Raw genomic sequence first — 1,153,433 nt, 5'->3', positions numbered from 1 at the left:
AAAAAAACAGATCACAGATAAACCTGTCCACTGACATCTTAGTTTGCAATTTTAAAATAATGCCTTTTCTAGTCACTCATTAAACTATTCATAAAAACCTCCCACCCTAATAATGTAACTGTATTTTATCTTGATGATGGTCCCAAGCCCATGCTCAGAATCTCTCTCACCTTGGAGGAGACTGAAGACACAGGTCTACAGGGCTTCATGGTGCCTCACTGGTACTAGAAGTCCAGTGTTGCCTGAGGCTATCATACTCTTTCTTGCCCTGCTTAGAGAGAAGGCTCATCTGAGTTCGACTCTACAACTGAACCCAGTACCAGATAGACATATCACCAGAAATCCATGAAACAATGAGTTGGTCACTGAAAATAGCAAAAAAAAAAAAAAAAAAAAAAAAAAAAAAAAAAAAAAAAAAAAAAAATCTCAGACTTGACACAACTTTACAGTGCATTCAAAATTCCTGTGTCCCAGATGAGGACCCTACAGAGGCTTGGGAAGCCAACCTCCACCCTGGAAGGATAATGCCTTTTTCATTACATGGGGGTCTCCACAGAAGGCCTGTTTCTGCATTCATTTCCACTAATAATAATTAGCACAAAACTTTTGTTTTCTCTAATTTTATCACTATGATGTCCACATAGGAAGTCATATCTTCATTTTATGGGGCCTAAAGTTAATATGATAAAAGGAGAGATGGAGCTCTCTTATGGTTGATACACCGTGTCAGTTTGAGAAGTCTAGCAGCTCCACTAAGTAACTCAGCAATTCTGCATCCTAGGATATAAAGAACACGCCCCTCCCATCCTAGGATGTTGTTCATTGTGTCAATTTAAGAAGTTTAAAAGCTTAACTAAGTGACTTAGCAGGGGTCCAGGATCCTCACTTTGCAAACATCCTGATCCTGCTCAAGAGGAGGGCATGGAGATGGTGTGAACACCACACTTGCTCAGTGGGACTGAGCGCCATGGAGTAGCCTGCATACAATAAAAGGGAAATGAGGAGGCACTAATTACTGGTTCTTTGGAGGAGCTCAAGTCTTTGCCTTCAGCTTGCATGTCATCTCCTGGCTTCTGGTGCAGATTGTTTAGCTTCTGCCTGGGAATCTTGCAGCCTTCCCATATAGACTTCAACATAGTTTCTTCAGCCTTCCAGCACAGACGGATCAGCCTTCTGATACAGAGTTACACAGATCATGACAGTGAGCTCCCAACCCTGGGATGGACCCTTCAGCCTCCAGTGTGTAGACACTCTCTGAATGTTTCCTCACCCAACTCTGTGGCTGACCATCTTAAGCCAATCTTGTAATTTCTTATACATTTGTGTATCTTGTGTTTTATCTGTTTCTCTGGTAAACCCTGACTGATACAGGCTGCTTAAAAAAAAGTACAAAATGATAAAGGCAAAATTAATATTAGTATTGATTAATGCAATAAATGACAGGATAAAGATGACAAGATATTGCTGAGATCTAAAATTTCAATAAGAGGATGTAACAGATACGCTCACATAGAAGTTCTTGGTAGTGTCCTTTCTGTCTTCACCTAGGACGTTCTACAACTCTGACCACTCTCATAGTCAAATTTTTAAGCTTCATATTGAATTATCCTCCTCTGACCCAGTTCTCCTATAACTCTTTATATTGCAAAATCATATTCTACCTTAATTATTATTTTAATACTGTTAGGTTAAGTCTGAGATACAGTTTAAATTATTTAATACTGTTTGTCCTTTTGCGCTGAATCATTGAAAGAAAGATTATGTGTTTATTAACAACCAGTTGACAAAAATATGGAAGTTAATATTTGATAATATTATAATTTAAAAGAGTTTGTTATAGATGTCACTGGCTCATTCATATATATATGGAACTTAAGGGCAGGTTGCCCTATTTATTTCTGAATGTCTAAAACCAAGAAAGAGATTGGCATATGCTAAATAACATTTCTAATAAATAAACTACAAAAGTATGATTACTTAATATGCATGTTTCTTTGACTTGCAATGCTGAAAATCATAGAGGACTAAATCACAAAACAAACAAACCATGCACAACTTAGAACAGTTTAGCAGGATTCAACATAAGGAAAACAAATGAACCATTGCAAATCTTCCTTTGAAATTATGAAGTAAAAAATTAAAATAGCTTTCTTCCATATGTCCCCCATTATTAAAATTAGTATTCTTTTAGGATTTTTATTTGATGATCTCAGTGAACAGAAAATAAAGTGGTATCTTTGTTTTAGCATATTGATTTCAGTCTCTTCTAGTTGTGATTTCCTTCACTGGAACATACAAACTATAGTCATACTTGGCTCACTGGGCCATTTTTTTTTTTTTTGCTTTTCTTTAATTAGAAATAGAATTAGAATTTAGAATTTAATTCTTTAATCTTCTATTCTTCCATGATACTAGAAAAATATTATTAAGTCAATTTTTGTTTGTTGAAGAGTTTTTTGGGGAGACTACTAGTTTATACCTTGATTTTTTCTTCATACATACCAAAAAAAAAAGAATAATTCTTTTCCCTTTTCCCCCTTTTTCTTACATAATAGTCAGTTCTTATTTTCTTATCTAAACAGCATCTAAAAGAACACACCTAAATGATAAAGCAGGTAGTAGAACTAACTCCCCGATGCGGACAAGGTTTTTCTCGAAGGTGAAATGGCATGTTTTCTCTGAACAAGAGAGCTGCCGCTCAGCTCCAAACCTAGAGGAACACAGATCCATCATGTTCACATTGCATATCTTCCAGTTTTCCAAGAAAAGCCAGAAATATGTGTATTTTTAAATACTGGTAAGAAATTTGGCTTAATGATTTTTTTAAATACAGAGCAAACTCAATTCATTGGTGGTCACAGTTTGTCCACAGATGCCAATTTGCGACATCTAGTTTAATGGCAATAATTTTCTTAATCCTAAGGAGTTCATGAAATTTTCATTTTGCCTTACTCTAAAAAACCAAAATTAACCCTCTGTCTTTTATTTGAGAGTTCAGGGGCTTATAAAGAATCAGAAGAAAATGTCTCTGAATTCGAGGATGCATAAAGATGGGTATTTGATGGATTTATGGCTAAGAAAGTGATATAAATGCAGAAAAATTTTATTTTCACCTGAATGAGAAATACAAAGGCAAGAGATTTCCTAATGGCAGATCCTAAAGCCCAACTGCCATAGTATTTCCAAGAGATGACTGAACTGGCTACATTGATAGATGAATACCCAGGAGATAAATACCGAAGTGTGGAGTAATCTCTTCACATCTTAGTCTCTTCAGTCGGCTAAACCAAAGTAAGCTAGACTAGACAATTCATAAGCCACAAAGTTTATTTCTCACATTTCCCAAAATTGTGAAGTCCAAAATCAAGTTACCAACAGATCCAGTGTCCAGTGGGGACCATTCCTAATAAAATGTGTTGTGGGCATGGCAGTTGAATAAGACTCTCCAGCAATTGTCTTCCCACAGGAGCATTAATTTGAACAGATATTGAGGCAGAAAACTACCTTCACAAGAGCTAAGCAAACCAAGTGAGAGACCACAGAAACTGCTTTCAGCAGATTAAGTAAAGACACACTGATGATGGCAGACAGGAATGAGGAGTTGGTAATGCATCTGTCTCTAAGCAAAATTGAAAAAGATGCTTTCAGTTTAAGGGAAAAAGAAGGAATGAAGTCCAGGCCTTAGATGTGAATCTCAGTAACAGATCCACATGTAAATTTTCATATATGACAAAGCCATGCCCAGGCCAGCTCCTGCAGACCAAGCCTTGGGACCCATGATAGCCCTGTAGCTATGGCACTGCCCTCATAGTTGGTCCTTCTTGCTGCATCATCCTGCAGTGGAAGGGGCAGGTCCCCCAGGTCTCTCTTATAAGAGCACCAAACACTCATCCTTGAGGGTTTCCCTTCCTAAAACCTACTCAGTTCCCATTGATCCCACTGCTTACTACCAACACATTGAAGGCTAGATTTTAACCTATAAATTGGGGGTGGGGTGGGGTAGACTGTAGTAGACTATAGGCTTAAACACAAATAACTCAGGGATAGTCATCATGGGTTGCATTCTAAAGGCCAATTCCTAATTTTCTTCAATAACAAAAATATTGGTGATTTTTAGCAACAGCAATCACCTATTTATACAATATAATTTTTAGTGACATGCATGCCCAATAAGTCAATAAATATATGCAAAAAAACTTAAACTTTTTATAAGAATGCATGAGGTTACATCACCCGTCAAAACAAAAACAAAGGAATAAACAAATCATGCCTGAGATTTCCCAAAACTCAGGAGGGTGGATTTCACATTTCACATTATTATTACTTCACATTTCATTTCATTTCACTTTATTTGTGATGGTGGAGGTTCAAGCCAGAGCCTTGAGCATGTAAGGCAAATATTGCACTATACCGTTATGATTTGTGTCTAGATGTCCCCCCATGCCTCATGCAGTCATGGAGGCAGCTGAGTCTAGCATTTGTTCCTTGTCTAGCTCTGGGATTGTAGATGTGAGTGCTGAACCAACCTAGGAGAGGGTACCAGCATATAATATAAGAGTGGGAAGGAAGTGTGATTTTCTCTTTTGCCCTTTTGTTCTTGTTGCTTGTGGCCACCATGAATGGTTGCCCCTCAGCCATGCCACCCTGCCTTGGAGCCAGCTGAGTGTGAACTGAAACCTCCAAAAGCTGTAAACTATATAATCCTTTTCTTCCTTCACTTTGGGCATCAAGTATTTTGTCTCCACAATGAGGGAAAAGTAATCAAGGTAGAATTTGGTAACAGGAATGACACCATTGTGGTAACTTACTGACCATGTGGTTCAAGAGCCTTTGGGAATGGTTTGTGGGAAGATTTTGGAAAGGTTTGGAGATGTTGCCTGAAAGAGTAGCCCTGAAAGAGCTTAGGCTGTCCTGTATGGGAGATCCCAGTCAGAGCTCAGAAGACTGGAAGGTTGATAGAAATCCTGCCAGTAAAGACCAGGCTTGGAAGCTTTTTGCTGGAAAAACTGCATATGCCATTAGACTCTAGATAATATGTGTTATGGCTTGAGAAAGTTTGTCTGTTTTCCACTCATGTCCAGAGTCTTGCCTGAGACTACGATTAAGGGCAGTGGACTGATTAATGTGGTAGAAGAAATTTCAAGGCAGTTGAATGTTGAGGCAGTGGCATGGCTATTGTTGGAGGCTTTTGGCCAGATTTATGTTGTGAATCAAGAGCAAATAGCCCTGCAGGATGATTTAAAACATTGTGAGAATAGAAAGCTGTGAACTTTAAAAATCAAGCTGAGATCTTCATTGCTGAGAAGGAACAGAGAAATAAAAAAGATGGCCTGGCGCCATCTCAGGAAGCAGTGGGTCCCCATACTCTGCAGCCCCAACACTCCAAAAGTGAAAAACTTTGTTTGGAGGAGACAGCTGCAAAGCATCTTGCTCCAAAATGGTGGTGGCAGCCACATGAGGTTCCAGTATAGAGGTGACAGAAGCTGTTTCTTACAGTCAAGTTCAGCATGCTGATTGATTCAGGCACTTGAGCCCTACAGCCAAGAGAGAGGAAAGCCTAGCTACTGTTCCAGCTGGCAGCAGACCTTGGCAGCATCCACATGGTGCTCCTTTTAATCACATACAGAATGCACAAGTTCTGAGGTTACAAAGGGTTCTACCCTGATTTGAGAGGGCCTGAGAGGCCAGGCAGTGTGCCTCTAAGAGGGCTGTGTGTGACACTGTGAGTGTGAAGCCAAAGGTACAGTGGAGAACCCAGGAGTTTAAAAAAGCCAGGAGCATGAATTGTCTAAGGAAAGCTACAAGGACTGAGTACAGTGGGCCTAAGACAGAAGCCATGGAAACTACAACTCCTGGAAGTGCTGTGGGGGCGGAGTCACTCAGCCCTTTGGAACTCACAATCAAATTGCTTCAGATGATGAGCATTGAACTCCAGGACTTAATATTTGCCCTGCTGGATTTTTGACTTCTTATGACCCCATTCCTTTGTATCCCACTACTTGTACCCTTTGGAATGCTAATGTTTATCTTGTGCCATTGAATGTTGGAAATGTTTAACTTTATTTTCATTTGTACAGGGGGTTACACCTAAGAGCTTGCCTTAGATCTCAGTGGAGACTTGGTTCTTGGACTTTTCAGCAGTGCTGAATCTGTTAGTACTGTGACAACTCTTGGAGATGAACTAAATGTCTTTTGCATAAAGGATGTACACACGTATCTTTGGGGGACCAGGGGTGGAATGTTATGGTTTGTGTCTGGGTGCCCCTGCCCCAAAGCCTAATGCCATCATGGAGGCAGCTGAGTCTAGCATTTGTGATTGGCTTCTTTCTAGCTCCAGAATCCGTGTTGTGAGTGCTGTGAGGAGAGGGGAGCTGGCATACAGTATAAGGGAAGGAAAGAGGTGCACTTTTCCCTTTTGCTCTTTCCTTCTTGTTGCTTGCAGCTGCCATGAATTGTTGTCCCTTAGCCACTCCACACTGCCCTGGAGCCAGCTAAGCATGGACTGAAACCTCCCTAAACTGTCAGTTAAATAATTCTCTTCTTCCTTAATTTTGAGCATCAGGTATTTTGTCTCAACAACCAAGAGAAAAGTAACCAAGACATAATACAAGAGAAAAGTAACCAAGACATAATCCAACCCCAGATTTAGTTTTATTTAGAAAAACATGATATTTACATGCCCAGATGGTATGGAATATACTGATTATATTCCATATATGTTCTTGCCACTAATAATAGAAATAAAACTGAGTCATGTCTTAGTATGCCTAGTTTTGAACCATTTAACATTTTGTTTTACATACACCTGGAGTGAAGTCTAAGTATTTAGAATTATTTCACATGTGGAAATTGAAAGCTTTTCCACAATGAATCTATTCCTACATATGAGAAAGTGTTGCATACTTCTTTTCAGGCCATAGGAACTTGTTTTGATGTCTAGAATTTACGATGATTTATGCTTTAGTTACTTTGGACTATAGCCTCAGATTTTTTGACAACAAACCTTTAAAAGAAAATAATTTACTGTCTCTCAACAGTAAATTTAGGCATGAGATTTTTTTTAACATCACATTTGATGTTTTTAATTCTTTTCAAAATAATGCTCAAATATTATTTCACTTAATGGATTATGAAAAAATAAGTACAAATTCTAGTCAGTAAAACAACTTGGTAAGATGAGGCCACTGGTGAAAATGTTAACTTATTGCTAGGTGAATCTTTCACAAGAACAAGTCCTCAGGTACAATGAGACAAAAACACAGTATTAGAGTGAATATTAGCAATCTGTTTAAAATATTACATAATCTTTAACAGAGCCAAAATATATTCCTGGGAATTTTGTTGTTGTTGTTTTTCTGAAGTCTAGGGAACATTTCTTTTTCTGGAAAAATATATATTATCTCCTCTGAGCAGTCTTCTGATAGTATAACAATACAGTAAGAAGTCTGACAGTTCCTTCAGTGAATACTTAAATGGAGACTCAAAGCTAGGTGCTAAGTAATCTCATATAATAACAATCTATGTCAAAATGTTTCAACAGCTGGACAGTGTATTTTATATTCTGTGAACTTCTTCAGTCCCTGTGATATAGGACAATCCTGCACAACAGGCCCTATTCCCAAGAAGCCTTCATTAGAATAAATGAATGAGGGAAGAGATGAATAAGTGAAACAACTACCTCTTCCATCAGGTAAAATATTCAACACTCAGGAGCAGCAGAATTCTTCAGTTGCAGTATTTTGTCCACTTTCCTAGAAAAATTCTTCAAAGTTTGGAAGCCAGTTGCCAAAGAAAGTTTCAGATCTTGCCATTTCTTGGCTCATAAAGATAAGCAGGTTTACATAACTGGGCATTTCTGTAACTAGGAAATACACAGAAAGCTGGAATATATCCTGGAATATACCTCAGGAGAGACAGACTTGAGGATAATACAGCTCTGCACTGAACAATAGAAATATGAAGTAATAAGCTAACCCATGTGCATCATTTAATGTATGTATTTGTTTTTGAGACAGAGTCTTACTATGTCATCCAGGGGCTGGTCTTAAACTTTCCATGTAGCCCAAGTCTTGAATTCCAGATCCTCCTGCCTCACTCTGAGTGATTGAATTACAGGCAATAACCACCACATCTGGCTCTATTTCAATTCTTCTAATAGATATCCTAAGAAAAGTAAAAAGACACAATGAAATTAATTTTAATTATATATCTTACTTAGCTGATTGTATCCACAGTTTTATACTTCAATGTACAATTAATAAAATTATCAGTGAGATAGTTTATGGTTTTTCAAATTAAATCTTCAACATCAACTGTGTGTTGTACAGATAACTCAGCACATTTAAGTATTCAATTTAAGTATTCAGCACAGAAGGCCAGAGACTTCTATATCAGACAGTACAGATCAGACTTTAGTAGTTTCCTTTTTACTATGAGTGATCTCTTTATTAGACAGTGGTCACTTGGAGGACTACATTTAAAAGAATCATTAATATTTAAAATATTAGATGAAAGGCATTTTGAATCTGCACAGGAGTTATTCAGAAGTTTTACATTATGTTAATGCTGAATGACCTTTAAAAGATAAAATCCGCAGTCGGTGAACTACATTAAATCAGTAAAACTCAGCTTTACAAGTTGTGATTAAAAATACACCAAACCATATCACAATCTCATGCTTCTTGATAGCATTAACCCAAGATACGCCCTGATCTTGACTTGAATCTTGACTACTGGGCTTTGTGCAATAACACTGCATAGAATAAGCACAGAGCTTTGAAGCCAAACATTTAAATCTCACTAATGCTGCTGTTACTGGAGTTTAAGGTCAGCGCTGCCCATTGATCCCGCAGAAATGTGCCCAGCAATTTATGCTGATGCACATGACCTTTCATTGCAAGAAAGAGACGAGAACACAATGAGACAATAGACAAGGAAATTCCCTGCCCCAATACAGTGTCTCACACCCTTCCCTGGTGCTCTTAATAAAACCAAACCTTAACTTCCTGGGCTCTACACCTGCCTATTTCTTTCAAATGGGATGCACAATCACCAGGACAGAAGCATCACTTCTCTGTCCACGTGCCTGAGTTTGGAGGGATGGGATAAACGTTCAGCGTAAGGAAGCTGGAGAAGCAGTCTAGCAAAAAATTCTACTATCTGAGTTTTCCTATCTATGAGCAAGGGATTCTTTCCATTTTCTGAAACCCTCTTCAATTTCCTTTCTTCAGAACACTGGAATTTTCAATGTATAGATCCTTTACTTTCTTTGTTAGACTGATTCCTAAGCATTTTATTCTTGGGGATGTTACTGTGAACTGTGTGGTTTTCTTAACTTTTCTCTCAGTGAGTTTGCTTTTTGTGTACAGTAAAACTACTGATTTGTGAGTATAGATTTTGGATTCATGTACACCACAGAATTTAGTTACTAAATCTGTACATTTTGGGGGTCTTCTACAGATTCCATTTCACTCCAGAAAGAGTGGATATCATCAAGAAATCAGCAATAACAAATGGTGGCGGGGCTGTGGAAAAAAGGTACTCTTCTCCACTGTTGGTGGGAGTGTAGACTGGTGCAACCACTGTGGAAATCAACCTGCAGTTTCCTTAAATAGCTAGGATGCTAGAAGTTATATTTGATTTAGATATTCCCTCAGGATACCTTCCCAGAAGAATTCAAAACTTCATATCACAGTAATATGTGCACCCACGTTTATAGCACCACAGTTTGTAATAACTGAATCATAGGAACAACACAAATGTCTATCAACCATGGAATGGATAAAGAAGATGTGATTTCTTATATAATGGAGTACTACTCAGCCACAAGGAAGTATAAACTTGAGACATTTCTAAGTAAATATATACAATTTGAGACCATTCTCTTTGCAGAGGAGCACCCGGGATCAAACTCACAACCTTGTGCTTGCCAAGCAGGCACTTATATAGCTGAGCTAAATCCCCAGCCCTGAGCTCTTCCTCTTAAGTAGAATAAATTGGACTTGGATGTATAAACATCACACTGTCTCCCTGGTGTGAGAAACTGAAAGGGTAAATAATGATCAAAATATGCAACAGATCTCATGAAATGGAAAGAAATTGTTCAAAAGGAAAGAGGAGCTGGGGAGGGGAAGGAGAAAGGTAGGAAGAGAAAAGGGAAAAAATTAAGAGAATAAAATGGAAACAAAGCTTTATAAATAGGGAGGAGAAAAGAGGTTGAAGGAAGGAGAGGAGTTGGGGGGAAAAAAGTCAAAATATATCATGTACAGGTATAAACTCCCCCATGATGAATACGATCATTGTGAATATCTAAAATCTACCAATAAAATTAATTTAATTTTTTAATTCTAATTTTTAAAGATTCATCTGATCCTGTTGGTTTTGCTACCACCCAATCTCTTATAGAGCAGAGCTAGCAATATTGACAGGCAAGATTTTTGGGTCTCCCAGAATGCGTGTATATTATTTTTCTCCTTTCTTTAGTCCTTGTCCTCATGACTCACCTGGCTTATCTTGAATAAACTGTTCTCATCCCTACTCATCCTGTCCCTTTTAGTGCAGGAATGCCCTGTTTCATATTTCACAGAGCCACGGTTGAGGAGGGGAGGGTCCTCTTGTGTCCAGCTCACTGGGCTGGTGCTCACTGGTCCTCATCCCCATCCTTCAAACTGTCATTTCCTCCCACTTTCCAGGGTGACAGACAGGACAAGAATTATATATTAAGAGGCAATTATCCAATTTTTACTTTAACTGCACCTTTCCCTTATTTTGCTTGTTCCTGCTGCTTATTCTTTATCATTATTGTTCTTCTCATTAGCACCTGCCTCACTGCGGGGCATAAATTCAAAAGCAGTGAACATAAATCACTCTATTTTAGATATTAAAAAGATTCTTTAAAAGTGCTGTGGAATAAAAAGTGCTTTAGCTGTTGAGAAAAGTAATCTCAGTGGAGCTATGGTTCAGAAATGTGCCATACAGGGGAGTGAAAACAGAAGAGCTAGTAAGGAGGGTAAACCTGACCAGGGAGCAGGCGTCTTTCCACCCAGCAGAGGGAAAGCACCACAAGCCTTTAAGGAAATCTGTTAAATACAAAAGGTTTGGGACCCTCTCCAGGGCATACACCTGGAGAGAGTGACAGACAGACAGACAGAGAGAGAAAGAGAGAGAGAAAAAGAGAATGTGAAGGCTGAAGAAGGAAGAGAATTGGTTATACAGTATTCTACAAGTAAATATTAGAGGTATTCTTTCAAATTCAACTTATCAATGTAATTCTGTGATTAAACAGTACAGTGTAAAATTTCAAGTATTTTGAAGAGTTTGGGATGGGGCAAGCTTGTTAAATTCCAGGAAAAAATTTAACAAAATAAATTCATTTTCATTTTGTGTCTTATTTATCAAATGCTTCAAAATATAAATAAGGCCAACCTTAGGAGAGCTTGGAGTCCAGCTAGGAGAAAAACATCTCATGCATATAGAATAATTCTTGAGCAACAAAACCTAGTTTAAACAAAAGCCAAATGTAGATTCCAAATATCATTTCTAGATGCACACAGCATTTTGTGTGATAGTTTTGCTTAAGAAGGCATCTCATGCTTAGTGAATTCAACACCAGCACTGTAAAAACGTTCTATTCCCTTTTCATATTATATTGATATAAAGTCTCATATATATTATAGAAACAATTAATAACCATCTAACTCACAAGCTAGGCTACAGATAGACGTTTCGAATTTTACAAACAACTGAATGAAGAAAATAATTGGACTGCTAGTAATCAGTACATGAAGAAATGACTTCTTTAAACTTCCAAGCTTCAAATTTCTTTTCCTCTATAACATTTTTAAAGTTTTCTAAATATGAATATCTTCTAAAATCAAGGAATCTTGTCCATATGTTTGGTTAGATCGGAGATAGCTTGCAATGATTTAGGTCTGTCTGGACTCCATGGCATTGGAAGACAACTTGGTCACATTCTAGATCCCTTGTCATCTGTAAATATCATGGGGAAAATCAGAAACAAGCTATTTATACGTTGAGGACAGAGGGTCCCTTGGTTGCCATGGTTGTTCTCTCTGAAGAAGCATTAACCTTTACACTAAAAAGCACTCAGTTTCATTTCAATCTATATAAAAAGTATTCCTTCTAACATGAGTTTGAATCAAGGTAGTTCTGAGCAGGAAAGTAACTGCATAATTCTGATTGGAATATTTGATAGTGCCGAGGTTCATTATGTAAACTTTCCTTTCTATCAGTATGTTGGCTTCATGCCTATTCTGATCAATATGAAAACATAAACATGGGACAAAACCCAAACTCAGTGTTTGTGAATCAATTCAGCAGAAAACATTTTCTACTCTCATTCTGCATATAGAGAGAAAGCCAAAAGAATGTCTAAGAGCTGGGGAAAGGCCAATTTCCAGGTATAATTGAAAGGATGATGGGAAGTTTTGGTTGTAGACCAAAAGTGTAAAATGAAAAATGTTTCCCACACTTCTTAAAGATCTAACAACACAAAATATCTTGATATCCTAAATTATATCTTCCGACTGGATCTTTAAACATGTTAATCAAGTATACTTTAATCTTGTCTAGCTAATTAATTTGTCACTAGATGTCTTTTGTGCTTGCTACCAAAAGGGTTACATCTTGAAATGTTTTGTTTTGCTTTTATGCATGAAAGTGATGAAAAAGATCCAACCATTCCCCTTTCTTCTGTCTTCCTACAAAGCAACATATTGACTCTTGTTAAATCTCATCCAGGCCTCTGGCTTATAGATGGTACAGATTTTGCACCATTTCCCTCCTTGTGGGCTTGTCTTTTTAGGTAGGGCTCGAATTTCATGGTCTATCATTAAAATTATTTATCTCCAAAATCTTAAGCATTTTTCTCATTGCTGACTGTTTTTATTACCACAAGCCAACATCTCAGTCCTAAGTGAACTCAACTAATAACACCCAGTTTCAGCTTGCAGTTAACAAAACTCAGAGTCAAAGAACACATCTCAGATGCTGGGTTTATTATACAGCTCTTAAAAATCACTGCTTCACACACAAGTATCCTTGATCCTTTCACCATCTCTCAGCCTGGAGCTTACTTCTTAACCTAAAAATGGAAATAACAGACAATCTCATATGCTTTACTGCTGGAAGGAACCAGCCTGTCCCTAGATGCACCCTCCTATTAGTGGGAAGCCTCTCTTCTTCTATCCAGGTTATGCTCCCAACAATCCCCCTTCACCCAGGTCCCACTCCTCAACAGCAATTCAGCATGAATTTATCAGTGGACTAATCCAATGATAAGCATCACACCCTTATGACCTAATCTCCTTCCCAAAATTCTACCTCTGATTACAGGAGACTTTGTGGAGACATTTTTATCTAAACCATAACACTACTGATTTATAGTGACTCCTACAATTACTTCCCTGAGACTGTTTCCAGAACTGTAATTTTGCATAACAAATTTTAAAAAGGTACTTGTGCCCCTGAGCTATATCCCTGGCTCATTGCATAGCAAATTCTCATTCAATATCTCTGTAAGATTTTGAAGTAGACATTTCAAAACTGACATGGACAAATAGGACTATTTTTTGTTGTTGTTTTTTCCACAAATTTGTTTTACCCTCAATTTCTTCCAGTAAATGATACAATAATGATATTGCTGGAATAAAAAATCTGGGCATGGCCCATCATTGCCGATCTTTACAGTTCTGCTAAATCTATCTCAAAACCTACCCCACTCCATCCCTTTCTTTCCACATTCACTGATGTTTAACCTGCTAAATGAACGTTTACTTTTTCTTTGCTTCTCTGCAATCTCCTGTATAATTCTCCGCATTCAGAGCTGACAAGTCATGTCCCTCCCTTCATTTAACATTTCTATGGGTTTCCTGACACTAAAGTAAATCGAAAGCCACCTTACAGTAAACCTAGTCTGTGCCTGCCTGACTCCTGGACTCTTGCACTTACTCACTGCTCTGGCTGACACTAGTCTTCCTGGAGTCTCAAGTCCATTCCTAAGATCTTTATAATTATTCTCTCTACCTGTAAAGATTTTTCCTTGACTTTTTTCTTACTTCTTTTTCTTCCAAGCAATTTAATTCCATCAGAGCTTTCCTAACTGTTTAATCAAAAGTAACTACCCAGTCACTCTATTTTAATTTCCTTCATTATGCTCATCCTTTAGTGATATCTTTCTCCTCTTCATCTTCCTTTTCTTCTTCTACTCCTCATCCTTTCTTCTTCCTCTTCTTCCTTCTACCCTTTTCTTAATACACAGTTTTGCTTACCCATTAGCTGTCTTTCTACCATCACCAAATAGGAGATAAGTTCCGTGAATCTGGGAAACTTACTACTCTGTTCTCATCTCTGTCACCAACATCCAGGACAGTGCTGGTGTGATACAAACTAGGTTCTCAAGAATTGAGATGAATGATTGAATGTTTTGGATATGAAGATATTATGGATTAGCCAACCTGCTTAGATATAAAATATTTCACTATAATTTTAAATAAAAATATATCCCTACTGTCAATGAGGTTAATAATAATTGGTTATTTTGTTAAAGAAAGATGAGAGGAGCAGCCTTGAGTCTATAAAACTGCTTTAGAACACACCTAAGGACAGTTCCTGGAACCACAATATGATTCCTATTTATCTAGTAATTATCATTAAGAGAAACTGGTTTTTTACTTCTCACTGCCCTAGGTGTAATAGCACAGACTGAACTTACTCTCTAATTTGAATAGAGAAAAAACAAAGTATACAAAGTAGTATTTGTCAGACACAGAAACAAAAAAGAAAAGAAGTACCCTACAATCACCTCCAGTGACAGGCTGGAGGAATAGAAAAGGAGGGTTCAGGAAAGCTCAGTGATCTTCCTTGAGTTGCAGAGACAAATCTGGGAATAGGAGAAAAACACTGCGGCTAAAGTTCACAGAGAAGAAGGGAGATTGCTGGAGAGAGAGGGAGGAAGAAGTAAGAAGAGAAACCGAGAAACAGGGAAAGCTCTTCTGAAAATGTCCTTCAAGTCCTCAGCTAAGTACTGATCAATAAATGTACGTGAGGAAACCATTTGAACCCAGAACATAAACATAAGAAAGAAATAGAAAGACAATCTTGAAATTTGCACAGGGCTGAGAGTAACCTTTCTTTGCACCAGCCAGAAAGTAAAATCTTCACAATTCTTGCAGCATTAGATACAGTATTTAGATGAACATGGACAAATAAGCCCTAGACTAAAATGTGCTCTGGTCCTATTTAAAAAAGCTTACAAGCAGATCTCACATGATCAGATTTCAAGAAACTTATCTATATGCAGAATAAAGTTTAAAACTACTATTCAGAATAGAAAGAATCCATCACTGACCAAAATGAAAATCATAGTGCTTGACATTTGATCAAAAATAGCCAGTCCTATAAAGAAGGCACATTGAAGAGAATACAATGATAATGAACATAATAAAGAGAATAATTCCATTCAATAGAAACTGATAAAGTGATACGGCAATGATAGATATGACACATTTATGACAAAATGGTGGAGTTATCAAAGCCATGGTGCATATGTTCCAGAAAGCTGAGGAACACTGCCTAAAGCATGTTAAATAGAGATCTGGAAGTTATTTTAAGAGCTTCAAATTTAACTTTCAAAGATGAAAAATATAGCATTTGAAAGGAAAAATACATGAAGGTGAAGACTGAAGCAGACCACCTGGGTGACTCTCCTTAAATAAAGAGCAATTATCACCTTTTTTACTAAACCTGGTCAGTACATCTCCATGTACTGATATGTAGAGAGCTGGCGTAGGCCATTTCTTTGTCTCTTCAATTGGCTTTAAGCAATATAACAGGGCTGATTGAGGTGCTGATGCCTCAGGACTCCCAAAAAACGTGGTTGAGCCAGGCAGGATAAAAAGCCATTGCTCCTCGCTGTCAGCTGGAATCCAGCCTTGAGATAAGAGGCCATGACTTGCCAGGGCAGAAAAGTTTACCCATCAGAGCTGAAGCACCACCCCAAAACATTAGATGCTACCTCAGCTGTGTTATGCAGATTGCTCTTTCTGCATATCCTTTCTGTCTCCATATTGCAGAGATGTTCTCAGGCCACACATCTCGCTCAGCTCATGACACTCAAATACTTCCCCCCTATCTCATAGTGACTCATCCACAAGCCACTCCCTTCTTCATAAATTAATAAAATCTGGGTTGAGCTCTGGATTGAGGCCTTTGATCTGGTGAAACACCATCTTGGCTGCATTTAGGACCTCCTTGGCTCCCATAGCTACAGACGTGTCTTGGTGCCTTTATTCTTGTCCTGGGTTGAACTGGAAGTGGTAGACTGGAATTAACTTAGTGGAATTCCAATAACTGCTCCATGAGATTACAAATATAAACTTCCCAGACCAAGACATGGACTGGGAAGGGGTCTCTGTAGAGGTTAACAGCAGATTAGACACAGAATGATTTAACAACAGCATTGGCCTCAAACACTAAGATAAACAACGAGTGAGAAAAACAGTGCCAGTAAGCTATGCAACAACTGTAAGAGACCAAACATGTATTGCTAGAGTCACTGCGGCCTGGGAGTCAGAGTAAGGAGTATTTGAAGAAATAGTAAATCAAAATCTCCTAAACTTGATAAAAACTATAAACTCACACACCCAAAAAATGACATGAAAAGATGGGAGTCTATAGTATTTCATGAGTGAGAATGAGGTCTTTCTAAACTGCAAAAGCAATTTTTCAATTGTGTACAGTGGATGGAAAACATAACATTAGAACTGGGTACTTTATCCACTCAGTGTTTAAGATACCTAGCATCATTCTGAGCTAAACCCATTCCCTTGAGCTTTTTTTTTCTCTTGTTGCCTTATATTGCTTTCAACAAAACAAAACTATTACATTAAAACATATGAGTACTCAGTCTTGTCACCATCTTTTTGTTTGTTTTTTTCCAGTATTTGAAAAAAGCAGTGTCTCATAAAATCTGTTTTTAAAAAAGCAATTTTGTATGTAATTCTCCTTTGCTGTAAGACATGGTTGACAAGACAGCATCTGTGTTGTGCAGTACTTGGTGTTTTGTGTAATGGTCAAGAAGTAATAAACATTTGTGTGTGTCATGAAAGAGAAAATCCTCCATGGAGCAGTAGTGTATTATCATGGATCTTTGGGCTGTTTTCTTAGGATGACTCTTGAGACCCTCTTTTAGAGCTCAAATGGCTAGATTTTAGTCCTCAAGTATGAATATGATTGTTACAAACTGAGACAGAAAGCACCATTCAGCCATTCAGAATGAACTAGGTTTGTCAACCAAATGAACATATGAAGTTGAGCTAGGTTTGGGATAGGAAGAACTTTATACTGCAAATCATTTTCCTGGTGTCCTGTGACCTACAGTATTTGTAAGTGCAGCTTTCTTTTCTACTGAGACCTTTCTTAGTCAACACTGATAAGAGAAAGGTTTCATTTTTACTATGAACCCTAACATTTCCCAGTTCTTAACCACCAGACCTTCTTATTCCTCAAGATTCTGCTCTGAGCCCTTGACCTTTTCTTATGTGCATTCCCTCAGAGATGTCATCTGCTTTCAATTTTTGTTGCCACTGATCTTCCAGATGATCTACATTTAATCCACATTTCTAACCTTCTTCTACTACACCCTGCTTTATCCTATGAGATGTCACTTTTTTGTCTAGTCATGAGTCAACCTGAAGCAAAACAAACTACCTTTCAGCCTTAGTTACCAAATATCCAACCTTAATAGCCAAATATCCAAATACAACTTTCATTAATTCTGTCTTTATCTCAGAATACCACATTAGAAGTCTGGGTGAATATTCCTTTTTCAAAGTATTTTTCTTCTTTCTCCAAGCAGTAGTTAAATTCTGAAGGTTCTTCATTACCTAAGTTTTAGTGTTTATCGACTCAGCTCAAATTGTCATCACCCCAGGGGCTGGGGATTTAGCTCAGTGACATAAGCGCCTGCCTTGCAAGCAGGCAGTCGTGAGTTCAATCCCTGGTACCGATAAAAAGGAAAAAGACAAAAAAAAAAAAAAAAAAAAATTGGCATCACCCCAGTCCTTATCCTTGTAAATTTTACTGCCAAGCCCCAAAGGCTATCTGTAGCACAGATACCAAAAAGTCACCCCTTCCCTCCTACCCACATGATCGTCTTCTGGCAAGTCAGTCTTCCTAAAAGATTGTTTTCATCATATCATTCCAGGGAAGGAAAAGTCAAGAAAGTAAAATTATTGAGCAGCTAAAAACAACTCAATTTTTGTTTCTTAACAAAATCTTTTCAACTAATGATAGGACATGTGTATTAGGATTTCTGTTTTACAGATGATGGGAGTTAGGGTTGGAAAGGTTAACTACTTGTTCAAAATCATGCATGTCTAATTATCATTGCAGCTAATATTTGAACTTGTGCACCCTAAGTTTCACCCTGTTGTACAAATAACTTCCAAAGGTTCTTAATTACCTAGCATATTACCCATGCAATCTTTTATGTTTTTGGTTTCTACAGTGAATAAGGTACTTCATTAACTGATAAAAGTGAGATTTTTGTCTACCAGGTGTTTACAGAGTGGGTAGAAAGATAATATATGAAAACAATTAATGGTGGAAATTTTTTTCCTGTTTGTTCCTTGATATATCTTCAGCTTCTAAAATATTCCATGATAGACTTTTTAGGGCTGCTTTGCATAATCAAGAAGGCTTAAAACAACAGAAATGTATCCTCTCACAGTTCTGGAGATTAGGAATTTGAAATGAAGTTCTTGGCAGGATTGTTTCCTTCTGGTGGCTTTGAGAGAGAAGTGTTCCAGTTCTCTCTCTAACTCCTAGTATTTCCTGGTGCATAGCTGCAACTGTCTGATTTTTGCCCCACTCCCCTTTACACAACCTTCATCTCTTGTGTATCTCAATGTCTTTGTATATTCTCAAACTTCCCTCACTTTACAAGGGTCCTTGTTACTGGAGTTAGCACCATATCCAATCCAGTATGAAGATATTTTAATTGATTGCATCTGCCAAGATCTTAGTTCTACATAGGTTATATTCATAGCTTCCAAGTGAACATGAATACAGAGTGGATGAACATTGTACATATGATTCCTATACCACCTCTACTATAATAGCCACTCAATAAGTTTTTTGAATAGGAAGCATGAACTAAGAAGTTTTATAATAGACATGGAGCTTTTAAAGTTCACACTAACTAGTTCACTAGGCATTTCTAACTAGTGATAAAAAAAGACTCCATAATTTGTTAACCCTATAAATTTAAACTTTCATCTCACTACATTTCAACACAAAATTTAGTTAATTAGTCTGATTTCTTCCCTAGCTTTCCCATCTGTGATACTGTATTCTTGTGTGTTCAAGTTCATTTATTTTCACTGCTTCTTAATTATTTACTTTTTCTCTCCAACTATTCACCTTGTATTTGTCTTCTAATGTCATTAAATATCATGTTTCATGGGTCTTTTCATGATTACTTCATGAACCCACTTTCAGCTATCCTTCATTTCTCTAAAGATTTTCTTACAATGCATTTTGCTCCAAATCACTTGGAGTTTCAGTTACCTGTTAGTGTGTTAGTGGGCTGTTAGTGGGCTGCTCCCAACATAATGGTTTATAAGTAGGGTGTTGTTCATGGTGATTCTGTAGTTTGGCTGAGCATTTCCCCAGCTAGGCTCACCTTGACTTCCTTGTGTGGTGTGGCCCCTCCAGTGCCAGCTGGGCAGGAGGATCAGAGACAGCCTCTTCACTGTCAGGCAGAAGGTGCTTACATTGGCTAAGGCAACTCCATGTCCTCCATGGCCTCTCATCCTTTACTGGGTTCTGTCAACTTCCTCCGGTGGAAGTCCCAGGGAAGTGCTTGAGTAATGTTTGGTGGAAGCCACACACCTCTTACTGAGACTTCTGCTCCGCAACGCAGTGTCATATCCATCTCGTTCCATTAGTCAACAGAAGTCACAAGGACAGCTCAGACTCCAGGGCCAAAGAAATAAATTTCCTCTCTTTGTGAAATAATGACAAGTCACATAGCAGAAAACAGTGGAGGGAAAAAGGAGAAAACCGGGGGTCAATATGCAGCAATCGGAACATGGTAGTATAATGTATATTGCCTCTTCTTACTTTACAAATGTATGTGTTTTATCCTAATTGGTTCCAATTTCATTCTTAACTTTGCTTGCCCTTCACAACAAACTGCTTGAGACTTGGCCCATCTTTCATAGCTTCTAGGGAAAACCCTTAAAATCTACCTATTTATGGTGGATCTGTTTTAGCACCTTCATAGTTTAAGTGTATTTTGTGTTAGCCAAAAGGCAGCAGGTACCTGAGGCTTTGGATGAGAACCTGAGTAGAAGCTTCTGAATGTTCTCCCTTCTTTTGAAGCTAGTCAAAAAAAAAAAAAAAAACCCAACAACAACAACAAAAAAAACAACATATTCTCTTCAAGAGAGATTATATTCTCTTCAAGAAAAAAGTAACAGGTGAGGCAATTTTGGAAGATAATGAAACCATGATTCTCAAACCTCAATGAACACATGCACACATATTTTTTTTTTCTGATTTTTACTCCTTCCAGTAAGTGAGAAGCTCTAGTTTCCCTTGTGATTCCCTATTTCATGCCTACAAGTGATGGCATGTAATAAAATCTAAATACTTTCATATGCTTGGTGCATGACATAGAAGTACTAGGAATCTAGACATGCTCTATTTAAAGTGTGAAATAGTCAAGAAGACAACAACAAAAAAAAAAGCCTTTAAAAACTGCAAGTATTTGGAGGAGGCTGTAGAATTTAGGGTAAAACGTGAGGAAATGTCTGTGTTAGTTTACCAGTCACTGGACAAAACACGTGGTATGAAGGAATTTTGGCACACAGCTTCCTAGGTTTCAGTCCGTGTTTGGCTGGCATTGTGGCAGAAAGGCAGAGGAAACTTCCTCACCTCGTGGTAGCCAGAAAGCAAAGAGAGAGAACAAGGAAGAGCTGGAGAAAAAGACAGGAGCCAAAGACAGAAATATGTCTCTATAGGTTACACTCCCAGACTACTTCTTCCAGCCTGGCTTTAGCTCCTGACAGCACATACAGCTTTTATCTTATTAACAGATTAACTCACTGATGAGGTTTGAGCCCCATGAGTTTATTAGCTTCCAAAATCCCCACTTCTGAATACATGAGCTTTTGGGCTGACATTTTTGATCCAAAACAGTGACTTCTCTAAGTCAAGAATGGACAAGGATATGATCTTCCTTTCTCAGTGTGGTAGAATGACGTTCTAAAAATTTAAAAAAGATTATTTTACAAAATAATTGTCATGGTTTTAATTGTATCCCTTGAAAAGATATTGAATTCCTAACTTTCTATACCTGCAAGTGGAATCTTGTAGGTGTTGCAGATAATAAAGCCCAAATAAGATCATTGGTGTGGGCCATAAGCTAATAAGCCCAGTGTCCTCATAAAATAGGGAAACTTGAACACAGAAGCATATGCAGGTACTAGAAAAAGGATATAAGCACGCTTGGAAAAGACATCCATCCACACCAAAGATTGCCAGCTTACTACTAAAAACTAGGAGAACAGAATTGAACTACTATGATTTGAATAGAGTTTGATAGCAGAGATCATTAGAGTCCTCATGACTGAATTATGGTGGCTTTACAAAAGCAGGGCAAAACCCGACACACATATGCAAGTATACTTCTGTCACTTGATGCCCTGCACTGCCCTGGACCTTTGTCAGCAAGAAGACAGTCACCAGATCCTGAGCCTTGTACCTGTAGATCCATGACCCCCACAAAAATCTCTTTTCATTAAACTTAGTCTGTGATTATTTTGTTACTAACAATGGAAAGCAAACTAAATCAGAAATAGATTGTCCCCCACAACCTTTTGTAGGAGCCAATCCTGATATCTTGACTTTAGACTTTTAAAGATTCCAGTGCTCTGAGGCCATTGTGTTGTTTAAGCCATCCCATTTGTGGTGATTTATTATGAGAACCTCAAAAAACTAGCACAGTGATCTTCATATATTGCTATTTCAGGACCTCCATGACCAGAGGAAATGAGAGACAAATTCTGGTGCCAGTAACAAGATGCAGATTATTTGATTTAAGAAGCAAGCATTTTACACAATCTAACACCTGAAGAAATATGAGCTTCCTTTCTGTCTCTCATTTTTGAAAGAAACCTTGTATTATGGGTTAGTATAATGTTAACCTTAATTTTTACCTTACAACCATGTAGCTCATAGATCTACCCCTATTTTCAGGAAAAACAACTTCTCACTAGTTTTGATTTAATGAATACGTAATTTTATTTTACACTTGTTCTGTACAACATGCTCACTTAGGAAATATTTAAAAGAAGCAAAAATAGAAAGAAAGTAGCTTTCTTTCCATGGAGAAGCTGATAATAATTTGTGGGGGATGCAAGACATTCATCAAACTAAAAGGCAATAAAAGGTGATACCTAATGGATTTCCAAACCAAGCTGTGTAAGGGTCCTTTAAAAGTCAGCATAGTGTAAACTTCTCACCAGAGAACTGCTGTGCTTAAAACTACATATTTAATATTTGCAAGCACACTATGCAATATTCCCAAAAGGGAAACGGTTACAAAATCAGATTTTGCTTTCTTCACCAGCCTTGGGGCTGCACGCGTGATCTAGCACCACACGTGTCCGTGTCTCTATGTACTATCCGGCGGGGAGTGGGGGGATGGGGGGCTTCTGACTCTGGACTTCCCAGTAAGAAAATGATTCCCTGGAAACAACAGAAACCACAATGTGGACTGTCAATTAAATATGTATGTTTTCCACTTCCAGTTAATTCATTATACATTGACTCTATCATTACATTTGCATTATTGTGGATATCAAACCACAAATCGCATACTATAGTATAAAGTGATAGGAGACAGAGGATGTAAGGATGTATGCATCTTATCCTCTCCTAGAGCTTTCAAAAATATGGATGAAATAAACAAACAAATAAAATAAAATTTGCTTCTGATATTAACGTCACTAAGAAACACAGTCACACTCCTAGTCACTTTTTCTGGCACAATATATTTTTCCTTCTTGTTGTGTTAATTAATTTCTATTGATCGTCAGCATGTGGTCTCCACTACTCTTGTCTCACATCACTGAGGGCTGTTATTGATTGCCTACATCAGGGCTCTCATAATTATTTGCAGAAAATTCTAAACCTTTGCTGAAGTACTATTTTTTTTTTTTTAACAACACCAGGACCACCAAACCTTACTGAAGAAAACTTTACTTCACCTGTGATACCTGGCCATCCTCAGAACTGAGATGGATGGACAGCAGAACCAGGATGACCTGATGAAAGCATTCCTGAGATGATGTTCCCATATCGCCTCTGTGCATTAAAATCAAATGCAGAAGTCCCTGCTCGCCTCCACCCGCACCCTTCAGTGCATTCTTCTCCTGGAAATCACTCACTGCTCTCTTGCAGTGTACCAATAAACTACTTTTCTATATTCCTTGATTATTGATTTTTTTTTTTTTTTTTTTTTTTACCAGCCATAGCACCAGACTCTTACACACCATGGCTGGCATGGCACCATTCTGGGAAGTAAATGATGGGGAAAAGAGAGAAAAAGGAAAAGAAGAGAAAAGAAAAGAGAAACAAGAGGGAGGGGGGAAGGGACGGAACAGAGTGGGTAGAGGGAAGGAAGGGAAAGAAGGGGAGGGAAGGAAGAAAAAGGAAAGATAGGATAGAGGGTATGGTAGGAAATAGAAGGGACTTGTATACTGTATGCTTCTTACTTGGGAACACCACGGTTAAAAAAAACATTGTCACTATCTACTATGCTACTGATGTACATAAATAGCATATGGTTATAGAGTGACTTAAAACATTTGTAGGACCTTATAACTTTGTCTTCTTTGATTGGCAGCTTGCACTGAGATTTTCCTGAACTTTGTTCATTTTGCAGAAATTGTATCTTCTGGGTAAGAATGAGTTAGAGTTTAATCTCTCTGAAAATGATCTAATCACAAAGGACACATGAATCAAAATTTCATATTCTATAGTTCTTAATAGATGAGTGATATTAGCCCCAAACTGGTGGCAGAGAAAACAATGTCAGAGTTTCTCCCTGCCCTTGGGCACAAGTGGACTGAGAAATCTGAATTCATAGTATTCCATAAAACTCAGGTTCCTTATTAGTTAGGTAAACTCATTATTACATGTCAAAATTAGATAAGCTTTACTAAACTTTACTGAAGTTAGAATGTTCTTGACAGAACTAAACAAAAGATTGAGCATCCAGCCTGGGGAAGGTATAGGTCCCAACCCAGTTGGATGTGGCCAGCTCCTGTAAAGAGATGCCCCAGAGATGTGAATGTATAATCAACAATGCCCAGACCTGGGTCCAGAAATACTGAAGTGTCTCGGACTTAGGCTCACAAATGAGTCTGCAGCTCTGAAGAGGATGTCTATTCTTGTTTGAGAATTGCCAGGGATAACATTTCACATCCCGGTGTTGAAGACAGGCCATCCCATTAGCCTAACTCTGTGGAACAATTTTGTTTTAGAAGCATTCTGAAAATGAAAGCACAATCTCTTTTGACTGACAAAAGATTTTGTTAAAGCATTCAAATATAAGATCAGTGTGACCTTGTGTGTAGGGAAATCATTCTTGAACATTTGCCTAGTTCTATGCCTATTCAGGATTCACTGCTTCTTATTGCTATTGATTCTATTCACTAATTCAAAATGAATTTTCAAGCACTTTTGTATGAGCTGGAATAAGGGCTCTGGATTTACCATCATAGATCTTATTAAGGGGACATAGATATTAACTATAAATAATACTGCAAGGGAAATCCCATGGTGCTATAAAAATAATAGTAGGAGAAAAATGTTACTGTGAACTAAGTTACTGTGGATTCCACTTAAGCTGAGACCTAGAGGTTATGAAGATACTATCTGTAGGGAAGAAGAGGGCAGCCTTCCAGCTTCTGACTTCACAGTACGGAAGAGGTGAGCTGGCTGAAGAAAGTGAAGGAATCAGGCAATAAAGGCCAGAATGGAACAGCAGTGGTGAGGCAAGGAGGAGACAAAGCTGGACGGACAGGTAAGCGGTGGTTACCACACGAGGCCTTGCAGACTATGATAAGAAATTTGTGTTTTATTCTAAATGAAAGCGAAGTCATTAAAAGACTTTCCTAAAGTCTTTAAATTTAATTAATTTCATTTAAATTTGTAAAAGAGCAGTCTACATAGTGCAATAAATGGGTTAGAGAAAGAGGCAAATGGCCAAGAAGGACACAAGGAGACCTCGGTGGTTTCACAGTCTAGACTGAGAGATGGTGACGACTTGGAGAGGGTTATGGTTAGTGGGTGGACAGGTGAGTTTGAAGGTAGACTAGTTTTGTGATGGGGTATATTTACAGAGAGAAGATGAAGGGATAGAGAATGATTCCAATGGCTCTGATTTAAGTATGTAGGATATAAGTATGTGTTTACTGAGCTAGAAAGCCATAAGGGAATTTTAGCTTTCAGGGAGAAAATCAAGAGTTTAATTCAGGTCAGGCTAATCTGGGATGCCCAAGCCACAAGAAACAGACATGAAAAGTAGGTGGTTGGAGAGCACACACTCTTAAAGGATCTCTGCTGTGCTGTGCTTTGTCTCTGCCTCTTTACATAGCTGCTTTGAGTTCCAGCTACTCCCAGATCAGAGGATGTGGTCACCAAAAGGAAACTCAATATTTTCCTTTAAAAAGTCACATTCATTCTGCTGCGCTTGACCTGGCAGCTACAAGGTAAACCACTGCCAGGGTAAAATTTTAATACAGATAACAAACTGCATCTATTGCCCACCACATCTGCCTCCTGCTTTACTGCAGCAGAGAAGGCACCACATGTAAAGCAATAGACCACCTCACAGAAAGAGAGGCAAGTGGTGCTGGGCCCTCCAACAGTGAGATATCTCAGATGGGAAAACTAAATTTCAAAAAGTGGAAGAAGACTAGAATGTAAGGTCAGGGTACAGCTCCTGTTTCTGAGGGATATCAAACAGCATTAAGAAGAAAGCAGGAGAGGGGAAAACAAGAACAGTGCCATTTTGGAGAACTTCAGAACTCCCAAATAAGCCAAAGTCCTCTGTCTTAATTAAATATCTGAGGACATGTATACTGGGCTCTCTAAATCACAAAGAATCTTTTTTTTTCAGTGGGACAATAAAGCATTTGAACAAAATATCTAAAAGATCAGTTGATGGTTTTAAACTTGTATTTGACATATTACTAGAAAATCAGTGTGTTCTACTTAATCCTGGCCATGATCTTACATATGTCATCCCCATTTTACAAGTAAAGAAACTGAGACATGTCTATAAAACCAACACTGTGGGAGACTGGTGCAGGAGGATCACAAGTTCAAGGCCAGCCTTGGGAACTTTGCTATAGCTTCTTTCAAAGTAAACAATAAGACGCTCACAGATAGAGCAAATGCCTAGCATACAGGACACCCTGAGTTCAACTCCCAGTACCAAGACTCAGAGAGAAACTGAGACTTATAAAGCTTGAGAAATGTGCTCAAAGTTATATATTTATTGAATAGTGGAGGTAGAATATAATCCAGCACAATCTGACTTTCATATTAAAGTGTTACCAATGAAAATGTATCTCAAATTAAGCAGAGAAGTATAAACTTGAAAACTAAGTAGGAAAGTAATTGATGAATTTCTTGGTAGTCACTTATATGACTTTGCTTTAATATTAATAGTTCCTATATTGTATTCATTAAAATATAATTTAAATTATCATAAAAATCAAGTAACTAAAAAACTCTCTTTGACAAGCAAAGTATAAAGGTAAAAAAGAGTATAAAAAGAGAAAATGTGCTTTAAATTTAACAATAGTTTTCATTTTGATATCTAAATTGAAGAGTAAAATATGTATTACTAATTGTTTATGATTACAGGCAATTCATCACCTCTTTTCCAATAAGTAAAGATTCCATGAAGACAGAAGAAAAAATATTTCAGGATAAAATACCCAGAAGTCTATATTTCCATCCACTGGCCTATTTGTGTCTTCTGAGTTCACATTCTTCTCGGTTATCTTTCTTTTACTCAAACTATTTCTTCTCCCTGTGTAATTTTAATGTATACATATTTATGGCTTAGTACATCTTCAATATCATACATATACAGTGTCTGATTCATTTCACTTGATTTAATAAATTGTTGATTCATACCATTGAATTGGGGCTGACAACATTGTAATATCCAGAAATAGCCTCCTAAATCACATATTTTCTCAGTAAACACATCATAACCTTGTTGCTCTTAAAATATTAGAGAACACTTCGGACCACATTTGGCGGTTGGTGGAAACAGCAAAATCAAACCAACCAAAATCAAGCCAACCAAAGCATAATCCTTCTTTACAATGACACCGAGTATTGCACTAAAAAGGTGGAGACAATCACACATCTCCTGCAGCTGAGAACATGTGTAGGATGACACAAGTGTTTTGGCACTCTGTATATGTCTACATGATCACAAAATCACTCTGCACTATAGTAAAGATTTTTTGTTTTTTCTCTGCTTTTTCCTCCTCATCAAGATCAGCACTGTCCACTAGAAATGCAACATGACCCATAAATGTGAGTTAGTGCATTCAATGTTGCAGTAACCAAGTTTAAAAATTTTATTTCCTCCAAATGTTTGAAGTCTAGCATATATTTTATAGTTGTAACCTACTTCAAACTGCAGTAATTTCAAGTGTTCGGGGGCCACATATGGCTTGTGGTCGCCATATTGGAAAGCACAGCTTTAGAACGATGGCTGGGGATTTAGTCCCCACTTAACATCATTCAATGAATTCATTTACTCACTGTTTTCTATATTCCACACATTAGCCCAAAGAGTTTATATATTTTATACCATTCTAGTCATAAAATCACCTTTCTATTAGCTGTTGTTGTTAAATATACAGTTGTAGCTGTTGGATGTTAAATATACATCCAAGATACACTACATTGTCCATAGTCACAGAATTCCAGAACAAGAATTTGAAGGCTCAACTACCTGACTGGATCAGATCTCCAAATATGTCCTTATTAAAAGACATTAACACTTCATTAACACTTCATTTAAAACATCCATCAGTATTAGCCGAAAGAGGGAGTGATCACATGGTGTACTAAGTATTTCCAATTTATCCAAACTTAGACTGTATGGCTAATCACTGTGAGAACCAGGTAATGTTCATGAGTTTATATGTCAGAGTACTTTAGCAAACCAGATCTGCTTACTACCAGAGGCTAATTAAAAGGACTGGCAGCACTGTTGTCTGAGCCCTGGATTGTGAAACATAATACATTTTTCACTGTTTTTGTTGACAATCAGATATTTTGCATTGTTGTTGAAAATGACATGAGAAAAGCCATTGTTATTCTTGGAAGCCTAACAGTCCCCCTCATTTTCATCTTGTGTGAAAGACTTTACAGTGTTTTTCCTTACTGCTACTTAACAAAAACCTGTACAGTTAAAAGAAAAATACTGCAGGACATATCTACTGGATGACAATGTAATAACCAATTCATCATGTTTTCCTTCTTATGATTCCCAAAAGGACTTAAGGTAGTTTAATCAATTTCTAAGAACCACCCATCCAAAAATGATATACAAACATCTTTTTTTTCCATTCAAATCCTCCTGTATAAAGATCTGCAAAGAGATAATTTGTTTGAGAGCAAAAATTAAAAATAAAATAGAGACAGGAAAAGGTTAATCAGGGAAAGCAGCCATAGCATAATGATGCTTGTTTTAGTCTGTTAAAACCTAGGAGCAGCCCTTAGTATCTGATTAAAAATTGCAAATCATATTTTCAATTTCCCTGAAGTCAGACTTTGATTACAGCAAATGCTACACCACTGGCTCAGCTCTGTTTCCAAGTGTGTCTCACACACTTGTACAGAAAGTCAACTGGTCACTTCCATCCAACAATGGCCTTACATCTACGCAACAGGGGCTACTACAAACCTTCAGCTGTTCTTCATTAATGATGTTTTCCTACTGTGGTAAGGCTTTAAATAGAAAAATAGCCAGAATTCTATTTCTAATTCATCTATTCATCTAATTCATCTATTGTTCTTCTTCTTCATTGTTTTTTTAGTTTTGTCTTCTTATATCTCTTTTTCTATTAAATCTTTTTATTGGCACATGTTTGTAATATATAATAATTACACTCCTTACAGGAAGTTGGTAAGCATACATAACTCATCTTTAAACAGTCTCTCCTATGTGGAATTTCCAAGAAATAAATCATACATACATGTCACATACCATCACAAAGTAACTAGAACGAACCACATACTTCTACTGTGGTTTAAAATATTCTCCCGTGATGACCAGAAATGCACCATCTTCTCCCAGAAGGCTGTAATGTTTGATGGAAATCTGGAAACCAAGGCCTAGAGCTGCTGGTGTTTCTATGTAAATATAAGAGGTTTGCAGTCAAGATAGTTATGCTGAAAAAGAAAGAAAAGAAAAAAAAAAAAGAAATCCATTTAGATTTTATTTGGATTTTTTTTGAAATACTACAAAAGTAATGCCAGTGAAAGTTACTTTAAAAATCAAAATGTGTATGGGCAGCAAAACATGCTATAATGTGACCCAATCCTTGGTGCCCCCTTGCAGTAGTCACCATATCTGCTGCATTAGGGAAGCAATCAGCCTCCAAAGCCACCGCACAGTCCTACAGGCAAGGAGCATCCCTGAGGACTAACATAACAGAATTAAAACTTAATCACTAAAATATTCTTGGATCTCCTTTTTTTTTTGGTACTGGGGATTGAACTCATGACCTTGCATTTACCAGGCAGGCACTTAAGCCACTGAGCTAAATCCCCAGCCCTACTAAAATATTCTTTATCCCTTACACAATGAAAGGAAAATTAGTAGTTCTGATATACATGAAATGGACAAATTCATAGGAAACCACTAAGCCCCCCCCAAGTTTATTTTTATTTTTTAATTAATTTTATTAGTAGATTTTGGATACACATAATGAGTACATTCATCACAGGAAATTGTACTTATATGTAACATATCTTGATTCTTCCTTTTTCCCCCGTTTCTTCCCCTCGCTTCAACTCCTCTCCTTATTTACAAAAGACTTGTTTCCATTTTTTCCTTCTACTCTTCTTTATTCTTCCCTTCCTTCCTTCCCACATCCTCCCTCCCATGTTCCCTTTCCTAGTTGAACATTTTCTTCCCATTTCCCAATATCTATTATACATTTTGGTCCTCATTTACACGTTAGCCTTCTCACACCAGAAAATGTGATACTTAAACATGTGTATCTGATTTAAATTTTTTTACCTAAAGTTTTTATCTCAAAATTTTACTACGTTTTTACCTAGAAATTTATCTAAAGTTTTTACCTAGAAATGTGTCATTTATCCTTCTTTGTAGCAGAGTAATACTCCACTGCGTAAAAATATCACATCTTCTTGACCTATTCATCTGTTGGTGGGTATTTGGGCTGTTTCCAAGATTTAGCTATTACCAAAATGCTGCTATAGATGGTGGATATGCATACTCTGTTGTAGTGTGAGGCTTTTAATTTCTTAAAGAAGATACCAAGAAGGGAAATAGCTGGATCAAATGGAACTTCCTGCTTTAGTTTCTTGAGGAATGTCCACCCTGATTTCCGCAGTGGTTGCACCAGTCTACACTCCCACCAACAGTGGAGAAGTGTTCCTTTTTCTCTCCAGCTCCTCCAGCTGTTTTGGTTGATTTGTTGCTAAAATACATTCTTTCTGGAGTGAAATAAAATCTCAGTGTTGTTTTAATTTGTTTAGTTGCTTTTTCTCTTCTAGGTCTCTTTTGGTTCCAAATGGATTCTAGGACTCTTTTCTCTAATTCTGTGAGGTAAACATTTTGAGTGAGATTTATTAAATCTATGTAATAATTTTGGAAGTACAGCCATTTTCACTATATTGGTTCTTCCTACCCAAGAACAAGGGATATCTTTCCATTTTTTCATATACTCTTTGATCTCTTTTTCTTAGAGTATTTTAGTTCTCAATGTAGAGGTCTTTTACTTCCTTTGTAGACTGATTTCTCTGTATTTCATTTTTTGTTATTGTGAAAGGTGTGGATTCCTTAAGTTCTCTCTCGGTGAATTTGTTATTTTGCACATAAGGAAAGGAAGAACTCAATTATGAATGAGAAGAGTGAAATCACAATAGATCCTGCAGAAATCCAGAAGGTCATCAATACCTGCTTTGAGAATCTGCATTCATATAAGATAGAAAACACAGAACAAATGGACAGAGTCTTAGATACATATGAATTACTAAAGCTGAATCAAGAAGGCATAAAAATTCTAGGGTTGGGGATTTAGCTTAGCAGCACAAGTGCCTGCCTAGCAAGGGCAAAATTGAAAGTTTGATCCCTGGCACAGGAAAAAAAAAAAAGAAGAAGAAGAAGACATAAAAATTCTAAATGACACATTATTAGTCAGTGAAGTTGCAAACGTAATTTAAAAGTCTACCAACAAAGAAAAGTTCAGGTCCTGATGGACTCAGTGCTAAATTCTATAAGAAATTTAGAGGAGATCTAATGCCAGGACTCCTAAAACTCTAATGAAATTGTAAGTGGAGCAATATTCTCAAATGCATTCCTGGAAGTAAGCATTACCCTGACACTAAAACTAGAGAAAGATCCAATAAAAAAAAAATAACTATAGGCTAATTTCCTTAATGAACATAAATGTAAAATCTTCAGTAAGATATTGCAAACAGAATGTTGCAGATCACCAAGTAGGATTCATCCCAGGGATGCAGGGATGATCCAACATATGCAAATCAATAAATGTAATAAACCAAGGGACAAAAATCACACAGTTATCTCCATAGATACAGAAAAACCATTTGACAAAGTTCAACAGCCATTCATGATAAAAATCCAACAGAAAATTGGATTAGATTGTCTTTATCTCCTCTATGATAAACCACTAGCCTAAATAAACCAACAGCCAACATTATCTTTAATATTCAAAAACTGAAAGCTTTCACTCTAAAATCAAGAAGACAAGGATGTCCACTATTATCACTCTTATTCAACATAGTTCTGGAAACATTAGCCAGAACAATTAGACAAGGAGAAGAAATAAAAGTAATAAGGATAGGAAAGGAAAAAATTAAATTAAATTATCATTATTTGTGGGTAACATGATACTCTACATAGAGGATCCCCAAAACTCCACCAAAAGACTACCAGATTGAATAACCAAATTCAGGAGTATAGTTGATGCAAAGTCAACACTCAAAAATCATGATCAAAAATCAAATTTAAAAGAATGACAAAAGAAGAAAATGTGACTACTCAAAAAATGAGTAGCTAATTGACATATAAGATATAATCACCCTCACTATTAATTAAATTTACATAAACCAAAAAATCTTAATATCCTTTTCTTACACTTTTGACACTGAAAAAGTTGTTAACTATTCTCAAAATTGCTCTTAAAAATGGATCGGGTGGTATCAGAGATGAAACCCAGAGCCTTCACACTTGTATACACCCTACATCTCTTTTTTTTTTTTTTCAAGACTAGGTCTTGCTTAGTTTGCCCAGGTTGATCACAAACTTGTGATGCTCCTGCCTCAGCTTGCTAGATTTCTGCTTAAAAGTGGGTTTTGTGGCAATAATTTTTAATTTGGTGTTATTCATCAACATGATTTAACAATTTCACTTTTAGCAATCACATCTAATGAAAAGTATAACATACAACCCAATAATTAGACAGTAAAATGTCCATTATTAGATTTTCATAGTTAAAAATGAAGATAATATCACTATTCAAAATAAAGATGTAATTATCCATAATTATAGTATAGAGCTTTCAAATAATAGTCATAAGAAATTTAAATAACAAGAAAATGATGCAATATAGAGTTAACAGATACAGTACAGCATAAGACTATCTAGGTATATTTAGATAACTTGTATATGTAGATACATGTTTGAGTGCATGCATATGTATGAATGAATATATGTATTTTAACAGTAATCATTAATCGTAACTATATGAAAAAAACATACCAGAATATTATCTGGTATAGGAACACAACTAGCATTTCTTGCTTCTGTATTTTAATGCCTTTCTGTACTCTCAAATTCTTTTAAGATAAAAATCTGCTAATTCCATAATAAAAATTTTAGATTTCTGCTTATTTTTATGGTCCTTGGATATTTTAAAAAGAATAATATTTGAAAGAACTTTGAAAATTATAAATTAGAGGTTGTAAATTGATGGACCAAATATCTGTTTATATTTGGCTCTTGGTATATTTCTGGAAGTTGATTTTGCTGCTGGTATTGAAATGTAGGAAAATTGCATAGAAAGATCTACATATCCAGCCTTTTTGGAAAAATCAAATCTCACCATCCTGAAGCCAAATTTCCATAGTGCAGTCATGGCTGGGGCAGCTGGTCCTTTTCGGGGCAGTATCAATTTGCCTGACAGTCTGCTTCTCTCATCCACATTGACTTGCTCTGCTCATCAGAGCAATTGGCTTTGCTAGGGCTCCTTCAGAAACACAACTGTGTGCTCATAGCACCCTGGCACGTGCCACCTACCACCTGCAAAAGGCTGCCTGAGCTCAGCCCTGGGCAGCTAAGGGCGGAGCACACCAAGGCCCGCACGGGCTCAGTGGAGTTAACAGGAGCACTGTCCCTGTCTCCAGACTGCTGCCTGCTCCGCCGCCTGTCTCCTCCCAATCAGTGTTTGTCACACATGACCCACACAGCTAGTCACAAGTGTGCTGGAGTCATCACAGTTATGACTGGATTCTGTCAGTCTGTGCTTTCTGTTTCTCAGTATTTTCCATTTTGTATTTCAGATAACTCCTTCTGCCACAGTTTTTTCAAATTTTCATGTAAGTAAATTGATTTTTATAGATCTCCCCAGTCCATGAATATGCTTTTGCACTCTTCATATTAAACTGTCCAGTTAGAGTTCACCCATCCATCCATCCCTTCATTCAGTATGTAGTATTTATTAATGTTAAGAATTTGCAGTGAAAATACAGGTAAGCCTCTGTTTCCTGCCTCCGACTGAGTTGCATCTTTGTGAAGGAAGACAGACAATTAAGAAATGAACAGATAAGGTGATTTTGGAGAGTGATACACACTAGGAACTGGAGGGAAAGCGTTGCAGGATAAGAGCAGGAAGAGCTAGCCTAAGTGCTGTGGAGTGAGAAAGTACTTGGCAAAGCAGAGGTGCAAAAAGAGGTCACAGCGTGAATCCCGAGGAAAGCGGAAGAGAGGAAGGGAAGGGGTCAGCCAGGGAAGCAGGTTCAGCCTTGGGGATGCCTTAGAGAATTTAGATTTTCTTCTAACTGCAATGGGAAGTCTTTGAATGTTTGCAGGGAAACATTTAGATTACTGTCCTAACAGTTAGAATATGAAATGGTGGTAGTTAAACCATGCTGGTATTGACATCCTTAAAGTACTTTAGATTTCTCTCAGGTATAGTCATTTTCCTTAGATCCTCTAGTGCCACAGAAATATGGATGTGTGTAATTAGTCTAGAAGTCAGGAATGTGCTTAAGGGAATAAATTACTGTCATTCTCATATTCTATATGTTATTTATCGAAGGTGTTCCTTTATATTATGCATTGCCTGAGGACCAGTCAAACTATGATGCAAGCCTGCCTCGTCATGTGGAAAATTCTCACACACTTACAAAAAAGGCCCCTCAATTACTTAGACTTGGATATTTTTATACTTCTATTTTCACTTTTTTCTATATGCAATAACTTTTATCATAAAGCTAAACCAGTTTTAATCTTTTCAAGATGATTTATACAGAAATTAAGACCATTGTATGTGACATTAATATTGCACATGACTCAAATGCAGTGGCCTTAAACCTGTGTATAGCTGCTTCTACATTTTGCATTTGAGGGCCATGACAAGCCATCCTATCTGGCCCCTAGAGAACCGTGGTCAATGACACTATCATTTATAAACACAACCTGATTTTTAGAGACATTAAAGTATATGAAAAATGTGCATCTTATAAGTGGTGATAGCATAGTGATAGTAGGAAAAATAAAAGTAAGTTTGAATTTCTTATTTATTGCTTCTCCATGCCACAATTTATCTTCCAATAATCAGAGAACGTGTATCCACCACAAATCAAAAATTTTTCCCTCTCTTTCTCTCTCATACACATACACACAATGACCTACAGTTACATCATTATATACACATACTTGTACATGTATCCATTATAATTTAAAGGCTTCTAAAAATATGAAAATGGATGGAAAAATCAATTTTTCTTTTCCTCAGTTCAACAGCTAATCGAGCCCCAATTCATGTTTCATGCTGCTACTTTCCTAGCTCTGGTTCCTGGGGCAGTTTACTCTCTGAGAATAAAAGAATTATGCTTTAAAGTATGTTATCAAAGATAAATAATATTATGTCTGGACATAATAGTGGTGCATTCCTGTAATCCCAGGACTCTGGAAGGCTGAGGCAGGAAGACTGCAAGTTCCAGTCCCATCTGAACAATTTAGCCACTTAACAAGACTCTGTCTCAAAATAAGAAAAAAATGCAAAACAAAATAAAATCCATAAATAAATTTAAAAAGGGCCGGGTATCTAGTTCAGTGTGAAGACTCTGGGTTCTATTCTTGCCAAGAAAAGGAAGCAAGGAAATAAGTAAGGAAAGAACATTACTTCTGGAGGCTAAAGAAAAGTTTCTGTTTTTTTCTTGTTTTGAGGAAGCTTTTTCCAAAACTAATAGACAAAATTAAAGGAAACTTTTTCTTGTGAGTAAAACAGAAATAAGGTGCAAAGAAGGACACCTGTGTGTCCTCAGTGAAAGGTTCTTCAGAAACATGACTGTGTGCTCATAGCACCCTGGTGCATGCCACCTACCACCTGCACAAAGATGCCTGAGTTCAGCCCTGGGCAGCCCGGCTCAGTTTGCCTGGGTGAGTTAATGTGTGCTGAAGTTTGGACCGAGCATGCTCAGATTTTGGAATCTGCAAGAGGTACTGGAAACAATTCCAGAAAAACACTAAGACAAAATGGTAAACATCAAATATCCAAAATAGAACCGAACTACTCTATTTCAAAGAACAAACAGAATCCAAATCCTTTTCAAAATACTTTTATCACATTAGTTTCAAAAACATTAGAATATAGCATTAGTATCACACTTAATATTTTTCTGTTCTCATGCTTATAAAAATTTATTTGCCTCTAATAAAACAATTTTAATGGAATTCTTTTGCACTACACTATTTTATTGCCAAACACATTATGAGGTACTTACAAAGCACACAGGACTTCAAGTTTATTTCAGAAAGGATTCAGTGGGGTCAGGAAGTAATCCATTTAACAAATGAGTCTACATTGTAGTTTAATGACTTACAAACATGGCTTACCATGTACTGTATGAAATGGGGCCAGGGTTAGAAGACACGCCTGCAGATCTACTGCGGGGTACAATTTCTTCTCTGCTTGGAGAGGAGAGGTTTAATTCACTGACTTGCCAATTTGGAGGGCTTACCAAAGTGATAAAATCTCAGGGAAGAATGTCAGGAAATTTAAATTTATCGTTTTACAGGAGCACAGCTGGAGTATTCTGAAAGTAAACCTGTCACTTGGCAGAAAATAAAAGCAAGATGTTCTGAGAAGTGAAGACATTTCATCTAAGAAACCAGAATAACAAAATAAAAATGATGGATGTCTTAATTATCTTGAAAAAAGTGAATTGTAGAGATACAACATATTTAGGGCATAATCCTGTCTATATCCACATTTATTACATGAACTTCAGCTTATATAACTATGCATGGCTTGCTGAAAAGAAAATTATAGAAATAGTTGTAATGTTACTTGGAAATGTTTACATTTGAGACTGGCTACAAACACAAAGCATCATCAGGCTTCTCTTTGGATTTCTATTCTCTTTCAATTGGGAAGGAATTCAAATTTTTTTCACTGAAGCTATGTCTGCAATCAAAAATATAAGTAACATTATGGCAGTCATTGCTGACTTCCTATAATATTGTTTTGAACTCCTACCATGCTTTTGTTTTTCTGTTTTGATTGGTTCTATCCTGTTGTGGTTTATTTGATTTTATTTTGTGTGATGGTATAGACAAATTTTTTGAGGAAAATGAGATACTATAGTAGCTATTGTTCATTTCCTGTTACTTGGTTTTAAAGTCCTATGATACTTTCATTCTTTTGAATGGTTTTTTTATACTATATTATTATGTTTGATATTATTGTGTGTGAAGGTATGCTCAACTATTTTGAAGAAAAGAGACATTATGGGAGCTATTGTTGATGTCTGGTTGTCTGGTTGTGAAATGCTGTGTTGCTTGCATTATTGTGTTCTGATTTGCTTTGTTCTGTTCTTTTGTTTTATTCTCTTTAAAATTAAAAATTAAAAAATATATAATGTTGTATAGGACATGAAGAGTAAAGTATCCTATTAATGGAAAGAGAGAAGAGCTGGTCAGCAAAGGAAGGTCATGAAAACAATCCAGGTAAAAAGCTATCTGCAAAGTTTGCACTCATCAGAAATTTGATCGATGAGTAATATCTTGAAGATATTGTTCCCCTTAAAATAAGGCTCCTCAAGATGTTTACTGATCCTGTTTTTTAAAATGCTATCAGTAGAGAATCATTTCCCTAATAAAGATGCCCGCAACATTGCCTCTTACAATCACCATGAAGCAATTATGATGTTATGTCTATCCATGTCAGCTAAGACACTATATCCATTACCGAAATAGCACATTTTGAATAAAATTAAATCTTACAACTCAAATCTTACAAAATGATAGAAACAATGCAGAACCTCACTGAAGTGTTCTGCTTGGCCAATAGCAGTGAGCTGGAGCAGTCACCATCAATTTCTAATAATAACCTTAGGCAGGCCCATCACAGGAATACAAGAGGTTATTTTGTTGTCGTCATTTCCCAAGCAGATTCCTTAGCTACTTATGATTCTCATAGGGCCACGCAGTAAATCTTTGGAGTTGAAGCAATAACTGCTGAATCATATTTGTGTTTATTGCAGAAGCAATTATAATGATTTATGCTTGGGAAGAAAATATAATGAAGGGAGACTTTCCCAGTTCCCCATTTCCCCAAGACCCCATAAATTTTAATTGGTTGTTATTATTTTGATTCAAAATCTAAAATAACACATTAAAATATTCTCTGAGGTAAATGTCTGTTCTAAATACACAATTCAATAGCATGATTAGGTCAAGTTAATTAGCTAACCACCAGCTCACAAGCAGGACCTTTAGTTTTCAATAATAGAGGTTCTTCTGTGAACACTTAGCTATTGGAGCTGTTTACATATTGTTTGCAAATTCAAAATGATGTTTAAAAATCCTCACTTAAGCCGTTTATACTTGTGTATCAGAGAAGTATGGTTTTTAAAATACAGTTCACTCTTCAGTGAATAATAATACATTATTAAAGATAAAAATATAATCATCCTTAAAATACAATCAAAATACAACAGGTATAAGAATTTCTAGAACACATGTATATCTATTGTCCAAAAGGAACATTAACTACAAATAAAAGAAAAAGTGTTAAATTTAAGCTGAAAATGATTACACCCAGACCTGAGTCTCATTCTTTGGTGCCTTGAATTTGAGGTGCCGCTACAAACAACCTCCTCCAGGAAGCTCCATGGTCACTGGTCTAACACACTGACACTGGAATTAAGAAAGAAGAGACAAGCAGAAGTATAACATTAAAAGTAAAAAGCTGAGACTATTTCTCAGCTTAGTTTGCAGAATAGAAAAACAACATCTGGAGGATTTCAACCCCCCTCCCCAAAAAAGCCCTACTTAAAAATAAATTTAAAAGAAGTGAAATTGTGAAAACTTACTGTAGAAGAGTTTATCTGCTCTTGAGAAAAACTGTTTTTAATCATTCAACCATAAAAAACCTTTATTGTTCTGAATCCCATGGAAAATACAGCTGAATATATGACATGGCTTTTCAATGCAGAGAAATTATTATCTCATTGAATTCTATCCACAGCACAGAACACAATAGAAATGATGTATCACTCAGTTTTAAAATTGTTGACTAAACACTTCTAGTTCAAGATGTCTAGCTTTATCTCTTTGCCTTCAAAAAAACCATACTGAAATGACACCAAAACAAACTCAGCAATCCTGTCAGCCCAGGAAATGTATCCTCAGCACCCTAGAAAAAGGAGGCCTTTCTGATGAAAATGAACTGAAGAAAAACACATTGCAGCTGAATCACCGGGTGAGTCTAAATTCAAAGGCAATGGGGCCTAGAAAGAGTGAGCAAAGGTTCTCCTTGCTGCCTGTGCCAGAGTCTTGCTTCCAGAAGCTGACTCACAGTGACTGCTTTTCAGTTAAGGCCACAAGGAGGGCCTTTCAAAAATGCAAGTCTAAGGACAGAGAAGCAGGGTCATACTTCAGGAAACCTAGTTCAGCCATGAGGATATCAAAAGCCCCTGCACTTAGCAAACAGGCAATAATGTTCTCAAAAGAAAGTTAACCTGTCCATATCTGTGCTATACTTAAGTAAGTGAGCGCATGCACACCATCTTAGACACTTTCTCATCACTTGGGACAAAACACCAGATACCCACAAGCTAAAGAATGAGATATTTATTTTGGCTCAGGCCTTTGGTCTGTGGTTGGCTGGCCCCAAGGCAGAAAGCATTGTGAAACAGCCTGGGGAGAGGAAAACTGTTCAAACCATGGCAGCCAGAAAGCAGAGAGAGAAGGGAGGAGCCAGGACAAGGAGTCACCTTTCCAGTCATACTGCCAACACCCTGCATTCAAACCAGGCCCCAACCTCCCCCCGACAGAATTTCCACAGAATTCATCAGCAGGTTAACCCACTGGTGCATATGGGCCTGCCGTGGTCTAGTGACCTCCCAAAAACCTCATATCTGAATGAATACCTGAGGCTTTGGGGACATTTATCTAAGCCATAACATACATACACCTAAGAGGAGAGAGATGTCTTATGGATTGAATCATTAGTTGCTTCTAGTACAGACAAATTGTTGTTTGAACATTGAAATATTCTCCTGTTGACAACAGAATGCAAAATACCATAGCCATAGATAAAATATTCATGGAATATTCAGCAACCATTTGTGGAAATATAACAACATGAAAGACAGTTAATGAATTTCATAAACAAAAGAGCTAACGCCCTCAGCAACCAGTGAGCATTAAAAAGTAAGCACAGCTAGCATCTTCTGAAAGATCCAAAAGAACCATCTGTTAAGAACATATATACTAAAAGAAAGAAATCATAAAGCAATCCATAAATAGGGAGAATAGAAAAGGAAACAGAATAAATATTAAATCCCAATTATTTTCTCAGGACAAATCTGGGTATAAAAAGTAAATAAACCAGGGCAAAATGATCAGAAGTATGAGAAAAGAGGTAGAAGATGAACCATGAATTCACAGATCTATGAACTTTAACATCCATCAACCAGGTACTCTACAGAAACGCAGAAAGAGAAAACGGGGAGAGGGGAAAGAAAGATATTAGGGACATGAGGAAAAAGTAAATGCCAGCCTGCATTGTCCCTACATACACCTCAGATAACAGCAAACTAGAGAAAGCAGCAAAACCGTAGCCAGCACGCTACGGAAAAACTGTAAGCAACACAGAGCGGGCCTGAAACCCTCACTGTGCACCTGTCTGAAAGAAACCAGAAACATGACAAGAGAAAAAAATAAGAAAAAACCTGCAGCCACTGACCCTGGGAAAGTAAACCCAAGAGAGGTAAACAGAGAAGAAATCCAGTGCAGCAATCAAGCAATATTGGCCACAACATCAGTGGACATAAAGAAATACCTTCATGACCTCATAGACAAACTTAAAACTGAAATTCTAACCCAAGTGAGGCAAGATATAAAAAGATTGATAAAAGAAATGCTAAGCCCCTCTCAAGAAGACACAGATGGAAGAATAGAGGAAGCCAGAAAAGGAAGAGAAACCCTTGGTGAAGAATATAAACAAAATCTAGAATATATGAAACAGATCCAAAGAGATTACTAAGAAATTAAAAACTCCATTGAAAGCTGGCAAAATGTCGTGACAGAAACTAAAGTTAGACTTTCAAAACTTGAAGAGAGATTTACAATGTGTGATCATGAAAAAAAAGACCTATTAAAAATAACAAGGAACCAGAAAGTAACAAAATTCAAAGGCTAGAAAACAACAAGAGGATCTATAACTTAAGAATAAAAAACATGAGTAAAGAAGCAGGAGTAACCACAAATGAACTTACAAAGGCTATTCACAGAAATAATTAAGGAAAACTTCCCAAGCATAGGAAAAATAAATGATACCCAGATAAATGAGGCATACAGAACTCCAGCCACCTACAACCAAAACAGATCTATACTCAGACATATAATAATCAAGATCCCAGAAATCCACCACAAGAACAGAATATTAAAAGCAGGCAGAGAAAAGAAACAGACACCTACAAAGGAAAAATCATCAAAATAATGACAGACTTAACACAAACTATCAAATCAAGAAGAGCCTGGGGGGAAATAGTCTAAGCCCTGAAAGAAAATAATCTCCAGCCCAGATTGATGTACAATGAAAAACTCTCTCTCAAAATTAATGGAGAAATAAGATGTTTCCAAGACAAGGAGAAACTGTGGGAGTTCATGGCCACCAACCCAACCCTACAAAAAATACTGAAGAACATTTTTAGAGAGAGAAAAAAAAAATATCAGGATTCCAGCAACAGTGGCAGAGAGACCTCAATGAACAGGGCAGACAGTGGAATGAAGAAGAACAGTGGACAAATAATAGCAGAAAAATAGAATAGCAGAGATGAGCCAGAGAAACTGGGCTATAATCTCTAATATAGATAGCCTTGATACACTAAGAAAAAGAAACACAGGCAGAGTAGATTAGGAGGCAAGATCCATTGAGATGCTCTGAATAAGAAATATACTCAATCTGAAAGAGGGTTAATAAACTGAAAGTCAAAGATGAGAAAACAATGCTATATGTGACAGGAAACCAGAGAGAAATAGGGACAACTCGTCCAGCAGCCGCAGATATATTGGATGAAACTTTTGTGCAGTGTAGACTAGAAGGAAGGAAAACCTTGTGGCTTAAGTAAGAAAAAGAGTACAGCTCAAGACCAAGCTCAGGGGTAAAAAGATTCAGCACCACTCAGATAGATAATGGGTTGAACCCCTAATCTAAAAACTAAAGGAGCCCCCAGTACCGATAAAAAGGAAAAAGACAAAAACAAAACAACAACAACAACAACAAAAAAAAAAATTAAAGGAGCTAGTGGAACTCAAAATATACAAAGCATCCTGAGAAAGGGAAAGATGAGGAATTACCTAAAAAAGGAAGGCAGAGGTCATTGTTAATGGTGTATCGGGATTTAAAAGCCACAGTAGTCTTATCGCTCTGTTTAGTTTGATTTTATTTTGTTCTGGTCTGTCTACTCATACTAGATTTGAGGGCACAGACAGCTATCCCAAAAATAGCAGAATATATTATGGTAAATATCTTTAATTCCCTATTAAACTGAAGCCCTGTATTATTTAACATTGTCTTACTATGACTGATCTTACTTGAAGCTGGTTTGTTAGACCACTGTTTTGCCTTGACTGATTTTATTTGAATTTGGTATGCTTGATTATATCAAGTCTAAGAGTAGAGGCAACTACTCTGAAGATGACAAGATGTAATAAGATACCCATTCCAGTTTGATTATGAACTGCTTTTAAAGTCTTAAAATGTCTCCAAAGTTGTGTTTTTATTAAAATAGCTATGTAATACTATGTTCAATTATATTATGTCTGATGATATGGACAATTCTATTGAAAATAACAAGAGCAAGCATAGTAACTACTGTGGATCACCTAATATTGTGGTTTTGTGTGTCTTTTTCATTTCATGTTTTTCTAGGAACTTGTTTTGTTGTCTTGTTCTGATCTGTTTTTCCCTGTAATACAGAAAGGACAGATATACATGTAGAGATTCACACATGGGGAGAATCTCTAACCAGTTTATGGGAACAGATTATATAATGCATGATATAATGAACTGATACTCTGAAGAAGAAACACTAAGATACCCAGTGCTAATTCTGTAGCATTATGATATAAAATCTAGCAATACTATTATTCACTGTTCAGAGTGATATTAGTCTAGCCCCTTATGTTCAGTTTCAGCATACGTAAAGATAAGGACAGCTACTTCAAAGAGAATGAGAGACAATATGGCAGTCATTGATTTCCCCAATGTCAGGTCTTGAAGACCTAAAAAGCATCATCCTGTTATGATTAGATTAGCTCTATAATGTTCAGTATGTATTCAATGTGTGTGAAGATGGGGACAACTATTTGGGAGAAAACTAGAGACAATAAGATAGACAGTGAAGATCTCCAGTGGACTTGCTTTGAAATCTGTGTTTCTTAAAATCGTTTCCTTATGATCTATTTTGTTCCATTTTGTTATGTTTAATTTTATCTGCTTTAAAATAAAATTAAAAAAAAAGAAAATCAAGCTGAAAAAGGTATATGTAATGTACTACCTCCTTAAATTATAACAGTATGCAAAACAATATTTTGTATACATATGCATGTATTCAAAATATTTAAAATTACATGAGAATAATGAACAGCATTTTACAGTGGTAGTTGAGGAGGTAAAGTAGTAGGATCCAGGAGCTGTATGTAGAAGGCTCAAAGTATGCTTGTAATTTTTTTCATATGTACACAAATTATAGTAAATATCAAGATTTTAATAAAAATGATACATGTTTGCTTTTACTTTCTCCATGTTTTCCTACATGCTTAAAATATTTTATAAGTTACTTTACAATCAATTCAACAAGATAATTTTATAATTAACTGATAATAAAATAACTCATTTTATAATTCAACAAACGTTAAGTGTACTTTCAAAAGATTGGGAAAACGAATCAGTAAAAGTTGTAGCTAATTCTAAATAAGGGTTAATGCAATATATTTAAAAATTTATAATCGGAAAAGTTTAAGTGTCTTATCCAATGCCATATAATAAATGGAAAAGGCAAAATTTCTTAACAAAATCCGCACTCTCCTGCTTAAAATATTCAAATAGACCAAAGAGCTAATTCAGATTAGTAGTTGTATAGACTTCAAGTTATAAGGTTGAACAGGACCACAAGCACAAATAAATCCTAGTAGGAAATTTTTACAGCATCATGTCTTTTAAAAAGGAGTAATCCTCAGAATATATAAAGAGATTCAACTTTTAAAAAGACAAAATAAGCAAAGTATTAAGGAGTAATTTCTGAACAAAGAAATACAAAAGAGCAAAAAACATGAGAATAATATTCTCAAATAAAACAATATGAAGTTAAAAAATTAAATTGTTTATCCTATTCATGGCTGACACTTGCAACCATGAAAAGGCATGTTATGTTAGTATGTTTTTTCACAACTAAAAAAGTCACATTTTATTCAGTACTAAAACAAGTTTCTCAGCATAATACAAAGATTTATGCCACAGCACTATTTCAAATAATGATATGTGAGACACTCATCAACAGGAAATAGTCAAAGTATAGAGCTTGCACACCATGGTATACAGTGCTGTTATAAATAAAAACTATAGTTTGTATAAAATGAATTATAAATGTATACTTATATGGAATGGTCACTAAGAAAAGCAGAAAATGAAAAAATATTATTAAAGGACAATTTAGGATAATTCTACTGACTTTTAAAAAGATAAAATTATCATGACATAATGGCATATACTACACACATAAATATGTATCTATGAACATTATCCAGGAAAATGACATTATTACCTAAAGTGCCCTGATTAAAGTGGTCAATAAGTAAACAGTAAGAGGAACTCTGACATTTTTCTGTATGTGCTTCTGCACAGCATGAAATTTTTATAATATGACCTTGAATTACTTTTTAATTAAAAATATAAAATGTTCAAAAAATAAATTTCATACTTTAGTTGTTTATAATGGACAAACCCATCCTTGGTATTTCACTGGGATTTGCCTGTGCAGACCTGACCTTACCAGAAGTATGTGGGAGAATTTTAATGAGCCAGTGAGGCTTAGTTTAGGATTTGACCTTGTAGCCTACTAAAGAATCAATGTACTTCCTATTTCGCTTCTCATGGACAGGGTTATTGGGCAAATAAGTGCTTTCCAGAGCAGTATTGATGATCTCTAAACATTACTAAGCACTTATACTGTCTTTTTTGAGGGCATTATGCAAAATGTTTCTCTTAGTCCTCCCCACAAACTCTCTGAGCAGACACTAATTTTAACCCCATTTTCTAGACGAAAACACTAAGTTTGGAGAGATCAGATAAAGTTGGGACTTGAGGTCAAGCAGTCTAGCTCCAGGGTTTGTTTTGTAACTACTGCCTTGGACTGCTCCCCAGACTCAAAATCTCATCTGTATCTTTTGGGCTTTTCTGTGTCGTGTGCACCAATTCTGAAGCAGCTGAATTCATTCCAGGTTAAATCAGTGTACTAGCAATTTTACAGTGCTTTAATAGACTCTAACAAAACTCAGAATCAACTGGCCAAGCATGATAAGGCTAATTACTTACTATCCCAATAATAATGACTCTCTGAAGACTGCGCGCTACACCTTGCCAATTGTTATTTTGGTATTCTTTCATTTATTGACTCAACTAGCAGCCACACTTCATTCAGAGTGACAGTAAGTACTACCTGACTTTTCTCTTCTGTGACAGAGCATCAATATTGATCTTTCCCCCAGCTCAACACTCTTAATGTGATTGAGTATTTACTGCTAGTCTTGACTGAAGTCATGATAAATGATAATAACATTTATCAAATTCTAAAAAAGTCACAAATTCTGGAAAAGACAAAAACGTACTGAATGTAAGATGTAATTTTGAGTTATTTCTTTCCTTCTGTAGAACTGAATTCCTAGTGCCAGTCTCTTTGCCCCACTGTTGCCTTCTTTTGGTTTCCGCTGAGAAGAAGGCTGTGTCATATTTATTCCCAAGCCATCCCACTGGCAGCTAACTGTTCTTCCAGAGTGCAAACATCTATCTATCCAGCTGTGTTTGCTCTTGGGCATCACAGTTTAGTGACTGATGAGCCGACCTCAAACCCCTAGCTCTGATGAAACCTTCTGCTTGGATATCAGTCGAAAGGTCAATGGAAGGTGTATCTTATTTTTAGTAACAAATACATACTTGATGGTCCATATTACCCTCACAACTTACTGACACATCAGAATTCATCAGAGGGCCAGACAAATATATTTAACTTGAATATTTAAAAGGAAAAAAACTTTATATATGTGAATTGATTTTTTAAGTCAATCATTAAAACATATTTGCTTTATTATTTTGTCTTTGTCTCTGCTTTGCTCCCCTTGTTCTCTGGTTTCAGTGTTGGAAAGGACAGCAGGTGATTTGGAAGTCTTCAAACAGTTGGGAAGACACTCACCCCTCTCCAAGTTGGTTTAGCTTTTCAAGTTTGCCCTATCAGCAGAGAATTCATAGAAAACAGATGTACACAGCATTAGACATCTTAGTACCTAGATTATTTAATCCAGTCTAACTCTGGGCTGGAAAAAGAAAGTTCTAGATACACTACAGAGCTCTGATGTTGAGAAGAATCAAGAATTTTCCTGATGGGGGCTGGGGATTTAGCTCAGCAGCATAAGCACCTGCCTTGCAAGCAGGCGGTCATGAGTTCAATCCCCGGTACTGATAAAAATGAAAAAGACAAAAAAAAAAAAGAATTTTCCTGATCCAGAGATATCTATGGAATCAGGACAGCACAGCTTTTCCAAAGATAAGTGTTCACTGATGCAGGAAACAGAGTATAGATTAATATGTTCAAAAAGTGCTGTGTTAACTGTAGCATAAACTATACATGCCCCACATCCAATAATCAGGTTTTCTTTAAAAGAAGAATGTCAGTTACATCATTTCCTCTCTGTGGCTTTTGAGTTGTTTTTGTTTGCTTGTTGTTTTGTTTTGGTTTGTTTTAGGGCTAAACTGTAGAATCATTCAGTCACCAGTGCCTAGGAAGGAAGATTGACATTTTCCATGCTGTACCTGATTACATTTGGTGCCCCTCTCCGCATCTCTTTTCACAGATGGACAGTGACAGTAGCCTCTTGGGAACACCCAGGATGGAAAGAAGGCAGCCCTTTCTGCTACACAGAGAAACAAAGATGGTGTGGTTTATTCTTCCGGTGTCCAATGGATGCATGCTCCTGTTTGTTGTAAAGAGTGGCATTTTTGTCTATTTTTTGATACGTGGATAATACTCTTGAATACCCCAAATTTTGTAATTCCTGAGACTTACAAATGATACAGCATTTAGATAAATTTTCAAGATATCATTTTCTATATGTAAATACTTCTCTGAAGTTCAAGTTAAATTGTGTTTTCTTCAAGAAATATTTTCTAGATATGAATGTTAACCTGGTAGATATTGTCAAAAATATGGAAGGACTTTGTACCTGAATTGGATCTCTATTTCCTTCATAAATAATCTCTGTAGTCTGCTCATGGTTCTGATACTCATCTCTCTGAGTTCGTGTACTTTTTTTAACTTCCACAACTATTACTTTGCTGAGAACTTCCTGCTGAGAATGTACTGATACATATTCAAATTATAATGAGTGAAATTTTTGGAAATAATTAGAAATGTGCATTTTAGAAAAACTGATATGCATATTTAGGAAGAGCAGAGATTTATAAGCAAACAACCCTCTTATTTATCAGAAACAAGGGAGAAAAATTCAGGATGGAGGCTCTCCACAATTTGATTGAAGCAAATGATCTAGTTAACACGTAGAAATATGAGGAAGCTTTGAAAGCGGAGTCATTCTTTGTTTTGTTTTTCATCTATTCTGAATAGAATAGCCCTAGAACATAGTTGGTTAATAATACATATTTGTTGAAAAATTTAACTTATTAATTAAGGGCCTATATTTTTAATTTTATATGTAGGGAAGTGAAGTTGAAATGATTCGCTCTTTGGTTTCTCTGTTAAAGCGTGGGCCTCCTTTGCAGACTTGCTTATTGTGTTATGTAGACCATTGTCCTTCCTCTGCCCTCATCTGCAATGAGCACCATGTATCACAAGGCTGAAGGTAAGATCCTACAGTAGAAGACTGTAAGATTAGGCAGATTGTGGGCTTGGAGTGCTGATCTGGAGACTTAATAGTCCTTCAGTGTTTTGAACTTTAAATGTTTTTAATTCAATATTCGTTAATTATTGCACACTCACTGATGTCAAAAAGGTTTTGGCACTGAAATTTTAACAATAATTTACAGCAACATTCTTCGTCCATTCAGTTGGGGCTAGGAAACAAAGATAAAAAGATTGAGGGACTGATTTATTAGTTTATTTCAGAGAATGATAAATGCCAGAAAGTAAATTTTAGGTGGAAATTAAAAGATGCGAAAACTGATTTATTAGCTGATTTCAGGGAATGATAGATGCCAGAAAGTAAACTGTAAGTGGAGCAGGCAAATGTGCCATAGGACAAGGAGTGGACAGCACACAGACCAGCTTGAGAAGTAGGCAGCTTTGTCAGGAGGTAAAGCAGGAACTGAGATCCAAATAATAAGACGACCTAGTCCTACAAATGGGCACTACTTTCCATGGGGAGAGTGGCCAAGCAGCAGTGGTCCCACAGGGAAAGTTCTGGCTAGTTTTACGGGACAGAAGTCCAGGAGGGATGAAGAAGAAGAAGATCAGCGGCCATGGAAATGTTGTATTGCCGTCCAGTGGGAAGCCGTTGCCTGTTTCAAAGCAGGTTAGGGACACAGGCCGGTATCTTTCAAATTCTGTTAACTGGTTTTGTTTTGTTTATAGCATATCTTTTGCCTGCAAAATATTCAAGGCCTAGAGAGATAAAGCAAAGGGGCCACAGCTCAAGAGAGAAGATGAGAAAAGACACTAGAGAAAGCTCCTTATAATTTACAATGTATAAGACTCACCAAGAGTGCTTGTTTAAAATACAGATTCCCCCTAAGACCTACTGTGAAAAGATTCTGATTTGGGAATCTTAAATAGAATCAAAAAGTAATATTTTAATTCCAAGTGATTTAGATGTAAATGGATAAACTTTTACTTTAATTCAAGAATTGCCTCAAGTTGAAAAGTTTTAAGTCTTTTAGGTAAACCAACCCAACCACCACTACAAGAAAATCACAGGAAGGGATTGTAGTCTAGCTGGGAAACAGTTACTTCCTGCCCTTGACTAGAATTGAATCTTTGAGAAAAAAGTTTCAGAGCTTTCTTAAGCTCTGAAGCTTAAGAGAAGCAAGAGCATAAAGAATATATACTTGATAGGAGTGACAATATCCAGCACATTTATTCAACAATTCAGTATCTTAACTTCCCACACACACTCCACACTCAAGTCTTCATTCCAATTCTCTGTTATTATGGCTATAGACATCATTGCTCATAAAAGTCTTGCTTCTTGACTCACAGCAAATCTCATTGCTCACAGTTATAAGTGTTTGTTCTTCCCTTTGCATTTCTGAGCAGCACACAGAATGCTACAGTGGATAACGCACCTCACCTTCTATCTCGTCATTTATAGGAAATACTCTGCCCAACTCTCCTGAGTTCTCATGTAATTGAGGGCAGCAAGGAGGAGGAGGAGGAGGAGAGAAAGAAGAAGAGGAGGAGGGGGAGGAAGAGGAAGGTGAAGGAGGAGAAGAAGATAAGAGAGGGGAAAGGAGGGGAGGGCAGTAAAGGGAGGAAGCCATTTTGCACCCATAGTCAAGAATGTTAGAAATTCAAACTCAGCTCTTGGCTCCCAAGAAAACAGGGAAGTTTGGGCACAGGGCTCCTTTTAGAATTCCAAACATTCTAAGAAGATGTGGTCTAAAAGGATGCAGCCCCGAGCACGTGGCTTCAAGCAGAGCTTATAATGTTTTTATATCCATAGCAATGAAGATATCCTTGTTTTAACATTCACATTTGCATCTACCAAGAATCCAGAATTGATTTTCGAGTATGCTCTGTGGTAGAGAGCAATTAGCCAACTCACCCAACACTAGTGATTGAATATAAATATCCTTCTCTCCACTGTGCTTCTACCATTACCACATAGAACCAGTCATTATCATCATTTCTTCACAAACTTGTCTTCACCCCTAAACCAGGAACGTAAGATTTTCACTTATTTTTTTCTGTATACTTAACACAGCGTTAAAAGTGCATATTCAGCAAATGTTCATCTATTCTATATTAGTCTAGAATATGGGCAGTGTTCATGTAGAAAGCACACAATCTTTTTCAAAATTCAAATATCCTGTCTTAGTATATTATTTAGGAAAATTTTAAGAAAATGTGGCAGTTAGCAAATCATTATAACAAATCATAGAAGGATTCATAAAACCAGAGACCTGGGAAAAGACTGGCAATAATGGTCTAATATTTTGATTTTTCAGTACATTATCTCTACTGATATGTATTCCCCAAAATATTATTAAATGAATTTTAAGAGAGATTTTTTTAAAAATGCAATAAAGAATTTTAGGAATTAACAACAGTTAACTGAGAACAAGTTATTATAGACTAAATTTAATAGTTCTGAAAAAAAACAAATTACAGACCTAAAGAATTAGGGATTATAGAGCCAATGATAGGTAAAATAGAGGGAAACCTCCCTTCTTTCCTGTTTGTCTAATGGTGGGATACAAATCCTCCATTAGACAAGCCGGCACTGATCAGCCCGGACACAGCGCCCAGCGGTGCTGGAGGGATCTGTGAGCAGACTGCTCCCATAAACACCTTACCGGGTTTCCCAGTCTGTGTGAGGCTGGAGTTGCTGCTTCCTTTGTCCTGTCACTAAGACAAGATTTATGGCTCAGATTTATGGCTCCCTGCTAAATAATAGTTAAGCCAGGCCCTTATGCCATTACTTGACAGAATCACTTTCAAGAAAGCGTAACTTTTTTCCTGAGTGAGAGACACAGCATACTTCTTCTTATTATGTTAATCTGTCTTTTGTTACAACAGTGTCTCAGCTATAAATTAATGCAGGTTGAGAAAAGATTATACATCTTTGCCTTTTATCTCTTTTTATAGCACAGTTATCTTGAAAAAATGGGAAGGTTAATTTCTGTATTTTAGAAATACATAGTTCATATATCTTTTCGTAATACTTCAGTGTATAAGAGCTATGACTCTCGGACAATAAGTTCTCAAAGACATAAATCGTGACTGTTTTAACTATGAGCTATTCCTGGTCCTAATACACAGAATAAATAACTGGAAAAGCATGATTTATAACATAGGAAGGTTGATGCTGACACAGCGGAGCATCTCTGCCAAGTATAAACTTGGACTCAGGATCTGAATATTTGGTAAACTGAAAGTCTGGCCCATTTGTGTAAATCAAGAAGCACCAGGCTTTTGTTCAGAGCTGAAATAAAAAAGAGACACCAGAGAAGAAATGGAAAAGAAAAATGAGGGGGTCCGAACTGACTAATATATGGCTGAGCTGAAGTTATCTCTCTTGCTTGAAGAGATTCCAGGCCCGCTGGTGAGAATTCAGAGATGTGTTCCTAAAATGTGCATGATGTGGGGACAATCTGGGCCACTTTCGGTCCAGGTGAACATTTCTTCTCAGACTTATCATTGGTCACCGAACACTTTACGAGTCCACAGGCTCCAAGAAGCCACACAGAGACTAAGTCACTAGATTTGGAGACTAATGTTCACATCTGTCATTTTAACAGGCTGATTAGTTCCAGGGAGAGTCTGTAACACATGAGTAACAAATGACCATGTGTAAGAGTAGCAAATTATTGAAATTCTAATCGACTTCGATGTTTAAATGTTTTACATTTTACAGGTAAAACATTTAAACTGTTTCTTAATCTTATCAATTTTTACTAGCAATAAATTTAGTTCTCTTTGCCCATCTACTTTTCCAAATACACATTAGAAACATTTTAAAGGTATTGATTTTTAATGTCTTTTGAATTTTTATTTAGTTATTTTGTCTATATTTATTTAGAAGAATATATCATTGTAATATTCACATTCCTGCTATTAGTGCAAAACAATGTATTTTTAATTCTCTTTGAGATATTTTCTGTAGAAAAAAAGAATTTACTTCATGTAAGTTCTGGGTCTCTTAAAAGGCTATTTCTAATTTACATTATATATTTTGTTAATATTGCGAATGAGTTTTTCTTTACTCTTCTTGCTGTATTTGCTAAGTTAAAGTTGCTGGAAAAATATATTTGTTGTAAAATGTTCTTCCTACATGCCATTTTATTGCAATATTTTTAGCTTAGTTTTATGTATTTTCCTATTATATCCTCATATTTGCAAATAATAATAACACTGTCATCTTTGCTTTTCTAAACATATGAGCAATTTACCTCTATTTAAGTTTTATCACATTAATCACAAGTTACAGAACATAGATATGATCTTATAAGCAGGACCACCTATTTTTAAAGGGTTCCTTGTGGCAAAATGGAAATTATTTAGATGTTTCCTAACTCCTTTATAATGAATTAAAGACAAGAGGTGAAGTAATTCTCAAGAAAGGAGGTGATGGGAAGTAGAGAGTCATATTTAGGAATCTACAGATAGAAAACCAAAAAGGAAATACAGAGGGAGACATGGTTGCCCCATGACGTCAGCACCATGGAGCATACTAGATAATTTTGGGGAGCCCTATCCTGAAGAAAGTGTGAAGAATGAATTAAGTGTTAGACACAGTGTCTTGGAGGGGGGCAATATGAAAACAAGGAGCCAGGAGCTGAGAAAGGACAGAGTGAAGCATAGAAAGCAAATTTTGTTTTTCTCACAATTTCACTTGGAATCAGGCTTAAAAACATAGTATATTTTGTATAGCCCTAATTTTCAATATTAGCCAGAGCAATGAGTCCATATGTTCGGTGTCTGTATTTCTGTTTGAAAAGAAAAAAATTTGATTGTCATCACATCAGGCATAATCAATTTAATTCATTCTGGGAAAGGAAGGGATTTTTGTTCTGAACAGCTCATGGTAAGAACTAAGATGAGTTATTAGAGCTAACACAACAACTAATTGCAGAGAGATAAACAGTGACAGCTTGAATTATTTAAATAAAATCAATCAATTAACTAAATTTGCTAGACATGAAGAGTTCATTAGAACTGACTACACACATGGTAGCTTAGAGGGGTCAAGCATGCAGATAGAAACAGTACCTCGTATTCAGAGCAAATTGAGTTTGTTCTGATGCAGGAAAGGAAAGCTCCAGAAATCCAACTCATGGTAGCAAAAATGTTCTTTTCCACTCAGATGTTTCTCTTCCAGAAAATCAAGTTTTAGAGAGTAGAGGTCAGTGTAACAGAAGCATTGGGTAGGGACAGTACAGCTCTGAGAGCAAAACAGCCTGAATTGTGTCCCAGCCCTCACATTAATAATTTAGGTAAAATCCTGAAGCTCTGCAAACCCTGGTGAACTCATAAGTAAAACAAAACTATCTATTTAGTAGGATATTGGAAGATTAATAAAAGAAATAAATATAGATTCCATGACCTGACATCTGACACCTCCAAAGGAAATTTAAGATGTTAGTTTTCCTTTATTGATATTGATATATCATTTTGAAATGTTATTGTTTTAGTTCCCAAACTCTTTAGACCTTTATCAAAATCTCCCTCTCTTTAGCCAGAAGTGACCATTGCCTGAGAGAAGATCAGATACAAATATAGGCAAAAATATCATTATTTGTTTCCAGTCTTGCAAAATAGCACTTAAAGTTCACCTCTGGGATACCGGTCTTGAAATCCTAGCTTTTGATGGTAACTACTGAACCTTGAGATAGAAACAGGTGCTTAAAATCCTAAAAGCTTCCTTTAAATATCAAGAAACAGAGCTCAGAGGGCTTCTTGCTGTCCTATCAGTGTGAACCGGGAAACACTGAGGATGGGGCACAGGTAAGTATTCTAGAGGGAGGAGAGTGTGATAGCTACAACCATGCTTTCTGTATTCCACGTGCTTCACACATGTTAACTCATCCATCTCCATAACAGCCTTTTGTACTGAGAAGAAAACTGAAGCTCATAAAGGTTAAGCAACTAATCCAAGGTTACACAGCTTGTAACTCATGGTGCTCATGTCTGAGCCTTTATGATTTGGCCCCATTCTATCCTTTTAGTCATTGTACTACAGTCCTAAAAAGCCTGGCCCTGCATTTGGGAGGAAGTCCTTAAAGAATACAGTCAGGAATGAGACTAGTCTGTCGTCTGAGCTCTACACCCTTGGAAGGGACAGCTTAAAAACTTGTCAGTCATAGTTAGAAATTCCAAAGCAGTGGGGACTGTGTAAACACAGCCTGCCACTTGCAAAATAGTTCCACAATGAGTTAGTCTGTCCTTGGTCACTGCAGGGTGATCACCTTGTTTTATTAGGATGGTGTTTCCCATTCCTGTGGGTCTGATTCCAAGCATAGAACTAAGTGCTCAGCCTTCTTTGGGGTAAAAGCCACTGCCTCCAATGGATGGCTGCCCTCTGTGTGCTGGATTTCTGTTCCGTACACCTCTCACAGCTCTGACACCTCTGTTCAATATGTCTCATCATTCTTCACTAATAAAATTGGTATTAAGCTAACTCAGCCATTCTCTCAAAATCCAGGTGTCACATCTCATCATGTCTTCCTTTTATCACTGAATAAAATACAGGATTGTTCAACAATTACAGCAAAAAAGCAGTTCACAGAGGGTCCTTATGTGCTACCTCCAGCCCACCAGATTTATATATGTGTGCGCACACACACACACACTCACACACACACACACACACACACACACACACACACACACACACACACACACACACACACAGAGGCATGTGTGACAGTGAGCAAGTCAGCATGAAATGCGTGTTCACAAAAGATGGCTGGTAGAATCTGTCCTCTGGGCCCTGCCCTATCACTATACCAGCCGGGCATTTGGATACCACTGAGGCTCAGACAGGTGCTTCTGAATTTCAGAAACAGGGAGAAGTATGAATTGTTGCTTGTACTCAGGCATTCTGGACAAGAGGACTCCAGGGATTAGACAAGGAGAATGCAGATTGGGCCCCTCAGAGTTGGGTTCCGGGTCTCTCACCTCACCACACAGCGTTCACTGCTGGCTCAAGGACGGCTGGGTCAGGTCACAGGGCTGAGGCTTACCATGTCTCAGGAGTCCACTTTGGAAACAGAAATACAAAATAATCAGTATCATTTTTAGAATAAAAATGAATATTTTTTAAACTGAGAAAATAAAAACTTACAAAAGCTCACAAATGCAAGTATCACAAAATCTAAATAATATTTTATTAATTGTTTATAACTTAAGACATTTTCCCACATTTTGGTCTGCATGCTCATTCATCATTTCTTTCTATACTAATTATTTCATAATATTATCTACATAGAGAATAAAAAGGTACATCATTCAGGTCTTCCTGGAAAGTAGTTAATCAATTTATTTTTAATTGCTGATAGTTGGAAAGTATAAAACATATAACTTCATACATAAATGTCTCTATTGTCTACACCTGTGCCTCACATAGTTTTATTTTTGCATTATTTTCAGCAGCATATATATAATTTAAAATTGTATGTGATCCATTAAATGTCTAGCTGACTGGAGAAAATTCCTGTAGGTTGAATTGTTAATGTGAATTGAATCTACTGCTTATTGTTTTGCCCCGCTGATGGCCAGAAGAATCTTCTATGAGCTATTTCTCCTCCACTCCCCATATACTTCCAAAGCCAGACACTGGAGCACTATGATCGTGAACATTGTGAGGTGGTGCAGCAAGGGACAGAAATATTTCTAGAGCCAGTTGAGTGCAACATTGCCCAGCATGTAATTTAAGTATTCGCAGAGGTAACTGCAAACCCCACAAATATATCATACTAAAAATTACAGATTGAAAGTATCCCATGCTAACTTCCCCTTAGAGCATGAAAATTCCTACATCCACTCTAAGCCCACACTAAAACCACTTTATAAGATGGAGGGTTTGATGGAGGGAAGACAAGTAGCAAGCAAAAGTGGTCTTAGTCAACTGCTCCTAAAATGCTTTACTTTCATAATTGTAAAAATTGTGACGAAATGTAGCCATAATCCTAGGTCTTTCAAAGAGCACAGAAGAGCCCTTGCAAATGAGAAGACCTGGACACTACACTTCTTTTACTGTATAGTGAATTCAGCACGTGGCATGAAAAAACTCAGAGAAAATAAAAGAGGGCAGGAGAGACAGAACAAGCCTGTCTCCTTTGCTCCTTCATTCCAGGGATCTTGACCTTGTCCTAGGACAAAGGAAGGGAGCAAAACCATGGACTCACCCTGGAAAAGAAGATAATGGAAAAAAATCCAGAAGGGGTAACTTAAAGTTCTCCAATCTTCATCAGAAGAGGGGGGATAGTGAGCAAGTTGAGTCCACTTACAGAAAACAAAACTACATTTCTGCATCCCTAATTCAGGACTTAAAATATCAAGGCTTGTGTGTATAAAACAGAAAAACAGAAAAAAACAAGGAAGTCAAGTCTGGTTAAAAAGAACAAATGACAACTTGTATAGGTTTGTACAGCCTTCTGTGGTAACTTCTGTGTTTCTAAAGTTCTGCTTGACTTTGACAGAGACACAGAGCCCATAGTAGGTTTATCTTGCCTTGGTTTGAGTGTGACACTGGCTGATTGTGCAAGGCCTGGAAATACCACATGGTGTCTGCAAGGAAGCTACTCTGGAGATTCATCAGGAAGAGAAATGGATGCAGCTGGACCAAACTACGCCATCAAAAGATGATACACAAGAATAAATGTGGTTGATCCTCAGTATAGGCTGAATTATGCTCCCAGTCATGCTGAATTCCTAAATCAAATACTTCAAACTGTGACTGGGAGATGGGACCTTAAAAGAGGTAATCAGGGTAAATTAAGGTCATATGGATGGCCCTTACTCCCAATGAGTATCACCTTTATCAGAAGAGATTAGGATATAGACAGGCCCAGAGAGACGGTCACGTGGAGACCCTAGGAGAGGCTGAGCCAAAGAAAGAGGATTCAAGAGAAACTAACCTTACCAACACCTTAATCTCAGACTTCCAGACTCCAGAATTGTGAGAACAGAATTTTCTGTTCTTTAAGCCAACCATCCTGTGTTAGGTTGTCCTGGCGGGCCTGGTAAATGAATACAATTTTCAGCTAGAGTCTAGATAGACTAAAATTTCCCTGTATGCTCAGAAATGATTCTGCTTTCATTAAAGTGTTTTAAACACATAGTCCCACCTTTTTCCCTACTTCTGTTTTCTGGAGTTTAACTTACTAATAGTCAATCATGGTCCAAAGGTACCAAATAGAAATTACCTAAGATGAACGTTCATGTGTTTTAAATTGCAGTCTTTCTGAGGGATGTAATGAAGTTTCACACCATCCCACCCAGTCTTCCTGAATCACAAATGGGCCTTTTTGTCTAGTATATCCACACTGTGTATGCTATTTGCTTATTGGTTACTTAGTGGCTATTTTGACATCAGATCAACTATGTCTTAGTTACTTCCTCATCCCTGGGACACAATACCTGATAACTACAATTTAAAGGAGAACAGGTTTTATTTTGGCTCACAGTGTCTGTCTGTGATTGGCTAGGTCCAAGGCAGAAATAGCACTCTGATGGCCTGGGCAGAAAGAACATTCCAAGGCAGCCATAAAGCAGAGATAGATATCTCCCTCCAGACCAGTGACTCATTTCCAACCAGGCCTCACTCATTAGTGCAAGTTAGCTACAGCATCCTCACAATCTGATCACTTTCCAAGCACATGGGGTTTTCTGGGAGCATTTCAGATCCAAATCATAAGTGCAAACTAGTATTTGTGCTCACATCTCCCTTAATAACGGTCCACAAGTACAAGATGAGCAATGCTGAGAATTTGGATATGCCAAAAAGAAGTCATAAAACGCTCTCTTTAAGTGACAATGTGAAAGTTCATTCATATAAATTTAATTATAGTATACTAAAAAATAAGTATTCCGTTGTTGTTTTAATCTTACTATACATGATTTATAAATCAAGCTTTATCATAGGCATGAATGTGTAGGGGTAAGCATAGTATCATGTACAGTGTTTGGTAACATTTCAATTTCAGGTATTGACTGGTTTTGAAATTAATTCCTCAAAAATAAGGGGTTTTAGTAGAGTATCTTCCATAACTAGCAATTTTCTCCAATTTTACTAGTTTCCTGTGAACACTGATAAAACATTTTTTTAAAGGGAAAATCTCCTAAAAACTGATGTTGCAGGATATATACCTTTACTATTGGGGCATCATGAGCACATGTTGTAGAGCTTGGGGACTAGTAACAATTTCTGTGCAAATATTATTCTTTCTCTGTGATTTGTGACTTTAAAGTAAATTGCCTAACTTATATTTGGGATGGGGAATGGAAGGTGAAATGCCTCCTCTCAAAGGTGCCCACGTTGCAATCCTCAGAACCTGTGAACACCTGAAGTAGTCAAAGGTACATGAAATTAAGGATTGTGAGCTGGGCAGTACATCCTGGTTTGAAGTAATCATAAGGATCCTTATAAGTGGAAGAGGAAGAGAGACAAGGATTCATTCAAGATGATATTCTGAGGCGCAAGGATATAGCTCAGCAGCACAAGCACCAGCCTGGCAAGTACAAGGTCATGAGTTCGATCCCTGAAACACCCCCCTCCCAACAAAAAGATGGCATTCTCCTGGATTTGAAGATGGAGGAATGGACTAGGGATCACAGCCAAAGAATACAGCTGGAAAAGGCAGGATGGTATTTTCTCTGAGAGGCTCCAGTGGGAACATACCTCTGCTGACCCATTTTGGACTTAATGACCTCCTGAACCATAACATAATAATTCTGTGTGTTTCAAGTCACTAAATTTGTGGCAATTATTATGTGCTCTATAACAGGAGTAGTAGGGAACAAACTTTCCATGTTTGGATGCTATAGAATCCCCTAAAAGCATAAGCCTTTTCCTGGACCAGAAAGCATCCTGATACAAGTGAGAAGCTTACCAACACACAGTTAAATCTCTACTAGAACATGAATTAAGTTAAGCCATTGAATAGTTGACCAGGAAAAACTCTGGGCCATTTTGCAGCCCTTGAATCCACACCAGGACCAGTACACTGCTTCTTCCCCTAATCTTTTGCAGACTTAGTCTACACATGAGCTCTGAGTTACACCCGACACAGACTTCCAGGCTATTCTAATCAGCGCCCAAGCCTTAGCAATCCTACTTTTCAGTTGGTAAAAGCCCTCTATAGAAGAAATATGCTCCAGAAGAGAGCTATATAGGTACATAATCACATCTATCTTCGCTAAGGAATTGAGACTCGATTTTCATGGGAAGTAGCAATGAAAGAACATCTTGGTAGGATGTGAATTTCACATTAGCAACATTTCCAGTCCAATCACACGTTGCCTTTAGTTTATGTTAAAATAAAATTTACAGCAAGCATCAACTCATTTTAGACTACTGATGTTTTTCTTAGACATGAATCAATAAAAATAGGCCTACTGGTTTCAGAACAAATTGATCAAAATTTCATTTTATGTCTGACATTTAAAGTGGAGCACTACAAGTAGCTCACATGCCCTTAAGAAAAACTTAGATGCAGAATTGCTATAAGTTCAAACTGTTCTTCCAGGAGTGAAAAAGGTTGAGGTTTATCAAAATAATAATAATCATGATAACAATGGCTGCCATTTATTGAACATCAGAGATAAGCCAGACAGGATGGTAGATTTTTTATATGTGTTCTCTAGTCTTTATTATAACTCTGAAAGTAAGTGCTATTACTTCTTTTTTACATATTATAAATTTTAGACTAAGTGATTTTCTTAAAGTATGACAGGTAATGTATGGGAGATAAACCTTGAAGTAGAATATTTATATGAGACATAAGTCTTATGCTTTAGTCACATACTTTGTGATGCACATTATATGAAGACTGGCCACTTACGTTTTCTTCTTATTTCTGTAATTTATATTTTTACTTTAGATACTAAATCTAAAGACAGATTATGGTATTTCCTCAAAATTTTCACAAGTATTAGTGAACATCTCTTGCTTTGCCTTACTATATTCACTTTAGTTAATAGCTCCTTGATCCACTCTTAGTCCAGATGGCTAAGATGGGCCTGAACTCACCTCTTGGCTCTCAAACCAGACATTGTAATTGAGATCTGAGTCTGAATTTTGACTGGGCCTACCCAGCCAAAGTAGCACATTACCCTGACATGATGTGACTTGCTCCAAGGTAGTCATATGACCTAGCAGGATGAATGAGAACTTTCCCCAAAACTTTTATCAGAACTCTTGAGAAAGACATCCTCCCCCCCCCACTGAAGTTATTATAACAATAAAACAAAAACACAAAGACAAAGAAATAACCTGCCTGAATTTGTAATCACCATTGAAGAAAGGTAGTCCAAGTGAAGAAAGGTAAGCCAAGTGATGAAGGAAGCCAGTTTCCGAAGACATCTCAATCTATGCCTGAAGCCATCTGGATCTCTCCATTTCATGACCTGATAAATATATTTCATTTTCTTATCTCAATTTTTAAATTAAAAAAAACTGGCAATACAAAGCATAATCTCTCTCTCTCTCTTTCTGAAAGTCTCTATTAGACACCAATCATGTCTTTTTAGAAACACTAAAACAGCACTGAGAGGACTGAATAATGGACATACTAATGGTCCCCCAAAGATGTCTACTTCCCTGAGCCTGTGTCTCAATTGTCTTACTAAGAAAAATAAATTTCTTCATGAATATGACTAAGGACTCAGAGGTTCAAGGGTTTAAAGTAATCACGAGGCCTTAAAAACAGAGGAGGGAACCAGAAGATAGGGTCAAGCAATGAGATGCAAGAATGAAAAGAGAGTCTACCCATAAGAGAAAATTCTTACTCACCATAAGCTCTGAAGACAGGGTAAAAAGATGGCGGGTTAGTGAATATGTCCCCACTAGAACTGGGAAAGGCCTTCAGGCAGCAGCAAGAAAATGAGAACCTCAATTTTCTAATTACAAGCAACTGAATTCTGCCAACAACGTGGCCAGGTAGTCTCCAGAAGAACCCTATGGAAGAAGCCTTGATTTTAGTCTGAGGAGGCTCCCAACAGTTTTCTGCTTGATGTGCTGTAAGATAATAAATTTGTTTTAAGTCACTACTTTCGTAGTGATTTCTTACAGTAACAAGAGAAAACTAATCTGGTTTCTAATCACTATGTATTTCCTGAGAGAATCTGGGGCAGAGAGAAACTGGACCAGAGAAACCAAAGTTCTTCTGGAGAAAACCCTGGGCTCTGGGGAAGGAAACTTGGGTTTCAACTTCCAGTGTTTATGTAAACACTTCCAAGCAAAGGGGAGGCTAAAAGGACAAGTCACAGAGGTATAATATCAGAAAAAGAAGGATCTGAAGCTGACATAACAGGCAAAGCAGGTGCCTTGTTTTGTGCCCCTGAGTGGTCATTAGCAGGACACTGACAATCGTGTTCGAAAGTTCTTACAGTATCAGTAAAGGAAAAGCAGATGATTTGGGTCTTGGAAGTCCGGGCATCATTACTCAGGGATGGGGCTGCTTCTTTCTGACCTTAGTGGTACCAGTGGCAGAAGTGTGATGGCAACGGTAAGGAGGGTTAAGGAGAAAAGCAGCAAGAACTTTGAATGGCAGGGGCAGGGGCTGGGGCAGTGACAGCACCAAACTTAGAATGATGGGAGCTTTCACAGCAGCATGGTTGTAACAGATGCTGGGAAAGAACATAAAGGCTTCAGAGTCCTCACAGGGAGAGAGGAAAGAAAGAATTCTGGGATGCAATAAGAGCCCCGGGGCAAGGACAGAGAAATCAAAGAAACACTACTGCTGCTATTAGACAAGTCCTAATTGTCCCTGAGACCCCACACTCTGACCACAGAAGGGCACATGCACAGTACTTTATATTTACCCAACCTCCTAAATAAGCCCGTGCCCACTTTTTCAAAGTCGTCACTGCACTTGGGTGATGCATGGAGATTCTCTAAATCTCCCACTCGAGCCTCGTGAGTCTAGTCATAATGACTTCATGAAGTGATAGCCAAACACTAGCTTTTCAAATGTCCTGCTCATTTGTGATAATGTGACACAATAAACAAAAGACCTGGGTACATTTGACAGGAGGTTTCTTCTACTTCTCATTGTACCTATGTCTTTAGAAGAAAATTAATCGTGGAAGCATTTAGTCATATATCCTTGAAGAAAGTACTCAAGAAAAAGAAATGACTCTTATGCAGCTGAACTGGTAACAAAGATACATTTTGCTTCATTCAAGGATAGCAGCATTTATTATTAAGTTATCCAAACTTCTTTCTAAGCAAATGATTTTTTATTTTCCTTCTTTTTTGTAGTAGGCTGGCTTTTTATTCTTTAAATGAAATGTGTCAACATCTGTAATATCATACTGTATTTGACAAATCCTAAGAACATTTGAGTTATTCATTTAATTTTTTAAAGATATCAGAACACTATTTAAATAAACTTTTAGCCATTTGTACTTTGACATTATACTGCCTAAGACAGAAACCACATAAAAATTATTAATACTATTAGCAACAAAAAAGAATTCATGAGGGAGAGCCTAAACTTATGCTCAGAAAGCACAAGAAAGTCTTACAAGTAATAAATACTATATTTTTAAAAGTCACATTGTAGCAATTTTATCCATATATTTTTTAATCTCACCACTAAATAGCTGTGGTGGGTTCATCTATTAATAATTCTATCTGGCTAATTGCAGATAAACTTTAAAATGAAGGGAATGATTTCTAAATTTGAATGGATTATTGTTCATATTTCCTGAGCTTGGAAAATGTGAAAGAAGCCTTCTTTGTAAAACTTTATTGAATTTTATTTAGCTCAGCAGCACAAGTGCCTGCCTGGCAAGTGTGAGGTCATGAGTTCAATCCCCAATGCCAATAACTTTATTTAATTTTATTTGTTTATCTTCCTTGCTGTTTAATTGAAATGTGAATAAAAGATAATTTGATTTTTTTATTTGCCAATCTATATCTACTAACCAGAAAACAGTGGCATCTACTCCCTAACCTCCGGGGAAAGGCACTTAATTATCTCATATAAATTACCCAATGGCAAACAGTTATGCTTCTGTCTTTCTTTGATCATTAAGATTAATTGCAACTCTGAGAAATAACCATCAGTAAGATTAAGAACATGCAGTATCATAATGTGGACTTTTCCACCATTTAATTTTCTTAACAAATCAGGGAAAAATTTAAAGTAACATTAAGTAAGTATGGCTTATTAAACACAAGATACACACTGGAACGACAAAAAATTTTGTGACTAAATCTTGTTTTTCTACAAATTGTTTTGAATCATAGTTTTATAAGAAATCCTTGTATAATATTAAAAGAATGGATTTAAAAATATTTTAAGTTATTTTCTCTTTATTGGCCAATCTGTTTCTTTACTTGTCAAGAACTGAAAACGTAACAAACAAAAATATATATTAGATAGATAGATGATAGATAGATAGATAGATAGATAGATCTAAAATAGTGCAACAAAAACCACCCAAGAGTGAAGATTCCATGAATTCTTTTCTTTTCAGCCTTGATTGAGTAATTGTAGATCAAGTATCTTAAGAAAACTAGAGAATTTAAAAGTTGGAAGGAATCTTGACATCTTCTATACCTTGGTCTCTCATCCATCACATCCATATCTGGATAAAGAACATGCTTGGTTTGCTCTTCATCAGACTCTGTTTACAGCAGAAGAATCCAAACCCCAAAGAATGTGAGGTGCCTGTGACTACTCCTCTAGCCATTAAGAGATCAGAATCTATAACTTCCTGCCCAATTGTCATTCCCTGTGTAGAGCATATGAAAGGTCTGAACAATAACCTAATTCATAATGCCAACATGATATTAGGTCTGGAAAGAATGGAGTCATCTAGTACAAATTGCCATATTTTTTTCTACAGAAAAATTATGAGACTGTAAGAAGAGCCCAGAAGTGGTTGTGTCTGTAATCAACATGCTCTTCACTGTGGGACCTGAAAGCAGGGCCAGCTCCTGGTCACACTATCTCTTCTATTTCTTTATCATCATATATGGGTCCTGTACGTGATTTTCTTCCATAGGCTGAGTAAAGTATTTCAAAGATCTGAGTAATAAAGATTTTTCAAGGTACCCCTAAATTCTTTGAGTTAATTGTAATTGTCTTTGGAAGAGACCATACCAATTAGCCTACATTTCTTCCTATTTGATGTGCATCGAAGAATGGAGTCATCTGCCCTAATTTAGAGTTGAACAACATAATTTGATTCTATATACTACAGTGGAAAACAAAAGTTATGAGGGGTTATAGAGGCATGGCTCTGATCACTTCGAAGCTAAAGTATGTCCTAGGTAATGCTTTAAGAATCAACAGAAGGGGTTGGTAGTTTAGCTCAGCAGCACAAACGCCTGCCTGACAAGCACAAGGTCGTGAGTTTGATTCCCAGTACAAAAAAGAAAAGAAAAGAAAAGAATCAAGAGGAGACTATTGCTTCTAGTTGCAATTTTTGTTTAACCTATAGTCTACTTTTCAATATGAAAGAGAGTGAAATCTCAATCTTTGCAGGGTATTTTGAGATCTTGGTAAGAGAAGCATGGTATGCATTAAGGCTTTCTTAATTGGGTACTAAAATCACTCTTGTCACAGCCAAACTCTTTATACTTGAGAAAAAGTTTTTGGCACAAGTCCTTTGGAAATTTTAATTCTTCCTCAAATCATTTACAAGCCTTGGTCTGCCAGCATCAATGGTAATAATAGCTGCCATTAAGTGATTTCCACTTAAAGTGTATGCTAAGGAATGGATGTGATTACAACAAATGGTTAGGGCTGTGATTACAACAGAGGATAGTTGTGTCTTATGGTAGTCATCTACAGATGATGACTTAGAGAAGCCCAGGGTTTGCTCAGAGTTACACTGATAAAGTTAAGGACAGAGATTACTTCCATTTATGCCTCAATTTATTCGGGACTTCTTTCCAGATTCTGTTTCTCCTTCAGACATGTTCTGGCTTATGATCTCCACCCTGTGGCTCAACTACACCTACACTGAATGCTGAGAAACAATGCCCAAGCTCAGAAAAAATACGTTTGCTCTGACAATGCAAATGGGTTGCTTACTTTCTATCATTTGAGTCTCAAAGAGCAAAGAAGAAGTAAGAAGGACCAAGAAGAGGCTGTTGTTTGTAGCTGTGCTTTCCAATTTTCAATAAGAGAAACAGTAAAATTCACGTTGGAGACTCTCAAACTTGGCGGGTCATATGGGAACACTAGAGAAATAAGCATTTGAGTAGGTTGAAGATATCTGAGAAAAGGAAAACTTAAAGATTGAAGCATGACACTTTTTAATCAGAATAATATTAAAATCTAAAAAAGTGGGACAAAAATAAGTACTAACTTCGGGATAGAGTGGGAGAAGGAAACAATAAGATTAAAAAGGTTTTAGAAATACTAAGTAAGACAGAAGGAATGTAGGAGGTGATGAGGATGATAGAGTGGTTGGCAGGGTGGAGTTTGGGTATAATTTAAAGTGTATATTTAATATTTAATAAGATTTAAACATGAGCTGTCAGAGTAGTACTTTCTAGGTTAGAATAAGGTATTTCCAGAAACTCAAAGGATCAGAGATTATTTTTGTCTCTTAACTATTTATAAGATATTACATAATTATGTTGACACCCCAGCACTAAAAATTGACCTACCCTTCTCAATAACATGGACGTTAATCTCACTGAGGGGTTACTCAACATCTTGTAATACTGAAACATTGCCCAAAAGAAATGAGACTTTATGTGTTGGATGCGATTAATAGTTGAGTAGGTTTGAATATTAAATTTGTACAAAAATAGTATCTCTGAATCCATTTCCCCTCTTAACTTCTAGTGATGAATTAAACTCGCATCACTAGAATTTATTTTATTCTCAATGGCTTATTTATTCTCAGTGGAAATAATGGCCCAGGATGGACTAAAAAGGGAGAAGTTCCTGCATTGCAACTTGTTGATAAGAAAAAATAAAAATGTGTTATCTTGATCTTCCAGCCTCACCTATAAAGCATCACATAAAAAAACATATTGTGACTATTTACCTTGACCTTTATAACATTATTTTTATGAGCATAGCTTTTAACCTATATGTCCATGGCCCCAATTGCTCTGAGAAATAACTATTTGCTTTAAAACATAGATAGATGGGGAGGGGTAGGCAGACATATGTCTGCATAGGTGACCCTGAAGGAGGTATATGTATTATTTTGACAAAAATTTGGTAAGTGAAATAATTTAAACTTCACAAATTTTAAAACTCAGTACCAGGCTGGTATAACTCAGTGTGTGTGGTTCTTGGGTTTATTAAAATTGAGTATTAAAGTCTCTTATAAATCACAAAATTAATATGTTGCTGCAATCAGAAAATATATATCTATATATGAAAAAAATATTCTTTCCCCTGTATTCCTCCACTTTTGCCAGCCATTCCCACCTTGAGTAATATTTGTTATCTTCTCACCTCTTTGAATAGTAGTCAGCTCAGATTTGGGGTGAGTTTTTTATCTCAATGTGCCTGATAATTTTAATGGTATTTTACTGCCAGGCAATGTTAAAAATATGCCCCATATGCCTCAGTGCTTTTTTATTCTTATCCCTTCACCTAGTTTTCTGAGGCCAGTTGCACAAGGCCACTGCTGGACTTGTTGAACATGACAGAGACTTGACTATCATCAGCCCTGAAGCAGAGGGCTACAATAAGAAGCAGGTGACTTCTGGAAGAACATGGCGGATAGATAGCAGCAGCCTCTGAGGCTCTCGGAGAAACCGCACTTGAAATCTAGAAAGGGTGCCGGACAGGAAGTCCCAGGCAAGGGGGGATATTCTTTGCTGACCCAGGAATGAACTAAATTAAGACAAACCATCTGGAAACGCAATCCTGGTGAGACAGCAGGCACAGATAAGGTCTCATCACGGAAGCTAGACCTGCGCCACTGGAAACCACGATTTGAATTACCTGCAGCCACTGTTGCGTCCCAGTCGGCACAGCAGGGAGAGAGGCGTGAAAGCTCGGAGAGTGGGAAGCGTTGAAAGGAGTTGGGAGCAGGACTGGCTGAATGCCCTGCATCAACCTGCGGTGAGTAAGCAAATTGGGACCCTTACGTAGAGAAAGAGGCTTCAGCGGAGGACATACTCGGACTGGGCAGACTCCCTGGAACGAGAAGCTGCAGTGACTTCAGTCACATATCGCCCTCTCAAGCGAGATTGGTGGGGAGTGCCTGGCCTGTGAGACACTGCTGGCTGAGACCCAATAGGCTAGCCCAACTCAGGTCCCAGTGCCTGAAGGTGCACCCTAGAGGTGAAGCCTTCGGTAGATTGACCTGGAGGGGCGGGCCCAGCAGAGGCTGCCCAGGTCTGTGTCTCCCTAGTACACTGCAGTGGGCGGGAACACCTAGCTGGCACAATTCAAACAGACTGTGGCTGACAGGGAAGGAAGCTGGGCCTCCAATACACACTTAAATGTAAGGAACAAAGAATATGGGAAGCAACAAGAAAGGGTCCTCGGCCCCCAATCCTGAGAAACACGCAATAGCACACACGGCACCAATAGATATAAAGTGCTATCTCCAGAGCCTCATAGATGAGTTCAGGAATGAAGTTATTAATGACCTGAAGCAAGACATAAGCAGAATAGTTAGAGAAATGCTAAGCACCGCCCAAGGAAAAACAAATGGTGGAATGGAAGAACAGAAAAAAAGGGGAGAATTGTTTGATGGAGAAAATAGAGAAAACATAGAATACATGAAGCAGGTTCAAAGAGATTACCAAGAAACTAAAAACTCTATTGAAAACTGGCATAACAGCTTGAAAGAAACTAAGGATAGATTATCTGAACTGGAGGGCAGATTTGTAATATGGGAGCATGAAATGAAAAACTTCTTAAAAATAACAAAAAAACAAACAGCAACAATACAAAAACTAGAAGATGACAAGAGATCTATAACTTAAGAATTAAGAACATAAGAGAAGAAGTGGGGACACAAATAAATGGACTACAAAAGCTATTCACAGAAGTAATCCAAGAGAATTTCCCTAATTTGGCAAATGGTAAAGATACTCAGATATATGAGGCATACAGGACACCAGCCACCTACAACCAAACAGAGGCTACACCCAGGCATATAATAATCAAAATTCCAGAAATCCAACATAAGAACAGAATATTAAAAGCCATCAGAGACAAGAAACAGATCACTTACAAGGGAACACCCATCAGAATTACAGCAGACTTCTCGGCACAAACCGTCAAGTCACGAAGAGCATGGGGGGAAATAATTCAAGCTTTGAAAGATAATAACCTCCAGCCAAGATTGATATATCCTGCACAACTGTCCCTAGAAATTGATGGAAAAACAAGGTGCTTCCAAGATAAAGAGGAACTAGGGGAATTTGCAACCACTAATTCAACTCTACAGAGAATACTGCAGGATAGTCTAAAAAAAAAGAAAATACCAAGATTCCAGAAATAATGGCAGAGAGGCCACAATGAATGGAGCAGAAAACGAAATGAAGAATGACAAACTGACAACAAACAACAGAAAAAGAGCTCAACAGAAATGAGGCAGAGAAGATCGGAAGGTAAGAACAGCAATTTTGGAGAAAACAAAACATCATAATAGCTAGTGCTGATTTAGTATCATCTTGTTTTGGAGTCCCATCAAGCATGTATTCTTCAGTCTCCATTGGTCTTAAAAGGTTGTATCTTATTGGATTTTATTGTATATGATAATATAAGCAAAAACTTTTATAGACGAGGAGTTTATATAGAAACCATTGTTCATTTTCTGTCAATTGGTTCTAAATACCCTGTAATAATGTCATTCTCTTGAATGGTCTTATAGTGTCTGGATATGTTTGGTGCTACAGTATAAGAAGTTATACTCAAAGATTTCAAGGAAAGAGACACTATGGTAACTATTTTTATGTCAGGATATCTTGTGGTGAAATACTGTTTTGCTTAAATGGTTATGATTTGACCTGTGCTGTTCTGTTGTTATGCCCTCTTTTATCTCAAGCCCCCTTTTTTTAACTATTTACTTTTTTCTTTTAATTTTTTTAATTAATGGAAAAATAAATAAAAAAATAGCAGGATACATTATACTAACCTACTTTGATTTCCTATTAACTTGATTTGAAATCCTGTATTGCCCTCACCATCTTGTTTTGACTGATTTTCCTCTATTCTGCTTTGCTTGATAGTACCAAGATCGAAAGTATAGGCATAACTGTGAAGACAATAAGAATCATTATGACACCCATTCCAATTGACTATTATTTTCTTTTAAAATCCTGTAATGTCTCCAATGCTTTGGTTTTATTCTTTCCTGATTAGTTCAATTTTATTATAACTGCCAATTCTTCTTAAAATAGCAAGTGGCAGTATGGTAACCATTGTTGATCACCTTATATTTTGTTTTTGCATTATCTATTATGTCCATCCTTTTGATTTGACTGACTCTGTTCTGATATGTCGCATTTGGTTTTACTCTCTTCAAAAAAAGTAATAAGAACTGTGGGAGTAATAAAACCCAAAATGTGCAATTGTTATTCTACAAAAAAAAAAAAAAAAAAAAAAAGTGTTCTAAAGTTTATAACTGCATATATGTTTAAGTATATTAGATAGATAACCATATTACTGAGTGTTTTTTGGATCATTGAACAAAACTGTTTGCACTCTCACTGTTTCAAAGTCCACTTTATGTGCTTCAACTTTGTATCTTGAACAACTATTTCTAAGATGAGAATATGTAATCTAATAACTCGTGATTTCTTATTGTTTATCTTTTAAATTTTATATTACTTGTACCCTTTTTCTGTTTTTTTTTCCTTTTTCTCCTTAAATAAAAAATAAAAAAAAATAAGAAGCAGGTAAATATCTTATAAAGAATTTTATCCTCAACAAAATACTTAGAGAAAGTCCAGAGATGACCACAAGCAGTGTTATTCTTGATCAGACACTGGACAAGAACGTATTTCACATAGAAAGAGCTACTGAGTTCAGTTGAGGATGTAAGGTTAAATGGGACTCAACTCCTTCTTGACTTATGAGGAATTCAACAATAAGGTGGCGCTTGGCAAAAGTGGAAATAAAGGGGAGTTGTGGAAGGATCAAGAAGCAGAGTCTATATTTAAGAAAGTAATATGGACAGAAAGCCTTTCCAGCCCAGGAGATAACTTTCCTGAGTATTATCACATATGTGAGTAAGCAATTGGTGAATATTTTTTGTAGAGGATGTGAAAATAATTGTTCTAGTCCTTTCATTCTGTCACAATGGCTCAACTCTGCTGCGTTCCAATTAACCTTCATTTACAAAAACAGGTAGCAGCTGAAGTTGGCCTGAGGGCCATAGTTTGCTGATCCCTGACATAAATTACCACAGTTTGAAAGTTTGATGCATACTTAGAAAGTTGTGCAATTAATCAAGGAGAAAATAAAAGCAAAGGTAAGTTCCTAGAAGAAAAATAATGAGTGTAGGGTTAGTAAATATTTGATTTAGTAAGACAAACATTTATTGAGAACTTCTAGGTATGTAATACTCAGGGTTAGGAACAAGGAAATGGACAAATTATGACCACTGTCAAGGAAATCACCATTCATCACACGATTTTATAAGATCATATGATTAAGCAATAGCTTTAAAGATTGTGTCCTAGAATGAATAAGATGTTAGAGGTGCTCAGTTAACTGTTCACGTTAGTCTCCTAATCACATCCATAACTCCATAACTTGTGCTATGAAGGGTAGACTGAAAAAGTTGCCAATAAATGTTGGTAAGGTACTGGTAGGAGGACTTGGCGAGTTTTAAATCATGTGATCAGAAATATGATGAAAAATTTAAATAGATCAAGGCTAAATAGTTATCAGAGGTTGAAGTTATGCTTGTTTCTGTTAAGGGTAGTAGGAGTTGGAATGGAACATGAAATTTTAAGTGCCAAAATATCATGGTGCTATTGATGTTTTAGGTAAATGGATAGACTAAACAAAATGTGTTTGCTGCAGGAATTATTACTATAATAGAGACAGAAAAAAAAAGGAAACAGGAAAGATATACCATTCTTGTAAATAAAAGTTTGTCTATTTGTCTATTTTGTGGTTTTGTTTCTTTTTTTAAAATTTTATTTAAAGAAAGACTAAACAAAACAGAAAATAGGTAGAAATAATACATTCATTCAGAGAAAAGAATTAACAGTAAGAAATCACTAGTTGATGTTTACATAGTGTCGTTTTACAAATAGTTGTTCAAGATACAAAAATAGAACATGTAAAGTGGGAATTCAAACAGTGAGACTGCAAACACTTCTGTTCAATTGTCCAACAAAAACTTAGGAACATGGTTGTCAATCCTATACACTTAAACATAAATGCAGTTATCCATATCTAAAGCAGGTAAAAATCATTCTGAACAAGAATAATAGTATTGCTGGATTTCACATCATGACACTCTGTGATCAGCACTGGGTACTGTAGTGTCTTTTTTTAAATTTAATTTAAATAAAGACTAAACAAAACAGAAAACAGGTAGAAATAACATAACTTCAAAGAAAAAAATAAACAGTAAGAAGTCACTAGTTGATATTACAGATTGTCTTCTTACAAATAGTTATTCAGGATACTAAAGTGAAACATATAAAGTGGGGATTCAAACAGTGACATTGCAACCAGTTCTGTTCAACTATCCAACAAAAACTTAGAAATATTGTTATCAATCCTATACACTTAAACATACGTGCAGTTATCCATCTCTTCAATTATGTTGAGATTGAATAAACCCAAGCAGGCTAATACCACTCTGAACAAAGAATAATACTATTGCTGGGTTTCACATCATGGCACTCCAGGATCAACACTGGGTATTTTAGTGTCTCTTTTTCTTCAAAGTATCTGAATTTCATCATGTGTCATATGATCAGTTCTCATAAACTGTTTATAGATTCTACACATATATGACTCTTAACATGTATTTCTATCCTTTATATATTAGAGGGAGAAACAAAACAAAGCAAGGCAAAGCAAAACATATTCCTATAAACACATGAAATGAAATAAACATATAAGACTGTTGTACAAATTGTTCTACCATAGTTTCTGTGTAATATCTTGTTATCTCCAATAGAATTAGCTATACCATCAGACATAGTATAATTAAATATGTAAGTGCATAACAGTATTAATAAAAACACAACTTTGTATATAGTATAAAACTTCAAAAACCAGCAGTTATCAAACCAGAATGTGTATCATTGAGTCTTGTCATCTTCAGTGTAGTTGCCTATACTCTCAGACTTGATACTATCAATCATATCAGTTTTGAATAAAATCTTCTCTGCCTCATTTCTGTTATGTTCTTTTTTTGCCATCAGTTATCTGCTTATCTTCTTCATTCTGTTTTCTGCTCCATTCACTAAGGCCTCTCTGCCACTGTTCTTGGAGTCCTGGTACTTTTCTCTCTCTCTCTAGAATGCCCTGGAGTATTCTCTGTAGAGTTGGATTCGTGATTGCAAATTTCCAAAGTTCCTCTTTGTCTTGGAAGCATCTTGTTTCTCCATTAATTTCTAGAGACAGTTTAGCAGGGTATATCAATCTGGGATAGAGGTTATTTTCTTTCGGGACTTGGAATATTTCACTCCAGGCTCTTCTTGACTTGATGGTTTGGGTTGAGAAGTCTGCCGTTATTCTGATGGGCCCTCCTCTGTAGGTTATCTGTTTCTTGTCTCTAACAGCTTTTAATGTTATTCTTATATTGAATTTCTGGGATCTTGATTATTATATACCTGGGTGTAGCTCTGTTTTGTTTGTGGGTGGCTGGAGTTCTGTATACCTCATATATCAGAATATCGTTTCCTTTTCCTATGTTTGGGAAGTTTTTCTTAATTATTTCTGTGAATAACCTTTGTAGTTCCTTTGTTTGTACCCGTGCTTCTTCATTCACATTCTTTATTCTCAAGTTATAGATCCTCTCGTCATCTTCTAGCCTTTCTATTGTTACTGCTTGTTTCCTTGTTATTTTTAAAAAGTTTTCCCTTTCATAATCCCACATTGTAAAACTGTCCTCCAGTTTGGATAATCTATCCTTAGCTTCTTTCAAGCTGATTTGCCATCATTCCATAGAGTTTTAATTTCCTGGTAATCTCTTTGAATCTGCTTCATGTATTCTATATTTTTTTATATTCTTCATCAAATGATTCTTTCCTTTGTTTGAGTTCCTCCCTTCTTCTGTCTGTGTCTGCTTGAGGGGTGCTTAGATTCTCTTTTATTAATCTTCTTATATTTTGCTTTACTTTGCTAAATAATTCACTTTTGAACTTGTCTATGAGGTCCCAAATATATCTCTTTACGTCCACTGGCACTATGTCTGATATTGTATGTTTGCTGTTCTCGTTCTCCTTTGTATTTACCTGTCCTGGGTCAATGTTCTCAGGGTTGGGACCTGGGGACTTTGTTGTTGATTCCTCTTCCCATCTTTTTTGCTTCTTCCAGGAGGCCCCAGTTTCTTTCTTTGTTGGTTACAATTCTTCTGAAGCAGGCTGGCTAGATGACCCTTCACACTGCAGTGTGCTAGTGAGTTGCAGACAGGGACAGTGTATGCCGGACCCTCCCCTCCAGATCAGTCAAGCTGCTGTGGCCTGCACTACTGTATTACTTTGTACCACCTCCCCTCCAGACCAGCCAAACCTCCGAGGCCCCACCAGGCCAATGTGGGTTAGTGTGCACCACCGCTGCAGGGACTTGACCTCAAATAACCTATTGGATCTCAGCCAGGTACGTGACCCAGGCCTAGCTCACTCCACCAATCCCTTTCGGGAAGGGAACAATTAACTGAAGTTACTGCTGCCCCTTGTGCTTGCCAGTCCTGCCCGGTCCCAGAATGTCATCTGCCGGAGACCCCTTATCTGTGAAATGGCTTTACCCCAGTCACTCACCACAGGTTGATGTAGGCTCCCCACCAACTCAGCTTTCCATTTGGCTCACTGACCCTCAAACTCAATGTAACTGTGCTACCAGTGAGTCAAAGTGGGGGACCTTGGACGGCTCAGCCAGTCACAGCGAGACCCCGACAAGATACGGCAGGACCCCAGCAAGTCACAGCATTGGCCAGATGCAGCGGGACCTTGGATGGTTGGCAGGTCACCTTAATTTCTTCTTGGGACAAGAGAATTCATCACCCTCTGTTTGGGCTCCCCACTCTGTGTTATGTTGAATTCTAAGTTGACTATCTCAGGGAGCCTCTGTAGCCAGCTGTTATCTATTTGCCATCTTTGCTCCAAGCCCCTATTGTGTGGTTTTGATGAAGGAAGCATATGAATGCTACCCACTCTAAAGCAAGGCACCCTGGGTGAGATGTAAGGGACAGTGCTGGTTTCTTGTTACTTATTACTTGTTCCTTACTTGCTGCTCACTGCCCTTTGCCTGCCTATTTTGTGATGTCCCTCTTCCATACCACCCTGCCTTCAAGCCAGCCAACTATGAGTTGAAACCTCTACAAATTGTTAGCTACAATAAACCTTTCCTCTTTTAATTTTGGGTGTTGGGTATTTTTTCTTAGCAAAAAGAAATGAACACACAATGGTAAATGTTTCTTAATATCTGAAAAATTTACAAGCTCTTAGAACATATAATAAAAAAACAGACAATATCGACCCCATATGTATTTATATGTACAAACAAAAATTGCGTCAAAAACTAGAGGATGAAAATCCTCTGAAGTCTGTCTTTCTACTCTCTAGAAGTTTGTGTTTAAGAAGTTGAGAGATCTCATTCTCAGTATGTCAAATACTTTTCTTAATTATCTCAGTTGGTCCCCAGAAAATGGTTGATAGAGGAATCAATTGTCACCATTCTAGACAAGTAAAGAAACTAGATTATAATTTTTTTTTAATTTAGAGACTAAAGAATTTCCTTAAGCTCACAAGTCTCAGTAGAATGGAATTCACGCATGCTTTCATGTTCTAGTGGTCTACCTGCAATTTGAGAAAAACATCCTTTTATAAAACATCTGCTGTGAAGCATGTTCACCAGAGAGAAAGCTTTCTCAAAAAGAAAGTAAAGTCTTTCATCTTAAATACAGAAAAAGTATTGTAGTCAAAAACTGGGCTCCCTTCTCAGAGCTATCCATATTCTAATCGCCAGAACCTGTGGATGAGTTATCTTGCATAGCTAAGGAGATTTTGCAGATGTGATCAAGTTAATGATCTTGGGATGGGGAGATTACTGGGGATTATCCCTGTGGGCCCAGCACAACAACAAGAGCACTTAAAAAGAGGACATGGCAAGGACAGGCAGAGGAAAAGGAAATCTAGTGACAGTAGAAACAGAGTAACATGGCTGCAAGCCAGAGAATAGCAGTCTCTGAAAGCTGGAAGAAGCCAAGAGTGTGTTCTTATCTGGGGCCTCCTGAAGGAACCATCCTTATCTGCACCCTAATCTTAACACCAAAAGCATCGTTTCAAATGTCTGACCTCCATAACACCAAGAGAATAAATTTCATTGTTTTAAGGCATTATATTTATGATAGTTTCCTACTATGGAAACCAGAAACTAATTTTTTAAAAAACGCAACTAACTCATACTATAATCAAATAATTTTTTTTCTGAGCTTCTTAGGAGCAGGAAGTTTTGAATTTGCAACACTCATAAATATGCCAGAAACAGAGCATATGTTCAGGTTTTTTAAAAATCTTTAAAAAGGAAGCACCAAGTGCTCACAGGAGTACTGTGGTACTTTAAAAAGACAGAAAAATTAAAAATGAAGCTGACATTTCATTTTTAATTTTCTATGGAGGGAAGAAATCTTTAGACGCACTATTAAGAATTATAAAAATAACTACATTTTAGTCACTTTTATGCTGATACAAGATGCAAATACTTTTAAGGTGAATTTACAAATTTATTTAGATTAAATTGTAAAGACAAATTTATTAATTAACAATCCAAAACCTTCCATGTATAAATCATTTTCTTGTATAATCTTTTGTTATTTATGAAGCAGAGGTTCAACCTGAGGTATTTCTAATAAATAAATTCTTCTACAATTTCTGACCACTGGGTCTATACTTATAAATGGTCAGGAAAAGATTGTGCAGTATTGGTCAGGGTCCTCTAGAAGAACAGAATTAATAGAAAATATATGTATAATTATGGAAGAGGACAGATTAGGTAGACTTGCAGTCTTACACTGAGAAAGCCCACAGTAAATATCTGTACATGATCCAGTAGCTGCTCAGCCCAAGTTGCAAGAGACAGAACCAGAGGGACCAGAAATGTGGAACCAATTCCATGTCAAAGGCCTGGAACCTGATTGGCAAGCCATGGGTTGGACCTAGATTGGAAAGCTGAAGGCATCAGTGTCCAAAGGCAACAGCAGCAAGATACATCCACTCAGGCTCTTCAAAACTGCAGGAACTTGCTTATTTCTTCTCTTTTTGGTTCCATCCACGATAGTCATCTGAGCTTTACTCATCAGCTAGGCCTTTCTTAACCCAAGGAATTGGGGAACCAGAGGTATCTGCTGGGGGAGGCTGCAGCTGAAGATTCTTACAAGCCTGGAAGTTTATGTCCATACTCTTCAGCTTCACTTAAAGAGTGATTATAGAGTGACTGTACCTTTTCTCTTTAAAACAGAAACGTTGAGATTCATCTTCTACGGCTATTTGCTTCTTCAGGGTTTATCTAATTTGATCGTGTTATGCTATGCATCTCCAGTGTCCTCCAAAAGTCTCACGAATTCAGAGGTGGGTTTTGGAAGGTGATCGAATCATGAAAGCACTGTAATGATCAGTGAATTAATTATTAACCGAATATACTGTTCAGAGGTAAGACCTGTTTGGAAAAGGGAGGTCCCTGGGGACAGTGACATGGGAGGGTGTGTTCTGGTCCCCAGCTCCTCCTCCTAGTCTCTGCTTCCTGTGTACCATGTGGTGAGCAGCTTTCTCCACCCTGTCCATCTGTCATGCTGCTTCTACATTGGAACCAGACAACCACGGAATGAATGTACTGAAACTGTGAGCCAGAATAAACCTCAGCTCTTTTAAATTACAGTGTAAGGCATTTTGTCCCGGTGACAGGACAATAATTAATACAGGAGGATTTAGACTATGAATGAAGGGGAAAAATGAATCCAACTTCATGATTTGCCTTTTTCAAATCCTAACTACTACCAAGCTATTTAGTTAGAGTTTCTGACTCGTCAAAAAACACCCAAAATTTTGCTACTTAAACAAAGACTGTATTTAGTATTTCTATAAAGTGCAGTGTAAATATTCTTAGTAATTATTCTTTCATGCAATAAGTTAGAGACCTAGGACTACCCAGACCTGGTAAGTTCTCAGTGGGATCATATGCATCTGGTTATTAGAGAGAAGACAAAATCATACAGAAAATTTAGTTAAGTCTAGAAGTGATGTACAGAATTCCAACATCATTCTTTTGGCCAGAACTCTTTCATACAATTGCACACCTAACAGCAAGAATGCTGTAAAATATCATGTGATTACACAACTAAGAAGCAGGGAAACAGTGGGTAAACATAACAGTCTTATGTAAAGCTCCTATGGTCATCTCCACTGACTCCTTGTCTGGTTATTCTTTGACCACTTCTATCAATTTTTTCTATTATTTTCTATCCTCTCTTACCAACTAAGTTCCTGTTGTTCCTTTGTTTGGTGTACTGCAGTCATTTTGGCCTCTTTATTGATCTTTAGACATGGAGATATACTATGGTTTGGGTATGGTTGATTCTCCATCGCCAAAGATTCATGCATTGGAGTCTTAGTCATCAAGAATTGAGAGATGCTAGATCTCCTATAGAGTGGGCCTTGTGGAAAGTGATTAGATCATAGGGTCAAACACACATGGTCTCTCAATCTTAGTCTCTCAGCCTCTAAAATTGTGGGTTAAATGAACATCTTTTTCTTATAAAATACTCAGCCTTAGCATATGTTGTAACCAAACAAAATAGACTAAAACACAAGACATGGCCCTGCTTTACAGGCTTTGCACAGGCTGATCGTAGCATGTATAATGGTGTTTTTCACCAGATATTCCCAGGGCTGTTCCCTAACTTCAACCTAGTGTCTCTTCAAAGTGCCTCTTCAGAGAGAATTTCCCTGATGACCTCTGACCCTCTAAAAGGACAATCTGTCACTGTCTAGTCCCTTATCCCAGTTTTCTTCACCTGTCACTCTTTGTCTCCTAGATTACATGAGATGGAAAGTGTGATTTAATCCCAAGATAGGGAATCCTAGACACCCACACAGTAATGGTTCTTCATATCCTACCCTTCCAGTCGGCTATTACACAGAGAAAAAGTATATATGTGAATAAGAATACATAATGTCTAATTATAAAAATCATATGTTATATTTTTATAGATCAAAAGGTCATTGGTAAAACTGCATTGCCTAAATATTGTCATATTTTATGTAAATCATATACATATGAAAGGTGAATTACCTGTTTTGTTATTTACAAAACATTTGATTTCCCTAATCATCTAGTGGATAATTGTTTCAATTTCTCATTTCTAGGAGTAACTTGTCTAATTATCCATATACTATGGGGAATCTTCATGTTTCTCTGCAAGACATTAGTAGAAGTCATATCATAAAGCATATCAATACGAAGTGGATCCTTTTCCCTATAGTAATAAAGTTATAATTAGGTCTGGTGTCTCTGATCAAGAATTCAACAACAAAATGATTCAGGGTTGAAGAGTAAGCACAGTACATAGAAACAAATACTGTAATTTCCATAGTAATTTACAAGAAGATTATGTACTACTATAAAACGATGTAAATAAAATATGTACATAAATTATTCAATTATTCCCAGTGTACTACAATGTACAAATATAACAATTAGCTAGTTATAACAATTATAACTATGGTACATGACTTATTTAAATCAAATAAATAGCCTACATATCTGTTGATTTAATTATATGTCACTCAAGGAATAACACTGTTTGCATCACACTCAGAAAACATTGAGAGAAATAATGTTTTCCAAATTTTGTTTTACTATAGATTTCATTAGGACACATCCTATATTGTACAAAGCACAATTTAAGTTTAAATAGACTACTTTGTAAATTGTACTCCCTAGCTGGATCTAACCAATCTGGGACACAAGGAATTTATTCATCAATGCATTTTCCATGAATTTGTTCATTATTTCAGTCTTTATTAATAGCTGACATAATGATGGTTGTGGGTATCAAGGAACTGGTTATACTGGCAATGTTTTCATATCCATTATGGAAAACAAAATATAGAACTATATCTTACCCTTATTTCTACTTTCCTTTACTTTTGTGATATATCTCACATTTCCACAAGAAATCATTATAGTTCTGCATTGAAAAAATAATATTCCATCCAATAATGACCTGTCATGAAAAGAGAGCTCGAAGCCAGCTGGCTGGCAGCCAGGCTATTTTAGGCAGGGACTCTTGTGGGTAGAACACCTGAGTGAGGTTAGACAGGCCAGGTGTTTAGCTTTGGGGTTGGCTAAAGTCAACCAGTTCACCCAAGTATAATCAAACTCTGAGGAAATTACCTGAACTAGAAAAACTTGAACTAGAAGAACTGGACATAAAAGCCAGAGCATCCATTTATTTCCATGGGTTGACATGTTTAGCACCATGTCATTCATCAAATAAAAGTGAGTTAGATTGAAAAGTTGCTACAGGAGCTCAGCCTTATTATAATAAGGGTTAAGGATTATTCCCTCAGGCTAAATTAAGTACCCAAATAATGTTTACAAATAAACTTGTCTAGATATAACTCACATACCAATATCAAACAATTCACCCTTTTAAAATGTGCACCACAATGATTTTAGTTTATCTATTGGGCCATGCAACCCTAACTGTTAACTAACTTTAGAACAATTTCATCACCTCAAAAGAAATCCCATACCCTTCAGCAGTCATTCTCCGTTTCCTCTTCCCTCCAGCCCAGGAATCCTAAGCAAGCATTCATTTACTTTCTGTCTCTAAAGATCTGACTATTCTGTATATTTTATGTCAGTGGAATTCTACAATATATGGTCTTTTGGTAGGGTTTTGTTCCTTTAACATAATGATTCCAAGCTTTATCCATGCTGTAGTGTATACCAATATTTTGTTCTTTTTATATATGAATAAAATTTCCTTTTATAGACTTTACCCATTCATCATTTGATGGATATTTAGGTTTTGTATTTTTTGGCTATTATAAATAATATTACTACAAATATTCATGTATAAGTTTTTGTATAGAGGGATTTTAATTTCTCTTGACTATCAATGGAAGAATGGACTTGGTAGATCACATAATAACATAAAATTTAACCTGCTGGAGACCTACCAACATGTTTTCCAAAGCATTAAATGAACCATTTTTCATGTCCCTCAGTAATTTGAGTGTTCAATTTCTGTGTCTTCTCCAACAATTGCTATTTTTTGTTTTTGGATAGTACTGCAGATGTCCTAATGGATGTGTGCTTTGGATTTACACAATCCCAATGGGATTGTAATGTTGAATGTCTATTTGTATATTTTCTGTAAATAAATATCTATTCACATCAGTCGTCCATTTCAAAATTGGAACACACATCAGTGTTTCACTCCTTTTATTGCCATCAATACTATGTTGTGTGAATGCCTAATGGTTGCCTGGCTGGAAGTCAGTGAGTTCACACTCTGAGCCCCTCCATTACACCCCAGGGGGTGGGCCAGCTGGAAGACGGTCAGTTCGTGCTCCAGGCCTTCTCCATTAACCCCCCCAGGCAGGAGGCTGCCTGGAAGAGTGTAAAACTGACAGAAACTCCAAGACCTAGGGCAACAGCCCTAGGCATACACGTCTTTGGAGTGCAAAGTAAGCAGCAAGGCCAGTCATGTGGATGCTTCTGAAGCAGCATCTACTGACCAACCCCACATCCAGAGACCAAGATCAGCTCCATACCCAGCACATCTCTAGGATGTAACATGGATATTATCACAGAACTGTAAACACCAGAAGAACACCAGCTCTTGGGATAGCTATAAAGATCTCCTTTCCTCCTTGAGAGAGGCGTCAATGCTAGTGGTAGAGCTATATATCATGGGAGATTGGAAGGCACCATAATAGATGACAGAATTAAAGAAAAAAGAGAAGGTAGAGAATGGCCAGATGCAGAGGCAAGGTGCAGCTCCAGACCCCAGTCTACCCAGGATGGGCCTGGAACTCAACAAGATGGATGAAATTGGATGAAATTGGAAGTCAAACACTGGAACTTTTTGAAACAAAAATAACAGAAGTGGAAAAGTCTATAGATAAAATGATCTTTCAAGTAAAGAAAGAAATGATGCTTAAAATCAAAGATAATACAGAAGACACAAATAAAAGAATGGATGAGCTTAGAGAGAGATGGAAACAAAAAATGCCCAAGATAGGAGAAAAATGGAATCCATGAAACAGATCCAAACAGAGATCTAGGAGTTAAAACCTCCATTGAAAGTATATGCAACAGACTGAATGAAAGGACAGAATTTTAGATCTTGAAAGCAGAATTGCAGCTAGTGACCATGAAAAGAAAGATACTTCAAACATAGCAAGCTACCATGAGAAATCAACCCAACAGCTACAAACAGCAAAAGAGAATAACACAAGATTGACTGAAATCAATGAGAAATATGCAGACATAGCAAACGCCATACCAAGCATAAATGTGTATGCTCCTAATGCAGGAGCACCCAACTAGATAAAACAGTTAATGGTTGACATGGAAAATCACAGTTGTAATGGGAGACCTCAATACCTCATTGTCACAGATAGGCAGATCAACTAGATAGAAAATCAACAAAGAAATATCAGAGCTGAACCAAACCTGTGAACAAATGAAGTTAGTAGGAAGAAGTCACTCCCCAAAGCCATGCACCAGGGGCCTAGAGAGATCTGGTGAACCCAGCATTAGCTGGAGAAGAAGCCATGGCCCGAGACTCCACTGCCATTAGGGGACCATAAGTGCTATATGTTTCATTGTATGTTTTGTCGTTTTCTTTGATTGGTTTTATTCTGTTTTGTTTTGTTTGATTTTATTATGTCTGATGTATGGGCAGCTGTTCTGAAGATAATAAGATGTATTATGGTAGCCATTGTTGATTCCTATTATCTTGTTTTGAAGCCCTGTATCACTTTCATTGTTTTGTTTTTATTGGCTTTATTCTGTTTTATTTTGTTTAGTTTGATTCTCTTCAAAATAAAAAAAAATTTAAATATTATGTTATGTGGAAATGTCACAGTTTAAGTACTTGTGGTATTATAGAACAATATACAAGTATATTATTACAACTACTATTGCAGGAATGGAAAGCGTGAGCTTATGAGTAGCAAGCTAGGAGGTACATGGTGACTTCTTTGCCTATCATCCAATCACTTGAACTCACCTACTACAGAGAAGACTATTTAGTATCAAAAAAGAAAGGCAAAGTAGAAAAGTACTTTGGATAGGTATCTCCCAAACCATAGTCTTGGTCCCCAGAGTGGCAAGGTAGGAGGCAAAAACTTATGGGAGCTGGGGTCCTACGGGAGGTGCACAGGGCACTGGAGTGGAGTTTTAAGAGCCTCTCCCCCTGCTCCATTTCTCCTCTTTCTCCTTCCTCACTGAAGATGTGACTACTTGTTCCAAGATGTGCTTTTATCATCATCCTCTGTCAGCCTCATCAAAGCCACAAACAGTGGGGCCCCTTAATCTTAGATTTAAAGCTTTAAACTTAGCCAAATGAAACTTTTCTCTAAGTAAGTTAATTATTTCAGATGTTACTTTATAGTAACGTGAAAGTGACTCATCCAGAAGGAGGAGAGGAGCAAGGGAAGAAGGAAGGAGGGAGAGAGGGACTAAAGAGGGAGAAAACCAAACAGACGCCTGACTTAGATGTTTGCCACAGTCTTTCAGAAATCCAGATGCACTCAGTTAACACTGCAATGGACCTCACTGTAAACCTCCAGCATTTCTCTGGTGACCCTCCTAAAAGACATTGCTACAGGATGAACCCACGGTCCATCTTGATTTTCCCTTGCCCATAGAAGTTCAGTTTTGATTGAGGCAGGAAAATGTCCAGTCTAGAAAAACGAAAGCAAGCCCACATTAGATCTTCTCCAAATTCTGGCTAATGACCTGGGGATAAGTCAGTACATTCTGGCAATTTTTTTTTCCTTTGGTGAAAAAAATATCAGAAACTCCATTTTACACTGGGATTCTTTTCTTTTGTCTTGAGTATAGTTTATAAAGGTATGATATTTTTGGAGAGATGAGGATCACCTTGTAACTATGCAGTGATGAGTTCTGCCAAGGACTCAGTACTTGGCAGAATACAGGGAAAGAAATAGGAGTTGTGGTCTCTGAGTCTGAAGAAACTACAATACAGCGTATTATGGCTTGTGTCTAGATGACCCCACAAAGCCTCATGCAGTTGTAGGTGGGGGCTCTTTCAAAGGTGGCTGAATCTAGAGTGCGTAATTCTAAGACTAAGGGGATATGATTACTAAATTAGCTCACTGATTGGTTTGGCACCACCCTAAGCCCAGTAACCTAGACAGAGTATAAAAGAGGCGAACAGAAGCTGCTAAGTCACTCGTTGGTTCCCCCTTGCTTGCTTGGTTTACTACCTTCTGCCCTCCGTGAACTGTTTTTCCTCTGTGGTGCCTGTCTGCCATGCCACCTTGACTGGAGCCAGTCAGTTATGGACTGAAACCTCTACAAATGTACAGGTAACCCAAAATAGACCTTTCCTCCTTTAACTTTGGGTGTTGGGTATTTTGTCTCAGTAGTAAGAGAAAAGTAACTTAGACACAGTGTCAAGAAATGCACGTGAATTAACTTGAGAACAACTGCAAAGCTTACAGTATAATGCTGTGATTCAGTACCAAATAATCTGAACAGGATTCACTGCTGGCACCTCTGTTCTGCCAGTGCTTCTTGCCAATCCAGCTAAACTAGAGAAATTTTAAGAAAAGATTGACATTTAAAGAGATTCTAGTCTCAAATTCTTACATATTGTAAGTGTATTGCTTCCTCTTTTAAACACCAATAATGACTTTCACTCAGACAAAAGCACAGTATTGAAGAAGATTGAACTGGACACTGGTAAGTCAATTATTAGTTGTAGGACATTGTAAATGTCACTTAACCTTTTAATTTTGGTTTTTTTCTTTTAAATTGGGGATAATGATTTGTTCAACAAATACTTAGTAAGCACTTATTAAGTGTTGGACAGTGCTTTAGGTAACAAATACATAGCCACAAACAAAAGAAACAGAGTTCCTGACCTCACAGAATGTGGACATATAGCAAATAAATATGTACAAAAAAACAAAAAGTGAGATAATCCTCCTGCCTCAGCCTCCTGAGGGCTCCGATTACAGATGTGTGCCAGCACACCCAGTTTTAAAATGTTGTTTTAAAAGTGGCCTGGTGTAGAAAAAATCCCATCTCAGCAACTGAAACCAGTAATGGTAAACTGATCTACAGCATGCTTTATGGGTTTGCTGATTTAAGGTTTTTTTAATGTTACCTGTTTTTTTTTTTTTTTTTTTTTTTTTTTTTTGTGTGTGTGTGTGTGTGCTAGGAGTGGAATCCAAAACAATTCACATGCTAGGCAGCCCTCCATCATCAAGCCAAACTCCCAGCTTTGGAATGTTTTTCCTCCAGAGCAGAGATGCAACCCACTAATCCTCTTAACCTACCTTCAAGAAATTGCTATCAATCAACTAGAACTGGTATCCTCCTGCCTCAGCCTCCTAAGTGCTGAAGATTACAGACATGCATCATCATGCCTGTTAGACAGATATATTCTGGAGTGGTTTAAAGCTCAGCTGTGCTTGTTACTGTCTTCTTTCAAGCAAGATGTCTAAACCACCAAAGCTTGTTTTTACAACTAAGTGAGGCATAATACCCACGTCAATGGGTGGCTGTGAGAGTTAGCTGCATAGGAGGCATTTTGCACAGTCCCTACCAATAAATACTTGACTAGTGACAGTTCTCTTTACTGTGTCATTTTGCACCATCTACAGCTGCTAACCTTACTACACATTCATTCAATGAGCTGGAGCCGCTGAGAGGGCCGAGTTTCTGAGCCATCCATGCCCACTGGCAAAGTGAGGGTGCAGGGGAAGGCCAGGGACGTCGTCAGTAATCCCAGCTCCAGATCCCTAGGCCAGCGTGCATCCTGCAGCACAGGCCGAGCTCTGGTGGTCTCCGGGCTTTGAGCCCCTCACTGCACGTGGCCTGAGTGGAAACCTCCTGCTCCTGGTGTCTCCACTCAGCCGGGGAGCCTGGGACCTGCGGGAAGCAGCGGAGGCCGGAATTCCTGCCTAGTCGCTCTGGGCCCAGCCCGCGTCCTCCTCGACCCTCCTTAACTTTCCCTCAGAGCGGTCTCCTCGCAGCCAAAGCTCCCCCTGCAGCTGCCCGGCCTGCAGTAGCGCTTGGCAGCCCTGCCCGCAGCCCCGTCCCCCGGGACCCGGCGACTGGGGCGGAGTCGGGGGCGGAGCCCCGAGGCTGCAGCCCCTCTCGGGCGCCCGGCACTGAGCCTGCCGAGGGTCGCCCCGAGGCCTGCGGGAGGGGGGCGCACGGCTCCCCACGGCCCGGCCGCCGGCGGCTGCAGCACGGTGGGGGCGGCCGGCCCCGGTCCCCGCCCCGCTCCGCGCGCCTCCCGGCTCTGGGCTGAGCTGTTTCGCTCCCGATCGCGCCGCGCTGACTCCGGGACCGGGTGAGCAGCGCCGGAGCTCGCCGCCAGCGGGAGTCGTCCGCGGGGCGCCCAGAGCCCGCGCCCGGGGTGTGCGACGGGACCGCGGGTCACCGCAGGTAGGCGAACCCTTCCGCCCGGGCCGGACCGGGCCGGACCGAGCCTCGCTGCCGGCGTCCGGCCCCGCGGGACAGGGGTTCGGGCCCCTTCCCCTCCTGCTCTGGGATCCTACGCCTGTTGCTCTGCTCCCCACCCGGTCCTGTACTGCAGGAGAGGCTGCCCGCTTGCAGGTGCTGAATTTCTCTGCAAGGTCATCACTGCCTTAAACCCTCCCTGCCTCAGAAGGTAAATGGGGAAGACGCGTGCTGTTTGGGAGTCAGGTCTGCACACCGTGAGTGTCCCGAGAGGGGCGTGTGGTGTGTGTGTGTGTGTGTGTGTGTGTGTGTGTGTGTGGCATTCTCGTTTTCCTCTGCTTGTTCCCTTAGAATCAAAACACAATCGTTTAAAATATATATGCATTTACATGTGTGTATGTATATGTGCATATAGTTTTTGTTGAGGTAGGAGAGAAGAGACAGGGCGGGCCCCGGTCGATAAAGGGAAATCACTGTACAGACCTGCTCAGTATCTAGAGGTGAACTTTGGAACCACATTCAATCAAGGTAGAGAGGAGCGGTGACAAACAGCTCTGTAGTGAGGGGTTTTAGGAAAGCGCGGAGTGGGATCGGCGACCAATACCCAGGACAGACCGTCGTGCTGTCAGGAAGATGGAAAAGATGTAAGCAAAATTTCAGACGCAACAATGGACAGTGCAAGAGGGGAGGAGGAGGGCGCCTTGACAGACCCTGGAAAGTGAATTGGGAGTGCCAGGAAAACAATGCAGGTCAGCTTCAAGGGCTTTGTGGAGCGGTATTGGAGAAATCTGTGCTTGGAATGTAGGCAGTTCAAGGTTAAAATGCAGTGAAAGTCCGGAAAGCAGCAGAGGAGGTGGAAAAGGCAAGGGCTTGGAGGAGGACGGGGAAGCTGAGCTCTGAGTAGCCACCCATGTAGCAGTCCCTTCTTCCTCTAGGAAAACCTGTGTTTCCATAGGCTCCAGAAAATTTTTTCACAGCACGTTTGTTAAAGATCCGTCAGTCCATGTTTTCACTTTATTTTTGTAAAAAATCTGGGTCATGGTGGGACTGGAAGACGCTGAAGTGTTTACAGCACCAGAAAGATTTGGAGAGAGAGTTGAATCAGGCTTAGCTTCATGAAATATTTACACATCTCTTGCGTGGGCTTTTGTTTGCTCTTGTTGGTACTGCTGCATATTTTACTTTGATAATGCTTTGAATGCCCTTCTCCCGAATGTGCTTATTTTCCAGTTATAAACTATTCTTTCTTTTCCATTGTGCTCACCATTGACCTGCCCTGAGTAGCAATTGTGGAAATAAAGATATATGAGTCACAGTACAAAAAGAAAATCTTCTCAATTTACTATCCCCAAATGACCAGAGTTTGCATTAGAGAATGTTCTTTGGAGGTAGAATTGTGAAGAACATATTTTCCAAGTTTGAGTATGTTTCTGTTTTCAGAACCAGAAAAAAAAAAAAAAACCCTAGGAATTGCTGTCACAAGTCTAGATGTTATATTGTTGAAATGTATTTTGGAAACAGAGCCCAGACAGTCATGGAGAAAAATGTACAGTGTGCTGTGGTGTGGAGAGGCTCCAGCTAATCACTAACCACACTGTTGTGGAAATGGTTAGGTCCACATCACCAGGGCATCAGCTGCACAGAGAGCAGGAGGAGAGCATTATATGAATCAGATCGGTCCTCATGCAGAGGAGGGGAGATTTCAGCCAGCTATTTTGAAATTTGGGTGTTTTAATTGCCTCAAAAGACTGGTTCAGTATGTTTAATTGTTTGCTCCTGCAATATTTTCTTGATTATGCTTCTAGTATACTTGAAGGAATGTATTTAGCTAGCTGCAGCTAGCCCTCGCTGCTTGAATTTCCAGTCACAAAATCTGCAGCCTAAAGGGATGCACTAAGATGCTGGTGGTAGAATCACAAAATCCAAAATTACTGACCACAGACAGATTTTAGTCCCGGCTTCCACTTGATCTTGTGCAGCGGCAGGTGCTTCTGCCCTCATTCATCCAGCCATTTGTTCACTCATCCATTCTTCTAGAACTAGAGAAGGTGCTTGAATGTGTAATAGAAGAATACATGAGACTCAGTCTCAGCCCACAAAACTAGAAGGGGAGGCTGAGGGTGACAGCTAGTTAAGTCCCACGGCCAGGTGCTGCAGAACCCTGGCTGTGGAGGTGGGGAAACAAGGTGAGCTTCCATAGGCCTGAGGATGCAAGAGACTCACCTGCTGAAGAGGAAAAGGAAGGATAAAAACCTGCAGAGCTTGGACCCAGAGTCCATACATAACGGGGGAAGAATGAGGCCACAGACAGAAGCACGGTCCACCCCTAGCTAAAATCCAGAAGGGCTGCCACCTCCTCTAGTGGCCATTTCCTCTTTCACCTGGAGGTGTTAGGTGAACAGGCTCCTATTGAGGCTCTTCATGGCTCCAGTTACCCAAATTTATATCCTCCACATATCTACAAACCACATTTACCTTCATTTACAACTACATGCTTAGAGAAAGGAGAGTCCTTGAGAAAATCAGAATCCTCTGTGCCCCAATTACTTCACCCGTGAAATGTCTATCACATTCTCTGCATACCCTAGAAGTCAAAGACAGAGTGAGGTGATGGAGTTTGAGTCTTACAGAAATGAGTTTTAGAGATATAGGGAATCTTATTTCTAAGGTAACAGTGCACATCGAAAATAGATGGAAAAGAGTGTCTTATCTGTCTAGCACTTAACGGTCCCAGATGACTACAAAAGACAAAGGCATGATGGTGTGAAATCAAATGAACAATAAACTCAGGACATGGGCTGAAAAGAACCCAAAGACCACGTATACTTGTCAAGTAATTTTTAGTGGGAGAAATAGTTGTAGCAATAAGTGGCCTTTTAGAACTGTATTTTCAAGCCACAGGTCCTGGTGCATAGTGAATCTAATTGGCATTTTTATTTTTGAGAAACACGATAGAGTAAGACAGTGTAGAAGGGTAAGCATTGCTGATGGAACCTTTAAATTATACACTTGTATATAGCTTCATCATGGACTATGACATAAAGTATGTAGCCAGCTAAAGGCACCATGTTGCAAAAAGCTCAGAAACTACTGCTTTCAGTGACACAGTAAAGAGAAGCTGCCAGTTTGCGGGAAGCTAACAGGCAGCTGAGAGATCGCAGACATAGCTGGATCGCTTCAGTGACATGGGCAAGGCTTGGACCTACAAAGTGCGTGGCAGTAAAGTCAGAGGGCCCTGAATTTCACATAAATCATATTGTGTATACTTTAGGTACATAACATAATGTTCATTTATGTAAACATACACATAAATATGTGTATGATTTACACATATTACAGTACAGTTACTGTAGTTAAACAAACACGTTAAGCATCTCACAGTTAACCCGCTTCTCAACCCCCAGCCTTCATCCTCGCCGAGCAGAGCTGTTATCTACTCAGCAAAAAACTGAATACAATATATTGACATTAGCTATAGTCCACCTGTCATACATAGGTCTTTAGTTTTGCACATCCACACATCTGCTACTTTATATCCTTTGTCATGTATCCCCCCACGCTGTCTTCCCCCTAACTGCCATTATAGTCTCTATCTCAGTATCTGTAAGCCTATTTTTTAAAACAGTTGTTATTTAATATCTAAGATTTTCTAATACTGCTACTTTTAAAAAAATCTCACCAGAATGATCATAACATCTTACATCTGTCATTTCCTGACAGCTTTTTGTTGTTTCTTTTGCACTCATTCAGTGGTTTGGCCTTGATTCATCAAACGGTTTGAGTTTGATGATTGAATTGTTGATATTACAGAATATACCACATTGTAGCATGAGTATTTCATTTCTCAGAACAGAACTGCAATTGCTGGCACAGGGGGCTGGGGCAGTTAGACAAAGCTCCAAGGTCAGACAGCCCTTCTGTTCTTTTCCACCAGTCTCACCTGCGCATCCTTGGAGAGGTGCAGAATCTCAGCCCAGTGAAGGTGAGTCAGGTCACTAGGCAGCCATGAGCCCAGAAGGAAGGGTAGGGTCCACCGTATTTGTTTTCGTTCAGTTGTTCTCTGACTTGTGCATCATCTGAGATGTTTATTCTCATCAGTGTAGAATTCCAGGAATTAACACCTTTGTCTTTTGCTATAGGTAGCCCATTAGTTCTTTTGGAAAAATAAGTCAAAGAAAACAGTCTTTGTGCTGCTGAGAACTCTCTGGACTGTCTTCCAGCCCTTCCTATCTTTCCACTGGAAGGAAATTGTACTGTGACGTTGGTACCCTTCTGAATAAAGCTGTATCTTTAAATAAAGTATACCTTTGAGGAAAGCTATAACTTTAGTCAGAAAAACAGTGCCAGTTAAAATAGACTCATCTTGAATTAGTTGGTTTGGAATGCAGTCAAATATGAAAATCTGTTTTTTAAAAAAACAAAGATGTTACAGATGCTTCTCTCACCTTGCTTTTCAGCATAAGGGTGTTTAGATTAATGATAATCTAATTGTTGTATAAGAGCCAAATTTGGAATAATAAAAACATGTAAAAATGCATCTAAATTGAGAAGATATTTAGGGAATTTCATGAAGAGAATGTATGTATACTCTTAAAATTTAAATTACTTATTGCTTCAATACCAGTGAGAAAATTGTTCATAGCTTTTTAACTGGGCACATTGGAGTTGGCAGCTCAGTAACAGCTTTCTAACTTTTCATGCCTGTGATTAGGTTGTTGGCTTTATTTTGAAGCTAGCAGCATAATTTGGGGTCCAGATTACTAATTCCAGACAGTAATAACTGACCCTTGGCTGCAAGGTTAAATGCAGTGACCTCTTTAATCCAAATCTGAATTCAAACACAGGGCTTCGAAATCTGTATTTATGTAAGGTCCCCACAGGATTCTGATAGCCAGATTTGGACACCGTGTGTAGTCCATAACTTTATTTACCAGGAAATAAATGATTACAGATGAATTCCTGGGAAGTTAATAACCCATTCTTAGTGCTACAACAGACACTACTATCTAGAGCCCCTTTTGATAGCTCTTCACTGATTTTCCCATAAAGAGAGGAGAAGCAGGGCCTCAAAGAATATCAGAGTCCCCTTGGCGGGAGAGCAATGAGAACAAGATTAGTTAAGTACAAGTGCACCGTCCTCCAAAATTGACCATTCAAGTAGCAAGCCTTCCTAAATGACAGTGCAGGGACCTGCATCCCTGCCCCCAAGGCCTAATGTGACAGGGAAACTGTGGGGAACAGCTGAATGAACTGAAGCAAGATGGTTTCATGGACACACACACCAGATTCTGTTTAAAAACTTTGGTTCCCAGATCCTAAACAGAGTGAATACCCAAGCCACTGCTGAAAGAGTGGTTTAGTCAAGATTCACAGACTGAGACACTTTGAACCAAGGCAAGCCTCAAAATAAATCAAAAACAAAGACCTGGACAATAAAAACCCACAGAGTCCCAGCAGTCCCCAGGATGTCAGCACTGTTGTTAATTCAGCAGTGGACAGCTGCACAGAGGCCTCCCAGACTCCTTAAAAAAAAATCACATTTACATGTAGTAATTTTCTGGAAGGAAAAAAAAAAGTTGCGGAAAATTCTTTTTTAAGCTTGAATTGCAAATAGCACATTAAAGGGGGAGCTCTAGCTTATGGAGAATAATCAGATGTTTTATGCTGATAGATTCTTGATTGTTTTTCAGGGTTATTGATTTCTAAATAACCAAAAATTCAAGTAACCATATTGTGTCAGTGAGAAGCTCTTCTCTTTCTTTATAATGCACAATTTCTATTAAACACTTGAGGAAGTGGTAGTGGTAGCTACATTTTCTCAGTAATCAGGGCATCTTTCTTTTGTTTCAATTTTTACTGACAACTTTTCTAAGATGCCTGTGCCTATTTGTCTGCCTTAGTAAATGCAATGTGCCAGATATTACCAGGATTAAGAATTTTGCATTGTCTCTGGGTTTTCATTCTGATAGTAGTTTTGTAGGAGGGAGATGCTAAGTATGACTTTGTTTTTTACTCTGGAATATGAATCACTTTCCCATGCTATACTTTTTGAATTGATCAAAAAGGTAGAAGGTATTTGGTTCATTGTGGGTTCCACTTTGTGCGGGTTTGGCCAGTGTCTTTGCCATTGCATGATTTTGAAATGTTCATTCCTTTACTCTGAATTAGTTTTCCAACGCACTCGAAACATGGCTGAGCACTCCACTATTTCACAAGTTTTGAGACCTGTCTACAAAACTATTTTATACATAGCATCATTTTTTTTAATATGTAGTTGTTCTCTAAGTGTGACTTTCTTTGAGTTCTTCTATAACCTATTTCTCTTGAAAATAAATGCAGGTCAAAATAAACTATCTAGAATTTGAATTGCTAATAAGAACTTTAAGCAAAGCTAAGGTTAGTAAGTGCAAATACAGTTTCCCCTGCATGTTTGGCTGAGAAAAAATTGCTTGTGACAAATGGGGTGGAGGATTGCTCCCGTTTTCAAGTCAAACGTGTTCGGAGAGCAGTCAGCAGAAATGTGTCAGTGTCAGGGTGGAGGCGGAGCGGCGGTAATGGGTGGAAATGCATGTGCAAACCCCTTTCATGAGGGCAAGCGTGGGGGATTTCTTGTCTCCACAGCAAGATTCTCATAACAGTAAAAAGCTTTTCCACATGTCTCGGGGAGATCTGATTTGTTCTTTTTGTTACCTGGAGAGCCTTGGCTTTGAGAATATATGTACCAACTCAGAAACTGAAAACCGTCAGATCTGGGGTCTAGCAAGAAATCCTTGACCTGCAGGTATTTATGCTTAGTTAATCTAATACTTAAAAATCAGAGGATTTATTACAATAGCTGAAACACGCCTACATTCTCCAGGATGGAACTGAAGGGGTGTCTGAGCTACATTCCGTACTTGCCCTGCAGTCTCCACCTGTGATCTTTAGGCTTTGTGGAGATCGGTTGTACTAAATGTCTTCACTTAATTGTGTTCCCCTCCTAGAACCTGTAGATACTGCATTTGTGAAGATAGGGTTAGATGTTCCCTAAGTACCATCAAATTCTAAGATTCCATGAATATATTCATGAAATTGGTGGGTCCCTATAAAGCAAGGAGATTCATTATACTTGGTATAGTTGATTCACTTAGTATAGTTGATTCCGAGTAACCAGTGATTCTAAAAAGTTTCTGTCAACAAAATTTGTAGATTGTGTGAAAGTTCAATACATGCAGAATGAATTGACCTAGTCAGCTAGAAGTGCTCCCACCCCACCGTGGTGACAGTGAGCCACGTGAGCAGCCCTTCTCTGAAGTTAGTCATGTCACTATACATTCTCTCCACTTGACTGTGAAGAGCCTCTCTGTTAACAAGACTTGAGACTGTGTCTGGGTTGATCTGTTAGTGCTGCAAAAACAGACAGATGCCCCTTTAAAAAACAGGATGCAAAACCCACACCAACCTCTTCAGCAGAGAAAGCTGTCTGAGCTCTCTGAACTCTCCCATTCTCTCTCAACTTTCCTTCCTCGTGCACCCTTTGCTGCATGCCACCCCCTCTTTGTGCCTCCTACTTTACTTCTAAAAACATCCTTCCAGGTAATTATTAATCCTAAAGTGTCGGCGCCTCGCACCCTGACTCTGAGAAGACAGTGCTGAGAATAGTATGGATTGAAGCTAACAGAGGACACGGGCCACATAGACTGTGCTTTCTGTAGAGAGCAGCACTTCTTTGGAGATAAAGTCTTTTTTTTTTTTTTTTTTTTTTTGCTTAGTGATTATTAATTTACACAACTTTAGTTACATTGAAACTTCTGCACTTTCATGAAGAAAAACTTTGCTCCAGTCCTTGTGGTGGTTTCTTAGACTTTTCATATTCTGATGATGGGCTTTCTAAAGATGGTCCTTCTAGGGTTGGTGCCTTCTGGGTAGAGATCTGAGTCTCAGAGAGGGGATAAAAATTAATAAACTGAAACAGCCTAGATGGAGAGTGCATCAATTCCTTCTGTTCTCCAACGTAAAGCGAAGCATTTCTTCAGCTAGCCATGGAATTCATGTGGAAGATGAGCTAGCAAAATGTTCAGTGAGGCAGGTGAAGACCTCAATTTAAGGAAACTAGATTCCTCAGATTATTTAGTCAGTCTACATGGAGCATTTGACACATATGTTAAACCTTGTGCCATGTACAAGAGATTCAGAGCTGAGTAAAACAGTCTAAATTCTTAATCAATTTCCAAACTACTGGAATAAACTTATTAACAATTATGATTCTTCAGAGTTTTAATGGGCTCTTTTCCTGGTTGGGACCTCAGGGAATTTCCCTGGTCGCCTAATGAGTGTTTCTCCTCTCTTGCAACTAAGCATCCCCTGTACCTCTTTCTTACTTCTTTTGGTCCAGTAATTCAGTTTTGTAGTTGAATTCTCTCTTCTCCCAGCATCGCCATCTGCTTGCCATACCTGGGTTTGTTGCTTCCTGGCTAGACCAACCCAAGAAGGGGAATTCTCTTTCATTCTATTACAAATATGAACTCAGGGACATGGATTTTCAACTTTATTTACTAAAAGCAGCTGAGAAATAGAAGGTAGACAAACATGAATTGGATGTAAGATGAAGAAACCTTTTAAATTTCTACTTGTACTTTCACAAAGAGGAAATTTCTTTCTCGTGAGTATGCTGGGACCCCAGTATAACTTCCTACCTTCCTTTCCTCAATTCAAGGAGGCAACTCCAAACAAAATGAATGATAATGATATTATTACAAAAACAATTTTATTGTCAAGATTGGTATTGATATGAGAGAAAACTAAATTATCCTCTTAAATCACTTGCTGTCATTGGCACTTGATCTCTGCTCATAGATAGCTTGTGATACACTAGTGTATTTTAAGGGTCCAGAGCCACTGGACTCTCGGATTCGCCTCCATCCTAAGGGTACGACCTTGGATTCTCAGCAGTGGGCTGTGTACTCACTGCCGCACACTGGAGTGCTCAGCTCTTTCCACTGCTTCCCTTTGAGATACCCAGATCCTTTTGCTGTCTTTTTCTCCTCAAGTGGAGCTCATTACTCTTCTGTGATCCTCCCCTCCAGGGCCAGAATCCTAGAAAGTCAAGTGCTAATTCTTGCCCCTGGAGTACCTGGTAAGTGAGTCTATCTGTGAGCATTTATCCCACCCAGCGAGGAATGTTTCTTGTACCCTAGAAAACAGTGTTCCATTAAGGGGGCTGAGAGAAGGGGTAAAGAATGCTCACTGTAATGAAAGACCACCTCAAAACATGGGAGCAACTGGGGCACACTGCTGTCTTGCTTCTGGGGCATAAGACACCAAACATTTAGTTTGATACATCTTCTTCTCCAAAATAGGGGAGGAATGAACTGCATACAGATCTGTGAAACTCTCAAAATTGATTCTTCTGTCTTCTCTGCCAGTGTCCTTCTGCTTAAGCTCTTTTTCATTTAAGCACATCTAAGAGACTTGAACTGCTACATTTCCCTGTTTTGGAAATGAAGAAGCAGATTAAATAACTTGCCCAAAACCCACAGACAGTCATTGAACCAGGTGAGTGAGGACTGAGAGTCAGTCATTCAAGCTCTTAGTCCACTTAGGCCACACTGCAGGATTCTGTTGAATATGAGTGATTTCAGAGAAATTAACAGTGGGTCTAAACATGAGGCACAGGCAGAATTTTATGGATTTCATTTTAAAAATAAATATAAAAAAGCTTCTAGATCAGTCGTAAGGCATTTTTTTAATAAACAGGGTGAGGTTAAGGGCAAACACTGTAAGTTAAAACTTGATAAGTAGGCAATAAAATCAGCAGACATAACTTTTTATCAGAATATCCAGGTGACATATATGTTCGGCAAACAAAAAAAAAAACCTTTCTTTGTTTCTCAAAAAGTAAAACTAAGTACATTCATGTAGTCACATGCATGAACACACACACACAGAAACACCAGGCCCATGTCTCTGTTTAGCTGTATCTGTGGACTTTGGACTCAGAAGCTATTTTTAGAACTAGTGTTTCCGCAATTGATGTTTTAATCATAGTCTTCATTTACTTATGAAAGTTAAGCATTTGCTCTAGTTGAAACGTCAAGACTGGGAAAAGGTCATCCATGCACATTTGTGACCAAATCTCTCTTAAAACTGTACTTCTAATGAACACGAGGGCTTGATAGGAGGATGTCTCTGTCCATTTCAAAAATAAAAATTCACCGATTATTTTAAAAAGTCATGATTTCTGCCTTATAGTTTTCTTCCTACTTCCTTACAATGCAATTGATTTTTTTCTAGTAAAAGTAAAAATTGACAGAGGTCATCTTCACACCCTCCTAATTATTCTGGAAAGCTTTTACCACTTTGTATCTATTCAAAATTTAAACCTTTTATTCCAAGAGAAAACACAGTAGAAGGCAGAGTTTCTGAAAGGTCAGCAGATTTCTAGCAGTGCCAGGGGACAGACTTAGGCAATATACAGATTTCCTCATTTTGATAGCTTTGAATTTCTTATACATAGCAGTGTACTCAGAATAAATTTCAAAGTGCATGCTTAAAAAGATTCATTCTGAAAAATATATATCTGGCACACTAAACTTGTAATTTTACAAATATTATTTTTTAGGACTAAGCCAACATTTTTAGCTAGGGCACAGTTTAAGTCAACTTTATTAAAAATATTAATTAAAAAGAGATAGTTTAGATAAGAAGCATCTCAAGGCAAAACTCATGAAAGTGATACACAAATGTCACTATCCCTGAATGTAGTACCTGAAGTCCTATCATTGCCCAGGGTACCTCAGGATATCTCTGGAAATGATCCGGAAATCCTTATGGTCAATTTTAGCTCTAATACCCTGCTGCCTATTTTTCATTGTCTTACCTATTTGCTCCTCCTTCATCTTAGTCCTGTTTTGCAAATTGAGGTCCCTTCTTTTTATTTTGTTATTTTTTAATGTTCAATCTATTACTTGGGTCTTTTACTTATTTGGCAAAAATTTATTTTGTAGTATTAACATATATTAATTGTACAAATCAGTGGTTTCACTATGACATTATCATACATGTATATATCATGCATTGATTGTGTCCTGACCCTTTTTATCTCCCCTTTTCCGTCACCTCTGAGCATGTAGACTATCATTCATTTACAAATAAATTTATTAAATAAAAGGTCTCTCAAAAGCTTATGTACCAGGTAGTGTGGGCACATAAGAAAGTTACAGAACTCTGTAGCTCTGCCTTCTGGGAAAAAGAGTATGCACATCTGCGATTCACATCGAAGCTACAGCCCTTGAAAGCCCTGGACTTCTGCCATAATCTTTTCTCTGTCCTTCCTGGATGGCTAGGAGATAGACACTGGAAAGTTCTTTCATTGATAAATCACATTATCAAGGCTCAGATTACAAATTTAAAACATGTGTTGTTGCACTTTGGACTGAGATTATATGTAAAAATGAACAAAAGGAAGTTCTGTATTTCACAGCTAGAAATGTCTGCTTCTTGGCCCTTTTGAATATAAAAGGAAAAAATTAGTATACTTTCATGATTTAAAGGTAGAGGGTAATACATCTTTGGTGAGTTAGAAATTTTTGCAAGTCTGAGTCAAATGGTGAATTTTCAGATGTCAGTTTTTCTGGGTTTCTAAAAACCAGATGCACGGAGAGGAAAATTGAGATACAGTATTGCTTTCTCAAATAATTTAACCCAACACGTGGTTAAGATATAACTATTATTATGACTGTTTTCCCTTGGGAATGTGTCTTGAGAACCACTGCAAAGGTTTTGAAGTACTTGCGTGAAGTCACTAAAATGTCACAAACATCTATGCAATGTCAGTATAGCTATTTTGTGCTTGCCAGAAATTCATGAGATTTGAATTGGTGAAAAGGATATGACTGTGGTTTTTGCTGGAGTTTCTGTGTAATAGCGAGAAAAGCATGAGAGAATGCAGTTGGCTGTGGTTGTTTGCTCATACATTGCTGCTCTTTTATGTAAAAAAAAAAAAAAAAAAAGCACAGGAAACTGAAATTTGTTCTTTGTTCAATTCATGCTCACTAAGAACTTATCTGTGTGACCAGATGGAAAGGTATGAAGAAACATTTCTTTCTTGAAGAACATAAAATCTTAAGGAATTAAGTAAATATTAAGTGTGGTTATATGTTGTGATATTGAGACTGTTTCCAAGTTTATAATTTTTATGTTTATCCCAAGTAGATACCTTTCCAAGTATGCAATCATTAAGATATATTTCAAAGAAGGAGCTAGTGAACTCCTTTTAACTCTAGTTATTTTTAACTCTAGTTATTGTATCACAGTTCAAATTAGGTGGGTAAGTGTTTATTTTGTTTTGTTTTTTGTTTTTCTGTTCTCTGAGAGGGTCATGTACCAAACTTCCACTTTTGAAGAAAATTGAGTAATAGAGCACATTCCAAGCTCTCATCTCAAAAACAAAGAAAAATAGAATAGTGTATTCAGGCTCAAAAAATTAATACAATTTCATTTCACATTACCATACATTTTTCTAACCAAAAAGCGTATACAGAAGAATATTTGTAACTGAGTACATTCTGAATAGGAAAGATTTGCTAGAAGCCATTCTCAGTTAGGGAAGCAAAACCACTACAGTGATATGAAATAATGGAGTCACTGTAAGTTTTAGATCTCTACGCTTGTCTGAGCTCTGCAGTTGCTTTACGCCTCTTGTTGGGCCTGATGCCATTGTGGGTTAGTGAAGCTGGTTGAAAAATAAAGCTGAATTTGAGGCAGAGCCAAACAAGGACAAAGTGAAGCCCAGAAAGACAGATTGGAACCTGTGGTGGTCTCATGCCTCCTGCAGCCTCAGAGCCTTGGAAAACTGTAGGATCTGGTGCTCTTCATCGCATGACTATTTGTGCACCTGACCCAGTGACCAGAGGAAGAGATCTAGTGGGAACGAAGATCCAGCAGCCTGGCTATTAGCCGGTATTGACAAGGTGAACTGGGAGGCTACTAGGCTGCTCTTTCTCATTTGAATTTTCCTGGTAACCGACAGTAATGAAGAGCCTTTTAGGGAAGGGCGTTCTGGGGATGGGTTTACTTCTGGTTTAATTTGACTCTTGTACAAAGCCACACCAGAAATTAGACAATGCAAATACAATCAAGAAGTCCCTTCTATTTGGACTTAGAAACCTTTGCACACATAAATTCATAATCCATTCTACTTAGAAATTGTGTTTACAAGGTTTTCTCCTACAAACTTCTTCAGACCAAACAATTTTCTTCTATACACAACTATAGTTAGTTTAGTTCTATTCAGAAACTGAATCTTCAAGAATATCTTAAGTTCCATGACTGATGTCGTGTTTACCACATCTTTCCAAGAGAGCACATCTCTTCAGAGTGTATCTCATTCTGTACTGTAAAAGTTAATGAGTTTAAGTTGGCACTTGCCTGAGCAATGGTGGTGAGAGGCATACATTTGCTGCCACCATAAATTCTAAATTCCATATTTAGATTTCTGTAGGTACTACAAATTTGTGCAATACAACATTACAAAAAAATAAAAGCTCACTTTATAAAGACACTTTGTCCCCAGGGTTTCTTTCCTTCTTTTTCATTTTGTCTTGAGATTCTTGCTTATAAGGATGTATGTAATCTATGAATCAGTGAGCTTATCAAATATGGAGATGTTCAACCAGATGCTGTAACCAGGATTCCTACATGAAAGGGAGACCAGCAGGTACATCATTTGAGATTGTGTTGCTGTTTGAGATCTTTGAGTCTTTATCAGTGACTCTACCCCACACTCTTTTTTTGTTTCCAAATCGCTTGGCAAAATGTTTGCAGGGCAAGTACACACTGTAATTCCAAATTTTATTTCTCACCTAAAAAGCACATTAAAATGAAGTGGTCTAAATTTATAAAAAATAAGTGAATAAATAAATAATTTTTAACCTCTTACTGAAGTACTAGTAAGAAAAATCTTATCTTCTGAATAGGCACAAGAAATCTAACACTCAAGTATTTCACCATCCCAATCATATTATCCAATTTTGAAATAAAATGTGTTTTTTAAACAAATACATGAAAACAGCAAAGTCAATGAAAATAGAAGTACATGAATAGATTAATTAAGGCTTCTTTGTTATTTCCAAAGTGATAAAATAAGGCTATACTAGATTAGGCTATAGCTGGATTAATTGTATTACCAAATACATTGGTCTAATCTGTTCATGTAGTGTCAATTATTTAAGTTTTATTATTGTTTACCTGTTCTTGCAAAAACTTGCACTGGAGGTGTGGTTGCAGAGCATCATTTATACAAAAATGACTAAGGCTTGTTCCTTATCCACAAGAGAACCTGGAATCTATTGGGAGAGATTATGCAGTCTCTCTACCAAGTACAGAGATGGGGGAGAAGGGAGTGCTGCATGTGGGTCTAAAGTAGAAGTGGAAATAGGATTCTAAAAAGATGAAGCCTTAGAATTCTAACACTCCCTCCTTAGAATGGCAAAGACAAAACAATTCCGACAATGCTAAATATTGCCAAGGATATAAAGCAACTGGGACTTTCCTATGTTGCTTGTGGAAATACAAAAAATTATACAGCCACTATGGAAAATACTTTGGCAATTTCTTATAAACATTCACTTACCATATGACCTTGTAGTTTGACTTCTGTTTAACTAAGTGAAGTGAAAAACTATGATACACAAAAATTATTTATAGTGGCTTTATTCATAAATGCCAAAATAGGAAAAGACTCAGACGTCCTTCAACCAGGAATTAAACAAGTAGTGGCACTTTAGTGCAGTGAAACATTGTCTAGCAATAAAAAGGAATGAACTATCAACACACACACCAGAGATGAATCTCAAATCTGTTATGCTGGTGAAAGTAGCTGTACTCAACGAGCCATGTACATGTCAGCTGACAATCCCATTGCCTCAAATAATGTCTTCAGAATCATTTGGTGAGTGTGTGTGTGTGTGTGTGTGTGTGTGTGTGTCCTTTACTATCTGTGTGAAAGAGGCACATCTCTTTTCCCCCTACTCTCATATGCAGACTCTCAGAGAAATTATTTATTTTAATATTATTGATTGAAGTCCAAATATATGAGAAATGCTGTTTCTACAATAATAGGGCTAAATACTGAGCTACACAGAGTCTCTACCAAAAAATGAAGCTTATAACAACACAAAAGATAAGATCTGTACATTAATAGTTATAATTCCAACAGATTATGGTAAGTCCTATAATGGGGGTTTTCTCACTCTACCGCAGCTATAGAGAGAAGGAAGTGATCACTTCCCTGCCAGGGGTGTCAGAAAAGGACATTTTTGTGGAAAATGTGGCATTTGTCCAGAAACCTTATGACCCCAATAGATTCTAAGCTCTTTAAGAAGTAGGTTCTTTCACTATTAGATTTCCCCCGCATGTAGCCAGTCCCTGATACTGATATATCCATACATTGGAACTGAATAATAAGAGTAAGGACAAGATAGAATATTCACAGGCAGTGCACACATCCCAGGGGCCCCTGCCTGAGCCAAGAAGTCAACTACTTGTGAAAATCTGAGAGTAGCTCCCCATGGCTGGAGCACAGACAGGGGAATTGTAGGAAGTAATCTTTCAAAGTCAGGCTGGAAACAAACACGAATGTACCAGCTTAAGTGATTTAAACTTTTTTCTGTTATAAGGAACCACTGAAATCTTCTGAGCTGAGAGTGAGGTGAACACATCTGTTTTAAAAGATGTCATTTGACAGTAATTATTTGACACTAGCTATTAATGATTATACAAACCATACTGGAGCAAAGTAGCGAGCCTCTGTCTGAAGCAATTGCACCCCAGGCCTGACTTGGTGACCTTGATGATGGTGGTTGTTGGAATATCAAACCAGGAAAGCAGGACTCAGAGAACTAGGATCAAGTACTAACTTGGCTTCTAAACTGTAGGACAAACCATAATTTTCTGAAGTCTTGCTTTTTTTTCGTTGGAGTTAATGTGGAAATTATAAGAAATAATATCTATGGGAGCTTTGTATAGTGTAAAGAACTGTATAAGTGTAATGGGTATTGCTATTCCTGGCAGAGATATGACAAACATTGATGACTGTATGGGGAAAGAGGGCCAGAGCTGTCAGAATGACTCAAAATTTGGGAAAATGTTGGTGCCATTAACCAGAACACAGTTGTCAAGAGGAAATGTTTATTTCTCAGGCTGGCATGGAATCTGTGTTGGACATTGTTTCTGTGAAACACGGCAGATACCTGTTTTTGGTTTTTTGTTTTTGTTTTTGTTTTGTTTTTTTGTCTTTTTTCCTTTTTTTTATCGGTACCAGGGATCAAACTCATGACTGCCTGCTTGCAAGGCAGATGCTTATGCCGCTGAGCTAAATCCTCAGCCCCCAGATACCTGTTTTGCTCTGAGACAATGGAGGAAGAGCAGGGATGTGAGGAACATGTCAGGGAGAGGTGACCAGTGATGAAAATGAGATCAGGCAATCCATGAAGATGAGGAATAAAATTCTCTTTCATCTCAAAATTAAAAACCTAATATCCTCTTGCAGGATCACTGTAAATAAATAGAAGAGACAGGACTCAGCACAATCTCTTATACACAGTAGTCTTAAAAGTAGGAACTATTGTTAGTACTACTGAAAATTCATTCTCAGTTTCAACATCCCTTTTGGGATTTTAAATAATGTAACCCAGACCTTCTGAGGGTTATGTGTGATGTTGTCTTTTTTTAGATAAATCATAGGCTACATTTGCTGCATAATTATGTCTCCTGACCTTTAAAGGGTAAAACATAGTTCATTCCCACTTTTAGAAGAATTGTGTACTGTTCTGTCAAGAACATATTGTTTTTTTAGATCTCATGAGAGTGTCCTGCAAGGAAAAACAAATTTTGCTTATCTGTCCGGAGCTGAATCTTATGAGGTATGCAGGATAAAAACAATTGCTTGCCAGTGTCCGTCTGTCCTGATGTGGCACATATTAAAGCATCAGTGAGATACATTTGTGAAATACAATCAACTCAAAATTAGTAGTGGGAAGAAAGAAACTAAACAATTTCAAATTGAACATTGGATGTCCTGTCTGTACACTTTCACAGCTTCTTATGGGTGAGTGACCAAGACCACATAAAAGTCATCCAAGCTCCTTGGCTCATATTGATTATTCTCTGCTTTAATTGGAGCAAGAGCCAATTTGCTTTGTAGAAAACATTTTAAAACACCTCTCTTCTAGGCTTACATACTTTGTGTCTCTCAGATGGGCTACCTTAAGAGTATATGCAGTTACAGAGCCATAGTGAGAAGAGGCCTAGATAAATCTGCAGTTAATCTGCTGTCTAGTGTGGGAATCAGGATCCTGTGATCTCTAAGGACTTTTGTCCTTGGTGATACATTATTCCACATGTTCAAGAACTCATCAAAAACCATGGCTGCTCCCAAGAAAATTAGGAAGAATGTCTTTGTCACAATTCAGTATCAATTTGAGACTGGAGTTAAAGTATATTTTCTTCTAGATTTGCAGAAAGTAGCTAAAATCAAGATAATCATGGAATTACCCTACTGGTTCTCTTCATTTTAGGGACTACTGATTTCTTAATACTTAAGAACATGTCTAACACATCCACATGTATTTCCCTCTTTCATTCCACATTGTATTTAGTGCAATCATTTTTCACTCACCTCAAGGGATAGAGCTTTTAAATAATTTCTGGAATTAAATCCAAATTTTACCCACATCCGTGAAGATGCCAACCTCACCCCACCCATTTGCACCTCACCAGCTCTCTTCTTTCACATCTTTGTGAGTTTCACACCTTTGTGAGTTTCACACAAGGCAGACTACAGTAAGTCTATAACATTTTTCTTTCCTCTTTGCTTATACTCATCCCTCTGCCCAAAAGCTCAGCTTTTAAAAACCAACCCAAATTTTATCCAGTGTGAGTCTAATTTGATGAGTTAGGTATATTAACTACAGGAAGCTACCTTCAGTAACGCACAGCCTCCAAATTTCGATGGTTTAAAGAAATAAAACTCACATGTATAAGTATCCATATATATATACACATATATATCTACATAGATGAGACAGACAGAGAGAGAGAGAGAGAGAGAGAGAGAGAGAGAGAGAGACAGAATGATATTTTTGGTGCTGGGGATGGAACCAAAGGCCTCCTCCCTCCTCCATGCTAGGCAAGCACTCTGCCACTGAACTATACTTAAACCATATGCATTAATATATTTTTTCAAAAATATTTACCAGTGCTTTCAAAAAACCCCTTTAAGCTTACCCTACTGTTATATCGGGAGTAGGGGTGGGTTAAATCTTCTCTTAAATATTCAAATCTAGCCAGATACTGTGATGCACACCTGTAATACTAGGTAGGACTCAGGAGGCTGAGGCAGGAAAATCGCCATGAGTTAGAGGTTAGCCTAGGCTACATAGTGAATTCAAACCTAGCCTGAAATATATTGTGAAACCTGTCTCAAAAAAACACTAAATAAATAAATAAATTGAAATATTCAATTCTGCAGGGTAGCAACCAGATTTTATATATCTTTGAAAAGCCTCAACAGAACTTAGCATAATTCCTCATATATAAGAAGCCTCAATATATATATATATATATATATATATATATATATATATATTTCAGTTTTCTATTGATTTCAACATTGAATTCTTCAAGATTCCGAGACTGTTATAGTATTTTTAAAAAACTAACTTGCATTGTATTTTTCTGGTGCTTCTAAATCCTTGGAGTCTGTGGCTGTTTTCAAGTAACTTGATATTTTCTTTATAACAAAAGAAAGCATGCATTCCCTTGCTCAGTACTTAGTGACTTCTGTTTTGCTATTTTTTTTTCTGCCCACCTGAAAAATCAAGATGCTCCTGAAATCCATGTCAAGGAATAAAAGAAAAACAGAGAGTAATGAGTAATGGGAGATTCACATTGGAAATGGAAGTCGATACAAATTGGAGAAGTCATATTTTTAAAAACAAGAAGAAAAGTAGGCAAAAGAACTCTAGAATTTTTAAGTCAACTTTGAGTATGATGAGGAGGATTCGTGGGTGGAAAGAAAGTGAGTCTGCTGTATTAAGGACTGAATATAAAAAGCCTCAGGGAGGATCCGTCTTGGAAGCTGCTCTGAAACAGGCCCCAGAAAGTGAGGAACCAAAGAACTGAGCACGAGATTTTTCCAACTATCATTACACAGTTCTAAGGAACACCACCCACCTGACACCCACTCGGCGTCATCCGTACAACTCAGAAAGACCAGCAGCATAAACCGTAGCTCTATTGAAAGACGGTCAGATTTTGCAAACTGTTGTCCCTCCTAACTTCTGCCGTTCACTGCTGTTGTTAAAACATTCAGAAAATATGACAACTATCAAGCATTACTTCCCTTACTCTTTACACTTTTTCCTTAATTTATGTTAGCATACATATATGCACACACATGTAACAGGATGATCTCTACAAACAGGAAAATAGCTGAAAGTTGAAGAAAAGGATATGTTTTGTGTAAGAAAAGGTCAGAGACCTGCAACTCTGAGCAACTGAAGTCAAGCTATAAAATAAATCACCTAAGTGAAAAGCTAATCAATTACTTCTTTGACCCCTGATGGTAAATTAAGCAGTTGGAACAGCAGAATTACAGATTTAGACTAACAAATGGATGATCCAACAAACCACTGTCCCTGCAATCCCCTCCCAGAATGGCTTCCTCACGCGTTCTTACAGAAACACTTTCTGTAAGAAACACATCTGCATTTGCTTCTGTTTGTGCGCAGGTGAATGCTCTTGCTTCCCTAGGGAATATTATGGAGAAAAGAGACTCCTGCATGGGCTCTCAGGGAGGTAGAAAGACGTGTGCTGGATGGTAGGACAGGGACCACACGTTGTCAGGATTACAACGTCAAGTCACAGACAGGGATCTGTTGGTCATCCTGGGACTGTGGTGAGGCAGAGGGAGCAGTGAACAACAGGCCGTGGAGTGCAAAGGTAGGTGAAGAAGCGGGTCTGTTAGTAAGAAAGCCCAGGGGCTTCTACCGCCACTGTCTTTAATGCCACTGCTGCTGCTGCTGCACCCTGCGTGCGTGCACCACCCTCCCTCCAAGGTAGAGATTTTCATCCCTGTGTGACAGGCATTTCAAACCTCAGCCGTTCATTTTCACAGTAAACAGTGTGAACTCAAGTGCTGGGATCCTGGAAGTGCATCTTTAACCACACACTAACATGCGCTAACACAGCCTCTCACATAAAGCTCATTCCCAGGAAGTCGGATGGGGGGCTTTGGAACTGCCCGGAATCCTCCCCACCTCAACATATCTCACTTTCAGCCTCCGGCCTCAGCTCCTGCTGCTTCATTGGTCTGGGTGGCTTCCTTACACCCACCCTTCCCTCAGCTGAGCAGCTCTTCCACCTGCTCCCCACAGGTGCCGTCCCAGCCAGCACAACTCCCAGCCCTCAGCAGGTGGGCTGGGTCCCTTAACAACCTGTGGTGGGTACCTGTGACCACATCCTTCACACTCCTACCACACCCACTGGCTTCTGCTCCATGGATACCTCAGGTTCTCCTGCCCCTTCTCCTCTGTGTTAGCCAAGTGACCTTTAACACTTCCTTCAGGGTCCAGTCCTCTCCTCTCCTGCCGCCCTTCCCACTGCACTCCTGCATGTGCCTTCTGAAGGGCCCTCCGCCCCTGTCTCCACACAGCACCCCACCATAAGCCAGGTCCGCGGTGGTTTCACTCAGTGCTCTCCCCATCTTACCAGGTGACTGCTTTGCATCTGGAGTCTCAGCAGTGCCCAGCTACTCTGGTCAAGCCCCACCCATCCTCAGACACTCCTCCTGGCCAGGCCACTGTTCTTCCATCTGTTTCTGTGTCGTTCTTGTGCACCTGAAATGCTTTCTCCCCCTCTACCAGCACTAGCAAACTCCTGCCCAATATTTTTTTTCTTTTTTTTTTGGAACAGGGTCTCACTATACAGTTCAAGCTGGCCTTGAACTCACTTTGTAGCCCAGGCTGGCCTCAATTTCACAACAATCTTCCTGCCTCAGCCTCCTGACTAGTGGGATTACAGGCATGTGCCACCACACCAGGCTTTTCCTGCCCAGTTTTTAAGGCAGCTCTGCCCTCAGAGGTCCTAGACGACCTCTGTTCCAGGTGCTTTCGTAAGGCCTGGCTCTGTCACAGTGCTCTCTGCATTGCACCGTTCTGCCTCCACTTCCCCACTAGCTGGAGGCTTCCTGCCAGTGAGACCTGGGCGATGGATGCATAGACTGAGCTGACTCGGATGCTGTATCTGGTGCTCTCGCTTCCCCACTTCTGCAGCAGATCCCCTTGACGTTCTGCAAAGCTGTTCCTGATAGCAAAAGTTGAAACAGGGTCCTCTTCTCTTATGTTTCTGTTAAAGTCTCTGGCACTGAAACTTCCTTTCTCCCCAGCAGATGCGACTCTGAAAGCAGGCACTGAGTCTTGGCTGTTTCTGTGGTTTTTTAACTTGCCGTGGACCCGGCACATAGTGCAGATTAAACAATGTGGGACAGCCCCCAAAAGCACTGTTTCCTGTTCAGTACTTAGACTCTTTATTTCACTGCAGAGGAGCAAATAAGAAAAATTATTACTGTGCCTTGTTTTTTTAATCTCACACCCTTAATTAAACAAGAGATTTTACAAGCAAAACACTAAAGCCCTTGGCCAGCTCTGCTAATCTTAATAACAGGTGGTCTTCTTCCACCTAAGCACATGTGAGCAGCATTCTTATCACTCTTAGGAAGAAAATGTCCTCAGCTACATCTGAGGGGAATACTATTGCTGAGTATGGCAAATAGTCAAATTAATGAATTCTGATAAGTAAACACTTCTAGCTTATTCTGTCTTTATTAGAATTTCCTGAGATTTGTGGGTCTGTAAGGTAAGCTCGGAGGCTGTACTTCATAAATTCTGTGATGGCAGTGGGGGAATCGGTTACTGAGCCACCCTAGATCAAATTGTTAGCAAATAAAGTATCCGTCCTTCCAACAAGCCATTTCTCAGGCAACCAGTCCATAGAGTTTAGACTACTGATTTGTTAATGATCTCTTCTACAGCAGTGCATTTGTCCCGATAAAGGAGGTGTATCATCCTTCAAAGGGAGAGATGGCACCTGATCCATGGCCAAGCCAAGGAGGCATGTCATGAGTGCCTCTCCCCCCACTTACCTTACCATTGACAAAGGATATTTCTATTTTTTAGGTACTCTCAAGCTTGTTTTGTTACAAACTAGCACAGAAACTGATTCAAAGCCAATAATTAATTCTCTGAGATATCGACTTAATTCTGCTAGTGAATAAAATTAACATCAGTAGCAGTAACAGCTATTCTTTTAGAACTGAGAATTTTGTTGGCAACACGTTATACCTAGTTGGTTTTATGTGAGATCTTAGTTTTGGCATTGTCCCATTCTACTTGATAATTTTTAATACTCCATAAAATCATACTCCTTTGAAGGCATGTTGACCTTCACCACACATTAACTGTGCTCCTTTTTTCCTTCCAGTGCTTGCAAGATCTGGGGTACCAGGCAGATGCCCCATCCCCTAGTCTCGTGGATCTCACTAACTAGAAAGATGAAAAAAGATAACGACGGTGTGGCAATGCATTATTAAAGAAGTGTGTAGAGCTGTAAAGAGAGAACAGAGAAAGGGCAATAAAGTCAGGGACTGAGAATGGCTTGGAGATGGAAAAGCTTCCAAGAGAAAAAGGGGCTGAGTGGAGTTGATGCTAGCAATAGAACAGAGTAGGAAAGTATAGTAGTTTCCTGGAGCTACTCTAACAAAATACCACAAACTGGGTGGTTTAAAACAATAGGCATGTATTCTCCCCTGTTCAATAGCCAGATCACTGAAGTCAAAGCGGTTTCTTCTAGTGGCTCTGTGGGAGAATCCATTCCATTCCTGCAATCCTTAGCATGCCTTAGTTTGTGGACACATTTCTCTAAGCTCAGTATCAGTCCTTACAAGACTTTCTCCCCCGTGTCTGTGGCTATATCCAAATCCTCTTCTTGTAATTATTCCAGTCATACTGGATTTACAACCCACCTTAACCCAGTTTGTCCCTGCTTTAATTCAACTTTCTCTACAAGAGACCTTATTTTCAAATAAGAACATAATCATTGTTCCCAGGTAGACCTGAGTTTTAGGGCACAGTATTCAAGTACAAAGGGTATTTAGACATCAGAAAGCAGCGTGTCAAAAGCAGAGAGGCTTTGCCATATTTTGAGCAACTGTAGATCTTTCTGCATTGGTTGGATTTAAAGGTTTTGGAGGCCTTAACAAAAGAGAAGAGGTTTCGGAGGTAACAGGAATCTTAGCTGGGGGTGGTGGCACACCTATAATCTCAGCTATTTGGGAGGCTGAAGCAAAAGGATGACTAGTTCAAGGACAGCCTGGGCAATTTGGTGAGACCTGTCTCACAATATATATATTTTAATTTTCAACTGAAGTAACAGAAGTCTCATCTCAAAGGTACCAATATGCCAAACTCAAGAATCTGAACTTCATCAAGCAATATATGTGTGCTTTTGAGGATTTTAATTCTGGGAGTTACACGATCATGTTTGCATTATAGAAAAGCCTCTGTGGCAGCATGTAGAACTGAAGAAGGTACAGACTGAAAGCAGAGAGTTTTTTTTTTTAAAGTCCTTGAAATAATTCTGGCAAAAAATGATAAGAGTCTATATATTATATCAGCAGAGGAGACTAAAGAGGAAGAAAGTGGATAGATACAGGAGTTAAGACTGAAAAAGATTTATAAGTCTTGGGTTACTTAGATGTGAGGTGAGGCAAAAATGATTTTGAAATTTCTGACTTGAGAGATGGAGATGACGATCACTAAGATCATTAAAAAGGAAGAACATGCTTAGAGGCAAAAATGAGTGAGATTTAGACATACTTAATTTGAGATACCAGCAAGACTTCTAACTGGAGTTGTGCTGTTTTGGAGATCAATAAGGAGTTCTACCTGAAGATACATTTGACCTTGATGAACTTGTAGGTAACTGAATCCCTCAACTGGTTGAAGAGTGAGCAGAGCAGCAGTTCTAGGAAATGCCCACAATTAGGAAATTAAGGAAAAAGAAGACACTATACAAAGAGGAAGAAAGTTAGTGAGAAGTAAGAATGTACACAGATAAGGGAGCTTCCAGAAGGACAAAATTTCTTGTCAGTTGTTCCCAAGAAATCAATGAAGATAAAGAAAGAAAAGTCTTTATTTGTTTTGGCAAAATCTAGTCATTGATGACTCTAACAAGGGCAGTTTTAGTGGGATGAGGAATGACAAAGGAAGAAATAAAATGATACAAGATTTGATAGTGACTCACAGAAGAATGGCACACAGGAAGCCAAACCACGAGGGAATCAGAGCTGTTTAGAAATCAATAGCTTCGAGGGTTAGGGAAGAGTTTCCCCTAAGGTGAGCAGCTCCAGCTTGCCGGGTTCCAACTCCAGGGGGACACACGGGCCCCCAGAGTATCCCTGAAGGTGTTGGGGCAACGGGAGAGCGAGCAGCTGGATGTCTCTTCCAAATAAAGGAGACCACCAAGGACATGTTCTCAACGCAGTTGAGGGATTTCTCAAATAACTCATTACTGTGAGCTTTTAAAACTAGAGATTAGAAATCTTTCCTTCACGCTCCCTGTAATTGTAATGGTCATTGTTTGCTGCTGGAGTCTTTCAATTGACTTACAAGGTTTTGAGGAAGGGGTTTTAGTTACAGTTCCTTAACAGGTCCTTGGTCTCTATCCTTTTCTTAACCTGCTACCCTAAATTTCTCCTCTATTCTGTCTTCCCTAAACCCTTGGATAGGCTGAAGTTGTAAAGCTTCAAATCCAGGCATGGCCACATCCCTAGTGACTTGGAACGAGTTATTTAACTTCTCTGTGCCTTGGGTCCCTCATCTGTAAAATGGGAATAATAATAGGACCTCTTGCATGAAGGTTCCAGGAACCAATGTGTCTAGTACTTTATGTTAGAGCCTAACCAGACAGTTATGGGCATCAGTTGTTACCATTTCAGTTAGGTTCCTCCTAACTTTATCTAGGATCCTTTGCTGCTGTTTACCAATAAATCTTAATGAATATCTCCTTTCTTCCAAATCACTAACATTCTATTATACTGAACTTGAAAGTATAGACAAAATTAATAATTTCATAGATTGATCACGTATAATAGTTTGGAGAGAAAAGGAAAATTGAATGGGCACTAGAGTTGATGAAAGTTCCCATTTAAGAATCAGATAAAGGGGATTAACAAAAGATATTAATGGCATATTTGTACAGAATTTTGGGGAACAAAAATGCGGGAGAGTTTTTAAAAAAATTATTCTGAAGTGTGATAGTGCCATGCTGGTTGTTGATAGAGATGAGACAGATGTGATCGCTCCTTTCTGTGTAAATTCATAACACATCAGAAAGCTCAGTGACCCAGAAATCAGATTTGAAAGCTCACATCACTTAGGTCTTCTAGATTTTTCTCCCTGATCCTCAATTTATTCCCTCAGAAAATGCTGCCTTCTGTCTAGGCAGTGTGTTTCAGGGCACTCTTCTACGTGCCAGTCCTGAAGCAGTAACTGATAAGGTGGATACTGTGGTTTGGTTATGGCTTGAGTGTGTCACCCAAAGGTTCATGTGCTAGAACCTTGGTCCCAGGCCTGGTGAGGTTGGAACGCAGGTTCTAGGAGTAGGTAGGTAAGTTATGGGAACCATGTCCCTCTAAGGGATTAATATAGTTTCTAAGGACATGGGTTTGTTTCTGTGAGAACAAATTGCTAAAAAAGATCAAGCCATGCCCAACTCCCTCTGGCTGGCTGTCTCTTCATGAGACTTCTCCTGCACACATTTGTACCTTTATGATGCCATCTACCATCAAGCCTTCCCAAGAATCTGAACAGATGATGCCATGTGAGCCTCCAACACTGTGAGCATAATAAACCTCTTTTTTTATAAAGTACTTGCTCTCAAGTATTTTGTTAAAGGAATGGAAAACTGATGAAGAGTGGGTTATAAAGGATGTCATAATATAAGATTACCCAGCAATGAAAGGGGGTAGTGAAAAAGAACCTGGAATAAATCTGGGAAATTCTGGCCTATGGAGCTGAGAAAGAATTACTCAAGATAAAATGGGCAGAAAGACAAAAAAGAATGGGTAGACTGGATCTTTGAGGGAAGAAGCAACACATATTTCAGAGAAACATGTACATGTTGCTAAGAGGTCAAGTGACATGTAGGCAGAAAGTCTTGAATTTATCTAAATCAAAGATCGTGTATGGTCATGTGGTTCAGCATGACAGCAGGAGGAACCTAGGTTGACTTACGAGTCAAATAATGAGCAGCTGGTGACAAGACCATGGGTCCTCGGGGCTCAGTCATCCTAAGGTCAGAAGGTGGAAAGGAGTTTTCCCTACGACTGAGATGTGGATGCTGGGGAGCCTAACAGTTCCTAGACAAAGCAGAATGATGGTACCCGGGGTGCAGACAAGCAGTCCAAAGTTCAGCATTGTTCACTGGCTGCCCAGATTCCGGGACAGAGAGACAAAGCCAAGCTGGGGATCAGATAAGTGGAGTGAAGGGAAGGTGGCCATGGACAGTGACTTCTGGATCTGCTCAGGCAGCTCGGTGGTTCCACAGCCGTAAGTGTGCACACCTGCTTTCCAGGGCTTCCTAACTTCTTCTGTAGCATGTTCGGGTCATGCAATGCAGAATGATCCTACAGAACAAAAATTCTACTCCTGCAGACCGGCCCTGCCTTCCCCTGGAATCGGTTTGCCTGCCACCTGTAACCAATTCTGCCCCTTCTTTCATGATTTAAGCCCACCAAGGAGGGAATACTGCTGTACTATTTACTATTTGGGGCAGAGCCTAAAATTCCTAAATTATGTTGAAAATCTAGCCATGATGCCAGAAGCCACTCCAGTGGAAAATGAACTCTTTTAAGCCCACAACTTTCCCATTTTTTTGGTTGTAGAAACTTTTTGTTTGGGCTAAAGACCCCTCCCAAGACATGCAAGAAGCTTATGTATCAGAGGGAATTGTTGAAAAGAAAACAAAGGCATTAAAAATTGTTATAAAAGGAAATCATTGTACTTAGCTTCCTCAAAATCAGCACATTTGACACATACATATCCTTATGAATTTCATTTCATAGCATCACCCCCAACCTGGTGTATGAATTATTTTGAGTTCCAACTAGATTCTCAGCAGGCAGAGCACCAGCAGCCAGCAGGATGGCCAACAGCCAGCAGCCACTCACGGGTGAGAGGAGGGGCAGTGAGAATCATGGCTTTGGCTTCCTGTCATGGGATCATAGGGAACAGCGAGGCCAGGAAAGACTGCACTATGCCAACATGACTGACGGTATTAATGACCTCTGCCTTCCCCCCATTTCTTTACAGCTTAACATGTACTCATTACCTTCCAGTACATTTATGTTTCTTCTTGTATTATTTCATTTTCCACTGCTGTAAGAAAGTACATCAAACTACATAGTTTTTATACAAAGACAAGAGATCTATGTAGTTCTGAGTTTGGGAGGCCCAAAGTCCAAACAGCATGGCATTGGCTCTGGCATAGGCCCCTTCCCCTACCTGGTGGCATCATGGCGGCACTGCATGTGAGAGAGATCACACAGAGTGAGAGCAGCAAGCACAGCGAGGGACGAGGGGCCGTCAGTGCTCTTTTAGAAAAGGTCTCCAAAGACCATGGGCCCTCCGCTTAAACAGCTCCCTGTTCCCCTGCATCACCATGCAAAGCCCAAGGCTCCAACACGTTTGCCAGAGCACTTCTCTGTCACCTTGCAGCGCTGTGGATGGGTGAGGAGAAGCTGTACTCCTCACAGGAAACAGAAGACCACATTTAGGAGTATAGCAAAGAGACTGACTTTTACAAAAGAAATTGTTAGGCCGGGTGTGATGGTGTGCTCCTGTAATGTGGTGTACCTTGGAAGTCTCAGGAAGGAGGAGCAACTCAAGCCCATCCAGGGCAATGTAGCGACTTAGTGAGACTGTCTCTCAAAATTTAAAAAGAAAATTAAAAGTCTGAAGATATACTTTGGTGGTAAGGCTTTGGGAGAGAGACAAGGAAGGGAGAAAGAAAGGAAGAAAGGGAATAGGAGGAAGGAAGGAAGAAGGCAGGACATAGAGAGAAAGAGAAAGGGAAAGAAAGGAAAAAAGAGTAAGAAGCTTCCAGTTCTGCATATAAAAATAATAAAGAAAGGCAAAATTCAAATTCTCAGTAGTAAAATTCACGTTGTAGTAATTCATGAATGGGATCTACAATTAAGAAAGATTATATTAAAATTAATTTGAATGTCATCTGCAAAAACTATAATAATCTATTAAATAAAAATCCTAAAAGTATCCTAAAGTTCAGTACATTGACAACTTTCAGAATCAATAAAAAGAAATAAAGTAATCGAAATGAAATTGCACATGCTTAAACCTGGTGCATAGTGGGTGCTCAGTAGATATACTTGAGAGAATAGTTGCTGTATCCAAAATTTATTGTTAATATAAAAAATTGTATGTTATTTGCTGTGTGCTAGGACAAGATAGCTCTGACCCCAGAGAAAGCGCTCACTGTTTATCCCTGTTCTACTAAATAAGTGAGAATTTCCTGGAACTGACTTCTCTTGGGACAGGTTAACTGTAGTAGAATCTTTCCTTGAAATGAAGTCTCCCTGGCCCAAGTTAATTGTAAACATTATTCATCATGGAACCAAGAGCTCCACGTAAAACTGACCCCGTTAAGAACACTTAGGCAGATTGCGGTTTTGTTTTTCTTTTCTTTTTATGAAACGTGTCAATAAATAGTAACCCATCTGATCGGGATCTAGACAGTGACTGTGTTGTGGCAAACAAAAGTCTACTTCATTAAGGGAAGGAAAATCTAAGAGCAGAGCAAAGGGTGGTGGGCTCTGTCTTCAGAAGCTCTTTGCAGGGCCCGTAGAGAATGGGTGATGTGGAAGTCACGTTCAGCCCTCCCTCCAAGAGCAGACGTGACTGTTCCGTTATTAGCCTGGGTACAGAACTGCGAGAGCAAATCGCATCCAACCGTCATGGAATTGTTCTCAAGAAGGAAGCTTTTATTTTTGTATCACTTTTGATTTCTTTTTTTACCAATTCCAAGATCACACATACAAACCAAGGTCAAGAAATGTACTAACTCCACCTGGCACTGCATGGCCACTGGCTCTAGACACTTTTATTTTAAAGTTGCCACTTTCCGAAGCAGGTCGGATGCTCTTTTGGGAGTGTCATTTCATGACTGTCTTTGTTTCTTGAATCAATTCAGAACATGTATGGCAATTTCTGTCAAGTAAAATATTACAGTTCGTCCTCATCTACCTTGTTCACCACATCTGACGTTGTGAGACTGCGGCTCTTCCCCAAAGTCAAAATGACTATGGAGGTAAACATTTTGAGACAATTCTGGACAGTGACGCAAGCAAACAGCACAACTAAAGACCCTCATGAGAAGAGGACTTCCAAGAGCTGCTTCAGAAAGTATGAGAACAGAGGATGGGCCGGGCATGGTGGCACACTCCTGTAATCCGAGCACTCAGGAGGCTGAGGCAGGAGATTGCTTTGAGTTCAAGGTTAGCCTGGGCTACACATTGAGTCCAGGCCAACCTGAACTACATAGTTAGATCCTGTTTCAAAAAAAAAGAACAGAGGGTTGAGTATGTTCAAAATGAGGGGGAGAGTTTTGAGGGAACTAAAGGCAATTGTCTTAAATGCTATCACTTTTTAATTTAAATATTCACCATATTTTATAATCATGCCTTGTGCTTATGCAAACCTAGATTGCCTGGGTCAGTCACTCATATGGGGCAATCAACAGATATAGTGAATGAGAGATATGCACACCAAGCTATTGTGCAGTGTGTTATTTTTTTAATAGAGTACACTCTTCTAAATCAATGAAAAGTAATATAGCAAAGAAATAAGCCAGTAACATAATCATTTTTTATCATTACTAAGTTTTTGCACATGCTATACAGTAATACCACAGTTCAGAAATGCTTCTATTCACAAATAATTCATTTTGCAAACACAAACATGTGGCAAAATTTTGCTTTGAGTTTTTGAACTCCATGTCAGGTGACAAACATGACTGCGAATCATGAAACAAATTAAGCTCATGCACCAAGGTACTATTGTACTTCTATCTGACAGTGCAGTGCATTTACGTTAGCAGCATAACCACAAAAACATAAGAAATGTGTTGTGATAAGATGTTACGATGGGTACAGCATCATTAGATAATACGAGTTTTTAAACTCTATTATAATCTTATGAAATCACAGTCAAATATCCAGTTCTCACTGACTGAACTGTCACTCTCAGGTACCTGACTATATGCTCAAATAATTGCTTCTTCATACCACTGGTACAAGTATCAACATAGAAAAGACAGCAACTTTGCAAGACTATTGTGAAAAACGTTCTGATGTCACAGGTCCCTGGAAAGAGACCCACAGTCTATATTCTGAGAACTCTGAAGCAGACAGTTTTCTTGCGATATCCCACATTTTAGTATAACAGGAGTTACCACAAGAAAGAATAAACATGCTTCATTTTAATAACCAATCATCAGTAAGCTTCATTTCATCAAGCAAAATTAAATGTAAGCATGCTTTAACATAAAAATATTAAAAAATACTTCTGGGTTATTTCCTCCTTGATCTCCACTGATTTTTTATTTATTCATTGTGCACCTGCATGTTCTAGATTCTTTGAGGGGAGAGAGAAGTGACCCCACTGGTAGGCCAGGTACTTATCTGTCTAGATCAACAGCCTTCCTCCACTGGCCTCATCCTCTTCTTCAGGGACACGATGTCTATCTTTCCGCTTTGTAACCATTTTTTGTGTAGACATCTGTCTTTCTGCATAATCACCTTCTTAAGACCACAGCATATCATTTTGTGTGCTCTGTGTCTGCCTCAGTACTTAGTACACTATTGCTGGTCAATGAGTTGAACTGGACTAAACTAAAACTGCATATAGCAGGGAAGAAAATAAGCCATTTGGAAGGATGAATATCAAAACAGAGATTATACATACAGGTCATTGGCGGGGTATGTCACATACACGTGCTAGCTAGAATACAGTGTTTAAGAAAGTGTTTCTGTAATCATTAAGCAACTTTTAATAGTACATGTTCATAGTACAGAATGATTTCATTTATCGTGGGGGAGTTGGTACGTGTACACAGTGCATCAATTCTTTTTCATCTCCTCCCGCTCCCATCGTTCCCTGCTCGACTTGTGTTCCCCTAACCGTTTCCAGGTTCCTTTTGTATGAAAAACTAAAAAAATAAAAATAAAGAGCAAAATAAAATAGATAATGGGAAATAGGGAAATCTTTTGCAAATAGGAAGGGGAATAAGAGATGGAGAAGAAAAGGAAGGGAGAGAAAAAAGAGGCGATTTTTGAAAGTGGAATTCAGGCCCCCACGGGACTGGAACAGCCAGACCCTAGCCTCTCCCAGAGAGTCAGCGCCATTCAGGGACCAGAGAACAAAGGACACATCAGCGAATAAACCCTGTCTGGGGAACAGTGTCAATGGCGGAGAGCCCCACCACACTGGGATAGTCAGTCCCAGCCCCTTCCAGGGTGTGGCCTGGCAAACAGGAAGTGCCATCAAGAGTCTCCTCTCCACTCACCCTAAGCGACCTGCTTATCTGGAGAAACACAGGCTGTGATGATAGCTATGGGGGTGAAATGCAATTGGATGCCTGTGGTGCTTTGGTGTTTCACTAACTTTGCAGGTCTAGGGCCAGTGATCTAATATGGGTTCAGAGGATAGCGGTACGCAGTGTGGCATGTAAGAGGGATCTCCTTCTGAGGGTGGCAACCATTGTTGATTTCCTGTGGTCTTGTTTTGAAGTACTGTATTTTGTTGGATTGGGTTTTATTCTCTCTTGTTTTGTTTGTTTATGTCAAATTCAATGGCAGGAGCAGCTGTTTCAACAATAGCAAGAAATATTATGATAGCAGTTTTAGGTTTACTACTGGCTTGCTTTGAAGTCCTTTATTGCATTCATTGTCTTGTTTTTATTGTTTCTATTCTATTCTGTTCTGTTTGATTTTTACTATGTCTGAAGTTATCTGCAGCTATTTTGAAGACAACAAAAGGCATTAGAGTAACTATTGTTGACTTCATAATGTTTTAAAGCCTGTGTCTCTGACACTGGTTTGTTTTGATTGGTTTTATACTCTTTTTTTAAAAAATGAAATTCAGAAGTGGACTAATAAGACTCTGTTGCTATAGATTTACTTTACTCCAGATAAACTTTCCTTCCAGCTTGTTAAAATTCTCTAAATCAGTGTAATATTCTGACTTTATATAAACATGATCTTTAGGAGATTTAAATCTCAGTTTTTACTGATGATTGGATGAGTGCTATATTCCAGATTATCAATTAATTTGAATTTTGGATTTGGGATAGATTTCCTAAAGTTTTGTATGGCATAAACTAAAAGATTGCCATGTAACAATCATCACATCTTTCTTAAATTAATAAAGTACATGTCCTACCAAAAGGGTCTGATTAACTCCCTCTTTCTAAAACTTTATGTACCAGATTCTGTGCTCAAGGACCATAGGGCCCAAGCTGGATCCATGGTTACCTGTTTACCTGGAGAACTAGTGACACTACCTAGGGACTTTGGATCCCTATGGAGGTCAGGTTGATGAACTGTATCCAGGAACTTTAAATACAATGTAATTGAATAAAAATTTCAAAGGGAATATTATTCTATTAGCATTTATTTAGATAAAGTAAATAAGTGGCCAGATATCAATCTGTATACAGGGTTCTGATGCATTTTTTTTTTTTTACTCTGAGGTTGTATCCAAAAAAAAAGTTTGAAATCTATTAGTATAGCTGACTGACACAGAAGTTGTTAATATCCTAAATAGTTCATTGACCAAGAATTCCCATTAATCACAATCATTTTCAAACAGAAACGTATTATCAGAAAAGTATGAAGCAAACTCAGGGAAAACAGAAAACTGAGTTGAATACTCAAAGCCTAACAGAAAATAAAAAGAAAACTTCCTGTTTCTACCTTCAAAATTTTAATGCCATGGTAATCTCGATTGCTATATTGGTATGAGTGACACCAAAATTTCAAAAGGAAATTCTAGAGGGATCACCAAAAATCTGTGTGGTGATAGAGTGTGACCCCTCAAAGGTGCACAACAGCAGCAGTTGCCTTCTAGTGACTCTCCTGCCCCTGTCCATCCATTTTCAATCTTTGTTAGAAATATAATTTTATAATCTTTCCTACCCAGACTCCCGGTCTCCAGGTTCTTGCTATTTTCATCATCCTTCTTGACCCATTGGAGTTCATCTTAGGCCATTCAGGCCACTATAACAGAATAGGATACACGGGGGTAGCTTATAAACACCAGAAATTTATTTCCCATAGTACTGAAAGCTGAGATGCCCAAGATCGAGACACTGGCAAATTCGATGTCTGGTCAGAGCTTCCTCCCAATGTCATCTTAGAGTGTCCTTCTGTGCCAGGGGATTTGAGGGAACGTGGGATCCTTTTTATAAGTACAGTCATCTCACACAACCTAATCATTCTGCAAAGGTCATACTTCTAGTTACCATTATATTATGGATTAGTTTCAATATATGAGTTTTGGACTAAATCAAGAAGATACAAAAATTCAAAGTAACCTGATATCAGCCAATGAAATTGAAAATGTAGTTTAAAACCTGCCAACAAAGAAAAGCCAAGGTCTTGATGGAGTCACTGTTGAATTCTACAAGAAATTTAGAGAAGAACTAATGCCCCTAATGCTGAAACTTTTTAAGGAAATTGAAAGGAAAGAGGCTGGGGATTTAGCTCAGCGGCATAAGCACCTGCCTTGCAAGCAAGCAGTCGTGAGTTCGATCCCTGGTACTGATAAAAAAAAAAAAAAGAAAGAAAGAAAGAAAGAAAGGAAAGGAATACTTCCAAAATCATTCCTGAAAGCAAGTGTTATCCTGATTCCAAAACCAGAGAAGAACCCAACCAAAAAAAGAAAACTAGAGGCCAATCTCCCTAATGAACATAGATACAAAATCCTCAGTAAGATACTGGCAAACAGAATGCAGCAAATCATAAAGAATAGTATACACCATATTATGACCAAGTAGGATTCATCCGAGGGATGCAGGGAAGAATTCCTGACTTGAAATTATATTACAAAGCTACTGTGGTAAAATCAGCATGGTACAGCCCAAAAAAACAGGCCTGAGGATCACTGGGACACAATAAAAGAAGCAGATGCAACTCCAAACACACTCAGCCACCTTATCTTTGACAAAGGGACCAAATGTGTCCACTAGAAGAAATAGAGCCCCTTTAATACATTGTTCTGGAAAAACTGGCTCTCTACATGTCAAAGACTAAAACTAGGTCCATGTGTATCATCATTCACTAAACTAAAATCAAAATGCATCAAAGATCTAAACATTAAAACAGAATCACTGGATCTACTGGAAGAGACAATAAGTAGAAATCTTGAAGACAGGTAGAAGCAGAGACCTCATAAACAAAAACCCAAACTGCACAGGAAGTACTTCAGTAAACCAACAAATGGTATCTCACCCTATTGAAAAGCTTTTGTACAGCAAAAGAAACCACCAGCAGAAAAGACAGCCCACAGAGTGGGAAAAATTATTGCCAATTGTCCGCAGGCAAAGGACTCATATTTAGAACACATCATAACTTGAAAAAAATCAGCCTCCCCAAATTCAAAGATCTGATCCAAAAATGGACACCTGAAATGAATCCACACTTCTCAGATAAAAAAATACAAATGGCAAATAAATATATGAAAAAATGTTCAACATCACTGGCCATTTGAGAGATGCAAATTAAAGTGACACTGAGATTCTGTATCATGCCAGAAAGAATGGCTATCATCAAGAAATCAACCAATAGCAAATGCTGGTGGGGCTGTGGGGAAATAGGAACCCTTCTTGTTGATGGGGGTGTAGACTGGTGCAACCACTGTAGAAATCATGGTGGAGATTGCTTAAAAACCTAAAACAAAAGATTGCATTTGACCCAGCTAATCCCCTTTTTGGCATCTTCCCAAAAGAGTTAAAAACATCATGCCATAGCAATATGTGCACACTCATGTTTAGAGCAGCACAATTTGTAATAACTAAATCTTGGAAACAAGCCAAATGCCCATTAACAGATAAGTGAATAAAGAAAATGTAATTTTTATACAATGGAGTACTACTTTGCTGTAAAGGATAAACTTAAGGCACTTATAGGTAGTTTGATACATCTTCACACCATACTCTAAGTGAAACAAATTGGACACATATTTTAAATATTGTGTGTTTTTCTCTGCTGTGAGAAACCAAAAGTGTAAGTAAGGACCAAAATGTATAATACAAAAGGGAAGAAAATGTTTAAATGGGAAGGGGAACAAGGAAGGGGGGAAAAGAAGGAAGAGGAAAAAAAAACAATAGATGGAAAAAAAAGGAGGCAAAGCTTTTGTAAATAATGAGGGGAAGAAAGGCTGAAGGGAGAGGAGGAGAGTGGGAGAAAAAAGAATCAAGATATGTATAGGTACAGATTCCCTATGATGAATGTGATCATTATGTATATCTAAAATATACCAATAAAGTTAACAGCAGCAACAACAAAAACTATAGCCAGAGATCCTCTTCAAAGCCATTCACTTACCAATAGTGTGGCCACTCGTGGAAGTCTTCTAGCCTAACCCTGCTCCAAGTGTTTCAATCATCTCTGCAGTCTTTCCAAGATCCTCTTAATCACTTAATCACAGGATCACCCATCTTTCCCTAAACAGGCTTGCCTACAACATTTCTGCAATAGTTTCTACATTCCTTGTCTTTCTTTTTTATTCCTGCTAACAACATTGAAGGGTTCTTCCTTACCTCCTGTGTTGTTATAGCCTCATAATTGATCTCTCTCTCTCCTTTGCTAGTCAATGCAGCTTTGAATCTGTTCCATTTATTCACTTCCTAATTGTTTTACTGGCCCATTAGAAAATCTTTAGTGGCTTCTTGGTACCTACCAAAAGTGCCCAAGTTTGTTAACAAATACTTTGCCATCTCTTGCAGCCTAGCATGTCAGCCTTTACCTCCCAGCAGCAGACGCTCTGTACAACCACACTTCAGCATCAGCTATGACTGAAGGAGCCTTCAGTCTGGTCTGTCAGGCACACCCAGGAGTGTACTAGATGATGCATATTTGAGTGACACTCCTGCTTGTTAGTACACTGTGTTTGATTTTCAAGACAACCCACCCTTTCTGGAATAAATGGTACATCATCTCATATCTGCATCTTTCTCTATGTGGGTTCCTCTAAAGTCCTCCCTCTGGTACAAGTACTCTTCCTTACAAATGCAAGGTCTAACCCAAGTGCATATAGTACTTACAATAGTAAAAATAGAAGACACAGTAGTTCCTAAAGTCAGAAGTAAAAGAGAGCTTGCATCTATACGGAGGATCCAGACTGAGTGGGGCCCAAACTGGAAAGAATGTCAAGGACCAGGAAGAGCAGTGATAAGCAACTCCTAGCGAAGGCACTGCGACCGATGCCATTGTACAAGGCCACCGATGCCACTGTACAAGGCCATTGTGTGTCTCATGTTAAGATGAGAGCAAAACTCTCTGAATACTCACTGACTACAATGAGGAATCAAAAAATACAGTGGATATTTAATTTTAAAAATAATATTACAGTAAAAGGCACATTGCCATTACCCCCCCCCCCATTCCAAGTACTCCCCCTCACTTCAAACACACTTACCCCATTATTCGTGCCTCTTCCTGAAGCCATTCTGGAAGTCTTCTTTCATGATTGTCTTTACAAGGGCTGATCAAAAATGCTTTGTTGCTACCGATTGCCACCCAAAAGACAGGCAGGCTTGTAAACACATTGCAGTGGATTCTCGCCCACTGTGTTTACCAGGTCTGGCCTTTTGGTTCTTCCCTAGATTCAAAATGACCGTTAAGGTAAACATTTTGAATGGATTCAGGACCAAAAGGCAGTCTTGATGGAGCAACCAAAAAGACTCCCAAGGAGGATTTCCAGAGCTGCTTCAGAAAGGGCAAGAAGGACGGGATCAAAGTCTGAAGTGAAAGAAGTACTTTAAGAGGGATTCATCTTTTACTGTAATAAATATTTTTTCATTTAAATACACACCTCTGATACCCTGTGAAGCAGCAACATGTCAGGCCACCTCAACCAGGTAGAGTGAACCCCAGGTTTCTTCACAGATATCTTGTGAAGTCACACCATTTATGTGGGACCTCATCAGAAACTAATGCACACAAAGTGAAGATCTATTGTAATATCAGAATATCCAGAAATCTTAGCCAGTTAAAACAGGACTTAAAAGCATGGCTCCAGAGAAAAGCCTACATCTCAATTTGCATAAATTAGCAATGGAAAACTCAGAGACTTAATAAGGACTTTAAAATGAGTATCCCATTGCTCTTTAGTTTTTTATTTTGTTTTGTTTTGTTTTTTTTCCTATTTGGCTACATTTTATACAATTGAAATAAGACTATGTCTCCAGGGTTTTAAAATACAGTACAGTCTTAAAACTCATCCATAATTTTACCTTTTTTTTATCATTTTTTTACCATTAATATCTTAATGTATTCCCTTCTGAGCGCTACATTTATATTTCTCTACATATAATGTTAGATATATATATTTCATGCAGCCTATAGCATCACAATTTAATTAATATTACTTAACAAAAAGAGTAAAAATGAGGAATTATTAAATGATACATGTATTTCCAACACTTTTCTTTTAACCTTACATTATTCATTAACCTTTTCAAGCAAGGTCAGATATTTTCTTTAAGAATGGTCCATAGTGCTTAAAGTTTTATAAAATCTTTCTTGCATAAACTCATAATGGATCCTCAACAGTTTTCTACTTCAGTTTTATTACACTAAAATGAAGCAGTCAAAATTAAGAATAAAAATATTCTGTATTTACACTTTCTGCCTACCATTTTCAGTTGTGTCACTCACCCTTAATTCAATAGCAACTTTTTTTAGCCGCTCACCCTGGTCACGTTTTTCCAAAGCTTTCAACTTAGTTTCAAAGACACAAAAACGTTTTTTGTGTTTCTGCTCCATTTGCGTAATATGATTGTGGCCAGATTATGTGGTGAGCAGAACAAGAATGGACAATAAGTAAGTTCAGAAGAGCCCCGCATCTTGGTATTTGTACAGCATTAATGACAGCAGCCTCAGAGAGGGGTCTGACTGTGGCCAGGAATCTCTGAGTCCTGGGCCACATAGGGGATGATAAGCCAGTAGGGGTTACTGAAGAAGCACCTACTCAGTAACCCAAAAGAAACTTCATTTATGTCGCTGTTATTTTATTTACTTTTCCAGGCTCAATTTGTAGATGCACAAGTATGGAAACAAATTATATAAGTATTTGTAGCAGGACTCAGTGGTGGCTCATGCCTGTAATCCCAACACTCAGAGGAAAAGGGGTCACCAAATTCAAGCCCAACGTGGACAGTTTAATAGCTTGGCAAGATCTTGTCTCAAAATAGAAAATAAAGGGCTGGGGAGGAGCGGTTAGGACCTGGGTTTGGGGTTCAATCACTGGCACAGGTAAGGGGTATGAGGTGGGTGTTTGTAATGTTTTTAATCCGTGAGTGAGTTTTGCTCCATGAACCAGACTGACAATGCTATCCTCACCCTACCTTTGCAACCACTGAAGGTTGTTTGTCATCTTCACCAGTTACATAAGCAAAAATATGGTGTTCTGTGAGTATGGCTTTGCATGATGTTGTTTCTCAACTCTTTGTGCATATCAGCTTCACCTGCAAAGCTTTTTAAGGAGGAAGGGAGGAGCAGGGGATGAAAAAGAGGTGAAGATCTGTTGTGTACACCTACCAACCACACAAAGGAACACAGACATCACCTACCACAAGTACATGATAATAAAAACTTAAAAGTCTTTGTATCTTATGCAAAATAAATGATGCATGATAGAAAACAGGGAGATAGATGCTTGGCAAATGGGAAAAGGACCAAAAGATGTGTGGGGAAACATAAAAATTAAGATGCATTGTGTACACGTACCAACTCCCCATGATGAATGTAATCATTATATACTGCAAACAAGTACTAATAAAAATTTTTAAAAATAAAACTTAAGAAGAAATATTTTTATCATATAATTTTGGCTACAAACCATATTACATCGATGCAAATTAAGTAATAAAAAACAACATATTGATTCTTTTTATTTTGCTTTATTATCTAGTATAAAAATATTAGTAAATTATAATGTCCTATATCAACCAAAAAGGAAGGGGTTATAGATAGGTTGGGGGGGGGGGTGGGAAGGAAACCCAGCATCATACAGTAAATAAGCTTCAGCTCAAATGTTACTGGAAATGAACTATTGTAACAATTATCTTTTTACAAAAACCACGATAACTTGCAATATTAGCATATGTTCTTAGCCACTATTACTTTCATGAAGTCCTCATGATTTTAAATGTTCCAGATCCTAACAAGAAAATATATATAATTGCTAGACTGGAAAGCAAATTTGAAAAATGTATTGTTTAATTTGGGGCCTTTTTCTATAAATTAATATATACATTATATTTTCTCCAAAGTATTTTGACAGTAAAAAGTGTTGTAATCAGCCCTCACTGAGGTGTGGAATTAGAAATGTCCTGTCTCTATAGTAAATATCTTAACTCAGCCAATCAAAAAATGACACTGATACATATCTGCTTATATTAAAACCATACTTTCTTAAATGAAAACTAAGACAGTATAATCATACCCATGGTGGCCATATAATTCAGTAGTTGAGCTATACTCATCTCCAAAACATCCAGGATACATGGTTTCCTAGCCTATACATGTCTTCTAGGAAAAATTCTATCCTCAGATAGCCTTGGTAAAAGTTAACTGAAAAATCTAGCACCTAGTATAGTGTGGAGGCAAGCAATAGGCCTTCCACATCTGTCTCCTGAGAGCCTAGTAGGTGGTACTCCTGAGGTAGCACTTAGGGTAGTCAACCAGCAAGACAGAGACAAGGCCTGGGCCCCCAGGAGTTTGCCTCCCAGCCCAGGGACAGTCAATACTGGGTCCTCACAATGAATGGGTAAATGTTTGGATACTTTCAACAGTGAGATGTGCCTCAGAACAGAATAATTAGTAAGCACCACTGGGCTTCAGAAGTCGAAAGATTTGTGACTTATCTGTAGCCTCATTTGGGAGCCCCTATCCTGATGTGACAATGAAAAGACACATAAAGCAGCCCCATGCAGACCCTGCCCACCCCCACCTCACTCCACCCTACCCCACCCGGCCCCTCTCCACCCTAGTTCTCCAGGTTCCACACCTGTGCCGGCTGTACTTGCTTGGCACCACCGCCTTGCTGAGCTCTGCAAGGCTCCTGGCTCTTACTTCCTGCTGCAGGGCCATTGCATGGCCTCTGCTTCTGCCTGGAAGTTTCTTCCCCACACAGGGAAAAGAGAGAGGTGGACACAAAAGAACCAAGATGAAGCAGAACATACACAGTGCCCCGAGGTCAGTAATCAATCAGCCAACTACTGTAGTAGAAGAGGGATGGGGTGGTTGTACCTGATTGATGATCAGAAAAGGTCTTGGGAGGGAATAATCTATCAAAATGAAATTTATTCCTCTGATCTGTATCATCTTTTGTTTGCAAATATCATGAAATCATTTTTCTTCCCTACCACATTCTATACTCTTTGAGGTAAAGAACATGAGTTTGGGAATCAGGTGACCTGGTTTTGAATTCCAACCCAATACTTACTAAATGTGCCATTGTGAGCTGAGTTTCCCAAGCCTCAGCTTGCTTCTCTGTGTGAAGATGACAACCCTCCTGAAAAGCTCGTTGTAAGATGAGTGAATAACACACAGGGTCTTCTAAGTGAGGGGAGAGGATATTGGTATTTAAAGAGAAATGGATCAGATAGTGAGGGCATTTTTTTAAACTATGCAAAGACATACTATTTTATGTGTAATGGGGAGCCACTGAAATTTTGCACAGAGAAGTGCTTAGTTATATTTGTTTTAGAAAGTTAATATAGCTAGATGTGAAGAGTGAGCTTTCAGAATTGACTGAGACAGACTGACTGAAATGATATGGTGTTGATATGGGATGTGATAAATTCAGGTAAGCCTGGTAGAATGTTTTCCACATTTTTTCTTGACATTTAGTCAAATCTCAATATACGGGCAGAAAAGTAAATAAATAATAAATAAGTTTTTTCTTAATGTTTTGACCAAATGTCATAGTTCGATTGCAGTCATCTTTGGGCATGGTACTTGGAGGAAAAAGACTTTGAAAATCCAGTGCCAGAGCTATAGGAATGCGGGAGAGACGGGGTCAACTGATAAACAGGAGTCAGACAGTCTGGGAAAAACAGCTTAAGGAAACCTTCATTTTGTGGCCTGCGGACATCACTTTATCCTGCATTTCTCAGCTGATAACACTGACAAATACTTACACTGCCTAGGTTAGAGCTTGTAGATAACCAGGATGGATACAGAAACTGTGGTTTCTGTATCTAGCTGTGCGGTCAGGTTGACTTTCCTGCACAACAAAAAGCAGAGTTTGGAAAGGCTGTCAACATCCATCATCCGTAATAAAAAGCTTCAGGACACCATAGTACAGGGCCGGAATTCTACCATTCTGGGAGGCTGAGGCAAGAGGATTACAAATTTGAGTTCAGAGCCACCAAAAAGAAAGAGGAAGGGAAGGGAGGATAGAGGGGAAGAAAAAGGAGGAAGAAGGAAAGGAGGGAGATGAAGGAAAAAAAGAGAAAGACAGAGAAATCTTAGCACTGGCCTTTGAGTTTTACAGTATCTTTGAAGCAGTAAGACATTCATATAGTTTAAAATTCAAGAAATACAGATGAAAATTTAATGAAAAATCTTCCACCCATCCTATCCAAGCATCTAGTTCCCCTTTCTGATAGTAATTTCTTATTTATTCTTGCAGAAATATTTTCTGTATAAGCAAAGGTACTTATTTTCTGGGGGCTAGGGATTTAGCTCAGTGGCATAAGCACCTGCCTTGCAAGCAGGCAGTCCTGAGTTTGATCCGCAGTACCGATAAAAAGGAAAAAGACAAAATACAAAAAAAGGTATTTATTTTCCGTTTTTAATACAAATAGACATACTGTTCCCTGCCTTAAAGAGATGGTAATGAAGCTGCTGCTGCTGCTGCTGCTGCTGATTATTGGGTTTGTGTTTTGTTTTAGTTCTTAATTTACTTAAAAATGTATTTTGGTGGTTATTCTATATCAACTCATAAAGAGTTACCTCACTATTCTGTTGCATGGAAGTCCCTTTATTTATTTATTTATGCACTTATTTACTTATTTATTTTCTTTTAAACTGTCTTGCTATGTAGTCAGGCTGGCCTTGAACTCACTACGTAGCTGAAGCTAGCCTCGAACTCACAGCAATCCTGCCTCAGCCTCCCAAGTACACCACTATGCCTGCAATTTTTGTAACTGAATTAATGAGCATGTAATTGCTTTTGATCTTTTGTTATTTTAGATACCTAGTAACCTTGTACATCTTTCCATTAGCACATTTCCATAACATTAGTAACTAGAGTGGAATTGCTGAGTCAGTGCATGTGACCTTGTATTTCCAAGTTGTTTTCTACGAAGGCTGTACTGATTTGGGTTCACATAAGAAACATATCAAAGCAGTGCCTTTGACTTGGAAGCAAAACCATGTATTACTAAGTCATGTACCACTGTCAGAGGTCCTGTTACACCCACTCACAGGTCTTCATGGTAACCTTTTCCCATCAAAGGTGAATACACTCACCTCCTGATTCAGTTTTCCTAGGAACACATTTGGCCAGGAGGCATTTGACAATGTCTGGAAATACCTTTGATTCCCACACCTAGAGGCAAGGCTGCTACTGGCATTCAATGACCAGAAGCTAAAGATGCTGCTATTCACCCTACAATGCAAAGAACAGTGCCTCCTTCTCCTCCTCCACTTTCTCTCCACAAAGAAGTATCTTGTTCAAAATATTCATAGTGCCATGGGCTGGGGATTTAGCTCAGTGGCATAAGGACCTACCTGGCAAGGGCAGGATCATGAGTTCAATCCCCAGTACAAAAGAAAAAAAAAATAGTGCATAGTGCCAAAGCGAGAACCACTATCCTAGATAAATATCTACTTTATCTCCACTGTGTTAGGTATCTTACAGAATTGAGGATTCTGCACTCTAATCTATGCACTGAATAAAATGAAGAATCCGCTTCTGTAGTATATTTAGGAGTGATTGTCTTTTTTACCTCACCCTGGTTCTTTTTAATGGTTTAGAGGAACAGAGAGCCCCCTGGAGACATGAACACATCTATTTGAATATCTGGCTCAAAGAAGGCACCGAGCTTATTAAATGAGTGAATGGATGCTAACAGTATTTCATAATTGTCTCAGGATGACCTAACAGGATTATTTTCAATGAAAGATTGTTCTTTCCTTACCATTGCTTGTTTCGCCTTTCTTTTCACTTCAAATGTCAATTTTTATTTGACCCGATACAGTCTAACCCATAGAATAGTAGGAAATGTCAATCGAGTTAGAAATGGGTTTTTCCCTGATCTGAATATCTTATCAAGTGTAGTTTATTACCTCTGCATTAAGGCACTGAATTATATTCTGTCTTTCTCACTTAGAGCTTCCAGCTGATTCTGCCTTTTCTCTTTTAAGTAGATCAAAATCTCTCAGAAAAACAAAACTTTCCCATACATGTGAAGCCTGCTATAGTGTTAATGGATTATAAAACAAGAAAGTGAAAGTTTCTTAGATTTTCTTTTTTTTTTAAACCCAAAGATCCTGACCCTGGCAGCCTACTCATTCTCATGAGCAAAGCAGGCCACACCCACGCAACACTGACAGCATCAGGACAGCAGAGCCAAGGTGCTGCCAGGGAATGCCCTTCACTCCTTTGCTTGTCCTCCACTATCTGTGTTCTTTAGGAGCCAAAGAGCCCCACCCCACTCCAAGGACCCACTTTTCACCTCTGCTCCCATTACTGCAAACATTGCCTACTGCACTTTCCCAAGCATTGTTCAATGTGATTAAAGAGCCAAGGGGCCACAGAGCAGAGACTCAGCTGTCAGCCTGCCTCCTTCAAGGTAGCGAGGTCTCCACCTTGATGCTCACCTCTGCACTTGGAAATTGCTTCCACTAGAGGGGAAATAGAAAAGCTTGCTTTTAATAAGAGCCTGGAGACTTGGGATGGAACAAAAACCAGTGGGCAAGACAGCAGGATCAGCAAAGTCAGGGAGAAGCAAGCAAGAAAAAGAATACTTGTTTGCAAGGCTGAATGGTACATTACTGGTGCTAAATATACCTTGCAGAAAATTGGGATGCAGAGCAGCTTTGATCATATCTCGCATAAGATTTTAAAATGCAAATGCAAAAACATGCGAATACAAAACTGCTTAGTTTACTTTTATTAGCTGGTTATTTAACCATCATCTAGCTCTGAGATCCTGTTGCATACTCTGCAGTTAAAATAAGCTTGCAATTGGAATAAAAGAGGAAAATATTCAGATTTAAATATCTTTCAGGCAAACCAAGTAGATGATGAGCCACCTTCGTTAGACAAGGTAACTAAATTAAAAAAACTAAATATTTTAACTATCTCTTCTGAATAAGTGTTCAAATTTTTTAAAAAGTTACTCTTGAAATTTTTAAATACCAATTTTATATTTAACCATTAATTATTTCCAGAGGTAGGTAAACTGAGGAGTTAATTTCTCAAAGTTACTAAAATCTAAGTCTTTGACTTTGTTGGCAAAGGCCCCAAATATCTGTTCTGATCTAAAAAGAACAGAGCTCATAGTTGTTTTCATATTAGATAACTGTTCCTTCTTTAAGTGATAGTCTTTAATCTGTGGCTTATAAAAGCTACAATAACTTATTGAAATGTTGCACCACTTAAGGTGAGCTATATAAAATATATGGCTGTCTTCATAGATAAATTATGCAAAAGAATAATTTTTAAAATAGCTCATGGTTGCTTCTCTTGCATTCTAAGCACCATGCTGAGTGTTTAACTCACTCTCTTTCATATAAGCTTTATCATAACTCTTTGAGGCAGGTAAATTCCATTTTATGACACTGTTTTGATGCCATACAAAGAGGTTAATGAACTACAGTCTTGAAAAGATTTCTAGTGACAGGATTGAAGAGAAACAACCCCACAATATGGTAGCCTGGCTTTGGGCTGAAGGAATTTGAGAAGTAGGAAGGACTCTGACTTCCTCCTCCTCCTCCCATGAAGGAAGTCCTTGAATCACCTGTGAAAGAGGAGAAAAGGGGGCCTCCTTATCTTTGAAGACCAGGGGACTCCCAGTAGAGTTTCAGGAACAGCCCTTACCCAGTTTCCTTCTTTGAGGTCATATTTTCCCATGACTTTTCACCCTTCATCAAACCTAATGCAGAAACACTCAGGCTTAGCCTTTTCTTTAACTCTCCCTTTTTTTGAGGAAGCCCCCTGTGTCATGCTTAGGCTTTTCTCTTGATAATCTGTCTTTTGTTGGTTCAAGATCTGTCAGGGAATCTAGAAGGATTTCCCCACCCAGAGAATCTAGGAAAGAAACAGGCAAAAAACATTTTCCTCCTTCTGCCAGACATAAAAGTCCTAAAATTACCTGTAAACAGAGGTGTGCACACACACAAATATATCTCTAGATAGGGGGTCAGTTTTCGGCAGTTTCACAGAAGTCTGTGGCTCTGAAATTACCTAAATTGGATTAGCTACTACGAAGAGCAAAGGTTTCCAAATTGGTTAATTTACCTCTTAAATTGGAAATGTATAGAGGCTGATTTTTCTCAACAATCCTTGACAGGGTGTTCTGTTGCTCCTGTGACCTGATGCTGGTTCTTGCCCAAGTCACTGCACTGGCTCCACACAAAGCATCTCTCTCCCCACTGTGTCAAACAGATTAGCAGCACTGATCAGGAGCCAGATGGTCTGGGTTGAAATCTGCTCCATAACACTTACTTGAACTTCAGATCTGTAAAGGGAGGTACCTCAGGAATTGTTGAGGATGAAATGAGTTCCACACAGTATATAGGAAGCAACCAATAAATGCTCACTGGGCTGAATGAACCAGCTCTGCTGTTGGGACTTTAAAATATACCGCTCAAGTTGCTTTTGATGAAACAGGGAGAATATTTGGAGGCTTTATACTTCTTAAAGGTTGTGTGTGTATGTATGTATTTGTGAGTGGCTGTGTGTGTGTGTGTGTGTGTGTGTGTGTGTGTGTGTGTGTTACCAGGGATCAAGCTCAGTGGCACCTTACCACTGAACTACAACTCCAGCTCTTTTTCAGATTTTATTTTGTAAACAAGATCTAGCTAAATTGCCCAGGCTGGCCTTGAGCTCACAGTCTTCTAGAGTGCTGGGATTACAAGCATGAGCCACAATGCCCCGTTCTTATAGAACTTTTCTCAATCTCCTGACTATTGTCCAGTCCAGGCGACAGTAGAATTCAGCAAGGTACAGTGCCTTACTGGCATTTTTCTAGAAAGGATTGAACAAAAAAAAGAATAACACAAGAATAAATTATGTGTCTTGTTTCTTATGAGTCTTTTCTTTCATTTTATATGAATGTGTACATTTTATTTGAACACTTATTCAGAAGAGATAGTTAAAATATTTAGTTTTCTTTATTTAGTTACCTTCTCTAATGAAGGTGGCTCATCATCTACTAAGCAAATTAATCTTATTCTCTCTTGAGTCCTTTGAATTTGCCTTAGCCACAATGTGAAGGAAAGAAGCTGTCTTTCAGATCACATCTCTGGCAAGTCCATTTCAGAAGCTGTTAGGAGTTTCCAAAAGGTAGAAGGAATTGCTCTTCCCAGCCGGTGGTGTTTTTTGGGATTGAATCACCTCTCCTTTAAGACCTGATTGAACAGGGAGAAGATGACTTTAGCTTTCTCTTGAAGACTAACCATATCTTGCCTCTTGTTTCTGTCCTCTGCATCAGCCATCCAAACACTGAAATCTGGTTTAGGATCCCTGGGTGCTTGCTGAGGGCCCTGGAATCAGGAAAGAAATGCGATGCCATCCTGGGCGCACGTGTAGCAATGCATATCATCATCGGTACAACCTGCAGTACTTCAGCGCCCCACTGGTCTCAGGCCACCAAGCGCTCTATTCCTTCTGCCTGATGCTTTGCCCAACACAATAGCTTTGGAGCAGGTCACAAGGGCTGAGAGTCCCTGCTGCCTGTTTCATTACATGTCCATGTCTGTCACAAAAATAGGCAGTATAGTGCTATCATGGAACCCACTATTTTCAGAATGAGAGCTGGTAGTGTCAACTGTCAACAGGGCAGGCTTTTCATAAACTGACCAGTTATGAATGACACTAGTGCCACCTATTCTCCTCTGAGATGTGACTCAAGAAGGCTTTCTCTCCTCAGGAAGTATGTCCCTTCCTTTCTCCCTCCCTCTTTCCATTCTTTCTTTTTTTTTTTTCTTTTTTCCTTTCTTTTTCTTCACTCCTTCCTTTTTCTTTCTTTCTTTTAACCTTCTTTCTGTAGTTACAGGTAATAGAGAGCATGTGCACTAGAATTCAGCTCAGCAGTGGTTATTCAGCCTTGGATGGGTCCCTCATTCCCTGGGCCTTCCCTAGAAAGGCAGACCATGTTAACCCCGCACCATTACTACACTGCTATTGCAGGGCTTTAAATTTCTGCTAGAAATGCTAGAAATACCAAAGGAAGGTGCTATCCAGGGTGCAATTCCATTATATAGACAGACTTACCCTGAGATACCTGTAGCTTCTGTGCAATGTATGCGCAAGTCGGGAGGCATTTTAAAGCTACAGAGTTTTCCAAGAAAAATCATTATTTGATGCACAGGTGACACAGAATCTCTCCCTCACCAAACATCAGCCACACTCCTCTGAGCTCTCTTCCCACTCCTTCGCCTTGACTTTGACCTTCATGCCATCCTTGGAGCCCCATTGAATCAGTTTAGAGAAAATCCCCCATCCTTGACATCTGGCCAGCTTGGTCTCCCATAAGCAAAAATCTTCTTACATGGTTTAGCAAGACATTTCCTACCTTTAATTTATCCTCCTCCTCAGTAATTGTCCGTCTACTGATGTCCTCAACCCACTCTTTGGCTATCAGTTCTTACTTTTGTTGTATTTGGATTTGAACCCATTCTCTCCCCCACTATAGTCCTGAATAAAGTCTTCCTTACCACTTTAATAAGTGTCAGAATCATTTTTAACACAGATTACAGTTTCAATATTGAGGTTTTTAAAAGAACAGTGCTTAATGTGTACCACGGTGTTCTTTGTTCTAAATGCTAAACCTATTCCTCATAAAAACCCAGCGAGGCAGTGCATGGTTATTATCTTTGATTTATGGATGAAACTGGGGCCCTAGAGGTTACTTACTTACCTGGGCATACAGAGACAGAGCTGGAAAGTAGAACTGATATTCCACCCTGAGGAGGCTGCCCCTGAACCCATGACCTTGAGCACATGGCCAAACTGCCCTTGCAAGTAGGCTGGGTGTCTACTCTGTCAACACTTTAAATCAAGACTCTAATTTTAAGCTGCACACAGGCCTCTCCTCAGGGTAATGAGTCAAGCAGGGCCCCAAGTCTCCAGACACATGGTGAGTCTGTGCCTAGTCATCGCCATCTAGAAAACGCAAATAGAAGCAAAAAGGAAAAAAAATCTGAGTTTTTATGAAGGATCTCTTCGGTTTGAAAAAGAAAGAAGGGAAAGAGGAAAGGAAGAGGAGGAGAGGATAAGGAAAGGGGAGAGAAACCATGCAGGACACACAGGCACACACACACACACACACACACACACACACACACACACACACACACACCCTCTGCAGCAAGCGTTTATTCAGCCTGAGGGACAGCCATGTGCAACCTCATTTTAATTTTGTTTGTTTGTATTGGTGCAGTTTTGGGATACATGTGCTTATCATGGTGAGCTGGCACATGTGCCTAACAAGATTTAATTCTCTTTTGCCCCTACCATTCCCATCTCTTCCTGCCCCTTCCAACTCTTGGTCTCCTTCCCGTTTACAAAAGCTCTACTCCCACTTTTTTCTTTAACTTTCCATCCCCTTTCCCTCTTTCCTTCCCCTTCCTCTATCTCTTGTTCCTCTTCTCATTTGAAAAAAATATACTTATTATCTTTTAGTTTGCTCTTTATTCATATTTGAAATTTCTCCTTTAAGAGAAACCTTGTGATATTATTTGTATGACTGATTTATTTCTCTTATGGGCTCAAGGCCCATCCTCACTGTTGGAAGTTATTAAATCTTATCATAATGAGCTCTCTTTGCTAATAAAAATGTAGACACCTAACCAAGTAATCGCACTTAGAAAATCTGCTCAGCTCACAGACTTCTACTATTTGGTGGAGGAAAGGGGCTGGGGAGTGCATTGAGAGCTTGGGGAAGTCTCTCTGGACTAATGGAGATGCTGTGATGATTCCATTAGCAGCTATGTTTGAGACTTATGTTGATTTTTTAACTTACTAATAAATTAAGAGATTGCAAGTTAACAGGTGCTAGTCAAAAAATCTGGACTTTTCTTCTTGCATTGATGGATAATTCGACTTCTATTAACAAAACAAAATTAAAAATGCTTTCAAAGTTAAACTGCCATACTCAGCTGTGGGTGGGAAATAGAAATAAACTCATCAAATGAGTTCTGAGAATTTTATGAAGTCCTCTTCACCGAAATCTTTTAACTTTCCGTTGCTGAACTTTGGGCCATTCATATTTTACAGTCCTATCTGGCAAACTAGATTTCTTGGCTCCAGCTCCTCAACACAAGGACAGGTTGCACTCTTAGCTTTAGGGTGCCTGCCAGATGTCCAGTCTTGGTTTAACCGTCTAAACCTGAATAACAGATATACACAGTTTAATAAATAAGATACTATCATTTTCTTCTAAAAACAATTGTGTTTTTATTAATATTTCATGTCATGCATTAAAATTTCCTATTAGTTCAGAATTTGGCAGGGCTTTAACAATGGTTATTTCAGAGGAAAAGGATCAACTTTTTTACATAGACCCTGCTCCACATCCTATGAGGTAAACAAAAAAGAACTTTTCCCCTTCCCTTCTAGGTCTTGCCATGGTTGTGAATATATGGGGCATTTATGCAAGTAATAATGGTACAAAACAGTCATGAAAATTATAATACAAAGGATAAAGACAACCAATTTGCAGGAGCTGTTTGTTTTTTGTTTTTGAGATAAAACTCACTATGCATTTCAGGCTGGCCTTGAACTCAATATGTTGCCTGGGCTGGCCTTGAACTCAGGGTGATTTTCCTGCCTCAACCTCCTTAGTGCTGGGATTACCGGTGTGCACCACCGTGCCCAGCAAGGTGCTATGTTTTCTTTGTTTTTGTTTTTTGAAATAAACTTTAACTTGAAGGCTTTAGAGGGCTTCAAAAAGAAGTTTGGTTCGAGTGGAGCCTTGAAGACTGGTAGGGTTTTGGGAAATGAGACGGGCAGACACTATGTCTGTAGGAAGGTTTGGTAAACAGTGGTGTGGGAGAGGGCCAAGGGAAAGCAAAGATTTTCACTGTGGGCACAGAAAGTGACTGCAAGGTAAAATTCAAGTAAAGAAAAACACAATCAAAACCTAGAAGCTTAGTTTGAATGAGCAGAAAGCAGTCAAGACCAGGGATAGGAAAATAGTCAACCCCTTAATAAGAATACTGAACCAGATGCACCAGTTTGTGGGAGAAAATAAGTTCAATTCACCATTAGAAATCATGTCATAGTAGAGCAGTCAAATAACATTTTTTAAAATGCATTTTTAAAGTCTGGGCCTGCCCAGATTGACTGCTTTATTTTGGCCTTCTATAGCCTGAGCTGATAATACGGTTTGATACTATCCATCACTTGAATGCTAGAGATAGAAAAGTCTTAATAGTCATATAATCCATTGTGCCAATGAGTTAATTTGAGGTCCAGAAAAATTAAATGATTAGCCTGAAGTAATATAGCCTACAATGATACAGATACTGTTTAAGTACATTCATCCATTATTTTATCCATATACCTTAAGTGTAAATCCCAGATGATAGTGAACAGATTTGCAAAACTTTATCTCACTTTTGCGTACCTCCATCTCCTCACCCAGTCTCCAATTCATCACTCTCATATAATAATATACCCCATTCTTAATGTGTTTAGAATTTATACAATCACATACAAACCCATCTGTTTCATACGTACATAAGCACATGAAGTGTTTTAGGTTAACGTTTTACAAAACTGAAAATGTATAGTCTTTCCTACACCTTACTAAACCATGTGTTGGAGAAATCCTTGCCAAGTGAAAAGCCAGAGTCTAACTAGTTATTTATTGTAATAGTTGCTTAATATGTGATAGTAGGAATATGTCATGATACACCCCAGCATTCTCCTTATTCACCCCAGCAATCCTCCATGAGGATTGATTTGCTTCTAGTTTTGCTTCTATAAGTAGTACTTAAACAAATATACTTATCCTCATATCTATACATGCTGGTATTTTATTTCTGTTGATAAGACTTGGTGCCACTGGGTCAAAGAAATGTATATTTATTGTTTGTTTGTTTGTCTGTCTTTTTGAGACAGGGTCTCACTATGAAGTTCAAGATGATCTTGAGCTCACTTTGTAACCCAGGCTGGCCTCATACTCCCAGTGATCCTCCTGCCTCAGTCTTCCAAGTACTGGATTACAGACATGCACCACCATGCACAGCCTTTGCATTTTTAATTTTAAAAAATAAACTCCTTCCTCAACAAAGCTGTAGCGATACACATATGTTCTTAAAATTAATAAAAATTCTCTAAATAGGGCTTCTTAGACCATAGTGTTGTCTTTTCTTACACTTTTTACAAGTTCAATTGTTGTAAAGAAAGACTTCACTGTTAATTTGTGCTTATTTGATACAGAAGAATTTAATCTCCTTTACACAAACCTGCTGGTTATTTTAATTTCTCAGTGTGTAAGCTGCATTTTCATGCTCTTCATGGGTTTTTTTCCAATAGAAAGGTTTCCTTTTAATTTTTAAGAGTTCTTCCTATGTTATAGATATTTTTCTTGTCCTCTATGACATAGAACATTTTTTCTCTATTTTATCTAATCTATTTTATTTTCATTGTATCTTTTTCCATGCAAAAGTTTTGCATTTCAGTCAAATTTTCTAATATAGTTTCTGCCTCATCAAAAAAAAAGCCACTCACCCCTTCCCCTGGATTATCCTGATGGTTTCTAGATTTTCTTACATGGTTTTAGGTTTATCTATTTTACTGTTTGACCTTGGATCCATCTAACTTTACTCTGGAACTGGTATAAAATAAAATCTAATTTGCTTTGTTTTGTTTTTCCAGATGAACAGTTTACTATCCTCTTATTTTAAATAACCCATACTTTGTCACTAAAGTGAAAAACTTCTTTTATCGTGTCTTAAATCCTCCTTTATTTTGGGTCTGTTTCTTAATATTCTATTTCAGTTACTATTTATCTGTTCAGGTCTACTTCAGTACTTACTGATTTATTTACTGTATCTTTACAAGATATTCCAATTTCTGGCAAATTGGATTACACAAATGACCTTTGAGGCATTTATCAAATATAGGTGCTTACATTAAAATCTATTTCTAGATAGCAGTGATATGCAAGCAGAAATTAATATATCAAAATAATGGTTGTAAAATTAAATTTTTTTCAAAATCTTTCTTCCCACGGTCTATTTTCCATCAACAAATTGAAAATAAAAGTTTTAATGTGTTTATGTTATCTTATAAAAATGGCAATTTGCTATACTACTAGTTCTATGATGTATCATATTAATGGCACTATTTTTCTGATTCCCAGGCTGGTTATTCCGAAGAATCATCCCTGACTGCATCTTTACCCTGAGTTCTGACCAATTCCCAGTAGAAACACTACTCAAGGGAGAGCGAGTCCTTCGAGAAAAATTCCATGGGGACTGTACCTGACCCTCTGAGATCCACAAAAGTTTCCCTGACTGCAGCTGCTGGAAAGGAAGAGGCTGGAGAGCTGCAGGCTGCCTCAGCCCAGCACCAACAGACTCACCTGGCTAAAGGCACCAATGGCCTTGAAGGCTCCTCCACGGAATCCAGCCTCCATCCCAGAGCAGCTGCCAGGGCTCTGATGCAGGCTTTTGAGCATGACACCTCCCAGCCAGACATGTCTTCTCCTGGTGTCTTTAATGAGGTAGACAAGGCATCTCCCACACACAACTCTCCTGGTGATTCCCAACTGTCAGGAAGCAGTGAGCCCATAGCACCAGCCCCAAGTCCTATAGGTGGAAAAGATCTGATACACACACCACTGACAATGCCAGCCCACCAACACACTCACCAGGCCACCCCAGGTCATCAACCCAGTGCACCTGAAGAACCCTTGGTAACATCACAGAAAACCCCAAATGGAGAACAACTTGAGAGGTCAAGCTGTCCTGTACTGGGAACCAGTGGCTGCAGCAAAGGAGGGCTCTGTGGTTTTTCTTCTGAAGAAATCATACAGGGAATGGCACAGACTCCAAGTTCCATAGCCATGGGGTTTAGTCCTTCATCCTCTCCTGCAGGTGGACAAGAAGACAAAGGACAGCAAGCCTTCTGTGACTCCACGGCAAGGACCTGTGCACCCCCAGCAAGAGAAGATGGATGTTCAGAAAACAAAGAGCCCCCTGCCACTGCCCCCTCAGACAGCCAAGGTATGACATCTGTGACATCTTATCTACCCCACCTCACTAGCAAAGGTTTGACATGTCCTCCAGATCCAAAGAAGCAGCCATTGCCAGCATATGAGTTGTCAAAGTTCAAAGAAGCCAGCACGATGACCAGCCAAGTAGAAAGTGAGATTAAGGCAGTCCCCAGCAGGGGCCAGCAGGATGCAGAGGTGCAGGCAGTGGCGAGTGTTGAGAGCAGATCTGTCTCCACCAGCCCCAGCATCCTTACTGCATTCTTAAAGGAAGTTCCTGCCCCTGAGCTTTTGGAACAAGAGCAACTCCATGTCATTTGCCATGGCAGCGGCAATAGGAGCCATGTGTTCGAGCTCTCTAACAGCGTGTCAGCACTCCAGGAACCAGATCAGTGCCCTGGCACTATGCCACAGGTGCACATCCCGGAAGCTGAGGCTGTTTCTGCATCTGTCCAAGGGGAACATAAACCAATGACCCTACCTGAGGAAGTTCTTAAAACTACATCAATCAACATGGCCTGCAGCCACGCCCAGGATATGTGTAAAGAGGATGGGAAGTCAGCAGGAATGACCCTAGCCAGGGAAGAACCAGACTCTAGACAACTTTCAGGTACTGATTCTGGCTCCCTGAAATCTAACCCCATAGACCAGGTTTCCAGCATCGCAAGCAGTGAAGCTGAAAGTAGTTATGGTTTGGAAAAATTTGAAACCAAGCTTTCTGAGTTGGTAGTGAAAACTACAAATGATCACAAAATAGGCATAAATTGCAAACAGTCTGACTCACGCACCAGTAAAGATGACCAGTCCAGGCGTTTGGAACCCACTAATAAAGGAGGTTCAAAGGAGAGGAAGTCTGAATCTCCTCAGATAGTAAAACAGCAAGAGCCTGTCGGCACCAGTGCTGTGGATGCCAAGACACTACTGCTTAATCCTAAATCCCAAGAAAATGGAGACACGGGACCCACGCCCTCCCCACTGAAGAAGAATCAGGAGGGCATCTCAGAAGACCACAGGCAGACCAAGACAGCAACGAGCCTGAGCCTGCCGTCCGATTCCATGGGGGACTCCAGCCCAGGCTCTGGCAAGAGGACCCCTTCTCGTTCGGTCAAAGCCAGCCCACGCCGGGCCAGCCGGGTCAGCGAGTTCCTCAAAGAGCAAAAGCTTAATGTGACAGCGGCTGCTGCTCAAGTGGGGCTCACGCCAGGAGAAAAGAAAAAGCAGCTGAGCTCAGACTCCAAGCTGAAACAGTCCAAGCGCGTCAGGGACGTGGTGTGGGATGAGCAGGGCATGACCTGGGAGGTGTATGGTGCCTCCCTGGACCCGGAGTCCCTGGGAATCGCCATCCAGAACCACTTACAAAGACAAATTAAGGAACAGGAGAAATTAATCAAAACACAAGGCGATCAGGCCCGGAGATCGATTTCCTCAGACACTTCTTCAAATAAGAAGCTCAAAGGCAGACAGCAGAGTGTTTTCCAGTCCATGCTGCGGAACTTTCGTCGCCCCAACTGCTGTGTCCGTCCTGCTCCTTCTGCAGTGTTAGATTGAAGGGGAGCCCGAGGATGCGTCTGCGGTGTTCATGTGTGTCCAGCCATGCAAAGCTTACTTAGCTTCCCTCTGAGAGGCCAGGAAGGAAGAGCAAGTGTTACCCATAACGACTTGCTTTAAAAATTGTTGTGCCCTTCTACTGAAGGTCTATAAATTAAAATGCCATCTCAATCTAAAAGAGCAAGAGAAGAAAAGCAAGCTTCACTGAAGGTTTTCAACCTTAATTAAGTGAAAATAATATTCAGGGGGCTGTAAAAAATATATCATGTTGCTTATAGAAATAACATTGCCCTTATACATGTGTTGGTTTTTACTCCTGCCTCAATTTATCACATGATGGTACTTCCATTAAAAATCTTTGCTTTATATTTAAAAAAAAAAAAAAACACTACTCACAAAATCTTACACTTTGTAGTTCTGTTACAGTAAGAATGTTGTGACCACACAAAATTTAAGTAGGTGATAAGAACCATAGTGAAATACAGTTGAAACAAATTTGATATATTCCTGGCCAGATGTCAGTAAATAAAAGTATTTAAATGTATAAAATACCAAATATGAATTAGCATTTGTAAATTTCTGCAGCAACCCTTTTTATAAACCTTGTTATACATGTAAGAAAGTAATATTAGGAAAATTAACTGAACTTTTGAATATGAACACAATCAACATCAAACATGGATTTATATGTACACATGTGCCTGTGCAAAAGGTGAAATGATTCTGTGATTCTGAACAAATTAAATTCCTATTTTCTTACCCCAGAGAAAATATATGGAACTGGATTCTTGAAAAGAGTCATAAAATTAGGCATAATAGCCAATGTTATATTATCCTGAAATATTCTACTGAGAATATTACCATTCTGATAAAAATAATAAATAGCAGATTACCAAACAGTTTCTTCTGTGTCAATTAGGCAGACCTCATGAGTAATAGAAACAATAGATTAAATCTGAACTCCTGTAAACAGCATAAAATTTGTGTTTCTCTTTTGATTTGGTTCAATAGCTTTTAGTAACAAATGTAATCAACCCCAAATGGAACACAGGCTTCCTCAGATGAGACAGATATCATTGAATTGCATGTGTCTATGATCGGGACTGGAAAGGTAATTTTTGGAAATGTATTGAAATTAACAGAAACATTGTCATACCTCAGCCTTCATCTGCGGAACAGTTTTAAGAAACCATACTTGGAGCTTTGAGTGGGCCCATGTCCCCTGAGAACATAGACACAGGCATCTGCTGGAGCTTAGCTTGCCTTAATCTCCAGACAAGGAGGGTGTCCCAGGGACTGAGGAGTGCCTGCCCAGGCTGGCGACCAACAGCAGCGTGCGGGGTGGAGTACTAGACAAAAGCGGGGTGAGCCAAAGCACTAGAAAGACTTCTCTTTCTGGAGTCATTGCAGTGAGATCCCTGGGCTCCATCTTGCATGTAAAACACTTAAATGTTGGCGGTGAATGAATTCATTCCCCCAGTGGGCCAGCCAAGAGGACCTGACCATGTTTTATTTGCTTCAGAGACTCAAATGCCATTGGTACCATCAGTTCACGATGTCTGTTTTGGTTTTTCTTTTTTTCTTCAACTCAAAGAGGGGGGAAAAAGCATCATACCTGAACTTTACACCACAAGCTACACTGGGACCAACCCAAATTAATAAAATGGCTTTGATTTCTTGCAAAGCAATTTAACTGTATATGCAGCCTGCATAAGTAGACACAGTGACAGCATTGACAGCATTCTCACAGCCAGAGAATGGTAATTACAGTTGTTATATCTGGAACTTATAATGAATTGTATAATAAGGCACATTTTTCAGTTTCTTACTAATTGGCCTCTATTAAGAATGCTATCTAAAGTAGAAATTACCATCAAATTACCAATCAAATTACTATTAATGATTAGAGATTTGGTTTAAAACTCTCTTTTGGACTGAAGTACCCATCTTTCTCAGATGCCTTTATGAGGACATAATCTGTCTTTTCTCTCTCACTCTTGGGCTGTCTCCAGCCTGGCTGACACACATGCTGTGTACACACACGGTCCACCTTGTGTACACAGGGGCAGCTGTCAACAGGCCCACTCCAGATGGGCGGGCCCCAGGTAATCCTCCGCTGTGAAGTAGCTAGAACAGGATGTTCCTCATTAAAACAGAGAAGAAAGAATTCAGCATCCAGCAATAATATTTATTGTCATGAGTTTAAAGTAATCACCTGATTTATAAATAGTTATTTGAATCAGAGGCCTAAAGAGAGTTGTAGGCATTTACACCACATTAAGTAAATCAAAACTACTCATTTGATACAGTTGTGCCTCTCAAATGAAATCTTCAAGAAAAAATTCCTTGATGTTAGTAAGTTTGGTTTTCTTTGGTGCTACAACTAAATTCTTAACTTCTACAACACCCTAGAAACTGTCACAAAATAGAACAAAACCTTTCTTGTTGTGTTGTTTATTGAACCTTACAGAACTAACAGCTTGTAGAAATAGATCATCAAATGGATTAAATAAGATAGAAACCTATTTAAGATACTGTTTTGACAATAAATGCTTATTTGACATTTTTCTTTCACTTCAGTCTTCGACAGCATCACAAGTTTAGCACATTATGAGTGTTTCTTCCCTTGGGTTCATTCAGCAAGGAATTTGCAGAGTCACTTGCCTGGCAGGGCCTATGAGCTTCCTTAGTTTTTCCTTGCTTTACCTACATTGCACATATTGAGTTGAAAGTCATTTGGTTTCCCCTAATAGCTTTTGCATATGACTTTGTCCTTTTTAATGTATCTTTGTTTCTAAAATATATGTAAGAAATACTTTATTAAATCAAGATATAGAAAGAAATACTTTATTAAATCAAGATATAGTTCTTAACCCAATAATAAAAGTAGTGAGACTTCAATATATGGGGAGATCGCTCAACATTTACAATGTGAAGGTGTTATGCCACTTACCAAGTAAATATCAGAAATTTTTAAATATCCATTATTCTATTTTCAGGACCACAAAAAATACTATAGTTTCAGCTACCATGTGTTTATCTTGAATGCTTTTCTAATTTTGTCATTTTGGATTAGGTCTTGATGCCATAGACCAGCTACCTTGCATATGGTAAAATCCTGATTATACCTAAACTGAAGATTTTAACTCAAGGTTAACCATAAATCTTTTTATTTGTGTCTAAAGTGAATTATTTATGAAGTATGTTAATATATTTTTCTACCATGATAAGTTCAGCAATATTAAATGTAATTTGGTCTTGGTTAATGTTTTAACCTTTGTTATCATCTGATATTTGTTATTTTTGGATAACAGTATAGGTTAAACATCAAAATTCAAATAAATTGGACTGAGTCTACAGGTTATATGTCAAACATATAACCTAAAGGTTGAATTTTGAAACCAAATTCTTAACAGGATCCTGATGTCTTAAATTAGTAAGAAGAGAAAATTTATGCCAGGTGTAATGGCGCACTCCTATAATCCCAGCACTTGGGAGGCTGAGGCAGGCAGATTGTGACAAGTTCAAAACCAGCCTGGGCTACAAAGTGAGCCTAAGGCCAATCAGAACTGCAAAGCAAGACCCTGTCTTAAAAAAAAAAAAAAAAAGAAAAGAAAGAAAGAAAAAAAAGAGAAAGTATCCCAGATTATTGAGGTTTTACTATCCCCAGTTTATTCTAATGTTATTCCTTTCATTTTAGAGAATCCCCATCATTCTGGGAATAGTTGTATATACCACGCAAAGAATAAAAAACGTTATGACTTTAAAATTTCATTACAGGATATATATAAGTATATATAAGTATACTGCTGACATAAATTATCTGGCCTTTGCTATATTCACTCATACCGTTTGCTGCCAAAATGTGAGAAACTATTGTCTTCTCTTCCTCCTATATATTTTAAAGTGTTAAAAAAAAAGTTGTCTGCTCCTATTACCACATAATTCACCATATCCCTTGCCTACTTTTTTCAGAATCAGCATAAAAAAAACAATACAGTAGGATAAGGTTTGCATATATGTACATGTGTTTTTATTGCAAAACTGGGCACTTTGTAACCTTGTGTAGACTTCTACCTGACTGATTTACTAATTATCTACAATGCTGCCATGGAGATGCGGCTGTTTACTCTCTCCTGCTTTGTCCTATGTGGTGTTTGAGAAATGAAGCCTGTGAATTTCCCTCTGTGATAAGAGCACAGTGAACTCGGAGCTGACCACCTCGTCCCCACCCCGGTTTGTATACACAGTGAATCAGTCTTGTCCATGTCCGCTTCAGTGTTTGCCATTCCACATTTATAGCCGAGCATTTTGTTTTCTGTGGTGAGCAGTGTTCCTTGTCATATGTGACCCTTTCGGCTGACTCTCCAAATGCAGGTCAGCTGCTGCCGCCCAGCAAATAACAGGCAATTTACTGAATCTCTCACCCATCCTTGTAACTCTATCCTTCTTAATGAAATTCTGCAACTGACTGAGTAATTATAAATGTCATCTGTGCAGACACGCGTGGTTAAGAATGACTGCACAATTTTGGACATCCTTTTTTTTATTTTTTATTTTTTGCAAAAGGAGAAAAACAGTCTTATTAATACTGAAACAGACCTCCATGGACATTATTGTACTCTCAGAAAAAAAAAAAAAAACTTCTCCTTGGCTACAGAAATAAAATAGATTTGGTTTACAATGACCAAGGATGTAAATGAAGATGAATTGAGATGGAAAAATTCTGTTTCATAAGTAATCAGTGGCATCTGCCAGAAGTCATTACAGCTACTTTAACTGTGAACACTCACCAGCTAAACTACTCACTTGCCACAACCAAATAACCTCTCTCAAAGTAAATCCAGTACATCTGTACATATAGGTAGATGGAAACAAACAAAATCCTGAAACATAACTTTTGGCTGTTAGAAAAATTAAGGTGACAATAATTATGAAGGACACTGAAATAACCATGAGACTTGGTGAAATGACGGTGGGGGCCAGAATGGTGCAACGAGATATTATTTACAGCTTTTTAAAGATCCAGATATCTCAGACATTAATCATGAGAATAAAGACTGTTGAATATGAAATTAAAGCCAAGCAATAATGTGCCAAAAACAAGGCCGATATACCAGCAAGTGCATCTAACAGGCACACCATTATATAATTGTGGTTTGCTCTGTGAAGACTGACTACAACCCAGAGGATAAAATAAGCAAAGGTATAATTTCTGTTTTCTTGTTGGAAGAAAAAAATGTGTTTAGGAGCTTCGTAAGAAGAAGCAATAGTGGTGAGCATAAGCAGAGACACAGGTAAAATCTCTGCTTTCATGCTAACCAGGAAAGAAGAGAGCCACTAAAACCTTTGCTATCTTAAAAGTCAAGAAAGCTTCAGCAGAAATTTTGTTGAGTAAAGGGGTTAAGCTTATAGTAATTACTCTTCCTGGACGCTAACATATTACAAAGCAATTCACCTAACTCTGCCCAGAGGATTCCCAACCTTGGCTACAAAAAAACAGGCTTCCAACTGTAAAATTATGAAAACTCAAGAAATTGTATCAAAAGGGGCCTCATTGCCTTACAGAAAATGATGCTCCAGGTGGTCATTTCTAAATACCAGTTCTTCATCAAGCATCTTTCTGGGTTCAAGCTCAAAATTAATTGGCTGAAAAATAGTAGAAATTAGAATCCCATATTTTACACTTCAGGGAGAGATACTTACCATCAACCAGTACGATGATAATTATGAGATACAATAGTAATGAAAATGTGTTAGGGAGCGATAATGGAAGAGACTCACATTCTTCTTGTTCTCTTAAATGTGAAGCTGTCATCAATTTGTCTCTGGAGAAAAGTATAACTTACTTTTTTAAACATTGCTGCTAGTATTACTACTCTTTGTTACTTTAAAAATTAAATTCTCTTTTTTAGAAAATAAATGTTAGCACTTAAGCAATTTCTGATTCAAATCATTGCTCTCAATAACATGTTAAAGCTCTATGTAAAGAAAACTATTGAATGAGTAGAAAGTCATCCTTAATGACTTTAGATTTCTTAGTACTTTGGACCGCATTTTTGAGTAAACACTTTTTCTACCTGTCTTAAAATGAAGCAGGTGAATCGGAAGATTACAGTATTATAGACCTACCCTTTAACCCCTGGAGGAGAGAAGAGACCAATTCTTAGTTTAAGGGCATCCAGAGATATGTTTTGAAAGTTGAGAAAGTTCTAGATGGCCTGAAATTCAAGAAAAACATGTACTAGCAATTGTTAAACTTCTAACTGTATTTATCTCTGCTGTACTAAAGTGTGAGCAATATTACGTTGTGCATAATACTGTAGTTGGTTGTGGTATGTCAGTAAATTATGTAAGTGTGTACAGTCTGTGAGTAATCAATTTGCTATTTTTATGTGTAGAAAAATAACATGCTGTATCTCATTTAAAGGCCAATTCCCATCATCCAGTAGGCACATGTACAAAAGTGAATAAAGCCAACAAAAGTGTGCATGTGTATTTGGGAATTTGTCTTTTCATTTTTGAAGGTCATAAGGGTCTGGTTGTCTGTCTTGTCTCTTTTTCATCTGAGAATAGATAACATACTTATCACAAAGGCTGAATATAATAATCAGTACAGTGGCAAATTACTAAATATGCTAGGGCTAATTATCCATGCCATTAGTCACAAGTAAGGTCAGTTCTTTGACCACTGGTATGAATTATATTTCTCACACATTTTCTCTGTGTCCAGTGTGTGAGTAGGATATATATACTATGAGTGTGACTGTGTGCATACCTTGTATGAATTGCCTAAATCCTAAAAGCATTTATAGGAAAGCAAGAAGAAACAGTTGCTCAAAAGCCTCATAAGGGCTAATCAATATGTATTTTCCCTTCCACACATAGAAGTCCATACACAGAGTAAATGAAAATAGCTTATTCCCATATATATGCACAAATAAATGCATTTTATTCAGACTGGTATATTCACTGACAGCTACATCTTTTCAAAACTTTTCTGTTTTACAACTATTAATGTTGGACATGATGCTCCCTATCAACTGGTATTACTCTGTGGTAGAAAATTTTATGTCTTGACTCCAAAAATCTAGTTAGCTTCTTACTGAGACTGGTACCTGTGCAACTTCAAAGTATTAATGCTGTTCTTTAAACACCTAATATTTCATCTGAAAATGACACAGGAGAAAACCAGTGTTACGTTTTGAAGACTCTATTTGGATATTTTTCAGTGCACTTATGTACACAGGCTAATGGAAGACTAATCCCCCCTTTTTGAGATATAGTCCCAGATTTCAAAAGCATGTTTGATCACATAAAGTGGCAAACAATTGCAGGAATTCTTGAGATCAACCAAACTATTTTTACCAACATAAAAAATTAAAATTAAAATAGGATCTGAGCAATTGGGAGTTCTTTAAGAAAGACTCAAATACTAAATTACTATTACTGATAATCAATGACTTTGTGTGGACTAAATTCCAAGGTCAGAATTATTAATCAGCAAGTGTCAACACTGAACAAGAATTTTCATTTTATCATAATTCTAATCAGTTAGCTGATATTGTTAAATTTTTCTCATTTCTTCTCAAAGGAAATGCTCAATTAGAGATCAAAAACCCAGGCTAACCCAGTTTCTAAAACTCAATATAATTTAACCCTGATTCCTTGACTTTGAAAGTTCTGTTAGATGGTTATGAATGAAGATAAATGGAATAGCACAACCACTCTTTTGGTAAAGAATCTGATCGGAAAAGTACAAACATAACCACTTCTAAGTAAAAGGTAAGAAAAACATTTAAATTTAAATATGTCTACATATTTTGGAGAATGAATTTGCTATCTTTATACCTGAGATTAACCAATGATAAGAATACTGCAGTAAAAAACTACAGAAAATATTGATTTTAGCTATAAAAATATGTTTATAGAAGCAAAATACCTAAAATCTTGATGTTTGCCAGTGATTGCTATTATAAAATAAACTTACATAATTTTAGAAGGTGTGTATTAATTTAAATAACATCAAGAAAAATTGAACCTATCAGTACACAATCATTTATGTATGAATACTCAGGTGAGAAAGACCAAAAGTGTAATGTAACATTAAATCACTAAAGAAATAGTAATATTCAAATTGAAAAGTATAACTGTTTCAATATTAGAATCTAAAATTATGTCTCACCATGATGTCTACATATCAAGATCATAAAATGGTTTAAGAAAGTTATCACTCTGCACATATTAGCCAATAAAACTTTATTTCTACAAAAGGAAAGGTCTTATTTATATAAGGATAAAAATTTTGGATTTAAATATAATCCCACCTTAATTGCAGATTTGATTTTTAGTAATATAAAAATTGAACTGATGACTGATTTTTATCTTCAGAAAATTTAGAATATGATTTTTCCATATCTCACTTTCCATAATAAATGCAACACATAATTTTTAAAATTCTCATTTTTGTTGATGTTATTGTTGCTGCTGCTGCTGCGCTGGGGCTTGTTCTTCTAGCCCTGAATGGTTACAGCCTGTGAATTTCCCCCGTGACACATTTCTACTGTGGCGCTGAAAGTATTTACAATGAAAAAGGTTTCTCCTTTACTTAATAGAATTCCCACAGCGGTGCCTTGAGACCCCCGGGGCAGTAGTTTATCCTGTTCTCAGTGGCATGAAGAAATGTGTGTGCTCTGTGTGTGTGTGTGTGTCTGTGTGTATATGTGCACCCTTGTGTGTGTGTTTTTATTTGGTGAATGACAGGTGGGGCACAGCACCTGGACCGCTCCCAGGCTATGCCTCCTTGCTGTGCGCTTTGCCCAAGGCCGTTCAGGTGTCTGCCCTGCTGTTCCAGCCTCTCTGTCTGCTCATGGCTAAGGAAATGAGGGTCTTGCCATCTATATGCATAGAAGAGCAGAGGAAGTCCAACCATGCTCTTTATACTGATCTAACAATTAAGAAAACTAATACTATGCTTTGATCCCCCTTTGCTTCCTTGAATCTGTCTTCACATCATGAAAGAACTATAGAGAAGAGTGTCAGGTATAGAAACCCAAAATCTAAAAACAAAGACAGATTTAGAAGCTGGGCTTCATAGCACAGGCCTGTGATTCTAGCACTAAAGGAAGAATCAGAAGAATCCTAAGTTTGAGTGTCACATCGGGATTTTGGCAAGACCTTGTCTCAAAATAAAATAATTTAAAAAGCTAATGATTTGGCTGGATACAAAGGCCCTGGATTGAATTTCCAGTAACAACATGAAACAGTTAATGCTCCAAACATGCAAGAGCCATATTCTCCCTCCAGCTAATGCACATAAGGAGCCAATTTCAACCTTAAATGGTGCGCTGAGGCTGCCTTTACTTAACTCTACTCTTAGACCCTCACTCTTGGAAAAATTGAAAGGTTAAGTGCCGTATGTTTCCCTAGATCTAAATGTTGCTTGTGGAGAAACTGATCAGCAGTGGTTCTCCAGACGCAGAGATAGGCTCCTCTCTGCCTACATCTGGCCCCACTGCACCACCAGGGGTCACCTCCTCAGGTGCATTTCTCACACCTGTTCTCAGGAATTCACATCTTGAGTGTAGTGTAGTGCACAAAAGAACACCCTTTTCAGTATAGTTTGGCTTCACTTGACTGTGAGCTCAAAATCCCTGTTTCATAAAAAGTTACCCTTTAAAATCCTACTAGAATTGCTTTCAGCCTACCATGAGGTCTTATTTCCGTTGGACTGCTGTAGCAAACACCATAAATAGGGTGGCTTTTAAACAATGTAAATTTATTTCTCACAGTTGTGCAGGCTAGGAAGAATCTGCCTTTGGCTCATCTGCTGTGTCCTCATATGGTGGAGGGGTGAGACTATCATAAGGCCTCTTTTGTAAGGGCACTAATCCCACCCAGGAGACTCTGCTGTCCTAATGTAATTATTTCCCAATGGCTCCGCCTCTTTATACCATCAGTTTTGGGTGGACACCAATATCCTCACCATAGCACACACATTCTTACTGAACTCATGTATGCTAACATTATTCAGTTTTTTCAACCCCATTCTAAACTACCAGTGAGATAATTCAGAGTTATAAAAACTTTAACCCTAATGACTATATTAACCATGTTCTGTAGCCAGTTTTTCTATATATAGCATGAAGGACTAACATAGTTAAAATTCACACTGTCAGGATGGAAGCTGAAAGTGCTTGCAGAAATTTCTGGTGGGAGTATTGGCATCTCAGGAATGATAATTCTCTATACAGTTTTAGCCCCTCTTGACACTTCTCAATCAAACTCCATAATAAGTATGGCCTAATATTAAAAAAAAAAACTAAGCAAAATGTCATTGCTAAAGATATCACAGATGTTTAAAAGCAAGACTTAATAAAGGACTGAAAAGGTACTTTCCTGTTATCAGTCTTCTTTTTACCTAGAGTGAAAACAAAATATATAATGGCTATATGTCCATCATTCTAATGGGCATTTGTACATACACCTGACCTTGCATGATACTGTGTATAAATGCACATCACCTTTCAGTCTGTTTATTTTTTGATGGCAGATACATGAGACATGTAAGTTAGGTCATTTAAGAGATGTAGTGGCACATACCAGTGCTGGATTTAAAAGACCCAGAGTTCAAATCTCAGCTTTGAATCAAGCTGCATTGTTTGGCTAAATTATTCGGTCTTTTTAAAGTTCAGTACATTCATTTGCAAATTGAGGGTAGCAATACTTGCTTTGCAAAATCTTAGGAATTAAAATACAGAGGCAAAACAAGTGTCACTTCCTTCTACTCCTACGTCTTCATTGCTGGAACATTATCGTTCTAAGTATGGAATTTTGCTCTTTTCTTTTGTCTAGCAAACTTTTTATAAATTTGGACAAATATCAAGGATGCGTTTAAATATGACTTTGAGATATCAAGATTTGTCCATAAAAATATTTCCCCTCTTTGTTTAAAACACAAAGGCAATCCACTCAAGTATTTATAGTTATCATATCTATAAGAAATAGCAAAAGATTTTGATTAACATTATCACATTAAATATGATTTTTAAAATGTAATGTTAAATACTAATAAAATATTACCAAATTTATTTATTTGTTTGTTTGTTTATGGTACCAGGAATCAAACTCAGGACCTCCCATTTGCCAGGCAAGCACTTACCACTGAGCTAAACCCCTGGCCAAAATATTACCAATTTTTAAAAAGGAGGGAAAAGAAGGTATGAAATTGATAAATTTAACTACATTAAAATTTAAGACATAGATATGACAAAAGATTCCATATGCAAATTAAGGCAAAAGTCACGTAACTGACAGAATATTAGAATCTAGAAAATAGGAAGAACACCTACAAATCAGTTTTTAAAGATGAGCAATACAACAGAGAGAGTAGTCAAACTGTATAAGTGAGCATCATAAATGTATGAAAACATGTTCAACCTTAAAGAAGAAATCCCTAGTCTGCATCTCCATGATGCTGGAGGAGACCTTCTACATTCATAGGAATTGAACCAGGGATCCATGGCCATGGGTGAACACTTCCCCCGGGGTTAAGAGATCTGAAACTGCAGATTCCTGGTGATACCTGACTCCAGGTATGATGCTGTTAGGTGAAGGGTCTCCAGAGAATCCACGAAAGCCCAGGTGTGCAAGTTAGATGGGAATACATGCCATATCCAGTATGTATAACACTCACAAAAGATCTCCCAGATCCTGTTTGTTTATTCCCTCTCTCGTCTTCAACCAGATTGTTTGACGAAATAGAATCCTAGATGTATAAAGACAAAAGTATCAGAATTGCTACTTCTTCTTCCATAGATGTATTAATCAGCTTTTCATCACTATAATAAAATGCTTTACACAGGGACTTCAAAGAAGAGATTTACTTTGCTCACATGTTTTGAAAGAGAGCGACATAGTACTGGCATCAGCTGAGCATGGCATCATGGAGAATGGTAGTGGTGAGACCATCTGCAATGAGGGGAAAATGGGCAGGGCCAGGTTTGATCCTTTTATAACAACCCTGTCATGGGCATCACCATCAAAGCCACAGGAGAACTACTTCACATCTCCAGAGACCTAAGGCCCCAGTTGCCAAAATTTCCAGCATATTCTAACAGTGCCACTTGCATACCAAGCCTTCAGTCACAATGGGATTTGTGTCTCTGAGGGCCCCAAACTGTGCTAAAATCTTTGTAACTGGTAAGGGGAGGATTCCCAATCTTAACAAGTCCTATATCATTATTACATGATTATTACATTAGACTGGGTATTTTAACTCTGAGTTGAGATTACATTTGCAATGTTGAATAAAATAGCAGGTTCCCCAAAATGGAAATAGATGTTGTTACTGAGAATATCCTTGCCATGGTTGAGCCATAAAACTTGTTAAGCCCCTGAAGGCATCTATATTTTCAGCTTCTACAAATCTAGAAGCCCCGAAGTTACCCAAGCATCCAAGATTGGCAACAACACCATCACTCCCTGCATAACCTGCCTTCTGTGACTTACTCAGCTTCGGTGTAGCAAGTGGAATTCCCAGACAATTCCAAAGAGTCTCTCAGTCACTAGTGTGCATGCCTTCTTCTGCTTATTCAATCAGTGTTAGATGTAATTTAGGTTCCAAATCTATTGGCCTTAAATTAGGGAGATTATCTGGATCTGACATACCTACATAAGATCTTTAAAAGACAGTTTTCTCCAACTGATTCCAGAAAAAAAGCAATCAAAGAGACAGAGTGCAGCTAACTGGATTGGAAGGAAGCCAGCACGCATGTTGTGAGCTGCCCGCGGAGACCTCACCTATAGGAATCACTCCCTGTAGGAGCTGAAAGCAGTGTCCAGCTAATTCCTAGAAAGTAAACAGGAACCTGCTCGTATAACTGCAAGGGAATTAATTCCACCAACAACCAACCAGCTTGAAAGAGCATCCACCAGTTCACATGTGAACTGCAGCCTGGACCAGCACCTCGAATTTCACCAGGTCACACCCTGAGCAGAGAATCAATGCACACTGTGCCCAGACTGCTTCTCTACAAACATTTTGAGAAAACAAATTTGTATCATGGTAGGTAGTTGAGATTATAGTAATTTGTTAAGTAGCAATGAAAAGTTAAGAAGGCAAATCTGCATTCAACCGGATATTCAAAATTGCCGAAGATCAGTTCTTTAGTCAAAGACCTGCTTATTTCTATATTACCCAAAGCAGGACACAAAGACACTTTCATACTGAAGCACCAACTTTCCTGAAATATGTAGTGGTTAGTTTAATGGGTACATATGTAGGTCATTTTCATATTGAAGCAAATATAAATATTTCATACTGGAATCTGTCATTTGCTCTTCTCTGCTCATTCTTCATGTTCATCCACGTCCATCCTGTTCCATTGCACTTAGCAATCAGAGATACTGGCAGTGTTGCAGCGAGGAGAAGGCGGCTGGGGCACCTATTTCTGGGTCTCTTACTGACTGGATGCCTTGTACTGACTGCAGAGCTCATCAAAGCCATAAACCCTACAGGGAGGCTGAATCATCATAGTTTCATTCACCCTGGGCTCTGGGACTGTGAGGGATATGCCTAACCCCAAATCTGCAAAGGGAAACATTCTGTTACTTTGGGATTACCCTAAAAGCTACCTAAACCTTGACAAATAATATCTTTATAACACTCTGTTCAATTTCCCACTTTGAAAAATGCCAAGAGTTTCCTCCTAGAATCTGAATGATGCAAGAGCCAAATGACAGTCACAATTTTTTCATGATAAAATGTAAAACTCCAAATAAACTTCTCTTTGAGCTGGCTTCTTCTATCTATGCCCTTTTACCCTCCAGTATTTTTTAGTTTTATTTTCACCTATCTTTCAGGATAATGCTGCATATAATTTGCATTTCTTTGTGTAAACAATGGAAGTCTTATACACGTAAGATTTTCCTTTTTATAAGATAGTCATTTTCAGTAAAAGAGAAGGACACTGGTGTGAAAGAAGCACTAAGTTGTCATAAGATGTCATAAGGTAGAGATAGTTCATAGTTATATTCCCCCATTCAAAAGATGGGAAATCTGTATTATTTGCCTTTTGCTCACAATTAGATTATACATGAATTATCTTACGTGGACTTTATTTTTCAGACTATTAAACTAATAATGACTGAGGTAAATTGAGTGTTTAATACATAATAGATACTATTTTAAGCTTCTTTTATATGTTATCTTATTGTACTTAATAACACCCTATGCTGTAAGCATTATTATTATTATTGTTGTCAGGCTTACTTCACAGATGAAAAAGCTGAAATGCAGAGAAGTTTAATTGCAGTTGGGAATAGTGATGGCACCAAGACCTACACGAGACTGCTGATTGGGTGAATGTCTTCCTGGGTACTGAGATGCTGATGACCAAAACAGTGATTGTCAGCATGCTAGGTACTGTATGAATGAAACCTAATGGTTTTCTCCTTATGACCTAATTCACCCTCCCCTTGGCCACTGTAGAGTTTTCTCAACTCAAACTACTAGAGAGTTATTTGATATCACTAATAAAGTAACAAACCTCCCCAAGTCACAGTCAGGGTATCTATTAAAAAAGGATCAATTATTTCAAAAAGATAAACAAGGCTCACTCAAACCTATTTCCTATAAATAGTGTATATAATGGCAGGAAGGAAAAAACAGATTAAGGTATCAAATGTTTATTCACAAGCTATGCAAATGTCACATTCTTATTAACAATTTTTGGCAAATATGCATAGAAGGAAAATACTGAAACTATATAGAATGACTTGCCCTTCTCTTGAGAAAAGAAAAAAAAATCGGTGTTTTCAGGCATTATTTTATGTGCAACTTGAAGAAATTAGCTAAAAGTTATTTATTGGCTCTTATAGTAAATGAGATTTTGGCAAATAAGATTCTACCCTCACATGTGTTTTAATAATTAATCAGTAAGTTAAATTTTTATGAACTTTATAAAAGCAACTCATAAAATATATGAACAAGCCTTGAGCATATTAAAGATAATTAATAAAACTATTGGAAGATATAAATTTTTAATTATACCACCAGCCTTTTATGAATAAATCCAGGCCTGATATAACTTCCTTTTTCTCTTGAAAGTTAAATGCTTGTTTAAAGATACTAATTCAAATAACAGTAGCCAAATAACAGACCAAGATGTTGAAGAAATTATGAACTCATAAGTTATAAAATTATTTAATTTTTGAGAAGGTTTTTATTTATTTTCAAAGGAGGTATATTGTGACAAGCAGGACCCATCAATATGTGCGACATGAAAAAAAAGTTTTTTGATTGTGATAAATCACTTCACAAAATATTTATCAAAAGATAAAGTCACATGCCTTAAATATACACAGTTTTTATTTGTCACATATACCTCAGTAAAGGTAAGACAGGAATTTTAATGATTTTTTTTAAAGAGAGAAAGAAAGCCACAAACAATTCTTTCCTGTTTTAGAAAATGGAAATTCTTTTAAAAAAAAAAAATCTCAGGACTGATACAGATAGCTTGGAACATAAATTCTCAATTTTGAAAAAGCAGGAATAGATCAAGTCACCTTCTGAGAACTTCCCAGGGAACTTTTCTGTGGCTGGTCAAATGCAACCAGAATCTGAAACCTAGAACACAGAAGAGATTTTAACAGAATGCCATAAAAAGAACTGTTCTTTCACTTAACATATATACATAAAGCCCCTGCACCACGCAGACCAATGACTGCAAGTATTAGAGATGTGACTGATCCCCAGCTCTGACCCTCCTGGATGTATAAACCGACAAACACCAGTGTGGACAGAGAACCAATAGGGCAACTCTCCATTACCACAGGAGCCCAGAAGATGAAGCCCTCGCCCCTGCCTATGGAGTCCAGTCAAGAAGAAAAAAGAGAGAAATAGAAAAGCACAGCGCACAGAATGCCTGAGAGTATATCTACACCCCTGCTTATCTTTAGGCTTTTGTATTAACACCACAAACTGTCCTATCATATAATGCCACCATTTTTTGTCAACTAGCTAATGAATTCTTTTTTAAAAAATCACATACTTGGTAAGATAAAATAATTTTAAATGGATAGCATCACCAAAACAATCATTGTGTGAATGAGTAATAAAATAGTATATATTAAATAAAATATGCATAAAATATGAGATAGTACAATATAATTGATATATAATACAAGATATGAAAAGATAACTTCCTTATCCAGAATTCCTAACCAAATTATGTTTGAAAGTAGTGGTTGAGGAAAATGTATCTGATCCAAAATAATGTTCACAATTATTCCCCCATTCTCATAAAATGTGTGAGACCCATTGCTGCCTGTTAGTTTCATTCACTGTGTTGGTATCTCTGGAGCATATGTATAATCAAAAAATGCCAGATGTCAAAGCAGAAAAACACGACCCACTAATGTTGAATGTTCATTAATACGATGACAAATCACATGATATTCTTGAGTAGAAAAGTCACAAGAGCCAAGAAACCATTCATATAAAATAAGAATGTCTATTTGTTGTGCTCAGGGAGGAGAGGGAGTATCCTCAGAAAGCCATCAGGAATTCAGTTTGTCAGGAATGGAGGCAGAAGAAATTTAAGTACCTTGTCCCTGAAATAAGATATGCCAGTCACATTAATATCCCCGTTGTTGAAGGGCAGCAAAGAAACAACAGGAATAAATAAGAAATTATGACGTTAGTCACAAACTCTCTAACATGCTCTCCCAAATTCATCAAAGACAACAGTTTTGTATTTTCAAACCCTATCTCTGACAAACATGGTCAAAGTTTGTGCAGTTCTGCTTCATAATCTGGGTCTTGAGTTTAGCAAAGGTCTCATCATGGAAAAAGGCAAGGTCAGTGGGGTTCGAGTTTTTTCTTTTCCAGTTTTGACTTAATACTTTTAGGATATTCGAGTCTTAAAAACTAACATTCTGTTTAATTCTAAAAGGCCAGGGAGGAACACACCTCTTTTCACTTTTGACTTTTTAATCTATAGATTTCTGAGAGTCTGTCCCCATAACATGAATAGAATTTGTGTTTAAGTCCTGTGAGCCACACGGTACCCATGGTATGGGCAGGCCTACTGAAAATGTTGGAATTTATTCCTATTGATCTCTCTTGGATGACCTGCACAGCTAACAGGAAAACACACTCTTACTCTCCTCCAGAGTATGAAATAGAAGCTAAATTATTTTTTATGATCTAGAATTAGACATTAGCGATCACCCCTCGGAGGCACTCCATTAGTCACGACAGTCACAGGCCCTACCCAGATTCCACAGGAATGAACAGAGGAGTATCAACAGCCTTGTAAGAACACATGCAAACTACATTGCTATATTGGTGTGGCGTGTTCAGAACCTACTACACTCTACCCTCTGTCATATTCATCCTCCAAAATAAGGGAAGGCAGCCTTTAGAAATACAAGGGCTTTTTTCTGTTGGTTCAAAAGCAAGGAAAATACATTGATTCATCCCCTTGCAAGAATATAATGTTGCCAGAAATGGTGGTGTATGCCTGTAATCTCAGCACTCAGGAAGATAAACTAGGAGAGTCACAAGTTTAAGGCCAGTTTGGATTACATAGTAAGACCTCGTTTCAAAATAAAAAAAAAAAAAATAGATAAAATATTTCCTTTAAAAAACATATAGGAAGCCAGGCATGGTGGTGCACCCTTGTAATGTAAGCACTCGGGAGGCTGAGGCAGGAAGGTCACTTGCAAGTTCAAGGCCGGCCTGGGCTACGAATCGAGTATAAGGCCAGCCTGAGCCACATAGCAAAACCCTGTCTCAGAAAACACAAAACTAAAAAATATATGGAATATATAAACTTGTTTCTCCCAAATGAAGCCATTAATGGAAACTTAAATCAAGGCTATGTTTGGATGTTTCACAGTTAGAAGACTGTGGGGTTGAGTTTCTGATTGGCTTATATTACAAATTGGAATCAAAGAGGCAGCTGTGGTATCAGTAATTGATAACTTTACATTAGTTGGGAAAATGTGGCAAGAAATGAATCATACTTAAATTAAGCATGCACTATATAAGACTTCGGTAAACTATCTATTTGGCAGTTTATTCGGAATTGTCCTTTGAATTAACTTCCCTGATGGAATAGAAGTACAGTTTGGATAATTCAGCAAAAACAAACATTGAATCCTAAATAAAAGAAATGAATCAGCAATGACTTTAAATCATGCCACATCACTATTTAAAATCTAGCTGTTGGCTGGAATGGCTTAACATTCCATTTGCTTAAACACCAAGTTAATCTCTGGCAAAATAATCATTTGAATAATAAGCTCCTTCCAGGTGTTCAAAGTCCATTGGGAAGGAGGAGGAGTTTTCCCTTCACATATCCGTAAGTGTCTTACATTAAATTTTTGAACTTCAGAAGCAGAGAAAGACGTGGCCAAGCAGCATCCTCCAGTAATCAACTCACCACAAGCACCCAAGTACCACTATTTGCCACTGAGCCATCTTCACAGCAGCTAAGTAAATCAGGTGAGCAATCTCAGTGCCTAGTTTCAGTGGATCCACATTTGAAGAAGGGAGGACAAAGAGAGTTGCCTGTGGCACCGTTCCCCTGACTCTACGTGTCCTACGAAGGGAAGAGATATCTGCTGTTTGGATGAGGAAAAGAGATTGAAGTCCAGGTCTTAGACTTGAAACCCAGTACCAAACCCATCATCATGAGATCCAGTGCTGCACAAAGGCCCTCAACCTCTTCCCTCCCATGGATGCACTAATGCCTCAATAATAGGCAGCTCATACTGATGAAACTGAGTTAGGACTCTACCCCTTGAGGACAAGGGTACAAAACTACATGAGGCTTTATTTTAGAGCCCAGTTCCAAGCCTGCTACAGTGAGACCCAATGCCCAGCTGCAGCTAAAGTTACTGTACAAGGGTCTGAGTACAAAGACAGAATCTCTAAACCCACTCAGTATCAGACAGAGACCTCTGCACTGGTAGGACAGACTTGAGCTTTGGAACGCAATGTTTCAGCACTGGAATGAGAGGAGGCCACACACTGGATAGTCCCCTGAAGCAGTAAGACTTGACCCGGTTTAGCACTAGCATAAGGCCAAGTAACTGTTTCCTCCACTCAGCTTCCAATTTTAGACATCATCACGTCACCAGGCCAGTGCAAACAGATAAGGCTCTAGAACTGTCCTGGTACCAGGCAGAGACCTGTGTTCTGATGGGACAAAGCTGTGTTTTGGCCCCCATCATCATCAGCTGTGCTTGCCCCAGTGCATCCCTGAGACTGTATAGGCCTTGACTGAGTGAGACTCAGGTATAATTGGCTCAGCACCAGCCTAAGTTGCTAAGAGATCTCCTTCACTGATACTTCCCCAATACTGAGCAGCCTAACATGGTACAAGACTCCATTTGCAGGGGGCAGGACATGGCTAAAAGCATGAGATTTTACTTAGAACTAAGCACTGGGCCGGTGAAACCCAGCACTGAGCAGATCCTAAGAGCTCCCTGTCTCCAGGCCTTCCTACAAATGGAACTTCTGGAGCAACCCCAGGAGCAGGGGAAGACATACAGCCCCATGCTGTTGGACTTTTACTTCAACCAGAGTCACTTGTAGCTGGTTGCAGCAGTCTTAGACTGTACCTCAATAATAGGCAGCTCATAGTAATGTGGGCTTGAAACTACCCCATGGTGGATCTGGTCTTGGACAAGGAGCTGGGGTCATAACACAAGTTGGTGGCATTCTTGGTCACAGGTATGACATAGAAGCCTGAAGCTGGTCAACCCATGTCAACCCCAGCCAAATCCCTACAGTGCCTGATCACAGGCTGGTAACTGAGTGTAGGTCATCTGGACTTATCTGGCCACAGGCAAAAGCTGTGAGGACAGACTGCTTTACCATGGTTCTTTCTGAACAATATACCAACAGTTCATTTAGAACAAACTTGGCCTTGGATTGACCTCTAGTTCTAAAACAGTGATAATAAACCAATCATTGACTTCTGGAAAATCCAGTGCTGAAATAGTAAAAGTGACATGCTCAGAATAAATATGCCCATGGGCTTCTAGTATGCTTAAAGTTACAATAAGAATAAGCTTAGATTTTCTAGAAATACAGCCACAAACAAAGCCAGATTATGAAGACAGGAATAAATATGAGATACTTTGATGCCAGGGCTCTTGGGAAGCCATGACCACACCTAATATTCAAAATAAGAAGCCAGAAACAAACCAGGAGTGGTCAAGTATGGAAGCACTCACAAAGAATTTTAAACAGCTGTTTTAAGAAATTTCAATGAGCTTGAAGAAAACATAAGGAAACTTTTTAATACCCTAATAGAAAAACTACAAACAGCATTTTAAGAAATCAAAAACAAATTCTGGAACAGCAACAAAAAAATGCACTCAGGGAAAAAAACACAATATAGGCATCAGTAGCAGGATAAATCAAACAGGAAAAAAAAATGAGTGAACTCAAAGACAATTGAAAATTATCAAAATTTTCAAAAATAAATTATTAGAGGGCAAAAAAGAGTGAAGAGAGCTTAAAAGAACTAGTAAAGGGTGGTAATACACACATGTAATCCCAGCACTCAAGAAGCTGAGGTAGGAGGATTGCTGTGAGTTGGAGGCCAGCCTGAATTATATAGTGGAACCCTATCACAGTAAAATAAAAAGGCTTACCAGAATGTTGGGACAGTATCAAAAGAGCAAATATTCTGGATTATTGGAGCTCAAAATGGACTTAAGCATGTCGAAGTGATAGAAAGTGTATTCAAAGAAACAATAGCAGAAAACTTCCTAAACCTAGAGATGCAAAGATCCAGGCACAGGAAAGTCAAAGGTCAACAGTAAGACGTTGCAATTCAGCCAAGTCTAACCAAGATCTCAAAGGTGATAATTAAGAAAGGATCTTCAAGGCTTTCAGAGAAAAAAGCAGCATATAGGGATGTCCCTGCTCATGTGGACAGCAGACCCATCATCAGAAACCTGATGGGTCAGGAGAGAATGGCATAAAATTTTCAAAATATTGAGGAAAAATCTAACAACTGAGAATTCTGCACAGAGCAAAGATATCCTATAGAAATGAAGGATAGACTCCCACCCAAGCAAAAGCTGAGACTGTATTTCCTCCAGACATGCTCTACATGAAATGCTAAAGGAAGTTCTTAAACTGAAAGTAAGATATATCCATGAATAAAAAAATATAGAAAGATATAAAACTCTCTGGTCTGAGAAAACACACAAATTCAGAATGCTATAATAATGGGAGCATAGTGCACAAACCATTCATATCTTTAGAATGAAAAGTAAAATACTGAACAATTAAAAATAATACCTACATTTATATTTTAAGATAAACAATATACAAAAATATAAAATTAGAAACATAAAATGCAAAATGAGGGAAGGAATGGAGCACAACCAGAGAGTTTTCTTATTGAAATATTTTTCTGTTGTCTTTTCTTTCTGTTCTTATGTTTAAAATCATGTTAAATTGCTATCATTTCAAAATTGTTTGCTACAATCAAAAATATGCTTTGTCAGTTCCGTGATAAGTACAAGCAAAAATCTGTAATAAATAAACCAAAAATTATAAGCTAACAATCCAAACACACTAGTTGAATTATTAATTACAAAGCAGGATTCTTAAAAGACAGAAAATGAAACAGAAAATAGAGAGGGAAGAAGGAAAGATTAAGATAATGACAGTAGTTAAAGACTTTATTGAGCAAATATTAGTTTGATTGTAAATAAACTAAATTCTCCAACCAGAGGACATACCTTGAATGAATAAAAAATGATACTTGATTTATTTTGCTTCAAGAAACTCACTTCACCTCCAAGGACACAAATTGAAATTGAATGAATGGAATAAGATATTCCATGCAAATGAAATAGAAAAGAAGCAGGGACAGTCATGTTTACATTACATAAAATGAACTTTAAATGAAAAACAGTAAAAAGGGACAAGGAAGGCCATTAAATGATGAAAAATGAATCAATTCAGCAAGAGGAAATAATCCTAATCGTATATGTGCCCAGTATTGATTCACCCAAACATATAAAGCAAATACTAATGGACTAAAAGGAAGAGACAGACTTCAATACAATAATAGTTGCAGAATTTAACACCACACTTTCTGCAATGCACAGATCATTCAGACAGATGATCTGCAATGATAAATTCCACCCCAAGCTAAATGGATCTAACAGACAACTAGAGAACATGTCATCCAACTACTGCAGGTAAGTGTTCCATAGAACACAATTTTTCTTATCAGCATACAGAATATTTTTTAGCATAGATCATATAGCCACAAAATAAATCTGAATGACTATTTTAAAATTGAAATCAAGTCAAATATCTTTTATTAACAAAATTAAATAAAGAAATCAAAAATGAGAAAAAGTTTGAAGAAGTATATTAATACATGGGTACTAAACCATTTACTTTTAAACAATCAATGGCCCAAAGAAGAAATCAAGAAATTTAAAAATTTCTCAAAATAAACAAAAATGGAGACAAAACACATCCAAATCTACAGACTACAGAAAAAGCAATTCTACGGGGCAAAATTTAGGGCAATCAGTTCCCACACCAAAAGTAGAAAGATCTCAAATAAACAACTTAACACTGCATCTCGGGAAAGTACAAAAACAAAAACAAAGCAAATCAACATTAATAGAAGGAAAAAATAATAATCAAAACAAAAAAAGTCTAATAGGGACTAAAAGAACAATGCAAAGAGTCAACAAAGCAAAGACCTTGTTCTTCAAAACAAAATAGATAAACCATTAAATAGCCTAGGAAAAGGAGAAAGAAGAATCAAATAAAATCAGAGATAAAAAGGGAAACATTACAACAAAAGATCATTGGGCATTAGCATGAATAATTATATGCCAAAATTTTGATTACTCAGAGCAGTAAAGTGAACTTGTTAAGAGTTTTCAATGATACAAACAGCCCACTGTGACCTGTGTGCCATAGGTTCACCACCACTGACCTGGAGAAAAGGGACAAATGCCTAGATACATAGACTTACCCACACTAAATCATGAAGAAATATGAAACTAGAGCAGATAAATAAGAAGCAGTGAGATTGAGTCAGTGATAAAAGCCTCACATGAAAGAAAAGCCAGGACCCATGATTTCACAGCTAAATTCTACTAAGCATTTAAAGAAGAACTAATACAAATTCTCCTTCAATTATTCTGAAAAATAGAAGAAGAATAATTCATCTAAATTCATTCTAAAAGGCCAGAATTATCTTAACATCCAAACCAGGGAAGGACACAATAAAGAACACTACAAGACATATCTCAGATGAATAGAGATGCAAAACTTCTTAACCAAAGAAAAACAATTTTCATCAGTAGCACATTTTAATTGGCTGTGGTTAAGTGGGATTCACCCCAGGAGGGTTCAGTACCCACAACTGAATAAAGATGATATACTACATCAATAGCTTAAAGACAAAACTTATGTGTGATCATCCTAATAAGAGATATGTTATAAAAATACTATGACTGTTAAAAATGTTTTACTGCAATATAGCATGTTGCTATTAATCACTCTCAAAATACTCGTCCTCACTTCAAGCATGCATCTCATTGTTTTGGCCATTTTCTGAAGCCATTATGGAAGTACTCACTATGAGTGTCTTTAATTGTGCTGTCATGGCTATCTCAATGTCCTGAATCAATTCAAAACATTTACCTTTCATGACCATTACGACCTTAGGGAAGAGTCAGGAATCATATGGTGCCAGATTTGGTAAATAAGGTAGAAGAGGACTCCATTGGATGACATTTGGAAACAGTACTCACCAAATTCATCTTATTTTCTAGCATAACTTATAAAAATAGTCCAGAAACAGGACTTATAGAACCTCTTCAGAAAGTGGCAAGAACAATGAGACAAGCATATGCAAAGCAAAGCTCAATATTTTATGGATGAGTAATGACATGTTTTTTTACTGAAATAAATTTTTAAAATTTGAACTTTCACCATATATTTTAGTCACCCCTTGTAGATGCGTAAGGAGCATTTGATAAAATTTAGCATTGCTTCATGGTAAGAAGTGTTGAAAAAATAGGTATAGAAGAAATATACTTCAACATAATAATGTCCAATTATAATGAACCAATAGCTCATATATTAAATGGAGAGACTACAAGCTTTCCACCAAAGATCTAGAACATGACAAAGATACCTCCTTTTACCATTTTTACTCAACTTAATCTGGAAGTCCTAGGAAGAACAAGCAGACATGAGAAAAAAAAAAAAAAAGGGCATCCAAATCAGAAAAAGAAAGAGTAAATTGCCATTGTTTGCAGATGACATCACCTGATCATCCCTGGTAGGACCCAGAGGTCAGTGCTAACTACACGCATAATGTTCTCTAAGTGAGTTGCTACAGCCTCCACTCTGACTTCTCCAACTTGCTGCCCATGCTGATCTTTCCTCATAGGTCTATACGACAACTCCTTAAACAGCAGAAAGCATTGGGTCCTTGCTTTTCATTTTAATTGACCAAGGTGACATCCTGCCCCAACCCTGAGCTGTGATCTGATCCTTCTCCCTCTCTCCCATTCTCCGCCCCCCCACCCCATCTCTTCTCTATCTATCTGTCTCACCTAGTTTCACCCACAAAGTATTCATCTTTAGAGTAGAGAAGGGGAAAACAGACTACCAAAGCTGTTATACAATCCACTAATCACTCTATATAATTTGCTGAGTAGCACACACGGGTCTGTTAATATTCAAAATACTAAAGGAAGAAAGTATTCTGGTTAGCATGGGTCCTTGTCTTAATAATAATGGAAATTACAACAATACAAACTTATAGGCAAAAGTTTAATTGAAAACTAAGAAAAAAATGATAAACTCTCATGCATATGGACGGAAGACCTTGGGAAAAAGACTGGGCCATGGAGCCCCTATTCGGAATCTGTTAAATGAGTTACTAGGAGGTGGGATTTGACCTAGAAGGGCATATCCCCCTTTCTGACTCTTCCCTTTCCCTTTTCTGCCTGGCCACCATGGTGGCCATCATGGGTGAGCAGCTTTCCTCCACCCAGATCCTTCCACTGTGCAGTTTCTGCCCTCTAGCTGCCAACCATGGCCTAAAACTGCTGAAACCATCAGGCAGACTAAACCTCTTTCTTAATTTGCAAATGTCAGGTATTTTGTCCCAATCATGAAAACAGCGACTAAGATAAAGTATAGTTTTTTACAGTAGTCTTAGGTTTATTGGAGGTGAGGAGATTGAGGGGCCTTGGAGAAGCAGAAGGAACAAAGCTTTATTAACTAGCAGGCCCACAGGGGTTTGACATTCTGAAGTCTGCACCCCATCCCTGGGTTATGAGAGCTTCACACAGAGTTTGTGGTGGGAGAAGAGAAGCAAGCTAAGTTACCAGAAGCAGAACAAAGGTAATACATTTTCTCCCACAAACTCAGATCGCATGAGGTGATGGTTTCTGCTGGGGAGTTGGCCTCACAAGGTGATGGTCTGCAAGGCTCTGAGTTTTCATAGAAGCAAGAGGACCACCAGTTTAGGACAATGGCTAGAGACTTCTGGTTGTTGCTGCAAAGAGGGAATATAGAATTGTAAAACTTGGTAATCGAATGTTCTTGTAAATCTGAAAATAACTCTGGTCACTCTTATTTAGGTGTCCTCAGTCTTAAAGAGGGATGAGCTAGACTACCAAATTTAGTGCTAATAAATCTTACGTAGCCAGCTTTTAGACAGATATTCCCTAAATGACTAGCAGGCTCCTATGTGGAGCTGAGAATGACTCAACCCAGGGTTTTACAAAATGAAGGTCAAGCTTTGTTCTACTTCTGGTTACCTGCTGGGCATCGGCAGGTCCAAGTGAATCATCACCAATTTTAGCAAAAATGTCTGTTAATTATCTGTCTACTTCAGAAGAAGACACAAACCATACTTTTAATGAGGAACAAGTGAAGGACCCAAACGTGGTTTGTCCTTTGTCTCTGTGGTGTTCTCTATGTCAACGTAGAACAGAAAAACACAGTTACAAAAAGACCTGAGTTCTAATACTGGCTTCATCACTCCAGACCACATTTATCTACATCTGAGTGGAAAGATATGAACTATATCATTGTATCCAATCTAAAGTCTGCATATTCTGAGACATTCTAGAATATAATAGATGGGTTCTATGACCTACAAATGGCCTAAACATAAATGACAATGCAAATCCTGGCTAAAGTAACATATTTCTAAAGAATTTAACTATAACTTTATAGTTATTAATAAATACATTAAAATTAATTTTACCCTATATCAAAGCACTATTATATAAATGAATTATTTACAGAAATCATGGACTCTTTCTCTCTGTGCATGTGAATGACTTCACACTAACACTGAAGCCAAAATTCATCTGATTGATCACCCTCATCTGTATAACTATCCACAACTTCCATAACCATATTCCCTATAATTATTTCTGAGAATCTCTGGAGAGATATAAAAATACCAACAAACCAGTGAAATCACATGCTTCCTCTTGTCTTCTAGATGGTGTTTGCTGTCTGCAAATTCATCTGAGAGTAAATATCCTTGCCTCAATTGCAGGCACCTTCTGAGAATGCCTGCCAAGCTCACAGCTTTCTAAGGCTATAGAGCCCTTGGGTAATAAAGCTGACAGTTTTAGTGCACTTAAGCAAGACTATTGAATACAGAAGAAGGGACTGTGTCCTCTCTGCTCTAAGCTCAGACATAGCTCACGGACCTTGGCCAAGTTAAGGTCTAGGCACAAATCCATACACTTTCACCTCTGACTTAGTCTCTGCTACCCCAACCCCATTTCCTCCTCAACCTTTGATTAGAAAATAAGAAAAAAGTCTCTCTAGATTCCATTTTCCTATAAGCATTAATTAATTCACTGACAAATCAGGTGTCATGATGTCTTGGTTACTGTTCTCTCATTGCTGGCACAAAATACCCAGCACCCTAAATGAAGAAAGGAACGGTTTATTTATCTGACAGTTTGTGGAGGTTTCAGTCCATAATCAGCTGTTTCCAAGGCAGGGTGGCGAGGCACGGGGCAACACTTCCAGTCAGCAACCAGCAAAACAGCCAGAGCAAAACACCAGGAAACAACCCTCTTTTCCTCCCTTATATTGTGAGCAGACGACACCCTCCCACACACCCAGCCCCCCAGGCAGTTGTAGCACTCACACAATCTCCTTGCCCTCCCCTTGCACAGAATAAGAAAGTTTACAGAGAAAAAACCCTGGCTTCCTCCTGAGTCTCTTAGGTAAACTTCTAAACTTCTCAAATTGATACAACATATCAACCATAACATGATAAACTTTTTTTAAAAGGAATCTACAGAGGAAAAAGTGAAGAAATAAAGTAATGATGGGGATTAAGTCTGATATACCTGAGCTGAATTATGTTTCAACTCCCTTCTAGGACTTTCTTGGTAATACAACATCTGGTATCAGTTTGTCTTGACCAAGGCATGTGCAAGTTTTTTTATCTTGCTTTCCCAGAATACCTCCTCCCTTCCACTCTCCCACCAGTCAGATACATATCCTTAAACCTTTTCCCTTGTCCAAAAGAGCACCATATACCTCTGAAGTATAATCTTTATTGTCTGAACTGCTTTTATTTTTCCTACTCTCATATGTCACCAAAGAGCAACTTAAGAACTTGACAGTGGCAGTGACAGTGTTTATATATTATTAGAGAATAATGTCTACACATTGTTAATGCTGTAGAGATCTCATTTTATATCATGTTGTAATAAATGCATTCCTACCCTCATTCAGAGAATGAAAAAATGAGAAGTTTATTCTTAGCCAATAAAAAGACAGAGCAGAGATAGAAAACCAGTCTCTCTTTTCAAGATCACACTGGTACATTTCTGCAGAAAAGGCTGAAAATAAGGAAGGAGACAAAAAGAGGCCTCAGCCACTAACATAAATGAAGTCCATCTGCCAAAACTCATTAACTCATCCCCATGGGAATTCCTTATGCTCTTAATCAGAGCCTATTCAATCTAATCCTAATCATAATTCCAGATTATCTGTTTTCTGAATCTATGTCAAATAGGAAACAGCATTTTTTAAATTAGTGAGAGGAATTAGAGATGTAATTAACAGACTCACAGTAAGAGACTCTGAAATACAGAAATTAGTTTACAAACTGAAAGAAGAAAACAAAAACAAAACCCCAGTAGCCTAGGCCTACTTAGAAGTAAATAGCTCTACATCCTAATATCAATCATATAGTAGTTGATAAATCAAAAAGGCATTTTTTGTCCCCCTTGTATTCCACTTACAAAAGCTCCATTAAAGCTTCCAGACAAAATCAGCAGCTGTGGGCTCTTATTTCTATTCATTTTTTTCCTTAAAGATAACAATTGATTTTCCAAAATGAAAACTGAATTTAGAGAAACATTCAGAATTCTATTGTTGAAGACTGCATACAATGTAAATCCACTTTTTATAAAGTTCAAAGGAAGTAAAACAAAATAATGTATTATTTTGGAATACATAATGAAAAAAAATTTAATGCAAGGGAATAATGACAATAAAATTTGAAACAGTGCCTTCCTTTAGGAAATGACAAAGAAAACAAATAAGCAAATAACCCAGTTTAAAAGTGGGCAAAGGATTTGAATACACATTTAGCCAAAGAACATGCAGCAATAAGCCAATAATAGTCCACAAGAAGAGCTGCTCGGTATTGTTATTTACTGGGGAAGTACGACTCCAAGCTACAGTGAATACCAGGAAACAGAGACGAGTGCTGCCAAGATGTGGAGGAAATGGAACCTCATTCATTGCTGGTGAAAATGTAAAATACTGCAGCCACTTTGGGAAAAACCCCTCAATTTCTTTAAAAAGCTAAACATAGAATTACTATATGACCTAGCAATCCCACTTTTAATTGTCTACCCAAAGAAAATAATAATGTGTCCACACAAAAGCATGTATGTAAATAATCTTAGGGATAGTCTCGAGAATACTCAAAAACCAGAAATAATTCAAATGTTCATCAACTAGTGAAGAGTAAACCAAAAGTGACATAGCCATATAATGGGTAATGAATTATTCAGCAATGACAACGAATGAGCTACCAGGCTATCACATGGGTGAACCTCAAAAACATACTTAGAAAACTTTAAGGAGATAAATACGTTGACCCCCCAAAAAAACTATGTTGACCCTTATTTGAACATCATATACATATACATGTATTGAAAGACCATAGTATCTCATCATACTTTCAGTTCTTAACATGTCAATTTTTTAAAACTTGAAGGCATTTCCTTCAGTGAAAGAAGCACAGTTGATTCTGTTCATACAAAATGTGCTAGAAAGATGAGACACAGAGCAGATCACTAGTTGCCTAACACTAGAAATGGGACCCAGAGTAACTGTAACTGGGCACCAAGTTTCTTTCTAGAATGATGAAAATATTCTACAGTTCGATCCTGGAGATGATTGTACAACCATGTAAATATTAAGGTATGCTAAAATTTCACTGAACTATATGCTTAAAATGAGTGCATTTTGTGGTAAGTAAAGTATATCTCAATAAAACTCTTTTTTTAAAGCGTAACAGATGTCATTTTTCTTCCTCTAACATTTTAATTGCCTCTCCATGTTATTCAACGTCCTCATGGAATGTTGCTTAATTGAGACAACGCATGACTGTGCTGTTCATCTCTTTCTAGTTTGCATAACTGTCAGGTGGAAAGGGGAAGCTTAATTACCTGCAAATTACTCTCATTATCATCCCTACCAATTTAAACAGCCACAGTGCGGTGGTTATGAGTAATGTCACTAAAAATGTGCGAGGTTGCAGTTCCATCAACAACAGGAAATAGTGACATTGGTGACCTTTCTATCTTTGTAACAGACACACAGAGCTTCCACCCCTGCCTCTCTGTACTGGGTTACATATATACATACCAAAAAACAAATACTGTATGATTTCATTTATATACGGGACCTGGAAATGTCAAATTCATACAAACAGACAGTAGAATGCGAGTTGCCAGATGTGAGTAGGTGGGGGCATGGGGAGGGTTGGTCAAAAGTTCAAACTCTCACATGTAGGATGAGTAAGTACTGAGGTTCTAAATCAAATGCACACATAGTAACTATAGTTTATAATGCTGCATTTTATATTTGAAATGTGCTAAAAATGTGTATCTTAAAAATGTGTATCCCACAACCAAAAAAAGGAAAAATTCTTTTTTAAAAAACTCCTATCAACAGCCAGACATGGCAGCATAGTTCTGTGATCTCAGAAATCAGGAGGCTGAGGCAGAAAGATTCCTGTGAGTTTGTGGCCAACCTGTGCTACATAAGGGAGCTTGAGGCCAGCTTGCACTACATAGCAAGAGCTTGTCTCAAAAAAAAAAAAAAATCCCACTCTATCAGAAATTATCCTGATTCATTTTTAAAGACATAAGTGTTCACCAACAGAGAAAAAATGGAAAAGTAGATTAACATGGCCAAATTGTATAAAATCCATAAGTGAAAAAGATTAACTTGGAGACATACTCCCTACTCCTCTTTGAAAGAGTTAACTTGTTTCTGAACATAGTACTCAATCCAGTTCAACAGCTTTTGTCATTTATATTTCCCCAAAGACATAATGTGACATAATTTTTTTAATGGAATCACAACTATTGTGTTACTGTTTTGTGAGCTTTCTAAGCATTTGGGTTTTTTTTAAAATAGGTTGTGTTGAAAGCTTTTTAGACAGAAGCCCAAGATCAATTTATTGCTTTTTTGTCCTTTTCTGTAGAGCAGGTTATCATAGTGATGTAGGATCTCCAATGATAATGGAAATATAACTCCTAATCTGCTAGATGCCTGATACATGGAGTTTCTGCTCCCCCCAAGTCAAAGAATTAATTCTAAGGAAAAACAGGTTAAAAAGTAGAAAATTTTATTGGGCAAAAGGAATTGGAAATAGGAATAGCTCCTGAGAGGGAAAAGGACTGCAAATGGTTGCCAGCAAGCCCACTTCTTGAAGGAAGCTTTATAGAGCAAAATCACAATGTAGGTACGACATGGACCAAAATTGTGATCAACCAGTAAGATTACAAGTATTGTTGCTTAAGTAATATTGATCCAATGAGAAGCAGATCACATAGCAAATGTATATAGAGGACATCATTAATCTTGATCAATAGCCTATAGTTTTAGTCTTGTCTTTAGTCTTGGTCTTAGAAGGTAGGGGAGGATGTCTACCCCACACCTCTAAGGGGGATACCCTCACCTCAAAAGAGGGATACCAATAATTTCAAACTTCCATATATACCTTAGGGAAGTGTGTAAATCTGGCCATTGTGACTTTAATCTTCCTCAGATGCACCTCCAGCCACAGTTCTGGTGTGTTTTCATCTTCTGCATTGACTTCCTTGAGGGCCCAGCCTTGTCTGACTGCCTATAATATTTCTACCTAACTTAGCTGTCTATAATAATGGAGTGGTGGGTTTTTTTTAATACTTTGCAAAATGAAAAAGTCATTTGGTGAAACATAGACTAGCATATTTTTCTCTGATTTGTGAATTTTTGCCATGAGGCCAAAACTGTCAGACCAAGGCAGGAAAGTCATTGAGAATGCATTAGCACCGAGACACTCACAGCCTAATTTTCTATTACTGTTGGTGCAGCAGGAAAATACAACAGAGCAGCGAGCACAAAAAATGAGTTATTTACTACTTGGTTTATCACTTACTGTTCAATCTGGCAGGACTCACTAGCAGAAAGGAAAACATCATGGGGAATTGTCCACTTATTAGAAGAAGAGTAATTGGACTAATTGAGTGTCATCTTCCAGATACCTGGACTATGCTCACTTTCATTGTTCAGGTGCTTCCCTTTCTTGGACTATTTCCCTCTTCCATTTGTTCCTAAGGAAAGTCTACACCTTGAAGATTGAAAAATAGGAGAAATGGGGAAACCTGAACAAAACCTGTATCTTACCAAATAGTGCTGTTATCTTTGTTAATTTCCCAGTTTTGATAATCGTGCCAAGAATATGGAAAAAATTGTTAATAAAGGGCAATTGAGTGAAAGATATATGGGAATACTCTGTGTATCTCTGCAAATTCAAGGGGAAAGTAATAATCTCCATTTGTTTATAGCTAAGATAGACCACTGATTAAAAAGCAGATTAAAAGAGAAAAGAACTCATGAGTTTATTAACATTTATATTTCATATATACAAGGGAAGTAGCCAGAAAATGAGTAATTCTCAAAGCAGTGCCTTCAAATTCCATCTAACAGAGCATCTTCAAACATAGAACAGTATATTTTATTTTTCTTTTTGTCTTTAGCTCAACAAATCTCTGTATTTGGTGGTGGCATAATCTGGTCTCCCACATAATTCCTCTGTAAATTCAAATATATTTCAAACTAAAATCACTCCAAGAAAAAAAATATAATAGTTACTAAACTCAAAACAATAAGAAAAATTCTATCCCCTATATTAGACTTGTTATATTATTTTCCCTATGGTGTCTCCTTTTATGCCATAGGGAACAGGAAACATTTATATTTTATTTACTGTCATGGTCTATTTCTATACAACACAAATCAGCCTAACTTTACCACCAATGCATGTGTTCAATTTCACCTATAAGCAGAATGGCTTAGAGCCAGAAAACATGGCTTAAATCCTAGTTCTTCCACCCTTGATGGAATGACTAACTTTCCCTGAGCTTTTGTGTGATTTTCTATAATTACATAGTTGTTAAACATTCACACTGTACTCAGTAGTCTACTCTAAATTATATTGTCCTTCTTCAGTATTTCAGTTCTCAAAAGTATACATTTGTTCTCCATCTAGTACAATTCATTGACTTTCCTTGTTGATGTGCCCCAAATAGGAAAAGAAAGCATTGGTTTTTTGTTTTGTTTCATTGTGTTTTTCTCCTAGGATTATTGAGTACATCTGTCATGTTTTGGGGTCTGTCATACAAAAGAGATGCTGCTCAAATCCACAATGTTTCCACATGTGTGTGGAAAATCATAAAATCAACATTACTTACCCCAGTCCTATGCTCTATTTGCCTATTTGCTTTGGGTCTTTCAAAAAATATACAGTGCTAGTTTAAAGCAGAATGATACTTACATTAGTTTTGTATGAATGCTGAGGAAATTTTCACTAGCATAAGCTTAGTTGTTCCCTTATTTATTCTTTTTTTCTGAAAGGGTGGTTGAGCAGGTGGTATTTAGCAACCCCTAAGCTACAAACTGATAATATAAGCCACAGTGAAACTACAGTTCCTACCCTAAAGGAGCTCATATCCTCTGGGAAGACAGACTCGTAAACAGCTCATTAGAATGCACTGTGGAATGTGCAATAATAAAGATGTTCCAGAACATTATGAGATCATAAAAGAGCATTTCAATCTGGGGCGAAGAGGAGTTTCAGATCAGGCGAGGCTTCCTCAGAGAGATGAGCACTGATCTGACTCTAAAGCACGGTTCTGTATGGAAGTCACTCTGGCAACTTTAAAACACAGTGAGTCCTGAAAGCCACTTGCATACATTCTGTTGTCATTTGCCCTGGGGAGTTGCCTAGAAGTTAGGACTTTTAAAAACTGGAATATTCTAAAGAATGAGTAGGAACTAATCAAACTGAGAACACAGAAAATGGACAGGGGCATAAAATGAAGATATGTTCGGCCAAGAACAGTGTGAGTAAAGGCACTGAGGCAAGAAAGCATGGCGCATGGTGGGCAGGCTGCATGGTGATATGTTTTGATAGGGCACACATGGATAGGATGCTGCTACGCATGCACAATACAGCAATGGTGGACAAGGAGGCAGGGGAAGGTGGAAGGTGGGCTATTGTGCTGTCGCAGGACAGTGGATTGGAGACAAGGAAAGACATGCTCAGGTCTTCACCTTAAACAGCACATGCTGCTAGCTGAATGGGGATAAGAAAATGTATCAGGAAACCAGATGATGCTGATAGAATAAAATCTTAAAATGGCATTAGGAAAAATTCCTAAAAATATTTATCAAGTCTTATTAGAGAGCCTCTAGGAGCATTTGCATGTGGGGAATGAGGTAGAGAAATCTGGTGAACAGGTGGATGGGATTAATACCTACTGAGACACAGAAGATAGTAATAACAGGTTTAGGAGGAAATATGATCTGCCTAGCTTGGACACAACACATTTGGGGTGCCTGTGGAGTGTTCAGGTGGATACATGGCATTGCCACCTGGTCCAGGTTTAAAGATGGGTAAGAATATTGGATTGGACCCATTCAATGTTGCTTCTAGCACAGAAAGCGAGGAACACAAAGATAAGGACACAATGGCTGAAGTAGTCTCTCACTGCTTCGTTTTTATCTTAAGTGCATATGTGGCAAATGGAATATTTTAACAATGTATATGGACAGTCTGTCCACTGGGACAAAAGAATTATGAACATGTGCGTTTGCTGACTTTTGTGTTCTTGGCAGTGCCTGTACCCAGTAACCCATGGCAACATGTGAAGCCGCAATTCTGCTACTATCAGATCACATCACATAATCCTAATATCTGTAGTCTGTGTTTTTGAAATTCTGTGTTAGCACTGGAAAACTACCTTACTTACTCAAGTCAGTTTGGTTATACACTGCACTTAGTGTTTATTTTATTCCAATGGGCAATGATTTTTAGAGGTAAGCAATTAAAAAGATTCCCTACAATAAACAGCAGGTTATGAGCAAAACAAATCTTAGACCAAGTTATGTCACACAACCATTTATTACTGGCTATCAATTCTCATAACAAAAGGTCACTCTAGATTCAGTGGATTAAAAAGTAATTTGTGATTGCCTGTGGCTCTGAGGTGGGCCTTAGCTCAGTTGGGTTTTTTCTTGGGGTCTTTCTGAACTCATATCTGCAGGGCTCTGGGGTCAGATTGGACTAAACAACCAAGATGGCTACTCACATGCTGGAATTTGATGCTAGTTGTGTCTGTGGGCTCAGCTAAGACGACCTCTTTTCCACATCGCCTTCACAGTATGGCAGCTGGTAGAAATTGTCAAACCAAGTAAGATCTATGTGCAGAATTGGCGTAGTATATTTTCTGCCACATTGTTTCACCATCCTATCCATAGGAACTACCATATGTTGGTGGAAAAATGACAAGGTGACACTGTGGAAGATCACTTAGTGTATCTGTGGCAAATACAATCTTGGCTGGCTGGCTGTGGAAAGTTTTCCATAATTTGCACACAGGGCAAAACACTGTCATGCAACCTGTTTGTTAAGAATTATGACGTCTTAGTCCTTTGTTCTTTCTAGTGCTCCAAAAAAGCTTTCTGTAAAAAAAAAAAAAAAAAAAAAAAAAAAAAAAAAAAAAAAAAAGCTTACCTGAGACAAGGGTAAAACTATTTCAGAGATAGAATTTGGTTGATCTTTTTTTTTTTAATCATATGGTATTGAAGAATCCAGACTAAGAGCCTCTGGGGCACTTTGGGATCAGTCCTAGGATGTATTCCTAAAGATTACAGCTTACAGGGCTCATTAAACTCTCACAGTCTGTCATGGTTTTTACGGTTTATAAGTAGATGTTCCCCCATAGCCTTGTGTGCTTGCAGGTGAGATTTTGGGGAGGTGATTGGATTTTGACTAGATGAATCTAGTCAAAAGGGTCAGGTCATGGGGGTCATGACCTCAAAATATTTTTCTCCCTCCCTGGCCATTTTCTTCCTCTCTCTCCACTTCCTGAATGTGAAGCACCTCTGTCATGCTGCCCTGACTTGAAGCCAGCGACTACAAACTGAAATTCACCCAGGAAACTGTGAGTCAAAATGAAGCTCTTTTTTCTTGAATACTGTGTGTTGTGTATTCCATTCTAAGAATGGAGAAAGTAACTCAGAAATACTCTATCTATGAAAGAATGGTGAATGTCTATAAAATATTCAGCACAAATACACTTTTGCACTATTCATGAGATGCTATTTTAAAGTAACATGCAGGTAACACAACAGAGGCCCAGGAGTTCACCACATAATCTCCTTAGAGGCTTCAATAATAAATTTTGTCTTTCACCCAGCACCACTACCCAGTAGACCATTGAGTATGAAAGACTGATCTTTTGTAGAGAGCAAAGGATTAGAATTTTTGATTTGGTAAATACCTAGATAGACATCTTGGTACTATTTTTGCCTATTAAAAACATGAGAGTGGTTGAAATAACTCAGGAAAGGTGAGGACAATGAGAAAAGCAATGATTCTCGGTCAGTTTATTGAAATCACTCATGAAGTTGATTTTGCAATAATCCACATATCCTTTAAAATTTTTGACCACAAAAGTTGGGTGAGTAGGCTATCCTGGTCTCAAGATGTTCAATAAAAAAAGAGAAGAGTATCAAGTCATTGCAAAAAATTTTGAAGGCTTCAGTTAGACCTAAGCTTCCCAGTGATAAAATAGCCAGAGTCTAGAAGGAATAGACAACCAGAAATATACCAGTCCCTTTCAAGACCATTTGAAATATTTGGAATATAAGACCAGAGAACAACTTTCAGTGTAGAGTGAAGAATCCTCTGTCAATAACCAAATCTTCATGGACACAATGAGGAAATAAAACTCTAAGAGCTAGTTACATTTTTTTTTAACAGATGTGGAGACCTAATCTCAGGAGAGGGATGGCTGAAATAGTTAATTTTGTTCACTAACTGTACATGATGTCTGCTTTCTATGTTGATATCAGCATAATAATAGTAATGTCATTTCCCAAAGCCTTGATGCCTGGGACTAGGAGACTATAATAGGTTTTAATTCATTCATCTGATAAACCACTCATATAAAAGATCGGCTAATTTTTCTTAATAAAGAGGGACTTCATTTTAATTACAGGACTGTATTTAAAATGGTAGGTTCTTAATTGCAGGGGAGCTTTGGGAGATAAGTGTTTTACTTGCTCTTGAGGATATGCTTGTCCTAGCCTCATCTGTTGTTTTCTTTTTAGTAAATGTACAATATAATAAAATTGCAGCTTCCAGGGAATGCTGTTAAGCTAATTATGAAAACAGTATGTGTAACACTAGAGAATTGTCTCCCTGTGTGTGTCTCATTTAAATTACAAAATTGGCACCCTTCTGAATACCTCTACTTGGTCCAGATACCAGTACCTTTATAAGAGAGATTAGATTAGCATCAAGCATGATTTTTCCATCACTGTGAAGCTGAAATAAGGTGACTAGTATCCAGGTAACTTGTTCAAGGACAATAATGACAGAAACTGCAGCAGCACTCCAAATCTCAAATTTACTTCCTCTAGGCTAATATCCTTAGTGTCTACACTACAAATTTTTCAGTTTCTCCACCACCAGAGATGAAGGAAAACAACTGATCTTCTTTCAAAAGAAAGCACCTTTTTACTAGCAATATTATCTAAATGTTGTGTAAATTTTATTTTCAATTGAGTATACAGAAGTAACTGGTGAGATTTATATACAACAGTGTAGGAAGAAAAGATAAAGGAAAATCTGGAAAAATTATAATGAAGACAAATTCAGGTAAAGTGTATACTGGTGTTCATTATATTATTCTCATAATTTTAAAGTTTAGAAAGCATGCTTGAAATATACTAATTTCATAAGGCAAAATAGTGCTTTCTGCATTGTAATTTTATTACTAATGCAAATTTTATCACTATACTTCTCTTGACAGTTTGTTTACTCCTTTGTTATCTAGCCACATGAGATCATGAACTCATTCATTTTTAAAATATTTATTGAGAGCCTTCCAAAACACAAGAATTATTCTCTGTACTGAGGTCAATACCTGAACAAATAGAAAGGAATACTGTTCCATAAAGTTTTATGTTCTCATAAGAAGCAACAGCATTGATAATGAGAAAATATCCATTTGGTTGTGCAATAGGTATGTTCTGAGTGTAACCCAGAGAACAATACTTCTTTTAAGAGGTTGTTCTACCCCATTGTCCTCCATTTCTAGAAATATGGACAGCGAAAGATAGAAAGGAAGGTCTCACAAATGTTTTATAGCCAGGTCTGGAAGTAACAAAAGTCATTTCCACCCACTGCACATTAGCCAGATTAAGGCTTATGCTCACGAGCCATAGCAAAAAAGGGCTATAAATATAATCTTCCTGTGCACATCAGAGAAAGATGCCATTATTTCACGAACATATAGCACTGCCATCACAAAAACTTCCTATTTTGACCTTTAATGTATTTTCATTTAACTTCACTTCAAAGTCCAAAGCATATTACTTGACAATTCTGACTTTATGAGTAAGGATTATGAAGATAAATAGTCCAAACATCAAATCTCTAGCTTTCTTAAATTTCACAGAAGTAGTCTTTTATTAAACGTGCTTCATCTATCCCTTGTAGCATCTACCCCTTCATTTATAAGGCCCCCAGACCTGCATTAAATGCCTGAAACCTAAATCCAGTGACTAAAGAGAATTTTAGTAAGGTTGTTTAGTGGCTTTGTGCATGAAAAATGATAGTGGGAAGGGGAGAATCAAAATCGCAGAGTAGCAATCAGCAGCAAAATGCAGCCTCTCTAGGACTCAGCATCTAAACACTTGGAAAACAACAACTTGGCGAAAGAAAGAAGGAAGAAAGGAAGCAAGGAGAGAGAGACAGAGACAGAGACAGAGACAGAGATCTGGGACTCAAGAAGGAGCTAATAAGACCAAGCATGGTAGCACACACCTGTAATCTCAGCACTCAGGATGCTGAGGCAGGAGGATTCCTGAAAGATCAAGGCCAGCTGAAGTTACATAGTGAATCCAGGACTGGTTTGAACTATATAACAAGACCCTGTCTTAAAAAAAAAAAAAAAAAACTAATAGGAAAATTAGAAGCTACAAAGAAGTTGGAGAAATGGGCTACAACACAGAGAAAATAAGGAAGCAGTCTGTAAGTGTACTTTGGCTCCCAAAAGGGGAACCTGTCTTAACAGGCACAAGTCCCCAGAGCTGGGAGCTCCAGGGAGAAGCAACAGACCAGATCGCCAGCAGTAGCCCAAGAAAATCTCTTGGCTATTATAAACTGCAAAAGCAGCATAGGGATCTACTCTAAAGGGACTCTTTCTACATGGTAGGCAACAGTTGATCAGAGAACCCCTGCAGTGGGTTTCCAGAGAGTATTTAATCAGGCACCTTTTTTAGGAAGGGGTTGATTAAAACTGAGATCCAGAACAACTGGAAAACAGCTTCATTTCATGGCTCCCAGTGCTACCCTCAGGTAGTGACTGTCACAGGGAGAGACTTGCAGTCAGAGAGGGGCCCTAACATAGACATAGTTTAATCTCAGCCCTGGAAGGACACAGAGCCTTGCACGTCATGATGAGAAGCTATGTGTGTCTTAGACAGTTGCTACAGCCTGATGAACAGACAGAAGGGCCTTGGAACGAGGTCATGGGAGGGAGCCTTGCAAAGCCATATACAATAAAGCTCAGTGTAGACAACTGTGACTTCCTGGACTCCAAATCTGTGAGTCCTGAGGGAAAAATGTTCATTCAAATGTATGGAGAAAGTTTCTTTTTCATTAACTCATTCTTTCTCTTTTCCACTGCTTTTTTTAGAGTCAGAAATTTTCCTCTTTGGCCACCACCCTCATCGGACCTAGGGGCCAGCAGACGATGGCCTCGCTCCCTTCCCTACCATCCATGGACTAAGGATTAATGGATTTTGGCCTCTCCCCTCCTATTCCCTGGATCTTTGGCTGCCCCTCCTCCTACCAGGACCTTTTACTACAGTGAATTAACCTTGCTGGACTGATGAGAGACTCAATAACCCCTCAGCCAAATAGAGGACCTCAGCAGACTTTGCACTAGAGGACTTCAGTACATAAACAAGAGCAGTAGTGAAGTCCCCTCTAGCTGTAGGACTTTTGAGCCAGGCAAGAGTGTAGGTGAGTCCTTCCTCCATATAGAGACATCAGATGGGGTGAGGAGAGTGTCAATAAGGCCTCCCCAACCTGGAGGAAATCAAAGGGCTTATAAGACATCCAGTAACACAGTAGGGTCCCAGCTGAGGTAAATACCATAGCCAGTTAGATCTGGTGACCTGGAACAACCTGAAGCCATAGTAACACCAGAAAATTAGAGTTGACATGTCAATACTCCTAGACTAGTCAGCCTAGGAAGAACATAGGACTCAGGAGAAATTCAGATGACTGGCTCTCCTCTTCATTATGGTACCCACTAACTGGACAAACATCAGCCACAGAGTAGGATGCTAAGATATGCACTATCAACAATTGAGACTAGTGAGATTGAGAGACCAAATATAGCCTGAAAGATGAAAATTACAAAACAAAAAAGCAAAATGCAATCTCAAATATCTAGTCCATCAGGAACAAGTACAGGAGACATTGAAATAAAAGACATTAAAAGTCATCCACCTGAAATTTTTGAAAAGATAGCAAGTGAAAGAAACAAATCCATGAGGCTATAGACGAAATCAGATTAGAAATAACCTCTCATGTAAAGGCAGAAATGACAACCTTAATAAAGAAGTTACTCAGCATAGCAAGAGAAGACATGATTTTAAAAAAAAGTACAGGAGCATGGAAAAATGATTGAAACTTTGAATGAACAATATAGAAAACAAGTACAATGCATGGAACAAATTCAAAGAGATGTTCAAGAAATAAAAAATTCTGTTGAACGATGAAAAAACAATTTAAATGAAGCTGAGGATAGAATTTCAGACCCTGAGAACAGGATCACAGCTAGTGATCATGAAAGGATACAACTTTTATCTTTTTTTTTTTTTTTTTTTTTTTTTTTTTGAAGGTAGTAAAATACAATAGCACAAGACAGAACAAAGCCAAACGAGACAAGGCAGTGATATCGGTACAGAATTTCACTACCGGTTACCAGGTAACAGTAATAGGTGCCATAGTATATATCTCATTATCTTCACAATAGTTGTCCTTTCAATCAGGTATAGCAAAATCAAACCAAATACGTAACATCATAAAGTCTATCAAAACAGAGTATTGAATAGAGTAATACAATTAATCAGAACAAAACAAGTGATAATAATATTTGCCTTCAAAGAGATGGTAGAAGGAAATCCCCCATATTTACTACATTGCATACAGTCATCCTCCCAAGAGATGCTCAGACCTCTGGCTCCCATTTGCTAATGGGGGAGGGGGAAGGATGGGATGCCTTGATTTTCAGCCCATGCGCTGGTAGGCTCACGGGTGCTTACCAGGGAAGCAAGTGGTTTCTTTTGTTGCCCAGAGCACTAAGTTCTATCCTGGTGAGGTTCTTGGGAGACACTGGCTGGCTGGTTCTCTCCCTGGGTCACCTGCCACTCACTCAAGCCACAGCTGCTTACCAGGGAATCGAGCAGGTTCCTTTGTTACCCAGCACCTTCAAGGATAGAACTTTTTTTTAAAAAGCAGCATGAAATGACAATTCAACAGCTTCAAGATGAAGCAAAGAGAAACAATATAAGACTAATAGGCATCAGTGATGTAGGAGTCAACACAAATGACATTGGTAAACTATTCACAGAAGTAATAGCAGAAAATTTTCCAAATATGGGGAAAGAATCAGATATACAGATCAGTGAGGTATATAGATTGCCAGTCATAACTAAAATAAACCCATATCCAGACATATAGTAACTGAGATCCCAGGGGCTGGGGATTTAGCTCAGTGGCATAAGTGCCTGCCTTGCAAGCAGGTAGTCGTGAGTTCGATCCCTGGTACCGATAAAAAGGAAAAAGACCAAAAAAAAAAAGTAATTGAGATCCCAGACATACAGAATAAAAATAGAACATTAAAAGCTGTTAGAGAAAAGACCCAATATACCTATCAAGGAAAGCCCATTATAATTACAGCAGACTTTTCGGCACAAATCTTCAAGTTAAGAGTTTAGAGTGAAGTATTTTAAGCCCTGAAAGAAAACAGCTTTCAATACAGATTGATGTACCTTGCAAAACTTGCTTTGGAATCTAATGGAGAAATAAGATACTTCCATGACAAAGAACAACTGAAGAAATTCATGTCTACCACACCAACCCTAGAAAGAATACTAAGGACATACTACATAGAGATAAAAATGACTACAGTTTCCAGGACAATAACAGAAAGAAACCACCAGACAGGGCAAGCAATTAAACAAGGGGGAAAAGCAGAAAACCAACAACAGGAAAATAACATGACAAAGTTGAACCAGAACGTATCAGTAATATCAATATAAATAGATTTAATTCACCTATTAAAAGAAATACATTGACAGAATGGATCAAGAAACAGGAGCCAACAATATGCTATATACAAGAAACATATCTGCCTCAAAAGGAAAAATCATAGATAAAAGTCAAAGGTTAGAAAACAATATTCCATGTATCAGGAACACAGAAAAAAGCAGGGGTAGCTATTCTGTTTGCAGACAATGTGAACTTCAAACCACAATGATCAAAAGAGATAAATAAGGTCACCACATATGTGTCAAGCGAATAATTCAAGAAGAGCTACTAATCATAAAAATATATATGCACTAAATATAGGCACACCCAACTATATAAGACAAATACTAATGGACATGAAAAGCCAAACAACAACATAATTGTAGTAGGGGACCTTAATACCCCATTGTCACAAAGAGATAACTAGACAAAAAGTCAGCAAAGAAATAACAGAATTGAATCTAAACCTGTGAGCAAATGGACTTAGTGGATGTTTACAGAGTGTTCCACCCAACCACATCATAACACACATTCTTCTCAGCTATGCATGGGACATTCTCCAAAACAGACTATATATTAGCCCATAGAACCTACTTAAGTAAAAGTAAAGGTATTGAAATTATCCCATGCATATTATCTGATCATAGTTCACTGAAATGTTGGTGAGACTGTGGGGAATAAGGAACACTTCTCCACTGTTGGTGGGAGTGTAGAATGATACAGTGACTGCGAAAATCTGTATGGAAATTTCTCAAAAGTTTGGATTGGAAGTTCCATTCAATCCAGCTATTCCCCTCCTGAATATTTTCCCAGAAAAACTGAAAAGGCCAATTCATAGTGATACACGTGCACCCATGTTTATAGCAGCACAATTTGTAATAGCTAAGTCTTGGAAACAACCAAGATGCCCATCAGCTGCAGAGTGGATGAAAAAGATGTGTAATGGAAAATTACTCAGCTATAAAAAGAATGATTTTGAGGCTTTTACAAGTAAATGGAGGCAACTTGAGTCTATCCTCATAAGTGAAATAAATCAGACTCACATTTATAAATATCATATTATGTCTAGTGTAAAATAATAATAATAATAAAGTGAAAGCAGTAAGATCCAAAAATGTAAAATAGATATTATAATCAAGAGAAAAAAGTGCTCGAAAGGAAAGAACAACTGTAGGTATATACATTTAACTGTATGTATAAGTGTGCAAGATAGATAACCATACTTCTAAGATTTTGATAGTTCATCAAACAGTAGTTTGTGCTGTCATTGACTGACTGTTCATTTTTATGCTTTGATTTTGTAACGTGAACAACTACTTCTAAGATAACAATATGTAATATATCAACTAGTGACGATTTCTTAATGTTATTTTTTTGAAATTCTGTATCATTTCTACCCTTTTTTCTGTTTTTTTATAAATAAATAAAAATACATTTTCCTTTTTGCTTTTTTCTTTTGCCTTTTAATTTTTTCTCCTTTTAATTCTTCTTTCTTTTTCCTTTTGCCTTTATTTTTATTTGTTCTGTTACTTTTATCTAATTCTATTAATTTCCTTCTACTCTTTACTAGGATCATTTACTTCACTTTTCTCTCTTTCTTACTCTCTGTTGCTTAGTTTTTCACATTTTTCCCATCATTATCCTATTCCTCCTTACTATTATGACCATTAAACTTGATTATTTTCTAGTTAGCTAACTATGTCACTGTTGAATTCTTTTCTACTTTTAATGAAGGCATAGTTGTCATATTTAATAGATATTTACTGTATATGAATGCTTGGTTTGTCTTAATGTTTATACTATAATTATAAATCTATGGTTAAGGGTGGCACATTATTGGTTCTTATGGAATATCAAGATCAGTTTTCTCTGACACTAGTATTGCTGAATTGATTTGCTTTTGACAGAATGGCTTAGTTGTTGCTCTTTCTAGGTATGCCAACACCCAGGTTACTTTTGCATCATTAACAACATTGCGGTCAATTTTAAGAGAAGTGATTTCTTTTGGAATTTACGTTTCATTCTCTCCTCAAAATTTAACACAGGTGATCAGAATATGGGACAGAGGCAAAAAAAAAAAAAAAAAAAAAAACATAGTCATGCCCAAAGTGCATTACTAAAAAGCAAAATTTAAAGAGATCTCCATTCTAGTAACAAAGTCCTTTTACTCTGTCTGCAAACTTCAGCACAAAATAAAACAAAGAATAAAAACATGACAAGATAATATAAGAAAATATCTCCAAAAACTCAATTTCCCCCAAGCTGATCCACAGAGCACCAGTGGGGAGAAAATCAAAAGCCGCATTGCTGAATTATTCAAAAATACAACCAAATAAATAAAACAGATCAATATGGTGCTCAGTGACTTCAGATAAGATATAAACAGATGGATGTAATTTAAAAATCAATGAGTCTACAGAGCACACTAATAAAAAGTTAGCTGAACTAAATAAAACTATGCAAAACATGAAGGCACAGTTTAGCAAAAAATTAGAATCCATGAAAAGGTACCAAAGAGAAATCTAGGAGCTTAAAACTTCTATTCAAAATAAAGGCAGCAGAAGTGTGAGGAGAGTTTTGGAAGTAGACGATAGAGCTGCTGTTGGAGACGGATTATTCAGAGATACCTTAAAAACAACAAAAGAACATGGAAAAAAATGGACCCAACATCTGCTAGATGACAGAAGAGATTAATTAGAATGAGTGAAAAAACAGAAGACCTCAAAAATGGCGCTGAAAACTCTGTTCACTGAAATGATAGCCTAAAAACCTTTCTAAATATTAGGAAAGAATTAAACATACAGGTAAGTGAGGGGCACAGTGCTCTAAATAGCCATGATCACAAAACACCACCTCCATCACAAATTATATTCAAAATCAAGGAAGTCAAACACAGGTACAGAAACTTAAAAGCTGTTAATTGTTATAAAATCAATAAATTACTTATACAAGTAATCTCATTGGAATGACAGCAGACTTCTCAACACAAAGTTTAAAAGCCAGGCAAGCTTACAGTGATTGTTTCAAGTTCCAAAAGCAAACAACTTCCAAAGCAGACATATGTCCTGCAAAACTATCTTCCAAAATTGTTAGAGAAATAAGGTGTTTCTATGACAAAAAGAACCTTAAAAATTAATGACTTCCAAACTAGCACAATGAAACTTCTCAATGATATCTTAGAAAGAGACACTACAGCCAGCATTTCCAAAAAGTCTAGTAGAATGAATTTACCACGCAAGGTAAACAGGTAAGAAAGAAGAAAAATAATCAGTAATAGGAAAATAATAGTGACAGAAATAAGGCGCTATCTCTTAATAATAACTTAAATGGTCTCAATTCCACTATCAAAAGACAGAGATAGGTAAGGTGTACCAAGACCAATGATATAAACGGCATGAAACCCAGAAAGAAAGTCATAGACCAAAATCCAGGGTGGAAAACAATACTACACACAAAATGGAAACAAGTCGAAATTGATCAGAAGTGACAAGGTCACTACATATCGGTTAAGGGAATAATTCAAAGGAAGATAGAACAATTAGAAATACCTGTAAATGGTGACCAGCTGCCCAATCCCTGAGTGGCCGCGGAGCACATGGCCACCAGAGCGTGCAGCTACCTTCCCCTGCCCCCCTCCCGCTCTCTTCTCCTCTCTGGTCTCTGCCACCACTGCTGCCTGCTCCTGCCATGTCAGCAGGATGGACAATCAGTCCGGGATGCTGCAGACTCTGGCCAGAGTGAACCTGGCCAGCCACTCCATGCAGGGACGCATGGTGCTGCCACTTCCCTTGAACAACCACAAAGGGCAGATGGTGATGGCAGGAAGCAGGATATTGGCCACATCCTCTGCCAGATCATGACCATCACCAACCAGAGCCTGGATGAACCACAAGCCAAGAAACATGCCCTGAAATGTCACAGAATGTCACAGAATGAAATTCCCATCCTGTGTGAAATCAGAGAGAAAACAGCCTTACATGCTTATGAAAATTTAGGGCCTTCCCATGAGCTAGGCTCCACCATGGGGATCAAGAAGAGAGCCAGCAAGAAGATAAGCCTTCCTGCGAGCCAGCCAGTGCAGGGGCTAGGAAACCAGAAGAGCAATCCAACACACACCTTAAGCAACTGGCTGATTCAGAGGACACAAGGAATAGCTTTATGCTTTCATTATTTGATTGACTTTGCAGGTCTGGGGGTGGTTTGGGCATCTATTTGGGCCCTGTGTAATGAGGCAACTGTGTGGGATTTCCTTCTGTCTTGTTTTGAAACCCAATGTTTTGTTCCATTTTACTGTTTTGCTTTAATCTGTGTCTGGTAGCTTGAGCAACTATTTTGAAGATAATGAAATATAACATTGTTAAATCCCTATCATCTTGCTTTGAAAACATATAAAGCTATTGTTTTCTTTTTGTCATTTTGCTTTTTTTTAGGTTTGTTTGCTTCTTGATTTTTCTGTTTTTGCTTTTTTCTTTTTAAAATAAAATTTGAAATACATATATATGAACTAAACATCAGTGTGCCCAACTTCACAAAACAAACATTATTGGACATAAACAGCTGGAAATTAAATAACATCCTCCTAAGCAACCAATGGGTCACAGATATAATATAGGAGGAAAATAATATCTACAACTAAACAAGAATGTGAATACAACATATGGGAATTTGTAGAACATAATGAAAGCAGTCAGAAGAAGGAAATTTAGGGCTGGGGATTTAGCTCAGTGGCATAAGCGCCTGCCCAGCGAGCATGAAGTTGTAAGTTTGATCTCCAGTACAAAGAGAAAGAGAAATTTGTAGCAGTAAATTCTCACTTCAGGAAAACAGAATGAACACAAATAAACAACTTAATGTTGTACTTCAAGTGTCTACAAAAAGAGAGAAGCCCAAAGCCCATACATGGGAGAAAATTATAAAGATCAAAGCAAAAATTAATGAAAGAGACTAAGGGAAAAAAATACAAAGAATTAATGAAAAGTTACTTCCTCCGATGAATAAATAAAATTGACAAACATCAATTTTAGCCAACCTTATCAAAAAAAGGAAAGAAAAGACAAATTCATACATTATATGAATGAAAAAGGTGAAATCAATATAGATCCTGTGGAAATTCAGAAGGTCATAAATATTACTTCAAAAATCTACACCCTCATAGAATGGAAAATACAGAAGAAATCGATAGATTCCTAGATACATATGAATTATGAAAGCTAAATCAAGAAGATATAAAGTTTCTGAATAACCCAATATCAATTACTGAGGTTAAAAATATAGTAGTTAAAAACTTACTGACAAAAAGTCCAGGTCCTGATGGATTCACAGCTGAATTCTACAAGAAGTTTAGAGAAAATCTAACACCACCATTTCTCAAACTCTCTAATGAAATTAAAAGGTCAACTCCCTAATACCTGGAAGCCAGTATTACCCTGATACCAAAACCAGAGAAAACCCCAACAAAAAAAAACATTACAGGCCAATCTCCCTAATGAGCACAGGTGCAAAAATTCTCCATAAGACACTAGCAAACGGAGTGCAGCAAATCATCCAGAAAATTATACACCATGATCAAGTAGAATTCATCAGAAGAATACAGGGATGCTTAAAATATGCAAATCAATAAATGTAATACATGATATCAACAGAGCTGAAGACAAAAATCATTTGATCATCTCAATAGATACAGAAAAAGCTTTAGAAAATTCCAACACTCATGATCAAAAAGAAAGCCCTACAGAAAACAGAAAATCAGAATAGATGGTCTTTACTGCAATGTGATAAAAGCTATCTATTACAAACCAACAACCAGCATCATATTAAATGGTCAAACACTGAAAGCTTTCACTCCATAATAAGTAACAACACAAGGATGTTCATTATCACCAATCCTATTCAATATAGTTCTGGAAGTTTTAGCCAGAGCAATTAAGGGAGAAAAATAAAAGAAATAAGATAGGTAAATGTTAGGTCTGAGAGAAGGGGGAGGATGGGAGGAGAGAGGAAGAAGTCCGTGGAAGGAATGGAGTGGACGGCCGTGAAAGTAGTGGGCAGCGGTGGCTTTATTCCAGGAATGCGGGGAGGGGGCCCCCACCGCCGGCCCCGGGGCACAGCATCTCTGCTGCACCCGGGGCCGGTGGTCTCTCCGGGAACACGGGAAGAGGAGACTGGCGCGCTGGCCACTGGAATCCAGCGATCTCCCTTTGGCGATCTCTCTCTCTCTGGCAAACTCTCTCTCTGGCGAACTCTCTCGGACACGTGGCGTGGGGGAATCTAAATAGCCTAAGCTTAGGGCAGTGCCCTAAGGCCATTAGAGATGCACAGGTATCTCATTGGCGCACAGGTTCTTAAGGATGGGGATATAGGGTTACAATCAAGTCCGTAGGGGGCAGTGGGGGGGAGGAGTTTAGCTGCAGCCTTTTCTGGTTACAGTGTTCGGTCTGAGCCAGCAACTCTTTCAGTAAAGAAGTTAAATTATCACTATTCACTGATATCATGATACTTTACATAGAAACCTCCATAAACTCCACCAAAAGACTACTAGACATAATAACCAAATTCAGTAGCATACCTAGATACAAAGTCAGCACTTAAAAATCAATAGCATTCCTGTACACAAACAACAACCTCACTGAGAGAGAAATTAGGGAAAACACACTCTTCACAATAGCATCCAAAAAAATGACATACTTAGGAATCAATTTAACCAAGGAATTAAAAGATCTATACACTGAAAATTATAGTTCTCTGAAAAAGAAGATTAAAGAAGACACCTGACAATGGAAAGATACTCCTTACTCATGGATAGGGATAACCAACACAAAGAAAATGACCATACTCCCAAAATTGTTACAAAGATATAATGCAATCCCAACCAAAATACCATTAGTGTACCTCACCGAACTAGAGAAAACATTACTAAGACCTCTAATAGCAAAAGCAATCCTGGGCAGCAAAGGCAAGGCAGCTTTGATTATTTGGAGACTTATTTCCTTATACTGATATGTAGAGAGCTGGCTATAGTATTTCCTTTTCTCTTCAACCGTCTCTAAGCATTGCAAATAAGGCTAGCCAAGGTTCTGGTAGGTAATTTCTAAAGCCAACAGACAGTCTCCTGTTTCCTCCAATAGTGTTCTCCATACAGGATATGAGCACAGCAGGATGTTAGAGCCAACAGCTCCAGGAATGTCAACTGGGTAGGAGCCTCAAGGTAAAGAGGCTATGACTCTCCAGGGTACAAGAGTTTGCATATCAGAAACTGAAGCAACAGCCTTCCAAAACAATTCAGTTGCTACCTTAGTTAGATTGTGTAAATTGATCGTTCTGCATATCTTTATCTCTGCTATTTACAGAGATGCCATTCTTGCACCTGGTTAGCCAGCTCAGGTTACCCGCACGCGTAATTCCCACCATCCTCACTGTCACTCATCCTCAAGCCACCCCGCTTCTTTTGTGATAATAAATTCTGGGAGAGGCCTAGGATCAAGGCCTTTGTCCACACGTCCTCATGAGGATTGGACTTAGGACCCCTTGGCTGCCCTAACTTAGAATATGTCTCGGTGTTTTTACTCTTGCTGTGGGCTACATTGGCGGCGGTGGTAGATTGGAATTAACTTGCTGAGATTCCAATAACATCTCAATAAGATTAAAAATAAAACTTTTTGATTGTGAAGAAAACCAGAAAGAGGATTACATTATGTGGGTGACTGCACACAGTATTTGGGATTACAAAGGAGGCATCACAATTCCTGACTGTAAGTTATACTACAAAGCTACTATAATAAAATCAGAGTGGTACTGGAATAAAAACATAATTACCAAACTGAATCAAGAAGATATAAAAACCCTGAATAATCCAATAACTAGAAATGAGTAATTAAAAAACATCCACACAAAAAGACAATGAATTCACTGCTGAATTCCCCAAGGAAAAACACAGAACAAAACCCACAAGATCATCTCAACTAATGCAGGCTTTGAAAAAATGTGGCATCCATTACTGATTTTTTAAAAAATTTTTAAAAAATAGGTATAGATGGATCTTATCTCAATCAGATAAAAGCCCCTTATAAGAAACCAGTGATCAACATCATCTAAATGAGGAATTTGATTACTTTCTCTCTGAAATCAGGAGTACCATAGGATGTCTACTGTAATCACATTTGTTGAATATAATAAATAAACATTAGAGCAATCAGAAAACAGAAATAAAATTGGATATATAAAAGGAAAAAAGTCAAATTATTAATATTTGCAAATAACATGATCCTAATACACAGAAGACACAAAATATTCAGCCAAAAGACTCCTAGAATTACTAATCAACACAATCAAGCATATAAAATCAAAACACAAAATCAATAGCATTCCTATACATCAATAATGAACTGAGAAATTAGGGAAACAATACCATTTATCATAGTTCAACAAAGTAAATACTTAGGAATTAACCTAACCAAAAAAAGTGAAAGACATCCACAATGAAAACTACCAAAAAAGAAGATCCATGGTTACATTAGAAAATGAAAAGCTGTCTTTTGTTCCTAGATAGGTGTCTTGGTTACTTTCTCTCATTGCTGAGACAAAACACCTATGTTGTAGTCAGGGGTTATAAAGAGAACGATTAGAATCAGGACACAGAATTTATATTTTATGATGGTCACCCAGAGTTTAACACAAGAAAGTGTAAGAAATCTGTCCACAACCCTCAAGTCAGAATATTCAGCCAAGGGCCTGGATCCCACAGCAATGTCCTCTGCATGAGTCTAGATGAAAACCAAAAGCCCATATAATGCCTCCCACGAGTCCAACTAGAGGTCTAGAGCCAACGAGAAAGACTCAAGTCAGTCTGTTTTATGGATGGGAAGGCCCAAAGGTCAGCGAAGAAAGCTGGAAAGTCTATACCAGCAGGGTGAATGAGCTGTGCTGACAGGTTAAGGGTTCTACACTGAAGCTGAGGAATCATGCTCATAATAAAGACCAGGGCTATCCTGAAAAGCACCACAGGCATCCACAGCGACATAAAGGTCCCAAGCTGCTCTGACAATAAGAAGTTGAATACATGCCAGGAAGCCAGCATGATGAGTTTGTCCTGGACTTTGAGCAGCACATATCTTCCCCCTAGAGCCAGGAAGCAATGCTTGATGTTAGGGCCAGAGCCCCTTCAGGAGAACCAACAGCTTAAACAGACACACTTAAGAAAAACCCACAACGCCTTGCTTCTCCTGCTCTATGTCTTTCTTTATGTTGGCAACTTTCTTCCTGTGGAACATCTACACTCCGCACAATGCTGATTTAATCCAGCTGGTGTTAAGTTGCCCACCAGTTTTTTTTTTTTCCCACCAGTTTTTAATCCATAAGGTTTTAGTCCATAATCAGCTGGCTCTGCAGCAGGATGGCATGGCACAGGGGTAGCCATTCATGGGAGTGTGACCAGTGCAAAATGGGAAGAGTAAACCTCCTTCCCGCCCTTATATTGTATGCAGGCTACCTGCCCCTTGGAGAGTGCAGCACTCACACCACCAATCCCAGTGCTAAACAATAAACCAGCGACAAACTTTAGATTCAGCCATCTTCAAAAGGCTCACCCGCCCTCACCACATGAGGCTTTGGGGAGACATGTAGACACAAACAATAACAAGAAGCAGAATTAATATTGTCAAATGATCATACTTCCAGATTGTTATACAGATTTAATCCAATTCTAATCCAAATACCAATAGGGTATCTCACAAAACTCAAGAAAACAATCTTAAAATTCATATGTAATGAGAGGAGACCCAGAATAACAGAAGCAAATCCTGAGCAACAAGAGCAAAAGCAAAATGCACTATAATCAAGACTTAAAGTTATAAAGATACAGTGATTTTTTTTTTGAAAAAAGCATGATAGTGCCAAAAAAAAAAAAAAACCCACATATGATCAATGGAGCAGAACAGAAGATACAGAAATAACTCTGGACACATTCAGCTATGTGATCTTTGACAAAGGGCCAAAAACACATGGTGCAGGAAAGACAGCCTTTTTAACAAGTGGTGCTGGTTAAACTAGCCGTCCACATGCAGAATATTACATCTAGACCCATATCTCTCACAATGTACTAAACTAAAGTTAAAATGGATCAAAGATCTAAATGTTAAAACATAAACATTTAATCTAATGGAAGATAAGATAGGTACCATTCTCAAGGATTTGTATGCAAGGACTTTCTGAACAAAACCCCCATTATATAGCAGTTAACACCAAGAAACAACAAATGCAATCATATCAAATTTAAAAGTTCTGCACAGCACAGGAAACAACAAAGTGAAAAGACAATCTAAAGAAAGAGAAAAACTTTTTGCTAAATTTTTTTATTATTCCTTGGACAGAACATTAATATTTAAAATATATGAAGCACTTAAAAAATTAAATGTCCCCAAAATAAAAGACCCAATAAAAAGGCCATTGAAATGAATAAACACTGAAAAAAGAAATACAATTCAACATAAATTTATGAAAAATATTCAGCATCTCTAGCCATTAAAGAAATGCAAATTAAAACAGCACTGAGATTGCATCTCACTCCAAAAACAATGGTTATCATCAAAAGATCCAATAATAACATGTAAGTGAGGCTGCAGGGAAGAAAAAGAACCCTTCTATATTATTTGTGAGAATGTAAAACAGTACAACCCTATGACAGTCAGTCTGCAGATTCCTCATAAAACTAAAACTAGAAATTCTATTCAATTCAGCTATCCTCCTTTATATGCCTTCCTGCAAGTGTCATATTACAGTGATACATGTATATTCATGTTTATACAACATATTTTTGTTTTGTCTTTTTGAGGCAGGGTCTCTCTAAGCAGTTCAGGCTGGCCTTGAGCTCACTTTGTAGCCTAGGCTGATCTTGAACTCTCAATGACCCTCCTGCCTCAGCCTCTCAGTGCAGGCGTGAACCACCACACCCAGTTTATACAATAGATTTTTAAATTTTTATATAAAGAGAAAAAAATTTTCTAATCAAGATAATAGGAGAATAACTATGATTTACATATTGTATATTGTTATCTTCAAAGTAGTTACTCAGAGTATGAGATACAGGCATGAAAAATTGTCCAAACACTATTACTACAAAGTTTTCTTTTCAATAGAACAACAGAAATTACCTATTGTGTATATATTTTTTTCTTTTCCCTTCCTTTTTATTTGCCCAAATCCCAGTATTTCTTTCCTTTTGAACAGTTTTTTTGCATTTTACAATATCTACTGTACATTTTGAATCTTATTTATTCTTTCAGATTCTCATACTAGGGAGAAAAAAAGATGTTCACACTTGTGAGTCTGATTTATTTCACTTATGAGTACAGTCTCAAGTTGTATACATTTACCTATAAAAGTCTGAAGATTTTTCTTTTCATGGCTGAGTAGTACTTCTTTGTATGAAATGAACACATTTTTTTATCCATTCCTCTATTGGCGGGCATTTGGGGTTGTTTCTAAGATTCAGCTGTTACAAATTGTGCTGCTATAAACGTGGGTGCACATATGTATCACTGTGGTATGATGTTTTTAAAATTCTTCTGGGAAGTTACCAAGAAAAGGAATAGCTGTATTGAATGAGACCTCTAATCCTATTTTTTTAGGACTCTCTAAACTGCTCTCCATAGCGGTTGCACCAGCACGGACTCCCACCAAAAGTGGAAAAGGATTCCTTTTTCCCCACAATGCCTCCAGCAATATACATCACAACCATTAATAACTGCTACAGTTTGTGTCTAAATGTCCCCCAAAGTTTCATGCACCACAGAGCTTTTTCAGAAGTGACTGAATCTAGGATGTGTGATGCTGAAATTAAGGATTGATTTACTAGTGGACATAGTTCTGACTGGGATTAAGGGTGTAAGTCCTAAGGTGGGCAGTCTGCATAAAATATGAGGGACAGAAAGAGCCTTGTCTCTCATTTGTTACCTGTGCTGTCCTCAGCAGTCATAAATGATTGCCCCTCAGCCATGTGCCACCCAGCTTGGGACCAACTGATCAAGTACTGAAGCCTCTGCAAACTGAGCTAAATAAACCTTTCCTCCCTTAACTTTAGGTGTTGGGTGTCTCAGCACCAAGACAAAAAAGACTAGGACAATAACTAAATCTTAGGAAAGGGTCATATGTCTGTAAATGTATGCATGGTTAAATAAAACATGGCATTTATACTCAGTAGAGTACTATTCTGACATAAGAGGGTAAACTTGTCATTTGCAAGAAATGAATACACCTTGAGATGTAATAAGTGACATAAATCACATATACAAGCTTACATATCACATAGTTTTTCTGATATAATAAACCCAAAATTCATTAAGAGCAAAATATAAGATAGATAATAGGATATAGGGAGACACTTTTTTTTTTTTTTTTGCCAGTGAGAAGAGGACCAGGAGATGGAAGGAAGGGAAAGTGAAAAAAAAAAGAGATAGAATGTATTCTGCATATGTTCCAACTCCACATGATGAGTGTGATCATTGTGTCCTACAAATATATAGAAAAGAATAAAAATGGATATTAGAAGCCAATAATATGATAGTAATGGAAGGCCCCATGACAAATGGTTAACCCAGAATCAGACTGAAACATTCCTTCAAATCAATATTTTTTTCAAATCCATTTGTGTAGAAGTATTTCAGGGAAAAACATTCAACATTATAGAGCAAGCATAATGAGCCTCCACAGATCTTAATATCTGTCTCTTACTAAGTATGAAATATCTCTGTAGTCTTAAGTGACATTTCCTTAATGACCAGTGTGGTTGTATGGATACATTTGCTGCTCATGCTTTTCTTCTCTGATCCTCCAATTCATATCCCCTTTCATTTTTCCATTGGGTCCTGTGTGTTATTTTTGTGTTTAAAACACCGGTATTTTAAAGCATTCTTCTACTATGTACTTGAAGGTGATGCTAAAAGCTTCATGGAGAGCAAGTAGTGAAGCATCACTACTGCAACTTGACCTTCCTCTCGTTATCTATATCCACTTTGACCCCACTCATCAAAATAAAACCCTGCACATTCTGTGACCACAAGCTGAAAGGCAGCTGGCGAGTGCAACAGTGCAATGCTACCGGAAAGTACAATGTTAAAGTTCTCCTTCCGGTTACATAGAGAAGCCTCCCTGGGAAAAGCTCTGATGAATATCATTTTTGACATTTCGTTGCATTCCAAGGAAATTTTAATGCACTAGTGATGTTTCAGTATCTATTCTAGGCTGGTGGCTGGACATGTTTAGCAAGCTGATAGCTCAGCAGGCTCTCAATCCCAGTTCAAATTGCTGTAATCAAGGTTTGGGTGAGAAAGCATGAAACATGGTGTGAAAAACAAGAAAATAGATCCACAAAGGAGGGATACTATATGCTGTCACTTACCAGAGAATGGATTGTGCACCGGGTAAGGTTGTACCATATTGAGGACCATGCTTGACCTCCAAAAGTATTAGTAAACCTAAATAAAAATATTGCCTTCCTTCAGGTGGGCTTAAAGAGACCATGATGAAATCATCCAATGCTTGGATTCCAGCGCTCACACTTCATGAACACCAAATGGCAGTTCTAGTAACAGATTTCTGCATCCAAATAGTTACCCTATCAAAGCCTCCTTTGACTCTTTTCGTGAGCTCGGGCACCCACACTCTACTTACTTTACAGCCTGAGCGATAACACAGTAATAGAACTGCCTTCAGGCCAAGTAAGTTGTCTGAGATAAACCTCTACCGGGCAGCTCACGGGAGGCCATGTCAGCTCAGCCATAGTGTCAGAATCCTGTTTGTACAAAACACATTTCATTTTTTCTAGGAAGAGATTTAAACAAATGTCTAATGAGATAAGAAACACATACACTCACGCACTCACACCCATACACACTTGTCTCCTACAGATGCCAATCTGACTTAGTCACCTGAAACAATACAGTAAAACATGCTCCCTTCCTCAGTTCACTGGATTGATGGCACCACTGGGAAGAGGAAGGAACATGGATGAAGCCAGTGCCTGCACCGCTCATTTGGGTGCAGCAGTGTTTCTTCATAAAGAGACAAGAAACCTCTAGTTCTTTTAGAAAAGGTTTTAGTACAACAAAGGTCTACTTAGACATAAAAATACCAGAAACCCTGTAATTGGACCTGAAATCTGTGAGCCATTCAGCGGTTGATGTCTGTGAGTCTCTAGTTGACTTTCCTATAATTGTATTTCCTTCCACAAAGTACTCCAGCCTCAGCACCATGTGTTCCTTCTCTGCTGAAAGAAGCTGATTGGACTCTCTGAAGTGAAGCCTGGAAACCTGTAGAGGGAGAGGAAGGCCTGAGTCCAGGCTCATTATGCTCCTTTGCCACATTGTCCCTTGCTACAAAGGACCCTAAGATACTTGGACACAGAGAGATGGTGATTTCATATAAATGGACCCCCTCCATCCTCTTTTTACATTTTTACTAAATCCAATTTACTCCTTTTTCAGAATAAATGGCATCTTTTGATTTGTTAACAGGTCTTCCAGAGGTGCTCAGCAATAGCTTTATTTCTAGTCTTGTGGAAATTCTAGTGACAATTCCCTATGAAGGATTTTTATAACTTCTTAAGGAAGTGCCAGAATGGTTCCTCAGGAACTGGAAATAGGAATAGGGACTTGAGGGTCTGTAAGGATGCCCTTCTCGTCTCTCTTCAGCCTTCTCATTTCCCAACAAGACTTTCAACATGGCTCTCTGAAGTCATTTACAATGAATGGCAGGGACCTGCTTAGAAGATAGGCTCTAAGAATTGTAGAATTACATGCTTGTGTTTTATACATGATTCTTATTTGTCAGAAAGCCCATTTCTTTTTAGATTGCTGCATGGACATGTAGCATCAGAAAGGCATATCTAGAGTTTGTATAACTATTTATCTTTTTACCTTTACCTAATATCAATGCTCAAGTGAGAGCTGTGAGCTCTCCTTTTTGAGCTGAGGTCCCTTGAGGAAGGGGTTCGGTCTCAATGGCCTGTTACAAGCTGACAACTGTGGCATTATCTGTCTTTTGATGTCCTTCATGGGCAAAGCTACAGTGGCACCTCAGTTCACAAACTCAATTCTTTCCACAATTCTGGCCTCAAAGCAAACTGGATGAAAATGAAATTAAATTTTCCCATAAGCTCAGCATTGATCTTAACCTCTGAATTTTAGTCTCACCCAATTCAGTTTGTGACCAGGATTATGGGAAGCATCAAGTTCACGAACTGAGATACCACTGTGCTTCCATCAGTGAACCATACATCCTCAGGGTCTTGGAGAGGCAGGTCGCAATATCCTGACTATTTACATAGATCTGGGAAACCACCTGTTCACAAGAGTAGGTAATTCTGAGCCTGCAGACCTAAGGAGGATTACGGTGGAACACATCTGTACAGCAACCTGAGGGATCTAAGAGAAGCATGGCTTGGCATACTCCCAATGGGTAAAATCTGCTTTGGCCTTTGTCACAATTGGAGAATTGCCTCCAATTTTTCTAGTAAATCTCTTCCTAGTAGGAGAGTATGACAGTGTGGAACAATTTAAAAGGAATGGTTAAACATTTGACCTTCAAAATGACATAGAAGAAGTAAAAAAGCTCTCAGCACAAATTATGGCTATAAATGTAGAGGAAGGTCTTCCCATAAAAGAAGCTAAAACAGAAGAGCTGACTTTATATCTACTAGTAATTGAATTGGACTTCCCATGGCATTCAGATTCACCTGGGTTTCCTTATAAGAAATAGTGACGTCTGTGAATAGGAGTATTGCAGGTTGCTTTTTTTGTCAGAGCAGATGAGAGTCTAGGCTGGCCTAGCCCCTCTCTGAAAGTGAGGACACTCAACCTTCCAGTGCCATGAGTTAGACATATTATCTATCTGACATATAGCATGGTGGTCAGGCAGTGGTTCAGTATAATCATGTTGTCCAGTGCCCAATTTTCTTGCAGCCCTTGATTGGCACTGGGTTTGCATTTAGACAACTTGGGTGTGATTACATCATTGCCAATTGCAAAACCACAATTTTATTCTGTCTTTTTCTCAGTTCTTTTCTTTTTATTCTTAATTAGACCTCAATTATTGAACACAGAAAAGGGCATGTCCAGCAATTGAGTCACAGTTGAAAACTCGGGTATCTCTGGAGTTTTAGTCTCTGGTGGAAACTGATGGGAGAGACCCACGATTCTCTGAGATTCAGGAAGGCATCTGAGGACAAGGTCATCAGATAGCAACTGTTTTTCTTTGGAGGCATCTTTTAAATAACATAGTCCTTGGGCCTTTCCAGAGATAAAGAGACATAAAAGCCTGAACATAAGGGATTTCATGCAATTTTCCTTGCTTTTTACAAAAGCTCTAATTAAAGAATACTATTATAAGTCTGCCATTCTATAACCATCTCTCAGTATTTCCCAGTTTACACTAGACCTAAACACTGTTACAATAGAAGAGAAATTGTTAAAGACAGGTGTAGAGCCCCTGGGCCTGCAACTAGACACCTATGTGGGACCGGTGAAGAGAGAAAAATGACCAATCCTGGGGGTCATTCAGAGGGCATCACCCACAGACGGATGTAGGCCCATTGCACCCTTTGGAGCATCCTCTGTGAGACTCAGGTGTAGTAACAAATAGCTCTGGTGATGTTAACAACACTGGTACCTTGTTGTTGTTGTTGTTCCTCAGAACTCACCATACCTGTGGCACTACAACTCCTTCAGGGTCAAATTGTCTCCTTTAAGGATACATCTTAATGGTGAGATTGTGCAATCTGTGAAGTGTTTTTCCATGATGTTTTGGCCTTTGGCCTTAGAAGGGTAGAGAGCTCTAGTATACTCCTGTGGAAACTCCCATGAGATCTGAGTGGAGCAGCAAAATAAAGAGCCTCTCTGAAAGAAGCAGCTCAGATGCTGGAATAAAACATCCTAGAGAAGACCAGAGAAAAGGAGATAGATCCTTTCAACCCAGGAAGAAACTAAAGGGAAAAAAAAAAAAAGCAAATCGTGGACAGAAGGCTATATAGCCAGATTCACTCTCACCAGAGCCAATCCCATTGTGTACGAAATGCTGCTGGAATCCGCTGGAATCTGAAGATGAATAGTCGTCATGAATTGGGGGCTGGTGAGCCTGAGAGCCTCGGCAAGAGGAAGTGGTCATGGAGAGGAGTGATGGAGCAGAGAGCAGCACTCAGCTCGGAGATCTGTACTGGCTAGCAGTGAGTGCATGGAAATCAGTCCTCCTGTCGAGTGGGCAATTGGCCAGGCAACATTTTGGAGTCAGGCAGGATAAACCCAGAACTGCAGTCACTTCAGCTGGCCACCCCAGCGCAGAGCAGATTGGTGAGAATTGCTTGGGCTGAGTCCTGCCTCTGTGTGCGATCCAATAGCAAAGGATGAGGTCTCCCTGAAGCTATACGTAACTGGCCCCATCCGTGCAGCACACAATAGCGTGATGAAGACTCCCAGAACTTGACAGCTTAGAAGGGAGGGAATGGTCACTTCAGTGATCATCAGCAGACTGGGGAGGGCAGCAATCCCTAGCCACCATGCTTCAGAGTAATTGTAGTCAATACAGGAAGGGCCAAGGATCCCCATTTTCCACTTGTCTGGAAGAAGCCAGAAACATGACAAGAGGAAAAAACAAAAGAAAGTCTCCAGCCTCCAACCCAAAACTAGCTCAGGAGAGGTAAACACAGAAGAGATTGGGGGTTAAAACTGGCTCAGGAGAGGTAAACACAGAAGAGATTGGGGGTTACACACCTATGGTATCTGAAAAAGTAGCATCTGACACAATGAATTATCTTCATGACATTATAAAAGGACTAAAACCAGAAATTCTAATACAAGTAAAGGAAGATATAAGAAAAATAATAAAAAATGCTAAGTACCTCTCAAGAAGACACAGATGAAAGAATGGAGGGACATAGAAAAAAGAGATACCTTCAATGAAGAATATTTTTAAAAATCTAGAATACATGAAACAGATTCAAAGAGACTACCAGAAAATTTAAAACTCCATTGAAAACTGGCAAAACTGCTTGAAAGCAACTAAAGATAGAATATCAAACCTGGAAGACAGGTTTGTAATGTGTGATCCTGAAAGGAAGGATCTCTTAAAAATAAGAGGGAACCAGAAAGTAACAATACAAAGGCTAGAAGATGATGAAAGGATCTATAATTTAAGAATAAAAGATGTGAATGAAGAAGCAGGAGTAAACACAAATGAAATACAAAGGCTATTTACAGAAATAATTAAAGAAAACTTTCCAAGCATAGGAAAAGGAAAAGTTATACAGATATATGAGGCACACAGAATTCCTGCCAGCTATAACCAAAATAGATCTACACCCAGACATATAATAATAAAGATCCCAAAAATTCAACCCAAGAACAGAATATTCAAAGCTGTCAGAGAAAAGAAACAGATCACCTATAAAGGAAAACCCATCAGAATCATGACAGACTTCTTGACACAAACCATCAAATCAATAAAAGCTTGGAGTGTATTCTAAGCTCGAAAGAAAATAACCTTCAACCCAGATTAATTTACCCTCTCAGAATTAATGGAGAAACAAGATGCTTCATTAAAGAGGAACTGGGGGAGTTCGTGACCACCAACCCAACCCTACAAAAAATACTGAAGGACATTCTAGAGAGAAAGTTTCAAGAACTGTGACATAGGAGGCTTGCTGAATGGGGCAGACAGTGGAATGAAGGGGAAAAATAGACAACCAACGGCAGAAAAATAGCATGGCAGAGATGAGGCAGAGAAGATTGGCCATATTGCTAACATGGACAGCCTCAATACACTAATAAAAAGAAACACATAGTGGATCAGGAGATAGGGTCCATCAAGATGCTCTATATGAGAAATATATTTAACCTGAAAGAAGGTTTATGAACTAAAAGTCAAAACTGAGAAAATAATGCTCTATGTGACAGGGAACCAGAAAAATGTGGAGGTAGCTTGCCCATCAGAGCTGCAGATTGGTTGGAAAGACATAACACTTTTATACAGTGGAGAACTACTCAGCTATAAGGAAGAAAAGCCTTGAGGCCCATGTACGTAAATGGTACAACTTGAAACTAAGCTCAGGTGTAAAAAGGTTCAGCACCACTTAGGTGAATAGTGGGTTGCCTCCCTATTTGAGAAACTAAAGGAGTTAGTGGACTACAAAATGTACAATGCACCCTGGGAAAGTGAAAGGGGAGGAATTGTCTCAATAGGGAAGGCAGAGGACATTGGTGATCTTGTATCACGAGTTGAAACCCATATTGTTTTCATTGCTCTTTTTAGTTTGGTTATATTCTGTTCCAGTTTGTCTACTTGTACTAGATTTGAGGGCATAGACAGTTATTCCAAAGATAGCAGGATATACTATGGTAATCATTTTTTAATTTCCTATTAACTTAATCTGAAACCCTGTATTGCTTTCACTGCCTTGTTTTGGCTGACTTTACTTGAATCCATCTTGCTTGATCACTATCTTGTCTTGACTGATTTTATTCAAATCTGTTACGTTTGATAGTATCAAGTCTGAGAGTATAGGCAACGACTCTGAAGACAATAAGATTCACTATGATACCCATTCTGGTTTGACTATTACCCTCTTTTGAAGTCCTATAATGTTTCCAATGTTTTGTTTTTATTGATTTTGTTCTATACTGCTATGTCTAATTTTATTGTACTTGATGATATAGGCAATTCTATTGAAGATAACAAGACACATCATGGTAACCATTGTAGATCACCTTGTATTGTGGTTTTAAATTATGTACTATGTCCATCCTTTTGTTTTGAATGACCTCATTTATTTTCTCATCTGGTTTTATTCTTTTCAAAATAAAAATTTACAACTCATGGAAGAAAGATGGACTGAGATAAAACAAGGCCTTGAGAAAGCAGATCACTAATAATAACAAGAAATAAAGAGCCAGGGGAAAAGCACAGAAGAGGCTTTGTGCACAAAAGTGGTAAACTAGGGTAGAAAGAATCAAGAGGCCAACTTACCATTAACTAATTTTTCCAAAGGAGTAAGAAAGTTGAGCAGCATGCCATGGAGAACAGAAACATGAGGACAAAAGGGCATGTTAAATTCTAGGTTAACACATGGAACCTGAACAAGCTGTTCTGTGATGAGCTTAATGACAGGCTCTCAGGCAAGTCTTTGCTGACTCATACCCACAGTAGGCGAACAAAAACAGAAGAGAGGAAAAGATAGACTTGTTGGCCTCTTACTGGCTGAGAAAAACTCTGAGGCCATGCTTCCGCACCCCAATAGTAGGACACTCTAGGAAACTGTTCCCAACACCATGAGAAAACTTTCTGAGCCCCATTAATTTTTCCCTGCCTACTTCCCTGCCTGTCTCCAGTAACCAGAAAAGATTTGAGCATTCCAACAGATGAAAACCTGTCCTGAGGAGCAAAGGGACAAGAAGGGAACTGGAGCTTTCCTAGAGAAGAGTGGGAAGGGGGAAAAAAAAAAAACTAGACCAGTCCATCGTGGCTCGAGTTAATAGATTTCAGAAACAGAGAGAGAGAGAGAACAACAACAAAAAAGACTGCTCAAAAGGGCCTTACCTTCTCCAGATTGACTGCCAAATATGCTACCAGGTTGTATAGTATTGGAGTGTATTCTAAGCTCTGAAAGAAGTGGTTTCTTCTTCCTTCTAGAAGTGGTTTCTAGGTTCTTTCTGTCCTGAGCAAAGAATTGGTCAAGACAAGTACAAACAGTAGCAAGGTTTCACATTTGTTAAAGATAGTGTGGGAGGGGATGGGTTCTTCAGAGTGAATTTGGGCCAAGTAAAAGGAAGGAAAAAAGTACATCCTACAGCAGAAGTGTAGACTACAGTGCAAGAACACAGTAGCAAGAAGTTCAGTGGCAAGAAGTTTTGTATCTCTCATCCCTCAAGCCAGTGTCAGAGATAGTGCTTCAGCCACTCCAAGAGCCTGCCTGAAGACTTCACCACCTGGCTTTTATACTTTCCTATTGAAATGCAGATAAGTTAAAAACTCCGTCTGATGCCTGAACAGAACATCATTTGGCATCTGAAAACCTAGCTACAGAAATTGTGAGTGTATAAAAACCGAGCCATCACAGTTCTTAGTGCTTTTCCCGTTAGAGTAAATGCAAAAGATGTTTTCCCATTTGCTTTCACTTCTGGTTCAGTAGAGTCATCAAGGGACTTGAAATACTGGCTAAGTCACCAAGAGGCTTAGAATAAATACAAGTTAGGCTATTAAGGGCTCCAAAAAGGTGGTTAAAAGAACTTTGCTTGGAAAAGTTCTGCCGTTACCTATGGGAATTTGGACAAGCACAACAGATGACCGTGTCTCCTTGTCCCCAAGGAGTTAATGGGTCCAAATATGGAGACAAAAGGTCCTCAGGCTTCCTTTGGCACTTCATCACACGGATTCTGCTGACTTCACCACCAGGCAACACTCGTGGTGAATGGAACAGGTTTGACCCTAAAAATTTAAAACAAGAACAGTTTATCTATTATTTCAATGTGGTCTTGGTTCTGTACGAACTGGAAGGTGGCAAAAGATGAGTATGGGTTGGTATCTTAAACTATGAAATTCTTCCCAGTTAGAGAATTTCTACTTAGAACATGAAAAGATAAAGCAAAATGCTTTTATGCCCAGGCTTTTGTGACTATGGTACTTGGTGTAAGCCCCAAGGAAATCAAAGATACCCTGGATGACCCCGTTCTAAGAAACTCATTTGTCTTTTAGGGGAATCTCAGTCTTGCTGATAGAAAGAGAGGATAATCACACTAGGAGGTCTTCTCCTCCCACTCTCAATCCAGTAAATCAGGTCCATCCCTTCCAAGTAACCAAGAGTGTCTCCTAAAGCCCAGAGTTCCAGAGGAACCCAACATTCCTCATTCCCCTGGACTGCTTTCTCATGCAGTCCTGAGTCCTAACTAAGCAAATTGTCAGAAGACCCCGGTAAGTTTGCAGACAGTCTCTAAACTTTGACCCTTGCTTTCGACTTAACATAGCAAGATGCCAAATTCATTTTGGTGACTTTCTATGCCTCATATGAAGGATGGAGACTCCTACAAAAGGCTAGAAACTATGTAGATGAACAGAATGCACCAAAAAGAAAAGGAAACTACCCTGAGATAGCTATTCTCCCTTCAATGGAGCCAAACAGAAACTCTAACACTCAGCATGGACTAGAAAGCTTGTGTGATGTGGTAGAAGCTCTCATCATGGGCATAAAAAGCTGCATTAAAAAGTCTATTAATGATAGAATGGATGGGGTCTTTCAGCATGAAGAAGAAAATTCAGGAGAAGCCTTTTCAAAGTATACTAATATAGATCCATCTTCTAGGGAAAGAGATGCACTAATCGGACAACATTTCGTATCTCAGTCAGCCCCAGACATCTGGCATAAGGTACAAGAGCTTCAGATGGGCCTGAAGACACCCCTGGCACAGTTGCTGGATATGATCTGTTCTGTGTTGGCACAGTTGGGACCCAGAAGAAAGACTAAAGAAAAAGTGTAAAATTATATTTGTTGCAATTGGTAATGCTTAAAGCTCACCCAACTGTCTAAAGAAAAACCCAGGAGCATCCAAGGAAAGAGTTCCTGTTTCAAGCACAAAGGATCCAGACACAAGATTGCACCAAGCTTCTATCTGTGCATTGTTCTATATGTGAATCAGCTAATGCACTTGGCTCATGGCACTGGCTGTTTGTCTGTGCCTACTCTCAGAGAGTGATAGGCCACCCATATCTTCATTTCCGGCTCCAATGACTGAAGAGGCCCAGGGAAATCTGTAATGCAGAAATCACAGACATCACCATCTCCTCTGAAGAGACCCTGAAATCTTAGGTGTCATGCTTAAGCCAATTCAAAAGCTTATAGTTACAAGGATGACTCCTCTGTTTTGGTTTTCTTCTCTGGAAAACTGTCCTGTAGTCTATAGCCATAGTTGGGGTCAAAGGGACTCCTAATCAGAGACTCTTTATTTCTCCTTTGCCCAAGAGTCAGCCACTCTTGTGAACAAGTAATCTTCTCAACATATACAGACACATCAGTGACCTGCCCCTCCAAGATCCTCAGGTAATATAGCTCATTGATGGAAGTAGCTTTATTCAAGAAGAACATCAAAAGGCAGATTATAGAGTTTCAGTTTACAGCAGATCACTGAAGCTAAGCCTCTTTCCTGAGGAACCTCTGCTCAAAACATAGAGCTTAGAGCTCTTACTTGAACATTAATATTAGAAAAAGACAGAAAGATGAACATCTATACAGACTCCAGATATGCCTTTCTGGTTCTACACATCCTTGCTGCAATTTGAGAAAGTGGCGTATGAAAAATAAGCAATCATCTACAAAACACAGATAGGAAATTTTATAACTCCTAGAGACACTCCATCTTCCCAAAGAGTTACAGTCATGCCCTGTAAAGGACACCAGAGAGATATGTCTTAAGTCTCCTTGGGAAATAAAAAGGCTGATAAACAAGAAGGACAGTCATACAGACCCTCAACACTAGCCTTATTCCCGTGTTCTGGATGACCCATTAAAACCAGTCTATACCCCCACACACACCAAAACAAGCAGTAATTAAAAAGGGACTCCAGTAGTATTTAGGAAACAAACTGTCCTTCTCCAAGAAATACAATGGGAGACTATACAAACACCACCCAATAGGTCTGCAAAGATTGCACGTGTTGTGCATACCAAAACCAGGAAAAGCCCAAATCACCTTCTATATTAGAAACCTGTACTCTTTAAAATAAATAGAACCTGTAGAAATCAGAGGGATATACCCTAGAGAGGAATGGCAACTAGGCTTTACCTATACACAGCCATGTAGAGGATTTAAACAGATGTTTGCCCCAATTGATACCTTTACAGGCTGGATTGAACCCTTTCCTACCCATTCAGAAAAGACCATTAAGGTAGTCAAGGTGGTTCTTTAAAAAATCATTCCCAGGTTTGGACTAGCTCAGTCTCTCTAGTATAACAATCAATTTTCTTTTACCTGCCAAATAACTCAGGGAGTGACATAGACTTTATGAATAAAGCACCACCTTCATCCCACTTGGTAGCCTCAATCTTCTAGAAAGTTCTCACCTAGACCCTAAAGTGAGCTCTTGCAAAACTTTACCAAGAGACTTCTGAGTCCTGGCTCAAATTGCTATCAAAAACACTCACTAGAGTTCATAACATGCCCAAAACTGGGCTAAGTTAGAGCCTATCTGAGATGTTATATAGAAGTCCATTTCTGTGCTCTAATGTGACTAAGAGACTGTGAGACTCTTAAAATATCTCATTAATCTAGGCCAAGTACAACAGTTCTGTGAGCTGCTGGTCCAGGGGGAACTACCTAGTGTCCACCCTGGAGAACAAGTGCTTGTGAAAACTTGGAGAGAGTAAACAAGCATACCAGTTAAAGCCAAAATGGAAAGGCCACTTTTCAGTGTTCTTTGCCACATCCACTGCAGTAAATATGGCAGGAATAGATAGCTGGATTCATCTTTTTAAACTAAATCTAGTCCTACCTGAACTGTCTAAAGAACAAGATCAACCAAAAGGTAAAAGCTACTCCTCTGAAATATTTGAGATATCTCTTAAAAAAGCAAGGCTCCGGTGCTACTATGGATAAGTAACCAAGATTCTACTTAGGCCACAACTCTGATTCTTGATTAATTTATTTGGCACACCTCTCTACAGGAAGCATGGAAATCTGACCTACTCCTCACACTTAGGCTAATAGTAAAGTTTTTTTCTCCCATCAAACAGGCAGCTCGTGGGTTGCTAACTCTTTTCTCATTTATTTTTCTGACATGTTTTTCTTTCTTCAGCCCAGCCAATAAGCCAAAACACCCCACATAGTTGAAGAGTACATAATACTTAGTGAGTAGAGTCTACAGTCCCTTCTAGCTTGAAGAAGCTATAAAGACAGTCTTTCAGCACTCCCTAGATTAATGGGATTTATGTGTTTTAGGGGGAAATGATGTAGGTGGCAGAGTGTGGCAAACTAGATGGGAAAAGTATGAAGGCTCTGTCAATTGCAGGAGCCCAGGGTGGCACCAGATGACTCTCAGGACCCCATGTGTAGAATTTCTTGTGGACTCCCATGAGATGCGAATGGTGCAGAGGGACCAGATGCCATGTGGAACCCACTATTGTGACTCCTCACGATAGGCCACTCTACACTGGAAACTAAACAACATACTCTGAAATAAACAATAGATCAAGGAAGAAATTTAAAAGGTTTAGGAGCAAATGAAGATGGAAACATGACACACCAAAATCTATGGGATCTAGTGAAAGTGTAAATAAAAGAAAGGTTTACAGCAACAAATAACTACATCAAAAAAGGAAGACAGACCACAAGGGAACATCCCATCATTGAGGAACTAGAAAAACAAGAACAAAGCAAATATAAAATATGCAGGAAAGACAAAATAATAAAGCCCAGAGAAAAAACTGAGAAAAAACAGAAAAAATGGGAACAAGTTGTCTTAGTTACTTTTTACTAGTTTCTGAGACAAAATACCTGAGGGCCAAAGTTGGGAAAGGAAAGGTCTATTTCTTACAGTTTTTGGAGGTTTCAATCTGCACTCATTTGGCTCCAAGGCAGGCGGGCATGGCTGGGCTGCAGTTCATAGCAGCTGCAAACAACAAGCAGGAACTAGAAAAGAGCAAGACACACATTCTTCCTGCCATTACATCATATCCTGGCTCCACCCCTATGTGAGTGTAGCACTGGCATCATCAATCCAAACACTAGACAATGAACCAATCACAAATGCACATTGAAAATTCATGGGGGGACACAGACATAAACCATGACATTCCACCTCTGGCCCCCAGGACTCATGTGCATCCTTTATACAAAAGACATTTAGTCTGCCTCCAAAAGTTGCCAAAGTCCTAACAGTTTCAGCATTGCTAAAAAGTCCAAGTCCCAAGTCTCCTCCAAGATCTATGGCAAACTCTTAACTGTAGCCCCCTGTACAAATGAAACAAGGTTAAACATTTTTGAGATGCAAAGGCACAAAATAAACACTACCATTCCAAAAGTTACAAACGGGGGAATAGAAAGCACTGGAAACTAAGCAAGTCCAACATCCAACAGGACGAACATTAAGTCCTAGAGTTCCATACTCAGCATCTGAAGCAATCTGGTTGCAACCTCCAAAAGGCATGGATGATTCCACCCCCATGGTTTTAAGAGGGAAATACATAGCAATAAATAGTCATGTCAAGAGAACAGAATGAGTACAAATAAATAGCCTAATGCTTCATCTCAAGCTTCTACCAAAACAAAAGTAAGTAAAACCCAGAGCTCATAGAAGAGAAGAAATTGTAAAGATCAGAGCAGAAATTAATGCAATTGAAACTAAAAAAATATGAACAGTTAGTGAATCAAAGAGCTGGTTTTTTGGGAGAATAAACAAAAGTCACAAAGCTCTAGCTAACCTTGTCAAGTAAAAGAAAGAAAAAAATACCCAAATTCACACAATAAGGACTGAAAAAAGGGCAATTACTACATATCTTATAGAAATTCAAAAAATCATGAATACCTACTTTGAAAAATCTCTACTCACGAACTTCCAGAAGAACATGGCAGATAGACAGCAGCAGCTCTGCAGGCTCTCTGAGATACCCTGCTTAGAATCCAGGAATACCGTGGTACGAGGAGTCCTAAGCAAGGGGAAATAACACCCTGCTGACCCAGGAATGAACTAAGCTAAGAGAAACAAACTGGAAATCCAATACTGGTGCTACAACAGGAACAGATAAAATCTCAGTGCGGAAGCTAGAACCCGAGCCACTGGAAGCCACGATTTGAATTTCCTGCTGCCGCTGCTGTGTCCAAATCTGCAGGGCAGGAAGAAAGACGCGCAAAAGCTCTGAAAGCAGGAATCTGCGAATGGAGTTGAGAGCGGGACTAGCAGGGTGCCCTACATCGACTTGCGGTGAGTGAGTGGAACGGGGACCCTTTCATAGCGTAGGCGGCTCCAGCAAAGGACATACTGGGACCAGGCAGACTTGCCAAAACAGGGTGCTGCAGTGACTTCAGTCACATAATCCCCTCTCAAGTGGGATTGGTGAGGAGTGCCTGGCCTGCATGACGCCACTGACTAAGACCCAGTAGGCTACCCAAACCAGTTCCCAGCGCCTGGAGGTGCACCCAAGTGGTAAAGCCTTCAGTAGGCTGACATGGAGGGGCAGGCCCAGCAGAGGCTGCCCAGGTCTGTGTCTCCCTAGTAAACTGCAGTGGGCAGGAACACCTAGCTGGCGCAATTCAAACAAACTGTAACCAAAAAAGAGAAAAAAGAATTGGAACTCCTACATTCACTTCTATGGAAGGAACAAAAAGTATGGGAAGAGGAGGCAACAAGAAAGGGTCCTCAATCCCCAATCCTGATAACATGGTTCAGGAAAGGGAAACGCAAAGGAAGACAGAAAACATGCAATATCAGACACAGCACCAATAGACATAAAGTGATATCTCCAGAGCCTCACAGACCAGTTTAAAAATGAAGTATTTAATGAAATAAAGCAAGATATAAGTAGAATAGTTAGAGAAATGCTAAGCACCGCCCAAGAAAAAACAGATGGTGGAATGGAAAAACAGAAAAAAAGGGGAGAATTGTTTGATGGAGAAAATAGAGAAAACATAGAATACATGAAGCAGGTTCAAAGAGATTACCAGGAAACTAAAAACTCTATCAAAAACTGGCATAACAGCTTGAAAGAAACTAAGGATAGATTACCTAAATTGGAGGGCAGACTTGTAATATGGGAGCATGAAATGAGAAACTTCTTAAAAATAACAAGAAAACAAATAGCAATAATACAAAGGCAAAAGATGATAAGAGGATCTATAACCTAAGAATTAAGAACATAAAAGAAGAAGTAGGGACACAAACAAATGGACTACAAAAGCTATTCACAGAAATAATCCAAGAGAATTTCCCTAATTTACAAAAGGCAAAGATACACAGATGTATGAGGCATACAGGACCCCAGCCACCTACAACCCAAACAGAGCTACACCCAGGCATATAATAATCAAAATTCTAGAAATCCAATATAAGAACAGAACACTAAAAGCTGTCAGAGACAAGAAACAGATCACTTATAAGGGAACACCCATCAGAATTACAGCAGACTTCTCGGCACAAACCATCAAATCACGAAGAACGTGGGGGGAAAAAATTCAAGCTTTGAAAGATAACAACCTCCAGTTAAGATTGATATATCCTGCACAACTGTCCCTAGAAATTGATGGAAAAACAAGGTGCTTCCAGGATAAAGAGGAACTAGGGGAATTTGCAACCACCAATTCAATTCTACAGAGAATACTGCAGGACATTCTAAAAAAGGAAAATACCAAGACTTCAGAAACAGTGGCAGAGAGGCCACAATGAATGGAGCAGAAAGCGAAATGAAGAAGACAAACTGACAACTAATGACAGAAAAAGAGCTCAACAGAAATGAGGCAGAAAAGATTGGATGGTAGGAACAGCTATTTTGGAGAAAACAAGACATCATAATAGCTAGTGCTGATTTAGTATCATCTTGCTTTGAAGTCCCATCAAGCTTTTATTCTTCTGTCTCCATCGGTCTTAACAGGTTGTATCTTATTGGATTTTATTATATGTGATAATATAAGCAAAAACTTTTATAGACAAGATTATACAGAAACCATTGTTCATTTTCTGATAGTTCTAAATACCCTGTAATACTGTCATTCACTTGAGTGGTTTTACATTGTCTTGAGATGTTTGGTGCTACAGTATATGAAGTTATACTCAAAGATTTCAAGGAAAGAGACATTATGGTAACTACTTTTATGTCGGGGTGTCTTGTGGTGAAACACTATTTTGCTTAAATGGTTATGCTTTGACCTGTGCTGTTTTGTTGTTATGCCCTCTTTTATCTCAGTCTCTTTTTTTTAATTATTTACTTTTTTATTTTTCTTTTTAATTAAGGAAAAAATTAAAAAATAGCAGGATACATTACAGTAACCCACTTTGATTTCCTGTTAACTTGATTTGAAACCCTGCATAGCCCTCACCATCTTCCTTTGACTTATTCTCCTCTATTCTGCTTTGCTTGATAGTACCAAGTTCGAAAGTATAGGCAACAACTGTAAGACAATAAGATTCATTATGACACCCATTCTGGTTGACTATTATCTTCTTTTAAAGCCCTGTAGTGTCTGCAATGTTTTGGTTTTATTCTTTACTGTTTTGTTCAATTTTATTATAACTGATGATATAGGCAATTCTTATTAAGATAGCAAGAGGCAGTATGGTAACCATTGTTGATCACCTAGTATTTTGTTTTTACATTATCTATTATGTTCATCCTTCTGATTTGACTGACTCTGTTCTGTTATGTCACATTTGGTTTTACTCTCTTCAAAAAAAAAGTAATAAGAACTGTGGGAGTAATAAAACCCAAAATGTGTAATTGTCATTGTACAAAAGAAAGGAAAAGAAAGTGCTCTAAAGAATATAACCGTATATATACTTAAGTGTATAAGATAGATAACCAAATTACTGAGTTTTGTTGGATCATTGAACAAAACTGTTTCCAGTCTCACTGTTTGAAAGTCCACTTTATATGCTTTAATTTTGTAACTTGAACAACTATTTCTAAGATGAGAATATGTAACTAGTGATTTCTTATTGTTTATTTTTTCTGAAATTCTGTATAACTTGTACTCTATTTCTGTTTTTTTTCTTTTTCTCCATAATAAAAAAAGAGAAAAAAAAAAGAAAATGTCTACTCATATAGAATGGAAAACACAGAGGAAATAGACAATTTCTAGAAGTATATGAACTACCAAATCTCAACCAAAAAGATATAGCAATTTTGAATAATATAATATCAGCTATTGAAATTGAAAATGTGATAAAACTTACCAACAAAGAAAAGCACAGGTCCTGATGGATTCACAACTGAATTCTACAAGAAATTTAGAGAAGATTTGATGCCAATACATCTTAAACTCTTCAGTGAAATTGAAAAGGAAGCAATGCTCCCTAAATAATTCCTGGAGGCAAGTATTACTCTCATGCCAAAACCAGAGAAAGACCCAACCAAAAAGGAGAACTATAGGATAATCTCACTGATGAACATTGATGGTAAGATTCTCAATAAAATACTGGCAAATAGAAAGCAACAAATCATCAAGAAGATTATACATCACGACCAAGTGGGACTCATTCCAGGAATACAGGGAAGGTTTAACATATGCAAATCAATAAATGTAATACACATCATCAGAGCCAAAAGTAAAAACCACACGGTCATCTCAATAGATGCAGAAAAAGCTTTGGATAAAGTCCAAAACATGTTCATGATAAAAATCCTTCAGAAACTAGGAATACACAGTGTCTACCTCACTCTCATAAATGCCATCTATGACAAACCAACAGCCAACATTATACTAAATGGACAAAAACTGAAAGCTTTCTCTCTAAAATCAGGAACAAGACAAGGAGGTCCACTATCATCACTCCTATTCAGTATAGTTCTGGAAATATTATCCAGAGCAATCAGACAAGAGAGAGAGAGATAAAATGAATAAAGATAGGAAATGAAGAAGTTAAATTATCAGTATTTGCAGATGACATGATGTTCTATATAGAAGGCCCAAAAAACTCCATTAAAAGACTACTAGAGGTAATAAATTCAGCAGTGTAGCTGGATACAAAGTCAGTGCTCAAAAATCAATAGCATTGCTGTACACAAACAAAAAACTCACTGAAAGAGAAACTATAGAAATATCGCCTTCCACAATAGCATTTAAAAATGAAATATTTAGGAATCAACCTAACAAAGGATGTAAAAGATTTATATGCTGAACATTATACTACACTAGAAAATGAGATTGAAATGATATTAGAAAGTGGAAGGATATTCCTTGCTCTAGGCTAGAAAGAACCAACATTGTGAAAATGGCCATATTCCCAAAACTGTTATACAGATTTAATGCAACCCCAAAGAAAATAACATTACCGGGGCTGGGGGTTTAGCTCAGCGGCATAAGCACCTGCCTTGCAAGCAGGCGGTCGTGAGTTCGATCCCTGGTACCGATAAAAATGAAAAAGACAAAAAAAAAAAAAAAAGAAAGAAAATAACATTACCATACTTTACAGATCTCAAGAAAACACTCCTAAAATTCATTTGGAAGTAGAAGAAATCTAGAATAGCAAAGGCAATTCTGGGCAACAAAGGCAAGACAAGAGACATCTGAGCTCCTGACTTGAAACTATACTACAAAGCCACAGTGATAAAATCAGCATGGTACTGGCAAAGAAATAGATCTGAGGATCAATGGAATAGATTACAAGATGCAAACAACTACAAAGACAGTCAGACACGTGATATTTGACAAAGGGGCTAAACAAGTTCACTCGCGGAAGGATAGACTCTTTAATAAATGGTGTTAGAAAAACTGGCTCTCCACATGCCAAAGACCAAAACTAGACCCAGAAACCATCACCATGCACTAAACTAAAGTTAAAATGGATCAAAGATCCAAATATTGCAACAGAAACACTAAATCTACTGGAAGACAAGCTACATAGAAGTCTTGGAAACATAGGGGTAAGCAGAGAATTCATGAACAAAATGCAAACTAATGGGAAACACTTCAAAGAATCAACAACTAGCATTTCATATTGTTGAAAAGTTTTTGCCCTTCAAAAGAAATCACCAACAGAGTGAAAAGAAAACCCACAGAATGGGAAAGAATTTTAGCCATCAACCCCTCAGATAAAGGGATTATATCCAGACTATATAAAGAATTGAAAAACATCAAGCACCCCAAATTCAAAGACCCTCTCCAAAAATGGGCATCTGAGATGAACACAGTTCTCAGATGAAGATATACAAATGGCAAATAAATACATGAAGAAATGTTCACCATCAACTGGTCATTTGAGAAATGCAAATTAAAACACCATTGAGATTTCATCTCACCCCAGAAAGAATGGCTGCCATCAAGAAAACAACTGATAACAAATGTTGGCAAGGCTGCGGGCAAAAAGGAACACTGCTCCACTGTTGGTGGGAGTGTAGACTGGTGCAACTACTGTGGAAATCAATATGGAGAATTCTCAGAAGACTAGGATTGGAAGTTCCATTTAATCCAGCTATTCCCCTCCTGGGGATTTTTCCACAAAAATTGAAAAGGCCATGTCACAGTGATGTATGTGCATCCATGTTCATAGCAGCACAATTTGTAATAGTTAAATCTTGGAAGCAGCCCAAATGCCCATCAACCATAGAGTGGATGAAAAAGATGTGGTATTTTTATACAACGGGATATTACTGAGCTATAAAAAGGTAAATGGAGGCAACTTGAGACTCTCCTCACAAGTGAAATAAATAAGAATCACATTTATAAATATCACATGTGTCTCGTGTAAAAGTTAATAACTGGAGGAGTAATAAAATCCAAAATGTGTAATTGCTTTTGTAAAAAATAGAGGGAAAGAAAATGCTCTAAAGGATATAACTGCATGTATGTTTAAGTGTATAAGATAGATAACCATATTACTAAGTTTTTGTTGGATTATTGAACAGAACTATTTGCACTCCCATTGAGTCTATTTTTTACGCTTTAATTTTGTAACTTGAACAACTCTTTCTAAGATAAGAGTATGTAATTTATGAACTAGTGATTTCTAGTGTTTATTTTTTTAATTCTGTATTATTTCTACCCTTTTTTCTGTTTTGCTTTTTATCTCTTTAAATAAAATTTTAAAAAAAGAAAAGATGACCTAGGAAGTATGAGAAAGTGCTGAATAACTCAGGTTTTATTATGCAACAGATAAGAGATTTAGAAGTTATCCATGAAATTTTAATTCTCTGAGCTGATACAATGTTTGACTTATATAACACGACTCCTGCTGAAATAAAGCGGTTTTCACTGTTGATCAGGTCCAGATTGTTCGAGTCTTTTTTCTATTACCATAATGAAATACCTGAGGGTGCATGCTTTTAAAAAGTGGGGGAGTACATTGGTTTGTAATTCTGGAGGCCCCAGGTTGAGTCGCCGTTTTGGTGATGATCACCTTGATGGGAGAGTCTCAGGGTGATACAAAGCATCACGTGGCAAGAGTCAGGGAGCACACATGTGTGTCCTGGTTTCTCTCTCTCTCTCCTGGTTTCTCTCTCTCTCTTCTTATGTAGCTACCAAGATGGTCCTCAGTCATGGGGGCTCCATCCTGCTGAGCTTGTCTAATACAAATCTCTCTCTGAATATCATCGTGAGATTAAGTTTCTACCCACTGAAGAGTTAAAATTGAATATGAAAAGCTCTTCCTTCTAACGAAGTACCTTTTTATAAAAATCAGATGTTGAGGTGGCTTGGCAGGTCATCCTAAGTGGAAGAGAAATTCCTTGTGATTCTGGCCAACTCTCAAGGATAACTCTTCCTTACCTATCTAGAAGACACAAATGTTTGTTCTCTCAGGCACAAACCCAACTCCTGGGGACCACAAACTCCCGGCCTCCTGTCACAAACACAGTCCGGAAACTGTCACTTTTGTCTCAACTGCTATTTAAAGAGCTTTAGGGAACTTTGGAGTCTCATCCATGCAAGAGGTGCTGCACCCAAACCCATCCCAGTGGAAACGCAAAAGCAGTATAGTGGGACGCATACCACCCTCTCACCCCACACTGGCGCTGGAATTTCAAGTGTTGAATCTCTTCCCACCTGGGCATGTAACTTTCTTTCTTTTCTTTCTTTCTTCTGTGTAATCAAGTGTGTGTCAATTAGCAGTTTATTAAACCTTGTTTCATTGCTTTTACCTTGGTGTTAGGGGGTTTTGTTGCTGGCAAATCTACACCTCTAAATTAAGCAGCTGCAACAGACTGTAATTCACTTTAAGGTTACACCTGCCCAGCACTTCACAATGGGAAATAAACTTCAACATATCAATCCTGGAGAGACACACTCAAACCATGTCCAAACCATAGCAAAGACTGTAAACTCCAAGGTATTTTTGTCTTGAAGGTCCAGCAAAGCCTTTACCTCAAGAAATTACTCTCCAGACATTTAGTTTTAAAGCCTCTTAAATTCATAGCAAATGTATGTAGCTCAGATGGTTTTTCAAGATTTATTTGTTATTAGCATTTGTCTTCAGTACATAACGACCATATTCCTCATGGAGAGATGACATACATACGTCACATTTTAATTCTTTGTCCCCTCTCCCCTCCCTGCCCCTCTTTCTCTCCCTCTATCTCTCAGGCCCCTTCCCATTTGCAAAAGATCTATTTCCCTATTTCATAATTATCTTATGTTGCTCTATATTATATTTTGAGATTTTTTTGTATAACTTAAACTATATGATACTTAAACTTGTGTCCTGTTTATTTCACTTAGCATTACAATCTCAGATTTTTATTATTATTAATCTCAGATTTTTATGATGCAGAATTTGTTTCACTCATTAACTCAGAGTTTCTGACTTTCCTTTAACTTCTAATTGATCAAAAGTTGAGCCTTGGTATCTGAATAATTATTTAAATCACTGTGCCTGAAATCACTATGTTAAGATGTTTGTGACTTTTACATGCTGAAATAATCTGAATAAATTTTTTTTTAATCGAAATCTTAAAATCTCACATTAGAAGCATACCTTAAAGCCAGTTCATTCTACCCAAAAGGTGATAGTTCAAGATTATAAAATATAGTTAATATAACTGGTTATACCTTTCAAAGTACTAAATATTCATCAAACAACCAACTGGAGTCATACTGTGTGGTAGATAATGAACAGCGATTCTTAACTACAGTTCCTATACTGCTCTTTCAGAGCCTGTAGTTTGGAGATGGGCATGAATGTGAAAGAGATACAACTTGGAAATAAAGAATTCGAACAGTGTGTTGCCTTTATACTTTAAAAACACCTCAAGGCAAAAAGTGACAATAACTTCTTCACTGGGAGATCTGCAAAATGCAGAATAATAAGATACTTAGGGGCTCTTTAAAAAGTTAAAACTGCCAGGGATTTAGCTCAGTGGCATAAGCACCTGCCTGGCAAACGCAAGGTTGTAAGTTCTATCTCTGGTACCACAAAAAAAAAAAAAAAAAAAAAAAAAAGCTGCTACTATGATTAAAATTCAAGTAAAATCAGGACAAAGGCAAGGCTTCTCACTTATGGTATGCTTGGAAATGCTAACCACAACAAGAAAAAGAGTGAGTAAAGGGCAAATATGAAAGTTTGCAAACACAGCTATGGTGCAATTTATCATTATTGTAGATAATATTCTTGTCTACCTAAAAATCCAGGAAACTATTAGAAATGAAGAAAGCTCAGTAATACAATTACCTAAAAATAAAATGGACAATTGAAAACTTGCCTTTGTAATGATGTTTGGAAAAAACAAAATTATAAAAGAGTCCAATAATAGCATCAAATAAAATGTATGAACAAATTTACTAAGAAATGTGTAAAACACAATTAAAACTTCATGAAAAGACTTGAATGAATGGTTAGTCCTGCACTTTTAGAAGACAAAACTTAATCTGAAGATTTGTTTTATCCAGATTAATCCATAATTTGATGCAATGTGCAAAAAAAGTCTGGTAAAATTTGGAGAAGGAAGAAATAGTTGCTAAAACTATTATTAGGTTCTCCCAATGTCTTGGTTTACGTTGCTACAACCAACTATCACAGCTAGGTGGCTAAAGACAACAGAAATCTATTCCTCATATTTCTGAGGGCTAAACTCAGCTTAAAATCAGCATGCCAGCATGGCTGGGTTCTGGTAGTAGTTTTTGTCCCTGTTGCAGACTGCAAACTTTTCCCTGAGTCCTCCTATGACCAAAGGGAATGACAGAGCTCTCTGGGATCTCATACCCAGGAACTAATCCCACTGCTTAGCACTCCATGCTTACAACCTACATCATCCCCCACAAAGACCCTCCTGATATTGTCACACTGAGGGCTAGAATTTTAACATGTAAATTTGGGCAATGTGGGCGACACAGATGTCCAGTTGTAATAACCAGTTTATTTCTGAAAAAAAGGATAATGAGGTGAAAACATCTCCTAAGGAATAGTACTGATACATAGCCTAAGGAATAGTACTGAGAGAGGTTTGATTCGATGACATGGGAGATTTTAATATATGATAAAGGTTGTAGCTTAAATCAGCATTTAAAATTTTCTTAATCAATGAACTTATGTTGAAGTAGCTACCTAGTCATTTGAGAAACGTTCAATTGATGGCTTATCTTCTGGCATAATGAAATCCATGTGGATTAGAGAATTAAAGTAAAATGAAATAAAACAAGACAAACGAATCTAGGGCTGAGGATTTAACTCAGTGGCACAAGCACCTGCCTGGCAAGCACGAGGTCCTGATTTTGATCCCCGGTTCAAAAAAAAAAAAGAAATCTTGTGAAAGTAATTAACATTCCAGGTATTCTTAGTATCTCTGAGAAAAAGAGAACAGGCAAAGGACATGAACAAGCTGCTCAAAAAAAAAAAAAAAAAAAAAAAAAGAGGAATACAAGTAGCCCTCAGAGGCAGATGTACACAGCGCTGAGGGAGAAGCAGCCTGGGCTTAGTGCGGGCTTTCCCAGGGTTACCTACAGGACCTGGATCCAGCACTCCCTTGGGCCTTGGTTTTTTGGGTTTCTGTTTTTTGTTTTTGTTTTGTTTTGTGTATCTTTTCTAGTACACCTTTTTCCAAACTAAATTTCCCAAAATAAAGGACACTTCTACAACTAGAGATTTTTTTTTTAGTTCAACTGAAACTTTTAAAATGTTCCATTCACAAACACTTCCAACCTTTGAAATATTTAATTAAGTGATTGATGTTAATTGACACTACATAGAGGCAACAGAGGTTCATGTTCAGATAGTAATTTGAGTAATAACAAGGATAGAATTTTTGTATTTTTTTTTCTTGAGGATTCTATTTGAAATGATTCTACGCTGGCAATATCAAAGCCACATAGTTCCACTTTTGCGTTTCTGTTTCTTAGGTCCATATCCCAGTGCCCCTGTATAGGCCAGGTTGAAAGATAAATGCTACAGTACAATCCTCAGGAAAAAAGAACTTACCAGAAACAAATGCAGAGATGAAAATGAAGTGTATCATTTAGTCTCTGTTCTGCTGTGACAACAGAATGCCTGAGACTGTGATTTGTAAAGGACAGAGATGTGTTTGGCTCCTGTGCTGCAGGTGGGGATGTCTGAGAGGAGGTCTGGCACTGGGCAAAACTTTTGTTATCTCATGGCAAGAGCGAGAGACATGAGAGCCAGAGTGCAGGAGAGGGTAGAACTCACTTTGATGACAAAACCAGTCTCATGTGTCTACTCCTCTCCTGACATCAGGGCCTACCTTAAAGCGATGTGTTCCCCAAAACAGCATCTCCAAAATGACATTTTCTCAAATAATTCAAATTTATAAACATACCTTTTCCTGAAATTTCAATACTTTTTGAAAAACCACCAACTACTAAGGGGTAGAAGATCGTCCTATAAATTCATTTTAGTTAGTAATGGAGAATAAAAAGAACAGCAACAACAAAAAACATTTGCCAGAGTTCACTCGAAAACTCTGGGCAGAATGGAAGCAGAATTGAGTTCAAAGCTGTCTATCTGCATGATGTATAACAAAGTAGGTATTTTATTTACTCATAATGAGAAAGACAAAGAAAACCAGGGAAATATTCCAGGGTGATAGTAGCTGTTTTTTTTAATTCCCCCTGTTAATAAGTACTTAAAAGAGTTTTGGCCCAGACAGGACACTGTAGCTGGTAAAGCCTTAGAGGCGGAACCAAGGAGCTCCATCTCCCCCACCCCTGGGAATTTACCTCTGGCACCAAAGACCTGTGGGCTACCTGTGCATCCCTAATGCCCCTTAGGTTCCACCCCAAACCTAGGCTACTTATATGCCTCCACTCCATGTGTTCCATGGAGAGATCACCGACCCTGGGGGGAGATGCCATGCCCCAGAGGATCGGGGGTGTCTCTCCCCACATTCTCAAAATAAAGGTCGTTTATATTTCATACTTCTTATCTTTTCAGCCACCGCCGGTCCCCCACAGTTCTATCAGTACTCGCTCTTCAAATAAATAAAGTGAAAATTGTATAAGAATTAGGATAAACTCTAATAAAAAGTATATCCATGTTTTCTGAATTATCTCTTCATTTGTGATCTCTTAAGAGATTGTCAGTAAATATTTTATACAATTCATTAGTTATTCTTTTCCATAGATTCAGTTTCAGTTTGTGCAAGAGAAATCCTTCCTGTACAGTTTTTCTGAGACCTCTGGACCTTTCCAGGTAGCACCAGTGAGATTTTATTATCGTTTTTGTAGTTGTTCTTAAGTGCTGATCAAATATAGCTGGCTCATGAAACAATTGCTACAAATTTCTCAGACATTCTTCATAAACAATCCAAAACACATCTGATGTGTCAATCACATACAAAAGCTCTAATTGGTTTCCTCCTGACACCAGGCAACAGTTATGCTGAAGTGCTTAGCAACTTCTCTATTACCCTTGTAATTCTAATTTTGTTTTTAACATTCTCATAGATGGAAATTAAATACAATCTATTAATAAGGGCTCACTAGCTTTAACGACTACTCATGCTAATGCCTAAATTTACCCAAGGAAAAGAATTCGCAATAATATACTTTTGGAGGAAGGATTTTGGGGGTTTCTGTTGTTACCTGAGTACTTTGGTGGAGAAAAATCACTCCTTCTCCTTTTTTTAAATCAATATGTAAAAGGGCTTCATCTGCAGACAGTAACGAAATTGGTAAAGGCAAAATTCCACCTGCACTGTCAGCTCTGCACTGACACGTTCTAATGTTTGTTTTTCATTGCATCTGAAAAGTTACTATAAAAACAAAAAAGTGGGTGAGACCTTGGTACACACCTGTAATCTTAGCACTTGGGAGGCTGGGCCAGGAGGATTGCTGTGAGTTTGAGGCCAGTCTGGCTAGATAGTGAGTTCAAGGCCAGCCTGATCTAGGTGGCTAGACCCTGTCTCAAAAAGAAAAAAAAAGTAGAAAAGAGGATTAGATGAGAAATGCCCACTACTTAAGTTTGGCTACCACAGCTATGATCTTTATGCAGTGTACTATTAAATTAACTTTGAATGCATGTGTTATATACAACAAAGCTCAATAATGTAATTCACTTCTGGTATTAATTTCCAAATCTGTATTATTAAGATGCTGGAGAAATCCTTTGAAAGCAAGGGTTAGAACAGAGATTATTTTTTAAGGTCCACATATGATCCAAATAAAGATAAGAATAAAGATGAAAGTACAAATACTTAGACATGGTCAGTTTGGAGAATTTCACACTATTTTCTTGTGATTTGTTCACAAATTTTGTCTACTATTGGAGTAATTATTTCTTTTTATCTGACTGTGATTTCTTAAAGTTGACTTTATCAGCTTTAACTCAAACTCCAAAGGTTGATTTCCTTTTCTGAAATAGTCTGGTTATGGCTACTGGTTATGACTCAAAAATAAAAAATCTCCGTTTCAATCTTTCTCTCTTGAATTGTAAAAGCATAGTGTCCAAATAACTAAAAATTATACTTATACCCACTACCTCACAACACAGAATTTAATCTATACTCTTAAAAAGTTGGACCAATTGAAGATCTCAAGTTTTTATTTCACAACTGTTTCATATTCACATTTTTAGAATAAATGTGGTAACATGGATTAAACTGTTGTTACTGAAGACAAAAAATTTAATGCTTGTTCTTTTTTGCTCCATGTATAGTAGGACTCTGCTATTGGTAAAAGTTCTTTCAGTTGGAGTAAAATTAGGGATAAACCATGTATGTTTCTATACAGAATATTAAAGAAATGAAAACAAGAAAAACGGCAGTGGTTTGTTTTCAGCCTAATAATTACAATTGCGTTGCCAGAGCTGGGATATAGCTCAGGGGCTGAGAACTTGCCTAGCATGCACCAGGCTCTGAATTCTACTCCCAGAATGAGGCACATATGGAAGTATCCCATTAACTCTCATTAGCCATAACTCATTAGCCATAACTCTCATGAGCTTTATGAAAAAACTGTAAGTACACTTGCCAAGTATTAAACCAAACACAATGCTAGAGTCTCAAAAAGAAATGAATAACGTTCCATTCTTACTTTCAAGAAGTTCAGTCTTGCAAAAAAGGACATATAAATAATAATGGATAGTTATCCCACCTTAGAAAAATTAATAGGGTAGAAAATATTTGCTACAAATATAATCCTTATTGTGTTTGACCATGTATGATCACAGTTATAAAATGAAAATCATTTATTTTCAACTTCTTTAGTCTTTGTTCAAATAAGCATTATGATGACAATTCTCTAAAATACGTAATTGGTTCCATTCCTGTTACTCTGCCCTACCTTTTCTTTAACCAATAGCACTTGTCTATTTAATTTAGGCATTTCTTATGTTTATTTCTTATTGTCTCTATCTGCTAGAATGGGTATTCTACTAGGAAAGGAAATTTTATTTGTTCACTAATTCATCCTAAGAGTCTAGGAAATTACCTGCAGACTGTGAGTATTCCATAAACGTTTGTTGAATCATTGTCTGAGTAAATGCCTAAATGCTTTCTGATTTCATTAGTTTGTGTATAAATGTATATATATGAAAATATATAGTATATATAGAAAATTTGATTTAGTTAACAAAAGTCAATTTTAATGTGAATGGACCTAGGTATCTATTACTCTGATAGCTATAATAACCCTAAATAACCATTCAGTAGTTATGATTTTCTAGGAAGAGTTTAAGTGCACACTTAAGATACTATAATTTGATGTCTTTTTTAATAAAATATTTGGATGATTGGATCCTAGAGTTATTGCATCTTTTGGTGCACTTGTAGCTTAGCCAAATGTTTCAGAAGTCAAATGTCTGAGTTGTAGTATCTTATGCATTATTCTCTGGTCAAAAGATGATTTGTGTCTCAGGCAGAGTAAGTGCAAAATTTCATTGCACCATTCAAAATGTTCTCTGGGGTCAATAAAGTAGTAGCCTAAGCAACACTGCCACGCCCCCATCACTCAGCTCACTTCATCTCATCCGGTGGACATTGTATCATTTCATATCATCATCAACAGAAGAGGAGCTACAGTATAAAAAGATGTTCTGAGAAAGGCCACATTCACATAACTTATGGTACAATTGTTCTGCTTTATGGTTAGCTATTGTTAATTTCTAATTATGCCTAATAACAAATCAGTCTATATTATAAGAATGCATATATAGAAAAAATAACTCCTATATAAGGTTTGGTCCTATCTGCAAGTGCAGGCATCTAGTGTAGGTCTTATCACCATGGATCAGCAGGAACCAATGCACCAGGTAAAAAAAAAAATGACAATGTGAAAAGGTCACATCCTGTATTATTTAAGAAGTAAGATGTTCTGGAAAAGACAAAACTACGGAAATAGTAAAGAGATTAGTGATAATGGGGACTAGAGAGAGAAAGAGGTGAACGAACAGCACAGAAGACTTTTAGGGTGATGAAAGTGTTTTTTAAAGATATTAAAGTGATAGACATGTATGTCATACATTTGACAAAACTCATAGAATGTGCACTACTGCGTGCACTCTAAGATAAACTGTAGACTTTGAGTGATAATGATGACCAATGTAGTTTCATTGATTGGAAAAAATATCTCACTCTACTGCCAGATGTTGATACTAAAAGAGATTTTTCCTGTATCAAGACAATCTCCAACCTTTTCACTTATATTTGTTGAACCTAAAATAACTCTAAAAAATAACATCTACAAAAAAAGAAAAATAGAAATGATAGATCATACATAGATAAATGATAGATAGATAGATAGATAGATAGATAGATAGATGCCCCCAAAAAGGAAGTCAAACAAGGAATGTAAACATTGTGCTCTACATACATGTACAATTTTTTTTAATTTAAAAAGATTTTGTTTTGTTGTTGAAATAGGAAGGCAGGAAGACATATCAAATTTACATTGCAAAGAAAGAAAAGGAAATTAACTTATTTAAAAATCTCACATGATAACTTTCTGTGATTCTTTTGCAACTTTTCTATATGTCTAAATTTAGTCAAAAAGGGTTTTAAAGCCTAGTACATGATAACCCATGTGCATAACAACCCGATGGTATAAAGATTCTTACTGTGCAAAAACAGAAGTGAAGACCGAGGATGATTCAGTAACATGTTCCAGCCTTGCTAGAAAATGACAGAGCCAGGATTCCCATGACTATTTCTGCTGCAAGACTCCCACTCTTCTGTACCCTACACTGAGTCTGTGACAGCACTATAGACATGTCACTAGTGTCGGAGCCCAGGAAGTAATATTGACATTCCGTTCTTTACCATCTTTTTGTTGTTATTGTTGTTGTTCAGCTGACAATAAAAATAAAATTTAAGTATTTCTACTGTTTCGTCCTTTGTTGAGCAGATATCATTAACAAATGGTCACCACACTTTGAATCCCACAGAGCTTAATATCCCAGGCCTTTGCAATAAATGGAAAATCAAAATGATCTCTAAAGATGAAGCAGCTTTGTTACTTCTCAAAAGCAGTCTAAAAAAAATTCACTCTAAAGACATGTATCTGAAAGCATAGTTAATATAAAAAGCTTCCATTTTTTTACTTGTAAAGCAAAATTAGCACTTTAATTTTCTTTGATAGTTTTATCTACTTGTTCAGAATTAGCATATAAATTAATTGTAGTCTCTTCATTAAATATGCTCCATTTGTGAAGCATCTTACGGCAACCATTAACTGTGACAACTCCTCCTGCTAAACTACATCAAATGGCACTTTTGATCCCTTCCAATGTTCTTTTCTTTTATTGCCCCAAATTCATCTCTAGGTCTATAAAACAATAATTTTTTTCATTCAGATACTACTCAGTGAGCTCCTACTGACTACCAAACACTGTCTTCATAGTTCTTAATAGGCATAAAACTACCTTTTATTTTTGACAGATTGAATGATGTCATGACCACTCAGAATTTTTAGGTTAAATAATAAAGTATGTTCAAAGAAAAGATTCAGCAAAACAGGCTTGGGTTTGAGAATATTACAGGGATTGTCAGTGAGTATTTCAAGTGAGTTTTTCCTTTATTTTGGTAACAAATTCATAACAAAAAGAGTCATTTGTCACTCTTGGCACAATAGACTGCTTGGAGTACACTCCAGGGACAGGAGACAACATGGATTATGGTGGTGGAAAATACCCAGAAGACTCCAGAATTCGTACCCGCATTTGGTATAGAAACTATCGTTGGGTGAAGTGCCTTATGAGATGTGAGTGTGCAATAAATCAGAATTTCACATCTGAATAGGACTTTTGACATCAAGGTACTGATTAAGAATAACGTTCTTCCCTCCTAAAACACACAGCAAGAGCATATTTTGGTAAAAAAAAAAATTCTCCCACATTTAATAAGATCCAGGTAAAATCTGTTTTGGGGGTCACAGTGCAATAGTTTTGTGGAATTCTGCAACAGAAAAGCTGATGTCACATTCTTTCATTAGGTGTGAACTGAAACTATTATAAAAGTCCAATGTCACTTTCTACAATTTTGAGTAAGTGCGCTCATATAAGTTATATCACAGAAGGCCAATAATTTTTGACTAATATTATAAGTTTCCATCTACCTAAAAGTCACATCTGTTAACATCTCTTTTACTTCACTAATCTTGTATTTTGCAAATAATTGAACTCAGTGATCTGTACCAAAAGCCTTGGATTGCACCAAATATAACTAATGTCATAACTCAACCAGAAAACAGCATCGGAACAGAGGTATAGAATTCTGCTGGCCTGTGTGAGTCATGTGCATCTTCAAATCCGTGGAAAATCTAGAGCATCTCTGAAGACTGCAAGAGAGAAAAATCAGAGAGTCATTATTTAAGGCCTTGAATCCAGACCACAATATGAAATGGCATAACATTCATTACACATTTTACTTATTATTTCAGTAACATAAAGGAAGTTAATTTTATCTCATGGTTTCTGATACCATGTGGAAGAGATGCATGCTAATCAGAGATAAAATTTGCCAGCCAGGAATTTAGAGTCAGTTCCCTGTGACTTTACGGTGTCACCATGCCCTTCTCCAGTCTGTTAGCATTCAGAGTCCTCCCAAACACTTGGAAAGATGGAAGCAGAATGTGCCTTAGAGTAAACACAGTTACTGCATTTTATGCTGTTAAATGTCTTTTGTTTAAATATGTTCTGGGTTTCACCCTCCAATTAAAAGGTCATCTGAGCATTTTATCTAAAGGCGTCTCTACAGAGTTAGGCACTAAAGGTTCTAATCTAAACTCAGTTATACCTCCAGTCAACCCAGTCTGGTAAATACTTACTATGATGGTCTCATTTTACAGGTGGAGAAATTAACCCATTGAGAATGTAAATAATCTACCACAGGCCACATAGCTAAGAAATGATAGAGATTTGAACCCAGAATGACTGTCCCAAGAGCCAAGCCCATGCACTTAAACATTATGCTGATAGATGCATACACTTTGCACACTATAAATTCAAAACATAGTTTATAATACATTGTTGTGTGTTAGCTGCTATGCTAACGCTTTATGTGACTGATGACACCTTATTCCTAGAAAATTTAGGAGATAAGTACTCCCTTACTGGTGAGGTGACAGACTCAGAGGCACAATCCTTTTGCTCTTAGTCTCCGTGCCTGTAATCTTTTGCTCATAGCCTCTTTGTCTGTGAGTGAGAGTCCACACCTGTCAAGATTTGGCTGCATCCAAAGCTCACAACATAACATTTCCACTAAAATAAGTATCCTACTACCCTGTGTACATGTGTCTCTCGGGGAGGGGGTGTTAGTAAGACACTGAACTCTAGCCTACACCCTGAACTACATCCTCAGCTCTTTGCATGTTTTAAATTTCTGGACAAGGTGTTGTTAAGTGACTTGGTTACTCAAACTGTGCCTGAACGTGTGATCCTCCCATTTCAGCCTCCCAGAATGCTGGGTTTACCGGGCTGAACAACATAACCAGTTTTGCTACTACCTTTAAGAATGCTACAAGGCCAAAAAAGGTAGGGACGAGACAAATGCCACAGCTTTAGGCTTGCAGTTTTTATGATGCCTCCTTTATAAATCTCGACAATCAAGTGGTTCTACAGCAGACAGAACCTCACTGAGGCACTCAAAGAACTCTCCAAAAGTATCTGATACAGGCAGGCAGAGGGATCCCCTGCTCACTCTTGCAGGATGTACAGGTCTTTGTAGTCAGGGTGCATCTGATGAACATAGCAATTGGCTTTATAATTGGATACAACTGTATCTAAGACACATTTTTTTTTAATCTTAGGGAGCTCATCAAAATTTATCCACTCTAAAATTCTCTTTCAGGGCTGTAATATCATTGCTTGATCACTTTGGTCACTTTAACTCGGTTTCTGAAATATCCTCAATAATCAAACAAAATATTTATTTTTACGTTTCCTGTTTTATTGTTTTTTTAATTTTGAAAAATCTGATTCAGTACTATTTCTTAAAGATATAATTTGCTGTTTTAAAAAGGCATGATTCTTAAAGGCATATAAATACTTTTAGTTGTAATTTTTGTATTAACAAAAGGAAGAAACACGAGCTTAACTTGAGACCATTACCCTTTTCCTATTCATTGTATGGGTGACCCATGTTCATTTCTCAGGGCGACTGTCTCCAGCCTCCTCTTCCTGCACGCACACCCTTTGTGATTCTGAGACTACTGTCTTCTTGTTCTGAATCACCCTGGGCTGCTCGCCATGTTTTTCGTACCTTGACCCAGTGTGCTTGCCTGGAAGGGGAAGAGAGTGACTGTGGGAAGCCGCCTGCTCCTTTGCTCACCGTGGAGAGTTCTCAAAGCCTTAAGCAGTAAATAAAGATGGGAAACAACAAGGGGAAAAAAGCACAAATAACTATAAGAAGAACAATTCTCTCTGCCCAAACACTTAATCACTTACGTGATTGTCTTTCTTAAGATCTAAGAATGTGGACAAGTGCTACCTTTGCAGTTTCGGAGTTCCTGATGCCTATAAGGAGGGATTTTATTTTTATAGCTGGGGAGGGAAACAAGTTTGTGCCTAAATCTTATTTTACCACCCGAAATCCCAAATATCAACCTGACAGACACTGTGGTTATGCATCAGACCTTATAAAGAGGAAGCGAGGCTGAAGAAAAGGGTGAGTGAATAAACAGGAGGAATTCGTGGAGGGAAGGGATAGCCATGAAGGTTTGCAGGGGGTTCACAAACAGGATGAAAAAGGGAAAGAGGAAGAAGATAAAGGGAATAACGGCTGTTCAAAAAGAAGGAGTGAGGTAGAGAGAGGAGACCTCTGATCTGCATGTGGTGCTAATGAAAATGAAGGTCTTGTCTGGTGCGTGTCCGTGTCAAGAGGGGTTCCTACCCCCTTCAGAGTCCTCCCCCACTGCACTGCAACCTCTGCCCTCGTGCCTCTTCACAGCAACGGGGGTGAGGTTGGCCAGTGTGACAGATTGATTCCCTTGGGCATTTTACACACGAACTTGGATTTGGATGCTTCTGACTCCCTGTAGGGAAATGCACCAGGCCATCCATCTCATGGCATTTGTTAGAGTCACAAATTAGCAGCCAGCAGTCACAGGAGGAGCCTTTTGCAGAGGTAACCCATTTAGGAAATGTGAACTGAAGCAACTTCGCACGATAAAGTTCTCAAATATAACAGATATTTGATCATTTTCTTCCTTTTGAAACTTCAAGAATTTTTTTTTCCTGCTTCTTCACATGTTCTTGCCTATTACTAAGGGATTGAGCCTTTTGAAATGTCATTGTCAGCATTTTCAGGCTATGATTTTCCTGTCTCATTAACAAAGGCCTCTTGTGCTTTTGCTCCCCGCTTTCAGAAAGGTGAGTGCACTTGATCTATTCTTGATGTTCACATGGAGCTTCCAACCTCAGCCTCCCACTGCTGACTTTCTGAACTTGACCTCGGGATGGGCTGGAAATTGAATTTGTCTATTTAGATAAGTCAGTGATAAGTGTTCTTTTGTTGTGCTGATCCTATCAATAGTACTGAGATATATGCTGGGTAATTTTTCCCTTTATTTTTATTTTAAAAGCTCTTCTCCCTCTCTCTCCAATCTGGCACAGAGCATTCACCAAGTGACTCCGTTGCCGTAGTTTTTAGCTAAAGCACTGGAAAGCAACAGGAAGCTTGCATTAAACCTAATGTTCAGAATACTTTAAGATCATAACCTTTCTCTTCCTTGGGTAGGATTATGTGACAGTCAATGTGATGAAAGCTTAATTGCTGAATTAAATCTCCATTAATCCTCACAGTCCTGTGAAACCCACAGCCCATTTTACAGATGGAAAGCTATGCCTCACATTCCGTCTTTGCTCATAGTGGTCCCACAACTAATATGTAAGGGAACAAGATTCAAGTCTCCACTTGTTTGATTCCAAACATTTTAACTGCAGAACACGGGATTCTGCCTCAAGCACAGTGGGTCAAATAACAGATATGGGCTGTTTAAAAAGTTGGATTTCAGAAATAAAATGTATTTGTTGCTCACATAGCAATCCCTTTTTTCAGGGGAGATAAATGAAAATATAATTTTGCAAATTTTTACAGATAGTTGAATAAGATGACAGAATTAAAGAACTATATTAAAGGGCTGGGAGCTCAGTCTCTTCTCAGTATTAAATAGATATTTCACATTGCCTTCAAGAGACATGGTGACTGAAGGCTTTTCTGTTCCATACCTACTCTTTCGATATGTCAGATTTGGACTGTACAGAAAATGCAAACTTAAAGTAAAAATTCTTGCTGCCTTTCAGCACACGTTTTTTCCTCCTCCTGTTCCTCTTGCTCCTCCACCACCTTCTCTCCTTTTTGAAAATGCGTTTACCTCCCCATAGTATCTCAGTGAGTGTCCTTGCAGAGCATGACACAGAAATGACAGGAGAAGGGCCAAGTGGGATTTATCAGCTCCTCTCATATATTTACTGCTATTATGTCTCATCTGTTCTTTCATATAAACTCTACATCAATGCCTTGAGCTAAATAATATTATCTTTAATTTATAATCAAAAAATCTAAAACTCAGAAAATTCAAGTGGAACTGGAATTAGAGCCTAAGATTCACTGTTATAATTAGATGCATGAATGCATAAATATGACATACAATGCATGAGATAAGATTTTAGATCAATATTTGCACAAGGCTGTCACAATGTAAAAGCTATAATTTAAAGTAGCATTTCATCCACTTTTATTTATTTGGCATAGTTCGTTAATTTTTTAAAAATTCTGATGCAATGCTTTGCTATTGAAGTCTGGAGACCCATCTTTGAACTTTAACTCAGCACTTTACTTGAAGTACAAGCATAATACTTTAAGCCTGACACTGAATATTACAAGATGAAAACACTACCGAATCTGTCATTATAAACCAAACTGCTTGGGTAGGGGTGATATCACCATTTATATATCACTTGCTGATAGAGAGAAACATTCCTTTATATGACAACACTGAAATGTGTGCAATAGAGATTTCCACTCATGTGTTTGTTGCCAATTAGTGAAGCCTCTGTTCATTCATGTTGTGCTTAACAGTTGTGAAAACCTCATTCCTATCTAAGCCTCAAGCAGACGGGGACAAAATAATTACCAGTTTCAGAACAAAAGAACAGTTTGAAACCATCTGTTCGATAGTGGACTTGTATCAAAGAGTTCCTACTGGACAAATTTCTAAACAAGACAAAGGCAGCAAAAGGAAGCATTTTTGTGACTGCGTCATTCTAAAATTTGTCACTAGGCCTCAGAAGGTTACAAAAGCTGATTTTCTGTTCCTATTTTGCCTTGGGTACGTTCTGTTATAAAAAGAAGTAATTTTGCTGTTTCTAGGGTTATTCTTCTGAATTCTCTTCTGCTATATGGTTCATGAATTTTATATGCAACATGACAAGGGGAAAAAAGACAAGTTTAAACACAAAGGCAAGAGGATAGAGTTCTAATTCTAATTCTTTGTAAGCTTTTAAATGTAAGATGTGACTGTGGCCCTCAAATGTCACAAGTACTGCACAATATACACTACCATGACATCTCCAAGATGCATTTCCTGCCACCGTGAGTAACCCTCCACGGAGTTCACTTAATTTTTAAATATTTGGATTTTTTATTCAGACATTCTGACCTTCTGACTGCTAAGGAAACAGTCAAGAAATGGTCCTGTGGAAGAGAGGATAAACAGTAATGTTTTCCATGGAAGTTTCTGTAGCTATTCCAAATTGGGCTTATTATATATTTATGCTACTATTTTTTCCTCACTTGATTCCATGCAATCTTGACGATACAACTAAAGGATTTTATGTAGTAAACTTAATTTAGTAATCAAGAAAAGCTTGGACCCCTTCTCCCCCATTAGTAAATGAGAGCCAGAGGTCATTCTCTCTTGGGAGGATGACCATATGCAATATAGCAAATAGGAGAGATTTCCTTCTACCATCTCTTTGAAGGCAAATATTATCAATGTTTTGCTTTGTTCTGATTAATTGTATTGCTCTAGTCAATACTCTGTTTTGATAGGTTTTATGATGTTCTGTATTTGGTGTGATTTTCCTATACCTGCTTGAAAGGACAACTGTTGTGAAGGTAACGAGATATACTATGGTACCTGTTACTGTTATCCAGGTAACCTACTGTGAAGTTCTGTACTAATTTCACTGCATTGTCTTGACTGGCTTTGTTCTGTCTTGTTCTGTTGTATTTTTCTATCTTTAAAATAAAAAAAAGAAAAACTTGTTATATGTATATAAATTTTTAAAAGTTACATTCATGCATAATCTCCCTTCCATCTTGGTCTCCATTCACCAGTTCACCACCTCTGTGAATAGTTTATTATACATACTTTCCAAATTTATTCATCCATGAACAAGGAATACAAATATATACTCATATTTCCCTCTTTTTATACAAAACATAAAACAAAGTATTCTACAACTTACATTAGTGATCTTTTCATCATTCAGTTGACATAAATATTCTTTTTCAAAGCTGCATAATATGCACTGTATGAGTTAGATTTGTTTAACCAGTATTCTATGAGGTTACTGCCAGTACCCTGTTTTTAGAAATATTCTTCAAGGGATAACTTTGTTTGTCTTTTTTAGGTGATGGCAAATATATGTGAAAAATATGTCACTAGATATGCAATCCCTGGGTCAAACAATTATATATATAATTTAGGTGCTGTTGATAAATTGCCTTCTCAGATGTCTATAACAATATGTACACTGTGTTATCAAAATTTCAAACTTATAGTTATCTAATAAATGGGGAAAATAGTGTCACTTTAGTTTAATTTACTTCCTATTAAGAGGGAGTGAAGCTGAACATATTTTCATGTGCTTGCATGCTACTTGCTCTTCCCATGAATGTCATCTTTGAATATTTTTGTCTATTTTCTTACCCAAGTTTTTTGTTTGGTTTTTTTTTCATATCTATTTCTAGGAGTTCTGTATTTAATAAAGAAATTACCTCCATCTCTAATGTGAATTGCATGTTTTTATTTCCCTCAATTCAACATTTGGCTTTTGATTCTGTTTATGGTACTTCTACATACATAAAATTATGTTTATGTGGCTAATTTTATGAATATTTTATTGTATGACTCTAAATTATAAATCATAATTAGAAACACCTTCCCTCCTTCAAAGTGCTAAAGTAATTTTTATGTAAATGTATCCTTAGTTATACACATAAGTAAAATTTCATACCAGATAACAAAAAGATAAATCTGGGGGTATATCAACATGGGAGACAATTTACCTAATAAAAACGTTATTATAGTGTACCAATGGTGGTGAGCTTATGGCAAACATGCTGCAGTGGGCCCTTTGTATCAATGAAAGCTCTAAAAATTTGCCATCACTGTTGCATAGTATGTACTAGGTTAGGTGTTATCTCTAGTTTCCTGTTTTATTCTTAATTCATGAGTTAATCATATAATATATGATAAAATATACAAACCTTGTTTCCAATATTTAACAAAAATTTGATAGTTTAATAATTTACAAAATACAGTATCACCAAAATAAATGTCTTAGTTTTGCATTATATATGTGATAAATAACTTGAGCCTAGAGCATAAAACACACACACAACTCAATAATAAAAAGACAAAATATATGGTGAGACACAATATATAGTGAGTAAAACAAAAAGTTGATCAGACATTGCTCCAAAGGAAATCCAAAATTGTCATTACGTACATGAAAAATATGCAAATTTATAGGCCATTGGACTGATGCAAATCAAAGCCATCTCCTGCCTATGAGGATGGCTAAGATAAACAAATGAGTTTTTATGATGGTGTGCAGGAATCAGTTCTCTCATACTGTACTGGCAAAAGTATAAAACGGTACAGCCACTGTGTAAAACAGAAGACTAGTTAAGCTTAGAATTACTGTATGACCCTAAAATTCTAGCCACAGGACATGATAGATAAATAATAGATAGATACATAGGTAGAGAGAGAGAGAGAGAGAGATGATAGATGTCACAAAATCTTCACACAATTGTTCATAGTAAGACTATTCATAATAGCCAAAAAGCAGAAATAAAGCAAATGCTCACCAATTTACAAACGGATAATAAAATGTGGCATAGTCACACTGTGTTACTTTTTCATTGCTGAGACAATATATCTGCCACCTAAAGTTAAAGGCGGAAGAGTTATTTAGCTGACCGTTTATTAAGGTTTTAGTCCATAATCAGCTGGCTACAAAGCAGGGTGGTTTCGCAGAGAGCCATCACAGAGAATGGTTTATCATGCCCACAAAATAGCAAAAGTGAAAAAATGACCTAAACAGTGTCTTATCTGGACTGCTTAGGGCAGGTAGTACTCACTCCCTTAATCCTAGAGCCCTTGAACCCAGCATTGTACCAAGGATCAATTCCTGTGTCATACACTCTAGATTCAGCCGCCTCTGCAAATGGGCTACCTATGATTGTTTGAGGTTTAGGGGAACATCTGGACCCAAACCACAGCACACACAGCAGAATTTTATTTAGCAATAAAAAAAAATGAAATAATGGTACTTGCTACCACATGATTAACTTTGATAAGTACAGTAAGCTAAGTGAATTAAGCCAACTTCAAAAAACGTATCACATAGTACACGATTTCATTTATAGGAAGGGCCCATAATAGACAAATCTGCAGCAGAACTCAAAGATAGTGGTTGCAAAAAGGCAATGAAAGAAGGCTTTGAGATTGACTGCTAATGAATACAGAGTTTGTTTTTGAGCTAATTAAAATGTTCTAAAGTTAGATGGCTGCACAATTCTATGAACTTACTAAAAATTACTCAACTGTACACTTTCAAAATATGAATTTTATGGTGCTGAATTATACCTCAAAAATGTGATACAAAGGTGTTAGTGAAGTGGGTTCATGAACAACAATATAGGAATTCAAGCAGCCAAATTGATAAATTTGAAATTTTATTAGCTGAGCTCAGGACCACTTGTATACAGAAACCCCACCCTACCCCACCCCTGTCTCAGAGTCCAAACAAGTGGCCCCAAACTGGAAGATCACAGAGTTTTTAAAAGAGAGAATCACAAAAAGACATCCTGTTGGAAACAATGTAGCTAGAATCTTACATTAATTTTTGGTTGACACCTGAATTCTGTTTCTTTTATTGAGCAGGTTAATTTTTCTCTTGTGGATACAGCTTACTCTGCTTTTTTCATGGGACTTACACCCTGAGTAATTTCCCATTTTCCTGAGTCAAATACAGGGCACTACTTAAATGCAGGGCTCAAGATGGCATCAGTTATGCCAACCTACAACAGTTAGAAAGACACATGATATATAATTTATTGAAAACCAGAGACAGATGACAAGTAGACAGGCAGACAAGCAGACAAATAAAACCTATTCTCAATTCTAGTTTCTGAAACACTACTGGTGGCCCTCCATTTGCTTCCAAAAGCCAATCCAATATTTTAAGAAAAGGAATTATTCCCTAAACAAGATGCAATCGAAATTCCAATCAGGCAGAGTTCTTCCTAAATATAGCAATACCAGCGATAAGAACAGCATGTTATAGGAGTACCTGAAACTAAATAGGAGGCAAGTTCCTGCCTACATCATGTTTGCATCCTGGGCCAAAGTTAAAAATAAATATCTGACTCAAGTTCCCTAAATCCTCTACCTCTAGTTAAAAATTCATATTACATTAATTCAATAACCAGGACCTCAGTAAGATGAAACAGGAAAAGAATGTGTTCTCAATGACAATGATAAAAATGTGATATAAGGAAAAAAACAAAAGGAAAATGTCAGAGTCACAACTCAGGGAATAGAAAGGGACTTAGTTCTCAAGGTTGTGTGTATCATATCTCTTTTTCTTTAAAAGAGGAAACTCATCACAGAGACAGTAAAGTTCTTCCCAGATTCCACGGGGAACTAATAACAGATAGATGTAGAACTCTGTTTCTTGACCCCTAGTGCAATGCGTTTCCTGTTGCAGAATTCTTTATCCTTTCAGCTCCTCTTCTTTCTTATATACTAAATGGGGAAACATCCCTTTCCCATGGCAAAAACAGTACAGGCGCTGCAACAACCATACAGCTTATTAAATATCTGTTGAACTAATAAATAAGTGGGTGAATAAGTAAATTAACACCGTTGCTTTTTCTTTCCTTTGGGAACTGCTCAAACTTTATTCTCCTCAGTTTTACATGAAGATAGAGAAAAAGATCTTCGCAAAAAGGAAGAAAAGTTAGGCTTAACTTATTTTTTCAGGCATATTAATGATTGATACAAGGTCTCAAAGTTTTGGTATTAAGGAGGATTCAACCTCATTTTAACCCTCTTACAGAGGAAAAAGGAAAACCTTCTTTAAGCTCTCAAGTATATGAGAAGTTTAAATGATGCTTCTTTTGAGTTAATGACTAGAGTTTTGGTAAATCATCATAGAGACGGAATAACTTGTATTATAAATTTGGGCTGAAAAAAAGTCAATGAATCTGGGCTATGTCTTCAATGCCCACTTCTAGGTCAAGGATGTAACTGAAAAAGCATGAACAGTGTAACAGTGTAACAGGGTCCTGAGCAAATGTATTTGTGTATACGTGCATTTTATTTTTCCAGCCTAAATTGGGCTTCTCATATTCTAACCCTAGAAATTTTGCCCGATTAATGTAGTACAAAGATGTGGGCTTTACGAATTAACCAAGGATGAGTCTGAAATCCAGCTCCCACCAATTGTCAAAGGCATGATAGCAACAAGCTACCTAACCTGGTTGACAGGTATTAATACCCATCTCACCAAGTCATTGAGCTGATTAAGTAATGTAATACACTAAAAATCTACCATAGTGTTGGCACATTCAAAGTAGCCATCAGGTATTAATCCTCTTTCCTGTCCTTTTGAGTTTGATACAAATATGACATTTGAACCATTTCCATTTGTTTTCTCCTCTCATTATCTCTTTTAAAATTTTATTAATATGTGTTTACAACACACAATAAATACATTTACCGTGAGGAATTAGATGCTCCTTCCCTGTCACCCTTATCCCCAGATCAGCTTTTTCCTCCATGTGAGTATTTTCATTTTTTTATTAGTATATGCTTGTGATACTTAAAAAATACATTCATCATGAGCAGATGGCACATGTACACATTGCATCTTAATCCATGTGAGTTTTTGTAACTCAGTTTTCTCAGATTTCTAATAAGCTCCCTCTCTAAGGGTGGGAATTACGAGTCTCATGGCACCTGAAGGTCTCTGCAGTTGAGGGATGTTTTCTATTGTAAGACGTGTTTGTTTTGTTTCCTTTTTTCCTTGAACTTAGAGTGTGCTCTTAGTACTATCAGATGGTGATTATCTGAATGTTGGTATTTTTCCTCTCCAAACTTTCTATTTTTTTTTCTTTGTAGTAATCATGCCAAGTGCTATGGTAGGAAGAATTCTGAAGTTTGTTTGCAGAGTTCTACAGCCCAGTGTCACCTCAGACACAAAGAATGAAGGCTTGATGACTCCATCCTTATAACAGACCTCAGAGGGAGAATAGTTGCAGTCAACTTTTAAGGCCTGACCTCGCATTAATTTCTGATGTTGTCCTTCACCTGCAATAAGGCTTCATTCTGTATTTCTTGAGACAGTGAATAAATGAATGTAAGAACAAATATCTATGTCTGAAAATAATGAAACAGTGAAAAAAACTAGAAATAGTTAACTTCAAGCACACTCCTCTCCTAATATCCTCTTTAGAATTCCTCTGAATGTATCTCCCAGATCCTCTGTGGAGATGGGGTTGTGCTCAAGGATGCAAAAAAGCCTTTAAAATAGCTCTCTAGGAATATCCTGGCAATGAACTATTCAAGACAACTGAGAAAAGTAGAGTGAATATTTGTCATTAAAAAGACTCTACACATAAACAGAACAAACAGAAAGTGAGAGGTGCAGGATTATCACTTGCTATGCGTATAGCTTTGGTGTTTCACACAATGGGTTTCTCAAGTGTTTGGTGAATTGAGCTTCTCTCTAAATATAAAGGATCTTTTTTTAAAATATTGCCTCAGTAGGTGGCTTATATGACTAAATTAGAATTTATTTAAAATTTTTTTGCTTTATCTAGCCTAGCAAAAATGGTTATGCTGTTTAAATATTCAAAGATTTAACATATAATTGTCTTTGGCATAAGTTTAGAAATTGAGTTATCATGTTTCTAGCTACCCAAAAGTTCCATCTATAGATTGTGACTAAAGTACATGAATAGTTGTGATTTATTTTTATTCTTCCAGGAATACAGAGTTAGGGAATCTTTAGTCCAAATAATGACTGTGAGTAAACTCAGGGTATGAGTGTTAAAATCATATAGATAAGATTATGGATGATCCATAAGAGAGATAGGAATCCACATATCCTGACAGTGGGTCAAAGTAGATTCAGACCCTTGATCTATTTACCATTGTTAAATGAATTTAACATAATCTTTAAGTTTCTCCATGCCTGTTTCTTTGCCTATGATTTTTTGAAATTGATCTTTCCTATTTTTGAGGTAAAAATGACTTATATAAAATGCTTAGTATGGTGTCCAGAACATGTTAGGCACTTAATAATTAGTAAATATTTTATCACCATTTTATTATTATTCCCTATCTAATAAAAGTACAATGATACTAGTTAGAAAGGTTTTAACTTTAGCACTGTATATTAAAACAATAAACCATACTTTTCAAAGTATGTAACAATCATATTGTATAACCAGACATGAAGTGGGACCAGTGTTACCTACCTACTGGTATAGGCTCATGTGGCCGCCACCCTTCTGCTGTGTACCAGGATTGGCCTGGGGCTATAAGAATAGGGAAAAACTGATGTTATATGTGGTATGTAGAATAATGGCTCCTGGTCCTAATGCCCACTTCTAAACTTGTGAATACAATGAATATTGCAAGGTACAAGGTATTTTGCAGGTATGATTAAATTAATTTTTAAATAAGATTACTCTGGGTTCTCTGAGTGAGCCCAGTACAATTTAAAAAATCCTTAAAGGGTAGAAGAGAGTCAGAGATAATGGGAAATGCTGTTAGCAGCTTTGAAGATAAAGAAAGGGCCACAAGCCAAAGAACACAAATGTCCTCTAGAAAATAAAAACGACAAGAAAATGGGTTCTTTCCCAAAGACGCTTGATGGAACACAATCCTAAGGTACTTCGGTGTTAGCCCAGGAAAATTCTTTTTGAACTTTTGATCTCCAGAGCTCTAAGATGACATTTGTGTTGTTTAAACATGCTGATGGGAAGGTATTACAGTAAGACAATTCTAAGGTTAGTTATGAAAGACTATGGCTGGGGAAATGGACTGCACTGTCAACTAGCAGCAGAGTTTGGGAACGAGACAGCCTTGGCAGACAGGCTTAGAGAGGGTAAAGGCTGAATAGGAGTTGCCCGAGATCCTGGGTCTTGTGTTCTGTTGTGGGAGGCCAGGATTGGTGGGAGTAATCATTAGAGAGTTTAATGCTAAAGAGGAAGCCATTTAATGTAATGATATACATGAGCTCTGGCACTGATGTTAACATCCAACAGAAATCAGTGTTCTGAATTACTGTAGGTAAATATAAGGGGGACCTAATAGTCTTCACTAAATTTAGAGTTCTCTTTGTTTTGGTGAAAGGCTGTTCATGAGTGATTCCTAGGATTTGTCAATATCCAGCTTATATTTGATGTTACTGTCATCACAGAATTTGCTACAATAGAAAAGTAACATAGTAGGAGCCGGCAATTGTTTTTCTCTCTATGCTAATATTTGCATTGCCTGGGTGGTCCTTTGCAAACTCCAGCACACATCCACACACCCATGCACACATACACAAATCAGAAACATAAAGCACAACTAAATTCCTTCCAAAAACTCCGAACTTCCCCAAAAATTGGTACAGGAGGTATTAAGGAGAAAAATCATAAACTACATAGCAGATATGTCTGAGGGGATATCTATGGAGTAAAACAGTTTTATAAGGTGCTTGGCAAATTTAAACATGATAACTAGTCACTGACCATAATAAATAACAAGATCTACAAGTTTAAAAAAAACACTAATAAACAGCTAAAGGAACTGACAAAAGAGATGCAAAATGAAAATGGCCACCACAGGAAGGAATGAGAGTTCATAAGAAAGTCTGATAGAAATCCAAGAGGTTAAAAACATGATTGAAAGTACAGGTAAAGAAGCAACCAATGTGAGGACAGAGTGTCGGGTCTAGAGTAAGGACTGTGGTCAATGATCAGTTAAAGAGAGATACCTAAAAATAACAAGGGAACATGAAAAATGGATCCAACCAGTCCTAGGTGCGCAAAGAGGACTAATATGAGAGCAATTGGAATCCATAAAAAGTCAAGAGACTGAACAAAGGGCATAAAAAATATATTTACATAAATAACAGTAGAAACTTTCCAGACATGGCTAAGGAATTTAACACACAAATAAATGAAGCATATAGGACTCTTAAAAACATGATCAGTCAAGCCAGGAAGAGAATTAGTCACCACCGCCTGAGATCCAACCATGTTGGAACTTAGGGCACTGAGCAAGAAAGCACTCCTTCCTGGTAAGCAGCCATGAGCCTACCTGCATGTGGCTGAGAATCAAACATCCCATCCCATCCCCCCATTAGCAAGAAGGGGCCAGAAGTCTGAGTATCACTTGGGAGGATGATTGTATGCAATATAGCAAATATGGGAGATATCCTTCTGTCTGCTCTTTAAAGGCAAACATTGTTTTCACTGTTTTGCTTTGTTCTGATTAATTGTATTGCTCTATTCGGCACTCTGTTTTGATAGGTTTTATAATATTCTGTTTTTGGTTTGATTTGATATACTTGATTGAATGGACAACTATTGTGAAGATAACAAGATGTATTATGGTACCTTTTACCGTTATCCCAGTTTCCTGCTGTAGAGTTCTGTAACAGTTTAACTGCATTGTCTCAATTGGCTTTGTTCTGTCTTGTTCTGTTGTATTTTACTACCTCAAAAAAAAAAAAAAAATCAGGAAAAAACCCTTGCCAGGAACATCCAAAAATGAAATACAAAAAATATTCACAGAGATATTAAAGCAAAATTTCCCACGTATAGCAAAAAGAAATGATATCCAGATAAAAGAAGCATACAGAACGCCAGCTACCTACAACCAAAACAGATCTACGCCTAGGCATATAATAATCGAGATCCCAGAAATCCACCAAAAAAACAGAATATTAAAAGCAGCCAGAGAAAGGATGCAGGTTACCTATAATGGGAAATCTATCAAAATAACAGCAGACTTATCATCACAAACTCTTAAGTCAAGAAGGGAGTGGGGAGAAATATTCCAAGTCCTGAAGGAAAAAAATATGCAACCTAAGTTCATATATCCGTCAAAACTCTCTCTAAAAATTAATGAAGAAATAAGATACTTTCAAGACAAGGAGGAACTGTGGGAGTTCGTGGCCACCAATCCAACCCTACAGAGAGCGCTGAAGGACATTACAGAGAAAGAGAGGAAGAGATATCAGGATTACAGCTACAGTGGCAGAGAAGCCTCAGTGAACGGGGCAGACCATGGAATGAGGGAATAAGGTGGACAAATTATAGCAGAAAAGTGGAGTAGCAGACATGAGGCAGAGACGGTAAGCTAGTCTTTAGTAGAGACAGCTCTGAAACTATATTTAAAAAAAAAAAAGCAGAGGTCATTGCTAATGGTGTATAACGATTTAAAAGACACAGTAGTCCTAGTGACATATTTAGATTGAATTAAATTTGTTCTGGTCTGTCCACTCATATCAGATTTGAGGACACAGACCTCTAGAACCAAAAATAGCAGGTTATACCACGGCAACTATCCTTACTTTCCTATTGACTTAGGCTGAAATTCTGTATTACTTACATTGTCTTACTATGACTGATCTTAATTGTATCTGAATCATAAGACTATTGGTTGGCCTTGACTGATCCTATTAGAAATCGGTATGCATGTTAGAATCAACCCTAAAAGTAGAGGAAACTACTCTGAGCATGACAAGATGTAAAGGATATCCATACTGTTATGAATCAGTAACAGCTCTCAAATACTACAATGCAGTCAAAGATAAGTTTTTATAAAAATAGGTGATAGTATGTTTAACTATAATAAGCCAGTGTTGTCGACAAATCTATTGAAAATAACAAGAGAAAACATAGTAGCTACGGAAGATCATTTATATTATAGTTTTATAAGTCCTATCCATTGCATGATTATCTAGGAAATTGTTTCGTTGTCTTGTTATGACTTGGTTTTCCCTATAATACAGAGAGGATAGGAACAAATACTCTGAGGAAGAAACCTGAAAAACCCGAGGCTTATTTTGTAGCATTATAATATAAATTCTAGCAATCTATTGCTTGCTGATTAAAATGACTCTGGACTGGTTTCTTCAGCTCAACTTCAGCATATGCAGAGATGGGGACGGCTATCACAAAGAGAATGAGAGATGCGATGGTAGTTGGTATTGTCTTCCCTAATTTGGAACTTGAGGACCTAAAAAGACTCCATCATCCTGTAATGATTTGATTAGTTCTATAATATGCAATAAGTATAGAAAGTGGGTGAAGTTAGGGACAACTATTTGTAAGAAGCTAGATAGATAAGGTAGATCTCCAGTGGACTTGCTTTGAAATCTGTATTTCTTTAAATTGTTTTTTTATTTTTTTTTTAAATGTTCTGTTCTGTTTTGATATGGTTAACCTTATCCTCTTAGAGATGTAAAACAAATAGGTGGGACTGATAATCATATTACAGAGCTTTTGTTCGGCCATAGAGCAGAATGGTTTGTAGGGTCATTTTTTTTTTGAATGTCATTCTATATACTTTAATTCTATAACCTGAACAGCCATTTCGAAGATGACAATTTGTAACTTATCAACTGGCAATTTCTTACCTTTTGTTTGTCTGTAATTTAGAATTATTTCTACCCTTTTTTCTTTTAATTTCCATGTATTTTTTTCGTTTCCTTTTCTTTAAATAAAAAAAAAGAAAGAAAAAACCCTTGCCATATCACATAGTAATTAAAACACCAGAAATACAACAGAAAAACAAAATTGAAAAGGCTAGTAGACAAAAGCAGCAACTCATATATAAAAGAAAACCTATCAGAATTACAACACATTTCTTAACACAAACCTTAAAGGCAAGAACAACAAAGAGTTTCAAGCTCTGAAAGAAAACAACTTGCGATGCTGAGGATTTAGCTCAGCGGCATAAGCACCTGCCCTGCAAGCAGGCGGTCGTGAGATCGATCCCCGGTACCGATAAAAAGGAAAAAGAAAAAAAAAATGTAAAAGAAAACAACTTGCAACCCAGACTGTTATATCCTACTAAATTATCTTTCAAAATTGATGGAGAAATAAGATACATCCATGACAAAGAAAACATAAAGAAATTCATGACCTTCAAACCAATATTTCGAAAAATACTCAAGGATGCCCTAGAAGAAAAGAAGAAAGCTAAAAATTTCAAAAGGTCCAATAAAATGCATATATCAGGTAGGGATAGTAATTAAGTCATAGGGAAAGTAAGCAAAAGAGCAACATGAAATTAATACAATGACAAGAATAAGTCAATGTCTGTCAATTATAACTATCAATGTAAATGAACTTAGCTTGCCAATCAAAAAAAAAAGACAGATTGGCAGAATGAATCAAGAAACAAAACTCAATGAAATGATAAACACAATAAACATTTTAACACAAAAAGTAATTTACATGCTAAAAACCAAAGGCTGCAAAATATTACACACATGAAAATCCAAAAACAAACAAGAGTAGCTGTCCTCTTTTCAGACAAAGTGGATTTCAAGCCAAAACTGATCAAAAAAAGCAAAGAAAGACATTACATATTAGTTAACAGAAAATTAAATATTCAACAGAAAGAGATAACAATTACAAACATACACGCACTGAACCACACTGCACCCAACTTCATAAAACAAATGCAAATGAACATAAAAGATCGTGTATCAATACATTTTAGTAGGGGATGTCAATACCCCACTAGCACAAATGGATAAACCAAATAAAAATTTCAATAAATGTCAGAATTTAACCAAAACTTCAAACAAATATACTCAATAGAAATATACAAAGTGTTCCACCTAATAAAAACAGAATACACATTTTTTTGGCCACACATGGAACTTTCTCCAAAATAGTTAATAAAGCATGCCTAAATAAATACAAAATAATTGAAATTTTACCATGCATATTATCAGAACACATTGCAGTGAAAATGGAAACCACTAGCAAAAAACCCACAGAAACTATGCAAACATGAAAATTAACACACTATTGAATAATTAACAGATCACAGAGGAAACGGGAAGAAATAAGACAGTTCTTACAATTAAGTGCTAACACAATCAGAACTTATATGACACAAGGAACGCAGTGCTACAAGGAAACTTTATAATGGTGAATATCTGCATCAGAAAAATAGAACTAGCCCAAATAAATAATCTAAGCATGTATCTCAAGGTCTTTGAAAACTGAAAAATCCAAACCCAGAGCTTGTACAAGGAAGGAAGTTATAAAAAATCAGAGCAAAAATTAACAAAATAGAGACTAAAAATTATTCTCAATGAATCAAAGAGCCACTTTTTTGAAAGAATAAATAAAATAGGGGCTGGGAATTTAGCTCAGCGGCATAAACGCCTGCCTTGCAAGCAGGCGGTTGTGAGTTCAATCCCCAGTACCGATAAAAAGGAAAAAGACCAAAAAAAAAACAAAAAACAAAAAACAAAAAAGAATAAATAAAATAGACAAAACTTTAGCCAGTCCAAAACTAGACAAGGAAAACTAGACCAACCAAAAAGGAAAACTATAAGCCAATTTCTGTAATGAACATAGATGCAAAAATCCTTAATAATATACAATAGTGGTACCTTGGTTCATGAACTTAATTCTCTCCATGATTCTTGCTGAATTGGTCCCAACCCAATCAAATTCAATGGTTAGGCTCAGTCTTGACCATTAATAAACTGAATGGATTTGTGAAAAGAATTAAATGATTGAACTGATATACCACTCTACTGGCAAACAGAATGGGACAAATCATACATCATGACCAAGTAGACTTCATCCCAGGAATGCAAGTGTGGTTCTACACAAGCAAATCGATAAATTTAATTCATCACATAAACATAAGCAAAGACAAAAAGCACATGATCAACTCAGTAAATACAGGAAAAAAACTTCAACAAAATCCAATGTTCATTGATGATAAAAATCCTCTAAAAATAGGTATAGAAGGCCTGTATCTCAACATGATAAAAGCCATTTATGATTAATGTATTGCCAAAATCATACTAGATGGGTAAAAACTGAAATCCTTCCCTCTGGAACTAGGAACAAGACCAGGATGTCTATTAGCATGCATGCCTGCTCGACATAGTCCTCAAACCATTCGCCAGAACAATCAGGCAATAGAAAGAAATAATCAGGAAAAGAACAGGAAAGAACAAAATCAAATTATTATTATTTGCAGACAACATGACCCTTTGCTTATAAGACCCACAAAATTCTACCAAAAGCCTCTTTAGAATCCATGGCCAAATTCAGCAGGGTAGCAGTTTATACAAAATAAACACATAAAAATCAGATTCCTGTACACTAATAACACACCCACTGAAAAGTCTATTAGAAAAATGATACCATTTACAATGCCATCAAGAAAATCAAACACTTAGATATTAACCTAACTAAGGAAAGACTTCATCAATGAAAATTATATCAGATTGAAAAAGGAAATCAAGGAGGGCATCAGAAGCTGGAAATTATCCCTGTTCTTTGTTACACAGAACCGGTGTAATCAAAATGGCTGTACTTCCAAACTGATACATGGGTTAAGGCAATCCCAATACAAATACCAAAATAATTTCTCATAGAGATAGAGAAAACAATTCTAAAATTTATGTGGCATCAGAAGAGACCCAAAATAACAAAATCTGAGTAACAAAAATCAAAGCAAGTGGTACCACGATCCCAGAATTAAAGTTATACTGTAAGGCTACCGTGATTAACACAGCATAATACTGTCATATGATCAACAGAACAAAATATAAGAAGCAGAAACAACAGTAGACACATAGGGCTATTTGATCATTGAAAAAGGAGCCAAAAACATACATTAGAGGAGAGATAATCTCTCTTGTAAATGGTGCTGAGGATATCCACATGCCAGAGATTGAGTCTAGATCCGTATCTCACCACGTATTAAGATAAAATCAAAATGGATCAAAGATCTAAAGTTAAAACAGAAACACGTAGCCCACTAGAAGATAAAATAAATGCAATTCTTGAAGACATAGAATAAACATAGATGTAGACGTAGGCATAGACATTGACAAAGACTTTCTGAACAGAACCCCAAAGGCACAAGAAATAAGACCAAGCATCAAGGGGATCATATCAAATTAAAATCTTCTGCAGAGCAAGGAACACAAACAACAGAGAAAAGAGACAATCTGCATAATAGGAAAACATTCTGCCTGCTATTCTTCAGACAAGGGACTAACATTAAGAATATAAATAACTCAAAAACAATGAGATACTCCCTTCAAATAAAAGATCTAATCAAAATATGGGCAACCACAATGAATAGACACTTCTCAGAAGTGCAAACGGCCAATAAATACAGTGGTACCTCAGTTTACAAATTTGATTCTCTCCATGACACTGGTTGAAAACTGAATTGGATGAGAGCCAAATCAAATTCAATGGCTGAATTCAATGTTGACCTTGTGGGAAAATGATTGAGTTCTCACCCAGTTTTGAACAGAATCAGGGAAAGAGTAGAGTCTGTGAACTGAGGTGCCACTGTGTATTAAAAATCCTCATCACTGCTGGTCATCAGAGAAATGCAAATTAAAACTATGTTGAGATACTATCTTGCCCTAGAAAGAATGGCTACCATCAGAAGATCTAATAACAAGGGCTATTGAGAATGGGAGGGGAAAAGAAACTACTACATCGTTGGTGGGAATGTAAACTAATACAACCACTATGGAAATATGTGTGAAGGCTCCTCAAAATGCTAAAATAGAAATTCCACTTGACTCAGCTATTTCCCTTTTAGATATGATCCCAAAAGAGTTAAAATCATCATATTACAGGGATATCTGCATGTTCATGTTTATAGCTACCATAAAGAAAGATAAACAAGGCATTTATAAGTAAATGGATGCAATTTGAGAAGTTAACTGAAATAAATTAGACATACAAGCTCAAACATTGTATGATTTCATATATATGTATATATATTTGCCTGTATGTATAATTATTTTGCCCCCCAGAATGCTGGGAAATATCAATTACTATTAATTACTGTTTCTCCCTCTATTTTCCTAGTCCATTCTGAATTAGTTGATACTGCCATAGCAAAATGTGATAGACTGGAGAACTTAAATAATAAAAATGTATTGTTCACAGTGCTGGAAGCTGAGAAATCCCAGATCAAGGCATCAGCAATGAAGGCTTCATTCTGTTCCCCTTCTCTTGGCTTCTCATATGAAAGCTTCTGTTTTGCTCTATTCAAATGACTTCTTTCTGTGTGCTCAGAAAGAGAGATTCTATGATGTTTCATCTTATAAAGGTACTAATCTTACCATAAGAGGCCATCCTCATGACCTTGTCTAAAACTACATTCTAAGAGCCTTGTCTCCAAAACAATAATATTAAGGATTAGAACTTCAGTATATGAATTCAGGGGGATTAAAAATTCAGTCTTTAATAATTACCCTCCATATACAAGTCCAATTTCTCTAATTGCCCTAATTTCCTATAGTTAAAGTCAAAACTAGATTTATTAAGTGACTAGAAATATCAAGTAAATGCCACGTACACCAAAATATTTGATGCAATGAGCTGTTAGATCATGGGTATGTTCTGTTAAAAGACATTCAAACAAATCATAATACACACACACACACACACACACACACACACACACACATATACACACACATATCATTACCTGCAATGTAACATAAATCATCACCCTGAAACTCAGAGTCTAAAACAATAAATGATCATAACCCATATGCCCAGAGTCAGCTACAGGCCTGGGATTCTTCTGTCCTCACCTGACCTCTGCCATCTATCTGGAAGCAAGCTGGCTCTTATCTCACTTTCCTAGAAGAGCCTAGCTCTGCCCCACAGGTCTGCCCCTCCATGTCTCCCACACCCTTCTGGCGAACTCAAGCATGTTTTCTCAGGAAATACAAGTGCAAGTGAGCCCAGTTCTTAGTCCTGGAGTTAAGAGCAAAAGGGAATCCTAGAGGTGTCTTGATTCGGAACCTCAGCCAGCATGTCCACCATATGTCGGTGGTCAAAGCAAGTCCCAAGAGCAGTTTAGACTCAAGAGGTGGAGAATAGACTCTGCCGCTTCAAGGGAGAGATGAAGGGTTTTGTAGCCATTTTGAAATCTGCTACGCCAAAATCATCTGGTTAGCTTTCCCTCTCTCATTTTGAAATTTTTAAAAATGCAGATTTTACTTTAAAACTATGTGATTTTTAAATGGTATCTGGTTGAGGGGAAAGTTTTATGTAATTCATAAATTATCCTTTGGGTATGTAGTCCAAATTGTGTAAATGAAATAAATCATGATGTTTATAGTAAGAAAAGATTTTTCATCGTAAGGATTTTATGTTTTATAGAGATATAGGGTGTTTAAAAATATGTTGAGGCAACACTCTGAAAATAACTTAGTTCCCTTTTGTGTAAGTTTGATTTAAGAAACTTCAGACAAACTTTTTTATGTGTATTACATATTGCACATGGAAGAGCAAATCTCTAACTAGAAGGCAGAAAAGGGTCAAAATCTACGTTATGAACATGTATTATCTTCTTACTGTTTACACTTGATCCAGATGTCAGAAATAATGAAATCCGATTTTTGAAATTAAGCAGTGATGTTCTGCCCCCTTGTGGCCACTGACTGTCATCACCATTGTTTTTCGTGAGTATCCCTAGAACATTAATCAGGAAAAAAAAAAAGCAGCCCTGCAATAAAGGGAGACATCTTGTCCTTGCAAAAGGGAGGGCTTCTTCATCCTTTCTGTGCCCGCAGGACTCTAGCAACTTCTACACGTCCTTTGACAATAATGTTTTTAAGTGCGTAAAATAAGATACTAAGATTAGGAATGAAACTATGCATATTGAAATGCAGTTACCCAGATATATAAAATGATAGATGTGTTACAATAAAGTATACAAGGTCTGGGGATTACTCTTATGACTATTAAGATTTTGAACTAAGAAATAGATAAGAAATTAGCTAAATTATGTACAACCTAGTCAAAAATATGTCTTGAATGATTCAATGACTGTATATTTCTCTCTGACTGCCACGAAGACCTATACATATATTATATAACATATTATGGTGGCCTTCTAAGTAAATCCCAATCTTTATCACTTGAAGAACTTGTGAATGTGCTTGGCCAGCATAGCTAAGGGATCACGTCTAGTCTATCTGGACCCCCTCATCCTCCCCTACTGCAGTGAACCCTATTGTACTCCTGTCCCAGACATTCACATAAAAGTTCTTTAGAAAGATTAATTTTTAGCATTTTGGCATAAACACTCAATTCTCTTACTTTCCTTATCCAGTATTCTCTTGGATATTATCAGTATTCTCCTTAAATTGTGGTATTAAGAGGGGCATTTAAAAACCCTAAAAGAGTCACACAAGGACTGGGGACTTAGCTCAGTGGCATAAGCATCTGCCTTGCAAGTGTACAGACATGAGTTCGAGCCCCAGTACCAAAAAAAAAAGAGTGACACAAAAACTGCAAGAGCCATCCACTCTGTACCCTCTCAATAACCTCTCTGTTACACCAAGTAGCCATGACCTGGCAATATGACTTTGGGTGTTCTCAGGCTCTTCATTACATATTTTGTGCCCAGTGCTAGTACTTAGCATTGTTAGTCCACCATTTCCTTAAAAACCATGCAGGAGGACAAGTTATAACCATAAAACCCAGAACGCAGCATTAGAAGAGTTTTCAGTGGAAATGTGCACACAAGGGTATGCTACAGTACACGGCTGGAGCACACTACCTCAAAGTCAGGGGCATCCCCAGACTCACTCTGCAGACATCAGAAGGACGGAGCTCGCTATTTCACGTTACCACTGCACGTCCTAAAAACATAGTTTTAATAACTCAGTCATGATTTCCCATTTAAGTCTTTCTCAGTGCCTCCGGACTGAGTTAATGCTTTCTTTATGTAGTGCGTTAACAGTGTGGAATTCTGGGGACATAAAGCACTTTGTAGAATACCTGGATAGTTATCCAGCTCATCTATGTGACTATAATCTTTTCAAGGTCAGAAGTTTATTCACATTTGCCTAACAAGTGCCTACTATTTTAATAAGTTTTGTTAAACTTGTTGACTAATTTTAAGTTATTTTTATGTATTTTAAATGTACCATTGTGGGGAAGAATAATTCGCCACTACATTTATATGCTACTAGATACCTGGATTAACACTGAAAGTCTATGGGAAAGGGAATGGTCCTCTGGATCAGTGCTGCTCTGTAGGACTTCCTAGGATGTTGACTGTTGAGGTGTGGTTAGTGTAATAATATGTTATTTCTATTATTCTATTATTTCTATTTAACTTTAATGCAAATAATCTAATATGGTTTTTAGTTGTCATATCCATCCCACAGCTCTGGTTGTTCAGAATTATACAGACATTTCTACAGGGGAAATCTGCATTTTGACTCTGAGTCTTTTTAAAAATGCCACAGACAAACCTTTCCTAGATTCTTCTTTCTGAAAGTCAGCTTTTTGAGTCTGAACAAACTCACTAATGTCCTTCTCAGAAACAGATACTGATTAAACTTTTCCCTTGAAAAAATTGCCTAGGAATGTAGCATCATCACTGAATGCTTACTGTTATTAATGGCCTTTTAAATCTTACCCATCACTTATTTATATGTTCTGCTCTCTTTTTCAAAATATTTTTAAATTATCTTAAGATTGTAATAAAATGGGATAGATGATGCCTATTACACCAATGAGATCTATATTATAAACTCATAGGACACTTTTCAAGGAAGTTTACAATCCTTAGTATGGAAACATTTTTATGCAGTGTATCTTATATTTATTATAAAGTGAAAGTATTATTGTAAAGTAATCTTTATTTCAATTCCTCCTGAAAAACTTTTTTGAGATTACAGATTCATTATATGAAAAGAACTATGCACAGCTTACTACACATTATATAAAGCTGCCTGTCAAATACAAATAGTGGGTCCTTAAATCAATGGCAGGCTGTTGTGGTTGTCTCTTGGGGAGGGATGTAGGAGGGTCATTTTTCTTTCCTTAAAAATAAACAACATGAAAAAAATCTCTGTGGAAATGTTTATTTAGGTGCTTGATCTCTTTAGCAGTCCACAGAAAATACACTTAACTGCAGTAAAATAATAAAGGTCTCACTTGATAAATCTCATAAGAGGAGTGAAAAACCTAAGGTGTAACCTTAGCTTTATCCTACATGTGATAGCTACTTGTAGAAGACACAGACAATAGCACACTATAAATTTTTGAGAAGAATGAACATAGAGAAACTGGTTTAAACTAAAGTCCTCAGAAGAATTAGCTAACCTCCCACTGCTTAAATGAAAAAAGTTGAATTAACTAAACAATTCACCTATTATCTATAGACTTTTTAGAGTGAAATGCGAGCGCTTTTCAACAGCACCAAGTAACACTGCAAATGTGAAAACACATTAATAAGATGCCAAGAAATCGTAGGATAAAAAAATGTAGAAAATGAAACTTGATCTTTACATAATAGTCATGATTTTTGCTCCTGGGCTGCATTTTTGAGAAGCAGCTTAATGCATCTGCATCTACATATCTGGGCTGGAGCTTTAGGCCCATTACTGACTAGAACCCTTCAGTAAGTCATGTGCTTCAGTATCTCCATTGGTCAATATGGAATATCATCATGGATTTTTAAATGAAAAGCATTTAGAGGGGCTGGGGATTTAGCTCAGCGGCACAAGCGCCTGCCTTGCAAGCAGGCAGTCGTGAGTTCGATCCCTGGTACCGGTAAAAACAAAAAAGACAAAAAAAAAAATGAAAAGCATTTAGAATATTAGGTTCTAAACATATATTTAGTCAGTCTAATAAAAGGTAAGATTAGCTATTACTAAGACAGCTTTTCTGAATTTCATAAAAGGTCTCTTCTTTTGCTTCTTTCTCAAGATACAAATCCCGATACATATGATCTTCAGTGGTAGCTTTTATTCTTTTTCATCAATAGGAAGATAAATGAAGGCAGTCACAAGTTTATAGAAATAACAAAGGTTAAGTAATTGTAAGTATGAGTCAAACTAAAATTCTACTCATTGTTATGTAAGTGTCAACGAATACAGGTAAAAATAATTATGAATAGTAAAGTTAATGACAAAAGTAAGCTTTTTCTTCATTAAAAATTTGAACTGTTTTTGTCACTACTTGTTTTATCAAGTAACAAAAAGAGGGAACAAGAAGAACTGAATTGTACTGCACAATTCAAGCCAAAGATGACTCACAGGCAGGAGAATTGGTAGTGACAGCTAGAAAAAAGAAAGGTAAGCAGGCCAGATCTCCAGGGGCTGCTGGCAGAAAGCCTGCAGCATGGAAAGCGGACCCCAGCTGAAGAAGGTGACACCCCTCACCTCACCTGCAGGAAAGCCCATAAGTCACCTAACAGCAGGGAGGCCAGAAGATGCCCCGGCGGGGATTCGATCAACCCCATGATTTATAATGAAGGGAAATACTCACTGGGGTTAGGTAGGACAAATCCAAATTTTAGCCCAATTCTTTACTAGCAGGGCAACAGTTAGCCAGTTATTTAAATTCTCAAAGTTTCATTTTCCTTACTGTAAAATGAGAATGGTATTTGTAATTGTTTATAGTTTTATTGCATTAAAATGACACCATCTATAAAGTGATTGGCATGATTCCTGGCAGAGTGTAATTTTTTATCTATAGTGAACAAATAAGAGTTGTATGTGTTTATAGGGTACTATGCCATGTGTTAATATTTTGATACATATATTCTGCTATATATAAGTCAAGATAAACAGCATATCTCGCCTCTTATCTACTTGTACTCTCTTGGTGATGTTTTTACATTACATTGTTATCAATATGTTGTGTGAGATCTCAAAAACTTATTCTTTCTGTCTAAATGAAACTGTGACTCATGTCTGCTTATTATTTGAAGCAAATATTATTTGAAACTAAAGAAAGATTTCTAAGTAATTGTAGCTAAGTTTTAGTTAAACTATTCACACCACAAAAAATCTGCTAAGAAATGACTAATTGCCTCAGAGTCATTTATTAAAGAAGTTATGATTTTCTCTTTTCTAAATGATGGTAGGGTTTTTTTTTTTTTTTTAGATCCTTTTATTTTGGTTTGTCAACATTTCTCATGACCTCCTCACCCCATCCTTTCAAACTTAGCTATAGTCAGATAAGAGGATGTAGGAAAAATGTCCAAGTGCCTCTAAAGCTCAAGACTAACCTCTGCTCCACGCCTTGATTTAAAAATATCCCTTCTGTCTTAACCGCTCGACTGCAGTAAAAAAGGCTTTGGCCTTAGTAAAGCACTGTAGACTGCACAGGCTCCAGCTTCAGTAACAAAAATAGATGAACTGTGTATAACAACCTTCTCTGTAAGTATTAATAGCAAGTTTGTTTACAATTTGAAGATAACCAGCAAATAAACATTTCCCCCAGTCGTTTGTCACTTACTCTTTGAATGGCCTCTGCTCTACAGGATTTGAAGAGGGTATTTTTAAAAAAAGATCCTGAAAGCCTGCGCTTTTACATGTGATTTAAAACATGTTTAAATCCCTAGTACTATGATACAGAGTGAAAGATTATAATAAATACAATCTTTATATTGTGTATCAAAAGAGTTAACCTCTCTTGACCTCTGTTTCTTCCTCGGAGGAAGCAGTTAGTTAAACTTCCTGACATGTTAATTCCCTACTAAATCACCCACTGTGTGGCTCTGTAGTGGATATTTAAGGAACCAAAGACAGACTTAGTTTACAGGTACATTTGTGTTGGCAGAAGACACTAAGGAAGACAATCTTTGAAAAAATATGTAAGTAAGGAAAAAGGCCCATACTCATCACCTGCTTTTCACTTACTGATCAAAAATGATTTCTTTTTTTTTTTTTTTTTTTTTTTGAAAGTAGTAAAAATGCAACAGCACAAGACAGAACAAAACCAATTGAGACAATGCAGTGAAACTGGTACAAGATTTCACAGTAGGATACCTGGATAGTAGTAATAGGTACCATGGTATATCTCATTATCTTCACAATAGTTGTCCAGTCAATTAGGTACAGCAAAATCAAACCAAAAATAGAACATTATAAAACCAGCTGAGAATACTGAATAGAGTAAAAGAAACAACAAAACAAAACAGTGAAAACAACCTTTGCCTTCAAACAGAAGATAGAAGGAAATTCCCCATATTTGCTATACTGCGTATGGTCATCCTCCCAAGAGTTCCTGAGACATCTATCCCCAGTAGCCTTGATTTTCAGCCCTTGTGGTCTCACAGGTAATGGTTCTCCTCCTGGCCCTCTCTGCAGGCACTTACCAAGAGGGCGGGTAAATAAGCTGCCTGAGCCCCAGCATGGCCGGAGCTCGGGAGTTCTGCAAAGATGATTTCATTAACTCATTTTCACCTAGAAATTAAGTATTCATTTTTTAAAATCCTTTGAACACAATTCTCAAGGAAAAAAATGAATGATTAACTGTAACCTCCTCTATTTTTAGGGAGATGTGAAAAATAATCATCTGAAAGTGTATAATTTATTTTTTACTTTACAAAGGTGCACAAGCCAAACACTCATCCAGTCAGCAGAAATCATACTTAGGTACACATTAATCTGAGGAACTTTACAAGACAGTGGAGTCCAAAACAATAACCAAAGCAGGAGGCTTTTTGTGTCTTTTAAACAAAGAACAATAAAACTGGAAAGAAATTATAAGACAAATGGACCTCTGAACTATGGTAGTAAACTTTAGGGATATCACTAAGAGATAGACTGGCAGCAAGTGTAAAAGCTAGTGGAAGATAAAGTTACTTTAAAGATTTTGTTTATTCAGGTTCACTGGAACCACGATTACCAGTCTCTGGTTATCCAAGCTATTTTCCAGCAGTACTGAAGGAACTTCCTCCTAAAAGAAGCTTTATGGTTTGCTGAGATTGCAAAAATACAGGCCAAATGGCCTTTTTGTAGTTACATTCCCTCAAGTGATTTCACTTTGAAATCATTAATGCATTAATTCAGCACGCTTGGAGATGGTGTGTCCTTTACTCCTTCACATGCGACAATCGTACTGCCAGCAAAGAGAGAAAGCTTTCAGTAATGCTTCTCCATGAAGACACTGGGACAGTGCCAAAAGACATCATTTTTAGGAACTAGAACAAATCCAACTCACCAAACTGTTCATATTATTTTTCCAACTAATATACACAAGTTATATTTGAAGAGAGACCATATTATAAGCCCGCAAGTATTTTCTGAATTATATTCTACAGGAAATACTTAATACTATACTATCTTTCTTTCTATAAATGATTATAAATATTTTATTATATTGATTTTTTAAATATGCAGGTGTCAAGAAGGTATCATAAAATAAAACTGACTCTTGTGACTTCAACAATACTCAGTTCAGTCATTGATTTCCTAAGTAAAATAATTTTATTACTTGATCCCAAACCACTACAGTTTTATTTTGTATCAGGAAAACCCTTTGTTTCATAAGTATTAAAGGTACTAATCATACTGATCTAGGCTTATTTATTATACAAGTCACTGAATAAATTAAAAAAAAAAACTTTCAAAAACTGATAATTTTGGTCCTCAGACAATATTTTTTTAACTTTTTTTTTTGGTCTTTTTTTCATTTTTATCGGTACCAGGAATCAAACTCACGACTGCCTGCTTGCAAGGCAGGTACTTCTGCTGCTGAGCTAAATTCCCAGCCCAATATTTTTGTCAACTAGAAACATAAAAACATCAGCTTATAAAATTATGGTCTGATAGCTGGCCTTGATGTCATTTGAGATTTGGAGTCGTTCATTTTTTTTTCTACACCTGATAGAGATATAGTTTGAAATAAAATATATCCTAAAATAGGTTAGAAGGGAGAAAGGAAGAAGGCAAGGTATTGCTTTGTTTTTAAAAGTGAGAAAATTAATGATGATAGTATGACCATTGTCAGTATAACATTCTCAGACAAGTAGTTTTGGCATAGATTGTCAAAATACAAAATAGCTCTAATTAATGTGGATAAATTAGGGCATTGCAAGGTTGAAATAGAACTAGGCACTTGGGGCTGGGGATTTAGCTCAGCGACATAAGCACCTGCCTTGTAAGCAGGCGGTCGTGAGTTCGATCCCTGGTACCGGTAAAAATGAAAAAGACCAAAAAAAAAAAAAAAAAAAAAAAACCAAAACAGAACTAGGCACTTTTTAAAAAGTTCTAGGGTGGAGTGGGAGGGGGGTGAATATAGCACAGTGGTACAAGCACCTGCCTAGAAAGTGCAAGGTTCTAAGTTTAATTTCCAATACAAACGAGAGAGAGAGAGAGAGAGAGAGAGAGAGAGAGAGAGAGAGAGAGAGAGAAAGAAAGAAAGAAAGAAAGAAAGAAAAGAAAAGAAAAAAGTCATTCTAATAGCTAACTTACTCTCTAGGTTTCAGTCCAGAAAACATCAATATTAGATTAGTTTGATATTGAGTTCAGATCATGTTTTGACAAAAGCTCTTACATAGATACCCAGGAAACTCTGTGAATTGATACATTGTCATCCTAAATTACTATTTAATGAGTCAGCAAGTGTAAAATATTCTTCTCTCACCTTCATTGTTCCCTTTACTGCCTCTAAAATTGTATCTCCTTCAAGAACTGCAAACCAACTTTTAGAGACAATAAAGAGCTGTTTAATCATTGGCCACTATGATCATATTGTTAGGTATATGAATTACCAGGTACAGGGATGGAAAATGACAAAATCCTGTCCTGCGATGTGTGACCTGAAGACTATTCTGTTAAAGTTAGGACAATAACGATATGTGTCTTATCCAATTACTGAGATGATTAGATGAGCTGTGTAAAGAATCTGAATGAACCAAAGCTTAAAGCTCTTATATAATATGTTATCTTATTTAATATTGCATTATTTCCAGTTACATGTAGAAGGATGTGAGATATGATCCATTTTTGTTATCAGGAATGCATTTGAAAATCAAAATAACTCTTTCTCAAAGCTTTCCGGATCCACAGAATAGAAAAGGAAGACTGAAAATTATGTGCTGTTCTCAAAACCTATAGAAGGGGTTACCCCATGTCTTGGACTCTTCTTGCTGCAGAGACAAAATACTCATTATCCAGTTAAAGAGGAAAGGTTAACTTCAGCTCACAGTTTGTAGAGGTTTCAGTTCCTAGTTGGCTGGCACCACAGTAGGGTGGCTTGTCAGAGGAGAAACAATTCATGATGGACAGAAGGCAGCAAAGTAATGCAGAAGCAAGAAGTGACCAGTGATAACAAAATTAGTTGATGATAGTTCCAGACTTCAAGCAGATTGATTCCCATACCAGATATTCTTAAATCATATTCTTTGCTCCTCTCCTGGCCCTCATTTTGAGTCCCAGTTCTAGCAATTTGAAATGTTTGCAATATCTAATACTCAAGTATTAACACACACACACACACACACACACACACACACCACAACTGACCCTATATTGCCTTTGTACATAATTTTTGTTTTAATAATCTGGTAAAATTTCTAATCCCACTCAGACTGAAGTCATGTCTTTTAACTCTGCAATATAACTTGGCTCTCTCAAAGACTCTAAGTCATACAAGGGAACAAGTAGAAAATAACAGACAGCAAATGGCTTTTAGGAAAGGCTTCTATGTTGTTGAGAATTGGATTCAGCTGCTTTGAGAGCAAAATGGAAACAGAATATTTCAACTTTGCACAAAATGCAACATCTAGAGGACCCAGGAATGAAATGAGACTGAGCTGAAGCATGTCACAAATAACCTACAGCTCCCCTTTTCAATCTTTTTGTCTTGGAGGAATTCTTGAAATAATTGTTAAGTCTTAGAGCCCAGATAAATATTCTTACATCTATCGATCACAGAATTAGTATGATTGGTAAGTTACATGTGTAATGATTCAGTGATAATCATCAAGCTTTTTTTGAGGAAAGAGTAGTGTTTTCCATAGCTCTCGTGGACTTCTCATTAGCCCAGCTTTTTGTGTACTTCTCCCTCTCCACAAAAGATATGTTTTTACACACAAAAGAAATCACCAACAAAGTGAAGACACCCTATAGAGTGGAAAAAACTTCTAGCCAGTTGTTACTCAGACAAATGACTTTTATCTAGGACATACAAAGAATTGAAAAAAATCAGGCCCTCCAAACTCAAAGACCCATTCCAAAAATGGGCATCTGAGATGAATATACACTTCTCAGATGAAGAAATACAAATGGCAAATAAATACATGAAAAATTTTTTAATATCATTGGTCATTTGAGAAATGCAAATTAAAACAACACTCCATCTCACTGCATAAGAAAGGGCTATTATCAAGAAATCAACCAATAATAAATACTGGAGGGGCTCTGAGGAAAAAGGAACATTTCACTGTTGGTGGAAATGTAGAGTGATACAACCACAGTGAAATCAGTGTGGAATTTCTCAAAAAAACTAGGTGTAGAGGTCCCCTTCAACTCAGGTATTCCCCTTCTGGGTATTTTCCCAGAAGAATTAAAAGCATCATACCACAGTGATATATGTGCACCTATGTTTATAGAAGAACAATTTATGATACCTAAATCTTGGAAACAACCTAAATGCCCATTAACCAAGAAAGGCATTAAAAAAGATGTGATATTTTTATACAACAGGGTATTACTCAGCTACAAAGAAGGATAATCTTGCGGCTTTTATGGGTAAATGGATGCAACTTAAAACAATACTCATAAGTGAAATAAATCATATTTGCATGTGTAAGTATATAGTGTCACCCTAGTATAAGAAACTGCTCAAAAAGAAAGAACAACTGGGATGGGGGAAAGGAGAAAATAAGAAGGAAAAAAAATTATATATATATATATATATATATATATATGCACAAGATAGCTAAGATAATTGCACTACTAATTTCTAGTAGTTCATTGAAAAGTTGGTACTTGTGTTATTTGATCAATTTTTCATTCTTATAGCTTGTAATCTGAGCAATTACAGATATTGAAGATACAATATACAATGTAGTAACCGTTGTTTATCTATTATTGTGTTTGAAATTCTGTGTCATTATTTTTATTTGTTTTTTTCTCTTTAAAATAAAAAGAAAGACATCAATTTTAGTATGAGTTGGTGATATAGGTAGACGAGGGAGACTGAACAGACTTGGAGGTGGTTAGATCATGAAGCTCGCAGAAGCCTGAAGGAAGGCAGGTTAGAAGGTTGGGTGTAAATATTCTGTACTGCCGTGCAGTGTAAGGAAGAATGTGAAGGCTACTGAGCATTCTTGGAGCCCATCATCAAAGGGGTTTAGCAGCATCCAGAAAAGGGCCCACTTCTGCGTGCACGCAGAATGAAATGAAATGTTCCTATTCTTGCTTACAATGGACATTAAAAAAAAAAAATCAAAGCTTGTTCATGCAAGGAATGAGTTGAAAACTGTAGCAGGATGTTGCTGCCTTTGTAGGAATGGCTGGATACTCTTCCTTCCCAGAAACCCCAATCTTCTGGGTGCATCTATGAACCTCCTCAGGGCACGGTTGGGCACAGATCACAGTGCTCTAGTTCGTCTCTCAAAGTCACACTCTCAGGCTGAGCAGAAGATTCAGAGACAGGCTCTCTCACTCTCATACGGAAGGGAGACATGCTCCTTTTTGTTCTGTGCTTCTTTCAGGTGGTTTTCTATAAAGTTTTAAGTGTTGCTAATATCTTTCCCCCTTCTCAAGCCCAAGCACCAGTGGGAAATTTTTAGGATTTATTAAATAGTTTGACTTTCTCCCAAGGTCTTATAGATACTTGTTCAACTGGTTCATGTAAGGAAAGATATCTGCTAAGTAGTTTGTTGCTTTTTAAAAACCTTAGTAAAATCTGGCCTACTGATCTCCTTAGCGTTCTCCTGCAGCCTACCTTTTGGTAACCACAGTGTGGCAAATCTACCATCTGCTAAGCTACAGATTTCCATTTTTAGTGGGATATTCTGTTACCTTTGTGAAAATGGTAGTTCAGATTTGAAATATTCTAGAGTGAATTGGACTTTATTAAACACAGTTAACCATTTTGTAGCACAGTTCAGAATTTTAAAAATTTCATCTATATCAGTTTCTGGTATTAGTACTTCTGTAAGCAAGAAAGCCCTGTGCTATAGTAACTTCAGATGCAAAAACCTCAGCAAATCTAAGTAAAAGAAATATAAAGAAAGTTATCTCCAAGTACATAATCAAACTCCAAACCAACAAAAAAGAGAAGAGCCTAGCCACCAGAGAAAAAAGGCTCATTACGTACAGAAGAGCATATGGAAGGATGAAGATTTCCCATCACACACAAGAGCAACACACACAAGAAGAGAAAAGCAGAGAAAAGTCTTAAAGTGATGAGAGAAGAAGCTGTCAATCCAGAATATGACAGCCATCAAAATAGCTTTCAGAAATGAAAACAACATACTTCTTCAGACATATAAAAGCAAAGTGATTTCCTCAGCAACATGACAACAGTACAAAATGACAAAGTCCTTTAGTTAGAAGGAACATGAGATCAGTCTAAAATTATGAAATAAGGCGTACTAGAAATATCCACTACTTGGCTGGATACACAAGAATATGCTTTGTGATTAAGAGTCAATATAAAACCATTTGTCTTTCCATCCAAATATATGACTGAGGTTATATATATATATTTATTGAAGTTATACTTTTACAAAATTTATGAGAAAAGTAATTTCTAACAAAAAGGAATTTACTTTCCTAAAAGGTAAACAAAGCAACTAAGCAAACAAGAAACCCTTCCATGGATACTCTGTTTATTTCAACAGTAACATGGGCTTAAATTGCCACTAGATGGCAAAGAAACTATTCTACTTAACTGATTTGTTCTGCTACAGAAACTTCCTTTAAATATACACTGTGTTTCAATTCAGAACTTAAAAATTTAAAAAGTTTTGCTTTAATAAATCTATTTTGGAACTAAAGTTTGTCAATTTTATCCAATAATGGCTTTTACGCATTTCATTCTGGGTCACAAAAAAACAATACAAATCTATATTAAACTAGTGAACCTGTCCAAAGAGACAGAATGTTTTTGAGTGCCCCACTCCTGACTCATAAGAAATAAAATAGCTTTGCAAGGAATCTGGTCTCAGGAACATGTGTCAATCCATTCTCACACAGGGGCTTGCATAACACTGACAAAAATCTGCTTTTCTTCTTAAGAGGAAAAAATATTATGTAGGAACCTTTCATACTTAGGTTTTGGCAAAGCAGGGTAAAATGTGTTGTATTGGATTCTCTTTCTCATTACTTTAATGTTAATATTTAATATTTATTTTCTGTCGATTAAGAGTATAGATATATAATAAAATAAGTCATTCTATACTAAAAATGAAAATACACTGATCCCTGAAGTGCTTACAGTATAGATGTAAAGATCATGTATCAGTTAATACTTAATTAGACGTTACAGATTTCACTTAATAATTTTGGGTTATTGTATTTCTTATTATTTTCAGAGTACAAATACTAAAAAGGATCCACTCTAATTATGGTCAGAATTTGCTGATAAATATCATTGCAAATGAAGTCATCAGCCTTGTTTGCCTCTTTTGATCATATATACTATTCAATATTAATTTATAAAAATGTTAACAATATGCATTATAACTAGGTTGTTATATACTCTCAGTTTATAGAAATAGCTGCTATAGTGGCCTTAAATATGAATTAACTGAAATATAACATAAACTATTACTCTACATAATTCTCAATCATTTTCTATCACAAGAAATATTTGTATTAAAATTTTATTTAAAATTTGTACAATTAAAGCTAAATATTTTATAGAAGGTTTATTAGACTATTTTCAGGATAATATTTACAGTTGTGCTAGAGTGTAATAAATTAGTATAAAAAACAGATATGACTTCAGATAGGCATTATGTTACCTGGAGAAGATACTGATGAAAATTTAAGTTGTTGCTAAACAACAACAACAAAAAAAGGTAAATATTAGGTTTTGAAGTCAAAAAAGTAAAAGTGAGAGTGATTTCTACTATTTTATGTTATGAAACAAATCCAGATAGAAACCCATGCTCCTTCCAGATCATACAGCGAGTGTAAATTAAAGCAGGTCTTCTCCATAAATCTCCTGCATTCTAGGCAAAGGCCCTCCTCTTAAAGAATCCTTCACAATCCACAATTTCATAAAACAAACACTACTTGCCATAAAATAAAGAGACAGATACATCGAATATAGTCATTTGTACATGACTTTGATAACCCACTGGCACAAACAAGTCCAGCAGACAAACTAAAAAAGAAATATCAGAGTTAAACTACACTATAGATCCAATAGACTTAACAGATATGGTCACTGTGTTCCATCCAATATGCAGCAATACACTTTCTTTTCAGCAGCTCATGGAACTTTCTCTGAAAGAGACCATATTTCAGGCCACCAAGAAAGTCTAAGTAAACACAAAAAATGAAATAATCTCATGTATTCTATCATGTAATGATGGAATGAAATAGAAATGAATAGCAAAAAATCCACAGAAACTACACACATATAAAGATATTCAATGATATATTTTTGAATGATCATTGAAATTTAAAATTTTTAGAATCATACAGTATAGGAAACACAACATCTGAAAATAGTAGGACACAAGGAAAGCAGTTCTAAGTGGGAAGCATATAGCTTAGTGCCTATATTAGGAAAATAGAGTAATCTCAAATAAACACAAGGTCCTGGTTGTGGGGAGGATAAACCAAACTCAAAGCAGTAGAAGGAAATAAATAATAAAGATCAGAGTGATAGTCAAGGAAATAGAAACTAAAAGAATACAAAGAATCAATGAATTAAAGAGTTGGTTCTTTGAAAGATTAAAAAAAAGATAAATAACCAGCCAGACTCATTTCATAAAATTAGAGATGAAAATAACAAAATTACAACCTATGCCACAAAAATCTAGTAAATCATTTTTGAAAAAGTTATACTCCAATTAATTGGAAAATCTAAAAGAAATGAATGAGTTCCTAGATATAGGAATTAAATCAAGAAGACATAATTCTAAACTAATACAAGCAATGAGATTGAAATAGAAATAAAAATAAAGCCAACTGAAAACAGCCCAAAACACAACTGATTTACTGCAGATTTTAACCAGACCTGTAAGAACTAATGCCAATATTCTTCAAATGTTTTCTGTGAAATAAAAGAGAAAAAAATGCTTCTAAATTCATTCAACAAATCCAGCATTATCCTGATACTAATAGCAGTAAGAACTCAACAAAAAACAAGAAAGCAAGCTACACTCCAATACCCCTCATGAACATAGATGCAGAAATGTTCAATAAGATCCTTCAAAAGAGACCTCAGTCGTTGAAAAGATCACACCCCATAATCAAGCTGATTTCATCCCAGGAATGCCAGTACAGATAAACATACATAAATCAATTATGTAATACATCACATAAATGGAACTAAGAATAAAAACCACATAATCATCTCATTTTTCAGATGCAGAAAAGGCCTCTAATAAAATTCAACATCGCTGTGATAAGATCCCCGACTGAACCAAGTATAGACTGATCTTAAAAGTCATATGACAAGCTCACAGCCAACATACTGAACAGAGAAAAGCTGACAATATTTTCTCTGAAATCAGAAACAAAACAAAGATACCTACCTCACCACCTCTGCTCAATATAGTACTCAAAACTTTGGGCAGGACAGTGAGGCAAGATAAATAAAAGGAATTTAAACGGGAAGTCATAGTATCCATATTTCCAGATGATATCATCCTTTACATAGGAAACTTCTGGATCAGAAAAACAAGCACAGTGGCAGGATAAAAATCAACAAACAAGAAACAATATACCAATATTCCTACATGCCAATAAAGAAAGAAATCAAAGACTACTGAAAATAGAAATACTTCCCTTGCTCACAGATCAGCAAAACTAATATTTTAAATTGAGCATATTATCAAAAGTGATCTGCAGGTGCAATAGAATCCCTATTAAAATACCAACAGTATTCTTTATAGAACTAGAAAAAAACAATCCTAATATTCATATGGAAACACAAAAGACCTAGAATAGACAAAAATAATCCTGAGTAAAAAAATTAATAATAAATCAACACTTGATTTCATTTAGTTCACTGGGTTTTTTTTTTTTTTTACTTTTTAATTTTATTTTTGGTACCAGGGATTGAACTCATGACCACGTGCTTGCAAGGCAGGCACTTATGCCTGCTGAACTAAATCACCAGTCCCTACAACACTTGATTTCAAATTATACTGCAAAGCATAGTTTTAAAAAAAAATCATGATACTGGCACATAAACAGATATACAGACCAATAGAATAGAAGACATAGAAACAAATTCATCCACCTGTAGCCATCTGGTTTTGTAAGAAGGGGACAAAAGCATGTGGGAGAAGAGACAGCCTCTTTTAAAAGGGCCTGGGGAAACTGGATATCCACATGCAGAGCACTGAAACTAACTCAATATCTCTCACCCTGTATTAAAAGCAAATCAAAATGTATCAAAGGCCTAAATAAGAGATCAGAAACTGCTGGAAATATATGTGGGAGAAGCTATAAAGCCACAAGCACAGATGAAAACAAAGGCATCCTGAGTAGGACCTCATTAGTGCAGGAAATGATATCAAGATCAACAAGTGGGACTGCAGCAAATTTAAAAGCTTCTGCATAGCAAAGGAAACAACTAACAGGGTCAAGAGACAAGCTACAGAAAGGGGGAAAATGGTCACTAGCTACTCTGCTGCTAGATTAGGATGTAAAGGAGATACTCTGTATAGAGTTCTAGATTTATATCTAGAACAAAGAACTCACTAAAGTTAACCCAATAAAATAAACAATACAATCAACAAACAGGCAAATGAAAAAACACTTCTCAAAAGAAATACAAGTGGCCAATAAGTATATGAAAAAATATTCAACGTCTTTAGTCATTAGATGCAAATCAAAACTACATTGAGATTACATCTCATCCCAATCAGAATGGTTATCATCAAACAATGCAAACAACAATGATCTAACAAGGATGAGGTCTGTTGGGGCGGGATCTGGGGCAGAGGGGTTCTACACAGTTGGCAGCTCTGTGAACTAATACAATCACATGGAAATCAGTAAGGAGATTTTTTTTTTGTTTTTTTGAACCAGGGATCAACCTTACAACCTTGTGCTTGCCAGGCAGGGGCTTACACCGCTGAGCTAAATCCCCGGCACCCAGAAATTTCTTAAGAACCTAAAAATTGAAATATCATTTGGTCTACCTACACCACTTCTTGGTATACTCACAGAAGAATTAGACATTATACTGCATGATGCATGCATACTCATGTTTACAGTGGTTCTATTTAACAATAGTTAAACGGTGAGAACAGCCTAGATGGTCGTCAACAGAAAAATGGATAAAGAAAATGTGACAGAGATATACAGTGCAGTATCATACAGCCATAAATAAGAATAAAATCATGTCATTTGCAAAAAAATGGATGGAATTTGGAAACCATCATGTAAGCAAAATAAGACAGCCTCAGAAAGTTAAATATTTTGTATTATTTCTTATGTGAGTAATTTAAAAATAAAAACCAGCAAAAACTAAGGTGAGAGGACAGGAAAGGAGAAGTTAGACTTTAGAGATTGGGATGTTGTACACTAGCAAAAAACTTCATTATATTTGTATTATACCAGAGTACCTGTAATGTGGCCTACTGTTCTATGTGCATGTTTCTTTTCCTCTGGGTGACCTAATTGATATGTTAATCAATACTCCCCTCTGTGAAAAATTGTAAATCCCTGGGGTCCTAACCTAATTGATTTGTTAACCATTGCTGCCCTCTACAAATAACAGATGTGGTGCTAAAATAAGGTAACAAAAGGTTGTTAATTGCTGCTAGACTCCTCCGTTCTCTGCTGAAGAAAACAAGGATCTTCCCCATTAGCCTACCTCCTGATCCGCGCCCAAACCCCTTACTTTGTAAATAGTGATATATGTATAAAGGCTGCAAGTATGGGGAGCGGGACACCCACAACTTTTGCAATCTCCAGCTGTCACTGTGTCACTGGGCCCAGAGGATAAAATAAATCAGCGCTGCTTTTTAAAATATGTTTTTGCCACATTTTTTGACCTCGAGTTTGGGGGCTAATTTGTGGACCACAAGAGGGAGAGGGAGCAGGGAGCAGGAGGAAACTGAGAAGGGGACTAATGAGAATGAAAATAATCAAAATGTTTTCTGTAAGTATCGACATACCAAAATGAATCGCACTATTCTGTATTATTAATATGTACCAATGACAATGTATTTCCCTTGTCAGTCATTAGGCCTTTAAAAATAAAGCTTTAACTAATAGCATTTATAGTATCTTTATAAAATACGTATAATTAAGATACGAGGTTTTAGGGGTTTGTTTGGAGTAATGAGGTTAGAACTCAGGGCCTTCACACTGAGCCACATACCCAAGCTGCCTGCCTTTCTTTTCTTTCTTTCTTGATAGGGTCTCACTAAATTGCACAAGCTGGATTGGCTCCTCCTGCCTCAGCCTCCAGTGCTGGAATTACAGGTATGTGCTACCACTACCAGCTAAATATGATAGAGATTTTTATAGATATCTGTCCAAAATGTATGCAATAGCATTTAGAAAATGAAATAAGTAGAGAAATAGTGTGCTCATGACTGAAAAACTGAGTACTGGAAGGTGGGGGAGGGAGAGCAACCTTTGATGCACAGCAATCAAAACTCTATCATGTCCTATTGTGATATTTCAATTTATTACAGGTAAGGACTTACTACACCTGATATCCAATATTAGTGATCTATGTACTGCTCTAGAATTTGGCATATTATCTCCTTCTTGCTGATGTTTTAGTAAATGCTTTTTGCTTGAAAAAAGGAAAAAGAATTCATTGTGTTCATTAGTGCAAAAGAACCAGATTCTATTGGAGATGCATATATGTGGTGTATGTGTGTGTGTGTGTGTGTGTGTGTGTGTGTGTGTGTGTACTTAAGTACATGCTATGTTTTATGTTCCTGTTCTTTTCACTGGCTCTTCACATTGTGCTTGCATTAATTCACTGAATCTTCATGCCAGTGCTCATCTACCCTCATTTGCAGATGAGGAAATGGGGAAGAAGATCACATGGCAAGCAGCAGAACAAGAATTTCAGCCCAGACCACTCCCTACTCTCCCTCTGTAACACAGTGATTTTGGAGACAGAGCATTGTGACAAATAGGTGTAGGATTTTGGCCAGGAATTTTGCCACTTGCCAGTCAGATGTTTGCTCTCAGAAGCAGCAAGGTGTCTACCCATCTTTCATGACAGTTTTATTATAACCTAGTTTTCCCAGATCCTAATTTTGTAACCTCAAGTACCTAAGGAACAACAAAACCAAAATTAACTAAAAGAACTATATTTGCCTCTTGTATTAATGTAAGATGTGAGCTTTTATTAAGCTTGGACAATAAAAAGTAACAAGGTTAGAGTTATTTTTTTCCCTTAGTAACAAACTCACTTCACATTTTAGGAAAACCCTGTTTCAATGCTCCAAATCCTACTATCTTGAGCAGTCTCCACTGGAGGACAAAGGGTTATAATGGACAAGACCTTGATCACAATGCTAATTCCCATAAAAGATATTTTCAGACCGAGTACCAGTAAATTCAGTTCTTCCTCCTAAAAGTGAGATAATTATCTTTGCTATACTGGAAGCAGTCACAATTTTATGTTCTCTTATATAGGTGGTTCTTCTTATAATCTATCCAAGCAATATTAGTTTTATCATGAATGATATAATAAGCAATAATATTAGATTCCCAGCTTCTGAAACTGCCTGGAATACAGGAGGTGTTTAATAATTGCTGAATGAATAACAGTCAAGTAGCAAAAGGGAGAGAAATTAGCTATTATGTCTCGATCAAAATATACAAAGTGTGAATACATAGGTATATATTTATCATCATACTTATTACTTAAGCTTTTTATAAAAAATTAATTCTGATTAATGAGATTAGATTTCAAGTATCCATTTTCTATGTTAGATGAATGTGACAGACATGAACATGAAAATATATAAATCTAGGATACTGAAGATTAATGAAAATTTTTTGTGCTCCAGCATTTTATATTAACATTTTCTTCAGTCAAAAATATTCTGTCTGTGCTTTTACATTATATCCATTTAAAAATTAAAAGTCAATGAAAAATGTAAGAAAAATGTTAGATGTTCATTGATTTTCACTGACTGTAGATAGATTATATATTATATATTCAAGCCAAATATATATTAAAAATGACTTTTTCCTTAAAAGCCCTAAGCCTATATTTGGATAAAATATCAACCAAAAACAAGAGAAATTGTCATGAAAGTAGATGTCAAAATGAAAGAAAATATTGATTTTTACTTCTTCAATAATTTTTCTAGAGCCAGCTCTGATTAGTACTTAGCCAAACTTTCTATTATTTGCCTTGACACAGCTGTTCTCCCTGCTGAAATTAGTTAGGAATAGCTTAAATTTTATTTGAACACCATCTCTCTCTTTTCTCAGCCAAGTACCTACAAGGGACTGCTCCTCACCTAAACCTGAGAGTTGTGCACCCTAGCTGGGCAGGTCAGTCCTGATACACACACAAGAAGTAGATCATGAGTCTATGGCTTGCTCAGACTTCTGCTAGAGGTAGCTTTGATGACGTCATTAGTCTTGGATATCTAGAGTGCAGCACTTTTTGCAATGAGAGGAGCCAACGTGAATGCGAAGCTGGCATACAAGCAATGCCAACTCCAAAGATGCATGCTAGACACACAGCGTCCTCAATCAAACCACCTAAAGCCAGGCTTGCATCTGGGCTGCGATTAGTACCCAGAAAGTAATCTTGTTCCTTTTAAGCCACTCTGAGTTGTACAATGGCATTTAAATTATTTAAAATCAGAATGTTAATAGCACTACAAGTCAGGTTAGTCTTTAAGCAGAAGCAAGATAGGGAGAAAATGTGATGGTCACTCTAAAGTACTTCGTGAAATAAAATAACAGAATTCTCTATGGTTAAGAAAGACTGCTTCTAGTTATATAATGATACTGGGTTTGTTTTTAGTATTAATACCTATTAATTGTATGGATTAATGGGTTCCACTGTGGCATTTCTATACCTGTATATATCATGCTTCATCAGGTCCCCTCATTCTCTTATTGAAAAAACTAAAATGGACACATTCATTAGATGAAAGTCTGAAAACTATTTCGTACTTTTTCAAAACTACATGATTCTGAAATTCCTTGAGTAATTGAACAGAGTAAATATTTCATTTTTGGCACTACAAAGTCAAGAAGATAAATTATGCTTAATGGTAGCTAGTCCTACTTCTGGCATAAATAATGTTGGCGGGGGGCGGGGGGAAGGGAAGGGTGGTAGAGAAGACCATGAATTGAAAGACCTAAACTATTTTTAAAAGAAAAAAAGGAAAGAAAAGTAATTCAAGCTGACAACTAAGTGTCCCACTTTATCTTCTTATTTTTAAGAGATAGTAATGTTCCAGGACTTGTAGAAAGGAACTTGTCACTCTTGGTTAAGTTCAAATCTTGTTCCAGTTAAAAACTGAATTGGAAAGGATATTGGGCTAGGGTAAAAAAAACATGAAATCTATAACTGACACTGGCAAAACCTATCTTAATGCTGTGTTAATTTTAAGATGACTGATGTAAGTTTGCATCTTGTGATCCTCATTTGTTGCCACTGCTGTAACTCTAGCACAGCAGTTGGGCACAGGTGACGGCTGCTCCTCCCTTTCTCCTCTCTTTCAGTCTCCCTCTTGTTTAATTCCTATTCTCTTTCTCCCCGCTTCCCTCACCTGACTACTCTCCCTCACTCCTCTCCATTTCTCTGTTTCCTTTAGTCAGAGAGGGAAGCAGAACTGGAATTTAGGAGCAGTGAGATAAGGTGACAGGAAGAAGGTAAGAGGATTCCCTCTCTGGCTCCATCACATCACTAAACCTTGTCACCACTGCTAGAAACAGTTTGCACTTACCATTCTTACTTTTCAGTCTTTCATTTTCTGTATAGTATGTTTAGTTATTTCTTTCCATTTGTTTACTTAGAAGCTGGAGACCTAACTCAGGACCTCATGCATGGCAAACAGATACTCTATGCTGTCACCCACCTACACCCCTGCGCTGTATTTAGTTGTACTAGTCAGTTTTTCCACTGCTGCACCTAATACTTAACCATTCAGAATTTAAAGCAGGAAAGGTTTTCTTTGGTTTCAAGGGACTCAGTTTATGGTTGGCTAGCTCCAAGGCAGAAGCGCATGGCACTGCAAAGCTGCTTAGCTCATGGTGGTCGAGTCGCAAAGCAGGGAAACAGTACCAGAGAGGAAAGGGGAAGGGACCAGATACAGACCCCAAGGCTACACCCCCACAACCTACCTACTCACACCTGCAAGTGTGCTCCACCTATCTCCAAAGTAGATCACAAAGCCAGTCAAATTGATACGTTGCTTTACCCATAACATTAATGTCTTTACTTTTTAGAATATTGTACTTGTTATGGCTCAAAGCTAGATCCTAACCCCTCCTCTCCGAGTGCCACAAAGCCTCAAGCAGTCACAGGTGGGGCTTTTCCGAGGTGGCTGGATCTAGGGTGTGTGATGCTGGGATTTAGTGTGCCCATGTTTCATGCAATATACGGGACAGAAAGAAGGCTTGCTGCAGCAGCTGTTCCTTGTTATTTTTCTGCCTTCTCTGTCTACTCTACCAGGCCTTAGATGGCTTCTGCTTTGCCGCGCTTCTCTCTACGCCTCCCTACCTTGAAGCCAGCTGAGTAGACTGAAACCTCTACAAGCTATGAGCCAAAAGAAACCTTTCCCTATTCTACTTTTGATGTTGGACATTTTATCTGAGCAGAAAGATAAATAACTAAGAAATGTAAACATACAAACAACCACTAGCATTGACTCTTCAACTGACTGAGCTTCTGATTTTGTCTGCTCTCTGATGACTCTGCCATAAAGGTCACATTAACTTACTCGTAAGTTTTGGTCATTATGTATTATTTTTTCAGCATTCTTGTCTATTCCTTTTCAAATCTATTTGAACTTTTTAGGTCTTCTAGTACTTGCTCATATTCTAAAGCATCTCTTAACTTAAGCTCTGCAAGTTTTACATACTATATCCAATAATTTCAATAACTGAATCTGAGTCATCTGATTCTGCTTTCTGCTGCTTCTCCTGGTGCTCACTCACTGTGTTCTATATAAGTTCTATATAAGCTTGTTTTTTTGAGTTTTATCCATGGAAATTCTTTGGGGCAGGTTTTGAAACTTTATTTCTTTAGAGATCTGTGTTTAGTCCTACCAAACTGTTACAAGCACTAGGGCTTTGAAGTAAACCAGCAGCTTGACAGTTTGGGAACCACACAGAAAGAATGAGTTCACAATGCAATCCTATGAGATCAGGCTCCCATTACACATTCCCAGAAAAGATATTTTTATTCCAACCAAAGCCAAGGTCAAGACAGGAAATTTTTCTTGTTGTCCGTTCTGGGTTGCAAACTTAATTCTAATTCCCCTTCATTAAAGGTGTATCTTGTTTGGTCCCAGCTTTATAGAAGATTTCCATTTGGGCTCTAAATTATGGACAGGCTCTAAATTATAGTTTTTTGTGACTCTCTCAGCCATCAAAATGGTATGTGAAAATTACAAGGACTGAGCAGCTTGCCCCTCAGTCAAAAGCCTGATAATGTAATCACTTACCTCCTAGGATTCTCATTTTATTTAGTGGTTATTTTATTTTAAAAACAAATTTGTTTTTGTTCAAAAACTTACAGAGTATGCAAGTATACCAACTACATTTATTAATATTATTATTTATCATGTAGTTTTATTTACTTATGAGTCCTTTGTAGTATTTCATGAAGCATTCATGTAATCAGTGCTTGATCTAGAAGAACAATATTACCAGTGCCCAATATTAGCAACTGCCTTTGGTTTCCTTTGCAGCAGATGACTCTGCCAAGATTAATTATCTTCTGACTTCTAACAACAGACTAGAAACATTAAAACATCAGCTACTTTTGTACTTTTTATAGATAGTAAGTATTCTCACTTTTCATTTTTTTCTGTGTAAATTCTCTTTTTTGTTAGTTCAGTCATGCATTTAAAATAAAAAATTTTTATATTTAGCAATTTGGGTTGTTTTCAGCACAAAGGTCATTTGAGAACTCCAATCTTTCATGCAAATGTGTCGGTGGATTTTTTCATTGTGATAATCTCTAGACTCTTTTTAGTACTTTTCTTACCCTCTGGTATCATTTTTTCCCTTTGAAAAGTATCCGTCTCAGTCTTCTGTGATGCTTCCCTCCTACATACTCTCCTCCAGCTGTTTTGTTTGTTTGTTTGCAGTACTTGGAATTAAATCCAAGGAGCACGGAGCATCCTCCTCCCCACCCACTTTTTGACAATGTCTTGCTAAATTGCCCAACCTAGCCCCAGGCTTGTGATTTTTCTGCTTCAGCTCTGAGGTAGGTGGGATTACCAGCATGTCTTGCCCTGCTGGCTTCCTATCTCCTGGCTCTTATTAAATTATTCTTTAGCCTAATTATTTCTGTAAATGATGTTTTCTCTTCTTTTTTGCAAAACCCTTGAAAATAGAACCCCTGCATTAATCATGTATATGGTGCTTGGTGAAGTACAGATTCTTTCAGTCAATCAGTACTTATTGAACACCTTCTATGTGCCAGTACAGTTCAAAGACTGGAAACAAATCTTGCCAAGGCTCTTACTTGTCTTGGAGTTTAAATTTGTTTATGGATGTTCAAAAAAGTATTAACTAAACAACTGAGTGATTCAATAAAGAGTAACAGAAGGCAAGAGGGAAACTCAGCCACAAAAACATGTCAGGTTATATTTAGAGGATCAGCAGTGAAAAGGGCCTCAAGGGAAACTTAAAATCAGCTGCCCATGAAGAGCATTCTGGGATCTAATTCAGGCTGAGAGTGTCAGAGAGTAGTTGAGAGTGGGATGGCTTACCCAGAGATGTCTCCACTTGGAAAGTCAGACAAACCTAATGACACTTGCACTGTCCTCGAGTTTCACACTTGCCTCACAGCTTTGCTGTGTGTACAGGCCTGACATAGAGAGACGATGACAACTTTAGGGGTATATACCATCATCTTTCTCTAAGCTCTTCCTCAAAGGTCAGAGACCTGCTCTTCTCTGTCTGCATTTAACCCCCTCTTTACATCTTCATGCATTTACTGTTTTGCTTTTTCAATTATGTGTCTCGTCTCCATCTTCTTCCAGTCCCTCAGGTTCCTCCGAGTGCCTGTCTTTCTTCTGTGTTCCTCCCATACTTTCCCTTCTCCTCACTCCTGAGCTTTTATCTGTCTTAGCTCCTTAATTGTTGGTGATGAAAGTTCAATTCTGGACATTTTTACTTTTTACATTCTTGTTCAGTGGCCGAGCTCTATAGAGTTGAATGCCAAGTATATGTCTGCAGCATCAACCTTTCTTTCTCTTCTAGTCAAACACTTCATCAGTAGTGAATGAGCCCCAAATTTATTGGTTGAATTCCAGGGTTCTGTGTGTCAGAGAAGCTAAAGGAACAAGAGCCCTCTTAGCAACAATAGTAGGTAAATGGCTTTTTTCCTTGTGCTGACATCTCATTGTATGCATTCCTATTTCCTGCAATGACCACATAGAATTTGAAAAATAAACATTTTTTAAAAGGGCTGAATAATAGAGTACTTGTATGTAAGATACTGGTTCAATTCCATGTACAGCAAAAAATGTAGAATGAATTTAGAAAAAGTATTTTGCAGGCTGGGGGTTTAGCTCAGTGGCACAAGCACCTGCTTGGCAAGCACACGGTCCTGAGTTCAATCCCCAGTACTCTCGCCAAAAGAAAAAGTATTTTGCTAAACTGTTGTTTATATTTTATGTCATTTTGTTCAGTTTACCCTTTTATTAGTGTCTTCTACAGATTTGCTTACCACTTTATTTACTAGGTCTATTATCTGCTTAGTTGTGTCTTCTTTGAGCATGCTAAGTACCTTACTAAGCTGTTTTTTAAATCTTCTCTACGCTTTCAAATAATTTTGCTGTGTGGCTTTTGATTTGCTCCCCACTGATACCCCATAGATCACGTTGGGGAAAGTTGGGAGTTTTGGGAGTCATTTTGTTACCTTGTCTCCTCATGTTGCTATTGTTTTTGGTTTTGTTTTGATTTTCATAATGAGGTTTGTAGGTTGGTTATTAGTGGAAGATTTTATTGCCAGTGTGGAGACCTAAAGGTTAGTGTCTGCTCTTCAGTGATGCGGGCTATTGGACTTTGCCTCTGTCTTAAGAACTGATCACCTCCATTTATTTGGGAGGGAAGGCTGAAGTGTATTTGACCCAGCACCCAGTTCTCAGGATTGTTAATGATCTAACAGCAAGCCAGATATTGGCCCTCAGAGAAGACCAATTATTAGTAACAACTTGTCCTTGGCTATAATAATAAAATCAGCAATCATAATAGCATCAGATACAAACTGTATGTTAACATACCCTTAAAACCAATAATATACCACCTTTAATCTCTATTTTATAAAAGAGATCTATAGTTATAAACACAGACAAACCAAATACTGACTTACAGTATGTATTGGAACAACTTTAGCTCTACTAACAATAGAACACTATTCACCAGTAATTGCATAAGGTTAATTACCTAAAGAGTCACAAAATATAATGGTTATATTAATAAAATTTGAGGCGTATGGATTGGGAGAATTTAAAAAAATAAAATTTGAAAGATTAATCGGTGGAAGACTAGAAGGAGGAAAAAAGTGAGATAAAGTATTCTTTTGGGTATCATCAGGAGCTTAGTAGTATAGACAAAAGAGAAAAATTTAAAAAGAAACAGAAATCAAAATAAAGAAGAAAACAAATTAATGAAGAAAAAGAAATAAACCAAGAAAATTAAAAAAGAAAAGAAAAGGCAAAGCCTCCCCCCCCCCCAAAAAAAAATGAAGATTGATTGATTGATTCTTTCTTCTCAAAAAAAAATTTTCTTGGGTTTTCAAATGTGTGGTTTCTTTCCAGGATTAGCCGTCTTGAAATCCAACAAGTCATGATTTTCTCCACCTAGCTTACAGCTCATTGGTAAGGTGTTGCCTTTGCTTCCAGAGGTCCCTCTGTCCATATATCCCTGACCATGACAACCTTCCAAGCAGAGACATGTCCTTGCTCATGTTAGGAGATGGGAAAAGCAATCAAATTGCTGGTCTCTGCTGGAAGCACATAACAGGATAGGATAGGAGATCAAGCCCATTGCTGGACTTAATTCCAGTATTTTCAGATACAACTACCTTTGAAAGCCCCACTTACCAGGACAAGTTTCTCACCATGGAGCATGGGGGCCATGCTCTTTCCAGCCTGAGATTAAGCTTCTTCAGAGTGGGGGGTATCTTTAGCTCGTACCCTCTCTGCAGCTGTCTCTCATGATTTTCCCTCACCCAGTCACTGATATGGAGTTGTCCTGTAGTTGTCCTATGGCTCAGTCTTAAATAATTCATCCCTTCCAAAAACGCCAGCTGATTAAACACTCTCTGGCAACATGATGGACACCATGCTGGGTTTCTTCTCCTTCACTAGCCTACTCTGAAGGAGTCATTTTTGGATTAAGTTTCATGCTGTTTTTGCTGTTTACAATTGATGTGTGCTTTCCTTGGAGTCAGTGTGGATGACTAGGTCCATAATTTCTTCCTGGATATTCTGAGTCTCTGGGCTTATCTTCTCTCCTTGGGCATTGTGATCATCCATTATGTCAACTGGTAGGTCAGCGTCTCTGCTGTCCCATGCAGAGGGGAAACAGAACCAACTCAAAGTTGGTAGGTAGCTGGGGCCAAGGTATGGAATCCATAAGGTAGGAGCTGGTGGTGGGTGAACACACACAACTCTAACCACTCCACAGGTGAATGTGACTCTGCCTGGTCTGTGGAAAAGATAATCACTTTATTGCAAATTGCTTTTTGCTGAAATTCTACTTTGTTAGCATATTACCATTTCTAACTTTCAGTTTGTTTATTCTTTGCTTTAAAATGGTCTGTGACCTTTTGTTTCAAACATGCTCTTGTAAAAAACAGTTTATAGGTTGCCTTTGTTTGACTTTATCCTAAAGAATTAGCTGTTTTTCACTCTTCCTATGTTCATTAAGAGTATTATCATGCTTTTCTTTTCCAGGCCATTTTAGGTCTATGCAAATATAAGCTAGGCCCTTTATACTCAGACAATATTGGTAAGTGAATCATACCTACTAATTTTAGAGCTTTTTCTTTCAGAATATTTTTCTTATTTCATATTTTCATGCTTCTTATTTTAATGTCATAACTGTAAAATATTTGTAATTATTTAGACATCTATATTCAAATGATTTCAGAGCCAACAGCCAATTCTTTTACAATGCTAACAGATTGCTGTGTTTTCAATTTTGAATCTACTAGAATTCATTTATATTTAATTTTTTTGGGTAAGTTACTTAGGTGGTATAGTAAATGCTGAACTGTTCCATAAAATAGAATGAATTTTTAGTTGTCTATACATAAGAACAATAACTTAGGTGAATACAAAATCATTTGCTACCAGCCAGTGGAAATTAGTCAATTTCTTTTAGCAGAGAAATCAGAAGACAAACTCTCAGTGAGTAGGGAAATCAAGTAAAGTTTTCCTGACTGGATACTTTTAGGCCTGTTTTGATAGTTTTAAGTGTATAATCTCCATTCAGTAATATTCCTGTATTTAGTAATCAGTATTCATTACTTTAGGTACTTCTCCTTATCTTCAGCTCAACTATAGTTAGAATTTAATTTTGATTATTAAAAATTTACAATTTGCACCCTTACCTTCTGTCATTTTATCATTTTCATTTTAACCACTTTTGCGTTCTCAGAAAATATGTCAAGATATCATGAAAATTAATGATTTAATATTGGACACTGTCAATTTTGCTCTTTACAATATCTGACAAAGTGTTAAATTCTTATGTTGCTTTTTCACTTTCCTGAGAAAATGCTGATTTTGGCTTTCTCATCATTTCAGTCTGTTGGATGTATATCTTCAGACCTGTGTCACAGGGTCCATATATTTATGTATCTTAATGAACACAAGTGAATATTCTTTAGGTGTTATTCATGTTTCACAAAGAAAATCTCTCATTCTAAACTTTCATAGTAATCTCCATACACTGTACACTCCCCTCAACACAGAGCTATCCAAGTATGGAATTTATTTATCAAGTGAAGGTACAGTCATTTGGGTCAACTCAGAGACCCTCTTCCTATTGAGACCAGATTTAAGGAAGCTGTGACTGTTCCTAAGCCCATGTGGAGTGTGGCTGTACTAGACTGCATCTCTTACGACTTCACTTGCTAGATGAAAATTTACCTTTAAAAATCTGAAGCAGCTTTGAAATGCAATATACAAAATGATTAATGCCACCCTGCAAATATATTGCCCCCAGTATTCTAAAAACAAAAAAAAAAAGTTATATTATCCTACTGCTTCCCTTTTACCCTTTGTAGTCCAGAATGTTAAGACTTGTCATTTCTGAATGTAGAATGTGAAAATGGAGGTAAGTAGTGTTGACCACTTAATTTGCAAGGCCCAATGCAAAATAGAAACATAGAGCCTTTTATTCCTAATGCCATAATTAACAGTGTAGTGAAAACTATTTTTCTTTATTTTGCAATCTTTCTTTGCACCTGCTATGCTGTTATTTTCAGTTTAATGTCATATGTCTGGACACTCTGGAACTCTGCCACACCAAGTCATCTTGGACTGGCTGGGAATGGGGAAGTCAGTCTCACAGTGATGGGCAACCAGAGGTCTCTCAGTATCTGGATGGAGGTGGGACACAGAGAGGCTCATCCTCGCCATGTTGTGTTGTCAGGTACCTTCTGCCATGCCTCACTCAGTAAGTACATCACTGGGAAGTATACTTCCTGAATTTGTATGCAAGCCCATGCCAGGCATGGAAACTGGCTGCGGTTACCAGACAAGAGTTGGAGGAAAGCTAGGTGGAATCTAGGAGGTCAAATGTGGGAGAACTGGCAGCTGAGAAGCTGAAGGAGGGCTGCAGAAACTTGGACTGTAAGCCCTCACTGCTTGCTTCATCGCTGCAAAACATAAACATGCACCAATAAACCATAAACCTGTAAAAATAACCTTAAAATGTTTGAGAATTTCCTGATTTTTGGCCAAATGGTATAAAACTCCAAGCACAGAGCTCTTGAGTGCATGAGATCCTGTACAGCTGCTCTGGCCACACACAACAGAGCTAGTCCTAGTTGGAAGAGAGTGAGTTCATATCATGCTGCCACCAAAGGCAAGACTCCTCTCTGGGTCTTAGTCCATCTTCTGACTGCTGCATCTCTGAACTATGGGCAGATCTGGGCAAGGGTCTAATTCCTTCTGGATCTACTTCTTTGAAGGAATTGCTATTCTAATTGCATTCTTCAACCCAACTTCAATTGCACTGTAATTAAGGTAAATGCTCATCATCTTCTTTGAAATAGTTTATAAATCTACTGAGGCTGATGAGTTTCTGGGGGCTTCCTCTGTGCTGGCAAAGATGTTTTATTAACAAGTTAAGCAAAAACGCATAGGGGATTCATTGTATTTTCATTTGCAGTGCTACTTTGACTTCAAAAGAGGGAAGGGTAAGGGCCAGGGATATAAAGCAGTGGCACAATGCATGCCTGGCAAACACAAGGTTGGAAGTTCAATTCCTAGTTAAAAAAAAAAGAAAAGGAAAGAGATAAGGATAGAACTGGGGATGTAATTCAGTGGTACAGAACTTACCTAGCATGAGAGAAGCCCTGGGTTTGATCCCTAGTATTCTGGCCCATCCCACAAGGAAAAAAATAGAGCTAGAGAGGTGAAGAGCCTTTTCTTCTTCCTCTTCCTCCTCTTGTCCTCCTTGTCCTCCTCCTCCTTCTTTTCCTTCTTCTTCTTCTTTTTTTTTTTTTTCCTCTTCTTTTAACAAGTATGTACTGGTAGATCTAGCAACCCTAAGCCTGAGGCCTTCTCTTTTCAGGAGACAGGAGGAGACACCAAAGCAAGTTTCTTTTGATAACTGGCTCAGGAATTCCTTAAGATTACTGTCAAGGAAAAAACTTCTTTAAATCACTTTAGTGGATGGTGAGATGCAAATTTTGTTAGCTTAAGCATCCAAAGTTACTAGGGCTGGGCATAAGCATTCAAAGTTATTAGTGCTGGGCATAGCGCTCAGTGACAGAGCACTTGCTTAACATGTATGAGGTCCTGGATTCTTGTCCCAGCACTGTAAGAAAGAAAGAGAGAAAGGAGAAAGGAAGAGAGGGGAGGGAAAGGAGGGAGAGGGAGTGAGTTGACTAAATTGGTGAGCATGAGACAAGGAGAGAGGAAAGTAGAAAATAAAAGGTAGATGGATTCTCACTGAGATAACAGAGGCTCTGCACGCTGGTAATCTTTCCCTGGAGACCTGGATTCACCAGATATGGGGTGATTTCTGTCTGCAGTAAAAAACACAGCATAGTAGCTTAAAAATAAAACCCGTCACACTTTTCATTACCCATAATTCTTGTCCTATAGCCTCATTGCTTCAGGGAAAACCCAAAGCTGAGAACAAAGAAGTCTTTGCTTAGATTTGACATTCAAGATTTACTTTTAAAAAAAAAAGTCAGTAGAAATAGAAACCACAATTGGGAAAGCAAGATTGTCACTTACTAGAGCCAGCCTAACTGAGAAAGAGAAAGGAGAAAGAGAAAGATTTAGATTCTAAGACACAGAGAAACTACAGTTCAGGGGACTAAGGACTGAAGTGGGTCAGGCTATGTCACCCCAGAATATGCTACTTTGTCATAAAGATTATTTTGAGCTGGAGGGAACTGAGAATCAACACTTACAGTTCTCTGCCCTCCTCTTGTCTAACTAAAAGCAGAACATAAATTACCCTGGTGACAGTTTCTCCTTATCCCATACTAGGAAGAGCACAGCAGCTCATCCCTGGAGACTGACATGGCACTGAGTCTGCACAAACAACTCTCACAAAACAACTCATCATCATCCATTAGCTTCTCCATACATTCCCTAGTCACTTCTCTACAGTTAAAGCCCAAACCTCCTTTCCTGTATTAAAATCAGGCATCAGCTCTCAAGTCTAATTGCAACTTTGAGTTTTGCTTCTTTTCTATGAACTTCATGCATTAAAGGTACCAATAAAAAGGAAAAAGACAAAAAATAATATTAATAAAAATTATGGGTTTTTTCCTATCAGGCTTTTGTTATTATTCACAGGTCTTCAGGTCCTTAACCTGAGAACTCAAGATAAATTACTTCCTCCTGGCAGTTTCTAGCTGTAGAGTGATAATCAGGAAAATTGTTTCTAGACAAAGGAAAGGGAAGGGAAGGGAAGGGAAGGGAAGGGAAAGGGAGCCAAATAATTTAGCTATGAATGTGGGGTCTACCCATTCAAAGATGAAACCTAGAAGATGAGAAACAGTGATGGTGGATTAGAAAGTACTCAATTGACGAAAGTACTTTACACCTTTCTACTCAAAAAGTTGGGAGTGACTGCCTCACAAACCCTGTGTCAATTAATCAGACACACACCTAGTATTTCCAAATGCAGATTCTCTGTTACACGCCTGAATACTTAAGACATCAGTGAAACTCTATTTTCCCATCGTTATACTTTACATCTAGATGTCCCCTAAAGCTTCATGTGATCAAATAGGTGAGGCTTTCGGGAGGTGATTGGGTCATAGGGGTGCTATATTTGTCTGAATTAGTCCACTGATGAGTTAAGTTATAGCTAAATGTGCTGTTAGGAGGTGGAGCCTTGTGATAAGGGGTGGATCACTAGGGACATGAAAAGTCTATCTCCCTCCTTGGCTCTTCCCTTTTCCCTCTGCTTCCTGGCTGTCCTAAGGTCAGTAGGTATTCCTCTCCCTGCTTCCTCATCATGCTGTGCTGCCTTGGGGTTGACTGTGGACTGACTTATGGACTGAAATCCCTAAAAAAGGTGAGCTAATAAACCTCTTCTTTAAATTGTAGATGTTGGGTATTGAGCTCTCTCTGCCTTGGCTCCAAGGATTCTTCCTTTCCATGTTGACAAACAATTAAGAAAGTGACTAAGACATATACTATACAACTATACCATAATAATCCCTATAAAGTTGAAAAGTAAAGTTTAATGGGAGGGAGGGATAGTGCTGAATATTGAGCCAGGGCCTGAGAATGCTACATTGGATGGACCACACCTCCAACCCTGAGGCTCAGATTTTGAATTTTGGACTTGTTGGAGTTCCAATCAGAAAAGTGACATGAGCTGCCCTAATCTTCCCACCCTGTAGTTCTGTGAATATGTGCATCTGAACACCCTAGTGTGTCCACAATCCCCACAAAGTTGCTCTTGGACAGTGCTTGTGGCTAGAAGTCTGCAGAAGTTAAAGGAATATGGGGATGTGTGACTCTAAGAAGCTAAGAAACAAAAGTTTGGAGAGCTAAGAGTGGGATCAGCAGCCATGATGGCTCTCAAGGGGACAGATGCAGGAAGAGATCTTTTCAGGTGCAGGAAGTAGTATGGGCTATTTGAGCAAGGACCTCCAGACTCCCATGCACCCAGACCATGATCTCTGAGGACAGGGAGTGGAACAAATCCTGGTGATCACAGGCTCTTTAGCTCAGCACAGTCTTTGCCCTGTGGATAACGATGCCACATAAGAGAGCAATGGGGCTTTGTAAGCAAGGGGCTCAGTTTGGAGGCCAACTTGCTTGGAGATAAAGGCAGTCAGATTGTTTTCCACACAAAGCAATGGCATTAGAGCTGTCAGCTCACCTGTGATCTACGTGTGCCACACAGGAGATTCAGAAAGAGATCCCTCATGTCCCAGTGGAGAGGGAAAGTACTGGCTGCTGCATGATTGGGGATGTCAGCATGGAAAGGAAGAGTCCTTAGAGCAGAGGCAGAGAAAGCTTCTAGTTAGGGGTTATGAGGAGAACATTTAGAATCAGGACATGGAGTTTATAATATTGTTTTATAAAGGTCATCCAGATTTAACACAAGAAACTGCAGGAAAATCTTTCTACACCACTAAAGACAGAATATTTAGCCAAGGGCCTGAATGCCACAGCAATGTCCCACAGGAGTCCAGATGAAGACCCAGAGCTCATGATAATGCCACCTACAAGTCCAACTGGAGGGCCATAGCCCACAAGAAGGACTCTCACCAGTGTCTTTTACGGATCCATGCTGGGAAGGCCCAAAGGTCAGCAGTAGAAGCTAGAAAGTCCATGCCAGCAGGTTGAAGGAGCTGTGCTGGTAGGTTGAGGGTTCTACACTGCAGTCGAGAAGTCACCTTCACAACAAAAACCAGGGCTGTCCCGAAAAGCACCTCAGTGTCACGGAGGCCCCAAGCTTCTCTGATGACAAGCACAGTCCAGTACAGGTCAGGAAGCCAGCATGACGAGTTCATCCTGGAGACCAAGGTGCACATGTCTTCCACTCTAGAGCCCGGAAGAAATGCTGAATGTAAGGACCAGAGCTTCTCTAGGAGAACCAATGGCTCAAACAACAACATGTAGGAAATCTCACAATGCCTCAATGCCTCAATGCCTCTTGTGCCTCCTTCTCCATGTCTCCATTTATGCTGGCAACTTTCCTCAGGTGGAACATCTCTGCTCAGTGCCCTGATAATTTAATTCAGCTGGCATTAAGTTGACCACCAGTTTTTAATCCATAACAGAGCTCAAATGAGACAATAGCTCAGATAATATGAAGTTGGGGATCAAGTCAGAGTCCTACTCCTTACGGGCAAGGAAGACCGCAAAACATGAGGCACACTAGCATCACACACACAATATACAAGAGAAAAAGCCTGTACCTAACTAAACCTTTCCCTGAATTTAGATAGCTGCTGGTGATAGCAGAGGGGGGAAATGCCTTATGAGCCTAAATCAAGTAATGTAGTGGTTAACTGATTGTGTCAACTTAAGACATTTAGAAGCTTAACTAAAAGGGCTTAGTAACTCTACACCCAAGGGTGTAGAAGACCCACCCTAGGGTAGCTCATCAGCTGGATAGTATAAAAGAGAAGGAGGAAAGACAAATACATTCCATTCTTTGGAGAAATTCCAGTCTTCACCTTTGGTTTGGCCATCATTTCCTTGCTTCCATTGTAGCTTCTTCAGCTTTCCATCGTAGAGCTTTGGGCCTTCTGTCGCAGATGGATCAGCCTGCTGGTGTGGACTTGCATGAGACACTAGGTGAATTCCAGGCTTTGGATTGAATCCTGCTGCCTCCAGCATGTAGACACCCTCCGCATGCTTCCTAATCTGACTCTGTGACTGACTATTGTTAAGCCAATCTTGTCATTTTTTATACATTTTTATATCTTGTGTTATATCTGTTTTCTCTAGTAAAAACACTGACTAATACAGGTAAAGTCTGAAGTTTGAATTGGCAACTTGAATGTGAATTCAATGTTTACCTGAAAGACAGTAAATCTGAAATCAAATTAGTTAACATCAAATTAATTTTTGTTTTGCTGCCAGTAGAAATAAGCACGTATAAAAAGATGGATTTAGTCAAGGAATGATAAGGAACATTAAAATTTGGCCCATCAGTCATGAAAAACAAAAATGGGAGTCATGTGGGACTATTGTGAATTAATGAAGTTGGACACATGGATACAAGTGTCCTCCAAAACAATGTGTGGGAGGACTTTGGCACCTTCCCAGGGTGTGCTGTGTAAGTACAAAGCAAGGTCATCCAAATTTTGAAGAACAGGATGGCCTTGAGTCACTATAAAACGAGTATATAACAACCTGTCAGGAACATCAGCTGTGCTGTCTCTTCAGGGTCTGAATGTCTAGCAGTAATGGTCACATCACCATCACTGTTCTACAAGCTTCTCAAGTCTGTCTTCAAAATTAACCTTTACTCCCTCCTTGTTGCACCCTAACATGGAAATTCATTTCTATGATCCTTTCTATTATCCCGGAGGATGCCCTTATTCTTTCTTTGTTGGACAACCAGCTTAGTTCCTGCATCTTCTCCTGTCTCTGTTGTTATTAACCACTGTCTATCTTAAAACTAAAATTTGACTATTTCATTATGAAAAATTCATACAGAAAGTCCTCAAAACTTGTTGGACAATATTCTCTAGTGGGTCTTGTAATAGAGTAAAGAAGATACTTGGTTTCTATTCTTGGTTCTTGACACAATGTTAAACTCTTGGAAGATCCTGCATGATAAAAGGTGACAAAAGCAAGGTGGGAACCAATGCAGAATAACAGCAACCATGCCAACCCACCAACTCCAAACCAGTTCCGTATTTTGCTTCCCGTATGTGTATACCTATGTTAACAGCAGCACAATTCATAATAACTAAATCTTGGAAGCAGCCTATATGCCCAATAACAGATGACTGAATAAAGAAAACACAGTGTTTATATACTTATTGTATATACACATATACAATATACAATATATACAATATACAAACACAGTGTTAATATACAATAAAGAAGGGCTAGCTGAAGTCATTTGTAGGGAAATGGAAGCACCTTGAGACTATAATGTTAAGTGAAATAAACCAGACACACAAGCTTAAATATCACATGGTTTTAAAAACCTAAAATATGTAAAGAGCAAAATAAAGGAAAAACAGTAAGAACTAAGGAGATAGCTTTTTTGGTTTTTTTCCAAATAGGAAGGAGATGAGGAGATGGGGCGGGGAGAGAAGGGGCTACAAAAAGCATTAAGATGTATCCTGTTAATGTACCAACACACCATAAGAAATGTAATCATTATATATTGTAAACATGTATTAATAAAAATAAAAATGCGGTTTGGGGGAAGGTGACAAGAGCAACTTGATGAAACCATTGTTTGTGGGTCCTTATGAAGAGAGGGTTGGGTGTGCACAGCTTTTTGAACCTTAGGGATTTACAATGACATTTTGTAGCCTGTGTAATAACACTGATGGAAACACTAGAAGCGGACACACCCAATATATTACCAAAAGTGGTGGAGATTTTTTTTCAGAACCAGGAATCAAACTCAGGATTTTGTGCATGTCAAGCAAATGAGCTATATATATCCTGACCCCTGAAAGAGGTTTTAAGAAAGGCCTTGATTGCATGCCTTTGATTTCTGCATGTGGATGTGCATCAACCATGAAGGACCTTAGCCTCTTCCAGGGGCTGAGACCTCTGATCTCATTCTAGATGAGAATGTTTGGTTGGGTTTCTGCCAGCGCCCTTCAAGGGATCCCACTGAAACACGTAAGAATTATATTTTACAGGACTAGTTTTAAGGATCACAAAATAGATGATGATTTGTAGAACAGCCAGACTGAGCCTAGCATACAGCTTTCAGCACATGAATAGGTTCACTCCTTGTTCTTGAGAAGAAACATTTTTAATGAGGGATTTTGTCCCGTGTAAGGAGACAGGTGCTGTGCTGGGCCATGAGATGAAATGGTATTGGGTTCACAGTTCTGTCTTCAGAGGCACACGTAGGGGAGCCCAAGGGGCCAGTAGCACACGTTACCTCCACATCTACTTCCATTTTTGGCCCCAACCAATTCTGATCTTGGGCAGCCCACAACCCTTCGTTGATAGGGAAACCCAGAGACACCTAAAAGTTTTGGAGGGCTACTCTAAAACAGTCTGGGATAACAGCTACCAACCAGATGATGCTGGACAAACCAGGTCCAGTGGCTCCTGGACTCATCAGGTTTGTGGTGGCCAGGGCTGCTGGTGATGGTGCTCTTTTATGCTTGAGTCCAAACCTGCTCCTTCATTTTCCTTCTGGCCTTTGCACAGGAAACTTGCATTTCTGCTAGCAGCATGCAAACTCTCATCTCAGAAATCTGCCTCTACTGCTTGAAAGACTCTTTCTCTTTTTAATCCATTATCCCAGACTGTAGCAAGAGCAATTACCTGTTTTGTTTTTACCATTAGGCTGCTGTGGTGGTGAAAAGCAGACATTAAACCTAGAGGGCCAAGGAACTCAGCATTGCCCTCCTACCTACAAATATACCTAAGCCAGCATTACCAGGGATGAGTCCACACCTTGGACAACAGGGGAGCCCTCACACCCACAAAGCCTACAATCACCAAGCTTAGAGATGCTCAGTTCTCAACAGCCAACTGTTTTTGTGGTCTGCCTGTTTAAACTTCATATGAAAAAAACAAACAAACAAAAAAAACCCTTAAGTTCATGAAGGTTCAGAAAGCTTCCAAGGTTATCTAGGGAAGCACAGAAGCTAGTGTTGATACCCAGATCTAGTGGACCTCAATTAACTTTACCTCTGCTTGGGTACAATTTCTAAGTATGTGTGGATGAGGTACGCAAGACAATGTTAGGCAAATTTTGTTAAAAGATGTATATTCACTTTAACTTGAACAAAGATACAATTTACGAGACCTGCCATTTTGAAGCTATTACTGCTTAAAATGTAAACTGTATGTTTAAAAATAATCAACAGTGAAAATATTAAAGCAGTAAGTGAACATAACCCTCCTGAACAGGGGTAAGTGTGGAGTACTGTCTTCATTGTGGTTTCCATTACTCACATTGTGACCCAGCCACAATGCAGTACCAGGGTACCCCTGTACCCATCACTTGCACAGCTGTCTTCTGCTTCCTCTGAGGTCTACCTTTAGTCCAATAAGATTTGTTCTAAATCCAGAAGTCATGATGCAGTAACTATATAGCTCAGTTTGAGGTAGACTGAAACAAAAAGAATGCCAGACCACCACCTATTATAATACTGCAATTATGTTTGAACTAACTGGGGCTACAGATTTGGGCTCTGCCAACTCTACTGCATTTATTGAGTACCTGAAGTCTTCCAATCACGGCACTACTCTGAGATGGAATTGTGAAACAGTGAATATTGGCATTATTCAGTTTTTAAAAGAATGTAATGTTCCTGATTGCCAAACACTCCCATTTGCTCTGGATTTTGTCTTTCAAGTCTTCTAAAAACAGGTACTTCATAAACAGTAGCAAATGCATGAATCTTTTTTCTAAGGAATACAAAATTAACTGAAAATACACGTCTGTTCTTTTCACACTGAAGTACATACAAGGAGCACCTGATTAACCATGGATCTTCCTAATCTTATTAAATATCTAGAAGGGAGTAAAGATCTTTGTATTACAATGAATTATGAAATTAAAATGCACTTTATATGACCATTTATGATGAAACATAGATCAAAGAGTTTAAGTTATAACTGATTTTGAAAAAATTTTATTAGTAAAAAATACAAAGTAATCAAATGTAGATTTTTCCATTATTGAGTTTCAGCCTCATCTCCAGAAAGCCAGTTAGCCTCAGGACTTATCTGTGCAAAATCCCATTTCCTCAAGTCTACGAGGAATATGAAAATGTGCAGACAAATGTGCTAATGACATGAAATTCTTCCCAAGAAAGTAGATTCCTACAGATCTTCTGGAAGAGTCATCCTAGAACCCAAGTTGTAGTTCAAAATGCAGAATTCTGAACTAATGGCTCATTAGAAAAAAATATCAGCCACGGGCTCTAAAATCCTCAAACCAAATCACAATGTTGCTACGAAGGGCTGGACAGCATTACTATATCCATGGTCTCCTGCACCCTTTCTTCTGCTCCAATTTTCTACAGATTCTGTTACTTTAGCTTGATAAAATATTCCAAGTGTCCTGCTTCCTGCCATCTTATCAACTTTGAAGGTATTTTAATGCTCCAGTAAATTACACCAATATCCACATAGTTTTTCTCCTATCAACAAAGCCAGAACCTATTTATTAGCAATGTGCTATAGGCTGGAGCAAAGAAATAAATAATTCTACTCCCATTTCCTACTATAATTAGCTTACAATATCTTAAACGTGCTAGCATACCACATTCTGCCTACCACTTGTTGGTCAATACACAATTTTTAAGTTGGATTAACCCTTTTAAGTAATTATTGTACTTCAGCAAAACTAATTACATCTTTCACTTCCTATGTAAAGGGTTTCCTAATGTAATATCACTTAAGAGTCACACACAAGATCTGCTTAGCTTACAGTAATTAACACTCAAGGTGCATTACTCTGTTCTAAGCCTTTATTATTTAAAGGCTTAACTAACTCATGAACCCCCTTGGAGGTGAGCAGGCATCACTCCTATGTTACAGATGGTGACTTAGGTAACTTGCCCATGGTCATACAGCCACCTGTGGTCTTCTACAGTGCCTCTTTCTTCTTCTAGATGTTAGTCCACTGGCCATGTGCTGGTTCCACAAATTATGTGTATGCTTATATTCTTGGCATTACACAGAATGCATTATATAAAAACAATGACATACTTTGTAAGCTTTGAAATGACACATCAAATAGCTTATTAAAGATAAAAACCACTGACATTTCTGCAAAGAATCAAAATGATAAATAATAAAATTTAATCCTCATCTCTTCTATCTGCAATCATCTGGGAAAGCAAATTTACCTTTCTGGAACTTTATTTTACAACTCTGAAGGAAGTCTCCCTACAGTAAGATGGAATTAAAGTGAGATGTAAACACTTTCCCTGGAACCATTTTAATCTTTTCCTTTTGGGGGTCACTTTTCTTCTCTCAGAGATGGCCAATCTAAACTGCCCAAATAGTACTGGTAAGAAATGCCACATTTATAGCTTTAAGGTCCTTCAGTTTTCTGCAACTACAGAGAATATTCAAGCACAATCTTTGCTGAGCTCTTCTAAGAGTTTCAGCATTGAAAATGCAAATTTATCACTAACATATTTCAAGTTGGAAACTGAAATTCAAAGTCATAAAAAATTCAATTCAATAAAATTTATTGAGTGCCTATATGTGTATAGACTTTTATTAGACACTGAAATTCAGGCACAAAACAGACAGACCCCCCGCCTGAGGTCTTATAATCTAATTAGTATAATACAGATTAAAAACAGTAGACAGACAAGTTCCATGTTAATGCTCAGTTACCAACCAGTCAACATTAAAGACCTGTGATTAGGTAATCTAAAATGGCATCTAATCCTAAAATCATTTATAAAATGAATTTGGCCTTAGAATCCACAGCACTTCAAACAAGGTAAATTCCACTGCAAAAAAAGTCACAAAGATAAAAACATACTGAAACACTCAGGGGCACAATCAATGACTTTTGTTACTCTGGATCTTTTGTTTTCTTCTTATTATGGTCCGAAGCCTCCGTAATACCAATTTATCAGACAGAAGCATGTCATCTTGTTGTTCTAGGTAACTCAGTAAATTTTCAGTCCATTCAAGTGCAGCTTTATGGCTAATATGCTTCTCAGGATTCAACTCTGCTTTTTTAGTTTTACTTGAAGGCTTTCGTTCAACAGCCTTGGGATGGTCCTCAGCACCTTCACTGTCTGTCAGCACCTGACAGCTGGAGTTGTTACTCTGGGAGTCAAACCACTGATCAATATTCTTAATGTCAACGTGTTCACAGTCTTCTGTATTCTGTAAAACTGTCGCTAAGTTAGCTGCTAAAATGGCTCCTTCATCAATGTTCATGACTGAATTTTCTTCATTGCCAGGGAAAAGCTTTCGCCATGCTTTGGTTATGGTACTTGCTTTTATCATGTTCCAAGCCCTAGATACCTCATAAATTGCATCCAACACTGTCAAGTTCTTCCAAAACATTTTTGGCTCAGTTCCTTCATCCATATATTTCTGGAGAAGTCCTGCTCGGTAGTATCTTTTTACTGTGGTTAAAACTCCCTGGCTCATTGGTTGAATCAGACTTGTAACATTTGCTGGCAAATATTTCACAATTATTCTGCCATCATCTGAACTCAATAGTTCTTCATTTGGATGTGCTGGGGGGAAATCTAAAAGAAGAACTGCTTTTTCTAGAAGACCTTTGGATCTCAAATGCTTCTGTACTTGTGGCACAAAATACTTATCAAACCACTGTCTAAAAACAGACTGCTCTATCCATGCACCTTTTTGACTGAAGTAAGTGACAGGAAGGTTTGAAAGGTCAGTTCCTTTGAACGCACGGGGTTTCTTTGCTTTCCCCACAACACAAAGATTAAGTTTGTGTAAACCTGTGGCATTTGCACAACACATTATAATGATTCTTTCTCTGCTTGACCTATACTCAGCAGTATTTCGCTCAGTGTCAAGAACTAATGTCCTTGATGGTAGACATTTCCAGAACAACCCAGTTTGGTCAGCACCATAAATTTGCTCTGGTTGTAGATTCTCTCTCTCTACAAATTCCTGAAAGTTACCACAAAATTCACTGGCAGCAGTTTCATCTCCTTTTAATTTTGTTCCTTTACCAGCAGCCTTTGGGATACCATGGCGCTGTTTGAATCGAGTTAGCCAGCCAGATGATGCATTAAAATCACCTTCCATCCCCAAAGCATCAAAAAAGAACTTCGCTTGTTTTGCACAAATAGTTCCAGAAACTGGAATCCCATCTGTCTTCTGTTGGTTAAACCACTCTATCATCACTCTATCAAGTTCCTCATAGGTTGATGACTTCATAGATTTACGTTTGGATACACCACTTGTGGGATCTGAGCTGTTTGCATAATTTATAATCCTTTCTTTGTTCTTTTTAATATCACGAACTGTTGACTCCCCAATTCCATATACCACAGAAAGTTTTTTGAAAGAGATACCTTCCTCAAGTTTCTTAATAATGTCAAGTTTATCTTTAATTGTCAATACCACACGCTTACGTTTCCCCAACATTTTAAGTGTCTAATATTTTTAATTAACAACTTAAGATTTGAAAAGAAGCTAGAAATTGGACTTTAAGATTGTTCCTGTGTCCTACTTAGTATGATGGCTGATTCACAGATAAAAGTCTAAAAGAGTCGCTTCACTTGGATTTTAAAACTCACATACTTCCTATAAAAAGGAACAGCATCAATTAACCCCATCTTTATTTTCTTCCTCCTCATATACAGTGTTTTTAAAACTTGAAATGTTATCAAAGTCTAGAAACTGAACTACTACTACACTGCTAAGATCTCTAAAATTATCCTACTGCATACTGCAGGTAAGGTTCTTTGCTAAAACCAGGAAGACTCAGGTTGAGTATTTGGAGACATGAGCAGAAAAAACAGAGTTTAAATTAAGAAAAGTCTTGCAAAGTTGACATATAGGAAAATATGAGAAAAGTTAATTCCTTATGTTATTTTTGTCAGGAAGTGAACTGAGGAATGCTGTCTCTTCTAAGCAAAGGACTAATGTAAGTTGCACAGGAAAGTGTTTAGGAAAATCCTAACAAGCAAGTTAAGATGTGCTGAACAAAAGTGAAAAGTGCAAAAGAAGTGAAAGTGGACAGGCAGGAAACTGTACTTGAACGCAACACAAACTTATACCTAATGGATTTGGCCACTGGAAAGGAGACCGGTGGGCAATAGGTGATGTCACATGATTAAAGAAAGCACCAAAAAACTTCATTGGTGGAAATCAGAATCCAAGGTAGAGACTATGGGTGAAGGCGGCACGGTGAAGATGTTACAATAATCCTGGAGAAAGTTGATCTTCCAGGGTCCAACGGAAGTAGTTTCTGTGGGGCTGTATAGGTACTTGGAGCCTCTGAAACCTAAAAAAATACCAAAAACATTTTATTTTCAGTATTAGTGTCGGAGGCATTATCCACATCTACCCTGCAACTATGGTGAGAAAACGAGCGCCTCCAACCAATTGTGATGGCTAAACACGATAAATAATGCTTCTAAGCATTATTTGGGGACCGAAGGGGACCTGGGTCGCCTACCTCCTCAAATTAAGAGGTCACAGAGAAGCCGTGTGAGCGAGGGCCTGCCCGCCAGGCGAGCTTGCGGAGCGCGGGCTGCTCTCCTTCGGCGACGGACCCGGGTTCCGTCCGGACGCCAGCGACCAGGGTGTCACCGGACGGCCAGCGAGCGGCTGGGTGAAGAGGACGCGGGTCCGCCGGCCGCGGGCATCGCTTCCCGCCTGGCAGCTCAGCGGCCGGACCGCACGGAGAGCAAATGGAGGCTCCCTGGGGACGCCGACACCGGAGGCACAGCGGCAACAGCGGCAGCAACAGCAGCAACAGCAGCGACGGGAGCGCGTCGCGCCGGAGCCGGAAGGCGGGGGATTAGCGAGCACGCGCGCGGCCCGCAGGCGCATTGGGCCAGCGAAGGGGCGGGGCTGCGCGCGGCGGAGGCGGGGCTACGCGAGCAGTGGGCGGGGAGCGCGAGGCGCGTGGGCGGGGTTGCAGGCTCTGCTGCGTCGGGATGAGGGACGCTTCCATGGCAGGCAGCGGGCGCTACAGGCTCGTCGTGTGTCTGCGTTTTCCAGGAGGCCGGGTCTGCGGGTTTGGAGTCCTCCTCTCCCGGAGGGAATAAAGCTCACGCTGCGGCGGCCAGTGACGAGGAAAGGCAGCGCACGTGGAGCGTGTTTACAAACACCGCGGCTATAGCTAAGCGGGAGAAGGGCGTGCTGGCCGGCTCTCCGGAGACCGAGCCTTCCGGAGCTCGCAAACCAGGACCGGGCGGCCTCGCACAGCGCAGTTCAGCCCACTGCGCCTCACCCGCGCCGGAGTCTGCGCGTCACGGGGACACCTGTTGTGCCGGTTCAGGGAGGAAACGCTCACTCTGGTTTTCTTTTTCGCGCTCTTTTTTCCTCCTCCTCTTCCACATTCTTCGCCTCTCTCTTTTGAAAGTTGGAATAGTCTTTTTTGTTGTGTTTTCAAACTTGCGGACGCAAGCACAGACAGCATCTAACCGCTTGAGCCCCCAGAAACGGAGCGTCTCCTCAGGTCTCTGACGAGGCAGAGGCAGCTTTGTTGTGGGCGTCCTGGAGTTGTCACACTGAAACCGACCCCAGCATTCACACAGCTGAAGAAAGATGTGGAGTGCAGACCTTTGCTCTGACCCTCACTTCTTCAGATTGCACAGATGTCTTCCCTGGCCCCGCAGCCCTCCACTCTCTGGCCTTGCTAGAAAGTCTGATTTCCTTACTCTGAAATTGTAAGTGCCTTTTCATGAACATTTTTTCCCCCAAAGGAAAATCCCTTCCCCTAACGCCTGCCCCTTTGTGGCTTTCAAGCGACCCAGTCCCTTCCTCGCAGTTTTGGTTGAGTCTTCTGGGTGGCAATACAATTGCAGGATAGTTTTATGTAACTTTTTAATGTTTTCTCTAATTTTGCAAGGCGCGTGGAACACTTGCATCTGATCATTTCTCCTAAGAGGAGACTCCTGATTCTAACAAGCCGCCAGCCCTGTGGGAAGAAGGTGGCCTGCAGCCAAGGTGCAGCTGCTTTCCCTTCACCCTCCTGGGATCACGCTGTCTCCTGGTGTGTAAATAATAATACTGCCTCTTCTTTCCCTCTGTCCCACGTGTGCTCTTGGCATGTACCCGTGTTTTCCTCAATTTACGTCTTGTAGCTGTTCCCTTTTGGTCACCGTGTGCAGATTTCCACATCTCTTCATTTTTCTCAAAACACAACTTTACTCAGGGCAGTTTGTAGTTAAGTAGGCTTTTAGTAAGACTTTAAGGCAGCTGACCTTTTTACAAAGCATTGTTTCCTCTGGGAAACTTTCTCCTTTGCTAAAGGGAGGGGTTGGTAATTGTGATTTTAGAGTAGGAGAGATGGAGTGAGGGGGACAAAATAGAATGTTAAGACTATTGTGGAGCCATTCTGATGGACGCAGGGAGGGTAGTTACGTTTCATCACTCATTTGTCCAAATGCACAGCCTTTAAGGTAAACATTGGAAGGTGGCTGGTGGTGACATCGGTGTAACTTTTATCTATTACCACAACTTCCCTCGGCTCTAGCTGGGATGCTGATGAGGGAGGGGAAATCGCTACATCTCCCCACTCAATTTTGCTGTGAACTTAAAGCAACTGTGGGAAAAAGTCTCTTTCGGCTAAGCAAGATGATGTGCACCTGTAGTTCTAGTTACTCAAGAGGCTGAAGCAAGAAAATTGCTTGATGGCAGCCTAAGCAACATAGACTATCTACAACAAAGATAGTTACAAAAAATTAGAATGCTGTCCATCCTATTATTTGTATTATTAAGGTCCTCGTTGGCCACAGGAGATTTTTTTTATCGTTAATTTATCTCTGTGACTCACAACCTCCCTCTTACTACCTCAGCATTTAAGAAAAATATCTCGGTCCTCCCTCTCTCCTTCCCTTACAGATGCTTGTGAAAACTTAAGGATTCCTTTGACTTTATTATTGGAGCAATTTTGTACTTTTTTTTCTTAATTGCCCTTACCTTTCATTAGGGTCTATTCTCTAACTGAAAGCCAACATTTCACTTCTTGGAGAATTCTGCCACTAGTATTCCTTTCCTTCTACATACACACAGTCTGATCCCCATCCCCACCCCCACCCGTGCTGGGAATTGAATCCAGGACCTTGCTGGGCATTTGGTACCCCACAAAGCTATAGTGCCGGCTGTCTCTCAGTCCTTTTACCAGCATTGTGACATGTTACTTCTGTTTGCTGCATGAAAAAGGCTTAAAATTATATGAATATTAAATATATGTAGCAGAACAGAGTCAAACCTAGGGCATTATACCTTCACCACCATCCTCTACCTACACTATCACAATAAAGTTGTTTCACTCAAAGATCCTAAAAGAAAAAGCAAAGTTGTCATTTATTAAATAGAATATTTAGCACTAACCTGCCAAAAAGGCATTGTAGTCACAAGAGCACTGTAGTCTGTAGTGGTGTTCACCAGATAGCATTTCGTTTGTTAAAAAGTGGGTTTCTTGAAAAGTACTCCAAATCACCTGAGTGTAGCTATGTTTCTCCTTATAAGTTCTGCATTTTCTTTTCTGTTGAGATAATATCAGTGACCTTATGGATTCATTATTAAGTGTTATTCTTCATGCCTGGCAGTTTTGTGGTATCTCTAGAAAGAGTAAATTCTTGAAGCTAAGGAAATGTATTTCTGGTTTTTTATTTCTATTTTTTTTAATTTAAAAATTTTCAGAGTCGGAGAGTAACAATAATACATTTCATATAATTATCTTCAGAGTCATTACTCAGGGAACAAGATATAACCATAATGTATTAACTTTTACCTGGCTTCCTTTCCCCTTTGCCTCATCACTTTCTCTTTTCTTTTGTTCAGTTTCTTCCCCGCTGACAAAATCTACTGTACATTTCAGTTCCTATTTACTCATTCACCTTAAAGTAGTGTGACTATATGATGTTTACACATATGGGTCTGATATATTTCACTTATGAATATGGTCTCAAGATGCATCCATTTACCTAAGAAAGTATGGCTGAATGATACTCCATTATATTAAAAAGCCACATCTTTTTTTTGTTTTATCCATTCCTTAGTTAATGGGCATGTGGGGGTGTTTGCAGGATTTAGCTATTACAATTTGTGTCACTATAGACATAGGTGCACATATATCACTATGGTATGATATTTTTAATTGTTCTGGAAAGATACCACCCAGAGGGGGAATAGCTGGGTTGAATAGGATCTGTAATCCTAATTTATTGAGGAATCTTCACACTAATTTCCACAATGGTTGCACCAGTCTACACTGTCACAACAGTGGAGAAGATTCCTTTTACCCACAGCACCATGAGCATTTGTTATTGGTTGATTTATTGATAGTAGTCATCCTCTCTAGAGTGAGATAGAATATCAATGTTTTAATTTGCATCTTTTAGATGACTATTCATGTTGAACATTATTTCATATATTAATTTGCCATTTTTATTCATCTAAAATGCACATTTTTGGATTGAGTCTTTGAATTTGGGGGGCCTGACTTTTTAAAAATTCTTTATGTTTTGGATATAAGTCCTTTGTCTGATGGAAAACTTGATGTATTTTTTTCCCATTCTGTGGGTTGTCTTTTCACTCTGTTGGTGATTTCTTTTGCTGTGCAAAAAGCTTTTTAGTAAGGTGAGATCCCATTTGTTGATTTTGGTAGTATTTCTCTAGTGGTCTGGGTTTTGTTCTCTGCCTCCACCTATGTCTTTAAGATTTGTACCTATTTTCTCTTACAGTAGATTTAGTGTTCTGTTTTAATATTTAGATCCTTGATCCATTTTTTACTTTAGTGCATAGTGATAAGCATGGGTTCAATTTTGTCTTTAGCATGTGGGAAGCCAGTTTTTCCAGCACTATTTATTTATTTATTTAAATATTTTTTTTTTTTTTTTTTTTGAGACAGGGTCTCGCTATGCAGTTCAGGCTGGCCTTGAACTCACTTTGTAGCCCATGCTGGTCTAGGATCCTCTCACCTCAGCCTCCTGAGTGCTGGGATTACAGGCGTGAGCCACCAGCCCCAGCTCCAGCACCACTTATTAAAGAGACTGACTTTCAGTGAACATGTTTGGCCCCTTTGGCAAAGATAAGGTGACTGATTGTGTTTGGAGTTGCATCTTTTCTGTTCCACTGTCTCAATACCATACTGATTTTATCACAGCAGCTTTTTAGTATAATTTCAAGTTAGGAATTGTGATGCCCCTGACTTATCTTTGTTGCCCAGAATTGCTTTTACTATTAGAAGTCTCTTCTGGTTCCAAATTTTAGAAGTATTTTCTCTAGTTTTGTGAGGTATGCTAATGGATTTTGATTTGGATTGTATTAAATCTGTATAACAATACTGGAAGTATGGTCATTTTCACTATGTTCATTCTTCTTATCCATGAGCAAGGGATATCTTTCTATTTTCCGATACCTCTTCAATCTCCTTTTTCATAGTACTGTAATTTTCAGTGTATAGATCTTTTATTTTCTTTGTAAATTGATTCCTAAGTATTTCATTGTTTTCAATCGTATTATAAAGGGGGTGGGTTCCCCATTTTCTCTCTCTGTAAGTTTGTTGCTTGCATACAGGAATGCTATTGATGTTTGAGTGTTGACTTTGTATCTAGCTATACTGCTGAATTTGGTTATTAAATCTAGAAGTTTTTGGTGGAGTTTTTGGAGTCTTCTATGTAGAGTATCATGCACTTGCAAATAATGATAATTTAACTATTTCCTTTCCTATCCATCTTTACTTTTGTTTCTTCCTCATCTAATTCCTCTGGTTAATGTTTCTAGAACAGGATTGAATGCGAGTGGTATTATTGGACATCTTTGTCTTGTTCCTGATTTTTTCAGTTGAAAGCTTTCAATTTGTAAACGTTTAGTTAACAGTTGGTTTGTCATAAATGGTTTTTATCAGATTGAGATGAATACCATCTATTCCAATTTTCTGTAGGATTTTTATCATGAATGAATGTTGGACTTTGTCAGTTTTTCTTCATTTACTGAGATGATCTGTAATTTTTATCTTTGTTCAGTTAATCTGTTGGTTCATATATGTTGAGCCATCCCTGAATGCCTGCAATGTATCCTACTTGGTCATGGTGTTTAATCTTCCTGATGATTTGCTGCATTCTGTTTTCTAGCATCTTATAAAGAAATTTTGAATGTATGTTCTTTAGGGAGACTGACATGTAGTTTTCTTTCCGATTGGGTTCACCTCTGGATTTGGAATCAGGATAATACTTGCTTCCAGGAATGATTTTGGAAGTGTTGCTTCCCTTTCAATTTCCTTAAAGAGCTCCAACATTATTGTCATTAGTTTGTCTCTAAATTTCTTACAGAATTCAGTAGTGAATCTGTAATGACCTTGGCTTTTCTTTGCTTCTAAGTTTTTAATAACGCTTTCAATTTCATTAACTGATACAGGGTTAGTTAGAATTTTAATATCTTCTTGATTTAGTTTTGGCAATTTCATTGTGTCTGGGACTCTCTTTTTTTCTGTTTTTCGTTTATTAGAGTATGGATCCTTTAAGTATTGATGATCTTCTGGATTTCTGTAGTATATCTTATGATTTTTTTCCCCCTTTCATTCCTAATTGCTTGAATTCACATTTTTTTTTATTTTGCTTTTCTCTTTTTATGAAGTTGGCTAATGGTTTATCAATTTATTCTTTCAAAGAACCACCCTTTCAATTCATGGATTCTTTGTGCTATTTAATCTCAATTGCATTAATTTATACTCTTATTATAATTTTCTCCCTCATAAGAGCTTGGGTTTGATTTGTTCTTTTTCTAGAAGTTTGAGCTTCAACATTAGGTTGTTTACTTGAGCTCATTCCATTTCCCTGATATGCGAGTTCATCACTATGAATTTCCCTCATAAGACTGCTTTCATTGTATTCCATCAGTTCTGGTATTGTTTGGCATTATCTTTTAATTATAGATACTGTTTAATTTCATTTTTATTTTCTTCTGTGACATATTTGTTGTTCAAAAGGGTGTTGTTTAATTTGCGTGTGTTTATAGAGCTTTGTGATTTCTTTTATCATTGATTTCCAGTTTCATTGTGTAACAGTCAATGGTATGTATAGGATGATTTCAGTTCCTCTACATTTACTTAAGCATGTTTTATGGGCTAATATATGGTCTATTTTGGAAAATATGCCATGTGAGGCTACAAGGAATGTGTTTTCTGATGATGTAGGGTAGAACACTCTGTCCAAGTCTAGTAAGTCCATTTGTTCAAAAATTTGGTTCAGTTCTAGTACTTCATTGTCCATTTTTTCATTTAGTTGAAATTTGTTTGTGAGAATAAGGTATTAAGGTCCCCCACTGCAATTTTATAATTGCTTATTTGATTTTTCATGTCTTTTAATATTTGCTTTATGTGGTTCAGTGCACCAGTATTTGGTGCATATCTATATTTTTATTGCTATCTCTTCTTCTTGGAGCTTTCTCTTAACAAGTATGTAGTGACCTTCTTTCTACCTTTTGACCAGTTTTGTCTTAAAGTTTACATTGTCTGAAAATAGAATAGTTGCCCCTGCTTTTTTCTGGATTCCTGTGGCATAGAATATTGTTTTCTATCTTTGACTTTTAGTCTGTGAATTTCTTTTTGGGTTAAATGTGTTTCTTGAATTTAGCATATTGTTGGATCTTGTTTCTAGATCCATTCTTCCAGTATGTGTCTTTTGATGGGTACATTGAGACTCTTTACACTGAAGGTTATAAGTAATATGTATTGGCTTGTTTTTCTCACGTTACTTTCTTGATGTTAGTTCCCTACTTTTCCTCTCTATTTTATTGCTTACCCTGCCTGGTAGTTTCTGTTCTCAGAATTTTGGTCATTTTTATATTTGTCTGGAATGTCTTTCAGTACTATTTATAGGGTCAATTTGATGTTCACAAATTTCTTCTGTTCTTTGTCATGAAAGTATCTTATTTCTCCATTGATTTTTAAAGGATAGCTTTTCAGAGTGCATCAATCTTGATTTAAAATTGTTTTCTTCTGGGCTTGAAATATCTCACTCCAACCTCTCCTTTAGAGTTAACACTGAGAAGTCTGCTGTGATTCTGGGGGTGGGGATTGCGGCTTTTTGGGGAAGGATCTGTTGTGATTCTGATGGACTTTATTTTATAGATGATTTTTTTTCCTGTAGTGCTTTTAATATTTTATTCTTGTGTTAAATTTCTGCAATCTTTATTATATGCCTTGGTATAGATTTATTTTGGTTATGCATACTTAGGGTTCTGTATGCTTCGTTAGTTTGTATGTCAAATTCTTTATACATGTTTGGGAACTTTTCTGACATTATTTCTGTGAAGAGGTTTTTAATAACTTTTGTGTTAGCTCCAGCTTTTGTGTTGACTCCAGTCAATCTTACGTTGTTCTTCTTTGCTTCCTTTTGTAGCTGTTGGATTAATTTTTTTTATGATCTCTTGGCATTTTTAAGATCTGTTTCTTTTCCTGATCACTAGACACAATCCTACCTTCTAGATCTGCTATCCTGTCCTCACTTTCATTCAATCTGTTGCACATACTTTCAGTGGAGTTTTTAATCTCCTGGATTTCTATTTGGATTTGTTTCATTGATTCCATTTCTTTTTTATTTTGAGCATTCATTGTTTTCTTAAACTCCTCTATCATTTTTATCAGTGTCTATTTTAATGTTCATTTTGATCAATTTTTTTTTTTTTGCATCTTAGAATTATTTTGCTATAGCCTCTTCCACTTGTGTTTTTCACTTCTGTTGCTATCATATCAGGAAGTTCCAATGTTTGGCTTCTGATTTCCTCTCTTTGAGCTATGGACTTGTATTTTGTAGCTTGGACATTTGGGTTTGCATTTTACTTCTTCATTTTGTCATTTTTTTATTTTCTGTTTTTTAATTTTTATTTTGTTTTCTGTGTTGATGCTTGCAGATTTCATAGATTAGATAAGCTTTTTCCCTGGTATCAAGGTTTCACTAGCAAATGTCTGTTCCTCTGGATGTCTTCTAGATGTAGATGATTCTTGGCCTTTATGTCTATCCCAAGAACCTACCTTCCCAATATAGTAAGATTGTAAAGTTGTTAACTATTTGACTCAGAGCCCATTCTTTTGATACTGGACTATAGTGATGGTTATGACCCCTTACAGTCACAGTGTTGTCAAACGGGAGAAAAACTGATTATAACAGGTGTGACATCCTAGTTAAAGTAGTATAGTTAGCAATAATAAGAGACTCAAGAACAGCCTGGTTTCTTACAAACTGTGGTAACTATTAACCTGATACGTTTAACTATACAAGCAAATTCTACATTTATATAATACAATCCAATATATACCAGGAACTTATATACAATGATTTTCCCCTTAATGGAATGATTTTACCCTGCTGGGGTAGGGTGTTAAAAGGGATAGACCGTAGGATGGAGAGATGAATGAGATTAAATATAGTAGGAACAAGGTTGGAGGGTAAAGGGTCATCATCCAAGTTTTGGGTAATTGTAGGGCATGATGGAAGGGCGGAAAGAGAAAGCGTAGGATTATTGATGTGTTAACTTTAAGGAGAAATGATATTTACTTGCATGAAAGTATAAAATCAAGGGATGTTGTTGACAAAAGGGAGGAAGAGGACAAGTAGAAATAAAACAAGTCATGAAAAAATAAATCATGAAAGAGAAAAGAAAAAACACAGAAAACAAAAATAAACACATGCACAGAAAAAGCCAACAAACAAACACACATGGAAAAGCAAAACAGGACAAAATAGAACAGAGAAAATAAAAAAAAAAATCAACCCAGCTAGTTACAAAGAAGAAAACCAATCAGAAAAGGGTAAAAGTAAAATTCCTCTAGTGTCTATATAAGTCTGTGCTAGGTTCAAGTGAGATCACAGAAAATGTTTAGCCAGATTTGCAGGTGGATTTGTGCTAGATATGAATCTGGTCTTGGCCTCTGGATTTGGGACTTGGGACTAGTCTTCTATAGCTGGAGTTCTCCCCAGCCCTTTAGGGAAGAATAAAAGGTGACAGCCAGCCCTACCTTCCCACTTCTGTTCCACGTGTCTTTTTGCTCAAGCACTACACTATTTCACCTAACTTACCAGCTGTTGGCTCATATTCTTACTGCTGCTTCAGACTTTCCAGGCCTTCAGTCCCACCTTCCCATTGTGTGCACCCCAACTATGGCCTTACTATGTCACTGGCAGTCTTGCCAGCCTGCCCCTAGTCCTCTGGATGAAGGGAGAATTGCTCAGAGCTCCATTTCCTTTTTCATTGTCTCTTATTTCCCTGGAGATTTTTTGTTCTTGATACCGAATTAGACGAAAACAGAAAGTTTTTTATCATGATACTATTTCAAATGTGTTATCCCTATTTAATATCAGATAGTATTAGTCTCTATTAACAATAAAAAATATTCACTGCTAATTGAAAAATCAGTGGTTTGCACAAAAACTACTTACTGTCATCTGCTTTCTGAGTTATAAAGCATTTCGGGACTTTTTTCTAGCTAAAATGTAATTGTTATTTATTTTTGGTACTGGGCATCAAATTCATGACCTTGCTGTTTGCCAGGTACGTGCTGTACCACTGAGCTATATCCTTGGCCCAATTTTCTTTTCTTTTAAAAAAATGTTTTAAATTTTATTTAAAGAGATTAAGACAAAAGAGGACAGAACAAACCAGATCAGAACAGAAAAATGTAAGCAACGCAGCACTTCACCACAAGACAACCGGATATTAACAGTAGCTACCACAATGTCTCTTTCTTTGAAATAGTTGAGCTTCACATACAATAGAATCAAACATAACAAAATAGTATAAAACCATTCAAGAGAATTAAAGTATTACAGGGCATTCAGAAATAAATAACAGAAAACGAACGATGGCTACTATATTATCTCATTTTCCATAGAAAATTTGTTTATACTATCACACATATTAAAATCCAATAAGACACAACATGAGAGAACCAGTGAAAACAGAAGAACAAAAGCATGGTAGGTTTTCAAAACAAGATGATATTAAATCAGCACTGACTATTATAATGTCTTGTTTTTTTACAAAATAGCTGTTCATACTATCACAGATAATAAAATCAAACAAACCAGGATAAAATCATTACAACTAATGAATGCAAACATTATAACGCTTCAGAGCTATGTAATGGGAAATCATGATTTCCATAAACTCTTATGTACTCTTATCATTTCTTACACTAAGGAGGCTATATGGTCTTTATACATGTGAGTTTGATTTATTTTGCTATGAGTATGATCTCAAGTTGCATCCATTTATTTATATATATCCCAGTGTGCTCATTCTTTATAGCTGAGTAGTACTCCATTGTATAAAAATATCACAAATTTTGTTTATCCCTACCTCAGTTGATGGACACTTAGGTTGTTTCCAAGATCTGGCTATTACTAATTGTGCTGCTATAAACACAGGTGCACATCTATCACTGTGGTATGATGTTTTCAATTCTTCTGGGAATATGTCTAAAAGTGGAATAGCTGGGTCAATGGGACTTCCAATCCTAGCTTTTGAGAAATCTCTAGACTGATCTCCACAATGGTTGCACCAGTCTACACTCCCACCAACAGTGCAGGAGAGTCTCTTTTTCCTCACAGCCTCTCCAGCATTTGTTGTTGGTAGTTAATCCTGGCCATTCTTTCTGGAGTGAGATGGAATCTCAGTGTTGTTTTAATTTGCATTTCTTTAATGACTAATGATGATGAGCATTTTTTCATGTATTTATTTGCCATTTGTATTTCTTCATCTGAGAAGTGTGTATTCATCTCAGATGCCCATTTTTGGATTGGGTCTTTGAATTTCAGGGGTCTGATTTTTTTTAAATTCTTTATATGTTTTAGACAGAAATCCTTTGTCTGAGGGACAGTTCGCTAAAATTTTTTCCCAGTTTGTGGGTTTTCTTTTCTCACTATGCTGGAGAGTTCTGTCGTCAACGCATAAACTCTTTAATAAAACGTGATTCCAGTTATTGATTCTGGGAAGTATTTCCCATGTGGTTTGATTCCTGTTTACGAATTCTCTACCTACCTCTATGTCTTCAAGATTTTTACCTAATTTGTCTTCCAACAGAGTTAGTGTTTCTGTTTTAATATACAGATCTTTGATCCATTTAGATTTTAGTTTAGTACGTGGTGATAGCCATGGGTCTAGTTTTAGTTTTTGGCATATGGAGAGCCAGTTTTTCCAACACCATTTATTAAAGAGACTGTCATTATTCCAGTGAACATGTTTGGCCCTTTTATCAAAGATAAGGTGGTTGAGTGTGTTTGTAGTTGTGGTTGTATCTTCTAATCTATTCCATTGATCTTCAGCTCTGTTTTTATTCCAGTACAATGTTGATTTTATTACAGTAGCACTGTAGTATAACTTCAAGTCAGGGATTGTGATGCCTCCTGCCTTGCCTTTGCTGCTTAGAATTGTCTTTGCTATTCTAGGTCTGGATCCAGATGAATTTTAGGAGTGATTTCTCTAGATCTATGAGGTATGTTGATGGGATTTTCATTGGGATTGTATTGAATCTATATAACATTTTTGGGAGAATGGCTATTTTCACAAGATTTATTCGTCCTATCCTTGAATAAGGGATGTCTTTCCATTTTCTGAGATCCTCTTCGATTTCTTTTTTCAGAGCATTGCACTTTTCCTGTATAGACCTTTTACTTCTTTCGTGAGATTAATTCCTAAGTATTTCACTTTTTTGGATGCTAGTGTGATGGTGTAGCTTCTCTTATTTTCTCTCAGTGATTTTGTTGTTAGTGTATAGAAATGCTATTGATTTTTGAGTATTGATTTTGTATCCAGCTACATTGCTAAATTTATTTATTATATCTAAACGTCTTTCAGTGGAGTTTTGGGGGTCTTCTATGTAGAGTATCATGTTATCTGCAAAAAATGATAATTTAACTTCCTATTTTTACTCCTTTTGTTTCTCTGTCTTGTCTAATTGCTCTGGCTAGTATTCCCAGTACTATGTTGAATAGGAGCAGCGATAAGTGATATCCTTGTCTTGTTTCTCATTTTAAGGTAAAGGCTTTCGGTTTTTGGCCATTTAATATGATGCTGGCTGTTGGTTTGTCCTAGATGGCATTTATCATATTGAGATAAAGCCCATCTATTCCAATTTTCTGTAAGGTTCTTATCATGAATGAGTGTTGGACCTTATCAAAAGCTTTTTCTTCATCTATAGAAATGATCATGTGATTCTTGCTATTGGTTCTATTGATATGGTGGATTATATTTATTGATTTCCATATGTTGAACCATCTCTGCATGTCTGGGATGAATCCCACTTGGTCCGTGGTGCATAATCTTCTTGATGATTTGCTACATCCTGTTTGCCAATATTTTATTGAGGATTTTTGCACCTATGTTCATTAGAGAGATTAGCCTGTAGTTCTCTTTTTCAATAGGGTCATTCTCAGGTTTTGGTACTAGAGTAATATTTGCTTCCAGGAATGCCTTAGGAAGAATTGCTTTCCTTTCAATTTCATTGAAGCATTTGAGGAATGTCGGCATTAAGTCTTCTTTGTATTTCTTGTAGAATTCTGCAGTGAATCCGTCTGGGCCTGGGTTCTTCTTTGTAGGTAAGGACTTAATTATATTTTCAATTGCATTAATAGAAATTGGGTTATACAGCTTCTTGACCTAGCTTTGGTACTTCATGTATTTCTAGGAATCTGTCCATTTCTTCTGTGTTATCAAACCTATGAGAGGACAGGTTTTCAAAATAGGTGTTGATATCTTCTGTATTTCCACAGAGTCTGTAGTGGTTTCAACTTTTTCATTCCTTATTGCATGAACTTGAGTTTTTTTCTTTCCTTTTTAAAATAAGGTTGTGTAGGGCCTTATCAATTTTATTTATTTTCTCAAAGAACCAACTCTTTGATTCACTGATTCTTTGGATTGTTTTCTTAGTCTCTATTGCATTAATTTCTGCTCTGATTTTTATAATTTCCTCCCTTCTTTTGGCTTTGGGCTTGACTTGCTTTCCTTTTTCTAGATGTTTGAGGTGGCAGCATCAGGATGTTTATTTGTGTTCATTCTGTTTTCCTGATATGGGAACTCAGTGCAATAAATTTTCCTCTGAGGACCACTTTCATTGCGTCTCCACAGATTCCAGTAAGTTGTTTTTGTATTTTCGTTTGCTTGCTGGTATTGTTTTATTTCGTCTTTAATTTCCCCTGTGACCTGCTGATTGCTCAAGAGTGTATTATTCAATTTCCATGTGTTTGTGTGGCTTTTGCATTTCTTTTATCATTAATTTCTAGTTTCATGGCAGTATAATCTGATAACATGCATGGGATAATTTCAGTTCTTTTGCATTTATTTAAATATGCTCTGTGGGCTACTATATGGTCTATTTTAAAGAATGTCCCATGTAATGCTGAGATGTATGTATAATCTGATGTTGTTGAATGGAACACTCTGTATATGTCTATCAAGTCCATTTGTTCACAGGTGTGGTTCAGTTCTGTTATTTCTTTGCTGATTTTCTGTCTGGTTGATCTGTCCCTTGATGTCAATGGTGTGTTAAGGTCTCCTGTTATAATTGTGTTATTGCTCATTTGATTTTTCATTTCTATTAATACTTGCTTTGTATAGCTGGGTGCTCTGGAATTTGGTGCATGTATATTTAAGATTGTTATTTCTTCCTCTTGAAGTTTTCCCCTAATTAGTATGTAGTGACCTTTTTTTATCTCTTCGGATCATTCTTGGTTTGAAGTTAACATTGTTGGCAAATAGAATAGCTGCCCATGTTTTTTTTTTTTTTTTTTTTTTTTTTTTTTTTTTTCAGTTCCTATTGCATGAAGTATTGTTGTCCATCCTTTGACTTTCAGTCTGTGAGTTCCTTTTGGGTTAGATGGGTTTCTTGTAGACAGCATATGGTTGGATGTTGTTTCTTGATCCATTCTGCCAGTCTGTTTCTTTTAATTGGTGAATTGAGACTATTTACATTAATGTTATAACTGTTACATATTGGTTGATTGTTGACATGTTATCTTTCTGCTTTTGCATGTTTATCTTTCCATTCTGTTTGTGTGCCTTGCTTAGTGGTTTTTCCTGTGTGTATCTAGAATGTCTTTCAATATTTCTTGCAGGGTTACTTTGGTGACCATGAAGTTCTTCAGCTCTTCTTTGTCATGGAAGTGTCTTATTTCTCCATCCATTTTGAAGGACAGTTTTACGGGGTGCATGTCTGGGTTGGAAGTTATTTTCTTTTAGGACCTGAAATACTTTGTTCCATGCTCTTCTTGACTTTATAGTTTGTGTTGAGAAATATGCTATGACTCTGATAGGTTTTCCTTTACAGTTGACCTGTCTTTTCTCTCTAACTCTCTCTTTAATAATCTGTTTTTATGTTAGATTTCTGGGATGGCAATTATATTTCTGAGTATCTTTTTATTTTGGTTATGCCTATTTGAATCTATATACTTCACTAATCTGTATGTCAGTTTCCATTCTCATGTTTGGAAAATTTCAGCTATTATTTCTATAAGTAGTCTCTTGTTATCATTTGTGTTGTCCCCTTCTTTTTTGTTTGTCCCTATAAATCTTGTGTTGTTTTTCTTTGCATCATCTTACAGCTGTTGGATTGTTGTTTCCTGCTTCCTTGTTATTTTTAAAAGACCTTCCCTTTCATGTTCACTAGCTGCAATCTTGTCTTTTAGGTCTGAAATTCTATCTTCACTTTTGTTGAGGTGGTTTTTACAGTTTTCAGTGGAATTTTTGATATCCTGTATATCTCTGAGCATCTGCTTTATGTATTCTGTTTGTTTGTTATATTGTTTATCCAATGATTCTGTTTTTTTGCATTTTTCCTCTAATTTTTTCATTGTGTCTTCTCTAGATGTGTTTAGTATTTCTTTCATTACTTTTATCATTTCTTCTTTTACCTGGGAGATTATTTCTAGTTTGAGTTTCTTTATAGCTTCCTGGAATTGCTTCTTTATTTCAGTTGCTATCATTTCAGTTATTTCAGATATATGGCTTATATTTTCTTCTGTTTACATGGCTCCTAAGCTTTTTTGGATGGGCTGGAGGTTTGAGATTGCATTTTGGTCTTTCATCTTTTCATTTTCCTATATTTCCATGTGTCAGGTGATGTTCCCAAGCTTCTCCTGGGCGTGTTGGAAATTGCCTCCTATGCCCTCGGCTCCTGGGTCTGTATGGTGGTTGCTGAACGTGGTCCAATCAGGCCTACAGGACCTCCTTCTGTGCTACCTCTGGTGTTCTAGGGAACTGGGCAGGCTCCTAACCACTGTGGGTGATGGCCCAAAGCTTTCCCCGGGCTAGGGCTGATGCACTGGAACGTACTTCATGTGCCCTCAGCTCCCCTGATTGAATGAAGTTCACTGGGTGTGATCTAGTCAAGCCTTTGAAACCTCTGGAACCTAGACCACTGTGTCTAGAAGCTGGGTAGGCACTTAAACACTGGGAGCAATGTTCTTAAACTCTCCCCCAGCCCACACCAGGGTCCTGGAACTCACCTAGCATGGCCTCGGCTCCCCAGCTTGAAAGAAGGTCACTGGGATGGCCAGTTAGGCCCACGAAAACTGCCGAGCCTACTCTAGTGTAGCTGGAAGCTGGGCAGACACTTAACTGCTGGGAGCAATGATCTTAAAATCTCCCCTATTTTTCTTTTGAAGTGTGTTTTAGGTTTTGGGGAAATCAGGATATGAATCAGTTCTCAACAGTAAAATAAGGGCTAATTCATTAAAGCAGTTTTCATTTGTAAGATTCTCTTACAAATTACAAATTTATAGGCAAAAGCCTAAATTATTTTTAATAAATGCACCTTTGGAATGGTAAAAGCAGGAGCAATTTTACATTGATAATTTTCAGACACAAGCAAAAGGTCAGATTACATAATGGAAAATCCTAGATTTTTTTTTGAAGGTTGATAACTTACAATATTGGAAGACAGTGAATTCTTTTAATTTTTAATGGATACCTAAAAATATAAAGATTATGCATATTAAGGGAGTTCTGTGCCATGTTTCAGTACATGTATACATTATATAATTTTTTTTTTGTCATTTTCCTTTTTATCGGTACCAGGGATTGAACTCATGACTGCCTGCTTGCAAGGCAGGCGCTTATGCCGCTGAGCTAAATCCCCAGCCCCCATTATATAATTTTAAATAGAATAAACATGTCTGTCTCCTCATGTACCAATTCTTTGTAGTGAAAATATTTAAAATCATTTCTAGTTCTTTTAGATACATAGCACGTAACTATTATTTATAGTCTCCCTACTATCTGAGTGTACCTAGCCTTCCTACCCGCCAGCCCCTGACAGCCCCTCATCTCTGGTAATCACCATTCTACTTAACTTCTATGTGATCAGCTATTTTAGATTCCAGCTATGAGTGCGATCACATAGCATTCTTCTTTGTACACCTGACTATATTTTGCTTAACTATAGTGATCTCCAGTTCCAATGGTGTCTCAGGATTTTCATTGTTTCCAATACTTGGCTACAGAGTGCGGTTGCTTCTTTGACATACTGATTGTTTTTTCCATTTGTTTTATACCCAGTAACTGAATGACTGGATCATGTGATAGTTCTGTTTTTAATTTTTTGAGGAGTTCCTTACTATTTCCATAATAACTGTCCTAATTTATGGTTCTGCCAGTGATGTGTAAGAATTGCCCTTTCTTCACATCCTTGCTAGCACTTTTAATCTGTTACCTTTTTATAATAACCCTTCTTACTAGGTTATATCTCATTGTAGTTGTGATTTGCATTTCCCTAGTGACTAATGAAGTAGATCTTTTTTTAATATATACTATTTGGTCATTTCTGTATCTCTTCATGAGAAAGAGCTGTTTAAATCTAATATCCATTTTTAAGTTTATTTTTATTTTTAAAACTTTTTTTTCTATTTTTGAATTTTTGCTATGAGTTTTTAGAGTTCCTTATATATTTTCAATGTTAATACCTTGTCAGATGCTTAATTTGTCCAAAAGTTCCTTGTCTGTTATAGTGTAAAACAGCACATCTCCTAGGTTTTCTTCTAGTAATTTTATAGTTTCAGGTCTTACATCTTAAGTCTTTCAATCATTTTTTGTAACAGGTGAGACCAGATGATTTAGGTTCATGCTTCTCCATATGGATACCAGTTTGTTCAGTACCCTCATGTGCTCAGCATTTGTAGAAAAAAGCTGAAATATTCCACTAACAATTTTCAGTCATCTCTGATTTATTTTGTCTTTTTCTTCACTGTTCTAACTAAATGATTGTCAGTTTTATCTTGAAGAACAGCTGTCTCATCAATATTTTTATTGTATATTAGTCTCTACTTCATTTATTTCTGCTTTGATATTTACATTCTTTCCCGTCTACTGGGAAAGCTGGATTTAGCTCTTGTTTTTTCTAGGTCCCTGAGATACACTGACAGGTCACTTGAGATCTTTCTGCTTTCTTTGATAGCAGGCATTGATTTCTATAAATTTCCCTCATAGTACTTATTTTGCTATAAGCCGTAGATTTGTTGTATTTTCCATTTTCACTTTGTTCTTGAAAGAGTTTTAAAGTGTTGAGTCGTACAGATGCCTAGTAACTTAGTTTTATTTTCTGTTTTGTAATTTGCTAGTGGTAGGTTTTTAGATGGCTGGCAGTACAGGCAAAGATATGAATGAGGTTCTAAGAGGATAGAAAAAAGTTTATCAGGTCAAAATGTAGTTTCATTGTAGAAGTCTTTCTCTTCCTTAGTTAGGTAAATAGACCTAAGTATTTAATTTTTTGATGCTATTCTGAATGATATTATTTTCCTGAAAGTTTTTTCAGTGAGTTCATTATTAGTGTACAGGAGTGCTATTGATTTTTGTATGTTTATTTTGTATCCTGCTACACGGCTGAATTTGGTTTTCAATTCAAGGAGACTTTTGATGGAATTTTTTAGTCTAGTAAGTAAAGGATCATGCCATCTGCAAATAATGATATTTTGACTTTGTCCTTTCTTTATTTATTATTATTTTTTATTTTATTTAAGAGGAAAAAGAGAAAAACACAAAACAAAACAAAGCGGTGTAAGGGTACACGTAATACAGAACTACAAAAAAAAATAACAGTAAGAAATCACCTGTTAATAGATTACATATTATCATCTTGAAAATAGTTGCTCAAATCACAGTATCAAGGAATACAAAGTGGACATTCAAACAGGGAGACTGCAAACAGCTGTGTTCAATGATCCAAAAACATTGATACAGTCAGCTATTTAACACCCCTAAACACACTTGCTGTTATATCCCTTAGAGCTCTTTTTCTTTTTTTTTTTTCCCTCTCTTTTTTACAACAAAATTCACACACTTTGGATTTCATTACTCCTTAGTGCTTATTACTTTTTTTTTGGGGGGGGGGAAGAATACAGTCAAATATGGCAAAACAAAGCTGTCAGTCAATACCAAGGATAGACATAGCACATGATGTAGAACAGAGTACAAGTTTATCAACAATGGTTATCAGCGTTGTCCCTTGTTTCCTTAAAAAGAATTGTCTATCTCATTAGATATTATAAAGTTGGACAAAACAGTAGAGAACAAGACCAATAAAACTTAGGCATTGTAAACATTACAGGACTTCCAAAGGAGACAATAGTCAAACCAGAATGGGCATCTTAGTGAATCTTATTGCCTTCAAAGTAGTTGCCTATACCCTCAAACTTGATACTATCATACAGAATGGAACAGAGTCTAATCAGTCAAAACAAGATCGTGGGAGTATTACAGGACTTCAAAACAAGTTAATAGGAAATCAAAAAGAGTTACTATTATATATCCTAATTTTTAAAATTTTTCCCCTTAATTAAAACAAACATAAGAAATAACTAAATAATTTTTTTAAAGAATAAGGGGGAGATTGAGATAAAACAGGACATAACAATATAACAATAGAGGTCAAAGCATGACTGTTTCAGCAACCTAGTACTTCACCACCATATAACCCGACTTAATAGTAGTTACCATAGTGTCTGTCTTTTTCCTTGAAATATTTGGATAAAACTTCATATACTCTAGCTTCAAATATTTCCATATCAAGAAGCCCAGAATAAAGCCTTTCTAATTAATGAGTGAAAACTTTATAAGGCTTCAAGGCCACCTAATGGGGAATCATGATTACCACATATTTTTATATATTTGAATCGTTACTTACATTAGGGAAACTATTCAGTATTCACACATGCGAGATTGATTTATTTCACTTATGAGTATGGTCTCAAGCTGCATCCATTTATTGATAAATATCTCAATGTGATCCTTCTTTATAGCTACTTTGTCCTTTCTAATGCATATTCATTTTCTATCTTTCTTCTGGCTGATTTTTCTAGCTAATGTTTCAAGCACTATGTTGAGCAGCAGTTGTGGTAATTTTCCTCCTGATCCTTACTCCATACATCTTGTTCCTGACTTTAGAGGAAAGACTTTCAGTTTTTATCCATTTTATGATTTTGGCAGTAAATGGGTCATAAATGGCTTTTGTCATGTAGATCCTATATCTATTTCCTTCTGGGTTTTTATTGTAGATACTGGATTTTGTCAAAGACTTTTTCTGTATCTTCTGAGATGATCATGTGCTGTTTTTCCTTGTTTCTGTTTATGTGGTGAATTACATGTATTGATTTGCTTATGTTGAACCATTCACGTATCACTGGAATGAAACCTTTTAGTCGTTGTGTATGTTCCTTTTGATGATTTATTGCATTTTCTTTCCCAATTTCTTGTTAAGGATTTTTGCATGTGTCTTCATCAGAGAAATTTGCCAGTAGTTTTTTTTTTTTTATATTTGTTTGTTTGTTTTGGTTGGATCCTTGTCTGATTTTAGGATCAAGAGAATGTTATCGTCTAATAATGATTTTTGAAGTACTCTTTCCCTCTCAATTGCATTAAAAAATTTGAGGAATGTTGGTATTAGACCTTCCCTGAAGTTCTTGTAGAGTTCAGGTGTGACTGCTTCAGGTCCTGCACTTTTTCTTAATTGGAAATTTTTCTATTACTGTTTCATATATTCTTTATTGGATTGGCCAAGATTTTTAAGTCTTCTTAATTCAGTTCATTTATATCTGGGAACATAAATTCTTTTTGAGTTCCACAGTTATTTGGCCTATGTGTTTGTAAAGTAGTTGCTAGTAACTGTCTGAATTTTAGCAGTATCTGTTGTGATTTCACCATATCATTTCCAATTGCATTAATTAGTGTCTTTTTTTGGCTAAAATTTGGCTACTTTATTTATTCAAAGAACCATCTTTTTGGTTCACTGTTTGTACTTTTAGTCTCTATTTCATTAATTTCTCCTCTGGTATTTGTAATTACCTTCCTTGAACAAGCCCTAGGTTTGGATTTTTCTTGTTTTTCTAAGACCTTAAGATGCACTTTTAGGATATTTATTTGAGCTCATTCTATTTTTATGATGTAAGCATTCACAGCTATAAACTTTCCTTGTACGCCTGCTTTCATTGCATTTCATAAATTCTAATATGTTATATTGATATTATCATTTAATTCTAAGAATTGCCTTAATTCTTTCATAATTTCATGTGTGATCCATTGATTATTCAGTAGTGTTATGTTTAATTTCTACATGTTTGGATAGTTTTGTGGTTTCTTTTGCAAATGATTTGTAGTTTCATTGTGCTGTGATCTGTTAGTAAATGTAAAATTTTGATACCTGTTCATTTGCTTAGGTATGTTTTATTCATTAATATGTGGTATATTTTGGGGAAAGTGTCATATGATGCCAAAAAGAATGTGTGTGGCCACACTTGTGTTTGTGCAGGGAAGATGACCATGGTTGTGTCCATTACCTAATGTGGAGTTGCCAAACAAAAACAATATTTTGCCAAATGCTTCTGTTTGTAAACCAAATTGTTCACTAGCGAAAGTGTTTATGAACCAAGGGACCTTTGTATAGCTACTAAGTCCATTTGTTTGGTTCAACTCTGATTTTTCTGCCTTAATGTTAAGTTGACCTACAGTATTTATGATATTGGAGGGTTCAGAGCCCCCCATAACTGTATTGATGTTTATCTGATCTTTTAGCCCATCAGAGTTTGTTTTATAAAGTTGTGTAGGGTTGGTTTTGTGCATATATGTTTGTAATTGTCATCTCGTCTGATTGAATAGTTCTGTCAACCAATATATAATGCCTTTCTTTGCTTTTTTGATCAGCTTTGGTTCAAAATCCATTCTGAAAAATAGAGTAGTTACTTGTGCTTACTTTTAGGTTTCCATTGCATAGAATGTTGTTTTCCATTCTTTGACTTTTAATCTGTGAATTTTTTATGCTAAATATGTTGGAGTTTGCTTCCTGATCCATTCTGCTAATCTGTGTCTTTTGATGGATGAGGTAAGTCCATTTATATTGATAGTTATAATTGATAGGTACTGACTTATACCTGTCATTTATTAATTTCCTATTGCCATTTTGCTTTCTTTCCCTTTAATTTAATAACTACCCCTACCTGATATCTGAATTTTACTAGACATTTTTAAATTGCTTCCTTCTCTCCTTGTACGACAGTCTTAAGAATTTTTTGAAGTGTTCAGTGGTCATGAATTTCTTTGTTTCTTTATTTGGAAGTATCTTACTTCTCTATCAGTTTTAAAAGATAATTTTGCAGGATATAACAGTCAGGGTCAGAGGTGGTTTTCAGAGCTTTAAGCACTTCATCTCATGCTCTCTATTCCTTTAATGTTGTCAAGAAATTTGTAATTCTTATAGGTTTTCCTTTGTAAGTGATTCATTGCTTTCTGTAGCAGACTCTAAGCTTCTGTTCTTGTGTTGTATTTCTGGTGTTTTAATTATTATGTAGTGTCGGGGCTGGGAATTTAGCTCAGCGGCATAAGCACCTGCCTTGCAAGCAGGCGGTCGTGAGTTCGATCCCCGGTACCGATAAAAATGAAAAAAAAAAAAAAAGACAAAAAAAATTATTATGTAGTGTGGAGTTTTTTTTGTTTTTTTTGTTTTGTTTTTTTCTGATAATGGCTACTGAGGGTTCTATATGCTGCATTTACCTGTACGTTAAATTCTTTTTCCACATCTGAAAAGTTTTCTACTATTACTTAATAAACGGGTTTGGGTTTTTTTGTTGTTGTGGGTTTTTGTTTTTGTTTTTGCCTTTTGTGGTATCTTATTTATTTATTTTACTAATTCCAGATACTCATATTAAATTTCTTTGAGTCATCTAGAAAGTGTTGGATCCATTTTCATGTCCCCCAGTCTCTGTGGTAGGGTGACACTTTAATCCTGAAGCAAAACCTACCTTCTTTGTGTGGTCTCTTCTGAAATCTGGTGGTTGTTGGTTGTCCACTGTATTGCTCTGTGCTGTAGAGAATCCAGGGACTAGAGACAGGAATATGCCTGATTCCTCCTGGGTCTGGTGTAGGGCACAATTTTTCTTTTATTAATAATATAAGCTACGTTATTTATTTAGGCTTGCAGTCTCTATGCCATCCATACATCATTATGAATTGGGTTCTTATTTTTAGAAAGTCAAAATAATTGCTTCAAGAATTTAATTTATGATAAAGATATAGTTCAGTGGTGCAGTATTTGCGTCTTAGTTTCTTATTGCTGGGACAAATTACTGGACATTCGCAAGTTTAAGGAGGAAAGGTTTATTTTTTACTGGGATGAAATACTGGACACTCACAGGTTTAAGGAGGAAAGGTTTATTTAAGCTCTCAGTTTGTGGTGATTTCAGTCCACAACTGGCTGGCTCCAAGGGAAGGCAACATGGCAGAGGGACATAGTGGAGGAGAAACAGTCCATGGTGTGTAGCAGACAGGTATATAAATAGTCACCAGTGCACATTCCCTCCAAATTCAAATACAATTATATGGCACATCGTAGACCTTTGAAATCCAGTGGTATAGTTCTACAAGAGGAATAATGGTGAGTCCCTCAATTTTTAAGAATATGAGAACAGAAAAAATGGGTTTTAAAATTTTTTCAAAGATAGAATGAATAGGCAGTGGCGATTTTCTTAGAAGATTTAAGGAAGCAAGAGGGAGCCACAGCCACCTTCACCTACATGAAAATGATCCTAGTATGCACTCTTCACTGAAATTTTCTCCCTTTCTGTATCTAATTTTGTAAATTCTATCTAAACCAAAGTACAACTTTCTGCTCAACACATTGCATTTCCCAATCAATTCCTTCTGTTAGTTTAACCATATATATGTGCATATATATATGATTGTTTATATATGTGTGTATGTATCCTACATGTGGGATAGTTATTTTTATAACTTTAAAATATTTAAATCAAAATAAAATGTTATATCAGATTGATAAAACTAATCTAAAGTTGTATTCCTGTGAAGTTTCTACTAAGGTGTAATCACTTAAGTAATACAGTTTTATAAACTATGAAGCTGCCAGAGTAAAGAAAAATAGGTATTAAAGTAACTGTGTTGATTGCTACCAACAGCAATTCCTAAATTATATATTGCCATTTAGGTCACATTCAGATGGCATGAAGTGGCCAAATAGAATGGCTTCATAGGGTTTGTGACTTGTACCTCAAAATTGTACACATTTCACAGTCCAAATAATACACCATTTCCTTACTCCAATTTGCCATAACTTCTAGACTAGTCATGGGCACACAAGTGTTTATGATACTCAAACTTTAAACTATACCAAGCTTAGTGCCAAAATAACCCTATTTTTGAGAGAAAATGCAGGGTTTTTTCAGGTTTATCAGGTCAGATGTTATGGTGATCATGACAGAAATAGTTTCCTATTCCAGAGTCAACTTTATTGTTCACCATTTAGAGAGGTAAATTCTGTTCCTCTGTGTGGTAGAGGAGAGTGGCATAGTGGCTGTACCTTGGCTTGAAGGATAAAATGCCAGCTTCAGCTAAGGAGCAAGTCAAAAGTTAAGGTTAAGGGTAAACAGGCCTGGGAGAAAAAGGAGGACACATGCTAGTGCTGAAGTAAGAGAACTTCAGATTAAACAATGGGGTTTAAATAGTATCCCGTGAAATTGGGGTATCTAAAGTATAAATTGTGTCAAAGAATAATGAGACCACTTCAGGTGTTGTGGCATATGCCTGTGATCCTGGCACTCTGGGATGTTGACACAGAAAGATTGCCAATTTGAGCCCAGCCTGGCAGTTTAGACACTTAGACTATGTCTCTAAATAAAAAAAGGGCGGGGGCAGGCTGGAGATGTAGTAGACTTCCGAAACCATTTACTAAGACAAATTTCCCATTGATTGTATAAGTTTAAAATTAGTTATGTTGACTATTTCATTTTCAGGGGTATAGAAATAACTATTTTTCCCAGGAACATGAGTGTATTTGGTTTGAGTTTTTCCCTCATGTGGAATGGAAATACATTTAAAATCTAGAACAAGACATTAGTGATATAATGACCTTTTTTATAGGAGTCCCTCAGAAAATAATTAGAAGAGGGTAAGAGTAGTCTTATCAGAAGGTAATTGGTCAGTGGTAACACAGTATATTAACAAACCCAAGACCTATTTCCTACTATTTCCCACAGAGTTAAAGCATATTTATATATGTATATGATTTTTCATGGCCAATAATGATGAATAGCCTAGAAGAAGGATCATTAATCTTTATCTTTGAAATATAGTAAATATTTCAGGCCTGTGGATCATAGGTCCTATCTTCAAGGATTCAAAAATCAAACAACCTTAAATCCTCTAACTGGTGAAAAGAATTTACATAAATATTAAATAGTCACTGACCAAATAACTTTTGATATCCAGTCAACAGGATGTCATGATTCTGGTCCAGGCTGGGGTGGGGCCACAACTGGGGTAGAAAATACCTGGCTTGGAGGGAAACTCCCTGGTTGGTCCTTTCCAGTAAGCCTCAGGTGATGTTGCTGTTGCAGCTACCCCACCCTCACCCCATGAGGTCTTCTCATCCTTGCAGCATTGCTAACAGCACTCTGTAGATTACTATGCTTCTTAAAATTCTTACTTATATTCCAGCTGAGGATATTTTTATCCTTTGAAGACAGACTTCTCCGTTAGCTGAGAAAGTTTAATTTTGTAGCACTTTTAGCTTCTTTGGAGACCACAGGATAACCTAGCCTCTTTGGTTTACTCCTGGGCCAAAGGGTGTTTCAAATGACATGATCTGAGGGGCCTGACTGAGTTGTGAAATCAGCTTGACCCATTTCTTGTGAGTTGCCAGGACCTTTTTGAAGATAGGACATTCTTTGTCTTGCTATGGTATTTTTGTTTATTCAAAAAGCACTTTTAAACAATTCCTCTGTCCTTTCTGGGAAAAAAGTAGTGCTCTTATTTGATATCAATGAATTTCTTGGGTATAGCTCAAATGTCTTAATATTCTTTGTTAATCAATGTTTAGGAATACATATATATCATGCATATTTATGTCAGTAGAGAAAACTTTCTGAACTGTAATAATTTGCATTCATTTTAGAATTAGGAAACAATACTTTAAATGTTAATTTCATATATGTTCCATGGAGAAATATTGAAATGCAGTGTCTTTTAGTGCTTTTTGTTTAAAAATTTGTAGTTTCATTTCATAAATGACATCTAGTCATTAAGGCGAAGAATAAGGATAAAAATTTGTAAGCATAGGACTAATGTTACTTTCTAATGGTAAAGAAGTTAAATTTAGGACTAGCTTTTTATCAGTATGTTATTTTATGCAATAATAATCAATACAAATTATCTGTATCTACAGATATAGATACAGATGGATAGATAGATACTAGAAATGATGACAAGACATATAATTGTACTGTAATTTGTTCCTAACCACAGACTACTTAGACAAGCAAGTGTGTAAGTTTGTTTGTTTTTTCAAGTACCAGCTGAGTATTGTACAGTCAGCTCAATTCTGACACTGTGTGGAGTTTGTATCATATCCCACAAGTTAAGGGCTCAGTTCCACAAAATACAAGTCCCAATTCCTGGGCCTCCATACTTTTAAACAAACAGCTTTAAATCAAGGTGCCCATGACCCTATCCTTGAATTTAATAATTTGCTAGGATGGTTCACATGACTCAGGAAAACAGCTTACTTACAGTTATTGGTTTGTTACTGTGTTATTTTTTTGTCACTGTTGACAAAATACCTGAGATCAGCGACTTAGAGGAGAAGGATGGCTCAGATTTTCAGAGCTTTCAGTCCATGGCCTGTTGGCTTCACTGGTTCTAGGTTTCTGGTAAGGCAGAACATACTGCTGCAGGAGCATATGGTAGCAGAGGCTGCTCACCGCCTGGCAGTCAGGAAGCCCAGTAGAGAGAGAAAGCCAAGAGGAAGGGAATGGAAAGCAGGTATAGTCTCCAAGGTTACACCTCTGTGATTCATTCCCTTCAAGTCCCCACCTCCTGATTGCCAGAGTTTTCTGGCACAATAGAGAATCAGAAGAAAAGGGAAAGTGGCCTTTTATTGAGGGTGTGGAGAGGAGCCTACAACCCGCAGGATTTTGGCTTTTTCCTCTGACTGAATAGGGGCAGAGGAATATATGTGACCTTTGACCAGAAGTGGCATTCAGGGTGGGCAGTTATGATACATGAGGAACTGATTGGAATTTTATTTGTATACACAGGGAAAGGAAGGAGGAAGTTGTAATCAGGGTTGAAGGAGAAAGGAAGAGGAAGTGGTCCTTAGAGTGTTGTCTTAGGTTGGCTTTCTGCCATGGTAGACCACCATAATGTCCTATAATTTATTCTAGAACAGAACTCTTTCACTGATCCATTCTTTCCAATAAAACCGTTAATGATGTCCAGAAGGCAGAACCCTCATGATCTGGTGGACATCCAAAAGTGCTACCTCTGAACACATGAGAGTTTGGCAAGACTTTTAGATGAAAAGCCTAACAGTTATAAAGGATACAACTCAGGAACAGCCAAATGGAAGGAGATACATAAGGCAAGACAGGAAGCATTTAGTGTTCTGCTCTCCCAGTACCTCTGTGAACTCACCAACTTAGGACTCCAAACCTCGATTTTAGGAACTTTATGGAGGTTACATTATGCATGTATAATTAAGTCACTGGCCATTGATGATTAATTTGATCTACAGCCCTTCTTCCCTCTTCCAGAGGTCAGGGAAGGATCTGAAACTTAAACTGTCTTATACTTTGAAACTAGTGTCGGGGAAGCCATTGTGTCACCTGCACCAGCCCCCATCCTCAAAATGTCTTAGGGCGCCAGCCACCAGTCATCGCATTGCATACAAAAGGTACTGTTATTGCTCTAAGGATTCCAAGGATCTTAAGATTCTTGCCCTCAGGATCTGGGGACTAAGACCAAATATTGTAACACAAGATTCTGTCATCCATCACTTAGGGAATTACAAGGGCTTTAGGAATACATAAATAAGATCTAAAATATGTTTTTAAACAAGCATGAAACATATGCTGAAATACACTAGTAGGTTTGTGACACATTGGTGGACATCCTTTGTTCTTCTTTCACTTCTCTGGCTTCTTTATTAACATGTTTGTGTAGAGGAATAAATAATACTTTTTACTCATTTTAGGTTCATGGCTGATGCCTCTATAACCAAAGACAGACTGATAAAAATAATTCAAATTCATTTAATAGCTTTAGTGGGATGTAGAAGCCTTCATAGAGAAATAACCCAAAGAACTTGTTAAACCTGTGTGCTTTTATGTTGGAGCACTATGATAGGACAAAGGGGAATGATCTAATTATGATAAACTGAGGTAAATTTAGCAAGGCATGTTTGTTCAGTGCTTTTCCTCATACCCCCCTTCTTCAGAAAAACTGATGTTCTCCTCTAGGGAGAGGAAGGACGTCTCTCTGTTAAGGTCTTCTGACTTGTTTCAGGGAAAGGTCAGAAAATCCTCCAAGAGTTCTGTGGCCTGGTTCAGGGCTTGAACGGCAGGGAAAGATGAAAATGGCCTTCCAGATTCTGCACTTCTCAGATTCCTTTAGCTTCAAGTATTCACTAGGCCAGGGTGCCATAATTTTTGATAGTGTATCCTGATACATGATTTGCACTTCCTGTCAACCCCTGTTGTAGTATTCAAGAGAGGTGGTACTATGTCTTATCATTGCCTGCATAGTATGTGTCTCAGCATCTGCCCAGTGTAGGTAAAGATTATTGATTGGGTGGTGTTAGATGATAGGCCTATAGGTGGCCTAATATTTAGGATTTGTTTTTCATGATGGGTTGGTAATTAAGTACTATAATCAAAAAAGAAGACAAAATTTAAAAGTTTTTCTTGTTGATAATTTTCTTTAGCAATCATCCCCATTCTCTAAGATCAGTGACAAGCATAAATCTGAATCTAAATTAAAGAAGTAGAAAAACTTTTTAACAGAGAAAATTTTGTTCACTCTCTTGACTTCATTCCCTTTTACTAAATTTGGGTTGTTGTATTCTGCCTCATAAAAGTAGAGTCTGTGTAATTTATATGCACAAATAGAAGTATGTATTTATATGCACAAATAGAAATAATGTGCATTTACCAAGCCCTGTGGTTTGCATTAGCATGAGTTTGTATTGTGGTTGTGCTGAGGATAGTGCTGGTTGGCTGAAGCACACATGGAATATTGCTTTTAAAAGGAAGTATTGTAATGAGAGCTGGGGTTTTCCATTTTTGCTTGCCCATTCTCCTAAAAATATAACATTATTATGCCTTATTGGTACAACTGAAATCTTATCAAGTTAAACATTACATGTGCATATTAATAAGCATTCTTTAACTGTGCCATATATGTTTTTAAATTTTCTAACAGCAACAAATGACAAACATAGGATAGTTTCCTTCTGGCTTATAAGGAAAGGATATATTGTCTTCATTCAAGTATTTGGAAATTAAAATCTGTCACATTTTTCTAATGACACAAGAAAAGGAATAGAATTACTGAAAATCTGGCTATAGGCTAATTTTCCACACTGCATATCATTGGACTTAAAATTATGTAGGTCTAGAAGTATGTTTATGTTTATCATCAAAATATGCAAGATAATTGAAAGTGATTAGAAACAATAACTCCACAAAGTACAGCATTTTCATTTAAATAAACAATTGTGATAGGATAAGGGTGCAGGGGAAGAAACTTTGGTAGACCTTTTCAGGTTATTAGGGGAGACTAGAAGCCTGCTTCAGAAGGAAAATGAGATGTGTGCCTGCAGATTGAAACCACCATGCGACTGTGTCAATCTTCCAGAGTGATGCCTCCAGACAAGACAGCCAGCTCAGACTTGGCTTTCTGCTCCATTAGTCTGGTTAATGAACACTGCTAAGGAGCCCTGTGGGTGGCGTCCAGGAGTGGAGTCAGGTTTAAGGGGAGGATGCCAGGGACTTCAGGTCACAGTCATGTGACTCGGCTGCTGACCAACACTGAGACTCCAGATCAAATTTCAACTCTAGGTGGTGTGCTCAGCCACAAGGGCTCAGCAGGAAGACCAGCAGAGCCACGTCCTAAAGGTGTTTGGGGCCAGTCTTCCCCTATTGCAGGGTCCTTGGAAGAGGCAGATGATCCTGGAGCCAAGCCATACCCTCGGGGCAGAATTGTAGGGTCTCGCCTTCCTGTTACTTAGACACTTCGTGCGAGGATGGGGACAGGCGTGCTGGGCATTTGCGTGAGTACAGGCTGTCAGCTTTTTGCTTGGTATCCAGGGCCAGCGGCAGAAGTGACGCCAGAACTTTACTGCACCCTTCTGGGAGAAGGGGAATCAACCTTCCTTAAATTCAATCTGTTCAGATGGATGTTAAACAATAGTTGGGGTGATATCTAGCCTTTTTGTCTTCTTTCCAAAAGTGGAGAAGAGATTCTTGAGTTAATACTCAGTTAAGTCAACTTGACTGATAGCACATTGTCCAGTGTCCTAAGGTGTTATGGTGTTTAAAGAGTTAAATCTGAATGAATATTGAAGCTTAGTTGTTGAACAACTCATCTGGCTACCTTGGGAAAGAATTAGAGTAATCATCAATGAATTGCCACAGATAATACTCATGAGAGTTTTGTATTTCATGTTACTGTTTTCCTTTCCTAATTCAGGGATTCTCTTCAGAATAGTTGCTGAAACTGATGGTGGTTGATAAGCGTTGGTAAATCTTTATTCAACTATAGAAACTTCTGGTTGCAATATCAATAAATAATGATGTTACCTAATTTCTCATCTATGGAAAAAGTATATTTCTCAGACTAAATTTCATAAATTTCTAAATAGTTCTGCTGGTACTTATACAAAACTGTGTTAATCAAATACTGTCACTGTAATTTACAGAATACTGTACTGTAGTTTAAATTTTAATATATAAATAATATACATGTGTAAATCATATTTATAATTCAAGTCAGTATTTATTCCAAGAGGGCATTTTATTTGTTCTTAAAAGTCCTGAGTAAGAAATACTGTATTTTTGTTTAAATCATCTTGCCTTGCCCTTTCACTCAAAAAATACATAGTCAAGTCAGGTCTGTCTGTCTGTCTCTCTCTCTCTCTCTCTCTCTCTCTCTCTCTCTCTGGTAAATTTCAGAAAGAGCTATCATTTGTTGTAAATTATGATGGCCTTCTGAGCAAGTTTTGGAATATAGACTTAAAATGGTCACTAGATGGTAGACAGTACCACAGATTATTTCATAGTAAATCTGCTGAAGGGCTGGCTCAGTCAGCCCCTTTCAGCATCCTCTGCTAGTTGGCCTGCCTTCTCCTTTAGCCCCTAGGCTTATAACATCCAGGTATCCAGGTGATTATTTTTTTTAAAGAAAATTGTTTTATTGGTACATTTTAGATTTACATAATGATCACATTCATCAAAGGGCATTTGAACCTGTACATGCTATAGCTTAATTCTATTTTTTCCCCATTTACTTCCTCTCCCTTCAACTCTTCTTCCTTTCCTTATTTACAAAAGTTTTTCCTTATTTTTTTTACTTTTTCCTTCCTTCCTTCCTTCCTTCCTTCCTTCCTGTCCCTCTCGCTCCTTCCTTGTTCCCCTTCACATTTGAGCATCGTCTTCCTGTTTCACAATATGTATTATACATTTTGGTCCTTACTTACACTTTTGGTTTCTCACACCAGAAAAACAGTGCTGTATTTGCACATGTGTCTGATTTATTATACTTAAGAGCATGTTCTCAAGGCCCATCCATTTACCTAGAAATGTTTCAAGCTTATCTTTTTTTATGGCATAGTACTCAATTGTATTAAAAATGCACACACATTTTGTTTATCAATTCATCAGTTGATGGGCATTTGGGATTTGGCTGTTACAAACTGTGCCACTATAAAAATGGGTGTACATATATCATTGTAGTGTGATGCTTTTTTTTCTGAAAGATACCAAGAAGAGGAATAGCCAGATTAAGTGAGATCTCTAATCCTAATTTTTTGTGGAATCTCCTCACTGATTTTGACAGTGCTTGCACTAGACTGTACTGCCACCAGCTGTAGAGGTTTCCTTTTTTTCCCACAGCCCTACCAGCATTTGTTATTGACTGATTTCTTGATGATGGCTGCTCTTTCTAGGGGGAGATGAAATCACAGAGTTGTTTTAACTTACATTTCTCAAATGATTAATAATGTTGAACATTTTTTCATATGTTTGTCTGCCATTTCTATTTCTTCATTTGAAAAGTATTCATTTTGGCTTCCCATTTTTCAATTGGTTCTTTAAATTTTGGGGTCTGATTTTTTTTTTTTTAGTTCTTTATGTATTCTAGATAGTAACTCTTTATCTGAGGAACAACGGGCAAAAAATTTTCCCCATACTTTGTGCCCACTGTGGTTGTCTCTTCACTCTGTTGCTGATTTCTCTTGGTGTGCGAAAGCTCTTTAGTAAGATGAGATCTTAGTTGTTGATTCTTCATCATAGTTCCTGTATGATTGAGGTTTTGTTCATAGTCTTTGCCTACCTATACCAGTGTCTTCAAGAGTTCTGTCATCCAGCAGGTTTAGTGTTTCTGTTTTAATATTGAAATCTTTGATCTATTTTAATTTTAGTGTAACGCATGGTGAGGGATATGGGTCTAATTTTAATCTTTGGCATGTAGAAAGCCAGTTTTTCTAGCACCATTTATTAAAGAGGCTATCTTTCTTCTAGTGAAGATATATGGCACTTTTGTCAAAGATATGGTGACTGACTGTGTTTGGAGTTGTTTTTTCATCTTCTAAACTGTTCCATTGATCCTCAGGTCTGCTTTCTGCAGTTCTGGTTTTTATCAAAGTAGCTTTGGTAGTATTAATTTCAATTCAGGGATTGTAAGGCCCTGTGCTTTGGTTGCCCAGAATTGCCTTTACCATTCTAGATCTCTTCTGGTTCCAAATGTAATTTAGAATTCTTTTCTCTAATTCTATGAGATGTACTGTTGGAATTTTGATCAAGATTGCATTAAATCTGTGACAATTTTGGAATAATGGCCATTTTCACTGTATTGGTTCTTCCTACCCAAGAGCAAGGGATATCTTTCCATTTTCTGTTATCCTCTTTAATCTCCTTTTTCAGAGTGCTATAATTTTCAATGTAGAGATCTTTTACCTTTTTCATTCGATTGATTCCTGATAGCTATTTCATTTTTGGATGCTATTGTGAAAGGTGTTGTTTCCATAATTTCTCTCTCAGTGAATTTGTTTTGTACAGGAAAGCTATTGCTTTTTAGTGGTGACTTTGTATCCAGCTCTACTACTGAATTTGATTCTTACACCAGGAAATCTTTTGGTGAAGTTTTTGGCGTCTTGTATGTAGACTATCATGTCATCTGCAAATTATTTCATGGCTGGGGAAGTAGCTCAGTGGTCGGGCACTTCCCTAGGCAGATGTGTGTAGAGCCCTGGGTTTGATGTAGGGGAAGGAAATTATTAAATTATTTTAAGTAGTTACACCTAGAGATTCTAATGACTAACTGAATAACCTTATGGAATAGGTGAGATGAGTTGCTCTAATTAAGTAAACAATCCAAGAGGAAGAGGCAGTAATCATAAATTTATATGCAACAAATACCAGTGCACCCAACTATATAAAGCAAATATTTATGGACATGAAAAATCAAATAAATGCTAATACCAATTTAAAAGGGTTAGAAAAAATAAAAGGGTTAAGGGGATAAATAAGGAAATAGAAAAAGAGGAAGCAAGGCTGGAAGATCATGCAGCCTTTGGGAAACTGGTGAAGTCAGGAGGGAAACAGGAAGAGAGAGGGAAAAGAATCAGAAATAAGAATAGAGTAAGATGACAACAAAAAACCCTAGATAATGTCCACAGTCACATAAAAACAAGAACAAAACATCAATAAAAAGAAAAAGGAAGAAAAGGAAAAATGTTCACTTTGGGCTGTATCTCTGCTGTCACTGATGGGCAGAGAGGCAGGTAGAACCCAGATCCACATTGACTGATTTTAGAAAGCTAGCAATAGGATTATGGTAGAGTAGTGGGTAATCCCAAGAAGCTTGTGCTGCAGTCCAGGTTGCTTCTGGTTTTTGGCCGTGAGGTTAAGATCTGAGTTGTTCAGCCCACAACATTCTAGGTACCACCTTGCAGCTTGAACTCAGTTCCCTGATCTCCTGCTGGCTTGAACTTGGCTCCTCTTCACCTTTCAGTGGGAGCTTCTAAATAGCAAACCTGCAGCTGCTCTGAGTTCTGAATTCAGTTGGCTCTTTTCCAAAATGGCTACCGGACATTCTCCCTCTCCTGGGGACTTCTAGACCAAGTTAATCAGCCACTACAGTCTGCAACATCTGTTACACTGTTCTGCTGGTGTGTTTCTCCGTCGAGGTGTCTGGATTCACTGATAGTTGCTGTGTATCTGTCTGTTCTAGCTGCCCCTCCTATGCTGCAAGCCAAAGCTCAGGAAGAAAACACCTTTCACTACCTTCCTTTCTGCATTGAGGCCCCTCTCTTTGCTCTCCTCATGGGCTCCAATTCTTGCTTCAGATCTTTGCTAGGTCTCAGGGACCCACTTGCATCCTTCTTTTTGTCATGTTGCTATATTCCAGCGTCTGGACTCCCAAGTCTTGGGAAGGCTAGTTTTCTGCTGCTCACCACTCAGCTATCTTCCCAGAATATGCACATTGTTGAAACAGCCAGTACCACTAACCATATGCAGAACTTTTATCTTCTTCAATATACACATTCATAAAATAACAACTTCTACCACCTCCCAGCCATTGTGCTACTTTCTACTTCTATGAAATCACCCTGCCTTGATAGCTCAAATAAATGGCATCTTACAATTTTTGTGTGTATCTTATTTCACTTTGTATAATGTTTTCAAATTCATCCATGTTACAGTGCCAGTCTTAGCCACTTTTCTTATTGCTGAGACCAAATACCTGACACCCACATTAGAAGGGGGAAAGTTTATTTGGCCCACTGTTTATAGTGGTTCCATAATTGGCTGGCTCCAAAGCACAGTAACACACGACAGAACGGCAACAGTTCATGGTGGCAGAAGATAGCAAAAGCAACAAAAGAGAGGGCAAGACAAGCCTCTTTGTGTTCCTTATATTGTATCTAATCTATGGAGATCGAGGTGTCCCAGTCCAATCAGTGGACTGATCCAGGAATTACCCACCTTTTATCCTAGCACCCTTAATCCCAGCATTGCTCTGCCAACCAATCACATATTGTAGATTCAGCCACCTCTGAAAAAGCCTTATCTAAAATGCCCTAAAACTTCACAAGGCCTTGGGGGGACATCTAGACACAAACCATAGTGTGTTTTGGCATTCACTCCTTTTTGAGGTTGAAAAATACTTCATTATATGTATGTAACACGTTTATTCCTCTGTTCAACAGTTGAATTTTCTCTACTTTTACTAAAGAGAATAATGCTGCTCTGAATATTGGTGAACAATTATCCATTTAATTCCCTAGTTTAACTGTGGAAATCTGTCTGGAGGTTTCTCAAAAAGCTGGGATTGGAGGTCTCATTTGACCCAGCTATTCCACTTCTGGGCATATTCCCAGAAGAATTGAAAACATCATACCACAGTGATATATGTGCGCCTGTGTTTATAGCAGCACAATTTGTAATAGCCAGATTTTGGAAACAACATAAATGCCTATCCACTGAGGAATGGATAAAAAAGATGTGGTACTTTTCTACAATGGTATACTCCTCAGCTAAAAAGAATGATCACACTGAGACTTTTATAGGTAAATGAATGCAACTTGAGACCATACTCCTAAGTGAAATAAATCAAACTCACATGTGTAAATACCATATTGTCTCCATAGTGTGAGAAATGGTAAGAGTACATAAGATACAAAATCCTCAATGAATACTATGAAAGGGTAAGAATCTGCTCAAAGCGGGAAAAATAAGGAAAAGGAGAAAAAAAAGGAAGGGAAAAAATATATATAACTTTGTATAAACTTAAGATACCTAAGGTGATTGAGCTACAAGTTCTACTAGTTCTTGGAACAAAACAATTAACATTCATAGGATTTGATCGATTTTGCATGTTTGTGTCTGGTAATCTGAAAAACTCTTTTGAAGATTACTATGTTATGTTCCTACCACGTTCTTTTGAAGGCCTACGTTGTCATTGTTTTGGGCTCTTTGCTATTGTTATTTATTTGTCTTTTTTGTTTCATGTCTTTCTAGGAATTTGTTTTGTTTTGTTTTACCTTCTAATGCAGAAAGGTTAGATGTACATGTAGAGGCTTATACATGCCTAGAACTTCTAAAGTTTGAGAATTGATTGTATTATGCATGATGATATGAAGAAGAAGAGACATTATGGTAGCCATTGCTGATTTCTTTTTGTCATGCTGTGAAACCCAGTAATGCTTTTATTCTTTGTTTAGGGTAGTTTTAGTCTGTTTTGTATTATTTAATTTCAATATATATGATGGTATGGATAGGTATTTCGAAGAGAACAAGAGGCATTATGGTAGCCATTGTTGATTTTCCTGTTGTCTGGTTTTGAAGGCCTGTAATGCCTTCATTATTCTATTTTGATGAGTTTTATACTATTTTGCTTTGTATGAATGCATTGTGTATGAAGATATAGACAACTATTTAGAAGAAAACAAGAAATGTTATGGTAGCCACTGTTGATCTCCTGTTATCTTGCTTTGAAATCCTGTGTCACTTAAATTACTTGCTTCCAATCTGCTTTGTTCTGTTTTGTTTTACTCTCTTAAAAAAATATTCCTTGGTTTCAGGGTACATACCTAGAAAGAGAATTGCTGGATCACAAGATAGTTTTGTTTGTAACTGTTGAAGAATTACCTTTTTCTACAGTAGCTGTACCCTTTTATATTCCAATAAATAATGTGCAAGTGTTTTTCTACATCCCAAGAAACATTTCTTTTTTGGTTTTGTTTTGTGTTTTGATACCAGAGATTGAATTTACGACCTCACATTGGCCAGCAGACACTTGTGCCAATGAGCTACCTAAATCCCAAGCTCTGAAACACTTGTTATTTTCGGGTATTTTGTTTCATTTATTTTGTGTTTGGTACTGGGGATTGAACCCAGACCTTTGAGCTGAGCCACATTCCCAGCACTTTTATTATTTTTTATTTTAAGACAGGTAAGACAGGGTCTTAAGAAAGCAAAAAAAGAAAAAAAGAAAAAAAAAAAAAGAAGAAGACAGTGTCATGATAAGTCACCACATCACTAAGGCTGGGCCTGAATTTTTCTCTTTTCGGTACTGGGGATCGAAATCACTACTGCATGCTTGCAAGGCAGGCGCTCATGCTGCAGAGCTAAATCCCCGGCCTGACCTTTTGATTCTCTGGTCTCAGGCTTCTAGAATACTGAGATCCTGGATATATGCCACAGGCTTTGCTTATTTGTTTTGTATAATATCCATTCTAATGATGTTAAGCGGTGTCTTACTGTAGTTTGCATTTCTCTAAAGACTAGTGAAGGTCATTGGCTGTTTATATGTCTTTGGAGAAATGTCTATTCAAAACCTTTGCCCATTTTTTTCTGATTCATTTATACTTAAATCATCTTTCTTTCTTTCTCCTGTCTCCCTTCCTCCATGTTTTGCTCTTCTCCCTCTTTTTGGTCCTCTCTCCCCTTCTTCTGTGTGTCCAGTGCAGGGGATTAAATCTGGGGCCTCACACGTGCGAGGCAAGCACTCTACCACTGACCTGCATCCCTGCCCCTCTTTGCACATTTTCAAAGTAGGTTGATTGGAATGAGAGAACATGGTGGATAGATAACAACAGTTACAGACGCTCTCTGAGATAGCCAGCTTAGAATCCAGGAATGGTACGGTGTGGGGAGTCCAAAGCAGGGGGAGATATACCCTGCTGACCAGGAACGAACTAAGCTGAGAGAAACCAACTGGAAATGCAGTCCTGGTGCTAGGACCGGAACAAATAAAATCTCGGCACCAAAGCTGGAACCCGCACCTCTGGAAACCACGATTTGAATTTCCTGCTGCCGTTGCAGCATCTGAATTGGCAAAGCAGGGATAGAGACACGAAAGCTCTGAGAGCGGGAATTAGCGAACCAAGTTGAGAGCAAGACTGGCGGGGAGCCCTGCATCGGCCTATGGTGAGTGAGAGGAATGGGGACCCCTCCACGGATAAGGAGGCTCCAACAGAGGACATTCTGGGACCGGGCAGACTAGCTGTAACAGGACGCTGCAATGACTTCAGTCGCATATTCCCCTCTCATGCGGGACTGGTGGGGAGCACCTAACCTGGGTGACGCCGCGGACTAAGACCCAGTAGGCTAGCCCAAACCAGGTCCCTGGCCTGGCGGTGCACCCTAGCAGTGAAGCCTTCAGTAGGTTGACCTGGAGGGGCGGGCTCAGCAGAGGCTGCCTAGGTCTGTGTCTCCGTAGTACTCTGCAATGGGCGGGAACACCTAGCCGGTGCGATTCAAACAAACTGTAACACACAAAGAAACTGGGCCTCCTATAAATGCCTGTATGGAAGGAACAAAAAATATGAGAAGAGGAGGCAACAAGAAAGGGTCTTTGATCCCCAATCCTGAGAACACTGATCCAGGAAAGGTAAATGCAAAGGAGAATGAGGGGAGAAAACATGCACTATCAGACACAGCACCAATAGACATAAAGCAGTATCTCCGTAGCCTCATAGACGAGTTCAAAAGTGAGGTATTTGATGAAGGATATAAGTAGAATAGTTAAGAGAAATGCTAAGCACCACCCAAGAAAAAACAGATGGTGGAATGGAAGAGCAGAAAAAAAGGGGAGAATTGTTTGATGGAGAAAATAGAGAAAACATAGAATACATGAAGCAGGTTCAAAGAGATTTCCAAGAAACTAAAACTCTATTGAAAGCTGGCATAACAGCTTGAAAGAAACTAAGGACAGATTACCTGAACTGGAGGGCAGATTTGTAATGTGGGAGCATGAAATGAAAAACTTCTTAAAAATAACAAAGAAACAAACAGCAATAATACAAAGGCTAGAAGATGATAAGAGGATCTATAACTTAAGAATGTAAAGGAAGAAGTAGGGACACAAACAAATGAACTACAAATGTTATTCACAGAAATAATCCAGGAGAATTTTCCTAATTTAGTAAAAGGTAAAGACACTCAGATGTATGAGGCATACAGAACCCCAGCCACCTACAGTCCAAACAGAACTATACCCAGGCATATAATAATCAAAATTCCAGAAATCCAGTATAAAAGCAGAATATTAAAAGGCATCAGAGACAAGAAATGATCACTTACAAGGGAACACCCATCAGAATTACAGCAGACTTCTCGGCACAAACCATCAAATCACGAAGAGTGTGGGGGGAAATAATTCAAGCTTTGAAAGATAACCTCCAGCCAAGATTGATATATCCTGCACAGCTGTCCCTAGAAATTAATGGAGAAACAAGATGCTTCCAGGATAAAGAGGAACTAGGGGAATTTGCAACCACCAATTCAACTCTACAGAGAATACTGCAGGACATTCTAAAAGAGAAAAATAACAAGATTCCAAAAACAGTAACAGAGAGGCCACAATGAATGGAGCAGAAAGCAAAATGAAGACAAACTCACAACTAATGATAGAAAAAGAACTCAACAGAAATGAAGGAGAGAAGGTTGGACATAATTTCTAATATAGATGGCCTAGATACCCTAACTTTGGGGAAGAAATAGAGAATCGCAGGCAGAATGGATCAAGAGGTAGGGTCCACTGAATGATTCTTTATAGGAAATATAATTAGCCTGAAGAAGGTTAAATGGACCAAAATCAAACATGAGAAAGTGGAACTCGATGTGATAGGGAACCAGAGAGTAATAGGGGTAACTAGACCAGTATATATGGATAGGTTGAACAGACAGGCTTTAAGAAATGAAGAAATATAACTAGAAATCCAGCCAAGGAGTGAGAAAGTTCAGAAACACTTAAGTAAATAGCAGGTCCCCCCACCCCAATACAAAACTGTGAGTGTTGGGGAGACCCAAAAATACACAGTTCATTCTGGGGGAGTAAAAGGGAGGAATAGTCCTAAGGAAAAAAAAAACCAGCAGAAGATATAGCTAATAGTGTATCAGGAATTAAAACCCCTATTACTCACACTCCTCTGCTTGGTTGAAACTCGTTCTGTCCTAGTTTGTATACAAGCATTGGATCTGAGGGACATGGACGGCTGAGCATAGCATAGGGAACATCTTTAATTCTCTATTAATTCAATCAGGATCCATGTATGACTTATACTGTTATATCATGACTGATCTTAGTTAAATCTGACTTGTTTGATTGCTGCTTATTATTGACAAGATTTTATTCAAAACCTGTAAGGTTGATGGCAACAAGTTGAGTACAGACAACTATACTGAAAATGACAATGATTCACTACAATATCCATTCTGATTTGATTACTACCTGTTTTTGTAGCTCTATACTATCTATAGAGTTGTATTTCTGTTAATTCTGTTATGTACTGATATGCTCAATTATACTTTATCTGATGATATAACCAATTCTGTTGATGATAACAAGAAATAGCACAGTGACCAGGGTAGAACTCCTTATACAGCAGATTTATATGTCCTTTTAGTTTTATATGTCTATAGAAAAAAGTTTAGTTCTGCCTTGCTTCATTATGTTTTTTCCTCTAACATAGAAAGGGTAGAAATACATGTTAAGACTCAAGGTTAAGTAAAATCTATAAACAGTTTAAGAGCACTGATCTGATGACACATGATGAAATGAAAAAAAACTTTAAAAGAAAGAAAGTGGCACTGCAGTACCCAGTCCTGATTCCGGAGTGTTATGATGTGAAATCCAGCAATATTATTAATCTTTGTTCAGATGGATTTTAATCTATTATGCTCTGTTAGGTCTCAACATAAATGAAGATATGGATAAACGCATACATGGTCTAAGTGTCTAGGATTGATAGCTATAATACTTAGTTTTTGTGTGATACTTGAACAGAACTGTTTGTAGTCTCCCTGGTTAAAATCCCATTTATATGTACCACTTGTGTACCTTGAAGAACTATTTATAGGCGACAATATGTATACATCAGCTAGTGATTTATTACTATTTCTTTTCTTTGAAAGTATGTACTATTTCTCCACGTTTTCTTTCTTGTTTTGTCTTTCTTTAAATAAAAAAAACAAAATAGGTTGATTTTTTTTGTTTGTGAATTGTAGTTCTTCAATACTATAGTATCAGTCCTTTATCAGATACATAATACACAAGTTCACCAGTTGTCTTTCTACTGTTCATAGTGTCTTTTGATGCTGTTTCTTTTGTGTTTTACAGTTTCTCTTTTATTGCTTTGGTGTCATACCTGTATTAACTTGTGTTTCTCTTTAAAATTCTAGATTATGGTTTCCATCTGCTTCATGACATTTTTCTGAGGAATTATTTTTAAGAAAAGTTGAAGGATTTTATACTTTTTAACAGCACTGTCTCACAGTGCTCACATTATTTCTCATCTTCAAATAACATAAATTTTTGTGGAATCAGCAACCAGAGTTGTAATTGTGGGCTAACATTGATGGACCCAGGTCATTTTTCAAGTTGCACAGTTCTGGGACTCCAGCCTGTACTGTTGAAAAGAGAGAAGTGGAGGAGGAGGGGGTGAGAAGGAGAGGGAGAGAAAGGGGGAGAGAGAAAGGGGAGGGAGGGAGAAGACTTTTCTTTCATATGACACTTCTGTTTGCAGATCTCTCTCCTTTACCTGTCGGACGCTAACCCGCATCAGTAAAGCTCAGCTGCCTTCTTTTCATAAACTTCCCTTCCAAAGTGTTTACTTGCTCATAGGTACTACTGTATATTTTTCTGGTGCTTCCTGAAGTCTGCCACCTTGTGGTAACTACTTTCTGTACCTTCTCCAATTCCTATTCTAAGCAGCTCCTCAGGTAAAGCTCATCTGTTGGTGGTCCTGTCCGTACCTTCCACAGTACTGGTGTGATGGCTGGATGAGCTTCAGAATCAACGGATATGGATTCCAGCTTGCAGTCTTCTGTTACTTTTCCTAATACTCTCCTTAATCTGCATAGTTTTAGAGGAAAAAGCAAAACTCACAAGATATTTATTGGGTTTAAGTTTCTTGAATATTTCAATAATACTTAAATACATAAATTTTCTTTCTCATAGACATTTTTAGTATAAGTTGTAGAAATTAGTTAGCTGAGCAAGGGCTGGGAATTTAGCTCAGTGGCCTAAGTGCCTGCTTTGCAAGCACACAATCATAAGTTCGATCCCTGGTACCAAAACAAAAAATTAGTTCAGCATAATTTTAAAATGAAATATAAAGTGATCTAAACTATTTTAAGTGTGTGTGTATTTGGACAAAGAAGTAGGAGATTATAAGGAAATGTACAAATAGGTTTTCTTTTGAAATCTGAATTCACAATTTTCAATGAATGCTTAAAGACTGTTGGATCCTAACTTTTTGATTCGTAGACTTCTTTGAACACAGGAGTTTTGAAAATGTGTTGACTCTTAGGTTTTCATGATCTATGGATTCTAGGTTATAACCTATGTCATACAATATTACAGTAATAGATGAATTCCCATGTTTATAGAAACACAATTCATAATAGCTAAATCCTAGAAGTTGTCCAAATGCCCATCAATAGATGAATGGTTAAAGAAAGTGTGGCATATAAACAGTGGAGTATTACTCTACTATAAAGAAGGATAAATTAGAGTCATTTGTAGGAAAATTGGTACCCCTAGAAACTGTAATGTTAAGTGAAATAAATTAGACACAGATATTTCATGGTTTCTCTTATGTAATAAAACTCCTATATAAAAATTAAAGAATGAAATAAAAGATAGATAATAGGAACCCAAGATCTTTTGCAAATGGGAAGAGGACCGAGAGATGAAAGATGGGAGGGAAGGGGACATAAAAAAGGATTAAGACATGTCATGTACATGTGCCAACTCTCCATGATGAATACAGTCATTATGTACTACAAATATGTACTGATAATTTTTAAAACTCTTAAATCTGCAATCACTTACATAATAATATACATTAGGAAATGATTGTATAAGGAAAACTGACAAGACATTCAGGCAGTGCTTTGAGTTTTTAAAATTAATAAACTAGTGTTAGAAGAACTGCTTTGTAAAAAGCTTTTGATTTCCTTGACCCATTACATTCAGAAGATAACTGTGGACATTCTGACATAGCACAATTTGAATGCCCTCTCATGTAAGACAAATCCATACATAGCTATTCCAGGGTGGGTGTGAGGTATGTAACAATGTTAGGAGGGAGGTTTCTGTTTTACTGTCCTTAGTACTTACCTTCTAGCTTCTGGGTTGCATAGTCACATCATGGCTATTGGGCATTATTTCTGTGATATAAGCAGAAAATAGAGATAGGAGAAAAAGACTTTGTTGGCCTCCTTTTAAGGAAATGTTTCTAGGTTTCCTACCACCTCCCATTTACAAGTATTTGTAGTTAATGAAATTCAGCCATCTGCTCATTTGGGTATATGAGGAGATGTTGCAGGAAAGGCTGAATACAGTTTAAGTGGGTACTTTGCTCCCTGCTCCAGGAAATCAGAAACTTGCTGTTAAAGGAAAAGAGCCATCCATAGGCAAATGCAAACTGCCACAGTATCCTCTACTGTGTTTGGTCTGTGTGAGAGATGATCACATGTCTTAGGCACTTAATGACACTGTAAAGTGGTTGATTTACTTTAGGTTAACAGGTGAGGAGCAGTCCTGGTGTGGATAGAAATATTTGTAAGGACAACAGATTGAATGTGCAGGTGATATGTTTGCATATCATATGGTTTGTCTTCCCTGTGACCCCCAAGCTTGACCCCGCTAATGAGGCAGGGTAAGAAGAGTGGGTTGTGCTTCTTTTTTGTTGTGTTGGCCTGCCCTCAAAGTCTCTTTTGACAAAAGAGGCTAACATTGCCACTGTGAATATACAAGTTAGTGGTTAAAAAGGATTCAAACCTGGTCCCATATTTTCACATTTGATGCTTTCCCCAGGATACCTACTCTATTTAGGCTAATGTAATTGTCTGCATCTCTTAAGTTAAAAGGCTTCAAAGTTGTTGCTGTTAATTTCTTTCTTTTTTCTTTTTCCTTTTCCCCCCACTAGTACTAAAGAGTAAGCTCTACTACTGAGCTACATCCCCAAACCTTTTCCTTTTGAGATGGAGCTCAATCTGGGGCTCGCCTGCCTTGGTCTTCAGAGTAGCTAGAATTATAGGTATATACCTTTGCATGTAGGTGTTACTGTCAATTTCTTAATTGAATTTTTTTTTTTTTTTTGTGGCAGCATCTCACTATGCAGTGCAGGCTGGCCTTGAATTCACTTCTGTAGTCCAGGCTAACCTCAGACCTCACAGTGACCCTCCTGCCTCAACCTTCAAGGGGTCTTTATTTTTTCCAAATGAAAAAATGTCACGTTCATAAAATTTGAAAGGCTAGTACAATGAACACTATCTACTGTCCACTAGATGTAAAAATTATCATTCTGCTATATTTTTGCATATTCCTTATTTTGTTTGAAGTATTTGAAAATACCATTATTCTATACTGCTACTTCAATCATGTCCTTCATCATAGTAAGGAGTACTATTGCTGACATACATTAGTTGGTGTTATATTTAATAAATTTACAATTGTTCACTGTACGATCCAACACATACCAAATTTGCCCGGCTGCCTGAACGAGACAGTTGGCTATTTTTATTTTAAATAGTTTCAGGTTTACAAAAAAATGAAGTACAGAGTTTCCACATAACCCTTCCTTCCCAGTTTCTAATTGTTTCTATTATTAACATTTTATAGGATGTGGTAAATTTATTATAAGGGCCGAGTCAGTATTGTTACACTATCATTAACTATCATTTGGTAGCTTTTATATTAGAGAATACTTTTTATGTTGTACATGCTGCGGGTTTGAATGAATATATGATGACGTGTCTGTGTTTTGTTTTTAATAAACCACAAAACAATGAAGATTTATATGTTACTTTTGGAAGTTGTATGCTTTAGCTTGTTTTAAATCTAGAATGAAGTATCCCTCATAATACTTTTTTATTGGTATATGTTTGTGATACATGATATTGACATTTGTTTTGGAAAATTGGTACATAGCATATTTCATCATTTTTGATCCCTTTTATCTTCCTTTCTACCCTTTCTCCTGCTCTTTTCCCATTTCACCTTCCCCTTCCCCAAAAAGTCTGCTTTAATTTAATTTATTTGTATTTTGGGTTTAGAAGAGGCCATGTTCTTATTTGATTAGTGTCCCTCATTCTGAATTTGTTTGTTTCTTTGTACTTTACCTCATTTTTCTAGCTCTGGTAATTATTGTAAACTGAATTTAGATTTAGAGGCTAAATAAGCATCAGCTTCAATATTTTAGGCAAAAATACTTTATAAGCGATATGTTCTTTGTACTGTATTATCAGGGGAAAATAGTGTCAACTTTTCTCATGATTAGTGATGACAAATTTGATCTTTTGGGTAATAGAGTAAAAGGGCTATAGCTGGGTACACCTGTAAAGGTAAATTTTTTCATTTTGCAATCAATATGTAATCTTTTTGACATTGAAACTCTTATTCAACAACCTTTCACCTGATGTTTTAGCATTTGTTCATAATCCTTGTTATAAACTATCTGTTACATTTTTAATTCTGTTATGTAATTTTTAAATTCTGTTATTCTTTATACATTCTGCAGCATCACCCTTCTGTAAAGAGGACATCTATTTACTTTTTACCCTTCTCTTACTTTTGTATCCCTGTGGATTCAAGGACATTTAGACACAGTATATTATTATTACTGTTTTCACTGTTGGTGCTGTGTCCCAAATTTGGCTTAGGGGACCCTCTTGAAGCTGGCCCATGGGACTCTGACTTCACCCCCTAGTCGTAGAACATTGCCTTCTTCCTAGAACAAATTCTTAATGTTCTCCATGTGCTTTCCTTGCATCCCTTTTAAATCCTTACCTGATTTAAAAATTACATAACAGAATTAAAAATTTAACAGATAGTTTATAACAAGGATTATGAACAAATGCTAAGGTGCCTTTCTATTCTACACATTCCTTGTTAAATTTATTAGCCTTAGCTTCTGTTCTAAAGACTCTTGAGACACACAGTTCTGAATTTAACCACCTATGTAACATAATTATTCTTCAAAATATCTTATTCATGGTATTTAAAATCGTAGCAGAATCTGTCAAGAGGAATACAGGACATTGATTGTAGTATTCTAAAATTGAATTTTGTATTAAACTAAACAGAGCTGCGCAAATACAGTATTATCTCCTGGACCTTCTAGCACAGCCTACATTAAAGATTGTGGGGATGCTGTAGCACATCATGATTACAGGCTCGAGTACTGGAATGCAGGTACCTGAAATTTGTTCTAGCTGTAGAACTTACCAGCCATAGCAGGTTTCTTTTCTTTTGTGCCTCATTTTCTTATCCTAGGGGAAATGGTAAGATTACCATACTAGTAGGTCATTTTGAAACAATGATTTAAAAGTGCTACAAGAATGCCTATGACAAAATCAGCACTCAAGAAATTTTAGCTATCATCAAGAACTCTTCGTAAACTCATCCTGTTTATTGTATTGATGAAAGTCCTTTCTATTCAAATCTGGTATCCAGAAATAGTGATGATGTTTCTGAGCATATCTTACTTTGTTTTAATGATAATAAAGAGTTAGGCTTGGTGAAAAGTACCTATAGGCCGACTACACCAGAGGCAGAAGCTGAAGGATTATTTGAGCCCGGGAGTTTGAGACCATCCTGGGCAATGTAGTAAGACACTGTATCACCTAGGTAGATATAGGTAGGTAGGAAAATACACAAGTAAACACACAGAGATAAACTCACAAATGTCATAATCTACTTTTTCTCGGTTATAAGAAGATAAACTTTCCTTCTTATTTCTAATATGTATGCTGGCCTTCGCAGCATGAGTGCTTTGGTTCTCTCTACTTCCTGTTTGCAGGCAAGATTAAGAATGGGCCTTCCACACTCAGCTTGCTTGAGTGTGATTCGTAGCACACAATTGATACCATCGGGAACATGTTGTGGGTCTTCTGTGCCTTAGGAAAATTGGAGATCACTAAGATATCTTCCTTCCTAGTGTTTGTTTTATTTTTAATTAGGTATTAAGATTTAATGAGTAAAGCCCCAGGGAGTATTTAAAGCCTAGGTATTTGCTCTGATTATTAGTTTGTCAAGGTATTGTATCAGTTAGTGCTGTATGTAGCTAAAGAACAAAAATGGATCTTGCTAACTTACATACCAAAACATCTTACAGCAGAGTTGTAGAGGAGCCCACCAAGTGGGAGGAACTGGTGAAGAAAGCCCAGATCAGTGCCAAGGATGAGATGACAAAAACTGTTAGTCCTATAGGTATTGTTTGTCTGCCTTGTGATGGCCATTCACACTCTAGTGGCCTATAGGAGAAAGGCCTGACTCACCTGGTAGGGACACAGAGGCCAGTCCTTGCTAGAGGCCAGTGGTCATTTCGAGGGGTCACTTCACAGTGAAGGTGCTGTCACTCTCCAAATGGCAACCAGAGTTTGTTATTAAAACAAAACCAGAGTGTCAGAGGGTTTAGCTCAGTGTGTAAGTGCCTACCTGGTAAGCATGAGGTTGTGAGTTCAATCTCTAGTACCAAAAAATTAAAATTAAAATTAAAAAACTGGAGACTTGGTGGCCCCAACCAATAAATAATCTACAAGAGTATTACAGTGTGTATTTTATTAACTATTTTAACTGTATTTCAATGAAAATAAAGACATAAATAAGGTAAGCATTTAATTATGAAAAAGAGTACTGATACAAAACTCAAGAGATCTGGGCCCAGCCCCTTTCTCCCTGAATTCGCCACAGCCTTTTGGATGCTGGTTTCTTTATTCAAAGGTGACCATGCAATCACTAAATGACCCCTAAAAATTGTACTAACAGCAGAATCCTCAGGTTCTCTTATTGTCTTTTGTGTGTAGGAACCTGCGTTGCTTTCAGACACAGGTACACACACTCAATTTGATCCAGCCTTAAGCTCAACTGGTATATGGAAATTTATAGGTAAAGTTTAATGTGGACTTAGAATCCTCATTTAATAATTGTTCTAGTTTCATTGAGGCAAAACAAATGAGATAGGCATTTGAAGAAAACCAAAACTCCTTCAGCACTCAGATTTACAAGTAGTGATGTGTAACCATTGTTTTTGAGTACAAAATAAATTTGATTTAAATGGATTAATTATATGTGATTTTTCATTTCTATAGTTATTTTTCTTTTTTATGACTAAAGGACTATTGAGTATTTTTAATACTAGAAAGGATATTCTAAGCTGTTTTATATTCTTTAGTAAGTTTATGTGTAAATACTATAATCATTATTGGTTTCTAGCTAGGCTAGATGAATAAAACCTCTTTAGATGTATTTATGATAAATAAAGGATTTGTTTGAGTATTTCTGAAAATACAGACATTGTATTATGTTTTATTGTGGTTTTTAAAAACAATATTCACTTAAAAGTATTACTCTGAATTAGATTATCAACTAAAATCAGTTGTCAAATCTTTCTTTATTATAAAAGTGTAATTTATGTTTCATTGTTTTTAAAACACTATTTGTTTTTCTTTAAAAAATTGGCCTTAGATTAGCAATTAAAAGCATAATCAGATCTTCCTTTAGTGTTGTGATTATGTGTATATAATTTATAGAGTGACACTATTTTGAATAAACTGTTAACTTGCAGTCACTTCAAAATGTAGGAGGCGAGGTATGTCTCATGACAACTTTCTGAGCCACAATGCCAGGATTGATTATCCTGCTTAGAAAGACACAACATACTGTCTGCAGCTCTGACCAGTGAGCAGAAAAAGTATATTCAAGGTTTTAAACTTAAATACAGGCAAAATTTCTATGAAAACTTTGAAAATCTAGAAAACTTAAGGAATTCTGAAAGGCAAAATTATTTGTATTATTCTTTGAGATTTTAGAACAAGATGGTTCTTACTCATCTGACTATTCCCCTATAGCTAACATAGGGACAATTAATACTAAATCTCTACTGTAAATTCAGACTTGCTGAATTTTCACTAAAGAGACCTGTTTTCAAAAAAATCTATTTTTTGTTATAAAAATGACTTAAAGGTGCAAATATGTTAATGCAGTTGGCCTGAATCTATAGATTATAAAATTCAAAATCAAATTGAAATTACAAGACTCCTACTCAAAATATTGTAGAATTAAATTTTACATAACAGTCTTGTATCACCTGTAGAATTTACCATTTTGTTACTTCAATTATTCACAAAATAAATTATCACATTAATATAATTAAGGAAAGGAACATGGACCTAAGACAAGATGAAACAATCTTTCACTAAACTTTAACCAAAAGACTTTCCTCTCTGTTCTTTGTTTCTTCAACTGTAGAATAGAGGTAATGTTTTTACTCCAATGGTATTATAATGACTAGAAGATAGTCATTTAATAATAATAAATGATTAGTTGCTATATTCATTCTTAAAAGGTGACTTTTTCCAATTTTACTCTGTTTGCAAATCAAATTGTATTTTGTCATCTTTCTCTTCAGTGTTAAATTTAATTAACTGTATAACATCTATATAAGACCATGCTTTAAAAAATTCCTTTTAAGATATAAATTTCTATTCCAAAGAAGAAACAAAGTTTATGGATTTTTTGTGGTGGCAATAACTTGAATCAATTACATTTTTATTATGTATGTACATATATTACATGTAATACATTTTAATTTATAAAGTTTTCTTAAAAAAATAAAAAGTATCACCAAAAATACTGCTGTCTCAGAGATACGGCATTTTGTACTCAGTGAGACCATAATCGATTTTATATGTAAAAAAGTTTCTACATAATCATAATGATTATAGATTTAAGAAAATTAGAAATAAAATGCTCGTTCCGCACTTATATTTTTATGACAGTTGAAATTAATGTTAGCTAGATAAACTTTTATTTTGCAGACATCTCATTGTTTCAGGAGCTGCAAGGGGTGTTAGTGTTCTTGCGATTTATTTCCTCTTAGCCAGATACTTCTGAGTCATGCCCCTGGTTGCTGTAGTGATATCTTTTTGTATATAGCCACGTATTGCTCCCTCTCTTAGCTACATTTAAGTTGTGGCTTTAGGTGTCTCACTCAAGCCATTTCTTTATCCATTTTTGGCACTTCTAACCATTAGATCAGTGTGCACCATTGGTAACACTGAGCAAATTGTGAGAGATATTTTGATTTGAGTTGACATAAAAATAAGGGGAGATTGCTGCTGTTCATCTCCAGACCCTGGCATTTTAACTTTAGAGTGCCTGCTGTAACCATGCATCCTTCTGTGGTCAACGTGACTGACTGCTTTCTTTTCTTCTGTCCTTTTAAGCAAAGTAGAGCAGCGGTTCAGCTGAGAGAAGATATGAAAAAGATAGTGGGAGTGCCACTGAGTGAGCAGCAAGATCCTGCCTATAAGAAGTTATTTGGAGTCAGCCTGCAAGAGCTTCAACAGCAGGGGCTCACTAAGGATGGGGTACCCACCATGGTGAGGAGCATCGTGGAGTACTTGGTGCAGCGTGGTGAGTCTCAGCTCCTGGTTCTCTGAGAACTACTTCATGATGTATGATTAGGATAGTCTACAGCATTCTAATGAGGATAGCAGATTGTCGTGTAACATACTTTTCCCTTGATAAAGGACATACTGGGCTGGGAATGTAGCTCAGTGATAGAGCACTTGCCTAGCAGGTGCAAGACCCTAGCATGCATGCATAGCTGGATGGGTAGATGGATGCATTACTGCTTAATACCAGACTGACTACTGATTCAGCTTATCATAGAACAGTCACTTTAATTATTGAAGTTTTTAGTTTTGATGCTTTCTAGTTTTAAGTGTTAAAAGCCTCTTAAAATCCATAGTTCTGCTGCTACTAATGGGTTCTCATAATCAACTAAATTCCAACTGATAGTCATTAGTTTTTTTATTTAAAGAGAAAAACAAAACAAACAGAAAAAGGGTATAAGTAATACAGAATTTCAAAAAAATAAACAGAAATCACTAGTTAATAGATTATATATTGTCATCTTAGAAATAGTTGTTCAAGTTACAAAATTAAAGAATACAAAGTAGACATTCAAACAGTGAGACTGCAAACAGTTCTGTTCAATGATCCAACAAAAACTTAGTAATATGGTTATCTATCTTACACACTTATATATACATGCAGTTATATCCTTTAGAGCACTTTCTTTCCCTTTCTTTTTTACAATAACAATTACACATTTTGGGTTTTATAATTCCCACAGTTCTTACTACTTTTTTTTTGAAGACAATAAAACCAAATGTGACAAAACAAAACAGAGTCAGTCAAAACAAAAGGATGGACATAGTACATGATGTAAGAACAGAATACAAGGTGATCAACAATGGTTACCTTAATGCCTCTTGATATCTTAAAAAGAATTGCCTATATTATCAGGTATGATAAAACTGAACAAAACCATACAGAATAAAACCAATAAAACCGAAACATTGGAGACATTACAGGACTTCAAAAGAAGATAATAGTCAAATCAGAATGGGCATCATAGTGAATCTTAACTGTCTTCAAAGTAGTTGCCTATACCTTCAAACTTGATACTATCAAACAAAACAGAAAGCATAAATTAGTCAAAACAAGATGATGAGACCAATGCAGGGCTTCAAATCAAGTTAATAGGAAATCAAAATGGTTACTATAACATATCCTGCTATTTTTTATTTTTTCCCTTAATTAAAAAAATATAAATAAATAAATAAATAAAGAGATTGAGATAAAAGAGGACATAACAACACAACAGTACAGGTCAGAACAGAACAATTTAAGCAACATAGTGTTTCACCACAAGATAACCTGACATAACAGTAGTTATGATAGTGTCTCTTTCCTTGAAATATTTGAATATAACTTCGTATACTGTAGCATCAAACATATCAAGACAGTGTAAAACCATTCAAGAGAATGAAAGTATTATAGGATATTCAGAACCAACTAACAGAAAACAAACAATGGTTTCTATATTATCTCCTTGTCTATAAAAAATATTCTTTGTACTATCACATATAATAAAATCCAATAAGATACAACATGATAAAACCAATGGAGACAGAAGAACAAAAGCTTGATGGGACTTCAAAATAAGATGATATTAAATCAGCACTAGCTATTATAATGTCTTGTTTTCTTCAAAATAGCTGTTCCTACCATCAAAGACAATAAAATTAAACAACCCAGAATAAAACCATTCCAACTAATGAATGAAAACTTTATAAGGCTTCAAAGCAATATAATGGGGAATCATGATTACCACATACTTTTATGTATTCTTATCATTTCTTACACTAGGAAACTATTTAGTATTTATACATGTGAGTTTGATTTATTTCACTTATGAGTATGGTCTCAAGCTGCACCCATTTATTTGTAAATATCTCAATGTGATCATTCTTTATAGCTGAGTAGTACTCTACTGTATAAAAATAGCACAATTTTTTTTTTATCCATTTCTCAGTTGATGGACACTTAGGTTGTTTCCAAGATCTGGCTATTACAAATTGTGCTGCTATAAACATGGGTGCACATATATCACTGCGGTATGATACTTTCAGTTCTTCTGGGAATATGCCTAGAAGTGGAATAGCTGGATCAAATGGGACTTTCAATCCAGCTTTTTGAGAAATCTCCAGACTGACCTACACAATGGTTGTACCAGTCTACACTCCCACCAACAGTGCAGGAGAGTTCCTTTTCCCCCACAGTCTCTCTTTCCATCATTTATTGTTGTGGGTTTTCTTGATCCTGGCCATTCTTTTAGGAGTGAGATGGAATCTCAGCATGGTTTTAATTTGCATTTCTCTAATGAGTAATGATGATGAACATTTTTTCATGTATTTATTTGCCATTAGTATTTCTTCATCTGAGAACTGTGTATTCATCTCAGATGCCCATTTTGGGATTGGGTCTTTGAATTTCGGCAGTCTGATTTTTTTTAATTCTTTGTATGTTTTAGACAAAAGTCCTTTGTCTAAGGACAGTTCACTAAGATTTTTTCCCAGTTTGTGGGTTTTCTTTTCACTATGCGGGAGATTTCTGTTGACATGCAGAAACTTTTTAACAAGACGTGATCCCAGTTATTGATTCTGGGAAGTATTTCCCATGTGGTTTGAGTCCTGTTCATGAATTCTCTACCTACCCCTTTGGCTTCAAGGTTTTTACCCAATTTGTCTTCCAATAGATTTAGTGTTTCCGTTTTAATATTCAGATCTTTGATCCATTTAGATTTTAATTTAGTATATGGTGATAGGCATGGGTCTAGTTTTAGTTTTTGGCATATGGAGAGCCAGTTTTTACAACATCATTTATTAAAGAGACTGTCATTCTTCCAGTGAACCTATTTGTCCCCTTTATCAAAGATAAGGTGGTTGAGTGTTTTTGTAGTTGTAGTTATATCTTCTAATCTATTCCATTGATCTTCAGCTCTGTTTTTATTCCAGTATCATGTTGATTTGTAATATAACTTCAAGTCAGGGCTTGTGATGCCTCCTTCCTTGCCTTTACTGCTTAGAACTGTCTTTGCTATTCTAGGTCTCTTCTTGCTCCAGATAAATTTTAGGAGTGATTTCTCTAGATCTATGAGGTATGTTGATGGTACTTTTATTGGGATTGCATTGAATCTGTATAGCAGTTTGAGGAGAATGTACATTCTCACAATATGTATTCTTCCTGTCCATGAGCAAAGGATGTCTTTCCACTTTCTGAGATCCTCTTTAATTTCTTTTTTCAGGATATTGTAATTTTCCCTGGATAGGTCTTTCACTTCTTTCGCGAGAGTAATTCCTAAATATTTCTTTTTTTTTTGGTTGCTAGTGTGAGGGGTGTGGCTTCTCTTATTTCTCAGTGATTTTGTTGTTAGTGTATAAGAATGCTGTTGATTTTTGAGTATTGATTTTGTATCCAGCTACATTGCTGAATTTATATTATATATAAGTGTCTTTCAATGAAGTTTTGGAGGTCTTCTATGTAGAGTATCATGTCATCTGCAAATAATGATTATTTAAATTCTTCTTTTCCTATCTTTACCCCTTTAATTTCTCTCTTGTCTAATTGCTCTGGCTAGTATTTCCAGTACTATATGAAATAGGAGTGGTGATAAGGGACATCCTTGTCTTGTGCCTTATTTTAAAGTAAAGGCTTTCAATTTTTGGCCATTTAGTATGATATTGACTGTTGGTTTGTCATAGATGGCCTTTATCATATTGAGGTAAAGACCATCTATTCCAATTTTCTGTAAGGTTCTTAGCATAAATGAATGTTGGACCTTATCAAAAGCTTTTTCTGCATCTATAGAAATGATCATGTGATTCTTACTTTTGGTTTTATTGATATGGTGGATTACATTTATTGATTTACGTATGTTAAACCATCCCTGCATGCCTGGGATGAATGCCACTGGGTCATGGTGTGTAATCTTCTTGATGATTTGCTGCATCCTATTTGCCAATATTTTATTGAGGATTTTTACATCTGTGTTCATTAGGGAGGTTGGCCTGTAGTTCTGTTTTAGTTAGGTCTTTCTCACGTTTTGGTACTAGAGTAATATTCGCTTCCAGGAATGATTTTTTTTTTTTTTTTTTTTTTGGTTTTTTTCCTTTTTATCGGTACCGGGGATCAAACTCACGACTGCCTGCTTACAAGGCAGGCACTTATGCCGCTGAGCTAAATCCCCAGCCCCAAGTTTTTTTTTTTTTTTTTTTTAATTGGTACTGGGGATCGAACTCACAACCACTTGCTTGCAAGGCAGGCGCTTATGACGCTGAGCTAAATCCCCAGCCCCAGGAATGACTTAAGAAGGATTGCTTCTCTTTCAATTTCATTGAAGAGTTTGAGGAGTGTTGGCAGTACGTCTTTTTTTGTACTTCTTGTAGAATTTTGCAGTGAATCCGTCTGGGCCTGGGTTCTTCTTTGTAGGTAAGGACTTAATTACATTTTCAATTTTATTAATAGAAATTGGGTTATTCAGCAGATTTACATCTTCTTGACCTAGCTTTGGTACTTCATATGTTTCTAGGAATCTGTCTATTTCTTCTGTGTTATCAAACCTTTGAGAGTAGAGGTTTTTGAAATAGGTGTTACTGATCTTCTGTATTTGTACAGAGTCTGTAGTGATTTCACCTTTTTCATTCCTTATTGCATGAATTTGAGCTTTTTCTTCCCTTTTTAATATAAGGTTGGCTAGGGGCTTATCAATTTTATTTATTCTTTCAAAGAACCAACTGTTTGATTCATTAATTCTTTGGATTGTTTTCATAGTCTCTTGCATTAATTTCTGCTCTGATTTTTATAATTTCTTCCCTTCTTTTGGCTTTGGGCTTTACTTGCTCTTCTTTTTCTAGATGTTTGAGGTGTGACACAAGGTTATTTTTTTTGTATGTATTCTATTTTCATGATAGGGAACTCAGTGCAATAAATTTTCCTCTGAAGACAGCTTTCATTGCATCTCACAGATTCTGGTAAGTTGTACTTGTATTTTCCTTTGCTTGTAGGTATTGTTTAATTTCTTCTTTAATTTCCCCTGTGACCCACTGATTACTCTAGAGTGTGTTATTCAGTTTCTGTGTGTTTGTGGCATTTTGCAGTATCTTTTATCATTAATTTCTAATTTCATGTCACTATGATCCAAAAACACTCAAGGGATAATTTCAACTCTTTTGCATTTATTGAAATATGTTCTGTGAGCTAATATATTGTCTGTTTTAGAGAATAATCCATGTACTGCTGAGAAGAATGTGTATTCTGATGTTATTGGGTGGAACACTCTGTATATGTCTATCAGATCCATTTGTTCACTGGTGTGATTCAGTTCTGTTATTTCTTTGCTGATTTTCTGTCTGGTTGATCTGTCTCTTGGTGTCAATGATGTGTTAAGGTCTCCTGTTATAATTGTGTTACTGCTAATTTAGTTTTTCATTTCTGTTAATAATTGTTTTGTATAACTGGGTGCTCTGGAATTTGGTGCATATATATTTAAATTTGTTATCTTTTCCTTTTGAAGTTTTCCCCTAACCAGTATGCAATGACCTTCTTTATCTCTTCTGATTGTTATTGGTTTGAAATTTGCATTGTCTGCAACCAAAATAGCTACCCCTGCTTTTTTGGGGGAGGTTCCTGTTGCAAGAAATATTGTTTTCCATCCTTTGACTCTTAGTCTATGAGTATCCTTTTGGATTAGATGGGTTTCTTGTAGACAGCATATGGTTGGATTTTGTTTCTTGATCCATTCTGCCAGTTTGTTTCTTTTAATTTGTGCATTGAGAACATTTACATTGTTAGTTATAACTGTTACATGTTGGTTTATTGTTGATGTGTTATCTTTCTGCTGTTGTATCTTTATCTTTCTGTTCTGTTTAATTGTCTGCCTTGCTTTGTGGTTTTTTTCCTAAGTGTATCTAAACTGTCTTTTAGTATTCTTTGTAGGGTTGGCTTGGTGATCATGAAGTTCTTCAGGTGTTGCTTGGAAGTATCTTATTTCTCCATCCATTTTGAAGGACTGTTTTGCAGGATACATCAGCCTAGGTTGGAAATCATTTTCCTTTAGGATCTGAAATACTTTACTCCATGCTCTTTTTGACTTTATTGTTTGTGTTGAGAAGTCTGCTGTGATTCTGATAGGTTTTCCTTTGTAGGTGATCTGTCTTTTCTCTCTGATAGCTTTTAATATTCTATTCTTTTGTTGGATTTCTCGAATGGTGATTAGTAAATGTCTGGGTGTAGTTTTATGTTGGTTATGGCTATTTGGAGTATGTATGCTTCACTGATGCTGATATCAGTTTCCAATCTCATGTTCAGTAAATTTTCGGCTATTACTTCTCTAAATATCCTCTTGGCATCCTTTATGTTGTTCCCTTCTTTTTCATTTATCCCTATCAATCTTATGTTGTTTTTCTTTGCACTGTCTTACAGCTGTTGAATTTTTATTTCCTGATTTCTTGTTACTTTTAAAAGATCCTTCCTTTCCTGTTCACTAACTGCAATCTTATCTTTAAGGTCTGAAATTCTACCTTCACTTTCATTGAGGCAGTTTTTACAAGTTTCAATGAATTTTTTAATTTCCTGTATATCTCTGTGCATCTGCTTTCTGTATTCTGTTTGTTTCTTATATTGTTTATCCAGGGATTCTACCTTTTTTGTTTAGTTCCTCCAATTTTTAAACTGTGTCTTCTTTAGTTATGTTCAGCATCTCTTTCATTTCTTTTATCATTTCTTCTTTTACCTGGGAGATTATTTCTAGTTTAAATTCCTTTAAAGCTTCCCGGAGTTGCTTCTTTATTTCAGTTGCAATTATGTCCGATATTTCATGTGATGGCATATATTGTCCTCTATGTACATAGCTCCTAAGGTTTCTTTGGGTGGGCTGGAGGTTTGAGATTGTAATTTGATCTTTTGTTTTGTCATTTTCCTATATTTCTGTGTTTCAAGTGTTATTCCAAGGCTTCCCCAGGGCCTGTTGGAAATCCTCTTCTATTCCCTCAGCTCCTGGAACTCTGGCCGACCAGTTCCCCCAATTGAGAGAGGAGGGTCACTGGACATGGGGCAGGCTCGCTCAAGACCCACTGAGTTGGTCTGGTGCAACAGGAAGCTGTGAAGTTCCCTTTCCAGGGCTGAGCGAGGATCCCAAATTAGCTGGGATCAGGGACACTCAACCCAGACTGCCCAGCCTCTGGAACTGATGGCACTGGCAGGCCCAGAACTCCAGAGTCTGCCAAGCCTAGCAGGGAGCGACAAGACTTGCACAGGCTGGTTCAAGACCTGCCATGCTGGTCCAGTGCACCAGTCATAGTTTTTAATGTTATCAAACACTTTTTGAGCCCCTCTGTCAGTTGAGGTCAATCACGAACTTATTAGATGCCTTAACTATCTTTATGTACTCAGTAGGGATACAGAAAAGGGGTGAGCACTATCAGGGGCCTGGAGTCAATACGTCATGAGTGCCAAGGGATGACTATATATCTAGGCATATGTGAATAGTCAACAAACTCATGTAGTTCAAACTATAAAAGAATATACTGTGAAAACTTTGTCCCTCCAAATTGTCTCCTGATTTTCATAATGTTACCATTTAGTTTCTGTTACTTCTTAAGATCTTCTTAAGAAGGTATTTTATTTATGTATGTGTGTATATAAATGCATACATTTCACCTTTTGAAACAAATCTTCATACCACTTATACCTTAACAATTGCTTAGCAATTTATTTTGAAGATTTTTCCATATTGTTGTATGTAAGAGCTTCTCTCATTTTTAGTTCTTTTCTTTTCCCTTGCACACTACCCAGTATATGTGTCCTTTTTTACAATAATTAGAAACCAGTGACATTGAATTGTCTGTAGTCTTTTTGCTGTTTATAAGCCATGACTTCATAATTAATCTTGTTTTTCCACGATTAATCTTGAACATGTGTCATTTTAAGCACATATATCTATAAACTTCCTGGAAATGGGATCAAAGAATGTGTGTATTTGTAATCAGTTCTATAGGAGTTGAATATGCTTACATTTACTTCATCAGTGTATGTGAGCTTTGGCAAAATTTGAATTAGGAATTGATTTTCTTTTATTCCTCCTTAGCATAATCTTACTTGTATTTTAACAGAATGTTCTTAAGTAATATAAAATAAACATTTTAGTGGCTTAAACCAGTCACTCTTAATTAGAGATTTCAAGTAGAATCACTTTTCAAAATATGAACAGGTTGGCAACTTTCCAGAGTCATACTGAGTCAGAATCTCAATGGCAAGCTGGGGTAGGTTCTGCTGAGGTGGTTCATAATCAATATAGGAATCCAAGCAGCCAGAATGACAAATTTTGGGATTTTATTAGCTGAGCTCCATGACCACCTGCAAAGACCCCTGTTTCAGAGTCAAATCAAATGGTCCCAAACTACAGGGTTGCAGAGTTTTTAAAGGAAAAAACCACAAAGCAGGGCATCCTGTTTGGAACATTTTAAATAGAATTTTACATTAATTTTGGTTAACACTTGTATCTTGCTTCTTTTGTTGAGCAGGTTAATTTTTCTCTTTGTGAGTGCAGCTTATTCCGCTTTTCTCATGGGACTTGTACTCTGAGTAATTTTTCACTCTGCTGCATCAAATACAGGGCACAAGATGGCATCAGTTATGCCAAACTACAACAGCATCACCTGCAATTAGAATTGTTAGTTACTATACAGGCAATGAAAGCCCCTTCTTGAATTTGAAGCTATCATGTGAACAGGCCAAAGAACCTAGGTAAATTTGAAGTGTACTATGAAGTTTGAGAGCAGGATACTCCCAATTTGTTTTCATTTGGTTATTTTGTACTTTTTTCAAGTCTGTAATATTTATTGTGCATCTGTGATAAAGTAGGTACCACTCAGATGTAGCCATAGAGTTGACTGGTCATATAATTTAATCACAGGTAGATTCTTTTGGTTGTACACTGTTGTTTCATATATGATGATATGAGGGAAAATTCTTATTTAAAGGAATTTTAGGACAAAAAGTGTTTAGCAGGGCCTATTTCAAGACCTTTAAAGAGACTTTGGACTTTTTCCTTTATAATGTACACATACTATAAGCTGCAAGGCATACAATATTGAAACTTTTTTTTAATGGTACTTCAGGTTGAATCTAGGGTCTTTGATATGTTGGCAGACACTCTTCCACTGGGCTACCTCTCCAGGCCTCATTTGAAAGTTGTGTAACAACTAATCTTGTTGGCAGTTTTAGAGGATACCTACTCTTTAGTGTGAAAGTGCAGTCCTGGGGGCTATGTCTTTTTTAAAATTTTATTTATTTATTTATTTATTTATTTGTACTGGGATAGAATTCACGACCTTGCGCTTGCCAGGCAGACACTTGTGCTTCTCAGAGCTAAATCCCTGGCCCCTGCTGTCCTTTTAAATGGTGAATTCTGCAGTCACCACCAGATGTCACCATGTGCTTACATGTTGTTACTCTGCTCTTTGGGCTAATGCATGCATTAGGCTTTTTCGGCTGATGCATGCATTCTGCCATACTTAGTTTCTCTTGGTGTAGGCATAACATTATAAATATTTCAGTTGTAGAGAAAATTGGCTGGCAGTGGTTCAGACATAAAGATAGGTAATTGCTCTTTCATTTCTAAACTTCTGTTTTATCATAAACCATAACCTATAACCTCTGAAATCTAACATAATTGATCTCTGAAATATATGGGAGTAGGACTGGGTGTGGTGGTCCGTATCTATAATAAAGTTACATAAAAAGTAGGTGGATTACAAGTTTCAGATCAACCTGGGTAATTTAGTGATATCTTTGTCTCAATTTTTTTTACAAAAGGGCTGGGAATGTAGCTCAGTGTGAGACCCTCAAAGTCAATTCCCAGTACTGCCAAACAAAGACACATGAGTAAAGAACAGTAAAGTTTAAAGATTATATACATAGCCAGGTAAGTGTCATGGATATTATATGTATTATACAGCCTCAAAGGAACTTTAAAAAACTGCATGGATTTTATTTTCCAGAGTCTGATAGTGTGAGTTCAGGATTAGGGGGATCTTCCCTGCTTGAAAATCACTAAGTATCATGAGAGTTGTTTGGCGTGGGAGACATTCCCAAGGAAAGAGAGTGGTGTACATAAAAAGGATTAAGGCATAAAAAGTGACTGAGAAGCCCTAGGGAGTTCCATTTGGACCTCATCTTTCTACAAGAACAGTCCAGTGGCATCACAGGCCTTAAACACCATACACAGTCCTGGGAGTTGAGTAGTTATTTTGGAAATTCTGAAAGTACTTTTAATTGAGTTTTTTTTTAAGTACAAAACTCATTAAAAGAGAAAGTCAAGGTCAAAGCTAGAAAAATGTAAAGTCTGATCCAAAGGGCATTTTCTGGGCAAAAGAGCAAAGACACAATTAGGTTTATGAACTGAGTGAATGCAGAAAGAGGAGCCAGTATTCTAGATTTTCAGGAGTTGGTCTTGAACTAGGAATGGAATGCTCCTCGTTATATGTTAACAGTTTGATATGTTTCTAAAGTTAAAGAGTAAGAGAAACAGAGACCTTGGAAGCTTTGAGTGACTAAGCTGAAATCTTAAGAATATGGCAGAGTTTACTGTGTCTTCTCTCTTGTGGTCTCTTCCAGACTCTGATGATAGGACCAACTAGGGTTTTAGTCATATCAGTCTGAACAGGGCATTCCCTTCCAACTCACTCACATGGCTGCCAGCAGGATTCAGTTATCTGTGGGCTGCTGACCTAAGGGTCTTTGCTGCTGGCTGTTGGCCAGAGACTACCCTTATTCCTTGCCTGTGGCATTTTCCAGAGGGTAACTAACAAAATAAATAGCAGCTGCTTCCTCTGTGTGAGCAGGCCAGCAAGACTCAGAGCGAAAGCAACAACAAACAGGGAAGATGGCCAAGCCAAGGGCTTTTATGACTTAATCTAAGTGAAGGCATGGAACCAAGAGGTGTGGAGCCCATGAGACCATTTTAGAGCCACTATTATATATATGACTGGTATTTCTTCTGATTAGTGGAGCCTCAACCATACTGGTTGTTAAATATTTTTAATATACCTGGTTTCAAAATTATCATCACATTTGGAGCTCAAATTTACATCAGCTTTTGATTCTGATCTTCTTCACAACCAAAAGATGATAGACAGATATACATGAATGTATGTATGTGTATATATATATATATATATATATATATATATATATATATATGACAAACTGCAAATTCCATAAGGATAATGATAGTATTTGAAATTTTTTCAGTTAACTTTTTTTAGTACCTAACATAGTACTGGGAGCTCATTTAGTATTTGTTGGACTAAAGAATTCATGAAGTAGCCAAATAATTTTTAAAAATCAACTTCTTTTGCTTTAAAAAGAGCAATAGAATTATCAGGTAAGAGAAAGAAGTAAAAGCTGATAGAAACAACCTCTTCCTCTAAGGACTTGTAGTAGGCTGTAGGCCTCAGTGCTCGTGTCTTTGCCAACATATACCATTGGACCCTTAGAGGAAGAGAGCAGAGTTAGGAACTTGGCCCACTCCTTCTAAATATAATTGCTGCTAACGCATTTTCTGAGGCACTGGCTTATGCTAAACAGAAATCAGTATTTTCTGTCCCATTCTTCTTTTACAGTGCCCCCCTCCTTCCTATTTTTCAAATCCTAATGGTACCTTTCAACTCTTTGTCTATTACTTTATTTTGTACAAAGTAAGTCACCTTTGATCTGCTTCTCTTCCTGTTTCTACTTTAAGCTCTTGAAGTTGGGCTGCAGTCTCCCCAAGGCAGGAAAGCCCTCTGTCCTGTCATTCTCTACTTACAGATTGCTGAATCTTCCTCAAACCCTGATTTTATTGTGCTTTCCCCTCCTTCAAACTCCAGTAGTAAAGGTTCACTGTGTAACTTGACACACAGGCTCTATCCTGTTTCGTGTGATTACCCCACCTTTCTTTGGTCTAAGTGCTCTATGTTTCCACCTTCCTATCCTTTCTTTATCCTTTTTGGTGGTTTAGTTCTTATGTTTGTCCCTCTTTGTTGGGGGCAGAGCAAGGTTTTATGAGTGCAGATATTTAATCCTTGTACTATCTTTCTATCACTATGATGATATACCCAAAGAGTTTAATTCATAAAGAAGAACAGAACATTTTTTGGCTCATGACTTTTGAGGTCCCAGTCCCAGATCACGTGACCCCATAGCTTTGGGCATCTGGCAGGGCAGCACAAAGCAACAGTGTATGATAGAGCAAATGGCTCACTTTATTAGGCTTTAGGAATCAAAAAGGGAGAAAGTTGGGTGTGGTAACATAGGCCTATAATCCCAGTGCTCTGGAGGTTGAGGCCAGGGGATCCCAAGTGTGAGTTCTGCCTAGACTACATAGCAAGTTCAAGAGTCCAGCCCAGTCTTCATGGCTCCTTACCTATAAAGGTGCTCACCTTCCAGCACCTTTATATTGGCAGTTAAATTTCTGTTCTGAGTTTGAGGGAACAGACATTTAAACCACAAGCAGGCTCTCAGGTTCAAGCTTCATTGGTTTCCCAGGCTATCAGCCCCATCCGTACCATCTTGCTGTGCTTCAGTCAAAGGTTAAGGTGTCCATTCTGCAGAAGCCTTCCCTGCTAGCCGGATCCTGACCCAGGCTTCTGCTGACTCAAGTGACCATCATGTCTCCTACCAATTTTTAGTAGTTACTTCTTAGTGACTACTTATTTATTAAAATATTACAAAAATAATTGTATGTAGTTCAGAACTTTTTTTGTGTGTGTGATACTGGGGATTGAACTCATGACCTCACACTTGGCCAGGCAGGCGCTTACACTGCTAAGTTAAATCTCCAGTCCAGAATTTATTTGTTTTCAAAAAGGTAAAAATGGTATTTCTGAAATGTTAAACTAGTTTCAGATACTAAGATTATATGTATATATGAATATACATATATATTCTTTCTTCTTATATATGAAATTTCTTGTTCAGTATTGTATGTTCTAGAAATGACATGTTTGTTTTTAGCGGTCAGCTCTTAAAACAAGCATGTGTGATCCTTTGCATTGATGTCCACTGCATATGAATATGAGCATCCTCCTGGATTGATAATGCTGGGATGCACTTATTCATGGTGTTACTCTTTAGATTTGTGTTTGCTTGCGAGACTCCGGTATGTACTCGCTGGGCCTGCTTTTCCGTTTCAGGGCTGACCCAAGAGGGCCTGTTCAGGGTGGACGGCAGCATGAAGGCGGTGGAGCAGCTGCAGCGTGCGTGGGAGAGCGGCGTGCACGTGGATCTGGGCCCGGGGGACGTGCGCGCTGCGGCCAGCCTGCTGAAGCGCTTCCTGCGCGAGCTGCCAGGGGGCCTGGTCCCCTCCGTGCTGCGGCCTCGCCTGCTCCGGCTTTGTCACGGTCAGTATTATGGCGGGGCCTCTTCAGAGCCAGCTTCGTTTTCAGCAAAGGCTGTCCATTCTGATATTTAAAATGTAAAAGTTAAAACAAGATTTTGGATATTTGTGGCCTTTCCTCAATGATCACCTTGGTATTGCATGCCAAATCCTCTTCTCCCACCTAAAATAATACTGAACTTACACCATTTTTAAATTTGTGATACCATTGGCAAATGAATATTTGAGTTACATAATTCCTGAAAGTCCTGATGTGTGTGGGACAAAGAAATTTCCCCATAGGAGGAAGGAGAATAAAGCATTCAATTCTGTTTGCAATGCTAATCGCTTAAATGGTAGTTGATGTGTGACCCTGGAGACTGGAAGCTCACTCCTGTGCTAGCTTTTTCTCATAAGCAAGAATGAGCCCTAAAATAATTGTCATTTTGTGAGACGGAAAATTATTTTTGATTGTAGTATGAAATGATTTTAAATGAAGGAAATGCTTTTGTATTTGGTAGCTATCATTATCAAGTTCTAAAAGCAGGAAAAAAAATTATTTGCATTGCAAAGCTATTTCTTTTCTTTTTCTTCCTTTTTTTAAGTTATTCTGTTTTGTTTTGTTTGAGATAGCATCTTACTGAGTTACCCAGCATGTTCTTAAGCTTAGTATCTTCCTGCCTCAACTTCCCAGATAGCTGGATGACAGCCATGTGCCACCATTGCTGGCTCCTTCCATTGTTTCTCAGAGTGTTAGTAGCCAGACCAAGACGTCACCTCCTTTACAGCAGTTTTGTTTCTATTCACATTAAATATACTAAAAGAGTAGAATAAGAATGTCAAGTAGGATATGCAAGAAAGTGCCAGAAATACTTTACTCCAAGGAAGCTCATTTTCAAATATTGGGTGCAGTGGTATGGATAAGTGTCCTCCAAAGGTCCCTGTGTAAATGCTAGGTCCCAGGACAGCAATATCAGGAGTGCTGTGGACCTTTAAGAAGGGAGGTGTGAGGGAGTCATTGTGAATGTGACCTTGAAGAGGATAGGGGAAGTCTCTTTTACTACCTGTCTCTGTCTGTCTGTCTTGTCTGTCTGTCTGTCTGTCTGAGTACCCCTACTCCCACCATGCTTCCTGCCTTATGATGTGAGTGCCTTATCTAGCACTCAGTCCTTTCACTGTATTGCCCTCACTAGAGGCCTGAATCACTGAGGCTTGAACCTCCCAACTCTGAGCAAAAATAAATGTCCCTTTTCTTCCAAAGTGGCCCGTGCCAGGTATTTCTTGCCAGTTGATGGAAAGCTGCTTGATGTATTGGGAAAAAGTGGCTGATGAGATTCATGACAAACTACGCTAACCACACCACCAAGGCATCCACTACTATGAGAGGTGCATCTCCCACTCTTTATCATGACTCTCAACTTGACATGATTAAGAAATGTCTGGTATATTAGTTAAGGCACTTTTGGTGTGAATGAGTCACAGAGATATGACCTTGGGGACTACGTGTGGTTCCTGGCTACCTCCTTGCTAGCACTGTTGCCCTGCTCTGCTTTCTGGCCACTATGAACTGAGGAGCTGGCTCTGCCTGTTCCAGCCTTGGAGCCTGAATATACTGAGTCCTGTGAAGCTGTGAGCCTAATAAACCTCTCCTTTAGGTTGTGAGGGTCAGGTATTTTGTGCAGTGACAGGAAAGCTGACTAATATATTCCCCAAGGCCTGAATGTCAGTGGTAATATCACCTGGCCCATTTTCCATCCTCCTCAACCCTCAGTTTCCAGTGGTGACCTCCAGGCAGTCCATCTAGATTACCTGTGTCTTGTTCCTCTTTAGTATTTTCTTCTGGTCCTCAGGAACATTTGCTCACCTTTGCCAAACTCTTATAATGTTTCTTTTCAAATATTCTTAAAATAGATGATAGCTCAAGGCTTACCAGATCTATTTTTGATCTCACTATAACAAATGTACCTGGTTTCGTGGTGTTCTTTCCTTTTACTGTAAGAACATCTGCCCTGCCAGATTAGGGCCCCACTCTTAGTACTTTATTTAACCTCAGTACCTCGATAAAAGCTCTAAAAGTGGTCACATTATAAGTTGCTAGAGATGAATCTGGGGAGAAGGGATTCAGTCCATAGCAGTGGTATAATAGGAATGATCTCAGAAGCCTTGGCTACTTTTTCAAGAATGATTTTGTTTGTAATCTTAGCCACTTCATTTTTAAAAATGTGGTTAGTTTTTTTTTTTTTTTTTGAAAGGCATTATATTTCTCTTTTTAGGTTTTTGAGGAGCCTCCATACTAATTTTCATCGTACTTGTATTTGTTTACCTTGTACCACTCCTGGGTGCATTACCCCTAAAATTAAAAACAACCTACTGTAGTGACACATTCCTACTCATGTTCATCGTAGCCCACTTCACAGATGCTAAACATAAATGGATAAAAGAAGAGAGATATATACACACAAATGTGTATGTGTATATATGCATATTATTAAGTCATAAAGAAGAATGAAATCATTGGGAGAAAAATGAGTGAAACTGAAAGCAAAATAGGCCAAACTTAGAAAGTTAAAAATTTTGTCTGCTGTATGAGAAACTAAATAAATGCAATGGAGGGAAGATGGTAGGCAACTAGAAAGTAGACTTTTGAAGATAGGAAAGGGAATGGGAGAGGGGTGGAAGGAGATAAGTGATGGGGGGCTAATGGCATTGAAAGTGATTACAATTTGTTGTATGAATGTAATAATTTCTGCAGGCAAACCCCACTATTGTACATTACTATGAAGAGCATGATATAATAACAGACAAAATTATAACCCATTATGTTTTATTCTTTTGAAAATAGTGATAAAACTTGAAAGCAAAAATCAGAGAACACTTTGTTCTGGTTGTCTTACAGTGCTTTTAAGATTTCTGTGTCAATAATTGACATTTGGTAAGTGACATATGCTTGATACTTGTTAATTGGAAACTGAACTTTTTCTTGTATAAACTTTTTCATGTTATTATGTTTGAGCATTTCAAAGAAGTAAACTTCTACTATTTTGAGACTTAAAATTATTTTTTACCTGGACTATTCTATGTGCATTTCAGGAATACGAAGTTTCAAACTAAAATTTTGAATACCCTTTTAAAACAGTTGCCACAAAAGCAAATTGAAGACTTAAGCAATGTGTGCCTAATATAAAATATTTAGTAATCAAATATCTTTGTGTTTGAAATTTTTCTATAGTATTCTGTAGCACTTATTGTTGGTACACAGAAGTCTCTCAAATTTCAAAAGTTTTTATACATTTCCTAAAATAGTCTTCATCTGATGGAAAGGTGCTTCTTTTTGTTAATATAACTTAAATTATATTTTATTTTTGCTATAATCTAGATCTTCTCTGTAAGTTTTCTTCTTTGTGATATGGCTCCTGGGTATCCAAAAGCGTGCTATACATCGTACTTCTGTTTGTTAACAATTTAGTTTGCAAACACAAGCATTCAGCAGAGTTTTGCTTCTGTTCACAAACTCTGCAATCGATAGACAGCCACAGCCATCTTCCCCACACAAACACAAACGCACTATCTTCCCAAAATTGTAAAACAAATTAAGTTCATGAGATGAAGAAAGTTTTGCCTTCAGATGGTTTGATGACTGAATCTATGAAATAAGCTAACAGTAGAGAGATTAATTTTTAAAAAGCCATTTTAATTATGAGCGTTTGTGCATGAATTTTGCAAAACATGAGACTCAGAGAAGGGCTACATGATGGAAGTCTTCATACCATCCTGAGTTACAGGCAGGAGCAGCAGCTGGGCACTGCTCCTGGGCTTGGGGCAACAGTTCTAGGGGTGGGAGAGGAGGAAGTGTGTGGTGAATAAAGGTTGTCTCATTCTGCAGATTGAAAACTGTCAGGTAACACAGGTTCTGTGGAGACGGAACTGGAACCCTGGTCAATCTGCTCCCAAATATCTGTTCTCCTTCAGAGGTGAAGCAACCAGAGCTGCCTGTTTTTGCTGACAGTTTCTGAATTCTTCACCAGCAGCATCACCTTGAAAGCAAAACTGCTTCTGTAGTCAGCCTTTATGTACCTGAAATTATGCACAAGTAGCAAAATTTGAAAAAGTCAGGGAGATCGCATCTTTGCTTTATTAGTATTATTCTCTCATTCACTGAAAATCTTGAGGTCAGATCTGAGAGTAAAGAAAGTATTGATTTAACACCTACTAGGAGTAAAGCATGCTTTAGTGTCAGGATAGCCCCTATGAAGTAAATTCACTTCTTAGTAAACTCGGGTAGAAACATAAAGAGATTCTGTCCTGTCCCTGACACAGCTTGGCCAAGGTGCTCATGTAGAGTAATGAGCACACTCTGCAGTGGTCACTCATAAATCTGGGTGTGGTGAGGCTCTTTACAGACACTAAATACCTGCTGGGTTTTGTGTGTATTGTGTGAGGTTGGGGATTGCTCCAGGCCCTCGCCCATGATAAGCAAGCATTGTGGCTGAGCCAGTACCGGCCCTCTGCCTATTGTTTTTAAGGCCTACCAAGACCAGGTGTAGCCAGTTATATGTATATATTCATTTTCCCTTTTCACAATACTTCATTTTTGGGTTTGGGACAGCATCTTCCTATGTTGCCCTGCCAGTCTTGTGCTCATGCTCTTCCTGTGTTAGCCTCCTAAGAACCTGGAACTACAGGCTTATGCCACCATGCCCTTCACATCTCCCCTTTTCTAATATACCTTACTACATAATAAAATTGCTTTCATATAATTTCCTTAAGGAAGATGACACTACTTTGATAATTCAATTCTCACAATAACAGATTAACTCATTTACTGTGTCACAGCTCAGGGGTCTGTTTCTTTTTTTCTAATATGTCGCTAGAGGCCCATGAAGAGAGGATATTAGAGCAAGTGAAGCAGTTTCATACTTGAATATGCTTAAAATTTTTCAGGTCAAGCTCCTCTCATCCCTGCTTTGTGGGTGGGAATTCTGGAATCCTAAATGAGTGATTTAGAGTGTAATTGCAACTGCAGCTGACAGTAAAGGTGTTGTCTGTGAGCATCCCTGTGGCTTACCATCTTGTAGCTCAGCTGCGGCCCTGTATTTGAGAGACAGCTGTTCAGATTCATTTGTGTTTTTATTACAAATTGTTAACTTTGAATTTACCTGGCATCCGAAGCTTTGTGATCACATACTTTTAAAGTAAAAAAACCAGTAACTCTAAATATCAGGTATTTATCATATACTTCACTTATCATATACTTCTATAGAAAATTTCTGCTAAAATGTTTATTTCTGTCAGAAACCTGGTTTAAATAACTCGTATTTAAAAGGGCGAGTCCAAGGGTCTTCAGTGATCATCTTTTCCTGTTGTCATGTTGAATATATTTCTGATAGCAAAAACCTGCCTTCCCTAATTGAGGTTTCTGGTATAATTATGTCAGCTTGGTGTATTCCTTAACTTTTGATCTTTTATCTTTATTTTGGTAAGCCAATGCTGTATGGACTTTTTATATTTATCATCCAGGTATGTTTTGGAAATAGGTATAAATGGTAATCTGTATTCGTCAGTTTTCCTGTCACTGGACACAAAACTGAAAACCTACAATTTAAAGGAAGAGAAGTTTCATGGGATTCAGTCCATGGTTGGCTGGCTCCAACTCAGGAACATCATGAGAAGTGCGTGATAGAGAAAAGCTGTTTAGTTCATGGAGGACAGAAAGCAGAGACCAGAATAGCACCAGAGCGGAAAGGGGCCAAGAATTGTATATGGTATTCATGGTCACACCTGGATACTTCATCTAGACACACCCACAAGTATTCTTCACTAATACTCTAGGTATTCCTTAATTGATTCAAACTGACACGTCACAATTGATAGTTACATAAGCAATAAAAATATTTAATTAGGGGTTAACTATGGATCTCTTTATTTGAATGCTATGTATTAAAAATTCTTCTGTAGTTGTTTCACAGTAACATAGTCTAGCATAATGAATATCAGTTCCAAGGCGCCCTGAGAGTGAAGGAAAACAGATAGATTCAGAATTTCCCAGAGCACAAGTTACTAGGGTCCTTAGTGGCAGAAGCAGTAGTAGTAATGGTTTCTGGACAGTAGGAAAACTACATGGTTCCATGTAATTTGGATCATATACAAGATACAATAGAAAAAATGGTGCTGTCCTTTAAAAAAATAATTACATTTGGAAGCATAGTGCCATTAATCCTTCACTTTGAGCACACTTTTCCCATTGTTCTTGCCACTTTCTGAAGCAGTTCTGGAGGTCCTCTTTCATGCGTGGCTTTAGTTGCTCTGTTGTGGCTGCCTCTGTGTCCTGAATCAATTCAGTGTTTACCTTTCCTGGTGATCTAGGCTTTGGGAAAGAGCCAAGGGTGACACAGTGGGAGAGCCAGTGAATAAGATGAATGAGTTTGCACCATAATGTTTTTATGAGCCTGCCTTTCTGTTGGATGGCAGTTGGCAGCAGCTTTCACTGTATTTTTGTTGTTGTTGTTGTTATACCTTGTAAAGACAGTCACAGCAGAGGACTTCCAGAACTGCTTCAAAAAGTGGCAAGAACTATTGCATAAGTGCCTTTGAGTTGAAGGGGAGAATTTTGAATGGAATTAATGATAATGTGTCTTTTACGTAATTTTAGAAATCCCCTGTATTTTTTAGTCACTTCTTGTACGTTGGTCAGAGTAAAAGACTTCTTTGTAACCTGTGTGTACCTGATTTATCTTAAGTATTCCTCAGAATCATACACATTCTTGATGACAGGTCAGATTGTAAAACTCCACAAACTACTGTAAAAGCTTTATCTGTTTATAATTTCCTAGGAAACTATGCAGGAGAAACTGACCAAGGTTCCTTTGGGGCACTTATAGTTATTACTCAAGATGACTGTAGTCATGTCATGCTGAGTCCATACAGTAACATAGATGTATTTCTGTTTTATAATTGGATATCTCTTGTTATTTGATGACTAGAATTGATTAAGTCTATCAATATTTTTAGTACCTTCTACTAGATTGTGGATGATATGAACAAATAAAAGATTAAATGTCTTAACTATAAAGGGTGTGCCATTTGAGAAAGTAAACTGTGGTTACATTTATTTTACAGTGCTTCAAATTAATGATAATATACAGTCAATGCTGAGTAATAGGAAAATCAACCTGGCTTATGATGATTAGAGAACAATCTGTGGAGAAAGTAAGATCAGGCTACATAAAATTAAAATGGATTAGTTGAGGAAAGGGCATAAGCAAAACAGAAAGTTAAGGTAAAGGAAGACAAAGAAAGGAAGGGATGGGGGAGGGAAAGGAGAGATAATGGAAGAATGTTACACACATGTACACACTTACCAGAAGGAAATCCACTCTATATAAATTCATGCACTAATAAAAATTTTAAAAACAGAATTGCCCAAGAGAGCTATCCATACCTGTAGGAGTTTAGCAAAAGATAGGATCAGAAATGTAGGTTGAGATCAGTTGGTGTAGAGTCCTGCATATTAGACCAAAGACCTAATATTTATCTTCAGTGAAGTTTTTAAGAAGGAAGTTACGTGACAGAGGCTTTAGGCCATGCTATGTAAGACAGTTAGATGGTAAGATGCTGGGAAGAGGCGGAACATCTAGGAGATACCCCACCTCCCAGTGTAAATCACAGGACCGGTGCTATGCGTCTGTACCAATTAATGATTAGCAATGGGATTTTTTTTGAAATTGTGATAAAATACACATGGCAGAAAATTTATCTTTTTTAGCATATAGCTCAGGATCGTTAAGGACATTTGCAAGTTGTACAGCCATCCCCACTATGCATTTCTACAGTGTTCTTATCATTCCAGACAAACATAATAGTGTTTTGGAGGAAGTCTACCAGAGATGGTAAACAGGAAACATGGTAGGTAGGTAGGTAGGTAGGTAGGTAGGTAGGTAGGTAGATAGATAGATAGAAAGAATAGTGTGTCCATTTCTTTTGTGAGGACCACAAAACCAAGAAGTTCTAAGTGACATAGGGCAGTTAGACTTGTTGAGTGGCTACTATTAAATGGTGGAGGGAATTTTGAGGCAGTTTTAGTAGCACCCTGCCTTGGAGTCAGCTGATTGTAGACTAAAACCTCCACAAACTCTGAGCTAAATAAACGTTTTCTTCCCTCATTTTGGGCATCAGGTGTTTTGTTTCAGCAACAAGAGAAAAGTAACCAAGACAGTGCTTTACTTGTGCTTGGCTTCTAATGCCATTGCAGTGAGTCCATAAACATTCCTTAGGAGGAAAGTGAAGCTCCATGAAGTAAGCCAGAGAACAGGTAGCTAGAATATGCAGAGCTGGAATCTGCCCAATGCAAGCTCAGGCCTTTTCTAATATGCTGAGTATATTGGTCAGCTGGGGCTACTACAACAGAATTCCCAGGCCAGGTGGCTTTAATAAACAACAGAAATTTCCAGAGGCTGGAGGCCCAGGAGGAAGTACTGGCAGAGATGGTTTCCAGTGGGCTCTCGTTTCTGCCTTCCCAGGGCCTTTGCCCAGTGCTGCAGCCCTCCTGGACACCTTTATAAGAACCCCAGCCCTGATTCAGAGCCCACCCTGATGGCTTCATTTATCTGTAACTACCCAAAAGGCCTGTCTTCAAATATAGTTCAGTTGCTGGATAGGGCTTCAGCCCATGGATTTTGTAGAAACAGAATTTTGTTTATAATGCTGTGCTTTTAAAAATTTGATATACATGAGTAAGGAATAAGCAAAAAGTACAGTGGAATGTTAATTAGGTACTCTGGGATAAAAATCATTATTACAGAAATGTTTTTTGTCTTGAATATCCTTAATGACTAGCAAAGCCAGGAGTAAGGAAAGAGTTTAAAATAAATGACATACTGTAGGAAAATGGCACTGGCTTGAGGTTTATGTTTACAGGTAATGTTTGTACATTTTTGTTTATATTTTAGTAGTGACTTTTCTCTGAGAATGTATTCTTTTTAATGATACAGTAGATGTCATTAAGTGAATGCCTACTACTTAGCTTAACTCCTACCAGATAGTTCATCTATTTTTTTGAAGCAGGATCTTGTTGTACAGTTCAGGGCTGGTCTTAAACATACTATTGTAGCTCAGGTTGGCCTCTAAACTTGCAGCAATTCTCCTGCCTCAGCTTCCTGAGTATTGGGACTGTAGGCATGTGCCACCATGCCCAGCTTCCTAGCAGATATTTTTATTAATGTGATCTTTTAATCCTGGTTCCAACTCTATTAAAATACAAGCACAATAACTTCCTTTAAAAGAAATTAATTCTAATGAATTGTGTAGCATATGGGCTCTGAATCCTTTCTGACTGGTTTTAATTTTTCAACTTGCCATTTGCTGCTTGCAGTAGTAAAGAGAAGTTATTTAACTTTTGCATATTAATTATCTATTGCTGCATATCAGTTACTCCAAAATGTAGTTGCCTAAAACAATAAATGTTCATTTTCTCACACTGTTTCTGTGTGTCAAAGATCTGGATGTAGTTGACCTAGGTGGTTCTGGTTGTAGGAAGCTTCAGCAAAAGTATTAGCAAGGGCTCTCTCATAGCAAGGATCAGGTAGGGCTGTGCTCTCTGCCTCTGCGGTGGCTTGTGCACAGTGCTAGTAATGTAGCATTGGCTCTTGGCTAGAGGCCACAAGTCCTTTCAGTACAGGCTTCCAGGGGTTTGTGAGAATATTCTTATAACGTAACTGGCTTTCCCAAGAAAAAGATGAAAGCTGTCCTTTTATAACTAAACCCAGATGTCGTGTTCTACCATGTTCTGTTAGGAATAAGTAATTAGTCTGTAGTCAAGGAAAGATGAATCTTTTGAAGTGAGACAGGTCAAACATTACAGGCATTTTAAAGCCATCATACTTAACTTTCCTCTGTTTTTTTTTTTTTTTTTAAGATAATGTCTCACTATATCGTCTAGCCTGGTTTTTAACTCACTACCTCAGGCTGGCCTCAACCTTACGGCAATCCTCCTGCCTCAGCTTCCTAGGTGATGGGATTACAGGTACATGCCACAATGCCTTACTTTAATTTTCCTCTTAAATATAGATAATAGTGATGTTTACTCCCTGAGGTTATTGTGGATATTGAAAGAATTTTCTCATGTAGAACACTTAGAACAATTCCAGTCATGGAATTGTACTTAACATATGTCATAAAATTCCAGCTATGGAATAAATACTTAACAAGCTAATGTTTCTCAACCATGCAGGCAAGAATTAACCTGATTCATTTGAAAAAAATCACAGAGACCAAGTCATACTGCGGGCTGATTGAATCATGGCCTCTGATGGTGGGGCATTAATGCACTCCTTTGCACGTACTCTTCTCCCAGTTCACCTGCAGCCATCACTATTGGCCCTTGCCTTCTCGGTCAGAAGAAGATAAACCGTTTGCTGTGATTCTATTTTTTCATCTCCATGAAAGAGACTGTTTTCTTTTCCTTTTCCTATGCTAACTTCCTTGTGTAAAAAACTGTTGCAGAAGATTAAATATTTGCCTGCTTAGTAATTAGGAAAGAGAAAGGAAAGGAAAAAAAAAAGACAGGTTTCAAAGTGGAGTTCGAGCTAGAACTTTAAGTTGTTGATTGAGTTGATGACTATACAAAATAGACTAAATCTTTCATAAATTCTTTGGGGTTATTTTTAAATTGCCAACCAAGTGATTTTACTTTTTATAACTTAAAATTTTCATGAAAGTTTAAACTTGCAAATGTATATTATGTATAGCATATATACAAATGTATGTTATGTATAGCAAAGGAGTTTTTGTTATTTGTGACTGATAAATTGCTTTTCAGTTGTTAAATTGAGATAAAAGCATTAGGTTTGGGACTTTATTGCTTATATAGAAAATTAATGCACTGTCCTGCCAACAACAGGTTTATAGATTTGTTAGGAAAATATATTGTATACACAAAGAGCCAGGATTCAGAGGATAAACGGGATTAAAACAGCAATTATTTCTAAGTCAGATCGTAAGGGGCCCAGGGAAAAGGAGGTAACTCCTGAGCTGGACACATCGATGATGTGACTTTTAGGCAGAGGGAACCGTGTGACTGGAGACATTGAGCAAACACAGGTGTGTGATTGGAACAGTAAAGTAGAGTGTGGTGTGTGTGTGTGTTAAGAGTAAATACAACTAGATTTGGTAATCTTCGATAAAGTTATTACTCAAATAAAAAGTGATATAGTCCTGCTTTGTTAGCCTAAATAAATTTATCATCTTCAATGAATATATTCTCTTTTATTTAAAAAATATCTAGCTTTACATGGTGGGGCATTCTTGTAGTCCAGCAACTCAAGAGGCTGAGGTAGGACTATTGCAAACTGAAAGGAAGACTGCACGGAGGAGATAAGAAGGCAGATTTTCTTTTGGTACTGGGGACTAAACTCACAACCTTGCACTTCCAAGGCAGGCACTTAAGCTGCTGAGCTAAATCCCCAGTCCAAGAAGGCAGCTTTTAATCTTTACACCAGTGGATTGTTTGTTGTATCTTCATGCCAGTGAACTGTTGCAGGATAATTCCTCAAGGCAATAGCACTGAATTTAGGAAAGTTTAGTGTCTACTGAATTTACAAGTAGGAGTTACAAATCAGGTGACACAATGTTACATATTAGTTACATATATTGAGTCCTATATTGACAGTGATTTTTGGCTGTTTTGGTTTAAGAACCTTTTGACAGTGATAAAACCTCACTTCAGGAGGGCTAGAGAGTACAACAGGGAGAAGACTCTAGATGTTTGATTGGGTCCCCCAGTGTCAAAATGAGAACATATTTTTCTCTTTAGGGGCCGAATCCCTCAAGAGCAGGGCTGGGCATTGCTTCCTAATGATCTCATTTCTTATACTTTTTCACCTGTGTGCCTGAGCCTACCCCTCCCCCAGCTATCTCAGGTACCCAGCATCCCTTCACTGTTTCCCAAGAACCTCAGTCCTCCTGCCTGTGGACATTCTTGCCTGGGTTATTGGGTGTTACAAGGTTCTTGAGCCTGACAGCCTTTCTGACAGTCTGTTTTCAGTCATTGGTATCCATTTCCAAATGTCTTGGAAATGTCATCTATTTCTATCTTTTCTGCTGTTCTTCTTTTTTAAACCTTGACTGTTTGTGTTTTCAAACTTATCTTTCTGTCATTTCAATAGAGTCTTGGGAAGAAATGCATATATCAGTCTGTCAGTAAGTAGAAATTCTCCCTTATTCTTTTACTCCCTATACCTGATTTTAGTGGAACAAAATTTTATAATGACAGCTGTGCAAACAGTATGTGAGCCTTAAGTGTCTGTGAATTTTAGCTTAAGAGTATTTAATAATTTAGATAGCAACTATTTTCCGTAAGAAAACCACTGTAACGATAGGACAACTTTAATCAGTACCACGGCTAATTGTAAAGAAATTGAACGTAATGGACAAACTTAAGCCTAAAACTTGAGTTCTGTTTTTGTTTTTTACTCAAGAACTTCAAGGTAACATGGAATTAAGTCTTTTATCCCACTATCATGATGTCCTCCCTACTGTTTAAGGTTATTTGAATGTTTTTGACTTATACTTTTATAATACTATGCAAGTGTTGCTGACAGTAGTTACTGTCATTCCTTGGGTAGTGTAATCTCCACAAGAAGCATATGAAAGATTTCTTTTCCTAGGTTAGTACCATCTTGCTACAAAGTATCTTTTCTTTTTGAAACTAATCAAGGCTCCCAAGTTCTGTTTTTATGCGAAACAGAATCCAAATTTTAGCTTTTTTCAGTAATGTGCCTTTTAAATTTTGTGTAAAGCAGTGCCAAGCATATATTCATTTTTTCTAGGTGAAGACTCAAACCCACAGAAAAATTAAATGAGTGATATCTGCATACCTCCTGAAGGTGCCAGTCAGTCAGAAATGTAGCGCCAGCTGGGTGGTGGTGGTACATGTCTTTGATCCTGGCATTCTGAGAGAGTGAGACAGAAGGATTACAAGTTTGAGCCCAGCCTAGACAATTTAGAGGCTCAGCAATAGCTTTTAAAATAAAAATTTTAAAAAGAGTTAGAGGGTCAGGGATGTAGCTCAGTGGCATAAGCACCTTCCTGGCAAGCACAAGGTTGCAAGTTTGATCCCTGGTATGTATAAATAAATGAATAAATAAATAAATAAATAAATAAATACAGAGTTGGATTGTATCTTAGTGGAAAGACTCGGTGTAGTACTACAAAAGAGAAGCTGGGGAGGGGGAAAAGGACAAGCTGGGAAACCCATGTTTTTATATGCAGCATCATACATTTTGGCAACATTCCAGTTGAACTGCCGCTGCTATCCAGTTCCATGTGATAGGAAAAACTTTGTATTTATCACTCCCCGTGACCTCTTAAGATTATAAGTCCTCATGACGAGGTGTTTTCTTTGCTGAGTACACATATGTACCTTCATTTGCCTTATAATGGCCTTTGACTCTTTGAGATAATATTAAGTAGGGAGCGCAGCTATCAAGCATATAAAGGGAAGCTATGACTGGGCAGTTATTCCGCTAAGAGCAGCAAGTCTTGAAGGGTGCCAGTGTGTCCATGTGTGCCTGTGGGCTTGCCTGTGTACAATTGTTGCCATCTTTCATCTCCTGGCATCTTTCATGCTGTTCTCTTTATCTCTGAGGGCTTAGTTCTTTTAAAAAGTATTGTCATTGTATTGGATTATGAGGAGAGAGTAGATACATTAATCTTTATGTGCAGCAGTCTATCATCTTAAATGGCAGATCTCTTCTTTCGTTTTTCCTATCTTGATTTTAAAGCCAACAGAACTCTTCAACAGCTTTATTACCCAACATTAAATTGACTTAAAGTGTCTCAATCAGTGATTTTTAGTGTATTCACAGAGTATAACCTTCACTACTGTCTAATTTTAGAACATTTTTATAACCCCAGGAGAAACTCTGTGTCCATTAGCAGTCTCTCCTTTTGCTTCTGCCACCTCCATCCATAGGCAGACACTAATATTCTTCTGTGTGTGTAGATTTGGCTATCATGGACATTTCATATAAATGGAATCACACATTTGGCCTTTTGTGAGAGACTTTGTCATAGTTCAAGGTTCACCCATGTTGTAGCATATATCACTTCATTTCTTTTTATGGCTAACTAGTGTTTTATTGTATGAGTATATCATGTTTTTATTTACCCATTCGTCTGTTGCTAGACATCTGAACTGCTCCTACTTTTTGGCCAGAGTGCATGGTATGACATAGTTATGGATATTTATGTAACAAGTTTTTGTGTGGTATACATTTTTGTTTCTCTTCAGTATCCATTCAATAGTTACTATGTCATTTGGTAACTTTGTTAATTTCTCTACATCCTTCCCAACCTCTCATATGTTTTGCTTGTGGCCAGCCTCATAGTAAAGGCTATAGAATTTTGTAATAGTGGTGAGATTATGGGCTGAAAGCGAGGTGGGGAGGGAGAGAGAGACAATTCTTCGTTACTTCCTACTGGGTTTTTTTTTTTTTTTTGGTGGGACATCTTATCTAGATTGACCTGGAAGAAAAGATAAAACAGCTGGCAAATGAATTATTTAAAAAGATTATAATATATATTAATAGAAAATCAACCTGCATAAAATAAATATTGAAAATTTGTTTCATATCAATTTGAAGGGATACCAAATTCTAGCCATCTACATTTCTGCCCTAAATATCTTAGATTGTATTTCAAACACCTGACTTGTTAATATCATGGAATTAACCTTTTATTTATTAACCTTTACTGAGTCCATGAACAATTCAAAGCCCTTAAAGGAAAGGGTGTACCCATAGGAAATAGGGACTCCAGGCTTGATAGTTTAGTTTGTAGAGTATCAAAACCACTTTCAGACAGGTTAGACCTGATAGCTTATTAAGTAATGCTTAGAGAAAAACAGCTAGTGGTAATATGACTTGCACTGAAATTACACATTGACTGTACTTTTCCATTTAATATGGCACTCAACGTACAGAGAAAGCTGTTTTACTAGTTGACATATTGCCAGTATCATTCATGCATATTGTCACATGAGAGGTTCCTTGTCCTTCACACCATGGTTGTTTTTCATAGGTTCCTGTGTGCGTACATTTTCTTTAGCTTCTCAGTACTGTTAAAAGCATGTCTAACATCTTGCCTAGATATGTACTCCCAATTTTAATAGGTAGGGTATTCCATATTTTTCATGCCACCTTTCTCCACTGACAAGCAATCAGCACCAAATAAATATTCCTAAAATCTATGTGCTGTGCTACTGTGTAGGTATCATTAGGGGTTCGTATTTGTTTATAGAATTGAAATTAAAGTATAACTTCTTAGTTCTTTCTGCTGACCTTTGCTCTTATAGACATGGAAGTTCATTCTGATAGTAGGAGCTGTATAAATATCAGGTTAATTGGTAATAGCTACTGCATTTCATAAGAAGCTAATCAAAATTTATAATTCATTAGTAATGTCTAAGAGTGGGCTGTAATTTATTAATTTTTATTAGTTGCTTTATGCTAAGAAATTTATGTGAGGCCTTTTAGAATCTTGCACAGTTATGTTTTTAAAATGTAAGACCTATAAAGAGTAAGTTTTCCTTTGCATAGGAAAACGTCAGTCCCATTAACCTAAAGCTGTACTAACATTGTGTCCATAAGCTTCTCATCATGTGAAAGAAGTGATTCCACTCCTGGGAATGAGATGTATAAGTGCTTCCCAATCAGGGTATTTTGACCTCCCTCTTTTTTTTTTTTTTTAATACAGGGGATTGAAATTACCACCTCGCGCTTGCCAGGCAGGCACTTATGCCTCTGAGCTAAATCTCCAGCCCTCCCCCTTCATTCTTCTGTAAGTGCATATTTAAAAAGAAATAAAATTCCTATTTTGTTTATTCATATGTAGTTTATAAAACATTTTGTGCTCAGGCATTCTTACAGACTTTTATTGAAATGTAACCTCTATAAACTATTCAAAGCTATAGAGCTATACTTTATCATATATGAATTAAGATTATTACCTCCCCCTACTCAACAATTTTGTTCCCTTTTTTACTGACTCAGGAAAAAATTCTTAAGAAATGTATGAGGCACTGTGTTGGGTGCTCTGTAACAATAATCATTGACTTTTGCAAGTGTTCTGATGAAAGCACATGCTCTGAGGTCAGAATGACTGAATTTAAATTGCAGCTAAATTATATGGCAGTTGGTGATTATGGGCACCAGCTACTAGTTCTCTGTTTCAGTCTACTTTTCTTTAACTGAGGAATATATTAGATTCCTATGGCTACCTTAGTAGAATACTACAAATTTAGTAACCTAACACAGTACAGTTTTATTAGAACCCTGTGGGTAATTAGTGCATAAGCTAAGCTGTTCCTCTACTCCAGCTCACACAAAGTCTAATAACTCACGGTGGCAATCATGATGGGCTTTCTCTAAGGAAGAATCTGCTCCTGACCCACTTGGGTTATTCACAGAATTTGGTTCCACACACTTATCTGCCTGCAGTCTCTCTTTCCTTGCTAGCTTTTCAACCTCTAAAGGCTGCACATGTTTTCAGGCTTGTGACCCTTCTTATCCTTCAAAGCCCACAGAAGCTTGTTGTGCTGTCTAATAGACAAGTTTTCAGGAGTCCTCTGTGAAGTTTAATAAATGGAGGAAAGCAATTTTGATAAACCTAGCACTGCAAGGATGACTATTTAGGTTGTTTGATGCCTGATCTCATAGCTTTAAGATTTATCATCATAGGCATCAGTATTTTGCAGAATTGTTTTTCTCCTTAAAGCCAAGATTACAAGTACACTATTACCTTAATGACCATTGGAAAGCAGAGGCATATGGAAAACACCTGGATAAATGTCAACATTAGAGTTAGGTTCAGTCCTGTATAACCACAATCTTCTTTTAATGAGGGCAAATGTTGTTATACAGTTCTGTGTTTGCTGCTTATCCTGAAACAAAAGTGTTTATGATATTCAAGTGCTGAATGAATTGCTCTACAATATGTACACTGTACTAGTTTTATAGTTGAGTTTTAGAAATAGGTCATATGTAAGCAATAACAAATAAATGCTTTCAGAAATACTTAAATACTTCAAAGGGATACTTTTCAATAATAGATAAAGGTTATTTGTAGATGAGAAAAAATTAATATTAAAGAAAATGATAAATATTTCAGTAATTACCCAAAATTTTCTTAAAACTTTTATACTTGTGAATTGTGGCGTGATTTAATTCTAGTTTAATTTAGAAATAACTGCGAGTTTAAAACATATATGTTAATATATTTGCAGAGGTATATTTTCCTTTGATTTCTGAGGCTGTTCTTTGGAATTTCACTGCTGAGTACCTTCAACTACCAAATGAGAATGTGTGTATATACAAATGCATACACCTGTTTTTTGAGACAGTCTTTCTATACCCAGTCTGACCTTGAACCTCTGGGGTTAAGCAGACTTGTCTCTCAAGTAGCTGAAACTACAGGAACTAGCCTCCAGCCAGCTTCAAATGAGATGTTCTTGTTCAAGTATCGTTTGTAACCCACTTCCCACCTAACACTATAACCCAGCTAATTCTAAATGGGCTAGTTGTTCCATGTTTCTTGAAGATGTATCTGAGAGAGAGATATCTCACTTTACTGACATGTTGATCGTCATACAGTATCTTAAAATGTGTATTACTCTATTAAAATTGTTTTTCAATTTTTATTAGTATGTGCTTGCACTGCATAATGAGTATATTAATCATGGAAAGTTGGTACATATATATAATACATCTCGGTTCTTTGTGCATCCTCCTACCCTTTTCCTCTTTCCTCGCCCTCTGTTCTTGGTTCCCTTCCCATTTGAAAAAAATCTTATGTCTCTATTTCCTATTATATTTTATTTTTATTTTAATTATATAAATTAATTTCTTGATCACTTTTTATATGCAAGGCATTAAGATTATTCATAAGATGGTTTAAACTCAGTATTTACCAGTTTGGGGAATTTGAATTTTACCTACAGATATCAAACACAATCTCAATTGGGCCTTCTAACAATTTTGTTTATATTTGCAATCATCGGTTCTTACTCTGGTTCAGTACTTTCAGTTTTCCTGGCCCTGTTACAATATGTATTGTTTAATGTGTTACCCTGGAGAGTGATTTCTAGAAGTTGTTTCTTTGTGTGTATTGGGTTGTTTACTAATATATCCCAAATGCTTAGAAAAGTACTTGCACAGGTGGCCCCCTCCCCTACTTCCCTTTTCCCTTTTCCCTTCATCCCTTCCCTCCTCCAGAAAGTCTACCTCCCTGTTTCCTACTACCTGTCCTTTATTTTACTCTCTATTTGTATTTTGACTTCTCATGTAAGAGAAATCGGATGATATTTAACTTTCTTAGAGTTATTTCACTTAACATTATTGCAGTCAATTTTCCTGCAACTGACGTGAATTCATTCTTCTTTATGGTTGAATAAAATTCCATCGTGTATATATATGACATTTTCTTTATCCATTTGACTCTTGATGGGCGTCTAGGGTGTTCCAGAGCTTAGCTATTGTAAATTCCAGAGCTTAGCTATACAGCTATATAAAAATGGATATCCATGTATCACTACACTTACAATTTACCCAGGAGAGATATAAGTGGGCCAAACAGAATTTCTATTTTTAGTTTTTTGAAGAATCCCCCTACATATTTCTGTAGTGGTTGTGCCAGTTTACATTCCTCTTTGAACACTGTGAACATGTTCCTCTTTCTCCGCATTCCTTGTGTTCTTGATAATAGCCATTATGACTAGAGTGAGATGAAATCTCAGTGGTATTTTGATTTGTATTTCCCTAATGGGTAAAGACAGAGAACAATTTTTCATGCCCTGATTGGCTATTTGTATGTCTTTGGAGAAGTCTAGTCACTCTATTTGACCATTTTTTGTTGGGTTGTTTGTCTTCTAAGGGTAATTTTTTAGAGTTCTTTATTCTAGATGTTAGTATTCTATCAGAAGAGTAGCTGACAACATTTTTTTCCTATTATTTAGGTTTTTTTCTTCATTCTGTTGCTTGTTTTTCATTTGTTTATTTTGGGGGTTTTGCCATAAAGAAGCTTTTTAATTTGAGATAGCCCCATTCTTTTATTTTCAGTATTATTTCTTGTGCTGATAATAGTTCTGTTCCGGAAGTCCTGTGTTTGTAGATTCAAGTGTTTTCCCTTTGTTATTGTCCAATTTCAAAGTTTGTGTCTGCATCTTTGATCCATTTTAACTCTTATTTATTTTAGTACAGGTTTAGAAATACAGATCTAGTTTCATTCTTCTACATGTGGATAACTAGTTTTCCCAACACTATTTGTTAAAGAAGCTATCTTTTCTCCGTATGTTTTTATGGAACTCTGTCAAAAATCAGATGGCTGAAGGTTCACGGGGTTGTCACTGTGTCTTCTTTTTATTCTAGTGGTCTACATGTCTATTTTTGTACTAATACCATGCTGTTTTTGTTACTGGAGCTTTGTAGTATAACTTGAAACCTAGGATTTTGATGCCTCCTGCTATACTCTTTTTGCTTAGGATAGCTTTGGCTCTTTTAGGTCACTTTAGTTCTGTATAAATTTTACAATCATTTTTTCTCATTTTGTGAAGAATATTGTTGATATTGCAATAGGAATTATATTAATTCATATATTGTTTTTGATAGTATACCAGTTTTAACAATATGGATTCTGCCTATTGCAGAGCAGAGTTTTTATATCTAATCAAATTAATTTTGATAAGTCATATATTTGTCTAGGAATCTTTTCTTTATCTTTTCAAATAACAGATTCTTTCATCCTTTAGCCCTTTGCACTATTTAATTTCAATTTCTGATTTCTGCATTTATCTTTATCATTTATTTTCTTCTACCAGTTTGGGTTTGGATTATTCTTATTTTTCTAGGCCCTTGACATGAATCATTTGTTTATTTGAGATTGCTTTTTTTTTTTAATGTGAGTGCTCACAGCTATGAACTTCCCTGTTAGAACTGCTTTCAATGTGTTTCAACGGTTCTGATGTGTCGTACTCCCAGTGTCGTATGGTTCTAGAAATTTTAACATTTCTCCCTGATTGTGTCTATGTGCTATTGATCATCCAATAGTATATTAATCAATGTCCATGTGTTTGTGTAGCATCTGTGGTAGGTTATTTTTTCTTTTCCACTTTCTAACTTCATTCTGCTGTGATCTGATGAAACAGAAGAGATAATTTCAATTATTTTGTATTTATGGCCTAAAATATGGCATGTTTTTTGAGAAAATTTGGTGGCTAACTGAAAGTATCTTCTGCCATTGTTGAATGAAACATTATAGCTATTTGATAAATTAATTTGTTGTGTGGTGTGGTCTAACTCTGATACTTCTTTGTTGATATTTTGTCTGTTTGTGAGAATGAGAATATTAAAGTCCCCTTCTATGATTGTACTCTGTTTGTATATGTTCTTTTAAATCAAATGTTTTGTTTTATGAAATTGGGTATTTTGACATTTAGAGAATATACATTTACAGTTGTTACTCTTCTTGGTGAATTGTTCTCCTTATTGATAGATAAGCGACTTTCTTTGTCTCTTGGGATCAGTTTTGGTTTGAAATTAACTTCATTAGAAGTTAGAAAAACTACTGCTGCTTTCTTTTGGTCTCTGGCTGCATGGAATATGATTTTCTATTCTTTCACTTTTAGTCAGTGCCTGCCTTTGTGGATAAAGCATGTCTCTTGCAGGCAGCATATTGTTGCTTTTTGATTCAATCTGTCTGCCTGTGTCTTTCAGTTAGTATTGTCATGTACACTGAGAATTATTCTTTTTTTTTTTTTTTATTTAAGAGGAAAAAGAGAAAAACACAAAACAAAACAAAGCAGTGTAAGGTTACATATAATACAGAACTACAAAAAAAAGCATAACAGTAAGAAATCACCTGTTAATAGATTACATATTATCATCTTGGAAATAGTTGCTCAAATCACAGTATCAAAGAATACAAAGTAGACATTCAAACAGAGAGACTACAAACAGCTGTGTTCAATGATCCAAAAACATTAATATAGTCAGCTATTCAACATCCCTATACACACTTGCTGTTATATCCGTTAGAGCTCTTTTTTCCCCTTCCTCTCTTTTTACAACAAAATTTACACATTTTAGATTTTATTACTCCTTAGTTCTTATTACTTTTTTGGGGGGGGAGAATAAAGTCAAATATGGCAGAACAAAGCTGTCAGTGAAAACCAAGGATAGACTTAGCACATGATGTAGAACAGAGTATACGGTTATTAACAATAGTTATCAACGTTGTCTCTTGTTTCCTTAAAAAGATTTGTCTATCTCATTAGATATTATAAAGTTGGACAAAACAGTAGAGAACAAGACCAATAAAACTTAGACATTGTAAACATTACAGGACTTCCAAAGGAGACAATAGTCAAACCAGAATGGGCATCTTAGTGAATCTTACTGCCTTCAAAGTAGTTGCCTATACCCTTGGACCTGATACTATCCCACAGAATGGAACAGAGTCTAATCAGTCAAAACAAGATCGTGGGAGCATTACAGGACTTCAAAACAAGTTAATAGGAAATCGAAAAGAGTTACTATTATATATCCTAATTTTTAAAATTTTTCCCTTAATTAAAATAAACATAAGAAATAACTAAATAATTTTTTTAAAGAATAGTAGTTACCATAGTGTCTGTCTTTTTCCTTGAGATATTTGGATAAAACTTCATATACTATAGCTTCAAATATTTCCATATCAAGAAGCCCGGAATAAAGCCTTTCTAATTAATAAGTGAAAATTTTATAAGGGTTCAAGGCCACATAATGGGGAATCATGATTGCCACATATTTTCATATATTTGAATCATTACTTACATTAGGGAAACTATTCGGTATTCATACATGCGAGATTGATTTATTTCACTTATGAGTATGGTCTCAAGCTGCGCCCATTTATTGATAAATATCTCAATGTGATCCTTCTTTATAGCTGAATAATATTCCATTGTATAGAAATACCACAACTTTTTTATCCATTCCTCAGTTGATGGACACTTGGGTTGTTTCCAAGATCTGGCGATTACAAATTGTGCTGCTATAAACATAGGTGCACATAAATCACTGTGGTATGATGCTTTCAGTTCTTCTGGGAATATGCCTAGAAGTGGAATAGCTGGAATAAATGGGATTTCCAATCCCAACTTTTTGAGAAACCTCCAGACAGACCTCCACAAAGGCTGTACCAGTCTACACTCCCACCAACAGTGCAGGAGAGTTCCTTTTTCCCCACATCCTCTCCAGCATTTGTTGTTGTTGGTTTTCTTGATCCTGGCCATTCTTTCAGGAGTGAGATGGAATCTCAGTGTGGTTTTAATTTGCATTTCTCTGATGACCAATGATGATGAGCATGTTTTCATATATTTATTTGCCATTTGCATTTCTTCATCTGAGAATTGCGTATTCATCTCAGATGCCCATTTTTGGATTGGATCTTTGAATTTTGGAGGTCTGAGTTTTTTTAATTCTTTATATGTTTTAGACAAGAGTCCCTTGTCTGAGAGAGAATTCACTAAAATCTTTTCCCAGTTTGTGGGTTTTCTTTTCACTATGCTGGAGATTTCTTTTGACATGCAGAAACTTTTTAATAAGATGTGGTCCCAGTTATTGATTCTGGGAAGTGTTTCCCGTGCGGTTTGAGTCCTGTTCATGAATTCTCTACCTACTCCTATGTCTCCAAGGTTTCTACCCACTTTGTCTTCCAATAGATTTAGTGTTTCTGTTTTAATATTCAGATCTTTGACCCATTTAGATTTTAATTTAGTACATGGTGATAGACATGGGTCTAGCTTTAGTTTTCGGCAAATGGAGAGCCAGTTTTTCCAGCACCATTTATTAAAGAGACTATCGTTCTTCCAGTGAACCTGCTTGGCTCCTTTATCAAAGATAAGGTGGTTGAGTGTGTTTGTAGTTGTGGTTGTATCTTCTAATCTATTCCATTGATCTTCGCCTCTATTTTGATTCCAATACCATGTTGATTTTACTACTGTTGCTTTGTAGTATAATTTCAAGTCAGGGATTGTGATGCCTCCTGCTTTGCCTTTGCTGCTTAGAATTGCCTTTGCGATTCTAGGTCTCTTCTGGTTCCAGATGAAATTTAGGAGTGATTTCTCTAGATCTATAAGGTATGTTGATGGTATTTCTATTGGGATTGCATTGAATCTGTATAAGAGTTTTGGGAGAATGGCCATCTTCACAATGTTTGTTCTTCCTATCCATGAGCAAGGGATGTCTTTCCATTTTCTGAGATCATCTTCAATTTCCTTTTTCAGTGTATTATAGTTTTCACTGTATAAGTCTTTCACTTCTTTCGTAAGAGTAATTCCTAAATATTTCATTTTTTTGCTTGCTAATGTGAATAGTCCAGTTTCTCTTATTTCCCTCTCTGTAATTTTGTTGTTCGTGTATAGGAATGCTATTGATTTCTGAGTATTGATTTTGTATCCAGCCACATTACTGAATTTATTTATTGTATCTAAGAGTATTTCAATGGAGTTTAGGGGGTCTTCTATGTAGAGTATCATGTCATCTGCAAACAATGATAACTTAACTTCTTCTTTTCCTATCTTTACCCCTTTTATTTCTCTTTCTTGCCTAATTGCTCTGGCTAGTACTTCCAGTACTATATTAAATAGGAGTGGTGATAAAGGACATCCTTGTCTTGTGCCTGATTTTAAAGTAAAGGCTTTCAATTTTTGGCCATTTAGAATGATGCTGGCTGTTGGTTTGTCATAAATGGCCTTTATTATATTGAGGTAAAGACCATCTATTCCAATTTTCTGTAGAGTTTTTATCATGAATAAATGTTGGACCTTATCGAAGGCTTTTTCTGCATCTATAGAAATGATCATGTGATTCTTATTTTTGGCTTTATTGATATGGTGGATTACATTTATTGATTTGCGTATGTTGAACCATCCTTGCATTCCTGGGATGAATCCCACTTGGTCATGGTGTATAATCTTCTTGATGATTTGCTGGATCCTATTTGCCAATATTTTATTGAGGATTTTTGCATCTGTGTTCATTAGGGAGATCGGTCTATAGTTCTCTTTTTTAGTTGGGTCTTTCTCAGGTTTTGGTACTAGAGTAATATTTGCTTCCAGGAACGACTTAGGAAGGATTGCTTCCCTTTCAATTTCATTGAACAGTTTGAAGAGTGTCGGCATTAGGTCTTCTTTGTATTTCTTGTAGAATTCTGCAGTGAATCCATCTGGGCCTGGGCTCTTCTTGGTGGGTAAGGACTTAATTACATTTTCAATTTCAGTAACAGAGATTGGGTTATTCAACAGTTTTACATCCTCTTGATCTAGCTTTGGCACTTCATATGCTTCTAAGAATCTGTCTATTTCTTCTGTGTTATCAAACTTTTGAGAGTAGAGGTTTTCGAAGTAGGTGTTAATGATCTTCTGTATTTCTATTGGGTCTGTAGTGATTTCTCCTTTTTCATTTCTTATTGCATGAATTTGAGCTTTTTCTTCCCTTTTTTTAATAAGGTTGGCTAGGGGCTTATCGATTTTATTTATTCTTTCAAAGAACCAACTCTTTGATTTGTTGATTCTTTGGATTGTTTTCTTAGTCTCTATTGCATTGATTTCTGCTCTGATTTTTATAATTTCCTCTCTTCTTTTGGCTTTGGGCTTGACTTGCTCTTCTTTTTCTAGCTGTTTGAGGTGTAGCATCAAGTTATTTATTTGTATTCGTTCTGTTTTCCTGATGTGGGAACTCAGTGCAATAAATTTTCCTCTCAGGACGGCTTTCATTGCATCCCACAGGTTCCGGTAAGTTGTATCTGTATTTTCATTTTCTTTTAGGTATTGTTTGATTTCTTCTTTAATTTCCTCTGTGACCCACTGATTACTCAAGAGTGTGTTATTCAGTTTCCATGTGTTTGTGGGATTTTTGCAGTATCTTTTATCATTAATTTCTAATTTCAGAGCGCTATGATCCGATAACATGCAAGGGATGATTTCAGCTCTTTTGCACTTGTTTAAATATGTTCTGTGAGCTAATATATGGTCTATTTTAGAAAATGATCCATGTACTGCTGAGAAGAATGTGTATTCTGATGTTGTTGGGTGGAACATCCTGTATATGTCTATCAAACCCATTTGTTCACAGGTATGATTCAGTTCTGTTATTTCTTTGCTCATTTTCTGTCTGGTTGATCTGTCCCTTGGTGTCAATGGCGTATTAAGGTCTCCTGTTACAATTGTGTTACTGATAATTTGAGTTTTCATTTCTGTTAATAATTGTTTTATATAACTTGGTGCTCTGGAGTTTGGTGCGTATATATTTAAGATAGTTATCTCTTCCTCTTGGAGTTTTCCCCTTACAAGTATGTAGTGACCTTCTTTGTCCTTTATGGTCATTGCTGGTTTAAAGTTCACGTTGTCTGCAAACAGAATGGCTACTCCTGCCTTTTTCTGGATTCCTGCTGCATGAAGAATTGTTTTCCATCCTTTGACTTTCAGTCTGTGAGTATCCTTCTGGGTTAGATGGGTTTCCTGTAAACAGCATATGGTTGGATTTTGTTTCTTGATCCATTCTGCTAGTCTGTTTCTTTTGATTGGTGCATTGAGACCATTTACATTAATGGTTATTACTGTTAAATGCTGGTTAATTGTAGGAATGTTATCTCTCTGCTGTTGCATCTTTATCTTTCTGTTCTGTTTAATTATTTGCTTTGCTTAGTGGTTTTTTCCTTTGTGTATCTAAACTGTCTTTCAATATTTTTTGCAGGGTTGGTTTGGTGTTCATGAAGTTCTTCAGCTGTTCTTTGTCATGGAAGTATCGTATTGCACCATCTATTTTGAATGATAGTTTTGCAGGATATATCAGTCTTGGTTGGAAATCATTTTGCTTTAGGATCTGGAATATTTCACTCCATGCTCTTCTTGACTTTATCGTTTGTGCTGAGAAGTCTGCTGTGATTCTGATAGGTTTTCCTTTATAAGTGATCTGTCTTTTCTCTCTGACAGCTTTTAGTAATCTATTCTTGTGTTGGATTTCTGGGATGGTGATTATTATATGTCTGGGTGTAGTTTTATTTTGGTTATGAGTGTTTGGAGTTCTATATGCTTCACTGATCTTGATGTCAGTTTCTGATCTCATGCTTGGGAAATTTTCAGCTATTACTTCTCTAAATATCCGCTTGACATCCTTTATGTTGTCTCCCTCTCTTTCATTAATCCCTATCATTCTTATGTTATTCTTCTTTGCATCGTCTTGCAGTTGTTGAATTGTTGTTTCCTGATTCCTTGTTATTTTCAAAAGATCTTTCCTTTCCTGTTCACTAGCTGCAATCATGTCTTCAAGGTCTGAAATTCTATCTTCACTTTCATTAAGGCGGTTTTTACAACTTTCAGTGGAGTTTTTTATTTCCTGTATATCTCTGTGCATCTGCATTATGTATTCTGTTTGTTTCTTATATTGCTCGTCTAGGGATTCTATCTTTTTGTTTAGTTCCTCCAATTTTTTATCTGTGTTTTCTTTAGATATATTTAGAATCTCTTTCATTTCTTTTATCATTTCTTCTTTTATCTGGGAGATTATTTCGAGTTTGAATTTCTTTAAAGCTTCCTGGAGTTGTTTGTCAACTTCAGTAGCTATTATGTCCGATATATGAGGTGGATGGGATATATTTTCTTCTATATACATTGCTCCTAGGGTTTCCTGAGATGGGCTGGAGGTTTGAGGTTGTAATTTGGTCTTTCGTTTTGTCATTTTGTATATTTCTGTGTTTCAAGTGTTATTTGAAAGCTTCCTCAGGATCTGTTGAAAATCCCCTTCTATGCTTGGAGCTACTGAGCCTCTGACACCGCACTACCCCAAGCCATTGGGCCTGCAGAACCAGTGTCCCTCCTCTGCCTGCTCAGAACTCCGCAGTTCCAGACAAGCTGGGCCTCAGGGACACTGTGCGCCCACCTGCCCCTTGGAAGATTCACAGCTCTTCAATTGCAGCCGGGTTAGGGTGCTCTCCACAGGCCACAGTGCCTCAGGAGCCTGTGATCCCTCCCTGCTTGCAGAGATATCCACAGTCCTCTAGGCAAAGGAAGGGACTTCTGCAGGCACTCCAGATCCGCCCAGCTCCTCCTCTGCAGGCAGATGGCTAGGCGCGGCTGGGCTCGGGGGTTAGTGTAGGCCCGCCCATCCGTCAGGAGCTCAGCAGACTTCCAAGTGTAGCTGGGAGGGGGGGCCAGCTGTAGTGGCCTCTAACCCACTGTTCCACTTCACTGCACCCAGAAGCCTGGGGGGTCCGGAACCGTCTGAGATTTGGGCAGACTGTGCTGGGCACTCACCACAGGCTGAGGTGCCTCAGGAAGCTGCGATGCCTCTCTGCTTGCAGAAGTATTCAGTCCTTCAGACAAAGGAACGGGCTTCTGCAGGGACTCCGGATCTGCCCAGCTCCTCCTCTGCAGGAGATGGCTAGGTGCGGCTGGGCTCGGGGGTTAGTGTAGGCCCGCCCATCCGTCAGGAGCTCAGCAGACTTCCAAGTGTAGCCGGGGGGGATGGGGAGGCAGCTGTAGTGGCCTCTAACCCACTGTTCCACTTCTCTGCACCCAGAAGCCTGGGGGGTCCGGAACAGTCTGAGATTTGGGCAGACTGTGCTGGGCACTCACCACAGGCTGAGGTGCCTCAGGAAGCTGCCGAGAATTATTCTTGAAAAGTACTATTCACCAATTCTTGTCATTATTATTTTCTACGATTGGTTTCTTTTTGTTTTCTTCTTACTTTAGATGTTCTCTTAGTAGGATTTATTCTTTCCTTTGAGCTCTTGGGTAGTATTGACCTCACTGTCTTTGGTCAGCTTTCCCTTGAATATTTTCTGCAATGCTGGTTTGGTGATCATGAATTTCTTTAGTTTTTCATGATAGATCTTTATTTTTTCACCTATTTTCAGCATAATTTTTCAGTGTGTAATAATCAGAGTTGGCAATAATCTTTTAGAATTTGAAAAACTTTACACCAACTTCTCTAGACTATTAAGGTTTGTGTTGAGAAAATTGTATTATTCTAATTGATTTGCTTTTATAAGTTATTTGATGTTTTTCTCTAATGCTTTTAATTTCCAATCTTTGTTCTAAATTTCTGAGATTTTTACTGTGATGTATCACAGGCAGGTTCTTTTCTGGTCATGTCTACTGGGAGACCTAAGTGTCTCATTTTGACTTAACATTTATTTGGTACTTTTAAATTATTTTCTCCATTTCTTATTACCATTTTCATCATGACTGTTGTGTTTTTGTGACTATAGATCTGATGGGATAGAAAGCTCTGCCCTAATGATGTCTTGTGTCCAGGGTGGCATATCTCAAACTGCTGAGTTCCTACTTCAAACTACCAAGACTTTGTTTTCCAGATGTCTCACAAATCTGAGACCAATACCCAGCACAGTTTGCTCCTACACTGTGTTCCTTACCTGGAGGAAGCCTCCTATTGCTTCATTGGGGTGGAAAGACCCACATGCTGAACACAACAAATTCTGTGGCTCTTGGAGATGGTCCTGGTTGAGTAGTCCTGTCCTCCCTTCCTGCTCAAGTGAAATCTCTTAAGATCTAGTTGGGTAAAGCTTAGAATCTAGAAAATTCTCAAGGACTTGTTTTGTGTCTGATGTCACCCTAAAGCCTTGTAGAGTCATGGGGACAAGGCTTCTAGAACGTGTAATTGATTCATGATCCAATGCTGGGATTGTGAATGTGAATACTACACTCACCCTAAGGTGAGTAGCCTACATACAATATAAGGGATGGAAAGAGTCTTATCTCCATGCTATCCACTTTTTGCTCTTGCTGTCTTTTGCTGCCATGAACTGTTGCCCTCTTTCATGAGTCATCCTGCCTTGGAGCCAGCTAATTATAGACTGAAACCTTCACAAATTGTGGATTAAATAAACTTTTTCCTTAACGTTGGGCACCAGGTATTTTGTCCCAGCAATGAGAGAAAACTAACACAGAATTTGGTAGCAGAGAAGTGGGGTTATTGCTATGACTGTACCTGACTGGGTGGTTCAGGAGCCTTTGGGAATGGCTTCTAGGAAGAATTTGGAAAGGTTCATAGATGTTGCCTGAAAGAGTAGAGCTGGAACATCTTAGGCTGTTCAGTGTGATAGATTCTGCTCAGAACTCAGAAGACCAAAAGGCTGATAGAAATCCTGAAGGTAAAGACCAAGCTTAGGAGGTTTCTGGTAGGAAGGACTGCATTGGCTGTTGGACTCCAGATGATGTGTGTTATAGATTGGCAGAAAGTTTATCTGCATTTTACTTATGTCAAAAGACTTTGCCTGAGACTAAGATTAAGAGTGGTGGACTAATTAATCTGGCAGAAAAAAATTTCAAGGGAATTGAATAGCATGGCTATTGTTGAGGGCTTTTACCACGATTTATGTTACAAATTAAGAGCAAAGAACCCAACAGGATGATTTAAAATGTTGTACATTTGGCCAGAAAGGAAGCTCCAGCAAAGCTGTGAATTGCAAAGATACAGCTGAGGAGATCTCATTTGCCAAGAAGTAATAGGAGAGTATAAAATATGGGCTGAGCCCAGTGGTCAACAACGTGCCCAACTTCCAGCCACACTAGACTGGGCTCTGCAGGTTTCAAGCCTGCCTGGGCCACACACAGTAACCTTCTTTCAATCTGGGGAACTGTGCTGCTGGAGGAGGGAACTGGGCTCCCAACAGGAGTGAGTTCCTGCTCACCATCCCAAGCCAACGGAAAGTTTAAGATCATCGTTCCCTGTGGTCAAGGACCCAACCAGCTTCCAGCCACACTAGACTAGGCTTGGGAGGTTTTGCGGTCCCATTAGATTACACCCAGCAGCCTTCTTCAATCAGGGGAGTGGAGAGCACATGAAGTGAGTTCTAGCACATTGGTCCTTGCCTGTGGAGAGCTCTGGACCATCATCCAAAGTGGTTAGGTGCCCACCCAACTTCCTGGAACACTAGAGATGGCATAGGAGGTCCTGTGGGCCTGACTGGACCACACTCAGCAACTTCCATTCAGTCCCAGGAGCCCAGGGCATTGGATACAATTTCCAGCATGCCCAGGGAAAGTGTTGGAACAACACTTGAAACACAGAAATATAGGAAAATGACAAAACGAAAAAAAAAATGCAATCTCAAACCTCCAGCCCATCCCAAGAAAGCCTAGGAGCCATGTACATGGGAAAAAATATATGCCATAAACCTAAAATACCTGAAATAATAGCAACTGAAATAAAGAAGCAACGATGGGAAGCGTTAAAGGAATTCAAACTAGAAATAATCTCCCGGGTAAAAGAACAAATGATAAAAGTAATGAAAGAGATGCAGAACACATCTAAAGAAGACACAGTTAAAAAATTAGAGGAACAAAACAAAAAGATAAAACCCCTGGATGAACAATATAAGAAACAAACAGAATTCATGAAGCAGATTCAAAGATATGTACAAGAAATCAAAAATTCCATTGAAAGTTGTCAGAACCACCTCAACAAAAGTGAAGGTAGAATTTCAGACCTCAAAGACAAGGTTGCAGCTAGTAAACAGGAAAGGAAGGATCTTTTAAAAATAACAAGGAATCAGGAAAAAATAAAGCAACAGCTGCAAGATGATGCAAAGAAAAACAACAGAAGATTGGTAGGGATAAATGAAAAAGAAGGAGATAATATAAATGATAGCAAGAGGCTAGTTACAGAAGTAATAGCTGAAAATTTCCTAAATATGAGAATGGAAACTGACATATGGATTAGTGAAGCATACAGAACCCAAAATAGCCATAACCAAAATAAAACTACACCCAGACATATAATAATCACCATCTCAGAAATCCAACGTAAGAACAGAATATTAAAAGCTGTTAGAAAAGACAGATCACCTATAAAGGAAAACCTATCATAATCACAGCAGACTTCTCAGCACAAACAATAAAGTCAAAAAGAGCATGGAGTGAAGTATTTCAGATTCTAAAGGAAAATAATTTCCAACCTAGACTGATGTACCCTAAAAAACTGTCCTTCAAAATGGATGGAGAAATAAGATACTTCCATGACAAACAACACCTGAAGAACTTCATGATTACCAAGCCAACCCTGCAAAGAATCCTGAAACACAGTTTAGATACACATAGGAAAAAACTACTAAGCAAGACAGACAATTAAACAGAATGGAAAGATAAAGATGCAAAAGCAAAAACATAACATGTCAACAATAAACCAATATATAACAGTTACAACCATTAATGTAAATGGTCTCAATACACCAATTAAAAGAAACAGACTGACAGAATGGATCCAGAAACAAAATCCAACCATATGCTGCCTACAAGAAACCTATCCCAAAAGGAAACTCACAGACTGAAAGTCAAAGTCAAAGGATAGAGAACAATAGTTCATGTAACAGGAACCCCCCCCCAAAAAAGTGAAGGTAGCTATTCTGTTTGCAAACAATGTGAACTTCAAACCAAGAATGATCCTAAGAGATAAAGAAAATCACTACATACTGGTTAGGTGAAAATTTCAAGAGGAAGAGATAAAAATCTTAAATATATATGCACCACATTTCAGAGCTATACAAAGCAAGTATTAATAGAAATGAAAAATCAAATGAGCAATAACACAATTATAACAGGAGACCTTAACACACCATTGACATCAAGGGACAGATCAACCAGACAGAAAATCAGCAAAGAAATAACAGAACTGAACCACACCTGTGAACAAATGGACTTGATAGACATACACAGAGTGTTCCATCCAACAACATCAGAATATACATACTTCTCAGCATTACATGGGACAATCTCTAAAATAGACCATATAGTATCCCACAGAACATATTTAAATAAATGCAAAAGAATTGAAATTATCCCATGCATGTTATCAGACCCTAGTGCTGTGAAACTAGAAATTAATGATAAAAGAAACTGCAAAAACCCCATCAAAACTGGGAAATTGAGTAATACACTCTTGAGCAACCAGTGGGTCACAGGAAAAATTAAAGAAGAAATTAAACAATACCTACAAGCAAACAAAAATACAAATACTACTTACCAGAATCTCTGGGATGCAATGAAACCAGTCCTCAGAGGAAAATTTATTGCACTGAGTTCTCACATCAGAAAAACAGAATGAATTCAAATAAACAACCTGATACTGCCACCTCAAACATTTAGAAAAAGAAAAGCAAGTCAAGCCTAAAGCCAAAAGAAGGGAGGAAATTATAAAAATCAGAGCAGAAAATAATGCAAGAGACTAAGAAAACAATCCAAAGAATCAACAAATCAAAGAGTTGGTTCTTTCAAAGAATAAATAAAATTGATAAGCCCCTAGCCAACCTTATTTTTAAAAGGAAGAAAAAGCTCATATTCATGCAATGAGGAATGAAAAAGGGAGAAAATCACTACAGACTCTGTGAAAATACAGAAGATCATCAACACCTATTTCAAAAACCTCTACCCTCATAGGTTTGATAACACAGAAGAAATGGACAGATTACTAGAAACATATGAAGTACCAAAGCTAGGTCAAGAAGATGTAAAACTGATGAATAACCCAATTTCTATTAATGAAACTGAAAATGTAATTAAGTCCTTACCTCCAAAGAAGAGCCCAGACCAGATGGATTCACTATCCAATTCTGTAAGAAATACAAAGAAAACTTAATGCTGACACTCCTCACACTCTTCAATGAAATCGAAAGGGAAGCAATTCTTCCTATGTCATTCCTGGAAGCAAGTATTACTCTAGTACCAAAACCTGAGAATGATCCTATTGAAAAAGAGAACTACATGTCAGTCTCCCTAATGAACACAGATGCAAAAATCCTCAGTAAAATATTGGCAAATAGGATGCAGCAAATCATCAAGAAGATTATATACCAGGACCTACTGGCATTCATCCCAGGCATGTTGGGATGGTTCAACATACATAAATCAATAAATGTAATCCACCATATTAATAAAGCCAAAAGTAAGAATCACATGATCATTTCTATAGATGCAAAAAATGCTTTTGATAAGGTCTAACAGTCATTCATGATACAAACCTTACAGAAAATTGGAATAGATGGTCTTTACCTCAATATGGTAAAGGCCATCTATGAGAAACCAACAGCCAGCATCGTATTAAATGGCCAAAAACTGAATGCCTTTACCTTAAAATCAGGCACAAAACAAAGATGTGCCTTATTACCACTTCTATGCAACATAGTACTGGAAATACTATCCAGAGCAATTAGACAAAAGAGAGAAATAAAAGGGTTAAAGATAGGAAAAGAGGAAATTAAATGACCATTTTTTGCAAATGACATATTATACTTAGAACACCCCCAAAACTCCATTGAAAGACTCCTAGATATAATGAATAAATTCAGCAGTGTAGCTGGATACAAAATCAATAGCATTCCTATACACTAACAAGAAAATCACAGAGAAATAAGAGAAGCCACACCCTTCACACTAGCAACCAAAGTACCTCTCAGAATGAATAACTGGGATCACATCTTATTTTAAAGAGTTTATGTATTGACGAAAGAAATCTCCAGTATAGTGGAAAGAAAACCCACAAAGTAGGAAAAGATCTTAGTGAACTGTCCCTCAGACAAAGGTCTTCTGTCTAAAACATACAAAGAATTTTAAAAAAAATCAGACCCCTGAAATTCAAAGACCCAATCCAAAAATGGGCATCTGAGATGAATATACAGTTCACAGATGAAGAAATACAAATGGCAAATAAATATATGAAAAAATGTTCATCATCATTACTCATTAGAGAAATGCAAATTAAAACCACACTGAGATTCCATCTCACTCCAGAATGAATGGCCAGGATCAAGAAAACTACCAACAACAAATGCTGGAGAGGCTGTGGGGAAAAAGGAACTCTCCTGCACTGTTGATGGGAGTGTAGACTGGTGCAACCACTGTGGAGATCAGTCTGGAGATTCCTCAGAAAGCTGGGATTGGAAGTCCCATTTGATCCAGCTATTCCACTTTTAGGCCTATTCCCAGAAGAACTGAAAACATCATACCACAGTGATATATGTGCACCCATATTTGTATCAGCACAATTTGTAATAGCCAGATCTTGAAAACAACCTAAGTGTCCATCAACTGAGGAATGAATAAAAAAATTGTGGTATTTTTATCCAATGGAGTACTACTCAGCTATAAAGAATGATCACACTGAGATATTTATAAATGAATGGAAGAAACTTGAGACTATACTTATAAGTGAAGTAAATCAAGCTAACATATATAAATATCATATAGTCTCCCTAATGTAAGAAATGATAAGAGTACATAAGAGTTTATGGTAATCATGATTCCCCATTACATTGCTTTGAAGCCTTACAATGTTTGTATTCATTAGTTGGAATGATTTTATCCTGGTTTGTTTGATTTTATTATCTGTGATAGTATCAACAGCTGTTTTGAAGAAAATAAGACATTATAATAGCCAGTGCTGATTTAATATCATCTTACTCTGAAGTCCTGACATGCTTTTGTTCTTTTGTTTCCATTGGTTCTATCATGTTGTGTCTTATTAGATTTTAATATGTGTGATAGTATAAACAAATTTTCTATGGAAAATGAGATGATATAGTAGCCATTGTTCATTTTCTGTTATTTGGTTCTGAATGCCTTGTAATACTTTCATTCTCTTGAATGGTTTTATACTATTTTGTGATGTTTAATAATATTGCATATGAAATTATGCTCAACTATTTCAAAGAAAGTGACATTATGGTAGTTACTATTAATTACAGGTGTCTTGCGAAATACTGGGTTGCTTACATTGTTCTGTTCTGATCTGCTTTGCTCTGTCCTCTTTTGTCTTAATTTCTTTAAAATAAAAATATTTTTTAAAAAACATGGCCTGAGGGGACCACAAAGAGCAGCAAGTCTCTACCCTTTGCAACCTCGAAACTGTAAGTGAAAGGCTTTTTTTAAATGGCAAATGTGCAGAGCACCATGTTCCAGAATGGCAGTGGTCACTCCAGATTCTACATTGATAGTAGCTACACTATGTCCAGGATGGTGGCAACCTAGAGAATCTGTTTCTCAGAATTAGTTTCAAATTGACCAGTGATTCATGCACTGACCCCTACAGGGCCTTGGCATCAATCCTTGTGGCACTGGTTTTAAGCACATGCTGAATGCAAGATTTCTGAGGTTAAAAAGACTTCCACTCAGATTTCAGAAGACATTAACGTAGGCAGTGTGTCCCTGAGAGTGCACTGTGTGAAGTTGTTAGCGTGAAGCCAAAGGTACAGTAGAGACCCAAGAAGTTTAGAGACTCCATAAACATAGATCTTCTGAAGAAAACTGCAAGGAGGGAACCAAGTGGGCCTAAGAGAAGAGCTGTGAGAGCTATAACCACCAAAAATGCCATAGGGATTGAGCCATACAAGCTTTTTGGAGCTCACAACTTGCCACAGATTGCTTTGGATGCTCTACACAGAACTAAAGGACTTAATATTTGCCCTGATCCTTTGGTCCCATTTTTTTCTATCCCCCTTTTTGTACCCTTCGGAACAGTAATGTTTATCTAGTGCTGTTGCATGTTGGAAATGTTTAACTCTTCATTTTTTCAGGGCCTCACAGCTAAGAATTTGCCTTAGATCTCAGGTTTAGAGTTGGGACTTGGACTTTACAGCAATGTGAAAACTGTTAGGACTTCGGATACTCTTGGAGTTGGACTAAATATCTTTTGCATAAAGGATGTGCATGAGTCTTTTGGGGGCAAGGGCATAATGTTATAGTTTGTGTCTGGATGTCCTCCCAAAGCCTCATAGAGCCATGGGGACAGGCTTCTAGAATTTGTAATTGCTTCATGGTCCAATGCTGGGATTATGAGTGTCAGTGCTACACCTGCCTAGAGTGGGTAGCCTACATAGAATGTAAGAGACAGAGTCTTTTCCGTGTGCTCCTCCGTTTTTGCTCTTGTTGCTTTTGCTGTCTTCCATCACAATGACTGTTTGCCCCTCTGCCATGCCACCCTGCCTTGAAGTCAGCTGATTATGGGCTGAAATCTCCACAAACTTTGAGCTAAATAAACCTTTCCTTCCTTCATTTTGGGCATCAGATATTTTGTCTTAGCAATGAGAAAAAATAACTGACATAAGGAATGATGATGATTTCCTTACAGGATGGTCCAACTCAGGCTGGCTTCAGGATGTACAGTGTGGTTACTCTATGACAAATCCAAGAATGATACATCACAGTTTTCTTCCACACTGAACCCACCACTGGTCATCCTCACACACTGTTAGGATAGAAACAAATATATTTTAATTTATTTGATTATTATATATTCACCTCTTAATTAACATATGTTTAATAAAAACATGGGTTTTGCTTTTTCATTGCTGTTTCCTCGGTGTTGGAGAATCCCAGAATCAGTGTGTCATAAACATCACTTGCACAATAAGTGTACATTATGAATAAATGTACATAATATTAGAAGTGATTACAAACCATTGTAATTACCAATCAAAGCACAACAACATGAATAAGAAAATATTTAGATATCAGCAAATCAAAATGTACTGTAAATAGAAATAAACTATAGGTGAAATATCCTCAATCTAAAAAATGAAATGCTTAAAAATCTAGTCTTTTGTGTTCCCAAATGATGCCGCAGTGAAAAATTTCACATCTGGTATGATATGTTGGTTACAATCTAAACAGAGGTACATTAGAAACACAGTATGAAATTACTCTCAGGCTACGTAGACAAACTATATAAAAAGCATAAGTGATTTCTTTTTAATTTTAAAGACAGTAAAACAAAAGAAAACAGAACAAAGCAAATCAGAATAGAACAAGGCTAACACAGCACAACAAGACAAGAGGACATAACAGTGGCTATCATAATGTCTCTTGTTTTCTTCTAAATAGCTGACCATACCTTCACACACAATAATAGCAAACATAACAAAGTAGTATAAAACCATTCAAAAGAATGAAAACATTTCAGGACTTCAAAACCAGGTAATAGGAAATGAACAATAGCTACTATAATATCACATTCTCCTCAAAAAAGTTGTCCATACCATCACATAAAATAACATCAAATAAAACACAGCAGGACCAAACCAATCAAAACAGGAAAACAAAAGCATGATAAGACTTCAAAGCAAGATAATAAGCAATGGCTACTAAAATGTCTGGTTTTCTTCAAAATAGCTGTTCATACCATCACACATAATAAAATCAAACAAAACATAATAAAACCAGTTAAATGAATGAAAGCATTGTAAGACTTCAAAGCAGTATAGGAAACCAAGGTTACCATAATATATTCCATTATATTCAAAATAGCTGCCCCTATCATCTGACAGCATAGACTAACAAACAATACAAAACAAACCCAAACCTAACAAAGTTGTGAAAACAATACAAGAGTTCAAGATAAAACAATAAAAAATTAACAGTAGTTACCACCTTTCCCTCCCAGGTGTTTCCTCCCCTATCATTCTTACAATAACTATTTTGCTTTTGGGTCTCATTAATTCCTTCTGTTCTTATGCTAGGGTTCATGCCTGAGTTCGAACTGTTTCACCCATGAACATGATTTCCAGTTGGGTCTGTTTACCTACAGGAGCCTTGAGATTATTCTATTTTATAGCTGAGTAGCTTTCCACTGCATGAAAATACCATATCTTTCTTATCCATTCTGTGGTCAATGAACAAGTTACTCTTGGTTTGGTTTTGTTTTTTCTGTCTCCTGTCACATGGAACAATTGTTTTCTCTCCTTTGATTTTCAGTCTATGAATTCCCTTTCCAGTTAAATGTGTTTCTTGTATGCAGTATTTCAATGGATCTTGTTTCTTGATCCACTCTCCCTGTGTTTCTTTTTATTGCTGACCTAAGGCCAGCATACATTGATTTGTCTCTGCCATGCTAGCCTAGCCTCCTATTGTTGGCCTTCCACTTTTACCCTTCATTCAAATGCTTGCCCTATTTTGGCAGTCTGCCTCTGCTGCTATTTCTGAAACCATGGTCATCTTTGACTCTTTCTAGAATATCCTTTAGTACTGTCTGTAGGATTGGTTTGGTAGTCATCAGTTCCTTCAGTTGTTCTTTATCATGGAAGTATCTTATTTTTCCATCAGTTTTGAAAAATAATTTTACAAGTGGGTTGGAAGTTGTTTTCTTTCAGTGTTTGAAACGCTTCAAACTCTTTTTGACTTGATGGTTTGTGTTGATAAGTCTGCTGTGATTCTGATTGGTTTTCCTTTATAAGTGATCTGTTTCTTTTCTCTAACAGCTTTTAATATTCTGTTCTTATGCTGAATTTCTGAGATCTTGATTATTATATGTCTGGATGTAGATTTATTTTGGTTATGGCTAGTTGGAGTCCTGTGTGCCTCACTTACCTGCATGCCATATCTATTTCCCAAGTTTAAAAAGTTTTCTTCTATTACTTCTGTAAATAGCCTTTTAATTTCATTTGTGTTGATCCCTGCTTCTTTACCAACACCTGTCACTCTTAAATTATGCTTCTTTGCATCGCCTTGTAGCCATTAAGTTGTTATTTCCTGATTCCATGTTTTTAAGAGATCGTTCCTTTTACAATCACTGGCTACAATGCTATCTTCAAGGTTTGAAAGTCTATCTTTAGTCTCTTTCAAGTGGTTTTGCCAGCTTCCAATTGAATTTTTAATTTCCTGGATCTCTCTTTGAATCTATTTCATGCATTGTAATTCCTTCTAATTCAAGGTTTCCGTCATTTTCCTATGTTCCTTTTTTTTGACTATACCTTCTTTAGACATGCTGCGCAATTCTTTCAGGATGTTTGTGATTTTTTCTTTTACCTGAGACATTATTTCTGCTTTGACTGCTTTTACAATCTCATGAAGTTGTTTCCTTACTTCAATTGTTATCCTCTCAGAGATTTCAGGTGTATGACTTCCATATTCTTCCATGACTGTATCGCCCAGACTTGTTGTGTGGAATAGAGGTCTGAGATTGCCTTTTTGTTCCTTCATCTTGACATTCTCCAGGGTTCCTCCGAACAAGCTGGTTGAGGGGCCCCAAACCCTTCCCACATTGGCTGCCCCTCCATGATGTAGGGAGATGGAACAGGCACCTGGGTTCCTCTCAACCTAGATTTACAGGGAGGTAGCAGGGCATGAAATAGGCTTCTCTAAACCTGTGCAGCTACACTGAGGCTTCCTTAATGTTCAGGGGTGCATGCTTCTCTCAGCCTATGTGTCTATACTGGGACTTCTGTGATGGTGGCAGACACATGGGTGTATTTGTCTGATTCTGCTACTAGGTGATGGTTTCCCAAAGGAACCAAGGGCCTTCAATGCTGGCCTACAGGTGCACAGGCTTATCTGCCTGTGTGTACCTGCTCCTGCTGGCCACCCGCAGGAAGGAGACTTCTGGTGGCAGCTCCCTGCAGGTGGAGGTGGATCTGCTGGTTCTCTTTGCCTATGCAGGCCACCCTGGGAAAGGGCCTTCTGGTGGTGGCACCTGGCAGGCAGAGGCAGATCTGTCTAGCTCTCTCTGCCCACACTGGGAGCCTGTAGGAAAGGACCTTCTGGTGGCGGTGCCCAGCAGGCAGAGGCAGGTTTGCTGGCTCTAACATAAGTGATTTCACGTGTAGACTTATATTCCATTTCCAATATGTCTGTTTCTGTTATGTGAACATTTAAAATCTGAAATCTAAAATGCTGGTCCCATGCATTTTTAGGTAAGGGGTAGTCAATCTGTGTTATGAATTTTGTTCCTTACAAAGCATCTTCTCAAGTCATGCTATCCTGTTCATTCTCCTGTGAGTCTCAAAGGGTAGTGAGCAGTTATTTTCATAGGCAGGAAATCTTGCCTATAGAATTCCAATAGGCTGGCAATAATGGTGATATGTATCACATATTTCTTGAAACACACAAAACAAATTAGAGTCTCAGTTTTAGAGTCCATGTATAATCAATTAATATGAAAGAGCTATGGAAGAATGTCATGTTAATAGCTTAAGGTCTGTATTGAATTGCTAATATATTTGAACAGGGATTCAACAAGTATATTATAAATATTTACAGTTTAAGTATGAATGTATACTTATCAAACCTGCTGATTTAGAGGACATTCATATCTTTGCCCAATGAGTGAATCAACCTTCATCAGAGGAAATGGAAATGCTTTTTGGTAGAAAGAGTAAATGTTAGAATTTTTTGTTCAGTTACTTTTGCCTTTTGAGAACATACTTACTGATTCTTTTACTTGTATCATAAAGAATTTCATGTTATTTTGTTAAGCATGTAACTCTGAATATATGTCTCCCTTCCCATTCTCATTTTTATTTCCTAGTAAAAAATGCTGATCATATTGCAAAAGTTGGATGTAAATGATGAAAGTAATACTTGTTTATCAAAGATGTTATGATAAATTCATAACTGTTTTGATTATTTGTTTTATTTGACCTGGTGTCTTCACCCAGTGCCTGACAAAGGTTTGAGGTTTTGTTTTAAAGTCAGGAACCCATTATCAAGAGGCTTTACCCATTATCAAAAGCTAGGAATTGGATGACAGTTGTAAACAAAGAGCACATAACCATAAAAATATCAGAATGGTTTTGCATTAGTCCCCATAAAAAGAAAAAAATTCATTGTTTGTTTATTTTTATGATGGAATAAGAAATGAGTAATCTTTGGTTAGTTTTTAAACCACTCCAAACTTATTTACATTTCTTCTATATGTTGTTAAGATCATGGTACAGTAAAAAGTAGTGTTATCGTAAGCAATAACACTTTAGTCACATGGGTAGTAGTAGTAGAACCAGAATGCTCACCCAGGAAGTTCCTGCTGAGCTTGTATTCTGCCTGTGCTCTGCAGGTACTCAGTGTCACATATGTGATTTTCTGTGTTTTCTGTTTTTACTTGTTGTCTGTAGCATTATGTAATACATGTTTTATAACTAATAAATCTTCTTCCCTTAGCTATCATTTCCCGTTTCTGTTTCTTATTCATTTTCATGGCTAAATCTTACCCATATAAGGAATCTAATTGCATATTAATTCATCTGGATTAAAATTTCATTCTTTTAGCTATCTGTTAAAGGGTTGGATTATGATTATCCCCCTAAGCTGTTTGGTGTAAAACAACACACAGGGCGGGGCGTGGTGGTACACACCTCTAATCCTAGCACTTGGGAAATTGAGGCAGGAGACGCACCATGAGTTTGAGATGAGTCTGGGCTACATAAGCAGGTTCAAGGCTAGACTGCAGTACAAAGCAAGACCCTGTCTCCCGTCCCCCAAAACATAGCACACAAATTGCAGCTTTACGATATTTAAGTACTGCAAAACAAATCTGAGGACTCAAGGAAAACTTTTCGTATATATACGTATGACTTTTGGCCCATTGATATTTCAGGGTGTAAGTATGATTACTAGACATTTGTGTCAGAGACTTATGTGGAATTCTAAACCATGTAACCCTCTCACCACCACCCATAGAAATACATTCTAAGACTCCTCATGCAGATAGTACTGACAACTCTATAAACTATGGGTTTTTTTTCTCCATATAAACCTTCAGTACAGTTTGATTGATAAATTAGCACAGCAAAAATCAATAATATTAATAAAATATTTATAACAATAGAGCATAATCAAAAAATTTTTTAAAACTTATGAATTTTTTATTTCTGGAATTTTTCATTTGCTGCTTCAGATCACAGTTGACAGATAATTGAAACCATGCAAAGCTAAACCTCTGATAAGGAATCTAGTGCATGTTACATGTTGGGTGTTATTAAAGAATGATAAGACTAGGTTTTTACAAGACTATTACAATAAGTGGAGGGGCTACTGATTGCATTGGGGCTTGCAGTAGTGGGGAGAGAGTTGACTCAATTTGGAATATGACAAAGAAAAGTGGGATTTTATACCTAAGGAACAGTTTAGAGTATGAGAAAGGAAGGAAGAAAATTACTAAGACGAAGTGTCAAAGGTGAGAAGGATTATAGCAAAACCTGCCTAACTGGATCCTTAAAGTCAAAACAAGATGATCAGACATGATCTGAAGATGGTGGGAAATGAGTCCTTAGCCAGATAAGGGGTTACTTGATGACATAACTGGGGTGAGAGATTTTGGCTAAATGGAAGCAGCAGGACTCAGTAAAATCAGGCTCCCAAGAATGTGTGCAAGGCGCAGGGGAAACTGATTAGAGTTTGATCAAGGAAGTAAAGTTTTTCAAGATTACAAACCCTATAGAAATGACAAGTTTCTTCTGTGCATAGTGTCTTGATCAGTAGCTTAGTATCCTTCCTGACAACCCTGGGTCTCTCAGGGCAAATTTTACTCAACTAGGTGATTCTTATTTTTCTAAACTTGAAGACATGTACTCAATAGAAGATTCCAGTATGGATTAAAAACCTAACCATTATATAAATTGGGGGAAGAAAATACAAAATTGAAATACAAGCTCATTTTATGATCTGAATACAATTCATGATTTTCAGGATTTCTTGAGTAAATTAGTAAGTCAATAAGGCCTTACAGATTTTGAGAAGTTTTTTCTGAATAAAATGAATTTATAATATCTGTGTGTTTTTCTTGTTGCTCATGAAACATGAGAACACTCTTTTTTCTTTTCTTTTCCAGACGGTGGAGATGATGCTCAGGAGAATAGCTTAAGAGGTTTAATAGAAGAACTTCCAGACTCCCACTACCGCCTGCTTAAGTACCTTTGCCAGTTCTTGACAGAAGTAGCCAAGCATCATACGCAGAATCGCATGAATGTTTACAATCTCGCCACTGTATTTGGACCAAATTTCTTTCAGTAAGTTAATGGAATTTTGGTTTTACTATTATCTGAAATTACTGGGACATAGAAACATATCTCAGTTTAAAAGATCAATCGTTTTATTTTGGAGAAGTTTCATCTTGGTTTTGGGTGTTTTATCCTTGTTTTTTATCCCCATTTTGAAGAAGACACATAAGACTTCCTACAAAATCATACTTTTCAATAATCCAAATAACAGTAAATTCTGGAACTAAGTTTAATTTTTACTAAAAGAAGGCATTTAAGAAAGAATTTGCAGGCCATTTTGTGGAGAGAGGGAGCTTGAGTGTTTGCAGCTGTGGTGCTGACCCAAGCAGCAGTTGACTCTTGCACGTAGAACCTGGGAGTAGAAGATTCGGAATCGACTCTCTTCCCTCGCCCTTGCCTGGTTACAAATCACTCGAAATACATAATTAGTGGGACTGTGCTTCAGTGAGGTTTATTGATCTTGTTTTTGTCACTGTTAGCAACCTTAGCTGCAAACACGATGGCTAGCACTGTTACTGACAGACAGATCCTCGCTCCATGAACTGCTGTGTGTTCTTTAGGAATCTCAACACTCTTGTGTTAAAGAAGTCTGATGTGGAGGCGATCTTCTCGAGTGTGGCAAAATTGTGGGTTGCTCTGTTCATAAGGGCTTTGCCTTCATCCAGTATGTTAATGAGAGAAATGCCCGGGCTGCTGTAGCTGGAGAGGTTGGCAGAATGATTGCTGGCCAGGTTTTAGATGTTAATCTGGCTGCAGAGCTGAACGTGAGCAGAGGAAAAGCAGGTGTGAAACAATCTGCAACAGAGATGGATGCTTCTCTTTTGACTTGGACAATGACTTTCTATGTGATATTATGAGGGGATGTATGGTGACCCAGCATGTGTTCCTGTGCCGCCTCCTATTGCTCAGGCTGTGGTGCCCTGGAAACACCAGCATGTATCAGGAAACACTCACAGAGGGGCAAAATTGGCTTCAATTCTAAGAGTGGCCGGCAGGATTGTCTTCAAGTCTGGAAAGTTAAAAGGAGATGGTCGTCAAGTCATTAAGAAGGAGCTGACCCAGGTGAAACAAAAAGTGGATTTTCTACTGGAAAGCCTGGAAAAAATTGAAAAGGAACAGATCAAACAAGCAGTCAAGAGAATGGTAAGTTGAAGAGGAGCAGACCAGCACCTCCCTGAAGAAGATGAGACGGTGTGAAGATGGAGTCTGAGGTGCTGATGATGACTGCTGAGGAAGGGGCTCCACTGGCTGATGGTGGTAAGATGATTGGGAGATGACCAGCTGGAAAAAGAGGCTGAGGAAGGGGAGGATGACTCTTAAGGACATAGAAGTCTTGCCGATTATTTCTTTACTTAGGTGCTTGTCTAAGATCAGGATTTCACCAGATCCTCTCCCCTAGTATCTTCAGCACCCGCGCACCGTTCTTCCTATCTTTGTCCTTTCCATGTCCATAATTGCCCCGCACCTAGGTTGTGTGGTTTTTTTTAAAAGAACATGTAGTCTAGAATCATTAGTGGAAAGAGGAGTATGATAAAATAATAGTGATAAAGTTCACTTTATTGCTAATAGGTGGAAAATTATGAGCAAAATACATCAGTGACCAAAAGATACAATTTTAATTTTGCTTATTTTCTAAATTTAATTTTTTTAGAAATTAAATTAGGCTAGGAATAAACTAGTCTTTGTAAGTGGTATATTACTAGCTGCAAGAACTTTGGTAAATTTTTATTTTTTCTGTTACTCCTTTAAAGCTTTTTAATGTTGATATATGAAACATCTTTATAATCCAGAGGGTTTGCTTTTAAATCTCCTCTTAGTTCTGCCCGATATCAACTTATTTCTTCTTAATTATATAAAGAGAGAATGATTTCACTTTCAAAACTCATGGAAAGTTTTATGTTCTTTTTAAAATAGTGTATCTGCTTTTCTACTCTATTAATCTTTGGCTACATTTAGATACCCAGAGCTAGTAATAGTACAGTCCTCATAATGTCTAAATAAGTATAACCCTGACTTACACCATAGATTGTGGCCATTCACTGCTTAATTTGGAGAGAAGGTCTGTCTTGATGATGATCCTACTTGAAACTTTAAGCATGTTAAATTTTAAATAATAATATTTTATAGGATATGATAGGGTCCTGTGAATAAATACCTTAAAAAAGGACTTGATAACTTCTTACTCAAGAGCTTCATGATAGTAAAAGTTTTTTTTATTTGCTATTTTTACCTCCATCTGCCCAGTAAACCTTTGTTTCATGACTTACATGTGAAAAATAAAGGTATAAGTAGAAAACTACTCAATAATTTTGAAACCCTAGGCACTAATGTGAGACTTTTAGAAACGATTGCCAAACTGCAACCTCAAAACCCACTTATTTACTGCAAAGCATCTTAAAAGAGAAACAACACTCATACCAACGGTTCGGCACCATGCCCTAGATTCTAGAAAAGGTAAAGTCAATTTATAAATAGAATGCTTATTGAATAAGTACATAATGCAAACAAAAGCAAAGTTGATCCATACATCACTACTTACAGTGATAAAAATGGAACTTACAAATTAAGCTTGAGCTAGAATTCTGATAACCCATTCTAGTCATTCAAAATACCAGTAAATGATGAGACTTTTTGGTAGGTTCTACTAACTAGTTTGATTTTTATATTTTTATTGTGGTAAAATGAACAAGCAGAATGTAAAATTGATCATTTCAACTATTTTTTAAGTGTAAAGAGTGGTAGTATTCTAAGTATATTCACATTGTTGTGGTCTGCTAAATAATATGTATTTCTAAACTTACAGATACAGAAGTCAGTGAAAGAGTATAGTTAGAACAGATAAAATTTATTCAGAGCATACCAAGTACTGTATTTTCTCATTCAATTAAATTCTAAAGGGAAGAAAGTGATTTAGTTTGTCCTTGAAGTTCATCTGGCTAGGTTACGGGAAAGGAAACACTTCTATCCCAGTGACCACAGTTAACCTGTAAATGTAATAAAGATGTTATAAAGAAGACTAGTGGAACACTTCCATTCCAAGACATTTCCCTCACTATCAAAGGCAGAACAAAGGGAACGATATCTGATGTTTATAGGAGAAGAAAATAGAAGAGCTTTTGTGTTTTAGTTTTAGAGATGGAATCTCACTAGGTTGCCTAGGTTGATCTTGAACTCGCACAGATGCATACTGCCACCAAGCAGAATAGGGTTTTGTATAGTGTTTACTAGATAGCAGGCATGGAACAGTTACACATTTGTTCACTTACTTCATTTTTCAGTAAGAAGATTAGACCCAGAGCTTTGGGCATGCTAGGCAAGCACTGTCCGGACCACTGAGCTACCTCCCTAGCCCCTATTTTTATTTTTAACTTTTATCTTTACATTTTATCTTTAGTTCACACACAGTAATTTTTTTACATATTTATGGGATAGTATGTGAGAATTCAGTAAACCCATATAATTTATAATGAACAAAATAATTTGCATATCTGTCCCCTTGGACATTTATCATTTCTTTGTATTGGAAACATTCAAAATCTCTACTAGCTATTTTGAAATATCCAGATAATTGTTTTTATACCTAGTTATCCTACTGTACTATAGTACAGAATGTTAGGAATTACTGTTTATTCAACTATACCCCTGTACCTGCTAATATCATCATTTCTACCTCCCTCTGTCCCCATATCCTTCTTAGAAAGCTCTGATTATCACTGTCCTATTACCTGCCTTGAGACTAACTTTCTAATTTCCACATATAAGTGATAATACGTGATACATTGTCTTTCTGGGCCTATTTCACCTAACATAATTAATATCTTCCATTTTTATCCATATTGTAGCAAATGGCAGAAAGTCTCAAGTTCATCCTTCTTTATGACTGACTAGTACTCCATTATATATAGATTTTGAAAAACACACATGGTTTTTACTCATTCTTCAGTTGATGAGTATTTGGGTTGTTTCCAAGATTTAGCTGTTTTACAAATTGTGCTACTACAAACATGAGTACACATATATTGCTGTGGTATGTTGGTTTTAATTCTTCTGCAAAGATACCCAGAAGGGGAGTAACTGGGTCACATGGTACCTGTAGTCCTAGCTTATTGAGGAGTCTCCCCACTGATATGCAAAGTGGTTTCACCAGTGTATACTCCCACCAGTAGTGCAGGAGGGCTCTTTTTTCCCCCCACATCCCAGCCAGCATCCATTATGGGTTGATTTTTTGATGATAGCCATTCTTTTTGGAGCGAAATGGAATCTCAGCATTGTTTTAATTTGCATCTCTCGAATGACCAGTGATGTTCAACATTTTTCATATATATATTTGCCATTTGTATTTCTTCATGTGAAAATTGTCTATTCATTTCAGATTTTTGGAGTGGGTTTTTAAACTTGAGGAATCTGGGTTTTGTTGTTGTTTTGGAGTTGTTTTTTTCTTTATATATTCTGGATGAACAGCTGGCAAAAAATTTTCCCACTCTGGGCTGTTTCTTCACTCTGTTGATAGTTTCTTTTGCTGTGCAAAAGCTTTTTAATAAGAGAGATTTCAGTTTTTGAGTCTGTGATATTTCCCAGGTGACTGGGCTTTTGTTCATAAAGCCTTTGCCTATGCCTGTGTTTTCAAGAGTTCTACCTATTGTATCTCCCAGCAGACTTAGTGTTTCCGTTTTAATATTTAGATCTTTGATTCATTTGGATTTTCGTTTAGCACATGGTGAGAGATGTAAGTCTACGTTTAATCTTCAGCATGTGGAAAGCCAGTTTTTACAGCATCATCTGTTACAAAGGCTATCCTTTCTAGTGTAGATGTTTGGCTCTTTGTCAAGACAAGACAAATGATTGTATTGAATTTTTTCTTCATCTTGTAAATCTGTTCCAATGAGCGTCAGGTCTGGTTTTTTGGGAATTTGTTTGTTTTGTTTGTTCATTTATTTTTACCAGTACCATATTGTTTTTATCACTGAAGCCTTCAAGTCAAGGGTTGTAGTTCCCCCTGCCTTGCCTTTTTTGCTCAAAATTGCTTTTGTTCCTTTAGATCTTTCTGGTTCCAAATGAATTTTAGGATTGTTTTCTCTAGTTCTTTGAAATATATTATTGGTATTTTGATAGGGATTGCATTGAATCTACATAACAATTTTGGGAGTACAGCCATTTTCACTCTATTGGTTCTTCCTATCCAAGATCAAGGGATAGCTTTTTCCTCTCTGATCTTTTAAATCTCCTTTTTAGAGTTCTGTAGTTTTCAATGTCAACGTCCTTTACTTCATTATATTGTTTCCTAAGTATTTCATTTTTTGGATGCTATTGTGAAAGGTGTTGTTTCCCTAATTTCTCTCTCAGTGAGTTTATTACTTGTATACAGGAATGTTACTGATTTTTGAGTGTTGACTTTGTATCTGGCTACACTACTGAATTGGTTATAAGTCCAGAAGGCTTTTGGTTGAGTTTCTTCAGTCTTTTATATAGAGAATTATGTGATCTTCACATAGTAGAATTTAATTCATTCATTTCCTATTCTTACTCTTTTTATTTCTTTCTCTTGTCTAAATGCTTGAACTCCTGTTTCCAGATCTATGTTGAATAACAGTGATGACAGTGAACATCTTTGTCTTGTTCATAATTTTAAAGTAAAAACTTCAGTTTTTGACTAGGATTATGTTGGCTGTAGGTTTATTATCAGATTGAGATAAAGACTGTCTTTTCAATATTCTGTAGGATTTTAAAATCACAAATGGGTATGGAACTTGTCAAATACATTTTCTGTGTCTGTTGAGATGATCATATGGTTTTTGTCCTTGATTCTGTTAATGTGGTGTATTACATTTGTTGATTTTCTTGTATGTTGAACCATCCCTGCATCACTGGGATACATCTTACTTGATCAAGGTGTATAATCTTCTTGATGATTTGCTGTCTTCTGTTTGCAAGTACTTTATTATTCATTAGGAAGATTGGCCTATAGTTCTCTTTTTTTGGTTGGATCCTCTCTAGTTTTGACATTAGGGTAATATTTGCTTCCGGGAAGGAGTTTGGGAGTAATGCTTCCCTTCCACTTCATTAAAGATCTTGAAGAATAGTGGCATTAGATTTTCTCTAAATTGCTTATAGATTTCATCTGTAAATCTGACACGGTCTGGGCTTTTATTTGTTGGTAGGTTTTTAATTACATCTTTCATTTCTTTGACTTATATTGGGTTGTTTTGAATCTTTAAATTTTTTTCCCTTTAAATCTTTTTGATTCAGCTATGGTAATTCATATGTTTCTAGGAATCTATGCATTCTTCTGTTTTTCAACTTGTTAGAATATAGATTTCTGCAGAATTCATTGTAACTTCTCGCTTTTCATTACTAATTGGATGGATGTGAGTGTTTTCTTTCCTTTATTTTTGATAAGATTGGCTAAGATTTTGTTGATTTTATTTAGTCTTTCGACAAACCAACTCTTCCATTCCTTGATTCTTTGTATCATTGTCTTAGTCTCAGTTGCCTTTATTTCTGCTCTAATCTTTATAGTTTCCCCCCTGGTATGAGCTTTGAGTTTGACTTACTCTTCTTTTTCTAGAAGTTTGAGGTTCAAAATCAGGTTATTTATTTGACCTTGTTCTGCTCTTCTGATATGGAAATGTACCTCTGTAAATTTCCCTCAGAGGATTGTTTTCATTGCATCCCAGAAGTTTGGTATATTGCAATGGCAGTATTATTTTATTTTAGAAACTGATTTCTTCTTCATTTTCACCTGTGACCCATTGATTGATTGTTCAGCAGGATATTAGTTAATTTCCATATCTTTTAAAAAAGTTTTTGGCTTCTTTTGTGATTGATTTCTAATTTCAGTGCATTATGGTCTGATAATATGGCTAGAATAATTTCATTTCCTTTACATTCACTGTGTTCTATGTGGTCTGTTTTGGAGCATGACCTGTGTGCAGCTGAGAAGAATATATAATATGGTGTTGTGGGGTGGGACATTCTCTAGCCATCTAAATCCCATGTATTCAGAGGTTTGGTTCCATTCTGATATTTCCTTATTGAATTTATGTCTAGTTGATCTATTAGTGACAGTAAGATATTGAGGACCTCTTGTATTAGTACTTATTTGATTTTTCATGTCCATTAATATTTGTTTTATACAGTTGGGTGTGCTGGGTTTTGGTGCATATATATTTATGACTGTTATTTCTTACTTTTGTATTCTTCCTTTAGTGAATCTTCTTTGTTTCTCAGTCAGTCTTGGCTTAAAATCCACTTTGTCTGCAAATAGAATAACTACTCGTGCTATTTTGCTTTTCTTTGGGTTCCTATCTCCTGAAGTATTATTTTCCATCCTTTGACTTTTAGTCTATTAGTTTCTTTTGAATTAAATGTGTTTCTTGTATGCAGTGTATTGTGTCTTGTTTCTTGGATCCATTGTTGAATCTGTGCTGCCAGTTTGTTTCTTTTGATTGGTGAATTGAGAATACATTGGTTATCCTTTTCCTGTCATTTTCCTGTTTTCGGCTCCCCTTCTTTTCTCTCTGTTTATTTCCCTTGCCTGGTGGATTAGTTCTTTTGGGTTTGATGGAGTTATCTCTTTGTAGAATGTTCTCAAAACATTTTGGACTGCTAGTTTGATGTTCTCTCATTTCTCTAGGTGTTCTTTGTCACAGAAGTATCTCATTTCTCTCATTTTGAAGGTTTTAAGGGGTACATCAATGCAGGTTGGAGGTTGTTTTCTTTTAGGGGTTGAAATACTTCCCTGCAATCTCTTTGACTTAAGGGTTTGAGGAGAAATTGGTTGTGACACTGATGGGCTTTTTAAGATAGATGATTTGTTTGTTTTCTCTAATAGCTTTTAGTATTATGTTCTTTGAATTTTTCAAATTCAAAGGTTTTTTGACCATGGATAATTGAATTCTGTATGCCTTACCTGTCTGCATGTAAAATTCTTTTTCCTTGCTTGGGAAATTGTCTTTGAAGACTTCTATGAACAGGTATTTTTATGCCTTTGTGTTATCTCTTGCTTTTTCATTGATTCCATCCATTTTATGTTATTCTTCCTTGCATTATCTAGCAGCTGTTGGATTGATTTTTTTGTGGTCCCTTGCTATTTTTAAGAAATCTTTCTTTTGATAATTACTAAGGAGTATCATGTCTTCTAGGTCTGATAGTCCTTTCTCACTTATTCTATTGAAAGTATTGTTTACTTTCAATAGAATACTTAACCCCCCGGGTATCTCATTTAATCAATTTCACACATTCCATTTCTTCCCTGGTATTCATAGTTTTCATCGTTTTATTAAGCTCCTTTTTAAAAAAAAATTTATCCACTCCAAATTCACTAGCCATGTTCTTCCTTATGGTCATCATCTCTGTAGTTATCTGAGAAATTATTTCTGATTTGATTGTTTTCTAGAGCTTCATTCACTTGCTTTGTTTTTTCCATTGTAACTGCTTCAGAGAGTCCAGGTGAGTGTTGTTCCAGCTCACTGTCCCTTGGTTTTACCTTTGGTGATCTAGAAGTCTGTGGTTGCATCTTTCTTTTATTTATTTATTTTTTTAGTTTAATTCTTGCATTGATGCTTTTAATTTGTGTATGTTAGGTAGCATTATTGCTGGTATTAAGAACCCTTAGGAAATGACTGCTAGCCATAGCTAGCTTTTGGGTTTTGAGTCTGCTGCAAGGTCTTACATCTTAGGTTTATTGGAAATTAGAAGTTGCTGCCTATTTGGTCCAACCCCTGGTCTGTGGTTCTGCCCGGCAGTAGTGTTTATGCCCCTCAAGCAATATCAGTCTTGGCATACAGGGAAGAATATCTTATTAGAACAATTATGTCACCCTCACTAAATAGTACAATCAGTATTAACAGTAGCATCAAACACACCCTGAAAAATCACAAACTGTGATAACTCTTAATTTGCCACCTTTAACCATAGGAACAGGATTTGTAAGTATATAACCAAATCTAAAATAAATCAGAAAATCATATATGGCAGTTGTCCCCCGAGTGTGTCAATTTTACCCTCCTGGGATAAAATCTAAAAGTGGTTAGAGGAAAATATAGAGAAATAGGAGAAGACAACAAGATTAGATAGAAGAATCCTGGAAGACAAAAAAGATTATGATAGCTTTGGGAACTGGCAAAGAAGACAAGAGGGAAAGAAAGAAGGAAGAAACAGGAACAAGAATAGATCAAACAACTGCAACACAACAAAAACACTCATCTCTCTTATGTAAAAGTCAATTAAAAAAATGAAAAAAATTTTTTGAAAAGTAAAAAAGCAAAGAAAGGGCAACAACCAGAAAAAAAAAAAAAATATAAACCTCAGGGCATGTTTCTGCTGTCACTGATTGACAGGCCAGATCTGTGTTGATTGATCCCAGCAAGCCCGCAGTAGAGGCAACATGCCGGATAATCCCAGAAACCTGGACCTTTAGTTCTACTGAAGTTCAGGCTGCCTCTTGTTCCTGGCTGGGAGGTTAGGACTTGGGCTTTTTAGCCTGGAACCCTCCCAGTGTCTCCTGCCAATTTGAACTTAGGTCCCTGACCTCCTGCCCACTTGATGTATGGTACATCTTACCCTCGCAATTGGAGCAGCCAGACAGAGCCCACCTGCAGCTGCTCTGAGTTCTGAATTCAGTTGTCTCCTTTCCTCTCTGTGAGGTGGTGAGGGAGGTTGGCATCTGAACCATCCACTGCAATCTGCTGTGTCCACTGCTCTGTTCCACTGCTGCATCTCTCTGTGGAGGCTTTTAGGGTTTCCAGGAGTCCCATACCACAAGCCAGAGCTCAGGGAGAAAGGACTGCTTGACCCCTCCCTCTTCTGCTCATTTGAGTTGTTTGAGTTCCTTGTATATTCTGCAAAGTAATCACTTTTCAGCACTGCCTCCCATTGGCTAGGTTTCCCCTTCATTATTTTTTTGTTTCTCTCAATGTATATAGAAAGTTTATAGTTAGATATAACTGCATCTGTTAGCTTTTGCATGTGTTGCCTCTGCTTTTCCTATTATGTCCAAAACATGTTTGTCTGGCCCAGGGTCCAGAAGCATTTTCTGTATGTTTTCTTCTATGAATTTTATAGTTTTAGGTGTTATGACTTTGATACATTTTGAATTACTTTATCTAGTTAAGAAAAGTGTCTAATTTCTTCCTTCTGAATATAGGTATCCAATTTTCCTAGCACCATTTATTGAAGATATGGCAGTGTGTGTCCTTGTGGCATTTGTCAAAAATCAGTTGTCTGTAAATAAATTGGTTTATTTCTGGATTCTCTATTCCATTTGTCTGTGTATTTTTATACCAGTACTATGCTGTTTTGTTTAGTATGCTTTCTTGATTTCCTTCTAAGATATTTTATAATAGGGGTAAAAAATAGGTACTGATTTTTTATTCTTCAACCTTACCAAACTCTTCCATTCTGTTATGTCTTATAGCTAGATGTCCCTCCAAAGCCTCATGCAGTCATGGGGGGGGTGTGTCTCAGAGGTGGCTGAATCTAGAGTGTGTGATGTTGGAATTGAGGGTATGTGATTAGTAAATGAGTCTACCTATTGGTTTGGCCTACTTCTGGCTAGGATTAAGACTGAGTGCTACATATGACCTAGGACAGATAGCCTGCATACCATGTACAGAGTCTTGTCTAGCCCCTTCTTGCCTACTTTTGCCTATCTTTTGCTATCATCACCACGAACTGTTACCCCTCAGCCATGTGTCATGCCACCTTGAAGCCAGGTGATTATGGACTGAACCCTCTAAGACTGTGAGCTAAATAAACCTTTCCTCCCTTAACTTTGAGCATTGGGAATATTGTCTCAGCAACAAGAAAAATAGCTAAGATAAATTCTAACAGTTTTTTTGATTGAGCCTTCAGGTTTTTATGTGTATAAAATTAGGTAGGTAGCATACCCTAGTCTATAACTTTTATTTGGAGAATTTAATTTAAATTCAAGTTTATTATTGACAATCTCATGTTTCCTGGTTTCTCTGAATATTTTGTTTCTTTGTCTCTTATTTATCCTTTTGCTTTGGGAGTTTTCTACATTGATAAGGTTTGATTCTCTTTCTCTTTTGTGTATTGGAACTAGTGAGTTTTGGGCTTTTGTGTGTTTTTCATGGTTGTAATTATTATCCTTTCCCATCTAATGTAGGACTCCCTTAACCATTTTTTATACTTATCTGTGGTGATGAATTCCCCATTTTTGCCTGTTTTAGAAGTGATTTCATTTTATTTCTTTTTTTTTTTTTTTCCATTTCTGAAGGACACTTTTTCTGGGAAGGTTATTCTTGGTTGGCAGTTGATTTTCTTTCACTACTTCAAATATGTCACAGTATTCTTTGCTGGATTTTTCTTTTCTTTCTGTTGTGAAATCTGCTATTAGTCTACTGGACATTTTCTGTGTTAGCTGATGATATTCTCTTACTGTTTTTAGAACTCTTTCTGTGTCATACTTTTAACAGTTTAATTATATTATGCCTTCAAGAAGATCTTTTTCAGTTGACTCTATTAGGGATCCTTGGAGCTGCCTGGACCTTGGAGAGTTCCTAAGGTCTTAGCAATTATTTTGTTGGATGTGTTTTTCTGTACCTTTCTCTTTTCTTCTGGATCACCCCTAATGAGGTTTACGTGTTTCAGAGTTTCCCATAAGCTTCAAAAGTTTTCTTTGTCCTTTTCATTTATTTATTTTTGTCATACTGGATTATTTTAAAAGATGTGTCTCTCACTCAGAAATTGTTTTGTGTACCTGATTATTTCTACTGTTGAGCCTTTCAGTTGTACTTTTTATTATTATTTCACTTACTGAGTTCTTTACTTCCAAGATTTCTGTTCTTTCTCGTTTATCTACTAAATTTCTGAATCTTATGAATTGTCCTAATTTTAATGAATTGTGCATTCACAGTTTCTTAGATCATTCAGTTCCTCAAAAGTCATTATTGTGAATTCTTTTTCAAGTATCTACCAGTTTAAGCTTCCTTGAGATCTGTTGCTAGATCTCAAGCATCATGTTTGTTTTCTTATGAGTCTGCTTTCCCTATATTGTTATTTATGTATCTGGCAAAGGAGTTGCCTCTATAAACTTTATAGGGTGGCTTTTGTAGTTAAAGACTTTTCTTGGTGATTTTTCCATGGCTGTACCGGCTTCTGCTCAGGAGGATGCTAAGGTATAGTGTCCTGGTAGCTTCATCAGCTGTAATCCGTGCTGGCAGTGTCTGCCAGTGCCTCAGAGGCCTGCGCTGCAGGGATCGTGGAATTGCCTTGCCAGCCTGAGATAAACAACTTCAGTCCAGGCTGATTTACTGGCAGCCTTCACTATGGTGCACCCAGTTGTAGCAGTGGCACTTCTTGCCAGTTTCTGAGGTTTGTGTGACAGCATGGTTATCAAATGTATCTGTATAGGCAGAGTGCAGTTTGCCCAGTAGCCAGTAAGAAGTGCTTGTCGGTGGGGGTGGGAGGTAGAAGCTGCGGTTACACCGTGTCCCAATCCCCTGTTAGTGTGTGAAGTCTTCACAGGAGACTTTGCAGGGCTGTAACCTGCTTAGGGAGGTCTGCCCAGCTGCCATGAGTGTGTGGGGAAGGCTGAGACTTGATTCTAAGGGGCTAGGTGGGGTAAGATTTTAAGAACTGGCTGTATGGCTGCTTCTTCAGGTCCCTGAAGGGTAGATGGGGCCTTCCAGTTATTTCTGAGGGGTCTAGGAAGACTGAGACAATAGGGTAAGGCTGCCCAGGTGCTTTCTGGGGTACTAAAATTAGGGAAGGCGGGCCTACATAAATTGTTATTTGCAGGGTACAGAATGGGTAGCCCTTCGCTTTCCAGGCTGTGGGTGGTTGGGGCCACTTGGTTTGTTTTTAAGGCTGGGTCTTGAGTTATGCAGGGAAGCTGCATAGGTGTCACCAGTTGGGAAAATCTTAAGGTGGTTCTATGCCCCAGTCCTGGGTAAGGAGGGCACAGTGTGAGCTGGCTCCTTCTTCCAGGCAAAGCAGTGATGTGGGCACCCAGAAGCTCCCCAAAGGAGTCTCAAGGCCCAGAAGGCAGATGCTTCAGGTGTCTGTGATGTGAGTGAGGACTGCTGAAACCCTCCATGTACCCATTCTCACCCAGCTTGTTGAATGTTAAATCTGAGTGTGTGTGCGTGCGTGTGCATGCATGCATGTGTCAGAGTCCTCAGGCAATGGCAACCTAGGTTGGTAGTAGTTTTATGCTCACCTCCTAAAACAAGTCTTAATTTTTCTAGGTTTGTCATAGTTTCTGTCTTTTGCATGCTCTGTCTGTTCTTTGGTATAAGCTGTCTGCATCTGATACATTTTGTATGAGAGAGTTCTGAGGCCTTTTCAGTTTCTTAGATTGACTTAGTAAATTCAAATTTTTAAAGTACTGCTTAAACTAATTTTACTAATTTAGAAAATTCTTTTTACATGCAAGTTTGATTATTTTACTTAGCTTTTCAAGTTTATGTGGTATAAAGTTATGTAATAATTACCTAAAATTTTTAAGTTCTCTTACCTGTTGTTACATCTTTTATCTCTTTTCTAGTGTTAATTTAGTCTTTGTCACTAGTTACCTCAGTAGAGGTGGCTAAGTTTTTGTGTATTTATTGTTCTTCTCAAAGAATCCACCCTCAGTGTTACTAAATAATTATTTTAAAATGTTTATATTCCATCAATTTCTACTTTTAGATTTATTAATTTATTTGAACTTTATTGTTTTTTAAAGTTTTTTCCCTCAACATTTTATTATGAAAAGAATTTTAAAATTTGAAAGTTAGTGTAAATGACTATGTATTTTCTCATTAACTTGAGAAAACAAGTCAGGCTTGGAGATGTGTGCCTATAATTCCAGCACTTGGGAGGCTGAGGCAGAAGGATCACCACAAGTTCAAGTTAAGCCTGGGCCATATAGTGAGTTTCAGGGCAGCCTGAACTATATAGTGAGATCCTGTCTCAAAAAACTGAAACAAAAACCTTTAGAAAACAAGTGTACTTTATCTCTGATATGTATGTGTAAATGCATTTTTGATTGAATAACTTGAAAATAAGTTTCAGAGTTAGGCATAGTGGCACATGCCTAAATTCCAGCACTTGGGTGACTGAGGCAGGAAGACTGCCATGAGTGTAGGGCCCAGCGTGAGCCACTTAATGAGTTTGACATCAGTCTGGACTACATAGCAAGACCCTGTTTCTGGGGGGAAAAAAAGTCTTAGACCTTTGCTAACTTGCTGCTGAATAAGCATCTTGCATCTCTTTTACTTCCTTCATAGAGCTAATGGCAATTTTCTTTGTCAAAAATTATTTTAATTCAGTTCCATTATTAAAATGTTAATACATGTATACAATATGTAATAATCAAATCAGATAATTCACGTTTTCATCTCATTTCTTTGGATTTAGAGTAAATTCCTCTCCTAGCTTTTCTTAAAGCACATAATTAGTTTGTTACAAACTATAATCATCCTACTGTGATACAGAACAGCACTTACTCCTCCTCTCCAACAGTGTTTGATACCCATTATCCAGTCTCTATTAATCTTTTTCTCATCTGCTTAGTGTGTACTCTACCACTGAAGTACACACCAAGATGTCTGTTAATCTTGCGTCTCCTAAATTTAAGCACTTTTTCCTGCATAACCGTAATACATTGACTGCACCCAAGAAAATGTGCTGTTCCACCTCTCCCCTATTTGTCATCACAATGTCTTTTGATATACTTTGTCTGTAAACTGGATCCAATGATTCACACTTTTGATTTGGTTGTTAGGTCTGTATAGTATGTCTTAATAAAAAACAGTTCTTTCGTGGATATGTGTTCATTCACATCTGTGTGCACTTCCCACACTCTTGCTTTTGTTTAACCACAATGACATTTTTTTCTGAACTACATTGAGTTTTAAGAATCAGGTATCATCTCGTGGAATATTATACAATCTGAATTTGTCGAAGTATTCTCTGATGGTGCTGCTTAGTTTTGTTTTTTTTTTTTTTGTCTTCTGTATTTTCTCTAATCTATAAATCACATAGAATATCTTGATTAGGTTCAAGTTAAATGTTTTTGGCAAGAATATTTTATGAATAATACTTTATACTCTGTATTACATTCCAACACACACAAGGAAATGTTAAATTGTCCTTCACTGGTTGACAGTCTGTTTTCTTACTTCAGGCCACCACTTGAAAATCTCTGCGTTGTAAAACTGCTATTTTGTTTTGCAGTTAACAAGTAATCTGATGAGTGATTATTTCAGCAAATGTGTATTCTCACTCAGACTTTTCACTAATACTTGTTGATCTAAACTGAATTAGTTTTTCTTTTTCAGGTTACAGAATGCTAGTTTTTAAAGTCTTTTTTCCTCGTTTTTTAAGTGGCATTCTTCTATAAAGCTTTCTCTCTCATCAGTGAGAACTAAACATATGTTTCTCTACTCAAATTATCCCAAATTCAGTCAATTATTGAACCTGTATTAAGCTGCCTACTTTGTCCTTTTGACATAATCCTATAATAACATCCCCTACCTTTCTGCCTAAAGATAATTTCGCAGGATGAAATTAGCCATTGCTTCAGAAAGCTTTGGTTCTTTTTGTAGATGAATGGAGTGTAGCTGCCAAGATCTGTGTGCTAAATTCATTTCTTCTAGGCCTTATTGACTTCTAGTGCCCGGAAATAATAGATGAATGAATTATTGGAATGGCGAGTTGAATAAAATAAGTAGTAGGTTTATATGAATGTTTAAGTTCAATTGTGGTATTAAAAGATTTTTGTTAACTTCTTTGATTTTATAATCATGTCGTCTTTCTCTGACAATGAAAATCTTACTTCCTAAAATCATAATTGATTTTCTCCATAGTCCAGATAAAATGAATATTTTATGTGCAGATATAAAATATCCCATCATCAAGAAAACCATTAAGCACACCATTGATGGCTTTATGTCATTACAATATATCTGTAGAGTCAAAGGGTGCTTACCTTTCAGTTTCATATACAATTAAGTGCATTTGTTTCAGTTTATTTTCAATTTTGGATGCAGAGCTTTCGTTTTCAATATAATTTCATTTAAATTTGGAAAACATTTGTAATTTTACATGGTTTAAAAGTTAAAATTATGTAAGGAAGTACTCTACAAAGTTTCACTTTTATCTTTACTCTTTCTAACCTGTTTACCTTCTTGCTGTGATTGAGAGACACCTGTATTAGTTTCTAGTTTATCTTCCCAGTGTTTGTTTTGATAAAAATAAGTGTGTGTGTGTGTGTGTGTATATGTGTGTGTGTGTGTGTGTGTAGGTGCCCATGTATATGTACATGATAAGTGGTGACACTGTTATTTCCCCATCTTCCTGACTGTGTTCCTTACTTTGTTTTTTATCTGGAAATACTAGAAATTACTCCCATACAGTTTGATTTGGTCTGCTTTGGTTTTTTGAGACAGGGTCTGGCTATGGAGCCCAGGTTGGCCTTGAACTCTCAGCAATCCATTTGCCTCAGCTTCCCAGAGCTGGTATTACAGATGTGTGCCACCACAGCCAGCTCTTTTTTCTTTTTTGTACTTATATTTTACTTCCTTGTGTTGATGGAGTAAGTTCTATTTGACAGAACTTTTTTGAAGTCATTTAGGTTGTTTCCAATCTTGCCTTTAGATGTGATACCACAGCACACAAATTTGTACATATGCATCACTAGGATTAATTCCAGATTTGAGGCTTCTTGGTCACAGAATCAGTGTATCTATGATGTTCCCAAACTTCTCTCCCTGAGGATGAATCAGTGTTCAGTTTCCATTAGTGACACATAAAAGTACATTTTTTTTACAATCTTATCAAATATTTTGCCAAAATTTCAAAATGTTGCTAGGCTGACAAGTGAGATGTGACATCCCAGTGCAGCTCTTTCTGTTCTGTTCTTTTTTTCTTGCAGCATTGGGTATTGAACTCAGAGCCTTTACACTGAAGTATATCCCTAGTCTTTTTTTTTTTTTGGACATGAGTTTACATGGCCATGAGTTTATTTCTTTTAAGCATGAGTTTACATTTGTTACAGCAGGAAAAGAAACATGCTCTGCAGAGCAAGCACAGTCTAATTGGAGCAGGGTCTTTCTAAATCACTCAATTGCCCAAGCTGGACTTAAGTTTGTGACTGTGCCTCAGCCTCTGAGTGACAGAATTACAGGTCTGAACCTCTATGCCTGGCTTTATTTTTAACAGCTTTATTGAGATAAATTTTTCTGATCTATACAGTTTACCATTTCAGGTATATAATTTAATAGTTGTTAATGTGTTCACAGAATTGTGCAGCCATACCAGGGTCGATTTTAGAACACTGTCATCATCCCCAAAAAGAAATCCATTGCTATTTGCTTCCCATTTCCGCTCAAACTCCCTCTCCCATCCCTAGGCAACAGCTGATCTACTCTCCATGTCTAGTAAGTTGCCTGTTCTCCACATTAAAAGCAAATGAATCATTTGTGTTCTCTTTCACTTAGCAAAATATTTTCAAGGCTTATCTCTGCTGCAGCAGGTGGCCGTGCTTTTTTCCTTCCATTGCCGAATGCTGGTCCGGAATGTGGGTACATACTGCATTTTATTTATCAACTGATCAGCCAATGAGTTTTGGGGTTGCTCCGGTATTTGGTTAATCTGAATAATGTTGCTGTGAACTTTATGTATAGGACTCTTGTGTGTCACTTAGATTTTTCTTTTCTTTGTGATTTGTAAGTAGAAGTAGAAGTTCTGAGTCACATGGAAACTCTTAAAATTTTTGAGGAACTAACAAATTTCTGTGCACCAAGCTGTATTCTTATCAACAGTGTTTAAGAAAACCAGTTCCTCTACATCCCACGAGCACTGTTACTGTCTGTCTTTTTTTATTTCAGCTGCTCAGAGGGTTTGAAGTACTATTTCATTGTAATTTTGATCTGCATATCCCTCACTAGTGACATTGAGCATCTTTTTATATAGTTATTGGCCATTTCTATATCATTGAAGAAATGTCTATTCACACTCTTTGCTTGGTTTTTAATTTGGTTGTTTTTATTGTGTTATAACCACTCTTTTTATATTTATTTATACAAATTCCATAAGATTTCCATATAGGTTTTCTCCAGTGAAAGAATTGTATGCGGTGTCATTTCGTTCTCTTGATTATATCCTTTCAATCACAAAATCTTCATTTTTAAATTTTAGGTGCTAGGGTTGGAACCTTGCACATGTTAGGTACACACTACTAGTGAACTATATCCCCAAACAAAAAAAAATTTTAATTTTGATGAAGTCTTATTTTCTAATTTTTTTGTTTTTTTTTCTTATGCTTTTAGTGTTACAGCTATGATGGTTTTACAAACCCAAGGTCATGATGGTTTATTTATATTTTTTCTTAAAAGTTTATAGTTTTAACTCTTACGTATAGGCCTATGAAATTAATTTTGAGTTACATTTCTTATGTGACATAAGGAAGGAGTCCAACTTCATTCTTTTGAATGTGAGTGTTCAGTTGTCTGAGCACTATTTGCTGAAAAGCATTTTTCTCTACTGAACCTTTGCTGAAAATCATTTAATCATAGTTGTTATTTCTGGACTCTCAATAAACATTCCTTTGATTAAATACAATTCAGGTTGCATTAATGGGAAGGTTTATAGACTCTGCCCATCCATATGACTTAATGAAGTGGGCTCATTGGAAATGTGAATGGGTGATAGGGTATCCTCTAACCCCAGTTGTGTTATTTTTCATTTTCCTCTTTCATATAGTACAAGCTTCTTAGGGCAGTAAGTATGTTTTTTAATATTTAAAGAAATAAATTTTCTTGTGCAACAAATTCTCCAAACACAAGCCAACATCTTAACTTAGTGCATGGATCATGTGCACACACTGTATGGCCTCCATCGTGTAGATTGTTCTGGCACTGTCTACTTCCCAAGCCAGTCAGCACTATTAAGACAGACTGTTTAACTGCTTTGGAAATTCTGAATGCATCTTCTTGATAAAAGCCAGAAATTCTGGGCAGGTAGCTGGTTGTGCTTCCTGCTGTTTAGAATGAATTTTAAAATCTGCTTGTTAAGTAATGTAAAGAGAACAAAGACTCCGTAATGATCTTTATCTTATAGTTAGATTTTTATTTGTTGTTGTTTTTGTTAATATTTTGGACACTTTGCACTACATTCATAATGCACACTGAATTAGTTTCCATGACTTAATAATATCAGTGTCTTTAATCTCCACTAATTAAAACAAATTTTCCAGTTGCTACTGATGAGTATGTCATATTGATAATATTCTACATATGATTGTTTCCTTTGCCTTTTGTCTATAAGTCTGTAAATTAATCCTTTTCCCTGCTACAAATGTTTCAGTTTCTATCATATTACAGTAAACATGCATCTCCATTTTTATAGTAGTGCAGTTTATAATACCTAAATCTTGGAAGCTGCCTATATCTCCATAAGCCAGTGAATCAATAAAGTTGATATTTATACACAATGGAGTACTACTTTGCCGTAAAGAAAGATAAACTTGAGTCATTTGTAGGAAAATGAATGAACCTTGATACCATAATGTTAAGTAAAATAAATCAGATATACAAGCTTAAATAACTCATAGTTTCTCTAATATGAGAAACTCAAAATACAAATAAAAGATAGATAATAGAAGCAGAGAAATAGATCTTTTTCAAATGTGAAGGAAACCAAGGGATGGAGGGAGGGAGAAGGATAGTGAAGGAAAAGGGATGGAAAAAAAGTTAAGATCTATTATATATACAGATGTCACTCTAGGCATGTAAACATTATGTACTGCAAACGTACTAATAAAAATTTTTTTAAAATGTTGCAGTGCTACTTAATAATACTAGAGGTATTCCTGGTGCTTAAAGAGATGAATCAACTTAAAAACTTGAATTATAAGCCCTTCTTCATATGCCTCTATCCAGCACATTACATGGTGATTCATGCCAGCAGCAAAATCGTTTCATAAGTTCTTTCAGAATAACACAGTAAATTAGTGATACCAAGTCATTAACTCATAACTTGCAGTTGCGTAGTGTGTTTGTGTGTGTAATTAGATATGTGGACAATATAGTAAATATTAAATGAGATCAGCTAAATTTGTATGCACAAATAGGACGTGTAACCAGAAAATTGTAATTAATTCAGCCACTACTCATATATTTATAAGCTGCTTATCTTCATTTATAAAATGCAAAGTATCTGCTTTATCTTCAGTATTATTATTGTTATCCTTCATGAACATGTTTTGAAATACTGCAGAACAAGTGATTGGGAAGTTTGTAGAAACTGCTTTTGTTGAGAAATCTGTACTGGTCCTGTCCAGTGCCTCCAGTGCCAACAGTTCTGCTCTGTGGATCTCACTGCCACTTGTCACTGTGATAAATGCCTTTACAGTCACCTTTTTCCCCAACATGAGTACATACTTATTTTTATTACAAATTAACATGCTTATGGCAAATGGATATCCTTCAGACTTAAAAAAATGCATAGTATAAAGATGAAAATGAAAAACATCCGTAATTCTACCCAGATTAAATTACTTGTTCCCTCTTCAGTTTATGTGCATGTATATTCTTTTCTCTGCTTGCTCACATATGTATTTAAATTTATGGTGAATTAAAGATGGGATGAAATATTAGTGCTTTGTAGACTTTATTTAAAAATTTAAATCTATGCATCATGGTATTTTTCCATGCTTATAAAGATAATTCATGCAACCATTTTTAATGATAGCATAGCATTCTGATATGTTGATCAGTATCGTTTAATTTAAGGTACTCTATAAACGCCTATTTAGGATTTCTTTTCTGGCCATAATAGGTAGTATTTATTGAGTTGTTACTAAGTTCCTGGCAATGTTCTAAGTAGTTTTAAGTATTTGCTTCCTTTGTCCTCAAGACCCCACGAGGTAAGCACTATTGTTACCTCTACTTTGTACAGGAGGCACTGAAGCTCAGAAAGTTTAACTTGCCTGAGTCACGCGGCCATGAGAGGCTGGAGTCAGGATCTGAATCCAGACAGCCTGGCTCCTCAGTTCCAAGCTCTTAATCACCACTCTCATTGCCACTCCCATAAACATTTGAGGGACTATTCTTGAAAATATTTTTTTTTCACACTTAACCAGTTATTTTATTTCTTTTTTTTCAAATTTGGCTGTACTTTGAGATGTAGTCTAGCTTGGTGATGGGGAATTTTGTGCCCCAGAATAGCGGCACCAGTTCCTGTCAGGGAGCTGCTTTACCAATGAATGAGCATGTCCCCCTCCTGGGGCCTGCTCTGGTTAACAAGGGAAATTTCAAACGTTTTTACTCATTTGATTATTATAACATTGAGTATATTGAAAACCATGTCTTCTCACATTCTTCATTTATAAATTGTCTTTTTATATTTTCCAGTTTTTCTAAGCTTATATGCTTATCTTATTGCTGATTTTGAGTTTCTTTTGTAGTACTACTGTTAATCTCATTACAGATTAGAAATATAAATCCTTGTGTTTTGACATGTGGAAGTTGAAAGCTTTGATTGATCCTGTTTACCTTAAAAGATCTTCGAATTAAGATACATAAGCCTGTTTACTAACATTATCATTTGGTATTGTTACAGTGTTCTAAAAATTTCTAAATTTTAATATATATGGAAGTTAATCTAGAAAAGATACAATTTAGGAATCTAAAAGTTATTAAATTTTTATTTGTATTTCTCTTAATATTTTTTACTGTTTAGACCCAAAATTCTAGTGAGATTACTTTGCAGTTAGTATGATACAAGGAGTTAGTTCTTCACTTTAATAGTTATTAGCCTGCAAGTCAAAAATCTGAACAGTAATTTATGTTTTACCACATTATTTGAAATGTCACTTTTATCATTAATATAATGATAATAATATAAGCTCCTAAGTATATTTTGGCTTTGTATGGACTCTATTAACTTTTCTGAACTACCTGCATCTCTGGTGCTTGAATCACATAATTTATTTGTGAATGTCAGGAATGTCATTCTTCCACTTTATTCTTTCTTCATAGTTTTTGTAGGTAATTGTATGTTTTTGCCTAGAAAAATTTAAAAATATTTTTCTATTCCTTTGAATTTTTAGCTTTAAGTGTAGTCACTTAAAATCTTTAATAATTCATTTAATGAAATAATTTAGTCCAATATTTTACTCATATATTCTTTCCTTTAATTGTAGAAGCTTAGGAAAATACAGAAAATTTCAAAGTGCACAAGAGAAATCATATATAAATCATATCACTTAGATGTAACTTCAAATTTTTACTTTATTTTCTCCACCATTTTCCTAATGTGTATTTTATCTTTTACAACTTATCAATGTTTTATATCTCTTTGCAACTTTTTTTTATAAAACTTTAAATGGTAGTTCCCATATCTCTTACATCCTGTATGTCACATCATGTGTATGTGATAGCTAGGACTTCTTATATAGAAGGCAACAGGCATGGCATTCTTATATTCTCCACTCATCTCTTTATCATGGTGATTCTAAACCATTGTTACCACTCTCACACTTTCAGAGATTTAAAAAACTGAAGTGTGAAACATACTGTGCTTTAGTATTACAGGGCCAAAGTGGAACTGATAGTATTTATTTGTCTATTCCAGTTGAAACTCAGAACAGTCAGATATTTTTGGAGAGAAAATATCCAAATGAATGCAGAAAAATTTCTACATTGTCATTGTTGCCGAGTGAGATAGAAGTATTAGATTGAGCCATGTGAAACAGTCACTTTTCTAGCTTAAAATGGCCAAATACTGCCGTTTCATATAAATCAGTTTTGTGTGACTGCTGTTCCTTGAACTAAGAACATGAATTTGTTTAGCATAAGAAGTTAGGTATATTTTAGGTAAAGATAATACCATTGATTATTCATAGATGTCCGGTTATTTGTTTCTATGACTATAGTGATTATAACTTCATATGAATTGTATGTAGTCTTCCTCTGGATAGTGTGTGTGTGTCAAGGGTAATCTTTATTATTCTGGCTAGTGTTAATGATGCTCCAGCCCTGGCTTTTAAAGCAACATGAATCAGAAAGGGTGCTTTTATACTGGTCTCACTGAAGAGCTGGCAGGAAACTAAGATCTGCAGATGGCTACGCAGCAAGCCGGTTACCTGTGTGTAATATGCAGTTGTCCGCTCATCCTTCATTGATGCATTTCATGCCCCCCAGCAGATGCCTGAAGCTTCAGACAGTGTGAAACCCTGGGTGTAGTATTCCTACACATACATAACTGTGATATGTAATTTATAAAGTAGGCCACAGATTAACAACCACAGGTAATAATAAAATAGAACAATTTTAACAATATACTCTAAGGAAAATTTGTACTTTGGAACCATTATTAAGTTACTTGAACACAAGCGTTTTGAAGCGTCTGGCAGTCAGTCTGATAAATGAGATAACCACCAAGTGACTAAGAGTGCGTAGTGTATACAGCATGGATATACTGGATAAAAGAATGATTCACTTCCTGTGCAAGACAAAGAGCAACAATGACAAATTTCATCCCACTACTCAGAATGGCACACAACTTAAAGTTTGTGAGTTGTTTGTTCCTGGGAGTTTTCATTTAATATTTTTGGATCATCGTCGACCACAGGTAACTGAAACCATGGGAAACAGAACTGTGGGTAAGAGCAACTATCATATAAGAGATTAATAATCATATTAGAAAATGTCCATTGTAATTTGTATTTTTTGTACAAAATTGATGGCGTAAATGTGTCTGAAGTGAGAGGCAATATTTTGAGGCAGATTATATCTGGCTTCACATATCTGGCTAGCAATAAAAACAATCTATAGTTTACTAAAAGACAAAAGGCACAATTTGATGAGACAGAATATGCATCAGACTCTCACTCAAATAGGTAGGGATGTTGGAATTATCAAATCAGGGATTTAGATCAATTATTATATTAAGGGCTCTAATAGACAACATTCAGGAAAAGATGCACAATGTAAACAAAAAAGGGAAATTCTGAGGGAAAAAAAGAAATGCTATAAATAAAATACACTAACAGAAATGAATGCCTTTAGGACCCATTTGCTTTGGGTTTGAGTCCTTTTGAAACTAATTACTTTAGGCAGGTCATTTATACTGGTTTGGTTTTCCTCAAATATTAAAAAGGAGAGTAAATATATTATTTCAAAGGTTCTTACAATTATAATATTCTAGTAATGATAATAGACTTTTCATAACCCTCATTCATTCAAGTGTTTATTGAGGACCTGCTCTATGACAAGTGCTGTTTTATGACTAAGAAAGGATAATGAAGTAGTGAAGGCCTGGATGGAGATGCGTTTCTCTAGAAGTAACAACCAACTTGAGATATAAAGTACAAGAAGTGAGCCCAGCAAAGAGCATATATATGAGTAGGCCAGAAAATACTCTAGAATAGTAGCAGCTCTGGCATCAGACTGAGAGGATTCCAGTTTCTCCATCATAAATGCTAGGGCTACCTTGTAAGGCTTTCTGAGTTTCAGGTTCTTCATCTGTAAAATGAGCATAGCTTTAGTATTTTCCTTATTGATATGGGAGGATTAAATGAGTCTATACATACTCCATTACATAGTAACATTCAGTAGTGTTACCTTATATTGTTATCAGTAGTTTTTCAATATAAGGGAAATGTTTATACCTGCAAAAATTCAAAAATGGGAATAAGCTTGGAATATTCTTGAACAAAATATTTTTGCAAAATGTAAGCAACACAGGCATTGTGTACACATTTTTCCCAGTCAGTGTTGCCCTTCTTTTCCCATCCCCACCTACCTGAACGTTTCTGTGCATCTAGTTGGTAGCCATTTTTTATAACCAATCTTTGATCAGTTTTACACATGAGCTCTTCATCCTGTCCTAGAAAACAACCAGGAACCTGGGATTCAGACCTGAGATCAAGTGCTATTTTTGCTACTTAAAAAACTATGCCACTTTGTCATAGTTACATTTTTTAGTTGCTGAGACACAATACCTGTCACCCAAAAATTGAAGGAGGAGAGGTTATGTTGGCTTATAGTTTTAGAAGTTTCAGTCCATTGTTAGCAGCTGAAAATGCAGAAACAGCATGGTGGAAAGAACACAGAAAAGCTGCTCACATCATGGTGGCCAGAAAGGAAAGGTAGAAGGGAGGAGCCAGGGAGGAAGATAAACACTTCTAGGTCCTGCCACCAGTGACTCATCTCCAACCGGGCCTCACCTCCTAAGAGCACATTTAGCTCTGAATTCATCCATGGATAAATCTCCCATTAGATCAACAGTCCCATGATTTGATCACTTTCTACACTTATGAACATTTGCGACATTGGAATCATTCCAGATCCAAACCATAAGACACCTGAACAAGTCACTTTAACTTTTCTGGCCTGTAATTTTCTACATTTAGCACAAAAATGAAAATTACCCCAGAAATTTAAGGATAAAAGTATAATGAGCTACTGCAGAAATGTTGAGTTGTTAATTGTCCCTTGCTAGTTGTCACTAATAACGTATATGAATCATATGACCTCTTTAAAATGCTTTTCATATTTATGAGCTTGTTATTTTCTCACCAGAATTTCAGCCCCTTTTGGTAAAGATATATGCTCCTTTGATAAAAAGGAACTAATTATTTTTTCATAAGAACCCAAAGTCCCTAACAGTGTTGTTGGTATTTTTTTTGTTGAATAAATAAATAATAGTTTAAGGATACAAGTAAAATTAATGCCACTTAAATTTCTAAAAAAACAAAAATAACTGCAGTTACTTAGTTCTTACAACCTGGATTTTAAATACTCATTTTGCTGGGTATTAAGGAGAAAAGGATAGAAACATGAGGCAAGAAATACCAAAGGGAGAAAAAAAAGAGAAGAGGACTAAATAGACTCCCCCAAAATACATGTGGAAATTAAGTCAGTAATTCCTTTGCTATTAATAAAGAATAGTGTATGTCCCCTGAGGCTTTGGGGGCAGAAAATAGATTAATAATTGCCACATGTTCCACATGCAAAAGACAGTGTCTCACTGTGAAGGAAATAATTACTATATCCTCAATTTATCTAAGTTATATTCTAGAGCATGCCAGGAGAAAACTTAAAGATTGTTTTCTAAAAATCAGTATTTCTGTACTTGCTGTGTTGGGAAACTGTGGTTGTCAGCACCCTTCTCCTCCCTCCACCCAAGTTGTTTAGAGCACGCATGGTGCTAAGCTGAAACTTCAGAAAGGTGTATTCTATGCAGGAAAGCAGAATTTCTTAGTCACATGTTGACTTTTGTTTGCAAGTGGGTGATGCAGCTAAGAGTTAAATGCAGTTTTAATAGCTAAAATATCTGAGGCCCCACTGCCAGTTGTGTCAGAGATAATACAGATAGATTTTATTATCTTCCCTTTCTTGGCCATTGGACCAAGGTTTTTACCAGTCTCCCACCTTTAGTCAACAGACCATTAGCTGATAAGCCCTTGCTAGATCCTGGCATTATGGCAGGTCCTTGAAGGAAAAGAGTAAACAAAAAAGTAAGTAGACAGTGGACTGTAATTGCAAAGTATACACACCTCCATGGTTTCTGTCATTCAGCTTATCCCTCTGGCCTCTGTTAGATACCAGAAAATGGGCATAAGACTCCTCATAATCCAGTGTGAACTGACTCATGGTATCCACAAGACTTTCCTTTCTCTTCCTTCCCCATCTTCTAGCCCCTGTCTATCTTGGAAGGAGCTCACTGTTCATCTGCATTTGATTTATTAGTTTTTCCTAAATTACCATAGTGCAAGTTTTTCACATCCACTGTTCTTCCCATTGTTCTGTCAAACATCATTGTCAGTCTCTCACTTCTGTGATGGGCAAAGGCAGGGCACACCCAGTAAAGCATCCCACAAAGGACTCCCACTGTGTGTTAAGATAAACATGAAAATGACCCTGACAGTATTCTCAGCTGACCTTCTAGAAGAGTTAAAATGTTCAATGTGTAACTTACTAACAAAAGCTGTCATAAAGGAGTCCGGCATATGGTTGTTAGACTGTACATAATCACATAGGAAATACTTGCAGTTCTGGGGTAAGTTCCCTAAGAGCAGTCACATAAGACTGGTGGAGAATGAGATTTTTTCATTCACTAGCTCTTGTATTAAACACATCTTAGGTCTCAAGCACTTATTGTGTACTAATATACTACAGTAAAAGAACCATCGAGGATATATTCCTTGCCCTCAGAGAGCTTATTTTGTAGAAAAAATAGACAAAAATCACTGTGGTCATAAGTAATTATCACAGTAATTATAGGTAACAGTGGTTATTAGGTGTCAAGCACTATTATAAATAATTTATGTGCATTTATTTATACAGGCATAACCCTGTAAATTAGATACCGTTACTAAAAATTTACTAATAAACAAGTAGCTATGTGTAAGTAACTCGCACAATGTAATGAGCTAGTAATATAGGTAGCCAGGATTTGAACATGGGCAGAAATTGTAGAACTAAATTCTTGACTTCTGCACTGTAATTATAAAAGGCAACAGAGACCAGTTTAGAGAACATTAAGACAAGTGATGAGTTAGGAGTGTGAAGAAAGTGATGACCCTCTTCTAGCAAGTTAGATGTCTATGTGTTACTTTAATGAGTCAGCTATTTTGGTTTGCTTGTCTATGAGCTAAGCAAATGATGCTTAATTCAGTATGACATTTAACTTTATGAACATTTTTCTTTTTAGTTCTCAGGAAGTAATACAAATACTATTCATTTTAGCACTATATGAAAGCCAGTATGAAAGAAAGTTAATGAACATTGTAACTAGAATTTATTAATAAAGTAGATAGTAAAATGGAAGGTTTGAAATATAGGTTGAAAGAATGAATTTGAAAGATCAGTTTTGTTTCTAACATTCTAAGAAAAGTAGCAACAGTTGTGGCCTACAAAAGTCAAATTATTTTGGAAAAGCCAGTTACCAAGAATTAAGCTATATTGCACTAATGCTATTCTGTTTAGTTTTAAGATCATGTTTTCAAAAAGTACATAAAAAACCTTCACAAAATTTCTTAGAAACTTGATAGAATCACTATATTATTCAATTCTGGAATGCATAAATGTAGATAAAAATATATAAATACCAAAAGTGTTGAAAATGGGTTATCAAAAATATTTGCAGACTGATACTAATAACAGCATTACAGTTGCTAAAAAGTGGCAACTATCCAAGTATCCCCTGATGAGTGAGTGGATAAACAAATACGAATGTAGTGTATAGTTATAGTTATCATTTTTCAGCCTTAAAGGGAAAAGAAATTGTGACATGTTTTGATGTGGATGAATCTTTGAGAAATTTGTGCTAAATGAGCTAAGCTACTTTCTGTAAGGAAAGTACTAAATAACTCCACTTACATGTGGTGCATAAAGTAGTCAAATTAATAGAAACTGAAGTAGAATGATGATTGATTACCAAGAGAGGAAAGAAGAAAAAACTGTTTAATGAATATAGAGTTTATCAAGATGACAATATTTGGAAAGTTCACTGTAAATTAATGTGAATAGAATTAATGCTACTCAGTTGTACACTTAAAATAGTAAATTTTATGTCATTACCACAGTTTAATGTAGGAAGGCTTCATATAAGATAGTTTTACCAGTACAAGTGAACTTAGTTCATTTTCTACTGCTATAATAGTACATTAACTGGCTGAGTTATAAAGAAAAGATTGGGTAAGTTATAAGAAAATAAATACAAAGAAAAGACCAGAGGCCACACCTAGTGGTGGCTTTCCTGCTCATGGAGTCCTGAGACGTTGCAGAACATCACAGGAGATGCAGGTCTCAAGATGTGACTCTCTTCTGGGCTCTGTTCTTTTAAAGCCACCAGGACTCAATAATGGGAGATTCACTCCATAATGTTTCTCTAATCCTAATCGCAGCTCAAATGCCCCACTTCTAAACATTATAATTGGAATAATTTTCCAGCCTCATAATACTTCCACCTCAATACATGAAATATCGGGAGATATCCAAACAATAGCATCTAGTTAGAATGGGTAGATCAATTCACAATATTTCCACTTCACACAGTAGAAATTGTATTTCAGATTTAATTTTGATCTTACCCTAGCCTGGTGGTAGGAAGTAGGATATTCTGTAGCTCTACGCCACAGCCCTGTCAACCCTGTGAGCATAGGAGAAATCACTGATGGTCTATAGCGTGCCGTGTTGCTATTCTGTGGTGTCTGGCAGGGTAGTGAATGCCTCATGATGGGACTACACCCAATAAATACATCATATGTTGAGGAACATACATTCCAAGTGGACTGATACTTTTATTCTGCCTCAATGTTTAACATTTTGATATAAAGAGGAGTGTCCAGTTTAATCGGGAGGGAAGGTTATGTATTGTTCTTGAGAGGAACATTATGGGACCAGGACCACAGTGTACACAGGGAACCAAGCCAGAGTCTACTTTGGACCACTTTGTGGCTCATGAATAATTGGCAAGTGTCTTTGCTGTTCATGCTTCTCCCTCAGTGAAAGACAGGTTTTTTTCCTCGTTGAAGGCAAAGGATATTGCATTATAAAAGTGCAATAAATATTTAAATTGTAGCACTTTTAATAGGGCAAGACTGTAAGTACTCCAATTTTGCATATTTAATTAAAAAAGGAAAAATAAGATGTCAAAGATGTAGAATTGCACTCCTGACTCCTCCACCTTCTATCAGAAGTAGTAAAAAAAAAACCCTAATATCAATATGCAGTATATCTTTGGAAATTTGTCTTACTGAAATGAGCAAATGTGTGCTACTTTGCCAAGAAGATGCTGTAAAGAAACTCTTGAAGGATATAGTTGGAGTAACTGTCACTCAGTCTTTCAGTTTTATATCAAATACCACCCACCTCCTCTAGGAAGCCTCTGCTATTAATACTTTTTAGCCACAAAACAATAGAAAAATCACCTCTCAAAATTCAGAATGATCCCTAGTCTTTGTACCTGCTGCACACTAGTTTGTGCCTTTCCTGTGAAATAACATTAAATAGTTATATAATTTTCTTACTCCTCAGCCTAAAATATAATTCTGTAGGGCAAGTGCTCACTTGCTTTACCGTGGATATTCTCTAGAGCACTTCCCACCAGTAAAGAAACTGATAGGTGTTTGGTAAATATATGTTGGACTGAATTGAGCCCTTTATTTACTTTATACTAAATTAACTATTGTGTTTTCTCAATCATATGAGAGATGCAAATCTACACTCTCCATGTATCCTGTTGCCTAACCTAACTAGGAAGATTGCAAGTACTTTAATTCCCTTGACTATTGAGGAAGTTTTTGTTTGTGTTGAATGGAAGTCTAGTCTGTGGAGTTTTTGGCACACGGGAAGTTGTTTACAGTTTCTCTTTTTCAGTGGAGCTATTGTTTAGTAGCCCAGGAAGTGTACTGTAGGCTAAGCAGCACACACTGCACATACTCTTCAGTGGCGCACCCACATCTGACCCTTTTTCCTCCAGCGCCTGAAGAGAAGGTAGATATCTGGAAGCCTCAAACACTTTTAATGTGGTACACTATGTTTCAAGTGACATAAGTATTTTGCCCTATTATTTGTAAGTTTTAACACCAAATAATAGACTGATCCCTCATACATGTAAGCAAGAAGCTATGTAATATAATTATTTTTTCTGTTTATTTTAAAATTTTTACTACCATGTTAATTGTACGTGTTAATGGGATTCAGGATGATTTTTTTCATGTATGTTGTTGTAGTCAGGGGTTGTGAGGAGAACAGTTAAAATCAGAACATGGAATTTATATTATTTTGGTCACCCAGAGTTAACACGAGAAACTGCAGGAAATCTATCCACAACATTAGAGACATAGAATATTTAACCAAGGGCCTGAATCCCACAGCAATGTCCTGTGTGAGTCAAGATGAAGACTCAGAGCTCATGACAATGCTCCCACAAGTCCAATTGGAGGTCTAAATCCCACAGGAAGGGCTCCTCGCCAGTCTCTTACGGATCTGCTGGCAAGGCCCAAAGGTCAGCAGTGAAAGCTAGAAAGTCTACGCCAGTGAGGTGAAGGAGCTGTGCTGATAGGTTGAGGATTCTATGCTGGAGCCGAGAAGTCATGCTCAAAACAAAGACAAGGGCTGTCCTGAAAAGCACCACAGCCATCCTCAGCAACACGGAAGCTCCTCCAACGGTAAGCACAGTCAAGTACATGCCAGGAAGCCAGCATGACGAATTCATCCTGGAGATTAAACAGCACACATCTTCTCCTCTGGAGCCAGAAAGCAATGCTCAATGTGAAGACCAGAGCTCCTCTAGGGGAACCAGCGGCTCAAACAGCAATACTTAGTGAAGCCCTCAACGCCTCATCGCCTAGCTTCTCCTCCATGTCTCTATTTATGCTGGCAACTTTCCTCAGGTGGAACATCTACACTCAGCACCATGCTGATTTAATTCTGCTGGTGTTGATCACCGGTTTTTAATTCATAACATATGTGTATTACATCTTCTGATCACAGCCAGCCTGTCTTTTCCTCCCTCCCCACTCCCACATCCCTCCCTATCTGGAGTAGTCACTATTCTACTTTCAGGTCGACTTCTCTTTAGCTTCTACACATGAGAAAACATGCAGTACTTGTTTTTTGTGTCTGGGTTTTTCATTTAACATAATACCTCCAATTTCGTCCTTTTCACCACAAGTGACATAATGTTATTCCTCTTTGTGGCTCAATAGTATTCCTGTGTGTGTATCACATTTTCTTTATTAGTGTGCTGATAGGTACTGGTTTTATATTTTAGCTATTGCAAATATTGCCAAAAATATAGGTATGCAAGTAAGTCTTTGGTATGCTGATTTCATTTCCTTTGGATCTATACCTGGATGTGTGGTACCTGGATCATATAGTAGATCTAGTATTGATTTTGAGGGAGAATCTCCATTCTATTCTCTATAACTTACAATCCAACAAGAATTCTTTTTTTAATATTAGCTGTCCTAACTGGGATGAGATGGCCTATCATCCTATTTTTTTTTTTTTTGCATTTTCTTGATGGCTTCTGATATTGAGCATTTTTCCATATATTTGTTGGCCATCTGTATTTCTTTTGAGAAATATTCAGATAACTTACCCATTTTTTGAATGTGTTATATTGTGTTGTTAATTTCCTTATACATTCCAAATATTAATCCTCTATCAGATGAATAGTTGGCAGATATTTTCTTCCATCCAAGATACTCTCTTTACTCTGTTGATTGTTCCCTGTGTGTATAGAAGATTTTTAGTGTGATATAATCCCATTTGTCCATTTTGCTTTTGTTTCTTGAGATTTGGAAGTCCTGTCCCAAAGCCCATTGCTTAACCCAATGTCTGAGTGTTTCTCCTGTATTCCTTTTCATGGTAGTGTCTCAGATGTTAAGTCCTTGATCTGTTTTGAGTTGAGTGTGGGTACAAAGTGAGAGATAGAGGCCAAGCTTCAGTTTTTTGGATGAGAATATTGATTTCCCAGCACCATTTATTGAAGAGACTGTCATTTCTCCAGTGTATATTTTTTGTGCCTTTTTCTTGTATCAGTTGGCTATAGATGTACAAGTTTATTTTAGGGATCTCTTTTCTGTTCCACTGGTCAATATGTCTACTTTCTTGCCCATACCATGATATTTTATTTTCTATGGCTCTGCAATGTATTTTGAGTTCAGATGTTGTGGTGTTTCTACTTTTCTTTTTACTTTGGATTGTTTTGGCTATTCAGACTCTTTTGACCTTCTACATAAATTTGAGTTTTTTGTTCTGTGAAGAATATCATTGGTATTTTAATGGGGATTAAATTGACTATATGTATTGTTTAGGTGGTTTAGATGTATTAACAATATTCTTCCAACCTATAAATGTGAAAAGTGTTTCCAGTTTTTGTATCTTCAATTTCTTTCGTCATGGTTGTGTAATTTTCACAGTGGATAACTTTCAGCTTCTTGATTAAATTTAGTTCTACATATTTTATTTTTCAATTGTGAATGAATACTTTCATGATTTATTTTTCAGCAAATTCATTATTGATTTATAAAAATTCTATTGATTTTTGCATGTTGAATTTGAATATTGATTCTTAATTATAAGCTATAAACAAGGAATTATAAAATAGAATTACATGACTTTTTAAGTAAAACTTTTGAAAGAGCGCCAGTCTTACTATTCCAGGGAAACTTGCAGTAATTCTGTAAAGACAGGAAGAGTGAACACCCATCAGCATTACTTATTAACTAGAAATGCATTTTAAAGGTTAAAGACTATGTAATGAAATTATGGTATACATTAATTTTTATTGCTCCTGGTGAACTGATTTATTCCATTTCAACTAAGAATGTATAGCTCAAATAGCTTCCAAGAAAAGCACATGTATGGATGCTACCTATTACTCAAGAGAAGGAACTTTTTTTACCTATAACATAGTACACTTTTATGTACTTTCATAAAAGTTATTTATGTAAAGGATATATTTTGATGTTTAGTAATGCCTTTCATTAATGAAAATTATATTGCTAGAATTTAACACTAAGTGAAATTATCTCATCCTTACTAAAATGGCTTCAGATGGAACTGTTACAGTGCTGATTATCTCTTTTTGAGTATACACTCTATTATAGAACAAGGGAACATGAACTGAAAATTGTTTGTTTAGTCTGGTGAGGTAACAGCACTGATGATTTAACTGTTAAAACTCACAGATGCATGTATGCATATATACTTTCTTATTTTTAAGTAACATTCGTTTCATAAAATGATACTTATTCCTTGAACACAAAGTAACACCCCAAAAAAGGCAAAAGTAAAACGCCCAGTGACTCAACATAGCAATGTTTTTCTGAGAAGTTTTCTGAAAACACACACAAAAATTTAAATGCATTTTACATAGTAAACATTTACATATAAATGCTATTACTAATATTTAGTAGCATACTATGAACACCTATGTTAACAAACATGTATGTAGTTATATTACATGTAATTTATGTAATGATTCCTTTATGTTTTATAATTAATTCACTTTGTTGAATGTTTATATTATTTTCTTTTTTCTTTTTTGTATTACATCTCAGTGACCAGCATGGTCCAGAAAGGTCAATAGGTATTGCTAGTAAGTAGTATATAGCCCATAAATAATTCACTAGCTTCTTGTTAGGAGAGAAAACTAAAGTCTACAGGGTTTCTCTGGTGACTTGTCTCATAACTGACATGCACCCCACAGTAACTCTAGAGGATGAACCCTGTAAGCCTTTGCTCCCACCACTCTGGAGTCCCCTACAACAGCCCCTGACTTAGATTACAACTGGATCTCCTAACCTGAGACTCTCTGATTCCTGGGGGCTTGCCTACCTTCGTTCTTTTCCTTTTGGAAAACTGCAAATGCTGGCTCTTTTTGCTTATCTTTCTGCTTTCACAGATCTTGAGTTGGTTTGTTCTCCTTTTAAAGATCCTATCAGGCAGATGCTTGCTGAGAATTCTCTTCAGCCTCTTGCATCCTTCTCCTTCTGACTCTTACCCTGCTCCCTCTGTCCTCACCCTGCCTCCTCTCCTTCCTCTGAGCCTTCCCTTTCCTTTACCTGCTTCCCCACATCTGCTTTCCATGGCTTGATAAAACAGCTATTGCATATAAAGTAAAAAGAATCCATAAATTGTGAAGTAAAAGAGCATTGATAAAAACTTTTTTGGTACCCTATAACTGTACTAAATCTGAAAAGTTTCTATTGAATTAGTCCTTCTAATACCTTCTGTATGTAAGTCAGTATTTGTTATACTATTACAGATAACTTAATATGTTCTTTCTCTCTCTTCCCCACACAAAGAGTTCTGCAGAGTTAAGCTAGGGTTAAGTTACTATACAGCACCTTATATGGAATTTTATGTTTTCAAATTAAGTTCTTATTTTAGATTCTCTCAAGCTCCACCTTGCTCAGCTGTAATCAGACCAACTGAATTCAGAGAATCTCTGAATTAAATATTGTGTCATTTCCAACCATTTTAAAAAAGAATGTTATAATTGACTTTAGGTGTCAAGAAGCAGTGATCCACAGAGGTGTGGTTTATTTGGGTGCAACTCTGTTCTGCAAATGTGGGTCCTGTTTCTTAATGAATGAGTGACTTTTAAGTAAATACACTTTGTCACTCTGTTGTTTTCATGGTTGCTTTGTTTGAAAGCTTCTATTACGGCTATTTTTTTCCATTTCAAGTGTTATGTATTTCAGAACTTCTGTGGGTTATTTGAGTTCCTATAAGTTAGTCATAGATTTTAATCACCATACCACTATTTAATCACCATACCACCTCACTGCACTTTGAGTTCTAGACATGGACTTAAAAATGTACCGTAAGATGCACCTACTGTGAAAAAAAAAGCGGAAGTTTAGCACAGTGCATTTTTTGACTAGAGTTTGGAGTTTCTAATTAGTACCTGGTACTTATGTTAACAGTATACACAAAATTTTTGCATTGCAACTCTTCATTTTTCAGCAATAATCCTGTGCAGTTTTTTCTCAGGAGACATCTTTGTGAAAGACCGCACCTATAACACTCGAGAGAAAACCCATACATGTGGGTTGTGACTTACCAACGGAATACCTTTATGTGTTTCATCCCGGCCTCTGCTTTTTTATTTTTTTTAATCCCTTTCTGTTCATGGGCTGCCAACTGCATCATTTCCATACCTCAACTGAGATTTTAATGCTATAGCGGGAAAATATTTCAATTTGTTCTTTTGCATTTTCATGTGTTTTCTCTTTCTCTGAACATGGTACTGAGGCAGTAGAACCAAGGGATTACTTCTAGTGATTTGGGCATTCCATCTTTATTTCCTCTATGTCTCTCTTTATATTGTTTCATTATTGAATGTAACTTTGTTTCCTCAGATCTTCAGCTATGTTTTACTCAGAACACAAAAATGATTAAATTGTCTTTTTCAAAAATCAAATAAACCTTAGAACACTGACAGTTGTGCAGCTGTGTTATTTATGGTGGGAAGCTCAAATAGAAAAGAGGCCCAGAGAAAATGTAACTGACAGCTAGCTCTCCTAAACAGTTTCCTGTAACATTTTCATTTGTTTCCTGCAGAGAGATGGGAAATTTCTCTCATTCTAGTCTAGATATTTCCATACTTGTAAACTGCCAGCCAGGATCTTTGGGGATCTAAAACAACTACCCCTGGAACCTTGGGTGAGACGTTTTCAAGGGCAGAATCCTTCCATCCCAGGGTTCAGTGTACACAGAAAGAACATTGTCAGAGCTGTCCCCACACCTTTGTGTGGACCATGCAGTTTCAACTGTATAGCAGAAGGATTAGAAGTGTAGTGGAAGCAAGCAGGTGTTCAGGCTGCCTGGGTTTAGTTTTAAAACATGCTTAGAGAAGTGGCAGTGGTGCACAGAGTAACAGCCCCTCCCCTTACCTCATTCCTTTCCTGGGCATGCTACAGACAAATGGAATCAGAATCGGACTGTAGCCTATTGCCCCTTTAATATTTTCTCACCTTTTTTTCCAGCAGTGCTAGGGATTGGACCCAGACCTCAAGCATGCTAGGCAAGCACTGTACTCCTGAGCTACACCCTGAGCCCTGTGTCCTTTGATGCAGATAATAATAACAATATCTTTCCCTAGGGTTGTTGTGGGTATTAAATCAGATCAGTAACCAAAGTGTTTAGCATAGTGTCCAACATATAACTGTTCTTTTCTTTCTTCTAATTATTTTTATTATTTTTTTCAAGTTTCAGAAAAATTTTATTGCAATATATTCTAACAATGCAATGTACTATTGTGCTTGTTCTAGTCTTCATTGTTTTATGAGTGATGTAAATCTAATTTATGTATTAAACAGGTTTTTGGAGTAATATAAGAACATAAATAGAATCTACCCCATATCCTCGAGTGAGAATATGTTGTATATTCTAGACGACTGACTTATAATGTGGGTTTCTGGAACACAGCCAGTTTATTACTTGGGGACTGACTGAATTAATGTGGATTATATTACTGTTCTGAAAAGTCGTCTTTTTGCTGTCATCCAAATTGAAGGGAAAAAGTCATCTTTTTGCTGTCATCCAAATTGAAGGGAAATATAATTAGTTCTAACTATTCCAACACACAATCTTATAAATATAGAATTATAAATATAATAAAATGTATCCTAAATATAATGTAGATAATTCTAACTATTCTGAGGACATCTGATCTTAAGAACACTGAAAAGTCATGAAACTGCTGAGGCATTAAAGAAGTTGTGTGGAGTTTCTTTTTCACGTGCTGTAACTTGGATACCTGACCATAATATCCCAATAGGAACAGCAGCAGAATAAGAGCTTTTTGTTTGTTTGTTTGTTTACTCATTCATCTACTGAAAAGCATTTTGTTGCTTCTACTTCTCTATTGTACCCAAACCAGTGGCTGGGGAATGACAAGCAACCACTGCTGTTCTTGGAGTTCTCACAGTGTCTACACATTTTGTATCCCCATCATTTTTTTGTATAGTGATTTAAACCTACTAACATTTACCCTCTTTCTGAGTTCTGCCTAACCTTACTTATAAACTTTTTTAGAACACAAAAGTGATTTTTCCATTTTAAAAGTGTCAACGATCTGTCTAACTTTTGATACCATGGTTGATGCAGGTAAATGGACAGTTTATGAGTGGTTAGATTATAGTTTAGTGCTTAGAAAAGTCTCCTAATTCTCAGAAAATTCCATTTTTATGCATCTCCTCCACCACTCTAAAAAACCGAATAAATTTGTAGTCACCATCATTTTTAATTTTGCTAATGATTAAGCATTTAGGTTTTCTGGAAATTGACACATTCTCTTTCATTGAAGAACATGGCAGTATGAAGCATCTCACATTAGACATTTGTAAGTTAAATTACCTTTTGTTTTTTTTTTAAATTGTCTCAAGATCTATCATGACTTTGCTGTAGTCAGGCCAACTGAATTCAGGGAGTCTAATGTTTTATTCTTTTCTCGTCTCCAGAAGTAAGTAGGTTCACCAAATATTTGGTCATTCCAGCTATTTACCTGTGGTTGGATAAGGCTGACTTTTGAATATATACTTTGCTCTTATTCTATTCTTGTCCTAAAATTTAAATACCTTGTTACTATTTAACAGTTTCATTTAGAAGAAGTAAGGCACAATAGAGAAGTAGAAGCAACAAAATGCTTTTCAGTAGATGAATGAGTAAATAAAATGTGATATACACATGCAGTGGGACATTATTTTAGAAAGAAGGCTGCCTTCTCACATGCTGCCACATGGAGATTCTACTAAGTGAAATAAGCTGGTCAAGACCTGCAAATCTTGTATGATTCCATTTATATGAGCTATCTAATATAGTAGCATTCATGGAAAAAATAGGATAACAGTTACAAGGGCCTGGAGGAGGGACAAAGAGGTAGTTGTTCAGTGGTAGTAAAGCTTCAGTTTTGTAGGATGAAAGAGTTTAGAGGTTATGCTTCACAACAATACAAATGTACTTGACATTGCTGAGCCGTTAGAAACAGTTGAGATGATAAACTTACGTTATGTGTTTTATGCCATAAATTTTTAAAAATAGGCAAGAAGCTGAAATTCATGTTAGTTAAGTTCACCAAAGAAACTTTTCCATACTATTTAGTGGACTAAGGTTTAGAAATGTATGTATACCATTATATAATACAGAGCAAAATAAGTGTAAGTTGATTTTCTTTTCCTTCAAATGTTTACCATATTAAATAAGATACATGAGATTCCTAGGACATTGGAGCTAAATTGCTGTCAGATACCATGAAGCTGGGGACTAATATAAACTAATCTCTTTCATATTATTAGAAAGATGATTTTGAAATGCTGATCTATTAGCTTACTGTTTTGATAGTCACCATTATGTAACACCACTGATACCTGAAAATGAAATAAAGAATCCAGATTTTCCTTTGCAAATAATATTATAGGCTGAGCTCTTGGTGAAGACCTTGGGTTTCTCAGTATTTATTTCCCTGACAGGCTTTGCCAATATTTCTTTAGCCCATTTGGAAGCATTCTTGTTCCATCCCAAGGGTTGTTTTGGTCAAAGGTAAGTACTTTGCCTGGAACTTGTTGATTTGGGGAATATTCCCACTGGAAATGAAATGTGTCCTATGTGCTATTTATTCTGATACAGATGATAAGACATTGTGTATGATCTTTACGTTATATTTTGCAAGCTTATGGTCCATGATTGTATACAATGAGAAATAACCTTAAATTGAGAAGGGACCACAAGATAGTTTTGCTTCTCACTATGCCAGGTTTTAGTTCCCTGTGTAGTTCATAGCAGCAGGCTCTGTTGGAAATAAAAGAAGTTAGACCCTTTTCCCGTAAGATACTTCATGCGATTGAGACAAATACTTTCACAACGAATTATGGTTTTTAAAAATTTTAATAAATTCTGTGCCAGAGGATTAAATGAATTATATGACAATAAGGAGGAAGCAACTAACTCTGATGGGGTAGAGCAACATAACTTAGTTGAGCCTTAGAAAATAAACAGGATTTAGGGAGTGAAAGAGGGAAAAGACTATCCAGGAGAAAAGAGTCACAACTGAAATACTGAGGATAACAGTGTTCTGTTGTGTCTTGGACCCAATGTGCAGGGGACACCTCAATGAAAAATAAGACTAATGTTTACTTGAAGCATTCAAACTACTAACATATCAAAGTCACTTTCAGTAGGTGTAAAACTGAATATCCAAAATGAAGACTTCTCTTCTTTTTAATAACTCATTTGTAAAATTTCTGCAGGTTAAGATTCTGAAATCAGTCTTTTAAATAACAAGTGGTAGCCAGGTTGGTGGCATGCGCCTGTAGATTTCTCACTTGGGAGGCGGGAGGTCACAGTTTGAGCCTGTGCTAGGAATCTTAGTGGGACTGACTCAAAGTTAAAAATAAAGAATAAAAAGAGCTAAGGATGTAGCCCAGTGCAAAGCCCTGGGTTCGATTACCAGTACCACACACACAAACATGTGAACGCACAAGTGAGCCCAAAAAGTGGTTTTCTACAAAATGCCTACACTTTGCTGATTAGAACTCCCACACACACCTGCCCTTCCACTCAGTAACATCCTCTGAAGTTTTCAGTAGTTCATGGGGTGTCACTCCACCCCATCAGTCTTGTGTTTTCAGTAAATAGAATTACAGAAATGGGAGGGCTCTAAGATCATTCAGGAAAAAGAAACCTAAATTTTGAAAATGAGAAGAATTCCTAAGTAGTTAAGTTCCCAGAGTGACAGCATAATGAACAGTGGCAACCGTCAAGGACCAGAGTTACTCTAGCTCTGAACCTCCTGCTTCCAGGCTATAGCAGAGCAGAGGCACCCAGAATATATTAATTCTTGTCTGCTAGTGGCCCTTTCAGAGGAGTAGTATTTATCTTTGAGACACTGACACTGTTACTCACTATTAACTCTGATTGTGTTTTAGAAAAAAAAAAACCATGTCTCTTTTACCTCCCTCTACTCCTTGCCTCTATAGAGTCTAGGACAGGTAACATATCTCCTTTTCTCTACAGTACAGTGTGAACATACTGTAACATGTAGTTTTTCTGTGAGACACTTGAGCTATTTTATGGTAATATGGCAAGATTTTTGAGAGTTCTTGAAAAATGATAGTTCATGTTCTCTGCATCAACAAAACTCTGAGTTTGTCATTGTAGGCTTAATAATAATTATCTTTAAGAATAATAAGCAGCAATTACTTCTTCATACTTTGTTTGAAATTATGACCTGAAATAGATTGAGCTATAGTTATCAAACAATAAATTTTTAAAAATCATCTATTCACTCAAACGATTGGTGTCAATGTCAGAAATTTAGATATTTGAAGATATCTAAAATGTAAAAATTTCTGCTTGTTGAACAAATTAATATAGACATGTACCAAATACAATGAATGTAAACATCATATATTGTTAACATAAACTAAAAATAAAAGTGAAAATGGATAAACAAACATATTCTAAGAATACTGATAAATCAAACAATGGCTATATAAAGCAGGTATAAATGAAGTCTCTTACCACTTTTTAACATTTAGGACACTTTATATGGCAGTTCTTCCTAGTTCAGTTTTGTTTCCTGTGATTTCAATTTGCTGTGGTTGGTCGAGGATGGTGACTTACTACTGTAATCCCAGTTAGCACTCAGGAGGCTGAGGCAGGAGGATATATGTGAGTCGAGATAAGCCTGAACTACATAGTGAGACCCTATTTTAAAATAAACAAAAAAAATTACACATAGTCAAGCATGGTCCAGAAATGTTAAATGGGAAATTCCAAAAATAGGATTTAATTTGTATGCCATTCCTAGTAGTATGGTGAAATCTCAGGCTCCCTGCACCATGTCCTGCCCACAATGTGAATCATCCTTTTGCCCATTGTTTCCACATTGTTTGTGCTAGGTGCTTGTTAATCACTTAGTAGTTGTCTCAGCAGATAAACTATTAGGGTATCACAATGCTTTGTTTGCATGGCCCTGCATCCCCCAAGATTCATACAAGAGACATAAAGCTTTGCCAATTCAGCTATGCCAAAGAGATGCTGTAATGCACTTCCTTTAAGTGAAAAGGTGAACACTCTCCACTTAATAAGGAAACAAATGTCACATGCTAATGTTGCTAAGGCCAATGACAAGTCTTGAAATTGTGAGGAAGGAAAAATATATGCTAGCTTTGCTGTCATACCTCAAACTGAAGAAGGTATGGGCACATTATTTGCTAAGTCCTCTGAAATGGAAAAAGCATTCCATTTATAGTTGGGAGATAGAAACAAAAAATGTGCTCTTCTTGCAACTGAAAAGGTTATGCCTTGTCCACAGGGAATCTTCCTGAAACAGGCGACCAAATCATTTACAAAAAGCAAAGGAGAACAGTGTAAATTGAGTAACAAGTTTGGATCCTGAAGTACAAACATGTACGGGAGAGAATGAGTCTGCTGTTGGAAAGTGGCTGCCACATTTTTGGGAGCATCACAGAGAACAATACCTAAAGCAAGTTTCCAGTTGCAGTGAAGCTGATTTCTTCTAGAAGATGCCAGTAGAACCTACATTCCTAAAAGTTGCAGAGGTCACACCAGAGTGTAGAACACAGAAACATAGATTAATTCTGGTACAGTGCTGCAGCCTTACAGGGTAAATGATAGAGCCAGGTGTGTACAGAGTGAAGAACCCACACTCTTTCAAAAACTCTTTCAGAAACAAAAACTGTCTACCCATATAACATCAGCAAGTGTGGGGTGACGTTCATCTTCTTGTGAAATGGTTCTGCTAGTGAATGCTTCATCCTGGAAGTTAAATAATACCTAGACGAGGAAGGGTTAAAATTTAAAGTTCTACTAATGACGGGCAGTGTACCTGGCCATCCTCAGTCTAATGGTATGAAAGTGTCAAGGTGATGCTTTTGTCTCCCCATACAACCTTAGTTCTTTTGTTTAAATTTTTGTTTTATTGGTGATTGTTTGCAAATACATGAAGTTTACATTCATCTCAGGGAGCAGACATATATACCTAACAATCGCATCTTGATTCTTTTTTATTCCTATTCCCTCCCCACTCACCTACCTTCTTCCATCTCTAGATCACTTTTCTCCATTTTCATTTTTATTTTTTGTTCATGTTAACAACATATAATGTTTACATTCATTGTATTTGGTACATGTACCTGACACATCTTAAATCTTTCTACTTCCCCTTCTAACACCACCCCCGTGTCTTGGACCCCTTCCTATTTGAAAAATATCTACTCTCTTTCCTTCTATAAATCCTTTATTTTTCTCTTTTTTGTTCTTTGCCTTAATGAAATGAGTGATATCTTATAGCACTTAAGCTTGTGTGTCTGACTTACTTCATAAATATCTTTTCCAGTTATATAGGCATATCCAGTTTTCTATAAATGAGTCAAATTTATCCTTCTTTGTAGTAGTATTCCATTAAGTATAGACACCATGTTTTATTTATCCATTCATCTGTTGACGGACATATAGACAGCTTCCAGGATTTATGAATTGTGCTATTAACACGGGTATGCATTATCACTGCAATATGATAACTTTAACTCTTCTGGGAAGATACCTATCTGGGGAGTATCTGGGGCAAATGGAATTTCTATTTTTAGTTGAGAAACCTACATACTAATTTCCATAACAGTTGTCCTACTTTACATTCCCACCACCAATGTAGAAGGTTTTTTTTTTCACCATAACTATACCAACATTTGTTATTATTTGATTTATTGGTGATTGACATTCTTTCTAGTGTAAGATGAAGTCTTAGTATTGTTTTAGTTTACATTTCTCCAGGGGCTAAAGATGCTGAACACAATTTCATATGTTTATTAGCCATTTGTACTACTTCTTCTAAGAAGTCTCTGTTCATTTCACTTACCCATTTTTGATTGTACCTTTTATTACAAGGAGTCTAATTTTTAGATTTCTTTATAAATTATAGATATTAGTCCCCTAAGGAAGTGCAATAAAACATAATTCCCATTCTGTAGAGTGTCCTTTCATTATGTTGTGTCCTTTGCTCTGCAGAGATATTTTAATTTGATATGATCTCACTTGTTGATTTGAGCTATTATTTTTTGCACAATTGGAGTTTCGTCCAGAAAGTCCTTACCTACACCTATGAATTTGTGAGTTTTACCCATCTTCCAGTCAGTTCATTGTTTCTGTTTTAATGTTTAGACCTTTGACCCATTTTTATTTTAGTTTAGCACTTAGAATTATGAGTCAAGCTTTGATCTTCTGCATATAGATAGCCAGTTTTCTGAGAACCATTTGTTAGATAGGCTGTCTTTCCTCCAATGTTTATTTTTCATCCCTTTGTCAAAAATCAAAGAGCTGAATGTGCCTGGGTTGTTTCTGCATCTTTTATTCATTGATCCACTTGTCTGTTTTATCATTGTTGCTTTGTAGAATAACTTGAACTTGGAAGTATTGTGATGTCTTCTGCTTTACTCTTGTTTCTCAAGATTACTTCTGCTATTCTGGGTCCGTATGAATTGTACAGTTGTTTTCTCTAGTTGTATGAGGAAGGCTGTTGACATTTTGAATAGGATTGTGTTGTATCTGTGTAACAGTTTTGAAAGTGTAAACATTTTATTAGTACTAGTTCTGCTACCCAGGAATGGGAGACATCTTTCCATTTTTTGACCCTCTCACCAGTTTCCTTTTTCCGAGTATTACAGTTTTCATTGTAGAGGTCTTTTATTATCTTGATTAGGGTAATTCCTAGGTGTTTTATTTTTCTTGATGTTATTGGGGATGGTAGTGGTTTCCTAATTTCTTTCTCAGTGAGTTCATTATTAGTATACAACACTATTATTAGTGTAATAGTAAAGGATGCTATTGATTATGTTTGGTTTTATATTCTGTTACATTGCTGAAATTGGTTATTCATTTTAAGAGTCTTTTAGTGGAGTTCTTTGGGTCTTCTATGTAGAGTATCATGTCATCTGCAAATAATGGCAATTTGACTTCTTTGTTTCCTATACATATCCCTTTTATTTTTTTTCTCTTACCTAATTTCTGTGGCTATTGTTTTGAGTACTATATTGACCAGATATGGTGACAGTAAACATTCTTGTTCCTGATTTTAGAGACAAAGCTTTCACTTTTTCCTTATGTAATATGTTATTGGTGATTGGTTTGTCATAAATGCCTTTTATTAGATTCAGGTAAGGCCTTTTGTATCTGTTTTCTTTGGGTTTTTGTTTTGAAAGGGTGTTGGATTTTGTCAAGCCTTTTTCTGAAGCTGTTGATATGATCATGTGGTTTTTTTCCTTGCTTCTGTTTATATGGCATCCTTGCTTATATTGACTCAGCCTTGCAACACTGAGATGAAACCTACTTAGTCATGATGTATGATTCTTCTGATTATGTGTTGTATACCACTTGCCAATATCTTTTTGAAGAGTTTTCTTCTATGTTCATTAAGGAGATTAGCCTATATTTTACTCTTTTAGTTTGGTCTTTGTCTGATTTTACAATCAAAGTGATACCTGGCTTCTAGAAACAAGTTTAGAAGCACTCCTTCCCTTTTTGAAGATTTTGAGTATTGGTAGTATCACATCCTTAAAGATTTTGTGAAATTTAGCAGTAAATTCATCAGGTCTTGGATTTTTCTTAGTTGATAGTTTTTTTATTACTGCTTCAATTTACTTGCTTGTCATTGGGTTTTTATGTCTTCTCGGTTTAGTTTTCACAATTCACATAGTCCTGTTGGATTTTGTTTCTTGAACCAGTCTTTCAATCTGTGCCTTAAATGAGTAACTAAGTTTATTAATGTTGATCGTTATTCATGAGTGGGAAGTATTGATTGTTCCTATCGCTGCTCTTTTTCTATTGATGACACCTTTCACTCTTTCTTTATTTTTGTTTATCTGTTTACCTTGTTTGATGCATTCATTTCATCTGGATTTTGGAGTTTATTGGCTTTTTCACCTCTGTCTACCCGTAGAATTTCTTGAATGTTTTCTGGACTGCTGGCTTGGTGTTCATAAATCTCTTCAATTGTTATTTATCAAGAAATGTTTTTATGTCTCTACTTTGAAAGAAAGTTTTGCTGAATATATTAATTTGGATTGGATTTTGTTTACTTTTACGGCTTAATATACTTAACTCCCAGCTCTTCTGGCTCTTAAAGTTGTGCTGAGAAGTCTGCTGTAATTTAATGGATTTACCTTTATCTATAATTTCTTGCTTTTCTCTGACAGTTTTGAAAATTCTTGTTTTTTGTTGAACACTTGATGTTTTAATTATTATGTATTGTGTGGGGGCTTCTTTTTGCATCATGGTTGGTGCTCTATAAGTCTCACTTACTTTTATGTTGAATTCTTTCCTCACACTTGGGAAATTTTCTATTACGATTTCTGTAAACAAATTTATTCCATATGTGTTGTCTTCTAGATTCTAACTGCAATTAACCTTAGTTTGGTCTTCTTAGTGTCTTCTAATAGTGGTTGAACACATTTTTCTTGTTAATGTTTTTAAGTCTTTTTGGAGTAATTCATTATAGTTTATCATTTAAGAAACTCCTTAATTAAGGCTGCTGGAACTTGATACATTTGTGCACCTGTGAAGTGGAAAAGAGGCAAGGCAAGATGGGACTGCGTAAGATAAGAAAGAACAAAAGGAATAGAATAGGGAGGACAGAAGGTTAGTATATTAGAAGACAGCATCGACAGAGAGCAGTAGAGCGAAGTCAGAACCTGAAAGGAAGACTATTAAAAGTAAGAGACACTAGTAAAAAAATAAAACAGTGTTGCTACAGAAGCCTGAATTGAAGAGATGAGATAGGGAGACAGAAAGAGAGAAAATAAAACACTAATGAAATCAAAGTAAAAATAACCAAATAATTTAAAAATCCCAGAAAACAAACTAAAACAAAATACCTGATGAGATCTCAGATCACACATGCCAACAAGAAAAAGTACATACAATTTATACATGACCATTATGCAGAAAACCCTGAGGGTTCACAGTGGTTTCCTTCTTGGATTAGTTGCAGGCTGATGACAGGCAGCCACAACAAATTACCTTGCATTCAAAACCCAGTCAAACCCAAGTTCAGAAATCTTCCCTCTAACTTGCAGGCAGGATCTGACCCTGGCCAGGGCTTGGTTTGAGACTTGTCCATCCCACAGGAGATGGTGGAGTCTGCAGGCAGGTAGACTCCCTGATGTGCAGCCACGGAGTCTGCCACCGTGGCTACACTCTGGCAGGGGTCCTTGGGGACCCACGAGTGTGCTCACACCCTGGTGGGGTGGGATTCAGCTGCTTGCGAGTGTGAGACCTCAGGACACCTGAGGCAGTTCCCTCACTCTCAAGCAGTGTCCGAAGAGTCCACAGTAGGACAGCACACCTGCAGAAACCCACAAACCATGTTACTTTCATATCCTTCCCCTGCCCAGAGTCTGATGGTTGCTTCCCTTGCCCTCAGTGAGTGCTGGTGAGGATGCTGCCAGGCTGCAGGGTTCCCCAGTGTTTGGAGGAGAAGTGGTGGGAAAGGGGACTAGCACATACAGATCTAACCCAAGAATCCAGTCCCCTCAAAATTGTCATTTCCTCCTGCTATTTGGATCACGCTCCTCCCACAGAGGGGCAGGGCTGGAGCAGAGCACACTACCCTCTTCAGCAAAGGAAACAGAATGTTTGGGAAACATGTGCTCCCAAGTTCATTCAGCTTGTTGGCAGAATTCATTTCCTTTCAGTTGCATGACACAGGACTCCAGTCTCACAGGATTTTCACACCTAGAAGCCACCTAAGGTCCCCATAGTCCACCACCATAAGGTGGTCCCTCTAACAGCATGGCGGCTTCCTTCCTCTAGGCCAGCAAGGAAACTCTCTGTTCAGCAAAGACTGAGTCTTCCATAGTGTCACATCTTTATGGAAGTGACATCCTGTCAGCTTTGCCAAATTCTGCTGACTAGAACCAAGCAAGTTACAGCTCCCAAGGGAAGGAATTGTGTATGGATATGACTCATTTGGGAGACAGATTAGGATATATATCCCATGAGTAGTTTAATAGGCTGAATAATGTCTTCCAGAGATACCAGGTCTTGGTTAATGGATCCTGTCAGTGTTACCTTATATTAGATAAAGAGTTTCTATAGGTATGATTAAGGTAGGGATCTTGAGATAAAAGGATTATTCTGGGTGTTCTGAGTGGTACTTAATGCAGTCCTGTGTAAGGAGGGAATTAGAGGGAGATTAGGTAAGTATGTGTGTGAAGGTGGAGCTGAGAAGAGTTTGAAGGTACAGGCTTTTCACAAACATTGGTACTATGCAGCCACACCAAAGAATGCTGCCAGCCACCAGAAGTGAGGACCTGGCCCTTTTGGAACAGCCTGTGACTCCAGCATTCAGGAAGCTGAGGAAGGAGGATTGCTGTGGGTTCAAGGCCAGCCTGAACTGCATAGCGGAAATTCTGTCTCAAAAATATAGATAGGTAGGTAGGTAGGTAGATAGATAGATAGATAGATAGATAGATAGATAGATAGATAGATGAACATGTTCAGCGCCTCCACAGGGGGTTTAGCTTGATTGATTCCATGACTTTGACCTATTTTATTGTTTAGGGACAAAGAACTAGAAATAATAGTTTTCTGTTGGGGCCTAGTTTGTGGCAATTTTGTTACAGGACACTAATACAAGTGAGTTTTAAATGTTACCTTTTAAATGCATTTCAAGATTACTCAGTGATGTTAAGTATCCTTTCAAAAAGTTACTGACTTTAGATGTTTTCCTTTGTGTTTCCAATTCATATCTGTTGTATTTTGGGAGTGGGTGCATTCTCTTTCTTAGATTAGTAAGACTTCTTTGCGTAGTCCAATTGGTAATCCTGTGTCAGGCATGTGTGTTACTGAAGAAGACATTGTCTTCCAGTTTTTAGCTTGTCTTTTTACTTTATTTATGCTAGGTTCTGCATTCAAACTTATTTTCAGCTTTTTTTTATTATGGGCTATTTTAAACTCAAAAGAAGAGAGACTAATATAATAGATCTTCCATGTGCCCATTATTCAGTTTCAACAATAACTGTCTTGTCCCCCTAGAAGAATTCATTTTCCCTTTAAGATGTGTACCTTTTGTCCATTACTTTAAAAATCATTAAATAAAGACCGATGTAATTATTTGTATGGCTGAGTATGTTTGTCATGATAATGCTCATTCCTGTTCACTTTTACTATCATATAAATGTTACATATAACAGTTTAAATATTGTCAAAAGACTAGCAGCATGAGTGACAATCTGTGCCATCTTCCTAAGTAGCCTGACTTTCTCCAGTCAGCACAAGCTATGGCATCAGATCTTAAGAACTCATCAGTTGTCCCAACAACATTATACATATTACCAAAGAGCTTGTTTAAAAGCCCATGAATCCTTACAAGGCAAATCATGCAGGAATTGTTGAAGTTAGTCTCAGCCTGATGGATTGGCATTGTTGTTTTTACTAATAATTCCTTTTTTTTTCCTGCTTTTTTTTAATTTCCAGTGTGCCATGTGGGCATGAAGCCATGAAAGAACAAGACCTTTGCAACAAGATAACAGCTAAAATTCTAGAAAATTATAATATCCTGTTTGAAGTAGAAGATAGAAAAAATAATACTCAGAGATATGACAAACAGGCCAGGCTTACTGTAGTAAAAGTAAGTAACTTTGATATTTTAACTTTTAGTATTGATAACTTTGGTGGAAGTTTATTTAAATTCTCATTAAAATCACATATGGATATAACTTTAAACTGTTATTTGTAGGTATGTTATTCTTATGAAACCTAGTCTGTCAAATGTTTGTTGAGTTGATATATAATCCAAGATTAAGAATAATAATTGTGACGTTACCTTTACTTACTGCTATAAAACAATCCCAGAAGTGCTCATGTGAACCTAGTACCCTTGTCATTTGGGCATATTGCATTGTTTGTGAAAACCTGATGTTACAGCAGCGTGTGTGCATACTACTATGTTGAAGAGAGCTAACATACGACTCATAGAATTCTTGAAGGCAGCATTATTCTTTTAGTCTCTCTTGTGTCTGCCACACTTTCAAGCCAGCCTCAGATTTTAAGTCCTATTTATTTGTTCTTAGTAACTATCCTATGTACCTGGTATTTTAAAAGCCCTATAATGGATTCCTTGCCAATACTATCTACATCCCTTTATGTATTAGCTGATGATTTGTAACATACCCTTTACACATTAAGTAAATACATGTAGGTCTCCAGAGACTTACATTTAAAAGTCAAAGGATAAATACCCAAACCAAATCCTCCAAAAGTGGGAAAAGGAGGCAGGCATCTTATTTCTCTTTCATTTATATTGAGGTAAATGGTGATGTAGCTGATATAAAAGGAGTTGGGGGGGTGCTTTCTGAGTTTTACAGATTTGCAGACCACAGGGCATTCCTGCTGATTCATATTGCAATGAATGGCAAAATCAGAGGCACTTGGTTCGGGCAGGAAAAGAGGTGTTTTCTTTTAAATCTTTTCTTTCAGTTGAGGTTATAAGTGTGAAGAAAAGAAAGATAAGGGGTATCAAGTAGCATCCTACCAAATCAAGATCAGAAGACCCAGACTAGACTTTCTTAACTAGAGTTTACACTGTTAATGCCCCAGACTCCCTACAAGGTATAGAGCCTCTCTCCTGAGAATGGACAAGAATGCACTTTGCAAGTGTCTCACTAACCTCATAGAACTTTAAACTGATATTTGAGGTCAAGAGAACAATGCTCAGATAAAGTGATAACATGACATAATTGGTGAGTAGCAGGTATTACCTAAGTTGGGATTAGTATAGTAGCTGGAAAAAAAATGTTCCATTGATTTATAAGAGAAAATAAGGAAAAACACTTCAGCTTTGCCACAGAAAATGTTAAATTATTTTTCAATAGAAAAAAAGTCTCATTTAAATTTGTGCCTCTGCTATCAGTAGTACTTTGCAAAGGAACTCTTTGTCAAATGTTAAAAGGCAGTTGACTTTGTTTCAGCTAAATTTGTATAACCACTCTTTAATACTCATACTTTTTATTAGGCCTCAAAAGATAAGAGAACCTAAAATATAATTTCAATAGACCAGTATGATCCTAGGCACAACAAACAGCTAATTACTGGAATATGCCTGAGTATGCCATGCAGGGAAATCACACTTTTGGGATTGGTGGAAGAGGCCTCTGCTTGGAAATCCTTGAGCTGGAGGCTAGAGCTGTCAGATAACTAGGATGAGAGTACAAGATAAGATGCGTACACAGGGTTAGGCATGAGGGCCCTGAGAAGCTGAGTGGAGAAGTTTAAGTGAACTGACAAGGGCCAGTAATCATAAATCTTCATCCCTAAATCACGAGGTGGAACTGGGTTGACAGGAGGATCTTCTGCTGGAATGAGACCTCCATCAGGAAATATTTAAGTGGCAACTGGAATGCCACCTAGAACAGCAAGACCAGGTTTTCATGGTGGTCCCTTAAGGGCTGGTGGAATTCTGTCATCTCATATCAAAGTTGCTGATCGTCCTGTTACATGGCAAGGTTTGAGTGGAATGAAAACTAGGATGAAAGGTCCCCAGCGGCAAATTTTAGATAAATCTTATTATCTTGGACTTCTTTGAAATAAAATAAGTGAACTTACAACTGAAATTAATAAACTTCAAAAAGAAATAGAAATGTACAATCAAGAGAATTTAGTGTATTTGTCATAGAAAAGAAAGCAGAAGGGGTTGGGGATTTAGCTCAGTGGCATAAGCACCTGCTTTGCAAGCAGGCAGTTGTGAGTTCGATCCCCGGTACCAGAAAAAAAAAAAAAAAAAGAAACAGAAAAGAAAGCAGAGACTTCAGCTGTTGAAATCAAAGAGTTTCAAGGACAACTAGCATTTTACAACATGTTGGTAGATAAACTTAACACCAGTACTGAAATGGAAGAAATAATGAATGATTACAACATGCTTAAAGCTCAGAATGATCGAGAAACACCAAGTATGGATGTCATATTTATTGAAATACAAAAGAAAAACAAATTGTGAGTGTGGAAGAAGAAATTGAAGAAGAAAAACAAGCAACAGATGGCATTACCAGAAATAGGTCTTTGAGAAACAAGTCAAGTATATAAAGATGAAAAGCACAAATGAAAAATTGTTATAGGAATTAGATATACTTCAGCAACAATTAGATTCACTGAACCTAAAGAAAGAGAGCTTGGAAACTGAAATAATGTACTTCTAGGTAAAACAGGAGGCTGTATTACTGCACGAAAAACTTTATGAACTGGAGGCCCCCTGAGATCAAATGATTGCCCAGGATCAAAGCATGGGATCTCCAATGGAAGAGAGGGAGAGATTACTAAAACAGTTGAAGAAGATAATCAGGAAATAATCAGCATGGAGAGACAGTTAATAGACATAAAATAAAAAATAAATTAGTTTAATGAAGAAATCAGACAACTTAACATGGATTTAGAGGATCATCAAGGTGAAATGAATCAGAAATACAAAGAACTAAAAAAAAAGGGAAGAAAATATGGATACTTTCATAGAAACTTTTCAGGAAACTAATAATCAGGAAGTGGAATGAAAGACACAGTTAGAAGCCAGCACTGTTGCTCTTTTGGAGCATTGTAGTAGGACTGTAAGTCATATGAAATAGATATCTTCTATTGCCAATCAAGAATAAAGATAATGCAAGATGACCTCAATTTTAAATCTATTGAAATGCAGAAATCACAAAGCACAGCTAGGAATTTGACTTCAGACCGTCAACATCTAGAGTTACATCTACAGAAAATGGAGCTCCTGGAAAATAAGATGATAGAGGAGCAACATTCTCTAAAAAGCAAAATTAAGCAAATAACAATAGATCTAGAGACATATAATGATTTTGCCAGCTTTAAAATTGTCAAGTGAAGAGAAAGAAATTGCACCAGGAGAGAACAGTATATCAACCGCATAAAAATGCCTTCAAGAAAATAACAGAGAAGCTAAACAGTGAATTTGAGACACTAAAAACACAATTACAAGAAAATGAGACACATTCTCAGCTTACAAATTTGGAAAAAAAGTGGCAACACTATGAGCAAAATAATTTTGTGATGAAAGAATTTAGAGCAACAAAGAGGAAAGTGATTATCAGCAAATCATTAAAAATGTGACCAAGCAGATTGTGGAATACAATACAGCCACTCTGGATACTCTACATACCACCAGCAGGAACGAAGTCTGAGCCAACCAATAGTTATCTTCTTGACCCTAAACTTTGTAAAAGATGACTGAAAAATTACAATCTTGCCTAAAAAAGAAAAAAAAGATGCATATACAGAGGGCCAGGAATATTTGAGCAGCACAAGTACCTGCCTGGCAAGCACGAGGTCGTGAGTTTTGGTCCCCAGTATCAAACAAACGAACAAAAAAAAAGCCTACACAGATGATAATCATGAGGCCCAAATGCAGATATGCAGGTAGATAAAGCATGTGCCTGATGCTCTCCTACTGTGAATTTCAGATCTGGCCTAGAGGCAGATAATACCATAATTATATAAGTCCATACTGTGACACATAAATGTGTCTATACTGTGGCAACCTCCTTCTAAGGTAAAATCTTTGATACATCTTTTAAAATTGATCTTGCTAGTAGTTTCATCTATGAAGCAAAGAGTATAGCTTCTCTGGACTGAATTATAACTAATAAAGGGAAAAGGGAGTTTATGGAAATCTTTTTAAAAAGAGTACTCCTACATTATTATAGAGTTACTAATAGTAAAATGACAACCTGCAAGTCATTGTTTGGTGTGTAAACCTGGACAATGCTTGTTTATTTTTTAATTGCAAAGATAATAGAAACATTTAGTAATCACACTTTTCATTTTTGTTGTTTTACCTTATATCCCCATGTCTGACAGTATAAAATTCATTCATGATCCTGGAATTCAAACCCTTTACACTGTAGCCAAACAAGTGTGCCCCATTAAATACTGAATTAATATTGATTTGTTCATTTCCTTCTGATGGCTCCCTCCTCTCTACAGTCTCCTCTAAAGAGTCTTGTTTGTCAATACCTAACACTATTGTCAGTACCTAAACACTGTTCTGTCCTCAGTTCATTCTTAGGCCTTAAATTTAGAGCTCTGCCTAACAAGCTATACATATATACCTAACTGCCTAGCAGTTACTCCCCATGAATTGTCTCATGATTTTCCTTGCCGTTGAAGGTGTAAGACTGATTTTATTCCAGGGCTTTGTAAATGGCCTTGTCACCCACACAAGTGTTCTAGGTTGATATCCATCAATCATGGTTATGTTGAAGTCTAATCCTACACTGATGGTATTTGGAAATGGGGCCTTTGGGAAGTAATTTGGTTGTAATGGTAGAGATCTCATGAATGAGTTTGGTGCACTTAAAAAGTTTCTTGTCTTTCCACCTTGTGTGAAGAAACAGTGCGGGCCTTTAGCAGAACCTAACCATCCTTTCACCCTGATCTCTGATTTTTAACCCCCAGAACTGAGAGAAAAATAATTTTGTTATTAGTCACCCTGTCTATGGAACTTAGTTAAAGTGTTTCAAAGTGACTAAGACAATTTCTAGCACCTACACATTTTACAATTTAGGTGTTTGTTAGATCTCTTCCTTTATCCCCAATCGCACTAATTTATCCTTATTTCTCACTTAGTGAGAGAATACCACACTTTCAGAATCATTCAGTGACCTGGATTGGTCCATTTGTTCTGCTATTGCAGAATATCATAGACTGGGTAATCTGTGATGATGAAATGTGTTGGTTTATGGTTCTGGTAGGTGGGAGTCTAATAGCAAGGTGCTGGCTGGCTTGGCAGTTCTGATTCTAAGATGAGGTCTTGAATGCTGCATCCTCTGGAAAAGAGGAACTCTGTTTCTTATGCAAAACAGCCAAGACAAAAGGGGGCCACAGCCAAGGCAAAAGGGGGCCATATTCACACTTTTATAATATAATAATATTAATCTTGAAAGTGAGGCCCTCCTGTACCTATCACCTCATAGTGCATCCATGCCTTAACTGTTACAATGGCAATTAAACTGTAACATGAGTTTTTAGAGGGGCTGAACAGTGAAGCCACAGCATGACCCCAGAGTCATTGAGTCAGAAACAAATAGAAGAAAACTACTTTAAGAGATTTTTATGGTGATTCCAGTAATCAGCCCAAGTCGGGAACTGCTGAATCCTCCATGGCACTGCATTTTAATAAAGATAGTAGATATTTCAAACTCTTTAATCATTTATAAAAAAGTACTAGTATAGGGTAAAAAGGCCAATTGGAAAAATAAATTTGCCAAGATTATTGCTCTAGACTTTTCTCGGTTCTATATTCTATTTTTCTTTGTAGGCTTAAATTATATATTCTCTTGTTTTTGGAAAGTTTGTAATCAACTTTTTATCACTGTAACAAAATACATGAGAAAAGTTTAAAAAAGAAAGGCTTGTTTTGGCTCATGCTTTCAACAGGAATTAGTCCATAGCTGGCTCCATTATCATGGGCAAGCATCATGGCAGCAGGAAAGTGTGACAGAATATAGCAGCTTACCTCATGGTGGCCAGGAAGCAGAAAAAGAGAGCAACAAAACTAGGGCTCCAGAACAAAATACACTGTTTGAGGACGCACCTCCAAGGACCTACTCTTACCACATCCTAAAGATTCTACACCTCCAGTAGTGTCTTAATAGTATTGCTATTAAATAATCAAGATTATTTAGTAAATGGCCCGTGGGAACCATTGAAGATTCCAAGCGTAAGAGCCAAGAATCTGATAGCAACTTGTATGGACAGAAGCATATTACTTTAGTGTTAAATGCATCTATGTAGATTTACTTTTGGAAACTGATTCATAATTCTTTGTTCTTGAAAATTTAGATAATTTTGGTCTTTTATGGTAGGTTTCCCATTTGATTTTTCTGAAATTTTTAATTCTTCAGATGGTTCTATGAGATACTATTGTATTTCATAGGGAAGAATCCTCAGAATTTCAGAGATTAAATAATCCTCATTCAAACAGCAAGTGGTAGATGAGCATGGGAGTCCAGGTTTTCTGGGCCCTGTATATGTTCCTGTGCTACCTCTCATCCTGCCTGTACATGAAGTAACACAAGGCTGAATGCTACTGATGCTAAAAAAAATGCCAAGCCCTATGAAACCAAGAAAGATAAATATTAAAAAATAAACTGACTCCTTTACATGGAAACTTTGAAAAAGGAAGGAGCAGCTCTGTGAAAAATGACAATTTCGACAAGTTGCGGGTTAGATGAAGTGGTGCAAGATGCAGGAAGTCAGCTGTGCTGAAGGGTGGCTTACAAGAACACATTGCTGAGCCAGGGCGGGCTGGGAGAAGCAACCAGCCCTGACCCCGCACACCGCTAGCTATCACTGAGACCTTCCCACCAGTAGCCAGTTGGGAGAAGAAGCAACTCTGCAGCATCCATGTAGCTGCAAGCGTCTGGAGAAACCCTCCCTCTGTCCCACCACCTCCCCAAGAAACCAGGTTCAGAGAAACCCAGGTGCCCAGCCCATTTCCCTACACTGCGGACAGGCAGCCAGTGTGGGAAGTGCCTGGGACCCCGCAACCAGCTGGTCAGGAGGAACCAGGAAAATGTCAAGACAAAGGAGCAGAAGGCAATCTCAGACCTCTAGCCACACAGAATGAGTCTGGGAGATATAGATATGGAAGAAAATGTAAGTCACACACCTGAAATTTCTGAAAGGACAGCAACTGAAGTAAAGAAACAACTTCATGAGCCTGTAAAAGTAATCAGATCAGAAATAGTATCTCAGATAAAAGAAGAAATCACAAACATAATGAAAGAATTTCTGAGCATATCTAAAGAAGACATAGGGGCCGGGGATATAGCTCAGTGGCACAAGTCCTTGCCTGGCAAGCACAAGGTCCTAAGTTTGATTCCCAGTACAGGAAGAAAGAAAAGAAAGAAAGAAGGAAAATGATGGGAACCTTAAATAAACAATATAGGGAAGAAATACAATGTATGAAACAGATTCAAAGAGATAATCCAGGAAATTTAAAACTCCATTGAAAGCTGGCAAAACTGCTTTAATACAGCTGAAAATAGAGTTTCAGACCTTGAAGACAGGATTGCAGCTACCAGTGGATGCAGCTTGAAATCATGCTCATGGGTGAAATGGTTTGTCTCCCTAGTATAAAAAGCTGAAGGAGTCAGTAAGATCCAAAATGTACAGTAGCTCGGTTCTCAGCCTTTTGGCTAAGATCCAGTGCAAAATGTACAGTAGATATTGAGAAAGTGAAAGGGAAGAAATGGTTAAAAAGGGAACAACTGGGACGGGGAAAAGGAGAGAAGAAAGAAAGGAAAAGATTATTTATATGTACATATGTATATACATGCACATATGTACAAGATAATTATACTACTAACCTCTAGTAGCCCAACAAAAAGAACAGTTTGTGCTTTCATTGTTTGATCATTTTTTCCTACATATGTCTGGTAATCTGAGCAAACTATCTTGAAAACAGCAATACATAGCCTGTTAACCATTGTTAATCCTCTAATACTCTGTTTTGAAATTCTGTGTCATTGTTTTTACTTGTTTCATTTTAAAATTTAAAAAAATAATGCATTCCTTCTGTAGTGGCAGCCAAAACTTGCTGAATAGACTATGGGGTTGGGGTTAGGGTTAGAGAGTTTAGCTGGTATAGAATAGAAATCATCAGGAAAATGCAAATCAAAACCAGGGAGATAGCACCTCAGGGCTATTAGAATGGAAAATACCAAAGAGATGGGAGATGGCAAAGGTTGGTGAGGATGTGGAGAAAAGGGAACACTTGTGTGCTGTGCTAGAAATGTACAGTGGAGAACCTTGAGAACAATATACAGAGAAAAATAAGCTAGTCACAGAAGGATAAATGCTGTATGAATCTGCTTACATGCGGTATCTAAAATAGTCAAACTGGTAGAGGCAGAGGAGAGCAGAGCTGTCAGAGGCTTGGCGAAGGGAAATCCAACAGCGCCTATTCACTGAGTATAAAGTTTCAGTTATGCAAGGCAAATGAGTTCTAAGATCTGCCCTAACACATCATGCTTACAGTTCCCAAGGTATTTTTCACTTAAAAATTAGAATAGAACTCATGTTAGTTCTTACCACAATCAAAAAGAAAAACAACTAGAATAGAGTTTATGGAGTTAAAACTTAGAAGAATTGGAAAATGTTTAAAGGCTTAAAGAACAGGATGGAGTTAACTGAAGCTATACTGTAGTTTGTTTTGTTTTGTTTTACTTTATCCCCATGTTATAAGCAATAGGTTGGTATAGTTCTTTTTTTTTTTTTTTTTTTTTTTTTGTTGTTGTTGGTATAGTTCTTGGTGTAGCACTTTGGCATACCCTGTCAAATAGGGTAACTTTGTGTCTGCGTCTGTTCAGTTGTCTGTAGTTAGTAACTGCAAAACTCACCATGGCTTCTATAGTGTATTGATCAACCTCACCTTGAGACATAATTCCTCTAGCAGGCAGCCACAGTGAGAAGAAAGATTTATCTCCACACATCCTCCTTCAGCTCAAGTTTCTCTTCTAATATTTGAGAGTAAACGTTAGTCCACAAGATTTTTCTAGATTCTGCACTGGTTTGGTCATGGCCACTAGTTCCATTCACTCCAATAAACGGAATTTCAAATAGACCTCTAAGCACTGGGAAGTCCGTGGTCTGCCAAAGGCCTGCAGCTGTATTCTTAGCTCTCGGCGTTTTAGTCTACATCTTAACTGAATTTGGCAAATGGACTTCATTGTTGGTGGTCTACCGTTTGTATTTCACTGATGATGGAACTTTCTTTTCTCTCATTCCTTGTTTTTTGTCTTTGTAGGTTTTAAGCAATGAGTATAAATGCTTTTATTTTGCCACACTGAAAGGTCCAGACTCTGAATAGCTAGGTTAGGAGAAATACATCTGTTAAGTGGACATCTAGTAGCATAGTTTAACTTACTGTAAAATTGTAAATTGTAAAATTGTAACTAATTGTAAAATCTAGATTTTTCCTTTAAAAGATTATCTAAATCCAGATTTAAGTAATGCCACTCGCATTTGCCCACTTAAGGGTGAACTTAATCACCTAGATGTCTACATACAGAAGTATGCTTGAAATAACATGTCGCAGATTCTAAGCTAAATTCATCTGATCCAAGAAATTGCTGAGTACCCACTATGAGTAGAACATTGTTTCTAGGCACAGAGAAGACGGCAGCAAACAACAGATAAAACTCTCTAACCAATCTTGGGTTCTAATGAAGACGCAACAGATAACAAATATTTTTTAAAAAAATAACAGATATTTAAAAGTAAAATACAGTGTTATCAGTCTTATGTTCTAATGAAGATACAATAGATAGGAGATATTTTTAAATAAGTGATAGTATGTCTCCACAGTGTCTCCATGTGGCCCATGGAGAAAAATAGAGTGGGGAAGGGTCGAAGTAGCACCAGTGGGTAGGGGAGTGGCTGCATTTGCATATGTAAACAGGATGATGAGAATGCTTCATGGATGGGAGACACTTGAGCAGTGACTTGAGAGAAGTGAGGAAGCAGTCCATGAAGATGTTGCAAGAAGAGCATGCTGGGCAGGGAGAGGAACAGAACAAAGGCCTAGACATGGGAGTTTGCCTGATTTCCTTGATGAGCAGAGGTGAAAGGCCAGGGTGATCAGTTAAGAGGGAGTGAGGGGGAAAGTAAGAGAAGTGAGATCGCAGTGGCAACAGGGGACCTGAACATGGACAGGTCATAGGACTTGACTCCAAATTAAGCCATTGGTTGGCGTGAAGAGAGTCCCGTGATCTGACTCACATCAAAGCTGTTCCTGTCACTGCTAGGCTATTGAGAACAACAGACAGATGTAAGGAACCCGTCGTTGTTATCAGAGTAGCCAAGTGAGAAACAATGTGACGGTCCATCCAGAATAGTGGTAGTGAAGCTGGTGAGAAGAGCTGAGTCTGAGCAGCATTGTAGGCGGTGCTATAGAGGTTTGGTGTGGGATACATGAGCAAAAAAGCTAGAAAAACAAAGGATATGAACAGGGAGTATGGGGTGGTGCTGTCTAGTGCCAGAAGATTTAAATTGGGTTTATGAATGACTAAAATGGAGGAGAAGAAAACAAATCATGGGAAAGGAAATGGTTTGGGACAGGGAGATGTATCTCAGTGGTTTGCATTGACCTTATGTTTATGCAGGAGGATGGCAGATACCTAGTTGGACAGGAGGACTGCCAGCCTCATCTGCCCAGCTAACAGTTCACTTTATTTATACATAATATGTATGTACATTTAATAGTTTGTATATAGTAATGGAGACATGCAAATGCTGTACAATAATACAGTATGTTGCTAAATATCCATCCAGAAGTAGCTAGACAAATGTAACTATATTTCAAATATCTTGAAAGGTTTTGTTTTTTTACAGTACTGGGAAATAAACCTAAAGCCTTCATATATAACTACCTCCCCAACCTTTCTCCCCTTTTTTCAACATTTATTTTGAGATAGTCTTACTGAGTTGTCAGATTGCCCCAGCGGGGCTCATTTGTCATTTTCCTGCCTCACCCTCCAAAGTACTGGAATTAGATATTTGCACCACCAGATCTGGGTGAGATGCTTTTTTCTATACAGTTTACTGTGGTTCACTATGTCTTGGGGGTTTTTTAAATTGTCTGTAAAACATATGTCATTCATAGTGCCATATTTTACCATATATCATTAGACTGAAAAATCTTTGTACTTTAATGTTTTATTTGATTTTGGGAAATAAGCAACAGTCATTTTAAGCCACAGTAGGTCATTAAGTTGGGGAGTGGTGATTAAATATTAACTTTTGGGTTTAAAATTGAAATCTGACTGTAAAATAATTATGATTTTCTTTTGTGATTCATAAGGCAACTCTCAAAATATTCATTTAGAATGCCTTGAGCAAAAGCAAAATATGAGGATGATCTTCCACAATGATCAGCTTGAAGAAAGTATTTACTTATTAATATATGTTATGAGTTCAATTACAAAGTTGTCTTATTTGTGCAGTCCAAATTCATTTACCACGTAAACTTCCTAAGCCACTCACCATGCCTTTTTTATGTTTAAACATATCCCATATTTCACCACCTTCATTGAGGGCCACAGCTGAGCCATACTTACCTTCAACAAGTATTTGTTCATTTTTTCTCATTTAATGCAAACCTATTTGGTGCAGAGGACAGGACTAAGCACAAAGGAACCTTAGAAAAATAAACAAAACCTGTCCCTGTCCTTGGGTGAGCTTACAGTCCACCACAAACAAAATGACTTGTAAGAACAAAGGAGCAGAAGGGCTAAGGAGATTTAGGCCAGACTTTGTGCTGTGTTTCTATGCATATGATCTCCCTTGTCTCACAGTAACCTTGTGAATTAAGTAGTCTCAGTCCTGTGTTGCAGATGAGGAAACCCAAGGGAGTAAATCGTTCCAGTTCACACAGTAGGAATAATGGAGCTGGAATCTGAAGTCAACAAAGTATGAGTGTAAGGCCAAATATAGAAAAAATCAAAATAAGCACTTATTCATTTATTCAGTAAGTAGGTATTGTGGCAACTTAGTGTATGGGAAATACTTGGACTCTGTTTTTTATACTAGTTCTTGTAAGCTTTCCCTACCCCTACCTCGTCTGTAGCCCTCTAGAATACTCCAAACTTCTGGGGAACAGGAGAGTCATATAAGACATAAAATATATTTGACAGTGGTTGTTATTATTATCATTGTTTAATTTATTTACATTTCTCTTCCTTCTGTGTGAACAAACTTAAGAATGACTAACTTATACCCACCAAAGTCTACATAATTTTGAAGACCTATGAGCTCAGAAGTAGCACTAATTAGAATTTATGTATTTATTTCCTAAGGTTAAAGCTATCTTGGAACAATGTTCCTGAGTTTGAAGGTTAAAAAGTACTAAAAATGTTTAGGAAAAGCAAAGATAAAATATCATGATAGAACGTGGATTACATGATTCAAACAGGTACTTTTTAGTAGTAGATTAACAAGATACATAAAGCATTTAGTAATAAAAGTAAAATTAAAAATTACTACTCAACTTAGTGTTTTTATGGCTCAGATTTTCACGTTGCACTGTGTATTTGCAAGTGAGATTGCTTTTTCTTCTCCCAAGACCTTTTTTGCTATGGAGTGTGCTATAATGTTGCATAATCAGGAATTATTGAAACACATTAGCTATATCTACCATGTGTTAAATTCTTTCTTTGTTATTATGAAAAATTTTTAACAGAAGAGAGACTACATTGCTTTGGCTTATGAAAACACTATTATGCTCTGTAACCTTTCCACTGTTTTATGTGAAATGGCAATACTTTGGAACTGACATCTCAGAAACTGCCTACTTTAAATCATTGCACTGTGTGTTCCCATGTGTGAATTTTGCTTTGTAAATAGACAGTAAACAGTTATCAAATATTTACAGATTTTTAAAAATTCTTTTTATGTGCTTTAGAACCAAGTTTCTGGTGTTTTCTTCACTTGATCTCCTAAGGATGGAAATTATACTTCTGTGAATCAGAAATACCTAGAAATCACATTTCTCTAGGGACAACTCCTAATTAGTGATGGTGGAGTGCTGGATATAAATTCCCAGCTCTTCTTCTTGCCTGGAATGATTCTGGGGTGTGTGTTTTACAATGTTTCCCAGAACATTTCCCCAAGTTTAAACTTTAGAACTCTGTAGCAACTTAATAAAGACACTTTGATTAGCTCCATCCACCTTTCTTTTATCACCCCATCACACTGCCAAACCATCTAAATAAACTACACCCTCTCAACCTTGAGGCAAGGTCTGCTTCTGGTTAGATTGGTCCTAACCTAACTAAAGCATCTGACATTCTGCTTCTCCCATGCATCCCCACATCCTCTGGGTAGTTTTGAAGCTTAAGTGAAAATTAATTCAGATTTCGCTCAGGAAGTTATAGTGACTGTGTAGTAATCATTGTTAACACTTCTAGAACATAGGGTAAAAGTTTTACTTCCATCTAGCTGATAGATCTGTATTCCCTCTTGCCTTGGTTTGAATGTGTTTTCCCTAACTCGTGAGAGTGCTAAGAGGTGGAATTCAAGGGGCGATTGTGTCATGAGGGCTCTGACTTCATGACAGATTCCCATGTTTCTTATGTCCTCTTCTTAGGAATGAATGACTTATCAGTGGGTACCTTTGGTAAAAGGAAGAGACTCAACCTATTTCTTGCCTGTCTGTTTTGCACATGCTCACTTGCTCCTCTCTTGTACTGTGATGCAGGATGAAGGTCTTTTCCACAGCTGTCTTTCTTGGACTTCCCAGCCTCTGGAATCATGATCCAAATAAACTTCTATTGTTTACTAACTGGTGTTTCATATTCTGTTACAGCAGCAGAAAATGGACCAAAGTACCTTTTTTTTTTTTTTTATTCCCACAGTTCTTATTACTTTTTTTGAAGAGAGTAAAAGCAAATGTGACCTATCAGAACAGAGTCAGTCAAATCAAAAGGATGGACATAATAGGTAATGTAAAAACAAAATACAAGGTGATCAACAATGGTTACCATACTGCCTCTTGCTATTTTAAGAAGAATTGCCAGTTATAATAAAATTGAACAAAACAGTAAAGAATAAAACCAAAGCATTGGAGACATTACAGGACTTTAAACAAGATAATAGTCAACCGGAATGGGCGTCATAATGAATATTATTGTCTTCACAGTTTTGCCTATACTTTCAAACTTGGTACTATCAAGCAAAGCAGAATAGGGAAAAATCAGTCAACACAAGATGGTGAGGGCAATACAAGATTTCAAATCAAGTTAATAGGAAATCAAAGTAGGTTACTATAATGCATCCTGCTATTTTTTATTTTTCCTTAATTAAAAAGATAAAAAGAAAAAAGTAAATACTTTAAAAAAAAGGAGGGGATTGAGATAAAAGAGGGCATAATAACAGAACAGCGCAGGTCAAAACATAACCATTTAAGCAAAATAGTGTTTCACCACAAGATATCCTGACATAAAAATAGTTACCATAGTGTCTCTTTCCTTGAAATCTTTGAGTATAACTTCATATACTGTAGCACCAAACATATCAAGACACTATAAAACCATTCAAGAAAATGACATTATTACAGGGTATTTAGAACCAATTAACAGAAAATCAACAATGGTTTCTGTATAATCTCCTTGTCTATAAAAGTTTTTACTTATAGTATCATATATAATAAAATCCAATAGGATACAACCTTTTAAGACCTATGGAGACAGAAGAATACAAGTTTGATGGGACTTCAAAACAAGATGATACTAAATCAGCACTAGCTATTATGATGACTTGTTTTCTCCAAAATAGCTGTTCCTACCATCTGATCTTTGCCTCATTTCTGTTGAGCTCTTTTTCTGTCATTTGTTGTCAGTTTGTCTTTTTCATTTCGCTTTCTGCTCCATTCATTGTGGCCTCTCTGCCACTGTTTCTGGAATCTTAGTATTTTCCTTTTTTAGAATATCCTGCAGTATTCTCTGTAGAGTTGAATTGGTGGTTGCAAATTCCCCTAGTTCCTCTTTATCCTGGAAGCACCTTGTTTCTCCATCAATTTCTAGGGACAGTTGTGCAGGATATATCAATCTTGGCTGGAGGTTATTATCTTTCAAAGCTTGAATTATTTCCCCCCACACTCTTTGTGATTTGACGGCTTGTGCCGAGAAGTCTGCTATAATTCTGATGGGTGTTTGTTCCCTTGTAAGTGATCTGTTTCTTGTCTCTGATGGCTTTTAATATTCTGTCCTTATACTGTATTTCCGGAATTTTGATTATTATATGCCTGGGTGTAGCTCTGTTTGGGTTGTAGGTGGCTGGGGTCCTGTATGCCTCATAAACCTGTGGCTAAATTAGGGAAATTCTCTTGGATTATTTCTGTGAATAGCTTTTGTAGTCCATTTGTGTTTGTGTCCCTACTTCTTGTATGTTCTTAATTCTTAAGTTATAGATCCTCTTATCATCTTCTAGCCTTTGTATTATTGCTGTTTGTTTTCTTGTTATTTTTAAGAAGCTTTTCATTTCATGCTCCCATATTACAAATCTGCCCTCCAGTTCAGATAATCTATCCTTAGTTTCTTTCAAGCTGTAATGCCAGTTTTTGATAGAGTTTTAGTTTCCTGGTAATCTTTTTGAACCTGCTTCACGTATTCTATGTTTTCTCTATTTTCTCCATCAAACAATTCTCCCATTTTTTCTGTTCTTCCATTCCACCATCTGTTTTTTCTTGGGCACTGCTTAGCATTTCTCTAACTATTCTACTTATATCTTGCTTCAGGTCATTAATAACTTCATTCCTGAACTCGTCTATGAGACTCTGGAGATAGCGCTTTATGTCTATTGGTGCCGTGTCTGATATTGCATGTTTCTCAGGACTCGGGGCGAGGACCCTTTCTTGTTGCTCCCTCTTCCCATATTTTTTGTTCTTTTTATACAAGCGAATATAGGAGACTCAGTTTCTTTCTTTGTCGGTTACAGTTTGTTTGAATTGCGCCGGCTAGGTGTTCCCGCCCACTGCAGTGCACTAGGGAGACACAGACCTGGGCAGCCTATCCTGGGCCCACCCCTCCAGGTCAACCTACTGAAGGCTTCACTGCTAGGGTACATTGCTAGGCACTGGGACCTGGTTTGGGCTAGCCTACTGGGTCTTAGTGGCGTCACACAGGCCAGGCACTCCCCACCAAACCCGCTTGAGAGGGGAATATGTGACTGAAGTCACTGCAGCATCCTGTCCTGGCCAGCTCGCCTGGTCCCAGTATGTGCTTTGCTGAAGCCTCCTACTCTATGGAAGGGTCCCCAATCCGCTCACTCACTGCAGATTGATGCAGGGCTCCTGGCCAGTCCCACTCTCAACTCCATTCACTGTTTCCCACTCTCAGAGCTTTCGCACCTGTCTCCTTGCTGTGCTGATTGGGTGCAGCAGCGGCTGCAGGAAATTCAAATCATAGCTTCCAGTGGTGCGGGGACCGGTTTCGGCACTGAGACCTTATCTGTTCCTGTTATGTCAGCAGGATTGCGTTTCCAGTTGGTTTTTCTTAGTTTAGTTTGTTCCTAGGTTGGCAAAGTATATCTCCCTTGCTTAGGATTTCTCGCCCGGCATCATTCCTGGATTTTAAGTGCAGTTTCTCAGAGAGCCTCTGAAGCTGCTGCTATCTATCTGCCATGTTCTCCCAGAAGTCTCCAAGGTACCTTTTTAGTCATATAACCTGCATTCCATGGTGACTGCATACTTGTGACTCACAGGCTAAACAGTACAAATGCATTAGTGCATCTGTTTCTAGGAAAATGGTCAGAGTAACTAATGCAAGCCTTTGCCACAGACTCTGAAATTTAGGTGCTGTAACAAAGTTCACTTATCACCCACTTTGCAGTCCAGTGGGTTGAGCAGCCCTACTCCATCTCACACCAGCTACCCCTTCAAATTTGCTTCACCAGGGAAAAGAAAGGAGACTAATGTAGAATGTTTTGTGGTGTTTCTTAGAAATGGCTTACAATGCTTCTGTGCACCTTCCACTAGGAACACTCTGTCATATGCTGCCAGTCAAGCTGGATGGGAGACTGAGGCCATTTGGCATCCAGAGGGGGGATATGAGGGAATAGTGTGATGCTGCCAGAACACAACTGAGTACTATGGGAAGCCTTCATAGCCGTTAATGTGTTTCTTACTCTTCGTAAGTGATACAGTATGGGTATTGTGACTTATGGAAGAAAGACAGCATTTCAGCTGCTGGCTATTCCCAGCATGTTTGAGCCAAAGACTAGGCAACAATGAACATTTAAGAACTTAAAAGTAAAAAGATTTTTTAAAGCTTGGGTACATTATTTATGACTTACTTTAGTAAACTGCTATAGTTTACTTTTTTATTTTTTTACTAGTACATGTTTAATGGATATAATGATCACATTCCTCATAGGAAGTTGGTATATGTATATAACATATCTTTATTCTTTTTCATCCTTTTCCCCTACCTGTATCCCATGGTCCCCTCTCCTTTTGTATAAGATCTGGCTCTCTGTTTTTTATTATCTATCTTTTGTTTTGCTGCATATTTATATTTTAGATTTCTCATATAAGAGAAACCATGGAATATTTGTTTGTGTATCTGATATATTTGACTTAGCATTATGGTCCCCTTTTGAGACTAGCTTGCAGTTTTCCTGATCTCATTTAATAAGAAGTATTCTCCTAGACAGAGAATTCTGGGCAGGTAACAGAGAGCTCTACAGACATATCACTTAACTTCAAGTTCTAGCACTACTACTTATAAAACATGTAGCCTTGGGCAAGACATTTACTTAATACTTAATACTTCAGTTTCCTTATACGTGCAATTAGGGTGATAAAAAACACATACCTTCCTTACAGGATTCTTATGAGAGCCAAATGACTAAATGTGTAATGAACACTTAGAAGAATGTAATACACATAGAAAATACTAATAATTGACATTTTCATTATTTTAATTATCCTCATTACTATACAATTTAAACCTACAATTTTGCGTTGTGTGCCCACACCATAAGAGATTCTGTGACAAATATTTCTATAACCTAAAATACTTTGATTTTTAAAAAAAACAACAACAACAAAAGCTAACTCTGGCTGAAACAGGGCAGAAGAAAGAAAAATAAGATAATTTCTTGGAAGGCCATGGGAGTAACACAGAGGACAGTAAGCGAAATTGACAGACAAGGCATCCCGAAGGACTTTAACCAAGGCACAGAGCCCTGGTCCGCAGGTGTCTCCTCCAGGAACTACCATTGAGATGAATTGGCTTCCACTGTTCTCAGTTCTTGCGTGTCCACATTCCTGGTAAAAAAGAATTTCAGAGAATGAGTAGCTGACTGGCACTCGGAGGTTCTAGGGAGATATGTCTTGGTTGAAGCACTACTCAAGAAGAGAAGGCTGATTTCTATTATGCTTTGTGACTAGATGTCTCACTAAAGCCTCATGTAGTGATGGGGAGGAGCAGGCTTTTCAGAGGTAGCTGAATCTAGAGCTTGTGACTGATCAGTAGTGCAATGCTGGGATTAAGGGTACTGGGATTAAGGCTGGGTGATTGCTAGATAAATCCACTGATGGGCTGACACTACCCTAATCCCTGCAGTCTAGGTAAAATAAAAAGGGGGTAGAAAGAGGCTTATTTACCCCTTTTTTGCTCTCACTTGTTGCTTTTGATGCCTTCTTCCACCATGAACTGTTGCCCCTCTGCCATGTGCCACCCTGCCTTAGAGCCAGCTGATTATGGATTGAAACATCTATAAACTGAGCTAAGTAAAAACCTTTCCACCTTTAATTTTAGGTGTTAGGTATTTTGTCTCAGCAACAAGAGAAGTAACTCATTGACAAAAGGCAATTTCCTCAAACTAAATCTTACTCCAAAGAAGGGCATTTTATACATGGCAAAATATTGGCTGTTCACTTTTACACTATAAAGACACAGGAAAGACTGAAGAACCCTTTAAGCATCTAGGGTCAAAGATGGGAACTGGAAGAAGCACATAAATAAGCAGTCCATTCAACAAGTGACCTTGGTTATAATGGGTGTAGTGGAAAGGCAGGAGGAGTGGGCTTAGGTTAGGGTGGCAGGACAAAGAATTTAAATCTGGTAGCAAAAGTAATTAAAAGTGAAGTGACTTCAAATTGTAAACTAGAGAAATTAACTGGCCGTGTTTGTATAGGTTACGCTGAAGGAGTGAAGAGTCATAAGAAGTTGTTTATGAATCATCAGCCTATTCAGCTATTCAGTGTTATCCTAAAGATTTATAAGGGGATATATTTAATATAAGACACATAATTTATAGGATTATTTTATATTTACCCAAACAGTCAAATGCAGAAGAGTCAAAAAGATGTGTCTGTATATTAGAGACCCAAAGCATCTGGTTGAGAGCCTGAATCCCCTGGCAATATCCTGCATGAGTTCAGCTGAAGACCTAGAGCCTGTAGTAAAGTTCTCTATGAGTCCACCTGTTAATATAGAGTCCACGACAATGTCTCATGCAAGTCTCTATCAAGGATCTGCACTGGGAAGGCCCAAAAGTCAGTGGTGGAAGCTAGAAAGTCTCCACCAGCGAGATGAAGGATCTGTGCCACCAGGCTGAGGGATCTGCACTGGAATCAGGAAGCAATGATCAAGAAAAGGACCAGAGCTCCCATGAAAAGAACTGCAGTTATCCTCAGTGACAGTGAGGACCTCAAGGATAGAAACAGCTGAGTTCATGAAAACCAGCATGACAATATTCTCCAGAAAAATCAACATCTCGCTATCTTTCCCTCTAGTTGTCCTTTTATGCTTTTGGTAACAATCCTCAGGTGGACCTTCCATACCCAGAGCCATGCTGATTCAGTTCAGATGAGTGTTACAAGTTGACCTTTAATTAATCCACCACAAACATGTTTTAGATACTACCTATTCTATAGCCACACAGTGTCCTATGATCTAGAAAAAAAAAAGCAGTGAATAAAACATTAGTAGGGGAACAAAAGCAATGAACAGTTGAAGTTATGTCATTTAATGGGAGAGTCTGTGAGAAATAAACCATAATAAGGACAGCCTTATCATGTCATCGTAGGGACTGCAGCTAGAGGGGTAGAGAGGAGGCTGTTTTTTTTTAAATTTTATTTAAAAGGAAAAAGAGAAAAAACAAAACAAAACAAAGCAGTGTAAGGGTACACGTAATACAGAACTACAAAAAAAAAGTAAAAAATCACCAGTTAATAGATTACATATTATCATCTTAGAGACAGTTGCTCAAGTCACAGTATCAAAGCATACAAAGTGGACATTCAAACAGTGAGACTGCAAATAGTTGTGTTCAATGATCCAACCAAAAACATTAATATGGTCAGCTATATAACACCCCTAAACACACTTGCTGTTGTATCTTTTACAGCACTTTTTTTCCTTCTCTTTTTTACAACAAAATTTACACATTTTGGGTTTTATTACTCCTTAGTTCTTATTACTTTTGGGGGAGGGAGAGAATAAAGTCAAATATGGCAAAACAAAGCTGTCAGTCAAAACCAAGGATAGACATAGCACATGATGTAAAAACAGAGTACAAGGTTATCAACAATGGTTACCATAATGTCTCTTGTTTCCTTAAAAAGAATTGTCTATCTCATTAGGTATTATAAAGTTGAACAAAACAGTAGAGAACAAGACCAATAAAACTTAAGCATTGTAAACATTACAGGACTTCCAAAGGAGACAATAGTCAAACCAGAATGGACATCTTAGTGAATCTTACTGCCTTCAAAGTAGTTGCCTATACCCTCAAACTTGATACTATCATACAGAATGGAACAGAGTCTAATCAGTCAAAACAAGATAGTGGAGTATTACAGGACTTCAGAACAAGTTAATAAGAAATCAAAAAAAGTTACTATTATATATCCTGCTAATTTTTAAAATTTTTCCCCTTAATTAAAAAAAACCATAAAAAATGACTAAAAAATTTTTTTAATGAATAAGGGAGAGATTGAGATAAAAAGAGGACATAACAATATAACAATACAGGTCAAAGCATGACTCTTTCAGCAACCTAGTGCTTCACCACCAAATAACTCGACTTAATAGTAGTTACCATAGTGTCTGTCTTTTTCCTTGAAATGTTTGAATAAAACTTCATATACTATAGCTTCAAATATTTCCATATCAAGAAGCCCTGAATAAAGCCTTTCCAATTAATAAGTGAAAACTTTATAAGGCTTCAAGACCACATAATGGGGAATCATGATTACCACATATTTTTATATATTTGAATTACATTAGGGAAACTATTCGGTGTTCACACATGAGAGATTGATTTATTTCACTTATGAGTATGGTCTCAAGCTGCGCCCATTTATTGATAAATATCTCAATGTGATCCTTCTTTATAGCTGAGTAATACTCCATTGTATACAAATACCACAACTTTTTTATCCATTCCTCCATTGATGGACACTTGGGTTGTTTCCAAGATCCGGCGATTACAAATTGTGCTGCTATAAACATGTGTGCACATATATCACTGTTGTGTGATGCTTTCAGTTCTTCTGGGAATATGCCTAGAAGTGGAATAGCTGGAATAAATGGGACTTCCAATCCCAGCTTTTTGAGAAATCTCCAGACTGACCTCCACAAAGGTTGTACCAGTCTATACTCCCACCAACAGTGTAGAGTTCCTTTTTCCCCACAGCCAGAGAGGAGGCTGTTTTACAAACAGAAATAAAGGAAGGCCCCTCTGCTGAGCCCTTTGAGTAGAGAGCTACATGATGAAATGTAGCCAACCATACATCCTTCTGAAGGAAACACGTTCCCAAGCAGGGGCAACAAACAATGCAAAGACCCTTCTCCAACATGAATGACGGGTGGTGCTTCTCCACATCAGCAGTGCAAACCAAGGTAGCATAGTGGACTAGATTATCAGAGAAAAAAATCTAAAGTCTCCAGAGCAGTGCATACACACCTCAATCAATCTCGGTAAGTATTGTGACAGAACTGAAGCAAATTGACGAGAGTAACTGAGGAAAGCTTTTCTTGATGTGGTTATTAGAGGGAGCTTCTCGAAGGAGACCTCGAAGCTGAAGGAAGAGAAAACTACGTTGGACTGTAATGTTGAGAGTTCAAACTTTAGTGGTTGGGAGCTGGGGATTTAGCTCAGCGGCATAAGCACCTGCCTTGCAAGCAGGCAGTCGTGTGAGTTTGATCCCCGGTACCGATAAAAAGGAAAAAGACCAAAAAAAAAAAAAAAAAAAAAAAAAAAACTTTAGTGTTTGATGATAGTTGGCAGTAAATCTGTGATTTAATGTGACCACCCTTGCCACATTCCATTCTCATTCCTTTTTTTCTTCAAGTGAAATCAACTGGTTGTCATTTTATGTAGAGAAATTTCAATACACTGAAAGATTATTCTGTGGCTATTATAGTTACAGTTCATAAAATAAATGTAATGAATTCAAAATTATATCCAGAATTTGACTCCTCAACTCTTCCATTTGAACTGAGCCAGAGAATTACAGACTTCTTCCCAAATACAATACTTCTAAGTTAAAACTGTTTGGTTTTTTTGTTTTGTTTTGTTTTGTTTGAGACAGGGTCTCACTATGTAGTTCATATTGTCTTTGGACTCACCATGTAGCCCAGGCTGTCCTCAAACTTGTGGCAGTCTGCCTGCCTCAGCCTCCGAAGTGCTGGGATTACAGGTGTGTGCCACCATACCAATCCTAAATCTAATACTGCTAAAAGGTACTACTTTACTTCGTTTTATTTCCTTTATTTGTAGTAAGATATATTGTATTTCTCTTGAAGTTTACAAAAACAGTTTTTTTCAGTCAAACTGACATTAACATTACATATGTAGATGAACTGCAGGACAAGTTTCAGGAATTATAACAGCCATATTTATTAGACCAGGATTGTCTGTTAAGTAGTGGTGTTTCATACGCTTTTCTTGGTCTGTTTTATGTTGCTATAATAGAGCACCACAGAGTGTATAAATTATAAAGGGAAGAAAATTTATTCTTCACAGCTCTGAGGGCTGGAAATCCAGTATCAAGGTGCCAGCGTGTGGTAAGGACTTTTGTGCTGTGTCCTCTCAGCGTGGAAGGGGCAAGGGGCAAGAGAGGAAGTGGCTGACCTCATCCTTTTATCAGGAAGCCACTCATAGTTCCCTCATGACCCAGTCACTTCTCAGGTTCCTACCACTCACTACTCCTGCGTTGGAGATTAAGTTTCCCACACTTGACATGGAAGCAAGGACACAGCCAGCCCTGTGACAGCACGGCTGTTTCCTGTCGGCGTGCCTCAGGATGGCTGTCGCAGCTTGTGACCTTATCAGCGTGGCACTTTATAGTCTCCATCATTCAGATCACCACATCTGACCCAGTCATCTGCTGTTCATCTGTAGCACCACGTAGCTCCCTGAAAGCTCCTTCATCTCATGATACAGTTTCATTTCCTCTACTCCTACCCGTTTTTGTATTACCCTGATAATAAAAAAGTTATTTTCTGATTCATGATATTATGGTAAACTTGTCAGATTTCTCTGTTCACTATAAATTAATACTACAAGGAAGGGAAGTGAAGAAGTTAATATTTATGTATTCACCAAATTCTTACCAAATCCTTACTGTATGTTGGCATTTCTAAATCATAGATCCTTGCCCTCATGAACCTTAAAGTCTCATGGAGGTGGTAGACACTAAAAAAAAATACATTTTAAATGGAATAAAGTTAATTACAAGTTAAGTACTGTGACTGACATAAAGCAAGTTGATAAGCGAAGAATACAGGGCAGAGGAATCACTTCAGTGGGGTCCCTGAAGGCAGCTTCTGCTGTGGTGACAGCAGCTAAAGGATGAGAATGCAGCAGTCAGCCTGAAGAGCTGGTGTGAATGCATCCCGAAAGAGGAATTAGGGAGGCAAATGCATGAAAGCTGAAAGGAGTTGGAATATTTGAAAAACAGAAAGGAAGGCCAGTGTGGCTGAGGCCTAGTGAGGGAGGGGGCTCCGGGAGGCTAGAGAAGTGGCCAAGAGCTGGATGATGCAGATTATGATGATAGACATAATTAGGTGAACAGTAAGAGTTATGGCTGGGGTAAAACAGAAGTGGGTACGTTGGCTGTAAGAAGAATGGGAAGGAAGGAATTAAGAGAGATTCTTAAGACATTGACTTGAGCAACGAGGTCTCATTGGCTAATCTGGGGAAGACTTGAGAATGGACAATGTTTTTGCTGATAATTCATAAGCTTAGGTTTGGACATACAGTATTAAATTGCCAAGGTGGCAGTAAGGGAACACAATAAAAGATACACAAATTGAGAAGTATTTTTGTGCTAGCTTTCCATCGCTGTGACAAAATACCTAAGAAAAAATTAGTTTGTAGAAGAAAAGATTTGTTTTGGCTTGTGATTTAAAAAGTTTCAGTCCCTGGTCAGCTAACATTATTGCTTTTGGTGCTACAGCAGTGAGGCAGAGGAAGGGTGGAGGAGGGTGTGTTGGAGGAAAGCCGTTTACTTTATAGCAGGCAGAAGGTAGAGAGAAGGAACCAGGGTGGGAGTGGTAGGTGACAAAATATATTCTTCAAAGGTGTGGCCCCAGTGACTTTCTTCCTACTAGGCTCCACCTCCTAAAGTTTTCACCACCTTCCAAGAGCACTACCATTGAGGGATCAAGCCTTTAAACCATGAGACTTCAGGAGACATTGCAGAGCCACACTGTGAAACAGTATAGAGTCATGAAAATGAGTACTCTCATTGTGTCCCATGGGGAAAGAAGATTCCTCAGCATCAGCCCTTGCTTCGTGTCATCCCGTCTTCATTCACTTACTCGGCACATACATATTTACTAGCTCCAGGAAGAAGTGCAAACCCATCCAGGTTCTCAGTCAGCTGTAGGGTGCCAGCCCGTATTGGGTGATAGCAGATCTTCCTTACACAGTGGACTGATTACAATGCCAGTCTCTTCTGAAAACACCCAAAAGTAATTCCTGCTAGCTACCTGTGTATCACTTAGTCTAGTCAAGATGACATTAAAATTAACCAAAACATCACCCTCTGTGATCTGTGGGAGCTGATAGTATAATTCCAGATCAAGGAGTGTCTTGATTAAAGAGTTATTAAGAAGCCAGGTTTTATGGTTTATATCTAGATCTCCCTTCCAAACCCTCATGAGCTCATAGGTGGGGCTTTGGGAGGTGATTGGATCATAGGGGCATGATACTTATCAATCGCTTCATCCACCGATGAGTTTATAGCTGACTTGCTGTTAGGAGGTGGGACTTGGTGGAGGAGGTAGGTCTCTACAGGTGTGGCCCAGAATAGCTGTCTTTTCCAGTTCTTCCTTTCACTGTCTCTGCTTCAGGCTTACCACGTAGTGAGCAACTCTCCTCTACCTTACCCATCTCCTGTTGCATTCTGCCTCAGCGCCAAGATAATGTGAACTGAAACCTCTACAAACTTAGCCAGAATAAACTGCCCCTTCTTGCTGGTGTTGAATATTTTGGCTTAGTGACAAGAAAAGTGACTAAGATACCAAGTTTCAAGATTGAACTGTTGTGCAAGTTTCAGTAAAACACTGAGACAAAAACATCAGATATTGGAGCAGTGGAGAATGAATTGAAGAAGAAGCAGTAAAAAGAGTAAGGGAAGAAAAGTAGTAAGAACTGTGGGAGTAATAAAACCCAAAATGTGTAATTGTTATTGTAAAAAAGAGAGGAAAAGAAGGTGCTCTAAAGGTTATAACTGCGTGTATATTTAAGTGTGTAAGATAGGTAATCCTATTACTAAGTTTTTGTTGGATCATTGAATAGAACTATTTGCAGTCTCACTGTTTGAATGCCCACTTTGTATGCTTTAATTTTGTAACTTGAACAAGTATTTCTAAGATGACAATATGTAATCTATTAACTAGTGATTTCTTACTGTTTATTTTTTTGAAATTCTGTATTACTTGTACACTTTTTCTGGTTTTTTTCTCTTTAAATAAAATTTTTTAAAAAAGAATAAGGGAAGATACCTCTGAAGGATTTTTCTGTGAGAAGCAAAGTTAGAGCCATAGTTAGAAAGAGGAGATAGGAAGTTAAGATGTTCTAAAAACAAAAATTAATAGGATATATTTCCAGAGCATGCTGATGACTAGTGGGAATGATTTGTGGAAAGAAAGTAAATCAGAAGATTGAAGGAGTGAGGTTCTCAGGAAGGTAAAGCTGAGATCCAGGCTACATATTGGAGGGTATTACTCTTAATTAGGGCAGAATGATCAGGAAGGAAGTTATACAAGATGGAGTGGAGAGAGCCATGGTTGTTGATTTGATAGTAGGACAGTGAATGTCTTTTACTCCAATGCTTCTATTTTTTCAAAGAAATAGGAAGCAAAAATGGAAGAACAGGTTTTGAAAACAAAGGAGAAAATGTTAAATGCCATCTTGGTGATTGGAAAATCAAGTTACTAGAAAAGCACAGCAGGAATTCTATGTGTGAGAAGGCTTATTTGAAATTTATTGTCATAAATATAATGTGAAGCCAATCAAACAATTCTGTAATTTTTTCCCAGATACTTCATTTCCAGTGAGAAATTATTCCACTGGGTTCACCTGAGATTTTACTTTTGTGAGCAAAATCTAGTGGTTGCTGAGTAGAAGACGGAAATGAAGGGCATTAAAAGGGAATAGAAGAGCATTGAACATAAACTGGTTAAGAAGGGAAATAAAAACAAGGGAATAACAAGCTCCTGTCTCTTGGATGAGGAGCCACATGGGACAGTGTTTCCTCCATGATGTCATGGTGGTGGTGATGGTGGTGATGCTGCCGCTGCCGCTGCTGTTTCCTCTCCCAACATGGCACTCTAGGCTTAGCCGAGAGTCCACCTGCTCCACAAAAAGCCCTTAGCAACCTCCTGGCCCTGCCCCAATCGAGATGTGTAATGGGACCTTTCAGGGCTATGATGCTTCACCTCCTGCCAGAGTACCAAGATGTACAGATTTGTGAAGACTCAGGACTACAATCAACAAGAAAAATTGGTTTCATATATCATGATGGACATGCATGAGTATGACCCTCACCAGAGTTCTTTCCCAGCGACCTTGAATTTCCTGTGCCCTGGGAATCTGGCAGACCAACTCTCTGGCTCCACACTCCAGAGGGTGCTATGAGCATGACCCCTATTACCTCAGCCCAGTGCTCAGTACCTGCCACAAATCCCTTAGTCCAATAAAACTTTTTCCTTCTAGAAGGAGGGTAGTACAAAAGTTTAGGAAGGATTTTCTCCACTTATTTTCCAGTTATTTAGTTTGCTTATTCAGTCCAAACTGTCTTGCAAGCCCTGTGGACATATTCATGGACAAAACTGATCAAGTCCCCTAAAAGGTTGGGCTGAGTAGGACCTTAAAGAATTAAAACCAGTAAGTGTAATTTAAAGTCAAATTTCTGTAAGGGGTATGGAGAAATAGAAAAGGACACGGTTTGGAAAGCAATAATGGGGAGAGAAGAGGTGATTAACAGAGGTGTGCTGGGAGGGTTCCTCCCCAGGAACACAGAAAGAAGTTTGGATGACATGAGGTGTCTTGGGTGGGAGGGTCGGGGTAGTGTCCTGGATGGGGAACAGTGAGTGTAGTTCTGTTTTTAAATGTCCCACATGGCTGAACTGTAAAACCAACAAATCCATGATAAACAAGGTGGGTTTTTTTCCTTTCTCTATTGTATTGTTAAATGGTGTTTTCATGATACTGCGACACAGCTGGTTTAAGCAAGTGGTGGTTGCACAATTGTCATTTAGAATGTCAAGCAGTGCAGCCAAAAGTCTCATTTAAGTAGACCATTTGTTTAAAATAAATGTAAATATACCTTATAGATAGATTCCTATTTGATTTGTTACTCTGTTCTCCAGTGCCCACACTGGAATGCCACTCATAATAGGATCCAGTTAATATTTGTTGAATGACTGAGGCCCACATAGAGTTTAATACTTAGAAACACAAAACATTGCCATTTGAACCGCTTCAAAGAAGTACTTTTAAGGTAAGAATTTAAACACAAACCCAAGGCTTCTTCCCGTTGCCCTGGAAATGTGGGGACTTGCTTTAAAAGGCTTTGTAAAAAACTTAGATCTAATTCACATACCATAAAATCCACTCTTGAAAGTATATTAATTTTAAGCATATTAACCAAATGTTGTACAGCTGTCAACATGACCTAATCCTAGAGTATTTTTGTCACCCCAGAGGAAATTCAGTAGAAGATATAGGACAGACCCATTAGAAGTCATTCTGCATTCTCCTGGCCCTTGCCAACCACTAACTCTGCCTTCCAACACTGCATCTTTGCCTATCATGGATATTTCGCATAAGTGGTCTGACTTCTTTCATTTAGTGTAATGTTTTCAAGGTTAATCAATGTCATAGCACATATCAGTACTTTTATTCGTTTTTTTGTTTTGTTTTGTTTTGTTTTTTGTTTTGTTTTTTTTTTTTTTTTTTTTTTGGTTCCGGGGATCAAATTCACCACCCTGGGCTTGCCAGGCAGGTGCTTACACCAATGAGCTAAATCCCCATATAGTATTTTATTCTTTTTTATAGCTGGACAAAATTCCACTATGTAGCTATCCCATATTTTGTTAATCCATCAGTTGACGGATAGTTGTGCTGTCATATTAAGGCTATCATAAATAATGCATCTGTGAGCATTTGTGGTAAGCTTTTCTGTAGATGTAAGTTTCACATTCTCTTAGTCCTATGAGTATACATGATCTTTTAAATGTAAAGTTTTTAAAAAACATTTTATCTTAAAAGTGTTTCACTTGTTATGATGTTTTAAAAGGTTGCATTGTTATTACTATTTATTTGCTTAAAGTGCTAGTTGAATTATTTCATTTTTCTCTAGAAATGTGAGTAAATACCCTGGCCTTTCAGGAAGGTGCCTGCTATGTCCCATGGCTCTGGAACCCCCTGAATTATGGCTCCCTGAATGAAGGTGGGCCACTGTTTAGTGGCATTCTGGTGGGGCATTGAGAGTACAATTCTGAATAGATGGTGCCTTGCCTTTTTGTCAGGCAATATTGCTTCTTCCTGAAAAAAATAATAAAATCTTGAAAGTTGGAACTAGACAGAACTATGAGACTTTGTGTAATCCAGCCCCTTTTACTGCTATTTGAACTGAGGGAGGCCCAGGTCAGTTGCCTTGGGTTCTTGCAGCTGGTTAGTTTAGAAAGCAGAGCCAAAAGCCAGATCTCCTGACTCCTGACTTGACTTGGCCTCACTGTCTGAATTTAAAGTCATATAATGCAGGAAGCCGTGCTGGGCCTAGGAAGAGTAACAAGAAGCCAAATTGCCTTTCCCATGAGCCAAGTGGCCAATGGGCTGGGAGATAAGAACACCTCCCCTCCCCCACCCTGTAAGCAACCAGCTGATTCAGAGGACAGGCTGAGATGATAGCAACTAAAGTACCAAAACAACTTGATTCTTGTATTGATTGATTGACTTTGCAGGCCTAAGGCCAGTAGTCCAAGCATCTATTAAGGGGATAACAATATGCAATATAGCAAACATGGGGGATTTCCTTCTGTCTTGTTTTTGAAATCCAATATTGTTCTGACTGTTTTATTTTGTTCTGTTTTATTGTTCTGTTTTGATTGGCCTTATTATGTTCTGTTTTTTTATTTTATTCTGTCTGAAGGTATGGGCAGCAATTTTGAAGATTATAAGAGGTATTGTGGTAGCCATTGTTGATTTCCTATTATCCTGTTTTGAAGTCTTGTATCACTTTGATTGTTTTGTTTTGATTGGCTTTATTTTGTTTTACTTTGGTTTTATTCTCTTTAAAATACACTTTCATACTTTTGTTTTGATAGCTTTTATTCTGTTTTGTTTCATTTTACTATGTCTGATGATATGAAGAGCTATTTTGAAGAAAATGAGTCATTTTGGTAGGCATTGTTAATTTCCTATTATCTTGTTTTGAAGTCCTGTATGACTTTCATTTTTCTGTTCTGAGTAGCTTTATTCTGTTTTGTTCCATTTGGTTTTATTCTCTTTAAAATAATGTGAATTTTTAAAAATCATATAATGCAAAATAAACAATGTATGTAGGTCATGTTTTCAAGATAAATGCTTAGAGAAAATGCTTTTCCAGTTTTACAGGGAAAAAGCTCTTATCCATGGCTTCATTAATTCATAGGGACAAAGGAGTAAAATAGAATTAATGAAGAAATACTGTAACTTCTAGTTTGTGCCCAAGGTGCCCAAAGAATTACAGGTGCTTATCTGAGATCATCATAAACAAAGATTATCCATTCCTGTTAATTTCCCTTCATGTTTATCCTGATTTCTTTGCATCACAGTGTGACATTTACATGCCAGTAGTTTGAGGGGGCTGCAAGGATTAGGCATAATTATTTCACCCAAGTATAGTCAGATTATACAGAGACTTATGCAGTTAATCTCTTAGCTTGCCTACATGTCATGCTGGATATAACTTATCCTACAGTGAGTCAGAAGTGGGAACGGGTTCATTCACTATTTCCAGTAATTGACTTCCTAACAGCAGGTGTTGTAACTGGTGGGAAAGGGTAGGACCAGAATGTACACTTATTTGAAGATCACAGATATGTGGGTCCTTGCATAGGGCTGTGTGTCATCCACAAGACGCTGAAAGTGTTGGCAGCATCCCAAAGCTAAAAAGAGGCTTCTGATCCCCAAGTCTCGGAATGTTGTTCCCAAGGACAAACCCAAGAACAGGTGCTGGTCACAGCCCTGTACCCGTCTTGACATAATCCTGGGCATTTCACCTCCAAGTCTCTCATCTCTAAAATTAAGCAGATAGACTAGTTGACTTTGACAAACTCTGTTGCATTGAGAATATCGCAGCTTCACAATTTAGTGGTTTTAGATGAAACATAGTATGTAAAAGTAATGAGTTTTGGCCTTGAAGTTTAGACAGAATTCATTGAGTCCTTTGTGATAATAGGCAATTCTGTATAACTTTTAAAGCCTTCACTGTTATCCTTAAAAGAGAGGAAGGGAGGTGACAACTGTACCTTTTAGGAAGGTGGTATTAGGAATGCAAAGTTTTTGGCACAGTGCCTGATACATCATAAGATTCAATTGTAGCAAATTGTATTATTATTTTTCTTTAGGGACATTTGCTCCTAATATATTGTTCTCTTTAGAAGTAAATGAATAAAAAAGTAGAAATAAATTAATATAATGCCAGTTAATTTTCATAATATTGTGAAGTATATAAATTAAAATGTTATTTGAAAGAGGATAATGAATTGAACTTGGGTACTTTTTTTAAGGCTGTGATTGAGATTATTGGATTTTAGGCACAATGGGACACAGAAGTAAAGTTTATAGAGTAGCTAAAAGAAATCTGACTTAGTTTCTCCTTGGCGTAATTATTGTCTGTAATAGTTTTTTCATATTTCTTAATTTGAAAACAGAATGTAGTTATCTATGGAAAACTTATCCAAGGTAGCAGTGAACAACCATTGAAATAATTTCTGCCCTACATTATTGAAAAACAAAACATGATTATGTGTGTTTATTATATAAAAATAATCTGTCTATGCCATCTAAACTGCTTCCTTGTATTTTCTGCCATTATTTTTGTAAATATTGTGATGTGAACCAAGGATTTAGAAGTTTAATAACTTTAGAATAGATACTCAGACATTGTTTCTCGGCATTAGTATGAATCACTGTCAGTATTTCATCGTGGTTTACCAAATTATCTGAAGGAATTTGTTTACAATAAGATATGTAGAGTCAGAATCCATCTGTGAAATATTGTGGGAAAGTTGGCAACTGTTGGTTGATAGCTTGAAGAATTAACTCTTTAGTTCTCAAATGGAGAGAGAAGTTGTATGTAGTTCATGTTTGTATGACAAAGTGACATGGCAATGTAGTAAGATTTCAGTGATCATGTCCAAACATATAGATCATGCATGTTTCACACCTTTTCTCTAGTACCATCTTTGTTGTTTCATGTGACAAACAGAGGAAAAGTTTTGACTCCTAAGCATAATCTTACCAACTTCTCATATGAACAACTCAATCCAGCAATGCCTTGTGTACCTTAGGTTCTTCAATCTCTAATATTAGTTTCTTTTATACTTCTTTTATAGGAGGCCTGTTGTGAGAACTCCCTACCTATCCTTTTAACAAAAGGCTTAGAGAGAGAAATATCAAAACCATATCCAAAAGCCAAGGTAGATTTTATTTGATCCTGAGGCTGTCATGTGAAGCTTTTAGTGTGGCTCTTTATGCTCTCCTATCTCCACACTCTGTTCCTTGCACTTCTTTCAGCCTTTGGGACTTTTTTTAAGGAGGGGTTGGGGTGCTGGTGATGTAGCAGGCTTCATTTTAATATATCTAATTAAGGTTACATGCATTCAAAAATTCTCAGGGCACTCCTGTTATTAATCAGTAGATATATTTTTGGTGGGTTTACTTGTGCTTCCTCCAATATAGGACATAGTCAGGTGTACAGATCTTGCCAGGGTACTTCTAAGTGTATTTAGAAGTGTACAGGGTACTTCTTTGTGAGATGCATTTCCTCTTCTTCAGGTAAAATGTCCAACTTTAAGTTTTCCTTTTCAAAATAGAAATGATTATTGATTTTTCATGATAAAAATATGACATGTTTAATAGCAAATACTTATATTTTGACTAAGAAAAAACTGTCATCGATGTAATAGAATAAAAAGCCAATATATAAAATTGTATTTTATAAAAAGTCCAAAATGCAAATAAGAACTTTGACCATGAAAAGAAAAAAATCTTTAACCTAAAATATATCATGAGAATCTGACCATTTGTCCACTCAGAAAAATCATATTAACTTTATAGTCTTCCCCCCGCCCCTTTTTTTGAGACAGGGACTCACTATGCAGTTCAGGCTAGTCTTGAGCTCACCTTGTAGCCCAGGCTGGTCTGGAACTTGCAACAGTCCTCTTGCCTCAGCCTCCCAAGTGCCAGAATTATAGGCATGTGCCACCATACCTGGCTTGTCCCTTATTTTCTTGATCTTGACCTTACCTTTTGAGTAGAATATCTACTTAACTAGGTATATATAATATTCCTAACTGGCCACTTTTACAATTATAGAGCTACATTTTTTCCCTTAGTTCCAAGGCAAAATGTTCTCCAAACTTTCTTAGTCTGCTGTAGGCAAGATTCTATTAAAAATTCTTTTTCTTGGGGCTGGGGATTTAGCTCAGTGGCATAAGCACCTGCCTTGCAAGCAGGCGGTCATGACTTCGATCCCTGGTACTGATAAAAATAAAAAGACAAAAAAAATTCTTTTTCTTAATTTAATCACAGTCTGCTATAAAAATAATTGGGACTTTATTTTCAAAGGCAGATTTTATTTGTGGCAAGAGCGAATTGTTTTTTTTTTAAAGAAACAAAAATATTCTTTGTAAATCTTAAATGTACTTTATTATGTTTTGGAAAACTATTTCAGTTTTCTATTATGCTTTTCTCTTTATGTTTAAACTAACTTTTGTGTCTTTTTTACTGAAATATGTGTGTGTAGAAATGTACATAAAAGAAATTCATGTGTATAGTAAAGGTTTTCTATTTATTATGCAGTTAATACCTAAGAATTCAGGGTCCAAAATATGCTCATCAAACAGGTGCATAAAAAATGATGATTGGTTTCAGGAACATTTTTAGATTTTCTTATTACTTCCATTTATATTGCTGCAATTACTGTGGAACAATGAGACCCTAGATGAATCACTTCGAGAATGAAAGCTATTCTTGTATTGTCTGTAAAAATTATTTGAAGAGATCCTAACATAGTCATAAAATTAATCCAATTTGTAATATTTTAGGTATATATAGAATCAATAATTAATGTGTTTATTGTCCTTCCTTTCATCTCAACATATGGTTTATGCTCTGTGTAACTGACTTGAGAAATTAATTCATTGGCTAAGTCTTAGTTTGTGACGTTGATTTCTTTATGACCTTTCATGAGCCAGCTTAAGTTTACATGAGTAAACTAATCTCTGCTTAGTTTAGGGGTGATTATAATCTTTGTAATTGGAAATCCCAGAAATGAGTCAGAGCATGTGAACTACAAGAGATTATTAAGGCAAAATACTTCCACCAAGACTTTGTAAAATCTTTTTCCTTTCATGGCTCTATGAAAGCTGAAACCGAGAACACCTTGAAACTATGGGTGGTATATTCTTTGTAGTATCATTGGTATTAATGTTACTCCATTTGGCCTCCATTGCTGTCTGTCTCAGACATCTCTAGTCCCAATGTATTTATTTGCCTTGGACAGCTAAGTATTTCTGATCCCTGTGTGGGCCAGAGATATGATACAGTAATCCAGAAATGGCCTATGCCTATTAGTTCTAGCAGTGTCTCTCTAGGCAAAGTGATCTGTCCCCATGTGTGTTCCCTCTGCAAATTGTTGTCTCTGCTCTTGGGCAATGTGAAGGATTATATTTCTCTTCCTTAAGTAAGAAGGCCACTTCTTGACTTGAGTCCAAGCTGAAAAAAGTGATACCTCATTGCACTCTGCTATGACACTTCCTGAATGAGGAATGATCCCCAGCCCTTCAAATTCAAGGATGTACTCATATAACTTTTTATACTTAGTACTGTGGAGGCCACACATGCAGACAAATAACTGGTATAGATGACACAAGATGACAGCAAATAAACTTCAATAAAAAGAGACTGTAGAAAGGCACAGCTGCTGGAACCGTAGTAAGATCATGACTAGAAGAGATGACAAAGTATGGTCTGCATGTTCTGTTACTCTCCATGAGCTGCACAACTTCTATACTTTTTCTCAAAATATAGACCAGAAGAGGTTTACAATGAGTTGAGTGAAGAAAACGATACTCTTTTGCTCTTCTCTTTGCATAGTCTCTGAACTTCTTGCTGTAGTCTGTCTCTATGTTCTTGACCTCTGTAAAACACTCAAGGTCAGGTGATTGTATAAGGCTATGTATCAGATTCATTCACTGCTGGGATGAAGGTAGATAATAATAAATGATACATTTTCTTCCTGACTTTTATCAGTGGACTAAAAACTTGGATGAAACAAATTTCAATTACATAGTAATTTAAGTCATTGGATTAAACCTAATATGTTTAAAGATGTTTCTTTAAATAAGCAGAGTTGCTAACCATAAAATATGTGATAAGGTTAATGGTGTTGTCAAGCTAACAGTTATGGTATCAAAAAAAGAGAAAACAACAGTTATGAAATCAAAGAAACTAACTTTCTTTTCAAAGGTTATTGATTTCAGGGACCTTGAATTATTTAAGGTTTTCTTCAATAATGACACTGGGTGTTGCAATTGTTTTTTCTTAAATTTTTCAATGCGTAGGCTTATTAGCACAGTAAACTAGAAATTTAACCTAATACAGGTTTCATTTAAGAGTATGATCTCAATGACCATCCATTTAGTTATAAATGTCTCAAGTTTATCCTTCTTTATGGCTGAATAGCATTCCATTGTATAAAAAAAACCATATCTTTTTTATCCATTTGTTGGTTGTTGGACATTTGGGTTGTTTCCAAGATTTAACTAATACGAACGTGCTGCTATAAACATAGATGTGCATATATACCTGTGCTGTGATGCTTTGAATTTTTGGGGGGAAGATACCAAGAAGGGATATAGCTAGGTCAAATGGTACCTGTAATCCTAGATTTTGAGGAATTTCCACTTGATTTCCACAGTAGTTACACCAGTTTACACTCTCACCAACAGTGGAGAAGGATTCCTTTTTCCCCACAGCCCTGCTACCATTGGTTTTTGGTTGATTTGTTGATAATAGCCATTTTTTCTAGAGTGAGATAGAACCTCAGATTTGTTTTAATTTGCATTTCTTGAATTATCAGTGCTGTTGAACATTTTTCATGTATTTATTTGCCATTTGTATTTCAGCTAAGATGTGTCTGTTCATTTCATGCTCATTTTGTGCACTGGGTCTTTAAATTAGAGGGGTTCTGATTTTTTTTAATTCTTTTTTAAAAATTTTTATTTAAAGGAAAAAAACAAAACAGTATAAGGGCACAAGTAATACAGAATTTCAAAAAAATAATCAGTAAGAAATCATTAGTTAATAGATTACATACTGTCGTCTTAGAAATAGTTGTTCAAGTTACAGGATTAAAACATACAAAGTGGACATTCAAACAGTGAGAATGCAAACAGTTGTGTTCAGTGGTCCAACAAAAACTTAGTAATATGGTCATCTATCTTACACACCTAAACACACTTGCAGTTGTATCCTTTAGAGCACTTTCTTTTCCTCTCTTAAAATTCTTCATATATTCCAGATATAAAAGTCTAAAGAACAGCTGGTTAAGATTTTTTTCTCACTCTCTGAGTTGTCCTTTAGTTAGTTGCTCTTCATAAGATGAGATCCCAGTTGTTGATTCTTTGTAGTATCATATACATCTGTATAAATAGCCCACTGTCCGAGAAACTGTATGAGAAACTGAAAGTGTGAAAAAGAACAAAAATGTATAATAGATATTGTGAAATAGGAAGTAATTGTTCAAAAGGAAAGGGGAATGGTGAGGGGAAGGATGGAAGAGAAAAGAAAGAATGAGAAAAAAGATAAAATGGAAACAAAGTTTTTTTAAATAAGGAAAGGAAGAGGGATACAAAAGATGGGAGATGAATGGGACTAAAAAAGGAACTAAGATATATCATGTACAGGCACAAATTCCCTGTGAAGAATGTGATCATTATGTATATGTAAATTATGGCAGTAAACTTAATTTAAAAAATAATATAATACAGATTTATGAGAAAATCTAGTAACAACTAATTGTAACTTAATTTCTAATACACAAATTAATAGATAATTCTGTTTCCAACTTATTTAAAATCATTAATGGATATGCATATATTTATTTTATGTTGCATTTATTAATGCATACATGGTAATTAGCATTCTACTTTTCTGGCTAACATTTTTCTACTCTGTTTAATGCATCAACTTAGTTTCCACGCTCAATCTTTCAGTAAAGTATTAGTAGTAATACCAGTGATATTATGATGGTAATAATTAACATCGATGAATGCCAAGCACTGTACTTATTCAGTGTATGCTGTCTCATCTAATGATTATAAAATTTTGTGTTATAACATATTTAGCTGTGTTGAATATTTGGGGCTAGTTCTAACTTAACATTAATATTAAAATCCACTATACCATGTAAGTATTAATAAAAATAAGTTAAATGTGAAAATATATTTTCTTAGATTTTATTACCTATAGCAGAATTCAAGGATACAAATAATTTTAAGACTAACCTATCTAAATACCATCTGTCCTCCCTCAAAGTACTACTTTGAATACTACTTTGAAATTGATGTCTATCATTTCCATAGATGTTACAGTCTAATATCTATACATCTATGATATTTATCATAGTTTTGCAAGTTCTGAAACTTATATGAAAACGTTATGCTGTGCATTGCCTTTTGTGACTTCTTGAAAGTCCGTGCTCCCTTCGTGTACAGCAACAGAGATGAGGACACAGGTTAGTAACTTTGTGAAACACAGCCCCCTCTCAGTCTGCATTGGATCTGTGTTACAACCAAGACAAAAGCCTCTGTTTGTTTTCCTGTTTTTCTCTTCCATATGCTTTCTCATTGGAGTCACTGTCACTTTCAGTAAGAATATAATCATCCTGTAGTATAGTATATTCCAGTAGTTTTTGAGTACTTAGATTATCTCCAATATTTTGAAGTCATTTCCAACATTTTGCTATTACAAACATGACCCTTCTTGTGCTACTTGGAAGTATTGAGTCATAAGCATGTAGTACATCTCTTAACTTGACCAGACCTTAAGAATGCTCACTTAGGATGTTGAAACAGTTTACATGATAACTGCGTGATTGTTTGCATTCTTCACATCCTTACCAATCCTTGATAATATCAGAGTTTCTGTTGCTGCTGTTTTTCTCCTGGTCTAACAGGGGTGAGATACATCTTATCTTGCCTTACTGTAAGTTGGCTTATTCTGTTTCTAATAGTGTCCACGACATTTTTTAGTAACTGATTGTTGATGTGTTTCCTAGCCCCTGTGCAATAAGACGCAGCTGGCCAGGAGCCAGGTGCTGATTAACTGAGGTAACAAATGTCTTCAGGAGCTGAGAATTAAGTTTGTGTTTGACTCTCCAACCTTTCTTCACTGTACAGGAGCTAGATAGTGGAGCATGATTCTTTAGTGACTCTGATAAGGTCCTACCAACCTGCATTAGACGATGTATGACTAAGAAATAAACTTCTATTTTGTGAAATCACCAAGGTAGCTGGGTTAATTTCTAATTTCATCATCATGTGGTCTATCCTGATTAATACAAGTGGGCAGCTTTCCAGGTGTGTAGATTTACAAACTTTTGATCATCTCTGTGACCCTTAACCTGAATACCACTTTATCCTGTCATTATTGATAGGCCATTGGCCTTTTTCTTATTGATTTGCAGAAGTTTGCTTGTTAGCTATTGTCAGCTGTGAGTGTTCCAAATACACTTCTTTCAATTTTTTTGTTTCATTTTCATATTGAATATATTGCCTTTCAATATATAAAAGCTTTTTGTTTTAGTGTAGTCAACTTTACCCAACTTCAGTTTATGTACTTTTCTAAATCTTGCTTAAGAAATCCTTACCTATCTGGATATCATTATGAAAATCTATTTTATTGTTTTCCAAAGATTTTATATTTTACTTTCTATATGTGTTTGCTTAATTCACTTGAATTCTTTGTAAAAGATAAAGTAGGAATCTAATTTTTATATGAAATAATTCAGCACTATTTTAGTTGTTCGTCGTCTTTTTGAAATGCCTTTTCTTTTACATCACCAGTTTTTCTTATGTGTGCTTCTGTACTATATTGTTTCTTGCTCAGTCTATTTGTCTTTCTTGTGTCACTTTCACAGTGCCTTAATTAGTGATTTCTGATAGGACTGATCCCCCTCAACTCTGTTTTCCTTCTTGAAAATTATCTTGGTATTCTTGATCCTTTGCTTTTGTAGTTGAATATTATCAAGTTTCATGATAAATCTTACTTCGAATTTGCACTGAATTTGAAGCAAGCAGCTGGTAAGCAGCAGTAGTGTGGCAGACTATGGCCCTTCCAAGGGGAGAACCACCAGTGTCTCCTGAGATGCGCGCCATGTTGGAACTTAGGACGCTGGGAAACCAAGCAAGCAGCTGACCTCCCTGGTAAGCAGTGGCAGTGTGGCAGACTGTGGCCCTTCTGGGGCGGGAACTACCAGTGTCTTCTGAAATCCACGCCATGTTGGAACTTAGGACGCTGGGAAAACAAGCAACCAGTGTGCCTCCCTGCTAAGCAATAGTGAACCTACTGATATACGGCCTAGAGTCAAATATCCCACTTCCTTCACCCTCCTTCCCTTGTCCCCCCATTAGCAAATGGGAACCAGAAATCTGAACATCTCTTGGGAGATTGACCATAGCAAATTGGGGGGATTTCCTTCTGCCATCTCTTTGAAAGCAAATATTTGTGTTACTGTTTTGCTTTGTTCTGATTAATGGTACTGCTCTATTCAATATTCTTTTTGAGAAGATTTTAAAAAAAGACAACAGAATACTAAAAATATTTTTAAAGCACAACATAAAGAAAAGAAAACAAGAAGGTAGATGATAGACAGACAGACATAAGGTAGAGACAGCTGGAGTAACACTCTAACACGTAACTGAAGATTTGCAAGCAAATGAAGTCTTTAGTAATACAGTAAGAAAGCTGAGAAATTTAAAATCAGGTTATCCTGGATCTGTTTCCTTTTCCCTGATGACAGATCTGATGAAAAACGGTAGGGTTACACCAACTGCAGACACAGGACTATTTTCTGAATAGAGGGAGAAGTTTTACAAGCTGTGCTAGTGTGAGGCGGTACCCAGGACCCTGTCTGCCGGGCCCAGGCCTCAATGGCAGGGTCATCATCACTGGGCCTCGCACACAGAGCATCTCTGCGGTGGCGACACCATCAGAGGCTGCCACCACCCACCAGGGTCACTGGTGCTAATATTTGTGTAAGTTGTTAACATTCTCATTCATGATTCATTTTTAATTTGGTCTTGTTTTTTGGTTGATCTCAATGCTCTGGGAAAATATAAGCATTGATATTTTTATTAAGCATTTTTTGCAAAATTCAATGTCTTTCAGCCACTTGGATGCAGTTTAACAGCAGAAGTGCTTGATTTCATTACCCAATCATAAAAAGTAAATTCTGTACCTTTTATAACAGCACAGAAAAGCAAATAAACAGTTCTGTTATGCTGGGGAAAAAAAAAGAATTTGCACTGAATTCTTAATTGAATTTTACATTCAATGTAAATGAGGTTAATTTCATGAGAATCCATGTTGAATCTGTCACCTTTGTATAATTCTCCATTTGCTTAAGTCCTTTTTATGTCTTTTGGCTTATGACATATGTTATTTTAATGGCCTGAGCTGCTCCTATTTTATAGACATTATTAATGGAATACATGTTTTCAGAGTGTGTCACTGTTATCCAGTCCTTACACTGATTTTTATTATTGATCTTACTTTAAAACACTTGCCAAATTCTCATTGCATAGTTCTAATGTTTTATTCATCAATTCTGTTTGACTTCCCAGGTAGATTTTCATCCTATCTGGGAATAAGGAACATTAATAAAAAGGTTGAAAAATAATAAATATTTGATTTCTTTCATTTATTTATTAATCTTGTTTTGTTCATAGTACTTCCAACAGAAGGTTAGATAGAAGTAGTGGCTATGTGTTTCTTTGATTTGTTTCCTTCTTTGAGGAGGAATTTTCTATATTTGACTTTTAGTGTGACTATGGTTTCTCTCTCCTCCTCCTCTTCCCCCACCCTCTTTTCCTCCTCCTCCTCCTCCTCTTCTTCCGTTCCTCGTCTCCTCCTTGCCCTCTTTCTTCTCCTCCTGACCCTCTCCCTGCTCCAGTTCTGCCAAGCACATAGTGTACTCTTAATACTTAAAAATAAACAAATGGCTCAATTGCTTCTTTTATTTGAAAGTACTTAATGTCAATGTGTTTTTAGATACATTTTTCTTTATTCATTTATTTAGTATTAAGTTTGACATTTGCTGTAGCTGTTTGGTACATTTTTACAAGCTTAGGAGGTTCCCTTACATTTTTTTTTTAGTTTGCTATGAATCTTTATCTTGAGATAAATTTTAGCAAATATTTCCTTCTACATCTGTTAGGATAATTACATGATTTTGGCCCTTTACATTTTTATTGTGGGTAGCTTTATTGACAGAGTTTTAAATCTTGAACCAGCAGTGCATATAAGAAGAAGCTAGGTCTGAGCCTGGACGTAGTACATATTTTATATACCTTAGAAGTTTGGGATAGCTAGTGTTTTATTTAGTATCTTTGTACCCCTACATATATATATAAATATATATATATGTTTTATTTTTTCTAAACTTTTTAAATAAAGCTTATGGTAGTAAAATGGAATAAGTAAAGTCCCTCTTTCCTAATCTCTGGAATAGTTGTAAGCGCTTATTTGGCACAACATACAAAACTGTCTGGATCTGATAGCAGATTTATTGGCCTATTTGTTTTATTTTTTTGATTCATATTTGTTTTGGGAAGTTATTTTTAATTAGTAATTCAGTTTATTTAATAGTTAGGGATGTGTTCATATTTCCTATTCTGGATTTGTTTTGATAGATTATATTTTCTAAGAAGTTTGTTTATTTTAACTAATGAAGCCAAACATAAAATATTTCAGCATTTGCTCTGTCTATATACTCTCTATAAGTATAAACTTTTTCAGTTATAATATATACTTTGGGACCTTCTCTTATTTATTCTTGATTAGGTTTGTACGATACTTGTCTGTTCATTTTTTCAAAGAACCAGATTTTACTTTTGTATCCTAATGTTTCGTTTCTTTGATCTTTAATTATTAATTTTCCTTCCTTGCCTTATCTGCTATTCATGTAGTTGAGTTCTTTCCTTTTTCTCCCACATATGGTCCACTGCTTCAGACGTGTTGGCATTCTTTTTTTTTTGGTACCAGGGATTGATTTCACAACCTCACACTTGCCAGGCAGGCGCTTACACCACTGAGCTAAAACCCCGGCCCTGTATTGGCATTCTTGAAAAAGAAATATATATCACATTTCAGGGACAGTGTGAATTGCTCTACATTTAAAGAAATGTGAGCTTTAATTTTTTATTTTAATTGGCACATAATATGTGTGCATATTTATGAAGAATAATATACTTACATAATTTATGTAATATATAATAATCAAAATAGAGCATTTGTTTCTGGGCTGAGGATCAAATCCAGGGCTTCACACATAGAAAGCCTGCGCCTAATTAGCATCTTTCTCTTTGTACTCTTTTGCTTATTTTGAAGTATATAATAAATTATCATACACTGTAATTACTCTTGGAACACTAGAAGTAGTTCATCATATCTAGTGGTACTTTGGTTGCTATTTCTCTCCTTGTTTCTGTTTCTGCCTCTCTCTCTCTCTCTCTCTCTCTCTCTCTCTCTCTCTCTCTCTCTCTCTGTCTCTCTCTTCCATCCTTCTCTTCTCCAGAGACCACTACTCTATTCTATAAGAATCAACTTTTTAATTTCCATTAGTGAGTAAGAATGTGTAATATTTGTCTTTCTGTGCCTTATGTTATTTCACTAACATCATGTTTTCTGATTCCATCCATATTATTACAAATGACAAAATAATGTCATTTTAGAGATGAGTAATATTTCTGTGTGTGAGTGTATGTTTATACACAATACATTTCCTTTACCCCTTTATCTGATTGTGGGCACATTAGGTGATCCCATATTTTAGCTATTGAATAGTGCTACAATAAACATGTAAGTTCAGTTGTTTTTAATTATTTCACTTCCTTTAGACATCCTATATCCAGTAGTGGAATTCTTTTAGTCTTTTGAGAAACTCCATATTGTTTTCCATAATAACTATACTAGTTTACATTCTTATCAATTGTTATATGGGAGTTTTTCTTTCACCACCTTCTTATCAGAATCTTATTTATTTTTACTGTTTCTTAATAGCCATTATAACTGAGGTAACACGACAACTTATTGTGCTTTTAGTTTGCCTTTTAATGATATTAATGATGTTAAGCATCTTACATTTAGCTTTGTGTATCTTCTTTTGAGAAGTGTGTATCAGATTATTTGATTTTTGATTGTTTTTCTTTGGTTGTTTGGAGGTTTCTTTTGTTGGAGTTTTTTGTTGGTTTAGGGCTTTTTTTCTGGTGAGTGTTTTAAATTCTTAATTCTAGCTGTCATTATCTCTTGTCAGATGAAGATTTTACAAAATAGTTTCTTCCACTATAAAAGTTGTGTCTTAACTCTGTTATTTCATTTTCTATCGAGAAGCTTTTTAGTCAGTTTTTGCCTATACTTTTATAGTAACACTAAAAACAAAAACAAAATCTTTGTCCAGTCCAGTGTATTAAAGTATTTCTGCTTGTTTTCTTCCAGTAGTTTTGTAGATTTGGGTGTTAAATGTAGGCATTTGATTGATTTTGAGTTAATGTTTAGATGAAGAAAGATAAAGGACTAGTGTTTTTCTTATGCATGTGAATCCTCTGTTTCCCCTGTACCATTTATTGAAGAGATGGTTCTTTCTTTATCCAATATATGTTCTTGGTGACTGAGCAAAAAAATCATATGTAAATTACTTGCTGGATTCTCTGTTCTGTTCCATTCTGTGTGTCTCTTTTTATATCAGTACTATAATTGTCTTCTGATTGTTTTGTATATTCTGTTCCTTTCTGCCTCTGCTGTTATTTCTGTGGTTGGTGGTTTTATTTAATGATCAGGTTTGATTCTTTCCTCTTTTTCATTTGTGTTTCTGTTTTACCAGCAAGTTTTCTCCATTTGCATGTTTTTGTGATGGTAGACATAATCTTTTTGCGTCTAAATGAGAGACTCCATGTGTCATCCCTGTGAGGCTAGCCTAGTGATGATGAATTCCTTCATTTTCTGCTGGCCTAGCAAAGATTTTATTTTTCTTTCAATTCTGAAGGATAGCTCTGCTGGATATAGTATTCTTGTTTCACAGGTTTTTTGGTTTTATTCCATTGTCTTTGTCCTTTACAGTTTCTGCTCAGAACTCTGCTGTTAGTCAAATGACAGTCTTCTCTTACAAGGAAATTGATGCTTTTCTCAGTGTTTTTAGAATTTCCTGTCTTGTACTTTGGGAAGTTTTACTGTAATACTCTTTAGAAAGGATCTGTTTTGGGCCTCCATTAGGGGTCCTTTGAATGTCCTGGTTCTGGAGATTCATATCCTTTACAAGGCTTGGGAGGTTTTAACTATTACTTTATTAAATCAGTTTTCACCCCCTTTTTTTCTTCTGATACCCCCATACTGTGAGTATTTGTTTACTTTGATTTCTAAATCTCATAGAATTTCATTTCTTTTTCTTACTTGTATGTTTTGCTTAACTCCTGTTTTTGCACTTAACCTATTTCCAGATGCTACAAAAAGCTGTAATCCTAGGGCAAAGAATGGAAGAAATGCTAATTTAGAATCTCTAGATAGACACTGCTGGGCAGTCAAGTGCATGTCCATCCTAAACTCATGAATATTCAGTAACCAGCTTCCTAACACAGTAGGTTCAGACACATTGCTCTGACCCTTCCTGGGCCAAAATCATCCCCTCTTGCCCATTCGCCCTGCTTTGATAATCACATCAAAGCTTTGATTCAGTTCGAACATTTCTTCACATCTATCTTGTGTCAAGCTAAAGACACAAGGTTGAAAAGCTCTACCTCTTACCTTGAGGAACTGAGTGGAGCAGGAAACCAGGTATCTATAAAGACAATTAGATGAAAATATCAGATGTGACAGATAATTTTTTCTCATCTCAGATATACCTTTGGTTTTACCATCCTATTTCACACACACACACAAAAACAAATTAGCAGGATGCTCTGATTTTTCACTAACCCTAATAAACTGAATAACCTCTTTATTCTAGTTTCTCCTCATTTGCCCTATTCTCCATTTATAACCAAAGTCTGGAAATGGTTTATAATGCTAGGTGTGCAGCAAACCTTTCCATAGTATCACTGGCCATGTTCAAAATAGTTTTTTGTTTGTTTGTTTTTTATTTTTGTACTAGGAATTGAACTCAGGACCTTGCACTTTCCAGGCAGGCACTGTGCTGCTGAGCTGTATCTCCAGTACTTCAAAATTTGTTTTATTTCTCTTTCTTATAGCCTGTTGCAGGTGGGATAGAATTCCAGGAGCAAGATCTAAGCAGTGATTCAGGTCAGAGAGTGACTCTACCTTTCAACAATGTCATCTACAAACAAGCTTCTAAGGTGGCCACTGATGAAGTGCAAAATTTATAGCTCTTAACTTCCTGGACACAGAGATGACACTTGTTCCTTTTACACATATTTTGGAAGTCAGTATCATTTATGGTATACTGGGAACTGTCAGTTTTCCAGTGTGCCTAGGAAGAAGAAATGAAAAGGGGGTGGGGGTTGGATTTATCTAGTGGTGTAAGTGCCTGCCTGGCAAGCACAAGGTTGTGAGTTTGATCCCTGATACCAAAGAAAAAGAAAAAAAAAAATGACATGGGAAGTTGTTGAAGATACAGGCCCTTTTTCTTTCACTAAGTGCATTTTTCCATTTTTCTTATGCAAAAAGCACATGTGCTTTCCACACAAAGATGAATATCCACAGAACCAACCAGCCATTACAACTAGCTCATGCTCCTGCACTTTTGGGTCATGCATAAGGACTTCATTGGTCTGGACATTGCTCTTCTGGGCCTAAGAATTCATGGGATAAAAAACCATTGTCTTGTCCTCTCTAAACACACCCTCTCATATTCAAACCATACAATACGACTGCACTAAACAATTTCACTCATACTCCAGTATATAAAAATATATCTATCTCCACAGGAAGTAGTGTAGACTCTTTGACTGACCTACATTCTACTGTCTGCCAGGAACTGCTTTATCTGTTTTCTTTCTGGCCACTGCCTCTATCCTCCAAAAATCTCTTGCTTGTCCTTACTCCCTGAACAATGAGAAGAGGGAGCACTTCTTCCTTACCTGTGCAGCTTGCCTGCTATTCATGAAAGTTTGGTGACGCAGGATTGCTTTGAGTCTTGACCAGCAAAAGCTTATTAGTCTGGGCTCGTGGTTTTTCATGGTAGTGGTGGTTGCTGGTTGGTTGGTTGGTTGGTTGTGGCTCCAGGGAGGTTGACAGTAAATTCTCTCAAAGACGTAAAAACATAATCTACTTCTAATCTCTCTGCCTTGAGTCAGTTCCGTGTGCCAGTTATACTACTCAGAGAAATAATCCCAGTGAAGGCTTGTAAAGAAGTGGTATGACCAGAGAGTAGGTGTATATTAAAGAGATTAATCTGGCTATTATCTGTTGAATAGATTTTAAAACAGAATTTTTTATTATGTTACTCTTTGATTCATTGATACTATTCAGTGGTAAGTTGTGCTTTTTATGAACTGTTTTCTGCTTAAGTTTAAATTTTAGTCATTGCTGTTCATTTTCATGGAAATATTAAATGTCTTTAAGGAAAAAGGCAGAAAGAAATAGTTTTTTTAGATCAGAGACTCAGAACAGAAATATAAGTTAAATTTAAATTGTCATAATCTTGGCTTAAGGTTCGTCTTGGGGGGGTTAAAATTGACATTCATAATTAGGATGTAAATTACCTAATTTATGTGTGTTTTATGATTGCTTGGCTCTGTTGTATCGGGGCACATGACTTTGTTTGCATTTTCTCAACCTTTTGCCTTCTGATGTTAGTCCTTCTAAGTCATGTCATGCCTGTTTTATTTCCTCTCTGCTGTAGCTTTAATTTAATTTTTCAAAATACTTAATTATCTGCCATATGCTATGAATTGAACTAGAATCTAAGCATTCAAATATGGTGCTTGATATAATTTTCAGTTTATTGAGGAATATAAATTAACAATCAAATAGTTACATATTGTATAATGTATGTGGGGGAAAATAGAGAACTCTGACAGCACATAACATGGGTACACAATTGAAATGGATGCATCAGGGAAGACTTTGGGAAGAAGTTACATTTCTTTTGAGATCAGTGAAGAGTGAGAGTAGATGAGGAATAAAGGGAAAAGCATTTCAAATAGCTTAGAAGGCTCTTGGACTGAGTATCAAGGTTGGAGAGAGGCCTTGTAGACTAGGAAGAACTTGGAAATTGCTCTAGAATGACATGGGAATGTAATTATAAACCTTAAATAAGGAGAACTATATATAAATTTGTATTAGAAAATACAGATCTGTTGCCTGTATGGTGATATAATTGGAAAAGGGCAAAAGTAGCCATGGGAAAATCAGCAAGTAATTGTAGTGATCTGTGCCATAATTTGTAAGTACTGAGAATGGATGGAGATAAAGAGAAACAGGATTATTTGAGATGACTATGACTCTCAGGTTCCTGGTTGGAAACCATGTAGTCTATGATTTGAATCTTGATCTTGTTCTGTGCTCTGCAACTTGTCTGTGCTTTAGGCTCACCATTTTACAAATGCAAATGTTAACTGAATCCAACATGGTTGGATACAGGTTTATAGCTCAGAAAAGAGATTCAGAGAAAGAAATATATTTAAAAACCATTGGTATATGCAGATTGGCTCTCTCCAATCTGAAAATCTGAAATCTAAAGTGCTACAAAATCTGAAACTTTTGAACACTAACACAATGCCATATATGGAAAATTCCATTCCTGCCTTCATGTGACGGGAGTATCACAATACAGGCACACTAAAAACGTTGTATAAATTTATCTGCAGGCTCTGCCTATAAGGAATGTATGGATCATAAATGAACTTAATGCTCAGACTTGAGCCCCATCTCCAACAGAAAAAAATCCTGGTTCCAGGCATCTTGGATTAAAGATGCTCCACCTTTTAAATGTAACTTGGTGTATTAGTGAAGACTCAAAGTCATCACCGACTTATAATAAGCACACTAAGAAGATAGGTGATTATTATTTGATCTGTGTTGAAGTCTTGAAGAATTTACATATGCTCTGCTGGGTCAAGATGGAAGTTAAAAAATAACAGGCTTAGACAAAAATAATAATACAGTTGATAGGGAAAATAAATTTTCTGAACTTTACTATAGTTTAGTGTTCCTTCTGATACTGCATTTTTTAAAATTACATTTATTTAGTCTAAATTAAAATGTCCTCATATTTCTTCACAGATATTTTATTTTTCTCTTTACGTGGCTGTCCACAAATATTTCTTACATTCTCTATCACAAATTGTTAGCTATTGCCTTGAAATATTCTGTGATGTTCTGAGTCACTTAATAGGTCGAGATATTTAGGATGACACAATATGTAGTTCTTTATAGATGTTTCTTCCCAAAATTTTAGTAGTTGTCACTTTTCATTTCGATTATTTTCAATTATGAATGACAGAGAAAACATTTCATTTGTGGATTTTTTTGTTTGGTTGTTGTTATTGTTTGTTTTTTAAAAGAAACAGTTTATTAAAACAGCAAATGCTTTTTATATAGAAACCATTTAGCTCATAAACATAGATAATTTCTTGCTAAAGTATCATAAGTACAATTAAATGCTGGCAATTGTACTGATTTGATAAGTCCTGAGGAAAAGTAAGCATTAGAAAACAGACTGGAGAAATTTATTTGAGCCTTCAACAACTTCCACATCTACTTATCAAACAGTAATTTCACAAAGGACCCTTTTGTGAAGATTTTTCTGGCATCCTTCTTCCTGAGTGGAAATGACAACTGACAGTGTCCCATGTCACTGAAGTATTCCTTTGACTGCTTGTCCTTCAAGTAGAATAGAAGCTTTTTCACAATGAGGATGTAAGATGTTCATCCTTACACACTCCAGTCTTGTGTTATTTCCTGGCATAGACACTATTTGTTAAATGGCTGAATGATTTATTATTGCTCTTTACTTCTGTTACTATACTGTATTTCCACCTTTTGTTGGCTTCTTATTCTTAATCAAAACATTATCTTATTTTTTTTTAATTTAAACTTAGGGATCTGATACCATGAAAATTTATGTTTGAACTTATTCTCTGCTTCATGTTAAAAAACCTAAGCATGCCTTTACGTATCTCTTTCCAGAAAATTGTATTGTTTTATCTCATAAAAAAGGAAAGACCAACAGCAACAGGAAGAAAATTTTGCTTCCTACATTCTTTGAAAACTTTGATATCAAATTGTGGATTTTCTGTACCTGCTATGAAAACCAATTTCTATAGATACCAATTGGGTGTCTTACAACTTAACTGAACTCTGATGCCAACCAACAGATGGCCAGTGATTTAATGAGCACAAGTCCTGTAGATCAAGGGCTCAGTCCTAAAAGATTACCCCAACTTCAGATGCCAATCACAAGTCTCAAATTGCAATTTGTATATGGAGATCTACAAAATCCTCATCTGGTTCAGTAATTTACAGTAATGACTCAGAAGTCAGACATGTGCTTTGCTTACATTTACGAGTTCATCACAAAAATGCAACTTGGGAACAGCCAAATGACAGGGATACATGTGGCTAGATAGGGAAGAAGGTCACATGGTCTCTCCAGCAGGACACCATCCCAGCACCTCTATGTGTTTACCAACCTGAGTCTCACCAAATCCAATCGTTTATGCTTTTTAGACAGCTGTTACTAAGTATACATAATTAGTTAAATCATTGACCATTGGATGATTAAACTCTATCTTCAGCCCTATTCCCCTTCCTAGATATTAAAAGTTTACATTCTCTATTCACATAGTTATTTCCCCTCCTAAACCCAATAATCCTTTGATCTAATCAGACCTCTGAAATGACATTCTAATTTTCTGTTGGACCTGTTGAAAATAAGTCAACATAGTTCAATTTTAAAATATTATAATACACTTGTATCTCAGAAAAGACTTAGTTTTAATAACTTTCCTTTATACTTATTATAGCACTGTTATAGGACCTTGTCATATATTAGTAATGCCAAACATTCAGATTATTCAATGACCTTTAAGTTTATAATACCATAGCATTCAGCATTCAACCCAAAGTACTATGTGATTATTCCAGAATTAGTTTAGATTGTGTTAAGCCACACATATTTTCAAATTAAAAATATTATTTCATGTAGAACCCACAAGAATACTTTGTAAATAGCAGAAAACATAAATTCTACTTATTTAATCAACAAAATGGGTTTATTGGATCATATGTCAAAAATCCCAAACATGCTGTGAGACACTGACAGTTTATCATGTAGTTTAATGGTATCCACAGAGAACTTAATGTCCCCATCTTTATAGTTTGAATGCCATCTCAGCTTCATGATAAAGCCAGCTCCTCTTACACTATGCATGGGTTTGTCCACCAGTGGCTTGCAGTAATTCCTATTCCCCACAGAAAACTGAGAACCTGAGATTTTTTCCCTTCTTGCAAGCTAATAAGTTATCCTACCTTCATTTCAGCTGGTAGAAGACCTGAGATCTCTTGGGTCAGAGATGGACCATTCACTCACCACAGCAATAGCAATGGCCAGCATTCCTATAGTGAGTCAGTGCTAGGGGATACCAGCACATACAGGACTGCGCTACAGGAAACAAACCCTGATGTTACAAAACCTGAATCTGTAGAAACAGGCAGTATGTGCAGGCTGCCCTTTACTCCAAAGGAGGTACTATCTCTGTCTTTGGAGGCTGTAAGCAAAGCAGGCTTTGCTCAAGATAGAAAAACTCTTATCTTTCAGTATTGTTACCTGTAGACATAGCCTGAAAAAGATAGTCCAGCATTAAGGCAGTCAGTGCCTCTTTGGGAGACATGCAGGAATATACACGACCTGTGCAGAGTTCTGTCCTAGCACTGCCGTGTTCAATGAATAAGACATAAGCCATGGACCTGAATTCCAAGGAAGACTCTGGAGATTCACCTTTGCTAACCACGACTGAGATGCCATACACCAAGTAGCTTGACCTTTGGCCTCATCACTAGGACCGTAAGAGGAATCACCTTTGAAACTCTATATTGGGGGCACTTGCAAGCCAGAAGAAGCAGGATGGGGCATTGGAAAGGCAATCAATAATTGCTCATGTCTGGTTAGAAAAAAATAGGGAAATAGCCTTGTATCATAGACATCAAGTTAGAAGATGAAAAATGTATGTATATTTTCTGAAGCATCATATTTTCAACAAAGATTAGTGTTTAGAGACCTTTCTTATCCAAAAATATGTATTAATGTCATCCTAGTCTTTTTTCACATCAAGCTAGACTAGCTATTATAAAATGCTTTGTTACTCAGGAAATCAGTCTCCTTAGCACAGTGTACATTGTCTGCAGCAGTCTTATTCCAGCCCAGCCCACCAGCCCCAGGTCTTGCCACCATCTCTCCTTCCCTGTCATGTCCAGTCTTCAAGCTTCTTACTTTATGTCTGCTTTTGCTGCCCCTGGTTTTGAAATGCCTTGCCTCCTCCTCTCTGTCTGCCTCAGACAGAGCCAATGGCTCACCTCGTGTGTATTCCCAGATAATATTGTGTTTGTTGTATATTTTTTACTTTACACCTATAATTTTTTCCTAACTTTGTGATAGCTGATACTTATATGGTCAGGCAATTATGTAATTAATATTTCTCTCTCCCACTGAATTACAATCCCAGAGTACAAAAATCATGTCTCACTTATTTTCTTGTATATTCTTAGTAACTTGCTGGTGTTAAGTACTCAAAAAATATCTGTTGGTATTGAATGTTTTTCAAGATTTTAGAGGCAATGTTACATAGTGGTTAAAGGTGTTGGCTCTAACTGGGCAAGCTCTTTAAATTCTCTATATTTTTTTCTCCTATCTATAAAATGGATAATAGTACCTTCCGATTTCATAGGATTGTTTTTCATTGAAAATGAGAAAAAAATGTGGTTTTAGTATTATGCCACCATATAGGAAGAACTCGATAAGTTCACCATTATGAAAATTAGGCTTATTAGTATGAGTTCATATAATCATCTCCCTGGGAGACCAGCCACTTACTTAAGTCTGCAACCAGGCATATTCATGATGCCAGGGCCTAGGCCAAGGTGAAAAGCATGGCATAGTAGTCTAGCATGGCATAAATGCCTCCTGAATTTCATTGTCAAATTCAAAGAATGCTGTGGAGATGAAACCATCAGGTTAGTTTGGTAATGATGACTTGTCTTTCCAAGATATACAGTCCTCTATAATTTTTATTAATTATTAAAGTTAACAGGCCTCACTTCTATCATTTATTATGTGCCCAATCTTTCCAGGCACTAATAATACTTGAATTATCTCATTAATTTTCATGACAACCTGCGAAATACAAGTTTATAATTTTATAAGTGAAGCATTTGAGTCTCAAAGAGAAGTTAAGGGATTTGTCCCAAATCATGGAGCTAGAAGTAGGGAAAAAAAGAATTCAAACCCAGTTTCTTCCTTATAAATGAACATATAAAAGTGTTCACTTACACTTATGATAGTAGAAATAGCTTTTAATCAGTGGAAAATGTACTTTTATAAAATCAAATATCTAATAATGCATCATGTTAGCTGAACAGTGCTCTGTAGAGTAGAGCTTTCTGACTCCCAGCCATGAGTTCCAGTCTGCTTTGTAGACAAGTCATAATTAGTTTCCAAGTTTAGCACATGGAATACGAAACATTGCATCACCAATCCTTGTTTATAGTAAAATCTACATTAAAAGAAGGCTTGGATTTTAAGTAGCATTTGTTTAGCTTTGTCATCATTGTTGAGCAGCTGTGCTCAGCACACATGGACAAGCGCACAAGATACAGGAGGGCCGTCCTGCCCGGGCTGTCCCTGCAGAAGGAGCTTCCAGCACAGCATCCCTGCACAGTTGTGATGGCAAAGAGTGGGTCCGCCCCAGGTACCTTCGATTACAGATTTGCCATAGAAATGCAAACAGATCACTAGGGAATCATGGGAGCTGCTATTCATGATCATGGATTAGGAAAATGATTTCTACAAGTGTCTCAAAGGAAGCTACTTGGCTATTGCCAAAGAACATGAGAGGGCTTAGCTTACTGCACAGAAAACTGAACAGTGTTCTCTTTCCCTGGGGAGTTACTATAACATTTTTTTTTAATTTGAGAAATGCTAGACAGCTTCATTTTCTTCCCATATTTGAGAATAAGAAATATTTTTAAGCACACACAATTGATATTATCAACAGATGTTTTTGAACTGGGGATGTTGCTCAGTGGTAGAGCCTGCTTACTTAACACGCTCAAGGCCCTGGGTTTAAACCCAAGAATTAAAAAAAAAAAAGATGTTGTCTGTTTGACTAGGACTTTGAGGAATCATTTAATTTGTACTCAGAAAAGGGAATGTACTTACTTCTTGAACATATTTTGTTCCATTTACATATAAACCTGCAAGAAAAAATGATTATAGAGCATTTAATTTATAAGAAGATCAGTCCATCTAATCCATCAGCTATATATTTAGAGAAGTGGGGGAGAGGGAAGAAATTAATAATATTTTGTCTTTATGAGAAAAATACTATATTGAGCATTCATTAATCACTTCTTAGTGTCAAAGAATTACAGACAAGAAAGAAATGAGAAAGACACGCTCAGGGATGACTCTGTAGTAAGAACAGCAGGTAGATGAACTGTTTTAACACTAGAATACTGAAACTGGTATCTGCTACCATCAAAGACCACCACCTCTAACACCAGCATCCAAGCCACTCTTAGCAGCTGAGGACAGCTAGAAAAAGACACTTAAGAAAGTGTGTCACATCACAGCAACCTCAAAACAACTTGTCACTCAGCATTCCTACTGTTTCCCCAAGCTTTTCGTCCTTCCTCCCTGGTAAATGACTCTGCTGTCCTTTCTCTTTGGCCCTAATCCTCTCCATTTGTTTCCATGGATGATGGGGGTCCAGGCAGCCACAGCACCTGCCTGGCAAGCACAAGGTCCATGAGTTCGATTCCTGGTACCAAAAAAAAAGTTGCTGCACCGTTTCTGGAGTATCTGACACTAGTGTCTTCAAGCATGATTAACATGGTTGCCATGATACTGAGCCATATGAGCAGTGTGTAATGCACATAATTCAGTCCCATAATTCAGTCTGTTGTAATTGAATGCATGATATTAGGTCCATATGCATGAGGCTTCAATGGGTTCCAAGTGAGTCATGGTCACTGACTCATGATGCACATTGATGCACATACATTGGAGTTTGGAATTTTGGAATTTTCCAAGGTAGACTCAGGCTCCTTGCTTTTTTTGTCTCTGTATTGATGTAGTAACCTTAGGACAAGGGGGGACAAGGTGCTGGCCATGGAGCTTAGGTTCAGTTGAGTGGAGGAAGAAGTGGTCCAGTAGCCCCACCTGTACAACTGTATTACATCCACCACTCACCTTGTCAGGCACAGATGACGACCTTGCTTTCTGTTTCTGCCACCTGCCTCTGTCCATAGTGTTCTCTTCTTTGTGCTCATCAGCAAGGACAGCTATATTAGCCCTGACCTGGATTTGCCACTCCATCCTGTGCTAGATCCTGTCCCCTCTGACCTAATCAAGAACTCTGCCTCACCACTCTCTTCCTTCCTCCTTCTCCTTAGTTGCAGTTTCTACCCTGTCTACTGAATTGTCTCTATTAGCATAGAAATAGGCTATTGTGTTTCCTATCTAATTTTTCATTTCCCTCTTGCAATTCTGCACCCTTCCTCTGCAATTCTGCACAATAAAGTTCACCCAAAAAATGTATTCATCAGGAAAAGGAAAACTTGTATGAATATTTTAATACTAAATTTATTGAGACATTGTAAGATTAATATTTTACCTTTGGTCTCTCCAGTTACAAGAGGTGCTCAAAGTGGTGACCATCAGTTTCCAAACATTTATTAGTTTAGCAAACTGCTAAAGTATGTATACATTTGGGGTGGCTGGGTGGGGCTCTGTACTTATAAGAGTAATGTAAGCTTGCTTTTTTCACTTCCTCTTCTCCATTCTCCCTGGAACTCACTCTAAGGAGTCCCCCATCACAAAATGAAACGATACATTGTCAAATTCAGTTCCCAGCTCCTAATTTTCATCTTCTTCACCCTGTCAGCAGATTGGACAAATGTGGTCATTCGTCTTTTTTAAAAATAATGACTTTATTGAGATATAATTCATATGTTAAAATTTTCACCCCTTTGAAATTAAAATTCAGGATTTTTTGTTATATTTGAAGAACTATGTAACATCACTAATTTGAGAACATTCATCACCTTCACTCTCTAATTCTAGAATATTCATCACCCCCAAAAGAAATCACATGCCCAATTGCAGTTACTTCTGTTCCCTCATCCCTTGGCAGCTATTAATCTGCTTTTGTCTATGGATTTGTATAGTGCCTATAGTTGACATAAATGACATCATATGTGTCCTTTTTGTCTCTACCTTCTTTCTCTTACTAAAGTGTTTTCAAGACTCAGCTATGTCATTTCATGCATTAGTTCATCCATTTTTTGTAGCTGAAAATATCCTTGTATGTGGACAGATACCACGCCTTGCTTATTCAAACATCTATTGTTTCTAGCAGTTAACTCAATGTGACTGTGAGTGTCACGTACAAGTCTTTACACAGATATAGGTTTTGGAATTGCAAGGTCATGTGGTAACAACGCTTCCTCCTTCCTTGTTGAAACACTTTCCTGTGACTTTTAAGATACTTTTTTTTAGTTTCCCCTCTAACTCATTTCCCTCCTCAGACTCCCTAACTGGATTTTTTCTGTCTGTAACTTCTAAACTTTGGAGTACTCTGAGGATCTGTTCTTAGTTCATTCCCCTTCTCTATCAAGATTTCCTCCCTAAGTGATCTCTTCCATCCACTTGGTTTTTAAATACAATCTACATATAGATGACTCCCAAATCCATGTGTTTAGTTCAGTTCCCTAAAATCTGACTCTTACCCATCTGCCTATCCTGTGTGTATCTGGAGCTTAGTGTATCTGAAGGTAAGTTCCTGACTTTCCCACCAAAATCTATATCGCCTATTAGTCTTCCAACTCCACAATGGCAATTCTGTCCCATCACCACTCATCCAAATTGCAGTCCTCTAGTCCTCTTGGACTCCTGCCTACCCGACACTTCCATCAAATCCATCAGAAAACCCCATGGACTCCACCTTTAAGATATATTCAGAACCTCAGCTCTTCTCACCATCACTCTGATCAGGGCTACCAACATCTCAGTGATTTCCTTGTAAATCCCATTGCCTCCACTGTGGGCCTCCTCCAGCTTTCTCTCAATACAGCAATAAGGAGCTTTTCACACCAAAGTCAGGACACATCATTTCTCTGTTTAGCATCCTCTAAAAGTTTTCCGAGTGAAAGCCAAAGTCTTTTAAAACACCTATAGATCTGCATGATCTGGACCTGCTGCTACATGCTGACTCGTGTTTGACACTGTTCCTCACTCAGCCAGGTCCAGCTGTGGGCTTCTCTGGGCCTTTGTGCTTCTGTCTGTCTCTCTCTCTCTCTCTCTCTCTCTCTCTCTCTCTCTCTCTCTCTCTCTCTCTCTCTCTCTCTCTCTCTCCTTCCCTTTTCCCTGTTCTCTTTTCCCTTTCTCTCTACCTCAGGAATACTTCTCCTCAGTTGTCTTTCTGGGATGTGTATTTAACTCATACGTGGTCAGTACTGCTAATAACTTCCCAAGATTCAGTCTCTCTCCCTCTCCTCAGGCATAAATAGTAAGCTACATTTTTCAGTTGGGTACACCATGACTTAGGTATAAGACCATTTTTCCAATTTCTCTGGCTGCTGGGTGTCACCATGTTGACCCAATGTGTGATGAGCTTCAGGTTCTGGTTCACAGTGAACAGAAGACTGTATTACACACACATTGGTAAGGAAAGAGCAGCTCAATTTAGTGACAGTAATGAGGGAAAGTGTGCTCAGAACAAGCAGGTTCACACTAGCAGAAAAGAAAAATGGCTCAAACGGGGAAACAGTGGCATAGGCAGCTAGAAGAAAGGAATGGAGGAGAATAAAATGGGCTTTAGGGTTTGAAAATGTGTACCTCACTGAAGGTGTTTCTCCAGATATGTTTGACAAGGTGCTGAGTCATCTCAATTTTAGTGACTCTGCATGACCTTTCCCATGATCCCTTCAGTTACAAGTGGATGCACAACATGCAGTCCAGAAGTATGTGCCTTTAATAAGCTCTAAGGAAAGGTCATTACAAGTCATGGCAGTGGATCTAATTTGCCCCACCCTGGATCTTTAGGAATTTCTTTCCTTAAGGATGAGACTTATTTTCCTTGACTCTTCTGTTCTCTTACCAGGATTGCAACAGTAAAGCAAAGCTCTTGCCTCCTGAACTCATTCTGGTTAGAAGGAAAAGTCATCAGATAAGTAAGCATGAGTAAATATACAGTGTGTCACCGGCGTTTACTGGGACCTGCACCATGCTGGGACCTGGAGCACCAGGAAACCAAGCAGCCCCTCCCCCCCTGCTGCCTGTTGTGTTTCTCTGAGCTTTAATATACATGAAAGTAGCCGGGTGTGGGGGCTCACGCCTGTAATCCCAGCACTAGGGAGGCTGAGGCAGAAGGGTCCTTGCGAGTTCAAGACCAGCCTGGGCTACAGAGTTCAAGGCCAGCCCGAACTGCATAGAGACCCTGTCTCAAAAAGAAAAAAAAAAAAAAAAACACACACACACACACACACACACACACACACACATGAAAGTGTGCACAGCTGTTTTGAAGAGAATGAGAGACTCTACGAAAGCATTAGTGACTTCCCTATTGTCTGGTTTTGAAGACCTAAAACGCCTTCCTCATTCTGTTTGGATCAGTTTTGTACTATGTTGTTTTGTATGAATTCTCTGTGTGTGAAGACATGGACAACTATTTGGAAGAAAACAAGAGACAATATAATAGATAGTGAAGATCTCAGGTTGTCTAGCCTTGAAATTTATATCTCTTACATTGCTTTCTTATGTCCTAATTTGTTCTGTTTTGTTGTGTTTAATTTTATCCTCTTTAAAATAAAAAAAATTTTAAATTTTATTTAAAAGGTAAAAGAGAAAAAAACAAAACAAAACAAAGCAGTGTAAGGGTACAAGTAATACAGAACAACAACAACAAAAAAAACAGTAAGAAATAACCAGTTAATAGATTACACATTATCATCTTAGAGATAGTTGATCAAGTCACAGTATCAAAGCATACAAAGTGGACATTCAAACAGTGAGACTGCAAACAGTTGTGTTCAGTGATCCAACCAAAAACATTAATATGGTCAGCTATTTAGCACCCCTAAACACACTTGCAGTTATATCCTTTAGAGCACTTTTTTCCCCTGTTTTTTTTTTAAAACAAAATTTACACATGTTGGGTTTTATTACTCCTTAGCTTTTATTAATTTGAGGGGGGAGAATAAAGTCACATATGGCAAAACAAAGCTGTCAGTCAAAACCAAGGATAGACCTAGTACATGATGTAAAAACACAGTACAAGGTTATCAACAGTGGTTACCATAATGCCTCTTGCTTCCTTAAAAAGAATTGTCTATCTCATTAGGTATTATAAAGTTGAACAAAACAGTACAGAACAAGACCAATAAAACCTAAACCTTGTAAACATTACAGGACTTCCAAAGAAGATAATAGTCAAACCAGAATGGGCATCATAGTGAATCTTATTCCCTTCAAAGTAGTTGCCTATACCCTCAAATTTGATACTATCATACACAATGGAACAGAGTCTAATCAGTCAAAACAAGATATGGGAGTATTATAGGACTTCAAATCAAGTTAATAGGAAATCAAAAAAGTTACTATAATATATCCTGCTAATTTTTTTATTTTCCCCTTAATTAAAAAAATCATAAAAAATAACTAAATATTTTTTTAATGAATAAGGGAGAGATTGAGATAAAAGAGGACATAACAACATAACAATACAGGTCAAAGCATGACAGTTTCAGCAACCTAGTGCTTCACCACCAAATAACCCAACTTAATAGTAGTTACTATAGTGTCTTTTTCCTTGAAATATTTGAATATAACTTCATATACTATAGCTTCAAACATATCAAGTCAGTGTAAAACCATTCAAGTGGATGAAAGCATTGTAGGGTATTTAGAACCAGCTAACAGAAAACGAACAATGGTTTCTATATTATCTCTTTGCCTATAACAATTTTTGTTTATACTATCACATATAATAAAATACAGCAAGATACATCATGATAAAACCAATGGAGACAGAAGAGCCATAGTTTGATGGGGCTTCAAAACAAGATGATATTAAATCAGCACTAGCTATTATGATGACTTATTTTTTTCAAAATAGCTGTTCATTACATCACAGGCAATAATATCAAGCAGCCCAGAATAAAGCCATTCCAATTAATAAGTGAAAACTTTATAAGGCTTCAAGGCCACATAATGGGGAATCATGATTACCACATACTTTTATATATTTGAATCATTACTTACATTAGGGAAACTATTCCGTATTCACACATGTGAGATTGATTTATTTCACTTATGAGTATGGTCTCAAGCTGCGCCCATTTATTTATAAATATCTCAATGTGATCCGTCTTTATAGCTAATACTCCATTGTATACAAATACCACAACTTTTTTTATCCATTCCTCAGTTGATGGACACTTGGGTTGTTTCCAAGATCTGGCGATTACAAATTGTGCTGCTATAAACATAGGTGCACATATATCACTGTGGTATGATGCTTTCAGTTCTTCTGGGAATATGCCTAGAAGTGGAATAGCTGAAACAAATGGGACTTCCAATCCCAGCTTTTTGGGAAATCTCCAGACTGACCTCCACAAACGTTGTACCAGTCTACACTCCCACCAACAATGTAGGAGAGTTCCTTTTTCCCCACAACCTCTCCAGCATTTGTTGTTGTTGGTTTTCTTGATCCTGGCCATTCTTTCAGGAGTGAGATGGAATCTCAGTGTGGTTTTAATTTGCATTTCTCTAATGACCAATGATGATGAACATTTTTTTCATGTATTTATTTGCCATTTGTATTTCTTCATCTGAGAAGTGCGTATTCATTTCAGATGTCCATTTTTGGATTGGATCTTTGAATTCTGGGAGTCTGAGTTTTTTTAATTCTTTCTGTTTTAGACAAAAGTCCCTTGTCTGAGGGAGAGTTCACTAAGATCTTTTCCCAGTTTGTGGGTTTTCTTTTCACTATGCTGGAGATTTCTTTTGACATGCAGAAACTTTTTAATAAGAAGTGGTCCCAGTTATTGATTCTGGGAAGTGAGTCCTGTTCATGAATGCTCTACCTACCCCTATGTCTTCAAGGTTTCTACCCAATTTGTCTTCCAATAGATTTAATGTTTCTGTTTTAATATTCAGATCTTTGATCCATTTAGATTTTAATTTAGTACATGGTGATAGACATGGGTCTAGCTTTAGTTTTCAGCAAATGGAGAGCCAGTTTTTCCAACACCATTTATTAAAGAGACTGTCGTTCTTCCAGTGAACCTGCTTGGCTCCTTTATCAAAGATAAGGTGGTTGAGTGTGTTTGTTGTTGTGGTTATATCTTCTAATCTATTCCATTGATCTTCGGCTCTGTTTTGATTCCAGTACCATGTTGATTTTATTACTGTTGCATTGTAGTATAACTTCAAGTCAGGGATTGTGATGCCTCTTGCCTTGCCTTTGCTGCTTAGAATTGCCTTTGCTATTCTAGGTCTCTTCTGGTTGCAGATGAATTTTAGGAGTGATTTCTCTAGATTTATGAAGTATGTTGATGGTATTTTTATTGGGATTACTGTGAATCTGTATAACAGTTTTGGGAGAATGGCCATTTTCACAATGTTTGTTCTTCCTATCCATGAGCATGGGATGTCTTTCCATTTTCTGAGATCATCTTCAGTTTCTTTTTTCAGTGTATTATAATTTTCCCTGTATAGATCTTTCACTTCTTTCGTAAGAGTAATTCCTAAATATTTCATTTTTTTGCTTACTGGTGTGAAGAGTGTGGTTTCTCTTATTTCCCTCTGTGTGATTTTGTTGTTAGTGTATAGGAATGCTATTGATTTCTGAGTATTGATTTTGTGTTCAGCTACATTACTGGATTTATTTATTATATCTAAGAGTCTTTCAATGGAGTTTAGGGGGTCTTCTATGTAGAATATCATGTCATCTGCAAACAATGATAATTTAACTTCTTCTTTTCCTATCTTTACCCCTTTTATTTCTCTCTCGTCTAATTTCTCTGGCTAGTATTTCCAGTACTATATTAATTAGGAGTGGTGATAAAGGACATCCTTGTCTTGTGCCTGATTTTAAAGTAAAGGCTTTCAATTTTTAGCCATTTAGTATGATGCTGGCTGTTGGTTTGTCATAAATGGCCTTTATTATATTGAGGTAAAGACCATCTATTCCAATTTTCTGTAAGGTTCTTATCATGAATGAATGTTGGACCTTATGGAAGGCTTTTTCTGCATCTATAGAAATGATCGTGTGATTCTTTCTTTTAGCTTTATTGATATGGTGGATTACATTTATTGATTTACGTATGTTGAACCATCCCTGCATTCCTGGGATGAATCCCACTTGGTCATGGTGTATAATCTTCTTGATGATTTGCTGGATCCTATTTGCCAATATTTTATTGAGGATTTTTGCATCTGTGTTCATTAGGGAGATTGGTCTGTAGTTCTCTTTTTTAGTTGGGTCTTTCTCAGGTTTTGGTGCTAGAGTAATATTTGCTTCCAGGAATGACTTAGGAAGGATTGCTTCCCTTTCAGTTTCATTGAATAGTTTGAGGAGTGTCAGCATTAGGTCTTCTTTGTATTTCTTGTAGAATTCTGCAGTGAATCCATCTGGGCCTGGGTTCTTCTTTGTAGGTAAGGACTTAATTACATTTTCAATTTCATTAATAGATTTTGGGTTACTCAGCAGTTCTACATCCTCTTGATCTAGCTTTGGTACTTCATATGTTTCTAAGAATCTGTCTATTTCTTCTGTGTTATCAAACCTTTGAGAGTAGAGGTTTTCGAAATAGGTGTTGATAATCTTCTGTATTTCTGTAGCATCTGTAGTGATTTCACCTTTTTCATTTCTTATTGCATGAATTTGAGCTTTTTCTTCCCTTTTTAAAATAAGGCGGGCTAGGGACTTATCGATTTTATTTATTCTTTCAAAGAACCAACTCTTTGATTCGTTGATTCTTTGGATTGTTTTCTTGGTCTCTATTGCGTTCATTTCTGCTCTGATTTTTATAATTTCCTCTCTTCTTTTGGCTTTGGGCTTGACTTGCTCTTCTTTTTCTAGCTGTTTGAAGTGTAGCATCCGGTTATTTATTTGTATTCGTTCTGTTTTCCTGATGTGGGAACTCAGTGCAATAAATTTGCCTCTGAGGATGGCTTTCATTGCATCCCACAGATTCTGGTAAGTTGTATCTGTATTTTCATTTTCTTGTAGGTATTGTTTAATTTCTTCTTTAATTTCCTCTGTGACCCACTGATTACTCAATAGTGTGTTATTCAGTTTCCATGTGTTTGTGGGATTTTTGCAGTATCTTTTATCATTAATTTCTAATTTCAAAGCACTATGATCTGATAACATGTAAGGGATGATTTCAACTCTTTTGCATATGTTTAAATATGTTCTGTGAGCTAATATATGGTCTGTTTTAGAGAATGACTCACATACTGCTGAGAAGAATGTGTATTCTGATGCTGTAGGGTAAAACATTCTGTATATGTCTATCAAGTCCATTTGTTTACAGGTGTGATTCAGTTCTGTTATTTCTTTGCTCATTTTCTATCTGGTTGATCTGTCACTTGGTGTCAATGGCGTGTTAAGGTCTCCTATTACAATTGTGTTACTGATAATTTGAGTTCATTTCTGTTAATAGTTGTTTTATATAACTTGGTGCTCTGGAGTTTGGTGCATATATATTTAAGATAGTTATTTCTTCCTCTTGGAGTTTTCCCCTAATGAGTATGTAGTGACCTTCTTTGTCCTTTATGGTCATTGTTGGTTTAAAGTTCACGTTGTCTGCAAACAGAATGGCTACTCCTGCTTTTTTTTTTTTTTTTTTTTTTTTTGATTCCTGTTGCATGAAGTATTGTTTTCCATCCTTTGACTTTCAGTCTGTGAGTATCCTTCTGGGTTAGATGGGTTTCCTGTAAACAGCATATGGTTGAATTTTGTTTCTTGATCCATTCTGCTAGTCTGTTTCTTTTGATTGATGCATTGAGACCATTTACATTAATGCTTATAACTGTTACATGCTGGTTTATTGTTGACGTGTTATCTCTGCTGTTGCATTTTTATCTTTCTGTTCTGTTTACTTATCTGCTTTGCTTAGTGGTTTTTTTCCTTTGTGTATCTAAACTGTCTCTCAATATTTTTTGCAGGGTTGGCGTGGTGTTCATGAAGTTCTTCAGCTGTTCTTTGTCATGGAAGTATCGTATTTCACCATTGATTTTGAATGATAGTTTTTCAGGGTACATCAGTCTAGGTTGGAAATCATTTTGGCTTTAGGATCTGGAATACTTCACTCCATGCTCTTCTTGACTTTATTGTTTGTGCTGAGAAGTCTGCTGTGATTCTGGTAGGTTTGCCTTTATAAGTGATCTGTCTTTTCTCTCTGACAGCTTTTAATAATGTATTCTTGTGTTGGATTTCTGGGACAATGATTATTATATGTCTGGGTATAGTTTTATTTTGGTTATGACTATTTGGAGTTCTATAGGCTTCACTGAACCTGATGTCGGTTTCTGATCTCACGCTTGGGGCATTTTCAGCTATTACTTCACTAAATATCCTCTTGACATCCTTTATGTTGTCCCCTTCTTTTTTATTAATCCCTATCAATCTTATGTTGTTTTTCTTTACATCATCTTGCAGTTGTTGAATTGTTATTTCCTGATTCCTTGTTATTTTTAAAAGATCTTTCCTGTTCACTAGCTGCAATCCTGTCTTCAAGGTCTGAAATTCTATCTTTGCTTTCATTGAGGCAGTTTTTATAGCTTTCAGTGGAGTTTTTTATTTCCTGTATATCTCTGTGCATCTGCATTATGTATTGTTTGTTTCTTAAACTGCTCATCTAGGGATTCTATCTTTTTGTTTAGTTCCTCCAACTTTTTAACTGTGTTTTCTTTAGATATATTCAGAATCTCTTTCATTTCTTTTATCGTTTCTTCTTTTACCTGGGAGATTATTTCGAGTTTGAATTCCTTTAAAGCTTCCTGGAGTTGCTTGTTTACTTCAGTAGCTATTATGTCCGATATTTGAGGTGTATGGCATATATTTTCTTCTGTATACATCGCTCCTAGGGCTTCTTGAGATGGGCTGGAGGTTTGAGGTTGTAATTTGATCTTTTGTTTTGTCATTTTCCTATATTTCTGTGTTTCAAGTGTTATTCAAAAGCTTCCTCAGGTTCTGTTGGAAATCCACTTCTATGTTCGCAGCTCCTGGGACTCTGGCACCCAGTTCCCCCAGGCCGCTGGGCCTCTGGAACCATTGGACATCTTCTGCCTATTTAGAACTCCGTAGTTCCAGATAAGCTGGGCTCCAGGGACACTGCGCCTGCCTGCTTGCTTGAAACTCCACAGTTCTCCGAACGCAGCCGGAGGGAGAGGGAGGCAGATGTAGGAGCCTTGGGCCCACTTAGCCTCTTTACTGCACCCAGAATCCTCCGGGGTCCCAAACAGTCTGGGCTTGGGGCAGAGTGCACTGGGCACTTACTGCAGGCCACGGGGCCTCTTGAACTGGTGATGCTCGCCTGCTTTGCTGAGAAATCCACAGTCCTCCAGACATACAGGGAGGCAGATGCAGGTGCCCCAGATCTACCCAGCCCTTACTCTGCACCCTTATGGTGCAAGAGTCCCAAATAGGCTGGGCTCTGGGGATAGTGTGTGCCCGCCTGCTTGCTGGAAACTCCACAGTTCTCTGAGCACATCCGAAATGAAGAGGTGGATGTAGATGCCTCAGACCCACTTAGCCACTTCACTGTACCCGGAAGCCTGGAGGGTCCCGAACAGTCTGGGCTTGGGGCAGAGTGCACTGGGCACTTAACGCAGGCCGCGGGGCCTCTGGAACTGGTGATGCTTGCCTGCTTGCTGAGAAATCCACAGTCCTCCAGACACACGGGGAGGCGGATGCAGGTGCCCCAGATCCGCCCAGCCCTTACTCTGCACCCAGAAGGTGGGAGAGTCCCAAATAGGCTGGGCTCCAGGGATAGTGTGTGCCCACCTGCTTGCTGGAAACTCCCAGCACAGCCGGAATGGGGAGCTAAAATATAAATTTTTAAATATATATATATATATATATATATATATATATATATATATATATATAGTATGTCAGGTGTTGTATGGTACAGTGGAGATAAACAAGAGCAAGCAAAGGGAAAGTGTATACAAGGCAGTAATTTGCTTCATTTGGTATCAGAGAAGGCTTTAGTAATCAAATGGTATCGAAGCATAGTCTTGCACTCATTAGGATTAGCTTTTCTTATATGTAAAACACTAAACACGGGCATGCTTAAACAAGATTAAAGGTACTTCTTTCAAATAAGCAAAACATGCAAATCAGACCAGCCTGGTAATGAGGCTCCATGGGTTTGCTGGCAGCCCAGGATCCTTGAGTTTAAAACTCTACACAACTCCAGTGTGGTCCTCATGGCACCAAATGTTACCATCACACCAGCCAGCCATCTGGGTCAGAGAAAGCCTCCCTGCACTAGAAGGAATTATTCAATTTGCCCTGGATTTTTCAGTACATTAATAATTTTTATCAGGAGATAGGGTTATTTGTTCATTTGTTTTGTCTGGAAATTAAAACCATGGCTTTAATGCTGAGCTATATTCGCATCCTTTTTTAATGTTATATTTTGAGATAGAGTCTTGCTAAGTCACTAAGGTGGCCAGATTGGACTAGAATTTGTGATCCTAGAATTTGTGGACTAGAATTTGTCTCAGCCTCCCAGTGCTGGGATTACAAGTGTGTCTTACCACACCCAGAAGAAAAGGTTTTAATAAACAATTCTCTCACTATCTTACTGTACAGTCTTTGAGCATTTCAGTCCTGGGACTCTGGACTTTATTTCTGAAATAAAGATTGGAATAAACTCTTCAACTCTAAATGGTTCTAAAATAATCATCTAACTTTTAAATTTTCCACCTCTTTTTCTTAAATAAATATGAAACCTATATGACCAGCTGATCAAACAGTTCAGTTATTTAATGTTAAATTCACTTTTTATTTTAACAGTTACATTCAAAAACCTCAAAATTTATTTACTTCCTGGTAAACTTTAAAATTTTGAATCAGTGACACATATTATTCTGAGGTTTTTTTTTTTTTTTAAATTGTCACGTATATTATCCAAAACTGGGAAGTCAGGTAGTGAATGGCCCTCAGCAGCCACCTGTCTAGGTTCACTTGTGAAGGTTCTGATGTGCCCCTGCCTGCCTGCTGAGAACCCTCCTAGCCTCAGCAGCTTTCTTTGATAAACAGAGTGCTTTGTTTTATAACCTCAACACCATGCATGATCCCATCTTCTAAATTAGTGAGAGCTTAAGGCCAAAGCATTTTATTTAAGATAAGTTGTCAAATTTAAAGTTAAATGATGAAAACATTTGAAGCAAAGCTTTATATAACCAATGGAGTGAAAATTGGTAAATGTCTTATGTTTAAATTTCTGAACCACTCGGTTCAGTTCCTTTTTTCTTGATTTTTTTTCCTGATAAATGACTTTAAGGTAAGGAATTGAACCAATAACTATAAAGTAGCTAACAGAACTGTGTCCATGTGGATGAGCAGTCTCTCCTTACTCCATGTGCAGATTTACCTGTGAGCAGCTTCTGAGAACTAAGCCTTCTGGAGCCCAAGGCCCAGGACCGGAGGAGCAAGTGTGCTTTCCGCATTTGTGGTCCTGCATTTACAGTCCCCACGCTCTATAAATACAGATTCTTACTCTGTCTGTGCTATTGGTTGATTTTAAACTCACAGAGTTTGAAGTTGAATATAAGTAAAGCTTCTAAGATAAGAGCAGTGCTTTATGGTAAGAACAGATTATTAACATTTCAGTATTTCTTGAAGGTAGGTGATGCTATTTAGTTTGGTCATTTACTCATTCCTTCATTCATTCATTCATTCATTCATTCATTCATTTATTCTACAAATATTTAACAGCAGCCTGTTGTTTGCTAGGTGCTGCCCTAGAAGGGAGGACTGCAGATGTTAACTGAGCAAAGCACTTCTGCTGCCCTGTTGCCTCTGAAGTCAGAGGAACACAGGGGAGGAAAACAGCATGCGAGAGGCTTGGTACTTGCTCCAGCCCACACTGTGAACTGGTAGTCCAAGGTGTCTTTATTTCAAGATGAACTTGGTAAGAATTATGAAAATTCTGTCGTATTACGTACGACTAAGTTGCCTAAGTCAAATCCATTTTATAGTGAAGCACACAGTTGCCCTAAAGTTTAGATGAAGATGAGATTTTAATTAGTTGTAACTTTAACATTGGCCCATTTTACTACCAAAAAAAAAAAAAACACAAAAAAGGAAATCATGTGCAAGTATCTCCATGCACAAATATTCTCTAATGCATGTTAATAATTTTCAGAGAAAAAAAATCCTAGAACATTAATTAGCTAGCACTGTGGCTGGTGCCTGGTAGATTTATCAGATTCGGAGGAGAATTGCAGCAGATCAGTAAAATAAAGCTCATTTTTGTAAAGCTAAATGAAATATTTTTTAATCAAACAGAGGCTTTTTTCTGATTTAGAATTCTATTTAGCTTTTCAAACTAGAATATTTTTTTTTAAAGATTCAGAGCTTTTAAAAAAATCAGAGCTAAGCATTCATTTTTTGGTATTTTGCTGTTTCACATTTCTTCTTCTGACCATTACAAGTACAACAAGGCTGGGGGAGGTAGGTGTCAGGCAGGGTGGGAGTGGGGTGAGGGTAGGGGAGAAGGCCAAGGGGGAGGTCTAGGAAACTCTGTTTAGCAAGTCTCAATGTCAGACGCCAGCTTGCTGCTTTTCTTCAGTCTTGGTCTCCTTTATCACTTAATCCTGGCGTATAATTTTTTGTCCTTTCCTAATCACTTCTCAAGTACCTGGTGATGGATGGATATGGAGACCAAGAAAAAGAGCACAGAGTTGTGTGACTTCACAGTGTAAGCACCACAGCTGAACAGTGCTTAGGGTGTCTGCCAAGACCTCAACATTACTGTTTTAGGCTCAAACTTTAAACAAATTACTTGCTAATAACCATCCCATGATGCCTTACTAAATTATTCTACCTTTTCCTCCAGCTGATTCACATGCACATTGATTTTCTGGGAAGACATTTATAATAACTGGAAAACCCTCCTGGTGTGGAAGGACTACTTTCCAGTCCAGGAGATGAGTCCCTGCCTTCCTGTCCTACCTGCCCTCCCCTTACTGGGTCCTTCAGGGCAGATCCTTCCTGCTGTGTGCTCTTTCAGAGACTTTATACCTATGGTTCACTAGCAGAACAGATTTATGTGTCAGAAGAGCATAAATTACATGTGGGGTATATTATTATCTCCTTTAAGTCACATAAACTTACCAAGGTGAATCAAACTTTTATCACAGGAATATTTTTCTGATACTGGATTCCTCATGATGATTAATAGATGAGACTTTTAAAATATTTGTAGTGTTCATAAAGTTTATTTGCCCTTTGAATTGATTTATGTGTATTTTAAATTTGGTGATCCTAGTTAGTGGAGACATACGTCTAACTCCTTATGGGCTTTATTTACTAAGCAAGCTCATACTGTATTATGTATCATAGCAAAATATTACACTGTGTTATTTAAAACTTTGTAGATATTTTAATGAATGAATAATGGCTCATTATACAGATGTACTATAAAAGTAATTTGGTTATTTATAATATATAAATTTTTGTCCTAGTAATAATTTTAAAAAGGGTATATCCTGTCCTAAGGCTTCTAGAATGACTTAGCATGTGCCATAGAAATAAACTGAATGAAGAAAAAGTTTTTAAGTGACAATGCCAAAAATAGGCTTTAGTGTAGGCGATTACCTGCCACACATCTGAAAAATGCTTTTCTCCTTGCAAGACTGACCTTTAACAAGTAACCAAATGTATAGAATGGTGGTTAAGCACAGTACTGAAACCCACCTACATGTTCACAGCATCTTGGCCACTTACTCATGGGACAAATAATTCAAACTCTGTGCCTCAGTTTTCCTCATCTTTGAAGCAATAATAGTAATTCCTGCCTCCTTGGACTATGCTAAGAGTCAAAGGGGTTAATTTATGTAAAATCTCTGGACCCATACCTGGCACAAAGTAAGTGCTCAAGAGATGTTAATTTTTACCCACAGCATTACCAGAATATAAGATAATATTTTCTAATTTTACATCTTCAAAAGACATTTGTTTTTGTTTCTATTCCCATGGCATCTCAAATACCAAGTTGCTATTCTATGCCTGCAAAGACATGCATGGAATAAACCCTGTTGAAGATTCCTGGAATTGTTTGTATTTTAGTTGTATGAATAAATCACACAGCATATACCTAGATTCTTGTCTCCATAGCTAATGGCAGAATTCTTAAAACCAAAGTGTTCTTTATAGATTCATATATGGTTTCTTCTTAGATTTATAGACAGTTTACAAGGTTTTATGGTTTTATCTTAGACAAAAGCTATTAAAGACTAGATAGAGAAATAAATAAAATAAGAGAGCAAAGTCAGTTATAACTCAGTAGAAAATCCTCAGCTGTTTTCCTCCTACAGCCCCTCATCATGAGGGAGGCTGCAAGTGAGTCTCCCAGGCCCGACCCTGTGTTTATCACAGAGAGGATCTTAGCACTCTCTGGAATCTCTGCTCAGTGGAGCTGGGCTGAAGCTTATGTGGCTGCTAATGATTCTTGCTTTCTGGGCTCATTGCTGACCTCAGAGCTGGTCTGTGTTCATTATGTCTTTGTATGCCACAGACAACAAAAGAAGATGGGACCAGAAGAAAACCATGAAGGAGGGAGTTTGCCTCATTATGGGTTTCTTCCTAGCAAAGCAGTGCTTCTCAACATAAGCACTCCTGATACCGTGAACCAGCTAACTGGTTTGAGTGCACTCTGACCCCTAGATTTCAGTAGCACACACTGTCGGGCTGGTTGGTACAACCACAGCCAGCTTCAGAGGAGAGCCATTGCTTTCAAGACCAACTTTAATCACAAGCCCACTTTTATCCAGCGCCTTGACCAAGAGTTCAGTGATGATGGAGAAGACCTTAAGTGCCACCTTTGACTCAGCCTGTACTGACCACCAAACTACCTAGAACCTAAAGTGAACACCCAAAAGCATAAAAATAAAAGCAAAGCCTATGGTGCAAAGCAGAGTAGTAAATTTATTTGTTTATGTAAATTTATTTTGGTTCAAATCATGCATTTGTTTAAAAAAAAAAAAACCTCAGTTCCAGCTGACTTTTTTTCCCTAAAGTCAATGCTTTGGAAGTAAAACTAATTCCATAAATGAAACATCAGGTTTTGAATTTTTATCATGTTCTTGTTACTTTTTTCTGTAATTATAATTTCAGTAGCAAAAATGTATAGTCTTCAAGGTACATCTTGAAGAAGATACCATTAGTTATCTTTAAAAACTTGCATTCCTTAGCTGGGCATGGTGGCACTTGCCTGTAATCCTAGCACTCTGAGCCAGGCAGATTGCCTTAAGTTCAAGGCCAGCCTGAGCTACAGAAAAAGAGCCTGTCTCAAAAAAAAGAAATCTTTTAAAATACAAACAGACTATATATTTAATAGTTCTAGTGGTCTAACAGCAACTGAGCTTCTTTTTTTCCTAACAATTCTGTTCTCTCCTAAATACAAGCAGTATTTTTATGTTCTGTTCACAAGCTCAGTTATTTATATTGCTTTGATGTATAAATAGTTCATATTTGAAGTTCATGGTTATGGACTTTATTTATGTCTGTTATTTCTGTAGAGATTAGTTCATAACAGAAATACACTTAGACAAAATTTAGATGATATATCTGAGTTCTAAGTGATTTGTACTGTAAAGGCTATTTTAATGCAAATAGAATAAAGTGTGTATTATCTTTTGTACTCTAGAATATTTTTTACATAAATTGCTGAGTTAAATGTAGAATTTCAAAATTATCTCTGAACCTAAAATATCAGATCCTCATTTTAAGACTATAAAATGATGCCAGCTACTGTTGCATTTGCTTTAGTACTGACAATACTTAGTCTAAATATGAGATATTTTGTCTGACTTGAAATCCGACTGCATTTTCAGTGTTTCCTTGATTTTTCATGTCTAGTCCTAAGGAAAATAATCACATGCAAAAGTATCCCCTTTATGAAAGTGTATATTTGTACTTTTCATATTCTTTTGCTGTTCTTTGGCATTTAAAATAAATAATCTTGGCGTTCTTGGTCATTACCAAGTTTTAAGTATTCTTACAACTAAAAATGATAAATATTAAATAATTCATAATAAGCCAAAGTTCGCCATTCTGCAACATTCCATGTTTAAGATATATTAATTTTTTCATTGAAAAAACTGATCTTGGAAGATATTGGGTAACAAAAATGTTTTTATGTTTTGTAATTTTTTACAAATGTTTTCTTTCTTTGGTTTTCATGAATTTATGAATACCCTATAGATAAATGCTGTGACAACTAATAGGCAGTCACCAGATCTGGACAAATTTCTCATGACAACAATAAATTCATTTTGCCACATACACTATATGTCAAATTATGTTCATTTTGTATGTATGCTGTTTTTGTTATTTTTAATTAAATAATAATTGTATATATTTATATATTTTATGTAATGCTTATAAAGACATGAATTTATTAAATATTTCTGGTCATAATTGTCCTTGTATTTTTAATATCTGCTATTGTAGCTTCTTTGATAGTGAATGTCTTCGGAATAATTCTTTATTGAAAAGTGTATTGACAATAAGTATTTATTAATGGATCCAAAACTTTGCTAGACTTAATGGATAAAAGGGAAAAAATCATAATATCATTTAAAAGGAGAGGAAAGGGAATAAAGGGGAAGAAGGAAAGGGCTTTACTCTCTATCTCAAGATTGGGTGAAGCTCTATGACCTCTGGAAACATGGAGCAACTAAGGGAGAGAAAGCAATAGCATGTAATTGGGGCAGATTATTACTGTGTGTGGCAGAAATACAGAATTGAGAAAGGTTAGTAGGATTTGAGATTAGAGGAACTTCATGTACAGTTGAGTTATGTGAACCTCAAAGGAAATTAATTAGGTTTGGATTTGATCTTAGTTTGGGTTTGATCTCAGAAAAGATGGCATTCTAGGTATAAGGGCAAGTGTGAGAAAAGTGCAAGATAAGAAAAAGTTTCCAGTGTAGTAAATACACTTTAGAGTCTGAATTTCCCCTTGTAATTCTGAAATCAAACTTTCTTATACTTTGTAGAAAAAAAATATTGTTTGTATTCTTGTCCTTTCTGATCTGAAATTAGAGCACATGAAGCTATTTTGGGATTTGAGGGAACAAACTTAAGATATAGTGTGAGAAGTTAGTATACCTGATATTCATTTGACACATTTTGTCTGTCTTGCCAGAGATAGAAAAGAACTACTTTTCCTATTTACTCTGTTAAGTTTACTAGACCACACTTTGTGATACAAAAGAGGATTACAAGCCCGGTGTGGTGGTGCCTGTAGGTGCAGCTACTCAGAAGGTAAAGCAGGAAGATCACCTGACCCTGAAGATTAAAGCCAACCTAGGCAACATGAGATTCCACCTGGGTGGGGGATACACTAGAAACTATTAGCAAACTCCAGACGTATTTTATTTGTTGACAGTGTATCTTTCTGCATATCTTCTGATATAGATATTCTTTATTTCAGTGGTCCTCAACCTGTGTTAGCTTTCCATTACTATAACAACGTTCTTGAAATTACTAATTTGAAAAGAAGGCAGGTTTATTTTGAGTCTCAGTTTAGAGAATTTAGTCCATGCTCTGTTGGTCCCATTGCTTTGAGTCTGCAGGAAGGCAGCAGCTCATGGCAGGAGTGTAGAGAAGAGCAAGGTGCTCACTTCTGGATCCACAGCTTTCAAGAACTCACCTCCAGTGGCCTAAAGTTGCCCTAGATCCTGCCTTTTGAAAGTTCCCAATCCTTTTTAATAGCACCAAGCTGAGGACCAAGCCTTAATCCATGGGCCTTTGAGAGACGTTACTGATCCAGACAATAGCACATACTTTTCCCATCTCCTATCAACTGTTTCTTCTTTCCTTTTTCCAGGGTTGCCAGTGTGACACATCACCATCTCTTATTATATATTCTAAGAAGAGGTGGGCTTTGGGAGGACTTGCAACAGAATCGCAGAGTGGGGTATAGGACATGGATGGTTTGAAAGTTTCCCTTGAAATTTTGGTATCTCCAGTTCTCTATACCTCTGTAGCCTTTTGCTATATAATTTTTATATATATTTTAAGTTCCAAATTTCATTTGATTTTTTTCTGAAGTGTTAATACATTGGATTATCAATAAATTGGAATAAATGATCTCACTTTGATAACTTAATTTTTAAAATGCTTTTTTTTTCTCTATATATAATCTCCAACTCCCCGGCCTTTTTTTCCCCCCCTTACAATTTCGTATTTTAGATCCCAGAGTCCAAGAGTGAGGGATTCACTCAGGTCTACCAGGTCCTGCAGCCAGAGATATCTGATGGTGTTCCTCAGATCAGCCTGCAGCTAAGTCATAGGAAACCTTGCTTGGATGCCATGAATTCAGCAGAAGACCGCAGTGGTGCCAAGTGGGTAACCAGGTTGGCAAGTTTCCTTTATCTTTATGATGCAGTTTGCTCTCATATACAGGCCCACATGTCTAGGTTTGTTTGCTCATGTCTACCACAATCTGTAGAGTATGTAGATCAGTAAAAATGGTAAAAATCTATTGTCAGTTTTGAGAATTATCTGAGCAATTCTTATAGAAAAAATAAGAATTACTTATGGTTTTACTTATGAATTTGAATACGTTATTTAATATGCTGTGTTCAGAGTTACTTTTCATAGACTATCTTTCATAGAAAGATGCCTTTTCATAGAACATTCAGTGGAAAATGCTATCTACAATTTAAAGGGGAAAGCACAGTTGTAATTCAAACCAGGTCTTACAGACTGATTTTGAATATTGCCTTTAAACCATAAATCTATCCGTTATACCTGAGAGCACAATTCTGTGGTATACTTGAAAAAAAGCATGTAATTTTCTTAAAGAATGGAGAGGCCTGAACGTTATTTGCTCCTAGCATATAGACTTTTCCAGAATTTACTGTCTAAGTATTGGGAAGCTCTAGGGAAATTTAAAGACATTAAAGACTTGAGGTAAAAATATAGTTAAAGAGCTTTCCACTTTGGATTGCCTTGTAGAAAAATTGGAATTTTGTATGGATCTTAAAAAATGAAAATAATTTAAATAGAGTAAGAAGACCAGGCTATTTTAGATAGGCCAGTTAAGATTTGTTGGAAATGAGGCAGGAAAGATCAGGGGAGGCCAGATTATATAGGACCTGGAAAGTCAGTCTGGAGTATTTTTACATTCAGTCTTTTATTAATTGAACCAATATTCAACAGTGATTCTCTGGTTCTAAAAACTGCCTTGACAGGAAATGCTACAGTGAAAAAAGCCTGTGTTTATGAACCTGACAGTTTAACGAGGAAAACTATGAAGAGGCACAGTAGAGTAAATGCCTGTGAGGACAAAGATTTCAACTCTAAATAGTATTATGAAACTGGGTTAATACTATGAATCCAGTTAATATAATGGACTGACTCAAAGATCACATTAGTTTGAGAAGTCAGGGAGGCCTGGGGTGAGATGTGAGTGGGGAAGGAGGAGAAGAATCTGTAGTGATTAATCAAGATCTTGTATGCAGAGGTACAGTGCATGTAAAAGAACTGAGGTGGCAGAAGCTCAGCTTCATCCTGCATGTAACAGAAAGCCTGTGTAAGTGCAGGGTGACAGATACCATGGAGAGTCGGTGTCGTAGGAAAATGAGTCTTCCATCAGCCTGCAGCATGGGAGGAAAGGAGTGTAGAGAGGGGTGGTGTTGGTTCCTGTAAGGGATATTAATCGTTGTTAATAGTTTGTAGCATTTATTGGAGAAACGTATCTACTGCACTTGGGGAGATAGAAGAAAGGGAAATAAACCTTCCACAGTTATCATGACAGAGGCATTTACTAAATACCTAGTATGTACCAGATACTGAGATAGTCTGCTGATAAAATCATGAATAAGATCTACGAGCTCTTTTTAAGAAACTTAAGTGCACTTTTTGGGGAGCATGCAGGAAAAAAGAGGGGACAGGTCTCTGTGGGCACATGAGGGTCAGGAAGGATTTTAAACTAAGGTTGTAGGATAAGTAGAAATTCATTGGACAGGGTTATAGAAGTCAGAGTGCTCCTGGGAGAAAAAGCAACAAGTGAGGACGTCAGGGCCGTGAGGAGAGTTGAGAGCACAGCAAGCAAGGCACCGACTTCCTGATACCTGGTGTGTGGAAAGTAGTTGGTAGGAACATACTTTGGCCACCTTTCATGACTGTAACAAACAGCTGAAATGAAACAACGTTTAAGGAGGAAAGCTTGATTCTGGTTCTTGGTTTCAGTCCATGGTTGATTAGTGGCTTTGCCCTGGTGCTGTGGCGAGATGGAACACCATGGGGAAATTGCTCCCCTCATGGTGACCAGAGGCAGAGAGGAAGAGAAGGAATTGTGTCCCAGTGCCCACTTGAAGGATACAACCCCAGTGACCTCACTTGCTTCCACTAGGCACCTAGAGCTTCTACCACCTTCCAACAAGGCCTTTAATACATGAAACTTTAGAGGACACTTACCCAAAAAATTACAGAAACGATAAAGATGGGTTAAGAGACTGAATCAGTTAGATCTGAAAGACTATATCCCACATAAAGGAGTTTGGGTTTGTATCTCAAAAGTATTGTAAAATACAAAGAGGAAAATTATATAAACAGACTTACATCTTAGAAAAGATTCTGTGACAACAATGCAGAAGGGGGAATTAAAGCGAACAGTAAGTGGTGTTGGGAGACTGTAGGGAGGCTGTCGGGACAGTCAGTTCAAAGTACCAGTCTCCATTAAGTTACTGTCATTCATGGAGAATGAGGAGTCTGTGTCCCTTGAAGGGAGAGAACAGGCTGTTGCTTTGAGCAATAGATCCAGAAAGATCCAGAAAGGCTGGAGGCTTTTTCTTTGTTTGCTTCCTTAGTTGAGGAATAAACATACTGTGATAAATGAAATGGAGGCATGTCTGTGTGCTTACAGGGCAGAGAAAGAAGCAGAGATCGAGGTCTTCCAGGGGAAAACCCAGAGACAGGGGAGCTGTGCAGAGACAGCACAAGAAGGTCGTGAGGGAGATAGGTCATAACTGAGGGGAATTAGCCCTGACTATGAGGAAAGGTTGAGGGAACTATGAGGGACACAGATACCAAATACTAAGCATTTTTAAAATTTTCTAAAATGTTTTAAAATCCACTGTCAAGTAACTGGTGACAGGAGCTAGTGAAGCTGTCTTACTCTGAAGAATTAATGCTAGAAATGGCTTATGCATAATAATGAAAAGAAAAATTCAAATGTTTGTTTCTACATCACTTTTATGAATCTCTTCAGAACATAAAGGAAGTTTCCTGCTCCTACAGGTAGTAAGAAAAGAGGCTTGTGTTTGGAGAATGAATTTGCATTTCTGAAAAACAAACCAAGGAATGAGATTATGGTGGGAAGACACAGTTAACCATCGCTGTAGCCACTGTTTTCTTTCAGCCAGTGTGCTATAGCCCAGTTCCAACAAATGTATAATTGTATTTATGAGTTGCATATATACTGTGTTAGTCACTTTCCTGCTCCTGGGACAAAATACCTGACCCTGTCAATTTAAAAGAGATTTGTTTTTACTCATTGTTACTAGAGAATTCCGTCCATGTTTGTTGGCTCCATGTAGACTGGGACATGGCAGAAGGTCATGCCAGGGGGAAGCTGTTTGCCGCAGGGCAGCCAGGAAGCAGAGAAAAAAGGCAGAGGGGAGCTGCTGGGACAAGAGTGTGTACTTGCAGGTCAAACCTCCAGTGACCTGTCCTCTTTGACTGGGCCCTGCCTCCAGATATGAGACTCTTAAGGGACATTTTAGATCTAAATCATAAAATATACTTTCCAAGTTTTTGAAGTACAGCCAGGCAAACTTCTGTAGGACCACATTGTCTATACTAAGCCATGCTACCACCGTCACACAGGACATTATATGTGCAAAAAAATTTTTACTTTTAGCTTCTGAATTTCTTCCTTGAGAGATAAAGTATAAGGCAAATTATCAAAAGACAATTGGAAGTCATTAATCCAAACTAAAAATAGATTTTAAATACCATATGTATCTTTAAAGTGACAATAGTTATTATGCCAGTTTTAATTTCTGCAAAAGCAAACTTCTGAAGGTGTTTTCATTTGCAATTATTTGCCAAAACAAGCTGTTATTAATTTATACATTTTAAATTAAAAATGCATAAATGTGAGAGAGAGTTTATGTGTTTCTGTAAAATACACCACCACTTTCCCTAAATCTTTTCACATTTCTCCTTAACAGCTTATCAGTTGCTCCAGTCTTACAGCTTGGCACTGTGGACTAGGCACATTGTCTTACCGCTGTTCTTGGATATGGTATTTGTCTTGGCTTATCAACCTTTTTCAAGGAATTATCAAAAATGGTAAATCTGGGCTTTTCCTACTATTGAGTTTTTTAAATTGTTCTTTGAAAAAGGAAAAAAGCAACATCTATTCTTGTTTGGTTTATGATCTAGCAAGTCTAATTTATTTTACAAGTAAACAAAATCATTTGGTTTGTAATTATTAAAATCATTGTAACAAATTTACACTTAAGGGGTTGGTATTAGTTACTGTATCAGTTTAAAACACAGATATGTTGGGGAAAGAAAGAACTCTTAGTACTGAAGTTTTCGAATAATGAAGTGCCCTGTGACTTTTTTAACAGTGAAGTATATGTTGAGTCCTGACACTAGAGAAGTCATTTTTGACCAACGACTTGTTTTCTGTATAATTTTGAATTGTATGTGTTGGACCATTTTTCCCCCACTGTGACTCACTTTGATCTTTTTTGTTTCAAACCCTATATATAGTCGCATTTCTTCTTAAGCTATAATGAAAATATGAATTATTATCACCAAGTATTGATTATTTTTCTATTCTTCAATGGCTAGAAAAGTAAAATTAAAGGAATAACATTTTAAATGTGACATTTTTAGAATTCAAACAGAAGTTGGGTATTACTTTTAGGTGACTTTTATCTTAAAGTAATATTTGATGAATAACTTATTTCTTATATTATGTAAATACTTAAAATTGGCATTAAGAATATAATCATATAAACAAAGATCATTTTTTAATCTCACTAAGTCCTTTTCTCTCATAAAGCTTAAGAAAGAATGATATTTTATATGGTAGAGTTCAGTAGAATGATCTATTTTGTATTGAATTCAGAGCTAAAGACCAAAGTGCTTAGCTACATTTTCATTTCATTGAACTAGTATTAGCTATATCGGTGAAAAATTTTGGCAGGGGTGGGGGGTAATAAAAGAGTGCTCATTAGTGACATTCGTAATAGACTGAACAGCATAGTTTTAACCCAATATACAAGTTTTGATGGCATGCATGCCTGTCTTTCCCAGTGTAAATAGCAACTTACAAGTTTGCTGATTTGTGAGGCCCTGGCAGAAATGAGGTTTCTCTTAGACAGGTGCACCCCTTAAGCAAAGCTTGAACCTTCTGGTCCTCACCAACCAAGAAACTCTTATCTGAATCCTTTTAAAAATGTTGGGAGACACTATTACAAAAATTGAACTGTAGATATTACCTAGTATGTTAAGAAGGAACATTTCAGAAGAAAAAGTTACATATCTATCCTTAAAAGGAAAGTAAAAGCTCTATATTATATATCAGAGTTTGAAATGCTGAAATGATTTGAAGTTGAGAGAGTTCCTGCTCACATCCCAAGCCCCAGGAGAGTTTAAGATCATCATCGCTCCCAGTGGTCAAGGGCCAGCCCAGCTTCCAGCTACACTAGACTGGGCTCTGTAGGTTTCTGGCCTGCCTGGGCCACGCCCAGTGACCTTCTTTCAATCCAGGGAACTGCATTGCTGGAGGTGAGTTCCTGCACACAGCCAGAGTCCTGGAAGAGTTTAAAATCATCTCTCCCAGTAATCAAGGACCTGCCCAGCTTTTAGCCACACTAGACTAGGCTAGGGAGGTTTTGAAACCCAACTAGATTATACCCAGTCACCTTCTTCAATCAGGGGAGTTGAGGGCATGTAAAGTGAGTTCAGCACATTGGTCCTTGCCCAGGGAGAGCTTTGGGACATCATTCACAGTGGTTAGGTGCCCACCCAGCTACCTGGAACACTGAAGGTAGCACGAGAGGTCCTGTGGGCCTGACTGGACCATGCTCAGCAACCTCCATTCAGTCCCAGGAGCCAGGGGCACAGGAGATGATTTCCAACACACCCAGGGGAAGCCTTGGAACAACACTTAAAACACGGAAATGCAGGAAAATGACCCAAAAAAAAGGGATCAAAATGCAATCTCAAACCTCCGGCCCATACCAAGAAAACTTAGGAGCCATGTACATAGAAGAAAATATATGCCATATACCTGAAATACCTGAAAAGATAGCAACTGAAATAAAGAAGCAACTCTGGGAAGCGTTAAAGGAATTCAAACTAGAAATAATCTCCCAGGTAAAAGAACAAATGATAAAAGCAATGAAAGAGATGCTGAACACATGTAAAGAAGACACAATTAAAAAATTAGAAGAGCAAAACAAAAAAATAAAATCCCTCAGTGAATGATGTAAGAAACAAACAGAATATACAGAGCAGATTCAGAGAGATATACAGGAAATAAAAAACTCCATTGAAAATTGTCAAAACTGCCTCAGTGAAAGTGAAGATACAATTTCAGATCTCAAAGACAAGTTTGCAGCTAGTGAACATGAAAGATGCAAGGAATCAGGAAATCACAATTCAACAGCTGCAAGATGATGCAAAGAAAACAAAAGATTGAGATAGGGATAAATGAAAAAGAAGGGGACAATACAAATGATATCAAGAGGCTATTTACAGAAGTAATACCTGACCCAGACATATAATAATCACCATCCCACAAATCCAACATAAGAATAGAATATTAAAAGCTCTTAGAGAGAAGAGACAGATCACCTATAAAGGAAAACCTACCAGAATCACAGCTGACTTCTCAACACAAACAATGAAGTCAAGAAGAGCATGGAGTGAAGTATTTCAGATCCTAAAGGAAAATGCTTTCCAACCTAGACTGATGTACCCTGAAAAACTGTCCTTCAAAATGCATGCAGAAATAAGATACTTCCATGACAAAGAAAGCTGAAAAACTTCAAGATCACCAAGCCAACCCTGCAAAGAATCCTGAAACACAGTTTAGATACACATAGGAAAAAAACCACTAAGCAAGGCAGCAATTAAACAAAATGGAAAGATAAAGATGCAACAGCAAAAAGATAACATGTCAACAGTAAACCAACATATAACAGTTATAACCAATAATGTAAGTGGTCTCTATTCACCAATTAAAAGAAATAGACTGGCAGAATGGATCAAGAAACAGCATCCAATCATATGCTGTCCACAAGAAACCCATCTAAACCAAAAGGAAACTCACAGACTGAAAGTCAAAGGATAGAAAACAATACTTCATGCAACAGGAACTGAAAAAAAAGTGGAGGTAGCTATTCTGTTTGCAGACAATGTGAACTTCAAACCAAGAATGATCCTAAGAGATAAAAAAGATCACTACATACAGGCTAGGGGAAAATTTCAAGAGGAAGAGATAACAATCTTAAATATATATGCACCAAATTCCAGAGCACCCAGTTATACAAAGCAAGTATTAATAGAAATGAAAAATCAAATAAGCAATAATACAATTGTAACAGGAGATCTTAACACACCATTGACACCAAGGGACAGATCAACCAGACAGAAAATCAGCAAAGAAATAACAGAACTGAATCACACCCATGAACAAATGAACTTGTTGGAAATATAAAGAGTGTTCCATCCAACAACATCAGAGTATACATTCTTCTCAGACCCTGTGGAAATGCAGAAGATAATCAACACTGACTTCAAAAACCTCTGCTCTCATAGGTTTGATAACACAGAGGAAATGGACAGATTCCTAGAAACATATGAAGTACCAAAGCTGGGTCAAGGAGATGTAAAACTGCTAAATAACCCAATTTCTATTAATTAAATTGAAAGTGTAATTAAATCCTTATCTACAAAGAAGAGCCCAGACCAGATGGATTCGCTGCGGAATTCTACAAGAAATAGAAAGAAAACTTAATGGTGACACTCCTCAAACTCTTCAATGAAATTGAAAGGGAAGTAATTCTTCCTAAGTCATTTCTGGAAGCAAATATCACTCTAGTACCAAAACCTGAGAAAGACCCAACTAAAAAAGAGAACTACAGGCCAATCTCCCTAATGAACACAGAAGCAAAAATCCTCAATAACATATTGGCAAACAGGATATAGCAAATCATCAAGAAGATTATACACCATGACCAAGTGGGATTCATCCCAGGCATGCAGGGATAGTTCAACATATGTAAATCAGTAAATGTAATCTACCATATCAATAAAGCCAAAAGTAAGAATCACATGATCATTTCTATAGATGCAGAAAAAACCTTTGATAAGGTCTAACATTCATTCATGATAAGAATCTTACAGAAAACTGGAATAGATGGTCTTTACCTCAATATAATAAAGGCTGTCTATGACAAACCAACAGCCATCATCATATTAAGTGGCCAAAAACTGAATGCCTTTACCTTAAAATCAGGCACAAGACAAGGATATTGCTTATCACCGCTCCTATTCAACATAGTATTGGAAGTTCTAGCCAGAGCAATTAGACAAGAGAGAGAAATAAACGGGGTGAAGATAGGAAAAGAGAAAATTAAATTACCATTATTTGCAGATAACATGATACTGTACATAGAAGACCCCCAAAACTCCATTAAAAGTCTCGTAGATGGCTGGTCCGATGGCAGTGGATTATCAGAACTTATTAACATTAGTGTCACTAAAGTTGGTATACCACCCCCCCCACTGCTAAATTTGACTGGCTTTAAAAAAAAAAGTCTCAAAAAAAAAAAAAAGTCTCATAGATATAATAAATAAATTCAGCAATATAGTTGGATACAAAATGAATACTCAAAAATCAATAGCATGCCTATACACTAACAAAATCACAGAGAGGGAAGTAAGAGAAGCCACATCCTTCACACTAGCATCCCAAAATATGAAATATTTAGGAATTAATCTCATCAAAGAAGTAAAAGATCTCTACAGGGAAAATTATAATGCACTGCAAAAAGAAATCAAAGAGGATCTCAGAAAATGGAAAGACATCCTTTGTTCATGGATATGAAGAATAAATCTTGTGAAAAATGGCCATTCTCCCAAAACTGTTATACAGACTTAATGCAATCCCAGTGAAAATACCATCAACATACCTCATAGATCTAGAGAAATCACTCCTAAAATTCATCCTGAACCAGACCTAGAATAGCAAAGACAATTCTAAGCAGCAAAAGCAAGGCAGGAGGCATCACAATCCCCGACTTAAAGTTATACTACAAAGCAACTGTAATAAAATAAACTTGTTACTGAAATAAAAACAGATCTGAAGATCAATGGAATAGATTAGAAGATACAAACACACTGAACCACATCTTTGATAAAGGGGCCATACATTCACTGGAAGGACAGTCTCTTTAATAAATGGTGCTGGAAAAACTGGCTCTCCATATGCCGAAAACCAAAACTAGACCCATGCCTATCACCATGTACTAATCTAAAATCTAAATGAATCAAAGATCTGAATGTTAAAACAGAAACACTAAATCTGTTGAAAGACAAATTGGATAAAAATCTTGAAGACATAGGGGTAGGTAGAGAATTGGTGAACAGGAATCAAACCACACGGGAAATACTTCCCAGAATCAATAACTGGGATCACATCTTGTTAAAAAGTTTCTGCATGTCAACAGAAATCTCCAGCATAGTGAAAAGAAAACCCACAAACTTGGAAAAAATCTTAGTGAACTGTCCCTCAGACAAAGAACTTCTGTCTAAAACATATAAAGAATTTTAAAAAATCAGACCCCCAAAATTCAAAGACCCAATCCAAAAATGGGCATCTGAGATGAATACACAGTTCACAGATGAAGAAATACAAATGATAAATAAATACATGAAAAAATGTTCATCATCATCACTCATTAGAGAAATGCAAATTAAAACCACACTGAGATTCCATCTCACTCCAGAAAGAATGACCAGGATCAAGAAAACTACCAACGACAAATGGTGGAGAGGCTGTGGGGAAAAGGAACTCTCCTGCCCTGTTGAGGGGAGTGTAGACTGATGCAACCATTGTGGAGGTCAGTGTGGGTATTTCTCAAAAAGCTGGGATTGGAAGTCCCTTTTGATCCAGCTATTTCGCTTCTAGGCATATTCCCAGAAGAACTGAAAACCTCATACCACAGTGATATATGTGCACCCATGTTTATAGCAGCACAATTTGTAATAGCCAGATCTTGGAAACAACCTAAGTATCCAACAACTGAAGAATGGATAAAAAAAGTTGTGGTATTTTTTATCCAATGGAGTACTACTCAGCTATAAAGAATGATCACATTGAGATATTTATAAATAAATGGATGCAGCTTGAGACAATCTCATTAGTGAAATAAATCCAACTCACATGTATAAATACCATATAGCCTCCCCAGGGTAAGAAATGAAGAGTACTTAAAAGTTGATGGTAATCATGATTTCCAATTACATTGCTTTGAAGCCTTATAATATTTCCATTCATTAATTGGAATGGTTTTATCCTAGGTTGTTTGATTTTATTATCTGTGATAGTATAAACAGCTATTTTGAAGAAAACAAGACATTATAATAGCCAGTGCTGATTTAATATCATCTTATTTTGAAAACCTACGGTACTTTTGTTCTTCTGTTTCCATTGTTTCTATCATGTTGTGTCTTACTGGATTTTATTCTGTGTGGTAGTATAAACAAATTTTTTATGGTCATTGAGAAAATATAGTAACCATTGTTCATTTTCTGTTATTTGGTTCTGAATGCCCTGTAATACTTTCATTCTCCTTAATCTTTATACTATTTTGTTATGTTTGATACTATTGTGTATGAAGGTATGCTCAACCAAGGAAAGAGACATTATGGAATCTACTGTTGTATCGGGTTGTCTTGTAGTGAAATACTGTGTTGTGTAAATTGTTCTGTTCTGATCTGCTTTATGTCCTCTTTTATCTTAATCTCTTTAAAATAAAAAAAATTTTTAAAAAAGAAACCATTTGAAGTTTCAAAGATAGCTTTTTGCTGTGTATCAACAAGTGAAATAGATACATTACCTTTGATGTGTTTCTAGCACTGTGTTACAATACTAATTTTGCTATTTTTAAATTTTAGAACTTAGAGAAGGTGAATTTTTTGATTTTTACATGTTAAACTGTATTCATTATAATGTTTACTCAAAGATAATATATCTCCTTAAACATGTAACATTCTGTAGGACCAAAGAAAACCTCTAGTTTCATTCTATAAGTCAGGATACAGACTGACAGATCATGTATTAAGTGATTCCACCAGTGTGACATGTCTAGAAAAGACAGTTTATAGGAGCAAAAAGTAGGTCCGTGATTAGATGAGGTTGGTGTATGGAAACTAGAATTAAATGTAAATGGCCTGAGAGATCTTTCTGCATCACTTTTAATGTATCATATCAGAAAATGGAGAAGAAAGAGTCCTGCTCCTTAAGGTAGTAAGAAAAGAACTTCATCTTTGGAGAATGAATTTGTGTTTTTTGTTTGTTTGTTTGTTTGTTGTTTTTTGTACCAGGGATCGAACTCTCAACCTCACACTTGCCAGGCAAATGCTTATGCCACTGAGCTAAATCCCCAGCATGAATTTTTATTGCTGAGATATAAACCAAGAAATGAGATTATGGTAGAAAGGCACAGATAACCATTTCTATAGCCACTGTTTGTTCCTTTGGCCGGTGTTTGTTCCTTTGTGAGAATGAAAATGTCCCAAAAATGATTTACAGTGATAGTTACACCACTTGGTGAAGTTACTAAAAATTCATTGAATTTTATACTTAATAGATGGGGTTTATTATATGTAAACTAAACCTCACTGATATTATTTTCAAATACAAATACCTGGATTCAGTCTTACCATTAAAAAAAAATGTTCTGGTGAGGAGGAATGGATATACTTTCACAAGAATGTCTCGTGATTGTAAAGTACTAAAATACCACCATTGTTATGAAAAATGTTTTGTGCAGAGAGTAGTGTGTGTATTATATTTTAAGAGAATTTGGTCCTTTATGTTTTTCTTCTAATATAACATCATGGTGGTGAAATATAAAGGTCAGATCATCCCAAAAGGTGGTTCATGAGGAAGAAGAGAGAAAAGGGGGAGAAAAACTCTTGTTGTGTCATCCTGGAAGGATTCTATCTTGTAGTGTCCTGTGCTATAACCAAAAGTTAGTGATCAGTATTTCAGGAAGACTTGGAAATAAAATATAGTACGTGAGTCTTTTTGTCTGTCTGTCTGTCTGTCTCTGTCTCCCTGCCCTCTCTCTGTCACTCACACACACCCTAGGATGACTTACCTAGTGTCATTAGGTCTGTGTGTCAACAGAAGTTGATGATCTCCTTTCCTATAAATACTTAGACAATTAAAGCTTTATAATTGACTGTTACATAAAGAGATTACATAATGAACATTTAAAATGCTTTCATTTTCTGTAATGGGAATAAATAGGTATCACAATGCCAGTTGTTTGCCTAATATAATTATGGGGAACAATATGGAACCAAAGGCAGCATCCCTTACTTATGTCACAGACATTCTTAATTTGATAGATAAATGAAGGAAACTAAATCACTTTTCAATGTGTATTAAAAAATAAGCCTTTGGAAGAGTATGCTCTGGCTGAAGCAGTTGTTACAGTCTAAAAGTGCTTTCTGATCTTTTTCTTCCCTTTTGTCAGTGTGTTTTAATCACTTATGGCATACACTCTTTAAAAATTTAAAGCTTCACTGATAAAGCTAAATTTCGCATTCACTCCCTGGCCCCACAATTCTGGTTCACACTTGTCTCCCCTAGAGCTAACAGTAACTGCTACTGTAACTTTGGTTGTATATTCTCCCAGACTTATTTGTATGCATGCACACTGAAATATATTTTATACACTTTCCACTTCTTAATTAAAAGATGTTTTTCCTCATGCTGAATGTATTGCACTACTTAGATTGTTGAAACGTGCCTCTGTTTGCTGCCTTATTTCCTCCTGCTGTGATGTTTCCCCTCTTTCCAGTTCTCCCCAGACTCAGTGCCCTCCACTCTCCTTCCGTGGTTGCCTACTCCCTTCTGCCTGCTGTGCCTACCATGGTTAATATGATTAGTGTCACAGAATGGTAATTCTCAAATCAACATCTTTGACCTCCACCCAGTCCTAGGGGTCTAGTGCCTGCCAGAAAATTTCCACTTCTGCATTTACTTTAACTCAGTGTTCCCCAACAAAAATTCATATTCTCCTCTTTTTCGCTTAACTCTGCTGTGTATTTCATTCTCTTAACTACCAGACACAACCTTTTCTATCGCAGTCACCAAATCTTGTATTTCCTTCGCAGTGTCTTCAGCATCTCTTTCCCTGTTTTTCCCCCTCATAGTTTCAACCCTAATTTAGGCCTCCACTATCTTGTGGTTAGATGATTGCTTTATTTTCTCTATTTCACCAGTCCAGATTTATTTTCTCCACATAAGTTATTCCCATGTCTCCTCCGTCTTCAGCTCCTAACCTTATCTGATGGCTTCTAATCTATTGCTCCTCTCCCAAATTTTCTATAGAGGGTTACTCCTCATTCACTCCAACTAGCAGGCATGGCTTCTCTGTCCCTCAGAAAGCTCAGAGTCAAGTACCTCTCTAAAAATCTCATGCTCTACATTTGGACCTATAATTCCACTAGCCCTTACCACCTTTGCAGACTTTGGAGTTTAAAATATCTCAGTCCTGCTCAGTCAGTTTTGCAGCTTGTTTGAGCTAGCCTATGAGACACCCCTTGTCTTCTGCCTTCCTTTCCAGCTGCCTTCCCCCAGTTCTGCATGTGTCAGCCAGCTCTCCATCACTGGGACAGGATACCTGGGATAGTCAACCTACAAGGAAGAAAGGCTTAATTGAGCACCCTGTAGTGGCACTGTGTATCTTAGCAGGTAGCACATGGCAGAGGAGGTCTGCTCACCTCAAAGAGAATGAAAGGGTCAGGGTCACAGTATCCCCTTGAAGGACACAACCACAATGACCTCACTTCTTGCTCTTAGTGCTCTTATGAAGGTTCCACTACCTCCTAATAGCACCCCAGTGGCAATCAATGATTGAACAGTGGTAGTTTACATGAACCTTTGGTAGGCATTCCAGATCCAACCCACAGCACTGGGCTTCCCTTCCTCTCATTCCTGTAGCCAACACATAACATACACTTTCTGGAATTTTCTTTGTTCTAGATGTTTTCTTTAAGACCAAATCATGTTAAATTTTATCCTAGCATTTGCTCTAAGAATTATAGTTACTCTTTTTGGCTATCTCAGTTTTATCAGGTAGCCTTGTACAAAGAGAGAACTTTAGGTCTGAAGAGTGACCTTGGATTAAAAAAAAAAACCTGTAATTCTAAGGTAGTTATTTATTTCTAGATGTCTACCAAGTTAGCTGAATTACCCAAGATTATATATATGGTTGACAGGCTAAGACTAAATATAGATGTTCTGATTATCTTACAATTATTTCCCGCCAGTCTTCTACCTCATATTACTTTACACTTTTGCATGTGTATAAGTTTTTCTCAAATCCAATTGTAAGGCTCTGAAGCAGAGGACTGTGTCTTACACATCCTTGGCATCCACAGCGGTAGCAGGAAACATATATTTTGTTGCTTCTTATAATAGTTGTTATCATTGTAATGTTGTGTGTTCCTGATTGGGATTTAAATCTCACTGCCTGCTATAGCTGTCATTGTTGTGCTGTTGTGTGTTCCTGGTTTGGATTTATAAGTCTCACCACCTGACTAACAAGGGTCTTCATCTAGCTGATATAAACCTGTCCAAGACTGAGATCCAACTCTAAGGGAATTTTTGTGTGTCAGTTTTTTCTCTTGTAGTCCTTGGCAGGGTACTAAACCAAGAAAACCCTATTGTGCACGCTCTCAGAGATGGACAGAAGTCAGGACAGCTGTGCCCTCCCAGTGTACCCACTTTGGCCGGGGAAATAACATAGTGGCACAATGCCTGCCTGGCAAGCACAAGGTTCTGAATCTGATTCCAAGTACAGGAAAAAAAAAAATGTCCGCACTTAATCTCAGAAGCATTGGATTACCCTTGTTTTGTAAACTGCTGGTTATTTATGTAGGAGAAACTCACTGCATCCTGCCAGGATTGAGACAGAAATTTTCTACCTTGCAATGTTTGCCCAATAAAGAACACTTCACATTTAGTAATGCATTACAGTAATATATTTCATAAGAATCAAACTTTCGACATTATGAATAATGAATATTCAACATTAACTGTACCCACTGCCCTTCAAACTATCTAATCTGTTAGCTCCTGCTATTATATTAAACATGGCTTTCTTCATTTCTGAAGCCCAGGGAGCAAAATATAGCAGACATAACTATCCTGTGTTTGTACTTCATAAAGGGCACTCCAATTACTTCCTGAACAAGTGTGTGTTCCCTGTAGCGTTTTACTCTCTGCTGTTTGGAGCCAAGTTTCAGGATTTTTTTAACTAGTGAAGCTGAAGTGAAAGTAGGTTACTTAGCTACCAGATTCATAACTGTATCATGTGCAGTATAATTTGAAGTTTTACCATATATTATAGTTGTTCTGCTGACCATGCCAGACTGTTGCAGTAGCTTCCACCCAAATGAAAAAGGGTTTAAAGCATATTGTGAATTTGACACACAACCACTATTTCATTCATATATATATATATATGAAAAAAGCCCAAGTTCCCAGGCTGGATTAGAAAAAAAATACCTAGTATATTTCTGTAATAGCTTTATTTTTTGCACCACCATTAGCTGCCATGATAAATATCCCAAGGTCTTAGATAAGCTGTTTCACATAAACTAAATATCTATTGAAAATATTTTCCATATTTAGCTTCAATCTCTTTTTAAAATGAAAATCTCTGATCTCCCTGTCAGCGTTTCGATTATTAAAGTACAAGTAATTTTCAACCCATTTATCAAAATCAGCCCTCAGTAGAATTGCTATGACTACTTAAATTTTGGCATTTCACAGGGATCCAAACTGCAAAGTAAATTTTTAAAATTTTTTTTCTAATTCTGTTTATAGTATGAGTGATAAATCAAAGAATTACTAAGTTAATGGTAAAGAATGCATTGTATTTCTTTGGATTATTTCTCGTGTCATATAGACTACTGGGGAGTATCCAGACTACCATGGTCTTACCTAGATTTATTTTAGTAATTCAAAGTCAAAAAATTCTTACTAGATATGTTTTATGTAAGGCACGCTATGCACTGGGCTTTGGGGAGTCAGGGAGCACTAAAGTGACATTCTACCTTTAGGAGTCTCACAGTCCATTAGATGAAACAAACTACAGTGGTTAACAAGATAGAATAGAGGCATGTTTTAACATGACTTAATAAAAAAGTATCAAAGCAAAGAGGACTTTTCATTGCTTGAAGTTCAGAGCATTGGTGAGATTCAGTCCAACCTGACTTCCTGACTTGCCCTTCTGCACTTTCTCATCCTATATTCAGGCTACCTTATGTAAGGGCATTGTTTTGAATATATTCCAGTGACTTCATACCTCTGTGTCTTTGCTAACATTGTTCCTGTATCTGGAGTGACTTCTCCCACTTTGCCAGTGGTGAATTTAAATGTCATCTTTCCCATGCAGCTCCTTCTAATGCTTGTTTCATATACAGGGTAGCCTGCAATATGTGTCTTGCTATCTTCTTTCACTTTCATATGTATCTTACAGTTTCCTTCATTTTGTGGTATGTGCATTTGGTGATTGAAAAATACAGTGAATACTTAAATTTAAAATATTTATTGCAGTAAAAAATACATTGCTACTGGTCCTCCTCAGAATACTCCCCCTCACTTCAAACACACTTATTGTTCTTGCCACTTTCTAAAGCAGTTCTGGAAGTTGTCTTTACTGAGTGGCTTTACAAAGTATGATTTTAAAAAAATACAGTAAATGCTGCTTCTGAGTGCCATCCAGCAGAAAGGAAATTTTGTTAAAATATGATCTTATCCACTTTAATCACTGGCTCTGACACTGTGCAACTTCTGGCTTTTCCCCAAAGTCAAAATAACCATGAAAGGTAAGCGTTTTCACTCAATTCAGGATATTGAGACAACCATGACAGCACAACCAAAGACACAGGAGATTTCCCAAACTGCTGCTTTTTTTTTTTTTTTTTTTTTTTTTTTGGTTCTGGGTCTTGAACTCACAACCTAGCACTTGCCAGGCAGGCACTTAGGCAAACTGCTCCTGAAATATCAAGAATGATAGACTAGGGACGGGGGTATAGCTCAGCAGCACAGCACCTGCCTGGCAAGCAAAAGGTTCTGAGTTTGATTCCTGGTTCCAAAAAGAAAAAAGAAAGAAAGAAAAAATGATAGGATAACTGTGTTCAAGGAGGAATATTCTGAAGGATATTGTAGTCAGGGATTATAAGCAGAACAAGACAATACAGGACACATAATTTATAGTATTATTTTATGATAGCCTCCAAAGAGTCAAATAGAAAGTACAAGAAATCCATTCACACTAAAGACCTAGAAAATCCAGCTGAGGCCTAGATCCTATGCAATAACCTGCATGAGTCCAGCTAAAACCTAGAGCCCATGACAGTGTCCTCCACAAGTCCAACCCAGAGCCTAGAGCTCACAAGAGTGACTCATGCTAGTCTGTTTCTCCAATCTGCCCTGGGAAGGCCCCGAGGTCAGCAGTGGAAGCACCCAGCAGGGTAAAGGATCTGTGTTAGTAGGTTGAGGGTTTGTAAACTGGCTTAAATTTGGAAACTGGTTAATGAGTTGTGATTCCCTGTTACCACTATTTGAAGTAAGTTTCTATTCATTTGCCCTTAAATTTTTTTCAATTATATAAATCTAGTAAAAAATTTTATAGGCTTCCTATGTATGTCCCTTCTGGGAACACCATGGCTAATGAGCCAATGCCATAAGTCTGCATGTGTCAGATTATTCTGTCATTGTTCTGCTTCTGTTGTCCATTATAGTAAGTACATGGACTTTGCCTTTGGTGATTAAGTGCTTCCACTTGATCTCTGCCACTCCAGGATCCAATCAAGCTCGTTGCCCTTAAATTTCCTAATTGGTAACTGTGGTCCCCACTGTAAGGTCTGGCATACAAAGAAGTGCAATGACAGAGCTCTTCAGGATGCTGGTGCTCCCCTCCAAATCTGTTTCTCAAGATTCTGGTGAAGGGGATCATCCCAATATGGAGGATTAGGTTTAACACAACAGCTCCACTCCAGCATTCCCATTTCCCCAAGCCTTGGAATCCCCTCATCAATAGTAAACCGTGGAATATCAGGAATCTCTAACTCATTCACAATAGGCCGTCTTTTATCTATACTTCTGCCAACCAGCCAAATAAACTTTTAATACCTTTCTTTGCTCCATGAGCTGCAACATTAAATTCAGAATCCCTACTTAATAGGCCCATGTCAACAAACTCAGCCTGAGTCAGGTGTATGTTTTTGCCACCAGTATCCCACACTTGTAAAATCCATTCCCATGCTTGCTCATTAGGCCTCAGCTTATAAGAGTTAGAAAACTCAAGAAATTCTTTGGGAGTATAGTAGGCCTCCTCATGGATCACATTATGCATCTCATCCTTAGGAGCCTTCTTTGATTTGAGCCTGGTAAATGGCCTAGAGGCAAAAATTCATGGTGAGTGTGGCTCCTGAGGAATGGCAGCATTATCCTGCTTAGTCAACACAAGATTAGCTTCTCTGGGTATACTAACAGACTCCAACACTACAGAAAATAGAGGCAGTGGTGCTTCTGCCACTGTGGGTGAAGAAATCTCTTCCTCTGGCAAAAAATTTCATTAGCATCTAGAAACACAGTATCTTCAACTTTCTCAGAATCCTCTCTCACATCTCCATCCCAATTTATGGGATCCCAGTCTTTCCTAATCAGTGCCCTCACCTTTGTTTCAGATATCGAGGCTGAGCATTAAATTTACATTGTAGTTTAGCCAATTGAATTATGAGAGACTGGGTTTGGGTTTCTGCGATCTCAGCCTTGTGGTTAAAAGAGAGACAAAATTTTCATTCAGGACACACTTAGAAACTTTTAAATTTCTTATCTGTGTCTGGAGATGGCAATTTTTCTTCACTAGTTTTTCCAGAGAGGCTAAGACCAACCATCTAGCACCATTATATTTCCTATTCTGTCAAAGATGTTTAAAATTATTATGTAGAGTCACTAAATTCCTGACATCTTACAAGTGGTGAATTAGGACAATCAAATGGATCTGTGCTGCATGTTAGCTTAAACAGTTCATGCCAGAGATTATCAGTGTACCCCACAGAAATAGAAAGGGAGACCTTGATGTCTTCAGGTCTCACCAAATTGTAGAGCCAATGCCAGGAACCCCCAACACCATTAAAGAATGCCATTATTATAATTCTGTTTCTCTAGGACCACTCCTGGTACTAAGATTTGTGTTAGTCAGGGTTTTACTGGAGAAACAGATATAACCCAAGATATACAAAGGTTTAAAAAATTACAAGTTTGGCTTACAATGGTCAGCCACAGAGTCAGATTAGAAAGTATGCAGAGGGGTCTGCACATCGGAGGCCAAAGGATTCAATCCAAGGTCTGGAGTTCACAGCAGTGTCCCATAAAGTCCATACCAGCAGACTGATGAGTCTGCAACCAGAAGGCTAAAGAGTCTGTGCTGGAAGTCTGAAGGATCCAAGGTAGCAGCCAGAGTCTACGCTAGAAACCAGGAGACAACATCCAAGCTGAAGGCAAAGCTCTTAGGAGCTCCTCCTAAGAACAGAATCTCATCCATCCTTCCTCGTTCCCTTTTATACCATCTAGGCAATGAGCCAGCCTAGGGTGGGTCAAAATTGCTAAACCGATTTAATTAAGCTTCTAAATGCCACAAGTTGACACACTCAGTCAACCACTACAGATATTAATGACAACATGTCATTTACAATAATAATTGTTATTAAAACACTGTATTTAGGTCAGACCTCATTATCAGTACTTTACTGCTTTTTAACTTCCAATAATACTTCATTGTAGGTATATATTACATTTTCTTTATCCATCCATTAGTTCCTGGATATTTGAGTTGCTTCGATGTACTGACTATTAGAAATAGTACTAGTATGAACATTCTGTACAGAAATTTGCTTCAATTACTTACCCTCATTGCTGGGACAAAATACTTAACACCTGTGAGTTAAAAGAGAAAAAGTTTATTTTCGCACACAGTTTGTAAAAGTTTCAGTCCATAGTCAGCTGGCCCCAAGGCAGGAAAGCACGCCAGAGGGGCAAAGCAGAGGAGAAACAGTCCATGGGGTAACAGACAAACAGGAAGCCGCAAGCAGTGAGGCTCTCTGTTTTTATTGTCCAGACTACAAGTCTATTTGTTTTTATTGGGTTTTTTTTTGTTTGTTTGTTTTCTTTTTTTATCGGTTCCAGGGATCGAACTCATGCCTGCCTGCTTGCAAGGCAGGTGCTTAAGTCGCTGAGCTAAATCCCCAGCCCCAAGTCTATTTGTTGATGCCACTTACACCCAAGGTGGGTCTTCTGTCTTGAATAAATCCATTTAGCCACACTCAGAACTGTGCCAAACCAATCAGTGGGCTAATCCAGTTTAATCAGGAAGCATGCCTCCATAATCTAAGCAGCTGCCAAAAGCCCTATGTATTGAGTGAGTACATGAGGCTTTGGGGGACATCTAAATATAAGCCACACATTTTGGGTAGATATGTGTTTTAATTCTCTTGAGTATATAACTAGGAGTAGAATTAGTGGGTCTTCCTAACTCTGTATTCTGCTTTTTGAGTAAAAACAAACATCTACTCTGATTCTCATTTCTACCCAGCATTGTATGATGATTCCAGTTTCTCTGCATCCTTGCCAATGTTGCTATTATTTATATTTTTATTATAACTATCCAATAGGATATAATGTATATCTTATTGTGGCTTTAATTTATATTTCCCTAATGATTAATGATGTTGAGTATCTTTTCATATCTTTAATTACCATTTGTGTAAAATTTTTTTGGAGAAACAGCTTTTCAAATTCTTGGTGCATTTTAAAACTGAGTTGTCTTTTTATTATGTTACCGTGGACAATATAAACCTCTTATCAGATATATGATTTGCATTGTTTTCATATTCTATAGTTCATCTGTTTTTTCCTAACACTATCTTTTGGAGCACATAAATTATTAAGTGTGGTGAAAGCCAATTAATATTTTCTTGTGTTTAAGATCTGATGTTATATGTAAGAAACTGTTGCCTGTTCCAAGATCATGGAGGGTAACATCTGTGTTTTAAGAGATTTACACTTTCAGCTCTTACATTGAGGTCTTTGATCCATTTGAGTTGATTTTCATGTATGACGTGAGGTCTGGGCCCTACTTCATTCCTTTGTGTGGGGGTCTCCAGTTGTTCCAGTACCATTTGCTGAAAGACTGCTCTTTTCCCTTTGAATTATCTTCTTGACCCACTTGCAAAATCTGAATTTCATTATTTTTAAAAAGTAAACAACTAATTTAGGATTCTAGTCCTTCTTTTCTCTCACCACCTTTGCTGTCTGGAAACACGAACATCAGTGTAGTAGAGATAAGAACATAGCTTAGTTCTATAAAATATGACAGCACCGTCCAAGAATTTTACTTCTCAGTGGCAATCACAGAAGACTGCCTGTAGTCTCCTGCCTCGCGGATCTACCACAAACACATCTATACTCTTGCTGTCTGCCTTTTATTACCATGAACAAACCAAATTTACAACTCTCTAGGGTCAGTCCTTATGATTGTACTCCAAATCTCATTTCTTCTCCTTCAGTGAAGGACTGAGTTCCAATAATCACCTCTTTCCCCTGTAACATTGGTTTCCCCTTTTCTCTAAACAGTTCTCATCAGCAGAGGAAACATTTTGATAGCTCTCAGCATTTTTAATCTCTTCCTAAAAAGCATATCTTATTCTCCTTTAGAAGAATTCTCTGAAGCTGGGCATGGTGCCTCACACCTGTAATCCCAGCACTTGGGAGGCTGAGGCAGGAGGATCATTGTGAGTTGGAGACCAGCCTGCGCTACAAAGTGAGCTCAACGCCTGCCTGAACTGCATAGAGAAACCCTGTCTCAAAAAGACCAAAAAAAAAATTTTTTTTTTTTACAAAGGGTTATATATAGTTACTCTCTTACTGTTGCTTCACTTTTTTCTTCAAGCTACACACCACCAAATTTGTTCTTTCTTGGTAAGAAAAGCAACCTTCATTTTGCCAAATCCAAAGATAATACTGTACTCTTTCCATTCTGTTCTCTTAGCAGCTTTGGGCCCAACTGCTTGCTCCTCTTTGAAACATTTGCTTTACTTTGCTTCTACAACAACGTACTCACCTGGTCTTCCTCTTACTAAATACCATTTCTTGCTTTCATGTGTAAAAGCTTTCTTCATTTCTAGCCCTCTCAAGCTTGGAGCTCCTCCACGCTCTCAGTCCACTGAGCTCCTGTCAAGATGTTTGTATTCCTGATACTCGCATCCAGCGACATTTTTAAATTTCATCTTTACCCACATGGCCTCTGAAATTATGCTTCCAGCCTCACCATTGCCCTCCAAATTGCTATAGCCAGTCAGCAAGACTAGCTTCTTAATGTGTGTGACCCCCCACAAGCCCCAAACCTCACCCCTCGCAAAGTGAAAATTAGACTTCCTTGTTCCATACTTGCTAAAAATTTCAAAATGGTGCCAGCAGAGCATTAAATCAAGCATGCCACTCTTCTAATCACAGGTCATGCGAGACTGCACATTTCCAGAGCCCATAAAGCTAGATCCCAGTTAACTACCTCACAAGTTCATTTGGATGTGTAATGAGCGAGTCACACTTCAGAGTTTAGCAGTATGGAACTATTAAATAAACTGTGACAAACATATGCTTTGTTAAACAACAGTAGTTTTTGTTTCATGAGATTTGCCATATTTTTAAACATTACTGAGAATGCATTTTCATTTGTGTGGATTATATCTATTGAAATTAACTGTTAGAAATTAAAAAGGAAAAATTTTAAATATGTATTTGTCAAAATTTGACAATAAGTGTTTTAACCTAAATATTTTATAAAATGTAACGTATTTTCCAAAATGAAAGAAATATGAGAAGATCTCTATTTTTGCAAAACTCCCTAGTTTCTGGCTTAATAGAAGACAGCACAATTTTCATACCTGCTTTTGCATTCAATGTGTCCCCCTGTCAGTCATCCTGCAGCCTTTGGAAAACTCCCCTGTACATTCATTAGCAAGTCAGGATGAAAAGGGAAGCTACAACTTTGCATTACTGTAACAACAACTTTTATGTTGTGAATTCCCCCCAAAGAGATTCAGGAACTGTAATGGTATATGAACTATAATTTTAAAACTGCTGCTATATAATGTTAGCCACAAAAAGTATTTTTTGAGGATTAGAAATGTCATGAAAATTAATTATTACATGAAAAATGTTAAAGTAGTATTATATATGGCATAATCTCATTTTTGTTGTAGTAAAATATGCATAACATAAAATTTACCCTTTTAAGCATTTTTAATTATATAGTTTTAATTATATAGTTTAGGGACATCCACACATTGTTCCACCTTTTATAACTACATGTGAATTTTTTTAAGTAGAGGAGTATAGACTCATACAAATACTTTATGTGAGGAGTGAGATTGTATTTGACTTCCATCTTCTTGTCTGTATTTTTCAATTTTTATAATGAAAGTACACTGTGTAATTTAGAATATGAAAAAATGTTTTCCTTTTAAATCAAGGAAGCCCAGGAGGAAGTGTTGACTGTCACACTGTAGAGAAATGGCATGGTGTGATACTTGAACTGCTTTTGGATTTGCACTTAAGACTTCACCCAGCAGGAGGATGAAATCCCCTGAGTAGGGCAGTGCAGTGGGCAGCTCCTGAGAAGCTGAAAAAGACTTGTTTGGATGGGTGGTTTGGGTTAGGGAGGGTGTTCCGAGCTAGGGGAAAAGTCCAAATAGACACATACGGTAAGAAACAAAGTGTAATAGCGGGCCAAAGCAGGTTAGTTAGAGTGAACCCCCAGTTCCTGCGAAGCAGAAGGTGACAAGGTCTTTGTTCAGAAAGTAGAGTAAGAGGGCTGAGCATGTATATGGAATTTAGCTGTTACTTTGTAGGAAATTAAAATCAAAACTTTTTGACATGATTAAACAGTGCTTAGATCAGTTCTGTACAATCTGGATTTAGTGTGGGACTGAACAAAAGCAGGAAAGCCTGTTAGGAGAAAAAGCTATAATGTAGAAGTTAAGCAATAAAAATGTAAACAGGGAACCGAGTTAGGAGAACGAAAGGAATGGGAGAGAACCCATGACGGCAAAGGGCTCCTGGGCAGGGAAGGAAGAGGGAGACTAGTATTTTGTTTACACTTCTTCAGCTATCACTTGGTTTACCAAATTCTGTACTATTTATCTATTTCATGCAGTGATTTGAAGTCCAGGGTAATGTTATTTCCAGAGGTACTTACAGTTGTTCAAAAGTATTTTACTGGTCTGTTTCCAGACTTAAAATTGGCTCAATTTATGTTTTTAAATTGTCTTCTTAAAGTAGTATTTGGAGAGTTCTAGGATCATAATTAATTTTCAGTGCATATTCTTCTAGTGTTTTTATTATACATTACACATATTTAAGACATAAAACAACATTTGGATATACATATATATAGTGAAATGCCTACTATACATTTTCTTTATTTAAATAATGAATCAATTTAAGTGCCAATTTGAGGGAGCAGTAGTTTTATTAGCTTTATTATAAACCAAATTTATTTTCTAACTTAATTGAAACTTCTTTTTCTAATACATTATTTCCTCACTAAAATCCCATAAGAAAAATGCTTTTGATGTCATTATGAATTCTAGCAATGCTCTATACATGAATGGAGTTAATCGAAATTAGAAACATACATATGCATAATTGTTTAGTATACTGGTTCCAATTTTTTAAATTTTTAAAATTCAAATCATTTAAGATGCATTTGGGATTTGGATATTTTAAGAGTTAATAATATGTTTTTTAAAAACATTACCTATTCTTGGTATCATGCTTGTTAATTTCCTTTTAATTAAATTTTCCTTATTCTTTTATTGGACTGCTTTAAAACAAAGCATTCCACCTTGTGTTACAGTGAATTAATTTTACCAGCCAGTGCGTTGACACTGAGAGATTTTATGCTTGAGCTCAGGATTTGATGTCTCGTCTCAGAAATATGAAGAGTTTATCTGATGTCTGTGGACACAGAGGCAGCCAGTTCATTACCATATCGCACTAAACAGTTTTGACATTCTCTGCAAAAGCTGTGCTGAAGCCTGCTTCTCGTCTGTCAGGAAATATCATTTAACGGGGTGAAAGGTCACTGGGACAATTTGAGACAGCTGATCTCAGGTGTGGTGGCAGCTGTTGTGTGGGACATGACTTGTTTTGTGAGAACAGAAACACTATTATCTGAACTCCCAGGAGAGATTTGGAGAAAGTCATGCCCAGGGACTCCCATTCCAGGAAAATGTGCTCGAAGCACTTATTTATTGGCAATCATCACTAACTGAGATTCCATCTGGCAAAACTTTGGATTTTTCCCTGTCCCAGAAAGTTGGGGAACAATTATGTAAGTTGTCTCAAAGAATTTATTTTTAACCACTTTTTATGGAAAAAATTGTAGTCCCTCAGTTCTGACAAGAATTCACTTAAAAAATAGAACAGTTGTGCGTGCATTTTTGCCTGTCTATACTACTTTATGTACCTTGAATTATTACTTATATTTGAACTATAAACCAGTACTTATTTCTTCCAATATGAGTCTCACTTTCTGCTTGGCACTGGTAGGTCCTCCAGCTGGTGAGGCAGAGAGTTCCAAGCCAGCACCCCAGGATCTAAGCTGCTAAAACTTACCTTACCACCAGCAGCTCACTCCTTCCCCAACACTTCCCCTCACTCCTTCCCCTTCCTTAAGATTTTAGAATCTAAATAAATGAACATTATGAGCCAACAGAGAGTTCAACAAACCTATTCTGATATATTTTAAAGAAGAACCTATACATAGTTTTAAAAGCAAGATTCATCATTAGAATTAAAGAGGTAGATCTTTGGTAAGACAAGGATATAATTTCTACCCCCTGGGATTTTTTCCAGCAATCTACCAACATAAACTAGATGAAACTAATTAGTAACTGAGGAGATGCATTTTACTTACGTTTATTATCATTATAAGTTTTGATCTTGTGTAAAGTAAGCATATTTATTTTGCTATTGCTGGATAGTATTCCTAACTAGAAATTCCTTATTCCAGTTAGATTGAGTCTGCTCTTAGTGTCATTGTTTTGCTTTCTAAAATAAATCTTTTAACATACTTTATAAATATTCTTAAATACTCTAGGTTTTTACATAAAATCCACTTGGAGACCACCTGCCACTTCCCTAAATTAATTTTAATTAAAAAATACATTTAGGGGCTGGGGATTTAGCTCAGCGGCATAAGCGCCTGCCTTGCAAGCAGGTAGTCGTGAGTTCTATCCCTGGTACCGATAAAAACGAAAAAAAAAAAAAATACATTTAAGAATAGAATTTAAAACAGACTTTGTGGAGACAAGAAAGGGATTTGGAGATGGGGCAGAGGGAAGGGAAGAGAAAAGAAGAGAAAGTACAAAGAATCAACATGTGCCATGTATGTACCAGTACTTCTTGATTAATATATTTGCTGTGCACCACAAACATAAACAATTTCCTTTTAAAAAAGAATACAATTTAAAACTGATTTTCCATCTTTTTCTCTTTCCACTTTCCTCTTTTCTCTAACACTCAACCCAACCACTTCCTTCCGCCCATACAACTGCAGCTGGTTTCTACCACTAATACACACACATGCACAAAAACAGTGCTGACTCAGAGTAACAGAGGAGGTTACAGTGGCCCAGTGTATGAGTTAGGACAGCTATAATAAGACTGCATGGCCTTTTATACCTGATCACTGGTATCCAGATCACGGTACCATCTATTATGATAGCATAAATTTGTAACCAGTGTTAGTTTCCTTACCTATACCACACTTCATTTCCTTTTTTTGTGACATTTCAATGATAAATTTTTTTTATGATATGCTCAGAAATTTACTAGTATTCTAGCAGATTGTTGGAGCAGTAGCTTCAGGAATTATGCTTCTTAACAGCTACTCCAGAGTATCTAAATTATATATGTCCTAAAATCTTGGCTTTGTGATTATGAAAAAAAAAAAAAACTCATGTCAAACTTAGTCATTGTTGTTTATAAACACTAGGTATTATCTCGTGGGGGGCATTTCTCCCTAATGTACTATACAAAGATTAATTTAAAATAAAAATATAAACATACATATAAATATATGCCCAAACTCTTGGCTGTGAATCACCTTTTTACCAAACTTGTAAGAAAGAGATTATTTTAATATATTATTATGTCTTAGGAAATAAATCAATTTGATTTTAAAACAACATGTGCAGCCAAACTAAAATGGTCAAGAAGTGGTTTTGGGTTTTAGTTGTTTCTAATTTATTTGAAATTAAAGCCAATGCAGCCACATTATTGTTGGAGCACTCATAGCTTTTCTGATAGAGCAAGGCCAAACACTTGGAATCTGCTGAAGAAGTTATGTAAGAAAATTAGAAATCTACAAGCCATGTAAAGTGTGGAAAAGGAAATAAACAACTCAAGAGAAATTGGTTAGCTATACTGCTCAAGAGATTTCAGAAGTTTTGGTTAGAATCTTACATTTTACATCTCTGTATCATTGTATGATCTGGCTACTTTATTTCTTATGTTGTTGATACCATTGTCCTGAAGCATTTCATTTAAGTGTAACCCTACAGTGGAAGATGTTGAAAAGTGGATAGAAATATTGCTTGATAAATGCAATCTAATGGAAGGACTTATGCTTTACAGCAGTGATGGTGAACCTATGGCACGTGTGTTGTTTTTCTATTAAGACAAAAGTTGTTAATGTATGAATAGTGTTTTGTTGTTGTTTTGTTTTTCTAAACTGAGGCCCTGAGGTATTCAGGTTTAATTGCAGTGTTGTCACTTTGTGATAAGTAAGTGGATTTAGTAGTTTGGGCACTCATCTCTAAAATGTTCAACATCACTGCTTTAGAATCTCTAGGAGAGGTAATCTACTTACCCATAAATTCATTCAACACTTATTGTCTGTGCTGCATAAGGGCTACAGGAGTATACAGTAGTTATCCTGGAGACATTACAATCCAACAGGGCTGTAATAAATAAATGAAATTCTCAGGAAGAAAGATAAATGTGCACAAACATACAAAAGAATATATGAATTCAGAGGGACAAGAGGTTTCTTCCAACTGGCCCAGGTGCAAAATATGAAGAGAAGTTTGGCGAGAGAGGATGCAGAGAGAGATTATTCAGGTAAAGAAAATACCATAAGCAAATGTTTAGGTAAAAAGTTCAGAGCAGATTTAAAAAGGGTAGCCCAGGCTCCTGGAGTTGTTTCCTTGAGAGCTGAGCCTAAGCAGCAAGTTGGTCTTCATTAATGGAGTCTCAAACCTCATAATAAAAAGGACAGGGAGCAGGACATGGTTATGTCTGCCTATAATTCTTGTACCCTGGGAGATTAAGGCAAGATCACAAGTTCATGTCCAGCCTAGCCACATTATCCAGACCCTGTCTTATGAAAAGGGAGTGGGGCTGCAGCTCATCGAAAAGGCCCTTGGTTCAATCCCCAGTACAAAAACAAAAAAATGTGAATCAGGTGAGGGTCATGTAAGAAGTAGTTGGGACTATTGAATTTTTGAGCAGAGGAGTGAGTGAGGAGGTGGCAGCCACCACAGGAGATTCATTGTAACAGTGGAATGCATGGATTGGAGATGGTGTGAGTGGAGGCAGCTAGTCCAGCTGACTGCTGATGTAGGCACACTGAGCTGACAGACCCGACAGTGCAATTAATGGATTTGGTTAAAGAGAGAAGTGGGATGAACAGAGATGACTCATGACTTGTATCTGTTTCATAAAGAGAATAACACCTTTAACATGAAGGGCTAGGAGAAAGAGACTGGAGAGCAGATGATGTGAATTTTCTAATTTGCTGACTAAGATGACAGTATTAATGATTATTGAGCATTTATAATTGCCCAACACTGTTCTGTGTTTTTGTGTACATGATCTCACTGATTCCTCGCGGCAAAGCTTCTCCACAGCCTGTCCAGGCTTACACTGCCTATGTGATGCGGTCAGGATCGCATCCCCAGGGGCAGAATTCCTGAGCCGAATTTATTGAGTGTTTGTTCTGAATACTGTCAGTCTTGGAGGCAAATAACGTAAAAGGTTGATGATCAGGAAGTTTGGAAAATTCTCAGCAAAGATCACAGAGAACCAACAATCTGCAGAAATCTAAAGGTGACTATTTCAGAAACATTAAAAATAGCAGAGAATTTAAACAAAGGCATTTAGATTTAGTGACCAAAAGAACATGGTGGCCTTCAAAGCAGTTCCAGAAGAACGGCAAAGTCTAGAGTCCACTGGCATGGGCCGAAGGAGACTTTATGAGGAAGTCGGAAACCATAGAAGTAGATCTGGAGTAAGTATGTCAGTGGGAAGGCGGGAAGTGGCACTGCAGCACCAGAGGGTAGGACTGGAGAGGAAGACATCGTAAGGCACAGGGACTCCTCCTGGTGCCTGTCTGGGATTGAGGGACAGATTTAAGTTATAGAAGATGTCAGGCCTCTTCAAGAGGAAGAAGAAAGGGATGGGTCCTATGAGGACTTTTCTGAGGCAAGATATGTATTGGGGTAGGGAAAGGTAAGTGGACCAAAGAAAGCCAAAGGCACCCTGTTTGATTATCTTGACTTTCTCAGGAGTTAGCAACTGAGAGGGGTCAGGGTTGTGTTGCAAGACAAGCTTTGCAGGGGCTACTGTGGAAGTGGCGTAATGGAGTGAACAATCGGTTAAAGACAATGAATCAAGGTTGCCACACAGAGTGTTGTGGTTCACACTGAGGTTAAGTAGCATAGATGTTTAGTGTATCTAGGTGCCAGGGTTCTGTGACTTTCTTTTGCAATGTTTAGCAAGCTGGCAATAGACAACCCAGGAGCCAAGATTTATAAGGGGTGAAAAAGCAGCATATGCTGGTGAACCCACTATCTCAGTGCAGAGGGGAGCCAGGGAAGTGTCATTCTACCCTGCATGCCATTGGTTGGAGGGCTGGTTGTCCTCTGCAGATACTGTAAAATAAAGAGAGCTGAGTAGAGAGCTAAATGAAGAGACAGCAGTGCAGGAGGGAAAAGTGTCTGCAGCTAAGAGTGCTGCACATAGAGGGACTCATGAAGAAATGTAGCTTACAGAGTCAGTACAAAGCACTCCAGCAGAGGCTGGGATAAACAGGGAGAAATGCAATCCAGGTACAGATCCATCAATGAGCCACAACCCATACCCAAAAAGTGATAAAAAACAAAACATAGACTTAAAAAGAGATATCATTTTAGTAAATTTATGTAAATAACCATGACATTCTAACTGAGTAATAAGGTATGTTAGAGGCATATTGATAGGAAGACTCAACTCGTGATAGATAGATAGATAGATAGATAGGTATTGTAGTTCCCTGTAACATTTTCAATGTATTAATGTAAGTTATAGTTGAATTTCACACATAAATGGTGAAAGTTGAACTCCTATCTATTTTATTCAGCTAGTATTGATATATTCATAAAACTCAGAAAAGACAAAATATTTCTGTCATTTGGAGCTTAATTTCTAAAGGTATTTACATCTGCTGAGGTATTTTAAAATCACGCATAGAACAGAGTCAGCACCACGGTGTGCAATGGGGTCCAGAGCAGGCAGGGGACCTGCATGCAGAATCTGTCTGCCACTGCCTTTTTATGGCACTGAATTTACACATCAATAAAGTAGATACTGTGAATAAAATGATTTCTACCTCAAGCAAAAACATTTTTGGAAAATGGAAAAGTATGGAAATACAGAACTAAGTGATTGTTACTGGAGAATCAAGTTAGAATTTTCAAATCTAGAGTCAAAAATAATTTAACAGTTTCAATTTAAATGAATTTTTGACTGGGCTGGGGATGTAGTTCAGTACTAGTATACTTCCTCAATACTACAAAAAAGAAAAGACAGGAAGGAAGGAAGGAAGGAAGGAAGGAAGGAAGGAAAGAAGAGGAAAAAGAAGAGAAAAAGTTTTGTACTTAACTCTTACTGTTTTCAAAGGCAGATTTTAGTTATTTATAATCTATCATAATGGCTAAACATTGTTTCAGGAGATTAATCTACTTTCGTAAACATGGTAAATGATTCTTTTAGTTGCCTTTCTCATTACTAATACCCAATACTCAAAATTAAAGGAGGAAAGATTTATTTAGCTCACAGTTTGTAGAGGTTTCAAACTATAATCAGCAAGCCACAAGGCAGCATGCAATGGCAGAGAGGCTTCACAGGGAAGAAATAGTTCTTGGCAGGCAGGAGGCAGCAAAGCAGCTTCTCTCTGTCCCTTTGTATTCCATCTAGGGTACCCACCTTTTGGTACCCAGGGCAGGGCACCCTGTATCTCAGCATCATATACCCTAAGCCAGTTAGTTACCTTTAACACTCCCCACCTATGACCACACAAGGCTTTGGGGGAACATCTAGGCACATGCCATAATAATGATTTAGTCAGGCAATGAAAAACTTTTATTACCAAGTATAGCAAAAGAAAACAGACACCTTACAATAGGACCTTGTGTTGTAAATCGAGAATTATGAGTAGTCTTAAAACTAAACTACAAGAGAATAGGATGTCTGTTTGGATCTACAAACTCCCAAAAGGTTTGAATGTCATAGAGTCTCTGGTTCTCTGGTTCTCTTTTTCTATTGGAATTCATAAGTCTGAGCTTAGTTGTAGCTCTTTATAATGCTTGTGATGTAAAAGAAATTTGTGTAGATGCATTTTTACTAGTGTTCTTGCAATATATGAAATCTATGAATTTGCAATTATGCTCCTAAGAAACTCCCTAATATTCCATTCCTAGTATTCCCTGAAGGAAAAATTACAAGAGAAGATAACACAAATTTAGAAGATCTTACGGAAAATGGATGTTTGTATTACCTATAGTAGTAAAATTAAGCAACAACTGTCCCCAAAATGCAGTTGGTGTTCATATAGGAAAATGACTGTAAATAAACACATTCAATTTTAACAGAAAAAAAAAAAATGACAGAGTAGAGCATAGGCGCATTGATCCCTCAGGAGGCAGCTCAGTCTAAGGGCAAGTATCCTACCCAGAAGGGGAGCGACGTGCCTTGGATGATGTCACCAGTGACTGTAACCACCGCAGTGTCAACAAACATCAGCAGGAAATAAATGCGGGCAGGGCAAGGGTCTAGAAGCATGCCTTCCTTCTAGAAACCTCTCATGCCTTCCAAGGCTAGCTTTTTCTTTCTTTTTTTTAAGGAAGAAAAGAGACACAGCCTAGTACTTGCCTTCTGCCACAGAAACCTTTAATTTTGGTGGCAGCATATTTCGTTGACAAATGGATCTCCCTTCGGGCTGTTGTGTCTGCAGTGTTGAGAAGTACAGGACTCTTCTGTGTTGCAGTTAGTTATTGGTTACCTTCTCCAGACTGACAAGCTTGTCTGTGGAACTGTTCAGAGGAAAGTTTCAAGTTACCAGAACTGGCAAGCCCACTGAGGAGCCCAAGAGCAAGAGGGGAGGGGAGGGGAGGGGAGGGAGAAAAAGGAAGGGGGGGGAGAGGAGGAGGAGCAGGAGCGCCTTTCACCCTGCAGCAGCTGCTCCTGATTGGCTGGGTGGTTCAGCTGCTTCCCTGGAACAAAAGGTCAGAGTGGACTGCAGTGTAACTGTGGAGAGGCAACCGATAAATAGCCTTGCCTGAAGAAGTTTGGAGGCTGAGATCTCCCAGCAGCACATTGGCAAACTGCAGAGCAAGTGGTTTCTCCTGCCGGGAGGTGCAGCCTTCCTCCCAAGCCCCGCTGAGCCACTGGAAGCAGACGTGCACTGTACAAGGGCCAGACTTGCCGCGGAGGACAGTTGTGAGATTTCACTGAGAATGGCTTGTGAAATCATGCCTCTGCAAAGGTAGTATTCTTTCCTATTTGTTCTGTTTTATTCTGTTCTGTATCATCCGAGGAGTGTGAAGCCATGTAACTTTGTCAGTATTTGACATCTTTCGGTAACACACTGTACATAGTATTCTTTCCCAAAACCAAAAATATTTAAATATCATACTGCCCTTTTACTGACATTTTTGCCTGCTTTCTTAGCCTTTTCACTTACTTGTTGTATTTTTCTTTGAATGGAAGTGAATATAAGAAACACTTCCAAAGGGCAAAGAAAAACAGACTGCAGGATATATTGAGCAAGAGTACAGTAAAATTGAATCTGTGTCTTGGTGTTTCTATTAGAGGTTTCAGAGGACGTCAATAGGTTGGAGACCTTTTAAAAACGCATCTTATGAGCCTTCCCTCTGGACAAGGATTTTCTATTAATAAGTGTATTATAATAAGTGGGAATAAATGTAGAGATATTTCCCCTGGAATTATTCTTGATAGATTTATTAGACACATAACACTTTCAAAAAACTGCTATGCAAGTATGATTGAGCTAAGGCTGTTTTTGTTCATTAGTTATTGCTGTGTGGATTAGGTGGGGTGCTGAGGGAGTCACACCAAAGCAGAGAAAGGTAATTTAAACAAGGTGCTGGTTTAAAAAAAAACAAAACAGTAAACTAAGTGAATAATGTATCCTGGAATGTTAAGTTGAAAGTCACCTCAGTAATGACTTCTTCCAATTTCCAACCCTCCAATTTCACAACAGAAAATTGAGGCATGAAGAAAGTCTTAGAGTTGCCCAAGGTCAGTTGTTATAATTTTCAATATTAGCTTTGCTAATCGTATTTCAACTTGAATTGCTTTATGTACAATGGCACTTGAGTCCATAGAAATGCTTCATTTAGAGGGTTTTACTAGTGAAATGATAAGTAGTACAGTGTTTTTTAATAGAAAAAAAGGAATTTCACTTTTTAAAATTATGTCCCAAATGTTTCACTTAATGTGTATGTTTTAACAATGAAAGTAAGATTAAAATTTTTATTGTTTATTTGCAGAATGGCTCTTGCAGATATTGACCGTGACATAAAGCAGTGTAGTTGTTTTTCTTTTCCTGTACTGACAAATAACACTGTAATGGGAATTTGATGGAGGTGTCCAAAGAATTTCCTCTCAAAAAATCAATAATCTAAGACAGGAGAAAATGGTTTATGGACAAATCTATACTTTTTCTTTATTAACCAAGTGGAAGGATCTAAATGCTAGAAGCTCCTAAGATACCAAAACTAATGTCTACTTTTGGAGTCTTCATTTGAATTCCAGCTTTAAAGGTGGAGACTTTGCCCCTTATAGTATCATATGTTGTTAAGATTATTAAATAGGTTGTATTCTAGGTAAGAATATTGGCTATTACTGAATTCTATAAGAGTTAATAATAGAATCAGTTAAGAAAGTAGTTATTTATGCTATCAAAATATTGTTTGGACAGGTTTATGATAACTAAAATAAGCATAATATCCTAAAAATTATTTTGCATTGTTAGTCATTATTAATGAACTTTGTAAGAAATAATGTAGGAATCATTTGAATTTACTTCCTAAAATGGCAACTTGCTACTTTTGGTTCTTTACATTACTTCACTGGTCGAGTTGATTATTTTGAGCATTCACTGCTACAGTGTTCCCTACCTCTTAGAGCTCCGTGCCATCTTCATTTCAGCCTCCTCCTACCTTTGGTTATAAATCTCCTGAAGGCAACCAGGTTTGTGTAGCTGTCTTCATTAAGGGTCCCTTGCGAGTTTAAACATTCACACAGGAAACTTATTTATTCACATCCCAACTTGGTGTCCTTAATTACTGATTTCCATAACTGTTGTGGTCATGATAACTATTGCCAACTATTCCCTGCCCCATCCTGCCTGAAGCAGTAAGAAGTTTGCAGAGTTGGCAGTCAGTGTGCAAACTCATTCTGTTTCAGAGCTAGAAACTGATTTGGATATAGATGAGTAAAGACATACCCTTAAATAAGAATTAAAGACATTCATGCTCACTCTTTGCACTGAGCAAAGAGTTCAGTGTTTCTCATTCTCTAGATATGTTGGGAATTTATTTTTAAAATAAATTCCTTTTCACTGCCTTCCTTCCAATATTTATGGAACCTAGAGATGGCATGGAATATATCTGCATTTTAATAAGCTTCCTAAAAGCAACTCCGATACATATGGTGCACACTCAGAGAAACATTGATATAAATTCTAGTTATGATTATAGCTTGTAGAAAGCTATTGACAGCTGGCATATGTAGGAATTTAGCACTATATTGCTCATCATCTCCAAGTAGCACATTTAATATGACCTTATGTGACTTTTTTCTCCTGTAATTGATGCTTTTGTGTACTAGTTCATCAGTTCAATCTCTTAAAACAAATGTATTGTTTAATATAAATATACTTACAATACTGTTTAATATTTTCTTTTTGGCCAAATACCATTCTGTCCTGCCAGTGATCCCAGGATAAAATACTGGTCCTACTTTGTGGCATGCTGATGAGAATGCAGACACATTACAGACAATTGCAATTCCATGTGACGAATTCAGTAGTACACCACGTGATTAGCATAATAATAGAGATATACCTAAAAGGATAATATTACCCTATATTTAATTCAACCTCATATACTTGTATGATCTGACTAGAGTCTACATTTGTACTCTGTCTGTGGTGTCCCTTATCATTTCCATGAATGACTTTTTAGCCTTTCTTCTCATGTTGTGAAAATATATAGATGATTTATTACTGCTAATCTATAATTGAGATGAGAATAACAAATGAAGTTGAAAATTAGGAATGAAATATAACACTTTGATCCCCCCTTAATGTCTTTTGCTATTCATTACTGAACATAATTTGAAGAGTTTCCACCATGTACTTGACTACTTAGAAACTCATAGTCTTGAAAACTTTGCAGATGTTTAGAATGTGACCCCCAAACTCACTTCTTACAGTTCACTTAGACGACTGAAATTAAGACAGCATCTTACTAACATCTGTGACACAGTGAAATTGATCATTATTTTTATATTAAAGTATTTACATAAAAATAAAATATTTACATGGTATTTTATAGTTAATGATAATACTCAATGCACTGCATATTTTTTAAGGTGACTAAGTTTACATTTAATCACTAATGAAGTAATATATTTTATTAGATTCCAGCTGATAGTTCAGGCTTTCTCCATGACTCATATTCCCTGAGATTTTTTCCTTGAAATATTGTGGATCTGTAAGTAAGGATCTGTATTTTACACAGACTATAGCAAGCTAAAATCCAAAGATTTACCTGTGAGTCTTGCATCTGTAAGAAGAATTCTCCATTTGCATAGCAGTGTATTGCTTTACTGGATGAGCTTTTCAAATATCACCTAGCAAAATTTGGTCCACAAAGGTTAATGTTGAAGGATGAAGTTATGAGCATTAATGATTAATGTTCATTGCTTTGACTTTAATGCATTGACATCTACTTTCATATATTAGCACCCAACTCTTCCCTGGGCTCATTTATCAAAGTGAGAATCTGAGATTAACAATGTTTATGAAGTCTCTCTTTCATTACTGTAGCTAGCAAAATATGATATCTAATATATGTTACTGAATATCAATTTCATATTGATTAAACTAATACTTCAAAGTGAGAAACTTTAAAGAGGATTTAAACTAATGTAATTAATGTGTAATGGGAATTCAGCATCTGAAATTTTCATTAAAACCTATCAACAGAATTATCTGGTTTCTGTAAGTACTGGTCTTTAGGCTGTGAAAACATATCAAGATTGATAAATTGGGACTACACCAGTGAACAACCCAGGTGACAGTGGTCTAGTTCCTGAGCCTTCTGTGTGGTGTTAGAGAGCCCTCTCTCTGCTGCTTGTGGGGATGACATTCTCCTCCACGGAATACCTCTCTAAGGCCATCTTTGCTGACTTGCTGCCACTCAGGGCTCCTCCTAATGCATCTCTAAGTCTGTCTTTGCTGATTTGCCAGCAATCTGGGAGCTCTCCCTGTACTGCCTCTCCCTCCACCAACAGAGTATAAGAGGGATTGAAAGCTGCCTCACTTTTAATTGGTGTTAAGCTGTGTGGCATTGGTTATCTGAATTTATTCTTCATCACAAACAGCCTATGTTTGGTACCAACAAAAATTCATTGAGAGCAAATAAGATCTCTCACCTCCTGTTTCTATTGTTTTTGCCTCTTTGGAGTCCTCATATAAATGGAATTATGTAATTGTGCCGTGTGTAATCTTTTGTGATTGGCTTCTTTCCTTTAATGTTTTCAAAGTTCATTCATATTATAGCACATATTGGTACTTTGACCCTTTTTTAGCTAAATAATATTCTGATTTATGGAATAGCAAATTCTATGTATCTGTTTCTCAGTTAATGAACATTTAGATTGTTTCCACATTTTGACCATAATGAATAATGTAGCTATAAGACATATGCAAAAATGGCTTGAGGGAATTACAAAAACAGAGACTCCATTTTAGAGGCAAATATTCCCCAGAGATCATCATTTCTATTTTCTATTTTCCAGATGACCAAACTCAAACCCAGGAAAACAAACAAACTTGTCGTGTCAAAAAAAAAAATATATATATATATATATGTATATATATATATATATATATATATATATATATATGCACTATATGCAGATGTCTAACAAAACAGTAGTTGTGGTATGAAGTCAATGATCACAGCACATATTTGGGGTTAACAGCAGAGTACCCCCTTGTCCTACCCCAGCCATTAAACAGTAAGCGAGTCTGTTGACCATTCAAGAGGAAAACCAAAACCTGCTAACCAACAGAGGGAAATTGAAATCCTAATCTTGTTCCCAGTAGCACAGAACTCTAATAGATGGGCCCTTACTGCACCATACTCTGAAATTGACTCTGGACAGCCCAAGATGATTCTATATGTTAAACACATAGCAGGAGCTCAATAAATACTTATTGAATTGAAGATTATGGAGATATTTAATGGAAGCATATCGGAACACTGCAGCTTTCTATTACAATTTCTAGAAATAGTCTCCAATACAAAGTTACAACTAACTTACCTATAATTGTTATATAAAGTGTGTAGTGCATAGGGAAAACAATTTGGGAGATTATTTCTGTTTATATTGTATAATATTTGATAACCTGAGAAAAGAAGGAATAATTTTAGTTTATTTCATATAAGTTACTATAACCATTAAGGCAATTTAAGGAAAATGAAGGTTTTATTTCATATGTACATGAATATATGAAAGTTTCGTGTTTTATATCTTCTTTCTGTATTCTTAGTAATCATAGATAAAAATATTTTATAATCATCTAGAATAATTCCTACTTTGTTGAGTGAAGATTTATTCAAAAAAGTTGAATTCATTTTGACTTTTAAAAATAAAAACACTTCATTACCTAACTCAAAGTACAAATAGCAAGTATTTTATATTTAGAGAAATATTTTGTTACAATTACTGAGAAGTAATTTATGGAATGAAGTATCGATACACTTCTCTTAATGAAAAATATGTTAAGAACAAGGGATGGGGATTTAGCTCAGTGACGTAAGTGCCTTCCTGGCAAGTGCGAGGTTGTGAGTTTGGCCCCCATACCAAAAAATAAATAAATAAATAAATAAAAGAACAGTGTTTCATTAAATTTTTAATTGATATAACCCAAATGAATACAGTACCTCTCAGTTTCAGATTATAATAAAGGTTTTCAGATGTTATAATCTGATAGGGATACATGGAAGGAAATTTGGCAATTTCATAATTTGTTGTGATCAAGTATACATGAATGAATATACTTTAAAACAATTCTAGTTATCTGTTTTGGTTCTTGTCATTTCCTAAAAGAGACATTTACATATATATATATATATATATATATATATATATATATATAATAAAATTCAGAAAACTTGAACTTACTAGAAATAAAAGTGATGAACTAAACTACTCTACTTAGGTTGTGAAATTTAAATGCTAGGGAAACCCTTAAGGCATACAATAATAAATATATCAGTATTTTGCAGTTGGCAAAATGATGAAAAGAAATGAGTCTAAGGTTAAAATAATCCCTGAAACTAAAATTAGAAATCAAATCATGGCCAAAGAAGGCAATCAATGCACTATGCTATACAAGTGGACCCTTGACTTAGGAACTCAGTTTGTTCCCCAGGGCTGGTTGCAAATCAAGTTGTCAACCGAAAGCTCAGGCTCCTCCACACAGCCTTCAAAGTCTCTCCTTCCACAGGCAGATCTCAGTGTCCTCAGAGAGACACTGGCCCAGAATTTCTCAATGAACCCCATACAGGAAAGGATGCTGAATGTTCCTTTCCAGAACTCTTTAAGGGTTAAATCTGTATCTGAGACCATCTGGAAACACAAGCAGCCAGCATTCAGGTTGTAACTCAAGACTTTGATCATAAGTTAACATTCCAGTCATCACCCAGGTTGTTCATTTGTCAAATGTGTCAAGGGTCCACTTTCATTTGTATGTGACTTTTTCATTTTCAACTCCTTGACCTAATAAAAACTGAGGTGCTGATTTCCATCTAGTGTCATCTAGAGCTGGCATCTGGCCTCCCTGGGGCCAGACTCCTCCATGGAAACCTGCTGAAGCATATTGTTATCCTATGCCTCAAAGAACACTCTCTTCTCTATGTCCTTTGCCTTTTTCTAAGTAATGGTTGCATGACCCTCAAAATGGACTGCCAGTATGGTTTCTGTATCCCAACCTGGCCCAACCTGCCATACTACATAATGCCTCAAAAGACAAGGGTTGGAGCTATGGCTTGGACTGGAATCTCAGCCCTGCCTGCCTCTGGGGCCTTCACCAGTTAATTAGCCTTTCTGAGACTTGTTTTTCTTATCCAAAAGATCTGCTTGGTAGTACCTTCCCCTAGGATGTCTTTGAGAATTGGATGAGATAATGAATATAAACTCAGCACAAAAGTCCAACTTGTTGTGGAGAGCTTTCCATCTACTGTAGCTGTGAATCCTGTTTTCTGAACAATTGTCAGATTTTAGGTTTCTCTCTCTCAGCTAGTTGGTAAATTCCATCATGGTTGGGACCATATTTGAGGAACCTGCATGTTTCTGGCACCTATCGTGGGTTCCAGTAAGCAGTAACCACTATGCTCAAAGCTGTTTGCTGCATGAGCATGGCCCATGGTTACGGTGGCCCTAGATCAGAATCAAGGCCTCTTCAGCCCTCCCGGGCTGCTCCTCACCCGACACCCATTGTGAAATGAAGGCTGTTAGAAACCAGCCTTGACCCATTTTTCTGTGCAGGGTCCTAGGGGAGATTTGCTAGGGGGAGGCCAACAGGACAATAGTGTCACCTTTTGCACATCTTTTGTCTTAAGATTTCCAGTCAGAGTTAACAGTTTGGGAACTTACATATCTGTTAAATAAATGCTTACTGACAAACCAGTAAGAAACTTGTAATAAAGGTAAATGTCAAAAGAAGTTAACAGAGAATTTACTGTTTCCTTCTTCCTTTCTGTAGTTATCTTCCTATTCTTTTGGTTTTCATTTCAGTGACAAGATTTAAAATAGCTTAACATTTTTACTAGTGTCCTAAAAATATTTTCTCATTAACTAATTTCAGCCTCCCAAAAGAGAGTGTTGCTGTATTTTGTATTCTAAATTACTGCCACACGAAGGATAATGATAATCATCATTCTTGTGAACAAGATTGCAAAGACGAATGAAAGTTTCCAGCTGCCTTAAAAACAGTTTTGAGACTAAACTGAAAATTTCTTTAAGCTCCACACATCGTTGGGGTTTGCAGTGAGGTGAATTTTTTTCCTGCTCTCAAGCCAGAACAAACAGATGCAGTGTGTGGCAAGGCCATATTCAAACACTGCCTTGCCCAAACATATCCTTTGCTGGGTTTTCCACACACCACAAAGAGAGCCATGTTTACATTTTGGGCATAATGTCAGAACTCCCATCTCTAATTGTGTAGTTGGAGAAAAAAAATTACATTCTTTTCCTTAAGAAAGGATAGGAGAAAACCTATGACAAAGTTGTAATCCTACTACATTTTGAATGAAAAGGATCAAGATCATTTAAGATAGATACAAATTCCTGAGAATGCTTCTAATTGTCAAAATTGATTTTACAAATTGTAAACAGTCTATGTTTTCAAAATATTTAACCAAACATTGTGAATACTCAGCAAGACCTTGGTGATTCTGAACCTGTTCAACAGGATTTTACTGAACAGATTTTACTCAAGGTACCTAACTAGGTGCAGATAGTATAGACTATAAATCGCAGAGGAGAGGCAAGCTCCAAACTCACGATTTTTGCTATCATGAGTTCAGCACTTGGTTATAGCTATGAAGGAAATGTTTGGAGCCTGATACACAAAGTAGCTCCCTCTCCAGGGTGCTGGACATAGCATCCTAGATTAGATGACCCTTGCACTGAGGGATTAAGTATTTACCAGGCATACCGAAGTGGAGGAAGTATTTAAGATAGAGTGACTAACAAGTGCAAACAGAGTTATGAAGTACAGTGAGAGATCTACAAAGGCTGAGACTGGGAGCATGTTTTGTGCCATGTTTAAACATTTGGATTTTACCCCAAATATAAGTGTGGGCAGGAGAGGCTAAAGATGGACTGTTGTGGGCAATAGAGAAACAATCTTGCCGCCATGGAAAACCACTGCAGTAGAAAATGAACTAACAGATTCAAGACAAGCACAGTGGTGCGTGCCTCCTATCCAAGCTTCTCAGGAGCTTGAGGCAGAAGGACACCAAGTTTGAGGCCAACCTACGCAATGTAGCAAAGCCCTGCCTCAAAATAATAAAAGGAACTGAGGCTGTAGCTCAGTGGTAGAATGTTTGCCTAGCATATGTGAAGCCCTAGGTTCACTCCCAATGCTGAAAAAGCAAAACAAACAAAAATCCAAGCACAGTGAATCAAGCCTAGAATCCCATCTACGTGTGAGGCTGAGGCAGGAGGATTACAAGTTAGAGCCCAATTTGGAATGCATAGTGAGATCTTGCCTCAAAATTTAAAAAGAGCTGAAAATATAGCTCAGTGCAAAGATCGTGGGCTGGATCCACAGTACTGCTAAAGAAAAGGTTAGATTGAAGAGACATATTGTTTTTTGGAAAGAGTTGATACAGTTTGATGACTATGACTAAATGTAGGTTTAAGAAATAAACCAAGACAAGCATTTGGCTTTTTAATGTGACCTAAATAGTATCATAGGAGCCAGAGTTCTGTTCTGCTACCTCCAAATATGTTTCAGCCTAGAGTCCCTGGGTAAGTGCGGTGGTAGTGAGCAGGCAGTCTTGGTTTCCTTTGTGCCCTCTAAGAACAGAGAATGACACAAAAGAAACAGAAGATCATCCTCCCCCAACTTAGGAGCTCATCCTCTTCCCCACATACACACACCTTAACCCCATCCAATTCCTTAGACATGGTGAGTTATCGATCATACAAGCGCCCATCCAGGGTTGAAACTAACTGGGTGGGCAGGAATGAAACAGAGTGAGATGGTTCTTAGTTTCTCAGGATAATGGTTCTTTGATTCTGGAAGGCACTGCAAGTGATGCATAAAGCCTCAGTCATTGGGAAGGAGGAGCCCAAGAGGCCAAGTAGGCACGAGGGCCTCCTTTACCACTTCCCCAAGTTAGTAAGTTAGTTCCTGACATCATCTTGTGGTTCAGCCAAGAGAGAACATTTGAGAAACTTGCCCTTCCGGATGATGTTATCCTTTGAAAAATACAAACTTTTCCGTAGATGTAGCAGTTTGCTAGGGCTGCTAGTACCAAGCCCCAGGTGGCTTTGTACAAGGTATGCATCCTCTCATAGTTTGGGGGCCACCCTGCTGTCCAGGTATGGGCAGACAAGTCTACCTGTGCAGGTGCCTGCTCAGGAATGATATCCTCAGCACCTGCTGGCTTCAGGGAGCCTCCTACCTGGGGCAGGATAACTCTGCCTATTCTTCAGCTTATTCCTGTGTGCTTATAGGTCCTTATATCCAAATTTCCCCTTTTATAAAGTCACCAATCTCTGAATGCAGGTGTAATGATACTTTAATTTGATCACCTCTATAAAAGCCCAGTTTCCATATAAGGTGAAATTCCGAGATGTGGGGATTTGGACTTCAATGTATATTTGGGGGGACAACACAATTCAGCCCCTACCAATATATTTCAAACTTCCACCAAACAATGAAGAAAATGATAAATATATCTTCCTTTAGTGAAGTAAAAAGTCTTCGGAAGTTCTTTGTCCCTTTGTTTCTCCCACCAAATAACATTTATGGTGTTAGCTAAAGATTCACATCCTTGGGCTTTAGCTCAGCAGCATAAGCACCTGCCTTGCAAGCAGGCAGTTGTGAATTCCATCCCCGGTACCGATAAAAAGGAAAAAGACAAAAAAAAAAGATTCACATCCTGTGAATAGTAACAGCTGCAGCTCTCTGCATTTATCCTTCATTCAGGAAAATCTGTTTGCTCCTGAATTCAGTAATGTGTTTGTATTTCCATTGACTAGGCATTAAATTGTTAGTGACAGTGTGCAAAAGTAAAACTGTAAGTGAATCTGCTTGGGCTTATAAGGAAAGACAGTAAAATATCCCAAAAACCACAACCATGAGCATTTTCTGTGAACTGAGCTAAAACTTTTATATTTGTTTTCCAAAAAAGAATAGAGAAGTTTTAGTGTTTTACTTGCATACACTTTAACTGGACCAAACCCAAAACCTAGGCAGTAGAATACCCTATCATGCTGCTCAAAGTTGACCTGAGCAAGAGGAATGCCTGCAACTGTGGATAAACTGAAAATACTAAGTGTAGCTTTTTATGTTTCCAGAAAGAGGAAGAAAGGAAAATGTGCTAAGGTCACTTCCATCATCATTCATTCAGAAAATTGGTCTGAGATCATTCCTGCCTTTAGCACACGCTGCAGCACATGAGGAAAAGGCCTGGGTTCCAAAGAAGCATTCACTAATACTTGCTTTTGTGTCTTTCTCAATTCCTCTCTTTTCCCCTTTGTTTTTGTTTTTGTTGGGGGTTTTTTGTTGTTGTTTTTTAAGCACCTGTAGATGGTTTTCCTAGTTTCTTCAATGAATGACACCCAGTCGTTAGTACATACTCATTTTTCTGTAGTTTTCAGTACTCCAGAATACTTTCAAATGATTTTGAGTATCTCAAATCAACTGGAGATGTATTTCAAGTATGTTGCTAAATAGGCAAATTATGTTAAATTTTTAGTAACCAGACCAATGAGCCAATTAGAAAGTTGAATTAATTGGACCATTTATATGGACAATTGAATGGAATGGTGATTTGATCTAATAATTGAAGGTCTGTTCTTAATAGCTCACTCTGGGAATTCTCCCAACAGTATTTGGTGTTTATTAAACATGAAGCACTGAGCTTTTCATGATTTCAGTTAGCTTGTTGTCTAATTAAACTGATAAGCATGACATTCTGTGGCTTCAGTTTAGAAGTGAGTACAGCTCATGACAAGATTGTAAATCTCAGTATCATTCCTTTATCCACAGTTGCCAATGCTGAACTGTATAAGTTAGCTAGAACCATGCTGGAAGCCCTAATGTCTGAGTTATTGGCATTCTTAGTTGTCACTTCTCAGGTTTGGGTGTACAGTACTTGATAACTATTCTTCCCAAAGGCAATTGCTTTGAGAGACTTTAACAGCACATATCTGAAGACATGAACTGCTTGACTGTGTAACATAAATGAAGGGATTGCCCAAATAAATCTCTCCATGTATGTTTGAATTTTAAAAAAACAAAAACCTAGTTGTCTTCTTCAACCTAGATGTTATTTAGAGTCAGCAAATAGGAAATGATTAAAACATGGGCTTGAGAAGAGTAACCACAGAGGAAGTCAAATGAATCCCAAATTTAAATTCATTTTTGTTTCAAGTGTTATTGTTGTTTTTGGGTATGGTACATGGATTACTACCCTGTTGAACACTGACTGTTGACTAACGGTAATACAGAGTATGTTTCATTTTATATAAATCTTGATAACATAGCCAGTTATCTATAATTTTTGCAGCACCCATGAGTTCATTTTGATTGTTTATCTTTATCTTTATATATTGCTAGTTGTGTCACCTGCATGAGTGCTAAGCCCACTGTGAGGCTGTTTTTCTCATCTGAATAAAACAGCAAGCGGCGTGCACTTGGCAGCTTTTTTGCAAGGGTCTAAATGAGATGATGGAGGGTTTGTGGCACTACCTACCTCTCCTTCGAAGGAAACGTGTGCAGGAGGAAAAACAAAGAAAAAACGATGTGCTCTGTTGACTGCCTAGACATTTAGCACACACCCAAAAAGATACACAGAGCACAGAGCCCTGTACCCTCTCATCATCCCCCAGAAGCACAGCTTACACAAAGCTAAGTGTGTCACTGACTATATGTCTGGTGAAGTATGTTATGGTAAGTGTGTTAATTTTCATTCTAACAAGCTACGCGTTAGCATTAAGAATCTGTGCCGGGCAACAAGGGGAACAGACCTCATTTTACAACACACAATTTCCATAAAATAACAACTCACTGCGTGTTCTTAGTGGTGGCATCTTGGGCACAGTGCTGATTATACTTAGAATGACAGATTCCTTGAACCAATCATAGCATTTTTATATTTTCTAGGAATACTCTGAGGCCAAATACAGAGCTACTTATGTTAGGTTGAAATAAAGCAGTCACTTCCTGTGACCACTCTGCTCAGGTAGTTTCACCCCAAGACACAGACATTCCCAAGATGTTGTCACTGCTCAGAAGCTACAAACTTCACCCTCAGTACACCTCATCAACGCTGATCTGTTGCTTACCTTGCATAGTTACTGCAACTGCAAACATTAGTAGTTCTGGTGAGTTAGAACAGCTGAACAAGATTGATTACAAACTCAAGTCATGAGGGAATGCAAAGAATTACATCATATTTTATTCCATATACCAACTAAAATGTTAGACCTTTTCAGCCTACAGGAAAAAAATGTTTGTGTGTGTGTGTGTGTGTGTGTGTGTGTGTGTGTGTGTGTGCATGCGTGCATGTGTTCCTGTGTGTGGTATTACACTGTAACTTTTTTTGTCAGTGATATTTAAGAAAGTGATACTTAAGAAAGTAAATGAGCAAGAAAAATCCTCAGTCTATGCTTTGAGATTACTTATTAGAAGAAAAAAATGTTAAACAAAACATAATAAATATAGCATACATTTTACAGTTTTAAAAGTGAAGTGCGTTATTGAGTGCCAAATTGGTTCCAGTGGTTTGAGGAGCTTTCACTGTGTTTGTAACTCCCTGTGTCCCATTATGCCATGCACACTAGTGAGTAGTTAGTAGAGCAACCAGAGAATAACCATACTGAGAATGTGGAGCTCACTTAGGGGCTCTTCCGTGCTAGGGCATCATTCCGGAAGTGGCCCTAAAGGGTGTATTTTCTTGGCTGTTTCTTACTTTTATCATTTTATGAGCTGTGATTAACTTTGCGAATAATTGTGTCTATAATCACTTTAAGGATTTCTGTATAATATATGAGTACTTGAGTTGGATTTCAAAGACAACAAAAACTCCCTCTCGAGGTATAGCATGAATAACCTTTGCCTTAAAAGAAATCTCTCTTGATGACCTCCCTTGAAGTAATTGATGCAGACTCAGTCCGGTTTACTCCATCCTGAGACTAGTGCTAATATGTCAAAATCAAATCTGTGACAGGTAGAACACTTTTAGTAAAGTTGACATGTTGTTAACAAAAATGATATTAATTAAAATTTTATTTTCCTTTTAGTTCACAGGAAGATGAAAGACTTGTCACCTTTCTATTTGAGATATTTATTTGATTTTTTTTTTCTTGTGAGTGTCTTACAGGGAGTAGAAGAGGCTTAAAGCAGTTTGGGTTTATTGGTCCATTTTAAGACTCTTCATAGGACATTCTACCCTGGGACCAAATCACCTTGCAGGAGCCCCTCACATACTATTCATGCTCCATTTATCTTCTCACTGGTTAAGAAATGCTTTTTGAAAAATGTTCAATACAGTTGAAAAGACTAAAATTAGGTATTCTGTTTTAAATGCAAAGATTATAAGGTAGAAATTTAATTCTAAAAATTGCCTGCTAATCAGCAGGAGGAACCCTCATTTATAAGTCTAGCTGGGGCCGTAGGTCAGCAACAGAGCACCCCTCTAAGGTAAGCACAGCACAGCAAAACAATATCCTGTATATTCATAGGTATGAGTAGGGTGAGGGCTGACCCGGGGAGCCTCACTAAAGAAACTTTGGGTTGTGTTAGCTTGTTTTCTGTGCAGAAGTTGAGTAGGAAACTAAATATTCAGCAGATTGGTGGAGTGTAATGTTATTTTCACGTTTCCTCAGTTTTGAAGCTCACTTTTATGAATGCTAGGATGAATGATAATTTTTCATTTGCTTATTTTGAAGCTGATTTGTTGCATGCAGTAGTCGCAGAGTTAGATAAAGACTGCAGCTCAACTAACAATAGTTTGCAAATGTGTCATAGGCCATCAAGTTTAGTCAATTGATTGCTTTTCAGTAGTGTCCTGCCCACAATTTGTAGCATCTTGTATCATCACTTTGTGGCAAAAGAGGAAGCAGTCAAGGCTTCAGTTTTTAGCACCATGGTGGTCCTTTTTCTTCTTCCTGGTATCCTGCCGACCAAATCAGCATGTTTCAGGTTCATAGTCTATCTCAACTGTGCAGTTAAGGTGAACACGTGAGGATGTTGTTGCTGAGTGCACAGCGACTCTGGTATTCATTGTGTGGTATTCAGAAATATCAAGCAAATGATTATTACCCATTAATAGAAATTAACTTTTACATAGTCTGGGAAAATGTGGCAAAAATCACTGTCATTAATGAGAACTGTTTCTCTAAATCTCTCATTACTCTGGGTAACATCAATCTGTGTTTATATAGTGTTGAATTTTATTTTATATTACTTTGACTTTTTTTAAGGTAGATGAGGAAAATATGTTTATTAATTTTAAACGTTTAAAGACACATAAATGTATTTTATAATGTAAAATTTTTTGAAATTATCTGGACTCTAATACTGCATACAGAGTCTGCCAAAAGATATATACACACTTCAAGAAAAGAGAAACTTGTACAAATATTTCAATACTAAACTTATTGAGTCACCATGAGATTAATACAAGTTACCTTTGCCCTGTGCAATTACAAGAGATGCTCGAAGTGGTGACCATCAGCTTCCAGTCATTGATTAGTAAAGCACCTGCTGTTTGGGTAACCTTGGTCATTGAGATTACTGCACATGCACTTTGAATTTCTTCTCTAAGGACCAATAGTATAGTGGGTTTTCTGTGATATACAACCATAATAGCACCCGTTGGGAAAACATTGTACTATTTTTGTTTTCCAGAAGTGCACATGCAATGTTATACACTATAGGACTAATGGTTTAGTCTTTAAAAAGAAATACTGTTCTTGCAAAACAAACTAAAAGAAAGAGTGAAGGAAAAATAGTATGCATACTAATCTTTTATTAGAAGATATTTGACCGGGGCTGGGGATTTAGCTCTGCGGCATAAGCGCCTGCCTTGTAGGCAAGCAGTCGTGAATTTGATCCCCGGTACCGATAAAAAGGGAAAAGACAAAAAAAAAAGCTATTTGACCTTTTTTTAATATTATGAATTATAAAAACTAAGATATGATGAAATAGAAAAGAATAAATATGCTAGCCCAATCTTTATAGTAGGAAAAAGAAAACTTAAAAGCAGGCATTTGTATATGCTGAAAATTTAAACTAAGTGAAACTATTTCATAATGCAAAAATAGTAATTATTTAGTATGAAATGAAGTATTTAAAAGTACTTTCCTTCTCTGAGAATTTCAGAAATTATGTAGGAATTAGTATGGGACACATTATTTTAACTTTTTTTATTACCCATTTGTCATGAAATAAAGTCTACTGATAAAACGTGCCATTTTTGCCCTCAGTTATTTCCATGACTAGCTCAGATAGAATTTTCGGAAATTATGCTAGCACATATTACTTAAGCAAAAGAAAGAAAACACAATTAAATTAATACACATCATTTGCACTGTGTCTAGTAAGACCAGTGAATTCATAAACATTTTGAATACATTTGCATACCTTCCTTTAGCCTCCTTTTCTTTCCCTCCCACTTTATCATTCAGGAGTGTTTTGATATAATGCTCAGACTTGTAAATTCCTTCAATACTTGTAAATTCCTTAGTGATTTATTACTATGGCTTTTAAAAACTACACTGACTCTTTTAACTTCGAAAATAATAGCATGTGTCTTTAGGGAGCAAAAACTGATAGTCATAAACTGCTGTCTGCCTTAAGAACCCTGGGTATTACATGTTGAATTTTGATAGTGTTGATTGCTTAAGTTTTACTTGAGAGGAAAGGTCTAATCAAGAATGAAACACTTCTGCTCAGATGGGAACTCACTGGAATAGATCTACCCATCAGCAGTAGGTAGAAGGGATAGGAGGGACAGCTGGTCAGAAGTGAGGTACTGAATTTGGCGGTTAATTCTGGAAGATCAGCATGAAGTGGCACAGCAGAACTCAGTGACTGCCAGTCCGGGAATGGGCAATCCTCCAGGAAGCCAGATTGGAACAGACAGAAGATAGGAGCAAAGCAGGCAGCCAGTCTCAAAGGAAGGAGACTAGATCCACAAATGTAGATCACACAAGGATCCAGCCTCTGCAGTGGAAGTAGAGATGAAGAGCAGCTCACTGGTGGAGATCGCAGGTCCTTGCCATGGCCAGTGGGAGGAAAGTGGGACAAAAGAACAGGGACCTGAGAAGCCACTTGGGATGTTAGTTTGCTCCACTTAGCACCTTATTGCTCTTCAGTGTCTTGAACTTGGTATCTCTTCTCACACTCATGGCTGAATCACATGTGGCTCTACTGTAGACTTCCATTGCCTTTCAGTCTTTTCATATTTGTTTCTAAATCAAACATCTTCATGATGACAGCTGTGTCTTTTCCAATTGCACTACTTCTCCAGCCTAATCTCACTCAACAGAGAGATGTTTGTCTTTTTTTTTTTATTAAGGAAGGAAATACTAGTAACTACCAATCAACACCCACCACCGTCCCATGTCAAGTTTATTGCAGTAACAGCAGGTCAAACAGTAGATATCATTGTTCCCCAGTATGCTCAGAGGAATAAACCAGCCCTATTGAAATGATCAGGGAAAGAAAAGGGAAGGACAGGTTGCACAAACTCTCAGTGAGATTGCAGCAAAACAGCACCTGCAAGTTTAAGATGAAGAGCGTTCTTGGCAAGGACACCCAAAGCCTGGTCTCTCTGGTGTTCTAGGCTGGGGGCAGACACAGAAGCCCCCTCCTCCACTGATCGGATTAGCATCAAAGCAATGTGATGTTGGTGTTCGCATGTTGGTCTCTGCATACTTCTGCCCAGCACCTAGTTAGACTGGGATCTGTCGCCAGTGCGGCCTCCATTTGTCTGAGTCAAAGTGTCTGCAAACCTGGATTTTAGTTCCCCTGGGAGTAGGTTTTTTCATCCCACTTTCTAATGTTCCCCACTCCACTACTCCCAGCTCTCCTGAACTACCTTCAAGCTCCCCAGTCACCCATCCCACCAGACTTCTACCCTTAAATTCCTGGATTCCACATATAATTTGTGTAGACCTAGAACCTGTGTTTGTCTGTGCTTCACTGAAATCTGAAATATGTACTTCAGGAGCTCCACACCTGTAAATAGGCTCTTATCGGCTCTCCTGGCTTTTTAGCGCTTGCTCCTGATCTGCATAGCCAAATACTTCCTTCTGGCAAGCTCCCTGGTCTTCCTCCCTCCCCTGCTCTCATCTGACGCTGTCTCAGAACCTTGGAGTTGACAGTCTTTTTAAATTTCAACACAGATTTTTTTGTTTCTGCTTTTTGTTTTGTTGTTGTCATTTGTTTTGTTTTGATTTTGATATTGGGAGTCAAACCCAGGGTCTTCATACTGAGCAATGTATATCTCTAGCCCCATTTTATTTTTTAATTTGAGGCATGATCTCACTAAATTGCCAAGACTGCCCAGGCTGAGCTGAGCTTGCATTTATGACACGCCCACCTCTGCCTCCTACAGTGCTGGGCTTACTGTCATGAGCAGCCATACCAGGCTTCTGTATCCCTTTTGACTGGAATAGTGCTGGGGAGGCAGATGCTTCACCTCTGCCCATAGAGCTCTCTTGGTTACTTTTTACTGTGGCAGAATATAAATAGCACAAAAATAATCAGCTTAACCATTTTAAATTATTTTTTAATTGTAACAGTTTACTATTTTAAACATTTTTAAATGTGTAATTAGCACAGAGGCATTAAGTGTGTTTTTATTGTTATACACCCATCGCAACTATTCATCTCCAGGACTTTTTAATTTGCAGAACTGAAATTCTGTACCCATTATACACTAACTCCTCATTACTTCTGCCCCCAACCCCAGCCAGCCCTTGGCACCCACCATTCTACCTTTCGTCCCTATGACTTTAATTATTCCAGGTACCTCAGAAAAGTGGAATCGTGCAGCATTTTCCTCTTGTCACTGGCTTCTTTTACCGAACATGACATCCACGAGGTTGATCTTTGCCATTGCATGTACCAGAAGTTCCTTCTCTTCAAAGGCTAAACGACCATCCCATTCTGTGAGTTTCCTGCAGGTGTCTACCCACCAGTGGATATTTGGTTTCTTTCCATCTTTTGGCTGTTGTGAATAATACTGTTATGAACATGGTCACCCAAGTGGCTGTCCAAATCCCTGATATCAGCTGTATCCAGTATCTTCCCAGAAAAAGAATTACTGGATCATATGGAAAATCCACATTTAATTTTCAAGGAACTGTCATACTGTTTTACCTAGCAGCAACACTATTTTACATTTCTACTAACTGTGCACAAGAGTTCCGGTTTGCTTTCATCCCTGTCAATTTTTTTTTGTTGTTATTGTTGTTTTGTTTTTGATACTGGGACTCAAACTTGGCCTCATAGGCAGGTACTGTGCCACTGAGCAATATCCCCAGACTCCTGGCAACTCTTTTTATTTTCTGTTTTTTGATAATAGCCATCCTTGGAGTTTTGAAGTTTATGAAGCATATACAGATGCCTGGGTCTCACTGGCAGGAATTGTATGTCTCGGGCTTTAAAATGTGTTAAAGGAGATTTTGGCCTTTTATCTGAAGACTTCTGAGCCAAAACACCAGTGTAGCTAAAGCATTACAAACTTTATTACTGTTCAGTCTTCAAGGGACTTACTGCTGAGAATTGCTAGTCATATTTTTGGTAGTAAAAAATCTGCATAGATTCTGGGTTTGTTTCTATCAACATTAATGAAAATATTAAGCAATGTCTCACATATATAGAAAAAGAGTATGTAAATTGTTTTATTTTAAAACAAAAAACGCAAAAACTATGATATAGAATTTAAAAACAACATAATAGGAGATTAACAATGGTTAATATATGAGGTATTGTTACTTCAAAGTAGTTGCTCAGATTACAGGATTTAGGCATCAGAAATGATCAAGCAATGGAAAAACTCTTACGGAAATTGACACTTTTGTATCTGTTCTCCCCAAATCTCTTTCTACTTCATTCCTCAGTTTCCCTCCCTCCCTGTAGGCTTCTCTCGTGGGAACTTCAGATATTAATGAAATATAAGGTTATAATTTAGGCAGGTGACAGACTACATTTACCACATATATTTCCCATTTAAATTCCAGTCATGATATATAAGACAAAAAGTCAACACAGCTCTATAACAATAATAAAGAAAGCTGTATCTGAAGGTCACAGTATCAGCAGAGATAGGCTGAGAAACTTATTTTTATGTTGAAAACTTTGTGTTCCTCCATCGAACTGCTAAAGATGGGCACAGAGAGAGGACACAAGGAAAACACATTTGGGTTCCTTCTCCTGTCTGTTGCACTGACCAGAAAATCAAGTGCTGCTCTCCCACTGAGCAGACTCTCACTTCCTGAATCACCCAGAGATAAGCTGTGTTCGTAATTTTTTAACAGAATAAAATCAAGCAAAATAAAACAATAGAATCAATCAAAACATAACAAAACATGATATAGGACTTCAAAACAAAATAAAAGGAAATCAACATGGCTACCATAATATCTCTTGTTATCTTCAAATTATCTGTATATGCTATCAAACAGAGTAAAATCAAACAACAAAATAGAATAAATAAAACAAAACAATAAAAGCAATACAGGGCTTCAAAACGAGATAATAGGAAATCAATAATGCCAACATAATATATTTTGTTATCTTTGAAATAACTTCCCATGCCATCAAATATAATAAAATCAAAACTAAACAAAAAAAAACAGAACAATGAAAAAATACAATTTCAAACGTGAGACTAGATTAACAACGGCCTTCCCTTTTTAGACATTTCCTCTGCTTTCGCTTTCACAATATCTATTGTGCATTTTGGATCCCACTAACGTCTTTAGTTTTTTTATACTAGGGAGACAGCATGATGTTCACCCATGTGACTCTGAACCATTTTACCCATGAACATGATCTCAAGTTGTATCCATTTACCTTCAAGAGCCTCGAAGTTATTTTTCTGTATAGCTGTATAAAAATGCCATATCTTTCTTATCCATTCTGCAGTTGATGGGCATGTTACCCCTACTGTTTTCTCGTTCCCTGTCACATAGAGCATTGTTTTTTCTCCTTTGACTTTTAGTTTATGAATTTCTTTTCGAGTTAAATGTGTTTCTTGGATAAATCATATTGATGGATCCTGTCTCCTGATGCACTCTGCCTGTGTTTCCTCTTATTGGTGAATTGAAGCCACCTGTATTAGTAGTTATGCCCAACATGCATGGCTCATCTCTGCCGTGCTATTTTCCTGCTGCTGACTGCCCACTTTTCCCCTCCATTCCGTTGTCTGCCCTGCTCAGTGATACCCCCTGCTACTGTTCCTAGAAATGGTCATTTTTATTTCTCTTTGGAATGTCCTTCAGTAGTCTTTGTAGGGTTGTTTTGGTTGACATGAATTCCATCAGTTGATCTTTGCCATGGAAGTGTCTTGTTTCTCCATTAATTTTTCAGGACACATCAATCTGGGTTGGAAGTTTTTTCTTTCAGGACTTGAAATATTAACTCCAAACTCTTTTGACTTGATGGTTTGTGTTGACAAGTATGCTGTAATTCTGATGGACTTGCTTTTATAGGTGATCTATTCCTTTTCTCTGATTTACAGCTTTTAATATTCTGCTGTTTTGCTGATTTACTGGGATCTTGATTATTATATGACTGAGTGTAAATTTATTTTGGTTATGGCTAGCTGGAGTTCTATATGCCTAACTTATCTGAATGTCATGTCCTTTTTCCATGCTTGGGAAATTTTCTGCCATTACTTCTGTAAATAGGCTTTTTATGTCATTTGTGTTAAACCCTGCTTTTTCACTGACATCTATTATTCTTACATTATTTTTGTTGCGTCTTGCAGCTGTTGAATTGTTATTTCCTGGTTCCTTGTTATTTTTAAGAAATCTTTCTTTTTGTGATCACTAGCCGCAAACCTGTCTTCAAGGTCTGAAACTCTGTCTTCAGTTTCCTTCAAGCAGTTTGCCAGCTTTCAGTGGAGAGTTTAATTTCCTAGATATCTCTTTGAATCTGTTTCATACATTCTAAATCTTGCTTGTATTGTTCATTCAAGGTTTCCCTCATTTTCCTATGCTCCTCTTTTTTTTTTTTTTTTTTTTTTTTTTTTTGTCTTTTTCGTTTTTATCGGTACCAGGGATCGAACTCACAACTGCCTGGCTCCTCTATTTTTTTAATCTATGTATTATTTGGCAATGCTTAGCAATTCTTTTGTTTTTCATTTCTTCTTTAACTAAGATAGTATTTCTGTTCTAATTTCTTTTGTGGCCTCACAAAGTTGTTTCTTACTTCAGTTGCCATCACTTCAAAAACTTCAGGTGTGGACTCACAGTCTCTTCCATGTTTTCATCTCCTGGACTTGCTCTGCTTGGGTTGGCGGGCCGAGACTGCCTTTTGCTTCTTCGTCTTGACATTTCCTGGGTTCTTCCAGACAAGTGGGTAATAGGGTCCCAGGCACTTCCCGCATTGGCTAAGTTTCTCCAAAGCATGACTGGTTCTCCTGGCCAGTGCTGGCTATGGGCATTCAATGATGGCCACTGGGTGTACTGGTGCAGGGTTGGCTGCTGCTTTTCCCAGCCCATGCTGACTACAGATGGGAAGCATCCACATTGGTGGCTGGTGTGTGCATGGGAACAGGGCTGGCCACTGCCTCCTGGACCTGGGCTCACTGTTTGTTCTTTTTTCACCTCTCTGCCCCATGTACCTCTTTATATCTATTGAAAGACTAGAACACAGCATAAGCAGCAATGAAGAGGAGAGGGATCCCCCAAGGACATCAGTCACCTGACAAAAGCATTTGAGAAAAGGCTAAAATGCAGAATGCTCATTAGATTAAACATGTGCTTTGAAATGTACACTGTTCAAAACAAAATTATACTTTTTTTCTGATTCTCCAGCTTAGTCATAGCATTTGACCAAACAGCAAATCCACCTAAGTGGCTTTGTAGATTATTCTAAACCAGACTCAGGAATTGGCTCTGAAAAGCTAAATTCATTGCTCACAGCCAAGTAGATAGTGAAATAAACTATAATCTGTTCACCCAGACTATTAGTAATGACACCATTATTAACAATCAGGCTCTCTATCTCCTCCCAACAAGGAAAGTAAGCAAAATGATCAATCTGCTTTTTAGGTGGGGGAGTTTACTTCTTTCTTCATTAGATAGTCATTCTCTACCTAAGGCAACTTCTTCTGCTGAACTCATTGCAACAGTTACTCTGTTTCATGGAGTAGTGTTGCCCTATTCTATAGTCAAAATTAAACCTATTAAAACTATTTAATTGTAGGTGGTCACAGTGGCACATGCCTTAATCTCAACACTTGGGAGGCTGAGGCATATCCATGAGTTCAAGGCCAGGCTGGAACTACATATTTAGCTTAGGGCCAGCCAGGACTGCATAGTAAGACCCTGTCTCAGAATAAACCCATAAGTAAATAAAGAAAGCAATCTCTTTTTTAAAAAAATCAGTCCTTCTTAAGAACCGTGAAACACGAAGGAATTATTTGGTGCCTACAAAGAAAAGTTAGAAACCAAGAGAAGGGATGACTTTCCTGAGGAATGAGTATAAAAAATGATTCCAGAGCGAGTACATAAAATAAGTCAGACACATAAGTTTAAATATCACATGGTTTCACTTGTACAAGAAACACAAAATATATACATATAATTAAAGAACAAAATAGAAGAGAAAAAATAGGAAATAAGGATCTGTTGTTTCAAAAATATTTTAATATATATGCTACTTTGCTTCATTTATACTACTAGTTTATCTTAGGTCAATGAGAAGAAAATTTTGTGTTATTATCTGTTTCTTTGTAAGAATCTTTTTTGGTGTATGCCTCACATTCTGAGTAACTAGTTTGAAGATAATGATATACGGTGTATTAATTATTGTTCTCTTGTTATAAAATTGTTTTATTTTTTCACAAAATTAAAAAATATGAAGCAGTAAAGAGCTGGAATTGTTAAAAACTAATCAAATACCTGATGGGAGAGAAGCTCTTCCAGAATGAAAAGAGAAAAGATAAAAATGATGAAAAACAGAATGTCAGAAAGGAAGGTCACAACTAAAAGGCCTATCTGAGAACAACGGTTCTAAAGAAATCAAATTAGTAGAAATATAAATATAAATCAAAATTAGTGATTTTGAGCAAATTAAACAATGTATCAGATTTTTAAAAATTAAATAAAGACCTGATTATAAGGATTGAGAGAGGGACAAAAAAGTTATGTTCTAAATATTTTGTCTTGCATAGAAAGGAAAAGAATGAAAGAAAACATCAGGGGTTTTCAGTTTTCTTTTTTGTGTTCTTAATGATTTGAAGTATGCACTTCAGGGGCAACAACTAGAACTGTCAGTAGGACTGCAATATGAAAAATCCCCCCAGAAGGTAAAAGTAGTGTCAAAAATCAGACAGGAAGGGATTTCCCAAGTTAGGAAGCCTAAAGCAAAAACACAGTCCTAGAACAAATATATCCCCTATGACATCAAATCTAAATAAATGAATTAAATCTTTGAGGAAAGCTAAAAGAAATTTTTTTTAGAAAAGATAGTTTGAACCATATTTTGATCAAGTCAAATTTAAAGCAAAATAGTGCCAAAAGGTTAATAATAAAAAGATAAGCGTATATATGTGGTAGATGTAAACAAAAAGAAAATAGAAATGGCAGCATCAGTACTAGAACAACTAGGATTCAGAGCCTGATTCATGGACTGGGGATGGAGCTCGTAATCGAATGCTTGCCTGCCATGCACAAGGCCCTGGGTTTGACGCCCACCACTGCCACCACCAAAAGCCAGATCCATTAAAAGGAAAAACTACATTTACTTGACTACTTAAATCCATACTGAAGATACAATAGTTAAATTAATCTTTGTCAAATAACATGTCATGGAAACATAATTTTGAGCATGTTAGTGTGGACAAATTATAGTTAAACCCATTTGAAATTTAGGACTTAGTACTATATGTCTATAAAAAATTTACAAAATACAGTGTATTAAGAGTTTGATATAAATAATAAGATTTAAAGTATATATAGATATATATATGCTCACTGCTATACATATATTAAACTGTGTACCCTACAAATAAGATTCAAGCCTTCCTACTAAATATTATCCAACTCCTCTAAAAGTTCTCAAAGAGTATAAATTTTGAGAGCCACTTTTTCTGACTATAGTGTAATGACCAAAATTTCTAACTAGCCAATGAAAATTCTCCTAAGAGAATAGATGGGGCAACCTCAGAAAGAAAACTAGAACTGAGTGCAGAATATTTAAAAGATAAAGAAAAAAGGTACATATCAAAATTTATGACATAGGGTTCATGCTCTTTTAAGAGGTAACTTTACCCATTAAGAATTGAAAATAAATGAGCCACACATTCAGAGTAAAAAGATACAAAAGAAGAAAAATCAACTTCTTAGAAACCTAAGGAATTTAATAATAATTTTTAAAAGAACAGAAAATTGTATAACTGATGTTTGACCCTGAGAGCTGATTATTTAGGTATAGAAATGAAAATTATAAATGGAGAAACATTTGATAAACAAGAAAAAAGACAAACAATAGAAACTTGCTGTAAGGCATATAGTAGCTTTAAAAAAAGATTAGAGAATACAGTTTATAACTTTAATCAGCATGAAGATTTAACAGAAATAAAAGTATTTCAGAATATATAAATTTTGATAAGAAAATTCCATTTAAAGCACTTTAGTCTATTCTAATTTTAATGAAATAACTAGATGGATAGCCACAGATTTATGTAAATAATAGTATTAGTTGAGAATTAGGTTAATTTATTAAGGCAATCTGGGCTTGGCAAGATGGAGGATGCCTATAAATTCCAGCACTCAGAAGGCTGAGGCAGGAGGATTATCCCAAATTCATAGCCAGCTAGGCTATGCAGTAAGTCTAAGGCCAACCTCAACTATGTAGGGAAACTTTATCTCAAAAAACACAAACAGACAAAAAAAAAATGGCTAAGGACATTCTGAAGTCAGATGGATAGAATCAGAGCTGTATGAAACTGAGTGAGATGCTACTCTGAACTGCAGTTTACTATTTGTAAAACGGGTACAGTACCTGTGTGACCTACCTATCATATTTCACAATTTTGCTTACAGTTTACAAAAACTAAAAACTGAATTCCATTTTATGCAAAGTATACTAAATAGGCGAAACCAAAAACTTGAAAGTCCCAAGAAAAGCTATACAAAAGGTGAGTATTCTGACATTTTGATGGTTTTTTGTATTTATCAGAAAATATTTAATGGAGTATTAAAATACAGCTAGACAGAATAAATTTTCTCTTTGCTTAAGATTAAAGGAATGGATAGTGTGAAGTTAGAGAAAGTATGAATCCTTTCCTCTTATTGAATTAAACCCAGTATTCAAAATATACCCATGATTCGATAGTATGTTTTCAGTTATCATACTACCATGATAGTTTCAATTTATGTTTCAGAATGTTATCTACAGTATATAATTTAAAAGCAAAAATTATACAGAACATTTTTAATACCAATCACAAAAAGGTGATGCAACTATTATCAAAGTATAAAAACTTGTATGTGCTCCATTAACTTTCTGTGTGTGACAATCATAGCCCCAGTTTAAAGCAAAAAAAAATAAATATTTTGGATGGAGTATATTTATACTGTTTAATACTTTAAAGAGTGAATTAAAATCACAAAAATGTTTAGAAAGTCTTTACACAAGTAAATTGTATAAAGTCTTTATACAATAAAATCACCTGTAATATTGACACTGCACATCAACTTTCACTATGTTAAGATATTAAAAATTCTATTTTGCTAAGAAGATAAATTAAGAGTTTCTTGTTTTGATGATTAGTAACATGATCTTCATCCATAGGCTTAAACACCACATATTTGTCCTTTTAACCCTTACACATTAAAAAGTACCCAAAAAATGTAAAGCTTATAGAGAGAAATGACAACTTATGATTTCTATTAAAACAGTAATATTTTGTAGGCAGGATTATACATCCCCCAGAAAAGGGCATTCTGAAATAAGAGAACACATAGAATATATGGTTTTTCAGAAATGACTGGTTTTGTAGATTTGAAACATATTTCTTTTATGGATTTGAGTTTTATTTATTTTTGAAATCCTACTTGTACCCAGAGGTTTTTATTTTTTTCAGTATGGTATTCAATATTGAGCCGTGACCTTCACACTGAACTATACCTCCATCCTGTTTCTAATTTTTAATTTTAAGACAGGGTCTCATTGAGTTACTTGATTGCCCAAGCTGGACTCAAACTTGCATTATTCGTGCTCAGGCTCACAGATTGCAGGAATTACTGGCAAGCACTACTATGCCCAGCTGTAGATTCTCCATATATATGAAAAATGCCCAGCTGCAGATTCTCCATATGAAAAACTGGTCCATGGATTTCATTACAGTTATCTATCATATGCCTCTGTGTCATATCCTCCCACATCCATTCCTTTTCAGTACTTGGTGATAGAATTTATGTCCCAAGAAGTCACATTTAAGATATTTTGATTGTCAATAATGTATGTGAATAGTAACACTTATATTTGATGCCTGTAGGGCAAAGGATGCATGCTGTATGTATTTCGTATCTTCAATATACTATATGGTGAATCTTTTTTCATATGTATTCTACTTTATTTCAAATCAAGAGATCTTGGAGACAGGCACCTGTGTATCTTATCATATGCATTTTTTTTTCTGGTACTGTAATTGAACCCAGGGTCTTTGCTTTGAGCTGTATCCTTAGCCCTTTTTTATTTTTTATATTGAGGTAGTGTTTTTGCTAAATTGTGAGGCAGGGCTTAAACGTGTGATCTTGCCTCGGCCTCCTGGAGTGCTGGGATCACAGGCATATACTACCATGCCTGGCCATGCAAATTTTAGATAATGTTGCTGAGCATAATCACCTAGGGAAATACAGTTTGGGTATTGTTAATGGAAATGAAGAATAAAGATGTTTAAATACGCAGTAGAATATAATTCAAAGTAGGCTGAGAATCTGTTTTAAGTGACTGTGCAGTAGAATATTCAGTTTCATCATCATTACAATATGCTTAGGTAATGAAATTAGCTCTAATGCTGAGATTTGCTCTTGAGCTTACTTTTTTCACTTTTGAAGGCTTAGTTTTATCAACACTAGCAACTGAGCTCTTCTATTACCCATTTTTATAGAGCCTAGGAAACTCTCTCACAAAGTCAGTCTGAAAAACATATTCATCTTTGTGTGCAAAGGTTAAAAAGCAAGCTACCTGCAGCTGAAAAAAACTTATCTTTCACTTTAATTTGTTTGATTATTGTCTTAATGCTTTTTGCTTTTCAAATCTCTTAGAATTTGCTATGTAAGTCAAATACAGCTATTGCATTCCTTATTGGTATCATTAAATTTTCATAGAAATCTTGTTATTGGTGAATTATTAAACACCTTTGGTATCTAATAAACCATAAAACTAATTATCATAAAATTCAGTGTGCCTTTTATAATGACTTAAGCTTTAGGCCATTAAGCTTGACTCTGAGATTGTATTATAAATTTTAATTTCAATGAAAACCACAAAGGTCCCTCACCAAACCTTTCATTTTCTGTGCGAAGAAACCAGTCCACAGCCTCCAACCTGCCTGTGGTTTTGGACAACAAACTGCAGAGCCAAGACCACAACCTCTCTTTTCTGATTCCCAATGGGAAATATTTTCTTTGCATAATTACATGGAATTATAAACAAGTTACATAAACTAGCAACTCCAAAGAACTATTAAAAATATAAAATACAACTTTATTATAAATCCAATCTAAAATAAATACACTGGCAAAAATGAATATGATTTAACTACTGACTTGTGCATTCTGAGAAAGGTTCTGTACTATTGATTGAGATGACTCAGGTCATTTTTCTTTTAAGCTATAGAGGAAATTTTAATGTATGGGGTTTTTGTTCACTATGGTGAGCATGGAGATTTTCCTTTCTTACCCTCATTACTTGCTTCAATTAGAATGTTTTAAAATAGCCATGTAACAGTGAAGTAATTGAGTTTTTAAGGAATTTTTAGTTTAAAGAATTAATAACTTTTCTATCCAGAGTGTCTTCCATAAACCAACAGCATCCAAATCACTGAAGAATTTATTTAAAATGCAGAATCTAGCCGAAGCTTTAGCTAAGCGTTAGAGTGCTTGCCTAGTGTGTGTGAGACCCTGGGTCCCACTCCAAAAGATTAAAAAGAAAATAAAAACCTTAGTTTCTCCTTCCTTAGACTGAGACCTCCTGGATCACATTATGTGTACAAATGAACAAATCCTAACTGATTCCTACACACACTGAGGTTTGAGAATCACTTATTTAGATTGTTAGAAATCTGGAAACGTCACCCTGTTTATTGTCATTTCTTTGTCTCTTTCTTCCTCACTTTTCTTTGCCTTTCCACCCTGAAAAAAGAACAACAACAAAAAAATCAGTCTGGGGCTGGAGGTTATAGTTCACTGGTACAGAGCTTGCCAGTTTGTGCAAAGCCTTGGGTTGGCTCCTCAGCCCTGCAAAAACAACAAAAAATGCATGGGTCTGCTTTCATAGGCAGAAAGAAGGGTAGGTCAAAAGTGTAAAAGGGAGGGGAAGAAATACAGCTCTCTTCGTTTTGGGATCCACGGGGGACTAACTGGCTAATCATTTATCTTTGGAATGTTGTTTAGAATCTAGCAGGACTGTATTCTTTTCCTCCTCTGATTTCCCCTTGAATCATTCACAGTAGTCCCACAACAAGATTGTGTAACTCTGCCGAGACCCAGAGTATAGGAGTTAATTATACAGTGTTGCCTTTACAGAGGGTAAGCCACAAAACATCAAAAGCGAGGACTCTCTGTTCCAGTAAGGTCTGAGAGCGGCACAGGATTTATTGTTGGTTTTGTGCTGTGAATAACGGGTGGCAGGAGGCAGAGAGAAATGGCTGTGATGAAAAGCAAAGTAAGACACTAAATCCAGGCCTCCAAACACAAAGATGACCACAATGTGTTTTGCTTCTAGTGAGTAACGAATTGAAAGACTCTTGTAGTCATTAAGATTTTGGGCTTTGAGCTTAGGCTTTCTTGGTTCAAATCCCAGCTCATCTATTTCTTGGCTGTGTGGCTATAGAATATTTTTTCAATCTTTTAATCTCATCTGAAAACAATTGTGCCCATCTTGCAGGGTGATTATAAAGAGTAAATGAAAAAAATCTGTGTAAAAAATACTTAGCACAGTGTCTTGAAACATATTTAAATATTTGGTAACTGTTAGGGTAACTTTATATATTTACTGATTATAGAACTCTTCAAATCAACTTCCTTTTCACAAAAGCGTGATTTCATGTTTTTAATGTCTATAGCCACAACAAGCCTGCAACTTGAACTAAAGCGAATGATGTGGGCTAACATGTGTTCACTGGTCACCTCTGCCGGGTCTGGTGGTGGCAGAGGTAAGGAGCGCAATGAGAGAAAATGCAAACTCTGAATGGGAAGATGAGGTGCACATTTAACAGTGGAGAAAAGCCTCAGAGCTGAGGCCAAAGCAACCTGCTCATATCCTGAAAATTATACAGTGTATTTGAGGGTGTTCGGAGAGACTAACAGACAACCATCCATATTTATGATTAACAGCTTTGATTTTTTTTCCTCACTCGTCTTCTACAAACCAGGAAGAAGGACAGAATTTTTAGGTAAAACTATAGTTGTGAAACTATAACTGAGTCATAACTGATCTGCTCAACATTTAACCTCTTTTAGGCACAGCATCTTCAGAAGCTATAAGCACTAGGGACCAGAATGAGAGAAAGTAATGACTCAGCCCTTGGTCATGCTTATATAAAAGCAGAGCACAGGCATGCAGGGTGCTCCTCAGTAGTGTGGGATAATTTTGTCACTCTACGCTGACCACTTTTTAATTCTCTCAAAAGAATTTAAACTTTGGAGACTGTGTGGAAATAGAGGGAGTTTATCAATGCTCAATAAAAAGACTGTCAATCCACTGTTAAGATAGCCAGTTTCCTTCTTGAGGAACTTCAGAAGAAAGCGAGGCTTCAAGGAGGTGGTTTAGAAATACCAATGTAGAAAATAATAGTGCTTCTGGGTTCTCTCTCCCTGCGGCCCCTGTGGCCCTCCACTTGTTTGAGCAGTTTTAGAATGATGTTTCTATCTGACGCCTGGGATAGTGACTTTGGGCTGCGGAGAGCAGCAAAGCAATGGAATAGGCAACAGGAAGCTGGGCAGCAGCATCTGCAGTAACACTTACAGAAATCGAAAAGCCAAGGTCTGTGGCAGTAGTGTGAGAACGAACAGGTGGGGTGCCAGGGTCAGGTGTGAAACTGCCTCTTTACAGAGGAGAAAAGGCCAGTGTTCAGGGATGAGCAGCAGGGTCATTTCTGCATCTAGAAACAAGTGTAGATGAGCATTCAACAATGTTAGTTCAGTGCAGTGTGAGGGCACCGAGGTGCTGGCCCAGCCTCCAGCCCGTGATTGCTTCAGATATGCAGGTCCACATCTGCACCTAACCTGCATCTAACTTTCTTTCTCTTTTCTTCTTTCCCGCAGCGCTCATGTATCCCAAGTCAGCAATGTTTCCACAACTGGAGAGTAAGTTATTTGGGTTGGGTTTTTGTGTTTTGAGTTCTTTTTAATTCCTTTTCCATTTATTAAATTAAAAAAGAAGTCTAATGTTGTACAGTATTTATTGGAAGACTAAAATAAGGAGCAAGCAGTTATTTTTAAACTTCCCTATGTACAGAGGCTAGTACTGAAGAAGAGATGTTCCTGCTTAAGCTTGTGTGGGTATGAGATTAGAGGCAACTCCACTATTTAAAACGCTTAAGACTTCTATTTACTTCATTAAAAATAATGTCAGGATCAGTTGATATTTGCAAAACAGTCCGTGTGCTCTCAGAGGCATCTTGCAATGGAGAATGTAATTCAAGTAGTAACCATGTCTTTACTTCCTATTTCCACCATCTTATCGAGCCTACATTTCTCTAGTGCTACAGTGTGTTGAGCGCAGTGTCGGTTGTGTAATGTCAGATGCACATCCTGAGGTCTACCCTCACAGATCTTGCAGGAAGAAAAGCAAATCAGTGACGCCTGTATTTGTTTAGTGTCTGTTTTACCCTATAGGAATGTAAGTTCCATAAACACAAGCACATGACCCTCATGTTCATTGGGGTCTCCTTCACACCAAGAAAAGTATCTGGCATGTATTAACAATAATTAAATGTTCACCAGGTGACTGATGAATGGTTCCTGGCTCCAAGACATTTCCATCACTTCCAGTTCTCTTCCTTTGTTGTTGGGACAGGTGGGGCCTTTTGGGAACATCTTCCTTTGGAAGGGATCAGGGATAGAAAATGGGGAGGCTGTGCCATGAGAGGAGAAAAATAGAAGGATTAAAAGAGGCATTGATCAGAATGAATTTGGATCTAAAGTAAGAGATTTTTTTCTTTTCTGTTGGGTGAGGAAGTAAGCAGAGGGACAGGGTCAACTTTCCTTAGCTTTACCAATTTTGAAAATTAAAGACTGACACATTCCTTTTGTATTGCCTATTAACCTTTCCATCTTACATGTTTGACTCAGTTTTGGAAACTGTCAGTTAGTGTGTGCACATATTAATTTACACATTCTTTGGCACCACTCTTAGGTAATCCTGGGCCACTTGGGACATAACAATATAAAACAAAAAAAATTTTTATTGAAGGTTGGGGTTTGAGACAGCGTCTTACTGTGTGATTCAGGCTGGCCTTGAACTCACTGTATAATCCAGACTGGCCTCAAATTCACAGCAATCCTCCTGCCTCATCTTCCCAAGTACTGGGATTATAGACATGAGCCACAACTTGACTAAAATAAAATTTCTAGTGCCCAAGTTAATGAATCTTTACTTGACTTTTGTCTTAAAATATTTTAATAAAATTTGAAATAACTATCAGTGTATCATAAAACTGCATTTGAAAAGCCTTAAGTTCTCAAAATCTGTCTTAGAGAACAGTACTTCTCAGTGGTAAGCATTTTTTAAAATGTGTCATCATTTTTCAAATAAAGAAAACCATGCTTTGCAGAGTATAAGAATTTTCCAGGGGCTGGGGATTTAGCTCAGTGGCATAAGCACCTGCCTTGCAAGCAGGTGGTCGTGAGTTCGATACCTAGTACCGATAAAAAAAAAAAAGAATTTTCCAGGGTAGCTTTTTTAGAATTACATAGTATGATGACAAAGAATATTTAGATATATAGAAACTTTTAAAGTGATACCATTTGTATCTTATTCTGTATTCTTTTCAGCTTTTTGCACTAACCTGTTTTCCTCAGGCTGAACAAAGTAAATCTGTCCTTCCAACTGGAACTTATTTTGGGTTGGGTTTACTACAACTTCATTTCTGTACATTACAACTTACTTGACTAGAGGCTAAGAAAGATTGTGATGCTGTTATGAGGTTATGTTGTAATTTTTCTGTTTCCCCAGCTTATCAGAAAAGCATTATTTCCTATGTCATTTTATTTAATGGAATTCTAAATATATGGCAGACATTCTAAAACTATTTGTGCAAGTTTGCTTTTTAATCCATGTTGGCATCCTCTGCACAGCTGATGTGGAATCTGGAGGAAACTTGCTTTTGTAAGAATATGTTCATTATTATTCTGCAAAAAAAAAAAATCTTTCCTCTTTCTGCCCTATGGTAAAGGACCTTTATTTCTTGACTATTTCATAATTGTTACTAGACTTACCATGAGCATTTCAGTAATTCTAGATTCACAAAGATGAGAAACACAATTCTCAAACTTTTGGAATTTGTTCCAGTTAGTTTTGCTTTTAATGCACAATGGGAGTGTTTAGCTTCATGCATCACACTCTGTGTTTGCATCTGAAATAGAAATAAAGGTATTTTCAGAATTGGGGCATATGCTTTTTGAAGGAAATTATTGATAAACTTGATTGCCTGAGTGACTCTTTGTTTGGTTTTTGTTTTGTGACCAGACTCTTAGAAAGAACAATTCGAACAGCTGTTGAACAGCATCTTTTTGATGTTAATAGTGCTGGAGGGCAAAGCTCAGAAGATTCCGAGTCAGGATCGTCATCAGCTTCTTCTACCTCCACAAGACAGCGCCGCCGCCAGCATAAGGCCCAGGATGAGGCTTGCCGTGGTGGAAGAGAGCAGTAAGTTGACACCAGTGATTTTTGCTTGGGTTTTCTCTGCTCCTTTTTAATCATCAGACCTCTTGCTCCTCTCCTTTTTCGGTATTTAGGTTGAAACTTTAAAAGTTTACCATTAGACCACGTAAAACTTGAATGACATTTGAAAACTCGTAGGCGATTGATGAATTCCTCAGTTTCAATGAGCTGTTCCACCTCGGATTTAACACCTTTTACTGTTTCCTCTTGAACGTCTTGAGGTAGACAGATCCGGAATCCTGGAAGCAGAAAGTTGCTGTGTGCCTGTGGGAGGCAGGTTTTTCCTTGCTAGCTAACATAAACTAGTTTATCAGTCAGCAGCATTATATTGATCTGACGAAGTACTAGAACAAACCTCTCATATTATGACTCGTGGTTACATTTTAATACAAGAAAGTACTCAAGTCTAATCAAAGGCAGAAAGTTTAAGTTCTTTACTATTTTAGTAACTAACTGTCAGACACTCCCTTTCTTTCCCTATTTTTCCCTTTCTCTTTCTCTGTTCCTCTCCTTTTCCCTCTCCCACTAACCAGCTACTTTAAGGCATTCACACTTCATGAATTTCAAAAATAATCTCACAAGTAGTTTTATTCTCCAAGAAAACATTTGATAAAGTACCAACGACGTTACTACCATTCACATTACTTAATAATTATGATTTAAATAACCAAAGAAAATAACCTGTGTAGGTAACTGACTATATTCACATATGTTCCCTGAGAATTCCAAGCATATTTTTATTCATAGTAGCTTTTTGCTTCTGTATAGTTATTTGAACTCCATATTAAGTATCAATAGCTAAACCAGACCCTACTCATCCTCCTGCTTTTTCACTCAAAATCTATTACCAAAATTCTTATTTTAAAAAGTAACTTTTTTTCACTTAAATAAAAACACAAAAATAGTATAAGTAAATTCTGTGTTACTTATCATTGAAATTTTTAAGAGCTATATTAACAAATGTAATCTCAGAAAGAAATCAGCATCAATGATATAGTTCATGACTGTATAAGTGGCCTGTGTGGTACTTTTAAAAAATTATCTTGGAGCCAGTAAATAATAGTCATAATATTCCATTTAGAAAATAGAAAAACTCCAATACAGGAAATACTTATGTTTAAAGTTAGCTACTGCCTGGGATTCTAGAAAGCATTTAGGATGCTAGTTTATGTTCTGCCTTTATCTTATTATGCAGGAGGTACAAATTATTCACTTAAGTCTCTTCTTATGCTCCACCTTGTTTTTTGCTACACAACACAGAGCCATACTTTGCATTTTAAAATACACCTTGCTTTCCACCCTCTTTGCTTGGACATAGGGTGAACAACTGGGGTGGAAAGTGGTACTGTGTGTGACAGCAAGTACCCACAGTGGTGGTGGCAGTGACAATAATGGGTCACTGGTAGTGGCAGGTGGTGGGCAGCAGAGGTACAATAAAGAATGGACAGGGGCCAGACAGGGCTAAGAAACATAAACATAGGCTGTCCCCTGCTGTGCAGTGTAAATGCAGTATTTCCCAAGTGTGAGGAGGTTTCTTTCATAAATCGTCTTGATTATATTTAAGTAGCAACATCAGGGGACAGGAGGAGGTAGAGACTGGTCACCTGTCACAGACTGTCCAGCCTTAACATCAAATTGGGGATTTCATCACTACTCATTCTGGTCACTCATCCTGGTCAAGCCAGCAGAGGCCATTAAATAAGGGTTTGGATACAAATATTTCAGCAGCGTCAAGCTCCTGTATGTGGCCAACATAATGTACAGTCTTGCCACATCCTTTTTCGTGAGTGTGAGGTCTCGGGATTCAGAACCCCAAGCTCCTTGTGTGCATCACACCCACCCACCCCTACATCCCGCCCCCAGTCATGAGTTGTACCCATCCAACCTGACACACTGGGTCATAGTCATATCTGAATCATCCTTCAGTTCCCAGCCCATGCTTAATGGCTTCTCTCGGCTCCAATCTTTGGGGAACAAAGCCCTTATGTCTCAGAGCTACCAATCCTGCCCATGCAGCTTTGACCGTAGGCCACCTGTCCTTTCCTCCAGCATAGTGCTGGGTGCCTGCCCTGGCCCGGTTCGCTCCAGCTCTGCTTTCACCTTTCACTTACCTCCTTTTAATATTGTCCCGGCTATTCCACATTGATCTCAGTTCCTCTTTTAACTTTCTTCCTTTCTGTGACTTTGAAATGCCACTTCAGAGGCACTTTGCAGTATCCCCCAGAGTCATTAACACATCATAAATTCTGAGAAGGTCAGGAATCATTATTATAGCTTATAGCAAATGAGTTCTGCGTAGTAATTGCTTATACATAATTGATGAATTCATCTAAAATTTGCATTTCTTCTATTGATGAAAAAATAAGAGAAGATGAAGTTAGACTTCATATTATTCTATGGAATACAATAATACTAGTCTTATGGAATGGTTGAAAAGTGGTTCAAAAGATAGAAAGTCATTTATTTTATTATCGATTAGTTTTACCGCTCACAAATTATAGCTGCAACCACTTTTTAAAATAGCCTTGCTTTGTGCAGTGGCACACTACTGTAATCCCAGCTACTTATTAGGCTGAGGCAGGAGGATCACAAGCTCAAGCCAGCCTGAGGCAACTTAGTGAGATAATGTTTCAAAATTTAAAAAGAAAACATTAAAAGACTGGCAATGTAGCTCAGTGGTAGAAAGCTTGTCCAACATACTTGAGGCCCGCATTTAATCCCTAGTACAGAAATAAAAACTTGAAGCCAGTGCTGGCTATAGCTCCAGATCTGATCAAGGGGTCAGTAAAATCTTGCTAAAGCTGTCTCAGCATATTTTTAAGTAAGCAGTAGTGAAGATGGACTAAAACTATAAATCATCTCTGTTAGTGTAAATGATTTGCTATTTGTTTAAATTTACAAGAATATAATAATACTCATTATTTGCTACAAGAGAAACATAAAAGTGTGAGGAATCTATCATTAAAAAGTTTGTTTAATTCAGCAATTTTTTTTAAAATGCCATCTACCGATGTGAAAAGAAAATGTATTTATACACAATGGAGTACTACTGTACCATAAAGATAAACTTGAGACATCCATAGGTAAACGGATGCAACTCAAGTCCATAATGAAATACATCAGACACACAAATGTAACTATCACATGGTTTCTCTTATATAAGACAACGTATATTCATATATATATATATATATATATATATATATATATATATATATGATGGAGGGGAATTAAGGAAAATAAAGGGGAAAATGATGAAAATAATGCTTTTATAAATGGGAAAGGAACCAAGAGTTGGAGGGAGAAGGGAGGGAAAGAAGGCCTAATGGATAAAAAATAAAGAAGAACTAAGATCTGTTAGGAACATGATCAGATCCCCACGATAAACATAATCATCATGTATGGCAAACACGTACTAATAAAAACTAAAAATTAGGATATCTCCCAATAAAAATGATAGTTTCCAATGGAAGTTTTCCAAATAGAAATATTGTAAAATCTAATAAGTGTGGAAATTTGTTATGATAAGCTGTTTACTTCCACATGATTAAAGAAATTCATAAGATTTTTTAAAATATAAAACATTAAATGAGAGTGATTTAATTTTCCAAAACAAATAGGAAATTGACCCAAATGTTTCTTTGTTATGTCAATCTCATATTAAAACCCTACTGCAAAGTAAAAAGGAAAGCATTCTGTATTAGAGGAGGAATAGTTAAATTTTGTCAGAATACTAAATATGTAGGTAGGACTGAGGAGGAAACCCTGTTACTAAAAGTTAGAAATAAGATCCCAGTAATTAAAGTGAGAGGCCCAGAGGTCTACATTCAGATCAAGCCTTTTGTATCATTATGTCAGATACTCTTTTTTTTAAGAGACTAAAACCAAACAATATAAAACAATAAAGCTAATCAAAACAAAACTGTGAACGTGATACAGGACTTCAAACATAGGAAATCAACAATGGCTACCATGTTGCCTCTTGTTATCTTCAAAATAGCTGCCCATAACATCAAACATAATAAATTCAAACATAACAGAACAGACCAATCAAATCAAAACAATGAAAGCAATACAGTAGTATATCTTGTTATCTTTGAAATAACTGCCCATGCCATCAGATATAATAAAATCAAGCAAACAAAACAATGAAAATGATACAGGACTTTAAAACAAGACAATAGGAAATTAACAATGGCTACCACCTTCATAAGGAAGTCTTCCATAGTTGCTATATTGCATATTGTTATCCTCTAAATAGATTCTCAGACTACCAGCTTTAAGCCTACAAAGTCAATCAAATAATGCAGACATTAAGATGTTTTGGTTTTTTGTAGCTGCTGTTGTTTTTTTTACTTCAGTTCCTATCATCTCAGCCTGTGTTCCTCCAAATCCACAGTTGCTTATGGGAAGGGTGCTCTTGGCACTTCTTATCTCCTAGCTCACAAGCTGGTGGCTCATGGGAAGGGGTTGACCTGGCCCATGACCATCACTGGCTCACAGAAAGGGATTGGCTTCTTCTTGGTTCTCTACATGACCATTGCAGACTCACAGGATGGGGTTAGCCAACCCCATGACTGCCACTGGCTCAGAGGAAGGGGTTGGCTTCTTCTTGGTTCTCTTCCTGGGATGCCTGGCTGCCGCTGGCTCACAGGAAGGGGTTTGCTTCTTGTTCTCTTCCTGGACACATGTCCACTACTGACTCATAGGAAGGGGTTGGCTTCTTGGTTCCCTTCCTGGGATGTATGGCCACCACTGGCTAACAGGAAGGAGTGGGCTTCTTGAAGCAAGACACAATGCTGCCTCTGCCATGATGCAGGCCCTGCTATCAAGTCACGTATACACAAGACAGCAAAGACTTGTGGGTTGAAGAGCAGGATTTCCTCACCTAAGCACTGTCAGATTTTCATATTTATTTTGACAAAATCTGTTGCAGTCATTTATTTGCTATTCCAAACCATTATAAATTAAACTATTTCATTTGACTTTCAAAATATCTGCCTGCTTGGGCCACCATAACAAAATACACAGAGTGGGTGGCTTAAACAGCAGGAATTTATTTTCTCCCAGCTCCAGAGGCTGGAAGTCCAAGATCAAGGTGCTGAGGGGTTGGTTTCCACAGGACACTCGCCATGGATCTGTTCACAGTGGCCTTCCATCGCTTTTCCTGGGCGTGCACCTTCCTGACGTCTCTGTCTTCTTGAAAGCACTGAGCTCTTGTTGGATTAGAGTCCCAGCCTGATGACCTCACTTGATTTCAGTTCCTCTTTGTTCCTAGTGCGGTCACACTGAGTGTGAGAGCTTCAACATAGGCATTTTGAGGGGACACAACTCATCCATCATAGCCATCATGTAAAAAAGAACCTCCATTTAAAGGTTCTGACTGGACACGTACATTAGTAGGTAGGAAAAACATAAAGAATGATAAGATAGAACTTAAGTGATGAGACAAGGGATTTGAGTTTAGCACCAAACACATGCAGCCAGCTACAGAGAGCCCTAGGCTGGTGTGAGGAGGGGCACAGCATGTGTGTGAGGCTTGCTTGCCTGTTAGTCCTGGGTAGGTTTTCCTCTGGTCTTCAGTTAGCTTAAGGGGTATTTCTTATAAATGTGCATAATTTTTTAATGTATTTTACCAAGTATGTCTGTTTCCTACATTAAAAGTTGTAGAAAATATGAGCAAATTAAACATATAGTTCTAAAATTACTAATGATAGTATAACTTTGAAAATATTATGACAGTATTTAATTCTTAGTTTTGCTGTATTATAGCCTAAGGATATGAATTAGATTGCAGAATAAATATTAATGTTATCTTTGACTTAGAGATGTGGTTGAACCGACAAAAAAGTGGTGTCTATTTTTGTACATCCAAACTCATTTACTTCAAATACAGTTTCAGGGTTGAGAGTGGCACCTTAACTCAGTCCTCATGTGAGTGAGAATAAAATCTCACTCATTTCTTCCTTACCAAGTCAGGATGCCATGCTGATGTATAGTTTAAAATTTTAATAAGTGGTTTAATTTTGTGAAAACCTGCTACAGGAATGTTTCAAATATTTTTTAAATGTTTGAAAATATTAAATCAATTAAATTCTATATTTATGACGTTTCTTGGAAAGTAACGAACCCATATTTTAGTTAAACTGCTTGACATTACATACTTTTGCTGACATATGATTTCTACCAAAATTATCTAATTCAGAAAGATTTAAATACTAATGTGTTAAAAATAAAAATAACTCATTTGGGAAAATAAGCGTTCCCATTCTAGAGGAGATATATTTCTTTTTCAGGTATTTTTGTATACATTATATTAATTTATAATACTAAAATTTTATTATTTACTGAAATTATATTACTATCTATTGTGAATAGTAGAAAATTTCATTGTATCATTCTCCCTGTGTGAATGCAAATTAATTTTTGATAAAGTACAAAAGCTTTTCCTTAGTGGAAACTTAGCCCTTCCCAGTCTGCCTCCAGGAATAACCTCCTTTCAAACATGATTCATTTGGGATTAGGCACCTCAGAAGCAGCACCAGTCCGAGATTTCTCTTGTCGGCATTCTTCAGACTTGCTGAATCTACAATATGACACACTAGCAGTCTTATAAAATGTCCCTTTCATCCTTTAAAATTAAGGGCTTTTCTCATTCAATTCCAGGGGACTTACCAACAAAGAAAATATTCCTTCTGGCTTCAACAACCTTGATGAATGTATTTTAAATACTCAGGAAGTAGAAAAAATACATGAAGGTACTTCTGATTATTTTGGAGAAAGGAGCAAACCTAAACGTCAGAAATCTAGTTCTAAACTTTCTGAGCTCAGTGAAAATCAAGATGGTCTGGTGGTAAGTGAATATTTTTATCTGAGTTTTTTCTTACAACCAATTAAGAAACTTCATTCTCCTTCCTTACTTTGTAAAAGAAATAAAGTAATTTCAGTGTTGAGTTTCACATAATTTTAGAATATCAGTTCTGAGACACCTTAGAGCTACTTAAGTATGTACATTTGTTTCTGTTCTCTCTCTCTGTCTCTCTTGTCTCTCTGTCTCTCTCTGTCTCTCTGCCTCTCTCTCTGTCTCTCTTATCTCTCTGTCTCTCTCTGTCTCTCTGCCTCTCTCTCTGTCTCTCTGTCTCTTTGTCTCTGTCTCTCTCTCTGTCTATCTCTCTGTCTCTCTGCCTCTTTCTCTGTCTCTCTGTCTCTTTGTCTCTGTCTCTCTCTCTGTCTCTCTCTCTCTCCCTCTCTCTCTGTCTCTGTCTCTCTCTCTCTCTCTGTCTCTCTCTCTCTCTCTCTCTCTCTCTCTCTCTCTCTCTCTCGTTTAATTGTTGTGGTTCTTGTTTGGTGGTACTGTGGAATGAACCCAGGGAGCACGCATACAGTTCATCGCTAGGCTTTTTATTTTGAGACAGGACTTCCTAAATTTTCCAAACTAACCTTAAACTTGTGTTACCTTGCCTCAGCCTCCTGAATAGCCTGGATTATAGGTATGGGCCAGCATATCCCACTGTATTTTCTTTTAGTAAATATAAAAATTAAGACTGAGCACTGTACTTTTTTCTTTTTATCTTTTTAACTAAGGAAAAAATAAATAAAAAATAGCAGGATACATTAGAGTAACCTACTTTGATTTCCTATTAACTTGATTTGAAATCCTGTATTGCCCTCACCATCTTGTTTTGACTGATTTTCCCCTATTCTGCTTTGCTTGATAGTACCAAGTTTGAAAATATAGGCAAAACTGTGAAGACAATAAGATGCATTATGACACCCATTCCAGTTGACTATTATCTTCTTTTAAAAGTCCTGTGATGTCTGCAATGCTTTGGTTTTATTCTTTACTGTTTTGTTCAATTTTATTATAACTGGCAATTCTTCTTAAAATAGCAAGAGGCAGTATGGTAACCATTGTTGATCACATTGTATTTTGTTTTTACATTATCTCTTATGTCCATCCTTTTTGTAATTGTCATTGTACAAAAGAAAAGAAAAGAAAGTGCTCTAAAGGTTATAACTGCATATATGTTTAAGTGTATAAGATAGATAATCATATTACTGAGTTTTTTGGATCATTGAACAAAACTGTTTGCACTCTCACTGTTGGAAAGTCCACTTTATACTTTATAGTTGTTCAACTTGAACAACTATTTCTAAGATGAGAATATGTAATCTATTAACTAGTGATTTCTTACTGTTTATTTTTTAAATTTTGTATTACTTATACCCTTTTTCTGTTTTTTCTTTTTCTCCTTAAATTTAAAAAAAAAAAAACTGAGCACTGGAGATGTAGCACAGCACTAAAGCACTCTCATAAAGTTCTAGGGTTTGATCTCAGGCATTGAAAAGAATAATCATAATAATAATGCTAAAAAAAGTGACATTCTGCCAAAGGAACAAGGGACAGCTCACATTTTGATTTCCGTGTTATTTAGATTGGTCTGATTTCTATTTCTCATTCTTTTAAAGCACTTTTATATTTTATTTTTTGAACAAAGTTGTTTGGCATTTTTCCCTATTTTCCATTATTTCATTTAGGGAGTTGAATGTGTAAAAAAACAAATGAATGGATTTATAGCAGGGAGAGAGAAAAACACATAGGGAGAGAGAATCAGGTATGTCTTCATCTTCAGAAATCTCTTTGTGTTCAGAAGATCAATTTTAAGTGTATACTCTCAGAGATATTTTTTTCCAAATTACTCAGAAACAAAAAGACATTAGTCACTTATTGTTACCTCAAACTTGAAGCTTAGTTTAATTCAATAATTCTATGTTTCATTATAAACTATGCTTATAAACATTATGATCTATGTTCGTTATAAACTACTTAATATCATTGCTTTACATTTATGCCTCAGATTCTCTGAAAAGTGAGAATCAATATGTTTTACAGTTCTTAGTTTTTTTAATTAACAACTAAGGGTAAACTTTATAATTTACAATGAACTGACTACCGTAATAATATATTTTTTAAAAGTAGTATCAGTTTTTACTGTTTGGTGACCAGGTTTTCTGGTCTCCGCTTAGCTCTGACCAATCTTCAGCTCCACAGTGCAATTCTATATGTTCAATACAACTTACAGGCCACCCTTTGCCCAATGTCAATTTCTGTGAATATCAGAAATAACCCAGTTTTCCCCTATGTACAGTATACACAAATGCAAATCTAGGAGAAAACATAATTGAATGACTTTTCCTACCTCCCAAATGTATCATTATTTGTTTTTAGACATAAAATGTTCAAGTAGAGCTGGTTGGAAATAATTATCCTACTTAAATTTGTATCTGGTATAATTCCTCAAACAAAGAATCTAACCTTTGGAAGGAATCATTACACATTAACGACTTTGTAATAGTCAGTGATGAATTGATGGTTTAACTTTTTTGGGGAAAGTTGAATGTGTTTTATTTTGTTCTGTTTTGTTTTGTTTTACTGCTGGGGATTGAACCCCAGGCCCAGGGCAGAGCATAGCTGTGGGTATTACCACTGAGTACATACCCAACCCCTGAATTTTTAAATAAAACTCTTAAATAAAATAAGTGATACTGACTTCATTAACTCTTTATTTGGCTCATGAGTTGCTTATTTGCCAAAAAGATATATGGTGATTAAAAGTCTCAGGTTTACAACTTGAAAAGATGTACATTTTGAATCTCATTTCCATGAACTTAACCTATCAATAATTTTTTCCCTACCAGAAACAGTGTCTTCAGTTAGCTAGGTAATTAAAGAAGTAGAAAGCACATTTATTCCTTAGAGTGTGTGTTTGACTGGCACAACCATGGGCAGAGTTGAGGAGCACTGGGCTGGGAGCCTCTCTTCCGTCCTGGCCTTGTGAGTGCAAAGGCTTGCCCGCTGGGCTGCTGGTTCCTCATTCCCACAGGAGAGCACCTTAGAGTCTGGCTTTGTTGCAGTGAATAACAATAGAGAAAGAACTTCCTCATCCATGTGATCTCCAGATCTTTTCTAACTCTCATACTCTATGAATTCTAACATCTAATCTTCAAGGTAACCACAAAATAAGAGCCAGGATTCATAACAATGACTGGCATTTAGATGCTAAAACTGTGTATCTTAACCATCTAATTTTACTTTCCCCAACCCTTCTTCAAACCTTTTCCAACGGTGGTATTTCAAGGCCTCTTCACTTGGGCCGAGCACTTATTTTTACTGCTAACAAGAAGAAAGAAACAAAGAATGAGAAGGAAAAGGATATATTCATAGTTCTATACCTTCTTTGTTCCAAAAAGTACTTGCTTTCTCAGGGATACAGCAATGAGAACAATAGGCATAAATGCCTGTCTTCATAGAGCTTACATTCTAGCAGGAAAACAGACAATGATTAAGATATGTGAGTAAAACATAAAGTATATGAGATAATGTTGATTTCTTAGAAGAAAAATAAAGCAGAGAAAGGTGTCAGGAATTTTGAAGGCAGAAAATACAATATAAATAGGCTGATCAGAGATGATCTCCCCCGGATTTTGGCATTTTGAGTGTGAAGACCAAGAAGAAGCAAGAAAGAAAGCTTCATGGATAGAACCTCTGAATGGCAGGCCCTAGGTGCAGATGACCCATCTGGAAGGAGGGATGAGCCCTGGAGGTATTGCTGGGAGGGAGAGGGCATAGCCAGTGGAATGAGAGCAGGTAAAGCAGGCACAGCTCATGGGAAGGACTCTGCCTTTACTGTGGGGGAGAGGAGAAGCCAACATAGAGTTTCAGATAGCATGGCAACCTGACCCTTAAATTCCATGACTGCTGTGCGGAACGTGGGCAGATGGTTGGTGGGCAGGGAGTCCCGTTTGGGTGCTCTCATCATGTCTAGTTTTGAAATGATGGTTTAAACTAAGCTGGTACCAGAGCAGCATGTATGGCCTTGCAGAAGATTAGCATTGCCAGTTTACTGAGATGAGGAGGGCCAAGGCTTTGGGAAATGGTATCCTGGGTTCAGACTTAGAAGTGTAAAGAAGGAGCTTCCCTGTGACTCACCAGCCCACACCACAGCCTGTGAGTACATGATGCTCTCTGCACAGGCCACCTGCAGGTATGGGGTCTCCACAGTGGACACTTCGTCGTCTTGCTCCTCAAGGCTATGATGACCAGCAGAGGCCAGGAGACCACCCGTCACTCTGGGCTTTGTAGCCAGTGGTGCTGCGCAGTGTGACATGGCTCTGTCCTATGGCTAATGACCACCACCATCCCGGCCATTCCCTTCCAGCTGCCAGCTCTCTATGCCCTGTCCTCACAGAGGAGATCTTTTCCCCTGCCTTACTTTTCCCCTGCCTTGTGATCCTCACTCATGATATCAGTAGTTTATTTAAATGTGAATTAGTTTGTATACTTTTAAGTAATAAGACATGAAATGTACAAAGGGGTAGAAAAAAATTCAAACCTGCCATTGATCCTTTTTAATGTTATTATTAAATGTTAATGTCAATATTAAGCTTTCCCCTTTTCAGAGCTCAAGGTTAGAATAATGAATCTGTTTTGACTAGCAGCATTGCTCTGGCCTTCAGTTTGACCTGTTTGTCTAATGAGAGACAGCATTTTTTTTTTCTGTGTCCTCCATAAAAGCTTTGTCAGCATTTTACAGTTTTAGAAGACAAATTTGTTTTTGCTCCAGCTATTTTCAAGTACTCTAGTCAGTGGTCAAACAGGTTTTGAGTTTAGCTTTCAATGTCAACACAGAGAGAGGGAAAAGAAATTACAAATAAATCTACAGCCTAAAGCTAGCTTTATCAAAGCATTTGCTGCTTTAAATTTAAAGATTATCTTTAAAATTGAGGAGGGTGGTTTTTAAAATTCAGTTTCTTTGTACACCTTAAAATTATCAAATGTAACTATCATAATGTAACTCTGTTTTGAAGGTCACTAGCACTTATATGAGTCAGAATTTTATGGACTGTGTATTAAGCTTTATCTGGTTAAAATTGTAATATAAGAAGTAACTTTACCTCATTGTACTTAGAGTCATAATCTGTTCTTTGCATTTTTTTTCCTGAGACTTGAGCTCTGAGCCTCACACATGCTAAGCAAGCTCTTTTCCACTGAGCTATTTCCCCAATCCTTTTTAATCTTACTAGTTTGGCTAATTGCCAGGTCTCTCAAGCTTGCCATCCTCCTGCCTCAGCCTCTCAGATAGTTGAGGTTACAGGTATGAGTCTCCATGCCTGCTGCTTCTTTGCTATTTTTTTAAAATTACCTATTACCTTTAAAAGATCTTAAGTAAAAGTTAACACAGTAAGTCATTTTTACAAGAGGTCTATTATGTTCTCTTTAAAAAATGAAAACACTAATAGACTACTCTTCTACCGCACCCAGAAATGGGTTTGGGAAATAATACCATTCCAAAACTTCAAAATGCATTGTGTGCATATTTTCTCATAGGATGAAAGGCCAGCAGCATACTTCTCATCTGGGGAAGCCTGTGTTCCTATGCCATTTCAGCCTGTATGATATCTATTTCCCTTTCCCCATCTCAGTGAAGTCAGAAGTTAATCATTTTGCTCTATCTGCCCCCTAAATCCTAGACAAAGGATAGAAATTAGAACTTATAAAACACTTTGTGCTCTGTGAAAATAAGTAGTGTTATTAACTTAGCAGATCTTCATTACCTTGGTCATTCATTCTGAAAACTCAGGAGGTCTCAGCTGGGTTTAGCACCCTGCTCGGGTGATCCATGCACAGCCCAGCAGCCCTGGCAAAGGAACACCATGTGTGTGCCTCGTGCAGGGTTCAGGACTCCAGACCAGAGTCATGTAGCAGTCTTACATGTCCAGATACACAATATAATAGTAGGAATGGCTGAAAAACTCTCAAGAGAAATCTTACATAATACTGAAAGTCAGCCATTGTGAATTACATCTATGAAGGATGGGAATCTTGGAGAGTTCTTAAATATCTGGCTCAAACATTAAAAGAGGAGGGGAGGCAGTTGACAAAGCCAGTACTTTGTAGTTCTAACCTTTGAATTCCACAAAAAATTCTCATGTCTTAAAAGTGCTTTTTGTAAATCTTTCTACTATGTAACGTAACTATTCCACAACTCTTAAAATCTGTATTATTATATTTTGTTTACTTTTGTTTAGGAGAAAAGTTGATCTTTTATCAGTTTGTAACTGAAATATCTCTAAATGTATAGAATGCTATTTTGGTTTATGTTCTGTACTCTCCTTTCTGAATTTTCCTTAGCTTTAATCTGAAACTGTTTGTTTCTTCCAAAACACTGATTCACATATAATTTTAAATACACCATCCATTTCATCAGCACTGTTTGAAAGTGGTATGAAAAGATTATGCTTTCCCTAGTAATTCATGTTTCAGAGCTTTAGGAAAACCTAATACTATTGCACTAGATCTTTCACTAAAGATTTTAATAATCTATTAAAGATTACAATGAGAACAAAGATTCTTTGTCACAGATATATTCTGCTGTATCAGGAAGTTCACAGTCAGGTAATAAAAGCCATTATGCTCAGCTTGAATGGAACCCAGTTATAAGGGACTTTTCTAACTAAAAATGTAAAGGTGTAAATATCATTGAATACTGTCATAATTTTTCCTCAGATGCCCTCTAAAATTATCTAGCCATTTAAGTTTTCTTTTTCTTTTTCTGCTTTTGTTTTTGTTTCTGTCTTGCTGTATGATTCAGACTGACCTTTGAAATTAATATCTAGCTGTAAGTTTTCTGAGTGAGTAAATTGATGCTTAGTGTCTTTGAGCAGACGCAAATACTGTCTTTTAAATTCCTGCGAGTCTTACCTGTGGACAAATAGTGAGATATTTTCTTCAGAGATTTTATACCTTTAGAAGTAGTAGTAACGGGGGCTGGGGGTTTAGCTCAGCGGCATAAGCACCTGCCTTGCAAGCAGGCGGTCCTGAGTTCGATCCCCGGTACTGATAAAAATGAAAAAGACAAAAAAAAAAGTAGTAGTAACTACTAATACACATTAAGTGTACCAGGAATGACTCCAGTGCTTTATATTATTATTTTATTTAGTTATGTGGCAAATGTCATCTCCATTTAAGGAAACTGAGGCACAAATGGAGTCATAGTATTGGCAGTTGATGGATCCAAAATTGGAAGCAAACCATTCTGACCCCAAAGCTGCTGTCGTGACTGTTGCATCATGCTGTCCCCCTTTCTGCTATTCTTTGCTGGATCCCAAGGTGTCAAAATGACAAACAACTCCAGACAAATTGGCCAGACCTTCGTAGATGGAAAATACTTCATTCCCCTTTCAAGCTGAAGACTAGCTTCTCACTGTGATACACAACAGTTTCATAAGATTCTTGTGACTTTTTAGAGTGTTTTCACAGTGGTAGGTTATTATATGTAGGTGGATATATGTTCTTTATTTTCATGATAAGTGATTGTACCTAATATCCTTTGAATGCAGATATTGAATCTCTGAATTTAGTGAAATTCAGGTCCAATTTTGAAGACAACTGTTTTTGAGTCTACTATATTTACAAATAAGCAAAACAAGAGCACATTTAATGTTTCTTCATAAGACTGAGTTAAATACTCTGTGCTTAATCGTCTGCATTATTTTTAGAAAACATTGTGTTCACAGAGGCAATCAAAAAACCCTTGCAAACACGAAGACCACTTTGTTGCTCTAAAACATACTATTCAAGTAAGTTTTCTATTTATATTTTGTGCACTCCCACTAATACAAAGATTCACACTAAATATTGCAGAGGTTTTTTGCTTCAATTTTTATGAATGTTTTTATACCATAAATATGATATACTGACAATATTCAATGAAGATAATAAATAAGCAATAAATATTATATCAATTTCTGATTAGTTTTAAGATTTAGATTCCTCCATTCCATTTGTAAGCCACCCCGATTCTCTGATGATCTGAGTTTTGCTATGTTTAGCTGTCAAATGTGCATAATACCTAGTGAAGATATCACAGGAACAGTGACCATTTCCACGATGCTATCAGCTATCTTTGCTAAAGGGTTGATAAAACTCAATGTACAACTTTATGTAAGCAGAAGATAATAAACTGTCACAGTTTTACTTGTTTTAACAAAGATAGAAAAGTGGGCACTATAGTTAGTTTATATCTACATGTTACCTGGTTTTTGTTTTTTACTTTATGAAAAGAAATCTACTTTTGCATGTTTCTTACCAGGCTATTGAGCAACCAATAATTGTTCTGTTACAGAATATGGAGAATTTCAGTTCCACACGATCAAATGACAGGACTGGAGTTGAGGATATTGAACTGATGTCTGAGGAAAGGTAATTTTAAAATTTTCTCTTCACATTGTTTTCAAAGGTATAACAAGATTCTTGTTTTCGTTTAATGCAACATGAGATATAAGAACCAAAAAGAATGAAATTTAAGGACTTCATGTTGACCAGGAAAATGCTTAGACTTCTACAAGGCAAATAATCATGTTTGTATTTCTAGTGTTTTGTTTTGGAATGTTGTAGGAGTTTATGTAGAGCCATTCACCCCACTTTTAAAATATATAATGTGATATAATGAATGAAAAATGAGGTCATAAAATGGACATTTTGTGATATTTTGCTATTGTTGCTGTTGTTTATAACAGAGAAAGTAAAAGAGACGGTGGAGACACCCCGCATTTTGAGGTGAGTAACTCACAAAATGTGTGGCTGTGACGGACTGTCCCTGTGTGTGTGTGTGAAATGTCACTATCCTGGCTGCGTCTGGATAGAAGGGCAAATGCCAAGATCTAAGATGCTTTCAGAAGCTTGCTTTTTAAATTATTGTGTTTGTTTATGAAGATAAACTGTAATGGTACGGGGATTTCTCTTCAGTTTTTTCATAGAATAAAACAAAAAGCCATAGGCGCTGGTTTGACTTTTCCATGGTTTAGTGCATATTTTTAACTGATCAAAATATGTTAAGTAATGAGTTTACTGAATCTGTCATAGAGTGTCTCAGTTACTTTCCTTATCTCAGGGACAAAATACCTGACTCCCACAGCTTGAAAGGGATAGGTTCATTTTGGCACATGGTTTTACAGATTCAATGTATGACTGGCCAACTCCAAGGCAGGAAGACGTGGTAGGGGTTCTGGGGAGGACAGCTGCTCACCTCACAGTGTCCGGGAAGCAGATAGACAGGGAAGGAGCAGTGAAGGAGAGACGCCCTCGCGGGCCTGCCATCAGGGACCACCTCATCCAGTCTCACCCTGACAGCACATTTAGCTATGGACTCGTCAGCTCTGAATCCACTGATGGGCAGAGCTGCTCATGGCCTAACCACTCTTTCGGGGAACAGTTTTTATCTAAACCATAACACAGGGATTTTCTCATTAATTTTCATACTAACAAATTCAGCTTGAGTTATTTAATGCAATTCATCATCTGTTTTGTGTCCCAGTTCAAGTACATAATACAGAAAAAAATAAACTACTTCCTATATCTTCTTTCTTTAAATTTTTTTTTTTTAATCGGTATCGGGGATTGAACTCAGGACTATGTGCTTGCAAGGCAGGCCCTTATGCCTGCTGATAAATCCCCAGCCCCTACTTCCTATATCTTCTATGCCTTCAAATTTCACTTACTTTCCTGCTCCTGCCTGGTCCTCTGGGGCACCACCACACAGAGCCAAGTGTTTGGTTTCCCCCACTTTCATTCAGCATGCTGGGCCTCATTTTTAGCTCATGTATGCAAATTTAATCTAACTTCAAATTCTGTTAACCCTAGCTTGAATCTCTTAGCAGGTTCTTTTTTTTTTTTTTTTCAAAAATTAAAAGCTTTTTTCAGCTTACTCTTAACATTCTGACTTTCTTAATATATTAATTATATAGAGAACTATTGCTGTAAAATGACTCTTAGATTTGTGGGATATTGGCATGGTTTACTGACAGATAAGTCAACAACATGTACTATTTTCCACCATGTACAAATTCTGTGTTAAGACCAGGAATTTGATGACAGTCACAGTCTCTGCTGCCATGGAATTTTATAGCCTATCAGACCAGTCATCTGAATGCAGGGGCTGGGATCTGCTCTGTGGTAGAGCCCTTGTCTAGCATGCACAAGACACTGGATCCAGTCCCCAGCTCTGCAGACACACAAACAAGATCTGAAGGCTGTGGGCTTCCTTGTTAGAAAACTGCAAACCCACATTAACTTTAGTATAAAATTACTGGAAATCAGTGGCCACACATACCAACATGTGAATACTGTAGATGCCCTACATTATTTCCTCTATTAAATTCTCATTGTGTATACTTCTTTATTCTACGTAATGGGAAGGAAATGCTCCCACTTTCTGATATCCCAGCTTTGGAGCCAATTCTTTCATCTCTTATTTCCAACTCATTTATGCTTCCTTCCTAGGGACCCTGACCCCAAGCTGACATGCTTTCCTTTTCTCTAGGTGTCTTTCTAAACGAGCCTGTTTCCTCATGATAGTTTTTTGGAGCTTTTTTACTCTCTTTTTTCCTTATCTTTCCTCTTCCATCTTCCTCTGCACACAGCAGGCCCCTATTCAAGATGCCATTGAACATTATTTTAAAGAGAATTGCTTTGCCAGCTTCCTAGGGGTCTTTTCAGTTCTTTCTTTTTATGCCTGTTATCTTTTATGAGATAAAGGGAATAGAGTGACCTTTGTGGATGAACTCCATAACATTAACTCATAAATTCCAGGTGGCACCCAAACTAAATTTGTGCTGAACCCAGCCTACCTAGTTCTTTGGTACACAGCTCCTGTGGCAGTGTGTGAATCATGGGGAAAGAATCTCAAATCCCCGTCCATGTGCCAGGTACTATTCTTGCACGTATCACCCATGTGCAGCCACCAATCAGTGCCGCGCTCACAGCCAGCACTCCTGAAGCATTCACTATTAATAATCATTGTAATCCTGACCATTTCAGTTAAGAGGTAAAATTAGGTGGTGAGCTAGAATTCAGAGTCAGCTTTCCATATTAATTTCCCATCACAACTATATCAAAATGAAAAAAAGACACCACTCCACCCAACTGGATTATTTCTGTCATGAGGGCATGCATTACTGTCACTGAAATATATTTTTTTATTCAAGAAAGACAGAAAAGTCTATTTTTCACTTTTAAACCTCTTTGCCTTAGTTGAATATGTTAGAATTTCTTACTTTTTAAATATATAGCCCTTCCAAAACTAGAGACAATAAGACAGACAATGAAGAGCTCCAGTGGACTTGCTTTGAAATCAGTGTTTCTTAAAATTGTTTCCTTATGATCTGTTTTGTTCTGTTTTGGTATGTTTAATCTTACCCTCTTTAATATACGGGCAATTCTTTTGAAGATAGCAAGAGGCACTACAGTAACCATTGTTGATCACCTTGTATTTTGTTTTTACATCATATACTATGTCTATTCTTATTTTAACTGACTCCATTTTGCTTTATCACATTTGGTTTTATTCTCTTCTAACAAAGTAATAAGAACTGTAGGAGTAATAAAACCTAAAATGTGTAATTGTTATTATAAAAAAGAGAGGTAAAGAAAGTGTCTAAAGGATATAACCGCATGTATGTTTAAGTGTGTAAAACAGATAACCATATTACTGTTTTTGTTGGATCATTGAACAGAACTGTTTGAGTCTCACTGTTTAAATGTCCACTTTGTATGCGTTAATTTTGTAACTTAAACAGCGACTTCTAAGATGACAAATGTATCAACTAGTGATTTCTTACTGTTTTTTGAACTTCTGTATTATTTCTACCCTTTTTTCTGTTTTGCTGTTTTTTCCCTTTAAACAAAATCCTTTATAAAATAAATATATGTATTATAGCCCTTTTATAATCCTTTATAAAATAAATATATATATATTATAGCCCTTTCTAAAACTTATACCATCCAAATAATAATAATCTGGCTTTCTGTAGAACAGCAATAATCCCTGAATTTCAGAGATGAAAAATAAGTCTAGATTTCTGTTACTCTTTCCAAAATTCTGTTTAATTAGTATTTATTTTGTTTCAAGTCTCCTACAGCATGATTGAGATGCCACAATTTACATGTTCACTATGAATGAACATTCTCCATTTTATTTTTTCAGTAAGATTTGTTATCATTAGCACTGTCCTTTAAAATTCTTCTTGTAGGGGCTGGGATTTAGCTCAGCTGCTTAAGTACCTGCCTGGCAAGTGCAACGTCATGAGTTCAATCCCTGGTACCACAAAAAAATAAAAATAAAATTCTTCTTGTAAATGCTCAAATTCATATAAGATGACTGAGCAAATTACAGCCACAAAAGGATATGTGGGTTTTTCTTTCCTTTTTGTGGCCACTGTTGCCATTAGAGGAGGAACTGGCCTTCAGCCTCAGAGCTGATATTTATTCTTCAAATAATCAGAGTGCAACTTTCACTCTATTTTGTTTGAAGGCATGCATTGAAAGTGAATGTCAACTTATCCCTTTTTTATGCCTTTTCAATTTCTTTTAATTATACAACTAATCTTATATAAAAAGAAGGTTATCAAGCTCTCAGATGGGCATTGGCCAATGAGAGCTACCCATTTCTATTTTTTATGTGGTTAGGATTTAAATTTGTTTAATGCCACATTACAATGAAAAAAAAAAAAAGTAAGAGTTACTTCAAAAGTGCCACAAGTGAAAAATACAGTTTCTTTGGGAGGTTTTGGTATGGCTAGAATGTCAAAAAACATCCCATCTGGCTGCATGAGATGAGATAACAAGACTCAGCCGAGCACATGCTCCCAAAGCACACGGAGACCTGAGTTGTTTATCCTTTTGTCTGAACTCTTTTTTTACAACTGCAAGAATCTAGAAGAGAAGTCAGCCTTGTAGCTAGCAACCTAGATTCTAAATCATGGCAAATATATTTTTAGGGTACTTCTTGTAATAGAGTTTATACCTTATGGTTCAGTTCCTTCTAAATTATTCTACCATGAAAATATTGTATGCTTCACGTAGTATCTAGAATATTCAAACAATAACCTTACAAGGAACCTCTTTGTCAAGGAATCAAAACCAGTAAGAATTATTAACTGTTTTCTGATACTATCTGATTGAGATCGTTTTGTCAGAATTATATGGCCAGTGAAGTGTTAAATTCTTTCAAGATATTTTTACATTCTTCATGCTTCTAAGCCCACTGCTTAAGAGCTCTTGGAAGCATACCTTTGATAACAAACAAGACATTCATCATAAATAGAAATGTATTTCCCTTCTGTAATCCTGCTTCAAAAGAAAAAGGAGAAAGGAAAGAAAAAGAAGGGACGGAGGGACCAAAAGGGAAAGGAGGAAAGAAAGAAAGAAGAGAGAAAAGAAAAAGTTGAGGCTTTTTAATCAAGACTGAGAATTAAATTAATTATCACAAAACCCAACTGCTGCAAGTTTTTATTTGCCCTGAGAAACAGATTTCTGAAGCATCTCCATCAATAATTGCCAGAGACAACTGACCCTTGCAGTTCACATGAATTTTGAAAATTTGTTATGCCATGTTCATTTATTGACAGGTCAAACAGTAAATATTTATGGTTCTGTGTGGTTAACACAGTAGTTTTTTTTCTTTGCAAGCTGCGTTATCCAACATGCTCTCCAGTGCCATGATTCCTGGCTCTTGTAAGCCTTCAGGCCACTAATCCATATTTTGTGCAGGGAGGGAAAAAGAACGGAACTAAAATTCACCAAATAGGCAGGCTTGGTGGTGCATGCCTGTAGTGCCAGCGCTCAGGAGGCTGAGGCAGAAGGATCACCACAAGTTTGAGGCCAGCTGAGGCCACATAGTGAGTTCAAGGCCAGCCTGAACTACTTAGGAGGACTCCCATCTCAAATTAACAACAACAACGAAAAATATTCACCAACTACTTGAAGCCAGGGAAGGGGCAGGATCAGTAAGGACTGGGGACAGAAAAACCCACTCCCAACTGGGCAGGGACAAGTCTCGGCAAAGATTAGACTGATAGAGTTAATGACCTCTTGACCCACACATAAATGTCAAGTGGGGCCCCAGGTGTGGTGTGCACCTGTGCTACTCCCTGTCACCTGTGCCTTGCTTCTGTAACATACGTGACAGTGGTCTCTCCTCTACACTGGAGTCCGTGACTCATTCAGTCCTGGGTTCTGGTGCGTAGAGCAGGGTAATTATTTAATAAATACTTGCCAAATGAATGAAAGGGCAGCAGCAGGAGAGTAAAGTGGGAATAGCATTTCTTCTATGGTTACTGTGGACAATTTATACATGATTTTCATTTAATGATCAAAACAACCTGATTAGAGCAAAAGGAGATAGCATTGGGAGAGGGTGACCCTCTAAGATCTTGAAGCTGCCACCAAAACCCAGCTAAGGCTGCCTACCAGATAGTCACCTCCAAGAGCCCAGCTCTCAGTGTCAGCACACGAGAAGCACCTGCTTCTCGTTTGGTGTGTTTGGTGTGTGACATCACAACATAAGAATCTCTGAGGTGAAAATCATGACATTATTTATTCTCTGATTTAACTGAGGGCAGAGTTGTAAAGGGAAAAAAAAAAGGCTTAAGTCAAAGTTTATTTAGTATTCAAGACTGCCCTTGACACACTAACCTTAATGGTCTAAGTAAGCAAATAGATGATATTGGCCTTCCTGTATACCAGCAGTCTCACAGGGCCACCTGACAAGGCACCCCCAGCAAGGGCCATCCGAAGGAGCACAGAGCCTGGACAGCTCCCCCATGAGCAGCCCCTGGGCCCAGGAGACTGCTAGCAGCCCCTGTGCTGACAGGGGCCACCAGGTTCAGAGACTGCTGGGGAGGCGAGAACCTGGGACTTGGCTTCTAGGAGCCAAGGCTTGTGAAAGAGAACTCGAGAGAGGACAGGAGCACAGCGAGATGGGGCCATGTAGTGCGTGCATTTCCGCTGAAGTGGAAAGTGCCTGTGTGCGGGCACATGGGTGTGCTCAGGAGGGAGGTCTACACCATTGGGCCAGAAAGCTGCCGGGAGGTAGGAGCTCCCACGCGTCAAGCAGGTTGCAGTTACGGCTGTCCGGGGCATGTCCTCAGCACCCGGTAAGGCAGCCTTGCTGTTCTTTGCTGGATCTCGGAAGCAGTGGCCCCTGTGCTGTTCCTAAACCGCGTACCAAATGACCTTGCCTCACTGGACAGGGTCCCCAGCACCAGCACCCCTTTCCCTGCAGTGCATTTCCCGCAGACGCTCCCTCTCTGGCTTCCTCCTCACATCCATTCAGCCACCACTTAGCAGGGAGGTACCGGGGCACTCAGAATGAAGCAGGAGGCCTCAGTCGCTACCACCCACATCCACCTTCCTTTGCCTGCTTTCCCTGAAGTCCTGGCCATTTTTGCTTTGTCTCCTCTTGGACTCAGCATGACAAACCCTTTATTTTGTCCCATGCTATTTCCCAGTGTCTAAAAGACAGTCCACCATAGATTGGGTACTCAAAAACTATTTCTTGTTCATGTTGGGTTGTTTTTGTTTTGTTGTTGTTTTTGTTGTTTTCCATACTGGGAATCAAAAGTATGACCTCATGCTTGCCAGGCAGGCGCTGTGCTGCTGAGCTGTAGTCCAGGCCCTATGTTTTTGCTTTCTTGGGACAGTGTCTCACTGTGTAGTTCAGGCTGGCCTCAAAAATCAGTGTTCCTCCTGTCTCAACCTCCTAAATTCTGGGATTAAAGACATGTGCCACCACACCTGGCTTTTAAAAATCATTTGTTGAATAAATTCATGAATATATTTTATCTTTGGGTCTGTTCTCTGACATAAAATAGGCAGCACTACTGCATAATACCTATCTGTGTGCTATGTAACTGTCAAATGCTAAGCCTAGAACAGGAGGCCTTTCGCAGGTGGCTGATAACCTTGTCCTGTGCCATCCCCTGCCCTGTCCTAAGGGCTGGCCACCCTGAGCCTCTTCTCCCTCCTGCCTGTCTCCATACACCCTCCTCCTTCTGCTCCTCCTCCTCCTCCTCACAGCCCTCCAAGTCCACACCTATCTGCCCCCACGTCAGAACTGCTGCTGCTGCTGACACCCTGATGACTGCTCACTGGCCTTTTTTCACTTTATTGAAAACTGTGTTCCATCCTCTGTTATTTGTTTTTTGTTTTGTTTTTTTTATCGGTACCGGGGATCAAACTCATGACCGCCTGCTTGCAAGACAGGTGCTTATGCCACTGAGCTAAATCCCCAGCCCCTCCATCCTCTGTTGTAACCTGCTTCACCTCACAGGAGGTCCTGCTGCCTCATCTCCTGTCCCTCCTTCTGGCAGTTCTGGGCCTGGCATTGTTCTTCCATTCATCTTCATAAGACGCCACATGGTAACAGGATGGCTTCTGTTTGGGTCTCACACTCCAGGCACCAAGCCTTGCTTACCTTCTCTCTAGTCTTCACAGCCCCTGGAAAGGTTAGACTCACATGTGCCTTTTAAAAAATTAAGCAATGAAGCTCCGCAGAAGTGAGCACCACACTGCAAACACAGCACAGGTGTCCCTGTGTCTCCCTCACTTTGAATGACTTGATATACAGACCTCCTACATGCAAAATACTGTATTTTATATATGAAATTGTACATCTTATATTCTTGCCTTTGAGGTCTCTGACTATAATAATCTTTAGAAATCTTTGTTGAAAAATGTTTAATTACTGTGTAATATTTTCTCTATCTGTCTGTCTGTCTCTGTCTCTCTCTCTCTCTCTTTCTCTCTCTCTCTCTCTCTCTCTCTCTCTCTCTCTCTCACACACACACACACACACACACACACACACACACACAACAGATTGCTCACCTATTGATCCTGTAATTTAAAAAGCTGTGCACCAGATTTGGGCATTCAACCCATGTCCATTTAGGATTCAGCTTGAGGAACACATAGATTTTGTGACATAAACAAGCAGCACTTTTAAAATGTCTTAACGCTCCAGATTGACTTGACATTTCCATCTGACTTTAGTAACTCATCCTGACCTAATTGTTTCATTTTATCCCAAAGGCAAACAAAATACAAGTCCAATGCATTATTTCATAGAAATGTAATAATAAAACCACTCATACCCCTTCTGACTTCAGAGTAGGTTGGATAGCTATTAAAAGTAGCAGGAAGCCTTAAATAGAACTTTATTTTAAGCCCAAGAACATCTCTTACATTGATGAATTTGCTTATGATTTCCAGATGTTCTTAGTTTTTTAAAATAATGATAGTATGTTTGCTAAAAAAAATTTTCATTTACTCCCAAAGAAAATATTTTGTGCAGATCTATGCTACTAGAGAAATACACTTTGTTTATAATTTTATCAGAGCAGAAAGAGTGACAGTGGCTTGATTTGCAATATGCCAAAGGGGAAGCCAAAAAGAGAATTTCAATACAATAGAATTAATATAATTGCTTTTTTTAAAAAACAGTCATATAGCTTGCGTATCAGTCTTCTGGGGAGAATTTTCCGGTCCATCAGATTTTCTAGCCTTGTATAGGTGCCAACAAGGCGCAAAACCAAGAGTAGCCAAATATTTAGTATTCAGAGTAGATGAATAGTAGAAAAAATAAGTGACAGTTGCATCTTTGTAACATAAATTATGCATTACCAACTTGCTAGGCTTGGCTTTTTACAAAAATCGAGGGGGGGGGGCATACTCCCCATGTAATTTTGGATCCCTTCCAGGGTCTGTATTTTGTACTGCTAGCTGAGATGGGACGCCAGAGCCCTGTGTTGTTTGAATTTGCGCAACAATGCTTTAATACCCAGAGCTCCTCCATAAATAGTCCTTCACCCCATACTCAGTGGGAAAACAGCCACAGGAAATCTGGGAATGTGCAGCTCGCCCGAGTAATTGATCTAAGCCCGCAGGAGGGTTTGTCCCCTGCCTCTGCTCCTGCCCTTGCAGTGCTGTTTACCTAAGGGAGAGAAGGCTGCGTGCAAGACTCCATGTTTCTGCTCCAGCCTTAGCAACAGCAGCTGCCAGCCTTTCTGTTGTTATTGTTTACAGTCTCCAGAGCCTTGCTCCTTTAAGGAAACACAAACTCCTTTCCCTCATTCTTGGCCCTAGTCAGTAATTATCCAGACTGTCAGCTGACTGCAGTTATCAGGAGGAGCTGCCCGGGAAAATCATGCTGTCTCTCTCACTGAAGAAAAGTTAAAGGAGCACAGATGGACAGTTGCTTTTTGCATGAGAGTGACCAGCTCATATTGGGGCACACTGAGCCATAATTTTGATGTCTGTGCTGGATATGTTAGCAGCTGTGGCTTGAGAGCTTTCCCCGAAGCTTTTCCCCGAAGGAGTGGGATTGCTGAAGACATTGTTGGGTTCCGATGAACAGTAGCTATTTGGGGACATTGTGCTGTTATTGCAGAGCCCCACGATGAAGATTCAGGAGCATCCCAGCATACCCGACAGCAAACAGCAGAGGAACCAAGATGCTGACACCCAGCAGGAGAGCTTTGTCTCTGAAGTGCCGCATTTGGACCTAACTGCATTGTGTGATGAGAAGACCTGGGAAGGTATGGTGACCTGTTGTTGCTTGTCACTTGGAGATTTAGCATTAGAAAAGCTTTGTAAATATGCATATGAGAGAGGTGTGTGACCACATTCATGTTGGTGGGGAGGTAAAAGCGAGAGCTTTGCAAGTAGAAGTAACAGCGTTTATGAATGATGGAGATTCTTTACCTGGCATAGGAATGCATCGTGTTAAGCCTTGCCGAGAGTAGCTGCAGTCTAAGAAAATGCTCTTGCCCTTTGTCATGGTGTCACCATGCAGTCTTTATGTTTCTTTTTAACTCACCAAGACACAGATATATATATATATCCTTCTAGTACTACCCAGCAGAGTACGTTTAGTAGGTTTTTTTTTTTTTTTTTTTTTCTGTGCACCTGATTTTCCACTACTGTCAGCCACCTACTGCCTTCAGAAAACCTTCCTCTTTTCAAGAAAGATGTTTTGGTGTGCTTTGCTTTTATGTATTTTTATGGGTCCTTTTTTTTTTAATGCAGGTTAATAAACTGAAGAATTTGTGTATCAAAGAGAACAATGAATAACAGTGCTTCTTCCAGAAAACCTGTAATACAGTGGTTTAGATTTGTTGTTCTGGGGACTTTCGGTGACAACATTAGCAATTCACTTCGAGGAAGGAGAGGGTAACCTGACCAAAACTATACTTCAGGGAGGTCAGTGTGTGAGTCTTAGGAAGCCTCTTGCTTTTTTGCATTATCCCTGTCTACCTCCAAACATGTATCAGTGTGTATCTAGAATAAACACCTGTCTGCCTCTTTATGGTGTGTGTTTGGAAGCAACAACCAGGGAGAATTTTGCTCCTGATTTCAGTACAGCACGACTTAACACAGGGACTTAGCAGATAGTCACAGCTGTGGAAGAGGAGGCCTCCCCAGCATCTGGATTTCCTTTTCTACTCCTATCCCTCCTCCCTCCTTTAACCAAGAAATACTCTGCATTAAGGGTCAGAGGGGAAGGGTCAAAAGGCAGTGAAAAGACCACCCAGGGGAAGAGAGGACCTGGCGTCAGGGTAGATTCTTAGTTCTTTTTCTCCCTCCTGTAATGGAAGAAACCTGTTCCAGGTCTTTTCTTAAAATTAGGCAGTAGATCTCAGAGAGTGTCAGCCTCTTCAAGCTCCCAGCACATTCACTCAACAAAAAGTGCATGATGGTTTTAATTTAAGTGATATATATTCCTGGCTACTGTTTATTCTTTTATTTGTGTGTACATTGACACAGTACATGTGTTTTTAATTCATATACTGAAAACAACCTACTCTTTCCCCCTAGATAAATCTCATAGTAGACACTGTTGCCCAAATTTAAAAAAAAAAAAATTTAAAGCAGTAATCTAAATAAATGCTGTGTTTGGGTTTTAGTGATTTCTGTCTGCCTTGAAGCTCTAAAACCTATGATTTGGGGTCAGAATTCAAATTAGTCTTTTTTCATCCTGAAATGGACTGTTTATTTTTATCTTAGTTAATCATAAACTCATAATCTCTCCCAACACACTTGAAGCAGCTGGCATAAAGGCTAAAAAGTTCTCTTCAAAGTATTTAAAAGCCAATTTGTACTTTCCCTAAAACTATTTCATTATTTAATACAAAGAAATTTTCTCCAGATAAAAAAAATAACACAAAGGAACGAGCATTTAATTTTGGAAATTCAGTTACAATTTTTTAAAAGGCCACTGGAAAGCCAAGCACGGTGCCTGTAATCCTGGCACAGGTGAGGCTGAGGCAGAATAGTCTTGAGTTCAAGGCCAGCCCGAACTATGTAGCAAGTTCCTGTCTCAAAACAACAAAACAATAGGCTGTTAGAAAAAAAAAAAAAATACATCTCATTCTAAATAAATTTGGAAATGTGAATTGGTTACCCATGTAATTTTTGAAATTGCTGTAACTTTTTAAATTTCAAATTACTGCATTTGCTATTGAACTTACATGTCTTAAAAGTCTAGCTGGACTTACATCAGAGTCATTTGACTATTTAGTTACTGCTCTCAGTGATTACTTTTATCATCACATATTTATTTTAATTTTCAACTTACATTATAGTGCTAACAGCCAAAAAATAGTCAAAATAAAGGAATTTCTTCATAAAGGTAAATAATATGAGGACAGTAAGGATTGTTTTTTTTCAAGCAGGCTCTGCTCTGTATGCAGGCTTTGAGCTCACCATGTAACCCAGGCTGGCTGTGAACTCACAGTGATCTTCCTGCCTTATCCTCTAAGTGCTAGGATTACAAATGTGCACCACCACAACCAGCAAATTATTGAGAGCAGTAAGTTTGATTGCTAAAGCCTCACCATTTTCTATATCTTTAATAACAAACAAACGAAATGGTGGTTTTCCAGTACTGTGTGTGAACCCAATACAATGTGTGTGTGTGTGCCTGGGTGTGAAATAGTAATTAGCAAAACATGTATGAGCCAGTTCCCGTCTGTAGTCTTCCATCGTCAGTTTTAAAGCCACTATGTCTTCTGGGTTTGCTGGTTCATTCTCTGTCCCTGTACTATGGTCCACACTCAGGGATGTGGAGTCACAGTCTCTTGGGTGTGCAGTGCCTGGTAATTGATTGACTGCTGACTGATTCTCTATGGGAAGTAATGTTCTCTGTTTCCTGGGGTTTAGCAGCAAGGAAGCAGAAGGGAAATAAAACTCACAGAGTCCATCGGCTACAGAGTGAAGCCCTTGAAAACTCAATGTAGATGTGTTTTATCATGCTCTTGGCAGATACTAACCATGCTATATCTCATACAACCTGTGTGCGCACACACACACACACACACACAACTGTGTTTTAGGGGCTGTTATTTGATCTATCTATATAACATCTCTTTCCACCATTATTATTAGGGTTTTCACTCTCCAAGATTAAAATGAATATAGAAATCAGACATCCAAGCTCTTCACAGTTGCATAGTTAGTGCATTTCCAAGCAGCTGGTGAATGTTGACTTGGAGGGTACCAGCTGTAGAAGTACTGGAGTTTAAACACTCAGCTACTTTACTCAACTTTTGTCCCGATGAAATTAATTTTTAAAAGGCATTTTTAAAAGTCATAAAATATAGGCAAAATGAGTATTCACAGTTTCAGCTTCCTTACTTCTAGCTGATACATCTTTCTAAGCAAAGCGAGTTAGGCATCCTGGCAGGCAGCAGAGGGTTAGGAACCAGGCACCTGGATTCAAATCCTGACTTTGCTGCTTAACTAGCTCTATAGGCAGGTTAGTAAACCTGTCTCCTTAGGCTTTAATTTTCTCATATTTAGATATAATAACAGCAGATAATAATGAATAGTTGATATAGTAGTACATACTTAGTAAATTTGTAAGGATTAAATGCATTAAAACATGCTCAGCACAGTATGAGTACCTAGCATATGATTGTTAATTGTTATTGTCTTCCATAAATATCTCCAAACATAGTCTCAGGAAAAATCAGCTTATGTATGTTTTAAAACAGGAGCCTGGTTCCACCTAATGACTGTGGATGGTTCTAACCACGGAAGAGGGAGGCATCCATAATGACCAGGCCCTTGTGGACTTACTAAGGATAAGCCTCATCTCACCAAGCTCCTTTCTGTCTTCAGTGGTATCACTAGCCTCTGAATTGGGAAGGGCTACATTTGAAAAGACTCCAGCTGGGCCACTGACAGAGCTTTGGTGATAGCTTTGTCAGAGATGTGCAAGTGATAGAAGACAGATAGGGGAGTGAATTAGTAACTGATGAAGCAACTGCACAAAAATGTGCAGACATGTGGATCAAAGTCAGCTGAATTGGGGATATTCCCACTAGATAAAGTCCTCAGGCCTGGCCTGACCTGCAGAGCCACTGAGGACCTGTAGAAACTGTAGGTAGAGGAAAAGCAGATGCGTGAAATATAACGGTTAAATCTGTAATCAAACTGACTGCTAAATTCCTTCTAAATCTGGGAGTTTTCAAAACTACTTGAACAATTGAATAGGACCACCATTATGGTAAGGTTGAATTTTGAAACACAAAAAAAGTGTTCAGAAAGGTAAAGCGCTGTCTCCATAGGCCTGACATTTCTCTATGTCTGGGATATGCCAGAACCTCCTGGCCCCACTGGGAAGGGAGTCGGTTGTGATACTAGGCTGCTGAGTGACACAGGAGGGGTGAAATGTGGGAAGCACCTCCTTTAGTTCTGTGCAGGCTTCTAGAGCTAAATCACCTCATTGCCAGTCTTCATTTGTAGGGTCAGTGGAGCCCACAGCTAAGCAGAGAGTGGCTGCACCCAGTGACCACATCAGTGCCGCTCTGACTGTGCCCTCTTCCTGCTGGGAATTTCCTTTGTGTCCGTGTGTGCCATGTAGCTGTGCTGGAACTCCTCCAGGAGAAACAGGAATACAGCTTTTATCTCTGTTATTTCTGACCTGCTGTGATGTCAGCTGACCTGGTTGGATTAATTTTTAATAGAGAGATTGTCATTATTATATCCAGAGCTCTTTGTGACAAGACGGGTGACTAAAACCAAAATCACTGTATCCAAGGACTTCTAGTCTAGATGTGAAAATGCACTTACATGGTGCTGTAGGATGGAAATCTGATTTAAGGCCTCAACTCTTTTCTCTTTTGCTTTTGAATATTTTTCCTGTAGTATTTATTTCATTGCCGTAGAGTTACTGTTGAAAATGTAAAACATTTCCCAGAATGCAAGTGGCCATTGTGTGTGCGCCACACTGTTCTTACTTAGATTTGACCTCGTTGTTCTAGTCGAATACCAACTATCAAAACATGAGATGGCCTTGCATTTTTAAAACATCTCAAACAAAAATAGGAGAGTTGTTGGTTTTACTGATTTTTTTAGTTACATTAAACTATGTATTACATGTCATTTTGTAGCTTCTTTGAATAGAGATCCTTAAATTAAAAGATTTCTTACTAATAAACATGTAACCATTTCATGTTGCATAGTAGGAAACTTCACTTCTGTTTTACATACAGATTAGTGATGAAACATCACTTTTGACTTTGTTAAAGTTCAAATTCACAATGGTTTTACATTTTCAATTTTTAAATAAGTGAATACTTGGGGCTAGGGATTTAGCTCAGCGGCATAAGCACCTGCCTTGCAAGCAGGCGATCGTGGGTTCGATCCCCGGTACCGATAAAAAGAAAAAAGAAAAAAAAAGCGTAAAAAAAAAAAAAATAAGTGAATACTCTCATTCACCCATATAGAAAAATGGTACCTGTAAGGCTATTACTTCTTCACGTGTGTATTTCCTACCTGGTGACACTAGGAAAAGGACCAGTTAGGTGACTGGCCAAGGCTAGAGCCACATCTAGGGATGATGTACACAAGTGTAATGCCAGCACTCAGGAGGCTGAGGCACAAGGATCACCATGAGTTCAAAACCAGCCTGGGCTATATATATATAGCGAGACCCTGTCTCAGAAAAGGAAAAAAAAGGAAGAAAGGAAAGGAGGGATAGAGTCATAAAATAAAACTGCATTAACAAACAAAACTTGAAAATGATCCCAGGTTAGCCACCATGTGTCAAATAGTCATTCAGTTCCACAATTAGGATTTTATAGTGGATTCAATTGATTTTTTGTCAGGAACATGTTTGGCTATTGGGCACTGTTTTTGCAAAATGTTTTCTACACAGATACTAGATTGTTGAAATCTTAGATTAGTAACCTTTTTAAAAGAGATATCCTGCTAGATTGAGATAAACTAAAGGGTTAGGAAGCTAAGGTATACCTCTCAAATAGTTTTGTGTGTGTGTGTGTGTGTGTGTGTGTGTGTGTGTGTTTAATTGATGCCAGGGATCGAACTCACAGCTGCACACTTGCAAGGCAGGCACTTATGCCACAGAGATAATTTTTTGTTGTTGTTTTTAAGTAAGAACGTCAAACTAACCAGCACACCTGGGGGTCAACATCCGTATGAGGATGCTCTGCAAAGCCCTCTGTCCTATCGGGCTTCTTGCCCTCTCCCAGCTTCTTGCTCCTTTGCTGCTCAGTGGAGAAGTTGTTGGCCATGCATTGCAGCTCAAGCCATCAGAACACTTTCCTTGTCCTCGTACGACAGATGTTATTAGTTTGGCCAGAAAATCGCTGTTGTCTTGTAAACTAGAAGGTGAAGACTGGTCAGTGTAACAGGTCTATTTTCTGCAGTTGAACACCAGATTTATTTTTGCCGTGAAATCACTTTCCACTCACCCTCTCCAAACCGCACCTCTCCATCTGTGTGTCACCCATTCGTGTTGGCACATCTGAGCTACTCACACCCGAGCCCACAACTTACCAGGTGGGCAGCGCTGCTCTACAGCAGATGGGAGAAAAGTAATAATAAAGTAGATGGGGTGGCCCCTCCTGTTCGCCTCCAGCCTTCTCCAAGCGCAGCTACCAGCATAATCCCTGTTCGTGGAATCTCAGCAGAAAAGAAACATCTGTCTTAAACTGCCTGCATTTTAAAAAATATTTATATTGTCTGTGTTCTGAGATAAGTTGAGACTCTTTAAATTTTGAGAACCTATGGACTTCATTCCACATGAAGTCAAATTTTCAATACTATTGTGCTTATCTCTGCTATTATATTGGGGGGGTCTTCAGAAATCTCAGACCACCATCACGTTGTAAAGGGCTAGGACATTCTGATTGGAAGCACGGACCAGGGAGGTGGGAGGCTTGGTTTCCAGAACCAGCTGTGATCATTGATTAAGTGTTTCCTCTCACTTCTTTGGGTTCCCAGTTTCCTGTGACCTGCTGGGTTGGATCAGTGGTTCTGAAACCTGGCAGTGTGTTACAGTTATCTGGACTGCGTTTATGTGTGCCTCTGTGAGTGTGTGTATGCATGCATGGATGCGTGTGTGTGTTTACTTAAATTTCACCATGTGACTCTATAATGTGCAAGACTGACAAATCATAAAACTGCATTATAAATGAAATCACACCAGTTGTATTACTTTATGCTTATAATATGATCTTTTTAGATAAAAAGCTGACTTTTTGCTTAAAACAATTGTGTACATTTTATAGTTTCACACTGAAGGAGCCAGTGTTCTGTGATTCAGTATCTAGGAATCCAGAATTTAATCCTGGGCAGATTCTAGCCTTCTGTATGTAATTCACCAATCCACAAATGAATCTAAAGCATAACTTTTTTTAGTACAGAGTATTACAAATGAAATACTATTTTCACCTGAAATCCATCTTTTAAATCTTTTAGGTCTGACTTTTTTAAGGAAGGAATAAATTGAAATAAGTCTTGTAGAAGACAGAAATAAACATTACCCTCTTGCCTCCCAAAATGACAGGTTAGGATTTTGTGCTAAGTATAGTTTTTTCTTACAGAAACAGATTATCTAGAAATAATTTATACAGCTTTGTCGTTGTGGAGTATCCTTTTTTTCCTGTTTTGAAAAACGTATATGTGCCTCTGCCTTTAACTGCAGTCTTGAGCAGTCAGTTTAAGTGAAAAGGGTGAACTGGAACTGCGTTAATCCCACCCTCTAAGCAGAAGCACTCAAAACAGCTTACTTTCGAATGACCTGACCAGAAGCTGTAACCCTCCATCCCTGGGCCCCTGCTGGACAAATGTGAACCATTGTTGCATCAATGAAGGGTGCATAGCTCTGGTCATGGGCTCTGGTTACCTCTCTCTATGAGCTGCTTGCTTTTCCCATTCATAGGCCCTCACAGGGAGAAAGGATTCTCATCACTAACTGCCAGAGAGGCTGAAATGTCCTGTTGGCCTGCTGTGCCCAGGCTCCTCAGAGTTGCCCTGGCACATTCTTTTGAAAGCAAGTGAGAATGGACATAAAATGGACAAGTGTGATGTCATATTCTTAAAATCCTAGCTCTCAGGGAGGCTACAGCAGGAGGATCACAAATTCAAGCCCAGCAACTCTTAGCAAGACCTTATCTCCAAACAAAAAACAAGGGCTGGAACATGGTTCAGTGCCAAGGCCCTGGGTTTAATCTCCAATATTGCATCATCATCATCACCATCATCATTGTATTGGGTGATGTCTATCAGATATAGTGGTGATTTTGGTTGCTCATGATGTCTTAGATCTAAAAGAAGACTCATTCAGTGGGCCCCTCCTAAAGCCTTCAGGAGCCCTTGGGAGCAGCAGCACTTGCCAGACACTCTTGACCTCTGACTGCCTTTATTTTCCAGAGCCCATCCCCACCTTCTCCTGGCAGCGGGAGGACACAGACTCTGATGAAGCCCGCCTCTCCCCACAGGCTGGGCGCCTGATTCGCCAGCTGCTGGAGGAGGACAGCGACCCCATGCTCTCTCCTCGATTTTATGCCTATGGGCAGAGCCAGCAGTACCTGGATGACACAGAAGTGCCTCCTTCTCCCCCTAATTCCCACTCTTTCATGAGGTATGTTCTGCACTGCTGATAAGCAAATGTACCATCCCCACAACATGAGAAAAGACAGGAATGGTGGTGGTGGCTAGCAGTTTTTTGAACATTAGGTCGTGAGGATGTGGAGGAACTTTGTAGCTGAACGATGGCCCTTTGCTATTCGTAAACATGAGGAACAGAAAGTTAGACCACTTAATAGGTGGGACATAGAGAGCTTAGAGTTGCAGGATGAATCAGTGAGCTTCTCCTTAAGAGGACAGGGCAGAGCAGATTTCCCTCTTGCCTCCGAACTGGTGGCATCCCACATTCCCAGGGGCCCTCCTGCTGTCCCAGCTCTGTCAGGGGACTGACCATGCTGCCCCCTCAACAGGCGAAGAAGCTCCTCCCTCGGGTCCTATGACGATGAGCAAGAGGACCTGACCCCTGCCCAGCTCACACGAAGAATCCAGAATCTTAAAAAGAAGATCCGAAAGTTCGAGGACAGATTTGAAGAAGAGAGGAAGTACCGAGTAAGCGTCCGTTTGTCTTTCAGAAAGCAATACAAGTTCAAGGGGCTTTCTAGGGAACCTCAAAACAAAAAGACAGTAGGCATTGAAGAGTAAAGCCTGATGAATCTTAACCACCATGTGTGCAGGGTTTCTTACACTGTCCCAGCCAAGTAAAACAGTAAAAGTTTAAGTCTACAATTGATAAATGTGTTGATTAGCATTGAATAATTTATCAAAGAGCATTGAGTAAAATCCTTTGGCTAAATGCAACTCAAGGCTATGTCCTGAACTTGGTCAGTACCATGCATATTCTACCCCCATTCTGTCTTCCCTGTGGCCCACAAGGTGGTAGCAAGTGTCTCTCATGGTGACTGCAGCACAGACAGAGCCCTGCGGGGAGCAAAAATGAGACCAGAGAGCCCACAGGAGCCCATGATGATAAGGACCCAGCATTTTGCCTCTGAGAAGTTGTTTGACGGCATCAGAAAAAAAACAGTTATTGACAACATGATGGAATTATACTATGATTTCCCTGACTAATCATGGCTGATTTCTTATGCTAAGGGACACCACATTGCCCTCCTGTGTAAAATAAAGACAACTGTCCAATGCACTCCTTTTTGCTGCCTCTGCAAAAACATTTACTCTGGACTTTCCCTTCTCAGCCTTCCCACAGTGACAAAGCAGCCAATCCAGAGGTTCTCAAGTGGACAAATGACCTTGCCAAGTTTCGGAAGCAACTTAAAGGTAGGTGATGATCAGCACCTGCAGTGTGGCCTCTGTGCACCAAACCAGGGGCCCAGTCTGTCACTCAGCCCAAGCTGAGTGCCCTGCTGTAGCAATCCAGGACTGTAGGTGCTCCTCCGGATATCAGCCTCTGTCTTTCCAAGGTCTCAGTCCCAGGACACCACATTGGCTAAGAGGCAAATTCTGCAGCACTTTTGCATCCTCCAAATCACTAATAGGAAGATGATGGTTTCAGGCCAACACTTTGTAAGCTCCTCTTAATCCAGGGCTTCATGTGTTTTGGTGTTAGGAGAAGACATGTAGACACAGAGCTGCATCTGAAAGCATTTGGCCCCTCAAATAGCTTGCTCTCATTTAGGAGGCCATCCTATAAAACAACTGAATGGAATAGAATTTAAATAATGTGAAAATGTGGTATAAAGTTACACAGAAATTAACCGGTCAAGCGTTAAATCGGGACACCTTTATCCACCAAGGGCAGGAGTATGCAAAGATGTGAGAACAGCAGTGAGCTGAGGTGGCAAAAACATGGTTGTTAATGGGCTAAAACTTTCTCAGGAATTAGGGTTTGGGAAACATTCCAGATAATCCAGGAAGACATTATCATTATTTTGGGATTTACATAATGACTCAGGGATTTCATCTGATATTATAATTAGATGCTTGGGGGAAAAAAGATGTAGCTAAGCAGTTATTGACATCACAGAACAATAACTTGGGTTCAGCAGGCACTGCTTCTCACATATCCCCACCCCAAATCTTCTCGCCTAGAATCAAAACTAAAGATATCTGAAGAGGACTTAACCCCCAGGATGCGGCAGCGAAGTAATACACTCCCCAAGAGTTTCGGTTCCCAACTTGAAAGAGAAGATGAGAAGAAGCAGGAGCTGGTAGATAAAGCACTCAGGCCCAGCGTCGAGGTCACCCTGGAATCCATCCAGAGGAAGCTCCAGGAGAAGCGAGTAGAAAGCAACCGCCCTGAGGACATTAAGGTGTGGTGGATCAGAAGAGGCTGGCCCTAAGCCATGGCAGCCAGCAGGGGACAGAAGCAAGGACATGCCCCAAGAATCCCCAAGGAAAGCAGCATCTCTGTAGACCCCTACACGTCTAGGGAAACAGATGAGACGACTGCAGTGTGTTTTATCTGTGGGTACTTTGGTTTTTGACTACAGATTGAAAACAGACAGCTCTGTAAATCACAGCATGAACCTAGTGAGGTGAAAGTGCAGTTTGACAACTCTGAGGTAGGAGGATTACAGACAGACAGATTCCCAGGCCTGTGTAACCTGGAGCCATCGACATCACTCAGGCAGCTGAATTAAGGCCCGGGTACCTGGGAGCCCTGCTTTGCACGGCAGTGAGCACGCGTCCGCCTAGTGGGAAGCAAGCAGCCACCGATGTTCCGCTGTGCTGCCCGTGTTGCTGGCAAGAGGTCAGAAGTGGCTTTTCTGAGTGAGCTTTGGACAGAGAGAGAGAGAGAGCAGCTTTATGGGGATTCTTTTAACCTTCCTTAGTAGTAGATCTGTTTAACTAACTAAAGAAGTTGGAATGTTCACAAATGTTTTCCCCTCTTTCATTTCTTGTCCCTGTGTTTATGCAGGATATGACCAAAGACCAAATTGCTAATGAGAAGGTGGCTCTGCAGAAGGCCCTGCTGTATTATGAAAGCATTCATGGACGGCCGGTATGTGGGGCTGAATCTTCCTACTGTGGTCGGTAATCTGGCTTTGGGAATGGATTTTCTATGTCCAGTATCTTATAATAGGGATCCCTCAGGTTTGCTCTCTTTATATTTAGTTAAAGGAGATTCATTGCACATCACAATATATTGACGCTTTTTGAAAGGTTAGTGTTATCTAACTGAATTGAAAGCTACAAAGAAAATTCATTTGTGACTACAGTTGAATGGCTGGACCCCTGATTGGGGTGAGAAGAGAAGAGCATGCACCCTAGGACTCAAGTAAGTCTTCCTGCAATGCAGCTGCAACCAGTGCTGGTCTCTAAAGCACCAGCTGCCTTCAGAAGCAGGAGTGTGAGGCACCCAGAACGCCCCGCCCTTGAGAGGTAGCTTGTTATTAAGCAAGCGGTTATTGAATGTTTGTTGTCAGTTGTGGGCGAGAGAGCACAATGATCCAGTCCTGCTCTTGAAGGACTTGTAATCAGACATCCTTTTTAGTTACTCTTCACCTGTTCACAAAACAAATTCTTAAAAGCAGGTAGAAGAAAGCGTAAAGATAAGGTTCACAGGTGAATTTTTACATAGCCAAAAAGCACAGGTCTCTTTTTTTGCCCTAGCTGTAACTGTATAATGGATACCGTCCTGTCATCTAAAATATACTCTGCGATATAAAGAATGATGTACTGGTTTGCTGTATTTCTTTTTAATACCGAGTTGCATCCCCAGCTTCTAGCCTTACAGTCTGTCACAGGTGCCTGGCATTGTGCACCCAGTGCTGAACCCAGTCCTTGACATCTAACCAGACCTGCCACATAGCATGTGCCTAACGATACTCTGTGGAACGCATTCACCATTGAATTTGGGCTCAGAATATATCAGGTTTAAGTTTTTTAAACACCAGCACTGATAATGACTGATTTTGCTGGCCTGTCCCTGCAGTGGAAAAATACTAGCACCATGATAATGTTCATATTCAAGCCATTTTGTCTCAGATTTTTTAGAGCTCAAACTTAGTCCTGCCTTCTGGAGCTTCAGGAACTCGCAGAGGTAAAACAGAGCTTCTGCAGAGAGCCTGTAGGCTCAGGACACAGAGCATGGCTCTCACCAGCACCCGGCAGCCTGTGTCGCTGTGTGCGCACCTTCCTCTAGCTTCCTTCCTTCCTTGTGTGATTCAGACTGTGACATTGATAGACACTTTCTAGCACTCCTCACCCAGCTCCAAGAGCACACAGCTGCCTACTGGGTAGACTTAACCTTGCTGCTGAGTCCTCAATGGTGTTCCTGGCTCCCAGCCGGTGGCTGCACTCATCCCCTGGCCTGAGGCTGGAGGCAGACTCCTCCGCTTTACAGTCACCTCGGACTCCAAACTCTCGGAGGTGGTGACCTCTTGGACCCTCAGTGCTTTGTTTGTAAAAGAGATGTCTCTTATGGGCTGTCATGGAAATGAAGTGGTGTTGCAGACACATGCAGTCACCTGTTCATGTAGTATAGATATTACCTGTAGCTTGTCTAGCCCTGAGGAAGTGGGCTAGCCTCACCTTTGGGGTTGTATAGTAAATGACAGTTTTCACTTCTGGTGCAATTACATGTTCTCTCTGTTGCCTACTTCTGATTAAATGATGAAATCAGAGGGAAAAAAGGTCCCTTTGTACCCACATATCATCAGGAATATGAAACATTAGTCCACAGCCCTGCCTTGTTCTCTTGTCTTTCATAGTGCTTTCAGACGCGGTCTGGATTCCAGCATCCCACAGGACAGAAACAAATGCTCTAGGTAACTTGAGTGTCATTCATTTCTGGTCCCAGGCCAGGCTTTCTGCCTCTCTCTGGAACGAGATGCTCCAATCTTCTAAGGAAAAGCAGAGTTCTTTTGACATCTTTTGACATCTGACCAGTCAGAAAACCAGAGAGTGAACTTCTGATTCCTAGACCTGTGGTGTTACCCGGAGCCTGTGAATACCATTTGGATGACATTCTTCTCAGATGAAAAATGCTTGTATTTCCAGAGCTGCAGTATTGTTCCAAGCCCCAATTTTTCAGAAAAACAAGTACTTAGAACTCTTTTTTCCCTAAATCTGCAGATTCTTATTTAAAAAGTTATTAGCTATCAGAATCATAGGGCAAAACATTTTTTTTTGTATTTTTTTTAAAGCAATGCTGTTCATTTTAACAAAGCATGCTATATTTGTCTGTCCTTTTCAACATATAAGGATCTCAAGAAATGCTGTGACACAGGAAAAGGGAAACATAACAGCAGATCACCACATTACCTTCAGCCTACATGGACCTCTGACAGTAAATAAGTAGGGGAGAGAATAGACTGCTTGATCAGACCTTGCAGGTTGTTCTTTAGTCTTCTCCTCACTGGCATATTTTAATCCCATTTCCAAACCATGGTGACTAACACAACAGTAAACATAGTAAGGTTTACATGTAAATGCAAATTGTAGAGATGTGTATAAATCCTGTTCTTTGGTTAGCTGCTGTTTTGGACTTTCTGATCTTTGCACAGACCACCTACTAATATCACTCTATAATTAAGAAAGAGTTGTCATTTTCCAAATTAATGGGCCAAGAATACAACTGTTGTAAGAATCCATCTCCTTTTGTCTTGAAGCAGTTCTATGACTCACAGGTAGGCCTCCACACACAAATGTAAACCTCCTTTTATTTTACTGAGATTTTGAGGCAGTGTAGTTTTATTGTTGTTTTTGGCAGTGTAGTTTTTTTGTCTAGAAAAACATACTTTCTTACAAAGTTATGCTTTTATGCCACTTTCTGTAAACAGAGATCTTTGCAAGCTCCACACAGAGTTCACAGCGTAGAAAGCAGAATTCTTCTATTGAATGGACAGCTTGGCCAAGCCCTCTTAGTAACACTGCAGGATCACATTTCCTCATGTCTCATGTATTTGTGAATGGAAAAACTACTGGACTGGGAAGTCACACTTGATTCAGCAGTAAAGCTCTGGGCAAATCATTGTTCTCTGCAATGTTTAGTTTTATCCCTCATCTAGAACTAAGATTCCATGCCTCTAATTTTCTGAGTGAATATGTCAGTCATGTATCATTCACCTTTGGGATCTGTCAAAGTAACGGCAACCAGACTGATGTAGGGAGATTGTATTTGAGGCAAAGAGAAAACATCACAAAAGATAAAGGTAGGCAAAAGCAGCTGTGTGATCAGTGCTCTATGATTTCTATTCAAGGCGTACCACTCTTTCAATATGGGCAATTATTGGCTGCAGTGCTGGGGATCAAACCCATGGCCTTGTGCATGCAAGGCAAGAGCTCTACTACTGAGCCACATCCCAGCCCCTCTTGTGTTTTGAAATATTATTTGACTCTTACAGAGTAACCAGAAAGAGCAGTGAGCAGTGCAAAACATTTTTAAATCATAAGTGAAGACAGAGTGGAACTACTACCCCTCCCATTAGATCTTCCTATCTCTATATTTATGTTGTTTTGATCGGAGTGCAAAAAATACATCATAATACCCAATTTCCCACACAACAGAAAACCATTCAGCATTCCCACTTAAATGAAAACTAATGTTTTGAGAGAAGAATGAAATGGTTTTAAAGATAGTATGCTATACATTCGGCCTAAAGTCCTTTCCAAACAAGTGTGGTGTCCTCAGAGACTCCTCGTCAGGAAAGTGAGGCCCGGGGAACTGTAGCGGCCACGTTTGTTTATCCTATGCTTGGAAGGGGACTGGTGAGTCATAGGTCTAGCCTCATTAGACACTGTAAACAGTTCTCCAGCTCCACCCTTCCTGCGCTGAGCAGTGTTCCAGCTGTTCAGACAGCTCGCCAAAACTTGACCTGTCTCTGTGTGAGCCTTCTGGAGGTGGGCAGTGGGAACTGTGGTATGAGTCTTACCTTTTCATAGGAAATCATTTAGGAGTTATTATAGTTTTGTCACTTTTTTTTTTCCCTGGAGACAAGGTCTCACTTCATAGTACAGGTTGGCCTTGAACTCGCCTATAGCCGAGGCTGGCACTGTTGAACTCAAGGTGATCCTTCTGCCTCAGCCACCCAAGTGCTGGGATTACAGGCATGTGCCACCACGCTTGGGTTTGTCAGTATTTCATATGGTGAATAGGAAAATCAAACACCAGGCTAGAGGAGGAGACAGATGGGTGAACACAGTGCAGACTCAGAGCTGGGTGTTCATGAAACACAAGCACATGCAGAGCGGGCTGGTGCTACGGAGGAGAGCCTGCTTTCCGGGGCAGCGCTGTGGAAGGAGCTGCACGGGGAGATGGTTCTGGATCTGCAATCTGCTGAACAGAGAGGAGCCGGGGGGAAGCCATTTCTAGGCAGAACTCTGAGCCATATTTTAGGGACTCCTCAGACGAATCATCCATGTGTTGTGTCAGCAGATGTTCCTTGAATGCCTCCTACATGCCAGAATCATTTCTAAAATCACAGGGAGAAAAGCATGTAAATAAATCAACTGTAGGCCCTCGTGATAGGCTTCGTAATAAGCATGCATGCTTTCTCCTTCCAGACAGTATTGTCACCTGGCAACATTGAACCTTGAGGAGTTTTAGGCAAAACTGAAGAATGATTATAGTTTTTGACTTATATAAGCAATACTACCGGTGGAGTGATTTCCACTAATCCACACCCAAAGTAAGGATTTTAAGTATTTAATTAATATTCAATTTAATATTCAATTAATATTGAATAAATAATAGTGTCAGTTTAGAAACACCTTTTAAGAATGATAAAACAATTTGCATGGTCTGTTTTTCTCTAGGACCGCAAGGAGGGCCTACAATGTATTTGGACAGGTGGTAACATGCCCTCTGGGAGCAGCCTGTTTAGCAGTCCTTTTCTTGCTTTTCAGGTGACAAAGACTGAACGCCAGGTTATGAAGCCACTGTACGACAGGTACCGGCTGGTCAAACAGATCCTGTCCCGGGTCAACACCATACCCATCATTGTGAGTGCAGAACCTCCCGGTCACTATCCTACCTTTTCAGCTGAGTGATGCGTACAGACCCTCTCCTGCTCTCTCAGCCTCAGTAGTTAAGCCAGCCATTAATGTCCATGGCTTAAAACATGAAGACTTCTGAGGGATGTGCCAGAATGAGCCAAAAATGAGCAACTCTGAAGCTGGTAGGGGTCCCCCTTTCCAGGGGATAGACTCGGGCTACGTGCATCCACCTGGCACGTACAGCTCCCTGGCCTTTTCCTCAGCAACAAAGCACAAGGGGCGGGGCTGTGCCTCATGCAGCCTCTACTCCAGAGGGCCTTTCTGGTCCCAAAGGTCCCCTTGTTGACAGTCCTCCCGACCATGACACGGAGAGCTCCCTTGGGAGTCAGATCCGGGAGAATGTTCTAGAAAGTTACAGAGAGGTTGTTCCTCTTGGTGGCTGCAGGGGATGTGGAGAGATGGAAAGAAAGGGAGAGAGGCTAATGGCTGGAGGTCCTTCCTAGCCAACACTCTTGGACTCAGCTGCTTAAAGCCCCTGGATCGTGCCCTCATTAGGATTAGGGACAGCAGCTCACCTCCAGCATGGGCACCTCTGGGCAAGCACCTACACCTGACTGCAGAGCCCACCTCTGCCAGAGCATCACCAGCCTCAGTGCCCTCCTCCCTCTGCTTTAACAGCTCCTCAAGCCTTGCTCTGCTGTGTCTGTTAAGATGCAGATACCTGTGATCCTGCCCTTCTTTAATCTCTTTATTCCCATTTAAATTCCCTTTAATGGGGCTGGAGGTGTAGCAGTGCTACAGTGCCTGCCTGGCAGGCAAAAGGTACCAGAACAAACAAAAATTGCTTTTAACAATTGTTTGTAATGAATGAGACCTCAGGCAGGTGAAGAAAGTTACTGTTCCTAGAAATTCCTGTAGGGTAATGAAAGATTAAATCTCAAGAATCATTGCTTTCTCGAGTTAGAAACCCTGGGCACCTAAATCAGAGAAGCCCCATAGCCTGGGAGTGGCTGTGAGCTCAGATACCTTTAGTGTCCTCCCAGTCACAGCCTGGAGGCGGGAGGTCTTTTCTCCCTAGGGTTTTCCCGAGTGCTGCTCAGTGAAGACTCCAGTGCTGTTCTTGCCTCTGCTGATGTGTGTGGGCTTTGAGGGAAGCAGCCACTTGGAAATGAAATGTAATTGTCTTGGGTTCTCCTGGGAGCATCTTAACCCAGCTGGATAAGAGATGGTGATAAATACCGGGATGGGCAGAAGCGGCACCGTGTAACCTGCTGTTAACACCTGTCACAGGGGTCCCCCTCCAGCAAGCGGAGAAGCCCATTGCTGCAGCCAATTATCGAGGGTGAAACTGCTTCCTTCTTCAAGGAGATAAAGGTGAAGAGCCCCAACCCTGCTAAACCCAGCCCACCCAGCCGCACAAAGGCCTGCGCTGAGCCCTCCGCCCCTTCCCTGGCCACCACAGGCTGACCTCCTTTATTGGAGACACCCTGGCTCCCTTAGTAGTTCTCTCCCCTCCTTGTTTCTGTTTTGACTTTGCTTTTGGGGATTGTTTTCCATACGCTTTTTTTGTTTTGTGTTGTTTTTCCCTATTTGGGGAATAGTGTTCTGTATTCCAAAATGTTAAATTAGCTCATTGAACCAAATCTAAATTTTTTAAAAATCACATACACTGAATGTGTAGAAAAAACAGAATTAACAAAGGCAACATACACACGTGGTGCCTCCGCTCACAAGCTGATTATCTATTGGCCCACATTATGGTCAGAATTTCAGATAATTCTGCAACACTTATGTTGCTTTTGTAAATAATGCTGTTACCTGGTTCTTTTTGTTCCAACTGGCCAGGCTTCCTATTTGTACTTTTATTAATTCTTGACAAATGAGACACAATTTAAAATTTGATGTTTGTACAGAGAATAAAATTCTATCTAAGAAGTTTCATTAAAACCCATCCCTGTTTTTAATTACTTATAGGAAGGAAGTAGCTATGTAAGAAACAGAGCCAGCGCACATTTTGAGCCCTAGATCTTCAGGCCAAAGAAATCGAGCCAGCCAATCTCAGTTAATTCTTATAAAAACTATACAGATGGAAATTGTTATTCCTCAAAAAAAAAAAAAATTTAAAAAGTTAGATTTCAGTCTATAAATGTTAAAACATTTTTTGGGTGTTTTGTTTTGTTTTTTGACAATTTGTAAATTACTGAGGCATTTCCATGTCTATGGACCAAGCAACAGGCCTGAAGGCATAGCTGAGAGAATCAGGGAAAGCCACCCCCAGTGTCCCCAGTGTCTGCAGTGTCTCACTTTTGTGCTTTGTGAGGGTGCCTGCATCTCAGTCTGCAGCAGACACAGGAGCAGTTGCAGGGATCTGGAGGGCAACAGTGCTCAGCTCTCTAGTGAAAGCCCTGCAGCCTGTGCTCAGGCCCTAATTGGGTCGCTGTCCTCTCCAGGAGGAGGAGGAGGGCTCCGAAGACGACGGCCACACGAAGCCGGACTTCACAGTCACTTTGAAAACAGACTTCAGCACACGCTGCTTCCTGGACCAATTTGAAGAGGATGCTGACGGGTTTATCTCCCCAATGGATGATAAAATACCATCAAAATGCAGCCAGGACACAGGGCTTTCGAATCTGCACGCCGCTTCAATGTAGGTCATTTTAGTAGTGGTGTTGACGTGGTTCTGTGAAAGTAGTCTTTAAAGCTTATCTTAGCCCTTTGGATTTAACTAAGTGGCTGACAAAATATTAGAAACTTAGGTGGGGTGAGAGCGTGTAGCAATTTAAAGAAAAAATATCCTTGTCCGACTTGGGTGCCTGCAGGAGCAGCAGCTCTATGCCTGGCAGCTCCTCACCACCCTGGCCCCGCAGCGCAGAGGCGGCCTCCTGTCTGCAGGGAACTGCACTGGGCAGGGAGCAGCGGCCAGAGGCCACTGTCCTCAGCTCCTGTGGGCCTGGGGAGCCAGCACTCCCCCCACCCTGTCTGCCCACTTCGTGGTCCTTGCACTCACCGCAGTGCACCATTCACCTTCCTGACTTTTTTTTTCTTACCTCTTAGACCTGAGCTCTTAGAACACCTTCAGGAAATGAGAGAAGAAAAGAAGAGGATTCGGAAGAAACTTCGAGATTTCGAAGACAATTTTTTCAGACAAAATGGAAGGTAATGTTTCCTCCCCTGCCCGGGCTTCAGCACCACTACAGCCCCAGGCAGTTGGGTCGCTGCATCCCAAGGGCGAGCTCTCTGCCTCCTCCTGGATCTGGGTGCTGGGTTTGTGCCCAGGGACCCCAGACGCTGGCAGTAACTCGATGAGATTTGCTTCTGGGCTGATGTCCAAGACCGATGCAGATTCAGTTCACATTTCTAAAACTAACCTGTCACATCTAATCTTCATCTAAAACAGGCAGCTGGCAACTGAATTTCAAGTTAACGGCCCTTTTTTAAGAAACCAGGAGAATTTAGAGAAAAGAGGCTTTAAATCGTCATTGATTTTTAAGCTTGTTTTAAAAATAAATGCTGGAGAGGTGATTTAGTGGTAGAGTGTTTACCTAAAATGCACGAGATTCCATCACCAAAGCCACAGACAGACAATAAATAAATAAATAAATAAAATTGATAGTTGTCCAGGCTGAATGCAAAAAACACAGACATAGTCTGCAAAGAAGTAATGTTCCAAATTTCCAAGTGAGTTTGCCAGTGTCTTAGTCACAGCAAAGCCTGAGGATACACTTGCATCTCTCGCATTGGAGTTAGGGTTTATCATTTTAAATTGGTTTTGTCTTAATCCAAATTAGAGAACTTTTCATACTAAAGCTTAGGGAAATAAAAGCACCAAAAAACCAACAAACAACACCCCTAACTTTGGTATTTAAAATGTGTTGGATTCCAGTTTAGGTGAATACTATATAAATTTATTTTTAGTACCTCTGATTTGGATCTGCTCTATAATGACTATCTCAAAATTGGTACATTTCGTACCTGAATATTTGCTTTTCATTTCCCACATGTTGCAAGATATGCAGAGGATATAGATAAGCAAACAAGTGTTTCCCAAATAATGTCATCAGAGATACATTGAGATTAATATTTTGCTGTGTTTCCTCTACTCAGCCTCTTTCAGGCATAGTTTTGGTTTGTCTATATTTCCTTCCTGTATTATTACTGGTACAGATTATCAGTAGTATCCTATATATAAAGAACTGTATATAATTAGGTAATATATACCTAAGCTCTTTTGTAAAGTATAAATATTAGAATTTAACTTCATCATCATTAGAAATTTGAACTGGAGAGACGTACGGTGTCCTAGGAGCTGGCTTCATTTCACATCTGCAGGTAGCATAGCCCCTCATCAGGAAGCCTCAGTGATGGGAGGCAGATGCCAGCTCCCAGGGCCTGGTCTTGCCCTCAGCTGAGGGCCACCTAGAGTCCTTTCCTAGAGTGAGGCAGAGCACAAGTAAAGCCAGTTTTGTTTTACTTTGTTAAAATAAACTCCATGTTATTGCCAACTGCCCCCATGGCTCCGTAATGAAACAAGAGGGTGGCCTCTGGCGCTGACCCTACCTGCTGCAGGGGCTTGGCCACCCTGTGGTATGACAGTGTGTGGAGACTGTACCTGTGACACCTTCCCACTCAGCTGTGGTCAGGGATATTAGAGGGCAGTGCAGTGCCTGACCCATGATAACCCCTGAGTTCTTGTGTATATAAAAATCTGCATATTTAACTATAAAGGCTTATCAGAACATGACAGAACTGTTGAATTCCGCAACCAGTTGTATAACTGGGAATATTACCTGTCTGTTCTTGAAAAGCCTATAGCAATTGCTAATCAGAAGTTAAATGATTTATTAGGCAAAATTATAAAACTGAAAAAGCTTTAAGTATGAATGAAGGATTTCAGCTCATAGGAACTCAACATGAAATCATGCTCGAGAGGTCTTCTACATTCCTTAGTCCTAGAAGATGCCAGATTAACAGTTCAAGCCTTCAGGGGAAAACTTTTCACCAGTTATCTAAAGCCAGCCCTGTCTTGAGGCCAAGCTACATTTGTCTATACTGATCCTACAGGGTGATCATGCAATTTCCACGTGACGATGCTGTATTTGCCTGATGAACGGTATCGTCCAGCAGAGGCAACAAATAGTCTTCAGCCCCTTTTCCTTTGTTTCCACTAGAAATGTCCAGAAGGAAGACCGCACCCCCATGACTGAAGAGTACAATGAGTACAAGCACATAAAGGCCAAGCTGAGGCTTTTGGAGGTGCTCATCAGCAAAAGAGACACTGACTCCAAGTCCATGTGAGAGCAGCTGCCCCGCCAGGGCTGTGGGGCGGGGAGGTTCGCTGCAGTCTGGTAGAGAGCTCTGCAAGGCCGCCTTGAGCTGATGAGCACCACCTGCAGCCCTTCTGCCTCCCGGGAACTGTCTCCAAGGAAGACATGTGACCTGCCTGAGGAATTTCATCATGGGGAAGCCAGGATTGCTACACATACAGACACACTCACACACAGGAGCTTCACTAACATAGCAGAGATGAATCACTACATTAGACACAGCTGTCTGCAGAGAATACACCCTGTTCTTCCCTGGGTAACTGGGAAACAAGGCCACTCTCGGTCTGTGGTGGAAACAAGCTCAGGATCTCTGTGGAGCAGCAAACTCGAAAGGGCTGTGCTCTCCCCAGCCCAGTGTGCACGTGCACTGGAGCCCTGCCTGCTGCTGCTCTCGGGCCAAGCTCGGGTCCTTTCCTCGGAGCTGCGCCTCCCCGCTCATCCAAACACCTTTCCCTTCCAGCTCTCAGGTAGACGGAAGCTGCTGTGCCATCTGTTTGGGGCAATGTGGCATCTAGGTGAGGGTGCAGTTCCTCGGGCCTTCCTGAGCTGACAAGACACTCATCCCTGGAGGAGGACCAGATGTCCACTGAGGACAGGGAGTACAGCAGTGGCCATGTTAGTAATGCTTATTTAAGAGCAGGCACACAGGTGAACCAGGGGTGGTTTCCTGGCCCGTGACTGCCCTTAGTGCTCTCCGACTTTACATCCAACACTAAGTGAGGATCGCATGCTTGGATAGCCTGTTTGGTTGTGGCCCTGGTCAAGCATCAGGAGTCTTGCTTAATTCCAAGCCTAAATGCAGAGGATAACAGGAGAGGAAGCCTAAGTCTTCAGCCTCCTGAATACTTACCAGATTTTAAGTTTTTGAAAAAGTAAATCTGCACTAAAATTCCCAGACAGGTAACTGTAACCCTCAGAGCTGCAAGCAGAATCTTGTAGCTCTAGGCAGAATTTAACTCAAACTATTTTAAAGATCATGCATAGAAAGAAAAAAATAATAGTATGTGGCCAACTTTGATTCTGTTTTTCAAAGACTGTGTTACAAAGCTGTCTATATTAGACATTTTGGAGGGACCAGGGAGTTTAAGACACCAAATCGTTCGTCTCTTCAGTGCTTGACGTCACCATGTGATTTGTCCTTCAGCTTTGGTTTTCTGCCTTTGTGTTTGGGGAGGGGAGGGGGCAGAGCACAGCCATGGCTGGTGACAGGACAGGGTCCAGCAGGCGGAGTCTCTCCAAGGCAATGCTGCACGGAGGACAGGGCAGCGGGGATGCCCTCTTGTTCAGACAGCCGCCTTCTCCAAGAGTACTGTTTCATTTTAACAGCAAAGGGAGGGAACAGAAGCCACACTGACCAGCTGTCAGTGGTAAAATGGGTCTTGATGGCTAGGGATGTAGCTCAGGGCACAGCACCTGCCTGATAGGTGCGAGGTCCTGAGTTCAGTTCCTGAGACCCAAAAGAAAACAAAAAGTGCATCTTGAGAAACCTCTGGCTGGTGGGCCACACACAGCACTGCTGGTGCTGTGAGGCAGCAGCTCTGCCGCTGAAAGCTGTTCAAGTGGACACGGGGGACTGAATGCTGTAAGTCTGCTTTAATCACAGAGAAGCATGAGCTGGGTTAAAAGTGCCCTGGTTTTCATATACATACTTACAGGCGGTACCTACGAATTCAAATGTACATGAAAATATAGTTTGATATTTTTTGCTGTTTACATTGCAAATTGCTATAATTTCAAGGAGTTATAAATAAAATGATGCACTTTAGGACATTTTCTATTTTTGAAATCTGAACATGAATCATGCACATGACCAAAAATTGTATTTTTTAAAAGAAACACATGTCTAATCTGTCCTTTTTAAGTACTTGTTCTCTTTTAAAAGCTATACTGTAAATCATTAGCAGTTAACTTGTAAAGCACATCTGTTTAAGAGTGTTGTTTTGAAAAACTATACTTCAGAATTTTTTTTTTAAAGCTACATATAGGTAAGAAGCCACTAAGATGTTTTGAAATCTGTTGCTTCTGCCAAAGGTAAATTAACTAGAAGATATATTCAGGAATCCCCTTTCAAATTTGTATGATTCAATAAAAGAAACACCAACTTATAGTAAAGTAAGTTGTGAAGTGTTTTCCTTTGTAATTTCTAACCTATATTCTTCATAGAATGGAGTTGAAATTAGTGGGGAAGGGAAAGCTAGGCTTATGCCAGCTGTTCTCTGAAGGCAAGTTACTCAGTGATATTGGCTCTGCCAGAAATGCCAAGGCGAATCTGTTTCTACAGCAACCGATTCTGCAGCCCAGCATCTCTGGCACTGAGGCCAGCATCACTGGCTCCACACAGGCAGACTGCTCCGGGCTGCAGTGTTTCCTCTGCTCTCGGATATGTGTCCATTAGCACATGCCAACAAAATAGATGTCAAGGGTTAATAGCAATGATAAGTAAAGGTAAAGCCTGAGTAAACTTGATTATATGATCATAAGACTTGAGTAGCAAAGGCTTGTAATTTTACTGAGCACTTGCTTTTATTGTGTTCAGTCTGGAGTAAACACTTAAATAGCTGTTTATATTCAGCATGGGATGTCATTACTGTACTTCATCCTTGAATCATATTGTGTGGACTGCACTTTCTAATTCACTTTCTAAGACATGGAGCTGCATGTTTAGGGTAAAGGCCAATTTAGACCTTAAGACAGTTCAAGTTTGTCCTTTGTTGCTAGAAAAAAGCACTACCTCATCCATCCTCCAACTCAGGAACAATTTCCGTGAAAGACTGAAACGGGTTTCAAATCAAATGACTTATTTTAATAATTGCTAGTTAAGAGTTCATGGTGAGCCATTAGATAAGATTTCTTCCTTTTGGTTGCCAGGTTGAAGTCAAAGATCAGTATCTATTGCCTAGAACAGGGATCAGCTAATGGCTCTGCAGCTCTGCTCATTTTTGCTTTGTCTGTCTGATGCAACACTTTCATTGTGGGCGCCTTCTAGCAGGGTGTCTGCTTCCTGCTTTGATATTTCACACCCAGGAACGAGCGTCTCTGGGCTATGCTTGTATCATCAATACTGCGCTAAGATGTCCCCAAGCCAGCAGTCTTGGAGCCGCAGGACCTGAGCATTTGTGAGTGTGGCTGAGCTTGGAATTTCTTCGATGGTGGATGCTGGGTATATCACCAGCTTATAAGGGAATGGCCAAGATGGCAGTGAAGCTGGTTCTGTCTGGCAGTTGTCTGGATTTCAGTAGAGAGAATTAGACCCAGAAGTCAAAACTGATGACAGACTTAAAAGATCATATTGTAAAATTTATTAATTTTAAAAGATATTTAAAACTATAGATAATGAAGATGCCCTTTTCCTTGTGAAAGATGATTGTGGTCTAAATTGTTTTCGCTTTGAAAGGATTCTTCCGACACACAGCTTCCTAGATTCGTTTTCCTTCAGGGGGAAGAAATGGTTTCGGTGCCAAGATCAGTGTCTCTGTGATGTTCCTTTCAGTGTCCACTTGGTTAAAGCAACAGAGAGGGGCAGACTTGCACCATAAAGGATGCAGTGCCGCTTCCCCAGATGCCTGAGTGGCAGGTGGAAGCACTGTGTGATTTTCTCTTTCATTCCCTTGTGTCCCACTTCATCCCAAAATGTGAAAGACTAGCTAAGCACACTTCCGCAGTCTTCTGTATTCACACCGGCAGTGGCACACTCCAAGCACCACACAGTGGTGAAAACTGGTGAAAACCAGGAATTGATCCATTTTAAGGAACATGGGCCCAGAACAACATTCACATAAAATGTAAGCAAAGACCATCTAAAATGACCAATGACCTTAAAAAAAAAAAGTAATAATAATTTAAAAAGTGTTATGTACATTTTACTACCTGGATATACATTTAAAACTGTAATTTTTCCTGTACAGATTCCGACATTTGTGAGTGTCAGGACTGTATGACTGACCTGCCTGGGCCTGGCCTTTCCTTGAGGAACCCTTTGAAGCCCCATGAGGACAGCTACATTCTGTCCCCAGGGAAGGAGGCCACTGGAAGGTGGAGCAAAGAGGGTTCACACTGGGCTCATCACAGTAACAACCAGGAACACAAGCCGCACCCTCTACTCTGCTCATTCATTTATAAAAGGGAGGGCTGGAGGTGTTTGAAGCAAAATGTTCAAAAGCTGAATACATTTCTCAAAGTCTACGAGGCCATCAAAGGTAAGTAACACTAGGCATTTACTGTTCTGAAACTGGTAAGGCCACCAGGCCCCTGAGATCTTGGCAGAATGCCCCATCTCTGTTAGGTGACGGGAGCACCTTAACCTCTGAGTTGCCTGTTGCAAGCCAGTCCCAGCACACAGCACCTATGTGTAGCCACAAAGCCTGGAACAGCCTGAGCAGGGTGTGGGGGCTGGTGCCCCACCTGACCCCGGGGATGGGTGACCAAGGGGGCAGGCAGCAGGTGTCCTTTAATCCGTACACAGTAGGCATACTTGTAGACTGACTGAAGAAAATTAGTTGCAGGACCACTCTTGTCCTTGTGTTGAGACCAGGACACAGACCAATACAGCATCAGAGGACAGAGACACAGTATTGATAAAGGAGCTGCTCTTCAGCGCTTTCCCGCCAAACCTGAAACTCACCTGCAAATTAACATTGGGTCCAAAGAAAACTTAGCAGAAATGGCAAGCAGGATCTAAAGACTCTGCATTTTTTTTTTTTTTTAATGCACAAAGGGGGGGGTATTAAACTCAGGGCCTTTGTACTGAGCTACAGTGCCAGCCTTTAAAATTTATTTTAGCTTGATACAGAGTGTTTAAGTGACTGTTAGGTTGAGCTTTTGGTTTTTTTTGTTTTTTTTTTTTTTGTTTTTATCGGTACCAGGGATCGAACTCATGACTGCCTGCTTGCAAAGCAGGTGCTTATGCGGCTGAGCTAAATCCCCAGCCCCTCAGGTTGAGCTTTTGAAATCCTTTTGCCTCGGCCTCTCTGATTGTGGGGATTACAGGTCTGCACCACTACAGCAGGCTTCTTCAGTATTTTGCGGCTGCCTCTTTTGATGGATCAGAAAGGTACAGGCCCAGGTAAACTTGAATTCTACAACTTAAAACAAAGCCTAATGGAATACAAAAGTCACCCAGCCTACATCATATTTTTACTTCTAGTCCTCTAGCAGTTTGCGGAACTGTGGATGACCTGAATGGGAATTTCAGAACAGGACTTACCCACCCTAGAAGGGAACAGATTGGAGTCGCAGAACTCTCTCAATGGCCTCATTATGACCTATTCTAGAAACAGATGTTCAGTCTTGTAAGACAAAAACTTATCAGATTTGTCCCTAAGCTGGGTCAGCTCGCCAAGGCTATATATATATACAGTTGAATTTCCTATTTAGTATAGTAAAAGCTAAAAGTCAAAATTCCCAAATGCATTTTTAGAATCCTGGCTGGCAGGCAGACAAATAGGGCTTGGCAGGAGCTGGGGTTGTTGACAGCTTGGTTCGCACTTCCCCTCTCCAGCAACAAGGCTTGTGCTGCGAGGGTGGCTCTGTGTCACAGGACAGCTGCCCAGGGAACAGGGCCAGGGCCAATCGACGCCAAGAACCAAGTCTCTGAGACCACTTGGCTCCCGGCTGAGGCCTGTGTGTATGCAAATTATGCTGCTATCGTTCTTGAGTTTACAACTTTTAAATGTTTCAGTTTCTCAAAAGATATGCAGAAAACCTCTTATGCTTTTGGTTCTGCCATTTGAGTACTATCTCATAAGACACTGAGACACTGCCAGTAATTGTTAGTTTTAAAGAATTTGAAACTGCTAAACAAGATTAAACAAAGGCAGGATAAAAAATCAATATTTAAAAATCAATATATCTTCCATCCACCAGTAATGGACTAGCTGATAGAAATCAGGAAGCCAATTCCATTCACAGTAGCTTTTAAAAAATATCTAGGACTCAACCTAACCAAGGAGGTAGAAATGTCCACATTGGAAATTTCAAAGCACTGAAGAAAAAAACTGAAGACACTAGAAGATAGAAAGACCTCCTACGTTCATGGATTGGCAGAATTAATGTTAAAACAGCCATGTGGCCCAAAGTGATCTTCAGATTCAATGCAATTCCTATCAAAATTCCAAATATATTCTTCATAGAACTAGAAAAAATAATCCTAAAATTGATCTAGAAACATAAAGACCCAAAATAGCCAAAGCAATCCTAAACAGAAAGAGCAAATCTGAAAGCATCATAATATCCAACTTCAAATTATCCTAAGCCATGGTGATAAAAACATCATGGTACTGGCACAAAAACAGTCACAAAAACCAATGGAATCAAATAGAGGACACAGGAACAAACTCACACAACTACAGCCATTGGGTTCTTGACAAGGAGACCAAAAATATACTCTGGAGAAAACACAGGCTCTTTTGCAAATGATGCTGAGAAAATGGAATATGTATATACAGAAGATTGAAACTAGATCTCTACCTCTCACCCTGGGAAGGATGGGGTGGGGGGTCAAGAAGGAACCCTGTTATATATACTGCTGTAAGGTTCATAAATGAACATAGCCACTATTGAAATCGGTATGGAAGCTATTGAAATACAACCGAACTACCATATAACCAAGCCACGTCACTCACTGGTATGTACCAGAAGTCAGCTACTATAGGAACACTTGTGTTTATTTTGGCACAACACTCAAATTATGGAACCAGCCTTGGTACCCATCAACAGATAAATGAAGACAATGTGTGCATATATATATAACCTGTACACATGTGTGTATACACACACACACACAGGTGTTATTCAGCTATAAAGAATAATGAAATTATATCACTTGCAGGAAAATGAATGAAATTGGAAATCATATTAAGCAAAATAAACCAGATACAGACAAAAACAATGTTTCTAAAAATGATGATAAAGTAGAAAGATTACTATTAGTAGAGAAATGGAAGAAAATAAGAGGGAGGGAGAACAACATGAGAGGGTAAGAGGAGGATGGAGAAATACAAGTTACACCAGGAAAAGAACACGTTATCATGAATTGAGGTGAAAAGGTGCCCAGTGTACACCATTAAGTAAAATGACAAGTTACAAACAGCACTGCCAGTTTGATTTTTTAAAATGCATTTTTAATGTATATATAGATATCAAGAAGTCATGTAACTGCTTTATCTGTCTCCAATGCTGAGGTACTGAGCACATCTTTCTTAAAGGGTACTTTTGACTTGTGTTGCTGTTTCCAAGCACAGGAAATGGAGACTTGCTGCCAGTGTCTAAGGTGACGGTGTTCATGAGCTAGACTGTGGTAATCCCGCCATGATATATATCTCAAAGCATGTACACCTGAAATATATATGTGACTTTGTCAATCACACTCAATAAGAAATAAAGTTGTTTTTAAAAAATCAGATCATGATGAGGGAAAGGAAGGTGACCATAGCAGAGAGCAAAGTCTGTCACACTTAACACACACGTGTGAATGAGCATCTGGGGTCCTGGGGCGCAGGAGCTCCAGGTCGCCTCACATGCATGCCTGACTCGCTCCATGCTGCTGAGACCCGCTCTCTTAGGAGAGTGCAGAGCACATGCTGGTGTCTGCAGCAGTGAACAGTCCCATCCGCAATCTAGCAACCGCAATCCAGCATCTTAAACTGATAGAGCCCAGCCCCACCGGATGGATGGGCTTTGATGACCGAGGGGGTCCATGCAGGCAGAGGGCCCCGTTATGTGGTCTGAGCACATTACTTACCTTCCCAAATCTGGAAAATGAAAATAATCATAGTGCCTATCTGATAGGATCTCATGGGAATTTACACGGATGACTCTGAAATGACCACAGAGTAAATCCTTCACAGAAAACGGTGCTGGACTCGGCACTGAGACAAAGATTCTTCTTATCCTGAAGTCCAGCAACCACATTTGGAAACCCTGCAAACAAGGCATTGTAGTTCTCAGTATTTTTCCCTACCTTCACTCCCTGGTTTCTTTTTTTTCTGTGAGACTCAGAATATACTTCCAGCACCTTTAAGCACAAACTAATTCCGACAAGTGATATAGTAGAATGGAACTCCCAAGCTACTGGATGTCTGGTATGGGTTCATGTTCTCAAAGAATGAATTTTAGGAACAGAGGTTAAAAGCTTAAAGTATTTATTGAGAAAAAGCAAGCTTTTGTCTAAGACAGAAGGGGTTCTGAATGGTTTGCCAAAGACACTGTCTTTTCCAGGGACTTTTAGAGAGCAAAACCACAAGGTGAGCCTGGTTCAAGGTGGGGAAAAACGTGAACTCACAAGGTGGGCATAATGGGGGACAGAACTGTGGTTAACCAGTAAGATTAATTGCTCAGGTAAAACTGATTAAATCAGGAACAAATGGGGAAGCCAGTCACGTAGGAAGCAGGGATGCTTAACAGCAGTGACTCTCCCAGCAGTGGGTTGGGATGCTGACTCCTGACTTCCTCAGGGTGACAGAGAACTATTTGGACCATCAATACTTAGGATGTGGGTGTATCTGCTTTGCCTTTTCTCTTGAGATCTGGCCCACAGCGGAAGGTGTTTGTCTCTTTAGAGGTCACAAGGTATCTGAACTTCTGCACTGGCTCCTTGGAGGGCCCAACCCTGTCTACCTGCCTAGAACAGCATTTCTAACTCAGCTGCCTGTGACAGTAGGATGTACCCCCTTTCATGGGAGCATTAGCAGGGTCTCTTGTGAACAAGGTAAAAATCAACCATGACTCTCAGTGTTTTCAAGCAAAATTCATTGAAACCCATGGCTGTGTTCTCAGGAGGATTAACACTTTCTAAATTCCTTCCCTGACAAAGCAGGACAAACCCTTCAAGACTATTTCTCCAAAATATTTTGGAGGGCCCAGATGTGTTCAGATACATAAAAAAGAGAAAACTGGACAGCAGCAGAGCCTAGTGTGGAACTCTCCACGCTCTGTAAAATAAAAGAACCAGAATGACCTTTGGACGGATTTCTGGGTCACTTCAGTGCCCCACAATTTCTGTCTCAGGGTGTATTTTTAACAACTAAAAACTAAATGTACCCTTGGGAGAGAAGTTGCTCTGAGCACGGCCTGCCCCTGGTGGAGGCAGGGAAAGCACGTGGGGGCTCCACGAGCTGGTCACCCTGCCTGAAAGTGCTACCACTGGGCCACCACAAGGCGAGCTTTCAATTCCAATGACTTTTATAGTGGCAGTAAGGGAGGCTTTGTTCTCCTCACCCCATTACCTAAGAAAGGTACAAGCTCAGGTCTCCTCCAAACACTGCTGACTTGAACTTGAGAGACCTTGTGCTAGGTTCACAACACTGAGCTCCTGGGAATGCTCCGGGTAAAAGCTCCACAGACCCATTTTTAATAGGAAATTCTGGCTCTGGCGACCAGCTGGCACTTACTGCTGACTTTAGCCCTGAAGAGTGTGGCCCTCGGATGACTCAGTGGGGACATGGGGCTATTTCTGGATCTGCTCTTTGCTTTCCTTCAACTTTTTTTTTTTTTTTTTTTTTTAAAAGGTGACCATGAAAAAACTACAATCTGGTTTAGCATTTGGCTCCATTGGCAGGGTATGTGTGTGTTTTAATTCTTACTTAAGTTTCCCAGGAAGTTCAATACCAGTGGGAGCTGACTCAATAATTATCAAAAATTGTATCTAACTCTTGTGGGATTAGGCTGAGGAAAATCAGCTTTACAAGATCTGAGGACCATGTGATGGTGTTTGCTGCCAAGCCTCCAGCCATGCGGGGTGTGCATGGTGGGGGCATCTGAACTGATTTTCTTGGTGCCACACATAAGTAAGCAGCAGTACACACCCTCTTAGAATTCTAGCAGGAAATAAAGCACCAAAGCTTGGATTGGCTACTCCACAGGAGGAGCTGTTGAAAGGTACACCATACTGGGGTGCCACGCCCATCAGCATCTACTCAGTGTGTACCCTGGATCCTGTACACAAGTAAAGGGCATGGCAGCCAGTCACGTCCAGTTCTGTGTGGAGCAGCAGCCCCTACCTGTCCTGGAGTCTGGGTGAGCAACCTGAGGCACGGCTTGGGGTCAGACACCATATCTGCCAGGCTCTGCTCCCTGTGGTCCTGATCCCCTACCACACAGCACAAGGTAGGTGGAGCCACGACCAGGTCATGCATGAAAACATGTCAGAAGTGGAGACACTCATGAACCAGATGACTTGCTCACTAGAGCTAAGGTTATTAAAGGCCACACAAGTATTGTGTTTGTACACATTTTAGACACTGAACTTCAAAATTTGCTTGGTTCCATGTTAAGGGCCAAAGAAAACTTAAGACATCCATCAGTTAAGTTTCTCAATAGAGGAAATGATGAAATTCTGCAGATGAGCTTTTAATTTTTTAACCTATGCATGTCCCTGACATGAAGCATTCTATTTACTGGGTCTCACTTCAAATCTATTTTCCTGTCCTATCATGAGCTTTCCTTTGACCTATCCTTCCCCGTCACCTGTTAATGGCTACGTGCCCGTTAATCCCAAACCATGGTTCTAGAAGAAATCAACTGATACTAAGCTACATTTATGCCCCCCCAAAAATACCTGCTAAAAGGTGGAAGATTGTGTGGAAACATACATTTTGGTGTTATTTACCCTATTTCCCGCCTAAAGATTCACACAATTATCTAAAAAATCCTGCAATAAAATTTAATGTTTCTTAAAAACTCAAACACCCAAACCTCTTCTTTCTCATAAAAGGTGTTTTCCCATGGGGAATGCCACCGTTGGCCAACTCCTAAAACCTGAAGGTCAACTGTGCCTGCTTCTGAGAACACAGAGCTGCTTGCCAAGGGCCAACCGTCTTCCAGGACCCATGTGGTGGCCAGATAACCTGCCAGTCCTGAGAGGACCTTCCCTGTACCCTCTGCGGGAAGTGCACTCACTGCACAACTGCCCGGGGCAGAGACGATGGCACAGGACAATTGCACGCCTGTCAGCAGACAGGAACCCCAGAGATCACCCCAAAAAGGTGGTGTAGAGTTCAACTCAGCCCACTCACGGAGCAGGGTACAGGTTTGCTGACTTGTCACAGAGAAGATTTTTAGGATGCATTGGTAAGAGGCCCTGACGGACTTCACTGGACAGTTAAAGCAGCACACAGAGAAGTGAGACGTGGGCCTCCCTCAAAAGAGAGGCGCACACGGTCCGGGGGGGCTGGGGATACTCAGATGTGGGGCGTGGTGGGCCTCAAAATGCAAGATCTAACATGTGTATTCCTAGTCCGTCAGACTGTTCAGGGTAGGTTAGAATGGCACTATCTGTGCGTGTTTCAAATTTAGACCCATGGTGCTGATGAGTAGCCGAAGAAAGTCTTAAGGAATCCACAGTGTCTAACAGAGAAAACGTCCGGGGCAGACAGAATTTACAGGTGAAAAGCATGGGCTGAGATTAGACTTACTGTAGCCTCAAGACTGAGCAGGGCTTTTTTTGTTGTTGTTGTTTTAGTTTCCTGGAAGACAAAAAAGGCATTGTAACAGCAAGTAACTTTAGTGTACTGAGGCTGTGGTTTTCCTTAAACATACAATTTTTTAAATTACAATGTTTCTTGTCTCCCTTATACCTATTCTACCTGCTCCCAGACCTAATCAAAGGCAAAGTTTGGGATCCCAACACTTAACTAAAATCCTGTTGCACTGAATGCAACGTGGGATCCCAGATCAAACCTTGGGAAAAGATACCAATAGCAACACTGGTAAAATGTTTGGAATTTAGTTAACACTCATTTCCCTATATGTTTTTGTTTGTTTGCTTTGTTTTAAAAGACAGTATCTTGCTATGCAGCTCAGGTTGGCCTTGAGCTCACTTTGTAGCCCAGGCTCATTTCAAAAATTGCAACAATTGTCCTGCCTCAGCCTCCCAAGTGCTGGAATTACAGGCATAGTTTTAATAAACGTACCACAGTGACATGCAGACATAAAACTCTTTTATCTTTAGTACTTTCCTATAAATCTGAAATTATCCAAAAATCAAAATTTTTAAATTTTTTTCTGAAAAAGAAATATTCTACAAAGACAATCACCTGATACAAAAGCAGCTGTTTCACCTCTGTTTTGTAAAATACAGTACAGACTGGGTTTCCATCTCAGGAATCTAGGGCTGGAAAGTCCAAAGTCAAGTGCCGCTGTGTGTAGACCTGCTTTCTCATGGGCTGTCTTCTGTGCCTTGCCCACAGCAGGACCTCTCTGAGATTTTCTTCCTGAGGATGCTAATTCCACTCAGGAGGGCTCTGCCCGATCCCTGGATCTAATCACTTTCCACAGCCCCAGCTCCTGATGCTTCGCTTCACATGTGAAGTCTGGGCTTCCATACAGTCGGACCACATGGGGCCCACTGGCACCGTGGGCAGGATGAAGAGGAACTGTCCTCCCACTGGAGGGTGTCAGGCATACCTGGGCCCCCATTGCTCAGTCAACCCTGTTAGTGACTCTCAGCTGCACTTGAGATCCAGTGCAGATGACAGGAGCCTCATCACTACTGAACTGCAGACTGCCAGTGAAATACTCAGCTCACTGTGATGTCTCTGTGTCATCAATGAAGTCACCTGCCACATCACAATGTTCCTCTGTATTGACTGCAGCCTCGGTCAAAGGTACTGCCCAGGCCTAATAGTGGGGCATAATTCAGGTTACGGTCAGGTTACGGTCAAGTCTGATGCCTACCACTTTGTGGTAATGAGCAACTTATTTTCAGGTAAAAAACCTGGAATTACAATGATAACCATAATTACTGAGGCTCATTATGTGCAGGCATACAAATGTTCTTCCTATGAATTCATTTAATCCTTATATGAATCCCATGAGGTAGGTAATACTTCTGTCCCTATCTTGAATTGGAAGAAAATGGAGCACAGAAAGATTAAGAAACCTGTCCAAGATCACACAGCTAAGAAAACAGCAGTGCTAGAAGGGCTGTGGCGGCAATTAAACTGGATAGTGCATTGTAAATATTGGCACAAGCAAGCAATCAATACAGGTTATATCATTACTAAAATCAGAATCTTAGTGTCCATTTCTGTGCATTTGTCTTACACAAAGCGTGATTTTCTTACCTACATGGCCAAAAAGCCAAAAGAATTGTCTTCTCTGGTTCAGTAGCAAATTACAACAAGCTCATCACAAGATTTTGAAGTTACCTACTCTGTTACTATAATTCCTACAAGTTTGATTTCACAGAGATTTGGAAAAAAAAATTTTGAAAAGGTCTAGATAGTAATATCTAGGTTTAGTAGGCCAAATAGTCTCTGTCCTTTTTCTTTTTTAAAGCATTTTCCAACCATTTTTAAACTGTAAACTGTAACAAGGGTTGTAGTTTGCAGGCCCTTGATTTCTACAATTACTAACAGAATACCACACAAGTCACGGAAAGACTCACGCGGAGTGAGTGAAACTGAGAGATTTTGCTAAACTGCCAAGTTACACTTTCATGAATCCCTCTACCAAAAGAAAACTGCCAAAGGGTTTCATTAAACTGCTAAGTGATCAGGACACTGAAAGGATATCCAAAGGTTCACAGCGGGAAAAGTCCAGCAGTGGATTTGTAGAACATTTAGAATATCCAGAAAAGTAGACTCTCCTAAAGCAAAAAGTAACGAAGCGGGGGGAAAAGGAAACTACTCCAGAAAAAGCACAGTGTTTCAGAAGCAGTACAGAGTTTCATTCATATAACAAACACACAGATATATTTATTGGGGTCCCCGCAGGCAAGTATTATGGTCAGTAATGGAATTCTACAACTTTACAACTCAAAGGACCTTAGAAATGATCTGGTCCAGTCTCTATTGCATGGAAGAGGATTCTGAAGCCTCCACGTTTTTAAGGTAATATGGCTATTTCTAACAAAATTAAGCATGAGGAGATTTCTTGGTCTTCAACCTTTGAGTTATCGATGTACCTCTGTTGACGAGATTAGAAAGCTACTGCTCTCCTCACTACTTTTAAGCTGCCTATTAATCTGGCAAAACAATACACATCACAGTGGTTTTACAAATGCTCCGCTGAGTCCACTGGTGCACAGCACTGAGTAGCAGGCTCAGGGTCCTCATTATGTGAACCTCTGATTCGCCTTTGTTTTGTCCTCTTCTCTGCTGTCCACCTACTGTTTTCCAGTTCCACTACCGTGATTATGATTGCTCTGGGCTTCTCTTTCTGCTTCAGTCCTTCCCATTCTGATTTCTCTGAATGTATACATTTCCCACGTTCCAAGCTCTTGAACAAATCCTCAGCTCTTCACTACAGTTCGAATGCTAAGCCTGGTTCCTCAGGTCCAAATCTACCTTCTGTCCCATCATCTTATACACCATTCTTCTGTTTTCCCTTCAAACTACTCCAAATTCTTTCCTAAATCTGCATCCATGCCTGAGCCTTTGCTAAGGCCACTCCCTTCTCCGGGAAGTGCAGAAACCCCACCTTCTTCACGCTGTCTTCTCTCGCCCCTGCTTTCCTCTCCGCTCCCAGAGCACCCGGTCTGCCTTCTGATGGCAGGAACTGATGGCAGGAGTTTGACCTTCTTTAGGCTGTCTGGGTAAAAGACCTAACACTGCTTCTGAAAGCAAGCTGTCTGTTTGCAAATACAATGAGAAACGGCTTTAAGTTAAAACACCAAATTTATTGCATAATATTGATCTATATGCACACACATATAAAATAAACATTTCATATAACAGTGTATCTTTTTAAATCTTGTATTTATAAAGGCTGAAAAACTACCAATTTAGCAACTGGAATAAGTTTTAAAAAGAAAAAGCAAAAAATCTACAGTCCTTCATTGAGATTTGACACTGTATCACAGTCCATAAATACTTCATTTTATATAAATAAATCTTTTCTCTAGAACTAGGAATTTAAAATCAGGCTTACATAGATTCCTTAATCTTGTAGAATTTTCTTATCCCATGATGAAGAGCATTGAACATGTCATTTTTGAAATACCCATATTTAATTTAAACACAATTCCCCTTGCAATCCCACTGTAAACAAACATTTCAAATGTATGATAAACAAAAATTTCATGACAGAGAAAGTCCACAGGTCTTAATAATTAGGGAAAAAGAAAATAATCTAAGTCAAAATTCTGTAATTGAAATAAAAATTTAAAAAACATCATGCATCTAGCAGAGAAGACAAGTGATTAAGTAAAAAGGACAGGACAGAGAGGGACGGTAAGGGCAGGAAGGTGAGGGGGGACACAGGAGACAAGGGACAAGAAGAGGGTAGAGGACACAAAGTGACACAGGGAGAAGAAACATATTCCTTCTACTTTTCTTGGGAAAAATAGAGATTCTTTAAAAATTTTATGTAACTTGCTCCAAAAAAGAGGTAACAGAGCAGGTGAGAGGCCTATCAATCTGTCAGGGACATGGCTGAGCAGCAAAACATTGGTTCAAGTACAACCCTGAGCTGTTCTGAAGTCTTCTGAGGAGGAGTGAGCACCCCCGGGAGAGGCTGCCATTCCCTTGGGAGTTATTTTTTTTCCGTACTGGTGTGGGACCCAGAGTCCTGCACATGCTTGGCAAGTGCTCTACCCCTGAGCTCCATATCCAGCGCTTTTTAAAAATTTCATGACAAAATCTCACCAAGTTGCACTGACTGGCCTAATGTGATTCACCTGCCTCCGCTTCCCACACAGCCTGAGAAGCAGCTTGAGATTATCCTGGCCCGCGCCTCCGTACCTGGCTAAAAACACAGTCTCCAGGAAACTCTCCAGGGCTCTGCCCCAGCTCAGCTTTCTGGAACTGCAGGCTTCTGAAGCAGACCCTTCCTCCGTCTGGCTACTGTAGGACTTCGGGAGGCCAGGCAGTTCCAAGGCTGCTGAGAAAGGAGGGGCTCTGCCTGCGCGGGTGAGAGGGGTAGACAGGGTCACTCGGGTAGAGGAACGAGAAGTCAAGAGATGACAAGAGAGCACTGTGGGGAAACGCCGGGTGAGCAGACACCTGGGAAATGAAAGTGTAAAACCTACTGCCATTTTATCTAGCAGAGAGCAACAAGTCACAAGTGTGACAAACACTGGGTAGTTGGTCTAAAACAAAAACCAAATTAAAAACCATTTCCCAAACCAGAGCCGATATTCATCCTATCCCCAACACCTGATTCCCAAAAAGGCTGTTAACTACTTACAACCCCAGAAACACCTCAGCCAGGTTCAGGATTCAAAGGCCCCAACCCACTTAGACAATAGAAAAATAGAAATCACTCCCTGGGGTTTTCTTTACAGGCCTCACTGTGGACACTGAGGGAGGAAGGGACACGTGGGACAAGCTAGAGGGCCTCAGGCCAAACTGAAACCCTCATAGTTGTCGAGGGCCTGGCTCAGCCGGGCACTCAGAATTTCTTTGCTGCTGTACTTGGGGAGGTCAAGAAGGTTGTAGCAAGTGTGAGCCACGGGCAGATACTCCTCCCCGCTGGCTGTGGACTGGATGACGATCTGCAGGCTGGCCATGCCGTAGATGGGGATCCGGTCGCTGCCAGTCAGAAACACTGCAGGGAGAAGGAGACAGCATGAACAGCTTTGCAAACAGGCTCTGATGTCAGAGGCCCTGCGAGTAACACAGAAGAAGGTGACACCCTGTGGCTCGCTGCGGAAGTATAATGACATCCACATGCCAGCACCTATCCAACGGAAGGAGGATATCCCAAAATGGCCTCAAATAAAAATGGTCCCAGTCAAATTATGTTATAAATTTTATAATTTTTCATAAAATCCAAGAGAAAGAAATTACTGACATAGGAAAATGTATTTGCCTTTAGGAAAAGTAGGAAAAAGACTAAATCTCTGTGACGTTCAGGTCTTGCACTAACACGGCTGGGATATGGACTACCTTAGCTGCTGAGTTTCCCCTTTAGCGCCGCCCCCCCCTCTCTGTTTATAAATTAGAAGAGGCGACCCAGACATTGCATGAGGCATTTCACTCTTGTGACATACACTGTTGACTTGATAAAGAAAAGCCCCCATAACCGAGACAGACACACCTATTTCCCCTTACCTTACTGCTGGGCAACACTCACAGCTGGACTGCTGCATGTTACTATAACAGAATTATTAGCCACGAGGCATTTTTAAATAACTTGAGGCTATAGTACACAATCTTACCGAATCCCTAAATTAACAAATATTTCTCTAGTCTAACGGTCTCTTAACAGGAAGTATCTGTTTCTAAGGAATCCCCAAGGCCAGGATTAGGCTTCTTTTGACTGTTATAGCTCTATGAGCTCATCACCAAACCCAACCCTGCCACCAATCACACCACCTCTTCTCAGCAGCAGCACAGCGGGGCAGCGGGGAAGCAGGGCCCCTACGAAGAGCTTCTGACTAAAGTCACAGAAGCAGCAGAATCTGGGCAAAGTCCCACTTTAGGAATAATATATGCTCAGTTTTATACAGTAAAACCTGTGCTGATGTGGATAAGAACTCTACATATACACTAGCTAATTCCTGACCTTGATTATATAAGACACAAACAGAGAAAGATTTTGACTGTTTTTAAAAACAGTTCCTTTCTGAAGGCACTGCCCTTTTCTGTTGTAATCCCGCCAGCTACAAAGGACTGTATGCTGCGTGACACTCTTTACAGGGAATGTCCAGAAGAGACAAACCACAAGGACCAACGCTAGGTAGATCTGAGGGAGAGAGATGGGAAGAGCAATTGCTCATGGCTGTGGAGTTTCTTCATGAGATGACAAAATGCATTCCAAAATTGATTAAAATAGTTCCACAACTATGTGAATGTACTAAAACTCACTAATTTGTATACTTTAAATGGTAAACTGTACGGTATGTGACTTACATCACAATAAAGTTGTGGTCAGTCATCCTTCCCCAGCTCTACCTACTATGGACATTCTACAATAAAGGCTACAGATAATAAGAGAGCTTAATCCAAACAATTTCATTTTGCAAATGTAATACTTAAAGTAATCACTTTCATATACAATCATTACTTTATTTACTTAATTATTTACAGACACAACCTTATGCTGCCCAGGATGGCCTCAAATGCCTGGGCTTAAGAGATTCTTCTGCCTCAACCTCTTCATAAACTGGGACTACAGATGCATGTCAATACACCTACCCACAATAGTATTACTTCTAAACTGAGTGAAAATCAGTGAAATGGATCTTTTCTCCTCTTAAGCAGCCCCTCCTGTTGGTGGACGATATGGATACAATCTATGTTGTGCCTCAGAGGACTATGATAAAAAACAAGTATGTTTAACTACTCTGTACCATTTAAGAGTTATACCTTACCTGGAGAATTAATTCTGTCATCCTGCATTACGTGTAAGACTAGACTAAAATATAGACGAATATGATACTGAGACTGATACTCACAGAGGAATTTCTTTTTCTTTTCCAGTGGAAACTCATGAAATGTTTCCCAGAATAGTTTCACAGTGGGATGCGAGGCTGAATAATCACCCTTGTAGATGGCAGTCTGTCCGAAAAAGACAAAACAAACAAACAAAAAAAAACCGTACAGAATAGGAATAGTATTACAGTGACAGGGTCCACCATGGGCACTTCAGGCTGAAAAGTAACTCCAGAGAGCAAGAGACTCCCACATCCTGCTCAGTCACAGTTGGCTTTGAAGGAGGCCAGGCCCCAGGCGCACCTTCTCAGGTCTCTGCTGTGCACCAGGGGTTGAAAGACGACAGACAGCACTGAGCTTACCGCTTCTAGCTCTTCCCAGTTGTAGTTGCTGTTCCCCACCATCATGGCCCTTAGTTCTGAAGGCTGGAAGAGCTCGAGTACTTTGCCACCGCACACCTTCAGGAAGCCACTGGCAAAGGCTGTGTACCATTCATGAACTGAGATTTGGAAGACATAATTCACGTAAGCATCCACAAATTCCTGCCTGCACAAGATCAAAGGAGGAGAATACATTTAGCTCAAAGCCCTATAGAATCTTTGAAGTTGCCTTTCCTCACTGGAGCTGAAAGTAATAAAAGATGGGATTCATCAAATTGTGCCAAGATACCACAGTAGCCTAGAGGCCTCCGTGACTTCCCCCACCCCTCTTCCTGGGGTTTCACCAAGCACAGCAGGTGACCTGGGGCCGGAGAGGCCACCTACACAGAACTACACCGACTACCTGAGAGGCTCCAGTTTTCATCTTGTTTACAAATTGTAAGTAGGATACTTTCCTATCTTCAGAAACAAATAAAGCTAAATATCTGCATCCCTGTACATTTTGAAAAGTGACTGTTCCTATAGACAGTCTGTCCAAAAAGGATCCCAAAAGGAAAAAAAATGTATTGGGCAGGAAGTATATTATAGTAGACATTATATACCATTTGCATTTGAGACTAAAAAATAACTACTGAGATGCATGAGACCTCCAAATCCTGCTCAGTGACAGTATGCTTTGGACAAGACCATAACTTCTAACACTGTAACTTACTTCCTATAAACCCTTTAAGAACTTCTGGAAAGAAATGTCTCAAATAATGGCCCCACCTCACTAATAATCAAGCAAATACAAGTGAAAACAACAGCAAATACCTGCTTACTCCTAGACTGGCACAGGCTTAAAATTCAGACAATACCATTGATGAAGGCATGGGTGAATGGGAACCTCACACAAAGTGGTGGGAAGCGAGGCTACGAATGACAGGAGCCACTCAGCTCCTGTGAAAACAGACGCAGATCAACCAAATGAGACAAGCACAGGTGATTTAATCAGCTATCTGAGGGAGGGAAGTTACTGTTGTCTGTGTCTGGCAGAGACTCAAAGGAGGCAGGACAGAGAGCAAAGCTTTACAGTGAAACAAGGAAGCCTCAGGGACAGAGGCAGGCAGCATAAGGAAACTCCACTATTCATTTTTTTTTTTTTTTTAACAATCTAACAACATAAGAGATACTTTCGACTCATCAACCAGTATTATATAATCATTCATAAACTTACAAACTGTTGGGTTTCTTCCAAGGTGACAGCTTTCACATGACCACTATTTATACCAATAACAAACAAACAGGGTAACACAGTGAAAAAGTGTACAACCAGATTCAGTACCCAGGCTCTCCCATGCTCTGTGTCAAACTACTAACCCTCTCTTCTCATTTTTAAAAATAGGATAAGAAAAACGCAAAAACAAAATGGGGTAAGGTCCACATTTTTAAGTAAAGCTACTAATATAAAATGATTATTGCACATTTGGATCACAGACACTAAACTTATACTGCATGTAACTAATGCACTTCCCAGAAATCCATTATGCAAAGCCAAAAGCATTTACCTTGTGCAATTGTCCAATAGAAGCAATGGGCTAGATGTTGCTGTGAAATTACGCTTTTAGACAGGATTATCACTTAAATTAATAGATTTTAAATAAAATACATCAGCCTCCATAACAATGGTGGACCTCAAAGGCCATCCATGAGAAGTGACTGAGGTCCTCCAGAGGGAAGAATTTGCTTCCAGACTGCCTCTGAGCTCAAGACTTCAAAGTCAACTCCTGCAAGTTCTCACCTGAGAGTCTGCCCTGTAGACTTCAGATTTGCACATCAGCCCATTCATTAAAATCTATCAACAAATCAACCACCTCCTCCCACTCTACTAATCTAATGGTGCCTGACTTACAATGCTTTGACTTAGGATTTTCAGCTGTACAATGGTGAAACAGTGATTCACAATCAGCAGAAACCATCCTTTGTGAGAGATCTGAGACGGCCAAATAGAGACACCCAGCACAGAGAAAAACAACTGCACAGGGAGTTGAGCAACTCGGAGAACACTAAAATCAGCAGAAGACACACCAAGAATCATGTAAGACTCACAGCTTGGGACAGCAGCATAGTAAGAGAAACAATATCCCTACCTCTGCCTCCCTGATTTCACAGCTAGGAGGAGAGGAGTCCTCCCTCTGCAAGATGAAGAGTCCACACAAATTCCATCAGTGCAGATGATGACCCTAGCTGCTGAGAAGCTTCACAATCCTCACAGGCTTGCTGTCACTACACAGTTAAACTGAAATGTGCAGGGTAGCCTTGTTTTGGGGGAGGGTCTACATCATCTCCCAGTAAGCACTCAGGGTGCCAGAGTCAGAAACCATCTCGAGAAGCTGTTGTCATAGTTTACACAACCGTAAGGTTCAGAACCCCTGCAAATTTCTAGCTCTGGGAATGCACAGGCATTGCACTGTACTGGTTAAATGGTGGCTGCCCCAGTGTGGCCCAACAAAGTGACTGTGATGTAAACCTGTGGGTACCAGTCAGGGTAGGCACGGTTCTCTACAGAGAGGAGTACAAAGAGCTCCACCTCCAGAGCCAAGACAGCCCAGCGCCTGCCCTCTGAAACCTAGGGTGTGGCCAGCTGTGTGCACACCTGAGGCAAGGAAAATGAAGCTAAGGGACCGAAAACCTACTCAGTGAAACACAAGCAGAAACATCCCCTAATCGTGGGAGAGACATCTAAGGACAAAGTAAAATGTTTACCGTGGCATATTATAGACAAATGGTCAAAAGTACAAGACCAAGAATTGAATTAGTTCAATTAGTAAAGAAAAAGTGAACTGTTCACCATGGCATATTATAGTCAAAAAAGCATTTTAAATTTGCAAAACAAAAGAACTAAGTTACATTTAAGAGTATCCTCATCAATTTAAGAGGCGATTTCTCAGTGGAAAGCCTATAGACTATGAGAGAATACAATGACATATTGCAAGTCTGGAAAGAAAGTAACTGCAAACCCAGATTACTATGCCTACCAAGGCCATCTTCATAAACAAATTTCCCAAGATAAGCAAGAATGGAAAGAATTCATGACATTTAGACCAGCCCCACAACTGATACTTTAAGGGAATCCTACATCCAGAGTGAAAGAAAGATTACTACCACCATGAAAGCATGTGAAAGTGTAACATCTGCTAGCAAAGTGGATATACAAAAGACAAAACAAACTGCCAATGGAGCAAAACACAAAAATGAACCAGAGGAAGTAAAAGGAATATTCAAAGCTAGAGAAAAATCAATAAAATGACAATATTTAGTTCTTTGCTATCACTAATTATGAATATAAATAGTTTAAATATTCAAAAGATACAGACTGACTGAATGCATAAGTAACACAAGACCAATGCATACATGAAATTCATCACGGCACTTTATACATGGACTGAAAATGAAAGGATGGAAATGATATACCACAACAATGAAATCCAAAAACAAGAAGAAGTAACTACAGTTCTATCTGACAAAGTAAACTTTACGATAAAAATAGTAAGAAGAGACGTAGAGGTCGCTGTATATTGAGCAAGGAATCAAATTCAACAGGAAGATATGGAGATTGTACATGTACCTAATGATAGTACATCCACGCACATAGAGTAAACACCATTAGACCTAAAGGGAGATACAGGCTGCGATGCCGTAGTGCTCCGGGTATATTTCCATACTCCATGCTCACCAATAGATAGATCATCCCAACCTCCCCTGCCAAATCAACAAAGATACATCGCACTAAAACTTATACTGCAGATTAAGTGGATTTAGTGAACATTTATGTAACATTTCATCCAACTGCTACAAAATATATTCTTTTTATCAGCAAATGATACAAATATTATCTAGAACAGACCACATAATTAGGCCACAAAATTAGTTTTAACAAACTAAACAATAAACTAAAATCATACTCTGTACCTTTCCTGATAAAAATGAAATAAAACTCTAAATCAATAACAAAATTTTAGAAATTATACAAATGCATGGAAACTGAACAATATACTTTTGAAGGAACACTAGGTCACTGAGGAAATAAGAGGGCAATTTAAAAATTGCTTGAAAGAAATGAAAATGGAAGACAACCTAGAACATGTAAATTGCAGTAAAATCAATACTAAAAAGGAAATTTTATAGAAATGAGAGCTTACATTTTAAAAAAACTAGAAAGATTTCAAATAAAAACTACAATCCAAAAATGGGCATCTATGATGGAACACACACTTCTCAGATGAAGAAAAACAAATGGCAAATAAATATATGAAAAAATGTTCACCAATACTGGCCATTTGAGAGACACAAAACAATACTGGGATTCCATTTTACTCTGGAAAGAATGGCTACCCTCAAGAAATCAACCAAAAGTAAATGCTGGAGAGGCTATCGGGGGGGAAAAGGACCCCTTTTCCACTGTTGTTGGAAGTGTACACTGGTGCAGTATGGAGATTCCTCAAAACACGAGGATTGGTGGTCCCATTTGACCCAGCTATTCCCCTTCTGAGTCTCTTCCCAGAAAACTTCAAAACATTGTACCATGGCGATATATGTGCATTTGTGTTTACACCAGCACAATTTGGAATAGCTAGATCCTGGAAACAACCCAAATGCCCATAAACCAAAGAATGAATAAAAAAGATTTTTTTACATACAATGGAGCACTATTCAATCAGACAGAAGGATAAACTGGAGGTTTTTATAGGGAAATGGATGCAACTTGAGACCATACTCATAAGTGAAATAAACTAGACGCACATGTGTAAACATCGTATTGTCTTCCTACCATGAAAAGCTGAAAGAGTAAGTAAGATCCAAAATGTAGAATACAGGTTGTAAAATGGGAACAAATTTCAAAAGGAAGAGAAATTGGGATCAAGGAATACAGAAAATAAGGAAGGGAAAAGCAAAAAAAAAAAAAAAAAAAAGCTTTATAACTATTAATTTCTCTTAGTTCATTGAAAAGAAAGGTTTACGCTAATATTGTTTGGACAATTAAATGCCAATAATCTTGCACTCTGAGTAACTACAGAAAACAATAAGCAATGTATTAACCTGCTATTATTTTGAATTCTTTTCTTTTTAACATAAATTAAAAAAAAAAAACTGAACCAAGAGATACAACAACCCTAAACAGTCCAATAACAGATAAGAAAATTTAGGCAGTAAGAAAAGAACCACCAACTAAGAAAAGCCCACACAATAAAGTGACAATTGTAAATGTATATGCACTGAATACTGGCAAACTCAACTTCACAAAACAAACACCACTGGACATAAAAACTCAGATAAACATTGATAAAATCACAGGCATTATCCCAATATCACAAACACATCAAACATAAGAATTCTACAAGAACTTCACAGAAGACCTGAAGTTTACACTCCTTAACTCTTTAATGAAGTTGAAAGGGAAGCAGCCTAACACCTTTCTGGAAGCTAGTATCACCTTGATTCCAAAACCAGATAAGGATGCAACTAAAAAAATAAGGCTTCAGGCTAAACTTTTTAATGAATACAGATGCAAAATTCCTCAACAAGACACAGGGAAACAAAATGCAACAAGTCATCAAAAAGATCATATACCATCATAACCAAATAAGCTTTTCCTAGGGAGGCAAGGGTAGTTTAAAATACACAATAATAAATGTATTACATCACATAAACAGAAGCAAAAACAAAAATCACAAGATCATCTCATTAAGTGCCAGAAAAGCCTTTGACAGATTTCAACTCTATTTATTAGAAAAATAAAATAAAAAATAACCTGAAGAAAACAGGTATGGAAGGACTTTAACTCAATCAGGTAAAAGCCATTGATGACTAACTTACCTCCAACATCATATTAAAAGGGAAAAAAACAGAAAGCTTTTCCTCTGAAATCAGAACAAAATGAAGATGTGCACTATCACCTCTGCTATCAATACAGTAACTGAAACTTTTGCTAAGGCAATGAGACAAGAGGAAAAAATAAAAGGAATACACATAGGAAAGTAAGAAATTGGAGCCAAAAAATTCCATAAAAGATCTTAGAAATACAGATGGCCAACATAATTTCTGAAAAAAAGCTAAATATCAGCTATCAGAGAAAGGCAAATAAAAAATATCATGAAATTAACTTCTTACCCACAATTAAAATGGCCTTTATCAAAAAATTAGTAAATGCTAGCAAAGATGTGGGGATGAACTCTTACAGGCTATTGACTGAAACACACATACCATGTGAATCCAGGTGCTCCACCTGTGGGTGTACATCCAAAAGAAATGAAGTTAGTGGACCACAGAAACATGACACTTTAATTTTACCTGCTAACTTCACTGGATTAAGCAACACCTAGGAGATGAGTGAAGAACACTACGGCGTGTGTCCAAAAGGGTAATGACCTTGGCAACTACATGCGGGCTCTGTTCCCTGCTCCCTCGTCTTCCCTGTGCTCTGCTTCTCGGCTTCCACAAACTGAACAGCTTTGTTCTGCTGTGCCCTTCCACCATGTTTTTACTACCTTAGTCAGCCACTGACTGAAACCCCAAAGTCATGAACTGAAACAAACCTTAACTCCCTTGCACTGTAAAGGTTGGGTATTCTGTCCCAGCAAGGGAAAACTGACAAATGCAGACAACTGTATGCCCGTGTTCATTACGGCACTGTGCAGAGTATGTGAAATGGGGAACTGCCAAGGTGCCTATGGACAGATGAATGGGTGAGGACAATGTGAAAATGTGAACAAACAGAATGAAATCCTGCCATTTGTGGAAGGGTGAACGGAGCTCAAGAGTTCTATGCTGGGCGAAGTGAACTGGATGCAGAAAGACAAGTATCGTATTTCTCTTGTATATGGAAACCAAACATGCTGACCTGAACATAGGGGGCAGGGCATAAGAGGGTATCTGGGTTTATCCAGTGTATCCCACATGCATGCATAAAGCAGCACATTTAATATGCAGAATTAATACATGCTAGTTAAAATCAATTAAAAAAGAAATCATACTTCTATTTTTGAATTCTGACCTTTTGGGTAGTGATATGTGGTATGATTCTCCTGTGACATTGAGAAGCAGCAATTGCTACAGGAACCTGTCATCCATGGAATCAAGAGAGTAAGCAATGGATATTCTACAACATCTGTGTTGCTAAATCATGACGCTCATCAAATTCATTTAACTTATGATGTGTTCATCAGGACATAGCTTCAGTGTACACATAAGCACACACATAAACATCCCATTGGTTCTGTTTCTCTGGAGAACCCTCACACACAAATTTCAGGGTTCTATATTAGCAAATATCTAAAAATATAAAGTGGTTTGGGAACTACAGCTTAGAAAATTTTGAAGAAAATGTCCTAGTGAACCCAAAAATATAATGTCATAGTGAAATGTTGCTAGAAATAAGAATGTTGAAAGTGTACCTGAAAAAAAAATTGTATTTGGTGAGGTCTTTAATGAATATAAGTGATATGTTATTAAAAAAAAAGTAGAACAGTGGCCTGGGGCTGTGGCTGAGTGGTAGAGCACTTGCCTAGTATGCAATCTAGTGTAGTACTACTTCAATCTGTAGTACTACAAAAAACAAAAAACATCAGCAGCATAACCACCTGCCTTGCAAGTATATGGTCGCGAGTTCGATCCCCAGTACTGATAAAAAAGAAAAAGACAAAAAAAAAAAATGCAAATTGGAGAGGCAATCTTTGTTATAAAGTGGTAAAGAAGCTTATAAAAATTATGTTCCAGTTTTTGTGGAAAGTAAAATTTGTACGTGTTGTTGGATATGAGATTTTTGAACAACGCATTAAAGGTACAGTACAACTTAGTTTCTCCTGCTGCTTAGCATGAAATCCAAGAGGAAATATATAAATTGAAGAGGGAAATATTAAGCAAAAAGGAACTAGAAATTTGGGGGCTGGAAATGTTTCAGCTTATGCAGATAGCAAATCTGGAAACAGAACCAAGACCAACTGAATAGGAGTTTGCCTCAGAGATTATGCATGTGGCTCATGGATCGTATGAAACATCACAGCAGAGGCCAGGAATAAAGACACAATTACACAGGGAAGATGTGTGAGGCTGCCTGGCACACGGACTCCCTTCCCCTGCCACCCTGCAGGGAACCGCCTAGAGAATTTCACTCTCTCAGAAACACTGCCAGCTGGGATCACAGAGAACAGAAATAGGATAAACTGAAGGAAGGCTGTCAGCTCTCTAGGCTTCTACACATTAAAAGCAGTACAACAAAGTTATCAGGCTATGAATAACTGTTACCTTTGAAGAAAAGAATACAATAACCCCAAAGAGAGTTCAGGGGGTGCTGGGACAGCCTCTGCTCTGCAAATCCAGGTTAAGAATGGGGCTCCCAGCCAGGTGGACCCACTTCCCTGAGGGGTCAGAGGATGGAGCCTAAGAGGCTCCTTAAGCCTCTCAAACCCCAAAATCTAGAGGGATTTTCCCATCTGAACATCAACTTGCTCAGACGTCCTGACTCTCTCAGAATGAGAAGTCTATCCTGTGTTTGTCCCACCCATGTATTCTGGAATCAGATAAACTACAGTTTCACAGTTTGCCTTAAGATGCATTGCACCTTCAGCGTCACCCATACTTGATGTAAATAATATCTACATGATGTGTGACTTAGGATTCTCTATAGAATAAACAGCCAATAGGTTATGTGGGGTTATTATAAGGAACTGGCTCATACAGTCAGGAAAGTAACAAGTCCCAGATCTTAGCTGGCAAGCTAGAGACCCAAAAGAGCCAATGGTGTACTGTAATTCTAAGACCAAAAAAAAAAAAGCCGAATTTTCACTAGTCAGACTTTAAACTGATTAGATAAAGACCACTGACATTTGGGAGGGCAATTCCCTTTACCCAATTCCATGCAAACACAAATCTCATCTAGAAACAGTCTCACAGTCACACCCAGAATAATGCTGAGCCATGCATCTGGGCATTTCCTGGTCTGGCCAAGATGGCACACAGAGTGAACCAACACAGATAAGATGGGGGACTTAGGGGCTGGGGATTTAGCTCAGTAGCATAAGCACCTGCCTTGCAAGCAGGCAGTCATGAGTTCGATCCCTGGTACCGATAAAAAAAAGGGGGGGGGGGAATTAGAGGTGATGTTTGACTCAATTAAGATTTTTGGAGTTGCTGAAATGAAGTAAACATTATTTCTTGTGTAACAAGGATGTGACTCTACCAAAAGGGTAAAGCATTACAGGCTGAACTGTGTCCCACCAAATTCACATATTGAAGTCCTAACCCTCAAAATGATTAAATGTAGTTGTTACAGTGGGCCTAATCTGCTATGCCTGGGAATCCTTAACAAAAGGAGAAACTGTACACAGAGATACTCACGGAAGAAAGACGATGTGAAGAGACACAGGCAGGAGGAGCAGTTCCTTCCCTTGCATCCCTCAAAAGGAAATGATCTTCCAAAAACCTGATTTTGGACTTTTAATCTCCAGAACTACTAAAACGAGACATTTCAGCAACACTCTGCTGCAGCATTCCTAGCAAACTACCAGAGGTGTCAATTAGTATTGCTGTCAACACATTCTTTTCTCTCACGCTGATCATTAGCAGTTATCGTGTTCACCAGGAGTTAGCCCCTGATGTAAGTTCTTGGATATACACTGTCAGTAAATACTCAAAACTGCCCTTTGCGTAAATTTTATGGTATGAGAATTATGCCACAATAAAATACATACACATAAGAAATTAGAAAAAATAATAATACTTTGAAGCTGAGATGATCATTAGTGCAAATCAATACAGGGGGCAGAGACTTAAGCCAGGTATTTGAGCACAGATCTGTGCCCCCCAACTACTGTATCTTAATGTCACCCCTTTCCTCCCACATTGTGCCTTTTTAGCATGGCAGCTGCGTGACAGTTGTATATGCCAACATAAAGACTTCAAAGCATTATAGCTCATAATAGCTCAACTACAGTATTTGCCACTCTGTATTACTGCAGCACCAATTACTTGCCAGTCTATAAAATCACCAACGAAATAACACTTAACAAATTGACTTAAATTTTAAGCACATATTAAGGAGCAAATACTCAGGGTATTTGGGTTTAGAAATATCTGAATCCCAATGATGTTGAGGCCTTTTTAAAAGCTCGTCAAGGAGAAAGGCAAAGAAACTAGAAAAGCCGAAATAGGTTTGAAAAAGAATAAAGATAGAGAGCTAATTTCAGTTATCAAGTATTACATTAGTGAAAGAATAGACATGTAAGCAAATGCAACACAGAAAAAGTCCAGAAGCAAATCAACATGTATAAAATCAATTGATATTTGACAAATTTGAAAGGCAATTCAGCAAAGGACAATGTCTTCAACAAACAGTGTTTACTTGACAGAACATTCTATTTAAAAAAACAAAAAACAAACCTTCACATTTGTGCAAAACATAATTCAACAAAGATTACAGCCTACATAAGAAACTTAAAATTATAAAACTTGTAGAAGAGAATATAGGGAAAAAAACTTTATGGCTTGGGTTTGGCTGACATTTCTTCAGCCTGACACCAACGCATAATTCCTAAGTGGTATAAATTGTATCTAGGTGTCCCCCCAAAGCCACATGCAGGTGGGATTTCCAGAGGGGGTTGGGTCCAAGGTGTTCTCGAGATGCTGGGATTCAGTGTGTGACAGATGCGAGGACCAAGGGTGTATTTGTTTACTGCATTAGCCCATGGACTGGTCTGGATATGGGAAGGCCCCGAGTGTAAATGCTGCTGGCCCTACGGGCACGTGTAGCCTGAACAAAATAGAAGGGACAGAAAGAGGGCTGCTGTCATCACTGCTGTTCACTTACTGCCTCCTTCTTCACTGCTTGCTGACTTCTGCTTGCCATGAACTGTTTCTCCTTTGTGAAGCTCCTCTGCCATGCCACTCTGCCTAGAAGCCAGCCGACTTTTTAACTGAAACCTCTACAAACTGTGAACTACAGTTGTTTCTTCTTTAACTTTGGGTGGTGGGTGATTTATCTCAGTAACAAGAAAAATAAGACAATAAGAAAAAGACAAAGAAAAGTAATGGGTTTTTGTTGCTGTGTTTTGTTTTGTTGTCTTCCTTGTCTTGTTATGCAGTTCAGGTTGGCTTTGAGCTCACTTTGTAGCTCAGGATGGCCTCGAATTTGTAAGGATCCTCTTGCCTCAGCCTCCTCAGTGCTGGGATTACAAGCATACACCACCACACCCAGCTAAAACTATGTTTTGTAAAACATATATCTGACTAAAAAATATAGTCAGAATGAAAATATTTATAAAACATACTTCTCATATAAGACTTGTATTCAGAAAATATAAAGAACATTTAAAGCATAATAAAAATGAAAGCAAAAATTTACAAAATAGGCAAGCGTTGTCAATCAGACACTTTACCAAAACAATGTAAGACTGGCAAATAAACATACTGGGAAATTATTAATGATTAAGAATATAGTACACAACTATCAGATTGGGAGGAAAAAAGCAAATTTGACAATACCAGATGCTGGTGAAGGTCATGCACTACTGGTATAAAAGCAAAATGACACACAGCCACTTTGGAAAACGCATGACAGCTACTTAAAAAGTTAAACATACACTTCCTATCAACACTTGCATCTAGAGGTTCTCCCAAGGCCTCAAGTGCTTATAGGTGGGACTTTTGGGACATAGTTGGATTAAGAGTGTGTGACACTGAGACTGAGGGTGTATGGTACAGGATCAGCCCCACCAACTGGTTTATTAGTGTTGGGTATGGATAGTGGGAAGCCCCACCTTGGGGTATGGAAGGCAATAGTCTGGATGAGAAAAAGAGGGAAGGGGAGATTTGCTGCTTCCTGCCTGCTGTCTTGGAAGGTCTCCCCTGAGGCACCCTCTTGCCATGCCCTCCCTGCCTTGGAGAAAGCTGACTATTGAAAGGATTTTGCCCTAAAGGGGACGCAGCTGCAGCGGTGGGAGGCTGGGAGGTGGAAGGTCACCTTCCCTGCCCCTAAGCAATTTACCTTGGCTTGAAATAAATTCCAATGAGCTACCTGTGCATCAGTAATGCCCCTTAAGCTCCACCCCAAACCTAAGCTATACATATGCCCCCATACCACACGTCCAGCAGAGACAAAGCCAGACCTCAGTGGTCGGGAGTTCTCTCTCCGCATTCTCCGAATAAAGGCCACTTTCCACTTTTATCTCATATTTCTATCTTTTTAGCCATGCCGAAAATTCTATCAGCTATGAATATTGAAACCTCTAAAAACAGCTAGTTGAAATAAACCTTTTCTCCTTTAACTTTTGGTGTCAGGTATTTTGTCTCAGCCAGGAGAAAGTATCCAAGACCCTTACCACAGGATCCAGTATCTCCATTACTACTATTTACTGACTCTACAGTATTTCCTCACGAGAAAGAGAGAGCTACAGTGCACTGTTCACAGGAGCACCGCTCACATGTTTTTTTAAAAACTGGAAATTTCAAATGGGAAGACTATTCAATATTAAAAAGGAATGCTACTTCAAAGCTGAAAGAGTTTTGGCCCAGGCCGAACACTGTAGCTGGAAAAGCCTCCGGCGGAACCAAGGAGCTCCAGCTCCCCCACCCCTAGGAATTTACCTATGGCACCAAAAGAATTCCAATGGGCTACCTGTGCATCCCTAATGCCCCTTAGGTTCCACTCCAAACCTAAGCTACATGTATGCCCCCACTCCACGTGTTCCACGGAGAGATCGCCAAGGGGGGGGTGTGGTAATGCTGCGCCCCAGGGGATGGAGGGGTGTCTCTCCCCGCATTCTCAAAATAAAGGTCATTTATATTTCATACTTATCTTTTCAGCCGCCGCTGGTCCCCCACAGTTCTATCAAAAGCCACATTCAAAAATCTACTCATAAAATTTCATTTATGACATTTTAGAAAAAGCAAAATAATTGAGACTGTGACCAATGCTATAAATGGGAGAAAAATCACAAAGGTGCTTCGGGGCAAGTGGCATTACTTCCTGTTCTTCACTACTATAGTACTATCCCCTTTACTATTACTACTGTTCTTCAGTACTATAGTACTTACAGGACTGATGTATTAGTCAGCTTTCAAGTTAGTGAACACAACACTTATGATTTAACAAACGAAGAAAGGTTTACTTTAGTGCATGGTTCTGAGGATTCAGCCAATAGCAAGGCAGAATCATCATGGCAGCCAGGAAGCAGAGTGAGGGTAGGGAAAGGGGATAGAGATGGACCCTCCAAAGGCATAACTGAAGGGACAGACCTCTTCCAACGGGGCCCTAGCTTCGAACAGCACATTAGCTATAATCTCACCAGTGGGTCACTTTATCAATGAGCACGGCACTCCTGTGAGCCAATCTCCTTCCAGGGCATATTCTGGATCAAACCTGTAACAACTCCATTTCTTTGCAAAGATGCCCCAAAAGGGTGGATTTTACTGTATTAAATTGTACCTTGATAAAACAGATTTTTAAAAACTACCTTGCTCAATACTTTTAAGATCTAGTGAAAGAACATAAAAATCCTGAAAGATGAGTATAATTTCTTTTTTTTAAAAGTCTGTCACAACTTCTACACTATAGGAGAAAAAAGGCCAAATTTGTGCTGGATTTGATTGTGATACATGCAGCAACTAAAACTAAATGCTCACTGGCTTTGCTAACACAGAAACAACATCTGCTGCTTAAGAACTTTTATAACATTTTTAGACACAAATCAGGAGCAAGCCCCAGGGAACAAAAGCTGAATTGTGCATATCCCTTGGGGAAAACAACTGTGTGTGTGTGTGTGTGTGTGTGTGTGTGTGTGTCTCCAAAAAGATCAGTACCAAATATGTGGGACAAGAGGGCGACCTTTTCCTAGATCCTTTTCTTTGACAGCGTTTTTTTCTGGCTTTCTTCCAAGTTTCGGTTCCTCATAGTAATTGTGTAGAACCCTCTAGAATATGTGGCAGAACACTCAGAGTTCAGAGACTTTCTGCAGAAAGATGTCAAAACTGTTCCGAGGGGCCATCCCACTGACTGATAACCCTGTTACTAGGGTATCGCTGCTAGGTGTGAAAGGTACGCAGGTGCAAGGGTGGGGAGCCAAATGCACAAATAACAGTTAAGATGCTGAGCCCCGACACATGCACCTCAGGACCTCAAAGAAGCGGAGGGGTGGGACCCTCCAGTGTTTTTGCTGTCCAGAAAAGGAATTTAAAGATGTGATTAAGGAGAAGGATGGAGGAGAATAAGGGAAGAAGCCATGATGAAGGTAGCCCAACACCTGCCGCAGAGAGGGACACGGGGGCTGACGGGTGCACTGGCAGCCCCCTATAGGGGCCTAGATGGGAGCTGGGGTTGTGGAACAAGCAGGAAAACACCTGGCCACCAATGGTACTCGCTCTCTGGAAGGCGGAAAGCTCCGAGGCAGGTTTGGGGTAGCATGTATGGAGCATAGCCAGCGCAATGCCATCAGCTGATAGCCAGGAGCCAGGGAGGGCAGCGTCTGCAGGACCGCAGCCTGGCTCAGACCAGCACAGCAAGAAGCAGCCCATCCGCGGGCCAGCAGCCTCAGCCACATGCTGATGTGGCCAGCCAGGGCATCTCAGAGCCCTGCCAGCCAGCGGCCCAGAAGCCCCCGGCCTCGGGCTCCCATAGACAGTGCACTTAGGCCCAGAAATGACTTTCTCCTGAACCTGCCCAATTCCATCGAGTGCCACATCCTGGCACTCAAAAAGCTGCAGAAGCCACGTGATAAGATAGATGCCAAATTTCATGAGAAATTTTGGGCTCTGGAGAAAAAAATACAATGACATATATAAGCCCCTGTTTGCCAAGATCTAAGAGCTCATGGGCGAGATGGAGGGCCTGTGCATGGATCTTGGAGGATGAGGACAGGGAGGAGGAAGAGGAAGATGAGGAGCAAAAGGAGGAGGTGGAAGAGCCCATAGAAGCCAGTGGCATCCAGGTTCCTGATGACTGCAAGCAGTAAGAGGGTGCAATCCGCCGGGAGACGCCAACAGCCACCCTTCTGTTATTTTAGTACTAGTGGACTTTAAAAGGCTTAGGTTTTAGACCAAAAAATAGCAATGTGATTTTTTTTTTTAAACAATGTGAATTTACTCTGGCATTCCTAAATTAAATTAAAGCAATCAGATCCTGGCTAGCCTACTTCTAATTTGACTTTCCTCTTGGAATACAACGAAGACATTAAACATGTTAAACAGAAGTGAATTAAGGTTATTTTTATCTCTTTTTTGTAAGGACTGAAACGAGGGCTTAACATAGTTTGAGATGTGAGCTAAGGCATATCACTTTGAAACCCATTCATCAGTCATTACATATGGGACACCCAGCCAGACTGAAAGCACTTTCCATGCTTAATTCTTTCTTTACTCCCGATATTTTCCAATGTAAAAAAAAGCAAACCACATGATTTCACAAAGAAATGTAACATAAGCCTTTGGATTATTATAAAATTAAATATCACAAACATGACAATTATTCACAAATTGACTTTTAATTTATCATAATTCAAATCAAAACTCAAGCTGGTTCTGGAACTTAATTATCTTGATTGTTTAACTGTAAGAAGTGCTAAGAAAACTTTTAATAATCTAGAAATAATTTAGACTTTTATAGACTCAAAAGAAACTTTAACTGCAAAACACATTGAATTATCAATTACTTGACCAAGAAAAGTTAAAGCAATAGTGACATACAAGAAATAATAGACATAATAACATAAACATTAGAATAATATCAAGATTTAAACACACACATTTTACATTTTCAAACAATGAATTGGGAAAACCTAAAAACAAATATGGACGGGAAATCCTTAACACATTACAGTTCGTACAAATCATATGAAAATTAGTCCCTTTAGGGAAACACACGTTTGGTATCAACAGGTTCCTTTAAGAAGAGGAATGTGGAGGTGGAGGCACATCCCACACTGCACCACGCACCAGGAGAAACAGCTTTGGCAAGGTGAAGATGGGTGCTCAACTGTGCACTCCTGCCTGCAGGTTGACTTTTATTTCAGATAGGGTTTGCTAGCTCAGTCCTACCCCGACGGTCAGGGCTTTCATAACAGAGGGATGTTTATGATGTCCTTCAGAGAGTCCAGTGATTCCCTCCATTTCCTAGCTGGACTCAGCTCCATTCTGTGTTCCCTAGACTGCTTATCCGATAATTCCTCAGGCAGTCATAAAACCTGCATGCTAACCTAGCAGGATTACTCCCCAAGGCAAGTCAAATTCATCACTCAATAACAGTTTTAAACTCATTATTGACCACCCTTAATTGCAAAACACAAAATAACCACATTACCCTCTCAGCCAACTCTCCAAGAGCACCGCAGAGGCAACTGCAGTGTGTGGCTTGCTGGGCACCAGGGCACAGCAGCTCTCCCTGCCCAGGTCTGTACTCCACACACACATGGGCATGAACTCTAGGCAAAATTCATGGAAAATAAAACCAACCACTTTAAAGGGAATTTGACAGTGTTTCATACATTTACCATCCTGTGCAGCCACCGCCTCCATTTCATTGATTTAAAAAAAAATTTTCTTTTTCCTTTTTATCGGTACCGGGGATTGAACTCATGACTGCCTGCTTGCAAGGCAGGCGCTTATGCCGCTGAGCTAAATCCCCAGCCCCCGATTTTAAAATATTTTCAAAGCAACTATATCAGTGAATGACCAAATGTTGTACAGAGTACGTAAAGTAGCCTATGTGTGAAAGAAATGCAAAAACGTTTTTAATGAAATTAAATTTGTTCTTTGTCAAGAGAATACCAAGGACTGAATGGCATGGTGATTCTCACAAACAAATGATGAAATTGGCAGAATTCATTAGCAAAATCAATTTAGCAAAAATACCTATACATACAGATATAAAAGTATATACACTTTAATTCAATTGCACCCTTGGGCCTTTACATTAGAAAGAAATGTTAAAGACAAAAACACTCATAAAAGACATTTGAAACAGTCTTATTAAAAATTGGTGATGAGAAAGAGAAAGAAAAAAGGAAAGGGAATTAAAAAAGAACATAGGAACATGCCAAATAGCCAAAAAAAATGTAACACAGCCATTACTGTCCACTCTCGTTTTGTTATAACCTTTTAAACACTGTTAGTATTGTCTTCACCCATTAAAAAATTCACATATTGCACTTCATACATATGTAGTATATTTTTAACTATAACAACCTTGTCTTTAGAAAATCACACAGTCTGCCTAAAGGGAAAAAGTCAACTCTTCTGTGGTTTTTCTCCTGGAGCAAGTAAAAGGGAAGGAATTCTAAAGCCCTGTCCTAGCTCTCAGCCCAAGGAGCACAAGCTTGGATCAAACCACCTGACTTTGAAACCTAGGTTGTTGGCTACATAACACTGACTGACCAATGCCCCTGTGTGCCTCAGTTTCCCCACCTGAAAAGTGGCAAGGCATGCATCTTGAGTACTTATACTGCCTGATACAGGGCAACACGTGGAGGCCTTACTGACAGTTTAATGACCTGCTGTTGCTGCACCAGGCTAATGTAAACAGAATATAGCCTTTAATGTCTCCACTTCCCCTAGACTATCACGAGAAGATAACTGCAGACTGTCACAGGCCTACCGTTAATAGATCTCAGGGAACTACAGTGTTGATACAGTTTCATACTCAGGTTCTCCCTATGGAATCTAGGTACCCTTTGGACTTTTTATCTAATTATGTTTTGCATTTCTCATGGTGCAGTCCTTTCACTTTCATTCTCAGACTTGTCACCACCATGCAGAGAACAGGAAGACAGCAATCTGATTGTATCACACTGAGGAGAATTTGGGGGAATCCAAAACACATGGTTTTTTCATCAGCAGCAGTAACACCACGTTATACAGTACAAGAAATACTTCACTCTGAGTACTCAGGTAACAGAGTATTATCCAGATGTGACTAAAGCAAGGTGAGATTTGGCTACAAAAAGGACAAGAGTAATCAGCCACATACATCCTTTTACCTGGATGTCTGTTCTTGTCCAACAACAGACATTGAGGTTAAGACCAAACTGATATGGAATCGGTATGCCTTTGGCACTTCCCTCCAACGTAGCCAGGACAACAATGCCCTACTGTTAACAAAACAGCTTCAGTGCTATCAGTATTTATATATACGACTGCCAAGTTACAAATCAGCACATGTCGTTCTGAGAGAACTTTTCTTTCATTTCTTAGTCATTTAAAACAAAACCCCAGTAGCAAGATTACTGATAGAACAGATAAAGGAAATAACTGTAATGATTAATCTTTTATGTCATACTGTAAAGGACTTTGCAGATAAGCTTTCTGTTTTCTGCAGTAAACATGAAACGAAAAGAAAAATTCCTCGTGTCTTTTTCCAGCTGTCACTACCATAACAGCTACATGGAGCACTGTGGCAATAACCACGCCAAGTCCTTGGAAGCTATACAGCAGTACAAGGGCTGAATGTTTGTGTGGTTCCCACCCCAGTTCTGTATGCTGAAATTTTGCCTTCCAGTGGGATGGTGTTAAGAGGTGGGCTCTGTGAAGGATAATCAGATTAGATGAAGTCATGAGGGCAGCCTTATCAGAGTCATGGGAGAGCCAGCTCCCCCTCTCCCCCTCCGCACTGCTCTCTGCCACTTGAGAACAAGAAGTTGACAGTTTGGGAACCCGGAGAGGACCCTCTCTAGAATCTGACCTATGCTGACACTGTGATTTTGACCTTTCAGTCCCCAGAACCATAAGAAATACATTTCTGTTGTTTCCAAGCCAACTAGCCCACAGTACTCTGTTACAGAAGGCTAAAACAGGAACTGTGCCTTCACTTGTCACTGGGTCATGGACACGTAAGCAGTTCTTGACAAGTTCACTGCAGACAAGTTCACTGTGTGCTCAATGAGTGATGTGTCCCTGAGAAGCCAGGACCTAAATTTCCACCAACCACAGAAGCTGGGTCAGTCTTTAATCTCAAGCACAGCATATGGGGCTCCCTCTTTTGCCTAGCAATATGTAACATAACTGCTCTCTTTATGGTACAAAAACTTGAAAACGTTTAAAACTCTTGCTTAGAAACCCACAGTATCCAAAAAATGCAGTTTTATACTACAAATACAACAATAATGTAGGCTCCTGCACTTAGTTTTGGACCCACAGTTTGTGGCCCTAGTCCCATGGCCCTTGTTACTTCCTAAATGACTGGAACCATAAGATTAAGTATTTACCTTTTGTGCTTGATTTTGTCACAGCTTCAGAACAATAAAGGTTAAAATCAGGCTGGGTACTTTAGAGTTCAGAAAGCAAGATCTCTCCCACCTTTTCCTATTCTACCCATTCTGTGTACTTTCCAAGGCAATGACAGAAACTGTGTCTCTGTGAGTGGGGGCTGCTTTTCCTTCTATAACCTGACCCTCTTGCACTTTTTTAATTTATGGATTGACTTTCTTTTACACAGCTGAGTACCATCAGGATATCCTTATAGTAGGAGTTTTATAGGAGAAGCATCAAATGAAAAAGAGCCAAATCACTGAAAGGCAAGAAAAAAACAACCTGCGCACCTTTTAAACGAACACATGCTCTCCTTGCCAGACTAGAGATCACTGATTCTAAGGTGCACTCGCGGGGTTAGCCATGTCATGAGCACGTGCATGGCAGCAACAGACACAAACACTAGAGAAGGAAAAAAGAAAATGAAGAAGCAAAGCGTGCCACACACACACACTTCTATCCTGAACTCCTTTGCTTACAGACCACCAGGGGCTTCTTATGACCTGCTGATGAAACTTACCTTTTCTAGTTTTCAAAGTCTTTTACAATCTGATCACCCAAGTAAGCTAATGTTGATTATCCAAAGAAAGCTTCTTCCCAGCAATGGCCCTGTCCATCATCTGTCTCCTACTCGCTGTTCTATGCCTGAGGAAACAACTCTGGTTGATCTACCACTTAGAGCACCTTAAATGCTCCACCCTCTTATTTCTTTTCCACTTGGCAGGCTTCCAAACCTAGGGCTTTCCCAGCTCTGTCCTCTCCTATATATATGTCCCATTCTACTTATGGCTGTATATGAGGATATTTTATTACCCTAAATAAAATATATTACATTTCAGTATTCCTACAACAGTTTGTCTTGCAAATTGTGAGTCAATTCAACTGCTGATTCAAAGAAATATCTGTTGAATAAAAAGACAGTGAGCACACTATGAAGACAGACACAAAAAGTGAGCTAAGAGAAATAATAAAGTTATAAAAAAAGAATTAAAGTCCTGAAAACTGCCTCTGCTACACTACTTCATAAATTACCTCTGCCGATGAATCATTCTTCTCTAGCAAGTACACTAAATCCACAATATTGCAATGACTCACATTCTGAAAAATCCACTTCCTTGGGGTGCTGGTGCATCCCACTATTACCTTCTAACAAATGACACAGTATCTCTTCTGAAACCTGATGTAAAAGTTAGACATCCTTTCAGAGACTTAGGACTTCATGGCCACTCATTGCTTAATGACAAGCTATGAACTACAAAATGCACTGTGATTTCATCCTGGTGTGAATATCATAGCATGTTCTTATACAAGGCTAAACAGGCACTCATTTGATGTCTTAACTGATGCAATGAAGAAAAAATAAACATGAAATCCTTGAGGCTGCTGAATATATAACATGGCATATCATTTTACATTTTACAGGAATTCACTTTAAAATAATACTGATAAGCATACTAAATGTATAATCTCATAGCATACTGGTTTATCAAGGATTAGGCTCTATAATGATATCTGCCATTATTTATCAATGCACAGCAGCACAGTGGGCTTGTTAACACCAGCATCATTGAATCATGTGAATAGTGTGTTGTACCACATTATAAGGGTTGTAACATCTCAAAGGGATCAGAATGTTTCAGCTCCATTGTACTTTTAGGGGCCCGCCACTGTGTGTGTGTGTTTCATCATTGAGCGAAACGCCAATGATATGTATCTACGTGCGTACTCTTACAGTTTACATCTACAGGTCCCAGTAGAGCTTCCTGTGATCACAGGGCTTAGGAGGTGACTGGATTATGGTGCATTAACACTGACTGATGCTTAGAAGGTAGGGTCTGGTGGGAAGAAATGGTCGCTGGAGGTGAAGCCGCTAAGGGTGTGTTGCCAGGCCTGCCCTCTCGCTTCACACTCCACTTCCAGGACTCCATGACCTGAACAATTCCTCTGCGGTGACCCTCTGCCATACTCTCCTGCCTTGGGACCACTAGACTGTGTACTGAAACCCCTATATAAATTGAGCCAAGATAAACCTGAGTGCTGAGTATTACATTTCAGCACTGAGGAAAGTCAACAAAATGAGAAGCACAGAGAAAACATCTAACCCAACACATCCCATCTATGCTATCATACGCCACAAATTTTCCAATTCTAAAGACATTTTCACACTGTATGAAATAACAAGCTCGCTCTCAGTAAGCCCTAAAAATGAATTCTTCACTGTTAATAAAATAACCAATGTCATATAGATAAAGGTCTGGTAAATATTTTATCTTTTATGGATTTTTTTTCCTTTGGATACCAGGAATCAAACTCAGGACATTGAGTTTGCCAGGCAGGTGCTGTGTCTCTGAGCTACATATATCCCTAGCCCTTTTATATATTTTTTAAAACTTACAGTGTCATCAAATTTATTGTACAATTTCAACCTGTCAGAAAGACAGAGCACTGGGGCTGGGATTTAGCTCAGTAGCATAAGCACCTGCCAGGCAAGTGCGAGGTTGTGAGTTCAATTCTTGGTACCAAAAAAAAAAAAAAAAAAAAAAGACAGAACAACAGAGAACAGGGACTTGCCTATTTGAGGGCTGGCATTCTTTTCCTTTAGCTATCAAGGAGTGAAACTAAAAACTGTGCCACTGAGAACAAACAGGGAGAAAACAATTCTGAGTAAACAGCTTTTCTGATGTCCAATATATTGTTTTTCCTGAAACAGATACTGAAGTGGTTTTCTTTACATCTGAGAAAGACACCTGGAGCTGCTGTCTAGGACAAGCACATCACTAACACAAGGCCTGTCGGGCAGTGTGCCAATGACGTGGAGGTAGAGCAAGGGCTAGGAGATGGAAATAAAAGATACCACCTGTAGCCTCTGTCCCAAGGGGAGAATGTGCCTCTCCAACAGCAGGGGCCTCCGCAGTGACTGAGGTGTACATAAAAAGTTTGTGGGGAGCAGAGAAATGGTTCGTTTCAATTTAGCTTCTCCACTGAGCCAGAAGGGTTTCCACGTCCCCGTGCCTCAAAGGCCACATGTCTTCCCTCAATCAGTGTCATGTGCACTGTGGATGCACACAGAAGTGCCTCTTCTCTGGGGACTGCAGGACCCTGTTGCCATTGCCTGCTTCAGCACTACCACATCAATGTAGGTGCTACAGACCAAGCAATTCCATCTGTTTGTGTGGAAAGTGCTGGTCCTTAGAACACAGGGCAGAGGTCATTCAAGTCAGGTTCCAGTCCTTCCTTGCTGCTTAGTAGAGGCAAAAAGTACCTCCAGGCAGGGAAGCAGAGCCAGTGAGTCGGCACGGTGGAGAGACACCAGTCTGTGACATCACTTGCCTACTACTACTGGGATATCCCATGGTAAGCAAAAGAGTGTACTTGGGGGATGCAGCAACCTCCTTCAAAACAAGGAAGCAACCGTATCATGGGAAAGGTGCCATGTGCATCCAGAAAAGCCCCAGAGAAAAGGAAGACCTACAAGGAATACCTGGTCATTGCAAGAGGCAACCAAGCACAAAGCAGCGGACTGCAGAAAGGGGCTCTGCCAGTCTAACTCAACCTTAGGAGGGTAGGTTCACCAAAGAGCTGGGTGCTAGGGAGGCCAAAGAGTTCAGCCCTCATGGGGATCAGGAACATAAGCCATCAATATGTAAGAAGGAAAATCAAGCACAGAAGTAGCTCTTCCCGTGTTCTCTCCCGTGTTCACCTTCCTTCTCAAAGGTGTGGGGAAAAGAGTAAGGAGTTAAAGAAGCAAGGAGTTTGGATTGTCTTGGCTTCATCAGAGCTAGTGCTGAGGACTAGCTTTTGGCACACCCAGCCATTCACTGCATCCTACATGGAGGGTCCCCTTTCTTTGGGAAGGAAGTTTTCCCACCAACATTAACCAGTGTGCTGCTGTTGGAGAATCAGCCATGCATATGCTTTCTGGGATAGAGGACCATTCTTTATGGAGATTGAGGCCTGGATATGTAGCCTTCTTCCTGTAAGCCACCTTCCCAGTCACAGAAAGTCACAATTTTTTTTCCCTGCCAAGAGATGTAGAACTGGGAGGGATGACAAGTCATCTTCAAACCTGCAGGGTAGAGTATATCCCCTGGGTGTCGGGTTGGGGCGAAGGGAAACAGGTAGAGCAGCCTCCCTCCTTTAGTCCTGATCAAGGTGAAGACACAAGTCCATTAAAACAACGCTTGCTTCCACTCCGACTTCTTTCTCATGGGGAGTATCACACTCTCCATTCCTGTCTTGGAAATAATCATCATGCCAATCTTTACTATAAAGCAGATCCTGGTGCTTCCCGCTGCTATGCTGAGACTCGTAGGGTGACCCCTCTCTAGACCTATATCCTTTCCCAGAGGAGTTCCCCTGCTGGCACCCACACTGTAGGATTCAGCATTGATGTCATGGACACAGTCCTTAAAAGAGTCACAAGATGAAGTCACGCAACACTCACTGTTGATGACCATGTGACTCTGAAAACTGCAATGGCTATGAGCAGTGTCATAATCGTATCTCTGTATTTCCTTGCTCTGGCTCCAGACACCACTTTGGAAACAGCACTGCTGGAAACTGCTCTTTCCACTTCATGATCTCTTCATATCTGGCTTCACTCACTGTAGAGGACAGAGGGCTCAAATCTCAGCTGCAGTAGTGGGGACAGATCTTCATGTACACAGGTGGAGGAGGTCCCACTGTAACATCTGGTACAGGGAAGAAGGCTGGATCTGGTGAAGGCCAGTGGGATGGCCCCAGGGGGAGGTATGGTCAGATGAAGAGGTAATGGAGTAAGAAGTGACATGCAAATGATGGATGCCAGGAGGAGACAGCTAAGTAAGAGAAGGCTCAGTGCAATGCTCGTCATCTGAAGGCCATGAGGTTGTCATTGGGACATCATCATACAGGTCAACCTGGTCAAAGTTACTGAATTTAGGCTCCTGCTCTAGTCCATGCTTTTCTCATTCTTCCAAGTCCTTATGTGCAGCTGTTGGAAGCAACCAGTGCAGAGAACCTGCCTGACAAGTAGAATGGCACTGGTTTAACTCCTCAGGTCCACTCTTTCTGATGTGATTCCAGAAGAGATAGAACCCAGAGAATGGACAAAATAAGACACCACCCATCCCCACCTTAGCACCAGCTGTGATCTTTCCTCCCAGGCCCTCCTGGCCCTGTTGTTGGGGATACACTGGTGGCAGCAAGTTCAGATAAGGCATTAAGTCCACAAACCAGTCTCTTCCCAATATTTTATTACATCATACAAGTTCAGCATCCCTAGTCTGGAAACCTGAAGTTCAAATGCTCCAAAATCAGAAACGTTAAGTACAACATTATGCTCTAAATACTTCAAGATCTGAGAACTTAGAAAGCTGAAATATTTTTGATCCCCAAGCAAGAGACCATCAATGTGTACTAGCCTTCTAGATGTTTCTAAAACTGTTAAAAGACAGAAAAACGTCTGGTAGCTTTTTTTATCATTTCTGTTTTCAAGAGGGAATGGAAATAAACCAAAGCAGATCACCAGGAAAAGATGAATTTCATAGATCTCTGCTCTTTGCAATGATTTACAGAAAGAAACCAATTAAAGCCCAGAGTGAGTTCGAGATTGAATAGTAATTCTCCAGCATGCTAACAAACTTCCTCCAGAGTAACTGAGACCCTGCGCTCCTCTGTCCAGCCTCCCTACCTCCCAGCCCTCCCAACTGGAGAAGCCTTTGTTCATCTGCCTGTGAAGCTGCTCTTTCTTTAAGCCAAAAAGCTTCACCTCTAGCCTATTACTGATGCTTAAGTCCTCATCTCAAGGGTCTGCATTTTATTTTAATTATATACCACCTCTAAGGATGTATATATTCCTAGTCCTTGTTTTTTATTTCTTTTGTTTCACCACTTCTGTCTTTGTGGTTCTTCTAAGTGACCTTGAATTCAATGGTGATTGAGGTTGCCACAAGTAACTAAACAGAACACTCTTATAAGACTCCTTTCTTCTCCTTTTACAAGACACGTGTAAACTTTCTGCTCTAAATATAATATCCTGGGAATCACATACATGTCAAAAGCAAAATATTTCAAATGGAACTTTTCCCTCTCAAACTTACTTTATATTCTTTCCTGGTACTCAACTGTCCAAATTAGAAGCCTTAGCAATACTATCAATATTTGCCTTGCTTGTATCATTCACACCATCACACAATTGTGCCTGCTCACTACATACCCAACTTTGTATTCTACCACCATCATTCCAGCCCTACTTTTTTTTTGTTTTGTTTTTGTCTTTTTGAGACAGGGTTTTCAGGCTAGTCTTGAACTTACTTTGTAGCTTAAGCTAGCCTCAAACTTGCAGCAATCCTCCTGCTTCAGCCTCTCAAGTGCTGGGATTATATGTGTGTGCCACTCTGCCCAGCCCAACCATTCTTTTCTTGAGCTACTCCATCAGCCTGGGTCCCTGTGTACCTGGTCTGTTTCTATAAGGCCACCAAAGTTAATCTTTATGAAACTGACACTGAGAGGCTCTGATAACCTCTCTCTAACACTATGGCACCACCCTCACCCATGCACTAGTCCCCAGCTTACAAATGCTGAACAGCCTCCATCATCTGTAACCCTTTGAGTCCTGATTCAAATTACTCCCTGTGCCTGAAATGTTCCTCACCCTTACATTCTTTTAAATAAATAAATTAATAAAAACTATCCAGCCTCTCATCTGCAGTATGGGGCACTTTGCCTGTAATTCCTATCATACACACAATAACCAATGGCAATCACTCATACACACAATTCTCAACACATCGCAAGCTCCTCAAGGTCAGAAGTTTTTTTATCTCCTATACCTGGCAAAACGCTTAACACACAGCAGGTATTCAATGTTTGTAAAGTAAATTAATGTACAGGCAGATTACCATAGTTTAATACAAAAGCAAAAAAAAAAAATCAAGTACCTTCCTCCTCTAAACAGAAAACTCACATTATGACCTATCCTGAAAAATTAGATGTACCTGATTTTTTTATGAAGCAGAGACAACAAATTAATTCAAAGCCTATATTACAAATTCTACAGCAATAAAAGAGAAGCAAGCATCCTGTGACACTCTCTCTCTCAAGCATGCACGTACACACGTACACACGCACATGCACACACACACATACTCACACACTTGGGAGTTTTATCTACAGATTTTGGCTATACCTCCCTCCTCAGGGCATCACAAAAACTCTAACCTCCAATGCCTTTCCCTGACTTCCCTTATCTGACAGTGGATAATGAGGCCCCATTTCAGGAATCCTGTCCAAAGAGGGAGGAAGGAATGCTGCAGAGAGATTGAGAAGAATCTGAACCCATGAGCTTTGTTAGGTTTCACTGATGTATATTAGCATCTATCTCCATAAAAACCCGAAGGACAGAGTTCAGGGAACTTTCATGCGCTGTCCATGTGGAGGCCTCTAGAAGATGACTCAAAGGAAATGCCAGGCACCCCTATTTTGGGTAGGCATGTCTAAATCAAACTGAATTAGAAGATACCTAGCAGTTACCTGACACAAATTAGTTGCCTGGTTAGTAGTAGGGAAAAAATTCTCACACCTTAACTGAGGTTGTAAAAGTAGAGTAAGAGAAACTAAATCTGAGTTTAAGTTGGTTTTTCCTTTGATGTATACATACTTTTATAACATTTGGGGAGGAGGGTATTTTTTTGAGACAGGGTCTCACTGTGTAATATAGGCTGGCTATGAACTCACTATGAGGCCCAGACTGGCCTCAAACTTGCAGTGATCCTCCTGCCTTAGCCTCCCGAGCACTAGGATTACAGGTGTGCACTACTACACCCAGCAACATTCACTTAGTTAATACCTATTTTTTAATACCTATTTTTTTCAACGTTCACTTAGTTAATACCTATTTTTTTGTAGCATTTTTCTCTGTTTCACAGATGAGCAAAGTGACAGCAAACAGTGTGTGTGACTGACCCACACTTAAGGCCAGTAAGATGTATAGCTAAGTAGATATGGCACTTGCTCCAATATTAAGAATTCATTATAAGTTGCAAATTCTTGCTCTATAACACTTCCCTCTTCTGCAGAGGGGTTAAAATGTCATTTCGATCCCAGGCTTAAAAGTTAAAACTGAAGAAAACTGCAACATCCCCATCTGCCACAGTGCATAGTCACAACTAACCTGTTATCTCTGCACACGGTCACCTTGTCTCCACCAGGAATCAGCTTCTTCTGTTCGATTATGCCATAGCTTTCTCGGCAGATCTACATTTAAGGAAGAACATAAGAAGTTTGAACTTTGTTTATATTGACCTTTCTAGAGGTTTTAGGAGTAAATATACTTAGAAAATTTGGAGAGCAAGAATCAGAGTCAGAAAATACCAGCACCATATTTTAAGGTAGGGAGTTGCCAATGAATGCAGTCAAGAAAAAAATGACATAAATTCTCAAAAGGAAATACTTTGTGCATGTTAGGAGTGAAGAAAATTAATGCTTAGGTAATTTTCTTAATTGTATAATCATTCATTCAACACTTTTATTCAGCTCCTATAACACTCAAGGTATTACAAGTAAAATAATTCACAGAAATCCCTTTGTTGCTTGACTTAGTGAAGAACTAATATTCTTTACTAAGTTCTTATTAGTTCTTAGTGAAGAACTAATGTAATTACGACGTGTAAGAAAGATGACAGATCATCACAGTAATCAGTATGGAGATTCTTACCGTGAAGTTGAGGCAGAAAGTCTCCTCGACGTCTTCTCCAGGATAATCTAAAAGTTCTTGAAGACTCCTAATCATAAAATGACATAAAAGGAAAAGGGACAAATCAAACATGGCACTCACTAGTGCTTCCATTGCAGTTACTGTCTGAATCATTTGCAAGGAAAAACTAAAACATAAGATTCTAGAACAAACATAAATTGAGACTGACAAATCATGTACCTATTTCCTAAACAGAATTGTGAGTAGACTGTACTGTTTTTTCTTTCCTATCGACAAATCATAATAGATATACAGGGAAACTCAGAAGAATTTAATATCTGACACCATTTTGTTTTCTTAAGCCTGGTACTGTATTATTGTACACATACACAAGAGAATATGGTACTGCAGACAGGCTTCACTCATATTACTAAGATAATCTTTCCAGCATTTAAAAAAGCCACAAAATTACTTCATCCACATAGGAATCTTAATTGCATGTTTGGGCTATAATCCCAAAAGACAGAATCCTAAACATAATCATGAATGTTGAAATCCTGAAAGGTCAAAATCTCTAATGTCCAAAATTCCAAAAGTTGTAATTTTTGGAAAAGTAATTTTAAAAATTCTTTAGAGCATGGATGTAGTTCAGCAGAGAAGCACTTGCCTAGCATACAGAGGACTCTGGCTTCAATCCCTAGCACTGAAAAAAAAAAAAAAGTCCTTAAAAAATATTTATTTACACTGTTTAAAAGGGACTTGAGAAGCATAAAAATATTAACAGTCCTTCATAGACCACTTTATACAATAGGCAAATAATACACATATTTTTGCAATTATGAACACTCAAGGATGCAAAAAAGTTATACAAGTATAAGAAACACAGAAAAATCATATTCATTAAAAAATAGGTCAAAAAGTGAAATATCCAAATAGTAAGCTGGTTGGTAACTGTGAGCACCAGCTTCATAATCATGGCCATCTGAAATATGGTGATGGGCAACCTAAGCCTTCCAAACAGCTGGATCAAAATGTATGATGGTGGAACACACCTATAATCCCAGCTATGAGGAAGGCTTTAAGGAGAAGGATCAGAAATTTGAGCCCAGCCACGCCACCTTTGAGACCTTGTCTCAAAACAAAACTTTGGAAAAGGATGAGAATATGGCTCAGGTAGCATGCTTGTCTAGCATGCCCAAAACCCTGGATTCAATCTCCAGGATCACAAAAAACAAAAGAAAAAAAAGTCACAATGGGTCACCATCACATACATAGTTATTCAAAGAAATTTTGTGTTTCACAAATCCAAGTGAACAAAATCCAAGTGAGGAAGTTTCAGTAAATGAAGAGATTATACACAGTAACATGGTAATTCACTTTTACATACCTAAATTTGCAAAACCTACATAAAGTGGAAAAGACTCCTTCAAAGTTCTAACACAATTTTTGTCTCCAATATAGGTAATCGTGCAAAATCTTAAATACCATTTAGTAGTTTGCTTAATAATGAGAAGACTCTGTATGATAGATACCTCACTATCTATATGGCAGACAACTCCAGTGATTTCCCTTGAATGCAAACAATTGCTGCAACTTTGATTATATGGAGACTTATTTTCTTATACTGATATGTAGAGAGCTGGCTTTGGTATTTCCTTCTCTCTTCAATTGGCTCTAAGCAAATAAGCAAATAAGGCTGGTCAAGGTACTGGTATATAATCTCTAAAGCCCACAGACAGTCTCCTGTTTCCTCTCATAGTGTTCTCTGTAAAAGATATGAACATAGCGGGATGTTAGGGCCAAACAGCTCTGGGAATGTCAACTGGGTATGAGTCTCAAGGTAAAGAGGCTATGACTACCCAGGGCACAAGAGTTTATATATCAAAAACCAAAGCAACAGTCTCCTAAAACAATTCAGTTGCTACCTTTGTATTGAATGTGCTGAATTATACAAATTGACCCTTCTGCGTATCTTTATCTCTGCATTTTGCAGAGATGCTTTTCTCCTTACCTGGTTAGCTAGCTCAAGTTACTCATGTAATCCCCAACATCCTCACTGTTACTCATCCCTGAGCCACTCCCCTCCTTCACAAGATAATAAATTCTGGGAGAGGCTTAGGATCAGGGCCTTTGTCTGCACATCCTCACAGGGATTGGATTTAGGGCCCCTTGGCCACCCTTCATTTGGAATGTGTCTTGGTGTTTTTACTCTTGCTGTGGGTTGCATTGGAGGTGGTAGATTGGAATTAACTTGCTGGGATTCCAATAACATCTCAATGGGATTACAAATATAACTTTTTGGATTGTGAGGAAAACTAGAAAGAGGATTACAATACTTAAGTGACTGTACACAATATTTGGGATTACAATAACTATCTGTTACACTAACGAATGGTAAATCACTCTTAAAAGAAGAATGTGTTTATGTTAACAAGATCATATCCCAGCTCTTAAGATAATCCATGTTTGTAACTAGACCTGATTCACACATTCCTCTTTAGTGAGTTCCAGTATTACAATTCCATCAAGAGTTGCCAAGATGAAAATGCCTAGCATGGAACCTGAATCTGCGGTCAGTTAACCAGCCAACATCATTACTTAAAATATATAATTCTCAACCTAACTGCAAAGTCTACAGCACAAACTTTTGTCACTGTCTAGACTTCACTTTCAGTAACTAACACATTAATACTACCTTGTTCTTCTTTGCCATTTTTTAACAGTCCTTCTAAATTTTCTCTTCCTCTCTTGGTGCTCCCACCCTTCCAGTGCTACGCAGTTTCTCGCTACTGGTATCCCACACCAGAGGTGTGAAGGTCTCATTACTAGAAGGTACTACAGGGACTATTCTTCCACTTCTCTCTATAAAGAGGATATTCCTTCTGCTGAAGCTGCCTTTTTATGTACTTCACTAATCTGAGAAACTCAAGCATAAAAGAAATTTGAAGAGCCAGAAAGAGAATTACATAAAACATGACTTTACTACTTCGGAAAATAGTCTGGCAGTTCCTCAAAAGACTAAATATACAATTATCATATAAACCACCAATTTCACTCCTAGTTATGTACCAAGAGTACTGAAAACTTATGTCTACAAAAACACTTGTACAAAAGTGGTCATAGCATTATTCATAATAGATCAAAAATGAAAAAAAATCAAATATTGATGGACAAATAAAATGCTGTATATGTATAAGGGAGTATTATTTGGCAACTTAAAAAATTAAATACTGATGAATGCTACAACATTGACGAATCTTTAAAAAAATGCTAAGCTAAAGCCACCAGACACACAGACAACATATTATATGTTTCCATTCACATGGAATAGGCAAGTTCATAGAAACTAGGTTAGTGATTGTCTAGGGCTGGAGAAGGTAGGAGACTATGGGTTAATAATAAAGGGTTGCCAAAGTATAGCATTTTAAAGAATGATAACAATATTCTAGAAGAGACTGGTTATCACCACCACCTCATACAACTATGGGAATACACTAAAGTCATGAAATTGTGTGCTTTACAAAGGTGCATTGTAAGGTATGTGGACTATCTATCAAGAAACTTTTTGTTTCTTTTCAATATTCTCTGGCCTTGTAATCTCTGGACTATGACAAGTCTCAAACCTTTTATGTTTTGTTGAGGATAAAGAAAGCAGAGAATGCGCTGTATTCCTGGGCAGATACGACTTTTCTTTCCCTTTTTTTGCCCTGTGTCTTTACAGGGACACAGACAGTGCTTCAAGTAATCAGTTGTGTGGCTATGTTTTAAAACAAAGCACATACAACGAAGTCTCCAAGGATTCAATAAAGCCAAAGTTGTGCATATGGTATTTTCAGCCTTAAATCCCAAAGCCAGAGACAATCAGAACAGTCACCCACACCCATCTGTGTATCTTTTAAGCTTTATACCTTCCTTCAGTGGGTGACAGTTCCTTTAAATCTTCCAAGCCAGGTTTTACATTCAGTAACTTCTTGTAGAGAGCCAACGGGAAGTGGAGATCAACCACAGTGGAATTGTAGATTGCCAGTCCACAAGTGATGCCGATCAAATGAAACCAGTTATGCTCCACAAAACACTGTTTAGGATACATATAAATGTGTTAAAGAAATGCAGTGTTTGCAGCACTCAAAGCAATGTACCATTCATCTCAAAATATTTCCAGAATAACACATTAAAAATCACATGCATATGGTGACCTCCTGAGGCAGAGAAACATCCCTGACAAAAATACTCTTATTCCCCAAAAGATGTAAGTGGACCCATGCAATCATTTATGGCCTTCCAGTGATGACAATAGGAACAGCCGACGGGGCTGACCACAGAACTTTCTGCAATGACAGACATAATCTGTTCTGTGCTGCCCCATGTGGTAGCCACTAGTTACACATGTCTCCTGAGCACCTGAAATGTGGCTAAAACAACTGAATAACTGGATCAATATAGTTTAATTTAAAATGTAAATAACCACAGGAGGCTGCTGACTACTTTTATTTTTGAGACATGATTGCACTATGCCTCAGGCTGGCCTTGAACTCACTTTGTAGCCCAGGCTTGCCTCAAACTCACAAAAATCATCCTGCCTCAGCCTCCAGAGTGTTGGGATTATAGATATGTGCCATCATGCCTTGCCTTTTTTTTTAATGTAGAGAAAAAACTTATAGGGGGGAAAAAAGACTTAAGTTGTAAGCTGAATGAATATAGAAGAAAAAACAGTCTTTTAATTTTTAAAAATTAAGTATATATGCCAAGATGTGTTTGACTACTGACTTTCCATATGTTATAAAATCAATTTCTTTATCACCATGATGTTACTTTTACTTTTTGTAGATTTTAAGACCTGGATCACACCTACTAGAAATAGCACAAGCCTGATAAAATTCACTATGAGATCTTGACAACAGGTACAAAATGAAGACCAGTCTTCACTTTATTGCTTAGACATTTTAAATGACCTCTGATATACTCTCCTTTGCAAAGCTAGAAATCAGGAGATTGATCTAACAACAAAAGGAGGTTTAATTCAATCCATTTGTAAATTGTAAAATGACTAACTTACTGTATCTGAAAACCACAAGAGATTTGAATCCTGATAGTAGGTAAACATTCCATAGATGGGATTCAGAAGTTCTTTTAACAGTAAAAGAAAGAATTCCTTTGTGACACCACCAGCATCCACTGCTTCTTCCCCATCGAAAATTACCTTTAAATCACAGTATGAAAACAGAATTAATATTTCCGGAAACTCTAAACTTGCGGGGGCTGCACTACGGACGAAACTCAGGAACTTACATGAGCTAAGCCAGTATTCTACCACTGAACCATATCCTCAGCCCTGTTTAACTCTGATATTTTGAAAAGGGTCTCATTTAGTTATTCAGGCCACATTCCTTCCTCAGCCTCCCAGGAAACTGAAATTATACATGTATGCCACTGAACATGGCTAAATTTTATCCTGTTTTGAAGACCCTTTTCTAAAGCCAAAACAAAGGAGAAAAGACCTAACACAGCATATACACTGATACAATGAAAACTACAAGGTTTATTATTGATTTTGCTGACTGCATAAATGTTTAACAAGATACTTATAGATGTATATAACTTTTACTAGATATTCCAGGGGATACAAAGGAGATCAGAAGTTACCATATATCTACAGAGAATTTACCACCTATTTAAGAGAAGTAAGGTAAATATAAAAGGATTAAAAGAATACATTTAACTTTCAAAGAATAAAGTATACAACAGAGGTAAAGGCTTTGACACAGAGTAAAAAAAATGATGTACTTGAAAATGGGAGCTCTCTTGAAGAAATGACAGAGCTCTTCCAGTCATAGAAGCATGGAAGGCACTTAAGTAGACAGAGACACAGACTCTGCCAGTGGTGCAAACAAGGCAGGCTGGACCCACCGTGGTCATTAAGAGTAACATCTAGAGCAAACCAACCAATGACACTGAGTTTACCATATGTTAACACTTAAAAGCCTGTTAACTTAATCCTCCACAGCAGCCTAAGCACAGGGGTTACCATTATTATCCCCATTTTACAGGTAATGCCTAACCCAGGCCATGGTAAAGACACTAGAGAAAACTTCTTTAAGGCTATGTTCCTGGTTGTCTAAAGCAAGATAGATATTAAGACTTCAGTTACACAGACACCAGCAGAAGATATAATTCAGACACGCTACAATGCATGCACAGCCCTATCTCAATTACTGACTGAAAACAGTGGCAAAAAGAAAAGGAATATTAAAAATATAACTCAAAACTTTTTGAAAGAATAACCACACAGACTAGTGAGGCTCACGCTACTTATTAGAAATTTTAGAAAGGACTAACAACATTATGAAAATAATCATTCAATTTCCTACCTATTTCTGAAACCAGTATTTACAAAAGGAATGGAAATAAAGATATAAAAAATGTACAACTTTAAACAACTTCAAATAATTTACTAAATATTTCTAGAACCCCTACTGTGTACCAAGCATGCCACCAAGCCCGAGGTACAGGAAGTACTAATACAAACTTGTGGTCTATGGGAAGAGACAGTATTTTAATAATTTCAGGTTGCTAAACTGCATTTCCTAACAGACTGACAGCCTCACTGGCAATCTCTTAACTTTTTTATTCTCTTATTTTACCCACTTTCTTCTTAAAAATCTCTGACATCCAAAAAACTTCCTACACAATAGTTCAAGACCTACACCCAGGTAAAGCTTCACTTCTGGTTGTTTGCTTATTTTGGTGGGGCTAAAGAAGGTATACCAACGACATCAGAGGAAGTCACAGAAGGGCCTGTGATCCCTCAGATAATCCACTAGCACTTTTATCTTTCATGTGATGCTGCCCTGAGATGCTCAGTGATTTTACAAAAGAAAGTGATTCTTATAAAATACATGACAGAAATTATGAATGCTGTATTTCACAATTTTAATAAGATCTTTGCTGCCTGCACTGTTTAATGAAAACCTCCAAAGGCATTTAGAAGTATACAATGAAGAAGCTCACTTTGAGAGGCTTTTTCAAATCAATGTCAGAATGAATGCTCAGCTCTCTTAGCGCATCTCCAACAAGGTTGCTCCTGCGAACGTGAAGGACGAGGAAGGGGCTTCTGGCCAGCAGAGGCTCCAAGGTGAGAAGCATGAAAACATTCTGCAGGTTGGCTCCATTGACTGCTACCTGGAATGGCACAGCCACAGCACAGTTACTCAAAGTACCCTGGAGGACAGAGGAGCAGCCTGGGAACCACACGGGGCTGACTGCACTCACTTTCAATCTGCCCTTTTACCCCTTAAGGTTTTCAAGTTACATGTCCTTCACAGCACAGATCTTTTAATCTGGTCTCCAAAAGACTGAGAACAGTTTATGATTCTATAGCCAGATCCAGAAAAATGATTCTGACTAGCTGATTAAGTCCAAAATAAAAATGTACTTGAAATAAAAACCATGATTTTCAAAATGGCAGATAAGAAAACCTAACAAAAACTTGTTAAAAAGGTGTTCACTTTGTGAAAAGTATCCATTTCTCTGGAAGACCTTTGAATTGTCAATACCATGGGTACATTTGTGAAAACAAAAATACAGAGCCAGAACTAGAGAGACACAAAAAGGCAGATATAGAAAGAGACTGCTGAATGGAAGTATATGTATCTACCAATAGTAGAAATTGATAGATTTAGATTGCTAATTCAAAAGTGCCTCTGTAGGCTTGCTGTAATCGATCTTTCCATTCAATTAAGATGATAAAGATCCATTTAATTATCTCTCTTTACATCCAGGTTCGGCAAACTCTGGCCCCATGTATCAAATCTATCATGCTGCCTGCCTTGCAGGGCGAGTACGTGTGTACTGCGGATGAGCCCATAGTAGGCAAGCGCTCTACCATTGAACTGTATTTCTGGCCTACTCTTTTTAATTTTCAAATTACTTAAGTTTACACACATCTTTTCATCTGATCTCTGAAACACAGATTAACTGAAACAATTTATGAATCATAACATTTATGCTCATATTCAGGAAAGTGATGTAGGCCACCTGAATTGCCCAGTTTGGCTTCTGAAAAGTATGCTTCTCCCACCTCAGCCTTCCAAGTTTCTAGAATTACTGGCATAAACCACCATATCCAGCTTTTAAACAGTTTCTGAGGTAACTGTGAGTTTTACATGTTTAAGTGGTAGAAGCAAATGAAGACTATTTCCCAACTGAAAACTGTATAAAATTCAAATTTTGATGTACATAAAATTTATTCAAATACTACTACTTACTCATTTATGTATAATCATTTCTTATTTTAAGGACAGATCACAGTGTCCACAAAGCTTGAAATATTAACTATAAGACCATTACCAAAAATATTTGCTACTCCCAGCCTACATAAATGTTCATTTACATGTATGTATTATACTACTTAAAAAATTTAGAAGTTCTAGGAGTTATAATGAAATTCACTAAGATACCTTGTCTCCTGCCAGGCAAAATTATAACTGAGTGTCTAAGAATGCAAAAACACAGCAAAAAGAGAGTATTTTTATACCTGCATCTGTAGTTCAGCATCCGTCTGTAACATTTTGGTCTTGGCTTGGGCATCAAAGATGAAAGGGTAGGAACAAAGTGTTACAGCATCCTAGCATAAAATAAATTATTGGCAGTATTACCGTATTCTACAAAGAGTACTGTTGGAAAATAGGTAAGTAAATTTAAAAATTATCATTTACCTGTATTATAGATGGTCTAGCCTTCTGTATAAAGAAAAAGAAAAAGTCTTAGTTCAACTGAAAAACCTAAATTTTTAACTCCCAAAATGTAAAATATAAACAATATATTTAGAGCATCTGACTATTCAGCCATGAAGCTAACATCACTTAAGTAGCTGACTAGGTTCTAATTTGAGAGCGTAGACTGGGCGGGGAGGGATTTAAAAAAAATTTTTTTTTAAACTTTAAAGACAATTCACTAATCTCGTAATTCACAGCATTAACAGAATTCTCTTTACAAGAAACCTAATTCAAAATAGAAGCTAAACAACCTGGACTTAATAAGTTAATGTTATTGGGGTAAAATGGTGAGTACTCCTTATCTAAAATACCTGGAACCAAAGATGTTACGGATTTTTTCAGATTCTGAAACACTTGCACATGTATATAATGAAAAATTCTGGAGATAAGACCCAAATCTAAACAGGAAATTACATACTTTCTCCACAGAGCTGATGGAGATTTGCTACAAAATTTCAAGGTGTAAAATCTCCCACCTGTGACATTATCTCAACACTGAAAGTGTCAGATTTTGGAGCACCTGGGTTTCAGTTTTAGGATACTCTATTTGTAATTAAAGTTAATTTTCTGGGTTATCCATGCTTCATGCTACTTCATACACACTTAGGAGGAACCAAGTACACAGAAGGATATCTGGTACGCTGCCTCTGACTCAGCATTCAGGCCAATAGTTGCCAATGAAAACACCCCATCGATGCTTGAATCTACCAATAAATTTCTGAGAAAAGAACTGGGATCAGCCATGAAAAAGTATATCTTTCATGTATGGCACAAGAAGAAAAGGAAATCTCTTCTGAAAATGTGTTTAAGTTATGTAACAAACATCATTAATTTAATAGAATCCAAAAAAAAAAAAAATCAACCAAATAGATCATGGTGATCTACAGGAATATTTCTCAAACAAAAAACCATGAATTTATTCTCAGAAACTTGAGAATACTCTATGGCTTTTAAAATGATCTTGTGAACAAAATAAAAACACAATCTGAGTAAGCTCTTCAGAATAGTATATAACCACAAGATTTACATTTACTACAATGATTGTACTGGAACCATATGAACCCTGACTCGTTCAGGGGTAATGAGAAAAGAGGAAAGCAGCCTTGCCAGGTATATGCAGTTTTACCATGGAGAAGGCCAACGCAGTTCTGGCTTGTTGCATGAATGAAGCTTAGAGCAGATGAAAGGAAGAAAGAGAGCTGAGTCACCCAGGGAGACAGGCAGTGAACTTGGAATGTAAGAGCTCTGAGTTGATAGCTGGAGGTTCCCACACACAAGGCAAATGGGATTTAGTTTCAGATTGCAGGTTTGCTCATCACATTAAGTCTGTGAAGCTAAGATACATTTTATTGGTTTTGCTCATGTTTTATTTGTAAATTTGATTTGGTTTTATAATTAAATACTATGAATAAAAAATATACGCTTCCTTTTATATTTATGCATATTTACATAAAATCACTTAAAGATAATTTTAATTAAAATCCACCCTGTACAACCTTAAGAACTAGATTCCTTTAGGGGATTCTGCAATGTTTCTTGAGATGGAGAAATAATCTTTAGAGAGACAAGTCCAGTCTAGTTAGACCAGAAAGCATGCCTATACAATCCAGGCGAATTTGGCTCATTCCTACGCCTACAAACCTAGTTAGTCTGAGTTTAAGAATGAAATCACTTCAAGACAACAATTATCATACTATACCATAGCACTAGGTAAAATTCAGTTTTCTGCTAGTCTCATACCTCCATATCTAATTACTCTGAATTTAAGAATCTAAATTCCTTCAAAGTTAAGTTTTCTTCTAGTCTAGGTACCTACAAAAGATAAGAGCATTCTCAAAAAATGAGCAGAAAACTGGGGGCAGGCAGGTGGCAGGACTTTAAAGTAGAAGCCTGAGCATAAAAGAGCAGGCAGTGTGGGAAGGCAAATCAGGCTGTTAAGAAAACTAGAAAGCTGCCGTCATCCTCAAGAAAAGAAAGTGGGATGGGTGGGCAAAAAGGATGAGCCCAGTGCAAGCCATGATGGAGACTGATCTGACCAAGAACTGACCCTAGACTTGCAAACACATCCACACAGCAAACGCTACCCAGTGCGGGAGACCTCAACCTTCCTATAAAGTGCGTAACAACATTCCAGGGACACTCCATGAAAATAAAACGATACCTTTGCTGAGGCTGCTCTGTCCATGGAGCAGTCAGCTTTACTGTCTTTTTCCTGGTGCTGTTCACTCTATCTATGGAGCAGCCTGCTTGGCCAAACTGAGCTACTTGGCCCAGAGAGCCTGCCTACTTTGGTTGGAGTGTGTGTGTATGTTCACCCACAGGTGCGTAATACTGGTGACTGAACCTAGGGTCTTCACACTGAGCAACATTCCCTGCCCTGTTCATATTTTGAGATAGGGTCTCCCTAAGTCACTAATTTGCCTGGATTTGGGTTAGCACTAGCAATTTTCCTATCTCAGCCTCCTACAGGACTGGCGTTACAGACATCACCACCATGCCAGCTCTACTCTGCTTAACGTTATAACTCACTCTGCTACAAGGCAGTTTGCTGTATTTTTCTATAATAAATCTTCACTTTGATTTAACTGTTACTAGTCTATGCATTCTTTCCACTTTACATGAGACAGCTACTATTCTAGCTGCTAACACTAGTATTGACATTTAGAATGTTTTCCTCACAGATTTGTTTAAGCATTGTTTGTTTACTCACAAGAGAAAAGAAAGCACTTGAAATATATGTTTACAGTCAGCAGGGGAAGATAACAAGAAGTCACCAAGAAGCAAGCTCTCCCTGTCAATCAGTGCTGCGCATGGGCTGCTGGGAAGACAGTCAGACCCCAGCCCCTTCTGGTGCACAGGCTGGGAAATAAGAAGAGCCACCCTTGGCCCTGAATCAAGACCGGCAGCTTCCTGATGCTGTGGGTTTCAAGCAGGAGCCTAAAGATATATCTTTCTATGGTCTGCTGGCCATTTCAGAACTTGGGCAGTGAAATGGTCAATTCATTAGAAAGAAACAGTTTGAAACAACCACTCCCACCCTGGTGAGCCACTGTGAGTGTGACAGGCTGTGGCAGCCCAGAATGGAAGCCACCTGTGCCATGCCGGAACCTGGAGCTCCAGGAAACCAAGCAACCCCTTCCCGCCCTGGTGAGCAGCTGTGAGCATGGCAGGCAACCTCAGCCCAGGACCAGAGCCTCTAGTGTGTAACTGCGCCATGCTGAGACCTGGAGCGCTGGGAAACCAAGCAACACATGCGGGCTGAGAATCAAACATCACACACACACAGCCCACCCCCACCTCCATTAGCAAGTGGGAGCCAGTGATCTAGACATCCCTTGAGAGACTGACCATAGGTAATGTAGCAAATAGGGATGATTTCCTTTTACCACCTCTTTGAAGGCAAATACTTTTATCCCTGTTTTGCTTTGTTCTAACGAATGGTGTTATTTTAGCCTATTTTGTTTGTTGAACTTCAATATACATAAAAGTATGGACAGCTATTTTGAAGAGAAGGAGAGATTCTATGACAGCCATTAGTGACTTCCCTGTTGTCTGGTTTTGAAGACCTAAAATGCCTTCCTCATTCTGTTCGGATCAGTTTTATGCTATGTTGTTTTGTATGAATTCTCTAAATGCAAAGACATGGACAACTATTTGGAAGAAAACAAGAGACAATATGATAGTGACGATCTCAGGTCATCTAGCTTTGAAATTTGTATCTCTTACATTGCTTTCTTATGTCCTATTTTGTTCTGTTTTATTGTGTTTAATTTTACCCCCTTTAAAGTGAAAAAAAAAAAAAAAGAGCACCCCTCCACCCCCATCACTGTAAGTGACCAGCTGTCCACAGAAACACACGCTGCGATGACAGCTGTTGTGGCGAAATGAATTTGATGCTTATAGTGTTTGCTATTTCACTGACCTTGTAGGTCTAGGGCCAGTGGTCTAATTTATCTAGTCAGAGGATAGTGGTATGCAGTGTGGCATCTAGGGGAGAGCTGCTGCTGAGGATGGCAGTCATTGTTAATTCCCTATTATCTTGTTTTGAAGTTCTGTAGCATTTTCATCATTTTGTTGGGTTGGGTTTTATTCTGTTTGTTTTGTCTGATTTTGTTATATCCGATGGCATGGGCAGCTATTTCAAAGATAAGATGTATTATGGTACCCATTTTGGATTTACTATTGTCTTGTTTTAAAGTCCCTTATTGCATTCATTGTTTTGTTTTTATTGGCTCTATTCTGTTCTTTTTTGTTTGATTTTTATGATGCCAGAAGGTATCTGCAACAATTTTAAAGACAATAAGAGGCATTATGGTAACCACTGTTGATTTTGTATTGTTTGAAAATCCTGTGCCACTTACACTTGTTCATTTTGATTGGCTTTACTGTCTTATTTTGCTTGGTTTTACTTATTCTCCTTAAAATAAAAATAAATAAATAAAGCAAGGAAGGAAACAAGCTGAACACTTTGAATGTAAAAAGTGATAATAAAATTCATTAACACCTGGACATATCCACATATATATTCCTTAAATAATAAACTATTTCTATTGTTTTTCTAGAACCCACTCAAGGACAGTTTGAAACCAGATGTTCCAGAATAGACAGGCAAAAAGCAGCTGGCTCATCCAGTCAAGGACATTTGACACCACAAGCTAAAAATCTTCCATGCCAAAAACAACTCCCCTAGAAAAGAAATTTTGACCTGTGAAAGAGGCATGATCGTCTGCATAAGAGCCCTGGAAGTTTCCTTCTTCCCACCCAATCAATAAGCTGCTTCTCCCCAGCTCCCCTCCTACAGATTCCCACTACCAAGAGAACTGGGAAGATTCAAGCTCACAGCTTCTGTGTCTCTGACAACAAAACTCATGCTTTTTTGCTTCTATGAGCATCAGGCAATGACCCCTTGCTGAGTATCAAGAATGGTGGCTAAAAAAACAGTGGTAGCATGGCAGTGTCCTAGTGCCCAGCACTTTAAAGCACTCGTATTCTGGATGGTGTCCTATGACTCTTCAGTCAACAGCAGGAGCTTCCTCTGTAACTCTGAGCTCTTTGCATACTGTGCTCTCTCCCCCTACCCTCTGACATCCACCTTCTGTAGCTTCCAGTCTCCTCAGCTGACTTCCCCACACCCCAGAAGCTAACAGCCCAGCACTATCATCCTCTGGATGAGTAATTTGGATAGAAAGAAATCTCAGTGGCCTTGGTGAGGAGTCAAGAGACATGTTCCCCATAGTTGGCCTGAAAACCATGGGGCAGCCACCGAGACAGATAATGAAGCCTTAGAAAACCAAGGTGCCAGCCCTCAGGAAGGTCAAGGAGGACTGAGGACTCAGTGAAAAGCAGGTGCAGAACTAGACACAGCTATATATTTTGTTTGTATTGGTCTGTTTTCCTCAGTGTTAAAGATTAAACCCAGGGATGGTCTACCATTGAGTTATATCAATCAAAAGCCCTTTTTCCTTTCTGAAACAGAGTCTTGCTAAATTTCCCAAGCTGGTCTCAAACATCAGATTCCCCTGCCTCAGTCTCCCAAGTAGCTGAGGTTGTAAGTGTATGGCACCATGCTGGACTCATAAATTTTTATAAAGCTGAGTTCTGTATTTGAAATATAATATGCTGGGTTTTATTTTGTATGTTGAGTATTTTAGATACCGCTTCTAATACTGGCATTCCTGTATCATACGAAATAAGTTTCGGTAATTTTTCTGCCACTATTGTTGTTTCTAGTCTAGAAAGATGCATTCAGACTGATCAGGAAAGTGTGCTTTTCTTGAAAGGCTCTATCATGGGATATCCACACAACAGCCTCCGCCATGGGTCCCACACACTTAGAACTAAGGAAGTATTGGTGAGCCACACTTCAAAGGTGCCTGATTCAAACAGGGTTGCACTGTGACCGAAATTCACCTTTTACAGAATATAAAATGGAAGCAAAGAATTGTACAAAACCAAATAACTAGAAATACCTTTTTTAAAAAATACCAATTAAATATTTTCTAAAATGGGCTGTGGCAGGCAGGAGACATTTGTATGAACACCTGCAATGCTGAGGAGGAAATGCAGACCCCTCTGCTCTGGGTCTGTGTTGTCTCACACACGCACTACACAGGCCCCCAAGCAGGAATACTGCCCCTCCAACACACATGAGAAGGCCAGCTTGCTCCCTCAAGTGGCTGGTTCTGCAGGACTCCTATGCATGACTGAACGCTTCCCTCGTGCTGCCCTCTACAGGAGCCTGCAAAGACGCTCACTCCATGTGCTGCTGTTTGATTTTGAAAAAAAAGATGATGGCAGATTATTAAATGAAGCAAACTACTAGAAGCTATTCTTAAAACGAGCAAAACTCAGGCATATCCTACTGTAATCTCTTTTCATTGCAGCCTCTGCACTGAATCCAACACTCAGAAAAGGTGGAACCATTTCCAGGTGTTGTCTCTAGGCCAAGTGACTCACTCAGGAGTGTGACATACATTAGATGCTGCAGAACTGCTTAATGGAAAATGGTTACTGAGGGCTCATTATTCCCCCGGCTGCGCACTCTGCTAAGATCCTCCCATGCACTCTCCCATTTAATCCTCACAATAGTGTTGTAGCTCAAATCCACAGCTGGAAGGCCTTCGGAAATGAGAGAACTTATCTGAGGCTACAGCAAGCAGAGAAGAGTTAAGAATCACATCCCACTCTTCTTAATCGAAGCACACGCACCACACTAGACCCTGTAATGCCTCAGCTGCAGCCAGCTTTAAAAAAAAAAAATTCAACATACCAAAAAACTAGCAGCGTTTTTATTTTAAAATAGTTGAAATTAAAAAGTCTATATGGAATGATGTAGCATTTTAAGCAAAAATCCAAGACATCAAGCAATTTGAACTTTGATTTCTAATTGCCTCACGCCCAATACAATAGAAAAAATTGCACAGAAATCACAAAAGGATATACATTAATTTTCTACATAGCTTATTCAATGTTAAGAGAAAAGAACCCAAAAAAGAAGATAAATCTGCGGGGCTGGGGATTTAGCTCAGCGGCATAAGCGCCTGCCTTGCAAGCAGGCAGTCGTGAGTTCGATCCCCGGTACCGATAAAAAAGAAAAAGACAAAAAAAAAAAAAGAAGATAAATCTGCTCATCAGGTACCTCCACTTGGAGACCAGAATCATCTAGATTAAATCTAGATTTTAACATGAGCAATTTCTTTGTTAGAGTCAAAAAGAAATTTTAGCAAACTATTGTTTTCAGTTACAGAATGAATAGAAGAACTGGCTTTTGCACCTAACTTGTAAAAAACTTGTTTAACTTCTCTGGGCCTCCATTTCCTAACTTAGAAATAAAACACTTGGCCTATATAATTCATAGGCTTACTTCAACACTGAACATTTTATCATTCAAAGAAAACTGTTGGCTAAAACAAAAAGCTTGCCTTTTTATAACTTCTAAATTCAGTGATAGCCAACTTCCTTGGTAGCCCTCCTGTTAAAACTGCCCATACTACCCCAGTAAAAACACCTTATGCATAGTGCAAACTACTTTGCTTCTTCAGAGTAAACAAAGCCTTACTAAAATACTGTGCCAATTTTAAATGTTTCTATAGAAAAAGACACAACTTTGCATGCAGTACCCATCATCTATTATTTGACAAAAGAGCACAATCTTGCCTGTTTAATTAAATAAGTCTATTTAAATGCCTTGCTGATCTTCAAAAAACCTGCAAAGAAAAACATCACCCTATTACTGGTGATGAATCTGCTAATGTGGCAAAAGTCTCACCTCAGATGTTTCTCCTGCACATAGCTTCATTAGCTGCAGTAACCAAGTTACTCTGCTTTCTGACATAACTCAAATTTACATCCATGCCACTAAGCAGGGATTCCAAAGAGACAAGCATATATATATATATATATATATATATATATATATATATATATATATAAAAGCCAGTGTGCAATCAAACTGAGCAGACTGCAGAGTCCTGAGCATGCCAGGGTGGCAGGCAGGCGTCTGCAGTCCCTTGAACAGTAGAGCTAACATATGGTGAATCTAGGAAGGAGTGTGTAACATTTTCCTGTCAACAGCCCTAAAATCAGAAGTGGCCAACAGAACTAGGCAACTGACATAAAATGCCTAAAGTAGGCTTGCTGTGAGAAGTCAATAATAAGCAATGACTTTCTCCTTCATGCCAGGACTACACTGGTCTGTTTTGGGGATGGTGGCCACAATAAGCCTCATCTGAAAGGCCAGTACTGAACTCCAGCCAGCTGGTGCCATCTGGGAAGACAATTTGTATTGGCAGATTTTCCAAGTCTCAAGAAAAGCTGGAAATTCATGTTTTCATATGTTCTATCTTTTTTAATTTGATAAAAATGAGGTAACAAATTTATACCTTCATCACCTTTAAATGTATAGTTTTAATAGAAGTATACTTCCAGTGTTGTACCAAGGCTCTTCAGTAACTTTTCTTTTAAAAACTAAAACTGTATGTCCATTACATAACAATTACCATTTATCCCTCCCAACCATTATTCTCCTTCTGTTTCTATGGATTTTTAGAGTACTTTAGACATATTCATTCCTGCTTGTTTTTTATGTGGTGCTAGGAACTGACTGCAGAACTTTGGGCCCTGCACATCCTAAGTGCCCATTTTACCACTGTTACATTATGACCAAAGACACTTTGATTCTTTCTACTGTTGCCAACTTAAACAGTGTGTAGCATTCTGGATGACTATTCACTTGTAACTCCTTATGACATTTATGATTACCTAAAGTACATCCAAGCTCCAAGACTGCAAAAGCCAGCTGCGTGGAGGACAGGTGTGACACTAACATCAAAGTCAAAGAGAAACTGCACAGCTCAGAGGTGTTTTCCTTGCCTGTCTTATACTTTGAAAAAAAAAAAAAAAAAAAAAAGACTAAATCTTTAAGATAAGCCTTACATGAATCCTTACCGTCCCTGCTTGATGCAAGAACCACATGAGGTAGTCTTCCTGAATATCCACAAGACTAGAGATCTCAGGAATGTAAAATGTATCATATTCCACATGCTTCACTTTAAGATTTACCTGACAAAAAGCAAAATGAGGATAACTAAATACAGAGAATGGAAAAATGGCTTCTTAGAGAACATCTCAGCAGGACATTTCACCCTACCATCTATTCACACCAGTGCCTCCTGTGCTCACCTTATATAACTTCTCCAAAAGCTTGAGAGCTGCTGTAATGTAATTATTAAACAGTACAGGTATTAAGAATGTCTTTCTTCCCCTCAGTAGATAAAGGACTGCACCTTTATAGAGGTTTACCAGCTTCATGAAATATTTGGGGCATACCTGAGACCACCAGTTATCTTAAGAAAGAAAGAAAAGATATATTTCAATACATAATCATCAACAAATACGTATGCTTCTGCCTGCTAGCTAAAAACTTCTCTAAGGCCCGACTATAAACATTATTCTAAAATACAGTGTCCCCAAACTGCCTTTTAAAAGAATCTATTAAAATATTGCTGTATAAATTTTTGTAGCAGTTATACAAGAATCCATGGGGTTGTTTTGTTTTGTCTTGTCTTGGCAAAAGCATCTGAATTTTTTCAATTCATTCAGAAGATTAATCTAAAAGTTAATTCCCAGGCTGAATGAAGACAAAATACATATATTTTGGACATGAGGGATATCCCACTGGACTGCTCCAAACAGTGCTCACACGTCCTGGTTATTTCAGCACTGTTCACAGCCACTATTTATACCCTGCATCAAGGATGTGAACAATAACAGGCCTACAAGTGTCACCAACATGGAAACCATTTCTTTTTCTTCTTCCTTTTTTTTTTTTTTTCCACATCAGGAATCAAACTCAGGACCTCACACTTGCCAGGCAGGTATTACACCACTGAGCTAAATCCCCAGGCCCTGGAAACTACTTCTTTCTTTTAAGAAGCATAATTACTTGAGAGACTACTACTTTTATTATTCTTCAAACAATGCTTTCTCTTAACCAAACAAGATTATACCATTGATTTATACGTTGTAAGAAATTCCATCAAAAAAAGCAACAGGGGAGGATAAAATAAAAAAGACAAAATACTCACAATTATTATATATGTCTGCTGGACATCTATCATATTTTCTTAGAGAAATCTTTTGAATGAATACTTGGAAGTTAAGAATAAGTTTATCATTTTGTTTTTGTTTTGTTTTGTTTGTACCAGGGACTGAACTCACGACCTAGCTTTTGCAGGCAGATGCTTATGCCGCTGAGCAAAATCCCGGCCCTTAAGAGAAAGTTTACTTTTTGTGTGTCATCAGATCTGGAAAAGTAAACTTTAAAATCCCAAAAGTTAAAATCTGATACTATTTTTTCAAATTGTTATCTATCTCACAACTGTTAAAACACCTTAGAAAAATGTGCCTCATATGGCTTTATATTTTTAAAAACTAATTACTAATATATTACTGTTTTTGTTATTATTTCTGCTTTCGTGTTTTGTGCAAAATAGAAAAACCAAAAGTAGGCCTCATCAATCAAGGGGAGACCATGCTTAAGTAACAGCTCAGTCCATCTGAACACAGAAGTTATACTGAGTTGCAACAAACACCTAAAAAAAATTACCAGAAGGGTAAATATAAAAAGCCAGGTAACAGACTTCCTGCACTTGATTAATAAAACACCTTGAGTGCTATTCCAAGAGAGACACTCTCCGATTCACTGAGGTTCTCCTCTTACGGAGTGTCCAGAGCCTGAAAAAATCAGTGTGGACTTAACTGCCCTAAAAAAAAACAAACACTTGGTAAGTCCCAACTAGGTAGGTCATTTCCTGCCTCTCCTTTCCTGGATACCTCAGTTTCATCAAATGTATCTGATTCACTCCCTCCCCCAAAATAGATACTGATGAACAAGAGATAGATGGGCACTACCTTATGAGACAGTATTAACTATGAGCAAATGTGGAAGGGAAGAAAATACACTGAATGATCTGACTTTGTGATATTTCAAAATTAAGATGAATCTGGCATCAATTATTTCAAATAATCTAATTGTTCGATTTTGCTAAAATTACAAATAGGATTAGCCAGAAATTAACAGTAAAGAAAAGTTTAAATTTTACACTTTTATCAGCAACAAATAGAAGTAGGATCTAAATCCACTGAGAAGCAAAGGTCACACCAACAAAATAAATAAGCACAGAATCACTTGAGTGATTTTAGCACATTCACCTAATACTTTACTAGGGTTTGTATCCAGTCGCAGAATGGCCATGGCCAAGGGAATAGTCAGTGTTATGTAATACTTGGAATCCTGGAGCAGGGGAAACTCAGGTAATATTAAATAGATTCTCATTGCTTCAACATCTGGAGGTGAACTTGACAACTGTGGAATTAGGCAACTTTCAAAGCTGTTTAAGATCTGTATGAAAGAAAAGAGTAATGAAAAATTCAAACAGGCCTGAGATTTGCTTAATTTATCTCTAAATTCACAAGCTATTTGATTGATTTACTCTGATTCCTACATTATATACAGATAAACTACTATGACCCAGGCACTGGTCAAGGCTCTCAGAACAGATCAGGAGAAGAAAACCTGAAGGCGTCTACCCATAAAGATCTTACATTCTTCAGAAAGATTAAACCAAAGAGAAATGCAAAGAAGGCCAAATTTCCAAAATGAGTTACTAAGTTAAACACAGTACAGGACTTGTCTTTTCACCTTTTTTCCTCTTAAAAGCTGAATTTCTCTATGTATCATGAACACATAGACTAGTACAAAACTGGGGAAGGAATTATTCAATGTAGAAATGCATCTCCAAAAATGTACTTTATAAATGTAGTAAAAAACATACCTGTTCTAAAATCATGGAGTGCTGAGAGTTCATTAACTTCTCAAATAACACCCTAGTTGAGTTCAAGTCAATTCCTGGGATTTTGGGACTTGTTTTAAAATGTTCATCAATTCTAAACAAACAAAACAGCATTGAAGAAAAGAAAAACAAAGCAAGCACTAGGAGAGAAACTACAAATAAAGAAAGTGTGTCTATGCTGATCAGTTTTAAATTTGACCTGGCAGACAAGACCCATCACACTCCAAGAAGCCTATGGAGTCAACCTCCCAGGCATCTCTTTCCAAAAGATGATTTTAAATTTTGAAAATTTTCAACCTTTATACTTTTCAAAGATTTTTACTTTTAAACTATTGAAGTTTATAGTTAATGTTATTTCCCTGATTTACTTCTGCAGATCTTTATTTGTTTTGCCCTTTTCTGCAACTATACACTTAAGCTGTGATACTATGCAGATGCTATGGCTAGGTATTAAAAAAAAAAAAATCACCTGTGCAAACTGGCCAGTTCATCAGCAAATGGCAGATAGAACTTCTCTGAGTCTCCCTTAACCAAGTACTTAAAATAAAAATCAGATCTACAACAACTGAAATATCTCTTAGTTAACACATGGAATTCAATTACATTCACCAAAGGACTAATTTCACAGCAAGGACTAATTTTACTCCCTAATGAAAAGAAGTCATTTCTCCAACTTTAAATACTCGTAGTCTTTCAGAGACGTAAGAGAATCTCTCATAAACTCTCTCTTTTGAATACTCCACATCTATTACTTTACAAAAGAGCTGTCAACTTGCAAAATATACTTCTGTTTATGAGTAATCGACATATCCAAATGGTCTTAACATCCTCTAACAGAAATGTTACAATTTTTAAAAATACAGGTAGAATTTATAACATGTAAAAAATATTTTTATATGTATTGGAACACAAATGGTCAAATGAAGAGCGATGTTTTTCTTTGCTGGATTTTGTTGTTGTTGTTGTCCTAAAAATAAATGTGCCTAAACATTAATTATGCTTTCCATATAATGAGATATACTTTATACTTCTGCTATTTTTTAAAAAAACTATTTTCTGTACATATACATAGGTTTGTAAAAGTGGTCTTCATTCTGGTTAGTTTCCTGGGAGGCATCATGTATACACTGGTTTCCTGTAATAGCACAACTGTCAAGGAAGTGCGGGGGTGCAGATGATGGTGTACAACTGTAATGCCCACACTCTGGTATGATCATGATTCCAATCCCAGCTTGGGCAACTTAATGCCTTAGTAAGAGCCTATCTCAAAGTTTAAAAAAATTTTAAAAGGTCTTGGAGGTAACTCAGGGTAAAGGACCAAAACTAAACCTAAATACTAACAATAACCAAAAAAAGAAAAAGAAGAAGAAAGAAAAAAGAATAGAAAAAATCTTTACCTACAACTGCATGGAATTCATGGTAATAAGGATGAGTAACAAACAAGCCAAGAGCAATTCCCAACCTACATAAAAGATATAAAAGCTATCCTTTTAGAAGAGATTTTCTTAACCTTGCTGCTTTTAACATTTTTTTTTCCTTTTTCCTTTTAATTGGTACCGGGGATGCACTCAAGACTGTCTGCTTGCAAGGCAGGAGCTTATGCCACTGAGCTAAATCCCCAGCCCCACTGCTGTTAACTTTTGGGGACACTTTTACATTGGACAGATAAGACTGTAGGATGTTTACAGAATCCCTAGCTTATCTCAGATGCAAGTGAATGCATCTCCCCATTCCATTAACTTAACCACATAAAATGTCAGCAGACATTGCCAAATACTCCCTGGGGAAAAATAGCAATATCCCCTGAGCAAGAACTGCTCTTCTAAAAGATCAGCATCAACATAATTTAGAGTATCTTTTCCTGTAGGAAAAGGCCAATTACCAAGTATGAAATAAACCTAGTGATCTCATGCCAGTTTCCCTAATAATACAAATAAATGACTTTATAATCTCTCACTGTAAATGAGGAGAGTGAGGACAGTCTCTGAAGTGACCTCTTGCAACCCAGTTAGGAACATGTTTTGGGACAGAAGGGACCTGAGGATTAATTTTAAGTGTCAACTCAACTGGATACAGGATACTCTGATAGCTGGAAAAGCACTATTTCTGGATTTATTTGTAAGAGCATTTCTGGAAGAAGACTGACATCTAAATCAGTGGACTGATTTGGAAGGTCCATCCTCAGGCCTTTCATGTTTTATCAGCCTAAATGTTTTACCAGCAGTTTCCTGGTTTGAAGGCCTTGCACTGAGCCACACTACTAGCTTCCTTAGTTTAGATCACTGAAGGCTTTTTGGAGGCCTCCCAAGGCTCCATAATTATTTAAAACATATCTCCTCGAATCCATTCATCCTATGTTCTGCTCCTTTGAAGAACCCTGGCCACTCTATGTGTTCAAGGGTAGGGATGGGGTTCACACATAGAACTTAGGTCTAAATTGTTGCTATTGTTTGGATCTTGAATGTTCCCCAGAGGCCCATATGTCAATGGTACCCGCCTATGGCACTACTAAAAAATAGCAGAACCTTTAGGGGATATGGTCCAGTAACTGAAAATGACCTTATAAGGGAAATATCCTTGAAGGTGATATTAGGACCCCAGCCCCTCTTCTTTTGCTTCCTGGAGACCATAATGTGAGCAGCTTCCCCTGCTGTGCATCAATATTGCCACACTCTCCTATCGTATCATCACACACTCAAAATCAATGTAGCAAACCAACTATGAACTAAAACCACATGCCAAAATAAATCTCCCCCCTTATAGGTTGACTGTCTCTAAAGTATATTTTATAGTAACAGAAAGCTAACACATCTGTCCTGAGACCTCATTATTCTGGTCACAAATAAAAAACACTGAGGGATGATCAGGACTTGGAATCACCAAAGACCCAAATCCACACCAAAGCCCTTAAGGTGCATCAGGTTCCAGAGGTGAAGCTGGCTAAAGGGACAAGGCCCAGCAAATGACACCTATCCACTGCCTGCCAGTTCCTCCAAATTACAGCTTCCAGATAAGCTGGGTTGGCCCCAAGTCCACGGATTCCCTGAAACCTCTCTAGAATTTGTCCCTCAATCCGCTCCTTTTGAGATAGAAAAAACTATGGAGAAGCACATCAAAGAGATCAATGAGACTATTTAAAGAATTAAGAATTTAACAACAAATAAACTAGGTATAGTGATGCACACCCGTAATCCCAGCTACTTGGGAGGTTGAAGTAAGATGACTGAAAATTTGAAGTCAGCACAGGCAACTTAATGAGACTCTGGCTCAAAAATTAAAAAGCAAGGAAGGGGAGAGACATAGCTCAGTGATACAGTGGCCTGGGTTTAAAACAAACAAACCAAAAACGTACATATGATATGGGTAACATCTTATAACACGCTGAAATTCTGACTTTGAATTACACTACTTCTTCCTGAAACACAGTTGTACTCTTTGGTAGGTACTGTGTCTCTTTGGCAACCAAGCATGAATCAGTATTGGCCTTCCTGACATCCTTTCATTCATTGTTAGGCTTCCAACTTTTGTGAAAATTTCAACTTATTCACTGAATTAAGGCCAAAAAAACATTAAAAAGAACAGAAGTCTTTCACAGCCTTTGGTGACTAAGTATTTATCTAACATGTGAGTTTTTAACACTATAAATTACTTACTTTTTTTCAAGAAAACTTCCATTCCAACAGGCTGCAGAAGATAATATCTGAACGACACCACTACTCACAGAAAGAAAGAAGCTTTTAGTAACAACAAAAAAATTTAAACATCAATATTCAATTAATTATATATTCAATCTTTTAATCCAAAAAAGTTTTATCAGGAGTAGCTAATTCTTACCCAAACAAAGCCTATTGAGGTTTAGATCTAAAATGTCCCCCAAAGTTGCATGCCCTCATAGGCAGCTGATGTGCTGCTAGGAGGCAGGGTCTGGTCAGAAAAGGTCACCACGGGAGTGGCTTCCCAGTGTCTGTCACCCTTTCCAGCTCCCTCCTCTGATCTCCGTGGGGCTGGCCAGAGGTAGGCTATGCAATTCTGCCTTGGAGTACACCAAAGATGCACTGAAATCTCTTAAACTGTGAGCCAAAATAAACCTTTCTTCCTTTTAAATTATGGGTGTTGGGCATTGTGTCTCAGCCAGTGATGAGACAGTGATGGACACAATGCCTGGCTTGGGAAATTTACATACACTTTAGAGAAACTGTGTGTCACACCTCAAAATGGATAAAAACTTAATTTTTCCATTATTTTTTAAAAGCAAATGATGAAAGCTCTTAAAAGAATGTTTAACCCTGAAGATAATCCTGAGTTCTCCTAGTATCAAGTATCTACAACACTCCCTACCTCACCTTCAAACACACTAACACAAAAAAGTTGGGCTACTATTTCCACAGAGATTATTTTTGCAAATTAACAACTAATCTGCCACTTCCTTCTACTTTGCTGCCCATCTGAGAAAAAAACTAAAAATTAGCTAACTGTTTTTCTATTACCTAGATTATATAGGCTCTGAGAAGTTTCTGTGACACTGAATGTGAACTGAACAGTTTCTAGTGAGACTGTATGTCAGGGAATTTGGCTCCTCTCATTTACTATAAAGAGAAGGGAAGGAATAAAACAAATACGCAGCTGGAAAGAATATGCAGTAACTTCTGTGAATCATCAAATATGGGTCAGGAAAGATCTTTAGAGATCACCACTTCTGTCCCTTCATTTTATAAATAGGAAAGCAGAGCTATGAGGATGGACAGTGTCTTTAGCTCCCCCAGTGACAACCAGCCTGCCTTCACATGCCTTCTGACCTTAACTCCTCAGCAAAGCCCACAGAGGCTACACAGATCCTCAGAGCTGCTGGACAGCTGCTCTAGGAAATTCCCCTAACACCTCACTCAGAAGGTGACTCGCAGGGGACTCCGAAGTCAGAGTCCTGCTCATCTTCCCCAGTGCAATCTAGATCATAAAGCGAGATCAATTATACAATTCTCTCGGGACGACCACCCTCAGTCACACAGCTTGATCTCCTCAGTCTAAAATTTAGACTCTTTAGAAAAACAGGAAATTCTGAGGAAATGCAATGAAGATATATAAATATAGCCAGAAAAAAATGCTTTAACAATGAAATAAACCTGAGGAAGGTCTCGATATTTTTTAGTATTTGTGCTGCTCAATATTTTCTAGCATATGTGCAAGCATAAACTATAGTAATTTTAACTATACTTTTTTCCCTATATGACAACCTCCATTTATCTTTAGGAATGGAAAAATGTTGAAGGTTATTTAGATTAGGGAAGATGAAAGCTGTCTTAGATTCAGGGTGCTCTGGAACATGAATGTGAGGGACCCTGCTGCTGTTACAGAATTTAATACTGGGCTCTCCTAGCACAAAGGGCAACTCTGGCCTTCCTCAGCTGGGATTTCAAAGACCTGACACTGACAGGCAGGCTGAGGAGTGTGAGAGAACTGGGAGTGATCCACTGTGTACAGGGAGAAAATAGGACCAAATCCTGTGCAAATGTACAAATAGACTGCCTAAATGTAAAGCTCCATTCACATCCACAATCTCAACATGGATATCGGGAAAACCACTAAACTAGAAAGTGCCTACGTACTTTAGAAAAAAGTAAAGACAAGCAACTACATACTTGATTGTATTTGCATTGTTGTGTTCTGAGAGTTTCTGTCTCCAAATTGCTATGGTTTCATCATTTATTAAGCTGGTATAATGTGCTTGGTTCACGGTCCTGAAGTCAACAGCAGGAGAAGAATTCTAGAAAATTAAGTATAACAATAAAAGAAAAAGAAATTAGAGGGACTGAGGCAGAAGGCTCCCAAGTTTCAGGCACCCTGGATTGTACAGCAAGACCCTGTGTGGGGGAAAAGTTGTTATACAGAATGGAGCATTTCTCTTCCTCCTTACGTGTCCTCTACTCTATATCCATGACTGTGGCCCTGACGCCCCCTCTAAAATGGGGGCACCAACTTCCCCCGCTACTGACAACTCACCCTTGCCCTGCTCTTCAGACCTGCTTGTAGCAACTACTCTGGCCCCACTGTACGTGCTGGCACAGTTAGGTGTGGCGCAGAAGCCCATCTCCTGCCCCAACCATGGGACTCAGTGAGGGACAGGCAGTGACTGATGTTTAACTTCTCTCCCTGCCCAGCACAGCCTCCTGCGCCTTTGAGCAGATGCTGTGCGACAGTGAGTGAACCTTTAAGAACCCTGAACACAAAAGTCTGCCTACCCAGGGAAAGAAAACAAAAACAAAAACAAAAACAAAAAAATCAAGCCAGGCAGACTTTTGTGTTCAGGGTTCTTAAAGGTTTAAGAACTACTATCTTAGAAGCCTTAGTGTTATGAGGAAAGACATCTCTTTCCTCATAACACTAAGGCTTCTAAGATAGTAGAAGATAGTAAGAAAGACATCTCTTTCCTCATAACACTAAGGCTTCTAAGATAGTAGTTCTTTTCCATAATTGTTTACCAGACTTCCAACAAAATGGATTATTAAAAAACTCACTGAAGTCACAATTTTCTAGGAAATAATATGTATACACGTGTGTGTGTGTGTGTGTGTATAAAATTATTTTTTGAGACAAAGTTTTACTACACAGTTCAAGCTGTCCTTGAGCTCACTTTGTAGCCCAGGTTGGTCTTAAACTTGTAATGTCCTCCTGCCTCAGCCTCCCAAGTGCTGGGATTTCAGGCATGCACTATCAAGTACGTAATAAATTAAAATTTAATGCCTCATAATTTCTTCCAAATACATACCTATAAATTTGTAAGGAAAGTGACAAAAAGATATCAACAAGGGTCTTGAAGATTCTTATCACTGCTCAAACTGTCCACCTTTATGCAGTAAGATTTTCTACTGCTAGTTTTCAACCTAACTCCAAATTCTTCCTGCTCTAGAACTAAAAAAAAAAAAAAAAAAAAAAAAAAACCTCATAGTGCTCCACACCTCCTACACTTGGTACTAACAAAAAGGCATGGAGTAACATTAAAGCATTCATCCATCAGTTCATAGGATGATCTTTTCTCTCCTTTGTACTTCTACATAAAACAACTGTCAAGGCCAGTCATAATGGTGTACACCTATAATCCCAGCACTCAGGAGCCTAAAGTAGAAGGATCCCCACGAATACCAAGTCAACCTGGGCTACATACACAGTGAGTGTAGCTGACATGTCGTTAGGAGGCTTAAGGCTGGCCTGAACTACACAGCAAGACCCTATCCCAAAAAACACCCCCCCACACACCGCAATGTAACTTTCAAAAGTAAATACTCCTGGTTACTTTTTTATAATTGTTAGTTTAGATGCCCCTACTAAGAATACACTAGAGATGTGTGTCGAAATATCTGATCATTTGGTTCTTGATAACAACTATTCTACTAACATGATCAGACATACACTGAGAGAACAAAAATACTCTTGAATTACATACCACAAACTCTTAAGCCAAAGTGGACACTTGATCAATTCCAGTTCTAAAACTATTACTGTTGTGCATATTTTAATTTTCTCTAATCAAAAGGATGACTGAACATTCGCAATACAAACTTACAAAGTGAATAAGACTTACAACTATTTTCTCATTCTTCATTATCTGTTCAAGAAGCCATAGATACCTTGGGTCCTTGCGAGGCAAATACTCTGCAACTAAGCCACCCTTCCAGCCTTCTATGACTTCTAATTACACACAGTTAAAAAGAAAGGAAAATGTTCTAGATAAGTGTTTCTCAGTGTTGGCTGGGCTGTGTACCACCAGGGAGCTTTAAAAATGTTCCAATAGTCAAATCACACTCTAGATCCATTAAAATGAAAATCTCCAGAAGTTTCTGTAGTTTTTAAAGTTGCCCAGGTGATAACCAGGGACAACTAAGATTTACAGAAAAAGATCAAGTCAGCTAGCAGGTTTTGAGGTCAGGACAGACATACACATTCCTGACAATTCTAGTATACTCTCTCTTCAACGCTATCAAGAGAACAAGACAAATGGGAAAGGAGAGGCTATAGATTACACTAAGTTGCCAAATCCTGGACTCAAACATATCAAAGGAGTATCTGAATACAGATTGGGCATCCTTAATTCAAAAACCTAAACTAAAAAGACTTCAAAATCTAAAACTTGGTGAGTATCAACATGATGCTGCACTTGGAAAATTTCATATCCAAATTTATTAACATTATTATATAAAATTACTTTCAGGCAAACTATATAGGTATACATGAAATATAAATGAATTCTACATTTAGACTTCAGTCTTATCCTCAAGATATCTCATTATGAATATGCAAGTATTCCAAAACTGCACAAATCTGCAATTTGAAACACTTATTTTCTGCTCCCAAGCATTTTGGATAAGAACACTCCTGTTACCTCTGTGTGTCTGTGGAGAGAGGATTCACTGGGGATGGACCACAGTGAGTGATGAGTCATACCCCCAGCTCTTTTTATTTTGAAACAGGGTTTTGCTGATCTCCAATTTGTGATTCTCCTGACTCAGCCTTCTGAATAGCTGGGATTATAGCTGAGTGCCAGTGGACCCAGCTGGTAATTCTTCTGCCTTGAGGGCAACATGAGTAAATGAATGAGTCAGTGTTGTACAAAAACAGAGGCTGTAGCTACATGGATGGATGCTTTTCCTTCGTCTTTAAGTGATACGATGACACAGCAAGAATATAATGTTCTCAGTCTCTGTATCTAAATAAACACCTATGTTTAACAGTTTAAGTAAATGTATATACGTTTCATTGTTAAAAAGAGCAATACCTTTGTAAGCAATAGTCCATTTTTTTATCTTAAATGTTTAATGCACACCTCTCTTACCAATTGTCTCAATTTCACTTCCTTTTCATCAGTGAGTTGCCTTCCATACTCAACAATGTCAGTAAATGTAAAATTCAGCTATACATATTAGACTACTTATAAAAGGAATGGCCAGCCATAGTGACACACACCTGTACTCCCAGCACCTGGAAGGCTGAAGCAGAAGGAGAACAAGTTTAAGGCCAGTCTGGGCTACATAGTGTCTCAAAAAACCAAAGGAAGCATAACAAAACTAAGTTTTATATTCATGAACAAACCAAAATAGGTTATTATTCAAGTCAATTTCTTAGGGAAATGAATACTTAAAACTCTACTACTTATGAACAAAAAAGTTACTGCAGAGCCACTGTGGTTTCTATATTTTGCTTAACTGGCATTTTGAAGAAAGAAAAAATAAGCTCAGCTTTCCTCAAGATTTCTCTGGGAAGCTATGAAGCTGAGCCTCAAATAAGCCTCAAGTAGCAACCCACAGTACGCCAGATGGCAGCACTCAACAGCCTTCTTCAGTCTCCTGACCTGGAAAAAAAGAGATCGCTGTCAGCCTCAGCTGGCCACGGGCTGCAGCCTGAGGCTTCACCAGTACCTTCCCTGCACAAATCAGAATTGTAATGGCTAAAGGACAAGAATTTTGTACATTTATAGATGCCAACATACAAACACCAGACAGAGTTTCCAAGACTGAAAAGGCCCTTGTTTCCTCATTTGCTCATTTTCTTCCCAACCAACTTGGATTCTTTTATCACTAAGGCTCCCCTTCCATGTCCTACATGGTTCATCCTCCTGGGATGCTTATGAAAGTAGGAGGAAGGGCACAGAGGAAACAAGCACAGGACAAACTCATACAGCCCTTTTTAGACTGAGACCTGGTGGATGGGAAGAGTGGAATGGCAGTGTTATCACAGCTTCTTGGAGTCACATGAGACTCACCTGAAACCCACCACTCTTCCTGGCTCATCTACCACTCTTCCTTACAGAGACACAGCAGGGAGACCTAAGCATGGGGTAGTAAGCAGATTATAAAGAATAACAAGGCAGGGAGTAGCTCAGCTGCACAGTGCCAGCCTGGCAAGCACAAGGTCCTGAGCTCAATTCTCAGTACCCCACCAATAACAAATATCTATAAATTCTGACATGTCTGTTACACACACTACACAATCAAATAAAGACATCCAATATACTAAGTCCTAAAATACCTAGAATATGTTGTTGCTTAACAGCAAAGGAAAGAAATTAAGTCAAGGGGCTGGGTATTTAGCTCAGTGGCATAAGCGCCTGCCTTGCAAGCAGGCAGTCATGACTTCGATCACTGGTACCAATAAAAAAAAAAAGAAACAAAGTCAAGTAATGTCAAAGCACAAACTCTCTAGGCTGCCTGACACTTCTTTTAGAACAAACATGGATATAAGTATTTAAATTATAAATCAGAATGTTATGATTTTAGTAACAGGACAACTACTGCAACTTCAAAGGAGCCAAAGAGAGATAACAGAATACTTCAAGGTTTAGTTTGCTTGTTTTAATAAGACAAAATTGGTAGAAACAAAGTAACAATGCCTTTGTGTAATTATTTATTAAACAATTACAGATTCACCAGTATTGCACCCCAAAGTAATAGTCAAAAGAAAATTTTACCTCATATTTTGAGCAAAGTACAAAAGTTTGGTCTCCTCCAGAGAAGATCTGCTTAACAATATGATATTTAAAGCGATCTGTCAAAAAAAAAAATTCCAACAACACATTTTTCAGTAATTGGAGTTTCTCCTTGATCTCTTTTTCTGATACTCTGAGACATGCTTCAGAGTGGTTTGTTACCCACTTTACTTATGTCAGAGAAACAAGTTTCTCTCCTGGCTCCTTGCCAAGAACAACTACTACTTCAATTGAAAATAAACATATAAATGCTATTAATACTTTTAAGAAAAAAGATACCAAAATAAATTATACCTTATTATGGTCAAAACATTAATAGCAAAGTGGAAGTGACACAGTGTAAGCAATAAGAAAAAGGCTTGAATTAGGCTGACCTGGATTTGAATCTTGCCTCCAGAATCTTTATGGGCAAGTTACTTACTTACCAGGAAGACTCATTCCCTTATAAACCACAGTAATTATTTTGGCTTAAGTGCTTCACATCATAACAGAACTTAGCTACCCATTCAATAAATGTCAACTATCATTATTAGCAACAACATAAAATTTATATACTACCATCAACACCCGTGGTGCTAACATTTTATGCTTTACCTCTTTAGGATCTCAACCACAGGGTTTCAGACATAGTAAACACTCAAATATTTGCTGATTTCTCTTGTAAAAAAAAAAAAAATTCATATTAATTCCTTCCAAGACTTCAAAATCAATGTGTTCCTCACCTAAAATATCATTAAATGTCAGTGAAAATCACCCTTACCAGCTCGTGCCGAAAGCTGGCCACTGTGTGCCGCCCAATAACCCTTCACAGGAGATGGGCACTTAACGTTGCAAGTGTGTCCAGTTCCTAGTTGACCACGAGCTCCACAACCGAATGCATAGATGAGTCCAGAAGAAGGCACAAAGGCTAGGGTGTGCTGTCTGTGAGGGAATAAATGAAGGCACTAGTATGCTTTCTATGAATGAGGTTGCACACAACGATGCTCTGATTTCTACTTCACTTCGTTCCTTACCCATGTATGCCCTGTCCCCTTGTTGCTCTGCTCATCTAAAACCCTTCCCTACTAAATCCTACTAAGATCTGACTTCCTCCAATTTTACCACAAATACATATGCTGTTAGGAGTTCTCAAAACGACAGTGGTTAGAGGTATTCTTGTTCTCTGTCACTATCACAGCAAGTCATGCCTAGGTTCCAGGAGCACTCACCTGCCACAGGCGATCTGAGTCACTTCACTGCCCATCAGCTCTAGCACTCTTCTTGGATTAACCTCATCATTCATGGAATCATGCCCCAGCTGCCCACAGGAACCAGCACCGAAGGTAAACACACCTCCACTCTGACAAGAAACGAATGCCATGACTTCAGTGCCTGAGTCTGAGGGCACCCCTCTGAAACCTGTCTACACAATTTCCATCACTCACCTGATGCTCAACTAAAATCATTTTGCATTCAATAAATTTAAAAAAATATAAAAGGGAAATTGTTATCAAATAAAGGTAGCATTAAGGAAAATGTGGGCCCCCTATAAAATTTAAAAATTATTAAAAGTACAAGAGTCATTAGGAAAAAGTAAAAAGGAGAAACAATAAGTGAAATGAGATAATTTTGCATGGTTATTTACACATAAAAACTTAAATGCTTTGCAAGCCCCATCATAAGATTTTTTAAAACTGTATTTGAAGCCTGGTGCATGGTACATGCTTATAATCCTAGCACTTATGAGGCTGAGGCAGGAAGACAGCATCATATTTGAGGAGGTGGCTGGACTACATAGTGAATCTGAGACCAGCCTGAACTACTTGGTGAAACTGTCTCAAAAAAGAGCTATATTTTAACAAATGCTAAGGCATTTTACTAAAGTAATATATATAACAATATTTACTCAATTTGAAACAATTTCATTATAGAATATAATTGTATTAGAAACAAAACAAAGGTTGATAATTTTAAAAATTAATTAAATTGCGATCTTTTTTTTTTGTCTTTTTCATTTTTATCGGTACCAGGGATTGAACTCACGACCGCCTGCTTGTAAGGCAAGTGCTTATGCCACTGAGCTAAATCCCCAGCCCGAAATTGCTATCTTTTATATTTGCAAATGGCATTTGTTAAAAGGACACAGCATATTATTTTATATACATTTTTATTTATATTGAACTATTTAAATAAAACACACATATAATCTTTAAAAAAGCACTCTATTGGGAAAACAAACTAATGCTGAAAGGAACTTTCAGGTTTAAATCACAATACTATAAACACCACCACTACTCTAATCAACTCTAATCACCATCTCATACCCTGCTCTACCACAGTTCTCTGTGCTTCTTACCTTCGTGAGGACTGCTGTGTGCTCCTCTCCACAACTAATGTATACAACCTTCTGTGTTCGTAAGAGTTTCACATGGCATGGAGACTCTCGATCTGGAAGATAAATTAAGCATTAGAATGTAACTGGTCATGGGGGTAAAACATACTCAGCTATCTTAGGGTGAATCTGAGGCCCTCTGGCTCTAACCTCTACCTGGACGGCCAGCACACCTCAACGGGCCTGCAGACTAACTCATGGCTCCCACAGTGTAACTCTGCACACCTCCCAGATCACCCCAATTCCATTCCCTGGCATAGCAACATTACCCTTTGAGCTTTTCCTCATTCCAAACCACACATCCAATGAGGAACAAACCAACTGGCCTCATCTTCAAACAGTAAAAACTCTTGACTTCACCCCCACTACCTCCAAACTGGTCTATCCCTTAACCCACAATAGCTGTAGTCAAACTGGACCACTCTTCTCAGAACAATTAATGGCTGAGGGTCTAGCTCTGGGGAAGACCATTTCTTGGCAAGCATGAGGCACTAGGTTTAATCCTCGACACGAGAAGAGAGCAAAGCACTTCGTATCTTCTTCTCTCAAAAAGATAAGCCAAAATCCTCACCCCACTGCACAGGGCCTTCAAGTAGCACCTCTGACCACCAGCTCTACCCACCTCCTCTTCTTGGCCCATTTCCAACATACATCATGTAAGACCTGTTGTAAGTATAAGGCTTGACTTGTAAGTATAAGACTTTCCCAGTGCCCAAGCTGTCTACCAGCACTGTTCTCAGCTCAGCACTGTTCCCTTGGCAAACATAGGATGTTGTAAAAGAGACAATGGAGCACAGAATGTTACAAGCAATAAAACACCTGAAGATACCCAAACATTTACTCCAGACGTCTCAAGGACTTTGCCCACTGATGCATGAGACATCCAGAAAACTCTAACCATTCATGTTTACTAAGATCTTCCCACCTAAAGTCCCGTGTGTTCTTTCAAGCTCCATAAAAAAATTTTTTTCTTAAAGGCCTGCTTTTCTTTGATCCCTGCAGATACCCTTTTCATCCTCTGTCTGCCTGCATCCAGGCACAATAAATTCCACGCCATGTTGTTTTACACAAGCTTGGCAGTCTCATCTGGTCTCTGCTTCATGCCATTCCTTATAGCAAGTCCTGTTGTCTCTGGATGGAACATTTTTCACCTAGATAGCTACATCCCTTACCTCCTATAAGGCTCTGTTCAAACATGTCTTTGTGGAAGAGATCTTCCTGAACACCTTATATAAAGCAGAAAGCTTGCTATCAAACTCTGACACAGATATTTATTGGTTTGTGTCTACCCACTATAGATTTCTCTCTTCACAATGCAAGGCCAGCACACAGCAGATCCTCATGAAGCATGTATTAATCAAATGAATGTGCTTTTGAATGGAAGAGGTACATATTAAAGGTTTACCTACCTTTTTCATCACTGAGCCCTAGTTGCCCTGCATTATTCATTCCCCAGCCAAAAACAGCTCCTGAGAGAGACAGGGCAAAGCTGTGAGCGCCTCCTGCAGCCACCTGAGCCAGCGGGATCCCCTCCAGGGACCTCACCCTCTGAGGGCTGGTTTGAGAGGGGAACTCCTTTCCTAGGCCCAGTTGCCCATGGCTGTTTTTTCCCCAAGTGAAGAATTGGCCATCTAAAATAAGAACAAGCAAACTGATATTACCAAAACAAAACAACAACAAAAATTCCATACGGAAAATAATCCAGTTGTTAAAGTCATTTGGTAGTGGTCCTTACATATAACAGCACAGGAAAAAAGACACTGCATGCTTTAAGATGACAAAACCAAAATTCCCACTTGATACCACAACAATTAAATAAACTGAGTTAAAGCAACTGAGTTATACTACCCTTCAAACACTATTAACACTTCTGCAAAGAATATATTAAAGGTTTAAATAAGTTCAACTTGGAACAGGACAATTACCAGGATTAGGTCTACTAAGCAAGCTGAACTTAGTTCTGGCCACCCTGAGACCACAAGACCCAGAACTTCAGGAGTCCAGCTACGACCACCCAGGCTCCTCTGCAGATGACTAAGCAGATATGTAAGTACAAATATACTGCAAAGGGAATGATTTTATTTGATTCTCTGACTCCTAGTGGAATGGAGCTCAAGAATAGGTAACAAAAATAAACAAAATACCTCACTATATGCTCAAGAACACCTTCTATTCTTATGCAGCCACTCATTTCATTATTCACACCCTAAAGAAAGAATACACTAGACAAAAGGCTAAGCACTGTCACTGCTCAACAACATAGAAAGCCTTACCAGCTAAGGTTTTGACTTAGTTGATACATAACCTAAGGAGAGAAACATTTTCAAAATTAACATAGCATTAACATATGCTTAGTGTATTACCAGTTGCAAGAGCCAAGCAATGCCAGTTGCCACAGGAAACTTGCAATATAGTCTGCTGGTTCAGCTTTTGTATCAACCTAAAACAGGAAAGGTTTTTTTAAGCTAGTCTTTTCATATGAAAACATAATCATCAGAAATATCCTGGATTAAATATATATTTGTAATAAATTATATCATTTTGCCAAGAGACTTCAAAAAGCCAAACGTACAACCTTTTTTTTTTCCTTTTCTGTCTTTTTTTTTTGGTACCAGGGATTGAACTCATGACCTTGCACTTGCCAGGTAGGAGCTTAGGCCACTGAGCTAAATCCTCAGTCAAATGTACTAATCTTACATAGCTCTATTACTCTTTTACTAGCCTCCTGCTTGTTAGGTAAGTATTGTTTAAAAAAGGGGGGGGGGGCTAGAGATGTAGCTTCATGGTAGAGCACTTGCCTAGCGCTGGGTCTGAGCTCCAGCACAAACAAACTACCACACTCAGACCCTTAGATTCATTTCTACAATTCTGTTACTTCCCACCCTGACATCTCCAAATCAGAGTGTATGGTGGAGGGCAGGCATGCAAAACAACTCCTAAAATGCCTGGAATCTGAGAGACTGTCTTTTTGCAGGGGTGAGGTGATGAGGTGATGACAGGGTGACTTGCTTATTCCTTGCTTATAAGGACCAAGGTAGAATTAAAGAATTAAGACTTTTAGCCCCATCACTCCCAGCCTCCAGGGAGGTGAGGAAAAAGCAGAAGTTAAACTGATCATTGATGGTGAAGAAAGTAATTGGTCATGTACATGCAGTAAGTATCTATAAAAACCTACTAAGGCAGGTTCTAGACAGATGAACACCGCAAGGGTCCAGCAGGGTAACGAGTTCATAAGGACATGGAAGTTCCACACCCTTCTCTCATACACCAAATCTTAAGCAACTCTCAGCTGTATAAGCTGTATAACAAATGAGTAAAGGTTCCCTGAGTTTGATGAGTCACTCAAGCAAACAGAGTGGACCCAATGAATTAGTTATGGGAACTACAAATTAGAGTTGGCCATTCAGAAGCACAGGTAAAACAACCTGGGGCTTGCAACTGGCATCAAAGTTGGAAGGACACTCTTGGGGACTGAGCCCTTAACCTGTGGGGTTCAACCAATAGACAGACGGCTAATGAGGCTACAGAATTGTTTGCTTACTGGTGCAGAAAATGCCCTACATATTTTAGGAAAAAGGATACTGTTTTCCTAGGCATACAGAGAGACAAATGGAATAAGCTTCAGAAGAGATCCCTAAGAATATGACGAGTGTGCAAACAGCTTTATGAGCCAGCAAAATGGTTTTCCTGGGTACATATTCAAAAGACAAAAGAAAAATCCCACATACTATCTGTATGACCATATTCAGAGCAGCACCTGTAAGAGCCAAGAGGCAGAAGTGAGCCAAGTGACTGTCCAGGATGAACAGCTAACTGAAATGGGGTACAGGCATAAGCCACTTTATTGTATGTTACTCTACTGGCCTCCTGGTATGGAGCTCTTCACAAATTGAAGGTCTGCCACAACCCTGTATCTAGCAAGTCTATTAGTGCTATTTTTCCAATGGTTCAGTGATCATTTTTAGCAATAAAGTGTTTTTAAATTAAGGTACATAAACTTTCTTCGACATAATGTACTACAGTACAGTGTAAATATAACCTTCCTAAGTTCTAGAAAAATAGAATGTGTGACTCACTTTATTGTGATATGGTTTATTGTAGTGGTCTGAAGCCAAATCTGTACTATTGCCAAGATACACCATAAAAATGCAATATAAATCAACTCAAAAAAGAAGAAAGCAGGCACAGTGGCACATACTTGTATTCCTAACAATTTAGGAGGCTGAGGAAGAAGGATCTTAAGAGTGTGCTCAGATTGGAGAACTGAGCAGATCCTGTCTCAAAAATAAAAAATAAAAACGGACCTGGGGTTATACCCAGTACAAAAGTCCTGGATTCACTCTCAGTAGGGGAAGGGGATTCTGACATGTTTGAAGGATAACCTTGGAGGACACTATTCAAAAGTGAAATATGCCAGCCATACAAAGACAATACTGTATGATTCTATCAACAGGCTGGCCCTCAGGGTCCCTGAGGCTGAAAATAAACCTATCCCACCCTACAAGATAAGTCTGTAGATTCACTGCATTTCCTTACAGAAAAAGAATTTTTAGGACATGAGAAGCATTTATTAGACAGATACAGGACACAGTCAAGAGTGGAGGATGGTGCTTGCTTCAGCAGCACATACACTAAAATTGGAATGATACAGAGAAGATTAGCATGGCCCTGATCAAGGATGACTCGCAAATTGGTGAAGCATTCCACATTTTTTTTAAAAAAAAGGGTGGAAAATCGGTGCTCAGAAGGAGAAATGAGACATATTACAAGAGTTGGATATATTTAAGGGAAATTTTCAAGGGGTGATCTATGAGGTATATTTCTATAGTCTATTAGGTTACAATGCAAACCATCTATTGGGATTTGAAGTTGAGATCTGCTACCAACCAATACTGCTGCTTCCTTGGGGTTGGAGGAAGCACAATTTATGGTGAAAAGACAGATCCAGAGAATGTATTTATAGGTTGGTTATTTTAAAGATCTCTAGGAAATATTCTTTAGTCACAATTACCTTTTCTCCTTTTTACCACATGAAGTACCTAATCACATTCATACAATAGATTTTTACAAGATAAAAAAGACTGAACACCACTTACACAGCAATGTGAATATACTTGATACTACTGAACCACATACTTGAAAATGGCTAAGATGGTAAGTTTTGTGCTATATATATTTTGTCATGGTTTAAAACAACCTATTAGCAATGCCTCCAAAACTCTAAAACTCTCTTCAATGGTAAAGAAGAGAATCATAACTGTAATTTCTCGTCTAATCATATTCCTTTGCTGGCTCAAGTGAAAAAGAGAGACAAGAATAACAGTTACTTCACAGGATTATGGAGAGAATTAAATGAAACATTCTATGCAAATTCTGGGTATGCTTAGCCCTACCTGGCAGTTATGTAGCATGGTAATATCTCCTACTCTCAATGTTTTTTTCCTACTCTCGATTTTAACAGCTGACAGGTTTACATGTTTATCAGTTCTGTCACAGGAACTAAGAAATAAGAAGCATACCCACTCAGGAAAGGCACATTTTAGAAGGCAGGTGTCCAGTGTAGGAGGAGCGTATTTTCTCAAATGTAAAAAAATTAACAGATTCACATACACATTTAAGATCAAATAAAATTGAATTATCTTTCTCTCACTGAGCTAACTATACATTCACATATAGTTGTTAAGAAATAACATCTCCATTTCCTATCATCTCTTTTACTCTGCTCTTTACTGAGTGAAACTCCATTGTGTACATATCCTCTCATAAAATGCTTTTTTTAAAAACCAGAAAATGCATCATGCTTGAGGACCAATGTGTCAGGAGCTATGCAGCAACACTTTTTCCTGTCCATTTTCAATCAAATTCCCCATTCTACTCCTTTAAACTATTACAACTTTCTCATTTACCGTTACAGAAAAGAAAAAGGCTCAAAGGAAAAATTAATATGAAAAGTATACCCCTAAAGTGGAGAGAGAGTACTGTAATGATTAAGCGTCATCTCTCGCCCCTAAGAGCTACCAATCTATCCTCCAGTTCTAAAACGGTGTAAGCAGACCTAGTCAATTTGATTGGCTTTGGCAGCCACTGGGGAGGCTATAAAAGCACTCTATTGGAAATATCTGGGTGGGCTACTGAGGCATAAATTTGGGTACTTTATCTGGTTCCTTGCCCCTTCTTTTCTACACCACTGCCCTGATCTGCTTCTCTGCACCATGAACTAAGTATCTATGCTCTATTATGCTCTTCTATGCCATGATTTTTATGCGTTGGAGCCAATCCACCATGGACTGAATCCTTTCAAAACACGAGCAAAGTTAAACCTCTACCTCTCTGAATTGTGGGTGCCAGGTATTATAATTTTGCAACAGAATTGTTGATTAATATAGAAAACTGGTACCAGGAATGGAGAAATTCCTGTTACCATACCTGATCATATGGTTCAGAAGTGTTTGAAACTGGTCTACAGGAGTAATTTGGAAACATTTAAGAGAGGGAAGCTACATAAGGCTTAGAAAACTATAAGCAGAGATTGACAGACAGTCTGGTCAGAGATCAGAAGATCACAACAGTGATATGAATGCAGATAGACTACAAATGCTCATGAGATTTCAGTTGAGAGCAAGAATTCTTTGGGTAGTTAGACTAGAGGTCAGGTACGCTACACTCCGACAGAAAATACTTTAAAAAGTATTTTTGTTTATATTTTGCCCATCTTTCCTGAAACTGCAGGAGACTGAAAATGGTTATAGACTAATTAATCTGGCACAGAAAATTCTAAGGCAGCTCAACATTCAGACTGGAGCATACATACTGCTGGCTGTTTTCAGTCAAATTTATAATGAGAATTAAGAGGCAAAAAGCAGAATGCAAAAATTTAAAAACTTAAACTTTGCCTCAGAAGGAATTGTGTATAAAATTGAGGCCAAAGTGGTATGGCTACTGAAGAGATTAGTGCATTAAAAAGAAACAACATATCTTGTACAGGATCAAGACTAGAGACACCTTAAAGGCATCTCACAAATCAACCAGGCTCTACCCACTACAGGCTCAGAGTACAAAGGTATAAATTTTTCATGAAGAAGAAAGTCAATGGGCTCCTCTTTGAGAAGCGCCTCTTAGAAAATTTGTCTCCTAGGATTCATTTCACTGAGCTCAGCCATCACAGGCACTGACATGCTGCAGCTGTCATGGTGCAAGCGGGCCTAGCTAATGCTCAAGGCAGCAACAGATCCTGACATCACCCATGTGATACTGGTTTTACCAGCACGCAGAATGCAAGAGCTGTGGGTCAGGAAGGATTCTACCTAGATTCCAAAGGAAACCTTGGATGCCATGCAAGAAGCCCCCAAGAGGCCTGTGTGTAAAGCTATGAAAATAAAGCCACAGGTGCAGTGGAGAATTCAAGTCAGAGATGCCAGATATATGGACCTACAAGCCGCATGCTGTGAATGGATCCACCCCATGAGAGGAGTCACCTGCATTGCAACCAACAAGCTCATCAGGATGTGGCCACCAAAACCCTCTAGAACTCATACTTTACCACTATGTGCCCCAGGATGCCAGAAATGAAGACACAGAATGTAATGTTTGCCCTGCTTGGTTTTGGTCTTGCTTTGGTCTGATTCTTTTCTATTCTCCTACCCCTCTCTTTTGAAATAGGAATGTTTATGCCATATTACCTTGGAATTACATAATTTCTTTTAATTACTTATTTGTTTACAGAGGTTAAAAGATAAGAGTTTGCCTTGAGTCTCAGACAAAGACTGGATTTTTGAAAAATGCTGAAACTGTTACATAAGAGAAGGCATTATTACATTCTCTATTGTGCACAGGACAGTTGCAACACATTAGGCAGAATTACTAGCTTGTTGCTATATTTGAAGATTAAATGTGGTTTAAAATGATTTTTGGCTGTCAAGCTGATAAGGGATGAAATTTAAGCGGTTAAGCTTTGTTCTGTGATTGGCTTGGGAGCCAACACAAGTCCAGGTGTGTCTGGGTAAGTCATGGAGACAGGACCTTGGTTTCTGTATCTGGTTCCTTATTCCTTCCTCGCTGGCACTGTTTCCTGCTCTACCTTCCAGCTGCCAAGCCCTATGCATCTTTGTTCCACCATGCCCTTCTGCCATGAGGTTCCAGCCTTGGATCCAGCCCGTCATGCACGGAAACCATAAACCAAATTAAACCTCTCCCCTCCTATAAGTCATGGCTGTTAGAATTAGTGACAACAAAGTTGAGTAAAACAAGAAGTAAACTAGTCCAAACACACACTGTGTTTTACCTATTCATTTCATCCTATAATATCAGTAATTCCTTAAGGTACCCAATAGAGCTCCGTTTTTATATTAGAAAACTGAGCCTTAGCAAAGCTGTACAATTTATCTGAAGTCACTCACCTTCATAATTGGGCCAGTAGTGGAATCCAAAGTTGTCTGATTTTTTAATTTACTTATTCTGCAGTATTGGGGGTTGAACCCAGGGCCTCCTTACTGAGTTATATGCCAGTCCTTTTTTCACTTTGATACTGTTTCACTAAATTGCTAAATTTCCCAGGCCGGCTTGAATTTGCAATCCTCCTGTCTTGGATTCAAAGCTGTCTGACTTCAAAACTACATTAATTCCCACAACACCATTCTAGTACTTACCACAATACCATTTCCACAATATCAATAATGAAATCATTTCAAATAAATTACAAAACAAATCAAAGTTTTAGAAATCATTTATAAATTAGACATGGCTAATGAAAATAAACTTATACATAAATAACACAAAATAACTTAATTTTTAAGTCTTGAATCTTTGGTCATGAATAAATAAAACACCTTTGGTCATTACTGTTATAAATCTTTTCCCTAATATTACAAACAATGTAATAGAACTACAGCACTGCTTTCTTTACTGCTACTATCCCTTATCACCAAATTAAGTTAATATTTATAAGAAATGAACTGAAGACATTACCTATTTTAAATCAGGAAGTGAACTAGATCACTCTTACCTCCATGTTTCTCTTCTTTTAAACAGCCTTAAAGACAGAAAAATTTAAGAAAAGAAAAAAGGGGAAAAAACATATTATCCTTTAACAAGGACAACAGATAGGGGAGAAAAGATCATTTGTTAAACAAACTTGTACTACGCAATATATGGCCAGCCTTAGAAGTGAGTAGTCCATATTGCTGGCTCTGGTAGCACGCAACTGTCCAGTTCTTCTCCCATAAGGAGCTCACAGTTTTGAACTAAGAATAGACATTAAAGAATAATTACAGAGGGCATAGTGGTGCAGCTACTCAGGAGACTAAGGCAGGAGGACAGGACTGAAAGTTCAAGCCCAGCCTGGGCAATTTAATGAGATATTTAAAAAAAAAAAGACTGCACATAGTAGCACACACCTGTAATCCTAGAACTCAGGAGCCTGAGGTAGGAAGATTGTAAGTTCGAGGCCAGCCTGGGCTACAAAGTGAGTTCCAGGCCAGTCTTAATTATATAGCGAAACTCTGCCTCAAAAAAACAAAACAACAGAAAAGCCAGGTGCCTGCCTGTAATACCAACACTGAGGTAAAGTGAGGCTGAGTTAAGAGGACTGTGCAAGTTCATGGCCAGCCTGAACTGTAGAGTAAGATCTTGCCTCAAATTTAAAACAACAGCAACAACAACGAAAAAAGAAAGGAAGGAAGGAAGAAGAAAAGAAAGAGGGAGTGAACGTAGAGAGAGACGAAGGACAATTACAAAGAATGTGACAAATACTGGTAACAAGGAGCGTATGGGGTAAATTTTCAGAACAAAACAACAAGAATTACACGAAAGAAATAAACTGACAGCTTCTTGGGTCCTCAAGAACCCTGAACAAACTGAGCTGCACCCTCAGAAGTCTACCTGAAAGTAATTTCAGTATTTTGGATATCTCCTTAACGATAAAATAATCAAAATATATAGTTAAATTATAAACAATTTAGAATTGAATAAATATTTCAGAAACTGAAAACCAATGTAGCAGTGTTTTTGTAATAAAGTCTATATTTGGCATTTTAGCTAATAATGTTTAAGGCAATCTGACTTCAGAGCTAGCCTTGATTCTGTTTTAACATGCTTAATTGAGTAATTAAAATGTGCTGGTAAGTATATTTTAGTACTTCGGTTAGTAACTCTACAATGTGAAAAGATGCTTCTTTTTATTCGAATATTTGCCAAGTGCTACGAAGGACCACCAGGATTGTCCTTCTTAAAAGAAAGACATTTGGCTCCATTTTGGCTAAACCTGGTCCTATTTCCATGTATTAGTACATACAGTGCTAATTAAGATTTTTTTTATCCCCTCAACTGGCTTTAAGCAACGCAAATAGGTCTAGCTGAGGTGCTGATAGGTAGTCTTTAAATCAATGCCACAGGTCAGTGATGCTCAGCTTACAATTCAACTAGTATGCATGTGCCATGCGGAGTGACTTTGCTGCACTGTTAGCTGGGATTGAGCCTCCAGGCATGAAGATTACACATCAGAGTTGACACATCAACCTCCAAACATGAGATGCTTACTCAATCTATGATATGCAGATTAATCTTTCTGCATCTGCTCTCTGCCTTTGTTCCAGTTAGACATTATTCTAACTGGACTTAGGGTCCCTTGGCCCTCCATCATTTTACAAATGTATTTGTGTTTTTATTCATGCGTTGGGTTGTACTGGAAGTGACAGATTGAAATTAATTCACTAAAATTCCAATAACTTTCCCCTGGGAAAACAAATATAAACTTTACTGAACCACAGTGAGGTCTAGGAAGAGCTTCTTATAAAGTGCCAGGAACTCAGTTACTTATGAAGTTACTAGAACCTGACCAACTCACATTTTTAAACTACAGACAGGTATTTCTATAAATAATTACAATTCTTAGGACAAGTCCTCTAACAGTATAAGGCACAGCCACAGCACAAATACCAACAAAATAAAAGAAAGGAGTCTACCGAATCAACAACAGAAAGCAGTTTTTAAAACAATTGACATTTGAAACCCAGACTCCTTTCTGTGACATTCTTACCTGGGCACTGCCACAGAATCCTCAGTTGTCATGAGTCCTAGTTGACCATCACTCCCTGCACCCCAAGAAAACAGCTGGCCCTGGTCACTAAGGGCCAGACTGTGGGACTCGCCACATGCCACATGAATAATGTGCTGATCTGCCAAAGCTCCTATTTGTTCTGAAAGATACAAACCAAACGAAGAAAATGTACAGCCTGGAAAAAGATGTGTTGCCACCCTTACACAGAAATATCTTACAAGGCAGTTTTGTTCTTAAAAACAACAACAACAAAAACCACTTACTCTGTACATTTAGCAATTAATTACACATTTGATAAAAATATTTTTAAACATTATCAATTTAGATTCGAGTTATATTAAGTAGCATACATCATATAAATAGTAACACACATATTCCCTGAGAGCATACAGCCATGTGCCAGTGCTTTTCTATCCAGTAGGAAGTCTGCAGGTTTATTATTTGGAGATACTCAACCAGAGGCCCAAATGTGAGTAAGAATGGGGCATGCTTCTATAAATACTGGAACCGATAGACATTTTACCTAGAACAATGTGACTGCTTCCTGGTCCCACAAATATTCAAAGCTCCAACTAGTCTTCCCTGCTCATTTCAGAATGCATTTTCTAATGTTAACCAACTAGTCTAGCTGAACTGTATCCACAGGCCCACATGTCCAGGAAAGGAAGAGTTTTCTCTGGGAAAATTAGCCTTAAAATGAAAACCACAGCTAAAGTACATCTCTGCCCCTGGAAGCTAGAAGCCATAGCAAATCTACATCCTTGCATTTCCATCCTTTTTCACACGTCACCATATTCACATGGGTGGCTATAGCACCAAGAACCTAGCTTAGAGACTGAGGCCCAAACTGCAACTTTAAAATCAGTTTCTTTATCACAGAGTCCCTACAATGCAATTCAACCTGAATACTGAGGTTTTAGTTTAGTTATATCAACTAACAAACATGGCTCACGTGCCTACAGAGAGGGCTCTGTGTGCCTACTGCAGCACACATGCTACAGGTGCACCACCACTGGCCTAGGCCATTATTGTATCCACAGACATCACAGACAAGGATTACACCAAAGAAACTACAAAAAACATTACCATGTCCACTTAAAATTAAAAACATCTTACTCAACTAATATCCTACCAGCCATTCATAGGAAAAAGCATCTGCTTACCAGGAAAGAAAAAAAGAACTCCATAAATTTATAAGATGACTGTTCAATAAATGCACAGATATTGAAGCAGACAAGAAACATGAAAAGGCAAAAAAAGATGATATCACCAAGAAAATAGTAGTTCTTCAGTGTCAGGCAAAATCTAAGGAAATTTACAATATCTAAAACAACTCAAGGTAATGACCTTAAGGAAGCTCAGAGAAATAAAAAAATACACATAAACAATGAAATCTGGGGAAAAAAATTGGGGACCTGAAGGACAATGTCAACAAGTAGACAAATATAAAATAAAACTAAACAGAATAGAGTTGAATAATTCAGTAAATGAAATCAAACAATAAGTTATGAGAGCCATAAAACAGATGAGATCAAGAAGAATTTCTGAACTTCAAACTAAATCATTTAAATTAACTTGGGAGGAGGATGACAGAATTTCAGCACAGCTAAAAAGATAGAAATATGAAATAAAAGTGGCCTTTACTTTAAGAATGTGGAAGAGAACCCCATGACCACTGAGGTCTGGCTCTTCTCTCTGCCGGACACGTGGTGTGGGGGGCATACAGCTTTGGTTTGGGGTGGTTTCTAAGGGGCATTACTGATGCACAAGTAGCCCACTGGAATTCATTTCGTTCCACAGGTAAATTGCCTAGGGGTGGGGAAGATGACCTCCAGATAGAGCCCCTTGGTTCTCCCAGCCTCCCACTGCTGCAGCGTCCCATCCAGGGCAAAATCTTTTCATTCCTGTCTTTTTATTATTAGGAAAAGGGCAAAGTTTTTTCATTTTTTTAGTATTCCCTGCTGAAAGGGGAACTGTATTGGGATTTGGAAGGGTCAATGGGATGACAGTTGATGCCCATGTAGAAGCTGGTGCCAGGTTTTATCACTTGGGAATGCCCATGCGTTAGACTGAGACCTCTAGTGGGCCTTGGAGCTCTGAGAAGAACACCTTAATGGGGGCTGTGGGCCCTGAGCCCCGTCAGTCTTCAGCAGCAAGTCTGAACAGATCTGTCAGCAATGAATCTGGCAGTGATGGCATTTCCTATGAGGGCTAGAAGTTAAGAAGAAGGCTTACCCACTCTCTGGTGGCTAGGACAGTTGCTCTTTTAGTGGCCCTGGGGCAAGGCCCCAAAGGAACTCAAGGATTGGGATATTTTCTTTTTGCTGCATTTGAAACATGGTCCAGGAGGGGCTCAGGCAGCTCACCTTGTGTTGGTTTACCAGTCTCAGAGCTCTAAGTGTCACTGCTAAAAGATCAGATTGTTTTTTATCTCTGTTGTTGGAAACATGAGAAGCCATATTAAGAAGCCACATTAAAAAGGTCTCCCTGTGGGGTTTGAGGGCCAAGTTTAGCCTTTTGTCTTGGGATTTTGGGAAGGTATCTGTAGAATCAATTAAGTATGCAGGAGTCAAATAATATAATCAACAGGGTATTTATGATCATAACTTTAGTAATGGCTTCCCATAAGAAGGATAAAATCCATGGAATTTTAGGAACTGACATGTCATTTATTTGTCATATATAACTATCTCTTTATGTTGGTAGAATGTCTAATGCCATCTGATTTTTGGAGGATGGCCTGTTTTATTAATTTTACCATTTTATTTAGGAAAGAGATTAGCTATGGTGTCATTTAACGCCAGTTGAGTATAGTTAATTATGGCTCGGCAAAGGGCTGAGCCTGGGCCTGCGGACAGGCCGGGAAAGGCTCAAACTTGGCCTCTGACTCAGTGCTGGTCTTGTTGTTCTGCATGTATCACATAACCTTTTTTCTGGAAAAGATCTGGTGGATCCCAGCAAAAGGAATTTATAATTATCTCTTAATTTCAGTTCCAGAATATTGATAACAGTACAGTGCAGTATAGGCAGTAAGCTTAAAATAGAATATTAAATGGCTATTAACTATGGGTGTTTTAACATTTGAGCGCTTAAGAAATTTGTGAAGCATCTCTAAGCATATGTCTGGATCTGAAAGGAAGCACTTGTCGTCATACATTACATAAATTTTTGTTTAAAATTATTATTTGACTGGTGACCTCCTGTTGGTTTGATCTGAATCTCTTAGCTGCAACACAAGAAAAAGGCAGCAGAAACAATCCCAATTTTATATTTGAAGGCATGACTATACCATCAGATCAGCAACAATGAATTCTCTTAGTTATATGAACTTTAGTTGAGGTGTCTTTCATAAGGCTATGGAGATTACTGGAGCCTCCAATTAATAAACAAGAGCTGGTAAAATTACCAGTGGCCACTTTTTCTGTTTATCAATTGAAGTCTTGCTCAATGTCTCCACACCAAGAGATTTTGTTTAACCAATTTTAACCCAAATAAACCTTGATTAAATGGTTCGAAAATGTAAAAAAGGGAAAAAAATTGTTGAGCTCAAATAAAAGGAACAGCTGTTTACAGAGCAGACAACTGGACAAACATGGACAGATGATCTGTACATTATAAATGGACTGAACAAACAACAGATATATAGACTGACAATCATCTTATAAAATTAGAGTACACTCAAATATATTTGGCCAATTTGAACTATAATAAGACTGATGTGAATCTTTTTGTAGACTAATTTAATAGAGATTTCTTGAAATAAGAATACCAGAAAAGAAATCTGATTAGCTCACAGAGTTAAGAAGGAATGGCTAGGCACCCCCACCTCGCCAGGCAGCCATTGGCCCCTTGGAGGGCTGGCACGTGGCAGGGGGAGGGACTGAGAAATGGGAGAAGAAGGGAGAGTGACACAGGTGAGGAGCTGTAAAGGAGCTGTATCCTAAGTGTGGGGAGGGGGAGGAGGGGTCCTGGAGGAACAGAGGGAAAGAGGGACACATCCTTAAAACAAAGACCTAAAGATGGAGAGTTTTTGCCAACTTGCTGCCATTGTGATAAAAGCAAAATAAAAGATCAGCTTTTTGGTTTTTGGTAGCCTTTTGAATCAGGCACCCCAGAGGTGTGTTCAATTAAGGTAAAATGAGCCAACCTGGACCATGGCCAGTGTAAGAGGTTATCACCTAATATTTTGGATGCATGGTTAATCGGTTGCAACTTGTGCTTTTCAATCATCACCAAAAGGCACAAGTGGAGTCCCAGTGGATTATAGTAATGGCTCTGCCTCAAGGCTGCCCAAGGGACATGAGAACTGCAACCCCAGTCCTGGGACAGAAGGAAAATCTAGTGTGGGGCCCAGCCTACCACGGAGTAAACCTGGACAGAATTAGCTCACCTGCAGTAAATGAATTAGACTGGTGTTGTTTGCAAACCAGCAGCGACAAGTTGAGCAGCTCCCACACGCTGAGAAATGAGGAATTAATCTAGGACGTGGTCCAGTCCATGAATTGGCAGGGGACTCAAACTGGGAAGACCCCAGGAGTCACTCACCTGCTGTTCCCAGTCAGGGAACCAACTGATAGAATTTTAGGTGAGGCTAAAAAGACAGAAATATGAAATAAAAGTGGCCTTTATTTTAAGAACGTGGAGAGAGAACCCCACGACCATTGAGGTCTGGCTTTTCTCTCTGCTGGACACGTGATGTTGGGGGCATACATATATCTTAGGTTTGGCATAGTACCTAAGGGGCATTACTGATGTACAAGTAGCACATTGGAACTCATTTCACGCCACAGATAAATTGCCTAGGGGCGGGGAAGATGACCTCAAAATAGATCTCCTTGGTTCCGGCTCCCAGCCTCCCACTGCTGCAGCATCCCATCCAGGGCAAAATTGTTTCAGAGGAGAGTTCAAAAGAGTAAAAAGCCTCTGGGGTACCTTTAAGCAAATATTATTTGCATTAAGGAAATTTAAGAGGCAATAAGAAAACATGGATAAAGGCAAGGAATGTAATATTCAGTAAATAAAAAGCTGACTAGTTCCCCAGACTGGAGAGATATCTCCAGAATTCCAATGGACTCCACTCAAAAAGTGATCAGTGGATGATAATCATGCTGTCAAATCAAAAGAAAAAAGAGAATTCTGAAAGAAACAAAAGAAAAATATCAACTCACATAAAATAGAATCCTAATTAGAGTAATATTAGATTTCTTACTTTAACTGCTTCTCAGCCTTTGGCTAAGACCAAGGGTAGATTTTTCATCGCAAAACTCTCAGACAAGGAGAGCACAAAACACTATATTCAGAATTATGAAAGAACAATCCCTGCCAGCTAAGAATATCATATGTAGCAAAGCTACCTGTAATAAAATCTATTCCAGATGTAATAAAATCTATTCCAGATGAACAGAAATGGAGAGAACTCATTACCACTAGACTGATATTATAAAAATACACAATGGGATACTGTATCTAAAATCAAAAGAATTTCTAATACTGTGAAAACACATGTAAGTACAAAATTCAGTGGTAGAATATAGATTTTTTAAAAACAAAAACAAAAGCTGTATAAAACAACCCAATCAAACAACAGAAGTAGGCTGTTATCTATGGAAAACAACCTTGAAAGTAAACACATTAATTCCCTAACTAAAAAATGCAGACTAAGTGAATGGAAAAAAAGCAATACCCTATTATCATCTGTGCCATACTTTTCTCATTGCTGAGACCAATATCTGACACCCAAAGTTAGAGGGGGCAAGGTTTATTTAGCTCACAGTTTGTACAGGTTTCAGTCTATAATCAGCTGGTTCCAAAGCAGGATGGCACATGATAGAGGGTCAACAGTGCATGGCGGCAGCAAACACAACGAGAGAGCAAGACAGGCTTCTTTTCTGTCTCTTGTGTTGTATCCAGGCTACAGGCATTAGGGCAGTGCCAACACTATCACTGGACAGCACCCTTAATCCCAGCACTCCTCTGCAAATCAATCATGCACTCTAGATTCAGCTACCTTCAACAAAACCTTACGACCACATGAAGCTTTGGGAGGACATCTAGACACAAACCATAACAAGTTGTCTATAAGAAACTCACTTCCCAAGGGTTTAGCTCAGCAGCACAAGCGCCTGCCTGGCAAGCACCAGGTCGAGAATTCGATACTTCATACCAAAAAAAAAGAAAAGAAACTCATTTCACCAATAAAGATACTGAAAGTGAAGGGATAGAAAAAGATACTGCACACAAATGGGAACCAAAAAAACAAACAAACAAACTGGAGTATTTTTATTCATGTCCAAGGAAACAGTTCAAAACTGCAAAAAGAGACACAAATGTTATACAATGACGTAAAAGAATCAATTCAGAAAAAAAATTAGTTATAACTATACGTATATGAACATTAAGCCACTTAAGTATAATAAAGCAAATATATACTTTCCAAGCCACACTGATATCTGAAAACTAACACCTATTTTCATCAATGTCTAAATCATTAAGACAGAAAATCAACAAGGAAACAGAAGTAACCTATACTATGGATCAAACAGATACATACAGAACATTTCATTCAACAGCTGAAGAATATAATACTCATCATCAGTACATGTAACTTTCTCAAGGATATACCACAGGTTTGATCACAAAAGAATACTCAACAAACTTTTAAAAATCTAAACTATACAATGTACCTTCTCTGGCTGCAAAAGAATAAAATAAGAAAACAAATATAAGAGGAGTAGTGAAAATTCTACAAATATATAGAAATGAAATATGTAACAACCTGAACAACCAACAGGTCAATGAAGAACTAAAAGGCAATATCAAGAAATTCTTTAAACGAAGGAAAATAGAAACAACATAAAGAAATCTATGGAATATACCAAAATCAGTACTAAGTGGGAAGTTTATATCCACAAGTACATACATTAAAAAATAGAAAAAACTGTGAATGAACAATCTAACAATGCAGTTCATGCAACTACAAAAGCAACAATTAAGTCTATCACAAAATTAGTAGAAAGAAATAAAATATGGAGAAAGAAATAAAAGAAGTTGAGATTAAAAGCAATACAAAAGATCAACAAACCAAAAAGTTACTTTGTTAAGATGAACAAAATTGGAACTTTTGGCTAAAGTGTGGGAGGGAAAGCAGAAATAAAAAGGAGACATTATAACTGATATCACAAAAAGATAAAGGATGACTAGGAATGAATATGAACAGTACAAAATCAAATTAGAAAATCCAGAAAAAGGGAGTAACTTCCTAGACACACATAATCCACCAAGTTAGAATCCTGAAGAAACAGAAAACCTCCTGAAGTGGTGGCACATGTCTATAACCTCAGCTACTCGGGAGCCTGAAACACGAGCCTTATCTAAGGCCAGCACACACCAAGGGGCAAGTTACAGGGAGCTGCTCCTTCCTCTCAGTTCTGACTCTGAGTAGATGAACAAGGAACCACTACCTGTATTTGGGAATCTTCAATATTGGACCCCAAGCATGCCAGAGTCACCACTGGGAACCTGGAGTTTATCCCAAGCAAAATGGGACATGTACCCACCACAAAGCTAACACTAAACCCATCTGAGTCCATACTCAGCATGCCAGGCTCACTTGAGCCTACACAGAGCACTCATGCCCTGCTCCAGCCCCAAACCCACCAGTGTCTCTGAGCAACCAGGGATTACACAGAGGGTATCACAAGCACCATGGGCAAGAAGAGACGCCACCCTGCATTCAGCCAAAGTCCTGGACAGTCCCCTGCCTGGTTAAGCAGCAAGGGTAAATGGCCATCTGTCTGCCCAGTAATCTGGACACCCATGAGATACCACCCAGAACATACCATACCTTCAATGGGCTTACGCAGATTTGTTTCTCCCGTGAGCTCCACTCTCAGATTTGACTCTCAGTTCCCACAGGACCCTATATACAATGAGAGCCTGTCCCACAAACACTGGAAAATATATCAGGTAACCCACACGCTTCCACAACCAGAAGAAATCCACAATAGGAGCCTCAGAAACAAAGTCCCCCCAAATGGCTGGGAAAATGGTGGAATGTTGAGCAGCAATAAACTAATAGCTCTGAGATCTGGAGTCCAGACACTAGAATAGAGCAATGTGGGCAAAAGAAGGAAGCGGGTCCTTTCAGCAAGGATCTGAAGCAAAAATAGCCCACAGGGAGAGTGAAGAGAGGGACCTCAACAGAGGAGAGAGAGGTAGCAAATAAAACTCTTTGAATCCCACCTCAAAGCACAAGGGACACAACACAAACACACAGAGGCACAGAGAAATGTACCAATGGAATGGACAAGGAGGTGCTGTGGGCTGCTGTGGCCGGTGAGTGATTCCAATACAATTCAAACATCCCCAGGAGACAGTGATTGGCTGGTCGCCTTTTTTGGGAAGGGTCCAAATGAACTCAAAACTCAAAGCAGCAGTGCATTGGCTCCAACTTGGGGCTCACAGTGTCAGGGTGAGGCTGTAGCCAGGGGGGACAACAAAGGGAAAGAGTTGAGTTCAAGCAGGCAGAAGGCAGCAAGACAGCCGAACACCAGGAGCACCCTGAACTTCACTGCAGCTGAAAGCAAGGGCTTGCTGCTTTATCCTCTAACCAATCATAACTCTCTGCAGGCTTGCTGGAATCAGCAGGGATCTGGCCTTTGTGGAGCAGTGACAGCACAGATATTCCCTAAAGTAGACATTTCTTTTTCTTTCTTTCTTTTACCTGTTTGCTCTTGTTTCTATGATTGTGAACACTGTTTCCACTTTTTGCTTTTTGTTCTGCTCTTGTTTCTTCCTCCTTTCTTTCCCCCCTGACTTCTTTACCAGTTAAAAAGGTCTGGAACACCAAAAGAAACCACCAACAGAGTGAAGAGACAACCCACAGGATGGGAAAGTATTTTTACCAGCTATTCCTCAGAGAAAGGATGAGTATCTAGAAGACATAAAGAACCCAAAAAGAAAATCAGACCTACAAATTTTAAAGAACCAATTCCAAAAATGGACATCTGAAATGAATATACACTTTTTCAATGAAGAACTAGAAACAGCAAATAAATATATGAAAAAAAGGTTGAACATCACTGGTCATTTAAGAAATACAAATTAAAATAACACTGAGGTTTCATCTCACTTTAGAAAGAATGCCTATCATCAAGAAGTCAGCTAGTACAACTGAATGCAGATGTCTTGTGCTCTGGGTGAATGATTTGGGGATGACAGTGTACATTGTTTGTACCATTGTTGACCCCAGATTGATGTGTTTTGAAATTTTGTTGTAGTTGTTTTCCTTCTTCTTTTTATTCTTGGATAAAAAAGATTTTTTAAAAAGTCAAATAATATAAAATGCTGGTGAAGCTGTGGGGGAAAAGAAATCCTTCTCCACTGCTGGTGGGAGTATAAACTGGCAAAACCATTATAAAAATTGGGATGGAGATTCCTAAAAAAACTGAAACTACAGATTTCATTTGACCCCAGCTATTCCTCTTCTTGGTATCTTCCCAAAAGAGGTAAAAGCACACACCACAGCAATATATATACATCCATATTTATAGCAACACAATTTGTAATAGGTAAATGTTAGAAACAGTTCAGATGAAAATGGAGAAAATGTGGTTTCTATATAAACTGGAGTACCATTCTGCCACGAAGAAGGATAAACCTGGGACATTTTTAGGTAAATGGATCCATCTTAAGAACATAATTTTAAGTGAAACAAATCAATACACGTTTAAATGCTGCATTGTTTCTCTTGTGTGAGAAACCCAGAAGGTAAAGAGGATAGATGTTGGAAAGTAGGAGGAAAATGTTCACATGGAAAGAAGAATAAGGATAAAGAAACAATAACTGAAAAAGGATGTAAGAATAACACTAGAAACAAAGCTGTGCAGATGCCGAGGTGAATAAGGCTTGAAGGGAATGGAGCGGAATGGGGAAAAATAAAGCCACATTATATACAGGTATAAATTCCCTATGATGAAGATGATCACTATGTATGACAAATACTAAGATCAATTTTAAGTACAGAAAGAACTACAGAGAAATAATGAACAACAGAACTGAACTAGTTATTAGTCTCCCAACAAAGCAAAATCCAGGACTGGACAGCATCCCTGCTGAATTCTCCCAATTGTAAATAAAATATTATCTTACTAAAGCAATCTTTTAAAGAAGAATAATACTAATTCTTCTCAAAATAATCCAAAAAGCTGAAAAGAAAACATTTCCCTTCTCATTCTATGAGACTATCATTACACTGGTATCAGAACCAGATAAGAGTACAAAAAAAGGAACTATAGGACAAGATACCTGTTAAACACACACACAAAAACCTTAATAAAGTTCTAGCAAACCAACTCCAACAGCAGATCCAAAAGATTATATACTATGATTCATATGATTTATTTCAAGAATTCAAGGATGGGCAGTGGTAAGGCCAGATGAAAACCAAGAGGCCAAGCTATGCCCTCCCATGTGCCAGTGGTAGTCACAACACCAGGTCAGAACCAAGATGTCAAGCCACATCCTCCTGTGTATCAGCAGGCATGCAGACCAAGAGAAAAGAAGAGCCAACCCCATTCCTTATAAGCAACCAGCTGATTCAGAGGAACAGACTGAGATGATAGCAACTGAAGTAAAGAAACAACACTAGCATTGTCTGAATGACTTTGCAGGCCTAAGCCAGTAGTCTGGGCATCAATTTATAGGATAACAATATGCAACAATAGTAACTACCAGGGATTTCCTACTGTCTTGCTTTTGAAATCTTAATATTGTTCTCATTTTTTAATTTTGTTCAATGTGATTGCTTTTTTCCGTTAAAATAAAAATGTGATACAGTACATCAAGAATGAATAAAAATGTGATCATTTTAACAGATGCATAAAAGATGGTAAATGAAACTCAACATTCCTGCATGATAAAACCTGTCAGCAAATAAGGTACAGAAGAATATAATACAATAAAAAACCATACATGGCAAACCTACATTTTACAGTAAACCATGGTTTTTCCTCTAAGCTTTAGAACTAGATATGAATACCTTTTAGTACTCTTCTTCAAAACAGGATGAGAAATTCTAGCCAGAGCAATTAGGAAAGAGGAAATCAATAAAGTGAGTGAGTCAGATTATCTGTTTGCAGACAACATGATGATATGTATAGAAAAACCTAAGATGCTACAAAAAACTGTTAAGACATGATAAATGAATTTAGTAAAGTTGTAGAAGATAAGACTGACATACAAATTAAGTACCTTTTTCTGTTTTCATAGATAACCAGCTAACCAGAAAAAACAAAAACAAAAAAAAACAAAACCAAGGAAGTAATATGGGTATCAAAAATAAAATACCTAGGAAAACATTTAAGGAACCAAAGACTAATCCTGTCATCAAGGCATAGAGACATTTACTCTTTAGAATGTGTGTAATGATGAATTACTAATTATAATTTTATGTTTTATTAAACAATGAGTATGTAACACAAAAAAATTACAGAAGTATTAAATTTTTAACATTTATCAAGTGCTTATACAAAAAGCATCAAGATAGATTTGCAATGTGTGATTGTGAAAGAAAAGATCTCTTAAAAATAACAAGGAACCAGGAAGTAACAATACAAAGGCTAGAAGATGACAAGAGGATCTATAACTTAAGAATAAAAAATGTGAGCAAAGAAGCAGGAGTAAACACAAATGAATTACAAAGGCTATTCACAGAAATAATTAAGGAAAACTTCCCAAGCATAGGAAAAAGAAATGATATCCAGATAAATGAGGCATACAGAACTCCAGCCACCTACAACTAAAACAGATCTACACCCGGACATATAATAATCAAGATCCCAGAAATCCAGCACAATAACAGAATATTAAAAGCAGCCAGAGAAAAGAAGCAGATCACCTACAAAGGAAAAATCATCAAAATAATGACAGACTTATCAACACAAACTCTCAAATCGAGAAGAGCTTGGGGAGAAATAGTCCAAGCCCTGAAAGAAAATAACCTCCAACCCACATTGATGTACCCAGAAAAACTCTCTCAAAATTAATGGAGAAATAAAGATATTTCCAAGACAAGGAGGAATGGTGGGAGTTCATGGCCACCAATCCAACCCTACAAAAAAATACTGAAGGACATTTCAGAGAGACACACACACACACACACACACACACACACACACACACACACACACACAAAATCCAGGATTCCAGCAACAGTGGCAGAGAGGCCTCAATGAATGGGGAAGACAGTGGAAGGAAGGAGTAAAGTGGACAAATAATAGCAGAAAAATAGAATAGCAGAGTTGAGGCAGAGAAGGTAAGCTATAATCTTTAATATAGACAGCCTTGATATACTAAGAAAAAGAAACACAGGCAGAGTAGGAGGCAGGATCCATCAAGATGCTCTGAATAGGAAATATACTCAACCTGAAAGAGGGTTAATAAACCGAAAGTCAAAGATGAGAAAACAATGCTCTATGTGACAGGAAACCAGAGAGAAATAGAGACAACTCGTCCAGCAGCCGCACATAGATTGCAAAGCTATGACACTTTTGTGCAGTGTAGAACCACACAGCTGGAAGGAAGGAAAACCTTGTGGCTTTAGTAAGTAAAGGAGTATAGCTCAAGATTAAGCTCAGGGGTAAAAAGATTCAGCAACCCTAAGATAGATAAAGGTTGCCCCCCTAACTAAAAACTAAAGGAGCTAGTTGGAACCAAAATATACAAAGCATCCTGAGAAGGAGAAAGATGAGAAATTGCCTAAAAAAGGAAGGTGGAGGACATTGTTAATAGTGTATCAGGATTTAAAAGTCACAGTAGTCTTATCACTCTGTTTGGTTTGATTTCATTTTGTTCCAGTCTGTCTACTCATATTAGATTTAAGGCACAGATAGCTAACCGAAAAACAGCAGATTATACCACGGTAACTATCCTTAAGTTCCTATTAACTTACACTGAAATGTATTACCTACATTGTCTTACTATGACTGATCTTATGAAGCTGGTTTGTTAGACCGCTGTTTTGCCTTGACTGTTTTTATTCGAATTTGGTATGCTTGATAGTATCAAGTCTAAGAGTAGAGGCAACTACTCTGAAAATGACAAGATGTAAAAGATACCCATTCCAGTTTGATTATTAACTGCTTTTGAAGTCCTACAATGTCTCCAAAGTTGTGTTTTTATTAAAATAGCTACGTAATGCTATGTTCAATTATATTATGTATGATGTGGACAATTCTATTGAAAATAGCAAGAAAAAGCATAGTAACTACTGTAGATTACCTAATATTGTGGTCTTACATCTTTTTCACTTCATAGTTTTCTAGGAATTCGTCCTTGTACAGTGGTCTTATGTCTTTTTAATTTCATGTGTTTATAGGAATATGTTTTGTTTTGTCTTGCTTGGTTTTGTTCCTCCACTATAGAAAGGATAGAAATACATGTTAAGACACATGCATACGTAGAACCAATAAACAGTTTATGAGAATTGATCTTATGACACATAATGAAATGAACAAATACTTTGAAGGAAAAGAGACACTATAGTACCCAGAGCTGATCCAGGAGTATCATAATGTGAAACCCAGCAATACTATTATTCTTTGCTCAGAGTGATTTTTGTTGAACAGAACTGGTTGCAGTCTCGCTGTTTGAGACCCCACTTTATATGCTCCACTTTTGTATCTTTGAATAACTATTTATAAGAGGACAATATGTAAACATCAACTAGTGATTTCTTACTGTTTATTCTTTCTTTGAAAGTATGTATTATTTCTACCCATTTTCTGTTTTGTTTAGTCTTTCTTTAAATAAAATTTTTTAAAAAAGGGCAAAGGGAGGGAAAGGTAGAAACTACTGTCAATTTCTTATTGTTTTATCTTGAACTCTTGCATTGCTTACATAATTTTATTAGGTTTGGCTTTGTTCTGTCTTTTGTTAGATTTTATGCTTTCAGATGGTAAGCTATTTTGAATATAATGGGAAATATTATGGTAATCATGGTTTCCTATTATATTGTTTTGAAGTCTTATAATGCTTTCATTTATTGGTCTGATTTTATTTTATTTTGTTTGATTTTATTGTGAGATAATATGAACGCTATTTTGAAGAAAACAAGACACTATGGTAGCTATTGCTGATTTACTATCATCTTGTTTTGAAGTCCTACCATGCTTTTGTTCTTGTTTTGATTGGTTCTATCCTGTTGTTTCATTTTGTTTTATTATGTGTGATGCAATAGACAAATTTTTTGAGGAAAATGAGGTATTATAGCATCCATTGTTCATTTCCTGTTACTTGGTTTTGAAGTCCTATAATGCTTTCATTCTTTTGATTTTTTTTTACTATATTGTTATGTTCAATATTATTGTGTGTGAAGATATGTTCAACTGTTTCAAAGAAAAGAGAAATTATGTTAGCTACTGTTTATGTCCAGTTGTTTTGTTGTGAAGTGCTGTGTTGCTTGCATGTTCCTGTTCTGATTTGCTGTTTCATTCTAAATACATGAACCTGTACATTTTTTAAAAACCATATTACCAAAACAGTGTGTTTTCTACATAAAAACAGGCAGATGGATGCAACAGAATAGAGAATTCAGATATTAACCTATATATTTACAGTCAACTAACTTTCTACAAAGGCTCCAAAAACGCATATTAGAAAGGACAGTCTCTTCAATAAATAATGCTTGGAATATTAGATATCTAAAACAGAAGAATAAAACTAGACCCTCTATTGCTTGTCTTTCACAAAAATCAACTAAAAATGGATCAAAAACATACATGTGAGATCTGAAACTGAGTCAGGCATAGTAACACATGCCTGTATCCTAGCATTCAGTAAGCTGATTCAGAAGCCTTCTGAGTTCAGGGACAGCCAGTGTTACCCAGCAGTTGACAACAACTGCTTGCACATTTCAAATTAGCTAATAGAATTTTGAAATTTCCAACACAGAGAAATGGTAAATGTCTGAAGTAAAAGAAGTCAGTTATTCTGATCTGATCATTTCACATTGTACATATGCATTAAAGTTATACTCTACCCCATTAACATGTACAACTATTAATGTGCCATATGTATATGTGCACATATATAAATATACATATATCATAAAAATACTGACATTCATAGATCCCTCAATAAACATCTAGCTTTCTGTTGACCAACAAGGAATCGCTCCATGATATAGCTCTACTGACACTTCAGTACCTCATTCTTAAAATACATAAATACATAAAACTTGACAAGGATTAACATATATATGAGAAAAACTTTAACATGAAGGACAAACATCAATGCAAACAAAAGGATATGAAACCTGAAAACACAGAGGAGTAAGATTTTTTTTAGACTCCTCAGAAAAATGAAAAAAAAAAAAAACATAATACCCATGAATCAGGAAGATAATGCATAGAAAAGTATGAAATGTTAAGAAAATAAAAATGTCTTGGAATCCAAAGATGTCATAGCACAAATTTACAAGAACAACCTTCAAAAGCAGGATTGAAGTTGAATTGAAATTTTCTAGGAAATAAAACATTAAAGTGTTATTCTAAGAGGTCCAATATGTAAAACAGAAAACTCTAGAAACACATGGAAGACATATAGAAAATTTCAATTGTAAGAATAAATTGAGTTTCATACTGAAGGACCTATTAAGTGCCAAAATGGTATTTGAGAAAATACTTCATAGTACTTCATCTCACAACATCAAAGTACCAAAAGAGACTCCAAAAGTTTCTGGAAAATAGTTTACACATACTAGAACAAGGATCAGAATGGCATCAGATTTCTCAAAACAACACTGAAATCTACAAGACAATGGAAGAATGCTTTCATAATTCTGAAGGAAACTGACTTGTAACTGAGAATTCTATACACTGCTAACTATGAATTAAACATGAGGACAGAGAGAAAAAAGGAGAGGCAATTTTCAGGGCATAAGTCTATTCAAATATTGTAACTCTTATATGGTTTTTCTCACAAAACTACTGGAAGATGTGTCTACAAAACAAAGGATTCAGAGTCTAAGAGGAATTTTATACAGGAAGAAGGTAAGGAACACTTTAAAGGCTATTATATAGCAGACCAAGGAGTAAGGCTGGAGAAATATTCTCCAAGTGGGAAAACTAAATACTATGAGTTTTATAGTATAACGAATTTTACAAATCCATTAATATAGAAGTTAGTAAACAAATGTGAAAAATGAAGTAATTTCAAGAGAAACTATTCCACAAGGGGAAAAAAAAGCAATCCTGTATATGAAGTCATAATATCAAAATAAAATTAATTTTCATAGTGAATAATGTAATTATTAAATTGATTTAAAAGATTATTTGGGAAGGGATGAATTTGAGAAAGGGGAAAAGGTGGATATGCAACATAAAAGAATCTGAATCTGAATCTTCCTAGTGGTAAGTCTTCAAATTATAAGTATACATGTCCAATACTGACAAATCAAGAACCAGCACAAATGTAGCAGTTAGCTTGACTGGTTTAACTTGATTGGCTTGGGTGCCACCATGGAATTGGTCAGCACACTTCTACGAGTGCCCAGGTGGGTCATGGAAAATCATCTTTGGGTCTGTGTCTTATCCCCTGCCCCTTCCTCTGGCACTACTTCCCTGCTCTGCTTTCTGGCTAGCAAGAAGTAAGTGTATCTGCTGCACCTTGCCCGTGTCAGAATGCTTCTGCTTGCAGCCAGACCACCATGAACTCAGTATCTGAGACCATGAGCCAAATTAAACTTGTTCTTTAAATAATGTGGGTATCATGTATTGCGTCTTGGCAATGGGAAAACGGCTAATGAAGTACGTAGGGAAAAAGCTAAGAACATAAATTGATGTCCTCTGGGAGTAAGATTCACTGGTGGATACAGGTGAGGCAGGGAACTGCTACATGATCTAAACACAATTTGTATGAATATTTTACTAAAAAAGAGTAAAGTTTGAGAAACTGCCGTAGAAAAAGATGTTATAATTTCTCCTGTTTCCATTCTCCATTTGCCTAAACATCTACTCACTATCAGACCCTTATTTCCCAATTCAGTTTTACGCCAGGCACAAGTTCTGTTTTTGCTTTTCAAATCATGAGAAATCTCTACTAGAAAGGCTCAGACAATTTAGATTTTCTCTCTCAGATCAAACGTCCATATTTTGTCAGTTCCAAGACCTAGGCAGCTTTTCAGTTTCCTGGCCTTCAGAACTGGCCACATTCACTTGTGACAGCAGCCTACCTCTGGATGTCTGAATTTATGGATGTCAGTGGGTAAGCCTTTCCTGCCTGGATGCTAGCATACAGCCTAAGGCAGTGATAGTGAACCTTTTAGAGGCCAAACTACAATTCAAAACCCACTTAATTATTGCAGTGTCAACAACAACACAATTAAACCTCAATACTGAAGTTTTCTATTAGAAAAAACAACTCATATACTTGGCTCACATGACACTGATAAGGTAACACTAGTAAGCTTCTCTACTGTCCTAACAGGACATTGACCTATCAATTGATCTGATAACTTTTCTTGCCCCAAAATTTATCAAGAGTTTCCATCTTGATCTTTTTTTCACCACAGTTGAGTAACCTCAAAGGGCATGTCACGTATTCCAAGTTTGGTCAAGATCTAGGCAGACCAACTCCTGCCTCATCACTTATCATTAACCAAAATTAAGATACTGCAGCATACAACAAAATGTGCAGTTCTAAAGCCACAAGTATTGCTAAGTAATGTAATCAAAGATAGAAAGAAATTAAACTACAGTTACACAAGTCCAATTTATTGTCATTTTTCTAGTCAAAACACTGCACTCATTTGATTCCATTTGAAGATCTGTCACGGCATAACCATAATTCCTCATCTAGAATCCTCCTCCATTGATCAGGATAATCTGCAAAATGCTTCATTCATTCCTTTCCCTCAACACACCACTTCCCAGGCCAGAAATGTTCAGGCTGTCTTGCACATTTTCACTTGCAGTCTCTTCTGATTCGTTTTGAGACTGTATGCTGTATTTTGCAGATCATGTCAGAACTTCAACTCACATGTTCAAGTAATTAAAAATATTTGAAGAAACATTCGCTTTCCTTGAGGATAAAAGTATATTTTCTCTCTGAACCTCTCATAGCAATACTTAGGTCTTCAGAAATCTTCCCAGCTCTGAATGTGTCATAGTAATAGGCAGAAGCACAGTCAAGTGTCAAACAAGTCAGCAGCTCGATTCCTTACATGACAGGGGTTGTTTCTACCTGGCTTTTAAGTCCATCATAAAAATTTAATTCTTGTTAATAGTAAACCTACTATTAAACCGTCAAAAGGTGGTAATAGAGAAGGATGATATGAGCCTAGGTGATGGATAGATGAGGCAGACACTTAATCCTGGCAACCACCTGTGAAGTGAGGGCACTATAATTATCCCCTGCCAAAGTATCTAATTTGGCCAACGTTCACACAAAAGATGGGAAGCTAGGATGGATCCCAGTTCTGTTTGGGCTGAAAAGCCCATTATAAACATTAAGCTAAATCATCTTCCCCAATGAGAAAAAACTAAATAAGTTTTAAATATTCTAGATATAGGGAATGAGAAATTAATTTCTTCCCCTATGAGAAAAAACTAAATGAGTTTTAAATATTCTAGATATAGGGAATGAGAAATTAATTTCTTCCCCTACCGTCAGTTCCAATGGGGAGATACCTAGTGGGTGGCAGTTAAATTATGTGTATTTGAGTGGAAAGTATACAGAATATACAGAAGTAGTGACCAATATTAGGTACTGACTTTAAAGTTGGTAAGAAAATTCTACCAGAGGAGCTTAAACAAACCATAACAGAAAGAGACAGATTCACAGTAAATAATTAATAGTAATTAGCATTTTAAAAAGTTAGAAATTTATGACTTGGAGAAACACCTTACAGTGTTTTCCCAAATTGTCTATGATGTTACCTGTTAGATTCCAAGTCCTCAAAATCACCCTAAACTACAATTGTCTCTTCCCAAGGAATTCTCACCCTTCTCCACAGCTTACACCCTGCTGCTACAGGACACTCAACTTAGGCTATTCTTTCTCAAACCTCTCAAAACAGAATACAGATATTATTCTTATTCTGCAGCACTCAGCATTTCCTAGTGCGGGATACTTATTCCATAGGATCCTATGATTTCCCATAAAATAAGAATCCTCATTTTTTGTACATTTTGTGTCCTGAAAGATCCTTTTCCTAAGCCACATTTCAACTGTGGTACTGGAGATTGAACCTAGACATGGTTCATGCTAGTTAAGTGCCCTACCACTGAGCCACATTCTCAGCCTTTTTGTTTTTTAAAATTTTATTTGAAGACAGGATCTCACTAAGTTACCCAGACTGGACTCACATGTGTAATCCTCTTGACTCAACTTTCCTGAGTACCTGGAATTATAGGCACACACCACTGCATCTGGCTTCCAAATTTTTCTTGTTATGGACTAAATACTTGAAGACTATGAGGGTTCTACTCTATTTGCATAAAAGGGATTCTATCTTGTTCTTAAATCAAGGCAGTAAAACCAGAGTCAGCTTTTTAATATTTTTAAATTAGAGTAAAATTGACCTTTTGTTAACATAGAAATCTGTGAAACACATATACTCACCATTATGAAATACAATTCCACAATAAAAAAAAAGTTGATGCCCCCACTTCCCCAACCCTTGACAATTACTGTTTTCTAAAACCAGTTAGTTTTATTTTATACTGTCACATAACTGGAGTTATATAGTATCTAATACTTTGAAAGTAGATTATTTTATTCAATATCACTGCAATTCACTATCAATAATCAGATGCATGGATGTACCTTTTATTGAACAAGACTATTCCACTGTATTATAGCTATATTGCATAGCACTGTTCAGTGTTTAGTGATTATAAATAGAATACAATAAACAATCACATACAGATTATTATAAGAGGACAAGTTTTCACATACTGGAGTAATGAAATGCGACTGCTCGATCATAAAGTATAAGTTCAATTTTATTTATTTTTTAATTTTTCTTTGCATGTTTTATTAGTGCATCTTTATAACATGTGACAAACATATTCATCATGGGGGATTTGTATATGTCCATAACACATCTTAATTTTTTTCCCCTTCCCCACCAACTCTCTTTCTCCTCCCCAGTCACAAAAGCTCTATATTTTTCAATTTATTTCTTTAAATACATCTTCCATTCTTCCCCCTCCCATCTTGAGTCACAATTTCCATTTTAAAACATGCTTTATGCTTCCTTATATCTATCCTCCATTTTGTTCTTTATTTATACTTTTGAGTTTCTTACACTAGAAAAAAACTGTAGTATTTCAACATGTGTGTCTTGATTTATCTCACTTAAGGTTATGGTTTCAAGGTGAATCCATTTACCTAAAAATGGGGGCTGGGGGTTTAGCTCAGCGGCATAAGCACCTGCCTTGAAAGCAGGCAGTCGTGAGTTCGATCCCCAGTACCGATAAAAAGGAAAAAGACAAAAAAAAAAAAAAAAAAAAAGCATTTACCTAAAAATGTCTCTCTCAAGTTTATCCTTCTTTGCATTAGAATACTATATAGTATATAAATACCAAATTTCCTTTTTCCATTCATCTGTTGATGGGCATATGGGCTGTTTCCAAGATTAGGCACTATAAATTGTGATTCTATAAACCACTGGTACTTACATACCACTGTGATATGAACTTTAACTCTTTCAGGAAAAATACCTGGTAGGGGAATAGCTGGATCAAATGTAACATCTGGTATTTAGTACTATTAGGAACCTCCATACCAATTTCCATAATGGTTTCCAGAATGGTACCAAGTTACACTACCACCAACTATGGAAAAGGATATTTTCTACCTCGGCCTCACTAGCATTTGTTATTAGCTGTAATGGCTATTCTTTTGAGAGATGGCATTCTTGTGTTGTTTTAATTTGCATTTCTCAATGCAATGGCCAAAGATATTGACCATTTTTTCATGAACTTACTGGCTATTCATATTCCTTCACCTGAGAAGTGTCTATTCATTTCAGACACCATTTTTGGATTGAGTCTTTAAATTTGGAGGGTCTATTTTTCTCAGATCTTAATGTACTCTTAGATATTATTTCTATGATTGTGGAATAGTTGGCAAAAAAAAAATGTTCTCATTCTGTGGGTTGTCTCTTTATTCCTATGAATGGTTTTATGGCTGTGCAGGAGCTTTTTAGTTTGATGTGATCCTATTTGTTGATTCATGGTATTATTATTCCTTGTGCAACCAGAGTTTTATTCAGAAAATCTTTGCCTACATCTGTTTTCGAAAGTTTTACGTATTTCATCTTTCAGTGTACTATTTCTATTTTAATGTGTATATCTATAATCCATTTTGATTTTAATTTAGTGTGGTGGGAGACACGAGTCTAAATTCAACCTTCAGTATGTGGACAGCTATTTTTTCCAGCACCATTTGTTAAAGAGGGGAGCTTTCTTTAGCAAAACTACACTAACCCACAACTGTTTTGGAGGGGAGGGGTTTCCTTGTGGGAGAGTTGTTTTGTTTTGTTTGCCAGTTTGATTACTAATTCTAGGAGTCCTTTTGGTGGAGTTTGGGGGCCTTTTATGTAAAGGCTCATGTCATCTGCAAACACTGATAATTTAACCCTTCCCTATGTACCAATATTCCTTTTATTTCTTTCTCTTGCGTAACTATTCTGGCTGTTTCAAGAAAGAAATACACTGAACAGGAGTGGTGATAATAGGTATCCTTGTCTTGTTCCTGATTTTACAGTAGAAGTTTTCCTATTTGATATGCTGTTGACTGTTGGTTTGTCACACACAACTTTCATTAAATTGAGATAAAAGATGCTGGACTCTGGGGGCTGGGGATTTAGCTCAGCGGCATGTGAGTTCGATCCCCGGTACCGATTAAAAGGAAAAAGACAAAAAAAAAAAAAAAAAAAAAAAAAGATGCTGGACTCTGTCAAACACTTTTTCTGCATCTACTGGGATGATCATGTGGTTTTCACCACTGATTCTGTTAATGGGGTGTGTTACATTTATTGACTTGGATATGTTGAACCATCCTTGCATCCCAAGGATGAATCGAATTTGGTCACGGTATATAATCTTCTTGATAAGATTTTTGTATTCTGTTTACAGTATCTTGCTGAGGATATCTGTATCTACATTCATTAAAAAGATTGGCTTATACTTATGATTTTGCTTTTTTTTTTTTTCTTTTGGTACTGAGGATCCAACTCATGGCCTTATGCTTGCCAGGCAGGCACTTATACTACTGAGCTAAATCCCCAGCCCTGTACTTCTGTTCTTTGACTTGATCTTTCATTGGTTTTGGTATCAGGGTAATGCCCTGGAACAGGAACAGATCTGGGAAGATTGCTACTCTTTCAATTTCATTAAAGACTTTAAGGAGTTAGTGGCATTAGATCTTCTCTAAAGTTTTGTAGAATTTGGCAAAACTTTCTTAGTTGGTAGTTTTTATTATTATTTCTTCAATGTCATTGATATATTGGTTATTCAAGATATTTTTTTCCCAAGACAGGGTCTCGCTATATAATTATGACTGGCTTTAAACTCACAATGTATAGCCCAGGACGGCCTTGAACTTGCAGTACTCCTCCAGCCTTTCAAGTGCTGGGACTACAGGCTTGTACCATCATGCCCAGCTTTTTTTATATCTTTTTTACTCAGCCTTGATAATTCATATATAAGAATCCATTTCTTCTGTTTTTTATTTTATTAGAATATAAGTTGTCAAAGTAGTTATTCATAACCTTCTAGAGTTCTACAAAATCAATTGTAATTTTGCTCCTTTTATTTCTAATTGCTCTTTTCTTTCCTAGTTCTGATAAGGTTGACTAACGGTTTTTCTATTTTATTCTTTCAAAGAACCAACTCTTCGATTCATTGCTTCTTTATAATGTTGTTGAGTCTCAACTGCATTAATTTCTGCTGTGATCTTTGTAATTTTCTTCTTCATGCTGGCTTTGGGTTTGAATTGTTCTTGTGTTTCTAGAATCTTGAGGTACATCATTAGGTTATGTGCTTACTGTTTTTTTAATGTGGGAATTCACTACTATAAACTTCCCTTGTAGGACTTTCACTGCACCCTCTATGTTCCAGTATCTTGAATTGGCATTTTCATTTGATTATAGAAATTAATTTTTTTATTTCACCTGTCACCCATTGACGATTCAAGATAGTATTATTTCCGTGTGTTTCATGGTTTCTGTGATGTCCTTTGCCATTGGCTTCTATTTTCATTGTATATACTATGATCCAATAATACGCATGGGATAATTTTGATTCCTTTGCATTTACTTAGGCATGTTCTCTGACATGTATTCTGTCATTCTTGAGAATACTGTGTGTTCAAAGGTTTGATTCAACTTTGATATTTGATTTTTTTTTTTCTCCAGGTGAGCAGTCCCTTTGTGACAGTATGGTATTCAGGTCCCTATGTCAACTGCATTGGTGCTTATCTGATTTATGATGTCCATTAGTGTTTGTTTTATGAAACTAGGTGTCAGCATTTGGTGCACACGTATTTATGACTGTTAACTCTTCCCATTCCTGTTTTCTTATCCAGTATGTAGTAACCTTCTTTATCTCTTCCGATAAGGCTTGGCTTGAAAAGCACTTTGTCTTCAATTAAGATAGCTATACCTTTTCATCTTGGTACCTATTGCATGCAATATTATTTTCCATTCTTTGATTTTTCAGTCTGAATTTCTTTTTGGGTTGAATGTTTCCTGTATGCCACATATTGTTGGATCTTGTTTCTTGATCTTTTCTGCTAATCTGAGTTTTCCAGTTGGCAAATTGAGACCATTTGCATTAGTCTCAGTTATAATTGATAGGTTTTGACTTATCCTGTCATATTTTTTTTTTCCTGCTGTTGGTTCCTTTTCTTTCCCTTCTATTTAGCTGCTCATCTTGCCTAGTGGATTCATTCTATTGGTATTGTTATCTTTTTGGCACTGTTGTCTTTTTTGCATTATTGTCTTCAACAATGTCTCTTTCTAGGATATCCTAGTCCAATTTTTTGGACTGCTGGCCTGGTGGCCATGAATTTCTTTAGATGCTCTTTATCATGGAAGTACCTTATTTCTACATCAATTTTGGAAGATAATTTGGGGGGGATACATCAATTTTGGTTGGAAATTGTTTACTTTTAGGGTTTGAAACACTTCACATTTTTCTTAACTATAAAATTTATGTTAATAAGCCTGTTGTAATTCTGATGGGTTTTCCTTTATAGGTGGACAGCTTTTAAGCTTCTGTTGCAACATATGGGATGCAATCCTCACACTGGTCAGTTCTGCTACCTAGACTTTCAATAGTTTTTAATTTCCTGGATTTCTGTTTGAAACTGTTTTTGTGAACTCCAGCTCTTTTCTCTGTTGAGTACTGATGGTTTGCAAATCTTCCTTTAGCTCCTCTAGTTTATTAGCACTAATCATTCATTTATTAAGGTTATTATCTCTAAGTATGTCTTGTTTGAATTTGCCAAGGGTCTTAATTGATCTACTTTGTTACCGCCTCTGCTCTTACTGTGGATAAATGATACCTTGGTTTTCAAACTCAATTTGTTCCCAATTCATATTAAAATACCACAAAGTTTGAGAACTGAACATATTTTTCTCCATAAAAACCAAATACAGTGGTACTCCGGTTCACAAACTTAATTCCACAATTCTGATTGCAAACCAAACTGAATGAGAACCCAATCAAATTTCCCATAAGGTTAATATTGAACATAACCACTGAATTTGATTTGGTTCTCATCCAATTCAGTTTGTGACCAGAATCACGAAAAGAATTAAGTTCATGAACCAAAGTACCACTGTAACTGTTTCTGAGACCCAAAATTTACTTATAAATTTATTTTTCCAGGACTCTAACAAATTTTGCAATGATTTCTTTAGCTCTATCATAATTCTTCTTAGCTTTACTGGTGGTATCACTAACTTTCTTTGGAGCCATGGTTGCATTTGACACAAACCACCAAAAAAAAAGTGCATAATGATGAATGTTTTAACACACTAACACAAGTACCATCTGTTGTCTGGGTAACAGATGCACCCTAATAACCCTAACCCTAAGATAGAACATGTCACTCACTCTAGGCTCACACAGGTTTTTTCAAGTCAGATTTTCAATTAGGGTTAATGTCACCAGCAGCAAACAGACATTTTACAGACCTGGCTGGGAAAAAAAAAAGTAGAGAGTTCAGTCTTGGGACCATTACACAACTGAGGTATTTCAGCTGTGTAACTTCTGATTTCTTCCCCATCAATGGCCCCTGGATTTGCTTTGGGACAGTTGGGAACTTTTAGAGGCATTTTTGTTTCTGTTTTCTCATTTTCTGTTTGTTTTTATGTGCTAGGGTCTGCAAGCCCTAGCACAGAAAAACAGAAAATGAGAAAAAGTAGGCACTATCTAAAGAGGTATGTAGCTTCATCACTAGCCTTAGGACCTCTTTAGATAGTGCCTACTTTTCAGTGGTGTCCTCCAGGTGCAGCTAGCTATTGGTCTTGGGGTCTATCCCAGGATCCAGCCACCTCCATTTATTAGGAGTGGAGGATGCACCCAATTTGGCCTAGTACTCAGTTCCTTGGAAATAAGCTGCAGTACTGTTCATGATCCCCTGGCAATCTAAATACTGGCATACAGAGAAAACTGACTGATGGTAACAACTATGTCACATTGGCTAACACAGTAAAATCAGCAACAACAGTATCAAATACAAACTGGATAATGAGACACAATAATAACTAACACTGTACAACCTTTAACCACAGAAATGCATCTGTACAGTACAAACTCTAGACAAATCAGTAAATACCTGTATATAAATATATACAATATAGTACGTACACATATACAGTAAATATCCACTAAATATATTTTACCTCCATTAACAACAGAACAGTGTTGAACCATAGTAAGATATATTTAAGTAGCTCCAGATTCATAAGGGTAAGGTTAGAGGCTATGGAAAATGAGAGCATGAAAAAACAGAATTTTTTTAAAATTCAGCAATGGAAGATTTTAAAAGGGTGATAAAACTGATATAAAGATAGTTTAAATAAGTGTTAGATAACAGTAACAGAGTAAACCAACAAAGAAAAGGAGAAAGAAGAAAGACTAAAAACTACAGTAGAGGAGAAAAAAAAAGGAAAAATAAGATTAAAAAATAGTAAGGAAACAAACTAAAAGCAACAAAAGGATGATGGCAGAGAGAAAATCTAATCAAACATATTAAACAAAGTAGTATTAGAAAAGGGAGGGCAGGGCTGGGTGGGACACATTTCTAATCCCAGCACTTGAGGGGCTGAGGCAGGAGGACTGCCTCAAGTTCAACCAGCCTGGGCTAAAATGTAAATCCAAGGCCAGCCTGAACCACATATCAAGACCCTGCTTCAAAAAAAGAGGGGGAGCAAGAAAATGGGTAACAGAACCCAAAACTCTACCAAAAAGAACAAAACAAAAATTAAAAAACAATACCAACAGAGGACTACAAAGTGGGTAGAGGAGGGCCTTGGGTAAGATAAGGGAGAGTCAAAGGAATAGTACAGGGAAGAAAGTGGTTTGATACAGGAGAATATAAAACTGACAGCAGAATATGGACAATTCAAAATTACCTTATTAATATTCTTTATTAAAAATGTAATAGAATTGCTGCAGAATTTTTTAAGAGAATAAAACCAAACAAAATAAAACAGAATGAAGCCAATCAAAACAAAATGGTGTAAGTGTTACAGGACTTCAAAACAAGATAATAGGAAATCAACAATGGGTGCCATAATGCCTCTATCTTAAAAATAGCTGTCCATACCATCAGCCATATTAAAGTGAAACTAAACAAAACTGAAGAAAATCAATCAAAACAAAACAGTCAAAGTAAAACAGCATCTTGAGACAAAGACACTAGAAAGGGAGATGAGAAGGGAGTGAGAACCTAGATACCAGCTAAATCAAAACAGAGGAAAACATAAACCAAAAATTCTAAAATAATCACAATTATAATTTTTTTCATTACCAGAAATCAAACTCACGACCTTACACTTAAAAATAATTTCAAAAACTGCAAAAAATAACCAAACAATGCCAAATGAAACAATTCATCACACACACACACACACACACACCTCAGAAGATACCCAATGGAAACTCAGGGTAAACACAAAGTCTGGGAGACAGTGGTGACCAGTGTGTAACTGGGTCCCCACTCTTCAGTCTGCAGTTTCTTTAGGTTTGTGTATCCGCCCTAGCTCTCAGTAAAGACTGGTGGAATTCTACAAACAGGACAGTGACTGCGATTCCTTCTTAACAGTTCAGCCAAAGAGTCCATGAGTCTGCGTAACTCTCCTCTGCAATCTGCTTGCAGGAGATGCCTTCCCCAGCCCTGTGTTCTGCGCAGATGGGCTTAGGGTGACTGAGATGGTAGCTACAAGTTGCACAACAGAGCTATCGTGGTCTGTGGTCCAAGCAGTGCCTGTGACCCTACAGTCCTGTAGATGTGCAAAACTCCTGTCAAGCCGTTCAGACACACTGCCTATGGCTCATCTGAACTGTGGGCCACAGAGTAGGTGCCAGCCAGTCTGCGTTCACTTCCCCATGCCTCTGCGGGCACTCCAGGCAAGTTTTCTATTTAGGTGGGACTAGGTACCAAGGGTCGGGTGCATGTACACAAGTGAACTGGCTGGCTGGCTGGATGGGCTCTGGCTGCACTCACACAACTAGGATGCCCTTCACCTTTACATCGTCTCTCTGGCCTGGGGAGGGGGTGATTCGCAGTACTTACTGGAGCAGAGCACACAGGGATGCTGCTTTTCCCAGCAGTATACGGAAAGGCAGGCCACATGTGTGAGGCCAGTGAACATAAACTGTCCCAAGAATCTGGTCTCTGCAGCCCAGGATCATCCCACAGACTTTCTGCCTCACTGTCCAAAAAAAAGCTGACCCTAAATGAATGGGGAGCAGGCAGCTGGCCTGCTAGTCTCCTTCAGTAGTGCTGATTCCCTTTTATTGATTTGATCTTTTTTTTTTTTTTTTTTTTTTTTTTGGTCTTTTTCCTTTTTATTGGTACCGGGGACCAAATTCACGACTGCCTGCTTGCAAGGCAGGCGCTTATGCTGCTGAGCTAAATCCCCAGCCCCTGATTTGATCTTTTTATCGGCTTTCTTTATCAGTATGAAGGTGCCCCCTTCCACCTTCCAAACACCTTCCTTTTCAGTGTATCTTTCCTGAGCTGCTCAGATGCACAGCTCCTCTAGTCAGTCATGTTGAACCTCATGTTCAATTTTTTTATTAAAAGAAAAGAATCTACCAAACCATTTTCTAGAAAGGCTCTATCATCTCAAATATTTCTAGTATCCCAATGTAATATTTTTACTATATCTCTTTGTATAAGCTTACATGATTTCACTAGGAATTAACAATAACAGAGTTTGTTTCCAGAGTCTACTTAGGATCAATACTTTAGGTCACTTCACTTTTTCCCTTTAAATTATATCAACATATTGAGCTGTAATTGTCCTAAATATTGGGTCCACAAAGTCAAATTTCTTTTAACCATAAAATATTTTAAATAATCAAGAAAAGTCAAATTTAACCATAAAATATTTTAAATAATCAAGAAAAGAATCCATATTCACCCAGCTATCTTCTGACATTCCAATATAAATTCCTTCTAGTATCATCGCCCTTCTGTGAAGCACTTTCTTTAACTACTGCTAGCATGATAAGCTGTGCTACTTCATTTCAGCCCTCATTTCTGTTCTAGAATCCACTCATTTGAATCAGTTTCCCTATGTGTAAGGTATAAGTCTCCTCTGGCTGCTTTCAAGTACAGACACAGACGATATAACCATATTTTCATCAAGTGATAGTACACTCGGTATGATGGTCGTCCTAAAAACTTACAGCCTCCAGTGACATCACAGCTATCTTAGTTTGTTTTTGTGTAGTCTTTGACAGTGACACAATGATGAAACCACCTGACGACATGTATCAGGGTACATCTTCATCAACAAGCTGTGCATGATTAGTTTCTCAAGTCTGATTATGATGTGTCTAGCTGTAGGCTTGTGGGGAAATGGGTATTCTGCATATGCCCCCTGGGATTCTAAAATCTGTGGGTTTATATCAATTCAGAAACTTTGCAGTCTTTATTGATTTATCTTCAAATTCACTGATTCTTCTCAATCACATCCACTTTGCTACTGAGGTCCTTCAGTGAGTTCTTCACTTAAATTATTATATTTGCTTTTTCATTATATTACCTATTTCTTTGCTGAGAATTTTATGCTATTTGTTTCGTATGAGCCAGCTTGTTAGGACATTTTATAACAGGTGCTTTAATGTCTTTGTGAGATATTTCCATTATCTGTCATCCCACACTGACATGTTCTGTCACTTTCTGTGCAACTAGAAATTTTCCTGATTTTTCATATGCTGAGTAATGAACACTTGAATACTATACTTTAAAAATCTGGGTCTTAAAGGGGCTAAACATGTTCACTGGAAAAAAGATAGCCTCTTTAATAAATGGTGTTGGAAAAATTGGCTTTCCACATGCCGAAGACTGAAAATAGACACATGCCTGTCACTATATACTAAAGTCAAAATGGATCAGAGATCTAAATATTAAAACAGAAACACTAAATCTACGGGAAGACGAAGTAGGTAGAAATCTTGGAGATATAGGGGTAGGCAAAGAGTTCATGAACAAAACGCGTACCACATGGGAAATATTTCAAAGAATCAACAACTGGGATCTCATCTTATTAAAAAGCTTTTACACTTCAAAAGAAACCATCAACAAAGTGAAAAGAAAACCCACAGAATGGGAAAGAATTTTAGCCAGCAGTCCTCAGACAAAAGACTTATATCCAGAGCATATAAAGAATTAAAAAACATAAAGCCCCTCAGATTCAAAAACCCTCTCCAGAAATGGACATCGGAGATGAGCACACATTTCTCAGATGAAGATACACAAATGGCAAATAAATACATGAAGAAATGTTCACCATCACTGGTCATTCAAGAAACACAAATTAAAACAGCACTGAGATTTCACCTCACTACAGAAAGAATGGCTGGCATCAAGAAATCAACTGATAATAAATGTTTTCATTCATTGGTTGGATTGGTTTTATCATGTTTTGCTTGATTTTATTTCGTGTGATGGCTTAAACAGCTATTTTTAAGAAAGCAAGACATTATGGGAGTCATTGCTGATTTACTGTCATCTTGCTTTGAAGTCCTACCATGCTTTTGTTCTTCTGTTTTGATTGCTTCTATCCTGTTGTATCTTATTAGATGTTATTATGTGATAGTATAAACAAATATTTTAAAGAAGATGAGATATTATAGTAGTCATTGTTCATTTCCTGTTATTTGGTTTTGAAGTCCTATAATGCTTTCATTCTCTTGAATGGTTTTATAATATTCTGTTACTTTGATATTATTGTGTTTGAAGGTATTTCAACTATTTCAAAGAAAAGAGACATTATGGTAGCTACTGTTGATATTCTATTGTCTTGCTGTGAAGTGCTATGTTGCTTGCTTTGTTCTGTTCTGATTTGCTTTGTTCTCTTGTGATTTATTCTCTATAAAATAAAAAAAAAAGAAAGCAACTGATAATAAATGTTGGCAAGGCTGTGGAGGAAAAAGGAATACTTCTCTACTGTTGGTGGGAGTGTAGATTGGTGCAGCCACTGTGGAAATCAGTATGAAGATGCCTCCAAAAACTAGGATTGAAAGTTCCATTCAATCCAGCTATTCCCCTCCTGGGGATTTTTCCAGAAAATATTTGAGTAAAAGAAAGCAACTCCAGTAAGATGACATAAGAGCAGGGCCTGAAGTAAAAGTGTTAGCCATGCAGAAAACAAAAGACAGTTGCAGAGTTACAGAATAGCACAAGTAAAGCACCCTGGAGAAAGGCCTTTAGGCTGGAAGAGCAGAGTATGTGAGAAAAACCATAATAAGAGATGAGTTGGGAAACACTTGGACAATTTGGAGGAAAGAAACAATATGACTACTGTGTAAAAGGCAGAAACAAAAAAGAACTGTTAAAAACTACAGTATTGCAGTCACCCACATAAATGAAGCTGGTAACATGGGTCACACAGACTAGAGGAAAGGCAGAAAGAGATATCAAATTCTGGACATATATTCTCAAGACAGAACCCACATAGAATTTTTTTAATGAATTAGATGTACAATGTGAGAGAAGAGAAACTAGGAATGATCCCAAAGTTTTGGCAAAAAATAGGTGGGAGAAAAATCAGGTTAGATTTGGATACTGAGTTTAAGGTGTCAATTACACGCCCAACTGGACATTGTGAGTGAACAACAACTCTGAAATCTGGTGAAGTTGAGACTGGAAATAATACAAAGACTGGAATAATACAAATTGTTGTGACTCAACAATACAAAGATAGAATTTAAAGCTTTCTTCTGTGAACTTCCTTTATTTATTCAACCTATTCTCCAGTGGGTAAGTTGTTGCCATATTTATCCATTATTAACACTGAAGAAGCATATTTAGAAAGCTTTCCTTATGCTATCTATGTATTAACATTTTTATTTACACAAACACTTCCTAAAAATAGAACTACTCATTCAAAAGCTGTTACTGTTTCAAGTTCGTACCTTTGGCTTACAAAAAGATTATGGCAGTTCACACTTCCTCAAGCAACACATGACAGTACCCATTTCCCTACATCACTAAACAAGGTATTACTCTGGTAAATTTTTTGCCAATCAAGTAGATAATGAAAAAAGTAGTATCTCACTTTAATTTACTTCTCTGAACTTATCTGCATGAATTCATTAGCTTACAAATACTCTTCTGTAAAATGTCCATTTTATTACTGGTGTTGTTTATGAATTTCATACATCTGAAATTTACTTTGTGGGGTAAGCTAGGAGTCTAGATCTATAAATTTATATGCCAGGCAAACAGCCAACTATATCAAAATCAGTTAGGCTTTCCCACTGAAATTGCCACTATGACCTATCTGACTGATCTGTGTACCCAAGCAATCTTGACTAGCAATCAACTCCATACAAAGCCTGACTAAAGAAAGTCATGGTAACTTAGTACACTGTATAAGTACTCAACAGATTGAATGTGGTAGTGCACGCATGGGAGACTGAGGCAAAAGAAGCACAAAAAGTTTGAGGCCAATGTGGGCAATTCAGAAACCTTAGCAAGATGCTATCTCAAAACAAAGAAACAAAACTTAAAAAGCATTGGGGTTTAAAAAAAAAAAAGCATTGGGGGGGTGTAGCTCAGCATGGAAGCCCTGATTCAATCCCAGGCCCAAAGGGACAAAAAAATAAGTAGATGCAAATGATACAGAGCAGTGACTTTAAAAGGTCAGAGTCAAGATACACTAGGCGAAAAGAAACAACAGTGAAAGTGAAAGGAAACTGAAGCAAAGCCTCTTCTTCCTTGGCTATACTCAACAAAGAGCAGCCCAGAGGAAGAAACACAGAGCAGATAAACGAAAAACAAAAAAGTATTAATGTCATTTTGAACTCTCTGGCTCCCTCCAATCTCTCCTTTCACAAAGTTTGTTACTTTGCCCACAGTGTAATCATAAGAAGGTCCACAGACACCTGTGTTCTGCTGGGACAGATATGACTGCCATGACCTGCAAAAGCTGACAGTTCATTTTAACTGTGGACAAATCTGGAAAGAGTGTCAGTTATTTTCTGATCCAAAGTATCTAAATCCAAGAAGTACAACAATTCATAAAGTGACAACCAAGGGAAGACAGTGAAGAGATGAAATAAGCATTCTTTTTCTTTGCCTCATAAAAGAAGTAAAAAAAAAAAAGGTATGCAGATCCAGTGGCCTGGCCTAACTTTGAGTGAAACACACCAGCACTTTCCCTCTGTCTTGGTTACTTTTCTCTTGTTGCTGAAACAAAATACCTGATGAAGGAAGGAAAGGTTTATTAGCTTAGATTATAGAGGTTTCGGTCCATACTCAGCTAGATCCAAGGCAGGGTGGTGTAGCTGAGGGGCAATCATTTATGGCAGCTGCAGGAGATACCAAAAGCAACAAGAGTTAAAGGGCAAAAGGGAGGAGCACACCTCTTTCCCACCTTTATATTGTATGCAGGTTACCCGCCCCAGGCAAGTTTAGCACTCACACCACCGACCCCAGCACTGAACAAATTCTTAGTTTTAGCCATCTTTAAAAGCCCTCCCCTCCCCCGCAGCCACAAGAGGGTTTGGAGGGACATCCATGTACAAATCATAACACCCAGACTTCCAGAAGAACATGGCGGACAGATAGCAGCAACTATGGAGGCTCTCTGAGATACCCCGCTTAAAATCCAGGAATGGTGTGGTACAAGGAGTCCTAAGCAAGGGGAGATACACCCTGCTGACCCAGGAATGAACTAAGCTAAGAGAAACCAACTGGAAATCCAATCTTGGTGCTATAAAAGGAACAGATAAAATCTCAGTACGGGAAGCTAGGATCCACGCCACTGGAAGCCAATTTGAATTTCCTGCTGTCGCTGCTGCGTCCAAATCTGCAGGGAGAGAGACACGCGAAAGCTCTGAGAGCAGGAATCTGCAAACGGAGTTGAGAGCAGGACTAGCAGGGAGCCCTACATCAACTTGCAGTGAGTGAGTGGAAAGGGGACCCTTTCATAGAGTAGGAGGCTCCAGCAAAGGACATACTGGGACCGGGCAGACATTAGGCACATAGTCCCCTCTCAAGCAGGATTGGTGGGGAATACCTGGCCTGCGTGACACCGCTGACTAAGACCCAGTAGGCTAGCCCAAACTAGGTCCCAGTACCTGAAGGTGCACCCTAGCGGTGAAGCCTTCGGTAGGTTGACCTGGAGGGGCGGGCCCAGCAGAGGCTGCCCAGGTCTGTCTCCCTAGCACACTGCAGTGGGCGGGAACACATAGCCGGCGCAATTCAAAAAAAACTGTAACCAAAAAAGAGAAAAAAATTGGGCCTCCTACATTCACTTGTATGGAAGGAACATAAAGTATGGGAAGAGGAAGCAACAAGAAAGGGTCCTCAGTCCCCAATCCTGAGAACACTGATTCAGGAAAAAGAAACGCAAAGGAAGACAAAAAACATGCAATATCAGACATGGCACCAATAGACATAAAGCGATATCTCCAGAGCCTCATAGATGAGTTTAAAAATGAATTATTTAACGAAACAAATCATAACACCCTCCATTCACTGTTCCTTGATGGTGGTTGTAAAGGGTAATTTTCATTATTCTCGGAATACTGGCTTATCCTTCCCCACTCATAATCACATACAATCAGCTCAGAAATAACAGTTATTTACAAAATGTTGACCAAAACTGAGAGCCTCTCTATATTACAAGGTAGCAGACATTTAAGATACAGATACCTAGCCAACATGAATTATACTCTCAGTGATGAATAAGAGAATGTGTAACAGCCATAATGATTGTATGTTTTTCACCACTAATATTCCATATTGCAATTACTGAAGGTGTTCAACAATGCTTTTCCACTGCAAAGGTTATGCTCAGGGTAGAATGAAGAACAAAAAGATGGGTGAAGCATGGGTAGCCCTTATAATAATACTGCAAAAAACTTCCAACTTCTCATTCACAGCTAACCTGACCTGAAGTATCTCTGTAATGCTATCTCATTAATTCAGCCTTATCCCCTACATACAAAGGAAAAACAGAATTTAGCCTGTTACCCCTGAAGAGCTCAATAGGACTGCGAGCTCCCTATTTCTTTTTTTCCAATTTGTTCTCAGCGGGGCCTGCAAAAAAGCCAGTGTTCACTGCCAGCCTGAGGCCTCCACCTCCTTGAGGAAAACCAGAAGAATTGCAGCCAAAGGGCATACCAGAATCCACCTTCTTAACTCCTTCTTTTGACTTTGTATGCAAACAGCTTTTGTGTATAGACAGAACACAGAACCTGCTGCCTCAGCCAACACAATCTATTTAATCTCATAATGATCAGCATAGGGCATGTGGCACTTGGCTAGTTTCAAATACATAAACAAAAAATTCTTTTCACATGAGAAAGTAAACTGATTTTCTAGAAATCTGTTTTTTAAGAACGACTTTCTAATTAGTAAGACTTGTCTGCAAACTAAGTATGACTATGCAAGGAGAAAGAAGAGAGGATGAAGACTTACTTGTGGCAGTATCAGCCACTCCTAAAGAATCAACAGATTGGGCTGGGGATTTAGCTCAGCGGCATAAGCGCCTGCCTTGCAAGCAGGCAGTCGTGAGTTCGATCCCTGGTACCGATAAAAAGGAAAAAGACAAAAAAAAAAATTTAAAAAAAAAAAAAAAGAATCAACAGATTAAGATGCCATTGCGACTAGACCCCAGGTAAAGTGCTCTGATTCCTGCATCATAATAAGGTGGAGCATATTTCTTGTTGAGAGCCTGTAAGTCATTGAAAATGTTCACATTTTGACAGTGTAACAGTATTAAAGAACAAATCACAAGGGACAAAATAGTAGAACTTTCAACGTAACAAGCCAATTCTGGGACCCAAAAAACTCAGCATAGTGGCAAGGCTGACTCTTGCTGGTTAAAGCACTCTGACAAGTAACACAAGCCTTAAATGGAGCCCAGAAAATCTTGCAATTACATGAGTGAGCTACCAAACTAGCAAGGAGAATAAATCCCTGTATCACTGTAAAATTCTAGTCCCAGAACAGAAAAACAAGAAATACCTGTGTGCTTGAAACTGCCAGCATGTTACCAATTTAACCAATCCTGCAAATACTCTTTTCCTAGGCAAGATAATATCATTGTTCATGACACTGTCAATCTGATATTATTACTTGAAGCTAAAAGCATCCTGTCACATGCCCATTAAAAGCAGAAGAATCAGGTTCACATCCCATCCAGTGACCTTTTCTTATGCAATTGTATTGAACAGATCTTTCCGGTCATTCATATCACCGTCCAAAGATTCTACCCATCAAAGTTACCTGGAATCTTACAGCAACAGAATTCGGAGTTGGGCTCAGAATTGGGGGTTGTGCTCCACTTTCTAAACCTACAAAAAGTTGGTAATGCCTGTCTAGTCACTGCCAAAATACCTTAGAACTTCTAGAAGCACCACAAAGTACTTCCTGGTGTGCCATAATGTCCACAACAGCGGAAGCATACCTTATCTTTATAATCTCATACAAGAATGAAGGAAGCAGCCAGGTGGTGCACACCTGTAATTTCAGCACTTGGGAGGCTGAGGCAGGAGGATCACTGTGAGTTCCCGTTCAGTCTAGGCTATATAGTGAATCTGAGGCCAGCCTGTACTGCATGGCAAGACTCTGCCTAAAAAACAAACAAAGTACGGACAATAGACTATCCTTAAAATTTTTTAAATGAGGGCCTGGGGATTTAGCTCAGTGGCATAAGCACCTGCCTGGCAAGGTTGAAGTTGTGAGTTCGATCCCTGATACCACAAAAAAAAAAAGAAAAAAAATTTTTTTAAATGAACAAATATGTGGGATCTCTCCCTTAACAATCCTAGCTTACAACATTTCCCTTCTTTGAATGTTCATCAGATCCTATAGCACTAAGAGAAACTGTAACATAGATCAACACAATTATATATATATATATATATACGCACACACACCACACGTGTGCACATCTGTAATGAATTAATTTATCATACTGTAATAACAGGATCAAAAGGTTGTAATGGAAAGTATTAACACAAATCACTACTCCTACTATAAATGGTAACAGCCAGCACTAACTGCATCACAAACATAGGTCCCACACGATTCCAAACATCTGACACAGAACTTATTAAATCTTCACAACCCCAATACTGTAAGTATATGCTATTCTCCACGTTTCACAAGGAAGAAAACTAAGGCATAGAGAGGTTAAACAATTTTCCCTGAGCCACACAGCTACTGACAGGCACAACCAGCATTCTAATTCCAGGTTCTCTAGCTCCAGAATCCATGCTCATATTCACTGTTGCCTCTAAAATAAAACTATTTTAAAAGCAATGATTCAGTTGTTTTTATAGTTTGGATGTGTCTCCCAAAGATTCATGTGCTGGAAGTTTGGCCTCCATTGTAGCTGCGTTGTGGTGGAAGAATCTATAAAAGGTGACAACCAGTAGGCGTTAATTAGCGCAGGGGGACTACACCCAGATGGGTTACCATCAGTCTTGGGGAGTGGAATAGGTCTCACAGTAGTTAGTTCTCAGAACTGTTACAAAGTGAGGTCACCAAAACTCAGACCTCTAAAATTCAAAGATCCAATCCAAAAATGGGCATCTGAGATGAATACGCAACTCTCAGATGAAGAAATGCAAATGACAAATAAATACATGAAAAAATGTTCATCATCATTGGTCATTAGAGAAATGCAAATTAAAACCACACTGAGATACCATCTCACTCCTGAAAGAATGGCCAGGATCAAGAAAACCAACAACAACAAATGCTGGAGAGGCTGTGGGGAAAAAGGAACTCTCCTGCACTGTTGGTGGGAGTGTAGACTGGTACAGCCTTTGTGGAGGTCTGTCTGGAGGTTTCTCAAAAAGTTGGGATTGGAAATCCCATTTATTCCAGCTATTCCACTTCTAGGCATATTCCCAGAAGAACTGAAAGCATCATACCACAGTGATATATGTGCACCTATGTTTATAGCAGCACAATTTGTAATCACCAGATCTTGGAAACAACCCAAGTGTCCATCAATTGAGGAATGGATAAAAAAGTTGTGGTATTTCTATACAATGGAGTATTATTCAGCTATAAAGAAGGATCACATTGAGATATTTATCAATAAATGGGCGCAGCTTGAGACCATACTCATAAGTGAAATAAATCAATCTCGCATGTGTGAATACCGAATAGTTTCCCTAATGTAAGTAATGATTCAAATATATAAAAATATGTGGTAATCATGATTCCCCATTAGGTGGCCTTGAAGCCTTATAAAGTTTTCACTCATTAATTAGAAAGGCTTTATTCTGGGCTTCTTGATATGGAAATATTTGAAGCTAGAGTATATGAAGTTTTATCCAAATATTTCAAGGAAAAAGACATACACTATGGTAACTACTATTAAGTCGGGTTATATGGTGGTGAAGTACTAGGTTGCTGAAACAGTCATGCTTGACCTCTATTGTTATATTGTTATATCCTGTTTTATCTCAATCTCCCCCTTATTCTTTTAAAAAAAAATTATTTAGTCATTTCTTATGTTTGTCTTACTTAAGGGAAAAAATTTTAAAAATTAGGATATATATATAGTAACTCTTTTTGATTTCCTATTAACTTGTTTTGAAGTCCTGTAATACTCCCATGATCTTGTTTTGACTGATTAGACTCTGTTCCATTCTGTATGATAGTATCAAGTTTGAGGGTATAGGCAACTACTTTGAAGGCAATAAGATTCACTAAGATGCCCATTCTGGTTTGACTATTGTCTCCTTTGGAAGTCCTGTAATGTTTACAATGCCTAAGTTTTATTGGTCTAGTTCTCTACTGTTTTGTCCAACTTTATAATATCTAATGAGATAGACAATTCTTTTTAAAGAAACAAGAGACAATGTTGATAACCATTGTTGATAACCTTGTACTCTGTTCTACACCATGTGCTATGTCTATCCTTGGTTTTGACTGACAGCTTTGTTTTGCCATATTTGACTGTATTCTCTCCCCACCAAGAAAAGTAATAAGCACTAAGGAGTAATAAAATCCAAAATGCGTAAATTTTGTTGTAAAAACGAGAGGGAAAAAAAAATAAAAAGAGCTCTAACGGATATAACAGCAAGTATGTTCAGGGGTGTTAAATAGCTGACTATATCAATGTTTTTGGATCATTGAACACAGCTGTTTGCAGTCTCCCTGTTTGAATGTCTACCTTGTATTCTTTGATACTGTGATATGAGCAACTATTTTCAAGATGATAATATGTAATCTATTAACAGGTGATTTCTTACTGGTTTTTTTTTTTTTGTAGTTCTGTATTACGTGTACCCTTACACCGCTTTGTTTTGTTTTGTGTTTTTCTCTTTTTCCTTTTAAATAAAATAAAAAAAAAAAAAAAAAAAAAACAAAGTGAGGTCACCCTATGTTCTTGACCCCCTCTGGACATGCCCTGGTCCCTTTCCATTTCTCTGCTTAAAGTTCCCAAGAGTGTTCTCTCTGATGCTCCAGTCTTGATCAAATAAGCCTCTTTATAAGTTACCTAGACTCAAGTACTTCTGTCATAGCAACCCAAAACTGAGTAGGATAGCCGCGTGTGGTGTGCATGCCTATAATCCCAGGTACTTAACAGGATGAGGCTGAAGAATCAAGTTTCCCAGGCTTAATAGCAAGACCCTGTCTCAAGGGGCCAGAGATACAGCTCAGTGGCACAAGTGCCTGCCTAGCAAACGCAAGGTCCTGAATTTGATTCCTAGTACCAAAAAATAAAAATAGAGGTGCTGAATCAGCCCAGACTTACAGCAGTTGCCTAGCATATGTGAGGCTCTGTGTTCAGTCTTTACTACCACAAAACCAAACAAACAAAAACTAATACAGCTGCTATAAATCATACACTACCTGTAGAAATTTCAAAACATTTTAGTAATGAATGAAAAAAAATGATCTGAAGTCTGCAAGGATATGATAGTACATCCACGGTAGAGTTATCAAAGATTTCATCATTATATGCTAGAATGCATTACATGCTAGAGCATTTACTCAGAAAGGCTTACAAATAATTCCAAGGAGCTACAAAATACCAGCTGACTAGATACACCATATTCAGGCAGATAAAGTAAGAAACATTCTACCTCTTCTAGATCTATTGAGATCACAGATCATCAGCCTAGACCAAAGAGAAATTCTCAAAATCCCCAAACCAGAAAACTGCCATTGTAACACAAAAATACAGAAAACGGTAGATTTACTAAAATTACAGAACACTCTGGTTCCACTGAAATCATCATCAAAACTGCCAATTATCTTGAGATGCCAGAGTTCACTCTCATATAAGCTCACGTGAACTTTCTATGTGTGTAGGTATAAAGAATGACATTTGCTCAAAATGAAAACAGAACACTGTCAGTGGCCTGTCTTAGACCTAACTCTCCACTGAAAGGCAACTTTGTTTAACACATTTCTTTTATCTTTTATCACTTTTTTGACACATGGTGAACTGTATTATATATGCTTTACAGATGTATTTTATATCCCCACCTAGTCTATAAATTCCCAAAGGGCAGCAATGGACAAATTCAACAGCTCTAGAACAAATGAGGAGTCTAGCAATCTACTCAGTAAGGTTCTGCTCAATCAATGTGCAGATAATTCAAGAAAATAAAGGAACTAACAAGAGGCAAATTTTACAAATATCAGTATGAAATGTGAATTATCACTCATACTTGTCCTCAATTATCTAAAGTTCCAAAGAGCATGTAAAAGCAGGCTGAAAACAGCCGTGAAATGATGCTAAAGATAAAGAGGTAACTGATTCTCACTGCTTTGGTTCCAATACCCTCATCACATTTGGTATTAAACCAGCAAGTTAAAAAGTAAAACCACACTTCTTGGAGGCCAAGCTCACTGACATTCTTTTTGTTTACTGCATAAGGACTGAATAGAGGGGCTAGGGATTTAGATGAGCAGTATAAGCACCTGCCTTGCAAGTGTGTGGTCCTGAGTTTGATTCCCGGTACCGATAAAAAAGAAAAAGACTGAATAGAAATTAATGTACACAAGAAAAAGTTTAAGAACAATATACTCTCAGGTCTCCCAATCAGCCTGAGGTCAAAAACATGCCCATGGACAAAATTTTACAATTATTATAAACCATCTTAGAATTAAAACCAAACTGTCAATACCCAAGCAGGACTCAAATTCAACTCCCTTTTCTTTCCTCCTTTACATGAACCTTGAATAATACTGACCTACTTTATAGAGCTACCATGAGGACTAGTCAGCTTTAAAAAGCTAACTTCATAAAAGATAAACGAAGCTTATGATATGTATAACCACTTTCACCTTAACAAATGAAATGAGCCTCTTGTTTCATCAAGAAACAAGCCACTGTGTTGACTACTTAAAAGCAATGCTGAGGGATGGGGCTGGGGTGCGGCTCAGTGAGAGATCTTACCTTACATTCTTGAGACTCTGGGTGCAATGTTTAGTACCACCAAAAACAAACAAACAAAAAAAGTAATACTGCAAATGTTTATGTCATAAATAATACCTCACATTTATGAGTATGATCATTACATTTTCTAAAACACCCACATGTGCCTAAAGAAAATAGCTGTAGTACCACTGACTAAAAAAGGTAACTTCCTATTAAACACATTAGAAAGTAAGTGATGTTAGACCTCTGAGCCATATGGCTGTCTACCCTGTTACCAAAGAAGGCGACACATCCCACTGGGTTTGATTACCGCTGTTATCACCATCCTCTGAAGAGCTGTGCACCTCGGGGACCACCTAACTCCCAAAGGGGAGCAAAGGGGCCCTAGCAAGCACCAAGGTTGAGATCTGAACATTTCCCAAGGAACCCTCTACCTTTTATATCAGTCATACCCTTCGAAACATGCACTTTAATAACAGGAAGTCATTACAGGATTTCTTCTATTTCCTTTCTGTTCAGCGAGTTTGCTTTTTTTTAAGCAAGGCTGATGGAAACGAGGGTTACTGTGTCTTTCAGATGCCTGAGAGAAACCTGATAAGCTAGTTGAAAGCATTACTTCTATCAGCATTGGCAGCAACCTCAGTTTTGGGAATTGAGGCTTTTGAATGTTCCACTTTACAAACCTCATTTATCAAACAGCAGGAGAGCTGTTACATATGGTGATGAACATTATGGAAATACTTAGATGGAATAAAAAATGTGAGCGGATTGGATTAAATTACCTGCAAGAAAGAGAAAAACTAACTCAGATGGAAGTAAAAAGAACCAATCATAGATACAAATCAAACAGGGTTGTATGGAAATATTAAAGCTTGTTTAAAAATTGTTACCTTTGGGGTTTGCTATAATGAAGGTTCCTTTAATAGGTACCCAAGAATTTTTTAAATTTAGCAGAAGCAAGTAAGATTAAATTAACTGCACCCATCACAGTTCTTGCCTGCCCAAAATGGAAAGGTTAGCAGTCACTTACATAAATTCAGACATTCCTAGTAGCACAAAGATTAACTGACACTAAAATGCTAATATTGGAAATCAGAGTATGCAGAGGGGAAAAGGAAAACTGTCCATTTAGCTGAAAAGTAGTGTTTACCACACAGTCTGATGGAATGAGACATAGTAAACTGAGGTAAACTTTTGAATTCAATGACCAGTCTCTATTTCATCTTAATAAAAGATTTCAAAATTTACTTAATGCTCAATTATAAATCTCTACAAAAAAATTTTTAGAGAAAAACATCTTTTGTTTGCTTGCTTTATTAGAAACAGTGGAAACACACAAATCTTTGTATGATACCAGCTCTAAAACTCTTGTCTTACAAAATTATACATGAATTCATGGGCAAAAACATAAGGAAATTGGAAATAACACTATAATGCTTCTAGTCACTGGAACTGTCTCCAATTGGAGGCGAGGAGATGAGACTGACATTGGAATTTAAGAGTAAGAATGACAGAGAGAAAAGTTACACAGGAGAGGAATATACAAAAGAGCTATAATTCAATACTTTAAGTTGGACACTGAATCTGGACTTTTAATGTACAGAGGAAAATGTTTCTGGGAATTCCTAGCACAAACGGATGAGTCATGGACACACCTAAGCTACAGCCCAATGCTCCCAGACACACAGGAAATACTAAAGAGCAATCTACATAATCAGTTTCAGTGTCTGACTGGTCCTTGAGGAGCCCCTCCCAACATACAAAGAGACACACAAGCCTGGGTACAAAAGCTATTACTAGGGTCAGGGATGTAACTCAATGATGCAGCACCTGCCTGGCAAGTGCAAGGCCCTGAGTTCAGTTCCAAGTACCAATAAATAAATATAAAAGCTAGCTAGCTATTCCTAACGTGAGAAGCAGAAAAATGAATGAGGAAAACAGTTGCCTCACAGATAGCGTTGGCAACAGGAAACTGTCAGATATTGGTCTACTTAACCTTTAAAAATCATTGCAGTGCTTTATACTTCCACTTTTCATATCCACAGACTGTGTTCAAAAAATGAACCATGTGGTCTTGTAGCTGCGCCCGTGGGAGACAAAGAGAATAACCAATTTGTCAACTGGCAGGGCAGACTCAAAACTCACTGTTTAAATACAAGACTTTATCTTGGTGATTCTCCTACCACCACCTTCTTCCAACTTCCTTCCCCTCAGCAAGGTCAGACAGTGACTCACAAAGTAATCTGAATTGCAAAAGGAAATAGTTTTAAGGCAAATAAATGCACCTTCCAGACTTTTGGTAAACAACCCCCCTCCTCTGCAGGAGGTCCCTCAATAGAAGGGCTGTGGACCAGAAGGCATCATCCCAAGGGGGATGGGGGAGGAGGAGATCCTTAAATTGTTCACTTGTATGCAAAACAGTCTAAAGCCAGTGGATGTGAGGTGCCACAGGATTAACCAGAAGTCACTTTGCATTCTCAAAGCCTTGCAGGAAATAGTCACACATTCACTTTTTTAAGTTCTTCATATTTCAAAGGCATTGACCTGGGTGATGTCAAGTTGTAAATGCAGAAATGTCCTCTTGAAGAACAAAGCCTACAAAGCTCCCTTCATGGCAGCAGAGGTGACTTGGGCAGGGCAGGGTGGCAGTCATCTGCCACTGACTTGCCTTATAAACCAGCTCCTTAGGTCAGGGTTCTCCACAAGTCACACACAGAAAAGCAAGCTCATACTTTCTTCCTCATTCATTAAAAATAAACCGAAATGGCATCCAGATTTAGAACATACCTCGCAATGAAAAAGTTAAAGAGGGGGAGGCACACACCCACATAATCTTTCCATTCAAGAAGGCAGTATTCCACAACTGCTCTGGAGTTTATAATTAACAGACAAGCTTAACCAACAACAGAGATTTCTCAAATCTTGTAATTCACACTAGAATCTGGTTTATTCCAAAGTCAGAGCACCAGCACAGGGTTGGACACCCTGGCTAAATTAGAAGGCATGTGTGTGCATGTGTGCGTGCGCTCGCTGAGTAATAAGTATTCACACAGATTACCTCCTCCAGTGAAACCACAGTATTATAATCCCCATTTGGGGACAGAGAATGCGATGTTGCCAGTGGGATACCCACTGCAGACTGCAGAGTTTACCCTAAACTTGCTAACCCCGGGAGGGGTGTAAAAAGCTCCCAGTTCCCAAGATCTTCTCTTCAAAGGCTATAACCAGCGTGAGTGCAGGTCTGTCAAGAAACAGCGGAGAGAAGTGGGCCTGACATGTCTAAATTCTGCTTGAACGGACACTGCCCCAGGACAGAAGAGGTTGTGGATGTCTGACCTGCCATAAACCCTTCTGCAGTGATTAAACACTATACTTATCGCAGAATCAGCACATTCAGGAGCTTACTGTGAGACCTAAGTTCCAACGGAATAAGGGAAGATGACCTTTGGGTTTTTAATCTTTTCCAATAAGAATACCATCTATAAAAGTCAAAATTCTTCCTGCCACCTTCACAGAACTTGTGTATTATACTTCTGTATTATACTAACTAGTGAAACACATAATGAATAGGGCTTCTTGATTTATGAACCAGTGGTACTTAGAGCTGAATTTTTATTTTTAAACATCAGAATCACTCAGAAATCTGTAGTATTAGGTGTACTGTACACACAGTAGTATAGGACTGCCAGGCACATTAGTACACACCTCTAATCCTAGCTCCTCAAGAGGTTGAGGCAAAAGAACTGACACTTGGAGTGCAGTGTAAGCCATTTAGCAAGATCCTGTCTCAAAATAAAATAAAAAGGGCTGTGTGTTTGCCTAGCACACACAAGGCCCTAGATTTAATCTTCAGTATCCCTATCCTCTCCGAAAAACAAGTACAGGTCTTAGATGATTCTACAAACTCTTTCCCTGAAATCCAGCAAAAAAACCCACAGGCTAGGAAAACCTGGTACTGCTCTCGATGAGGAAGCCTGGTGGGCTCTCAGGTGGGGAGCCTGGAGACACAAGGCAAAGAAGTGGGAGCCACAAACCACACCTCCCACACTTACACTGCAGCCCCTTTTCACTTACTATGCTAAGTAATAAATGAGAGAAAAGAGCAACAGGGTCACAGAAGAAAATCAGCTCTTTTTTGTTTGTTTTTATTCCTTGAGACAAGGCTTGCTGCATAGTTTAGGCTGGCCATAAACTCACTGTGTAATCCAAGCCAGTCTCAAACTCACAGTGATCCTCTTGCCTCAGCCTCCAAAGTGCTGGATTACAGGTGTGCACCACCACACCCAGCAAAAAAGCACTAATACTGAAAGGAAATAAACCCCTATCTTTCCCCTTATCTCTCCCATTATCCTCTATTACCACTCTCAGTGCATTGCTCAACATGCTGTGAGCTAGTACTACACCCTCATATCCATAAACACTCAGCATGCAGTAAGCTGGTGTTTCTGTCACAGTCGTTTATGCATACACACATGCACAGCAAAGTCCTACCTATTCTTCCTGCTGAACCCCGAGGGCCAGTACCAACACCCCTTTCTTTCTGCTCCATACCAGCACATTCCCCGCCTTACTGCACCAAGACTTCCCAACAGCATTTGCCACAGAGGAGGTCCCCAGAGCCACCTCACCACTGCACATCACTCATCTTTCTACTCATAGGCCCCCGCATGCTGCTGAATACCAAATGTTTTACAAACTGCACTGCAGAAACAATGGCATGAGAGGTTATTAGGGAGAAAAGCTGCTGCTGCTATGAGGACTATTACACAACACTTAGTTTTCAATTACTAGGGGAAAAAAATTAACTAGTCACCTTCCCTTCCCTGGTAAGTGATATTACATATACTATGTATGAAGATGAAAAAGAAAAGGTCTGTTTTTCCATGAGAAGGACTGAACTAGACACAGGATTCCAAACACTGACAAATCTCAGATTGCTCAAAAGAGCAAGAGCCTTCCTGAAGGATGAACGCTTGAGAGGCACCCTTCCACCAGCCCTCACGTGCCCGTCCCACAATTTCCCCACAAAAGCATGCTCACCTGGCTGGTTTCCTTCCCTCTCATGGCCCAGCTGGCCCTTGGTGTTCAAACCGCATGTGTAAACCTCCCCATCCTCCAGCAGAAACACACAGTGGTCACCTCCACAGGCCACCTCCTTGACGCTTCTGTCCGACACAAATCCACACGCCTGTGGCTCGGCCACAATCCCTCGCAGGTGGGTGCCAATACCCGGCTGGCCCAGAGACCAATATCCCCAGCATAACATTGTTCTTCTCCTTCAGGCAGTCATGTAGCCTAAAAGAAAGTTTTGTGAAGGAAAAGGTTAAAAAAGCTAAAGATTATAAAAACAGGTTAGAGAAGCCAACTTAAATTGAAAAAGAAAAAAAGGAACCAATTTTAAACTAATCCTCCAGCTAATATTTCTCAGGTATAGTGCATCTCAAAATAAAACATTAATATTATAGCTGCTGTTTTATGGTTTAGTTTACGAGGAAAGGACAGAGAAAAGGGGAAAAATGCAACTCATCTTAGTTCATTAAACAGGAAGGTTTCTGCTAAATTTTTATGCCCATGTCTTGTACTATTTTGCAAATATTTTAAAGGTAACATGCAATGTATTAACTGTTATTATTCTATTGCTTTGTTATGAAATTGTTTTACTTTTCCATAAAATAAAAAAAAACTCTTTTTTAAAAAGTTTTAAAAGTAATTTTAAAAGTACTGTGTTTGAATGACTTGAGGTTTGCAGGTCTTAGGCAGAACCTCCTAGTACAGCAAACTGGTTGAAATACACTCTGCAAACTACAAAGTAATAACAGTTTTTAAACAGTTTTAAAAGGATCTTATTACCCTTTTCTTTCTCAATGTACCTTTTATTTGAATTTTCCCCTTAATCCTTAAAATAAATTTGAACCAGTTAGCTCCTTCAGGTAAACCTATTGTTAGCTTGGTTAGTAGTATTTCAACACTTGAAACAAAAATAAATGGGAAAAAAAAGTCATCTCCTCAACCCCTTCAACTCGTGGTCCTGTGTAAAGCTTCCCTTCTGTTGAGAGGCTCTGGGTCCACTCCTGAGACAGCCTGCTTTCATCTCACAGGGATACCACACTGCCTTAAATGGCAGCTTTTGCTTTAAACCTTGATCACTTAACGCCCCGCCAGATTTTAATCTCCTTCAACAGAAACCACCATGTAACACAGGCTTCTCTTATTTAGCAGGTACCCAGTCAATTTTGGCTGGCTGTGGCTGGGTACTGCTGACACTATCTTAAAGTTTCACCTTTTAAAAATGCATGGTTTTCTTTCATACAAACGAAAAGAAAATCTCCCCTTTGGGCGGGCATTTTTTGTTTTTGTTGCTGTTGGTATGAAGGGCTTTTAATTAAGACGCTTCATTTTGTATGCTATGCTTTCAAAGCCTTATCTGTCATATCTAGCATTATCTTTTTTGTACAAATACACTGATATAACACAGAAAAAGTAAATTTCGCAGTCATACCTATTTTAACAAACTTGAGTTTTATTTCGAAAAAAAAAATCTCATCTCTCTATCAGTTTGCACCCCCTACGATGGCCAGATAATGAGAGGCATAATGAAGATGCAGGCAAACAGGGAACACTCCTGCACTGCAGATGAGAATGCATAGCAGCTTTAGAAAACAGTCTGGCTGTCCCCCACAAAAGAGTAAAACAGAGCTATCATATGATCCAGCAATCTCATTCTTAAACATGTACCCAGGAGAAATGCAAAAATACATCCACACAACACTTACCTACTTACACATAATGTTCACAGTAGCACTATTCATATCAAAAAATGGAAATAACTCAAATGTCCATCAGTGATGAATGGGTAATAAAACATGATCTACTCATTAAATGGAAAGTATTTGCCCACAACACAGGCGAACCACAAAAAAACTATGATAAAGAAACCAGCCTCAAAAGACCAGAGAAATGTCCACAAAAAAGCAAATCTACAAAGACAGAAAGACCAAGGCCAAGGGCAAGAAAATAGAAGGGAAATGGAAAATGACTGTCCCAAGTTCTTTCAGGGAATGGTGAAATGTTCTAAATTGTGACTGTGATGATGGTTATACAATTGGGTGAACATACTAAAAGCCTCTTAAATTTACATTTTAAATTGGCAAATTTTATGGTATGTGAATTCTCTCGATAAAGATTTTTAAAATTGTTTCCAAATCTCCTTTCTCTTGCTATATATGCACGACCTTTGAGAGTCCATGCCAGCCAATAAGACTGCCAAATTTAATTACTGGAGCTATCACTACAAAAATAATTATGCACAAAATGCTTCATAAGAAGCATTTCTCCTAAAACACAAAGAGTGAGGGCAACAACCCTTAGGGTTACAACGGATAACTGAAAATATCAATATTCTATTGCCTCTTTCTGCTTGCAAAGACTTAAGTCTCTTAAGAGGAAGGAAAGCTTTGTGCTTCGATAAGAAACAAACAAAAGGGCCAGGGATTTTTAGCTCAGTGGCATAAACACCTGCCTGGCAATCGCCAGGTCATGAGTACGATCACAGGTACCAAAAAAAAAAAAAAAAACTTTTAACTTTTACTATGGCTAAAGTTGGATCAAGTAGACAGTTCCTTTCTTCACAAAAACACCTACTATGCCCCTCTGACTCTAAAAGAAAGGTCCACAATTTAGAGACAAAATCCCAAGCACTTCTATTATGACTTAGATCTGAAATGTCCCCAGAGGTCTCACGTGCTCAGAGGTGGGACCTGCAGAAGTGACTGGATCATGAAGACACTAGGCTCATCAGTGGAATGTGCTGGGAGAAGGTGGAGCCCAGCTGGAGAAGGCAGGTCCCTGGGGCATGCCTTCCAACCGTATACTGTATACCCTCTCTGGATCTTTCTCTTTACTCCCTGGATGCCACAGATTCAACAGTTTTCCCTCAGCCCCTTCTACACGGCCATTTTAGGGCCAGCTGATCAGCAACTAACCCCTTTAAAACCATGAGCCAAAATAAACCTCTCCTCAAATTGTGAATGTTGCTAATTTGCTCCAGACTTGAAGGAAATACTAATATGATGTCTTATAGAAAAGTAGAGGGGGACGGGAGTGTGGCTCAGCTATACAGTTCTAGCATATTCAATCCCTAGCACAAAAAAAAAAAAAAAAAAAAAAAAACCAGCTGCTGATTAACATATGGAATTAACTTAATCCTATAATATGGCTGGAAGTTTGGAACACAGTAAGTAGTGGATTCCATAAAGTAAAAAAGAGCAAAGGAACTTTGAGAACACTGACGTCCAAAATTCAGCTTGAAGTTGTTGCCTGCCCTGTGATTACTTTTCAGAATCCCAGACTTTTTGTCAAAACTGACGCAGAACACACTCATAATAATTTTACTTTTCCAGCACAGATAAAATCAAAAGAACCTTGAAAAGAAAACCCCCTAAGTGCCTCATGAGTACTGAAGATTACATGGTGAACAAGAATTTTGGGTGAGCAATGATAGGAAAACTTAAACATCCTACTTCACGTCAGGAATTCTTAGAAATCTGGGGAAGACACTAAACCTCTATCTAACAAATGTTCTTCAGCTCAAATCACTCTCTCTGGATGTTAAGGAAAACAAGGCTGAAGACATAAAGACATTCAGATTACATTTCAAGTCCCAAATATAAATTTTATTATATTATGAAATACCTTTTCTAGTTATACTACTTAAAGCTGTTTTCCCCATATTGGGAATCAGTTTCAAGTTCTAGATGTCAAAGTAACAGGATTTCCAGACGAGACTATAGATATCAGAGGTGTCTCACCTCATCTTCTGCCAAAGGAAAAAGGGCAGATTCTAGAAATGGTAAAGTCTTACATTTAATTTTAGTTCTAGACAGAACATATCAAAGCTGTGTTAATCAACCAATTGATAGGAGAATTTTTGCTAATTTCTATGAATCTAAAGGTACAAAAAAGATAGCTAAAAGAATCTAAAGGTATAAAAAAGATAGTATAAACTTTTGTAAACTGTGTAAACAGCGATCTTTTTTTCCCCTTTTTTGTAGTACTAGGGATTAAACCCAGAGCCTTACACATGTACACACTAAGCAAGACTCTGTCACTAAGCAATTACCCTTAGCCCTTTTTTTTTCTTTTTTGAGATAGGATCTCACTAAGTGGCCTCAATTCGTGATCCTCCTACCTCAGCTTCCGCAGTAGCTACAAACTCAGGTTTTAAAATTACAAATTCTTGTCTGCCAACATAAAATCATGCCCAAATGGCTACAAATGAAAGATTATAACACAAAGGAAGTTAATTCTTTCAACTCTCCTTGACAACGAATACAGTACTTTGTCCTTAACTCAATGATATGAATTTGTATATACAATCACATCATAGGGATCCTCCCTTACTCTCTGAACTCTGTAGGCTTTCAAGAAACACATTGAAAAGGTCCCAAATTAAATATAAAACTGAATCCTAATTTGCTATTTTACTAGATAGTTCTGCTGCTTTCAAAGAATTTAATTCCTTCTCTAGACTCTAAAGTATGAAATATTATTTTTCAGGTTAATTCCAAAGGTTGGGGGAAAGGGAGAAAAGTTAAAATGCAGAACTGGCAGTGTGGTGGTGTAAAGATAGGGTAATGAATCTATTCACAGTTTTAACTCTTCCAAGTACCCAATGATACTATGCATGCTAATTTTCTTCACTTTAATTGTGATTCTGTCATATCTTGCCCACCAATAACTACACAAGCAACATCACAATGCATTCACTCTACATCAGTCACTGTGCTGATATGTATCTTATATCTTCATTTCATTGAATTTCATAACCCTGCACCTTTCACAGTACTATTCCCAGCTCTTTCTCAAACAAAGCAAGGCTTGCAACAGTTAAGCAGCATGCCCAAGGTTACATAGCTGGAAGTAGCAGCACCAGGCAATAAATCTGAGCCTGACACCTATGTCTACACTGATCCACAGCACTACCCTGCCTCCCAGGTAGGTTTGTATGTCACCTACAAATATCGCAACACAAAAACTATTTGGGACATGACTAAGTGGTCATCATTGTACAATACGAGGTACCCTGAAAACAAAGTTGCCCTCTCAGAGTAGAACTAGCCAGAATAAGAAATAATAAATAAGACCAGGCAGCTATAGGATTAGCCAAGTATAAACAAAGTTTTTAAAGCTCCAGCTCAGCAGAGCCTGCATCATTAGATACTCTGCTCTCTGGCCTCTCCCACCCACTTTCCACACTCATTGTTTGTCTCTCCTTTGCTCTTGGAGTGTAGTATCTTTTATCTCTCTTCAAAATACACAATCATGAAATCTGTCACAGAATAATGGAGGATCATTCTGTCCCATTACCCATCTGGCCCATACCACCTCAGCCCCAGCCCCCACCTTTCCCCTCTCTTATTTCCCCCAACAAAACAAAATGAAGGATGACTTTCAAAGGACAAACCCTCCATGTCACACGCGGTACTTTGCTCAGTCCTTCTCCTTTGGTAAAAGATTCAGGATACTCTTTTTTGGTTTTTTCCTTTTTTGAGACAAGGTCTTGCTATACAGTTCAGGCTGGCCATGAGCTTACCGTGTCGCACAGGTTGGTCTCAAATTTATGGGGACCCTCTGAAGAGACCAAGAAAGCTCGTTCCATCTGCTGCTTCCCCTCCCCTTCTGCCTTCAAATCTAACTAGATTAAGTTTTAACTTCCTAAAGGCCATAAAACAAAGGCCTGAGGTAATAGCTCCTGACATCCCGGGTCTTCCCTATCCGGTAGCCCCATCACAAATTGTGTTAATTGCATCTGATTGTATTAAATTGTACATTCTTCACAAAAATAGCTTCGTTTATATCATAGTAATACCTGTAACTTGGCCTTACTGTAAATGTGTGTCTTCCTTTTCCTCTGGGTAAAAGATTGATATGTTAATCAATGCTCTCCTCTGTAAAGAATTGTAAAATCTTACCTAATTGATATGCTAACCATTGTTGCCCTCTACAAATAGAATGGTTGTGGTGCTAAAGTAAGGTAATTAAGGTTGTTAATTGCTGTTAGACTTTTCTATTCAGGAGGACTTGTGGTGCGAGTTTCAAAACTATGTGCAGCTCCACCCCCACAGGAACCAGTGTTCTTAAGCAGTTAAGACAAACAGCCTTAACCTAAGGCAGATTTCTCAGTCATGAGACAAATGCCTGTTCCTAAGAAATGCCACCCCTTCTCGGGAGACACTCCCTCACCCCACTAAGAAACCCAGTCCCTTAAGGACAGCTCACCATCAGCCCTGCTCTAATCGCTATGATTGGCTTCTGTAACAACGCTTGCTTGCTTTGCGGTTTTAGGCCTTAAAAGACACAGCCCTGCTCGAGTAAGGTGTTCTCCGTTTCCACCTGTTTGGAGGACCCCGTGCGCACGGAATAATAAAAACCCCTTTGTTGTTGCATGAGAGCTGAGTCCTTGAGGCCTCCTCCGCGATGCCGGTCTTACACCTCATGCCTCAGCCCCCTAAGTGCTAGAATTACAGGCAGATGCACACTCAGCTCAGGATACTTTATTAATAGTCAAGAAAGCTGAAGTTCAAGCCCTGAGTTAACCACGAGCTCGCTGGGAAAGCTGGAGGAAGGTATTTAACCACTCGAAGCCCCATTTTCTTTCTCTAAAACGGGAGAAACGAACAACAGGGTCCTGTGAGAATCAATGAGCAAATGCATGTGCAAAGTGCATAACATGGTGCCAGCCATGCAGTAGTGAGTGAACAATAAATGTTGGCTACTATCTTCACTGTTACTCCTATTCCTAGTGTTCTGCTTTGAGACCTCAGTAGGCAGGACAGTTCCCAAAAAAGGCCAGAGATACTCCTCCCTCACTGTGATCATCAAGTAATGTTCCACCAACCACCAAATCTGTATCATGTGCAAGACAGCCACATTGCCACCATCTGCCATAATTTTATGAAGATGATGCAAGGTTGCTAGGAGAAAAGTTTTTTTTGTTTTTTGTTTTGTTTTGTTTAACTTTTTACTGGTACTGGGGATCGAACTCACAACCGCCTGCTTGCAAGGCAGGTGCTTATGCTGCTGAGCTAAATCCCCAACCCCTGAGAAAAGTTTTTTTGTGTATTTTAAATTCTGGAGAGAGTGTCAGTTAGGGACAGAGAGGCTTTTCACCAATCCTAGGGAAATGAATGCTCAAAGACAAGTTTCAATTCCCAAACTTTTGTCTTATAATCAGTGTAAGCACACGGCAGCCTAAAAACTGAATCTTACTCTTTTATTTGAAACTCAGTGAAATCTACATTACATTCACACAGAACTTCCAGTATTATTTGAAGCAGGGACAACCTTCCTTCGAAATAAGCCTAGAAGTAAACACTGGACTTATAACATATGTGGCAGTGTCTTTTTGAAATGGAAAGACAATATCCAAAACTTTAGGAGATTAACAACACTCTACTGTCAAAATTTTTACAAGCACCAAAGTGACATAAAAGGCAAACGGAAGTTTCCATCCATGTGAATCCACTCCAGCTGTTTTCTGCTCTCCTCAACCTGAGCTGGACTTTGGTCCTCTGAGCCTTATCAGCCAACACAAAAAGTATTCCTGCCCCTGCCCTGCCCTGACCATTCCTTACAGGTTCTGACCTCTTCACTACTTGGTGCTGAACTCTGTGAAGCCAGACGAATGATCTCTCTGCCACCTTCAAATATACCCAACTAGCCTGACAAGAAGTGAGAGAGTGACAAGAATGATACCAAGGTGAGGATACAGAGCAGCCAACACGCCCGTATCCAGCTGGTGAGGGTGTAAACTGGTGTAACAACTTGGTAAACAAGCTGGCATTGTGCAGTAAAGAGGAGGGGTGAGTACTGCACAGCTAGGTAATTTCATTCCCAAGCACATAACCAGCCTCTTCAGCTCAGTAAGAATCTACAGTGCCGTTCCACTGACTGCAAGCTGGAGACACAAGGGTGAGTAAAACCTGGAAACCTGCAGCTTTCTGCAATGATGAAAATACTGTTACCTGCACTGCCTGGGAAGGCGGACAGTAACCCTGTGGGGCTCCTGAGTGCATGAACTGTGGCTAACAGAACCACAGAACTCTAATTGCAATACTGCTTAATTTTAATAAACCTTAATGTAAGTGGCCATATACCGCTAGTGCTATCCGACCATACTATGCAGTGGGAAACTTATACACAGAGGCAATAAGACGTATGTGTCAGAATGTCTATCCAATTATTAGAAACAGAAAAAAACAAACAAAAAAAGACATATATGTCCGCCAACATGAAAACTGCAGCACTTGCATAAAATAGAATATGGTACAGCACAGAAAAATTAGCTGTACCTGTAAACATCAGTATTGTTAAATCATAAAAAGTTTTGAGTCAAGAATTCAGAGCATGGTGAATTTTTACAAAGTTTAAACACAAATACCACAAATACTATTTGGAGATAAATGTTTTCGTTAATGGTAGTAAAGTTATGGAGCAAAGCAAAATAAGATCACAAACACAAATGCAATGTAATGATTACAGAGGTTGAAAGAAGGGAGTCAATGAGGAAGGCGGGTAAAGGCAGCTTTAGAAGCAGGGCTGATAACTCTGCTTCTGACCTTTTATTATATCTTGCAACATACACACTATATATTTTTGCTAATACTTCACAATTACAAAAAAGATGAGTATACTTATAATCCCAGTACTCAGGAGACAGAGGCAGGCAGCTATTTTGAATATAATGGGATACATTATGGTAATCATGCTTTCCTATTATACTGCTTTGAAGTCTTATAATGCTTTCATTCATTTGTTTGATTGGTTTTATTGTTTTGATTTTATTATGTGTGATGGTATGAACAGCTGTTTTGAAGAAAACAAGACATTATGGTAGCCATTGCTGATTTACTATCATCTTGTTTTAAAGTCCTACCATGCTTTTGTTCTTCCGTTTTGATTGGTTCTATCCTGTTGTATTTTATTTGATTTTATTATGTGTGATGGCATAGACAAATGTTTTGAGGAAAATGAGACATAGTAGCCATTGTTCATTTCCTATTATTTGGTTTTGAAATCCTATGATGCTTTCATTCTTTTGAATGGTTTTATACTATTTTCTTATGTTTCATATTATTGCTTGTGAAGGTATGGTCAACTATTTCGAAGAAGAGACATGGTAGCCACTGTTGATAGCCAGTTGTCTTGTTATGAAGCGCTGTGTTGCTTGCATGGTTCTGTTCTGATTTGCACTGTTCTATGCTCTTTTGTTTTATTCTCTTTAAAATAAATTTAAAAAAAAAAAAAGTGTGAGGCCAACATGAACAACTTTGCTAAATTGTCTCAAACCAAAACAAAAAAAGGCTGGGGGTAGGGTGGTAGAGTGAAAGGCCTCGCATGTGTGAAGTCCTGGGTTCAATCCCACCAGAAAAAAAAAAAAAAAACACCATGCACTGTTTAAAGAGCATCACGGCCTCTTACACGTCCACCAAGCTTCTCCCATGTGTAGACTGGAAGCTTCTCTGGGGAGAAACCAGGTTTTACTCATCTTTGTGTCTCCTATTCTCACAGAGATCAGGAGCACAAGAAAAACTTGACTTGTGAATAAAAGGGACCTTAATCTGAGAAACCAGAATTTCCATAATCTCGATTTTCAAAGTCTTATCCTGTGTACTAGATAACAATCCACTATGCAGTAACAAAATATCGTAACTCTAAGGTACACTCCCCTTAATGTTTTAGCAGATATGGAAGCAGAATGCCTTTTACACCCAAACTGTTACACAGAGAGTACAGCAGCATGAGCCGGTGTGTAGCATGAGCCAGGGTGTAGTTCAGTGGCAGAACACTCTCGTAGCCAGTGCAAGTGCAATACGCAGTGCTGGGTGATATACACGTGCATCTATCACTAGCATGTGAGAACTGACAGCACGGAATTCTACCTTGCTGCAGCAGCTCCACGAATGAAAAACTGTCTATTAATTTATTTCTGTTTTCACAGAAAACAGACTAGTGTTTGGCACATAGTAGGGATTCAACAGTTTCTGAAAAAGAGAAAGTAGTATTCACTTAAACTGCAAGCCAACTGTGTGTCTGAATCTGGCTAAAAACTTTACATAAGTATCTAACCCTCCCTTTGTCAAGGATATGAAACAACTAAAATTCTTATACACAGGTGGTAAGAATGTAAATTGGCATAACCATTTTGGAACCCCTGGGATTAGCGAAATTAAGTCACTTGCCCAGGAACATGCAATTAAGAAGCTGAATAAAAATGTCTTAAGTCAAAGGCAGGATTTGAAACTCCTCTACCAGACTCCATAGTTCATGCTCTTGAAGTTCATGACACTATACTATCTTTAAACAAAAGGAAACCAAGTCAAAAAGCCACAAAATCCACATTCCCTTTCTAATTTTGAAAATAGTTTTAAGAAGTTGTACAAAATAAGTGAACTTATAGCTACTGAACCCCTGGTGATATATTTAGGAAACCAGAATCTCGGTTAGTCAGAGATGAGTGGGGAATAAAGCACTATCAACAGTTAACCACTTTCACATATTTACCATGACTTACGATAAAACAGTTCACTTACACAGAAACACAGTTCCCTGACACCAAGTATTATTCCTAAAACCAGAAAACGTCTAAAGAGAACAGAGTTATGAAATTAAAGGGATCTACCTTATTTAAGCAAACTTTAACAGAGTACTCGATCCAACCTCTAGACAAGAAATTTAACATTTTGAACCTCACTTTAGTGGCAGCTGATGCTTTTGGGGGCCAAGTAATGCGGATTTTTCATTTTAGTTTCTTAGTACACATGTGTAATACATAACATTTACATCTCTTATGGGAAATTGGAACATGTATATGTACATCCAAGTAATTTTGGTCCTCTAATAAGAGGTTAAAAAGCTGAAGCAAAGATCAGAAACTAGGATCCACCCTCCTAGGTTCACCTTGTTCACCTCAGTACCTCATAGCAGGAAGGCATTACGATTTGTTAGTATACTTCTCTGGGCAGCTATATTGCCTACATTATCTTGTTTACTCCTATCAAGTCTATGACTTAGTGTTCTCTCCATTTCCAAAACGAAAAACCCAAGGTTCAGAGAAATTTAACTTACCACTGATTACACACTTGATATTTGCACTAGAAGCCAGAACTATTTGACTTCACCTTGGCGAGCTGCAAGTTAAAGAAATAAGTATTAGTTGAGAACTCTGCAAAGTGCTCTCACATTTTCAAAAATACAATGACAATAGTAAACTTTTGAAAATATCTTTAGTAATTCAAGGTCAAATATTGCCCAAACACAGTATCTCCTGGAATTTGATTAGTATTATCTTCAAGGCTGGGCAAGATAGAGCATCTGTGTAATCTGAGTTATTCCAAAAGCTGAGACAGGAGGAACACAAGTTCAAGGAAGGACAGCACGTTTAACTGCTCAAGACCCTGTCTCAAAAGAAAATAAAAAGCCATTGCTCTGTGGTAGAAATGCCTGCTAAACATGTATGAGGTCCTGGAATGAATCACTGGGTGGGAGGGGTTGCCTCAAACCTACCTGGAAGATGTTAGTCATCAGTAACACAAACTAGTATCATAAAGAGTACCTTATAAAAGAGCACAGTAAAACAGTATTATTTTAAAATCTCTCATTTAGGTTAGAAAACTCTCATTTAGGATAGAAATCTCTCATTTAGGTTTTAAAATACTGTAATTTGATTGTGTCCATTTTAATTCCCCACATATTTCTGCAACAAAGGTTGCAAACTTTCGCCTCACATTTCTCCTTACCACATCCTCTCACACAAAACAAGACAAGGGCAAGGCGTCCCAAGTCCCTCAAGAGGAAAAAGTCCTGCATAATTTGCAGATACCATCATCAAAACTTCGTTTCTATCTTACATAGAAATATTTAACTTGCAGAATACTGTTTTTAATGCTGAAACCGACATAAAACTAACTTATGTCTCCAATACAGGTGTTACTTACACTTGGTTTTAAAAAAAACTTTTATTGGATACACAAATCTTGAAATTCAAATTTGTTGCACAGAATGAAAAGGTCCAACCACATCAACTGAAACATTTTTAAAACGCCTGCTTCTTTTGTCAAAAATAAAAGCCCAATTGCTTCACTAAAAGTACGGAAAATTGGATGCCAGTGAAAAGAATTTTTTTTTTTAATGGCGAAGAAGTTTTGTCAATGTTTCTAACCTTGATTGCTGCTTTACATCTTTTCCTTAGCCTCAACGGGGGTCAATAAGGTGGAATACATAATTTATCTGTCCGGCTTTTCTGATGCATAAGGCGATTCCTGCCTCCCTCAGGATAAAGGAAATACAAAAAATGAGAGCTTCACAACAATCTGTCTAAAATATGATTCTCTCCCTATAGTACCCCATTCTAGAAGGCTGTTAATCCTTATTTTAGTTCACTTTTCTTCCCAGTCGAGAGTTAAAAATCAGCTCACATCGTGTTATCAAACCATCAAATGAAAGATTCTAAAAATAGCTTCCTATTTGTGGAAAAAGCCAGAAGGCACACAAAAATGGAAGAGAGGGCTAGAATCCTCTTTCCCAAACCACTGCATTCGAGATGAAGCCAAGCAAAACCCTGGAAGGCTCGTCTATGAATTTAAGGTACTTCTGCATGCGGTTAATTAGAAACCTTAAGTAAAATGTAATCATAAAACTGTCAAAGACAGTGATGGAGCAACTGCGAAGTTCAAATACTCCCTAGAGCCCACGTTGTGCGCGCGTGCGGAGACACACACACGCACACGCAAGGCATCAGTGCACAACTGCATGACAGTCTGCACGCTGGGCTGCTTCAGGTTACACGTGCCTCCCTCCTAGGTCCAGGTGTCCCGGGTGGCCCCTGACAAAGGTCTCTGGGCCTACCTGCGCGCACCCCCCCCCCGTGCCGACCCCACGCAGCTCCGCCCCGGGCGCAGGCGGACTCCCGGGCTGCGCGGCCTCGCCGGCTGTCTGTACAGAAGCCGCGGCCCCACGCGCGCTGTCATTGCGGCCGCCGTGCCCAGCGTCCCCCGAGCGGACTCCTCGCGGCTGCCCAGGCTCCAGGGTCGCCGAGGCCTCGCCGGCTCGCATTGTCCGTGGAAGCGTCCGCGCTTCCTTTCGCAAGGAGGTCGCCCAAGCCGCTATATTTTAAACTGGGGCAGGGCAGGCGGCGGGCGGGAGCCGGCTTCTGACTTTCTACGTCGCAGTCCCTAGCGCGCTGCGGACTGCTGAGGCGAAGCAGGAGCGCTCCCGATGGGAAGCAGTGGCCGCCTTTCCCGGAGGGGAGCTCTGGGGCTCAGGGCGATCCAGGAGGACCCCAGGGGGCACGCCGCTGCCTACGCCCCAGCCCCGCGCCCCGAGCTGCGAGGCGCCGGCAGCCGCCACTCCGGGAATGCGGCGGCGCAGCACCACGGCCCCCTCGTCCCCGCCCCCCAGGTCCTCGCCTCACGCACCTCCGCGGCCTCGGATCTGCAGCTCGGGATTTTGCCTGTCACCACACCTCTGACCCGGTTCGGGGTTTCTCCGTTTTTTCCGCGTCACAATAATAAGGAAGTTTCTCCGCCAGCCTGAGGGCAGTGGAATGCTCACAGAGAATGATTTCCGGGCCTGCCAATGGGCGTCCTCTAGGGCAGACGTGCACCAATGGCGGGCGCGGGGGCGCGGGCCGCAGGCGGGACGACGCGGACCGCGGGCGGGAGGCGGGGTCAGGTCCCAGCGGCAGAAAGAGGCGCGGGCGGGCGGCCGTGGGTGACCCGCAGGACTCGCGGAGCAGCTTAGTGGCTAGAGCCTGACGGCCAGAAGCGGAGTGTTCGTGGGTTCGCCACGAAACTGCTTGTCGCTGCTAGGGAGGCAAGGAGAGTGCCTGGTTGGTTCCTTAGGTTCTTAATTACGCAGAGGTGACCGAAAGCCTCGGGAGCGGGAGGACGGGGGAGGCTGAAGGGTGACAGCCAGGGGCGAGCGTGGGGTCTCCGGAGGGCTTCGGGCGGGGCCAGAGGCGAGGAGCCAGGTTCGCGCCCCGCGTCGGACCCGGGAATCCGAGAAGAAGGGGACGTGCGGGGCGCGGAGAGGAGGCACAGAGCACCTCCAGGCGGAACCTGAAAACGCCCGCTGAACCCAAGTCCAGCCGCAGATTAAAACATAGTTTGTCCTCGTACACGTTCCCTGCGCTGTATCTCAGCTCTACCCGCACTCCCCTCCCCAAGGTCAGGGCCGCTTGCAGATTCGCGCTGGTCCTTACCTGATCCTTAGATAATCTTGTGAGGAACATTCTCGCTAAGTGACTGTGTCTGACCACCTTAAATGTGAGAAACGCTGACAGACTGTACTGCTTTTAACCGAAAGAAGGAATGGCTCTTCTAATGAAGAATTTTTATCACCTGACGTTTAGACTAAGCCGGTTCTTCCCAAGGATGTTCAGAGCACCTGCTCTGAGAACCCAATACATTGACTAAGCTGGGGGAGTTGGAGAAAGTTTTGAGGAGTGAAGTATCCTGGAGATGAGACAATGCATAAACCTGGGTGTGAACCTTAAGTAAAGTAAGGCCTGCAGTCAAATATCCCTGAGACGAGAAAGATAAGGGTGCACAATCTCAGTTCTCAGGAAGCTGAGGTCATTTTAAAATATAATACAATGGTCTGAAATTTAATGCCAGGGACAAGAGTAATACAGTTCATTGATGGTCCAGATGTGGCACAGTTTCATAAAACTTCAGTCTGTTACAAAAACGTAATACAAATCTAGACATGGGATCAACCAAAAAGCCTCTAAGAAATGGCCAATAGGAGTCATGATTGGAGCTGGGTGCTTGAGGAGTGACTGAGAGCTTGTTTCATGTGTCAAATAACGGGGTTTGTATTCAGCCAGTTTTTTGACTGGCATATCTGGCCCATGGCTCAAATATTTTTCACATAAAATTTTATTTTGAGTTGGGTGTCTTGGCTCATCCCTGTAATCGCAGTACTCTAGAAAGCTTGAGGCAGGGTAAGTGCAAATTCGAGTCCATCCTGGACAATTTAGCCAAACCCTATTGCAAACAAAAAATTTAATAAAAGGGGAATGAGGCACAGTGCAAAGGTCCTGGGTTCAATTCTCAGTACCAGGAAAAAAGATATTTTTTTTTTAATTTTAAGGTTCCCAAAGATTGAAACCTAGAAGTGGAGAAGGAATGAGGTCTAAATAACAAACTAAAGTACTGTAAGTCTTTACCAGCTAAAGAGCCAGAACTCCAGAAATTTACTGGTATGTAGAACAAGCAGTGATGATAACCCCAGTACTTTTCTTAGCTAATCTAAAATGGTAATTTTCTCAACAAGCAGGACCTGTGCCCTTTACCAAAATGACTTTAAGTGGCCTTACATCCACAGTAATCCTTGTAACATATACTTACACTGGTTTGAAGGAGTCATAGCTTACTTTCCTTCCACTTTGATAGCCCTCTCCGTTACCCATTTCTCTCTGACTATGGGACATCTTATTATAATGCCCAGCCCTGTAGATACATTATAAGCGAAACAACAGCATGCCTACTGCCATCAAGGGAGAAGCAAACATTGCCAAATAATTGCATCAAGAAGTACATAGTTACTTCTTCTGACAAGTACTAAGAAAGAAAAGCATTCCTTTTGCAAATGAAAAGGTTACTATAATCTAACCATACATTTTGATAGGGGAAAGGGACCGTGTGTGTAGTTCAGCTCCAACACTAGACAGATGAGGAGTCTCCACAGGCTGGGAACAGATACCCAGGCTGCCACATTTCCAGTTGAATACATGCTGATTCGCTCCATTCTTCGCTGCTCATTTCATGAAATGCATATGCCTATTTTGAATTGAAGCAAATTTTCAATAGAATGTGTTTAATGATGATTGCTCTTTTCTCTGCAAAATCTTACTTGCCCTGCAAACATTAACTTGGTAAAATCAGAAAAGAAAAGAACAGGTAGACTTCTGCTATCTTGGGTGAAACCAGATAGAGAAAAACCTGGTTGATATTGACATCCTCTCAGGTACAGTTTTGGAAAATTTTTACCTCCAGGAGAAAAAGATTCTCTATTTGGCAGTGTGCTCAAAGTCACCTATATGGCTGCAAACACAGTGTTTTTCCGTCCTCCCCGCCAAAGAGAAGTATTCCTTTACTTAGAGTGGTCAGTGGTTAAGGGAAGAACTTTTAAGTTTTTTTTATTGTTTTTGGTTGTTTAGAGTCTTAGATATTCCCAAGCTAAGCTCTTTGAGAACTGTAACACAGCATTAACTTAATAATGTCTTTTAAACATGTAACAGTGTACAACAATCAAATCTTAAATATTATTGAATATGTTCCATATGTATTGGTAACCCGCACTACACAGTGGATTTCCCCCTCCTTTGAAGAGAGGTGGCTTCCAGAGACCTAGGACATAATCGGCTTCCCCACAGCTCCTAGGCCCATCTAAGGAACAGAATATGCAGATGATGACACCAGGAGGGCTGGAGCTTAGTTTGCTTTCCACAAAAAAGGGAACTATAAAGATGGCTGGAAGTGATAAAGCAAGATCTGCACTATCTCTCTGTTTCCCCTCCCCTTTATTCCAACTGTGAAGACCTTTGCCCACCTATAAAGGGTAAGATGGTAATTTGAGGCAAATAGGCCCTTCCATCTCCATAGCTAATTTAGAATAAATCTTTTTTCCTTTTTATACCAAATATACAACCTCTTCGATGCAGTCAGAGATAAGCAGACAAACCTAAGCCTATGAGCCAAAGCAGAGGATCCCACAATGGTGCTAGGTAAGAAACATCTTTTCTGACAGTACAGAGCTTACAGCCAAAAATAAAAAAATTTTTAAAGAATGGGGATTTAGCTCACTGGCATAAGCGCCTGGCTTGCAAGCGTGTGATTGTGAGTTCGATCCCTGGTACCAAAAAAAAGAAAAAACAGAGCTCACAGCCATTAGGTCTCTCCCTTTATTTTACTTGAAACTATTCAGAGTTTAAGTGTGTTTGTTTCTTGCTTTGTTGCCTTTTTCTAATTCTCTCCTGTATGCTTTTTTCTTAAACCACTTGGATGTAGCACAAGAACTTTACCATAAATACAAGAATCTTACGTCAGTTACAATGTATTAATGCTAACAGGATTTTGTTAGATTAAACATTTGCTGCAAAAGATTGAGCATTGACTTGTCTGCGAAGATTTCATGTTGTAACACCTTTAGAAAATGAAATCTTTCATGAAGCTTTCTCTTTCCTAAAGATTTCAAAAATTGAGTTCCAGGAAATGATGATACCCAACGTATCAACGTGCCTTGACTATTTGGGGTAAGAAGCAAGAAATCTCAAATGACATTAAAATAAAAGAAAAGATAGTTTTTATTTGGTTACATAGTATATCAGGAGATACTGCTCGAGTTAGAAATCAAATTAAGTGTTCACTGAGGACAAGGAGCACTGAGTTTTTAAAGAGATAAAACGAGGCTAATGGAGTGAGGTGATTTGTTTTGAGCAGCTATATTGCCCTGATGGTTCTACACATTGTTCTGAATGATTCAGACTGGGGCTGTGGTATGTCCACATGGTAAGCTATACCTTTGTCATAGGGAGCTAAGTTAGATAGAAGTATTGTAGGCCAGCCGACAGGGCTTAGCCCTGGAAGGAGTCAGGGTAGAAGAGGAGATAACCTTGCAACTGTTGGGGAAACAGGCACTTCTGCTGAGGGCCTGCCCGCAAGACAAAAGATTAAACAAATGCACCTACGTACTTCCCCTTAGGATAAACAACAGTTATGGATAGTCTGGTCACCTTGAGAAAGCCTGAACGAGCCACGGACCCACATCCTCCATGTTCTGTTTGATGTCCACTTGCTACATGACTTGCTTCCCCACTTTAATCAGTATTACCTGACCAACTATGCTCCTTATCTTATTGGTTGACCATAGTTTTGTCCCATTAACCCACCTTGTGATTTCCCGTTTTTCTCACCTTGAACCACCTCATCTCATGATTTGCTCTATAAAAATCCCTAGAAATCTTTCAGCAATCTGCTCGGGACCTCTTCTATCTTTCTCTCTTAGACAAAAGCTTTCTTTCCTTAATACATTCTGCTCTTAACCTCTGTTCCTAAAATTCATTCTTCAGTTTTAGAGAACACCTGGTACCAAGCACCTTGCAGGCTGGGAGTTTCCTTCCCCTCTGTCACCTTGGTGGTTTGAGAGGCTCTTTAGGGAGTCATCAGTAACCATTAAGTCTCTTAAAGCAGTAACACATTAAAGTCCAATGATTTAAAAAGAAAAAACTTTCATAATTTGTAGTCTGGCAAAAACATTCTTTCCAAACAGCATGCTTTATCTGCAAATTAAAGATTGAGAGATTTCGTTCTAGCAGTCAAATGGAATACCTGAGGCTTATAGAGAAACTGTTCGCTCTTTTTTCCAAATTGCAGCCATCTTAATTTTTATTTCTGCAGGACAGGGAAGCAAAGATCCTGTTTGTCACTGTGTGGCTGCATACTTTATATGTATTTTAACTGCCAAGAGGGAGGCAGCTTTTTTATCCTGCCAGATGCGAACAGAAAGATAGCCTTCACAGATTTACTTGTTTGAAACCAAAATAAAGGTATAAAAGTGAAAAGTCCCCTTTCTTTAAAATTTTACTGAATCAGATCAAATGAAATTTAAGGGCTTTTCTTATATTCTAGAAAAGCTAAAGTGCACATGTGAAATTTCAGAGGCCATACATATAACAGTATTGGACAGCTTTTTATAGATTGGCCACAAAATCTGAATAGGCAAATACAGACAATAAATGGTTTGTTGATGCCCCATGATATGTGAAACATCCTCTTACATTACAATAATTAGGGTGTCTTGTCAGAGCATTTTCTGTAGTTCTAGCAAAAATTGGTGTTGTGTGTTTCTTTGGTAGATTTCTCTAATTTTTAATTAAATAAACATACTGTTAGCATACCACCAAAAGAAGTAAGTAATCAGAAGGCTTCAGTATGAGACATGTGGATCAGTAGAACAGAATAGAAGATGCAGAAACAACCCAAAACATGGTGGAGGAAAGACAGCCTCTTTAACAAGTGGTTCTGGGAATCCTGGCTATGTACATGCAGAAGATTGACTAGACTCATGTCATGAGGTGCTAATCTAACATCAAAATGGATCAAGATCTAAATGTTAGAACAGGATCTACTAGAAGATAAAACAAGTAAAACTTGAAAACTCAGGCATAGGAGAGGGCTTTCTGAACTGAACCTCAGTTGTGCAGGAAATATCATCAAGATTTTATTGTTTCCCATAATTGAAAAAGCAGGAAAGAGGGAAACAGCTAAGCATGGCAGTGCACACTCATAATCCCAGCACTTGGGAGCCTGAGGCAGGAGGATTGCTGTGAGTGCAAGGCCAGCTTAAACTGCATAATGAACCCCTGTCTCAAAAGACAACCACAAAAAATTTAAAAATTCTAAGTATGTTTCTTTGTTTGTTGTTTGTTTTTTGGACAGTGTTTTGCTATATAACTCAGGCTGGCAGTACTGTTTCAGCCTCCCGAGTGTTGGAATTATAGGTATGTGTCACCATGCCTGATTCTAAGCAAGTTTTTGCTGAGCTTCTGGTTTCACTCCAGTATGGTATGAGAGCTCCTTTGCAGAATTTCCATTTTTTTGGATATGTCAAGGTCTTTATTGTTACTCTGAACATGGTCTATTTTGAATAAAAATAAATGCCCAGATAAAAGAGAACTGTTTTACATACTGAATTCATATCCATGTACCTATGTCGCTGACTGCTGTGTGTGGAGTTCTTTGTGACATCTGCTCAAGTCAACTTGGGAGGTGGAAGACTGCTGGCCCTGAGGAGTCAAAAACGTCTTGAAGACAGTGCCTGATGGCAGCACCTCGGAAAAACTATTGCCTTTGTTGTTGCTCAGTGAATCTGGGGGTTTCAGTCAGTTTGGGGCTTCCCTCCACCCCAGTGAAGACACCTGCCCCCCAGCTGTACCCCTGACAAAGGTGTTTTTTGTCTCTTCTGTCTTCATTCACATTTCTCTCAGGGTTTGTTGGCCAGAACCCAGCTGCTGTTATTACTTATCATTTACTAATTCGCTTGGTTTTGTTATGTTGACATTCATAGAATCTAATAGCAGTTTTTCCCTTTCTTTGCAGTGTTTTAACCTATAGTTTCTTATTTTGTTGACTAGAACTCCCAGAAAAGTGTCAGATATTACTTATAGAGTACGCTTCTCCATCTTGTTTCTGAATTTTTAGTGTTACATCTTTCAGTATCTTTCTTGTTGAAAATTTTGTTAAATTTTGTCTATGGCTCATGAAGTTCAGTATTTTAAAAATTACCAGTAAATATTGAATTTAATTTTTAAAATTATCGAGTCAACAAATGGGATCATACAAAATTAAAGTTTTTGCATGGCAAAAGAAACAGTGAAGAGGCAGCCTACACAAAGGGAAAAGCAATTTGCCAGCTACTCATGAACAAAGAACTAATATCACAAATATGTAAAGAACTTAAAGCAGTTAGACTGCCCAAAATAAAAGACCCAATCAAAAAGTGAACAACTGAAATGAATAGATGTTGCTCAGAAGAAGCATCTAAATGACCAATAAAAACATGAAAAAAAAAAAATGTTCCACATCTCTGGCCACTAGAGAAATGCAAGTGAGATTCCATCTCACTCCAGAAGGAGTGACTATCATTAGGATGTCAAACAATCGCAGATGCTGATAGGCTGCAGGGGAAAAGGAGCCCTTCTATATTAGGTCGGGAATATAAAGTAGTATAAGCTCTATGGAAATTCCTCAAAAAAGCTGAAAATTAATCAAGATATACCATTTACAATTATAAATTTCCTGTTACAAATGGGGAGATTATGTGTATCTAAATTGTACCAATACCCTTATAAAAACTGAAAATTGAAATTCCATTCTGAAAGCTGAAGCAGGAGGGTTGCTGAAAGTTAGATGCCAGCCTGAGCTACATAGTGAACTCAAAGGCAGCCTGAACTACATAGTAAAATCCTGTCTCCGAAAAAGAAAAAAGAAAGAAATTCCTTTCAACCCAGCTATTCGTCTCCTAGATATCTTACGGAAAGGCTTAAGACATCATCATACAGTGATACATGTCTAGCCACGTTTGTAGCAGCACAACTCACAAAAGCTAAATCTTGGAAATGGCCTATATGTCCATCAGCAGTTGAATGGATAAAGAAAAATGTGTTACTCATGAGTAGTACTCATACGCAGTGGAGTACTGCTCTGCATAAAGCAGGATAAACAAGTTTTTTGGAGGAAAATGGGTGCAGCTTGAGACCATAATATTAGGTAAAATAAACCAGACACATAAGCTTAAATATTGCAGAGTTTCTTTTATATGAGAACCTGAAGAATAAACAATTTAAAGACCAGAATAAGACAGATACAGGAAAAGGAGATCTTTTGCAGAAGGGAAGGAGTTAAGACATATTAGTCATGTGTATAAACTCACCACAATGAATATGATCATTATACCATAAATATGTACTAATTAATTGTATAAATGGGTTTCAGTAAAACATATAGAATAAAGCTATAATTTAGTTATTATAAATGTATAAGAAATAAAACAATGTCTCTTTCCAGACTTTATGATCACTCTTTATCATAAAAGAAAACCAATAAACTGGTATATAACTTTCTATTGGTCTTTAGCATTTTGTTTTCGGCCTTCATGTAGGTAAAAGCCCACTGAAATCTGCCATTGTATTTACTTTTTGTTGTTGTTTTCCTTTTTATCGGTACCGGGGATCGAATTCACGAATGCCTGCTTGCAAGGCAGGTGCTTATGCCGCTGAGCTAAATCCCCAGCCCCTAATGTATTAACTTTTTTTTTTTTAATTTGATTTAAAAGGAAAAAGAGAAAAAGCAAAACAAAACAAAGCGGTGTAAGGGTACAAGTAATACAGAACTACAAAAAAAAACCAGTAAGAAATCACCAGTTAATACATTACATATTATCATCTTAGAGATAGTTGCTCAAATCACAGTATCAAATCATACAAAGTGGACATTCAGTGAGACTGCAAACAGTTGTGTTCAGTGATCCAACCAAAAACATTAATATGGTCAGCTATTTAACACCCCTAAACACACTTGCTGTTGTATCCTTTAGAGCACTTTTTTTCCCTCTGTTTTTTACAACAAAATTTTCACATTTTGGGTTTTATTACTCTTTAGTTCTTATTACTTTTTTTTTTTTTTTGGGGGGGGGAGAATAAAGTCAAATATGGCAAAACAGAGCTGACAGTCAAAACCAAGGAAAGACATAGCACATGATGTAAAACAGTACAAGGATATCAACAATGGTTATCAACAATGTCTCTTGTTTCCTTAAAAACAATTGTCTATCTCATTAGATATTATAAAGTTGAACAAAACAGTAGAGAACAAGACCAATAAAACTTAAGCATTGTAAACATTACAGGACTTCCAAAGGAGACAATAGTCAAACCAGAATGGGCATCTTAGTGAATCTTATTGCCTTCAAAGTAGTTGCCTATACCCTCAAACTTGATACTATCATACAGAATGGAACAGAGTCTAATCAGTCAAAACAAGATCGTGGGAGTATTACAGGACTTCAAAACAAGTTAATAGGAAATCAAAAAAAGTTACTATTATATATCCTGCTAATTTTTTAAATTTTTCCCCTTAATTAAAAAAAACCATAAAAAATAACTAAATAATTTTTTTAATGAATAAGGGAGAGATTGAGATAAAACAGGGCATAACAATATAACAATATAGTGTATTTACTTTTAAACTGTTGGTTAACATATTGTTCTGATGTTATAGGCAATATAGATACTGTAGTTGACACTGTTTCTGACTTTTTATTTGTTCTTAAAAACCTAAAGTAAAATATGCAGTTAACTATACCAAATCTTATTGCTTACATTGGCGAAGTTATTTTTTTTAATGTTCTTTATGTCATTTTACCATGCTACTCATTTTCTTACTTGCTTTAAAAACATCACAAGACGTCAAGTATAGTGGCCTAGTTCTTTAATTCCAGGGCTATGCTGAAGGTAGAGGCTCAGCAAGTTTGAAGACAGACTGAGAAATTAAACCCTGTTTCAAAATTATTAACAGCTGGATATTGTGGCAGGAGGATTGCCGGGGGTTTGAGGCCAGCCTGAACTACATAGACTGTCTCAAAAAGACAAAAAAAAAAGTCCATGGTTTTCTCTCTGTAACTATAATATATATTCACTATTGAAAATGTGCTAAATCCATATAAGAAAAAAAGTCCTTTCACCAGCTAGTTCTTAATAGGCATTTCTCAGTGAATGGCACAGTTTTTAAAGGAACGTTCTATACATAAAATTTTTCACCTAACTTTCTGAACAACATGCATTGAACATCTACAGAAATAAGCACTATACTATACAACATCACTCTAAACATCACTTTAAACATGGTATCTAAGAACTGATAAGTACTATCATTAGCCAGTTGCCCCCTAGTAGAGGTTCTCAATTCTTTGCTTTTATAAGCAATTGTGCAGCATAGCTAGACATAGTGACCAATCTTAACTTTTTGCTCTCACCTTCGATTATTTCCTTAAAATAAATGCCTACAATTTCTAAGTCAGGTAGAATGCATATCCCTAAGGTTTTGTACTTTGCCAAGTGTCCCTAACAAAAGATAACATCATCCAAACACACCAAGTGTCTTAAATGGCTTCTATCTAGCCCCTTGCCAATATTTTTTAAATTTAATTCATTAAGTTAAAATTTTTTTGGCAGTGGGGGTGGAACCCAGGCATGCTGTACCATTAAGCTCCATCCTATCCATTTTTTATCTTTTGTTTTGAAGCAGGATCACACTGAATTACCCAGACTGGCCTCAAAACTGTGATCTCCCTCTGCCAGCCTCCTGACTAGCTGGAACTATAGACCATGTGCCACAATGCCTAGCTTAGGTGATAGTTTCTAAATACTCATTTTGAAAGATTACCTAAGTACCTAAAATTTATGATTAGGGTGGTTGGACTTTTGCCGAAGTTCTGTTTTATGTCATGTATTTTCCCCAGTCCTACATACCTGCCAAAAATAAAGGTTTCAGAAAGGAAATTCTGTACAAACTCAAACTGCTGTTAATCATTTTGATCTTTAGTACGCATGCACAAACCAATAGCAATCAGTTGAAGGTTCACCAAGTTCCACAGCAAAATAAAAAGCTGGCAGTGTATTAGAATGTCTCGTTAACAATACAATAGTACCCAGACAATGTCTGTTTCTCAAAAAGCAAACTTCTATCATGATTTGTAACATTCATTGTGGCCCTGTCATGTGGCCATGGACTACTTTGTGTTGCGTAGCAGTATGTCTCATGCTTTATAGGAAAACAGTCTCCCTGACCAACCATAAGAGGGACATGTACTTCCAATTGTTTTGCAGTCTGCTACAGTCTGAATGTTGACCCCAGATTTATATGTTGAAATCCTAAATCCCAGTGTGATGGTATTAGAAGGCAAAGCCTTTGTGATGTCATCAGATCATAAGAACAGAATCCTCATGACTGAGATTAGAAGCCAGAGAGCTCTGTAGCCTTTTCCACCATGTGAGGGTATTTATGTATCCTCCGTGAACCAGGAAACAGTTGCTTATCATACCCCAAGTCTGCAGCTGCCTGGACCTTGAACTTCCAGCCTCCAGATCTGCAAGAAGAAAATTTCTGTTTATAAGCTATCTAATCCGTGGCATTTTGTTACAGCCTGAACAGACTAAGACATAACCATTAGAAGTAGAATTGTACTATTCTATCCAAGTACTTGCCTAGTTCCCTTTTGAACTAATAGAAAACACATTTAAAGTAGATACCTTAGTCTGCTTTGTGCTATTAGAACAGTCTGAGTAATTTATAATGAATTGTAATTCATTGACTCACAATTCTAGAGACCAAAAAGTCCAGTATCAGGTCTGGCATCTCTGATCTGGCAAGGACCTTTTAGTGGCATCATCACATGGAAGAAAAACAAAAAGGAAGTATGTGTCCTCAGACAGCAGCAGAACAGAGAACCAGAAGGAGGCACACAGAACTGAGCCATCACAGCCTCATTATTTCTCAAAGGTCCCACTTCTGCTGCTATGTTGGCAGTTAAATTTCAACATGAGTTTTGGAGGGGACAAACTCTCTAATACTAGTACTGTGTACTTGTCAGCCTAGACTTGGTTCAAGTGGCTTGCCTTATACCTGGAATGGGGCATGAGCCGTGTACTCCTAGCTTTGTGTTCCAACAAATTCCATTGATGTTGGGAAGGGTAAAGTGGCTTAGAACATGTGGTTGGTTACGTAGTTTCCCTCTCAAATTCATATCTACCTGGAATCTTAGACTGTGTACTTATTTGGAAACAGGACTTTTCAGATGTAATTAGTTAAGATGAATGATGCACAGAGCCGCCACCAGAAGTTAGGAGAAAGGCATGAAACAGATTTCTCCTCAGAGCCCCAAGTAAAAAGCAGCATTGCTGACCACCTTGATTATAGACTTCTTGCCTCAAGAATTGGAAAACACTAAATTTCTATTGGTTTAAGCCACCTTAGTTATGGTCCTTTGACATGTAGAAAGCATCTTTGATAGGCTTTAATGTGGTGTGGCTATGCCATCTGTCACCACATTGGTTGCCAGACTTGACTACTCTGCATCCCAGTCCTGAGTTCCCTTCCTCTGAGAGCTCCATGTGTGTCTCTCAGTGTCATCTCAATCAAAAAAAATTATGCTTCCAAACTGACAAAGTCTATTTTCAGTGAAGGTCCATGAGAAGAAATATTCCCTGGCTAGAGCTTTCCAACAAGCACTACCGCCCTTTGCAAGCAAAACCAGGCTGGCCAAATATGTTTTATACAGTGCTTATCTCTATCTGGTATTTTGTCACAGTATTAGTCAAATAATAGCTCCATATCAGTTTTACTCAAAAAGTAAGTGTATGATATTAAACTTACGTGGGGATGACAGTGCACAATGTATGTACCATTGTTGCCCCTTGATTCATGTGTTTTAAAACTGTTTTTTTTTTTCTCTCCTTTTTCTTTTTCTCTATGAAATAAAATGGATTTGGAAAACAATAAAATGTGAACTTGTTTCCCTCTCAAAGTTAAAGAAGAAAAATTAAGCATTTGAGACTTGACTCTAATAAAATTGTATTCATTTCAAAGACAAGTCATTATAGTTTCTTTAATTACAGCCAAGCATGTCTTTAATTCTAATAGTAAAAGCTGAAAAAAATTTACATTTATTTTATGATACATCTTACTGAAAGAGTATTTGTCCCAAAAAGCAGTATCAAACATCAAAGTGAAACATGTCTATGGAGAGGACCTAGACCAATCAGTCAGACCCAGAGCAAGCTCAGCAACTATAGGCATAGCCCATTGATTTATTGTATAAAAAGGAAATCTTGACGGGGCAAACTTTTATTTAAAAAAAAAAAAAAAACAATCTGGGTGTGGTGGTGCATGTCTGTAGTCCCAGCACTCAGGAGGCTGACGCAGGAGAATCACCACGAGTTTGAGGCCAGCCTGGATTACACAGTGAAGTAAAGGCCAGCCTGAACTACACAGGTAACCCCTGTCTCAAAAAAACTTTGACACTATTTTGTTTGTTGTTTTGATACCGTGGATCAAACTGACAACTGCACACTTGAGAGGCAGGTGCTTGTGTCACTGAGCTATATCCCTGGCCCCTTGACATTATACTATAAGACAAAATGGAAACTGTTCAACATACACTAAAAGCTACCTTGTTTAGGTTCCAGTTAACCTTTGAAAAGAGATTACTGATGATCACTATTGAGTTATTAGTATTTGTAATAGTCACAAAACTTTATGAAACAGAAGAAACATTCTGGAAAAGCATCAAATTGAATCTCTTAAGAAAAATAACAAAAAAAAGATTGTGCAGCCTCCTTGCAGGCTGGTTCTAGAAGCACACTGAAACCCTAAAATATTATGGGTCTAGTGAGGGAAAAAAGAAGCAGGAATCTGCAGTACTGAGGTGCGCGCAGCAAAGAAAGGGAGTTACCGTGTTGTCCTTGCTGCTTCCTGTCCCATTTTCAGAAAGAATTCTTGACCTTTTTTTTTTTTATCACATTCTCTTTGAGATTCTGATGAAGCTATATGCTGTCTCCTTAGCTCATGGTGCATATATGCAACCAATTAGTGATGTCATTCTAGCAATGTCCGCATCTAGGGCCGGACCTATGGACTTCTCACATGTTGAAACTTTGTCTTGACCTGTTACCAAATGTTTCACTAAATGGATTTGATAATCTCATTGAAACTAAAGGACAGTAAGTCCTACTATTTGGACATTCTCCCAGAAGGGAACTTTAAAGTTCATTTCTAACTGGAATATCAGTATCATTGTGCTAGATGGAAGTATCTTATTACTCATTCAGTTTTTTTCCTGAAAGTCAAAAATCAGACCCTCACTAGGGAAGCTTGATTTTGGATACCCATTCTTGAACGCAACTCAAAATACATAAAATTGAATTCATCTCTCCCTCCTATCCAGCCTTTCCTCTGTATATTAGTTTCCTATCGATACTGTAACAAATCAGTATACTTTTGGCTTAGACCAACACAAATTTATTCTTTTGCAGTTTCTGGAGGCCAGAAGTCAAAAGGAGATTAAAGTGGAGGCGTTGAGAGGCTCCAGGAGAGATTCCACTTTCCAATCTCTAGCTTATAGAAGCTGTGCGTATTCGTTGGCTCGTAATCCCATTGCTCCAATCTTTATTCCCAGTCACAGCTTCTCTGGCTACCTTTCACCACCTTGGCTCCCTCTTTCAAAGACTCCTGTGATTACATGAGGCTCACAAGGATGATTACTCCATCCTAACATCCATAACCACATCTGCTGTTAAGGAAACAGGCTCCAGGAATTGGATGCAGATATCGCGAAGGTGGTACATTATTCAGCTGACCACCCTCTGTATCCCTTCTGCATCGTCCCTGCCTCTGGCCCTTAATTGTACCCTGTACACCTGTACTACTACAACATTTCCTAAACTGACTTTCCCAGCCTCAGCCTCCCTCTCAGTTCCTCTGTCCATTTCACATACTGATAACATATCAAAACAATTCAGTACCTAAGCTTCCTGAGTAGCTGGAACCATAATATATGCCACCACACCCAGCAGATGACATCTCTTAAATCTTGTGTGTGTGTTTTTCTCTCCGTATGCACAGTTTGTGCACTGTTAACGTTTGAACTCAGAGGCTTGCACCTGCTAAGCTAGTGATGTATCACCAGTGAACCTTATCTTTGGTTCTTTTTGTTTTGTTTTGAGACAGTTTTGCTAAGTGGCCAGATAAGTCTCAAACTTGAGATCTTTCCAGCTGTCTTGAAAGTAACTGGGATTATAGGCCTCTGCCACCATGCCTGCTTCACTTGGTGTGTGTGTGTGTGTATGGTGCTGGAGATTGAACCCAGAGCCTTGGGCATGCTGGTCAATACTCTACTACTGAACTTGACCCCAGTTGATGTAAAGAATAGTTATGCTCACTTCACTGTGGAAACACCTGAGGACAACAGTTGGCAAACAACCAACCTTCACCATGTATGGGCAAAGAAATGAATCTTTTCCTGATCTAGAATCTGCCTGTCATGTTGCCTCCACCAAACATTACTTATCACCTGAAAAACAAGATTATATTTGATACTCTTTGAAACTCCAAAACTCATTATTTCTACAATTCTGTGAATAGGGCTGGAAACTAATTTGACTGAGATAATCCTTTGTTTTGAATTGTGTCCCCAAACACCACTCCCACTTGACACCATCACTCTGTAGTGCCCATTTATGATAATGTAAATTTGTGGAGATAGATGAACCAATGCTTCTATTAATTACTAGATGTCATTAAGTCAACAGCTATTATTTGAATAATTAATTGAAATTCTAATGCAAACAAATTTAATAAAAATATGTGCAGGGAGATTGAAAAATATGATGTGTGTTTTTTTTAAAAGATTTATTACACTGCCACTACTCCCCCTCATGTCAAACACACTTATCCCATAGTTTTTGCCATTTTCTGAATCAGTTCTGGAAGTCTTTATAAGTTTTTATGAAGTGTGATTTTTAAAAAAAAAAATACAGCAAATGTTACTGCTGAAAGGCAGGCTCATAGATTATGGTGTGACCCTAATCACTTTATTTACCGGATCTGGAACAGTATGACTCCAGCTCTTCTCTAAAGTCAAAGTGGCCATGAAAGTAAATGTTTTAAATCAATTTTGAAAATCAAGGCAGCCATGATAATGAAACTTAAGATACTCATGAAAAAGGACTTCCAGAAGAGCTTCAGAAAGTGGCAAGGACAAAGGGACAAATTGTACTAAGCAAGGTGTTTTGAGGGGGGATTTAATGGCAATGTGTCTTCTGTAATAAATTTTTTTTTAATTTAAGCACATTGTATTTTTTTCAATCACATCAAGAGGTTTATTTGGGCCCTAGTTTTTAGTCTGTGGTCTCTGGCTTCAAGGCAGAAGACATGATGGATGGGTCTGGTGGAGGAAAGCTGTTCTCACTGGGGAGTCCAGGAAACAAAGCAAAGGGAGGAGAGGGGTGGGGGAGATGCATCCTTCCAGGTCAGCCTCCTATATGGTACCCATATGAATGTTCATGTGATCGAAGACAATATAATGAAATGAACTCTGAAAGACAGATGTATAAGTAGAAAAAGTGGGAAGGTTTGACTAACACAACCTTTGATCTAAAACAACAAAAGCCCGTTCTAGGTTACTAACTGCTTCCCTTAAGGTCCACAAGAGAAATGCATGCACCAAGAAAAAAGCAAACAAGTAAAAACAAAAGAAAAGAATAAAAACAACCTGGGTGTAGTGACATATAGTTATAGTCCCAGCACTCAGGAAACTGAAGCAGGAGGATTGCTGCAAGTTCAACATCAGCTTGAACTACACAGCGAGACCACATCTCAAAAAGACGAAAAAGAAAAAAAGAAAGCCATCCTTGTTCATAAAGGTTTAATGCCAATGCAGAACTTTAGGAAACCAGTTGTTGTTTTTTTTTTTTTGTTTGTTTGTTTTTTTTGTTTTTTGTCTTTTTCCCTTTTTTTTTATCGGTACGGGGGATCAAACTCATGGCTGCCTGCTTGCAAGGCAGGCACTTATGCCTGCTGAGCTAAATCCCCAGCCACAGGAAACCAGTTTGAAACTTGGGGGTAAAGTTACCTTTGCCTAAACCTTATTAGACTAAAGAAACTTCAGGGCTGGGGATTTAGCTCAGCGGGATAAGTACCTGCCTTGCAAGCAGGCAGTCATGAGTTCAATTCCCGGTACCGATAAAAATGAAAAAAAAAAAAAAAGACAAAAAAATAAAGAAACTTCAACCTACACAGAGACCTATTTCTGCCCTATACTACAAATCCATGTCTTGGATTTTTTTTTTTTTTTATGCCAGGGATTGAACTCACAGCTTCATGCTTGGCAAGCAGACACTTCCTCTGCTGAGCTAAATCCTCAGCCCTATGTCTTGCTCCTCTAGTGCCCACTACATCTCTTTTGTATTCTACGTGGCCAATTATGTCCTTTGATTTTACCAATCTATAGCATCTCTTCCTTGGCCATCAATTTTGGGGAAAAAAAAGATAAATTCCTCCTTTATACCATATAGCCAAAAAACAAAACAAAAAACCTGTAACTTTAAGAAGCAGCAATAAAAATTTTAAAAAACTGATTACCCACAAAAATTGCATGTAGGTATAGGATTCCTTAAGAACGGTCCCATGACATAGAATAGGAAAGATTGGTGACTTTATTATCTGAAAATTACAGCACATGATTAAACACCAAAAAATGCAGAAATCAAAATCAAACTGGGAAAATATTTGTACAGTATATAACAAAAATCTTTTTCATATATATAGGAAGAAAAATTCTCTAAGCCAGGAACAGTGGCACATGCCTATAATCCCAGCACTCTGGAGGCTGAGGTAGGAGGGTCACAAGCTCAAGCTTAGCCTTGGCAATTTACGCCTTAATGTATCTCAAAATAAAAAGTAAAAAGTGGTGATGTAGCATGAAGGTCTTGGGTAATAAAGCAGACGAATTAATTAGGAACCTGCACACTTACAGAAATCCTTTCCCAGACCCTGTTGTGATCTGGTGGAATTTATATTTGTAATCACAAGGAAAAGTTGTTGGCATTCCAATAAGTAATTCCAATCCACCACTTCCAGTGCAACCAATTGCAAGAATAAAGACTCTAAAGCACATTTGTGGTTATGAGGTGTTTAAGGGGATATTAAGGCCAGTGAGAACAATGGATAACCAGAACAAAGGCCTCATCCAGGGCTGAACCCAGGTTTAATTAATTCGTAAAGAGGGGAGTAGCTCAGGGATGATTGACAGAGAGAGGCGGGAAGTACGTGAGTGCTGTGAGCTGGCCCAGGTAGGAAGCCTGAAATCATCTCTGCAATATGCAGAGAGAGATGCAGAAAGAATAACCTGTGTATCATAGATTAAGTATGTTGTGATTAGGGGTCGGTGGTTCGACTCTGATAAGCAGTCTTCATGCCCTGAGATGCCATGTTGTCTCTAGGAGTTCAGTCTCAGTGGACAGTGAGGGTAACTGGACCTAGCTCATGCATACTAGTTGGGAGCTATAGGCAGGGCATCACTGACCTATGGCATTGCTTTAAAGACTACACATCAGCACTTCTTCCTTGTGCATTACTTAAAGTCAATTGAGGGAATGAAGAAATACCCTAGCCAGCTCTGTACATGTTGATACATGGAAGTAGGGCCAAATGCTCTTCTTTTAAAGAGAGCCATCTAGCTGGTCCTCCATAGCATGCAGACATACACTAATAGGAAGATTATCCAGCCTTTTCTTTTTTTTTTTGTCTTTTTCGTTTTTTTATTGGTACCAGGGATCGAACTCACGACTGCCTGCTTGCAAGGCAGGCGCTTATGCCGCTGAGCTAAACCCCCAGCCCCTTATCCAGCCTTTTCAAGGAACCCCTCCCAAAGAAGGAAACATTTAAGCTCAAAATTTGGGATGTGCCAAGATGCTAAGTAGGGGAAGAGCATCCCTGGCAGAGGGAACAGCATGTATAAAAGTTCTGAAGTGGGAAAGAAGCTGCTGTAGTTAAGGCACCAGAAATATTAAGTGTGGTAAGACACCACTGGACACTTTTTCACCGTGGCTATTTCCTGGATAGCTGGCAGAGATAGTAGAGAAGCAACAGTAGAGTGAGAAAGTACAGCCAGTACATAATAGAGGCTATTACAGTAAGTTAGGCAGGAAACTGCAGTGCCTTGGGTTCAGAGAATGGCTATAGAGATGGTGATGAGAGGGAGCTGGGCTCAAGAGTTAGTTTTTTTGCTGGTTAATTTTTTGTTGTTGCTTGGTTTTTGTTTTTGCAGTGCTGGGGATTGAACCAGGGCTATATGCCAGTCCTTTAAAAATTTTTTAGACACAGTACCTTACTCAAATTGAGCTCAAACTTGTGATTGTACCTCAGTGCTGGGATTACAGGCATGTACCACCATGCCTGGCTAGGAGCTCTTTTGAAGGTAGATGAGAGCTAGGAGTAGAGGACTAGGAAAGGGAAAACCAATAAAAGTCCTAGGTTTCTGGGTTGAGTACCTGGGCAGGTAGTGGCCCTTTTGGCTGAAATTAAAAAGATTGGGAAAAGGCTGCACAAGAGCCCACTGAGGTTGGACCCTGGTTGTCTGAGCTGGGCCCCTGTGGAATGAGGAGAACGTCATAGAGTTGTACTGGCAGTGGAGTGACAATTGGAGGCCAGTAAGGATAGGAGAAAACAGGGCTCTCAGCCTGGAGCACTGTTCCACAGCGATGATTTCATAATCTTTTCATGTGACCATCCTGCCCAGGACAATTCAACCAATTGTCCATCACCATCACTTGGGGTGATGGGAACCATTGGATCTATTTCAGTTGAAAGTTTGGCTCAAAAGATTTGGGAGGGGAATCAGAGTTTCCAAGCATAAACTCAGGAAGACCTTCACCATGTATCTAGCCGTTTCTAAGAGAAAATGAGACATTTTAGACGTGCTGGTTGGAAAAAATGTATATAAATCAAGTGTCCTCTAAAGGTGTAAGGTCCTCAAGTCAGCATCTATGTTTAATCTGCTTACTAGTTATACCTAGGACCTAGCATGCTCCCTCACAGGCATGTGTTGAATTAATGGATAAAAATTGAAATAGGTTCATGAAAGTACTATAATATCCTCCTTCATTCAGCTCTTACAAAAGGGGACTCAGTAAATTGAAGTATTAAATGGGTATGGGGTATAGTTACATATTCTAATTCATCCATAAAGTGACAATGATAAGAATGCCTTCTACATATATGGACCTTATGTAAAACAAAGAACATTTATGCAGCATGTTCCAAATAAAGAATATCTGATACTATAAACAGGTATTTCAGGGTTCTTTGTTATTGCCTGAAGCCTGATTCAATCCTATTGTTTTAGAGAGTTGATTCTTGGTACTGTACCCTTATGCAGTGGCTTTTATAGGGGAACATAGAGAAGAGTAAATGATGTAATCTTTGTGTCTACTGTTGATACTCTTCATATTTGACAGGCTAAGGAGGAGTCTAGAATGACACTGAGATCAAATTAGTATTCAGTTTTCACCTCTGAAGGCAATGTGGTTTTTAGTATAGTTGTGCAAATCTGATATCAAATCAAATGGAAGACTCTGCACCAAGGAATTGAAAGGCAATGATTTATTATGCTAGCAGGCTGGTTGCACCAACTCCAAATCACCAGCCCCAACTGAGAGTTACATACATTTTGTAAGCAGAAAGTTCAAAAGCTGAGAGTAGGTTATCATACAGTTGGTTACATGAATCAAGTCATATGTAGTCAGGCAGGTTTGTTCCAAGCAGGCTAGTTAGAGGGGTTATTTATCATAAGCAAGAGAAAATAGGGAGAGAGCTAGGGGCTCAGGGTAGTTGAAAATAAGCATGTCCTTAACTAGTTTATCTCAGACAGTCCTTGAAAGTAGAGTATGTTTACATATCAAGATGATACAGGCAGTCTAGATGGATGTGGTCAGACTGAATCAGAATTATCTCTGAGATGCAGCTGATGTGGTCGCAAGGCTAACTGTGACTAATGGTCTAATGATATGGTGGGCTGGGTGAGCACATCTTGTCCTAACAGATGTTCGGGCTGTTAATTTTTAACTTTTCTGTCACATAATCACAATAGCAGGCTATATTTGCATGCCTCAACTCTGTTAGGTTATGGAATATTCATTGTGTAAAAAGGAAAAATTCTATACAAGAAGAATTCAAATCTGAATGTTCCCTGATGTTCTGCCAAGTGGCATCAGAGTTAAGCACTCTTCAATGGGAAATTGGCATCTAGTACCTTCACTATTCCACTAAAGACTTTTCAAAAATTGGCACTGGCTATCATTTAAAATCACAGATTTGATCAGGGAGATCTTTAACTTGGTTAGATATACCCAGGGTTGAAGTCTTATATCCTGTCTAGGTGAGTACTTTTTTACACACTCTAAGATAATCAAGAAAAAACAAAAATTTTTTTTGTCATTTTGAGACACGATTTCACTACAGAGCTAGGCTGGCCTTGAACTCACTTGGTGGCCCAGTCTAGCTTCATATGGTAATCCTCCTGCCTCAGCCTCCCAAATGCTGGAATTACAGGCATGCATCACCCTGCCCAACTGAAAATATTCTTAAATGTTGTAAAAATATTTAAAATAACTATTAATTTTATATGATGCAGTAATTCTATATCTGGGTGTATATTCAAAAGCCCCAAAAGAAGCCCCTTTAAGAAATATCCGTATACCCATGTTTGCAGTAGCATTACTCAATAACTAAAGTGTAGAAACAACCCAAGTTCTATCAGTTGTTTAATGGTCACAGTGTTCTTTATATGCAAAATGGATATTCTTCACCCTCAAAAAAGAAATCACCCACAACACACTACCACATGGATGAGACAAGGACTTACATTAAGAGAAATTAGTTGTAAAAGGCACAAAAAGAAAAATACTGTCTGATTCCATTTTCTATGAAGCACCTAGAGCACTCAAATTATGAAAGAGGAAAGAATGATTACTACTAGGGCTGGAGGAGAGAGTTGTTTGATGAGTATATACAGAGCTTCAACTTCAAGAGCTGGAAGAATCTAGAAAGGACTGGCTGTGTTGAACGATTTGCTCCTGATGGGTAGGGGAGTGTTAACAACCCTAAATACTTTGTGAGAAGGGACATAACAGTTTCAGGCTCCATGAGGGCCAGAGTCCTGCCTATGAAGCATCAGTTCAAAGGAAAGCAACAGCTGAAGAGTACACCCTCAAACCTTGCCAAGGGCCTGCAGCTGGCAAGAACTTGATTAACAAGAGAATGGGAGTCAGGTTATCTGGGAAACCTATAGTAAGAAATGCAGCAGAAGCCAGGGATATAGGCCAGTATAAAAGGAGATAGAGGAAGGATGTGGCTCAACTGAGATAATTCTGATTCTAGACTTCAAGCGTTATATTGACACCAGGCCCCAAATTATAAATCTAGTGTTACAAATTTACTGCCTACACTGGTCAAAATAAGCTCTTCACCTGCCTGAGGGTAAAAACCTGTAATGAAAAATTCATGGAATATTGGTTAATTGAGGGAGAAACAGAATTAAACGGGGATAGTGATCTGTAAATTATAAAGGATTATATACAAGATAATCTTTTGTATGGGGGTGGTGCTGGTACTGGGAATCAAACCCTAGTGCATTGTATAAGCTAGGCAAGTGCTCTACCACAGAGCTACATGCCTAGCCCAGATATACATCTTAATAGGTTGCTGATTAGAAAGATGCCTCTGGACTCAGGCTGTGTGAGAATGAATCAGCCTTGTGACTTAACACAGGGACCCTGCCTTTCTGTGTTCTCATTTCTTCTGGAACGACCTAGACATAATGATAGTAGTTACCTCATAGGATGGTCTGAGGTTAAATCAATGAGAAAATGTGATCTCGATACCTTGGTAGGTTTGTTTTGTTTTTTTTGCTCACAGCCTGTATTTCAATTATGCCTTTTTCTATTCAATGTTCTATTTGTTTTCAACCAAGTACAACTCTCCCAAGGACCTTTTCCATTGTTTGGAGACTGTTGAAACCTGGTAAGTAGCTTGCATTGGGAATCACGTGACAGAAACGTCAGTGGCCCACAACAGTTATCCTGTCCCAAATGTAATAGTGAAATCCTGAGAAATCCTGACCTAGACTCATTTCTGGAAATCAGCAGAATTTCATTTAGTGTGGTTTTGAAGGACTAGGATGGTGTATTCTCCCCTTACTTTCTGGGATGAGACCCTCATAGTCTGAAAAAATGGGGCATATATATAGCTGTAACCTCTGTGGGCACTGTCACCAGGACTCCTGTGCTTGTCCTTTTTGTGCCATGCATTAGGGGTCTGGGGAGAAAGTCCATGACACCCTGGCCACTCTCATCTTCCTAGCTCTTGCACAATTGCCTTCAGAGACATGCAGTTCTTGAATGTCTTTTTACTGATCTGGGGAGTGGAGCTGAGAGGGAGCCCAGGAGCCCGCAGCCTGGCTGCCTGATGTTGCACTGCACATCCCAGGCTTGATAGGCAGGGAAAATGAAGGGCTGTGTAGCTGCTTTCAATTAAGAAGGATCATTCTGTTTCCATCAGCATAATTTGGCTGGTCTGACAATTTCATTCATTTTTCTTTTTTTTTTTTATTTAAAAAAAGGATTAAGATAAAAGGGAACATAACAACACAGGTCAGAACAGAACAATTTAAGCAACATAATGTTTTACCACAAGACAACCTGACATGACTGTAGCTACCATAGTGTCTCTTTCCTTGAAATATTTGAGTATAACTTCATATACTATAGTATCAAACATAAAAAGATAGTGCAAAACCATTCAAGAGAATGAAAGTATTACAGGGTATTCAGAACCAACTAACAGAAAATGAACAATGGTTATTATATTATCTCCTTGTCTATAAAAAATTTTGTTTATACTACCACATATAATAAAATCCAACAAGATACAACATGATAAAACCAATGGAGACAGAAGAACAAAAGCTTGGTGGAACTTCAAGACAAGATGATATTAAATCATCACTGGCTATTATAATGTCTTGTTTTCTTCAAAATAGCTGTTCATACCATCACCGACAATAAAATCAAATAACCCAGAATAAAGCCATTCCAACTAATGAATGAAAGCATTATAAAGCTTCAAAGCAATGTAATGGGGAATCATGATTACCACATACTTTTATGTATTCTTACCATTTCTTACACTAGAGAAACTATTAGGTATTTATACATGTGAGTTTGATTTATTTCACTTATGAGTATGGTCTCAAGCTGTGCCCATTTATTTATAAATATCTCTATGTGATCATTCTTTATAGCTGAGTAGTACTCCATTGCATAAAAATATCACAACTTTTTTTTTTATCTATTCCTCAGTTGATGGATACTTAGGTTGTTTCCAAGATCTGGCTATTACAAATTGTGCTGCTATAAACATGGGTGCACATATATCACTGTGATATGATGTTTTCATTTCTTCTGGGAACATGCCTAGAAGTGGAATAGCTGGAACAAGTGGGACTTCCAATCCCAGCTTTCTGAGAAATTTCCAGACTGGCCTCCACAGTTGTTGTACCAGTCTACACTCCCACCAACAGTGCAGGAGAGTTCCTTTTTCCCCACAGCCTCTCCAGCGTTTGTTGTTGGTAGTTTTCTTGATCCTGGCCATTCTTTCAGGAGTGAGATGAAATCTCAGTGTGGTTTTAATTTGCATTTCTCTAATGACCAATGATGATGAACATTTTTTCATGTATCTATTTGCCATTTGTATTTCTTCATCTGAGAATTGTGTATTCATCTCAGTGCATTCATTTTTCAATCATGGATGATGAAAATACTTTTTAGCAATACAGAAATCCTACCATTTTGGAAGGGAAAACTCAAGGTTTTCATGCTTTCTGGAACATTCTATTAGTGCTCTTCCCTAATACCAGGAAAAGCGGTCATGGCTGCAAACCAGGTGCTGCTTAAAATCATCACTTTCCCTTTATACCTGTTGATTTGTGGTGGAAAGGACAGATTAAGGCATAGGAATCTGTTGGGACTATCAGTGAATCTGAAGTGAAAATTTGACTTTTCTTACATTCATTCTCAGAGAGGCTTAGGACTTTATTTCAAACCAGTGCAGAGGTGAGGGGGCATGGGATGTTCTGAATTGTGTTATCCTAGTCCCAAAGCTGACGCATGTGAACTGTCTGTGGGTCACAGTCCCCGGTGGCATTGCCTGGTGGTCTGAATAAATAGTTACATCATGCAGATTTCTCATTTCAGATTTAAAACACTCAGCTAAATGGCACCTAATCAAGACATCAAACTCCACACTAACTGAGACGGAAGCTACATTTTAAGCCTGATGAACTTTATGTTCCATGCGCACATAAAGAATGTTTCTAATGACTTATGAGTAAGCTAAATGTTCATTCTCTTCCCCAAATGGCTGTGGAGTTTGTTTTTCTCAGTGAACACCAATCTGAATACACATAGATGTTAAAACCCAGCTGTTTTCTCTTTGTGAGAAAAAAGCAGTTGTAATTAATTTTCATAACATATACATGTGTTTCACTCTAGAGAAGCGCAGCACTCAACAAATAACGTCTTAATTAAAACCTGCTGAATGCTTCTTCTCATTCTTTTTATCTCTTTATGGTCTTGCTCCACGGTTTCTGCATCTGATTCATACACCTCTAAAATGCAGTTTTTCAGATAACAGAATCAGATTTACCAACTTCATTATGAATTTTTTGAATTTATAATTAAAATTTCCCCATTCATGTACTCTAATTGTGGGCTTTGTAAAGAAAAAGATAGCAATTATGTCCATTCTACATATTGATCAAGTGATTTTTCTTTAGAAATGGCCTAAAAGGATGTGCAGTTCATTAACTTCCACCAACTAAACAAATGCTATAACATTGAATTTCTGGGTGTTTCCTTCTTAACAGAATATAATTGTTATTACTAGAGAAATTAATGTAAATTATTTTATCAATATAAATTAATTTGGAGTATTTTTTTGGCATTGCTTTATATTACCTAAATGGAATACGTCTAATTAGAATGTCACAACTCTTTTGGAACATAAATGCATTAGTGTTCAGGGCTGTGTCCTGGTCTGAGTTATTCTATACTGTATAGAACACCAGCTTTCACCTTGTACCTAGGCTGGAGTTACTCCCTTTTATAAAGCAACAGTTTGTCCTGAATTGCTCCATTTTGAACACAAGTGACAAGGTAGAGTGACCCTCCACCTTCATATACAAGTGAACAACCACCATCTGTCCAGCATAACTGCAAGGCGCAAGCTAATAAATGACTTTTTGTGCCAATAAACAATTAACTTACGGAATTTGGCAGCACATGAACACGAGCTTATCAGAAAAACCAAGCACATAAGCTTATCAAACACCTTATAGTGGCACCACTAAGTCCCTTATCAGGTCAAATACTCTGTTCAAAGTCTTGGCCAGGAACTTCTGTCCCTGGGCCTTTAGCTTAGGCAAGTTTCTCTTGCTCTGGACGAACCCATGGCTCCTTCAGGCTGGTATTTTAAGAACTGCATGCCATTCAGACTTGAGTTTAGAATTTGCCTTTTCACCTGATGACTCTGCACCTCATCCTTGGGACTCTGCCACTAGGGTCTGGTCTGTGAACACCTTACCTGTCCTGCAGAGACTTCTGCATGTGGACAGCCTCTACCTCTGCTCTTTTAGTAGGCTTCTTAAAACCCTGTGGCCACTTCTCTTTCTTAGCCTTCTTTAACCAATACATGGCAAGTTATGTGAGACTTGAGTGTTAAAGAATAATTTAGATTGGAATGGAATCAAAGAACCTGTAATTGCCTCGATCCTGACACAGAGCAAAATTTAGAGTACTCCATGAGCTAAAGCTGATGAAATTTACCTTTGAGAATTTATTGAATATCATTCAATAAAGTCTGACATTGTGGAAACACACAAACATGTCTACATTGATGGCAGAATGCTATAATAAAGTAGCACAAGCTGAGTAATTCAAACAAGATAAATTTGTTTTCTCACAATTCTATATGCTAGAAGTCTGAGATCAAGGGGCAGTAGTGCAAACCTGAAGTTCTCTGAAGAATGCATCTGTATTAAAAATCCTGCAGACCTTGACCTTGATTTGGACAACCATCCGTTTGGCATAACTACAAAGCACAAGTTGGTAAATTGTGAGCCAATAAAAAATTAATGTATCAGATTAAATCAGGAGCACACAGACATGGGCATATCAAATCACATCAGAAAAATCAGACACATGAACTTACCAAACCCATCAGATGAAACCCCCCTTAACTGCATCACGGTTGTGGAGAGATGGAATGTTGAAGGTTGCGAGCCAAAATTACCTTGAGCCACATTAGACCATTCAATAGATGTTTCTTAAGCTTTGTATCTCTAGCCTACCAGTCTCCTTTTATGTAGAATTCCCTGGAATGTATTACTAAACTTACGGGATCTCTAGCCTCCACCCACCCTAAAGCTAAGAATGCTGAGATAACACCTGAAAACTATAGATTTCCCCACTTTGCTGTAGTCTACCGATATGATGCCTCCACCAATGTATGTGGTAGATGTATTGATTTTTGACTTTCTTTTGGTTCTGCGATTTTAAAAGTACATGTAACATCTACCATAGTGGAACATGTTATTCAGGGTAACTTGAATCCAAGGCACCAAAAAGATACAACAGGGATGAGTTATCTCTTCAATAAATTGAGGTAAGAAAACTAAATACCCATGCAAAAAAGAATGAAATTTAAATTTTCTCTTATACCATACACAAATATTTACTCAAAATGGGTAAAAGACCTAAAGTTAAGACCTGAAACCATAAAACTCTTGAAAGAGAACATAGGGATAAGGCTCCTGCCTATTGGTATAGGCAATGTAGGTTTTTTTTTAAATTTTATTTAAAAGGAAAAAGAGAAAAAACAAAACAAAACAAAGCAGTGTAAAGGTACAAGTAATACAGAACTACAAAAAAAAAAAACAGTAAGAAATCACTGGGTAATAGATTACATATTATCATCTTAGAGATAGTTGCTCAAATCACAGTATCAAAGCATACAAAGTGGACACTCAAACAGTGAGACTGCAAACACGTTGTGTTCAGTGATCCAACCAAAAACATTAATATGGTCAGCTATTTAACGCCCCTAAACACACTTGCTGTTGTATCCTTTAGAGCACTTCTTTTCCCTCTCTTTTTTACAACAAAATTTTCACATTTTGGGTTTTATTACTCCTTAGTTCTTATTACTTTTTTGTGGGGGAGAGAATAAAGTCAAATATGGCAAAACAAAGCTGTCAGTCAAACCAAGGATAGACATAGCACATGATGTAAAACAGAGTACAAGGTCATCAACAATGTTATCAACAATGTCTCTTGTTTCCTTAAAAAGAAATGTCTATCTCATTATATATTATAAAGTTGAACAAAATAGTAGAGAACAAGACCAATAAAACTTAAGCATTGTAAACATTACAGGACTTCCAAAGGAGACAATAGTCAAACCAGAATGGGCATCTTAGTGAATCTTATTGCCTTCAAAGTAGTTGCCTATACCCTCAAACTTGATACTATCATACAGAATGGAACAGAGTCTAATCAGTCAAAACAAGATAGTGGGAGTATTATAGGACTTCAAAACCAGTTAATAGGAAATCAAAAAAGTTACTACTATATACCCTGCTAATTTTTTAAATTTTTCACCTTAATTAAAAAAACATAAAAAATAACTAAATAATTTTTTAATGCATAAGGCAGAGATTGAGATAAAACAGGACATAACAATATAACAATACAGGTCAAAGCATGACTGTTTCAGCAAACTAGTGCTTCACCACCAAATAAGCCGACTTAATAGTAGATACCATAGTGTCTGTCTTTTTCCTTGAAATATTTGAATAAAACTTCATATACTATAGCTTCAAGTATTTCCATACCAAGAAGCCCAGAATAAAGCCTTTCCAATTAATAAGTGAAAACTTTATAAGGCTTCAAGGCCACATAATGGGGAATCATGATTACCACATATTTTTATATATTTGAATCATTACTTACATTAGGGAAACTATTCGGTATTCACACATGCGAGATTGATTTATTTCACTTATGAGTATGGTCTCAAGCTGCGCCCATTTATTGATAAATATCTCAATGTGATCCTTCTTTATGGTTGAATAATACTCCATTGTATAGAAATACCACAACTTTTTTATCCATTCCTCAGTTGATGGACACTTGGGTTGTTTCCAAGATCTGGTGATTACAAATTGTGCTGCAATAAACATAGGTGCACATATATCACTGTGGTGTGATGCTTTCAGTTCTTCTGGGAATATGCCTAGAAGTGGAATAGCTGGAATAAATGGGATTTCCAATCCCAGCTTTTTGAGAAATCTCCAGACTGACCTCCACAAAGGCTGCACCAGTCTACACTCCCACCAACAGTGTAGGAGAGTTCCTTTTTCCCCACAGCCTCTCCAGCATTTGTTGTTGTTGGTTTTCTTGATCCTGGCCATTCTTTCAGGAGTGAGATGGTATCTCAGTGTCATTTTAATTTGCATTTCTCTAATGACTAATGATGATGAACATTTTTTCATGTATTTGTTTGCCCTTTGCATTTCTTCATCTGAGAAGTGCATATTCATCTCAGATGCCCATTTTTGGATTGGATCTTTGAATTTTGGGGGTCTGAGTTTTTTTAATTCTTTATATGTTTTAGACAAAAGTCCCTTGTCTGAGAGAGAGTTCACTAAAATCTTTTCCCAGTTTGTGGGTTTTCTTTTTACCATGCTGGAGATTTGTTTTGACATGCAGAAACTTTTTAATAACAAGTGGTCCTAGCTATTGATTCTGGGAAGTATTTCCCGTGCGGTTTGAGTCCTGTTCATGAATTCTCTACCTACTCCTATGTCTTCAAGGTTTCTACCCAATTTGTCTTCCAATAGATTTAGTGTTTCTGTTTTAATATTCAGATCTTTGATCCATTTAGATTTTAATTTAGTACATGGTGATAGACATGGGTCTAGCTTTAGTTTTCGGCAAATGGAGAGCCAGTTTTTCCAGCACCATTTATTAAAGAGACTGTCGTTCTTCCAGTGAACCTGCTTGGCTCCTTTATCAAAGATAAGGTGGTTGAGTGTGTTTGTAGTTGTGGTTGTATCTTCTAATCTATTCCATTGATCTTTGGCTCTGTTTTGATTCCAATACCATGTTGATTTTTTTTGTCTTTTTCATTTTTATCGGTACCAGGGATCGAACTCACGACCGCCTGCTAGCAAGACAGGTGCTTATGCCGCTGAGCTAAATCCCCAGCCCCTACCATGTTGATTTTACTACTGTTGCTTTGTAGTATAACTTCAAGTCAGGGATTGTGATGCCTCCTGCTTTGTCTTTGCTGCTTAGAATTGCCTTTGCTATTCTAGGTCTCTTCTGGTTCCAGATGAAATTTAGGAATGATTTCTCTAGATCTATGAGGTATGTTGATGGTATTTTTATTGGGATTGCATTGAATCTGTATAACAGTTTTGAGAGAATGGCCATTTTCACAATGTTTGTTCTTCCTTTCCATGAGCAAGGGATGTCTTTCCATTTTCTGAGATCATCTTCAATTTCTTTTTTTCAGTGTATTATAATTTTCACTGTATAAATCTTTCACTTCTTTTGTAAGAGTAATTCCTAAGTATTTCATTTTTTTGCTTGCTAATGTGAAGAGTGTAGTTTCTCTTATTTCCCTCTCTGTGATTTTGTTGTTCATGTATAGGAATGCTATTGATTTCTGAATATTGATTTTGTATCCAGCCACATTACTGAATTCATTTATTGTATCTAAGAGTCTTTCAATGGAGTTTAGGGCGTCTTCTATGTAGAGTATCATGTCATCTGCAAATAATGATGATTTAACTTCTTCTTTTCCTATCTTTAGCCCTTTTATTTCTCTCTCTTACCTAATTGCTCTGGCTAGTACTTCCAGTACTATATTAAATAGGAGTGGTGATAAAGGACATCCTTGTCTTGTGCCTGATTTTAAAGTAAAGGCTTTCAATTTTTGTTTTTTTTTGTTTTTTGTTTTTTGTTTTTTTTTGGTCTTTTTCCTTTTTATCGGTACCGGGGATCGAACTCATGACTGCCTGCTTGCAAGGCAGGCTCTTATGCCACTGAGCTAAATCCCCAGCCCCAAGGCTTTCAATTTTTGGCCATTTAGTATGATGCTGGCTGTTGGTTTGTCATAAATGGCCTTTATTATATTGAGGTAAAGACCGTCTATTCCAATTTTCCGTAAAGTTCTTATCATGAATAAATGTTGGACCTTATCGAAGGCTTTTTCCGCATCTATAGAAATGATCATGTGATTCTTACTTTTGGCTTTATTGATATGGTAGACTACATTTATTGATTTATGTATGTTGAACCATCCTTGCATTCCTGGGATGAATCCCACTTGGTCATGGTGTATAATCTTGATGATTTGCTGCATCCTATTTGCCAATATTTTATTGAGGATTTTTGCATCTGTGTTCATTAGGGAGATCAGTCTATAGTTCTCTTTTTTAGTTGGGTCTTTCTCAGGTTTGGTACTAGAGTAATATTTGCTTCCAGGAATGACTCAGGAAGGATTGCTTCCCTTTCAATTTCATTGAATAGTTTGAGGAGTGTCAGCATTAGGTCTTCTTTGTATTTCTTGTAGAATTCTGCAGTGAATCCATCTGGGCCTGGGCTCTTCTTTGTAGGTAAGGACTTAATTACATTTTCAATTTCATTAACAGAGATTGGGTTATTCAACAGTTTTACATCCTCCTGATCTAGCTTTGGTACTTCATATGTTTCTAAGAATCTGTCTATTTCTTCTGTGTTATCAAACTTTTGAGAGTAGAGGTTTTCGAAATAGGTGTTGATGATCTTCTGTATTTCTATTGGGTCTGTAGTGATTTCACCTTTTTCATTTCTTATTGCAAGAATTTGAGCTTTTTCTTCCCTTTTTTTAGTAAGGTTGGCTAGGGGCTTATCAATTTTATTTATTCTTTCAAAGAACCAACTCTTTGATTCGTTGATTCTTTGGATTGTTTTCTTAGTCTCTATTGCATTGATTTCTGCTCTGATTTTTATAATTTCCTCTCTTCTTTTGGCTTTGGGCTTGACTTGCTCTTCTTTTTTCTAGCTGTTTGAGGTGTAGCATCAAGTTATTTATTTGTATTTGTTCTGTTTTCCTGATGTGGGAACTCAGTGCAGTAAATTTTCCTCTGAGGACGGCTTTCATTGCATCCCACAAATTCCGGTAAGTTGTATCTGCATTTTCATTTTCTTTTAGGTATTGTTTAATTTCTTCTTTAATTTCTTCTGTGACCCACTGATTACTCAAGAGTGTGTTATTCAGTTTCCATGTGTTTGCGAGATTTTTGCAGTATCTTTTATCATTAATTTCTAATTTCAGAGCGCTATGATCCGATAACATGCAGGGGATGATTTCAACTATTTTGCATTTGTTTAAATATGTTCTGTGAGCTAATATATGGTCTGTTTTAGAGAATGATCCATGTACTGCTGAGAAGAATGTGTATTCTGATGTTGTTGGTTGGAACATTCTGTATATGTCTATCAAATCCATTTGTTCGCAGGTGTGATTCAGTTCTGTTATTTCTTTGCTCATTTTCTGTCTGGTTGATCTGTCCCTTGGTGTTAGTGGCATATTGAGGTCCCCTGTTACAATTGTGTTACTGATAATTTGAGTTTTCATTTCCGTTAATAGTTGTTTTATATAACTGGGTACTCTGGAGTTTGGTGCATATATATTTAAGATAGTTATCTCTTCCTCTTGGAGTTTGCCCCTTACGAGTATGTAGTGGCCTTCTTTGTCCTTTATGGTCATTGTTGGTTTAAAGTTCACGTTGTCTGCAAACAGAATGGCTACTCCTGCCTTTTTTTGGATTCCTGCTGCATGAAGTATTGTTTTCCATCCTTTGACTTTCAGTCTGTGAGTATCCTTCTGGGTTAGATGGGTTTCCTGTAAACAGCATATGGTTGGATTTTGTTTCTTGATCCATTCTGCTAGTCTGTTTCTTTTGATTGGTGCATTGAGACCATTTACATTAATGGTTATTATTGTTAAATGCAGGTTTATTGTTGACATGTGATCTCTCTGCTGTTGCATCTTTATCTTTCTGTTCTGTTTAATTATCTGCTTTGCTTAGTGGTTTCTTCCTTTGTGTATCTAAACTGTCTTTCAATGTTTTTTGCAGGGTTGGTTTGGTGTTCATGAAGTTCTTCAGCTGTTCTTTGTCATGAAAGTATTGTATTTCCCCATCAATTTTGAATGATAGTTTTTCAGGATACATCAATCTAGGTTGGAAATCATTTTATGCTTTAGGATCTGGAATACTTCACTCCATGCTCTTCTTGACTTTATCGTTTGTGCTGAGAAGTCTGCTGTGATTCTGATAGGTTTTCCTTTATAAGTGATCTGTCTTTTCTCTCTGACAGCTTTTAATAATCTATTCTTGTGTTGGATTTCTGGGATGGTGATTATTATATGTCTGGGTGTAGTTTTATTTTGGTTATGACTATTTGGAGTTCTGTGTGCTTCACTGATCCTGATGTCAGTTTCTGATCTCATGCTTGGGAAATTTTCAGCTATTACTTCTCTAAATATCCTCCTGACATCCTTCATGTTGTCTCCCTCTCTTTCAATAATCCCTATCATTCTTATGTTATTCTTCTTTGCATCATCTTGCAGTTGTTGAATTGTTGTTTCCTGATTCCTTGTTATTTTCAAAAGATCTTTCCTTTCCTGTTCACTAGCTGCAATCCTGTCTTCAAGGTCTGAAATTCTATCTTCACTTTCATTAAGGCAGTTTGTACAACTTTCAGTGGAGTTTTTTATTTCCTGTATATCTCTGTGCATCTGCATTATGTATTCTGTTTGTTTCTTATATTGCTCGTCTAGGGACTCTATCTTTTTGTTTAGTTCCTCCAATTTTTTATCTGCGTTTTCTTTAGATATATTCAGAATCTCTTTCATTTCTTTAATCATTTCATCTTTTACCTGGGAAAGTATTTCGAGTTTGAATTTCTTTAAAGCTTCCTGGAGTTGCTTGTTAATTTCAGTAGCTATTGTGTCCGATATTTGAGGTGAATGGCATATATTTTCTTCTATATACATTGCTCCTAGAGTTTCTTGAGATGGGCTGAAGGTTTGAGGTTGTAATTTGGTCTTTCGTATTGTCATTTTCCTATATTTCTGTGTTTCAAGTGTTATTTGAAAGCTTCCTCAGGGTCTGTTGGAATCCCCCTTCTATGTTTGCAGCTCCTGAGACTCTGGCACCCCGTTACCCCAAGCTCTGGGCCTGCAGAACCAATGGCCCTCCTCTGCCTGTTCAGAACTCTGCAGTTCCAGATAAGCTGGCCCTCAGGGACACTGTGCGCCCACCTGCCCTTTGGAAGCTCCACAGCTCTCCAAGTGCAGCTGGGATGCTGAGGGGGATGTAGCCGCCTCAAACCTGCCTCTCCACTTCACTGCACCCTGAAACCTGGAGGGTCCCAAACAGTCTGGGCTTTGGGCAGAGTGTGCTGGGCACTCACCACTGGCCGAGGTGCCTCTGGAACCTGTGATCCTCCCCTGCTTGCTGAGATATCCACAGTCCTCCAGACACACGGGGAGGCTGATGCAGGTGCCCCAGATCCGCCCAGCCCCTCCTCTGCACACCAATGGTGAGGTGCGGGAGTCCCAAACAGGCTGGGCTCAGGGGGTAGCGTGCGCCCGCCTACTTGTTGGAAGCTCCACAGTTCTCCAAGTGCAGCCGGGTTGGGGAGGCGGATGTAGAGCGGCAATGTAGGTTTCAGGGGATTTAGCTCAGCGGCATAAGTGCCTGCTTATGCCTTGCAAGCAGGCAGTCGTGAGTTCAATCCCTGGTACCAATAAAAAGGAAGAAGACCAAAAAAAAAAAAAAAAAAAAAGAAGGTATAGGCAATATATTATTTGATATCACACCAAAATCTCAGGTCACAAAATGCAAACTAAATGGGAGTATATCAAACTGAAAATTTCTGCACAGCAGACAGCCTGTATAATGAAATGGTAGCACACATACATTGGGAAAAATAATGCAAGCTATGTATCTGACAAGGGATTCATACAACTCAATAATGAAAAACGTAATTTAAATGTAATTTAAAAATGGAAAAAGATTTGAATAGACATTTCTCCAATAACCACATAAAAATGGCCAACAGGCATAAGACAAAGTGCTTAATGTCATTAATCATCAGGGAAATGCAAATTTGAATCTCTGTGAGATCCATCTCACACTTGTTATGATGGTTATTATCAAAAGAAGAAAAGATAAATGTAAGTGAAGGAGTGAAAAAAAGAGAATGTTTTTGGTAGTGCCAGGGTTTGAACCTAAGGCCTTCACACTGAGCTATATGCCCAACTCTATTTATTTTTTAGTTTAAGATAGAGTTTTGTTAGGTCATTAACATAACCAGGATAAACTTGTGATCCTCTTGCCTCAGCTTTCTAGAGTGCTGGAATTACAGGCATGCACAATATGCTTTAAAAAAAAGAAATTTTATATATTACTGGTGGGTGTCAAGGCTTATATTTAGATGTTCCCCCAAAGCCTCATGCATTCATAGTTGGGGCTTTTTAGAGGTGGTTGAATCTAGGGTGTGTGATTCGGGGATTAAGAATGTATGATAACTAAATTGATTTAGGATAGTTCCAGGTGTGACTAATGGAAGCCTCACCCTGGGTGTAAGTGACCCCTGTCAATAGACTTGTATTTGGGTGAAACATAAAGGGACAAATGGAAGCAGAATACTTTTGCTGCTTCTGCTGCTGCATGCTGCCTTCTATCTTCTGCCTGCTATGCTGTGCTATGCTATGAACTGTGCCTCTGTTATACCTTCTGCCTTGGAGACAGCCAACTATGGGCTGAAACCTCTACAAACTGTGAACTGAAATTAATTTTTCCTTTAACTTGTGGTTATTGGGTAATGTGTCTCAGCAACAAGGAAGACAAACAGTGAGAATGCACACTGGTAACAATGATTATAGAAAATAACACGGAGATTTCTAAGAAATTAAAATGGGCTGCTGCCCAATAATCCTGCTGGCACCCCAAGATGGGCACTGCAGAGGCAGACATAGAGGGGAAAAAAAGACAGACATTTCCTGTGATGGAAAATAAATCTTTACCCTTTGAACATGGCCTTGAAGTTTTGAAATGAAACAAAGTCATCAAGATCACTTCTTGGGGCAGAGCAAAGATGACAGATAGATAACAGCAGGCTACAGAGGCTCCCTGAGATAGTCAACTTAGAATTCAACATAATACAGAGTGGGGAGTCCCGAACAGAGGGAGATGAATTCTCTCATCCCAAGAAGAAACTAAGGTGAGAAGAACCAATCAAACATACAGTCCCGGTACTATTATTGGAACAGCTAAATGTTCAGTGTTCCTGCCACAGTGGGTGACTTGCTGAGCCATCCAAGGGCACACTGCTTCGACTCATTGAAGGCGCAGTCACACTGAGGTCAAGGGTCAGCCAGCAGAACAGAGAGCTGAGCTGGCGGGGAGCCTGCATTGACCTGTGGTTAGTGACGGGAGTGGAGTCATTCCACCGAAAGGGGGGCTCCGGTGAATGACATTCTGGAACCGGCAGGACTGGCAAGTACAAGAGGCAGCAGTGACTTCACTCAATTGTTCCCTTCTTGAACGGGATTCATGGAGTGAGCTAGGCCTGGGTCACACGACCTGGCTGAGACCCAACAGGTTATCTGAAATTAATTCCCTATGGTGGTGGTGTACACTAACACAGCGAAGCCTCAGAAGTTTGAATGACCTGGAGGAGAGGTGGTGCACAGTAATACAGTGCAGGCCTCAGCAGCTTGACTGATCCAGAGGGGAAGGGCCAGCATACACTGCCCCTGTTTGCAATTCCCTAGCACATGGCAGTGGGAAGGGTCATCTAGCCAGCATGCTTCAGAAGAATTATAACCAACAAAGAAAGAAACTGGGGCCTCCTGGAAGAAACAAAAAGATGGGAAGAAGAAGCAACAACAAAAAGCCCCCAGGTCCCAATCCTGAGAACATTGACCCAGGACAGGTAAATACAAAGGAGAATGAGAACAGCAAACATGCAATTTCAGACACGGCACCTGTGGACATAAAGAGATATATTTGGGACCTCATAGATGAGTTCAAAAGTGAAATATTTGGCCATGTAAAGCAAGATATAGGAAGATTAGTAAAAGAGATGCTAAGCACCCCTCAAGCAGACACAGATGGAAGAAGGGTGGAACTCAAACAAAGGAGAGAACCATTTGATGAAGAATATAAAGAAAATATACAATACATGAAGCAGATTCAAAGAGATTACCAGAAAATTAAAAACTCTATGGAAAGATGGCAAATCTACTTGAAAGAAACTAAGGATAGATTATCCAAACTGGAGGACAGTTTTGCAATGTGGGATTATGAAAGGAAAAGCTTTTTAAAAATAACAAGGAAACAAGCAGTAACAATACAAAGGCTAAAAGATGACAAGAGGATCTACAACTTGAGAAAAAAGAATGTGAATGAAGAAGCAGGGGTACAAACAAAGGAACTACAAAGGCTATTCACAGAAATAATTAAGGAAAACTTCCCAAACATAGGAAAAGGAAATGATATTCTGCTGTATGAGGCATACAGAACTCCAACCACCTACGACCAAAACAGAGCTACACCAAGGCATATAATAATCAAGATCCCAGAAATTCAATATAAGAACAGAATATTAAAAGCTGTTAGAGACAAGAAACAGATCATCTATAAAGGAAGGCCTATCAGAATCACAGCAGACTTCTCAACACAAACCATCAAGTCAAGAAGAGCGTGGAGCAAAATATTCCAAGCCCTGAAAGAAAATAATCTCCAACCCAGATTGATATATCCTGATAAACTGTCTCTAGAAATTAATGGAGAAACAAGATGCTTTCAAGACAAAGAGCAACTTGGGAAATTTGCAACCACCAATCCAACTCTGCAGAGAATACTGCAGGGCATTCTAGAGAGAGAAAAGTACTAGGATTCCAGGAACAGTGGCAGAGAGGCCTTAATGAACGGAGCAGAAAACAGAATGAAGAAGATAAGCAAACAACTGATGGCAAAAAAAAAGAGCATAACAGAAATGAGGCAGAGAAAGTTGGTTATAATCTCTAATATAGATGCCCTTAATACACTAAATTTAAACAAAAGAACCACATGTGGAGTAGATCAGGAGGCAGGGTCCACCGAGATGCTTTAATGGGAAATATAATTAACATGAAAAGGAGTACATGGACTGAAAATCAAATATAAGAAAACAGTACTCTATGTGACAGAGAACCAGAGAGTAATAGGGGCAACTAGACTAGTATTTGTGGATGGGCTGGAAAGATAGGCTTTAATAGGTAAAGGAATACAATTAGAGATGAAGTCTAGGAGAGAGAAGGTTCAGAACCACTTAAGTAAATAGCATGTTGCCCCACCCCAATTTAAAACCGAGGGTCTTGGTCAGACCCAAAAATGCACAGTGTACCCTGGGGAAGTGAAAGAGGAGAGAGAGTCCTAAAAAAGATGGTAGGAGATATTGTTAATAGTGTATCAGGATTTAAAACCCACATTACTCATACCATTCTGCTTAGATAGATTTTATTCTTTTTTTGATAACTTTTATTCTGTCCCAGTTGTCTACTTGCATTAGATTTGAGAGCACAGAAAGCTATCCCAAAAACATCAGGATATAGTACAGTAATCATCTTTAATTTCCTATTATCTTAATCTGGAGCCCTGTATGACTTACACTGTTTTATCATGACTGATCTTAGTTAAATCTGTTTTGTTTGATTGTTGTTTGGTATGGACAGATTTTATTCAAAAGTGATATGATTGGTAGTATCAAGTCTGAGAGTATAGGCCATTACACTGAAGATGACAAGACTCTATGATACACATTCTGGTTTGATAACTGCCAGTTTTTGAAGTTTTATACTATATACAAAGTTGTGTTTTTATTGATACTGTTATATACTGATATACTCAATTATACTATGTCTGATGATGTAGCCAATTCTGTTGAAGATAACAAGAGACAACACAGGAACTATGGTAGAACTCCTTGTACAATGGTTTGATATCTCTTTTTCATTTCATGTGTTTATAGGAATATGTTTTGTTTTTTATAGCTTTGTTTTATTTCTCCCTCTAATATAGAAAGGATAGAAATACATGTTAAGACTCATGCATGTGTAGAATCTGTAAACAGTTTATGAGAACTGATCTTATGACACATGATGAGATGAACAGGTACTTTGAAGAAAAAGAGACACTAAAGTACCCAGTGCTGATCCTGGAGTATCATGATGTGAAACCCAGCAATAGTATTATTCTTTGTTCAGAGTGATATTAGCCTGCTTGGGTTTGTTCAATCTCAACATAATTGAAGATATGAATACCTGGATGTATGTTTAAGTTTTTATTGGATAGTTGAACAGAACTGGTTGTAGTCTCACTGTTTGAATCCCTACTTTATGTGCTCCACTTTAGTATCTTGAATAACTATTTGTAAGAGGACAATCTGTAATCATCAACTAGTGATTTCTTACTGTTTATTTTTTTCTTTGACAGTATATATTATTTCTACCCATTTTGTTTTGTTTAGTCTTTCTTTAAATAAAACTAAAAAAAAAAAAAAAAAAGACACTATAGTACCCAGTGCTGATCACGGAGTGTCAGGATGTGAAAACCAGCCCTACTATTATTCTTTGTTCACAATGACTTTAGCCTGCTTTAGTTTGTTTAATCTCAACATAAAGGAAGATATGGATAACTGCATGTATAAGTGAATAGAATTGACAATCACATTACTAAGTTTTTGTTGGATAGTTGAACAGAACTGTTTGCAATCTTGCTGTTTGAATTCGCACTTTATATGTTCCACTTTTGTATCTTGAACAACTATTTGCAAAAGGACAGTATATAAACATCAACTAGTAATTTCTTACTGTTTATTTTTTTTTCTCTGAATGTATGTATTATTTCTACCCATTTTCTGTTTTATTTAGTCTTTCTTTAAATAAAATTTTTTTAAAATGTTAAAAAAGAAGAAATTTAAAATATAATTTCATATGCCCCAGCATGCCCTCTTCTCAGCATATAACCAAAGGAAATAAGATCTCCACCTTATAAACACATTTGCATTCATATGTTCATGACAGCATTATCCCCAATAACTAGAATATGAAAATGATCTAAATATTCTTAGATGGAAAAATGGATAAAGAAACTGGTACAGTTCAGGCATGGTGGCCTATGATTATAACCCAGCTACTCAGGAGGCTGAGTTGGACAATTATAAGTTTGTGTCCAGCCTAAGCAGTTTAGCAAGACCCTGTCTCCAAAAATAAGTAAATAAAAATTTAAAAGCCTGGGAATGTAACTCAATGGTGGAGTGCTTGACTAGCATGTTAAATCTGGGGTTAAAACCTCAGTACCATAAGGAAAAAAGGAAAGAAAGAAAGAAAGAGAGAGACTACATAATATAACAATAGAATATTATTTTAGCCCTAAAAATAAGTGTACCCCTTAACAAATGTATTATTTTGTAATAGTTTTGTGTTTTTATCTTATTAATGAGTCATTTTAACACTAACATTAAAGTATTAGGATATTCTGAATTTGACCATGCACATATTCTTACTAGTGAATTTCATGTCTTCATAGATTTTATGTTTTAAATTAACATCCTTTTCTTTCAATGTGAAGAATTCCCATTAGGATTTCGTCAGGCAAATATAGTGGTAATGAACTCCCATAGCTTTTGTTTACCAAGAAAGTCCTTATTTCTCCTTCATTTCTTTTCTTTTTTCTTTTATATTATTTTATTTACTTTGAGATGGTAGCCTCATTTCTGAAAGATAGCCTTACCATTATTTTTGGGTTAGCAGGTATTCTCCCAACCCTTCTCAGTACTTTGGATACATTGCCCTATACTTGAGACATTTCTGCTAAGAAATCTGCTTATAGTCTCATGATGTTCTCTTGTGTCTGATGAGCTGATTTTTCTCTTGCTGCTTTTGAAATCTTCTTTGTTTGTTACTTACAAGAAATCCACCCATCTTAGATCTTTATGTGTAGCTCAGATAGGCTGGCCTCAAACTCATGGCAATCCTGCTGCCTCAGGCTCTTGAATACTGAGACCACAGGCATGTGCCACCAGACACAGCTGAAGAGCTCTTTATATTTCCCTTATTTGGGGATCTTTGGGGCTCAGGAACCTGTTTATCCCATGTCCAAATTTTGGGAAGCTCTCTAACATTTTTTTTTTCTTGAAATAAACTCACTGTCCTTTTCTCATGCGCTTTCTCTGTTCCCTCTGGAATATACCCTTAGGGTGTGTTGGTTGTCCCATAGTTCTTGTACACTCCTGCATTCTTTTTCATTCATTTTTCTTTTTATTTTATTTTAAAGAGGATAAAACCAATCAAAACAACAGCGTAGAAAATACAGGACTTCAAAGCATTATGAAATCAACAATAGTTACCATAATACCTTTTGATATCTTCAAAATAGCTACAGATAACTTTGAATATAATAAAACTCAAACAGAACAGAATAGAATGGAAACAATAAAAACAAAACAATTGGGGCTGGAGATTTAGCTCAGTGGCATAAGTGCCTGCCTTGAAAGCAGGCAGTCGTGAGTTCGATCCCTGGTACCGATAAAAAGGAAAAAGACAAAAAAAAAAAAAAAAAAAAAAAAAATTGAAAAAAATAAAAAATAAAATAAATAAAAAAATAAAAACAAAACAATGAATGCAATAAAGGATTTCAAAACAAGTCAATAGTAAATCCAAAATTGCTACCATAATGTATCTTGGTATCTTTGAAATAGATACCTGCCATTAGATTTAACATAATCAAAATAGAATAAAACCCAACCCAACAAAACAATGGAGATAATATAGGACTTCTAAACAAGATCATAGGAAATCAACAATGGCTACAACCTTCAGAAGGAGACCGCCACCCCACCCCCCCAGCTGCCACATTGCATACTGTTATCTTCTGAACCTATGATCAGACCACTGGCCCTAGACCTTTGCAATGTTAGTGAAACACCGAAACATCACAGTCATTCATTTTTCATTTTTGTACCTCTAACTGGATAATTTCAAAAGAACTGTCATCAAACTGACTGATTCTTCAGCTTGTTCAAGTCTCTTGTTGAGGCTTTCGGTAGAATTTTTTGATTCAGTCATTGTTTTAATTCCTATTTTTAAAAATTCCTTTTTATAGTTTCTATATCTGTTGAATTTCTCATTTTAATTTGTTTTCTCATTTTTGTTTTGTTGATGCTTAATAATCGTGTCCGTAATGTTTAGCTGTTTATCTGTACTTTTTGCAGCTCACTAATCTTTAAAATGATTATTTTGACTGCTTTAGCAAGCAGCACATAAATCTCCATTTCTTTAGGATTTGTTACTGGTGTTTTATTTTATTGCCTTGGAGAAATCAATGTTTCCTTGATTGATCATGATCCTTTTAGCCACACGTTGATATATGCCTTTTTTTTTCAATCTGCCCATTGGAAGTAGATCTTAATTGCAGTCTGAAAAGATTGGCTTCAGCAAAAAAAAATCCAGTGCATTTAAATATTCTGGGAAGTTATCTGGTCAGAGTCCTCAAGCAGACTAGGCTGTTGCCTGAGCCAGTAGATGAGTGGGCTTAGGTCTTACATTAGTGAAAGCCACTCTGATTCCAGGTTCACTGAGATAGACCTATTGACTGGGTCTGTGGAGATCTGCCTTGAGCTTGAGACTTAAGGAGTCAGTCTGGCATTTGGGCCCATGGAGACACACCTGGATCCTGAGTCCATGATGATTAGCCTGGGTTCTGGGTCAAGTGAGATGATCACAGTGTCTTAGTTTATAGGGGCCACCTAGCACCAGAATATATTGGGGTGGACCTTGACTACCAGCCCATGAGAGTAAGATTAGACCCTAAGTCTGCTGGCTTCTAAGGCATACAGACCAGCTTGGAGTCTAGGCCTATGAGAGCCAGACTAGAACCCAGGACTCCAGGAATTAACCTGGAACCTAGATTCATGGTAAATGGCCTAGATCCAACCTAGGGCTACAAGTGCTTAATTAGTGCTTGAATGGGCCTGATGGTTAATAGGGACACATCTAAGTCTGAGGCTGGAAAAACCAGGATGGAACGTAGATCCACCTGGAATTTCTTAATCTAGGTTGTCTGGGGCCACCTAGACGTTAGGTCTTCTGGCATGAGGCTGTGAAACTATGCCTGTATCAATGGGGTTCATTCTACCAGGCTGAGTCCAAAGGTTCTTTCTTGATGTCTGACGCTTCGAGGTCTTAGTTTGTAGCCAGCCTGGAGGCCAGCTCTGTGAGTGCCAGTCTAGCGATCAGTCCTCCCTAGCAGTATGTTGGACCTGGAGACTCAGTCTATGAAAGCCAAACTGGCACTTGAGTAGTTTTGGAAACAGCCTGCAGGACTAGCTGAGCCTGCAACTGTGTGGGCCACCCTGGCACTGGCATGGGGGTGAAGCTTAGGGTTGCTGGAGTCCTGCCTTTAGGAAAGGACTGGAGGCTCGGACTGTGGATACTGGCCTGGAGTCTGAGGCTGTGGAGGTCTGCTTCATCCTTGTGTTGGGTCCAAGGCAAAGCCTGGGGCTCATTTCTGCACTCAACACACATATGTCTGTCCATGTTATACTGCTGGGGTTGGGCAGGGGTGAACTCAGGTAGTATAAAACTGTTTCCATGTACTCTTCAATATGTCTTTTTCTATTTTTGTGCAGTATTCAGGCACTATTATCTCAGCTGATTTTCTTAGCTCTAGTGGATATATTTTCATATGTAATAGTTGTTCAAATTGATGTTCAAATTGATGATCAAATCCATAGCCTTGCATATGCAAAGTGTATGCTTGACCACTTAGCTATACCTTCTACCAATAAAAAAAGATTTTTAAAGTAATCAGTATTATTCTCTTTTAGTCACTCCCTTTGTTGCTGAGTCACCATATCTGACGCCCACAACTTACTGGAGGAGAGCTGTATTTTGGCTCATAGTTTTTGGAGGTTTCAATACATTCATCTGGTTCCAAGGCAAAGTGGCATGGCACAGGGCTACAATGGAGGAGAGCCGCATGTGACATGCTAAACAGGAAGCAGAGACAGTGCTGGGGAAGGCTGGAGAGGGAGAGACAGTCTTCCTGGTCACTGCCACAGTAACCTCTTCTGACCAGGCGCCATCTTCTAACAGCAAGTCAGCTGTTCACCTCTAAAATCCAAGCACCTTCCAAAGGTCCTACTTAAAATCACATGAGGTTTTAGGAGAACATCTAGATATAAATCAAAATATATTGGAAACAAAGTAAATAAAATTATAGCTTAATATGTCTAGTGGTGTTAATTTCCTTCGTTTAATCATTCGACAGATATTTATTGATCAGTAGACAATTGAACAAAATAAAACTCTGTCAATAAGGAATTGTATGGAAGAAAGACTAGAAAGGCAATCATTGCTCGCACTGGATATGGGGACGAGGGGTATGTAGGGTTTAGATGAAATGCTTCCAAGAGGATGTATCCCAAAGGATTATTCAGAATCAGAAGTGGTAGAACAGAAAGAAGAGAGTCCTGCAGAGCTAACCTCAGAGAAGAAGGCACTTCTGGAGTGCAGCATGCAGCTGCAGTGAGTATGAGTCATGGTAGATGATGAGACTGGAAGGGAGACGACTCTTATCATCTTTCAGATACTTTGCCAAGAGCTGCACTTTATTCTTAATATAATGAAGGGACACAGATAATCTTTAAGCCAATGAATTAATCAGATCTATGCCTTTCTGTCTCTGCCTCTGCCTCTTTCTATCTGTGGTAAGAGTAAAGAACAGTAGCTGACAGTTGTTTTAAGAATCCAGATAAATAACAAGGAATTGAGTTAATAACAAGTAGACATGAAAAAAAGAGGAGACTCAATAAGTGATACTTAGGAGGCGGATTTAACATGTTTATGACTCCTTATTGGTTTTATGCTATAAGCCAAGCACCGTGCTAACTATGAAGAATATAGAAAAATAGTTTTTCTATTTAAATAACTTTTAGGCCAGGGATTGATGCAAATGGAGTAACTATAAGGCAAGAAGGATGTGTTATATAGAGGTATGCTCAAGGGCTGTACTTGTCTGGTAGAGATGTGATAACTGCAACTGAGGGAAAGGAAGAGAAGGAAAAATGAGAGGTGAAAGGAATGAAGAGGAGGAGGGGACTGTTCAGGTGAAATGAAGCTGGAGTGGATGCAGAGAGGCAAAGAGGAGAAGTGTAGTCATTTTACAGAACCACAAATAGCCTGCTATATGTGGACTCAAAGTACGTGAGAGCATGTGGCAAGAAATAAGGTTGGAGAACAAGATAAGAATAAGAACGGCTTTGTAGCACGCAGAGAGGTTTGAAATTATTTCTGAAGGCCGTAAAGTATCACTGAAGAATGTGGGGACACAAGGACGTAATTGGTGTTTCAGGAAGAGCTCTGGCAGCAGGCTGCAGGGGATCACAGTGAGCAGGATCAGTAATGAGGCTGGAACTGAGTGCGAGAGAGTGTCGGACCAAGGCTGGATAAAGATGGAATTTATAGGGCTTGTGGCAGAACTGACGGGAGGCCTCAAAGCATTTGAAGCTCTTACACGTATTCACAAAATAGGCACTCATAAATGTCAAAAGAATGCAATCAAATTGCTATTTTCTTCATAAATTTGTCTCAATCAACTACTGCTTACAAAATAAGAGTATTTATTTTAGTTAGTACTGCAAGAGTGCAGTTCCAGAGCTGTAAGTTAGTACCATTTTATTCATGTTTTAATCTATTATTGCAGATGTTTACACAAAGCTTTTGGACAGCTAAAGGTATTGAAATATTCAAAATTATTGTTTTTCACAACTTGAGTTTGAGAAACTCCAGCACCCCTCCTGTGTGATACAGTCACCCCCACTGAGATGACTTCATTTTTTACTAACAGATATTGGAGAGTGATAGAATGTTGTGTAAAGATAAAAACATTTTATGTGCCTTGCAAGGAGTGGTTGCACAGAAGTTGTAACACCAACAAGAACTAACCTTCTCCTTTGCCATATTTGTACAGCCTCCAATATTTGGTCAGGATTCATATTTATCCCTTTGATAAGCAGGAATGAGACCTAAAGCACACTTCAATGATTCCATTTTTACATTTAGAGAACTTTATATTGGGTTTTAGTTCAGAATTTTTCCTGAAAAATTTTTTAGTTTTAGTTCAGGCTGTTAAAGCTCTTCAGTCAAGTTCCCTAAGAGTATGAAAAGAGAACAAATGGAGCCAACATTAAACTGAATATTTAATTCTCCAACTGACTTACTTCCTTCAGATAATTAAATTTAAATACAAGGGACAGACAGTGTGGCACCTTCCCCAACTCCTGCCACTTTAGAACTCCTTTTTCTTAATCTTCTGCTGAAGTACTGAAGACTGAACTGAGGGTCTTTGAACTGAGCAACATCCCATCCCTTTTCTTTCCTTTCTTTTCTTTTTATAATTTTTAATTTTATTTTACAGAGGAAAAAATAAAACAAGGTAATAAGAGAGTAACAATGATTAATACATGTTTTTTCTTTCCGTTTGTCACACTAATGAGACGATGTGATGATTACACATGTGAATCTGATTTATTTCACTTATGAGTATGGTCTCGAGTTGCATTCATTTACCTATAAAAGTCGCAAGTTTATCCTTTTTGGCTGAGTAGTACTCTGTTGTATAAAAAGACCACAACTTTTTTATCCATTCCTCAGCTGATGGGCATTTGGGTTGTTTCCAAGATCTAGCTATTACAAATTGTACTGCTATAAACATGAGTGCACATGTATTGATGATGTTTTAAATTCTCCCAGGAGGATACCCAGAAAGGGAACAGCTGGGCCAAATAGGATCTCCAATGCTAGTCTTTTGGTGAATCTCCACACTGTTTCCAGAGTGGTTGTGCCAGTCTACACTTCCAACAACAGTGAAGAAGGGTTCTTTTCCCCCCACAGTCTCTCTAGCATTTTTAAGTAGTTGATTTATTGATAATAACCATTCTTTCCAAAGTGAGGTGGAATCTCAGTGTTGTCTTAATTTGCATCTTTTAAGTGATCAGTGATGTTGAACTTTTTTTTTTTTTTTTGGTACTGGGGATTGAACTCATGACTGCTTATGCCGCTGAGCCAAATCCCCAGTCCTAATTTGAACATTTTTTCATCTATTTATTTGCTGTTTGTATTTTTTATCTGAGAAGTGTGTATTCATTTCACATGCCCATTTTTGTATTAGGTCTTAAATTTGGGAGGTCTAATTTTTTTGAGTTCTTTATGTGTTCTTGATAGTAGTAATCTTTTGTCTGAGGATCAGCTGGCAAACATTTTTTACCACTTTGAGGACTGTCTCTTCACTCTGTTGGTGGCTGGTCTTGCTGTGCAAAGATTTTAATGAGATCCCAGTTACTGATTCTTTGTGATACTTCTGTGCAATTGGGATTTTATTCATAAAGTCTTTGCCTACACCAATGTCTTCAAGAATTTTAACTATTTATCATCCAGTAGATTTAATGTTTCTGTTTTAGTATTTAGATCCTTGATCAATTTCAAATTTAGTTTAGCACATGGTGATGCTTGTAAATTGCCTGTGGCTGCTTGCTTTATTGCTAGTATTTAAAACTCTTAGATACTGACTACTTCTCTGAAGTATCTTCCAGGTGTGGCTGGTTGTTAGGTTTTGAGTCTGTTGCAAGATTCTCTCCAATTTTGGGGGCATGAGAAGTTGTTGTCTATTTGGCCACAGTATTTTCTGTGACCCTTAGTCAATCTCAGTTGTGGAATACCAGGAAGAGCAGCTGTTGAGAATGATTGTCACAACACAGTCTAGAAAATGACACAGTGAGGTAATTTGTCACCTTTAACTATATGAACTAGATTTGTGGCTACATAACAAAACCTAAAACAAACCAGAAATTATATACAGAATATAGCTTCTTAATATATCAATTTTATACTCAGTGGTTAAAATTTAAAAGGGATTGGGAAAAAATAGAGACGTAATAGAGGAAGAGATTACAAGTAAGGCTGGAAGAGAAAAGGGGTCATGCTAACTTTGGGAAATGTGCAGAAGACTGGAAGGAAAGAGAGAAAGAACAGATAAAAGGAAAAACAGAACAACCACAAAGAGGCTAGAAACCATGTTCACATGCGTATAGAAACAACGTCAAAAAATGACAGCAAAAACTTAAAAACCACAACAACAGCAACAAAAAATAGAAATAGAGAGAGAGAGAGAGAGAGAGAGAGAGAGAGAGAGAATGAGTCCACTTCTAGGTTTGTCACTGGTAGACAACATGTGGAGACAGAGTCCAGGTCTATGTTGATTTATCCCAACAAGCCAGCAGTAGCTTTACGGTGGGGTAGTAGATAATCTCAGCAAGTGCGCACCTTTATTTCCCCTGAAGTCCAGTCTGTATTCTGGCTATGGGGGCTGAAATCAGACCCATTCAACCTGCAGAAGTCAGTGCATCTTCTGTGGACCTGAGCCCAGCTGGGAGCTGCTAGGTGGATCCAGTGCTGCTCTGAGTTCTGAGCTCAGCTGGCTCCTCCCCAAGATGGCTCCAGGTTAATCACTGTCTCCCACAGGATGAGTGGGCCTCGGCAATCACCACCAGCTAGTGTAGTCCTTCATATCCACTGCTCCTCTCCACTGTTTTGTCTCTACATGGAGGCCTCTGGGGTTACCAGCTATCACCAAGTTTCTGCCTGTCTCACATGGTGTGTCCTGATTCAGGGAGAAGGTTCCACAGGTTACTTTCTTCTTCTTCATTTAAGTTTCTCTCTTGAATCACTCTGTAGGCTATGGCTCACACTTTGGGTTTTTTTTGGGTCCACGAGACTCTCTTCACTCTTTCTTGTCTTCCTCATGTTGCTGTATTCTAACATTTGATGGCAACTCTTAGAGAGGCTACTTCTCTGCTGCTTTCCATTCTGCCATTTTGGTCCAAATCTCCTCTTTTCTAAGTTACCAAGTCATTTATACTGGGCTCAAACTTGCAATCCTCCTGGTTCACCCTCCCAGATGGCTGAAATTGCAGGTGTGTATCTGTTTCCCTTTGCTCCCTCTTGGATTGGGACACTTTGCCTCAGTGTCCTTCCTGTCTAGCAAACTGCCATTCCCCACTCCAAGATGAATGCATCAGACAGATAGCATGGTGCCCTGCCCCACTCCTGCCACTTCAGAGAATACTGTTGCATTTTATGAGAAGAGAGAGGTAGGCACCCTGGATGGCTGAGATCAGGAAGAGATGGATCTGGACCTCTTATTTGCATACCCAGTATTCATTGCAAGATTTCTAGAAGATTTGCTGGTTTTAGCCCTTACCCTCACAGCAACATACCTGCAGCTGCTACAATAAGTAGCACTTCTGAGGCACTTTCTACACAGGAGAATTCCCTCCTGTGCAGTGGTCCCCTGTACGGGTGCTGCAAACAAAGGGAAAGTGAAGGTCACTCACACCAAGGGTCAGCAAAATGGCCGTCACTCAGCCAGCATAAGCAAGCAGCTTTTATTGAAATAAAGAACAAAGAAACTCATATTGCACATGCATATTGTTTGCTTCTTGTCCTTACAGAACCTCATGTTTTTACCTTGGTGGTGGGGGAATGTCTCAAGGCCTGCACTTTCTACCAAAACACTGTCGACCAGATGTGTCCAGGACAAAATGGAGTCCGTGTGGCCTCTCTACAGTCCCCTGTGGCCCTGTCAAAATAAAGACTTTGGTAGTCCTGTAAACCTGTTTATGAGTTATTTCTCAGGCATTGTGGGCATCAAAAGTCCTATAAGTATATTTAGGATTTTTATCCTAAGCAGTGTAGATAGAGCAAATAAATACTCATAAGTGTAAACTGAAGAACTCCAGAGAGCAGCAGACAGCAAAGCCCAGCAGCAGAGACACAGACATGGTAAGAGTAGAACTATAGTATCCAGCACAAAATGGTGTCAGACTGGCCACAGTAGTGACCTGCAGCTGACTGTGTCAACTGTTGGCATCCAGCACTACCTGATGTCATCTGGTGATGTCAGGGCTGCTAGCAGAGCTGTACTTTGCCAATTGACAGTTTCCATCTGAATCAAGCAAAAGAACCTAGGCTGATGGATGGAACCCTACTGATACTTCTAGCCTCAAGAATCACAAGAAAACAAGTTCCTATTGTTTAAGTCACTCAGAATAGGACCTTTATTATGGCAGCCCTAAGAAACTGAGCTCAGCACTCTTCGTGTTTTGTACAGTATCTCCCCAGGGATGTTTAATGTGAAAGAGATCATCCAGTAGCCAGAGCTGTGAGGCAAAGATGTGTTGTATTCTGAAGTGCACCATCACTTTATTATGACACAGAATCATTTGGAAGAGTAGTTTAAGAACATCCTGTTTGTTGTCCTAGATTTATAACTCCAGGAAACAAGTAAACATGCATCAAATCACCTATGAAATTTCAACAGTTCTCCCTTAAAGAAGATGTGGGCTGAACAAAGAGACTGGAAGTCAGGATTCATAGTTTTAACAGCTACACAAACCTGTTCTTTTGATTGGAAAATGTGACTAATGATACAGGACATTGTACTCCTGTCAGAGAGATTTTGAAGAGTGATCCAACAGTGAGTTGACTGCACAGAGCATCAGAGAAACAACATTTCCCTGGTATTCGAGTTCCCTGGGGAGCTACTAGATGCAGAACTCCTGTTTCTTCAACTCTTTAACACTCAGCTCTATGAAATTCAGAGCCACATCTTGTTTTTGCAAATACTTTTTCAGCATAAAACCAAAAATGTTTTATTTTAATCACTATGAATTGAGCCCCAGAACCTCACACATGCTGTTCAAATGCCCTGCCACTGAGTTATATCCTAGGCCCCTGCCATTGTATTCTGTTCTGATCTATTCTATTCTATTTTTTTGTGTTTTGAGACAGGCTCTCACTATGCAGTTCAGGCTGCACCTGGACTCGCTTTGTAGCCCAGGCTGGCCTCGAACTCACAGCAATTCTCCTACCTCAGCCTCACAAGAACTGGAATTACAGATGTGCCACCACGCCTTCCTACCCCCTGCCACTTTAAATGGCCTTGTAATTTGCATATGTAATTTCTAGGAAGATCAAGTAACTGAACTAAAATTTTTCCATTTACATCACTTAGGAACATCTGTTCTCTCTTTGTTTTAGCCTTAAGTATAACCTCATTCCTATTACATAGAAGAAACCAGTAATTTACAATGGAGACAAGTTGGAGCCTTTAATAAAATGACCTAAGTTGGCATAATTAGTAATATTTCTTAACATGATGGACTGAAAATGACACAGCATTACTTTCTATGGTATTCATGGCCAACATGCATAACTTTAACCGAAGAACATCTGACACATCACATTAAGGAATAGACCTGCCAAGAATGGACTTACGGTGACACGACCAAAGAAAGGGGTGGGGGGAGACCAAGGAATTGTTTCTGATTAAATGAGATAAATGAGACATGACAATAAATGCAATGGTGAATCGTTTTCTGGACCAGAAATGCCTTTTCTTTTGCTATTAAATAAGAAGTGGTAGCCAGTTTTGGTGACATATGCCTGTAACCTAGCACTGGAAGGTTGAGATGAAAGGATTGCAAGTTTGAGTTTCACCTGGACAACTTAGCCTCCGTCTTACCATAAAAACAACTGGAAATGTAGCAGTGAAAAGACTCTGTGTTCAACCTCCATTTAAATAAATGAGGTGGGAGGAGGGTATAAATCAGTGATAGAGCACCTCCCCACCCAGCATATGTAAGGCCTTAGGTTCAGTCCTCAGCTCCATAAGTTAAAAAGAGACAGAGACAAAGACAGAGAGAAAAGAATAACTTTATTGGGACAACTGGTCAAATTTGAATCCATTAATCATACAATAGAACAGTGTAGCAATATTAACTTCTGGGTTTCAGAACTTTTATTGTGGTGATACAAGAAAATGTTTTTTTTGTTGTTGTTGTTTTTTATTTTGTTTTGAAGCAGCTAAGTAAAAATGGACCTCATATCTACAAGTGATTCTGTTTTTAAAATCTAGCTGTAGAAATCTGTCAATTAGATGAGAATATTAAACTCATTTGTGGCATATTATAATTTTAATGTAAGCTTTAAAAGTGTACTATATAATCTTAGTTAAGAGAGAATTTAGAAGACAAATCTAATACAGTGCTCCTAGTACCTCCGGAACACGGAGAGAGAAAACCAAACCCTCGACCACTGGAGTCTGGCTTTCTCTCTGGCAGACACGTGGCATCGAGGTATGTAAGTAGCCTTGGTTTGGGATGGAACCTAAGGGGGCATCAGGGATGCACGGGTAGCCCATTAGTCCTAGGTTTGGCGCCATAGGTAAGTTCCCAGGGGCGGGGAAGATGGCATCACAGGTAAATTCCTAGGGGCGGGGGAGATAGGAGCTCTTTGGTTCTGCCTTTAAGGCTTCACCAGCTACAGTGTCCTGTCTGGGCCAAAACCCTTTCAACTTTATATATGCTGAGTTTCTTTGACGTGAAAAAGAAATGTTCATGATGGTGTTCTTTTCACTGGCAGCTAAATTCTCAGCATGTTCCGAGACTATGTCATTGTCTTAGTCTGTTTTGTATTGCTGTAACAAAACACCTGAAGCCAGGTGGCAGGTGCCAGTCACACAAGCATGAAGGGGAAGGGGTTGAGAGAGAGAAGGAGAAATTGATTTAGTTGCATTTGTGCCAGCTCGTGAGCTTGGTGCCAGCATATGCTGGGCTCTGTTGAGGGCCTAGTGTCACAGTGTGACAGAGAAGTAGAAGGGGAACTGGCTACATGCAGAAGGGACCATGCATGTAGACTGGCCTTGCTTTATGACAGCCCGCTTTTGCAGTACCAATCTAGTCCCAGGACTGCCAGCACTCCCACAGGCAGCAGTAATCTATTCCTCAGGGCAGAGCTCCGATGGCCCAGGTAGCTCTACCAACTCCTCACATTCTACACATCCAAACTGTAGCAATAATAACTTTTTCTGTGGGCAAGAGGAAAAACTAGTATTTGATTTTAGGCCCGTGACATTCACTTTACCATCATTTATAAAATAATATCGTGTCACTCACTGTGATAGGCTTAGGGATAAAGAAATGAAACATACATGGATAAGACTTAATGAGTCTCACAGATCAGTAAGGGAGACACATATAAATGAATAATTACAATAAAATAATGTAGGTGTTATAAGTGTATGTGTATAATCTACACGTATAAAAATGATCGGTTCGCAATAGAGATAAAAAGCAAATTCTTAACAGATATTGTATTTGAACTGGGTCTTAAAGGATGTGTAGAGACCCAGTGTGGTGGTGCATGCTTGTAATGCCAGCACTCAGTAGGCTGAAATAAGATGGTTGTCACAAATTCAAGACCAGTCTGGGCTACATAGTGAATTCAAGGCTTGCCTGAACTACATAGCAAGACTCTGTCTCAAAAAACTAAAAAAATAAAAAATAAAAATAAAAACTTCTAGACATGGTGGCACACACCTGTAATCCCAGCACTTGGGAGGCTGAGGCAAGAGGATTGCCATGAGCTCAAGGCCAACCTGGGCTATTCAAGGTTCAAGGCCTGCCTGCATGATACAGTAAGACCCTGTTTAAAAAAAAAAGAAGAGTAGAGGTTTAGATGAACTAGGTAGGTGGAATGACATAGTAAAAGAAATGGAGCTATGAAATCACATATAGTACTAATGGAACAGCAAATAATTCAGAAATGGCTAAATTCAAGACTAGAAGTGACAGAAATGAAAGACAATCCAGGGCTACTTCCTTGGGGAGACTCATAAACCATTGTGCTGGGAACAATTACATGATTCTACTGAAACAATTTGGAAGTTCTGTGCCATTTGTTTGTATCTACAAATATCTAAGTTGTTTAAAGTATGCAAAGCAAGGGACATGAAGACAGGTTATTCTGTTCCCAAAAAAGGACTGGTGTTCACTATAGTAAAGATGGAACAGACAGTGGATGTTCTCTGATATTTCTGACATTATTAGATAAGCAGTATTCCTTCTACTTTTTGAAAAATCTCTGTAAGAGACTGAAGAAAGCTTGACTTCCATGTACCAAGTGAAAAGGTCAAATTATAATTGAATGTCATCTTGCATGATCACTCCAGAGAAAGGAGCAGTGGTCTGCAAAGAGAACAGTGCTAGACTTGGGGTGCACTTCTGTTCTTGCCTCTCATAAAATGTAGTAACAAGGGATCAGAAACCTTTACTCAAGTGTTTGGAAGAGTTCTTCACTGAAGAAGAGAAGCTTTAAAAGTCAGAAGTCTAAGGAATGAGTTCAGGAAATACGTTTTGATTTCCTAAGATTATTGAGTAAAAATAAAACTCTCTCTCTCTCTCTCTCAAAATTTTCCTGGTTTATATCTGTACATATCTGGTATATATCTTTTATTCCCTAAAATATTTACAAACATGCATTTGGTAAAGAACTGTTGTCCAAAGCATTCAAAGAACTTTTGAAGATTGACCATAAGAAAATGAGCAATCCAAATTTTACAAACGGGAAAAATGTCTGAACAGGCATTTCATAAAGATGATAGAGAAGTGGCAAATAAGCATATGAAAAGATGCTCAACATGATTAGCAAATGATATATATAACATTAGAGAATGGCAGATTACAACAATATGATGCTACTATGGTGAGATGGTGAAAATCCAAAATACAACACAAAATGCTGGCAATAATGTGAAGCAAAAGAATTTTTCATTGCTCATAGAAAGGCAAAATGGTCTAGCAATTTTGGAAGATATTCTGGCAATTTCTTACAGAACTAGACATATCTTACCCTGATTTCCAGAAATCACATTCTCCATATTTACCTATGCATTGAAAACTATATCTACACAAAAACCTATGCTTGAATATTTATAATTATAGGAAATAACCATAATATCTTTCAATAGGTAAGTAAATAAGCATTTACTGATACAATGAAATGTTGCTATCAACAGTAAAAAGAAATGAGTTCTCAAACTATTTGTCTTAGTTACTTTTCATCACTGACACAAAATATTTGACAAGCACAATTTAAGAAAGGAAACATTTACTTTGGCTCCCAATTGATACAGGTTTCAATACACACTCAGTTGGCTCCCAAGCCAGGGCAGCATGACAGAGAAGAACCAGCTAGTGAAGCAAAGCAAGGGATCCAAGAGGAAGAAGGCAATATGCCCTTTTAGGCCACACCCCCAGTGACCCATCCCCTCCACTAGGCTTCTCTTACCAAATCATATTTAGGTAGAAATCCATAAGTGAACTCATTCATGGATGAGGATCACACCTCCATGATCCAATCACTTCCCAAAGCCATATCTCTAAGCACATAAGGCTTTGGGAGGACATCTAGATATAAACCATAATATTCTTCCCCTTTGCCCCAGTATTCATCCACATCCCTTTAAGCAAATGTATTTAATCCATCACTAAGAGTTTCCAAATTCCTCACAGTTTCAGCACTGCTGAAATATCCAAGTCCAAAATCTCCTCTGAGATTTAGTTCTGTGAGCCCCTGAAAGATACAAAAACATACAAAGATACAGCATAAACATTCCCATTCCAGAACAGAGAAATAGAGGGATAGGAAGTAAGACCAAAATCCAATAGGAAAACATTAAACCTATAATTCCATTCCCAGAACCCAGAGTGAGACCAAAATCCAATAGGAAAACATTAAATCTCATAGTTCCATGCCAAGAACACAGAGCAGTCTGGGGTCAGATGTAAACCCCAAAGGACTTGGGTGACTCCACAACAGTGCAGGTAGTTGTGACCATCATGGATCCTCTCTTAGGCTAGCTTTGCACACTCCTTGTGGCTTTCCTCAGATGGTCCATGTTCCTGGTTTTTTCAACATCCTGGGGCCCCCACTGCACTTTTGACTTCACTCTCACAGCTTCACTCTCTGCCTCTCAGAAGCACACTACCTGATCTCCCAGGCCTTCTTCTGAAATCTGAGTGGAAGACTCCCTGACCCCACAAAATTTGCATTGTGCATGCCTATAAAACCAGAATCATATGGATGATGCCAAGGTCTGCTACCAATTGAAGCAGCAACTGAGCCCTTTTTCATCTTGCAGAGGCCTCTGAGTACCTTGATGACTAAGTGCAGTGAACTGAATTCTGGGACATCTATTCTAGACTGCCACTACCCTGGAGCATGGTGCTTTTGGGCTCTCTTTTCAAATCTGAATTTCACCTTTATAATTTTGAGCCTTTCAACGATGGAGTCCTGCTGGTTCTTACGATGCCCTCAGGTCATCTTTTCTATTGTCCTGTTCCAAAGTGCTTGGCTTTTTTTTTTTTTTTTTTTTTTTTTTTGGTACCGGGGATTGAGCTCACAACTGTGGACTTGTTGCAAGGCAGGTGCTTATGTCGCTGAGCTAAATCCCAGGCCCTCATTGGCTTTTCAGTACTAATCTTTTTAAGTAACCAAGCTCTCCTCTGCTCCATCTTTGCAGAGTCCAACTTTCTTTTCTGGTCAAACTAAGAACTTTTAAAATGATTCTACTGGGCCATTTGCTCTTAATTTACAATGTGGATCTGGCTAAAGACTTCAATGCCACTCAATCAACATTAGACTGCCTTGAAATTTTTCCTGCCAGCTTAATTAGTCTGCCACTCTTAATCTCAGTCTCCTGCAAAATCTTTGGATATAAGAAAAATACAGACAAATTTTTGGCCAGAGCATAACACACATGGCCTGGAATCTGGCTGCCAATGGAATGCTTCTTCCCAACTGAAACTTCTTGAGTCTGGTCTATTTTAGCTGCACTGCAGTCAACATTCTGGTCTTCGGGTGGACTAGAATCTTCTATCAAGCTTGGAGCACAGCATTCTAGGAATGCTTCTCCAGCCTCCATCTTCAAACCTTTACAAACTCCTGCCACAAGTCAGCTCCAAAAGCTTTTGAACCACATAGTCACGTAGGGTCACAGCAATGATCCCACTTCTCTGATAACAAAATCTGTATCTGTATCAGTTAGTGTTCATTACAGGAACAGTGTGTTTTGGAGAGCCAAACGATCCAGTCAAACAAAAGCCTGGAGCTCACTGAAAAGTCCCATGCAAGTCTCTATCAGGAAGTTGAAGGGTCTGTGCTGAAAGGCAGAAGAGTCCATACTGAGAAGCTGAAGAGTCTGCATTGAAAGCCCAGAAACAGATGTCCGAGGTGATGGCAAAGACTGGAGCATCTCTGAAGAAACAGAAGTGAGACTTGCTTCTTCTATTTTTATTCTTTCTAGGCAACAAGCCCATTAGTTGGTGCTACCCATGCCCAGGGTGGGTCTTTACTCTTCAGTAAATCTGTTCAGAATTGTGCTAAGCCAATCAGCTAGTGTTCGTTACTCAAGTTGACACCCACAGTAAACTATCATCCTGTTTTTAAAAAATGGAGGAGGGGCAGGGATTTAGCTCAGCAGCATAAGCACCTGCCTTGCAAGCATGAGGTCATGAGTTCAATCCCTGGTACTGATAAAAAAAAAAAAAAAAAATGGAGGAAATTTGAGAACATATCACTAAGTGAAAGAGGCCAATCTGAAAATGCCCCATACTATATGAGTCAAATTACATGATATTTTGGAAAGGGCAAAACTCTGGAGACACTAAAATGACCAGCGGTTTCTAGGAATTTGGGGAGACAGAGATATGAGTTGGTGGAACAGGCAAACTCTTCTGCATTATACTATAATGGTCATTATACATGTGTCAAAATCTATAGAATAAACAACCTAAAAAGTGAATCCTAATGTAATGTGTCAATGTTAGTTTGCAGTGATTTGTAATGCTGAGGGTAAGAGAGGGGGCTGGGAAAATAGCATATGAGAACTCTCTTTAGTTGCTGTGAACCTCCTAAAACTACTATAAAACTAGTCTATTGGGCTGGGGTAAAGCTCAATGGTAGACCACATGCTTACCATGTACCAAGTCTGGATTTGATCTCTGGCACTATACATCCTAACAATAACAAATAAAGTCTAGTCATTAAAAATATATACATATCTATTTGTAATTTTGAGGGACATCTAGAGTATTAAAACTATAACTCCCGCTAAAGCTGCCACACCCAAGAGTTTAGATATTATCTTTTAAGCACAGACATTCAGCTGGTGAGTTTTGTGACTTAATTTTCCCTTAAAAAAGGATATTTTGGCAATAGTGTAGGAGATAAATTGCAAAATGACAGGAATGGGAGTAAAACTGGTTAGAAGACTAAATAATACAACAGAAGGCATGAGGGGTTTGATAAGTCAGAAACCACAGGGATGTTCATGAGAGGACTTGGTGATCAATCAAATGTGTGAGATGAGGGTAAAGTCTGGGAACTTTTCAGACTTCATGATTCAGTGTATGGCGATGTCATTTACTAAGCTGAGTAAAGAAAAGGAAAGGTTTGGTAGATGGAGAATTGGGGAGGGAAATAAAAACTGTAAGAGGATCACTTTCTTTGACTCAGTCACTTATATAACATTTTCTAGTTATATGAATCCTACATGATTGTGAAAATACATATACATATTTTTAAAGAAATATCCTCAGTAGTTAGACCAAACGCAAACTACTCAAAAATTCAGTGTTATTTTCCACTGAAATGAAATCAAGAAGAAAACAATGCAGAGACTTGCAAGGCTGTGCCCATGTGCTGGTAACATCAGGCTATGAGTCAGTCAAGATGCCTAAAAGGCTTACAAAGTAGGAAAATAGGTTTTCAAAAATTTAAAATTGTGAGCGAGGCATGGTGGCACACCTGTAATCCCAGCACTCAGGAGGCTGAAGCAGTAGAATCACCCCAAGTTCAAGACCAGCCTGATTTACATAGGTAGCCTAAACTACACAGTGAAACCCTGTCTCAAAAAAAAATTTTTTTAAATTGTTTCAGGACTGGTGGCACATGACACTAATCCCAGCACTTGGGAGGCTGAGACATGAGGATTGCTTTGAGTTTAACGCCAGTCTAGGATACAAAGTGAGTTCAAGGCCAGCCTGAACTGCATTAGTGAGACACTTTCAAAAAGACAATACAAAAATACCAAAAAGAAAAAAAGAAAAACAACCCTAAACATTGTGAACATAATTTAAAGAAAAAAATTCTTGGAACTTAATTTACTTTCTTCTCATGATTCTGATTTTTAAAATCCTATTTTTCATATGCAATAATTCTTTTGTGCAAGCTACATTGCCAGACAGTCAAATCAATTTAGAGCTGCCACATTTCTGTCTTTACTGTGGATACACAGCTTTCTCTAATAAAACAAAGAATAGTTCATCTAAAAATAGGGAGAAAACATCCCTAGAGGCTCATTTCCTTTATAACATGGACTATCTGATTGATACACTCTGAAAATTCATTGAAAAAACACACAAAATGCCTACACTTATTTTGAGAATCACCTCCATTTCTTTCTAGGGCTCCACAATGGAGGATCCTACATAAAAATAATACAAGTTACTTAAAACGCACACTTCAAAGCTGAAAATTCTTTTCTAGGAATATGAGACCTTTAAATCATGTTAATCCCAGAACTTGGGAAACCCTGTCTCAAAAACACAAACAAACAAACAAATAGAAATCTATTTCAAATGTGCAGGCACCAGGACATGGCTTTTTGTCACTACTGTGGCTGCCACAGCTGACTGACTGAAGATGTGTCCAGAGTATAACATGCATCCAACCTATGCAAACCTCATGTCTCTTAGAACAAGCTTGTTAGCTGCCCCTGATGTAAGAAGCCCATTGCTTGCCTCTCTTAAACTTTTGAATGTCTGGCAGAACCTACTTCATAGTTAGAGCCCTAGCCGCAAGAGAGTCTGGAAAGTGTACTTTTTAGTTTTCTAATTTCTCCCAATAGAAGGAGAGAAGAATGGAGCTAGAGAGAGCAACAGTTGCTGCCACAGAAGGGGACTAACATTATCCTTATTTAAAACTCAGTAGGAAAAAAATCTTTTTGCTATTTTCCGGGATTTTATTTATTCTAAATAGAGAAATTATTATCATGGGAGTTGCTTGTCTAGATACTTGCTCTTTGATATAGTAGCCTCTTTTCTTACGTTGGAAATATTACAGAACATATATAAATAGAAAATTTTAAACAACAAAATGTGAAATACTATTAGTTTCTCCAGATATTTATACTCTAGCATGTATAAATTTAGTTTAAGATCAGATCTGGGGCCTGGAGATTTAGCTCAGTGGCATAAGCGCCTGCCTTGCAAGCAGGCAGTCATGAGTTCAATCCCCGGTACCGATAAAAAGGAAAAAGACAAGCAGATCAGATCTGGCCATTTCTTTTGTCATCAGCTGTGAAGTCTGACAGTGTGGTATGTTGACAGATATACAGACGGATATATCATATATTATTCACAGTTCAAGGAAGGCCATAGAAGCCAGAATTTCCTTCCCTCAAGGCCAGTCATATTAATTCTAATCCTCTCTTACATATCTGTTTTGGAACTGGCCATAAGTAAATTCTCTCACTTCCCCTTGTCCAATAGTAGCCCTAAGGGCTTTCTCATTCCAAAGAATTCCTGCCCTATACCCTACACAGGAACCAAGAAAGATATGAATAAATAAGACTGACTGAGTTTCTCCACCTAATTTATTAGCTATGTTTATGCAGTGAAGTCTTCACAAAAACTTCAAAGCCTAGAATTCAGGGAGATTCCAAATAGCTGAAAAAGGAGAGTTCCTTGTACACAGGGGGCATGGGAGGTTCTCACCCTTTTCCCATATCTTGTCCTATGCATCTATTCATCTGGATCCTTTATGACATCCTTTATAATAATCTGATAAGTGAAGCCAGTAGTGATGGTACATACCTGCAATCCCAGGACTTGGGAAGGTGGGGCAGAAGTATCACAAGTTCAAGGCCAGCCTGGGCAACTCAGTGGGGTGGGAAATCTGGTTGGTGGGAAGCTGGTTGGTCAAAACACAGGGAAAACAACCTGGGCTTTGCAATTGACATGGGAAGTGCGGTAAGTTTTGGGGACTGACTCCTCAATTTGTGGAAGCTGACAGGGTACCCAGGTAGACAGTGGAAGAACTGAGTTGGGTTAGAGGGCACTGACTTATGTCTGCTGCTGTAGGGCTGCCAGCTCATTGGTAGAGAGAAATCCCCACACTGAGGGCACAGAAAACCTGTATTGATCATGACGGTACAAGAGTAGAGGGAAAACCGGGCACATTGTCTTACTGATACCTCAAATATATACAAGCTGCCTAAAATGTATAGCAAGGCAAAATCCTATGATATCTTCTCAAATCCGTATTATTTATTCTGTCATGAGTCACTGGAGGATAGTTCTGATGGTTCGTCATTTTCTCTCTGCCTAGCAAACTTCTATATCCTTCTTGTAAATTTAAATTTTGTGTTTGTGGTTTGCAAAAGATTGTAAAAGCAGATAAAATGGGTGTTCTGAGATCTCAGTAGCTTGATGCTGCTACATGGCCCATGCTGACTCTCCCCCAGCCCTTCCCCTTACTCCTTACTTGTGTGCCTGAGATGTAGTATGAGTTCAATGATTATTAAATGAACCCATGAAATAATGAATTATATATAAACCTAGGTTTTCATTTGTCCTTGTTCTGTGCTGTTTACCCCATGTAAAATGATAAACTTCTTAAAAATAAGAATGATGTCTTATATGCTTCCAACTGCTTCTGGCTTAGGTTTGTGGTACTGGGACTTAAATCCAAAGCCTTCACACTGAACTATATCTGCATTCCCCTGCCTTTAGTTTTTGAGAGAGAAGCTTCCTAAGTTGCTAAATTGCTCAGGTATTGTTTGAACTTGCAATCTTCTGGCCTCAGCTTTCCAAAATACTGGGATTACAGGTATGTGCTACTACACTTAGTTTCTTGAATGTCTTTGTACCTCTCCTTTCCCCCTCCTAAGATAACAGGTCCTGAAAACATAGGAAATGAGCAATAAATATCCACTGAACTGAATCAATAGTTTTGAAATAAAGCATTAATAAAGATCAATTAGGAACTGGTAATGTTCATATTTTAAATTACTTTATTAAAGACAAATTTAAATAAACATTTAAAGAATAATTTAGCAATATTCCAAAAAGATAAAGATAACCAATGATTTACTTTTTATCCATATTTCTTTTTCCTATGCTTAAGATCTTGGTTCCAAACATAACTGTAATTGGGGCTGGGGATATAGCTCAGTGGCCTGGCAAGCATGAAATTGTGAGTTCGATCCCAGGTATAAAACAAAACAAAACAAAACAAAACAAAACAACCACATAATCACTGTGGATACCAATGGTGCCTTCACATATGGGCACTCAACAAATTGATAAGTGAATGAATAATACTAAGAAGTTTTTGAGTACAAAAATTAAATATAATTATTAAGGTACCCACAATATACTAAAGATACCAGGAGTAATACAACACATAAACCCAGTTGTTTGTGTAAATTATAATAAAATACAAATAAAAAAGGATACATATATGCAATTTTTGGGTACCCTAAATTAAATGTTCTGAAACACTGGGAGGAAAAGGAAGGAAAGGGGAGGGTAACTTAGGAGGCAAACCAATAAAGTGGAAGAAAAATATTAACAAAAAGATAAAAATTATACAAAATAAAATTATAAATTCACTGTACTAATAATATCTATAGTTTAATATACATCCCATTGCCTTGAGACATTGCAAAAATCTATTATTTATTCATCAACCCCAGGTAAACTTCATTTTAAAGTCACAGTGTACAAAGTCAAGATAGAATGTTCAACCATAGTCATTAAATTTGCCTCCATTGGAAATTTAAAAAGATAATAAGTAAAACACTTCAGAAAGCTGTAAGTGTTCTATATTAAGTCTAATGTATAAACATGCCGCAAGACAAGCAGTTCTTTAATTCTAAGAATTGTTTTAAAAGTACTGTGTCGATAAATCAGAACTAGAAACTTTGGAGTTTGAGGTTTGAAAGTTGCATTACTTTACTTCTGAGGATGAATATTTTAATGCATTTATTGACCAAATACATTTTCTCTGGTAAACTTTTTTTTGAAATATTTTTCTCACTTATCTACTGGAATGTTAATTTAATGGGCACATTATAGCTATAATTTATTAATGAGATTTTAAATTTTTATTCTTAAATGACATCAAATGGACAGCTAGCAAAATGAAAGCAGAACTTTGCAATCACAGAGAGGAAAGAACAAATTAGAGATAAATGTTCATTGAATATTGAACGATGCCATCTAGTGGGAATTGTAGTTCAATTTATGTTTCTTGATTAGAGGTTCTCAAATTTCAATGCCCCCAAATTTGGCATTTATGGAACTTTGTTAAAATATATACTGTCACTCCTCATTTTTCAGAAGGTTTCTATTCACTTTATGTATATGTATCTTAGTCTAGCAATTGTGTTCTGATAGCAACTATATTGTACACTAAGCTTTCCTTTTCATTAGACTTTTCTCCTGCTTTGTCACAAGAAGTAATTTTAATGCACATAACATTCTTTAATTGAATAACTGCTTCACCAGTGTTGTTTTATTTAATCCACTTAAGACTATCATGTAAATGCTGAGAAGACTGAGGCAGACAATTGGCAGAGATTCCTCAGGGTCCCGTAGCTAATGATGTAACTGAGTAGGAGCCCCACGAGATGAGTGGCATGGAGAGGACCACAGGACAGAAGAGAAGCCCACTCGTGGGCCCTGAACCTGCTAGTACTCATTGAAATCACGATTGCTGCTCCCTTCTGAGGCAGACAGATACCTAAAAAGTGGTTTTTCTAAAAACCATGGCTTTTCACTTGGCTCTAGAGATGTTCAGTAGATAACTAAAAGCAGGGCAAAGTTTGACTTTTCATTTTTGAAGCTCTTGGTCAAATTCTTCTTAGCTCTACATCTAGGCTTGTTAGTCATTTAGAGAACGTCAATCCCCCACTCCCAAATACAACTTTAAAATTATGATTTTCCTTGTCTCTTTTTTTTACCTGTCTTTATTTCTTCTGTCCAGCTTCATAGCAAAAAGGACCACCTCTAGTTTTACTGTCGTGTACTGTCACTATCATTTAGCTCAGTCTATTATATTTAGAAGTCAGTCATAGTCCTTAATTATTTAATGATTTTAGGGACATTTAAAAAAATTTAAATAATTTTACTGGTATATTTTACATATACATGGTAATAACAATCATCATAGGGAATTTGTACTCTACATGGTATATTTGATTTTTCCCATTCCCCTCCCCTCCAGTCCCTCTTCCTTTCTTTATTTATAAAAGTTTTGCCTCTATTTTTTCCTTCTATTATTTTTCTTATCCCTTCTTTCCTTCCCTCCCTTACCTTGTTCCCTTTCTCATTTGAACATTGTCTTCCCATTTCCCAATATCTATTATAAATTTTAGTCCTTATGTACACTTTTGGTTTCTCACACTAAAGAAACCAGGAGCTATTTATACATGTATGTCTGATTTATTTCACTTAAGAATATGGTCTCAAGGTTCATCTATTTACCTTGAGAAAAATGTCTCAACTTTATCTTTTTATGGCAGAATAGTACTCCATCATACAAACCCCACATCTTCTTTCTCCATTCATTGGTTGATGGGCATTTGGGTTGTTTCCAAGATTCAGCTGGTACAGATTCTGCTGCTACAAACATACAATGTATATGTTGCTGTGGCATGATGCTTTTAATTATTTTGGGAAGATAGTAAGAAGGGGAATACCTAGGTCAAATTGAACATTTTGTTTGAGTTATTTCTACACTGATTTCCACAGTGGTTGCACCAGTATATCCTCCCACGAATAGTAGAGAAGAGTTCCTTTTTTCCCCGCAGCCCTACCAGCGTTTGCTGTTAGTTGATTTTTTGATAATAACCATTTTTTTCTGGAGTGAGATGGAATCTCAGTGTTGTTTTAATTTGCATCTCTTGAATGGTCAGTGATGTTAAACATTTTTTTCATGTATTTATTTGCCATTGAATTTCTTCATCTGAGAAGTATATATTCATCTGAAATGCCCATTTGTGGGCTGGGTCTTTAAATTGAGGAGTGTCTGATTTTTTTTTTTTTTTTTTTTAGTTCTTTAGATATTCTAGATATTAGTCCTTTAAGCAACAGCTGGCAAAATTTTTTTCCCAAACAATGATCTCTTCACTCTGTTGGGGGTTTCTCTTGAAATGCGGAAGTTTTTTTTTCCATAAATTTTTTTTTTTGTACTGGGAATTAAACTCAAAACCTTAAACTTGCCAGGCAGGCACTCAAACCACTGAGCTAAATCCCAAAAGTTTTTTTTTTTTTGTTTTTGTTTTGTTTTGTTTTTTTAAATAAAGTGAGATCTCAGTTGTTGATTCTTTGTGATAGTTCTTGTGCAATTAGAAAGTCTTTATCTTCAAGAATTCTACCTATTCTCTCTTCCAGCAGATTTAATGTTTTTAAAATCTAGATCTTTGATCCATTTTACTTTTAGTTTAGCACATGATAAAAGATATGGGTCTCATTTTAACCCTCAGCATATAGAAAGTCAATGTATTTGGCACCTTTGTCAAAGATAGGGTGCTAAGTGTATTTGGAGTTTTTGTACTTCTAATCTGTTTTATGAGATTGAGATAAAGACCATCTATACTAATTTCCTGCAGAGTTTTTATCATGAATGAATATTGGACTTGCTCAAATACTTTTCCTCTGTCTATTGAGATGGATCATGTGGTTTTTTCCCTTGGCTCTGTGCATAAGATAGGGCATTCTGTTTTTGCTACAGCAAGCACAAACACCAAAACAACACCTGAAATTTGGGGGCAGATTTATTTTACATGTATGGGCACTGATTGGGATCATTCTCAAAATATCAGGCCTTGAAGGCTCAGGGAGAGGCTCCAGGGGTTTTTATGGGGTTATAAAGGAGGAGATACAAACGAAGAGTAGTTGACTGTCTTTGATTGGTTCTTACGCATCATAGTGACTAGCTATGCATCACAGTGACCAGCCATTTCTAGATACAGGAGCAACCAGAAGTGCGACAGGACAGTCACTTGGGTAACTGAAGTATATAGGCTGGGAGGACATTTTCTGTTACATTTCTCCCTTTTTTCAGTTTCCCCAGCAAATCTTTGCTGGGCATGTTATATGTTTTTTTTTTTTTTTTTGTTTTTTTTTTTTTTTTTGGACACAAGGCCCAACTAGAAGCAGTAACACGTGAACTTAATATGTACATGGTATGGACTAATGCAGACACATAGTCACTGTTTCTTAAACACTGGCTGCTGATTTTTAGGGCTTTACTTTCGAGGGTGTTTTCAATAACTTGCAGTTACTTTCCCTTCTCTGAAACAAACATAAATTAAAATGATCTGTCACAAGCTTTCTATGTTGAGGCAAACTGCAACTAATTTATTTATAACTGGTTAGAAAACCCAGTTGATAAGGATCTGTTAGCCAGGCTAGTTGAGGCCAACCAAGCCAGCCTTCGGCGTGATGCCTATTCCTGCCCAAGGGGCTAAAGGCTGACCCACTTAGGGCTGGCAGCAGTTGAGCTCTGCTTCACTACACTTGGCTGAAGTGCACTCCGTCTCTTCAGCCTAAAGTATCAACTAACTTCAACTGAAAAATTAATTCTTGCCCCTGACCTAGTAGAAAATAATGTGAAGGTGACATAGGAACTTTATGAGTCCCTCTGGAAGGTGTTGCCTAACGAATCTCTCATTTTCTAGTCCATTAGCAACTCTAATGAATGAATGTGAAAGATTCCTCAGTAGGAAAGACAAGTTTGGGGTTGAGAGATTTTCATTTATCTCTTAAATATCTCCACCCCAAGAAGAATTTCTCTCTTGATATCCTATGAAGTACACTGAGCTTTAAAAGGCTTTTGAGCTTTACTGACAAAGAGCATCAAATAATGTAGTGAAATTTTAGAATAGAATGAACAGCTAGACATGGCAGGACAAGTCTACAATCCCAGACTGAACAAGAGTATCACTGTGAGTTAAAGGCCAGCCTGAAGTATAAAGCAAGACCCTTGTTTCAAAAACAACAACAACAAAAAAACAACCTATTAAATATCTCAATTTATATTCACATTGCTAAGCAAAGAAAAATTGGAAAATATAAACTTGTATCTGTATGTACATCCTTTATTTCCTATCCTGGGGCTCAAAGCTGAAGTGTTAAAACTGACTGATCTAAAACACATTCAAATCCATACTCAGCCCAACAAAGGGAAAAACTGATGCCTAACAAAGAATCTTAAAGCATATTAAACTGGGAAGAATAGAGTAAGTAAAATAGCATGAATAGCATGGAGGCACAGACTTGTAGTCCTAGCATTTAGTAGGCAGAGGCAGGAAGATTAGGAGCTTGAGGCTAGCCTGGGCTACATAGAAAGGCCCTGTTTCAGAAAACTGAAAACAACCAAACCAAGCTAAACAAACATAAAATAGATAACATTAATTGAGCATTAAATTGTGCCAGGAATTTTTCTAAATGCACATTGTATGTCATTCTGAATCTCCATTTTAAAAAAGAGGAAGAAAAAAAGCTTTAGAAAAGCTTTTTTCGAGCTTTAAAAAAGAGGAAGAAACAATTTTACTTCAGGGTTCCCACTGTAATCCTCCCAGAGTGACTGGGTGAGAGATGGCCGTGGGAGAGTCATGGGATGAGTACAAGCTAGACATAGGCATCCTGATGAGTTTAAGCTATCCATCCCATAACGCATGCTTAAGTAAATATACAGGAATAATGTGTATCCCATGCACATTATTAGATCATAATGCAATGAAGCTAGAAATCAAAAGAAACCACAAAAATTATGCAAATACATAGAAATGAAATAATATCCTCTTAAATAATCAATGCGAAACAGATGAAATGAAGGAAATATTAGGCACTTCTTTGAATGAAACAATAATGCTGGTACAATGTGCCAAAACTTATGGTACAGAATGAAAGCAGTCCTAAGCGGGAAGTTTATAGGTGTGAATGTCCATATTAGAAAAATGGTGCAACCATAAATACATAATGATGTACCTCAAGGTCCTAAAAAAACAAGAAAAATCTAAATCCAAAGTTAGTACATGGAAGGAAACTATAAAGATCAAAGAAAAAAATCAATGAAATTGAGACTAAAAAATACAAAGAATCAGTGAAGTGCTGGTTCTGAGAAAGAATAAGCAAAATAGACAAACCTCTAGCCAATTTTACCCAAAAAAGTGAAAGAGAAGACATAAATAAATGCAAAAAGAAATGAAAAAGGCAAAATTACCATTGAACTCCTAATCAGTAGGAACTAATTTGTACTCTAATAAATTAGAGTATTCAGAAGAAATGGATAGAGATGTGGGAAAAAAGAGGATCAAGATGTATCATGTACAGCAAATTGCAGTAGTACATGCCTGTAATCCTAGGACTCCAGAGGCTGAGGCAGAAAGATACCTATGAATTTAAGGCCAATCTTGGCTATGTATTGAGTGTAAGACAAAACTGAACTACATAGTGAGACCCCATCTAAAATATATAATATATAAATAAATATATATATCATGTACACATACAAAATTTCCTATGATTAATGTGATCATTATGTGTATCTAAATTGTACCAACAAACTTAATTTTTTTTCTTTGGTACCAGGGATTGAACTCAGGACCTTGCTAGGCAGGCACTTACACCATTGAGCTAAACCCCTGGTCCCCAACAAACTTATTTTTAAAAATAAGGACCAGAGATTTAGCTCAGTGGCATAAGCATTTGCCTGGCAAGCATGAGATCATGAATTCAATCCCTAGTACCAAAAATAAATAAATAAATAAAAATAAAAAACATAAAATGAAATAAGATTTTATTTCAAAGGGGTAATAAAGTTTACCATTTTAAGTACATGTATATTCCCTGTTTCTGCAGACACAAAACTAATATTTTCAAAATGGCCATACTTCTAAAACTGATGTACAGGTTTAATGCAATCCCACTCAAAATATTGCACCTACAGGATTCTTTACAGAACTAGTGAAAACAATCCTAAAATTCATATGGAATTTGATGCTCAGGAATTTGATGCTTTGTTCTTATTTCCCGGGAGGCAAAAGCAATCCTAGGTAACAAGAGCACAGCAGAGAGTGTCACAATACCTAACTTCAAATTATACAACACAGTCATAGTGATAAAAATGGCATAGTGTTGGCAATGCACACATTGATCAGTGTAATAGAGGATGCAGAAATAACTCCAAGCCCATTCATCTATCTAATCTTCAATAAAGGGGCCAAAAACATATTCTAGGAGAAAGACAGCCTCTTTAACAAATTGTGCTGGAAAAACTGCCTATCTACATTCAAAAAATTGAACTTGGACTCAGAGCTCTCACTAATTACTAAACTAAAAACAAAATGAATCAAAGATCTAAATGTTAAAACAGAAACAATCTGCTGAAAGATGAAATAGGTGAGACTCTTAAAGACATAAGCATAGACACGACTTTCTAACTCTAGCTGCACAAAAAATAATACCAAGATTGAACAGATGGCATCACATCAAATTATAAAGTTTGTGCACAGTAAACAAGAGTGAAGAGATAATCTAGAATGGGAAGAGATTTTTGCCAGCTATTCCTCAGACAGAAGACTAATATCTAGAATATTTGAGGAACTCAAAAGATTAGAGCCCACAAAATAAAACATCCAATAAAAAAATGGGCCAATGAAATGAATACACTTCTCAGAAGTACAAATGGCTAATAAATACATGAAAAAATGTTCAACATGTCTCCCCATTTGAGAAATACAAGTTAATCAGTACTGAGATTTCATCTTACTCCATTAAGAATGGCTATCATGGGGATAGTCATTCTTAATGGATAGCTGGGGATTTAGCTCAGCGGCATAAGCACCTGCCTTGCAAGCAGGCGGTCATGAGTTCGATTCCTGGTACTGGAAAAAAGCAAGCAAAAAAAAAAAAAAGAAAAATTAATACTGGTGAGCCTTGAGGAAAAATGAACCCCTTCTACATTCTTGGTGGCAATGTAAACTAGTACAACCACCATGGAACTCATGGAGATACCTCAAAAACCTAAAGAAACTTCATTCAAGCCAGCTATTGTCCTTCTAGATATCTTCCTGAAAAAATTAAAGACATATTATTGTGATACATTCACACTCCCGTTGACAGCAACATGATTCATAATAGCTAAATCATGGACTAGGCCTGTATGTTTTCAGCAGATAGATAAAGAAGTTGTGGCTTTCAATACACAATGGATGTGCCTTGAGTCCATAATATTAAGTGAACTAAATTAGACACAAGCTTAAATATCGCACAGGTTTTTTTTTTTTAATATTAGAAATCCTAAATATAAGTGAAGAGCAAAATAAAGGATAGATAATAGGAGAATCTAAGAAATAGAACTTTTGCAAATGAGAACCAAGAGACAGAAGGAGGAGGAAAAGGATGGAAAGAGATTTAAGACACTCACTAGGAGGAATGAGATCATGATGCACCACAAACATGTGCTCGTAAAACTGAAAAAAGATGAAAATATATGAAAGAATTGAAAAATATATGGCAAAAAAATAAAAAGGGTTGTGTGTGTAGGGCAACGCTAAGGCCCTCATTGTAACACCTAGTACTGCCCTCCTTTCCCAAAGTAAATCTCCCATTTGACTATCTGTTTAATTACGTGGCTATGTGTGTGTGTGTGTGTGTGTGTGTCTTTTTTTTTGTTTGTTTGTTTGTATCGGGGATTGCCAAGCAGGCTCTTATGCCACTGAGCTAAACCCCGGCCCAGTTTTTCAGTTTTTGAGACAGGACCTCGCCATGCAGTCAGCTGGCCTTCAACTCACAGAGATCTTCCTGCCTTAGCATGAACCATCATGCAGGCTAAGGTATTTAAGAAGACCTACAGCTTCACTCCTAGAAGTGAATCAATCCCGCTTTATTACACTATTAAGTTCACAACAGGTCCCATGTCCTAAGACATCTGGACACCTGGAAAGGTAAGAGATCTAGACTGAAAAAGTTTTGGCACTGACAGGACTCTGTAACCAGAAAAAAACAAGCCGGAACCGGGGAGCTCCTATGTCCCCCACCCCTAGGGATTTACCTGTGACTCTATCTCCCCCCACCCTTAGGAGTTTGCCCCTGGCGCCAAAGGAGTGCCAATGAGATACCTGTGCATCTCTAATGGCCCTAGGGCACTACCCTAAGCTTAGGCTACTTACATACTCCCCCCTCCCCCTCCCCAGCATGTGTCGGCCAGAGAGAAAGCCGGGCTCCAGCAGTTGGGGTGTTTTGGTTTTCTCTCTTCGCGTTCTCAGAATAAAGGCCTCTTTTGTTTTATACGTCTCATCTTTTGGACGCACTATATAATCTTATCATCTTTGCTTTTTTAAATTGGGGTTTGTTGGCAAACAAGGTCACAGAACAGTGGTATGGCAAGATTTTATTTTACAAACTGGCGCTTTTGGCAAGCCCAGCGTGTCAGCGTGTCAGCGTGTCTGGCACCTCATTCAAGATAACCCTGGACACCTGGACCTATATACTTGTTTTGGTTGCAGTTTTACAACCACGACAGAGCGGTCATAAACAGCGGTGCTGGTGGGAAAAAGCAGCCGGGGAAACAGCGTCCTCGGAACTAACATGCCGGTGCCGGCCAGCGATGGGACCGCGTTTCTCCGAGCACCGGGGAGGGGCGTGAGGAGAGGCTCGCAGGCGCGGCGGAGGGCGCAGCAAGAAGGGCACGGCAAGGACGTCGGCGGCGCGGATCATGCTGAGCTGGGCGTGCGGTACGATCGCCTCAGCGCTGCGGGGCGCGCGCGCGCCGCCACTGGCGGTTGTCCAGAGGGGCCTGCGTTCGACAAGCTCGCGGTTCTTGGCAGGTCCGGGCGAGGGAGCGGAGAAGCCGCTCCGCGCCTTCGACCCAGCGCTGCTGGAGTTCCTGGTGTGCCCGCTCTCCAAGAAGCCGCTGCGGTGAGGGCCGGGCCGGGAGGGCGGGGCGGCCGCGCGACCTCTCCTTGCATTGCGGTCGCTTTTCGGCCGCGTTCCACCCGGCTTCGGTCGCCGGCTGCGGGGAGGGCGCCCACCGCACGTGGATTTGCCAGGGCGCTTAAAAAAAATAAAGGCCTGCTCTCGTGCAGAAACCTCGTGGCCAAGGCACCGACCCTCCTGCCTCTGCCCGGCCCGGCCAGTTGTATTTTGTTCAGAGCGTCTCTTACGTGAGGTAATGCAGCGAGGTTTAGGAACCATAGAGACTAAGGACAAATCCCAAATACTCAAGGTTTTAAGCCTACATGATGAAAAAGATTTAGGAGCGTCCAGAGTCGAGCAAGTGCCTGACAGTAGAGCGCTTGCGTGCTGCCCTTTGGTTTTTGATCGTGGACTGGCTGGGTTTTGTTAAACATTTAACCTAGTTCTGCAACTCTACATTTCCAAGCTAAACTGAATATTGATCAGTGTCACAGATTAAATAAACACCAACATGTTATCAGTGGTAATCTTTGGGTGCTAACTGGCTAAGCAGTTTATATATATTATGTCTTTTTCTAGTTTTCCTCTATAATGAGTATATTACCTAATTAATGAAATTACCATTTGATTTACCATATAGCAGTTGCGTAACTAGCGCACTGCACACTCAAGTGCCTTCCCACGTTTCCTCATTGCTGCCCTTTCATCTTAAGCGTTTAGTTTGCATATTTTGATTTCACTGTGTTCAATTTATTTATTGTGAAAGGAGAAAGTTAATTTTTAGTTTTTGTTTTGATAGTAAACAGATGATTTTGGTGTTAACTATAATGGTAAAGATACATTTGGATAAAAGGGAGATCTGATTGGTATAAAAAAATTAGGCATAATTTGGGAATAAAGTGAAAAAGGTAATTTGAGAGATAATGATAGCAATGGAAACAATTATAGAAGAATCCCCTAAGAGAAATGGTTGTATTGGCTATTGCTGCTTTTAGAATTGACTGTTGTGGAATTAACTTTTTTGAAGAACTGGAGAAATGGTGTTTTATATTGACCATCGAGTTCTTGTGAGCATTTTGTTTTCCACAATTCATTTTTCTCCCCCCACCCCCCAGATATGAAGCATCCACAAATGAACTGATCAATGAAGAGTTGGGAATAGCCTATCCAATCATTGATGGGATTCCTAACATGATACCACAAGCAGCTAGAAGAACACATCAACATAAGAAGCAAGAAGAAACAGAGCAGCACTGAATCATCATTTAAAAAAAAAAACACGGCAACATTTACTTAACAATCTATACTTTAAAGCACGGCGGCAGCACGGCGGCAGGTAGTGGGTGGGTAAGAAAAATGTTTCTGTCTCTGCCTACCCTGACCGTGCTTATTCCACTGGTCTCCTTAGCGGGCCTGTTCTACTCGGCCTCTGTGGAGGAAGACTTCCCGCAGGGCTGCACGAGCACAGCCAGCCTTTGCTTTTACAGTCTGCTCTTGCCCATCACCATCCCAGTGTACGTGTTCTTCCACCTGTGGACCTGGATGGGTATTAAGCTCTTCAGGCATAATTAAGGCAGCCACAGCCAGGATGGCTACCTGTGTAAGTCCTAAGCACCTGTCCCCGACAGCTCAGCGGGGTGGAAATACTGGAGACCCGTTTAGTTTGGAGGAAGTTGCTTTGCTTTGCTTTGCTTAACTCGGGTTTAGAACTAAGAGGCTTAAACTGCAGAAGCTTTGATTGTATTTCTGTTTTGCCTGCTTTTTGAAGATTCTCACTGCTGTATCAGAGAAACATTTCAATGAAATGTTGTGTGGGTAGGGGATTTAGCTCAGCGGAATAAGTGCCTGCCTGGCTATGCCTGGCTAGCACAAGTCGTGAGTTCGATCCCCAGTACCAAAAATAAATAAAATAAAATGTGATAGAGATTAACTCCTTTAATCATCATTTGAGTATTTTTCTTAGTCCATTCATCAAAAAGTTTAGTCATTTGTAATTTCATTAGCTTCAAGGTCAGTAGGAAAACCATACGTTAGGGATGACTCAATCTCAAAGTAGCAGTATTAGAATAGTTCTAGAGAAATACATTCAAACCAGTGTGATGAAAATAAAATGAAAATTGCATGTATGTATAAAAATTCTGAGTTTGTAAAGGTGCCATCATCTCTTTGGCATCAAATGTATCCATTAATAAGATGATGACAGTTTTCTATAAAAAACCTAGTTTACAGGTTTTCTTTTACAGGAGTATGGTACTAAGAGAGGGAAAAGGTGAAAAAAGCAGGCTAAGGTAGGCTCAGTTTTAGAGAGCTTGCCTGGTATTTTTTTTACAAGGCATATCTTGTTAATCCCTTGTATTACCCCCCCCCCCCAAAAAAAAAAAACAAAATAAAAAAAGAAGTTACAAGGCACACAGTGCCCCAGATGAAATCAATTCCCAGAAAAGTAACATGTTGGATGGGTAAGGGTAGGTGGAGATGGGAAGACTTATGATTATCGTTCTGATGGGCTTAGAGCCATGTTTTGAAGCACATTCAGGTTTTAGCTGCCTTAGATCTGCTGAGCGCTGATGATGGTTCGAACCTTGATTTTCTAAACTTTGAACTGATTGAGCATAGTATAGTAGCCAGTTATTTTTTTGAAATAGGATCTTGGTATGTAGTTGAGGCTGACTTTGAAATCATTATCCCAGACTGGCCTCAAACTTGAAATGATCCTGCTGCCTCAGCCTTCTGAGTGCTGGAATTAGATGCATGTGCCATCATGTTTGGCTGATACAGTAATAATTTATAAAGTATAATACAAATGTTTAAATAGTTAACCTAAAGAAACCTAAATCTTGTATATAAATTTAATTGTGTGTGCCTGTGCATATGCGTGCATGCACACATGGGAACGTGTGTGCTTGGGATCTGACTAGTCTGTCGGAGCTGTATCAGCCCACAACTTGAGTTTTTAAAAATTTTTTTTTTATTTTAAAGAAATTAAGACAAGAGGACAGAAGCAGATCAGAACAGAGCAATGTAAGCAACACAGTACTTCACCGTAAGACAACCTGATATTAACAGTCGCTACCATAATATGTCTTTCTTTGAAATAGTTGAGCATACCTACACATACAATAATATCAAACATAACAAAATAGTATAAAACTATTCAAGAGAATGAAAGTATTACAGGACATTCAGAACCAAATAACCGAAAATGAACAATGGCTACTACATTATCTCATTTTCCATAAAAAATTTGTTTATACTATCACACATAACAAACTCCAACAAGATACAACATGATGGAACCAATGGAAACAGAAGAACAAAAGCATGGTAGGACTTCAAAGCAAGATATTAAATCAGCAATGGCTATCATAAAGTCTTGTTTTATTGAAAATACCTGTTCATATCACAGATAATAAAATTAAACCAGAATAAAACCATTCCAACTAATGAAAACATTATAAGGCTTCAAAGCAATGTAATGGGCAATCATGATTACCATAAACTCATATGTACTCTTACCTTTCTTACACTAGGAGACTATATGGTATTTATACATGTGAGTTTGATTTATTTCGTTTATGGTCTCACGTTGTGTCCATTTATATATAGATATTGCAATGTGATCATTTTTTTTTCTTTGATCCGTATTGGGGATTGAACTCACGACCGCCTGCTTGCAAGGCAGGTGCTTACACTGCTGAGCTAAATCTCTAGCCTAATGTGATCATTCTTTATAGCTGAGTAGTACTCCATTGTATAAAAATACCACAACTTTTTTATGTATTCCTCTGTTGATTGACACTTAGGTTGTTTCCAAGATCTGGCTATTACAAATTGTGCCGCTATAAACATGGGTGCACATATATCACTGTGGTATGATGTTTTCAGTTCTGGGAATATGCCTAGAAGTAGAATAGCTGGGTCAAATGGGACTTCCAATCCCAGCTTTTTAAGGAATCTCCAGATTGACCTCCACAGTTGTTGCACCAGTCTACACTCCCACCAGCAGTGCAGGAGAGTTCTTTTTTCCCCACAGCCTCTCCAGCATTTGTTGTTGGTAGTTTTCTTGATCCTGGCCATTCTTTCAGGAGTGAGATGGAATCTCAGTGTGGTTTTAATTTGCATTTCTCTAAAGAGTAATGATGATGAACTTTTTTTATGTATTTATTTGCCATTTGTATTTCTTCATCTGAGAACTGTGTATTCACCTCAGGTGCCCATTTTTGGATTGGGTCTTTGAATCTCGGGTCTGATGTTTTAGACAGAAGTTCTTTGTCTGAGGGACAGTTCACTAAGATTTTTTCCCAGTTTGTGGGTTTTCTTTTCACTATGCCGGAGATTTCTTTTGACATGCAGAAATTTTTTAATAAGACATGATCCCAGTTATTGATTCTGGGAAGCATTTCCCGTGTGGTTTGATTTTTGTTCACGAATTCTCTGCCTACCTCTATGTCTTCAAGATTTTTACCTAATTTGTCTTCCAACAGATTTAGTTGTTTCTGTTGTAATATTCAGATCTTTGACCCACTTAGATTTTAGTTTAGTATGTGGTGATAGGCATGGGTCTAGTTTTAGTTTTTGGTATAGGGAGAGCCAGTTTTTCCAGCACCATTTATTAAAGAGACTGCCATTCTTCCAGTGAGCATGTTTGGCCCCTTTATCAAAGATAAGGTGGTTGAGTGTGTTTATAGTTGTGGTTGTATCTTCTAATCTATTTCATTAATCTTCAGATCTGTTTTTGTCCCAGTACCATGTTGATTTTATTACAGTAGTTTTGTAGTATAACTTCAAGTCAAGGATTGTGATGTTTCTGCCTTGTCTTTGCTGCTTAGAATTGTCTTTGCTATTTTAGTTCTCTTCTGCTTCCAGATGAATTTTAGGAGTGATTTCTCTAGATCTATGAGGTATGTTGATGGTGTTTTCATTGGGATTGCATTGAATCTGTGTAACAGTTTTGGGAGAATGGCCATTTTCACAATATTTATTCTTTCTATCCATGAACAAGGAATGTCTTTCCGTTTCCTGAGATCTTCTTTGATTTCTTTTTTTAGGGTATTATAATTATCCCTGTATAGATCTTTTACTTTCATGAGATTAATTCCTAAGTATTTCATTTTGGGGGATGCTAGTGTGAAGGGTATGGCTTCTCTTACTTCTCTCTCTGTGACTTTGTTGTTAGTGTATAGGAATGCTCTTGATTTTTGAGTATTGATTTTGTATCCAGCTACATTGCTGAATTAATTTATTATATCTAGGAGGCTTTCAGTGGAGTTTTGGGGGTCTTCTATGTCATCTGCAAATAATAATTTAACTTCCTCTTTTCCTATCTTTAACCCTTTTATTTCTCTCTCTTGTCTAACTAATTGCTCTGGCTAGTATTTCCAGTACTGTGTTGAATAGGAGTGATGATAAGAGACATCCTTGTCTTGTGCCTGACTTTAAGGTAAAGGCCTTCAGTTTTTTTTTGTTTCTGTTTTTGTTTGTTTGTTTGTTTGTTTTTTTCGTTTTTATCGGTACCAGGGATCAAACCCATGACTGCCTGCTTGCAAGGCAGGCGCTTATGCCACTGAGCCCCATAAGGCCTTCAGTTTTTAGCCATTTAATATGATGCTGGCTGTTGGTTTGTCATAGATGGCCTTTATCATATTGAGGTAAAGACCATCTATTCCAATTTTCTGTAAGGCTTTTATCATAAATGAATGTTGGATCTTATCACAAGCTTTTTCTGCATCTATAGAAATGATTATGTGATTCTTACTTTTTGCTTTATTGATATGGTAGATTAATTCATTGATTTACCTATGTTGAACCATCCCTGCATGTCTGGGATGAATCCCACTTGGTCATGGTGTATAATCTTGATGATTTGCTGCATCCTGTTTGCCAATATTTTATTGAGGATTTTTGCTTTTATATTCATTAGGGAGATTGGCCTATAGTTCTATTTTTTAGTTGGGTCTTTCTCAGGTTTTGGTACTAGAATAATATTTGCTTCCAGGAATGACTTAGGAAGAATTGCTTCCCTTTCGATTTCATTGAAGAGTTTGAGGAGTGTTGGCATTAAGTCTTCTTTGTACTTCTTGTAGAATTCTGCAGTGAATCTGTCTGGGCCTGGGCTCTTCTTTGTAGATAAGGACTTAATTACATTTTCAGTTTCATTAATAGAAATTGGGTTATTCAGCAGTTTTACATCTTCTTGACACAGCTTTGATAGTTCATATGTTTCTGGGAACCTGTCCATTTCTTCTGTGTTATCAAACCTACGAGAGTAGAGGTTTTTGAAATAGGTGTTGATGATCTTCTGTATTTCCACAGAGTGTAGTGATTTCACCTTTTTCTTTCTTATTGCATGAATTTGAGCTTTTTCTTTCCTTTTTTAAAATAAGGTTGGCTAGGAGCTTATCAATTTTATTTATTCTTTCAAAGAACTAACCTTGATTCATTGATTCTTTTGATTGTTTTCTTAGTCTATTGCATTAATTTCTGCTCTGATTTTTATAATTTCCTCCCTTCTTTTGGCTTTGTGCTTGACTTGCTCTTCTTTTTCTAGATGTTTGAAGTGTAGCATCAGGTTATTTATTTGTGTTCCCTCTGTTTTCCTGATGTGGGAACTCAGTGCAATAAAATTTCCTTTGAGGACCACTTTCATTGCATCCCACAGATTTGGTAAGTCGTATTTGTATTTTTGTTTGCTTGTAGGTATTGTTTAATTTGTTCTTTAATTTTCCTTGTGACCCATTGATTACTCAAGAGTGTATTCAATTTCCATGTGTTTGTGGGGTTTTTGCAATTTCTTTTATCATTATTTTCTAGTTTTATGGCGCTATGATCTCAAAGCATGCATAATTTCAACTCTTTTGCATTTACTTAAATATGTTCTGTGGGGTAGTATATAGTCTGTTTTAGAGACTGTCCCATGTACTGCTGAGAAGAATGTATATTCTGATGTTGTTGGATGGAACACTGTATATATGTCTATCAAGTCCATTTGTTCACAGGTGTGATTCAGTTCTGTTATTTCTTTGCTGATTTTCTGTTTTTTCTGTTCCTTGGTGTCAGTGGTGTGTTAAGGTCTCCTGTTATAATTGTGTTATTGCTAATTTGATAATTCTGTTAATACTTGTTTTGTATAGCTGGGTGCTCTGGAATTTGGTGCATATATATTTAAGATTGTTATATCTTCCTCTTCAAGTTTTCCCCTAACTAGTATGTAGTGACCTTCTTTATCTCTTCTGATCATTCTTGGTTTGAATTTCACATTGTCTGCAAACAGAATAGCTACCCTTGCTTTTTTTTTTTGGGTTCCTGTTACATGAAGTATTGTTCCATTTTTTGACTTTCAGTCTGTGAGTTTCCTTTTGGGTTAGATGGGTTTCTTGTAGACAGCATATGGTTAGATGTTGTTTCTTAATCTATTTTGCCAATCTGTTTCTTTTAATTGTTGAATTGAGACCATTTACATTAATGGTTATAACTGTTATAAATTAGTTTACTGTTGACGTTATCTTTCTGCTGTTGCGTCTTTATCTTTCTATTCTATTTGTCTGCCTTACATAGTGGTTTTTTCCTATGTGTATCTAGACTGTCTTTCATTATTCTTTGCAGGGTTGGCTTGGTGATCATGAAGTTCTTCAGATGTTCTTTGTCATGGAAGTATCTTATTTCTCCATCAGTTTTGAAGGACAGTTTCTCAGGGTACATCAGTCTAGGTTGGAAATGATTTTCCTTTAGATCTTAAAGAAGGTCACTGGGCGTAGCCCAGCCAGGCAGCAAAACCTGCAGAGCCCAGTCTAGTGTGGCTGGAAGCAGGGTGGATCCTTGACCACTGGGAGATATGATCTTAAACTCTTCCTGGCCCTGCACTGGTGTGCTGGAACTCACCTCTGGCAGCCCAGTTCCCTACATTGAAAGCCAAAATTTAATTCTTTATTAATATCATATGGTAATTCAGTAGAACATTTATTCTTTCCCATTAAGAGAAAATTAAAACGTGAGATGTGCTTTTGGTTGCCTTAAATTCAGTATATACTAATAGTAAAATCAGATTTTAAAATTACTCTGGTAAAATAACCTAGAAGAATAATAGAGTGCCCGGTAACTTCCTAAAGTGGCATTGTTTTTAATTAACCCTCAGTCCACATTTAACTAACTGCAAACTGTAGTCAGGACACAGTTTTATTAATAAGCCCTGTATCCTGAGAGATCAGTTTCATCTTTTAGAAGTTAATCAGTTTAACACTTTAGAGGAAGTTGACAATGTGTTCCTGAAGAAATTTAGTATTTCACTCTTCTTTCACTAATAGAATCTAGTTAGCAATCACTTGTCTGAACTATACAGGTATAATTCAAGGCATCTTAATCTTGACCATCTTAATCTTGACCCCCACCCCATCCTTATGGGGAGAAGGGGAGCTCAAACCCAGTGCCTTAAACTAAAAAAAAAAAAAAAAAGTGTCCCACCCCACTGAGCTACATCCCTCTCTCTGTTACCTGCCTTGGCCTCCCAAGTGGCTGGAGTTACCGGTATGTGTGCCCTATTCAGATGAGACAAGCACAGAAAGATTGATATACCCAACAAATGGCCGAAATGCAACTGTCCAGGAATCTGGTTTCAGTCTTTATCTCTGCAGTGTGCCTCTTCATTATGAGTTAACCATAAGAAAAATAGAATTAGGAACCAAAATGCTTAGATTCTAATTCTTAGCCAAGACAGGACCAGGTAGATACTCTGCTGTCTAAAATATCATGAAATAATTTTTAATATTCTGTAGGACAAGAGGGTGACTATAGTTCACATTATATTTATAAAGGACTTGAGGAATCTGAAGCAATCCAACAAATTTTAAGGAGAAAGAAATGTTAATTACCCTGTTTTTAATCATACATTGTATAATTGTATCATATTGTACCCTCCACATATGTATAGTTATGTGTTAATTTACAGAACCAAGCCAGGTGTGGTGGTATATGGCTGTAATCTTAGCACTCAGGATGCTGAGGCAAGAGGATTGCCACAAGTTCAAAGTCAGCCTGGGCTGTGTAGTGAGTTCAAGGGAAGACTGCACTTACAAAGCAAAATCCTGTCTCAAAAAAAAAAAAAAAAAAAAAAAAAAAAAAAAAAACGCAGAAAAAAACTACCACTTTAGTGCTTTGTTGTTATTTTTTAATTTCTTTGGTCTCCTGTCTGGTAAATTCTTGTTCAGCATTTTTAATCTAATGCTTAAAAGGAAGCAGGCAGCTGTTTCATAAGTGAACACAGGACTAATAAGCTTTATAACTTTAACCAAGTTAACATCTTGGATCCTCATCTTGAGGACTAGAATTCCTTTCTCATAGAATTAAATTTTACATGTAGAAGTACTTTGTAAGAACTCCACGATTGTGACTTATTCTAGAATGCATCCTGCAATCAGGAGCGCTGCAGAGCTGCTCTGCAGTGAAACAAACCTTTTAAAATTATGTTTAAAAAAAAAAAAAAACCCACAAAGTTGTCCCATGGCATGTGTGCTGCAGCAGGCTGTGTGTATCACTGAAAGCTCTAAAAGGTGTACTACCACTGATCTATACTACTGTGAATTATATGTCAATAAAGTTAATACAAAAATAATTTAAAAGGTTATCTAAATGCCCAACCTAAGGATCAGTGATTCCAAAGTGACTTGATGATTACAGCATAGTCAAAAGTGGAATCCGAAGTATAAGGTACTGAATTTGATTTCCGGTACCAAAAAAAAGTGGCATCTAGTCTTTAAGCCTTCTAAATTTTGTGCATGGTTGTGCTGCTTCTCATGACCCTGTCAGATGTGATGCCCTTTCCTGGCAATTCTTCAACAGGTTTCTAATATTCTTGTTCCAAGTTCTCACTAGCAACCCTGCTTGGCTTCCTGTCAATGGGGACTGTCCTTCACTAGATTCTCATTACATAGCTCATGACACTAACTTCACCTCCTCAAGGCGTGGCTCTGTAAACCCACCATGAGATAAACAGTGTCTTACTCCATCATGAGGTAGAGAAGGGGAGCCTTCCCCTCCTCTTCAATAACTGGCTGACGACAAGAGTCCGTGGCCCTTCCTGACTCAGAGCCTCTAACAGGTTAAGTTTCTCAACTGCATCATTGATAGAGATCACTTTAGCTACTTCATTAAGATCTTTTCCTTCCACTGTAGGGAACTTTCCACTGTAAGGGAACAATAAAGGACTTTCATGACCTCTCCTTTATTTGCTTCTAATCTTGCAAAAAAGGGCGTTAGAAGGCTCCTCTGACATGAAGAATCTGAAAGAAAAAGTAATGACACTAACTTGCAGAGCAGGTAGAAGTTTCAGGGTATGTGGAAAATATGAAATGACTTCACATACGCAAGAGCCAAAATGGAGGCTCACTGCTACATGCAGTATTGGGAACACAGGCATGTCCCCCTTTTCCAAGACCTGTCCCACTTAGTGAAATGCGACATTTGGAAGTAGTTATCTTCAATATAAGCCACTAGGTGGCACTTTTGACTAACTCATGGGATATCGGCAGCAGCAAAGTGCTCCAGGAAGACCGTAGTTCCCATTGTGGAAGTGATTTTCCTGGGTGGGCATCACACAGCAGGTGTAAGGCTGCATTAGACCTTACTCTACAAGAAACACGACTCAGAGCACCTTGGAAATATATATTAAATGAGGTAGTTTACCTTATCCCATTTTCTCTTTGCTTGAGAATGTACCATAACACAAGCACTGAGTAGTAAATGGTGTTGTTTGAGTGATTCTCTTGTTGTAGTAACTGAATTTTTGTACCCTCTTAGCAAATTGTTGTCTTGTACTAGTTTCAAAAACTTGTGTTTTGTCTCCTCTGTAATGTAAGTATCTCTTACAAGTAAACTCCTGGAAAAAAAATAATCTTTGTGGCTTGGGAACTGATGTAAAGTAACCCAAGTTGCCAAGTAAGTTCTGTCCACAGGTAAAAAGCTCACAGTCTTTACACAAGAAAAACAAAATAGTTCGTTTATGTACTCAAAGTTTTAAAAAGCATTTTAGAATGTTTCAGTTGCTGCTTATATTAGACTGGTTTCTTTGGAACATCACCTAAAGGAACTACCTTTCCAGTTTTCCCCAGTGTACTGGAATTGCCAACCCTGTTTCTGGCAATGGAATGGGCATGCCAAGCTAGGCAAACTTTTTTTTTTGCAATTGTAGAAAATGTTATTGAGAGCTGGGTGTGGTACCATACAACCTCAATCTCAGCATTTGGGAGGCTGAGGCAGTGGGATCAACTGAAAGTTTGAGGTCAGCCTGGGCTACACAGTAAGACCTTGTTTAAAAAAAGTACAAATACTTTTTATTTGATGCTTTTATTCTCTCCCAGTTGCCATTTATAGAGCCTCTTTTGGGAATGGGAGCCAGGTACTTCCTGTTATGTTCTAAATCTTCTGTAAATGTAACACATCCCATTGGCAGAACATATTTCACACAATTCTAGCTATCAAGGGATCCTGGGAAATGCATTTTTTCCCCCTCTCCAGCCTTTAAATGGAGATACTGAAATGGAGAGGCCAACAAACAGAAATAGGATGTTGAGCCAATATTGAATCTTATTGTCTTCACAGTTGTTGCCTATTCTTTCGAACTTGGTACTATCAAGCTAAGCAGAATAGGGGGAAATCAGTCAAAACAAGATGGTGAGGGCAATACAGGGTTTTAAATCAAGTTAATAGGAAATCAAAGTAGGTTACTATAATGTATTCTGCTATTTTTATTTATTTTTCCCTTAATTAAAAAGATAAAAATAAAAAAGTAAATAATTAAAAAAGGAGATTGAGATAAAAGAGGGCATAACATCAAAATAACACAGGTCAAAACGTAACCATTTAAGCAAAATAGTGTTTCACCACAAGATATCCTGACATAAAAGTAGTTACCATAGTGTCTCTTTCCTTGAAATCTTTGAGTATAACTTCGTATACTGTAGCACCAAACATATCCAGACAATGTAAAACCATTCAAGAGAATGACATTTTTACAGGGTATTTAGAGCCAACTGTCAGAAAATGAACAATGTTTTCTGTATAATCTCCTTGTTCATAAAAGTTTTTGCTTATATTATCACATATAATAAAATCCAATAAGATACAACCTGTTAAGACCGATGGAAACAGAAGAATAAAAGCTTGATAGGACTTCAAAACAAGATGATACTAAATCAGCACTAGCTATTATGATGTCTTGTTTTCTCCAAAATAGCTGTTCCTACCATCTGATCTTTTCTGCCTCATTTATGTTGAGCTCTTTTTCTGTCATTTGTTGTCAGTTTGTCTTCTTCATTTCTCTTTCTGCTCCATTCACTATGGCCTCTCTGCCACTATTTCTGGAATCTTGGTGTTTTCCTTTTTTAGACTATCCTGCAGTATTCTCTGCAGAGTTGAATTGGTGGTTGCAAATTCACCTAGTTCCTGTTTATCCTGGAAGCGCTTTGTTTTTCCATCAATTTCCAGGGACAGTTGTGTAGGATATATCAATCTTGGCTGGAGGTTATTACCTTTCAAAGCTTGAATTATTTCCCCCCATGCTCTTCGTGATTTGATGGTTTGTGCTGAGAAGTCTGCTATAATTCTGATGGATGTTCCCTTGTAAGTGATCTGTTAAGACAAGATCTCTGATTGCTTTTAATATTCTGTTCTTATATTGTATTTCTGGAATTTTGATTATTATATGCCTGGGTGTAGCTCTGTTTGGGTTGTAGGTGGCTGGGGTACTGTATGCCTCATACATCTGAGTATCTTTACCTTTTGCTAAATTAGGAAAATTCTCTTGGATTATTTCTGTGAATAGCTTTTGTAGTCCATTTCTTTGTGTCCCTACTTCTTCTTTTGTGTTCTTAATTCTTAAGTTATAGATCCTCTTATCATCTTCTAGCCTTTGTATTATTACTGTTTGTTTTTTTGTTATTTTTAAGAAGTTTTTCATTTCATGCTCCCACATTACAAATCTGCCCTCCAGTTCAGATAATCTATCCTTAATTTCTTTTAAGCTGATATGCCGGCTTTCGATAGAGTTTTTTAGTTTCCTGGTAATCTCTTTGAATCTACTTCACGTATTCTATGTTTTCTCTATTTTCTCCATCAAACAATTCTCCCCTTTTTTTCTGTTCTTCCATTCCACCATCTGTTTTTCTTGGGCGGTGCTTAGCATTTCTGACTATTGTACTTATATCTTGCTTTCGGTCATTTATAACTTCATTTTTGAACTGGTCTATGAGGCTCTGGAGATACCGCTTTATGTCTATTGATGCCGTGTCTGATATTGCATGTTTCTCAGGATTGGGGGTCGAGGACCCTTTCTTGTTGCTCCCTCTTCCCATATTTTTTGTTCCTTCCATACAAGCGTATATAGGAGGCCCAGTTTCTTTCTTTGTCAGTTACAATTTGTTTGAATTGCGCTGGCTAGGTGTTCCTGCCCACTGCAGTGTACTAGGGAGACACGGACCTGGGCAGCCTATGCTTGGCCCACCCCTCCAGATCAATCTACCAAAGGCTTCACGGCTAGGGTACACCGCCAGGCGCTGGGACCTGGTTTGGGCTAGCCTACTGCGTCTTAAGTCAGCAGCAACACCCAGGCCAGGCACACCCCACCAATCCTGCTTGAGGGGAATATGCTGCTAAGGACACTGCAGCATCCTGTACCGGCTAGTATGCCTGGTCCCAGTATGTCCTTTGCTGAAGCCTCCTACTCTATGCAAGGGTCCCTGATCCGCTCACTCACCGCAGGTTGATGCAGGGCCCCTGGCCAGTCCCGCTCTCAACTCCATTTGCCACTTCCCACTCTCTGAGCTTTTGCACCTCTCTCCTTGCCGTGCTGATTGGGATGCAGCAAGGGCTACAGGAAATTCGACTCATGGCTTCCAGTGGCGCGGGCTCCAGCTTCCATGCCAAGACCTTATCTGTTCCTGTTATAGCACCGGGATTGCATTTCCAGTTGGTTTCTCTCAGCCTAGTTCCTTCCTGGGTTGGCAGGGCATATCTCCCCCTGCTTAGGACTTCTCACCCTGCACCATTCCTGGATTTTAAGTGGGTTATCTCAGAGAGCCTCTGTAGCTGCTGCTATCTATCTGCCATGTTCTCCTGGAAGTCTGTTAAGCCAATATTGTTTCCCTTTCTCTACCTGAAACAAAACTGTCTGGAAACATACTATATTGATCTCAATAGGTAAACCCAGCCAATAGCTGTTACTTCAGTCTCTTAATGTATCAATAAGGGATATGATTGATGGGAATAGACTTTCCCACAGTGCCTTAAACACACAAAAAACTGGTTATTCTTGATCATAAGATGTTCAGGTCTAGCACTTATAATTAAGCTAAAGAATTTTAGGGACAGCATTTCTGATCTTGGGCTGTCCCTGGTGATCTGAAGAGATATTGAAGCTCTAGCTGTCATACTTTGTTTCCAGGAAGGAAACACAAAGAAAAAAACTTCCTACCAGTTGTAAAGCTTTCCTTTAAAAAGCTTCTTTAGGGGCCAGGGATTTAGCTCAGTAGCATAAGCACCTACCTGGCAAGCGCAAGGTTATGAGTTCTATCCCTGGCACCAAGAAATTAAAAAAAATAAAAATAAAAAGCTTCTTTGGAAGCTTCTCACACAGACTGTCCCAAATCATTGCTACCAGTCCCCACCTTCAAGAGAGGCTGGAAATGTGCGGTTGTAAGTGGGAATGATGCCACTTGCACCATCTAGGAGACTGCCAGCTAAAGGAAACAGCAGATATTATGCAGACAATCACCTCTTTAAGCATAGCGACCATTCAAGTAAAAATGTATATCACAGATGCAGCCTATTTTTTATTTACTTATTTATTTTCATACTGGAAATTGAATTTAGGGCTTCATGTGTACATTGGCCCCATCAGCCTAATCTATTTCATTCCATAATATTTATCTCACATGCAATAAGAACAGTTGTCAAAGAGTGAGAAAATACCTTGAGTAAAGAACAAGACTTTGTTTACTTTGGATGTAAATTTTATTTTTGATGATATTCTTCAAAAGTATTTGAGAATACTCTTAAAACAAGAGGCAAAAAGTATGATTTGGGGTTAACCAAATCTCCAGCTGTTGTTGATGGCAACTTGAAGTGCTTCTTCCACTCTTTCCATTGTGGAGTATTTAGGGAGGTAGAGAATACTGAAACATGTCTGTGCTCTCATGGGATCTTCCTCATTCAAATTTTCAGGGCAGCAAAATGTTATCTTCATAGTCTTCCAGCCTTTTATTTGTAATCTGTCAGTTCCTGTAAGAAACACTAAAAATAAAATTTGGTGGTGTTTACATGAAGACCAAAGCTTATAAAGAGAAAACTGATTACTGAACAAACCTACCTAAGAGCCCATGTGGATAATCCTATGTTAAACAGTACCCTTGGGATCAATAAAATCTAATAGTCACTATCCTCAAACAGCTTTAAAGTCTGGTTTGGAGTATAGCCATCCTTCCTTATCCATAAGGGATGTATTCCAAGACTCCTTATGGCCCTACACCCTTATAACCCTCTTTAGATGCCTCAAACCATGGCCAGTACTGAACCCTATGTATATATTCACTGTTTTCATAACCTTTCACTTAAAGGAAGTATTTCACAGCTTCTTTTTAGCATTTCTGAGCTGCCAGCATCTCTACTCATGTGCTTTGGCACCATAATTAAAGTAAAAGTTACACAAACACAAGCACCATATGTAATCTGAGTGACAAGAAGGCTACTAAATGACAGAAGGATGATTCACATCCCAGGTGGAACACAGTAGGATGGCGCAAGTGTTCATCATACCCCATAGAATGGCATAAAAACTTGTGTTTATTTCTAGAATTTTCCATTTAACATCTTCAAACTGTGACTACACAGGTGAAACTGTGAAGAGTGAAACCACAGACAAGGAGTAGGGGATGACTATACTGAATTCTTATGTAGAAAAGACAAGGGGAAGATAAAATGTGTAAGGTACAAGGAAAGTCAACAAAGAGTTAAGTTCCTCCTGAGTATAAATGCTGAGCTGCAGAAGAAGGATAGGGTGCCAGGCTGGGACGACCAGGGAATTTTCTGAGCTTAGAATAACACTAGACCTAAAAAAAAAAAAAAAAAAAAAGTAAAGAGAGAGAGAGAACACTAGACCTGTAAAGAACAAAGGTGTAAGTAAAGAGAGAGAGAGAGAGAGAGAGAGAGAGAGAGAGAGAGAGAGAACACTAGACCTGTAAAGAACAAAGGTGTGGGTCAGGAAACGAGGTAAGTGAGGGTCAGGACAGGTGAGGGAACATTAGAGAAGGCTGGCAGTGGATCACTGAATGGGATATGAATCCTCTCAAGATGCAGGATGCTGGGCTGAGAGTCTCCCAACATACATGTTATCCACAAAAATAAGAAATGAATGATTTGAAAAATAAGGAAATACAGAGTAACTAAGATAATCATTAAACCAGTCTCAGGAAAACCACAAGGTAAGCATAAAATGGAAATCAAAATTTGGAAGGTGAGTTAAAACTGACTTGGAAACACAAAATAGCTTGTTTAGCTATTTTAAATGTGTAAATCATACAGGAAAAGAATCACTAACACTTGAATTTTTATTTTGAGGCATGGTTTCATTATGTTGTGAATTTGCAATCCTCCTGCCTCACCTCAGCTTGTGCTACCTTGTCCAGTTAACACCTGATGTTTGATGTTTTTAGAGGGATTATGAATGGCTCTGACATCAACTATGATTTGTTACAGATGGTAACTATCATAAGTTCTATTTTTATTCCTTCAAAAATCTATTTGACATAGTACATACCAAGGAAATTTTTCTTTTCCTCCAGAGTCAATTTGTGTAAAGCCTCCCAAAACATCACTATAGTGGGATGTGAACTGTTATACCCTTCTTCGTAATTTGCATTCTAGAGAAAAATGCAACAAAGGAAGAATTCAGGAAACAGAAAAAGAAATGAATTAACAATAGAGTCTGTACAGTGTACCTTTTCAAATGTCTCCTAGTCACAATCTGTATTTCCAACAGTCACGTCCCTCAGCTCTTCAGGATGAAAAACTCCTATAATCTCCTTGTCACACACTTTATAAAATCCTCTCTGAAATTCTTCATAAACTGCCTTTACAGAGATGTTGAAGATATAATTAACACACTTAGAAACATAGTCGTTCCTTTAATAAAAAAATTTGTTACTGTAATCACCAAAGTTACAATATGTAAATTATTGTTATCATGTGCCATGATCTTTCATAGGTTATCTAATTTGATCTTCATAACTTTCTGAGGCAGATGCTCATATTATGAACACTTTACTGCAAAAGAAACAGAATCACAATGAAGTTAAGTGATTACTCAAGGTCACACAAAGAACACAGATTAAAACAAAAATCTGGAATAATAAATAGTAATTAATCTCTGGGTAATGAGCTAGGAGATGGGGTAAATTTCATGTTTTATTTTATTTATTTTCTTGTGTATTACCTACCTCCTTTCCAAGTACTAATGAGGCTGACCCTGCTTAGCTTCCAAGATAGATAGGCACTGAATGGAGGCAATATATGCATGCATGTGAATGTTCATTGGTGCGTAATTCACAGTAGCCCAAGGCTTGAAGCCAAAAATGCTATGGACAAATGAACTCCAGTACACATCTGTACAGTCTAGAACTATATAGCTAAACATGTTCTGTTTCTCTGGTTGGCAAGTATGTAAGTATATCCATTTTTGTAAAACTCATTAAGCTGTATACTTATGATTTGTGCGATTTTATCTAACACTTCCCTTATACCTCAAAACAAAGTTGAAAAAAAATTAAGAAATTACAAAGATTTGGTGTAAGCCACAATGCTCACTATGGATCTCTTTGCCATTTGATCAAATATTAAGAGATGTTCAATAATCCCAAATTCCGTGACCTTTACTGACATCTCACAGATGCTGTGAAGTCAAAACACCACAGAAATATGTTCAGCAAACACCATGTGCCGGCTATGTACAGGGCACCAGTAGCCCATTGGGTACTGGAGACACTGTACTCAGCATACAGACCAAGTCCCTGCCACCAGACAGCTTTCGGTATGAGGGAGGAACTAAAAAATAAATCCTCAAGTATGTAATAAAAAGTGAAACAGTAAGGCGATAGTGTAGGGCAGAGGTTGGAAGTATCATTTTAACAGGAAAAAGGCAGGAAAATTCTCCAGGAAAGCCATTTCCACCCACTACACCATAAATTACATGATGTGCCTGTCAATACACACTCATACAACACGAAATTTTTAAAAATAAATGACTAATGGAAATGAGGTTATAAAAATGAAAAGGAATTTGTAGAGCTCAGGGAAATAAATACTATATACATATAAACTATTTCATTTCTTTGTACATACTTGTTAGTCTGGTTGACAGCTATGCGACTTCCATTAGGAATTAAATGTATATCCTTTCTGTCCCAGTGCACCTGCAAATACAAATGAGTTCAGACAGCATCTCCAAAATAATTCTGGATGACACACATACTTTAGAGTGCTTCTCTTTTCCTATAGGGCAAGATGTATGTCTCTGTCATAAAAACTAGTGAGAAAAGTACAAACAAAAAGATTACCATTCATCATGAGAATGAATAACTTTTTTCAAAACTTGAATTTCAAGTGATCATACCAAACAAACAGAAAAATGGCCACTTCTCCATATTTGATTTCTATGTAGTGTAGAGCTGGTGTGGCAGATATGCCAAGCTGGCTACCAATTCCTCCTATCCTAGTTTTTATGCCCTGTTACAATGTGCCTTTGCAACATCTCAAGTGAGAGTCTGTCTCCTTTGCTGGCCTTTGAACCTGGGTTGGCATGGGAAGTTCTGTCAGCTGCGCAGGACCTGACAGAAGCAGAAGCCTGAGAAGTAGCTCCTATGTTGGAGTGTGTGCTCTCTCCCTATTCATTGCAACCTCAAGGCCACCATGTGAGGAAGCCTCAGCCTACTAGTGGATACAGAACCTGGAAGAGGAAGACAGGAAGCTGTTCTAGCTCACACCAAATAACCCACTCACCAACCTCTGCTTCAGATTGTCCAGCCCAGCCAAAACTCACAATTATAATTGCTGTTTTAAGCTACTAAAAGCTGTTTTTACATAATAAAATCTGATACACTCAACTCATGAAAAATGAGGAAAAGGACAGGGGGTTTAGCTCAGTGGCACAAGTGCTTTTTTGGCAAGTGTGAGGTCCTGAGTTTGATCCCCAGTATATATTAAAAAAAAAAAAAAGAAAAACTAGCATATTTCGGAAGTTTTTAAAAAAGTAAAACAGAAAATTTAGATATGTATGTAAAAGGTTTGGAAAGCAGAAACTGACCTGTTGTGTAGCTTTTATTGTTACTTACATTAAAATACATGTAATATATTTCTCTAAAGTTTCTGCCTTCATCATCCATAAGTGCTTGAAAACTCCTAAAGAAGAAATTATTTTACTGTAAAAGGACAGTAACCATGATCACTAGATACTTCATCTGAAATAAATGTCAAGTGTATGCCTCTTCTGAAGGTAAGCGGTCAGGTGACCACAGCTATTTCTCTGTGTTCTGACAGCCTACAAACGGCCAGAGCTCAGCTAAATGCATACAGTATAGGGAGTTTATCTGCAGTCTTCATTCCTGATTCACAGCTCTTTTCCAGGGACTTTAATTTCCTTAATGAAGTAGGTTTCTATCCAGAAAAGGACTGATACCATGTTTACTGTTACTCAAACTTTTAAGCTTCTGAACTTTACCTACAAATTAATAGTCTCCTATTAATGCTAGGTTTCACTTAAACATGACAAAAGGTACAAATGACCTTGTTTGTACCTCTTGTCCCAAAATCATCAAGTGTAAGAAAGACCTGAAATTCTACCTTAATTGTTCCAAGGCACCTGTGACAACAGAGTCTACTAAATGGACAGTTCAGATTTCCAACCTGTCATGCCATGGTAGTTTATATATCCCTTAAGGGGGATATATAAAAGTTCTTTAAAAGAACGATGTCTCGGCAGCCTGCAGCCCTTCCAGGGGGAGAACTAGCAGTGTCTCCTGAGATCCACGCCATGCTGGAACTTAGGACTCTGGGAAGCCAAGCCAGCACCTCCCCTCCCTGCAAGCGGAGGCAGGGTGGCAGCCTGCAGCCCTTCCAGGGGGAGAACTAGCAGTGTCTCCTGAGATCCACGCCATGCTGGAACTTAGGACTCTGGGAAGCCAAGCCAGCACCTCCCCTCCCTGGTAAGCGGCAGTAGTTTAGCCCACTGCAGCCCTTCCAGGGGGAGAACTAGCAGTGTCTCCTGAGATCCACACCATGCTGGAACTTAGGACTCTGGGAAGCCAAGCCAGCACTTCCCCTCCCTAGTAAGCGGCGGTAGTTTAGCCCACTGCAGCCCTTCCAGGGGGAGAACTAGCAGTGTCTCCTGAGATCCACACCATGCTGGAACTTAGGACCCTGGGAAGTCAAGCCAGCACCTCCCCTCCCTGGTAAGCGGCGGTAGTTTAGCCCACTGCAGCCCTTCCAGAGGGAGAACTAGCAGTGTCTCCTGAGATCCACACCATGCTGGAACTTAGGACTCTGGGAAGCCAAGCCAGCACCTCCCCTCCCTGTAAGCGGAGGCAGGGTGGCAGCCTGCAGCCCTTCCAGGGGGAGAACTAGCAGTGTCTCCTGAGATCCACGCCATGCTGGAACTTAGGACTCTGGGAAGCCAAGCCAGCACCTCCCCTCCCTGGTAAGCGGCAGTAGTTTAGCCCACTGCAGCCCTTCCAGGGGGAGAACTAGCAGTGTCTCCTGAGATCCTAGCCCTGTTGGAACTTAGGGAAGCCAAGCCAGCATCTCCCCTCCCTGTGAGTGGAGGCAGGGTGGCAGCCTGCAGCCCTTCCAGGGGGAGATCTAGCAGTGTTTCCTGAGATCCACGCCATGTTGGAGCTTATCTCAATCTCTCCCTTATTCTTTAAAAAAATTATTTAGTTATTTCTTATGTTTTTTAATTAAGGGGAAAAATTTTTTTAATTAGCATATATTATAGTAACTCTTTTTGATTTACTGTTAACTTGTTTTGAAGTCCTGTAATACTCCCACGATCTTGTTTTGACTGATTAGACTCTGTTCCATTCTATATGATAGTATCAAGTTTGAGGGTATAAGCACCTACTTTGAAGGCAATAAGATTCACTAAGATGCCCATTCTAGTTTGACTGTTGTCTCCTTTGGAAGTCCTGTAATGTTTACAATGCCTAAGTTTTATTGGTCTAGTTCTCTACTGTTTTGTCCAACTTTATAATATCTAATGAGATAGACTATTCTTTTTAAGGAAACAAGAGACAATTTTGATAACCATTGTTGATAACCTTGTACTCTGTTCTACATCATGTGCTATGTCTATCCTTGGTTTTGAGTGGCAGCTTTGTTTTCCATATTTGACTATATTCTCTTCCCCCCAAAAAAGTAATAAGGACTAGGAGCAATAAAATCCAAAATGTGTAAATTTTGTTGTAAAAAAGAGAAGGAAAAAAAAAAGAGCTCTATGGATATAACAGCAATTGTGTTTAGGGGTGTTAAATATCTGACTATATTAATGTTTTTGGATCATTGAACACAGCTGTTTGCAGTCTCTCTGTTTGAATGTTCACTTTGTATTCTTTGATACTGTGATTTGAGCAACTATTTCCAAGATGATAATATGTAATCTATTAGCAGGTGATTTCTTACTATTATGTTTTTTTTTTGTAGTTCTGTATTACGTGTACCCTTACACCACTTTTTCTCTTTTTCCTCTTAAATAAAATTTAAAAAAAAAAAAAAAAAAAGAGTGAAGGATTTCAAAGGGTACTAGGCAAGTTTGAGGGTAACGCATACGTTCATTATTTTAATGTTGTGATATTGTCACAAGTGTTTTAATGTGTTAATACTCATCAAATTGCATGTATGAAACATGTAGTTTATTATATTCAATCATATCTCAGCAGTATTTTTAATTAAAAATGTCACAAGAATAATAAAAAAAAAAAGAACGATGTCTCTTATCATACTGTTTTCTCATATACTCATTTATTCATTCAGAATTTAAGTAGATATTTAAGTAGATCCTAATGTGGCTGGCATTGGTGATGTAAAATAAAGACTAAACTATTACTAACTATAAATGGTGAGATCAGTAGTTGAGACAGTAATGAAGTGCCTCCTACAGCACAGATTTAGGTATCCAGAGATACATATAAATGATACTGGTACAGCTTGAAAGAAACTTCCCAAGTAATATGTGTCACTGGGAAAGATGGTAGAAGCCAAGTTGGCTTTTTTCCCACTGGATTTTTATGACTGTATTGTAGATCAAAGTTATTCAGTGTGTTTTTTGGTGCAGGAAAGGAAGCAAACTGCTCTCTAGCTGTGAACCTATGAAATCAAAGAAGGTATGTGCTTCCAAGTACAAGTCTATCACAGGGTCCCCTATAAGTCCAAAACCCAACAGGGTGAACAACATGAAACCTTCAGGCCTGAAAATAATCGTCGCTTGTATCGCACACCTTTAGAACATAGTAATCCACAGCTTTGCTGGACACTGCCCTCCTGGCAGCCCTTGGTGCTTGTGGTTGTGTGACTGGGTGTCTTCCAGGCAGAGTGGCTCACTGGTGGCTCTTGTTCCAAGGTCTCCAGGGCAGCCTCATTCCATGGCAGCACTCTACCTGGGCCCAGAGTTTATGGGACAGCCTTTGAAATCTAGGTGGAAGAAGTCACACCTCCAGGGTTTGTGAGCACATGTGCAGCAAACACAGCACCACCTGGTCCTCCAGAGCAGAGGCCACTGCAGCCTGAGCCATACCTGGGCTGGCCGAGGAACACTGGGCCAGATGCAGGCAGCAGTGCTCGAGGCAGTGCTGAGCATCAAGGTACCTTTTCTGGCACAGCTGTGCCCCAGGCCTTGCACCTGGGGCCTGTGGTAGAAGTAGCAATCCTGACAGCCTCCTAAAGGGCTTCCAGGGTCATCATTCTGTCATTCTGGTGAACAGTACCAGGATCCAGCTGATCTATCAGACCGCAGGCCACCCTTTTGGGGTTTTTCTCCCAGATACACTTTACCACACGGCCAGGCTGAATGTTTTCCAAATATTTATGTTGTTTCCCTCTGACTATAAACTGCATCTTTAAATCCTTTCTCCCTTCTCACATTTTACTATATGTAGTCAAGAAAAGCCAGGCTCCCCCTCTAACACTTTGCCAGAAGATTTCTCTCTCTAAATAGCAGACTGCATTGCTCATAAATTCTACCTTCCACAGACACTACACAATTTACCCAGGGTCTCTGTCACTTCATAACAAGAACTGCCTACCCTCCCTCCAATTTCAAATAATATACTCCCCACCTATTTTAAGATTTACCAGAATGGCCTGTACTGTTCATATGCTACCATCATTCTAATCATGACCACTTAAGTTGGGCAAAGACAAGTTTTTCTCTATAGCCATCTTTTTCTGAGCCTTCATCAGGGCTGCCCTTTATAGTCTGTTCATGGCTATCCAGGCCTTTTCCAGAATGCATCCCAAAACTTTCTAGCCTCTACCTAATTACCTAGCCGCTTCCACATTTCCATGCATTTGTTACAGTAACAACCTGCTTCTTGGTACTAATTTCTGACTTAATTTATTTAGGCCTACAATAAAGTACCCTAACTAGATAACTTATAAACAATATAAATTATCCATGGCTCTGGAGACTGGGAAGACCAAGGTCCAAATACTAGATTTAGTATCTGGTGAGGCACTGTTCATTACAGATGGTGCCTTGTGTGTCCTCGCATGGCAGGTGAGGTGAATAAGCTCCACAAGAACTCTTGTATGAAGATACTAACACCATTCGTCAGGGCTTAGTATTAGGACCTAATCATATCCTGAAGGCCCCACTCCTTAACACTACATAGCACTGGGCATTCAGAACCTGGCACCTCACCTCTCCTCATTTTTCTACCACCCTCAAGGTGAATTACAAGTACCTACCAGTTTGTTTTCTTTTTTTTTTTTTTTTTTTTTTTGTCTTTTTCGTTTTTATCGGTACCAGGGATCGAACTCACGACTGCCTGCTTGCAAGGCAGGCGCTTATGCCGCTGAGCTAAATCCCCAGCCCCTACCTACCAGTTTGAAGGAAGCCTTTTCTCTTTCATTAAAATACCTGGGGATGAATAAAGAAATTCATTAATCTTATTGCAGTTAAATTTATCAATCTTTTAAAATGTTGGCCTTTCTATGTCCTGTTAAAGAAAAATTCCCAAATGACAGATACTCTTTTATGCTTTCTAATTTTTGCATTTAATATTTAAGACTTTTATGCACAGGGAGTTGAGTTTTGTGAATGGCATAGGGCAGTGATACACTGTTACTTTTTTCTAGGTGATATTTTTTTCCGGATTCATTTATTAAACTGTACTCTTTTGCCTATTTATTAATCTAAAAGCCACCACTAATAAAGTTCCCTAACTCAAACTAATTTCTGAATTCTCTCCTTAGTTGATTAGAAAGCCTACGTCACTAAATACTGTTCTAGTTATAATTAATACAGCTTTTTCATTTCTTGAGATTTGATATACCATGTTTTCCATCTTTATTTACCTTAAGAATTACTTTTGGCTATTCTTGGCCCTTTGTTGATTAATATAAATTTTGGAATTGGCTTGTCAAGCTTAATATAAAGGTTACTTAGATTAAAATTACTGAAGACCAGGAATTCTGGGAAGATGGCAGCTTGATAGGTAGTGGGGTAGAAAGCCTCTCTAAGAAAAACAACTCAGACACTAGAATTTAACACCATGGAGAAGACCAGATGGAAAAAGAGGGATTCTCATGACCCAAGAAGAAACTGAGGAAAAAGAAAAAAAAAAAAGGAAAGAAACAAGGAAAAATGTGGGCGAAAGTCTGGAATCAGATGTTCTTACTGGTGCAGGTCCCACACTGTGCTGGGTGCGCCTTGTAGTTGGAAATTCACAGTTGCACTGAAGTCGCGGCTGCCTGAAATCGGGGGTGAGTCCAGGGCCTTTGGCGGGAGGATGTGGTACAACAGAGAGCTGTACCAACGTAGACAGCTGCACTAACCTATGTAAGTGCTAGGAATTTGGTCCCATGGCGGGGGTGACTGGGTGGACAACATATTGGAGTTGGGCAGGATGGGCTTAAACTCGGAACTGCAGTGGCATCAGTCAGCTGCCTCTGTCCCAAAAGGACTGGTGGGATCTGCTTGGGCTGGGTCACACCCTTGGTTGGGACCCAATAGCCAGGGACGAAACTGTCCGGAACCAGTGATGTCCACACAGCACAGACTAACATGCTGAAGGCACTTGCCGGTTGACTGGCTCAGAGGAGAGGGGCCAGCCCCCATCATCCCTGCGTGCACTGCAGATTAATAGTAATCTGGAGAAGGTAGCAATGTCCTAGCCAGCATGGTTCAGAAAAACCATAGGCAATATGGAAAGGGCCTGAGACCTCAACCATACAAGTGTCTGAAAGAAACCAGAAACATGACAAAAGAAAGAAATAAGAAAAAGCCTCCAGCCGCTGACCCAGGGAAAATAAGTCCAGGAGAGGTAAATACAGAAGAGATCGAGGGCAGCAATCATGCAATATCGGCCACAGCATCATCGGAAATAAAATACCTTTGTGACCTCATAGATGAACTTAAAACTGAAATTCTAATTTAAGTGAGGCAGTTATAAAAAGATTAATAAAAGAAATACTAAGCCCCTCTCAAGAAGACACAGAGGGAAGAATGGAGGAACCCAGAAAAAGAAGAGAAACCTTTGATGAAGAATATAAACAAAATCTAGAATACATGAAACAGATCCAAAGAGATTACCAGAAAATTAAAAACTCCATTAAAAGGTGGCAAAATTTCTTGACCGAGACTAAGTTAGACTTTCAAAACTTGAAGATAGATTTGCAATGTGTGATTGTAAAAGAAAAGATCTCTTAAAAATAACAAGGAACCAGGAAGTAACAATACAAAGGCTAGAAGATGACAAGAGGATCTATAACTTAAGAATAAAAAATGTGAGCAAAGAAGCAGGAAACACAAATGAATTACAAAGGCTATTCACAGAAATAATTAAGGAAAACTTTCCAAGCATAGGAAAAGGAAATGATATCCAGATAAATGAGGCATACAGAACTCCAGCAAGCTACAACCAAAACACCCAGACATATAATAATCAAGATCCCAAAAATTCATCCAAGAACAGAATATTAAAAGCAGTTAGAGAAAAGAAACAGATCACCTATAAAGGAAAACCCATCAAAATCCGGGCAGACTTCTTGACACGAACTATCAAATCAAGAAGAGCCTGGAGTGAAGTGTTCCGAGCCCTGAAAGAAAATAACCTACAACCCAGATTGATGTACCCTGAAAAAGTGTCTCTAGAAATTAATGGAGAAACAAGATGTTTCCATGACACAGACGAACTGTGGGAGTTCTTGACCATCAATCCAACCCTACAAAAAATGCTGAAGGACATTCTGGAGAGACAGAAAAAATACCAGGATTCCAGCAACAGTGGCAGAGAGACCTCAATGAACGGAGCAGACAGTGGAATGAAGGAGAAAAGTAGACAATCAGTAGCAGAAAAATAGCATAGCAGAGATGAGGCAGAAAAGGTTGGGTATAATCTCTAATATAGATGGTCTGATACACTAATCAAAAGAAACACTGGCAAAGTAGATCAGGAGATAGGGTCCATTGAGATGCTCTGAATAGGAAATATACTCAACCTGAAAGAGGGTTAATAAACTGAAAGTCAAAGATGAGAAAATGGTGCTATATGTGACAGGTAACCGAGAGAAATAGGGACAACTTGTCCATCATTTGCTGATAGGTTGGAAAGTCATGACACTTCTGTGCAGTGGAGAACTACTCAGCTATAAGGAAGGAAAACCTTGAGGCTTTAGTAGGTAAAGGAATACAGCTCAAGATCAAGCTCAGGGGTAAAAAGCTTCAGCACCATTTAGGTAGATAATGGGTTGCCCCCTAATCCAAAAACTAAAGGAGTTAGTGGGATCCAAAATGTACAAAGCACCCTGAGAAAGGGAAAGGGGAGAAATTGTCTAAAAAAAGAAGGCAGAGGACATTGTTAATAGTGTATCAGGATTTAAAAGCCATATTAGTCTTATTGCTCTGTTTAATTTGATTTTATTCTGTTCCAGTCTGTCTACTCCTACTAGATTTGAGGGCACAGGCAGCTATCCCAAAAATACCCGAATATACTATGGTAACTATCCTTAATTTCCTGTTAACAAACTGAAGCCCTGTATGTATTACTTACACTGTCTTACTATGACTGATCTTATTTGAATCTGGTTTGTTAGATCGCTGTTTTGTCTTGACTGATTTTATTGGAATTTGGTATGCTTGATAGTTATCAAGTCTAAGAGTAAAGGCAACTACTCTGAAGATGACAAGATGCAATAAGATACCCATTATGGTTTGATTATTAACTGCTTTTGAAGTCCTACAATGTCTCAATGTTATGTTTTTATTAATATTGCTATGTAATTTTATGTTCAATTGTATTACGCCTGATGATATAGACAATTCTATTGAAAATAACAAGAGACAACATAGTAACTACTGTAGATCACCTAGTATTGTGGTTTTATATGTCTTTTTTGTTTCATGTTTTTCTAGGAATTTGTTTTCTTGTCTTGTTTTAATCTGTTTTTCCCTATATTACCAAAAGTATAGGTATACATGTAGAGATTCACGCATGTGTAGAACTTCTAAACAGTTTACGAGAATAGATTATATAATGCACAATGTACTGAACAGATACTCTGAAGAAGAAGAAACACTAAGATACCCAGTGCTAATTCTGAAGATTATGATGTAAAATGTAGCAATACTATTATTATCTGTTCAGAGTGACATTAGTCTATTTTCTTTTGTTTAATTTCAACATATGCAAAGATATGGACAGCTATTTCAAAGAGAACAAGAGACATTATGGCAGCCATTGTTGACTCCCCTATTGTCTGGTCTTGAAGACCTCAAATTCCTTTATCATCCTGTTCTAATCAGTTTAGTACTATATTGTTCAGTATGAATTCACTGTGTGTGAAGATATGGACAACTATTTGGAAGAAATCAAGAGACAATATGATAGACAGTGAAGATCTCCGGTGATCTTACTTTGAAATCTGTGTTTCTTAAGTTGTTTTCTTATTATCTATTTTGTTCTATTTTGTTATGTTTAATTTTACCCTCTTTAAAATAAAAAAATTAAAGAACTTACTGAAGATCACAAAGAGGTTTTACATCAGATCTCTACTGGTACTATTAGAAATCAAAGTTTGAACTATGTTATTGCAACCATAGACCAATTTGTGGAAAAGCATCACATGGCCGGGATGTTAACCCTTTTTGTTGCATATGGTACTGTTTTCGCCAGGCAGTAGTTTATCTTTTAACTAATTTAAGTTCTACTTTAAAGGTAATGACCATGAAACAGTATCTAATGCAGACATCAGTAGCAGATTACACCAAAGCAAAATGTGTGCTCTGTCCACAATTACTACACAGTAGAAGTTTAAATATCATTTTTAGCACTGAGGATAAACTGTGGAAATAATAAATTTTTCTTAATTTTAGAAAATGAAGTGGGGAGGGGAAAAGAGGGGGAAGAAGGGGATGAACAAAGTATTGAGATGTGTTATGTACATGTATCAACTTCCCAGGAAGAATGTAATCATTATGAACTGCAACCAAATGCAAATAAAAAACTTAATTAAAAAAGAAAACAAAGCCATTATCCAACAATTCCAACTAAAGCTAAAGGATTTAAAATACTTAAAATACTAACATCAAACATAAAAATATTGTGATGTGTACGTTTAAATATTTATTTAAGTGCATGTTAGATAAAGTGCTTTGAAAAAAAGGATGATGTCTACTTACTTTCCCAAATGTGCACTGAGTTCTTTTAAATCTTCGGATGAAGGTGTTTGGCTCAAAAGCTTCTTAAATAGTGCCAGTGGAGAAAGGAATGTTGGCAACATTGCAGTTGAAGAGGGAAAGTCCACAGAGCATCCCAAAGAAGAAATATTTCTTCTTCTCAAATTTAGGCTGAAAAGATAGTGAGAATCAAAAAGCATTATGGTATTTTTAATCAGTAAAGTGGAATGTTTACTTTAGGTAAGTCCTTTTTACCATTTCATTAAATCAAATTGTCAATCAATGTCCATAAATCCTCAAGTGAGACGATTTAGCATTTATATTTAGTCACTAAACTGATGTAAGTCCTTGCCACAGTTTTGGCTCTAGGCACAACAGGAATAGAAACATACTGGTCTCAGTAACCCTTATAACTAGTTATGATTTCTTTTCATGACTTTTGTTTCAAATTCATCGAAAAACAGAAAAGAAACAGGGTGTATAGTTGTAAAAAGAAAGGTTTCCATACATTTTATACATTCCACAAATGACCAAAAACATACCTGTGTGGACAGACACCTGAGCCCAAAGAAAGGGGACTGCATTTTAAGGAAAATCATCATCCTAGTAAAACCGAAGTTCATTTCATAATCAATTTCCATACTTCTCTCCTACTATGAAACATCTAGACTATCTACTTTTCTATGATATGTAATGTGTTTTCCTGTCATAGGATACCACAAGCACCATAAAGAGGACTGATTTTGACAGGAAACCACATGTAGAAAGCGTCCTCAGGATATGTGAACATCCCATATTCTGGCCAAGTCATCTCTTCAAACAGACAGTAGAAAAACTCTGTCTTGACTCCACCCAAGTCATACCGAATCTCTCCACTACATGAAACCTGAGAAAACATCAGGTAATGTGTCACTCCCAGGAGTCTGTACTGCTGTGTATGAAGTCTTTTGAAGCCAGTAAAAAACAACAATTGTGGCCCCAAGTTTTGGGTAGGCACTGTGGTAAGCATCTTATTGTTTTATCATTTCAATCTCCCTAGTCATTCTACCAGAGTGATGAGGCTTTGGGAATTTAAATAACTTCCCCAAGTTCCTACAATAGCTTGGTGGGCTAGCCTGGGTTTAATCCTGTCCCACCCCGGCACAGATACTGTCTTTACCACTAAACTGATTTCAAGTGGCATCACTGTCATAATCCATTAAATCCAATAAAAGTTAAGAGAAAGAAATCATAAATATTAGTACTTCAGAGAGCTCAAAACCCAGAACATGCATGAGGTGTATAGTCTGACTGTTTACTCTTTGAAGAGGCAGAAGCCCACTGCTGACATCAGTCTAAGACAAGTCTATCACCTGTGCTTGCTCAGTCCCCTTCTTCTCTGTCCCCCACTTTCCTTCTGGAAATCCTTCACTTCACCTTATGTATTAAGCTTTTTCTGATCCTCGAAAGAAAAAAAATCCTAACACATTAACTCCAACCAAGACAATCTGGCTGCCGCTTCTACTCTAGAATGGCCATCTTTAGAAAACGTATTGTGACTTCCAAACCCCCTTTCTTTTTTAATGTTTCCTGAGGACCATGAATCAACCAACCAATCAATCAATCAATCAATCAATCAACCCCCCCCCCCTCCGTCTTTGTAGTTCAGGCTGGTTCTGAACTCTCTGTTGTTCAGGCCAGGCTTGAACTAATGGCAATCTTCCTGCCTCAACCTGCTGAGTGCTGGGATTACAGGGGTATGCCACTACGCCTACCTACCATGAACTTCTGACTCCCATTTCCAGGCTCCTTGTTTATGTCTCATCCCTGATTTCACTACCACATTGTGCCTTCCTGGTCACCTTTTTCTGGACACTTTTCTCTAGCTTTCTCTTATGAAGTATTTGGGTTTTTCTTTTTTTCCCTGATGGCTTCATCCTAGAAATTCCCCTGGTTCTATCACAGCACTTCTGACTTTTTTCTGCTCTTTCCCTAGATGCTCACTTTTCTTTAAAATTCTGTCTGTTACCTAGAGCCATTTTTTTTTTCTGTTGCTAACTTCACGTCAGATACCTAGAGCTATTTATTGTTGATCCACTATATTTTCTCTCATGACTGAAGATGCTCTTTGCCATAGTTCTGCTCAACATTTCCACCTGGATATTCCACAGGACCCCCACAACCTCGTCTTGGCTTCTTTGGATATAAGCTTTTTCCATTCCCCAGAGGTGCAATTTTCAAACCTTGGTGAAATATTTAAAATCTCTGCAGGAAGACCAGTTGTCAAATCATTATTCTTTCCCTTACCATTGGAAAGCTACTTATTTTCACGTGATTATCAGAAGATTAAATGGAATAGTACATGAAAAGTCTCACGCAACATATGGAAAATGGTCAATGTTCAATGAGTGTCATCTGAACTTAAAGAAAAGTAGTAACCAAGCCTCCCATTAAAACATCCCATTAAATAAGCATTAGCAGGCCAATTGTTTTTATAAGTGTTAAGTGGGAAGGCCAGTGCCTGCTTGTGGGTTCCAAATCCCAGCTCCAACATTTACCAGTGGTGTTAGCGCTGGATAACTGACCTAGTAATTCTGTACTTTTCTCATTTTAAAAAATGGGGGAAAAGCAGGACCTAGTGCACAGTATTGCTGTGAGAGTTAAACAAGGAAGTGTGAAGCATTTTACCTCAGTTCTAAGCACAAGAAAAGCACTCCACTGATCTACCTGCTGTTGTATTGTTTAACAAAATCCTACTACAGTGAGACAAGTTGCACAATACTTACACTCAAAATCATTTATGAATGTTTATCATATACTTAAATCCAAAATTATATCTCAAAATAACTGTAGTCAACAAAGGGCAAGTTTTCTCTTACACAAAGCAACCTGGGTTCCTGATCATAGCAGCAATACACCCTAACTACATGCCAATTGTGGCCAGATAGGCAAGGTAAGCCCTGAGACTACACCAGACTATCTACCTGTTCAGGCCAGAGAGAATACCATCGTACCTGCTGCTTTAGCCCAAATGTACTAAGCACCCACAGGTAGGTAACAAGGGAGTCAGGAAGGTCCCAAACAGATCAGTTTTGCAGCAAGAGAGATCTTTTTCTTTCTGAGACTCTTTTTTCCTTTTGTTTGATTTATTTTATTCTTTCGACAACAAGAACAGTAAATGAGGATACTTCACCCATAACTCCCTCCTCAGGTCTTCATTCTCAAATCTACTCAGCTGATTTAGAAGATCCTCAATCAAGTGCTTCCTTCTAACTCTGAGATAAAAATGGGCATGAAAGCTAATTCAGGCTCTTCTTGTTCCACAATTCCTGCCAAACAAGCTGCAAGTTTTTTCTCCTGGAGAAAAAAAATGTTTCACTTAATTTTGTAATTTGCCCTCTTAAGTAGGAATTCATAAAACTGAATAAATCAGTTCTGTCATTAAGTATATAGGAAAAAAGGAGGGCAGGAGAGACAGAATATCAATTTTGAAACCAAGTTGCAATCTGGGATCACTTAAGTCTGTTGAAAAAACAAAGAGCAACCAAATATACAAGTTCTATAAAATTATTATTGGAATCTTTTATTTTTTTATTTAGAGAAAAAAAGCGAAACAGGAAAAAGAGTAGAAACAATATAGGATTCCAAAAAAAATAATAACAGTAAGAAATCACTAGTTGATAAATTACATATTGTCATCTTAGAAATAGTTGTTCAAGTTACAAAATCAAAGCATAAACAACAATGACACTGTAACCATTCTGATTTGATGATCCAACAAAAACTTAGTATGGTTAGCTATCTCACACACTTATATATACAGTTATATCCTTCAGAGCACTTTCCTTCCTTTTCATTTTTACAATATCTATTATACATCTTGGATCTTATTACTCCTTCAGTTTTTACTATTTGTTACACTAGAGATACAATGTGATATTTACAAATATGAGTTACTTATTATTGGACTCAACAAAATGAGCAAAATGAAAATTTTGTATCTTTCATTCTCTTCTGTTAACTATTTTATTAATGATCATACTTAAAACTCATAAATCTATTTTACATTTTAAAAACATGCAAAAGTACTTTAAGCACATGTATTTGAGCATTTTACATACATATATCTACATATGCAACAGTAAAAGTGGTAATATATAGTTAACACTTGGGTACATACTTTGTGATAAGCACTACTCTAAATGCTTTACTCATTCACAAATTTAATCCTTGTAAATATAATGGGATAGGAATTATCTGATGTATCTTCTAGGGTTTTTTTGGGGTGGTGGTGGTGTGCTAGGGTTCAAACTGAGAACCTCACACATGTTAGGAGCGTATCTCCGGGTACACCCCAGCTCCCTAGTCATTTTTAGTTATCCAATTTTAAGCCTAACATCATTTTTCAGGATACAATGACAAACAGAACCTCCTCAACTGTGACTGTAGACTAAAAAGGTGCAATTTTTTACAACTTTCATTATGGCACCATCAGAGTATCAGCCTGTTGTGGGGCCCTAATTTCAAGAATCCTTTGCCACCTTTTTTCATGGTGTGTTTTAGAATGAACACCCTTGTACACTGGGGCCAGTCCTAGTCAGGCCCAAGTTATTTGTATACTCTGAGAACTATTCATCCCACTACAGGCTGCCACTGCCAACTTCAAAGATAAACCTGTAGCTAGGCCAATTGTTCAGGTCTGTCCCTTGCTACCGAGGCCTTAAAATGCCTGTAGGTTAAGCTAACTCCAATGTGACAGTCTCCTGGGTTTTGAATACCATAAGCATTGGTCTTACCAATGGGCTTCCTTTCACTCCCAAAATATCATACTCTGAAAGAATTTATCATATGATTTATGTTAATGAAGAAAAAAGGCATACATTAAATGAATTTTTAGAAGTGAGTCAGCATACAGTAGGTTAATTTTTGACAGAAGATTAAAGACAAGTGGAAATTGACTGAATACGACACAACACTGTATATTTGCTGAAGTATCCTGAAAAATAGAAATGATGGGACTGTTGATCAATTAAAAGAGAGAACACTTACAGTTTACCTCATAGCGTTAAACTCCATCTGATTTAATGTTTCCATACTTCCAGCCAAGGCAATCAAAAGTACCAGTCAGTAGCACTTGTAGTAGAAAATGTGTTTTAACATTTATCAATAGAAAGTGCACAAACCTAGTGTTTTTGATGCCCATTTAATTTACTAGGTAATGATAAACTCTGAATGCTTTTCAAAGAGTCTGCTTAGCTGCAACCTTAATCACAGCATTTGAATTAGCTCAGATGGATTTAGTAAACAGCAGGGTGACAAATGTGGGTAGCTGATAGCTCATTCATGCTCTCTGCTAGGCAAGGGTTGATATACTTAGTAAGATCCTGTTTTAAAAAGTAAAAACAGCTAGCATATGATGTGAAAAGGCTTGGAGTTCAGTCCCCAATACTAGAAGAAAAGAGGGGAGTGATTGTTAATTATGTTATCGGAGTAAAAAATACACATTCTTAATAGAATAAAATTGTACACAATTGCTGGGTGTGGTGGTACATGCCCATAATCCCAGCACTCTGGAGACTAAGGCAAGAGGATTACTGTAAGTATGAGGCTAGCTTGGGCTACAAAGTGAGTTTAAGGCCAGCCCTGAATTGCATAATGAAACCCTGTCACAAAAAGACAAAACAAAACAAAATTATCTAATTGCCAAAGACCCAAATTTTCATGGATCTAAAGAACATCTAAGAGGAAAAGGGGAAAGGAGAGGAAATGTAAAGGGAAAGAAAAGAGTAAAAGAAAGGAGCACTCTCTCAGCTCTTGCACTGGCAACAAGAACTTTCTATCTGTGTATCTAGAAAATAAAGAGGGAGCCTACACCAGGACCCTTCCTCAAAGCTGCAGGACTCTGCTGAAATGCAGTGTGGTCACGTTAAGAGTGTGACTTTAGTAATACCGAGGAGAGTGTGATCAGATTTCTAGCCTTTTCCTTTTGTACACACTCACATTTTCACAGCAGTCCCTGACCTGATGGCTGATCAACTGAGGTTTCTCACGAATATCTGTCACATGTCTGCCAGTGCTCAGGCTATAAAACTGCAGTTTTTGAGGGGACTTAATTTTCTCATATGTCCTTCTATTCAACCGTGATTTTGCAAAGAACAGGTTTTTCAAAACTTCACATACAAGGTTGTAGCAGAAATACATTATATAACTATAAACATGCTGTACTTACCAAGTTCATTTTCCAAGGAGATCTTCTATATGCTTCTCCATAAAAATTGAGCCAGTCAGTAAGTTCATCTATTTTGAAAATCTTTTCAGGCAGGTGATATTTGGTTTTATTTACCTTTAATAAAGTATGATACATAAGAAAGTTTTATGCTTAAAAACATTTTGCTTAGTGGTTGTTAATTATACTATCAGAGTAATTAATAGACATTCTTAGTAGTCAAAATAAAATTTTATCTCATTACCTAAGACCCAAATTTTCAGACATAAAGATATCTTAAGGTCTAATAGTAGGCATTGATGTTATGATGATAAACTTTTAGTAACTTTTAATTCATAAGAAAATTTTAAAGAATTGTAAGTCTGAAGAAAAAAACAGTATGAAACCAAGGTACTCAGGTCTCCTTTATAGCTTAACAATATGCCATTTAGACATGTTCTCACTGCTCAGACTTACATGGAACACTCTCCTACTACCCTGTGGGGTAATTTTCCAGCCCTCCATCCCACGACAGCAACAGGATTATTCTCTCTCTCTTTCTCTTTCTCTCTCTCTCTCTCTCTCTCTCTCTCTCTCTCTCTCTCTCACACACACACACACACACACACACACACACACACACACACACACACGAATGCAGGCATGCATACAGACACATGAACACACTGTTATCAGCGAGTGAAGATGCTGAATAATAATGACACTAGATGCTTTAGACATTAGTAACCATTATTAATGTTTGATCTAGGTAAACGGATATAGTCCTGGCCTAAATTACTAATTCTCAGGATGTCTTCTGAAAACCATTTTTACCTGTGTATACTGAGACCAGTCATCCAGAATATTCTCACTCACTTTCACTCAGGCCCCAACTAATCCAGGCCTCCCAGTGTTACCACCTGAAGCACTTCGCTGCTGTTAACTACGGTCCTCTGGACTCTGCTCATCTCAGCCCTGCGCTGGCATTTTTCTTCAGGTCCTCAGAGGCACTGAGAAAGTAAGTACTTCTCATGACTGCTTAAGGTCACTGCCCTGAGCTGGAAAGTACCAGTAATATCAAGTAGTGTTACTAGTTAGGGTAAGAAAAGAAAATCAGGAGGGCTTTTGTCGCTATTTCAGCATTTCTCATGATGCTCTTTTTGATTTTAAGGTTTTTTTTTTTCCTTTTTTTTTTTTGAGACAGGGTCTTGCTATGTAGCCCAGGCTGTCCTTGAACTTATGGCAATTCTCCTGTCTCTGCCTCCAAATGTTGAGATTATAGGCGAGCACCACCATGTGTGGTATCATGACGCTCTTTTTAAGTAACAAGCTCATTAAAAGACATTTTTCTTGAGCTCTTCAATAAATTTCTCAATTTTTAAAATACTGTTAAATTTTGAGAATCTTTCCCTTTCATATAAAACTTTATAGTTGTTCAAAGTAGCCAGTATTCTCCAACAGAATGACAGGCTTTTTTCTTTAGCAATATGATAGATTAGGTACTGCTAGTCATCAAATACAATTAGAAATACAGGAGAAACAGTCACTTATGACATTACTGATTTTGTAAGTAGAGGTGGAATAATCAGATCAAAAACTAAGTGAAGGCATTTGTCCTAAGAGCATTTGTCAAATGAACTGAACTAGATCTTTAATTTTTCAACATTTGGGATTTAAAGAAAGGAAACAAAGGTCAGACTTTTCAAGTTTGGGACTCAATAATAAAAGAAAGTACCTCCATAAACCTAGGACCCAAAAGACTCAGAGTGAGGGTGACTAAGGGATGAATGTTTTCCTTCTTCCTTTTACCCTTTATGAAACCACCTTCACCTGAACCTCAGGACCACAGAGAAATTCTAGGAGGTTTCAAAGGTGCTGTTGGGGAGAAATACTTCCCACAAGATTTGTAATTATAAAAGGACTCTGCTACAAGCTTGTACATCAGCTCCTACCTCCAGGACATCCAAACGCTTTAAGAATTTAAGCATTTCCAGAAAGGTGGCAGAAACAATTTTTCTCTGAAGAAACCTTACCCATTAAATAATTCCAAAAGACAAAGTTCCAAGGAAATGGAGATCACTCACACATGCAGATCACAAAACACATGAGAACACAGACACTAGGAGCTGTTAGGAAAAACAAGAAATGACAGAAACTGTCCTATGAAGCTTTCAAATACCAGAGTTATAAGGTACATACATTTAAATAATAAAAGGGAAGCTTGAAAAGAATGAAGTGGAGAAGGATATAGTCCATTCATAAATATTTTGAAAAGTGAAAAAATTTAACATAATGTCTAAAGAAATATATACAGTATATATAATCATACAGTAATAGAAAGAAATTATTAACCCAAAAGCCAAGATCATGGCTACCTGTAGGAGTTGTATGTCAAGTATAGTCTGTGAGGGATACACAAGTATTTCAAGAATACTGAAAATATTTTGTCAAACTATATTTAGATATTCTATATAGATGTCCCTCAGTCTCTATGAGGGCTGGGTTTCAGGACCCTCGGAGGACACCAACTCAGGTCCCTTGTATAAAAATACACAGCACATGTATACAACCTAAGCACATTCTCCCATACACTCTAAGTACCTAGATTACTTTAAATATTTAACATAATGTAAATGCTATGCTAATAGATGTTACTCTGTGTTTTTATAGAATAATAAAAGAAAAAAGTCTGTAGATATGTGGTACAAACACAACTCTTTTCCTCAAAGTACATTTTTAATCTAGTTGAATCCACAGATATAGAACTCATGGATATCAAAGGTTGACAATATATCACTTTACATGACATTTAAAACCATTTAAAAATGGCAATATAAACATCATTGTTTCATGGTCTGTTTAAGAGTCAGACCAGTTAAAAAAATTTAACTGCCAAATACTATACAGACATAAAGGTTTCTAGAGAAACCCTTACCCTATGCAGCTTTTTCAATATTTCTAGAAGAGCTTATGACAATTATTCACATCACTTTCACTCCAATAATGCAGTTGAGAGCTGATGGCTCTTTTAAACATCTGGACAAGGCTGCTGAAACCAGATTCTTGCAGAGTTGCCCAGTATTCCTCTGAGGAATACAAAAAAACAAAAACAAAACAAAACAAAACAAAAAAAACCAAATGTAGTTTCTAGGATGTAGTTTTTCTCTTGGATTCTTAGAGACAAAAAAGGATCAGTATTTCCCCTAAATCATAACAAAGCATAATAATATACATCATAATTACAAAGACATACTTTTAATAAATTCTTCAGTGAGTAATAAAATTGGTAATTACCACACAAGTATTTAAAAAGTATTGGTGATGCTACATTTTTTAAATCCTGGGAAAATTCCTTGACAGTTAATAGAAAAATGTATTTAATTTGCAAAAAAGGGGGCAAAATTAATTTTACACTATTTGTTCAGATTTAACAACATAGCTAAAAAACTGAATTAGGCATTGTTTATGATTGTCTGGCCCTTTGTGGATTGCCAGCCTAAGTTTTAAACTCTTAAAAAATACCTTTCAGAATTAAAAAAACAAAAACTTTTCACATTATCTAATAAAATATAAGAACAGACTTCTTTGGGCTCAATATCCTTCAAAAATGCCATTAAAATCTGCTGATACTCCTAAAGGTCATTTTTTATGCACTGGAAAGATAGGAAATGAGGGGAAAAATCAGGATATGGGGCAGCCCAAAGGGCAAGTGACCTGGGCTCTTAGTAAAAATAAAAAGTTGTTTGATACTTTTTGAGAAAAGTGGAAAAAATCTGAATATATTCTGGACATTAGATAATGTTATGCAATTATGGTGAATTTTCTTAGATATGATAATGTGTTATGACATAGAGTTCTGTATTCTTAGATGAATACGATAGTGCAATGAGCGAAATTTTATATCTTCAACTTGTGCTCAAATAGTTAAGCAAAACCAGAATGCAGTCTGTACAGACAGCACACAAATGACCACGCTAACTACTGACTCTAGGACAGAGGATCCGTGTTAATCACTGTACTGTTCTTGGTCTTTTATCGGTACCAGGGATCGAACTCATGACTGCCTGCTTGCAAGGCAGGCGCTTATGCCCCTGAGCTAAATCCCCAGCCCCTAATCACTGTACTGTTCTTTCAATTTCTCTATGTTTGTGAAACTTTATAAGGAAAATTTAGGGACAAAGGATCTCATGACCAAGTCATGCAGTACTATCCCAAGAAATCTACAAAGATGCTAGAATGATCTATTTTAGAGGCCCATAGTAATTATTATAGCATCCTTCGATTATGCTAAGAACACGAGCACACGAATGACTTTGTAATCATCTAAATTTTGCTGTAACTTTACTGGGCCTATCTTATCATTGAGAAGACAGGAAAAATATTGTCTACAATGAATCATCAACCTTACCCAGACTCCTGATTGATCATTCATTTTACAAATCATTTCTGCAAATGGGACCACCAGACTCTCCCAGTAGTTAAAATCATGCATTACAGGACATTCTGTGAGAAGGACGAAAACTTTTAAAGCTTCTTGGCGTAGAGAATGAAACAGTAGTTTTTTGAGCAGATGATCCCTGAGACAGGTGGTTATCTGTGGTTAAGAAGAATCAGGAAAAATTCACTCAAAACTAAGCAGGAACTAGGTGCAACTTACTCTAAAAAACAATGTATGGAACCTGGAATTTCATTCCATTAAAAAATTTTAAGAATTAAAAAAAGAAATAGTAAGAATCATTTAGTTTCTCCAAAATCCATGTTGACAACTTATTTTTTCTAGCCTCCCAAATACTGGAGGTCCAAATATGTGAGATGTGTTCCCTCCAAGAGAGAAGAGATCAAGGAGAAATCACATATGCAAAAGAGACACAGGGTGAACGATGGATTCAGAATTGATACACAGCTGCCTCAACCATTACTACACCTTCCTCACTGTCATATCTAGTTTTCATATGTGTGGCACTGCAGATTGAACCCAGGGAGCTCTGAGATGTATCTCCATCCTTTTGTATTTTTGAGACAGGGACTTGTTAAGTTGCATAGGCTGGTCTAGAACTTGTGATTCTCCTGCTTCCACCTCCCCAACAGGTGGGACTACCTAAGCGATTGCTTTCTTTCTTTCTTTCTTTCTTTTTTTTTTGAGACTGGGTTTCACTGCGTAACCCAGATTGACCTCAAACTCATGGTGATCCACCTGCCTCAACTTCCTAAATGCAGGATTATGGGTGTGCACCATCATGCCCAGCCTCTCACACCTCAGAAGAATATTTCAGAACCCAAGAAACCAAAATTTAAAAAAAAACACAAACAAAAACAAAAAACATGGCTCATCTTCTGAGAACACTGCCTATGTGTGACCATAACTGCTAGTATCTATGCCTTTCAATCTCCTCATCCTTTCCCCAATTCAGAATGCAACTGTTCAGGAAAAGCCCAAATTGAATTTGCAATTTGTGTTTTGTGTACTCATAACACTAATTACATGTTGGCTCCGATCATTTGTTTAAAAAGCCACTATTAAGACCAGCTAGTACTTATGGAGTACTGTTTGTCAGACAGTACATGTTCATTGGTCATTTAATCCTTGCAGCTTCTCTAGAACACAAGGCTTATGATTAGCCCCATTTGATAAAATGAGAAATCTGTGCTTCAGAAAACTTAGGGTCACTCTGCTATTTGGAATCTCCCTTACATATCCCTGACTCTAAGACTCAAACTCTAAAAAAAAAAACCTAAAGTATGAGATACTGGCTGAGGAGTACCCTAAATGTATAAATTTTGTATCTATTTTTGTATTAAAACATTACATTTGGCTTCCACTATGAGGTTAGAGCTAACATGTATCTGACAACTATTTTAACATTTCAATGCATAGGACATTCCTACCTCTCTGCTTATCAGCCATAACCCACATCTGCCGCCCTCTTTCAATCTTTAGAACCGTGTGATCATTGTCAAGCCACTTGCAGAGTATTTCACCTGCAGAGAAGACCCTTCGCCAGGGTAGCCACCCGAAAACTTCCCCTTCATGTACCACCTTTGTTTTACATACAGCTGACCATTCACTAACCTAACAGCACCTGATTCCATCTGAAAAAGTTTACTGTGTACCAGTTATGGTCTGAGCCAGGCACTAGGGAAGACAAAGCTCTGCAAGCACACCTGGTCTTCACACTAATACGTGCACAGGTGTGTCTGTCTCCCTAAATAAATCAAGATCTTCTCAAGGTCAGGGAGCATGTCTCACTTTCCATCAAAAGTCATTACTACCTATGACAGGTACAGAAACAGAAGGAGAACAAAAGTGTAAAAGCAAGAACTCGATTGTTTAGTGAATAAATGAAAGAATACCAAAAACTCTGCAAGCCCCATAGTACAAAATCCCCAGAGAGAAATACTAGAGGGGCTTACAATCAAATTCTCCCCATCTGAAACAACAGGAAAAAATGCTCTCCCTAAGACTATGTCTTGTGCACATTATATCCTATTTTTATGGCACAACCCAATACATAAGAAGGGTTCTTTGTCCCTTCAGATGCAGAGTTGGCCTTATATTTTTGAGGGCTATTTCATAGCTATGTTCAGTGACAAGGACTCAGAATTTTACGGCAGGTAAATTGAATAGACCCCATCAGAAAGATTTTAACTAATCAAATCAAATGCACAGGATCAAATGTTGATAAAATAGCTCTTAGGTAGTTCTTGGACTAATACTACAGGTACCATTAAGTTCTAAAGTGATGATAAAGGGACATAATTAGCTTTACATTTACATCCCTAACTGCTCAGGTTCTCCCAAAGTTAACAGAAATAAACTTTCCATATCCTCTTGACACAAAACGTGAGACTTAACCTTCAGTTAAGATACAGCATGGCTGTGGTAAGCAGGGCAACAGAACAGGCAAAGGATCTAGGAGGAATGAGGGGGTAACAGGAGCAAGGCTTGGAGAGACAGAGAATGACAGATACAGAAACAAAGGGAGACCTAAAGATGGGGAGCAGCATAGGAAGAGAGAGAGGAAAGGGAAGAGAAGGGTAGGGAAGAGGACAAAGAAGGGGAGGGAAAGACTGGGGTGGGGTGGGGCACAGAAAGCACATTCCTAGATCAACCAGTGCAACAGAACAGGGCAATAAAATAACAAAGCTTGCCTCAAAAAAGGTTAAATTAGCAAAGAAAATATATTTGAAGCATCTACAAGTAGAAAGCATGAGATATTAGAAGCTGTGTTAAAGCAGGAACTGTTCAAGCGGGAGCAGTACCAGAAAGACTGAGAGCATCCTATCTCCAGAAGAGGAAGAAGTGTAATGGAACAAGATAGGAAGAAGTCAGGGAGTTCTAGATCAGAAAATTTATTCTTTGCATATAATATGTTTTAGTTATCCTAGTTGCCAAACTTAACAAATCCTTAACTTCCTGAAGCCCTAAGCTGAAAGATTTTCTTTAGAATCTATACGTATGTATGCATACATGCGTGTTCTGTGTACAGATGTATTATTTACACTATCTATCACATACACTACTAATGTAAACACCCTAGAATGGCAAACTGCCAAATCTAGTTCAGTTTAGAAAAAACTTGCAAAATTTTAAAGTTTTGTAGGAAAAATTCTATGGTATTTTCTTTCACTGTGTTAGCAATCCAGTCCTTTTGGGTTAGTTCCTTGAAAGTGTTTCTTGCTTTATTTAAATCCAAATGAATAGACATGGTTTTTGCAGCCACTCTGTAGAAGAAAAATAGATAAATATTTGGTCAAACAAGAAAAGACACTTCAAAATGAAGTATTTTATTAGATCCTCTATCTTGAGGCAAATTTTCTTCTAGTGCTTACCCCATTATAAAATTACCTTTATTTTAATTTTCTAGTAACTGTAATAATTTGGCTGCATACAAACACAACTGAAAATGTATTAGACAAAATATTACTTCTAACATGGCAATACAAGTGAAGGCTGCGTTAACGATCTATATTTTAAGACTTTAAATCACAGATTGTCTTTTCTTACATGTGTAACAGGGGGTGGGTATTTAGCTCAGTGGTATAAGCGCCTGCCTCGCAAGCATGAGGTCGTGAGTTCAATCCCTGGTACAAAAAAAAAATGTGTAACGGGTTGGTGTGCAGTTCAGCACGTGGCCTAGCATGTGTGAGGCCTGGGGTTTAACCCTGAACACTGCAAACATTTTTAAAAAGTTTAAGTTAAAGGAATAACCATTAAATATTTACTCTCCAGTTGCAAAAAAGTAATATGATTGTTTCTTTAAATTACATAAACTGAAAGTAGGGAAGAAAAGGAAGAGCTTCACAGCAGTAAATTATTAGTATTCCAACAGAAAATTGTAATAAAACCTAGGAATATCTGTATCCATCAATTATATTTTGCTGAACTGAACAGATACACTGTCTGAAAATAGATATATTCTTTGTAAAATAATATCAATAGTATCTACAAGTAGGAAGCATTCTTTTAAAGACATAAATTTTAATATTATACAAATATACAGGAAAAGAAGTAAAAATCCATTTTTTCGTAATAACTTACAATTCAAACTGGGGTTGGAGGTATACCTCAGCTGTAGAGTGCATCCTTAGCAAGCAGGAGCTCTGGATTTGATGCCCAAAACAACACTGCCCACAAAAAAAAATTTAAAAAAATCAATATCCAGCTACAAGGAAATGGTTAATACATTAAGAAACAGCATACAACCATTCAAATGCTGCAGAATACTGAACAACAAGGAAATGAATACAATGAAAAATGGACAAAAATATTAAATACAAGGCAAAGTAGGAAACAACACACTCTTCATATGTAAGCACACATGCACAAGCACACCAGAACTGAACCCAGGGCTTTGCATGTGCTAAACACACATTCTGAGCTACACCTCCAGCCTAGTCCAAATTTTCTATAAAAATATGTACATGTTAAGTCTGACTTCTGTTTTTATTTTTTTCAGACAAGGTCTCTTTAGGGTTGGCTGGGCTACTCCTGAATTTGTAGTTCTGCCTTAGCCTCTCAAGTTGCTGGGATTAAAAATGTGAAGCAGAACCCAGCTGGGATTTTGCTTTTGTTTTCTGCAGTACAAGGGGCTAAACACAAGGCCTCAAGCATACTAGGCAAGCACTTTGCCACTGAGATACATCTTTTTTTTTATTTAAAGAGAAAAAAAAAACAAAACAAAACAAAGCAGTAAAAGGGTACAAGTAATACAGAATTTCAAGAAAAAAATATACAGTAAGAAATCACTAGTTAATAAATTACATATTGTCATCTTAGAAACAGTTGTCCAAATTACAAAATTAAAGCATACAAAGTGGACATTCATACAGTGAGAATGCAGACAGTTCTGTTCAGTGATCCAACAAAAACTCAGTAATGTGGCTTCTATCCTACACACTTAAATATACATGCAGTTATATCCTTTAGATCACTTTATTTTCCTCTCTTTTTTACAATAACAATTATACTTTTTGGGTTTTATTACTCCCACAGTTCTTATAACTTTTTTTTTGAAGAGAAAAAAAAAAAACAAATGTGACAAAGCAAAACAGAGTCAGTTAGAATGGAAGGATGGACTTAGTACATGCTGCAAAAACAGAATACCAGGTGATCAACAATGGTTACCATTATGCCTCTTGCTATTTTTAAAAAGAGTTGCCTGTATCATCAGGTATAATAGAATTGATCAAAACAGTACAGAACAAGACCAATAAAACCTCCGTTGGAGACCTTACAGGACTTCAAACAAAGATAATAGTCAAACCATAATGAGTATCATAGTAAATCTTATTGTCTTCAAAGTGGTTGCCTATACCTTCAAACTTGATACTATCAAACAAAACAGAATAGAGTAAAATCAGTCAGAACAAGATGGGGAGAGCAATACAGGGGTTCAAGTCAGGTTATTAGGAAAACAAAAAAATTACTATAATATATCCCGCTATTTTTTAATTTAGTTTTCCCTTAAGTAAAAAAAATAAGAAAAAAATAAATTAATTTAAAAAAAGGAAAAAAAAGGGGGGGGGGATTGAGATAAAAGAGGACATAGCAACAGAACAACACAGGTCAGAACAAACAATTCAAGCATCATTGTGTTTCACCACCATATAACCTGACATAAGAGTAGTCACCATATAGTGTCTCTTTCCTTGAAATATTTGAGTATAACTTCATATACTATAGCATCAAACATATCAAGACAGTGTGAAGCCATTCAGGAGAATGAAAGTATTACAGGGTATTTAGAACCAGCTAACAGAAAACGAACAACAGTTTCTATATTATCTCTTTGCCTATAAAGTATTTTGTTTATACTATCGCATATAGTAAAATATAATAAGATACAACATGTTAAAACCAATGGAAACAGATGAACAACAGTTTGATGGGACTTCAAAACAAGATGATATTAAATCAGCACTAGCTATTATGATGTCTTGTTTTCTTCAAAATAGCTATTCGTACTATTACAGACAATAAAATCGGACAACCCAGATAAAAACCATTCCAGTTAATGACTGAAAACATTATATGGCTTCAAACCAATATGATTCTTATCATTTCTTACACTAGGGAAACTATTCGGTATTTATACATGTGAGTTTAATTTATTTCACTTATGAGTATGGTCTCAAGCTGTGTCCATTTATTTATAAATATCTCAATGTGATCATTCTTTATAGCTGAATTGTACTCCATTGTATAAAAATACCACAACTTTTTTATCCATTCCTCAGTTGATGGACACTTAGGTTGTTTCCAAGATCTGGCTATTACAAACTATGCTGCTATAAACATGGGTGCACATATATCACTGTGGTATGATGCTTTCAGTTCTTCTGGGAATATGCCTAGAAGTGGAATAGCTGGGTCAAATGGGACTTCCAATCCCAGCTTTCTGAGAAATCTCCAGAATGACCTCCACAATGGTTGCATCAGTCTAAACTCCCACCAACAGTGCAGAAGAGTTCCTTTTTCCCCACAACCTCTCCAGCATTTGTTGTTGGTGGTTTTCTTGATCTTGGCCATTCTTTCAGTAGTGAGATGAAATCTCAGTGTGGTTTTAATTTGTACTTCTCTAATGACTAATGATGATGAACATTTTTCATGTATTTTTTTGCCATTTGTATTTCTTCATCTGAGAAGTGTGTATTCATCTCAGATGCCCATTTTCGGATTGGGTCTTTAAATTTTGGGGGTTTGATTTTTTAAATTTCTTTATATGTTTTAGACAGAAGTCCTTTCTCTGAGTAGCAGTTCACTAAGATTTTTTTTCCAGGTTGTGGGTTTTCTTTTCACTATGCTGGAGATTTCTTTGTACATTCAGAAACCTTTTAATAAGAGGTAATCCCAGTTATTGACTCTGGGAAGTATTTCTTGTGTGGTTGAGTCCTGTTCATGAATTCTCTACCTACTCCTATGTCTTCAAGGTTTCTACCCAATTTGTCCTCCAATAGATTTAGTGTTTCTGTTTTAATATTTAGAACTTTGATCCATTTAATTTTATTTTACTACATGGTGATAGGCATGGATCTAGTTTTAGTTTTTGGTATATGGAGAGCCAGTTTTCAAACACCATTTATTAAAGAGACTGTTGTTCTTCCAGTGAATATGTTTGGCCCCTTTATCAAAGATAAGATGGTTGAGTGTGTTTGTAGTTGTGGTTGTATCTTCTAATCTATTCCACTGATCTTCGGCTCTGTTTTGGTTCCAGTAACATGTTGATTTTACTACAGTTACTTTGTAGTATAACTTCAAGGGATTGTGATGCCTCCTGCCTTGCCTTTGCTACTTAGAACTGTACTTGCTATTCTATGTCTCTTCTTGCTCCAGATGAATTTTATGAGTGATTTCTTGAGATCTATGAGGAATGTTGAATATTTTTATTGGGTTTGCATTGAATCTGTATAACAGTTTTGGGGGAATGGCCATTTTCACAATATTTATTCTTCCTATCCATGAGCAAGGGATGTCTTTCCATTTTCTGAGATAATCTTCGATTTCATTTTTCAGTATATTATAATTTTCCCTGTATAGGTCTTTCACTTCTTTTGTGAGAGTAATTCCTAAATATTTCATTTTTTTGGTTGCTAGTGTGAAGGATATGGCTTCTCTTATTTCTCTCTCTGTGATTTTGTTGTTAGTATATAGGAATGCTATTGATTTTTGAGTATTGATTTTGTATCCAGCCACATTGCTGAATTTAATTATTATGTCTAGGAGTCTTTCAATGGAGTTTTGGGGGTCTTCTATGTAGAGTATCATATGTCATCTGCAAATAATGATAATTTAACTTCTTTTCCTCTTTACGCCTTTAATTTCTCTCTCTCGTCTAATTGCTCTGGCTAGTATTTCCAGTACTATGTTGAATAGGAGCGGTGATAAGGGACATCTTTGTCTTGTGCCTGATTTTAAAGTAAAGGCCTTCAATTTTTGACCATTTAGTATGATACTGGCTATTGGTTTGTCATATACAGCCTTTATTATATTGAGGTAAAGACCATCTATTCCAATTTTCTGCAAGGTTCTTATCATAAATGAATGTTGGACCTTTTCTTTCTTTTTTTTATTTAAGGAGAAAAAGAAAAAAACAGAAAAAGGGTATAAGTAATACAAAATCAAAAAAATAAACAGTAAGATATCACTAGTTAATAGATTACATATTCTCATCTTAGATATAGTTGTTCAAGTTACAAAACTGAAGCATATAAAGTAGACTTTCAAACAGTGAGAGTGCACACAGTTTTGTTCAATGATCCAAAAAAACTCAGTAATATGGTTATCTATCTTATACACTTAAACATATATGCAGTTATAACCTTTAGAGCACTTTCTTTTCTTTTCTTTTGTACAATGACAATTACACATTTGGGTTTTATTACTCCCACAGTGCATATTACTTTTTTTGAAGAGAGTAAAACCAAATGTGACATATCAGAACAGAGTCAGTCAAGTCAAAAGGATGGACATAATAGATAATGTAAAAACAAAATACAAGGTGATCAACAATGGTTACCATACTGCCTCTTGCTATTTTAAGAAGAATTGCCAGTTATAATAAAATTGAACAGAACAGTAAAGAATAAAACCAAAGCATTGGAGACATTACAAGACTTTAAAAGAAGATAATAGTCAACCAGAATGGGCGTCATAATGATTCTTATTGTCTTCACAGTTATGCCTATACTTTCAAAGTTGGTACTATCAAGCAAAGCAGAATAGGGGAAAATCAGTCAAAACTAGATGGTGAGGGCAATACAGGATTTCAAATCAAGTTAATAGGAAATCAAAGTAGGTTACTATAATGTATCCTGCTATTTTTTATTTATTTTTCCCTTAGTTAAAAAGATAAAAATAAAAAAGTAAATAATTTTTTTAAAAAAGGGGATTGAGATAAAAGAGGGCATAACAACAGAACAGCGCAGGTCAAAACATAACCATTTAAGCAAAATAGTGTTTCACCACACGATATCCCGACATAAAAATAGTTACCATAGTGTCTCTTTCCTTGAAATCTTTGAGTATAACTTCGTATACTGTAGCACCAAACATATCAAGACACTATAAAACCATTCAAGAGAATGACATTATTACAGGGTATTTAGAACCAATCGATAGAAAATGAACAATGGTTTCTGTAAAATCTCCTTGTCTATAAAAGTTTTTGCTTATATTATCATATATAATAAAATCCAATAAGATACAATCTTTTAAGACCGATGGAGACTGAAGAATACATGCTTGATGGGACTTCAAAACAAGATGATACTAAATCAGCACTAGCTATTATGATGTCTTGTTTTCTCCAAAATTGCTGTTCCTACCTTCTGATCTTCTCTGCCTCATTTCTGTTGAGCTCTTTTTCTGTTGTTAGTTATCAGTTTGTCTTCTTCATTTTGTTTTCTGCTCCATTCATTGTGGCCTCTCTGCCACTATTTCTGGAATCATGGTATTTTCCTTTTTAGAATATCCTGCAGTATTCTCTGTAGAGTTGAATTGGTGGTTGCCTATTCCCCTAGTTCCTCTTTGTCCTGGAAGCACCTTGTTTTTCCATCAATTTCTAGGGACAGTTGTGCAGGATATATCAATCTTGGCTGGAGGTTATTATCTTTCAAAGCTTGAATTATTTCCCCCCACGCTCTTCGTGATTTGATGGTTTGTGCCAAGAAGTCTGCTGTAATTCTGATGGGTGTTCCCTTGTAAGTGATCTGTTTCTTGTCTCTGATAGCTTTTAATATTCTGTTCTTATATTGTATTTCTGGAATTTTGATTATTATATGCCTGGGTGTAGCTCTGTTTGGGTTGTAGGTTGCTGGGGCCCTGTATGCCTCATATATCTGAGTGTTTTTACCATTTACCAAATTAGGGAAATTCTCCTGGATTATTTCTGTGAATAGCTTTTGTAGTCCATTTGTTTGTGTCCCCACTTCTTCTCTCATGTTCTTAATTCTTAAATTATAGATCCTCTTATCATCTTCTATTTTTTTATTGTTGTTGTTTGTTTTTTTGTTATTTTTAAGAAGTTTTTCATTTCATGCTCCCATCTTACAAATCTGTCCTCCAGTTCTGATAATCTATCCTTAGTTTCTTTCAAGCTGTTATGCCAGCTTTCGATAGAGTTTAGTTTCCTGGTAATCTCTTTGAACCTGCTTCACGTATTCTATGTTTTCTCTATTTTCCCCATCAAACAATTCTCCCCTTTTTTTCTGTTCTTCCATTCCACCATCTGTTTTTTCTTGGGCGGTACTTAGCATTTCTCTAACTATTCTGCCTATGTCTTGCTTCAGGTCATTAATAACTTCATTCATGAACTCGTCTATGAGGCTCTGGAGATAGCGCTTTATATCTATTGGTGCCATGTCTACTATTGCATGTTTCTCAGGTTTGGGGGCTGAGGACCCTTTCTTGTTGCTCCCTCTTCCCATATTCTTTGTTCCTTATATTATTTTATTATATTTTTCCTTATATTGTTTTATTAATCTTACCTTTTTATTTAGGAGAGAAATCAGCTATGGTGTCATTTAATGCCAGTTGAGTATAGTTAATTATGGCTCAAATATGCTCGGTACACGCTGGTTGGCAAAGGGCTGAGCCAGGGTCAGTAGATGGACTGGGAAAGGCTCAGACCTGGCCCCTGCCCCAGACTCAGTGCCATTCTTGTTCTGCTGGCCTCTGCATCATATAACCTTTTTTTCTGGAAAAGATCTGGTGGATCCCAGCAAAAGGAATCTAAAAGGAATTTATAATTACCTCTTAATTTTAATTGTTTAACATCAAAAAGATTGATTATAGTACAGTGCAGTACAGGCTTAACATAGAACATTAAATGGCTATTAACCATGGGTATTTTAACATTTAAGCACTGAAGAAATTTGTGACATTGTTTGGGCTGATTATTATTTAAGCATTTCTAGGCATTCATCTGGATCTGAAAGAAAACATTTGTCATCATACATTAGATAAATTTTTGTTTAAAAATTATTATTTGACTCCTGACCTCATGTTGGTCTGATCTGAACCTCCTGGCTGGAACACAAGGAAAAGGCAACAGAAACAATCCCAATTTTATATTTGAAGGCATGAATATACCATCAGATCAGCAACAATGAATTTTCTTAGTCATATGAACTTTAGTTGTGTCTCCCATAAGGCTATGGAAATTACTGGAGGCTCCAATTAATGAACAAGAACAGGTGGCCACTTTCTTGTTTATCAGTTGAAGTCCTGTCCAGTGTCTCCTCACCCCAAGGGATTTTGTTTAATCAATTTTAGCATCATTTTGACCAGCTGGCAAACTAGATGGAAGCTTGTTTTAAAATCTATAACCCAAATAAACCTTGATTAAATGATTTGAAAATGCAAAAGAGGCAAAAGAATTGTTGAGTTCAAATAAAAAGGAATAGCTGTTTACAGAGTAGGCTAATGGACAAACATGGACAGATGATCTGTACATTATAAATGAATTGAAAAAACAGACGACAGATATATAGACTGACAATCATCTTACAAAATTAGAGTTTCACTCAAATATATTTGTCCAATTTGAACTATAATAAAGAGACTAGTGTGAACCTTCTTGTAGATCAATTAATAGAGATCTCTTGAAATAAGAATACCAGAAAAGGAACCTAATTTATAGCTAATCTGAGATAGCTCAGAAAGTTAAAAAAGAATGGTTGGGCACCCCCACCTTGCTGTCTCACTGGAAAGCCGTGGGCCCCATCCCCTCCCACTGTGTCCCATTGCTGCCTCCTCTGTGCCTCTGCCCCCATGCACTGCCCACGAGCAGCCCAATGCCGTCCACGCACCTCCCCCTGCCATGAGCCAGACCCCCTCTCCTGGAGCACATGCAGCTGGGATGGAGGGATTGAGAAATTGGAGACTGGGGAGAAATGCTAGGGGAAGGATTAGAGATCCTAGTGGGCAAAGGGGGAGCAGAGGATGACGCAGCGGTCTCCGCCTTTGGCTGAGGAAGCTGCAGGATTTGGTATGTGAGATATAGGGGAGAAGCTGTAAAGACAGGAGCCGCATCCTAAGTGTGGGGATGGGGAGAGATCCTGGAGGAGCAGAGTAAGAGAAAGACACATCCTTAAAGTGAAAAAGGTCTTAAGGTGAAGGGTTTTTTCAACTTGCTGCCATTGTGATAAAAGAATAAATAAAAGATGAGCTTTTTGGTTTTTGGAAGTCTTTTAGAGGCCACAAGCACCAAGGTTATGAACCAGGCACCCCAGAAGTGTGTTTTTTGGGGGACAGGAAGTGGTCCCCATGACCAAATTAAATTGAAATGAGCCAAAACCAGACCATGGCTAACCAGAAGAAGGTTGTTCCCTAATCTTTTGGATGCATAGTTAATTGGTTCCAACTCGTGCCCCCTGGCCATCACCAAAAGGCACAGGTGGGGTCCTAGTGAACCACAGTAACAGTTCTGCCTCGGACTGTCCAAAGTATGTGAGAACTGCTACCCCAGTCCAGGGATGGAAAAAGAGAGATCCAGCGTGGGCCTGGCCCACAATCATGGAGTAACCCTTGGACAGGGTTGGCTCACCTGCGGTAAATGAATTAGGCCAGTGTTGTTTGTAGGCCAGCAGTGATAAGTTGAGCAGCTCCCGTGTGTTGAGAAATGAATTAATTCAGGATGCAGTCCAGTCCATGAATCGGCAGGGGACTCAAACTGGGAGGACACCAGGAGTCACTCACACTGCTGTTCCCAGTCGGGGAACCAGCTGATAGGACTTTTCTGTGCAATTAGAATAGAGAAAATATAAAGTAAAAGTGGCCTTTATTCTAAGAATGTGGAGAGAACCCCACAACCACTGGCATCTGGCTTTCTCTGCCAGACACATGCTGTGGGGGACATACATATAGCTTTGGTCTGGGGTGGTGCCTAAGGGGCATCACTGATGCGCAAGCAGCTAATTGGAATTCACTTTGTGCCACAGGTAAATTGCCTAGGGATGGGGAAAATGACCTCAAGGTAAACGTCCCTGGGTCCCACCTCTCACTATTATAGTGTCCTATCTAGGGAAAAATCCTTTCAATACCAAAATCAAAGAAAGACTCAACCAAAAGAGAACTACATGCCAATCTCCCTAATGAACATAGATGCAAAAGTCCTCAATAAAATCCTGACAAACAGAAGGCAGCAAGTGATCCAGAAGATTATACACTATGACCAAGTGAATTCATCCTAGGAATGTGAGATGGTTCAACATACACAAATCAATAAACATAATAAACCATATCAGCAGAGCCAAAAATAAGAATCACATGATCATCTCAGTAGATGCAGGAAAGCTTTTGGTAAAGTCCAACACTCATTCATGATAAGATCCCTATGGAAAATCAGAATAGATAGTCCATACCTCAATCTAATAAAAGCCATCTATGACAGCCAGCAGCATAGCAAATGGTCAAAGACTGAAAGCTTGCACTCTAAAATCAAGAAAAAAACAAGGATGTCTACCATCACCATTTCTATTCAATATAGTGCTGAAAACATTAGCCAGTGCAGTTAGACAAAGCAGAGAAATTAAAGGGCTAAGGATAGGAAAGGAAGAAGTTAAATTATCACTATTTGTAGATGACATGGTACTCTACACGGAAGACCCCCAAAACTCCGTTGGAAGACTTCTAGATGTAATAATCAAATTCAGTAATGTAGCTGGATATGAAATCAATAGCATCCCTGTATACAAACAACAAACTCACAGAGAGCATCCAAAAATTGAAATATGTAGGAATCAATCTAACAAAGGCAATAAATATCTATTTAGTGAAAATTACAGTACTCTGAAAAAAGAAATTCAAAAGGATCTCAGAAAACACAAAGACATTCCTTTTACATGGATAGGAAGAACAAATATTATGAAAATGGTCAATCTCCCAAAATTGTTATATAGATTTAAATCAATTCCAGTCAAAATACTGTGAACATACCTCACAGATCTAAAGAAATCATTTTCCTTGCTGGAGACCACTATGAAGCAGCTCTGAGCAGGATTTAAAATTAACTGATTGGCTTTCTATGTTTATCTGTGAGTCTGTCCTAGGCCTCAGACCCTTGCCTGGCGTGGGAGCTGATTCATAGTAAGTGAACCTCTATGAATCACTGGTCCTGGCTGAGGCCTGTAGTGGCCTGTGAGGCCAGAGAGACCTCAAAGGGCGAGATAAGGTCACAGCTGAAGACACCTTGGCTCCAACACTAATTAAGTAAATAGAGATTGTAGCTGAAGGAATTTCACTTTTCACACTCCTACCATAAATGTCAATCTGGAGATAGGATAGTTCTCCTAAATTGGCATAATTTGGTTCTGCTCATTTCCCATGCTTTCCTGAGTTTTTCCGCCCTTTGTTGTTGGACCTATTAAATATGGGGGGTGGTCCAGAGAATTCTTTGTCTTAGCCCTCAGAATCTTGAGCTCAGCTAAAGGGTTTTGACCATCCTGGAGCCCTAAATCATACCACTTGTCTCATTTTATTTAAGCCTTCATTGTATACTCAGTTTGGGAGATTAGGAATCTAGGTCAGGACCCGACAATTCCTAAAATTCTTCTGGAACCAGAAGAGATCTAGAATATCAAAGACAGTTCTGGGCAACAAAGGCAAGGCAGGAGGCATCACAATCCCTGACTTGAAGTTATACTACAAAGCTACTGTGATAAGATCAGTATGGTACCTGTCATGGTTTATGTCTGTGTCCCCCAGGCCTCACGAGTTTGAATTGTGCATTTGTTACTCATTCATTGTCTAGTGCTTGGATTGATGGTGTCAGTGCTCCACCCACAAAGGGGTGGAGCCATGATGTGATGTAATGGCAGGAAGAAGGTGTGTTTGCTCTTTGCTGGTTGGAGCTTGCTGTTTGCAGCCACCATAAGTGGCGACGCAGCCATGCCCGCCTGCCTGGGAGCCAACTGAGTGTGGACTGAAAGCTCCAAAAACTGTAAGAAATAAACCTTTCCTTTCCCAACTTTGGGCTTCAGGTATTTTGTCTCAGCGATGAGTTAAAAGTAACTAAGACAGTACCAGAATAAAAACAGACCTAAAGATCAATGGAATAGATTAGAAGATATGATCACAATTATAAACACACTCAGCCACTTTATCTTTGATAAACATGTACACTGGAAAAAATTGAGCCTCTTTAATAAGTGATGCTGTAAAAACTGGCTTTCCATGTGCTGAAAACTGAAACTAAACCTATACCTATCATACACTAAAGTCAAGATGGATCAAAATCTATTAACACAGGAACACTAAATATGCTAGAAGGCAAAGTAAGTATAAGTCTTGAAGACATAGGGTTGGCAGAGAATACATGAAAAAAGTCAAATTTCATGGGACATACTTCCCAGAATCAATAACTGGGATCTTATCTATTAACAATTTTTGAATGTTGAAAAAAATCTCCATCAGAGTGAAAATAAATCCTACCAATTGGGAAAAAATCTTAGTGAACTGTCCCTTAGACAAAGTACTTCTATCTAGAACATATAAACAATCAAAAAAATTAGATTTCCAAAATTCAAAGACCCAATCCAAAAATGGGCATCTGAGATGAATACACACTTCTCAAGTGAAAAAATATCAATGGTAATTAAATACATGAAAAAATGTTCAGTATGATTGGTCATTAGAGAAATGAAAATTAAAACCACACCAAGATTCTGTCTCACCCCAGAAAGAATGGCCAGGATCAAGAAAGCCACCAATAACAAATGCTGGAGAGGCTGTGAAGAAAAAGGAACTCTTTTGCACTGTTGGTGGGAGTGCAGACTGCTGCAATCACTGTGGAATTCACTCTAGTGTTTCCTCTAAAAGCTGGGATTGTAAGTCCCATTTGAACCAGCTATTCTACTTCTGGGCATATTCCTAAAAGAACTGAAAGCATCATATCAAAGTGATATATGTGCACCCCTGTTTACAGCAGCACAATTTGTAATAGCCAGATCTTGGAAACAACCTAAATGCCCATCAACTGAGGAATGGATAAAAAAGATGTGGTATTTTTATACAATGGAGTACTACTCAGCTATCAAGAAAGATACCATAGAGGCTTTTATAGGTAAATGGATATGATTTGAGGCCATATTCATAAGTGGACTAAATCAAGCTCACATGTGTAAATACCATATTGTCTCCCTACTGTAAGAAACAGAAAGAAATAAGACACAAAATCTTCAAAAAATATTGCAAAAGGGTAAGGCATTGCTCAAAAGGGAATAATAAATCGGGGAAGAGGAGAAAAGAAGGAAGGGGAAAAGAAAAAAGATATAAATCTGTATATATATATACACTTAAGATAGCTAAGCTAATTGTACTACTAATTCTATTAGCTCTTGGAACAAAACAGTTGATAGGAGTAGATCAGTTTTGCATGTTAGTTATGTTCCTACTACCTTGTTTGAAAGCCTATATTGTTATTGTTTTGGGTTCTTTGTTATTGTTGTTTGTCTCCTTTTTTGTGCTTTGTTTTGTTTTGTTTTTCCCTCTAGTACAGAAAGGATAGATGTACATGTATAGGCTTATACATGCCTAGAACTTCTCCCAAAGAATTTATAAGACTTGATTTTACTACATATAATGGTATGAACTGCTTTACTTTTAAGAAAATGAAACATTATGGTAGCCATTGTTGATTTTCTGTCACCTTGTTTTGAATAATTATTTTATTCTTTGTTTTGATTGGTTTGTCTATTTTCTATTACTTGATTTCAATATGTGTGAAGGTTCAATATGAACAGCTATTTTGAAGAGAACAACAGACATGATAGTAGCTGTTGTTGAGTTTCCTATTGTCTGGTTTTGAAGGCTGGTAATACATTTGGGCATTAATTCATTTGTTTTGATCAGTTTTATACTGTTTTGTTTTGTTTAAATTCATTGTATATCAAGATATGGACAACTGTTTTAGGGAGAACAGGAGATGTTGTGGTAGCCTCTCTTGATTTCCTTGTTATCTTGTTTTGAAATTTTGTGTTGCTTGCATTGCTTTGTTCTCATCCACTTTGTTCTGTTTTGTTTTACTCTTTTTAAGAAAACAATCCCTTTATATATGACTTTGCCAATAAAAAAATTTTTTTCCAGATCATTTACATCCGGTATGAGGCCAACTGAGGCTTTTGATAGGACAATTTACTTATGGTATGAGGTTGGGTTTTTTTTTTTAATAGAATCATTGTCTCAATGCCTAATTTATGATGCCTAAGGTAGAGGCCAAGCCAGATATTTTGGACACTAAAGGCCCCTTTTTTTATGTTTAAGACTCGATGAGCCTTCTTTGCTGACTTGTTCTTGCTTTGTAGACCTTCTTTGACTTCATACTATGCACCCTTGCTGCCTTTTTCCGGTCTTGCTGAATTCTTTGTTCAGGACGCAAATGACCTGAAAAGAAGCCCTGGACCTCCTGGACTTCCACGTGGTAACAGGCAGGTGTTTTTCTTTTTCTTTTCTTTTTTTTTTGAACTAAAAATGGAACTATTTTTCAGGTTTGAATTCATAATTGTGATGAGTGTATGGAAATACAGTTCATTTCTATAGTTCTAAGGCTGAGCACTGAACACCCGAACTTGTGAATCTAGACAAGTGTTCTTCCACCCAATACATTCTTAGTCCAGGCCTATTTTTCTTTTTGGTTATAAATGGTACTTTTTCAAATTTCAATTTGTGACTGTGGTAAGTACACAGACATACAGTTAACTTTGTTGACCTTAAGTCTGGAGACCTTTCTCTTTCAAGAGTTCTAGTTTTTTGTAGATTCTTTACAGCCCTCTATGCCAGATAGCGCAGTTGACAAAATTAGTTTTACTCCTCCCTTACCAATCTGTGTGCTTTTTCTTTTTCCTTTGCCTTATTATATACATTCCTATCTCTAGTTCAAGGATTCATAGAAGCGATGAGAGAAACTACCCCCTAGCAAGTATTAGTCATAAGGCATTAAATAATGAGGTTAGGGTAGGTTTATCAGGTTGGTTAAGTTCCATTTTAGTTCATATTTCACAGGAATATTTATCATGCATGAGTGGGTGTTGAATTTTCTCAAATTTCTTTCCTACCTATAATTTTTTCTACAAATAGGGTGGCAATATAATTTTTTGTTTCACATCCAGCTAAACACTAACTGTTTTTTGGACATGCTCAATATATTAAAATTTGGAAAAGGATTTATGTATTTCATTAGTACATATTTGCAGTTGATGCAGTTTATAATTGTCTTGGGAAGTGGCTACACATACATATCACAGCTTTTTGTTTTTTTAAATACCCTTTCCTTTCCCTCTCCTTCCCCTCCTCCTTCTCTTAATTCTCTATTCCACTTTTTAACCTTGTTGGTATTACGAATCTTAGCCCATGTTATGGCTTATAGAGTTTACTTTAATTGAAGTTATTAGGTTCCTATACCCGGCATATTTTTATTCTACTTGTTTCTCTTGCCCCTTCTCCTCACCCCTTGCACTTCTTCCCTTGGACAGCTTCTCTGTTTATATTTTGCCTCATTCAAATGAGAGCTACAACATGATATTTAAGCTAGTACGTCTAGTCTATTTTACTAAACATTTGCATTTGCAGGTACATCCATTTTTCTACAAATGTCTCAGATCACTCTTTGGAGCAGAGTAGTACTTCATTTTATATGGATATTTTTTATACAGTCATCTGTGGATGCGTATAAAATCTGTCTAGGATTTAGCATTACAAGTTGTGCTGCTATGAACCCTGGTTACGTGTGTTGCTGTGGTGTGATCTTAAGCCTTTTGGGGAAGATACCTAGCAATTAGAATTTCTAACTGCAGTTAAGCAACCTTCATACTGATTTCCATAATGGTTATTCTAGTGTACATTCGCATCAACAGTGAAGAGCACTTCTTTCACTGTAGCCTTGCCAGTATTTGTTACTGATTTCTTAACGATTGCCATTCTTGCTGGGATCTTAGTGTTGTTTTAATTTGCATTTCTCTAACAGAGATACTGAACATTTTTTCATTTGTTGACTATTTGTATTTCTTCCTCGTGAAGAAATAGTTTTTTTTTTTTTTTTTTTGCCAATTTCTTGACTGGGTCTTTAGTTTTAGGGAACTTAATTCCTTTGGGTTCTTTTTATATTCTAGATATTAGTTCTCTGTCTGAATAGTTGGAAAAAACTTTCACATTCTGTAGGTTGTCTCTTCACTGATTATTCTGCTGTACAGAAGCTTTTTAGTCTGATATAAGCCAATTTTTTGACCCTTGCTATTATTTCTTGTGCAACTGAGGTTCTGTTTAGAAAACTTTCCTACACCTATGTTTTCAAATGTTTTATCTTCCAGTAGGTTCAATGTTTCTGTTTTAATGTTTAGATCCTTAATCCATTTTGATTTTAATTTAGTGTATGGTGTGGGATAAGGTTCTAGTCACTATTGATGCTAGCCATTATTGATTCCCTAGTGTCTGATCTTGAAAGCCCAGACACTAGGCTTAAGGCTCTCGTTTTGATTGCTTTTATACTATTTTGACTTGTATTAACTGTGTTTGAAGGTATAAACATTTCGAAGAAAACAAGAGACATTATGGCAGCCACTGTTGATTTCCTGCTCTTTTTCTGAAATCCTGTTTTATTGCTCTACTTCATTTTCATCTTTAAAATAGTTTTAATACTTATAATTTGAGTTCTACCTGTATGCACCTCTTTTTTTCCCTCTTGACAAATTGCTCTAATGTTTCAAGTACTATGATGACAAAAGAGGTGATAGTGGTCACCCTCATCTTGTTCCTGATTTTAGAGGAAATGCTTTTGCTATGATGCTAGCTACTGGTTTATCATTTTTTATCATACTCAGGTATAGTCCTTTTATACCTATTTTCTTCAGGTTTGTTTTAATCATTAAAGTGTTGCCTTTTTTCAAAAGATTTTTAAAAATCTACTAAAATGATCATTTTTTAACTTTACTTCTTTATGTGTAGTATTACATTTATTGCCTTAAGTATGCTGAAACATCTTTGCATTTCTGTGATGAAACCTACTTGATCAGGATGTGTGGCCTTTCTGATAATGCACTGCATTCTTTAAGCCAGTATTTTTTTAAGGACTTTTGTAACATGTTGATTAAAGTGACTGGCCTACAGTTTTCTTTTTTCAGTTGGGTCTTATACCTGAGTTTGGAATCAGGGTGACACTAGCTTCCATAAACAAGTTTGGGAGAACCCCATTCCTTTCAGTTTCTTTGAAGGGCTTGAACAGCATTGCTGATATAACATCTTTTGTAGAATTCAACAGTCAATCAGACCCTTGGTTTTCTTTAGTTGGCAGATTACTTATTGCTATGCCAACTTCATTGCTTGTTAGGCATATTTATGTCTTCTTAGGACTGTATTGTTTAGGAATTTGCCTGTTTCTTCAAAACTTGCTATTTTATTTGAATAGAATTTTTCAAAGTAGTTACTACCTTTCTTCTAAATTCAGGGTCAGGTATTACTTCCTTTGTTTCATGGCTAATTGTACTGATACAAAAGTCTTTTCACATTTTCTCTTGGTAAGTCTCGGTAAGTCTGGCTAGGGGCTCTGCCTTGGGAGAGTTGGTGGAGTGGGGGAATGCAATTTTCTATTTCCTTATTTCCACATTTTCCTACATGCGTGCATGTGTGAGTGTGTGTGTGTGTTCTGCAAAGACGTAGGTGAGATGGGGTGGGGAGGAGAGGTAGGTGGATAAAGACTGAGAAAGTACGGTTCCATAAATCTCATAGTTCATTGCTATATGATTTTTTTCATTTAGAGGGGAAGAATAACAACAAACTTCACAAGTTTTTGATAGAGGCATTTTAACCACATGGTGACTGAGTTCCAATTCCAGTATAACAGTGCTTCACTAAAAGTAGGTCCCACTAAAAGTGGGAAGCGTAACTGAAATTTCAAGTATCCATTTCTAAGAGTGGTTTTTAGGTGAGATCAGCTTGGCTGGCATAATAGAGATGTCACTGGTGAAGACACAGAAGGGCAAGTTGATGTTGCCCAGCATGGGCTTATGGCTTTGCTTAAAGGCTAAGCTGGTGGCCATTCAACAACAGAGTTCTTGGTCTTTGGAGAAGTGAAAACACTAGCCTACCATTGCCTCAGCTGTCAAACTGTCTGTGAAACTCTTGGGTTTAGTTACACATTTTGGAGTGCAGCAGCTAAGGGCAGTATCTCACAGATGGGATCTGCTAAGGTATTAAGGAACGCTGTACAGGGCAGGTCCTTACACTCCAGGTTCTATTCATAGCATAACAGGTATCATTCTTTTAGAAAATTATTGTATGTGTTTGGAATCCTTTTGAAAGTCCTAAGAAGTTGAAAATTTAACACAAGAGCCAGGTGTAGTGGTACATGCCTGTAATCACAGTACTCATGAGGATGAGGCAAGAGGATTGAAGGTTTGAGGTCAGCTGTGCTACACAGTGAGTTCCACACAAATCGTACAACATGGTGAGATACTATCATAACAAACAAACAAATAAAATCAGATAGATATGGACCACAAAATTCACTGGCTGTTTTCAAGGATAATTACATTTCTTTATTAATTTGCTCCATGATAATAAGACACATTTTAACATATTTTTTCAACTGCAAGTAAATAGCCATTTTTCCTCAGCCTCAGTGTTTAACCAAAATAAATGCATTTGCATTTAAAATGGTTCCTGGCACCAAAATATTAATTTTATCTAATTACATGATGAATCAACAAATGCGTTAATATTTGGATTTTCCAAACAGCAGTTTGATAAATAAAAACTAAAGACATGCCTTAATATAACATATATATTGACATTGATGAAAAACATTCAAATTAGCAAAACTTTTTTCTAACTTGAGTATGTCTTTCAGACATGCAAATAATTTGTTAGATGCTATGTACAATATTTTAAAAAATATATGTTTTTAATATTTGGCTTTTTAAAATGATAATTATTGTTCAGTAAAAGCAAATATTCTAATAACAATGTTGGGAGAGAGAAAATGTTGTAATTTTTGCCACTGTAAATATTACTCTTGACTCATAACTTTATTATCTCTGAATTTTCCATCCAATCCTTATGAACAGCTGTCAACCTTTTGTACTGATTAGATGTAAGCAGAAACAGAAGAATCCAAGGCTGAGAGACTGCGCCACTGAGGCCTCCCTGAGACCATGAAAGTGATCATGGCAGTAAGATCTCGGGTGACACAAAGCCCCTGTGGCTGTTGATGGCTATGTGAAGGGCTTCCTCCATCCTTTCCATTGTGGAATATGCAGGTAGATATAGAATACTGTGGCACGTCAGTGATCTTGGGTAATCTTTTTCACTGAAATTTGCAGGACAGCGAAATATTATCCCTCGATTCTGGATGCCTCTTACATGTAGTCTATCACGCCCTGTAAGAAATACTGGAAAAGAATAAAATTTAGCTAACATACATCAGAGAAAGAGAAAACCTTAAAGTAATAATAACATTTATTTAATATATGATTGATGAGCACCCTTGTGCAGAGTGAACTATGCAGGGCACAGATAGGCTAGAAAAATCATGACATGTCATTTCTGTCCTCCGTAAATCTGTGGTCCATTTGAGGTAAATCACATCCAAGAAAATATGAATTTAAATTAGTTTAACTAGGAGACAGGAGGTTGAAGAACTTCTTGGAGGACTGAGACTGAGCATGGAGGAAGGGGGCAGCCTGGGGTGCTCAGGGAGACTCAGAGTCCCCCGCCCCTGGCTCATACTGTACAACAGGAGTTGGGTGCGCTTTTAAGGGAAAGGAAAAACCAACCTGGAGCAGCACTGGTTCAGGGCACTTATGCTGGAGTCCAGAGGTCACTGACACTCAGGTCTGTGACAGTTCATAGCTGACCCTTTGAACTGACCCTTTGGGCTGTAGAACTACAGCCTCTTTGGGCTGCAGACATGCCATCCCCGCAGCTGATCTCTGAACCACTGTTAACCTCCCCTGAACTCTGTGGTGGGTGAGCCCTACAACCAAACTACTCAGAGGCTGGGGCTGGCTCCATTCACTTTTTTTCCCAGCACCAACCTTAAATCCTAACAAGTGACATAATTTCCAAGCTACTCACAATTTAAAGCTCTAAACACAGCCATGGTTGTGTAAAACACTCGAGCACATTTTCAACATTGCTTGAATCTTGTGTTCTCCCAGACTGTCATCGGAATTAACCACAAATAATCTTAATTTTGTTGGTTTTTGCCTCCCCTGGTTTTACTCTAGGTTGGCCCAAGTCAGGGGGAGAAACCACAGGTGGGAGGATTTAAGTGAACCCTTTGAAGGTACAGACAGTTAAAGCAAAAGTTACTCTTTTTAAGAGAGAAGATTAATAGAAGCATTTTTTTAATTGAAAAATTGTAAAAGGAGTTTAAATCGTCCTCCAGAATACTCAGTCACAACTAAAGTAGATATGTAAAGAAAAGCTGAGCTAGGCATGGTGATCTCAGCACTGGGGAGACTGAGGCACAAAGATCCGGAGGCTGGATGCTTACAGTTTCAGCGTGGCCACTTTAACAAAAACCCTATCAAGAGATGAGAGAGAAAAAGAGAGAAGAGTCAGAGTCAGAGTGAGCTTGTGGGCAAAGGCAGACTGGTAAGTGCATTCGATCTCCAATAGTGAGGAAAAAGCTGAAAATGGAGTAAGGAAAGGGTTAGACAGTTAATTCCGTCCAGGAAAACTGCCCTGTTCCCACCAAGGAACCCTAAGAGCGAGGCTTGGCCCCACCCCGAGGGTTCTGATTCTGGCCCTCACACTTACCTGGTGTCTGAAGACGGGCAAGGCACTCCGTGCTCCAACCCTGAGTTTCCTTATGCTTACAGTGGAAGGAGGGGTAGCACTCCCCCCACGGATTGCTGGTGGGGGTCAGGGGAGGTGACAGACAGCATGGTCCTCAGTGCTGCCAGCCACACAGTAAGGCACAACAAATGCTGCTGCTGCCCTGCTCCTTCCCATCTGCCACTGTATTTATGTAAAACAGCGTGTTATTATGAAGGCTCAGAAGACTCCGATAACTAAATTAAAATAATAGCCTGGCCCAAAAAGTTTAATTTGGAACAATGGAATACGGAAAAGAAGACACAATCCAAAAACCGGGCCGAGGGTTAGTCAGTGCAGAAAGGGGGTGAAGCTGACTTTATCACAAGGGAAGGCGGCTGTGGAAGGGAAAGGATGGTGGTCCAGAGGTGAGGAACCTGGGTGTTCCTTGCTCCGTCATTACACATGAGAGCTCCTATTAAGAATGACTGTCACTCACAGCTGTTTACCTTCATGTAAGATAAGGAATGCACTGCATACTTACAGAGGAATTTTTTCTTTTCATCCAAAGTGAACTTGTGGAAAGCCTTCCAAAACATCTGTATAGTAGGATGTGATATGTAATATCCTTGTTCATAATGTGAATTCTTAAGAGAAAGAAGGAGAAAAATGATTTTTTGGGGGGAGGGAATAGACATAAGGAAGTCTTTAGAACAACTAGAGGTTATTTACGAACCACTTACCTTTTCAAAGTGTTCCCAGTCATAATTCGTACTTCCAATTACTGCTGTCATTAGTTCTTCAGGCCGGAAACATTTAATCCTCTCTTGGTCAAAGACTCGATAAAATCCTTTATGAAATTCTTCATAAACTGCCTTTATGGAGGTGTTGAAAATGTAGTCCACACACTTAGCCACATAGTCTTTTCTAAGGTGAATGAAAAAAAAAAAAAAAAACAAAAACCCAGTGATGGAAACAGTCTCCACTTTGCTGTTTTTACTATTTCTATTGAGAAAGAAAAGTAAATTTCTTCATGGCAGATAAACTGCTACAGGGATATTAAACCTGCTCAGCTAGAAAACGAAATGTACAGAACGTAGGCAGAAAGACCAACCCTTTATTTTTCCCTCATTTTCCTCACTGGAACCAGGAGATTTTATAAACTCTAATCTGAATTCACATGCTCCTCCACTGACACTTGGGGTGTGTCCCAGTACGTGTCAGGAGCTGAAAGTATCATGGGGCAAATGTTTACTTAGTGCATCTAACGTGCTGCACACCCCAGCTCAGCAACACAACTCCCTTAGAGCACTGGGCATTTCCTACCCTGAGCCTGTGGCTCACAGGCAGCTGCAACTTGGTCACAGGACGGCACTGCCCCTGTGTCCCTCACCCAGGGAAGATCAACACTGAAAATAGGGAGTACAGTTCCTGTGGAATGTAAGTGGCTTTCACACCATTTTTAGTCACTGCTTTGCTTAAGATCTTTCAAAGGCTTCACACTGCCCTGGGGCAGATTTTTCACCTTCCTGGCAAGAATCAAAACCCCTTCAAGGGTATAAGCGCCTGCCTTGGAAGCAGGCAGTTGTGAGTTTGATCCCTGGTACTGATAAAAAGAAAAAAGACAAAAAACAAAACAAAACAAAAAACCCCTTCATAACCTGACCCTATACGTCTCAGCAGCTTCTTCTTCCTCCCATTTTTCTCTCTGGCCTTGATCTTTCTCATTTGTAGAAAGCTCCACCTGTAACTTTCCTCTCTGGCAGACCAGGTTTTCTCTCCACCTGGCCACTCTTATCAGTCACAAGATTTCAGTACAACAAGATCGGCTTAGTCCTTGTTTCTGTCCTTCTGGTACATGTGACTCCATGGAAATTACTTCTGGAAGGTTTGACTTGTACTACAGGATACAACTTCCTACAAGATGCATTTCCTGATGCCAAGTGGAATGGTTTGGAAATTTAATATGATTATTGTACTTATAGTTGTATTAGTTACTTTTCTCATTGCTGAGAGAAAATGCCCATATCCAAAATTAAAAGTGGAAAGGCTTATCTGGTTCCTAGTTTGTAGATGTGTCAGTCTATAGTCAGCTGAATCGAAGGAAAGGAATCAAGGAAGAGGGACGTCACAGTGAAACAGTCCACCACAAGCAGGCAGGCAAGAACACATTAGACCTCAGTCTGTCTCTTATATTTTATGCAGGCTGCTTGTCCTAGGGCGGGTGTAGCACTTATACCCTTAATCTTACCCAAAATTTTGTCAAATCAGTGGACTGATTTAGTAATGCCACACCTTTAATCCTTACACCCCACATTCGAGATCCAGTCACCTCTGAAAAGCACCTCCTATGACTGTAGGAGGCTTTGAGAGGACATCTAACCATAATCTATAAAAATAGGCGAGGCCTCTAGGAATGGATTAGGATTATATAAGGTATCACAGTGAAGCACCCATGATAGAATGCTGATGGCCTTGTAAAATGAGGGAAAGAGACTACCACGGACATACGTGCTCCTGTTTTTTCCCTCTGTGATTCCTTGCACAACACTGGGACTCTATTAGCAAGAAAGCCATCATCAAATGTGGGTCACTATGTAGCTCCAATTGTGAGGTGGAGAAACATCTTTTCTGTAAACTGTCGGGCCAAGTATTTAATAATAGTCATGAAAAATGGTTAATGCCATCTTTTTAATGGAGGCATTCTCACTAGAGGAGTGACAGTCTCTGTGCTGTAAGTAGCCTTTTTATATTTACTTGGAGTTTGAAGGGGAAAGAACAACTGTAGCATTTGCTGACTTCTGTGGTATCAATATTCCCACAATAGCTGATTCCAAGCTGATAAACTTGTTTAAAAAACTGTCAATAGTTTTGAAAATTTAACAATGACCTCCCTCTCCAAGTTGATACTGGCTGGCTTCTACATCCCATTACCTGTAGCCACTTAGTCCCTTACCTGGTTTTAACTTTTTGAAAGTAGAGTACATCTTTACCTACCAACATATCACACAACTTGTTTATGTACTATGTTTTGTCCCAGTCATATTTATATTTCTCCTCATAATTTAATTTTTTTTAATTTTTAAATTTTTTATCATTAAGTTTACTGGTACAGTTTAGATAGGCACAGTGACCACACTCATCATAAACAATTTGTACCTGTACATAACATATCTTAGTTCATTTTTTTCTCCCCATTCCCCTCCCCTCTCTTCCACCCTTCTTCCCCTCCTTATTTACAAAGCTTTGTTTCTATTTTCTCCTTTTCCTAATTTTTTTCTTTTCCTTTCCACTCCTCCCATCCAACTCCCCTTTCACTTTGAACAATTACTTTCTATTTCATGACATCTATTACACATTTTGGTACTGCCCAGAATTTAAGTATCTGATAAAGTCCTTCTTACTCTTCTCTTTCTAGTGCTTTGGGTAGGTTCTTGTACAGAATAGAGGTTCTAAAATATTTGTTAAACAGAGAAAATATTTAATTCTGAATCTTTTCCTCTTATAAATTTTCATCCTTGTAAAAGATGACCTGAAGTCATTATCTTAAAAGTTAAAATACATTTTTAATATATTGTTGTACCAACATTTGATGTACAATTAAAGCAAACATTCTAGTTCTCAAAACTTACTTGTTGGTTTGGTCTACAGGTATAGAGATCCCATCCGGAATTAAGTGAACATCATTTTGATCCCAAGTTATCTGTAACCAAAATGTATTAATGTAATCAACCACTCAGGATACCACTGTTACTGGTATATTTTTTCCTGTCAAACTAAAAATAACCAGAGCTAATTGTTTATGTAGTTTAGCTTTTTAAATGAATGTAAATTTTTTTTTGTCTTTTTGAGGCAGGGTTTCACTATGCAGCTCAGGCTAGCCCTGAACTCACTAAGTAACCCAGGGTATCCTTGAATTCATGGTGAGCTCCTGTCTCAGGTCTCCCAAGTACTGGGATTACTGGTGTGTACCACTATGCCCAACATACATAAATCTTTGAAAGGTACCTTAATACATGTCATATGTGGATTTCAAATATATTCTATTCAGCTGTTTACATTAATTGAATAACTGGACCTTTCAAAAATATATACATACATATAAGGTATCAAATAAAGAACAAGTGAGGGAAAGTTTCACAATACAGAGGTGAAATAAATTTGTAAAATAAAATTTCACAGTTAAAATAGTGTAATAGAAATTATTTTACAGAGACAGATGTCACTCAGAGGTAAAGCTCAATGCTGGTATGCTTGCCTAGCATCTGCAAGGCTTGGCATTTGATCTCCAGTTGTGCAGATTAAACTATAATCAGGCTTTCCTAAATACTTACAAAGAAATACATGTCAAGTTCTTTAATGTCATCAGTTTCATCATTTATAATTTCTTGCAAACTCCTAGAGAAAATTTTGCAATAAAAATTGTATTTATTGATTATATAAAATTTCAAAAGCAATAAATATTAACTTTAAAAAGCCTGACGTAGAAATCCAATCAGTGCAATGTAAATTTCTGCTCTTTGACCTCCCATTGTCTTCCTATAAAAAGCAACCTTTGTGTTTTAATTTGTTAGAATCCCTGCTAACCCACAGACACTGCTGTGTACTGTGAAAATTACACATAGGAGCTCATCTCCAGAGCAGATTCTCAACCAGGGATACTGTATCTTCCAAGGGACATGTGGCAAAATCTGGACATGGTTGTTACTACAAAGGGTTGGCTGCTACTGGCATCTAGTAAATAGCATCCAAATGCTGCTAACCATTGCATAATGCCCAGTACAGGCTCCCACAACAGAGTTAAATTCCCATGGGCAAGGGCCTATCTCAATGGTAGAGTGCATAAAGAGCTTAGGGTGGTTCCCTAGCAAAACAAATATAAGCACATGTGCAAGGGCATGTGTGTGCCCCCAAAATATCAACTTCACTGAGGTAGAGAAACCTTGCTGTAGTGTAAATGTTGCCAATATATTCCCCACAAGTACATGAGAAAAGAATCTTTCCCCCAACTTCTTCCCAATACACTAAGGAATTGATACTAGTATCAATGTATAAGCAGAAAAATGATTGTCATTCACTTAATTACTAGTGAAATTAATCATATTGTTATTTTTGATTAACCACACATATATATTAAGCTATATGTAATTATAGTACATGTATGATAAACCACATAAATAATAGATACTCTCCAAAATAACTGCACCCATCTTGATAAAATCAAGAGGTCAAACACAGATCTGCTTATGATACTAGGTAATAATTGGAGGAACGTTTTTGAAGTGCTACACAATTGTAAGTTATGCTAAAATTCAAATTCTTAGGAAGGGTGTATGATATTAAAATTAAAGATCATGATTACATATCTCTGTGTAATGTGATTTATTACTAAATAACTGCAACTACATACAGCCTTTTTTTTTTTTTGCACTGGGGGTTTAACTCAAGACCTCGCACTTGTGCCACTGAGCTAAATCCCCAGCTAAATCCCCCACATAACCTTTTCAAAAAAGAAAATATATTTACTTACTTCCCCCAAAAAGGACTGAGTTCTTTTAAATCTTCCAAAGACGGCTTTTGGTCCAGAAGTTTCTTATACAGAGCCAGTGGGAAAGGAAGATTGGCAATATTGAAATTGAATAGGGAGAGTCCACAGAGCGTACCGAAGAGGAAGTATCTATTCTGAAATTTAGGCTGCTAAGGTGAAACAATTAGATTAGTAAAGAAAATATAGTTCCTTTTTCTAAAGCTATAAATTAGGAAGAAATAGGATTCAGGACAATAAAATGGTGAGGTTTTTGATAGGTTACAAAACCATTTAATTTTTCTCCATTAAAATTCAAATTAGGAATATGAATAATAAAAAATGAATTTATTTATGTTACTAGAGGCAATCTGTGCTACAGGAACATATGCTCAGAGAACAGTTACAAACTAAGGTTTCGTGGTTTGACACTCACTGCCTTCTAATTCAAGGAAAAAAATGACACTCAGGGTGTACCTTACACTTTGAGTCTGATTCAGGGAAGTCAGAGGTGTTCTCATGAATAATGGGCTATCAGTACAAGCTTATGAGAAAGCTAAAGGATCGATAGTGTAGGCAGTGCACGCAAAGGTGTAACAAAGGGGAGAGAGTGCTGGTTAAATTGGTGCTCTATGGTCCGAGGGTCTCCCCAAGTGTCTGTGTAGGAAACTAGGTGTTCAGTGCGGCAACAATAGAACAGGTTCCTCACTCAGGGAAGCAGACACCCACACCATACTTTCTTAATGAAATATTTATTTTAGTATAATGGAAGCTGGTTGTGCTTTGTGTTCACTCAGTTGGTAGAGGAACAGCAAGGTGTATGCATGTGTGTCAAAGTATCAACAGGTAAGTATTACCCATGTTACATTTCTGTGTATTTATAATTTTTTCATTAAATGTTTTCTTTTTTCTTATGGAATTAGCCCAATTCCATACTATAGCACATGAAAATCTGCTTTTACAACTTTGGGAGGAGGTTGAAAGTGTATCAGGTGATTCAGCTACTGATGGTTACTTGGATCATGTAAGCCAAAGTTTTAACAGTGGTATGGGATAGGGTATGGCAGATAAATAAGTAGAGAATGAAGATCTTGACTCAGAGAAAGAAAACAGTAATGTAAATAAATATTTGACTAGTCAAAATACTATAAAGTTGTCATGTGTATCTGAACAATCTAACATTAGAACTTGGTCAGAATATGTTACTAGGTTCTTTCTAGGGATGAAACCTACTAGACAGAATGCCAGCACTGCAATTTAAGTTGGGAAATTGTTTGCAATGGATGATATGCTACCTGATGTCATAAAGTAACACTAATAATGAAATACAAGTAGTTTTCTTTTTGCATCATTAGTAATGCTTAAAATATATTCATCATGATACCTATCTGAACTAAAAGCCTTCATAGCAGACTTTATCATCTAATTGTCAGAATCTAAAGGATTTACAGAGAAGTGAAAGATGTAACATTGAGACTTTTAGAACAGCAACACTCAACATATTTGGTTTCCTTCAAAATGGCTATGTTTCAATGACAAAGACCCACCAAGAAAGAAAACAGTCTGACAATTTGGCTGCTATGTGTTCATTTTCTGAAAGTTTTGTTTTGAACTGTCAAGCAACTTATACTCCATCTGAGTACATAAGAACCGGTGAACAACTTGCATCATTTTGTGGCTGTTGAAGCTTTTGGCAATATATGCCAAATAAACCTTCCAAATGTGACATAAAAATATATCCCCTGGTAGATGTGGAGACATTTTACACCTGGAATTTAGAAATTTATTCTGGAACTCAACCACTAGGCAATAAACCATATGATGTTGTGAACAGACTTGTTGCACCCATTTCAAAAAGTAACCAAGGGCCGGCGATTTAGCTCAGTAGCGTAAGTGCCTGCCTGGCAAGCATGAGGTCATGAGTTAGATCCCCAGTACAAAAAAAGTAACCTAAATGTCATATTTAACAACTGGTTCACCATCTACTCATTGCTGTCACATTTGCTAAAAGAACATCAGTTGGCCAGCACAAGAACTATTTGCAAGAACAATGCAGAGATTCCCCCCCAAAATGTTGTAAGTTCACAATAGATAAGCATATAGCAGTCTTTGGATTTTTGAAAGACATAACATTGGCTTCATTTATGGCAAAGAAAAACAAAATAGCATTGATACTGTCACCCTTATATCCTGAGGATAAAACTCATGGAGAAGCAGGGCATGGCAGTACACACCTGTAATCCCAGCACTTAAATTCAGCCTGTGCTATGTAGTGAGCTCAAGACTGTGCTGGACTGCATAGACTCTGTCTCAAAAAATACAAAACAAACAAAACTCAAACAAACCCCCAAAGACAGAGTGACTCTTCAACTCAAATGAAGCCATAAATGGTCACATTTTATAACAAAATGAAAGGCAGAATGGATGCTGTTGATGAGTTATGCAGCAGTTTGAAACACCAAGTACTGGCCAATGATTGTATTTTACCGAATCCTAAGTGAGTCAAGCATAAACAGTTTCATAGTTCATACATTCCTCAAAAGAACAAGCACAAAATATGGAGAAATTTTCTTAGAGGGTTGAGATGGGAGTTGACAAATCAATTATAACAAAGGAAGAACAACATGTAACTCCCCAAAGAATTGTGGAGCAGACTGGCGAACAGACAGGTGAAATACCACAAAACCTCTGAAGAAAACAGGAAGATCACAAATATGTCCTATCAAAAAAGAGGAAAATAAATCACATGTGGCATGAGCATAAGCAATACTTGGAATGTGCTATTTTCATGTGTGATAAGTGCCTCAGGTGTGATAACTGAAGCACATAGAGATTATATTTGTGGTAGATATTTATTTGTATTTTCTTTTTTCAGGTTTTTTTGAGATAGGGTTTTGTTATGCAGTTCAGACTTTGTAGCCCAGGGTGGCATTGAACTCACTTTGTAGCTTTGAACTTGCAGTGATCCTCCTGCCTCAGCCTCCTGAGCTCAGGAGTGTACTTTTTGTATTTTCATTGTAGTCCACATAGGATTTTATTTTTGTGGTTTTAGATTTAGTAAGCAAACAAACACTTGATGAAGAAAATGTTAAAGCTTATTCTAAATAAACACATTTGAGATTTTACTTACATTTCGCTTTCCTAAGTATATATTATACAATGTAATAGGAACTTCCTGATGAAACAGGAAGGGAGGTGACAAATATGACTTGCCAAAAGAGACAGGGAAGCACCCAACTAAAAAAGAGAACTATACACCAATCTCCCTAATGAACACAGATGCAAAAATCCTCAATAAAATATTGGCAAATAGGATGCAGCAAATCATCAAGATTATGCACCATGACCAAGTGGGATTCATCCTAGGCATGCAGGGATGGTTCAACATATGTAAATCAATAAATGTATTCACCATATCAATAAAGCCAAAAGTAAGAATCACATGATCATTTCTGTAGATGCAGAAAAAGCTTTCAATAAGGTCCAACATTCATTCATGATAAGAACTTTACAGAAAATTGGAATAGATGGTCTTTACCTCAATATAATAAAGGCCATCTACGACAAACCAACAGCCAGTATCATACTAAATGGCCAAAAATTGAAAGCCTTTACTTTAAAATCAGGCACAAGACAAAGAAGTCCTTTATCACCACTTCTATTTAATATAATACTGGAAGTACTAGCCAGAGCAATTAGACAAGAAGGAGAAATAAAAGGGTTAAAGACAGGAAAAGAAGAAGTTAAATTATCACTGTTTGCAGATGACATGATACTCTACATAGAAGACCCCTTAAACTCCATTGAAAGACTCTTAGATATAATAAATAATTTCAGTAATGTAGCTGGATACAAAATCAATATTCAGAAATCAATAGCATTCCTATAAACTAACAACAAAATCACAGAGAGAGAAATAAGAAAAGCCACACTCTTCACACTAGCAACCAAAAAAATGAAATATTTAGGCATTACTCTTATGAAAGAAGTGAAAGACCTATACAGGGAAAATTATAATACACTGAAAAAAGAAATTGAAGATGATATCAGAAAATGGAAAGACATCCCATGTTCATGGATAGGAAGAGCAAACATTGTGAAAATGGCCATTCTCCCCAAACTGTTATACAGATTAAATGCAATCCCAATAAAAATACAATACCTTATAGATCTAGAGAAATCACTCCTAAAATCCATCTGGAACCAGAAGAGACCTAGAATAGCAAAAGCAATTCTAAGCAGCAAAGGCAAGGCAGGAGGCATCACAATCCCTGATTTGAAGTTATACTACAAAGCAACAGTAATAAAATCATCGTGGTACTGTAATCAAAACAGAGCCGAAGATCAATGGAATAGATTAGAAGATACAACCACAACTACAAACACACTCAACCACCTTATCTTTGATAAAGGAGCCAAGCAGGTTCACTGGAAGAATGACAGTCTCTTTAATAAATGGTGCTAGAAAAACTGGCTCTCCATTTGCTGAAAACTAAAACCAGACCCATGCCTATCACCATCTACTAAATTAAAATCTAAATGGATCAAAGTTCTGAATATTAAAACAGAAACACTAAATCTATTGGAAGACAAATTGGGTAGAAACCTTGAAGACATAGGGGTAGGTAGAGAATTCATGAACAGTACTCAAACGGCGCGGGAAATACTTCCCAGAATCAATAACTTGGAACACCTCTTATTAAAAAGTTTCTGCATGTAAAAAAAAAAATCTCCAGCATAGTGAAAAGAAAACCCACAAACTGGGAAAAGATCTTAGTGAACTGCCCCTCAGACAAGAGACTTTTGTCTAAAACATATAAAGAATTAAAAAAACTCAGACCCCCAAAATTCAAAGATCCAATCCAAAAATGGGCATCTGAGATGAATACACACTTCTCAGATGAAGGAATACAAATGGCAAATAAATATATGAAAAATGTTCATCATCATTACTCATTAGAGAAATGCAAATTAAAACCACACTGAGATTCCATCTCACTCCTGAAAGAATGGCCAGGATCAAGAAAACCACCAACAACAAATGCTGTAGAGGCTGTGGGGAAAAAGGAACTCTTCTGCACTGTTGGTGGGAGTGTAGACTGGTACAACCTTTGTGGAGGTCAGTCTGGAGATTCTCAAAAAGCTGGGATTGGAAGTCCCATTTATTCCAGCTATTCCACTTCTAGGCATATTCCCAGAAGAACTGAAAGCATCATACCACAGTGATATACGCACACCTATGTTTATAGCAGCACAATTTGTAATTGCCAGATCTTGGAAACAACCCAAGTGTCCATCAACTGAGGAATGGATAAAAAAGTTGTGGTATTTTTATACAATAGAGTACTACTCAGCTATAAAGAAGGATCACATTGAGATATTTATAAATAACTGGGCACAGCTTGAGACCATACTCATAAGTGAAATAAATCAAACTTGCATGTGTGAATACCAAATAGTTTCCTTAGTGTAAGAAATGATTCAAATATATAAAAATATGTGGTAATCATGATCTCCCATTATGTGTGCTTGAAGCCTTATAAAGTTTTCACTTATTAATTGGAATGGCTTTATTCTGGGCTGCTTGATATTATTGCCTGTGATGAAATGAACAGCTATTTTGAAGAAAACAAGACATCATAATAGCTAGTGCTGATTTACTATCATCTTGTTTTGAAGCCCCACCAAACTATGGCCCTTCTGTCTCCATTGGTTTTATCATGTTGTATCTTGCTGGATTTTATTATATGTGATAGTATAAACAAAAATTGTTATAGGCAAAGAGATAATATAGAAACCATTGTTCATTTTTTGTTAGCTGGTTCTAAATATCCTACAATACTTTCATCCACCTGAATGGTTTTACACTGTCTTGATATGTTTGATGCTATAGTATACGAAGTTATATTCAAATATTTCAAGGAAAAAAGACACTATGGTAACTACTACTAAGTCGGGTTTTTTGGTGGTGAAGCACTAGGTTGCTGAAATTGTCAGGGTTTTGTTTTCCTCTTAAGTAAGCACTGTATAATAAAACTCATAAAATCAAAATAAACAATTAAATAGAAATATTTTTAAAAAATAAATGTGGGCATCATAAACCCATTGTAATGTTCCTTTTAGAAAATTTCCCATGACATGGAATCTTTAGGAGGCAGGGTTTAGGAAGAGGCTCTGAGATTACTGGGAATGTACCCTTGGAAGGCAGTAATGTAGTTCCCATGACAGTCCACTCTCACCTTGGCTTCCCATCTCTCCAGGTAACCTCTTCCCTGCACAAGACACAGCATGATAACATTTTTCATGAGATCCTCATAGTTGAGACACTAGCAGTGTATCAGGTGTCTGAACATACCAGAAATGAAGGCTTAATAATCTCTCTCAATTTCAATCTCTCTCTCTCTGTCTGTCTCTGTCTGTCTGTCTGTCTGTCTGTCTCTCTCTCTCTCTCTCTCTCTCTCTCTCTCTCTCTCTCTCTCTTGCCCTCTCTTGCTCTCCCTCTCCCTCTCACTCTCTCTCGGTCTTTTGAGACAGGGTTTTACTATGTAGCCCAGGTTGACCTCGAACTCACAGCAATCCTCCTGTCTCAGTCTCCCAAGTGCCGGGATTACAGGTCTGCACCACCATGCTGGGCTTAGAGCTCTTTTAATTTTTTAATTTTTTTTTGGTGCCGAGTGACCTTGCGCTTGCCAGGCAGGCGCTTAAGCCACTGAGCTAAATCCCTAGCCCCAAGCTCTTTTATTTTTTTGTAAAGCAACAGCTTTGGATGTTTCATTATGATAATGAAATCAACAACAATAATAATAACAAAAACAGATTAATACAGTTGGCTTTGCTTTTGTGCCTTAGATTCTACATGAGAGAAAACCCAGGCACGTTCTCTCTTTCCTCCCCTCCCCTCCCCTCCCCCCCCCCTCTCTCTGTTTGTCTGTCATAATTGTTGCCCAACAGAGGAAAGGTCATTAGCTTGAAGACCATAAGATTTCTACTCTTGTACTGGACTTGCTGTTATAGGCACACAGCTTGGGCCATTTACAAAATGTTCAATCAACTCAATCTACTTACCCTATTGGCTTCTCAAGATAAATGAGGACAGATGATAAAAATGTATTTGAATTTAAGAAGTGAGTTAAAGGTACAATATACGTAATCTCCAAAGGTGATTGCTCCTAAACTAATCCATTTTATTTCCCAAACTATGGGGAAATGCTTGGCAAAGGAGTAACTGGATTTGAGTGTGATAAGGATGGGACCTTGGAACAACAGTTCTCATGCTCCTAGAATGCACGGTTAAGAGTTTAGAGCAGAATCTGCAAGATGGCAATCAGCAAAACTGGCAGTCAGTTTGCTCTCAGAGTCGTCTGCTTTGGCCATTAGTGTCCCCTCTGCCCCCATAAGGATTACTTAATGCAGGATGACATTTGTCATGTAACAAACCATTCCGTTACAGCCCTGTCCTCTGACAAAAATTCCTATACACAGCACTGCAAGAGCTTTTCTTCTACATCTTTGTTATCATGGCTTTGAATCACAAATCAGTAACTGCAGAGGTCTGCGCTCACCGTTGTTTCCCTGAGGCGCTCTTACACCAAAGAAGCAGCCCCTCTTAATTCTTCATCTCTGAGTAATCTTCATCCTCTGCTCATCTACAGCTGCACACCATGACCGCACACTGTGACTCTAAACTTTGTAGTATGCCCCTTGGTTCTACATTATTTTGTCGTTTTAACAAAGTCATATACAAATTTAAAAATTTTTTTGTTTTTGTACTTTCTGTCCAGAAGGACAGCACAGTGCTTAAGAGTCAAGGCTTTGGAGTCAAACGGCCTTGAATTCATATTTTAGTGTGGTCACTTGCTAGGTGCTATGGTCTTGTGTGCTTTATGTCTCAGCCTTACTTTCTTCACCTGTAAGACCAAGATGAACCACCAGCCTTATAGGGTTAATACAGTTTATTTTCTCCGCTCTATCCCTCACTTATACTTTAGTCCATTCTGTCTCTGTCTTTAATGATTATCTCAGGTCTATCCTTTTCCACCGTACATCCTCTAATGACTTTCATCCTCCCTGGATGTTCTTTTGTCCTAACAAATACTACTTTAAATTTTGGTGTTTTTCATATTGTCATACTACCATTTTTTATTTTTGCAATATTCTTGTAAAGAAGACAAGACAGAAATGATACTCATTTTTTAGATAAGAAACTGAAAACTCAATCATGGAATGACTACTATCACTTACTAGAACTCTGGACTGTTTTCCACACCATTGACTCCTTCCTCCCCTTGATGTGCTTCTCGGTAACTGTTAGACATTTAGTTAGCAATCTAGTGTAAGTCTTGTCACTCCCATCTATGTACATGAAGTTTCAAGGGGAAAGGGATTCTGTCAGATAATTTGAATTTTCTACATTATTTAATACAGTGTGGGAACATCAAGAAACACTGACTTAATGCCTATCAACTGATTTTTTTATAATTTTAAAAAGAAAGCGCTTACATTCCAAGCATATTTTTAAAAAATATAACCATTACACAATTCACTCACTTTTCAGAATTAAGAGGTATATTTGTCAATAATGTCTATCAATTATTTCTCTCCTGCTTGAAGTTACTCTCAATTACTAGGTTTCAAAATTTAGGACATACCCCAAGTATTTATGTATCTGATTTCAGGAAAAGAAATTGTAGTATAACAATACAATTGAGTATTTTTTCACAATATAAAAGTATTAATTGTGGATACATATCACAACATGGAAGAATCACAGCAAAATTATGGACCATACAAGTGCTACCCAAAATATAGGTCCCAAGGCTCACTATGATGTTATCTTATCTTATTTTCTATGGTTTGCATATTGCAGTATGTGGAGTATATTTTCTGTTCTAAAAAAATATGAGAAAGAGACTTACGTTTACAGGGAACCACATGCAGGAGCCCTCTTCAGGGTATATAAACATCCCGTATTCTGGCTGGGTCATCTCTTCAAATATACAGTGGAAGAATTCGGCTGTGACCCCTCCATTCTCAGGACGAATTTCTTTGATAAATTCAACCTAAGCAAGAGAACACATCCCCACAGTCCGATTTAAACCTAATGCTTCAGCCTTTACGGAAAGTGTTAAATTTCTAACGATCACTCTTACAGTCACTAGAACTACCAGAATCACTCAGCACTTACCTCCACCCAGTCTACACAGCCTCCATTTCCTGCCTAGCAGTGGGGACCACCAATCTATTTTTCTCAGGCTGTTGCATAGTAAGTGTGTGGATCACTTAGACTGCTACATGGACCAAGGGAAGGGAGTCTCTAGCATCTACCATTTATGGTGACCAGAATCTTGAATCAATTTTGGTGTGCTTCAAACTCCAGGGCTTCTCAGTTCCCCAGTTATTCTATGCTACTGTGTATCTTCATCTTACTGTTCAGGTTTTACATTCTTGGCCAGAGTTAACAGTTACTTGGTTTCCCAAGCCTGTGTCCACAATAGGGCTTTTGCTAAATCACCCTTTCAGTCAGCCTGGGCATTAGGCCTGCAGAAACCGTGGTTCTTGATTGCTCTCACCATCGCACAAGAAATCAGTATCAACGAGGCCCTCCTTTTAGACATGCAGATACGAAAGTAGTAGAGACGCTCTCTACTACTTTCGTATCTGCATGTCTCTGGAGATACTCCTTTTTGACTTCCTTTTCTGCTATTCTTTATCTCTTTGCTATTTGTTTTTCTTTTTTTTGGTGCTGTGGCTTCAACCCAAGGCATCATGCATACTTGGCAACTACTCTACCACTGAGCTATACCTCTAGTCAAATCGTCTTACTGTAAGTGTCCATGAGCTTCACTGTTTTGGATTTTGCTCTTTCCACTCTCTTTGCTTGGAAGGTTCTATTTGCAAGATGTTTGATCAAAACCTTGGCCACAACCATCATGTTCAAGAACTGCCTTACCTTCCCACATGAAAAGTATGACAGAAAATTAAGCTTTTTCTGGTTTTATTATTTCTGCTCATGTCCTAGCAAGTCTGTCCATATCATAGGACTCCCTCATAATGGGCAATGACAACCTTGTCATGCTCAGATTCTATATATTGAATGGATTTGCCTTGAAATTTACTTTCTCATCTCCTGGTCAATTCTGTTGGTGAACAATTTTCTACTGATTTCCTCCCAGTTAAGATATAAGGAAAAATAGCTACGAACAGAGTCACACAACTAGAAAGTCTGGCTTATAAAATAGTTTCTTTGTTTCCCACTGGAATCCCATGTTGGGAGCTATCTCTCTCCTATTTGAGTCTCACCCTTCAGGTTCTGGTCTCCTTTCGTAGAGATCAGCATTAACCCTCATGCCTGACATCAGGAAAATCTACTTTCTTCTGTCAGATCCAAGCCTTACCCATAGTGTTAGTCATAACACTATTACCACGATAGGGCAAATATTCTGAGATACCACATAATAAACATCCTACACACACACACAGGATTAAATGAAGGATGCCTAGGAATGAAACCCATACAGTAGAAGATCTGAAACTCAAAAAAGAACCAAAATATAGAGTCATTGCCCCTGTTGACTGTATGAGTAGTTCCAATTCTTCACCACTCCTTAATGTATGAGTTTTACATGTGATCTTTGCAGTTCTTCTTCTTGATGTTTTTTAGTATATTTCCAGATTCTGACTTGAGCCTTTTTTGACTAAAAAAAAAATCTATTCAGTCATTTAATTTCTATCCTGCACCTCTTGTAAGAGTGAGAAGAACATGCTTGCTGGTCACAGCAGAAAGATAAAAGATACACAAAGCAAAATCTAACTGCCCTGGCCACGTTGAGCATAACATCAACCTCTGAGCATCAGTAAAAATATTCAGTGACACTTTTTACTGTACCACTAAAGTTTTCGAAAGGTCGGCGTCTTCAACTTGGCCTAACTGGTGTAAGGCATCTTCTACCAGGTGACTTCGCCTGATTCTCAGTATTAATCTAGGTGATTCAATTTTTCCTTCCATCATTCTACGTCGGTATACCTTTTCTTCTGTCCTCTGTAAAAAGAAGTATATTGGTTGGCTTCTCATTTTGACTAGCAAGAATCCTAGAGATAGTTTAATGTTTCTCATAAAACATCCTTTGCAAAACATACATTTTATCACTACTGCCATTACTTGGTATACTCTCACTGTCATTAACAAAAAGAACTATTTGTCCACATGATGGTAGATAAAACAAATGTAGCATCAGAAAAACTATGGCACCTAAGAGTCATGTACAAGAAATTAGTCATCCTGCATGAATGGGGGCACATAGTAATTGAAAACATCTCAGATCATACATTGTGGAATGGGATTCTGAAAGGCAACCCTGATACCCAGCGTGCTGAAACAGTGTTGCACCATGAACCTCATGATGCACTCATGGGCACTTCCAGGGCTCAGGAATAATGATAGCGTTGGACAAAGATGGGAGAAGATAGACTCAAGGAGACTGATTCCTCTCCTAACTAAGGTGCATTAACCCAGAGGGCAGTCTGCTCTACAAGCACTAGAAACATGGCCCAGGTGGCCCCATTTTATATCTAGCATTGCTCCTGTTACTCTGCTTACTGTTTAGCTTTTTTGGGTACCCAACATTGCTTCACCACTTCAGTCCCTGACTTTGTCTCTGCTGAACTCTAGGTTAGACATTTAGAGATGGACTTGTCAACCTTACTCCAACACTCCTCTAGGGCTTCTTCATATCACAAGAACAATAAAAACGTATTTAGGGCTGATAAACCGATGTCATTCTCTCAGTGTCTGTCCTATAATTGTGACAGCAAGGCCAGTGGCTATCAGATGTCCTCTTCTAAGTTTGTAGTTCGGGTGTGTTTACCCATGTTAACACTCTTCACGGTTCCCAGACAAGGGTACATGGGACTTTGGGCTTGGCACTCCCTTGTCCTAGATTTCTGTCACCACTATATACTGTACTCTGAGAAATTTAGTCATGATGTCACCACGTTTTCCTATGTTTTTTTTTTTTTTTTTTTGAGGTAAAGCTTTCTGAAGGAGGTTGTGAGCTTAGGAAATGGAACAAGTCCGGTCTCTGGTCCTCTCTGGTCATCTCCTGGCTCTAGACTCTAAAACAATGGTGTCCATTAACAGTACTGACCCTAGAGCAATTTATTGCATGCCTGTGAGTGACAGCCATAGCTAGCAATGTCCTCTGCTGACTCTGGCAGAGAGAAGAGTCTCTAGCTATTGCAGAACTGGATTAGCCTCCTACATCTTGTTCTCTCTCTCAGCTTTTCCATGCCTGTTCTCTATTCATTGGTTTTCTCTTTCTCTGTCTCCACAATTGAATTGGTAGTTCCGTCTGGAGCTTACAATTTAAGACTGTACATCATGTCACCTTTGGAGAATGGGACTATGAATGTGCTGTCCAACTCTGCCCATCAGAACTACAACCAGGAGTTTTCTGTCATAATCCTTCATTATGTGCATGCTGCCTGCTTGGGTCCACTGTCCACTCAACTACTCTCTAACAGACTAGAAATTTTAGACATTGATGAAGAAGTGGATCTACAAATGAAGGACTGAGTAATGTAAAAGATCAGAAAACCAGATCTGAAAAGGAAAGATAATCTATTTTTCCCTTTACCAAGAATGTTAGGAAAATAAAAACCGAAGCAATCTTTGTAAACTTATTTATAAATACACTAGTGATTGACAGTAGTAACAGCAACTAGAGGGAGATACCTTATCTATAGAATTCAGTAGGAATGTATAAAGATGTATCTTGTGTCTAACTTGCTTATTGTACATAAATCTAGTATTAATGGATTTATGGGCCATGTTACATTGGAAAATGTCATGTGTGCTGGTATTTTAGGATTAGAGTATAGAAATGAAATCTTTTAGGTTTGAAAAGGCTCTTATTGGACTTCCTGAGAACATGGCGGACAGACAGCAGCAGCTACTGAAGGCTCTCTAAAGGCTCGGCTCAGAGGCCAGGAATGATGCGGACTAAGGAGATACGAACCAGTAGAGATATGCTCTGCTGACTCAGGAACGAACTGGGCTGAGAGAATCTAACTTAGAATACAGTCCTGGCGCTAAAATAGGAACAGAAAAATCTCGGTGTGGAGGTTCGACCCCGTGCCATTGGAAACCGCGGTTTGGATTTCCCGCCGCCCAGCGGCTGGCTGCCTCCACAGCGGCTCGGCAAGGAGAGACGCGCCGAGCTCTGGGAACGGGAGTCTGCGAACGGAGTCGGAAACAGGACGGACAAGGAGGAAAACTGACTGGTGGCGAGGTGAGCAAGAAACTGATCCCCTACCACAGTTTGACTCCAGCGGAGGTTTTTCTGGGCTCGGGCAGTCCTGTAAGAGCAGGGTGCGGTGACAACTCCAGCTGCACATTCCCCTCTCGGACAGGATTGGTGAAAGGTGCCTGGCCTGAGTGACGCTGCTGGCGGACTCCCTAGGCTGGCCTAACCCAGATCCCAGAGCCTGACGGTGGCCCGGAGGAGCGACCGACTCCCGCGTAGGCTGCCTCCTCCGCAACTCCCTGGGGCGCAGCGGTGGGCGGGAACAACTAGCCAGCGCAATTTGATCAGGCTGTGGCTGACAGGCAGGGAAGCCGGGCCTCCTATGTAAGATTGCATTTTATAAGGAACAGAAAATATGGGGAAGGGAAGCAACAAAAAAGGCTCCTCGGCCCCCAATCCTGAGAAACAGGCAATAGTGGACACCGCACCAATATACATTAAGCGCCATTTAGAGAGCCTCATAGACCAATTCAGGAATGAAGTTATCAATGACCTGAAGCTAGAAGTATGCAGAATAGTTAGAGAAATGCTAAGCACCACCCAGGAAAAAGCAGATGGTGGAATGGAAGAACAGAAAAAGAGGGGAGAATTACTTGATGGAGAAAACAGAGAAAGCATTGAGTATGTGAAGCAGGTTCAAAGAGACTATCAAGAAATTAAGAAGTCTATCCAAGACTGGCATAACAGCTTGAAAGAAACTAAGGACAGACTATCTGAATTGGAGGGCAGACTTGAAACATGGGAGAATGAAATGAAAAACTTCTTAAAAATAACAAAGAAACACACAGCAATAATACAAAGACAAGAAGATGATAAGAGGAGCCATAACTTAAGGATTAAGAACATAAAAGAAGAAGTAGGGACACAAACAAGTGAACTACAAAAGCTACTCACAGAAATAATCCAGGAGAATTTTCCTAATTTAGCAAAAGGTAAAGATACTCAGATGTATGAGGCATACAGAACCCCAGCTACCTACAACCCTAACAGAGAAACACCCAGGCATATAATAATAAAAATTCCAGAAATTCAATACAAGAACAGAATATTAAAAGCTGTAAGAGACAAGAAACAGATCACTTACAAGGGAATACCCATCAGAATTACAGCAGATTTCTCTTCACAAACCATCAAATCACGAAGAGCATGGGGAGAAATAATTCAAGCTTTGAAAGATAATAATCTCCAGCCAAGATTGAGATATCCTGCACAACTGTCCCTGGAAATTGATGGAAAAACGAGGTGCTTCCAGGATAAAGAGGAACTGGGGGAATTTGCAACCACCAATTCAACCCTACAGAAAGTATTGCAGGATATTCTAAAAAAAGAAAAATACAAAGAACCCAGAAATAGTGGTGGGGAGGCCACAACGAATGGAGCAGAGAACAAAATGAAGAAGACAAACTGACAGCTACTGACAGAAAAAGAGCTCAACAGAAATGAGACAGAGAAGATTGGATGATAGGAACAGCTTTTTTTGGAGAAAATGACATCTTAATAGGTAATGCTGATTTAGTACCATCTTGTTTTGAAGTCTCATCTAGCTTTTGTTCTTCTGTCTCCAATGGTCTAAACAGGTTGTATCTTATTGGATTTTGTTATGTACGATAGTATAAGCAAAAACCTTTTAAGGACAAGGAGATTATACAGAGACCATTGTTCATTTTCTGTTAGTCGATTCTAAATACTCTATAATGCTGTCATTCTCTTAAATGGTTTTATATTGTTTTGATATACTTAATGCTACAGTATATGAAGTTGTACTCAAGACTTCAGGGAGGGAGTCAATATGGTAACTATTTTTGGGTCAGGATTATCTGGTGGTGAAACACTATTCTGCTTAAATGGTTATGTTTTGATCTGCCCTGTTTCGCTGTTATGCCCTCTTTTTTCTCAATCTCCACTCCATTATTTACTTTTTTATTTTTATCCATTTAATTAAAGGGAAAAATATAGCAGGATATAATATAGTAACCCACTTTGACTTTCTATTATCTCGATTTGAAGCCCTGTATTACTCTCACCATCTTGTTTTTGACTGAGGTTCCTCTATTCTGTTTTGCTGGATAGTATCAGGTTCGAAAGTTTAGGCATCAGCTGAGAAGATAATGAGATTCATTATAACGCCCATTCTCGTTGACTTTTATCTACTTTTGAAGACCTACAATATCTCCAATGTTTTGGTTTTGTCGGTTTTATTCTTTACAGTTTTGTTCAATTGTATAACAACTAATGATATAGGCAATTCTATTAGAAATAGCGGGAGGCATTATGGTAACCATTGTTGATCACCTTGTATTATGTTTTTATATTATCTATTATGTCCACCCTTTTGACTTGACCGATTCTGTTCTGTTATGTCACATTTGGTTTTACTCTCTTCCAAAAAAGCAATAAGAACCGTGGGAGCAATGAAACCCAAAATGTGTAATAGTCATTGTACAAAAGAGAGGAAAAAAAAGTGCTCTAAACTATATAACTGCATGTATATTTAAATGTATAAGATAGAAAATGATATCACAGAGTTTTATTGGATCATTGAACAGAACTGTTTGCAGTATCATTGTTGGAATGTCCACTCTACAAGCTTTAATTTTGTGACTTGAACAATTATTTCTAAGATGGCAATATGTAATCCATTAACTAGTGATTGCCTACTGCGCATTTTTTTCTCCTGTAAATCTGTATAACTTGTACCCCTTCACTGTTTTTTTTTTCTTTCTTTTCTTTTCTCCTTAAATAAAATAAAAAAAAAAAAAGAAAAGGCTCTTATTGTAGATACATGTCCTTGGACGCCTGTATGTTTTACTCAGACAGATGGCAGTACACTTTGAATTATTTATTTATTTTTTGTCTTTTTCGTTTTTTTTTTTTTTTTTATTGGTACCAGGGATCGAGCTCATGACTGCCTGCTTGCAAGGCAGGCACTTATGCTGCTGAGCTAAATCCCCAGCCCCAACACTTTGAATTATTAATAGAAGTCAGTAATAGTCACTACCTTAGATTCCTCTCAGTCTTCAAAGTAGAAGCACTAGATATAAACAGATATGAACCTGTCTCAAGGAGTGATATAGAAAACAGGCCTGAGTAATGAACAATATCTCTGGAAAATCTTTAACATAATGTCTGTGGGAGGAACACCATAAATATAAACTGAAAACTAAGGTTGATGGTGATAAAGAAACAAAATAAATGTACATGTTAAGTGGAAATAACACAAGAAAAGAGCCATAGTGTGAAAGTAAGGGAAAAATAGAATCACTAACTGAGTATTATTTCAGAAAAAATTGAACCAATTGGAGCTTACAAATCCAGCCCCAAGAAGCTTAAAGACATAAAGCCCAAATACTGATGCTAATAGCACAGTAGAAACTAAAACTACATAGAGAAAGAGAGAAAACGACAGAAGAAGCACACCCTACTAAATACTTTCAGTATTTCTCATATAGGAAAGCAATTATCTAGAGAAAATGAGGAGTAAGGCAACAATGAGAAATATAAATTAAAAATTATCTGAAATATGATTAAATCTGAAATTGAAAAAATCACAGATTGGTAATATTCTACACTGGTGAACATGTGGAATATTCCATACACTGCCGGTAGAAACTTAAGTTGGTACAAACTCTATAGCATTTTTCAGCATTTAATAATCTAAAAGGAAAAGATTAAACACTGCCTTCCTATTTCAATGGTGTTTAGCAATTTTAGGGTTGCCAAACAGCCCTTGACTAACGAAGAAATGTTTTTTTTAGAATTCCAGTTAACACTCGGCAAGAAGTGATGGGGCTGGAACTGGTGTACTGCAAGCCTTAATAAAAATAATGTGTGGAATTATTAAATAATTTTCTCTATATGCATAAAATTTCAAAAGACTTACAGAACACATTAAAATGGAAGAAGAATCATGTATTAACCACCTGTACCCAATGATGAGGATCAGCAGAGGCCAAGAGCAGGACAACCAGAAAAGATGCATTAAAGTATGAGAAAAATGAAAAATATTTCATTTGGGATTTCAGCCTGGGATTTTTAAAAAAAAATACTTCATCAGAAAATAGTAACAAATACAAAACCAAAAAAAGTGATAGATGCAAAAGTAAGGCCAAATGTTGAATCTTGGCGATGGGGCTTATACCAGTATCTCGATTTTATATAAGTTCAACAATTTATGTAACAAAAATGTGGACCACTTGCTATAGTTTAAAGGTGTACCACCAAGGTTCATGTGATAGAACCAGTGATGCTGAGAGATGGTGGCACTTTTAAGAGGTGAGGCCTTGTAAAAGACAAACAGTCATGGGGCATTGGCCTCAGCACGGATTGGTGCTGGTATCACAGAATGAATTCTTTATGGAGTAGGTTATTACAAAGTTAGGATTTCAAGTAGCTGGGCATGGAGCATGTCTGTAATCCCAGGACTTGGGAAGCTGAGGCAGGAGAATAATCACTGCAAATGCAAGGCCACCATGGGCTACACAGAAAGACCCTGCCTCAAAAAATGAAACCAAACCACATCCTACTAAAGGAAGTCAGGCTTTCCAATGCAATTAGTCCCTTCAACAAACATGCAACGGGGTACGATTGGGGCTACTTTGCCTGGATGCCTAGTTGACACTATAGGACTTCTAGAACTGTGAGCTAAAGAAACCTCGTTGGTTCATACAGCACCTAGCCTCAAGTATTTTGTGACGTCAATGCATACAGAATACATACCCACATTTTTATAGATGAATCAACTTGTAACAACTTAATTTTGCATTGTAAATTACAGACAAATGGAAAATGAGTGAACATAAAGAGATAGGGGTGGTCACCAAACACCTAAAAAAAAAAAAAAAACAAATGTTTTGATAATTAGAAGAAAAAAATCAGTACTTTTATCTATCACCTTTAATTTCCTTTTATGCTTTTTGGAATCTGTTAACAATCCAAATTATCTAAAAGCAAATTTCCAAAAAATACAGTAAGAGGTGATTAGGTTTTTAGTGGCTCTTCAGTTTAACAAATTGAGCATTGTAATTAGGAAATTTTCAAGGGCTAATTTATCAAAGGCATACCTACACAGATATAAGTCTGCACTGTTATAAAGTATGAACACTACCTTACTGAGGGCCCAAAAGGGCAGTCTTCCTTCTTCAAGAAAATTCAACACGTCACACAGCTCATTGATGTTGAAAATATCTTCTGGCAGATGACAGATAGATTTATTTACCTTTAAAAAAAATGACCGAAAATCATATGCCTTTTAATAAATTACCTAACTTATGACATAAAGTTATATATGCATATGAAATACATTTTAAATTAGGAAGTATATCTATAAAACTTCTATTTTCTTATCAATAATTTCTCTTATTTTAATAAAGAAATATGGTCAAAGATGCAAGATGCTGTAAGATTGGTAAACAAATTTTTCTGGCTCAGGAATTGGATGCTGTTTCTAGACCTTGAGAATAAAAGTATCATACCAATCTAAGTATGCTGCACAAAGTTAACACTTTCTCCACCAAAGAATATGAAGTGGCACATACTATTTGTTAAGCAAAGGCTAAGCCAAGAAAAATTCATCTTGTAGACTGAATCACTGTAAGTGCACAAACAGAAACAGTGCATGAGAGGAGCACCATCTAGCACGAGAGGCAGACACAGGCCACGTGGGTGGATCAGGGCTGGAAGACACTGGCAGTGCCTGGAAGAACCACTTGCACTTCCAAACTTGGCCAAGCGCAAAGCCTTCAAGAGCACATGCAACAGCTGCTGATCTTGCCCTTGGATGTGGTCCCAGAGGCTGCGTGCTCCAACCTTATCCCCAAACCTTGCCTCTGAGCCTGGGCCATGCCACTGATGATCTTTTGAAAATAAACACACTGCTCCTGTCATGGACACAATTTTAAAGATATCCTTCTTGTATCAAGTCCTGTATGTACTAAGAGAATGTAATCCTAAAAGCATCCACTCTTAGATATATGTCTGGGAAAAATAAAATATTTGTGTATGTAAAAATTGGTACAAATGTAGTTGCAGCATTATTCACATTAGTGAAAAAGTGGAAATAACTGAAATATCCCTCAGCTGTTAAAAAGATAAGTATGTGACACATTCATATGTTCATCCACAAAAAGAAATGAAGCACTGTACTGATAAATGCTACAAAATGGAAGATCCTGAAAACATAATGCTGGGTAAATGAAGTTAGACAAGGCTTCATGCTAGATGTTTACATGAAATGCTGAAAACAGGCAAATCTGTGGTGCTTACCTAAGATGGGGATAGGAATGAGGATACTGGAAGCACTGAGGAAGGAGAGCTAAACTGGGGATGATGAAAATGCTCTAGAATGACCGTGATGGTTGTACGATCCTGTGGATTTTGGTCTTGGAACAAATCCATGTGAATAACAAGGGATAACTGTATATATATATATATATTTTTTTTGGTACTGGGAATCAAACTCATGACCTCATGCTTGCCAGGCAGGCACTTATGCCACTGAGCTAAATTTTCAGCCCATGACTGTATTTAACACACACACACACACACACACAGGTTCATGAATGCTTTTGTTTGCAAATGGTGATTCTCAAGCAGAAGTGTTTAGCAAAATTTTGTTTTTGTTTGCAAACTGCATTGGATGACAAATATAACTGCGGTCATCGTTCTCCCACAAACATGAATGTAGCCATCTTTTCTAAAATCATAGAACAAATTAAGTTCATGAACCAAGTTACCATTTATGTGATTCCTCACGACTGATATTTGTCTTACTAAAGAACTAACTGAACCAGGTGTGGTGTGACATGACTGTAATTCAAGCTCTGGGAGGCTGATGCAAGACCGAAGCTAGCATGGGAAATCTGGCAAGACTCTGTATCAAAAAATAAAAAGTGTTGGGAATGTAGCTCAGTGTGAAGTCACTGGTTTTAATCCCCAGTACTGAAAACAACAATACCACCACCCACCAGAGAACACCTCCAACTGACTGAGACTTCAGGAGTTCTGATTCAACAAATCTGTGCAAGCCTGCATTGGAGGCTCATAGCAGTCACTGATGTGTCTCAGGAGACTGAGGAAGGAGGATCTTAATTTTCTGGCCTGCACAGGCAATTTAGAGAGACCCTAGAGGGATAAGGAAACAGCTCCATACAAAAGCTTAGGTTTAATTCTAAGTACCACAAAAATGAATGAATGACTGTATACATACCTTTAGATTAACCCTTACCTCATGTACTTCTTTCATCATTTCTAGAAGAGTTTTAATATTACAGGAACTCTGAATTATCACATAAGGCAGTTCAGAGACGATGGCTGTCTTAAGCATCTGGACCAGTGTGTTCAGAGAAGATGCATCCAAAGATGCCCAGTATTTTTCTGAGGGAGCAAAATCAACTAGGATAAATGTGGGTCTCCTCTCAGGCCTCAGATCCCTCAGTTTCTACTGGGCTCTTTAATATAAGAAATAAATTTCCCACTTATTATTACATAACCTGTAAAAATCTTTTTTAATGGTGCCATCATACACAACACTACTAACTGATGTGGGGAAAAGGTTTTTTCCTTAGGTATCATTAAGATTAAAAGCTCAAATTCAGAATTTGAATAAATTTGTTGATGCTTCATATTTATGTTTAATTTACTGACTATGTGACTTTCAAATAACAGTTTTATAGGTTAATCAATCTGAAAATATATATAGGTACATATACACACAAAATATGAGGAAACTTTCATCTATAAAAATGAAACAATATTATCTAGATGCTTTTAGATTTTATGAACAATGGTTACATATGGAAATAGATTTTCAAAAATAATGAATTACCATATTTTAATACTGAGTTTGCAAACTGGACTTTGGTACAGCAAGAGAATAATTCTCAGAAAACAACTATCAAATGTTAAAATAAATTAATATGCTAATATAATTAAAACACTATTAACCAAATGCATGAAAGCAGTTCAATACAGCAGAGTAGAGATTCTATAAATGAGCTCATCTACACAGAGACTTTACCATACAAAAATGTTGGCATTGCATATTGATGAGAATAAAAGAAATCATTCAATAAATATAAAAGAACAAGTGGAACAGACATAGAAAAAAGTAACATTTAACCTTAGTAAATTCCATATGGGCCAAAGATTTAAATACAAAAATGAATTAATCAAAATTACAGTGGGGTGGAATGAAATTCTGTCATTTGCAGCAACATGAGTGGAACTGGAGGGCAGCAAGTTAAGTGGAGTAAGCGAGGCACAGAAAGACACACATGGCACTCACTCCCACGAGGAAGCTAAAAGATGATCTCAGAGAAGTGGTTACCAGAGCCTGGGAGGCGGGGCGGAGGCAGAGCTGGAGAGAGGATGGCTGAGTGGTGCAGAGCTGCAGCTGCATAGGAAGAATAACTTCTAATGTGTAAAGCATGACAGAAGAGCTATGGCCAACAATGATTAATTAAATATTTCACAATAGCTAGCAGAGAGGACTTTGGCGTATTTTCAATACAAAAAAATGATAAATGACTGAGATAATAAATATGTCAACTACTCTGATCTAATAACACACTATATGTATACTTACTGTGGGCCACTTAAAAATACAAAACATATTTTAAAAAATAAAATTGTAGTAGAAACATGGGAATTTGTAAAAAAATTTCAGACTGCAGTTGGCTTTTTGAAGTATGGGCCCCAAAACTAGAAAGCATAAAAGAAAATACTACAATAGCAGATACATGAAAATGTTTGCAAATAATCATTTATGAAAATAATACCACAAAGCAAAATTTAAAAAGTAAATAGTCTAAAGAAAAAAAATACTTTAAATTTCTAGTATAGATGAAAGATTGCTTCAATAGTTTAAAAGCTTATTTACCAGTAACCAATATGAATATGACAAGGGGAGCAACTAGTAATTCATGGAATATGATTTTTAATAAAAGGAACTGAGATTTAAGGACAGCAGCATATCCTCATTTATAAGAAAAATTCAAATTTCAATGAGGCTTTTTTTTTTTTTCAGAATGGTAATGATCAAAGGCAATGACATCCTTGAGAATGCAGTTTACATGGGTAGGACAGTTGTCAGAGTTGTCCTGCTGCTTTATTCTAGGGCTGCAGTTCATAGAGATGACAATGTGAACGGTGGCCACTGTGGCTGAACCTTCAATGAAGGTCACTTAGCAAAATTTCTCAAAATAAAAGTGCACAATTAGATGCTGTAATTTTGCTTCCTGGAAACTTTCTTGCATGTGTAAATTTATACACATGCAAAAAAAAGGTATGTTAGCACCATGACAGCTATAAGAGAGTACCCGCAACCACCCATAGTACATCTCCCACAGGAATCTCTTTAGAGAGTGCTATAGTTTGGATTTGGTTCGCTCCCTAAGGATGCCTGTGTTTGAAGGTTGGCCCCACTGTGGCAATGCTAAGATCATGGATTTCATGAGGTGAGGCCTGGTAGGTCACCTGGGGACCTACCTTGATATGGGACTAAGGTAGTTCTTGGGAGGAAACTGTTTAAAAAGCACAAACCTGGCCCATGCAGTGTTATCACTTCCTGATCATCTGCTCCCACAGGTGCTCCTGTCATTACCACTGCTATGGAGTGACACAGCCAAGCTGGCCTTCACTAGCACGGAGATGGGGTCAGTCCCACACTCAGGAGCTTCCAACACTGTGATATAAATAACTTTGCTTCATAAGAAGCCTGACTCAGGTATTTTGTTATAGTAATGATAAGCTGATTAAAGGAGCCAATAAAGAGATGAAGACAATTCTACAGGTTGGGCAATGGAAGAATCGCCATGATGCATGGTTAAGTAGGAAGAAGCTGCAAAGGAAGAATGTGAATGGTTTTCTGCTGTTTAGAGAATCAAGACAGCCAGCTGTGGTAGTGCATGACTATCATCCCAACACTTGGGAGGGTGAAGCTGCAGGATAGCATGTTTAAGAGACACAACAGCAAGACTGTTCCCTTAAAAAATGAAAAAAGAATATTCTAAGTATGTTTATATGCTTAGAATGTCTTCTGAAAGTTACACACAAAAAAAACTAGAACCTGTAACCACCTTCTAGGAGGAGAACTGGATGGCTCAAATTTTGCTGGACATCTCCCTTGTACATCAAACTGTTAGATCCCTGACATTAGTTTAAAATTTATAAAATGATATTTGGTAATACTGAGTATAATAAACAACAACAACAAGGCTAAATATTTGTTTTTCATCTCCCTTTGATAAAAATAACAAGTTTCAAAACAGCATGAGGGAAAAGTTCTAAAGCATGCATTTATGTTAGCTGGATACTCTTTGTTTACTAAAGATCCAGGTCTAAGAACTAAACTCAAGTTTGTATGATAAGAGTAATGGTTATAATAAGGTTAAACTGATGTAGGGAAATTTTTGCAATAATTCACCTACCTGGGACTTAAATGTATGTATTTTGAACACTTTTTGTCCAAAATTTGCTGTAACTTGCACTTGAGACAGTGACCCTATATTGAGTGTACAGATAAGGTGGGATAAAACTTACTCAGGACTCGTGAAGATTTGTCATTCAAGTTACAAACTGCCTGTGCAAAAGGAATCACCAGGTTTAACCAGTTCTTGGACTCATGCATTACAGGACATTCTGGGAGCAGAAGAAAAACCAACAGAGCTTCTTGGTGTGGAGAATGGTACAGAAGAGTTCCAAGCAGATTATCCTTCAGACATTCAGTTACCTGTGGTTGAAACAGATCATGGGGAAAAGGCACAGACTGTTTGTTTTCCAGGTGCTAAAACTCAAACTTTGGTCCTCAGGCACAGTAGCCAAATGGTCTACATGGAGCTATATCCCTAGCCCGGAAGATTCCTTTAAACTGAGGAAGTATGCCAGACTCCTCTGTAGTCCCAGTTACTCTGGGTAATGAGGATCACAAGTCTGGCCAACCTGGGCGATGCAAGGAGACCATGTCTGAAAGTGAAAAAATAAGGACAGGGGTGCAGCTCAGTCGTAGAGGGCCTGCTTGCCTAGCATGTCCCCACATTCTGCATTCAATTCCTAGTCTTCCAAAAGGTGCAACAAAAAACCAAAAACTGGAGATCTCTGAGGTACAGTGCCACATAAAGGTGGCTTTATGGTGCTTCCACTGTCTGACTAAGCAGGTCCTTCTAAAAGTAAAGCTGCCTTAGAGTCTCTCTCCATGGACTTCTGTGTCAGGGAAGAGATCAATGGCTTGGCCTTGGATAAAAAACTATATAAATGAACATGACCATAAACTTTCATAGTTTGCTCCTGTCTCCATAAATGCCCATTTTTAATGGTATTAAGTAAGGACTTTGTAGGAAATTAGATCCCAAGGGTAAAGTCTTCATGAATAAAATTACCCATAATTCCCTTATGAAGGAGCTCCAAGAGAAACCACTCATCCATTTTCTCCACAGTAAAGAAAAACAGGCAAGTGTACCCGGAATTAGGCCTTCACTGGACACCAACTGTGCTGGTACCTTCATCTTCAACTTCCCAGCCTACAGAACTGTGAGAATATCATGCACCTGAGGCATGCGCCCTGTTGCTGGCTAACTCCCCTTGGTTACAAATGATCTAGACTGTGGTATTCTGCTATAGAAGTCCCACAGCACTGACACATCCAGTTTTCTCTCTATTGTTAATTCAACTTCCTCCCTCATTTCTCATGTGACACAAAAATAGGTAGAGGAAAAGTTCTCCACCCTACATAACCCAGAGTCTTTCCTTATAAATTTATCATCTTAAAGAAAAAATGAATTGTACATAAATAACACTGACTCAAAAGCCAGGTATGGTGGTACACGCCTGTAATCCCACCACTTGGGAGGTTGAGGGAGGAGGAATGTTGGCAGTTCGAGATCAGCCAGGGCTACAAAGTGAGCTCAAAGCCAGCCTGAACTGCATAGTGAGACCCTGTCTCAAACAAACAACAAACAAACACACAAGCAAACAAACGAAAAAACTGATTTGAAGATGAGAAAGGATGAATCAGTAACAGATTCATCTTGAATACAGTACCAATCTCCTAGTCCAAGATGCCTGCAGGGTAGTGATTTCATCACAAACCAGCTCCCATTCCAGCCCTAACCATAGCACCCTATCACCAAGGTTTTGAAAACACACAACTGCAATCATATTTGCATCTGTTTACAAAAAAAGCTATTATCCTACTTCCGAATTAAGTATTGGTTATTACCACAGAAGAAATCCATTCCTGTTCTGTTAACTTCATGAAGGTCTCTCTTGCCATCTGTAAATCCACATCAGTGGAAACTGTTTCTCCAGTTCCTCTTTAAATACAAGAATTGTAAAAGGCCACAGAAAAAGAAAAAGGATATTTTGAAATCTCATGTGTCATTATTGTTTTAACTTACCACATATAAGATGTAAACAAGAGAAAAACATGCAAATTTTAGTGTACATAAGGATTTTTACAAGAGAGTGAAGTCTGAAGAAATGACCAAAGCACGATGTTTTTACACTTTTTAGACCCTCAGAACCCAAATAAATTAAAAAAATATATATAACAAATGGCTTTCTGGATGAGGGCAGTAAATTCTAGAGATGTCACCAACAGTGGTACAGTAATGTCGGAGCTAGTGAAAGGGCTACGCCCATGAGTTTATTTATTCACATTCTTTACAGTTTTAGTTAACATTTTCTGATAGCTAATTTCTCATTTTTCTATGGAAAGATACCTTTCCCTAAACATCTTGGTTGCTTACTGCCTGTAAGAAAAAAACCTGGCCTAATAGCCTTTGAAGTTAAGAAACATGACCATTTCTTCAAGTTACATGAACTAAAAGTGGTGACTAAAGGAAGAGGCTTCAGAACAGTAAATTCGTATATTCTAGTAAGAATATTATTAATGAAAAGTGTGTTTTACTTGAATGTTTTGCTCAGCTGATTTACTGCCTGAAAACAGACACATTGTCTGTGAATTACAACATGTAATTAGTGTTTAAAATTAGGAAAATACTTTAAAATAAATAAATATTAAAGAAATATTTAGAGAAAAAGTACCAAGTCATTCTTTCCTAGTAACTTAAAAAAATTCACTAGGGGAAGGGCACAGTTTAGTGGTAAAGGTCATGCTTTGCAAGCATGAGGTGAAGGGTTTGATTCCTAATACCAAAAGAATAAATATTTAAAGAAAATTCTCATGACCTATCCATAGGAAAATGGTTACATATATTAAGGCATAATCTTCCCATGGAACATTATATAGCAATTCATGTTACAGAAAATACTGAACAGTGGAAAACTGAACTAAATGAAAAATAGACAAAAACAAAAGAATAAAACAATGCATAAAGCAATGTAATCTCCTCTGTGTGTGTGTCTCTTTATTTGCTAACTACCAGGTGTTTTTTCTTCTCTCTTTTTGAAACAGGATCTCACTATGTTGCTTAAACCAGCTTTCAATTTGTGATCCTCTTGCCTCAGCTTCCCAAGTAGCTGAGATTATAGATGTGTCCCCCAGTGCTTGGCTGGCACTGTGTTTGCTGTTATTGTTTTTTAGTAGTGAAGATTGAACCTGGGGCCTGGAACAAGCTTAGCAAGTTGTCTGCCACTGAGCTATATCCACAGCCTTTTTGATTTTTTAAAATTTTGAGATAAAGCCTTTGAAAATTAGTTTGAATTTGTCATCCTGTAGCCATAAGCTCCTAAGAGGTTGGAATATAGACATAAATATTACATGTTTGCTGAACTGACATTACTATTAGTGATGGATAATGGACTCTCTTCATTTTTTTTGTGTATTTTCTGTGTTTATATGTTGTGAGCCTGATACATGCTCGGTAAGTAATTTACCACTAAGCCAAATTCTTGTCCTTCTATATTTCTGACATTTTACACAGCAAGTAGATATTCACATTTGTTGAATAAAAGGAAGTAATTTATACAGAGATAAACACATAACTTTTTGACCTGGAGCCATTCTTTGTTTTCATAATATTTTAAATAGAATTTTAATTTATTGTATGTGTTACCTTTCCACTAAGAAACTTCCAGTCAGACAAGCCGCAGATGAAAAAATTTCTCGGATTTCTCTACAAAGGAATAAATGGGTTAAACCAAATCATACAATATGCCTCTTATAGAATAAATCATGATAAATAAAACATGCTATCATTGTCCTTCCAATTTTGCCCTCAATCTTCTGTTTGTATATTGTTTTGGCATCTAAAAGTCTCTTCTGTTTGCTAAATCACAAACATCAGTGGAAAACATGCAAATAGGTATATATTGAAGCCTCATGCAAAGAGCAAAAGGCCTGATTTGGGGTCAGAACACTCCAGGACAAATAAAACACTCTTCTTCCCACTAATCTTGTGGCTGTATTGATCACTGCTCTACTATAGAGTGAAGAACATACAATTTAAAGAAAACTTACAGAAATACTTCATCATTTCTACTTTTCATATTACAGGACAACTGTTTTGTACAACTGTCTTCTAGAAAAAGAAAGCCAGAACTAAAAATTCTACCAGAAAGATTCTTGTAAGAGGGAGTACAATCTACAGAACGTGGATTCTATGGCCTAGAGCAAGAATACCCTATTCAGCTGAACACTGGGGTGCACAAAAAAGTAGATGCCAAGGTGAAAGGGATTTGGGAAATGCCAAAGAATACTGTTTCTTGCTTAGAATCATAGTATATGGAAACACAATGAAGACCATGGGAAGCCCAATAGCAAAGAAAGCTGTGCTCACTGAGCTCACAGTCGAGTTACAATGATTCATTTTAGGTGTCAACTTGACAAGGCCGTGATACTAAGATATAAACCATTATTCCAGATATTTCAATGAAGATATTTTAAAGGTATGCTTAATATTTAAATCAGTAGGCTTGAGTAAACATTATCCCTCATTACATGTATGGGGCAGAGCCTCATCCAATCAATTGAAGGCCTTAAAATAGAAAGAATATGATACCCAAGAAAAAGACATCACTCTGAACTTCAACTATAGCTTCAGCTTTTCCCCAGGTTTCTACCTTGTGGACCCACATTACAGACTTAAGATTTGCCACCCCAAAATTACATGACACAAATAATTTCTTAAGTTACACAGTCTTTTTCAACAGGTGGACAGCTATAGATAAACATCCTATTGATTCTATCAGGAAAACCCTGACTAATACACTAGACAACCAGAGAATCTCCCACCTCTGTGTTGTGCAGAATCAGTTTGGGAAATACTGCTTGAAAGAGAGGCATGATCAGATCAGACATGCAGGGTATATATACCTTTTGGTGTTCTTCCACTGTTTATTCCCCACATCATCAATCCATCTCTTTACAGTTCTTTCATTCAATGTAAGAATTTTCCTCCTCAGATTAACATAGGAATTCTGTAAACAAACGAAAAGTAAAATACAGTAATTTCAACATGAAATATGAGGACTCAAGTTTTAGGTGCATTCTAAAATTAGAGGATAGTACTGATTTTTTGGTCTGTTTTCAAATAGGGTCAATAGTACCCAAAGTGAACTTGATCTCTTGAACTTGACTTCCTCAGTCTCCTTAAATTCTTGGATTACAAGCATGTGCCACCACGTCTCGATGATTTTTAAATACGAGTAATATAGCTGGGGGTTAATTCAAAGCTAGTATCTCTGATGGTCCTACTTGGCACTTGATACAAGTACAACCAGATAAAACTGAACAGCAGATAGCTTAGAGGGAAAAATACTACAAGGGCTATGTAGAAGGGGAAAACCTCATTTCCCTTGGTGAAGTAGGCCAAGGAAGCTGAGGATTGATTACTGCTAAGTCTATACCAAGAGATTTTGGGTCTTTTTAGTACTGTATTGGTCAGCAACACCATGTTTACAAATCTGTCAACCTAGCAACTCACTAAGATACTGAATGATACTATTGGCCAGGAGTATCTCAAAGGTAGGTAAAGAAACCACACTGATAACAACACTCAACATGAAAACCTGTTTTTGCAGGTAAAAATGAATGTAATTTAGACAATAAAGGGTTTGTAATGTCTAGCTTTTCCCAAAAAGTCAAATTGATAATTTTACAGGTCAAAATCTGGATTTTAGAATCATTTAAGTATCAAGTTACATAACATGTAGAGATGTTTTTACCTCTTTATTCACCCAGAGCAAAATACTTTGATTCCCTCCAGCAATCATTATCAACTCTTTTCCTGAGTGATGGCTTTCTAAAAGGACACACACACAATATGAACACATATGGTCATCTTGTGTAAGCTTTCATACTCAATTTAAATAATTCTAGATTGTTAAAAATAGTCACTTTATCTTTGTAAGAGAGACAGAGAAATTTTCTCAGCTTTAGGAATTTGAGATACATATACTATATATCAGATGTCAAGTTGGAAAATGCTGTGGTTTCATAAAGTTATCAAGTGTATCAATTTAATATACATAAGATAAACTAAGCAAATATTTCATTAGTTGTTGCTTAGTTTAATTCAGTTTTCATACCTAAAATCTACCATCTCAAGATTTAACCAATGATTGTGAAGAATAAAACTCTAAGAATTTGAAGATAAATATGAACTGGTTAAGGAATTTATTCCACTGCTTAGTTTCTCAGAATAAATGAGAAATTCTAAGTTTTCTTTCTTTTTTTTGAAACAAGGTCTTTCTATGTAGTTCAGCCTGGCCTTGACCTCACAGTAATCCTCTTGCCTCAGCCTCACAAGTGCTGGGATTATTACTGCTTTTACACCACTGAGCTAAATCCCTGGATTTTTTTTAATCACTAAAAGCCTGAGGTTTGTAATCACTGCTTTAAACTCATTATGTAGCCCACGCTGGCCTCAAATTCATAGTGATCCTCCTGCTTTAGCCTTCAATGCTGGGGTTACAAGTGTGTGCCATTCTAACTCTTCTAAGAGTTCAGAAATAAGCAACAAAGTTGCTCCAAGGTGCTTTTAACACAGCACTGTAGAGCTTAGGTTCTGGGTTACACTGTATGGTTCCAGTGCAGTCAAACCATTCCCTGGCTGTGAGCTAGAGGCTTTAAGGAACTGGCTTTGCTCTCTCTCACCTTCCAGTGAAATGGAGGTGAGAGAATACACCCCCCAAAACACCACAAGGACAACAACACAGCTAAATCTGGGGCACAGGTAAGTCTGTATGTGTGTGAGCTGCTTAGCATTCTAAGGGTTTTAAAGGATCATGGATCGATGAAACCAGCAGGAAAACCAATCAGCCTGCACTTAAGTTTCTGACAAACTGAAATCAAGATACCCTGTGTCTCTAAATGCCTTTAGTCTGTTTTACTTTGTCAATGCTCCAATTTACGTTAATCCTATTTTGAAAGAGTAACAAGAAAATCATGGTTATTTTGACTTAAGAAGGTAAATTAAATGCTTTAAATTATTTAAACACATGAAGCCAACATTGAGAGAAACCCCCTTCATATGTGCACATTGCTTTCCTTGTCAAATCATATTCTTGGAAAAGTTACTTTCTCTAACAAGGTGTAGTATTGTACTAGATCTCATTGTCCAAGAGAATTTACCAAACTGGAGCTCTTCATTTGATGGTGATTTCATGGGCAGTGGTATCAGCTGAGTACATTTTCTACCATTTCCTAATTGTCCTTCTTCTCCAAGTCCAAAGGAAAAGGCCTTGCCCAAATCAGAGACATAAGCAAGTGTGTGCCACCTGTTAAATAGAAGCATACACTATTGTCAGTGCTCAGTTATTCCCAATAATCAGAATATTTAGCAATACTGCAAACTGCCAAAATAAGGTTACTCAAAAATAGTGAAACTAACTCTTCAAGGATAAAATCCATATGGAGACCAAGAAATCAATGTGTCAAATCTACTCAGAACCATGACAACAGACACTAGTGAATAGTGTTCCCTGTTTTGTGGACATCTCTCCTCGTCTGGGTCTTAGTTACTTTTCTTGTTGCTAAGACAAAATACCCAAAGTTAAAGGGGAAAAAGGTTCCTTAGCTCATAGTTTATAGAGGTTCCTAGCAATAATCAGGTAGCTACAAGCCAGGGTGGCACATAGCAGAGGGGCAACAGTTTATGGTGGTAGAAGACAGCAAAAGCAACAAGAGAGAAAGGAAAGTCTCTTTTTGTCTCTTATACTGTATTTACTCAATTGGAATTAGGGTGGTGCCAATTCATTCAGTAGACTGATCCGGAAATCACCCAGCCTTAATCCCAGCATTATGCTATGAATCAATCACACAGTCTAGATTCATCCACTTCTGAAAAACAAATCTATGACCCCATATGATTTTGCGGGGAACATCTAGTCACAAACCATAACAACTTGTTACTCCTTTTTCAAGTGACAGCTTGACAGGCACTGTGCCCTGGAAGCCTCCCCAAAAGACTGAATTAGCTGATCTTCTCTGAGCTCTCACTCTATTGCCCAAGGACCTTCTCACAGGAATTTTCTTACTGACTTACGCATTGGTTCCTCACTGGTGTTGCTCAAAGAGCAGTCTGGTCACCTTGTGCCTAATTTATAGGGAGTAATTTAGAAAGTCTTACTGTGTATCTCAGTGATACAGGGGTGTCTTCGATGAAGCCAGGGGACTACACCTGGCAGGTGGCTCATAATGTCTTCTGGACTTTGATGAGAGGGAGGGGCTAGAGACTGAGTTCAATGTGGTAAAGATTCAGTCAATCTCTAAGCAACAAACCCTGGATAAAAACTCTGGACAAGGTGATCAGACTAGAAGAAGTAACACCTTTCAAAAGCTACAAAGGGGAGTCAACAACCAGAAACTCAGCATTGGGGCTCTTCCTAAACTCCTCCATCTATGTTCCTTTGATTGTTACTAATGGTGTACTTTGCTTGTAATAAATCTGACTGAGTTACCAGCTTCCAGGAAGTTCTTTGAGTCTTCCAGTGAATTCTCCCTGACAGCATTTAAGCTAACTCTACCTGGCTTCTTCTCTTGAAATGTGTAACATTTGAAGGAATTGCTGGGAAAAATCTAACATGGTTTTAACACTTTCTTGATGAAGATGTACTGAATGAGGTATACATTAAGAAGACGTCTCTTTAGTTAAGAGAATCTTACTCCCTAACCTGGTCTACATTAGTATTATCCATTTAAGGAAATATGTTAACTGAAAGTTATGTTCAGTTTATTTTTAATATGAAGGATTTCAGGAGCTCACAGATGAAGCCATATTCAGAGTTTGAATTTAAATTGAGTAAGGAAAAACTGCTCAAAAGAACAAGTGTGTCTAGGATAAACTACTGCACCTCTTAACCCTACCAACTTCCATAATCCAAGTGTGAGGAAGTGAGCTGAAAATGTGACATACTGGTGCACACATGTAATCCCAGCTGTCTGGAAAGCTGAGGCAGGAGGATTGCAAAGTCGAAGCAATCTGTCTCAAAACAAACAAAACACCTCCAAAAACAAAAAGGGCTGAGGATGTATCTCAGAGCAAAAGCCCTGGGTTCACTCCCAGTACCGCTAGAAAAAAACAAAAGTAAAAACTGGACTGCTAAATGTGATGAACAAAGAGAAACCACATAATGGAATTTTTTGCTTTTATATATAAAAATCGAGCTGTGAAAATAAAAATTCCCAAGAATATTTATTTTCATACCTTTAACACTTACACTTTAATGTGAACAGAGCAGTGTGAAAGTTAACTGTTGCATCACTTACTTTAGACCTCATTACTAAAGATCATTATCTTAAGATTTAGAATCCTATCCTCCATCTCCACCAGTCTCCCAGTCATACCCTTAGTATTCAGGCCTATGCAGAGTGAAAGCCTCAAATTCCAGGGCTGAAATCTTCATCTTAGTGTTAGGAATAATGAGAGTCAACTGAAAGGGCAAACAATAAAACTAATCTTACCAAATAGTCATTATTACCATGTTCTAGGCCCCAACCCTACTGCTACTGTGGTCAGTGGCCAAAACAAAACAATAAGAAAATAGAAATGAGGAAGATGAAGTCAAAGGATCAGGGAACTAGTGTTACATGAATTCACTGTAAGATATACATATGGATTGTATCTATGTATGTAGGTACTTTTTTAATTTATCCAGCCAGGTCTTATTATGTAGTTCAGGCTGCCCTGAACTCATAGTATTCTTCTGCCTCAGCCTCCTGCCTAGCATTACAGAAGTGAGGCCACCATGCCCAGTTTACACTGTTTTTAATGGTCTATTTTAAAATGTAAACCATTGTTTGCTTCTAATTTTTTAACCTGACAGAGTACGTAATTTATATTCTGTGAAACAAACATCCTTAGAAAATTAAAAATATTGGGGCTGGGGATTTAGCTCAGCGGCATAAGCGCCTGCCTTGCAAGCAGGCAGTCGTGAGTTCGATCCCTGGTACCAATAAAAAGGAAAAAAGACAAAAAAAAAAAAAAAAAAAAAAAAAGAAAATTAAAAATATTTAGATAACTAAAATATTAACTGGTTCTAAAGAGTTATAAAATGGTGATTAGTGAATAATCCTTATAATCCATACTAATTTTTTTCCAAATAAATACATAATGACTTATTTACCTAAAGGATAAAAGTGTACCTGATGGTGGGCTATAACGGTGGGCCCCTGTTGGGAGCCGCAGCCCCGAGCCCGGTCGCCTCACTTGGCGGACGTGAGGCCTGTAGTAAAGAGTAAAGCCTGAGGTAGATTACCCCTCCCATCGAGCACGTTAGTTTCCTGCTTACCGCGTAAGCAACCCGCTCAACAATATAGTCTGCCTGGCAACTGATGATGTTAGCCAATCAGCTTGCCTTGCTTACTTTAACATGATTGGACACTGTATCCGTATATATACTGGTGCCACCCCTGGGGGGGAAGAAGAAGCCCGGAAGTAGAAGCCCAGAAGGAGCCGCGGGGAGCGGACCAAAGGAGGCTTCGGCTGGGAGTGATCCCAGGGCAGGCTGTACAGAAAAGGAAAATAAAAAAAAAGGTTGTCCACCGCCAGACTTTGTCGTGTGTCCTTCCTGCCGGCCGGGAGCGGACATCGACATTTGGAGGCCCGCACGGGGACTGATCACCCCCGAGACGTGACAGCGGACAACGCTCCAGTACAGAGCTGCAAGACAGGTGAGTTGGGGATAAGCCTGGGCTCTGGGTGGCGCGCACCTACAGGGCTTTTAGACTCCCCTCAGGCTCACGCGTAAGTGGCGGATTCCTTGGGCCTCACGCGGTGAGTAACATATTAAAAAATGGGAAACATGCTAGGTAGTAACATTAAGAGCGAGGGTGGTTGTGGAGAAAGCTCTCAAGAGCTTACAAAAGTACGCAGGGTATTTGAGCAGGCCCAGTTGGGGAGCTCCCGAGAGGGGCCCGTCAAGGGGAACAAAGATGCTAAGGAGAAGGACGGGGCTCTAGCCTCGGAGTCGTCTGACTCCGAGGACGAGGGAAAGTTGAATGGCAAGGAGGCCAAAGAGACCAGCTGTCAGGAGCCTAAGTCGCTCGATAAGGAGTCGCAGGGTTCTTTCCCAGTAATTCAGGGTACCACAGAGCCATTTGTTGACTTTGTGGCCCGAATGCAAGATGCTGCCGATAAGATATTTTCTGATCCGGGAGTGGCTCGACCGCTGGTAAGGCAGCTGATTTTTGAGCAATGTACAAAGGAGTGCAAGGCAGCGATAGCTCCTCATAAGAACAAGGACCTCAACGCCTGGATTAGGATATGTAGAGAGATAGGGGGGCCGCTCTCCAACTCGGGAGTGGCTGCTCTCCTGGCTGCGGCTGTACAGCAGAGGGGACCTCGCGGGTTAGAAGGGGAATGTAAGGCTAAAGGGTGTTTTGCCTGCGGGGAGCCAGGACACATTAAACGTCATTGCCCAAACAATGCAGATGCTAGGCCTCGCCCTAGGAATGAAGAACCATATGTTTGTGGGCGATGCAAGAGGGGATCACACAAAGCTGAGGAGTGTAGGTCGGTCTTTGATGCTCAGGGCAACCGTATTTGTGGACGAGATGCTAGAGGGCCAAAAAACGGCCAGAGGGGGCCCCCTTCACAGGCGGGCCCCCGCCCCAGAGACAGGACAGCTCAGGATGGCAGCCTTCAACAAGGGCCACCCCTGGGTCAGCAGGTGTGGACCTCAGTGTCGCCTCCAGACTTATATTAGTGTTCCTGCCTATCCAGACATTGCTTCAGAACAGACACCATAAGGTCTTCACCACCCACATAAGAGCACATACATCCCTGCCGGGGCCCATGGCACAGGGGAATGCGGCTGCTGATACTGCCACTCGCCCGTTATGGATTTTTACCTTACTAACACCAATCGAGCGAGCCCGTGCCTTCCATGATAAGTTTCATGTCAATGCCAGGACACTAGCAAACCATTTCCATGTTTCCAGAGCAGATGCACGAGATATCGTGCGACTATGTGACTCCTGTGCCACATACAAACCTGCCATACCGATGGGAGTAAACCCTCGAGGTTTGATCCCTGGTGATGTTTGGCAGATGGACATCACACATATACAGGAGTTTGGGACTCTTAAATATGTTCATGTTTCCACAGACACCTGTTCTCACGTCATATTCGCAACAGCAGAAACAGGTGAAAAAGTGTCTAATGTGATCAATCATTGCCTGGCGGCTTGGGCCGCATGGGGCAAACCAAAAATATTAAAAACTGATAATGGACCAGCCTATATAGGCAAAGCCTTCAATGAGTTCTGCAAAATGATGGAGGTTCAATTAAAACATGGTATCCCATACAATCCCCAAGGTCAAGGAATCATTGAGAGGGCTCATAGAAGCCTCAAAGAAATTTTACAAAAACAAAAAGGGGGAGTAGGCCAAGGCCTGGCCCCAAAGGCACGATTATCCATGGCACTATTCACACACAATTTTTTAAATTTAAATAATGATAATTGCTCCCCAGCCGTGGAGCACTGCAACCCTTCCCCCAACCATAAAGGGTGGGTGAAGTGGAAAGATGCCCTGACAGGACAATGGATGGGCCCGGATCCAGTGGTCAGCTGGAACCGAGGCGCGGTTTGTGTTTTCCCACAGGAATCGGGACGAGAACCACTGTGGGTACCGGAGAGACTGACACGGGCGACAAAGCCCTCGACTGAAGATCAGACCTGCCCTACCGGAGATCCATCACAGACCAACCAACAAGATGAATAGAAATAGCGGTAGCCCGAAATGGACAAGAAGATCCTCAGGCATATGCATGGCTCGCTCGCCTAGCCTACGACCGAGTCTAGGGGTGGTGAGCTTCCCACACTCCTCCTCTAAAAAATTATGACATAGCTGGGTAGGAGAGTCAATGACGGGTAAGAGCGTACTCCCCCGGTGCGACTCAACCCAAGCCAGGCCCTACCCCATCCTGCACGTAAGCCGCTGGACTGTTAGATGCTGCCCAGGTCTAAATTTCTCTCCGAGGGGATTTCTTTACGGAGAGGAAATGAGTGCAAGCTTGTGTGCATCCAGGTTCCGTCCAGTTTGTGCCTGGCCCTAGAAAAAGGACGAGGGCCTCAGGGCCTTGGCAAACCATGGGACGGCCGACCAGGGTCTAAGCCAAGGACCTACGGTGGGCCTACGCATAGGGCATAAGCCTCTGCACCCAGTCCAGGAAGGGCTACGATGCGCACATTCATAAAAAATAAAAAAGGGGGAGATGTTGGGAGCCGCAGCCCCGAGCCCGGTCGCCTCACTTGGCGGACGTGAGGCCTGTAGTAAAGAGTAAAGCCTGAGGTAGATTACCCCTCCCATCGAGCATGTTATTTTCCTGCTTACCGCGTAAGCAACCCGCTCAACAATATAGTCTGCCTGGCAACTGATGATGTTAGCCAATCAGCTTGCCTTGCTTACTTTAACATGATTGGACACTGTATCCGTATATATACTGGTGCCACCCCTGGGGGGGAAGAAGAAGCCCGGAAGTAGAAGCCCAGAAGGAGCCGAGGGGAGCGGACCAAAGGAGGCTTCGGCTGGGAGCGATCCCAGGGCAGGCTGTACAGAAAAGGAAAATAAAAAAAAAGGTTGTCCACCGCCAGACTTTGTCGTGTGTCCTTCCTGCCGGCCGGGAGCGGACATCGACAGGCCCCATGTAGTTCCAGGTCAGCCTGGGCTACATAGGGAGTTCAAGGCCAGCTTGGAACAAAAAGTGAGGTCTGGCTAAACAAAACAAAGAAGGTGTGCCTGAATAGTTACAAAAGTATTTCACTAAGGAGGCAATAGAAAGGGTACTCTTACTTGTTTATTTACAAAAATTAGGCTTGGGAGACAGCCCTGTGGAAAAGCATGTGATTACCTTGTCAAGAGTCCTAGGGCTCAGTACCCCATAAGCCAAAGGAATAAAAATTAAAATCAATGCAAATGAATATGCATATTAAAGTTATGATGAATTATGTAAATTAAATATCTTCACTGGAAAATGTCAGGGATTTATATCACAAAGATGATAAAAATTTCACTGAAATAGCTGTTTAGTACATCGATTTTATTAATATTCACTGACACTTTACAACTTACCTTCCACATGCTATCTGGGTCACTCTATTTCCCAGGAGTTCAGTCACCAAACAGGGTCTTAGTTCATTCTTTGTTGAATTGTGACCAAGCTGCCCATATTTTCCAGCACCAAAGGTGAACATCAGCCCATCCTAAGGGAAATGAACTTCGTGTCAAATGCTACAAAAGCACCACACACAAGTCATGTTCATCCTTATGCCTCTGCATCCGTGACTAGGTAGCAAGGAAGGAAAGCTCCCAGATCACAGGCCAGCCTCACAGGCAGAGGGAGTGATTTCCACCTAGGGAAACACCAACTGCCCACACACTGTTCCTGCACAAGCACAAAGCAGATGGAGCACACTCACCTGTGTGAGGAGGGCAGTGTGAGCGCCCCCACAAGCCAAAAACTCAACTTTCTGATTGTCTGGTATGTCGACAAGGGAAGGAGAATCAGTATCTGTGAGGGGAAAGAACAGCTAAAGCGGCCAAAAAGAAAGGCTGAGTTTCACACTGCAGTCACCCAGACTGCTTCCCTTCAACCTGCAATAGTCAGTTTCCACCCCATTCTGACAACAAAGCTCTAGGGCTAAAGCTGAGGCTCCAGCTGCAAAAGGGTCAAGCCATTTCCCAGACCCCACTCCTTTCTTTTTCCCCTGATTTAATTAACTTTAATTGCTACACATCTGATATTTTCAAATCTTGCCTATAACAGATTTTTTGGTTTGCAGCCCTGGGGATGGAATCCAGGACTCACGTATGCTGAGCTCTACCACCGAGCTACATTCTCAGTGCTAGTATTACTTTTGATGACCATATTCTTTTTTTTCCCTCTTGAATGTTCTAATGCAGTATCCTTACCTCACATTACCTTTTACTTCCTTCAGGATTATTTTCCTTACACTCAGAGATCAGCAAAAGTAATTTAACTGCCCCTTTAGTCTTTTCCTTCTTTGAACATTTTTGTTAGTATTGACTTACGGGTTATCCATTATAATTAGATTGTACTATCAGGTACAGGATGTTTGACCAGTGATTTACAAGACTGTATACACTAACACAATGAGGCAGCAGTGTTTCTTACAAAAAAGAACCCTAGTTAGTTGCTTCGACCATGAAAACTTTTGACTTATCCTCAATACAAGGAATTTGAGGTTTTGACGTGTGCAGAAACAAAATATATGCCTTATAGAATGAGATCAGGGTATGATGAGTTCCTAAGCAAGATTTTTCATATGCTTTTGTAACAACATATGAATCAATTTTAACAACAAAGACAACTTTGAGGTAATTTCTTCTAGACTTATCACTTTCAAGAAAAAGGAAATCAGGCCTAGAGAAGTCAATGACAAGAAGGCCCTGAAGCAACTAAACCACAAAGTGGGAGTCAGGATCCAGGTATTCTGGTCCCTAATCCCTTTCCCATCTCACACACACAGAAAACCTGTCTCAATTATGGTAACAACTTCCACACTGTGTATGTCTCTAGGACCAACTATGTTCTGAAGACAAAGAAAGAAATCAGGAAGAACAGTGCAAAAGGGAGGATCTGAACCACTTACAGACAGCAGTGTCTATGCTCCATCTGCCTCCAATCTAACCTATACACTTATAGATAATATGGATTTGAAAATATTTCATACTCTTGGTGTGGCCCAGGCCGAGTTGTCCACAATCATTTTTCCCCCACGAGTACATGTTTCCGGACATGGATAAGGCCATGCTGTGGGCTTCTCCGGCAGAAATCTGGACCAAGGGGACTCCTGTTAGGCTCTGCACGGCCTGTGGTGTGAGGGCTGAGGGAGATATCATTCCAATTCCGAGCTGTCCATATAAATTCTGTCCCCAGGCAAAGAGCTCACCACCTTGATGCAAGCAGAGAAAGTGCTGTCTTACTAACTTTCTTTTTTTTTTTTTTTTTTTGGTCTTTTTCATTTTTATCGGTACCAGGGATCGAACTCACGACTGCCTGCTTACAAAGCAGGCCCTCATGCCGCTGAGCTAAATCCCCAGCCCCCTGTCTTACTAACTTTCAAGCACAGCAGACATTACTACTGGGTATTATATAGACCGCACAGTATAAATTTCTAATTCCTTATCCCCATTTTCGGGATACAATGAAACTACCTGAATATACGTTAATCAGAATAAAGAAACAGAAAGGTTGAATGAAAGCTAAGGTGAATGTTTAAATTTAAAAAAACTATAGGAAAACATCCATTGCCAAGAATGATGGGCTAAATATGCTCACAGGATGTGGAAACATTTTGAAGGAGATTAATGGTAATATGGCTTTTACTGTTGTAAATTTTCTAATTTAAACTTCCACTGTATTTGTTGATCATACTGTTGTTGATTAATCATTTAAGGTAATTTCTGTCAAATAAAAACAATATAGTGTTTCTTCATTCACCTTATTCATGAATTCCTGCAGTGTGTGATTTCTGGTTCTTTTTCAAATTCAAAATGACCATGAAAAGTAAATGTTTTGAATCGATTCAGGATACTGTGGCCCCCAGGACAGTGCAACTGAAGACATTTAATGAGAGGACTTCCAGAAAGTGGGAAGAACAACGGGCTAAGGGAGGGAGAATATTTTGACAGGGAGTAAAGATAATGTATCCTCCTAAGTAGCAAATTTTTAAAAATCAAAACACTTGTCATATTTGTTGACCATACCTTGCACTTATTTAAAGAAAAATCTACATAGTAGGCCCATAAAAATCAAATATAGTCTACCTCTATGAAAATAAAATCTAGAACTAGTTTTTTTTTCCTTTCTGATGTCTAAAGATCCTAAATAAGCTAATTAAAAGTCCACTTGAAGCCAGGAAAGGTGGTGATTAACTGTAATCCCAGCTACTCAGAATGCTGAGGAGGGAGGATCCCTCTGTTCATGAGTTCAAAATCAGACTAGGTGAAATAGTGAAACCCTGTCTCAGTACCTTAAACAGTGAATTTCTTCTATCAGTTGAATATATGCAGCATATTTTTCAACAATGTTTTAAAATATTATCTAATGGAGTCACTGATACCCAAGGGACTCTAAAAATATACATCAGAGAGTCAACGGTTTGCTGAGTAACTCTTTGTAATATGCTATACAGGGTATGTTTTTATTAGGGAGCCTGTCCTTCAAACACAATTATCAAGACTCTTATCAGCTATGAGGAAGAAGATATGAAGACAACTAATTCCCTTGCTACATCTTCATCTCTCATTCTGATTATAATTTATAATTTTTAAAAGAATTGCATTATGTTACACAGAGTGGTCTATAACTTGTAACTCTCCAGCCTCAACCTCCCCAGTTAGGTTACAGCCTCTCTGCCGAGCAGATTTAGCAAACCATAGATAGCCCCTTTCCTCACCAGGCACACACATACACCACCAGACCCTGGAATTCATGAAGACAGGGTAGGTCTGTCTCATATTCCTAATCTGCCCTGGAAGATACTCAACATGAACAATCTCTTCCAGAATGGACGAGGCCAATGACCATGATTTTCAGCTCAGTGTGAAGCCTTTACAGAGCCTTTGGGGAAGGTCAAATGCTTATTTATTTCCCTCTCATCCTGGTTTCCATTTAGTTTACTGACATATTTCCATTTTTTAAAAACAAATATTACCTTAGGCCTGAATTTCCGTCAGTCACTTTGCTGTATTAATGATCTCGTTCACAGTCAAGTTTCTTTAGGATGCAGTCTATATTACCTACTTCTATTTCATGTCTGATAGGGCTGGGAGATACTGAAGGGCATGGGGAGAATTGCAGAATTCTAAAGGTGGTGTCAAAATACACTCAAGGCTTGTAGAGCAGAACTAGGGGATTTGAGCTCCTCCCAAGGAGGTAGAAGAGTGCAGAAAAAGGGGAAGTATTGGCAGTGGTGATCTAGGCCTGGATCAAATTCTGCAAAGAATAATTTTGAACTTGGAATGGTAATTTGAGTCTGGAAAATAAGCTACTTAGGAGGCTGAGGCAGATAGCTCTGGAGTTCAAAGCCAACATGGGCAACAGTTAGACTCTGAGACTCCTCAAACCAAAAAGAAAACCAAACAGATCACCACCATCACAACCACCCATGGCTTTTGACTGTTTATAAAACTTTCACTGTATCTTATTTAAAAAATACAAGAATGAAACAAAATGTAGGAATAGCAATTCTGGGAACCTGAAGATTTTATATATCCAATAATTCTCATTTCCAGCTCCATTAAGAACAATACACCAAACCATATAAAACTCAAAATTTTATTTTTTCCTGTTACAAAAGAGCACTCAACTGGTTTTACACACATACTTACTAGTTTTAAAAAATAAGGCTCCAGAAAAGTACCTTTTGAGAGGGCAAGAGAATGATAATCTCCACATGCAACATGAATTATATCTTTTTCTTGTAAAATGCTTTGAAATCTGATGAGAGAAAGCATATTTTATATTAACCACCATATGAAAATTACAACATGGATTTGGAACTGTGTATGTAATTACTAATGAAATGCAAGGAAAAAAACCTTTATTCCACTACATTCAGGATATCTGAAATCATAAAAATATACATTTTAGTCATTTTTAGAAGATCATAACATTGTATAATTGTAATAAGATCATTTAAAAATACTCTTTTTTTTTTTGGTCTTTTTCGTTTTTTATCGGTACCAGGGATCGAACTCACGACTGCCTGCTTTTGCAAGGCAGGCGCTTATGCCGCTGAGCTAAATCCCCAGCCCCATTTAAAAATACTCTTAAGCAACTGTGTGATAGAAAAATACATGTAAGTTGGAAATAAGTTGTAATTCATATGATCTAAGGGAAAGTCTCACATATCACCCCACAATACTGCATTCCCTTGCTTAGGATAAACACTGTTATTTCTGGAAACACCTTTAGAGAATTGCTCTAGGCTCAAGTAAGTGATAAGACTTATTTGGCACTAGGGGAATTAATTGATTATTTTATTTAAGTGCTTAAAGTACACACCAGCCCAAGCACATATACTGGCTTGTACTGTATTCACTGGTAAGTGGAAACTTCATCATTTAAGATTTTCCTTTATGAAGCAGAGGACAGGAATCATATAGGGTTAACATGTATTCACACAAACTATTACTGTTCTTTGGGTGAAATTTAATCATATCTCGTGAAAGAGAAAAGCAATTCCCACCTTGCAGGTTCTTTGCTGTAGCTGTACTCAAAGGCTTTTCCATCTGAGGACAGAACCAGCATGTGCTCTGCTCCTTGGTCCAAGGAGTGAATCTTCATCTTTTTCCCTAATTTCAGGTACTCTGCAGAGCAAATTCAACCAGGATCTCATCACTCTGATCATTATCTACTATTATCAAAGGTTTGTTATCATAATACCTCAAATACTTGGGAAAAGTTCAACTAGAGAGTCTCTGAATTAATAGGATTTCTCTTTAAGAAAATTTTAAAATGCACAGCAAATAAGGAATAAACAACTGTCTTACCAGTGGACTTTAATTTGAAAAACACTGATTTCTTTAAGTGAAATAGGCTCAAAATTGCCAATTAAGTAGTATCTGATTTTATGTTCTTGTGTAGTATGTTGAAAGAAACCAGATTTCAAATGACCAATGAGAGTCTATTAAAAAGCGTAATTTTAGGACAATGTAAACATTTCAAGGCCAAATACATTGTGCATTCCAACACATATGCTGTTCAAAATTAAACAAACAATAATTAACATCTCTAGCCTTCTCTGACTATAAGTTGCTGCCTATATTACCAGGAAGAATTGTGTTTGGAAGACCATTTTAAAAGAGGCTAGAAAGAATTTTTAGCAACGTTAGTGCATATTTGGCCTTTTCTAAATCTTGGATTTGAAACTATTCACTAGTTAGTATTTCATCTTAATTTGCTCATGAAATTTAAACTTGTTTCACTCTTCGGTTCGTAGGAAACAGAATCTCATATAAAAATCTCAAAACCCAAACCATATTACAAATAATGGCAGAACAACAATTTTTAAAAAAGCAGTCACGTAAGAAAAAAAGATTATAACCACGTTTTGTTGGCCTGGTTTTGATTTTCAAATCACTTCAGAAAAATTATTCAAGGAAGCATTGAGAAAAACAAATATATAAACCTAAATCCCCTGCTTAAATCAAAATAATTCTAACAAAATTTTAACTTAAAAATGAAATGTTAGAAATACTGTGAATCTGAGCATATCTAAAAAATCTTCCAGTGTGAACATCTTCCTAATTTTACACACCTTCCTTAAGTGGAAAAATTGAGACTATTAAAAACTTTACATTTTGCATAGAAAGCAATAAGTGAACAACAGTTAAGGCAAGAAAAACACGTTTGATAGGCAAAAGGTTATTTTTTATTCAATATTCACATCTCTCTTTCAAATTAAGTGATCAAAGACTCAACCCTCTTTTTAAAACTCGGGCATAAATATGAAGGGCCAATTTGCCAAAAAAAAAGGAATGCAAGTGATCAACAGAAACTGAAAAGCTGCTCAAATGCACAACAGTAAAAAAACCATTTTCTTCCAACATGAGCAAAATCCCAAAGATTAAGAGTGAGCATTTACTTTCCCACCTGTAAAATCAGAACCACAGTACTTAACATTTTGGAGGATGTGGAAATGGGAGAAGAGCAAAGTAAGGATAACTCTGAGACAGATAATCAAGTTTTCTAAAACCTCACATATGCAAGGCAGGTTTTTTTGTTTTATTCTGGTGCAGTGAGATCATTCTCCGGACCTCTTTGAAATTGTATTTTGGGTCAGGGTTCCACTAAAGTGCCTGGATGGTCTCGAACTTGAGCGCCCCGGGTGCTGGCCGGGGCGGGGGCGATCCGGTGACTGCGGGACTGAGGAAAACCACTCCGGTCAGAACCTAGGCGGAGCGCCGAGGGGTCCCGGCGGGGTGAGGCTCCCCGCCTTCCCCGCAGACGTGAGGGTCGCCGACGCCCGCGAGTCCCGCGCCAGGCTCTACGCTGACGGAGTCGGCCCCGCGCATACCCGGATGACCGAGGGGGCGCGGCCCTCTCCCCTGCGTCCCGAAGCCCCTTGAATGTGGGCCCGGGACCCCAGAACGTGTCCGGCCCGCGGGCGTCCTCACTCACTGTGCTTCCCGGCGCCGTCGCTCCGCGCGGGCAGCTGGTGCACCTCCACACCGGTCCCGCCGCGCTGCAGCACCGCCAGGCGCCCCCGCGAGCAGCACAGCTGACGCGTGGCCTCCGCCCGCCTGAGCAGCGCACCCTGCAGCCCCGGGGCGTCGGGGAAGAGCCAGAGCTGCGCGGAAGCCCGGGTTCGGGGCGGGGGCTGGGGCTGCGGTCGGGGGGTCGAGCGCGCGGAGGCGCCCCTCGCCTTCCGCGGCCGCCTGGGCTCCATAATTGCGGGCTCCCGCGGTCGCTTGCGACGGACGGCGCTGTGGGTTGGGGGGACCGCGGTGTCGCTGGCCCGGGCGTCGCACGGGGTTTGAGTGGATGGTGTGAATGGATGGCCCGGGCTCCGAGTGCAGCTGGGGGTGGGGCCGCCTCGCGGGAATCGAAACGCAAGGTTTCTGCACGGACTGAATCGAAACCAAAAGTTGAAGCGGAACTGGAGTGGTTCCAGAAGCTCGCGAGGCGGCTGGGGTAAACTCGGCCAGGCCTGGCGGTGCCATCCGGTCCTCGAAAGCACCTTCGGGGAGACACCTGGGGTCCGCGAGGTCTCGGGACCCCTGCCGGCCGGAGAGAGTTTTACAGGCTATTGTACCGCGACAGCAGGGGCTGGGTTCAGTTCTAGGCTCAAGTCATGGCAAGCAAAGAAACTACAAAACAAGCTAGCCCCCTAGGAACCTTGCGCCTTAGAGCGACCAGTGTTGTGGCAATGTAGTTTTGTTGTTGTTTGTTTTTTTCCTAAAGTTTATGACAAAGGAAATCATAAGGTTTCTGGACTGCTTTCCTTAGCACAGTGTTTGAGCATTGCTTCAGTTACTGTTTTCTTTGCTGAGATAGAATACTTGACAACCAAGTTAATGGAAAAAAAGTTTATTTTGCTCACGGTTTGTAGAGGTTTCAGTCCATAATGGCTGACTTAGCTGGGTGGCATGGCGGAGAAGAAACAGTTAATGGAGGGCAGCAGGTAGCAAAGCAACAAGGGGCGACAACAGCTCTTTCTGTTCTTATATCTTATCCAGGTTATTTTAGGGCAGGTAGCACTTACACTCTTAATCCTAATGCCCTTGATCCTTGCAGTGCAACCTGAGTCAGTTCCAGTGACACACAGTCTTGACCCAGCCACCTCTGAAAAAACCCCATCTGTGACTGCATGAGCCTTGGGTGGTGCATCTAGACACAAGCTGTAATAAACACATACCCTGTTGTCAAGTATTCATCTTGTTATTGATGGATATATATGGCCATTTATTCATTCACCAAATGATGGGCATGTTAGTCCTTTGTTGCTTTTGGCTAGCATGAATAGAATGTGACTTATTTGAGCACAAATCATTGAGGTAAGAACTGTTTTCATTTATTTGGGGCAAATATCTAATAGTAGATTTCCTTGACTTGTGTGTGTCTGTAAGATACTGCCAGACTCTTCAAAGGTGCTGTCCCATTCTACATTCACTCCAGCCACTTACATGAGTTCCAGTCACTCAGCACATTTGCTGATAGTTGTTGATGTCAATTTTTAAAATTATTTCAAGTGAAATAATTTTTAAAATTATTTCAACTTTATTTTTTTCAGTTTTTAAAAATCTGTCCCGGGAATCGAACTCACAACTGTGCTTGCAAGGCAAGTGCTTATGCCACTGAGCTCTAAATCCCCAGCTCCAAGTATAATGGCTTTAATTTGCACTTTCTTAATAAAATGACTTATGATAGTGAGCTGTTTTCCTATATTTATTTCCTGTCACTATTTCTTTTTTGGTGAAGCAGTGGTGCAGGCTTTTCAGTCCCAAAGAGACTCTTTCCAGGTTCTTGGTGTCCCAAAGAATTGAAGACACACGGAAAAGGTAGTGAGGGTTTACATTTGCTGAAGGTAGAGAAGTATTCTCTGAAGAGTGAGAGTAGGCTGGCGAAAAAGGCTCACAGTGGCCATGAGAATAATGGAGGGGAGTCTGTCATGCAAATCAGTCATTTGGGACAATTGTCCTATCAGAAACTCACTTGGCCTGGTGTTAGATTTAAGCTGTCCTATGGAAGGCTCACTTGCTTTTCTCCTAGATGGAGAAATGAATTGAAGAAAGCACTTTTTGATTGGGTCTATGTAGAGCCTTCTGGAACTGCAGTCATCTTGGAGTCTGTTTTGTGGATGTGCCCTGAATCTCTTGAGTTCGATGGCTTGATTGACTTTGCTCAGGCCCTAATCTAGTTCAGTAGCTATTCAGATCTTTTGCCCACCTGTGAATTCCATGGTTTTGTCTTATTATTTAAGATTTTATACTATGTCGTTTATTAGATATGTATTTTTGTAAGCAAGAGAAACAAATTGGTCTGAGTGGAAAACTATTAGTAGACAAAGTTGCCTACTTGTCTGTGGATGAAACTGAGGTCAGGCATCTCAAATGGTCCCTAAACAAAGTGGGGGAGGGGTAGTCAATAAAGAATGGCTTTATTATGCTGTCTCTGATTGAAAAAGTACTGGGTTAAGAAGTTACCCACCTGAAGCTTAATCATTTGCCTTTAAACTCACAAAATGTTTGAGAGCGATCTGGCTGAGGGTCAAGGTGAGGACTGGGAAGGGACCTGCACACCTGGGGGTTAAATGACTTGTTGTAACTGCCTTGGGTGTGCCTGCAGGCTTATTATGCTGGCATCTGCTCTTGCAAGATGATGAAATAAGAGTCTCACTTTTGTTTTACTCTCCCAGTCTTCAGCCTCATCCGTCCTCTGCTTACAATCAAAGGTGAGGGGGGTCTTGTTCCCCACATTTTGAAACATTTTTCTTCCAATCTGCAATTTGCCTTTTCATTTTGTGTGCGTTATCTTTTGAGCAAGAGTTCAACTTTTAGATTTTAGTGTAGTTTATCCAATTTTATATAGTTCATGCCTTTTTTACAACTTAAGAAATGTTTGCTAACATAAGATTACAAGATTTTCTCATAGATCTTCAACAAGTTTCATAAATTTAGGTTATTATTATTATTAGGTTATTATTATAGTTCAAATGAATTATTCTTTCATTGTGAGGAAAAGGTAGAAATGTTTTCTCTTCCATGCAGAGATCTGGTGTTTTGTCTTGCCTATCTCCATTGAATGTCATTGGCATCTTTCTAAAAATTCAATTGGACATACATGATTGTAATGATTTCTAGGTGTTTAATTCTGTTCCATATAGTATATTAAACTATATTTTTATCTTTATCCCATTACCTCCTTGTCCGGTTTACAGCACATTCAAAATAATTCTCAAAAATCAGTTCGTATAAGTGCTCCAATATCATTGTATTCCAAAGTCATTTTGGCTGTCCCATCCATACTTTAGGAGGAATTCACTGGTGCCTGTACATGGATTGCTGGGATTTTGATTGAGATTACTCTACTGTTAGCATGTTAGGAAAGCCCATTAGCATGTTAGGAAAGAAGTATCAGAAGGCAACTTCACATTCTAGCAGATGTGAAAGAAAATTGATATGCAGCTTCAGCATGTGAACGTCAAATGTCATTATCCATTAAGCTAAAGCATCTTTAATTTCTTTCAAACATTGTATACTGTTGAGTATAGTCATATATTCTTACTAAAACTCCTTATGTAGTTATTTTTTGATACTGCAAATGATATTTTTCAGGTATTAACTTATGATTATGATCAGACTTTATTTTTAACCTACTGGGTATTGAATGAAGAATTTTGTGCATGCTAGCCTGATGTTCTACCACTGAGCAGTATTTCCCAGTCCAGGCCTATTTCTGCTTTTCTGTTGGTAAATGGTACTTTTTCCAATTTCGGTTTATGATTGTGGTGCATATGTAAACATAGAATTAATTTTTATATATTGATCTTAAAATCTGAGACTTTTCTGTATTTATTTAGTACTTAGTAGTTTTTTGAAGATCCTTGAGTCTTCTACAAAGATGATAGCATAGAGTACAAGAGTTTTACTCCTTCCTTTCTAATCTATGTCTTTTCTTTGTTCTCTTACATGTATTCCTTTTTGTACTACTGTAAAGGCAATTTTGAATATAAGGGAAATTTTAAAACATTTTTAATACTATTCAAGGATGGAACTGGGAAGTGAAGCCTGTTTCCATAATTAAAGAACTATAAAACTCAGCTAAACTTTGACATCCCCATGCCAGCTGCAACTTGTAAAATAAGTGTAACATAGTCAGACAGTGCATCTTGTTATACTAGCTTGCAAATTCTCAAGGACAAACTGGCTTGGTTAAAGACAAAGATTCTTCTTGTTCACCACAATCCTAACCCCCTCATTATATGACAGTATCCCCAACTGGCTTATGTAGAAGTCTGTCTGATGACATATAACCCAGCCTATGTAAACAATTATAGAGCATCTTGTTATTTGTCTTTTGTACTTCCTACTGAAAACCTGTGTAAGTGTCTGCTAACCTCAAGATGGGGCTGATGATTTAGAACTGAGATTTCCTTCAGCCCATTAGCATAATAAAGCTGTATGCCTTCTAAAGTTCCTCTGGTACTGTGTCTTCTGTCCAGTGTGTTCCTAAACCCCATAACACTACTAGGTTGCATAGAAGAGATGAAAAACACTTTTGGCTCTTTGACAGTATTGCTGGGTATTATGGCTTGTATTTAGATGTTCCTTAAAGCCTCATGCACTCTTAGCTGGGCCTTTTTGGAGCTGGCTGGATCTTGGGTGTGTGTGATACTGGGATTGGGGATATGCTGTACTGATTAGTCCACTGGTTGGAATTAGCATAGTTCTGAGGGTGGCTGAATGGATTTACTGAAAACAGAAGACCCACCCTGGGTGTGAGTGGCACCACTCAAAAGATGTGTCAGGGTTGGATGTCATAAAAGGAAAAGGCAGGCTCCCTGCTGTGGCTTTCTGCCTTCTGTCTGCCCCGACATGGACTCCTTTGCCATATCCTTCTGCCATGCTGGCTTGGCTTAGTGCCCGCCAACTGTGAAGTCTACAAATTTTGAGCTAAAATAAACCTTTTCTCTTGAGTGGTGGGTACTTCTTAGCAATAAGAAAAGTATCTAAGCTAGTAGGAAGGCAGTCAGTCTTTCTCCATTAAGAATGAGGTTAGGCATATTCAGGTTTGGTGAAGTTTTGGTTTAGTCTTTGTTTCCGAAGAGTACTTATCACGCATTTATCAGGCACGAGTGGGGTTGAATTCTCAAATGTCTTTTCTGTATTTCTGGCTAAACTGCAAATGGCCATGTGGTATTTTTTTCCTACATTTTGTTGGAAGTACTTATGCTAAAAATTGGTAAAGGATTTATGTATCACTTTTCACAAAAAAGTAATTGTCCTCTTTGCCTGTATTGTCTTTGTTTTTGTATTGGGGTAATACTGGGGTTTGAAAACTAATTGGTAAGTTTTCTCTTTTTGTGCTTTTGAACAAATATGTAAAGAACTGGTCTTATCTCTTCCATAGCCATTTAATACAATTCAGCTATTTACATTAGAAAAAAACATTGATGGTGCTAAAAGGCAACCAACAATTGGGTGCTAGTGGATCCCTAAAATTTAGAGATTACCTTTCCCTTTGAAATTCAGGTAGAGGACTTGGAATGTAGTTCACTGGAAGAATCTTTGCCACTGTAACTTTTTTTTTTTTTAACAGAGGTTCACCGTTAAAGGTATGCCTTAAGTCCCTGGACAGACCTGGTCTTGGACTTCTGAAAAATGCTCAAGTTGTAGAGACTGACGCTACGATGCTTGAGGCCCTTGGTTTGATCTTTAGTACCATTAGAAAATAAAATATAATCAAATATATCTGTGCTTTCTTTCCATTTAAAAGTAGAAATCAGACAGATCCAAAATAACTCTGAGGACTCATTGGGGGTTTATATTTCTACCAGCTAGATTACATTCTTGTGTTCTTGGTGAGGTCTCTGTCCTCAAGTGATTTCAGTTCTTGTCACATCAATAGTCCAGCACTGACTTGGGTCCCACATTCTTTCATTTTCCAAAATACCACTAAGGGACTTCTGGAAATGGGTGGGACAGAAACAGACACTTACAGAATAGCTTACACTTTGTTTTATATGGTTCCAATAAGCAAGTGATCAAATTTTGATTTCACAAATCTCATGGCTTATTGCAATAATCAAATTTCATTAAAATTTATATTGTGATAGTTTATCAATAATTAATTATCCGAATTTTAACATGCTGCTGGTGTAAATAATATGCATTTACAACTGCTATACCACAAATTAGCTGTATATAATTTTTATACCATTTAATGTTTTCTTCAGGGAATTATAATATGACAAATGCTCAATGAATCCTTTTTTATCATTGATATTAAAGACCTTCAAAAGTAGTGCAAGCTGTTTCATGGGACAGTCATGCATATACCACCAGTGATTCAAGCTAGTGGGTATGATCAAATTCAAATCAGAGCCACGTAACACTAAGACATATGAATTAAGAGTCCTGTTGTGAATGTGTCAATGCTGTGGTGAGTTTTGGTCTTTCTTTGGTCTCATTCTTTTTTATTCTCCTATTTCTCCTTTTTGGAATGAGAAATTTTACTCTGTGCCATTGTATCACTGTAACTCATTTTTTAGTTTTTATTTTTATAGAGGTACATAGTTAAGAGTTTGCCTTGAGTCCCAGGAGAGGCCTGGGCTTGGACTTCTGAAAAATGCTCAAATTGTAGTACTGAAGTGACTGTTGTGTTTCATGTATTGTATATCATGTTAGGTGGAATTATTAACAGTGTTGTAAGAGGCATAAGTATGGTTTACCAAGACGTTCTTGGGTATCAAGTTGATAAGGACTGGGATATGACTATTAAAATGTGCTGGAGAGGAAAGGGAGGGTGGGAGAAAGGAGGGTAAAAATGTCCAAGTTGCGATATGTATATAAACCAATTTCCCAAAATAAAGTAATTATTATGTATCAAAAACATATACTAATGAAAATAGATTAATTGCCAACTTTCTTGGCTTGGGAGTGCCAGGTGGATTAGTGAGGCACACTGCTGAGTGTGTCTGCATGGGTCATGGAAGTGTGACGTTGAGTATTGTTTAAGGTTCCCAGCCCCTTTCTCTCTAGTGCTGTGCCTTTGTTTTGCCTCCTGGTCTCCATAAACTGAGCACTTTTTCTCTGCCATGTCCTCCTATAATGATATTTTGACCTCAGAGCCAGTCAACCATGGACTGAATGCCCTGAAAGTAATAGCCAAATCAATCTTTCCTCCTTTAAATTATGGATGTTGGGAATTATGACTCAGTGACAGAAAAGTGAATGCAGGAGTCATCCCAAAGCTGATACACACTTTAAAATTTAATTTAGATGTAGGCGTAATAGTACATGATCATAATCACAGCATTCAGGCAGCTGAAGCATGAGGATCCTGAGTTTGAGGTTATCAGTGCTGCACAGTGACTTGAAAGTTAGCTTGCAGTATTTGATAAGATCCTGTCTCAGAAAAAAGGAAGAAAGAAAAGGCAGAAAAAGAGAGGGAGAGGAGTTAATATCATACACCTGATCCACAAAATTCATTGGCAATTCCTAGCTACATCTCTCCATTAATTTACTTTATATTCATGATAATAAGACATATTTCAGTATCACATTTAACTACATGTACACAGGCATTGCTGGTTGATCTCAGAGCTTAACCAAAATAAAGACATCTACATTGAGAATGGTTCTTAGCACCACAATATTGACTGTAATTAATTAGTGAATTGATGGGTCCTTTGAAATTCAGATTGTTCAAACATATCACTCAGACACTTACTAAAAGCAAACCTCTAGAGACATTCCTCAGTATACATGCACGTGCCTCAAAAATATGTTGAAATGAGTTTCTATTTTTATTTTTTCAAACATATCTTTTAAAATGGCAGACAACTTATCAAGGTTACAATAAAACTTTTTAAATATGTGAACTTTTTAATACTCAGTATATTTTAAATGAATTTTATTAATGAAATCAGTAAAAGTAAGCACTCTAATAAGGTTAGGGACACAGAAAACGGTATAATTTTTGCCACTATAAATATTACTCTTGAGTCAACTTTATTATCTCTGAATTTTCCATCCAATCCTTACGAACAGCTGTCAACCTCTTGTACGGATTAGATGTAAGCAGAAACAGAAGAATCCAAGGCTGAGAGACTGCGCCACTGAGGCCTCCCTGAGACCATGAAAGTGATCATGGCAGTAGGATCCCGGGTGACACAAAGCCCCTGTGGCTATTGATGGCTGTGTGAAGGGCTTCCTCCATCCTTTCCATTGTAGAATATGCAGGTAGATATAGAATACTGTGGCACGTCAGTGATCTTGGGTAATCTTTTTCACTGAAATCTGCAGGACAGCAGAATATTATCCCTCGATTCTGGATGCCTCTTATATGCAATCTATCACGCCCTGTAAGAAACACTGGAAAAGAATACAATTTAGTTAACATACATCAGAGAAAGAAAAAAACTTAGAGTAATAATAGCATTCATTTAATACATGATTGATGAGCACCTTTGTGCAAAGGGAATATGCAGGGGCACAGATAGCCTAGAAAAATCATGACATGTCATTTTTGTCCTCCATGAATCTGGTCCATTTGAGGTAGCTCACATCCATGAAAAGAGAAATTTAAATTTGTTCAACTAAGAGACAGGAGGTTGAGAGCTTCCTGGAGGACTAAGATTGAGTGTGGTGTAAGGGGGCATCCTGGGGTGGTCAGGGAGACTCAGAGTCCCCCGCCCCTGGCTCATACTGTACAACAGGAGTTGGGTGGGTTTTAAGGGAAAGGAAAAACCAACATGGAGCAGCACTGATTGAGGGCACTTACGCTGGAATCCAGAGGCCACTGACACTCAGGTCCACGACAGTCCACAGCTGACCCTTTGAACTGGACTGCAGATATACCATCCCTGGAGCTGACCTCTGAACCACTGTTAACCTCTGCTGACCTCTATGGAGAGTGGTCTTACCACCAAACTACCCAGAGGCTGGGGCTGGTTCTGTTCACTTTCTTACAAAACCACTTAACTTTTTCCAGCACCATCCTTAACTCCTAACATAATTTCCAAGCCACTCACACTTTAAAGTTTTAAATACAGCCATGGATGTATAAAACGTGAGCACATTTTAAAGATTGCTTGTATCTTGTGTTCTCCCAGACTGTCATCGGAATTAATCACAAATAATCTTAATTTTGTTTTTCTTTGCCTTGCCTGGTTTTACTCTAGGTTGGCATAAGTCAGGGGGAGAAACCACAGGTGGGAGGATTTAAGTGAACCCTTTGAAGATACAGACAGTTAAAGCAAAAGATAACTCTTTTTAGTAGAGAAGATTAATAGAAGCAGTTTTTTTTTTTAATTGAAAAATTGTACAAGGAGTTTAAATTGTCTTCCAGGATACTCAGTGACAACTAAAGTAGATACGTATTTAAAGAAAAGCTGAGCTAGGCATGGTGATCTCAGCACTGGGGAGACTGAGGCACAAAGATCCGGAGGCTGGATGCTTACAGTTTCAGTGTGGCCACTTTAACAAAAACCCTATCAAGAGATGAGAGAGAAAAAGAGAGAAGAGTCAGAGTCAGAGTGAGCTTGTGGGCAAAGGCAGACTGATAAGTGCATTCGATCTCCAATAGTGAGGAAAAAGCTGAAAATGGAGTAAGGAAAGGGTTAGACAGTTAATTCCGTCCAGGAAAACTGCCCTGTTCCCACCAAGGAACCCTAAGAGCGAGGCTTGGCCCCACCCCGGGGGTTCTGATTCTGGCCCTCACACTTACCTGGTGTCTGAAGACGGGCAAGGCACTCCGTGCTCCAACCCTGAGTTTCCTTATGCTTACAGTGGAAGGAGGGGTAGCACTCCCCCCACGGATTGCTGGTGGGGGTCAGGGGAGGTGACAACACAGCATGGTCCGCAGTGCTGCCAGCCACACAGTAAGACACAACAAACGCTGCTGCTGCCCTGCTCCTTCCCATCTGCCACTGTATTACTTTACGTAAAACAGCGTGTTATTATGAAGGCTCAGAAGACTCCGATAACTAAATTAAAATAATAGCCTGGCCCAAAAAGTTTAATTTGGAACAATGGAATACGGAAAAGAAGACACAATCCAAAAACCGGGCCGAGGGTTAGTCAGTGCAGAAAGGGGGTGAAGCTGACTTTATCACAAGGGAAGGCGGCTGTGGAAGGGAAAGGATGGTGGTCCAGAGGTGAGGAACCTGGGTGTTCCTTGCTCCGTCATTACACATGAGAGCTCCTATTAAGAATGACTGTCACTCACAGCTGTTTACCTTCATGTAAGATAAGGAATGCACTGCATACTTACAGAGGAATTTTTTCTTTTCATCCAAAGTGAACTTGTGGAAAGCCTTCCAAAACATCTGTATAGTAGGATGCGATATGTGGTATCCTTCTTCATACTGTGAATTCTTAAGAGAAAGAAAGAAAATTTGAATTTTTTCGCAGGGGAGGATCATATACGTAAGTTGCTGGAAAGACTGGAGCGATTTATGAACCATTTACCTTTTCGAAGTCTTCCCAGTCATAATTTGTACTTCCAATTACTGCTGTCATTAGTTCTTCAGGGTAGAAGCATCTGATTGCTTTCCTGTCACATACTTTATAAAACCCTCTACAAAATTCTTCATAAACTGCCTTTATGGAGGTGTTGAAAATGTAGTCCACACACTTAGCCACATAGTCTTTTCTAGAGCAAATGAAAAAAAAATAACCAGTGATGGAAACAGTCTCCACTTTGCCGTTTTTACTATTTCTATTGAGAAAGAAAAGTAAATTGCTTCATGACAGATAAACTGGTACAGGGATATTAAACCTGCTCAGCTAGAAGAGGAAATGTACAGAACATAGGGAGAAAGACCAACCCTTTATTTTTCCCTCATTTTCCTCACTGGAACCAGGAGATTTTATAAACTCTAACCTGAATACACATGCTCCTCCACTGACACTTGGGGTGTGTCCCAGTACGTGTCAGGAGCTGAATGTATCATGGGGCAAATGTTCACTTAGTGCATCTAATGTGCTGTACACCCCAGCTCAGCAACACAACTCCCTTAGAGCACTGGGCATTTCCCATCCTGAGCCTGTGGCTCACAGGCAGCTGCAACTTGGTCACAGGACAGCACTGCCCCTGTGTCCCTCACCCAGGGAAGATGAACACTGAAAATAGGGAGTACAGTTCCTGTGGAATGTAAGTGGCTTTCAAACCATTTTTAGTCACTATTTTGCGTAAGATCTTTCAAAGGCTTCACACTGCCCTGGGGCAGATTTTTTACCTGCCTGGCAAGGATCAAAACCCCTTCATGACCTGACCCTGTAAGTTTCAGCCGCTTCTTCTTCTTCCCATTTTTCTCTTTGGCCTTGATCTTTCTCATTTGTAGAAAGTTCCACCTGTAACTTTCCTCTCTGGCAGACCAAGTTTTTTCTCCACCTGGCCACTCCTATCAGTCACAAGATTTCAGTAACAAGAAGATAGGCTTAGTCCTTGTTTCTGTCCTCCCAGGACATGTGACTTCATGGAAATTACTTCTGGAAGGTTTGACTTGTACCACAGGATACAACCTCCTACAAGATGCATTTCCTGATGGCAAGTGGAATGGTTTGGCTAAGGTTTTGTGTGTCCCCTATGGTAACTACTTTTATGTCGGGATATCTTGTGGTGAAACACTATGTTGCTTAAATTGTTATGTTCTCACCTGTGCTGTTTTGTTGTTATGTCCTCTTTTATCTCAATCTCCTTTTATTATTATTTTTATCTTTTTAATTAATGGAAAAATAAATAAAAAATAGCAGGATATATTATAGTAACCCACTTTGATTTCCTATTAACTTGATTTGAAACCCCTATTGCTCTCACCATCTTCTTTTGACTGATTTTACTCTATTCTGTTTTGCTTGATTGTATCAAGTTTGAGAGAGTAGGCAACAACTGTGAAGACAATAAGATTCACTATGATGTCCATTCTGGCTTGACTATTATCTTCTTTTGAAGTCCTGTAATGCCTGCAGTGTTTTGGTTTTATTGGTTTTGTTCTTTACTGTTTTGTTCAATTTTATCATAACTGATGATTTAGGCAATTCTTTTTAAGATAGCAAGAGGCATTATGGTAACTATTATTGATCAACTTGTACTCTGTTTTTACATCATGTACTATGTCCATCCTTTTGATTTGACTGACTCTGTTTTGTTATGTCACATTTGGTTTTATTCTCTTAAAAAAAAGTAATAAGAACTGTGGGAGTAATAAGACCCAAAATGTGTAATTGTCCTTGTAAAAAACAGAGGAAAAGAAAGTGTTCTAAAGGATATAAATGCATGTGTATTTAAGTGTATAAGATAACCATATTACTGAGTTTTTGTTGGATCATTGAACAGAACTGTTTGCAATCTCACTGTTTGAATGTCCACTTTATATGCTTTAATTTTGTAACTTGAATAACTATTTCCAAGATGACAATATGTAATCTATTAACTAGTGATTTCCTACTATTTTTTTTGAAATTCTGTATTACTTGTACCCTTTTGTGTTTTATTTTTCTTTTTCTCCTTAAATAAAATTTTTAAAAAAAGGTTTTTGTGTGTCCCTTATTGTTTTGTAGGTAGGAATTTTGTTCTCATTTGGAGGCACTAAAAAAACTGAAATTTAATATGATTCTGGTAATTATACGTGAGGCTTCTGACAAGCAAGTGGGCTTATGTAAGGTATTACAGCAGAGCCCGTATGATAGAATGCTGATGGTGTTGTAGGATGAGGCAGAGACACCAAGAGAGACCCATGTATGCTCCTTATCTCTTCTCATATGATGCCTTTTGGGGAGACTCTGGATAGAGAAGTGGTTGAAATGAGTGCAAAGATGAAGGGACCCCTGGGCATCAGTATAGGGTTTCTGGAATGCATGGTTCAAGATTAGAGCAGAGCTGTAGGGTGAGAAGCAAAGTTACTCTGAGAGATGCTTGCTCCAGCATTGTGGTCCTTTTTCCCAGATAAGCTTGTTTCACAGATCATCCTGTTCTTTCCCTTTCTTCTGACCAAAACTCCCACACAAATGTTCTTCTTCTGTGTCTTTCTTCTAAAGCCATTGGGTTACAAATAAAAGAACAGTGGGTTCTCATATTGGGCCTGTTTTCTCGAGACTTTCTCATGCAGATGAGTCTTGGTGAGGCAGTCCCTCTGGGCCCACTGGAATTCAAGCTGAACTCTATTCTGAGTAATTTTTCATCCTCTGTGCCACTACAGTGGCACACTGTGACAATCAATGTCCTACATAGTACTGAGACTCTGCTAGCAAGAAATCCATCATCAAATGTAGGTCGTGGAACCTCTACAGCTATGAGCTAGAGAAACTGCTTTTCTTTATAAAGCCCCTGGGGCTAGGTATTCCATGATAGTAAGGAAAAATGGAGTAGCAGAGTCAAATTTTTGCTAGAGGCTTTTGGTCTACCTTTAAGCAGCCTTTATGACCTACTGTATTTTTATCAACACTGGGAAGATGAGGGGAAGGAGCAAGAAGAAAAGGGCAAAGGGTTGATAGGGAAAGAGAAACAGAAACTCATACAGGCAGATGTGATGCTAATTTCTGCAGTATAAATTCCCATCATACTGATTTCAAACCAACACACTTTAGTAATAGATTGTGAACAATTCTGAGAATTTAACAATCAGCTCCCCAGCAAATCATTACCCGTGGTCTCTTTGTCCCTTACTTGGTTTTCATTTTCTTTAGAGTAACTATTCTTACCTGATGTTATAGTGCACAATAATTTGTACAATGTTCTCATGCCACATGAGAATTTGATTTCCAGATTTAGTCATTTTTCCTGTTGTATCACTAGTACCTAAAATATTGTCTGCTACAGAATGGAAGCTCAAAAATATTTGTTAGATGATGGAAATACTTAATCTTGAATCCTTCCTTTCTTATACTATAACTTTTTAGTCTTTCCAAAAGTTGATCTAAAATAATCATACAAGAAGCTAAAATACATTCATTTTGTTTGTTTGATTGTTCTGAGTCGGGGTGTTACTATGCGGTCCAGGCCAATCTTGAACTTGCCGTATGTAGCTCAGGTGGGTCAGAAACTTGCAGTCCTTTTTGCTTTCGCCTCTGTAGTGCTGGGATTAGGGGCATGGGCCACCAACTAGGGTTAAAATACATTTTAAAGGTATAACAATAAAAACATTCTGTGTATATGCAAAGCAATTATTCTTAAAACTTACTTGTTGGCTTTGTTCACAGGTACAGAGGTCCCATTTGGAATTAAATCAACATCATTTTGATTCCAGTGTATCTGTAACCAAAATTATTCACTTACCAAACCTGAAAGTAAGTCTAAATAATCCACCATTAATAATATCATTATTGCTGGTATTTTTTGCCTATAGTTTAAAAACTGCAAACAATATTTTTAGTTCAGACTTTTAAATATTTATAAAAAAATTTAAGATCTTTCTAATACATGCCATATGTCAATTTCATGCATAAATTATTCTATTTTGTTGTTTATAATACTTAGGTTGATTGAATAATTGCTGTATCCTTATTTGTAAATCAATACATTCAGGTATCAAATGAAAAAGTAGTAAGAAAGATTTTACAGTATAAAAGTAAAACCTTTTTTACAAAGTATGATTTCACATATAAGACACTATAATTGAAATTATTTTATAATTTATTTATTTATTTAGAGACAGAGTCTTACTGTATAGTTTGGGCTAGCCTTAAGTTCACTATGTAGTCCAAGCTGCCCTTGAACTCACAGTGATCCTCCTGTCTCAGCCTCCTGAGTGCTGAGATTATAGGCATGTACCATCACACCTGGCATTTAAAATTATTTTAAAAAAAATTTTAGAGCTGAGCTATGTCTCAATGATAGAATACCATTCTAGCATGATCTAGAATCTGGTTTGGTGCCCAGTCTCATAAAAATAAAAAATAGATTAAAAATAAACTATAACCTGCCACTTATTAATACTTACAGAAAAATACATGTCAAGTTCTTCAAAGTCACTACCTTCATCACTTAGAACTTCTTGCAAACTCCTAGTGAAAAATTGGATTTAAAATTCATATTTGTTGATCTCATAAATTTCAGATGTAATCGGTGTTCAGTGGAAACAACTTTGAACAACACATATATCAAATGTGATAAAAATTTCTGCTCTCCAACTCTGACTCCTCTTCCTAGAGCAACCTCTATTTATGGTTTGATTTGTTAGAAACACTGCTGCTCCATAGACACTGTTATGTATTATGAAAAGAACACAAAGGAGCACCATCTCTAGGGCATGGATTCTCAACCAGGGAAGAGCCTGTCTTCTGTCTTCTTGAGGGGACATTTGCCAGAATCTGGAGGAAACTTTGGTTAGCACAATGAAGGGAGGATTGCTACTAGAATCTAGAGAGTTGGCTGTAAATGTTGCTAAACATGGCACAGTGCCAAGGACAGACTGGCACACAAATGCCCAAGGGTCTGTGGGAGTACCTCAGTGCTTGCTTTTCATGCATGAGGCTATGGGTAGTTCCCCAGCATCACACAGACAATACACACACAGACACACACACACACTCCCAAAATGTCAGTATTGCTAAGGTACAGAAACCCCGCTCTGGTGTAAACGTAGCCAACTTATTCTCTCCTACAGGACATAAGAAAAGAATCCTTTCCCACAACTTGTTCCCAAAACTCTAAGACCAAAAAGGACATTTCATTTTCATTCCCTCAATTACAAGTCAAGTTAATTATGTATATTTTTAATTAGCCATATGAATATTACATGTTTCTATAAATCATATATTTATAGTAGATGTGCTATAATTCAGGTACATGATGCATACTCTCCAAAGTAACTATATCAACCGAGTTAAAAATCAAGAGACCAGGCCAGACATCTGTTTATGATACTAGGTAATTGTTAAGAGGAACATGGACTGTTCTTCATTTTTGAAGGCTTACAGAATTGTAAGTCATGCTAAAATTCATATTCATTTAAAGGGCATACAACATTGAAACTGAAGACCTCATTTGTGCAACATTATTTCTGGCTAAACAAGTCTTACCAAATATAGCTTTCAAAAGCAAATGTATTAACTTACTTCTCCCAAAAAAGACTGAGTTCTTTTAAATCTTCCAAAGATGGCTTTTGGTCCAGAAGTTTCTTATACAGAGCCAGTGGGAAAGGAATTTTGGCAATATTGAAATTGAATAGGGAGAGCCCACAGAGCATACCGAAGAGGAAGTAACTCTTTTTTTCATATTTTGGCTGAAGAAAAAGGCAAAGAAATAATCAATTATAAAAGAGATATTTAGTTCACTAAAGAAAAATTTAAGTTGTGTTTTCTAAAATTACAGATTAGAAACAAAATAAGCCTGTCTGCAGGAGCTTTTCCCACGAGGCCATCTACCACCAGATTTTCACTGGAGCTGAGCTGGTGCCTATAACACCATGCCCTCAAGCCTCCAAATGTGGAAGCTGAATAAACCTTTCCTCTTTCTAAAGCACCCAGCATTGGGTTATTCATTCAGTAACAACAACAACAACAACAACAACCACAACAACACACTAATGCAGTTTGTTCTGCTGCAAAGCATGGCTCCCTCTATTTAGGTTATAACTGCAGCCCAACAGGGGAAAGGCCACTAGTCTAAAAATTCTAAGGCTTCTATTTTATTGTTGGCCTTGTTCTTGGAAGGTACTGAGCTTGAATAACTCATGTATTCTACCAACTGAATCTACTTGCTCTATTGACTTTTCATAGTCAATGTGAGGATAAATGATAAAAATAGATTTAAATTTTGAATATAAGCTAAAAGTACAAGCAATGTCCGAAGGTGATCTCTCCTATCCTAATCAGGTATCTTTCCTTACTTTGGAGTATGCTCCATTTCTACTTTATTTCATAATTTCTTTGATCCATATATGAATTTAAACATAAGACTGATTTTGGCTTCTGTGTTTTCTCACCAGCAGTATGGAATAATGCTTAAGTGTAAGGACCCTGCTGGCACACAGCCCTGAATTCATGCTGTGGCATGGTGCTTTCATACTTTATTTTATTCTTGCTAGTTGCATGTCTTGGGCAAATTATTTAATCTCTCTGAGCCTCAGTTTCTTCCTCTGTGAGATGAAGATAAACCAGGCACCTCCCAGGGTTGACAGTTTATTTTCTTTCTCTCCATCCCTTACCTGCATCTCTTCAGTCCATTTTGTCCCTGTCTTTATCAACTCCAGGTCTGTACTGCTCCATGACACTTTCTCTAATAACTTCCCTTTTTTCTTGATTTTTTTCTCTTTGCTAACAAATAATACCTTGAATTTACTTTTGCCCTAAAATTGTAATGGTGCTTTCATACTTTTAAAAACCTTATCTTATTCTTGCAACAGTCTTATAAGGCAGGCAGAACAGAAATTATGTTACCCATAATTTATTGAGAAGCTGAAAATTCCACCATGACACAGGCACCATTACTTGGGACTAGAGCTCTGGGCTCTTACCCACATCAGTCCATCCTTCCCTACTAAATTGTGTTTCTTAATAGCTATTACACACCAAGTTAGCAATCTGGAATTTCAATCATAGCACTTCATTTATGTACATAAAAAAGTGTCAGGAGAAAAGATATTGGATTATATAATAATTTCAATCTCCTGCAATACTTAATGAAACACAGAAACATCAAGAAACAGTAAATAAATAAATAGGGGCTGAGGGTTTAGCTCAATGGCATAAGTAACGGCCTGGCAAGCACGAGGTCATGAGTTCAATCCCCAGTACCAAAACCAAAACAAAAACCAACCAAACAAATAAATAAATGCCTGCTGATTAACTGACACAAAGTGTTCTACCACTGGAATATCTTACTCATTCCTAACTTTTAGAGGTTCACTCATTCTCAAAGTGGCACAAGACTCTGGTAATATGTATTCACAGACATTCATCTTTTATCTTCCTCTTTATTTTCTCTCCTTTCTGGATTCCAAACATTCATCATGTCATTTGGAAGAACAATTTGAAAGTTTATGAGAAAGATGACCAATAAATAGAAGCTCTACATTTGATTTCTTTCAGAACAATTTGGTCTGTGTTAGTAACATGGAACAAAGTTGATTTTTTTTATTACTTTAAAAATGAAAATACATTTTACTTCAAGGATCTTTTTAAAAATATAATCACTACATAAGTCAATCACCTTTTCAGAATTAATAATTATCTCTAGTATTCTATCAATAGTTTTTCTAGTAACTTGACACACTTGAGATTATTGGGTTTTAACTTAGGACACATCCAAATACTCATCCATGAGAGATGATATAAAGAAACTAGTAAACCATATACTGGAATACTTTTTCACAACAAAGAGGTTGAACCATGAATACATGCCACAACATGGGAGAATTTCTGCATCGTTATGCTGAATGATAAGGGCAAATACTGAAGACTGGATTATGATTCTATTTATATAAATGTGACACTATTCTGTTGTGTCAAAAAGCAGACCAGTGGTTGCACAGCCTTTGGCAGAGAGGAACAGGAAGGATGAATTAGAAAGAAGTGAAATTTTGGGGGAATTATAGATATGTTCACAATTTTGATTGTATATGAATGTATATATGTAAACTTACCAACTGGAAACTATGTGTAGTTTGTTCTGTTTAAATTCTAATTTATTAATACTATTTAAAATTTAACAATGTGTTTGAATCACTTGGGGATCTTACAAAATACACATTTTCGTTCTGTAGCTCGTGGGTAGGGCCAGAGATTTTGTTTTTGTTAACTGCTCCAAGCCAATGTTCTAGGTGCTACTCTGTGGACCAAACAAGTGCTACTCAAAACAAAGGTTCAGGTCCAGGGTTATAGCTCAGCAGGCATAAGTGCCTGCCTGGCAAGCCCAAGGTCCCAGGTTTGATTCCTAGTACCAAAAAACAAAAAAACAAAACAACAACAACAACAAAAAAACAACTAACCAACCAAACAAAATACAGGTCCCAAGGTTATGATGTCATCTGGCAATTTTTCCATGGTTTTCACATTGTAGTATGTGGAATATATCTTCTGTTCAGAAAAAAGATGAAAGACTTACACTGACAGGAAACCACATGCAGGAGCCCTCTTCAGGGTATATAAACATCCCGTATTCTGGGTGGGTCATCTCTTCAAATATACAGTGGAAGAATTCAGCTGTGACCCCTCCACTCTCAGGACGAATTTCTTTGATAAATTCAACCTAAGCAAGAGAACACATCCCCACAATCTGATTTAAACCTAATGCTTCAGCCTTTACGGAAAGTGTTAAATCTCTAACGATCACTCTTACAGTCACTAGAACTACCAGAATCACTCAGCACTTACCTCCACTCAGTCTACACAGCCTCAATTTCCTGCCTAGCAGTGGGGACCATCAACCTATTTTTCTCAGGCTGTTGCATAGTAAGTGTGTGGATCACTTAGACTGCTACATGGACCAAGGGAAGGGAGTCTCTAGCATCTACCATTTATGGTGACCAGAATCTTGAATCAAATTTTGGTGGGCTTCAAACTCCAGGGCTGCTCAGTTTCCCAATTATTCTATGCTGCTGTATATCTTCATCTTACTGTTCAGGTTTTACATCCTTGGCCAGAGTTAACAGTTACTTGGTTTCCCAAGCCTGTGTCCACAATAGGGCTTTTGCTAAATCACCCTTTCAGTCAGCCTGGGCATTAGGCCTGCAGAAACCATGGTTCTTGATTGCTCTCACCATCACACAAGAAATCAGTATCAACGAGGCCCTCCTTTTAGACATGGAGATACGAAAGTAGTAGAGAAGCTCTACTACTACTCTACTAGTAGCTTCTCTACTACTTTCGTATCTGCATGTCTCTGGAGATACTCCTTTTTGACTTCCTTTTCTGCTATTCTTTATCTCTTTGCTATTTGTTTTTCTTTTTTTGGTGCTGTGGCTTCAACCCAAGGCATCATGCATACTTGGCAACTACTCTACCACTGAGCTATACCTCTAGTCAAATCATCTTACTGTAAGTGTCCATGAGCTTCACTGTTTTGGATTTTGCTCTTTCCACTCTCTTTGCTTGGAAGGTCCTATTTGCAAGATGTTTGATCAAAATCTTGGCCACAACCATCATGTTCAAGAACTGCCTTACCTTCCCACATGAAGAAAATTAGGCTTCCCACATGATAAAAAATTAAGTTTTCTTTTGGTTTTATTATTTCTTCTCATGTCCTAGCAAGTCTGTCCATATCATAGGACTCCCTCATAATGGGCAATGACAACCTTGTCATGCTCAGATTCTATATATAGATTGGATTTGCCTTGAAATTTACCTTCTCATCTCCTGGTCAATTCTGTTGGTGAACAATTTTCTACTGATTTCCTCACAGTTAATATATAAGAAAAAATAGCTACAAACGGAGTCACACAACTAGAAAGTCTGGCTTATGAAACAGTTTCTTTGGGGGCCCAGCTGAGCGGAGGGGACTCCAGTGCGGCCCTGCCTGCTGCCTCTCCCGCCCGGGGACCACACTACCACTGCTGCCGGCTGGAAGGTGAGGGCCCAGCTGAGTGGAGGGGACTCAGGTCCGCCCGCTGCCTCATCTAGCCAAGGAGCACACCACAGCTGCTGGCTGGAAGGAGGGAGCTGGGCCGAGCTGCTGAAACCTGCTCTGACCTCGCCTGTGACCTTCTTTTGATCTGGAGAGCACCAGCACTACTGCCACTGCTTGGAGGAAGGAGCAGTCCTGCTGAGGAGGTTTGAGGCCTACTTAGGCCATAAGGGAACTTCTATAAGCCTGGGGAGTTTTGCCATCCAAGGAGCTGGATTATTACGAAACATCCAATCCCTGGGAGATTATGAGATCCTTGCTCTAGGGGGTTGGGGGCCCACTGGGCTTACAGCCACACTATACTGGGCTTAACAGGATTTGGGATTGCCTGGACCACACCAGGTGGCCTTCTATCCCTCAGGGGAGCTTTGCTACCGGAAGGGGAAACTGCAAATTGAGGAGGCTTTAGGTCTACCTGAGAAGAGCCTGGCAAGCCTCTTTTAATCCAGGGGCTCTGCTGCCCAAGGAGGGAGCTACTACAAGAGGAGTCCCAAGAGCCCAGGACATAAGAGTCGATTTACAACTCGACCAGGGGAAAATCTGGAACAATACTTGAAACACAGTGATATAGGAAAATGACAAAACGAAAGACCAAAATGCAATCTCAAACATCCAACCCATTCCAAGAAAGCCTAGGAGCCATGTACATAGAAGAAAATACATATCATATACCTGAAATACCTGAAACAGTAGTAACTGAAATAAAGAAGCAGCTCCGGGAAGCTTTAAAGGAATTCAGACTAGAAATAATCTATCAGATAAAAGAAGAAATAATAAAAGAAATGAAGGAGATGCTGAGCATATCTAAAGAAGACCCAGCTAAAAAATTGGAGGAACTAAACAAAAAGATAGAATCTCTGGATGAACAATATAAGGAACAAACAATATATAAAACAGATGCAAAGAGATATACAGGAAATCAAAAACTCCATTGAAAGTTGTAAAAACCGCCTCAATGAATGCGAAGATAGAATTTCGGACCTCGAAGACAAGATTGCAGCCAGTGAACAGGAAAGGAAAGATCTTTTAAAAATAACAAGAAATCAAGAAATAACAATTCAACACCTGCAAGATGACGCAAAGAAAAACAACATAAGGTTGATAGGGATAAATGAAGAAGAAGGAGACAATACAAAGGATGTCAAGAGGATATTTAGAGAAGTAACTGCTGAAAACTTCCCAAACATGAAATTTGAAACTGATATCAGGATCAATGAGACATATAGAACTCCAAATAGCCATAACCAAAATAAAACTACACCCAGACATATAATAATCACCATTGCAGAAATCGAACAAAAGAATAGAATATTAAAAGCTGTCAGAGAGAAAAGACAGATTACCTATACAGGAAAACCTATCAGAATCACAGCAGATTTCTCAACACAAACAATAAAGGCAAGAAGAGCATGGAGTGAAGTATTTCAGACCCTAAAGGAAAATGATTTCCAACCTAGACTGATGTACCCCGCAAAACTATCCTTCAAGGGTGAGCGGAGGAGGAGCTGCGCGGACCCGGAGCCGCCTGCAGAGGCCCCCGTCCTTTGTCTGGAGGAGGAGGGGTCCCGGGTTCCTGGGGCACCTCGGCCCGTACCCAGCCGCGCCTGGCCTTCGGTGAGCGGAGGAGGAGCTGCGCGGACCCGGAGCCGCCTGCAGAGGCCCCGTCCTTTGTCTGGAGGAGGAGGGGTCCCGGGTTCCTGGGGCACCTCGGCCCGTACCCAGCAGCGCCTGGCCGTCGGTGTGCGGAGGAGGAGCTGCGCGGACCCGGAGCCGCCTGCAGAGGCCCCTTCCTTTGTCTGGAGGAGGAGGGGTCCCGGGTTCCTGAGGCACCTCGGCCTGAGCCCAGCCGCGCATAGCCATCTGCGTGCAGAGGAGGAGCGGGGTAGATCCGGAGTGCCCGCAGGAGGCCCTTCCTTTGTCTGGAGGTTTGTGGATATCTCTGCCAGCAGGGAGGGATCACAGGCTCCTGAGGCACTGCGGTCTGTGGTGAGTACCCTAACCCGGCTGCGATCCAAGAGCTGTGGATCTACCAAGGGGCAGGTGGGTGCACAGTGTCCCTGAGGCCCAGCTTGTCTGGAACCGCGGAGTTCTGATCAAGCAGAGAAGGGCCATTGGTTCTGCAGGCCCAATGGCCTGGGGTAGAGGGGTGCCAGAGTCTCAGTAGCTGCAAACATAGAAGGGGATTTTCAACAGATCCTGAGGAGGCTTTCAAATAACACTTGAAACACAGAAATATAGGAAAATGACAAAACGAAAGACCAAATTACAACCTCAAACCTCCAGCCCAACTCAGGAAACCCTAGGAGAAGTGTATTTAGAAGAAAATATATCCCATCCTCCTCATATATTAGACACAATAGCTACTGAAGTTGACAAGCAACTCCAGGAAGCTTTAAAGAAATTCAAACTCGAAATAATTTCTCAGATAAAAGAAGAAATGATAAAAGAAATGAAAGAGATTCTAAATATATCTAAAGAAAACACAGATAAAAAATTGGAGGAATTAAACAAAAAGATAGAATCCCTAGACGAGCAATATAAGAAACAAACAGAATACATAATGCAGATGCACAGAGATATACAGGAAATAAAAAACTCCACTGAAAGTTGTAAAAACCGCCTTAATGAAAGTGAAGACAGAATTTCAGACCTTGAAGACAGGATTGCAGCAAGTGAACAGGAAAGGAAAGATCTTTTAAAAATAACAAGGAATCAGGAAATAACAATTCAACAACTGCAAGATGATGCAAAGAAGAATAACATAAGAATGATAGGGATTAATGAAAAAGAAGGAGACAACATAAAGGATATCAAGAGGATATTTAGAGAAGCAATAGCTGAAAACTTCCCAAGCATGAGATCAGAAACTGACATCAGGATCAGTGAAGCATATAGAACTCCAAATAGTCATAACCAAAATAAAACTACACCCAGACATATAATAATCACCATCCCAGAAATCCAACACAAGAATAGATTATTAAAAGCTGTCAGAGAGAAAAGACAGATCACTTATAAAGGAAAACCTATCAGAATCACAGCAGACTTCTCAGCACAAACAATAAAGTCAAGAAGAGCATGGAGTGAAGTATTCCAGATCCTAAAGCAAAATGATTTCCAACCTAGACTGATATATCCTGCAACACTATCATTTAAAATAGATGGTGAAATACGAAACTTCCATGACAAAGAACAGCTGAAGAACTTCATGAACACCAAACCAACCCTGCAAAAAATATTGAAAGACAGTTTAGATACACAAAGGAAAAAACCACTAAGCAAAGCAAATAATTAAACAGAACAGAAAGATAAAGATGCAACAGCAGAGAGATAAGAATCCTACAATTAAACAACATTTAACAGTAATAACCATTAATGTAAATGGTCTCAATGCACCAATCAAAAGAAACAGACTAGCAGAATGGATCAAGAAACAAAATCCAACCATATGCTGTTTACAGGAAACCCATCTAACCCAGAAGGATACTCACAGACTGAAAGTCAAAGGATGGAAAACAATTCTTCATGCAGCAGGAATCCAAAAAAAGGCAGGAGTAGCCATTCTGTTTGCAGACAACGTGAACTTTAAACCAACAATGACCATAAAGGACAAAGAAGGCCACTACATACTCGTAAGGGGAAAACTCCAAGAGGAAGAGATAACTATCTTAAATATATACGCACCAAACTCCAGAGCGCCCAGTTATATAAAACAATTATTAACAGAAATGAAAACTCAAATTATCAGTAACACAATTGTAACGGGAGACCTTAATACGCCATTGACACCAAGGGACAGATCGACCAGACAGAAAATGAGTAAAGAAATAACAGAACTGAATCATACCTGTGAACAAATGGGTTTGATAGACATATACAGAATGTTCCACCCAACAACATCAGAATACACATTCTTCTCAGCAGTACATGGATCATTTTCTAAAATAGACCATATATTAGCTCATAAAACATATTTAAACAAGTGCAAAAGAGCTGAAATCATCCCTTGCATGTTATCGGATCACAGCGCTCTGAAATTAGAAATTAATGATAAAAGATACCGCAAAAATCCCACAAACACATGGAAACTGAATAACACACTCTTGAGTAATCAGTGGGTCACAGAAGAAATTAAAGAAGAAATCAAACAATACCTAAAAGAAAATGAAAATGCAGATACAACTTACCGGAATCTGTGGGATACAATGAAAGCCGTTCTGAGAGGAAAATTTATTGCACTGAGTTCCCACATCAGGAAAACAGAACGAATACAAATAAATAACTTGATGCTACACCTCAAACAGCTAGAAAAGGAAGAGCAAGTCAAGCCCAAAGCCAAAAGAAGAGAGGAAATTATAAAAATCAGAGCAGAAATCAATGCAATAGAGACTAAGAAAACAATCCAAAGGATCAACAAATCAAAGAGTTGGTTCTTTGAAAGAATAAATAAAATCAATAAGCCCCTAGCCAACCTTATTAAAAAAAAGGGAAGAAAAAGCTCAAATTCATGCAATAAGAAATGAAAAAGGAGAAGTCACTACAGACCCAATAGAAATACAGAAGATCATCAACACCTATTTTGAAAACCTCTACTCTCAAAAGTTTGATAACACAGAAGAAATAGACAGTTTCTTAGAAGCATATGAAGTGCCAAAGCTAGATCAAGAGGATGTAAAACTGTTGAATAACCCAATCTCGGTTACTGAAATTGAAAATGTAATTAAGTCCTTACCCACCAAGAAGAGCCCAGGCCCAGATGGATTCACTGCAGAATTCTACAAGAAATACAAAGAAGACCTAATGCCGACACTCCTCAAACTATTCAATGAAATTGAAAGGGAAGCAATCCTGCCTAAGTCATTCCTGGAAGCAAATATCACTCTAGTACCAAAACCTGAGAAAGACCCAACTAAAAAAGAGAACTATAGACCGATCTCCCTAATGAACACAGATGCAAAAATCCTCAATAAAATATTGGCAAATAGGATCCAGCAAATCATCAAGAAGATTATACACCATGACCAAGTGGGATTCATCCCAGGAATGCAAGGATGGTTCAACATACGCAAATCAATAAATGTAATTCACCATATCAATAAAGCCAAAAATAAGAATCACATGATCATTTCTATAGATGCAGAAAAAGCCTTCGATAAGGTCCAACATTCATTCATGATAAAAACTCTACAGAAAATTGGAATAGATGGTTTTTACCTCAATATAATAAAGGCCATTTATGACAAACCAACAGCCAGCATCATACTAAATGGCCAAAAATTGAAAGCCTTTACTTTAAAATCAGGCACAAGACAAGGATGTCCTTTATCACCACTCCTATTTAATATAGTACTGGAAGTACTAGCCAGAGCAATTAGGCAAGAAAGAGAAATAAAAGGGGTAAAGATAGGAAAAGAAGAAGTTAAGTTGTCATTGTTTGCAGATGACATGATACTCTACATAGAAGACCCCCTAAGCTCCATTGAAAGACTCTTAGATACAATAAATAAATTCAGTAATGTGGCTGGATACAAAATCAATACTCAGAAATCAATAGCATTCCTATACACAAACAACAAAACCACAGAGAGGGAAATAAGGGAAACTGGTCTATTCACATTAGCAAGCAAAAAAATGAAATATTTAGGAATTACTCTTACAAAAGAAGTGAAAGACTTATACAGTGAAAACTATATTACACTGAAAAAGGAAATTGAAGATGATCTCAGAAAATGGAAAGACATCCCTTGCTCATGGATAGGAAGAACAAACATTGTGAAGATGGCCATTCTCCCAAAACTCTTATACAGATTCAATGCAATCCCAATAGAAATACCATCAACATACCTTATAGATCTAGAGAAATCACTCCTAAATTTCATCTGGAACCAGAAGAGACCTAGAATCGCAAAAGCAATTCTAAGCAGCAAAGACAAAGCAGGAGGCATCACAATCCCTGACTTGAAATTATACTACAAAGCAACAGTAGTAAAATCAACATGGTATTGGAATCAAAACAGAGCTGAAGATCAATGGAATAGATTAGAAGATACAACCACAACTACAAACACACTCAACCACCTTATCTTCGATAAAGGAGCCAAGCAGGTTCACTGGAAGAACGACAGTCTCTTTAATAAATGGTGCTGGAAAAACTGGCTCTCCATTTGCCGAAAACTAAAGCTAGACCCATGTCTATCACCATGTACTAAATTAAAATCTAAATGGGTCAAAGATCTGAATATTAAAACAGAAACGCTAAATCTATTGGAAGACAAATTGGGTAGAAACCTTGGAGGCATAGGAGTAGGTAGAGAATTCATGAATAGGACTCAAACTGCACGGGAAATACTTCCCAGAATCAATAACTGGGACCTCTTCTTATTAAAAAGTTTTTGCATGTCAAAAGAAATCTCCAGCATAGTGAAAAGAAAACCCACAAACTGGGAAAAGATTTTAGTGAACTCTCTCTCAGACAAGGGCCTCTTGTCTAAAACATATAAAGAATTAAAAAAACTCAGACCTTCAAAATTCAAAGATCCAATCCAAAAATGGGCATCTGAGATGAATACGCAATTCTCAGATGAAGAAATGCAAATGGCAAATAAATACATGAAAAAATGCTCATCATCATTGGCCATTAGAGAAATGCAAATTAAAACCACACTGAGATACCATCTCACTCCTGAAAGAATGGCCAGGATCAAGAAAACCAACAACAACAAATGCTGGAGAGGCTGTGGGGAAAAAGGAACTCTCCTGCACTGTTGGTGGGAGTGTAGACTGGTACAGCCTTTGTGGAGATCTGTCTGGAGGTTTCTCAAAAAGTTGGGATTGGAAATCCCATTTATTCCAGCTATTCCACTTCTAGGCATATTCCCAGAAGAACTGAAAGCATCATACCACAGGGATATATGTGCACCTATGTTTATAGCAGCACAATTTGTAATCGCCAGATCTTGGAAACAACCCAAGTGTCCATCAACTGAGGAATGGATAAAAAAGTTGTGGTATTTCTATACAATGGAGTATTATTCAGCTATAAAGAAGGATTGCATTGAGATATTTATCAATAAATGGGCGCAGCTTGAGACCATACTCATAAGTGAAATAAATCAATCTCGCATGTATGAATACCGAATAGTTTCCCTAATGTAAGTAATGATTCAAATATATAAAAATATGTGATAATCATGATTCCCCATTATGTGGCCTTGAAGCCTTATAAAATTTTCACTTATTAATTAGAAAGGCTTTACTCTGGGCTTTTTGATATGGAAATATTTGAAGCTATAGTATATGAAGTTTTATCCAAATATTTTAAGGAAAAAGACAGACACTATGGTAACTACTATTCTTTTAAAAAAATTATTTAGCTATTTCTTATGTTTATTTTAATTAAGGGAAAAACTTAAAAAATTAGGATATATAGTAGTAACTCTTTTTGATCTCCTATTAACTTGTTTTGAAGTCCTGTAATACTCCCAAGATCTTGTTTTGACTGATTAGACTCTGTTCCATTCTGTGCGACAGTAGCAAGTTTGAAGGTATAGGCAACTAATTTGAAGGCAATAAGATTCACAAAGATGCCCATTCTGGTTTGACTATTGTCTCCTTTGGAAGTCCTGCAATGTTCACAATGCCTAAGTTTTATTGGTCTTGCTCTCCACTGTTTTGTCCAACTTTATAATATCTAATGAGATAGACAATTCCTTTTAAGGAAACAAGAGACAATGTTGATAACCATTGTTGATGACCTTGTACTCTGTTCTACATCATGTGCTATGTCTATCCTTGGTTTGGACTTACAGCTTTGTTTTGCCATATTTGACTTTATTATCTCCCCCCCAAGAGAGTAATGAGAACTGAGGAGTAATAAAATCCAAAATGTGTAAATTTTGTTATAAAAAAGAGAGGGAGGGAAAAAAAAAAAGAGCTCTAACGGATATAACAACAAGTGTGTTTAGGGATGTTAAATAGCTGACTATATTAATGTTTTTGGATCATTGAACACAGCTGTTTGCAGTCTCTCCGTTTGAATGTCTACTTTGTATTCTTTGATACTGTGATTTGAGCAACTATTTCCAAGATGATATTATGTAATCTATTAACAGGTGATTTCTTACTGTTATGTTTATTTTTTTTTTTGTAGTTCTGTATTATGTGTAACCTTACACTGCTTTGTCTTGTTTTGTGTTTTTCTCTTTTTCCTCTTAAATAAAAAAAAAAAAAAAAAAAAAAAAAACTATCCTTCAAAATCAATGGAGAAATAAGATACTTCCACGACAAAGAACAGCTGAAGAAATTCATGATCACCAAGCCAATCCTGCAAAGAATATTGAAAGACAGTCTAGATACACTTAAGAAAAAAACACCTAACAAAGCAGACATTTAAATAGAACAGAAAGATAAAGATGCAACAGCAGAAATATAACATGTCACCAATAAACCAATATATAACAGTTATAACCATTAACGTAAATGGTCTCAATGCACTAATTAAAAGAAATAGACTGGCAGAATGGATCAAGAAACAAAATTCAACCATATGCTGTCTACAAGAAACCCATCTAACCCAAAAGGATACTCACAGACTGAAAGTCAAGGATGGAAAACAATACTTCATGCAATAGGAACCCCCCAAAAAAGCAGGGGTAGCTATTCTGTTTGCAGACAATGTGAACTTCAAACCAATAATGATCAGAAGAGATAAAGCAGGTCACTACATACTGGTTAGGGGAAAACTTGAAGAGGAAGAGATAACTTTCTTAAATATATATGCACCAAATTCCAAAGCACCCAGTTATATAAAACAAGTAATATCAGAAATGAAAAACCAAATTAGCAGTAATACAATTATAACAGGAGATTTTAACACACCATTGACACCAATGGACAGATCAACAAGACAGAAAATCAGCAAAGAGATAAAAGAACTGAATCACACCTGTGAACAAATGGAACTGATAGACATATACAGAGCATTCCACACAACAACAACAGAATACATATTTTTCTCAGCAGTACATGGGTCATTCTCTAAAACAGACCATATATTAACTCACAGAACATATTTAAAGAAATGAAAAAGAGTTGAAATCATCCCCTGCATGTTATTAGATCATAGCGCTATGAAATTAGTAATTAATGATAAAAGATACTTGCAAAAATCCCACAAACACATGGAAACTGAATAACACACTCTTGAGTAATCAGTGGGTCACAGAGGAAATTAAAGAAGAAATTAAACAATATCTACAAACAAATGAAAACACAAGTACAACTTACCGGAATCTGTGGGATGCAATGAAAGCTGTCCTCAGAGGGAAATTTATTGCACTGAGGTGCCACATCATGAAAACAGAACAAATACAAATAAATAACTTGATGCTACACCTCAAACATCTAGAAAAAGAAGAGCAAGTCAAGCCCAAAGCCTTAAGAAGAGAGGAAATAATAAAAATCAGAGCAGAAATCAATGCAACAGAGACTAAGAAAACAATACAAAGAATCAATGAATCAAAGAGTTGGTTCTTTGAAAGAATAAATAAAATTGATAACCCCTTAGCCAACCTTATTAAAAAAAGGGAAGAAAAAGCTCAAATTCATGCAATAAGGAATGAAAAAAGTGAAATCACTATAGAACCAATAGAAATACAGAAGATCATTAACACCTATATCAAAAACCTCTACTCTCAAAGGTTTGATAACACAGAAGAAATAGACAGATTTCTAGAAGCATATGAAGTACCAAAGCTAGGTCAAGAAGATGTAAAACTGCTGAATAATCCAATTTCTATTAATGAAATCAAAAATGTAATTAAGTCATTACCTACAAAGAAGAGCCCAGGCCCAGATGGATTCACTGCAGAATTCTACAAGAAATACAAAGAGGACCTAATGCCAACACTCCTCAAACTCTTCAATGAAATTGAAAGGGAAGCAATCCTTCCCAAGTCATTCCTGGAAGCAAATATTACTCTAGTACCAAAACCTGAGAAAGACCCAACTGAAAAAGAGAACTATAGACCAATCTCCCTAATGAACACAGATGCAAAGATCCTCAATAAAATATTGGCAATAGGATGCAGCAGCAAGTCCTCAAGAAGATTATACACCATGACCAAGTGGGATTCATCCCAGGTATGCAGGGATGGTTCAATATATGTAAATCAATAAATGTAATCCACCATATCAATAGAGTCAAAAGTAAGAACCACATGATCATTTCTGTAGATGCAGAAAAAGCTTTTGATAAGGTACAACATTGATTTATGATAAGAACCTTGCAGAAAATTGGAATAGATGGTCTTTATCTCAACATAATAAAGGCCATCTGTGACAAACCAACAGCCAGTATCATACTAAATGGCCAAAAATTGAAGGCCTTTAGGCCTTGTCAGGCACAAGACAAGGATATCCCCTGTCACTGCTCCTATTTAATATAGTACTGGATATACTAGCCAGAGCAATTAGACATGAAAGAAAAATAAAAGGCACAAAGATAGGAAAAGAAGAAGTTAAATTATCATCATCTGCAGATGATATGATACTCTACATAGAAGATCCCCAAAACTCCATTGAAAGACTCCTAGATATAATAAATAAATTCAGCAATGTGGCTGGATACAAAATCAATACACAAAAATCAATAGCATTCTTATACACTAACAACAAAATCACAGAGAGAGAAATAAGAGAAGACACATCCTTCACACTAGCAACCAAGAAAATGAAATATTTAGGAATTATTCTCACGAAAGATGTGAAAGACCTATACAGAGAAAATTATAATACACTGAAAAAAGAAATTGAAGATGATCTCAGAAAATGGAAAGACATCCCTTGCTCATGCATAGGAAGAACAAACATTGTGAAAATGGCCATTCTCCCAAAACTGTTACACAGATTCAATGTAATCCTGATAAAAATACTATCAACATACCTCATAGATCTTGAGAAATCAATCCTAAAATTCATCTGGAGTGAGAAGAGACCTAGAATAGCAAGGACAGTTCTAAGCAATAAAGGCAAGGCAGGAGGCATCACAATCCCTGACTTAAAGTTATACTACAAAGCAACTGTAGTAAAATCAACATGGTACTGGAATCAAACAGAGCCGAAGACCAATGGAATAGATTAGAAGATACAATCACAACTACAAACACACTCAACCACCTTATCTTTGATAAAAGGGCCAAACATGTTCACTGGAAGAATGACAGTCTCTTTAATAAATGGTGTTGGAAAAACTGGCTCTCTATATGCCGAAAACTAAAACTAGACCCATGCCTGTCACCATATACTAAAATAAAATCTAAATGGATCAAAGATCTAAATATTAAAACAGAAACACTAAATCTATTGGAAGACAAATTGGATAAAAAACCTTGAAGACATAGGGGTAGGTAGAGAATTCATGAACAAGACTCAACCACACGGGAAATACTTCCCAGAGTCAATAACTGGGATTACATCTTATTAAAAAGTTTCTGCACATCAAAAGAAATCTCTAACATAGTGAAAAGAAAACCCACAAACTGGGAAAAAATCCTAGTGAACTGCCTCTCAGACAAAGGACTTCTGTCTAAAACATACAAAGAATTAAAAAAAATCAGAGCCCCAAAATTCAAAGACCCCATCCAAAAATGGGCATCTGAGATGAATAAAAAATTTTCAGATGAAGAAATACAAATGGCAAATAAATATATAAAAAATGTTCAGCATCACTAGTCATTAGAGAAATGCAAATTAAAACCACACTGAGATTTCATCTCACTCCTGAAAGAATGGCCAGGATCAAGAAAACCACCAACAACAAATGCTGGAGAGGCTGTGGGGAAAAAGGAACTCTCCTGCATTGTTGGTGGGAATGTAGACTGGTGCAACCATTGTGGAGGTCAGTCTGGAGGTTTCTCAGAAAGCTGGGACTGGAAGAACCATTTGACCTAGCTATTCCACTTCTAGGTATATTCCCAGAAGAACTGAAAGCATCATACCACAGTGATATATGTGCACCCGTGTTTATAGCAGCACAATTTGTAATAGCCAGATCTTGGAAACAACCTAAGTGCCCATCAACTGAGGAATGGATAAAAAAGTCGTGGTATTTTTATACAATGGAGTACTACTCAGCTATAAAGAATGATCACATTGAGATACTGATAAAAAATGGACGCAGCTCGAGACCGTACTCATAAGTGAAATAATTCAAACTCACATGTATAAATACCGAATAGTTTCCCTAGTGTAAGAAACGATAAGAATACATGAAAGTACGTGGTAATCATGATTCCCAGTCACACTGGTTTGAAGCCATATAATGTTTTCACTCATTAATTGGAATGGTTTTAATCTGGATTGTTTTATTTTATTGTCTGTGATACTACAAATAACTTTTTTGAAGAAAATACGAGCATAATAGCTAGCGCTGATTTAATATCATCCTGTTTTGAAGCCCCATCAAGTTGTTGTTCATTTGTTTCCATTGGTTCTAACATGTTAATATATATTTTGCAATAGTATAAGCAAATTTTTATAGACAAAGAGATAATATAGAAATTGATGTTCGGTTTCTGCTAGCTGGTTCTAAATACCCTGCAATAATTTCATTCTCTTGAATGGCTTCACACTGTCTTGATAAGTTTGATGCTATAGTATACGAAATTAGACTCAAATATTTCAAGGAAAGAGTCACTATGGTAACTACTATTAATGTCAAGCTATCTGGGGGTGAAACACAATGATGGTTAAATTTTTCGGTTCTGATGGGTATTGTCCTATTGATATGTTCTTTTTTTATCTCAGTCTCCCCCCCTTTTTCTTTCCTTTTTTAAAAAATTAATTTATTTCTTAGTATCTTTTAACTAAGGGAAAACTAAATTAAAAATAGTGCGATAGATTATAGTAACTTTTTTGTTTCCTTATTAACCTGATTTGAACCCCTGTATTGTTCTCCACATCTTGTTCTGATTGATTTTATTATATTCTGTTTTCCTTAATAGTATCAAGTTTGAGGGTATAGGCAACCATTTGGAAGGCAACTAGATATTGTATGATGCCTATTATTGTTTGACTATTATCTTCTTTGGAATCCTGTAAGTTCTCCAATGTGGGTTTTATTGGTCTTCTGTACAGTTTTGTTCAATTCTTTTATACCAGCTGATATAGGCCACTCTTTTTAGGATAACAAGAGGCATAATGGTAACCATTGTTGATAACCTAGTAATCCTTTTTTTTTTTTCATTATATACTATGTCCATCCTCCTGATCTAACTGACTCTGTTTTGCTTTGTCACATTGGGTTTTTCTTTGGTCCATCTTGTTTTGTTTTTTGGCTTTTTTAAAAAAATCTTTTTTCTTTTCCTCTTCAAAGAAACAATTATAAAAACTGTGGGAGTAGTGGAAACTAAAATGTGTGATTGTTAGCGTAAAAAAGAGAGGAAGGAAAGTGATCTAAAGGATGTAACTGCAAGTATATTTAAATGTGTAGGTTAGAGAACCATATTGCTGAGTTTTTCTTGGATCATTGAACAGAACTGAATGCAATCTCACTGTATTAATGTCCACTTTGTATGCTTTAATTTTGTAATCTGGAAAATTGTTTCTAACATGACAATATGTGATCTTATTAACTGTTGAATTCTTACTGTATACTTTTTCTCTTGAAATTCTGTATTACTTCTAGCCTTTTACTGTTTTGCTTCATTTAGTTTTGTTTTTCTCTTTAAATAAAAAAAATAGTTTCTTTGTTTCCCACTGGAATCCCATGTTGGGAGCTATCTGTCTCCTATTTGAGTCTCACCCTTCAGGTTCTGGTCTCCTTTCTTAGAGATCAACATTCACCCTCATGCCTGACATCAGGAAAATCTACTTTCTTCTGTCAGATCCAAGCCTTACCCACAGTGTTAGGGATAATACTATAACCACGATAGGGCAAATATTCTGAGATACCACATAATAAACATCCTACACTGTAGGGAGCGGCTCAGAATAGGTGTCGCTGTCCTACCCCTCCCACCTGAGGCCATTTTGTGTGTCAGCCTACATTTCCCATGATCCTCCCCTTGCCTACAGTGCTCATGACGTGAGTGCCTTCCCGCTTCAGCCTACATCTCCCATAATCCCCCCTTGTTGACATCACGTCCGCTTACCTATGTGCCTACATATGACTTCCTGTTAGTCTGGTAGGCCCACAGCATATGAGAATATCCAAGCTGGCCCATCCTGTAAGGCCACGTCCCCTTTGACTCTATATAAGCCATGTACACTTCCTGAATAAACGAGACTCTATTGGAATCTCATCCTGTCACTGTCTCTCTTTTCTCTTGCCCAACCCCCCATCTCTGTCCCCTCTGCAGGAGAGGCCTACGGAGATCCGCGGGCCAGATCACTACACACACACACACACACACACACACACACACACACACACACACAGGATTAAATGAAGGATACCTAGGAATGAAACCCATACAGTAGAAGATCTTAAACTCAAAGAAGAACCAAAATATAGGACCATTGCCCCTGTTGACTGTATGAGTAGCTCCAATTCTTCACCACTCCTTAATGTATGAGTTTTACATGTGATCTTTGCAGTTCTTCTTCTTGATGTTTTTTAGTATATTTCCAGACTCTGACCTGAGCCTTTTTTGACTAAAAAAAAAAATCTATTCAGTCATTTAATTTCTATCCTGCACCTCTTGCAAGAGTGAGAAGAACATGCTTGCTGGTCATAGCAGAAAGATAAAAGATACACAAAGCAAAATCTAACTGCCCTGGCCACGTTGAGCATAACATCAACCTCTGAGAATCAGTAAAAATATTCAGTGACATTTTTTACTGTACCACTAAGGTTTTCGAAAGGTCGGCGTCTTCAACTTGGGCTAACTGGCGTAAGGCATCTTCTACCAGGTGACTTCGCCTGATTCTCAGTATTAATCTAGGTGATTCAACTTTTCCTTCCTCCCTTCCACGTTGGTATACCTTTTCTTCTGTCCTCTGTAGAAAGAAGTATATTGGTTGGCTTCTCATTTTGACTAGCAAGAATCCTAGAGATAGTTTAATGTTTCTCATAAAACATCCTTTGCAAAACATACATTTTATCACTACTGCCATTACTTGGTATACTTTCACTGTCATTAAGAAAAAGAACTATTTATCCACATGATGGTAGATAAAACAAATGTAGCATCAGAAAAACTATGGCACCTAAGAGTCATGTACAAGAAATTAGTCATCCCGCATGAATGGGGACACATAGTAATTGAAAACATCTCAGATCATACATTGTGGAATGGGATCCTGAAAGGCAACCCTGATACCCAGTGTGTTGAAACAGTGTGAACCTCATGAGCAATGGGCACTTCCAGGGCTCAGGAATAATGTTAGTGTAGGACAAAGATGGGAGAAGATAGACTCAAGGAGACTGATTCCTCTCCTAACTAAGGTGCATTAACCCAGAGGGCAGTCTGCTCTACAAGCACTAGAAACATGGCCCAGGTGGCCCCATTTTATATCTAGCATTGCTCCAGTTACTCTGCTTACTGTTTAGCTTTTTTGGGTACTCAGCATTGCATCACCACTTCAGTCCCTGACTTTGTCTCTGCTGAACTCTAGGTTAGACATTTAGAGATGGACTTGTCTACCTTACTCCAAACTTCTCTAGGGCTTCTTCATATCACAAGAACAATAAAAACGCATTTAGGACTGATGAACCAATGTCGTTCTCTTGGTGAGAACGTGCTATAATTGTGACAGCAAGGCCGGTGGCTATCAGATTCCTCTTTTAAGTTCGTAGTTTGGGTGTGTTTACCCATGTTAACGCTCTTCAAGGTTCCCAGACAAGGGTATATGGGGCTCTGGGCTTGGGAACCCCCCTTCTAGATTTCTGTCACCACTATATACTCTACTCTGAGAAATTTACTCATGATGTCACTACCTTTTCCTATGTTTTCTTTGAAATGATCCTTTCTGAAGTAGGTTGTTAGCTTGTTAGGAAATGGGGCAAGTACAGTCTCTGGTCCTCTCTGGTTGTGGGTCATCTCCTGTGTCTAAGAATCTGCAACTCTGGGTTGCAGACTGTAGAGCAATGCATTCCATGTCCATAACAGACAATGGCCGGCACTGCTCTCTGCTGACTCGGGCAGAGAGAAACATTATACTGCCACTCACCTACTGCAGAGCCAGATCAAACACCTCCGTCTTATCTTTCTCCCAGCTTCTCTATTCCTGTTCTTTATGCATTTGTTTTGACTTTGTCTTCCTCCACATTTGAATTAGTACTCAGATTTGGAGGTTACATCTTAAGACTATAATCATGTCTCTGGAGAATGCGACTATGAAATGTGCTGTCCAGCTCTGCCCATGGGAACTACAACCAGGAGTTTCCTCTTCTAGTTCTTCATTGTGTGTAACCTGCCTGGTCCAGTGTCCACTCAACCCCCCTAAGGGTGACAGACCAAATAGATCACACATTGCTGAAGATGAATACATTACAAAATGACATATTTGGTAGTGCAAATTGAAAGGAAAGTTAGATTTGAGAAGGAAAGACAATCTACATTTTTCCTTTCCCAGGCACACTCGGAAAATAAAAATCGAAATGACCTGGATGAACTTACTTATAAATACACTAATAACAGACTGTAATAACAGTATGTAGAGGAAGAGTCTTTCTCTACTGAATTCAGTAGGAGTCAGAAGGAAGTACTTTGTGTCTGAATTATTGTAAATAAACCTAGGAATTATGGACTTATGCAATGTTTCACATGTGAAAATGTTGTGTAAGCCATCATCTAATTAATATAGAAAGGAAATATTGTATAACTGAAACAGCTTCTTTTACGGACATAGTGTCCTGGACTTCTCCATGTTCCATCCACGTGGCCAGGATATTTTGAATTCCTAGTTTGTGATGGGTACAACCTTGGATTCCTATGAGTATTAAAGTATAAACATCATGGATAAATGGATATAAACGTGCTTTTAGGTGTCACCTAGAAGATAAACCCCAGAAATCAACCAAATCTTTGAAAATCTTTAACATAATGTCTGGCAGAGGAGCATTAAATATATGTGAGAACAGAGGCTCATAATGAAAAAGAAACAAAATATATGTGCTATGTGGAAATAGTATAGCTACTGAAAAGCAGCAGAAGGGGGAATGTACATTAATATCAGAATAAACTCAGTGACAGGCTCAAGTATTAACTGGGAACAAAAGAATAACAACTGGGTTTACAAAGCTCCAAGAAGCTTAAATAGAGAAAAATCCAAACAGCGACACTAAGAATACATTATTGTAGTAACTGAGAGTACTGTAGACAGAGCAAGAGAGAGAAAGGACAATTTATTGGACAGTTTCAGCATTTTTCAGAATAGGAAAACAAAAGTTATTATCTGAAGAAAGTGAGGACCAGGATATGAAATAATGGTAAACACAAATTAAAATTAAAGTGAAACAGCTAATTCATTAAATTAGGAAAGATAATACACTTTCGTAAAGATAGCATTGAATGAGGCATTTCATACACAGCTTGTAGAAACTTAAATTGGTATAAAGTTTATATAATTTGGCAACATTTAATAATTAAAGGAAAAGGATTAAATATTATCTTCCTTGGGAATGATGTTTAAGCGTTTTATGGTAAGGAAATATCCCTGACTGAGGGAAAGTCCTTTATAGAATTCCAGTTAGTGACTAGAAGAAATTATGAGATTAGAAGTATCATCTTATTGCAAACCTTGTTTGATTTTTTTTTTTTTTGAGACAGGGTGTCACTATGTAATTCAGGCTGGCCTCAAACGCTATGTGTAGTCCAGGTTAGTCTCAAACTCACCATGATTCTCCGGCCTCAGCTTCCCAAATGCTGGGATTACATGTGTGCGTCATCATGGCAATTCTAATATTTTTTTTGTTTTTCATATGGCAAACTTTAACAAAAATAGTCATTAAATATTTTTATATCCCTATAAAATGTGAAAGGATTGATGGGAAATATCAAATTGGAATAATCACGTAGTAATCTCCTGAATCCACTGAGGAATCTCAGCACGTACAAGAATAAGACAATCAGAAATAATGCACTGCAGTATGGAAAATGAGAAAGTATTAGGCCTGGGACTTGCTAAAAACTGTAACAGCTATGAAAACAAAAGTGACAGATGAAGGAAGTGTGACCAAATGTTGGTAACTGCTGAACTCTGAGGAGGAGGCTCATTATACCAGTACCTTATTTTATATATGTTTCAAAATTTATATAACAAAAAGTGTAGATCACCTGCTGTGGACTGAGGGTGTCTGTCATGTTTATGACCTGGAAGCTTGGTCCCAGTGCGGTGATGGTGAGAGGTGGCAGGACCTTTTAGAGGTGGGCACTGGTGGGAGGTGATTAGCTCATGGACACCGCCCTCAGCAGAGGTCAACGCTGGTATCACAGAATGAATTAGATCTTGTGACATCAGGGTGTTGATAAAGCTAGGTTGACCACAGTTGGTCCTTTCAGCAAATGGTTAGTTCCCTGTCTACCATGCTGTAATTCAACAAGAGAGAGTGGCCTTGCCAGGATGCCTGGGTCATGTTCTTAGATCTATAAACTGTGAGTTAAACCTGTTTTTTTCTTTATAAAGTATCCAGCTGTGAGCATGTTGTGATAGCAGTCAAATTAATATAGCATACATACCTGCATTTTTACAATTGAATCAGCATGTAATAATTTAATTTTGGATTCCAAGTTAAAGATAAATGGGAAATCACTGAAAACAAAATGGTTGCTGATATATGCAGGTACCTAAAATATAAACACAAAAAATAATTTTGCAATGAAGAGGAAAAAACTCCATTCTTTTACTTTATTATCTTAAATTATTTCCTCCTATGGTTTTTGGAATTTGCTTTTAGGGATCCAAATAACTTTAAAAAATTGTTCCAAGAAAATATGTTTTATTTTTGAGTAAGGGATATGTTAAGTTTTAATGATTATCTAATTTAGCAAATTGGCATTGCAATGAGGAAACTTTCAAGTCTTAATTTATCAAAGGGACATCCACGCAGCCATCAGTGTGCCCTGCTCGAAGGTGTGAACCCTTTGGTAAAGGGCGTGTTATGCTTACCAGTTTGTTCTCCCGCATGAAAAGTCTTTCTCTCTCTTCGGTAAAGCAGAAGATGTCAGACAGTTCATTTATGTTGAAAGTACTTTCTGGTAACTGACAGGTAGCTTTGTTTACCTTAGAAAGAATATGACCGGGGTTTATATTTCCTGTTAATAATTAACTAATTAATGAAATACAGTTATAGGTATGTACCAAATACCAATTTTTCAGTGATGAAGTACAGTTCTATAAAATATCTATTTCCTGACCTATAATTTCTCCAATATTAATAAAGAAATATAGGCTAAATATAAATTGTCATTGGTGAGATTAGGAAACTAATTTCTAGAGTTTATGGAAGTTGTTTATGGGTCTTAAAAATAAAAAGCACCATAAAAATCCAAAATATATTTAGCAAATTCAGCACCTTTTTCATGAATTAAAAAAGGTGAATTTGGCACATGGTTTTGTCATGCATGGGTTAAAACAAGGTAAAAATCATCATGGGTGGCTTTTCAATGTCAGAGCCATCATGGGAGTAGAACTCTCAAAGAGGAGTCTGTGCCCAGCAGGAGAGGTAAACACAGGTCACACAACAGGTCACAGTAGCTGTGCAAAGTCTGCAGTGACTGGAAAAACCACTTCACAGTGGCCCAGAGCAAATCCCTGGAAAGCAGAGGCTGACAGCCTCTGAGATGTGACCTCAGTGACCCAGTAGGCCTCTGAGACCTGTCGCTAATGACTTTGAGAGTAAACACGTTGCTCCTTCCCTGGACAAAAAATTTTAAGTTGTTCTGATACCATGCCTTGTATGTAGTTAGAGAGAAAGAAATTCTAAAAGCCCACTTTGCCCAGGAGAAATGAAAATATCTGTATAGTAAGAAACTTGTACACCAGTGTAAATGGATTAACTTCGCAAACATTGTATAGGAGAAAGAAACTAGACAGAAAAGACCACATGGCATGTGATTCCATTCACAGTGAATGCTCAAACTAGTAGAAACAAAAAGTAGGTTAGTGATTTCCTAGGGCTGGGATAGGAAGGGGACCCTGAAGTTGAGGAGGCACTAGAAATTGACTGCTAATAGAGGTAGAACTTGTTTCTATGTCCATTCTAAAACGACAATGGTGTAGACTGTATGACTTTGTGGATATTCATCCTGGAGCAAATCTATAATAAGTAGGGCCAGGGATGTAGCTCAGTAGGAAGGCCCTGTGTTCAATTCTGAACCGGGAAAAAAAGAAAAAAAGAAAAAGAAAAGAGAAAAACAACTCCAAATGGCTGAGATCTAAGGGACTGTGACTTAATAAGCTGAAGTATACATTCTTCAGATGAAGCTTTACCTTATGTACTTCTTTCATCATTTGTAGCAGTGTGTTGAAATTATCGGCACTTGCATAGTTTACAGATAGTTCAGAGAGGATGGCTGTCTTAAGCATCTGGACCAATGTGTTCAGAGAAGATGCATCCAAAGATTTCCAGCACTTTCCTGAGGGCATAAAATCAACCATGATAAATATGGCCCTCTTCTCAACCCCCAAGTCCCACAGTTTTAACCAGCTTCTTTATTCTAAGAAACAGATTAGGTTTTCCATTTCTGACGACATACTCCATAACCCATAATTCTATCATCCTGAACAACACTTATTACCTACAGATGTAGGGAAAAGATTTTTTCTCTGATTAAGTATCATTAGGACTAAAAGCTCAAATTCATGATTTGAAGAAATTTGTTGATGGTTCATATTTATGCTTAATTTACTGACTTCATAATTTTAAAACTGAAAAATTTAGAAAACAGACCCAGCTGAATACATATGCACATGCAAAATATTTTCAAGGACATGTTTCATCTTAAAATTAAACTATTATGTATGTTTTCAGATTTTATGAACAATGGTTATAAAGGGACACAGATTTTTAAAAAATAGTCAATAATATTCTAATGTTACTAAGATTACAACCTGAAATTTGGTACTTTTAGAAGATAATGCTCAGAAAATAACCTTATCAAATGTTAAAATGAATTACCATGCTAATGTAACTAAAACAGCATTAACCAGATACATGTAAAGCAGCTCAATATAGCAGAGTAGAGATTGTGTAAAGGGACCCAATTACACCTGAGTATAGGGTAAAACTGGTACTGCACATTAGTAAGTTAAAGCAGATCACTTAATACATGTGTATGGACAATGGAAACTGGTATATAAAACATAACATGTAACCAAGGTAAACTCTACTTGGTTCAAAGATTTAAACACAAAAATGAACTAATCAAAATTACAGTGGGGTGGAATGAAATTCTGTCATATGTGACAACATGGGTGGGACTGGAGGGCAGCAAGTTAAGTGAAGTAAGCCAGGCACAGAAAGACACACATGGCATGTTCTCACTCCCACGAGGAAGATAAAAGATGATCTCAGAGAAGTGGTTACCAGAGCCTGGGAGGTGGGGGGCAGAGGCAGAGCTGGAGAGGATGGCTGGGTGGTGGAGAGCTGCAGCTGCATAGGAAGAATAACTTCTAATGTGTAAAGCATGACAGAAGAGCTATGGTTAACAATGACTAATTAAATATTTCACAATAGCTAGCAGAGAGGACTTCGGCATATTCTGAATACAAAGAAATGATAAATGACTGAGATGATATATAAGTCACTTACTCTGATCTAATCATTACGCACTGTACACATGTAGTAAAATGTTATACTGTACCTATAATTTATACAATTACCACATCAATCAAAATAAAAATAAAATATTATAGTAGGAACACAGAATTTTAATAAAATTTTCAGAGTACAGTAGACCTTTTGACGTATGACCCCCCTAAACCTAGAAACCACAAAAGAAAATATAACAATAGCAGAATCATACAAATGTTTAAAAATAATTATTTATGACAAAAATACCATAGAATAAAAATTGAAAAATAGCTTAAGGAAAAACTTACTTTTAATTCTTATTATTAATGAAGAGTTATTTGCTGTACTGGTTTAAAGCTTCTAAAATAAAAGAAGTGCACTAAAAACCAATAGAAAAGGGAGGGAACAACCAGTAGTTCACAGAACATGGTGATCAAATGAACTTGAGATATAAGAAAATACCTCATCCATAAGAAAAATTCAAATTAAAGTGATTTTTTATTAGATAGCCAAGATTAAATTCGAGGATGCTGTTGAAAAAATGGGGGTTGATATTTGTGGATGAAGTTTAAATGGGTGCATCCACTTTCAGAGTTGCCAAAATGCCCAGTTCTAGGGCTGCAGTTTATATTGACAACAACGTAAATAGTGTCCACTTCAAATTGGGTGAAACTGTGCTTCACTGACTGTGAAGGGTCATTTAGGAAAGTGTTTTAAGATAATAATGCACAATTTGGTGCTGTAATTTTGCTTCCTGGAAACTTTACTGCATGTGTAAATTTATACATGTACAAGGAAAGGCATGTTAGCACCATGACAGCTACAAGAGAGTACATGCAACTACCCACGTCACATCTCCTAAAGGGATCCTCTTCAGACAGTGCTATGGTTTGGATTTGGTTTGCCCCCTAAGAATGCCTGTGGCTTGGCCCCATTGTGGCAATGCTAAGGTCATGGATTTCATGAGGTAAGGCTCACCTGGGGACCTGCCCTGATGAGAGTTCCTGGGAGAAAACTGTTTAAAAAGCCCAAACCTGGCCCCATGCAGTGTTCTCACTTCCTGTATCAAGATCTGTCCCACATGCGCTCCTACCATTACCACTGCCACAGATTGACACAGCCAAGATGACCCTCACCAGTACCGACTTGGTGCCAGACCCACACTCATGAGTCTCCAACACTGTGATTTAAATAACTTTGCTTCATAAGAAGCCTGACTCAGGTATTTTGTTATAGTAATAACAAGCTGATTGATGGAGCCAGTAAAGAGATGAAGACAATTCTACAGTTGGGCAATGGAAGAATCTCCTTGAGAAACTGTTAAGTAGGAAGAAGCTGCAAAGGAAGAATGTGAATCGTTTTCTGCTGTCAAGAGAATCAAGACAGCCAGCTGTTGTACTGCATGACTATCATCCCAACAGTGAAGGGTGAAGGTACAGGATAGCATGTTCAAGGTCAGCCTGGGACCCATAGTGAGGTCTATGCCAGATCTTGTCTTCAAAAGTAAAATAAAAGCATAAAGAGAGAGTAATGCACAGAATATCCTTTGAAAGTTACAAAAGACACTAGAATTTGTAGCCCTGTTCTAGGAGGGGAATTGGGGTAGCTTATATTTCACTGTATGTAACCTTTATACCTTTGAGCTTCATATATTCAACATTAGCTTAAAATTACAGGAGTTTCTATAATATGGAATACAATAAAGAATAACAAAGTTTAACATTGGTTTGTATCTACTATGGTGAAAATATTTAAGTTTTCAAAACAACACAGAGAAAGTTTTAAAGTACAGATTTATGTCGGCTATATACTCTATCACACTTTGCTGTCAAACCACAGGTTTGGTGGTGTGTCTTAATTTCAGCTTTTCAGGAGGATAAGGTGAAGGAGCTCTTGAACCCATGAGTTTGAGACCAACTTGGGCAACAGAATGAGATATTATATAAAACAAACTTGAAGAGTTACACTTACTCTATATGGTAAGACTAACAGTTATAATAGATTTAGGTTAATCTTTGCAATAATTCACACACCAGGTACTCAAGCATATCCGTTTTGGAAACTTTTATCCAAAATTTCCTATAATTTCTACTTTAGATAATGATTATCAAGTATGCAGATAAAGTGATATAAAACTTACTCAGGATTTGTGAAGATTTCTCTTTCATTTTACAAACAGCCTGTGCAAATGGAATCACCAGGCTCCTCCAGTTTTTAGAATCATGCATCACAGGACATTCTGGGAGTAGGAGGAAAACTGACAGAGCTTCTTGGTGTGGAGAATGGGACGGAAGAGCTCTGAGCAGATCATCCTTCAGACATTCAGTTACCTGTGGTTGAAACAGATCAGAGGGAAAAGGCAGATTGCATTAGATGAAGAGTACCCGTGAGAAGCGAGTTATAGGAATGGGAGTTGCATTCCACCATGTTCCAACTGGAAAAATCATTTAGTTTTCTGAAAGCCATCATTCCTTGTATCCCAAATGCCCTTGAGGTAATACTTGGGGAGCCATTCTTGCCACTTTACATCAGGGTGCAGGAATGGAATGAAATCACATGTACATGAACATACTGAGTGAAGCACATTCAAAAGAAGTACAAAACCCTCCAAAAGTCATAATGTAATTGGGCACAGTGGTATGTGCCTCTCCTCCCAGCTTCTAGGAAGACTGAGGCAAGAGGACTGCCTGAGTCCATGAAGTCAAGATCAGTCTGGCAATATAACGGGACCACGTCTCAAAATCAGTATAAAAGCAAACCTGTGTAGGTCACATCAATGTTCTTGCTGGCAAGAGAGCTATTATCCTCTCCCACACATTCATACACATAAAATCCATTTCTTTTTGCTTTTTTCCTCATTCATCAGTCAAAAATTATCAGAGCAAAACAGGTGTACTGTTTTTTATATTTTATATTGTTTATTTCTTCCAGAAGTAAACTTGCAAAGTAGAATGCACACAAAAAACATATTAGTGGAAATGATCTCTATGGCATTCTGTATATTTGTACATGCTCTGAAAGTTCACCATATGTCAGGTGATATCATTTAAGTAATTTTATTTAATCTAACTCCTAATTACATATGTCAGGGCTTCCTAGCCCTTTTCACTTGAAAACTTTGTTTTATAGACGAGGAAGGAGAGACTGAGTTGGGAAGGGTAGACAAAGAAGTCATTCAACTAGTGCACATTTCAGTGGTGTCACTGGGACCCACATTCAGATTGGCCTGACCTAATATCTCACATGATAGAGAAAACTCCCTGTGTGATCTTCATCAGTCTCCTTCACTCCCCTCCTGGGTTCACAGGACAACGGCATTTCCCAGCCTCCCCCGAGTTGCATGGGGCCATGCCGCTGAGTCCTAGCTAAGGAGTCTGGGTGGAGGCCACAGGAAATACTTTCAGGCATGGCCCCCAAAACCTTTCATATGACCTTCCACAGACCAAGTGTAAGCAAGCCTAGGGAAAGTTTACCACCTGAGAGACTAGAAACTGGAAGAAAGGAACCAGTGAAGAAAAAAGACGTGGGCAGAGCTGCCGTCTGCATCCACCTCTTACTGGACTAGGATGAGAGAAAGAAATCTTTATTGTGTTAGGCCACTAGAGATGGGAGTTATTACAGTGGCTACCATTATTAAGTCCATCTAGTACAGGTATACTCCTAACTGTAAGGTTTGCTTATACATGTTATAAGGCCTAAATAAGATGACACACACAGTAATACACTGTGAAGTGCTACCTATTACTTTTACTACACTCATGGTCTTAAAATTTGTGTTTTACATGCCTAAGAGCACACCATATCTGTGGATTTCTAATAAGTGTTATGTGGGAAAACAGCAACACAAAGTGAGTAACTCCTAGAATTATAGGCTCAAAAAATTAATTTCTTTTACAATGTGTCATGAGAGAATGTGTGACTTACTAATACGCATCACAACTCTATACCAGGTGGGACGTTCCAAAAGTAATTTCATACAGAGCCCTTTTCTCTGTCTCAATGTAATAGCATACCGGCCCTCACAGGTGATTAGGTCACAAGGTAGAGTCCTCATAGCTGGTATTAATTCCCTTATAAATGAAATACAGGAGAGACCACTAACTCCTTCCACTATGTGAGGACAGAGAAAATACAATTAGTAATCAAAAAGTTGGCTCTCCTCCAACTCCACTTATGCTGGCCCCTTTGATTTTCCAGCTTCAGAACTATGACAGTAAATTTCCTTTTTCGTTGCATTTCTTTATTTTGTTTTGAAAGAGTATCTTGCTCTCTTGGCCAGGCTGCTCTTGAACTCCTGAGCTCAAGAGTTCTAGTCACCTCAGCTTCCTAGGTAACAGCCATCTGAGGCATTCACCCTGTACCTCGCTAATTTCTATTATTTTTATAATGGAACTCCATTATAGAATTCTGCTATAGTGGTCCCACAGCACTAGGACAGGCTGGTTCTCTGTCTGTTGTTAATTCAACTCCCTCCCTCTTGTAATGAACACTACCCCCCACACTATGACTCCAACCATAGTTCTCTCCCACCCAGCTCCCCACAAAACTCAACTGCAGTTATGTTTGTTTCCATAAAGAAATGCTACTGTTCGAATTCTCAAGTAAGTATTGACTATTACCATGGAAGAAATCCATTCCTTTTCCATTAACTTTTTGAAGGTGTCTCTTGCCATCTGTAAATCCACATCAATGGAAATGGTTTCTTTGGTTTCTCTTTGAATACAAGAAATGTAAAAGGCCACATAAACATTTATAAAATTCATGTGTCATTATTTTAACTTATTGTATATAAGCCACAGACAAGAGAAAAGCATACAAGTTTTATTAAAATTGCTTGTACATGGGGATTTTTACCAGAGTGAAGTCTGAAGCATAATGCTTTTATACTTTTTATACAAAACAATCTGTGGTGAAATAGCAGGACAAATGGATCTCTTGAGTAGAGTAGTAAATTCTACAGATGGTACCAATTACAATATGACAGTGTTGGAACTAATGAAAGATAAAGGTTATCACTATGAGTTTATTTATTCAGGTTGTTTACCTGAATGCTGGTTCACTCAATGGCATTTGGTGTTTAATGATATTTTTTCATTTTTGGCATGGAAGGACACGTTTTCCCCAAAACCTCTTTATGGTTTGCTGCATGTAAGAAAGACTGGCCTAATGGCCTTTGGTGAAATTACAGTTCCTTGGTTGGGTTTGATTTGGAATGATCAATATTCCAGTTCTGTATATTTTGAGCTGACATACCCTCAACACCTTCTAACATGCAATAAGCTTTAGGTTACGGCCAGAGTGAGGAAGAAGAAGCATATCCTGTCTGGGAGAATTTCTCCCTTCAGGTATGGAAGGAACAAATGTAGGAGAAGGATGGAAGGAGGAGCAGGGGTAGTGTCCAGATTTTTTTTTTTTTTTTGCCTCTGGTTGGGATAAGTATAGGTCTATAGGGTTACTTTAGGGATTCTAGAGATTACCTCATGATCAGGAAGTCACAGCACTGAGCCCTTCTGGGTTCTCTAGTTCCCAGATGAGGTCACTGGGACCCAACACATTCTAGCTCTTTAAGGTGACAGAGAATGTTGCTGAGTAAAGAATCAGTGAGCTATGTAGGGACAAAGATTATGGCTTAAGAAAGCACAACCTAGTGGTATGAAGGAGATAAGCAATGTTAGTGAAGAGTTAAAATTTGTAATGGTCCAGTAGAACATTACACAGTAAAATGAAGGAATTCTGTAACAACCTATGGAGTTCCACATGCTGAACTCTACACATTGATAACAAAACTAACATATTAACTGACTCTAAATTTTTCATTTTAATTATTTCCTAGTGTTTTAAATGAAAGTAAGTCTCATGGAAATATTACCTCTTCTTCAAAAAGCTTGCAGTCAGACAGGCAGGAGATGAAAATATCATTCTAATTTCACTGCAAAAGTAATAAAAAGGGTTAAATCACAACCTACTGTAAAGCAAGATTCCTTTTATCTTATGTGAACCAATGCCAAGTAATCATTATTAATGAAAATATTTAAAGAATCTCCCAAATTGTGAATTAGTACTTTGTGTATTTTGCTACATTTCACCAAAACCCCGAATTGATTTGCTTAAGTTATTTACATTAAAGTAAAATCCATCATTCTGAAGACAAAAACTCACAGAACTCTAGAGAGTAAACTATGAAGATCTGGAGATAGATCAACTTATTGGAAGCTTTGTGAACTTGGTGGAACCATTTCTGTATCTCACTCACTGAGCAAGATGCCTGGGATATTGTACATTATCAATACATGTCGTGATTACATTAATGACAAATGAATGCATAATGAATGACTAGTTCCATAACAGGTGGTGGAAGAGAACAATGATCAAAATGCAAATGGCTTCACAACAAAGCCAGCTAGGATAGAATGACTAGTGCTTCAGAAACATAAAAAAGGCTTATAATTTAGCAGTCACCTATTAGCTGCTTCCCTTTTAGCTCTTTCTATTGTTGTCCATCTTTTTGCTAGAGACTCATGAATTCGGCTTATCTCTGGCAGGTTTTTCCTGGAAATGCCTGTGGAACAAGTACCCTTCAAGGAAGAGAAAAGCAAGAATGAGCAGGAAACAAAGAGACGCGTTAAGTAACAAGCAACGCAGTGAAGTGTCTGGCAAGGCAGCAGGCAGGCCCCCCTGCTAGGCAGGCGTTCGGTAGGTGCAGCGCTGGCATCAGCCTTGCCTGGCTAGTCCATGTCTTTGCCTATTATGACTCTTACTCTCATCATTTTAAAAAAGGGAGACAGGGGCTGGGGGTTTAGCTCAGCGGCATAAGCGCCTGTCTTGCAAGCAGGCAGTCGTGAGTTCAATCCCCGGTACCGATAAAAAGGAAAAAAAGACAAAAAAAAAAAAAAAAAAAAAAAAAAAAAAAAAGGGAGACAACACAAAACAAAAATAGAGACTCAGATACTTGTCTCTGAATATTCCTTCCAGCACTGTTTACAACAGCCAAACGATGTAAGTAACCCAAGTGTCTATCAACAAATGAGTGAATCTAAAAGTGGGGCATATACATGCAAAGGAATATAGTTAGCTTTAAAAATTAATTAAGATGTGTTACATACATATGCCAACTCTTCCTGAGAAATGTAATGATTATGCATTCCAAACATGTACTAATAAAGAATAAAAACTGAAAAAATAAATGCTTCAATAAAAAGGAACGATATTCTAATATAGGGTAAAATATGGATGAACTTTGAAAGCATACAAAATGAAATAAGACATAAAAAGAAAAACATTTTATAGTTCCACTTATATGACATGTCTAGAATACTGTAGTCAAATTTATAGAAACATCCAGGCCTGGTGGCATGTTTGTCTAATTTTGTACATCAGGTGTTTTTGAACACACACCAAAACAATTATCTATAGAGGTGGTGCATCCATTTCAGAGTCTATAGGAAGCGTTTCAGCTTGCTGTCAGCATACATAAGAGATCACATGAAGTTCCCTAAGCTTTGTTGCCAGTTTTGCCAATTTAGTTGCTACAGCAATGTGAAGTTGAAGCTGCATTGGATAGGGTAACTCAACAATTAAAAGGAATTAGCATTATGCCCTAATTTTTATTGTCCCTTTAGAAAAAAAAGAATCAAATATTTAAAATATTTTAAATCTGGAATGTGAAAAAGAGTAAGGATCTTTTTATACTTAAATTAGAGAATCACAAATTGTTTAGTATTTATGCTTTCCCTTTTAACATTTATAGTAGAAATATTGAAAGCATACAGTGTATATCAACTTTGGTGTGAAATGAATGTTTTATATTAGAATTAAAAATAACTTACAGCTTACTTAACCTGGCTAGATGAGGAAAGAGAAACAAAAAAATTTGTCATATGATTTTTGTCCTTTTTTAAAAAAAATTTGATTAATTTGTGAGCACAATTCATAATAGCCCAATTATGGAAATGGTCTATATACCCATTAACAGACAACGAATAGATAAAATGAAGCATATACACATAATGGAATATTATCCATAAAGAATTCAACTCATTTCTAGAAAAATGAATGAATCCTAAGACTATAATTTTAAGTGAAATAAATCAGATACAAAAAATTAAATATAACATTGATTCTCTTCTATGAGAAACTCAAAATATAAATTAAAAACAAAGTAAAGGAGAGATGATAGGAAACAAGCTGGACTTTGGAGATAAAGGGGAGCTGTGAACAGGGACAGGGTAGACTAAGGAAGGGAAAGAGAAGAAACATGACCAAGATGATCACTTCTTAGATGAAGAAATATAAACAGCAAATAAATATAATGTTCAACATCATTGGTCACTTGAGAAATGCAAATCAGAACTACACTGAGATTCTCACCCCAGAAAGAATGGCTCTCGTCAACATATCAACCAGTGACAGGTACTGGCAGGGATGTGGAGAAAAAGGAATGCTTTACCATTGTTTCTGGGAGTCTAGACTGGTGCAGCCAATGTGGAAATCAGTGTTGAGACTCCTTAAAAAACTAGGATTGGGGGCTGGGGATTTAGCTCAGCGGCATAAGCACGTGCCTTGCAAGCAGGCAGTCATGAGTTTATGACTTGCCACGGATCTACCCTCATCCGCACCAGTCTCTATCAGAACGGAGAAACTATTTCTGCTGAAAACTCTTCAGTTCTGTGTGGGATTCAGCTTCCTCTCTCCTCTCCCGGGACAGTGATTCTGCACTGATCCTCACACATCCTGTGAAGCGCTTCCATGGCTCTCTTCTTCCCTTCACATCAAAATTTCTCAGACTTGCCACCGTCCTTGTCCCCACTGCCTTCGCTCCTCTCTCCTTCTCTTCTACTCAGGCAGGTTTCATCCCCTTTCCACTAAAATAAGGCAAATGTAATTCTCTGTCTGCCCTTCTGCTTGACTCTTGCCATATCTGACTGTGCTGATCACTTCTCAGAACCTTCTCTTGGCTATAAGCCACCCTTTCCTGGTTTTCCTCTATTTCATAAACTGTTCTTTCTCCAGCTCCTTTTCTACTCTTTCTCCACTATTTGGCCTTTGATGAAAAAGTCCTCAAGGCTTGATCTTGCACCTGTTCTCATTTTCGCACTCTCTGGGCACCTTGCTTTTATTCTTTTCTTTTTAGTAGGGATGTCACTGTGTTTCCCAGGTTGGTCTCAAACACCTGAACTCAGTCAAGCAAGGCTCCTGCTTCAGTCTCCCAAGTGTCTGGGATGATAGGTTGTGCCTGGCCTTTTCTCTTCCCTTTTAACCCAAAAGGTGTTTACTGGGATGGTTTCCTACCAATCTTGATTCAGGGTGTTCTGGGTGCTGCCTCCTGAGAGCATCTATAAGCACTGCGTTGCCTCCCACAGGTTTGCAGTGGACAGTGGAGCAGCCAGCACACCAAGCAAGCCTGCCACCTTGCACGGCTAAAGATCACAAAGGCTTTATAACATCCTAAGCATTTTATATCCACGAAGTGGGAACTGTGGTGCTCGTCCTGCTTTTCCTTTTCCCTTCTGGAGAGGGATGAAGGAGATCTTTTGCAAGTGGCACGTTTTCAGGGAGGTCTTTGCCACTGGAAATATGTGCAGTGATCTATTAATCAGGCCCCAGGCTTTAAATACCCTCTGCAGTTGGTAGTTTCCATGTTTTTATACTCACTGCAGAGATCCTCCTTCAGCTCCAGATTTGGGTCTCTAACGACATCTCTAGACCTCCTCCTCAAGGAAGTTTCATACTGACACCATCTCACACTGGCTCCATATCATAAACTCTTTACTGCTTTTTACTATGTTTGCCCTCACTGGCTGCTTTCTGTCACACACACTAAACCTACTCTGCCCCCTTGACCTTTCTCTGTGGAATTCCCTCTACTTTGAATGCGTTCTTTCACTCAGTTTTTTCATTTTTAAAGTGGGATAAATAATTACTGGAGTCAATGTGAACATTAATATGTTGATCCATTTAGAAGATTTTGATCGGTACCTGATACATGTCAATTGCAATTAAAATTAGTCATTACTGTTCTTACCATCATGGATATTATTACTAATAAAAAGTACAAAAGAAATGCCTTTGAGTTTGGAGATCATAGCTGTTAGAAGTGACAAATGAGGAAGTGAGAATTACACAACATTCTCTCAAAATATTCTAACATAGAACCTTATCATTTTAGTAAGAAATATGACTACATATGAATGATGATTGTCTTATATTCTACACTGAAAACTAGAGGAAAAAAATTTATTAAAGAAACAGAAAATATGCTCAATACCTGATGAGTTGTCACAAAGTCAGCATATGTTCCAGCAAAAATGTGCTTGATTTGAATATCCCTGAGATCTACAACAAAGTTAGAAATCTATGCTTAGAGTTGTTCACAGTAAAAAATAAATCTGATCCTTAACCAAAGCAATAATTTATTGGCCATTTATACGCTTATAAATTTCAACTGTGAACACAAGAAAAGATTAATTTAGATCACATTAAATGTCATATATTCACTTAAAGTTTAGTTTCTCAGGGCTTTTCACAGTGAATACAGATTGATGTGTTTTAGAAGAGATTTGATTACATTTGTAAAAAGTATATCGTTCTGATACTTAAGTGATCAATTCTAGGTCCTCCTTTATATTACTTTAATCTTTAGAAATAATTACCAATTACTATAGGAATCACTACATAATAAATAATGCACAAATTTAAAACAAATGGACTAGAAGAATCATAGTTAAGTGGACCCTTCTGAAAGGAAGCTGAATAATATATTTCCTTCAGTAGCATTAACTTATACAAAATCACAAATTAGCAGGACCATTCATACCATCAGCAGAAATCAGGCAGCTGATGTCAGAGTTCTCCGATGGGGTCTCTGGATGAGTTGGATTGCTTGTGTGACTTGGTTCACGACCAAAAGACACCACCTGACCAGTAGTGTAGACATATGCAAGGGTGTGGTAACTACAGGAGAGAACATATATCATAATAAAGACCAAAGTACTCATAGTTTTTGAGAAATATGATGTCTTTTTAACAAAAAATATGATTTGAGATGATTTTTGAGAGAGTTGATGTCTTTTAACACAATTTACCTTTACTGAATACCCAGCTCTTTTGTTCACGCTGTCAGTGTTAGAGAAGGCATCAGATGATGGGAATAAACACTAGCTATTAACTTACTACTGATCTTAAAGATAGAATACTACTGACAGGTTTTTACTATGTTTTTTAAAATTTGTATTTGAAATGTGAGTATTTTTTAAATGCATTGGGTTAGATACTGAAATAGTTAAAATGCCTGAACACATACACAAATGTGTATCGTATTCTACCTATATGAGATTAATTTTATCTTAAGCAGTCAAGCACCCTTTTTGTTATCAACCCATCCCCTACCCTCAAACTCCAATTAAGGTTGTCTACATACAGTAGACTTCTAATAATTTCTTACTACTAAGAAATTAGTTAATTAAAAGTCTAAGATCTAGACGAAAAATTGAAAATTTAAACTATATTTTACAGAAGTAAATTCTGAGGCAAAAATGCCGTATAAAAGCAATAGTCACATATTTTAGGGTCTTACAGCTGGATAAGAACCTGGGTTAATTGCTTCTAAAGTAATACAATATAACACTTCTACCAATGCCAAAAGAAAATGAAGCAAAAGCCTATTACCTTCCACAGTCTATCTGTGAAACTGGGCCACCAATTCCTTCTACGAGTTGTGGGCCTGTCGTCTGGCTCACGCCGTTATGCCCCAACTGTCCAAAGCTATTGTCTCCAAAAGTGAACACCTGGTCATTCTGTTTTTAAAAAGGAGGAATCAGATGGATTTCATGTTAAAAAAAGTAACTAAACCCTTATAGAATAAATGCTAGAAGACAGTATGAGAGCAATATGTGGATTATAATTTCCATATAAATAAAAGAGGTCCTTAAATATTTCTCATAGTGCATGTAGATCTAAGCATGCAAAATCATTGCACTACACATTCATATACTTTTTGTCACTTTAAATAAAGATTGGAGAAAAAGAACTAGGCATTGGGTAAGTGCTTGTTGAATAAACAGATGGACAATTTAACTGGATCAAGAGCAACACCAACATTTAAATATAGGGTTGCTTTATTTATTTGAGCATTTTCCTGAAAATACTTTTTTCAAAGAAGATTCTGTAATTAAAAACAACTTTTGCCAGCTGTTGTGGCTCATACCTGCAAACCCAGCTACGTAGAAGGCTGAGGCAAGATCACTCATTTTTAGCACATCCCAGGCAATTTAACAACTTAGTGAGACCCTGTCTTGAAAAACAAAAAGGGCTGAGACTCCATGTGAAGGCCCGGGTTTCAGTCTTTTGTACCAAGGAAACAAAAACACCTAAAAATCAACTCTAGCTTCTTGCTGTCAATTAAGAATAATGTAAACAAAACAATTGAAAGGTTTCTAATTTAAGATATGCTTTTAGAGTGATAAGGGGAGTGACTAAAGTATGTTCTGTGCATGAACAAATCTGCCAAATGCAACTAACTCATTAGTATATACTGAAAAATGTTGGGATCCTAGGTTTAGTGTAGTCTTTCCATATGGTATTTGCTAAAAAACTTGTATCTAAGCTATGCTATTTAATTAACCTCAAAGGTTAGTGGTCATAATGTTTTTACTAACATTATTAAGAAAAAAAGCTGTCTTCTATTAAAAAAATACCCCACCCCCAAATTTGATTTTTTTAAAAAAAGACATGCTTTCAAAACAAACAACTATCATTTGCTGAGTTCAGTAGTAGAGTGCTTACCGAGCATGTTTGAGGCCCTCAGTTTGATGCACAGCACCACAAAATAAATAAATACATTAATCCATTTGTGGTATATAGTTTTTAAACAAAAATTTCGACTATACAAATAGTTTCAATCTATCTAAGCTACTGAGATACATCGTACGGGGCTAAGACAAGAGAGTAGAGAAAAACACTAATAAAACTGGGTCATAATTCAGTAAAGCAGGAAGAGGAACAAAGTATATTCTAGGTTGTAAAGTGGGTTACTCAATATTTTTTTAGTATCAGATTAGATCCTGCATTTATCTAATGTAGGATATCGAAACATATTTCCTAAAGCTGACATTAACTTTTATTACAGGATTTTGAAAATCTCATGATTTATATTTGGTTCACTTCTCAGATTTTCATGCAGTGAGTAGATATGGTCGGATATTGTTATACATCTTATGCTGTAGTCTGAACAGCCATGCCCCCTAAATTTTGTATGTTAAAACTTTAAATGTGATGATATTAGGAGGTTAAGAGCCTTTGGTAAATGAGAGAACCATCATGGATGGGATAGTGTCCGTATAAAATAGGACTTGGGAGAGACCCATCACCTCTTGCCATGAGAACAGTAAAAATATGGTTGTCTATGAGCTAGGAAGTTGGTCCTTGTTAGGAATCTGTTGGCACTTTGATCTTGGACTTCTTGGCTTTCAGAACAGTGAGAAATAAATTTGTGTTGTTTGAAAACCATCCAGTCTATGATATTCTTTTGTAGGAGCCTGAAAGGACTATGACATCTTGCTTTCAACAATAATCAGCACATGTACTTCATTAACATTTCTCGAGGACTTTAAGCAACACATTTTGGATTACCTGAGTAAGCACTGCAGTGTGCTCATAACCACAGCTGATATAAACCACACCTAGATTCTTCAGTGCACCAACAGAACGAGGTTTATAGCTTTGCACTGTCAAAAGAAAGCAGAATTCTAGAGTACAAGAAATAAACTCAGAATTTAATGAGTTTTTATATTTACATACCTTTTATATATTACTATCTTATGATTCATTAATATGATTTTAAAAGGGAGCAACCAGAAGAATAAAAAAGAGAAAACTGTGCTTTGGAAAAGACAAACAAAACTGTCCATTAGTACATTTCTCTGGAAACACTTATGGAATGCCCAAGGCTACTGGCCTAGAATAGAAGCTTCAATACTCTCCCAGTACTACTGCCATCATGTTGTATTCACTTCAGTTACATAGTATGTTCTCTGCAAATATGTAATAACAATCAAGAGACTTGACCTCGTGTTGAGGGTGTTAAAATGAGATGTAAGTACTCAGCATGGTACTGGTACTTAACGAGTGCTTATTATACACTAGACAAATACAAAGAATTGAACAAGAGAGTACGTGGTTCTTGGAGAATATGTCTTGGTGAGTTTTATTACTAGAGGAACTGGCTGCTTACAGGAATTTTAATCTAGTGGCTCCAAACTGTGCTGCATATTGGAATCATCTATAGGATTTTGAAGACTGACTGAAGCCTGCTTTCTATCTTAGACATTCTGACTTAATAAGCATGGATTTAACCTGGACATCAAGATTTTTAAAGGCATTTTATGGTAGACAGAAGAGAGCCTCCTAAAGAATAATAATCTACTACTTTCTAACCACAGAGGCCTGTGAATGTGTTAGATTACATGGCAAAGGGAGCATAGGGAAAAAAATGGAATTAAATGAAATGAATAATGACCTTAAAATAAGGAGATTAGCCTGGATTACCCAGGTGTGCCCAAAGTAATCCCAAGGGTCCTTTAACTGAGGAAGAGTGAGGCAGAAGGGTCAATGTCAAGTTGAAGGCTGAGCCAATTAAGATGGTGAGTTCTAGAGGTTGGGAAAGGTAGGAAAATGGATTCTTCACACAGCCTGCAGAAAAGAAAGCAGACTTGACGACACCTTGATGTTAGCCTAGAACCATGTCAGATTTCTGACCTCTGTAAGATAATGAATTTTGGGGGGGAATTAATTACAGCAACCACCGGAAGCTATGATAATGCCCCACCTGATGCTAATCTGTCACAAAGTCTGGGAACCACTTTCACCTGTGAGATTGGCTCTTGCTGGGTCAATCCTCTAGTTGGAGAGAAATAATAATCGACTGTAAGAACAAAACTGTCTTCTTACCTAAGACATTATTCCCACTGAAGGCCAGCTGCCCTGCGCTGTTGTTTCCCCAGCCAAATGAAGTTCCCGAGAGAGACAGGGCAAAGCTGTGAGCACCTCCTGCAGCCACCTGAGCCAGCGGGATGCCCTCCAGGGACCTCACCCTCTGAGGGCTGGCCTGAGAGGGGAACTCCTGCCCTAGGCCCAGCTGCCCATGGCTGTTCTTTCCCCATGAAAACACTTGCCCATCTACAAGACAAAGAAGAGAAATTTAGAATCCCACACATATTGGAAAGCTAAACTCAAGGTGAAACTACTGCCTTAATTCTACAGTAATTTTTAGCCTTACTGAGGTACAACAGACAAAAATCATATACTATAAATCATATACATTAAGGTGTTCAATGTGCCAGAGTGGAAGAAATCACATATGTGCCATGAAATGTAACAGTCTCTTAGGCCATGTGGTGCAGTGTGCATTGGGATATACAGAAATAAAGGTTCAAATCTCATTTCTTCTACTTCTTAGTGTTTTAATTTTGGTTAAATTATTTGAAGCCTTTGAGCTTAAATTAGCTCATTTATGAGATAAGCATGAGAATAATACCTAGCTCTTGTGTTTTCTGAGAAATTACATGAGAAAACACTTGTCAAACATTTAACACAGCAGCATGCACACAGAAGCAAGCAGTAAATGTTGGCTGCCCCAAGGTCCTGTGACGTGGTTCCTGTGATGCATAACATGTCACCTGTGGAATAGTAACTGTTGCACGTCCCTAGAAAGAGATCAGGACAGGCCACCCCAAAGTGTGCCATTGTTGCATAAGGATTATTTTGAGCTGAAGGCAATAGAGAACACATGCAAGGATAGTTTCCAGCCCTTATCTGCCTAAGAGCCAGGTATAAATGTCTCTTTGTAAAAAGGTCCCCCTCTCTCACACCAGAATAGAGAGCACCCCTTCCCCTGGAGACAGAATTGAAACTGAGATAAGAAATGTAAAATTACTTTGCTATCCTTACCTTCTAATAGTTACTCCTTATATTTTCTAATAATTTCCTTACAACTTATTATTTAAGCCCCAATTTCCTTTCCATTAAGTGATACAAATATCCCCAAATCTAACCACTTCTTTTAGTTTCTTTTCTGTGAATGCCTGTGCAGACAAATATGAATAAAAACTGGTTTTCTTTTCTCTACTAATCTGTCTCCTGTCCACTGAATTTGAAGGCCCAAGACGTATAAGAGAGTAGAAAAGATTTCTCTCTCCCTCAATCTCCACTGAGAAGTTCATGTTGAGGAAGAAGTACAGCAGGGGTTAGTAGCAAACTCCAGTGTCATGATTTTAACATCTTTTTTCTTTGGGCTAAGCAGAAGTGTCAGATAGCTCCTTTTTTCATTGTTGGTGTGAACAAACCATACAGCATAAAGGGCACGGTCTGGAAACGAAGCCTTTTATGAAGCTCTGAGGGAGTTGGGCAGTCAGGTCTTATGAACAGGGCAATCCTATGCAGTGAGGTGAGAGTGACGCACTATTCACAGTGTAAGATCAAAGAAACTTGAAAAAATAGGAAGAACATCCCCTCTGATGAAATCTAGATGGTTAAAAACTCCTAAATGCATTAAAATGAATCCTAATAAACCAACAGTTACTGTTATGACTTAGATTTTAACAATGTCCCCCCAGAGCCTCATGTGTTCAGAGGTTGGGTTTGGGATGGTGACTGGGTGGTGGGGACACTATCGTTATCAGTGGGTTGATTCACTGATGAATCCAAAGCTGAATTGCATTTTGGAGGTCAGGTCTATCAGAAAGGGCCAGTCACTGAGAATGTGACCTGCAAGTGGTAAGTCCCCCCACACCCCCTTTTTTCCCTCTCTTCCTGGATGCCAGGACTTGAGCAGCCTTCCACGACCTGGGACTTCTACTATACCATTTCTGCCTTGGAGTCAACTGACCCAGGCTGAACTATAAGCCAAATAAACCTCTCCTTTTTAAAAAAACTGTGGGTACTGGGTACTGAGTCCCACTGACAAGAAAGTAAGTTATCATTCATATTCAAAAAATTACTTATTAAGAGAAAGAATCTGCTCAAAAATGAAAAACAACTAGGATAGGAGAAAGGAGAAAAGAAGGAAAGAAGGAAGGGAAAATATATGAATATACGTAAGATAGGTAAACTATACTACTAATCTCAGTTCATCACAAAGAACAGTTTGTGCTTTCATTGATCATTTTTTTCATACCTATATTTTATAATCTGAACAACTACTTTGAAATTAACAATATACAATATATTAATCAGTATTAATCCCCTAATATTTTGTTTTGAAATTCTATATCATCATTTTTATTCTTATTTTGTTTTAAAATAAAATAAAATAAAATTTAAAATTACTTTCTAGCAACACTCAGAGATCCAAGTCTTGTTTTTTTTTACCTTTTGATAATGCCAAGGAGTGGTAGTATCCGCAGGAAATCTGTATTATTTTTATACCAGTCAGAGCTTTTATTTTCCTATAATTAAATTATACAAAATCTATTAAGATTTAGGGTGAGTTTCCAGGTGAACTACAGATATTTAAAAGTATTCTATGAATAGGAAATCAATTGTATTCTTTTATATTTCTATACAACCTTTACTGTAAAGCCCTCAACATCCCCCCCACCCCGTCCTTTTTTAGAGCCATCCCACCCAGCAGCCTGCAGAGTCAGCAAACCCCACTGTTCCCTCACGTAGCGCCACAGGAGTGCTGGAGTTCTCCCACTTACTGTATTCTCTTCTCTACACCATGCAGACTAGAGTCCAGCTGAACAGGATCCTCTTTGCCTTATTACTAGCAAGCCTGCCCTTGACCATTGTTTTGCTGGAAAGTAGCTAGGAACAGTGGGAATCTTATTCATCCATTTGTGTACATCACCAATTAGATGACAAGGCATTTAGCGACGATTTATCTGGGCTTCATTAAATTTATTTGGCATTCAGAATACTGGGTAGGAAGCATATTGTGTCAAATTGTTCTTAACATCAATATGTTCAAAAGTACAGGACATGGCAAGTGTGAGGTCCTGATTTTGATTCCCAGTAACCCTCCCCAAAATACAGGCAGAATCTCAAACGTATATAATGCAAAAACAATTTTTGTTGACCCTTGGGGATTACATACTAATTTTTATACTTTACTTATTCACCTAAAAGAAAAATAAATTTCTTTATACACATATGACATAGGCTTTAGAATTTATAGATTCCCAATATCATCTTCACCTAATTTAAACTCTATGAGACAGAGAAGCCATTAGGTTAAATTATACAAACTTGCCACATTTGTGGCTCAAAAATAACCAACAGCAATTCAGTATGTTTAAACTCAGTGGAACTCAAACAAGTCAAATATCTATCTGGTTATGGAATTAGGATCAATTCTTGCCCTTATCATTCTGGTAAGTTTGATCGAAACTACCTCCTAACATACGTGGTATAAATGAAATATGTGGTGAATATTTACATTTTTAAAACATTTGTAAAAGATGTATTGCCATTAATCCCTCCAAAATACTACCTTTTGCTTCAAACACACTTATCTCATCATTCTTGCCACTTTCTGAAGAAAGTTCTCTTTCATGAGTATATTTAGTTGTGTTGTCCTAGCTGCCTTGATGTCCTAAAATGATTTGTAACTTCTACGTTTCGTGGTCATTTTGACTTTGGGAAAAAGCCAGAAGTCACATAATATAATATACCCTGCTAGATGGTAGAGTGGAACATTCTGAACCAAACTTCTGCTCAATTCTAAATTACAGTAAAAGCTCATTGAGATCTACAGAATGATTTGTTACAATTTTCCCTTTCTCTCTGCTCATCCACTCAAACCATATCATTTCTTTTATATAATTTCATGGCCATGGGACACAATGAGAGTTAACTTCCTTGAATTAAAATAAAAGCATTTGAAAATACCCTAAATGTGTGATCTGTAAACACAAAGTCAGAGCAGACTGCTTGTCATCACTTGTTCTGGGAGGCCGTCTATGAAGAAATGTGGTATTTCTCCTATTTTACTAAAGAAAATATTAGGACCCACTCAGTGGCTTATGACAAGCCAAAGAGTTGTGTTCAGAGGAAAACCTTTCCTTTTCCAACTTGGGTCCAGTATTTGGGGGCTGGCAAATTACCTGGCAATAGATAAATTAATAGAAGGAAAGACAAAGTTTATTTACATGGGGTGCTTTGCTATGGCAGAACAGCCACATGGCCAGTGTAAAGGTTTATTATGTTGAGGCTCTGATAGGAGAGTCTGGAAGGTTCTCTTGAGCTTTCGCAAGGTGGTGGTAAAGGGCAGGCTGCCTGCATGGAAGCCAAGCTGACCCCCAAACAACCACAGAGGATAGTTAACAGTCAACTGGATTTTCAGGGGGCTCAGCTTGATAAAGGACATTCAGATAAAACTGCTTTCTGCATCTTCTGTAGCTCATAGGTTTTTGTTTAAAAAAAAAAAATCTTCATCCTCACTGTTGGGGCGTAAATGGGTCCTTACAGTTACTTCTAAAAGATAACATTAAGATGGAAGGGTCACATCTGATTTCACTTTGCCCTTACCTTTATGGAACTCAAATATTCAGCATTGTACATTTTTTCCCATCTTTTTTTCTTTACTACACTGTCACCCTTGAGGTAAAGGACTGTATTTGTCATAGTTGTCTTTGTGTCCTGGCATCTAACACTCAAACACATACTGAAAGAAGGAAGGAAGGACCTGACATACTTACTGAGGTATGAAACATATTTCCTCGAATTTTCCAGTCCCCAGCTGTCCATCAGAGCCCACTCCCCACGCGAAGACCTTTCCTTTGTGGCAGACAGCCAGAGAGTGCTCCTTCCCACAGCTCACAAGGTCAACAGGTAGATTTACCAATGCCTGTATTGGTTCTTTGGGAACAAAAACAAATCAAAATCTGCCCCCACCAAAGGTTATTAATTTAATAACTAGTTTAAGACAGTACTTTCATTCAGAAAGAAGGGCCATCTAGATTTCTTGTCTTCTGGGGTATTTTTAAGTCAAAGCCTAAAGTCTCTTCTAAATACTGAAAGAAGCTCAATACCTGTTACACTGTCTTTATGAGACATGTTATAATTGGAACACCATTTGGCTGAGACGGTCCTAACATCTTGGATTCCTGTGTAAGCAAGTGGAAACCTAACTTAGCCTAAGAAAATGAAATTGAAGTACAACTAACCAGAATCCACCCCATTATCTCTACTGAGGATACTAACAACTAGAAATTGCCAACTAATCTCTAACTAGGGTCTTTCCATCTTAACTAATCAAGGCTTTTTTTTTTTTTTTTATCTTGCTTATTCAAACACCCTTTTAAAGTTTCTTCCTGGAATTTCCTGATGTTCCGTTAGTTGAGCCCAACTGCTTGAGGTCAGGGGCTGCCCTGTTCATAAATTTACTAGCACGGAAATAAAATCTTTACCATTTTAGTATATGTCAGTTTTACCTTTAACAGTGGCTAAAATGGTGGGTATTACAGAGAAAGGTACTGTAGCCATTACACGGCTACGTTCGCGTGAGGAACCTTGGGGCGTCCCCCAAGAGTACCATCTGGGGACTAAGATGCTGGACCAAATATTTCTCAATGCTGGTGAGAGCCAACCTTGTCAAATAAAGGAGTTTGAAGAAAAAGCAGCATCCTCTCTATTCGCCTTCCCCACCTGAACAGTGAGTCCCTTGGGTGAGTGCCTTTCTCAGGAGGAAGTCAGAACAGAGGCTGCCTCCTGGGTAGCCTCCAGAGGCAGGCCCTGGAGCCTCTTACACTGAAGAGTGAAAAGCTGGGTCCACGAAGCCCCTAAGTGTGCCTACAAATGAAAACTTCATCAAATTTCCCTACACTGTTTTTCGAGCCTGTCTCTAAATTATTATAAATTCAGAGTAGAGAACACAGTTATCAGTAAAGTTTGCTACTATTTTTAACTGTTTGGTTTTTTGTTTGTTTTCTGTTTTTTCTTTGTGATCTTACTGTTTTCATTTTCAACCTAGACACTGCTAAAACATTTCCCAAAGATTCAGTCATGAAGGTAGAAACTGATGCCACTTTCGGGGAGAACAACTTGGCACCACATATCACATTGGTCTTTATTTCTATCCGAAAGGTATCAGGACATGCTTCTGCAAAATATGCCATGCATGTATCTGAAGGCAGTAGAGAATCTACAGAACCAGGAAGAGTGCTCTGCCCTCCTCTTATCTGCTTAAAAGCAGGGAATTAATTTCCTCTTATGAAGGTGTCTTCTTGCCTCATGCCAGAAAGAAAACAGAATCAGCTAACCATATCACCAAGATGAGTCTGCAAAAACAACCTTTACTGAAGTAACTTTTCTCTTCCGTTAGATTCTCATTTACATAGTAGAGTGTGTGTTTGGACTGACTTTTGCTAATTTTCTTTTGTTTTTCCAAGGAATATTTTTGTCTTTTAGATTTTTAAAAAATTTAACAGATACATAAAAACTGTACATATACAAGGAATATTTTATAATGTTTCAGTAAACATACACTATGTATGTTTAAATCAAGTTGAGCTTATCTATCTCCTTAAACATCTGTCATTTCTTTATACTGAAAACCTTCAAACTCCTTACTTTTGATATAGTGTGTTATCATTATCTGTAGTCGCTCAGCTGCACACTAGAGCACTAGGCTTCTTCCTCCTATGTAATGTCATTCAGTGCCCACAGTAAGCACTATTGGGCTCCCAACTTCTGTGGGATCAACTTTTTATATTCCACCCTTGTCTTTTTCTGCCTGGCCTATTTCACTTAACACAGTGATAGCCACTTCCATCCGCCATGTCCCAAATTGTTCCCCCATATATTTCCTAGTATTTTCCCCACAATTTATCATCCCATGAAGGACAAGTCTCCTTTCCTTTGTTAAGCAGGGTATACATGTTCCTGAATCCAAGTACCTGTTTGAGTTTTGTTTCTGTGAATTCCTATGGACATAAATTATCCCTCACGTAGAGTAATAAAAAATGTGTGTTTTCCCCCCATTAATCCTTCTTTTGTCATTAAATTTGCAAGTCTCAAAAACTTAAACTAAGATGGTAGGGGAAAGGTTTTTCATCATCCACACTCTTGCTGACACTATTCAAACAGGAATGCGGTCAAACATTTACTTAATGTATGTCAATCAGTATTACTTAGTAAAACCCCCTAAACGGAAACAGCCTAATTTCCACAAAAACAGCGATAATTAAATCTTACAGCCCAGGCTGGCATGCAATTTATAATATATTTTAGAAAGCTACATAATAAAAGGCTTATGATTATGACCTTTTGGGGGTGAAAATGCAGATTAGAGTTCCAGAAATACTGCATACACAAAATTACATACTGACATGATTTTTATTATAAACATTAAATAGAGAAAAAAGAAGAAAATGCACCAAAAGTTAGGAATTGTTTTTAAGCGTGGGATAAAGGCGACTTCTTTCCCATGTTACTACAGTATCAGTAAAAATGCTGTCTAATAGTTTAAAATTTAAACCAAGCGACGTCTCGGGGGTTTTCCGGCTGGTAGCAGGTGTCTGCCCACTGTCAGCCTTTGGGGCAGTTGCATTCGAGCGAGGCCTGTCTGCAAACTGGACTGGACGCACACGCCTCTCCCCAGGGGGCCGCAGCCCAGCTTGTTTCGCTATTTGTTTCCCATCAAGGTGAATTGGAAACCGAAACAAACCCGCTTCCCCTTGGGGAAAACGAAACCGCAAGTTGCGCGGGGCTCCCACGGCGCCCGAACCCAGCCCCCCGCACTCCGCGCCCCGGCCCAGGGCTCACCTGGCTGCTTCCCGCTGGGGGCGCCCCTCCGGCCCAGCTGGCCACCGCTGTTGTCGCCGCACGCGTGCACGACCTGGTTGGTCAGCAGGAGCAGCGCGTGCCGCTCCCCGCTGGCCGCCTGCAGCAGCCCCGTGCCCGCCGCTGCCGGGCGCCGCGCCCTCCGGCGTCCCGCGTCCGCGCTCCAGCCGAAGTACGCCCCGCGCCCGGCCGCCTCCATCGGGTCCTGGACCTCTGCGCACCCGGCTCCCGAACTGCAGCGGTGGGCGTGAGCTTATGTGCGGGACGGTCGGGATGCTGGATGGTTCAGCCCCCTGGGCACACCCCGCCGCCCTGCTTATCCGTCCCCAATAGCAGCCAAGTCACCCTCCACACCCAAAGTGGGGACTCGCCAGGAAGAGCCTTGCGTCCCGCATTGTCAGTCATGGACCAGGCACCTTCCCTCAGGACTCTGTGCTGCAGGTAACACATAGGAGGACTCAGTAAATGATATTTAAAGCGATGAAATAATTCCTACTTTACTTAATAAAAGCATCCGAGTGTTTACCCTATTCCAGAAGTTAATTTTGGGCCTGGAAATACAATAGTGAAAGACAAAATCACGTGGAGGATTCTTTTTTTTTTCTCGAGGGAAAGAAAAAAAAACTCACAGTGGCAAGTGGCAAGATGAAAAATAAGGCAGGCGATAGACATCAGAGTCCTGTGGGACTAGTATTTTTGACAAGCTACCAGGCAAGAAGACTTTGATGAAATGACATTCGAGCAGACAGTGGGAAGAACACAGGAAATAAGAGTAGGAGTCATGACCTTAGCTAGGGGGAGAGGATAAGGAGAAACTGCTGCAAGGTTTGAAAAGACAAGAGCCATGATCTGACGATAGTTTTAAAAGAATCATTCTGGCCACTCTGTAGAAAAATCGTGACAAGAATGAAAGCAGAAAGCTAGGGAGCGGAGGCTGCTACAGAAGTCTAGCTCAGAATGATGGTGAGACTACGCTGATACCTCAGAGTGGAGAGAAGTTGTCAGATTCGGGATGTTTTTCAGGGTCTGAGGAGTCACTCAGTAGGGCTAGGATGTGGTTGAATGGCAGGTGTTTGCAGGATTCACAGGGCTCTGGGCTCAATCCCCAGGGCCATAAAAACGCAGTCCACAGATTTGCTGATGGAAGGCAAGTGGGAGTAGAGAAGGGAAAAGATCGAGGATTACTGCTGTGCTGAGCACAGAATGAATGCTCTATTGGAGTGAAAAATCCTGTGGTACTGGAGATGTGGGCCGTGGGGTCAGGAAGACAGATTGTTAATGACAACGGTGAGCCACTTGGTACACAAGGAGGGAACAGGATGAAGCATTTTGGAGTTTTGGAGAGAAACTGGGGGATCAGAATATTAGAGCCAGATGGCTGAATGAGATCGCCCCAGGTGGTAGAAATTAAGGGTTGGAGGACTGATCATAGGAGGAAATCCAGGTGTACACAAAGCAAGTAAGGAATAAGCAAATAATCAACTCAGACTTTTCCTTGTCAATGATTGAAACTAGGCTTGACAAAATGGGAGTTGTCATGGTTTATATCTGTCACCCCAAAGCCTTGTAAAGTACCTATATGTGTTTCCATATAGCTGTGAAGAGTTTGAATCTCAGAAAGCATAAGTGATTAGTTCAAGGTAAATACTTAAGGTAAGTCGTATAACTCCGTTTCTACCAAACGGTGCTGACTCAGCATGAAGTGAGTAAAGTATGAGAAAGGGGATGAGAGAGAGGACAAGAGTCCAGGGACTGTCACTCCCAAATGTGTCACCCTGATCATGCTTCATAAAAGGAACTTAGTAGAAAATGCTAGGAGAGGCTTTCCTTATTGTATCTGTTTCTGCTTATAGTCTGGACCTCCAAGCAAGAAAACAATTTCTGATTCCTATTGTGAGCTTTCATGAGCTAAACTACATGATGGAAAAGAAGACTGAAATCTGTCAGTACACTTGAGGAGACTTGTCCTACACCATTATCCTCTAATTCAGTCCCGTAGAGAATCTTTTACAAGCTGGTATCCATTCTGCAGACTGGATGGACTTTGTCTTAGGCAGATACATGTTCTCCAAGCCTAAAGAGTTCACCTCTCAGTCATTTGCTGCTCCTTTCAAATTGTCTGTACTTTCTATTTTCCCTTTCCCCTATCGAGATGGGGTACACAGCTGAGTAATATTGGCCTGCTGGTCACTCACACTCCTGTAATTTCCTCCATACTGTGATTTACCCCTTTTCCCTATAGTTTTGTCAATTTATAAAAAATATCTTATACAAATCCATCCATTTTTAAAGTTTATCTTACTAGGACATGTTCATAGTACATGCATTTTACAATCATCTCGGGTACGTGTGCATGTATATAAATACAGCTTGCTTTTTTTAAAATCCCCTCCTCCCGTCCTTCTTAATTTCCTTCCCCATCTTTATTCTTACTGGAATATTAGTAAGAACAAATTTGATACATTTATAAGAAAATGGATGCACCTGGAAAAGGTGCTGAGTAAAATAAATCAGACATACAAACTTGAATACCTTATGGTATGGCTCACCTGAGTAAGGCAAAATACAAACTAAGAAAATAAAGAAAGGGTACAATTAGACAAGAGTACAGATCTCTTGCATATGGGAAGGGGTCCAGGGCACTAAGGCATGGGAAGTAGGTAGAATAAATACATGCGATGTACAGGGCTCTCGTAACCTTAATGAACATGGACATTACATGCTATAAACATGATCTAAAACTAATAATATTAACATTTTCTCCTTTTGGACATTAATACATGTCTCTGCCTTTTCTATTTAATCTTTGTTAGTTTATTCCAGTGAACCTTAAGAGACTGGAAGGGAAATTTTCCTTTACATCTATATTTTCCTTTACCCTTTTCTTGACTCTCTCAAAACCCATTGTTCTGGGTTCAAATCCACACTCAGTGCTACCATCCCTTAATTTGAATAAGAAACACATTTTCATATATTAACTTAATTGTTTTTATTACATTCCAACTTGTCCCAAACCATCTTAAAGTAGCTTCCTGGGCACTTTGTATAGTTCTTTGCAAATGGACAAAAGCACTAGGATGGCCCAATAGGGATAAGTTGGGGTGGGAGGACCACTTCAAATCTGAAACTGATTCTCCTTATGAGCAGGGAATGGTAGTTTGGAGTTTTAACTCTAGGTGGCAATATTAGACAGTTGGGCTCTAGTTTTTGGAAAGGACCTATTTTTCACTTTTGGAAGGCAAATGATTGACATTTCTTTTTTTTTTTTTATAAGTCTTATAATTCCCCATGCCTGTTGCAAGACTTTGGTTTTAAATTGCTTAGGAAAAAGATTAACTGCTACATTCACATTTACCATGTCTGTGTCGTTACAACAGTACTGCAGTGTACCAGCAATCTCAGAACTCCTGAAAGTTGTCCCAAACTGGGAAAGGAAGAAAAAGGTCTCTGAATCCTAGAATTGATTGTTATTCAAACCAAAGTTTCTTGACATACTGCCCAGTTACAAACTGAGGACGGGGCTGAGATTTGTATTTAAGTTACTGTTTAACTTAATTTGTAAGCCTATGTGAACTAGTAGAAACTTTCATGCAAATTAAGTTTGCATTTACCTGCATATAGTAAAATTGAAAATAATAGCCTGAAAAATAGGACTTCATTTCTCTCACACATAAATGTCTAGAGGCAAGCAGGCTTGGGCTCATTTGCTGACTTCATAGCATATCAGGGCCTCCTACATCCTTCTGTCTGCTTCATTTGAGAACCTAATTTCCACCCTGTAGATCATTTCACATTCTAGCTGGTGTTACAGATAACTCAGCTGCCTTCCAACCAACTGAAAGGATGAGGAGAGGCCATGACCCCAGAAATTCTGTGTAACACTTCTTGTATGTGTCCACTTAAGAAAGAGGCTCACTGAATGTATTCATATGGCTATAGTGGCTGCAGAAGATGTTAGAAAATGTAAAGTACATTATAACCCCAAATAGTATTAGGTTTCTGCTTTAAGGAAGACAAGATATTATATGGCAAGAAACAGTCAAAGAATTGGAGATGTTTAGCTGACATAAATGTGGCAGGCAAGATCAGCCATATAGTGTACGACCTGTGCAGGTACAGTAGCAGGCTCCATGCTTGGCTCACTGGTCTCTCTTCATTATTTGAAATCTTCAATAATTTTATCTTTGAACCAATGTATAAGTAAAATCTGGTAATAACAGTGATACATGCATGTGAGCAGGGGAACAGCACTGTCTGCTACCCCCTGTCACCCTATTTGTGGTGTTGGAGATGCTGAGTGAGCAGGATTCTCATGTGCCCCCCATGTGTGGGAGCTCAGTGAAGGAAAAGTTAATACAGATAAACTGGTTATATCTATTCTTGGGACCCATGAAATGCATGCTTTTTAAAGTTTTTAAAATTTATTTTTGTTTATAAGATAGGATTTCACTATGTAGTTCAGACTGGCCTTGATCTCACCATTGTAGCACAGGCTGGCATAGAACTCCTGATGATCTCGCTTCAGCTTCCCAAACGCTGTGATCACAGGTGTGCACTACCATGCCCAGCCTTCTCAAGAAATGCATGCATTTCCTTAAGAAAGCACAGGAATTTGTTAGTTATTATCTATGAGACCAGGAGATACAGAAACAATAGACAGGTAGGATAAAGACCTAAGAAAACCAAGACAAGCTCTGAGAAAACGAATCCATGGAGAAAGAGGCTCACTGAAGTTGGCCCTAGGAAGCTGGAGTTTCAGGGGAAAGCCTGTTTTCCTAACATCAGAGGCCTTGCTAAAATTGGCGGTCACATTGTTTCAAAGGACTGGAGCGTGGGTAAACTGAGATAAGCCCCAGGAAATTAGGTGCAAGAGAAGTCTGTTTCTCCTGACCTCAGAAGTCCAGCTAAAAGCAGCAGCCACATTGCTTGATTGTCTCACTTTTGTGTGCCCACCAAAATAGCCTAAGAAGTGCATATAAAGCCTGATCTGGGCATTTCTTTGGTATTCTCTCTTGGACCGCCTCTCTGTTAGAGTTTTCTTTGCTCTTTCTAGTAAACTACTTCGCTTATTCCCCACTGCTGTGTCGCAGGACTTCTTACTTTGTCTCTGGGACAAGAGCCCAGAGGGAGGAGAGAATTGATTATGAATGTATAAAACTTATTCTCATCAGCGAATTTCCATAACTGCATTGAAATCTTGAAGATCTGTAGACAAACTTAGTGAATATAAAATCATATTATCAGAAAAGAGCTGTGTATTGGAATAAAGGATGGTTTAAGTTTTGGGGCCATCATGAAAGTGCAAATCTCATGCATTTACATCATTAAATGCCTGGTGAGCTGTGAACCTCAGGAAGATCCGAAAGGAGTCATGAACCCTAAGAAGCTGTAGTCACCTTGAAATGATAGAGACAAGTATTAGATCTGCGTAGAAACCCTAGTGTCTTCCTAGTTTAGTGAAATTATATATCCCTTTCCTCCCTTTTTTTTGCAACGCTGGGGGTCAAATGCAGGGTTTTCTGTGTGGTAAGCATGCACTCAATTCCTAAGCTACAACCTGGCTTCATATTCTTTTACTGGAAACTTTTTTAAAAAAATAAAAAACCATCCATGGGATAAACTTGGAGTTGGAATGGAAATTTACTCCCAGCTCTCAAGAACCTATCTATCATGCCCAAGTGGGAAAATTCTAATGCTGACTTTTCTGACTTCTGTAAATGGCTCAAAGTCTGGGCACAAAACAGAAATTAGACCAACAAGATCCCTCTTCCACCATGGAATTTTTAAAATTTAAAAGTTCTTGGGAGAGAGGTACTCAATTTTTCTATGTTAGAAGGTTTTAGTTTTGCTTTAGGCTGCTTTGCCTGCCTATTGGGGAAGCAGAATCGCCTAGAATTACATCCTGTGAAGGCGGCGCTTAACTGAGGAATACAGAGATGAAAATACCTCAGCTGCCTTAGCTTGACTAGTGTGACTTCAAGAATCACATAGACCTGTTCTGTCCAGTACACTAACCACTTGCCATATGGAGCTCCTGAGTACCTGAACTGTGGCTAGCACATACTGAGATGTGTTATGTGAGATAAAAAGTGTATGATATCATTGCTTTGGACTAGGCTTTTACAAAGGTCAGACTAAAAATCAAAATGGAGTCATCCATGCTGAAGTTCTGTGTCACCAAACTGAACCTTGGCCATTCGCTGGTCTGAGAAATCAGGAGAACCAGAGAGCTAAGGTTCTCACCCAGGCGAAACAGTGAATCAGTAAAGTTTATTCTGCTTTAAATCTTTATATACACAAAATACTCTGAAGCAATCAGATCCCACCCAATCTCTTTTCCCCCTTCTATCAATTGTTCTGTCCGCTAGTCCTTACTTTACCAGGAAGGTAATTTTGAAGTGATAATCTATTTTTTGTCCTTGGTTTCTGCCTCCCCCTTACCCATTCACCCTGGACCCCTGCTCTTCTCTGGCTATAAAACCAACCTCTCCTACTCAGCCTGTCAGAACACTGATTGTGCTTTTAGGAATGAAATATTATCTGACTCTAGAATTGAAAATAATGTCAATTAAGACATTTATCCTAAATTTTTGTGATTTCTGGCCTTTGACAGTTATAAGTATAAAATGCATACAATTAATCTGGACAAAAGAATGTAAAATGTTACTAATTTTTATATTGACTACATGTTGAAATGATAGTGCTTTTTCTAAAATGGGTTAAGTAAAGCATTATTAAAATTAATTTCCTCTCCTTTTTAAATTGTGGATATTTTAAGTTTTACAATGGTATATGATGCTTTTATTATATTAGTGTTAACCTGCAGTGTCTCCAGAACTCTTTATGAAATTGAGCCAAAATTACCCACCACAGGATTTTGCTCAAAATCTCTCCCATGTTGTCTTTTTCTTTTCTTTCTTTTTTTTTTTTTATCGGCACCAGGGATCGAACCCATGACTGCCTGCTTGCAAGGCAGGTGCTTATGCCACTGAGCTAAATCCCCAGCCCCAAAATCTCTCCCTTGTTAAGGCTCCTCCCTTCCCATGTTGTTTTCCCCATCTTTGTAGACTTTTTCCTGGGAACATATCCCAGTGAGTTACTTTCATATCCTCTATCAGAAACTGTTTCTGGAAGAATTCCACAGTGGCAGCCTTATCCCCAACAAGACAAATAAATGAGATGCCTGTGATCAGAGCTCAATATACTGAAAATACTTTTCTTTAAAAATTTTTTTTAAAATTTGAAGGTAGTAAAATACAACAGAACAAAACAGAACAAAGCCAATTGAGACAGTATAGTGAAATTGGTACAGAACTTTACAGCAGGTTACCAAGGATAACAGTAATAGGTACCACTGTATATCTTGTTGTCTTCAAAATAGTTGCTCTTTCAATCAGGTATAGCAAAGTAAAATGAAATACAGAACATTATAGAATTTGTCAAAGCAGAATATTGAATAGAACAATGCCATCAATCAGAATAAAGCAAAACAGTGGTAAAAATATTTGCCTTCAAAAAGGCGGTAGAAGGAAATCCACCTTATTTGCTATATTGCTTATGGGCAGCCTTCCAAGAGATGTTCAGACCTCTGGCTCCCTTTTGCTAACAGAGGGGCAGGGATTGGGGAGAAGGTGAGATGTTTGATTCTCAGCCTGAGCACCAGTGGGCTTATACCACTTAGCAGGGAGGCGAGCTGGTTGCTTGGTTTCCCAGCGCCCTAAGTTCCAACATATTTCGGACCTGAGGAGACACAGGTGGTTTTCGCCCTGGGGCAGCTGCAGCCTGCTTGAAAATATTTTTGACACCCTTATCATCATCATCATCAGCTCTCCCCAGGAAGTTAAATCAGAGTTGAAAATCTCCTAAAATCCACCCATCTGAATGAAGCAGGGTTCTCATTATTACTACCCATCTGGAAACTGTTTCTTCTACTTAAAAAACATTTTACTGAGACAGGAGAGTGCTGACTTCCAGGTCAGCCCAGGAGACTTTGGAAAATTCTGTAAAAGTAATGCTAAAAGCTAAAATACCTTTGTAGTCAGGCGAGTTGACTGTGCAGTGGTATGACTTTGCTTGTCTCTGTCTCTTCTCTCTCTGTCTCTGTCTCTCTCTCTCTCTCTCTCTCTCTCTCTCTCTCTCTCTCTCTCTTTCTCTCTCTCTCTCTCTCTCTCTGGTACTGTTGGTTGAACCCAGGGCTTTGCACTGAGCTACATCCCTAGCCCTTTTATGTTTTATTTCAAGACAGGGTCTCACTAAGTCCCTAAGTTACCCAAGCTGGGCTGAAACTTGTGATGGTCTTGTGTCAGCCTCTCAGAGGGCTGGGATTACAGGTATGCATGGCTAAGCCCTATGCCTTTGCTTCTTTACTGTGACACTAGCAGTAAATAAACAGTTGTTACTTGTTCTCATTTTCTTCGGTTCCAAAAAGAATTTTAGAATATTTATTCCAAATTTCAAGCCCTAGCAAAAAGATTTTTTTTCTTAGTTAATGAAAAGAAGAAAAAAGTCACACTCTAGTTAGGAAGCATTTGCTATCACATGTGAAGGAAATCACCCTCACATATTTTTGCATTAAAGGCAAGCAAGAAGCAGCAAATGAAGAAATAACTTTCCCTCCCTTCCCCCTTTCCACCTAAAGACAGGATATAAATTATCCTTCACCTGATTGTAATCACCTGACATACAAAAAATCTTATTCCAGTAGGATTTTTTTTGCATGTATTTACCCTCCTGTGGTATCTCACCATTGGAAACCTGAAACTGCTTTCTTTTGTTCTTTTTCCACTAATGATGATGTATAAACCAGAGTCCTAAGCCACTGCTTTGATTTAAGTTTTATTGAGTTTCTTTGGGCAATATGCACTACATGTTAATAAATTTGCTTACTTTTCCCACTCTTGCTTATCTGTCTTTTGTTATAAGAGTTTGCTCCAACTGTGATGGGTGAGACTTCAGGGAAAATTATTTTTCCTCTCCAACAGTAACTTGAAGTGTCCTCCCTAAAAGAGAGAGGGGCTACCTACATTGATTTTGTGTTCATTTTTATTTATTAATTTAATTTCCACTTACTGAGTATGAATACAAAACATCAGAGAAACTTTGTGGATTTTCTGCCTTAAGATGAGCTATATACACAGATATGTACAGTAACACTTTTATATGAAGAGTATTATGGTTGGGGAGCAAAAAAGGGGGTGTAAGTACTTAGAAGATATATATATATACATATTTAGTTTTAGTCTGCAGTGCTATCAGGGACATACGGTACCTGAGAATTAGGACAGGAGAAAGGGCTCACAATTTTTAATGTTTATGTGTGAGAGAATTCAGAAAAAATTATACTTTCATTAACAAAGGAAAGAGGGTTTGGGCTCTAAGGGACAATAGCTGCAGGAAGTGACTGGGAAATAAAGGGAAACTAATGAAAGGTAAGATTATTTTAGTGAGGTTTACACCTTAGTGTCCACTCCCAATCTTTGGTCAGAGTCAGTCTTTCTGTCTTCACAGAAGAGGTAAGGGGCACCTTCCCCAAAAGGCATTTATGCCCTGCTCTTAGGCAGATAAGGGAGGACAGAGAATATTCTTGCATTTATTGATTCTTAATTGCTTTTAGTTCAATATAAGCCTATACTAAAGCAGCATATTTTGGGGTAGCATTTTCTGTTTTCTTTAGAAATCAATGTAAAGGCCTATTGCAAATTACCTTAAAGAATGTGAAGGATTTCAACTCTCAGAGACAGTTTAAATGCAAAGTAACTCAAAATAGAGAAATGGCAGAAGCAGAGAAACACAAATAAGGTGAAATATGCAGAGTGGGTTTCTAAATATCGTTCAAGTTTTAAAGCTAAAGCGCCCAAGATGTTTAAATTCTCCTATCTGAAGGCCCTCAATAGGCCATTTACCTTGGTCTTGGAATGGATATAAAAGTGGGAATGACCAACTGGAAAGCTATGAAGGCCATACACTGAAATAGTATGCCGTCGTCCTGGAGGGTTGCAGTGGCCAGGCCCTTAACTGGACTTCATTAAACAACAGAGCATTATGGGGCAGAGTTGAACATGGGAGAGCAGCGATTTTGTAAAGTATGAGAACAGATTTCTTTATGCGTAAATCTAGAGGAATCTCTCCAGTTTCAATTTAGCTTAAGAATTTGCTAAGCACTTAACCAAGACCTAGTTTAGGCACTCTGGAGCTATCCATTTACATACTTGTCCTGGGGACTTTCTACCTTATATGTCACTTGATAAATCATAATAGGAATTGTAATTTAGTTCAGTGTAGTCATTCAATTTAAGTAAATGTAAAGATTGGGAGACCAAAGTTGAAGAGATTAAAACAAAGGAAACAATGCCATCTATGAACTTTACACATCATTTAATTTCATCTTCTTAGTCATAATGCAGCATAAATATCAGCAAATTTGGTAGGAGTGAACAGCACAAGGATGTTTCTGGTGACAAGAAACGAATTCTCAAGCCTTAATCTTCCACCCACTGAAGGGGAGGACATGTCTTTTTTCTATGCTCCCTTGCCAGCAGGGTGTGGATGGCACATTCATTGTTGTATGTATCATCCCCTTACTCCCTCACTCAGTGTAAGTACCAGGTATGCTGTGACAACAGGGAGACAACCAGAGCATCTCCCAGGGGAAAGTACTGCCAGCCCATATCTTAAACCAGGAGAAAGTCTCTGAAGTCTCAAAATTACCATACTCATGACCCAAATGAAAATTACCAGACCCTGGTCTATCAGGCTAGTCTGGCTCTTTTAGAATGGTCCAGTCTGCTTTTCTCCACCAGAGCGGTACCTGCTTCAGCTCTTCTGAGCTAAGCTCCTTCCCATTTTCCCTTCCTTCTTAACTAAAGCTTTCTTTGCCTATCAATTCACACTGCTGCTCAGTTTGAATTTCTGTCATCACTGAAGCCAGTTCCCACATGTCCTAGAGCCGGGGCAGGGAGCAGTGTAAGAGGCCAAGATGAGGCAAGAGAGGGAAGAGAGCTGGTTCACTTGCGGCCCTCCGGCAAGGCTGACCTTGTCTTTGAATTCCTTTCACAAGTACTTGTGTGTTTAATTTCACCACCAGATTAATGAACTACTGAGCTTTTCTGAACCTCAAACCCTTCACCTGAAGAACAGAAATAACGGTCTTTACTTTAGTCAGTTTCCTACCGTACTGCTGACCACCTCTGTAGCTGTGAAATAAAGGACTATGCCTTTCTCCTCTTCCACTAACTGAAGGTGATCAAACAGGTCTCTCTTCAGCCTAAAGAAATGCTTCTTTTTCATGCTACAGATAAGTGAATTAGGACAAGGTGGATGGTATGACAGGCATATATCAGTAGCCAATGAGTTCCTAAGAACTGGGCCTATAACTTGGTGGTGGAGTGCTTGTCTAATGTATGTGAGAGACCCTGGGCTCCATTTCTTAACATCATACACATAAAAACCCACCCACACACACACACACCCACACACACGCACAGGAATCTGGAACAAGAATCATAGAGGAAGGGAGGTGCAAAGCACAGATAATCTATGAATCCAATCAAAATGATAATACCCTCAAATTCTAAAAAGAAGTTGTAACTGTATATCCCTCACATTTCACTACTTGAAGGTTGGTTTTGAGAGAAGATACAATAAAACTAGTGAAAATTAGGTGTGGACTCAGTACTTCCCAAGTTTATAGAATGTAAAGAGTCTCATCTAGTACATAATATGCACCTATACGAAGCAGAGAAAAATGAGGAGACACAGGAATTCAGAACCGATAGGAGCGTTGCTGACTGCTGCAGGAGGCACTCAGAGAGAAAGAGGGCCTGCTACAGATCGTGCAGGGGTGTTGGAATTCGGGTGTGTGGAGCAAAGGAGAGAGCAGCAACGAGATTAGAAGCAGGGAGCAAACAGTGAGCCTGGTTTGTTTTGAGGACACTGAGGAGAGCTTTCTGGTTCCACACAAAGTGTGCATTCAGAGGAGGAGAGGAAAGAAATAGAAAGCATGGAACCAAAAATACAAAGACCTTGAAATTCTGCCCTTGAAGAACCTTGACCTGGTTCATAGGAGGAGCATGAGTCACATTGGGACTGAGAACGCAGCACTTTTGAAAGAGGCTTCATGGGCACAGGCAGGTTACACCAGGAGCTCACGGCCTGCCCTGCCCTGCCCCCACCCCTTGGTTTGTATGGCCCCAGAGCTAAAAGATTCTTTCATTGTTAAATAACCGGGGTGGGAGCTAAAGAAGACTATTTCATGACTTGTGACTATGAAATGAAATTAAAATGTCATTCATGAATAAAGCATTCCTGGAGCCCAGCCTCGTGCCCTTGTTCTCTTACTCCCTGTGGCAGCTTTCCTGCTACAGTGGCAGGACTGTGGTATAAACCATGTTTATCATCTGGCCTTTATAGAAGCTGGTTACAGATCCTTAGTTTGGACTGATTAGGGGGAAACTGGGAGAAGTGAGCAGCTAGGACCAGGTCAGCTGAGTGAGGCTTGAGACGTAGTTCAAGGAGAACAAGGTGCTCAAATACAGTCCCCTACTTAGCCATATAATATTTTAATGCAACATTTAAAAAATCAAATTAATGCAAAAAATCCACGATGAACAATATATGAAATGCATAAGAGTGATTTTATGTAGCAAAGTGATTTTATGAGGCAAAAGGAAAACTGGCAGTTCCTGAGATTTCTGCACTCACTTTAACTCTGCCCTGGAGGCCGGTGGCTTTAGGGCATCCTCATGCTGGCCATATGACTTGTGTGTTTGACAGCCATGATGGCTGCAGATGCTGAGGGACAACACAGGATAGCAGAAGACGGAGACTCAGGGGTGACTCTCAGATCTTTACCCTAAAGGGCTTTACCTGAAGTAAAAGGCAGCGCCTATAAAGCTGCTCATTCTGGCTACCGCCCCTTAATCCCCAGGTCTTTCCCTATGTACACTCTTCTTTTTTTAATTTTTTTTTATTTAAGGAGAAAAAGAAAAAAAAGACAGAAAAAGGGTACAAGTTATACAGAATTTCAGAAAAAATAAACAATAGGAAATCACTAGTTAATAGATTACATATTGTTATCTTAGAAATAGTTGTTCAAGTTACAAAACTAAAGCATATAAAGTAGACTTTCAAACAGTGAGACTGGAAACAGTTTGTTCAATGATCCAACAAAACTCAGTAATATGGTTATCTATCTTATACACCTAAATATATATGCAGTTATATTCTTTAGAGCAATTTCTTTTCCTTTTTTTGTACAATGACAACTACACATTTTGCGATTTATTACTCCCACAATTCTTATTACTTTTTTTTTGAAGAGAGTAAAACCAAATGTGACATATCAGAACAGAGACAGTCAAATCAAAAGGATGGACATAATAGATAATGTAAAAACAAAATACTAGGTGATCAACAATGGTTGCCATACTGCCTCTTGCTATCTTAAGAAGAATTGCCTATATCATCAGTTATAATAAAATTGAACAAAACAGTAAAGAATAAAACCAAAACATTGGAGACATTACAGGACTTTAAAAGAAGATAATAGTCAACCAGAATGGGCATCATAATGAATCTTATTGTCTTTACAGTTGTTGCCTATACTTTCGAACTTGGTACTATCAAGCAAAGTAGAACAGAGGAAAATCAGTCAAAGCAAGATGGTGAGGGATATACAGGGTTTCAAATCAAGGTAAAAAAGGAGACTGAGATAAAAGAGGGCATAATAACAAAACAGTGCAGGTCAAAGCATAAACATTTCAGCAAAATAGTGTTTCACCACAAGATATCCTGACATAAAAGTAGTTATCATAGTGTCTCTTTCCTTGAAATCTTTGAGTATACCTTCATATACTGTAGCACCAAACATATCAAGACAATATAAAACCATTCAAGAGAATGACAGCATTACAGGGTATTTAGAACCAACTATCAGAAAATGAACAATGGTTTCTGTATAATCTCCTTGTCTATAAAAGTTTTTGCTTATATTATCATATATAATAAAATCCAATAAGATAAAACCTGTTAAGACCGATGGAGACAGAAGAATAAAAGCGTGATGGGACTTCAAAGCAAGATGATACTAAATCAGCACTAGCTATTATGATGTCTTGTTTTCTCCAAAATAGCTGTTCCTACCTTCTTTACCTCATTTCTGTTGAGCTCTTTTTCTGTCGTTTGTTGTCAGTTTGTCTTCTTCATTTCGCTTTCTGCTCCATTCATTGTGGCCTCTCTGCCACTGTTTCTGACCACTCTGCATCCTTACAGTCCTTTCACAGTACAGGGCACAGGAAATTGACCTGGAGCTCTGCCTTGGAAGCTCCCTCTGCCTGGAATCCTGCCCAGTCCCATAGGTGCGCAAGCTTGAGCTTCTTCTCCGGGATGTCACCTTCTCAGGCCTCCTGTGACTGTACTGTTTAAAATCAGAGTGACGCTCCACCATCACTCCTTTCCCTGATTTGTCTCTCCTAATGCTTCTCTCAGTCCTTAACTACTATAGGGCAACCGAATTGATTGTTCTTGTGTTTTTGCTCATCTATCTGACTGCGAGCTCCATGATGCCCAGGGTCTTGCTTCTATAACTACATGTGTTTAGCAGAATACTCAACACTAGTGCTCTGGCAATTCTTGTTGGGTGACTGCCTGGTTAGAAACCAGTGGACTTGTGGCAAAGATAATAGGTGGGATTTGTTCTATTTTAAGGTCTAAGGCTGTTACTTCTCCTTACAGTAAAAGCTATTCTCTCAAATAATCAATAGCAACAACAACAACAAAATACAGGGAAGAAAATTTTAAAATCTCTTAGCTACTCTTTTGCTCTGTTGAGTGATCTCTTGTATTCTTGGAATTCTTAACTTTTAGTAGAGCCCTAAGTTAATTGCTTTTATTTTTTAAGGGTAGTTTTAATTAGAATCACCAGCTCTTTAGATCATCTGTTTCTCTGTATGAAGTTGTAGTAAATGGTGCTTTCCCCCAGTAATATTTTCCTTTGCTCTACTGTCACACAAGCTTCTCTTGTTGAGGAGCAAGGTTGCCAATTTGCAAGCTTATCATCATCTTGCCGGCTGAGGCCAAGTCTGAGTCACAAGTCAGCCAGCTTTCTCACAGCTCCTTCCCACATTAATTCTTGTTATCCCTGCTTAGTTTAGCCTGGTGCTCAAAGCTGGTTACCTAGCTGTCTCCATGTTGCAAAAGGCATTTCAGGTAAAGTAGACATAGAAAAGGAATGAATCTGAGCTGGGCTGATGTTAGGGTTCTGTATCTCAAAGAAACCACATCCAACTTACCAAAAAGATTCTTTTGCCTCACCCCATATAATGTATCTATGCTGACGGTTATTACAATCTGAATATCAAAGTTCTTTTAATACTCAGGCAATAAGCAATATATAAATCCTTCTAATATGGCCTTAAATATTTCACCAATTCTTAGGAATCACCACTCTAAAATATGGGTAATTTTAAATAGCTATTTCGTTCATTAATGGAAGTAAGAGAAGCATATCAATTACCTAGATCAGGAGTCTGCAAATTTTTATAAAAGGTCAGATAGTAAGTAATTTAGGCTTTTTGAGCCCTACATTCCCTAGCACAGTCATGGTAAGATGAAAGTAGCCATAAAATACATGAAGGAATGAGTATGGATGTTTTCCAATAAAACTTTATTTATACTGTGATAATGTGATGTAATGTGAAATATGTAGCATTCACAATATACACAGTGCTGCGGTGGATCCCCAGAATCAGGAGGGGAGGAAAGAGCGGGTGAAGGTTGGATTGGTCCCCAATGGCCAATGATCTGATCAATCGTGCCTATATAAATAAGCTTCATAAGGAACAGGTTCAGAGCTTCTTGACCGCTGAACATGGGGGTGCCTGGAGCTCAGCAAGCTAAGGAAAGTGTGGGCACTCCATCCCTGTTCCTGCACTCCTTGCCCTGTGCTTTCTTTCATCTGGCTGTTCCTCTGCATCCTTTGTAACATCCTTTCTAATAAACTGGCATATATATGCAAAGTGCTTCCCTGAGTTCTGTGAGTCTGAGTCACTATGGCAAATGAATAGACTGGAGGAAAGGATCCTGGGAACTCAATTTTAGCCTATCAGCCAAAAATGCAAGCGTCAGCCTGAGGCTTAAATTTAGCACCTGAACTTGGGGGAACAGTCTTGCAGGCCTGAGACTAACTTTAGGATCTTTTTCCCTAAAGAATTTCTTGGTGTCTAGGGGAGAAACCTCTACACAGCTGCTGTAGTGAAAAGCAGTTTCTTTTTTTTTTTTTTTTCATCAATTCTACATTAAAATTTGCTTTTTATAATTTTCATATGCCACAACATAGTTTTCATATGTTGTACCATTAAAAAATGTAAAAATCCATTCTTAGCTCACAAGTCATAAAAAAACGGCACAGAGGTAAGAAGACCCAACTGGCCCACATGCATATGCTGCCCAACTCTAGTCTAGGTTTAAAAATCACACAAGACTATACCTCTAGGCATCTATTCCAAGAAGAAAATGTGCTTGTAGATGAGGCTATTAGTGTAAGGATATTGATTAAAAGAAAAGCCTAAATGAATTCTCTTTAATAGGGGAATTTTTGTTGTTGTTGTCATTGTTCGATTTTTTGAGACAAGGTTTCAGTATGTAACCCAGGATGGTCTCAAACTCACGAGGCTTTCTGCCCCAGCCTCCTGATGGTATTTAGGGGGATGAGTTAATAAACTATGGTATATTTATACAATGGGCTGTTATGCAATCATTGAAAAGAGCAAAGTAGACTGGTTTCTTGGAGGTTTCTGTTTGTTTCTGTGGCATTGGGGATAAAGTCCATCACCTCATGTGTGTTAAGCATACACTATACCAGTGAGGAGCAGTGATGTAGTTTTAAGTTTGAAGAGTAAAACGGAAGAAGGTATGCATAATATAATCCTAGCTTTTGTAAAACAAATAACAAACTTCCCTCCCACTTCCATTTATAACAGTTGTATAGTGGAAGTTAGAAAAGATGGAAGGTTTTGTTAATATAAAACAATACATGGTATTTTTACATTTGGTTGCAAAAACGATATATAATTGTGGTCAGTAAGAAGTTAATGAGAGTTACTAGTAAAATTTCAGATGATGTTTACTTTTTCTTGTAATTTCATGTATTCTTTGTTTATAAAAATAGTGTGATAGTCTGAATTTTGATGTTTCCTCCAAAATTCATATAAGATCAAATAAAAATTAATGTTTACATTTTAAAAAGTGTTACAATAAAAGCATATTGACATTAATCCCCCTCAAAAAATTCCCTCACTTCAAACACACTTATCCTGCCCTTCTTTCTACTTTCTGAAGCAGTTGTTTACAAGGCACCATGTGTGTCTTTGCAAGTTGTGATACAAAATATGGAGACTGCAGCTGCCAAATGCCATCCAGTGGAAAGGCAAGCTAATAAAGTCATACCGTGTGCCCTCACCCACCCGTTCACAAGATCTATCACCACCTGGCTTCTGGCTCTTCCCCAAAGTAAAAATGGCCGTGAAAGTTAAACATTTGAATTCAAGTCATTCAGGCATCTACATCAGCACAATTAAAGATACCCACGAAAGAGGACTATTAGAACTGCTTCAGAGAGTGGCAAGAATGATGGGCAAGTGTTTTCAAAGTGGGCAGGAGTATTTTGAGGTGGATTAATATCAATGTGTCTTTTCCTGTAACAAATTTTAAAAATTTTAAACATTCACCGTACCGTTTAGTACATGTTTGCAGTATGTAATGATTACACTCATTGCGGGGAACTGGTGCATGCACATAACACATCTTTATTCTTTTTTACCCTTTCTCCTCCAATCTTCCCTTTTGCAGCATCAGATTAATTTACTTATCTTATAAGTTCTTATATTATTTATCATTCATACAGATTAACAGCCAAACAGGCCAAAAGCCATATAAAGCACATAAGACAATTACTCTAAAACAAGGTGCACTATTACATACATTGTTCATTCTCTTCTTTCCCTGTGTCTGTCTTTTATTTATATAATGAGTTTATCATACAAGAGAAACCATGGAATATTTAAACTTGGTGTCTAATTTACTTCACTTAAAACTATGGTCTCAAGGTGCATCCATTTTCCTATAAATGATTCAAGTTTATCCTTCTTTATGACAGAGTAGTATATCATTATGCATAAATGCCACATTTTTAATTCATTCATCTGTTAATGAATATATAGGTGGCTTTTAAGATTTAGCTGCTGTAAATTGTGCTACTATTAACATGGGTAAGCATGCATTACTGTGGAATGATGTCTTCAACTCTTTTGGGAAGATAAATAGAGGGTGAATAACTGGGTCAAATGGAATTTCTACTTTTAGTTTCTCAAGGAATTTCCATACTGATTTTCATAATGAATGTACCCACTTATACTCTCATCAACAATGAAGAAGTGTTCTTCCCCTTCCCCCCAGCCTCCCTGGCATTTGTTATTGGTTAATTTCTTAATGAAAGACATTCTTTTTGGAGTGAGATGGAATCTCAGTGTTTTGTGTTTCTTTAATGGCAATGAGCATTTTTCATGTGTTTATCAGTCATTTACATTCTTCATCTGAGAAGTGTCTATTCATTTCAGATACCTATTTTTGGATTGGGTCTTATTATTCTTTATAGCAGAATAGTATTTCATTGATCTAACAGAACCAAAAGCAAACAAAACTGGATCTCAAAAAATGTCTATCTTCTCAGTGGAAGTTTTCTTTCTGTGTAAAGTTCCAGGATTTTGAGGTCCATTTTAAAGTTTTTAGTCAGTTTATCTAGTACCTCAGATTCTGAGTAAAAATATCTTCCAATAGCTACTTGACTGGAGAGATTTCCTGATAAATTGGTTTGTTCTAATTAAAATAAAACATAGAACTGGGCATGGTGGTGCAAGCCAGTAATCCCAGCACTAAGGAAGCTGAGGCAGGAGGAGCCTCATGAGTTTCAGGCCAAGCTGGGCTACATAGTGATGAGTTCAAGGCCAGCTTGAGTTACATAGGAGGACCTGTATCAAAAAAAAGTAGTCAAAAAGCAAAAACAAACAAACAAATAAGTAAATATCTGAAATAGCTTTCATGCACAGCTTAGTTCTCTACAATCTGGAACAGCATCCATTAGGAGATGAAATGTGTCAGGGTGATGTGGGATGCATTATATAATTTCTCAACTATACTGTTGATGTGTCTTCCACTGTAGCTGTAAGATTTCATTACTATAGCATGTTTGAAGTTTCTAAATCTGTCAGCACCCAATTCTCTCCCATTTCTTTTTAAAGCAAAAGCATTGCATAGTACGTAGGGTACTATAAAATATCCTTTTGATATTTTAATAAATTAAGATATAATTAAATGTCCATCTTCTTAACTAAAGGCATGTTTTATTCAAGTAATTATCAATGAAACAAATTTATCTGAATCATTATCTAATAGACCACACTGGCTGTTGGTATTTGAAAATAGTCTTAAACTTGCCCCCAAAGATTATTTTGCATGCAGAGGAAGGAAGTATTTCTCCTGGATATCTTGCTCTTTCCTAAAGCCCTGGCCTTAAACATTATAAAAATATGATTGCAACTGGGGTACTTACCTGCTTCTTAATAAGCAGATTCCTGGACATAACCTCCAGGGTCACATTTAACAAGTCTAGGTGGTACAAATGAATATACTTTGTTCAAATATCCCAAAAAAGACTTCTGGGAAGATGATGGGGTGGTAACAACAGAGAAAGGAAGGAAGGGAGTGGGTCCCCTGGACCCAGGAAGAATCTGAGGTGTGAACTGAAACCCATAGAGAGGGTAAAAAGAAAACTTCAATGAGTAAATAGGTGGTAGCTGGCATCACCTTCTCCCTGAGCTCTACTCACTGTTCAAGAGGAGCTGTTTGAGCCTGGGGACACATGGTCACAGTGACGGTGATGGCTGGTGGCCTGAGAGACACAGCAGTGGAGGAGGGCAGACCTGGAGGACGACACTGGCTGGCGGTGAGTGCAGGGGACTCAGTTCTCTCACCTGCAGAGAGTGATTAGCTGGAAGCCATTTTGGAGTCAGGTCAGATAAACCCAGAGCTAGAACTGCTGCTGGCTTCCTCTAGCAGCTCCTAGCTCAGCACAGACCCAAAGAAATTGCTTGGACTGCAGTGAGCCCAATGAGTCTGGTTTCAGGGTATGTTATCCACTCCCCCACCAAAAAGCAACTGCTGACTTGTTAGGACAGAGTGGCACAATTCAGGACTCTGTTTCTACAGGTTGTCTGCCAGTGAAATCAGGGAGAATCCTGGAAGTGGAGTATTTGTTTATTTTTTCTTTTTCATTTTTTGTTTCACTTATTGACTTATTTTTTAGTATTTGTTTCTTTTCTCTTTCTCCTTCATGTTTTTTTTAAAAATGAGTGTGAAAGTGGTTCCTAACCTCTTTTTGAGTGTAGTTCTGTTCTGTTCTTCCTTTTATCTTTTCCATCTTTCTTTTCCTTTAGTCTTCTGCGCCAGTTTCCCCCAAGTTGGTGGGATCCACTTTTGTCCTCCAACCTTACTTGTAATTTCTTTCTCTTCATCTACTTCCCTATTTTCTCTTTAATTCATTTTAAATTTTGACCTCTGAGATCAAAATTGGTATATTATGGACCTACATATTGCAGAAAATTATCTGGCTTGTTTTACATTTTGTTATACAATCACACATCTAGTTCATATGGTTAAAAGTTGCACAGCAAGTATTAGCTCAGTTTGTTTTATAAGCTATGTTTGATGTTATTGATAGCACACCGTCAAAATTGACATAACTGATCTAAACAGTTGTTGGTCCTGATAATCCATGACTGAGATTAACAAAGTGTCACAGAAAATACTGTGGAACAGTGCCAAAGAACCAGGGACGAGGCCAAACCAGCAACCAGCAACAACTTCTCATCTCCAACAAATTAAGAGGTAAGATCTCCCAACAGACTCAAAACCCAAAAAACTGGCTTCACCTGGAAGATACCTTAGAGAATCACCTAAATACTACCTAAATACTACCAATAAGGCAACCCACCATAGGCAACATAAAAGCATCATCGCAGGAATTAAACTAAAAAAAGAAAGAAAAGAAAATGAGAAGATAATTTAGCAAAATGCAATCTCAGATATCCAGTTCACCAAAGGTAAATCCAGGGATCAATGAAGTGGGGAAATCTAACAGCCTCCACCAGGTCTCTCTGAAGTGGAAACAACAAAGCAATTGAGTGAAGCTCTGGAAAAATATGAAATCAGAAATAATCTCTCAAATAACTACAGAGATTACCAAAATACACATCATGCTTAGTGACATTAGAGCAAACACTGACAAAAAAATAGACTAGCTGAAAAACATTATGGAAGTGCAGCATAGGAAAGAAATGGAATCCATAAAGCAGATTGAAGCAGATATCCAGGAGAATAAAAACTCCACTGAAAGTATTCAAAGCAGATTAGGCTAACGTGAGGACAGGATCTCAGATATTAAAGACAGGCTTGCAGTTAGTGACCAGGAAAAAAAAGATTTCTCAAAAAATAGAAAGGGACCATGAGAAACCAATCCAACAGCTGCTAGATGAGACAAGAATAGTTTAAGATTAATTGGAGTTCATTGACTCCAATTAATCTTAAGCTATTCTTGTCTCATCTAGCAGCAGGAGACATCACAAATGACATTAAAAACATGTTCCCAGACATTGTGTCAGAAAACTTTCCTGGTAGAGGAAAAGAATTTGACAAACAAATAAGTGAGGTATATAGAACTCCAATTAGGAATGATAAAAAAATCTACAGCCAGGAATATTATAGTCAAGATTCCAGAAATTCAACGCAAGAATAGAATCTTAAAAGATCTTAGGGAAAAGAAACAAATTACTTAAAAAAGAAAGCACATAAGAATCACAGCTGACTTCTCAGACAAACTCTCAAGTCAAGGAGAGCTTGTACTGAAAGTTCTAAGGAAAACAACTTTCAACCCAGATTGAGGTACCCTGAATAACTATCTTTCAAAATTGATGGAGAAATAAGATACTTCCATGATAAAGAACATTTGAGGAAATTTATGACCACCAAATCAGCACTCCAAAATGTTCTGAAGGATATTTTAGAAAGAGATAATAAGGAGTACAACTCCATGAACTAAAAGAAATTTATAGATTGAAAGTCAAATGTTGGAAAACAATACTCCATGTTACAGGAACCCAGAAAAAGTAGGGGTAGCTATCTTTTCTGCAGACAAAGTGATTTTCAAGCCAATACTGATTAAGAGAAATTAAGAAGGTCACTACATCATTGTAAAGGAAACAATCCAAGAGGAAAAGATAATAATCATAAGTATATATGCAACAAATACCAGGGCACCAACCTATATAAAACAGTTACTAATGGGCATGAAAAATCAAATAAGCCCTAATACAATTGTATTAGGAGACCTTAATACTCCACTGTCACAAAAAGACAGATCAACTAGATTAAAAAACCCAATAGTTATTAGAATTAAATCAAACTTTTGAGCAAATGGACCTAATAGATGAATAGTGTTCCATCCCACAATATCAGAACACACATTCTTCTCAGCTGCCCATGGGACATTCTCCAAAATATACTACCTACTGGCTCATAGAACATGTTTCTGATCATAGGTTCAGAGGGTATCAGTACACGGAGTGGCACCTAGGGGGATCTCCTTCTGAGAGGTGTAGCCACTGTTGGTGCCCTATGGTTTTGTTCTGAGGTCCTATTTCATTTCCATTGTTTTGTTGGGTTGGGTTTTATTCTCTATATTTTGTTTAATTATGTTAAATCTGATGGCAGGAGAAGCTATTTCAAGGCTGGCAAGATACATTATACTAGCACTTTTGGATTTACTATTGGCTTGTTTTGATCCTTTATTGTATTCATCATTTTGTTTATATTGTTTCTATTCTATTCTGTTCTGTTTGATTTTTATTATGTCAGAAGTCATCTGCAGCTATTTTGAAGGCGTATCAAAAGGCACAATGGTAACTATTGTTGATTTTATAATGTTTTGAAGTCCTGGATCTCTCACACTGCTTTATTTTGTTGATTTCACTCTATTTTATCCTCTTTAAAATAAATTTTAAAAATTTTTAAAAAGAAATTGAAGAAGAAATTAGATAGTTTTTAGAGTTGAATGATAATGACAATACAACATACTGGAACTTGTGGGACACACTGAAAGCAGTCTTAAGAGGGAAATTTATAGCAGTAAATACCCATATCAAGAAAATGGATCAAGTGAATATAAACAACTTAATGCTGAGCCTCAGACTTCTAGGAAAAGAAGAGCAGGCTAAACCAAAAGCCCATACAAGGGAGGAAATTATAAAGATCAGAGCAGAAATTAACACACTGGAGACTAACAAAAATACAAAAAAAATCAATGAATCAAAGAGTTGGTTCTTTGAAAGATTAAATAAAATTGATGAACCGTTAGCTAATCTTATCAAAAAAAAAGGAAAGAAAAGACTCAAATCCGCACCATTAAGAACGAAAAGGGCAAAATCACAACAGACCCTAGAAACCCAGAAAATCATGTATACTTACTTTGAAAACTTGCATTCTAATAAGATGGAAAATACAGAAGAAATGGATATAATTCCTAGATACATGTGAGTTACCAAAGCTGAATCAGGAAAATTAAAAAATCCTAAGTAACCCAATATCAATATATGAAATTGAAGATGTAATTAAAGCCTATCAAAAAGAAAATCCCAGGCCTTGGGGGATTCACTGCTGAATTCTACAAGAAATTTAGTGAAGACCTAATGCTGCTACTTCTCAAAATGTTAAACGAAATTGAAAGGGAAGCAATACTTCTAAATTCATTCCTGGAAGCAAGCATTATTCTGATTCCAAAACCAGAGAAGGACTCAACTAAGAAAGAAAATTATAGGCCAGTCTACCTAATAAACATTGATGCAAAAATCCTCAATAAGATACTGGCAAACAGACTGCAACAAATAGTCGAAAATATTGTACACCATAATCAAGTGAGATTCGGTGTATTACATTTATGGATTTAGGTATTTAGGATTTGAAGTCAACATACCTAAATCCATAAATGTAATACACCATATTAACAGAGCCAAGGACGAAAATCATATGATCATCTCAACAGATAAACAAAAAGCTTCTGAAAAAGTCTAGCCACCAATTCATGATAAAAACTCTACAGAAAATTGGAATAAATGGTCTTTATCTCAATCTGACAGGAAGCTACCTATGACAAACCAACAGCCAGTATCATACTAAATGGACAAAAACTGAAAGCTTTCACTCTAAAATCAGGAACAAGACAAGGATGGCCACTGTCTGCACTCTTATTCAATATAGCCCTGGAAACTTTAGCTGGAGCAATTAAACAAGAGAAAGAAATGAAAGGAATAAAGATAGAAAAGGGAGAAGTTAAACTATTGTTATTTGCAGATAACATGATACTCTACTAAGAAGATACCAAAAACTCCACTTAAAGGACTTTCTAGATTTAATAAACAAATTCAGTACCACAGCTGGTTACAAAGTCAACACTCAAAAATCAATAGTTTTCTTGTACATGAATAAAAAACTCACTGAGAGAGAAATCAGGGAAACAATACCTTTTACAATACCATCCAAAAAATGAAATACCTAGGGATCCATTTAATAAAGGAAGAAAAAACTCTAAATCAAAAACTACAGTACTCTGAAAGAGGGGATTGAAGAGCATATTAGAAAGTGGAGAGATATCCTGTGCTCTTGGGTCAGAAGAAACACTATAGTGAAAATGACCATACTTTCAAACTGATATACAGATTCAATGCAATTCCAATCAAGATTCCAATAGTATATCTCACAAAATTAGAGGGATCAATCCTAAAATTCATCTGGAACCAGAAGAGACCTAAAATAGCAAAGGCAATCTTGGGCAACAGAAACAAGACAGGGGGTATCACAATCCCTGACTCGAAATTATACTATAAAGCTACTGTGATAAAAAACAGTATGGTACTGGGAAAAAAACAGACCCAAAGATCAGTGTAACAGATTAGAAGATGCAGAACAACTCCAGATACATTAAGATGCCTTATCTTTGACAAAGGTGCCAGACATATTCACCGGAAGATAGTTTCTTTAATAAATTGTGCTGGAAAAACTGGCTCTATACATGCTGAAAATTAAAACTGGATCCTTATCTTTTATCATGTACTAAGCTAAAAGAAGAATGGATCAAAGATCTTAATATTAAAACAGAAACATTAAATCTGCTGAAAGATAGAGTAGGTAAAACTCTTGATACGTTGGTGTTGGCAAAGATTTTATGAACAAAACCAAGATTGTACAGGAACTATCACAAATAACAACTGGGATCTCACTCTACTGAAAAGCTTTTGCACAGCAAGAGAAACCACCAACGGAGTGAAGAGAAAACTCACAGTGTGGGAGAAAATGTTTGCCAGCTGTTCCTCAGACAAAGGATTATTATTTGAGGACATATAAAGAACTTAAAAAAATATCAGTTCTTCAAGATTTAAAGGCCCAATCCAAAAATGGGCATCTGAGATGAAAACATACTTCTCAGATGAAGAAATACAGACAGCAAATAAATATGTGAAAAAATGTTCAATATCACTGGTCATTCAAGAGATGTAAATTAAAACAACACTGAAATTGTACCTCACTCCAGGAAGAATGGCTACTATCAAGAAATCAACCAATAACAAAGGCTGGTGCAGCTGTGGGGAGGGGGGAGGAAAACTTCTCCACTGTTGGTGGGGATGCAGACTGGTAGAATCACTGTGGAAATCAGTGTGGAGATTCCTCAGAAATCTAGGACTGGAGGTTCCACTCAACCCAGCTATTCAATCCCTTCTGGGTATCTTCCCAAAAGAATTAAAAACATTATATCACAGTGATGTATGTGCACCCGTGTTTATAGCAGCACAGTTTATAATATCCAGGTCGTGGGAATAACCTCAATGCCCAATGGCTGAGTGATGGATAAGAAAGATGTGGCATTTAATACAATGGAGTACTACTCAGCCATAAAGAAGGATATGCTAGACACTTTTATAGGTAAATGGATGCAACTTGAGAATATACTCATGAGTGAAGTAAATACACACATGTAAGTATCATATTGTTTCATAAATGTGACAAACTGAAAGAAAAACATATGTATGTGTGTATATGTATATAAAAATAGTTAAGATAATTATACTACAGATTTCACTGAGTTTGCTGAGGGGAAAAATTGTGCTGGTGTTGTTCAGACAACTGAATGCAGATGTCTTATGCTCTGGATGAATGATTTTGGGATTACAGTGGGCAATGCGTGTACCATTGTTGCCTCCTGACTGATGTGTTTTGAAATTTTGTTGTAGTCTTCTTCTTCTTCTCCTCCTTCTTCTTCTTCCTCTTCTCCTTCTCCTCCTCCTCCTCCTCCTCCTTCTTCTTCTCTTTCTTTTTATTCTTGAATAAAATGGGCTTGAAAAAACATACCCCAAAAGGCTTATGTTTTTCCAAACATAAACTTTGGTTCTCGTATGAAGGGCCTGCATCATTACCCAGCCACTCCCAGAAGACAACAAGCAAAGATCACACACAGACACAGAGGGCACACTGATAAAGCCCGCAGGTTGCCCTTGAGCAGATTGTAGGTCATGTGCTGGACAGTCTCGTATTCCTGACCTCCATTCTAGCCCAAAGCAGAGCCATGTCCTGGGCAGATGGCCACCTTGTTTACTTGCACAGCACTGGAGCTAGAAGTGAATAAGAACTCTTTATCTTCATTCATTAAGTTGGAAAAAAAGGCTCAATGGAATATTTTAAATTCTATGATTTTAGAATGCTTTTAAAGACTCTGCAAACAGTGTTCTCAAGGTGGTTGAAGACCTTTTTCAAGACCAAATATTTGTAGTCCTGACCCTTGCCATCTAATGCTGAAATCTGTTGCCCAGAAACCCCATCAAACAGACCTCCACTCCCTTTTCCAGGGTGACCTGTCGAAATGACAAGGTGGTGGCAGCTTGCTGCTCCTCTGTCCAAATTATTAAATTTGTCTACTTCCAGGAGGATCTTCAGTCGGTATATTGGCTGATTTTTTTTCTGGCTCCTACCCACTACAAATATTTGAAAACACTGACATTCTGTACTCCAAATCACTCCTTTTCCAAGCCAAACATTCTGGCTCCTTGAGGGTTTTTTTTTTTTTTTTATGTATCATGCTTTCAGTATTTCTTAACTGGTTGCCAGTGTTTGAATGTTGCCAGTATCCATCTCCAAGTGCTGCTCATGGAATAGAAGATGAGGCCCACAGTGAAGTAGAACGTGTGATTGTCATTATTGATTTTCTGCAGTCTTCTTAGAGGGATATGGGAAACAGGAACAGTTCTCCCTAGTTTATTTGGTTATCATTATCATTTATTAGTTATCTATTTGTACGATATTGCATATCAAGTACAAATTACTGGGCTGGATGTTGGAGATTATTTTATGAAGAAGACAAGGGGAACTCCACTTGGGACAGCAGGTAAGAAATGATGACATAGAGAGAAGAGGGCGTCAATAAGGGTAAACAGGAAATGATAAGAGATGTCTTAATCCTGGGGTGTAAGGAACTGTGAGTCAGGAAAGCCTTCCAGGAGAGAGGAAAAACAGAAAGCCTTATGCATATTAGTTAAGCAAAAATCTCATATATATGTGTATGTATATATATATGTATATACATAGTCATATCTGTTCTGAAAGATTTAAATCATAACCACACTCAAGAGATAGAGAAAGGAGATAGAGAATTCTCTGGGAAATAGAGAAGTCTGAATAGGCCTAAACAGGAGTGAATGAAAGTCCAGAACTCAAGTGTGTTTGCTCATAATACCAAGTGATAAACTTAAAATAATGCAATGGCTTCTTCTCTTTTACATGAGTGAAAGAAAACTCAATTAGTTTAAACTAGAAAGAGGAGTGGTTGGCTTAATTAGGAAATTCAAGGAGTAAAGTTCAGGCAAAGTTTGAACCAGGCACTCAAGTGATGCCAATAGGACGTTGTCTTTGTCACTAATTTCTAGGCTCTGTTTTCTCTGGTGGATTCAAGTTTGGGCATGTATGTGGTGGCCTCAAGCTATAGGAGTCCAGGATAGTTCTCAATAGAAAGAGTTTATCCCAGTTCCAAGACTGACCCCTTAGTCTCAGCTTGAGTTGTGTGCACACCTCTGAGCCCATTATTGTGACCAGGATGCTCCAGCATGGAACTATTTCTACTTCTGGGGCCAGAGAGTAGGTTTAACTTGATAAAAAATACACCATAGAATACTAGGAAATAGTATTCTTATTTCTCCCCAAGGAAATAAGAAAAATAAATATGATTTAATTAACTAAAAAAAGAAAAATGAACATGAGTAAGTATTTGTTCTTCAAAACAATCCAAGTGAAACTGTTATCCAGTACAGAGAAGATGAGAAATAGGTTCATGTTTTCTGGTACTGAGCAACTCAAGGTTCTGTGGGTGCTGAGAACTAGTTGCTGCAGAAGATGCAAAGAAAGCAAGGCATAGCCCTACTCTTAAGAAGCAACTGTCCAGAAGTTAGCTCTGCAACTTCAGTGTATCTAAGATCACTTAGGGCTCTTGTCTAAAATGTAGATTCCTGAGCTCTCTTCCACACACATTAAAAAACGTTTGATTCTGATATATAAGAATTTTCATTGTCTTATTAATTGCCATCTTTTATATTTTATTGTTTTACTTGTTCTTTATATATTTTTCTTCTGTTTTAAAGCAAGTGATTCTAAAATATGTGATCCTTGTACAATGTGTTGAGAAACATGTATCTGGGAAGGTAGCATAAAAATACCTAGTAAGTTGAGTATGATAGCACATACTTGTAATAGCTACTACACAAGAGGCAGAGGTAGGAGGATCACAATTTGAGACCAGCCAGGGCAAAATAGCAAAACGCTAACTCAATATAGAATTTTAAAAATAGGGCTGGAGATGTAGAATGTTTGACTAACATGAATGAGGCCCTAGGTTTGATATCAAGTACCACAAGGAAAATAATTGGCAGTTTCTAGTTCCATGCAAGCAAGCTTTAGTCTCAGCTCTGAGAGGAAGATTTTAGGAACATAAATAAAGGAATAAATTAGGTCTTTAAGAAGCAGATGCAAGAATGAAGAAGCTCTTTAATGCAAGGAAATAATGTGAACTAAAGCACAGGACTCCAGGAGCTCTGTTCAGGGAGTTGGCTAAATCGAGTAATAAATGCATTTTTAGCAATATGGCTATAAAAAGTAAGTTAACTTTAATGCCCCTGAATTATACACTCAAAATAGTTAAAATAGTGGGGATGAAGATTGTGGAGCGGTGCTAGAGGACATATTTAGCATCCTGGACTCCATCCCCAGCACCCAAAAAGTGGTTATAATGGTGAAAACTTTAAAAAATATTTTATCAGTGCCTATTAATTTTACAAAATATCGGGCTTCAATGTCATTATTTTCATACATGAATATAATGTATTTTGATGATACCCATCTTCTCCTTTATACCGTTCCTTGGTCTTATTCCTTTATCTAGTCTAGTAATAATCTCTTTTCTACTTTCATGCCATCTTTTTCTTTTTAGATTCCACATATTAGGGAAAATACTTGTCTCTCTGATTCTGACTTACTTGGTTTTGCATGATGTAACGAGAGTGGTCTTCCAAATGCCAGCCAAAGTGAGTTGATCTTATTGTGTGTCCTTTGCTCCAACCAGCTGTGCAGGAGCCTGCAGGGCCCTTGGAAGGTCCTACAGAGGCTGTAAAGCCTGCAGCATAACGAAGTCATCCATTATAGTGGCCAGTCCAGAGGACTTCCTCCCTGATGAGGATGGAAGGGAAGTGGAGTGTGCACAACTTTTCCCATGGACCCTTTTTGCATTCTAATTAGAGACTTATAAAACCAACAGCTAAACAAAAAAGGGACCAAGGACTTCACTTTGCTAGTGCTGCAGCATGCAAATAGCTCACTGTTCTGTAAATAAGCATGAACATACTCAGTTTACTCACCAAGCTGGGATTGTAGGTCATTCTTTGGACTGTCTGTATCTTCTCTGTTTGGAGGCAGATGTTTTTTACACATCTCTGGGAAATTTATGAAACATCTGGCACCCAAAGAGGGACTAGGCAGATCTCTAAACGTGAATTAGGGAAGAGAATCCAAGGGGAAATTCTGGGGTGGCCATCCTCCTCCATGTGGTATGTGGTGATGTGCCTTCTAGATGAGCATGGAGCACTGTGTGACTCATGTGCTGGAAGTGCTCACAGCATTTTACAATCCGTAAAGATAGTTCTTCTGGAATGAGATTGCAGGAGAGCTATAGCAGATGTTGAGTGGACTCTGCTATGTGTGATAAGACAAGCTCCTGAGGCTGAACTGCCTGGCAGGAAAGATCTTGAGGGGCACCCTCCCTCCTTGTGGGGAAGCAGATGCGTAGAAACCACTGTGTGAGTATGGGATGCCTTGAAAGCATGGAAATGCTGTCATTTCCATGAGCAGGATGATTTAAGGGGACAAAGGAGATGTGTAAGACCACAGCAGCTATGGGATGGCCTCTTCTCATGGCAATAGCATGAAGGCTATCTCCAAGTCCAAGATTGATCCAAACAAGTACATGAGGGAGAGAACTGGAACAAACCTGCTCAGGTGCTGGTGCAGGGGGTGAACATCACAGAGAAAGTGAAGATGGCCAAGGATCCAGGCCACCAGACTGAGTTCAAACCAGAGTCTGAACCCATACCTACCAGGGACGGGTCAGCCTGCCAAGGTGGGTGTCAGTGGCTCTCACACATGTGCCAGACCTTGGTGGGTAGTGAGGCTGGGCTTGACTCCAGCCTTAGGATGCCAGGGGAGGGGAACAAACCTTCTTGTCAACCCAAAAAGAGTTCATGAGTGCCCACTGGGGCACATCTTGGCTGACTGATAAATTTTCTTTTGGATTCCAATTTGAGTTGGTATTTTTGTCTAACTGGCATGCCTAAGACATTTCTTGTTTACAGCATTGGGACAGTGCTTAAACTGCAGTTACAGAGTTAACTTGTTCTTGTTTCTGCTTTCTGGCGGTGCTAAGATAATTTTGTTATTCAAGGTTACTTGGAAGTCTGCAACGCAGCTAGTCCTAATCAAAATATAAGCATCTGAGAGTAACTCTGTGATGAGAGAAAACATACACTAGGAGCATTTTGAAAAAACAAGCAACTACAGGACTTGTGAAAGAAAGGAACTGGTAAGCAGGATGGAGAAGGAAATGTAAAGAAAGTTATGGGTATGAGGATACATTTTTGGTAAGGAAAGATTTTATATGGTAAGAGTTTACTTTACCAAAGTGAAAAAAAGGATGGAGATAAAACCAGAAAATCTGAATAAGTAAAAAGTTTTGTGGAAGATGAAGCTTATAAAAGGAACTTTGGCTATTCTTTTTTTGTTTGTTGTTGCTTGTACTGATTTTTTTAGGCTTGAGAACCACCCCTTCCAAAGCACTTTATTGTTCAAATGTGGATAAAAGCCCTGTCATTGACTCTCAGTTGTCAATCCCTTCCCTTCCAACACAGGACCAGATAAGACCAAGAACCAGAAGAGCATTCAGGTGATGAGAGACAGTGGACACAGTGATTGGCCAATAATGCTTTAACAAGAGTGCAGCAAGGATAATAGAATATAAGGAAGCAGGAGAGCTGTGAAAATCATGGCAGAATCACTTGTGTCAGCCCTACAAAAGAGTACATAGAGCCAGGAACCTGTAAGGAAAGATTCTTGTGCATGAGTATCTGATGATTACTATCACAAAGGGCTGTACCAAAGTCATACATTTGCCCTAAAACAACTTGAGCATAACCTAGCAGATCTGTCATTGGCAAGTTCAGATCTTGAGATGTTCACAGGTATTTCTAAGACTCTTACAGGTATTGACATATTTTCATATCCCACTGTGCTCAAGTTGCCTAGCCCTTACCGAATATGAGAAAACAGAAGAGTCAAATGAGATTTGGACAAAAGGGTTTGATAAGCTAAGATACTCACAGGAAGATAATCAGTTGTGTATCCTAGCACCCAGCACCAAGGCAGCAGTTCCTTGGTAACTGCTTTGTTCCATATGTAAAGCCTTGCAGCAGGTAAATTCTATTACTGGATCTGCTTTAGTAACAGCAGAACCAGCATATCCAATAAATGCCTGGGTTGGAGGCCTCTTGGGCAAGATCCTTTCTAGTGGTGCAAGATCAAACATTACAAAAGTGGCATGCAAATCTGTGGCAGCATGGAGTAAATCCTGAGAGAAAGTAAATAATACTATAATTTCACTAGTAATAAATTTGTCTCTGGCCATAATTCACATTGCAATTGGACTTTGACTTCCTCAACTAAATGTTTATGTGGGAAAGCCAAGTCCATGTGAATGTGAATTTGACCATACAGAATCTGCATGACTTCCATCCTCTACAAAAACCTGTACCTGGGCAATCACAGACTCTGTCAAGGAATTCCCTTCTGTTGTTTTGTTAAATACATATGATGTGCCAATGAAACAGCCATCTAAATATTTGTGTCCACATAATACTGTTCTTGTCAAGGAGATCAATCTCTTCTTGCAGTGGGCAGTGACCATGGCGGCAACCCACAGTCCAACTATTGCATCTGTTGGGGCTTTACCTTCTCCAGTTAAGTGACCCTGCCAAGGACTACCCTCGTCGCCCTTCAAAATTGGACTAATTTTATGGAGACCCCCCCAAACAGAGATGGAGACTTTTTTTAAAGTGACATAAGTAAGGAAACCTGTAAGTAAATCCTAACCCATGCATACTTAATTGGCAGCATATACTCTTGATTGGTTCTGGTGTCAGTTCTAGCAGATAGCATCTGCTTCTGCAGTCTGTATCACTGCTATGGCACAACTGCTCAGTGCTCAGTTCACAAAGTCATAACACATCCTCCAAGGCTCAGGGAACACTGCAGAAGAGGGAGTGCAAAGACCTCAAGAGACTGAAAAAAGGGTGGAATGGAGTGAGAACTGTCCTCTGAACCCTAACCAAAGTAACTTTATCTTATGTCCTCTCTCCCTTCTGAACTCACTGTTCAAAGTTCCTGGGGTCCCTGCCAGGTGCTGCTGAGGCTGTGTGCCAAGCTGCAGCATAGCAAGGTCATCTCCATCATTGTGCTAAAGCGAGCTTCCAAGGTCCAGAGGAGTTCCTTCTCGATAAGAGTGGAGTGGAATACACAAAATATTTTCCATGGATTCTTCCAGCTTTTGACCCTGTTTTTGTTCTAATTAAAGCCTAAAAAGCCAGTAGTTAAGTAAAAAACAGGATAGTGGCTTTGGTTGTTCTGCAACCTGTAAGTCACCCACTGTTTTGGAAGTATCCCCTTGTAAATTCAATTACTCACCAAGCTAAGCTCATCAGAGCATTCCTTGGGCTGTCTTCTCCTTTTCAGTTTGGAGACAGATTGTTTTTATGTCTTCCTGGGAAATTCACACAATACATAATTTTCTTCAGTTCTATTTCTTATTCCTGCAAATGACATAATTTCATTTTTCTTTATAGCTGAATTGTGCATATATGTCATATTTTCTTTATCTATTCATCTATTGATGGGCACTTAGATTGGTTCCATATCATGGCTAGTGTAAACTGCAATAAACATGACTAAGCAGGTGTCCCTATAGTGTACTGCCTTTAATTGCTTTGGGTATATATACTAAGAAGTGGTATGGCTGGGTCATATGGTATTTCCATTTTTAGATTTTTTTGAGGAACATCCATACTGATCCTCATAGTGACTGTACTAATTTACATTTCTCCTGCAATGCTAAAAAATGTAATGTATATTTTCCTGCCTTGTTTTTAAAGTAAGATTGATACGTGCAGAAATTCTCCTTATATTGTAGAAACTGGGCTTAAGTCTGGCAGCCTTGATAGATGGAAGGTTATTAATATTTAAAACATGGCAAACCATCTAGGTCTACTTAAGCAGGAATAACACACACATTCGTCATGACTTTGGCCCAACAGTCAGAAAAGATGTGAGGGGGTTCCTTGGGGTGCCAGTTGTTAATCTTCATGCATGACTACAAGAGGTTCAGTGGGCCCCAGGAAAGGGAGAGCAGGTAGAGCAGTGAAAGGGGACTTCAGAGCCTTGGGGAGCACTGCTTCACCACTGAAAATGAAGTTGTTTAGAGTATTATCAGAGCTGATATGAGTTTATCAGCATGTACTTGCAGAACACCAACAACATTACTGGGCTTTGTGGGGGTTTGCAGTGCTGGTGATTGATTCCCAAGGTCTTGTGTGTGATAAGCACATGCTTTCCTGGAGAGCTGCACCCAAAGCCCCTCAAAGATTTCACTGTACACTACATTCCATTCAGTACTGCTTTAATTGTAAGAAAAGATATTTTTAAAAGATAAAATTTGCCTTTTTTCATTGTATCTGATAGAAATGTATCTCCCCACTGAAGTTTCCTTCTTTCTCCTCTCAAAGCTTCCTACCTGCCAGCCATCTACAGACATACACCTCTAGGCACCCAGTTCCCAAGAGGAAGCCCTGGTTTCCTGCAACATCATATGCTGGACAAGATACATGTCTTACTTATGTCTGTTCCTGGAGCACTTCTTACACTGATATCAGCTTGGTAGTAGCTCACCAGGGAACTTGACCTGATAAATTAAGGTGAAGATTTACACTTTTAAGGAATGTGGACATCTTTGGTCCAGAGTGGTAAAAACATCTTTGTTGCTATAAATTCAAGGAGAATGGTTGTGGAGGTAGTAGTTATTTTTGAGAATCTAGGGAAGTCTGACACCATTCATCTCTTAATCACACTATGATGATTTCTACTCAGATGATGTTTGGTGTAACCACTCCGCAAAAACCGTTGCCTGAAAGATGTTGATGACTTTTATACTAAGATGCTAAAAATTAAAATAATTGCTTAAAAGATATTTAACAAAAACAGTTACTTAAAAAGACAGTTATTAATAATATTGTCATTCTGTACTGAGCTCATTACCCTAGTAACCAAGCACCAACCACATAGTTATAAATTAACTGACCACATCGTTCTGCTGTTCTGTAATGCGTCATCCCCCCCTACCTTAGTGACCTGTGTGCAATGTCAACTTTTGTTCCCCTTGTAAGAGACAAATGATGCTGTGTCAACCATTGTTCCCTTTATGAGAGACAAATGTTCCTGGAATTGGCAGACCAAGGGCTATGAATTGGCTAACCATCCACTGTGAAATGCCTCTTACCTCAAGCAAAGGGGAACAAAGGCCCACCTTATTTCTGTTTCTCATCACTATGTACTTACTGATCAATGAGCTAATCATAAATAAACTATAAAAATCAGTCAAAACTCTAACTCAGTTGCACAGCTTTGCAAATTCCATCTGCGTTGTGTTGCTGGACCAGCTAAAATAAAAGCGTTTCTTTTAAAAAGACGTCTTGCCCCGTTTGTCATCTTGGGGTCTTGCCCCGTTTTTCACCATGGGGCCCTGTTTTTTGAGTAGAGTACAACAATGACTAAGTAAAATAACATTCACAAAGAATCCCCAAACTCCAATCTTTGCAATTGCCTCTGGGATAAATCAGTTGTGTGTTCTGTTTCTGCTTCCCAGTCTTTCTTTCTTTCTTTCTTTCTTTCTTTCTTTCTTTTTTTTTTTTTTTTTGTCTTTTTCTTTTTTTATTGATACCAGGGATCGAACTCACGACTGCCTGCTTGCAAGGCAGGTGCTTATGCCGCTGAGCTAAATCCCCAGCCCCTCCCAGTCTTTCATAGAAAGGTGATGAAACATTGAATTTAAAAGGAAATGGGTCTAGAGTTAGGGGAACAGCTAGCTCAATGTAGAGACATTGCATAGCATGTATGACTCTCTGGGTTGGATCCCTGATACCACCAAAAAAAAAAAAAATTAAAAAATAAAAAGAAAATAGAAGTAAAAAGAAAACATTTTTTAAAAAAGTAAATTAACTAAATGCTATTAGAGATCCTGAATTGGATCTTGGAACAGAAAAAGGAACACTTATAGAAAAAAGCTGAAATCTAAATAGTCAATAGTTAATAGTATTGTACCAGTCTTAATTTCTTACCTTTGAAAAATGTACTATGGGGCTGGGGATTTAGCTCAGTGGCATAAGTACCTGCCTTGCAAGCAGGCAGTCGTGAATTTGATCCCTGGTACTGATAAAAATGAAAAAGACAAAAAAAATGTACTATGACTATGCTTGATAATATGACATTAACATTAGGAAAAGTTGGGTGAAGTACATACAGGAATTATCTAGACTGTCTTCACAACCTTTCTGGAAATCTATATTTAAGAAAGGTGAAGGAATCAATTAATGGTGGTGCAGGTTTCTAATCCCAGCATTCTGAGAGGCTGATGTAGGATGATAAGTTTGAACTCAGCCCAGGCACCTTTACACTTTAGAGAAACTGTCTAGAAACAAAAAAAAGAAAGAAAGAAAAGAAAAAGGATTGAAGTTTTGAACCAGTGTAAGATAATCTAGGTCTTAATTAGTCTATTCATAGAATAACTGCATTTCAATGACACTGCTGACCCCATGGGTGTGAACATCCCTTGCTCAAAGCCAGGCCAGCCACATACCAGTCTTTTAACAATGCATCACCAGACATAACTATTTAAAATGCTTCACAAAAAGTAGCTTGAAACACAGATTAGAGATGGTGAATGAATTAATCTAGTAAGGAAATTTCAAGGCAACCCAGTGTTCAGATTGTGGCATGGGTTTTGCTGGCAACTTTTAACCATGTTTATCCTAAAATACAGGGCAAAAGGCCCATTTGAAGAGTTTTCAGTTTGACCACAAAGGAAGCACTTGGAAAGATGGTACAATACTGAGTGGAATTGCTTAACATTAAAAATAAGATAAGTACTTTATAACAGCACAATAGAAAAAATGCCTTCAGGGCACCCCAGAAATCAGAATAATCTTGCCCTTTAACTTGTAAAGGTCAAAGACTTCTGCTTAAGAAGACTCTCCAGTGTGCTCTGTTCTTTTTGAGTCAAAGAGGAAATGTTTCCCGGACTTCAGCTATCTAACATATTTCCCTGAAAATAATATTTAACCAGAAAATAAGCCCTGGTGTGATATTTCAGGATGCTCATAATATAAACCCTAATTCCAAAATAAAGCCCAGTTAAGATCGTCAGCCAGAAAGATGCATTTAGTATGCCTCTTGCAACACAAGATAGACATATTGAATTGTAAAGCAATAGTAATACATAATTAAACATAAATCAATATTATTACTATATTTTTAAATTTTATTTTGAAAGTAGTAAAAATATAACCGAACAAGGCAGATGACAAAGCCAATCGAGACAATACAGTGAAACTGGTACAGAACTTCATAGCAGGATACTGAGATGGAAGTAACAGGTACTATAGAATATCTCATTATCTTCACAATAGTTATCCAGTCAATTAGATTTAATGAAATCAAACCAAAAACAGAACATTATAAAATGAATTGAGAGTATTGAATAGAGCAAAAGAAACATAACAAAACAGTGAAAACAACCTTTGCCTTCAAACAGAAGATAGAAGGAAACCCCCATATTTGCTATATTGCATAAGGTCATCCAGTCAAGAGACACCGAGACATCTATACCCAGTAACTGGGGGAGGATTGGGGAGAGAGGGTGTTTGATTCTCAGCTCTGGGTCAGTAGGCTCTCAAGAGGGGGTTGCTGGTTCTCCTCCTGGTGTGCTCCAGGGGCGCTTACCAAGAGGGAGGGTGAGTAAGCTGTCTAAGCCCCACCATGGCTGGATCTCGGGAGCTGCTGCAACCCAGGGCATCTCCTGAGGTTTTTGGGGTTCTCTTCAAATTAAGTATTCATGGCTACCAAAGCAGGCACCTTTGGAGGAGAGGTAAACATCCATGAAGACAGATGAACTTGAGAGTTATTGCCAGATGATCAATCAGGGTACAGACTTAGTGCATAAATAAGATGGGCAAAAAGATGTGGCCATGTCAGTATGAATCTAGATAGCTCAATACATTGTGTGTTGTAATGGACATACTTAGTGAACTTTATGACATGAAGAGATGTTTTCTGAATTTGGGTGCCTGCAATTTTTTGTTACTTTAGTGTGGATTATTATTCTTAACTGTCACCATTTTGATTGCCACTCTAGTCTTGTAAATCTTCAACTAACACTTGATTTAACAGAAACTCTCTGAAGCCCAACCTGAAAGACTCATGAGTTGGGTGAAGAATTCATAAAATAAAATCACTGACAGCTGTGTTGCCAATGCATTAAAAGTAGGCTACATGGACAAGTGCTCACTTAAGGAGAGTTGTATTGCTGGAGGTAAGAGATTGGGGCTAATATTTCTATAAGAAATGAAGTTGAAAGAAATTCAGGTCAGAATTTGAGATTTGGAAAGTTATGACAATGTTTCACAAGATGACATGACTATATGAATAAATGTAGATTTTTGTACATGAATAAATGTAAATTGTTGTACATGAATAAATGTAGATTGTTGTTCACGAAAAAAGAAGACATTGCCTGAAAATAAGACTTATTGTGTCATTTTTTTTATACAGGGTCTTTCTATGTAGTTCAGGTTGGCCTTGAATTGGCAGTGATCTTCCTGCTTCAGCCTCGCAAGAGCTGGGATTACAGGCATGCACCACCACACCCAGCCCTATTGTGACTTTTGGAGCAAAAATTAAGACCTACTGTTGTTTTCCTGGAAATGTGGTAGGTGCTCAGAGGCCTCTGGAGCTATGGTTGAAGGGGTGCAGCTACTGCTCCAGCTGGCAGTAGACTTTGGTGGCATCGTCCATGCAGTGCTGGTTTTAGGTGCGTGCAGAATGTAAGAATTGTAGAGTCAGGGAAATTTCCACCCAGACTCAGAAGAAAGCTTGTGATCCCAAGCAGCGTGTCCCTGAGAGGGCAGTGTGCGAAGCTGTGAGAGTGACGCTGAAAGTGCAGTGGAGACCTCAGGAAGTTGGGAAAACCAGGAATGTGAAACATCCATGAAGGAAGGCCACAAGCAGTGAGCAAAACCAGCCTAACAGGGAAGCCATGAGAACTGTAACAGGCAACATCACAGCAGTGGGCTACTCTGGCCTGTGAAATTCACATCTTTGCTCCAGGTGCTGGACTCAGAATTATAGGATTTAATGTTTACTCTGCTGGGTTTTGATCTTGCTTTGCTCCCATTCCTTTCTATCCCCCTAGTTTTCCATTTAGAATGAAATGTTTACCTTGTGCCAGTGTATGTTGACTATGTTTATATTTCTTTTCTACTTTTATGGATGCCAACAGCTAAGAGTTTGACTTAAGTCTCAGAAGAGACTTAGGACTTGGACTTCTCAGCAATGCTGAAACTGTTAGAACTTTGGCTAAACTCTTAGAGATGAACTAAATGCATTTACATAAAGAGATGTACATTATTCTTCCAGGGACCAGGAATGTTACAGTTTCAGGCAAAACTGTCCCTCAACAGCCTCATGTACTCAGAGGCAGGGCTTTTGCAAGGTGGTTGAATTATGCAGGCACTACAGCTGCTTTGCTATTAGGAAAGTGGGCCTAGTTAGAGGTCAATGACTGAGGGCCCCACCTGGAAAATGTATCTCTTCCCCAGCTCCTCCCTTCTCTTTCTGCTTTATGGCTACTGCAATGGGATCAGCTTTCTCCTCCTGAGGCTGTTTTGGCATGCTGCTGACCATGCAAGAACTGAAACTGTGTGCCAAAATAAACCTCTCTTTCTCATAGTTGTGGGTGTTGGATATTTTGTCCTAGGAATGAGAAAGTGACTGACACATACTACTTCATGATAGTTGAGAGAACATGGTTGACATGATGCAGATTACTACGTTTAGTAGGAGGGCAAAAGTGCCACAAGAATTGCTTTACTTTTGGAAATGTTTGTGGATTTACTCAAACTGTTACTCCAAGTTATCTTGGAAAATGGGACCAGAGAAACATAGACTTCTTTTTTTAAATTAAACTAAATTTATAGAGCCAAGGTTTTAGCTCAGTGATAGGCTGCTTGCCAAGCATGTGTAAGGCCCTAGGTTGATATCTTCCCTTAAGAGAAAAACTTACGGCTTTAACTATTACATATGAACACAAAAATTATGTGCTAGGATGTAACTCAGTGAGAGAGCATTTCCATAGCATGTGTGAGACTTTGGGACACTCAGTACTGCAAAAGACAAAAATCCTCAAAAACTGTACACATGAGTACCATATATTTCAATACATGTATACATTGTGTAATCTGGTTAAACATATTTATCTCCTCAAACATTTATATTTCTTTATAGTAAAAGCATTGAAAATCTTTTTTTTTCTAGCTCTTTGAGATATTCATTACACAACTGCTATCTCTAGTTGCCCTGCTGTGCAACAGTGCACTGGAACTCCTTGCTCTTACCTAATGGCTCGTAAAATCTCATGATCAACCTCTTCCTATTACTCCCCAAACCATCCCCACCTCTGGTAGCCACCATTCAACTCTCGATCTCTGTGAGACCAACTTTTTTATATTTCACAAATAAGGTCCTGCAGAAGTAACCTCTGTGCCTGGTATATTTTACTTAATGATCTACAGTTCTATCAGCGTTGCTGTGAATGACAGGATTTCACTCTTCAGTATGGCTGAGTAGGGTTCCATTGTGTATATGTATTACATTTTCTTTATCCATTCATCAGCTGATGAACACATAGGTTGTTTCCATGTCTTGGCTATTGGGACTCGTGTTCCAATGAACACAAAGTAAAACAGCTCTTTGACATACTGACTTCACTTCCTTTAGTTACATTCCTATGACAGTGATTGCTGGTCCATGTGGTAGTCTTATTTTTAATTTTTTGAGAAAAGATTTCTGTGTTTCACACATCGTTCTCAGACTCCTGGCCTCAACTTACCTCTAGCCCTAGCTACTTGGGAGGCTGAGGCAGGAGCACTGGTTGCTGTGAGTTTGAGGCCAGCATGGTTACATAACAGTTCATGGCCAGCCTGGACTAAGAACATAGTGAGACACTGCCTCAAAAACAAAACAAACGAACAAATTCATGATTCTCATATAGGAAAGCAAGATGGAATTTTTAGCTTATGCACTTTTCACTTTCTACGATCAACATGCATTCCCATAATCATGAAAAATAAATGTTTACATACACAAGGTTACCAAATATTTTGCATCTAACTTGTGTCTTTCAGGCCAAGATTTAGTTCAGCATAAGCACCTGCCTGGCAAGCACAAGCTCCTGAGTTCAATCCCTGGTACCACACACACACACACAAACACACAAAATTGTATCTTTCTAAGTGGGTCACTAAAATTGAGGAAATGTCAATTTTCAGAAGACTATCATATACTATTTTCGGAACCAATTTTATGTAAAAAGAAAAGAAGACTTTGGCTGTGCTACATTACTTGTTCAGTTTTTTTTCAAAGTTATTTAGAAAAAAATATTTAGCTGTTGGCAAGGGTTGTTGTCCAAAATACTAGAAATAATAGCAAGGCAATGCTACTTGAATACTGTGAAGCACATTTGGCAAGCGATTTCAAAGGGAGAGTTTCTAGCCTCCCCGGCCCCCTCCATCTGTCCCCCCCCCCCCTTTCTGCTTGAATTGAAAGCACTGCTTGATTCTCTCTGGGAAAAGCAGCCTGACCGGAGTGGAGGGACTTCACTTCTTCTAGGAGAGGGGTGAACCAGGAGGTCACAGTTAGAGCTGCGAGGGAGGAGAGGTGGGGCAGAGGCAGAAGGCATTTGAGTGGGGGCTGTACATACTGGTGGCCTTGAGGAGCTGACATTGGCCAGGCTGAGTGTAAACTTGGGGACAGGAAACATGTTCCAAAGGTCTATCCATAGGAAAACCAAAAAGCCCTATAGGTTTATTTGCTTTTAGTTGACTTTCAGTATCAGTAATTTTGGAGGTCACACAGCTGAGCCACAGGTAAATGATTAGTCTGCTACCAGCTTTACTTTTAAGTGATACCTCCGACGGGGGCCGCCTCACTGGTTAAAAGTATTCTCCAACAAAATCTGCTTTCTGCTCTCCTCTCCTTTCAGTATCTTAAACTACAGGGTTAACTATTCCTGGGAAAAGAGACTAAAAAGATGTGAACCATAAATCTTAACCAAATGGTGACTTTTCTCTACGTTTATAGAACCCAGGTCAGCTGACGATGTTCAGGTAACATCAAACTGCATCTTCAACACAAAGCATGTAACTTGCTAATCCTGTACTTTAGTTAAAGGTGAAAGTACAGATAATGTTTCACTTACAGGAAGTGTTGTGCTTATCTGAATAATTACAGGGACTGGCCCACGAGATGAATGAAGGTTGGTTTTACTGCAAGGATGATCTAGCAAGAAAAGAGAAAAATTCATTCACTGAGTGACACAGATGGTTTTTGAGCTTGAATATTTGCTCAGCATGTGGTCTTCTGCCCACTGCTGCCCTGCCCTTCTTTTCCCTCCCCATCAGAGCTGTTTCACACACGCACAAGCGCATGCGCACGCGCGCACACACACACACACACACACACACACACACACACACACACACACCTGAGTTCACTACGATGATCTTTGTTTAGGGGATAGTCATTTTTCTGTGTGTTGTCAGACTTTTAGCCCCTTAAGTAAACTTTGATTCCTTCCTCAATGCTTGTCTTGTGCATATAGGCTTTTGAACAGCAAGCAGATAGACTTGGGTCTGGTAACAAGGGGGTTTGTTAAAAAGTTTGTCTTGTGATTTGTTAAGTTCCCCAACCTCGCCCCCATAGCACTAGTCTCCCACTCCCAAAGCCCTGCCTAACTTGATCTATTGTTTTCCAGTTTTAGTTACCTGTAATCAACAGTGATCCAAAAACATTAAATCAAAAATCCAGAAATCAACAATCAGATGTGCTCTGTTCTGAGTGGTGTGATGGAAACTTGTACCATCCCACTTCATCTCGCCTAGTACATGAGTCATTGTTTATCCAGCAAGTCCGAGCTGGCTGCTCCACCCACTCCACAGATCAGGGATTGGTCATCTTGGCTATCAGGAAGACTGTGATAGTATCACAGTACTTCTGCTCAAAAACCTTTATTTAGCTGATAACTTCCTTGAAGCATCCATAGTAGTGATAGTGGGCAACATTGCTTACAATTGCTCTATTTTATTGTTGCTTATATTTTACGTGACTAGTATATAAGTGAAATTTTGTAATAGGCATATATGTATAGGAAAAAATAGTACATGTAGGCATCTGTTGGGAGTCTTTAAACATAGCCCCACGGTTATAAAGGAGGATTATGGTATTGATATAAACTGCATGTATTTCAAACTTGACTATGTATTTACTATCTGCAATGGTCTTGGGAAAATCAATTTATCTCTCAGTATACTAAGCTGATTCCCTCATCTGTGAAGTGGGGCTATCGTCCTGTCTGCCTTATGGAGTTGTTGTGAAGATGAACTGAATGTTAACCCATTTCCACAACTGAAACAATGCCTGACTGTTATGAGGGCCATATAGCCATGTATGAGTTAGCTACTGTTTCTCTAGGTACTTAGAAGCCAACTGATGTTGTTTGAATGTATTGTCAGTAGACTGGCTCACAAATAATCCTGCAGAATTTGAAATACTACTACACTGGCTGTCATCATTATCTACCCAGTCTCTGAATCATTCTTTTGTCCTTATTTCTAAGCAGTCACCAATTTTTGTTAATTCACTCCCCTCAATCTCTTGCCTCTCTACTGCCTTAAATGATTCAATAATTCTTTCTTACATATTGCAGTAGCTACCAGCTTGTTCTTTTCCTCAGGATATGCTAGGCTGATATCCTTTAAAATAGAACCAGACTGTTACTCTAAAATTCAGAGCCCCATACATTACTTCCAGATTACACCTCTGGAGTATGGCTATTTGCATTCTTCATTCCCAGTTCAACCTGACTTCCTTAAGTCCTGCCATTTCCCATCCACCTACCACATTACTGCCATGTAGCCCTTGCACTGGTCCTCTCTTTTCTCAGCATTGATCTTCATATGATTGTTTAATGAGTTGCTATTTTAGCTGTTACGACACTAATAAAAAATGTTCTCAGAAACCTGAGGCGAGGTTAGTCATTTCCTCCTCTCCATTTACCCTGCCTTTGCACATTATGTGCTTGGGATTATAAATATATGGGGCTTTCTTCATAGACTATAATCTCCTTAATGACAGGGACTGGCAATTTCTTTGTTTGTTCAAAGCCATGGCCATATTCCTGACACGTCAAACAGGTTTAATAGCTATGTGGCCAGTGCATGAGTTAATAAATGAATGCAATAGTAAAATACCTCTAGTGACTAAGACATTGGTAGGTTAAACACAGCAAAGGAGAGAAAATGGTAGGCAGAGTCCACTGGCCACAAGATAGAGAAACTCCTTAGTATTTGTGCTAAGTGAGTAACATAATACCTTTAGATTTATATGAAGATGGAACTAACTAATAGATAAAAAGTGCTTGGAAAGTGTCTTGTGTATAATAAGCATGATATACATACATACATATATATATATATATAAAACACACATAAGTTATTGTCAGTGCTGTTGAAAAAGAATTACTGTAAACTGTGAGAGATAAGGACTCTGATTTGAGTTACTATTTAACTCCTAACATTTGTGGCAGAGTTTCCTACTGAATAGGAATTTCATAAAGCTTTATTAAAGGTATATGAATATAATGAAAAAGAAAACCAAATGAGAAAAAAGACCTCATGGAGGTCAAATGAGGATGCAACTGAGAGTAAGTACAGAGATGTTGCTGGTTGCTCTGTCTGGAGTCACCACACTGGGGAGGGAACAGTGGGGCTATCGCTTTGCTTGGGAGTTTCAGACCAGGCTGGATAACATAGTGAGACCTCACTGTAAGGAGAAAAGACACTGCTAAGTCACCTCAAGGGTAGACCATCACTGAGACAGAAACAAAGTGCCTTAGAGCTCCTGAACTTCTTTCACTCTGATGAAAATTTTGACTTTGCCCACCTTGAACAGTGTTCTCTGTGATTCAACAGATAAATTTGGGCTACACAAACTTCCCGTAGCACAATGCAGATGATAACTATTAAGAATACTCAGGAGGACAAACAAAGAAATCAACTAGCCAAACTTCCTGATAAGCTGAGTGAGCCATGCACACTCCAGGAAGAGAAAAGTCCGTGTCTCCTGAGAATCCACCATGCTGGGACTTGGGGGACCAACCAAGAAATCAGCCCTCCTGGTAAACTGCACCAGCCATGTGAGTTCTAGGGAAAGACAAGACAGCACCTCCCATGAGCCAACAATGCAATTAAATACTTGTATTGTTTGGTTGATTATACAGGCCTGGGGCCAGAGGTTTGAGCATCTCTTGGGAGGATGATAATATCTAATACATCAAATATGGGGGATTTCCTTCTATCTTGCCTTTGAAGTCCAATATTGTTTTCACTGGTCTGATTAATTGTTTTGCTGTATTCAATATTCTCTCTTGATTGGCTTTATGGTGTTTTGTTTTTGGTTTGATTTTGCTATTCCTGATGGAAGGATCAGCTGTTGTGAAGATAACAAGATATGCTATGGTAGCTATTGTTGTTTTCCCAATATCGTGATCTGGAGTTGTATACTCATTTTGCTGCATTGCCTTGATTGTCTTTGTTCTGTCTTGTTTTGTTGGATTTTACTATCTTTAAAATAATAAAAAAAAAGAATACTCAGATATACTAAGTATGGTGATGCAGGGTTAATCTCAGCCCTTGGGAGGCCGAGGCATAACCATGAGTTCAGTTACATAGCCAGCTTGAATCACATACAAGATCCTGTCTCAGAAATAAAGAATACTCACACAAGCCCAGAGTGGTACCATATTCCTTAAATCCCAGTTACTTGAGAAGTGGAGGCAAAAGGATCATAAGTTCAATGCGAGCCTGGGCAATTTAACCAAAACCAAAACAAAACAACAAAGACAAAAAATCATAATACGTAATTCTAAAGACTCTTTCTTTAGAGATCACTTCTATTTTAACTTACTAGGTACTTATTTGTTGGGTACTATTTGTCAAAAAGTGATCAGCTGGTTAGTGTTTGATATTTATTTGAGTGTGAAATGCTTTCTTCTGTTGATTTTGAGTTACCAGTTCAATAACTTGTCAGGGTAATGTCTGACTACCTCTTTGTCCAGACTAACAAAACACAAAACCAAACCAAACCAAACCAAATAAAAAACAAAACCAACAACAACAAAAAAACCCTCAATATTCAGATTGGAGTTTTAATTAGAAAGTTACATTTAATAATTCTGTGGCTATGGCTTTGTCTACATAATTCTTTTCTCAAATTTTCTCAAAAGTGAATATTGTTAACGTTTAAACTCAGGTTTGTCTTTTTTATCTACAAAATGTTTTTTAATATAGAATAAAGAGAAATAGCATAATAGAGTGCATTGTGCCTATCATGCAACAGCAAGAAACGAGAACTCACGGCGACACTTGCGCATCTGCACCCCTGTTCTCCTCCACCTCCTCACCAGAATGTTTTGAAGCAATTCAAGTTATCACAAGATCACTCATATTTCAATATTTATCTTTAAAAGATGAGCATTTAACATAAGAACACTTTACCATCAGTTTAACAAAAGTTAGACGTAATAGAAAGTGTCGTTCATTTTAACTTTCATTGTATATTACTAAATTATTGTGGAAGTAATTGATAATTTGCCCTCTCGGCCCTTTACGGTGGTGTCAGCCCTGATATTATCAATCTTTTTCATATCTGCCATCCTATGCCTCTTGAAGCTAATGTCTAAAATGGCACATGCCTGCAACCCTAGCCTTTTGGGAGGTCATCTGGCTTCTTCTTTGTTTATTTATTATTGACAGGATCTTGCTATGTAGCCCAAACTGGCTTCAAACTCACAACAAACCTTCTGAGTACTGCAATTAGAGGCATGTGTCACTTTGACTGAAATTAGGATAGCAGCTCCTGCTTTTCCTGGCTTCCCTTCATATGGAATATTGTTTTCCATCCTTTGACTTTTAATCAGTTAGTATCTTTTTGGAATAAGTGTGTCTCTTGTATGCTGCATATTGTTGGGTTTTCCTTCTTGATCCATTCTGCTAATTTGTGTCTTTTGATGGGGGATTTGAAACCATTCACATTGAGAATTATTACTGAGAAGTATTATTTATTCCTGTCATTGGCTTATTTTCTTGTTACTGCTTTCCTCGTTTTTTTCCTTTTTGTTTATCTGTTCATCCTATCAGGTGTATTCATTCTTTCTAATCGGTTGACACTGTTGGCTTCATTTTCTCATAGAATATCCTTGAGAATTTTTCATAATGCTGGTTTGGAGATCATGAATTTCTTGAAGTACTCCTTGTCATGGAAATGCCTTACTTCTCCATCAATTTTAAAGGAAAGTTTTTTAGTATACAAAAGTCAAGAGTTGGAAGCTGTTATCTTTTAAGGCTTGAAATATCTCACTCCAAGCCCTCCTGGCCTTTTAAGATTTCTGTGGAGAAATCTGCTATGATTCTAATTGGTTTACCTTTGTATGTTATTTGTTGTCTATTTCTAGTAACTTTTAAAATTTTATTCCTTGGATAGTCTTCTAGAATTTTGAGTATAATGTAATGTGAAGAGGGTCCTTTGGTCTGGGCTAGTTGGTGTTCTTATATGCCCCTCTTATTTGTATGTTTCTTTCCCTAAATTTGAGGAGTTTTCTGCCATTATTTCTGTGAAAAGCTTTATGTTGTCTTCTGATTTTTCACTTATTCCAATTGTCCTTATATCAGTGTCTTTGTATCACCTAGCCGTTGCTGGATCAGTTTTTCACTTTTTCTTGTTATTTTTAAGGTGTTTTTCAGAACCTGATTTTGGAAGACATCATTGTCTTCTAATTCTGAAATTTTATTGTCATATTCGTTCATTCTGTTGCCCATACTTTTAGCATGATTTTCACTTAATTTTTAAAAACATTTTATTTTCTTTTATTTTTTTATTTTTATTTTTTGGTGCCAGGAATCAAACTCAGGTTGTCACACTTTTCAGGCAGCATTGTGCCACTAAGCTATATACCAAGCACATCAATATGATTTTTAATCTCCTGAATTTCTTATTGAAATTTTCATGAACTCTAATTCTTTGGTAAACTGGTCATTCATGTTTTGTATCAACTTGTGCTGCTTGTCTAGTTTTCTATTAGTGTCTTCCAAAAGCTTCTGCATCTTTTTGGTTATCAGTGTTATTATATATTTAGTTATATCCTCTCTAATCCCATGGAGTATCTCTTTGAGTTGTTTTCTAATCTCCTTTGCTATGCTATCAAATAATTCATATGTGTGGCTTATACTATACTACCCCTTGTTGCACCCTGGATTGGCTTCAGAGGATTTGGGAGTTTGGGGAGGTGTTTTGCTGCCTTCTCTTCCCATTGTTTTTGTTTGTTCACTCATTTGTTTTGTTTTGTGCTGAGTTTTGTGGATGCTTATAATCTGAAGACTTCATTGATAGTATAAAGATTTCTTTAGTTGCTTTTCAGGGATGTACTTTGGGTGTGGCTAAGTATAATTCTTTGCCATAGACCTAGTATTTGACCACCTTGGTTGTTTTGAGAAAGCAGGATGCAGTGTCATTAGCCCAAGTTTTCTAGGAATGTAATGTGATATTGTTAATGTACATAAGCAATCTGATTGTTGGCTTACAGAGAAGTAGCAACAATTTTGTGACCTTGTTAATATCAAGTGAAAAAGCTCCAGTAATATTGCCTAAGGCAAGTCAAATATTATATACCATAATGACCAGTTATGTGCCATTCTTAATCTTATAGAAAAAAAAACATTAGCGATAATGGAAACATGAAGGCAATCAGGTATTGGCTTACATCTAATATGTACTAAAAGTAACAGCTGTATTTTTGGTAGAAAAAACTCAACAGTAATTTTATAGAGCTGCTATCAAAAGATTAACAAAAACCTTTAAGGTTATATTATTAAATATTTAAGGCTTGGTAATGGGGGTTACAAAAGGGAAATTTTGAAATCATAATTCTATGATATGAGAAAGAAAGAAGATAAGTGATGAAAAGGCTCTTATTGGGGAGTAGAAAGATGTCTACAGAAGTAGGTAAAGATGGAACAAAAACTGGCAAGACATAGAAGATAAAAGAAAAAGAGAGAAAAAAGAAAAGAAGGAAATTATAGAGTAAAAATAAGAGAGAAGTAATTAGAGAGAGAAAATTCAAAAGAAAAAAGTGGCAAAAATAGAAAAAGAGAAAAGAAAAAGATTATAAGTAAGGCTTAAGACAACAGAAGGTTAGGAAGTTGGTGAAGAATACAGATGGCAAGAAAAAAACAAAAGAAAAGAAAAACTATAAATAATGTTTTCATTCGCAAAAAACACAAAATTTTGAAAAGTGACCAACCAAACACAAATAAATTTTTAAAAAGCGAAGAAGAAGATAAAAAAGAAGAAGGAGGAGGAGGAGGAGGAGGAGGAGGAGAAGGGGAAAAGGGAGAGAAAGAAGAAAAGGAAGAGAAAGAAGAAGAAAGAAAGTTCTCTGTGAATTCAAGCCTGTGGTTACCTTCTGGGGTCTACAATTTTGTAGCAGTGTCCAATTGAAAGCATGACTCTCTTCTTTCTGGCAGACAAAGGAGGCAATCAAAGCTGAAACCCATGCTGAACAATTACAGCAAGCCAACAGTAGGATTAGGGTGGGCTACTAATTCTAAGACTTTCAAATCCATCAAACTGCAGAGTGAATCTGGCCCCAAACATAGGAGCAGGGCCTAAATTATTTAGCTTATATTTTGGGTGTCTCCTGACCATGGCTCTCTGACCATGAACATCTCCTGTACTAGTCCCTCTCCCAGTCACTATGGGACTTTCACACTGAGAACCCTGAGATGCAGCCAATTCTTGGCTGTTCTGAGTCCCAGATTCAGCTGGACACTAGATTTTTACCATGCTGACTTGGTAGCCCTAACTTGTATGATTCAACTCCTCTATTATTTTATCAGTTTGTCAGTTATGGTGGTAGCTAAAAGAGGAATACATGCCACTTTTTGCACTGCTAAAAGTTCATGAAAAATGTTCTTTGTGTTAGGCAGGATCAACTCACCAATAATAAAGGGTTTCATAGCTTTAGTAAGGCAGTTAGCCACTAAGAATGATGCTTTCAGTGTAAATGTATTTAATTAAATATCAGCCTTCAATAATTGCTTTTGTTCTTTGTGTTCACATTTTTTTCTTTTGAAAAACTCTGGGGGTTGTGTTTTAATGCAGAGTGCTTGGTTTTCATGTGGCAAAGCAGTTTTGAAGGTTCGATGGCATTGTTGGATCACTACCTGTAATACAAAAGGGTCCTGGAGAATGTGAATCACTTGTAGCGGTGAACTCATAATTTAAGCAAGACTTGGCATTTTCTTTTAAATGCAACATTTTTGTTGGAAATAGAGTCTTGTGCTGTTTCATCATTGGGTCTTTCCTCTCTTCAAAGAAGCTCTCTATTGACAATTGTTTTTTACTCGTTTTTGCAAGTGTTAGCTTCTAGAGTTACCAAAATTATGATTGATATGAGTGCATAGTGCAGGATAGATGCATAAATGGAAGTGGTAAATAAAATAATTGGTGGGCTATCCAACACTGATGGATTCTGGTGTTAAGTCTGCCAACAGATGAAGCTTAATTGTCATGCCACTTACTAATAGGGTTTTGATATGTCTTTAACCAATTGATTTGACATGGTCTTTATGGAGTCAAATCTCTCTGCTAATATTCATCTATATTTGTAGCTATTCCCCAAGTGCTATCATCACTGCCTCAGCTTCACCTGATATTACAGTCTCATAAGTAGTGTGTGACCTAGGTCCCTCACAAAAGGGTCTGCATTCCTAAAATAATCTGTCATCACTGCTTTGACAGGAGGCACAGCTTGGAGGTAACAGGAGCCATAGGGTATCAGGAGCGGATCAGGCTCTTTTTTTTTTTTTTTTTTTTTTTGCCTTTTCTTGAGATGGGGTCTTGCTATGCAGTTCAAGCTGGCCTTGAGCTCACTTTGTAGCAGGCTGGTCTCAAACTCGTAATGATCCTCCCACCTGAGTGCTGGGATTACAGGTGTGAGCCACCACGCCTGGCTCAAGGCTCTTGATCATATGGACAAATGTAATTATAGTTTATAGGATCCAGGAAGGTCAAAACTCTCTGGAAGTTAAGGCCACGAGTTTTTTGGATCACCATATTTATTGGGTTTCTATAGATTCAGTGGATGCAAGAAGTGGGAGATATGAAAGCCCATGAAAAAAGAAAGAATGAAGGCAGCAAATCTTGCTAATTAAGAGAACTGTTTGATCTCTAAAGTTGGCAGCTTCACTGCTCTGGAATAGGGAATGTCACCAACCTGTGTCCTTGGTTGCCTCAGCAGTGGTATTATCTTGTCTTCAGAGCACTGTGAATATAAGCTTTTCTAACACGGCCAGAGCCCCCTTCATGGTCAGCAGCTATACAGCCCAGTCCTCAACAATGGAGAATGGCTACAAATAAAGATGAAGCTTTGGTCACTGGATTGCCTCTCACCTCCTGCTGTGTGGCCAGTTCCTGATAGGCCATGGACCAGTACCTTTGCCCAGGGGTTAGGACTCCTGGATTAATCCATTGAGGAGGTTAGTGGCCTTAAAATCCAATCACCATGCCAGGAGTCTCTTAAGCCAGGCAAGCTGGCAATCAAGTCTAAGAGGCACAGCATTCCTTGGATTGGTGATTTTGATGGTGTGTGTGTGTGGGGGGGGGTAAATGAGATCTCCCTGTACTCCTATCCTTTTTCTCAATTTGCTGAAAAGACCCTTTGCTGAAAAGCAAAGTCTATGTTTTGAATCATGTATTGACATGAATGGCTGTCTATTTTGCCACCTATTTATATTAATATGAAATGTTATTATTAACTATTGAGCAAAAACAAAATTAAGAGAACACGCCAAATAATATATAATTTGAATTTAAGTATTTTGTAGTTCCATAGAAAACAATTTGTAAAGAGAGTTGATGCATATATTAGCCCAATTTTCTGAGAAGATAAATGACCCAATCAAGAACACTTGACTGTAAATAGTGAAGCAAGGATATGCAGCCAAGTCTATCTGTCATGAAGCATGGCTTAGTGCCCTTTAATGCCAGGTGGGAAATACTGGGAAGGAATGTATTCCGAAGTCAATGACAGAGTGATGCAAAGAATGGGGTTGGCACATGAGTGGGAAATTGGTTTCCAGGAAGCCATGATACACAGTTGCTGGTGTTACAGTAAAGCTGGAAGCAGACTGAACTCCTGTGTGGAATTAATGGTTCAACAACAGTTTATACAAGACCCACTATTTTCAGTTTCAGAGAACCAAAGTTCAAATTTTGTTTTGGAGAAACCACACTGGGCTATTGACTTTTAAAAGAATAAATAACCTTTATACCATCTTCCTATGAGGCCATAGTTTTGCAATATCTGTTGTCTTATTGATAGCATTGTTTTGGCTTATCTGAGTAAAGGTTATGTAATAAAACCTCCCATCCGTGGCAGTAATTTCTCTGTAGTTTTATAGATGGTGGCCTTTTGATCTTTCCTAGTTTCGTATTTTTTATGACTTATAGGCAAGGGAGACTTTAGACATAAGGCTAAAATTGCCGCTTCATTGTGAATGGGTTTACTTGAATGTTTATTTGCAAACTATATAGTTATGTGTTCATACATTTTTAATTTATGAGAATGTTATTTTTTTCTTTTTTATTAGTGCATGTTTGTGGTATATAATGTTCACATTCTGGGTGGAGGTGGTCCATGCATGCAGCATTTCTTAACTCCTTATGTCATTCCCTTTCCCACCCCTCCTCCATCTCTTGGTGCTCTTCTATAGGAATATTGCTGTAGTATATATCTCTTTTCAGTTTTTACATTTTGCTACCCAGGGATGTATATGTAAAAGGCTTCCTTGCTGCTTTGCCTACATTTAACCCACCGTCACTCATTAAGGTATTAGACTTTAACATAAGCAACTCCTCCCCCACTCCATTTTATCTGTCCACCCTCAGAGGATAATCACCCTTATAATGTCTAGCTCCCTGCTACCTTGAGCTATGTGGAAAATATCTATACATAGGCCTCTATGTACCTGTGTGAAAATGTCTTTGTGCTATATACCAATAGCAGCATTGTTGTCTTATAGAATACATGTTTTCTTCATTAGGTTAAATCCTGTTGGATCATCATCCAGTGATAACAGCTTAGATGGTGTAGTGGTTAATTGATTGAGACATGTAGAAGCTTTGATAGTGTGGTTACTCCTGAAAACTTTTGATCAGATCTCTTTATTTGGAAGCATTTGGCCAGATGGAAGTGGAGCTCTGGGTTGCAAGGATAAAACAAGGAAGAATGTGGTTGTTAAGAACAGAAAAATGAACTGAAGCCTTTCACCTGAAGGGAAGACTGTATTTGAATTGCAGGAGATTCTTGTTTTTTAGTCTTGCCATGTTAAAATTTAATGGGAAGCAAGGACTGTGATTGTAATAGTGCTTTTAATTTGATTTTAATGTCATTTTATATGCTTGTAATCAGGTTAATTAATCAAAGTGCTTTAACCTTGAATTTTGGTCAACCTTGGAACTTTTTGCCTTTGGTGTAGGAATGAAATAAGAATTGTACATATGTAATTGTTATATTAGTGTAAATCTGAATAGATCAAGACGTTAACATTTCACAAATCTGACACTAAAGACTGATTTAGGAAATGTGTACGATTATCAAGTTGAACAGGGGTGGATTATAGTGGATCGAAAACAAATCTGACATTAAAGACTGATTTAGGAAATGTGCATGATTATCAAGTTGAACAGGGGTGGATTATAGTGGATCGAAAACTGATGTTCAACTTAAAGATCAGCTGAACTGAATCAATGTGGTGCTAAGCAGGGGTCCCACCTGAGAATTGTTGTAAATATAAAAGGGGAACTGGAGATGTTAGTGTTGTTGGTTCTCCATAGTGTTGTTGTTTGGAGCTATTAGCTCTTTTGGAGTTGTTGATTCTCCAGGAGGAGCTTGTCATCCTGGCTTCCCTGATACGAACTCAGCTGTAATCACTGAAGAAGCTTGGGGCCTTGTCACTGAGACTGGCTGTGGTTCACTTTGGGGAGCTCTGGTCCTTACTTTGAGCATGGCTTCCTTGCTCTGGAGGGGAAATAATGTGCTGTTCAGTCTCCAGGAGAAACTTGCCACTCTGGCTTCCGGATATGATCTCGGTTGTTTCATCACTGGAGGAGCTCAGGACCTCATTGTTACTGAGGATGGCTGTGGTACTTTTCAGGGGAGCCCTGGTCCTTATTTTGAACATCACTTCTTGGCTCCAGTACAGAACTTTCAATACTAGTATAGACTTTCTAGCTTCCCTGCTGACCTTTGGGCCTTGCCAGCAGAGATTCATGAAGCAGACTTCATGAATTATTGTCGTGGGCTCTAGGCAGTTGGACTCATGGGAGGTACTTTCATGAGCTCTCGGTTTTCAAATAAACTCATGCAGGATATTGCCATGGGAGCCAGGCCCTCCACTGGATTCTCTAGGTCTTAAGTGTATAGATAGATTTCCTTCACTTTTTGTGTTTAACTCTTGGGTTACTATTACAAAATAAAACTATAAATCATGTGTTCTGTATTGTCTTATTTTCCTTGCACTCTGACTACGACAGATGCCCACCAGTCATGAAGGATAGTGTTCTTTTTTCATGTCTCTCAATCCTTGGCATCATTCAAACTTCAGATTTTTTGCCGGCCTGAAAGTTGTAACATGTTATCTTTATGAAAGTCCTAGATTACATTTGTCTGATTACTAATGATTCATATTTGTAGCCAATAATTCAACCTTAGTAAAGTTTATTCGCCAAGAAGAATCAGGTTGATCCTGTAGTTCTGGGTTTCTCTTGTACAATTTGTTCTGTTCTGTTCTGGGAGATGTAGGTATAGATCGATATAAAGATAGATACAGATATATGGCTATATTAACTTATTAAATATCACATACACTAAAATTCATTTAGTTTCAAATTTAATGGCTTGGAATATATTCAGAGTTACGCAACCATTGCTGAGATCCGCTGTAGTGCATTTTCATCAATTCCATTTCCAAATTCTGTATTCATTAACATTTACTTGCTGCTCCCCCCCAAACTCTCATATACCTCATCCCTGGGTAACAATAGATCTGCTTTCTGTGTCCACAGACTTCTGAACACTCACATAAGTGATATCATATGTAAGACTGGCTTCTTTTGCTTAGCATAATGTTTTCAAGGTTCATTCATTAAAAAAAGTCAAACAGAAAGAAAGGTAGAAATAATACAGAATTTAAAAAAAAACTTTTTGATGTCTGGCTATACACAGAGTCTGCCAAAAAAAATGAATATACATTTTGCCAGTTCACCATACTAACAAATGTCTAGAAGCTAATAGCTACTACTTTTGAGCACCTTTTGGCTCATGGTTTTAGAGGTTTCATTTTATACTTTGGCCCTGTTGCCTCAAAGGCCTGTGGTGGCCCAGCATGACAGGAGCATGTGGCAGAGGGAAGGCACTCACTTCAGAGCTGGGAAGAAAAAAAGAGGGAGAGAAAGAAGAAGAGACTGGGGTCCCATGGTGCCCTTTAAGGGCTGCTCTCAATGGCCTGATGACCTCCCGCAAGGCCCTGCCTCTCAGAGTTGTACCATTTTCCCAGATATCTCACTGGGAACCAAGCATTTACCCCATGGGCTTTTGGTGGACATTTCATATCCAAACTCTGGTGAGGTGGTTAGGAGATGATCTTACATTTTGACCAGCAACACATCCGTATAAACTCAGGCCTCTGGAGGCTGTGGGTATGGCTTAGTGCTACAGCAACTTATTAGTATGCATGAGGCCCTGGGTCCGATCCTTAGAATTGGGGAAAAAAAATCAAAGTTTTATAATTAAGAAAGAAGATCTGATTAAGCTTTAGCTGTCCCTGCCACAATATATAACAGATCTTAATAAAGACTACATCAGAATTTTTTATATTTCTTTCTCTATCTCTGTGATGCACATTGAAACAAACAACTGACTCTGGTTTTCTTTTCTTTTTTCTGGCTCTGATTTTCAGTACCTTAATTATAATTTAAAATTTTTATATAAGTCCCATAGGTTTTCATGTTAATACTTGTATATGTAAGATTTATATATTTCTTTAGGATGGAAAATATGTAATACATATATGAAAAAAATCTTAATAAAATGCTGGTCTTATTATTTAATATGCTTTGATTCTTTACAGGGATCATGCTCACATTTTGTTTTCATTCTCAGTACTTAGCAAAGTGTTTGACATAGAATATTATGCTAAAAATTGGGATACTTGAGCCTGGTATGGTGGCACAATTCCAGAACTCTGGGAGGCTGAAACCTAGGATCACAAATTTGATCCCAACTTGGGAAACCTAGTAATTTACTGAGAACTTGTCTTAGAGTAAAAAGTTTGAAAAGACTGTGGATATTGCTGTGCAAGGGCCCTGGATACAATCCCTAATGCTGGAAGGAAAAAAATCCCTGTCTGAGGTTATTAGTTCTATGGTCTTGGAAGATCTCTTTTTCTTTCAAAGACTGCATTTAATTTTTTTTTTTGCAAAGTAAAGAGGAGAGAATGAGAAGAAAATGAATTCAAAGATAGCTGTGAGATCTAAAATTGTTGGATGAGGTGCAAGCTACATGCATATATGGAAATATCACATGGAAAACTATTAATATTTAAAGTTAATATGTTTTAAAATAAAATTTAAAAACTAAAACTCTTGAATCATATTGAATTAAGGACAGAGAAGATCCTGGGTCTTCAATCTTCCAAGCCAAAGTTTTGTCAGAGTTTAGAAAAAGATGCCATAAAGGCCCCATGCCGACAGCACTGCTCTATTGTGATCCACGTCTACAGTAAGGCTGCAACATACTCTTCCTTTCCCTGGGCCCCATCTAGAAAACACATCTCCTCCTGGAACAAAGCTTTCGACAGCAGTTGCTAGAATGTGATCACTAGGTATATCTAAATTGTACCAATAAATGAAAAAAAAAAATAGACTGAAAGTAAACTTATCTAGCTTCAAGGTAATAAGCCAAAGTTGCAAAACAAATGATTTCAGTTTTGTATTTTCCTTCCTCTTGGAAGCTTTTGCCAGAAGGCATGTGTTAGTCAAATTCACCCTGATGGAATCTTACTGCTCATTTCTTTCTACTTTTGCACCTCAGGAACAGTGATATGATCTCCCCTTGATTTTTCTACCTCCAAGTAGGATAGGAATGTTTTTCTTTTTCTTTCTTTTTTAGGTCCCATATGCTTTATTATGGTCTTATCTTTTTGCCTGGAACAAGAAGTAGTCAGAGATTTATGCTGATTTCTCCAGTATATTTTACTTGTGGTACACATTAGAACAAGCAACCTTTGTGATTAGTTAAGGTTTTCAAAACAGATTATCAGGAGCATCTTGAAAATGTCTAACATTGATGCAATGCATGTATGTACTGAGAGACGGTGCAGTAAGAGGGTGTACTTTGGGTCAGGGTTCAAGTCTCTTCTGTTCCATTTTGAGGCCCAAGGGAAGTCTGTACTTTAAAATCCAGATAATAGTTCCTGCATAAAAGGACTGTTGTATGGCTGTTCAGATATGTAAGCTTTCTATAAAAGCTGATAGATACTATTGGAGGGAAAAGAAAGATGTTTATGGAGGGCAGAGGGAAGAACATATAGTAGCAATGAATTTGACTTTTATTTTATATTTTTAAATGGAAATAGAACAGTAATTAAGATCATTAATTTTGGAACCAGACTTCAAGCATTCAAGTCCCAGCTCAATCATTTACAAGCAAAGTGAGCTCGGGTAAGTTACTTAACCTCTCTGTGCCTCTTCTAGTAAAATAGGAGTGACAATAACCCCTTCTCATAAAGTTGTGAGGAGTAAATGAATCAGTATATGCACAACATTTAGAATCGTGTACGGATATCATAAGCACTTGTTCAGGTTAGTGTGATTGTTAATTTCCTGTGTCAACTTGGCTAGGCCAAGGTACTAAGATCCTAGATTAAACATCAGTCCAGGGAACACTTCTGTTACTTTGTGGAATGAAGTATTGTCTGATTCTAGAATTTAGATCTTAGACAAACAAAAACATACCAGTCTTTCTATGAAGGAATTTTTAAATAGAATTACATTTAAATCAGAGTTTAAATAAAGCAGATTCACCATCGAGAATGTGGATGGCCTTCATCCAGTCAACTGAAGGCCTTAAGAAAAAAAGACAAAATTTCTGTGAGGAAGGAACTGGGCCTCCAAATTGCCTCCACTATCAATTCTTCCCTGGGGCTCTAGCCTGCTGTTGCTGCTGGTCCACCCACAGAGTTTAATTTGGCTTGCTTTCTCTTTCTCTTTCCCTTTCTTGCTCTCTGTCTCTCTGTTTCTCTCTCTGTCTCTCTCTCTCTCTCAGTTTCTCTCTTTGTCTCGGTTTCTCTGTTTTTCTCTCTCTGTATCTCTGTCTCTGTCTCTCTCTTTCATTTCCCCCTCTGGCGAATTCTGACTAATTTAGTCAGCAGCTATTATTTCTCTTTACAGCATGAAGCAATACTCTTTGTTGTGGTTCTTCACAAAATGTACAAGTAATCAGTAATTATCAATCTTTCACATTAATCCTCTCAACTCTGAAGATTCAAAAAAAAGTAAGATTTTCCTTGAAAAGATACAAGGAAGCAAGAATGATCTCTGTAGGCTTGGAAATGAAGTTTGAGTGGAGTGAGGATTCACTTGGGGAATTTGTGGGACTTAGGTTGGTTAAGGATAGAAGCAGCCCTTGGAGAAGTTTGAATACTAGCTTAGAGGTTTAGGATTTATTTTTTCCATTGCAAGTAGGGAGTTAGTCAAGCTTGGTGAGACAATGCAAGATGAAAGAGTATCAATGGGTGTAGAACTGATTATGATCCAAAAGAAAAAGAAACCATGGAAAGAGAAAACAGAAGGCATATTGTTGAATCATGCTGTTACGTGCATTGGAGAGGAAGAAGTACGTTTACACTGGCCACATTTTGGATCACAAAGCGCAGGCTGATGCCCCTCTGAGTTCCCATCTGTCTTCCTTTGCTGTGATTCTAAATTTCAGATACTGGCTTTGTCTCTTTCTGTGATTTATGTGAAGGTGGGATGGGGGATAGAATAGCATTTTTGTTATCTTTTATTACCTGGCTCTTTCCTGGTTTCACTGTGGGAGAATGAATGTGGATTCTTTCTTTATATTAACACATCTTTAAGAAATAGTTCTTGCTCTCGCACTTCTCATAGAATAATATGTGCAATCCATTTATTTGAACTTTGAAAACTTTTTTCTTATTTTTTAAAAATCTAGATAACCCAAAGCCAAAATCTAATATAAAATTAACTCGTTTTAAGGTCTATATTTAACACTGCTGGGGGAAAAAAACCAGTTGGTTACTTTCCCAGAGTATGCTAATTAGCCGGAAAAATAATACTTTCTTTTCTGCTATTGGAAGAAGCAGTGACAAATAGAAAAGCAGCTTAGCATCTACACCCACTTAATGTAGAAAATAAAGAAATGCCTGCCAAGAACTCCTGCATTGGGTTGCTTGACAACCACTGAAAATACTGCCTTTCATCACCTCTTTCAATGCTTCCTTGTAACCCAAACTAATCGACATGACACAGCATAGAGCAATGAGTTTAGAACTAGATATCATTTTCAACAGCTTAGAAGTGCATAAGCTTCTAACATTACGATTTTGAAGAGAATGGCAATTTCTCTAACAATTTTTCCTAATATTGTGTGCATTTTTCTGTTACTATATATGTGGATTTTCCCCTGTCTTCTTCCTCCTTCAAATTACTTGTTCATTGATTTCATTCCTCTGATAAAAGAGTATTTAATATTGTTTATGAGGCTCACAAAGGATTTTTTTTTGGCCCGTTTCAATCATAACCTAATGGCATGGCTTTAGCATATACTACTTGATAATAAATACTGAGTTTTAGATCCTTAAAGCTATAATTTTTATTGTGTAATTCTGTACCATTTCCCACAACAAGAAGGGTATATTAATTTAAATTTATTTATTTGTGTTTTGCTTAACAGGGTTTCCAAGTGTTTTCATTGTTCTTTAAACACATTTATAGGTTCCTCCAATAGACTCTAAAATCTCCATTGAATAATAACTCTACTTATTTTTATGGGACACATATTTTCTACCTAGTTGAATTCTTGCAGCAGTTATCAGCCAGGGTAGGTTATATTTAGTGCCATTTTACGGATAATTAAACAAAAGCACGAGGAAGTTATTTACTTGCTGCAAGTTCCTTATTGTTCAAAAGTAATGCTGGGCTCCTCCAGGGGTGCAAATATGTGTTCTCAAAGATTAGAAAATATTTCTTCTACCCTCACTCTTTCTTGGTACTCTTGTATAATATTTGAATAGCTGATACTAACATTATACTCTGTCAATTATTTCTCTTTGTTCCTTTGCAATTGTTGCAAGAGCTGAGACCATGTTTACAGCTTTTACTCATTGCAATACACCTAGAGCCTAACATAGTACCTCATGTAGTAGGACCTCTATGAGTATTTACTGAATAAATGAAAAAAAATTCTCTGTAGTTTGTGAGAGGCTCCTGGTTTGATTTAATCCCCAGCATGGAAATATGTTTTTCCTCAAAGACTAAAGTTGCCCTGAGAAAAATCCAATGAAATGATTTTAAATTGGAGTTATTATATGTATCAGTTGAAGTGGGAAAGTTAAGAAAACATCCTACATGACTGTCTTGAGCTAGCAATGCTATCTTCTTAATACTCACTCAGGACCCAGATGAAGGAGAAGCCATCACGGGAAACATCATCTGTTACAATGAGGGGACATTAGGCTTTGGAAGGTCCTGAATAGGAATACCCAGATGCTGTTTTCTCCTTTTCCTCTTCCTCCTCATCCTTTTCCTCCTCCCTATTCTTCTCTCTATCCCACTCCTGCTTTTCCACTCCCCTCCTTTTCTTCTTATTCTTCCTTTCTTCAGTTTTGCACTACTGGGGATTAAGTACAGGGAGTGCTGAGCAAATCCTCAGCCCTTTTTATTTCCTGTTTATTGAAACAGGATCTTGCTAAGTTGCCCAGATGGCCTCAAATCAGTATTTTCTTATCTCAGCCTCTTGGGTAGCTGGAATTACAGTGTGCACCACCATCCTTGACTGTCCATTTCTAATTTTTAAATAAGAAATAAATTGAATCTGCATTAGTGAATATTAATAGAATTATCAATTCTTTATTGCACAATGTTTGGTTTCCACAAGGGCTAGAAATTATTCAGGAAAACTGGTAAAATTCCATTCTCTAGTCTAAATCTTGAATGCTTTACTCACTACTCAATGGTCCTAATATTTTATTTTTGATAAGCCACTACATTTCAATTTAGTCAAAGCCATATGAGTTGTTTGGGATACAATTTACTATAGTCAATTAATTTTCAGCAAATGGTTTTTCAAAATAAAAGCTGGAAAAAAAAAGAATTTAACTCAATGGAGGAATGGAGTGTTGTAGTCACTTATTTTGGATATTATGCAGTGGTCACTGCAAGTCAGCTCTATACTAAATTCTATTTGTAGTATATTTAACTGTGCATAAACTTTTGGCTTTTTTCCTCTTCTTTATTTTTATTTTTTTGTGGTGCTGGGGAGGAAACATAGATTCTACACCATCTGATCTAGGTAAGAGCTTTACCACTGAGCTAAACTCACTCTACTTAGATTTTTTCTTAATCAACTGTGGTTCGGTATGAAATGATATGATTCTCATATGTAGTTCCAATGACTTTATTAACATCAGAGATATTCTTCAGGACAGTCTAATTTTGCTTATCATATGAGTATTATGACTATTATATAGGCTATTATAGTAAAGGAATATAGCAAATGTTAGACATGCAATTTTCAAGGGCTTAAAAAAGTCAAAGCTTCAAAGATAATTAAAAGTATTTTGTACTTCAAGTATAAAATTTCCTACAACAGTTACCTTGTTGAAGAAAAAAAACCACCTTTGTTAACAAAAGTCCTTCAATATCTGGAATGAAATTTGATCCAAATGTTTGAAATGTTGCAATACATGGTACTACATTATTAATTTATAGATTAAAACATAACTTCACTGGAATTCAACTACCAAAATTCTATTTCAAAAGGAAAGACCTTCACCAAAGAAATGTTAGAATGTTACTTACACTACTTACCATAGTTCCAAACTCAAAACTATCCTAACATCCATTAGAAGAATCAATTCATAAATTATAGTATAATTATAGAATGCAACAAAAATGATCTACAACTGCATTTAAGTAAAATGTTGAAGAAGCCCAACACAAAAGAATGCATGTTTTATGATTTCATATATCTGAAGTGTAAAGACAGAAAAAAACTTATCTATGTTGTTGCAAATTTGCAGAGTGCTGCCCTTGGAAAGAAGCAGTAGCTAAAAGGAAGCTTGCTGGGGCTCCCAGGTGTTACTAGCGTTCTGTTTTTTGATCTGGGTGCTGGTTACAAACGTATGTGTATGTTGTAAAAATACCTAGAGCTATATATATGCTTAGATTACATGCACTTTTCTGTATGTATATAATATTGCAATAATAAATTTTAAAAAGAAAACAATCCAGGAATCCACAAAAATTGGTTGCCAACCCAACGTAATCCTCCAGGTCATTACTAGAATTTGTGAGTCACTGATATGAACATGACTCTCTAAAAAGATTACTGGGTACATTGGATTCCAAACAGTTGTCCATAACAATTTGTCTAGACCTAAAATATCCAAACTAGCTAATCATTTATCTTTAAATTCTGCTCTCTGATTTTCTCTACCTTCAGTGATGCTACTGTAGTTTAATTCGTAGCATTTCCTACTTTAAATCTCATCTGCTGCAATCTCTTTATGGTCTCCCTATAGCTTACATACGAACTGAAATGACTTAGAGTCTGTAAACCACGTCCCTTGACTCCTTTGCTTCAAAGACCTCAATAGAGACACAGTAAATTTAAAATGCAGCGCAAACTCTAGAAGCCCTATTTCTTTCACCTACTTTGCAGCTCGCTGTTTTCCCTCTCCCTCACTGTACTGTACTAGGGCACACTGACCTGCTCCTTCTTCCAAAAGCCCAAGTGTTCCACCTCAGCAGTTTCTTCATGCGGTGCCCTGTGCCAAGAACAATCATCGCTTCACTGTTCCAACGACTGCTTATTCCCTCACTCCGGACTCGGCTTCCATGCACTCCACTTTGCATTTATCATATGATGGGCCCACCCATACCTCATCTGTTTCCTCCCTTGACAGATTTCTTATTTTATACGTGCTTATTTACTTGATAATCTTCCTCTTTTTTTGTTCCTTATTAGACTGCAAATTCTGACAGCAACACTCATGCTTCGCTGGGTTGCTTTTATCTCTCCATTGCCTACCAAGTACCTGACACACGCCAGGTCCTTCCTAAGCACAGAAACACCGCGGCGAATGAATGAAGCGACAGTCTCAAAGGATCACAAGACGCTTGTTTGTTCAACAACGAAAAGCGAAGCACTGTGAATCTGTTAAAGAGTACGTAAGAAGAGCTAACGTCTTTCAAATTCTGAGCCCAGGCAAAGTACCCTTCTCTGTTTCCCAGCTGTCATAATAACCACGGCCTGGCCCCAGGAGACAGACCCTCCTCCCCCCTCCACCCCCCCTCCCTCCCGAGGGAGCTGTATCAGGTTCGATGGCCCCGCCCACTTTCCGGGCGAGCCTCCCAAGCCGCAGCTCTCGCCACGAGGGGCGGGGCGCCGGCGCAAGCCGCCACTGGTCCAGGTTGACGTCGTCCTGCAATGCTCTGCTACATTGCAGAGTCAAATTGCAGAAGCGAGAGGCTCGTTCCTCTAGGGGTCCGCGATTCGCTGACGTCGAGGGCGGACGCGCCGCCGTGCTGAGCGCCGATTGGCCAGAACTGCAGTCAGTCAACGGGAACACATCGCCCACTTCTTCGTCTAGCCGAGAGGTGGCCAAAAATTTTCGAGAATTTCCTGGAGATGAAGTAGAGCCTCCTTTAACAGCTTATTGTGGAGGTCCGAGTCAACGGGGAAGACAGTCTTATTACCGACCAAGACAACGCCTCTCTGCCCTCCAATAGCTAATTTTAAACTCCTGGGACTACAATCTCGGAGAGGTAAGCATAGAGTGCAGTCCCTTTACCGTGTCGGCCTGATGCTGCTCTGGGAGGCCCGGAGTGAGCGCGGAGGACTCCCCGGGAAGGGGCTAGAGGAAGGTCATTCAGTTTCTCCAGCCTCCTCGGGCCGCGCGCGGGCTGGCGGGGAGCAGCGTGGCGGGGCTGGGCCGGGCTTGGGGCCTGGGCTCGGGCTCGGGCTCGGGCTCGGGCTCGGGCTCCGGAGGATGCTGCGGGGTCTGTGCCGCGTCGCCGCCCGGGGGAAGCAGACGTGGCGACCGCGGGATCCGAACGCCCGGAAGGAGGCGGGCGGGTGCCCGGCTGCGGAAGGTGTGGGGGAACCGAGTTCTCCGCACTGCTGCACTGGCGGGAAGGTACTTTCCTGCCGAATGTCACACGGGTCACTCAGCTGTTACGGCCAGCAAATCCAGCGCGGAGCCCAAACCTATCCAATGGCAAGCTTTTCGGGAGATCCGTACAGAGAAGGATGCAGAACCCTGTTTGGATCAGATCCGAGCCTTGGGCTTTCCCTTGCAAGGACAGCATTGAAGTCTTAGGCCTAGAGCCTTGACGATGCCATTCTTAGCAGCTGCGAAATCCTGAGCAATGACAAAAGCGGGGACCGTAGGTGGAGACTGCCAGGGAATACACAATCTCTCAAGTGGTTGCCCTTTCCGAGCGTCTGCAAGAGAGTGCAGCAAGCCCCTGTCGGTTCTTCGTACCTTTTGCCAGGGCGGGGGAAATAATGAGGTTGTTGGGCAGTATCAGAATGAGCTACTCCAGCGACAATGAGAATGAGCTTGAAAACAGCCACAATTAGCGGTGTCCTGGTTACGCAGCTACAGTAGGAAGGCGCGAACTGAGGGCAGGTGTGACTTTTGAAGGATACGGAAATTCGGAACAGACCCACCACCGTGTAATAAAATACTTTAGTTACAGTTTGGAGCCCTGAGTTTTTGTTTTCCCCCTTGCAACTTCAGTGACTTTCTGTTGATCCGTACAGACACCTTCCTTCACTGGAATCTTAGATAAAAAAAGGGGGAGGTGCTGGTGATGTAACATAGAATAGGAAAATTCTGAGACATAAAGTTACAGGATTGGAATGTGGTCTGTGGTTTGTGTTCACAGTTTAAAAAGATTATCTACAGGATGAGAGTAAGAAATACTTCTCACTGCTCCGATAATCTTTTCGTTATTTGCAAGAAACCTACATTCGCCATCAAACCTAAGGGACCTTTTGTTGTTTTATTTTTTCCCCTCAAGTAGACTAGTACATTTTCCTTCCTTCTGGCAGTGGAAGGCTTTTGAGTCCTACAGTCTATGTTATTTTAGTTTATTGGGATTCACCCCACTCCCCTGTACACCCAAAGATCAGTAAAACAACAGAAACAACCAAAACTTAGTTTAAGAATATTAAACATTACTTGTGTTTACTTGTGTTTGCCACTTCATAATAGACAGGTATGAATAGTTTCTTTAAAAATTTTTTTTTCTGGAAAGGTAAAGTCTAAGGAGCTATCAGTAGTAATGATCTTTCCAACTACTGAATGATTTTGTCATATGCTTTACAATCTGCTCTCCTGACCTGGTTTCAACACTCAAGAACAGTGTATCTTAAATATCAGTGCCATATCTTGGCAGAGGCAGTGCCTCCTTTTCCTAAAAATGAAATGGGCAGCAGTAAGGTGTTACACCACTGAGGGATGACAAAGAGCCAAGAAATGCAAAATATACTAAAATTGGCACAGCGGTTTTGTAGTTTTTTCTGTGGCGTTTCTTCACTTCCCTTTGATTTGTAGATCAAATTTGTGCTTAAAATGACTACAGCTGAACTGGGGATAGAGTGTGGTGGTAGAGCTCTTTCTTAGCATCTGCAGGCCCTGGATTCCAACCCCAGCATCCCACATACCAGAGTTTGTCAAAAGACAGTTGTACTTTTTATCCTTCTTGATGGTTTTGACTTGAGATTTTGTCTTGGGATATGGTTTTCCGCATATGCTTTCATTTAGAATTCCAACGTCCAGTTAATTTTAATTTTTAATTATTTTGGGATACCAGGGGTTGAACTCATGACCTCACATCTACCAAGCAGGTGCTTCTGCCACAAATGTAACTCCCTGGCATTATTTTTTATTTTTTAAGAGACACGAGTGTTTACCTGTTTTCTAGCCTTGGATCCTATGTTAGATTTAAAGTATCAGATTTAGGAGGAAGATGGGGAAGGCTTAGTCAAACTAATGTGGAAATGATGAAAATATTTTCAGGCAGTTATTTATTGACAGTAGCTAGAATATATAAGGTATTTTGTGTGTCTACTCACACATTTCATATACTTTTAAAATTTTATTTGGTTAATTCATAAAGTAAATTGGGAGCCATAATTTTTGTTGTTGTTTTGTTTTTTTTTTGTTTGTTTGTTTGTTTTCAAAGGGAGATACTTTGGATTGAACCCAGGGCTTGGTGTACCTTAGGCAAGCACTGTACCACAGAGTTACCCCCCTCCCCCCAGCCCTTTAAAAAGATAATGTCTTCCTGAGTTCCTCAAGCTGGCCTTGACCTTGTGATCCTGTAGCCTCAGCCCCCAGAAAGGCACAATGATAGGTGTGTCTCACCACTTATGACAAGCTATATATTTTTGTTTTAATTAGGAAATAAAAAGTAATTTGGAAAATAGTTTAAGTAGATGATTATCTGTTTTCTTTTTGCATATGACTACTAACATGTTTTAGATTATGTAATACATTGTGCAGCTAGGATTGCAGTTATTTATTACTTTCTTGCTTAGCATAATCTTTATTTTACCAGTATAATGATATGTGGATATGTTCTTTCGCTTTCTGTTTTCTTAACTTTTGCTCTGACATACTTTTGTTTAATTCAGAGGGCTTTCCAGTAGATTTACTTCTGTCCTTTGACTTGTTTGGATGATTTAGCATACAAAGTTTGTCTATAATTATTAAAATGGTTTCTAAAAAGAAGTTATCCTTGATTCTCCATCAAAAGATTGGCAAAATTCTCCTTTGCCTATTCAAAAAATTTCTGAGTGACTGTGTTTCTTAGTTGGTAAATGATAAACTTACCCAGATTCATAATTGCTGAATGAATTCTTGGGAGTTTGTCAGTCTGTGCCCCACTCTTTACAATGGAAAACATTGATATTTTTTTTTTTTAAAGAGTTTTGAACTGGGAATGGTGGTGCAAATCTAGAATCCCAACAGTTAGAAAGGCTGAGGCAGGAGAATTACAAGTTCAAGACCAACCTGGACAACTTAGTGACTTAGTGACACATTGCCTCAAAATTAAAAATAGAAAAGGAGCTGATGGTATAGCTCAGCATGTACTGGGTTCAATACCCAATACAACAATGAAAAAAGGGGACATTGTTATTTTTCACATTTGAAATTCTATTCCTTGCCTGTTCAGTGCATAGTCATTTCCATGAACATCTGGAAAGTGAGGCAGTCTGGGATGTCAGTTTCCAAGTTTGAAGCTGTGGAGGAAACATTTCTTTGGTGTGCAGATGTTTTTTTTCTTTATTCTTGTTCCCCCCCCCCCCACCCCTTTTGGTGTTGAGGATTAAACCCAAGACCTTGTGCAAGCTAAGCCTGGCTCTGCCACCAGAGTTTATATAGGCTTAAAGTTGTTACTTAGCTTGGAAACACAAGATAGCTTTCACTGGTTTCTTAAGGAATCTGGCAGGAATTAGTATACTTTTGTTTTACTGCTTTTGGAGGAGATGAAACTCCTAATAGAGCATGTCCTGCTCCCCTAGATGATGTGATGCTGATCTAGTTTTGTAGTGGTAATAAATCATCTGCAAATCTGACTCACAGTTAACCTCTTACAATAATGCACTTTCAAGTAGATGTTTTTCCATAGCTACTCCGTTGACTTTCTGAGATGATTACATAGGAAATATGTAAGAATGAGGCCAAGTCAGTGATTGATTTTAGTCAATATAGGCTTTAGGAAACTGGGACCAACATTCCTTTTATTTTATTCTTAAATAATGTTTCCAGTAAATGTGTGTTCTCTGCTGAGAATGCAGTTGTATTTTACCATTTTAAAAATTTGAGAGGGTTAAGAAGGAAAAAAGGACAAGGATATCTTAGTAAAGCTACAGGAAAACCTTAATATTGATTTGATTGTAATTCAATAACTATTCTTTAAAGTAAGTACAGGACTACCATGTAGGCCAAAGCTAAATGTGGCATGCATGCCTTCACACTGAAGCCAAAAACAGTAGTTCACTTAACTTTGGTGCATTCTTCTTGTGTGTTTTCTAATACATGTTTTTATTTATAAAGCTTCATTTTTTGTATGGTATTAAGGTGCTTTGGGAATTTTCTCTATTAATGATTAGCACTTCTATTACTTTCTAGATTATACACAGTGTTACGGTTGATACATTGTGTCAACTTGAGCAGTTTAGAAGTTTCACTGACTCAGCAGGGAGCCAGGGTTCTTCCTTTATAAATATCCTCATCCTGTACACAGGAGGGCAAGGAGATTTTGTGAGTGCTACACCTGCAAGGGGCGGGGTGGTAGAGATGGGGTGGGGGGCAAGTGTGGCCCTGTACAATATAAGGGAAGAGAAGAGATTGTTTTCTCCCTTTTGCTCTGGCTGCTGTCTGGAACTGTTGCCCCAGTGTCATGCCACCCTGCCTTGGAGCCAGCTGATTATGGACTGAAACCTCCACAGTGAGCAAAATAAACCTTTCCTTCCTTTGTTTTGGATGTTGGGTATTTTGTCCCAGCAAGGAGAGAATTCTTGAAATTTCTCCACGAGTTGTCACCTATATTGTTATTGCTGCTGAATAAAATATGACCTCTGATTACTCTGTTTTCTGTTATTTTAACAAAGTACCTGAGGCTGGGTAACTTCATAAAGAAAAGGTTCAAGGCATTGGCATTAGCTCTGGTGAGGGCTCTGGTGAATGGCATCATCACAGCAGAAGCACTTTCTGAGAGGGAGAGATCACACTGCCAGGGCAGCACATGACCAAGAATGATTTGGGGGCCAGGCTCAGGCATTTCTTTTTTTTTTTTTTTTAATCGGTACCAGGGATTGAACTCATGACTGCCTGCTTTCAAGGTAGGCGTTTATGCCGCTGAGCTAAACCCCCAGCCCCGGGGGTAACCAAGGCTACTCAGTCCGAGGACATGGAGCCTCAGAATCAGAGGGACCAAGGATGTAGCCCCAATCTGCGACTGAAGTGCTGGAAGCCCTTGGAGAGTCCCTGCTGTGTTGAAGCATGTGGAGGCTGATGTTAGCTGGCCGTGGCAGCCACTCAAGAAGAATAGGGCATGGCATGTGTCCACTTTTTGTTCCACGGGGCCCCCAGCCTGGTGGATGGTGTGTCCCATATTCAGGGCAGGTCTTTTGGAAACATGCTCATAGGCACATGTAGATGTTGCCTTACCATTTTCTAGGCATTGCTCAGTCCAGTCAAGTTGACAACCATGATTAACCATCACAATATCAAAGGATGTCCTTAGGAATCTCATCAGTTCTTCTAATTTTACCCTTTATATTCAGCTGCATTGGTTTCCAAAAATTGATTTGAAAGTGATTACATAACCCGTGTAATGCATTTTCTCATAGATGTGCTCCAGCTGGTTGATGTGTGTGTGTGTGTGTGTGTGTGTGTGTGTGTGTGTATGTTATACCAGCGTTATGAAATCTTACACTATCCTTTCCAGTTAATTTTTAACTTGCAACCTAACAGTAAGACTGGGTATGTATGTAGCTCAGTGAAAGAGTATTTGCCTAGCATGCATAACACTATGGGTTTGGTCCCCAGCACTGCAAATTAATTAAGTAATGAATCAAAGTAAAAGAAGGAAAGACAGGGAATGGTTTTTTGCTTAGAATATTTATATTGGAAAACCATCAAAGAGACAGCCCTTCCTGCAGGCTGTCAGAATTTCCCCTGGCAATACCCAGTAATGCCAAGGCAGGCTTTAAGTTTGCACTTAAGTAGATACACAGAGTAATAGTTTCAAGCAATGCAGTCTTAGCCTATTATAAGCAGTTTTACCTAGCTGTATGTTTCTTTTTTTGTTTCTCTTTTAGGAGACACAGATATTTTTACTATTTGTGCTTTTCTTTGGAGTAATCAGATTAAAGAAGGGAAAGTGTTACTTGCATTTGTAGTCCTCCTACCTAAAAGAGTGGCCTGCTAATTCTGTTATCACCAGAGAGCTGGTTAGAAAAGCAGAGTTCCCAGGCCCACCTTATACCCCACCTCATAGCAACTGAATGAAAATAAATAATAAACAAAAGCCATTGCACATTATCAAAACCCTGGAGTGATTGCAGGTTGAAGTTTGAGAGGCACTTTAAGTGTGTTCTACCTCATGCATACTATCACATTTTATAGAATTTAAGTAGTATGAATTGAGTAGGTAAATAGATTCACTGTGCTTAGAAGTAGGCTGCTGGGTGTCTGCCTAATATATAACATAAATATATATTTGTTAGCAGATACTCTGTGGCTTTCATTTTTTCGCAGTGTCTAATAACATTAATTATATTCAAAATTATTGACTCAGTCTCTCTTCCTCTTTCTCTTCGCAGCTGTATCGTTTCTTGTGAAGACACTTCATTATTGTTCATTGCCCTTTCCCTCATTCCTGAGGCCTTTGGAGTGGAGTTATGTCAACTGCAGCCTTGATTACTTTGGTTAGAAGCAGTGGGAACCAGGTGAGGAGGAGAGTGCTGCTAAGCTCTCGTTTGCTGCAGGACGACTGGCGGGTGACTCCCACGTGCCACAGCTCCACCTCAGAGTCCAGGTGTTCTCGGTTTGACCCTGATGGTAGTGGGCGTCCAGCTACCTGGGACAGTTTTGGGATTTGGGATAACCGCATTGATGAGCCAATTCTGCTGCCACCCAGCATTAAGTATGGGAAACCAATTCCCAAAATCAGCCTGGAAAACGTGGGCTGCGCCTCCCATATTGGCAAACGGAAAGAGAATGAAGACCGATTTGACTTTGCTCAGTTGACAGAGGAGGTCCTATACTTTGCAGTGTACGATGGACATGGAGGACCTGCCGCTGCAGATTTCTGTCACACTCATATGAAGAAATGCATTACGTACGTACACTTACTTTCCATTTGACAATTCTCCTTTGTTTCCTGTTTAATCTTTTACCTTTTGGCTGAGGTGTCCTTTGTAAACTAAGTTACTTGAGAGGTTTTGCACTGCCACCCTATGAATGAGAAGAAGTTTATGCATGCCTTTCCTTATTCTTAGTTAGTACCCCTTCAGAGATGTGTGTCTTAATAACTCCCTAAGGAACACATTGAGCAGAACATATACTACTTTGTGATGATTTCTCACAAATTAGTGTAAAATGCATATTATAACCTATGAAACACCTTTACTCCTATTAATGCAGGGTGTATAATAAGTGTTTCAATAATGGTACTCTCAAGTGAGATGTGAATAGTTTTGAGTACTGGTTGAAAGAGCTTTGTACAGTAGTATTAGTGTGCGGAAAAGGCATTTAATGTGGGCATTTTGAGGCCCTTTAAAATTTTATTTACTCCTATTGTTGTATTTTAAGAATCACTATTGCTAGAATTGATAGAGAGAAGACATATCACAGAGTTATGACTGTGTATTATGTGTATTTCTTATGTACATAGTTAGCTATACTGTTCATCACTTGATTTAGGTATAAATTACCTCATTCTACAACTCAGTAGTATAATTGATTTGTTTTTTATTTTTTTACAGTACTGGGATTGAACCCAGAGCTACTCCCCCAGACTTTTAAAAACTTTATGTTCTGTTCTTGTTTTGAGACAAGGTCTTGTAAGTCACTGAGTGAGTCCTGGGCTTAGTCTTAGGATCCTCCAACCTCAGGCTCCCACAGTGCTGGGATGACAGGCATGTACTACTGAACATAGTTTGGTGGTTTAATTTACTATGAAGAAACTCTTGATCTCACAGGGTTGTAGTTGTGAGAATTAATTCTTTAAGAATAGGCACTTGAAGTTGGGTGTGGTATCACATGTCTGTAATCCTAGCCTTCTGGAAGACCGAGGCAGGGGGATCAAAAGTTCGAGCCCAGCCTCAGCAGTTTACCAAACCTATCTCAAAATAAAATATAAAAAGGGATTTGGAGTGGTTGTGCATACCTGTAATCCCAATGTTTGGAGGCTAGGGCAGGAGGATCTCTGTGACTTCTAGGCCAGCCTGGGCCACATAAGTGCGTTTAAGACCAGCTTGCACTACATTCTGAAAGCCTGCCTCAAGAAAAAAAGCCGAAAGGGTGAGGGGACATTGGGGACAAGCTTGTGGGAAGCCCTTGTGCTCAGTGTCCAGTACCTCAAAAAAAAAAGGGATTGATTGATTGAGGTAAGTAGTTTATCACTGGACTACATCGCCAGACAGACTGTAGTTTTCCTGACCCTAAAAGCTTATCACATGCAGGAAGCTTTGAGTTCCATCCTAATTCCCAAACATTCTAATACCCAAAACAAACAAGCAAACAAATAAACAAGTACATTTTTAAGAAGTCTCTTGTGTGTAATGACTGTATAAAATGATCATGAAGAGAGATACCCACAGTAAAATGATTTTTCAGGGCTTTCTTTGCTCTCTACACAGGGATTTGCTTCCTAAGGAGAAGAACTTGCAAACTGTGTTGACTTTGGCTTTTCTAGAAATAGATAAAGCCTTTGCGAATCATGCCCACCTATCTGCTGATGGTACGTAAAGCAATCACATTTCTCAGAATGTTGGGGAAATGGGGGTAAAAAGGAAACCACCCAGCCATGGGTGTATATTTTTTTTGTAAGGAAGCTTATATAGAAATGATTTTATATATGCTGTTTGGAACACAAACTAATATTAATACCTCACTTTAACATAAGAATTTTTCAGAAAGGGAACCTCCTAATGTTCTGTTATTAGATTTTTTTAATCTTAAGAAGGTTTTAGAATGTTTTCATCTGTTTGATTTCTTGCTTCGTGAGGAAGATATCCATACTTGGGAGAATACTTTCCCCTTGATGAGTCTGATGAGCAAATGCTAAAATACTTGGATAATTACATCTACCAGGGCAGATAGTAATTGTTCCAACAAGATAATCACTAATAACTCCTAGAGGAAATTGTTAGATAATATGCAGTTTGTATAATCAAAAGGAAGACATTTTTTTCTACTTTTTAAAGCTCAATCTTGCAAATTTTCTGTTAACTGGTGATTATTTATATTTTTGTTAAATCTCAGAGCATGCCAACTGAATTAAAAAGTGTGTATACTACATGTCTCTACATTTTGAAAGTAAAATGTTTTGGGTTTTTACTAGATGTATCACAACCATTTCAGGAAAATGCAGCCAGCTAGTTAGCTGACCAAAATGTCTTGTTTATAATGTTAATCCTGAAAATTTAAGAGCAGCCTTAAAATGTATGCCTCAGCGCTGATTTGAAAGTGAATCACGCAGTAATATTAATCTGTATTTGTTTCATCCTTTCCTTTTAAAGAACATACTACAGAAATGTCACTTTCAAATTTTCAGCGATGCACAGGGATAGGAACTCTCTCCATTTCTCCGATAGGAGCTGAAACCCAGAGAAAGGTCAGTTCAGTTTAGGGCTGGAATTTTCCCGGGTCCCAGTGTGACTTTTCTCACATGAGTATTTAATGATGAGGAGAAGGTAATTCTGGGATGGCTCTGTTTGCCAGAATGAAAGGCTTCCCTACCTGACCCCTCTGTCGCAGTGCGTGGTATCAATCCTCTGACTCTGAGCATGCTACAAGCTCAAAGTCACCATACACCTCCATCCCAGCTCTTTCCTGCTCTTGTTTTTTTTTTTTTTTTTTTTGGTGCCAGAAATTGAATTCCTGACCTTGTGCTTGCTGCCAGGGAGGCACTTGTGCCACTGAACTAAATCCCCGGCCCTTTCTTGCTCTTTTTTGAGAACCTTACCGTCACACTCCTCAGAAAAGCATTCAAATCTGTTTTTCCTTTGTTTTATTTTAATTTGTACATTTAGTCTTCTTTTCTTCATTCCTTCATTCCTTTGAACAGCCTTCAATAAGATAGGAGGTGAGAGAGGGTAGAGATTTTGCCTAAGATTGAGCTCTTGTTCAAAATGGGTAAAACACATGAAGAAGAGGAGAAAATAAAATTTGTTCTATATTATAATTGTGAATTTTGGCATGCTCTTAGTTTACCCACTCCCAGCTTGGCTGTGAGTCTGGCTGCGTCACACACCTCACTGTTTATGAGTGGCAGTGTTTTGTTGGGGGTAGGTGCCAGCTGTCCTGCGAACAGCTGTAGTTTGCAAGGCAAGGCTGAGAAGGGCATGGTCCCGAGCGTTGGTGTGCAGCCAGCAGCCAAACACGTTAATCTTTCAGGGTGCAGTCAGCCTTTCTGAAAAGGATCCAGTCAGTGTTGATGCTTAGGATCGTCAGTATTAGACTAGATGAAAATTTGAAAGGACTTTCCTCATTTATTAAGTAATAAGTTATAATTCAAGAGATTCTGAACTTAGAGTATTTATTCAACTTGAGCATCTTAAAAGAAGCTTTCTATTGATTACTTTCTTCTCATAGCCAAACAGGCATGTAGGAAATTTAATCATAAACTAACTCATCCCTTAACAATGAAATTAAAATATGCTGTTTAGTTTGGTTCCTCTATCATATGCTTTAAAGCACTGATTTTAGAACTTCCATAAAGATATTTTAAGTTACTTTTTATTTAATAGCTATTTGTTTGAAAGTATGATGGGTTGAGATAGAATAATGCTTATAAGGTATGCTAATAAAATATGTCATACATAATATTCTTAAAATATATATTTATGTTATTATATATATTCTTAAAATTTATGCATTTTTAAAAATTAGTGTTTTGAGAACATTTAAAAGTTTTATTCTTAATAAGTTGCCCAATCTTTCAAAGATGTCAAAAGTTATCTTCTGGTATTGGGTCTTATTTTATCAAACATATTAAAGTCACTAGACACAAAATGCTGAATGTTAATTTTTCAATTTTTGGACTAAAACACCCCAAATCTATGTCATTATAGACTTCAAGGTTATTTAAATTGAAAAAAAAAAATGAAGTTTTTAGCAAGAACTAAAGCAGTATCAGTATTATAAGAGTGGATAATGTTCTTTGAAGCATATATGTATCTAAAGTAATATATAATCCCTATCTATAGATATATAAATATCTGTATTTCTCCAATGCTAGCCTAAAAAACATCTGTGGTTCCATAATTTGCCCTGTCTGCTTGCTTTCAACTTTTCCTTTGGTGTTAGGCCCATTTGCACAACTGTTGGACCTTTCTGGTCAGGGCAATGACCCATGCTTGCTTTTTTTTTTTTTTTTTCTTTTAAGTACTGGGCCTTGCAAAGTGCTAGATCACTGAGCTACAACCTAGCCTTTTTTTGTCACCATCTTTGAACTATTTTGTATTCAATTTATAATAGAAATGTGTGTTTTTATAATTATTAAGCCAGCCAGTAATTTCAAATACTATCCAATGCCTCTGTTGTTTGCAAATAGTCACTTAAAACAGACTAGGTAGTAGAAAAGTTAGATTAATAACCTACAATCCTACAAACCTTAAACGTGATTGTAGGTTGCTCAAGCTTTGAGAGCAGCAAACCTCTGCTAGATAAATGGGTCCAAAGGAGAAACCTACTCTGACATGGAGTGAGAGACACAAATGGAGGCACAGCTTGTCTCATTGGAAACATTGGGGCTCTTCATATCATGATATATTTATAGAAAAATTAAGCTGAAAAGTAACTAGGAATTTTTGTGTGTGGTCCTGGAGATTGAAACATATGGTCACTGAGGTACAACACTAGCCCATACAACTTTTTTTTCTTCCAGTACTGGGGATTGAACCCAGGGTTTTCTCATTGAGCTATATTCCTAGCCCCTTTAAACAATTTTTTGTGAGGCAGGGTCTAAGGTGCCTAAGTTGCCTAAGTTAGTATCCTCCTGTCTCAGCCTCCCAAAGTGTTTTGACTGCAGACCTGTCACCACACCCAGCCCCTGTGCAACATTTTAGAATGTTACATCACCAAACTGGGAAAAAAAAAAATAGGGATAGCATCAAAGAGAAGTTCTTATTGTGCTGTTACTGCTTCAGCTCGTTTGTTACTTTGGTTTTGGTGTTCCTGAATTGTACCTGTCTAGAAAACACATTTTTAATAGGTGGAGACTATTTGTTTCTAATATTGTTGATACTACACAGTTAAATAGTTACCTGCATTGTTATATTTTGAAAAGTATAGATTTTACCTTTATGTTGCTGTTCAAAATTGTGATCATTTTTCTTCTGTTGTGTTGACCTGCAACACTGGGGAAAAGAGAGAGCTGCAGAAATAGTCATTTTATGAATTCTATAAATTATAAACCTGTGTTAGTGCTCAAGAGCCTTACTAGCCTTTATTTAAATGTATTGAAAGTAATCATTCTACTGAAACACTGTTTCTAGATAATAAATCCCTGCATTGTGCACCATTAACAAAAGTGTTAAGCCTGTGTCTGGCATAGGAGGTGCTTTGACTCCTGCCTGGTAAATATTTAAATCTCAGTAATTTGGTGGTATACTGTAGTTCACATCCCATGACTGTGTACTGCTTGTCTGATGCAGATTATTTAGTGCTGTCCCTTGGAATTTACTCGTCTGTTATTGGAACAACTTTGATGTTGCTACCAAACAAATTTACAGTGTACTTTTTTTCTAACTCAATAATGGTACTTATTTACTGTATGGAAGACCAATTATGTAAGTGTGTGTGGGTGTATGTGTGTGCGTGTGTGTGTGTACAGATGTGTATATATTGACACCATTATGTTTTGCTACAAATGCATTTGCAAATAGTTTCTTCCTACATTGGAAGACTAAGAAAGACATTAGTCTGTGATTTAAAACAAAAATTCAACAACAAAATGCCATCAACTTGAGCAAGTTGAGTTTTCACATCATTAATTTGGCACTCCTAGAATATGATATAATTTGTTAGTGAAATTTTCACCAAAATAAAAACCCTTCCCCTTATTTTGCAGCTCTTTCTCTGCTCTCCCCTGTGTTGCAGGTTTGTAATGTTTGAGCAAAATTCCTGGGTGAATTTCCTATTTGCCTCTGTGCGTGTTATTTGTGGCAGAGAACTGTACGTGGTCACCAGCTCTAGACCTGGAGCCCGTGGACACTATATGCTGGGCTTCAGAGGGATCTGCTTAATTTTGTCTCAGGTGAAGGAGTCCAGCGGTTCCTAGCCTGGACTACTGGAAGGTTCCCACATCCTCTTTGTCCCATTAGTTGAGATGACTTGCAGTAGAAATTGTCCAGTGAGTGTTAAGAACTTATTGAAAGATGTCTTAGTTTTATAATTTTCTTATTAGGCCTGAAAAGTGAGAATTTTTACTTCTGTGTTAAATGTTAAGTGAAAATAAATGCTGATTTACTATTTATATTCTTAGATGCTTAGCAAATCAGTCTCAACAGTTAGTTTTGAAACTTTTCCCTAACCCTGGGATTTTGGAACTGTGGAGGTGAGTTGATAAAAACTCAAATTCTTTTAAATTCCTAAGTGGGACAGCCAAGAATTACAAACCTAAACCACTAAACTTTTGTTTATCAAAGTTTAATTCTTGTCATAGCCAATTAAAGATAACTTTTAAAAAAGCTATTACTGACTATCAAAGAGAAAAGTACAAAAATCTCTGGATAGGTAGCATTTCTCTTGCCTGGCTATTTAAATCATTTGAAAATAAAGCTGGCTTACATGCTAAAAATTCCATTGCTGTATAAAAATTCCATCATTGTATAGTGTCTGATCTCAAGTTAAAAGTTAATATTTGTAATATAAACATCACTGCTGTATATTTTGCAACAATCATAACATTGACACAACAGTTCCAAAATCAAGAGATAAGTGGCAAGATAGTACAACTATATTTGGTATTTTTCAATGAAGTAAATTCAGCATGACTATGAAAGATTAAGTAGAATTTATTCATGTTTTTCCATTTTATTTTTCTGATTAAAGCAGGCATTTTAATATACTGACTTGAAAAATCCATTGATATATATTTATGCATATATATAAACTATATATTTCTTTCAAAATATATTACAGATGAAGCTTTTGAAATTGTCTTTGTGAAAAAATTCTTGGAAATATTGAGTCTCAATGAATAATTCTTCATTTTTTTCTAAATTTACCTTTAAAGTCAAAATCATTCTTAGATGGTCACCTGAATATTTTTAAGTGCTTTAAAAAATTAACACTGTTACTAGAGATAATACCTGCTTTAAATAGTCCTTTTCAATTTCTTCTACTTTGCTTTACTTTTTAGCCCATAATTTTATAGTATCTCACTTTTGACAAGGCTCAATGCACCGTACATATTTTTTTCAACAAGTGGTTAAGATCTTAGGGCAAACACTACCAGAAGAAATAAAAGAAAAATGCAGTTTGATTTTTGATTTGGATGGAGTGAGTAGTGGCAATGTCAAGCCTATAACACTGAATTTTACTTGATCTCAGTCGGAGAAATTTAATATTCCTAGGATGCTCTGGGCAGAACCACAGCAATCACAGTTGGCAATACTATTCTGCATTTGGATACAGGCTCACTATTAGATCCTTTTGGTGCTAATAGTGTTACCTATACCACGTTTATGAGAAGCTAGAATTTAATTCTCGGCTCCTCAAATCTTCTGTTAACATAATTATGGCTGTGACTTTGTTTCATGTCTAGGGAAAACAAAGGTGAAGAGAAAAGAATTTGAATCTTCAACCATTTTAAAATATTTTGATGATGATTTATAAAATTTAAAAAACTGTAGAAGGAAAGAAAATAAAATACAGTATTGAAGAGCAAATAGGTGAGCCAGGCATGGTAGTACGGGCCTGTAATCCCAGCACTTGAGAGGCTGAGGCAGGAGTCTGAGGTCATTTTGGGCTACATAGTAAGCATAAGCCCAGTCTGAGCTATGTAGCAAGACTCTGTTTCAAAAACCACCAACAAAACAAAAGAAAAAAACAGCAAATAGTTGTCTTTCTCTATCTCTCAGCCTATTACTACATAATTTGTTATATTTTGTGGAACAGAAAAAGCTAATTTGATGATTGCAAAAAAGTCAGTTCAACAGATCTAAATCACCCTGTCATAGTAGGCAGCCTAATTAAACTTTAATACTTTGATTTTGACACCTGACTTGTACACATAATTGTATGTGTACATCATCATCATTATATGTTCAATTCTACTGTACTTTACGTGATTGGAAACCACTTTGGAGATAGTAATGCATTGTTTGCCAAATTAGCAACCTTTTGTGTTTGCATGGAGCCTTGTTATTATTGAATTAAATACTTGTTTCTCTGCATGCTGTTATTTACACAGTTCATTTGCATTTTATTTGCATAGCTCTAGTTAAATTAGAATGATACATCCCAGCATTAGTTTACCATGCTTGTGTTTTATTTTGTAATAAAAATTCTATGTCACATTACCTGACTCTCACTAACTGTATTCTTTTTTATAATGTTTGTAGCAACTCTTCTAACATCTGGGACTACTGCAACAGTAGCCCTGTTGCGAGATGGCATTGAACTGGTTGTAGCCAGTGTTGGGGACAGCCGAGCTCTTTTGTGTAGAAAAGGAAAACCCACGAAGCTGACCATTGACCATACTCCAGAAAGAAAAGATGAAAAAGAAAGGTATGCCACCATAAATCATGAATTTTTGTATGGGGTGATGTTTATAGTTCAAGAGGAAATGAAGTATTATTATTTATCTATTCAGTACCAAGGATTGATTCGAAGGCCTCTTACTAAGATAGGTTCCCACTGTTTAAATTTTTATATTGAGACAGGATCTCATTATGTTACTCAAGATGGGCTTAAATTTAGGATTCTCCTGCCTCAGGCTTCTAAGTAGCTGAGATTACAGATGTGCACCACTGTACCCATCTGAAGTGAAATTTTGCACTTTTTTGTGGTGATGAGGATCAAGCATAGGGCTTCATGCATGCTGGGCAAGCACTGTTCCACAGAGCTATATTCCCAGACAAAAGTTTAAAAACTGATGTCATGCATAAAATTAACAGAGATTTTTCTGCAATCATATCTTAGTCTGCTCATGTTTCTTGATCAGGATCAAGAAATGTGGTGGCTTTGTAGCGTGGAATAGTTTGGGACAACCTCATGTTAATGGAAGGCTTGCAATGACAAGGAGTATTGGAGATTTGGACCTGAAAACCAGCGGTGTGATAGCAGAACCTGAAACAAAGAGGATCAAGGTGAGAAAGGACATGCAGATACTTGAGATGCATGTGGAAAGAATGAATAAGCAGGCTTTCTTGGAAGATATAGCTGAACCAAAATGATTTTTCAAAGGAGAGTAATTTATAGAAGAGTAGACAAACTTTTCAGATAAGATACTATTTTCCTGGCCTGCTAGCTGTGAAGTCTTTGGTTTTTGTTTCACTCTTGCTGTGGAATTCTGATAGACTGACTCTGCTGTCCTTTCTTTACTGTGCCTGATCATTTAGTGTCATTCCAGCTTGGAGCTTCCCTTGACTTCACGTTTCCACCAAGCTGAATAACTGCCGCCTCTATTTCCATAGCTCGGCTGGTCCGAGTGCAGTGGTGTTTCCATAGCTCATTGCTCTTATTACCCTACTTTGCCGCAGTGCACAACTGTGATCTGATACTTCCTTCTTTGAAAACCTTGAGGCAACTCACGTAGTACTTAACAACTTCCAATGACAGAAAAATCTTTGTTCATTAGCTGCACGAAGGGGTTCTTAGTAGACCTTTCACTTACACTAATTTTATGTAAGAAATACTTAATGTGGGCCTTGCTGTTTGACAGGTTTGTTTCAAAAGAGGTACTACTATCCTCATTTTACGAGGAAAACAAATCTAAAGCATACAGAGGTCTGAGGCATACAAATGCTCATGCTTTTAGTGATGGAGAATGCTCACTCAGATGAAAAATAGGGTTTAAGCTCTTGCTACCTCATCATTTGGCTATCTGACTTTTTCCATTATGGTATTACTAAGTAAATGGTTTATCTTTGGTGGTGGTTGATACTTCTTACATTTCCACTTTTTGCCTATAAACAGATGACTATTCAGCAAGACACATAAATGATATCTTCCAGTTGTCAATATTATTTTAAGTCAAAGTCTGGTTTGTGATCATCTGTGTTGGTTCTGATTGCAGCTACAACATGCTGATGACAGCTTCCTCGTCCTCACCACAGATGGAATTAACTTCATGGTGAACAGTCAAGAGATCTGTGACTTTGTCAATCAGTGCCATGATCCTACTGAAGCAGCCCATGCAGTGACTGAACAGGTGACATGGCAGAACTTCTGCGGGGAAATTCCCAAGGAGGGAGGAGGGTGCAGGACAACCCGTGGCACCAGATCTCCATATGGCTCGGAGTGGCCACAAGCTGAAGATTTCTTTGAAATCTTGTGTTTTAGCTTAAACATCACAATGAATTTCACACCTGATTCCATAATATTTCTAACTGGCAAAGTTTTACATCTGCCCAAGTGGTTAAGAAAAACTAACAGGCCATGGAAATGCCATATTGGTTACTTTTTGACCTTGAGATGATAATGAGAGCAGTAATCAATTGTAATAGTAAGCTAATATCACTTTGTGTCAAACATTATTCTATTCACATATATGTTAACTCATAATAAGCCTGACATTGGAGCTTTTCCCAAAGGAGGAAATCCGAGGAACAGAGCCAGTGTTGCAGAACTGGGCTTCAAACTCAGTCAGCCAATATTCCCAAGTCCAAAGACTTGACCTTTGAATTAGACTTCTCCAAGAAAATATTCAACTTGGGAAACACTCTACAATGCTTAACTTCAGGTTATTAAAAATGGCTGTGCAAAAAAGGTGAAAGCACAAAAAGGGGAATGGATGGGATTGTGTGTCCCTCAGGGATACAGTTGGAAAGCTGGGTCATATCCAGGAAAGGACATGTAAAAGTTGCTTTGTGTTGTTTAATATTTTTTCTTATAGATAGTAGTTTTAAGTTACAGCCATTCCTCATCATGCTTTTAATTCAACAGATATTTTTTGCATTTCTTTCTTTTTGAGGGGAGGGGATTTGGTACCAGGAATCAAACTCAGGACCTCGTGTTTATCAAGCAGATGCTGTGCCACTGAACTATATCTCTGACCCCTATTTTTGCATTTCTGAAATGTACATTTTGATAGAATGGACAAATTTGGCCTAAACTTTTTTTTTTTTTTTTTTTTGTCTTTTTTTGAGACGGGGTCTCGCTATGCAGTTCAGGCTAGCCCTTGAGCTCACTTTGTAGCCCAGGCTGGTCTCAAACTCGCAACAATCCTCCCACCTAAGTGGGAGTGCTGGGATTACAGGCGTGAGTTACCACGCCTGGCTAAATTTGGCCTAAACTTCTCATGAACAGGTGCTATTCTTTGTGTGAATCCTTTGAATTCCCTTTTTTTTTTTTTGCCAATTTGGTAGGTGAAAAAATGAAACTTTTAGTGTTTTAAGTATGAATAATTTTGTTTAGTGGAGTTACTGATTTGCAAAGTTTATTAATCATTGTATAACTTGTTTTCTATCTTTGCCTGTTATTTTCATTGCAAGAACTTTCTATGTGTTAAGTACAATAGCTCTTCAATACTATAAGACTTTGTCTTTCAATTTGTTAAACTTTTTTCATTTATTGAAGCATTTTACAACACTTTCATCATTCCTTTCCTTTACAATTTTAGCTTAGGGATGTGAGGGGTTTTAAAATACATTTGATGCTAAGTATAATCCCAAGCACTTTTATAATACTGACCATGTCACTTGCTATTTGAACTACTTCCTAAAATTGATTTACATTTTTCTTCTTGTGGGAAATTAGTTTATCCGCATGTTTCTATTTTGTAAGGAGCATAGTAAATAATCCTATGGTAATATCTTCCCACACATCATTTCCAAGATTTTTAATTTTTTAGGCTAAATTCCTAGAAGCAGAATTGCTGACAACAGTTGCTAATTATCAAGTCTACTGTGTTTGGTCCCACAGTAAGTGCTTTATGTGTACCTTCTTCAGGAACTGCATATCATCCACAGTGTTTCTATTACCAAGGTCACTACGATGGAGTACATTCCACTATGATGTGGTTATTTTAGGTCATCTCTTGTTCCACCTGAAGTTTGATGACCTCATGTGACATTGATAACAAGGTGAAAGAATCTTACCAATTATATGTAAAACCAGCTTGGCTTCCCAGGGAATGAATGGTTTGTCTTTGTACAGACTCTGAACTTCACCGTTTTCTCTTCTTTCTTGGTAAACCTTGCAGGCAATACAGTATGGCACTGAAGATAACAGTACTGCGGTGGTAGTGCCTTTTGGTGCCTGGGGAAAGTACAAGAACTCCGAAATCAATTTCTCATTCAGCAGAAGCTTTGCTTCCAGTGGCCGATGGGCCTGATTGCTGCTTTGGAGCCAGGGTTTCTGTGCATCAGTGTTGAACTCGTCAAGAAACTGATAGAGCAAAAGGTTCACCTGTGCCAGTGTGACTCTGTGACTGGCTAGTTTAGTACCCACATCAGTGTCGATAACCACTTATTACATAGTAGCTTTTAATACATACTGTACCCATTCTATTTATTTTTGACTATCCATGCTTAGTATAAATATACATGCAGTGAAGCTATAGCGAGTGTTGAAGTTGAATGGGCAAATGACAATGATTCTGTTACACTTAATAAGTGTTAAATTTTTTCTTTTACTTTGTTTTGTTGTCATTGTTGCTGCTTTGTTACTGTGGTGCTAGAGATTGAGTACAGAACTTTTTGCATGAATTTCTAATTTTTAAGAGTCTAAGGCAATTGTGGCTTCTTTTTGATTATTTCTGTTTTTATTCGTTTAAACAAATTGTTCAAATTTTTCTGATTTTGGACAGTTATTCAGTATGTTATCTGTAAGGGTCTTTCTTCCTGCCTTCTTTCCTTCCTACCCCACCCCCTTTTCATTCTTCTCCTTCCCTTCCTCCCTTTTGTGAGAGGGGATCTCGTTGTATTGCCCAGGCTGGCCCTGAATCCCTTTGCTGAAGTAATCCCCTGCCTCATTCTCCCAGACAGCTGGGACTAGACAGGCACATCACTATGCCTTGCTTGCAAGAGTTTATAGTTAATACATGTAGCAAGGAGTAAATGTGAGAATTGGGCTTTTTGTTACCGTATTTTGTGTTCTGGACCACTTCCTGGTAATTGTAACCATACAAAAGAAATTCGTTCAGATAATAGGCCACTGCTAAATCATGTATTTATTTATAGACAGCACACTTGTGTATCTCAACTATTAGCACTCTTTCTCTTTGTTTTTATTTTCTTTAGTTAAGTATGCTCTACAGATGTGACTGTTCCTTAATGTCAAAAAAGAATGTGCTTGCTAAAGGTCTTTTGGTCAAAACGGTACAAAGTTATGTATTTTGTATAAAGTTTCCATTTGTTGCCTCTAACTCTTGTTTGTACAGAATTATGTTCATATCACTTTTTGTATAGAGTAAGCAAGTTGGATAATTTGTTAGTAACAATATGTCATGGAGTGATGCTGATATAAACAGTTTGAGGTTTATATCTGTTTTGCTCATTTCTAGGACTGATGAAAAAATAATAAGTTTAAAACAAATGCTAAAACATTCTGTGTCTCGCCTGGCTATGTAATTTAGGAATGTAAGACCATATATATATATTTTTTACCTGAATGTAAGTTTGCTTTTCAACTGTGAATCTCTAAATGTGCACTTGGAATTATATCAGTTAATTTTTGGACTATGTAAATTTGTCATGTGGGATGTGTATATATGTATATTTTAGAGTAATATAAAATTAAAATGAACAATCTTGTATAGGTAATTCATTAGGTAACTGTAAATTATTGATATACTTATCCCTAAAGATGCTTGACACACTGCGGGCAGTTTTCCTATAATGGAGAATCTAGTTATTGGCAGGTAAGGAGATAGATTAAGGATGGGTATAGGAAATACTTTATGTTGGGTAATTTATCTGGATAACTCAGGAACTGAACCAGTATGTCAATTTACATTGTTATGTGGTACTTTGAACACAAAATGGTATTTGAGAGGAATACTGAATGTTGAGTATGACATGGAATTTTGTGGTATAAACAAAAGAAGAGTAAGCAAAAAAGTAATAGGCCCATGTACATAACTTCAGCTGTCAGTTTTCAGGATTGATTCTTCTCTTTCTTTAAGCTTTATTTAAAGGTTTTTAGAAGAAAGAGGGCCAAGTATAAATATTCCATCTCACATTTGAGGGAACAGAAGAAAATAAATCATGAATTTTCATACCTGTATTAATCAGGAATTGTCCTTTGAAAAAGTGCTAGCTAAATATTTCCATTTTTTTCAAAGAAATAATAAAGAGGACAGAATTACAGAAAGGAATATAGTTTGCTGTTCTGTGAGCAATGAGGAACCAACAGTAGATTAGCAGGCTTGGGATATTTTCTTGATTTTCTGAATCAGGACTTGGAACAGAAAGACAGGTTTTTACATTTAGAAACAAGTGGGATTTCCAAAATAACATGTAAGACAAAGCCGTATAGCATCAAAATGGCATTCTAAATGTTCAGATTCATTTTGTTTTGAATTCTTCACATTACTATTCCTCTCTTTTAATTTAAAAACTAAAAGAGAGCAATGCTTTCAAGCTCGAAGTCCTGCAGATCATTGCTGTAGTAGGTAAGTTGCCAGGTTTGATAAAGAGGGATTTGTGAGATTATGCCCTTGGGTGCACTTGGCTGTTTTACCTGGAAAGTTTTAAAATCCAGAGCTAATTATCCATAAAATATATTGATGTTTATATTTTTGAGCCACAATATTAAAATACATTTTTAAAATGTAGAGTATAATCCCTAGATGAAAAACATGTATTAGACCTCAGAGCTTGTTACTAGAAATTATGCAAATAGTAGTAAAAAGTTGTAAGTGCAGGTTTTTAGTTATAACTGTGAATTTGTCATATGGGTACAGATATGGTGTAAATTAAATAATATAAAAAATCAATTATCTTTGTCTTTTATCTACATGTAGTACAATTATATTACATATTTATAGTACACATATAAAATTTTTATGTTTTTCCAAACTATTTGCCAAAATTTATTTGGTGAAATATTTTTAAACCATTCTGATATTTTATAAGAATAAGCTCTTAAATACCCCAAATATTAAAAAACAAATGCAGTCCTGCTCTCCAAACTATTCAAAGATCTTAAGTGTTTCTTAAGCGCTTTAGTTTGGTTTTGCATTTTTTCTGAGGGAAAAAATCCACTTAGAGATAGTTTTGATATTTTTTCGTACTCCGTGATAGCAACTTTCCCTAAATTCAACGTTCAAAAAATTAGTTTGAAGAGTTAGTAGCATATAAAGTATAGAAATAATTTTTCAAAATAAGATCCTTTTTAAAAAAAGGATTTTAGCAGACAATAGACCTATGCCAACTCTTCAATATCAAAACATTGAGTTTCCTTGCTAATCATGGACAGGGAATTAACTTCATGGTAACATGACAGTAAGAAAGTGCTTCAAGGTGAGGCCTGCAGGAGTCAAAGTTAAGCATTAAACAGTTAAACGTAAGTATGTATTTGTATCTTTCTTTAGTTATTAGTTCCTATGAATCTGTTTCTGTAAAGAGTGATGTGAGATTTGGGTTGGGTTATGGTTTATTTCCTAAACTCCCTTGAACAGACAACTTAAAACAGAAATATGACATGGCTTTACAAGGTGACTAAACTAAATTGTGATGGCTTCGTGTTGTTTTTGGTATCTTGTGATGGGACCAGTGATCATCTGGCAGCTGCTATTGGTTGTTAGATGGTTGAAATGATCCATTGATGGTCATTGGTTCTAGTTGTGAGCTGATGATGGTATTCCACCTCTAAAAATAATGTGTCCGCTATTGCATTCTAGTACAGAATTTAGCAGCCTGTTATGTCCCAAATTAATTTCTACTGAAGGGCTCTGTTGTATTTAACACATTTATTTTACAATTTACCAAAATATTGTTTGGTATATAGCGCCTCCTACAGTGAGTTGATGTAAGTGCTGATTTTACTGTTAAGAGTGACTGAGTAGACTATCATCACATATCTTGGTGTTGAAAATGTCATTCTAATAAAATGCATGCATTAAATACTTTCTAAATTCCCACTGTCTTTATTTAACAGTCATGCTGTCCAAAATTTATTACATATGTGATCATGTATAAGAGCTATGCATAGTTGAACATTTCTTTTAGTAGCCAAATTCTGGCTGTTTGTAAATGAATGGGAGACAGCTTTGGGGGGAAAATGGCTACACTCCCACCTCTTCCACATCTTTTTGCTTTTGTAATGCAAATTGATTTCTCGTTTCCATTTTCCAAAGTATTTGTTGGTGTCATCAGAGGGAACAGGCCATGATGAGTTCTGTAATACATCGGCAGCTTCAAAATTTTGGGTCAGATTTCCCTCTAGCATATTCCAAATATAATAAAATTAGAAACAGCTCCTTAACGGTCATGCTACGGAATTCAGTATTATGCATTTAACACAAATGGTTTTTAATGTCTGGTCATTGACTGAAGTGTAATAGTTTGTATTCTATAGGCAAAAAGACTTGTAGACTATTATCTCCTGTAGGTAGCTTGGTAAAATTTACCTGACACTCTCTATATCTTTAGCAGTGAGAAACAATCATTAGTGTTTGTTAAATGAGAAATTAATGAATTGAGTTCTACTTTGATTTTTTTATGGTAATGATAAACCAGGCATTAGATACTTTAAATAATTAAGCCAAAGAGTATTTGTGTAAAGGGATGACATTTCACTTCCATTTGGGGATTACTGTATGGTTCAGAATCTTTTTCTGAAACTCATTCAAAGAAAGTCAATACCTAAAAGAACTGTGCTGTGTGGATGGGTCTAATCCTGTTTTCTCAGAAAGTGGAGAAGGAGAAATTAATATTGAAGGGCTCTTGAGTGCCATGCTCTCTTTTTGTTGGATTTGGTTTTGGTTTTGGTTTTCTGAGACAGGGTCTCACTATGTAGTCCAGGCTGGGATTTTATTTGCAGTGTAGCTCAACTTTGTAATCCTGCTTCCACCTTCCTACAGCTGGGATTATAGGTATGCACCAGCACATCTCCCTGAGCCACGCTGTGTTTTTTTTTTTGTTTTTGTTTTTGCACATATTTCATTCTGTACAACAACCACAAGGGGAAACCTTTCTAATTCTCAGTTTTGTAGACAAAGAGATGAAGTGTTGGAATAGCTAACATGAAATCTCAAGTCTAATTCAGATCACTTTGGCTTCAAAGCCTAAGTTCTTCCTATTGGACCATACCTCTTGTATTAGCAAAAGCCAAACCACTTCATTACCAACATCATCTATTACATATCCATCTGTGTGAGTGGGCTTGATGACACACATCTGTACTTTCTGCTATTCGAAAGACTAAAGCAGAAGGATCACAAGGCCAAGGTCAGCCTGGCCAAATTACTGAGACTCTTTTAAAAGGGTGGGAGCATGCTGGGGATGTAGTTAAGTGATCAATCCCCAGCATTACATATTATGAACCAGCAAATAACTCAATGGATAAATGAACATATTAAGAGATAATAACTGAACACGTTATGTAAATTAGGATAGAGGAATAAATTATATGCAAACCAAAGGAATATAATGAAAAAAATAAATATACAGAATTACCACTTTAAACAGCACTGAAAGGATGTAAAGGACAGCAAAAAAGTCAGTATACCAATGTTAAATATTGAGAATCTACATTGCAAAAAAAAAAAGTTTTGTAGGTGGGTCTAACTGAGCTTGGGGAAAATGGGACTTACTTTCCTAGAGGGACTTTGTCCCTACTAGACACAGAAGTGAAGAAAGTTACTTGTGCCAGAAAGACAGCCATGCTTGCCTGAAAAGATGATGCAAATATAAACATGTTTTGGAGGGCAAGAGAAATCTAGCCAATGAACCTGCGGAGCCTTTGGTCACTCATCTAGAAGACTTTCATTGCCCCACACTGAATGGTCATTGGATGTGACTGTGCTTAGGAAGAGTAAGCAAGGCAGCTTCCTTCTGCCAGGAAACATACTTCCCTGGGTGGCAGAAGAGCACTGTCCCCTGACAGTGCTCCTAGTAGCTAGAGGAACAGTTTCTTCAGCTCCAAAGGTGGGTGTTAGGCACAGCATAGCAGCCAGAGTTCTAATTTTACTCTGCAGATAAAATAGAAAAGACTGAGGAGTGGCCCCAGGTCCCATATTGCCCCATGTCTGGCTCAAACCCTCATTCTCGGAAGCTGTCCCTTCTTCCGCCTCCGTGACTAATTTTGTACCATTAACACTTACTATTTGGATTATATGGTCTGAATAGGGTCCATTTTGGCTTGTCAACAATCAATCAGACACTCAATGAAGGTGGATATTATTAGACAAAGAGGAAGGGAGTAAGAGTGGGAGGAAGGGGAGGATAAAGGAGACTAATGGGGATAGATATTGTTAAAATATGTACATGTATAAAAATTCAATCTAATACATATTTGGAAATGTACATTAAGAGATGGCCAGACTTGGTAGCTGTATAATGGAAGGAACTAGGTTGGAGAAAGCAAGTCAAATTGACTCTGACCTTTCCCAGAAAAGGTGCGTCGTGTACAGAGAAAAAAAGCAGAGATGAGTACAGGCACTTTCCAGAGGGATGGAGAAGTGGAGGAAGGAATTTCCCTGGTCCCAGCAATCTCTGGTCCTGGGCTAGTCTCATTTGAGAGATTTTTCTGAATACCCAGAAACTCCTGCAGGTATCAAAAATTAAAAGTAATAAAGAAAAGAAAAAAAGGGAGAAGCAACTCTATGAGTGTCCTGGCAGAGATGCAATCTGGCAAGAGATCCAATCCTAACCGTGTTTCATCTGAAATTTGGTAGTTTTCCACTGCAGAAGTTAGACCTGGTTACCAAACACTTACATGTTGATAATTAAATGAGCAAAATTCCACAGGGAATCTGAGAAGGTTGCAGCTGTTCCTAGCAACCAGGAAGAACCAAATACCTCAAAAATGTATATGAGTAAGGAGAGAACATTGTAGAAACAAACCGAGTCCAAGACCAAAATGACAAAGCTGACATGTCTGTCTGCAGTTACGGCTGCCCCATCTCATCTCTCATTCACTTCTCATCACATGCATCCTACCCCATGTGACCCCACCACTCCAAGAAAGGTTCACAGTGGCCTCTGCCAGCTAAATGCAATGGTTCCTTTTAGTTTTAAGTCATCCGACCTCCTAATGTTCAGTAGTCTTGGCCACATCCCTCATTGAAGCGGCTACCTATCTTTTCTTCTAGCTACCCACAGCTGCATCTCGGTCTCCTACCCTTTGACTGTTAGTGTCCCCCCAGGTCTCCCTGCAGCCCTCTTCTCATTGTGTTCAGGAAATAATTTATCCCCGTGGCTGCAACTGTTACTGTATTCAGATGACTTGTAACTGTACACCCAGGTAAGAGTTCCTTCCTGAGCACCAAACCCAAATATCCAGTCACTGAGTACACTCACTGGGAGGGCCTGTAGACAAGTCACTGTCAACATATCCAAAATGGAACACCACGCAAGCCTCTTCCTTCTAAAGTGCCTCGGATGCTGCCCAGACCTTCAAGGCAAAACTCAGAGTGCCAGCGTTTCCTTATGTTTGTGATTTGTTTCCTCTTTTCTATGACACTAGTTCCTCAAATGATGTCCTTGTTTCTAGGGCTGCCTCTAGGGCTTCTGCCTATATCTGTTCAGTTACATTTTATAAGCAAAATTAAAAGACTTTTCTTTCATGGTCTGTCCCCTGTCACTGCTCCAGGGTAATTTCTTCTACTCCCAATCTTCCTACTTAAGCCCAATCCCAGCTGGTTCCTCCTGCTCTGCTCCTCATCCCCCTGCCCCACATACACTCTGCCAGCATCATTTTTTAGAAAATCATGTTCAGTCGGTTTCAGTAAGTTATTTTGGCACAGCTGAGAAAGGACCAAGGCACAATGCTTCTTGAAAGAAGAAAAATGATAATGTTGCAAGAAGATACAAATCTAAGAATCCTCCCAGGTCCGGCCAAGAAGGGGTTTACACACTGGTATTTTGCTAATGCTAAGCCTGCTCCTAAAATCCAAGAAATGCAAGCAGTGTGTTTAATCCAAAGCCTAAACCCAAGCTCATGAGAAAGAATCCCTGCTCCAAAGTTCTTACTAGAAAACCAGAGAATAGTGTTAACTGGTTTTTCTAACTGAACTCCTTGTTTTCAAGATTAATGTGTTAAATATCAGACTGGTGAAGAGTTTCCATGTTTTATCCTACAGCTCACTATGTATGATCATTTTTTTCAAAACTTTATTTTGTGACGGTCTTGCTAAGTTTCCCTTGTTATAATTTCAACTTTTTAAAAATGAGAAGGATCATAGCACCTTATAGGGTCATTGCGAGGTATGAACACATAGGCATGCATATGTGTTTCTTTCTGCCATTAAGTCCTGTTTCTATCAGTTTTGCTTTTTCCGCACATGTTTTTCTCCACGTTTTTATTTTCCTCCCTCATTATGTGCCTTTATTTTCTTCTTACTGCACTTCTCCACCTTCACACAGACACCCTCTTTTTACTCTTTTCTGGCAGACTGAAAGTTTTAGTATTATCATGCCTCTCCCTCACTTAAACATTAACAGCTATGAACTTTAGTGGAAAACAGAGCAAGAAACCTAAATAATATTAAAATCTTATTTTCTGTTTTCCAAATTAATCTCTGATATCTGCATGTTCAGGTGTACTACTGTTTTTTTTTACATTTCAAAATCAGGAGCTGAGGTGCAGCTCAGTGGTAGAGCTTGCCTGGTATGGGTAAAGCCCTGGGTTTAATCTTCAGTCCTGCAAAAACAAAACAAAGTCAGTAAACACATTCATGTTATTTTAATTTTGATTTTTTTTCTCATAACATATCTTGGTACGTATGTCATGTATCAACATAGACTTTATAATTACTTTTTAAAAGTATGATCTCTTATATCAGGTGATGTCATATTTCTCCTGTTAGAGCATAGCAATTTTTATCTTTTTCTTACAGCAATGGTTTTTTGGTGGTACTCAGAACCTTGCTCCACTACTGAACTACATACCTAGGTCTAACTTTCAGTGTTTTAAAATCTTTCCTTACTTTATGCTACTTGCTGTTAATTTATCTGCCACAAAAGAGATGTACAAATATACCAATGTATCACTACATGAATATATAAATTTTGCTGTACCTTTTTGTCTAGATCTCCAACTTTGTGACAGTCACACAAATACTATCAGATAGTGCTGCCCTCTGGAGAGTCCTTGTTCCTTTTCAAGCTGATCTTGGCAATAGTCACAAACTTTTATTTGGTATTGTTTGTCCTAGAGCTTCTTGGACCATGGTTCAGTACATAACAAATCCGAAGTTAACAGGGAAATCTGTTACAGTTATTAATGTTTTCTTTGGTGTTTGGCATCTAAACTTCAGAAGATGCCATTGAAATAGATCTAGCATTTCTAAGTTCTGTCACAGTGTTTTTATCTTAGGTAATGTTTATAGGCTCAGTTATATTTTTCTTTGGTTTATTATGCAACTGTAAAGCCTTGGTTAAATAATTCCTATGTGAACAAATCCGAAGTTAACAGGGAACTCTGTTACAGTTATTAATGTTTTCTTTAGTGTTTGGCATTTAAACTTTAGAAGATGCAATTGAAATAGATCTAGCATTTCTAAGTTCTGTCATGGTGTTTTTATTTTAGGCAATGTTTATAGGCTGAGTTATATTTTTCTTTGGTTTATTATGCAACTGTAAAGCCTTGGTTAAGTAATTCCTATGTGAACAATACCATATTATGAGGCAACAAAAGGCCAAGATCTGACCCTTGACTCTCAGAAGTTCATGATAGTTGGCAAAACTAAAAATTGTTAGCAAGTTGTTAACAAATGAGTCTTGATAAAAGTACTCAGTGAAAACTGGTGACTCAAGGCTTTTTCAAAGCCTTAAAGAAAATTCAGAGCAATTTTTCCAGACCTTGAATTTATATGAATGGGTTATCAAAAATTTACATGGATTCTTTCTTAAAAATTCTGAAGACTGTCTTGTAAACTAAGACTGGCTGGAAAACAAGTACTGTAGGATATTAGAAAAGACCTTTTCTTAAGTTTCAAAGAAGTGCTCTCTGTTACTGACTCTGAGGTGCTGAGAAATGGTTAAAACCAGGCCAGTAGAAAAGATTGTCAATGTATTTACCCTGTGGCTTCTCTGGCCTTACTAATACGTAGTGGCTTCCTTCTTTCTGTGAGGCCCCAGATTCTGGTAAACTGAATCTCAGCCTCATGTGAAAGGACTTTACTGTGCTGTAGGGGTTTAGCGGGGTGTTTAAAACTTTTCTTACTCTTGTGTTCTAAAGAGTCAAATTTTTGCTCAAAGAAGGTTCAAGATTATTTTTTATTTATATTCCTTTTTAAAATTTGGTTAAGTTTATTGGTATAATTTATATACATATGCAATGATCACATTCATCATAGGAATTTTGTGCATGTACATAATATAACTTGAATTCTCTTTTTTTTCCTTTCCCTTTAACCTGTCTTCACTCCTTATTTACAAAGCTTTGTTTCCATTTAATCTTTTTTTTCTCATTTTTTATTTAACCTTCCTTCCTTTCCCCCTACCCCTCTCTAGTTCCGCTTTCCTTTTGAATAATTTCTTCCCATTTCACCATGTCTCTTGTGCTATTTGTTTCTTATTTATTTATTTTGGTACCCAGGATTGAACTCATGACCTCAAGCTTGCCAGGCAGGTGCTTATGCTGCTGAGCTAAATCCCTGGCCCTTGGTTCTTATTTATACTTTCAGTTTATCACACCTGTGAGACAATGTGGTATTTCCATATGTGTGTCCAATTTATTTCATTTAAGAATATGATCTCAAGGTCCATCCATTTAGCAATAAATGTCTCAAGTTTATCCTTCTTTGTGACAGAGCAGTATTCTATTATATTAAATAAAAAAGCGTCTTTTTTTATCCATTCCTTGGTTGATGGGCATTTGTGTTGTTTCCCAACTGTGCTGCTATAAACTTGGGTGTACATATATCATTCTGATATTATACTTTTCTTCTGGAAAATGCCAAGAAAGGGAATAACTGGGTCGAATGGGACCCCTAGTCCTAGTTTTTTGAGAAATCTCCACAGTGATTTCCACAGTGACTGTGTCAGTCTACACTCCCACCAACAGTGGAAAAGGGTTCCCTTTCACCCACAGCCCCACCAACATTTGTAATTGGTTAATTTCTTGATGATAGCCATTCTTTCCATCATGAGATGGAATCTCAGTGTTGTTTTAATTTGCATTTCTCAAATGATCAATGATTTTGAACTTTTTCATATATTTATTTGCCATTTGTATTTCTTCATCTGAGAAGTGTATATTGATTTCAGATGCCCATTTTTGAAATGGATCTTTGAATTAAGGGATCTGATTTTTTTCAGTTTTTATATGTTCTCGATATTAGTCCTTTGTCTGAGGAGCAACTGGTTAAATTTTTTTCTACTCTGTAGGTTGTCTTTTCACTCTGTTGATGATTTCTTTTGCTGGGCAAAAGCTTTTAATAAGATGAGATCCCAGTTGTTGATTCTTTGTAGTATTTCCTGTGTGATCTAGGTTTTGTTCTTGAAGTTTCTGCCTACCCTTATGTCTTTGATATCAATTTACAACCTCCTTTTGTGAAGGAGGGTACTGGGAATCAAACTCAGGACCTCATACTTTTCAGGCAAATGCTGTACCACTTAGCTAAATCCCCAGCCCTTCTATCTACATTCTTAAGACTATACATTTTTTAAAAGAAATAAAAGAGGCTTCCAGGGATTAATAAACATGATTTCTGCTATAACTCTTTCTTTGCCACTGTCCTTCCCTGTTGAAAAACAGTGGAACTTCATTGCTCTCACCTTTATAAAGAATGAACTGGGGTTTCACAGAGGTTCCTAAGACTGGCTGGTTTATCCCCAGTTGTTTAAAACATAAATGTTCAGGTAAGGTAGACTGCACTGTGTGTAGACCTACATCAGTGTGAGCGCAGTCTGAGTTATCTGTGAGCCAGAATATAGGAGTTCCACACAATACTATTTTAATCTTTTGTTTGTGTGATTGGTGGTTATATTTGGTTATACTTGATTTGTGGTCTGATTTTTAAAATATGCTAATAATATTATGGTAAGGACTTTTGCATTAACACTTTTTAAAATCAAATATAGACTGATACACACAGCACAATTCTAGGAACTAAGAATGAATCAGTGAAGAAACAAAAATAAAAATCTGGCTGTAGTTGGTGATGCACTCCTGCAATCCTAACACTGGAAAGGCTAAGGTAGGAGGATGGTGGTGAATTCAAGGCCAGCCTGGGCTACATAATGAGTGAGGACCAGCCTGAACTACACAGTGAGAACTTGTCTCACAACAACCAAAAACAAACAAGCAGACACAAATCCATGCACTCATGAAGACTATATTCTAGTGGCAAAATCAAACATAGTAAGTAATGAGATATATATTTGAAAGTGATTAACTGAGGCAGATCAGGAATGTGAGTAGAGAGAACTGCAGTTTTAAATTGAGAAGTCAGAGTAGACAGCACCAAGTCATTATTATTTGAGGAAAAATTTGAAAGAAATGAAGGAGTGAGGAACACAGATTGATGGGAGAAGAGCAGTCTAGTCAAAGGAACAGCCAGTGTAAAAGCCCAGAGGTGAATCCAAGTAAGTTAGAGGCACTGCAAAAAGATCTATGTCTGGCTGTATTAGCAAAGAGGGAAGGGAGTTTGAGAAGTGAAGGTGGGGTACGCAGATTGTTTTTGTTTTTGTTTTTGTCTTTTTCATTTTTATTGGTACCAGGGATTGAACTCATGACTGCCTGCTTGCAAGGCAGGTGCTTATGCCGCTGAGCTAAATCTCCAGCCCCAATTTTGGTTTTTGTTTTTGTTTTTTGTCTTTTTCATTTTTATTGGTACCAGGGATCGAACTCATGACTGCCTGCTTACAAGGCAGGCGCTTATGCCGCTGAGCTAAATCCCCAGCCCCAGGGGTACGCAGATTGTGATGGTCTTTGGCTTTTATTTTAAGAGAAATGGGGAAATACATGAACATATGTTGGGAAGTCTTTAAACAGCAAAGACAAGTATTTGATTATCTTCTAGTGACGTGCTTCCCACAGATCATTGCCATTTGGAGCCCATCTATATAGAAATGTTTCTATGTGATTAATACATAAATAAGTACCTATAGAAACACATAGCTTTGCTTTGTGGAGGTCTGCAGGCATGTTTTAATGTAAATGAGTTTATGCACACTGCGTTGATTAGTAATTCTCTATTTTCAGTTAATAAGTATTGAAGACCTCTCTTTGCTTATTTTTCTCAGTGCTTATTTTTCTTTTAATACTTCAATGTTTTATTTTTGTAGTGCTGGGGTTTGATTTCAGGGCTTTGTGCATGGTAAGCAAGTGTTCTACCACTGAGCTACACCTCCACTCTCAGTGCACATAGTCTTAGATCTCATAATTTTAGTAACTGTTGTGCAATATTCTGCTCTGTGCCCCTTTTTCCTTCCTTCTTTACCTCCTTCCTTCCTTTATTTTTTTTCTTGTTTAATTATAGCTCTTTTAATAGTATACTTAATATCATGAGATAGAACATTCCATTTATTTGGGAGAAACTCTCTTAGGTTCTCTGGCTGGGATTAAGATGCTGACATAAGGAAGACAAGGACCTTCAGAAGAAGATAAAGAACTGAAGTGACCAGAGCAGAAAACGTTTGTGCTTTCGGAACAGATTTGCACTAGGGATAGCAATCTATGGGGAAGTACCTAGGAGACATGGTGGCGGGGGTGGGTTGGGGTGGGAGAAAATGAGTTCCTTGATCAGCATAAATACCTGTCCCATCACTGTGCAACTCCTTAGGGACCCTGGTTAGTCCTTCTCTTGGAGCTGTATCTGATTTTATTACTAATTTCTGACTTTTGGAGAGTGAGACAATTTTGCTTTTGTTTCTTAGCTAGGAATTGCTTGGCCCTGGGAGTGTTGAGACAAGGCACAGAGAATGATCAAATTCAAGCCAGGGTGGAAAAAAGAGGGGGCAGTGGGAGGAGCTGAGTGCAGAAGGTGCCACAGGAGGCTGGACTTAGGGGAGACCTCATGTGCACCCCCCATGCCAACTCATGTGCTTACCGGAATTTAACTTCATTTCAATAAATATTTATTGAATGCTTAATTTGTCCTAGGTGTTGTATAACAGAACCAAAAATCCCAATGGTGATTTAAGTGTAAAGAGAGTTTACATTCAGGTTGGAAGATTCAGTAAACACCATTTCTGTATATCATAAAATTATCTTGACAACTCTGGAAAAAGGTCTTATTGCTGTTCTTGTTTTTCATGTGAAAAGCTTGATTTAAAATCTTGTCAAGGACAATAAGGAGTGAAACCAAGGTGTTCTTAGTGAATGTTGTTTTTAGACTATAAAATGTTTGTTTGATGGGATTGTGAATTTTTGAGAACAAGAGATCCCTGAAATAAAGGGCTTATCAGCCAGCTCCCCCGCAAAAAAGATGCTGGTAGCTTAGAGAATGAGTCTTGGGACAAGGTTAGAAACATCTTTAAGAAATTCCACTTATCCATTTTTATACATTTGTTTTATTGTGGTAAAATTCTATATATTGTTGTAGCTTGGAATAACTGATGCCATGTTGAGCCCTGCATTTAACTAGTGCCCTGTATTTGAACCAAGAAAGTGGAAAATTACTCAGGGTGTAAGTTCCACGAGAAAAGCAGAATGAGCTGTACCCACTGAAGTAAAACTGACCTGATCAACAAAGAAGCAGGATACAGGTGTCAACCAAAAATTAATGTAAGATTCTAGCTAAATTGTTTCCAACAGAATGACTTTTGAGATTCTCTCTTTTAAAAATGCTGTAACTTTCCAGTTCGGTGCCACTTGTTTGGACTCTGAGATGGGGGTTCTGTATATGAGTGGTCCTGAGCTCAGTTAATTAAATTCCAAACTTATCAGTTTGGCTGTTTGGATTTCTATATGGTTGTTCATGAACCCACCCCTCTTTCTCTCTCAGGAGGAGAGCTTAAAATCTCCCATTTTAACCATTGTTAAGTGGCATTTGGAGAAACATCCACAGAATTTAAAGAGTGGGATGTGGCAAGATGAAAAAGTGGGAAGAAGAAAACATTTGCACTGAACCCACACCAGCTGTGGATAAGAGAAGTGGGAAAGCAGGTTGGTCCATGAACAACAATTTTTGCTATGTCTAGGTTGGTTTGTTCCAAAACAGGATGTGATGTGGTCTTGATGGCTAATCTTCAACATCTGGGTTAGGAATATGGAACCATTATCTTTGTTGTTACTGATAATTTAGCTTGAAGTTGTGAGTTAAAATAAACTTTTCTTATTTTATTGGGGATTAAAAATTTTTTGAAACAATGCTTCATTGCCTAGGCTGTCCCTGACCTCCTAGGCTCGGGAGATCCCCCTGCCTCTACTTCAAGAGTAGCTGAGCTTATAAGTACACGCTACCAAACCTGGCTTTATTGGCAATTTTAAAACATTGAATCTTTAAGAATTTAGAGAATTTGTCCAGGACAAATTGTGAACGTAATCAATGGTTAAAGTGGGAGATTTTAGCTCTAGTATATATTTCTTACCACAATAAAACAAATGTATAACTTTTAAACTACTTTTAGCAGAGTTAGAGAGCCTTCCTGCTGGAGAAATATGAAGCTCATAGACCATGCACTCTGTTAATAGACTTTGGTACCACAGGCCAGAGCTTCTCATGAGCTCCCTGGCAGCACTCCAGAGCAGGGGCGGGAGAGAAAGAAAACTATGTATTCCCTTAAAAGTCAGGCAGTTTAGAACGTTAGGGATTTCTTTCTTTCTTTTTTTTTCTTTTTTTTTTTTTTTTTTTTTTTTGTCTTTTTCATTTTTACCGGTACCGGGGATCGAACTCACGACCACCTGCTTGCAAGGCAGGTGCTTATGCAGCTGAGCTAAATCCCTAACCCCAGGGATTTCTTTCTTAATATTTCCAAATATCAATACTATCCGCGATTTGAACACTTCTAGAAAACTTGCTTTGTATGAAATTTCCTTCACTATTAGTAAAACTGACCTTTTGTTTAGGAACAAGTATATTTCTGTCATATACTGTAGTGTGATGATTTCCAGAGGATGCTGGTTTTTTTTTTTTTTTTTGTAGGTTATAAGAAAGCTATGCCGTTTAATGTTGATACTAAAAACCTGAAAGGACCTATTAGCTGAACATTTTTCACCTTACTTTTGATGTTAGGTGTATTTATGAGGCTAGGTAAGAGTTAAGTAACTTCAAGTTGTATTAAATTATATTTCCCTTTCTGTTATGCTGTTATAAAATAAAGTCTGATTAATCTTAATTTTTTTTAAGAAATCTCTTTCTTCCCTACACTCTCTGGGCTATGACTTAATTTAGAATATCTTCTTTTATCACAGTCTTACAGTACCCTTCTGTTTCTGGTTTAGGAAAGAATAGCTTTAGAAGGATAGCATGTTTTAAATCTGCTTCTGTTTCCTCTTTAAATCTCTGGTGGTCTCTGTAAGTGAAACTAACCCTGTTTTAGCTTTGCTTTTGTTTGCTTCCTTTCAAATCTATTCCGTCTTTTGCTTGTGTTTGCTGTTTTTCACTGGAAGGCAGGACCTAGGAAAGGAGACCACTGCTTGCTTCTTGGCTAGCAAAGACAGTAATTTTAGGCAGAGTGTAGCCCTTAACCTTCAGTTACCAAAATAAAGTTGTCATTAGTGCTGGAGATGCTGTCATCAAGATGCTGTTGCACAAAGAGCAAGATATAAAAAGATCTCTCTGACATGAATTTCTTTTCTTTTTTCTCTTTAATCCCCCTGTTAGGGACACCAGAAAAGGATCTTCAGGTGGTTGGAGGCAATAGACTTCTCTCTGGTTGGAATGAGAAAGAAACATGATGATAACCAGCTAATGGTGAAAAGAAAGTGAACTCAAGTAGGTAGGATAGCTCTTAACTTCAGCTTGGCTATTTCCTTAAGGCTAGTTTGTTTGGAAATTCTCAGTTTTCTGGTAGCTACAGAATCCATGTTAGGGTTGATAAGAGTCCTGAGTCTTTCTCCTGCCCTGTGAATTTGCAGGAAGCAAAACTATATGGGTTTGGATAGCAGGCCTGGATTCTAGCTGAAGTCTGTCTTGAAAAACCACACAGAGTGGAAATCTGGGTATTTCCACTGTCTTTGTACTGAGATTTGAGTTGCTTTGTTCCTTATATCACGCATCATAATTGAGGTAAGTTGTCAGCTTTTATTATTTTATATTTTGCAGTAGTAGGGATTAAACCCAGGGCCTCACACCTGTTGTGTGTGTGTGTGTGTGTGTGTGTGTGTATTAATTTTCATGCTAAGAGGAAAATCTTGATTTTTTTTTGATCCATGCTTTAAAAAATGCACTGCTTAATTCAGTACTTCTTCTACATATACCTCGCATGTGAATCACCTGCTTTCAAAAACAAGACCTGGGAGTATAGCACTTTGGTATTAGTTGTCTAGCATGTATGAGTCCCTGAGTTTGATCTCCAGCACTACAAACAAAGCAAAGCAAAATAAAGCACATAAATAACAAACAAGCCAGACCAGGGCAAGCCTGAGAGTCTGAATTTCTAACTTCCTGGTTGATGGCAATGCTGTGGTCTGGCCCATACTGTGAGTACCAAAGGCTTAACCCTTCTGGATGTTTTACTTTTTTAGAAGGGGTTTCGGGGCAAAGCACAGACAGGTATTTGGCTAAGCATATGATGTTTGTAAATGATGGGACAAGAAATCAGATATTATCCTTGCTCTGGTCATACCTACTCTGATGGACTGGCTTTAAATTTTGGGGTTTACCACAAGGGCAGTAGGCCAGGCAACTCTAAGAATAGATGCTGAGCTTCTATTTAGATTATACAGTGCACTTTGAGTAGAGTCAGAAATCTTTATGTAATTGTAGAATTAGCTGTCTATATCAGACTAGTGTGGTTGGTGGCCACTTTTTATTCTTTATAATACATGTAGATATTACTAAAGAAAATATAAAAAGCACTCTTTTTACTCCTAGGAAAAACTAAAACAAAATTTTATAACATAAAAATTAGAGAATAACAATAGTTAATATACTGTATGTCATGATCTTAAAAGACAGGTCAAAATGTTACTCATAGTACATATCATAGACAAAAGCTTCTCTCTTACAAAGATGCTAATTTAAAGAATTGTTTGAATTTTTCCCTGTGTCCCATTTATTCATCCTCTATTTTGCTCTCTTTCTCTCAAATTTCCCCATAAGGTCAACACTGACTCTAACCTCTGAATTTGATTGGATTCTCATTGTTTGGTTTGCAATCAGAATCATGGAAAAAATTAAGTCTGGGAACCAAGACATCACATATCACAAGATATATATATAATTTTTCATATAAGAGAGACCAGGCAATATTTAGACTTGTATGTCTGATTTACTTCACTTAACAATATGTTCTCAAGTTGCATCCATTTACCTATAAATGCCACAAGTTTATTTTTCTTATGCAAAGTAATATTCCATTGTGTATAAATACCACATTTTCCTTATCCACTCATTTCTTGATGGACATATTTAGCTATTATAGACTATGTTGCTATAAACATGGGTATATATGTATCCCTGTAAAATGACTTTAACTCTTTTGGGAAGATTCCTAGAAGGGAGGGTTAGCTGGGTCAAATGGAATTTCTATTTTACTTGCTGAGGAAATTCTATAGTTGTACTAGATCATATGATCTTGTCTTTCTTCTGTTTGTGTGATGAGTTACATTAATTGATTTGTATACTGTGAACCAACCTTGCGTCTCTGGGATGATGCCTACTTGATCTTGGTGTATGATCTTTTTGATCAGTTGTTTTGTTCTGTTTGCCTATTTTGTTGAGGATTTTAAAATTTATATTCATTAGAGAGATTCATTAGTTCTCCTCTTGGTGGGATCCTTGTCTGGTTTTGGGATCAATGTAACACTAGCAACCAAGAATGCTTTTCGGAATACTCCTTCCTTCTCAGTTTCATTAAAGAGTTTAAGAAGTATTGATGCTAGGTCTTCTCTGAAGTTCTTGTAAAATGCAGCAGTGAATCTTTAAGGTCCTGGGCTTCCTTTAGTTGGTAGATATTTTATTACAATTTCAATGTTATTGCCTGTTATTGGATAATTCAAGATTTTTAAATCTTGGTTCAACTTTGGTAATTCATGTGTATTTAGGAATTTCTGGTCAAATTTTGTCTTCTATTTTCTCCAGATGGCATCCACTTGTCCTGGAATGAAATCAACTTGAGGGATGCCTTGAGGATATAAAAACCAAACAGGAATAAAGAGGGGATACCCAAATTATTTATTTTTTGCATTGCATAGGTAGCTCAATGATACTGTGTTTTACTCCTTTGGGATGTATTGTTACACACTGGAAGATGTTTGAACCTTTCCTGTTAAAACAGAGCTGTTTGATATGTAGGCACGTATAGATAGCCTACCTAGCCACTAGAGCCAAAGTGTAATACAGAGGGAAGTATTAATTATGATGTTCTTTTACAACTAAAATCATACCATAAAAAAGAGGGTGAATGGTCAGAATTGCCTTATGTTCAAACTTTTTTACATTTAGAAATAATTTTTATTTATGCCAATTATAATCCATATGGTCTACCCCCATTCATATGTCTCTTTCTCTTGGTGACTTAAAGCAAATCAAGTTAGAACTAGGAAAATTTTCAGATGGCCTTGATAAGTACATTGAGGTCTTTAGAGGATCATGCCAACTAGATTAAAAAGATGCAATGTTACTCTTAAGTCAAACATTGACTTCTAATGAGACACAGGCAGTATCACAAGCTACCACTGCATTTGGAGATGGATGTCATATTGTTAATCTTAGACAGCCAGAAGACTGACGGCCAGGGGGCCACTAGTTCCCAGTAGAGCAAAGTAGTTCCCACTCAAGACCCTTGCTAGCCTAACAGCCAGACAGGAGATTGGAGCAGGAAACATTATCAAATGCATATTCTTCAAGGTCTAAGAAGGACAAAGACTAAGTCCTATACTTATTTTAGGTTGTCAGCTATTTTTCAGCTGAAAGATAAAAACCCTTCTGCCTTTTTAGAACACTTATTAGAGGCACTGGTAAAACATATGTCCATAGCTCCTGATTTGATATAAGGGCAGACTTTGCTTAAAGACATGTTTATTACTCAGACAACCCCAGATACTAGAAAAAATACAAAAAATAACTTTTGTTCCAGATAGTTCACTCAATAGTTTAGTAAAAACTGCCTTCCTAGTATTCTATAATCAGGACTTGGAGAAAGCCAGAGAGAAAAAAACCAAAGAGACCAAAAAGTGTCTCCTTATGTTGTGGCCTTTAAAGAAATAGACCTAAGTTTGATCCTTAGGGCTCCGAGAGGAATTTGACAACTACACTCACCTGATATTGTTGCTGAAACCCAGCCTTACCTTAAGAGGTACTTCTTTAAGAAGCCCCACAAGGGACTCCCACTGGAAGTGAGAATGCATTCTGAGCAGAGGCCCTAGAGTTCAGATTCCTCTTTCCAGGTAATCGAAGGAGACTAAAGGACTCTGTGGCACTCTGCCTCCTTCCTGTGGCCAGATGTTCATCTCTTCCTGTCATCTCCACAGAGGAGCTCTCAATAATCATGAGTAGAGTAAAAAACAAAACTAAACTAAACAAGAAACCCAGCCTGTTGCTGGACATTGGCACATATCTTTTTGTCCTTCTCAAACTGTGGCCTTCCTTCCAGGCATCATTCCTCAATAAAAACAGTCACCAAAAAGTATCTTGCTTAAACTATGACTGGGATGACTTTCTCTTCACCCACTCTTTTTAGTTATGCTTAAAAGCCTGGTTTCCACCTGGAGAGGTTTTATCCTGTCTAAACATGTAGTACACATATCCAGGTTACCAACTTATCAAAATGATGCCAAGACTTGTTTTACGAATACAGTGCATATTGTTGTTCATGTATGAAAACTTAGAAGAGTTTTTCATTGGTCAAAATAATGTATTAATCTGGTTCTCATACACTATGAAAAATTTAAAGATAATTATAACTATGGCTAAAGGGATTTATGACCAAATGTCAGTCTCCATCAATAAATGGGCCTAAGAGCCAGTGGGTTACAATTGCTATCCCTTAGAAATATTTTCTAAACTTACCTGTCAGTTCTAAGGCTCATGCTATGATTATACATGTATTTTATACTTGCTTTGATTAAAATTTGTTCTTGCCTAGAAGATGCCAAACCCTAAGATATAATCCATATAAAACCAACAACTAATATGCTAGATTCCTTTTACTGGGATCCATCAGATCTTGTCCAGAGAGAAGGTTATATGACACATATTGAGGCCTTAACTAAGTATACTTGACAGGCCTTACTTGATACTGCAGCTGGTCTCTCTCTCTCCTAAATGAAAAAAGTAAAATTAATGAGACAGGCCTTCCTCCAAAATTGTATGGAATTAGACATTCTAACAGCAGCATAGGGGGGCACTTATGCAATTGTAAAAACTGAATGTTGTGTATACATTTCTGATCATACTGTTAGCATCTCAATAATGTTCAAGATATTAGATGACAAATCAATGATATGTCAAACTGTAAAATTCCCTGGACCTTATCTTTATCTTCTTATTGAAAGTCATTACTAGCTCCTCTTGATGGAAATTTTTGTAACTGTACTCTTAATTATCCTGTTGACTGTATTATTTTGGCCCATGCATACTTGTTTCTTTGACTTTATCTCTTCTAGATCTAAAGCTGTACACCTGCTCAAGAGAAAAGTGCTTGTTATCTATTGAGGTCTTAGACAGACTGTCTGTAGAGTATCTCTAACTGACAGTCAACCACTACAACCCCTTCAGCCTGAAGAAGCCAGATTGGTTATTGCCCATTACTCCCTTGTGGCAATTCAGGTTACTTGTTCAGTGGGGAAAATGTTATAGGTAGCTAAGTTAGATAAAAATATTATAAGCAGTTAGATAGGGCCAGGCCCTGGAAGGAGTGAGTGTGGAAAATCAGATACATGCAACTCTGGGGCACCTCCCACTGCCGGTCAAACTTCTAGACAGAAAGTAAAATAAATACAACCATATCCTAATTAACTCCTGTGCTCTTGAGCCCTGCAGGAGATGCCAGGGAAGACCAAGGCCCGCAGCCAATAGGCTGGATAATAACATGACTGGAGGAACATTCCTTTAACTTTGACCTTTGTTCTAACAATTTTTTTCTCAGAGAATCTAGAGAATTTTTGGGTAGACATTGGTTCTGTGAGTGTTAGAACAGGGGCCTAGGCAACAGCCACATCAGAGGTCAGAGGAGCCAGTGTATGGTCTAAGACTTTAACCAGCTTTTGGACCCACAAATCTATCAAGACCCATCTGAACAAAGGAATGGGATCTGTCATACTATCAGAGAAAGAAAAGCCCAAGGCTGTGGCCCAACTCTTCATGGAGACTTCTGAGAGGTCTCTGATACAGTGGCCTCAGGTCACTCTGGAAAAGGGATAGCTGGAGAGCACCAAGAGGTTTTTTCACCTCATGGAGGCCTGCAGGCTGGACATAATGGGCCTGAACTCTGCAGCTGATCTGGTAGCTTTCAACTGCCCAGAAGGGGGGCCCATGTCTTAGAATGTAAAAGGACAGGGAAGAAGGAGACCATGTGTGGGATCCAACTGTTTTGCCACACATTCATCTCCACAAAGAAGTCAAGCCCCAGATTCTGGGAATATGGTGGAATAGTAAGCAGCAGAGTAAAGAGGATCTCTGAAAGAAACATCCCAGATGCTGGAATATAGCATTCTGGAGAAGACCAGAGGGAAAGAAATGGGTCCACTCGACCCAGGAAGAAACTGAAGTGAGAATTGAAGCCTAAAGAGAGAATTTTAAAAAAGAAAGAAAAGAAAAGAAAAGAAAAACTTAAACAGAAGGTGGTAGCCAGATGCACTCTCACCGGAGCCGGTCCCACTGTGTGAGAAGTGCCCCTGGAATCTGGAGATGCACAGTCACAGTGAAGCTGGGGGCTGGCAAGCCTGAAGGCCTTGGTGGGAAGGCACGGTGGTGAAGGGGAGCAGTAGACTGGAGAACTGCACCTGCAGATGGTGAGTGTGGGGAAATTCAGTCCTCCTGCAGGAGTGGGCGATTGGCCAGGTGCCATTTTGGAGTTGGGCAGGATAAGCCTGGAACCAGAACTTTAGTTGGCTTCATTCAGCTACTCCTAGTGCAGAGCAGACTGGTGAAAATTCCCTGGACTGAGTCCCACCCCTGAGTGATCCAGTAGTCAAGGCTGAGGTCTCCCTAAAGCTATCCCTAACCAACCCCACCCATGCGGCACACACTAACATGGTGAAGACTCCCAGTGGTTAACCAGCTCGGAAGGGAGAGGCCAGCCTGCCCCACCCCTGCTTATACTCCAGTAGATTGGGGGAAGCAGCAGCTAACAGAAATTCCTAGCCAGGATGTTTCAAAGTAATTATAACCAATACAGGAGGTGCCCAGGACTCCACCACCCACTTATCTGGAAGAAACCAGGAACATGACAAAAAGAAGAAATGAAAGGCAGTCTCCAGCCTCCACCCCAAGCAGTACTGGCCCAGGAGAGGTAAACAGAAGAGATCAGGAATTGCACACCTGCAGTTTCTGAAGCAACAGTAACTGACATAAAGAAACAACTTTGTGAAACTATAAAAGAGCTTAAAATAGAAATTCTAATACATGTAAAGGAAGATATAAGAAAATAAAAGAAATGCTAAGCATCATCAAGAAGACACAGATGGAAGAACAGAGGAGCATAGAAAAAGGAAGGAAACCTTCCGTGAAGAATATAAAAAATTTAGAATACATGAAACAGGTTCAAAGAGATTATCAGGAAATTAAAAGCTCTACTGAAAGCTGGCAAAACTGTTTGAAAGAAACTAAAGATAGACTATCAAACTTTGAAGGCAGGTTTGCAACTTGCGATCATGAAAAGAAAGATCTCTTAAAAATAACAAGGAACCAGGAAGTAACAATACAAAGGTTAGAAGATGACAAGAGGATCTATAACTTAAGAATAAAAAATATGAGTGAAGAAGCAGGGGTAAACACAAATGAAATACAAAGGCTATTTACAGAAATAATTAAAGAAACTTCCCAACATAGGAAAAAGAAATGATATTCAGATATATGAGGCATACAGAACTCCAGCTAGCTATAACCAAAATAGATCTACACTCAGAATTTTTTTTTTTGGTACTAAGGATCAAACTTATGACCTTGCACTTTACTAGGCAAGTGCTTGAGCCACTGAGCTAAATCCCCAGCAAGAACAGAATATTAAAAGTGGTCAGAGAAAAGAAAAAGATCACCTATAAAGGAAAATCCATTAGAATCATGACAGACTTCTTGACACAGACCATCAAATCAAGAACTTGAAGTGAAATATTCCAAGTCCTTTAAAAAATTAACTTCCAACCCAGATTGATGTACTCTGCAAAACTATTTTTCAAAATTAATGGAGCAACAAGATGCTTCCATGACAAAGAGAAACTGGGGGAGTTCATTACCACAAATCCAACCCTATAAAAAAAATACTGATGGACATTCTAGAGAAAAAGAAAAAAGACTATGATTACAGGAAAAGCAGCAGAGGGGGCTCACTGAATAGGGCAGACAGTGGAATGAGGGGGAAAAGTAGACAACCAACAGCAGAAAAATAGCATGGAAGAGATGAAGCAGAGAAGGTTGGCCATAGTCAGTAACATAGATGGCCTTGATACACTAATAAAAAAGAAACACAGGCAGAGTGGATCAGGAGAAAAGGAAAATTCTAACGTATGTCACAGTATGTATGAATCTTGAGTACATAAGATAGAAATAAGGCAGACATAAGAAGGACAAACATTGTATGTTTCTATACTTAGAATAGTTGAATTCATAGAAATAGAAGTACAATGGTTGTCATTGGAAAGATTATAGAGTGAGAAATAACTATTTAATGGTTAAGGAGGTTAATGGAAAATGAAAGGTGGATGGTGGTGATAGTTGCACACCAATGAGCATGCACTTAATGCCATAAAAAGGTACCTTAAAATGGTTCAGATGATCATTTTATGTTATCAATATTTTGTCACAATAGAAGAAAATAAAACAACTTAGATTCAGGTATATTTACGTGACTGACTCCAACTTATTCTCCAGCATTGAAAAAAAAAAAGATTATGGAGTTTGGACAGGTTGGATCCACAACATTTATAACACTTAGGTTCTTATCTTAGTGAACAAGAAACAGGCATGGGAGGGCAAATCTCCACTTCTACCACATGTCACCATGATCACAGCTGCCATCCATGTGCTGATCACTGTTAGACTGACTCAACCCAAGACTCATTATCTCCATTAATTATCATTCAGCATCTTTGAGTATTTTGCATGAGTGTGTGCAAAACTGTAACTTAGAAAGATAGCAATAACTGCCCAAACTGTTGACTATTTCCTTTCCCCAGGTGTGTATTTAGCTGGCAGGTTTATTCAGGGCAGCACAATTTAAAGTATATTCCTGGGCTTGAAAACCCAGCATCGTTTGGAAGCATATTGACAATGCAAATTTAAAGGCTTTAACCCAGTCTACTATGTTAGATTTTCTGGGCATTGGGTTACAGGAATCAGGGTTTAAACAAGATTTTCAGCGAAAGATTGAGAAGCAGTGATTTAGATCTGTAGTTCTCAGGAACATGACATATTCATTAAATTTCAACATTTCTCATGATCCAGAAGACAGGAGTATTTCTTTATAATTACGATACAACATATAATAAGAAGCAGAATGTGCTTTCATAGAATACGGAAAGAGAGGATGGGACTTTATGTCAAGTAGGGACACCGTGTTTGATTTAGAGAGGAGCATAGGTGGTTCCTCCAGGTTAGAGGAATAGGAGGGAAGGCCGAGCTTGCTGGAGGTGAACAGTTACGATGGTGGGGACCTGAAAGTTCTTTGCTTGCTTTAGTTTGCTCAGAAGAGCAGGAAATTACTACCTTAGAGTGGAAACAAAGTTATAGACAAGGTTATTAGTATCCACAGTAACTATTATTACTATAGACGTACTGTCTCTACTTGACTGCCATCCCCTCCTCCCTTACTCTATGAGCACATTCAGCTCTTTACTTTATGTCATCTCATAAGAAAGAAAGGGAAGAGACAGGGAGGAAGAGAGAGAGAGGGAAGGGGGTAGAGAGAGATCACTGAAACAGGAAAATAGGGAAATTAATAGATAAGTTGTTAAGCATACCAGTGAGGGTCCTGGCATCGAGATTCTTTATTAAGAATTTAAAATCAGATGAATCTTTATTCCTTTGTGTTTTTCTCTACTGCATTCAACTGCAGGGATCTAGGCAAAGAATAGGGGAGACATGAATACAACTATAATTTGTGGTTTTGCTAAGGGAATGGCAAAGCAAAGGGGCTGAGGGAGCTCACAAAGGCCAGATTACAGAGAATGACCATAGAGTTTCAGGGCACAGAGATTAAAGACAGCAGGAGGCGAGGCGGCATGAAATACTGTCATAATTAAATGGGTCCTCATAGAGGTTAAAGGTTTCTTGGTTTTCAGTTACTGAGGGAGCCAGGTGAAAAGCGAATGATGCAGAAAATGAGATTAGTAATGACAAAGTCTATGGCGTGTCCTGGAAATCAGGGCAGAGAGCAAGATAATGAGACAGATATCAAGGTTGTCGGAGCCACAGTACTGCAAAGATCATCTGTATGTTAACTGAATCACCAATAATTAAGACAGAGGTAGTGTAAGAGACTGTGACAGTGTAGCAGGAGCTAATCTTACTCGTAAATGAGGGAGTTCTGGGGTCAGAAAATGACAGCAGCCATGAAGAGTATTCAGTGATAAAGTCTAATGACATGATGACATAAAATTCAAACCTGAGACCTTTGGGGGAAGCTAGCGGCCGCTACACTTTGTAACGCTCATATTTGGCAGTGGTATCTCCTCTCAGAATGTACAGGATCAGAGGGTGAAGTACCCAGTGTATTGATAGCCTCAGAGAAACGTTTTCATAAGGACTTTTCGTGCTTTCAACACAAGAGGGAGCCAGAGTCCAGAAGAGGATTATTATTTCCATCTCAAACTGTAATTTGAGAGTGGAAGGAGATAGTGTTAGTAATTTTTAAGGAGCAATATGTGCAAACTGGGATTTTCCCCACACAAACCAGGACGTGTTCACAATGTGTCCGGCCCAGTCTGAGCCTGGAGAATTTAACAATGTTTGAGTTTGGCCACCAAAGCTCTAATTTCCTGTAATAGTTTTGACATAAAAGCAGGTAAGAAGGGTAAAGCTCTCTCATCTCAAAGAGAAAGTGAGACTTTGCATTCCATTTTACATCCTTAATTATATTTATTCCTAAACTCATTGTCTCCTCAGTGCAATCCTAGTGTCTACAAACAAAACAATTGCTTGATTCCCTAAAGTATCTTGATCATTCCAAAATGGTCTAAAGTGATCTCTAAATTCCCTAGTTCTAGTTAAGGATTGTTTATCTTCTTTATTATATATGGCAATTATTTCTCTATTTGTTTTACTTCTTTCTTATGTATGTTGCAAATGTTTTTTTTCTAAGTCCTCTATTTGTCATACTCATTCTTAAGTAGTAACAAAATAACTTGTGTTTGTCTTATCCCTTTAACAATTGTATGTATGTATGTATGTATGTATATGTAACTATCAATGCATTTTAACCATCCAGGGGCTTATTTCGGCCATATTTTTTGTTTTGGAGCAAAGTCCTCCATCTTCACTTAATTTAGGAAGTTCAAGAAAATAAGCAGAAAATTTAGGCTCTCAGGAGGAACATTTCAAAATAAGTGAGAAATGGATTTTATAATTTGTTTTTGTTTCTCTCAGCTAATGAAAAAACATGAGATTATCAAATTTTAACCTAATATCTGATTCAATCACACATTTAAAGATGAATTAGTGTTGTAAACCACTGAAGGACACACTCAAAGTGATACTCCTACACAGGATACTAGTTCACTGTAATGATCTGCTAGCAGCAGCTCTGCTTGTGATCTTTGATTTAGCACTCTGTCCAGCTTGATCATCCTCTGGTCTTCTCTGGCCTTGGTTTCTGACTATGATGGGAAAAAATGGTTAATGATATCATTAAGGTATGATGAAGCTGACCGATTTATTGAGGTGCAGAGGTGTCTGTTATACTTTGTTAAATGAAATGGCAGTTTACAAAAGAGTATAATGACAATTTCAATTTTTTTTAAAAAATGCATTAATATATGAAGATGTCAAGAAATTGAACTGGACATGGTGGTACATGCCTATAATCCCAGCATTTGGGAGCCTAATGCAGAGCTTGAGGCCAGCCTGAACTACACAGTGAGACACTGTCTATAAAAACCACTTTTAAAAAATTGCCTGGAGTGATAGTCACCTGTTTTAATCTGTCTCTGGGAGTAAGATACTGAGCATATTTTTCTTTTTTTTTTTTTAAGAGGACAAAAAAATAAAGCAGAAAGAAAGGGTAGAAATAATACAGAATTACAGAAAAATAAACAGTAAGAAATCACTAGTTGATAAGTTACACATTGTCATCTTAGAAATAGTTGTTCAGATTACAAAATTAAAGCGTATAAAGTGACATTCAAATAGTGACACTGCCAACAGTTCTGCTCAATGATCAAACAAAAACTTAGTAATGGTTATCAGCCCTACACACTTGTTTTTTATCTTAAAGAGGGTAAGATTAAACATATGAAAACAGAACAAAACAGTTCATAAAGAAACAATTTTAAGAAATAAGGATTTCAAAGCAAGTCCATTGGAGATCTTCACTATCTTATTGTCTCTAGTTTTCTTCCAAATAATTGTCACCATCTTCACATGCATTGAATATATACTGCATATTATAGAACTAATCAAATAATTACAGGATGATGAAGGCTTTTTAGGTTTTCAAGACCTGACATTGGGGAAGTCAATAATGACTACCATAATGTCTCTCATTCTCTTCATAGTAGCTGTCTTTATCTTTACATATGCTGAAATTGAACTTAAGAGACTAGACTAGGGCTGGGGATTTAGCTCAGTGGCATAAGCACCTGCCTTGCAAGCAGGCGGTCGTGAGTTCGATCCCTGGTACTGATAAAAAGGAAAAAGACAAAAAAAAAAAAAAAAAAAAGAGAGATTAGACTAATATCACTCTGAACAGTGAATAATAGTATTGCTAGATTTTATATCACAATGTTACAGAATTAGCACTGGGTTTCTTAGTGTCTCTTCTTTAGAGTATCTGTTCATTGCATCATGCATTATATAATCTGTTCCTGTAAATAGTTTAAAAAATTCTTCCCATGTATGAATTTCTACATGTATATCTATCCTCTCTTTATTATAGGGAAAAACAGATCATAACAAGACAGCAAAATAAATTCCTAGAAAAACATGCAATGAAAAAGACACATAAGACCACAATACAGGTGATCTACCTTACTATGCTTTCTCTTGTATTTCAATAGACTTGTCCACATCATCAGGCTTAACATAGTTAAGTATAGTATTACATAGCTATTTTTATAAAAACACAACTTTGAAGACATTGTAGGACTTGAAAGCGGTTAATGATCAAAACCATTATAGATATCTTTTACATCTTGTCATCTTCAGAGTAGTTGCCTCTACTTTTAGACTTGATACTATCAAGCACACCAAATTCTAATAAAATCAGCCAAGGTAAAACTGCGGTCTAACAAACCACCTTCAATAAGATCAATCATAGTAAGACAATGTAAGTAATACAGGGTTTCAGTTTAAGTTAATAGGAAATTAAGGATAGTTACCATGGTATAACCTGCTATTTTGGGGTTAGATATCTGTGCCCTCAAATCTGATATGAGTGGACAGACTGGAAAATAAAATCAAACTAAACAGAGCAATAAGACTACTGTGACATTAAATCCTGATACACTATTAACAATGACCTCTGCCTTACTTTTTTAGGCTATTTTTCACCTTTCCCCTTCTCAGGATGCTTTGTATGTTTTGGGTCCCATTAGCCCCTTTAGTTTTTAGATTAGGGGGCCAGCCCATTGTCTATCTGAGTGGTGCTGAACCTTTTCACCCCTGAGCTTGATCTTGAGCTGTACTCCTTTACTTAACTAAAGTCATAGGGTTTTCCTTCTTTCTAGCTGTGTAGTTCTACACTGCCCAAAAGTGTCATAGCTTTCCAATCTATCTGCGGCTGCTGGATGAGTTGTCCCTATTTCTCTCTAGTTTCCTATCACATATAGCATTGCTTTCTTATCTTTGACTTTCAGTTTATTAACCCTCTTTCAGGTTAAGTGTATTTCCTAGTCAGAGCATCTCAATAGAATCTGCCTCCTAATCTACTCTGCCTGTTTCTTTTTTTAAATTTTAGTGTATCAAGGCTATCTATATTAAAGATTATATCTTACCATCTCTGCCTCATGTTTGCTATTCTACTTTTCTGCTATTATTTGTCCACTTTACTCCTTCATTCCACTGTCTGCCCATTCATTGAGCCCTCTCTGCCACTGTTGCTGGAATCCTGGTATCCCTTCCTCTCTCTCTCTGGAATGTCCTTCAGCACTCTCTGTAGGGTTGGGTTGGTGGCCATGAACTCCCACAGTTCTTCCTTGTCTTGCAAACATCTTATTTCTCCATTAATTTTTAGAGAGAGTTTTCTGGGTACATCAGTCTTGGTTGCACATTATTTTCTTTCAGGGCTTGGACTATTTCCCCCCAGGCTCTTCTCAATTTGAGAGTTTGTGTTGATAAGTCTGCTGTTATTTTGATAATTTTTCCATTGTAGGTAATCTGCTTCTTTTCCCTGATTGCTTTTAATATTCTCTTCTTTTGGTGGATTTCTAGAACCTTGATTATTATATATCTGGGTGTAGATCTGTTTTGGTTGTAGGTGGCTGGATTTCTGTATGCCTCATTTATCTGGATATCATTTCTTTTTCCTATGCCTGGGAAGTTTTCCTTAATTATATTTGTGAATAGTCTTTGTAGTTCATTTTGGGTTACTCCTGCTTCTTCACTCACGTGTTTTATTCTTAAGTTATGTATCCTTTTGTCATCTTCTAGGCTTTGAATTGTTTGTTTCTGGTTCCTCGTTATTTTTAAGAGATTTTTTCTTTCATGATCATATATCATAAATCTCTCTTCAAGTTTCAAAAGGCTAACTTTAGTTTCTTTCAAGGCATTTTGCCAGTTTTCAATGGAGTTTTTAGTTTCCTAGTAATCTCTTTGGGTCTGTTTCATGTATTCTAGGTTATGTTTAAATTCATTAGCGGTTTCTCTTTCTTTTTTGAGTTCCTCTGTTCTTCCATCTGTGTTCTCTTGGGAGGAACTTATCATTTGCCTAATTAATATTTTTATATCTTGCCTCACTTGGATCAGAAGTACAGTTTTAAATTCATCTATGAGGTCATGAAGGTATTTCTTTATGTCCGCTGATGCTGTATCTAGTATTGGATGGTTACTGCACTGGTTCTCTTCTGTATTTACTTCTCCTGGAATTATTTTTCCAGGTTCAGCAGCTGGAGGTTTTTTTTTGTTTTTGTTTTTTTTTTTTTTTCCAATTTCTATCTCTGTCATGTTTCTGGTTTCTTTCAGACTGGTGTGTCCAGTATTGCTTAGGGTCTCCATATTGCTTAGGGTCTTTCTGAAGCATGCTGACTGGGGTTTTGCTGCCCTCCCCAATTTGCTGTTATCTGAGGTAACACACAGGGATGCAGTGATGGTGTAGGCTAGCCTTGAGCCTCTGAGCCAGTCAGTCCACAAGTTAGGCTGTTTCTTGTGGACGTCACAGAGTCGCGACAATTTTGTACCTGCTTATTGGGTCCCAACCAGAAGCGTAGCTCAGCTCCAACAAATACTGCCAGTTCTCTCTGTGCCAGGGGCGACTGACTGACATCACCATGGTGCAGGGCTCTGCCCATCTCCAAGATGTCCTCCAGACAGTGACAGCAGCTGCGGGACCCAACTCCCAGCACTCACCAGGAATCAATGCAGTTCTTACTCTTGGGTCCACTGCACACTGTGCTGTGTGTGTTCACTGTGCTCCCAGCACAGCATGAATCAG

General features: G+C 38.0%; 10 protein-coding genes, 3 long non-coding RNA genes, 2 other non-coding genes and 2 pseudogenes across 27 annotated transcripts; 13 read left to right on the top strand and 4 right to left on the bottom strand.

Annotated features, from left to right (window-relative positions):
• Positions 1-22,063: 22,063 nt before the first annotated feature.
• Positions 22,064-23,512, top strand: LOC134475611 (uncharacterized). The gene is made up of 2 exons (XR_010046791.1): positions 22,064-22,212; positions 23,259-23,512. It is a non-coding gene; the product is annotated as an uncharacterized LOC134475611 (long non-coding RNA).
• A 62,390-nt stretch (positions 23,513-85,902) lies between these two features.
• On the top strand, positions 85,903-147,899 carry Gprin3 (GPRIN family member 3). 4 transcript variants are annotated; one of them, XM_003467472.5, is made up of 2 exons: positions 85,903-86,042; positions 139,002-147,899. In XM_003467472.5, the coding sequence occupies exon 2, from the start codon at positions 139,110-139,112 to the stop codon at positions 141,399-141,401; it is 2,292 nt and encodes a 763-aa protein (XP_003467520.2). In that variant the 5' UTR covers positions 85,903-86,042; positions 139,002-139,109; the 3' UTR covers positions 141,402-147,899. The 4 variants fall into 4 exon arrangements, with proteins under 4 accessions (XP_003467520.2, XP_013005554.2, XP_063103341.1 ...); XM_013150100.3 differs by lacking the exon at positions 85,903-86,042 and adding an exon at positions 86,131-86,268; XM_063247271.1 differs by lacking the exon at positions 85,903-86,042 and adding an exon at positions 86,394-86,701.
• A 26,911-nt stretch (positions 147,900-174,810) lies between these two features.
• Positions 174,811-184,941, top strand: LOC134475739 (uncharacterized). Its single transcript, XR_010046961.1, has 3 exons — positions 174,811-174,925; positions 177,140-177,203; positions 180,969-184,941. It is a non-coding gene; the product is annotated as an uncharacterized LOC134475739 (long non-coding RNA).
• A 103,831-nt stretch (positions 184,942-288,772) lies between these two features.
• Positions 288,773-293,836, bottom strand: Tigd2 (tigger transposable element derived 2). Its single transcript, XM_013150099.3, has 2 exons — positions 293,294-293,836; positions 288,773-293,119 (listed from the first exon to the last, which is right to left on the bottom strand). The coding sequence occupies exon 2, from the start codon at positions 292,255-292,257 to the stop codon at positions 290,680-290,682; it is 1,578 nt and encodes a 525-aa protein (XP_013005553.2). The 5' UTR covers positions 292,258-293,119; positions 293,294-293,836; the 3' UTR covers positions 288,773-290,679.
• Positions 293,837-323,219: 29,383 nt separating this feature from the next.
• Positions 323,220-638,512, top strand: Fam13a (family with sequence similarity 13 member A). Of its 3 annotated transcripts, XM_063247270.1 has the most exons (22): positions 323,220-323,386; positions 343,575-343,764; positions 356,934-357,140; positions 399,751-399,928; positions 448,891-449,044; positions 522,609-522,772; positions 586,828-586,869; positions 589,253-589,432; positions 596,114-596,300; positions 604,633-604,709; positions 605,027-605,066; positions 614,734-614,881; positions 623,025-623,235; positions 623,591-623,729; positions 624,374-624,455; positions 625,227-625,447; positions 626,056-626,139; positions 630,987-631,082; positions 632,367-632,450; positions 633,527-633,723; positions 634,131-634,232; positions 636,245-638,512. In XM_063247270.1, exons 1-22 carry the CDS (start codon positions 323,360-323,362, stop codon positions 636,369-636,371), a joined length of 2,937 nt encoding a protein of 978 aa, XP_063103340.1. In that variant the 5' UTR covers positions 323,220-323,359; the 3' UTR covers positions 636,372-638,512. The 3 variants fall into 3 exon arrangements, with proteins under 3 accessions (XP_063103340.1, XP_023419887.2, XP_003467558.3); XM_023564119.2 differs by lacking the exons at positions 323,220-323,386; positions 343,575-343,764; positions 356,934-357,140 and adding an exon at positions 372,862-372,946; XM_003467510.5 differs by lacking the exons at positions 323,220-323,386; positions 343,575-343,764; positions 356,934-357,140; ... (1 more) ...; positions 448,891-449,044; positions 522,609-522,772 and adding an exon at positions 555,261-555,571.
• Positions 399,937-402,191, top strand: LOC101789359 (heterogeneous nuclear ribonucleoproteins C1/C2-like; annotated as a pseudogene).
• LOC134475644 (intraflagellar transport protein 74 homolog) lies at positions 450,812-453,113 on the top strand (annotated as a pseudogene).
• Positions 638,513-650,993: 12,481 nt separating the features above from the next.
• Herc3 (HECT and RLD domain containing E3 ubiquitin protein ligase 3) lies at positions 650,994-787,353 on the bottom strand. Of its 6 annotated transcripts, none has more exons than XM_063247266.1 (27): positions 787,148-787,353; positions 784,800-784,861; positions 773,715-773,969; positions 727,535-727,694; positions 725,504-725,530; positions 718,866-718,942; positions 717,912-718,133; positions 716,467-716,558; positions 715,340-715,470; positions 714,892-715,052; positions 714,114-714,190; positions 709,294-709,418; positions 707,311-707,370; positions 703,640-703,751; positions 703,017-703,206; positions 700,986-701,149; positions 700,752-700,865; positions 691,746-691,769; positions 691,565-691,654; positions 690,040-690,210; positions 688,088-688,231; positions 686,940-687,106; positions 683,053-683,119; positions 682,510-682,592; positions 655,074-655,257; positions 654,735-654,837; positions 650,994-652,882 (listed from the first exon to the last, which is right to left on the bottom strand). In XM_063247266.1, exons 3-27 carry the CDS (start codon positions 773,938-773,940, stop codon positions 652,674-652,676), a joined length of 3,180 nt encoding a protein of 1,059 aa, XP_063103336.1. In that variant the 5' UTR covers positions 773,941-773,969; positions 784,800-784,861; positions 787,148-787,353; the 3' UTR covers positions 650,994-652,673. The 6 variants fall into 6 exon arrangements, with proteins under 6 accessions (XP_063103336.1, XP_063103339.1, XP_063103338.1 ...); XM_063247269.1 differs by having other exon boundaries at positions 717,912-717,971; XM_063247268.1 differs by lacking the exon at positions 700,752-700,865.
• Positions 669,660-670,204, top strand: Nap1l5 (nucleosome assembly protein 1 like 5). Its single transcript, XM_013150034.2, is given in 3 exon segments — positions 669,660-669,878; positions 669,880-669,948; positions 669,950-670,204. Coding segments are annotated over 3 exon segments (411 nt in total). The 3' UTR covers positions 670,073-670,204.
• On the top strand, positions 694,688-694,824 carry LOC111756076 (small nucleolar RNA SNORA2/SNORA34 family). The gene has a single exon (XR_002790573.1). It is a non-coding gene; the product is annotated as a small nucleolar RNA SNORA2/SNORA34 family (small nucleolar RNA).
• Positions 721,110-721,215, top strand: LOC111756070 (U6 spliceosomal RNA). The gene has a single exon (XR_002790569.1). It is a non-coding gene; the product is annotated as a U6 spliceosomal RNA (small nuclear RNA).
• A 71,322-nt stretch (positions 787,354-858,675) lies between the features above and the next one.
• On the top strand, positions 858,676-860,887 carry Pyurf (PIGY upstream open reading frame). The gene is made up of 2 exons (XM_005002660.4): positions 858,676-858,960; positions 860,073-860,887. Exons 1-2 carry the CDS (start codon positions 858,758-858,760, stop codon positions 860,212-860,214), a joined length of 345 nt encoding a protein of 114 aa, XP_005002717.1. The 5' UTR covers positions 858,676-858,757; the 3' UTR covers positions 860,215-860,887.
• On the top strand, positions 860,314-860,887 carry Pigy (phosphatidylinositol glycan anchor biosynthesis class Y). Its single transcript, XM_013150096.3, has one exon. The coding sequence runs from the start codon at positions 860,314-860,316 to the stop codon at positions 860,527-860,529; it is 216 nt and encodes a 71-aa protein (XP_013005550.2). The 3' UTR covers positions 860,530-860,887.
• A 59,175-nt stretch (positions 860,888-920,062) lies between these two features.
• Positions 920,063-977,627, bottom strand: Herc5 (HECT and RLD domain containing E3 ubiquitin protein ligase 5). Its single transcript, XM_063246671.1, has 24 exons — positions 977,494-977,627; positions 972,682-973,280; positions 970,748-970,868; positions 969,920-969,996; positions 967,226-967,447; positions 965,951-966,042; positions 965,604-965,734; positions 958,661-958,806; positions 957,253-957,329; positions 956,402-956,505; positions 955,143-955,202; positions 953,345-953,438; positions 951,670-951,859; positions 948,356-948,504; positions 946,238-946,348; positions 945,850-945,957; positions 938,718-938,870; positions 936,748-936,891; positions 927,839-928,005; positions 926,643-926,706; positions 925,941-926,011; positions 923,052-923,235; positions 922,853-922,955; positions 920,063-920,939 (listed from the first exon to the last, which is right to left on the bottom strand). Exons 1-24 carry the CDS (start codon positions 977,625-977,627, stop codon positions 920,713-920,715), a joined length of 3,528 nt encoding a protein of 1,175 aa, XP_063102741.1. The 3' UTR covers positions 920,063-920,712.
• Positions 977,628-979,974: 2,347 nt separating this feature from the next.
• Herc6 (HECT and RLD domain containing E3 ubiquitin protein ligase family member 6) lies at positions 979,975-1,067,676 on the bottom strand. Of its 3 annotated transcripts, none has more exons than XM_063247264.1 (23): positions 1,067,476-1,067,676; positions 1,034,719-1,034,878; positions 1,032,389-1,032,465; positions 1,029,971-1,030,198; positions 1,028,654-1,028,748; positions 1,026,692-1,026,819; positions 1,025,841-1,025,977; positions 1,025,292-1,025,359; positions 1,021,487-1,021,602; positions 1,020,897-1,020,956; positions 1,019,647-1,019,740; positions 1,017,168-1,017,357; positions 1,013,725-1,013,870; positions 1,012,402-1,012,515; positions 1,011,972-1,012,079; positions 1,008,136-1,008,288; positions 991,774-991,917; positions 988,785-988,951; positions 987,668-987,731; positions 986,909-986,979; positions 983,196-983,379; positions 982,999-983,101; positions 979,975-981,098 (listed from the first exon to the last, which is right to left on the bottom strand). In XM_063247264.1, the coding sequence occupies exons 1-23, from the start codon at positions 1,067,630-1,067,632 to the stop codon at positions 980,872-980,874; spliced, it is 2,991 nt and encodes a 996-aa protein (XP_063103334.1). In that variant the 5' UTR covers positions 1,067,633-1,067,676; the 3' UTR covers positions 979,975-980,871. The 3 variants fall into 3 exon arrangements, with proteins under 3 accessions (XP_063103334.1, XP_003467557.1, XP_063103335.1); XM_003467509.5 differs by lacking the exon at positions 1,067,476-1,067,676 and adding an exon at positions 1,037,786-1,039,384; XM_063247265.1 differs by lacking the exons at positions 1,029,971-1,030,198; positions 1,032,389-1,032,465; positions 1,034,719-1,034,878 and having other exon boundaries at positions 1,067,476-1,067,675.
• LOC134475736 (uncharacterized) lies at positions 1,038,117-1,077,589 on the top strand. The gene is made up of 2 exons (XR_010046958.1): positions 1,038,117-1,038,244; positions 1,076,414-1,077,589. It is a non-coding gene; the product is annotated as an uncharacterized LOC134475736 (long non-coding RNA).
• Positions 1,077,590-1,101,894: 24,305 nt separating this feature from the next.
• On the top strand, positions 1,101,895-1,125,328 carry Ppm1k (protein phosphatase, Mg2+/Mn2+ dependent 1K). The gene is made up of 7 exons (XM_003467468.5): positions 1,101,895-1,102,099; positions 1,108,677-1,109,194; positions 1,110,717-1,110,817; positions 1,117,650-1,117,815; positions 1,118,252-1,118,396; positions 1,119,326-1,119,460; positions 1,121,453-1,125,328. The coding sequence occupies exons 2-7, from the start codon at positions 1,108,755-1,108,757 to the stop codon at positions 1,121,582-1,121,584; spliced, it is 1,119 nt and encodes a 372-aa protein (XP_003467516.1). The 5' UTR covers positions 1,101,895-1,102,099; positions 1,108,677-1,108,754; the 3' UTR covers positions 1,121,585-1,125,328.
• Positions 1,125,329-1,153,433: the final 28,105 nt, after the last annotated feature.

The sequence above is a fragment of the Cavia porcellus genome, unplaced genomic scaffold (genome assembly GCF_034190915.1).
Source record: "Cavia porcellus strain 051 isolate PalLab524CR breed Dunkin Hartley unplaced genomic scaffold, mCavPor4.1 scaffold_4, whole genome shotgun sequence".
NCBI classification, from domain to species: domain Eukaryota; kingdom Metazoa; phylum Chordata; class Mammalia; order Rodentia; family Caviidae; genus Cavia; species Cavia porcellus.
Note: the sequence above shows the minus strand (reverse complement) of the source record. Positions and strands in the feature narration are given on the sequence as shown.

Excerpts from the sequence above, each read along its gene's own strand:
- Gprin3 (XM_003467472.5), top strand. The coding sequence starts at position 139,110 with ATGGGGACTGTACCTGACCCTCTGAGATCCACAAAAGTTTCCCTGACT.
- Tigd2 (XM_013150099.3), bottom strand. The coding sequence starts at position 292,257 with ATGTTGGGGAAACGTAAGCGTGTGGTATTGACAATTAAAGATAAACTT.
- Fam13a (XM_063247270.1), top strand. The coding sequence starts at position 323,360 with ATGGGGACAGGCGTGCTGGGCATTTGC. Across the intron at positions 614,882-623,024 it reads TGATGAGAAGACCTGGGAAG|AGCCCATCCCCACCTTCTCC; the intron begins GTATGGTGACCT and ends TTTATTTTCCAG. Across the intron at positions 624,456-625,226 it reads GTTTCGGAAGCAACTTAAAG|AATCAAAACTAAAGATATCT; the intron begins GTAGGTGATGAT and ends CTTCTCGCCTAG.
- Herc3 (XM_063247266.1), bottom strand. The coding sequence starts at position 773,940 with ATGTTATGCTGGGGATATTGGTCTCTGGGCCAGCCGGGTATTGGCACC. Across the intron at positions 707,371-709,293 it reads AACAATGCAAATACAATCAA|TGGTGTCGTTCAGATATTAT; the intron begins GTATGTAGTTGC and ends TTCTGTGAGTAG. Across the intron at positions 701,150-703,016 it reads AAACCCTAGTAAAGTATTAG|ATAACTGGTGGTCTCAGGTA; the intron begins GTGAATGTGCTA and ends TTCTTTCTTAAG.
- Pyurf (XM_005002660.4), top strand. The coding sequence starts at position 858,758 with ATGCTGAGCTGGGCGTGCGGTACGATCGCCTCAGCGCTGCGGGGCGCG. Across the intron at positions 858,961-860,072 it reads CTCTCCAAGAAGCCGCTGCG|ATATGAAGCATCCACAAATG; the intron begins GTGAGGGCCGGG and ends CCCACCCCCCAG.
- Pigy (XM_013150096.3), top strand. The coding sequence starts at position 860,314 with ATGTTTCTGTCTCTGCCTACCCTGACCGTGCTTATTCCACTGGTCTCC.
- Herc5 (XM_063246671.1), bottom strand. The coding sequence starts at position 977,627 with ATGGCAGAAGGATATGGCAAAGGAGTCCATGTCGGGGCAGACAGAAGG. Across the intron at positions 969,997-970,747 it reads TACAGCAAAGAACCTGCAAG|ATTTCAAAGCATTTTACAAG; the intron begins GTGGGAATTGCT and ends TTCTCTCATCAG. Across the intron at positions 956,506-957,252 it reads TGCTCTGGGTGAATAAAGAG|AATTCCTATGTTAATCTGAG; the intron begins GTAAAAACATCT and ends GTTTGTTTACAG.
- Herc6 (XM_003467509.5), bottom strand. The coding sequence starts at position 1,038,002 with ATGGAGGCGGCCGGGCGCGGGGCGTACTTCGGCTGGAGCGCGGACGCG. Across the intron at positions 1,021,603-1,025,291 it reads ACTTTGTGACAACTCATCAG|GGTACTTGTTCCACAGGCAT; the intron begins GTATTGAGCATA and ends TCTTCCTTGAAG. Across the intron at positions 986,980-987,667 it reads AACTTGACATGTATTTTTCT|ATACACTGGAATCAAAATGA; the intron begins GTAAGTATTAAT and ends TTTTGGTTACAG.
- Ppm1k (XM_003467468.5), top strand. The coding sequence starts at position 1,108,755 with ATGTCAACTGCAGCCTTGATTACTTTGGTTAGAAGCAGTGGGAACCAG. Across the intron at positions 1,110,818-1,117,649 it reads TGCCCACCTATCTGCTGATG|CAACTCTTCTAACATCTGGG; the intron begins GTACGTAAAGCA and ends TAATGTTTGTAG. Across the intron at positions 1,117,816-1,118,251 it reads AGAAAAGATGAAAAAGAAAG|GATCAAGAAATGTGGTGGCT; the intron begins GTATGCCACCAT and ends TTTCTTGATCAG.